The sequence below is a fragment of the Corythoichthys intestinalis genome, chromosome 16 (genome assembly GCF_030265065.1).
Source record: "Corythoichthys intestinalis isolate RoL2023-P3 chromosome 16, ASM3026506v1, whole genome shotgun sequence".
Lineage (NCBI taxonomy): Eukaryota > Metazoa > Chordata > Actinopteri > Syngnathiformes > Syngnathidae > Corythoichthys > Corythoichthys intestinalis.
The window spans coordinates 7,683,886-8,779,093 of record NC_080410.1 but is presented as its reverse complement, the minus strand read 5'-3'; the positions used below and the strand labels follow the sequence as shown (position 1 = coordinate 8,779,093).

Here is a 1,095,208-nt window from a genome sequence, read left to right as displayed (position 1 = left end):
TTGGGTAATCAAAGCCTTTACTGCAGCATTTAATTCATTTTAGAACTAGATATTTTAATGAAGGCCTACAGAGATCCAACCCATCTAAGGACACTCCCAGACACAAAAAGTAAAATTTTGTAAATTACAATTTTTGGCTACTCTACCCACCTCTGCTCGTGAAAACTCGCTCGCAAGGTGAGGTGCTCATATCATGAGGTTCCACCGTATATGGCGGAAAACACAGACAAGGCTGAATAAGCAGTTTCTCCTCTTGCACACCTTTAAAATAAACTGCTGTATTTTAAGCCAAAACAACTGTTGTGTTTGATAGAACAATATGTCTATATGCTGCCATAGCAGTTTCATGGCGCATTAAGCCCCAAAACTACGTTTGCCCAATATTAGGTAATGAAAACCATTAATGCTAGGGTTGTTCCGATCATGTTTTTTTGCTCCCGATCCGATCGTTTTAGTTTGAGTATCGGCCAATCCCAATATTTCCTGATCCGATTGCTTTTTTTTGCTCCCGATTCAATAACAATCATTCCCAATAATTTTTCCCGATCATATACATTTTGGCAATGCATTAAGAAAAATAAATAGATAAAACTCGGACGAATATATACATTCAGCATACAGTACATAAGTACTGTATTTGTTTAATATGACAATAAATCCTCAAGATGGCATTTACATTATTAACATTCTTTCTGTGAGAGGGATCCACGGATAGAAAGACTTGTGACTTTGTATATTGTGACTAAATATTGCCATCTGGTGTATTTGTTGAGCTTTCAGTAAATGATACTGTAGCCATACCCAAATGCATGATGGGAAGTGGAACCATGACTGTGCGTAGTGCTACCAATTGATATATCTTCTCTGCGTTGGGAAATAACATACGGTGTTAAGACAAAGATCAATCGTCACCTTGCTTCCCCACATTGCTTCCCATGATATTTCTAATAGTAGGGAGAGGGATTGTAAAGCTTTAGCCAATTAAAAAAAGGCTCCAAAGGCTGCCAAAATTCACTCTACTCATTTTACGCTGCCTTTTATCTCTCTATATAGGTAAAACGGCGCATTACAGATTGAGCGCGACAACGCGTGAGTGGGTGGGTCGTGCAGCGTATGCATTAATTGTGTTGAATATTTTAACGTGATACATTTTTAAAAAAAATTAATTACTGCCGTTATTGGGATAAATTTGATAACCCTACCTTGAGCCTAAACTAAAGACTCTGGAAGAGTGTAACATATTATGTCTGTAACGTTAAATACAATTAGAAAACGATTTAATTAAAAAAAAAAAAAAAAATTAAAAAAAGACATGGCCGATATTTTTTTGCCGATTCCGATACTTTGAAAATGACGTGATCGGACTCGATCGGGATAGAACTAGATATTTTAATCCTTTAAAGTCATTCATTTAATTTTCGATAGGATCATAGAAATCATAATATTCCAAGGTCTAGTTAAGTTTAGGACTACAAAAATATATAATTTTTTATTTATAAGGAAGATTAGTTAAGTTTCGAGTGAATCGTGGGTAATCAGGATTTTAATTAAAAGGTGTTACTCAACTCGAGTTCGGGTTTAGGGCGGGGTTTGGCAACCCGTGTTTTGAGAGCCGCATGCGGCTATTTAGTGCTGCCCTAGTGGCTCCCTGGAGCATTTTAAAAATGTTTGAAAATGGAAAAAGATGGGGAATGGAAATATATTTTTTGTTTGAACATGGTTTCTGTAAGAGGACAAACATGACACAAACAAAATGTTTTCCAATGATGTAAAAATATGTACAATAAATATTACATTTTAACATTTCTGTAAACGAAGATTTGCGTCTTAGCCTGCGACGCACATTTCTATCAGCAGGGCGGCTGTTGTAATCAAACCGGCGGCTATATAATGGGCCATGGAATGGATCCCAAAGGGGAAACAAAAAAAATACAAAAACTGAGAACAGTGGATTCAACGTTTCTTGGGCCGAATCAATTGCATGCCAATGCGGAAGGATTTTCTGAATGTTTGCTTTGTAGCGAGAAGTTGTCAAATCACAAAAAGAGTCATGTGGAAGACATCTCAAGGGAAGGCATACTATTTTTGCAGCCGAGTACCCAGTCAGTGCGATTGCATTACTTCTGGAGAAATTAGAGGAGTGCAAAAATAGATAGAAAAAGTGGATTGCATCTCCAAACTCCACTACTGCTACAAGTTTTGTTGCAACCCCGGACATAATAAAACGTGGAAAACCGTTCATAAATGATGGTTAGTTAAACCGTGGGGAGACCGATCTTTTGTGGTTGCTGCCCTCAGGTTGTGGAATACCCTTCCCCCTGGATCCGCACCATTACGAATCTACGCCTTTTTAAATCTCCGTTTAAGACACAATCTTTTAGATTAGCCTTTTCCCCAGACTAAGGTAGCCTTGTTTTATTTCTTCAGGTTTTTAATGTTTTTGGATTTTATCTGTTTTATTGTTATATTTGTTGTTTTGACTTTTATCGCGATGCACTCTTTTGTTTTTGTTTTTACCTAAAGTTTTTGTATAATACTTTACCCCCTTTTATTTATCATAAACCATGTTTGTCTTTGTTGTAAAGCACTTTGAGGACCTTTCGGGTTTTTGTAAAGGGCTGAAGAAATGGATTTGATTTGAAAAAAAGACTCGCTGGTTTTAACTGATCTGCGCATGCGTGCACAAGCGAACTGGTTTTGCCGTGTAAAAAAAAAAAATTGGCAGAAAACCGGGAAATGCAGAACTGGAAATAAAAGCACAAGCAGTTAACAAAATAAAAGTGCCATTCTAAATAGAAAGTAAATTAATTAAATGTCTAAACTATTAAACCACTTGAAGAATTCCAAACAGAGAGAATACATATACAGTGGGGCAAATAAGTCAGTGGGGCAAATAAGTATTTAGTCAACCACTAATTGTGCAAGTTCTCCCACTTGAAAATATTAGAGAGGCCTGTAATTGTCAACATGGGTAAACTTCAACCATGAGAGACAGAATGTGGGAAAAAAACCCAGAAAATCACATTGTTTGATTTTTAAAGAATTTATTTGCAAATCATGGTGGAAAATAAGTATTTGGACAATACCAAAAGTTCATCTCAATACTTTGTGTTGCACCCTTTGTTGGCAACAACGGAGGCCAAACGTTTTCTGTAACTCTTCCCAAGCTTTTCACACACTGTTGCTGGTATTTTGGCCCATTCTTCCATGCAGATCTCCTCTAGAGCAATGATGTTTTGGGGCTGTCGTTGGGCAACACGGACATTCAACTCCCTCCTCAGATTTTCTATGGGGTTGAGATCTGGAGACTGGCTATGCCACTCCAGGACCTTAAAATGCTTCTTACGAAGCCACTCTTTTGTTGCCCTGGCTGTGTGTTTGGGATCATTGTCATGCTGAAAGACCCAGCCACGTCTCATCTTCAATGCCCTTGCTGAGGGAAGGAGATTTTCACTCGAAATCTCTCGATACATGGCCCCATTCATTCTTTCCTTTGCACAGATCATTCGTCCTGGTCCCTTTGCAGAAAAACAGCCCCAAAGCATGATGTTTCCACCCCGATGCTTCACAGTGGGTATGGTGTTCTTCAGATGCAATTCAGTATTCTTTCTCCTCCAAACACGAGAACCTGTGTTTCAACCAAAAAGTTCTATTTTGGTTTCATCTGACCATAACACATTCTCCCAGTCCTCTTCTGGATCATCCAAATGCTCTCTAGCGAACCGCAGAGGGGCCTGGACGTGTACTTTCTTCAGCAGGGGACACATCTGGCAGTGCAGGATTTGAGTCCCTGGCGGCGCATTGTGTTACTGACAGTAGCCTTTGTTACTGTCGTCCCAGCTCTCGGTAGGTCATTCACTAGGTCCCCCCGTGTGGTTCTGGGATTTTTGCTCACTGTTCTTGTTATCATTTTGACGCCACGGGGTGAGATCTTGCATGGAGCCCCAGATCGAGGGGGATTATCAGTGGTCTTGTATGTCTTCCATTTTCTAATAATTGCTCCCCCAGTTGATTTCTTTACACCAAGTGTTTTACCTATTGCAGATTCAGTCTTCCCAGCCTGGTGCAGGTCTACAATTTTGTCTCTGGTGTCCTTCGACAGCTCTTTGGTCTTGGCCATAGTGGAGTTTGGAATGTGACTGACTGAGTTTGTGGACAGGTGTCTTTTATACCGATAATGAGTTTGAACAGGTGCCATTAATACAGGTAACGAGTGGAGCCTCGTTATACCTTGTTAGACCTCGTTAGAAGAGGTTAGACCTCTTTGACAGCCAGAAATCTTGCTGGTTTGTAGGTGACCAAATACTTATTTTCCACTCTAATTTGGAAATACATTCTTTAAAAATCGAACAATGTGATTTTCTGTTTTTTTTTTTTCCACATTCTGTCTCTCATGGTTGAGGTTTACCCATGTTGACAATTACAGGCCTCTCTAATCTTTTCAAGAAGGAGAACCTGCACAATTGGTGCATGACTAAATACTTATTTGCCCCAATGTATGTTATATAACTAGGTCAAAATTCATGGTAAAAATGTTATTTTGGTGTGATTTCTTTTAATGGTGCTGCTTTTATTTTGATAAAAACCATCATTTTTTATTGACACTTCAATGGGGAAGGCTTTGCAGTATTCATATTTTTTTTTACCTGTCCACTTTTTCAGAGCACCACGCCGCACACAAACTTTGACCAATTCTCACTGTGACAGTGACACAGACTCGATTTTACTCTTAACGTTTACACTTGTTGCAACCCCCCCCCCCCAAAAAAAAAAAAAAAACAGTTTTTTTTGTTAAACAAAATAAAGCCTCATTCACTTTCATGGGCAAAACCGTTTCAAATTTAAAAATGCATCTCGTCATACATTTTTTATCCAATTAAAATATTTACACATCAAAAAAATTCAGGGAATCAAGACGCCCAAAATTTGGAGGGAAATATTTACCTGATATAAACAGGAAGTTACCTTAAAAGACCCTAAATCTATAGAACGTGACCCAAAAATGCCTTAAATTCAAAGGGGAAACGATCCAAAATGTACATAAAGTGACTCTATATTGCCCAAAATGTGCAGGAAGTGACCTAATACAGACAGGAAATGACCTGTAAGCTCTCTAAAATGAACAAGGAAGTGACCCAAAATTAACTCATTGCCCACAACTGGCAGTGATAGAAATCCACTTCATTTTAACTGGCTTTACTGCAGTGAATGTTTATCTTTCAATTCAATTCAATTCAATTCAATTCAATTCAATTCAATTCAATTCAATTCAATTCAATTCAATTCAATTCAATTCAATTCAATTCAATTCAATTCAATTCAATTCAATTCAATTCAATTCAATTCAATTCAATTCAATTCAATTCAATTCAATTCAATTCAATTCAATTCAATTCAATTCAATTCAATTCAATTCAATTCAATTCAATTCAATTCAATTCAATTCAATTCAATTCAATTCAATTCAATTCAATTCAATTCAATTCAATTCAATTCAATTCAATTCAATTCAATTCAATTCAATTCAATTCAATTCAATTCAATTCAATTCAATTCAATTCAATTCAATTCAATTCAATTCAATTCAATTCAATTCAATTCAATTCAATTCAATTCAATTCAATTCAATTCAATTCAATTCAATTCAATTCAATTCAATTCAATTCAATTCAATTCAATTCAATTCAATTCAATTCAATTCAATTCAATTCAATTCAATTCAATTCAATTCAATTCAATTCAATTCAATTCAATTCAATTCAATTCAATTCAATTCAATTCAATTCAATTCAATTCGTATAGCCCTGTATCACAACAACGTTGTCTCAAAGGGCTTTGCAGAGGCAATATGATACACAATCAGAAACAGCAAATGAAGCAACAAAGATGAATAAATAAATTCAAGTCCTGGGTATCCCCCATCCTTAGACCCTCCATGTCGGCAAGGAAAAACTCCAAAAACTCCAGAGTCTTTGGGAGAAAATGAGAAACCTTGGGGAGTACCACAGTCAGGAGAGATCCACTCCCAGGACGGATAGACAGGAAGCCCCAGGACCGCTAATGGGAATTAGCAGGCGAAGTTACAGTCCGTAAAGATGCAGTGGAGTAAAGGAACAAGAAGAGGTCCATTTAGCCAGATGAGACGGGGGTAGCAACGAGGACGTCCATCCAGCCAGGGGTCCGGACAGTCAGGAGGCTGCAGCTGAAAAATAGCCCCTCCCCTCTGGGGAGGGGGGAAAGGGGACACCGGGTGACTAGTGATGAAGAGACTATACAACTAGATATTAACATTGGAAAATAGAAATAAAGTAAGATAAGTGGTAGGTAGAGTGAGAAAAAGGAGATAGAACTGGCTGTACTTCCCCCAGCTTTATAGCTTCTAGTGCAGCTTAGACTAAACTGAGTCTACTCCGACTTCAACTAGCCTGACCATAAGCTTTGTTGAATAGGAACGTTTTAAATCTAATCTTAAATGTGCAGACTGTCTCGGCTTTTTTAATATTAGCTGGAAGCTGATTCCATAAAACAGGGGCTTGATGGCTAAAGGCTCTAGCTCCAACAGTACTTTTAAAAACCCTGGGAACTACCAATAGACCTGCATTCTGAGAGCGGAGTGTTCTGCTAGGGCGGTATGGAACCAGAGCATCGGTGAGATAAGATGCCCCCAACCCATTAATGGTCTTAAATGTAAGAAGGAGGATTTTTAATTTAATTCTAAACTCGACTGGAAGCCAGTGAAAGGCCTGGAGCACAGGGGTGATGTGCTCTCTTCTATTCGTTCCTGTTAAAAGTCTTGCTGCTGCGTTTTGGACAAGCTGAAGACCTTTTAGAGAACTTTTAGGACAAGCTGCAAGTAGGGAGTTACAGTAATCCAATCTCAATGTAACGAACTCGTGAATTAATTAATCTGCATCGCTTTTAGATAAAATATTTCTAATTTTGGCTATGTTGCGCAGGTGAAAGAAGGCCGTTCTGCAGGTTTGTTTAATGTGAGCTTTAAACGATAAGTTAGGGTTGAATAAAACTCCTAGGTTTTTAACTGTGGTGCTGGAGGCTACACTTACATTGTCTCTCACACTTTTCGGGCCTATTATAAAGACCTCTGTCTTTTCAGGGTTAAGTAGAAGATAGTTAGTGCTCATCCAGGTATTTATATCTCGGACGCAGGTGCTTAGTTTGTCCACTTGCGTGATCTGCTCAGGTTTAATTGATAAATACAGTTGTGTGTCGTCCGTGTAACAATGAAAGTTAATGCTATGTTTTCTGATGATATTACCTAGAGGAAGCATATACAGCGTAAACAAGATGGGCCCGAGGACAGATCCTTGCGGCACACCATAACTAACTCTAGAGTACGGTGATGATTGTTGGTTTACATTGACAAACTGGTACCTATTAGATAAATATGATTTAAGCCAGCAGAGGGCTGCTCCTCTAATGCCTATGTCACATTCTAGTCTCTGCAATAAGATATTATGGTCGATTGTGTCAAAGGCTGCACTCAGGTCCAACAGAACCAGGATCGAGACTAGTCCAACGTCAGCGGCTAGTAACAAGTCATTAGTTACTTTGACTAATGCAGTTTCAGTGCTATGATGAGCTCGAAAGCCAGACTGGAAATGTTCAAATAAACTATTGTCCTGTAGGTGCTGACAGAGCTGTTTAATTACCACTCTTTCAAGGAATTTGGAGAGAAATGGTAAATTAGAGATGGGTCTATAATTGGCCAAAATATCAGGATCAAGAGTAGATTTTTTCAAAAGTGGTTTCATTTCAGTGCCATTGATGACGCTAGATGTCCAATCTATGACGGTGTGAACAAACTCCCTTCCCAGGCAAAATAGATTGGTCGTCCAGTGCCGTCATTGGCAGCCAATGAGTGAACAAGGAAGTGACCTGAAAATGTTCAAAATTTTTAGGATGTGCTCAGATGACCAATGGAAGAACAAAGCATCCCCACCCAAATTTCTTCCTTTTTAATGTACCATTGTGGTTGCAATTGTGTCTCACTACGTGACATAACACCGAGAGCTAACATTTTCACCCTTTTGTGAGCTAAACAGGGGAACTGCGCAAATGTTATCCTCTAAACCACTCTCAGACCCGAGGGGGGATAATTACTTTATATGTGGTGATTGTTGCGATATGTCCTATTATATTACAGAACATTTTTTTCACCTGAAATAATATACCAAATGCAATTTTCATCGGAGCTCAGCTTTCTCATATACTAGCTACTATTTCAGAGAAAATTTAAATGATCCCTTTAGTTTAATTTTCTGTTCATTAAAGCTAAAAAAAAAGACAAATTCTCTTTACTGATCTATTTACCGACCCACCCAGATCACCTTTGCTTCCTCTGCGCTCCTTCAGCCTGCAGTTATTCTTAGGTTGCTCCCCCTTCCCCATCCCTTGATGTCACATTGACCTATCATGTGTTTGTCATCCCTCATCTGCTTTCTCTTTCTCTACCTCTCAGCATTGTTCCCACCGCTTGCGCTCTCCTGCCTCACCCCCCTCTTGTCTCAACCTCTCATCTCTGTTGATCCTCCACCTTTTCCATTCCCCCATTTCCTATCTCCCCCTTGGCCAACTGCTGCTCAAACAAAGTTTCTCTAGAGAGTTGAAGAAGTGAGCAGCTTGGGCAGGCCTCATAGTAAAACTAGCTGCATGCACACATCAAGTATCCAGAGATACAAAAACCTCTCGTGTTTTGCTTCACTTCCCCCTGAAAAAACGTAATCGTAGCCAGGGGCCAGAAGATGTGTCCACTGTTATTACAAGACGATGGACGAAAAACATTTACAATTTTAAATTCGTCCCGAGCCTCTTCCACTGAGTGAACGCACATGTAATTAAAAAAAACAAAAAAAAACAAACTGGGCTTGTACGAAATGTGCCAGGAAGAAGTGCAACACATTAAACTTCTTTTCCTAGAGTGAGGAACACAAACAGGTTAGGATATACAGTGCTGGCCAAAAGTATTGGCACCCCTAAAATTCTGTCAGATAATGCTCAATTTCTCCCAGAAAATGATTGCAATTACAAATGCTTCGGTAGTAATATCTTCATTTATTTTGCTTGCAATGAAAAAATACAAAAGAGAATGGAAAAAAAAAAAAATATCATTTTACACAAAACTCCAAAAATGGGCCGGACAAAAGTATTGGCACCCTCAGCCGAATACTTGGTAACACAAGCTTTAGACAAAACAACTGCGAACAACTGCTTCCGGTATCCATCAATGAGTTTTTACAGTGCTCTGCTAAAATTTTAGACCATTCTTCTTTGGCCAACTGCTCTAGGTCTCTGAGATTTGAAGGGGGCCTTATCCAAACTGCCATTTTCAGATCTCTCCACAGGTGGTCTATGGGATTCATGTCTGGACTCATTGCGGGCCATTTTAGATGTCTCCAGTGCTTTCTCTCAAACCATTTTCTAGTGCTTTGTGAAGTGTATTTTGGGTCATTGTCCTGCTGGAAGGCCCATACCCTCTGTGGGAGACCCAGCTACCCCCTACATTATGCTGCAAAATTTGTTGGTAGTCTTCAGACTTCATAATGCCATGCACACGGTCAAGCAGTCCAGTGCCAGTGGCAGCAAAGCAACCCCAAAACATCAGGTAACCTTCGCCATGTTTGACTGTGGGGATCGTGTTCTTTTCTTGAAGGCCTCATTTTTTCCCCCTGTAAACTCTATGCTTTTTTTTTCCCAAAAAGCTCTACTTTTGTCTCATCTGACCAGAGAACATTCTTCAAAAGCGTTTCTGGCTTTCTCAGGTGTGTTTAGGCAAACTCCACCCTGGCTTTTTTGTGTCTCTGGGTCAGAAGTGGGGTCTTCCTGGGTATCCTATATTGGAGGCAGTCTTCAAGTCCTCCGCGTGTTCGTTTTCAATTCAATTGAGACAGCTAGACTGGATTGCAGAGTAAAAGACTGACTGGAGGCAAGAGATCATTACTGCGCAGTTTTAATTTCAGAAATTTCTGGGTGCATTCAATAACAGAACAAAGCTGTGTGGAAAAAATGAACGCCGAACAGAGAGCTGGACGTTGCTTATATACTGTACTTAAAAGAAGGTGTGTCTGTTTGGTGATTAATTGATCATGCAAAATAGGTCATGAGCCTTGGTGGTTGGCAGTTAAGTCCATGATAATTCTTGGCAGTTAAAGTCCATGATTATCTGAGGCAAAACTAACTATTAGCAGTTTCAGTGAAAAACAACTGTTCATGCTTGTACGCATATCAGAAGATTGCATTAGGCGAGATGTATACTGACTTCACCTACCATAGAGTCCCTTTTCATTCAGACGCCGATGGATAGTACGGGTTGACACTGTTGTACCCTCGGACTTCAGGACAGCTTGAACATGTTTGGATGTTAGTCGAGGTTCTTTATCCACCATCTGCACAATCTTTCATTGAAATCTCTCATCAATGTTTCTTTTCCGTCCACATCTAGGAAGGTTAGCCACAGTGCCATGGGCTTACACTTATTGATGACACTGCGCACAGGAACATTCTGGTCTCTGGAGATGGACTTGTAGCCTTGAGATTGTCCATGCTTCCTCACAATTTTGCTTCTCAAGTCCTCATACAGTTTGGTCTGGGTCAGAAGTGGGGTCTTCCTGGGTATCCTATATTGGAGGCAGTCTTCAAGTCCTCCGCGTGTTCGTTTTCAATTCAATTGAGACAGCTAGACTGGATTTTCTCCATGCTCAATGTGGTACACGCAAGGACACAGGACAGAGGTTTAGTCAACTTTAATCCATATCAACTGGCTGCAAGTGTGATTTAGTTATTGCCATCACCTGTTATGTGCCACAGGTGAGTAACAGTTGCTGTTAATTACACAAATTAGAGAAGCATCCCATGATTTTTCAAAGGGTGCCAATACTTTTGTCCGGCCCATTTTTGAGTTTTGTGTAAAATGATAATGATTTAATTTTTTTCCCTTCTGTTTTGTGTTTTTTCTTTGCAAGCATAATGAATGAAGATATTACTACCAATCATTTGTAATTGCAATCATTTTCTGGAAGAAATTGCACATTGTCTGACAGAATTACAGGGGTGCCGGTACTTTTGGCCAGCACTGTAGGGGTAGTTTTTTTTAATTGGGTTCCACGGTTAGAAATACTTTGGTTCTTAAAGACGGTTCTTAAAAGATAAACATTATTATTATTTGATATTAAAACACCTTTTGATGTTTTCGTTTTCATACAATTTGCAAATTAGTCTAACTACCAGGTCGCCATTGTTGCTGACGTTGGACATCACTGGGTTACGCTGTCGGGCTTCCGGAGTATGACACAAGCGATATAAACATGTCGTCTGTTCAGCCCTTTCAATTTGAACCCGAGAGGAACATTAATGAAAATGACAGCACTGTCGATATTTCACAAAGCGAGGCGCAAAAGCTAAACGAACAGGAAAGACGGGATGAGACGAGACAAGAGTAGTACAAAACCTGTGTTCCAGCAAAATCTACCACACCAGCGAAACATCTACAAGAGGCGAATTTGACACCCAAAGTACTAGCGTGCGCTTTCAGCTTGTTTTGCTCAGATGCATACAGACAGAACATACTAAAGACGCCTTAAGAAAATATTTCAATGTAGTAATATCAAATAAGGGTGATTTACATATACTACGTGACAAATGTGGTCAACAGATCAACAATCTATTTTAAAGCTAACACAAGAAAAAAAATGCTGAAAAGTATGAGAGGGAAACACATGCAAAAAATATTTTGAGGCAATGAAAAAGTAATAAAAGACAAATAGTAAGTACTCACCGCTTTTAACCGATGTGCACATGTGTTGGACGTCTCGCCGTGTAAGGAATTGCATAACACCGGTCGTGTTCGTCTAGTGACAGTGACAAACTACGTCATTACCCCGAGCGTGGATTGCGCGCATAAAACATGGCGCCCACCATAGGTCAAAACATGTACTAAATATTATAGATTTTTAAATCAATGGCAATATTTTATGTTTCTAATAACATATTTTAGTAAAAGAGAACAGTTGTGGCTTATTAGAGCTTACAAGTCTTTATGTCTTAGGTTCCCTTTAAAGTGTAACAAAAAGACAAGATGCAAATGTGTGAGACAAAATGGTGCCATGAAATCCAGCCTGAAACACCTCCTTCATCAGCCACTCTGTTTGCTCCTCTTCCATTCCTTCTCTTTTACCCCATTGCTGATGAGATCGTTTCTGACACTGCCACTGGCTGCTGGTTCCTCAAGCCATGTACAACACAAATACACACAAGTTCCACTCACACACATATACACCCCTGCACACAAATGCCTCTTAACAACACAAACTCCAACACATATCCCACATTAGTATGTGAAAACAAGACAGCAGCATCACTAAATCATTTTGCAATCACTAAGATTAGAGGTGAAGCACTTTTATATGGGCAGCAGTGGTAAACATATCTTGGTTACAAGTATCTATAGCAGTTTAAAAATATAAACATATGTATTTTTGACAATTTACAGCTTTAACCAGTGCAAGTGACTATTTATTGTCATAAAAAATAAAAATTAGCAGTTTTGTTTTATATGTATAAATTTAAAAATTGATACAATATTGATAAAAACTAAATTAATACAATTATAATTAATAAAAAAAAAAACAATATACTAATACACAATGGTTACGGCCCCAAGTAACACTCTGAAAAATTATTTGGTTCATAGTATACTACTCATTGCATGTCATGCTTGACGATAGACATCAAATTATTTTAAACTGGAAGACTAGCTGTAAATGCTCATGTTTCCGTGCCATTGACGGCACTAGATGTCCAATCCAGTTAAAATAGACGTCTAGTGCTGTCAATGGCAGCCAATAAGTAAAAAAACAAAAAACATAATTTGGGCATTAAAGGGTTATGTTAAAGTGTAGATATGTGCTTGACCTGTCCTGATTAGGCAGCTTGACATATTGCAAAAGCACTGTAAGGGGCAAAATACATGGGCGGCGTTGAGCGATTGCGAAATGCCAAAGTCATCGGCGTTGAATTGAAAGCCAAAACACGAGGAGCGATGCGACTGCAGCGGCAAGCGACAACAACGGCATCGCTCTCTGGAATTTGGCGAATCTTTTCTGAGCACCAATAATTTCCCATACTGTTGCTCTTTTATTTATGTCCTGGAAATCATGCCGTGAGGTATCATAAAGTATGTGCTGATCACACATACAATGCTAAAATGACACGCTCCCCCATGAAGAGAAGTTTTTTATTGTCTTTTTAATGACAAGCAATGTTATACAATCATTGAAACATGTAAAGAACAGCAAACGTACAAGAGTTACGACAGAAAAATTAAATATCCATGTCCCCCCCCCTCCCATGTGTTCAAAGTGCTGCATGTGGATGTCAATTTCCGGGTTGGCCAGTGTCCTCGCAGGTGATTTGTCTATCAATAAATCCGTTGCTGATTGGTTGTAGTGCTGGGCGACAACGACAAAATAGAACTAACGCCATTTTCTCAAGAGGGATGACGGGAAATGCAGATATGTACGTGACCGATTAAACAATGAATATAGACATTTTTTCTTTTTTTTTGGGTGATAATGGTCTCTGAGGGGGGACTTGGGATGAGGGGAGAGGAGGACTGTTTAAACTGCGCTGTTTAAATTCTTGAAAGACATTATGTATGGATCGTAAAGGGGAAGGCATTGGCGCTGCATATCCTTGTACACTAGATGGAAAGATGCGCGTGAAAGTTGTCTTAGATTCATTCATTCATTCATTTTCCATGCCGCAGACATAGAAAAACATTATTATTCAACACACTTGCCAGACCATTCGGACAATAATTTGGTCCAAATCTCTCACGTTTATAAGCATAAAGCTAAAGCGTAATAATGTTGACAGCCGGTCACAACTGGGTAGCTGTATGCGCGTTAAAATTTCTTCTCCTTGTAATCAATTTCCAGGTGCATACCGCCACGTAATGTACAAAATGTGCAGCACCCATCCCTCTACCCTTATGATCTTTACAACTTAATGTCTTTCAAGAATTTAAAAAGTGCTTTCCTTTCATACCTAACTGTCTTCTTCCAGCCTCACCCCAATTAAAGCAACACTATGTAACTTTTCCTTTTTAGTCAATTTTAGTGACACCGGTGGACAAAAGTGGTAGTATTTTGCCTTAAGGAAGACTGCGTTTCCCATGAGGACCGCCGTACACCCGCACAGTGTCGTAAAATCATCAATCAATACAAAATCAATCTCCTGGTCGCCTGCTGATGGATTGAAGGACATTTCTGTTTTATTTTCTTGTCTTTTAATTTAACACGTACATACTGTATCTGCCGTCATCACTCAAGAGAAAATGGCGTCATTTCACGCATGCGCGGCTGCAATCAGTCGCGATCCGTTAGCCTGTCACGACAACAAGAACCATTTCCTATTTTTTAATTATTTCTATTTTTTTTAACCTGTCCTTTTCAGCTATTTGACACGGAGAGCGTCCTATTGGTCTGAACAGTTTTAATGTATCAGATTGGAGTATTACATACTCCCATTGTGATTTTTCAATGTGTTTCGTTGATTGGAAGAAAGCAGTGAACAGGCAGGGGTTATGGGGTGAGAGAAACAAAAAAGAGAAGGAGAAAGAGACAGAAGAAGCACAAACAACGACAAGAAATACATTGAACGCCTCCACTAACTATGAATATGTCGGTGCAATCGTTAGCCAGTTGTATTTTCGGTTGACACCATGTGGGGGGGCTGATGACCAAGATGACCAAAACCATTTCCTATTTTCTTATTTTGCGTTGCGGGTCTGCATGTGCACGTGTACGTGTACGAGCGTGAAATTACAAGAGGATTGGCTATTTTTGCCCCGTCGCGCTCGTTCTCCAGAAAATGTATTAAACGCAAGCGAGGTCCCCTCCTGTGTGTTTTGCCCCTTCGACTTTTATGTATTTTGACACACTGACATAAACCAACTTTACTAGTATGTTATGGATGTGCAGGTACAAGAATTTAGCTCCAAACGCATGCATCACCATGGCAGATGGAAGTCTGCTCAAAACATCCTGTCAGCATCTGCTTGTGGGTAATTTAGTCATTTGTCTCAGCCGAAAGCAGATGTTTCATCTATCTGTGGCTTATAGTTGGTATTTAATAATATAGTAATTAGCATTTGTTTGTTTTCCTTTTATAGTATCTCCTATGAATTCCAAATATATATTGTACCTTGATGACCAGTCTTTCAAGCTGTTATCAACCTTTGGGAAAAAATCCTACAAAATTATAATGAAAAAATTCTGCGAAACATGGTTAGATCCCAGGAAAATTCTTCAATGTCCAAATAAATATGAAGCACTGCAGTGAGCCACACACACAAACACGTACGCACAAAACTGGATGTACCTGTCAAAAGATTTTGAGAATCTTGTATTCACTGACAGTATAATTATAAGGATTAATGTCCTCCTGTTTAATATCAAGGGAATCAACCCCATCCTGAAATTGTGCATGTTTGTGTGATACTACGCAAGAGAGTGTTGGCATGTGACTCACCCTTCTTGTATCCAGTGAGTGATTTAGCTGAGTCTAGTGTTATAGCTATAATCACTCTGTCTGTATGTGTGGCCGCATTCTTTCCAGCATTTAGTTCGTTTTTCTTCAACGCAAATTGACTGTTTGCATACAGTATGTGCATAATTTCTTCTTCTGGATGTAAAATATTTTTTTATCCTGACTAGCATTGACTGTTATTTACTGTTTTCCATTCACTTCACAGTGCATATAAACTCGAAAATAAAATATGATTTCATCATTAGTCTTGACCAGGGGTCGCGTTAACCGAATATTTTCCGTCGTTGACTGGTTTTTTAAAACGGTGACGGAAAAAACTGATGTCCATCCGTCATTTTGACAGGTTGCAATTCACACCCCAGACCACAGGGTGGCGAGTGAGCATATTAATTAGCTATTGTCTCTCTTGATGCATGACGTCGTTGGCCTTACTCGGAAAAATGTCAAGGCAACTGAGTGTTTGCCTGGCACGGCCAGACTGTTCTCCCTGTATTTTTCAAACACTGAGAGAAAAGTCTGGGACACAGCCTCTCGAGTAGATACAAAATCAATCGACAAATCAGATTTGTTTATTTGCGTGACGTGTTCTTCACGAGCAACGTCACTCTGGCGCGCGGAAAGTCGTCTCTACAACAACACGGATGGCGGGAGAGCCGAGAATATGTTCCAATCCGCGGTAAATTCAGTTTTAAATGAGCTAAAACACATCGACACGAGACATTGACAACAGTCTGTCTCGCGCTAGCAATGTTGAATAAACTCCGTTCTCCTTGTATGTTTACTTCCGCGCGCAAGTCCCTCGTCCTGCCCTCGTCGCTTTGCTAACGGCACGTCTGCCCGTCGCTGATTGGTGCACTCCGCTGTCTGTCTGCCTCTTGTTAAGCTTGTTCGGACAGAATATTAATTAAAAATGAATGAAAACTAAATACTATTGAATATGTCATTATTATCATTTTAAAAATGTAAGTGACGGGTAAAAATAGATGATGGTCCTCTGGTCTTGACCTAAGACAACACTAATGATAGCGAGATCAACGATCTTACAAAATTCGAAATTGCTATCATCTTGACAGTTGTGTCAGCTGTTGAGCCTCTGTTAATGGAAATTATTAAAAAAAAAAAAAAATCCAATCCATTGGTCTGTAAAAGCAAACAAACAAATAGAAGAACCTCAAAACAAAACTCTGTCATGTTCTTACTTGGTTTGGAGTTAATTCTATGCCCAGACCATAGATGACAGAAAGTACATGACTTAAGCAGACAGAACAATCAAAGTAACTTGGACACTCTTGAAAAAAAATTTCTGTATAGCTTCTAGTATTTTACCCACTAATAGCAAAGTAGCACACTAGCATTACTTTTGCATGGTATTTTTTAAATGTTCAATTTAATTGAAAATGGCTTTGGGATACAAACCTGTAAAACTATTACATTTGAAGGATTGGACCCCGAGGAAACTTTTTTCCAAAGGGATACAAACGAGCAGTGGAATCACTCTTTTAGAAAGAGATTTTCACATTGTTAATAAAATGTTTCATAAAAATGATATTAATCTAGACTAAAAAGATTCTCAAACCACACGGAATAATAGTACACTCACATGGGAGAACAACGTGCTCAATTGAATGAGGCTCAATGAAGCTTTCACTCGACTGGAGCCTTTTTTCTTCGATGAATTAAATGCCTTGGTCAAACCGAAGGGTGCTGATGTTCAAATCACCACTTATGTCTCGAGATGCAATGGGCCTTCTGGGAAGGTTTGGATATATGACACAGCTGACAGAGCCAGCATCAACACAGCTGCACAGTCACTGTATGTCTGTTATTTACAATCCCTCAGCCCTCTTTGTCTTTTTTTTCTTTGTCCTAATAGAAAAATAATATGTCTGGTTTATCTGTTAATGAACTTGTTATTGTGTCTAACAAAACCGATGGGTTCAATGTTCATTCATTACACGTATATTTAAATATACATACATACACACACACATACATATACAACCCCTAGCAAAAAGTATGGAATCACCAGTCTCGGACGAGCACTCACTCAGACATTTTATTTTGTAGAACAAAATCAGATAAAAAGCTTGAAAAAATAATGAATTATTTCAAAAGTGCAACTCTTTAGCATTCAGAAACACTAAAAGAAATGAATAAAAACATTGTGGCGGTCAGTAAATGTTACTTTTATAGATCAAGTGCAGGGAAATAAATATAGAATTATTCTGAGGAAAAATGTATTGAATCATAAGAAACAAACACAGAAATAACAATTAAAATACATCTCTTGTTTTTAGTTGCACCACCTCTGGCTTTTATGACAGCTTCCAGTCTCTGAGGCATGGACTTGATGAGTGACAAACAGTATTCTTCATCAATTTGGTGCCAACTCTCTTTGATTGCACTTGCCAGATCATCATTGCTGGTCAGAGCCTTGCTGTGGACCTTTTTTTTTTTTTTCAATTTCCGCCACAGGTTTTCAATAGGGTTGAGAGCTGGGCTCTTTGCAGGCCATTACATTGACTGGACGAGTCTTTTTCCAAGGAATGCTTTAACAGTTTTAGTTTTGTGGTATGATGCGTTGTCATCTTGGAAAATTATTTCATGATCCCCAAACATATTTTTAATTGAAGGAATAAGAAAGTTGTCTAAAATTTTCAATGTAAACTTTATTGAAGATTTAACCACAGCCATCTCCCAGTGCCTTTACCTGACATGCAGCCCCATATCATCAAGGGCTGAGGGAATTTTGATGTTTTCTTCAGGCAGTCATCTTTGTAAATCTCACTGGATTGGCACAAAACAAAAGTTCCAGCATCATCACCATGTCCAATGCAGATTATTGACTCATCACGGAAAATAACCTTCATCCAGTGATTCACAGTCCATGATTGCCTCTCCTTAGCCCATTGCAGTCATTTCGGGCGTGATTGGGAGGAACGGCCCCCCCGATCAGAACACGAGTGATTTTCTGTTATTGGACTTCTGTGCTCGTCATGGATTGTCCATAACAAACACCATGTTCAAACATAGGGGTGTCCATATGTGCCCTTGGCACCAGGACACCCTAGGCCGCAGTTCGATGATCGACTCTGTAGTCGTGTCATCGGACTTGCGGCCGCATGTTTTGGGCACTCGGGTGAAGAGAGGAGCAGAGCTGTCAACTTATCACCACCACAGAGACAACCCCAAAACATCAATAGACCTCCACCACATTTGACTATAGACACTTTATTCTTTTCTTTGTAGGCCTCATTCTTTTTCTGGCACTGGGTGCCTTTACAGTTTTCAAGGAGTCATGAAACATGGAGACTATCAAAATGTTTTGGGCCGGTCATGGGTGTTTGACCCAAAACATACCTCAAATAGCACCAAGAAATGGTTGGAGACCATTGCCCAGTGTCAGAAAAAAAAAATGAGGAAAATAATAAAGAGAATAAGAGTAAAAAGAATAAGCTCGGGTGGCTCACACTTTTGCTATGTTGTTGCTGTCCCTCATGGCAAGTGTTTGTATACTGGCCTCCCATCAGAAGCAAATATATATAAAAATATCGTCAATCCTTTGTGCTACGTTTGTGCTTCAAATAGTTTTGTTTGTACAGCTATCGTTTTTAAGATATTTACAATTCTCCTATAGGTCTATCTGAGGTCAATCAGTCCCCCATTTTGATTAAAAAATGGTGTTAATAATTTATGCTTCATTTGTGCTGTTTTGTGCTGTAAAAAGTTTCGTTTGTCTGCCATCCTTTTTGAAATACTGAGATATCAATTTCGAGTGATGACATCGCACAACCCCTCATTTATTGCAAAATGGACCCAAGATGGTGCCATTCATTTCGCTGCTCTGAAGTTAAACATTTTTTTTACTTGATCGTGATTGCATGGCGTTCCGTCCTAGCACCCTTGCAGTACAGGCACAATGAATGGGTTTGTGGACAATGTGCTGCGGGTTGCTTAGTGAAGTGTGAAAAGGCCTTTATTCCTCTAGGGTTTGAACTTAATGTGAACTTAAAACACTCTGATGACCTTTACTTAAGCAAAATTACAAACAGGTTTAAGGTGGGGGGCGGCTGGTGCAAGAGGCATGAAAACTAACATAGGGAACTATACAGTAAAGGAGCACTGCATTTTTCAGCCTGGCCCAGAAAGAATGCGTTTAACGAATGTTCATTGCCCTCTAACAGTGAAAATGGATTGGACATCTTGTACCTAGAATGGCATTAAAACTTGAGCCTTCACAGCCAGTCCTGCCACTTTAAATGCATTGGACGTCTATTGTTGTCAATGGCAGGCATACAATACAAATAGCCATGGAGTAGTGGCATTGTTTGATAGAATTTGGGAGGCTCCTCTTGTGATTTCTGTTGAAATGAAGAAATGCCAGTACAGCACTGACAGTTTACAACAACATAGTAAATACAGTATGCTAACCTTCCTATTTGAACTGGATTTATTAACTTAACCCTATAGTGGCCAGACATAGAAAAACATAAAAGAAAAAAAAACAGCCACTTATATGGTGTTGTAGGAGGCCTTTGAAGATGAAAATGAAGTGTTTGCAAAAATAAAATGTTTTTGTAAAGTTTTATGAGAATGTTGTATCTTACAACGCTGGCTAAATGGGGTAGCAGAATTTCCTGACTCTAACCCTAGTTGTACTCATTGTCAAATCAGAAAGGTACAAATGTTTATATCTCAGTAAAAAAAAATACACTGTGGGTTAATTTGCACTGGTTGACTGCTTGTTACATAGCCCCAGAACAGTACATAGTATGAGTAATAATTTCAACAGTTGTCATATTTTTACGAATAGCATATTTATTTAGAAACATGCCGTGTGTCTGTCTCCCTGTACATTCACACTCCAGCCATTTGTACCAGGCCCATCTTCAGATACATGCCCATCATTCGTTCTATTTCTTCTTTGTTGGTGTTTATGGATCTTCCATGTGTTTGAAGGCTATACTCATTTGTGTTTATTGTAAGTGACTCAATCATCTCTTCAGACACAAATTGTCGGAAGCATTCCAATGGTATGTGGAGGGAAAGAACATCGTTTGTGAGAGTTGGGCCAGAAATATCCAAATCAGGGCTGATGAAAACTTTTTTCTGCCAGCAATATCTGTCACGGGGCATGGCATGTTTGCCTGGCCGGGGCTCACTGTCCTCATGGGCTGGGCAGTCAGTGGGTGGATGGTTTTCTTTGTCCACTTCTTCATGGATTTCGTCATCTGACTCTTCATGAGTTTCATCATAGTTTATGTCCACATCACTCTCTTCATTTTGGACAGCATCGATGACCTCCTGCTCAGTGCAGAAGGTTTTTCTCCTTGCTGAAGACATTCTGAAATGACAAAAACTAAATGGAAATAACATTAGTACATCGGTGGGAGGTAAAGTAACCTATTACACATCTCACTAGTCAAACAATACTGTCTGGCCAACTTATTGTGCTCTGATTATCAGGTGAGAATGTTCATGAATGTGAAACATGATCATGTCTGCAATGGTAATGCATTTCCGAACGTTGTCACCTTTTCTGGAACAATGCAACAGACACCCTTCAGCATCCCCCCAGATCTAACTGCTTAGGCGATGAATTGAGCCAACATAATAGGCACATATATATAAACAGAATGAGAAACTGAACTATTGTAGGTGATTACGATTATAAGCAGTAGAAAGTGGTATGCTATTGCAATATGTTTCGGTAATACAGCTTCTTGTAAAGTCGGTTCCAAATAGCACTGGTTTGGAAATTAAAAATAAATATAAAGCCTATGTGTGTAATTTTAAAATATATTGTGAAAAATAGAAGGTCCCTGTCAAAATGTCTATTTAGGCTACACTTAGCCAGGTAACTTGTAAACCTACACCATAGTCATTTTGACCACCTAAGGGCCAGAGTTGTAGAATTACAACATATATACAAGAGGCTCTAATTTACATTTGATGAATGTATTTCACAATAATTGCATATGTCCATGGTCCATTATTAACAACACTGGTGTACGGCCATTAATAAAACAAAAGCAGGCTACAGTGATTTCCCTGGCATTAAACATATTGTCTGGAAATGTAATACTTCCTGCAATTTTCCATTAAATTGAAGATCTTGATTATCCGAATGTTAAATTGAAGACATTTTAAGGACCCAAGGATCCTTTTACATCATGTTGCACTTGTACTAACTGTCCCAATTTCAATTCTGGATTTGAACTCACACCATCATTATCTTGACAGTCAAACATGCTAACTACTGAGCCAATGCAGAACAGCTGTAGGATGAGCTGTGCCAGTAGAAGATTAGAAAAACATGACTCACTGAGAGCTTAGAAGAGTGTACTGGCGGCTGAAGCTATAGACTGTCCTGTTGGCTCAGTAGTGACCGCACCTGACTGCAGCGGTGAAAGAGTGGGTTCAAACCACAATAACAAAAGGGAGAAAACAAGAAAGGAAGCACCGTGATGTCACCACTATCATGCTTGTTACACATTTGTACTTTCTACAAGAAATATTTTGATGTAAAACAAGTTGTATAGTACGTACAGTATGTGGCGGAAAACACAGACAAGACTGAAAAAGCAGTTTCTGCTCTTGCACTCCTCTGTAAAGGAAACTGCTGTATTTTAAGCCAAAACAACTGTTGTGTTTGATAGAACAATATGTCTATATGCTGCCATTGCAGATTCATGGCGCATTAAGCCCCCGAACTATTTTTAATTTGTCCATTTTACCCTGGAAACCCCCGTTTACAGACGTCGCGCAACCGCTCTTGTTTCAACCCATAAAACGAAGGTAATTAATTATATTTACTATTCAAAATGTATGTCATTTTTAGTTTAGAATCATTAATTGATGTCTAAAAACGACTTTAAAAAATTATTCCCTCGCATATTTGAAACTTTTAAACAAATAACGTCACAATGAAAAAAACGGCCTCTGTAAAAAAGTCACGGATATATACCTCATAACTATCGCTTAATTGTATTTTTTTTTTTTTTTTTGTTACTGTCGCATTTTCCCCGTTATTTGAGATAATAATCGATCCAAACAAAGAAAAATTGGAAAAAAAAAAAATGTTTAAAAGGGCAAATATATGAAAAAGAACATCTCGACCACTCCTTAATGCCTGCGATTTCTGCATCGCAGCCCTTGTTATATTACCATGTTTCACACATAAAATCCCACAAAAATTTAGCTGTGGCCATTCACAGCTGTGGCGTGTCACTCAGTGATACATGCTACATGGAGATTTTGGATCGAAACAAGGTAAGTACCCTATAATATCTCGTTAAAGTCATGGCGTCTGTAATTCTGCTCTTGCGTGCTCTCACCTCCAGATAGGGTTTTGCTGTTTAATTTTTTTTTTTTTTTAAATGTCCTCCTGTTCAAATATTTTCCCCCAGAAAATTGAGATTTTAAGCTTTCCAATGATGTATCACATATGCATATCTGACAATTTTGAAAGTTCGCCAAATTGGGGGTCTCAGAGCGGAACTTCAAGTCACCCGAGTGTTTTCCGCCATATATAAAATATAGTTCTATTTACGGTAGTTTGTTGTTAATTTGATAATGCTTTACTGTTTCCATGTTTATTTATTTCATTTTATTTATTTTTAAATGGTATAATTCTGGCAACTGCAGCTGCCAGTATTTTACTTTAAATTAAACTTTTTTTCTTTTCTTTTTTGTTTTACAGTGCAAAGGCGGGAGAATGAGCAGAGAGGGCTGAAGGGTTGAAGGTAATTGTTGCTCCTAGATGGAAACAAAGAGATGACGAGTAAGAAGGAGGCAAGTAATACAGTAAAAGAGCAAATATGTGCCTGGGATGAGCTGAACAAAGCAGATAAAAGGTATAGAATAAATTAAGGCGAAGTAAAACAGAGCAATGTAAGTGTATACATAAGGACGCTTATGACAAAACACCTGCATACCTTTTTGTACCTTCTTGTGAGTCACTGTAAATCTCTTTATGCACACATACTTTTATGTGGGCATCATTAAATGCGTGCGGGCGTGTGTGTGATGGCCTAGAATAGTAATGTATGCCTTCCCCTCAGCTGGGTTGATCTCATTGTGTCAAACTCAGTGCTTTGACTAATCACTCTGAAACAAGAGGACTCAGCAAACAGACACGCACAGCCCTTCAATCGCGTATCTATCTTGGTATTTTCCCGACCAGTATTTTCTTTCTGTTTTGCTGTGTTTGTGCCACACTCGTGACAAATCTTTTTTTCTTGCCTGTGACTCAGCAAATGTTTGCAAGCAATCTTGCGTTGCAACAGTTTCTTTTGGCCTCAGCTGTTGCCTCTTTGCATTCTCGGTCGGTCTGTTTATTTTCTTTTATATTGTGGATGCAAGGCTAAAAGTTGGCATGTCTGTCTTACATTTTTCAGCTGCTAGGTTTGGTTTTTAAAAATTTGGCTAAAAATTATGCACAAATGATGACAGTTTTTACTACACTGTATTTCTTTGATTGACATTAAAGTCCCCCATCACGTTTTTTCCCCCACACTAATAAAATGATTGAAACTTGTCAAAGAGTATTAAGAAATCAATTATCAAGACTCGCACAGATCCATAACTATTGAAATTGTGTGATATTTCTTTTTTTAATAATGGTTTGCCTATTTTTTGACCTGTCTTGTTCAGCTGCTTAACACGGAGAATGGCAATGTGACTGTCCTATTGAACAGTTTTAATGTAGGTTAATGTAGGACATGGGAGTATGATATACTCCCATTGTAATTATTCATTGTGTATCGTTTATTAAGAAGAAAGCAGCGAGGAGGAACGGGTTTTGGGGGGACAGAAAGGAAAATGGAATAGGAGAGAGACACAGAAAAGAAGAACAAACAAAAACAAGGAATACATTAAACGCCAACACTAACTATGAATACAGTACTGCTATCGTTAGGTAATTGTATTTACGGTAGAACCATGTGGGGGGCCTGATGACCAAGGATTTTGACCATTTTTTCATCAATGAAAATGATGATGCTGTCAATGGCAAGGATTTCGGCATAAGGCATAGGTCTCAATGGAAATCAGCAGTCGAGACTCGTTGACTTTATCGTGAAATGGGTCAAATACGAAATTCAAAGTGGATCAGAGGAGGAAGTTCCGAAAAGCATGATTCCGAGGAAATTTTACCACAAAAGTTTAAACCGGAGGCACAAATTTGCCCTAAAACTGTGAGTGAGAGCGAGGGGCCCAGTTTTAAATGAGTGTTAAATATCTTAAATTTACGCTTCAAGACTACATACATTAGCATAGCACATTAGCTATACATTAGTATGGATAGCAATTAAAAAAACTAATAATCTAATCATTTGAAAATATTAAAAGTGTGGTTTTTTTACTGGTACCCTAGGAAGATGCCGAGGCCAACTTGTTGTATCGTTCCAATATCATTGTTAACAACTCTTCATTGGCAACATGTCATTTATCACTTGGTCGAAGCAGTTTTCAGTTTTACTTATCGGCTGGCCCAATCTATTTGCTCAATCCACTCAGCTCACTGTTTGGTCGGATGGAAAAAAATGGAGGCTTATATCGGCAGTGTTGGAGCAATTTCTTACACAACATGTATTAACCATTGTTACATACACAACACGTATTAACCATTTTAACAATCAAAAATGATTAAAATCAGAGGCGAATAGAGTAGGAAAAATTTACTCAAGTAAGAGTACTGTTACGTCTAAATAATATTACTCAAGTCAAAGTAAAAGTAGCCATCCAAAATTTTATTCAGGTACAAATGGTAAATGATGTTACACTTATATAGCGCTTTTCCACCTTTCAAGGCAGTTTACACTATCGCACCATTCACTTACTGGTGACGCAGCACCAGGAGCAACATGGGGTTCAGTATCTTGCTCAAGGATACTTAGGCGAGTTCATCAGGGCGAAGAATCGAACCCCCAACCCATAGGAAAAATTTACTCAAGTAAGAGTACTGTTACGTCTAAATAATATTACTCAAGTCAAAGTAAAAGTAGCCATTCAAAATTTTATTCAGGTACAAATGGTGTTACACTTATATAGCGCTTTTCCACCTTTCAAGGCGCTTTACACTATCGCACCATTCACCTACTGGTGACGCAGCACCAGGAGCAACATGGGGTTCAGTATCTTGCTCAAGGATACTTAGGCGAGTTCATCAGGGCGAAGAATCGAACCCACAACCTCTGGGTTGGGGGATGACTAATCTACCACTGAGCCACGCCACCCCAAGTAAAAAAATATTTGTCGAAAAGAATACTCAAGTAATGAGTAACATTGTAACTGATTAGAATGCTCAATTTTTTTTTTTTTTTTTTTTTTTATCAGCACGTAATCTAAACGAACTATTATTATTATTCAGTGATCCCTCGTTTTTCGGGGTTAAAGGGGACCAGAAACCACTTCGATAAGTGAAAAACAGATCTATCAGTGGATAGAGATACAGATAAGACGTTTTTTTTTTTTAACCTTTTTCCCCAAAGTATATATATATATATAGCGGAAAACACAGACAAGACTGAAAACAGTTCCTGCTCTTGCACCCCTCTTTAAAATAAACTGCTGTATTTTAAGCCAAAAGAACTGTTGTGTTTGATAGAACAACATGTCTATTTGCTGTCATAGCAGATTCATGGCGCATTGAGCCCCCGAACTGTTTTTAATTTGTAAGTTTTACCCTGGAAACCCCCGTTAACAGACGTCACGCAACAGCTTTTGTTTCAACTCAGCCATAAAAAGAATGTAAGCAATTATATTTATTATTCAAAATGTATATCATTTTTAACTTTGAAAAATTAATTGATGTCTAATATGTCATTAAAAAAAACACGACTTTAAAAAAATAATTCACTTGCATATTTTAAACTTTTTGAGATTTTAAGCTTTCCAATGATGTATCACACATGCATATAGGACTATTTTGAAATTTGGCCAAATTGGGGGTCTCAGAGCGGGACTTCAAGTCACCTGAGTGTTTTCCACCATATTTATATATATATATATATATATATATATGTATATATATATGTATATATATATATATATATATGTATATATATATATATATATATATATATATGTATATATATATATATATATATATATATGTATATATATATATATATATATATATATATGTGTATATATATATATATATATATATATATATAGAGAGAGAGAGAGAGAGAGAGAGAGAGGGTTTTAAGCACTTAAAAAAAAGTAAAAAAATAAAAAAATGCTTGTCTTTATTAAATGCTTCATTGAGTGCCCACTTAAATCCGCTCCAGCTGCTCACCTACACACAACGAGCTGCCACAGCAACTGTTTAACAAGTTAAACGATGGCAAGATCAAAGCTTAATCGTCTGTCAATCATCGTTTACTTTAATAAGCAACTCCAGTTCACTCTCTTACGAACAAAGAGCAGAGAGAAGGAGGGAGGTAGCGAGCGCGATCGGCTCGGAACAGCTCATCTGCATTTATTTATTTATTTATTTTTTAAATTAAAAAAATGCGATGGACTGAGGGTGCGAAGTTTGAAGTGCGAAGTAGCGAGGGATCACTGTACTTTACGATAACCTATGCCATGACCATATTAGGCCAAAAAGATTACACAAAAATAATCAAATTCAGACCAGAACAACACTTGAAACATCAAACGGCCGTGGCGCGTTTGGTAGCTGGAGTTGTCCTTGGACCGAAGGGTCAGTGGTTTGATTCCCGGCTATGAATGTGTGCGTAAACGGGTAAATGTGTGCAAACGTAAAGCGCTTTGGGCATGGTAGCCATGCAGATAAGTGCGCCAAATGTCCAACGCGCATGAGCCCACTCTAGTGGAGAAAAACATTGTTAACTCTAATTAGTGTAGTGGAGTCAAGTGGTTATTTTGGTGAAAGTGAGACAGCCACTGTCGGCATTTCTGGCAGAAATAAAGCCAATATGTTGAATAAAGATGACAAATGTAACAACTTTAATGTGGCCCAAAGTAGCGGAGTAAAAGTAGTGTTTCTCCTTCCCAAATCTACTCAAGTAAAAGTAAAAAGTATTGCGTGGTAAAACTAGTCCAACTCTAAAATACATTTTTCTCCAAACGTTACTCACATAAATGTAACATAAATGTAATATGTTACTACAAACCTCTGAGTAGCATACATATTTTTGCTCAAATGTAAGGATATGCAATTATCTACTTATGACTTGTGGTTTTGACTTTTAAGATTGCAGTACATTAAATTAGCATAATAACATGAGTAATAGATTAGTATAATTAGAAACGATTTGTGCTGTCTGTGGAATTTCATCAATGCAGCAAGCCAGCGCAAACTGGGTGCCATCTGCTGTCCAAAATGAGCAGAAACAGGTCTATTAATGGTGATAATGACGATAGGCATGTACTGTATAATTGTGGTGCAAATGTGAGATTATTTGGCGATGTATACATATTTCGTACAGAACTCGGCTCTTTATTGAAAATTATTTCCTCTCACTATGAATTTACATTTAAATGACTTTATCACTAGTAGAAGTCCAATCCATTTGAACTGGGAGGGTTGCAGCGGATGAACTAATCCCTCCCACTTCAAGTGGATTGGACGTCTATTATTGTCAATGGCGGCCAATGAATTAAATAAATCAATTACCTGGGATAGGCTTGCAATTATTTATCTGCACACAGGCAAAAGAAAAGGGATGGATGAAAAACACATTTTAATGAATCTAATTTTACCTCTCTCAATATGTCAGTATTCATGCAGAAGAACATTAGTGATGCCAGAGGTCACTGATGCTGAACCTGAGACAAGGCCTGATTCACAGTCTCTGTTCATCACAAAGATGTTTGATAGGTTTGAAGTCAAAGCTGTCAAGCACCTTTGTCTTTTTGTCCCCTGTTAGACTAGCGGAACAAATAAATAAACATGGTGCGGTCATCTCGGTCAAACTGTGTTATTGAAGTTTGCCGTTGATCACTGCTCTGCACCATTAAATCTTCATACTGATAACATCCCAAGTTTGAACTTCTTCATCTTACTTTAGGTTTGCTGACACTGGCCAGAAAGATGGCTATCATTTTCTTTCTACCCTTTAACTTGTTGTTCCAGCATTTTTATAAGACATATTAGTGGCTTTGGCTTTTCAAGTACATTATTTTTCAGACTATAAAATTAAACTAACAAAGAATGAGTTTGTTTTCATACTTAAAGGTGCACAGTTCATCGCTGTACTGCATTTGTTCAAAATTGTTTTATTCATTATTTTTTTTTATCATGTAGATTATTTATTTATCTCTTGATTTGATGAGTGTTAGGGCTCCTTGATTGCAGGCTGGAAACCAGACTGGGGGAACAACGACAGCTACGAGCCATCACAATCAGCCGCCTTCATAAGCCTGCTCGTCGTTGCCGCTCGTCGCCAGACCAACTCTTTTGGCATCAGTCACGTCCAGCATTCAGGTAGATCTTGTATTATATCACACCCAGCTAATTTGACTTCTTTTCCTTCCCAGGATTCTCCGTGCCTGATCCCTGAGCTGTACCATCACCCGATTGACTGTCTGTCAACTTTTGCCTGCTACGATCCAGCGTGCACGTGCGCTGCTGCGACCCTCGTGCACGCTCCTGTTAATAAATCTTGCAAATAATGACTGACATTCTCCCTTGTCTGCTTTGGGGTCCACTTCCCGGCGCACACTAACAATGAGTGATGCATGTGATTCTTCCACTTCCAGGGTATCAACAGGGTCTTAAAAAGTCTCAAAAAGTCTTAAATCCAATAATTTAAATTTAAGGCTTTAAAGTGAAAATGAAATAAAAATAAATCTCCTAGAATCTCATAAAAGGTCTCAAATACAATTTTGAAATTCAAAGGTCTTAAAAATCTATTGACGTTACTTTACAACTTCACTACTACTACTACTGCTAGTAGTACTTTGGGCTCATTTGTATCACAGTGTGACAGCTGCGAATAAATTCATATACTTTGCAAGTAATTCCGGGCCTCCAATTTTCCCTCAAATCTTGTACGTTTTTTGCAGATGTGAAATGGGTCATAATTTTTTTCATTATGGTCTTAAAAAAAGTCTTTGTCTTAAATTTGGCTTGTTTATTCCTGCAGAGACCCTGGCTTCACTAACACAGTATAATACAGTTATACTCCAAAAAATAGATTCGAGGTGATTAAGCACAACTAGATTTCATACAATTGCACGAATTCAATCATTCGTGGACTCAATTCTTGGAAAAAACATTTTTAACTCATTTGCTCCCCAAAACGTATGAATACGTTCTATTTTTAATTGTTTCAGTGTCCCAATTTTACATTTTTTTTTTCACATAAGACATCTCTGGGTTCTGATTCAACTTAGCTCCAAAGCATAATACTGAAAATCCATTTTAAAGCAATAAAACTGGCCACTGGAGGGCACTAGCACATTTGGTAAGACCCGCAACCCGACTCAACGGAACGAATGGCCTGGCCGCACGGCTGTGGCGCCGGCGGAAGACGAACGAACGGACGTCCAGGATGCCAGGCGCCAGACGACCGAGCAGAACAACCGGGAGGACGCCCTGGATGCCAGGCGCTGGCCAACTGAGCATAACGACCGGGACCACCAATGCAGCGGACGATGCCATTGAGTCCGTGCTGCTCACCAAGCAGAAACAGGTGGCGGGGAGGAAAAGTTTACCCCGGCTGTCGCTGCCACAAAAGCGTCATCTCTCAGTTAGTGATGTGTAAATAAATTGTTACTTTGCTATCAAAAGCTCTATTTGTCTTGTTGTTTGTTATTTTGTAAAAAGAAAACATTATTCAGATGTTCGGGATGTAACTAAAGCAAAAAATAGCTGTGTTAAAGTCAAAGTTTGAAATGTATGCCTTCACAAAAAGCTCAATTTCTCTGTTTTTTTCATCAGAAATTGGAAAATTGCTCAAACAAAGCTATTTTTCTAATGCTGATTTGTGAAGAATGGAAAAAATTATGAACTTTTTTCCTGCTGAAAGAAGAGAGTCCAGTCTTTCTTTTGGTGGGTTCCATGTTTATATAGCAATAGAACAGAATTTTCTGTGGGCCTTGCAATATCAGTCAAAATCCAGTAAAATGGCCGGGAGCGAAGGGGGTTGCACTGGTGAAAATGTCTGGGAGTGAATGAGTTAATGTGCCTTATACAGGTAGTCCCTGGGTTGCGACCTACCAGACTTACGTGATTTTGACTTTACGACTCCGGAGTCTCGTCTGCCGTTTTGTTTCCAGTGTTTTACTTTTGTGATGCATGCTTTTATTTTGGCGCAGGAGGCATAGACCAGGTAATACTTACAACCGTGAGTAAGAGCGCATGCACACACGAAGAAGAACGTATCTACACTCACAAAGGCGAGCGCACGCACACACATGAGGAAGAGCGCATTTCCTACAGCTACAGCTGCAAGCATGCGCGCACATTTGTTGCTTGTGAAGCATCAACAGAGGCAACACTTGCATACAACACCTTTTGTACTGTTTATTGTGTGTTAAGGTTGAGGTAATTGTGGTTAAATACTTGGTTAAATATGTGATTGTTTTTAATGATGTGTGGACGCTATCTGATAGATGCTAATCGTTTGTGTCGATTGTTATTGCCATATCAGCAGCTAGTTATAAACACAAGTTTGAGTTGCTCTTATTGATATTGTTATTGATTGTTATTGCTAAAATGAAACTGATTTAATTTTATTTTTATTTTAGTCTCATTCTGCAAGTGATGATGTCCTGAGCAGCTGAATAAAATCAGCAAACCACACGGATGTCTGACATCGTCATTTTAGAGCCTAGCTCGCTGTTTAGCTAGGACTTACCTCCAACGTCTTGGCAAGGACAGTAGAATGACGTATAATTCATGTTTTTGGATAGTTATTTTGAGATTTAGGGGGTAGTTATGGGTACTTAAAGGGTTAATTCCGACCTACACGTGAAGGAGATAGTACCTTTTCTCATAGGCACCGTCTAACTGTTTGCATTATTCTAACACACTAAATCTAATCAGAGAATAGTATTGTTTCTCGTATTTACTGCTTGACTGTTTGTATTACTCAAACACACCCAGTATAAAATATATAGCATTTATACCATAGTTTCAGGAAAACACGCCCCAAAACATTACTGCTCTAGACGAAATCTGCATGGAGGAATGGGCCAAAATACCAGCAACAGTGTGTAAAAAGTTTGTGAAGAGTTACAGAAAACGTTTGGGCTCCGCTATTGCCAACAAAGTTTACATAACAAAGTATTGAGATGAACTTTTGGTATTGAACAAATACTTATTTTCCACCATGATTTGCAAATAAATTCTTTAAAAATAAAACTGTGATTTTCTGTTTTTTTTTTTCTACATTCTGTCTCTCATGGTTGAGGTTTACCCATGTTGACAATTACAGGCCTCTATAATATTTTCAAGTGGGAGAACTTGCACAATTAGTAGTTGACTAAATACTTATTTACCCCACTGTACATGACGGCTTCATATCACGGAAGAGAGTCCAGAACAAATGGTGGGACGCCCTGCCCCAACACAAAGAACACCGGTAGCCCGATATCGAATGGATAACATGACTGATAAGTCCCTTTGACGCTAAGGCGACTAAATCCACAACCCTCGTTGCCCTGACAAGAGAAACTCCGGAATCCTCCTGTCTAATCCACAAACAGACAATATTCAGAAACACCCCCTTCTTCCTGCCCACGGCCCGCCCCACGAGAGCCTTCTTAAGACTGAATGTTTAACTAAGCGTTGTCATTTTTCTCTGGAACCTTTTGTTGACGTGTGATATGGTGACCTTGGAGTCTGTTTCGCCTTTCTGTTTGATTGCTGTCGTCCCGAATAAATTGTCAACTTGTTCTTGGTGAGCCTTCTTTAAACCTTTCAAAATGGAGTCAGTACAAATGGTTAAGACTAAGCTGAAATCAGGGAGTTTGGCCTTCTGGCTGGATTGGATCCCGCCGGCCTGGGTCATTGGAGCTGCGCCAACGGTTCGGCTGGCGCAATTCCGACAGTCTGGCTAAAAGGCCAGATTCCTTTACGTGGATATGTCGCCAGCGTAGGAACGGAACTTGTTAGTTATGCGGGGGACTACCTGATAGTCCGATTGTAAGATACATCTTAGGATGCACTGGGACACATCATCAGTGATTTTCCTGAGATCATTGGGGGTTTCGGGTCTTTCAACATCATACCCCTCCCTTAGGTGACCCAGCCAGGGTTGATCAGACCCCAGCTTGTGTCCCAGTAGCATTTGCCCACAGATCGCTCCTCCTCATCCAGAGTCATCTAGAGGCTCTCTCTGCTGCCTCCAATAGTGGTTTTGATCACCTTCCTTTTCTCAGCACCTGTGATTCCCAGAAGTGTGAGCACCTTGCATAGTGAGTGACCGGCAAACCCTCTACACCCCACCTCAATGGGCTCACAGCGTGCTCTCCAGCCTCCTCTCTGGCATTGCTCAACGAGCTCCTGGTACTTTGACAGCTTCCGCTCATTCGCCTCCTGTTAGGATTCGTGGGTTGGTGAGGATCCTTAAGCAAAAAACCGGCACGGTGTGGCAATGATTAAAAATGCTTTATTTGTGTCCAACACGAAAGCAGTGGAACTTCCTGATCGGGGTAGTCGAGTGGACGTGAGGCGATGAAGCTCGGGAAGGAGGCAGGCGTGAAATCCGACAAGGGGCGCGCAAAAAAACAGGACCTGGGACAAGAGCAAAAAATGTCGTGAGCCGGTGATCAGAGAAATAAATAAATAATGCGAGATACAACTGACTTAGCAAACAGACACATTGATCGGGCGACGAGGTGGCGGCGTCCACTGCTTTTAAAGAGGGCTGATTATCATCACCATCACCTGTGGCCGCTCACCCCGTCTCGTGCAATCTGTAATCAAAATAAAAACAGGCACACCTGCAGGAGGTGGGCCAGGGCTCAGGAGGGAGGAGCAGGAGCCCTAACACCTCCTCTATGCGGTCCTCCCAGGGAAATGTCAATTCTATCAGTAGCACCTGTCTTGCCAATGCTGACGTAAGCACAATGTCTGGTCTTAATGAAGTTGTTAAAATGTGTTCAGGAAGCTTGAGTTGCTTGTCTTCGTCCACTTGGAGAACCCAGTCCACTGCTGAGGTGAGGAGCCCAGCAGCTGGTTTGGGCTTTGACTGAAGCTGCTCTCCCACCCTGACAAAGGCGATCCTCCTCTTGTCAGGTTGTTGTTTGCTGCTGTTGTTTTTAGCCACGGCTTTAGCTATGGCTTCAGCGATGGTCTTCAGCACCTGGTCATGCCCCAGAGATGGAGATTGGCAGGGCTGGGTAGGACGTCATAAACAGCCTGGACCATGAACTTAATGCACTGGGGTTCTGCCTGCCTGATCTCAGACCAGGTCACCTTCCTCTCCAGGGTACCCTCCCACCTTGTCCATGCTCCCTGCTGCTGCATGCCCACCATCTTGCTGGTTCGTTCCTCCTCAACCTCTGCATGCACCTCCTTCAGGACTAGCGAGCGTTTGTCCTTAGCGCATGCCCTCTCATAGCGAGGTCGGGGAAGGGCTCCGAGCCTAGCACACCCGGTTGCCACTGCGCCTACCAGGGCCCGATGTCGCAAATGGGACTCTGCTACCTCAAGGCTTTCCTGAGCCCTCCACTTCCTTCCAGTTTGCACCACGATGCCTGCTGATGCCAATTTGGAGTCCTAGGAGTCGCGGTAGAGCAAAGCCTCTCTGGTACGACAGACCCTGAACTCCTCGTCCAGGCTGCTGAAAGGGAGCTGGAGCTTGCTGGTCTTCCCATATAGTGTCGCAGTGCAAAGGATGCGCGGAAAGCCCATCCATCGGCGGAGGTAGCTGCTAATCTTTCTCTCCAGAGTCTGCACTGTTGACAGAGGAACCTCATACACCAACAGGGGCCATAGTACTCGGGGTAAGACACCATGCTGGTAGATCCACGCCTTAAACCGTCCAGGTAGGCCAGACTTGTCTACAGCCGATAACCACGTCTCTAGCTCCTTGATGGTTATTTGGATAGCTGCAGTATCCCTGAGGCTACAGTCGAAGACCTTCCCCAGGCTCTTGACTGGTTTCTCGGTGATAAATAGAATTGCTGTGCCATCCATGAAGAAGCGAAACCTGTCTGTCAGTCTTCCTTTCTTCAGAACCATCGCCCTGGATTTAGTTGGTTTGAAGCTCATTCTTACCCAGGAGATGAGTCTTCCCATGCCCTGGAGTATCCATTTTGTGCCAGGCACTGATGTAGTTGTGACCGTGAGATCGTCCATAAAGGCTCTGATGGGGGGCTGACGGGTACCAGACTTACACAGAGGGCCTCTGCACTCAGTTTCGGCTGCCTTGACTACCATGTTCAGGGCTAAGGAAAAAAAGGCTAACTGAGATTGTGCACCCAGTTATAATGCCTTTTTCAAGCCTGTGCCAATCTGATGTTATGCTCCCAGAGGTGACCCTGAGCCTGAAGTTCCCGTAGTAATTCAGGATAAGGTCCTTGAACTTCTTGAGTACATGGTATCGGTCCAGAGTAGTCTCCACAAGCTTGTGGGGTATGGAGCCATAGGCATTGGCCAGGTCGAGCCAAAGCACCGCAAGGTCTCCCTTACCTTCCCGCGCCTTCCTGATTCACCGGGTAACTACTCTGGTATGTTCCAGGCATCCTGACACACCTGGAATTCCACCTTTCTGGACAGAGGTGTCGATGTAGGAATTCTTGAGGATCTGTCAATCTTCGAGAAAGGATGCTGAAGAAGATTTTCCCCTCAACGCTGAGCAGTGAGATGGTCCTAAACTGCTCTAGCTTGGTGGAATTTTCTTGTTTAGGAATCCAAACACCCTCAGCCTGCCTCCACTGGTCTGCAACAGTTCCTCTTTGCCAAATAATATAGAAAATAACATATTAAGCACAAAATTTCACTTTTAGGCCAAACAAATTTGTGTTGTAAAAGTTAAAATTTCACGCTTTCTCTTTTTTAACACAACAGGCTTCTAGTTATTTAGCCCTGCCCATCAAAAACTCAGATTATAACTCTAATTGATAATAACTCTTTTTCCACATGGTTTAACAACAGAATTGTTCAAAATGTCTTGGAAAACAAATAAGATGGAATAAAAGAAGCAACGCTAGATTCACGTTCCAATAAGTATTGCATATACAACAAATGGGAAACTAATAAATTTGACTACTTTAGTTTCAAAGATTTGCAGATACCTTTCAATAACATGTCGTGAAGGAGGTGCATAACAGTTGGTGGGTGTACACCAGTGCAAATATGTAATGGCGTGTGTGTGTGTGTGTGCCTAATTAGTGATTGCAGTTCGACCTTTGCTGCTGGCAGACTCTGCTGGATTGCATTCAGATAAAGATGGCAAATGTGTGTGTGCGCACGTGTGTGTGTTTTGATGGATCATGGCTGTTTGCTTTGTGGTAAGCCAGGCCAGCCAAGTCATATCACATTAACACGTCCATTCGCTCCCTTTCACTGTCTGTCTGCCTGCCTCTCTCTCTTTCATCTCTCCAATGGGTGAATGAATGAAAGCTATGATGATAAAGAATGATTGAAAAAAATTCTGGTGGGGGTAATTTCATTCCACAGTGCAAGTGTGCTCAGGATTTGACTGCAATGAAATGAGTAAATGACTGGATAAACTCTATGCTCATCTACAATATTGAATCATGTAAGTCTGAACAGTTTATCTGGTGTCTGTTTCTTAGAGGTGGCAAACATACTCATGCCATGTCTTAAAGGGGAAATGTGAACTAAGGTTGGCCAAACATGTTTTTGAATAATATCAATGTCTAAACAATTATAAGCATATTTTCATTATTTTTTTTAACGCAACCCTTCCAGATTCTTTGTTTAACCCATAGCAACACCCTTGACAACGAAAATGCTTTTCTTCGGCAATCTTCGGAAATTACGTCACACCGGGAAGTGCGAGGGAAGTCCGCCTTAGAACAGTATTGTTTGTTGCATTGCTTCTCGGTAAGATGCCACGGCGGTGTGTGGCAATGTTTTGTTCTCACTCAAACGAAAAGTTGTATGAGTGGCCAAAGGATAGCAGGGCACATAAATGGACATCTTTCGTTCACACGAAGCGAATGAATTTCATGCCATCATCGAGTAGTGTTCTCTGCTGCAAACACTTCGAAGATGCCTGCTTCCTTAATCAGTCTGCTTATGATCAAGGATTTGCCAAAAAGTGTGTGATTTTTGGATAACTGTTGTGGAATGAACAGTATAAGCTAGCGACGTTAGCCGAGGCTATCCCCGATCATTGTTGTTGTTGCGTTCGCTAGGTTAAGCGTGTTTAAATTGTGCGTCATCTACGATCTTGTCCGAAAGGGTTAATCCACTGTCAATCGGGAAAGGGTGTGGATGTGCACATAAGCGGGTCGGCGTCGTGGTAATTCACGGTCACGTTGCAGATAGCCTTCTAGTTTGTGTTTCGCCGCTTCGCGAGAGCCACTGACAGGTGACAACTGTTGCTTTTAATGTCTGGCAGCGAATCAGCGAGCACGCAGGCCACACAGTGAATCATGGGAAATGTAGTCTCGGGACAAAACTGAAGTGGTGCTTTGTAATCTGTTCGCTTGTGTGAAAAAACTACATTTCCTAACGCCATTCGACGCCACCTTGTTTTCTTATTGTTGCCACAATAAAGTGGAGAAAGCCATCGGCTACTGTGATATAGTGGATATTATTAAGTTGTAATACGGGAGTTCACCAGTAGAGTGTACGCATGTCATTTAGATGTGTTATTGTTTGTGCCTTACTCCTTCACTAAAAGAGAGAAACGTTGTTGTTCAGAGTCACTTGGCAAGACGTTGAGTAAAGTTGTAAAAGCCAATAATGGTGTCGTGTGGGTCACTCGGTCAAGATATAACAACGTCTCATCTCCTTCTTTCCCCCCAACGTTTTTATATTATTATTTCATATGCACGAGAGCTGCCGGATCTGCCAAAATGAACATGAAGTCTGATTATTATTTTTTTTAACAATGTCATAAGATAGACAAAAACATAAAATTATTTGCAAATGCCTGCATCTTCAAATCATGAAAATAATAACAGCCTATATCTTACCAGTGTTGTAATCTCGATGGGTCTTGTATCCATTCCATGTCAGGAAGTCTAGGCACAGTAGCCACGTTTACATGCTGACTTTTATTCATACCGATTCAAATCATTCCGAATGGAAATTTCAGATCAGCTGTTTACATGTCACTTCATCTATTCCGATCCAGCGTTTACATGTGACTGCCTTTATTCCGAAAGGACGTTTGACAACTGCCGTCTGACATGCGCAGATTAATCAAAACAAAGCGTCACGTTGCAAAACATGGAGATCAATCGTCGGAGTGCTGCTGTTTTAACTTTAACCCACTTGTTGTGTTTGTGGGGTCGTATCCGCTTCTGCTGTTTTGCTCTTTTGCCTTGTAGTAGCCGGTTTTCCACGGTTTCTAATCTGGTCAACGCTCCGGTCTATTCCGGCTTTGTGTAACCTCTCGTGAACTTTTTTAAATAGTTCACTGTTCCTCGTTTTACGCCCGTCTAAGCGAGCAATTATATTCAATTCTTTTAAAGTTTGAATTAAATACAATCTTTCCACCGGACTCCAATTAGATGCGCTGTGCTTGGAAGCCATGTTGCAAGTGACGTTACTTACGTCACAAAGTGACGTCACCACGTCAGTACGGAGCATGTGCAGAAAGAACGCAACCAGACACCATTCCGCTTCCCTGTTTACATGATATAATTTTACTTCTAATCGGTTTGGGAAAAGGAATATTCCAACCCCTGTGAATCGGAATGAAATTCCATTCGGTTTGGGCCTGTTCATTCCGTATGAGGTGTTTATATGGAACACATTTATTCGGTTTGAACAAATATTCCGATTGTAATTGGAATATTTGGCTCCATGTAAACGTGGCATGTGTTTGCATCCTGATTAGCGTCTGGCTAATAACATAAAATTCCAATCTCCTCTTCTTCCTCCAACTCTTCAAAAACTTGGATCTCCTCCCTTGCGCTTGATCTATCGCTTATATTGCTGTTTGAATCATTGTTTGAAGGGCTTTGTATGGCGGCCGTATGTATGGAGGTGCCATCGCGTTCCCGGTGTGACGTATCACTTCCGGGTTCGTCCCCTTTCAGGCTCGAACTTCGGAAACGCGATTATTTTGTCAAATATACAGCATATAAATTATTTTTTTCATGCTTTATTTGTTGGACAATGTTTAATTACTTTACATGTGACCCTATTTGGCATGTGAAGAAATTATATTACTGCTTTAAAGTAGAAGTGCCAATACTTATATACTGTATATAAAAAAAGTATGTCTATCTAACTATGATACTCAGAATAATATATAACATCGTCTTAAGAGAGGTCCCTCAAAAGCTTGATGAAAATTAAAATCATAATCAAACAGCATTGATTGTCATTAGATCTTAAACCATCACCGAACAACTACGGGGCCACATTTGGACCGAGTTCTGAGACGCATACCACCGCAATCATTAAAACATCAGATGATCTCTTAGAGGAATGCTGTTCAATCCCGCCACAAGAGCTTTGCGTCATCCCACATTGGGGAAATCACGAGTGTTGATGATGATGCTGCATTTGGCAGAGGCAGGTTGAGTTGCAATACATCCTAAACCCTATTAGGGGCAGTGTGAGCCATACATTAGTGCTGGCCAAGTGGAGCAATCAGCAGCTTTGGCAGCAGCAGTCCAAGATGTTTTTTTTCTTTCTTTCTTTCTTTCTTTCTTTCTTTCTTTCTTTCTTTCTTTCTTTCTTTCTTTCTTTCTTTCTTTCTTTCTTTCTTTCTTTCTTTCTTTCTTTCTTTCTTTCTTTCTTTCTTTCTTTCTTTCTTTCTTTCTTTCTTTTTTATTTTTTTGTAATTTCATTACTTTTTTTTTTTTGCTGTGCTCTGTCTGAGGCAGCACAAAACAACCAATAGTCTTTAAAATTTAAAAGTTTGTCAGCTACTTGTTTGTTCTGCATTTGGTAACAGTTTTCTCATTTAATTTGTATTTTGGTACTAAATTGCTTAAAAATGATACTTAACGTTTTCAGTGCGATAGACGTCCAATCATGTGGCATCCTTCATGTGAATTGAAAGGAGTTCATCACTAGTAGTTTGAATTGGGAGGGTGGCAGCATATGAACATTTGAGACCTTGGATTCAGCATCAAAAAACCATTTACAGTCAAGTGGCAGATACTTTAACTGTGATGCCATAAATAATTATTAGTCACCTAAAGTAGATGAAGTTGACCAGGAGCTCCTAGGGATAAACTAGGATTGGGATATGGACTTTTGATTAATTTTAACTAGGTTGCACCTACGCTGATACTACAACCCCGAGCAAAAAGTATGGAATCACCGGTCTCGGACGAGCACTTACTCAGACATTTTATTATGTAGAACAAACTCGGATAAAAAACAGAAAACAACAAGACTGTAATGGGCTAAAGCAGTACTTCTCAAATGGTGGGGCGCGCCCCCCCAGGGGGGCGCAGAGCGATGCCAGGGGGGGCGCGAGTGACCTCGGGGAACATGCTTTTTTTTTTTTTTTTTTGCCGTACTAGAATAAAGTGTACTTGCACATCCACTCCGTGGGTGGCAGTGGCGCTCTCATTTTCAAAGTGCGTGCAGTATTTTTGAAGTAAGCAAGAGCACACGGAAGAGACTCATGCAGAGCTGGACTCACGCAGCGACCCACTGTCTTTCTCACGTGTCCGGCCGAGAAGTGCCGTTTTCGGCTTGGGATCGTCACGACCACCGCCCTCACCTACGGTTCTCCCTCGGCCGCCGATAATGCGCTTTTTTCGGGCCGTTTGCCTTTGACTTTTAATATAGTGGGAAATGAGGAAAGACCACTGTTTACTGAGTCTAAAAATGATTATAGCGGAGAAGCCAAATCAGTTAAGACGCCACTTAAAGACATTAGACCTCAATCTCATTGACAAGCCGCTTGATTGTTTTTCAGCGAAAATGTGCCGAATATTGCCAATTGTCACAATCGTCCCGCTTTGTCAGTGTTATATCAGTAAACCAGTGAGCACTGTGGTGAATCAGCGAAAATAAAAACTTTCCTTCTGTCCAGAGACCTTTTTCCCCCCTTCTATTCAGTTTTGTTTTTTTTCGGTCAAATTTTTTGGCATGTTGTCCTGAAGAGTAAATGTTTCTAATCAATTTGAATTTGTTATTATTTACTGATTTTATTACATTTTATTTTTCAGTATCAAATGGTCAAAAATGTACCTTGAGTGTATTTTTACAGTTTGGATGTGACTTTTTTTTTTTTTTTTTTTTTTTTTTTTTTTTAACTTCAGGCAAATTGATGCGCATTAAGTCTTTTCTGTTACAAGCAACACAATGTTAAAAAAGTTATACTTTATTATAAGTTGATCTATGTTACTTTTTTTCTTTAATATAAAAAAAGGACACAATGTTAGGCTGAGGTGTACTTATAATAGTAATATAGACGAATGATACTATTTACAGTGGCGGCAGAGAGTTGGGGGGGGCGCGAAACATTTACGTCTTCCTTGGGGGGGCGTAACAGAAAATAATTGAGAAGCACTGGGCTAAAGAGAGGCAATCATGGACTGTGAATGAGTGAATGAAGGTTATTTTCAGTGATGAGTCAAGAATCTGCATTGGACAAGGTGATGATGCTGGAACTTTTGTTTGGTGCTGTTCCAGTGAGATTTAGAAAGATGACTGCCTGAAGAAAACATCAAAATTCCCTCAGTCCTTGATGATATGGGGCTGCATGTCAGGTTAAGGCAAAGGGAAGATGGCTGTGGTTAAATCTTCAATAAATGCGCAAGTTTACATTGAAATTTTAGACAGCTTTCTTATCCCTTCAATTGAAAATATGTTTGGGGATGATGAAATCATTTTCCAAGATGACAATGCATCATGCCACAGAGCTAAAACTGTTAAAGCATTCCTTGGAGAAAGACTCATCCAGTCAATTTCCTGGCCTGCAAATAGCCCAGATCTCAACCCTATTGAAAACCTGTGGTGGAAATTGAAAAAAACAAAAATGGTCCACAGCAAGGCTCCTACCTGCAAGGATGATCTGGCAACTGTAATCAAAGAGAGTTGCACCAAATTGATGAAGAATACTCATCAAGTCCATGCCTCAGAGACTGCAAGCTGTCATAAAAGCCAGAGGTGGTGCAACTAAATACTAGAGATGTGTTTTGATTGTTATTTCTTTGTTTGTTTCTCATGATTCCATATATTTTTTGCTCAGAATGGAGTGATTCTATATTTATTTCCCTGCACTTGCATTATAAAGGTAACATTTACTGACCACCACAATGTTTTTTATTCATTCTTTTTAGTGTTTCTGAATGCTAGAGTTGCACTTTTGAACTAATTCAGTATTTTTTCAAACTTTTTGATTCCATGCTTTTTGCTAGGGGTTGTAGTATCACTATCATCACTGACATTACATCAAAATGACTATGTCTATAGAGGAGTACTAAGAAATCATGTGCCGATACTGTGCAATATTGACTTCTCAAGCTCCAGTTTCCCACCGCTAGTCGCCCTTGATAGATTGACTTTGATAAATGTCAAAACTTGTGGTGCCCAAGCATTTAAATGAGTTTATCACTTGTATATGTCCAATCAATTTGAAGTGGGAGGGTGACAGCGAATGATCGTTTGTTTATTCTCTGCCACGCCTCCCACTTCAAATGGTTTGAATACTTAGTGATGTAAAAGGCAGCCAATGAGGAAATAGCAGATGTTTTGACATTGTTAAAATAATCTTTTCAAATTGGTAATATAAGCGAGATTACTTTTGATGTCAATGCACAGATTTTGATGCGAACATTGCCCCTATCAAAATGGCAGTCCATGAAAGGTCATTTCACTCTTCTTCCATGAATAGAAATGATTTTATCATTAGTAGACCTCAATCCATTTAAGTGGGAGAGTGGATGCAAATTAATGCACATTCCTTGCCACCCCTCCAACCTCAAATGGATTGGATGTCTAGCAGCCAATTGGTTAAGGAGAGTCTGTGTTTTTGGCAGCCCTTTTAATTTTTCTCTTAGTCTTTTGGATGTCAATACGTATTAGTCTTCATATTTTAGTCATTTCAAAATGTGTTATCTAGTTTTAGTTGACAATTACTCAAAAATGTTTTCATCTGTATACTTCAAAACCTTTAGTCCATGAATAAATAATTAAATAAAAGGTTTCCAACAGTATCGAATGAACGTTGACAGACGAGCACATGATTGTAGAGTCTACAAGGACATCACCATCTTCGTGATGATAATCCACACGCAGCAGGAAAATAGTACATAATTTTCAATTAATTAAACTCACCTGGACACCAGGAACTGTATGTAAAAAGTTTTCCAAGAGTTTAAGACGAAACTCAACACATTAAATGCTAATGCTAACGCAAATGCTATGCTAAAAGTTACATTTTGTGTGTGATGGGTTAGGGTTTAGGGTTAGCACAGACCTTTAAAGGCTAAAGCAACATGGCTTATCTAGCCAAGATAAGAAAACAAAACTTACCAAGCAGCACCTGACATTTGTTTCACAAAAGGCATGTTACATGAATGACACGACCAAAAACTGCTACTACACATATGATAAGAAAATGTCGACCTGTCAGACGAAAACGGGCTTTCGCCCCATTACGTTTACGATTTTAGCTCGTCATCGTCACGTTATCATCATGAAAAAAATTGTTCGTTGCAGAAATATTTTCGTAATGGTCATCGTTGACGAAAACAGCACTGGTCTGACCAAGCGATGAAATCAAATTACTTCACAATCAAAGATTATGTGTGAGTAGTTTAGTATATTAAAAAATATATATCTGTCAAAATGATCGCGTTAACGGGCGGTAATTAATTTTTTAAATTAATCACGTTAAAATATTTGACGCATATAACGCACATGCCCCGCACAAACAGATTAAAATGACAGCACAGTGTTATATCCACTTGTTACTTGTGTTTTTTGGTGTTTTGTCGCCCTCTGCTGGCGCTTGGGTGCGACTGATTTTATGGGTTTCAGCACCATGTGCATTGTGTAATTATTGACATCAACAATGGCGAGCTAGTAGTTTATTTTTTGTTTAAAAATTTTACAAATTTCATTAAAACGGAAACATTAAGAGGGGTTTTAATATAAAATTTCTATAACTTGTACTAACATTTATCTTTTAAGAACTACAAGTCTTTCTATCCATGGATCACTTTAACAGAATGTTAATAATGTTAATGCCATCTTGTGGATGTATTGTTATAATAAACAAATACAGTACTTATGTATAGTATGTTGAATGTATATATCCGTCTTGTGTCTTATCTTTCCATTCCAACAATAATTTACAGAAAAATATGGCATATTTTATAGATGGTTTGAATTGCAATTAATTAATTTTTAAGCTGTGATTAACTCGATTAAAATTTGTAATCGTTTGACAGCCCTAATATATATATATATATATATATATATATATATATATATATATATATATATATATATATATATATATATATATATATATACATATATATATATATATATATACACTCACCGGCCACTTTATTAGGTACACCATGCTAGTAACGGGTTGGACCCCCTTTTGCCTTCAGAACTGCCTAAATTCTTGGTGGCATAGATTCGACAAGGTGCTGGAAGCATTCCTCATAGAGTTGGTGCAGATTTGTCGGCTGCACATCCATGATGCGAATCTCCCGTGCCACCACATCCCAAAGATGCTCTATTGGATTGAGATCTGGTGACTGTGGAGGCCATTTGAGTACAGTGCTCATTGCCATGTTCAAAAAACCAGTCTGAGATGATTCCAGCTTTATGACATGCCGCATTATCCTGCTGAAAGTAGTCATCAGAAATTGGGTACATTGTGGTCATAAAGGGATGGACATGATCAGCAACAATACTCAGGTAGGCTGCGGCGTTCCAACGATGCTCAATTGGTACTAAGGGGCCCAAAGAGTGCCAAGAAAATATTCCCCACACCATTACACCACCACCACCAGCCTGAAGCGTTGATACAAGGCAGGATGGATCCATGCTTTCATGTTGTTGACGCCATATTCTGACCCTACCATCCGAATGTCGCAGCAGAAATCGAGACTCATCAGACCAGGCAACGTTTTTCCAATCTTCTATTGTCCAATTTCGATGAGCTTGTGCAAATTGTAGCCTCAGTTTCCTGTTCTTAGCTGAAAGGAATGGCACCCGGCGTGGTCTTCCGCTGCTGTAGCCCACCTGCCTCAAAGTTCGAGTACTGTGTGTTCAGAGATGCTCTTCTGCCTACCTTGGTTGTAACGGGTGGTTATTTGAGTCACTGTTGCCTTTCTATCAGCTCGAATCAGTCTGGCAATACTCCTCTGACCTGTGGCAACGACAAGGCATTTCTGCCCACAGAACTGCCGCTCACTGGATATTTTTTCTTTTTCGGACCATTCTCTGTAAACCCTAGAGATGTTTGTGCGTGAAAATCTCAGTAGATAAGCAGTTTCTGAAATACTCAGACCAGCCCTTCTGGCACCAACAACCATGCCACGCAAATGACCTTTCTTCCCTATACTGATGCTCGGTTTGAACTGTAGGAGATATTCTTAAACCATGTCTACATGCCTAAATGCACTGAGTTGCCGCCATGTGATTGGCTGATTAGAAATTAAGTGTTAATGAGCAGTTGGACAGGTGTACCTAATAAAGCGGCCAGTGAGAGTATATATATATATATATATATATATATATATATATATATATATATATATATATATATATATATATATATATATATATATATATATATATATATATATATATATATTGTATATACTGTATATGCTTTTTCAAAAAACATGCTATCGGTACAGTATCGGCATCGATTGATACCACACAGCCATGTATTGGAATCAGTATAGGGAGTCAAAAAATGGTATCAATGCATCACAAATTTGATTTGCATTTCTTTGAATGATCCACATAAGACGGGCAATCCATTAGAAATCCTTCTCACCAAGAAAGCCTAAAGGATATGAGTGGAAATTGTGTACAAGAACATAATTTGCATCTGACTTTGTGGAAAGGCAGCCAAAGGCTTTTATTCAATTCCAGGGGGAAATTAGGATTCACAAAGAAAGTGAAACAAAAACCTATTTGGAATGAATCCTTACGTAGAGACCGTGAATAAGAGGCTAATAAAAGAGAACACACAAACAGCAACACGCTCATTTGGGAGTTACAGCCTGGTCATCTCTTTCCAGGTCAATGTCTCTGCTAGCAATCACTGAAGGCCATCATCAGTGTGCATGTGCACTTGCATTCATGTTGGGCATTCTCAACGCACGGATGTGAGCAGAGAAGTATAAAGCTGTGATGGTTGGCGAAACGCTGCTCTTACTGCTCGTGTGTTTTTCTTATTGCCTTTGGTGCATATTCCCCCTCACCACTCCTCTCACACCCACACTCACACTAATACGTTCTACGTCATCAGGCATCAAGAGCAGTTTGTCACATTAGTTAGTTGCTCTGCTCTAAAGTAATAGAGAAAACAAGCAGTGACCTTGCTGAAGACTAAGCTTTCTGCATCTTAAAGAGCAAGGGTTCAGAGTAAGCCGGGCTTGCAGATGGTTGCGTTCTGCTTAGGCAGCAGGCAATTATCATGTTAGGAGCCCCTGTCACTGCGGTCACTGCTCATCTCACGCGTACGCACGTGCATACCTTCATTAATATTGAAATTTCCAAGGAGAAGAACATTTTCACACAAGCTTAATTTGCATACATAATTACAAAAGACAAGACGGGGAAAATGGAACAAGGAAAACGCAACTGTAGCACAATCAGTGCATGTTACCCTTTTCGGTCTTACCTTTTGTGTACAGTAGATTAAAGTTCGACTGATATAGAATTTTCAAATGCCGATGCCAATACTGATATCAAAAAATAATAATTTCAGCAAATTGCCGACATCAATAGCAGATTTTGTAAGCCGATATTTGAGGCCGATATACTTTTTTTAAAGCACGTACATTACGGAAGCCAATTTAAAAAAAAAAAATTCTTCAACAGCTTCAAATTTACAATGATGACCCGAGACTTAAAGGATTAATTTGGTCTAGTGCTACAAAATCCACAAACGCAGCACTTCTTTTTATGATTATACAGACTCAGCAAGAACAGTACAGTATTTTCAAATAGTTAAACCCACCATGATGTCACGACAAGATGTAAACAAGTGAGAGAGTTTAAGACGATGCTCGCCATGCTAAAGCTAATGCTAACGTGAATGCAACACTAATGCGACGAGTTACATTTAGATTGTAGTGGATCACTCAGCAAACACCTTAAAAGGTTAAAGCAGTGGTTCTTAACCTGGGTTCGATGAGTAAGTCTAAGGGGTTCGGCGAAGGTTAGGACACAAAGGGCCTAATTGTCATACACAGACCAAAGTCAAAGTGTCATTTTAGACTAGGTTTTGGACGGGTTTGCCTCCACTTCAGATGCTTGATTCCATTTCTTTTCAGCTGCTAGTCTTCTTATCTAATGGGTGGAGAAATTGGTTTGCTCAGTGAATGGTTCACTAGTACTTGGTATGTAGAGGTATAACAGACCTGCAGGGAGTATGGACTGTGCGGATAATGAAAAAACAAAAAACAACCTCACCAGGGAGGCGTCCAGGAGGCATCCTAATCAGATGCCCGAGCCACCTCATCCTCTCGATGCTGAGGAACAGCAGCTCTGCTCCGAGTTCCTCCCGGATGACCGAGCTTCTCACTTTATTTCTAAGGGCGAGCCCAGACACCATCCAGAGGAAACTCAGTTCGGCCGCTTATATTCGGGATCTTCTTTCGGTCACGACCCACAGCTCGTAGGTGAGGGTAGGATTGTAGATCGACCGGTAAATATTATGCCATGAAAATAGTATGTGATGCTAGGATGCAACAATAAAATGAGAATATACTGTATATGGCGGAAAACACATACAAGACTGGAAAAGCAGTTTCTGCTCTTGCACTCCTATTTAAAAGAAAATGCTGTATTTTAAGATAAAACAACTGTTGTGTTTGATAGAACAATATGTCTATATGCTGCCATAGCAGATTCATGGCGCATTAAGCCCCCGAAAAATGTTTAATATATATGTTTTACCCTGAAAACCCCCATTTACAGACGTCGCACAACCACTTTTGTTTCAACCTAGCCATAAAACGAAGGTTATTAATTATAATAATCATTCAAAATGTCTGTTGTGTATAGATTAGAATCATTAACTGATGTCTCATATTTCGTTTGAAAAAAAAAAAAACACTTTAAAAACTAATTCACTCGCATATTTTAAACTTTTAAACAAATTATGTGACAATAAAAAAGAGTCACGGATATATACCTCATATCTATCGCCTAATTGTATTTTTTATGTTGCTGTCGCATTTTCTCCATTATGTTATATGATAAATAATCGATCCAAACAAGGACAATTTGGAAAAAAAAAAAAAAAACATTTAAAAAGGTAAATATATGAAAAAGAAAATCACTCCTTGATGTCTGCGATTTCTGAATCGCGACCCTTGTTATATTACCATGTTTCACCAATAAAATCCCCCAAAAAATCCAGCTGTGGCCATTCACAGCTGTGTCTTGACACTCAGTGATACATGCTACATTGAGTTTTCGGATCGAAACAAGGTAAGTATACGATAATATCTTGTTAAAGTCGTGGCGTCTGTAATTCTGCTCACCTGTGCTCTCACCTCCAGATAGGGTTTTGCTGTTTAAAAAACTTTCTTTTTTTAAAAATGCCCTCCTGTTCAAAATTTTTCTTTCCCCAGAAAATTGAGATTTTAAGCTTTCCAATGATGTAACACACATGCATATAGGACAATTTTGAAATTTGGCCAAATTGGGGGTCTCAGAGTGGAACTTCAAGTCACCTGAGTGTTTTCTGCCATATACATAAAAACAAAAAACAGGAACGGTTTAAATGAGTTTCATTTCATTTTCCAACATGAAAATCAAACACCAAAGGCAAAATTATTTGAAATAAATTTGAAGGAATTTGAACAGGAATTTACTTAAATATTAGCTTGCTTGCTTGCTTAGTTATATTGTTTCGGTTCTTTCAAAGGGTTGGGTGAATGCACATGTGAAACTAGTGAGGTTTGGTGACTTTAGCAAGGTTGAGAACCACTGGGCTAAAGCAACATTGCATATTCTGTCATGAAAGATGTAAAGAATATTACAATATTTACAAAATAGGCAAGCCTGAAGTTTCCGGTAGCAGCCTGGCTGCAGGGTTCTTCCGGGGTCCTACCGTCAGTCAGTGGCGGCCACAGTTGCCCACACAGGTGTCTGATCAAAATCCTTTTTTATCGTCTTAATTGTTTTTGTTAATCGAGCGGTGGCCGACGTTGGAAAAAAGTCCATATATTGTCCCGATATATACTTCTAGTACAGATGCTGCTCTACCTAGGCTAGTTAGTGTTTTTAGTCACATCTTTGGTGGACGGTGTTATAATAATAATAAAAAAAATTTAATAGTGTACAAACTGAGTCACATGGTAAGCATTTATTTTTGTGTATGCCTACCAACAAATGAAATGTAACCTTCTCACCATAGCGAATTTACAGAAAGAAAACTATATCCATGTTTAAATACCTTGATTTCTCTCATGCCACAAATACTTTGTAGTCAGTAAATAATAACGTAAATCCAAAATGGATAGGATACAGAGTAAACATTTTCAACATTTCCAAACATTAACAAAATTGTTAACATTTTAATTACTGATAAGAGGAAAACATATTAAATAACATTTTTCAAACATGTCATAAAATGTGTCTAACTCACTGCTATGAGTCCAATGTATTGTGATAGTATACAGATGATCATTAGTAAAATATTACTTCATATTCATTTCCTCGTTTGTTTTTTGTGGCTTTTTGTGGCTGGCTCCACAGTTCACTATGTAGTCAGTTAATAATAACGTAAATCCAAAGTGGATAGGATACAGGGTAAACATTTTCAACATTTCCATACATTAACACATTTTTAAACATTTTAATTACTGACAAGAGGACAACATATTGAATAACATTTTTCAAACATGTCATAAAAATGCGTCTAACTCACTGCTATGAGTCCAATGTATTGTGATAGTATACAGATGATCATTAGTAAAATACTACTTCATATTCATTTTTTCGTTTGTTTTTTGTGGCTGGCTCCACAGTCCACAGTGGGACTGATAATACAAAGAGGAACACTAAAAGGAACAATTGCATTTTTCACAACAATCAGCCAGAGGAAAGTGTAGATGTGTTTCCTCTGGGTTATAGCCAAGTTTCCGAGGTACGTCCGCTTTACTTCCTTATGTCTGCCTACCACTTCCGTTTCCGCTTTTTTTCCCATCGACTTCAATGGCGCTGCAGTGGCATCACTCACTAAAAACCCTGAAAAACCACGATTTGGAAATACCGCATCCTTCTGCCATCTCGACATGGGCAGACAACATAAAGAAGTGGCCGAGGGTGACCACAAGTAAAACATTATCACATTTTATTGACTTTACGGCAGCCGATGGAAACGCCATCAGTAAGCTCCGAGGCATTCCAGTACCAGTTGCACACCCAAAAAGTTGGATATGTCCTCATTCACAAACACGGGAATTTTGTCTTCTTGAAGGCGGATGTAGTACCAAGCCAGTGCCTCAACGCTCCGTACCACAAACCATGGGTGCTCGTAATACCAAACTGCAGGCTGTCCAGCGGGTTACGCCGTTCGTGTCTGACGCTGTCATATGCAGTGTTGTTAATAACGGCGTTAGAATATAACGGCATTACTAACGGCGATATTTTCTTCAGTAGTGAGTAATCTAATTAATTACTTTGCTCATTTTGGCAACGCCGTTACCGTTACTAAGGCGGGAAAGGCGTGCGTTACTATGCGTTACGATGTTGGTTGACTGAAAAGTCTGAAAGAGACGGACTCATGGAGACGAGAGAGCAGAGCAGGAGTGGGGAGGAGGCAATTGAGTGTGACGCCGTTGCAAACGTGATGCTACTATGCTAGCTGGCTCCAATAATACCTGAATGTAGCCGATAGCCTACAAACTACGCCCACATGATGTTTCGGTAGATATCACATATATACAGAACTAGATGCAAATAACAGACACGGCAGCATTAGCAACATGTATAATAAAGAACTAGATGTGTTAGTAAACAGCCGCCATCTTAAAGCAGTAGACTTCTCAGGAAGGCTCTGTTGTAGAAAACCTGCCTAGCAAACCTAAGTAACTTTTTATCTAAAATACTCCTAAATCGGCAAAATCTTGCCTTGAATATATCTTTAAACAATGAAACAGTTTTAAAATATACACATGTCGAAAATAGACAGAAGGGAACTAATGCAATAACGGGAGCAATTTTAACAATTGTAACGGTGGATTCACAACATTAAATGACTTCCACACATAGCAAAGGTTACTATCTAGTTATCGCAATATCTACAATACCCCCTGTGTCTAGTTAAGTTTAGGGTAAAGAATTGGGATAGGGCCAATTCTCCCAAAAACCCTTTAAACTTCACATTGTGTGGCCTGTATTTTTTTTTTTTTTTTGAGAAAAAAAAGAAAAATTATCTCCAGTTACTTTGCCAAGTAACTAATTATTCTTACATTCAGGTAACTGAGTTATTAACACAATTACTTTTTGGGAGAAGTAATTTGTAACTGTAATTAATTACTTTTTTAAAGTAAGATTTACAACACTGGTCATATGGAAGGTAAGTGCTCCAAAAATACAAACAAAATGAAATCTGCCGCATGAAACGACTTGTTGCCTTTGCTATTGATATTACGATGATGATTGTAATTATGAAGTTTAGTTATTTTTACTACAACTACTGCTGCTGCTAGCATGTTGCTAATCAGTATGTGTTTGATGGCACTGCATAAATCCAAGTGTTACGTGTTGAAGTGTTAAGATTTTGTTCCTTTGTTTACAGCTGGAAAACGCTATTAGGCAAAGGAAGACAACTTGACATCCACGTTGATGGACATATATCAAAACTACAGTTGTGGTCAAAAGTTTACATACACTTGTGAAGAACATAATGTCATGGCTCTCTTGAGTTTCCAGTTATTGCTACAACTTTTCTCCGATAGAGTGATTGGAACAGATACTTCTTTGTCAAAAAAACATTAATGAAGTTTGGTTCTTTTATGACTTTATTATGGGTTAACAGAAAAAGTGATCAATTCTGCTGGGTCAAAAATATACATACATGGATCTGAAAAAGCGAATCATTGACTTGAACAAGTCAGGGAAGTCACTTGGAGCCATTTCAAAGCAGCTGCAGATCCCAAGAGCAACAGTGCAAACAATTGATTGTAAGTATAAAGTGCATGGCACTGTTTTGTCACTGCCACGATCAGGAAGAAAACGCAAGCTATCACCTGTTGCTGAGAGAAAATTGGTCAGAAAGGTGAAGATTCAACCGAGAATCACCAAAAAGCATATCTGCCAAGAATTATAAGCTGCTGGAACACAGGTGTCAGTGTCCACAGTCAAGCGTGTTTTGCATCTCCATGGACTGAGAGGCTGCCGTGCAAGAAGGAAGCCCTTGCTCCAAAAGTGGCACCTTAAGGCTCGACTGAAGTTTGCTGCTGATTATATGGACAAAGATAAGGCCATATAATGGCCTTAAAAGTTCTGTGGTCAGACGAAACAAAAATCGAGCTGTTTGGCCACAATGCCCAGCAATATGTTTGGAGGAGAAAAGGTGAGGCCTTTAACCCCAAGTACTCCATGCCTACCGTCAAGCACGGTGGTGGTAGTATTATGCTGTGGGGCTGTTTTGCTACCAATGGAACTGGTGCTTTACAGAGAGTAAATGGGATAATGAAGAAGGAGGATTACCTTCAAATTCTTCAAGATAACCTAACGTCATCAGCCCGAAGATTGGGTCTTGGGCGCAGTTGGGTATTCCAACAGGACAATGACCCCAAACACACATCAAAAGTGGTAATGGAATGGCTAAATCAGGCTAGAATTAAGGTTTTCGAATGGCCTTTCCAAAGTCCTGACTTAAACCCCATTGAGAACTTGTGGGCAATGCTGAAGAAACAAGTCCATGTCAGAAAGCCATCAAATTTAACTGAACTGCACCTATTCTGTCAAGCGGAGTGGTCAAAGATTCAACCAGAAGCTTGCCAGAAGCTTGTGGATGGCTACCAAAAGCGCCTAATTGAAGTGAAAATGGCCAAGAAACATGTTACCAAATATTAGCGCTGCTGTATGTATATTTTTGACCCAGCAGATTTGATCACTTTTTTCTGTTCACCCATAATAAAGTCATAAAAGAACCAAACTTCATGAATGTTTTTTGTGACAAAGAAGTATCTGTTCCAATCACTCTATCAGAGAAAAATCAGAGTTGTAGAAATAACTGGAAACTCAAGAGAGCTATGACATTATGTTCTTTACAAGTGTATGTAAACTTTTGACCACAACTGTACGTCCGTTTTACTTTGATGATAGACGGCTTGACTCCTGGGGTTGGCCGAGAGGCAGAGGCTGGGACAGACGGTGATTGTCCAAGCTGGCCTGGATCCAACTATGAATTTTTTAACTGCAGCATCTTTAAGATATGCTATTGGAGCTGGAATTATCGAGGACCTTGAGAGAGAAAGCCCGTCTGAATGTGTCTCATCATGTCGGGTGAAGGTTTGGCTCCCTTAAGCTCTGCTGTCTGATAACACATTCCTCGTATGCTTACCGTTCGTTAATATTTTTCTAATCATTTTATAAATTGTGATTTATTGACCTGTTTTGCACATGCACCAATTGTTTTGAATAAAACAAGAAATGGAATCGTGTTGTCCAAATGTTTTTTATTGCGATCATTATCTGCAATAAAAAAGAATGACATACTATTTTTTATTATATGTATGTAACCCAATGGATAATTGAGTAAATATTTTCAATTGAATAACTTGATGGAACTTAATATTTTAAATTTTATATTTGCATCTCAATTATTTTAGTTTAAAATTGACCTAATTCACAAAATGTGAATTATAGATTAAACGGGTCTCCACCCCTCTGCTGTAGCACAGGGCCAGTGGAAAATTACCAGCAACGCGATGAGACCAACCCTTTTTTTTTTCAATTGACCGCGTGTGAGCTGCTCCAGCAGAGGTGCTGCATAGGAGAGCCACTGAACGAATTTATTCGATATTTTATGGTTAAAATCCCTCCAAAAAGCGAGTTACCCTTTTGTAGCACTTCCTTATCAGCGTGGGCTGAGTTGGAGACGGTGTGCGTGAGGCAAAAGGGCAGTTTACTCGTCCTTGAGGAGGGAGTGGAACCGGAGTTCCTTGAGCCTGGAGTTTGTGGAGCTCTTTGAAAGCATCTTGGCTAGGTTTTTGAGGACCTTGAATTAAATTGGATTTGGATTCTGGATTCTCCCTGAAGAGGGGGATGGCGAGCTAACCCTTGATTGACGGACCTGGCTGCTTCCTTTTCCCAAGGAGCACAATCTTCACTTCCTACCTCTCCAGTGTGGTAGGATTGCGAACTGCTTCTGCAGTGGATAGGATAAAAAAACTGAACAGTGCACTTTTATTTTCATACAAATTGAGACACTCTTCACTTATTTTGAAGGGACACTTTAATTTATTATTTTTCTGGCACCAATCTGAACTGTTGTATATTAGAGAGCCGGCTCTAATAGGCAGTCATTGTGAATATATTGTAAATATTTGTACATAGTTTTCTCTTTTAATTATAATTTTGAATTTTAACCCTTTCGTGGCTCCAGTTATTTATTGTGTTCGAAATTCTTCTTGTTACACCAAAATTTTCCTTCAAGAGACGGACCTAAGCGCACGTGCCCAATTGGAAAAATTCCTGTAGACTCTACAGGGGTTACATGTACATAAATTGTAATATTTCCTTGTAACAACAAAATCTGTATCAGCCCTTCTGCATTTGGCAAATGTAATATAATGTGTAATTTCATCTCATATTGGTCACTCAAGTGGCGAGCGTCAGTCTATACCTCACGTCAACACAGGCTGACAAGTTGTTATAGTTTTGTCCACGAATGAATGAATTTTGCAGTTTTAACTTTGACACTGCTTACTTCAACCGTAATTCATATAGTTTTTTTCTGAACCAGAAGTTTGAGGCAGACATTGTCCAAGATAGCGCCACCCATTTTTCGCTCAAGAAACAATTAAGCCAGTTGTTCATGTCTAATAATGACAGGTATAGAAAAATTCCATGAATTACAAAAGCTAACATCTGCTGGAACCCTCAATCAAGGAACACAATTAACTGAAGCAACATGGTGCTGAGCATGTGATGTTTTGATGCTCGAATGCATGCATCCACACACACACTCACACACCCCATATACACCACACACACACACATGCTTGGCATTCTCATTTGGGAAGTGTCAGTTTGTGTGTACTTGCTTCTAGAGAGTGTATGACAATGCTGATTGAACCACAATCGGACAATGAATACCAATCTCTGCACTCCAAATTTGTTTCTCCTTTTTGCCCTTTAGTGATGAGACTTTTAGTAACAACACACCAACAGTCTCAGGATATGCTTTAGGTGTCCTTCAGGGGCATACAAAGCCTGCATTGAAAGTAACTTTTTTATATTATGCTCTGGGCCAATTATTTTTTTCATACTTACTAATTGCCTCATCATAACTGAATGCATACTTCACCCCACCCCAAATACCTACAAAAATGAAAGCTTTGGTTTTCTTCCTATATTCCAAAAACATGCATGGTAGGTGCCAGTCTTTCGTTTTCTTCAGACGACGTAGGTGTCAAAGTCAAGGCCCTGGGGCCAAACCTGTCCCACCACATTTTATATGAGGCCTGCAAAAGCAGGTCATGTGCATTGACTTCATCTTTCAAATTAAATCAAACTTTATAGTCACATTGCTGTACATACGAGTGTTGTACAGACAAGATTAAATTGCGTTTCTCCCGGCAACCCTATGAATAAAAAGCAGCATGATTAAGACACACTCACACATATCTTCAAATCCCCCCACCCCCCAAATCCACTTGCAAACCCCAGAGTCATACAAATTGCTTGCAAAAATAGCAAAATTGCAGTACAGGTAGTCCCTGACTTACGACATACCCGATTGACATTATTTCGAGTTTATGACACCGGAATCTCATCTGCTATTTTGTCCCCAGTCGTTTTTTTTTTTCATCCCATGGAGAGGTGTACCAGGAATTACTCGGGTTGGACACTTTCAGACTTGTCCTGTGTTGGCGACTCGGCGCTCTCTGTCCAGGGAGAGCAGGGGATGGGATTTTCTAACCTGAACATTACGTCATTTTTGGTCGGCATCGGCAACAAAATAAATCGAACATTTCCAAAGATGGGCGATGGAGTGTCTCTTCCTCGGCTCCAAGATCCAGTAGCAATTTAGTTTCGTTATATTTTCAGTTCAGTTTTTGCGTTCTTTCCAGCTTGTCGTGTTGGTAATTGCAATGTTTATTTACAGATTTTCGCTGGAGGAAAGAGAAAATTACGATCAGCCCACCATGATACTCACATCAGCTGGGAAATAACCAGCTGCTTGCATGCATGCTGCGTCTCAGTTAAATCCTGGACATTATACTAGGACGGCACCTGGTTAATGTCCATGTCATCTCAGTCGACCCGGGAAATTGTTTTCAGACATAAGGGCTACTCGTTTAAATCCGGGGACTTAACCGGAATTCAGCGTATGTCTGAAAGGGGCTTAACCGTAACAGTACACCTCACAGCATTGATGGTATGTACATTTTATTTTGTACTTAATTTTACTAATTAGTGCTGCCAAATTTATGGCGATTACGGGCGGTAATTATTTTTTTTAATTAATCACGTTAAAATATTTGACGCATTTAACGCATGCGCGGAATGACCTGCTCATGCATTGCCTCAAACAGATTACAATGATGCCGTTTTTTGCACATTGAGAGCTAAGAGGAAGAGAAAGGCAAGTGGACACAGGCGATCATTGGACCGCGCCGTTTATTGGCATAAGCTTCGGCAACTCCTTCACAACAAACATAAGTATTTTCTAGTGAAAGCTCAACAAAGATAATATTCATATCTCTCAAAACAAATAATGTTCACAAAAAGAAAAGCGCTCAATGCAAAGAGAACTGGCATTGCCTATCAAAATAGCAATGCAAAATACACATAAAACTTATTCAGACTTTGGTCAAACTTTATTCAAACATTTTGTTCAGCTCAACAAATACTCAAATGACCGTTGATTGACCAGTAAACAGGGAACTACGTTGTCAGTCAAGGGACAAAACACACTCATTGGCTTTATTTCTAAGTAATTTAAAACTCGCCATTGACACCATGTGGTGTATTTCAATCAATACCTTACGTAGTTAAAGACACTGTCGAAGAACCGCAGGGAGCCTATGTGACGTCACCGCTCGGCAATGTCAACAATGGCGAGCTACTAGTTTATTTTTCATTGAAAATTTTACAAATTTTAATGAAACGAAAACATTAAGAGGGGTTTTATTTAGTGCTGTCAAATGATTAAAACATTTTTATCTAGTTAATCATATGTCAACTATGTGATTAATCATGATTAATCACATTTCCCTTGGGATGAATAAAGTTGCTCTTCAGGAAAAAAAATCTAGGAAAATACTATAATTGACTTAAAATTTGTTTTCAGATTAAATGTATGATGTTTGAACGAATTAATACTTAACCAAATAGAGTTTTAAATTTTTATTTAACAACTCAGCTCGTATAAAATAAAATGTCAGTATTATACAGAAAAGAGCTTAACTGATTAAAGTGCCTCAGACTAACAATGTGGCTCAAGTACCATTTAGCATATTGCCCAAAATTAACTGCCAACTTAATGAGCAGACAAGCACAATACAGTAACAATAGCTAGTGTTTCAAAAAATGTGTAAACAACTTGTCTTTTAAATTAAACATTTCACACAAATAAATGCAGCATTTGCAGTTTTACACTAAATGGCCTGAAAGCTGTGTGAGATTAAAAAAAAAAAAAAAAAAATTGTCAATTTTCACACACTTAACTAAAAAACATTACACTAAAATATGTGTAAAGGTGTTTAGAAACACTGCTTAAGTTAGCCAGTCATACCTTTTTTTTTTTGTCCAGTGGTCTCCTGTCAGTGCAACAAACATAACTCTGGCTATTTGCTCCACCTTCGTTGCCTTTTCATTTTCAAAAAGTTCATGAATTTTTGTGGCAATAGTTGCCCGTGATGGTGCTCTGTATGTTGGGTGCCCGATGCTATCTGGATGAGATTTTCAAGGCCCTTGTCTTCGACTAAGTTAATGGGTCTACAGTCTCTGGCTACCCATCTAGCGATAGCAGTAGTCAACCTACTTGTTGTCCTTTTGTTGACAAGTCCGAGTCCGCACTCTGCCAGTGTAGCTTGATGACTGCGGCTTGTTTTTGCGGTGTTAGCGTCATTGCTAACATTGGCAAAGATATGCTTTGCCCGAAGGTGGTACTTTAGGCTGGTTGTGCTTCGATGTACAGTTCATCACAGCAGTATGTGCACACAACCTTTGTTGTATCCAGATTTCCATTAGGCAGCTTTTTAAAACGGAATTTGCCATGAACCAGTCCTGGGTCATCATCCTCACTCATCGTGGCTGGCTGCATTTTGTCCTGCATTGCCGTGCGGAGAATGTAAACATCACCGTGTGGGACTACGGGAGGCAGTTGTGGCCAAACTTAGTGTGAGCGGTAAATTGCGTTATTTTTTTTTTAATGCGTTAATTTCCAGATTAATCATGGACGTTAACGCGTTATTGTTGACAGGCCTAGTTTTAATATAAAATTACAATAACTTGTACTAACATTTATCTTTTAAGAACTACATGCTTTCCATCCGTGGATCCATTTAAAAGAAAGAATGTTAATAATGTTAATGCCATCTTGTGGATTTATTATTATAATAAACAAATACAGTACTTACGTACAGTATGTCAAAAGCCCGTCTTGTGGCTTATCTTTCCATTCCAACAATAATTTACAGAAAAATATGGCATATTTTAGAGATGGTTTGAATTGCAATTAATTACAATTAATTAATTTTTAAGCTGTGATTAACGATATTAAAAATTGTAATCATTTGACAGCCCTAATAGGGTCATTTGTTTTTAATCACGCTGTATTTTTATTGACCCATATTTTATCAAGGTATAATTTTTAGACAAAATGTTCAGTTTCTCTAGTTTACTAGCCATTAACTGAGCTAACATATGCATCAATTTAGTCAGTGTACCAAAGAAGCATCCGCTGACAAAGGTTGCATGCTTGGAATGTAACCTGCAATTCAAATACGTTAATTTTTTTCACTTTTGCAATTAATTAATTTTTAAGCTGTGGTTAACTCAATTAAAAATTTTAATCGTTTGACAGTCCTATTATCAATGCAATTTATAATACATGTTTTTGGATAGTTAATTTTAGGGTTATTTAGGCAAACTTAAAAGGTTAATTCCGATTCACGCGGAAGTTTGGGTTTTGTCGCCAGCGTAGGAACGGAACTCATTTGTATTTTGCAAATATTGCAGGCATTTATTCCCTACTCCTTAAAAATCATGTTCTTTTCTTTTTAACTGTCTTCTGGTTTGACAACCATTCAACTTGTGTGTATTTCATACATTTTCATAAGAGTCATGATGGTTCTCTGAGGGAAACCATAATGATGTGGCCCGCGACAAAAATGAGTTTGACACCCTTGTCATTTGACATTTATACGATATAATTTATAATGTCACAGCCTCGAGATAGATGCGTGTTAATTTTTCCTCATCACTGTACTTGTCTGAGGTACTGATGCACAATTTTACAAGAACATCATACGTACAGTAATCGTAAAATGTACTCATGGATTTCACTATTTATGGCTGTGTGTGTTTTGAATCATTCATAGGCTTCTTGTTCAATTGCTCTCTCGTACAGTCAGCTGTAGTCCCCCTCTTATACCTTTTAGCATGTCAGCCTTTATCTGAATGTACAGTATTTTTGGTCCCTTGACTGTCAGGGCCACGATGGACATAACGTGACGTACATAAATGCAAAGTGTAGAGGTAAAAATAGAGGAAAACTAGTTTTGGGTCAGGCTCATCCCTTCTTTCTTTCTCTCTTTCACTAAATGAAAGAGTACAAAGTACTTTCATGCAGTTTACTTCAGAAAGACAATAGCTCATCTTTCTGCCCTCTGGGGAGAGTTGCAGATGACAAGATGCTGCACTTCTCTTTCATCTTTCACTTGCCCATCCAGTGATCTTTCCACCCCTCCCTTACAAATTAATAATGGGAATTCATTACGAAAAAGATTAGGTTAGGTAATTGGAAAACGGAGGGAGGGGAAATGAACAAATGAAAGCAGTGTGCAAAGACTGATATATATATATTTTTTATTTCCAGAGGGTTGCATTTTGTTCATTTTTAAAAATGTGCCCAGCTGTGCATTTGCGTTTAAGTAGACAGATGTGGTTATATAAAAATTAGAGGATAGGGATGCTTCTGTATAAGATTAAAAAAATAAAAATAGTAATAATATTAAACTACCGAGGAACATTGGTAGTTTTTTTTATAATTATTTGTTCATTTAACATATTGTAATAAGGTTAGACAAACCCTTAATCTTTAATTTTCTCACCAATGCTCCCATTCAGTTGGTTAGTCATAATGGCTTTTTTGTTTAGGCCAAATAAATCAAGGACAGGCTTTGTATGCACCTTTTATATTATCATTATAGGTCTTATGGAAAAGAGAGGTAAAATTTTGACAATAAAGTTGCCTTCATTCAGATGATATTGGTATATATTTTAAATTTTAAATCACGTTTAATTTTGCTTCTGGTCAAATAATTACAAAAATGAAATCCTCATATTCAATGGTGGGTCATGCATTTGTTACCTGGACCTGGTGATTTACTCGACTAAATTAATTTTTTAATATTGCCCCCATCTTGTCAGAAACCATCCATCCTTTAGGAAAAACACAATAACTAGATAAAAAAACAAATGCCAAATCCATCTTCTGGAGCAATTCAAAATCAATATGAATCAAATAACACTCGGAAAAAAAAAATGTCATATTGATCAGATATACCGATTAATAAATGTACAGCATAACTGAGTGATGACTACACACGTTTTGCTACTTGAATTAGGCCTGGTCTGAGAAACCAATGCGAGGACAAAAACGCTAATGTTACTGTTGGCCATAGTGAGGCAAATATGGCCTTCAATAGCATAGAAATTCATAGCCTTTTGAGTGGAAAGAGTGAATCAAAAGATTTCTTGTGGCAGCGTTTTATCCTTTGTAAGGCAAATTAAATTCTTTGTAATTAAAAAAAAAAACAAAAAAAAACTGCAGGCCACAATATTAACATTTGGTATATTAGTGTTGCCGTTATAATCATGTAGGGGGAAAAAATGTCACTATGTACTAATACTATCTGAAGGTGGCCCTGAAGTGCAAAACACAATGGTAAATCAAAAAACACAATGCCAAATCATATAACAAAAAAAAAAAAAAATTCAAAAACAAAACGCCAAATAACATAACAAAAAAACACATTCAAAAACACAACGGCAAATCATATAACAAAAAAAACCCAACAAATTATAAAACAAAACTCCAAATCGTATAACAAAAAAAAAAAAAAAAATCAAAAACACAACAACAAATTCAAAAACACAACATCAAATCACATAGAAAAAAAAATAATAATAAAAATAAAAAAACACAACGGGATGAATAAATGAATTTAGCGCCATACATGGCACTGAAAGATGAGAATTCACAGCAATTTCTCTCGGACATTTTCCCCTTCCAGTCAAAATGAATTGGACGTCTCGAGCTGTCAGTGGTGGCCAATGAGTGCCCCCTAATGGGTTAACATTTTGTAGGAAAACACAAACAAAAAACTATTGAGCATTCAAATTTTCAGCACACAAATGTTCTTAAACTTTTAAATAAAAGTAGCACGTCTTCTGTCTCAAACCTTCACAAATGTATACATCTTTTGTTTTTTGATCCATTTCCTTTACTCTTATTTCAGTTCTCCCTCTTTCCTTCTTGCTCCATTTTTCGGTTGCTGTCAGTCTGCTGCTGTCTGTCGTGCTCCCGGAGGGGATACAGTACAAGTGTTTTTGATTTGGAGCCAGGGTAAAGATGCATCCGACAGCAGCCGCTGTGTGTCTGTCACTCTCTTTTTCCCCTTTCACACATGCACACACACACACGCACACAGGTGTCGTGGGGTGTTTTCTGCTTTTTCACAGTAGGTAAGAAGTCAAGTCTACTCCTACAATTTGAAAAGCAGTGACAGAACGGTTCCACTACTTAGGTTAAGTACATGTTTAGAGGTGGGCTTGACTAAAAAAATAAATCTAATTAATTTGATACTTTGTAATTAATTAATCTTGATTAATCATATTTTAGTATTATTTAGTATATTTAGACAGTATTTGTCCCAAAAAGTTTATTTATACATTGTACACGAATCCAATTATATATCCTAGAAAATTAATTGGTAATTAGTAATTGCATTTCCATTACTAAACAGTCGAAAACAATTACGTGGTTAAAAAAACGAAATAAAACAAAAGGATCTGTAGTTAAACTGCTATTTTAGGATTTCTTTGAACAGTCCAACATTTGAATGTGCATAAGAAATTAATATATATTAGTGTGCACATCTCAGAATAAATGGTTGAGAGGCCTGAAACAAGTAACCTTAACAAAAGTTATGTAGGTAAATTACATAAAGAGAAAAACAATATAAAGGGTGATTTAAAAAGAATGACCCTATTTCATGATCAAATATTTTGTAAGTAAAAGTATGAATCAGATTGAGGGAGTGGGTGTTTGAAAGATCAGATTTCCCCGTTTTCTATAATTGTCAAACGACGCTGCTGTAAGTTTTATTTTTTGCTATTTTTCCTTCATGAAATATTTATTCTAGTGCTGTTAAATCTATTGCGTTAACGGGCGGTAATTAATTTTTTAAATTAATCACCTTAAAATATTTGACGAATTTAACGCATGCGCGGAATGACGCGCTCATGCATTGCCTCAAACAGATTACAATGACGCCATTTTTTGCACTAGAGGCAGAGAAAGGCGAGTGGACACAGGCGTTCATTGGTCCGCACCATTTACTGAAAAGACAGAAAATTTTACAGAAAAAGATGTCATATTTTAGAGATGGTTCGAATTGCAATTAATTACGATTGATTAATTTTTAAGCTGTGATTAACTCAATTTAAAATTTCAATCATTTGATAGCCCTAATTTCATCATCAAATAGGGTCATTCGTTTTTAATCACCCTGTATATATTTGCATTGACCCATATTTTATCAAGGTATAATTTTTAGACAAAATGTTCTCATTCAATTCGGTTTCTCTAGTTTGGTAGGCGTTAACTGAGCTAACATGTGCATCAATTTAGTCAGTGGACCAAAAAGTATCCGCTGACAAAGGTTGCATGTTTGGTACGTAACCTGCAATTCAAATGCATTAATTTTATTCACTTGTTAAACCTTTTCTAAGTCACCATTATTTATCTGCTCCACCCCTAATTTATTTGTACAGTATTTTATTCTGTACATAGGTAATTCCGGGAAGACTGATAAGATTATTTCACTTCAACATCGCCTGGTTCATTCCATTGTGCTCACATTGAAAGAGGAGTTACTAGAGTGCACACAAAAGAAAAATCCCATGACTAATATGTTTTTTAAATGACCACGAGAATTGCACATTCAGTTCAACTCCGCTGTGAAAAGAAAATGGACATCAGAATGAGTCCTGACCTCCATGACTCATGAGCCATGAAAGCCATCTGTGACTGAGCCCACCTGATCCCCTGGTACTCTCAGTACCGTCCTTCCTCCTTCATAAGGGATGATGCCATGTGTTGATTAAGTAAAGCTGAAGAACAATGAATTGTAGGAACTAATACTTTATGTATTAATATTAAATAGAAAAGCAGTGTCAAACTCACCATTGTCACTGGTCATATGTTTGGTTTGGTGTAGTTTAAATTAGTGGGCTAATATACAGTGAAGAAAATAAGTATTTGAACACCCAGCTATTAAGTTCTCCCACTTAAAAATCGTGGAGGAGTCGTAAATTTTCATTGTAGGATATTTTTTAGTTATTTTCCAAAAATGTTATTGAAATGTTATTTTAGCCAAAAATATGTAGTCTATTTATTTTCGTGAGCCACACAAAATGATGTGGCCGGCGAGTGAGAAGTGACAGCAGTGCGCAAACGGCGGAAGAGTGGGCTGTGTGATGTAGTGTGTGACATAGCCTGTGTCCTGTATAAAGGGAAACTAAGTAGCATACCTGAAAAAATTCAACTGAACTAATTTATTGTTGTTATTTTTGAAGACTTTTTTTCAATGTTATATTTCAATTTCTTTCCACTATCAGTGTTTTCAATTTGTATATACTATAGATGTGTGTGTGTTCGAGAAGCATGATTGTATGCATATACTTTTGATAAGTTGATGGGAACAATACCTAAATAACAATACCTAAAGAGATGTCCTCCAAACCTTTTTTGTGATAGGTTATATACAGTATATATATATATATATATATATATATATATACAGTATATATATATATATATATATATATATATATATATATATATATATTATACACACTCACCGGCCACTTTATTAGGTACGCCATGCTAGTAATGGGTTGGACCCCCTTTTGCCTTCAGAACTGCCTCAATTCTTCGTGGCATAGATTCAACAAGGTGCTGGAAGCATTCCTTAATCTCCTGCAGTTCAAACCGAGCATCAGTATGGGGAAGAAAGGTGATTTGAGTGACTTTGAACGTGGCATGGTTGTTGGTGCCAGAAGGGCTGGTCTGAGTATTTCAGAAACTACTGATCTACTGGGATTTTCACGCACAACCATCTCAAGGGTTTACAGAGAATGGTCCGAAAAGGAAAAAATATCCAGTGAGCGGCAGTTCTGTGGGCGGAAATGCCTTGTTGATGCCAGAGGTCAGAGGAGAATGGCCAGACTGGTTCGAGCTGATCGAAAGGCAACAGTGACTCAAATAACCACCCGTTACAACCAAGGTAGGCAGAAGAGCATCTCTGAACGCACAGTACGTCGAACATTGAGACAGATGGGCTACAGCAGCAGAAGACCATGCCGGGTGCCACTCCTTTCAGCTAAGAACAGGAAACTGAGGCTACAATTTGCATAAGCTCATCGAAATTGGACAATAGAAGATTGGAAAAACGTTGCCTGGTCTGATGAGTCTCGAGTTCTGCTGCGACATTCGGATGGTAGGGTCAGAATTTGGCGTCAACAACATGAAAGCATGGATCTATCCTGCCTTGTATCAACGGTTCAGGCTGGTGGTGGTTGTGTAATGCTGTGGGGAATATTTTCTTGGCACTCTTTGGGCCCCATGGTACCAATTGAGCATCGTTGGAACGCCATAGCCTACCTGAGTATTGTTGCTGACCATGTCCATCCCTTTATGACCACAGTGTACCCAACTTCTGAAGGCTACTTTCAGCAGGATAATGCGCCATGTCATAAAGCTGGAATCATCTCAGACTGGTTTCTTGAACATGACAATGAGTTCACTGTGCTCAAATGGCCTCCACAGTCACCAGATCTCAATCCAATAGAGCATCTTTGGGATGTGGTGGAACGGGAGATTTGCATCATGGATGTGCAGCCGACAAATCTGCACCAACTTTGTGATGCCATCATGTCAATATGGACCAAACTCTCTGAGGAATGCTTCCAGCACCTTGTTGAATCTATGCCAGGAAGAATTGAGGCAGTTCTGAAGGCAAAAGGGGGTCCAACCCGCTACGAGCATGGCGTACCTATTAACGTGGCCGGTGAGTGTATATGTCCATTTTAGCATAGAATCATTGATATATTAGTTTAAAAAAAAAAATCATGAAATTATTTACTCACATATTTAAACTTTTAAACAAATGACATCACAATAAAAAAAAAATAGTGTCTGTAAATAGGTTTTCCCGATATTTTAGATGATAAATAATCGATCCAAACAGATAAAAAATTGACAAAACGTTTAAAAAAGTAAATATTTGATGTCTGCGATTTCTGCATTACAAGCCCTGTTATATTATCATGTTTCACCCATAAAATCCCCCAAAAGTCCGGCTGTGGCCATTCCTGTGTCGTGTCGGAGTTTTTGGGTCGAAACAAGATAAGTACGCGATAATATATCTTTAAAATCATGGTTTCTTTAATGGTGCTCTCTCATGCTCTCACCTCGAGTTAGGGTTTAAAGTTGTGCTAGTTGTTTATTACACACCTTTGTGCTTTCAACAATAGGAACATTAGCCTATACAAAGCTAGAATTCTTCTAAAAAAGTAGCGGGTATTTAAAGATAATCCAACAACAATTTGCCTTTCTTGGTCAGCTTTCTTTCTGAAAGAAAGACGAAAAAAGAAGTCCTGTGCTAAAGAGAAAAGCAATCCCAATGACAAAGATTTTAACATGTATTTTACAAATGAAATGCCTCAATGAATCATTTTTTTTCTTATGAACGGTTTTCAAAAGCTTTATTGGTGGATTTTCTCAAGTTAAAGCGCAACACAGAAATTAATAAATTTATTCGCGTAAGCAGGATCTGTGTATTATTCTTATTATTTAATTACAGTTGTTTTAGCTCATTTCAATTTATTTTATTTAAATGGGCTATTATCTATTTTATTATGTGTTTATGTTTTACGAATGTGATGTACTATTCATTTATATTGTATGTTTTATGTTGTATAACTTTAGTTCCTATGTGAATATTAGCTCCTATTTGTTTTGTTGTGGTAGGAGGGTTTTGTATTGAATACAGGGTCGTACTGGTTATTATTATAGCGGAGAAGACAGCAGTAAATCAACAAAAACAAGTCAACTGTGCCCCGATCTACCACTCAAGAGATGTGATGGACTCAAAAAGTAGATTACGATTGCATATTAGTTTGAAAATCGACCGGATCCACCGTATTTTTACATGAGTGACTTCAGGCCCGATCCTAGCTACCGGTAGTAGTATTGACGCAGGAGGGTCGCGTCTCGCGTCAATTAATAAACTCTGCCGTTCTCATCGCGTGTGTCATGTTGAGCCGCTTCTGGGACGCGTCTAACACGCGGCCGCACTGCGACTGGTGTGCATTGGCTGATTGACTTTAACGACCGCGTTTCACTGCGTTCTCGCGGTGGCCATGTTGTCGTGCCACTGACGTTTCTGGGTTATACTGTCCAACCGTGTTGGTCCTCATTATAGTAGAGAAGACAGAGTAAATATAATCTACACAAAGAAACTGTAACCCGATCGACTCACAGCCTCGAAAAGTAAGGGTTACATTACGTCAGAAACTCGTTCGGTACGCCTCCGTTCCGAACCAAGCACCACGTACTGAAACGGTTCAATACAAAAACATGTACCATTACACCCTTAATATATATATATATATGGGTGACTTGAAGATCCGCTCTGAGAACCCCGATTTAGCCAACTTTCAAAATTGTCCGATATGCATGTGTGATACATCATTGGAAAGCTTAAAATCTCAATTTTCTGGGGGGTGAAACATTTTGAACAGGAGGATATATATATATATATATATATATATATATATATATATATATATATATATATATATATATATATATATATATATTTAAATGTTTTTTAGACAGCAAAACACTATCTGGAGGTGAGAGCACGCGAGAGCAGAATAACAGACTCCATGACTTTAACGAGATATTATCGCGTACTTACCTTGTTTCGATTAAAAAAATCCATGTAGCATGTACCACTGAGTGTCAAGACACAACTGTGAATGGCCACAGCTGGATTTTTGGGGGATTTTATGTGTGAAACATGGTAATATAACAAGGGTCGCGATGCAGAAATCGCAGACATCAAGGAGTGGTCGAGATTTTCTTTTTCATATATTTACCCTTTTAAACGTTTTTTTTTCTTCAATTTTTCTTTGTTTGGATCGATTATTTATCATCTAACATATCGGAGAAAATGCAACGGTAGCAAAAAAAAAATACAATTAGGCGGTAGTTATGAGGTAGATAGATTTTTTTACAAATGCCATTTTTTTTGTTTAAAAGTTTAAAATTTGCAAGTGAATAATTTTTTAAAGTCGTTTGTTTTTTTTAAATGAAATATTAGACATCAATTAATGATTCTAAGCTAAAAACGACAGACATTTTGAATGATAAATATAATTAATTACCTTCGTTTTATGGCTGGGTTGAAACAAAAGCGTTTGCGTGAAGTCTGTAAACAAGGGTTTTCAGGGTAAAACGGACAAATTAAATATAGTTCGGGGGCTTAATATGCTATGAATCTGCGATGGCAGCATATAGACATATTGTTCTATCAAAAACAACAGTTGTTTTGCCTTAAAATATAGCAGTTTCTTTTAAAGAGGAGTGCAAGAGCAAAAACTGCTTTTTCAGTCTGGTCTGTGTTTTCCGCCATACATATAATAAAACCTGCTTTAACCAGAATACTTACCATACTTACTGTTTCTGTTGAATTATCAAATATAAAAATGTTCAGTCTCATCATTTTCTGTTGAATGTTTATCCTAACAAGTTGAAAAAATATTATCAATCTTAAAAATGTTTTGTTAAACATGATTGGTTGTCAGTGGGACATCAATATTACAAATTTTGACAGAAAAAGTCTTTTTCGGTCCAAAATGTTGATTATAATCGGTCATTGAAGAAAACAAGTTTGTACATGAAGGTTATGGTGTCCTGAAAAAAGGGACCCAACCAGGCCATTCTGAACATTTTTTTCTTTGAAATATAAAGGCAACATCAAAGGCATGCAAATTCGGACAAAAGAGGCCCAGGTGTTAAAGGGTTCATTTCGATTTGCGTGGAAATTCGGGTTACAACGCCAGCAGAGAAACCCGGGGACTACCTGTATTTTCAGCAACCACCACAGCTTGTTATGCCCATATGGAATGTTCTGCACATTCATAATTTTAGTTAGAAGGTGTGAATTTTGTTTTGTGCACTGGTTTATGAATGTATCATTCATACAGTCTGGAGCTTAGCGGCACTTTCTAACCATAATGAACGTGGGAAGTTATGATTTTGGTGGCCTCGTTAGAGTGAATAGCTCTACAATAGGATTGTTTAGTATTGAAAGATGAATAGAAAGACGATCTTATACTTCCTTGTAATTTTAGGGGACTCAAAGGTCACTTTCTGTTGATTTTGGGTCACATTCTGCACATTTTGGGGCATTCTCAGGTCACTTCCTGAAGATTTTGAAGATATTGGGTAATTCTTCTTCCATTGGAAATGAACTGTTCTGCACCTTGATTTCCTGAATTCTCTTGATGTGTAAATATGTAAATTAAAAAATGTAAATTGAGATCCAGAATATTTGGACATTTTAATTGTTTTTTACTATTAGAAATGAATGGATCTTTTATTTTTGTGGAAAAACCCACCTTTTTGCCAGAACCGTAATTGTCAGGGGACGAACTCAAGAGAGAACCAGCTTCTCTAAGTCAGAAATGGGAGAATCCGTCAAAGTGCGCATGCTGAAAGTGAACAGGAAAAAAACAATTCAAACACTCTACGTGGAGAGCTTTAACTTTTCAAAGCATCCACACAAATATGTAAACATACTCACATGTATCCATGTTTTCTAAGTAGGGATGGGAATCGAAATCCGATTCCAATTCCGAACAGGTTCCTAGTGTTTCGAGGCCTCGACATCACAATGAAAAAGCCTTAACGATCCCTTTAACAATTCCTAAAGACGCGTACTGCGTCATCACGTGACGTGATGCGTCTTGTTGTCCAGACGCATCCTGGACGCATCAAACTATCATGGCGCCAAGAACCACTCGCTCCAAAGTTTGGCTACACTTCACCATGAAAGAGGGTGAAAATGAAAGGTTACGATGGTTTAGCACGAGCAGTGCAGCCGTAAACATAATCATGACAACACGTAGCTTCAAACGCTCGTAAGTGTGTCTTCAATTCACGAGGAAAAATAACAACAAAGCAACTTGCAGTCATTCAGGCATGAAAATCACTCACCTTTCGGCTAAATACGCCATTTTGAAGTAAAAGAGGGTGACATTATGACATACTTGAATTGTGTAGATCCGAGGAGAACATTTTTACGAGGGGGGTCGTAATTCCATCTAACTAACAACATGTTTTATCAAAGTTGCTAAGCCTGTCGCGATATGAAATGAGTCAATTTGTCGCAAGATAAATAAAAACGAGGGCGATAATTTTCACGGCTGTGTTTTATCAACGCGTGCGTGCATGCATACATTTGTGTGTGCGTGTATGTGACTTTTAGACTAAGACACACGTGTATATTAAACACTGTAAGTGTTATCATTGCTACATTGAGACTAATGGGGAAAAAAAGACAACCTACTTTACCCTGCTATAAAACATTGGCAGTCCTTTCCAAAAGGCAAACTTGCGGTTAAAAGGTGACACTTCAAACATGAAAAATCGCTGGTTAACATAATTTGCAAACGAAAAAATTGAGGTAAAAAAAAAAACACAAAAAACTATGAGTGACAGTGACACGACAAGCAATGACAAAAAAGTGATTTTTTGCGGAGTGTGAAGCTGTTCGCGGTTTAGCGAACGTACTTCCGGTGTAAATTTCAAAATAAAAGCAGGCGACGTTCATATAAATAACGATTTCTGGAGTTAATCCCACATACTTCAGAATTAATACTATAATATGTAAATACTATAATACTACAGAATTCAGACTCTACGCTAAGAATAGCTTTAAAATGACACCATTTTTCAAAAATATGATTGGCAATGAATATTATAATTATTATAATACTATTATATATAGTAGTATACTATAATAATAATGCTAGATTTTCTTTAAGAATTGTTTTGAAAAATGTTGGAAAGGCTCAGTCAGTGTTCTGAATCTGTTTACATTCCATTCTATTGCACTAGTTAATGCTATGAGCATTTGACCTCATTGTTTATGTGTGATTAATTATGGTTATTTACATGTTTATTTGTACTTCAATAAAGAATTTAAGTGTACAAAATGTTTTTGTAAATCAATAAGCGTAAAAAAAAAAATGTCATTGCTAAATTAGAAACAAACAAACAAAAAAAAATTTATTAGTCGACTAAATGTAAAAATAGTCGGCTGACTAATCAGGAGATAATTAGTCGTTTGGGACAGCCCTACTGGAACATATTTCCTCCACACACTTGTCACCTTTTTAACCCCTGACCCATTTCCATGCCTGGGCATTGCGAGGTGGAGATAACTGCGTCGGGAGGAAATACGACCAATATGCCAATATATACCAATATTTTTTATTTCTATTAGAAAAATGTTTCAGTAAAATGTTACTCGTTGTGTATTTGCCACATATTGCCACAGTTAACATTTAGGCTTTAGGCCTTTTTTGACCTCGTTGTGAGTTTGTAAGGTTGTGACTTCTGATTAAACAAACTCGATGCCAATCAAAACGTTCGTTCTTCTTTTTCCCCAATTAGAATCGATAAGAGCAATATGGATAATGGAATTGAAATCGTAAAAATCCTATCAATTCCCATCCCTAAAACTAAGTGCTATTGTTAAGTGTGGTTCAACAAAATAACACCTCAAAACATCAGATTTTACATAACTGAACCCTCTGCGGGTTGGGTATGAAGAATAAAAGCTACTCAAGTTTGTAATTTACTAATTTGTAATACATTGGTGACCCTTGCTGTACCCAATCCATTTTACTGCACATACAGTAATGATCGACATGTTCAGCAGACCAGACGCTGATTTCTTTAACAGTGACTGCAAACGTAGCCTATTAAGGCAAAGTACAAACCGTGAGAGAAGACGGGAATTAAACATCAGTCTAAAAGTGCAAGTCACACAAGCTGCTTCTCATAAATTGGTACTGTCACTTTGATCACTGGCAGGACGTGCATTTGTTGTCTAGAACTTCAGTGGGGATTTATCTGATTTAATCCACCGTTCCTGCATCCTGCACCTCATTTCATTATGCCCTTTTAATTTTTTAATGACAGCGTAGCACCAATGTCACTTAAAACACAAAATATACTCCTTGGCTCACAGAAGAAACCCAAGCAATTAAATAGTTGTGTACCAAGCTTGATCACAAATGGCACACAACTCAATTTGATGTTTTCTGTTAGGCATGGAGCAATAACATGCGAACAAGCTTTTATTTCAGCTAAAATGAATTATTTTTCTTATTATTTATTTTAATAACAATAAATCAAAATTTGTATTTGATGCAATGGCAGTCTAGCAATGCTTTCTTCTTTAGGCAAAAAATATAACTCCTAAAGATGTGGATTAATGATACAAAACCCAAAAGCCAGTTTAAATTTTCTGTAATCGAGACTAATAAGAGCACTTATCGATACTATTTTGACTACCTTCTCTGGTTTTCTGGAAGTACTCCTCGAACCACTCACAAAGGTCATCAGTGGGGCTAATCAGACAACATGCTTACTTTACCCTCTTCCGGGGGAATATTACATAAGAGCTGTTTTTTATTTTAGGACCTCCCAATTTTTATATTTTACATTCATCGCCCTGCTCTGGTGGCACGGTTGCTGCGGACTAAAACAGCTGTTATTCGACCCTTACTCAAAAGACCTAACCTCCAGCAATGTTTGAACTTTGTCAGTCAGCGTTTAAGGCAGCCTTTACATAGTAATCAATTATTTTTCATTAGAACTAGAGTCTTGATACTTGAATAATGTTATTGATGCCTTTCACATCGTCAGTCACAACCTACTACTACCCCAATAGCAGGTGACTGTGCACCAGATTTTGGCGTCAGCTCGCCAGAACCGCATAGCAGTCACATAATGCATAGCATCACCCAGCTGAACGTCAGTGTGCCAGATGTGACAGGGATCATCAATCTGACAGTCCAAATGCTGGGTTACGCACTGGTTCGGGGCATACCGTGCCGAAAGGATGCGCTAAAAACCGTTCGGCATTTAAAGTTACAACAGCGCAGCCATCCGCTGCAACACGACCCAATCCTACATTGAGCATTCAAAGTTCTGCGTCAAGGGAATGCATTGCTCTGTAATTCACCACCATGCCACTAGAGGGGTGTGGCTTTTTCTTTGTATGATTTTGGGAGACTCTTGTCGAATTCCTTTAGTTTTCCTCCGGTCATTGACAGCAATGGCAACGAAGATGGAGAGTGTGTATTTGCGTCTGCAGCTAATCAACAATGAGCAAACAAATATTGTTACTACAAATGTTGGAGTGTAGGCGACACAGAAGACGTTTGCGAATGTTCAAAAACGGCGGTGTTGTTGTGCTGAACCGGAAACTTTCTGAGCGGACCAATCACACTCCGTCGATGTTCACATCACGCGCGTTGACGTGACGCGTAGTCAGGATTTTTTGGAGGTGCACGTCAAGCTACGATGTAGGGTCGTAATCTGGTCTTCGTTAACGGTGTACGTCCTCCATCACCACTTTGCAGCCTCAAATGAGAGAACACACAGGATTCAGGACATGTCATCTCGGCATCCAAAATTTTTTTATCATTACATTTACATTATTAAAAGTCATAATTGCGTTTTGAAGTCACTTCTAGACTGCTAGACAACTTTTTCAATTGAGCGTTAATAAAATGGCCAGCGTATTAAAGTGATCTGCTATGTCTGCTAGTTAAGTAATTCAAAATGTGTTGCAATAACAACATGTGGAGGGAGAAAGAATTCACTCTGTTTTGCTGTAAATGTTTTAATATTTGAATACTATTATTCAAACTGAGCCTCTCCTCCTTGTGTTTGTGTATTTGTGTCACTGCCTTGATTATGGACCCTACCCACGTGACGTCACAACTCCTTCCTCCTGACTGGTGCCGCCCAATTGTCCGTCAACACATCGTGTTTACCTGTTACGGCTACGTACATTCCTCCTATTTGCGACGTGTTTTTCTGCTCCTTAACATTAATAATCAAAATGGTGAAGGCGTGTGTGGCGGTCGGTTGCAATAACAGAGAAGATAGACGGAGAGACTTGAAGTTCTACCGGATTCCGAGAGACCCGGAGAGAAGAGAGCGAGATGGGCTGCTGCAATTCGACGAGAAAACTGGGCTCCAAACGATTACCACAGATTATGTAGTAGTCATTTTATATCTGGTAAGATGCATTTAATATATATTTAGAGGGTTTTCGGCTGACAACCACAATTAAGATCATTGCTAGGCTAATCGCCGACAACATACACGTATGTATGTAGTGAGAGTGCTATCACTAAACCATATAAACATTAAAAGCCCTAACTCCATTGACAAACGACATGAAATACATTAGACTTGACAGTGGATGTTAGCAATAACAAAAGATTTTGAATTGAAAATTTCGGAACTCACCTTTCCAACCACAAGATATTCCTGCCGAATTTTCGTGGACGAGGACCTGTTTCACCCAACCAGCAACGAAGTATTTATAAGCCTCCAAGCTCTTAAAGTTTTTCAAACTTTCGTGAGAATAGGCTGATTTTGTGTGGACAAGATAGTTGTACATATCAGGGTAGCTAGCAGATGTCAGGCAAATATGGCGGAGACAGCGGGTCGAAAAACACCGATTTAGGCATGAAATATGGATCTGGCGAATGGATAAACTGAAGCTTTTCCACATAACGCCTTTTATGCAACGCATCAAGTGAGTTTACGGCATCCGAAAGCACCGGGTCTTCCATGAAATGCATTATAAATTGCTCGATCAATTGAGACCATTGATAATACAGACACAAAATGACAGACAAGGGGGCGGAACCATACAGCAATCACGTGATTTTGTGACGTCGGTGGGTAGGGTCTATACAGATGGGTCAGCCTGGGACCAGGTGCCGCTGATCATCGTCAGCAGCTTACTTAAACCGGTCCTTGGCCTCACATCATTCAGCTAACAAAGAATCTTATAATCCTGATACTGAGCTCATTTTTTTCCTCCCCCTAGTTCCTGTACTGCTTGCCTGCCAGAACGCCTGCCTGCCTGCCTGCCTACCTGTTCATCTGTTCTAACACCAAACTGCCCACCAGATTTTTTGGACACAATCTCCCTCTCTCTCATCGTCAATGAACTCTTGTTACCAGCGCCACTTTGCCTCTGTCTCTGCGCTTACGTCCCCCGTTACCTAAGAACCTTAACAAATACAATGATTTTTACGGTCCAAAAATTGGTCATCTTTAATGTGGAGTTGCTTGTTCCACTTAAAATATTCTGTTACATACTGTAGAACATACAACAATATAACAATACAACATAATATATTTTAAAATATGTTGTACAGTTATATAGTTGTATGTTGCATTAATATGTTCAAATTAATAATGGCATGAAGAAGAATAGTTGTCATTATTGCTTTTAATAGACAAAATTAATTTGCAGTATAAAAACATTACTGTATGATACGTTGAACAAAATGGACCCGAAATGTAATACTGAAGACAGTTTTGATACAAATCTGGCCCAGATTGGGTAACATGTGTGCCATATCCGGGCCATACGTTAATGTAGTGTCTGCTATTTTGGACCAGTTCTGGCCCAAAATTAGTTGCTGATCTGGCAAGCGACTCCCAACTGCATTTGGGCCATTGTTCAAAAATACACTGGAGCGGATCCCTTTTACGAAGTTGGGCCGAAATTAGTAGTACATCTGGCCCATATCTGCTCTACTTATATTTTGCTATCTGGGTAGAAAATTCAAAACATATATTAGTACTGAATATAAGCCAATATTTCACCAATTTTTCCAGCTTCTAGTATGTCAACTTATCAGCACAATTGTAAATACTCAGAGGTGGATACATTTATGCCGTTAAATTTACCTGAGTAACTTTTTGAGAAAAATGTACTTCTAAGAGTAGTTTCATCACACCATACTTTTTAACAGTTACTTCAGTAGCTTTTTGAAGAAGAAGGGCTGCACTGGAGTCATTACATTTTTCCTCTTTATTCTACATACTATATTAGATTTGACTTTATTTTTGCCAGAGATGTCTATAATGGCTAAGCCAGTTTCATCAATGAGACGTCACAACACATCATGTTACAGAAAAAAGATAACATTTTGTTCCTGGCTTGTTTTCATTTTATTTGCATTGCTTGGGTCCAAGCTAATAGAAAAAGTGCCACTAAAAAAGGTAAAAAGGTTGGTTTTGCTAAAATTAGAGGCTATATACAAAACTTTTAATTTTACGTCCTTATGCAGAAAATATTTGTTAAATGTCATTTCTTTGTGTTTAAGGTCAAACTAAGTCTATAAAATGAGGAAAATGTACATATATGTGTGTGTAGTACAATAGTAAAGAAAAGTGGAAAATCTAATTTCAGGGTCCTGACCACAAACCCAAACATTTTAGGAAACAAAAGTGTTTATCTGTCAATGCGACGAAACACGCTATGAAATACCACTTAGAACCTAGGAACAAAAGATGTGTCCATTATACCAAGTAGACGTAACAATACATGACCTCATACAAGCTTGCAGTTGGATGGCCTACAACCTCTAGAAAAAAGTATGGCATCACCAGTCTTGGACGAGCGCTCACTCAGAGATTTTATTATGTAGAACAAACTCAGATAAAACAAATGAAAAATTAATGAAAGGTCAAAAGTGCAACTCCTTTGCATTCAGAAACACTAAAAGAAATGAATAAAAAACTTTGTGTTGGTCAGTAAATGTTACTTTTATAGAGTAAGGTCAGGGAAATTAATATAGAATCACTCCATTCTGAAGAAAAAAAATGGAATCACTTCATTTTGAGTAGAAAATACAGACACACCCAGTCAATTTCCTTACCTTAATTGGCCCCCTGCCTCAGATTAGATCTGCTTGTTAGTCAGCATTTAAAAACAGTGCAGATATCACACCTTGGAGGGCTGCTGGGCCAAGCGGATTCACAAGAATCATGGCTCCAACAAGAGAGATGTCTCTTGAGACCAAGGAGAGGATTATCAAACTTCTTGAAGAAGGTAACGCTACACGTATGGTTGCCAAAGATGTGGGCTGTTCACAGTCAGCTGTATCAAAAATCTGGACCAAGTACAAACAGCATGGCAAGGTTGTTAAAGTTAAGCGTACTGGTAGACTGAGGAAGACATCCAAGCGTTATGACAAACAACTAAAGGCCATATGTCTTGAAAACAGAAGATGTACAACAAGACAAATGAAGAAGAAATGGGAGGATGCTATAGTCAAGGTATGTGACAGAACTGTGCAAAATCGCCTAAAGGAAATGGGATTTTCATACAGGAAAGCCATAAGGAAACCATCATTGACACTTAAACAGAAAAGAACAAGACTGCAACGGGCTAAGGAGAGGCAATCATAGACTGTGAATGACTGGATGAAGGCTATTTTCGGTGATGAATCAAGAATCTGCTTTGGACAAGGTGATGATGCTGGAACTTTTATTTGGTGCCGTTCCGGTGAGATTTACAGAGATTTACAAAGTTTACATTGAAATTTTAGACAACTTTTTTATCCCTTCAATTGAAAATATGTTAGGGGGTAATAAAATCATTTTCCAAGATGACAATGCATCATGCCACAGAGCTAAAATTGTTGAAGCACTCCTTGGAGAAAGACTCATTCAGTCAATGTCATGGCCAGCAAATAGCCCAGATCTCAACCATATTGAAAACCTGTGGTGGAAATTGAAAAAAAACGGTCCACAGTAAGGCTCCGACCTGCAAGGATGATCTGGCAACTGCAATCAAAGAGAGTTGGCACCAAATTGATGAAGAATACTGTTTGACACTCATCAAGTCAATGCCTCAGAGACTGCAAGCTGTCATAAAAGCCAGAGGCGGTCCAACTAAATACTAGAGATGTGTTTTAATTGTTATTTCTTTGTTTGTTTCTCATGATTCCATATATTTTTCCTCAGAATAGAGTGATTCTATATTTCCCTACACTTGCTCTATAAAAGTAACATTTACTGACCACCACAATGTTTTTTATTCATTTCTTTTTGTGTTTCTGAATGTTAAAGAGTTGCACTTTTGAACTAATTCATTATGTTTTTCAAGCTTTTTATGTGAGTTTGTTCTACATAATAAAATGTCTGAGTGAGTGCTCGTCCGAGACTGATGATTCCACACTTTTTACTAGGGGTTGTATAATCATACTGGCCTATTTAATCACGTGGCTTCCTTAAAGCACCGTGAAAAATAAACAATTTCACATGGAGTGCTGCTCTCAACAGTACTCCAAAGCTTGGATTTCAACCTCTCTTTTTTAATTGGCACCAATAGACCATGGAAAACCAGAGAAATACTAGTTTTAATTTTATGGTAGGAAATATGTTTTTTTCAATTGAGGGTACTTGTGCTATTTGGACAGGTGACCTTTCGTTTCTGTAGATTTTTGTTGTCGGAATTCAATGATTTTTGTGTGGTTATATTTAGGCTTTATATGTATATAATATAATGTATATATGTAATATATGTATATAATAACAGTTCATATAAATGACATTGTGCTGTGAAAATCTTTTATAATTGTTAAAAAAAAAAAAAAAACAGACATTGAATGACTACCTCGAGTAACATTTTGAAGTAATGCTAATCTTATTAGCGTAAAATTTGTGAATATACCCACCTTTGTAAATAGTGGCAGTCATACGTGCATACTGTCCGTTAATCCGTTACCCATACTGCTTATACTCATGAGCATCACCGGGTTGCAGGACCCTCACTCAAGGATAATTAGAAGAGTTCAAACTACTTAGGATGTCAGAGGAAATCAGATTACCTGAAGGTAACCCACACAGGCACGGAGAGAATATGCTTCACACAAGAAGGCCGAAGACGAGAGGTGGGTAGTAACCCGTTACATTTACTTCGGTAACTTTTTGAGAAGAATATACCTCAAAGAGCAGTTTTACTAAGCCATACTTTTTACTTTTACTTGAGTAGATTTTTGAAAAAGAAACGCTATTCTTACTCCGCTACATTTGGCTACACTTGTCGTTACATTTTTCCTCTTTATTCTAAATATTAGAGTTTTATTTTTTTTTGCCAGAGATGCCACCAGTGGCTCTACCAGTTTCACCAATGAGACGTCACAACCATGTAGCGTCTTAAAAGCATCGTAAAACATGAAGTATTTGACAAAGAGCACTGCTGTCAACATAAATCAAAAGCACAGATTTTAACCTCTCTCCTCCCTTTTTGGGCACCGATTGACAAAGGAAAACTGGATATATGATCCTTTTAATTTCAGAATCATCATTATCATTCTATCCCATCATTTATTTGCTCACTCATAACTATTAAAAATCAACGATCTTGTCAACTATCATACAGCTATATTGTTATTTAAAGCATCTAATAAATTACTGCCATGTAATATACAAAACCTTTTTAAGGTTCGTGAGCGTATGTATAGTCTGCGAGGCTCTGGAGATTTTGTTACCCAGATTTCGAACTACTCGCAAACGTTTTTGTGTGTCTATATGTGGAGTAAAACTTTGGAACAATTTAGACAATCACTTCAAGCATTGTCAAAATATCCCCAAAATTTAAGTGTCGTATAAAAATATGGTCTGGTCACAGTATAATGACATTTGCTGAACTGTATTTCTGTTTCTTTGTGCATGCTCAAAATAAAAAAAGCTTCATCATCATCATCATAATAGGAATTATGTTTTCTCTACTGGAGGGCACTCTTACTCTTTGGACGATTGATGCTTAATTTCTGTAGATTCTGTAGATTTTTTTCCTCTCAACGGAATTCTAAGATTTTTATGTGTATTTCTTTGGCCTAACGTGGTCATGTAATAGGTTATATTGCAGTATAATAATAACAGTTCATAAAGATAATTTAATGAGAAAAAAAAATACCATTGTTTGAGAAAATATATCAAACATCCTAAGCAGTTACTCACAATGTTACTCATTACTTGAGTATTCTTTTGACCAAATACATTTTTAATTGGACTTGGGTACATGATTCAGGAGGTCTAGTGGACGACCAAAGAGGAGGTTTATGGATGTACTTAAAGAAAAAAAAAAAAACAAAAAAAAAAACTGCAGATCTCAAACAAAATAAAAAAAGAAGAATAACATTACATTACTGCTGACGAACAGACTGATTCCGAATTGAAGCGGGCTATTAGAATATAATTTCTCCAAACATGCATTTCAATTCTGCCAGAGGAGCAAAATTGATTAGACTTAATTAAATAAGCTAGTGAAAATAGGGAAGCAATTTGAGCAAATTAGTGGAAGATGGAACAGAAAAGAAAGTGCACAATAATGGGATAGTCAGAGAAATAAGATCCTGCTTTATAATGTTAGATTATGGAAATGCAAACAAACATTTGTGTGATTGGCAATTATATTATGAACCATAAAAGTCAGCATTGCAGGACTATGTAGTTTATAAGGTTAATGTGTTCAGAGAACATGAACCTATAATAAAAACAACATTTCTACAGATTAAACTTACTGTTTGGAATACGTATTAACCTGGCAACCATATGCATTACTTTCTCATTTTCCAATAAACTCATTATTTATTTTAGATCCAAACATTTTGTTGGAAAAATCGTAGATACATGCTTCAATAAATGGACATTTTTTGCATTATTGTGAGTTTCTCGATGCTTAAAGTGCCCCAAGCAGGGTAAGTTTGAAATGAGTGCAGTAAAATAAGCTATTTTCAATTTACACAGTGATGATATTTCCTGCCTGGTGCATCACCTTGGGCAGCTCTCTTTTTCATCCATATTCAAATACAAGACACATATTTGTTTGAGAAGCTTCAACACATATTTCACATTAGAAGCAAAGCTGGTATAAACTTGTTAAAAGTGACATTTGACTTTGCAAATGGCTCTCAGCATGACTGAAAGTTAAAAATGGTGTGGCATTGCATCCTTTAATGGTTTAACCCTTTCTGGGACAGCTATTCAAAAGTTGACACTTAAGAACTTTAACTCTTTATAGGGCAAGACACTATTTATGGTCATTCAAAAAAAGTTTCTAAGCTATATATGTATAACTAATAATTTTTGTATTGTAAATATATTCATAAATTAATACAATTTTATTAAAAGCAAAATTAATGGAATTATAACGAATAAAAGCATCGATCATGGCACCAAGAAAAACTTACGTTGTTGTTATTGTTTTTTCATAGCATTTAACTCATTGCAAGCCATTGATGGCAATAGATGTCTAGTTCATTTAAACCTGGCGGACTGGCTGTGAATGCTCATTTTTCTCTGCCATCAACAGCAGCCCTTCCCGCTCAAAATGGATTGGACATCAGCACCATCAGTGGCAGCCAATGAGTTGAATGAGTGCCCTATAACAGATAAAAAAAAAAAAAAAAAAAAAAAAAAAAAACATTGTTAAAGATTTATTCCAACAAAACAAGATGACACCTTTTCACCAATCAGGTGTCTTACAAGTGTAATCAGTTGATTGCAGTCAGGTGCTGCTGATTTCAGCAGAAACTTCATTGGTTAAACTGTAAGTGCTCGATTGGTAGGAACAAAAAACAGGACGCACAGCGACCTTGAGAACCGGTTTAGACACTCCTGCTCTATTGTCTCCATGTCAGGGACGCTCAAGTGTGAACTCCAAGACAAGTGTTACCTCGATAGCTCGATTAGAGAAATGAATACGACCCCAACCATGGATTGCTTTGCTTTAAAAGCTTTATGAACAAGAGCTCTCGGGAACAAAATGATGTGATTCAGCCAGGAGCTGTGATCACCCAGAAGTACAAAGAAGTACAATAGAGGCTGGACATTTATACTGTTGAAAGGGCGGTGCCGAAGCCCACCGTGAAACGAAACTTACTAAGAAACGAAACTCATCTCACAAACCTGGGTATTTTTCCATACAAAAACATCTTTGAGCTGAGACCTTGAACACCGGCTCTGGCTAGAAAGATGATGAGCTCAGCCTGCTGATAAGCCACAGTCCTCCTTTGTATTCATTCAGGGCATATTGGAAAACACAGGAGCATAACAGTCCATATTTGGGCATATTGTGATACAGTCTACATTAGTCAAGGGTATGGAAAGGCACACTCAAACAGATTAATATAACAATGATGCTCTATGCTACAATGTTCTCATGCAAGGATAACAAAAGCATACCAAATGTATAATGTGATGTATAATGGTTGTGTTTTAAGCATGATAAAATTCTCTCACACTCCATATACACAATTTGCACATGGCTCCTTAATATGGTAATTTATGCACATACCTTTGGCTGTGATAGGCATATGAGTTGAAACTTCCGCGAGATGTGCTGTGTTCATGTATGTCGGGAGATCTGAGTTGCCAAGTTTTCCAACTTGGCAATCGTTTTGATGTGTTGTAAAGTCGTAATGTGGGATGAAAACATGGTTGCTACAAAGGAGAGTAGCCTATTTTAATGCTCCAATGATACATCACAAGTTGAGTGACTGTTTGGCGCTTTTATAGACGCCATGAAATAGAGATTTTTTTTTTTTTTTTTTTTTTTTGATTACTCCAACAAAACGAGAATGCAGCATCAATATTACGGTGTGTTTGTCCATCATGTAGTCAGTGTTGCAAATTACATCTTCACACCTGCTTTACAGGTTAATGCCAGATAAACTTCACATCCTTTTTTTTTCATCTTTACCTTTGTGTTGATGGTTGTTTGGTCGCATATTCCCATGAATTTGGAATTTAAATTGTTCAACTTGTGTTGATGTTTGTTTGGTCGCGTAGTCCCATTAATTTTTAATTTAAATTGTTCAACTTTACTCTTTACATATCAGGCAGTTAACTGAGGTAAACTACGCTGGTTGCAAAATGAATGATCGTAAAAATTATATGTGGTATTTGAACTGTATCATTACTGATGCTACTTATTGCTATTTGTTTATATGACCAAAATGAATAGAATATCTGTATGAATGAATTGCCTGTCTTTGGGATATAACCTCTAACAATTTTTTATGTGTGGCATCCTAATTTCCAGTTGTTTTACAAGCATATTATTTGTTACTGCAGTCCTTATAATTTATAACAAGATGTATTATTATTTCTATTTCTATATGACCCAAACAGCATTAGTCTTGCAAATAGAACGTTATTTGCTCGTAGCAAGGCTAAATAGGCAAGGAGGAATGAGAGAGGTAAGCTAGGTAACCCACCAAAGCAACATAAACCACTTTTAGGTCAGAACCCACCAATTGAGAAACACTGATTAATTGCATGAAAAGTAATATATCCCCATTTCTGTCCAGAAAAATTAGAGCAACAGAGTGTGGGAAGAGGTGAAGAAGAGTTGGAAGTTGATGAGCATGAGCAGAGGTGAATAATGATCAACAAGAGATATCCCAATTTTGATCTTGAATACTTAAAACTGAAAAACAAAAAAGGTTGCTTTTTTACCAAAACTTGTATTTTGGTTTGCTTATACATAGTTCAAAGCCCTATTTCTGACTTTTTATTCTAGATAAGTGCTAAAAACTTTTTTTTTGCTCACGCAGCAAGTATTGTATTAGGTCTTATGACACCCCTGGTACATGTAGACAGAATGACAGAACGGTCGCACGGCAAATAAAGAATAGAGAGCCAATGGATAGTGTTCTATTAGACTGCAAAAATTCTGGGTGTGACATCTTCTGTTTGGAGATTTTTGGTGGGCGGGGCCAAGGCAGTTGAAAAAGAAAGACTTATTAGGATCTAATTTTATTATTACACTTTTTCTGTCACTTTATCAGATGGATTTGTCCAAAATACAGTTTGCCATCATTTTACAGTCACTTGCTGTAGTATTTCATAGCATCTTTAAGTTGATTATGTCCATCCTCGAAGACAGTCATCTAGGTTGGGATGTTTGCAGTGGATTGCATGTGTGCTGTAAATGTTCAAGCGCGTGGATGATTATGTTGTTTACATCGCATGGGTGTACAAAATGTGTGCAGCAGTATGTACTGTATGCCTTGAAATCTGTCACATCATCTCCTTACCATACTGTATAAGGTCACACATCACGACTCTGCCAGTTCCCCACAGCTTAATGTGTCGTCTGTAATTACATCACTCCAACACAGATACACAAAGAGACAACGGAACACACGCGCATACTGTACATATTCGCGCACATGCACACAAACAGACTAAACAATGTGTCATAATGTTATCATCATATCCTGCTTGAATGTGCAACTCATGCACTGTTGAATACAGCTCTATATTTAGATTGTGTTGATTCCTTTCCACAAACGCACTCTAGTTAGTGAACTTATAAGAAAAATCAAATTTGTAAAACAACAGGAAACAACATTATATTTCTAACACACTGTATCGTAACCATTTTTTCTCCAACTCTTGTAACCCTTCTCCCGTTAGTTGACAAGTTTCAGCTAAAAACTCCATGTGCTTTAATTCCAGGGATTTATCCAAATTGACGCTATGATTCAAAAGATACCATGAGTATAGAGCATCTTCTATCTGTGAACCATTAGTCAACTGAATATTGATGAAAGAAATTAAAGACCACTTTTGAACTCTTATTTATTTGTTGTATTTATATTTGTTCATAGTATTATTTCTACTACCGTATTTTTCGGACTATAAGTCGCACCAGAGTATAAGTCGCCAGCAGAGGGCGACAAAACACTGAAAAACACAAGAGGACATTACACTGTGCTGTCATTTTATTCTGTTTGAGCGGGGCATGTGCGTTGAATGCGTCAAATATTTTAATGTGATTAATTAAAAAAATGAATTACTGCCCTTTAACGTGATGATTTTGACAGCCCTAAAAACAAGGTTTGCAGAAAGACACTAATGCAACAGTCCATCCAATTGTAAGACAAGGCAAGGCAAATTCATTTGTATAGCACAATCAGGCACTAGGCAATTGAAAGTGCTTTACATCACACATAGACTTGATAATGGTATTGACAAGGTGCAGGGCCGATTAATAGGGGGCCTATATCAGTCAAAGCTGACCGAGTGAAAACACAGACAAAGAGCTTTTTTTTTATGTTGAAAATTCTTGAGAATAAATGCTTAAATTCCTGAATTCTTTATAGATATGGATGTAAAACAGTCTCGATTATAGGTTAAAAGCAAAAAAAAAAAAAAAAAAGTCACACTGTGGCGCCACCTTACCACAACAAAGAGCTTTTTACATTATATTTTTGTGAGTAAATGCTTAAATCTCTCAATTCTTTATCGATATGGAAGTAAAACAGTATAGATCATTGGTTCAAAGCAAAAAAAACGTGCAGGTAGAATTTATTTAATTTATTTTAAGTAAATGTCAAATGTGCTGATTGTCTTCAAGTCATACCACAACAAAGAGCTTTTTACGTTTAAATTTTTGTTTATAAATGTTAGGGCCTCTGCCACTCCCTCCTGAGACCTGGCCACCTCCGGCAGGTGTGCGTGTTTTTATTGATTGCAGGTTGGACGACAGACAGGTGGAGTGGCGGAGAGGGGCTAGCTATATAATAATTACCTTGAATCCTCGAACAAATCCCTCCTGAGACAATCCTTCCTGTTGGTATGCGGTACAGCTTTCTTACTTTTTCAACTAACTCCAGCGTTACATATGCTGCGTGCGTGTGTATGTGAATATCTTGATGTGGGCGGCCCCCTGCTTGAAGGGTTGGCGCAATATTTGCCCGATTTGACCTGTCAATACCATTATGAAGTCTATGCATCTCATCTAGATCCACGAGCAGAGATAAAATGATTTGTAAAAATTACATTAAATCAAAAGAAAGTTAAAACAATGACAATTGGAACAGGAAATAAAATTATGCATAAAAATCACATTTAATCATTAATATAATTAAAAATAAGAATAATTGAAATCAGAAATAGAAATAGAGCAGAAAATAAATAAAAATCTAATTGCTTGAAAATTGAAACATATAGACGGTTATGAATATGCTGTGGTAAACAAATGCGTTTTAGCCATGATTTAAAGGAGCTCACAGTTTGAGGACACTTCAGACTACATGTAAACCAGAGGTGAGGAGAATAGTAACTAAATGCTGTCGTGTCCTGCTTGGTTCTTGTTCTTGGAACATTTTGCAGACCAGTTCCAGAGGACCTTGGGGGTCCAGATGATTCATAGGGCTCAACAAATCAAGCATGTATTTTGGTCCAAGGCCATTAAGTGTTTTGTAGACGAGCAGTAGTATTTTATAGTCTATCCTCTGTCTTACCAAAAGCCAGTGTAACAATTTCATAACAGGTGTCTTATGGTACTGAGCGCTTGTCACCCTTATAAAGATGACGATAGACTTCCAGTTGTCAGTTGTGTGGTGTTCAATTATCCTTCCAATTTTGTTCATTCACAACTAGCCCTCCTGGCGGACAGTGAGTTAAGCAGTGCTAACCAAGCTGCTTAATATACGAGTATGCAGTCATTTTTTAAAAAGATTTTTCAATATACATACAGTATGTATATATTAAAAAAAAAAACATTGTACAGCATTGGTATGTGTCTGAATCATTTGCCACGTTTACATGGAGCCAAATATTCCAATTACAATCGGAATATTTGTTCAAACCGAATAAATGTGTTCCATATAAACACCTCATTCGGAATGAACAGGCCCAAACCAAATGGAATTTCATTCCGATTCACAGGGGTGGAATATTCCTTTTCCCAAACTGATTAGAAGTAAAATTATATCATGTAAACAGGGAAGCGGAATGGTGTCTGGTTGCGTTCTTTCTGCACATGCTCCGTACTGACATGGTGACGTCACTTTGTGACGTAAGTAACGTCACTTGCAACATGGCTTCCAAGCACAGCGCACCAAATTGGAGTCCGGCGGAAAGATTGTATTTAATTCAAACTTTAAAAGAATTGAATATAATTGCTCGCTTAGACGGGCGTAAAACGAGGAACATTGAACTATTTAAAAAAGTTCACGAGAGGTTACACGAAGCCGGAATAGACCGGAGCGTTGACCAGATTAGAAACCGGTGGAAAACCGGCTACTACAAGGCAAAAGAGCAAGACAGCAGAAGCGGATACGACCCCACAAACACAACAAGTGGGTTAAAGTTAAAACAGCAGCACTTCGACGATCGATCTCCATGTATTGCAACGTGACGCTTTGTTTTGATTAATCTGCGCATGTCAAACGGCAGTTGTCAAACGTCCTTTCGGAATAAAGATGGTCACATGTCAACGCTGGATCGGAATAGATGAAGTGACATGTAAACAGCTGATCTGAAATTTCCATTCGGAATGATTTGAATCGGTATGAATAAAAGTCAGCATGTAAACGTGGCTAGTGTCAGGGGGCAAAAAATGGTATCGATAAGAAACTGCGCCTTCACATGCCAACATTGTTGAAACCTTATGGCTGACTGGCACCACAAAAAGTGCTTAAGTTACACGAATCAGCGCAATGATGCACTTGACCATAGTCCAGCACTCTCCGTGATTTTTTTAAAAGCATGATTACAACTTGAACGATTGTGGTACTTAAAAATAATAAATAGATAAATACATAAATAAAATTCCCCCACACATTCCACCCTCCTCCCTACCCCTGCACAATTGTCATAAAGCAATTATGTTGCCATTCATCCAAAACCTATGGGGTGCTCGAACTTATTTACATTGCATTCAATGTACATTTTTTACCTTGAAGCTACCCTGACAGTAGGTGACAGTGCACCGGATCCAGCGTCAGCTCGCCAGATTCGCATGGGAATCACGCCCTGTGAACGTCACAATAGCGTGCACCCTAAAGGTGGGCATCCGCTGCGACACAGCGGAGTGACGGCGTATACCCCACACCATCATTTAGCATTCTAAGTTCTGCGTCAAGGGAACGCGTTGCTCTGTAATTCACTGCCACGCCACTAAAGGGGTGTAGCTTTGTACGATTTTGAGGGACATGTCGAATTCCTTTAGTTTTCCTCCGGTCATTGGTCAATGGCAACGAAGATGGTGTGTATTTGGAGCCGCAGCTAATCAATATTGAACATACAATGTTGTTACATGTTGTTAATACAAATGTTGAAGCATAGGCGACACAGACTACATTTGTGAATGTTTGAAATCAGTGGTCTTGTTGTGTTGAACGGAAACGTTCTGAGCAGACCAATCAGAGTCCTTCGACGTTCTCGTCACGCGCATTGATGTGAGGCATAGAGGTCTGAGTTAACGGTATAAGTCCGCTGTCACTGTTACGCAGAGGTATAAATCAGCCTTAACAGGAGAACACTCAGGATTTAGGACATGTCATTTCGGTGTACAGAAATTTTTATAGTAAGTGCTTTATTCAAAGTCATAATTGCGTTTTGAAGTCACTTCTTGACTGCTAAACAAGCTATTCAATCAAGCATTGATAAAATGGCCGGAATACTAAAGTGATCTGCCATGTCTGCAAGCTAGGCATTTAGTCTGTGTCGCTGTAAATGTTTCAATACTATTATTCAAACTGAGCCCCTCCTCATTGTGTTATTGTATTTGTGTCACTGGCTTGGTTGCACAGATGGGTGAGTCTGGGACCAGGTGCCGCTGATTATTGTCAGCAGCTTACTTAAACCTTTCCCTGGCCTCACATCACCACCAGATTAACAACTCACCGACGTGACTTTCAGCCAACAAAGAATCTTGTAATCCTGATAATGAGCTCATTTTTGTCCCCGCCCCCTTAGATGCTGTGCTGCTTGCCTGCCAGAACGTATCCCTGCCCGTTCACCTGTTCTATCACCAAACTGCCCACGGGATTCTCCGGACACTATCTGCCACTCTCTCTCATCGTCAATAAACTCTTGTTACCACTGCCAGTTTGCCTCTGTCTCTGCGCTTAGATCCCCCATTACCCCAGAACCTTAACAAATACGATATCTTGTTTACAGTCTAAAAATGTGTCATCTTTAATCTGTAGTTGCTTGTTCCAATTAAAATATTTTGTGAAAAAACAATATTGTATTGTTATATTTTATGTTGCATTGATACAGTATGTTCTCATTAATTAATAGCACGAAAAAGAAGTGTTGTCATTATTGCTTTTAACAGACAAATTTAATTTGCAATATGAACACATTACAGTATGCTACATTGAACAAAATGAACCCCAAATTTAATACTGGACACTGTTTTAATACAAATCTGGCCCAGGTTGGGTAACATGTGTGCCATATCCGGGCCATACATTAATGTAGTGTCTGCTACTTTGGACCAGATCTGGCCCAAAACCGGTTGCTGACTCCCTACTGAGTTTGGGCCATTGTTAAAAAAGACACTGGGATGAATCTGCTTTATGAAGTTGGGCCAAAATTTGCAGTACATCTGGCCCATGTCCACTCCAGTTATATTTTGCTATCTGGGCAGCTTCTAGTAGCTTTTTAGTGCCTATTTACCTTCACCGGAGGTTTCCCCTTGAGTAAGCCCCACCTAGTCCTTTAAATTCTGACTCGTGTAGCAAAGCGCATTAGTCAGCAGCAGACTAAAATGCTATGACATCCCGTGTGAGCAGCTTTGGTTAAAACATACTGTAAAGTGCACAGCTATTAAGGGAAATCACTCAAAATAAAATGAAACTGCGCATTTCTAACTCATTTCATTTGACTTGGCTTTGCCTCCTGGAATTGTGACCTCGACAAGCCCCCTTTCATAGCTCATGTAAAATAAAAGGAGGAAATGACATTTGGGTTTTTAATAGCATCATTATTGTTCGTCGCCTTGCTTTGCTCGTGGGGAAAAACTGATAAGCAGCTTTGTGTTTGTGTGGATACAGATGTGTGTGATATAGACCACTGGTGAAGCTCTATAGAAGCATGTGCATGCATCATAACGAGTGACATTGCTGTTTTGTCTCACAGTGATAAAAGCCACACTTCCCCATGCACCCGTATCTCCTAAAGGTATTCGCCTCAGTGCCTTTACTTTCTCTCCGATTGTTTCCAATTATCTCTCTTCTTGGCTCGCACACTTTACAGACTTTTAAAAGACAATAGCATACTGCAGACAGGCACGCTGCAGTGTTGAGAGGATGCAATACAGTGGTGAGAGAAAGTCCTGATGCAGCTTTGTAGCAGTTTCGATTGCAAGGTTAAACAAAAAGCAAAGCTGTTGAGACGCCATGTTTAAGTATGTCTTAAGAAAGGTAACAAACTTTCTATCCAACAATTTAATACTTCACCCCCCCCACACCCGCATTAAAAAACAAAAATGAACACAAATGTTTTATTCAGATTCAGAGATTTTAATTGTCATTGACACCAGCTCTCACAAGATGACAAAAGATGCAATAAAATTCCGTTCGATGAGTGAGCATCAGGCCGCTGCAGAATTTGTTCCGTGCCGCCACTTCTCTCTCTTCTTCAGAAATTACAGAGCAAGACATACATACTGTATAGCATACAACATAGCAGTGGTATGACACGACGCACACGATACGTGCAGATGTCTAAATTTATGTCTATTTATGTCTGTTTATTTATGTCTAAATTTTGAGGGGCTTGAAACAGATTAGGACATATACATGGAACGCACGTCTCTATTTACAGTTTTCAAATTACAAAACTAATCCAAATGCAATTAATCTCGTAAGTAGAGGTACAACTGTATATTAAATTTATACTCATTATATTATTTATCATTATAAATTAATGCAATATTAATTAAAAAAAAATAGAAATGAATGAAAACAGAAACAAACCAAGTAACACTCTAAAATGTTTTTTTGGGGGGGGCATGGTATTTAACTCATTGTACGCCATTGATGGCAAACGACATAATTCATATAAACTAGGACAGCCTCGTGTTTCAGTGCCACTAACGGGGCTGGACATGTATGCAATCCATTGTGACTGGGAGGAGCGTATAGGCAAAAATTCATTCACCTCTATCGCCGTCAACGGCAGCCAATTAATGCATGAAAGGGTTTATTGAAAAATAACAGACATTGCAATCACGGTGATGATAGCAGACATAAAGTATGGATTTTCAATTGATTACCAGTGTTCTCAAACTAAGCGCAGTCTAATTTTCAGTAGACCAAGCATTATGTTCTGAGGCAAGTTGTTTGACAATTTGAGTATTATAAATACTACTGCTCGTCTACAAAACACTTAATGGCCTTGGACCAAAATACATGCTTGACTTGTTAGATTCCTATGAGACATCTAGACCCCTAAGGTCGTCTGGAACGGGTCTTCTGCATATTCCAAGAACAAGAACCAAGCAGGGTGAGGCAGCATTTAGTTATTATGCTCCTCACCTCTGGAACAAGTTACCTGAACGTCTGAAGTATGCTCAAACTCTTAGCTCTTTTAAATCAGGGCTAAAAACGCTTTTGTTTAGCACTGCATATCCATAACTGGCTATATATTTCAATCTACCTGCTTTCTATTCCTCTTGTGCTTATCTCCATTGCTATTTTCAATTATTATTATTAGTAGTAGTTTTTGTTATATTTTTGTTTTATTTTTATTTATTTATTTTTATTCTAAATGCGATCTTTTGTCTTGGTTTTTACGTTGTATTGATTTAAATGTGATTTTTATGATCTTCATGTGATGTAAAGCACTTTGAATTGCCTTGTGTTGAATTGTGCTATATAAATACATTTGCCTTGTCTTGCCTTGCCTATTATTAATAGGTTTGCTCTTGAAAACGTTTCCAGCTTGATGAACAGATAGTGTGAGAAATGTGAAGAGCAAAATAAATAAAAATACATAAACTGGAAAGCTACGGTAATTTACTTGAATTTTAACTTTAATTTAATTAACTGTATTTTCCGCAGTATAAGGCACACCTTCAATAAATGGCCTATTTTGAAACTGTTTTCATATATAGGGTGCATCACTTTATAAGGTACAGTAGTAGTAGTTGTTGGGGTTGCATTATGCATCCACGAGATGAAGCTGTGCTAAAGGGAATGTCATGCCATGATTCACCAATATTGATCCATATATAAGGCGCATCGGATTATAAGGCGGACTATCGGGTTTTGAGAAAATTGAAGGCTTTTAGGTGTGCCCAAAAGTGCGGAAAATACGATACATACAATTTTCTGATTCAGGGCCATGTTGCTTGCAGTACAAAAAAAAAAGTTGATCTTGAACTCTGCTGGTCATTTACTATACATACAGTAATAAATGTGGAAAAAACAAAACAAAACAAAACAAAACAAAACAGAACTTCTCTATGAATTTGAAACGGAGCTGTGAAAAAGGCAACAGCAAATCTACAAAACCAGATTAAAAACTACTGAATAAACTCAACAGTCCCAGAAGCATTAACTTTGCTTTGTTGAGGAAATAAAGAGATAGATTGTAAAAGATGGAGAGGACGTGGAGAAATATCAATGGGGTGGGAGGGAGGAGAGTTTGTTTGTGCTAAAGAATGAGGGACAGTGTAATTAATCACAAATAAAGATTTAGTTATCTGCTCCCACTCAGGCATCGCACACACCGATGCACCCTTACTCTAGCAATCCCATAGAGAGTCATGATGTAGATGTGTGTATTGACTGCACACAGACAAAAGTGTGCTGATCAAGACATAATGAGAGACTATGTTAAAAGAAATGGCACCGAATAAAACAAACAAACAAACAAAAAAAACCCATTGATTTACAAGGACAGATTTGGTCATTTGTCCCCCGACATTCCCTCCAGCTTTGTCAGTATAAAGACTCAGGCTGGGGGAGTGTTCACTTGTTCCACAGGCAGACATAGCTAATTGAATCCAGAATCAAACCTTCTCTGCACTGCTTACATGCTGCACATGCTAAGTAGCTCCATTAAAGAGAAAGGCAGCAGTGAAGAAGTGGATGCAGCAAAATAAGAATAAAGAGATGTAGGATGTTTTCCATTATTTTCCACATTTATCATGCACATTTGTAATGCGAAGGAAACCACCAAAATTTGTTACGAGTTTTTAGACTCTTTTGAGACCTTATAAGTTAATTGTAAAATTTGGAAAAGGTGGGAGATATTGGAGGCAAAGGGTTAACTCTTTCATGCACGGATTATGACTTTTTTTTTTTTTTTACCCTTATAGGGCATTTATTTAACTAATTGGCTGCCATTGACTGCGCTAGATACCCAATTCAGTTTCACTGGGAGGGTCATTCACCTCTACCAGCGCCGGCAATGGCACTGAATGATAAACATTCACCTGCAGTCCTCCCAGTATAAATGAATTGGACATCTATCGCCGTCAATGGCATGCTACGAATTAAAAAGTGGAAGGGGGTGGGGGGTTGGGGTGTACTTTCAAATGTTACTTGAGGCCATAGCTTAAGTGCATTTGTATTTTTTATTCATTTTATTTTCATGCATTTAGCATTATATACCATATATTAAGGCTGCAACAACTAATCAAATAGATTAAAATCGATTACTGTAATTTTCGGACGATAAACCGCTACTTTTTTCTTTCATTTTGAGTCCTGCGGTTTATAGTCTGATGCAGTTTATTTGTAGATTTATTTGTGTTCATAGGTAACACATTTGACAGTGGCGTCACAAGACTTTCATTAGACCGCCGTAATTATTACATGACACTATCATGAGCATGTCATTAAATGTCATCCAGCAAATTATGTCACTAACTCCATTTAAGTCCAGCTTGGATCTTTTACATCCATTTAAAAGTGAGATAATTTGCTGGATTAAACTAAATGAGCACTCAAATACAGTGGGGCAAATAAGTATTTAGTCAACCACCAATTGTGCAAGTTTTCCCACTTGAAAATATTAGAGAGGCCTGTAATTGTCAGCATGGGTAAACCTCAACCATGAGAATGTGGGAAAAAAAAAAAAAAATCATATTTTTTGATTTTGAAAGAATTTATTTGCAAATCATGGTGGAAAATAAGTATTTGGTCAAAACCAAAAGTTCATCTCAATACTTTGTTATGTACCCTTTGTTGGCAATAACGGAGGCCAAATGTTTTCTGTAACTCTTCACAAGCTTTTCACATGCCGTTGCTGGTATTTTGGCCCATTCCTCCATGTAGATCTCCTCTAGAGGAGTGATATTTTGGGGCTGTCGTTGGGCAACATGGACTTTCAACTCCCTCCACAGATTTTTTATGGGGTTGAGATCTGGAGACTGGCTAGGCCACTCCAGGACCTTGAAATCCTTCTTATGAAGCCACTCCTTTGTTGCACTGGCGGTGTGTTTGGGATCATTGTCATGCTGAAAGACCCAGCAACGTCTCATCTTCAATGCCCTTGCTGATGGAAGGAAAATTTCACTCAAAATCTCTCGATACATGGCCCCATTCATTCTTTCCTTTACACAGATAAACAGCAGAAAAACAGCCCCAAAGCATGATCTTTCCACCCCCATGCTTTACAGTGGGTATCTCCTCCAAAAACGAGAACCTGTGTTTCTACCAAAAAGTTCTATATTGGTTTCATCTGACCATAACACATTCTCCCAGTCCTTTTCTGGATCATCCAAATGCTCTATAGCGAACCGCAGATGGGCCTGGACGTGTACTGGCTTCAGCAGGGGGACACGTCTGGCAGTGTAGGATTTGAGTCCCTGGCGGTGCATTGTGTTACTGATAGTAACCTTTGTTACTGTGGTCCCAGCTCTCTGTAGGTCATTCACTAGGTCCCCCTGTGTGGTTCTGGGATTTCTATTTACTGTTTTTGTTATCATTTTGACGTCACGGGGTGAGATCTTGCATGGAGCCCCAGCTCAAGGGAGAATATCAGTGGTCTTGTATGTCTTCCATTTTAGTAACAATTGCTCCCACAGTTGATTTCTTTACACCAAGCGTTTTACCTATTGCAGATTCAGTCTTCCCAGCCTGGTGCAGGTCTACAATTTTGTCTCTGATGTCCTTCGACAGCATTTTGGTCTTGGTCATAGTGGAGTTTGGAGTGTGACTGACTGAGCTTGTGGACAGGTGTCTTTTATACCGATTATGGGTTAAAACAGGTGCCATTAATACAGGTAATGAGTGGAGCCTCGTTAGACCTCGTTAGAAAAAGTTAGACCTCTTTGACAGCCAGAAACGTTGCTTGTTTGTAGGTGACCAAATACTTATTTTCCACTCTAATTTGGAAATAAATTCTTTAAAAATCAAACAAAGTGATTTTCTGTTTTTTTTTCACATTCTGTCTCTCATTGTTGAGGTTTACCCATGTTGACAATTACAGGCCTCTGTAATATTTTCACTTAGAAGAACTTGCACATCTGGTGGTTGACTAAATACTTATTTGCCCCACTGTAAGCATTCATTAATGCTCATGAAATCGTCATGTCATAATTATGATTGTCTTATGGCGCCACTGTAAAATAAAGTGTTACCAAATACCATAGGCGCAATGCATGCTAGGAGGAATGTTGGACAACAACAGTGTTGACAGCAGGTGGCAGCAAAGGTTGACTTTCTCCCCTAAGGGAGCAGTGATGGCCAAATGAAGCTTCTGGAAGCATGGTAGTTCATTTGATCTTAAGACAGTCGCATGATGCCACTGTCAAAGTGTTACCGGTTAATACATTTTGGTGTAAATATCCCATAATACAGTGAGGAAAGCTGTGGCTTACAGTCTGATGTGACTTATCTTCGAACAAATGTTGTTTTCGTGTCAAATTTGGTGGGTGGCAGCTTATAGACAGGTGCGCCTTATAAGACGAAAATTTCGGTAATAAATTAGTTGCCAACAAATTTCCACACACACTGGAAGGGACACATTCTGGACTTAATCTGCTGCTCAGGTGTCACCCCCTTGAACCTCACAGCCAGTCAATTCCCCATTACTGACCATTTTCTTATATCATTCACAGTCAGTCTCACCCTGTCCATCCCTAAAAAGTCACGCCTCATCACTTTCCGGAATTTGAACAATATCACTCCTGCTACTCTCATCTCCAGCATCCACTCCTCCTGTCTTCCCAACTTCCATAGCCAAAACCGAAGATCTGGCTTCCCACTACAATAAAGGACTTACCAACATTCTCAATACCCTCGCCTCATTGACAACCCCATCTGTCCGCTTCACTATCTCTGCTTCTTGGTTCACTCCCACTCTACGTACGTCTCATGAAAGCCAAGGGTCGTCGGCTGGAACGCCTCTCCTGGAAAACAGGTCTCACTAAGGCTTCAATTATCAAGACCAAAACTCTTCACTATTCCAGAATAATCACCACCAGTCAAGGTAACACCAAAACTCTCTTCTCACTCCTCAACAATATCACCCAACCCAAAGACTCCCTTCGTCCCTCACTGTTACAGTGCCTCCTTTTGCAGCTCTAGCATGATATTTTTCACCGAAAAAGTTTAGAACATCCATGGCGACTGAAAGAATTTGGCCTCCCGGCCAAGCCGAGGAAACAGCGACAGCCAAACCAAATGGGTGTTCTGCTGGCGTCGCTCCTGCAAGTCGGCCGGAAGGGACAAAACTTACTCCTGTGTTAACCCTTTGTACTGTCTCCATGTTCCAAAAGTTTGAAGAAGGCCTACCGAAAACAGGTTGACAATTTATTCGTCGACAATGGTAAAAAAAAACAAGGAAAAAACAGATGACGAAGAGACCCTGCTGGATCCAGGGTCGGCAAAACATGGCTACATAGAAATGTCCCCGAGCAGCAAACATGTTATCTAAATGTTCAGTTCTTTTTGAAAACTGCAGTGGAGTGGGACGGGCCGAAGGCGTGGCTGGGTATTGTCTTGAAATCATCCCTCTATGGCTGGTCAGGTTCGTGCGTCATCCTTCGTGGCTGGGACGTGGTTGCACAGCGACGACGCAGGTCTTGACGTCCAAGGCACCCGCGCTATCAACTTGTTATCCTGGTTGGGCGAGGGTGTTCTACGATATTACTTGTTTTAGGACAGAGCGCCCTGCTGTTTGTCCTGGAGTGCCCGGGAGAACTGATTGCAAGAGTTGGTGCCTCAATCTTGCGCATGACGCGTTAGGCTTCTCTGATAAGATGGCGTTGTGTATGTTTTATGCCCTCTATACTGCTTCTTTTCATTAAACTATGGTGTAAGTGCTATTTATTTTATATTAGGTGTGTTAAAGTAAAACAAACACTCCTACAGTAAATATGAGAAAGGATACTATTCCCTGATTGCTTATATAACGTGTGTTAGAGTAATACAAACAGTTATATGGTGTGTGCAAGAAAAGTAACTATTCCCTTCACGACCTTGCATCAAACCCCCATCCCAGCATATCATCCGAGTGGCACCCGTCCCTTCAACCCCCCCCCCCCCCCCCCACCCCACCCCTCCCTTTCGAGATTGCTGAACTCATCCGGAAATCCAGATCACCCACCTGCCATCTAGACCCCATGCCCACTCAACTAGTTAAACTCTGTTCCCCCTCCCTGGTCCCGCTTATCTCTGCTATCATCCATTCATCTCTCACCTCTGGAATTGTACCCACTTCTTTCAAAACTCCTGCTATCACTCCAATTCTTAAAAAAACTGGTGACGACTACTCCAACTTCAATAACTTCCGCCCCATATCCAACCTCCCTTTCATCTCCAAAATCCTCCTAAGAACAGTCGCTTCCCAACTCCACTCTCACCTATCCCAGAATAATCTTTATGAACAGTTCCAATCTGGTTTTCGCCCACTACACAGTACTGAAATAGCACTCATTAAGATAACCAACGGCCTCCTCATGGCAGCTGATTCTGAAATGCTCTCCAGCCTCATCCTCCTGGACCTATCTGCAGCCTTTGATACCATTAGTCACACCACACTCCTCCACCGGCTTTCCACTACTGGCATCACCCGCACCCCATTTAACTTGTTCTCATCCTACCTTTCTGAGCACACCCAATATATCCAACTCAAGTCATTCAACTCTACACCCTCCCCAGTTACCTCTGGTGTGCCTCAGGGTTCTGTCCTCAGGCCCCTGCTCTTCATCATATACCTAATTCCCCTCGGCAATATTTTTCGTAAATTCAACATCCACTTTCACTGCTATGCCGATGAAACCCATCTCTACCTCACTTCCAAACCCTCCTCCTCTCTCCTGCCCTCATCCCTGATTGTCTGTATCACAGAAATAAAAATCTGGTTTACCCACAATTTCCTGACACTCAACAGCAATAAAACAGGGTGCTCCTCTTTGGCTCCAAATTCACCATCTCAAAAAAACATAGCCTATCCCTTACCATTGACAACTGTTTCACACCCACCCCCCAAATCAAGAGCCGAGGTGTAATCCTGGACAATACCCTTTCATTTCAATCGCACATCATTAACATTACCCAGATTGCCCCCTTTTACCTATGCACCATTAATCGCCTCTGCCCTTCCCTCACCCCACATTCTGCTGCAATTTTGGTTCACAGCCTTGTCACTTCCCGCCTGGACTGCTGCAACTCTCTCCTCTTCGGCCTCCCTCAAAAAACTCTCCATAAACTCCAACTGGTCCAGAATTCAGCTTCCCGCATAATAACCCGTACCCCCTCCATCCACCACATCACTCCAGTCCTCCAACAGCTTCATTGGCTCCCGGTCCACTTTCGAATACGGTTCAAAGTTCTCCTCCTCACATTCAAGGCCACCTATAACCTCGTCTCTGCATACCTGTCCAACCTCATTCATGTTACAACTCCCTCCTATGCCCTTAGATCCTCCTCCTCCATACAACTGTCTGTCCCCCCCGCTCGCCTCAGCACCGAGCGGCTGAACGCTCGGCTCCCCATGGCTTTGGAATTCACTCCCACCCGACCTCAGGAACACAGATTCCCTTCCCCTTTTTCAATCCAAACTCAAAGCTCACCTGTTCAGACTTGGCTATCTATAATAACCACTAATTTCTGGTGTGTTTTTTTATTTTTTATTTTTTACTTATTACTGCCTAAATATTCTATACTTTAATTTTCTCTATTTTAATATGTTTAAATGGTTTAAATGATTGTACGGCGACCTTGAGTGCCAGAAAGGCACCTTCAAATAAAAAGTATTATTATAAATATTATTATCATTATTATTATTATAAATTCAATAAGCAGTTTGTGCCGACACTTATCAGCAGTCCCGTTTATGTCCCGCCAGTGATTAAAGCAAGTAAGCGATAGTTTACTGCTACACTCAGTTTGGGTTGCTGAATTAATATCAGACCCGTGCCGCCCATAAGGCGAGCTAGGCAAATGCCTAAGGGCGCAGCAGTGTCCAAAAGGGCGTCAAGAAAAATATTCAAATAATATTTGATGATAGCAGTATTAGAAAAAAATTATAGAAGACAATAAAACAAAAGAACAACAAAACTGTTCGTAATAAATCTTTAAACAATAATGAAATCATTTTTCTAGTGTTCCTTCTGCCCGTTTCACTCTTTCCTGTGATGTGAGCAGACAAGCGAGCTACCTGAAGGTGCTATTTTTAGCCTACGCAATTGAGCGACGTCACGGTGACAAGTCCACTTCATGAAATGACAAAAGCCCTCCGGGTCAGAAGAAAACGAAAGAAGAGAGCATAAACGTGAAGAAAAACAGAGGTTTGATGTGATGACTTATTTCAACAGCATAAGCACCTAGACTTAGCGCAAGCAACTGTAAGCCAGTGGTTATTTACAAAGAGTTTATATGACTTACTGCTAAAGCAAAAGTATACTGTATCATTGGCCAGGGTGTTGTTTTAGAAATATTTTCAGTATTCAGCCAGCGGTGGATTAGTTTCACTTAAATTTAGTCCCCGACCCATTTTAGAGAAATTTGGACAAAGTGTATGGGGGACTAAAATTATTTTGCTTATTTTTATGTGATGTGAACCACTTTTACCTTGTGTTAAATTGTGCTTTTCAAATCAATTTGCCTTGCCTAAAAGTGACAAGGTTATTTCAATAAATACACCATTAAATATGCAATTAATAATTTCAAAGTTCTGTGGTATGGGGGACTAAAAGTGCCACGGATTTAAATGCAAACATTTGTTATTAAATGTGTCTTCATTAAAATGGCGATCACGCTCATGTAAAAAAATATTCAATTTATTTATTCCTTGCTATCATATATTATTTATTTCATTATTATTGGATAGTCCTGTGTAGTTGCAGTGCTTTAAGAATTTATTTTCTTTTAACTACGCCTATCGAAGTTAGTGGCCAGATCCAATAGACAGGTACAGTAGGCCAGGGGTTCCCAACCTATTCCACTAAGGCACACTGTGGGTGCAGGATTTCATTCTTACCAAACAAGATGACAACACTTTTTCCCCAATCTGGTGTTTTACAAGTGCAATCAGTTGATTGCAGTCAGGTGTGGCTTGTTTTAGCAGAAGCCTCATTGGTTCAACTGTCTCTGCTGGATCGGCTGGAACAAAAACCAGGACCCACAGTGTGCCTTGAGGACTGGGTTGAAAACCCCTGCAGTAGGCTGCAAGAATTTAGGCGCTATTACGGTTATGTCATGCTGGTTTCACAATCAACAGCTATTTGACTAATATAATGTAGCATTCCACTTTCTTCTCTTTGTAGATGCTCTTCTGAAATATATCAAGTCCAGGAAAGAAGTGCACCTTCCAAAACAACTGTCATATGAAAGTGCAATAGATGCTTTTGCATCAGTGAAGACAAGGTGAGTAAGGTTATAGGATATAGGTCAAGGTGAGAAAAAAGTTGCATTTTAAAGTGGTCTGTGTGTCTTTATATAGGTTTGTGTGGGTAGGTGTTAATCATATTGTAATAACAATTGTAATTCATTTTATTCATTTATTTTTTAAATGTTTTATATTGGTGCTTTTGTATAGTTATTAGAGCATTTTGCTTTTAATTTCTGCACTTGGTCGTTTTTGTCTTTTTTCATATAATACATTACAAAGAGATAATGTGCTTTTCCAGTGTGAGTGTTTAAATATATGTGGTGAAAATAAGGGGGGGGGGGGGGGGGGGCAACAAATATGTTCCGTAGGGTATCAAATTGGTCAGGAACGGCCCTGATCAATATTATTACAAAGTGTCGAGAGTTAGATTGTCTTTTGTGTTGTTAGATCCAGTGTGCCTCCGCCAGAGGTGAGTGAATAAAGCAATTGTATTGCTTGTATTCTTTGTTGAGGAGACGTTACTACTTAGTAGAGAGCGCTACACTACTGTACTGTATATACACTCACCGGCCACTTTATTAGGTACACCTGTCCAACTGCTCGTTAACACTTAATTTCTAATCAGCCAACCACATGGCAGCAACTCAGTGCATTTAGGCATGTAGACATGGTTTAAGACAATCTCCTGCAGTTCAAACAGAGCATCAGTATGGGGAAAAAAGGTGATTTGAGTGACTTTGAACGTGGCATGTTTGTTGGTGCCAGAAGGGCTGGTCTGAGTATTTCAGATGTACTGGGATTTTCACGCACAACCATCTCTAGGGTTTACAGAGAATGGTCTGAAAAAGAAAAAATATCCAGTGAGCGGCAGTTCTGTGGGCAGAAATGCCTTGTCGTTGCCACAGGTCAGAGGAGAATGGCCAGACTGGTTCGAGCTGATAGAAAGGCAACAGTGACTCAAATAACCACCCGTTACAACCAAGGTAGGCAGAAGAGCATCTCTAAACGCACAGTACCTCAAACTTTGAGTCAGATGGGCTACAGTAGCAGGAGACCACGCCGGGTGCCACTCCTTTCAGCTAAGAACAGGAAACTGAGGCTACAATTTGCACAAGCTCATCGAAATTGGACAATAGAAGATTGGAAAAACGTTGCCTGGTTTGATGGGTCTCGATTTCTGCTGCGACATTCGGATGGTAGGGTCAGAATTTGGGGTCAACAACATGAAAGCATGGATCCATCCTGCCTTGTATCAACGGTTCCAGCTGGTGGTGGTGGTGTAATGGTGTGGGGAACATTTTCTTGGCACTCTTTGGGCCCCTTGGTACCAATTGAGCATCGTTGGAACGTCACAGCCTACCTGAGTATTGTTGCTGACCATGTCCATCCCTTCATGACCACAATGTACCCAACTTCTGATGGCTACTTTCAGCAGGATAATGCGCCATGTCATACAGCTGGAATCATCTCAGAATGGTTTCTTGAACATGACAATGAGTTCACTGTACTCAAATGGTCTCCAAAGTCACCAGATCTCAATCCAATAGAGCATCTTTGGGATGTGGTGGAACGGGAGATTCGCATCATGGATGTGCAGCCGACAAATCCGCACCAACTGTGTGATGTCAACATGTCAATATGGACTAAACTCTCTGAGGAATGCTGTCAGCACCTTGTTGAATCTATGCCACGGAGAATTGAGGCAGTTCTAAAGGCAAAAGGGGGTTCAACCCGTTACTAGCATGGTGTACCTAATAAAGTGGCCGGTTAGTGTATATGTCCTTTGATTCACATAAACATATATCTGTTCATTTCACATCGTCACACAATCATTTGTTGCACCATAGCAATGTGTTTTTTTTACTTTGTGGACAAGTACTGTTTTTCTTACAAAGAGTCTTCTTTTGTTCAAGGTTGTTGACAGATATGGGCAGTGAGCTTCTGTTCTCTGCCCCTTTCCTGATGCGTTCCTAGTGTTTTCCCACTGTTTTTATAACGACAAATCTACACTGTATAATCTCGAAGGTTGGGACAGATCTACTTGGGGGCACCTGTGTGGGGCTCCTGGGGACGTATGTCAAGGCCGGCCAGCTTTTAATTACTCTTTCTTTTATAAATGTATTTATCTCAGGTGATTATTACTTTCCTTTTTATCCTGAATTGTGTGTTGTCATTTCATGTTCGTTAGAGAATAAAATAATCTGTAAGAAGAGAAAATCTACTTTTTTTTTTCTTCTTCACTAGTTAGCGATTATGCTAATCAATGTCTCAAGCGTCCGTTTGTGTTGTGTTTTCAAAAAAAGGCATATTAGCACTTGAGTTATTGTTAGATAATAAAGTTGTCTATTTTCTTTTTATAAGGAAACCCATTCGCCCATCATTTCTAAGTGGTAGAACTTGCAAAATTGCATGGTGTTCAAATTTTTTTTTTTTACTCATTGTATTATAGGCTTTAAGCACACAAATATAAAAAAAAATGCAATCATGATTAATAATTACAATATAGTTTGATAATAATTAGTGATGTTTAAGTTTTTTATGACCAAAAATAGTAGCATGCCTATATTAAGGGTCTTACGTGTCAAGAGGAAAAAAAAAAGTTTTTAAATGACCAAAAATAGTCACTTGCCCTATAAAGTGTTAAAGGTCCTAAGTGTTAACTTGTGAATAGCAACTGTTCCTGAAGGGCTCCAATAAATGGTCAATGTGATTGCATTGAACACCCTAAATGCCCTGATTCTAATATCAAAACAATATGCTACAAGTATCTTCTTAAAATAATAACTATAAGTGAAAAATAATCAGCAGGAACTGATTGAACATTTGTTTTAATCATACATATTTCCAATACATTTATTAATACATATGTTGTAATAAAGTACTGTATATATTGTAAATCTGGCTACACAATTCACTCCTACTGTTCATGCAGACGTGATGCTGTAATTACAAAATGTCTGGCACACAACACATAGCACTTTGTTTTGGTTCTCAGACAAGGTTTGCATGCTAGATTGGGGGAAAAAAAAAGTAATCGTCATATTTTGACTACTTGATGTTAGTTTCGTGTTGAGGCAAGCCAGGCTAACATGGGCAGCATGTTAAAATTCGATCAGGTTAGATGTGAGTCCAACAATGCTCAGCCCTACTTTAGTCTGCCAAGTACTTAGAAAATATCTGGGTCAATTTAGCTGGCAAGCCGTCTGGCTTTCCTTCCTAGCCACTTGCTCACTTTGGATCCGTGTCTTGTTGCTGGCCAGGTAACGCACAAAAGACCTGATTGAGCGTGTGAGCTGTGATCTGCTGTCCAATAAGATGTGCTAGTATTTCCAAGTACAGTATGCTGTTGCTGCAGAAAAGAAAAGCTGGAAGTTACATTAAGCTATAAAGTTTGACATTAATTCTAATTGGCTTTTCGGTACTAGCAACTTTCACTTTGATGATACACATGATTACAGATTAAATTGCAGTTAACAAATTCTTTGTTCTGTATTTTGTCAATTTGGCATCATGAGACCTGATATTGCATTCATATGGTAATTGTAACATTGTAAGATAAGAATTGTATGAGGGTTTTTAATAGCATCTTGTATATAGCCCACATAGAGGAGCTAATGATGTGCACTGCAAATTTATAACATCTTAATCAGATTATTTTTTTCTTAAATCTAGTCAAATAATTTTCTCCAACTTGTTTTGAGTGTTAAAGACTAGTTAACAAATTAGGGCTGCAGCTATCGATTATTTTAGACGTCAATTAATCAATGAACTAGTTAGTTTGAATAATCGAGTAATCAGAAAAGGAACATGAACATTTAAAATACCTAAGATGAGCCTCAAACGGTATTAAAAATAAATAAATGAGGATCAATGTACAACAAAAGAACAATTGGCTAACTTACATTGCAAAAGTCCACTAGCTTAAATGCTATATCATTTTAACGTTTTTTTTCCGATGCTTTTAACAAATGGTTAAGACTCATATTTCCACAAAAAACCGGCTAAATATACATATAAACTAAATTACGAATGCATTAAAAAACATTAGCCCAAAGAAAAACTTAGCTTACGTTGGTCTTAACAGGGAGCAGTTGGATTCAGCAGTGTGAAATGAGACAGTCCAGAGGGCAATGTATCCACCCTAATCAATAACTAAATATGAGCACTTTCAAAACAAAACATTGCGAATGTAATAAATGATTACTCGAGGCAACAAAATTTAATTTGAATATTTTTTTCTAATTGAATCCTCGAGTTAATCGATTAATCGTTGCAACACTATAACAAATTATTTGCATCAGATTATTCCACTTTTAGTAAATATTAATATTTGTTCATACATCTAAAAGTTGGTCATTTTTCACCTAAATCAATAATAATTTGCTTTCAGACAATGTTTAGACCAGGGGTCGCGTTAACCGAATATTTTCCCTCTTTGACCGTTTTTTTAAAACGGTGACGGAAAAAACTGAAGTCCATCTGTCATTTTGACAGGTCGCAATTCACACCCCAGACCACGGGGTGGCGAGTGAGCATATTAATTAGCTATTTTATCTTGATGCATGACGTCGTTGGCCTTACTCGGAAAAATGTCAAGGCAAATGAGTGTCCGAAGTTTCTTCAAAAAGCCCCAATATGACGATGGTGTTGATAAAAAAGGTGAAAAAAGAGCGGGCACGCAATTCAAGTCCATGCACACCAGGAGGAAGGTGTGAGAGTGCGTTCAGGCCACAGCAGGTGAACTGTTAATTTCATTGTTCCATATGTAGCCTACCTACTGGGGCCACAGTCAGCTGTTTTTGTCGCTGCGGAGAAAAAGTTACATATTCATCTGCTTGGTGTGTGATGGCATGGTGTGGATTCTCTGTTAAGCTTGTTCGGACAGAATATTAATTAAAAATGAATGAAAACTAAATACTATTGAAAATGTCATTATTATCATTTTGAAAATTTAAGTGACGGGTAAAAATAGATTATGACCGGATTTTTATGACCCTGTCAGTCAAAATGACAGACAACGAAAAAATCTAGCGCAACCTCCGGTTTAGACCAATATATATTCCTGAATTATGAATATTTAACATTTCAAAGCTTATTTTTAAGATTAAATCTACTAATTAATTGCTTAAATTAAGTTTGAAGCTTATTTTCAGATACTGTTATTGTTATTTCAATAAATCTAAGTGGGTAGAATTATTTGAAGCACTAGTATCTAACTTCACTTTTTTCTAATAGATTTACACTGAAAACAAGGGGATTTAACGAGTTTCAAGGAGGTATTTTTTTGCAGTGTGGCTGAACAAGTGCATTTAGATCAAATCTTTTGATCAATCAACAACATGTGGAGTTAGATTTATTCCAAATGTTCCTGTTTTATTTAGTTTAGGAATGGAATTTGGAAAACTCTTTTTACTTGCTTCAGAGCCAATTGTGGCCATTCAAAAATCACCCAGTGTGGATGGGAAAAGAACAAAAAATTAGAAATCCCCTTTGTAGTTTTTAATTGTTTGCCCATTTACAAACAATAATTTGCATGCATGTACTTGAAACAAATCATCTCTAAATATTGATTTACGTTATCTAACTAATATTTGGAGCAACATTTACACAAGTGCCATGTACTCCAGTGTTTATGTTTGCAAATATTGTTGTCAGTGTTGTCACTTAATCTATGTGTCTCTGCTCCAAGAGGTCATATCCCAGACAATATTGATCACCTTTTGAGTAAATAACCATTAAACAGCACATTATTGATCTCACTCAGCTAACTGAAATACTGAATAACGAACACCCTTCCATTTCTCCCTTATTAACCTGTTTTTCCTTGTATATTCAGACACAATTCCCCAATCATGGGTCAGTAAAACTTATTTTCATGGAGAGTCACATCAGTATAACGGTTGCCCTTCAGGCGCAGAGGCAACTCCCCTGTATACAGTAAATTCAAAATAAATATACAACAACAATCCCATTCACTGCCATTGACAGCAAAATACATCAACTTCATTTTAATTTGGGCTGCTGGCATTGAATGATCATGTTTCAGTGCATTTGACGGCCATAGACGTCCACTCCATTTGTCGTCCACTTCCATACTGTCAGCGGCTGCCCACATAGCAAAATTTAACAGGAGCGGACATGGTCCACATGTGCTGCAAATTTCATCCCAATTTTGTAAAATGAATATGCCCCAGTATCTTTTTGAACAATGGGCCAAACTCAGTATGGCTTCACTTGCCAGATCAGCAAAAAGTTTTGGGCCAGAACTGGTCCAAAATAGCTGAAACCACGTTAATGTATGCCCCAGATATGTCCAGATTTGTATCGAAATTGTTTTCAGTCTTGGATTTGCGGTCTATTTTTGTTCAATATATCATAATTTAATATATTTATATTGCAAGGTGAATTTGTCTATTCAAAGCAATAATGACAACACTTTTTTCATGCCACTTATTAATGCTAACATAATACACCATAACATTCCAGCATTGTTTTTTCACAAAATATTGGAACAAGCAGCTCCAAGTGGAATAGTTTAACTCCACATTAAATATGACCAATTTTTAGACCATAAACAACATATTAAAGGTTCCGGGGTAACGGGGGACCCAGGCGAAAAGACGGGAAGGCAAGGCAAACTGGCAGTGGCAACAAGAGTTTATTGACAGTTAGAGAGAGTAGCAGATAGTGTCCAAAGAATCGTTTGGTGATAGAATATGTGAATTGGCAGGCAGGCATTCTGGCAGGCAAGCAGTGCAAGATCCAGTGAAAAAAAAAAAAAAAATTAGCTCAGTATCATGATTACAAGATCAAGTCAAAAACTTGTGTAGTCGAGTTGTTGATCTGGCATTGATGTGAGTCCAAGGACCGGTAAACTGCTGACGATGATCACCGGCACCTGGTCCCAGGCTCATCCATCCGTCCAATCCTTCAATCAAGGCAGTGACACACATACACAAACACAAGGAGAAGGAGTAAAGGCCCAAGTACACCGCATGCGTGATCGTTGCGTTTCCGGTCCGACTCCGGTAAAAAATAGCGCCGGAGCCAATCCGTTCCCATTATATCCTATTGTTCAACGTATACCGGCCGCGTCAGTGCTCTGGCTTGATTGCGAACCACCTCCGGCGTGCCGCATGCCCGCCGGATGGTATAGGCTATTTTCTATTTTTGCCGGACACGCATCCGGCAAAATGGGCGGAGCTGGGCCTGGACGTAACAACCCAAGTGCCTAATTACGGTTTAAACACGAGCGAAGATGGATGATGAGCGCTTCATCATGGAGGTGGAAACCCACAAAATCATTTATGATGCAGCAGATCCTTTCTATAAGGACAATATAAAAAAGGAAGCTGCAAGGTGTCCTATTATGTGTGTTTTTCTGTCCTGATCTCATCATGATGCAGTCATGTCTGTCTCTTAATTCCAGATTAACTAAAATATCAATATGCAAAGAAAATATGTGCTCTCTCTCTGCTTCTCTGATGAGTATAGACTCCGTGTGTTTTTCGTTGTTTTAAATGGCACATTATCGCGCGCGATCACGCGAGAGCTCACGGAGGGGACGAGGTTGGCGGACCCCAGCCGTGCAGCAGCCGGTATGATTTGCCTGTTTTTGACGGACTGCGTGGCACGCAGGCAACACTGAACCGGACCGGAACCGCAACGATCACGCATGCAGTGTACTTGGGCCTTAAGGCTCAGGTGGCACGGGCCCTAACAGTTTGCCAACATTGAACCATTTACAGCAATACGTAGTAATTGCTTTCTTACTCCTTATGTTGTTCTGCAACAACTTTTTAATTACTTAACGTGCAGACATGGCAGATCACTTGAATAAATCAGTTATTGTATTAACGCTCTACTGAATAACCATTATGACTTTGAATAAACCACTTACAAAAATTTGCCGTCTGCCGAGATGCTGTGTCCTGACTCCTGCATATTCGCCTGTTCAGTGTCGCAGCGCGAATGACCGCCTTCTGGGTGCGCACTGTTGTGATGTTTCACATCGACCAATAAATTTCATATTTAGAGCACGTCCGGTCTTCATAGTCCACCCCAGAATAGTGCATGACCTATCATTTGGACTGTCAGATTGATGATCCCGGTTGCATCTGGTGCACTGATGTTCAGCAGGCGTGATTGCCATGTGAATCTGGCAAGCTGACGCCAGATCCGGCGCACAGTCACCTTCAACCGGAGTGGCACTGATTGCAACCCTCCCAGTTCAAATGGACTGGCTCAGTGGCAACCAATAGTTATTTTATGAAAATATCAAAGCTGATCCAGAGGTAGGAAGGTTTTTGACGCGTTTCCCTAGTATGTAAGTAAGCAAGTATGCTGTGTGGTCAAGCAACATTAAACATTACCCCCTCCCCGCCAGATACACACACACCCTCACACACACACACACACACACAATTGGCTCACAACCAGTTTAGAGTGTACGCCACCATAGACAGCTGGGATGGACCCCCGTGGCCCACTCATGCATTTATTTTGTTAGGACTTGGTTTTCTGTTGTTGCTTCTTGCAAAGCAGTGAAAGCCAAGCAGCAGAACATTGTTGGATGAAATGAATGTAGGAGTGACAACAAACTGTGTTTTTCTGGCAATTATGCAGTTTGAAACTTGTGTTGCTTAATGGAATTACTTTAAAACAATTCTAATCGCTCACTCACACACATATGTGACCTTTAGTCATATTTGTGACTAGACTACGACATAGACCCATGCAGGTGACAATGACGACAGCTAGAGGACACAGATCAACACCAGCAGCTGAGCGACAGCGGCACAGTACAGGCGACACATCAACGCTGGCAAGGTGACTTTTTGTTGGGTTGTCTCTAGCACTTAACGACACTGTGTAAGCAGGAAAACTGCAGTGAAAAAGTGTTACCATCGTGAAAGAAATGAAAGCATGTGCAGTGTGACAAATACCTGAGAAAACACAAACTACGTTTGTGACACTCAGATGTATACTTGATTTTTCCCCCTAACTTGATCATGCCAGTTCTGCTCATTTGCACAACAGTTTCATTGATATAAGTGATTACAATCGAATTACAAACTTTATCCAGGTCACGCATTCATTTCGAGCTAATATGCATGAGTCATTTAAATACTCATGAGTGTTGTGTCCAAGAAGAACAAAAGTGTGTGTAAAACCAAACTCACTGAACAAGACTGCAATATTGGTTGGGTGCATCAAAATTGTGTGTAATGGTCTGAACATCTCTGTGCGTGTGTGTCTTTTCTTGTCTTGGTTTATCCAATCACTTGTCATCTTCTTTTTGTCAAACTGCCAAGAGAAGACCTCAGCAGGGACCATTGTCTCTATGACAGGAGCACACATGAAGGCAAACACGCACATGGAGCCACACACAAAGACACCTGTAACACTTGACTGAGCAGTGTGTTAAGAAAATTATCTCCATGTATAACCAATATATAGAGTACATCTCAATACAATGTTTTGCAACAATACATTTACATGTGTATGTTAGTAATAATGCAAAATTCCTGCATAAAAAAAACAACTAAACAACAACAATTTTCTTTCCTGGGCTCAAACCCATCTAAGATGATTTTACACAAAGTAAAAATGTGTGCAGTGGTCTGACAACTCCAGACTTCAAATTATTTTTGGAATTTACGGTCATCGCGTCCTCTGGGCAAAAGAAGAAAAGGACCATCTGAATTGTTATTAGCGTAAAGTTCAAAAGCTGGTATGGCTGTATGTTAGTGCCCATGGCATGTCTAACATACACAGAAGGCACCGTTAATGATGGAAGATACATCATTTTTGGGGGAACAGAATACACTCTCATACTAAGCATTTTTTTTTTTTTTTTTTTTTAAACCTGTCCTATTCAGCTGTTTGACACGGAGAATGGAAGTCTAAGTACCCGGATGGTTTGAACAGTTTTATAGTTTCACATTGAGTGTCTGACATACTCCCATTGTGATCATTCAACATACCTCGTTTATTATGACAAAGCAGCGAACAGGAAGGAGTTATGGGGTAATAGAAGAAAAACACAAAGAAAGAAAAGAAACACATACTACAACAAGAAATACATTGAACGTCTACACTGTTCTAATATACACTTTTTGGTGCAACTTAAGACACACCATCAGTGTTGGCACCTGGGTTCACTGGGTGTTTCGGGTCTCACAACATACACCCTCGCCCAGGGGACCCAGCCAGGGTTGATCAAGTCCCGGCTTGTGTCTTAAGAGCATGTGACCACGTGTCACCCCGCTTGATCCACAGCCATCTGGACACCTTCTCTGCTGTGTCACTGATATTCTTAATGGCTCACCTGTTGTGCAGTCCCTTCACTCCCAGCATCTTGAGTGCCCTGATGAGTGACTGACCGGTAAATCCTCTGCACCCGACTTCTATGGGATTGCACCGGGTCTTCCATCCCCTGCTTTGACATTCGCTTGCCAGTTCCTCATACTTGGCTCTCTTTCTCTCAAAAGCCTCCTCCATCCTGTCTTCCCAGGGAACAGTCAATTCCAGCAGGACCACTTGCCTTGTTGTTTCTGACACGAGGATGATGTCAGGCCTGAGAGTGGGCACCGCAATGTTCTCTGGGAACTTGAGCTGTTTCCCTAGGTCGACTTTCAACTGCCAGTCCTGGGCTGTTGCCCGGAGACCACCTGCTTCACCCTGGTGCTGCTGTTGTTTCTCCCCAGCTCTGACAAAGGCGATGGACTGTCTTACTGGCTGTTGGTGTTTGCTGGAGGAAATCCCTGTGTTGATGGCCTCAGCGATGACTCGCAGCATTTGGTCATGACGCCAGCGGTAATGTCCCTCTCCCAGTGCTCCCAGTGGGCAGCAACTCAGGATGTGCTCCAGCGATCTGTCCCTTTGACAGAGTGGGCACAGTGGGTTCTCAGCCAGGCCCCAGTGGTGGAGGTTGGATGGGCTTGATAGGACGTCGTAGACCGACTGGATGAGGAACTTGATCCGGTGTGGCTCAGATCGCCATAGCTCTGTCCACGAAATCTTCCGGCCAGCTATCTCTTCCCATCAGGTCCACGGCCCCTGCTGCCGCAGTCCTATTGTTATACTGCAGCACTCTTCCTCCACCCCTGCCCGAACCTCTTTCTGGATAAGCATACACCTTTCCTTCCCCTGTGCCTTGTTGTAGGAAGGTCTTTGGTTACTCCCAAGTCCGGCTCGTCCGCATGCCACTGTTCCCACCAGCTCACTGTGCCGCAGGCGGGACTCAGCCTGGTTGACTGCCTCTAGAGCGCACCACTTCCTGCCGGTCCTCACCTGTATGCCATCTGAGGAGACTCTGCTGTCACTTGAGCACAACTTGTTGTTTCTCCCGTACAGTGCGATTCTGCTGAGGCTTCGGGGAAGGCCCAGCCACTTCCTCAAGAAAGAGCTAACCTTCCTCTCAAGGCACTCGACGGTGGTCATTGGCACATCGTAGACCAGCAATGGCCAGAGGAGTCGAGGCAAGATCCCATCTTGGTAAACCCAGGCTTTAAACTTGCCTGGTAGCCTTGACTTATCCACCGCTATAAGCTCAGCTCCCAACTCCTCTGATGTTGCATGGAGTGCTGTGGTGTCCTTTAAGGTGCTGTCGAAGATCTTCCCCAGACTCTTGACTGTCCTCTCTCCCACTGACGGAATCTGGGTGTCTCCTATAGAGAAGTGGAACTTGTCTGAGACCTTCCCCTTCATCACCACCAGAGACCTGGACTTGGCTGGCTTGAAGTTCATCCTGGCCCAGCTGATGAGATGCTCAAGGCCTTGGAGGATCCATCTATAGCCCGGGACTGATGTTGTAGTTACAGTTAGGTCGTCTATGAAAGCTCTAATGGGTGGCTGTCGCATACCTGAGTTGGTTAGTGGTCCTCTACACTCCAGCTCTGCTGACTTCACCAGCATATTCATAGCCAAGGAAAACAACACCACGGAAATGGTACATCCTGTAATGATGCCCTTCTCAAGGCGATGAAATGCAGAGTCACAGCTCCAGATGTGAATCTCAAACTGAAGCAGCTGTAATAGTCCAGTATGAGGTCCTTGATCTTGTCTGGGACTTTGGTGTCGATCAAGCGAGGCTTCCACCAGCTTGTGTGGAAGAGACCCATAGGCGTTGGCGAGGTCAAGCCAAAGGACTGCCAGGTCTCCTTTGCCCTCCCGTGCCTCCCGGATCAGCTGGGTGACCACTCCTGTATGCTCAATGCATCCTGGGACGTTTGGAACTCCTCCCTTATGCACAGAAATGTCGATGTATGTATTCCTCAGGAGGAACTCAGTCATGCGCTAGGCAACAACGCTGAAAAATATCTTGCTCTCAACGCTGAGGAATGAGATGATTCTGAATTGCTCGATAGTTGTTGAGCTCTCCTCCTTTGGAATCCATACACCCTCTGTGTGTCTCCACTGCTGGGCAACCTTCCCCCGTCTCCAGATGACCCCGAGGATCCTCCATAACCTCTTTAAGAGTCTGGGGCACCTCTTTTAAACTACATATGTCATTCCGCTAGGGCCTGGTGTTGAATTGGATATGGCTGCCTTGACAACCTACCTCTTCAACTTCTTTCAGAGTTGGCTCTTTGGTGTTAAATGTCTCGATGGGTTCTGGTGGGGTTATCAAGGTTCTGCATGGCCCTAGATTTTCCTCTATTGCACTGTCACTGTAGGAGGCATTGAGGTAGTTGTTAAACTCGTTTTCGGTGCAGGAGAGATGGCCGCTTCTTTTCTGCTCGAGGATCTTCTTGGTTAAACCATAGGGATTTGAGATGAAGGCTGCCTGTCTCCTGGCTCTCTCCCTACCTCTCCTTCTATGGCACTCTGCTCGGCGGAGGGTGGTGAGTTTTTTCCTCACCATGCTACGGAGCTCTGCTAGCCCAGCCTTGTCCTCCTCCCTTGCCACCTTAAACTGCCGCCCAAGCAGTTTAAGCTACTGCCGCAGCTGGCTGATTTTCATCTCCCGTCGGTTTGGCTCTCCTGGACGTCTGGTTGACCGTTGTTCTTTGATGCCAAATCTTTCTGCACCTATGTTACACTAACTACTAATATGTTCGTGCTATCGTCAGCTAGATGTATTTCCGGTTGACACCATGTGGGGGGCCTGTTGACCAGGGAAAGAGGGGGATGGGGCTCGGAGAGTCTATAGGCTAAGTGATTGAAAGGGGTAGAGTGTAGCAAAAATAAAAGCAAAAGTAATTTAATTGATCATAAATTGTCACTATTTTCACATCTACAACCGTACACACCAGACAGAAATAAGACTAATAATAAAGTCGATCTTGGTCATTGTCAGTTTTTGCCTCAAATTCCATGCTAAAAGCTTTGATAAATAATCAATAATGAAGTGGGACATCATTAAAAAATGGTATTTTGATGAAACAACCAGAATGGTCACCTGTCAGTGTGGACTCAGCACCCTTTTAATGCCCAGGAGTTTCACTTAAATATAGTGAACAGTACAGGGTCTTACCCAAAGTTTGTACAGTACCGTATTTTTCGGACTATAAGTGGCAGGTTTTTTTTCATCGTTTGGCTGGGGGTGCGACTTATAATCAGGAACGACTTATGTGTGAAATTATTAACACATTATGATATCATTTCACATGTTATTTTGGTGTTTTGGAGTGACACTGATGGTTTGGTAAACTTGTTAGCATGTTCTTTATGCCATAGTTATCTGAATAACTCTTAATAGCTATGGCCATGTTTGCGTTCTGCCTTTTGCAATGTGTGTTCAATTGTATTATTGAGTTTTTTATATTGAAATCCATGCTTTTAGTGTATGACGCTTTCACGCCCACGTGGGGGCGCACTCGCACTTGTTTACGTGAAGAAGCGCCCTCACATGCCAGAAGAAGACTGACAGCTACGCAGCTCTGAGTGAGTGGGCGAGTTAGCGAGAGAGAAACGCAGCTGCGAACCTACGTTCATTGTTTATGCTCCTAAAATAGCTCTACAGCAGCAACGCCTGTGTGCATCATCTTTTCTGTTGTTGTTGTGTGTTTTCCACCCGCGATCGGACACTTAGAGCCAGTTGTGTGGTTGTTTGAACGATGTGCTAATGCTAGCGAACGCATGCTAACCATTTGTGTCATTGCTGTAATAGCACCTAATTATTTATTTACGTTGACGCGTACCTGTTTGGTATCGAGGACGAAATTGATTCAGCAAATTATACGGACGTCCAGCATCGTCATTTGGGACTTTAGCTTGCTGTATAGCCAGGACCAAGCCGTAGTGTCCTGGTGAGGACAGTATATTTGCATTTCTTTGTTCATGCACTGTACACTCTACACTTATTCAGCATGTTTTTCTCTATTGTATTTTTATATTAAATTGCCTTTCAAGATGACATATCTGTTCTATGTGTTGGATTTTATCAAGTAAATTTCCCCCAAAAATGCGACTTATACTCCAGTGCGACTTGTTTTTTTTCTCTTCGTTGGGCATTTTATGGCTTGTGCGACTTTTACTCAGGTGCGACTTGTAGTCCAAAAAATACGGTACATGGTTAAAAAAAAACACCTACTTCTTAAAACAAAACAATTTTATTCGATTGTAAAATCTTTAAACAATATTTTCAACATGATTCACCCTGTATATTGCATAGATAATGAGTCAACAAATTTTTGAGACATCTTGTGGAAAATACTTACACTTACAATGATTACAAGTTTTATGAGTTTTGCAAACAAGCTCTTAACTCAATTTATGTGTTTTTAAATTCACGAAACAATACACTGTTAAATTCGCCACTTTCAGATTGTAGGAACCTAAGTACATACAGTGGGGAGAACAAGTATTTGATACACTGCCAATGGGAAAACCCATTGGCAGTGTATCAAATACTTGTTTTCCCCACTGTACTTTCTAGAACAGACATGTCCAAAGTCCGGCCCGGGGGCCAAATGCGGCCCGTGGTCAGATTTCATCAGGCCCCCAGCCTCTGTCATATAATCAATAACGTCTGTCCCGCACACAGACTTAATAAATTGGTCAGCAGTACTGCTACGTGCATATGAAGTAGCTTACACACTAAATGCTGCTCCTTATTTACCCACTAGAAGGCAGCAGCACTCTAAGCAACATTACCCCATGTGACACTTTACTCCTAATTTTCTAAAATTAGGAGACAATTAACAAAAAAAAAGTTGACTGCGATGGCTGGCGCTTCAAAGATAGGTGGAAATTGGACTATTTCTTTACTAAAATACACAACAACTGTGTCTGCCTCATTTGCAAAGAGACAGTTGTTGTTTTTAAAGAGCTCAATGTGAGGCCATATTACCAAACAAGACACGCTGACATGTATGACAAGATTACCGGGAAGATATATATTGAGAAATTGATGCAACTTGAGGCTAGTTTAATTTCACAGCAGCAGTATTTCGCAAGAGTCGAAAGAGAACGCTACAAAGGCTAGTTGCGAGATTGTTGAAATTATTAATTAAAAAAAAAATTATAAAGCAAATGTGTCCCACAGAATGGCTTGCTAAAATTTGCTTAAATATATTGTTCTACGTAAGGGACATCAGCCAAGGTCGGCCCCCAACATTTTTCCCACACCAAATCTGGCCCCCTTTGCAAAAAGTTTGGACACCCCTGTTCTAGAACTATAAGCCTCGCCACTAGTTAAAGGAAATATCCTTCGTCAGGCAGTCTTGTTCGAACGTGGGTACTACGCCTGATACGAACCGTTGTGAAATTCTAGTCTGTGCCACTGACGCGTTATTTACTCGCCACGCCAACCTCTGACAAAATAAAACCACAAAAACTAATCAGAATGGAAAACAATGAAATGGAGACTCTTGAGGACACAGCTGCAATTCTTGCATGTTTGAAGGTAATAGTTTCCATTAGCAAGCAAATACGTCTAACGACGAGACTGGATTAACGGACAGATTTTAATGAATTATTAATTCATTCATTGTCTGAGTCGCTTATCCTCACGGGGGTCACGGGGGAGATGGAGCCAATCCCAGCTAACTATGGGGAGTAGGCGGGGTACACCCTGAATTGGTTGCCAGCCAACTGCAGGGCACAACGAGACGAACAACCATTCGTGCACACACTCATACTTACGGACAATTTAGAGTGTTCGATCAGACTACCACGCATGTTTTTGGGATGTGGGAGGAAACCGGAGTACCCAGATAAAACCCACGCAAGCACGGGGAGAACATGCAAAACTCATCACAGGAAGGCCGGAGCTCGGGATTGAACCCTTGATGTCAGAACTGTGAGGCGGACATGCTAACTACTCTGGCACCGTGTCACCAATTATTGTTGTTGAATTATAATACATTTATTAATATAATGTTAATAAAAGCTAAATAAAAGCATCGGAACATAAGGCGCACGTTCAATGAATGGATTATTTTAAAACTGTTTTGACATACAGTACAGAGCGCACTGCATTATAAGGCACAGTAGTAGTAGTTGTTGGGGTTGCATTAAGCATCCATTAGATTTAACTTCATGAAAGGGAATGTCATGCCGTGATTAACAAATATTGATTCATATATAAGGTGCATTGCATTATAAGGCGCACAATCGGCTTTTGAGAAAATTGAAGGCTGTTTGGTGCGCCTAATAGTGCAGAAAATACAGTATACTAAAATTAATAAAAACAGAAATGCATCCTTGTTTCGATCCCAGGTAACACTGTAGTTTTTTATTTTCACAGTGCCCATATTTTACTCATTGCGTGTCTTTGACGGCAACAGACGTCCATTTAATTTAAACTGGGAAGACTGGCCGGAAATGCCCCTCCCAATCAAAATGGATTGGATGTCTAGTGCCGTCAATGGCACCCATTGAGTGCCCTGTAAGGGTAAAAAAAAAATTTTTTTAAATACACCAACATAATTCGTGCATGAAATGGTTAAAGTATAAATTCAATCATCTCAAAAGCCAATTGAAATGGCGGCGAAGATGAAGTGTTTGGATGCTCACAGCTGCTCTGAATCAAGCCTGAGGGGACATTTAGACAGGCGCACTCCTGCAGTAATCCGTCAGCGGAATGGGATATTTGAAAATGTCTCATTCTGCGGGAGGCTTTGTCTTTTTTTTTTTTTTTTTTTTTTTATGTAAGAAATTGAATTTGTATATGTCGGCAGACAACAGTGACATTTTAATTTTACATGACATCGATGATGCGTCTTGTGTGACCTCCACAAATGACGCAGGAAGCTCCATCATGCGCTCCCCTCTGAAGGGTCCATTTAGGAAATAGAGACAATCTGATGATGAAGCAGCTATTCACAATTGTTTTTCTTCATACTGGCTGAGAATATTGTTGTATTTTTAATGGAGGATGATTATACATTACTGTATAATATGACATAAATATTTAAAGGATTTTAAAAAAGAAAGTTTACTCACACTGACAGCTACTTCCTTATCATTACCCTTCCGATTTTGCTTTTAAGTATATTTTCCTCCTAAATTTGAGTTTTATTGGGAACACTTCTATCTTAATTAATTCACTAGCCCAGGTTACTGAGTATGTGTTGTTGTAGTTAATAAAATAAGGAAAATAAAATCTAGGTAATTTTACTTATTTTTTCCAACAGTCGTTCTACCAGTTTCATCAATGAGATGTTGCAGTAATTATCACATGACTCCAGTAAACTAATCAGATGCAACAATACAGTCAAATTACTAAACACAAACTTGCAGTCTGTAGTCCTATGATTACACCGTCCTGTTCAATCACGATGTCCTTAAAGCGCCGTAAAAGTTAACACTACTTGAAGGAGATTATTTCAATCTCTCTATTGATTTGGCACTGGCAGACCAAGAAAACCTGAGATATCATTGTTTATTTCATGGTAGGAAATGTGTTTTCTCCACGAGAGAGCACTCATGCTCTATGGACGGGTAATGTTTCATTTCCCTAGATTTTTCGAAATTCGATTTTTGTGTATTTTTTTGGGGGTGGGGCGGGGGTTAAGATGGTCATGTAACAGGTTACAGTACACTATAATTATAACAGTTTATATGGATGAGAAGAAAAATGAGAAAAAAAAAAAAAAAATGTTTTTAAAAATCTGACATTGTCAGCAGTTACTTATGTTTACTTTTAACCAAACTTTTTTAGTCGTGCTTGAGTAAATTTCATGATTGACTACTTTTACTTGAGTAATATTATTTGAAGTAACGCGACTGTTACCTGAGTAAAATTTTTTTGGTTAATACCACCTCAACATTAGCAAGTTCCAGAGTACAGTGATCCCTCGTTTTTCGCAGTTGAGGTTGACCAGAACCCGCGATAAGTAAAAAAAGGCGAATTAGCACTCCCCCATGCCCCCATTTTTTTTGGTGTTTATATTTATTCAGATTTAGCATTGGAAAGTGATTTATATGATGTTTTATCATTTTTTTCCCCCAGGGCATAACTAATAAAAACCTTTTATATATACATAATATATATACATAATATATATATATGTATATATATATATATATATATATACATAATATATATACATAATATATATATATATATATATATATATATATATATATATATATATATATATATATATATATATATATATATATATACAGTGCCTTGCAAAAGTATTCGGCCCCCTTGAATCTTGCAACCTTTCGCCACATTTCAGGCTTCAAACATAAAGATATGAAATGTAATTTTTTTGTCAAGAATCAACAACAAGTGGGACACAATCGTGAAGTGGAACAACATTTATTGGATAATTTAAACTTTTTTAACAAATAAAAAACTGAAAAGTGGGGCGTGCAATATTATTCGGCCCCTTTACTTTCGGTGCAGCAAACTCACTCCAGAAGTTCAGTGAGGATCTCTGAATGATCCAATGTTGTCCTAAATGACCGATGATGATAAATAGAATCCACCTGTGTGTAATCAAGTCTCCGTATAAATGCACCTGCTCTGTGATAGTCTCAGGGTTCTGTTTAAAGTGCAGAGAGCATTATGAAAACCAAGGAACACACCAGGCAGGTCCGAGATACTGTTGTGGAGACGTTTAAAGCCGGATTTGGATACAAAAAGATTTCCCAAGCTTTAAACATCTCAAGGAGCACTGTGCAAGCCATCATATTGAAATGGAAGGAGCATCAGACCACTGCAAATCTACCAAGACCCGGCCGTCCTTCCAAACTTTCTTCTCAAACAAGGAGAAAACTGATCAGAGATGCAGCCAAGAGGCCCATGATCACTCTGGATGAACTGCAGAGATCTACAGCTGAGGTGGGAGAGTCTGACCATAGGACAACAATCAGTCATACACTGCACAAATCTGGCCTTTATGGAAGATTGGCAAGAAGAAAGCCATTTCTCAAAGATATCCATAAAAAGTCTCGTTTAAAGTTTGCCACAAGCCACCTGGGAGACACACCAAACATGTGGAAGAAGGTGCTCTGGTCAGATGAAACCAAAATGGAACTTTTTGGCCACAATGCAAAACGATATGTTTGGCGTAAAAGCAACACAGCTCATCACCCTGAACACACCATCCCCACTGTCAAACATGGTGGTGGCAGCATCATGGCTTGGGCCTGCTTTTCTTCAGCAGGGACAGGGAAGATGGTTAAAATTGACGGGAAGATGGATGCAGCCGAATACAGGAACATTCTGAAAGAAAACCTGTTGGTATCTGCACAAGACCTGAGACTGGGACGGAGATTTATCTTCCAACAGGACAATGATCCAAAACATAAAGCCAAATCTACAATGGAATGGTTCAAAAATAAACGTATCCAGGTGTTAGAATGGCCAAGTCAAAGTCCAGACCTGAATCCAATCGAGAATCTGTGGAAAGAGCTGAAGACTGCTGTTCACAAACACTCTCCATCCAACCACACTGAGCTCGAGCTGTTTTGCAAAGAAGAATGGGCAAGAATGTCAGTCTCTCGATGTGCAAAACTGATAGAAACATATCCCAAGCGACTTGCAGCTGTAATTGGAGCAAAAGGTGGCGCTACAAAGTATTAACGCAAGGGGGCCGAATAATATTGCACGCCCCACTTTTCAGTTTATTTGTTAAAAAAGTTTAAATTATCCAATAAATTTTGTTCCACTTCACGATTGTGTCCAACTTGTTGTTGATTCTTGACAAAAAATTTAAATTTTATATCTTTATGTTTGAAGCCTGAATGTGGCGAAAGGTTGCAAGGTTCAAGGGGGCCGAATACTTTTGCAAGGCGCTGTATATATATATATATATATACATATACATTAAAAAAAAAAAATATATATATATATATATATTTATATTAGGGCTGTCAAACGATTAAAAATTTTAATCGAGTTAATCACAGCTTAAAAATTAATCGTAATCAATCGCAATTCAAACAGTCTCTAAATTATCTCATATTTTTTTGCAAATTATTGTTGGAATGGAAAGTTAAGACACAAGACGGATTTATACATTCAACATACTGTACAAAAGTACTGTATTTGTTTATTAAAACAATAAATCCACAAGATGGCATTAACATTATTAAAATTCTTTCTGTTAAAGGGATCCACGGGTAGAAAAACTTTTCTTAAAAGATAAATGTGAGTACAAGTTATTGTAATTTTATATTAAAACCCCTCTTAATGCTGTCGTTTTAATGAAATTTGCAAAATTTTCAATCGAAAAATAAACTAATAGCTAGCCATTGTAGACGTCGCCGAGCGGGACATCACATGGGCTCCCTGCCGTTCTTCCACAGTGTCTTTAACTACGTAAGTAGTGATTGAAATACACCACAAGGTATCAATGGCCAGTTTTAACTTAATTAGAGATCTAGCCAACGAGTGCGTTTTGCCATTTGATTGACGCCGTAGTTAGTTCATTGTACCTTATGTTCATTTGAGTCTTAACTACCGAACGTACAAGACAGCTGATAGGTTGTATATTGTGACCAGGGGTCGCGTTAACCGAATATTTTCCGTCGTTGACCGATTTTTTAAAACGGTGACGGAAAAAACTGAAGTCCATCTGTCATTTTGACAGGTTGCAATTCACACCCCAGACCACAGGGTGGCGAGTGAGCATATTAATTAGCTATTGTCTCTCTTGATGCATGACGTCGTTGGCCTTACTCTGAAAAATGTCAAGGCAACTGAGTGTCCGAAGTTTCTTCAAAAAGCCCCAAAACAATGATGGTGTTGATAAAAGAGGTGAAAAAACGGGGACTGCACAAGCGGGCACGCAATTCAAGTCCATGCGCACCAGGAGGAAGGTGTAAGACTCCGTTCAGGCCACAGCAGGTGAACTGTGAACTGTTTTTGTCACTGCGGAGAAAAAGTTACAAATTCATCTGCTTGATGTGTGATGGCATGGTGTGGATTCTCTGTTAAGCTTGTTCGGACAGAATATTAATTTAAAATGAATGAGAACCAAATACTATTGAATATGTTGAAGCGGTATGCAATGTTAAGAGTCTTGTTAGCTCGAATTGCTGTGTCCAGCCGCTGTAGCTCTTCTGCTCTCTGTGAAGTCTCGATTCATATTCAAGCCGGAACGCGCGCGGCTCTGTGTCTCTGTCACGCAGTGTCGTAGCCGCTAACGCGCTCGGCCAAATGGACACACAAGTACGGAAGGTGAATTATGCCAAACAAAGGGTCACCACAATGTCATTATCATCATTTTAAAAAATTAAGTGACGGGTAAAAATAGATTATGACCAGATTTTTATGACCATCAGTCAAAATGACAGACAACGAAAAAGTCTAGCGCAACCTCTGATTGTGACTAAATATTGTCATCTGGTGTATTTGTTGAGCTAAAAGGAAATGCTTGAATAGAGTTCGACCAAAGTCTGAGTAAGTGTTATGTATATTTTGCATAGCTATTTTGATTGGGAATGCCAGTTCTCTTTGCACAGAGCGCTTTTCTTTTCGTGAACATTATTTTTTTGAAAGATAGGAATATTATTTTTGTTGTGCTTTCACTAAATGATACTGTAGTGACTTAACTGTTCCGGCCAAATGCATGATGGGAAGTTGGGCAACAATGACTGTCAGTGGTGGCTGCAAATGGTATACTGTATGTTCTGAATTGTGCTCAGTGAAGTCTGTTAAGAAAAAAAATCATCTCCTGTCATTCTTCCCCACGTCGCTCGCCACAATAGTTATGTTAGTTGTGAAAGATTTGCCGAAGCTAATGACAATAAATGACGCGGTCCAATGAACACCTGTGTCCACTCGCATTTCTCTGCCTCTTAGCTCTCAATGTGCAAAAAAACGGCGTCATTGTAATCTGTTTGAGGCAATGTCTGAGCGGGTTATTCCGCGCATGCATTAAATGCATCAAATATTTCAACGTGATTGATTTAAATTATTAATTACCGCCCGTTAATGCGATAAATTTGACAGCACTAATATGTATATATATATATATATATATATATATATATATAATATATATTAATAAATGATTTTTACACTTCAAATGTAATAATAATGTAAGTATACTTATATTAAGATTTAAACATGTTACTCTCCCACCGAATTATTTTTAAGCAAGAATAAAGCAAAAAAATGTTTGGCTTAATTAAATGCTTCATTGAGTGAGTCCTCTCAAATCCGCTCATGTAAGCGAGCAGCACTTACACACAATGAGTTGCCACGGCAACTGTTTAACAAGTTAAATGATGATGATGACACATGCGGCGCTTTGATCTTACCAGAGAAGTGAACTTTAAACATTAAACATCTGTCAATCCTTTTTTACCACAATCAGCAATTTCAGTGCATTCACTGCCTGACTAACAAAGAGCAGGGAGAGAGGGAGGGAGTTAGAGTGAGACTACGCGATTGGTTCGGGACGGCTCATCTGTATTATTATTATTATTATTATATTTTTTTAATTGAAAAAAAAAAATCCGTGATGGACTGAGGGCGCGAAGATGGAAGAGCAATATAGCGAGGGATCACTGTGTTGTCAATTTATCTATGGTTAGTTACATTTGCCTGGAGAGCACATTTGCTCATCAACTGAAGAGAACTTTGTTCTTTTCCCAGTCATCACTGGCCTCTGCATTGCTTTAATCTGTCTTTGTAGTCATCCACTCTCACCCTCTACTTTCCCTTTTAAATGTTTCTGTTCCCTTATCACGCTTTCTTATCTGATGTACTCATCTTTTCTTCAACCTTCTTCTACGTTATGCTTTTCAGGCCCACAATCCTTTTCATTTTATGTTTGCCTCTTGTCAAATCTTGTTTCGCTTCTGGTCTCTCCTGAAATGACCCACTTTCCGTCCAGAAGCAATGAACATACATTTCGCGTTTTCTCCGCATGTCCTACGCATGCCATGACACTCCTACGTGGTGGAATGCGGTGAGACATAAGAAGAGCTGCGGAAAAGGTGAATGAAAGGGTAACAGGCAAGGGAATGAGAAGGAGTTACAATGTTAAGTAGGACAGGGAGGCGTCCTAAATAAGAAAAAAAAGAAAAACCCCACAATTGTACCAATATGGCACTAAAATGACATCATTGGTATACTGGAGTACCAGGAATTAACTCCTTGTTGCTCAATATGTACCCTTTAAGATCTAGTTTCCAACCACCGGTCGCCCTACCAAAGATGTCCGCCAGCTACGCACGGTGCCATAAAAAAAGAGCACTTGGCACCCTTCACCACATGATGATAGATGTTCAATTGTTGACGATTAGACGTCAACAATGAAGTGGCAGCAATTGAACGATTGTCAATGGCAGCTACTGAGTAAATAGCAGAGGTTTTGACATTGATAAAATATATATATTTTTTTAATTCATTTGAGAAATAAGCTCGTTATGACTTAAATGTCAATGCATTGACTTTGATGGGACCCGTTGTCCCTACCAACATTGCTGCCCTGGGGCCATTTTGATAGGAGCCTTTTCATGCTTCTGCCGTGAATTGAAATGAGTTCATCATTAGTTAACCACCAATATAGGAGGGGTGGCAGCAAATGAAAGTCTGTTCATTCGCTGCCACCGCTCCCACTTCAAATGGATTGGAACTCTAGCGCCATCAATGGCAGCCAAATAATTAAGCAGTGACTGGCCAATCCATGATAACAATGACTACATTCAAGTGACAATGCAATAATTTAGTATTCAAGGGAAACAATATGTAAAGGTAAAGTGGTACCACTACTTATGAACGTCTCTATAATACAGAATTTTCAGGTTTCGACATGCCTCAATAGTAAAATATTGCCTTTTGTCACGAAAGAAATTTCAGGATACGAGACGCAAAAATGCAGTACAGTACCGTAAAAGATGTGTATGTACTTCTTGCTTACTGCTTTTAAATGTCACGACATAAAATCCTGCTGACCTACTGATCATAATCTTTCCCATTATGCCCTAGTAACGTGATTCTGCTCTCCAATAGACCCCAATCACGTGACGTCACAACTCCGCCCCCCTGACTGGTGCCGCCATATTGTCCGTCAGCTCATCGTGTTTACATATTACCGCTACGTACATTCCTCTTATTACTGCGTTTTTCTGCTTGTCTAAGGAATCACCGCCTAGTAAACGAACCCAAAAACCTTCCTGACAACCGTTAACATTGATTAATAAAAATGGTGAAGGCATGTGTGGCGATCGGTTGCAGTAACAGAGAAGATAAACAGTCATTTTAGTAGGTGCTATGTGCCCATTGTTAAAAGGGCAAATCTCGAAAGCAGCATGGTTTGTTTATCTCGGTCCATGATGCGTTTGTGTCGACAGCCGTTAGACAGCTGCGAAAACATCAATATGATGCCAACACGATCGCAGACATCATCAGACGGAGACTACGAAGCTCATCGCCACGGTTGCACAGCAGGAAGGTGAGCGCAACAACAGGTGTTGAGCCTAAAAATAGCCGCCCTGCGTGAAATGTCCCGCCTGACGGGAGCGCCCACATGGAAACGACTTTCTTGTACCGTGAATATGTATTATTTTACTCTGCTTGAACTAATAAATGTCATACCTGTGTGATTGGCATTGGGATATGGTCGTGAAAACCTGTGGGCTAATACATTTCTGTTCAAAGATGGTTATGTGGCCCAGTCCACGGTTTGTTACTAAAATACAGTACTAATATTTTGTGTAATGTAATTATTTAAAACTGATCTTCAGTCGTAAATCCATTTCTGTAATGCGTCCATGAAAACATTTGATGTTTTCACCTCAATAAAGCGTTATAAATAAGCGCTCCCGTCAGGAGGGACATTTCACGCGGGGCAGCTATTTTTCGGCACACACCGGCCTGTTGTCGATCAAGTTTCATTTTACAATCGTGACAACGGTGACGCTCAGCTGACCAAATGTCGGTTTATATTCGGGCCGGTGCCGATTTTGGGTACCCGACTCCTCATCGTGACATAAACTGGAGTATGATTGGAAATTTTGTGGTCTCAGGACGAGCTCTGACGCACGGGACGGGACCGGACAGGAGGAAACATCGATTTGGGCATCAAATATGGATCTGGCGACTGGATCGACTGAAGCTTTTCCAAATAACGGCTTTTATGCAACTCATCCAATGAGTTTACAGCGTCTGAAAGCACCATGGCTTCCATAATTTGCAAGTGAATCCACCTTTAGAAACTACGATCAATGACAATACGGACACACAATGACAGACAATATGGCGGCACAATACAGCGATCACGTGATTGTGTGACGTTGGTGATTGGGGTCTATTGGCCTATTGTTGATGATGTTTCAATTTGGGTGTCGCAGTATGATGCTGTGCAAAGGCAACGGTGTTTTTGTTGTTATAGTGGGCTCGATGTCTTCGCCAAAAGAGCATAAGTCTCCTTGCGTTTTTGTCTCACAGAGTTTCTTTAAGCCTGCACACGGTTCACTACATTAGTAGCAGATTAGAGCGCAGGTCTCCTCGCGTATTTGTGTCACGAAGATTGAGATCGCGGTTAGGCACCATTGATCTCATGAAAAAAGACATCGCCTCACTCAAAAGTTAAGATTTTTTTTATCTTTCTTCCTTTGCATTATGTTCTGTTTTCTACTTCATTACATGTATTAACGGTTTGGTTAGGTTTTGGTTGATTAAACAAATTTGTTTGGCTCTTTTTTTATTCCGGTTTATCCCGAATAGAAAATTTAAAGTGGCGTTTCAGTAGTGCTTGAAACGGATTAAGACATTTACATGGAAAACGTCTCTCTCTTTACTGAATTTTCAGGTTACGAGACTACTTTCAGAGCCAATTCATAAGTAGAGATACCACTATATATACAGTTGTGGTCAAAAGTTTACATACACTTGTAAAGAACATAACGTAATGGCCCTCTTGAGTTTCCAGTTATTTCTACAACACTGATTTTTCTCTGATTGTGTGATTGGAACAGATATTTTTCTTGTCACAATAAAATTTATGAAGTTTGGTTCTTTTATGACTTTTACACAAAAAGTGACTAAATCTGCTGGATCAATAATATACATACAGCAACACTAATATTTGGTTACATGTCCCTTGGCCATTTTCACTTAAATTAGGCGCTTTTGGTAGACATCTACAGTACAAGTTTTTGGTTGAATCTCTGACCACTCCTCTTGACATAATTGGTGGAGTTCAGTTAAATTTGATGGCTTTCTAAGATGGACTTGTTTCTTCAGCATTGTCCACATGTTCTCAATGGGGTTTAAGTCAGGCCATTCTAAAACCTTGATTCTAGCCTGATGTGTGTTTCAGCTCATTGAGGTAATTTGGGTCGTAACGTAGCCTGCGGTTTCGCTGTTGCTCTCATATTTCTGCAAAACGGCTGCTTTGACTCTCTCATAATTCATTGACACGTCAACATCAACATAAACAAAGGTGCTTCTGGCTTAGCCAGTTTGTGATGGTCTTAAATGGAAATGTTCAATATCATTTTCCTCACTCAGCTTCTGCAGTTTAGGCAACTGAGGCAAAGGTGAGGAAGCATGAGGGAAGTCATCAGATGGCCTCTGCACCAGTGTGGCCACCTCAGGCTCTGATGATGATGGCCGCTGCTTTCTGGGCGTGGCTTGAGTCGACTTCCATTTTGAGTAAAGTGAATTACTCTTCTAGTTCTCCAAAGTTACCTGCCTGTCCAACCGCCTCCTTGTCCCAATCGTCCTCTATGGCTTTCTGCTGGCTTATATAAGCTTTGAGAAGGTTAGTGAATTCAGTTAATGTTGGTTCACTTGCCTCCTTTTCCATAAGTCCCCCAACAGCCCCTTCCTCCTCATGGTCATTTCTCCCACTTCCAGATGAACTGGTTCTGGGCTGGTACGGTCATTGCGTCCTCTTCCCCTTCCAGGCATAGTTGAGGGTGAGTGATACAAAAATGAACAAAAAAGGGGAAAAGCAGAAAGGAAAAAAAAAACACCAATGTCCGACTAGAAAGACCCCACCATTGCCACCAAATGTAGTGGACCAAACATACACATAGACACAGATGTTTCAACGTAGGTGAAAATTCAATTTAATAAAGTCACAAAAGAAAAGCAATATAACAAAACATCTCTGGCCCAACATAAAAGAGGCCAACGTAACAAAAGGCTTCACCCAAACACATCTCTGTGGCCATTTAAATCAGGACGGACTCAACTAACGACCACCTGAGGGAGGTATGACAACAAATTAACCAAACATTTTCAACTTAAAACAACAGCTGATGGAAAAATTACATATATTAACTTCAAACAATAATCAAATAATGTGCATTTAAACAAACAGTGAAAACTTTACCCCAAACAGTCATAAATAAATCAAGAGAAATATCCCCCCTCCAGAATGGTAGGTGCCAGATCTTAAACAGCTGTGGTCGTTACCTCAAATTAGAAAATAAAATCCAGTAAACATTCAGACAAATATTAACTAAAGTATGCACCCATTAGAAAATACATGTCCCCAAAGATATCACATAAATAATTAACTAAATCTTGAAGCACTAAATTGTGGTGGTAGTGGTAGCCACCACATCCTATTAGAACACCCAATTGCACCCAAGACCCAACCTTCGAGCTGATGATTTTAGGTTATCTTGAAGAATTGGAAGGTAAACCTGCTTCTTCATTATCCCTTTTTTTATCTGTAAAGCACCAGCTCCACTGGCAGCAAAACAGCCCCAAAGCATGATACTACCACCAACATAGTTGATGTTAAAGGCTTCACCTTTTCTCCTCCAAATATATTGCTGGGCATTGTGGCCAAACAGCTCAATTTTTGTTTCGTCTGACCACAGAACTTTCCTACAGAAGGTCTTATTTTTGTCCATGTGATCAGCAGTAAACTTTATTCGAGCCTTAAGGTGCCGCTTTTGGAGAAAGGGCTTCCTTCTCGAACAGCAGCCCCTCAGACCATTGCGATGCAAAACATCCTTGACTGTGGACACTGACACATGTGTTGATTTGCTTTTTGGTGGTTCTCGGTTCACTCTTCACCCTTGGTTGACTCTTCACCCTCCTGAACAATTGTCTCTCAGTAGCAGGTGATAGCCTGCATCTTCTTCCTGATCGCGGCAGTGACAAGACAGTAGGAGTGGGAACCTCTTGGTACCTCACGATACGATACGATTTGCGATACAAAGCTCACAATAACGATGATCTGACGACATGGTGATACAACAATTATCGATACATTGGTCAGGAAATCATTCTAGGATTTCCTACAAACAACTAATAAACAGAATAATCAACAGAAAAACAAGCTTCTGCTGTGAATTGGAATGAGTTTATCACTAGTAGATGTCCAATCCATTTGAACTGGGAGGGATGGCAGCGAATGAACATTCATTCGCTCCATTGAACGTCTATGGCCGTCAGTGGCAGCCAATGCCAGGCAATGAGGTAATTTTGGCCATTTAAGGTCATTTACCTGTTGATTTTCAGTTACTTCCTGTTGATTTTGGGGCATTACAAAAATATACTGTATATATATTCTATATATACATATAAACCGATTTTTTTTTTTATTGACACGGCCACGTTGTGTTGAAGAAACGTAAGCGGCGATCCGTTGCCGACCATTACGGTACGTGACGTCACCATTTTGTTTTGGTAATACTTCACTCTGATCGGCCGAATGATTTCGTCTTTGTTAAATGCTGCTTTTTTCACTCTTCATAAAGCACAGAATTTAGTTTCTTGAACTCATTTGAGTCAACGTTTATTGCAGCTCCGTAACTCGGACTATAACAAACAACAAAGACTTCCTGTGTGTGTCCGTCAACTATATCTGTCCCTCGGGAAACTCAAACCCAAATAACAATAGTTCCTATGATTACTGTCGTGTCGACAGCGATGAGCTCTCTTTGATTTCCGACTTACGTTCTCACTTTCATTTTACCATATCAATCCATGGAAGAAACATTTATTCATCATGATGAAACGACCAAGTTATACAGCAGCCTTTAAAAGAAAAGTCACATCTGTTTTGTTTTCTCCTAGATTCTGGTACGATTGAGAAGTTGTCAAATCATATTATTACCGTAAACATTGTCTGTTAATGGTAATGTTTTGAACTACCAATATGCTATGCTTGTGCTGTGTTTCACCAGTCAGTAAAATGACATTTCTGTATCTGTACACGAGCTCTGTTTTCTTGTATTCTTCGATTTATTGGTGCTAAAATTAGGGTGCGCGTTATAAACGGGTACTATAATTTTCCCTTGATTTTACAAGTAAATTTGGGGTGCGCATTATACATGGGTGCGCCATATATTCGGGAAATTACGGTAGTTAAATATGCACATGTTAGGTTGGAACAGTACTTCTCAAATAGTGGGGCACGCCCCCCGGGGGGGGGAGGGCCTAGAGCGATGCCATGGGTGGCGCATGTGACCTCGGGAAACATGCTTTTTTTTTTTTTTTTTTTTTTGCCGTAGGAGAATAACGTGTACTTGCACATCCACTCAGTGGGTGGCAGTGGCGCTCTCATTTTCAGAGTGTGCGCAGTATTTTTGAACTAAACAAGAGCACACAGAAAACAGATATGAAGAGCTGTGCTCCGTTTTCGAAAGCCGTTTTCCGTCCGGACTCACGCAGAGACCCACTGTCTTCTCCGGTTCTCACTTGTTCGCTCGAGAAGTGCCATTTTTGGCTCGGGATCGTCACGACGACCGCCCTCACCACCGAGAATGCGCTTTTTTTCGGGCCGTTTGCCTTTTGGCTTTGACTTTTAATACAGTGGGAGATGAGGAAAGACCACTGTTTACTGTGTCTAAAAATGATTATAACGGATATCTGGTGTTCTGTCAAAATTTGCTCCCTTATAAAATTTTGCTCCCATAGCTTTTGTGGTGCTGAAAAAGCCGTCTTTTACATTCAGTTGGACTCTCAATGTTATCCAAAGGTGCTAACTAAACTAGATACATCATAGGCATACATGTGCAACACGAAAATGGCGTAAATTAATACTTAACGAAACAGCGAAGTCGTTAACGGTGAGCGCGCAGGGTGCAGTTGCTGTGTGCAGCTAACATGGTAGGATGTGTTTGAGAACTATTCTACATCTCTTTACATGGTCAAACTTAAGTAAATATTCCTTTCTTTAAAGAAAGTTTGTAGTGTTTACTTTGGAATTGCTGCATTTGCGGCCATTTTTAACATTCCGCGCATGCGCAAAACCGCAAGGTAGCAGTTTTTGAGGGGTTGGAAAATTTGTCAGAACACCGGAAGCCAAATCAATCAAGACGCCACTTAAAGACATTAGACCCCAATCTCATTGATAAGGCGCTTGATTGTTTTTCAGCGAAAACGTGCCGAATATTGCCAAAAATCGTCCCCCTTTGTCCGTGTTATATCAGCAAACCAGTGAGCACTGTTAGCATGCTCAGTGCGAAATAACCCCCCACCATTGCAAAGGAGGTGATACTGTGAGCAGCGAAAATAAAAACTGTCCTTCTGTCCAAAGACACTTTTTTCCCCCTTCTATTCAGTTTTGTTTTTTCGGTCAAATTTTTTGGCATATTGTCCTGATGAGTTAATGTTTCTAATCAATTTGAATTTGTTATTTACTGATTTTATTAGATTTTGTTTTTCAGTATAAAATGGTCAAAAATGTACCTTGAGTGTATTTTTACAGTTTGGATGTGACTTTTTTTTAAAATTCAGGCAAATTGATGCGCGTTAAGCATTTTCTGTTACTAACAAAACAATGTTGATAAAGTTATACTTTATTATAAATTGATATATGTTACTTTTTTTTTCTTTAATAGAAAAAAAAAGGACACAATGTTAGGCAGAGGCGTACTTATAGTAATTTTATAGACAAATGATACTATTTACAGTGGCGACACAGAGTTTGGGGGGGCACGAAACATTTACGTCTTCCTTGGGGGGGGCGTAACAGAAAATAATTAAGAAGCACTGAGTTAGAAGGATGCTGAAGGAGTTGTTGTGTAATCAAAGTACTGTATTATTAGATCCTGATATATTTCTTGAAAAAAAAAAGTCCTTTTTCTTTGCATCCAATTTATGTACTGTTTCTGTTTGTCTTCCCTAATGCACAAAGTTATGTACTATGAAATATTTAATTTTAGGAAGGTCTGTGACAGTGACGTGCGGTCAGGGGAGGCAGGTGAGGCAGAGCCTCACCTGCAATCATGACAAAAAAATAATTATAGCATCAAATTTATATTAATATTTGTCCATTGCTCTTTATGTATGACTCATTTCAAACATTTTTTATTGTCAAAATCGCTGAATTTGCCCATTTCCTGTTCAAATAACGAAATGAAACGAGAGGTGCGGCAGCAACGAGTAAAGCCTCACCTCTGATTGCGCAATCCATAACAAACTGGGTTGATACATGGAATTGGAGCGTGCTGGTTGCCGTACATCTGCATGTCGCCATTATAATGTTTCCAGATACGTTTATTTGACCTGATTTTCCACAGTCTGGCTAATGTCTTTAACCCTTAAAGTTTAATGTTTGTTAGCGACATATTTAGTTTTGCTGATGGGAAATAAAACCGCAATGAAAAGGCACAGGCTGCGGCAGATAGTACTCTGCCGCACTGAAAGGGGGCGTACGTGAAACTGGACTTTCCGTCAAAAGTGGACGCGATTAACAACACCGGAGCTAAAAGGTTTGCTTCAAACTACGGGACAGAAGATAACTCGCGCTTTTCAAACGGACTGGTACACCCGAAAAGACTGGCTATGTGGCTGTCCTTCGAAAAAATCGGCTTTGCTGCTTTCCCTGCCTTTTTTTCTCAACTTGTGCGAATGTCTGGACTAACACGAGATATTGTGACATTAAAAAACTACCACGAAGCCTCAGCAAACACGAGAGCTCGACCACTCACATTCAAAGCCTGATTGCTTTAAGAACTTTTGGAAGCTCAAGGATCGATTTGGCTTTGACGAACAGCGGAAGCTCAACGGTAGCATCGTGAACGCTAAGGTAAAGAGTTTGAAATACCTCATTAATGCAACCTGCATCCTAGCTAAACAGGAGTTAGCATTTCGTGGTAACGATGAGCGTGTAAGCTCTTCTAAACGTGGCATATATGTAGAACGATTACATGGTTTTGCTGAGAAAGATGAAAGGTTAGCTAGACATTTGGACACATCCACTATGTGTTCTGGCTTGTCAAATAGAACACAGCGATCTAATTGAAGCAAGCCTCTCCATTGAGGCGGAGAGATTTTTTTTTAAAGTAAAGGAAAATAAGGAGGACTTTTACAAAAAGGGCGTAGGTTTGCATAGGGACGGTAGGGACACAACACTACCAACTTTTCAGGATGCTAAAATTGTCCCCACCAACGTTTAAGCAACCTTACCTTTTTTGCATGATATAATGTTCAGTTATATAGAGAATTTAGATCTTTCAATAGTTCCATATGTTGTAAGGATAGAATTGACCCTACCATTATTAAGTGAATTTTTTTCATTATGTTTATGCTAATAAAAACCAGACATTTATTCAGGAAGTTTTCAAAATGTTTTAGTATTTTTTGAAAACAAAGGTTTGAATCGAACAGTGTATCATCTGAACCAATGCACATAAAAGTTATTATCAGTAGATAAGGATTTATTTTGCATTGATCATTTTGCCTATTAATTAACTAGGTTCGTATACATGAGAAATGTGGCTCTTTGCCCCCTTCATCCAATCTGTTTGGTCTTATTAATGTCCCGTCCCCAGCAAAAAGTGTACCTACATGCAGGTTATGCTGTTATATCATCCCTACGAATGTTGAGACCAAACCTATGCTCTTCCAAAGTAACGGCGTTTTTTGTGGTGAAGGACAGGCGCAAGACCACAAACAGTTTTCATTTCAATCTTATAAAAAAAAATTTAAAAAAGAGCTTAGACTAAGAAAAATACAATAGAATATTTAAAAAACTAAATTTTGGCCTTAAATAAAATATTCTTTGTTTTTCTTTTCACACTTTTTGTTTAGCAATCTGTAATAAATTGATTAAAGTATTAGAATTACAAGTTTGAAAAACTGAATATTTCACTAAAGGTCAGAATTCTGTGGTTTCGTACACAACTCTTTACCCTCATTTATGTTGCATGAATTATCGCAAATGCATGTTATTTTCTCACTTTTACATATTGATAATATGTACCGTGTGTGCGTGTTTTGTGAAGAATGCTGATGAGATATGAAATAACCAGTAGCCAATTGAATAAGCTACCCTTTTCGGTTTATATATTTGGAAATCTGACACTAAAGGAGTCAGTGCCTCACCAACCATGAACCTCACCGCACGTCACTGGTCTGTGAAATTATATTGAAACCACTATTTACTGTAGATAGAAGTAAAACAGAATCCCACAATTTTGTCTGAACCCAGATGGAATATCAGTGTCCTTACAAGAAAGAGATGGGATGTTTAACATTCAATTTTCCTTTCTCTTTTGTGTCTTTTCAAGCAGAGGCCTTTGTCATCTTGATATTTTTCATGCTTTTCAATTACTCCAGCACAATCTCCTGTTCTATTTTTTTTGTCTTTTTGTACTGTAGATCTTTGTCCTACCCCATTCACCTCTGCGGTCCCATTACACATTCCCTTTCTCATATTTCATGCTTTTATATTTTTGACACCCTTCAACCCTTTTTATTTCTGTTAATCACCTGTCACTTCTCTATCAAGTAGCCATTTCTCATGTTCCGTCCTTTCTTTGTCGTTTCAGTTCTCAAGATACCCGTCGTTGGACTGCAACAAATCCAAAGTCTTGTAATTTTTCTCCCTATATTGTACTCATTAATAATTTGTACAAAAATTCTAAAAGGTCAAATGATCCGAACTTTAGACATAAATGTGCTTCACACTGCCAGAAATCAGGGTCAAGTCGAGAGAGCTGTAAAGGTCACATTGTTGTGGTCTTTGTTGGCAACCTTGCTGTCTTAACAATCCCTGTCAGCGTGTCTGATTTTACGAAGGTCACTTGTCCACATTGAACAGAGGAACTGATAACGAGGATCCTTTGTAAATGTCCTCTAAACAATGTCACCTTTGCCATTAGGATGACATGCCTCACACGCGTTTAACACGTTGATATCACAAGTTTGGATTTATTTACTTTCTTCTTGCTGTGCTTGCTTCCTATTTCTTCACCCTTAATTTACCTGATGCAAATAAAAATATTTTGTTAGTGTAATTTTCATGTACTTTTCTGCTTGATTATTAATTTTTTTTTGTTTTTTTTTACTCAATAGATTACCTAATCTCTGGAGATTAGCCCAGTTTTCTGTACAAAGCTTTCACCAATGCCCACTTTCTTAAATAAATAAATAAATAAATAAATAAATAGTATTTTAGACTGCATGTTAGTGCTGTGCAATAAGGAAAATATCTCCTATCAGGATATGGATATTTAATATCACCATATCAATATGCCACGATCAAGGTAGGTTTGCATAGGAATAGTAGGGACATATCACTACCAATTTTTCAGGATGCTTAAATTGTCCCTACCAACTTTTAAGCAACCTTATATGCATTATATAATGACTTAAATTATAAAGGTCATTTAAATTGTCTTACCATATGTTGTAAGGATAGAATAGACCCTACCATTCTTAGGTGAATTATTTTCATTATGTTCAGACATACATTTATCCCTTTTCACTTGCTGAATGACCCATTCCATTTTTTTCTCCCTCATACGCGTGTTTGATTGGCTGATGACTTGACCCAATGCCACACAGACACACACACCCACCTATACAGCTTCGACAGATTCATGTCGACAACATATCGCCTCTTCCGCCCCCTTTGATGAGGAGGGATATTAGAAGGATTTTTTTAGCCAGCAGCAGCCACTGTAATGGGGGGTGCTGCGTGAAATCACTCGAAATTAATATCTCAAAACGATAGACGCACAAACGACAGTTTTCACAGCACAAAGGTACCATAAACAAATGACACCATTTTTAGCCATTGCCCTCAGATTGCCTATAAAATAATAAATTGTGAAAAAAAAATTTCCGCACAAATGAGCAAAAACCTAGTAAACGAACGACATAATTTTTCCATAACTTTGCTTCTGATCGGGGCCAACTTTGCGGAGGTGAAGGTCATTGCTGGTACTACTCTTGCAAATGGAATCCCAGCAATGTAGCAAGTCAGCGCAAATTGGGCGCCATGTACTGACCAAAATGTGCAAGGTAGGAACAGCTCTATGGCGATAATGACAATAGATCGAGGGCGCAGGTTTTCATAGGGACGGTAGGGACATACAGTGGGGCAAATAAGTATTTAGTCAACCACCAATTGTGCAAGTTCTCCTACTTGAAAAGATTAGAGAGGCCTGTAACTGTCAACATGGGCAAACATCAACCATAAGAGACAGAATGTGAAAAAAAAGAGAAAATCACATTGTTTGATTTTGAAGAATTTATTTCCAAATTAGAGTGTATTTAAGTATTTGGTCACCTACAAACGAGCAAGATTTCTGGCTGTCAAAGAGGTCCAACTTCTTCTAACGAGGCTCCACTCGTTACCTGTATTAATGGCACCTGTTTTAAGTCATTATCGGTATAAAAGACACCTGGCCACAACCTCAGTCAGTCATACTCCAAACTCCACTATAGCCAATACCAAAGAGCTGTCGAAGGACACCAGAGACAAAATTGTAGAGCTGCAGCACCAGGCTGGGAAGACTGAAATGAATCTGCAATAGGTAAAACGCTTGGTGTAAAGAAATAAACTGTGGGAGCAATTATTAGAGAGTGAAAGACATACAAGACCAATGATAATCTCCCTCGATTTGGGGCTCAATGCAAGATGTCATCCCGTGGCTTCAAAATGATAACAACAATGGTGAGCGAAAATCCCACAACCACACGGGGGGACCTAGTGAATGACCTACAGAGAGCTGGGACCACAGTAACAAAGGCTACTATCAGTAACACAATGCGCCGCCAGGGACTCAAATCCTACACTGCCAGACGTGTCCCCCTGTTGAAGGAAGTACTAGTCCAGGCCCGTCTGCGGTTCGCTAGAGGGCATTTGGATGATCAAGAATAGGACTGGGAGAATGTGTTATGGTCAGATGAAACCAAAATAGAACTTTTTGGTAGAAACACAGGTTCGCGTGTTTGGAGGAGAAAGAATACTCAATTGCATCCGAAGAACACATAACCGACTGTGAAGCATGGGGGTGGAAACATCATACTTTGGGGCCTTTTTTTCTGCAAAGGGACCGGGACGACTGATCTGTGTAGAGGAAAGAATGAATGGGGCCATGTATCGAGAGATTTTGAGTGAAAATCTCCTTCCATCAGCAAGGGCATTGAAGATGAGATGTGGCTGTGTCTTTCACCATGACAATGATCCCAAACACACAGCTAGGGCAACAAAGGAGTGGCTTTGTAAGAAGCATTTCAAGGTCCTGGAGTGGCCTAGCCCGTCTCCAGATCTCAACCCCATAGAAAATCTGTGGAGGGAGTTGAAAGTCCGTGTTGCCCAACAACAGCCCCAGCTCTAGAGGAGATATGCATGGAGGAATGGGTCAAAATGCCAGCAACAGTGTGTGAAAAGCTTGTAAAGCGATACAGAAAACGTTTGGCCTCCGTTATTGCTAACAAAGGGTACATAGCAAAGTATTGAGATCAACTTTTGGTATTGACCAAATACGTATTTTCCAACATGATTTGCAAATAAATTCTTTAAAAATCAAACAATGTGATTTTCTGGGTTTTTTTCCACATTCTGTCTCTCATGGTTCACGTTTACCCATGTTGACAATTACAGGCCTCTCTAATATTTTCAAGTGGGAGAACTTGCACAATTAGTGGTTGACTAAATACTTATTTGCCCCACTGTAAATATCTGCAGAAATGCGAGGGGTGTACTCACTTTTGTGATACACCGTATATTTTTTTATTTAGCTAGACAATGTTGAGTGGTCTTAAGACAAATGTTTATTTTTGCACTCCTTGATAGTTAAGAGGTTAATAACACGTTTGTATTTATTTACGTTTGTATGTGAATATAATTTATGTTCAAATATTGCGATTTAAATTTGCTAATAAAATCCAGACATTTATTTTGGAAGTTTTCAGAATGTTTCTTTTGTAGTTTTTGAAAACAAAGGCTTGAATCGAACGGTGAATCACCTGAACCAACACACCTGAAAGCATAAGTCACAACAGATTTATTTTGTATTGATCATTTAACGTATCAATAATTAGTTTTATACTCATGAGAAATGTAGCCCTGACCCCCGTTCACCCAATCTGTTTGTTATTAATGTCCTGTCCCTAGCAAATGTGCTTAAACATGTAGCTTAAGCTTTTGAATTGTCCTTACCAATGTTGAGACAAAACCTAGGCCCTTGCAATAGATGTGTAAAATTTTGATAGACAGTTTCATATTATTTTTTTTAATTTTTTTTTTTTTTTTTTAAACCTGTCCTGTTCAGCTGTTTCTGAACGGATTCTGAACAGTTTTAATGTTTCACATGGAGAGTCTGACATACTCCCATTGTGATCATTCAAAATACCTTTTTATTATGACAAAGCAGCGAACAGGAAGGGATTATGGGGGGACAGAAGAAAAGAAATACAAGAGAAGAAAGAAAAGAAACACAAACAACAACAAGAAATACATTGAACATCTAAACTAGTTACTAATATGCTGGTGCTATCGTCAGCGAGATGTATTTCCGGTTTACACCATGTGGGGGCCAATTTTCATATTGTTTTGATGTTTTATATTATCATATCGTACAACACTACTGCACATATAATTATAAATATGACAAAGTTGTACATTGTACGTTTGCGAATTACCAAAGAAAAATCCGATTGTTGGCATACTCTAATTCAAATTTAAAATGAAAATAGAGACCATTCTCATCCAACACAGTTCAACAACACAACAAAAGCATCTTGTAAAGGTCTATTAAAATCCATCCACACCTTCCTTTTCCTACCTGATTTTTAGGCTTACCTCCTCCTCTCCCTTTCAACTAACATCCTACCACCTCAATCCCCAACCGCACACGCGCACACATACACGCACTTTCTTTTCTGCTGAAAATTTATATTTGGTGCATTTAAAATATTCATGTCACAGTCATAGTGGTGGAACCATGAATCATACATCTGAAAAAAGACTGAGGGAACAAGAAAAGGGAAGAGGAGACTAGGGAAGGAATGAAATAAATGTGATTGTAACGATGGGAGGAACGCAGACGGGGGTGTTGAGGAGGGATTCGGGAGGGGGGCTGTCATATAGTGACAAGTGTGGAGGGCTGAAGTGCAGAAACTGCTGGATGGAATTGAAAATTACAAGAATGAGAGAAAGAGAAAAAGAAATAGAGGAATGAGGAGTCAAAAACAACAAATGTCCAAAGAGATGTAAGAAAAAAGGACAAGCCTGTCAAGTTAGGAAACAACAGATATAAATAGTGCATGAACCTGAATATGCACGGCGTGGTGAAGTGGAACGTGAAATCACACATTGAAGTTTAAAGCAGACCTACAATAAATTTCAAGTGTCCCCATGTTGCACTCTGCATTTTTGAAACTTGTGACACACAATAAGACAAACGCTTTGAAGGAAATAAACAGTACAGAGCAACAAATTAAACATGAAAGTAGATTGCTTAACAATGCATCTCACGCCTCCTGAAGTCAATGGCTACCATCGACGGTGCCAGACAGTTTTGCTTTTGACTGTTCGTTCACCTCTTTTTGGGAATGCAGAAATGTAGCATTAAAAGAATTAAATATATATTTTGCTTTATACAGTGGACCTTCAGGATATGAGCATCTCACCTTACGATACGAGCATTGTCACGAGCAGTGTTGTTAATTTTACTGAAAAAAAGTAATTAATTATAGTTACAAATTACTTCTCCCAAAAAGTAATTGCGTTAGTAACTCAATTACCTGAATGTAAGAGTAATTAGTTACTTGGCAAAGTAATTGGTGATAATTACTTTTTTTTTTCCTCAAAAAAAAAAAAAAAAAAAAAAAAAACATTGGCCACACCATGCGAAGTTTTTTGTGAAAGTTTTTGGTACAATTGACCCGAGCCCAATTCTTTACCCTAATTTACCCTTTACCCTGAATCAACTGTTAAAAGTTTTTAAAATTGCTCCCATTATTGCATTAGTTCCTTTCTCTCTACTTTCGACATATGAAAGTTTTAAAACTGTTTCATCATTTAAAGATAGATTCAAGTCAAGATTTTGCCGATTTAGAAGTATTTTAGATAAAAAGTTACTTAGGTTCGCTGGGAAGGTTCTCTACAACGGAGCCGTCCTAAAAAGTCTACTGCTTTAAGATGGCGGCTGTCTACTAACGCATTTAGTGCCATGTCTGTCATTTTGCATCTAGTTATATCTATATACAGTACATTTGATATCTACCATGTCTACCATATCTACCATAACATGCGGGCGTAGTTTGTAGGCTATCGGCTACAACATGTATTATTGGAGCTACCTAGCATCGCGTTTGCTCGGCGTCACAACTTTCTGGCCTCCTCCCTACTCCTGCTCTGCTCTGTCGTCTCGGTGAGTCCGTCTCCCTCAGACTTTTCGACCAATATAGTAATGCATAGTAACGCATGCCTTTCCGTCCTCAGTAACGGTAACGGCGTTGCCAAGATGAGAAAAGTAATTAATTAGATTACCCACTACTGAAAAAAAATAACGCCGTTATATTGTAACGCCGTTATTAACAACACTGGTCACGAGAGAAAACTCGTCTCATGATGCAAGCAACTCACGATATGAGTGACATCTCCAATATTCCAGTAAAGCCTCTTGCTTGACGTGTTTACTTACACCAGTGCTTCTCAATTATTTTCTGTTACGCCCCCCGAGAAAGAATGACATTTTTTGCCCGCCCCTTACTTTCTGCCGCCTCTGTAAATGGTATCATTTGCCTATAAAATTATTATAACCACACAACTGCTTAACATTCTTTCCTTGTTGACATTAAAGAAACATAGATCAACTTACAAAAAAGTATAACCTGATTAACATCATTTTTGCTTGTTACAGAAAATACTTAAAGTGCATTAATATTCCTGAATTTAAAAAAAAAAAACACTCAGGGCACAGTTTATGACTTTTTGATACTGAAAAATAAAATGCTAAATGATCATAAATTCAAATTGATGAGCAGCATTACCTCTGAGCACAATATGCCATACAAGAATTAATAAACAAAAACGAGTGTCATTGGACAGAGACACAGTTCTTATTTTTGCAGCAATGGTATCGTCTAGCATGACCCAGACCATGTCTCATGCTGCAGGAAGTATCAGCTCTTCTGCTATGCTATGTCTTTTTTTTTTTTTTTTTTTTTTTTGCACTGAACAACTTGATATGCTACTTTGTATGATGGTAACATTGCTCACTAGTTTACTAATGCGCCACTCACAAAGTGGGATGATTGTTGGCAATATTCGGTGCGTTTTTGCTGAAAAGTGGCTTATCAATGTGGTTGGGGTCTAATGTCTTTAATTCATGTCTTCATTGGTTTCATTTCACGCTGTACGGCCAATATTTTTGGATACAGTAAACATACCGGTCTTTCCTCATCTCCCACTGTATTAAAAATGAAGCCAAACCCTACGTACACTTTGTATTATTTCCTTGTCTTAGCTTTCGGGAATCTTCACATATCCTTCTTTGTTGCGTACTCGTTTAAAGCAAAAATACTGTGCACACTCTGAAAATTAGAGCGTCACTGCCACCCACTGAGTGCATGTGCAATTACACGTTATTCTAGTATGGCAAAAAAATACCTTCGTTTGGCAGCCTCTGTAAGTTAAATTGAAAAAAACGCTGATTAATCTCCAATTTACTATTATTATTATTAAGGAAGGCGCCAGCTTCGTCAGGTTTTTAATTATTTATTTCATAACTTGTGCAACACAACATGGCTACTATTCGCTGTAGTCGACCGCAACAGCAACAGAACATGACAAAAAGTTAAAGTTCATTCTCTTCAGCACATATCTCACCCTCTCGTCAGTTACACGGTGCATACAGAAACAACATGCAAAACACAACTGCCACATTAGAACCCGATTTGTTCCATCATTAAATTATTATTCCGATTTGTATTAATAATCTGTTTGTTTTGGTAAACGGTGTCATACTTGTATAGTGCCTTTTCACCTTTCAAGGCCCTTTGCGCTTTACACTACTTCGCCATCCACTGACTGGTGACGCAGCACCAGGAGCAATGTCTCTTGCTCATGGATATTGAAGGGCTAAGGCTGCTTATTTGCTGCTTTTGAATCAACTGACATTGCACCTTTGCTGCTTTTGAGTCAACTGACATTGCACCTGAGAGGAATGAAGGCCAATGCATGATTAAGGCGCGCCCTAGTTCGTATCACCTGGCCGCCACTGTGTTTGGGACATGTTGACGGGAAAATACCACGAGGCAGGCCTATGTCTAAGCACCAACGAAGGAATCATGGACATTACAGGACAGTGGACAAGACTGGTGACTCACGGCAAAAAATGCCGACAACATCTTAATCCTGCCTGTTTGGGAATGGGCCGGAAGCCGAGGATCCAGAAGAAAAGAAAGAGCGTATATTTTACTATGTGCTGCGTATACTTTACTAATGTGCTATGCTGTATTATCATATATCAATGAGTAATTGTCTGATTATTGTATGTACATTGTTTGGAGATGACCAGGCCAGGAGGCTATCGTTCCAAGCGGAAGGTAAGAGGGGAATTTTTTCCTGGCTTCGAAAACAGCAAATATATACTCCCAAATAATAATCAAAATGATATTGAAGTGCAGGTTTTCGCCCCCCTCTGGCATCTCACCCTTGGTAATTAGGCATTTTAATAAATGAATAAAAAATAAAGATTGAATAGAAGGCCAACACCAATCGACCTTGGTGATTAGGCATTTTGGTAATGATTAATAGGCCAATACCAAGGGGGTCTGTAGATAAGCTTAAGTTTCCATGTACGAAGCCATGAGTCAATAGCTTGCTTGCACGTACAGGCTGATATGAATTCTATATATGGGCATATTTATCAAAGATTCAGTTTGAAGGCTCAGTTTGACTAGTTGGAACCAGTTTGTTGCTTGTTTTAGGGAAGTGTTTTGAAGAAGTAAGCAAACAAAGTTACAAGGTGCTAGACCTATTACAAGAAACCATCTTGATAGAAGAAGAATTCCTGGAAGAACAAGAACCAACCAATGAGAGAAAGAAATGATCATGTATCCATGCATCGTCATCATTATGTCTATATAAACCATGTACTTGTCCTGGGTATTGTCTCTCAGCCGCAGTGTTCCTTTGCATTTGATCAGCTGAGAACCCAGACGTCTGTAATACTTTTACTTGGGAGATTAAATCTACCTCTGCTAATCTGGTCTGATTGATTCCTGGTCTCTTCTGCGACAGAACGAATGCGCAAAATTGTTAGGTGCGAGAAGGTAAAGGTATAGTATAACTAATTGGATTAATGTTAATTGGAGTCAGATAAGGTAAAACAATTGCTGAAAACTGGTATGTATATTCGTAACCTAACAATATTTAGACGACGACATTGCTATCTGTAATTGTACGAACAGTATTTATGAAGGATTTAGCGTAGGTTTTTAGGCTGTGGAACGGATCAATTGAATTATAATTAAGGCTGTCAAAATTATCGTGTTAACGGGCGGTAATTAATTTTTTAAATTAATCACGTTAAAATATTTGACGCAGTTGATGCACATGTCCCTCTCCAAAAGATTAAAATGACAGCACAGTGTCATGGCCCCTTGTGACTTGTGTTTTTTGTCTCCCTCTGCTGGCGCTTTGGTGCGACTGGTTTTTATAGGTTTAAGCACCTTGAGAATTGTGTAATTATTGACATCAATAATGGCGAGCTACTAGTTTATTTTTTGATTGAAAATTTTACAAATTTTATTAAAACGAAAACATTAAGAGGGGTTTTAATATAAAATTTCTATAACTTGTACTAACATGTATCTTTTAAGAACATAAAAGTCTTTCTATCCATGGATCGCTTTAACAGAATGTTAATGTTAATGCCATCTTGTTGATGATTTATTGTTATAATAAACAAACAACTTATGTACAGTATGTTGAATGTATATATCCCTTTTGTGTCTTATCTTTCCATTCCAACAATAATTTACAGAAAAATATGGCATATTTTATAGATGGTTTGAATTGCGATTAATTACGATTAATTAATTTTTAAGCTGTGATTAACTCGATTAAAAATTTTAATCGTTTGAAAGCCCTAATTATAATGTATTCTTATGGGAGAATCCCGCTCGACAGACAACCATTTCGACTGACAAACCAGGTCCTGGAACTGATTAAATTAGTATGTAGAGGTACCGCTGTATTGGAAATGTGATGAGTAAAAAGGACTGAAAATGTTTCCAAAAAAAAAAAAAAAGACCTAAATGATTTATAATTTCACAACTCACAGGGCATGTTGCCCTCCATTAGCAGAGTCGCTGAAAGAGTGTTAATGTGCGTTCTAAAGACTTGGCTACAATCGAGCAATCTACCTTAAGTTTGGATTTCTAATTCAAACTCATTCTGTGGCCATCCAAACAAAAATTTGCTCACTTGATCAGCCAGTGTTTTATGTTTGCAATGAGAATTTGCTACTGATCAAGTCTTCACGATGAGATAAACATCTCGACAAAGTGGCAGTAAAACAGAGTAAAAGCAAAGCATGAGCAGTGTTTCCCACCAATGAACAGCGGCCCGCCACAGTCTCGTTTGCCCCCCCCCCCCCCCCCCCCCGCCGAAAAAGGTTTCGGGAGGTTTTATTTAATTATTATTATTATTATTATCATCATGTGATTAACTTAGTACGTAAACTGAGCACTTAAGAAATCGATTCTTTAAAAAAGTGACACTTGGACAGTCAGCAAATCCTTCTAGATGCTTCGCTGACGAGAACCAATCATCGGCTCAAGCTGCGTTCCATTATTCCAAACGCTCGCACTCCTTATGTGTACATGAGAGTGCTCGGAGAGCCTTTGGTTGCATTGCAGAGCTGCGAAAACAAAAAGCAGGCCTTACCCACACCGGGGCAGACCAGAGCGCAGCATACACACTTCAGTGTTTCCCCTAGGATTTTTTGAAGCTGTGGTGGTGGGCTGCATCGGAGTCGGACAGCCTCACCATGTCGTGCCACAGCGAATTTTTTTTTCTTCATTTTTTCCCCCAAGAAGAACCATAACAAAGATATATTTGAAATATTTCATTAGCCAGGCTAATGTTGTACCTCTCAGCTACAGTACATGTATGTAAAATGCGTAGCTGATTACAGCTACGTTACCCGATGTACTAATGCGACTTTTTTTCTCGTGGCAATAGTACGACTTACATCTCGTAGTGACTCAGGGTTGGCAACCCAAACTGATGAAAGAGCCATATTTGACCCCAAAAAAAACAACAACAAAAAACTGATACAGTATGTCTGGAGCCACAAAAAATTAAAAGCCTTGTACAAGCCTTATAATTATCGATACTAGCCATATTAGCCTACTATAGAAATGACTAAGTTGGCTAGAAATACGTAATTAGCCTTCATGATTAAATGTTTATTTTCCCTGCAGTGGATCCTATAGAGAATGACGCACCACGTGACTACTCTGTTGTACTATGCCACCACAAGTTTAACTTCATTACAATATTAATGAATTGAAAGAATGTTTGTGTCATGTTTGTCCTCCTAGAAATCCTATTAAAACAAAAAAATATATTTCCCTCCCCCATCTTTTTCCATTTAAAAAAAAAAAAAAAAAAAAAAAAAAAAAAGCTCCGAAGCATCGCTAAAGAGCCGCATGCGGCCCGAGAGCCGCGGGTTGCAGACCACCGTCGTAGTCCTCCTTTTTCCTTTTATTTGACCCTCATAAGTACTACATTACCACAACAATAACAGTCCTTCTGTCAACTGACCCATTTAGAGCATTGGGGGAATTCTAATAGCCGTGTAAAGAGTTTTACTTGATTCGGTGAGAAGGTGAATAGTTTTTTCCCCGTTGTTCGTAAACTAAATTTCCACACAAAGGCACGTCGAGGTACCATTAACTTAGCAAGGAGAGGTATGAGAGTCATTTTTCGAGTGTCCCAGAGCTCGCGAAATTTGGGTGGGGGGGCGCATTTATCAAAGTTTCGTCAGCCGTAATTGTCTGAAGTTGGCGCGCCGGTGTTGTGCCGAAAAATAGCCACTCCACGTGAAATGTCCCCCCTGACGGGAGCGCCCACACGTCACTCGTACAAACAGCCTTTTCTTACCAATCGATGGAACCAGAAACGTTCTTGTACCGTGAATATGTATCATTTTACTCTGCTTGAACTGATAAATCGTTTACTGTGACCAACGCTTGAAAATAGAGCAAGGCTTTATTTTGGGCCCCGCCTCTCCGCAGTCTCTCAGCGCAAGTTAGTCAAAGTTTGCTTTCCGTCCAAGACGGCCGTCCACCGCTCACTTTCGCCGAAAAGTCCGATCCAAATTATTGTAATGCCCCGGATATGGGCAAGAAGGAGAGAAGTCTGTATTTGCTTACCCACTTTATTGTGGTAACAATAATAAAGAAAAACAATAACAAAATAACAGCGGGCTGCTACGACATGCGACCGCTATCTCTCGCTATCTCGCTCGTTCTCCCATTCTTCCTACTCGTTCCCCTTGCGTCTCTTAAGGGGGGGCCTGCATAGTTACGAACATTAGGCTACAATACACAATGAATAGGTGTCCGCTGAACTCCTCCCACTCGGCTGCCGCTAGTTTGAAGCGGCCTTAAAAAAAATTTTTTTATTTAAATAAATAAATAAATAAATAAATAAAATACATCTCATTTGCCAGGCGTGGCGGCTTTCATTTTAGTGTGGCGGTGCGCCACAATCTGTTGAATATAGGGGAATCCCTGCACTTGCCTGTATTTGCCAGCAGATTGAATTTGGTGAGTATTGGTTTCAATCGTTTCAAAGTGGTATAAAAAAGTTACTGCCATTCGTTGCAGCTTGCGTTGAACACTGCCAGAGCTAGCCAAATCTCCCATGAAAAAAAATAGCTCCCGTGAAATTGGCGTCAAGCTTGTGTATTTAGCAGTAGTATTAAAAGAAGAAACACACTGTTGAGTCAAATTAAGCGGCATGCTTAATTTGTAAGGCGCCTCGTATCGCTCCCGTCGTCCACCTGAGACGCGTTATTTTCGGCTGGGACTTGAGCTGACGGCCGGTGTCGGCACAACACCGGCCCGACGAGTGGTGGGAATGACTCTTGCTTCTTAAAGCTTTTCAGAAATACAGGGATCCCTCGTTTTTCGCGGTTAATGGGGACCAGAACTGGCCGCAATAAGTGAAAACCGGTCTCTGCACGGCCCTGCTGAAACACAGTGTGGGTTGACAGAGCTCAATATTTTGTTGGGGTGTACAGTGTACTGGAACATATTTCCTCCACACCTTTCTCACCTTTTTAACCCCTGACCCATTTTCATGCCTGGCTATGAGAGTATGAGTCTGGCTACCATTCAGCAGAAAAACATTTCCAGGGCGGAGCCAGCCACAGCAAATAGACAGCGGAACTGACCAATCAGCGACGGGCTGACGCGACGTCGGTAAAGCGACAAGAAACTAACGAGAGACATTTCAACATATTCAACATGGGTAGCGCGAGACAGACTGTTGGTTTTAGCGACTCGATGTGTTTTTGGTCATGTAAAACCGAATTTACCGTGGATTGGAACATATTGCCGCTGAGTCTGGTGTACCAGGCTACGGGACTACTGTCTGCTGCATTCTGCTGCATTTGGCGCGATCCGGCGACACCGCATACAGCAATTTATATTACATTCAGTGGTCTCAAAATGCCCTGAAGAGATACACCAGGCTTGAAAATGTACACACACACCCTACCCCGAGGGTCAGAGACCCTCCCACCACAGTCTCCTAAAATCCTGTGGGAAACACTGATGAGTCTGTCAAGTGAAAAAGAATCATCTGCGAATGTTCTTAGGCACAGTGAGCATGAAGAGCAAGAATCAGGGTCAGCACTCATCTTTTCCAAATTCTTACGGTGCTTGATTAGCTCCATGCCTAACGCACGCTACTCAGTGTGCATCTGAGTAACACATACTTATCGTATGTTGCCTCCTCTCTTCCATTGCGATCTGATTAATGCTGACATATTGTAGCTTGCGGCTATATGCTTACCCTGCACTCTTTCTAACTCCTGCGTTAAGGTAGATCACAGACAAGGCTGGAAAACACTCGCACGCAAAAACAACATAAACATATCTGTCCTATGAGCGTGGTTAAAGGCAAACATTGTCTGATAAGGGATTCTCACACAAACTGACAGTGTTTACTGTGTACATCCATGACAGAACATTTGCCTTATTCAAACCTTTTGCTGTGGGCTGTGTGCTTTGAGCATAGTTTCTATGGGATTGGCTCTTCTTTGCAATAAACACTTGGGGTGTGACAATAAATCGATATGGTGATATATTGTGATGGTTTGTACCCCAATAGGTTATTGATATGCACCCGCCCAGAACCAGTACAGATACTGTAGTTCCCGGGTTGCGATGTAGCCGACTTACGTGATTTCAACTTTACTCATACGCTATTTTGTCTCCAGTCGGTTTAAAAAAAAAATGATAATGTTGACTTTGTTTTGTGATGCATGCTTTTATTTTATGTAGCACTTCTGCATGTGAGTAAGAGCGCATGTACACACGAAGAAGAACACATGCCACACACGAGGAAGAGCGCATTTACGCCCACGAAGAAGTGGGTGAGAGACAGAGGGTTACAGCTGCAAGCCTGCGCGTGTATTCATTGCTTGTAAAGCATCTACAGAGGCAACCAAGGGCCTAGGTTTGTTTGCATAGGGACAGTAGGGCCATAACACTACCAACTTTTCAGGATGCTCAAATTGTCCCCACCAGCTTTTAAGCAACTTTATTTTCATATTATCATGGGGTCAGTTACTGTATGCACGTAATTTAGATTGTCTTCCCTTATATTCTTAGGATAGAATTGACCATACTATTATTAAGTGAATTATTTTCATGATGTTCAGACTTACATTTAACCCTTTTCAATGCGGAATGTGCCGGTCCATTTTTTCCACTCAAAGGTACGTTAGTTTTGCTGAAGACTTGACCCACCCCACAGACACGCACACTTAGACAGAAATACATGTCGACAACATGCCGCCTCCTACGCCCCCTTCCAAGAGGATGTACAGTATATTAGACGATTTTATACACTACACGATACACTAACGAACTAGGTGCCATGCGGCAAATTATGTCACTCACGACATTTATGTCCAGCTCGGTTCTTTTACATCCATTCAAAAGTGAGCAAATGTGCCTAATAACACTAAATAAATGCTGCAATGCATGCTAGGAGGCATGTTGGACAACAATGGTGTTGACTACAGGTGGCAGGAGAGGTTGATTGTCTCCGCCAAAGGAGCAGTGATGGCCAAATGAAACTTCTTGAAGCAATGAAGCTTTGTAGCCAATTGGTTCAAAGCTTAATGGTGGTTAATTTAGTCTTATGACAGTCGCATGATGCCGTGCTAACGGTTAATATCTTTTGGTGTAAATATCCCATAATACAGTGAGGACAGCTGCGGCTTATAGTCCAGTGCAGCTTATCTATGAACAAATCTGGTTTTCGTGTCAGATTTGGTGGGTGTCGGCTTATAGTCAGGTGTGCCTTATCGTGTGAAAAATTACGGTACTTTATTTGTTTACTGCTCGCTTGTTTGAACGCCAAAATCAGTGGTGTTACCAGGATGCCAGGTGTGGGCGGACATTAGTTTTACCTGGGGGGGGAGAGAAAGCTACAATGCTCAAGTAGGTCCAACGTAGGACTACCGCACCTTAAAACATGTTTTTTTTCCTTGAGATAACTGTTGTTGTGATTTGGTCTAAACAAAAGTTGATTTTATTTGACTTAGAACACATCCATAACTGTACAGTATGGACATGCAGGTGACAATGTTTTTTTTTAGGTAACCTATTGTTGTTCCTCGGTTTTATTATGATTATTATTCTTTGTTCCGCAGCTCCTTTGAGCTCAACTTGACCCCCTTAGAATGCTTAAAACTGCACCAAAATCGGGAGGCAGGTCAAGACAGGTGCAATCTTTGATACCGTGTCAAGACAAATTCCAAATACACTATGTAGCGCCAAGCGCCCCCTAGCAGTCATTTTGTCCCGCCGACGCATTGAGCCCTACTTTGACCCCTCCAGAATGCTTCAAAACTCACCAAACTCAACAGCCAGGTGAACACTGGTGAAAACTTTGATAAAATACAGTATACAAGAAAAGGGGAAAGAGGAGGTAACAATGCAAAGGTTAAAACTTTGAACACATCAGTACTATATGAATGGGATACCATACGCCAGGGGTGCCATAGTCCGGTCCTCAAGAGCCCCTATCCAGCTTGTTTTCCATGTCTCCCTCCTTGAACACACCTGAATCAAATGATCAGCTCATCAGCAACCTCTGCAGAAGCCTGATAATGATCATGATTATTTGAGTCAGGTGTATTGGAGGAGGGAGAAATAGAAAACAAGCTGGATAGGGGCTCTCGAGGACTGGACTTGAGCACCCCTGCCATACGCGGTGCCCAGACTGCCGTTAGTACGACATCCAGTTTTCTTTGGGTTGGCAGAGCGTGTCCGTGGGTGGGCATTTACTCATGTACATCAGTACATGAGATTTAAAATTGTGATATGTAATCTACCACTTTTTTTTTTTTTTTTTTAACCTTCCCTTGCAGATCGTAAAGTTAACAATATCATATATCTGTTTTCTGTTTTCTGTGTTTACTATCGAAAATTGCTAGTCAAATTCAGAATAGCAGCTTTCAGGGCCATTCAGGGGCATCACACTCTGAGTTTCCACACTAATACCAAATTACCATATTAATATAGGCTCTGGGCAACACTTGCATGACATCAGAGTAATCTGTGTTTTTGTAAGTGCTATGATCTTCATGCATATCATGATATAATTGCCATATCTTTGCTTTTCTGAATTTGATGATGTTTTAGGTCTCGTAAAAAAAAAATTAAAAAAAATCAATATGGAGGAAGTGTTAAGATAAAGGGATGAGAAAATAAATCACAACTGTAAAATTTGTTTGGTTTGTTCATATTTATAAAGCATTAAGAAGTGGCAAAGCTTTACTGCTATCTGCTGTAGGATCCTCATTATCCAGCACTTCTCTCTGTAGTAACATTATGTGAGTGTTAACGCCCGCGTGGCTCAGTCAGCATGCAGAAAAATGATATATGGTTTCTAGTCACGTCACACAGTTGGAATGCCTATTTTTCCTGCTGTCTATAAAAAATTGGCTGCAGAAAAAAATCAAACGGGAAAAGCCAATGTCAGGAACACACACAACTAGCCCACGATGCAATTTTGCATGTATATTTCATTCATTCATTTCGTTAACAGTGGTCAGTTAAATCATTGGCACTTTACAACATGAGCATTCACAGCCCATCTTCCAAGGTAAAGTGTATTGAACAACTATTGTTGTCAATGGCAGGAAATGAGTTAAGCTACATACAGGAAAATGGTAAGAGTGTATTTTGAAAATGCTAGGACTATGCACGGACTTTAAGCAGACAAAATTAGCAGTCGGCCCTACTGGCAGGACTGTCCCAGCTGAGAGAAGCAATTCACATCTAATTACTTTGCTCCTTCCACTGAACGAATTGCTCGCACCCAAAGGATCAGAGGGGCGTCCTCCCCTCAGAAAAGTCTTCACAGGAGAGCTCACTTATGTGAAGTGAGGAATGGAAGGAATGATGTGTTAAAATGGAACAGAGCCCAGCTGAGAGAGCCGGGGCTTCATGAAAGTTGTCCCATGTGGCTTAAACTTGTGCAGTCACTTGAACAATCTTCCAGCACGCTCTTGAAAATCACACTTTTTCTGACTAAAATGAAACACGCTGCACCAAACAGAGTCTGTCCACCCACCTTGGACTTTCCATTGGAATTCCTCTACCCCCATATGATCCATATTGCATGACGCAATCTAAAAGGCGCAAAAGAAACAACTTGAATGGAAACAAAAATGTAGATTAAATGTACTTCAGTTATAAAGTTAAGGTCATTCAACTAGTCACAGAAGAAGCAGCTTCGAGTTTAAAAAAGATGTTAGCCTTGGGTTTTGCTAATTAATGAGCAATGTGCTTGTTGGAGTAATGTCACAAGCAACCATGATGTATGAGTGAGTCGATCAATTTACATCACATTTGCAGGAATCAGAGAAGAGTGTACAATTCATATTATAGAAAGGATTTCAAAGAATCAGGTTAAAAAAAACCTTAGATTTTTTTGACGCTCATTGGTCACTTCTATATTTTAGGAAATGTTCGAGATTGAATGAGTGAATATCGTTGATACGGAAACAGTAGAGCATTGAATTAACTCAGATGTGAGCAAATATATATACTGTATATACATACATACATTACACACTGCACATGCAAAAAAGGAGGATAAAATTAGAGGTCTACCAATGTAGGGACTTTTTCCAACATCAGCCGATCAACAAAAAGAATAAGTTAATAAAAATGAATGTTGATCAGGCATCTGTTTGGGCAAATGTGGCAGCCGCTGACTGATGGTAGGACCCCGGAAGGACTCTGCAGTAGTGACGGGAAAAGTCGTTCACCTGAGGAAACGAATCAATTCCGGTTCGTTCAGTAAAAAGATTCGTTCAAACAAATCGTTCAACGAATCGTTTGCCCTCCTCATCCCCACCACCCACAACCGCCCAAATGAATCGTTCGGTCAGTGAACGGGAAGTGACGTTGCCAAACGAATCACCAAAAGACCGCTTAGCATATATAACTGAACAGGAAGGCTTGGTCCCTCCCCCTCTTGCACAGTACACAGGCTTTTCATTGGCCGCTCTCTTCGTAGATTCAGAAGTGAGTGACAGACTGTTTTTCTCTCTTTTTTTTGTTTCACTGCCTCGTCTCTGCAGCCCAGCTGCTGCAGCAATGAGAATTTCCGCGTCTATCATATTTCTATGGGATCAAAGCCATGGCTTATGCTTGCTTCACTTTAATATAGGAAACGGTTAAACATTTCCCCTTTTTTTAAGCACAAACTTTTTCCAATCACGCTAAATTACGTGTACGCTCCCTTCCGTATTCGTAGTTTAAATGCGTGTTTACGTGAGCTGGCTGCTCGTGAAAGCCATTTGATAAACCACCAAATCATTTCGGCTGAAGAACAAATAAATGTGGAATTTGAATAAACTGTCTTCGGCTATTTTTTCCGGTTGAGTGAGATTTATTGCACACAAGAAAATATAAAAAATATTAATAAATAATCAATTTATTATGTATATTAATAAATATTAAATCAGCGTTATAAATAAAATGTATTATTATTATTATTATTTGGCTTCTCTGACACGAAAATAAATGAATAAAACAACACTCAAAAAAAATATGACCTAAAAATCGTGTTGAAATGTCATTTTTGCACTGGTATTAACATATAAATAATCCCATCAACTCCACGCAGTCATCCCCTCCCGATCTCAGATCGCCAAATGCTGACGAAACGAGAATCGTTTGCTCTTTACAATGTAACCATTCCACTCTCATTGGTATGTTAAGAAAATGGAGACATACATGTATATATATATATATATATATATATATATATACATCCTACGTCCCCGCGTTTAATTTTTGGACGCTTTAGTCGCACAGGATGGACTGATGGACTCAACGTTAATTAATTTGCGCCCCAACCCGACAAGCTGTGACACGGAAAAAAAGAAAAAAAAAACTCGGAAAAATATGTCATGAAACTACCGTTTCATAGCAAATCAGTATTATGGTGATCATACTAAATAATCATTTTCCATGGGCACAGATTAGATAAATTTCGCTGCCATGAAGTCCACCTAGTCTCTTGACAGCTTTCTCGACCGCCCCCGCGACTTATCCATAGCTCAGCCTTATCGCCTTGTAGCTACTGGCGAAAGTTTTAACGTACTGTAAAGTGGATACAATGTCGTCATATGTAGTCTCGAGTCTGTTGATAAAAGCACAGTCAACTTTGCTCACTGTGTTTATGTGGTGATTTTTGTGCATTTGAGTAGCATATGATAGGCTCAACATGAAAGAATATGTGATAAAGCGCTGCTGCGTGACTGCCGGTGTAGGCGCACTATAAATTAGCGTAGCCGTCTAGCAGAACGAATCATCTAAGCATTCTCGGTAGGACGGAGAGTCAGTGAACGGGAAGTGACATAACTCAGTCTTGCCCCCTGCCTGCACGCTAGCTGCTTATTGGCCACACGTGGAAGTGAGTGACAGACGCCCTGATTCTGTTTCCGCTCCCTCCCCTGCCCGCGATGAAGCTGGCGTCTGATTGGTCGTGTGCTATGTCAGTAGACGCTGCCGCTTGCTCAACGGCCTCCCACGCAGATAACAAGGCAAGCCCAAACTTCATAGAACGAATCAGTGCAGAAGATTAGTTCGGTCTCGTTCACCCAAACAATTCGTTCAAAAAGAACGAATCGTTCACGACCGATACAACACTACTCTGCAGCACCTTGGCAGGCTGCTGCAGAAAGCTTCAGGCTTGCCCGTTTTGTAAATATTGTAAGATTTTTTTTTATCTTGCAAGAGAGAATATGCAATGTTGCTTTAGCCTTTTAAGGTGTTTACTGAGTGACCCTTACACTTTAAATGCAACTCGTAGCATTAATGTAGCATCGGCGTTAGCATTAGCTTTAGCATGGCAAGCATCCTCTTAAGCTCTCACTTGTTTACATCTTGTCGTGACATCCTGGTGGTTTTCATTATTTGAAAATAATGTACTGTTCTTTCTGAGTGTGTATAATCTTAACAAGAAATGCTACGTTTGTTAGTTTGATACCACTGGACCGAATTAATCCTTTAATTGTCAGGTCATCATTGTCAATTATGAAGCTGTTTAAGCATTTTTGTTTTCTTTTAAATTTCCTTTCATAAACTATGTGCTTAAAAAAAGTATATCAGCCTCAAATATCGGCTTACCAAATTGGTTTTGGAGATCAGCAATTGGCTGAAGATTTTTTTTTTAAAAATATATATCAGCCTCAGCATTTCAAAATCCCATATCGGTCGACCTCGGGTTAAAAGTGATTAATTATCACGTTTTTTTAGGGAACTGGTCAAACCATTTGCAAATTCCCTTTTTAACTTATTATTGTTGAAGTTGTTCTTGGTAAAACATGTGCCTTTTACTTTTTTTTTCTTCAGAAAAGAGATATAGAAAACAGAACGTTCATTATTCTTCACAAGAATGGTCGGAGGAGGTTTGACTTATTTATTGTTTTATTTTATTTATTGAGTATCATTACTATTATTTCTAACAACCATATCAACCAATTACACAATTTGAATGTTTACATCAACTGTCCTTGATAAGAAGTTAGCTAACTGGCATGGCTCAACAGTGAAAATGATTCATGCAGAACCACCACAAGCTCTGAAGGACCAAGTAGGATTTTTGATAAGTAAAATCTATTCTATTAAAGTTTTTTTTAATTTATTTTTTTGTCATGATATTAGATACATATTGACTGTGAACCGAAATAATTTTGCTTAGAATTTTCGAGTTGAATAGAAGTGAAACAGTGGAATATTGCAGCAAAAATTATCACTGGGGGTGGTAAACTCGTCTCATAGTTCTGAAATGATGTGATCTCAATTGAAGTTTGTATATCGCATGCTTTGTGAGTTTTTTCCGGGTACTCCAGTTTCCTTTCCATATACTGTATGCATGCTAGGCTAATTGGATGCTGAAAATTCTCCATAGGTACGATTGTGGAAGTGAAAGGTTGTCTATATATCTGTCAACCAATTTAGGGTGTACTTGCGCCTCCTGAACATAGCTGGGTTAGGCTTCAGCACTCCCGCGACCCTCGTTAAGCAGTGCAGACGATGAATACATGCTAGGTTTAATTGAACACAATGAATTGTCTGTACTAGTAGGTGATTGTGAGTATCCGAGGTTGTTTGTTTATTTGTGCCCTGTCACTGGCTGGCAATCGGTTCAGGTTGTGGGATATGCCCTATCAACCCTCGTGAGTATACAAAAACAAATAATGGATGGCATTGGAACATCAAGGCTAATTATTATAAAATTTTTCACATTTTAGTAATGCTGGTATTGTTCCTGAAATACTTAAAATGCCTCTTTCGCTCCGTCTCTGTGTGTAATAATACATATACAGGTAGTCCCTGGGTTGCCAATGAGTTCCGTTCTTATGCTGGCAACGTAACCCGAATTTCCGCATACATTTGAATTAACCCCTTAAGTACCCCTAAATACCTCCTAAATTTCAAAATAACTATCCAAAAATATGTTTTATCTGTCATTGCACTGTCATCGACACGACATTGGAACTGAAGCCTGAGTTATACTTCCGCGTCAGACCTACGCCGTCAAGGAAGAATCGAGTTACGACCCTACGCCGTAGCCTGACGCGCACCTCTCGATTTTTGTAACCTTCGCGTCGCGTAGACGCGTATGACGTAGCGAAAACGGACTGTGATTGGTCCGCTCAGACTGTTGTTTCCGGTTTACCACGAAAACACCGCCATTGTACAATAGAATCAAACATTGTTTTCTACACGCAAAAATGGACCAAGCCGACGGGAGTATCATCGAAGAGCAAGTCTCGTCAAGAAATTATTATTGTGATTGCCAAATGGCAAGGTCGGCGATCGAAAAAATAAATAAATGGAAGAACCACCGAGACGTGGGTGGTCGGAATCGAGTGGCCACATGAAGCGGTGACCCAGTCGGCCAGAAACTGCCAACTTTTTATCACTTTATGTCGTATTTTTGGTTGGTGCACTTCATCATTTACTGTGTACATATGTTTCAAGTATATGAAGAATAAAGCACAGATTTGGTGTCAAAAGAGTTGTTTTGATCTTTAATTTTCAATAACAGACAGTTCACACACACAATACATCATCACTGATTGAGAGTGCCTCGGTGCTTTTTATGATAACCTTAAAATCAAGCCTCCCAACGCAGTTTGGGAAGTTCCCTAGACGCCAGAAATCTGCTATGGCTTTCCACTGGCTGGTTGTAGGACACGGCAAACAAATCAGGCTGGAGGGCTTTGCAGACCTTGAACGCAGTGCTCGACGCCAGTTTGAAGCTAGCCGCCACAGCTAGCTCTATCCACCCGAGTCTAAAACTCTCTGTGCGGCATCAAAAGTCGGCCAGACCGCCTCGAAACCGTCTTCTGCGTCGCCTGCCCGTCAACATTTGTATGTTCCATATTTATTCAGTGTTGATGAGCAGAATATTTACTTTCAAGAGTTCCATCTTGCATTGTTTATTTTTTCTCCGACTAGCGGAAGTAAACAAGCATGCCCCAAAACCGTACAAACATAACGCCACATCCCTCTAGTGGCTTGGCAGTGAATTACAGAGCAACGCGTTTCCTCACCGCAGAACTATCGAATGTCGAATGACGCCGTAGTCGCTACGCCGTCACCGCAACGCGGGAGTATAACTCAGGCTTAAGTCCTAACTAGACGGCGAGCTAAACTGTAATCTTTCCCATCTCTCTCACTTGGCTGCGTGACTTCTTCATGAGAGGAAATCTGCTCTTCATTGTGTAAGCACGTGCGCTGTTAGTCACGTCCGAAAGTACTACCTGCTCTACGCTTTCTGTGCCAAAATAAAAAGCATGCATCACAAAACCAAAGTCAAAATAATACTCAAATAAACATATCACCGGGCAGAACAGTTGTATTAATAAAATAAGGTAAGAAATAAGATACTGTGAGGAACAATAAGGTACTGTTAAAGGGATCCTCTCTTTTTAAGACAAGTAATTCTTAAAAGATAAATGTTAATATGAGTTATAATAATTTGATATTAAAACCCCTCTTAATGTTTTTGTTTGAATAAAGTTTGTAAAATTATTTTAAGTGATAGGTCGCCATTCTTGTTACGTCGCAGTGCGTGACGTCACTGGTCCCGTTGCCGAAATTCCAGCGTGTCACTCGTTAGCTTTCCCAACATGTCGTCAGTTCTACCCTTCCTATTTGAACCAGATCTGAAAAGTGAAGAGCAGGACAGCACTGTCGGTCGTTCACAAGACGAGCTTCAGGGAAAAATGCGTGCAGCAAATACCTGATAAGACAAAAGTTGGGCATAACTGGTGATGCGAGAGAGTCCTGTTGGGAACTTCGGTTGGGAGCGAGAGTGTATGCTGTCCGGTTTTGTTAGCAGATATTCAAGGTAAGCATATTGCGTTTTCAAACTTATCCCAATATAATTATGTAGATTGTTAGCATCCAGAGCTGTCGTGTGCTTTACATACAGTACAGGCCAAAGAGCACACCTTGTGTAATCCATGTCTTGTACATTGTAACGCGTGGTAGCTAGAATACGTGTATAAAAGTACCAAAAAGGGGAGAAGCTACCACTATGCACATTTATTCACAAAAAATAATATTTCCACCCTGACCACTCTTCACTCGGGAGCTCAGCAGTAAGCAAACACGCGTTCCCTGACGAACTCCAACATTGTTGTGAGGTCCATGTCAGAGTCATTGTCGTCACTGTAGCGTGCCATAGTGCTTTACCGTATTTTTCGGACTATAAGTCGCGTTTTTTTTCATATTTTGGCTGGGGGTACGACTTATACTCAGGAGCGACTTATGTGTGGAATTATTAACACATTATGATATAATTTCACATGTTATTTTGGTGTTTTGCAGTGATACTGAGGGTTTTGTAAAGTTGTTAGCATGTTCTTATGCTATAGTTATCTGAATAACTCTTGAGTATGTTCAATTGTATTATTGACTTTTTTATCTTGAAATGGATGCATTTAGTTTGTGGCGCTTTCCCGCCCACGTGAGGGCGCACTCGCACTTGATTACGTGAAGAAGAGTGCTCACACGCCAGAAGAAGACGGACAGCTACGTAGCTCTAAGTGAGTGAGTGGGCGAGTTAGCGAGAGAGAATAGACGGCTGCGAACCTACTTTCATTGTTTATGCTTTTAAATCATCTCTACAGAGGCAACGCCTGCGTGTATCATCTTTTCTGTTGTTGTGTGTTTTCCACCTGCGATCGGACACTTAAAGCCAGTTGTGTGGTTGTTTGAACGATGTGCTAATGATAGCGAACGCATGCTAACCTGTTACTTATTACTAATAGTACCTAATTATCATTTATTTACGTTGATGCGAACCTGTTTTCTATCGAGTACCAAATTGATTCAGCAAATTATACGGACGTCCAGCATTGTCTTTTGGGAGTTCGCTGTATAGCCAGGACCGAGCCGTAGCATAGGACAGTATATTCACATTTTGTTGTTCATGCACTGTACACTGTACATTTATTTAGCATGTTGTTCTCTATTATATTTTTATATTAAATTGCCTTTCAAGATGACATGTCTGTATATGTGTTGGATTTTATCAAGTAAATTTCCCCCCAAAATTCGACTTATACTCCGGTGCGAATTGTATATGTTTTTTTTTCTCTTCGTTGGGCATTTTATGGCTGGATCGACTTATACTCAGGAGTGACTTGTAGTCCAAAAAATACGGTAATTATTTAGTATGATTTTGGGAAAACTCCCACGAAGACTAGTCAACATAAAAGATAGCAATAGTAATCCAAATCAGCGTTTTTTACCCACTCGAAGATCCAGGAATTAGACTGATCCCATGGCAATGTCGCGGCCGTTGATTCCACAAAATAGACTGATCCGAAAAGCCGCTGTGGGACTGACGAATCAAAAAAATGGACGGATCCGAAACCAATATTGCAGACGTGGTGGGACCGTCGGATCCAGAAAATAGACAGATCCCTTACATGACTGAGGATCCAGGAAAAAAGTTTGGGCGCTAGTTGTAACGTGTGGTCGGGGCGGACTGGGACTAAAAAGCAGCCCTGGACTTTGACTCAGCCCAGCCCACAAGAATCGCTTTACGAAGGGAAACAGACCCCCTAGGGGTGTCCGGACGCATACCGCCCAACCCCCCAACCCCAGGGAGAATTTTTTTTTTTTTTTTTACATTTTATTGTAAAATGCATCAATTTCTTGCACTTTAAGAGAAAATGAAGAAACAATGTCTAGACTGTCACTGTCTGACTTGCGGTCAAACAAAGTACTGCAAGGCTGAACTGGAGTTGGGTTTATTTTCTGTACTAGCTCTATGATAGACCTGAATAAACAAATGAAAGAATGTATTTTTCAAAGCAAGTTTTATGTATTCGGGCAAATTCCACATTCTGAAACCTTCAATGATTATGATGATGATGACAATAAATTCATTCATTCATGTATCCGATTAATTATTATATATATATCTCTGTCTATAAAACGATTTCATTGTTTATGCCATAATTCAGTGGTCTCCAAACTATTCCACATAGGGCCGCAGCGGGCACAGGATTTCATTCCAACAAAACAAGACAACACCTATGCACCAATCTGGTGTCTTACAAGTGTAAACAGTTGATTGCAGTCAGGTGCTGCTTGTTTTAGCAGAAACTTCATTGGTTAAACTGTCGGTACTCGATCGGTTGAAAGAAAAACCAGGCCCCACAGTGGCCCTTGAGGACCGGTTTGGAGACCCCTGCCATAATTAATCTTGCCATACAAATAATAAATTTCAATGAAAATACAATAAACATTTCAAGACAAATCCTGGATACATAACCTTCATTGGAAAGTATTAACCAGAAAACAAAACGATATATAAATGATTAAAAATATGTATCAATTTAAGTACCTAAACTTTAAAGTAAAACCATTCATTTTATTAATATTTTGTTATATTTCTTCTGAATTAATATTGCTGCTGCGTGTGCATACGTTGTCTTACAGCTAAAATATTTTTTCTTAGGAGAGTGATAGTAGGACTAGCATATTGTAACTTGACACGATTGCCAACGGGTACATCGACTAGCTGGCACTAACCCTTTAATTGTCATTTATTTAATTTAAAATGTACCTACCTGGTGGATAAAAATTGCCAGTATACCGAGCAAGTGACCCTCTTCATCCATTTTTACTTGCTCTGCGCTTGTCTGGGGAACTTCCCTCTCGAACTTCCACCAGCTTATCATTACCCCCTCCCTCTTTTTTTCTCTCTCCCTGTACCGGCTGCACGTCAGAGCGGCTGCCGCTCCCCCTCTCACGCCGGGGCTGGGCTGCTGTTACCCGACGTGGCCGTTGCAGCCAGACTACTTCTTGCGAAAATATTTGTCAACTTATGACATTTTGATGCTTCACTCTCCAGTTTCTTTAATTTTTTTCTTCCTAACCTTCTCCGCGCCACCCTTCTCTTTTCTTTTTTTGCCACCACCATCCATATTGTGCATTAACGCTCGTCACCATTTTGCTTCCACAAGGAACCAATGAAGGCAACTTTGTGCTTCTTTCGTTCTTCTATCAGACTGGCGATGAACAGCCAGGCGCATTGCTGCCACCTGTTGGATTGGATGCGAACTGTAGATAATCAGAGGCTAGGGGGGACAAAAACAGTGATGTATAATGAATGGCGGCCGCCGGCTGTCCAGGGCACCGGCCGTTCTGTGATCCTCCAGAACCCACAGATTACCAGTCCGCCCCTGCGTGTGGTGGGTAGGGTACGTGCATACAGGGACCAAAAAGGGGGAGAAGCTTCCACTTATGCACATTTATTCACTAAAAATCATAATTCCACCTTGACCACTTACTTCACTCCCCTTGTTTCCATTTGACTGGAAATTGCATCCAAAAGCAGCACATCGTGGCATTTTACTTCGCGAGTTTAGGCAGCAATAAGCAATTGTTTAACATGCTACACATTTGGAAAGATACCAATTACGTCATCACTGCGAGCCCGCAAACCATGGCGCCAACTAACGGTCAAAATATGGACTAAATATTATAAAATATTGTCATTGATTTAACATTTTATGTGTTTCTAACAACATATTTTAGTACAATAGAACCATTGTGGTTTATTAGAGCCTACATGTATTTCAGTTAGAGGATCACTTTAAAAAGATACTGTGAGGAAGAGTAAGGTACTGTCAACCAGTGTTGTTAATTATGGCGTTAGAGGATAACGGCGTTACTAACGACATTATTTTTGTCAGTGTTGCGTAATCTAAATATTTACTTTTCCCATCTTTGCAATGCCCTTATCGTTACTGAATATGTGAAGGCGTGCGTTACTACAATTTGGTTGAATGACGCGGGCGACACGGAGACAGCAGAGCGGGAGGAGGGACGCCATTGCAAACGCGATGCTAGGTACCTCGGCGTGTTAGCATAGCATTCGTGTTCTCACTAGCATTTTTTTTTTTTTTTTTTTTTACATACAGTGCATGGCGTTCAGGTGGGTACAATTAATTGAAAATAATGGACAGTTTACCTGTTGAGTATGCATTATCATCACCAAGTGGGCGGTTTCCTTGTCGATGCTACCAATTATAATATTCATTCATTCATTTTCCGAGCCGCTTACCCTCACAATGGTCACGGGGGTGCTGGAGCCAATCCAAGCCAACTATGGGCAGCAGGCAGGGTACACCCTCAATTGGTTGCCAGCCAGTCGTAGGGCACAAGGAGACAAACAACCATCCGTGCAAAAACTCATACCTATGGACAATTTAGAGCAGGGGTCCCCAACGACCGGGCCACGGACCGGTACTGGTCCGCATTTGGTACCGGGCCGCACAGAAATAATAAATAATTTATTAACAACTGCATTCTGGCCGATTGACTTTGGCCTGTGCTGCTTAACACACCAATATCCCTGTCTACTCTCGATATACAGCTACAGGATAGGAGGTCGTCATAGAAATGCATTGATTGGACTGTTGGCAGTACATCTTGTTTTGTATATCTATAAGCGCTTGGCCTCGATAATAACATATGACGTAGGTCCTCGCCCATCACATTTGTTCCCGGAAATAATTAGCCCCACACTAGAATGACTGTAAAACGGACACCTTTGGACAGATTGTTTTACTGGGAAAAGGGAACCTGACAAGCCAGAAGATGAGCCTACAACTTCGAAGAAAACAAAATCTATGCTACTTCCCAATCGCTAAAGACCCACAAACTGTGAAGGAGTGGAATCGTGACCTGTATGTGAATAAACCGAGTGATTTGAGCATGTCTGTGCAACAGGAATATCAGCTTGTAGAGATTGCAAATCACGGCGACCTTAGACGTACATTTGAGACAACAACTCTACCGAGGTTCTTGATTAAAGTCATTTCGGAATATCCTGACATTGCTAAGAGAACACTGAAAACTGTGCGACAATTTCCAACATCATATCTTTGTGAAGCAGTCTTCTCTCACTCTCCCATCTCGGGAGATTCGCCACTGATTCAGGGGGTGAATTGTATTTTCCATGCACTTAAAACGACGGGGCTAAAAACAAATGTTATTTTATATTTGCTGTATTTTTCTGCCACACATTGCCGGTGTTCTGACAAATTTGGCATGCGCGTAGTGTTAAAAATGACCGTGAATGCAGCAATTCCAAAGTACACACTACAAACTTTCTTTAAGTAAGGAATATTAATTTACGTTTGCCATGTCAGCTGCACACAACAACTGCACGCAACTCTCTCACTTAATGACTTTGCCGTGTCGTTAAGCATTAATTTACGCCATTTTCGTGTTGCACATGTATGTTTATGATGTAAATAGTTTTTTAGCGCCGTTGGATTACATTGAGAGTCCAACTGAATATAAAAGAGGGTTTTTTTCACCGCCACAAAAGCGTTGGGAGCAAAATTTTATAAGGGTGCAAAATTTGACAACACCGGTCCATGAAAAACCTAAATCACACCTGTCCGTGGTGCAAAAAAGGTTGGGGAACCCTGATTTAGAGTGTCCGATCAGCCTACCATGCATGCATGAAAACTCACGCAGGCATGGGGAGAACATGCAAAGTCCACACAGGACGCCTGAGCCGGGGATTGAACTCAGAAACATATTGAAACTATTGATTTAAGAACTGCGAGGCGGACGTGCTAACCACTCTGTCGCCTTTTTCCCTGGATCGAGCCGGCGGCTGGCTCTCAGGCGGGCCCCCTGGTACGCTGAATAGGCCGGTGGTACAATATAATAGTAATTTGTTTTTAATTACCAAAAATAGTCACTTGCCCTAAACTTTTCTTGAATGACGTATCTATAGACCTGGTGTGATTTTTTAAAAATTAAAACAACTAGAGCAAAGAGGTGTGGTGGTACACACAATTCACGGTTCAGTACGTACCTCAGTACGGGGGTCACGGTTCGGAACGGGTTCAGTACAACAGGAAAAACAAAAAGGCTTTTTTCTCACAGCTTTAGAAAGTTAGTTTGTATACCATTACACTCTTATACAGGTGAAATTTAACCCTTTATTGCCAAATGTATCACATTTGATACACCTAAAATGTCATGATTTTGAGAGTAATTCAGAATTTTGACATTTCTCTTTGAAAAAAAAATGATGGATGCAAGTCAACACATGCATCTGCAGGTTCCATGAGAAAAAAAAAAAAACAGGATTTAGCTCGGGTCATACATATTAGAGCGCTTATTGCACATATTCATTTTGACATTTCTTTTTATAAATTTGAAAAAAAGGTTTCAGTAGGACCTTATTTTTCAAATTTTGGGATTCTTTGATAGTTGCTTCATGTTGCAGGTCTTTAAGGGTTAAAAAAATGTAAAAAGTATGACCCATTTTTTTTTTTCTTTTAGGAATGAAAAAGGCAGTTCAATTCAATCAGTTAATATGAACATCTTTGATGTGAAATACATTATAGAATGGATCATGTAATAACGTCTAGAACATGAAAAGTAACATCAGTTACTTGTGGAATAAGTAATTACTCTTACATTCAGGTAACTGAGGTACTAACTCAATCACTTTTTGGGACAAGTAATTTGTAACTGTAACTAATTTTGCACATTTTTTGCACATTAGTAAAATCGCATTGTGACAATGCTAGTATCAATTAGGTTACTTATGTGCTCACTTGAAATACCAGATCCAAAATGCAACATCTGCCACGATATTTAATATTTTAAAACCTTATTGTACATCTCAGGGCATGACATAAATATAGGAGAGGGGATTTTGAAAAGTTTAAGCATGACCGCTGTGGAGAAGGTTGCTGCTCAAAGGGAATTCTAATGTGTGTGTGTGTGTGCGTTTATGTAATCTTTTCATCGTCTTAGCAAAAAAGGTCAGCGGCCCCTTGAGGTGATTCAATCTTTTTTAAGGACTTGTTCTAAGGGTGAGCTTTCTTTGACTTCTGCAATATTCGGTGAAAAAATGGTACCTATGATTTTTTCTGTCTTCTAACAAACAAGAATCTTAAGTGTTTTTCACACTTTCAACACCAAAACGTTTTCTGAAGATGCTAATTTTAGTTTTGGATATAGACGTGCTAGGATATGGCAAACTTTTAGCATTTCTACATTAGACAGCAAACTACATAGTTTTACTTATAAATTATGAATTTGTGAATGTATGACAATAACTGCATACCAATACCATTGCTATAAAGACAAGAAAGTAATGACTTTAATGAGTACTTTGGGCTATTTATGCACTGCATAGTTAAAAGGAAGTTAAAAGGTTTTGTAATTAATTTACTGTTGTTTTAACCATTTTGCAAAAATTGTTTTCACATGGGCAACCCTCATCTGTTGTATCAGTCAACAAATCTATTGATGAATTTACAGTGTATCACAAAAGTGAGTACACCCCTTGCATTTCTGCAGATATTTAAGTATATCTTTTTATGGGACAACACTGACAAAATGACACTTTGACACAATGAAATGTAGTCTGTGTGCAGCTTATATAATAGAGTTCATTTATTTTCCCCTCAAAATAGCTCAAAATATAGCCATTAACATCTGAACCCCTGGCAACAAGTGAGTACACCCCTTAGAAACTACGTACATCCCTAATGTCCAAATTGAGTACCGCTTGTCATTTTCGCTCCAAAATGTCAAGTGACTCGTTACAGGAGTGCTGTCAGCATTGCTGCAGAGATTGAAGAGGTGGGGGTCAGCCTGTTAGTGCTCAGACCATACGCCGCACTCTACATCAAATTGGTGTGCATGGCTGTCACCCCAGGAGGAAGCCTTTTCTGAAGATGGTACACAAGAAAGCAAACAGTTTGCTGAAGAAATGTCAACAAAGCACATCGATTACTGGAACCATGTCCTATGGTCTGATGAGATGAGTCACTTGACATTTTGGAGGGAAAATGTACTCAATTTGGACATATAGGTTTGTACGTAGTTTCTAAGGGATGTACTTACTTTTGTTGCCAGGGGTTTAGACGTTAATGGCTATATTTTGAGTTATTGCTAGGGGAAAATAAATGAACTCTATTATACAGTATAAGCTGCAAACAGGCTACTTTTCATTGTGTCAAAGTGTCATTTTGTCAGTGTTAGATATACTTAAATATCTGCAGAAATGCAAGGGGTGTACTCACTTTTGTGATACACTGTAAGTTGGGAGGAGAGGATAACTTTTATGAAAACATTTGTAGTTTGCATATAGGTAAATTACATATTTTGCCTTTTTTCCAAAATATAATGGAGATCAAAATCATTCCACCTTAGCAAAAGTGCGGCAATGTTAATGCTGAGAGGCTTTCGAGCTACTCATGAGAATAAATGAACCTATAGATACAGCACACAACAACTAGCTTAGGGACTAATACCATGATATATGGGGGCATCATGTAGTAGCTGTGGCCTGGAATCCAAAAAGGATAAACTGGAGTCAAATTTAGTTTCAGTGAACAAGACAGATGAGGTCAAAGAACGAATACCCCCGCCCCATCTAAAACTGAGCCCCATGAAAACAGCTGCAGTTTACTTCATTCAAATCTGCATTGACATTGTACACGCAGATGCTCAACTGCACTAGGCTTTTTTTTTTTGTTCTCTCGTGTTTTTGTTGCCTTGTGCCCATGGGCTTTTTTTGTCCGTCTGTTCTCTTCATTGCCAGTTGTGGTGGTGGGGTGTGGGGCTTTGTGTGTGTGTACATGTGAGGGAGGGGGCAGAGAGAGAGAGAGAGAGAGAGAGAGAGAGACGTAGAGAAAAAGAGGTTTCACAGATGAAAAGTACTTTTGGAAAAATACTTTTGTCATTCAAAAATGACCATAACTGTTACAAGTTTAGTCCCTTTCTCTTTGCCATCACCACACATGAATAAACTCACTTTGAAAATGGAGCAGGTACTGTTGTGATGCTGCTGCATGTTGCTCAAGGATGTGTTAAACAGGACACACGGCTGCAGGTGTGGGGAACAACGTCTATGTCCCCAGGCAACACCCTGCCGCTATTTATAGACTTTACGTGAGAAATAAGACCGCTCAGTCCATTGCCGGTAATATGTTATGCTCAGCAACTTTTTAAGACATCGCTTTGTTGAACAAACAATTAGAATCCTGGTTATGGGCTATCTATTCCGTAGCTTACGTAAGCAACTTATATAACCACAAAGTATTTAATTCAGTGGTTAGTAAAATTGAATTGTCTTTCATGTGAAATTGCATTTGAGTCTCCTAAAAATGTATATATATTTTATTTTATTTATTTATTTTGAGGGAGATTGTGCTACAATCCATGATTGAATAAATAAAAAAATTATTCATATTAGTTTAATAATAGCTGTGGACTACATTACTTTGACGTGTACAGCTATTGAAAAGTACATTTTGGTATTTAATAATTAACATTTATATACATATTATTTGACACTTTAGATCTTTAACCCTTTATAGTTCAAGTGATTATCTTCTGCCTTTTAAAACCAATAGTAACTATTAGTACAAATGCAGTATATCTACCGTACATGCAGTGGTACCTCAAGATACGAGATTTATTCATTCTAGAGACGGGGCCACGCCCGCGGGAGCCTGCCTCTTAACTCACGCACTTCTCACTTCGGCACTTTAAATATCTTTCACCCTGGCACTTACATACTAATTCATTTCATTGGAACGGGGTCATACAGTCCCGGCCTGGCTCCCCCCTGTTTTTAATGCATCACACACCAAGGTTGTGGGATGGTTGGGACCTGTTTGGGGGGGGCGGGGGGTCCCCCACGGTTGCTTCCTCACGGCAGGCCCCGCCATCCCTGCACCTTTTTTAACGCACCACACACATCATACTCCAAGGGAGAGCTCTGGCAAAGGGCAGTGGGACAGGCGGCTGGGTAGAAATTCCAGGCTGCGGTCCGACTGCCCCAAGCCAAGCTCTCCTATTTTAATGCATACATTGCACTACCCTCCCCTCACAATCCCATCATGGTGCTGGGTAATGGCTGCCAGTCGGGAACCTGACAGCCACAGTAATAGGTCGACAGGTGGGTCCCACACTTTTTTTCTATGATGTGGCTCCCGGGGCGTGGCCTCCCCTCTACCTGGGCTGCCGGCCACGGGAGTTGAGGAAGGTCGGGGCTCTGATCTCGCGTCACCCCGTGGCGGCTCCTTGGTGTCCCCCTGCCTCCGCTTTCCCCTCTCTTCTCTGACTGGGTATCAACCCTGTGCTCTGTCGTGGGTCGCTGGCTGGGCGCCGGTGTATCGGTTGGACGTTGCCTGCTCCGGTGGGGGACCCTGCCATGCCCTGGGCTTGGTGGGCCGTTGAAGGTCCCGTGGCGTGCCGTGCCGGTTGGGGGGCTGTGGCTCATGGGCCGGGTGGGCGTAACCGGCCGCGCACCCATTAACCGGAAGGTCATTTGATGGATGCGCGGGTGGCCCGGGGGACCACCCTGACCGCCCTCCCTCCCCGGGCTGGCTGGGTGGGGACCGTGGCCCTGGGTTGGCGCCCGCGTGGCGTCTCCGCTAGTCTGCGTGGCTGTTGCGCGCTTGATGAGGCTCGCGTGTGACTGGATGTGATAGGGCGCGCTCGGGTGTGGGGTCCCGGTGCCAGGATTGGCGATGGGGCAATGTAGGGTCGGTCGCCAACGGGCTTAGACCCACAACGGATTCACACGATTACTGGATTCTAGATCACAGAGCTGATTTGTGTACACTCTACCCCTTTCAGTCACTTAGCTTATAGACTCCCCCACCCCCGTCGCCCTCTTTCCCTGGTAAACAGGCCCCCCACATGGTGTCAACCGGAAATACATTTAGCTGGCGATAGCACCAACATATTAGTAGTTAGTATAGACGTTCAATATATTTCTTGTTGATGTTTGTGTTTATTTTCTTTCTTCTCTTGTGTTCCTTTTCTTCTGTTCCCCCAAAACCCCTTCCTGTTTGCTGCTTTATCATAATAAACGAGGTATGTTGAATGATCACAATGGGAGTATGTCATACTCTCAATGTGAAACATTAAAACTTTTCAGACCAACCGGGTACTTGCATTCTCCGTGTCAAACAGCTGAACGGGACAGGTTTAAAAAATAATAATAATAATAATTCGTCCCAGAGTGGCTTTCGTATCATTTTTTCGCATAATGAATTGCGTTTTACATGTAAAATGCCTAATTTGTTCAAAGCTCTACTAAAACATCACATTAAATTTCATAATAAGGGTAAAACCATATTGAAATAAGAGCCAAATACATTTGAATATTCAATATACCTAACCTAACTGTTAATATCTGTAATGAAGTACATAAGAGAACATAACGCAAAAAGAAAACATACAAAAATGTAGAACCCTACTTTTCGAGTTAGACAATATCCGAAAACGAAAGTAGGAGAGCAGAATTGTGGTACTGAGCATGACGGGAAAGTTCCTGACCAAAAGGTTAGCAGAATTATGGTACTGAGCATGATAGGGAAAATTCTGACCAATAGGGCAGTGGTAACTTGTGGCACGTTTATGGCGAGATGAACTATTATCTTTAATATACCGAATATTTTTTTGTAATATGAAGCAAAAAAATTTACACATATTAGTGTAAAATTGATTTTTCGTGTACTGAGGCTTACGTATTTCGAGGTACCACTGTATCCACTGGTTAAAATGAGATTTGACAGGTGGTGGAGCCCTAAAGTTCAGTGTCACAGCATAGTAGGAAAAATTACTTACATGTATTCTCAAAAGAGAAATATAGGCCGGATTAACAAGAAATCTAACCTGGCTAACTAACACTAAGAAACAGCAAACTAACAGCATAACAGAGTGACCTGGACAAAAAGACTAAGTGTAAACCAAATCTACATATACACAGGCGAGTGAAACAAGACTGTTTTTGCCCTCTGTTTTCTTCATGCTGCACCATCTTTAACAACGACATTATCAGATATTAACACTTAGATTGTTTTCGAGCAGTTCAAAAGGGTCTTAGTGGAAAGATGCCTGAGGAAGATAGGCAGAGTTTGACTTTTGGGGCAGCGGGACGGCACAACATGTTAATGACCCCGAAATGTAGTGTCAGCATTAAAATGAATTTACAAGAAAATCTATAATATTAAGTTCAAAATGAGCTTTTTATTTTGTTTCCCATCATTTTTAGGGGAATTTTAAATCGAGCTGCTTAGGACAACTGTAATTTTCGCTAAGATCGTCATCCATTGAATATGGTATGCCTGCCGGTGGTGACTCTGTTGTACAATTAGCGTCTTCAGTGGGGCAAATCTAAACTCCGCTCACCATTTTGGTGGTGCTCTCTGGCATTTCATGGTCCATATTTTCAATCCTTGGTTCTTGCTCAGTAGTTGTTGTCGCTTTTAAAAGCTTAGGTTTGAAAAAAGTAAGTACCAGTACAGTGCCCCCCATAATTATTGGCACCCCTGAAAAGTGGCAATCTTGGTCTCATCTGACCAAAGCACACAGTCCCAGTTGAAGCCTGGGACCGTGTGTATTTTTGTGTGAGACCAAGATTGAGCTTTTTGGCAACAAACACTCTAAGTGGGTCTGGCGTGCCACGAAAGATGCGCATGCTGAAAAGCACCTCATACCCACTGTGAAGTATGGGGGTGGGTCAGTGATGCTGTGGGGCTGTTTCACTTCCAAAGGCCCTGGGAACCTTGTTAGGGTGCATGGCATCATGAATGCTTTGAAATACCAAGACATTTTAAATCAAAAACTGTTGCCCTCTTCCTGAAACCTGAAGATGGGTCGTCACTGGGTCTTTCAGCAAGACAATGACCCTAAACATATGGCCAAATCTACACAGAGATGGTTCACCAGACACAAAATCAAGCTCCTCTCATGGCCATCTCAGTCCCCAGACCTTGTTTTGTTGGCAAAAGGGGGTTGTACAAAGTATTAACACCAGGGGAGCTAATAATTATGTCACACATTATTTGATGTCAAATATTTTTTTTTCTTTATGTGGGATTTTTTCCCCCACTGAATGAATGCACTTGTATTGAAGGTTGGATTTTTCTCTTTTTTTCCATTAAGGTCCCATATTATTTGAATAAAAAATATATTAGAAGCTAAAAAACACATCTTTTTCAGGGGTGCCAATAATTATGGAGGGCACTGTATATCCATCTTGCCTCTTCGGTCCTCTGGTGGTTTTGGCTAACCAAAGCAAATGACCGTCTAAGGTGCTAGTAACATGTTCTGTTCGAAAAATAATTTTGACCCAATATGAAAATATTTTTTTTGTTCATTTCATTCATTTTTGTTGTTTGCTTTACTGCTTTACAACTTATATAGACAATATTTTACCGGAAAACTCAAAAAAATCATACATAGGAAAGTCAATTACATGCAATGACACATTCCGGCCACCATGGGGGACACCCTTGGCCCCCCCTAAAACTCTGCGTATGCTGAGGAATGGATGAGAAGTGTGCCAGTGCAGAACAAGGGAAACGTGCAGAGTTGTGGCAACTACAGATGAATAAAGCTGATGAGCCATACAATGAAGTTATGGGAAAGAGTTGTTGAAGCTCGACTGAGGAAATAGGTGAAAATTGTGAGCAGCAGTATGGTTTCATGCCAAAAAAAAAAAATAGTACAACAGATGTTTGCTTTGAGGATGCTGATAGAGAAGTGCTGAGAAAGTCAGAAGGAGCTGCATTGTGTCTTTATAGATCTTGAGAAGGCTAACGACAGATTGCCCGGAGAGGAACTGTGGTTTTGTATAAGGAAGTTTGGAGGGGCAGAGAAGTATGTTCAAGTGGTGCAGGACATGTATGAGGACTGTGGTGAGGTGTGCTGTTGGTGTGACGGAGGACTTCAAAGTGGAGGTGGGACTACATCAGGGATCAGGTCTGATCCCCTTCTTGTTCGCCATGGTAATGGACAGGATGACAGACGAGGTTAGACAGGAATCTCCATGGACTATGATTTTTTCAGATGACATTGTGATCTGTAGAAAGAGCAGGGAAGAGGTGGAGGAGAAACTAGAGGTGCGAAGGTTTGCCCTGGAGAGGAGGGGAATGAAGGTTAGCCGTAGCAAAACGGGGTATTTGTATGTAAATGAGACGGACCCAAGTGGAAGAGTGAGGCTACAGGGAGAAGAGACCAAGAAGGTGGAGGAGTTTAAGTATTAAGGCTCTACAGTCCAGAGCAATGGAGAGAGTGGAAAAGAGTTGAAAAAGTGTGTGCAGGCAGGCTCTATTGGGTGGTGAAAACTGTCAGATGTGATGTGTGATAGAAGTGTTTCAGCTAAAATGAAAAGAAAGGTTTATAAAACTATGGTGAGACCAGTGATGTTGTATGGTCTGGAGATGGCACCAATAGGGAAAAGACAGGAGGCAGAGCTGGAGGTGGCAGAGATGAAGATGCTGAAGTTCTCTTTGGGTGTAATCAGGATGTATAGGATCAGGAATGAGCATATAAGGGGGACAGCGCATGTTAAAGAATTTTGGAGAGAAAGTCAGAGAGGCCAGACTGAGATGGTTTGGGCATGTCCAGAGGAGATCTAGTGAGTATATTGGCAAAAGGATGCTGAATTTCCATACCCTAGGCAGCAAGTCTACAGGACAACCAAAGATGAGGTTTATGGATGTAGTTAATGAGGACATGAAGGTAGTTTTTGTGAGAGCAGAGGATGCAGAGGACAGGTTTAGATGGAGACAACTGATTCGCTGTGGCAACCCCTGAGGGGAAAAGCTAAAAGGAAAAGAAAGAGACATATATAAATATTCATATCATTCATAACAATCCAGCTAGCCACATCCTCTACATTTAAGATGACTGAGATAACCATTAACATTTTGCCATTATAAAAGGCGTATAAACTAAAGTAGCTAGCCATTTTAAAAATGTAATTCTTTTTAGTGGCCTGATGAATTGAATATTACAGAACTTCTACATCTAAGTACATTTACCGTTATTCACTTCCTTTGGTTTAATGGCCGTTTTAGACTCCGACAAAAGTATTCAAACCATGGACTATTTAAACAGACACTGGTGGTTTGACTGACTCAGTAGATACTGCGTGTTAAAGAAGGCGGGGCCAGCAGGGGGTGAAGGCGGGGCCAGCAGGGTGTGATGGTGCGCTCTGATTTGTTCAGCATGTCAGCACTTACATATGAGTGAGCCATGGAGAGTGTGCATGTGAAAATGATATGCAGTCCGCGTCACTACCTTTATATAGGTGTGTAACGGTACACAAAAATCTCGGTTCGGTACGTACCTCGGTTTTGAGGTCACGGTTCGGTTCATTTTCGGTACAGTAATGCAACTGAACAAAATGCAAAATATAAATGTGCTAGTTGTTTATTACACACTTTTGTGCTTTCAACAATAGGAACAGTAGCATATACAAAGCTAGAATTCTGCTAAAAAAAGTAGTGGGTATTTAAAGATAATAATCCAACAACAATTTGCCTTTTAAACTTCGCGTATTAGTCAGCTTTCTTTCAGAAAGAAAGAAGAAAAAAGAAGTCCTGTGCTGACAAAGACTTTAACCTGTATTTTACAAATGAAATGCCTCAATGATTTTTTTTTTCTAATGAACGGTTTTCAAAAGCTTTATTTTTGGATTTTCTCAAGTTAAAGCGCCACACAGAAATTAATAAATTTAATTGTATAAGTAGGATCTGTCTCTTATTCTTATTATTTAATTACAGGTGTTTTAGCTCATTTCAATTTATTTTATTTAAATGGGCTATTATATATTTTATTATGTGTTTGTATTTTACAAATGTGATGTAGTATTCTTTTAAATATTATATATTTTATGTTGTATAACTTTAGTACCTATGTGAATATTAACTCCTACTTGTTTTGTTGTGGTAGGCGGGTTTTGTATTGAACACGGGGCCGTGTTGGTTATTATTATAGCAGAGAAGACAACTGTAAATCAACAAAGACAAGTCAACTGTGCCCCGATCTACCACTCAAGAGATCTGATGGACTCAAAAAGTAAGTTACGATTGCATATTAGTTTGAAAATCGACCGGATCCACCGTATTTTTACATGAGTGACTTCCGGTCTGCTAGCTAGTAGTATTGATGTAGGAGGGTTGCGTCTCGCGTCAAATAATAAACTCTGCCGTTCTTTTTGCATGCATCGCGTTGAGACGCTTCTGGGACGCGTCTAACACGCGGCCGCATTGCGACTAGTGTGCATTGGCTGATTGACTTTAACGGCCACGTTTCACTGCGTTCTCGCGGCGGCCACGTTGTCGCACTGTTGACATTTCTTACTGTCCTACCATGTTGGTCCTCATTATAGTAGAGAATACGGAGTAAATATAATCTACACAAAGAAACTGTAACCCGATCGACTCGCATCCTCGAAAAGTAAGGGTTATATTACGTCAGAAACTCGTTCGGTACGCCTCCGTTCCGAACCGACCACCAAGTACCGAAACAGTTCAATACGAATACATGTAACGTTACACCCTTACCTTTGTATGCAGTCTATGGGCGCTACTACCAGTTTGATTTGAATTATTTGTTTATCTGACTAAGGACGTGGGGCTTGGCACCGGGGACCTCGACTTTGGCCCCGTTTACGTCTGTCTGTCTGTCTGTCTGTCTGTCATCTTGCGATATATATTGCGATATTAAAACTAGAAGAATTTTCACTAGATGACTGGACTAGCTATGTTTGGGAAGACTTTGGTTGACTCACCATGACCACATATTAATACTGTTTAATCCAGGCTAAGGAAGTTCATCTGTCTCACGTCCTGCGATGGGAGTATTGCGCATGCGCAGATTGCGATAGCGATGTTCAAACGATACATTGTGCAGGCCTACAATCTAGCGCCATCAATAGCAGTCAATGAGTACCCTCTAAGGGTTAAAAAAAAAAATTATATAAACAAATCATAATATGTTCACGAAAGGAATAAATATAGATTGGTCAGAGGTTCTGCTCAGGGGGTTGAATTCAATCCCGTGCTGCTTGAACTTGCTAGAGGGTCACACACAGGCAAAGCAAATCAATACAGTCACATCACATTTATAAAACTGTATGCTCAGTGAAATCTGTGACAATACTGCCACAAATACACACGCAATCACTGAATGATTTTTAAAAGAAAATATTCACAAGGCTAAAAGGCTTTCATAATACAACTGCCTAAATTAATTATGTTTTGGTGTTTACAGTCATCCTTCACAACAGGCTGTGCAGCATGTTGCTCCCAGACACACCAATAAAGGAAAATACTATGTGTGCTTGTAACAAAAGAGAATGGTGAAAAGTAATGCTTAAAAGGGAAGTCGTTTTTTCTCTCTTGAACTGTAAAATGTTAAACCAGGAGAATTTTAATCCTGCAGCATCAATCTATACAATCTTTGAAATGTCGTTGCTCACTTTTTAAACACCATTAGGCGCAATGTAGAGTCACATTTATTTTAAAAAAAAAATGTCAAAAGGGATTGGACATCTAGTGCAGTCAATGGCAGCCAATGAGTTAATAAGAAACTAAACTGAAAATAAAGGAAGTAGGTTTGTATAGGGGCGCTAGCGACCTAACACTACCAACTTTTCAGGATGCTCAAATTGTCTCCACCAACTTTTAAGCAACCTTATATGGATTATATATTTAGTTCAGTTATATAGGTAATTTAGATTGTCCTTCTCATATGTTGTAGGGATAGAATTCACCCTACAATTATTAAAGCCCCTTTCACACACTCCAAAACACCGGGAATAACGCGGGATCTAACCGTGCAGCACTTGTATGTGAAAATAATTTCCCGGGTCGACTGACACGGAGATGACGTGGACATTTCACGGGTCGCGTCTTAGTATAATGTCCGGGACTTTCCCGGGAAGCTGTGTGCGTGAAAGCAGGCGTTAAATTCCCGGGTCACAGCACGATGGCTGATGACATAAATATCATGGCGGGCCCTTTGTCACTTCCTCTTTCTTCGCAGTAAAATGAAAAGCTGTAAACAAACATCGCAATTATCAACATAGCAAGCTGGAAATAGCTAAATCATAGACTTCATTAGCTACAGTATTGACATGACTCTTCGTCATTCTTTGCGTCACGCCTTATCAGAGGGGTCTGAGCTTCATTTAGTAAAGTCAGGCGAAGACGGCACACGCTCATGTCTAAACTGGATTCAAGCTTGTATTTTTGAAGAACTACGAAAGCTGTACCGCATACAAGCAGGAAGGATTGTCTCAGGAGTGATTTATTCGAGGATTCAAGGTAATTATTATATTTTTCGTACCATGCGTGCATTTTGAAACGTTGTGAAAAAAATCAACGGGAGAATGGGAACCGCTACGGCATTGCCGTCATTCTTCGACACATATATGTAAAATAGATACGTAACTGCCTATTTTTTTGCTCTTTTAACAAAGAATCGAGACAGTTTTACGACAATATCTACAAAGAATTCAGTGATTTAAGCATATATTTGCAGGAATTTTCGGTAACACTTTATAATAACTCTCCGTTTTACTAGTTAATAGATCATTAGTAAACTGTTGATAAATGATTTATTGTTGATTTGTGAAGTATTTGTTAACAGTTTGTTAAGCATTTACAGGGTGTTCCAATATGGTTGGCCCCATTCTAAATGCCCATGCTAGTTGATGGATCTTAATAAAACTATATACACTTTATGTTGAAGGTAACAAGTTTTATTGGTTAAATTTACAAAAAGTATAAATATTTGATGGTTCTATGGCAGATTTTCATAAATTTGCAACATGAGCGCTGCATGCAAAATGCCTTATCAAAATGCCTTTTCTTTTGAAGTGAACGACATATCTTAACCTGAAAAGATAGAAATGCCAAACGTTACACACAAAAACTTGAGACGTTTCTACACAAACTGTGTTTCAGGTTAAGAACACCCTGTAAATGCTTAACAAACTGTTAACAAATACTTTACAAATCAACAAAAAATCATTTATCAACAGTTTACTAATGATCTATTAACTAGTAAAATGGATAGTTATTATAAAGTGTTACCGAATTTTCTTCTGTGTTTACACATGAAGGTGGCTAATTTTTGTAACTGACTAGTCTTATAGTTGGCAATATTTACGCGAAATAAATGCTACTTGCACGTTTTTTTGCTTTTAACCAAGAATCGAGACTGTTTTACGTCCATATCTATAAAGAATTCAGGGATTTAAGCATTTATTCACAAGAATTTTCGCCAGAAAACCTCTGTTTATGTCAGGCGGCCACTAGCCTCATTCACCATCAGAGTTGCATTGTACTTCGACATACAGTATATACGTAAAATAATCGGTAACTGCACACTTTCTTTGCTTTTAACCAAGAATCGAGACTGTTTTATGTCTACATCTGTTTTAATCGGTTTTGTGTTGGTTACCTCCTAGTGTCCCTGTGATTGCCCATTGATTTCACCTGTTGTTCCTGCTCCTAGTGTATCCTCCAACCTGCATCCTCCCGTGTCGCTCACCTGTCCCTCGCTGTCTCGTTACCCCTTGTCTTTGTGTGTATATAAGCTCCCAGTTTCTTTTCACTCCTTGTTGTGTTGATGTCTATCCTAGTGTGCTCGATATCTACTTCTGAAGCCCTAGTGTTCCTGCATTCCCTGTTTGAGTAAGTTTTGATGCCTTTTATTTGATCCCCGGCTTTTTGTTGGTGCTTTGTGCTTTTGTCAATTATCATTAATCCAATTTTAAGTTCACTGCTACCTGGCCTTGCCTCCCTGCCTTCCCTTGGATTTGTTCACTGCTTTTTGGGTCCACACCACCTGCCCGTCCGCCTTCTGTGACAATGTCTATGAAGAATTCGGGGATTTAAGCATTTATTCACAATAATTTTCACCGGAAAAGCTCTGTTTATGTTGGGCGGCCGCTAGCCTCATTCCCTAACAGTATATAGTGTATAACGATAATAAAGGGCTGTTCTATTCTATAATAAGATGTGATTGTATATAGAATTTATTAATTATCTATTTACATATTATTTATAATTGATTCTGCATGTTTTCCTCAAGTATTAAGTTTCTGATGTTAAATTGAGTGATTTATTAGCTGTTGAAAACTTACAGTAAATAAATTTTAAAAAAGTTGCCAATTTGCTCAAAAACATATATGATATGTTAGAAATTGCTATTGATCCTGAAAATATAGGTGATTATTTCTGCATTTGGTGATTTTTGTGCATCTAGTGTAAAATCTGAGACTTTTATAGCCATTTTAAGTTGTGTTATAATTATATAAAAAATAATTCATCGGGATTTTATAAGGGAACAACTTTAAATTTTTTGATGCCGCTGCTCATGGAGACTCATATATGGCTAAGGTAAGTGCCTGTTTTGGTTTTAGGTCGGTAGCAGCTTTGGTTTTGAAGTTTTTGAAAATAGGCCCCCTACATATCCGCCCCGTGTCATCTCAATAGGTTATGAAATCTATGGGTAAATAAACTGAAAAAACACGAAATTAAATTGCTACGGGATCACAGAGCTGAGGAAGAGAGTCCATCGTCCATCTTTGGAAATGTTTTATTTTGTTGCCGATGTTAGGGTCCGCTACTGTGGAAACAAGGTTGTACTTCAAAGCAGAAAACAACGGAGGGAAGCGTTCAAGGGTTTATTAAATACAAACAAAAACACACTTGTTCGCGGAAAAGGGGGACTAACGCAATGGGTCCGTGACGGTAGGTCGACGGGGATCAATAATACTAACCTAAGTGGTAGGCAGAGAGCCGATAAGACAATAAAACAAATACACTCAAATACCAGCACAACGTAGGGGATTTCAAAACAAGGGCAGCAGAGGTGTCGAATGGCGCTTGGAAGTTAATACCTCGACACCCTTCTCTTGGATCGCCTTTGCTTAAATATATCTTGATGAGCTTGAATTGGCTGCAGTTACGACATCGGGAACGCACCCACAAACGGCTCTGTCAAAAAACACAATTTGACCAACATTGTGACAGCGGATGCCGACCAAAAATGACTGTCCTGGTTATAAAATCGCGCCAGCAGCCCTCACCGCACAGAGAGCGCCAGTGGGCCACACAAGACAAATTGTGTGAAATTGTCCTACCCGCGTCATTCTCGGGACATCTCTACATGCGTGAAAGCAATGACATGAGTAAATCCCGCGACACCTTAAATGAAAATTTCCCTGGATATGTGTGTGAACAGGGTTTCTGTGTATTATTTTTATCATGTTCAGACTTACATTTAACCATTTTTACTTGCTGAATGTGCCGGTCCATTTATTCCCCCATCAAACGCACGTTTGATTGACTGATGACTTGACCCACCCCCGACACACAAACGCACACTCAATCTCACACAGCCCCGCCAGAAATACATGTCGACAACATGCCGCCTCCTCCAACCCCTTCGGAGAGGAAGGATATTTGAGTTTTTTTTTTTCGATCAGCTGAAGCCACTGTAAGTAATTTAAAAATACGCCAATGTTACGGAGCTGGAAAACACACCGCTAACTTTGCTACTGAAAGTCCGACCTGCATCAGTATTAGCATAACATTAAACTGTGAACTTGCTAACCTGCAAAACTCAAGTAGGAAACTGCTTAGAAGTATCTTTCTGTTTGTTTTTTCAGCTGGTAATGTTAAATAAACTGTAAGAAATATAGTGAACTCTGTTGGAAAATATAGAACTAGAAAAATGTGAGAAAGAAGCTACTTAGAGAGAGAGGGGTGAAGAATAACCTCATATGTTGCTCACAAAACACAACATACACACAACATAATCCTAATTAACAGTGTACATTAAAAATATATATTTTTTTTTTGTGGGGGGGGGTGCCCACACTACCATAGCGATCGACTGGTCAATCGTGACAGACGTAATGAGCACCCTTTATTTAGCATATCAGTTAATAAGGTTCATATTCATGAGAAATGTACCCCTGACCCCCCCTCACCCAATCTTTTGTCTTATTAATATCCCATCCTGATCAAAAAGTGCATGCAGGTTATGCTCTTATATCGTCCCTACCAATGTTGAGACCAAACCTTTGCCCTTCAGTGTTTCCCACAGGATTTTAGGAAACTGTGGTGGGAGGGTCTCTGACCATAGGATTTTTTGAAACTGTGGTGGTGGGCTGCATCGGAGTCGGACAGCCACACCATGCCGTGCCACGGCGATTTTTTTTTTTTTTTTCATTATTTTTTTTCCCCAACAAGAACCATAACAAAGATATATTTGAAATATTTAATTAGCTAGGCTAATGTTATAGCTCTCAGCTACGGTACATGTATGTAAAATGCGTTGCTGATTACAGCTACGTTACCCTATGTAATAATGCGACTTTTTTTCTCGTAGCAATAGTACGACTTACATCTCGTAGTGACTCAGGGTTGGCAACCCAAACTGTTGAAAGCGCCATATTTGACCCCCCCCCCCCAAAAAAAACAAACTGATACAGTATGTCTGGAGCAGCAAAAAATTAAAAGCCTTGTACAAGCCTTATAATTATGAATACTAGCTATATTAGCCTACTATAAAAATGACTAAGTTGGCTAGCAATACATAATTAGCCTTCATGATTAAATGTTTATTTTCCCTGCAGTGGATCCTATAGCGCACCACGTGACTACTCTGTTGTACGATGACACCACAAGTTTAACTTCATTACAATATTAATGAATTGAAAGAATGTTTGTATCATGTTTGTCCTCCTAGAAATCCTATTAAAACAAAAAATATATTTCCCTCCCCCATCTTTTTCCATTAAAAAAAAAAAAAAAAAAGCTCCGAAGCAGCACTAAAGAGCCGCATGCGGCCCAAGAGCCGCGGGTTTCAGACCGCCGTCGTAGCCCTCCTTTTTCCTTTTTATTTGACCCTCATAAGTACTACATTACCACAACAATAACAGTCCTTCTGTCAACTGACCCATTTACAGGACTGGGGGAATTCTAATGGCCGTGTAAAGAGTTTTTCTTGATTCGGTGAGAAGGTGAATAGTTTTTTCCCCGTTGTTCGTGAACTAAATTTCCACACAAACGCACATCGAGGTACCATTAACTTAGCAAGGAGAGGTATGAGAGTCATTTTTCGAGTGTCCCAGAGCTCGCGAAATTGGGGGGTGGGGGGGCGCATTTATCCAACTCCTGTCTGAAGTTGGCGCGTCGGTGTTGTGCCGAAAAATAGCCACTCCACGCGAAATGTTCCCCCGACGGGAGCGCCCACACGTCACTCGTACAAACAGCCTTTTCTTACCAATCGATGGACACGGAAACGACGTTCTTGTACCGTGAATATGTATCATTTTACTCTGCTTGAACTAATAAATACTTTACTGTGACCAACACTCTGAAAATAGAGCAAGGCTTTATTTTGGGCCCCGCCTCTCCGCGCAAGTACAATCAAAGTTTGCTTTCTGTCCAAGACGGCCGTCCACCGCTCACTTTTGCCGAAAAGTCCGATCCAAACTATTGTAATGCCCCAGATATGGGGAAGAAGGTGAGAAGTCTGTATTTGCTTACCCACTTGATTGTGGTAACAATAATAAAGAAAAACAATAACAAAATAACAGCGGGCTGCTAAGACATGAAGACCGCTATCTCTCGCTATCTCGCTCGTTCTCCCATTCTTCCTACTCGTTCCCCTTGCGTCTCTTAAATAAATAAATAAATAAAATACTACTCTAAAATGCTGCTCTCGCTCGCGCGGGTAGTAGAGTGGAGTGGGCTACAGTAGTGACGAGATTTGTCGTTCACTTGAGTAAACGAATCCATTCCGGTTCGTTCAGTAAAAAGATTCGTTCAAACAAATCGTTCAACGAATCGTTCGCCCTCCTCATCTCCCCCCCCGCCCAAACGAATCGTTCGGTTACTGAACGGGAAGTGACGTTGCCGAACGAATCACCAAAGACCGCTTCGCAGTATAACTGAACGGGAAGTGACATTGCTTGGTCCCTCCCTCTCTTCCACATTGACCACTCGTCGTAGTTTCAGAAATGAGTGACAGGCGGTATCATTCTGCTTTCACAGACAGCCTCGTCTCCCTCCTGCTGCTGCAAAAGCGAGGGAGAACTTCTGCGTCGTCTGTCCTAGTTCTATGGGCTCAAAGTCATGGCTCGTGCTTGCATTTCGATTTAGGACACGGTTAAACATTTTCCTTTTGTGAGGGGAGTAGGGGGCGGGGGCGCACGGACTTTCTTTAGCAGGTTCTTGATCACACATACAATCACATATACAGCATGTTTGCTGTCACGAAAATAAAAATACATCGAAAGTTTAATTTCTGAATATGGAACGACCAACACATCATATTTACATCTCGCTCTGTTGTATTTTTGTTTTTTAGTATTAAGATGATCGTGTTGAATTTTTGCACTGGTATTAATAAAATAATCCGGTCAGCTCCCCTGTCGTCCCCGCATCTCAGATCATCAAATGCTGACGAGAAATAATTGTTTGCTCTTTATGATGTCGCCTTTCTACTCTCATTAGTCTGTTAAGAAAAATGTAGACATATTGCGACATCTCCCGTGTCCGCGTGCTTTGTTTTTGGGCGCTTGAGTAGCACATGATGGACGGATTGACATAATTTGTCAAACCAACCAACACCTGACACGAAAAAAAAAAAAAACACTCGGAAAAAAATTACATGTATATACAGTTTCATTGCAAATCAGTATTATGGTGATCATATTGTTTTTTTTGCACTGGTATTAATAAATAAAATAATCCGGTCAGCTCCCCTGTCGTCCCCGCATCTCAGATCGTCAAATGCTGACGAGAAATAATTGTTAGCTCTTTACGATGTCGCCTTTCTACTCTCATTAGTCTGTTAAGAAAAATGTAGACATATTGCGACATCTCCCGTGTCTGCGTGCGTTGTTTTGGGCGCTTGAGTAGCACATGATGGACGGATTGACATAAATTGTCAAACCAACCAACACCCGACACGCTGACACGAAAAAAAAAAATAAAACACTCGGGAAAAAATTGACATGTATATACAGTTTCATTGCAAATCAGTATCATGGTGATCATACTAAATATTTTTTTCTGTGCACATATGAGGTAAATATCGCTGCCATGAAGCCTCCATATAGTGACAGTTCTCTGCCCGCTTCACTGCCGTCACGCGACCGCAGCTCAGCTTTTGCTTGCCTCGTAGCTACCCGTGTTTTAAATTACTGTAAATTTGATAGTATGTCGTCATAGGCAGTCACGAGTTTGTTGAGAAAAGTACTACTCTAAACAATGCTCGCTAGATTTGTGTGGTGTTTTTGTCTGTTTGAGCAGCATTTGATAGGCTCCACGTTAACAAATATGTGACAAAGTCATTTCCTTTCATTTTGTGATTCGTTCACCGCATAGTCATTACTGGAAAATCAAGTTAGCAGCAAGCTAGGTCAGGAACCGGAGGACCGAGTCACTGAACGGGAAGTGACAAAACTCAGTCTTGCCCCCCTGCCTGCACGCTGGCTGCTTATTGGCCACACGTGGACGTGAGTGACAAACGCCCTGATTCTGTTTCCGCTCCCTCCCCTGCCCGCGATGAGGCTGGCGTCTGATTGGTCGTGTGCGATGTCAGAAGACGCTGCCGCTTGCTCAACGCCCTCCCACGCAGCGAACAAGCACCACCTTCATAGAACGAATCAGTGCAGATGATGATTAGTTCGGTCTCGTTCACCAAAACAATTCGTTCAAAAAGAACGAATCGTTCGCGACCGATACAACACTAGGCTACAGGTGTGTAATCGGCTCACTGACGCATCTGATTAGTTTTATTTTTTTCCCGGCCTTGGGGGCGGGGGGGAGGGGGGGGGGCAAACACTGGTGGGAAACACTGCCCTTGCTGAAAATGCCCCAAAATTAATATCAAGTTACCGAAAATCTACATTTCTCCAGAAATTACAGATTCTAGTGACATAATTTTACCCACAAAGAATTATTAAATTTATCTTATTTCTGTTGGAATGGATCAAGACTCTCCTGGGCCTAAAATAACTTTGCTCTTTGGCAGAGCTACCAAAATGAGTCATATAGCTAGCTAGTGCAGACATCCATAAACAAAGACTAAAATGGCGACTCCAACATAAAAAAAAATAAATTAAAAAAAAAATTGCTCTAAACATTTTTTTTCTTTATCCGTTCATTCATTTTCTGTACTTCTCATTGTCACTTTCGTCGGGCTGGTGCTGGAGCATATCCCAGCTGACCATGAGCAGGAATCTTGGTGGACAGGCCCTGTGCTTGACACCAACCAATTCGTTGGGTGAGTAGAAATCACTGATGTTTATTAATTTAGGAGAGAAGCAGTAAGGGTGAAGGTTGTAGAGGAGTAAGTCAGTCAATGGAAAGTCAATAGGGGGTATACAGATTATTAAAGAGGAACTGTGTTTGTTAAAGAGCAAAATGCTTCACAGAAGAAGGGGAACAGATGGATTTAACGGTTTATGGGGAGGAAGATAGACATCAAAGTCTTGTGGAAAGGAAGGAACAAATGAGACAGATGGTAAATGTAGCTTTACCCAAATGGCAACATGATGCTCAGTTAAACAGACACATTAAAAAAAGAACGTATAGAAATACACATACGTATGAACGTGAACAAAATGCTAATAGTTGGTCACAGCACTGGAGGACGACTTCCACCAATATCAATAACAATACAGGTAGTCCCCGGGCAGAGATGGGTAATAACGCGTTACATGTACTCTGTTACATTTACTTAAGTACTTGTAAGAGTAGTTTTTCTAAGCCGTACTTTTTACTTTTACTTGATTAGATTTGAGAAGAAAAAACGCGACTCTTACTCCATTACTTTGGGCTACAAAGGAGTCGTTACATTTACCTCTTTATTCTACATTTTATATTTCATTTTTTTCCAGCATTGCCAAGAGTAGCTCTACCAATTTCACCAATTAGACGTTGCAACAATAATCACATTCAAGGATTTTTTTAATTTTCTTTTTGTATTTCTTTGGTTTAATGTGGCCATGTAATGGATTACAGTACAGTACATTACCATTACATTTCATTACATTATGGATTACATTACAGTACAGTATCATTGTAACAACAGTTCATATGGATAACTTTATACCATTATACCTGACTATACATGATACCATTGTTAAAAAAAATAAATAAATAAATAAATAAATAAAAAATTAAGCAGTTACTCACAATGTTACTCCTTACTTGGGTATTCTTTTCACCAAATACTTTTTTTTTTTCTTGTACTTGAGTACATATTTCGGATGACTACTTTTACTCTTACTTGAGTAATATTATTTTGAAGTAATGCTACTCTTACTTGAGTACAATTTTGGGCTACTCTACCCATCTCTGTCCCCGGGTTACAAACGAGTTCCGTTCCTACGCTGGCGACGTTAACCTGAATTTCCGCGTAAGAAATAACCCTTTAAGTACCCCTAAACAACCCCTAAATCTAAAAAAAATCAATCCAAAAACATGTATTATCCCTCACTGTACCATCCTCACCAAGACATTGGAGCTAAGTCCTTGCCAAACAGCGAGCTAAGCTCCGAAATGACGATGTCAGACGTCCGTGTGGTTTCCTGACTTTATTCAGATGCTCAACACTTGCAGAATGAAAGTAAAAGAAAAGAAAAATAAATCAGTTTCATCTTCAATATCAGCAATTCAAATTTGTGTTTATAACTAGCTACTGATACAGAATAACAATCTGCATAGTGTCTGCACATCACCGAAAACAATCTCATAAACTTGCCCAAATATTTGACCATAACTGAAAACGCACAACAGTACAAAAGGTGTTATATGCAGGTGTTGCCTCTGTGGATGCTTCACAAACAACAAATGTGCGTGCAGGTTTGCAGCTTTAATCTTCCCCTCTCTCTCTCTCTGTCTCTCTCTGTCTCTCTCTCTCGCACTCAGCTGTGCAACTTCTTCATGGGAGCAAATGTGCTCTTCCTTGTGTGTGCACAAATACTCTCTTCTTCGTGTGTACATGCGCTCTTACTCGCATGTGGAAGTGCTACCTGCTCTATTCTTCCTGCGGAAAAATACAAACATGCATCACGAAACAAAAGTCAACATTATTAAAAGAAAAGAAAAAAAAATCATCTGGAGACAAAATGGCGGACGAGACTCCGGCGTCGTTAAGTCGAAATCACGTAAGTCATAACCTGGGGACTATCTACTGTATATAGCAATTTTGAGTTTTGCTTTTCACCCAACGGTAACAAAGAGATGACACAAGGGCACATCAGGTAAAGGTCTCCCCGAGCTAGCAGCCGTCCTTCTACTGAGTCCTAGTTGTGCCTCAAGTTCTCCTTGCTGGAGTGGAGGTAAAGCAAGTGGGTAAGTTGATCGTCAAGACACTTAAAGTGGTCACTCCTAACGCGGAAGAACACTGAACAAACCCTGAATCCCTTTTGGATGACTGAACTCATCCTTTTATCTGTAAGGGCAACCCCAGACACCCTGAAGAAAAGTACATTTCAGCATCAATGATCCGCGATCTTGTCCCTCCAGCTATTACCCAAAATTTGTGATGGTGGAAAAGTACTAAAACGACCAGTAAATTGAGAGCATTGCTTTCTGGCAAAGCTCGTTAGTCATTTATAGCAACTGCATGTGCCTGTCAATCCCACAGTCCATTCTTACACAAAAAGACCCAGCAGGGGTACTTGGCTGTGTAGTACATACACTCATAAGTGCATAGTTTACCTCGTAATCACAATAGCAATTTAGCTATCACAAAGAGTATGCAGCAAAAAACAAAACAAAAACAGTACTCATACATTGACTGTATAGCGTTCATGACATATTGTGAAACAAAATACTAGGGTTGTGAGATGTGGTAAATGACATCCTTTTTTTCATTTTATTTTGATCATTTAGGATGTCACACAAATCTTGATTTGTTTCTAAAAATTAATGTGTGTGCCCCTGTGTGTATTTACCACTCACCTACACACACAGACAAGCAAAACTGATGGAAAGACAGTGGTACATACTCATCATTACAGTCAGGTGTTTGGGAATTCTTCATTATTTTTTTTTGGAATTTTAATTACCAAATATCCACCATGTACAGGTTTTTCTTAAGCTTTTGTGCCAGTTGCACAGTGACCAAACAACATGTAGTTCACCTGTATTCCTAGAGAAATGCACCAAGACAATGAGGAAAAGGTGTGTGACACAATAGGCAGCTGATTGGTCGACACACAAGGAGAAAGCACTAACGGGTGAAATCAATGGGCGGTCACAAGGACAAGGCCCAATAATGGGCAGTTTACATGGTGACACTGCAACACCGAGACGCAACGATTGTGTTGCGGAATAGCCACGCCTTTACACGGTGACTTCGAAACCGGAAGGCAAAGACGCAAACTTTTGATTTCGGCCTCCAAAGCGGAGCAATTCGATTGCGGGGATTGCTCCACAACCAAATGAATGGAGCGCCCTCGCTCCGATGACGTCAGCACTCACACACATCAGTTTAGCAGTCGCTGCTGCTAAACATTCAAAACAGCAAACATGGTGGAATATCTGCTTTAATTGACTGTTTTCATAACACTGCTCAAAAAATAAAGGGAACACTAACATAACACATAGTAGATATAAGTGAATGAAATATTTTTATTAAAAAACTTTGTTCGTCCCATAGTTTAATTTGCTGACAACAAAATCACACAAAAACTATCAATGAAAATCACATGTATCAACCCATGGAGGTCTGGATTTGGAGTTATACTCAAAATTAAAGTGAAAAAACACATGACAGGGTGATTCAAGTATTTCATGTAAACAAGTCAAAATGAGGCACAGTAGTGTGTGTGGCATCCAAGTGCCTGGATGACCTTCCTACAATGCCTGGTCATGCTGCTAATGAGATGACAGAGGGTGTCCTGGGGAATCTCCTTCCAGATCTGGACCAGGGCATCACTGAGCTCCTGGAGAGTCTGAGGAGCAACCTGGCTCTGCCAGATGGACCTAAACACAATGGCCCAGAGGTGTTCTATTGGATTTTGGTCAGGCAAATGAGGGGGCCAGTCAATGTTATCAATTCCTTCTTCCTTTAGGAACTACAGCCACATGAAGTTGGGCATTGTCGTGGTTGTTGCTAGCAGTCCGCCATTAATCAAAAGATTTTTTTTTAGGAGCCGGATGTCCCCAAGGGTCGCAACTGGGTAGCCGTACTGTGCATGTGCATTCAAATTCTTCTTGCAATCAATTTTCAGATGCATACCACCACCTAATGTACAAAATGTTTAAAACGACAGCTGGGACTGGGGGGACAGTGGCAGGACGAGCGTGTCTGAACCCCCTCCCCCCGGTGCTCCCAAACGCCTTGGTTAGCACCTGGCTAGGTGGATTGGTGGAGAGGAACACTGAGCGGTCATAAATGCGGCATCGCAAGTGCACAGAGGGGGAACCGCCCCTAGGTTTTTCAGATATCTATAGACCCCAATCACGTGACGTCACAACTCCGCCCCCCTGACTGGTGCCGCCATATTGTCCGTCAACTCATCGTGTTTACGTATTACCGCTACGTACATTCCTCCTATTACTGCGTGTTTTTCTGCTTGTCTAAGGAAACACCGCCGAGTAAACGAACCCAGAAACCTTCCTGACAATCGTTAACGTTGATTAATCAAAATTGTGAAGGCATGTGTGGCGGTTGGTTGCAGTAACAGAGAAGATAAACGGTCATTTTAGTAGTTGCTGTGTGCCCATTGTTAAAAGGGCAAATCTCGAAAGCAGCACGGTTTGCTTTATCTCGGTCCGTGATGCGTTTGTGTCGACAGCCGTTAGACAACGGTGAAAACATCAATATGATGCCAACGCGATCGCAGACGTCATCAGACGGAGACTACGAAACTCGTCGCCACGGTCGCGCAGCAAGAAGGTAAGCGCAACAACAGGTGTTGTGCCGAAAGATAGCCGCTCTGCATGAAATGTCCCCCCTGACGGGAGCGCCCACACGAAAACGACTTTCTTTTACCGTAAATATGTATTTTTTTACTCTGCTTGAACTAATAAATGTCATACCTGCGTGATTGTCATTGGGATATGGTCGTGAAAACCTGTAGACTAATACATTTCTGTTGAAAGATTGTTATGTGGCCCAGTCCACGATTTGTTACTAAAATACAGTACTACTATTTTGTGTAAATTATTTAAAAGTGATCTTACCGTCGTAAATCCATTACTGTAATGTGTCCATGAAAACATTTGATGCTTTCACGTCAATAAAGCGTTATAAATAAGCGCTCCCGTCAGGGGGGACATTTCACGCGGGACAGCTATTTTTCAGCACACACCGGCCCGTTGTCGATAAGTTTCATTTTGCAATCATGACAACGGTGACGCTCAGCTGACCAAATGTCAATTTATATTCGATTCGAATCGATTGCCGATTTTGGGTACCCGACTCCTCATCGTGACATAAACTGGAGTATGATTGGAAATTTTGTGGTCTCAGGACGAGCTCTGACGCATGGGACCGGACCGGACGGGAGGAAACATCAGTTTGGGCATCAAATATGGATCTGGCGACTGGATCGACCGAAGCTTTTCCAAATAACGGCTTTTATGCAACTCATCCAATGAGTTTACAGCGTTTGAAAGCACTGGGGCTTCCATAATTTGCAAGTGAATCCACCTTTAGAAACTACGATCAATGACAATACGGACACACAATGACGGACAATATGGCGGCACAATCCAGCGATCACGTGATTGTGTGACGTCGGTGATTGGGGTCTATAGCTTAACTAGCCTTTTAGTCTTTATGTAAGAAAGTCTTATTGTAAAAATGTACGAAGGCCTCAGAGTCCTATATTTTAATATGTGAGTATAGTTCATGTTCAAAACATTAAAACTGTTTCAACATTTGAAGGCACTTTTTACTTCTATCTACAGCATAATCACTGGATGGTTTAAAAAAGAATATTCACCCCACACAAAAACATAGAAATAAAAATGTATTTTTCATTGTTTAATCTACCACGTACATATCTATTTCCGCCATCATCACTCGAGCGAAAATGGCGTTGGTTCTCACATGCAGTAGCAATCTGTCGCAATCTGGTAGGCTGACGAAGTTGTCAAGGAAGTGCATCATTGACTGTGCCTTGTAAAACTGCAGTGTCCCCTCGGGCCTGGCCATACTACATCGTTTTCACGCGGAATTGCAACATAGATTGAATGGAGACGGTACAAAGATGCCACCGTGCAAATGCAAACATGAAATGCATCTAATCTCGGAGTGTCACCATGTAAACGGCTCCAAAGACAGAAAAAACATGAACGGAACACCAAACAAACCCTAACAATTTACCTCATGACTACAGATTTCTGGGCTGTATTCGTTAAAGCAGGATCACCAAATCCCGGGGTTCATCTGTCAACCCTGACTTCATTTATGCCGAGATGGGAAACACTGGTTACCTGGTTCCAAAGTACAGTAGATCGTCTCTAGTTTAATCAACACTTAGTAGATTGGGTTAAAATGCCTATGACAGGATTAAAAAAAAGTTTTAATAGCATTATTATGTGAATTAGAATCATATTTTGAGATGATTCGACTATGTACAACAATTTGGCAAAGCGCAGATGACGAAAAATTAGCCTTTTAATCTGCCGTTTAGTACCTACCTGTCATTACATTAACGTTATAGCATCTCCAACAGGAGGATGACGGCCGGGTCATGGTTTCATCTGATTTAAAATTCAGCCCATTGAGGGGGAATTATTCAGAATGAGGAAAATGCAATGAGGAGACCCACAAAATGTCATTGCTTCAGTCTCTCCAATATTTTTACACGATATTCTTTTTATCGAAGTATTTTTCTCCAATTGCTAAATAAATGGTATGGTCATGACAAATAACAGTCTTGTGCTAAATGGAATATGAAATTTTACAAATGCATTTATTCAGTACGACATGGCAAAATTACTTCATATTGGTCAAAACTGTCAACTTTTTGAATGGTATTTTATGCCACCGGAGTTATTCTGGCTTATGTCATTTCCTTCCCCCGGCTTCGGAGAGCGTAAACACACCTGGAGGCGTGACAGCTAGCCAACATGCTAACCCAAACCGAGTCATGTTTCAAAGTCATGTTTCTCTCGCCTTTCGAAGCGAAAAATCACATAAAACTACCCTGGACCATTTCACATGGTGGGAGGGTTGTCAGTTGTCTTTGCCGATCGACAACCTGCCCAGCGGCGAGCAAGTTACAGCTCGTCGTTCCCCTGCTGCGGGCAGTAGAACTCGTTTGCCGGAGAAGCAGCTGGAGAATGACCGGCGGACAAACCATCCAACATTGGGGGTGCGCGTAGCTGCCACATGGTCAAACGAATATGGCGGAAATTAATGCTTAACTTCACGGCGAATACGTAAACAGTAAGAGAACGGTGTGCAGTTGTTGTGTAGCTAACATGGCAAGATGTGTCTGAGGAGAACTTTTTTACATGTCCGTCCATGGTCAAACATAAGTAAATAGTCCTTTATTTAAAGAAAGTTTGTAGTGTTTACTTTGTAATCCCTGTGTCCGCGGCCATTTTTAACACAGAGTTGCAATTCCTGATGTGGTGGAAAATTTGAAAGAACACTGGTCACACAAAGACGGGCAATAAGCCGAGTACAGTGCTCTCCCGGCAGGCACGCGAAGGACCGAGGAGGGTGTGCGACAAGCCGCTGGTCGTTGGCCGAGTGGCATCCTCGGTGGACAAGGAGCATTGTCAGCCACAATATACAAGCCACCTTCATATTAGAACGTGTGCCATGATCCCAGTATTTGGCATAATACAAAATACGATGTTTACTCACTTCCTCGTAAGTCCAATGGTCCCACAGTTGTCGGACTTGTTTTGGCCGTTCTCAGAGGGTGAACAGGAACTTTTTGAAACCCAAAAAGGCACACACGACTCTCCCTGGTGAAGCAACAAATCCCTGCAGCACATCTGGCTGGCATGATGCAAAAAATAAACCAATTAATCCGCAAAATCAGCTGAATCCGCAGTCCATCTGCATGCTATAAAAAAATGCTGTATTGTGAGATGCTGACCCAGGTGACGTCACATTCGCATTCTTCCCCAACCAGAGACTGGAGCCTGACCACTGACCTTTAATCCCATTGGGCCTAACAGGGCCTGATAATGACCCTTCACACCAATGAGTGAGTCGGAATACACCTCCTCTCCTCAGCAGCAGCAGGGTCTTCATTATGGTAAACGTAGATAATCCCCCCATCTCTCAGGCTCAAATATGTTTTTACTCACACCTCGTTGCAAAGCATTAGTGATCATAAAAATCATGACAAAATGAAACAAAACAAAAAATAAAACAATATTACATTTGTGGTTACATGCCATCTCTTCATTATTTATCATTACATGTATTTAAAAATACATTTTTTTGCCATTAAAAAGAGCAGGGTTGTCCTCACAAGGGTGCATGTGGGTGCTTGTGTGTTCCAACATAAAACAGCCACTCATTTTCATGGCGCGGGATTCAAAAATTGAATAAATAAAACGATCACTTCCACGCACATCCAAGTGATCCATTTCATTCAGGAGCATAAAATACCACACGAAATATGTAATAAAAATGGATTTTGGTGTCATTGGCACTTTAAAGGAATCATGACAACATTCATTTACATACACAAATTGAAAACTAAAAAAATGTCATCGCAAGTGCAAGGATCTCATAAGTTACTGTTAAAAATAAATAATGTCGAAGGTAGCAAACAGTGAAATAATTTGGAATTATGTCATTTGGACAGTCGAGGGCCTTTTCTGGTTCTTGATTGACATTCAATTACAAATGTGTATTTTCTTTATTTACATTTTAATACTCTGATGATACTAAACTGGCATGTTTCTATTTACTCTGTTGAAAATGATAAACATTTAACATTATGTGAAAGAAATGATGGTGCCAGTAATGATGGCTTTAACTAAATTGAATTATTACAGTAAGAGCCAAAGGTGGTTAGAGTTGGCTAAAGGTTTCTAAAGTAAGAGTAGCGTTACTTCAAAATAAAAATACTCAAGTAAAAGTAGTCATCCAAAAAATGTACTCAGGTACGAGTAAAAAAGTATTTGGTGAAAAGAATACTCAATTAATGAGTAACATTGTGAGTGACGACTTACCATGTTTGATTTTTTTTAAAAACTTTTTTTTCATACTAGTATATGAACTGTTATAATTACACTTTGAAGAAGAACACTACAACCTATTAAATATTCACAATTAGAAAGGAAATACAAAAAAAACATCATCGAAATCTGGTGAGAGAAAAAAAATACTGAAAAGAAGCATAATTCATTGAAAGAGCATGAGTGCCCTCTAGTGGAGAAAATGCATCTCCTATTATGAAACCAAAAGGATCATAGCTCTGGTTTTCTATGGTCAATCGGTGCCAAAAAAAAAAAAAAACTGGGAGAGAGGTCAAAATCCGCACTTTCGAGTCATGATCATCATGATCATGACAGAGTTTTATGTAAAATACTTTTTATTATTAGTATTTTTTTTACATTTCTTTGAGGATGCCACGTGATTGAACAGGCCAGCGTGATGATATAGCGGCAAGCTTGAGTGTGATTGGTATAATGAAGTCATGTCATTATTGTTGCGACGTCTAATTGGTGAAACTGGTAGCGCTACTGTTGGCGTCTGTCAAAACAAAAACAAAAAAACAAAGAAAACTAAAATCCAATATGTAGAATAAAAAGGAAAAATGTAACGACTCGTGTAGCCCAAAGTAGCGGAGTAAGAGTAGTGTTTCTTCTTCACAAATCTACTCAAGTAAAAATAAAATTTATGGCTTACTTTAGTAGAATTACTCTTAGAAGCAAGGGCGTAGGTTTGGTCTCAACGTTGGTAGGGACAATATAACAGCATAACCTACATGTCTACTTTTTGCTGGGGACGGGACATGATTAAGACCAAACAGATTGGGTGAACGGGGGTCAGGGCCACATTTCTCATGAATATGAACCTATTTAATTGATAGGCTAAATTATCAATGCAAAATAAATCTGTATTGACTTATACTTTGATGTGTATTGGTTCAGGTGATGAACAAAATAAATCTGTATTGACTTATACTTTAATGTGTAATGGTTCAGGTGATAAACAGTTCAATTCAGACCTTTGTTTTGAAAAACTACTAAAACATTTTGAAAACTTTTTATTTGCAAATTTAGATTGCAATATTTGAACATAAATTATATTAACATGGACGTATTAATCATCTCTTAACTATCCAGGAATGCAAAAAATAAACATTTGTCTTATGACCACTCAACATTGTGTGTCTAAATAAGAAATGAAATATAACTGAAAAAAAAATTCGTAGTCAGGGGTCAACAAAAAATTTTGTAAGTTTGATAAATGTTAACAGCTTCCTACTTGTATTTTGGAGGTTAGCAGATTCACACAGTTTAATGTTAAAGTTGTGGTCGGACTTTTAGCAGCAAAATTAGTAGTCTGTTCCCCACTTCCACAACATTGATTTCTTTTTACATTACTTACAGTGGCTGCTACTGCTAGTGGTCGAAAAAAAAATCGAAGGGGGCGGAGGAGGTGGTATGTTGTCGACATGTTGCAGTTTTGTGAGGGATGTGAGTGCATGTGTTGGGGGGTCAAATCATCAGCCAATCAAACGTGCGTTTGAGGGAAAAAAAATTGACTGGCACATTCAGCAAGTCAAAAGATTGAAATGTAAGTCTGAACATAATGCAAATCACTTAGTAATGTTAGGGTCAATTCTATCCTTACAACATTTGGGAAGACGTTCTAAATTACCTATATTAACTAAAGTCATTATATAATGCAAATAAGGTTGCTTAAATGTTGGTGGGGACAGTTTTAGCATCCTGAAATGTTGGTAGTGTTATGTCCCTACGGTCCCTATGCAAACCTACGCCCATACTTAGAAGTACATTTTCCTCAAAAAGTTACTGAAGTAAATGTAACAGAGTAAATGTAATGCAGTAACTGCATTATTAGTGACCCAAATAAAACACTTTAAACTAAAATAAACTTTTTTTCTAAGGTTTGTGTGTGAAAATTAGGGAAAATAAATCAGCTGTTGCTTGTTTTCGATCCTTGTTTCCCCTAAGATAATGAATCGGTACCAAGTGACAAAGACAGCTATTGTCCACTATTATTACTAGTGAAGTTGCAAGGTTAGCATGTGCATTTTGGAATTGTGACAGGACAGCAAATCTTGTGAATGGTGAAGTTTTATTCTAGTCGCTCTACATAAAGAGAGAGTTAGCAAGAGATAAAGAGAAAGAGATAAAGAGAGTGCACAGAAGAGCTTCTGTGAAATTCACACAAAAAATATTGTTTTTACTCTTTATCATTTATAATTCTCCATGATGATGTATTCCAGTATGAATTTACAAGTGATGTTTACAGGTGTCATTTTCTAAGTATATTCAAAATAGTTCCTTAAAAGTCTTTGAGGAAGTTGTAGTTTACCCAAATTAACAATAAAAAAAAAAGCTTTTCTTACAGCAAACCATAAAGAAAGAGGTCTCATTTCTTTGGAGGGAGAGTAGATTCAAAAGTCTAGGGTTGTTTTTCTTTTGTTTTTCTTCTTGACAGTTGAAGTCCTGCCTTTACTTGAAGGTGTGGGAGGAGAGAAGGAGAGCTGGTGATATATTTTCAAACTCTCACCTGCCATGGAGGAAGAGCATGGGTTTCCCACCCTACCAAACCAAGCCCTGACCACTGACCTGTAATCCCATTGGGCCTAACAGGGCCTGATAATGACCCTTCACACCAATGAGTGAGTCGGAATACACCTCCTCTCCCCAAAACAGCAGCAGGGTCTTCATTATGTTAAACGTAGATAATCCCCCATCTCTCTCACGCTCAAATATGTATTTACTCACACCTGGTTACAAAGCATTAGTGATCATAACAATCATGACAAAATGAAACAAAACAAACATAAAACATAGTTACATCTGGGTTGCATGCCATCACCTCATTATTTATCATTAAATGTAATTAAAAATACATTTTTTGCCATTAAAAAGAGCAGGGTTGTCATCACAAGGGTGCATGTGGGTGCTTGTGTGTTCCAACATAAAACAGCTTCAGTTTATATGACAGTTTTGCAAAAGTAGAAATAATCAAACAAATTGTCATGAGTCTATAATAAAATGCATGGGTGCTTTTTGATAATATATATATATATATATAATTTTTTTTTTACACGTGAACATTGTTCACTCATCAGCTCACACAAGCAGTGTGTGGAGATATATATATGTTAACAATAAATATGCAGATAAGATGCAAAAAAAATATTATGGACAACATATTGCTCATCAGTCAGTGGGTGAAGCTGAAGCAATGGTTATTCCAAGAGTAAGAAAGGGTGATATGATGTGGTTGTTGAGCTTCAACTGAAATGCAGTCAAATGTAGTCATTTAATTTAAAAAAAAAACAAAGAAACAGACATTTTCATAAAAATGGTGGCTCAATTTTGGGAACTCCAAGCAACATCCTTCATTCTATTATAGAGAACATTTTGGTCTGGTGTGAAACTGCACATGAGTCACACCCTTGTCCATGCGCACCCCAGCCCTTCACCTCAACTGGATGACCTTGACATGTCAAATGAAGAAAAGGTTTGGTTCTCTTTGCTACCGCTATGGATATATATATATATCTTTTTTTTTTTTTTTTTTCTTTTTAATTTTTAGCTTGCTTTCTAAAAAAAAAAGTGTGTTCTTGTGTTATTATGGTTGAATTTCCCTCAAAATGCACAGAATCATCATCCTGAGATATTTCATTTAATACAATTTATCTCTGTGATTTCAAATTAATGAGTCAGATGTCTTTTTTTCCCTATTTTACCTTTTGCAACTGTACCTTTAGCACAGTAAAAGTGCTACAAAAGTATTGTACACACTATTTCATTAACCTAACAGAACTGGGGAAAAGAAAACAGTGATTGTTTTTTCCTTCAAGCTTACCCAAGGACTGCCATGCACACACAATACTTACCATGCCATCTTACCTGGCTCACATCATTCAAACATCCAAACATATGAAGGTAAACAAAATCAGGAACCCTGCTTGTCTGTGGTTAAAAATATTACCAAGAAGAGGTAACTGTGGTACACTAAACTATCTAGTGACTAGTGTGTGTAAAAATGAAGCCACAAAATTAACGGAAACCCATTTTACACCCAAGTGATCAAACTAGAGGGAGAGGGAGGAGTCCTGTTTTTCAAATAATGACTAGTACCCTGTATGTCATCTGCATGGAGTTCACAGAACAATAAGACATCTGCACCCAGTCCCCAACCCGGATGCATTTGATTATTTTCTCTCTTGTTATCCACCTACAGTATTTGCTATGTTCTCATTCACCTTTCGTTCTCTATTGTAGCAGCAGCTTCTGAACAGGACACTGATTTACTAAGGTCAGAGTTTCGATTGTACAAATGTTCTAACCACTATACTTGGCAAGAAAGCACACCCTCCCTGTCTAACTTTTTTAAAGAAATATAAACAACAAAATACTTTGTCTACAATGAGGAAAAATTGTTCATGCAAAAAAAAATCGACTGCCTTTTTTTGTTTTTTAGAAAGCATTGCTTTTTAAAACTGATTATTAGAAAAAGGTTTCAAACTAATGGTTGCTGTGCTAACAATTAAGCAACCACTTGAAGCTTTCAGGCGGATAACCGTGTCAGTATCTCTCATAAATCTTAAAGCGGTGCTTTGCTTTAGTCTTTCCTGCTCGTCTACAGTGTTGTCAGTCAGTCTTTTTACATATATTCATCATTCGGTAAACATTTTTCATTTGTAGAGCTTGCACTTTCCCTGTTCCCAAACTTGGTGTGAGCAACTACTTGTAAATGTTAAAATTCTAATTGTTGTGCCATTAAGCCCATTCACATCCATTTCTCTTATTCTTATTGTAGTTTGCCAACTTTACGCTAGCCACATTTACCACTGGGCTTGCTCATTGTGACGTAAGCAAGTAGTAGAAATATAGATCAGGAGGATAGGTTCAAAGACAAATCCAAACCTGTGTTGACTCCTCTTCACAACATTACTGCCATCCTCTTTGAGGTTTCCCCAGTTGTTCAATCACAACAAATCATCCCTATACTCAAACTTGCAAGCCTTCTCTGGAACCATTCTTACCACCAACATTGATGGACACAATAATTAATCTTAGGTATGGCACAATACATAATGGCAAAGTACTTTCTGAAACTGTCAACTGATTAGTACATGGCAGAGAATGGAGAAAAATCATGATATCACCTGTAAAGACAGAAACTGTACAGTTGCACCCAAATGGGTAATGGTTCCATCAGAATGCAATGTCAAGGGAAGAAAAGTGTGGCTATGACATCCCTTAGTGGATGACAAATTATAATACAAACTCAGAGAGGAGAACATATTAATTTCTGACTAAACATCTGACTCCAGACTAGGGATTTTTTTATACACCCGTCTATTGCTGAATTGAGCTGAGTTAAGGACGCCACGTGAGGCTGGGTATGCACTAGTCTTATTGGCAGAGTAAGGCATTACATGCTCCTTATTGTACATGTCGTTAGCTATCCGCCCATCCCGTGAGCAGTATGAGGTGGTGGATTTAACGGAAGAGCGGAGATTGTTCGCATCGTTGCGCGTTTTGATGGGGGCTGCTCCAAGGATCGCTGCTGGCGAAGCCACTGCCAGCTGTTTGTAAATATCAGAGGAGCTACGCCCGTGGATCAGTCTGCTGCTGGTGTCGTCCCTCAGTGAGTGGCTGAGGAAAGGGTTTTCCGAGCCATGGGCCGGGTACAGGGACTTGCTCCTCTTGCTCTCCTCTAGGTTGTGATTAAACATCATCGATTTGGATCCGGTGCCAAAAAGTCTGCCGGAGTAGGGACGTATGTTGAAGAGGTTCGCATAGTGGGAGTCAGATGTGGAGTCCAGAAAGCGATCTTTCTCCTTGAGGCTGACACTGCGCGCCGGTCTGCCAAGGTCTGAATCCTTAGGTTTTTCTAGCAATATGTTGTCAAAGGAGTGCTGACGGTTAAGCCTCAAGCGGTTTCTCTTCTGGACATGTGGCCCATCTGTTTGCGGCCAAAACAAACCAAACATCTCATCAGGTTGCTGCTGCTGTTGGTGATGGACGGTGGGGCTGACCAAATTATCTGCAAGTAGCTGGTCCTCACTAATGTCATACAGGTTGGCTGTGTGGAGACATGCCTCACACCGGTTATACGGAGAGCGTGTAGAGGAAGCAGAGGCAGATCCTGTTGGGGTGTAGGTCCCTGCCGGTGGATAGCCAGCAGTAACCTTTGACAAACACGAACGGCAATGTGTCTGTTTGTAGCGATCAATTGATTCATGCGGGGAAAGGTTTTTCTCTTTCAAACTGTAGTGTTTGGAGTAAGTTGGGTCCGGCAGAAGATCTGAATCTGTGTGATGCAGCGGTGATGAGTTCAAATGGATGATGGGCTGATCACATTTTCGATAATTATCACTGTGGTCAGAGTAGATTTCAGGATATTCTAAATCATCCGTAGCGAGGCCACGACTCTCACGGTAGTGTATGGGGTCCGAGTGCAAGCTCATCTCCCGGTCAGAGTCAATCGTGTAGATCTTCTCGCCTCCAGCTCGCCCAAGTTGGTTGGTTCCACCGCTGACCTGCTTAGTTTTTAAGTAGGAAAGCTCCACCTCACTACAGTCTCTTGGATATTTGGAAGTCACGGGTCTTTTTTTTAAATTGTCCTTGGATTTCAGGTGCTTGTTGTTTTCTGGGTCCTTGTAGGAAGCTGCTCTGCTGGAACAGTCAGAGATATCAGAGTGAGCTGTATCCTCGGGGAGGTAGCGCTGCGTCTTCATTGACATTCGTGGGTCTGGCATTAGCATGTCAGGCATGGGCGAGGATCCGGGTGGCACAGAGCGGAGTGTGTCGACAGACTTCTTCCACAGGGTGCGAGGCGGTTTGGCATTGGTCTGGACCGTGTCAGCACTAACTGCTACCTCTACAGAGTTTGGATTGGCATCATTCAAGGTGAGAGGATGCTGGCCACCTTGGAAGATGTAATTGTTCAGGTGGTCCTTGTGGCGGGTAGCAAGATAAGACTGCAAGTCGCCTGTATCGCCATACATCATATCTTTGGGCGCATAGCTTCGGTTGTCAGCATAAATGAAGTTGCCTTTTTCTGCCATCATGTCCATTATCATGGGGCCGGCTGAGTGCATGAACTCACGTTTGGGTGAGTTCATGTGAGAGCCAGCCAGGTTAGACATGTTGGTCATGTGCTTGGCTGACTTAATGAGCTTGAGCATCTTGTCTTGCGGACTAAAGTCCAGATCTGTCTTTTTCTTCATGTCGATGTGAACTCCATGGATGCAACTCCAGATACCCTGCGTGGCAATGGATTGATGAATATATGGCATGGGTAAGGGATTAAATTATATATTATTTATTTTACAGTTTGTATATTATTGTTATATAGTGAATGAGTTAGTCATCAAAAAATGATTGCGGTTTTAACATTGCATCATTAACTCATTGACTGCCATTGACAACGATAGATGTCCAATTCATTTAAACTAGGAGGACTGGCTGTGAATGTTCACATTTTAGTGTCATTGACAGCCAATTCATTTTGTTTGGGAGAGGGCAAATGGCAGCCAATGAGTTAAATGTCAAAAGAATATACAGCCCCACTGCAAGCACAAAAATAATCCTCAATACTAAAAGCTAGCCAATATCTATTTTCTATTAAATATGCAAACACATTTTACACTGTACATTTACCAGCTCGATGGGTATTTAGTTGGGTCATAAAAATGACTTTTAGGATTCTCTTTGGCCCATATCAGTTTCGAAATAGTAGCAGACGTAGTTAGTAAAAATTTTAGAACTGTTCACACAATCAAATCAAGAGTCCAAACACAATTGAGTCAGAGAACTATAACTTATGCATATCATCATGTTCTTACCCTGCTAATGGTGAAGAGAAGACCAGGCCTGCCTGAGCAGACCCCAGTGAAGCAATATCTGAGCCTCCAGTAGAAGAGATGCTCAGAGACAAACGTGATGAGTGATAGTCCCATGGCAGTGGCTAGCATGTAGAACACCCCTGCCATGTTGTCCACATCCAACTGACTGGACATCACCTCATTCTTCTCATTGTGGCAAATGCCAGTCAACCACTGAGCTTCCAATTCCTCCATTTCACCTGAAAAGCAAAGACAGAGAACACAATTTAAAACATTCCTTGAAATGCTTTAGTGCTCTAAGTCAGGGGTCCTTGATGGTTTTGAATGAAATACTCAGTAAATACAATTGAGGAAAAGCTCGACAACAAAAAACTGACATACCTAAATATTTAACAGTATTTTAAAATTTGCGTGCTTGGCTGCTTGGTCATTCAGAACGGCGGTTCTGCATACCTTTTTATGCTAGAGCATTTTTTACCCTGCAACAGATGATTTTTATACACCACCTCTGTGGTTATTATGATGGATATTTATAGAAAATTGCAGTTGGACAGGACAAGGTTTGAGAGGTGTGAGATAGAGAGGACCGGGAGTATATTAGACCAGTAAACAGTCAGTCAAAGTGACTAGCTATAAGAGAGACAAAATAAAAAATGAACAAAACGTTATATGAATACCACAAAGATACACTGGATTGGAGCTTAACATGTACAATGGGAATAATAAGTATTGAATGCGTCAACTGCTTGCTCAATACAGTTATGTCCAAAGCTGCAATTAAAAATAACATTTCTACCAAACGCAGGTAATAACTCAAATTATTTTGGTCCATAAATAATGATCATATGGAATTTGGTGGAATAACACAGGAAAAAAAGTATTGACTATCCATCATGAGATGTTTTGTCTTGTTTGACCTCTTGAAGACAAAACGACTTGTTTATAGGACCATCAATTTGCTCTAACCCAGCTAATGTTGGTTTGCACTGATTGGATGTGCAAGTAACAATTACTGACTGATTTCAGGTGGTATGGTGCATTTCCTTCCCAAAGTATACAGTCTTTCCATCGTGTGTTAAATAGTTTTTCCTGTGTTATTGCACTTAATTCTATATAATAGGGATGTACCAGTCCAATCATGTGATCGGAAATCGGGCCGATCGCGCTATTTTTTAGAGGATCGGAATCAGGTACAAAGGATCGAGTTTTTAATTTAAGAAATTTATTGGCGTAATACAGTGCTTCTGAATTATTTTCTGTTACGCCCCCCCCAAGGAAGACGTAAATGTTTCGCGCCCCCCCAAACTCTGCCGCCATTGTAAATAGTATCATTTGTCTATTACTATTATAAGTACGCCTCTGCCTCACATTGTATCCTTTTCTATTAAATAACTGAGATCAACTTATAAAGTATAACTTTATTAACATTGTTTTGTTTGTAACAGAAAATGTTTAACACGCATCAATTTGCCTGAATTAAAAAAAAAAAAAATCACATCCAAACTAAAAATACACTCAAGGTACATTTTTGACCATTTGATACTGAAAAATAAAATCAGTAAATACTAACAAATTCAAATTGATTAGAAACATTAACTCATGAGGACAATATGCCCAAAAAATTAAATGAAAAAAACAAAACTGAATAGAAGAAGAAGGAAAAAAAAGTGTCTTTGGACAGAAGGACAGTTTTTATTTTCGCTGCTAGCTGCTCCCAGTATCACCTCCAGTTTGCAATGATTTGGGGTTATACTGCACTGAGCATGCTAACAGTGCTCACTGGTTTACTGATATATCACTGACAAAGCGGGACGATTGTTGGCAATATTCGGCACGTTTTCGCTGAAAAACAACCAAGCAGCTTATCAATGAGATTGGGGTCTAAAGTCTTTAAGTGGCGTCTTAATTGATTTGGCTTCCGGCTGTCCGCTATAATCATTTTTAGACACAGTAAACAGTGGTCTTTCCTCGTCTACCACTGTATTAAATGTCAAAGCCAAAAGGCAAACGGCCCGGAAAACGCGCATTCTCGGCGGCCGAGGGAGAACCGTAGGTGAGGGCGGTCGTCGTGACGATCCTAAGCTGACAATGGCACTTTTCGGGCGGACACGTGAGAACCGGGAAGACAGTGGGTCGCTGCGTGAGTCCGGCCGGAAAACGGCTTTCGAAAACGGCGCACAGCTCTCCAGCTCTTCATTCATGAGTCTCTTCTGTGTGCTCTTGCTTACTTCAAAAATACTGCGCGCACTTTGAAAATGAGAGCGCCACTGCCACCCACTGAGTGGATGTGCAAGTACACTTTATTGTAGTACGGCAAGAAAAAAAAAAAAAAAAAAAAAAAAGCATGTTCCCCGAGGTCACACGCTCCACCCCTGGCATCGCTCTGCGCCCCCCTGGGCGGGCGCGCCCCACTATTTGAGAAGTACTGGCGTAATAGTTGGGATTGGTGATGGGGCGGGGTAGGGTCGTTCGCCAACGGGCTTACACTCACAAAGGATTCACACGATTACTGGGTTCTAGATCACAGAGCTGATTTGTGTACACTCTACCCCTTTCAATCACTTAGCTTACAGAAACCCCCACCCCCATCCACCTCTTATTCACCTCGAGGAATCGTTTAATTTTGCCAGCTCTAAGCGTCACATTTTGCCTGGACGACTTTTTATGCGTGAAAACGCGCCAACGTCACATGCATACAGGAAGCAGACAGAGGCGGCGGACATATTTGATTTAATTATATATATAATAATTAATATTAATTTAATAATGTAGAGGTAACGACGAAGGAGCTGACGAAAGCTTAGAGAACGGCAAGAAGAAATAGCAGAAAATGTGAAAAGTGTGGGCGCATTTAGAGCTGGAGACCAAGGGGAACACTGTTTCATGTATTCACTGTAATACAGAGCTTGCATAACAATACCCGGCCCCGGCTACCCGCGGCCCCACCAACACTTCTCCACCGCCGGCTGGACCCCGCGACTGATGACCACCCCCGAAACCCGGATCGAGCGCCACCGCACAACCCGCCAGCCTATCCCCCGCTCCACCGAAGGCGGAGCGATACTCAGGACAAGATAAAATGAAGTTAACGTACCGCTATTAAATAAGATGTTACTGTTCCTTACTAACGGGCCGTTAGCCCTGCGGAGTGCTAGGTTTCTATTAATCATGACTACTAACGTTCCTTTCATACAGGCTTTCTATAATCTGTGAAAAAAAAACACAAAATGCGCAGGTATACAACAGGTATCATTACATTTTAAACACTGCAAAAAACTCAAAATCCTATCAGGACTTACAATTTTGACTTAACTACAACCGCTACAAAAAGTATGGAATCACCAGTCTCGGACGAGCAGTCACTCAGACATTTTATCATGTAGAACAAACTCAGATAAAAAGCTTGAAAAAATAATGAATTAGTTCAAAACTCTTTAGCATTCAGAAACACTAAAAGAAAGAAATAAAAATTGTCAAGACTTCAGAATCTGCATTGGACAAGGTGTCAAGAGTCAGGAATCTGCATTGGACAAGGTGATGATGCTGGAACTTTTGTCTGGTGCTGTTCCAGTGATATTTACAAAGATGACTGCCTGAAGAAGACATCAAAATTCCCTCAGTCCTTGATGATATGGGGCTGCATGTCAGGCAATGGCACTGGGGAGATGGCTGTGGTTAAATCCTCAATAAATGCACAAGTTTACAATGAAATTTTGGACAGCTTTCTTATCCCTTCAATTGAAAATATGTTTGTCATTTTCCAAGATGACAATGCATCATGCCACAGAGCTAAAACTGTTAAAGCATTCCTTGGAGAAATACTCATGCAGTCAATGTCATGGCCTGCTAATAGCCCAGATCTCAACCCCATTGATAACCTGTGGTGGAAATTGAAAAAAAAAAATGGTCCACAGCAAGGCTCGGACCTGCAAGGATGATCTGGCAACTGCAATCAAAGAGAGTTGGCACCAAATTGATAAAGAATACACATCAAGTCCATGCCTCAGAGACTGCAAGCTGTCATAAAAGCCAGAGGTGGTGCTACTAAATACTAGAGATATGTTATATTTCTTTGTTTCTCATGATTCCATATTTTTTTATTCAGAATGGACTGATTCCATATATATTTCCCTGCACTTGCTCTATAAAATTAACATTTACTGACCACCAAAATGTTTTTTATTCATTTCTTTTAGTGTTTCTGAACGCTAAAGAGTTTCACTTTTGTACTAATTCATTATTTTTTCAAGCTTTTTATCTGAGTTTGTTCTACATAATAAAATGTCTGAGTGAGTGAACTGGTGATTCCATATTTTTTGCTAGGGGTTGTAGAACTTAAAAATAGCTTGACACAAACGGAAATTCAATTGATATACGTGGGAAAAACCTTTATGTGATGTGTGTTATCAAGCATAATGAGGTAATGAAATGAGGTAAGAAATAAGATTGTTTTTAATAAGATCTAGAAGTTGTTGTTTTTTGACTGTCTGAAAATGGATCAATATTTGGTGAAATGTATTGTTTTCTCATGTATATTTATAATTGATCGTTACCTAAAAAAAAAAAAAAAAGTTTTATTCGATTACTCGATTAATCGATAGAATTTTCAGTCCAACACTAGATTACCAAAGTATTCGATAGCTGCAGCCCTAGTGGATTATTTAAGTTAATACCAACATTTGCTAGACATTTAATTTGAATTTCACCTTTGGAAATAATTGCAATGAAAAACCAAGTTGATGCATTCAGTACATATTTTCCCCATTTTATATGGGTCAGCAATACTGCACCCTCTGAAGGAGGGACATGGCATAGATTTAGGGCAGGGACATGACAGGATAAGATTGGGACAGGGGCAGACACTGCGAGTGAGAGGGTAGTCCAGGAAATTCACAGTCATTAGAGCAGTGTATAGCAATCAAGTAGTCGCCCCACAAAACAATTATGGAAGGTAACAATGCACTAGCATAAGCGAAATTAGGAATACCTGTCAAATTGTATCATTGTTTACCTATACCAAGGGCTTCTGAAAGAGGTCGATATGCTTGAGAAGCAGAGTCCAGTTGGGTTTGACCCAGCTTGCATCGACAAACACTCTCACCAGTTGACCATTGGCTGGAGCCAAACCCCACTGCCCATTGAGCCAGAAGACGAGCTGTCCAACGCTGCCAGGTAAAGGATGCTGGGTCAGAGGCAACTGACAGAGGGGCCGCAGAAAGCTGCAATAGCCCAGAGATGGACCCCAAACTCCCTACAGCCAGCCAGAAGAGGCCAGCCTGATTTGTGATGTGCTAGTGTTTACTTAATTTCCCTTTACTATTATCAGTGTTGGAAAAGTTAATTTCTACATGAAGTAGTTCAAATTGGAGGTCACAAATTTTAAAATGAACAGTTCATAGTCCCTAATTGAAAATTTTGAACTAAAGTTCATAGTTTAAAAAAAAAAAAAAAAAACTTTTGTAGTTCTGTTCTTTCTTCTCCCCAATAATTGCTGCAAGCAATTATTGACAGTTGATATGGAACTACAGACAGTGATTATTTTATCCACTTTAACACTGAAACTGGCTCAGATTTATCTTAATATTCAATTTCAAATCCACGTCGGCACTAGGCATGTGCCGATATAATATTCAGATTGCCAAAATATCATGAATTCCCGGTCACACGGTATTGCAATTAAAACCCTCAAATGTCTTACTTTGAGATATCTGTTTAAAAAAAAAATTCTTTGAACAGGATTTTTATTTTTCAAAACATATTAACAAATTGGAAAATAAGTATAACGTTAAGTTAAAATAAAAATAAATAAATAAATAAAAAATAAATAACTGAAATATTCCAAAGAAAATTAAAATAAATGCATCCTTTAGATGAGCCTAAACCCGTACCCACAGCTCGACATTATTAACATCAGAACAAAAATAATTGAATCATTTTCCACAAAAAGCACGTGTGTATGATTCGGATAATGTTTACATTATACACACACTCTCTTTCACAACACAAACAGTTGCCAGAGAGAAATAAAAAACACCACATGTTTTACCACCGCTAGACACATTAAACACTGGATTAAACTCTCGGAGCTGGTGGGAAACGTTCATGACAGTGTTTTCTGACCTTTAATTTTGTCTAAATGCGAAATCATATTGGCAGTATTGACTCCTCGGCAGCCACCCTCCGCAAACATGTTTAACATGTCGGTTTGCCCTCCTCCTCTCAGCTGCGGCCGTCTGTCACTTTTCTGTAGCCGACGTATTCCCATACAAGCGATTTTCTTTTCTTCGATGGGGGAAAAAGTTCAAGAGTTTCACCTCCTCCAGCCATCGTGTTCTGTCTCACTGAAACTGAGCAACAACCGGTGGGGGAGGATTGAGCCTTGCAGCCGCCAGCCTAGGGATTTCTCCCTGCATTTTTGGAACATAAAAAATAGCTAATACAGTAGTGACGGCATGACTGAAAATGTTGGCGGTTTTGAAACCGTGACGTTTTCATATCACGGTATACCTTGGAACCGGTAATCGGCACATGTCTAGTACTAACTTGTTCATAAAACTTGCTTAAATGTTGGTACTGGGCTGGTGTTCTGCCAGATTTTGCATTACATCAGAAATCGCAAATTTGCGGTTCTACGCATGCGCGTAAACATTTAAAATGGCCGTGAATGCAGCAATTCCAAAGTAAACACCATAAACTTCCTATAACTTATACACATCCTACCATGTGCCTGTGCTCAACACGACTGCACACCACTCTCTCACTGTTAAAAGACCAAATGTGAAGTAATTTCATAACATGCCAAATAGGGTCACAATTAAAGTAATTAAACATTGTCCAACAAATAAAGCATGAAAAAATAATTTATATGTTGTATATTTGACAAAATAATCGCGTTTCTGAAGTTCGAGTCTGAAAGGGGACGAACCCGGAAGTGATACGTCACACCGAGAACAGCGATGGCAGCGCTCCATACGGCCTCCATACAAAGCCCTTCAAACAATGATTCAAACAGCGATATAAGCGATGGATCGAGCGCAAGGGAGGAGATCCAAGTTTTTGAAGAGTTGGAGGAAGAAGAGGAGGTTGGAATTTTATGTTGGACCGTACATGTATAAGCCAGACGCTAATCAGGATGCAAACAATGTGCCTAGACTACTTTACATGGAATGGAGACAAGACCCATCGAGATTACAAGATTGGTAAAATACAGGGTGTTATTAATTTCATGATTTGAAGATGCAGGCATTTGCACATAATTTCATGTTTTTGTCTATCTGATGACATTGTTTAAAAAAAATTATAATCAAACTTCATGTTCATTTTGGCAGATCTGGCAGCTCTCGTGCATATAAAATAATAATATAAAAACCTTGGGGGGAAAGAAGGAGATGAGTCGTTGATGGCTTTCTCCACTTTATTGTAGCAACAATAAGAAAACAAAATAATAGCGGACTGCCGCCACATTCGACCGCAAAGTTTTGCTTCTTGCTCATCTCCCCCTCGCCTCCTACTACTCACAGCTCTCCAGTCTCAGCGTCTCTTAAACGAATCGTGCACAGTGTCTTGTTATGAGCTTTTTGTTGACAAAGGTATCGAACACACGTCATGCAGACAACTTCGTTTCTTTATTAACACATGGAGCTAACAGTACAAACACAGCTTGGGGCTCTCGGCAGGCTGTGCGGAGCAATAGATAGAGCCTGTGCTTCTCTACCACACTCCCGCGTCAGGTGACCAAAACAAGAGTAACGTTGCGTGCACTTCAGGGTGCCTGTTAAAACATTATATCAGAATATTACACGCAGTTAGGACATTACAGTATAAAAAAAATAATAATATGCATAAATTCATTTACACAACAAATCCCAAGAATTGCATGTAGTTCATGAAAATTAACATCATATGAAAGAGTCGGAGATTTGTTGGTGCACTGAGAAGCTGGACCAACAAATCACACTCCTGACATTAAAAAAAAAAAAAAAAAACTTGAAATTTGCGGCATCTTGGGAGCAAGCAGCCAGGATCAAACGGTATTTCAACATGCCAAAAAGACTCTTGCATTTACTGTCTTTTTTCAAAAAGAAGGAAGATGGTTCAAAACGAGTCAGAAAAGCGCATACAATTGTGGTCAAAAGTTTACATACACTTGTGAAGAACATAATGTCATGGCTCTCTTGAGTTTCCAGTTACTTCTACAACTCTGATTTTTCTCTGATAGAGTGATTGGAACAGATACTTCTTTGTCACAAAAAACATTCATGAAGTTTGTTTCTTTTATGACTTCATTATGGGTGAACAGAAAAAAGTGATCAAATCTGCTGTGTCAAAAATATACATACAGCAGCGCTTATATTTGGTAACATGTCCCTTGGCCATTTTCACTTCAATTAGGCGCTTTTGGTAGCCATCCACAAGCTTCTGGCAAGCTTCTGGTTGAATCTTTGACCACTCCTCTTGACAGAATTGGTGCATTTCAGTTAAATTGGATGGTTTTCTGACATGGACTTGTTTCTTCAGCATTGTCCACAAGTTCTCAATGCGGTTTAAGTCAGGACTTTGGGAAGGCCATTCGAAAACCTTAATTCTAGCCTTAATTATTAGCCATTCCATTACCACTTTTGATGTGTGTTTGGGGTCATTGTCCTGTTGGAACACCCAACTGCGCCCAAGACCCAATCTTCGGGCTGATGACGTTAGGTTATCTTGAAGAATTTGAAGGTAATCCTCCTTCTTCATTATCCCATTTACTCTCTGTAAAGCACCAGTTCCATTGGCAGCAAAACAGCCCCACAGCATAACACTACCACCACCGTGCTTGACGGTAGGCATGGTGTACTTGGGGTTAAAGGCCTCACCTTTTCTCCTCCAAACATATTGCTGGGCATTGTGGCCAAACAGCTCGATTTTTGTTTTGTCTGACCACAGAACTTTCCTCCAGAAGGTCTTATCTTTGTCCATGTGATCAGCAGCAAACTTCAGTCGAGCCTTAAGGTGCCGCTTTTGGAGCACGGCAGTCTCTCAGTCCATGGAGATGCAAAACACGCTTGACTGTGGACACTGACAGCTGTGTTCCAGCAGCTTCTAATTCTTGGCAGATCTGCTTTTTGGTGATTCTCGGTTGAATCTTCACCCTCCTGACCAATTTTCTCTCAGCAGCAGGTGATAGCTTGCGTTTTCTTCCTGATCGTGGCAGTGACAAAACAGTACCATGCACTTACTTACTTAAAAACAATTGTTTGCACTGTTGCTCTTGGGACCTGCAGCTGCTTTGAAATGGCTCCAAGTGACTTTCCTGACTTGTTCAAGTCAATGATTCGCTTTTTCAGATCCAAATATGTATATATTTGACGCAGCAGATTTGATCACTTTTTCTGTTAACCCATATTAAAGTCATAAAAGAACCAAACTTCATGAATGTTTTTTGTGACAAAGAAGTATCTGTTCCAATCACTCTATCGGAGAAAAATCATAGTTGTAGAAATAACTGGAAACTCAAGAGAGCCATGACATTATGTTCTTCACAAGTGTATGTAAACTTTTGACCACAACTGTAGAAAAGAAAGAAAAAAAGGAAAGTCCCACAGCATGGCAAGTGGGCATTTGCGTTTTGTTTTCAGCACCATTTTTTGCATAATATAATGCCCTTAACTGTGTGCGGGCCCGTGAAGGGGCCATCGGACAGCAGAGTGGTGACGTAGCGGGAAGTGAGGAGAAGAGTGTGGCGTGAGAGCGAAGGTGGCGGTCGCATGTTGCAGCAGTCCGCTGTTATTTTTGTTATTTGTTATCTAACTGTTGCCACAATAAAGTGAAGGAAGCCATCATTCACTGCTCTCCTATCTATTTCCCTATTCCGGCTATTACAATATGTTCCGGGACCTGTCCACGTGCTGTCATCCCTGCGCTGTCATATGTACTTTGCGTTCTGGCACCTTATGATTTACAAATTAAGCACTGTTCCACAACAGTTGGCAGCTCTGCTTTCACAAAGTCATCAGTCATCTATCCAAAAATCACACTTACTTTTTTGCAACTCCTTGATCATAAGCAGACCGGTTGAGGAAGCAGGCATCTTCGAAGTCTTTGTAGCAGAGAACACGACTCGATGATGGCGTGAAATTCATTCGCTTAGTGCGAACAAAAGATGTCCATTGGGCATGGCCCTGCTATCCTTCAGCCACTCATACAACTTTTCTTTAGATTGAGAACAATATATCGCCACACACCGCCGTGACATCTTACCGAGAAGCAATGCAACAATACTGTGTGTATGGCGGATTTCCCTCGCAGTTCTCAGTGTGACATAATTTCCGAAGATTTCCGAAGATTGTCGAAGAAAAGCATTTTCGTTGTCAAGGCCGTTGCTATGGGTTAAACAAAGAATCTGGAAGGGTTGCGTTAAAAAAAATAATGAAAATATGCTTATAATTGTTTAGCCATTGATATTATTAAAAAACATGGTTGGCCAACCTTGCTTCACATTTGTTCTTTAATGTCTTCCCTGTGCCGGTAAACATTTATTTACACCATATTCATATTGTAAATGTATGTTTATGATGTAACTTGTTTATTTAGCACCTTTGGATAATATTAAGAGTCCTACTGAATGTAAAAGAATGTTTATTCGCCACCTTTAAAGCTTCGTGAGCAAAATCTGTCAGAACACCGGGTTACAAGTGCCGTCGTCTCCTGTGTCCATGCTGCCGTATTGGCTAAAACAACACAGCTGTGACAGGCAGCTTTGGTTGCCAGGTTGGATAGTTTTCTGCCCTTAAGGTTTGTTTTTTTATAGTGTTTTTAGCCTTTGGCTTTAACTGCAGTGTTGTCTAAAAGGCTGTAATTCTAGACTCATGAACGAGGAATATGATGCGTTCATGCACGTTCAACACTGAATATTATGACTACCAGGTTCCCAACATAGGATGATAATCCCCACTCAATAAAAATGTGGATTAAGTGTGATGTCATGTATGCGTATCATTTCTCTCTGATTTACTCTACTGATGAAATTCATTGATGGTCTTGGTCAAAGGCAAAGGCTATACAAAAATGCAGTTCAGTTTATGTACACAAACATATACCTTTTATGACTGCAGGAAGGAATCTGTTAGAAACGTTACACACTTTGCTCTCTTTAAGGCAGCCTTTTGTGGTTAGAATAACATCAAAAGTCTATTTATAATTCACTGCTTCGCTTTTGTGTTGTCAGCAGACAAGGCTATAGATAAGTGTGTGGGTATGTGCGTGTATGCGTGCGTGTTCTTGTGTCAAAGGATTACAATGCTGGCAAGAAAAAGTGCAATCCGTTCCCTCAATACCATATTCGTTTCACGTGAGAATAGTGCTTTTGAATGTTTCTCACCATCTCCAATAATTGCCAGAATAGCCAGATCCACCTGTCGTTTCCAGTAGGAGCCTTTTTGGAGCGCAATGCCATATCCAGTGGTGGCAAAGATGTACCTGAATGTAACAAGGTCCAAACGTACGCACATGAACACAGACACAGTTTTTTAAGAGTCATCTTGGACTTTGTTTGTCCAAATTATGTCTATATTTATTGTATGTTTAACCAATGCAAGTGAATTATTGTTACATAAACATGCATTGGGAATTACATACTGTACTGTTTTGCTCCAGGGCTCCCTCTAGAGTCGTACAAATTAAGAACAGTAAATGCACAGTACGTTTGGGGGAGGGGGAGCAGGGTGAGACATATATGGACTAGCTAGTCCACCAGTGATATAGACCACCAATGTATGATTACTTGTCGTCATTGAAACCTCTAGAATAATCTTGAAAATATTATTTCACATTATTATTGTTGCTATTGAGACAGCATTTAACACACTGTGTATGTCATATCAGAGCCAGTGATGGCAATATGGACCCAACTCTACACAACTATCCAACACTATCTATTTATCTAGTGTATGGGTTTATCAGATAACAGATAAAAAATAGAAGTAAAGTAAAAGTTAAAATGCATTTTATTAGTCTTTAGCCTACTGACAATGCATTTAAAATGTGAATAAAGACCTATGCTATCTGAGCAAAAATGAATCTTTTTGTCAAAAGAGTTTGGCGAATTTGCATTCGGGTGCGTGTTAGTGATGCTTCACAGCCTTGATAATCAATCTCAAGAATGAAAATTGACTGCTCCAACAACAGCAACACAGACTAAATATTCAATGAATACCATCTCTGTGCTGCAGGTGATTGTTGTATATCCTTATAAGTGGCGATAATATCTTTATTAAGAAGGTAAAGATTTAATTAACGTGTGCAAAAATATAGTTTGACAAAAATAGAGTAAATTTTTACTACGTCACTGTATTTGAAATGGATCTCAAATGAAGTTTTAGCATCAGTATTGCCAGCCTTAGTTAAAACAAGCAGACAGAAAAACATATACTGTATATATAGACGCAGTTACCCGCTTCCAATGGTCACCAGCTTACATCCCTCATCTCTGCCTGCCATGTAGTTCAACACTGCGGCATCATAGATGAAGGCATCCAGTTTACTGCAAGGAAGGAGCATCAGACACAAGGGAGGGGATAAACACAACATATGTGGGGAATTAAATTGTTCTTGCTGACAAAAGAAACCCTGTCCAAGAATGTTCTCTTTGTAGAGACCAATTCAGTGCTAAATCATCCCCAAAAGGACTTCAATCCAAAGTGCTACCCAACTCATAGAGGACACAGAGAGGAGATGCTGCAGTTCAATGCGCACACTTCACTGATAATAGGGCCTTGGAGGCACCTGGACAAACAAATTTAGACAAACACAAACATTCACACCATCTTTTTCTCTGTCTCTGCCTTTGACCTCTCGCTTACACACACACATCCACGCAAAGCCTGGGCCCTGACATTTTCAGTGTAACTGATGCCATCACGAACACACATACGTACGCATCCACACGGAGCCCTGCTAATAGTGTAGTGACTGCCTGGCATTTACGGATTGTCAGATCAGGCCTTTAACAAAGGCTCACAGGCAATAGTTAAGCTTTGTAATTAGCTTAGGCCAGCAGCGGTTCCATCCTCATGGAGACAGTGAGTCTAACATGTGGGGGTCGGTATGTGACTGTTCGACTATCAACGTTTTAAACAAACGCAGGAATACAGAGTATTATTTTATGATTTCATGTATTTTAAGCATTGTGTTTTCTTGTGGTAGCGTTAGAGCAGATTGTTGATCTGTTGACCACATTAGTGACATAGCGTATTTAAACCACCCTTAATGTATATTACTACGTTTAAGTATTTTCTTAAGGCATTCGTAGTCTGTTCTGCACGGAAGTACTTTGGTTGTCAAATTTGCCTCTTATAGACATTTCGCTGGTGTAGCATTTTTTTGCCAGAACACCGGTTCTGACCTACTCTCGTCTCGTCTCATCCCGTCTTTCCTGTTTATTTCGCTTTTGCTGCTCGTGTTGTGAAATATCGACAATGCTATCATGCTCATTAATGTTTCTCTCATGATCAAATCGAAAGGGCTGAACAGATGACATATATATGTCCCTAGATTAATACTCTGGAAGCCCGGCAGCGTAACCCAGTGACGTCGCCGCCCTCCACCGTCAAAACAATCGTGACCTACGAGTTAAACTAATTTTACAAATTGTATTAAAACGAAAACATCAAGAGGGGTTTTAATATCAAATTATTTTAACTCATAATAACATTTATCTTTCAAGAACTACAAGTCTTTCTATTTGTTGTTCCCTTTAATGAATGATTATTACTAATAAATTTCAAGTAGACTTCTAGGACACCATACTGTGATCCCTCGCTATTCACGCTTCAAACTTCCTCGCGGGTTTTTTGTCAATTAAACAAATGAATAAATTAATAAAAATAGCATTTTATTTAAAAATGTTAAGATATATATGTATATATGTATACACACATGCATGTACAAATCATTTTCTTTTATATTTCTCATATATATTCCAATTATTATGTTTGCAGTGCTTAAACCATTTGTAAAAGTCTACATATACTTACATATAATGATTGTTTTTTGTTTTGATTTGTTTTGTTTTTAATTATACCTTGGAGAAAAAAAAGAAAAACATGTTGTCTTTTATATATCTCTTTCCAATGCTGTTAAATATAAATAAATACATTGTTCACAAAAAAAAAAAAAAAAAAAAGAAAAAAAAAAAGAAAACAAAGTACCGCCTGTACTTCGCGGATTATAGATTTTCGTGGGCGGGGGGTGGGGGGGGGGCAAAAAATGAGGAATCAATGTATATAAAACTAAAGAAGAATAACTATTTCAAATGTACATCTACAAATTACCACTTAACACTGGACCTGGATGACAGGACCAAGGTGATGTAGCTAAACACTAAGCCTTGCGGAATACCTGATTTGGTGGATAGAGTGACAATATTTTGAGTTGAAAGAAAAGAGTAAAGTAATTTAAGGTATGCAAAATCCATATGCCATAGGATCCGTAACTAGGTTAACTACATCCATGATAGCGTTGATCCACGGCCACAGAACATTCATTGACAGTGTAGCTGGACCAAACCTACAATTGAGGATTATTATAATAAGAGAAGCTTGATAAACATATTTGCTTAAAGATATTTAGTTTGAGGCTTTTCCCATTGTGTAATTGAGTCGAACCATAGCCAGATTCATAGCTTCTGGTCAAGAGCACGGATGAAAAAAAAAAGACCATCCAGACTAGTTCTATTTCATCCCTGCTAACCGCCAGAGGCGGTGCTGAAAGCACTGAATGATCCCTTCGCGCATGCGCAGTGCGAGTATTAATACCAAAAAAGTCACCTGTGACCCCAGGTTGACCTCCTGCCGGGGTATAAGTTCCGGCGTCAACCTCGTACCAGCCCCTTTTTTCTTCTCGCGTGGCAGTTGCTACTTGTGTCGCGTATAGCCTTGTTTGACTTTGAGTCGGAGCTGCGGGTTCGCCCTCCTAAGGCTGCGTCACTCTATTGGCAATCGGGAAGTCTTGGGCTTTTTTCTTGTTTCATTTTCCGGACTTGGGACTACTGCCGACCCGCGCCGGTGACGGCTTCGTGCGCGACCCCTCTCCCGGCCGGCGGCGTCTGTGTTGGGTGAGTGATCACGGCTGGCTCGCTGTTTGCGCGGCCGCCGGCTCCGTTCGCCCGTTTGATTGTCCCCGCCGGCGCGTTGCTCGACCGCCGCGTCGGCTTCCGTGCCGCCCTGTTTGGCGCGCGCGGGCATTCGCCGTGTGGCGTCGCTTTTCCGCCGCTTGTGGGCGATCGGTCGCTGGCCTACCTTTTTCGCTAGCTTACCTGTGGTTAGCCTTTTTTTGCTAGCTTACCCGTGGTTAGCCTTTTTCGCTAGCTTACCTGTGGTTAGCATCTTTGCTAGCTTGCCTGCGCTGGCCGTGTAGGTGCCGTTCGCGCCACCTTCCCTCGGCTCGCTGTTTTCACGGTCGCGTCGCGATGGAGGGCTCTCACTGCTGTGTGGCCTGCGGTTCCCTCCTTGGGCCGTCCGACACCCTGAACCGGTGTGCGGCTTGCCGTGGCCTACCTGACGACCCACGCGGGGGGTTTGCGGATGTTTGTTCGTCCCCCTCCCCCGTCGTGCTCGGGGGCCCGTCCGCATCTGAGACGCGGCCCCTTTCTGGGCTTAGGCGCTCGAAGCGTCGCGGTCCTTCGGCTCCTCCGTCCGGCCCCCGTCCGAAGAGATCGAAAGTTGACGAGCTGCTCGCCTCTGATGTCGAGCGGCTGCGCAGGGAGGTGGCTGAGTTGCGGTCTCTATTGGGTGACCGTCCCCCGGGTGACTCAGCGGCTGCTTTTGACCCGCGTTCGCCTGGCATGCCCGACCTTGACCTGGAGGCCGATGCCGTCTCGCTGGCGGCTTCGGCTTCCATGTTCCATGATGACGTGGGTGAGTCGGCGTTTGTGCCTTCGGAGCTCGGCTCCTCGTCCTCTGCGCTGGGCTCGTCAGCCGGCTCCCCTGACGCTTCCATACTGACGGTGCTGCGCGGCGCGTTGGCGCGTCTACAGCTGGACTTGCCTCAACGGCCCGCTTCGGCGCCGGCGAGCGCATTTTTTCGGCACCAGCGGTCCGCCCCGAATTTTGCGGTCCCTGCTTCGGCCGACTTTGTTAGGGAGCTCCATGCGGGCTGGAGGGATCCGGCGGCTCTCTCTCGTCTTTCGGCCGATGGTCGGGCTCTGGCGGCCATGCATGATCCGGCCGCTGTGGGCCTGGACCGCATGCCGGGTGTTGAGCCCACCATTGCATCCCTCATCGTGTCCCCTGAGGAGTCTCTCCGCCCGGTTGTGCGGTGCCCTCAGCCACAGGGTCGGCTGACGGATGAACTCATTCTCCGGGCCTATGGTGCCGGTGCGCGTGCTGGGCGCATCGGTAATTCCATGGCTCACCTCTTGTTGGCCCTCTCGGCGTCCTTGCCCGAGAGCGGTGCTGACACCTCTGCCGTGGGCTTCTGCGACGCGGCGTTGCACGCGTTCGCCCTGGTGACGCGGGAGCTCGGGCGGACGATGTCCTATCTTGTGCAGGCTCGTCGTCAGGTGTGGCTTGCTCAGTCCCCCCTGACTGAGCCTGCCCGGAGGATGCTCCGTGACGTTCCGGTTGAACCCGGCCATCTTTTTGGCTCGGCGGCGGTGTCTGCCTTGGAGAGGACTATTTCGGCCCGTGCGACCAGGCAACAGCTGTCGGGCCTGCGTCGGGGCTCCGCTCCTGCAGGTGGGCTGGGGGCTCCCTCTGCTGGTTTTCGTCCTCGCCGTACGGCGCACCTTTCCCCTGATGGGGACTATGGTGCCCAGCCAGCCTCCCGGCATTCAGCCGATTCCTTTCGTGACCCCGCCCGCTTGCCTCCACGTCGGGCGCAGGCGGGGCCTCCCGCCCGCCAGCCCCCCAGGGCCCGTCGGGGCCGGAGGGGCAGGGACTGAGGCCGTTGGGCCGGCCGTCGGATTTTTTTCCCACCAGCAGCTCAGGTACTGGGCTGCTCGAGTTTCGGACCCCTGGGTGATATCCACCTTGACCCATGGGTACGTGCTCCAGTTCCGACGCCGACCCCCGTGTCCCGCCGGGTCCGGGTGACTACTGTCTCGGACCCGGCGAGGGCTCTGGCTCTGAGCCGGGAGCTGTCTTCTCTCCTGGCCATGGGGGCCATCGAGCCTGTGGATCCCCGGGCTTGCCCCCGGGGTTTTTACTCAACTTATTTTCTGGTTCCGAAGAAGACCGGCGGTTTTCGGCCGGTTCTGGATTTGCGGGGCCTCAATCGGTACCTGAAGGTACTTCCGTTCCGCATGTTGACCGTCGCGGATGTATTGGGGGTGGTTGCCCGGGGGGAGTGGTTCACCTCCGTGGACCTGAAGGACGCCTACTTTCATGTGCCGGTCGCTCCTCGCCACAGGCGGTTTCTCCGTTTCGCCTACAGGGGTCGCCACTGGCAGTTCAGGGTGCTCCCCTTCGGGCTCTCCCTTTCCCCGAGGGTGTTCACCCGTGTTGTGCGGGCTGGTCTGGCTCCCCTCCAGTCGGTGGGCATGAAGATTCTGCCCTACCTCGACGACTGGCTGCTGTGTGCGCAGTCGCGCGCTCAGGCGTACGGCGATACGGCAGTCCTTCTTGCCCACGTGGATCGCTTGGGCATCAGGGTGAATTTGGGGAAGTCATGTCTGGTTCCTTCCCAGCAGGCGACCTTCCTCGGGGTGTCTCTGGACTCGGTGGCCATGTTGGCTTGACCGTCGTCCCGTCGGGTGGAGGCCGCTCTTCGCCTCCTCTCGCATTTTCCGGTGGGTCAGGTACGTCCGTATCTGACGTTTCTGCGTCTTTTGGGCGTGCTGACGTCCCTGACCGCGGTCGTGCCCCTTGGTCTTCTCTTCTTGCGCCCCCTGCAGCGGCGGCTGAAAGGCTTTCGCCTGGACGCCAGGCGGCACCGGCGACGGTTACTGAGAGTCTCCGGCCGGTGCGCGGTGGCCTTGGCGCCGTGGAGGAACGGGGCTTTCTTGTTGGAGGGCGTTCCATTGGGGGTTGCCCCAGTCCGTCGCGAGGTGGTCACTACGGACGCCAGTCGCTTGGGATGGGGTGCCGTCTGGCAGCGCAGGGCTGCTCGGGGCAGCTGGTCTCTGCGGGACCACGCTGTCCACATCAACGTCCTGGAGCTGCGTGCGGTTCACCTGGCTCTCCGGCACTTTTACCCTTTCCTACGGGGAAGGCACGTGCTGGTGCGTTCAGACAACGCTGCCGCCGTGTACCACATCAACCACCAGGGGGGCACGAGGTCCGCTCATCTCTTGGAGGCCTCCCGCCGTCTTCTTGTGTGGGCGGCCCCTCGTCTTGCGAGTCTGCGGGCCGCCTATCTTCCCGGCCAGTTGAACCGTCTGGCGGACTCCTTGTCCCGCCGTCGCCTCCCGCCGGGGGAGTGGCGCCTCCATCCCGAGGTGGTGCGCGCGATTTGGGGAGTTTTCGGCCAAGCCGAGGTGGACCTCTTCGCCTCCCGGGAGTCGGCCCATTGCCCTCTCTGGTTTTCCCTGGGGGAGCGCTCCAGCCCTCTCGGTCAGGACGCGCTGGCCCACCCCTGGCCGAGGGTCCTGCTCTACGCCTTCCCGCCGCTCCCTCTGATCTGGCTGACGCTTCGGAGGGTGTCTTTGGAGGGGCACTCATTGCTGCTGGTGGCCCCCTTCTGGCCGGCTCCCCTATGGTTTCCCCTGCTGCGCAGCCTGTGTGTCGGCGAGCCTTGGTTCCTCCCCGAGAGGCGGGATCTACTGTCCCAGTTGGGGGGCCAGTTATGGCATCCCGATCCTCGCCGTCTCCGCCTGCACGTCTGGCCGCTGAGGGGACCGACTCGCTGTTTGACGCCTGCTCGAGTTCAGTCAGGCGGACGCTTTTGAACGCCCGGGCGCCCTCCACCCCCGGCTGCAGTACGCTGGCCGGTGGAGGTTGTTCGTGAAGTGGTGCGGGGACCGTGGGGATGACCCGGTGAGTTGTTCTGTCCCCACTGTTCTGGACTTCCTACAGTCCCTCCTTGATATTGGTCGCTCTCCGTCCACCCTCAAGGTCTACGTCGCTGCCATCTCTGCTCATCACGCCAAGGTCTCTGGTGGATCTGTGGGGAACCACGGCCTGGTCGCTACATTCCTCAAGGGGGCTATGAGGCTCCACCCCCGCAGGTGTCCTCGCGCCCCGGTCTGGGATCTGCAGCTGGTGCTTGACAGCTTGTGCCGCCCCCCCTTCGAGCCTATGGATGCGGCCGGGCCTCAGTGGGTCGCCCGCAAGGCGGCGTTCCTGCTGGCCGTTGCCTCTGCTAAGCGGGTTGGCGAACTGCACGCACTCTCGGTTAGCCCGTCGTGCATGTTTTGGCACCCCGAGGGTTCAGGTGTCACACTGTGGCCTAACGTTGCGTTTATGCCCAAGGTGTTGGCTGGCTCCCGTTACAATCGTCCCTTACGCCTTGCTCGTTACCGCCCCCCGCCTGGGGAGGGTGGGAGCAGACCGGAGCTGTTGTGCCCGGTGAGGGCCCTGAGGCTTTATGTGGACTCCACGGCAAGTTTTCGTAGGTCGTCCCAACTTTTTGTCTGCTACGGGGCACGTGGTCGGGGCTCTGCCCTCTCCAAGCAGCGCCTCTCTCATTGGGTCGTTGATACTATTTCTTACTCCTATCAGATGGCTTGTCGCCCCCTGCCGTCGGGTGTGCGCTGTCACTCTACCAGGGGCGTGGCCACATCCTGGGCTGCCCTCAAAGGGGTGCCTCTGGAGGACATCTGTGCCGCCGCCTCATGGTCGGCGCCTGGCACCTTCTTCAGGTTCTACTGTTTGGACGTCACCTCTCCCCACCCGCTGGGTGCGGTCTTCGGATCGGAGGGGACTTCCCTGTGAGGTTTGTGTCTGTTTCTTCGTGACCCCGCTGGTATTGGTCATTCAGTGCTTTCAGCACCGCCTCTGGCGGTTAGCAGGGATGAAATAGAACGAAAGTTACGTATGTAACTACGGTTCTATGAATCCCGAATGACCGCCAGAGCGTTCCGTCACTCAGAATCCTCGTGCCACACGCGAGAAGGTTCTGTAGGGGCTGGTACGAGGTTGACGCCGGAACTTATACCCCGGCAGGAGGTCAACCTGGGGTCACAGGTGACTTTTTTGGTATTAATACTCGCACTGCGCATGCGCGAAGGGATCATTCAGTGCTTTCAGCACCGCCTCTGGCGGTCATTCGGGATTCATAGAACCGTAGTTACATACGTAACTTTCGTATTATGATGTCCAGGCATCAGGTTGTGTCTGCTTGGGAAAGGTAACTGCCACAGCAGTGATTTCACAATGAATTCAAAAAACGAGGACATTTTAGAATCGTATATGCTGCCATGCCATTGAGCTGATGTCTCAAGGACATACTGTACAAGCCTTAGATCAAAACACACATACATACTGTGTATATACACACTGGTTGCAGCTCTTTGAATGGTCTACCATTATTACAAGTAGTGTTGCACTGATACCGATACCTGCCTATGTTGTGTGTGTGACCGATGCTGGTACCATACAACTTAACCTATACACGGCGGAAAACACAGACAAGACGGAAAAAGCAGTTTCTGCTCTTGCACTCCTCTTTAAAAGAAACTGCTGTATTTTAAGCCAAAACAACTGTTGTGTTTGATAGAACAATATGTCTATATGCTGCAATAGCAGATTCATGGCACATTAAGCCCCCGAACTATTTTTATTTTGTCCGTTTTAGCCCGAAAACCCCCGTTTACAGATGTCGCGCAACCGCTTTTGTTTTAACCCAGCCATAAAACTAACTAACTAACTAACTAACTAACTAACTAACTAACTAACTAACTAACTAACTAACTAACTAACTAACTAACTAACTAACTAACTAATTGATGTCTAATATTTCGTTTAAAAAACAAAACAAAAACAAACACTTAAAAAAATTATTCACTCGCTTATTATAAACTTTTAAACAAATGCTGTCCCATCCACACACACAGACCAGCAAGTCCCAATGAAAAAATTGGCGTCTGTCAAAAAGACACGGATATCTACCTCATAACTATCGCTGATTTGTATTTTTTTTTTTTGTAACTGTTGCATTTTCCCTGTTATTTGAGATGATAAATAATTGATCCAAACAAACAATAATTGAAAGAAAAAAAAAAAACGTTTATAAGGGTAAATATATGAAAAAGATTTCTGCATCGCGACCCTTGTTATATTGCCATGTTTCACCCATAAAATCCCCCAAAAATCCAGCTGTGGGCATTCAGAACTTTCTCTTGACACTCAGTGATACATGCTACATGGAGTTTTTGGATCGAAACAAGGTAAGTACGTGATAATATCTCCTTAAAGTCATGGCGTCTGTAATTCTGCTCTCGCGTATTCTCGCCTCCAGAAAGGGTTTTGCTGTTTCTTCCCCCAGAAAATGGAGATTTTAAGATTTCCAACGATGTATCACACATGCATATAGGACAATTTTGAAATTTGGCCAAATTGGGGGTCACAGAGCGGAACTTCAAGTCACCTGAGTGTTTTCCACCATACATATATATATTCTTTTACTACTAATACTCACTTGAATATAAAGTTTTTTTGTCATGCCTAGGTAAGAGACTGCTCAACTCATTGGCTACCATTGGCATCGCTAGACGTCCAATCCATATAGGGTGAAAGGGATGTTGTGCTCTTCGATATATTGATCCTGGTTGCAGTACCATTGTTGGCCACCAATCTAACAAATGGCTCCTTCAAAACTCCCCTTGTGAATAGTTTGGTTCTCGCGGCTGTAGCAGATTGCGTGTGTAAAGCCTGTCAGCATTATGTGTGATCAGAGCTAATCCAGCCATCGAGCCTTAAACAGCTGAATGCCGCAGCATTGCTCATCTGCTAATGCCGCCAAATAGAATTATCAATGAGGGAATTACCGTGTACGCAGACCCGCCAGTTAGCTGTTCAAGTGCAGCTACACACGAGCATACGTGTTTACTTTGTCAAGGCTTTTGCTTGGAGCTTTGCCGGTGCATACTCACTGTATAAGCAATAAAATAAGATGCGTGTGACACCAGTATAGCAGTAGTTCATGTCTAGGAAGCTCATGTTTTACTTATGACTCATTAACAATAGAAAAAAAGAAAAAGTAATGAAACAGATTAGAGAAAATAACACTTTGGATTAATGTGATGTGTATTTACTTAACACTACTCATTTTTTAATTTTATTCTACGAGTATAATCTCCTTAATAATCTATCCACATCTTTAACTCAAGCCCTTTTCACACACATATCCAGGGAAATTCCCGTGTAATGTGACGCGGGATTTATTCGCGTCATTGCTTTCACGGATGTAGAGATGTCCCGAGAATGACGTTGGTTGGACACTTTCACACCCTTGTCCCGTGTTGCCCACTGGCGCTCTCTGTTAGGGGTGGGCTGCTGGCGCGGTTTAATAACCCAGACATTACGTCATTTTTCGTCTGCATCAGCTGTCACAATATTGGTCAAATCGTGTTTTGTTCCGGAGGGATGTCGTAACTGCAGCTAACTCCAGCTCATCAAGACTATATTTAAGCTAGAGGTAAGACCGGGCCTAAAAAATCTAGCCCGACCCGAACCAGGTCCGCGAGTATTAAAGCCCAAACTTGCCCGAGCCCGATCAATTAACTTGATTTGCAGGCCTGAGCCTGAAAACCCCACGAAATTTGATGTTTTATTTGTAGGCCCGATCCCGAAAAATAAACGACATTTTGTTTTATTTGTGAGGACTCAGGAGAAGGAGGAGAGGGAGGGTATACGGCAGTCAGACCTGGACAGAGCACTGCTTGCTGCTTGGAAAAACGGACTGGTTTGAGTTTTGTGTGATCACATTTGTGACGATGCCTGTGCATAATGATAACAATTTAAAGCCTGTCTTTTGTAACAAATTCTAAGTTGGCAGAAAAAAAAGTTTTCTTCATGTTTGAATCGTCTACATATTTTTATGATCATTATAAATGTATTTACACAATGAAATAACGCTAGAAAAGTTTGCTCAATATATTTCTCGTATGAGAGCAAAGCGCCACATACAATTTGAAGCCTTTCCACACCCCAATCTTACCGGTGCGTGTTTGTCTTTTCAACTCCCCCGTCTTTAGCTTGTTTTTAACTTTTTGCTGCTCCATATCGAAATACTAGGTCAAAAATATGTAATAGATACGGTTTTGCGGACTCGCAGAGGGGAAGATTAAAAAGACAGTGCATGGCACGGTCTGGCTCTGCAGCTCCTGTTTGCTATTGCCATACAGCGCCTTCTCTTTTTCCTATCCAAATTATTTCTTTTATAACAAGTATTCCTTAGTTTAACATCTATAAATTGTTTTAGTACACATATATATGTTTATTTTAAAAAGTGAGCGAGAGAGAGAACCTTGGCCCGACTTGACCATAATAACGATCATGTCGGGTTCGGGCTTAAGATCTTATTTCTAATTTAAACCCAGGCGATCCAAGAGAAGGGTGGAAGGAAGAATCCCGCTGGCTTGGGAAGAAAAAAATCCCGCTTTTTTTGTTGTCTTGTTAGTATTGTGTTTGATGTTTGTTTACCGCTTTTCGTCTTACTGTGAAGAGGTAGGAGGTGACGATCGACCCGCCATGATATTTACGTCATCAGCCATCGTGCTATGACCCGAGAATTTAACGCCTGCTTTTACGCACACCGCTTCCCGGGAAAGTCGCGGACATGATACATAGACCCATGAAATATCCGTGTCAGTCAACCCGGGAAATTGTTTTTACATAAAACTACTGGACGGTTAAATTTGTGTTTCAGAGTGTGTAAAAGGGACTTCATTCACTGAATGATCATGTTCATTGCAATTGATGGTGATAGGGATTGGGCATCTATAACCGTCAATGGGAACCAATGAGTTAATTGATTAAATGACATTGCAGGCGTTAGAAGAGTAGGAAGGTTGTTTATGTGTTTACTTAATTGCAGTGTTGTACAAGATAAAATGCTAAAGTTAATGTGTGGTCAATGTTAAAACAGCTCATTTTAATATAACTATTGTTTGTCTATCTCCGTCTAAGGCAGTCAATAAGTTAAAAATGACATCATTGTAATCAAAAATACAGTAGCTCAACAGCACCACAAAGTCAGTGTTTTAAAATGGGTTGATTTCCAGGTTGCTTTCTACTGTTGAACCCACAGCCCTCCTCAAATCCTTTATTTCCTCCAATCAGAGAAGTTACGCTTGACTTCTAGCCCTCAACCTTCAATAACCTCCTTCACCCCGTCTTCCTATTTCAAATGATGGTGGGACAAGTTCACCCCTCAATTTTTTTCTTTCTTTATACCCTCCCCATCTTTAACTCCAATCTTTTAGCCATTCGACCACTGCACTCTTCCAATATGTCCTTGGTTTGCTGTGTTATACCCCTTAACACCCCCCCACACACACACAAACACACACACAGACCAGCAAGTCCCATTATAGAGACCAGGCACTAAAAATAGATCCTGCTGTTCCCAGTGAGCAGTCTCATTCATCCCCAGTCTCACAGGAGCTGTCACGTAGCAAGCAAGCACAATCCCAGACATGTAATTACACACATACACATTGACAAACACCACACACACACACACCCTTTGTATTTGTGAGGGATTTGGGCATTTACACGAGTCTGGTCTACCTGATAATTTAAGATTTTTTTTTCTTGATAGAAAACCAAATAAAACCGTAATTTACGGACTATAGGCCCCACCATATTTATGAACTCTTGATAATGATAGATGTCCAATCATGTGATCCTAAAAACTAAAACTAATTTAAAGAGTTTTAATTATCACTAGTAGACGTCCAATCCAATTGAACTGGGAGTATGGCAGCGAAAAAATGTTTGTTCATTTACAACTAACCCCCCCCCCCCCTTCAAATGGATTGGCTGTCTGGCCAGAGGTGAAAGTGGGCCAGAACGGTCCGATACGCTGGAACAGTAAAAGATTCAGGGCTGGAACGGTCTGGCATGCTGGAACTGTAAAAGATTCAGGGCCGAAACAGGGCGGAACTGTGCTTTGATCACGAAAATATGACGGCAAACCCCATGTTAAAAACCTGCCAGGCAACCACACACGCATCTCCGAGAATAAAACAATCTACTAACATCAGATTTACATACACAAGTGATAACAACAGGCCTAATAAAGTGCTCGTGTAGCATATTCTGTTTCATAGACATTATCACTATTGATGTGTCACTTCGTAATTCTTTGCGCGACGCCTTATCAGAGGGGACCGAGCTTCATTTAGTAGCCAAAAAAGCTAAAAGCGGAAGATGGCACAAGCTCATTTCGGATTTAAGCATGGATAACTGAACAAATAACTGAGTACTGATACTTTTGAAATAGTTATCAAATACAACATAAAATTCAGCATTCCACATTTCAGTATTGATACTTCAATACTTTTACTTTTGAGTACCGTAGTATGTACTGTATGTATGTATGTATGTACTGTACGTACAGTACAGTACAGTATGTACGTATATGTACTGTATGTACAGTACATACAGTAATTTTCAGTAATAAGACTCACCAAACTATAAGGCACACCCAACAAATTTCACAGTACTTGTTCATAAATAAGCTGCACTGGACTATAAAACACACGGTTTTACATTGCATTATGGGATCTTTACACCAAAACATTAACCAGTAAAAATCACTCTTCAGTGTAAAAAGCAGAGGGGGGAAGTAGCGTCTTATCACTAGAAGTCCCAGAGAATTCTGGTACTCCTAATAGTCCCAAGCAATAGCCGATTGGGCATCTCCTCCGAAAAAACCCAGAGGTGGCCCAAATGACCCAAGTGCTTTTGAATTAGCAAGTCGTTGTCCGACAGACAACAGCCGTTCATCTGGAAATGCAACCACGAGACATACATTGTGTTTTTATGCGGCCCAAATGGAGGGGAACACACAACAGTAGTACTATTCATGTGATAGTTTGTGTCAGTTCAAGTCAAGCTACATTTCTGGGGTTTTGCACATTTCATTAAAGTGTGCTGTTTTACAATTTTACTGTCGGAAAAAATATTTCTGATAGTGTATTTGTGGGACCTTTATATGCTAGCAATATTTGTTATAACAGTATGTTTGTGATGCCTGCAGAAAATAGAACACTGAATCAGTATCAAATTTAAAACTGAAGTAAGATTCTGACAAAGTTTATGTTTGCCTTTTCTTCCTGATATTTATTCATGCACAGGATTCAAAAAAGAGTAATCCCAGCAAATCAAAACTATCAAGTCAAAACGATGAAATACTGTAGAAAAAGCAAAAAGTGTACAGTGAGGTAACTGAGTTACTTCTCCCAGAAAGTGATTTAGTTAGTAACTTGTAACTAATTACTTTTTGAAGTAAGATTAACAACACTGTGCAGGATATATCCCGTTTATAATAATTACGGCTATTAGGACATCTAGTCATCGTATCAGTGTGTTCAAATCAACTGTTCAGGGCCGCTCCCTTCTTCCCTCTCATGACACAAATTTTATCTGTTTCTGTTTTTCTCAAAGGTTTTAACACATTTTCTTGTACTAACTTCAGACAAAATGACCACAATTCATGCTCCATGCCCCTGATTCGGTAATTCTAAACTATAGACACAATCCTGCTTTAAACTCAAATTGCAGTTCTAAAACACATTTTTTGCAAAACAATGTACACATTTGGGCCATTTTTTTTTCCCCCCTTGGTTTTTCTGTGTGGAGTATAGGAGAAGTGAGTTAAAAATTTGTAAAAAGCGTAAAACTCAATAATTAAATGTAAATGAATAAATGTAGCTTGACTTGAACTGATACAAACTATCATAAGAATTGTGCAACCGTGGTGTGTTCCCCGCTGTTTGGGCCGACTCCTAACACAATTTATGTTTAGTTGTTGCATTTACATTGCCGGACAACGACTTGCTAATTCAAAAGCACTTGGGTCATTTGGGCCACTTCTGGGTTTTTTAGGAGGAGAGGCCATTGCTTGGGAATATTAGGAGTATTTGTCTTTGGGAGAGGCTGGGTCAGTCTCTGCTGGGTTTTCTAGTGTTATAGTCCCAAAATTAATATAGTTCTGATAATGAGTGTTTAGGGATTTATGTGTGTGTTTAATGACACTTGTGTTGCAGAAAAAAAAACATTTCCATTAGCATGATTTGAATTAGTTAGCATGACAACTCTTGCCTAAAACAAATCACGTGAGCTCACCTTGCAGTCACACAAACACTCACATACATTCTCGCCATACCCAGATTTTAGGCTGACAAGTGCATCCTGAACTCCTGTTTGGTGATACTTGACCATGTACTGGTGCATGGAAGGGTAGTTCTTTCTGATGTTCCTCTCAGTAGATCCGTTTGGAACCGTGCCAAAGCGGAATGGTGGTGAGTATGCATATGGGTTCTGAAACTGTAGAGAAAAACAAAATATGAAATATTTCAGATTGATTAATTTGGGCATGTTCTGAGTTGTAATTTGTTGCATTCATGCCTCCAATGATTAAATAAACAATCCTGAGACCGTGTCGTGAAAGACAGCACAGCTTTCTTGTCCTTGAGTGTACCACTTCTAATTAAAGTAGAGATTAAGTTTTATTAAATAATCTTTAATCGTATCAAACATTATTTAAGGCTTTTTAAACCCATACAGAGCACCTATTTAACTCATTGGCTGCCAGTGATGGCGCTAGACAACGTTTCCCAGTCAGTGGTACTGAAAGATGGATATTCATGGCCAGACTTTCCAGTTTGTAAATCAATTGAATGTCTATCGATGTCAATTGCATGCAATGAGTTAAATATTATGAAAAAAAAAAAAAAAAAACATCTACTTGTTTGTTTATTTTGGGCTGTAACCAGACCGTACTTCTAATTTTATTGATTTTAATTTCATTATTTAGCTTTGATAAACATTGTATTAATTCATGAATGTATTTATAATTCTATAAAAGTAATATGAAAAAAAAAATGCTTATTGTTGTTTATTTTGGGCTGTAACCAGAGTGTAGTTCTGGTTTTATTGATTTTAATTTCATTATTTAGCTTTTATAAACATTGTAATAATTCATGAATGTATTTACAATTCTATAAAAGTAATATAATTTTTAAAAATATCTGTGCTTTTAAAATGACCAAAAATAGTCACTTGCCCTATAAAGGGTTAGAGGTCTTAAGTGTCTACTTTTGAATAGCTGTCCACCGTAATGACCACTGTCCCTCAAAGGGTTAATGCCATTCTTATACTCCACAAACCTAAACTCGACCAAATATTTTTCTTTATTTGGGTGAATGGATGTTTAACATGACAAAGTTACCTTGAAATTGAAGTATAACTTGACTTCTAAAGTCACTAAATTTGGTTTTAGTTACATTCAGCACCACCCACCACCACCCAAACATAGTCATTAAGACACGTTTTGTAAATATTGTATTTGAAGTGCATTCTCAACATTAATGTATGAGAATATTTTTTTATGAAAAATAAAAGACTTGCAAATGTGTCTAATCTCATTCTGGTTGAGTGTACATAAGGTTGTGGCAAATAGGTTTAAAGAACTGTATAAACTGTAATCTACATGAGATATAGACACACTAATTACACACTTATTTACATGACAGGGATTTCTTTGTGTCAATCGGAAACCATTAGTCAGAACGAACCAAATTCACGCGTGGAGTCCCTCAAGGGTCCTTTGTTGGACCACTGTTATTTAACATCTATATGCTTCCCCTAGCTCAGATTATGGAACAGTATGACATCTCCTATCACACCTATGTAGATGACACACAACTCCACATTTCTGTGTCCCCACATGATTATAGTCCCTTAGTCTCCCTGAGTAAATGCATTCATCAAATTAATGAATGGATGTGCCAGAACTTTCTCCAGCTAAATGTGGAGAAGACAGAAGTGATCATTTTTGGGCCAAAAAAGGAAAGGTCAAAGATAAGCAGGCACCTTAGCTCAATGTCACTTACAGCTACAAATCAAGTCAGAAATATTGGCGTAATTATTGACTCAGACCTAAAATTTGACAGCCATCTAAAGTTCGTCACTAAATCTCCCATCACTAAATTGCCACCTAAAAAATATAGCCGGAATTAAGGGGCTTCTGACTCAACAAGACAAGGAAAAACTTATACATGCATTCATTTTTAGTAGATTGGACTATTGCAACAGTATATTTAAAGGTCTTTATAAAAAATCAGTCAGGAAGTTGCAGCTAGTACAGAATGTTGCAGCCAGAGTCCTCACAAATACAAGGAAACTGGACCACATTACACCAGTTTTGAAATCGTTATACTGGCTTCTATTGCAACGGTATATTTATAGGCAAGGGCGTAGTCTCAAAATTGGTAGGGACGCTATAACAGCATAACCTGCATGTACACTTTTTGCTGGGACGGGACATTAACCCTTGAGAGTCGAAGGAAGCGCCGGCGCGTCCTCAGCGCACGTCGTCTTTGAAGCGCCCTCACGTTTTAATTACGTCACCCACATGCCGTTGGTTGGTCTCGTTTTAAAGTGCGGAAGTTGCGGTTTACTCTCGTTATTATTTGAAGTCAATCGACCCACTAAAACGTGAGATATTGTCATTTAAGTTTTATAGTTTTATTGTCCTCTCAAAAAAACATTAAAACGCTGCATGGATCATTTGTTTATGTCTATATTTCCATCATTTCTTGTCCTTTTTCAAAACGGAAGCTCCATGAAAAAAACACAAATCAAACGAACCCTTTCGAATATACAGTGGAAGCACAAAATGTGTTTTTTTTATAAATATAACTGCCGTGCGAGGTTCCACCGAACGAGAGGGAGGAGTGTTCTGAAGCAGCGAGGTGGCGAGCGACGGCCATTTGGATCAAGCGAGCGACTTTGTGTGACTTTGAGAATGAACGGAAAACTAAATTTAGCGCAAGCAATTGTGCTTTTTGATCAACTTGAGGAAGAGGATGGTCCAAATTCGTCATCATCGTCTTCTTCGGAAGAGTCCTCGAGTGAAGATAGTGACGGATTTGAACACGTGGGTGACACCATCGACGAGCAGAGGTAAGCCAACTCACTTTTTTTTTTATGCTGAAAAAGTTTCTTTTGAAAGTTTCTTTTGATATTGCAAGACAAAGTTAATTTTGATGCAATATAAGTGTGTGTTTGTGTGTATAATAATAAAATGTGCATATCAGATCAAAGTCGTACGTGCACTGTGTGTATCCCAGGCAGGAATTTATAATTTGTGGTGTTCTTCTTTCTATATGAAGATTACGGATGTAGCACATATTCAGCTATGGTATTCTTTCTATTGTCATACATATAGATTTCCATTATTATTTATTGCTGTATATATTTTTATTTGATACTTTATTATTTTCATAAATACTGACTTTTTTTCATGTACATTTATAGTGACAATGAAAGTAAAGTGAAATGAAAATGGAAGGGTGGAAAGAGGACCGACACCCCATGGAAGTGTGGGCTGTGTGATGTAGCCTTGTGTCTAATTCCAGGACGAAACTGCTTTTTGGATTGGCATGCCTGAAAAAAAATGTAACTTGTTTATTGTAAATATTTTTGAAATTACTTTTTTTTCCAATGTTATATATATTTTTTTTCCTCACAATGTCTTCTCAATTTGTGTATATAAATGTGTGTTCAAGAAGCTTGATTGTGTGTACATAGTTTTCATCAGGTGATGGGCCGCAATACCTAAACTTATAAAGAGATGGCCTCTAAACACTTTTTGTGTTAGATGGTATATATTTTTTCACTGTTCTTCACTGTTTGGTCTGCTGTATATAACCTGTTTTGACTAGAGCATGTATAAAGGCAAAAAACGCCTATGGCTATATCTGTTGTTTATGTTGAATTGTCAAATATAAGACTATTTATTCAAATTTTTTTTGGTTGAATGTTCATCCTAACATGTTGAATTAATATTACATAGTTTCAAAACGGTTCGTTACGCATGTTTGGTTGTCAATTGGACATCAATATTAAACATTTTAACAAAACGATTTTGGAATTTTTGGTCTTTTTGGGCCCAAAGTGATGATTTATAATTGGTCAGTGAAGGAAACAACAGTTTGGACATGAAGTTCAAGGTGTCACAAAAAAGGGACCAAACCAGGCCATCGTAAACAATTCTTTCTTTGAAATACAAAGGCAACTTCAAACGCATGCAAAATCAGACAAAATAGGCCCAGACCTTAAAGGGTTAATAAGACCAAACAGATTGGGTACATTTCTCAAAAATGGCTGGTTCCTACATTAAAAAAAAGGTTAGTATTATTTTCAGAGGGAAAAAGTAATTTTTCAAAATGCCTGCTTCATATTAAGGAAATTTAGAGTGGTTGTGCTTTTGAAGTTTTTTTTTTTTTTTTTGGGGGGGGGGGGGGGTCGGTAATATGTGCTGCAAATAAAAACTTTTTTTTTTTTTTTAATGATGTAGAAAATACATTTTAATTGATGAATAAATGCACAAAATGCTAAGTTGAATTAACATTACCAGTAAAAAACATACAGGAGGACACCTCTCTAATCAGCTTCCTACTTGAGCTTTACAGGTTAGCAAGTTCACACAGTTTAATGTTATGCAAACTCTGATGCTGGTTGGACTTTTAGTAGCAAAATTATTAATGGTGTGCTCCCCACCTCCACAACATTGACATCTTTTTATATTACTTACAGTGGCTGCTGCTGGCCGGAAAAAAACTTCTAATATCCCTCCTCTTCAAAGGGGGCGGAAGAGGCTTCATATTGACATGCATTTCTGTCAGGATTGTGTGAATGTGGGGGTTTTAGTCATCAGCCAATCAAACATGCGTTTGAGGGAAAAAAATGATTTAATATTATTATAATGACTGAATATTGATTTCATGTGATTTTTATGATCTTCATGTGATGTAAAACACTTTGCATTGCCTTGTGTTGAATTGTGCTGTACTGTATAAATAAAATTGCCTTGCCTTGCCCAATTAAGTTATATCACCCCCAGCGTTGTTGATTACGGCTTTAGATTATAACAGCATGTCTAATGGCTTTATTTTTTTCAGTAGTAAGTAATCAAATTAATTACTTTTCACATCTTTGCAACACCATTACTGTTACTGTGGATGTGAAGGGGCGCGTTACTACAATTTGTTACTACAATTACTGCGTTACTACAATTTGGTCGAATGAAGCGTGGGTTGTCTGATTTTGTCAAAGAGTGGGAGGAGGGAAGGGGGTGGTGACACCGTTGCAAACGCGATGATGATTGGCTAGGTTGGAGCGTTAGTATGGCATTCCCTTTCTTGTTAGCATTAGCATTTAGCGTGGTGAGCGTCATCTTAAACTCTCGTGCAACTTTTTTTTTACATCCAGTTTGTGGTGTCCAGGTGGGTACAATTAATTGAAAATAATGTGCTGTTTTCCTGCTGAGTGTGCATTATCATCACCAAATTTGTGTTGCCCTTGTAGACACTACAATTTAATACAGTATATATATATATATATATATATATATATATATATATATATATATATATATATATATATATATATATATATATATGACTATCCATGAACCCTGTGTGATGTTTTTCACTTGCCCTAAACTTTTCTTGAATGACTATCCATGAAACCTGTGTGATTTTTTTTAATCAAAACAACAAGAGCAAAAACAGGAAAGGCAGGAGATTCAGCACCTCACCTACACATTGAAAACTAAATCTATATATATTAGGGGTGTGACGATACATACAAGTCACGATTCAGTACGTACCTCAGTATGGGGGTCACGGTACAACAGGAAAAACAAAAAAGCTTTTTTTCACAGCATTTGAAAGTTTGTATACCGTGACATTCTAATATATGTGAAATTTGAAAAAAAGTAAAAAGTGTGACCGATGTTTTTTTTTTAGAATGAAAAAATCTGTTTAATTTAATCAGTAAATATAAACATATTTGATGTATATTATAGAACAGTGGGTTCGATCGAACCCCAGGGGTTCGGTGAGTAAGCCTCAGGGGTTGAGTGAAGGTTAAGAAACGCAGAGGCCTATTTTGTACGCTGACAAATCTAGGCAAAGTGGCATTTTGGACCAGGTTTTGTACTGGTTTGGCCTCAATTTACAGGCTTTATTGCATTTCTTTCAACTGCTAGCCCTCTATCTAATCGGAGGAGATTGACTGGCACTTGGTATGAGGAAGTATAACAGACATGCAGACAACGTGAACTGCGTAGATAATTAAAAAAAATAAAAAAAAAGCTTCATTTTACGCCATGAAAATAGTATGTGATGCAAGGATGTGACAATAAAATGAGAATGTAGACATGAAAAATAGTGTGAAATGAAATTTTCAAGTTTCATTTACCAACTTGAAAATCAACAACAGCAAAAGGCAAAACTATTTGTGGTAAATTCGAAATCTGGTAGAAATTTGAACACGAATTCACTTAGATGTTAGCTTATTCGGTTTCGAATTCGTAAAATAATGGCTTTACTATGATATTCCGAGGGGTTCAGTGGATGCACCTGTGGAAACTCGTGGGGTTCAGTACCTTTTGCAAGGTTAAGAACATCTTTTATAGAATGTATAATTTAATCACGTGTACAACACGAAAAGTAATGTCAGTTACGTTGCTGTGTAACTAATTACTATTTCAATGTGGTAACAGTTCCTAGTTACTTTTTGCAACAAGTAATTTGTGACTGTAACAATTAGTTTTTTAAAGTAAGATTAAAAACACTTATCACTCCACTGTTGTTTCATAAGATTAACTTTAGACCAGCAAAAAACCTAAATTTTGGTTAAGATCAAGTGTAGTAAATCTGTACTGTTTACAGGAATCAGGATCCTCAAAGTGTGAAAAATCTACAATAACCAGAAGCAATGCAGTCTTCACGTTTTACAATCCCTGGGTGCAGACAACGTGGAGGGAAGTTAACAGCGCCAAGCTGGAGGGCATTCATAAGAAAGCCTGCAGAGGATACCAGCGGCCTAGTAAACATGAATTCTTTTCCCCCTATAAAATCTTACAGTCATTATTGACTCAACTGAATAAACAAATATCACCGGCTGCCTTTTTTACAAGGGAGAATAAAACAACTGTGGTTACTAAGAGTGTAACGGTTTTTGTATTCATCCTGTATCATCAAGGTTCGGTGCATGCAGTCAGGTGAATATGTTTGAACTAAATTTAAAAAAAAAAAAAAAAAAAAAAAAAAAACATGTTGGAAATGGTTCTCCTTCAATCCAGGGGGCAGTAGAGGTAATACCACCCATGAAGTTGCCACCCCCATCAGACGCAAATTCAAAGAAAAATTCTGCCATTTGTCTGTGCTAGGTTTGTGATCATTTGTGCTGATTTTTTTTTTTTTTTTGTGCTGCCATCATTTTTAAAATATTAGAATTGTTTTATAAGTTAATCTGAGGTCAACCAGCCCCCCAGTTTGATTAAAAATGGCTAAAAATTGTGTCAATTTTTATGCTATGTTTGTGCTAGCTTATGCTGTAAAAAGTTTCGTTTGTTCTGCTACTGTTTCTGAGATATTGAGAAATTAATTTCGAGTGATGACCCCACGCAGCCCCCTATTTATTCCAAAATTGACCCGAAATGGTGCCATTCGTTAATGCTACGTTTGTGCTGTAAAAATTTTCATTTGTGCTGCTATCGTTAATAGATATTGAGATATTTATTTTGAGTGATGACGTCAATCGCAGCACCTCCGTCGCTGCTGACGAAGCGTACCGAGTGTTTATTTTTGCACTATTTCAAGAGATGCGTTTCCATTTTTTATATCAGCCAATATACAGTGTATAATGTGAGTAAGAGAGTTCCAAAAAATCGATTATTAGATGCATCGTGATTCGACACGTGACGATACAATTACGATTCATAAAGGTTCAAAAATGATGATTTTCCCTCATAACTTTATGACAGCTGCTCGTAGCGGAACGAAATTCAAGACAAGTCTGCTGCCGGGACACCTTTAGCGGACGCACACACAACGTTATGATGGATGCTGCCGGTTACTGAGCGACAGATTTTTTCCTTTTCGAAAAAGACGGGAAAATAAATTTGTGTATGAGACAAGCAGGGAGCCGGCGGTCGCGCTTCTGTGCGCAAGTTATTTTTTAGACCGAGAGGGGAAGAGAGATAGTTAAATGCTCCTTGTTTTTCAGATGTCCAGCAGTAGTTTCAAGTCATGTCAATTCAAAAATGTCCTGAGTGTGCTGCTAAGAACCGTGTGCGTCTACAAGAGGTGAGTACAAGAACCCTCTTGTATTGTTTAGCCTTTCTTGTTGTTGTTTTTTAGATGTTAATAGGAGCACTAAGCTAATTAGCTAATTTGCTAACGTATATTTCATATGTAGAATGTGTAAAACCATGATTAAGTACAGCGATAGCATTACAAACATGTGAAATAGTACAGAAATCTGTGAAAACAAAATATATTGGATCAAAGAAGTCTTATTTCTAAAGACACTTTGTTTCCAGAAAATGTGGAATTCATTCCACCTGTGTAAATTTTATTGTATTGTTGAGAGAAATAAGTACTACCTTTAAAATTAATGTTTTTGCACTTTCTTGTACAAAAAAAAAAAAAAAAAAAAAAAAGCAGCTTAAGGGCAGCTTTTTGTTTTATGGGCATGTTTCCATCGTTCTAGTTGAATCATTAGGATATTTTAAATATATAATGGACATAAATTTGTTTGGCTACATTATTAATTAGGAATGTATGATGCATCGATAATCGTGATAATCGTGACCATCGTCAATACCGTGATCATCGTTCAATAATCGAGTCGTAGCACCCTGAATCGAATCGTGGGGTGCCTAAGATGGCACACCCCTAAATGTGATATATGTGTATCTTCACTGGTAATGGTTTACATGTGTGTAATCCAACACTGAATGTAGTAGTATCTTATTTTTATAATAATTTTACCAAGGTTGCCAGCTGGCGATGCTACTTGACTTTAACTGTTACCTCAGTCGATACCTACAAAAAAAAAGGATATAATGTTTAATTTTGCACATAAGATATTCATAGTTTATGTTTAAAGAATGTTAGAACAATAAAAGAGCTGCTTTCAAGTTTTAGTCAATAGAACAAAGAACAAAATATTCAATTGCTGTGATGAATTTTTTTTTTTTCCTGCGTACTTGACCTGAACTGAACCTAACCCCCGTACCGAGGTGTGTACTGAAACGTGACTTGCGTGTACCGTTACGCTAAAACAGTGCCATCGGTGTAACCTGCCAGTCATTCCTGAGGAACAGAACTGTAATTTTTTCAATTCACGTATGTTGTGGAAAAAAATAATACTTCTGTATTTTTCTTGTGTGTCAATATTTGACACAAACAAATGTTGCACAAGCCACACACTTACATTGTTTTGAAGAGACAATGAGTCCATTCTGCTGTAACCTTTGTAAGCCTTAAAAAACAGTATGATACTTATTTTCTGGTGAGTAGATGTGTGACCTTTTATCCCCAAGTGGTTCATACTAAGAGCATTTTTAAGGTGGGTGAGGGAAGCAATGACCAGCGGCTCAAAGGTGAATTTTGCTTGTCGTATTGCAGGTCAAACAGAGTTTGTTGTCCAGTCTTGCTCAGCAAATGCGTCTTAAGAGGCTTTAACCCTCTATTTTATTGCTTCTTTGGCTGACCCTCTCCTTCCTGTTTATAGGTTCTTTACTGTCACCCTCAATTTGCCTCTCCTTTCTCCTTACCTCAACCATCAAAACATGGCCCATATCTGTCTACCAGTCTGTCGTGTACCTTCTTGTGTCTGTTACACATTGAAAATTCATCAGATGCGCCCTGCAGGTTTGTGGTACCATATCCCTGCACGTCCTACTTGAGTTATGTCGTAAGCTTCATTGTCAGTTGACTGCACCAGTCTCTTCTAATTTTCAATTTGTTTTAGTTTCTGATTTGTTCTGTCTAAATCTCTATTTGAGTTGAGTTGCAATTTGAAGGTCGTGCTTCTAACTAAGGAATACAACAATAATTTAGCACTTTCCCACATTGTCAACTTAGTGACACCATATGTTCCTTCACAACATGGTTTGAGAACATTCTCTCATCAAGCTGTAGTACTCTGGAATCCTTTATCCTTGGAAATTATAGCTGCTACGGATGTACCTCAATGTCAATGTTTAGATCAGGGGTGCCCAAACCGGTCCTCAAGGGCCACTGTGGGTCCTGGTTTTTGTTCCTACCTATCGAGCACAGACTGTTTAACCCAGTGCTTCTCAATTATTTTTTGCTATGCCCCCTCTAGGAGGACGTAAATATTTTGCTCCCCCTTAACCCTCTGCCGCCACTGTAAATAATATCATTTGTCTATAAAATAAATATTATTATAAGTACACGTCTGCATAACATTGTGTCCTTTTTAATATTACAGAAAAAAGTAATATATTTCAACTTACAATAATATATACCTTATTTTAAGAATGTTTTGTTTGTAACAGAAAACACTAAAAGCACATCAATTTGCCTGAATTGAAAAAAAAAAGAAAATGTTTTTGACCATTTGATACTGACAAAAAAATAAAATTGATACATAATAATGAATTCAAATTGATTAGCAAAATTAACTCATGAGGACAATATGCCAAACAATTGCAACGAAAAAACAAAAATTAATAGAAAAACAATTTCAGCTCCTTTGCTATGGTGTGGGGTTATTTTGCTCTGAGCAACTTGGTATGCAACCTTATATGATGCTGACAGTGCTCGCTGATTTACTGACAAAGCGGGATGATTGTTGGCAATATTTGGCACGTTTTTGCTGAAAAAAAAATCAAGCGGCTTATCAATGTGATTGGGGGACAATGTCTTTAAGTGATGTTTTAATTGATTTTGCTTCCTGCTATCCGCCACAAACATTTTTAGACACAATAAACTGACTGGTCTTTCCTCATCTCCCACTGTATTAAAAGTCAAAGCCAAAAGCAAAATGCGACATATGCTTCGTCATATTTCCTTATCTTAGCTATTCATATCTCCGGTGATCTTTGCTGTGTGCTCTTGTTCGGTTAAAAAGCACTGCACACACTCAGATAATGAGAGCGCCAATGCCACCCACTGAATGGATGTGCAATTACATTTTATTCTGGTACGGCAAATATGTATGTTCCCCGAGGTCACATTCGCCACCCCTGGGGGGGCGCGCCCGACTATTTGAGAAGTACTGATGTAAATGTTTTCATCAGGGGTGTCCAAACCGGTCCTCAAGAGCCGCTGTGGGTCCTGGTTTTTGTTCCTACCGATCGAGCACAGACCATTTAACAAATGAGGTTTCTGCCAAAACAAGCAGCACCTGACGATAATCAACTGATTGGTGCAATGGTGTCGTGCTGTTTTGTTGGAATGAAATCCAGCACCCACGGTGGCCCGATGTGGAATAGGTTGGGGAGACCTCGTTTAGATCTTGTTTTAAGGTTAGTGTTGCACCGATACGACACTAAAAAGATGTCATCATTATCAAGGAGTACTGATAAATAATGTGCCGATGCTGTGCAATTTGTTTGAGCTCTACTTTCCCGACCCAAGATTGCTGCTAGCTATGCACACCGCCATAAAAAAGAGCACTTGTTGCCCTACCCCGGATAAGGATAGACATCCAATCGCGATTGGTTCAATGAGCCTTGGCTGCACTAGTAGATGTCCATTTAATTTGAATTGGGACGGTTGCAGCGAATGAACCTTTGTTCATTTGTAGCTAGCCCTCCCAATTCAAATGGATTCGACATCTAGTGCTGTCAATAACAGCCAATGAGGTCAAAAATAAAGCTTGTTCTCCCACTGGCCAAGATGAACCCTCCCACCAATTAGTTTATCACCAGTAGAAATCCAATCAATTTGAAGCAGGAGGGTGGCAGTGAATGAAGGTTTCATTCGCAACTACACCTCCCACTTCAGATGGCTTGGACGTCTAGTGCCAGCAATGGCAGACAATGAGTTGAGTGTCTGACCAAGCCAAGATAGCAATTACTTTGAAGTCAAGTGAGTTAAGAGTAATTTAGTATTATAAGTAAAAATATATACAGTGGTACTGTACCTCTAGTTACGAAATTAATTGGTTCTGGAAGTAGTTTCTTAAACTGAAAATTCCGTAAATAGAGATGAGTTTTCCATGTAAATGCCCTAATGCGTTCCAAGCCCCCCAAACTTCTGACATAAATCATTTTATAAAGCATAAAAATTCATCAAAACATGTAACAAATACATGTTACGATTAGATTATTGCGCAATAAAAATAAAATGAGAGTTGTCCATTACGTAAAACATACAGACTAGAGTATAGAATAAAAGTTAATACACCTACGTAAAGCTGTCGGAAAACCTCATGGCTAGAGGGGCGAAGAGGTTGCTTTGCATACACATACACATGCAGTAGAGACATCTTTTAGCCAATTGGATGCCAGGAAGATGATAGGCAATAGCCAATGGCAGAGCAGCTATAAGTATGTTACGTTCAGTAAACTCTGGGAGCTGTGATACCAGTCATATTCATACTGTATTTTTGGCTTTCGTATCCAGAAATTTCTTTCATAACAAGACGCAATATTTTCCCATTGAGGCATGTCTTAACCTGAAAATTCGGTATGTTGAGACGTTCGTAAGTAGAGTCACCACTGTATTTTAAAAAAACGTAAAATTACTGTATTAGCTTTAGCCGATATCACACGACGCATCACACACACGTCGGCGCAATACTACATAAAGATTTTTAGACGTAATTTAAAATACTTGTCTATTCCATGCATTTGCCACCAATGCCCTGATAACTACACAAAGCCCTGACACTTTTTAACTAATACTGCCCTGAGAAGATTTTTCTTCCCTTCAATTAGAGAGTGTTTCGGGTCGAACACCCTGGTCCAGGCAAAAATGCACCTGTGTACGTCCACGCGTGTCCCTGCGGCAGCAGCACTGTTTAACCGAGCCGAGTCTGCGCTTGACCAAAACACTAGCTACTAACAGAAAACAATCACATTTGATGTTTTTACATTTCTGGTGCCGATGTAATGGGCCAAACACTTATTGCTTTATGTTCATTCTCGTACAAGCATGCGTGCTGTGCAAAAGATTAACACAGGATGCAGTTACGCTTTAGGCTAGAGGTGGCAGTCATGAGTACAAAAGTGTGTAGTTCCTTTAAACCTTGCCTCTGCAAATGGTATATAGGCCATTAAAGTTGTTGTGATTAAGGGCTCTACAAATAAAACTGTGACTTGAATCGATGTTTCGTTTATGTCTGCATGGAAATTATAGGTTATGCCACTTTTTTTTTTTTTTTTTTTTCGCTTGATAACACAGCTCACTGTCTTTTACCTTGTTGTCAGACAGCCCAGTGACTTGATCGACAAACTCCTCCTGGATCATGAAAGCGGCCAAGTTAGCTGTGTAGGAAGCCAGGAAGATGACAGCGAAGAAGGCCCACACAGACACGATGAACTTGCTGGTGGTTCCCTTCGGATTTTGCACCGGGACAGAGTTGTTGAAGACAAGACCCCAGAGTAGCCACACAGCTTTCCCCATGGTGAAAGAGGGCCCATGGGGGTCTGATGGTGAACACAAAGGGTTGGTAAGAGTGACGGACGGATGCATCATTTTCGTACATGACAATAAGAGTCCAGGCATGATTAAAAAATGTACTGTATTCGTCATCGAGTATCAAAATATCAGTGTTTAATTGGATCAAAGTAACACCTATATCAAGGTTGTTAAGTGGCATAGCGCACCTCATCTTCAAGCAATGGAGACATAATTTAGGCAACATGATTTTACAACTTGGCAGTCTCTAGCAGCAGAACATTAATTTATAGACCTACAATAATTCCTGTGATCGTAACAACGTTGCTGTAAAAATGAAGCAGATGGAAAAAAAGAGTTTGGCGTCTGACTATATTACAATTATAACATTTGTAATCCATTAAAAAAAACATGCTGTACTTTCTCAAGTTTCTCTGAGTTTATTGTGTAATTATTTTTGCTGAATTTCTTGTAATGTAACTCGAAGATGTACGTAATTTTACATGTTACAGCGGGGCAAATAAGTATTTAGTCAACCACTAATTGTGCAAGTTCTCCCACTTGAAAATATTAGAGAGGCCTTTAATTGTCAACATGGGTAAACCTCAACCATGAGAGACAGAATCTGGAAAAAAACAGAAAATCACATTGTTTGATTTTTAAAGAATTTATTTGCAAATCATGGTGGAAAATCAGTATTTGGTCTATCCCAAAAGTTCATCTCAATACTTTGTTTTGTACCCTTTGTTGGCAATAACGGAGGCCAAACGTTTTCTGTAACTCTTCACAAGCTTTTCACACACTGTTGCTGGTATTTTGGCCAATTCCTTCATGCGGATCTACTCTAGAGCAGTGATGTTTTGGGGCTGTCATTGGGCAACACGGACTTTCAACTCCCTCCTCACCCCATGGCGTCAAAATGATAACAAGAACGGGGAGCAAAAATCCCAGAACCACACGGGGGGGGGGGGGGGGGGGGGGGGGCTAGTGAATGACCTACAGAGAGCTGGGACCACAGTAACAAATCAATCAATCAGTAACACAGTGCGCCGCCAGGGACTCAAATCCTGCAGTGCCAGACGTGTCCCCCTGCTGAAGAAAGTTCACGTCCATGCCCGTCTACGGTTCGCTAGAGAGCATTTGGATGATCCAGAAGAGGACTAGGAGAATGTGTTTTGGTCAGATGAAACCAAAATAGAACTTTTTGGTAGAAACACAGGTACTCTTGTTTGGAGGAAAAATAATACTGAATTGCACCATACCCACTGTGAAGCATGGGGGTGGAAACATCATGCTTTGGGGCTGTTTTTCTGCAAAGGGACCAGGGCAACTGATCTGTGTAAAGGAAAGAAAGAATGGGGCCATGTATCGAAAGATTTTGAGTGAAAATCTCCTTCCATCAGCAAGGGCATTGAAGATGAGACATTGCTGGGTCTTTCAGCATGACAATGATCCCAAACACACAGCCAGGGCAACAAAGGAGTGGCTTCGTAAGAAGCATTTCAAGGTCCTGGAGTGGCCTAGCCAGTCTCCAGTTCTCAACCCCATAGAAAATCTGTAGAGGGAGTTGAAAGTCCATGTTGCCCAACGACAGCCCTAAAACATCACTGCTCTAGAGGAGATCTGCATGGAGGAATGGGCCAAAATACCAGCAACAGTGTGTGAAAAACTTGTGAAGAGTTACAGAAAACGTTTGGCCTCTGTTATTGCAAACAAAGGGTACATAAAAAAGTATTGAGATGAACTTTTGGTATTGACCAAATACTTATTTTCCACCATGATTTGCAAATAAATTATTTAAAAATCAAACAATGTGATTTTCTGTTTTTTTTTTTTTTTTTCCACATTCTGTCTCTCATGGTTGAGGTTTAACCAAGTTGACAATTACAGGCCTCTCTAATATTTTCAAGAGGGAGAACTTGCACAATTAGTGGTTGACTAAATACTTTTTTGCCCCACTGTATAAGTTGAACGGTATATAAGTTTGCACGGCAACACAATTTTTGTTGAATTAGGTCTGACAGCTGTTTTAACTTATTTTTAGGTACAAAATCCAAAATTGTTTTCAGTGTTTCTGTATGACGTCATGTTTTCTTAAGAGATACAATGTAAAATGCAGGACTTCATATGAGTTTGTTTTATAAAAGTTTAAAATATCACCATCGAATAAAGTATGATAGAAACAGTCATGAATGCACTGTTACTAACACATTGCTCGTCTTTCAAGGGTCCATTCTCGGACCAATTTTATTTACAAATAAATGCTTCCTCTCGCTGAGCTCATGGAACAACAGTATGACATCTCCTATCACATCCATGCAGATGACACACAACTCTATATTTTAGTGTCCCCACATGATTACAGTCCCTTAGTCTTCCTGAGTAAATGTATTCATCAAATCAATGAATGGATGTGCCAAAATGTTCTCTAATAAAATGTGGGGAAGACAGAGGTGATCATTTTTGGGCCAAAAAAGAAAAGGTCAAGATCAGCACACACCTTGGCACAATGTCACTTAAAGGTACAAATCAAGACAGAAATATTGACGAAATTATTAACTCAGACCTAAAATATGACAGCCATCAAAAGTTCGTCACTAAATCTTCCAATTACCACCTAAAAACTACAGCCATAATTAAGGAGCTCTTGTCTAAATAAGACATGATAAAACTCCAGGCATTCATTTTTAGTAGATTGGACTTGATTGAAACAGTATGTTTACCAAAAAAAAAAAAAACTGTCAGGAAGCTGCAGCTAGCACAGAACGCTGCTGCCAGAGTCCTTACAAATACAGTGGTACCTCTACATACGAAGTTAATTCATTCCAGGACCTTGTTTGTAAGTCGAAATGTTCGTATGTAGAGCAGGATTTTCCCATAAGAATACATTAGAATTCCATTAATTCGTTCCACAGCCCGAAAACCTAGACTAAATCCTTAATAAACACTGCTGGTACGATTGCAAATGGCAATTACACAGAGCAAAACAAATAAAAAAAAATCTGAATAATATAATAATATTATTATTGTTAATAATATTACCGATAATAATGTAACGAATTGGGATCTAATGTGGCGGATGTGTTTTGCGAGGTGTACCTGAACGCACCGCGTGGCTGACGTGACAGAGTGAGAGAGGTCTTTTTACTTTCATTTTTCATGTTCAGCTGCAGCGGACAGTAGGCGTGTTGTGTTGCACAAGTTTTCAAAAAAAAAAAAAAAAAAAAAAAGATCGAAAACCTGACGAAGCTGGCGATTTTTTTTTTAGATGTTACAATAATAATATTTGTCTCCTTAACTTATAAAGACTGGCGAACGGAGGTTGGAGGAGGACCATGGAGATCATAGACATTCTACGGCCGTATCGTCGAGCCAGTATACGGACGCCCACCCCACGCTCATATTTTTCTGTCATTTCCATCTTCATATAGGGAAGAGCAAAGGGTTTAATTATAGGGGTTTTTTCACATATCTGTTATTGGCTAAGTCTCGTTTATTTTTGTTTATCTTGCATCTTATGTATATGGTTATTTAGTTTATTTCTTTGTTAATATGAGGACTAGTTACATAGGGTGGACAGATATAATTAAGGAATAGAAATGAGGGTAGGTTTTAATAAACAAATGCCTCATCCTACTCCTTTTGGACACAATGAATAAATTCTGATCTTGTTTATTATTATCATTATCATTATTGTCTTAACTAGGGTTGTTCCGATTATGTTTTTTTTGCTCCCGATCCGATCGTTTTAGTTTGAGTATCTGCTGATCCCGATATTTCCCGATCCGATTGCTTTTTTTTGCTCCCGATTCAATTCCAATCATTTCCGATAATTTTTCCCGATCATAGACATTTTGGCAATGCATTAAGAAAAAAATGAATAAAACTCGGACGAATATATACATTCAACATACAGTACATAAGTACTGTATTTGTTCATTATGACAATAAATCCTCAAGATGGCATTTACATTATTAACATTCTTTCTGTGAGAGGGAGCCACGGATAGAAAGACTTGTAATTCTTAAAGGACAGATGTGACTTTGTAAATTGTGACTAAATATTGCCATCTAGTGGATTTTTATGAGCGTTCAGTAAATGATAATTCAGGCATTTAACTTCTGCCCAAATGCATGATGGGAAGTGCACCCATGACTGTGTCTAGTGCTACCAATTTATATATCTTCTCTGCGTTAGGGATTAATTTAAGGTGTTAAGTCAAAGATCAATTGCAACCTTGCTTCCCCACATTGCTTCTCATGATAATTCTAATCGTAGGGAGAAGGATTATTTTGGCTTTAGCCAATTAAACAAAGGCTTCAAAGAGTGCCAAAATTCACCCTACTTGTCATATGCTGCCTTTTATCTCTCTATATGGGTATGACGACGCCATTACAAATTGAGCGCGACAATGCGAGAGAGGGTCGTGCACCGCATGCATTAATTGCATTAAATATATTAACGTGATACATTTAAAAAAAAAATTAATTACCGCCGCTATCGGAATACATTTGATAACCCTACCTTAAGCCTAAACTAAAGACTCTGGATGAGTGTAACATATTATGTTTGTAACGTTAAATACAATTAGAAAATTATTTAAATAAAAAAAATATATATATATATAACAAAAAAAAGGCATGTCCGATATTTTTTTGCTAATTCCAATACTTTGAAAATGACGTGATTGGACCTGATCGATCGGGACATCTCTAGTCTTAACTATTGTTGCTGCTATCTCTAGAATATCATTGGTTCTGTCTGATTTTTTTAATTTAGTTTTTCGTTTGTTTTGTTTGTCTATTATTTTTATTTTCTCATATCCAAATCTATTATTTAATTTTCTCATATCCAAATAAAGCATTCATTCATTCATCCATTTCAATGGTAAGCTTCACCTTTTCTCCTTTTTTTTCACCACCTGCACTAACATTGTTGGAACACATGTTGATTTCTCTCACAAGAAAATCCGCCGAGCATCGGCCTACGGGAAACCAAAAAAACTGTGGCGTTGCAATAAATCGTCGTATTTCGAGCATGTCGTCGGATGTAGAAACAGATGGCGAGTCAAATTTTATGTCGGATGTCGAAAAGATCGTGTGTCGAAGCGATCGTATGTCGAGGTTCCACTGTACAAGGAAACTGGACCATATTACACCAGTTACGAAACCGTTTCACTGCCAGTGAGTCAAAGGATAGACTACAATATACTACTGCTTGTCTACAAAACACTTAATGGCCTTGGACCAAAATACATGTTTTATTTGTTGGACCCCTATGCAGCATCTAGACCGCAAATGTCGTCTGGAACCAGTCTGCTGTATGTTCCAAGAACAAGGACCAAGCAGGGTGAGGGAGCATTTAGTTTCTATGCTCCTCACCTCTTGAACAAGTTACCTGAAAGTCCTTTAAATCAGGGCTATAAACACTATTGTTTACCACAGATTATTCATAACTCTTTTTATATTTCAAATTTCAAGTTATTTGCTTTTTATTAATTTTTTTAGGGTTTTATTTCCACTTAGGATTTAAATTATTATTTTTTTAATTCTCTTGATGATTTAATGTGATTTTTATGTATAATTTAGTTTCTTGTTTAAATTGTCTTTGCTTTTAACTTTTTTTTTGATTCAATGCAATTTCTACGAATCATTTTTGATCTGTTTGTGGATCTTAATGTGATGTAAAGCATTTTGAATTGCCTTGTTTTGAATTGTGCTGCACAAATAAATTTGGGCTGCCTTTCCTTGCCTTTCAGTGCCATTGAAGGCACTTGATGTCCAATCCATTTGGACATGGAGGGGTGAATGAACGACCGTCCCAGTCAAAATGGATTGGACGTCGAGCACTATCAATGACAGGCTATTAGTTAAACAATGTATGTATGTAATTAGATATGGTTACTGTAATTATGAATGTGTTTAAATTGCTATAAACTTTTTTTTTTGTTGTGCCCAATTCAGCAACATGATTTTTTGTTTGCTTGTTTGTTTACTTACCTTTTCCCTGTGCCAGGTTTCTGTTGAAGCCGAGAGGACTGATGTATTCAAACATGAAAACAGCCATTGCAGTCACCAGTAGGAGCATCACAAACATCATCACCCACACTGATGCACTGAATGGCTCTACAAGAGGGCAAGAGTGACATAAGATGACAGGGATTTAGTATTAATAAGACATGCTGAATCATAATTTCAAATACTACACATCACTTCTTGTGATTCATGCACTGTCTCATTCTGCCTTTCCATGATATGAATAAGGAAATCAATTACACACACGAGCTGCTGAGCAAAGTGCTGCAACGAACGAGTACGTTCGCAGGCACCCCTCTTAAACCCCCAAAGCCCCGCATGCGCGCGCATACACGCAGGCAGATTTCTTGTTTGACAGTGTGAGGAGGCGTCGGAAGCCCTGGTGTCAGCAGTTCTGTCGTCCCTCTGAGCCAACAACACCACTGCAGAGATTAAAGCAAGCCTATAACGTATGGCAGAGGGGCTGCGACGCTTGTGAGCAAAAACGCGTTGGCGTGCAGCCATCATGGGGTGTTCCAGCTAAGCCCTTCTAATTGCCACTTTCACGGCAGTGTGCTACATACAGTACATGTTAAAAGTGTGTGTGTGACTTCATGCTGGCATGAGTAGCCATAAGCCTGAGCCATGAGCTTTTGCTCTTCTGCGTACAACTATGGCATCAGCCGGAAGCTGTTTAAGATATTATAACTGTTTTATTCACAATGCAGTCTTGGTTCAAATATATATCAGTCAACTCAAGAGGTGGGAACCTCCTGATACAATATAATTTGCTATAGGAGGCTCACGATAATGATGCTCTCCAGAGGTGGGTACTAAAGCATTACATTTACTCCATGACATTTACTTGAGTAACTTTTGAGAATAATGTACTTATTAGAATAGTTTTACCAAACAATACTTTTTACTTTTACTTGAGTAGATTTGTGAAGAAGAAACACTACTTTTACTCAAGTACTTTGGGCTATATTAGTCATTACATTTTTCCTCTTTATTCTACATATTTACTTTATTTTTGCCAGAGATGCCAACAGTGGCCGTCTATTTTACCAATGAGACGTCTCAACAAAAACCACAATTATACAAATCAGAGGCAGAGGTGGGTAATAACGCATTACATGTACTCCGTTACATTTACTTGAGTAACTTTTTGAGAAAAATGTACTTCTAAAGGCCGAGTTATGCTTCCGCGTCAGACCTGCGCCGTCAAGGAAGACCCGATTTACGACCCTGCGCCATAGCCTGACGTGTGTCTATTGAATTTTCAAACCCTAGCGTCACGTCGACACATATGACGTGGCGGAAATGGACTGTGATTGGTCCGCTCAGGCTGTTGTTTCTGCGAAATCACTGCCATTGTAGAATAGAATCAATTTATCTTTATCAAAAGATTATTTTTCTACACGCAAAAATGGACCAAGACGACGGGAGTATCATCGAAGAGCAAGTCTCGTCAAGACATCATAAAGATTGCCAAATGGCAAGGTCAGCGATTGAATAAAAAAATGGAAGAAACACCGAGACGTGCGTATTCGGAATCGAGTGGCCACACGAAGCGGTGACCCAGTCGGCCAAAAACTGCCAGCTTTTTATCCCTTTATGTCGTATTTTTGGTTGATGCACTTCATTTATTGTGTACAAATGTTTGCCGTGAGTCTGTGACTTATTTACATGTTACACTTCAAGTATCTGAAGAATAAAGCACAGGTTTGGTGCCAAAAGAGTTTTTTTTATGTTTAATTTTCAACAACAGCCATTTAACACACGATACATCATCACTGATTGAGAGTGCCTCGGTGCTTTTATGATAGGGTGACCAAACGTCCTCTTTTGCCCGGACAAGTCCTACTTTCACGTAGTATCCTCGTCATCATTTATGTTTATAAATTCAAAAAAATGTCCGTTTTTTAATGATTTTTCACGGGACCAATTTGAAGAGAATCCCTCCGGCCGCTGGGTGGCAGCGCCTGCCTGCGATGACATGGCTCCTAGTAGAAGGGAGGGAAGAAGTCGTTCTTCTTGTTTTTGTTGGCAGTTTACCCCTATCATTAGGCATTACCGCCATCTACTGGGTTGACGATTTGGCCACAACTCCTGCCCAATTCTTAAGTTTTTTACGATAAATACGTATATAATGGCAACTGTTGACTTCTGTCGGAGCTGTGACTGTAAAATCCCGTTTGGTGTTGCATCGTTGCGCTGCCGATGATTGTAAACTTTTATAGCAAAGTTTGATTTTTGCCTCAGCTAGCTATCAGTAAGCTAAACCACGCTAGGCATTATGGGAAACGTAGTTTTGAACTGCTACGTTTGGAAACATGCTGGTTGAATAGTTTGTCAGTTTATTTCAGTTATTGTTTGTGTGCAATCTAGAACATTGAATGAGAATATCAATTGAATGGGAATAACAATTTGTCAAGGGCAATTGTCGTGATAGTAATTTATAAGCCTACTGTGTGTATGTGTATTGACTGGACTACATTTCCATGGGTCTGCATTATATATATATATATATATATATATATATATATATATATATATATATATATATATATATATATATATATATATATATATATATATATATATATATATATATATATATATATATTTCGCCACATTTCAGGCTTCAAACATAAAGATATAAAATTCTAATTTTTTGTCAAGAATTAACAACAAGTGGGACACAATTGTGAAGTGGAACAAAATTTATTGGATAATTTAAACTTTTTTAACAAATAAAAAACTGTACAGTGGGGCGTGCAATATTATTCGGCCCCCTTGCGTTAATACTTTGTACCGTCACCTTTTGCTCCAATTACAGCTGCAAGTCGCTTGGGGTATGTTTATATCAGTTTTGCACATCGAGAGACTGACATTCTTGCCCATTCTTCCTTGCAAAACAGCTCGAGCTCAGTGAGGTTGGATGGAGAGTGTTTGTGAACAGCAGTCTTCAGCTCTTTCCACAGATTCTCGATTGGATTCAGGTCTGGACTTTGACTTGGCCATTCTAACACCTGGATACGTTTATTTTTGAACCATTCCATTGTAGATTTGGCTTTATGTTTTGGATCATTGTCCTGTTGGACGATAAATCTCCGTCCCAGTCTCAGGTCTTGTGCAGATACCAACAGGTTTTCTTCCAGAATGTTCCTGTATTTGGCTGCATCCATCTTCCCGTCAATTTCAACTATCTTCCCTGTCCCTGCTGAAGAAAAGCAGGCCCAAACCATGATGTTGCCACCACCAAGTTTGACAGTGGGGATGGTGTGTTCAGGGTGATGAGCTGTGTTGCTTTTATGCCAAACATATCGTTTTGCATTGTGGCCAAAAAGTTCAATTTTGGTTTCATCTGACCAGAGCACCTTCTTCCACATGTTTGGTGTGTCTCCCAGGTGGCTTTTGGCAAACTTTAAACGAGACTTTTTATGGATATCTTTGAGAAATGGCTTTCTTCTTGCCACTCTTCCATAAAGGCCAGATTTGTGCAGTGTGCCACTGATTGTTGTCCTATGGACAGACTCTCCCACCTCAGCTGTAGATCTCTGCAGTTCATCCAGAGTGATCATGGGCCTCTTGGCTGCATCTCTGATCAGTTTTCTCCTTGTTTGAGAAGAAAGTTTGGAAGGACGGCCGGGTCTTGGTAGATTTGCAGTGGTCTGATGCTCCTTCCATTTCAATATGATGGCTTGCACAGTGCTCCTTGAGATGTTTAAAGCTTGGGAAATCTTTTTGTATCCAAATCCGGCTTTAAACTTCTCCACAACGGTATCTCGGACCTGCCTGGTGTGTTCCTTGGTTTTCATAATGCTCTCTGCACTTTAAACAGAACCCTGAGACTATCACAGAGCAGGTGCATTTATACGGAGACTTGATTACACACTGGTGGATTCTATTTATCATCATCGGTCATTTAGGACAACATTGGATCATTCAGAGATCCTCACTGAACCTCTGGAGTGAGTTTGCAGCACTGAAAGTAAAGGGGCTGAATAATATTGCACGCCCCACTTTTCAGTTTTTTATTTGTTAAAAAAGTTTAAATTATCCAATAAATGTTGTTCCACTTCACGATTGTGTCCCACTTGTTGATTCTTGACAAAAAAATTATATTTCATATCTTTATGTTTGAAGCCTGAAATGTGGCGAAAGGTTGCAAGATTCAAGGGGGCCGAATACTTTTGCAAGGCACTGTACATATACATATATATATATATATATATATATATATATATAGTCATTATTATTATTATTTTTTTTTCAAACTGCATTTTTCCATCCAGAGTGAGGGGGCACCTTTGAATGTATCAAAATGATATAGGCATCTTTGAGTGAACTTCGAGTAAAATTCAAGTATCTTGAGGCCTTCATGCTCTATGGATGAATAATGCTTCATTTCTGTCATTTTTTTCTTTCACAATTTTTTTTTATTTTTATATTTCTTTGGCTTAATGTGGTTATGTAATGGGTTTTTGTACAGTGTCATTATGACAACAGTCCATATAGATAACTTTGCACTCAGAGAAAAAAAATAACATTTTTTAAAATAAAATAAAAAAATCCAACAAAAATATAAGCAGTTACTCGCAATGTTACTCATTACTTTAGTATTCTTTTCACCAAATACTTTTTTACTTGTACTTGAGTACATTTTTGAAGACTACTTTTACTTTTACTTGAGTAATAGTATATTGTAGTAACACTACTCTGACTTCAGTAAAATGTTTTGCTACTCTTCTCACCTCTGATCAGATATAACAATGTTTTTCTCCACTCGAGGTCGCGCATGCAAGTGCTGTTCTGATCTAAATTCGATGATTTTTGTGTCATCTTTTTGGCCTAATATGGTCATGTAATAGGTTAAAGTACAGTATAATAATAACAGTTCATATAGATGATGTTGTGCTGGGAAAAAAAATTATACAATAAAAAAAAAAAGATATCATAAGCAGTTACTTAAAATGTTACTTTTAAACGAATACTTTTTTACTTGTGTTTGAGTAAATTTTTGGATGACTACTTTTACTTGAGTAATATTTAGAACTAATGCTACTCTTACTTGAGGGAAATTTTTGGCTCTACCCACCTCTGATGATCTCACAAAACACCAATTATCGATTGATGGATGAGGAAATCTATCAGTGCTGTTCTACATTTTAACAATAAAAAATTAAAGAGTAAAAAAAGTTATTTCTACATGAAAAATGAGGAATGTTTATATTTTGCAGTGTCGCGGACAATCCGTCATTAACTTTTGTCTTCCTCACAGATTATAAGAATATTTTAGTGCTGCATTTCTGTTTCTTTTTTGCAGCAAAATTATATTCATTTGTTGTCTTTCTTAACTCATTGCCTGCCATTGACAACGATCCAATCCAATTTTTAAAAACTGAGTCAACTGACAGTGAACGCTCATGTTTGAGCGCTTTTGATGACGTTAGACTTCAATTCATTTTGATTCCCATGTAAAGTGAATTAAATGCCTAGCGATGTCAATGGCAGCCAATAAGTTAATACAGACACTACTTTATTTTACGGCCGCACCCATCCCGGTTTGTGGCAATAAAGGGGGCCTGGACATGTGCCGTTTGGTGCACCAACGTAGCGATAATCCCAGTAATGGCAGCGGGCATTGATCTCTACACTAATGGTGCTTGAAACAAACAATAACCATCAAAATTAAAAAACACACAACTTGTCAGTTGTCTGCCAAAGGAGCAGGTGGAGCAAAACTCTCGGGGCATGTTAACTGATCAAAAATGGTTTCTCATCAAGGACGAATTTCAATAGAAAGTAAAAGTTGACAATACATTAAAAACCAATAACAAAGCAAAAATAGAAATGCTGACATCATACAGTGTATCACAAAAGTGAGTACACCCCTCGCATTTCTGCAAATATTTTAGTATATCATTTCATGGGACAACACTGACAAAATGACACTTTGACACAATGAAAAGTAGTCTGTGTTCAGCTTATAGAATAGTTAATTTATTTTCCCCTCAAAATAACTAAAAATGTAGCCATTAATATCTAAACCCCTGGCAACAAAAGTGAGTACACCCCTTAGAAATTACGTTAATCCCTAAATGTCTAAATTGAGTACTGCTTGTCATTTTCCCTCCAAAAGGTCATGTGTCTCGTTACAGGAGTGCTGTCAGCATTGCTGCAGAGATTGAAGAGGTGTGGAGTGAGCCTGTTAGTGCTCAGACCATACGCCGTACTCTACATCAAATTAATGTGCATGGCTGTCATCCCAAGAGGAAGCCTCTTCTAAAGACGGCACACAAGAAAGCACGCAAACAGTTTGCTGAAGACATGTCAACATGAGACGAAGATTTATTTGTTTGGTTCCAATGGTCTCAAGCATGTGTAGCAGCGACCAGGTGAGGAGTACAAAGATAAGTGTGTCATGCCTACAGTTAAGCATGGTGGTGGAAATGACCACCCCCCCCCACACACACACACCTCTTCAATCTCGGCAGCAATGCTGACAGCACTCATGTAACGAGTCACATGACATTTTGGAGGGAAAAAGACAAGCAGTACTCAATTTGGACATTTAGGGATGTACGTATTTTCAAAGGGGTGTACTCACTTTTGTTCCCAGGGCTTTAGATATTAATGGCTATGTTTTGAGTTATTTTGAGGGGAAAATAATTTAACTCTATTATATAAGATGCACACGGATTACTTTTCATTGTGTCAAAGTGTCATTTTGTCAGTGTTGTCCCATGAAAAGATATACTTAAATATCTGCAGAAATGCAAGGGGTGTACTCACTTTTGTGATACACTGTACAAAGAGTGAATGACAAAACCCAATTTTGAAAAATCTTCACCCTAGCTGTTTTAAACAACATCTATTTTTCTTTGCGTGAGGCTATAAAGCATTACAAAATGCTATTAAAACCCAGTGTAATCCCTCTCAGGAGGCACTTTGTACAAAAGTAGATGTTGAGCTCAATCCCGCAGACAGAGCAGCAAGTATCGACTGCTGAGTAACAGAACCAGGCTGCGTTGTCAGCTTTGTATGACAGGGAACACTCTCCCCCTAAATGATGACACTCCCACATTGACAAACCCAAACAAGACAACTCTTCTAAATCATTCCCAGTGGGATTAAAAAATGATCAAACCAATAAATGTTGCTCACCAAGAAAGGCTGAAGGGGACACGGTTCCATTACTACGGGACACCATGACGCTGATCCCAGTTTCCACGAACGGGACGGAGAAATCGATGACCTCAGAACGCTCCTCATTGATCGTCAGAGATCCGACGGCCATGACGGCTTTCTTATAGACCACCTTGGAGGTGGAGGGGAAGACGTGGTGGACAAATGATCAAGGGAGAGAGGCGTGCAAGGTTAAAGGGACGATGGAAAATAAAATATTTTACAAGTAAAGTGAAATGTTAAGCAAAGGAAAAGGATTATATGGATGAAAATGAAAAGGATTGGGTCGAGCACAGAAAAGAAGAGCATTGTTGCAGTTAAAATCCATCGCTGGAGCAACTTGTAAAAATGAGTCACTAAATTAGTTATTCTCAAATAGTGGGGCGCGCAGAGCGATGTTGGGGTTGCATGTGACCTCAGGGAACATACTTTTTATGCAGCGGCGCTCTCATTTTCAGACTGTCTGCAGTATTTTTGGACCAAACAAGAGCACACAGCAACGAGCACGGAGATATGAAGAGTTAAGACGAGGAAATATGACGTCGTGTATGTAGCGTCTGGCTTCACTTTTAATAGCGTGGGGACGAGGAAAGACCTATATGTTTACTGTGTCTAAAAATATTGGCAGTGGACAGCATGAAGCCAAATCAATTAAGACCTCACTGAAACACATTAGACACCAATCACATTGATAGGGCGCTTGATTTTTTTTTCCAGTGAAAACGTGCCAAATGTTGCCAACAATCGTCCCGCTTTGTGATTGTAACGTCAGTAAACCAGTGAGCACTGTTAGCAGGTGGAATACCAAGTTGCTCAATGCAAAATAATCCCACACCATCGCAAAGGAACTGTTACTGCCTGCAGCAAAAATAAAAATGTGCCCTCTGTCCAGTGACACCGTCATTTTTGTATTATTATTTTTATTTTTTTTTTTCCTTTTATGGGTCAAATTGTTTAGAATATTGTACTCTGAATTATTGTAGCCAATCAATTTGAATTTATTATTATTTCTTGATTTTTATAAAATTTTATTTTTCAGTATCAAATGGTCAAAAAATGAACCTGGAGTGTTTGTCTACAGTTTTGATGTGACTTTTTTCTTTTTTCCTCTTTTAATTCAGGCAAATTAATGCGCTTTGTTTTTTCTGTTAAAAAACAATGTTGATGAAGTTATACTTTATAGTAAGTTGACCCATATTTCTTTCTTTAATGTTAACAAGGACACAATGTTATGCAGAGGTACACTTATAATGATTTAGAAAGACAAATTATACTATTTACAGTGGCAGCAGAGTGTTGGAGGGCGTGAAACATGTACGTCGTCTTGAGGTTGGGTGTAATAGAAAATAATTGAGAAGAACTGCTCTAAATTCACGAACAATGTCTTGCGGTATTCACAATGTCTCCAATTCAATAATCTAACATAATTAGCTATCTTAAATTCACCTCTGGGACTTCACCTTTAGTCTAAAGCAATTATCTAAAGATAATTATACGGTAATAGCTATGATTTACAGTTAGCTTCCTCATCTTAAAACTAATTATCCATTCCTATTTGTTAAAGAAAAATAATATGGTTCTTACCTCTCCCACCATCCCATTCCAGACATTGTTAATCTTCTTTCCATGTTTGCCATTGGTTACTAGGTACAGGTCATAGGTGAACTTGACGTACTTGGCTATTTTCTTCAAAATGTCAATGCAGAAGCCTTTACAGCACTTCTTAATGTATGTCCCACCAGCCTCAGTTGTGTTGCTGCAAAAACAGAAAAAATATATTACTTTAATGTGAACATCTGCTATTTTTTTAAGAAAAATGGATGACTACAAAGCATCCATAAAACGACACATTCATTACCTGAGGAAAAGTCCAGTCACCTTATTTCATATGAATACCATCGACAAAACTGTATGAATTTTAGCAACATTAATTATATATATTCTGAGGGAAAATTCATATATTTAACACAATGAATTCTGACGTCCAGTATGAACTTGTTCAATCAAGAAATGAGGATTCATTCATCTCTCTCTTCCTAAATATGGACTTTATGAAGGCACTGTATTCTTAAACCTTGCACCATCTGTACATCAACTTTCTGCCATCTGGGACTCTCATTTAACTTTTAAATGTGTGCTAATTGTGGCAATGTAACCTTGTCATCAGGTTTTGTGACCTGAACAAAAAAACTTCAAAAAGGATGAGAGGGGGAAAAAGTCTTAGCGATTCAATCATGACTCTGCAGCTAACTTTGGGAAGGAGCGACTTCATATATGTTGTGTTTAAGAGAAATAGTTGTTAGGCTTGGGGTTGTGGAGGGGCATTAGCCAGCTCTTGCTTCCACTGTGATCTCGGTCGTTACAATCACTAGCTGTCAACGTGTCAAAAAAATCTCAACCAAAACGAGATTCGTGCCTGGTCTTGATTTCCCATGAAGCAATTGTTTAAAAAAGTGGTACGTGGAAGGACAATTTTAGACTGTTTCACCATTGGAATCTTTACACAATAAATATAGTGTCTTGGTATGTGAATCATAGGGATTGACTGGTTTTCAATGGCAATTGATATTTAAGATCGCAGGTTCAAATTATGATATATCAATTCAGATAAATTTGAATTGACACTAAGGGTTTTTTTTTTAATCGAGAAATTGTGTGGGCATAGGGGCTTGGTTAGAAGTTGCAGTTAAGTTGTGAAATCTGTGACTGAGCATTATATTTTCAATTAGTTTTCACCAAGGGCGGACTGGCATACCGGGAATTTCCCCGGTGGGTCGGTGCCAGGAGAAATACAGTAAACGGGGTCGTAAAACTGCGGTCAAACCAGCAGACGTTTGTGTTCCCTTGGTCAATTGAGCGGACCCTAAAATTAACGCACCCGTGTCATCCAAACATTACTGTAAATGCATTCCGACCGAGCGGCAAGTCAGTTGACTTCTGTGTGCTTGCGTTTTTGCCAACTCTTAAAAACACTCTCAACACTCTAAAATATATACCACCATTGATATCATTTAAAAATGAAATAAAGTCATCTGACCTTAAAAACGCTCCATCTACATGTGCGTTAAGTGCGCCGTCTCGTCAGTACAATCTTATGTGATTCCCCTGAGCAACGGGTTGTTTCAGTCGATGGTAGGTTTCAGTTCTCATTTTTGTGGTACTGTAAATCCGAAATTTTGAATAAATTGTGGCCAAGGTTGGTGAATATTATTAGCAGACCTCTCTGACTACTCCCATACTCAAAACTATGCATTTTAACTTTACCTAAATTTAAAGAAAATCTAAATTATAAGTCCCACATGCATACTTCGATCAGGTTACAGTTCTCATTTTTAGGGTACTGTAAATCCACAGTTCAGAATAGGTTCCGGCCAAGGTTGTTGAATATTAGTAGTGGACCTTTCTGACTACTGACACATTCAAAATTATGTATTTTTATTCTTTATTCTATCAGTATTCAGAAATTTTGAATTAAAAACGTCCTACGTGTGTACTTTGATCAGGTTGCAGTTCTCGAATTAATGGTTTACTCATGTTATACTGTAGCCTATTGTCAATGACCTGTTTGTATTAAAATCTGTACATGCTTTAACATCACTACACTATTGTAATTTTTTTACTCTAGGCTAATTACGGGCTTTGGTTTTTGTTTACTATATGATTATTGTCCAAAACAAATGCTGTTTTTTTCATCCAGGTACAAGTACACAGGGATGAAAGTGGGCCAGAACGGTCAGGGACGCAGTTCCGGTATAAGATTCATGGCCAGAATGCAGTTCCGGTATAAGATTTGGGCCGGAATGCTGTTCCGGTATAAGATTCAGGGCCAGAATGCTGTTCCGGTACACGGTGCTTTGATTCCGAAAATATGACGACAACTTTCAAAACACTATGTAAAAAAAAAAAAAAAAAAATGCTACGCTGCCACACATGCATTTCATCTCCAAGAAGTATCTACCAACATCAGAATTACATACACAAGCATTAACAACAAGCGTGATAAGGTGCTTAAGTAGCGTAATCTGTTTCCACCAATATTTATTATTTTATTTTATTTCATTTTATTTTCCACGGACGGCATGGAGGTTTCCCCAGCTGCTGCAGTTATCTGAGTCTGACGATGATGAGTCACGTCAATGTGCGAATGCATGCAGCAACGCAAAACGCCTGGACTCATTTATCCGTTCAATTGGCTGACATACTGACATGTGATCAGCAGAGATGCTCTGATTGGTTCAAATGTGCATGTTTTCTGGAACTGCAAAAAAAAAAGGTTGTTGAATTGATGCGACAAAAAAAGGGCAATGCAACAGAAAATGTATCAAATCTTTAAGAGCAACGAAAGAGTTGAGGAGGCTTATTTATCATATTTAGTTTTATTTGCTCTGATTGGGAGGTTCAAAACATCTTAGTTGTCAGTGTGCACTTTGGACTTATATTTGCTCATTTATGTTAGGCTACTTATTCATTTCCTTATGATTGAAAAAAAACTCAATGTTTGCGCGATCTTCAAAATATATTCCATTACACTCTGCATAATATAAGTCATTTGTAGTTATTTTTCTGAATGTATGTTACTTATATCTTTATTATTAAAAATAAAAAAAGTAAAGGTTTACATTAACTTCAATTTTAATATACATCCTATGTTCTTAAGTAGTTAAAATTGAGATTTGGCATTTAGTATTTGAGGAAATTAGGGAAAATAAAAATTAGGAGATGGAGGTTGGGGTTATTGCTGTTTTTGTTAACTTTTATTTTGCAAATCATTGAAAAAATGCAATTTTGAATGAAAATCGTTTTTTTATGTGTTATAGAAATAACTGTGCTAAAACAGTTTTTTTTGCATTTCAGTAGTTTGAGAGGTTTGTCACTGCCCCCCCCCCCCAAAAAAAAAAAAAAAAAAAAAAAGAAAGAAAAATAAATGAATAAATAAAATTTCTGGCTCCGTGGCGACCTTCACGTCAGGGAGTTCCGGCAAGAAAATCTAGCAACTTTCACCCCTGCAGGTACATGTGTTGCCAGCTGGATGGCTTCCATGAAGTGCTGGTCTTTCAATGACTCCTGGGGCAATCTCTCTCCCTAGTCCGCCCCTGGTTCTCATGCTTTATTTTTTTACTATCAATAATGACTTTAGATAGAAAGTTAGCGACAGAGGCACCAGGTCTGTGTGATGTAATGGAAATGAGCACAACAATGTTGGCAGGTGCAGGTATAGAGCTAATATATAGCCTACAACTGTGATAACTGCACTTATGATAAGAGTAGGCACATTTCGACAGCCGGTGCATGTGATGTTATGGAGGCTCTTTGTGAAGTTGCCAGACCAACTTGATAGAGAACCACTAAAGGCCTCAGGGGTCTCCAGGGAGGCCAGAGTAGTGTTGTGTATGTAGGTTGTTCTTAGGCCCAGCCTGGATGAGTGAATTTGTGATTAAGCATGCATGAATGGGCCTCTACCCCCCTGATCCCATCCCGACAACACCCCCTCTTACTGTGTACTTCCCTGCATCCATCCCCTCTTTCTCCAAATGGGCACTGCGGATGCCTCAGTGGGAATTGCGGTACGGGAGGCAGAAATCCACTGCGCTGTGCAAGTGGACATGTGGCAAAAGCGAGCGTATATCAGATTGACTGTGTGTCTGTTGCTCCTTGGAGATGCATTATCCTCCGCCCTACTTCACAGTGATTCTGGATGAAAATCTCTCATGGCCTCTTCCCTGGGACTCTATAACAACTTAATCAGCTACGTTTGTGTGCAAGTTTGCACATTCATGTACAGTACGTAGTTCTAATCACTTAAGTTGTGTACACATGGATAGGTTTTACCCTTTCACGCACAATTTAAAAAAAAGAAAAAAAAAACATTTTTTTAACCCGTACAGAGCGCTCATTTAACTCATTGATTGCTGATGACAGCACTAGATGTCCAGTCTATTTTGACTGGCGGGGCCAAATGAACGAATCCCATCGATATGGATTGCACTAAACCATGAACATTAACAGCCAGTCTTCCCAGTTGAAATAAACAAATGAACTGGACGTCTATCGGCCTCAATGCATGCAATAGGGCTGTTTGAGTAATCGATTATGAACCGGAACCAACTTTTCTAATTAAAGCGATATTAAAAACGTTCAAATCGGTACTTAAGGGGGCGGCTTGCCAGATTCAATATCATACAGATCCGTTGTTTGGCAGCATTTTGGGTGAGCTGATATGCTATCCCCACTCGTACATTTTAAATAATGACTATCTTTACGGATATGTACAACAATGTCCGCCAATATATTGATTTCGACTTAGCTGCTACGATTAACTTCACTTTGACAACAGACAGGTTTAGACCGTGGGTCACAGATGCCACGTTTACATGGAGCCAAATATTCCAATTACAATCGGAATATTTGTTCAAACTGAATAAATGCGTTTCATATAAACACCTCATTCAGAATGAACAGGCCCAAACGGAATGGAATTTCATTCCGATTCACAGGGGTGGAATATTCCTTTTCCCAAACCGATTAGAAGTAAAATTATATCATGTAAACAGGGAAGCGGAATGGTGTCTGGTTGCGTTCTTTCTGCGCATGCTCCGTACTGACGTGGTGACGTCACTTGGTGACGTAAGTAACGTCACTTGCAAAAAGGCTTCCAAGCACACGCACAGCGCACCCACACAGCTTTTTAAATGAACGGCGTATCATTCTGAAGTTTTGTTTCCACTCGAAAAGTTAAAACAGCAGCTGATCTGACGATCGATCTCCATGTTTTGCAACGTGACGCTTTGTTTTGATTAATCTGCGCATGTCAGACGGCAGTTGTCAAACGTCCTTTCGGAATAAAGGCAGTCACATGTAAACGCTGGATAGGAATAGATGAAGTGACATGTAAACAGCTGATGTGAAATTTCCATTCGGAATGATTTGAATCGGTATGAATAAAAGTCAGCATGTAAACGTGGCTAGAGAGCTAAGTCACGGTTACATGATGAACAATGAGTGGCAAATTAAGCGCGCTGTACTTCAAACTCGTCGTGTTTATCAAAGTCGATTGTCAAATGCTGGTGTTGTGCAGTAATGAGCAGACGTAACTTCTGTGGCGATCCCATCCCAGCTTTTTTTTAATGCCCGACAACACTCGCACGCACACACTAGATATAATCAAATAGCAACCTAGATGTGCTATGTTAGATCCCTCCAAGTACCATGCCATTGACTACAAGAGCCCAAATGTGATCATGGGAAGCGTAGTCCATACACTACATCGATGAATTAAAAACCGCCATGACTGAATGGACGTTAAGCAGGCCAAATCAATCCATACTAGTTGAATATTGTTAATTCAGGACGAAACACAGATGGACTTGGACTACAAATAGGATGTTTTTCTCATGTGGTAAACATAACTGCTAAGAGAGTAATAGCAATCAACAGTGTGCCCCGCCTCACTTTACAAAAAGTAAAGATTTTTTTTGGCACTTTTATACAAAATTTCTTCAGATCAGTAAGAAGTAAGAACATAAATAATTTGCACTATACTGCATGTTTATATGATTACATTGTTATTTTTGCTTGTTAGCAAAATAAAAAAATATTTTTTTTTGTTTCAGAGCATTAAATGTATTGAATCGCATCAAAAACTGTGCCCTTCGTATCAAAAATAATACCGAACCGTGACTTAACTGTATCATTGCATCCCTAATGGCTAGTGGTGATTCTACTACTTTTACCCAGCCAACTTTACACAAATTGAGTAAGTGAGTAAGTATGAGTAAGTGTATTGTCTAATGATGAACTTAAAGTATTGTTGTATACATACAAGGATTGCAGTGGATTGTCAAATAAACATGCAGCCTTGAAATATTTAATACTTCATTTACTTTGAACACTTTCATGTGCAACACAATGACATTTAGTGCCATGTCTGCCTCTTTTTACGAAAAACGTTTCAGGATACGAAAGGCAAAAATACAGTATGGCTGGTACTCGGAGCACCCAAAGTTTACTAAACGTAACATACTTATAGCTGCTCTGCCATTGGCTATTGGCTAGCATTCCTAGCATCCAATTGGCTCTACTGTATGTGCATGTGTGTATCCCAGCCTCCTTTTCATCCCACCCCCATGTTCCGACAGCTTTACATGAGTGTTTATTTACTCTATTCTTGATTTTTATTTTATTTTTTTATTTTATTTTTTTTTAATTATGCACAACTCTGATTTCATGATGATTGTGCAAAAATCTAACTGTAACATGTACTGTATTCGTTACATGTTTTGATGGATTTTTATGCATTATAAAAAATGTATGTCCGAATTTTTGGAACGGATTAGGGCATTTACATGGAAAACACGTCTCTACTTATAGAATTTTCAAGTTACGAAACTACATGCAGAGCCAATTTATTTCGTAAGTAGAGATATCCCTTATATGCGTGTGTGAGTGCGTTTGTGAATGTCTGTTTCACTGTGTGTGTGTGTGTGTGTGTGTGTCTGTCCTTCTGTCTCGTTTTCCTGTCAAGATTGCCTCTAATGGATTATTTGACAGCATGCCCTGTTGTTATTTTGTTTTAATACAATAACATATTTTGGCAAAATGCATAAGTCCACATTTTAAAATTGAAGCTATTTGTTCTTGTCATTGTTCTTTGGTCCATTAATGTGTTTGACCTGACAACTGTTGCAAAGATGAGGTGCTCATAAAACAGAGATCATTATGTTCGTTACCTTCGCTGGGGTGCATATTTGTGTTTGTTTAAATAAGGTGATTTCCACCTTGCATATTGTTATTATTGAGTGACAGTTTTGGCTAATCATTGATTTATGTAAGTAAGATCAGAGAGAAATGTGACAGCACATCACCTTGAGCGTGGCTGCCTACGTACTTCACCTGACTGACTTGATTGACTGGTTGGCTAGCTGGTTGGCAAACTGACTTGCTGACAGACTATTTGACTATCTTTTCCCATGTTTAATTTTATTTCAATTGATATATGCACTTTCTTCTTTCATTATTGCTTTAATTAAGAACAGAGCTGGAGTCTGTTGTATAAATAAAATGCTCTTAATTCCAAGGAATTGTTCTTTGTATATTAGCAAGTTAAATTCAGTAGCACTTTCCATTTTAATAAAGAAAAATGAACGTTTAAACAGAAGACATTCTGAATACTTTGTCATAATTTTTTATTTTGCCAAGAAATCGTAATTGATATCGAAAAATCGGGTTTGAGAAAAAAACAATCGGATTTTTATGTTAGGCAAAATGGAACACCCTAGCATGTAATGAGTTAAATACTCTGAGAGTAAAAAATCAAATTCAGAGTCCTGCTTGGGGCCAACACCATTCAGTTTGTATTAATTAATAATTACTTATGATTATTTATTCATTCATTTTTGAAAATCTAAAAAAGTACAATGATTAATAATTTTTAAATACATAATAGTTGCTAATATTTGAGTTTGCTTTTTTAATGACTTAAAAAAAAGGTCTTAAGTGTCAACTTTTCACTATTTGAATATAATTTTTATCCACTGTAGTGACCGCTGTCCCTAAAAGAGCCTAGCATTCACAGCAGTCATCAAAGAGCCTTCATATGTGTGTGCTCCATCAAATAAAAGTGTTGATTACCTATCACCCAAGCCACTGTGCTGCTCATTCTCATGGTCACACTCACATTGTGTAGCCTTAAGAATGGAGTGTAGCAGGACAAAGGCAATATATGAGTGGTATATCGAAAATGGGAAAAGAGGAAGTAAATTGCTGAGTTCAGCAGTAGGTTTTCTTTTTAGTGGTTGGAATGGGGGTTGCATTGGGTGAAAGTTTGGTGCATAGATCACTCTTTTCTCATCCCAGGTAAGGACCACAAGAGAGCATACAGACCCAAGATAATGGCAGTGCCAATGGCAAAATAGAATGGATGTATTTTTCTACATGCTGCTTATCACATAATTTATTGGCTGTGGCTATTAAACTGGGACAAGGACAAAGAATTGTAAAGAGCTGGGTAGAAAAAGTCACACATACTCTTTGATATGTTTCCTGCAGGGCACAGAGTTCCTCATGCAGGTACCAGTCAGTCTCTCGACATCTTCCACAATGACAAATGGCTTCTCTTCTAACGTGACGATGGACAAGTGGTTGTCGTCAAGCTCAGCATCACCAAAGGAGTTGAAGCGTGGCCAAACCGGATACTTCAGCGTCAAGCTGCCATTGTCCAGCTTCCCCATCTGCGGGGATGAAGGAGTGCAGGATACAAGCAGCATTACCAGTCGTGAATGATCTGAGCTGAAACATTTTGGAATTTGACGGATGATGCGATCCCGTCCCATTTAAATAACGTTACAAGTTTAGGTTAAAACTAAAGTAAGTCTGAGACATAGTTTTATCAATTAGGCATGTCTTGCAGTTCATCAGTGGTACCTTGAGTCAAATATATAAAGGAAAAAAATGCTAAAATGACACTTAATGGGGTGCTGACTACCCCCAGGAACCACAATCGTAAGATTCATGTATTACTGAAGACTTCGAAAAATGTCTACAAAAATTCTCACAATTGTCACTTTTGCCAATTCTTGGAACCTGTAATTTATGGGAGCTCTAACCAAAATATTTACAGATAAGGCTATATTGCAAGTTCATATATTGCAAGTTCATTTGTTTTCTGAGCAAAAGACATGTGTACCAACCATCACTGCTAACTCATTTGGCTACGTGTACAATATAAAGACCCTTTTCCTGTACTGTATAGACACTGATGTACAGTATAACACAGGTGTGACGTCACCATTTTACAGTATGTCAATAATTTAGCAAGTTTTCAAAGCTGCAATGTCATAGATTCCCTTATGGATGCTTTCTTCGCACCCACTCTCGTCCTTATGAGTAACGTGTATGCACATATGATGTTTGCTTATGTTTGTGTCAAGCAGGCGAGAAGAGAACTGACACGAGGCAAGAAAGACTGAATTTTTAATGCTACAGGAGACAGAAAAAGGCAAACCGCTTTCACTCACTCCCTCTATTCAAAACCTATTTCTTATACATGCTCTTTTTTTGAATGCAGTTGTAGTGAGTGGTGGCTGATTTGTCTTTTCATGTAAAGCCGGGGTCTCCAAAACTGTCCTCAAGGGCCGCTGTAGGTCCTGATTTTTTTTCATACTGATTGAGCACCAGAGTTGGGTAGTAATGCATTACATTTAGTCAGTTACATTTACTTGAGTAACCTTTTGAGAAAAATGTACTTCTCAGTTTTTGCCTCCTTCTTACATTTAAGACCATTAATGGGTTGGGGACATCTTATCTCACCGATGCTCTGGTTCCATACCGCCCCAACAGAACCCTCCGCTCTCAGAATGCAGGTCTACTGGTAGTTCCCAAGGTTTCTAAAAGTACTGTCGGAGCTACAGCCTTTAGCCACCAAGCCCCTGTTTTATGGAATCAGCTTCCAGCTAATATTAAAGAAGCCGAGACAGTCTGCACATTTAAGATTAGATTAAAAACGTTCCTATTCGACAAAGCTTATGGTCAGGCTAGTTGAAGTCGGAGTAGACTCACAGTTTAGTCTAAGCTGCACTAGAAGTTATAATGCTGGGGGAAGTACAGCCACTGAGTTCTATCTCCTTTTTCTCACTCTACCTACCACTTGTCTTACTTTATTTCTATTTTCCAATGTTAATATCTAGTTGTCTAGTCTCTTCATCACTAATCACCCGGTGTCCCCTTTCCCCCCTCCCCTCTGGGGTAGGGCTATTTGTCATCTGCAGCCTCCTGACTGTCCGGACCTCTGGCTGGATGGACGTCCTCATTGCTACCCCCGTCTCATCTGGCTAAATTGACCTCTTCTTGTTCCTTTACTCCACTGCATCTTTACGGACTGTAACTTTGCCTGCTAATTCCCATTAGCAGTCCTGGGGCTTCCTGTCTATCCGTCCTGGGAGTGGATCTCTCCTGACTGTGGTACTCACCAAGGTTTCTCATTTTCTCCCAAAGACTCTGGAGTTTTTGGAGTTTTTCCTTGCCGACATGGAGGGTCTAAGGATGGGGGATACCCAGAACTTGAACTTTATTCATTCATCTTTGTTGCTTCATTTGCTGTTTCTGATTGTATATCATATTGCCTCTGCAAAGCCCTTTGAGACAACATTGTTGTGATTCAGGGCTATACAAATAAAATTGAATTGAAATGAATTGAATTGAATTGAATTGAATTGAATTGAATTGAATTGAATTGAATTGCCAGAGATGTCAACAGTGGCTCTCAGTTTAACCAATGAGACATCGCAAAAATAACCACCGTTATCCCAATCAGAGGTAACAATTATTTTTCTCCACTAGAGGGCCCTCGTGCTCTTTGGACAGGTGATGTTTCAAATATTGTTCGTAGAAAATGTCTTTAAAAAAATCAGACATTGTAAGCAATTACTCAAAATTCTTATCAGCAAATACTTTTTTACCTGTACAGTGGTACCTTGACATACGATCTCTTCGACACATGGTCTTTTCAACATCCGACGTAAAATTTGTTTCTACATCTGACGATATGGTAGAAATACGACGATTTATGCCAGCGCCGCAGTTTCTTTGTTTTGCGGACGAAGTCGGACACACGGCGGATTTTCTTGTGAGAGAAATCAACATGGGGTCAAAAAGGTTAGTGCGGGTGGTGTAAAAAGGGAAAAGGTGACGCTTACCATTGAAATGAAGGTGAAAATAAGCTCGACAATTAGAAAAATATGAGCGCGGTGTGCGCATTCTTGAACTGGCTCGACAATTAGAAAAACTTGAGCGTGGTGTGCGCATTTGTGAACTGGCTTGACAATACTCCTCCTCCAACCTCCGTTCGCCAGTCTTTATAAGTTAAGGTGACAATTATTGTTATTGTAACATTGCCAAAGAGATGGCCAGAACATTTCAGCTGCACCTTTCTTAGTCTGCCACGTTCGCCACGCTATGCGTTCAGGTACAGCATGCAAAACACGTCCGCCACATTAGAACCCAATTCATGACATTATTGTAGAATTTATTATCATATTCTGATTTTTATTTATAATTGATTTATTTTGCCATTTGTAATTGTACCAGCAGTATTTATTAGGGATTTAGTGTAGGTTTTCGTTCGGTGGCCGAGAGGTGTCAGGCGAAATGCAAAGTCCAAACACTTCGCAAATAGAAAAAAGCACGGACCCCAAATGCAAATGCTTTGCAAAAGAAAAAAGCATGAATGCAAACTGCCACAAAACGATCCCCAATTCCTAAAGTGCGATTGTAAACTGGCGAAAGCACAAACCCCAATTGCCACAACACGACAGCAAATGGTTCGCAGCACGAATGCAAAAGGCTCGCAAGAAGATGACCCAGAAATAGAAAAAAAAAAAAAAAAACGACACTTTGTATATTACTATATGTGCTTTGTGACCATCTCTACGGACCTCCATAAAGTTGCCCCCCCCCACCCTATCAGACGGTTTTGTAGATATAGTATGATTTTATTGAGATATTAATTTCGAGCGGTGACGTCACTCGTAGCTTTTCCTTAGCTGAGCTCCCGCGGCTAATGGAGCGTACCAACTATCTCAACAAAAGGTTCTACTAATGCAAACAAATTCGGGTCCATTTTGCAGTAAATTGGGGGGCTTGACATATTAATTTCGAGTGATGACGTCCATCTAAGCCTCTCATTTACAGCAAAATGGTTCTGAAGTGTTGCCATTTGTTTGAGATGTTGCAAAATGGACCCGAATTTCTTTGCGCTACGTTCGTGCTAGATGTTAGGACACCCCTCTGTTGAGATAGTTGGTACGCTCCATTAGCCGCGGGAGCTAAGCTAAGGAAAAGCTATGAGTGACGTCACAGCTCGAAATTGATATCTCAATAAAAGCATAATACTGTTTCCACAAAACCGTTGCAGCACAAACGATTGACATCATTTTTATATACATTTGCATCTGATGGGGTGGGGGGCAACTTTACGGAGGTCCGTAGAGATGGTCACAAAGCACATATAGCAATATACCACGTGTTGTCTTTTTTTTTTTATTTATTTATTTATTTTTTTTTTTTACTTCCGGGTCATCGTCTTGCGAGCCTTTTACATTCGTGCTGCGAGCCATTTGCAGTCGTGTTGTGGAATTGTTTTTTGTGCTTTTGCCAATTTGCAATCGCGCTTTCGGAATTGGGGATCGTGTTGTGGCAGTTTGCATTCGTTCACCATTTGCTATCGTGTAGCAATTGGGGTTCGTGCTTTTGCAAAAATCTGCAATGGTGCATCAGGAATTGTGGATCGTGTTGTGGCAGTTTGCATTCATGCTTTTTCCTTTTGCAAAACGTTTGCAATTGGGGTTAGTGCTTTTTTCTATTTGCAAAGTGTTTGGACTTTGCATTTCGCCCGACACCTCTCGGCCACTGTATTTTCAGGCTGTGGAACGAATAAACGGAATTATGATGTATTCTTATAGGATAATTCTGCTCGACATATGACCATTTCGATTTACAAACAAGGTCCAGGAACGAATTAACTTCGTATGTTGAGGTACCACTGTACTTGAGTAAATGTTTGGATTACTAAATTTACTTGAATACTATTTAGAAGTAAGTACTCTTACTTTAGTATATATTTTGGCGACTATACCCACCTCTGTCGAGCACAGACAGATTAACCAATGAGGTTTCTGGTAAAACAAGCAGCACCTGGCTGCAATCAACTGATTACACTTGTAAAACACCAGATTAGTGAAAAGGTGTGGTCTTGTTTTGTTAGAGTGAAATCCAGTACCCACTGCAGCCCCATGTGGAATAGTTTGGAGACCACTGATGTAAAGGTTTACACTATGTACACAGTAGCCTAAACTTGATTATTGCGCAGCACCATTTTTCCCCCATGTGGCATAATGGAACAAAACAGACGAGAATACTTTTTTTAGGTGAGGAGGCTGACTCATGGAAAAAAAAAAAAGATTGTTCCCCTCTGAGTGTGCACTCATACAGTATATTGGAGATACGCAATAACAATGTTATTAAGCCCCCCTTTCAGGTCATGTGAAGGAAGTGAAATTAGCATTTTAATTGTTTTGCTTCAGTAGTTTACTATCATCTGACAGGGATTAGAGATGCCTCAGTCAGCTGCCATATTCACTGAGGTGATTCATTTTCTGTGTGTGTGGATGTGTGTCGGTTCCTTTTAGACAGTACTGTACACTGAGGTGTCATGTGTTCCATTCCATTCACGTCGCCTCTCACCAAAGAAGGTTGCAATTGTTTAAAAGTCTTTCCACAGCTCTTCTACATTTGACAAATTACAGCGCAGTTACATGTACACAGCCTTATAAATGTCTTTTTAAGAGAAACAGTAACTACAATGTAAATTAATGTGTGATGAATTAATGAATGAATACATGAACAATGGTATCGGACTTTTTTACAACAAAGATGAATGTTGGATCAACTTCACTTCAATAACAATACCAAAAACGTTTAAATTTCTCTCTAAGAACAAAGAAGTCACATGTGCCGGTTTTACACATTTATTATTATGGCTTTCATTAGTGTTGCACCGATACAGATAGAGATTAAAAATTAAATAATCGGCATTGGGGAGTCCCAATCTTCACTCTAATTTTTCATGTGTCTGAGCAGACACACAAGCTCCCTGAACACACTGAGTACCACTGTGAGCAACATCAGATGTGTATGCTGTGGCCACACACTGGGTCAGCATCTCACAGCACAGCTATTTCTTTATAGCATGCAGATGGACTGTGGATTCAGCTGATTTTGTGGATATATTTTATTTTTCGCATCACGCCAGCCCAATTTGTTGCCGGCAGGTTCACGTTCACCACGAGGGGGCAAAACAAGTCCCACAATCAAGAGACATTGAACGGATGACTAAGTGAGTCAGCTTCGTGTTTTATATTATAACACTAACCCTGTTATCAAATACTACAATCATGGTAAACGTGTAAAAAAGTCGGTGGCTTGCATTTTGTGGGTGATAATACTACTCCTGTTTTGTTTACATTTTCAGTGTTTCCCTCTTCTCTCCCTGGTGACGACCACTGCCTGCCCGCCACTGTGGGCTGGCCGATTGGTGGACACCACCCCGCCGCCATGTGTGACACGAATTGGGTATTTTTATGTGATTTGTCATTTTTGGCGTTTCCCCTTCTCTCCCTGGCGACGAGCACTGTATGCCTGCGCCATAGGCTACCCGATTGGTGGAGATAATCAGCCCGGCCACTGTGTGTGACATGAGTTGGGGTACTTTTGTTTGATTTGTCATTTTTGGCGTTTCCCCTTCTTTCCCCGGCGACGAGCACCGCCTGCCCGCCGCAGAAAAAAACTTGGAAACGCCGCTCGGTTCGGGTTAGCATGTCGGCTAGCTGTCATGCCTTCTGCTTTGTTTACGCTCTTTTCTCAGTCTCCGAAGCCGGGGCAGGGAAATGACAAAACCCTGACTAACTCCGGCGGCATAAAATACCTTCGAGAGTGGCAAAAAGTCGACAGTTTTGACCATTATGCCGTAATTTTGCTCTGTCATACTGAATAAATGAATTTTTAATATTTCATATTCCATTTAGCACAAGACATATTTGTCATGACGATACCATTTATTTAGTAATTAGGGAAAAATATTTAGATAAAAATAATATCCTGTAAAAATATGGGAGTAGAGATATTGAAACAATGACATTTTGCTGCTCTCCGTCGCAATTTTCCTCGTTCTGAATCGTCCCCCTCAATGGGCTGCATTCTAAATCAGCTGAAATCGTGACCCTGCCAATGTCACCCTCAACCTGGGGATGCTAGAGCTTGATATTAATTAATATTGTAGTGCTTCCAAAAATTTGCAGCAGAATGTACATGCATACATTTTCTCTCGCTTAGCAGCAGAATGTTGCTTCAGTAAAGCAGCAGAGGAGTCTAGCTCACTTTTCACTATTTTGCTCAGCACCCACCCAGGTCATGCACCTCACAACTATATACTATTGTGGCGTAGTAACCCACCAATGGGAGCGTCAAAAAAGTATCTAGTCAGCCACCAACTGTGCAAGGTCTCACACTTAAAAAGATCAGGGAGGCCTGTAATTTTCATCACAGGTATACCTCAACCATGATAGAGAGAATGGGGGAAAAAATCCAGAAAATCACTTTGTCGGATTTTTAAAGAATTTATTTGCAAATTATCGTGGAAAATAAGTATTTGGTCAAGAACAAAAGTTCATCTCAATACTTTGTTATATTCCTTTTGTGGCAATGACAGAGGTAAAAAAAAATTCTGTAAGTTTTCACACTCTGGTATTTTGACTCATTCCTTCTTGTAGATCTCCTCGAAAGCAATGATGTTTTCGGACTGTTGTTGGGCAACACAACCTTTCAACCCCCTCCAAAGATTTTCTATGGGGTTGAGATCTGGAGATTGGCTTGTCCACTCCAGGACCTTGAAATGCTTCTTACGTAGCCACTCCTTTGTTTCCCAGGAAGTGTGTTTGGGATCGTTGTCATGCTGAAAGACCCAGCCACGTTTCATCTTTAATGGCCTTACTGATGTGAGGTGGTTTTCACTCTAAATCTCGCGATACCTGGCCCCATTTATCCTTTTCTTTACACAGACCGGGTGTCCAGGTCCCTTTGCAGAAAAACAGCCGTAAAGCATGATGTTTCCATCCCTCTTGCTTCTCAATAGACATGGTGTTCTTTGGATGCAATTCTGCATTTTGTCCTCCAAGCACAAGACGTTGCGTTTCTACCAAAATTTTGATTTTTGGTTTCATCTGACCATATTACATTCTCCCAATCTTCGTCTGGATCATCCAAATCCTCTCTAGCAAACCAGATGGGCCTGGACGTATATTGACTTAAGCAGGGAGACACGTCTGGCACTGTAGGATTTCAGTCCTTGGTGGAGTAGTGTATTACTGATAGTAGCCTTTGTTACTTTGGTCCCAGCTCTCTGTAGGTCAGTCACGAGGTTGTCCCATGTTTTTTGGGAATTTTGCTCACTGTTCTTGTGATCATTTTGACCCCACAGGGTGAGATCTTGCATGGGGCCCCAGATCGAGGGAGATTATCAGTGGTCTTGTATATTTTTCATTTTCTAATAATTGCTCCCACAGTTGATTTCTTCACACCAAGCTGCTTACCTGTTGCAGATTCAGTTTTCCCAGCCAGGTGCAGGTCTACAATTTTGTTTCAAGTGTCCTTTGACAGCTGTTTGGTCTTGGCCATAGTGGAGTTTGGAGTTTGACTGTCCGAGGTTATAGGCAGGTGTCTTTTATACTGCGAATGAGTTCAAACGTGTGCCATTAATACAGGCAATGAGTAGAGAGCCTCTAAAAGTAGTTGCAGCTCTGTGAGAGCCAGAAATCTTGCTTGTTTGTTGGTGACCAAATACTTATTTTACATAGTTGAGGTATACCTACAGTATGAGGACAATTACAGGCCTCTCTCATCCTTTTGAGTGGGAGAACTTGCACAATTGGTGGCTGACTAAATACTTTTTTACCCCACTGCACAGTGGGGCAAATAAGTATTTAGTCAACCACTAATTGTGCAAGTAGGTCATTCACTAGGTTTCCCCGTGTGGTTCTGGGATTTTTGTTCACCGTTCTTGTTATCATTTTGACGCCACGGGGTGAGATCTTGCATGAAGCCCCAGATTGAGGCCTTGTATGTCTTCCATTTTCTAATAATTGCTCCCCCAGTTGATTTCTTTACACCAAGCGTTTCACCTATTGCAGATTCAGTCTTCCCAGCCTGGTGTAGGTCTACAATTTTGTCTCTGGTGTCCTTCTACAGCTCTTTGGTCTTGGCCATAATGGAGTTTGTAGTGTGACTGACTGACTGACATGTGGACAGGTGTCTTTTATACCGATAATGAGTTAAAACAGGTGCCATTAATACAGGTAACGAGTGAAGCCTCGTTAGACCTTGTAAGAAGAAGTTAGACCTCTTTGACAGCCAGAAATCTTGCTTGTTTTTAGGTGACCAAATATTTATTTTTCACTCTAATTTGGAAATAAATTCTTTAGAAATCAAACAATGTAATTTTCAGTTTTTTTTTCCACATTCTGTCTCTCATGGTTGAGGTTTACCCATGTTGACAATTACAGGCCTCTCTAATCTTTTCAAGTAGCACAATTGGTGGTTGACTAAATACTTTTTTACCCCACTGTTTATAAATATATTTTTAAATGTGGTATCGATACAGTACGCCAATACTACACAGCCGAGTGTTGTAATCGGTATAGGGAGCCAAAATACGGTATAGGTGCAACACTAGCCTTTATAGAATGTGAGGGAAAACAAAATATGGGAATTAAATGGGAATTTCTATCCCTCTGACACTGTTAACTCAACACCATGATTCTGATACAGCGCTTAATGTAAAAGTTGACCAAATGTTACGGTTGGTAAATGGACTCGTAGCTCAAACTTTTTTTATTAAGCCTAGTTGCCGTACTCTCAATCTTAAGTAAGTGGTTCACCTTAAAAAAATAACCAAATCTCACAATATTGAATAACTAAAATGTTAAAACCCAGCAGGGTTTATACTAAGAAAGGGAAATGGTTGAGTAGAGATGCTGTGAAGCAGCTGAATTAAGCAACTCATCTGTCCCCCTGCTCCCTCTTTTCCGCTACTTCTCTCTAATTAGAGAAAGAGGGGTTATAAATTAATACCCAGAGAGAAGTGGGGGAAAAAAAGATTCTCTCAATCGACTGTGCGCCCAGAATGCTGAATCTCCAGGCCCAATATTACGCACTCGTAGTGCTTGGAAAGCAGAACGGTGTGACACAGAGGTCAACAGAAGGTAATGATGACAGACCCGGTGGGTTCATGCATTATAACTTGGTGTATCATCACACCCACACAGATTCTCAAGACTGCAGTGACGTGTTAAAGATATGCCTCACAACAACTACCATTGATTCATTTAATCTCCTGCGCCAGCATTTGATGTTTTCCTTCCCTGTTGCCCTCCTCTTTTGCTCTTGTGCTTTGTTTGACCTTTACAAATGCATTCCCAATCAAACACATCCCTGCTGAACATGAGAGAAAGAACACTAGAGACAACAAGAGATCGGGGGCTTTTCATGGTGCGCCTTCTGTGCACTCGTCTCACTGGGAGAGTTATAGCTGTGGCAATTTGCATTATGGGAGAATGAGTCCCTAATAGCGTGGGGAAAGCATTCAGTCATAAAATAATATCTGTCACTTCTGTCAGACAAAATTATTTCGAAAAAAAGAGATTGCGCTTCCTTTCCTACACTTGCGCACTGTATGTGTGAATATGAGAGAGGGATAGAAAGCTGCATGGAGGAAGAACATGCGTGTCCGTGTGCAAACTAGTGCTGCACGATATGGATGGAAAAAAAAATCACAATATTTGGCAATTTCATATCACAATACCTCTATATTTTTAATCATTTGATGAAAAATTACATCTTTATTTTGGCAGCTTCCCTACCACCCACTAACTTTATTTTTGAGTTGGGTATTAAACTGACCTGCAGTAAATTTTAAATGTATCAAGTGGTGCTCCAAACTAAAACGGTCTGTTGTAAACAGAAGCAGCAAAGTAGCATACGTATTTTTGCTCAACTCATATCTAATTTAGGGCTGTCAAAATTATCGCGTTAACGGACGGTAATCAATTTTTAAAAATTAATCACGTTAAAATATTTGACGCAATTAATGCACATGCCCCGCTCAAACAGATTAAAATGACGGTACAGTGTAATCTCCACTTGTTACTTGTGTTTTTTGGAGTTTTGTCGCCCTCTGCTGGTGCTTGGGTGCGACCCATGAACATTGTGTAATTTTTGACAACAATGGCGGTCTACTAGTTTATTTTTTGATTGAAAGTTTTACAAATTTTATTAAAACGAATAGCCTACATTAAGAGGGGTTTTAATATAAAATTTCTATAACTTGTGCTAACATTTATCTTTTAAGAGCTACAAGTCTTTTTTATCCATGGATCGCTTAAAAAGGATGTTAATAATGTTAATGCCATCTTGTTGATTTATTGTTATAATAAGCAAATACAGTACTTATGGACCATATGTTGAATGTATATATCCGTCTTGTGTTTTATCTTTCCATTCCAACAATAATTTACAGAAAAATATGGCATATTTTATAGATGGTTTGAATTGCGATTAATTACGATTAATTATTTTTTAAGCTGTAATTAACTCGATTAAAATTTTAATCGTTTGACATCCCTAATCTAGTTATCTACTAAGACTTGCGATTGGTGGTTTTGACTTTTAAGACTGCTGTATAATAAGCAGTGTTAACGGTGTTAGAATATGACGGAGGGGCACGTTACTACAATTTAGTTGAATGAAGCGCAAGTTGTTGGCAGTTGATTTTGTCATACATTAGCTGCCTGGAGAGGGCAGAGCGGGGGAGGGGGGGTAGGTAAGGGGATGCTGATGCCGTTGCAAACGCGATGATGATTGGCTAGGTGGGCGGATGATTCCCTGCATGCTCTGGCAAACTCAACAAGACAGCAAAGGGCCAGGAAATGTCAAAGATAGCGTTTGTACTTTATAATTATTTTCAGTATTTCATATTGTTACTTCAAGGAACATTTAAGGATAGTGTTCTGCTCCTTGTGCAGTAGGCCTAAAGTGTAGTTTCAGAGATTTTCACTGGTTAATAGTCAGTTTACATTTGTGTTTTCTTAACAGACTAATATTGTTACCGTATGTTTCGCACCTGAGTAAAAGTTGCACCAGCCCAAAATGCGCAATGAAGAGGAAAAAAAAAAAAAAACATATAAATCGCACCAGAGTATAAGTCACATTTTTGGGGGGAATTTACTTGATAAAATCCAACACATAAAACAGATATGTCATCTTGAAAGACAATTTAAAATAAAAATACAATAGAGAACAACATGCTGAATAAGTGTACAGTATGATAATGTTACATGATGCATGAACAACGAAATGCGAACGTTGCCTGTATGTTAACGTAACATAGCTATAAGAGTTATTCAGATAACTATTGCATAAAGAACATGCTAACAAGTTTACCAAACCATCAGTGTCATTCCAAAAGATTAAAATAACATGTGAAATTATATAATAATGTGTTAAAAATGTCATACATAAGTCGCTCCAGAGTATAAGCCAGACCCCCAGCCAAACTATGAAAAAAAAACTGCGACCTATAGTCCGAAAAATATTGTAATCCAAATAAATACCAAATGTTCTAAAATACTGTATCTAGCGTTTTTATTTTTCAATCAATTAATATAAACATCTACGTGAAAGATGTTATACAATGCATCATGTCATATGTAGAACATGAAAAGTAACGTCAATGACTTTGCTAATTACTCTTACAATGAGGTAAATGGGTTACTATTGCGATTACTTTTGAGGGAAATAATTTGTAACTGTAACCAATTACTTTTATTTTTTTAAGTAAGATTAACAACACTTATAATAAGTTGGCATAATATCATTAATAATAAATCTATTAACATTGATATTGGATCGAATTGTTTTCACTGAGAATTCCTGGTGTTTCTATTTTCTATTGTCTTGCATGCATTCCTCACATACGCTTGACAGGAGGAGACAGTCGGTTAACCATTGAGTGGCGTTAGGGAAATCTTAAAAGTTGATCGGTGGTACAACTATGCAGTGTTGTTTTCATCAACAATGACGACAACGAAAATAATTCGTCAACGAACGCTTTCATGACGAGACGATGGCGAGCTAAAAATGCATTTTGGGAGACGAAAACATAAAGAAAAGAATGGCAGTTTTCATCTGACGATGAGGACGAGACGAAAATGTGTATCCTGTAGTTCCCGTCACATATTCACAATGTATGACATTTTATGTGTAGTTAGCATGCATAGTAGCAGTGTCTGATTGTGTCACACGTGAATTGCTGCATCCCCCCCCCCTCCTGACTCACCAGTGTGTCGTCTCCCGTCTCCATGCAGGCTACATACATGGTAAGATTTGTTTTCATTGCCAAAAAGTATATTTAATTTTGCTTTAACCTTTAAAGGTCTGTGCTGAGTGATCGTCACACACTAAATTTAACTCGTCGTGTTAGCATACCATTCACCTTAGCATTAGGCTAATGCTAATGGCAAGCATCCTATTAAACCCTCGGACAACTTTTTTTACTTACAGTTGCCTCGTGGCATTTAGGTGGGTATAATTAATTGAAAATAATATACTGTTTTCCTGCTGAGTGTGTATTATCATCAGGTTGGTGTTGTCCTTGTAGATAGACTCTACAATCTGTGCTAGTCTGTCAACTTTCATTCGAAATAATTGGAAACCTTTATGTTTTTTGAGTAAAATATTTTAATTTTATTGACGAAAACATTTTTAGTAAATGTCGACTTAACCTTGGCAAACACATTTTTAGATTACTAAAACATGACGGTGACTAATAAGTATTATCATACAAAAGAATAGGACGAAAATTAAAAAGACTGCCAAAAACAACACTACTACTATTGCATATGGAATCCCATCGGTAAAGCAAATCACTGCAAATTAGGCGCCATCTGCAGGCCACAGTGTGCATTCCTAGAACATGTCTATTTATGGTAATAATATTGCTAGTTTTTTTACGTTTTGGAGAAACATATCATTATATCGTACAGCACTAGTGAAAAAAAGTGTGGAAACGAGGGCAACAAGTAAGTCTATAACAAAGTGGAGCATAGAGAAATTTGAACCAATGAAGATATTTTTATTTTAAATTTAAAGCTTTCTTAATGCATAAACCCTTGATGTCTTCAGTGGCTCAGATATGTGTATCTGTGTGTTTTTGCATATGCACAGAGGCGTTGGTGCTTGCATCTCCACTGTGAGTTTACAAGCACAAATCCCATGCTGTCTGAAATAATTATTTTGCAAACTCGCTGTGCTGCAGCAACTCCTTAAGTAATTTACACAGTCCATCTACTCAGCAGGAACGAAACATTAGGTCCTGGTTTCAATCAGTAAATACACTTTAGTTAATTAAGTTATAATGATAATATAAGTTAGATACATGAAAAATCAAATATGTATTCTACTAATAAGAGCACGTTAACTCTTTCAGTGCCATTGACAATGACAGGCATCCAATTAACTGGCTCTTAAAAACTAAAAACTCCTTAAATTAGTTCATCAGTAGTAGACGTCCAATCCATTTGAACTGGAAGGGTGGCAGTGAAAGAAGCGTCAATGGCAGCCAATGAGTTAAAAAGCCATACTATTTGAAAATTTCATGAAAAGTCAGCATTTTGTAACCCCATTAGGTAATTAAGAACAATTACAATACTTTTTTTTAGTCATTAAAACAGAGAGAACAACTCATCTTTGTTTTTACTTACTTGTCACTTTTCTTTACATATTCACTATCCCTGCCAATCTTCCGCCATCACTCTCTGATCTTTTCTAAATTCCTCGACTGCCTATGCCTGCTCTTCCTGAGCCCCAAGGGTGGACTCATGCAATATTTTTTAGTGCATAACCATATTTTGTGCCCTTTCTGAATTTCAGTCTCTTGATCATCACATAAAATCATTTTTTTCACTGCGTGCCACTGAATCCTGGCGCATAGGGTAGAACGGCTGCACCAGGCAGAGAGCAAGAAAGAAAATGACATCAGCTTCCAATTATGTTTCCTCTTTGAGCCTCCTTGTTTCACTTGCCTCTTTTCTGCAACACAGTGGAATGGTGCTGATCAATTTCACAGGCCAGCAACACTGTATCTCCTCACAGACATGAACATAAAATCCTTAGTGTGAGTGTGCATGAGGCTAGAAGCACGTCAATATGAAATATGAAAATGCTCGTCACAAAAACAGTACCGAGACTTTACGGACTGCGGTAAACGAAAGTGAATACTGTAACACATGAAATACAGACATGATCTGATTAAAACACCCAATATGAAGTAGAGGTGAATGCGCACGCATTCGCAGTTGACTTTTGCAGACTCTATTAACTCATTGGCTGCCATTGACGACGCTGGATGCCCAATTCATTTTGACTGGGAGGGATGGATGGATGAATGAATGCACAGGTAGTGCCTCCAGTTTAAATGAATTGGATGTCTATCGTGGCCAATAGAAGGCAATGTGTTAAAGAGCACAACAACTACAAGCTGTTGCGGGGAAGAAAGAACAACATAAGTGAGGGATGGTGAGGAGTGATGAACTTTGTAGAAATGGAGAGAAGGAAAGAAAAGAATGATTAGCAAAGGTGAGTAAGGAAGGCAAGAAGAAATAAAGCTGAGCAGAATAAATACAGTGGTATGAAAAAGTATATCAACCTTTTGGAATTTGTCATATTTCTCCATAAAATGACCATCAAATGTGATCTGATCTTTGTCAAAATCACACAGATGTAAAACCTGTGTCTGCTTTAACTAAAACCACCCAAACATTTAAAAGTTTTCTTATTTTAACGAGGATAGCCTGCAAACAATGACAGAAGGGGGAAAAATAAGTAAGTGAACCCTCTGACTAAGGAGACTTAAAGAGAAATTGAAAAAAAAAAATACCAAACAATTTAAGTTAGGCCCAATCACTGATGAGTGGTTTAAAGCTGCCCTGCCAACTATAAAACACACACCCGGTAAGAATTATCTTGATGAGATGCATTGTCTGATGTGCATCATGGCTTGGTCAAAAGAGCTGTCCGAACACCTGCGATCAAGGACTGTTGATTTGTATAAAGCTGGGAAAGGATACAAAACCATCTCTAAAAGTCTGGATGTTCATCAGTCGACAGTCAGAGAAGTTGTCTATAAACGGAGAGAGTTTGGCACTGTTCCTTCTCTCCCAAGGAGTGGCCATGCACCCAAGATAATGCCAAGAGTTCAGTGCAGAATACTCAGAGAGGTAAAAAAGAACCCTAGAGTGTCTGCTAAAGACTTACAGAAATCACTGGCACAGTCCAATATCTCCGAGCACACATCAACTATATGTAAAACTATGGCCAAGAATGGTGTTCATTGGAGGACTCCATGGAGGAAGCAACTGCTGATTAAAAAAAACAGTGTTGCTCGTTTAATGTTCGCTAAAAGGCACCTGGACACTCCACAGAAGTTTTGGCAAAATATTTTGTTGACTGATGAAACCAAAGTTGAATTGTTTGGGAGTAATACACAACATCATGTGTGGAGAAAAAATTGGAACAACTTCCCCAACATCAACACCTCATCCCCACCGTGAAGCATGGTGGGGGGAGCATCATGATTTGGGGCTGTTTAACTGTCTCAGGGCCTGGACAACTTGCAATCATTAATGGCAGAATGAATTCAAAAGTTTATCACGATGTTTTGCAGGAAAACCTGAGGCCGTCTGTCAGACAGTTGAAGCTAAAAAGAGGATGGATGTTGCAACAAGATAATGATCCAAAACACAGAAATAAATCAACTTCAGAATGGTTTCGGAAGAACAAAATACATGTTCTGGAGTGGCCAAGTCAAAGTCCAGACTTGAAACCCATTGTATGCTGTGGCATGACCTAAAGACAGCAATTCATGCCAAACATCCCAGGAATCTGACTGAACTACAGCAACTTTGTAGAGAAGAATGGGCCACGATTAGTTCTGATCGCTGTGCCAGACTGATCTGCAGCTTCAGGAAGCGTAAATGTTTGGGTTGTTGTAGTTAAAGTGGATACTGTTGTTTTCATCTGTGTGATTTTGACAAAAATTAGATCATATTTGATGATGATTTTATGCAGAAATATGAGAAATTCCAAAAGGTTCAGATACTTTTTCATACCTCTGTAAAGGTAAGAATAAGGGAGTGACAATAGCCAGATACTGGGAATAAAATACATATGTACGCTTGAAAACTGTGAATAGAATACAGGAATATTTCACTTCTGGAAAACAAAATTGAATGAAAAACATCCGAGCAAAGGCTAGATTTACATTGCATGGTTCAAAAGACATTTTCCAATTTTTTGCCCTCAAACTGCACAATTCGGCTATTTTCATATTCGGGTTGTGAAAAGTATCAAATAGTGTCTATGCTAAAAGGTTTTATCCGAATACAATATTTGGTTGCTAAAGTATCAATACTCAGTTATTTATTTGTTTTCTCACAAAAAACAGGTCCAAGAAATTTGTTGTCATGGGGTAAATTTCATTTTACACTTCTCTCGATAGTAATTGAGGATATTTTTGCATTTTCCTTTCAAGCAGTGTTTAACAGAGCCATGATAGTAATAAATTTAAATTCAAATACGTATGCAGCAATTTAGGATTTGAAAAAAAAAGTAAATTGATTAAAAACTTGGTATCAGTGCAGTATTCGCATCGGCCAATGCCATATAGCCAGGTATCGGAAACCGTATTGGTATCAGTGAAACACTAGTAGTAATGCAATATTTGCTTACTTCAGTGCTTCTCAATTACTTTTTGATATCCCCCAAAGGAAGACTAAAAGTTTCGCATACCCCCAACTCCGTGCCGCCACTGTAAATAGTATCATTTGTATATAATATTATTATTATTATAAGTACACCTCTGCATAGCATTGTGTCATTTTTAATATTAAAAAAAAAAAAGTAATATAGATCAGCTTAAAGTAAAGTATAACTTTATTAACATTTTTTTGTAACAGAAAAGACTTAAAGCGCATCACTTACCTAAATTAAAAAAGATAAAAAAGTCACATCCAAACTGTAAAAATATACTCTAGGTACATTTTTACCATTTAATATGGAAAAATAAAATTGAATAAAATCAATAAATAATAATAAACTCAAATTGATTAGCAACATTAACTTATAGGAAAATTTGACCAAAAACAAAAATTAATAAAACAAAAACGACAGTGTTATTGGACGGTTTTACTTTTACAGCATTAATATCAGCTCCTTTGCTATGGTGTGGGTTTATTTTGCACTGAACAACTTGGTATGCCACCTTATATGATGCTAACAGTGCTCGCTGATTTACTGATGTAACACTGACAAAGCGGGACGATTGTTGGCAATATTCAGCATGTTTTTGCTGAAAAAAGAAAAAAAAAATCAAGCGGCTTATCAATGTAAGTGGGCTCTAATGTCTTTAGGTGACGTCTTAATTTATTTGGCTTCCTGCTGTCCACTGCAAACATTTTTAGACACAATAAACTGGTCTTTTCTCATCTCCCACTGCATTAAAAGTCAGAGCCAAAAGCAAAATGCTACATATGCTTCGTCATATTTCTGCGTCTTAGCTATTCATATCTCCAGTGCTCTTTGCCCTGTGCTCTTGCTCGGTTAAGAAATACTGCACGCACTCGGATAATGAGAGCGCCACTGCCACCCACTGAGTGGATGTGCAATAACACTTTATTCTAGTAGAGCAAAAAAAGTATGTCCCACGAGATCACAGGCGCCATCCAGCGCTCTGCGCCCCCCGTGGTGGCGCACCCCACTATTTGAGAAGTACTGGTTTACTTCCATGTCATTGCTAGCTGGTATTGAGGCATGTGTTGTTATGTACAGTGGGGCAAATAAGTATTTAGTCAACCACCAATTGTGCAAATTCTCCTACTTGAAAAGATTAGAGAGGCCTGTAATTGTCAACATGGGTAAACCTCAACCATGAGAGACAGAATGTGGAAACAAAAAACAGAAAATCACATTCTTTGATTTGTAAAGAATTTATTTCCAAATTAGAGTGAAAAATAAGTATTTGGTCACCTACAAACAAGCAAGATTTCTGGCTGTCAAAGAGGTCTAACTTCTTCTTACAAGGTCTAACGAGGCTTCACTCGTTACCTCTATCAATGGCAACTGTTTTAACTATTTATCGGTATAAAAGACACATGTCCACAAACTCAGTCAGTCACACTCCAAACTCCACTATGGCCAAGACCAAAGAGCTGTCTAAGGACAACAGAGACAAAATTGTAGACCTGTACCAGCCTGGGAAGACTGAATCTGCAATAGGTAAAACGCTTGGTGTAAAGAAATCAACTGTGAGAGCAATTATTAGAAAATGGAAGACAAACAAGACCACTGACAATCTCCCTCGATCTGGGGCTCCATGCAAGATCTCACCCCGTGGCGTCAAAATGATAACAAGAACCATGAGCAAAAATCCCAGAACCACACGGGGGGACCGAGTGAATGACCTACAGAGAGCTGGGACCACAGTAATAAAGGTTACTATCAGTAACACAATGCGCCACCAGGGTCTCAACTCCTGCACTGCCAGACGTGTCCCCCTGCTGAAAAAAGTACACATCCAGGCCCGTCTGCGATTCGCTAGAGAGCATTTAGATTATCCAGAAGAGGACTGGGAGAATGTGTTATGGTCAGATGAAACCAAAATAGAACTTTTTGGTAGAAACACAGATTCTCGTGTTTGGAGGAGAAAGAATACTCAATTGCATCAGAAGAACACCATACCCACTGTGAAGCAAGGGGTGGAAATATCATGCTTTGGGGCTGTTTTTCTGCAAAGGGACCAGTATGACTGATCTGTGTAAAGGAAAGAATGAATGGGGCCATGTATCGAGAGATTTTGAGTGAAAATCTCCTTGCATCAGCAGGAGCATTGAAGATGAGATGTGGCTGGGTCTTTCAGCCCAAACACGCAGCCAGGACAACAAAGGAGTGGCTTCGTGAGAAGCATTTCAAGGTCCTGGAGTGACCTAGCCAGTCTCCAGATCTCAACTCCATAGAAAATCTGTGGAGGGAGTTGAAAGTCCGTGTTGCCCAACGACAGCCCCAAAACATCACTGCTCTAGAGGAGATCTGCATGGAGGAATGGGCCAAAATACAAGCAACAGTGTGTGAAAAGCTTGTGAAGAGTTACAGAAAATGTTTGGCCTCCGTTATTGCCAACAAAGGGTATATAACAAAGTATTGAGATGAACTTTTGGTATTGACCAAATACTTATTTTCCACCATGAATTGTAAATAAATTCTTTAAAAATCAAACAATGTGATTTTCTGGGTTTTTCTTCCACATTCTGTCTCTCATGGTTGAGGTTTACCCATGTTGACAATTACAGGCCTCTCTAATATTTTCAAGTGGGAGAACTTGCACAATTAGTAGTTGACTAAATACTTATTTGCCCCACTGTATGTGCAGTTTGTGTGATATTAATTTGTTTTACTTAGTATCTATTATGCGATAAGTGAGAAATGTAAATATAATTAGAATAAAAAAATGGGATTGGACACTTAGACCTGCAATGTAAATTCAGCCAAAAAGGAGGAAGAATCTCAGTGATGGGTGACTATAGTGAAAGAAAAGAAGGAAAACACAGTTTGAAGAGTAGGCATGAGGCTTAGAAGGAAGAATAACAAAAAGGATGGGTGGAGTACAACTCGGTAAGAAGAAACAGAAGGCGGGAATGAAGAAGGGACACAGAAAGGAGGAGAAAAAATGTAGGTAAAAAATACAGAACATATAAATACTAAGGGCATGAAGCAAGGGAGTCAGGAAGAATTTATACTCGTTATATACATGGAGTACTGTAAAAGGAATAAAGGAGGAGGAGGCAATGAGTGGAAATAAGTGAATTATAGGGTTGAACCATATACACTGCTGGAAAAAAAGTATTGGCACCCCAGCAATTCTGTCAGATAATGTTCAATTTCTCCCACAAAATGATTGCAATTATAAATGCTCTGGTAGTAATATCTTCATTTATTTTGCTTGCAATGAAAAAACACAAAAGAGAATGACAAAAAAATTAAATCATTAACATTTTACACAAAACTCGAAAAATGAGCCGGACAAAAGTATTGGCACCCTCAGCTTCATACTTGAACTTTTGAACTTTGAACTTTTAGACCAAAAAACTGTGAAAAACCGCCTCCAGTATCCATCATTAAGTTTCTTACAATGCTCTGCTGGAAGTTTAGACAATTCTTCTTTGGCCAACTGCTCCAGGTCTCTGAGATTTGAAGACTTCAAACTGCCATTTTCAGATCTCTCCACAGGTGTTCTATGGGATTCAGCTCTGGACTCATTGCTGGCCACTTCAGAGGTCTCCAGTGCTTTCTCTCAAACCATTTTTTCGTGCTTTTTGAAGTATGTTTTGGGTCATTGTCCTGCTGGAAGACCCTTGACCTCTGAGGGAGACCCAGCTTTCTCACACTGGGCCCTACATTATGCTGCAAAAATTGTTGGTACTCTTCAGACTTCATCATGCAATACACAGAGTCAAGCAGTCCAGTGCCAGAGGCAGGAAAGAAGCCCCCAAACATCAGGGAACCTCCTCCATATTTGACTGTGGGGACCATGTTCTTTTCTTTGAAGACCTCACTTTTTTCCCTGTAAACTCTATGTTGATGCCTTTTCCCAAAAAGCTCTACTTTTGTCTCATCTGACCAGAGAACATTCTTCCAAAATGTTTTTGACTTTCTCAGGTAAGTTTTGGCTTTACCCTTATTGATGACACTGCGCACGGTAGACACAGGAGCATTCAGGTCTTTGGAGACAGACTTATAGCCTTGATATTGCCCATGCTTCCTCACAATATTGCTTCTCATGTTCTCAGACAGTTTTTTGGTCTTATTTCTTTTCTCCTTGCTCAATGTACACACAAGGACAAAGGACAGCGGTTGAGTCAACTTTAATCCATTTTAACTGGCTGCAAGTGTGATTTAGTTATTGCCACCACCTGATATGTGCCAGAGGTAAAGGTGCTGCTAATTAAACAAATTAGAGAAGCATCACATGATTTTTCAAAGGGTGCCAATACTTTTGTCTAGCCCATTTTTGGAGTTTTTTGTAAAATGACAATGATTTAATTTTTTTTCCTCCATTCTCTTTTGTGTTTTTTCAATGCAAGCAAAATAAATAAAGATATTATTACCAAAGTATTTGTAATTGCAATCATTTTCTGGGAGAAACTGAGCATTATCTGACATAGTTCCAGGGGTGCCAATACTTTTGGCCAGAAGTGTATGATTACTTTGGAGAAAAAAGTGGGATATTAGAAGCAATACAGTAATTTCAAAACCATTACACAATAATTTGTCCTCATCCAAATTCTCCCCGAGATCAGATGTGCTGTTTAGCTATACCACTCTCAAATGTATCCTTCCAGCCTCAGCAAGTATGACCAAGTGAGCTATTAAATATGAGGCATTTAATGCAGGCAACAAGGAGTCAGATGGAGGTATTAAGATGCATAGCGGCCATTTAAGCTCCATTACAATGGCGAGAATACTTAGTGATTTACAGTGGCCATTCATTAGGGAAGCTCACTCCCATTAACTAGTTAAGGAAATCCATGGGCTTGATGGCAAATGAGCTCATTGCTCAGCTAAGGGTCACTAAATAACACAGACGTAGCATTGCAATAGTGATGTTTGGCGTTTGTTACGTTTCTTTTCTCCTGCAAAGGGATTCTCTGAGATAACTTGTCAATCAAACAGGGATGCTGTGATGCCTTTTTCCTTGTAGTTTCTGAAGGTGGCGATAGTTGATGGTATCTGCTTATACAAGAAACAAACAGTAATGATGAAGAGTAACAATGAAAAGTGAAACATGACGCCCGACACATGCAGAGAACAAATAATTACTGGTGTGCAATGATTAAATATGGCTAAAATATCTTCTTTAGATACTTTTAAAATAACAATTACAGAACGGAAATATAAATTGTAAAACATCTTTATTTGAAGAATCACAAAAAATAACCCCCGAAAAAAATCAAATCATATAAAAGTGATTCATTTACAAACACTAGAACACAAATGTCATACCTTCTCCCACTCTCTTTCCTTGTTAAGAACAATGACCACCAGCTTTGGATGCTCTTGATATCCATCGTCTGTGAAAGACAAGTCTCTGCCTTCCCATGTCACATTCATCATGTACCTGAGACAAGAAAGTAACAAACATTATTATTTAAGCATCATAACGGTTCAACAGATCAATGATTATGACAGATTCTTAACATAAAAGCATACTGCAATTTCTCAACAAACAGAGTTTGCTGAGGAAAATATGCATTAATATGACTTCGCATGTTGGATTGGGTAATTATTATTATTTTGAATGGCTCATTGCTTCGACATTAAGAAACGCAAACGCCTTCTGCTGCCTACCAAAATTAACAGCGTATCGGCTTTGACATGATGTAAATGTCACAATGGCACATGTTGGGTTTATTGGCATTACAGTTTTACTCAAAACACATTAATATTGTTAAAATATTCATGTCGTCAACCTATTTTGGGTTCAAGCCAACATATTATAAGACAATAAAGTGTGTCTGCTCCATGGTGGGAATCAAGTGGTGAATCCGCCTATTTGACAAAACCACAGCTTGAGGAACTCGAACTCACTACTGTATCAATCGCATCAGGCTAGAATTGTTCCAATATGGATATTGCTTTTGTTTAGAAATGAATGATATTTTGATAACTATGACTAAATATACAGCAGTACTTTGACATACGACCCCATTGGCATAAGATCCTTTCGACACCTGACGTAAAATTTGACTTGTCATTTGTCTCAACATATGAGGATATGCTTGAAATACGATGGTTTACAACAGCGTCGCAATTTCATTGTTTTCCCGCAAGACGGCAGCCCGGTGGACTTTCTGGTGAGATAAATCATCATAGGTCCCAAGAAGGTTAGTGCAGGTGTAGAAAAAAAAAAGGTGACGCTTATCATTGAAATTAAGTTTGAAATGATAGAAAAATATGAGAGTCGTGTGCGCATCTGTGAAATGGCTCAACAATACGGCTGGAATATGTCAACGATCTCGATGATCCTTTATAAGTTAGGGTGACAATTATAGTTAATGTAACATCGGTAAGGAGCCAGCTCCATCAGGTTTTTAATCATTTATTTCAGAACTTCTGCAACATAACACAGCTACTAGTGGTGTGCCAAAAAATCGAGTATTAGATGCATCGAGATTCGACACGGGACGATTCGATTACGATTCATAAATATTCAAGAACGATGATTTTCCTTAATAACTTTTTGACAGCCGCTCGTAGTGGAATACAATTTAAGACATGTCTGCCGCCCAGACACCTTTAACGGACGCACGCACAACATTATGATGGATGCAGTTAAAGTTACTGAGCCAGAGATTTACTCCTGTTCAGAAGACTTGAAAATAAATTTGTGTATGAGACAGCCAGGGACCCAGCGGTTACGCTTTGGGTCCTCTTCTGTGCACAAGTTGTTTTTTAGAGCGAGAGGGGAAGTGAGATAGTTCGTTGATCCTTTTCTTTCAGTTGTCCAGCCGTAGTTTCAAGTCATGCCAATTGAAAAATGTCCTGAGTGTGTAGCCCCGTGTGCGTCTATAAGAAGTGAGTACACGAACCCTCTTGTACTGTTTAGCCTTTATTCTTGTTGTTTTTGAGATATTAACAGTTAGCACCGAGCACTAAGGTAATTTGCGAATTCGCTAACGTGTATTTCCATGTCCATTTGTGCGTTGTCTGTTGCTGTACAAAAATTACTCCATATGCAGAACGTGTAAAACCATGATTAAGTACAGCGGTAACACTACAAACATGCGAAATAGTACAGAAATCTGTGAAAACAACGTATATTGGTTAAAAGAAGTCTTATTTCTAAAGACACTTTGTTTGTTTCCAGAAAATTTGGAATTCATTCCACCTGTGTAAATTTTATTGTATTGTTAATAGAAATAAGTACTGCATTTGAAACAGCTAATGTTTTAGCACCTTATTGTGAAAAAAAGCATCTTAAGGTCAGCGGTGTGTTGTATAGGCATGTTGAGAAATAAGTCCTGCCTTAAAATGGTTAATGTTTTTGCACTTTCTTGTAAAAAAAAAATTAAAATAAAAAAATAAAAAATAATGAGAATTTTTAAAATAAATAATGGAAATAAATTTGTTTGGCTATTTTATTATTTAGTAATGTATGACGCATCGATAATCGTGATAATCGTGATCACTGTCAATACCGTGATCATCGTCCAATAATCAAATCGTAGCACCCTGAATGGTAATCGAACGAATCGCGGGTTGCCTAAGATGACACACCCCTAACAGCTACTGTCCGCCGTAGCCGACGCAAGCAGCAACAGAACATCAAATGAGAAAGTAAAAAACTCGTGTGCACCTCTCTCACCTTCTTATCAGTCACACGGTGAATTCAGAAACAACATGCAAAACACAGCCGCCACATTAGAACCCAATTCATAACATTATTATTATTATTTGTATTATTATTATTATTCCATTTTGCATTCATAATTTATTTGTTTTGCTATGTGCAATTGCTTGACATACTACCATTTGGACTTACAAACCAGGCCCTGGAACGAATGAAATTTGTATGTAGAGGTATCACTGTACCATCCAGTAGCCTAGTCAAAGCTGGTCTTCCATGTACAGCATAGCACTGTACATTTCTTCTATGGTGGGTGTAGCATAGGTCACATTTTAAGACTATCGACTATTTTTGACAGTGTTGTACAATTAAATTTAATATAACCAATAACCTATAACCAAACATCTGAAACAAGTATGGACTGTGTATGGAGGATTATAATGATAATAGAAATAATAATAATAACTTACATCCCTATTGTGTCTGTATTCTGAGGATTGTTTTGCATGCCAGGCAATTAACTCTTACAGGGACAATGGTCTCTACAGTGGATAGCTATTCAAAGGTTGAGACTAAAGACCTTTAACTAGGTGACAATTTTTGGTCACATTATTTTACTCATTGCAACACATTGATGTCAATAGACGTCCAATTCATTTAAACGGGAAATACTGGCTGTGAATTCTGATGTTTCAATACCCTGTATGGGTTAAAAAAAAAAAAAAATCATAATTCATGCATAAAAGGGATAATATTGTGGTGTGGCAATAGGTGTTGCTACAAAAAGACAATAATCTAAGTCAGAAGATCAGTTATTATTTCCTACAATGTGTTTTTGCGGGTAGTAAAATGCAGTATAAAGAATTGAACTTTCTACACAAAGGGGACTGTACCGGGAGTAATGGTCTGATACTACATCACACATTAAGGGAGGCTGTAATGAGTGACCCACATGGCAGGTTACATTAGCTAAGATGGAGGGCAATGGGAAGATATTCTTAGATGTACATAGCCTCCACATTAATCATGGCTGTCCTTCCTGACTCGAGCCCGCTTACTTTGTCTGTCAGTGCTCATGTACAATGGCAAAAAGAGACAGCTCCTCTACTACGCCCTCATGGTGCTGTTTAAGCACTGGCCACCAGCCTATTGAAACAGAACCTGCAACTTGATGTGAAAAGTCACAGAAGTGGCAGGTGCTTCATTTTGAGCAGGAAATGCATGTCATTGAACATCAACCACCTTACAGTTTGGTTAAATGCATTTTCTATCAATGATATATTTTTAAGTTAAATTTGTGGTGATTTATGGATTATGATTGTTACCGAAAATGATTTCACCACTAACAACTGGGGTGTTCCAACTAATGTCAACAACTAGATTTGGCATAAGGACATCTTGTATTTTAACCCATGGGCTGCTATTAACTTGAAGAGGGAGAGGGGCACTCCCACTTCAGATGGATTGGACATCTACTAGTAAAGATTCATTTAAAGAGTTTTAATTTAGTTTTTAAGAGCCACATAATTGGACACCATGCCAATGCCCACAAAGGCATACAAAACAAACTTTTAAATGGTTATTAGAAAAGGAGATTTGTGGGATAAGAAGGGAATTTGTGATCAAATTAAAACGATGAAACCAGGTGAGCATGATTAAGCTCTCTGATTTTACTCGGCTCCCATCGAATCACATTACTGTATGTGTGACAGCAACAGAAAGAGCGGTGCCAAAATCAATATCAACATGCAGGCCACTCTTTTAGAAGACAGCCTATTTTGCACGTATCAGCAGCGTTAGCATCAATCACATGTGCGCGTTTCTCCTCATTTTCCCATGTTTTGCACTTATTCACGTTTTACGTCATTCCTTCATTTTGACAATTGCAGGATCAATTTAACAGAATGGCCATACTTGTTCGTGTTCGTTCAATATAAATACATGAAAATATAATCCAGCTCTATCCTTTGAGTGTCATGATAGTGGAAGCATGTCTCCTGTACTTGTGTGGTCACTTTGTTGTGCACTCTGGTTTGCTGACACATGCTAGCCTGATTGGAGACTTTTTGCCAGTATGAGTGAATCTGAGTGAGGAAGATTTGTCAATTTGAACTGAGTGATTTGTTCAGAGAGTATCCTGCCTTGCCCAAAGTCACTACAATGTGAACAGGATGAACAGCAGGGTTGAAAGTGGGCCAGAACGGTCCGGTACGCCGTTCCGGTAAAAGATTCAGGTCAGAACGATACAGTACAATACAATACAGATCCCGAAAATAACTAGTAACTGTAAAAACCCATGTTAAATAAAAACTGCCAGACTGCTACACACTCATCTCCAAGATGAAAGCGATTTACTAAGTCAGCTATACATACAAACGTGTCAACAACTACAAGTACAGGTAGTCCCCAGGTTAGGAACGCGTTCCGTTCGTAACCTGGCGACGTAACCCAAATTTCCGGGTAAATCGAAATTAACCCTTTAATTACCCCATACATATCCGCCAAATCACAAAATAACTATCCAAAAACATGTATTATAACATAACATATAATAATAGAGAATGAACATAATAACATGTATGTATGTCATTCTAATGTCCTCGCCAAGATGTTGGAGCTAAGGCCTTGCTTTGAAATTCAAATTTGCATTTATAACTAGTTGCTGATACTGCAACAATAATCCACACAAACAATTAGCGTGTATCAGTTAGCGTCCGCATATCATACAGAACAATCACATTAACTCGCCCTAAGTGTTCGACCACAATTGAAAACGCACAATAAACATTACACAAGGTGTTCCTCTGTGGATTCTTCATAAGCAACAAATGTGCTTGCAGCTCTTTCCCCTCTCACACTCGGCTTCTTCATGGAAGCAAATGGCTCTTCATCGTGTGTGTGTGTGCTCTCCTTCGTGTGCGCAAATACTACCTGCTCTACACTTCCTGCACCAAAACAAAAGCATGCATCACTAAACAAAAGTCAACATTATTAAGAAATTAATAAATAAATGACTCCAGTTTTTGTAAAGTCGAAATCCCGTAAGTCGGGCACATAACAACCCAGGGACTACTTGTTCGTGTAACGTAATCAATTTCCACTGATATTTATTATCTTTTTGTTCCACAGAGTTCTGTCCAATGGCTCAGTCTCAGTTTATCTGACGGGCGAGATGCTTCAATGTGCACATGAGCGCAGTAAATCATCCTGGATGATAAGAAAATTATTAAATGGTTATTAAATATTTGCTTTTACCAATAAAGGCTCACAATAAAGTATTGATTGGTACAGTGGGGTAAATAAGTATTTAGTCAACCACTAATTGTGCAAGTTCTCCCACTTGAAAATATTAGAGAGGCCTGTAATTGTCAACATGGGTAAACCTCAACCATGAGAGACAGAATGTGGGGAAAAAAAAAACAGAAAATCACATTGTTTGATTTTTAAAGAATTTATTTGCAAATCATGGTGGAAAATAAGTATTTGGTTAATACCAAAAGTTCATCCAATACTTTGTTATGTACCTTTTGTTGGCAATAACGGAGGCCAAACGTTGTCTGTAACTCTTCGCAAGCTTTTCACACACTGTTGCTGGTATTTTGGCCCATTCCTCCATGCAGATCTCCTCTAAAGCAGTATGTTTTGGGGCTGTCAATGGGCAACACGGACTTTCAACTCCCTCCACAGATTTTCTATGGGGTTGAGATCTGGAGACTGGCTAGGCCACTCCAGGACCTTAAAATGCTTCTTACAAAGCCACTCCTTTGTTGCCCTGGCTGTGTGTTTGGGATCATTGTCATGCTGAAAGGCCCAGCCATATCTCATCTTCAATGCCCTTGCTGATGGAAGGATATTTTCACTCAAAATCTCTCGTTACATGGCCCCATTCATTCTTTCCTTTACACAGATCAGACGTCCTGGTCCCTTTGCAGAAAAACAGCCCCAAAGCACGATGTTTCCACCCCCATGCTTCACAGTGGGTATGGTGTTCTTCAGATGCAATTGAGTATTCTTTCTCCTCCAAACACGAGAACCTGTGTTTCTACCAAAAAGCTCTATTTTGGTTTCATCTGACCATAACACATTTTACCAGTCCTCTTCTGGATCATCCAAATGCTCCCTAGTGAACCGCAGACGGGCCTGGACGTGTACTTTCTTCAGCAGGGGGACATGTCTGGCAGTGCAGGATTTGATTCCCTGGCGTCGCATTGTGTTACTGATAGTAGTCTTTGTTACTGTGGTCCCAGATCTCTGTAGGTCATTCACTAGGTCCCCTTGTGTGGTTCTGGGATTTTTGCTCACCGTTCTTGTTATCATTTTGACACCATGGGGTGAGATCTTGCATGGAGCCCCAGATCGAGGGAGAATATCAGTGGTCTTGTATGTCTTCCATTTTGTAATAATTGCTCCCACAGTTGATTTCTTTACACCAAGCGTCTTACCTATTGCAGATTCAGTCTTCCCAGCCTGGTGCAGGTCTACAATTTTGTCTCTGGTGTCCTTCCAAGCTCTTTGGTCTTGGCCATAGTGGAGTTTGGAGTGTGACTGGCTGACTTTGTGGACAGGTGTATTTTATACCGATAATGAAGTTAAAACAAGTGCTATTAAAACAGGTAACGAGTGGAGCCTCGTTTGACCTCGTTAGAAGAAGTTAGACCTCTTTGACAGCCAGAAATCTTGCTTGTTTGTAGGTGACCAAATACTTCTTTTCCACTCTAATTTGGAAAAAAGTCTGTAAAAATCAAATAATGTGATTTTCAGTTTTTTTTTCACATTTTGTCTCTCATGGTTGAGGTTTACCCATGTTGACAATTACAGGCCTCTGTAATCTTTTCAAGTAGGAGAACTTGCACAATTGGTGGTTGACTAAATACTTAATTGCCCCACTGTATACTGTAATAGTATGTTCAATGATTGATTGCAGTAAACAGACATTTTAGTGATTGATAGCTATAGACATGTTTGAATCTGCCTTGTCATTTTAACCGGTTTCACCGTCAAGGACAAGCCACAGACATTGAGATCTAAACTGTCTTGGACATTTAAAAAATCATATTGTTGCAATTTATTACTTGCCAAATGCTATTGCTTCATGAAATGTATTCGATGTGATAGTTATTGAGATGTTTTTTATATAATTGCTGTAATCAGTAGCTGCTTGCAATGAAGAAATGCTTTGCTGGCTGCAATGAAGAAATGCTTTGCTTATAAGAGGGAATGTTTTTCTTGATGAAGCCTTGAAGACTCTTGCCTTCCCAAGGGCAAGGGGCAACAACAAGACAGTTTTTGCTTTGCTTAAATGGGCTGACACACATGTATTAATCCCACCTACATTCATACACATAGCCAACCAAATTCATAGAGGTGTCGCCCGCTTTGCTCCCCATCCCTTTAGGGTTGGCATCTCTCATATTACTAGGGCCGTCCTAAATTAAAATAAAGTGGAAGGAGGTGTTTTTTAGAACGATGGTTGAAGCTAATTAGCTTCCTCTTTCTCCTTGCAAGCTTTTCAACTAAATTGAGTGCCTTCTCTCCTTATTTTGGGTAATATTATAAATGTCTACCTAAGGAGTCGTATTTCAACTTGACACTGTACCCAATTGTCCAATTGACTGGACAGTGATGTGATCAACATGGAGAGTTAGCTCTGATAGGTTAAAATGCACATGTATTTTCGGGAACAACAAAAAAGGAAAAAGAACAAACCAGAGACATAACGAACAACTTGTTGAATTAATGCAATAAAAAAGAACAAAGCATAGGAAAATTGATCAGATCTTTAAGAGAAAAAAAAGTGTTGCAGAGGCTTATTTTATTTTATAAAATTAAATAGAGGTACATCTTTGCTCAAAGCAGTTTTATTTTCTTATTGATTGTTTTATGAAGTATGACCTCCTCCCCGCCCCTCAAAAAATAAATTATAAAATAATAATAAAATTTATCATTCTGACTCCGTGGTGATCTTTATATCAGGGAGTTCCGACAAGAAATTCTAGCCACTTTCATCCTTGATGAACAGTAAAACCTGGATAATGGCTCAATTTATCCATTACATTTAGTATTGCACCTGTACAACACGATAATGACATCATCTGTATCAGGGAGTACTCGGTAATAATGTACCGTTGCTGTGCATTATGTTTTTTTTTTTTTACGATTTCGTTTTTAACCGCTGGTCGCCCTACCCAAGATGGCCTCAAGCTACGCATATCCAAGCATGTGGCGTCCAATCATCCTTCTTCGGTGAATTGAAATGAGTTCACCACTAGTAAATGTTCAATGGGAGGCCTGTCAGGGAAAGAATAAAGCCTCCCACTTCAAATGGATTGGACTTCTATCACCGTCAATGGCCAACAGTTGAGTAAATAACAGTTACTTTGACATTGATCAAACAGTTTTATAAAAATGGTTGACAAATAAACTATGACTTTAACTTTATGTCAACGGATTACCTCTAATGGGAACGTCGCCTACCAAGATGGACACCCTGAGGCTATGTTAGGGCGATGTAGGGTCTTTTAATGCTTCTGCTTTTAATAGCATACTGCACGAAAGCTATTTATTCGTAACGCGGAAGTGGGACATTATAGACACGCCCTCGCATACATTTCATGTTGTTTCTGTTTGTTTTCTCTGGTAATCTTTCAAAAAAGAACATGCCTATCCAACACTGCTGCTATGGAACTTGTAGAAACGACTCTAGACATTACGACATATGAAGGATGGTTTCTTCATACGTTTTCCGAAACCAAAAACTCGAGAGGAAAAAATGTGAAGAATGGATCAACTTGCGCGAACGTACAAAAGACCAGTTTAACGCCATCAAGGTGAAGCCATTCACATTTCATATGCAGTAAACATTTTGTTGGGGGCCATGGTACTACAGAGGACGAAGAGGTAAGCCATTTTGATATTTTTACTCATTTTTTAGTGTGGTGTTTTTACACACATACAAATACATCAACATCTTTCCACGCATGCTCTCATCTGCTCATTGAGTGATTGTCATATCAAGTGCCATTGCCTGTATATAGTTGTGCCCGTTGCCAAGTCGGATTAAAAGCGCTAAAAAACAACTCCACTCGCCGCTCCTTGTGTTCTAACCGACACCCCGAGGCGAATGAACCATAAAACTTATTGAACCCAGAACCTCCTACAGTCCATTAGTCCAAATCAGAATCGATAAGGGAATTGATAAAGAATCGAATCATTAATATTGATAATGGAATCGGAATCTTAAAACTCTTATCAATTCCCATCCCTAGTAGTGACCATGATAGCAATAGCATCAAGTTTAAGGGAGTATTCAGTAATTTAGTATTAAAAGAAATAAAATGCATATACAGTATATATATTTTTTTTAATTGCAAAATGTGTTATTGGTATCGGCATTGGCCCAGTACCACACAGCCTTGTCTCGGACTCTAATTTTCTTTATCATCTATTTCCACTGGGTCAGTGTGGGTTGATTAAGGTTAAATGACAAGTCTCATGGGTGAATCATTACACTATGTTGCTTAGTCGTCGTATAATAGCCTGATTCTCGTGTAGTGCAAGTCTATATACTGCTATGTAAGGCTATGTTGTGTTTTGTATACGTTTGTTATTTGGTCTTGTCACCCAGGGCACCATGTAAATGGTAAATGGTGTTATACTTATATAGCGCTTTTCCACCTTTTAAGGGGCTTTGCACACCTGACTATACGTTTTTTTTTTCCCCACAAGAAAACGGCATTTGTTCATATATAAGCCGCACTGCACTAAAACTGCAGGTGTTCACACTGCATGAGAAAAGATTTGCAGCACTGTAAAAATGCATACATTAACCACGCTGGACTATAAACTGCAGGGTTCAAAGTGGAGGAAAAAGCCAAAAAATAACTCATCAATTAGAAATATTATCCTTGCCCTTTGTTGTTCATTTATCCCCACCATGATTCAGCATCCATCAGAACACTTAACCTCTGTGCTCATTACATGGAAACGGGGTTAGAGGTGAGCAAACAGTGAGAAAGGGGCATCCCCTAAATATTTTTATAGGGCAAATGGTGTGAGACAGACGCAAAGAGAAGAACGGAAACTATGATGAGAGGAGCCTCAACTGAGTTGGGATAAAAATATCCTCAGCGTTACAGTGTCCTCCTTTTCTGCACTTTTGGAGTAAAAGGGGTTGGGGATGGGAGTGCAGCACTGCGCCAGAGTTAACTGGCATTATGAGTGCACTGCAGCAGAAAGGAGTACATACATGTACTGCAAAAAAGGAGTAATTTATTTTGTTTTTTTCCTTATAACTACCCTATCTTTTGATAGAATAACACATATCATTGAATGTGTAAAATGATGACACTGACAAGCAACAATAAAGTGACACCTCCAATCAGCAAGAATTGCAAAGAGGAACCTGCTGAAGGAGAAGCATTTGACAAAAACGACCCCGCAGGTGGCGTGCGTTGAGTGTGACAGGAAGTGACTAAACAAGGTGAAAAGGAAGACAGGGTAGCAGGGTCTCACACCTCCTGCTGTCCGTGATGTTAATGTGTCATCACAGCTAAGATTCAGCGTCATTTGCAAATACCTAAATTATTTTAAGGACACCAGAGCACATTTCTGACATATTTCAGTTTTAATAGGGAGTAATTAAAAGTGCCATGTGTTGGGAATTGCATTCTAAAGTCTATAACAGTGTCAGATCTTATTTTACTTTGTCTTTGAGATTTTCAAACACACGTGCGTAACATGAGGGATCTTTTCTGTCAGAAGCTTTATAACTGTCAATCAAACACCATTACTTTTTCAGTCTCATTTACTTGAAATTCGCCAGTCAAGGTTTAGAAACCTGTTCTAATGTGATTTATATTCCTATAAATTTATGCTATGGACAGCGTGATAGTCATGAATATACTTTCGTTTTCCATAAATCAGCTACATCCTCCTGCTTAGCCCTTTGCCCTACTGGTGATCTGAGTGTTTTATGTGGGACACATCTTCTACACTATAATTCAAAAGAATCTGTCTGTGTGCATGTCTGTCTGGATTCAATGCCGTTAAAGGAATCAAAGACTATTTATTGTCACTGGACAGGGCACCATAATGTTTTTTTTATTTTGAAGTTGGCTCCCGCCCCGTCATCGTTGTTATGACCAGCTTGACGCATTCATGCTGGCAGCTAACCTTAAATAGTCATGATAAGCAAATGCGCTGTGACAAGTAAATTGTGGTCTACATTTAATGTTTTCAGTGTGCATGCGTACTTGCATACCATTCATTCTGTGTATTAGTTTTTATACCGATGAGTAATGAGTGCAATGTGTTTAATGCACAAATTCAGTTTTGTTTTGTTTTTTTTTAAGCCCCTAATCCCACTCATTTAAACTCATTGAATGCCATTGATGGAGCTAGAGGTCCAATCCATTTTGACTGGAAGGGAATCCTCCCAGTCAAAAGGGATCTGTGGGCAATAACGTCTGTTGTACTCGTCATAAAGACATAATTTTTGGGCAGTTTATAGACAAATAGTAGCTTACGTAGGGTGAGCAAACATCCTCTTTTGCCCCGACATGCCCACTTTTTACATCCTGTTCTGGGCGTCCGGCGGGGTTTTATAAATTCATGAAAATATCAGTTTTTTTGACTAACGATTTGCATAGAATACTACGGTACTGTCGAGTCTGTTACATGTTCCCAAAGAGCCTGCTCAGTTGTTAAGACTTGTGTTCACTACGTATATAATCAAATGCTCATGTACCTAAAAGTGTTATTATGTCAAATTACCTTTATTCTGCTTTGGATACAAATTTGCCCATGCGTGCACAGTCACAGACTGGCTTTATCATGGTGTCAACTGTCAATTCTCATTAACTCATTTGCTCCCAAAAACGTATAAATACGTTGTATTTTTCAGTGTCCCAAAATGTATTTATATGTCTTTTACGTTTTTTTTTGACAAGAGGCATCTCTAGGTTCTGTTGCACCTAAACTGCAATGCACAATGCTCAAAACTCATTTTAAAGCAATAAAACTGGCCACTGGAGGGCAGTAGCGCATTTTGTAAGAACTCATCTCGGGCCAAGAAAGGAAAAGAAGAAAAACAGTTGGGAAACGGAAGTTGGAGGGCTCTTGTAAAGAAGCGTGAGAAAAATGTGGCAAATGATCGAGAAAAAAAAGGCAAACGACACTGGAGGAGTGTTTTGAAAAGAAAAGCAAACCATCGTCAAAGAAGGATTAAAAAAAATCTATCTTGATGAGACAGACGGTGATGGCCACAACAGCGTCAGGTTCCACACGCGTTCCGCGGAGCTCACCTTGCATTACTCCTGAGCCGCAGATTGAAACCAACGATGACGATGATGGAAAAAGTGACATTTATTTATTTATTTATTTATTTATTTATTTATTTATTTATTTATTTATTTATTTATTTATTTAAATAAAACGGAATTTTTCTATCCAGACGGAGGAGGCACACTTTAAATATATTATAGTGATAAGGCATGTTTGAGTGAACCAAGTGTCCTTTTTTAGAAATCAAAATATGGTCACCCTATAGTAGCTCTTTAATTCAACACCAGATGGGCACCACTTTCGCATCGTACCTAAATGAGTTTTCCCGGGGCGACTGAAAAAATCAAGTCGAAGTTTGTGTCAGTGGCCGCCATCTTGCATCCACAAAGTTTTATATCCTCTCCGCTGGAATAATCCAATTTTGATCACAATTACATTGGAAATCTGGCATAACAATGACAAGGCAGGGGTAGAATAAGGTGTGGAAGACCAGGAAAAGACCAACCAGTTCTTAGGAGGCAAGTACAAGCAGTAAATTATGCCGAGTCTGATGAGGAGTCTCCAAAAAGAGGGGACATGGATTCGAAGAGGAAGGAAGAGGAGTTGATAAACAATGGCATTGATCTCTTCAAAGAAGGTAAAAAAATGAAAAAAATATAGCCGTTTATCATGAACATATCAAAGATCCAGTTAAAATGGATAAGATTTGAGACCTCCAGACCTGCCTTGAACAGAGTGACCCTCACTGCTGATTCAAAGAATTCTTGTAGTATTGCCCATGTAAACAGTGACAAAAATGTGTTTTTTCTTTTTGTGAGATGCTAAACTCCATTATTAAACTAACAATTCATTAATATATCATGAGATTATTATATTTTACATGATATAGTAATACAAATTTTGTATTTTACATGATACTCATGTGTGTTTTGTAAAATGCAGTGTGAAAATGGCTATTTGAAAACAATTGAACATATAATATACTTTCATTTCAGATTGACCCTCTGCCACAGCTCCAAGGGCTAAGAGGGTGACAGGTAGTTTAATTTTATTGAAATTAATAGAAAATGTTATTTTGACAATGACAATGACAATATTTTATTATTAAAAAGTTCTATTTTTGGAATGTACAGTAAATTACTCCGTGCTCATTTGCTCAACCTCAATGTGCAATAAGTCGAATTAAAGCTAACATGTTAAATTTTATGACAGCTGTCAAAACCTTACTGAGATTCATAGTTTACCAGTAGTCAAGCAATGAGTGCGATTTTTAATATTTGGCATTTGAAATTCTTCAACTTAAGCTGGTTACGACACTTTCAAAAATGTAAACATTTTGGAAAAAAGTTGTTGACAAAATCCTTCCATTATCGAGGAATAATGTGCAACAAGGCATGTTTGAACTGTGTTTTTAGTTTATACATACTCATAGAAAAATCAACCCCAAATTTCACAAAAAATGATCAGAGAGTAAAAGGGTTAATTAATTCAGTTTTTGTTAATATTAATATGATTTCTAATTAGAAATATACATATGTAAAACTACATTCATGATAAAAAATATTGTATTAGTAGTCACTAATATGCGGCTTGGTGGCACAGTGGTTGGTATGTCGACCTACCATTTCTGAGATCATTGGTCTTCCTGCATAGGTTTTCTCCTAGTACTCTGGTTTCCTCTCACGTCCCAAAAAACATGCATGGTAGGCTAACTGAACATTCCAAATTGTCCGAAGGGGAGTGTGTGTGTGAATTGTTGTTTGACTATGTGCCCTGCCTCCTGCCCGTTGTTAGCTAGGTTAAATTAAAGATGATTAAAGATTAATTGATTAAGATTGATTAAAGAATAATTGCCAATATTTAAGTCTTATATAATGACCAAAAATATTCATTTGTCCTAATATAAAGTGTTAAAGGTCTTAATTGTCAACTTTTGATTAGGTCTCTCCTGAAAGAGTTAATAAAATATGGTATTTTTTAGGGATGTACCAAAAGCAAAATTCTTGACCGAACCCGAAAACCTAATATTCGAGACATTCGACCGAAAAGCCGAAAAATACACATGTATATACTGTAATTATTGTTTCATTAATTAAAAAAAAAAAAAAGTCATCTTCTGATTAATCCCCGGAGGCTCAAGATATTTAGTTTGAAAGGTGCTGATTCTGAAAATGGGAGGGTGCGTTCTAGGTGTTCTGTCAGATTTTTCACCCCATCAGAAATTGCAACTCATGGCAAGTGGGTCTAACACCTCCAGTTGCTAAGCTAAATGAGATCCCGATACAGGCACAGGCGCATCTTGTACTTTTGTTTGGAACTGTAGTTCACAACAACAACAAAAAGCTATTCCGGATTCGCTCTTTACAAGGCTATTACAATCCCTCCTACTCCTAGGAATAAGACTCGGTGTTTTCTTGTACAACAAGTGGAATCGATCGAGAACCAGGCGAGCGGGCCAAGTTCTGGCCTGATGAAAAGGCGACTGGCAGAGAGGGGTGTGGAAGTCTCGGAAAAAAAGTGAAAAAAAGAGGAAGTGGTCGACATTTTGTACTAAACCACAGGAAAATCTCAATGTGATGCGGGACATTAATGGAAAGCAACTTCAGAATGAGCGTTAAGCAGCGATGAAGCGAGTTTAATTTATTTTCCTTCTTTTAATAAATGATATATTTCTTAGATACCTCAAAATACATCCAAACCATGGACATGTTAGCTGTGAGCCAGTAGTGTAAGCTCGCCATGTTTTGATAATGTCATCACAAGAGGACTGACGTTCTTCACACTTTTTGGTGGTAAACTTTCGGCTTTCTAACCAAAACTGCAGTTTTAGCTTTCGATGCCAAATTTTTGGGTATATCTCTGGTATTTTTTAAATTGTATTTCAAACAATGCTCAATGCAATCTCTTTGCAAAATTGAGCAACTGCATCCCCAAATGTAACTCTGATAGCATAAGTTATCCCAGTCACATTGAACAGTGTATAAGCCACAATAATGAACAGCGCAGCTTACTGTTCATCTGTGTGAGCGCATGAGAGTTTTGTGAGACTTGTCCATCATAGATCAGGTCGACAGACTGAAATTACCTGTCAGAACACACAACGACCAGCCCAGCCCACCCCTCTAACACACACACACTGACGAGAAAGTGTCAAAGTATTAGGAAGCACATTGTTCTCCACAGCAAGGTGAGCAGTCCACTGTAAATCTGTCATGACAACACATTCTCCTAGGGGGTTAGGGGATATTTCTCTTGCTTCTAATACAATGTGTACAAATGCGGACACACTACACAGAATACCATCTTAATTTTTAATTTAAGTCATTGTTTGCTATGGACGATGCTGGAGGTCCAATCCATTTGAAGTGGGAGTCCTGGCAGCCAGGGGTGCTGGAAGTCACTCACAGCAGGGGGTGCTGAGGATCTTTTTTTAGTGTTTACCATCCAAAAATAGCCGATTCAGTCCAAATTCATCATGTTCGCGCGTTTTTTCCACACAAGGCGTGCACAATGGCAGTACACACACATGCTGGATAGTTTTCATACTACTACTAGGCTACTACAAAGACAGTGTTCTATTTCCCTACAGTGTGTGTTGGGTGTTTTTGTATTGGGAATAAAAACGCCCGTGTATTATAACGCAAATAAGTGCAGCTAGATGGTGCAATTACACACTAACACATTTGTAAACTAAGAGGTCCAATAAGCCTGAGTTTAACACCCCCTTTTTACAACACAAAAAATAAATTGCACAACAGCAGGGCGTCAGCAAAACAGCAGAACAAACAATAATATGACTACAATGCAAGCTAATCTTACTTATTTGATGACACGAAATGTAAATAGAACTATCATCATAATTATCTTCATTTTAGACCTCGAATTGAATTTTAGAAAACTTTGCTGTTTTTGTCAAAAAAAAAAAAAAAAAAAATCGCTAATTCATTTTTGTGCCTAATTCAACGTGACCCAATAGCAAGCAAGGTGTCAGGTAGTGAACTTTTTATCTTATATATTTAATCCCCAAAGTTAAATAGTCTACTGTTTCATGTATGTATGTCAGACTCTCAATGTGAAACATTAAAACTGTTCAGAATCCGGGCACTTAGACTTCCATTCTCTGTGTCAAACAGCTGAACAGGACAGGTTTAAAAAAAAAAAAAAACTACTGTCTACTGTTTCAATATGTTTTATTTATTTATTTATTTATTTATTTATTTTAAGAAGCTACCCAAACACTTTTTTTATCCTCCACGCTAGGGAGTGCTGCAGCACCCTCAGCACCCCACTTCCCATGCCACTGCTGCCAGCAAATTTGCTGCCAACTCTTCCACTTTAAATGGATTAGACCACGGGTGCTCTGTCACATGCTCTGGTCATTGTTCTAATTACAGAGTGTGGGCGGTGTTCCCTAGAAGCAGGTGCATCCAATTTTCATCAGCAGCATATTTAAATGGAGGCAACTCAAGCAAGGGTTGCCGAGATATTGCCCTGCTAGTCCCCATCGGACGTTTTTGTACTCTCGACCTTGTTATTCGCATTTAGCCAGTTTCACCCCTGCCTTGGTTTGTCTGCAGCCCTCATCTTTTGCAGGTATTTGAGGGTCTACCCTTGGGTTAGTTCTAGAGATCTCCATCGACCTGTTGTCACGGACCCTTTAGGTTATCTCTTTTTCACGATCGCGTGTTTTGCTTGAATGCAACAAACCTTTTGAACGGCTCTATTGTTTTCTGTTTTGGGGTCCAACCTTATTTTCTGTATTCGCGGATAGTAACATGCTCATTGTTTTTTGCTACATGATCTACTTTTCAAGGAGACAACTTTACGCAATTTAGCTTAACAGCAGGGAGCATTTATTTTTTCTTTTCTTTCTTTTTTTTTTTTTTTTTAAATGCACAGTACATAGTTAATTATGTTGTGTGAGCAGCATATGAGGTTGTGCTGCCCACACAATATAATTAACTATGTGCATTAAAAAACATCTTTTTTGATGCGGCGAGCTACCCACACTAGTTGCGATTGACCTAATGGGCACCCCTCGATTAGATTATAGATGTTACTAGTGATAAACTAGTGATCAATATCATCGTCAGTGGCACAGAAAGAGTTAAAAAAAAAAAAAAAAATTACAATACAGTACAAAAAGTATATTTTCTTTAGTAAAGTATCCTACCACGCTTATAAAATAATATTACTGGAGCATTCTACAAATCCATTCTTACGCTTCTCTTGACGATGATGTCCCTTCCATAACACAGTAACTCAGTTTACACAGTCAGCTTGTCGGTAAAATTCATGATTTAAAAAAATACATAAATAAAAGGGGATGGGGGACTCAGAATGCATTAAAAATGAAGGGAATCATTGTTTAAGTATTTGCTGTTTACTATGCACACATTTTGAGGCTTACACAAACTCGACTTCCAACTAAAAAAATACAAATAAATACACAAATGAATAAACATTTCTAGACATTTTTTCATTTTTCTAAATGGCTGATGTTTTGTTAAATGAAAGGAACAAGAATTGTGCAACCAGTGCTTTGTTAGTTTATTAAAATATAAAATTAGATTCTTATATAGTAATATAAGAGAACATATTGTGGCTACTGTACTACGATTATCCAGCCTAGACCCTCTGGCACGCCGACCGCGTGTATAAGCAGACTAAAAGATTGTTGGTAGCGGGAATTACCGGAGAGTGGCATTTCTCTGGGTAAAATAAATACTTGGAGAAATACTTTTGGAAAATGTCACACTTGAATCTGAACTTCATTCATTCATAATCCCTTGATGTTTATTGTTATGAAATAGTCACATCCCAGATCAAGGCAGCCTTAATGCTATTTTTTTCTTTACCATGGATGCCTATTATCACTAATTTGCATCATGTATAAAATATAATGCAGTTTATTATTAGAATTAGTTTTTTATGTCTAAGTGTATTATTATTTACTTATTTTTTAAAGGTATGTATGTATGTATGTATGTATGTATGTATGTATTGTCATTAATTTCCTTAACATGATTTGGCATCTACTTGGAATCATTAACACAAGTACAGGATTTTTAAATCTTAATTCTTAAAATTTGGGCGTCAAGGGGTTTAATGACAAAACTGCCACAGTGACAGCATGCCCACACCAACACGAATTTAGAGAACATATGATTTTTATACGTTTTTTTTTTTTTTTTAACCTAATCCAAGTAATTTAATCATAATATTAGGTTAATGACTGAAAGTATGATGTCCATCAATTATAACTAAGCACTCAAGCAGTGGCCTGCAAATATATACATATTTAGATTACTTTTATTAATTTATTAACACTTTATTAATTATAATGAACGGCTGGTCAATACCAACAACCTTAAAGAGGTTAGGGATGAAGGTGAACTTGTTCATTCAACTCAAGAAAATCATGGATCTAAATTAAGGGTTCATAATTCTTATCTAATGCACACATGCAATAGATGTGTTATAGCATAACATTTCTAATTTATTTTGGTCTTTTACAGTATTGAGTGCATTTTTTTCTATTTCTATTTAAATACTATTCCAAGCAATGTGAGATGTATATTCAAATTGACTGTAAACTCGCAGAATTTGGTTGCACTGATATGACTCCGACTTTCCCTTCCCACCAGAGGCAGGCTCACAAGATTCCTATGGTTGCAGCCAAGAAACTAATATTATTAAATTGGAAGCCCTTGCAAGCCTTGTGCTTCAGGAGATGGCCCGCTTTTTCCGGGAGTATTGTAGAGTATAAATGTATACTGGTATATTATTGTATCTTTTGGCAATGCCATTGTATTTCTGGATTATTTGGTTACTTTTCAGCCCTTAAAAAGTAAAATAAATATAAAATAGACCTGAACGATATTGGAAAAAAACTATCATTGTGATTTTTGGTGGGTTTGCAATATATTGTTATATTATAACTAGAAGAATTTTCACCAGATAACTTGAATAGCTTTGTTTAGGATAAGCCTGAACGATATTGGAAAAAATTAACATTGGGATATACAGTTGTGGTCAAACGTTTACATACACTTGTGAAGAACATAATGTCATGGCTCTCTTGAGTTTCCAGTTATTTCAACACCTCTGATTTTTCTCTGATAGAGTGTGGTTCTCTTGAGTTTCCAGTTATTTCTACAACTCTGATTTTTCTCTGATAGAGTGATTGGAACAGATACTTCTTTGTCACAAAAAACATTCATGAAGTTTGGTTCTTTTATGGCTTTATTATGGGTTAACAGAAAAAGTGATCAAATCTGCTCGCTCAAAAATATACATACATGTATCTGCGAATCATTGACTCAAGTCAGGAAAGTCACTTGGAGATATTTCAAAGCAGCTGCAGGTCCCAAGAGCAACAGTGCAAACAATTGTTTGTAAGTATAAAGTGCATGGCACTGTTTTGTCACTGCCACGATCAGGAAGAAAACGCAAGCTATCACCTGCTGCTGAGAGAAAATTGGTCAGGAGGGTTAAGATTCAACCGAGAATCACCAAAAAGCAGATCTGCCAAGAATTAGAAGCTGCTAGAACACAGGTGTCAGTGTCCACACTCAAGCGTGTTTTGCATCTCCATGGACTAAGAGGCTGCCGTGCAAGAAGGAAGCCCTTGCTCCAAAAGCGGCACCTTAAGGCTCGACTGAAGTTTGCTGCTGATCACATGGACGAAGATAAGACCTTCTGGAGGAAAGTTCTGTGGTCAGACGAAACAAAAATCGAGCTGTTTGGCCACAATGCCCAGCAATATGTTTGGAGGAGAAAAGGTGAGGCCTTTAACCCCAAGTACACCATGCCTACCGTCAAGCACGGTGGTGGTAGTATTATGCTGTGGGGCTGTTTTGCTGCCAATGGAACTGGTGCTTTAAAGAGAGTCAATGGGATAATGAAGAAGGAGGATTATCTTCAAATTCTTCAAGATAACCTAACGTCATCAGCCCGAAGAGTGGGTCTTGGGCGCAGTTGGGTGTTCCAACAGGACAATGACCCCAAACACACATCAAAAGTGGTAATGGAATGGCTAAATTAGGCTAGAATTAAGGTTTTCGAATGGCCTTCCCAAAGTCCTGACTTAAACCCCATTGAGAACTTGTGGACAATGCTGAAGAAACAAGTCCATGTCAGAAAGCCATCAAATTTAACTGAACTGCACCAATTCTGTCAAGAGGAGTGGTCAAATATTCAACCAGAAGCTTGCCAGAAGCTTGTGGATGACTACCAAAAGCGCCTAATTGAAGTGAAAATGGCCAATGGACATGTTACCAAATATTAGCGCTGCTGTATGTATATTTTTGACCCAGCAGATGTGATCACTTTTTTCTGTTCACCCATAATAAAGTCATAAAAGAACCAAAATTCATGAATGTTTTTTGTGACAAAGAAGTATCTGTTCCAATCACTCTATCGGAGAAAAATCAGAGTTGTAGAAATAACTGGAAACTCAAGACAGCCATGACATTATGTTCTTCACAAGTGTATGTAAACTTTTGACCACAACTGTACATTGCCATGGTTCCACAGTTTTTATTTGCATTGGTTTGGCACTGGTGCACCTAACTATTCTTTTAAGGTGCGCCAGCACAAAATGTAGGTGCACCCACATTTTTTGTTGCATCACTTTAACACCATACTTTTAATCACCCTCCATAACTTCATATAATTCATTCATCTTCTTATGTATTCTATTCATCTTCTCATTCATCTCCGCTTATCCTTACAAGGGTCACAGGGGTGCTGGACACAACCATTCACGCACACCGTCACATTCAGCATACCATGGACCAGTGGTGTTACCAGGATGCAGGGGGGAGGGGGCAAAAAAAACCAAAAAAAAAAGCTACTTTGCTCAAGTAGGTGGAAATCCAGCGTAGGGCTACTTCACCTTAAAACATGTTTTGTTTTCTCCTTGAGATAACTGTTGTTGTGATTTGGTCTAAACAAATAAAAGTTGATTTATTTGACTTAGAACACAACCATAACTGAACAGTATGGACATGCAGGTGACTATGTTTTTTTTTTTTAGGTAATCTATTGTGGTTCCTCACTTTCATTATTATTATTATAGTTATTCTTTGTTCTGCAGCCCCTTTGAGCTCAATTTGACCACCTTAGAATGCTTCAAAATGCACCAAAATCGACAGGCAGGTCAAGATAGGTGCAATCTTTCATAACGTGTAAAGATAAATTCCAAATACACTATGTAGCGCCCCCTAGCAGTCATTCTTTGTCCCGCCGACGCTTTGAGCCCTACTTTGACCCCCTCAGAATGATTTAAAACTCACCAAACTCAACAGCCAGTTGAACACTGGTGAAAACCAGTGCAGTGAAACCACGACTTTAAGTAGTTTTATCTGTAAATAGGTGAGGTGTGTTCGGTTGAATAAATGGTGTATAAAAAGTAAAGATGCACAATAATATCTGTTACCAATAATTATCGGCCGATAATGGCAATTATGAAGTTACACAGATAATCCAGACTAAATTTTATTCAACCGGTAATGCAATCCGATAATTATATACTTGATTTAGCCTCCAAATGTGCGCGATTAAAGCAGTTTTATCCAGTTCTGCACCGCCGCCTCCTCAACCCCTCCTTCCTGTGAAGCCCCTGTCGCATGAGTGACGCGTTACCAATTCAGCAACTCCGCCTCAACCCCCTCCCCCCTCAGATGCCCCTGTCGCATGAGTGACGTGTTACACGACACGCTGGAGGCAGTTGGATATCATGGAGGCTCAGTCACCAGCGTGGGTTGATTTTTCTGTGTGTGAAACAAAAGACACTCTCAGCATCTGCAAAACATGCACTGCAGGAGTTCCACGAGGAGGAAAGAAACCGTTCTCATTCAACTTCACTAAACTGATCAGCATTTAAAGCTGCATCACAAAGATTTTTGGAAAGAATACGGGGCTGCTGTTAGTGCGTAGGCTGAAGCTAATGGAAACAAACATGAACTAAGCTAAGTTACGAGGCTTCTGACGATAGGAGACGCTTTTGACGACAGCGCCGCCGCCACTAATCTCCGATTCAACTCATTAAGCACCACGGCTAGACTGAGGCCTGGCGCGACTGCTCACTTTGTTGCCAGACGTACTGAAGAGCACAGGCGAGAGGAGATGCAAGGCTCAGTCGGACGTGAGACGTTTTTTACCGAAGTGACCGGAGAGCCAAAGCCCCGGATGAAAAAATAATGCAGTTTATACGACCACCATTCTTCGTGAACAACATGCCGATCACATCAGTTTCACCACGGGCATTTGGACAAGTGATGTCAAATGAGCTTGCTTACCATGACGGAACAGTGGCTAGATGATAACTTCAACATGTACCAAACCACACTCACAAGAAGTCAGTCATTCAGTCAGTAATGCATTCGGTCTGCTGCAAATTTATAACGTCTTAATCAGATCATTTTTCTTAAATCTAGTTGAATAATTTTCTCCATCTTGGTTTGAGTGTTAAAGAATAGTTAACAGATGAATGCGCCAGATTATTCCACTTACTTGAAGTAAATATTTCCATTTTTTCTTATTGAGTCCATACATCTAAAAAAAATCAGTCATTTTTCACCTAAATCAAAAAAAAAATGCTCACAATTAAGTTTTGAACCATACCTATTTTTGAATAATGAACATTTCTGACAAACAAGTTTTTTAGGATTAAATATGATAATTTATTACTTAAAATAAGGCTGTTTACCTTACTTTCAGCTAGCTATTTTTCTTATTTCAAGAAATCTAAGTGAGTGAAATATACTTGAAGCGCTGGCAGATAATTTCACTTATTTCCAATAGAATAGAATAGAATAGAATAGAATAGAATAGAATAGAATAGAATAGAATAGAATAGAATAGAGTTTTAAGGAGGTGTATTTTTGCAGCGCAGTAATGTTATATATGTTATGAATAGCTTACTTTTAAAGGCATTTTTTGTGCAACTTAGGTATTTACTCTGTAGTAATTGTTGCCAAACGTTTACCATTACACAATGTCAAGCAATCTGTCATTATTTAGATGTTGGAATAAACTACTTTTTTGATGTTGAAAAAAAGAGCAATAAATTCTATTTTTGCACAGTAATATTTGCTCTTGTGTATACTTTAAAATTTTACATATACACTACCGTTCAAAAGTTTTAGGTCTAAGCAACCCCAAACTTTTGAACCATAATGTATCATATGGGATTTTTCATTATGTGCAAACTTTTGAACTGTAATGTATATTTTATTAGAATTATCGGCTTGACATTATCTGTTATCGGCTGGAACGAGGAGGAAATCGGTATCGGTTGAAAAATGTATTATTGTGCATCACTAATAAAAAGTAAGCCTAACTTCTATGTTTTCTTTGGTGTTGCAAAGTCCCTCTGTTATCTCTCGCGAGCAACACAGCAGGGTACAATTACCAAATTGGCCCGCTTTCTGCGCTTGGGTCCCCCACTCATCCAGAATATTGACAACATCACAATGAATATTTAAAATTAACATTCCTGTTGTTAAAATGCACTTTATGTGTCATAAACAACACCATGAATGTAAAAAAAAAAAAAAAAAACTCAGAGTGAAAAGGACTATCACAGTTTAGTGTTAAAAGCAAACTTAATGTGTTATTAAGCAACACTGACAGTGTCAAATATTTAAGGCAACTAATGAGTTAAAATAATAACACTTTCCAAAGTGTAACATTACCTCAGGATCCATGATAGTTATCTATATAATCTCAGAAAAAGTGTTTTCTCTATTTGAGTGAAATTAGCACTCGTGATTTTGCTGTGCCCAAAACTGTCAATCATTGTTAACTTCAAGTACCAAACATCAGCTGCACTGGCCAGTTTGGTCACACTGCTTAGCAGGAGGGAGAGTGTGGCGCTGTACGAGCATGAATCAGAAAAACATAATACATATTTTTTGGTTAAAAACCCGATCCTTTTCACCCAATTCCAATCCTTTGAAAAATGGCGCGATCAGCCTGATTTCCGATCACTTGATTGGATCGGGACATCCATACATAGTATATGTTTCAGGTTCGCATTGACAAAAAGTAAAATTCAAGAGATTATTTCACAGAAATTTAGAAACCATTTTTAACACTGCTCAGGATAAAATTTAATAATTGAGCTCATCAATTTTGCTGCTGTCTTTACCTGTCATTTTTGTCTGAGAATAATGTACACAGCTTTGCTGTAAATATTCAATTACATATCCAGAGTTGTTTTTGTTTTTGTCATCCATATACAAAATACTTAAAAACGTTTTAATGCATTTTTTAAGTAACTGAGAGAAGTGATAGTAATCAGGGTGTTTATAATGTGCTCATGCACTGTATGATCTGATGCATTCAAGAGAAAATGTAGGTTTCATGCTGCAAGGCATTCATAGTGATTCTATTGTATTTTCTTTAGAGTTTACCACAACTCTCCATCCCATGTTTGCACACATTAGGTACAACAATTCAATGAACTTAAATGAGAAGTGTATTATTTCATTTACTGCCAAACATGTCACAAGACATCCCCATCTTTCAAGCGCCACAGAATATTGTGTTTTGTGGCTACATGAACACAGAACTCACAAAAAGAAAGATTATATTCCCATCATAAAAAAAGTTTCTCCTCTTTAGTTTTTTTAATTATAAGCATTTGAACATCATAAAAAACATTGTTTAGAGGTGTTTGGTAGTGATTGAGTTAACAGTCTTGCTTAACAGAGTTAATCTCACATTATCAATAAAGGAAGCCATTTCATTGGAGCTGTTGGATTATGCATGATGAAAAAAATGTTATTGCGGATGTACAGTGGTACCTCTACTTCTAAAAGTCTCTAGAAATGTTATTTTCAGGTTACGGCACATTGAAACGGGAAAGTATTGCTTCTTGTTAAGAAAAAAATTCAGGTTACAAGTGAAAAAAATACGATACAGTACTGTAAAAGATACATATGTATTTCCTGTTTTCTGCAGATTCTGCTGCCCCATTGGCCACAATATTCCCCATCATGCTTAGTAATAGAATTCCGGTCTTTTAATGGCCTATTATTGATGACATTTTAATTTGGGTGTCGCAGTATGATGACATGCACAGTCGCAATGTGGGGGTGACTGAGCCATACGTATGAGCACAAGGCTCGTCGTGTTTTCTTTAAAGGGTACCACGGATAGAAAGACATGTAGTCCTTAAAATATAAATGTTAGTACAAGTTATAATAATTTGATGTTAAAACACCTCTTAATATTTTCGTTTTGATTAATAAAATTTGTAAAATTTTATATAAAAAAAAAAACAAAAACTAATAGCTCGCCATTGTTGTTGACGTCGCAGAAAGTGACGTCACATGGGCTCCCTGCCGTACTTCCGCAGTGTCGCTCTAACTATCTAAGGTAGTGATTTAAATACACCACAAGGTGTCAATGGGGAGTTTTTCATTGTAGCCTGGAACTCCAGACTCACTGATGTTACAGCTATCAAATTCCCAGGGCAGAGCAATTCACAGCAAACACACAGCGGAGTGGACCAATCAGCAATGGGTGGATGTGACGTTGGTAAAGCGACAAACTCTAGCGCGAGGACGTAAACATATGAGGAGATCGGAGAAGTTTATTCAACATGGTTAGCGTGAGACAGACTGTTGGTTTTAGCCTCTTGTTGTTTTTGGTCATTTAAAACTGAATTTACCACGGATAGGAACATATTCTCGGCTCTCCCGCTCACCATCTGTGTTGTTGTGGAGACGACTTCCGACGCACAAGAGTGACGTTGCTCGTTAAGAGCACGTCACGCGCAAAATAAGGCGTCATTATAATTTGTTGGGCATTAATACATTTATTTGTTTTACCTGTTGCTTATTCACCGGGAAGCAACCGGCAGGATGATCAACAATCTGGACATCTGCTTTTACGTGATAAGAATAAGGTATGATGTCATTAGACACCATGAGACGTCTCGGTAGAGGCAAACGTTTTCGTGTGTTGTGATGCACGGCCCTGGGCTATTAGCAAAAATAATCAAAACTGCTGTGTTTCACTAATCATATGTAAAGCACACGGCAGCTCCGGATGCTAACTATCTCCATAATGATATTGGAATAAGTTGGATCACACAGTAGTTTACCGTGAAGATCTGCAAATGGTTTTTGACATCAAACTCTCTCCTGCTCTCGTCACTAGAGTAGGAAAGTGCTGTCACTAGTGAACTTGACACATAAACACTATTCAACTCCCTTTTGCTGTCCTTCACATTAATGTTCCACTCAGGTTCAAATTGGAAGGGCAGAAACAAGGACATGTTAATGTAGTTAAAGAGTGACACTGTGGAAGTCCGGCAGCGTGTCCATGTGACGTCACCACCCTGTGACATCAACAACAATGGAGACCTAAGAGTTAAAATAATTTTACAAATTTTATTAAAACGAAAACATTTAGAAAGGTTTTAATCTGAAATTATTATAACTATAACATATAATTATAACTACGTCTTTCTATCGATGGCACCCTTAAAGCCGACAGACGGTTCATTTTTACATCACATTACACTAGTAGCACATTAGAGCGTAGGTATCCTCGCGTTATGTGGCACGAAGAGTGAGATAGGCGATAGGCACCATCAATCTCGTGAAAGAGGACATTGCCTCACTCTAAACGAGGACTTTGCCTCAGTATAAACGTAAGATATATTTTTTTATTTGCATTTTGTTCTATCATCTACTACTTCATTACAGGTATTAATGGTCAGGTTAGGTTAGGTTAGGTTAGGTTAGGTTAGGTTAGGTTAGGTTAGGTTAGGTTAGGTTAGGTTAGGTTAGGTTAGGTTAGGTCAGGTCAGGTATATGGAATGTTTCAAGTGTGTTTGGCTTATGTTTTATTCCGGTTTTACCCCAATTATAAAATTTAATGTGCCGTGTCAGTAGTGCTTGGAAAATATTAGGGCATTTACATGTAAAACATATCTCTATTTATGAAATTTTCTGGTTACGAGACTACTTCCAGAACCGCAGAAGAACAGTAGTTTCTAGTTGTGTAGAACTGACCTACATGTGGCTTTTCGAAACTTGGATACAGGCACAGCAACAAAGAATATGAACAACTGCGAAATCTTAAAAAGATCGCTCCTACTACTTAAAAAAAAATACTTTTTTTTAGATACTTAAATCTTGATGTATTTGTTTGCATTACTTTTTCATTTTATGTGTGTTAACCTTATTCCCCTATATCTCCACTGGCCATTGACATACTAAATTTTTTTAATGGCCCACAGGGGTGACCTCGGCTTGACCAATTATGTTTCTCAAGTCCAGGCCATAGGGGCTCATTGGCTGAGTTCTCTCAACCAGACAGAGCCATCTGTGGCCCCTTATCACCTGGGAAACAACCTGAGGCAACTAAGCGTGAAAATAAAGTCAGCTGGCTCAGATTTACAATACTTTAATGTCCTGATTGAGAATTATGTGTTCTCATTTTCCTCTATAAACAAAGCTTATCTTCAAAATACTGTATAATATTGTGAGGTGGCTCCATGTGTGTCGAATGGGTACACGTGTGTCTTGTCGGTCATATCGCAAAACGGACCAAGCCGGAAAGACATACACCATTTCCCATTGCCTGCAATACAGCTCGAAAAGGTTCGAAGAATTGCAGACATTAGTGGATAAGGGGTAACAGAAGAGAGGAGGAACAGAAGGATTCATCAAGGGCCTCTTCAATTTTATAGCGCAACATCCCACCACTACCCTTGTATCCATTCCTCTGCTTCCCTCCCTGTCCTCAATGCCTAAAACACAAACTTCCTCCTCAACTCTCATTCACCTCCTTATCAGCCTCTTTTCTCTCTCTCACTCCCACTCTTCCTCCTTCCTTTAAGCTCTGGCGCTTTTTCTTGCGTCCTGTTATTGCATCTTGCTATGCTCTACTTAAACAGGGTAGAATGTTCTATCATTAACAGGGAGGACAACGGTGAAAATGACTGTTGTAGGAGTAACAGAGAAACAAAGAAATTCCCACATCCAACATTTCCAACAAGGTGTGTAATCAATTTGAGCTTTAAATAACCATGTGGCTGTCATTTCCACCATACCGTAAATACCCAAATATAACGCGCACCCGTGTATAACGCGCACCTGAAATGTACCTGTAAAATGTAGGGAAAAGTCTTGTACTCGTGTATAAAGTGCACCCTCGTCTCGTGCCTTGAACTTTTATACGTCTCTTACCAGTAATCGGACAGAGCAGTCACAGTACAAACGAAACAAACTCACGGAAATCATTCGACCAATCAGAGTGAAGTATTACCGAAACAAAATGGTGACGTCATATACCGTGATGGTAAAATCTGCATTTTTTATTTCTTTTGTCCAAGATTTAAAAAAAAAAAAAAATATATATATATATATATATATATATATATATATATATATATATATATATATATATATATATATATACGTATATTCATTTTCTGCGGTAAAATTGCTCACAGTATACGGTAATAATTTTTACAAAGTGAGCGGTTGTAACAAATTTTAACAGAATTCACCTGTGGAACTAATGTTGGCAAGTCGTGTAGTTCCCGGGGGGAAGAGTTTAATTAAGGGAACTGCCGGTGTTCTGTCAAAATTTTTTTCCCTTATAAAATTTTGCTCCCAAAGCTTTTGTAGTGGTCAAAAAGCCCTCTTTTACATTCAGTTGGACTCTCAATGTTATCCAAAGGTGCTAAATAAACTAGTTAGATCATAAACATACATGTGCAACACGAAAACGACGTAAATTAATGCTTAAAGACATGGCGAAGTCGTTAACAGTGAGAGAGCTTGGCGCAGTTGTTGTGTGCATCTAACATGGTAGGATGTGTCTGAGGAGAACTTTTCTAAATGTCTTTCCATGATCAAAATTCAGTAAATATTTCTTTCTTTTAAAAAAGTTTGTAGTGTTTACTTTGGAATCGCTGCATTCGTGGCCATTTTTAACATTACGTGTATGCGCAGAACCGCAAACAATTTTTGATAGGTTTCAAAATTTGTCAGAGCACCGGAAGTAAACAGACGTCTCCCACGAGTTGCATGCAAGATATATACGTTGTCTCTTTGTAAGTTTCAGTGTCAATAAAACAAGACGGCTTGGCTCCGTGGTTCGACACTGGTTCTCAGACTCTTGTCCTAGCTCGCCACACGGTCAACATTTATACGGAGCGTTTACCTTTCTCTCCAAGACAACATGGCCGTGTCAATAAGCCGGCATGTTGTGACAACAAGGTAAGAATAATGTACCAGTAAATAATAGACGAATAGTACAACAAAAGCATTTTAATTTTATTAGATTTGAAAAATATCATCATGAAAACAATTATTTACAACATGAAAGTTGATTATTATATCACGGTCGTTCGGATCAGATAATATTGTGCTGGTCCATGCTGACACTGGAACATGAATCATGGTGAATATTTCTGTCTCCATCCCTGTACCTGTGTATAATGCACACCCATGACTTTACAAGTGCATTTTTAGAGGAAAAGTGCGCGTTATATTTGGTTATTGACCGTATATTATGTTCACCCTACTGTCTACTGGTAGTTCCCAGGGTCTCTAAAAGTACAGTAAGCTCTAGAACCTTTAGCTACCAAGCTCCTGTCTTATGGAATCAGCTTCCAGCTAGTATTAAAGAAGCCGACACAGTCTGTACATTTAAGATTAGACTAAAAACATTCCTATTTGACAAAGCTTATGGTCAGGCTAGTTGAAATTGGACTAGACTCAAAGTTCAGTCTAAGCTGCACTAGAAGCTATAACGCTGGGGGAAGTTCAGCCACTGAGTCCTATCCCCTTTTCCTCACTCTACTTACCACTTGTCTTACTTTATTTCTCTTTTCTAATTCTAATATCTAGTTGACTAGTCTCTTCATCACTAGTCACCCGGTGTCCCCTTTCCCCTCTGGGGAGAGGCTATTTTTCAGCCGCAGCCTCCTGACTATCCTGACCCCTGGCTAGATGGACATCCTCACTGTCCCCCCCGGATCATCTGGGTAGATGAACCTCCTCTTCTTTCTTTATTCCATTGCATCTCTACAAATTGGACCTCCTGCTGCTAATAATCAGTCCTGGTGCATCTATAGCCTGTCCGTCCTGGGAGTGGATCTTTCCTGACTTTGGTTCTCCCCAATGTTTCAAATTTTTCCCGAAGGGTTTTGGGAGTTTTTCCTTGCCGACATGGAGGGTCTAAGGATGGGGAATGCTCAGGACTTGAACTTTATTAATTCATCTACTGTTTCTGACTGTGTATCATATTGCCTCTGCAAAGCCCTTTGAGACAACCTTGTTGTGATATAGGGCTGTACAAATAAAATTGAATTGAATTGAACCCTTTATAAACTATACAATTGTGGTTTTTAAAACAAATTGCGGGTGCTAGAAATTGAAACACGAAATAAATTGTAATATTCTTCACAATGGCAACAATGCGCATACTATTGCTCAATACCAAACTCTATGGCCTTGTGTAGAGAGGAGGTAGATATTTACTGTATGCTTTGCTTTTGAATACTGATACAGTGGTAATTTGACTCATTTGATGTACAAGTAAAATAAGTTACAAGCTTAGTCACGAAAAAAAAAGCCCTTAATTTATCACCGTATTCATCCATTCATTCATTCATTCTGCTGGGTCACAGGCGTGCTGGAGCCCACCCCAGCTGCCTAACTGCCTTAATTTATGGCCTATCACACTCAAATTCACACCTAGAGACTATTTATAATGTTCAGCCAAAAATGCAATTTTTTAGTTGTGTGGGTGTGTACTAGGGATGCAACGATACAGTTAAGTCACGGTTCGGTACAATTTTCGATACGAGGGACACGATTTTCGATTCAATACATTTAATGCCCTAAAACAAAAAATACAAGTGTTATTTATTTATTTATTTTTTTAATTTTGCTAATAAGCAAAAATAAAATTGCCATTATATAAACATGCATTTTAGTGCATAATATTTATGGCTCACTTACTGATCTGAAGAAATTTTGTATAAAAGTGCTGAGAACAATCTTTACTGTTTGTACTGTGAGGCAAAACATCCTATTTGTGGTCCGAGTCCAAATGTGTCACTTACTGAATTAACTAATTAATTTGCAGCACCATCTATAGTCACTGGCATGGATTGATTTGGCCAGCTTAACTTCCATTCAGTCATGGCAGATTTTAATTCAACTATGTAGTATATGGACTACGTGTCCCATGATCACTCTGGGCTCATGTAGCCACTGGCATGGGACTTGGAGGGATCTAACGTAGCACATCTAGTTTGCTATTTGACGATATCTAGTGTTGTCGGAGCATTAAAAAAGTTATCAAACGCCACAGAACTCATGTCTGCTCATTACTGCACAACAGCAGCATATGAAAATCGACTTTCATAAACGGGACGAATTTGAAGTACAAAGCTCGTAATTTGCCGTTCATTGTTTATCATGTAACCGTGAGGTAGCTCTCAGTGTCCAGCTGTCTGTTGTCAAAGCGAGGTTTTATGTAGCAGCCAAGTCGGTAACAATGTTTTGGTGGACTTCGTTGTAAACATCCGGGAAGACAGTCTTTGTGAAATATGTACGAGAGGGAATACCATATCAGCAAACCCAAAATGTCGCCATACAGCGGATCTGTACTACGCTGAAGCCGCCTCCTCAAACTTCTGTCTTTCCTTGCTAGCCATGATTGTCATGTCTGTTACCTCTGCCACAAACAAATGCAGCATGCTTCACTCCACCCTCCACGCAGTTTGGGGAAGAGAGGATGAGGGCTGCTCGCAGGGAGGAGCTGTCTCAAACCTTTTCAAGGCACAGCCCTCAGTTTTCGATGCACCCCGGGCATATTAGCGAGCGCACGAGAACAAAATCGGAAAATACATTTTGGGAGCTTTTCATTTGCATCAAATATTTTTGCGTATTGAATCGAAGATAACGTATCAAATGGTTCAATATAAAACCGAATATTGTTGCATCCTTAGTGTTAACCATATTGAACCATTTGATTACGTCCTCTTTGATTCAATACGCAAAAATATTGCTGCATTCTTAGTGTTAACTAAAGCACCCAGAGAAAACCCCTACAGGAAGAAGGGGAACATGCAAACTCGACAAAGAAAGACCAGTGCCAGGGATTGAACCCTTGACCTGAAAGCTGTGAGGCTGACATGCAACTCAGTGCTGCCTTGTCACGATACATTCATTTTAAATTGTTTTTGCACCCAGAGAAATACTTAAAAATTTAATAAAGAAATGATTGCTGTATCAACAAAATATCATTGCCATCCCTGGATACCATACCTCAAGGGAGAACTGTAAGACATGACATTAAAGCAATCAAATATACCTTGTGAGTACAATAACTTTGGAGCAATGTCAAGATCATTGCTGAATAAATTAATCTTCTGTCGGCAAGTCACTCGTCCTGAAAATTCAAACAATTTGACGATATAAAAATTTGAGCCATATGTCTATGTATACAAGTCTTACAATAGAAAGAGATGGAAAACAAACACCTTTTGTGTTTGTATGTTCACTGAAAATGAGCTGTATATGACAGATTACTAATGCAATATTAAATTATATTACAGTAATGTGACTAGTGTTGCACCAGTACCATTTTTTTGGCTCCCGATACCGATCCATGCGGCTGTGTGGTATGAGCGGATGCCGATACTGAACTGAATCCATGTTTATTATTATTATATTTTTTAATACAAATAAAGTGCACGCTTAGTCGTTTAATCGTTTAACCGTCTGCTCATTTATTGAAAGTTTCATATTGTACTTGTCGGTTTTCGCACCTCTGCCTCTTTGTAAACAGGCTGAGCTGCCAAGGAGAGAACCCCCCCCACACACACACACACACACACACACACAAAGCGTGGCAACTATTAATCGAGTAATTCGATTAGAAAAAAAAAATCTTCAAATCAAATTTTGCTTCTTTCAGGATTTGTTTAATTAGAGTGACGTTGTAATGGTTTGTTTTGAAAGTGTTGCATTTAGTTTTATTGATTTGGGTGGATACACTGCCCTCTAGTGACAAAAGTTAATATCCCATAACTTGTCCAACAAGGCTGAATCCAGCTGCTCTCTGTCAAGGACAAAATAAGGTGTGTTTTTGTTTGAGCGAATATGTTTGTTTATGCATTCGTTATTTAGTTTAGAACTATATTATATTATTTATCTTATCTTATTTAGCGGACTTTTGCTTTGCCAGCTAGCCAGTTGTTCTTTTATTGTACTTAGATCCTCATTTATTTTATTTTTTTTATATCGTTTGAGGCTAAGATCAGGTATTTTAATTCATTTTTAAATGCATTTATTGCTCTTGTGAAATGAATGTGCAATCCTGCATAGTTTGAACAAACACTCACTTTATTTTGTATTCACATTTAATGCTGTTTTGGAAAGTGTAATCTTAGCAAGCCAAAATAAATATTATTGCAAGTATAAATACTTGTTTATTTGCTTTACATGTTAAAATTTATTCTGCAACACATTAATCTATTACTTGGTTATTCAAACTAACTAATTGATATATTAATTGATTATCAAAGTTTGGGTAAATAAGTCAAATTTGAAGATGGTGTCGCTACCGTGCAAGAAAGTCAGCAGCGTTTGGCAGTATTAAATTGCGAGTTTTTTTGCTCATAGACCATCGCAAATAAAATCTGAGACAAGTCGGCAGGGAAATTAGTCAAAAATCTCATCCCTATAATATATATATATATATATATATATATATATATATTTACTAGATGACTGCATACTCACTTGAATTTAAAGTAATTGCTATTATGGCTTGAGCAGACACTGCTTTAACATATTGGCTGCCACTGACATTAATATGAGGACGTCAAATCCATTTGAAGTTGGAGGGTTAGTAGCCACCCTCTCATTTCAAATGGATTGGACGTCATCTCGTGATAAACTCATTTAAATTCACAGCAGAAGGATGATTGGATGCCACACGATTGGACGTCTATCATCATCTTGGGAAGAGTGACATGCATTTGCAAAGAGTGACATGAGTGAATGCTCCTTTTTTACGGCGGTATACGTAGCTGGCAGCATCTCGGGCAGGGAGACTGTTTACCGTTGGTAAATAGATTTCAAAAAGTAGCATCGGCATTTCTCAGTACTCCCGACATTGATGGCGTCATTTTAGTGAGATATCGGTGCAACACTAATTAAGACTTCACCTACTTGTGCAGTGCGCTAGGTGGCAGCTTGCTGGTTTTTTCCATCTGGCCGTAGCAAGACGTCCTCGCTTCGGGGATGTCACCGTACTCATCCAACATGGCAGCTGCTGCTGATGTTATGATCCCCAAACCATCACGCACACGTGCCTCAAGTGGATAATCCCAGTCATCATAAGAGACCGAAATCATTCCTGACGGGAACTCTTCTGGTGTTATCTCCGGGTTCCCAGTGGTCAGAGAAGGTACGATCCAGATGTAACCAAAACCTGTGAGGCCCAGAGAGCGAGCCTCCTCCAGGATGTAGACAGCCTCGTCCTTGGAGCAGTAAAGCACAACTACCGGTGACTGAACCTTCTTCAACATGATCTGAGACCGGCTGTCTTCCTCCACTGCATCCAGGGTGATGATATTCTGCAGGTCCCAGCCAACAAAACTGTAAAGGATAGCAGCATTGAGTTATCAATTTCATGATCACTCAATTCCAGCCAGCAAGGACAGTTAGAGATCCCCATTGTAATTATATCAAACATCACTTTAAAGCATTTTATCAATGCACATCGGTGTGCTTATGTGTTAAATTGATTTTGGGAAATAAAAAAAGGCTTTACTGAAGAACCAAGGTCAGCAGATTCAGACTGTATAAATGAGAGAAAATTTGTGCAAGTTGAAATACTGTATCCCACTTTCTGGTACACCTTTCGGCTGGTTAGAGTGAAATTACTCTACACTTCAAAAACATCTTGCTCAAAACAAAGACCATCATCAGTCTACATAGATCAGATAATATCTCTTTTATAATCCATCTCTCTAGAAAGTTATCTCAAGTGAAAGGTAACAAGTGTTCATTAGACATTCCACAAGATAAGCCCAAATAGATCACTTATCATCCTTATCTAAAGACTGATGAGAAAAAAAAAAAAAAAAGGAAAAACTGAAAAATAACCTAAAAATCAGACAGCATAATTAGAAACCAATGCACAACTACAGTATATGAACATTTGACACATATATTTATTCATCTTTACTATAAAAAGAATCTGTTATGTTAGTACAGGTAGTTCAATATTTTCAAATAATTTGCTGAAAGATTAATGTAATAAAGTAGATTCAAAAGTATTTGACATTAAAATTGGACGATTGAAACATAAACATAACAATGGCTATTACTATTTATGTCCCTTACAGCGACAGCGAAAAAAAAAAAACCCTAAAAAATGGACACCGATCACCAACATTGTGACGAGAACGTCTTTGACTTGCTCTTAACTTTTCATTACGACGATCATCATGACTGTAAATTCACATATGATGTATATTTAACAGTGTGATCGCTCGCCTGCATGTTTCAAAAATATCTAGGCTGCGTTTCATGTTGGCTCCTTAGAGTACCATAACATCTGCCTGAGCTGGCCTTGACTCACTGAGCTGACTGGCCTATTTTATTTTCACTTGAGATGATAGAGGTCCTTTGCTATTAAAGCTGTCTGCCCATGACCAAGCCCCAGTAAGCAGGTCGAATAGCGACACGTGAAATTGACGGTTAATTAAGGCTGCTCGTGCAAATTATTCCATCTTTAATTAATGATTTGTTATCATTCCAACATTAAGGTCAACCACCAGAGGGAATAAAATAGTTCCATTTCCAATGAATTTGTACTCTCAGCAGACTATAGTTACGAAATAACATTAAATAAACTGCAAAACATTTATGTCCCTCATACCAACCAATCAAATTTGCAAACGACAGGGATCAATATTGTTTACACCGACTGAAAATTGAACCTTAGGTATTGCGTCATAATTGCAGTGGTATGGCGTGTGCTGCACTGTAGTAAACATTTAATTATGTGTGACTGGCACAGCAAATTGACACATTGTCACATTGATGCATCGTTCAGAACTGAGATTTTGGCAACTTTCCAATAAATATGAACAATTTGCAACAGTATTTTGTCTCAGAGAAATTGGGATTTGAAGTTAGGTTTAATTATAGTTTTTCTTAATTGGTACGTTTCTCAGCTCTGAATTGAAATTCCCAAAACTACTTGTTCAATCTTCACATCGTATCACTAGTGCACATCAAAAAAGCAATTTCTCATTTCTTTGAGCAAGTTGCAAATGTCTTTGTGCATCCATGCAAATTATTTTGTACAATTCTCTGCTGTTTCCAACATTATCAGCTGCAGCTGTCATTATGGTCAAAATGGATGATCATGGGTCTCTATTGAATAGTATAACCACGCACAACATTTAGTCATTACTTTATTGCATAAGTCTTGACATGCAAAAAGGATGAACATGTTGTCAGAATATGTTAACATGTGTGTGCTTATTTCGAAGCGTATTTGTTACCTATTTTACGTGACTTATTTTAACCTGCCAAAATTTGTGATAGTTTAGAACACTGTGGGTTTCTACCACTCCAACATAATCAGGGAATGGTTTGCAACCCACAACAGAATGGCAATGGAGTTCCTACCACCACATTTGCCATTCCTCAATCCCATTGAAGTTTTGTCCACCTGGAGATGGCAAGTGTATGATCGCCAGCCTCACACTCAGATGACTCATCTGGATGCCATGAATGCAGCATGCAGTGACATCACAGCAGATGCCTGCAGAGGCTGAATAAGGCATTCGAGATTCTTTCTAGCCTGTATAGAAAGAGAGGACATCCATTGTGACGTGGATGAAAATTTGTGGGAGGGAGGAATGTCAAGATGTGTAGAAAGAATAGTGAAAAAATTCCAACATGTAGCACTCAAAATTTAGTTGTGTCGATTATCTAATGTTCAAATTTCTAATATTGCTTGTTTTTTTTTTTTCTTTGTGATACTCAGTGCTGTCGTTTGCTTTCTGTATCACAGTAACATTGTCTGTCAAGAAATTGTAAAAACAGCAAAATTGTCAATTGAATCTTGCCTAGTCTTTTGCAATCAATCTCCCACACACAGAGGTGTAATTTGCAATGTTCATCAAAACTTACAGTGTATCACAAAAGTGAGTACACCCCTCGCATATCTGCAGATATTTAAGTATATCACTTCATTAGACAACACTGACAAAATGACACTTTGACACAATAAAAAGTAGTCTGGTGCAGCTAATATAATAGAGTTAATTAATTTCCCCCCCAAAATAACTCAAAATATAGCCATTAATATCTAAGCCCCTGCCAAGTGAGTACAAACTGAGTGCACCCCATAGAAACTACGTACATCCCTAAATGTCAAAATTGAGTATTGCTTGCAAATTGCGTGTCATTTTCCCTCCAAAATGTCATGTGACTTGTTACAGGAGTGCTGTCAGCATTGCTGCAGAGATTGAAGAGGTGGGGGGTGGGCCTGTTTGCGCTTAAACCATATGCCACACTCTACATCAAATTGGTGTGCATGGCTGTCAACCCAAGAGGAAGCTTCTTCTGAAGACGGTACACAAGAAAGCCCGCCCATCTCATCAGACCATAGGACATGGGTCCAGTAATCCATGTGCTTTGCTGACATGTCGTCAGCAAACTGTTTGCAGGCTTTCTGTGTACCATCTTGAGAAAAGGCTTCCACCTGGGGTGACAGCCATGCACACCGATTTAAAGTAGAGTATGGCGTATGGTCTTAACACTAACAGGCTGACCCCCCACCTATTCAATCTCTGCAGCAATGCTGACAGCACTCCTGCAATGATTCACATGAAATATTGGAGGGAAAATGACAAGCAGTACTCAATTTGGACATTTAGGGATGTACGTAGTTTCCATGGGGTGTACTTACTTTTGTTGCCAGGGGTTTTGATATTAATGGCTATATTTTGAGTTATTTTGAGAGGAAAATAAATCAATTCTATTATGTAAGCTGCACACAGACTACTTTTCATTGTGTCAAAGTGTTATTTTGTCAGTGTTGTCCCATGAAAAGATATACTTAAATATCTGCAGAAATGCAAGGAGTGTACTCATTTTTGTGATACACTGTAAATACATCATCTTCAGCATCAGAGCCTTCCACCAGTGTAACTGTTCAATTGAGAGCATGCCTAAGAATTTTTACTGACTTGTTTGTACAAAATGAAACAAGGACTTGTCACTCTAACAGCACTGACATGTTCATTGTTGACAGAGAAATTTAAGTTTGAGCGATAGACTAAGTACTTTGCACAAAAATACTAGCTTTTGCAGGTCATCCATGTTGTTTTGCTACTTGTGCGACATGTTGTGAGGATTGAACATGTAGTTTTGAGAATTTCAATTCTGATCTGAAAAACGAACCAAGGCAATTGACAAAAACAGTTTTTCATTTCACGTTCAAAATAAATTCGGAAAATGTGTCAATGTACCTAATCAGCAACAAAACATTTTTATTTATTTATTATTTTTTTTTTTTTTATTGAACCACTATTGTAAATTTAATTGATTTGACTATTACCAGCATAATTTTGAAGTTCACCAGAGAAATTTTGTCACTCTGTAAATCCTTTCAATCGCTGCATTCATATACATTATCATTACTCAAGTATCTGCACAAAAGTTCAGTCAAACGCCATGCATTTGCCAAAATCGAATGTGTGTGGTTTCTGCTGCAAACAATCACCCGTTAGGGTTCATTACACTGTCATTGCACAGCTAATGCCACAACATTGTCACATGCATCTTATTAAGTAATATGTTCTGAGACATCTGTCTTAGTCTGGGTACATATGCAATATTAACACTGTTACATTATAGCGTTTTTGCACTGTGACATCAATATCTATGCACAACCTGTCATCAACCTGTGATATCAAGTCAGCCATCTGCCTCTCAGTCGGTGTATTGTACATTGTCATATACCCACTGTTACATTACTACTACTTAACCACTTGCTGCTAGTCACTTATTCACTTTATTCCCAATCTGTGTACCCTGTTTTTATTTTACCCTTACAGTACTTTTGTTTTATGTGGTGCACTTTATGGCAAAGCTGAAATAGACCAATTAGAGGCTGGTAAATTATGCCGTCGCCAAAAATACATTAATCAAAAGCCGGTGTGTTCAAATACTAGAAACGAGCTAGCTTATAATATTAGCTCATGACAAAGTAGAATTATTAAAGTAAGTGCGGAACTGGCGAACAGAAATCTTCATCTACATACAGGAACGTGTAAATTAGATATTCACGATAAGACCACTGCAACAATATTATTATCATCATTATTATCATTATACTAAAAAGGCCGCAAGTAACGCAAATCGGTAAAACAAACCACATAGTTTGGGTGAATGCAAATGTAGTAATTCACAGACTACCAACCCTCGTCTTAGAATAGCTGAACACTTTATTTGACTTCCAGCTAAATATTATGGGCTGCTGCGCTGTTAAGCATTTCACTACAGCATCAGTCAAAATGACCCAGAGGTGTGGAAGACAGCAAAGCTGCAGGAGTACTAAACCAAACTGTCATCCACATTAATTTGAAGAGTGCTGCTTAAATCCTTGTGGGCTGCAACGTTTGAAACCAATATGAAGAGAGAAGATGAAACATCCAAGGCCAAACACTGAGTGCAGTAAGTCGCCAAGACAGTAAACAACCCCATTCACCGCGGGGACATCTGCTGTGATGATGGATGAGATTACAAAAATGGAGAAACTATTCCAGATTTAAAAAGGTCTGAATATACCTGGCTGCTTTTTTAGAAGGTATTTTGTCTATTAGAGAGGCTACACCCATTCATGTGCGGTTTATTTATTTATTTATTTTTTGTTTAACAGCTGTTTAATTTATTTTTGAAAATGGTGTATCTTGCTGAATGAGAATGATTCACTGATTAAAACAGATGTCAATGCAGCGTTCTGACATTTTAATGTACATAAACTTTATTACGCTTTAGGCACAAAGCCAGCATCAAAGATGTGATGTCGCTCTCCTCTGGCAGTTGTCTAATTTGCTGAACCTCCATGCGTTTATTAGCTGGATTGCATATGCATTACGCAAATGCAATGCAGATGAAGCAACGTTTATGCTGATTAGATGAAACAGTTGAATTTTGGAATGAAATTGCATCTAGGGCACACTCTTGGTCCCGTATTTATAATAGTCAAGTGTATGTTTCCTATCGTTAAGTAGAGTAGTAAAGCATGCAAACGTTTTGTCACACTGGGTATGTCCAACCCTTTTCATGCAACTGCTTGTATTACAGTGCAATAATAATTAAAATAAATAAATCATTTACAGTACAATATAAACCTCATAGCTCTGTTGCTACAATAATGTAATGCCTCAGATGCTAACACAAGTACTAATACAGTTGCTTTTCCATTACGTCAGCCTTGTGACTTGCAGGCCAGGCATGACCATTGTAAGAGTTGGATTTAAATATTGGTTATGGATGGTTGGTTTATCATGCCTGGAGAGTACGGCGCAGTGAAGACCATCTATCTGAGGCGACTGTAAACTGGTCACTTGTAAACTGGGTTCAATAATGTGTGCACAAAGATATGAGTTCATTAGTTTTTATGTGACTAAAGATGCCCTACAATGGACATTACACTAAGATTGTATTGAAAAGTGAATTCGATGTAGGTCATTATAACTGTGGCAACGTTACTACTGTATTTTACGGACAGTAAATCACATTATTTTTTTTCATATTCTGACCAGGGGTGCGACTTATAGTCTGGAACGATTTATGTGTGAAATTATTAACACATTTTCACACTAGATCGCAAGCGGGCGCTCAAGGCCCGTGTTTCAACATTGGCGATAACGTATAATAACAAATGAAAAAACAACTGAGCTGCAAGTACTTGGTTACCTGGTTAACTTTGTTATGCATGTTTTTTGTGCTAAAGTTATTTATAACTCTTAAAAGCTATGTTACTATGGTACATTCTTAATGATCAATGCAAAAATAAATCTGTATTATTTTATGTGTATTGGTTCAGCCTACACCGTTCAATTCAAACCTTTGTTTTCAAAAATTAGTAAAAGAAACATTTTGAAAACTAGGCAAAATTTCTGGACTTTATGAGCAAAGTTAAATTGCATTATTTGAACATAAATTATCTTAACATACACAACACATTCAAGCTTGTTAATAATCTCTTAACTATCCAGGTATGCAAACAAATAAAACAGTCTTAAGACAACTCGACATTGTCTAAATAAAGAAATTCAAAATAACTGAAAAAACTTCTTTGTGAGGGAATAACAAAAAAATAAAAATAAAAAATGGAGCCGTCCTTCAGGTAAAAAAAGTACTGCTTTTGTCCACAAGCACAGCCAAACGCAACAAAAAAATGAATGCTCCAGTGGGCTGACCACAGAAATAAAATAAAAAGTAAAATGGGGGAGAAGGGGTAAAACTCGGTTCACTACAGTTCTTCCAGTTTAATTAACGTTAACAGTAGAAAACACATACAGGAGGACACTTCTCTCTAAGCAGCTTTTTTGCAGGTAGTTTTGCAGGTTAGAAAGTTCACACAGTTTAATGTTATGCTAACTCTGATGCAGGTTGGACTTTCAGTAGCAAAATTAGTGGTGTGTTCACCACTTCCACAAAATTGACATCTTTTTACATTTTTTACATTGGCTGCTGCTGGCTGCAAAAATAAAAAACATCTAATTTCCCATATATCTTATGTCTGTGAGTGGGTGTTTGTGTGTAAGGGGGGGGGGGGGGGGGTCAAGTCGTCAGCCAATCAAATGTACATTTAGGAGGAAAAAATGGACCGGCACATTTAGCAAGTGAAAAAAGGTACATTTAAGTCTGAACATAAAAATAATTCACCTAATGATAGTGGCGTCAATTACAACAACTAAAACATATGGAAAGACAATCTAATGACCTACAGTGGGGCAAATAAGTATTTAGTCAACCACTAATTGTGGCAGTTCTCCCACTTGAAAATATTAGAGAGGCCTGTAATTGCCAACATGGGTAAACCTCAACCATGAGAGACAGAATGTGGGGAGAAGAAAACAGAAAATCACATTGTTTGATTTTTAAAGAATTTACTGTATTTGCAAATCATGGTGGAAAATAAGTATTTGGTCAATACCAAAAGTTTATCTCAATACTTTGTTATGTACCCTTTATTGGCAATAACAGAGGCCAAACGTTTTCTGTAACTCTTCACAAGCCTTCACCATTGTTGCTGGTATTTTGGCCCAGTCCTCCATGCAGATCTCCTCTAGAGCAGTGCTGTTTTGGGGCTATCGTTGGGCAACATGGACTTTCAACTCCCTCCACCAATTTTCTATGGGGTTGAGATCTGGAGACTGGCTAGGTCACTCCAGGACCTTGAAATGCTTCTTACGAAGCCACTCCTTTGTTGCCCTGGCTGTGTGTTTGAGATCATTGTCATGCTGAAAGACCCAGCCACGTCTCATTTTCAATGCCCTTGCTGATGGAAGGAGATTTTCACTCAAAATCTCTCGATATATGGCCCCATTTATTCTTTCCTTTACACAGATCAGTCGTCCTGGTCCCTTTGCAGAAAAACAGCCCCGAAGCATGATGTTTCCACCCCCATGCTTCACAGTGGGTATGGTGTTCTTCGGATGCGATTCAGTATTCTTTCACCTCCAAACACCAGAACCTGTGTTTCTACCAAAAAGTTCTATTTTGGTTTCATCTGACCATAACACACTCTCCCAGTCCTCTTCTGGATCATCCAATTGCTCTCTAGCAAACCGCAGACGGGCCTGGACGTGTACTGGCTTCAGCAGGGGGACACGTCTGGCAGTGCAGGATTTGAGTCCCTGGCGGCGCATTGTGTTACTGATAGTAGCCTTTGTTACTGTGGACCCAGCTCTCTGTAGGTCATTCACTAGGTCCCCCCGTGTGGTTCTGGGATTTTTGCTCACCGTTCTTGTTATCATTTTGACGCCACGGGATGAGATCTTGCATGGAGCCCCAGATCGAGGGAGATTATCAGTGGTCTTGTATGTCTTCCATTTTCTAATAATTGCTCCCACAGTTGATTTCTTAACACCAAATGTTTTACTTATTGCAGATTCAGTCTTCCCAGCCTGATGCTGGTCTACAATTTTGCTCTGGTGTCCTTTGACAGCTCTTTGGTCCTGGCCATCGTGGAGTTTGGAATGTGACTGACTGAGTTTGTGGACAGGTGTCTTTTATACCGATAATGAGTTAAAACAGGTGCCATTACTACAGGTAACGAGTGGAGCCTCGTTAGACCTCGTGAGACCTCTTTGATAGACAGAAATATTGTTTGTTTGTATGTAACCAAATACTTATTTTCCACTCTAATTTGGAAATAAATTATTTGAAAATCAAACAATGTGATTTTCTGTTTTTTTTTTTTTTTTTCCACATTCTGTCTCTCATGGTTGAGGTTTACCCATGTTGACAATTACAGGCCTCTCCAATCTTTTCAAGTAGGAGAACTTGCACAATTGGTGGTTGACAAAATAATGATTTGCCCCTCTGTATATAACTGAAGTTATTATAAAACGCAAATAAAGTTGATTAAAAGTTGGTGGGGACAATTTGAGCATCCTGAAAAGTTGGTAGTGTTTCGTCCCTACCATCCCTCTGCAAACCTTCGCCCTTGGTTTTATAAACAGAGAAAAGATAGTACTGTGGTACCTGGACATACAAGTGCATCGACATACGATCCTTTCGACAGCCGACATAAAATTTGACTCGTCATTTGTCTCGACATAGGACTATATGCTCGAAATACGACGATTTATGACAGTGTCACAATTTCATTGTTTTCCCGCGAGGCAGACGCAAAGTGGATTTTCTTGTGAGAGAAATCAACATGAGTCCCGAGAAGGTTACGCTTAGAATTGAAATAAAGATGGAAATGATAGAAACATATGAGTGAACTGGCTCGACAATAAGGCCGCAATATGTCTACAATCGCGACGGTCCTCCTCCGACCTGCATTCTTTAGTCTTTCTAAGTTAAGGTGACAATTATTAGTATAGTAACATCGGCAAGGAAGTTGCCAGCTTAGTCAGGTTTTTAATTATTTATTTCAGAGCTTGAGCAATATATCATAGCTACTATCCGCTGCAGCCGAAGGATACAAAAACATGAAAAGACAAAGTAAAAACTCTTCCGCACCGCCTTTCACTGTCATCAGTCATAAGGTGCGTTAAGGAACAGCATGCAAAACAACCACCACATTAGAAACAGATTTTTAAAGTTATTATTGTTATCATTATTCAGATTTATATTTATAAATATTTGTTTTGCTATGTGTAATTGCTATTTATAACCGTACCACCAGTAGTTATTAAGGATTTAGCGTAGGTTTTCAGGCTGTGGAATGAATTAATCGAATTATATTGTATTCTTATGGAAAATTCTCACTTGACATACGACCAGTTTGACTAACAAACAAGGTCCTGGAACGAATTCAATTCATATGCCGCGGTACCACTGTATATGTATTCCTTCTGCATCTATCTATTACTGCTATACAAGTAGATGCTCATTGTACGTGAATGAGCTGTCCTATAAAATGAGGAAAAAATACATAAAATGTACCTGTTGTCTACAGTTGTTTTTAGAATGTTGATGAATTCCTGGTAGCCGGGGAACTTTGACGTAACAATGGAGAAGATGTGCCAGTCATACTCCTCCATGATGTTCAGCATCAGCAGAGCCTCCTGCTGGATGGAAGCACCAAACTGGAAGAATGTCGACTTCACATCCTGAAACAGGCAGGAAAGAAAGGAATGTAAGGAGTTTGAGCTCACATTCCGTTAACAGTATTTTGTATCATTCAGGGTAAAAAAAAAAAAATTCTCAAAACAGCTGAACCTGTACATGCACACATTCACACATATGCACACACGCTCACATAAAAGCGATTCAGAGTGTGCATGGAAACACACTATATGGCTGAGGGCTCTGAATAATTCAATTAAACCCAAATTGGATTGACGCAGTGCAGGCAGGCTCCAGAACTCTACCAGGCCGAGTTCATGGGGAAGGAAGGTTATGTTCATGCTGACTCGCTCAAACACACTCCATTAAACTGGACTCTGGATTGTTTCCCCATTGTAATTTATTCAAACCTTTGATTGGACAGCACTGACAAGCACTACTGCTTCTGATGAACAAATTAACTTTTTTCGTGTCAGCAGATTCACACCAAATGAATCATCTATTTAACATGAGGTCAAATGAGACAAAAAATAGAGACGAGCATGTGAGAGTGCACAGCATGTTACCTAGAGATGGTAACCTCTAATGCTAGGAATGTCCTGATTGCATAATTTTAGCATCTGAGTCCAAGTCACTTGATTTTGAGAATCTGTCAATACAGAGTCCCGATCTAATACCAATATTAAAAATAAATAAATAAAAAAGTTCTTTTTCTCAGATAGTCCGTTTCGTTTTGTAAATGTGAACATGCATCCGAACTCTAGTTCGGACCAAACAAACGAACTCTGGCCTGCTCAAAAATTGTCAGTCTCTCTACGCTTTATGCACACCCTACTTCGCTTGTGAATGCAACTGAAGCAGGGTGCGCTTTTGCTACTTTATGTATGGCTCGTGGCTGTCAAGTTACACGCAGGTCATCCTTGGAAGCGGAAGTACGGTGTGCACGCAATTCAAAATCAACAATGGCAAGATGAGAGACGATTAACCATGGCCAAATGTTGTTGTGCTGTGCTAAGCAGTTGCATTCGAGACACATAATCTGCTTCTAATGTTGCGGCTGTGTTTTGCATGCTGTTCTTGAACAGATCGTGTGAGAGTGGCAGTGGAGAAGACAAGTGGAGCGTCTCGAGGCAGCCGTTTCATGAGTCTTGCTCTCCTGGAAGTTGCGACAATTTGACAGTCCAAAAAGTCAAAAAAGTGAGAGTGATCGCACCTGTGGGACTTGGAGTTCCCTCTCGTGGTTTAATTTTCCCCTATGCATTTTTATTAGGGCTGTCAAAATTATCGCATTAACGGGCAGTAATTATTTTTTTTTAATTAATCACGTTAAAATATTTGACACATTTAACGCACATGCCCCGCTAAAACAGATTAAAATGACAGCACAGTGTCATGTCCACTTGTTACTTGTGTTTTTTGGTGTTTTCTCGCCCTCTGCTGGCGCTTGGGTGCTACTGGTTTTATGGGTTTCAGGCTTTCAGCACCTTGTGTAATTAATGTCTTCAACAATGGCGAGCTACTAGTTTATTTTTTGATTGAAAATTTTACAAATTTTTATGAAAACGAAAACATTAAGAGGGTTTTAATATAAAATTACTATAAGTAGTGCTAACATATATCTTTTAAGACTACACATCTTCCTATCCATGGATCCTTTTAACAGAAAGAATGTTAATGTTAATGCTATCTTGTTGATAGAGGTGTGCATCGACATCGCCCTCACAATTCGATTTGATTACGATTCGGAAGGCCACAATTCGATTCGATTCGAATCGATTCAGAGGGTCACGATTCGATTCGGTTCGATTAGGCAATGCATTGCGATGCATTAAAGCCTGGGATGCATTAAAATTCTAAAGCAAAGCATATTTTTTGTGAATCATGAGCCAACACAAGCGGACAGACATTAAACAACTTTTTATTGGCTCTTGTGTCACTCCTGGTCGAAGTCAAATGAAAATAGTATACTTTCATATATATCTTAAAAAAAAAAAAAAAAAAAATCAGATCACAGCATTTAATTAGTGCTTATAATGAGACCAGGGCTTTCTCTTTTTTTTTTTTTTTTTTTTTACACACAGTAGCAGCCTTTCACACAGTGCAACATCTGAACTCCTGTGCAAAATCAGTAATAACAGTCACTGTATTTTAGTCACAACGACCCATCAATAAAAATATTCAAGTAAATATTAAAGAAAACGACAAAGAAAATATTGTAGTGCAGCAGCATCTTTATCGCAATATCAATCCAGGGATCAGTTCAGTTGCAAACAAAACATCAACTAAATTGCAATGTAGATCAAAAGTAAAATGTAGGCCTAGCCAATCTTATATCTATAATATTTCTCGCTCCCTCTTTCTCCGTTTCAGCCATTGTTATGTTATGTCCTATCTCTCTGCTCTCTCGATTACAACTGCGCTTGTCTGTGACGTTACTCCGGTAAGGAAGCGGATTTGGGTTCCTCGTCCCCCCTGCGTAGAGGTTAGATCTTGTGCCCGAACCCGACCCGACCCGAAATGTTAGGCATTCACGTTTCGGTGGGTCGGGTCGGGCCGCCGCGCCGAACTAATAAAGTATTTAAATTTTTAAAAAAAATGTGCAGAGGGCTGTGGCGCAGCCCTCTTTTTCTTCTTCTTCTCCCGTTATTTCGTTGTGTGAATGCTTTTATAATTCTCATAAATATATGTAGACTATTTAAATATTGAGTAAACTTGCGTTTTTTTCCTGCCAACTGAGAATTCGTTACGAAAGACACTTTTATTTACGCACACAAAGGCAAATGTGATCCTTTTGAATCTTCTCCTCTGTGTGTCTGTAAAACCGTTTTTTTTTTTTTTTATCAAACTTTCCCAGCGCTATTTCGTTGTGTAAATGCTTCTATAAATTTCATAAAAATATGTAGACTATTTAAATATTGAGTAAATTTGCGTTTTTTTCCTGCCAACTGAGAATTTGTTACGAAAGACACTTTTATTTACGCACACAAAGGCAAATGTGATCCTTTTGAATCTTCTCCTCTGTGTGTCTGTAAAACCGTGTTTTTTTTTTTTTTTTTTTTAATCAAACTTTCCCAGCGTTATTTCGTTGTGTAAATGCTTCTATAAATTTCATAAAAAATATGTAGACTATTTAAATACTGAGTAAACTTGCGTTTTTTGTCTGCCAACTGAGAATTTGTTAGGAAAGACACTTTTATTTATGCACACAAAGGCAAATGTGATCATTTCGAATCTTCTCCTCTGTGTGTCTGCAAAACTGTGTTTTTTTTTTTTTTTATATTAAACTTTCCCAGCGTTATTTCGTTGTGTAAAGGCTTTTATAACTCTTATAAAAATATGTAGACTATTTAAACAGTAAGAAAACTTGAAGAAATGAAAATAAATTGCTGCTGCTGCTGCGTTTTTTTTTCCGCATCACTCGGCTCGGGCATGCAAATCTATAGTTAATTGATCTGGCCGGTCGGGCTTCAATACCAACGGGCCATGTGGGGTTGGGCTGGAATTTTTTAGGCCCGATCTAACCTCTACGGGCTTGCTTTGAATGTAAAGTAGCTCTCTCTACAGGTAAACATGAGAATAACAATACAAATGGGGAAACCAAATCCATTGCATCACCGGAATTGCGCAGGGAAGATTTTTGAATGTACTTATATATTTTAAAATGCGCTGAATCGATTCAGCGTGTTGCCCGCATCGAATCGAATCGTCCCTGCCCCGCATCGGGATGCATCGCCGCGTCGATTATTGTTGACACCCTTACTTGTTGATTTATTATACTTGTACTTATGTATAGTATGTTGAATGTATCCGTCTTGTATCTTATCTTTCCATTCCAACAATAATTTACAGAAAAAAATGGCATATCTTACAAATGGTTTGAATTGCGATTAATTACGATTAATTAATTTTTAAGCTGAGATTAACTCGATGAAAAATTTTAATCGTTTGACAGCCCTAATTTTTATATACTCCGATTAGCTCGGCATAGAGTTGGGAGGGAGCGATCCCGCTGCTGGCCTGGCCTTATGCTACATTATGTGCTCCTTGCCCTCACAGGAGGGAGGTATTTCCTCTTCTATTTGTCCAAACAATGAGTGCACCTTTCAACCACCTTGATGCTACTTGGAAAGTTCAGTTGGCGCAGCGTGGATGCTGAACCTTTTCAACAACTCATTTGCATGTGTTGCTGCAAGGTACCTCTCCAACTGGACCGTGGCTAATGTTAATGCAGCCTAAGAAGTCAGTCTGATATTCTGTGGTTTCAAAATTGATGGGCTAACAAGCAGAGACAGAATATGAAAGAACCAATCACAGAAGCACATAATAAACATGGACGTGACGTACTGTAAATGGAATGCGACTCATGCTGTCGGTTTTGTTCAATTTGTAGTTCTCAAACAATCATGGCAGGCAGTCATGATAACTGTCATTTTTGTGTTAAAAATCGAAGAGTACGTGTGGTATTGTGACTATTGTCTTGTGAACATTACTTGTTTTTGAAAAAAAAAACTGGAAACAAATGCTATTGTGTCACCTACGGCAGCATCTCCATCAGGAACAGGCCTACGGGAAAATGACGAGAACGCACAATGCCTTCCAAAACTCACAGAAGTCTAAAAAACATCTGTGGTCGCCACCTTCTTGACACATCACAAAGTCATGTGCTGGGATTCATCGGTTGATATTGGACCGAAGTGGAAATCCAATTCAAACCACAGGATAACAGACTGACTTGGCATGTGTCTTGTACATGGCCAAAGTCAGACTGGATTCCTAGGCTACTTGATAGTAATGGTATTGGAGGATATGTTTGCATGTTTGCCACACTACCAGTTTAAATGGATTGAATGTCTCCTAGTGTTAAATCCATTTAACGAGTTTTAAATTAAGTCTTTAAGAGCCACATGACAGGACGTCTAACATCATCAATGGGATTGAAAGCGTTAAAGTGCACTAATAAATTTGTTAAGCAGTCTAGATTATTCCCTTGATATACCATTGGCTTATCAAGTTCAGTCATATCCTATGAACTTTGTAGTACTTGTACTCTATGTTATCTATGTTAATGTTAACTGTTGATCCTTTTTTCATCCTATACTTAGTCTTGTGTTTTTCTCTGGTTTTAAAAAATCCTCTCTGGCACGTGTGTGTGTGCTTGTATGATTTAATGTCATAGAAACTCAAGTAATGCTGGAGCATGGTGGGATAGCAAGGAGGTCACGCTGTAAGATGTGTCACTTCTTGTCTTCATCACAGCGGTAGTCGACGCTCTCACACTTTGCGGCAATGTAGCGTTAACTGTGACAAGCAGGAATAACCATGGAATTATGTAATATTGACTGTTGCGCGTTTATACAGTGTGTATATCTATATACATATATACTGGACTGTCTCAGGAAATTAGAATATTGTGTATTCTAATTTTTTGAGACAGTCCTGTGTATATATACAGGACTGTCTCAGGAAATTAGAATACACAATATTCTAATTTCCTGAGACAGTCAGGAAATTAGAATATTGTGTATTCTAATTTCCTGAGACAGTCCTGTATATATACACAGGACTGTCTCAAAAAATTAGAATATTGTGTATTCTAATTTTCTGAGACAGTCCAGTATATGTAGATACTATACGTACATTTATGTGTGTGTATACACGAAACAGGAAAGGTAAATCATGATTTAGACACACCATACACAAGTATTGATTATAGTATTGTTACTTATTATACCACATTTTAAGGATTTGGGCACACACCCTGGGAAGGTAGGAGATATAAATAGTAGTTTTCAAATCATGTACTGCCGATAGCATTCAGCTTTGTCTGGTCTTTTGGCACATACACAAAACTTAGTGTTTGCGGGGCTGTAAACTCCCCACTCAGGTCGTATAAGACCAAGAACACCATCCATACTGTAGTAAAGGGATGTTTTATACTGTACAACTGCACTGGTGGCACAAACAATGTGTTACATGCTGAGCTCTAAAGCCCGGGAGGGTCCACTGGAGGAGAGACTCTGTGACGTGACAAAAAATCCTCTGTGGCACGTTGCTAAATATAACCAGACAAGGATGGAAATAGCTGCAGCAAAACAATAGAGGTGGAAATTTCTGAGAGGGGGCCAAGGGGAGCTAAAATGCCAAATGGACCAGAGTCACAACAGCTAAATAATCACAAAACAATATGAAGTTTAAATGATCATAATAAAACAAAAATCGATATTTCTAATACAAAATCATTTGGTTTTCAATGACCCCTTCAAACCGTGTTGTTAATTAAGCATTCACAAAATTCTACTTCAAGAATCAGAAAAACAGAAGTAGCCTCTCCTACATACAAAAAAAAAAATATATATATATATATATATATATATATATATATTTATTTATTTATTTATTTATTTATTTATAGGGGGAGGGGGGGCGTGGTTCAACACTCCGAATTTCCAATATTATTATTTAGCACAACAAATGAAATACCTCATTAAAATGGTTACATCCGAACATAGAACAACAATCATGCCTGGATTTTGAATAGATGAACTAGAACACTGTAAAACGGTCAACACTCCCATTTATCAGCTCTAATGTCAAGCAACACAGCTGTTTCAAAAATCACCTTTCAAGATTTGCGACGCAAGGCTCACAATAACGATTATCTGACTAAATAGCGATACAAAAATTATTGATACATGAGTCAGGAAATCAATCTACTTATGTTCCATGCTATAACTATTAAAGAGAAAAACAAACTATTTCTAAATGGAAAAATCAACAATGCAATTTTTGAAAATGTTGTGGAAAATCTGTCAAAAACCATTTGTCTTCCTCACAGACTAGGAGAATATTTCAGTGCAACATTTCTGTAAATAACGAAAATGGATAAATATAGCGAAACCGTTTGTTGCAATATTCTTGTAAATAAGTGCCTTAACTCATTGCCTGCTATTGACAACAACTAATTTTGACTGGGAAGGGTAAATGTTTATCAATTCCAGTCATTGAGTTAACATAGACACTATTGTAGTGAAAAATATTAGTCAACTGGAAGATTTTCGTCATAACCTGTGACAACAATGCCGATTATTGACTGCATATCGATAACCTATTGGGACACAAAGTATCACGATATATCTATCACCTTACAGATATATTATCACACCACGAAATAAATTATTTTAAGGATTTTTCCACATGCATGTGTTCCTGATTCTTTTTTGAAAATATATGCTCTTTGTGAATCCATCATACACTACTACTTCATCTTCCTGCTTCCCTACATTTGTATTTGCCTTTTGCCACTAGCACTGCAAATTCTGATTGTCTCCATCCATCCATCATTATCGACCCCTATATCCGTGGTCGGGTCACAAAGGCAGCACCTTTAGCAGGAAAGCCCAGACTTCCCTCTGCCCAGCCACTTCAACCAGCTCCTCTGGCGGGATCCCAAGGCGATCCCAGGCGAGCCGAGAGACAGTCTCTCCAGCGTGTTCTGGGACGTCCCGGGGACTCCTGCTGGTGGGACATGCCCGGAACACTTCTCCAGGGAGGTGCCTCAGACGCATCCGAAACAGATGCCCGAGCCACCTCAGCTGGCTCCTTTCAACACGGAGGAGTAGCGGCTCGACCCTGAGTCCCTCCCGAATGACCGAGCTTCTCACCCTATCTCTAAGGGAGAGCCCGGACACCCTGCGGAGGAAACTCATTTTGGCCGCTTGGATCTGGGATCTTGTTCTTTCGGTCACAACCCACAGCTCTTCGAGAGCATGGCCTTTTGATTCAGCTCCTGCTTCACCACTATGGACCGGTGCATCCATATCACTGCAGACACTGTACCAATGCGCCTGTCGATCTCCTACTCCCTCCTGGCATCGCTCGTGAACAAGACCCCAAAATACTTAAACTCCTCCACCTGGAGCAGTTTCTCATCCTCAAGCAGGAGAGGGCACGCCACACTTTTCTGACTGAGGACCATGGTCTTGGACATGGAGGTGCTGATCATCCTCCCAACTGCTTCACACTCAGCCACGAATCGCTCCAGTGAGAGTTGGAGATCACAGCTTGGTGAAGCCAACAGCACCACATCATCTGCAAAAAGCTGAGATGTAATGCTAAATCTGATTGCTTTATTGTTTGATACGGAAGCTTACAAAAAAATGTCTAAAACTGTTCACTTAAAACTTGACAACACTTAGTTGATACTATGGGAAGGTTCAGAAACATGCTTTTTGCTGCCGAGAACAAACAATCCAATGGCCTTAAATTCTTACACAACTACAAACACGCATATGTTAATACAACCCTACATGTGACGTCACAGTCAAGTATTTTTAGCAACAGATTTCCATAGCTAAGACACACTCGGAAACATAGAGTCTTAACTCATAGTGTCGAGCAAAGGGGCAGCATTGTTTATTAGTGTGAGTGTGTACATGCATGTGTGTTTGTGTGTTATTGCTGTGGTTCCTCTGTCAGGACTTTTTAACAAGCAGTCGAGACCCCCACGGGGAAACACTGACAAAATAACATCATCCCGCTCTCTCTCTTCCCGCCTCTATCTTTGTCTATGTGTTTGCCTTGCTCTCCCACTCTAATAAGTCCAATATCTTCCTCCTAGTCTCTTCTTTTAGTTTTTTTTTTTTTTTTTAAACTTACTATCCAGGAGATCTCTCCCCCCCCCCCCCTTCTCCTGAGCTACGCCGCACACTCCCACCCACTCTCAATCTATTCGATTAAGGCCAATACTTTGCTTCACTCCTCTGGGAAACACTCTTAAGTTTCCATCTTGAGTATTCAGAAGGGGGAATTTAAAGAGGCACTTTACTCAGTTTCCAATATTTTGAACGGTTTCATGCATAAGATAGGTCGAAATGGAAGTGTGCCCTTGGTTGAAGTGTGCTATCCAAGGTTGCTTTTTTTTTTAATTTGATTGCAATCACGCTTGGAAGTTAAACCCTCCTGCAGACACTAGGATTTGAAACTGTGTGAAATCCTACGTCGCACTTCAGACATTTATGCAAGTTCCCACCATTTATGTTCATCTTTCACACCACTATTATCAGGCGCGATGAGCACTGAGCTGTCTAGCCAAGAGCCACTTCCGCTGGCTTGTTCGCTACCAAAATTCGAATCCTTGTCTGATTGGTTTAACTCCACATATCTCCTGTGCGTGGTCTCCCGTCACTTGTCAGACGAGAATGAGTTCTACACACTGTGTGAGTGTATTGGCGTCAGTTGAATTTGTTTTATTTATTTAATTTGAATTAGGGGTTTTATAACCAGGAAGTCTTAGGAAAAGTTTGCCTCCAGACTCAAATACACACACCTCTCTGCACACAGAATGCCGTTGAACGCTGTTGGAGTGTAAAGTATGTTAACATTATATTTCTGTTTAAATGTGAAATAGCAAAGCTTGGTGTCATTTTCAAGAAGATTGAAATCACACACGCATTGCCCACGAGCTTCTGCTTTACAACACACCTCCTCCACTGAAGGCCAATCAGAGCAAAAAGTAAGCAGATTAGTTCCAGTCCACTGAATAATAATGAGAATCAAATTTTCAGAAGGGCTATGAAAATGACCAACTAAAATGGGTACTGGGCACTTTCGGTGGAAAATGCTGTGTCAACCTGGTAAAATGGCAACCAAGGTTATGAAAAATAAAGTAAAAAAATATATAATAATAAAGTCAAGTCCATTTCTAAAGTTCAGCAAAAGAGCCTATCACCAAAGACAAATCTTGTCCGAGTATAAAAAAATGGATCCATTGCCGCTGAAAATTGCTTAACGAAGCTGGACCAATAATATGGCTTCGCAAATATAGAAATGAAAACACAGATAATGGTGGAAGTAAAAGGAAAATCACGCATTTTTTTTTTTTTTGTTTCACAAAAGTTTTCAATCACTTCCTGTACATTAGTCACGTAACTTGTTCAGTGTCATTAACAGTGATGGACATCCAATCACGCGACTCTTTTCATCCTTCTGCTGTGAATTTAAATGAATTTGTCACTAACACCGAGTCAAATGTTTTGAGAAAAGTCTCAAAACTTATGACCACGGTTGTAGATGTCCGACATTCATTCATTCGCTGTCAGCCTCTGAGTTCAAATGGATTAGACGTCTAGAGCCATCAATGGCATTAACTGAATAATGTATTGACCATTGCTTTAGATTTGTGGCTATTCATCAAACAATTAAACATTTCCACCCATCTCACATTATGGGCCAAATTCTCCCATTCCTCTCATTTCTTTTCTTTATTATTTTTTTTATTTTTGGGGGACTTCAGCACCGTTCATAACCACCTATTCTCAAAACCAGAAGACTGGCACATCCAAGACACATGAACACGGAATCACAAAATCGGTGCGATTCACTTACAGCTAATGTTAGATCAACAACCAATAAGTGCTATTTTCCTGAAAATTAAATTTGTGATCCAGGATAAAGCACACATACAGATGTGCCAGTTTAGACATGCAAATCACATTAAGGATAGGGCTGTCAAACGATTAAAAATTTTAATCGAGTTAATCACAGCTTAAAAATGAATTAATTGTAATTAATTGCAATTCAAACCATCTCTAAAATATGCCATATTTTTCGTTAAATTATTGTTGGAATGGAAAGATAAGACACAAGATATATACATCCAACATACTGTACATAAGTACTGTATTTGTTTATTATAACAATAAATCCACAAGATCGCATTAACATTATAAACATTCTTTCTGTTAAAGGGATCCACGGATAGAAAGACTTGTAGTTCTTAAAAGATAAATGTTAGTACAAGTTATAGTCATTTTATATTAAAACCCCTCTTAATGTTTTTGTTTTAATAAAATTTGTAAAATTTTTAATAAAAAAAATACTCTAAACTAGTAGCTCACCGTTGTTGACGTCGCCGAGCGGTGACGTCACATGGGCTCCCTGCCGTTCTTCCACAGTGTCTTTAACTACGTAAGGTAGTGATTGAAATACACCACAAGGTGTCAATGGCGAGTTTTAAATTACTTAGAAATCAAGCCAATGAGTGTGTTTTGTCCCTCGACGGACGCCGTAGTTCCCTGTTTACTGGGTCTATCCATCGTATTTCACGGTCATTTGAGTGCTGGCTTCACAACGTACGAGACCTCTGATAGTTTGTATATTGTGACTAAATATTGCCATTCAGTGTATTTTTTCAGCTAAACGAAATGTTTGAATAGAGTTTGAGTTTCTGAGTAAGTTTTATGTGTATTTTGCATGCTATTTTTATTGGGAATTTCAGTTCTTTGCATTGTTGTTTAACTGCGTGAGAGTAGGGCCTCATTACTACAGATTGAAAAGTTTTTCTTTTTGTGAACATTATTTTTTTGTGAGATAGGAATATTATTTTTGTTGTGCTTTCACTAAATGATACTTATGTTTGTTGTGAAGGAGTTGCCGATGCTTATGCCAATAAACGGCATGGTCAAATGAACGCCTGTTTCCACTTACCTTTCACTGCCACGTAGCTCTCAATGTGCAAAAACGGCGTCATTGTAATCTGTTTGAGGCAATGCATGAGCGGGTCATTCCGCGCATGCGTTAAAAGCGTCAAATATTTTAACGTGATTGATTAAAAAATTAATTATCACCCGTTAACGCGATAAATTTGAAAGCACTAATTAAGGATCAAGTTTTTTTTTTTTTTAATTATAGTTTAAATAAAGCCAATAAATGTAAGATATAATGTTGTGTTGTGTTCGTTGGAATACATGTTTTCAGGTCCATCAATAAAAAAGCAAATATTCCAAAAGCGCTCAAGATCAGAGGACTCCAACTTATTTATGTGCCTCAGACCTTTTTTCAAGTAGACATTATTTGACAGACTCCTTATTAAGATGAGTTAAGTAGTTACAGTGGGACTCCTGCGTATGTTTCTCTTCAAAAAGTAAAAAAGTAAAACATTATTATTTTTTTGTATTTATTTATTTATTTTTTAAATCAAAAAACCTCCAAAGGCTTGTTTTCAACACCAGCTGGGAGCATGTTTGAAGCGGAATGACTCCTTGTAGTTGTAAGTGAGCATTGAAAACAAACTGCGAAAAACAAAGACCACTAGCACTGATATAATCCTTCAAATAAATATCACAGTTCAAACACCATGACTGCTGACTCAGATTGCCTCTTTGACGACTCAGTGAAATATGTCAGTTTCTTCTCTGTGCAACCATGCATAGTGGTTGGGGATCGTGCTGCACAGTAGAATATTGAGCTCCATTATCTTGTTAACTTGGCAGTAGGACGATAATAGTCATCCATTTATGTGGCTCTTAAAAACACAATTTAAACTGTCTAAATGAGTTTTTAACTAGTAGACGTCCAATCCATTTGAACTGGGAGTGTGGTAGCAAATGAAAAAAAAAAAAAAGTTCATACGCTGCCACCCACCCATTTAAAATGGATTGGATATCTATCGCTGTAAATGGCACCCAATGAGTTAATGTCAATAAGTGAAAAAAAAACAGCAATTTAACCACAGTCCAAAAAGGTAGCTGAAAATAAAAAAATATATATATATTTGATTGCTTTCTGGGCATCTATTTTGAGTGGTGTGTCTTCTAACTCCAGCCAAACTTCGAGTGCAATATGATGTTTAACTTCCCCAGGGTGTTTGACTTACTACAGCCTCTGACATGCTGGAGGAAAAGTGCTTAAATCTACCATGGATTGCGTGCAAGGACATATTACACTGTGCACCCATATTTTAGGGTTGCTCCACACAGAGTGTGTATCTGTCATGAAGGTGTGTAAATGACAGTTCACAGTTGAGAAAAAAGTCGGCGTATGTTCAATTTTATTTTTATGTGTGAACATGATTCTACTAAATACTCAAAGATAAATAAAATGTCCATTATATCACCCAACATTTTATGCTTTTGTGTTGCTGATACAGCACTGAAATGACATCATTGGTATCAGGGAGTGCTAAGAAATAACTAGCCGATGCTGCAAAATATGCACTTGTCAAGATCCAGTTTCCAACAAATCAACTGTGGGAGCAATTATTAGAAAATGGAAGACATACAAGACCACTGATAATCTACCTCGATCTGGGGCTCCATGCAAGATCTCACCCCGTGGCGTCAAAATGATGACAAGAACGGTGAGCAAAAATCCCAGAACCACACGGGGGGCGTAGTGAATGACCTACAGAGAGCTGGGACAAAGGCTACTATTAGTAACACAATGCGCCGCCAGGGACTCAAATCCTGCACTGCCAAACGTGTCCCCCTGCTGAAGCCAGTACACGTCCAGGCCCGTCTGCGGTTCGCTAGAGAGCATTTGGATGATCCAGAAGAGGACTGGGAGAATGTGTTATGGTTAGATGAAACCAAAAAAGAACTTTTTGGTAGAAACACAGGTTCTCGTGTTTGGAGGAAAAAGACTACTGAATTGCATCCAAAGAACACCATACCCACTGTGAAGCATGGGGGTGGAGACATCATGCTTTGGGGCTGTTTTGCTACAAAGGGACCAGGACAACTGATCTGTGTAAAGGAAAGATTTGAGATTTTGAGTGAAAATCTCCTTCTATTAGCAAGGGCATTGAAGATGAGACGTGGCTGGGTCTTTCAGCATGACAATGATCCCAAACACACAGCCATGGCAACAAAGGAGTGGCTTTGTAAGAAGCATTTCAAGGTCCTGGAGTGGCCTAGCCAATCTCTAGATCTCAACCCCATAGAAAATCTGTGGAGGGAGTTGAAAGTCCGTGTTGCCCAACGACACCCCCAAAACATCACTGCTCTAGAGGAGATCTGCATGGAGGAGTGGGCCAAAACACCCGCAACAGTGTGTGAAAAGCTTGTGAAGAGTTACAGAAAACGTTTGGCCTCCGTTATTGCCAACAAAGGGTACATAACAAAGTATTGAGATGAACTTTTGGTATTAAGTGACCAAATACTTATTTTCCACCATGATTTGCAAATAAATTATTTAAAAATCAAACAATGTGATTTTCAGTTTTTTTTTTTCACATTCTGTCTCTCATGGTTGAGGTTTACCCATGTTGACAATTACAGGGCTCTCTAATATTTTCAAGTGGGAGAACTTGCACAATGAGTGGTTGACCAATACTTATTTGCCCCACTGTATGTTCTTAAGTAGTTAAAGTTGAGATTTGGCATTTAGCATGTGAGGAAATGAAGGAAAATATAAATTAAGAGATGGAGGTTGGGGTTATAGCTGTTTTTGTTAACGTTTATTGAAATCAGTGAATAAATGCAATTTCGAATGAAAATCTGTTTTTGTTTGTGTTATAGAAATAACTGAATAACTAACCCAATAACCAAAACATTTTTCTTTGCATCTCAGTAGTTTTAAACCGCTCCCGCCCCCGAAAAATAAAATAAAAAAATAAAATGTATGGCTCCGTGGCGACCTTGACGTCAGGGAGTTCTAATAACTTTCACCCCTGGCTTTAATTAAAACCATCCAAACATTTATAGGTTTTCATATTTTAATGATGCAAGCAATGACAGAAGGGGGAAAAATAAGTAAGTGAACCATCACATTTAATATTTTGTGTGGGCAAGGCTGCTTTAAACCAATCATCATGGATTGGGCACACACCTGACTTAAATTGTTGTGTAAAAATTAGTTTTAATTGCTCTTTAAGTCTCCTTAAGCAGAGGGTTCATTTCCTTATTTTTCTCCCTTCTGTCATTGTTTGCATGCTATCCTCAATAAAATAAGAAAACCTATAGATTTTTGGGTGGTTTTAGTTAAAGCAGACACCGTTTTTACATCTGTGTGATTTTTACAAAAATCAGATTACATTTGAGTGTGATTTTATGAAGAAATGTGAGAAATTCCAAAATGTTCAGATACTTTTTCATACCACTGTATATGTGCATCAGTTTGAATAGAGGTGGGAGTAATGCTTTACTTTTACTTGAATAACTTTTTGAGAAATTGCCATACTTTTTACTTTTACTTGAGTTGATTTGTGAAAAAGAACCACTATTCCTACTCCGCTACATTGGGCTAAGTCAGACATTACATTTTTCCTCTTTATTCTACATCTTAGATTTTACTTAATTTTGGCCAGATGCTCCAGTAGCTCTACCAGTTTCCCCAATAATGCATCTAACAATAATCACGAGTCCATTATACCAATCAGACGTAGCAATTCAGTCACATGACCACACACAAGCTTGCCATCAGAAATCATATGATCATGCCAACCTGTTCAATGACTTGGTGTCTTTAAAGCACTAGAAAAAAATACATTATTTCACATAGAGGTCCGCTGTCAACAACATTTAAAAGTGCAGATTTCAACTTCTCCCCCAATTTTTATTTGGCACTGGTAGACCATAGAAAACTGGAGCTATGATGGGAAGAAATATTTCTTCTACACTAGTGGGCACTCATGATTTTAAGGATGAGTGATATTTCATTTCTGTAGATTTTTTGCTAGTTGTAATTCGATGATTTTTGTGTAATTTGTTTTTGCCTAATATGGTATTGTAATACGTTACAGTACATTGAGTATTCTTTTCACCAATACTTTTTTAATTGCACTCGAGTCAATTTTTTGGGAAGACTACTTTTACTTGAGTAATATTATTTTGAAGTAACACTTCTCTTTCCTGAGTAAATTTTTTGCTTACTGTACCAATCTCTGAGTATGAAAGTAACATTGGTCCTTCTTGTGTGGAATTGGCATGTCCTCTACATGCTCAAGTGTGCTGTCTCCCACATTCCAAAAAGTGGTTGTTTCGTTCAATGATTACATAGGTTTAAATGTGATTGTGGATAGTTAATTGTATATTTGTACCATGCTGTTTGCCTATTTCCCTTTCAGGGAGGACATTTTTCTTCTCTAACTGACCGACAAACCTAAGGTATCCAAATTGATGGATGACATGAAACCGCACAATAGTAGCTTTAAATGAGTTCCATGACATCTCAGAGTGTGAATGGTTGTCTTTGTGTCTTGTGATTAACTGCTGATGAGTCCAAAGGCTTTTCTGCCTCTTGTGCTAAGTCGTCGTCTGACATAAGATCTGGCTCATATGTGACCCTGAACAGGAAAAGCTGTAGAAAAAGGATGAATGAATGGATGGATGGATGGATGGATGGATGGATGGATGGATGGATGGATGGATGGATGGATGGATGGATGGATGGATGGATGGATGGATGGATGGATGGATGGATGGATGGATGGATGGATGGATGGATGGATGGATGGATGGATGGAAGGCTAGTTATAACCATTCCCTGGTCATCTTTATGAAAGTTGTCAAGTTGCCAGCAGCATCAGCAACAGCCGCAGCAGCAGCAACCATCATAATTATTCTCTTCATCTTAGCTGTTTTAGCGCTCTTGCTCTCCTAATCTCATCCTCCAGCATCGCCTTCTTTTGCCTGCTGCCTTTCTTCGCTGCCTGTTTTGAAGGTTTCTTGTCCTACTTTCCTTTCTGCTTTGTACCCAATTATCAATTCCTAGTTCCTGACTATCTTTCTCTGTGGATGTATGTCTCCTCCTTAATCCTCCAGTACACATTTAAAATAATACACGACTAAAATAAACTGTATCATCTAAATAAAATATCGAATATAGAACTGAATATGGTAAAAATTGAAGTTAACAGGGACCTGCTTCTAATTTTTGTTAACCCAATCTTATGTAGCATATATTTTAGTTGAACCTTTTATACCACAGGTCTGCAGCTATCGATTCTTTAAGTAATCATTCAATAAATCAATTAGTAAATTCGAATAATAATCGGATTAGGAAAATTTAATGTGTTGCAGAATAAATTTTAGGAGATGTAAAACAAAGGCTTGCTATAATTCCACTTTCAAAAGAGCAATAAATGTTCATGCAAAGTAAAATTCCTGAGCACTTTTTCAAACTGTACAATTGCACATTCATTTCGTAAGAGAAAAAAATGCATTTAAAAATAAATTTAAAATACCTGAGCTTAGCCTCAAACAGTATAAAAAAAAAATAATAATAATAAATGAGGATCTATCAGTAAGTACAACAAAACAACAATTGGCTAACTTGCATACCAAAAACCCGCTAGCTTAAATGCTTTAGTCATATTCACTGTTGCCACTCGAGAGCAGTGTATCCACCCAAATCAATTAAAACTAAATGCACACACTTACAAAACAAACCATTACAACACCACTCTAATTAAACAAATCCTGGAAGCAGCAAAATTTGATTAGAAAATTTACTAGACTTAATCAATTAATCGTTGTAGCACTAATTACAAAGCAGCTATAGCGGCAGCTATATACTGTACATATTGTTCATGTATCTTATGAAAGAATGAACTATTTCAATTTGAATGACGGTGAAATGTCAAGTACAGTGGGGCAAATAAGTATTTAGTCAACCACTAATTGTGCAAGTTCTCCCACTTCAAAATATTAGAGAGGCCTGTAATTGTCACATGGGTAAACCTCAACCATGAGAGACAGAATGTGGGAAAAAAAACAGAAAAATCACATTGTTTGATTTTTTAAGAATTTATTTGCAAATCATGGTGGAAAATAAGTAATTGGTCAATACCAAAAGTTCATCTCAATACTTCGTTATGTACCCTTTGTTAGCAATAACGGAGGCCAAACGTTTTCTGTAACTCTTCACAAGCTTTTCACACACTGTTGCTGGTATTTTGGCCCATTCCCCCATGCAGATCTCCTCTAGAGCACTGAGGTTTTGGGGCTGTCTTTGGGCAACATGGACTTTCAACTCCCTCCACAGATTTTCTATGGGGTTGAGATCAGGAGACTGGCTAGGCCACTCCAGGACCTTGAAATGCTTCTTACGAAGCCACTCCTTTGTTGCCATGGCTGTGTGTTTGGGATCACTGTCATGCTGAAAGACCCAGCCACGTCTCATCTTCAATGCCCTTGCTGAAGGAAGGAGATTTTCACTCAAAATCTCTCGATACGTGGCCCCATTCATTCTTTCCTTTACACAGATCAGTCGTCCTGGTCCCTTTGCAGAAAAACAGCCCCAAAGCATGATGTTTCCACCCCCATGCGTCACAGTGAGTATGGGATTCTACGGATGCAATTCAGTATTCTTTCTCCTCCAAACACGAGAACCTGTGTTTCTACCAAAAAGTTCTATTTTGGTTTCATCTGACCATAATACATTCTCCCAGTCCTGTTCTGGATCATCCAAATGCTCTCTAGCGAACTGCAGACAGGCCTGGACGTGTACTTTTTTCAGCAGGGGGACACGTCTGGCTTTGCAGGATTTGAGTCCCTGGCGGCGCATTATGTTACTGGTCATTCACTAGGTCCCCCCATGTGGTTCTGGGATTTTTGCTCACCGTTCCTGTTATTATTTTGACGCCACGGGGTGAGATCTTGCATGGAGCCCCAGATCGAGGGAGATTAACAGTGGTCTTGTATTTCTTCCATTTTCTAATAATTGCTCCCACAGTTGATTTCTATACACCAAGCGTTTTACCTATTGCAGATTCAGTCTTCCCAGCCTGGTGCACGTCTACAATTTTGTCTCTGGTGTCCCTCGACAGTTCTTTGGTCTTGGCCATAGTGGAGTTTGGAGTGTGACTGAGGACAGGTGTCTTTTATACCGATAATGAGTTAAAACAGGTGCCATTAAAACAGGTAACAAGTGGAGCCTCGGTAGAACTCGTTAGACCTCGTTGACAGCCAGAAATCCTGCTTGTTTGTAGTTGACCAAATACTTATTTGCCACTCTAATTTGGAAATAAATTCTTTAAAAATCAAACAATGTGATTCTCTGTTTTTTCCCCACATTCTGTCTCTCATGGTTGAGGTTTACCCATGTTGACAATTACAGGCCTCTCTAATCTTTTCAAGTAGGAGAACTTGCACAATTGTTGGTTGACTAAATACTTATTTGCCCCACTGTAGATGTGACATTAATAGTACATGTCCCCTTGTACGTATATGAAAAGACTTATCCATGATAAAGGACATACCACCACCAGTTTATGACACTGTTGCTTCCACTTTGACATACAACCATGTGGGGTTAAATCAATACCACATAATTTGCTGATAGCACAAATGCATCACTCAGCTGTTATGGCCATCACTAACTATGCTGACAGTATCAGTGATTCATCAGTGCAGCCACTGACAGACACACGCTGACGCGGAGAGACCTACTTTCAAGGGGATGCAAACATTGCTGGCTGGTGGTGTTGGGGGTGCGATTGGGATGGATGAAAGTGGCAGGGATATGGATGTGGAAAAAAGAAAAGAACAATTTCAGTGAGTGAGAGGATAGGAAACATCCAAGAGGGAAAGAATACCAGGGGGAGGCTTATTAGTTTTGTTACAGACTTCAGTAAAAGAATATTTATATAAGGTAGTTTTGCATGTTTAGTATTTTATTTTCACAGGTAAGATGAGATGATTGAAGTCATCTTCCACTTAATTTGGTAAATTTCCACAATGTTATAGTATTCACAGCTGTATTAAAAAGTTTTTTCAGTATTTTGGTAGTTTACATTATTACGTTAGTTAGCATGGTTTGTAATTATTGATTCTGGTATTGGTTCATGATTATGAATTAGTCTTTAGTGAATTGAGGCAACATACTACCTGCTTTAAAGGGTATTACAACACCTGGGGAAATGCTAATATTCCATCATTTATCCATAAACGCATGCCTTTTGAATTCATATCATGCCACTTCGTGTAATTACACACATCAAAACACCAAGAAAATGATAGAAATTTGGATCGATTGTCAAGCTAAACCGACCGGCGCCCGAGATCCCAGAAATCTAGCATATTGTGTGCGTGATGTCACAACAAGGAAACAACCGGCTCAGTGCTTAGTACTGAATGGCGGCAATGATGGCGGACAAATTTGTTTCTAGTTGCAGCGATGAATCCGACGTAACAAATGTTCTTCTAATGGTGACGAGGAGAGTTATGAACCTTTCTTTGGTGTTTTGGGTTATTAATTTTAAGCCCAAACGAAAGCCAATCCAGCAATCACACTGATTTGTCAGAACACCGGCAACAGATCATGTGGGAAACACCGAATGGTTTGTTTTGCATTTCTTTTTGTGAAGCTGATACACCGTGACCGCAAAATAAAGTAATGTATAGAATAATTATCATTTATTGTGCTATCATAGGTTTTCGCTCTGCCAACAGACACAAATATGAATGGGATTAGAGGATTTGTTCGATCTATTTTACGAGCAATAATTTATGCATGTGTCCAGTCCTGTACCCAATGCGTGATAAGTTTCTTATTATAAAAGAGTACTCACTCTGGCTATTTCGAGCTTGGCTGCTCTGCTCCTTTGGTTAGCCTGGGGTGGTCTCATCAACACCAGTCATCGTCCTCTTTCTTGGTATCTCGGGACATTTAGGTGGCTGCGCGTGTATGGTGGGCACCGCATCTGCTTTCAGCAGCAATTTCTTAGCAAAACCTAATTTCATTTGTCCATAGTTAGAATAGCTTTCAGGTGTAAAATACGCACCACACAAAACCGTGCCGGAGGCTGGGTCTGCAAAATTAGCCCTCTTAGCATGGATGAACTTCACTCATTGTCTGCATAGTCCAGCTCTTTTTCTCGCGTTCGGGAACTAATGGGTATTACATTGCGACAAATGGCTATTTGTACACCACATAGCATAACAGGTTTGAACCATTTTAGTGATTTTTTGATAAAACACGAACTCAGCTCTCTCGTCGATAAACAACGATGGCACCTGCCTCGACCTTATGTTTCCTTGTTGTGACGTCTCCGCACCATTCAGCTGTTTGCGAAATACTTTCGGAAATGTTCGTAATTTGCGATCTATTTTCGATAAACGCTCACGAATGTGATTTATTTATTTTTTGTTAACTTCATTAATATTTGTTATCTTGCCACATAACGGTTCTATTGATATCTCACAGCCCCTTAGTATTATAATACCCTTTAATAAGCAAGTTGTTTATTCAGCTTCCAATAGTTTGCTTTAGTCTATACTTTTTCTGACAGAGACCCCCCCGCCCCCGCCCCACACACTATAATATAAAAATATATAAATATAAATATTAGGGCTGTCAAAGTTAACGCGTTAACGGGCAGTAATTAATTTTTAGAATTAATCACGTTAAAATATTTAACGCAATTAACGCATGCGCGGAATGAACCACTCAAACATTGCCGCGAACAGACTACAATGGCACCGTTTGAAGTATATTGAGAGCTAAGCAAGTGGACTGGATGCAAGTGTTACCGGCACCCCCAAGGGGCCGCTGTTATTTTCAATGTGACCGGCATTGTCAGATTGAGCAGTGAGGAAGAAAGTGGTCGAGCGAGTCAGAGAGAGGGAGCGAGAGAGTAGACAGTAGAGATAGTGCGCAGTTAGCTCAGGCTTAAAATGCTGCGTCCCCCACATGCTTTTGTTTTGTTAATAACAGTACCCACAAAAAGCTGTTCAATGCCTTTCAGTACTTATATGCACGCCGCCGCCTTCCTAAGGAGGAAGTCGGACGAACCGAGCCAATCGACGATAAAGAGCCAACCTGGATCGCCGGTTTTCTCCTCACTACGGTGAAGAATTGAAAGCACCGCCAATTTCCAAAAGGGGCGAATAGGTAATACAGATATTCATTGGAGCCGCGCTACTTATTGATATAAGCTATAGCATGTCAATCACATCAATTTTAATTATTGTGGTGCGCGACATGGGGAAGAATGACTGGAGATGATCTTTATCTTAATCCCATGTATTGTACACAACGCAGAGAAGATATACCATTTGTAGCCACCATTGTGACTCATGGTTGCCCAAATTCCCATCATGCATTTGGGCAGTTAAGAACATTTAGGTCGCTACAGAATCATTTAGTGAAAGCACAACAAAAATAATATTCCTATCTCTCAAAAAAAAAATGTTCACAAAAAGAAAAAGCGCTCAATGCAAAGACAACTGGCATTGTACTCACATTTATCTTTTAATTACTATAACTTGTACTCACATTTATCTTTTGAGAATTACAAGTCTTTGTATCCGTGGATCCCTTTCACAGAAAGAATGTTAATGTTAATGCTGTCTTGTGGATTTATTATTATAATAAACAAATACAGTACTTATGTAAAGTATGTTGAATGTATATATCCATCTTGTCTTATCTTTCCATTCCAACAATAATTTACAGAAAAATAGGGCATATTTTAGAGATGGTTTGAATTGCGATTAATTGCCATTAAATACGATTAATTAATTTTTAAGCTGTAATTAACTCGATTAAAAATTTTAATCGTTTGACAGCCCTACTAAATATGTATAAGTTCTCTATGTCATTTGGACCAAGTTAAACCCATCAGCATGGAATGACATAGAAGCATGACAAAGCAAGAAGTACTGCATATTGATCAACTAAAATATTCCCCCGTGAATAAAGTGGAAAACTTGACAATTTCTGCCTATGGCAGTCCTACACACTGTGTTTTAAATCTCTATCCATCCAAACTAATGCATGTTCACCACTGATGCGGCAATGAGTAAGGGACCGAAAGATTGAAAGTGAGCTGTTTTTCCATCTAGATCTATGCAGTAATGCAAGCACACTGGTTTTCCTTTACATTGACAAAGTGCACTGTAAGGGCTCTTCCCTGAACCCCATCATCATCTCTAAACTTTCCCATTTCCCATTTGATTGGATGCCAACGGGGCCTGCAAAGTAATTGGCGGCTTTCATTGGACAAACAGAAGGACAGCACTCCTGGGAGGAGTCCATCAGGCCAGATCTGTTAACAAAGTGCACACTTTTACACACAAACAAACACTGGGCCAACAGGGTACATAAAAGTGTGATTCACATCAGCTCTTTTGGGGGAAATCAGTACTATATCAGTTAAACCGACGCTTCAGAAAATACAAAACGTATTATGACTGGGTTAATTATCCAAAACTTTTTTTTTATTTTTTTTTTTAACACATAACCATTTCCTAAATGTGATAAATGGTTTATATTCAACTTCTTCTCCACAATCTATGACATAACAGTTAGTTAAAAATAGTAGCATAACATAATTAGCATTTCTTTTAAATTAGACTTCTTTCACTTGCTTTCAGCTTGCTGTTAGGTGTATGGCTGTCCCTCTCTGGGTACACTGACAGGTTTTCTCGAGATCTACACAGACAATGGAGTGTCTTCTGTCCATCATCAACTCTCTCAAAGCAAATAATGTATCTGTTGTACTTTCCCTGTGCAAGAAACCATATAGTTGCTCACATATATTCACATTTTCTTAACTTCATTGTGTGACTCATCAACTTACTCCATGTTTCCCACAATACGTAATTAGTCACGAATAAAGGTTTAACAACAGATGTATTCTGAAAGGCTGGGAAGAAACTGCGAAAAGGCGAGTGTCAATTCGCTAATGTGTTGATTATTTATAGTCAAACAGGATGGATTACATTATCAGAGAAGCTATATACTGTATTAGCCTGAATATAAGACGGCCCTGATTATAAGACGACCCTATCTTTTTCAAGACTCAAGTTTTAAAAGACTTTTTGAACACCAAATTAATTTTTATACAGAAAATAATTACAGTACATCTGAAACAAATGATTGTAACAATATATTTGAGAGAAAAAGCATGTTATTTTGCCTCATTCAAATCTTAATATCTGAACATTTAAAAGATGTAAACTAAGGTGCAATCACATTCGTAAATGAATGGCTTCTGGTTTTTGAAATGTAAATAAACCAATCTATTGTGGTAAAACAACAAAATTGCAATAACTGCATTAACCATTAAAGTGAAGTGTAACTGTAACTGTAGTCTTGAAACAAATCTGAAAAAGGAAAAACATTGCAATAAAATAATGCAAACTGGTCAAACTTGAGAGAAGCTGAAATAACACCATCTGTCATGACAGAACATCGCTTCAATGATATCTGGCGCCATCTAGCGTCGTGAATGAGCATAACGCCTAGACCGCGAATATAAGACGACCCCCACTTTTTCAGTCTTATTTCAGTGCAAAAAACACCGTCTTATATTCGGGCCAATACTGTATTATCTGCATTGGTGGATGAAGTACTCACATTTATTACTTAAGTACAGATACAGGTTCAAAAAATAAGTAAAAGTACAAGTATCTAAGAAAAAAAATATTCGAGCAAAAGTACGTGTTTTGAAATTTACAAGTAATTTTTTTTTTTACATACTGCAGCGTAAACAGTAGCTAAACAAGCTGAAAAACTCATAAACATTAGTTTAATAGCAGATTGCAAGCAAGTATCAGGTGCATACCGCCACCTAGTGTATAACAGTGTGCAGCTCCTATCTGAAGGCACGCTGTTACACTGTTGGTTTTTATTGGTCAATATCTTGTTCACCTGCCTAAACTTGCTTCCACTCGCGTTGCTGCCTCTAGAGCTCAATTACAGTATAGTTGCTCAGGGCTTATCGATTGCGCCAGAGGCATGAAAACGAAACTGTCAATTCACAATGAAGTGATAAAGATAACAAAAAAATTAACGTGTCTAACGCAGATAACAATTTGAAAAGCAGTAGAGTAAAAAGTACAGATAAGTTCTGTAGAATATAAGGAAGTAAAAGTAAAAACTACAACCTCACATTTGTACTCAAGTAAAATACATAAAAATGTACAGTGGTAGCTCTACATACAAAGTTAATTCGCTCCAGGACCTTGTCTGTACGTACTGTAAGTCGAAATTGTTGTATGTCGAGCAGTATTTCGCATAAGAATACATTATATTAGCATTAGTTCATTCCACGGCCTGAAAACCTACACTAAATCCTTAATTAATCTTGCTTGTACTATTACAAATGGCAAATACACATAGCAAAACACACACATAGGTACCACTTTACTTAAGTACAGTTATGAAGTACTTTTACTTCAAAGTAACAAAGTACTTTTACTTCGTTACATTCCACCACTGATTATTTGACAAAATGCAAAGGAAATGTAGGCAGCTATGACAAACATCGGTCGTTAAAAAAGTACCGTATTCTCCCGAATATAAGAGGGCCCTGATTATAAGACGACCCCCTCTTTTTCAAGACTCAAGTTTGAAAAAAGACTTTTTGAACACCAAATTAATTTTTATACAGAAAATAATTACAGTACATCTGAAACAAATGATTATAACAATAAATTTGAGAGAAAAAACATGTTATTTTGCCTCATTCAAATCTTAAAGCTGAACATTTAAATATATTAAACTAAAGTGCAATCACATTCGTAAATTAATGGCTTCTGGTTTTTGAAATGTAAATAAACCAGTCTATTGTAATAAAACAACAAAATTGCAATAACTGCATTAACCATCAAAGTGAGGTCTAACTGTAACTGTAGTCTTGAAACAAATCTGAATAAGGAAAAACATTGCAATAAAATAATGCAAACTGGTTAAACTTGAGAGTAGCTGAGATCTGTCTTGACAGAACATTACTCCTCAAGTTCAGCATTCGCTTCAACGATAACTGGCACCATCTAGCGTCATGAATGGGTATAATGTCTAGACCCTGAGTATAAAACGACTCCCACTTTTCAGTCTTATTTCAATGCAAAAAACACCGTCTTATATTCGGGCCAATACAGTATATATTTGCTTAGTTATTAAAAAAAAAAAAAAATGGAACATCTCCAAACATTTTTCAGTTACGAGAGTCAATGTTCGAGAATGTACTGTATGTAAAAAAAATAAAGAAATAAAATGCAGACAGACTTCGGTGTTTATCACAAATTTACACACACGTCTATATTATTCTGCATTTATAAAATGGGATTTGTGTTCAGGTTACGTGTAGATGTAGATTGGCATATATTCTTCTAAGAGGTGATTTGTAGATTTTGCAGTTTGTTACCATAAGATATAAATACGTACATTTATACTAATTTTTGCATTGTAAAGGTGAAATGATTAGATTAGATGAATCTCTGATGGTGTAGTAATAGATTTGCTTGACTTTAGTCCAGCCAAAATTATGTGAGTGAGAATAATTGGCTTGTCGCTTTTTGTGCACTGCAACTGACATCAGTTCGCATCAGGTGGGTGTTTCATGCTTGCTTTTTATGTCGCAACGGAGCACAGCCATTCCGCCGCACAACGGAATCCCGGGGTTAGGAAATAAACTCAAAGAATGAAAGCAGCTACAAAAAGGACATACTTTATTTAATTATAAGGAACATAGTGAAAGTGCAAACGGTCACAGAGTCGACAAGCAACTGTGACGGAAAACAAAAATGAGTCAGCGATGACGCTGGTTGGAGGCAAACAAACATCTTGGAGTATTGGGGTCGTCCTCACGCAGCCTTGCTGTAGGACTGAGGACAGTAATATTATCTGACTTGAGTCGTGAGTGGACACAAGCATCTGTGGCTCTTTGCTATTTCAACAGAGAGAGAGAGCGACTCAACTGGGTCAAAAACACATTTGTAAAGCCAGGTTGATTAACACTGCGACTTTGGTAGACCACAGAGCATAATATTTGTGCAATGGAGCTGATAAACCAAAACAAGTCTCAATTTTTGTTATGACAGTGAATGAAAGCGTCAAACATATAGACTTGCAGGGATGTTCGCTGGCATGAAAGATGAATTTTGAAGGCATAGGAAGTCAATTTTCCACTTTGTAAGAAGTATAGGTAGTTGAATGACATTAGCGAGGTGAGGTTTGAGAAGTCTAGAGCTTCTGAGATCTGACAGGCCAGCCGTAGTTTTCCAGATTTAAAAGCCGTATTATATATACTCAGCTTTTTTTCATTAATTCATTCACTCCCAGCCATTTTCACCGCATCAAGGCCCATCGCTCCCGGTCGTTTTACTGGATTTTGACTGATTTTGCAAGGCCCACAGAAAATTCTGTTCTATTGCTATATAAACATGAAACCCACCAAACGAAAGGTTAGACTCTCTTCTTTCAGCAGAAAAAAAGTAAGTTCATATCTTTTTCCATCTCTTAGATATCAGCATTAGAAAATAGCTTAGATTGAGCAATTTTCCAATTTCTGATGAAAAAACGAAGAAACTGAGCTTTTTGTGAGAGCATACATTTCAAACATGACTTTGAATTATACACAGCTATTTTTTGCTTTAGTTACATCCCAAACATCTGAATAATGTTTTCCTTTTACAAAATAAGATAAACAACAAGACACATAGAGCTTTTGAAAGTAACAATTTATTCACACATAACTAACTGAAAGATGAAGCTGTTCTGGCCGCGACAGCCGGTTCCTTCATCGCCGTCTGTCTCATAAAGATGAATTTTTTTTTAGTCTCTGCGGGCTCTGCTCGTGAGCAGCACGGACTCAAAGGCTGCACTAGTGGTCCCAGTCGTTTTGCTCGGTCATCCAGCGCCTGGCATCGCGGGTGTCCTGCCAGTTGTTCTGCTCGGTCGTCCGTCGCCTGGCATCCATTTGGTCGTCTTCCGCCATGCTGCTTGGCCGTTTGTTACCATTGAATTGGGTTGCGGGTCTTACCAAATCCACTACTGCCCTCCAGTGGCCAGTTTATTGCTTTAAAATGGATTTTCAGCTTTTTGCTTTGGGAAAAAAAAACATAAAAGAAAAAAAACATAACAAACATAAAACATGTATAAATACGTCTTTGGGACACTGAAACAATTAAAAATAGAACGTATTTATATGTTTTTGGGAGCCAATGAGTTAAATAAAATTTGGCAGGTTTGTTAACAACACTCTTCTTTTGTGTGTCAAATTGTTTATTGATATAGATCTATTTTTTACAGAATCTTTCATTATTATCATCCACTTTTTCAAGGGGCTAAGATTAATTGGACTAACAAACATAAAACAACTCAAATTGTCAGTTTTGAATACTTATAGATATCCTTTGCAATCATTAACAAACTTAAGTCTTGAATCTACTGATATCAGACTCAAAAAAGCTTTGAGATATTTGGATTGTACTAACTTCAGTAAAACCTACAGTATGTGCAACTATACTCAAATTGATAAAAAAACAAAAGAATAAATAAATCAAAACTCGTTGCAAATAAAACTAACACCTGAGCTACAAGTAAAATACACTTAACATTTCTCCAGAAATGCTCTGACAAAATACTTGAATATTTCCTCCGTTCTACACGGCTTTATCAGCAAGGGAAGTAGAGCTGACCCACTTTAAAGCTCCTCTGTAGTTTAAACCATCTTTAAAGAGAAAGAAAGCTGTGACCGAGAATAAATCACACACAGCATAGGAAGGAAGAAACAATTTACACCACATAATGCTGACAGCATTGACCCTTCCTAACGTGCAAAAACACTTGCGGTCATGCTTGATAGTTTTTTTTTTTTTCTTCTTCTTTGTTTCATTAATTTGGTATAGTCTGTTCCTTCGAAACCCAAATCCTCACTCATATCTTTTTTCCATTGACTGAATCGTTCCTGATCCCCCCACCCCCCCCACCCCCCCATTTTTCTGCTGCTCTACTTTTCTTCATGTCTAACCCCTTCTCTCTTGGTGTCTCTCTGAGTCTTTGTTGATATGATCAGCACGATCGCCTGGGCCAGATACAAGATTCAAGTGACTTGTTTAGGAGCGTTCTGCTCGGACCCCTGTTGACTGCTAAAATATTAATGAATAGGCATACATATATATTACATTGCTGTATACTGTTGAAACGGGTGCCTTGGATCTAGAAAAACCAAAGGGGCTCGATATAGTGAAAGTGAGCAGAGATGTGAAAAAGCCTTAATTTGCAAATCAAAGACATTATGAGTCACATATTTATAGGCTCTGCAGCCAAGGGGAAATCTCTCACTCTCTACTCCACTTTTAATTTTTCTTCTTTTTTGTGTGTATGTGTGCATTATGTATCTTGTTCTGAAAACGGAATTATTGCCCTGCTTTTAGTGCACACAGTTTTAATTCCATCCCTGTTGAAAGACTCGATGGGGAACGTCTGAAAAGGTTCTGCAGACCCATAATTGAATTTATGAATTACGTAGCTGTATTGTTAGCAAGACACAGTATTTTTATAAGTCTTTTTATTGTTCATGAATACGAAACAACAAGGGAAATAACATAAATCAATCTTTAAAAAAAGAATACATTGCCATGCAAGGTGCCACTGAAGTCAGAAATTATAGGTTTTCTAGTATTAGTATTAAAAGTAGGGCTGTCAAATGATTAAAATGTTTAATCGAGTTAATCACAGCTTAAAAATTAATTAATCGTAATTAATCGCAATTCAAACCATCTCTAAAACTTGCCATATTATTCTGTAAATTATTGTTGGAATGAAGAGATAAGACACAAGACGGATATATACATTCAACATACTGTACAAAAATACTGTATTTGTTTATTATAATAATAAATCCACAAGATGGCATTAAAATTATTAACATTCTTTCTGTTAAAGGGATCCACGGATAGAAAGACTTGTAGTTCTTAGAATATAAATGTGAGTACCAGTTATAGAAATTTTATATTAAAACCCCTCTTAATGTTTTTGCTTCAATAAAATGCTTAAAATTTTCAATCAAAAACTAAACTAGTAGCTCACCATTGTTGACGTCACCGAGCGGGACGTCACATGGGCTCCCTGCCGTTCTTCCACAGTGTCTTTAACTACGTAAGGTAGTGATTGAAATACACCACAAGGTGTCAATGGCGAGTTTTAAATTAATTAGAGATCTAGCCAACGAGTGTGTTTTGCCCCTTGACTGACGCCTTAGTTTCCGGGTTAACTGTACCTTACATTCATTTGAGTGTTGACCTCACAACATACGAGACCTCTGATAGTTTGTATATTGTGACTAAATATTGCCATCTAGTGTATTTGTTGAGCTAAACGAAATGTTTGAATAGAGTTTGACCAAAGTCTGACTAAGTTTTATACGTATTTTGCATAGTTATTTTGATTGGGAATGCCAGTTGTCTTTGCATTGAGCGCTTTTCTTTTTGTGAACATTATTTATTTTGAGAGATAGGAATATTATTTTTGTTGTGCTTTCACTAAATTATACTGTAGCAACTTAACTGTTCCGCCCAAATGCATGATGGGAAGTTGGGCAAGCATGACTATCAGGGGTGGCTGCAAATGGTAAATGTTCTGCGTTATGTTTAATGAAGAGTGTTAAGAAAAGATCATCTCCTATCATTCTTCCCCACGTCGCTCGCCACAATAGTTATGTTTGTTGTGAAAGAGTTGCCACAGCTTATGCCAATAAACGGAGCGGTCCAATGAATGCCTGTGTCGCAGTCTCGCATTTCTCTGCCTCTTAGCTCTCTATGTGCAAAAAAACGGCGTCATTGTAATCTGTTTGAGGCAATGCGTGAGCGGGTCATTCCGCGCATGCGTTATATGCATCAAATATTTTAACATGATTAATTAAAAAAAAATAAAATAACGCTCGTTAACACGCTAAATTTGACAGAACTAATTAAAAGTGTTGCACCGATATAAGTTATTTTAGCCCCTGATACAGATTCCGATACCTGTGTGTAGTTTCAGTAGGCGTGTTGTGATAACAAATTTTAGTAGTAGATATATTGTCTCATAAGTTATTGCCGATATGCGATATTATTGTCAATTTCTTTTTAACCATTTCAACCATTAATGTAGTGACAATACATCCTAATAAATCACCCATTCAAATGCAATACATTTTTATTCTTAAAATGAACAAACAAAATAATAAAAATAAAAAAAATAAATAAAACACATTCAATGAATAACGAGTCATATGAAAGCTAGCTAAATTCAGAATATGAAATAGGTGATAAACCTAATGGCATTTTTGTTCTCTGTCAATTAGAGCCCATAAAAAGTGTTTATTTGATCCAAAATGACTGTCATCTTGTCCTGCAAAGTGCACATTTTAGCAAATTTGAATTTGAAGTCAGATTATTCATTGCCAATCAGAATTTTTATAATGGGTATAATGTTAAAGCTATTCTTCATGTAGAATCTGAAATGAATGAGTTTAACTGCAGAAATCTTAATTTACAGTACATGTAGAACATGTTTTTTTTTTTTGTTTTTTTTTAATCCTCACAGGAAGTACATTCCCTAAACTGCTAACAGTAAGCTTTACACTCTATCATGCATGTGGTGTCAGTATTAGATTTTTTTTTCTTTAGTTCAGCGACTTTTAATGTTTGAAGTGTTACGTTTCAATCGCAATTTTGCGTTTTGGAGAAAACTGCCAACATTTTAGACCAGACTAAAGTGGTTAGTACATTGCCTTTTTTCCCATTTTTTTCTCAATGTAGCAAAGTTAACGTTTTACAGTGTTCAATATAGATGTGTTTCCTTATTTTGTACGTCTGAACTTTAATTCTATGGAGCTTTGATGACCAATAAATATCTTTCAAAGGAACTGGAGTTTCATATGCAATCAACACGCACTTGTGCCGAATGCACGCAGAACACGCTAAGACAGGCACGCAAAAATGTATGCACGCACATGGCAATAAATCGCTGCCAGTAAAATGACCTCCCTCATTTTATTTACCGTGCCTACATGCATATCGCGACAGGCTTAAGTATCGGCCAATGCAGATACCAGGTTTTTTGAAAAAAGTATACAAAATGTTTTTCTCTTAATACTAAACTACTTCACACACTTGAATGCAAAGTAATTGCTATTATGGCTCGGTCAAACACTTCTTAACTCATTGTCTTTATTTCATGGCACCTCCAATTCATTTTGAAGTGGGAGGGATGGGGAACGTTCATTCGCTGTCACCTTCCCACTACTAGCGATAAAAAAATTAAATTCACAGCAGAAAAATGATTGGACGCCACACTATTGGATGTCAATCAGAGTCTTGGAGTGGGTGACAAGTGCTCTTTTTTTTTTTTTTTTTTTTTACAGGGGTATGAGCAGCTGGAGGCCGTCTTGTTTAGGGCAACCTACAGTTGGAAATTCGATCTTGTACATAATGTTCAGCATCGGTGCGTTATTTCCGATGGTTTAGTGACGTATTGACACAGATATTGGTGTAATACTACTAATTTCTAGCCAAAATTGCCTATGAACTTATTTTGCACTGGAATTACATGGACTGAAAAATGGAGGAGGAAAAATATACCGTTAAATGAGACATACTATAAAACCAAGATTAGTTATGTCTTTAGATAAAGTACTCTATATGTGAGTGAGGGTGTGTAGAGGTAAAACACAGGTAAAATGGAAGCAATGAAGAGCTTGCCACTCCTGTGGGTTATTTTGACTTTAGAATGAAACCAACTACACACGGACAAACACATTTAATAATCCACATTTTTGCAAATTATGAAATGCTTCCATTTTACCATTACAGCACATGGGCTCACAGAGTGCAGCATCCATTCTCCACCAATGTCCGCAGGCTTAAAACACCACACACGCAATCATATCTCAGCATGCAATGAGAAATGATTCTCACACGCTAGAAAGGAGCTGCCTAAAATAAAATATCATGCAGTTTTCACTCCATGAATTATGGTCAACAAATTATTCCCCAAATAAAATATAGCGTAAATGAAGGGCCAAAAAATAGATTTCCAAAAAATGTGAACAAAATCCATAACCAGAACCTCCCACTGAGTGCTTTGGGCCTTCAAATTTTGTTTTTGAATTCCTATTGGCCTTCAATGTTTATCTGGATAAGAAAAGACTGTCACCATTGTTTTAAAGTAGTCTTCACCTCTTTTGTATGAGATAACATTACAGTAACCTCAGTCACCTAATTTTTTGTACTGTATTAAGACTACGAGTGTGACAATATATTGATATGGTGGTATATCACTATAGTTTGTATCTCAATAGGTTATGGATACGCTCCCGCCAAGAATCGATACGTACTTAAAAAAAAATGTCACTGTTTATTAAAGGAACCAACAGGTTGCTACCAAAATCTTCCACGAGACCCAAATTTTTGATTAGAATACTGTCTGTGTTAACTTGCTGGGTTCCATTGTCGGCATTAGATGTCCAATTCATTATGACAAGGAATGTTCATTGGCTGTCAATGGCACTGAAACATGAGCTGTCAAAGCCTGTCTTCCCAGTTTAAATGAATTGGAGGACTGTCGTCATCAATGGAATGCAATGAGTTTAACCCTTTAACACCTAAGCCTATTTTGGCCGAATTTGCATGCCTTTGATGTTGCCTTTATATTTCAAAGAAAAAACTGTTCACAATGGCCAAATTGGGTCCCTTTTTTCAGGATACCTTGAACTTCATGTCCAAACTGTTGTTTTTTTCACTGACCAACTTTAATCCACATTTTGGACCCAAAAAGACAAAAAAATCCCAAAATCTTTTTTCAAAATTTGTAATGTTGAATTCCCACTGACAACCAAACATGCTCGACCAACCGTTTTGAAGCTTGATAATATTTATTTAACTTGCTAGGATAAACATTCATTTGAAAAAAATTAGATTGAATAGTTTTATGTTTGACAATTCAACACTAACAGCAGCTATGGTCAAAGGCGTTTTTGGCCTTCACACACACTATGGTCAAAACATGTTATATACAGTGCAAAATAGTGAGAATTTTTAAAAAATATATATATTATCCAACACAAAAAGGGTTTGGAGGATATCTCTTTGTGAAGTTAGGTATTGTACCCATCACCTTATCAAAGGTATATATGTACATGCAATCAAGCTTCTCGAACACACATCTATATAAAAATTGAAAAGATTCATTGTGAAGAAAAAATAACAAACATTGAAAAAAAAGTATTTTCAAAACTATTGACAAGTAGTTCAGTTCAATTCAAATTTTTTTAGGCATGCGACCCAAGGTTCTTTTTTTTTTTTTGCGCACTCAATAAAGTTTTGTTTTTGAAGATGTCACTAAGTTGCGTCACATACAATGTCACACAGCCTACTCATCCGCGGTTTGCGCGCTGTTGTCCCTTCTACTCGCCGAGACGCCGACTGATCCGAGGAAAACAATGACAAATACAGCTCATCCTATTCCTTTAGTTGATGAAATAATGCATTAGCTTGCGCTAAATTTAATTTTCGATTCATTCTGCACGTTTCAAAGTCGGTCGCTCAAACCAACCGGCCGTTGCTTGCGTCGCATGCCTCCCTTTCATTAGTTGGCGCCTCGTTCGGAAATTTATTAAAAATGATCACATTCGGTTCGTCCATCTTGACATCAGAACGGCTATTGGGATATGTAGTCTTTTGTGCTGCTTTCGGTTTTGAAAAAGGACACGAAATGATGGAAATATGGAGATAGATACATGGTCCATGCAGCGTTTTAATGCACATTTGTGAGTGCAGTAAAACTATAAAACTCAAATGACATTATCTCCCGTTTTTCTTGGTCGATTGACTTCAAATAAAAACTTGGTGTGGACATCAACTTCCGTACTTTCAAACGAGAGCAACCAGGGGCACGTGGGTGACGTAATTACAGCGTTACGAGGCTTCAAAGATGATATGAGTAAACGTGTCGCATCCGACACGTTCGGTGTTAAAGGGTTAATAATATGAAATAAAAAAACTTTAGTGTTACTTGGGGCCATTGTGTGCCAGTTTGTATTTCTGTTTTTATTCATTTAAATCTGATTACCGTATTTTCCGGACTATAAGTCGCAGTTTTTTTTTCATAGTTTGGCTGGGGGGGTGCGACTTATACTCAGGAACGACTTATGCGTGAAATTATTAACACATGATGATATCATTTCACATGTTATTTTGGTGTTTTGGAGTGACAATGATGGTTTGGCAAACTTGTTAGCATGCTCTTTATGCTATAGTTATCTGAATAACTCTTAATAGCTCTGGCCACGTTCGCATTCTGTCTTCGGCAATGTGTGTTCAATTGTATTATTGACTTTTTTTTATATTGAAATGTATGCTTTTAGTTTGTGGCGCTTTCACGCCCACATGGGGGCGCACTCACATTTGTTTACGCGAAGAAGAGCGCGCTCATACGCCAGAAGAAGACGGACAGCTACACAGCGTCTCTGAGCGAGTGGGCGAGAGACAGTGAGAGAGAGAGAGAGAGAGCGAGACACATGGCTGCGAACCTACGTTCATTGCTTATGCTTCTAAAATATCGCTACAGAGGCAACATCTGTGTGTATGATCTTTTCTGTTGTTGTTGTGTGTTTTCCACCCGCGACTGGACACTTAGAGCCAGTTGTGTGGTTGTTTGAACGATGTGCTAATGCTAGTGAACGCATGCTAACCGTTTGTGTAATTTCTGTAATAGCACCTAATTATCATTTATTTACGTTGATGCGAACTTGTTTGGTATCGAAATTGATTCAGCAAATTATACAGACGTCCAGCATTGTCATTTGGGAGTTTAGCTCGCTGTATAGCCAGGACCGAGCCGTAGTGTCCTGGTGAGGACAGTAGGCTTATATTGGCATTTTGTTGTTCATTCATCATCATACTATACACTTATTCAGCATGTTGTTCTCTAATCTATTTTTTATATTAAATTGCCTTTCAAGATGACATATCTGTTCTATGTGTTGGATTTTATCAAGTAAATTTCCCCCAGGAATGCGACTTATACTCCGGCGCGACATAAATATGTTTTTTTCCTCTTCGTTGGGCATTTTATGGCTGGTGCGACTTATACTCAGGTGCAACTTATAGTCCGAAAAATACAGTAATTTAGTTTCAGGTAACATTGTAGTAATTCATCAATTTATTTATAATGTTGAAAATATAAAAAAAATACAACACATCAAAACGACTATGTTTAATAACTGTTTATGGCCCCCAAACCTAAGAATTTAAAGCAACCTCTCAGTTGAAATTAATTGGACGTCAGTCGTTGTCAAAGGAAAGCAAATTGTTAAGAAGACAGTCATTTGTTTTGAAGAATGTTGCAAAAATATAGTGTTGCTGTATTTATGTAAAGAAATGTTGCACTGAAATCTGTGAAGAAGACAAACGTTTTTGACAGATTGTCTGCCATAGTGGAAAAAATAAACGTTGTTTATTTCTCCATTTAGAAATTGTTTTTCCTCTAAAATTCAACACAGTTAATAATAACCAGAAGAATTTAATTCAGAATCTGGTGATGTTTTTAAACTTGGTTTATGATACAGTATATGTTTTATTCTGTGTATTATGATACATAACAGATTTAACAGTGTCGGGATTGTTAGAGCAGCCTGCTAGGAAGAGCTCAATCTGCAGTAACTTTTTTATTAAGTAAAAGTCATCTTTTTCATTATTCAGCAAAGTTCAATCTATGAATTCAGCTTTAACGGGGCTTTTTACAGAAGGTCAGACACTTCATACGCCTCTCACGTTTTCCTTTGAAATAACACAAGGAGAACATATTTTGAAGTGTTTTAAAATTTACATGCCAGAGTTCTCCAAAACTCTTGAGCTTCATTAAAAATAATAATAATAATAATGATAATATACTATACACACTTCCGTTTAAAAGTTTGGGGTCCAAGCAACCCCAAACCTTTGAACCATAGTATCCCCAAACTTTTGCTACCAGAGGCCTGGGAGCTTGAGGGTTCTGCGCAGGATCTTAGCTGTCTCTAGGATTGCGCTCTTCTGAACGGAGACGTCGGACGTTGTTCCCGGTATCTGTTGGAGCCATGCACCCAGCTTGGGGGTTACTGCCCCTAGTGTCCCGATCACTACTGGCACCACTGTTGCCTTCACTCCCCACATTATCTCCAACTCTTCCTTCAAGTCTTGATTTTTCTCCAGCTTTTCGTGTTCTTTTTTCCTGATGTTGCTATCGCTCGGGATTGCGACATCTATCACTACTGCTGTGTTCTGATGTTTAGCCACCACCGCCGTGTCAGGCTGGTTGGCCATCACCAATTTGTCTGTCTGGATCTGGAAGTCCCACAGGATCTTGGCTTGGTTGTTCTTGACCACCTTTGGAGGTGTTATATATATACAGTGGGGAGAACAAGTATTTGATACACTGCCATTTCCCATTGGCAGTGTATCAAATACTTGATATATATATATATATATATATATATATATATATATATATATATATATATATATATATATATATATATATATATTAGTGCTCTAACGATTAATCGATTAACTCGAGTAATTTCGAAAAAAACTTCAAATCAAATTTTGCTGCTTCGAGGATGCGTTTAACTAGAGTGGGGTCGTAATGGTTTGTTTTTAAAGTGTTTCCGTTTAGTTTTATTGATTTGGATGCATACACTGCCCTCTAGTGGCAACATTGAATATGACAACTCGTCTAATGGCTGAATCCAACTCCTCCTCTGTTAAGGCCAACAAAAGCTATTTTTTTTGTTTGAGTTAACATGTTGGTTTATGCATTAGTTATTTAGTTTAGAAGTATATTTAGCAGTTTTTTGGGGGGGTGAGTGTGTGTTTGAACCATTTGTGAAGAGCTGTGTTAAAAATTGTTCGTATTTTATAGTATTCAAGCTAGCAGACTTTTGCTAGGCAAGTTAGCCAATTGCTCTTTTGTTGTTGTTAGATCCTCATTTATTTATTTGTTTTTATACCATTTGAGGCTAAGCTTAGGTATTCTAATTTTGTTTTAAATGCATTTATTTCTCTTTCTGAAATGAAAATGCAATCATGCATATTTTAAAGAAATACTCAAGAATTTTATTTTGCATTCACATTTAATGCTCTTTTGAAAGTGTAATCTTAGCAAGCCAAAATAAATATTATTGCAAGCATAAACACTTGTTTCTCTCGTTTACATCCCCTAGAATTTATTCTGCAAGGCATAAAATGTTTGTAGTCTGATTACTCGATTATTCGAACTAAGTAATAGGTTAATCGATTACTTAAATAATCGATAGCTGTAGCCCTAATATGTTATTACATTAAAAATGAAAATATGATGCTATTTTATTAAAAAGACATGTAATTAGTTCCTCTTTTGATTTTGTGTTTTATTTTGTGTAATAAATATATTCAATATTCAAAATATTTTTTATGACAATATGCAGTTTCGAAGCAAGTGGTCTAAGTCATTAACTAACAGCAGGTTAATGGTCGGATAATGTTGTGGTCAGTCAATGTACATTAAACACATGCATCTTTTGTGAGCGTTCTTTTTTTTTTTTTTTTCAGCACCTTATTAACCCGGATGGGCGGGGTCATATGACACAGCTGTGGTGCATTAGGAACGCTAAATATTTGAGGACGCCTGTCATCATCTGCAAGTGTCGGACTATTGTTTGCTTGCTTACCGCTGTGTGCGTCATCTCGAGATCTCTTGCCTACTTATGGTTGTATTCTTTTTTGTAACATTATTGTTGTCCTGGTACTTTTGTTGGATTTTGCTTTTGTTTGATTTGTTTTTGCTATTTTTGGCCATTGTTGCATTCCCCTTGGTTTTCACGCAGACTGGTTCATGCTGTTTTTGTTTGTATTTGTCTCGCGTGTTCTGGCGTGCTCCCTTAGTTCTCGTTTTTGTAATAATACATTCTACAAACTTCCACATCCGTATTTGGATCCATATTTAACAGCTCCTCATTTCATAACCCATCTCACTTATTAAGTGTTGTTTCACATTTTACATTTGGAACATCAATAACACTCTGTGGCCGAGGTATGCGATCTACCAGACTTCCTATCATAATTTTGCAGTGTGATCTTCTAAAGTGGTGATTTCTCAAAACTAACCAGCACTGCACTTTTTCAGTTAAAAAGAAAAACAAATACAATGGGAAGCTTGCAGCAGAATGTGGTGGAAAGCCAAACTGGCAAACCTGACATTAGTGATCAGTGAAGTGTAAAACACTGATTGTGCAGCCAAAATTGGTCATGTTCATGTGTGTCACCCTCAGTTTGTCCCGTTACTTGTTTTATTGCTTGTTCTTTTCCCCTATTGCTTCTTCCGCATTTGCCCCCTCCTCCAGTTCGCACGCTCCCACTGCAGTACAGTCTTTATCCTATTACAGCCTCCTTGCTTCTGTGGAGCACTTTCGCTTGTCGACACAATGAAAACTGGCAGGATACATTACTTGGCACACTCTTCTCTGGTTCTACCTCCCACCCTTCTTCCCCTCTCTCTTCACTCTTGAGTCTTTTTCCTTTTGCTTTCCTCAAGCATGCCCAACCATGGCAAGTTTGCTTCTACTTTCACAGTTGTTTTTTTCTCTGTTAAATGAATCAGTTTGTTACTCACTGATCCAACATCTGTTTGCCAAAACCACTTGTAAGAACCATCCTTTGCCAAGCTTCTGTTCCATGGCACCACGTAAGGGGCTTGAGACTGAAAAGCCTTCTCATGTCATCGCACAGAAACACCCTCAGGACAGATTAGCTACTCAAAACCCTTCAGCTAATTCTGAGTTCATCCCAGGGTATCTAACCGGTTGGTTACGTTAATTAATTTGAATGTATGAAGAAGACATCTCATCAGATGCACAAAGTCCCTCAAGTGACTCCCCTGATGAGCAATATCTTGATTTGAGCACTCTCTAGAGTGCTGACCTCCTTACCATTGGATCACACATAACATTTTATGGTTTTCATGTTTATAATCAATAAGTGAAGCAGGCTCAAAGCTTTTCAGTGAATCATTTTTCTAAGTGGGGAAGGTTAGTAATAGATGCAGATTAGGGTGCAACAGAATAAGAATGATGAACATACTCGACAAATCAGACCAGTATTTTACCAAAACGTACCAGGTTATTTAATTATTAATTTACTTAATTTATGTACAGTGTATCCCACAGCACACAGCAAGGTGGACTACGTTAACATATATTTAACACATTAAGGGACAGAGGTCACTATAATGGACAGCTATTCAACACCCTTAACCTTTTCCGGAGGAAGTGACTGTTTGGTCATTAAAAAATACATACAGTGGTACCTCGACATACGATCGTATGGACATATGATCCTTTCCAAATCCGACGTAAAATTTGACTCGTCATTTGTCTTCACATATGACAACATAATCGAAATACGACGATTTATGACAGCATCGCAATTTCATTGTTTTCCCGCAATATGGACGCACGGCGGATTTTATTGAGAGAGAAATCAACATGGGTCCCAAGAAGGTTAGTGCAGGTGGTGAAGAAAGGTTTCGCTTACATTTCGACAGACAAACCAGGTCCTGGAACAAATTAAATTCGTATGTAGAGGTACCAATATATTATAATAAAGAGTATATGTCTTAATCATTATTTAGTATTGTATTTTTTAATGTTTTTAGACAATTATAAATACATTCATGAATTCATACAATCTTAATAAAAAGCTAAATTAATGGAACTCAATAACAACTCCAATACAATCTGGTTACATAGATTTTATTTTCATAATATTTAACTTTTTGCATGTCATTGACGTCCAATTCATTTAAACTGGGAGGACTTGCCGTTCATGTTCATCTTTCAGTGCTATTGCCGGCGCTAGATGTCAAATCCATTTTGATTGGATTGCTGCGCCGCCAATGGCAGCCAATGAGTTCCATGAGGGTCTTGTAAGGGTAAAAAAGTCATAATTCTGACATGAAAGGGTTAAAAATCACTATCGGACACTTTTTTAATTAAAGGTTTATCTCATGGGAAAGAAGGACGTCTGATAACTCTGGAACAACGCTGATGGAATCATTGCTTTAGGCAACTACAGGCCAAAAATACCTGTGAAAGATGCTGTTGGAATCCACAGGCTCAATTCATGTTATAACAGTACAAAGCGATCAGATATACCAGTCTTCTATGTAGATTATTTTTATCTGCTAGTGATGAATTAGTTGTCAGTGGATCCCATTATATATTGCCAATACAGCCAAATGTATTCGAAGAGTTCTATCACCATGATTAATGTAGCAGTGAAGTCCTGTATTTGTCACAAAATTGACTGATGACAAAATAATTTAAAGGGTATTACAACTTATCATTAAAATGGCAAACCATGTAAAATGTATCTTTGGTTCCGAGTTACATTTGCTCTGTGCTTCTCCGGTTGCCTTGTGAGCTTGGCAAGGAATCAGAGAAGCCCCTGCTGATGGGAAGGGCTCTGAATAAAACAGGGGCTTTATTTGACGAGTCCTTCATAGGGACATGATGGCCTGTTGGAGTGTGCCCAGAAAGTGAGTTGATCTCTTTATCTGTCTGTTCTGTATCCTATTGGAGTATCACCTTCCATCACACGCACTATTCAAAGGTTTGGAACAGCTATAATGCCAAGTTCAGCTGCACATTCTCTATTGTTCTTTCTCTACCATGCCCTCTCTCTCCTCTTTTTATCCTCCTTCCCTCAACCTTCCCTTGTGCCGTGGATGCACTTATGTTTCTTGACAGGTTTCTTGTTTCAACTATATTGAATTATATTGTTTTCTTTTTGTTCAGTCTTTCACTATTTTCAGGGACAGTGGTCACTACTGTGGGCAGCTATTTGACCCTTAAAGATGCTAACAGTGTTGGCTAAACTACTCTTTTTTTTTTTTTTTTTTTTTTTTTTTTTAACTTAAGTAAAAATACAGACACTGGGGCAATAAATTCCTTACGTAAAAGTACAGAAGTACTTGTTTTAAAATTTACAAGTAAAAAGTAAAAGAATTTTCTCCAGATGCAAAAAAAAAAAAAATATATATATATATATATATATATATATATATATATATATATATATATATATATATATATATATATATATATATAAATATTTATATATATATATACAGTGCCTTGCAAAAGTACTCGGCCCCCTTGAATCTTGCAACCTTTAGCCACATTTCAGGCATCAAACATAAAGATATGAAATTAAATTTTTTTGTCAAGAATCAACAACAAGTGGGACACAATCGTGAAGTGGAACAACATTTATTGGATAATTCAAACGTTTTTAACAAATAAAAAACTGAAAAGTGGGGCGTGCAATATTATTCAGCCCCTTTACTTTCAGTGCAGCAAACTCACTCCAGAAGTTCAGTGAGGATCTCTGAATGATCCAATGTTGTCCTAAATGACCGATGATGATAAATAGAATCCACCTGTGTGTAATCAAGTCTCCGTATAAATGCACCTGCTCTGTGATAGTCTCAGGGTTCTGTTTAAAGTGCAGAGAGCATTATGAAAACCAAGGAACACACCAGGCAGGTCCGAGATACTGTTGTGGAGAAGTTTAAAGCCGGATTTGGATACAAAAAGATTTCCGAAGCTTTAAACATCTCAAGGAGCACTGTGCAAGCCATCATATTGAAATGGAAGGAGCATCAGACCACTGCAAATCTACCAAGACCCGGCCGTCCTTCCAAACTTTCTTCTCAAACAAGGAGAAAACTGATCAGAGATGCAGCCAAGAGGCCCATGATCACTCTGGATGAACTGCAGAGATCTACAGCTGAGGTGGGAGAGTCTGTCCATAGGACAACAATCAGTCGTACACTGCACAAATCTGGCCTTTATGGAAGAGTGGCAAGAAGAAAGTCATTTCTCAAAGATATCCATAAAAAGTCTCATTTAAAGTTTGCCACAAGCCACCTGGGAGACACAACAAACATGTGGAAGAAGGTGCTCTGGTCAGATGAAACCAAAATTGAACTTTTTGGCCACAATGCAAAACGATATGTTTGGCGTAAACGCAACACAGCTCATCACCCTGAACACACCATCCCCACTGTCAAACATGGTGGTGGCAGCATCATGGTTTGGGCCTGCTTTTCTTCAGCAGGGACAGGGAAGATGGTTAAAATTGACGGGAAGATGGATGCAGCCAAATACAGGAACATTCTGGAAGAAAACCTGTTGGTATCTGCACAAGACCTGAGACTGGGACGGAGATTTATCTTCCAACAGGACAATGATCCAAAACATAAAGCCAAATCTACAATGGAATGGTTCAAAAATAAACGTATCCAGGTGTTAGAATGGCCAAGTCAAAGTCCAGACCTGAATCCAATCGAGAATCTGTGGAAAGAGCTGAAGACTGCTGTTCACAAACACTCTCCATCCAACCTCACTGAGCTCGAGCTGTTTTGCAAGGAAGAATGGGCATGTCAGTCTCTCGATGTGCAAAACTGATAGAAACATACCCCAAGCGACTTGCAGCTGTAATTGGAGCAAAAGGTGGCGCTACAAAGTATTAACGCAAGGGGGCCGAATAATATTGCACGCCCCACTTTTCAGTTTTTTATTTGTTAAAAAAGTTTAAATTTTCCAATAAATTTTTTTCCACTTCACGATTGTGTCCCACTTGTTGTTGATTCTTGACAAAAAATTAAAATTTTATATCTTTGTGTTTGAAGCCTGAAATGTGGCGAAAGGTTGCAAGGTTCAAGGGGGCCGAATACTTTTGCAAGGCACTGTATATATATATATATACACATATATATATATATATATATATATATATATATATATACATATATATATATATATATATATATATATATATATATATATATATATATATATATATATATATATATATATATATTTTATATAAATATATTATGTAACCGTGCAGAATGGAAAAAAGTTTGGGGAAAAAAAAAAAAAAAACCTCCAAAACTTATCTTAATGGCAGATTGCAACCAACTATCAGGTGCATACCCCCACATACTATACAAGAGTGTGCAACACCCATTTGAAGGTGCTCTGCTCTCACTGTTGTTCTTTTGTTGGTCAAGATCTTGTTCACCTACTTAATCTTGCTTAATCTACTTAATCTACTTGTGTTGCTCCCTCTCGTGCTCAATATCATTATAATTGCACAGGGTTTATCGATTGGACCGGAGGCATGAACACGAAACTATCAATTCACAATGAGAGAAAAACAAACAAAAGTAACATTTAACACAGACAACAATTTAAAAAGTGGTGGAATAAATAGTACAGATACCTGCTGTAAAATGTAGTGAAGTAAAAGTAAAAAGTATCACTTCATATTTGTACTCAAGTAAAGTGCAGATATGCAAAAAAGTACTTAAGAACAGTAACAAAGTACTTTTACTTTGTTAAATTCCACCACTCGGTGCCAAGAAAAGGTGACCATGTCAAAAAATGACTAACGTAATTTTACATGGAGAAAATGAATTTAAGACTCAAATCGGGCTTTTTTTTTTTTTTTTTGCCATTGTATAGTCATTCCACCCAAAACAATACACCAGGGACCGCCCACTTTTTTCCCAACGACTGTGGTTGTGACATCACAACTGATTATTATTCATTATTGTGTGTGTATATATTTATATTTTTAAGAACTAATAAATATATTTAGAAATTAATTTTAAAAAATAGATTAATGGCACTAAAATGAATAAAAACAGAAATACACACTTTTTTTTTTTTTTTTCTACATAGATTGCCTGCCATTGATGGCGATTTACATCCAATTAATTTGAACCAGGAATACTGGCTGTGAATGCTCATGCTTCAGTGCCAGGAGGCGTGAATGAACGGTCAAAATGCATTGTATGTCTAGCACTGTCAATGGCAGCAAATGAGTGCCCTGTAAGGGTTAAAAAAGAACGTTAATAATCATAATTCATAAAAAGAGTTAAGAAGGAAGGCAGCATTTTATGACTAAACCTCTCTATGTCTGGAAAATGTGATAAGTCTAAATGAGGGTGGCTTTACACTATACGATAATCGGGCTATTTAATCACTTTACCAAGAAACTCCCGGTCTGTGCCATGTCTGGGGCAAAAGTCAGGCATGATTCTCTTTTGGTGTGACTCACTTTAAATTTTTTTTTTTTTTTAATTAAAAAAAAAAAAAAAGAGAAAAACGTTGATTCACCACCATAATACAAAGTTTCGCCTCGACCATTTGGAGTCAGTTGGCTGACATTTATCCTTGACTAGTGCTTTGCTTTTAAAATTGCTGTACTAGCTCTGAGTCTTAACTCAGACGGTACCATGTGCCAAACAAACATCAAATGCTTTACATGGGAATTGAAGAGTGTGAAAGAAGTAGTTGACGATACCTGCAATTGCAAGAAAATCAATGTGGTATTATACGATCACTTGAGAACAACCCCAGTGGCACAACCAGGTGCAAATGCATAAACAAAGCTGCTTATGCTTGATGCCTTTATTTTTGTCAATACAAAATCAAATGAGTGACCCAAGACATGCTCGTTGGCATTGAAGTCTTTCAAACATATTCAACTATGTAATCACCTCTTCAGCAAATTCTGTGTGTTTTCAACACAAGATGAGGGAGAGTGTGAAAGAGACAGCTGCATCTGAATCAGTGTTTGTGTTAGTGTGTGTGCATGTGCATGAAAGAGCCAGATTGACACCATTATGTCTTCTCTCCCACCCGCCTCTCCATAAGCCAATTCATCCTAATTACTCTGCTATTAAGCAGCTTTGGATCGGTACAGCTATGACTGTAATTGTGATGATGTGAGTGTTTGAGTGTGCAAAAGAGGGTGGATTGGTTGGGTTTCTAAGAAGTGGGAGGAAGGGAGGACAAAGGGGAGATTTTCATCATCTCTCACCCATACCACCACTGTTTCACCTTTGGCTGCTCCCATTCCACCCTATCTAGCCATATTTGCTCTTTGTCACAAGATATAATGGATGCAACCAGGCTTGAACTTTTAATAAAAGGAAAACAATTATTTTATTCTGTGCAATAGCGCAAAACGGTATTGTTGGCTCAATGTACTTATGATTTTGGTTTGAATCAAATTGTAAAAAAAAAAAAAAAAAAAAAGAAGGAAAAAGAAAATACAATAACTGTATGTTATTACAATCATGCCATTACTGGCCCTTTTAATCAATGTTATTAAATACAGTATATCTTTTAAAGGCTACAAAGTACACAGCACTTCAAAACATCAAAAAGACTAGACTAATGGTATTGTCCATCTAGAAAGTAAATTTGACTCTAAAATCTCAGTCTTTTACCACTTCCTAGTAATTCTATCCCCAAAAAGTTATCAGGGAAAGCCCACATTTTTCTTTCCGGCAATTCAACCACAACTGATGATCTAGTTAGCTTTCAAGTGCACTACAGTACAGTCCCTGACAAATGTCTTGTCACTTATCCATTGCGTAGAAACAATTGCTAATAACCTGACTTTTAATTATTCAATTGGTTTCAGAAATGGCTCATATGAAAGCTAAGACCCTCCCAAATGATGTTGAATGCACAAAAATGTGCTCCCATATTTCACGTATTGTATTGAAGTGTGGGGAAACAGTTATAAATCTACCATCAATTCATTAGTCATATTGCAGAAACGAGCGCTACGGGTTATACATAAAGTCAGATTTCTCGATCACACCCATCATTTATTTGCTCGCTCAAAACTGTTAAAAATCAAAGATCTTGTCAACTGTCACACAGCTATAATGTTATTTTAAGCATATAACAAATTACTGCCATATAATATACAAAACCTTTTTAAGGTTCGTGAGAGTATCCATAGTCTGCGAGGCTCTAAAGATTTCATGTTACCAAGATTTCGAACTACTTGCAAACGCTTTCGTGTGTCTGTATGTGGAGTGAAACTCTGGAACAATTTAAACAATCATTTCAAGCATTGTCAAAATATCAATTGTAATATAAATTGTTGCATAAAATATGGTCTGGTCACAGTATAATGACATTTGCTGACAATGTGTGTTTCTGTTCTTGTCAATTGGCGTATATATTGTAATTAATGTTAATGAGCCAACTTTACTTGGTTGTCTCTTGGTTTAGTTGGTTTTTGTTGTTGTTGTTTCTGTTTTTTTTTTTTTCTTCGCTTTCATTGTGTGGACAGGAGTATCCTACGAAGTAAGGATGCTGGACAATGAGATCTGGGGTGGGATAAAATACGTTTTTTCTTCTTCCCAATCCCTTTCGAATGCAATTATTTTTGTCGATTTTTACTGTTATTTTTTTGTGTGCATGAAGCTTCATCGTCATCATCATCATCATCATGTATTTGTTTAACTGAAAAAAGATTTAACATTTAATGAAGACATAAAGGTCAAATTCTGGCTGGACAAAAGTTTTGTCCCCTACAGAAAGTAGTGTGAAAATTGAACAAAAGAGGTACTTCAAATACAAAAATATGTTACATAACATAAGCGAATTAAGTAGTGGTGCTGTGAGATCCAAATTTAATATTTTGTATGACTTCCATGGGCTTCGGCAGGGATTCTTACAATTTATTGATGAAGTCATCAGGAACAGTCTTGCATGCCTCCCAGAGTTCATCAACATTCTTGGGTTTCGTCTTCCATGCTTCCTCTTCTATCCTACCCAGACATGCTCAATGATGTTAATGTCTGGTGACTGGGCTGACCAGTCCTGGAGGATCTTGATCTTCTTTGCCTTGAGGAACTTTGAGGTAGAGATTGAAGTATGTGATGAAGCACCATCCTGCTGCAGAATTTGTCCCTTTTTATGGTTAGGAATGTAAGAGGCGGCTAAGATTTGTTGATATTTCCTTCCACCCTGCAGATCTCTCGCACACCCCCATACTGGATGTAACCCCAGACTATGATTTTGCCACTACCAAACTTCACAGTTTTTTGAGTGAATCTCGGATCCATGCGGGCTCCAGTAGGTCTTCTGCAATATTTGCGGCGACTGTGGTGTAATTCAATGGAAGATTAATCTGAAAAATCCACCTTTTGCCACTTTTCCAGCGTCCATCCTTTTGACAGGCTGTGGGCCTTGTTTTTTTTATTGTCTGCACCATGAGAGAGGAATAGAATAGAATAGAATAGAATAGAATAGAATAGAATAGAATAGAATAGAATAGAATAGAATAGAATAGAATAGAATAGAATAGAAATAAAAACATCCACAAAGGGAGTATGTCAAACTGATATATTAAAACTGGTCAGACAATAAGGGCATTCAAATATATATGGGAACGCCCACTTTTTTCTGCGATTCAACCACAAATGACAACCATGACAAGCTTCCAAGTGCGCTACGTCATAGTTCGATAGTTCAATAAATGACAGGATGGTAACAGCAACAACAGAATAGAAAACCTATGCGTGGCATGCTCGCAGAATGCAAAAATCTGCAGCTCGTTCTGGTTATGACGCTAACTTATGTTTGGAGATTTTTATGCTCTACTTTCATTAATAAGCCCTTACTGTCACATTTTTTTAAATGGATTGGTGTCACACACAAAAAACACCACTCTTCTATCAGTGTATCAATTGTTTTAGAATCCAAAAACAGAAAATAACTTGTTATTTCATTTCTCATCTTCAAATCCGAAATCAAAAAATGGAAAACGGCTTATTTCATTTCTCGTTTTTAAATATAAAATATCAGTGTATCATTCGTTCATTAAATATCTGTTTTAATATCCAAAATTGAAAAACGGATAATGAGTTGTTATTTTGTTTCTCGTTTTAGAATCCAAAATCGGAAAAAACAATTACAGGCCTATTTTTTGCTGTTTTGATTTTGTTTTAAAATTAAAAATAGAATTCAGTGGTACTTAAACATATGATCCTTTCAACATCCGACATAAAATTTGACTCGACGGATGATGACATGCTTGAAATACGACGATTTACAGCACTGTCCCAATTTCATTGTTTTCCCACAAGACAGAAGCACTGCGGATTTTCTTGTGAAAGAAATCGGTATGGTTCCCAAGAAAGTTATTGCAGGTGTTGAAAAAAGGTGAAGCTTACCATTGAAATTAAAATGAAATTGATGGCATATGTCTACAATGTCGACTGTCCTTCTCCGACCTCCGTTCGCCATTCTTTATAAGTTGACAATTATTATTGTAACATCGGCAAGGAAGTCGCCAGCTTCGTCAGGTTTTTAATCATTCGTTTCAGAACTTGTGCAACACAACACGGCTACTGTCCGCCGTAGCTGACGCCAATAACAGAACATGAAAAGTAAAAGTAAAAACTCTAAAGCACCTCTTTTTACTGTCTCGTCAGTCTGTTCAAGAGCAGCATGCAAAATACAACCCCCACATTAGAACCTGATTCATTAGATTATCATTATTATTATTATAATATTATCATTATTATTCCGATTTGTATTTATAATGTATTTGTTTTGCTATGTGTAATTACTATTTGTAATTATATCTGCAGTATTTATGAAGGATTTAGTGCAGGTTTTCAGGCTGTGGAACGAATTAATCCAACTATAATGTATTCTTATGGGAAAATTCCGCTCGACATTTGACCATTTCAAACTACAGCCTAGGTCTTGGAACGAATTATATTTGTATGTAGAGGTACCACTGTATGGGAGAATGGAATTATCATGGTATTTTTCTTGTATTCGGTTTTGGTTTGTATCACTTTTGATGTGTTGTGACCCGGATGTTGACTTTTATTCTTTCTCAAGAAGGTCACTCAGTCTCTATCGGGTGATTGATTGGTGAATTGAGTGGCACGATGGCTAACGTTTTACAGTTATTATTACTTAACATTTTTGTCAAGGATGGCACGCTTGTAAGTGCTTTTTAAAGAGGGGAAAACGCCGTTTTCGAATGGCGAACCGTATCAGTGAATCAACGAATTCACAACGCATCGAAAACGTCAACAGATATGGAATGAAGATATGGAATTTTTTATTTGAAAACGAGAAATGAAACAACAAGTCCGTTTTACCGAATTTGTGTTCTAAAAGAGATATGGTATGAATGAATGCTACACTGATACTCTTCCATCATATAAAGTGTATATTGCATGGCTTGCATCGCACATTTGATATCATGTTTGTAATATTATGCTTTCATTGAGGCTTTTGGTGGAATGTCTCCTACAGTAATATAATTACAATTGATAAATAGATAAATAGCGCCCAGTAATTATAAAGCAATACAAGATGAATGGTTTATATAACAGCTCCAGTAGGTCAGCTAGATGCCACCAATAAAAATGGAACCATTTCTTCATCTCCCAAACTCCTCTTAGCCTGCATTCGTTTTGTTTAAATTTTCCTACATTGCCTTAAATGTCAACCAAAGAAACATATTTGTCCTTCTTTCTTAACAGTGTTCGGGTGTTCGTGTGTGGGCGCGCATGTGTGTGTGAATGATGGCCAGTTAGGCTCAGTGGCAATCAATAAGTATTTGGACAATGACTCAACATGATTATAGCAAATCACCCAGGCAGGATTCTGTGTGAGTGAGTGTATGTGCACGTACCGCTGAGGCCGCTAGTCAGTGGTCACTCTAGCCTTCCTTATATTACATTATACCAGGTGTCAAACTTGTCTTTGTCGTGTGCCACATTGTAGTTCTGTTTTCCTTTTGGTGGCCATTACACCAGCCAACTGAGGTAAATATTTTACTCATTGGCTGCCATTGACAGCCCTAGATGTCCAATCCATTTTGACTGGGAGAGGGAAAGGAACATGTCATCCATTATCAACAGTGGTGGAATGTAACAAAGTAAAAGTACTTTGATACTGTATTTAAGTACATTTTTGGGTATCTGTACTTTACTTGAATACCAATATGAAGTGGTATTTTTTACTTTTACTTCACTACATTTTACAGCAAGTACCTGTACTTTTTACTCCACTATTTTTCAAAGTGTTGCCTGCAATACACACGGCTCTTGCTGGTTTTCTTTTTTCTCATTGTGAATTGATAGTTTCATTTTCATGCCTCCGGCGCAATCGATAAGTCCTGTGCAACTATACCTTAACTAAGCACTAGCGGCAGCAACACGAGTACAAACAAGATTGGCAGGTGAAAAAAATATTAAAACAATAAAAACCAACACACTCTTGTGCAGTAGGTGGTGGTATGCACCTGATAGTAACTTACAATCTGCCATTAAACAAAGTTTTTGAGCTCATTCAGCTTCTGTTTTCAGTGCAGCCAATTTTATTGCTTGTTTTTTCCATTCATCCATTGGCTGGATGGCTGGACGGACGGACGGACGGACGGACGGACGGACGGATATATATCATATATGTATGTTGCATTGGGAGAAAATACTTTTACTTTTTCCTTGTGAAGCCAATTCTAAAGCAAGTACTTTGTACTTTTACTTGAGTATTTTTTTCTTAGATACTTGTACTTTTACTTAAGTAATTTTTTGCACCTGTATGTCTACTTAATAATTAAATTTTAAAAACAGTCATTCATCCACAATGGTTAGCAAATAAATCGACAACTATTTTGATAGTCCGTAATTTATTTAAAGACATTATTGACCTTAAAATAGTTCAAAATCCTCTTTTTTTGAGCCTCCTAATAGCACGTTTTAGTTATTTTTTCAAAGGGCGAATAACAGTAAATATTCTATTTCAAACTATTTATTTATTTATTGACTTTTCAAATGTATCTATTCTTGACAATCTTTATTTCTAAAAAGTGGGTGATGAGCATTCTTTTTATTTAACTTCGGGATTTTATGCCAACATTACACTGACAGCCTGGTAAACATGTTGGTGACTTACTCTTAAGTATGTGGCACAAAACACTCAAGCGACTTGAAATTCCGCTCTGAGACACCCAATTTGGTCAAATTTCAAAATTGTCTGATATGCATGTGTGATACATCATTGGAAAGCTTAAAATCTCAATTTTCTAGGGGAAGAAATTTTTGGGATAGGAAGACATTTAAAAAAAATAAAAAAAATGTTTTTTTAAACAGCAAAACCCTATCTGGAGGTTAGAGCAGGCGAGAGCAGAATTACAGACGCCATGACTTTACCGAGATATTATCGCGTACTTGCCATGTTTCGATCCAAAAACTCCATGTCGCATGTATCACTGAGTGTCAAGACACACACGTGAATGGCCACAGCTGAATTTTGGGGGGATTTTATGGGTGAAACATGGTAATATAACAAGGGTTGCGATCCAGAAATCGCAGACATCAAGGAATGGTTGAGATTTTCTTTTTCATATATTTAGCCTTTTAAAAGTTTTTTTTTTTTTTTTTTCAATCTTTCTTTGTGTGGATCGATTATTTATCATCAAACATATTGACAGTAACAAAAAAATACAATTTAGCGATAGTTATGAGGTAGATATCCGTGACTTATTTACAGACGCTATTTTTTTCATTGTAACGTAAATTGTTTAAAAGTTTAAAATATGCGAGTGAATAATTTTTTAAAGTTGTTTTTTTTAAACAAAATATTAGACATCAATTAATGATTCTTAGCTAAAATTAACAGACATTTCGAATAACAAATATAATTACTTACCTTGTTTTCATGGCTGGGTTGAAACAAAAACGGTTTCGCGACCTCTGTAAACGGGGGTTTCCAGGGTAAAACAGGCAAATTAAAAATAGTTTGGGGGCTTATTGAGCCATGAATCTGCTATGGCAGTATTTACACATATTGTTCTATCAAACACAACAGTTTTTTTGGCTTAAAATACAGCATTTTCTTTTAAAGAGGAGTGCAAGAGCAGTTTTTTCCGCCATGTGTTTTATATGATAAAGTATGTAGGCTTTACACATGTAAAATTGTTACATATTAAAGCAAGACTCTCTCGTGACTTAGGAAGCTCCACATATTTGTGAACACAAGAATATAATATAATTTGTGAAAATGGATTACACAGGGAAGAACAAAAAAAAAAAATCTTTTTACTCTCGCTTCACTCAAACCTCTTATCTCCCACGCTCTTATGTTGTCTTCCGTTAGCGATAGCACCTCGACCAATGAGATGAGTGGGATTTTGTATTGTTATTGTTCCGTCAGCTTATTGGTCAAAAAGCAGGATAAGCGGCGGAATGTGTTTCCCTTCATATTCTTGTAAAGCAACATACCAGTTTTCGTTCCTTCTACAAATTAGACCTTATTTTTGAGTTGGATAACAATGAGGGACGAAGCGCGTCGCTTGAAAGCTCAATAAGGGACATGTACTTTTATTTCTTAATACCGGGCAATTCCGTTTTTCAAGGGACAGTTGGTAACCCTATTTATAACAATGAGTGATAAACACAATGCAAATAGTAAGCATAATAAATTATACATTATGCCATATGTAAGAGAAATGAAAACTTTTCAATGTTATATTGATCTAAATTCTCAACGCTCTTTTCCAACATGCACAGATAGCTTTGTTGTTGTTTTTTTTTTTGTTTTGTTTTTTTTTTTGAGCTACTGTATTTAAAAACAACTCAGTGATCTGAGTTAATCATCAAAGTGTAAATTAGATCCCCAGAATGTCACAACATTGTAAGTCTGTGCATTCAGGAAAAAAAGGGGTTTGATTACATAGCTATTTGATAAACAAGGCCCTTAGGCTTAGCCTTACAATTCTATGACTGCTGTAAATCTCAAACAGTGCTCCTGATCATCTACACGCATTTCAGATAGAAAATATACACCACTTATCTAGCTTATGCCTGAAGGGTAAAGGAGCACAGAGCAAAACATTTGAATATAGCAGCATTTAATTAGCTTCACAGGTGAGCTTGAGAGAGATAGCACGTTATGGAACATAAATCACGCGTGATCCAACAGTTTACGAGTGTCTACAGCCTTGAGTCTCAGGAACGAGCAACCACTCGCGTGGCCATGTTAGACAAAAAGAGACACGATGATATGATTTTTTTCCTATTTGCCTCCATGTGTGTATATGGGGGGTTTTGGGTTGGGGGTGTGCATGATTGAGAAGGAGAGGGAGTAAGTACCAAATAAGTCTGAATGGAGCAGGCGGGAAACTGCGAAAATACTGTCGCTCTACTTTCAAAGCCTCATGGGACCACAATCAAAAGGCAGGGAGCCTTTGAGAAGCAGACTCACCGTTTCCTGTTTGTGTGTATACGTTTATGTGTTAGTGGAAAGATGTGGAACCTCCACTGCTTAAAGTTGTTTTAAAGTCTCTTTTAAAGCAAAATAAATTTTGTCTAATTGTGACATACCTTTGTCTAGCAATTTTCCTCCAACTACTAACTACAACCACTGATGCGAACGAAGGTTTTACGTCGTGGGGAGGGAGGACTCAAAACAGATGCTCAAGTGTGTACCTGGCCTAGTTTTAACGACGCCCTAAAAAAAGAAAAGAAATGTCCCTCTTTCCATCCATTTTTTATCATTCTATACAATTCAGTTCCGAGTAGTTCTCAGTCTTTTCATGTTTTCCACAATTATTGTCAAACGTGTATAATGTGCTATAAATGAACCCAGTTTACAGGGGAAGTTCAAAGTTTTTGACACTAAGCTTAATCTTCAAGTTAGCGGGTGTTTAACTAGTCAGTGGAGTTGATTTCAACAAATTCCGTGCAGTGTGTCAGTCATTTGTTAGTTTCAGGGCTCTGGAGTGGCTAAGCTAGCCATCGGAATCTTGGAATAGGAATCTTGACTGTCCTTATTGTCTAATCCGGTTTAAATGTAGGAGTTTGATATACTCCCATTGTTGTTGTTCATTAAGTTTTATTTATTAACTAGCTATTAACTCACCCATGCTACAAATGGACCTTACCCAGGCCAAAGCAGGACTCTTCCTACGGTTAAACCAGGACTCTCACAAATAAAATAATAAAGATCTCATGAACAATAAGATTTTTGTCTTTTGCATTTTAAGTGGGCCAAATCAATTATGTTAAAACCAAACAAATAAAAATTGCTGCTGTAATTTGATTCTTTTAATAAGCCATGTAACTTGCAATGATCCAAGGTTTTGAAAAGGCGTGATATTGGTGTGTGGCCACAATGGACACATCTGATGTTGCTCACAGTGGTCCTCAGTGTGCTCAGGGAGCTTTTGCGTCTTCTCAGACACATCAAAAATTAGAGGGAACATTGCACATGACATAACATTACTAAGTATCTAACATTATAGCTAGATAGATATGCAGCCTCTGGGTTTTCTCGTTTTTAAGTTGCTAGTGGTAGCACCCTTTCTGTCAGCTTCTGGGAGAAATGCATTTGAAAAAGCAAAACAAAAAACATTTCATCAAATTCAGAAAGTGGAACTGCCGCCATCATCCAGAAATCGTTTGTTCACTTAGTCACTGTCACTGAGAGAATTTGACAGAGCCTTGGTCGACCAAGTTTTACAAGGGGGCGGGGCTTTGTGATCTGTCCAATGATTAGAGAGGACCTTTTTGATTCATTTGGACAAAGGGGGGGGGGGGGGGGGGGGGAGACAATATTTAGAATAAAGGAAGTTTTAAACAAGTTAATACAAACATTTACTTTATTTTGATACACTGAAAACATCTTATCAGTAGCAGTGCAAATGCACATCACGTTCAACATCACTCATCCAGCTATTCAGGTTCTACTGCCTTTCATGTTTAAGAGATTTACAGCATATTAGGTGACGGCGCGCGAGAGGGATTAAACCCTCAACATATCACCAGGCAGTCACAACACATACATACAAACAAATAACAAATGAAATTGCTCAACAAAATACACTTTCCACGCACACAATATACAGTAGTACCGACTCATACTATGCAGTATTTGTGTGATTTAACCAAAATTAACTTATGGAAGATATTCATATCTCTGTTGAGGGAAGGTTTAAATACAGTTTAGATACATCTCCTCTTCAAAATCCCTCTATCATCATCTCTTCTTCTCTCACCCACCCCAAATCCAGTCTTATCACATCCTGTCCTTCCCCCCAGCTTCTTCCCATCATTCCACTTAAAGTCGTTCACTAATGAGATCCTCCTACGTGCTACTACTTCGCCTTCATCCTCCCTGCGCATGATGCCGTTTGTTTCAGTTCTGTCCTGTTCTGTGAAGGAAAGCTGAAACTCAGGGACATGGAAATAGGGGACACTGACTGCAGCAGACAAGGATTTGACTAATTATGGTGAAATGGTCGACATGTATTTTCATTTTTAGCGTTTGCAGTCTCATGACTGTTGGCGTTCTGCTGGAGGTCAGCAGTGGAGCAGAGAAACCTTGGGAAGAAAAAAAGCTAAATGAAGGCAGTATAAAAGATGTTTTGCGATGGTATTGAAGTTTACAGCTTAGATATGCGACTTTTTAAGTGAACTTTCAAGGTTTTTTTTTTTTTCTCTTCATTCTTTTCACTTGAGTCATACTGCATTTACAGTAACTTGTCTCTTATCTTCATTCATCACTTTTCCCCTGGCCTTAATCCAATGCCTTCTTTTACTGTGGCTTCTAAAATGTCACCTTATTTTAACCAACACACAAATTTCAATATTAAAGAGCACATGGTTTTTGTTTGTTTGCATTGCAAGAATCAGGTTTATTCAAAAGGTTTGAATAAACTGAAAAGAGTGCAACTTTATTAAAGGTTACATTGTGTTTTTCAGCTCTCAAATACATGAAGCAGAGAAGCAAACATTCACCCTTTCATGCACAAATTATGACTTTTTTTTACAAAACTCATTTGCTGCCATTGACAGTGCTAGATGTCCAATTCGTTTTGACTAGAAGGACGAATGAATGAACAGCAGCACTAAAAGATGAGCATTCACAGCTAGTCTTCAGTTTAAGTCATTTATCGCCGTCAATCTCATGAAATTCGCTACTGTAATTTTCGGACTGTCAGACGCACCTGACTATAAGCCTTCAACTACCAAATTTGACAGTGTCATCCCGCAAATTATCTCACTTTGGAATGGATGTAAAAGATCCGAGCTGGATATACATGGAGTTACTGACAAAATTTGCCGGATGACACTTGTGACATCTGTCATAAGCATTCATCAATGCCCTGTAACAGTGTCATGTCATAATTATAAGGGGTCAAATGACACTCTTATGACGCCGCTGTCAAATAAAGTGTTACCTATCAACCCACATAAATCACAGAATAAACTGCACTGGACTATAAACCGTAGGATTACTTAAAGTCTGAAAAATACAGTAGTTACAATGGGGGGGGGGGGGGGGGGTGATTACAGGTAGTCCCGTAGTTTTGAGTTCCGTTCCCAAATTGGCGACGTAACCTAAATTTCCTCGTAAGTCGGAATTAACCATTTAAGTAAAACCCTAAATACCCCCTGAATCTCAATATAACTATCCAAAAACATATTTTTATGTCATATTAACAAAATAAAGTAAAAAAATAAGACAGAGTGTATATATATATATATATATATATATATTTATATTTATATATACACTCACCGGCCACTTTATTAGGTACACCATGCTAGTAACGGGGGTTGGACCCCCTTTTGCCTTCAGAACTGCCTCAAGGTAGTTAATAATATTTATTATTCGAAATGTCTGTCATTTTTAGCTTAGAATAATTAATTAGTGTCTAATATTTAGTTTAAAAAATGACTTTAAAGAATTATTTACTCACATATTTTAAACTTTTAAACAAATGACGTCACAGTGAAAAAAATAGCGTCTGTAAAAAATCCATCCATCCATCCATTATCTTCCACTTGTTCCGGGGTCGGGTCGCGGGGGCAGCAGCTTTTACAGGGAAGCCCAGACTTCCCTCTCCCCAGCCACTTCAACCAGCTCCTCCGGCGGGATCCCAAGGCGTTCCCAGGCCAGCCGAGAGACACAGTCTCTCCAGCGTGTCCTGGGTCGTCCCCTGGGCCTCCCGCCGGTGGGACATGCCCGGAACACCTCTCCAGGGAGGCGTCCGGGAGGCATCCGAACCAGATGCCCGAGCCACCTCAGCTGGCTCCTCTCTACACGGAGGAGTAGCGGCTCGACGCCGAGTCCCTCCCGGATGACCGAGCTTCTCACCCTATCTAAGGGAGAGCCCGGACACCCTGCGGAGGTAACTCATTTCGGCCGCTTGTATCCGGGATCTTGTTCTTTCGGTCACGACCCAAAGCTCGTGACCATAGGTGAGGGTAGGAACGTAGATCGACTGGTAAATCGAGAGCTTTGCCTTTCGGCTCAGCTCCTTCTTCACCACTACGGACCGGTGCAGCGTCTGTAGTAATGCGGACTCTGCACCGGTCCGTAGTGGTTTCGCCTGTCGATCTCCCGCTCCCTCCTACCGTCACTCGTGAACAAGACCCCAAGATACTTGAACTCCTCCACTTGGGGCAGGATCTCATCCCCGACCCGTAGAGGGCACTCCACCCTTTTCCGACTGAGGACCACGGTCTCGGATTTGGAGGTGCTGATCTTCATCCCAACCGCTTCACACTCAGCTGCGAACCGCTCCAGTGAGAGTTGGAGGTCACGGCTTGATGAAGCCAACAGCACTAAATCATCTGCAAAAAGCAGAGATTCAATGCTGAGGTCACCAAACCGGACGCCCTCAACGCTTCGGCTGCGCCTAGAAATTCTTTCCATAAAAATTATGAACAAAATCGGTGACAAAGGGCAGCCTTGGCGGAGTCCAACCCTCACTGGGAACAAATTCGACTTACTGCCGGCAATGCGGACCAAACTCTGACACCGGTCGTACAGGGACCGAACAGCCCTTACCAAGGGGCTCGGTACCCCGTACTCCCGGAGCACCCCCCACAGGACTCCCCGAGGCACACCGTCGAACGCCTTCTCCAGATCCACAAAACACATGTATCTGTAAAAAAGTCACAGATATCTACCTCATAACTATCGCTTAATTGTATTTTTTTTTTGTTACTGTCACATTTTCTCTTAGATGATAAATAATCGATCCAAACAAAGAACAATTGAAAAAGGGTCAATATATGAAAAAGAAAATCTCGACCACTCCTTGATGTCTGTGATTTCTGCATCGCGACCCTTGTTATATTACCATGTTTCACCCATAAAATCCCCATAAAATCCAGCTGTGGCCAATCACTGCTGTGTCTTGACATTCAGTGATACATGCTACATGGAGTTTTTGGATCGAAACAAGGTAAATAAGCGATGATATCTCGTTAAAGTCATGGCCTCTGTAATTCTGCTCTCGCGTGCTCTCACCTCCAGATAGGGTTTTGCTGTTTAAAATACACTTTTTTTTTTTTTTAAATGCCCTCCTGTTCAAAATTTTTCTTTCCCCAGAAAATTTAGATTTTAGGCTTTCCAATGATGCATCACACATGTATATTGGACAATTTTGAAAGTTGGCCAAATTGGGGGTCTCAGAGTGGAACTTCAAGTCACCTGAATGTTTTCCGCCATACACCGTGGGGAGAACAAGTATTTGATACACTGCCAATGGGAAAACCCATCAAAGTATCAAATACTTGTTCTCCTCCCTGTATATATACATATATATATATATATACACTATATACACTATATATATATATATATATATATATATATATATACACTCACCGGCCACTTTATTAGGTACAGCATGCTAGTAACGGGTTGGACCCCCTTTTGCCTTCAGAACTGCCTCAAATCTTCGTGGCACAGATTCAACAAGGTGCTGGAAGCATTCCTCAGAGAGTTTGGTCCATATTGACATGATGGCATCACGCAGTTAGTGCAGATTTGTCGGCTGCACATCCATGATGCCATGGTGCCAGAAGGGCTGGTCTGAGTATTTCAGAAACTGCTGATTTACTGGGATTTGCACATACAACCATCTCTGGGGTTTACAGAGAATGGTCCTTCAATTTTCTCAAAAGTCGACAGTGTGCCTTATAATGCGATGCGCCTTATATATGGATCAATATTAGTTAATCATGGCATGACGTTCCCTTTAGCGTAGCTTCATCTAGTGGATGCACAACACAACCCCAACCACTAAAACTACTGTGCCTTACAATGTGATGTGCCTTATAGTGCGGAAAAAAAATATATATATAACAGTAATTGCGATTAATATTACCAAAAATAGTCATTTGCTCAATAAAATGTTCAAGGTCTTAAGTTTTTTTCTTGCATTCATATAGGAAAAAGCAACTTTTGAATAGCTGTCCACTGTAACCACTATCCCTGAAAGGGTTAACCCCTAAAAAAATGGATTTGGGTTGTTTTGGTGCATCCTCTACCTGTTTTTCAATATACATTCATACTCTTAACCACCTTGTTGATATAGATGGAGTACAATTTGATAAATATTGATCAACTCAATGCTTTTGTGATGGTTAGGTTATAGACACTTTCCCAGGGGAAAGAGTCTAGTCCATGCTCATCAAATGCACATTCCCACTCTTTCTTAGGGAAGCTGAAACCGGCTAATTGGGTAGGGTTGGGACAGGGCAGGAGGGGGATGGACGATGAGGAGGGATGGAGAATGAAAAGGCTGTCATTATGAACACAGTGGATAGATGAGAAAAAACGTTATCAAGACCTGGTGACCAGTCACGTCCTCCCCTGCCTGATGAAATAGGCAGAAATGGTACTGATACAGCGATCCATGGTGATGTGGCCAGTGGCGATACAGATAAAGGAAGGCGTTTGAGAGAGATGAAGTCAGACAATCTCTGCATATATGAGTCTGAGCGCACAATGTGGGTTAAATACATTTGTGTTGTCTATGGTATCTATAGGTCAAGTTGCCTGTGGGCAGCTCATCGCAGTTGACCCCACAGAAAATTCTCATGGTCCTCTCTTCCATTTTCCCATAGTATTTTCCAGGCACACATAGACGCGCCAAATGATGTGTAATGTGAACATTCCAGCGAAATCTCTCAATACATTTTCACTATGTAGAATTTGTTTATCATTGCAATTAACAGGACAACGTACAATGAGCGTAAGCAAGTAGGCGTGTGATTGTGACCTGCATTTTTACACAGGATATATCTTTTCAGAAATGGGGTTGGGGCATGTGGACTCTAAAACTAGACTGAACAATGACACTATCTCCATAGCAAGTTTAATTTATTAAAGAAATTTCAAAACAACCGCAACAACAACTGGAAGAAAACACAAGCTATAAACACACACATATTGTATAACCACACTATTTACAAAGTAAGTTTTTCTGGGATGCACTCCTAGCTCTAGCAACTTTGCAGTGAAGCTGTCATAAACCACAAAGTCCCACACCGTCCCATGCAGACGTTTGACAGTTCTATGCTCAGCCCTAAAATCAAGCAGCTGTCGGACTTCACTGTCTTTTCAGTTTGCAATCCTAATCCTTTCAATGTTCTTTAATCACCACTTGTCAAAGGTTGTTCCTCTTTTATAAGAAAAAGGGGCAAGACACACAATACAATACATTTTCCATGGCTCGAACGTGAAGAGGAGAACATCGCCAACCCTCTTGTGGGGAAGCGACGCCTGATGATCGTGCACGTGAAATTTTGCGCGGACCATCGACACGATTCAAGAAAATAGAAAATGGTTCTATTTCTGTTGCTGTTTCCTAGCACTGCAACCAATCACCAACGGATTTATTGATCGACAAATCACCTGCGAGGACAGTGGCAAACCTGAAGATTGACATCCATAGCCACACTTCATCAATATGTACTGTATATTTCATTTTTCTCTCGTATCTCTTGTACGCAAAAATTTGGCAAAATTATAAAAAAAGAAAAAAAAAAAAAAGAAAAAATGTCACTCCCAAACTGTAAAACTACACTGACTGACACACATTTTTGTACATTTTTGACAATTTGATACTGAGAAATGTAATGAAATAAATAAATAATAAATTCAAATTGATTTGCAACATTAACGCATGAGGACTACGGGGTGACCCAAAAAAAAAGTTTACACTCAGTTGACTGCTTGTTTAAAAGCCATTGAAACATATCTAAATAGGTTGTCATGCTTAAGTGATTCATTAAGGTCACTCAATGCAGCTGGTAATCTCTCGTCTCTACAATTCCTGTGCTTCTGCTGAAAATGAAGAAAACTTTAGCTGTACCTGAATTGCTGCGTGCCGGTCTGACACCTACTGAGATTGCAGCAAATCTGAGAATATCCAGATGTGCAGTCTACAAAGTTAAAAAGAAGCTGAAAGATACTGGAACAGCCTCACGAAAACCTGGGTCTGGAAGTGCCGATCTGTGCGGACCAAAAAGTTGATTGACAAGGTGATATGTGGCCACCCCAGAGTCCAGATCTCAATCCCCTGGATTATAGCATATGGGCAACTGTGGAGGACAGTGCCTGTAAGAAGCCACAAACTTCTGTGGCAGCCTTGGAGAGGTCCATTGTTAGATCTTGGGAAAAGATGACAGCATCCTACATAAAGAAGCGTTCCGCAGGCGCCTGGAGGCTGTTGTGACACTTAAGGGAGGACACATTGAAAAATAGAGTGTACTGTACATGTTCTTTACAATAATGTATAATTTGTGATTAAATTCTAATTCTAAGATGAATAAACATTACATTTAAGTTGTATTATGGCAGTGTAAACTTTTTTTTGGGTCACCCTGTATATGCCAAAAAAATTGGACCAGAAAAACAAAACTGGATAGAAGAAAAACGACAGTGTCATTGGACTCAGCGACAGTTTTTTTTTTTTGCTGCTCACAGTATCAGCTCCTTTGCAATGTTTGCAATGATGTGGGGTTATTTTGCACTGCTAACAGTGCTCACTGGTTTACTGATGCAACACTGACAAAGCAGGACGATTGTTGGCAATATTCGGGATGTTTTAGCTGAAAAACAATCAAGCGGCCTATCAGTGATCATCAATTGTGATCTAATATCTCAAACATTTTTAGACACAGTGAACAGAGTGTTCTTTCCTCGTCTCCCACTGTATTAAATGTCAAAGCCAAACAGCCCGAAAACAGCGCATTCCTGGCAGCAGGGGAAGAACCGCAGGTGAGGGCGGTCGTCATGACAATCCCAAGCCGAAAATGGCACTTCTCGGGTGGACACGTGTCAAGTGAGAACCGGAGAAGACAGTGAGTCGTCGCGTGAGCCAGGTGTTCAGCGGCCGGAAAATGGCGCACAGCTCTTCATACAGTTGTGGTCAAAAGTTTACATACACTTGTGAAGAACATAATGTCATGGCTCTCTTGAGTTTCCAGTTATTTCTACAACTCTGATTTTTCTCTGATAGAGTGATTGGAACAGATACTTCTTTGTCACAAAAAACATTCATGAAGTTTGGTTCTTTTATGACTTTATTATGGTTGAACAGAAAAAGTGATCAAATCTGCTGGGTCAAAATTATACATACAGTAGCGCTAATATTTGGTAACATGTCCCTTGGCCATTTTCACTTCAATTAGGCGCTTTTGGTAGCCATCCACAAGCTTCTGGCAAGCTTTTGTTTGAATCTTTGACCACTCCTCTTGACAGAATTTGTGCAGTTCAGTTAAATTTGATGGCTTTCTGACATGGACTTGTTTCTTCTGCATTGTCCACGGGTTTAAGTCAGGACTTTGGGAACACCATTCGAAAACCTTAATTCTAGCCTGATTTAGCCATTCCATTACCACTTTTGATGTGTGTTTGGGGTCATTGTCCTGTTGGAACACCCAACTGCGCCCAAGACCCAATCTTCGGGCTGATGACATTAGGTTATTTTGAAGAATTTGAAGGTAATCCTCCTTCTTCATTATCCCATTGACTCTCTGTAAAGCACCAGTTCCATTGGCAGCAAAACAGCCCCACAGCATAATACTACCACCACCGTGCTTGACGGTAGGCATGGTGTACTTGGGGTTAAAGGCCTCACCTTTTCTCCTCCAAACATATTGCTCGGCATTGTGGCCAAACAGCTCGATTTTTGTTTCGTCTGACCACAGAACTTTCCTCCAGAAGGTCTTATCTTTGTCCATGTGATCAGCAGCAAACTTCAGTCGAGCCTTAAGGTGCCGCTTTTGGAGCAAGGGCTTCCTTCTTGCACAGCAGCCTCTCAGCCCATGGAGATGCAAAACACGCTTGACTGTGGACACTGACACCTGTGTTCCAGCAGCTTCTAATTCTTGGCAGATCTGCTTTTTGGTGATTCTCGGTTGAATCTTCATCCTCCTGACCAATTTTCTCTCAGCAGCAGGTGATAGCTTGCGTTTTCTTATTGATCGTGGCAGTGAAAAAAAAAAAAAGTGCCATGCACTTTATACTTACAAACAATTGTTTGCACTGTTGCTCTTGGGACCTGCAGCTGCTTTGAAATGGCTCCAAGTGACTTTCCTGACTTGTTCAAGTCAATGATTCGCTTTTTCAGATCCATGTATGTATATTTTTGACCCAGCAGATTTTATCACTTTTTCTGTTAACCCATAATAAAGTCATAAAAGAACCAAACTTCATGAATGTTTTTTGTGACAAAGAAGTATCTATTCCAATCACTCTATTGGAGAAAAATCAGAGTTGTAGAAATAACTGGAAACTCAAGAGAGCCATGACATTATGTTCTTCACAAGTGTATGTAAACTTTTGACCACAACTGTAGCTCTTTGCTCTTGTTTGGTTCAAAAATACTGCGCACACTCTGAAAATATGAGCGCCACTGTCACCCACTGAGTGGATGTGCAAGTACGGCAAAAACAATGTTCCCTGAGGTCACATGCGCCACCCCCCGCATAACTCTGCGCCCCCCCCTGGGGGGGCACACCCCACCATTTGAGAAGTACTGCTTTGTGATGATAATTTCCGGGACATACATAAAAAAGCAGTGTTATGGGAAGTTATTAGATGATGATATTCTCCATTGACCACAGTTTTTAAGAGGAGATGGATCCAGGGCCGTATCTTTTTTTTTTCATAATGCATAATCCGTATCTCGTAATTCCAACAAAACCTTCTGCCTCCGCATGGTTGCAATCGGAAAAGACCAGAAATTTTAAAATTCCCTCCAAATTCATAGCCGATCAGAGAGGAGCAATGACGCACAGGCAGAGGGCGGTGCGTGTGTCTGTCGCTTGCCGCTGCAGTTGCGTCGCGCCTTGTGTGTTGGCTTTCAGCTCAACAGCGATGACTTTCGCATTTTGCCATTGTTTATCGCCTCCCATGTCTTGCCCCTGAGGAAATGATATCGATTACTCCGGCGTACGCTCTAGTTGTTTGATATCCACATAATCAACCTGTGTCTCTGAAGCATAACATTACCGATTGGATTCAGACTACAACGTCCACCCAAAATCATCTGGAAATTTGACTTCGTCGCTGGTCAGCAAAACTACAGTGTAATGTCGGAGTAAAAGGAACCAGCAACCTTTTTTCACATTAAAACGTGAACATTGGTGGTCCTTCATATGGGTAGTTTTAACTGTTCAATGCGAGCTAATGAAGGTGTAGCTCTAATCTACTACGTTTAATCTGTTGGTGCAATTCTTTCCTCATACCTGCTCACTTTCCCACCGCGCTCTATTTCTGCCTCATAAATACAAACCTATTTAAAATCGTTAGATTAATCTTTACTGTTTCTGAGATCCATTTACCTCCCCTCTCCTATCTACTAAAGGTCTTATTGTTACACTATCAGCCCCCATCATCTGTGTTTCATGCACCTCCATCAGCCAGAGGCATGGAAGAGAGACTGTGTTATCATGCAAATTCTCAGAGAGGTACTGGAGCAAAGGGTGGGAGGACTACGTATACGCTTCCTGCCATCTTGTGAGAAATCATTTTGTCTCTCTACTGTATAGTCTTGCAATTGCAACATTACTAACAGTGCATCTGCCTTTAGTAATAAATGTCAGAGTCAAGTTGAGCCATGATTTGAATTGTGATGTATTTGGACTTCAGTATGTTCAATCTTCATCTTCTACATCTTCAAAAGCTAATGCTCTTGCAGCTGTTGGTTAGATTTAAACCGGTCTAGGAATTTGTTTTATCTGGGTTGTAATCTTTTATTTTGTGGTAGTTATGGTGTGATAAAGGTAGAGTTGTGACTATTCATATACCGTATCTCCTCTTAGGTCATCACCCTCAATATCGTCTTGCTTTTGCCACCAGTAACAAAAAGAAGTATTGCATTTTATGTGAGTGGAATAAGCCTTTACTTTCAATTCAGGTATTTCCTACATTCACCCCAGGTAGAGTTGTGACTATTCATATAACGTATCTCCTCTTAGGTCATCCCCCTCAATATCGTCTTGCTTTTGCCACCAGTAACAAAAAGAAGTATTGCATTTTATGTGAGTGGAATAAGCCTTTACTTTCAATTCAGGTATTTCCTACATTCACCCCATGTTCCAAGTACAACAATAACGAGCGCCATGCAAGAATATGCTCATTCACCTACAAACAAACACACATCAACACACACACACCTCAGCACACCGGTATGTAAAATCTAAGCGTATCTAACATGCTTATCTTGAGCACCAAGATTCATAGTAATGCAGCCTGATGCTTCGATTCTTGATCAAATCCTATTGACTTACTTCTTGAAACAAAACTACCTATTTTGGTATGTTTCCGTAATTTAAAGATACCGACATCATCTTAAAATATGAAGGGCAAGATGACTGACAGAGTACTGCGATAACTTGACGTTTGACCTCAAATAATAAAATGGTAATGTGAACAATTATATTGAAATTTATCAATATATTTTTAGGACATTGGCAAAAGTGACTGCGAAATGGCTAAACTATGATGAATATATCATAAAAACCCCTATTCTAAATTGAAATGACTTAGAAAAGAAATGTATATATGTCTGAAGATGGTTTGGCAGCTGAGATCTGACTGCAGTCCTCAACCACTTTAGTGGCCTTAGACCAAAATGATTAAATTAGCAATTTCACGTATTCTGAGCATCTTACGGCCGATACGAAGCCATGACGGGGACTTTAAAAAAAAAACATCCCACAGCAGAACCGTAATGTAGTCACACCTGGATTTGGGGCATTACACGGTGTGTTGGTTACAGAATTTTGCACAACACAGATAAGCTTACTCCAGCAAGTAGAAGTAAAAAAAAATTAATATGTAAACCAAGCAAGTTGCTCGAAAATCATATTTCACTTTTTGCAGATACAGTGACAAACGGATGTTGACATGTTAGATTTTAGCTACTGATTACTTGGGGTGTGAACCTCTGGGTTCCTACCGATAAAACAGTGACATCTTTTTAAAATGATATATCTAAAGTATATTTTTATCTTGCTCATTCTCAGCAGGTTGTGCTGGACCATATCTGCTGAACTTTGGACAAGACACGGCAAACACCCTGACAGGTCGTCAGTCAATCACAGGCATGAATAGACAAGCAATATTCACTGCTATATTCAAACATACTGTATGAGCAATTTACTGTTGTTAATTAACTGTGCACATACTGGCCAGTGCATCATGCATTAACGAGTGTTAATCCAGGCAAGGGAGTAGGTTTGGTCTCAACATTGCTAGAGACGATATAACAGCATAACCTGAATGTACACTTTTTTTGCTGGGGACAGGACATTAACAAGAGCAAACAGATTGGTTGAACGGGGTTCAGGGCTACATTTCTCACAAATGTGAACCTAATAATTAATAGGCTAAATCATCAATGCAAAATAAATCTGTATTGACTTGTACCAGTACTTCTCAAATAGTGGGGCGCGCCCCCCTGGGGGGGCGCAGAGCGATGCCAGGGGGGGGGCGCATGTGTCCTCGGGGAACATGCTTTTTTCTTTTTTTTTTTTTGCCGGACTGGAATAAAGTGTACTTGCACATCCACTCAGTGGGTGGCAGTGGCGCTCTCATTTTCAGAGTGCGTGCAGTATTTTTGAACTATGGAAGAGCACTCAGTACACAGAAAACAGATATGAAGAGCAGTGCGCCGCCGCCGTTTTCGAAAGCCGTTTTCCGACCGGACTCACTCACGCAGCGACCCACTGTCTTGTCCGGTTCTCACTTCGCCGCCCGAGAAGTGCCATTTTCGGCTTGGGATCGTCACGACGACCGCCCTCACCTACGGTTCTACCTCGGCCGCTTTTTTCGTGCCGTTTGCCTTTTAGCTTTGACTTTTAATCAGTGTTGTTAATCTTACTGAAAACAAGTAATTAATTATAGTTACAAATTACTTCTCCCAAAAAGTAATTGCGTTAGTAACTCAATTACCTGAATGTAAGAGTAATTAGTTACTTGGCAAAGTAATTGGTGATAATTACTTTTTTTTTTTTTTTCCCTCAAAAAAAAAAAAAAAAAAAAAAAAAAAACGGGCACACAATGTGAAGTTTTTTGTGAAGGTTTTTGGCACAATTGGCCCGAGCCCAATTCTTTACCCTAATTTACTCTTTACCCTGAATCAACTGTTAAAAGTTGTTAAAATTGCTCCCATTATTGCATTAGTTCCCTTCTCTGTACTTTCGACATATGAAAGTTTTAAAACTGTTTCATCATTTAAAGATAGATTCAAGTCAAGATTTTGCCGATTTAGAAGTATTTTAGATAAAAAGTTACTTAGGTTCGCTAGGAAGGTTCTCTACAACAGAGCCGTCCTAAAAAGTCTACTGCTTTAAGATGGCGGCTGTCTACTAACGCTTTTAGTGCCATGTCTGTCATTTGCATCTAGTTATATCTATATACATGTGCTATCTACCATGTCTACCATATCTAACATAACATGTGGGCGTAGTTTGTAGGCTATCGGCTACAACATGTATTATTGGAGCTACCTAGCATCGCGTTTGCTCGGCGTCACAACTTTTTTGCTTCCTCCCCACTCCTGTTCTGCTCTGTCGTCTCGGTGAGTCCGTCTCCCTCAGACTTTTCGATCAATATAGTAACGCATAGTAACGTATGCCTTTCCGTCCTCAGTAACGGTAACGGCGTTGCCAAGATGAGAAAAGTAATTAATTAGATTATCCACTACTGGAAAAAATAACGCCGTTATATTGTAACGCCGTTATTAACAACACTGCTTTTAATACAGTGGGGTGATGAGGAAAGACTACTGTTTACTGTGTCTGAAAATAATTATAGCGGACTGCCAGAAGCCAAATCAATTAAGACGCCACTTAAAGACATTCGACCCCAATCTCATTGATAAGCCGCTTGATTGTTTTTCAGCGAAAACGTGCCGAATATTGCCAACAATAGTCCTGCTTTGTCAGTTTTATATCAGTAAACTAGTGAGCATTGTTAGCATGCTCATTGCAAAATGACTCCACACCATTGCAAAGGAGGTAATACTGAGTGTGAGCAGCAAAAATAAAAACTGTCCTTCTGTCCAAGGACACTCTTTTTTTCCTTTATTCATTTTTGTTTTTTCGGTCAAATTTTTTGGCATATTGTCCTCATGAGTAAATGTTTCTAATCAATTTGAATTTGTTATTATTTACGGATTTTATTACATTTTATTTTTCTGTATCAAATGGTCAAAAATACCTTGAGTGTATTTTTACAGTTTGAATGTGACTTTTTTTTTTTAAATTCAGGCAAATTGATGCACGTCAAGTCTTCTCTGTTACAAACAAAACAATGTTAATAAAGTTATACTTTATTATAAGTTGATCTGTTACTTTTTTTCTTTATTAGAAAAAAAGGACACAATGTTAGGCAGATGCGTATTTATAATAGTAATTTTATAGACGAATAATAAAAAAAAAATTTACAGTGGCGGCGGAGAGTTTGGGGGGGGCGCGAAACATTTACGTCTTGCTTGGGGGGGGCGTAACAGAAAATAATTGAGAAGCACTGACTTATACTAACATCAACCAACATATGTATTGGTTCAGGTGATACACTGTTCAATTCAAACCTTTGTTTACAAAAACTACGACAGAAACATTTTGTAAACTTCCAGAATAAATGTCTAGATTTTATTAGCAAATTTAAGTTGCAATGTTTTCACATAAATTATATTAACATACACAATAAATACAAACTTGTTAATAATCTCTTAACTATCCAGGAATGCAAAAAATTAACAAGACCACTCAACATTGAATGTCTAAATAAAGAAATTAAATATAACTGAAAACTTTTCAGTCAGGGAATAAGAAACGACTACAAATGGAGCCTTCCAGCCAAACTGAACAAAAAAATGAAAACTTATTTGAGCTGCTTTAAGACTTCATAAATTAAAAAAAAAAAGAAAATTGGGGAGAAGGGGGTAAACCGTGGTTCACTACATTTCTCACAGCTTAATTACATTAACAGTAGAAAACACATACAGGAGGACACACTCTAAGCAGCTTCCTACTTGAGTTTTGCAGGTTAGAAAATTCACACAGTTCAATATTATGCTAATTCTGATGAAGGTTGGAATTTCAGTAGCAAAATTAGTGATGTATTCCCCACGTCCACAACATTGACGTCTTTTTACATTACTCACCATGGCTGCTGTAAGTCTTCTCTTATCCCTCCTCTTCAGAGGGGGCCAAGGAGTCAGCCAATCAATTGTGCATATAGGAGGAAAAAAATGGACTGGCACATTCAGCAAGTGAAAAGGGGTAACTGTAATATAACATAATGAAAATAATTCACTTAATAATGGTATGGTCTAGAGGCGTGCGAAATTTCCGATTCTTAGATTATTTGCAATTCGGCCGTGGAAGATTCGAGAACGATTCACAAACATCCAAATTCCGATTATTGAATTATACCAAGTAAAACGGAAGTAAAACAGAGTCAGCGCGGTCTTTGGGACACAATGAGGAACGGACCAAGAGTAAATATCATGTTCAACTCATGCCGCTAGATAAAAAAAAACAATCATACCTGACTACGGCCGACAGCTGCTACAAACAACGCCCAGTTGCTAGTTGCTAAAAAACATACGGCTACAGTAGATATCATATATATGTAGAACTAGATGCAAAATGACAGACGATGGCGGTGTTAGAACATGTATTATTGAACAGAGATGCGAAATGACAGACTTTCCGGCGTTAGTAAACAGCCGCCATCTTAAAGCAGTACTAAAGCAGTGACTTCTCTATAAGGCTCTGTTGTAGCGAACCTAATTAACTTTTTATCTAAAATACTCCTAAATCAGCAGAATCTTGTCTTGAATCTATCTTTAAATGATGAAATAGTTTTAAAACTTTGACAAAAGTAGACAGTAGGGAAATTATGGAATAACGGGAGGAATTTTAACAACTAACAAAATAATAAAATAATAAAATAAAATAACAGTTTATTCACAACATTAAATTAATTGAATGTAGTTTAAAACTGCTGATACAGACTGGGGACTGGAGTATTTTATTTACTGTTATTTTTGTGTATTTGTTTACTGTTATATGCTAACTTGATACTAAAACAGTGGTTTGGTTTAGCCTGAGAGGATTTTTGAACAATTTTGGAACTAATGTACAAAACATTAAAAAAAAAAAAAAAAAGGAGGGAGGTGCATCAATAATCGTTTTATAATCAAATCGGAGCCTCTGAATCGTAATCGTAATCGAATAGTTAGGTGCCCAAAGATTCCCAGCTGTAGTATGGTCAATTCTATCCTCAAAACATATGGGAAGACAATCAAAATTACCTATGTAACTGAAATCATTATTTAATGCAAATGAGGTTGCTTGAAAGTTGGTGGGGACAATTTGAGCATCCTGAAAAGTTGGTAGTGTTATGTCCCTTCCACCCCTATGCAAACCTATGCCCTTGAATCCACTCACTGCAAAAACACACCTCCTTAAAACTAGTTAAATTCCCTTTTTTCCACTGTAAATCCACCTTAAATAAGTGAAATTTTTTGCCGGTACTTCAAGTAAATTTTACTCGCTTAGATTTCTTGAAATAAGCTTAATTCCAGCTAGCTGTTTTTCTTAAAAGATTCAAGTAATAAATTAGTATATTTAATTTTTGAAACACTTTGAAATGTCAAAATATTCTTAACTCAAGAGGAGATATTTTTCAAAACATTATTTTGAAAGCAAATTCTTCTTGATTTTGGTGAAAAATAACCAACAGATGTATGGGCTTAAAAAGAACAAATAGTAATATTATTTAAAGTAAGTGGACTAATCTGACACATTATTCTGTTAACTAGTCTTTAACACGCAAAACAAGATGGATAAAATTATTTGACTACATTTAAGAAAAATAATCTGATAACACGTTATAAATTTGCAGTGCATAAACTACTGTACATCGGCAGCATATTCCTCCCTGTATTCCGATGTAAAATGGTTCCTATGACATATTGAATTTATCCTGCATGGATTGGTATTCAACAATCTTACTTACAGTATTTCTTGTTAGATCTTTTTATATTCTAATTAGTCAAGCTGGCTCAGGAGATCACATACAATTTGCTCTGATAAGTATCTTTCTAACAAATTCATTAGAACAGCGCCGCGCTGTGTGACCACAGGCAGATGTTCACTGAAAATATCTCGCCACCAATCTGTTATTGTGGGGCAAATGCTCTATCAATGTGTTATTTTTTGGATTTACATCATGAGATACAGTGGTCAGATTGCATTATCCCGGACCTGCTTGTGCTCAGTGGAGGGACAGCTGCTGCCAACACAGAGACAGATTTGCAGTGCTAGCCTCCACTTTCTGGCATGGACATATGTGGGTTGCCGGGGGCTGCGGCTGTCACAGGCTGTAGCTCTTCACCGAGCTAGCTGATGCGAGCGGATGGGGTCAATGTGATTGGTTGATAAGAACACAGCGGTTTGGTGTGTTTGTGTGTGTGCGCGCACATGTGCCTGTATATCAGTCATCTGTCTTTCTGCCTGCTTTTCTGGTCTTGTTTGTCTGCTTGACTACCTTCCTGTATGTCCATCTGTCTGTATGCCTGTCTGCATGTGTGCAGGTCTGAGTAGAGGTTGTTTGCATGTCTACCTGCATGTTTATCTATGCTTCCCTTTTACCCATCTCTCTAAAGAGTCTTTCCATATGTCTGTAAGCCTACACGCCTGCCAGTCAATTGTTCCGTCTACAGAACATAAAAAGGGAAGATCTTACACTATGTCTGATTTGCTTTGTTGCTGATTTTGGTTAAAAAAATAAAAAATAAAAATAATAAGAAGAGCATACATGAATCTCCTTGATCAAATCATTTTATGGGAAATTGGGGCCGATCACGTTATTTCAAAGGGTCTGAATGGGGCGCAAAAGATCAGGATTTTAAAATGTAGTTATTTCTTTTTATTTGTAAGTAATAACTCTTTGGCTGCCATTGACAGCGACAGATGCCCAATTCAATTTGACTGGGAGCCATCACCGCCAATGGAAATGAAACATGATCAATCAATGCAAGCCTTGAAGTCAAATTAAGAGCATAATTTTACTTATGTAAAAAAATGACTTTAAAAAAGGATTTGTGACTTGTTTTTCCCTTTGCTGAAACCATTGCTGTAGTAAAACCCTTTTATATGGCTATAATGTTGGAATTGCTTTGTTGAAATTGGGGGAATATCGGCAGAACCTCATATTTAAATCTGATGATTTGGACTCACATGCAAAAATATAAATAAAATAGGACTGTCAAACGATTACAATGTTTAATTGAGTTAATCACAGCTTAAAAATTAATTAATCGTAATTAATCACAATTCAAACCATCTATAAAATATGCCATATTTTTCTGAAAATTATTGTTTGAATGGAAAGATAAGACACAAGATGGATATATACATTCAACATAATGTACATAAGTCCGGTATTTGTTTATTATAACAATAAATCAACAAGATGGCATTAATATTAACATTCTGTTACAGCGATCCATGGATAGAAAAACTTGTAGTTCTTAAATGATAAATGTTAATACAAGTTATAGAAATTTTATATTAAAACCCCTCTTAATGTTTTCGTTTTAATGAAATTTGTCAAATTTTCAGTCAAAAAAATAAACTAGTAGCTCGCCATTGTTGATGTTAATAATTACACAATGCTCATGGTGCTGAAACCCATAAAATCAGTAGCACCCAAGCGCCAGCAGAGGGCGACAAAACACCAAAAAACATAACAAGTGGACATAGCACTGTGCTTTCATTTTAATCTGTTTGAGCGGGGCATGTGCATTAAATGCGTCAAATATTTTAACGTGATTAATTTAAAAAAATTATTACCGACCGTGAATGCGATCATTTTGACAGCCGTATAAAATATATATGATTGGGACATTGCTAGAACAAAAAGTATTCATTTCTACAGTTTATCTTGCATGAATACACACACGGCATGAAAGCACTTTAACAGTAATATCAAATGAGTCCACGCCTGTTTGAAAATGAAAAAGAAGGATGGACACAGTACAAAAATACAGAACACATCAATGAGCTGCAGTATGGATGATGAATGAGGATTGAAGAGCAGATAAAAGATGAAAGGAAAAAAAGAAACGCAACGCAATACGAACCAGAGCGAGCACAAGCGAGAGAGGGAGGGAGAACGAGAGAGAGGTTAAGTGGAGCAGTGCTGCAGTGTGACACATCAGCATTCTGAGCACAACTGCAAAAAGCGGTGCAACAAATGCAACAACCGCAATCTCTCTCTTGTTCTCCCTCATTCAGACACCCGGTCACACAGCAGACACCCCCCCACACCTAGACACTCATGGCAACACACACATACACATGCACACAAATCTCTTTTAAGTGTCATATAAAGTCTAGCGTGCATTATCTGCACTCATGAAAACACAACAGGAGTGCCGCTTTAGCCTGCAAAGCTCTTCACCAGCATAACTTGCTGCTCAGGATTCATTACCTCGATGCCTGATTGATATTGATTGTCTGACTGATCGAACAAATGTTTGATTGACTAGGGTGAAAGCAGACAGGTGTATCTGTAGATCCAATAAGTCTAGAGATTCATGTTACAGACCATGGTTTGCAGAGCACATCATTTGTCTCCACTTGATATTAATCTGACTTTTAAGGGCAAATCACTGTTATAAGTGTTTGTCCTTACTGGTTTATAAAATGCTTATGTTACTCTTTCCAATTTGCAAACAGCACTATACGCTTTAAAATTAAGTCAAAACATGAAATTATCACACCTAGTGAGAATAATGGTGAATATATTCCCAAAGAACTGGCATTTATACATCTGCCAAGATGATCTTCTCTGCACTATCCAGTGGTGGATGAACTGAAGAAATGAAGAAAAATATAGATACAAGTGCAAAAAATTAAGTATCTAAAAAAAAAAAAAATACTCGGGTAAAAGTGCAAAAGTTCTTGCTTTAACATTTACTTTACAAATAAAAAGTAAAAGTATTTTCTCCCGATGCAAAAATGTAATATACGTATGTATATTTGTTTACAGGCAATTCACCGTAAACAGAAGTTTAACAAGCTCAAAAACTCTAAAACTTAGCTTAATGGCAGATTGCAGGCAATTATAAGGTTCATACCGCCACCTACTGTACAAGAGTGAAGGCACACTGCTAAACTGTTGGTTTTTATTGGTCATTATCTTGTTCACCCGCCTAATCTTCCTTGTACTCATGTTTCTGCCTCTAGTGCAGGGGTCCCCAACTTTTGTTGCACCACGGACCGGTGTGATTTGTCTTTTTTTCACTGACCGGTGTTCTGTCAAATTTTGCATCCTTCTAAAATTTTGCTCCTAAAGCTTTTGTGGCGGTGAAAAATCACTCTTTTATATTCAGTTGGGCTCTTTTCTACATGTCCGTACATGATCAAATACAAGTCAATATTCCTTTCTTTGAAGAAAGTGTGTAGTGTTTACTTTGGAATCACTGCATTCGTGGGCATTTTTAATATTACGCGCATGCAACATTTGTCAGAACACCAACAACGTGTGGTAAAAAAATACAGCGAATATAAAATAACATTTGTTTTTAGCCCCATCATGTTAAGTGCAGGGAAAATATAACTCACCCGCTGATTCAGTGGGAGGCCTGAGCTTCGTTGAGACGAGATGGTCCCATCTAGGTGTGATGGGAGAGTGAGAGAGGCCGTCTTCACAAATACACGATGTTGGAAATTGCAGCACAGTTTTCAATGCTCTCGTAGCGATGTCAGGATATTCCGGAATTACTTTAATCCAGAGCCTCAATAGAGTTGTTGTCTCAATTGTACAATACTTTTACGGTCGCCGTCATTTGCGATCTCTACAAGCTGATCCTCCTGTTGCACAGACATGCTCGAATCACTTGGTTTATTCACAAACAAATCCACTCCTTCGCAGTTCGCGGGTCTTTAGTGATTGCGAAATAATGCAGATTTTGTTTTCTTCGAGGTTGTAGGCTCATTTTCTGGCTCGTCAGGTGCCCCTTTCCCCGTAAAAAATCTTTCCAAGGATGCCTTTTTTTCAGTTATTCCAGTGTTGGGGCTTATTATTTCCGGGAACAAATGTGATGCGTCCGCCCAACGTCATGCGTCTTTATCGAGGATGAGCACACACAGATATACAAAACATCAATGGATTCCTATGACGACATTCTATCCTGTAGTATTATATCTAGAGTAGACAGGGATATTGGTGTGTAAATGGGCACAGGCCAAAGTTAATTCGGCCAGAATGCAGTCATTAATAAATTATTATTTCTGTGCGGCCCTGCTGCAAATGCGCGGTACAGGTCTGTGGCCCAGCGGTTGGGGAACCCTGCTCTAGTGCCCAATTACGGTTAAGTTTTCGATTGACCCAGAGGCATGAAAATGAAACTATCAATTCACATAGAGAAAAAAATAAAACAAAGTAATGTGTAACGCATGCGACAATTTGAGAGATAGTGGAGTAAAAAGTACAGATACATTCTGTAGAATGTAGAGAAGTAAAAGTAAAACTTCACGTTTTTACTCAAGTAAAGTACCGATACACAAAAATGTACTGACGTACAGTAACAAAGTAATTTTACTTCGTTACTTTCCACCACTGGCACGTTCACAGATGAATGCAAAAGTCAACCAGTTTATGTTTGGCTAAAATAAATTTCTCACTCTTATCTCTCTTTTCTTTTAAGTCCAAATGTTTCACACCAGGTTGAGTTCCACATGTTCACAGAAAACCACTGGCCAGCTACACTCCGTGTGTCCAGAGTGAGACAATGACAGATACCGACGTTCCCCACAGACATTCTCCCAATCACTCCATTCTGTCCAACTTGTAGCCTCTTCGGAACAAGGCTATTTTTCACAGTGATGGCCGTGCCACCCAAAGTAGGCTCTTGCAAAAACAATAATCTCTGAAGTGATGCAAGGGGGTTCAGTCTAGAAGGGGGCGGGGTGGGGGTGGTCTGCCTAAATGATCTAGTCAAACAAGTAAAACTTCAATTAAAGCAGGAGCATTGTGGGTGGGTGTTACTTTCCTAGAGCGAATGAAAACTAAATAGGTCAACATTTTCTTCAACAGGCTCTCTCACACACTGCCGCAATTGGGCATGTTTGATTAAATCACAATTAATATCAAATTTTGTATTTACTGTCATCAAACAAAGAATTTTATCAATACTACTGCTTGAAAGTGAACAAATGTCCTACTTCATGAGGACAAAAAAATGCATCGCGTTAGAATGTGCTTCCGTTCCCAGCGGGGAGCACATTTCTAGCATTTGTTATAAGGCGAGATGAGCATTTTCAAAATGACTTACGGTCCTATGTGCTCCTGCGATTGTATTGAGAATCTCATGAGTTATGTGTGCTGTACAGTCTTTTAAGAATGGATGTCGCTTAACTGAAGTGAATAGACTTTTTGGGTCTACCTGGAACTGAAATTTGCTGAAGCTTTAAGTCTCATTTTTTCAGGAAGTGCAGCTTAACAAAACGTCCCTTCTAAGGGAATCCGACCCTATTCTGTCAGACACTTGATACATTATTTTGGAGGGTTTATAAACATCAACAAAATGTGTGAATAACTGAATAGTGCTGCAAAGTAGTCTATTTTTGTGCAGCGTGGAGCACAATAAGAAACAAACCACTAACCATCAGCAAAAATTATTCTGGTTCACTCCCCTGACATGTTGTATGATGAGAGCATAATTAATGAGGACATATGCTGAGACCTACATTTTCTTCCATCCTTCCATCCATATCTACTGCTACAGCTCCATATTACTTCCTACCTGCCCCATCCCCCATCGCTATCTCCTGGCCCCAAGAGCGAGCGACAGATGGCGGGTCGGGTCCAGTAAGGTGAAAGCAAGAGAGTTAACGAATGGGGATAACCATAAAACAGGGTCACCAACGACTAGGGAGCGTGAGATGGCAAGCTGAACAAGGAGTAGAATTCGAGGGGGGTAATTACATGGAGGTAAGGCTGCAGCTATCGATTATTTAAGTAATCAATTGATCCATTGATTGATTAGTTGGATTGATTGGCACGTGGAAGGCATTTTCAAAAGAGCATTAAATGCGAATACAAAACAAAATACGTGAGTGTCTATAGAATTGCACTTTCATTTCACAAGAGCAATAAATGCCTTTTAAAAATGAAATAAAATGAACTCGCGCAAAAGGTAAGAGGGTATTTAAAAAAAAAAAAAAAAAAAAAAAAAGAAGGAAAGCTCCGGCAAAGATGTAACACAAAAGAAACACATTCCAACAATAAAACATTTAAAATAAAACATTTGGAGTTTAAATGTCTACTTAGTCGAATTGATATGTAAATTTAGGAGATCTAATTGACCTAACTTGCAGAGCAAAAGTCCGCTAGCTTAAATGCTATAAAATACTCACATTTTTTTTCTTCAGTTCTCTTAACAAATTGTTGAAAATATAAATATACCTCTAAACTAAATTACAAAAGCATAAACAAACATATTAGCTCAAACAAAAACTTACTTTAGCCTTATGTTGCCCTTAACAAGGAGCAGCTGCTCTTCAGTCAGACAAGAATAATGGCATATTCACAGTTGCCACTAGAAGGCAGTGTATCCTCCCAAATCAATAAAACTAAATAGTATACGCTTTCAAAACAATTGCAACGCCACTCCAATTAAATGAATCCTTGAAGCAGACAAAATTTGTTTTGAAGCTTTTTTTTTTTAAATCAAATTACTCGATTTAATCGATTAACCATTGCACCACTACATGAAGGTACTGTGTATATTTAAATAGGTGCAGTTTAAAGGTCTATTGCAATTATATGCATTATGCGCATTGTTTATGAAGACATCACTTCAGATAAGATTCTATATAGCACATATAGTGTACAATACGGATGGATACATCCTTGTTCTCTATTGAGCAATCTAAACATGGATGCAGACTGATGTTGACAGTGGTTCAACCTACTCATGCATGTGCACATGACTGTCAGCCTACAAAGACATTCATGGACCTGTGAACTTCATGCCTTCCCGTGCAAATGCTCAACCACAAGCCCAACCTTTAAATCACAGCAAATGATTGTCAAACAAGCCTTGGCAGGAGAATTGCATGAATTCATACTTTCACATTGTTGCCTCTATCTCTTGCCTTTATTTTTATGAAAAGGTGTTATATATGGTCATGATCTAAATGAGGCATCTTTGCACCTACAGTATGTGCATTTATGTGGCAGAGTTAACTTGGTGAGCTGAACTATGAAGGTCAAAAATGGTGGCGATCGGAACAAATTCAGACTTGAGCTTTCAGAGGGTACATAAATCACCTAATCCACCCCTTTGTTCATTCATTTTCCTTTCCGCTTTTCCTCACAAGGCTGCTGGAGCCCATCCCAGCTAACTCCAAGCAATAGGCCCAGTACACCCTGAATTGGTTGCCACCCAATTGCAGGGCGCAATCACACAATTTAGAGTGTTCAATCAGCCTACTATGCATGTTTTTGGGAGGAAACCGGAGTCCCTGGAGAGAATCCACGCAAGCACAGGTAGAATGTGGAAACTCCACACAGAAAGGCCGGAGCCCGTGATTGAACCCTTGATCTCAGAGCCAAAGGCGGACGTGCTAACCACTCAGCCACCGTGTCACAATTTTTTATCACATCTGATTTATGGAATAAAATATACAACCACAATCAAACAGCATTTCGGACGAATACCATTTTTCCTAAAGCAAGCACCATTGTAAATTGTTCATCATTCTCTGGAAAACAGTAAACCCTCTACCCTACAATAACATTTGTAGCAGTTCACAACAGTTTTGTTTTCATCAATGATGACGATAACGAAAATATTTAGTCGACGAAAAATTTTTACATGACGATTACGTGATAGCGACAGGCTTCAAATTTGTCTTGGGAGACTAAAACAATTGTAAAAATACCGGTTTTCAGCTGACGAAACAAGAACATGATGAAATTTCGCCACAGTTTCTGTCATAAGTTCACAATGTGTGATTTTTTTCATATCGTATGTATAGTTAGCATGCAACGTAGTGGTGTTTGTATGACTCATATGATGTGCTGCACCCACTTCGCCCCACTCACGCGCTTATTCACAGCGTCCTCACCAGGCTCCAGACTTGCCTTTTTTGAAACATATGCAAGGTGCCACTTGGTAAGTTTTGTTTGCAAATTTTGGCTAGATATGCCATGTTGCTTCAACCTTTAAATGTCTATGCAGCGTGATCATCACACACTAAATGTAATTTGTAGCATTAGCATAGGGTTAATGTTAGCACTAGCATTTAGCGTGGTGAGTGTCATCTTAAACTCTTGGAAAACTTTTTACATACATAGGGATTTCGGACCCATGGCAACCATCTTGAATTCTATTCTGGAGCTATGCAAAAACGGGCCAATATTCTTGCTTTCAAAGTAGCATCAAAACACATTTTAGTGCAAAATTATTTATATTAAAAAAACTTAAAAGATATCATTTGATCTATTCTAGCCATTTTAAGGAAATGCTGTCATCATTTTTGCCTAATATTTACTGATTGAAAAAGAGTGATGTCACGAACATTTCTGCTTGTCTGTGCGGTAACCCTATCGCAAAAACGTCAGTTCTCGCGATCCAACGTGATAGCGCAATGAATCATGTGTAAAACAGATGTTTTGCACGTTGGCCGACAGTTTCTGCAATGTATGGATGATTCTGTTAAAAAAAAAAAAAAAAAAGACACACCATTTTTCTTCCGTTTCTTTGATGTTTTTCCTTTCCAGATTTATTTTTACACTTCTACTAACGTTTATTTCTTTTTTAACCAATTAGAACTAACCATATACGATACCAAAATAAGTTAAATGATGAATTCCGGAACATTCACCAAACATCTAAATATCTAACATACAGTTCGTGGCGTCCAGTTGAGTTTAATTAATTGAAAATAATGTACTGTTTTCAAGCTGAGTGTGTATTATCATCACAAAGATGGTGATGTCCTTGTAAACTCGGCAATAATGTGCTCATCTGTCAATGTTCATTCTAAATTGTTGGAAACCTTTTATCGACTTATTTATTCATGCAGTAAAAGTTTTTAAGTTTACAGACGAAAACATTTTGAGTACCGTATTTTTCACACATCTAAAAGCCTTCAATTTTCTCAAAAGCAGACAGTGCGCCGTATTCCGATGCACCTTATACATGACTCAATATTGGTTCATCATGGCATGACATTCCCTTTAGCGCAGCACCATCTAGTGGATGTATAAAACAACCCCAACCACTACTACAACTACTGCGCCTTATGATGCGGTGCGCCCTACATATATATGAAAACACTTTTAAAGAGTATGAAAACACTCATGCTCATATTCCATCATTTATCCATAAATGCATGCCTTTTGGATTCATATCATACCACTTTGTGTAATTACACACATCGCAACACCAAGAAAATGATAGAAATTTGGATCGATTGTGAAGCTAAAATGACCGGCGCCCGAGATCCCGGAAATCTAGCATATTGTGTGTGTGACGTCACAACTAGGAAACACCTGGCTCAGTACTTAGTACTGAATGGCGGCGATGATGGCGGAAAATTTTGTTTCTAGTTGCAGCGACGAAGCCGACGTAACAAACGTTCTTCTAATTGTGACGAGGAGAGTTATTAATCTTTCTTTTGTGTTTTGGGTTATCAATTTGAGCCCAAACGAAAGCCAATGCAGCCTAATGAAAAGATCATTGAGGGGAGCAATCACACTGATGAAACACTGGCAACAGATCGTGTGGGAAACACCGAGTGGTTTGTTTTGCATTTCTTTTTGTGAAGCTGATACACCGTGACCACAAAATAAGGTTATGTATAGAATAATTATCATTTATTGTGCTATCATAGGTTTTCGCTCTGCCAACAGACACAAATATGAATGGGATTAGATGATTTGTTGTATATATTTTACGAGCGATAATTTAGACATGTGTCCAGTCCTATATCCAATGTGTGATGTTTTTTATTATAAAAGAGTACTCACTCTGGCCATTTCCAGCTTGGCTGCTCCCCTCCTTTGCTTAGCCTGGGGTAATGTGGTGGTCTCATCAGTGCCAGTCATCGTCCTCTTTCTTGATATCTCATGGCATTTAGGTGGCTGCGCGTGTATGGTGGGCACCGCATCTGCTTTAAGTAGCAATTTCTTAGCAAAACCTGATTTCATTTGTCCATAGTTCAAATAGCTTTCAGGTGTAAAATGCGCACCACACAAAACCGTGCCGGAGGCTGGGTCTGCAAAATTACTCTTTACTCATTGTCTGCGTAGTCCAGCTCTTTTTCTCGCGTTCGGGAACTCATGGGTACTACCGGTACATAGCGATAAATGGGTATTTGTACACCACATAGCACGACAGGTTTGAACCATTTTAGCGATTTTTTGATAAAACACGAACACAACTCTCTCGTCGATAAACACCGATGGCACCTGCCTCAACCTTTCGTTTCCTGGCTGTGACGTCAAAGCCCCATTCGGTTGTATCCGGAATACTTTTGGAAATGTTCGTAATTTTCGATCTATTTTCGATAATTGCTCATGAATTTGATTTATTTTTCTGTCAACTTTATTAATATTTGTTATCTTGCCACATAACGGTTCTATTGACATCTCACAGCCCCTTAGTATTATCATTCTCTTTAATATAGCCCATTTACTGAAGGTGCGCCTTATACTCCATTGCACCTTATAGTACGTCAAATAAGGTAATTGTTGACTGAAACTAGACGAAATATGAGTTTTAATTGACTAAAACTAGACAAAGATGAACACATTCTGAAATGACCAAAGTATGTCTAAGACTAAAAAGTATTTTCGTCTAAAAGACTAAGATGAAAGGGAATGCCAAAAACAACACTGGTTCACAATCAATACCTATGTGATGACATGTCTAAAAGTTCATGAATAAAATAACACGCGCCGTTCCCACAAAAAATGCAAATTCATTTGGTGATTTATATAATAAGCCCTCTCTTTTCTTTTCTCCGGCATGCAAGAGAGTCGCAGAGTTGCTGCTTTGAAAGTACGAAATAAAAATTCCAGCTAGCAATATTTTTTCTCCCAAAGTTTGCCTTGAAAATGAATTCTTAAACATGTCTGACATTTTTCTTCCTCAATAATGGTGTAAACATACCAAGCTGACGCTAGCTACCGACATCAATCTGAGGCAGCTCGCAGGGACCGTTTGATGAATCAGAAATGTAATTGGTAAAAACAAGTAAAAAGTATACTGTGAATGTCTTACAATCCAGTAAGTACAACATTTCAGGCCCAGGGATGTTAGTCCTTTTGCTAGCACAGCAGAGAAGAATCCGCCAGCAAGCTCCTAGTTAAAATATTATGATAACGTGCAGCACAACTGTAAACTGAACACTAAATAATAAGCATATTATTAACCATCTCTGACAATGTTAACGATTGCATTGGGTTGAAATGGTCAGCTGTGATCTGTTTGGCCTAGCTTGTTTGTCAATATATGAGCATGTATCGATTACACTACCATTGATTTCTACATCAGTGGGAGTGGTGCAAACAGGTGGCGAGGTGATGCACTTGACAACAACAACAACAACAAGAACTAGGGGTGGGAACCTCTGAGTGCCTCACGTTAAGATATGATTTTTGATACAATGTTCACGATAACGATTATCTCACGATATTGCGATACAACTATTATCGATACACGGTATTCTAAGATACAACTAATATACAGAAAAACAAACTGTTTCTGAATGTAAAAATGAATTTTTAGGGACTTTTGTGTGACAATCCAACACAAACATTCTTCCTTAAAGACCATGAGAATGATTCAGTGCAAGCAATATTTACGTAAATAAATAAAGTAACACTCTGCGTTTGCAATATTTTTGTAAACAGATGAGTCTTTCATTTGCCTGCCATTGAAAATGAAAGATATCCATTTCATTCAAACTGGGAAGGCAGGCTGTAAATTTTGTTCATTCGCCCCTCCTAGTCAAAATGGATTGGACATTTGGAGCCGTCAATGGCAGCTAATGAGTCGACAGACACTTTTGTAATCGATATTTTCAGGAGCAGCCTTTTGGTTCCTTTATGAAGCAGTGACACCTTTTTAAAACGATACATAGATTCTTGGCGGGAGCATATCAATAACCCATTGGGATACAAAGTATTGCAATGATCACCATATTGATTTATTGTCAAACCCTTAACAGAAAATGCACATCTACTAATCACTGACACATTTTCAAGCGCAACGGAAAATCATGCTACTTAAAATGAAAACTACTAAATACCAAAATCTGTCATTACACAGATATATCAACATGACAACATCTGTAATCCACTAAACTAACACTCTGATATTACAGCTCAGCTTTTCCAGAGGGAACTGTGTGTGCGTGTGTTAGGTGTTATCAACAGTGTTAATGTAAACTGTTTTCTATTTGATTGGCTAACTTAATACAGCATGAAATTAACAATTAAGACTTAAATACTAGCAATTTTTGTATATATACATATATTTAAATTACAGTGGTACCTCTACTTATGATATTAATTGGTTCTGGAAGCAATTTCCTAAACTGAAAATTCCATAAGTAGAGACAGACACCTTTTTCGTGTAAATGCCCTAATCCATTCCAAGCAAAGTTCCCTCTAATTTTTCATATGTCTGAGCAGACACACAAGCTCCCTAAGCACACTGCGGACCACTGTGAGCAACATCAGACGTGTACGCTGTGGCCACACACCAGTATTACACCTGTTCAAAACATTGGATCATAGCAAGTTACATGGCTTATTAAAAGAATGAAATTACAGCAGCAATTTTCATTAGTTTATTTTTAATATAATTGATTTGGCCAACTTAAAATGAAAAAGACAAACATCTTGTTCATGAGATGTCTATTATAATATAAGTGAGTCCTATTTTGGCCTAGGTAAGGTTCAGTTGTGGTGAGTTAATAAATAAAACATAATGGACAACCACAATGGGAGTATATCAAATTTCCACATTAAAACTGTTCAGACAATAATGACACTCGTCGATTCGTAGTCTTTCGTGTCTAAGCAGCTATATAGGAAAAAATAATGAAAAAAAAAAAAAAACAACAAAAAAAAACTTTTTCCATCGCTTGTTCTTCTATTTGCACATACTCCGACAGCCATTTCTTTTTTCCTTTGGCTTGATGAGTGCAGTATCGCTGCCCGCTCCTTTCGTCATGATAAGGGGTTCGAATTTGCGTATCTTAACTCCGCTGCACTGTTGTTAGCTAACTAACTAGCTAAATAGCTAATTGACAATACTGTCAATGCTAAGATTGGGTGTGTAGCGTGAGTGAATTGAACTGTATCGTTTTATTGGCTAGACCCCTGTTGCTCTTTGAGTTATGTTGCAAAATTATACAGAAAACAATTTTGGTGTTCTAATTAACTAGATTATATCGGCTCTCATGTCAGATATTAATACTGTAACGCTTGCAAAAATTGGCAGCGGAATGTTGCTTAAGTAAATCAACACAGGAGTGTAGCTGATTTTCACTCTTCATTTTCTCCGCATCCACCCAGGTCATGCACCTCAAAACTATATATCAACGTGGTGTAATAACCCACCAATGGGAGTGTTGCACGCCGTATCGAACGTACCAATAGGAGTGTCGCGCTGACACATCAATGCGGCGCTGAGAGTTATTATGAGAGTTATTTTGTTCGCTGTATACTGTAGATTTTCTTGTGCGCTAAGTATGTGCAAGCAGTGCGCGATTATGCACGTGCGCAGCTTAGAAGGAACATATTTTCCAAGGCCCCCAAAGTTCAGACATAAATATTTTATAAAGCATAAAAATGCATCAAAATATCATAACAAATACATATTACAATTATAATATTGCACAATATACTTAAAATGACAGCTGTGCATAATGTAAAAAAACAGTGAATAGAGTAAGTAAAGAATAAAAGTTAATACACCTACGTAAAGCTGTCGGAACACTTCACGGCCATAGGGGCGAATGAAGAGGATGCTTGGATACACATGCAGTAGAGGCCCTTCGTAGCCAATTGAATGCCAGGAAGATGCTAGGCAATAGACCCTACTCACATGACGTCACAACCACGCCTCCGCGCCATATTGTCCGTCTACTCGTCGTGTTGATGCATTACCGCTACGTAAATTCCTCCTATTATGGCATGTTTTTTAGCTCGTTAACATTAATAATCAAAATGGTGAAGGCATGTGTGGCGGTTGGTTGCAATAACAGAGAAGATAGACGGAGAGACTTGAAGTTCTACCGTATTCCGAGGAAAGCGAGATAGACTGCTGCAATTCGACGAGAAAACTGGGCTCCAAACGATTACCACGGACAGGGCCGGCCCAGCCTATACGCAGACTATGCAGCTGCTTAGGGCCCCTGACTACCAGGGGGGCCCCAATCTGGCAATTGTTTAATTTATATTCTATTTTGTTTACTACAGTTTGCTTTATTTGACTTTTGTGAGTTTTGATACTTGATTACAAGCTTTAAAAAAATAAAAGTTCTTCCCTAACTTCTTTCTTTCCTCTTTTAGAAAAAGGTTTGGCGCTCTCTACTGTAAGTACTGACAATCATTTGGGGTGACAAATTTGAAGTATGCAGTGCAACAAAATCTGATTAATATACAAAATATGGACTTATGGGTTGGATTGCATGTATGGGTTTCACAGTACACTGTGACGAAATGGTGGGCCAAAAATATGGGCCCCTTTGCATTATTTTGCTTAGGGCCCCCTGGGTCGGCCCTGACCACGGATTATGTAGTAGTCATTTTATATCTGGTAAGATGCATTTAATATATATTCAGAGGGTTTTGGGCTGACAACCACAATTAAGATCATTGCGAGGCTAATCGCCGACAACATACAGTTTCAAATTCAAGATGCTTATTTCTTCCACCATCATTACATTATGAATAATATTTAGCTGGTACAAAGTGAAAGAAGCTGGCCTCGTCTACGGATCATCAGTTAAACAGGTGTGTCCAAACCTTTTGCAAAGGGGGCCAGATTTGGTGTGGTAAAAATGCGGGGGGCTACCTTGGCTGATTTACATAGAACAATATATTTAAACAAATTTTAGCAAGCCCTTCTGTGTGTCACATTTGCTTTATTATTTTTTTTAATTCATAATTTCAACAGTCTCGTCTTTGTGGTTTTCTCTTTCGACACTCAGACTCTTGCGAAATACTGCTGCTGTGAAAAAATAAACTAGCTTCAAGTTGCTAAAATTTCTCGCTGCGTATCTTCCCTGTAATGTTGTCGTACATGTCAGCGTGTCTTGTTCGGTAATATCATTATCGCGTCACATTGAACTTTTTGAAAACAGAGACTGTCTCTTTGCAAATGAGGCAGACACAGTTGTTGCATGTTTTATTGAAGAAATAGTCCAATATCCACCTATCCTTGAAGCGTCGGCCATCGCAGTCAACTTTTTTTTTTTTTTTTTTTGATTGTTGCCATTTTAGAAATCACACAGGGTAATGTTGCTTAGAGTGCTGCTCTTAAAGTTTTTCAAACTTTCGTGAATAGGCTGATTTTGTGTGGACAAGATAGTTGTAGATATCAGGGTAGCAGATGTCAGGCAGAGAGGGCCAAGACAGCGGGTCAAAAAATATCGATTTAGGCATCAAATATGGATCTGGCGAATGGATAGACTGAAGCTTTTCCACATAACGCCTTTTATGCAACGCATCCAATGAGTTTACAGCGTCTGAAAGCACCGGGGCTCTATAAACTGAACGACTAATTGAAACCATTGATAATAGGGCTAAACAGAGACAGACAATATGGCGGCCGGATACAGCGACACGTCATTCTGTGACGTTGGTGAGTAGGGTCTATAGCCAATGGCAGAGCAGCTCTAATTATGTTATGATCAGTAAACTCTCGGAGCTGCGAATAGCAGTCCTTACTGTACTTTTGTCTTTCGTATCCTGAAATTTCTTTTGTAACAAGAGGCAATATTTTCACATTGATGCGTATTGTAACCTGAAAATTCTGTATGTAGAGACATTTATAAGCCGAGGGACCACTGCATCAGTGTTTTTTAACCACTTTCAGCTAATTGATATAACAAGAGGTAAGAGTGGCTTTGGGGCTAGCAGTAGCATCTTGCTAGCAGAACTATAACGGTGGCAGAGGAGGAAAAGTTTTTTTTTTTTTTTTTTTTTATGGAAAGATGCTAGCTCAGAACTGGACACCGGACAAAATTCATTGAATGGCAGTGAAAAGGAAGCAAAGACTGTTTCCTCTCCAAGAGTCTCTGGTGTGAGGCAATAAGCAAAAGCTATCTTTCATTGAGATTTACACTGGACTGTAAAGAAGAACTGAACATAGTGGGATTAACTCTCATGGGGATGCAGTGATGCATACTCCAATACAAAAAGCCCAAACATCACACAGTGAGTAAAAATTTAATTATAAAATGTGTTTTTCTTTGTGTTTGTTTGATTCCTATTTAATACACGACTTTATATTGTTAATATAGGCTACAAAAATGAGTTTTTACATATTTTCCTGGTGGTGTGACTTGGGATTTTTTCGATGAAAAAGGTGTGCAGTGGCTCAGAAAGGGTTGAAAAATATTGCACTGTATTAATCGTTATTGTATTTTTTAATATTTAATACATACTGGCAAAAGAAGTCCAATTCATTAAAATCGGTCAGACTGGCTGTGGATGCTCATGTATCACTGCTAATGACAGCACAATACGTCCAATCCATTTAGACTGGAAGGGGAATGCATGTACCACAATCAAGAAATGCTGTGGTACGCCAGGAGTTAAAAGCTCATTTGGTGAAGGAGACAAAAAGTCGACTGAGCCAACACTGGAATCGATGGGCTTAATGTGATTTAATAAGAAGCTCTCTTTACCTCAGCAATGCCTGTGAGCCTTGATAGATATTTTATGCGCCTGTTGTAGCAATTTCATTTGGAACGCATTCAGAGCCTTGCAGTGGCTTTAACAACAGTTATGGCATGTGGGAGATACAGAATGACAAAGAGGTAGCTGGAGAAGAGGAAGGTAAACTAGAAGGCAAAAAAAGTAAAAAAACGGAGATTTTGCAGTGTTGCGATTTCATTTAGGAAGAATTCCAACAAGCATGTAATCTTCAACTAAGAATTTAGTGTTTAAAGTGCTAAAGTAACCTTGTAAAGGCAGAGCACTTGCTGGCCAAGCCATTTCTACAGGCTTTTAGTAAAATTAATCAAAATTCTCAAATTAGAACTATTAAATGAAAATTGTTGGGGGGGGGGGGGGGGCAGGGGGGTTATTCGCCATTAGGACCATATGGGCCCCTGAAAGACCTTTACTTTATTTTACTTTACATTCACATATTTCTTTTTTTTATTTAAATCAGAGTCTGAATAAATATTATGTTCTACTCGATATATATTTAAAAACTTTAACATGTTAAATAGTTCAAATACATATATTTTTCCTTTTTTTGCATAACGCCCCCCGTCTTAGCTTAGCAGTGAATGGTTTGACCCAGCTCTAGCGCACTCAAATGCTATGCATTTTCTTGTGTTTGCCAAAGACTGTAGCTGGAGGAGAGCGAGCCTTCAGTAAAATTAAAATAATAAAAAAAAAACTACCTACGCTCCACCATATCAGAGGGCGAGCTTATCAACCTAGCCATTGTTACCAAACTGCACTTTATGGTTGCTCTCAACTCCGCATCGTAGTGTGGAGTGGACGGGTGGACTGCTCGTTTATCGTCAGCTAGTCCGGGTCTTCCTTCAGGAAGGTGGCGATGTGCATAAAAACGCAGACACGTCGGATGGCTTTTTGCTGGAACTTTTATTAACAATAGCAGGACTCACAGGCACTCAACTCAGCGCTACCGAGCAACAACTCTCAACAACTCCTATCTCATCTCCATACGCTCGCCCACCTCTTCGTCTGTGCCAAATTGATAAAGCCGGTCACATTGTATGGGACAGCGGCCTCTTGGGAATGCCGGTAACACCATGCTCTCCATTGAGCATGAGCTTGCTCAAAAACTGGATTTCACTGATGTTATAAATGACTTTGTTATAAATGATGTTATAAGTGACTAAACACAGGATGTTTAGTTATACTGTTTTGTTACATAGCAGGCAGGCATAGCACTCTCAGTTGTATTGTATTATAGCCTACATTGGACAATCAATGAAAGAATTGTTTGTTTATATAGTGTCACATTACGGTCTGTTAAATTTAACTGTCCATCTCAAATTAAATAATTTGAAAATTTACTCTGTTATTGCTTGCAAAGTGTTAAAGTACTGCGTATGTTGTCGTGACAAGTAGGTGGCAGGGGTGGGGGGCCCTATAATGTTCTCTTGTCCCCGGACCCCTGCAAGTCTGTTGACAGCCCTGCCACTGAATACAACTTCCTCTATAAGATAACGACATACAATGTTTTATATGTTTACATTGACTAATTATAAACAGACACATTCTTCAGGCTACATTGTTGCAGTAAAATACTTTTGAGAAAAGGAAAAAAAACTAAAAAGAACCTTACACTGGCATGATATACAGTTTAGAATTTAGAATAGTTACAGTCAGTGTTCTTTTCTTCAACAATGACGATAAAGATAATATTTAGCCAACGAACAATTTTTTTCATGACAATCATGTAACAATGACAAGCTAAAAGTGGGGCATGGGAGACTAAAACATAAAGAAGTTTTTGTCTGCCCAGACGACGAGATGAAAATGGGACATCATTTCTCTCATATGTTCATAATGTGTGACATTTTCGTATTGTATGTGGAGTACGTCGGCTTGTATCATAGCAGTGTTTGGGTCTCAAGAATCTCAAGTATGTGTCTATGTATCTCAAGATAGGCTGTGCTCCATCTTGATTGTTTGGAAACACTATAAGATTTGTTTTCTTATCTTGACAATAAAGAATATGTAATGTTGCTTTAGCCTCTAAAATTCTGTGCTGAGTGATCATCAGACGCTAGATGTTACTCCTAGCAGTAGCGTAGCATTCACGTTAGCATTAGCTCCAGAATGGGGAGTACCCTCTTAAAACACTGGCAAGTCTAAAGTAGAGCCACTTGGCTTTTCTTGTAAGTCTAGAGGATGTTAAACACTCGGACATTTTTGTTTTATATACAGTTTTCTAGGTAGGTTTAATTGAAAATGACATACTGCTTTTCCTGCTGAGTGTATTATCATCACAAAGTTGGCGTTGTCCTTGTAGATGCTACAACGTGCTCATTGGTTAGTGCTCATTTGAAATTGTTGGAAACCTTTATTTATTTTTAGGCTAAAACTTTTCAATTATACAGACCAAAACATTTTGAGTAATTGTCGACTGAAACTAGACGAAATTCTTACAATATTTTGTTTAGTATTTTCATTCAAATGATTAAGACAAAAATTAAAAGGGGTGCCAAAAACAACACTGGTAACAGTTCTACGTAATTTGGTTTTTAAAAGTTTCTGCAAATTTAAGACACATATTTTGCGCTTCCACCTGTATTCTTTGTCAATAGTGAAAGATTTTAAATGATTTTTTGTAGGTTTCGTATCTCAATAACGATTATCTCACAATACGGCGATACAATCTATTCAAAATGAATTAGAGGTCTAGCGCCGTTGGTAGTCTAATAGAAAATTTTGGTAGCCTTTACTTAACAGTGACATTTTTTATTGTCACACACTTAATATACTGTACCTTGAATGTGTTTACCTGGATTTTACAAGTATGATTCAAATCAATTTAATACGACAGTTCGGTTTTCTATAGTGCACGTAATCTTATTGACAGATACGAGCTGTGGATACAAGCAACTCCTTGGAAGTAATTAAATCACAGGAAAAATAAACGAGGGGGACATGGGGTAGCTGGGATGCAAGGATTGATGCACTGTGAGACAGTTAAACTGTCATGTGTTTCACACATGAGTCAGGAACACTCTCCATCGTTTCATTCCACAAAGGAAAATAGAAAACAATGTAATGTTATTTATGCGTGCATCTTTAAATATGTTAAAATGCGGGTTTGTTTGCGTGTGTTTGGCATGTGGTGCCAGTAAATGAGAGGAGCAGGTTCAGTTCATGGCAACCTGAGTGAATTATTCAACAGGAATGGGATTACAAAAAGATGCACCACCAGCATAAAAAGAATACATAAAGTGCAGATCATCATTTTTCAGGGCAGTGAATTGTGCCTTCAATTTTATGAGTGGAATGAGGGGGTTTGATTGTTCAGACCGATGACACAATGGAGGACATAATAGAGAATTGATGTCGTAAATGCATTAACATGACCTTTTTATAACATTTCAATGACCTTATTAATAATAAGATTTTTTTTTAAATGATAGATTTGAAAGGCAGGTTACCCAGGAACTATGATAAGGACATAAATCATGAAACTTTAAATAAGTTGGATTGTAAATTCTAACAAGCAAATAGATGTGTGTAGGTGCTCAAACTAGAGGGAGATCCCAATAATGGCAGAAACCAGGGGAGTTACGGGGGGGTAAAAAGCGTGTCCGTGGGTGGGCACTGGCCCACCCAAAGAAAACTGGATGTAGTACTAACGGCAGTCTGGGCACCGCGTATGGTATCCATTTCATATAGTACTAATGTGTTCTAAGTTTTAACCTTTGCGTTGTTACCTCCTTTTTCAAAAATTAAATGAAATGTTGGTTTTGTTCCTAGGGGCCGCTACACACATTTACGCATATTTTCATTTTTTTTTCTTTTTACATTTTATCAAAGTTTTCACCAGTGTTCACCTGGCTGCTGAGTTTGTGAGTTTTGAAGCATTCTGAGGGGATCAAAGTTGGGCTCAAAGCGTCTGCGGGATAAAGAATGACTGCTAGGGGGCGCTTGGCGCTACATAGAGTATTTGAAATTTGTCTTTACACGGTATCAAAGATTGCACCTGTCTTGACCTGCCTGCCGATTTTGGTGCATTTTGAAGCATTCTAAGGGGGTCAAATTGAGGTCAAAGGGGCTGCGGAACAAAGAATAACTATAATAATAATAATAAAACTGAGAAACCACAATAGGTTACCTAAAAAAAACATTGTCACCTGCATGTCCATACTGTTCAGTTATGGATGTTATGGATTCAAATAAATAAAATAAAATAAACTTTTATTTGTTTAGACTAAATCACAACAACAGTTATCTCTAGGAGAAAACAAAACATGTTTTAAGGTGCAGTAGCCCTACGCTGGATTTTGACCTACTTGAACATTGTAGCCTTAATTTGTGTTTTTGTCCCCTTCGGTAAGACTAATGCTCACTCACACCTGTCATTCTGGTAACACCACTGGCAGAAACAAAGATAAAATGAAATACATAATTATTTCCTGAAATGTTTTTACTCACATGATTGTCTCCCTATCTGCACAACATTGAGTCTTTTGAATTCGGACATGACTTCCTCATGCCTGCTTGCGACAGTCTTGTTGTGGTGGTGTGCAAAAGCCGAGAGAGGACCCAGTGGGATAAATTCCAGCCACTGGAGGGCTTTCAGTGGATATATTTCCACAGCTCAAACGTACACTTATACTGTACGTAGGCATAAAAAAACTGCTATTGCTTTTTCCAGAGGTGGATTGACAGTTGAGCTTGGTGTGGTATCACCTCATTAGGCAGACACAAACAATAGGAGAGGAGAAAATAATTTTAATGCCTTATTTTTCATATTGTTCTTGTACTATTTTTTTTTATAATTCAAATTTGGCAGGCTCATTAAAATTAATCTTCTCAGTAATTAGTAAGTAAGTAACAGTAAGACATATTTTCACTTTATACGGACATCCAAATGGTGTTATAAAACACGAAATGACGGAACATAAGTAAAAAAGAAGGTAAGCTCATAAAACAATATAAATTTACTGCAACCTTAAGGAAGGTTTGAATTTCTTGGACTATCTTAAAATCGCATGGTTGGTCATTTGCGACAAAATTAAGCAAACACATTTTATTTGCAGTGGCACAAAGAGTAACATAGCCCCACAGACATGCAGAGGTGTGTCTCCAGCTGTGGTTTTAATGAGTGTGTGAGTGCAGCAGATGGAGTCGTTAGTTTCCTGGGCCAATAGCCCAGTCTCTCACTCAACCATACATCACCAATGACGTACCCCCAAACTCACCACAGCATTACCTCTTCAATGACCTTGCCTCACATCAACTTCAACGCAACAGGACTGAGAGGTGTTGGACCAGATGTAAAAATATATTCCTTTGTCTATATAGTTTTTGATGCTATATCTCGGTTTTAATTTTGAAGTTTAAGTTAAGCAGATTTTTACTTATATCTGATGTTAAATGGGGCTCATTATATAGAACAATGACTATATCACCTTACCATGTATGTTCAATTTGTGAAATGTTATCTCATATTATTATATCAATTACTGAAACTTAAAAAAAAAACAAAAAAAAAGCCGCTAACAGTCTCTGGTCAGAGGACTAATTATTTCTTATAGTTTCTAAGGAGATCTGGTCAGAATTAGTATGCTTAACCCTTTCAGTGGTCTCTACGTTGGACAGCTATACAAAAGTTGACATTTTCCTATATGAATGCAAGAAAAACACTTAACACCTTTAACCCTTTATAGGAAACACTTGACACCTTTAACCCTCTATAGGAAAAGTGACTTTTAGCATTAGAATTTTAGCATTAGTATTGTATACTGCATATGGCGGAAAACACAAACAAGGCTGAAAAAGCAGTTTACTGCTGTATTTTAAGCGAAAAGAACTGTTGTGTTCGATAGAACAATATGTTTATATGCTGCCATAGCAGTTTAATGGTGCATTAAGCCCCCAAACTATTTTTGATTTGTCCGTTTTACCCTGGAGACCCCCGTTTACAGACACCGCGCAACCACTTTTGTTTCAACCCAGTCATAAAAAGAAGGTAAGTAATTATATTTATTATTCGAAATGTCTGACATTTTTGGCTTAGAATCATTAATTGATGTCTAATATTTAGCTTGAAAAAAAAATGACTTTAAAAAATTTATTCAATCACATACCTGTATTTTAAACTTTTAAACAAATTACATCACAATGAAAAAAAACAGTCTCTGTAAATAAGTCACGGATATCTACCTCATTACTATCGCTTAATTGTCCAAACAAAGAAAATTTGGGGGAAAAAAAAAAAAAACATTTAAAAGGTTAAAAAAAGAAGAAAAAAAAAGAAAATCTCGACCATTCGTTGATATCTGCAATTTCTGCATTGTGTCACCCATAGAAACCCCCAAAAATCCGGCTGTGGCCATTCACAACTGTTTCTTGACACTCAGTGATACAATCTACATGGAGTTTTTTGGATCAAAACAATGTAAGTACGCGATAATATCTCATTAAAATCATGGTGTCTTTAATTATGCTCTTTCATGCTCTCACCTCCTCTCATGCTCTTAGGGTTTCGCTGTTTAAAAAAAAAAAAAAAAAAAAAAAAAAAAGCCCTCCTGTTCAAAATGTTTCTTCCCCCAGAAAATACAGATTTTAAGCTTTCCAATGATGTATCACATATGCATACTGTACATATAGGACAATTTTGAAATCTGGCCAAATAGGGAGTCTCATAGCGAAACCTGAAGTCACCTAAGTGTTTTCCGCCATATACCAGTATATATATACCAGTATATATATACATATACATATACATATATATATATATTTATATTGATATTTATTATTGGATTTTTTTAATATTATTTTTTCTAGCATGAATAAATGATGAATAAATTCATTGCTAAATTATTATTATTATTATTATTATTATTTTTTTTTTTTTTTTTTAAACCTATCCTGTTCAGCTGTTTGACATGGAGAATGGAAGTCTAAGCGCCCGGGTAGTCTGAACAGTTTTAATGTTTCACATTGAGAGTCTGACATACTCCCTTATTGATCATTTAACATACCTCATTTATTATGACAAAACAGTGAACAGGAAGGGGTTATGGGGGAACAGAAGAAAAGAAACACAAGAGAAGAAAGAGAAGAAACACAAACAACAACAAGAAATACATTGAACGCCTAACTACAATAACTACTAATATGTTGGTGCTATTCATTGCTAAATTAATGAAATTAAAATAAAAAATAAAAAATAAAAACTGGTTACAGCCCCAAGAAACACTCTACAGTGGATTTTTTTTTTCATATTAAATAAAGCAACACCTAATAACTTTCAGTTTTTCGTGATTTTGATGACACCAGTGGTGAAAAGTGATAGTTTTTTGCCAGACGGCAGGCCACATTTCCCACAAGAACTTAATCTTCTGGTCGCCTGCAGTCAGACTGAACTACATTTGTGTTTCCACTTACCATAAAGCAGGCAGCACATATTTGTAGTTTATTTTATTTATTTATTTATTTATTGTAGTTGGGTTCCCACCATCCTACTCAAAGTTGTTCCGTGCCAGTAAAAGTGATACAGACCCCATAGGGCCGTGACAGAGGTTTCACTCGGTTACCACAAACCTTAACAATATGTTTAATGAAGTTTGAAAAGTTATTAAGGGTAACTTTAACTCATTGCATGCCATTGACACCAAAGAAGCATTCAAAGTCAGTCATACCAGTTTAAATGAATTGGACATCATTGTCAATGGCAAGAAATGAGTTAAGAAAGACTCATTTGTGTACTACAATGTTGCTACAATATAGTATTGATGTATTTATCTACAGAAATATACTGAAATCTCATAGTCAGTGAAGACAAATGTTTACTTTTCCATTTAGGAATAGCTTTGTGTTTTTTTCTTTATCAGTTGTATCATAGAATATTGTAGTTGGATCTCCTGACCCATGTATCGACAATTATTGTATCATCATACAGTTGGCCCTCATGATACACGCACAATTCATTCCACGAACAAGCTCGTAACGTGAATGTGCTCATATTGAGAACATATGTTTTCAATAAGAAATAATTTAAACTCAGTTAATGTGCGCAACACTTCACTTACGACCATTACAACCATTCATTTACGAATGTGATTGCACTTTAGTTTACATCTTTTAAATGTTCAGATATTAAGATTTGAATGAGGCAAAATAACATGCTTTTTCTCTTAAATATATTGTTATAATCATTTGTTTCAGATGTACTGTAATTATTTTCTGTAAATAAATTAATTTGGTGTTCAAAAAGTCTTTTTTAAAACTTGAGTCTTGAAAAAGAGGGGGTCGTCTTATAATCAGGGCCGTCTTATATTCGGGCCAATATGGTACATAGAATAAGAAAATATACATAGAATAGTACTGTATTAGGGAATGATCTCATCTTGAACGGGGGGTTTAATTTGGGCTTTTTTATATAGAACTGGCCGGCTTTTACAATCCGTTATCCTTTCATTGCTAAAAATAAACCGAAAAGGCAATGTAACATATTTCGAAAGAAAGTGACGGAGGTTATATTTCAAATACAAAACAAACAAAAAAAAACAGCAAGCATTGAGAGGAAAGTAAGACAGTAGGAGAGAAGAAACAAAAGAACAGAAAATGAAAGAAAAACAAAATGCCCATAAAACAGGAGATCAGGAACTAGCCAGACAGGTGAGTAACATTCCATTGTTTCTCTCAGGAAGCCATCAAGGAGGTATAGCATTTGGACAAAAACAGAGAAAGAGAGAGAGAGTTCCCTTTACACTGCACTGCACCATGCTCCTTTGCGCACACCCCCAACCTTTCACAAGCTTCTCCTCACATGCATAAACACACCCAGACGTTCGCACATGCTCAGTTTAGAGCAATCGAGATTGAGAACTCGCTAACTAGTTCTACAGTGGGATTGGCACAATCAATTATGGATACATTTCAAAAGGGAAGAGTGCGTATGTCTATGAATAATAGACTCAAAGCCGTACACTGCGCAAATCACGTCACAGCAGCGGAGCTAAGCACAACACATGTTGGGAAAAAGCCCTTTGTGGCAATAAACACAGCATGGATTCATTCCTGGGGAAAATTGTGACGGTAAAGTGATGGAACATGGATTTGACCCCATTTTCACCAGTCACACTTCCCCACATCAGTGCAGTATCTGCATGCTTAATGTAGCAAAAAAATGCAAGAGATGCGGCAAAAGCCATTCAACTGTGAGATATCATGTCACATGACTTTTGTGAGAGTTTTAATGTGTTTGTTGAAAGTGTGTGTGAGCTGTCATTGGTTAAGCCTTGGTGCAAAGGAGTTTGGGGGAAAAAAAAACAAGAACAGGAAAACTCATTGATAGACAAAATGGTTGCACTCAACTGTTAGAACTGGACACATTTTTTAAAATCTTGAAAAGAAGTTTCCAAGTGGCTATAGTTAACTCTATCAATGTCGCTGACAGTGATAGCGGTCCAATCATGTAGCTCTTTTCATCCATTTCCCGTGAATTCAAATTAGATTATCATTCGTAGACATCAATGGCGATCAATGAGTTAATTCTGCGCCGCTATTTCCCCTTCTGTTCCATGTCATGGATGTGCCGAAATGTTCTTCCCTGCTATAATTGACTCTGTGTAATGATCTTGGTCTATTATTGACTTGACTCCTGGAAGGCGTTAACCGCTATTAGGGAAACTACTTTCGGCCCCTTCACTGGAAAAATTGTATTGGAGCATTACCGCCACCTACTGTTCCGGAGTATGGGAGACAGCAGTAGAAAACGCCGCTTGTGGGGCTCCACCCCATCTGCCATAACTACTTGACACTATGATTGGACAGTGACATTTAATTACACTGCTGGCCAAAAGTATTGGCACCCCTGCAATTCTGTCAGATAATGCTGTTTCTCCCAGAAAACGAATGCAATTACAAATGCTTTGGTATAATATGTTCATTTATTTTTGAAAAAACACAAAAGATAATCATTATCATTTTAGGCAAGGCAAGGCAAATTTATTTATATAGCACAATTCAAATCAAGGCAATTCAAAGTGCTTTACATCACATGAAGATCATAAAAATCACATTAAAATCAATTGAACGTAAAATCAAAGACAATCGAAATAGGAAATAAATCTATACATAAAAATTGCACCTAATCACGAATAGAATAAAAAAATAAGAATAGAAAATAAAAATTTAAAAAATACTTGTTTGACTATTAATAACTGAAATCAGCAATGGAGATAAATCACAAGAGGAATAGAAAGCAAAAAGATTGAAACATATAGACAGTTATGGATATGCAGTGATAAACAAAAGCATTTTTAATCCTAATTTAAAGGAGCTAACAGTTTGAGCATACTTCAGACCTTCAGGTAACTTGTTCCAGAGGTGATGAGCATAATAACTAAATGCTGCCTCACCCCTCTTGGTTCTTGTTCTTGGAACATACAGGAGACCGGTTTAGATGACCTCAACGTCTAGATGTTTCATAGGAATCTAGCAAATGAAGCATGTATTTTGGTCCAAGGCCATTAAGTGATTTGTTTTTTTACACAAAACTCGAAAAATGGGCCGGTCAAAGTATTGGCACCCTTTGAAAAATCATGTGATGCTTCTCTAATTTGTGTAATTAAGAATACCTGTTACTTACCTATGGCACATAACAGGTGGTGGCAACAACTGAATCACACTTGCAGCCAGTTAGAATGGATTAAAGTTGACTAAACCTCTGTCCTGTGTCCATGTGTGAACCACATTGAGCACGGAGAAAAGAAGACCAAAGAACTGTCTGAGGACTTGAGAAGCAAAATTGTGAGGAAGCATGGGCAACTTCAAGGCTACAAGTCCATCTCCAAAGACCTAAATGTTCCTGTGTCTACCGTGCGCAGTGTCATCAATAAGTGTAAAGCCCATGGGACTGTGGCTAACCTCTCTAAATGTGAACGGAAAGGAAAAACTGACAAGAGATTTCAATCAAAGATTGTGCGGATGGTGGATAAAGAACCTCGACTAACATCCAAACAAGTTGAAGCTGCAGTCTGAGGGTACAACAATGTCAACCCGTACTATCCGTCTATGTCTGAATGAAAAGGGACTCTATGTTAGGATTCCCAGGAAGACCCCAGTTCTGACCCAGAGACATACAAAAGCCAGGTTGGAGTTTGCCAAAACTTACCTGAGAAAGCCAAAAACGTTTTCGAATGTTCTCTGGTCAGATGAGACAAAAGTCGAGCAATATTGTAAAAGGCATCAACATAGAGTTCACAGAGAAAAAAAACGAGGCCTTCAAAGAAAACAACACGGTCCCCGCAGTCAAACATGGCGGAGTTTCCCTGATGTTTTGGGGTTGCTTTGCTTTCTCTGGCACTGGACTGCTTGACCGTGTGCATGGCATTATGAAGTCTGAAGACTACCAACAAATTTTGCGGCATAATGTAGGGCCCTGTGTGAGAAAGCTGGGTCTCCCTCAGAGGTCATGGGGGTTCCAATGACCCAAAACACACTTCAAAAAGCACTAGGGTCTTCCAATGACCCAAAACACACTTCAAAAAGCACTAGAAAATGGTTTGAGAGAACGCACTGGAGACTTCTAAAGTGGCCAGATATGAGTCCAGACCTGAATCCCATAAAACACCTATGGAAAGATCTGAAAAAGCAGTCTGGAGAAGGCACCCTTCAAATCTCACAGACCTGAAGCAGTTGGCGAAAGAAGAATAGTCTAAAATTCCAGCAGAGCATTGTAAGAAACTAATTGATGGATACCGGGAGAAGTTGTTCACAGTTATTTTGTCTAAAGGTTGTGCTACCAAGTATTAGGCTGTGGGTGCCAATACTTTTGTCTGGCCCATTTTTGGAGTTTTGTGTAAAATGATAATGATTTAATTTTTTTTGTGTGTTCATTCTCTCTGTTTTTTCATTGCAAGCAAAATAAATGAACATATTACTACCAAAGCATTTGTAATTGTAAACATTTTCTGAGAAAAATTGAACACTATCTGACAGAATTACAAGGGTGCCAATAGTTTTGGCCAGCAGTGTATGTAATTCTAAGTGTGTAAATTATTTCAATTGACGTCATTTATTCAGACTGTTAAATGGTTTTCCATTAAAACGATTACCTATTGTCTGCCAACTTTATTTTTCTATTGATGTGGCCTTAATATGTTGTTTACTAATTCATTGTGCATTTATGTGTGTAAAAACACACATTTGCGGTGAGGTGGGGTCCCCAGAGATTTCTAGCTTGGAGCACAAAGACACACTAGCAACGTTACCCTCCAGAAGGAGTTTTAAGATTTTTACGGTTTTAGCCCACCAAAGCACCATCTCTGTAGAAACGATATGGACACCAAGTTTTTTGCGTTCCTCCCACGTTACCATTGTCGTGTAAACGCCTCCAACGTTGTGTCTTCTTTCTTCCTACCTACCACTGATATGAAAATTAAAAGTAAAAAGAGATGTCATTTTAATATTCCATTTGTGAACACAAATGTATTTCCTTATAATTTAGAGCCCACTTTCAGACTCTTTTCGTCGTGAAATTACATCTCTCTTTCACCCTTGGGTGCTCTTGAAGGTACAAAGGATGCCATTAAAGCAGTATGCACATTATTTGATCATTATTCTCAAACCTTCATCCCACTGGCACATTATCTCATTCTTCAGTCAGCTTCCAATAATCTTTCTGTCATCACTCTGCGTCGACGTCTTTTGAGCGTATCAAGCTGTGACTGTATATACACCTGTATCCATCATCCTGTCACAACCCAAACGTGTCCCTCTTCTAACTATGTTATGATATTTTACTTGGTTGCTTCTCAGCTAACAATTCATTATGTCTTTTGGCACGAGACTTTCTGCTGCTGTGCTTTTCAAACATTTTACTCTCTTCGTGGTATCACCATGTTTCCTTTGAAGATTGTTCAGGTGTATCTGTTTCACTCCTGCTGTTTGGAGTCGATGGAAGTGCTCACATTTTTATTCCCTGAACTCAGCCATGTTCACACATGCACGTACGTATTCACAGACACATCATTTGTCCTACCAGTGCTTTCACACCCCTGCTGACTTCATGGCCATCAGTGTTTCTTTCAGTGACGCCACAAGCACCACACAGCTACTTACATGCACAAACTTGCACAGTAAAAACAAGCACGACACCTGGACACAGACACAATCTAAATTGTGCCTTTTAACACCTGCCTGCAGCTACTGGTGACCTGGATATAACAAACGGACTGTAACATACTATACGCACTATGCTGTGTTTGCCATTTATATGCAAAAACTTTGAAATGACAAAAAATAAAAAATATATATATACATATATGTGTATATACGTATATACAGTGCCTTGCAAAAGTATTCGGCCCCCTTGAACCTTGCAACCTTTCGCCACATTTCAGGCTTCAAACATAAAGATATAAAATTTTAATTTTTTGTCAAGAATCAACAACAAGTGGGACACAATCATGAAGTGGAACAACATTTATTGGATAATTTAAACTTTTTTAACAAATAAAAAACTGAAAAGTGGGGCGTGCAATATTATTCGGCCCCCTTGCGTTAATACTTTGCAGCGCCACCTTTTGCTCCAATTACAGCTGCAAGTCGCTTGGGGTATGTTTCTATCAGTTTTGCACATCGAGAGACTGACATTCTTGCCCATTCTTCCTTGCAAAACAGCTCGAGCTCAGTGAGGTTGGATGGAGAGTGTTTGTGAACAGCAGTCTTCAGCTCTTTCCACAGATTCTCGATTGGATTCAGGTCTGGACTTTGACTTGGCCATTCTAACACCTGGATACGTTTATTTTTGAACCATTCCATTGTAGATTTGGCTTTATGTTTTGGATCATTGTCCTGTTGGAAGATAAATCTCCGTCCCAGTCTCAGGTCTTCTGCAGATACCAACAGGTTTTCTTCCAGAATGTTCCTGTATTTGGCTGCATCCATCTTCCCGTCAATTTTAACCACCTTCCCTGTCCCTGCTGAAGAAAAGCAGGCCCAAACCATGATGCTGCCACCACCATGTTTGACAGTGGGGATGGTGTGTTCAGGGTGATGAGCTGTGTTGCTTTTACGCCAAACATATCGTTTTGCATTGTGGCCAAAAAGTTCAATTTTGGTTTCATCTGACCAGAGCACCTTCTTCCACATGTTTGGTGTGTCTCCCAGGTGGCTTGTGGCAAACTTTAAACGAGACTTTTTATGGATATCTTTGAGAAATGGCTTTCTTCTTGCCACTCTTCCATAAAGGCCAGATTTGTCCAGTGTACGACTGATTGTTGTCCTATGGACAGACTCTCCCACCTCAGCTGTAGATCTCTGCAGTTCATCCAGAGTGATCATGGGCCTCTTGGCTGCATCTCTGATCAGTTTTCTCCTTGTTTGAGAAAAACGTTTGGAAGGACGGCCGGGTCTTGGTAGATTTGCAGTGGTCTGATGCTCCTTCCATTTCAATATGATGGCTTCCACAGTACTCCTTGAGATGTTTAAAGCTTGGGAGATCTTTTTGTATCCAAATCCGGCTTTAAACTTCTCCACAACAGTATCTCGGACCTACCTGGTGTGTTCCTTGGTTTTCATAATGCTCTCTGCACTTTAAACAGAACCCTGAGACTATCACAGAGCAGGTGCATTTATACGGAGACTTGATTACACACAGGTGGATTCTATTTATCATCATCGGTCATTTAGGACAACATTGGATCATTCAGAGATCCTCACTGAACTTCTGGAGTGAGTTTGCTGCACTGAAAGTAAAGGGGCCGAATAATATTGCACGCCCCACTTTTCAGTTTTTTATTTGTTAAAAAAGTTTAAATTATCCAATAAATGTTGTTCCACTTCACGATTGTGTCCCACTTGTTGTTGATTCTTGACAAAAAAATTTAATTTCATATATTTATGTTTGAAGCCTGAAATGTGGCGAAAGGTTGCAAGATTCAAAGGGGCCGAATACTTTTGCAAGGCACTGTAACTGGAGGCGAGAGCACGCGAGAGCAGAATTAAAGACGTCACGATTTTAACGAGATATTATCGCGTACCTACCTTGTTTCGATCCAAAAACTCCATGTAGCATGTATCACCGAGTGTCAAGACACAGCTGTGATTTTTTTTGTATTTTATGGGTGAAACATGGTGATATAACAAGGGTCGCGATGCAGATATCGCAGACAACAAGGAGTGGTTGAGATTTTCTTTTTCATATAGTTACCTTTTTAAACATTATTTTTCAACTTTTCTTTGTTTGGATTGATTATTTATGATCTAACATATTGGGGAAAATGTGACAGTAACAAAAAAAATACATTTAAGCGATAGTTATGAGGTGACTTTTTTACAGACGCCAAATTTTTCATTGTGACGTAATTTGTTAAAAAGTTTAAAATTTGCGAGTGAATAATTTTTTATTAATCATTTTCTTTTTTTGAACTAAATATTAGACATCAATTAATGATTCCAAGCTAAAAATGACAGATATTTTGGTTAATAAATATAATTACTTACCTTCTTTTTATGGCTAGGTTGAAATAAAAGCGGTTGCGCAACGTCTGTAAACAGGGGTTTCCAGGGTAAAACGGACACATTGAAAATAGTTCGGGGGCTTAATGCGCCACTAATCTGCTATGGCAGCATATAGACATATGGTTCTATCAAACACAACAGTTGTTTAGGCCTAAAATACTGCAGTTTCTTTTAAAGAGGAGTGCAAGAGCAGAAACTGCTCTTTCAGTCTTGTCTGTGTTTTCCGCCATATACATGTGATATCTATGAGATGCATCAGATGCTAAGACCGCAGCATCATGTGAGCGTGATTTGTAGGGGCGTGGTTTGTACGAGGCGTGGTTTGTAGCGGCTGTCCCTTTGCTTTGGGCTGCAGTCAGGTATTATTGCATTGGCTGCCATTGATGGTGCTAGACGTCAATGACACTGAAAAATGAGCATTCACAGCCAATCCTCCCAGTTTAAATGAATTGCATGTCGATCCTTGTCAAATGGCAAGTAATGAGTAAATTTTGGGTTGCTTCCTTGTGTATTTCAGGGTACTTTAATGTCACTTCCAGTTGATTTCAGGTCACTTCCTGTACATTTTGGAGTATTCCGGGTCACTTCCTGTACATTTTGGATCATTTCCTATTGATTCTAGGGCATCGCTGGGTCACTTCTGGTAGATTTGGGGGCTTTTTAGGCTAAACCCTAAAAATGTGGATGTGGATGTGTTTGTTAATCTGTATGTTTTCGGCAAAAAAAAAAAAGCAACATCAGTGCGCTTTTATTTCGTTTATTTATTTTTTTGGTATGTTTGAATTGTGTGAATCGCATAAAAATGTAGGATGAGATACGTTTTGAAACCTGAAATGTTTTTTTTTTTTTTTTTATGTTACTGGAAATTAATGTAGTTTTTTTGTTGGAAAATAAATTTGGTTGTTTCAAAGAGCTGTAAAATTGGTCTGAGTACATGGGCTTTGCGGCGGGCCAAAAAAATGTGTATTATATGTGGGCAGTTTTTCTTCGCAAAGCATCACCACAGTTAACATTGCTGAGTTGATTGCTGCATTTTTTATATGTGATTAAGCTGAGGTGCATGTTTCCAAAAATATACTGGACTGTCTCAGAAAATTAGAATACACAATATTCTAATTTTTTGAGACAGTCCTGAAATTAGAATATTGTGTATTCTAATTTCCTGAGACAGTCCAGTATATAACCATTTTCCTTATTTAAACAGTCAATTTAGTTCATGTTTCTTAGTCAAAAGTAGAAGATTTAATTGCCGGAGGAGATTCTGGGAGAGAGCTAAGTCGGGTCCCACGACAGTCTTTGGCCATCATTGTTTTATCCTGTGATGATTAGCCATTAGGCTCCTACACCATGACATGCCTCTGAGGCCTCACTTCCCCTGCTCTAATTTTTAAATGGGATGACAGTGAACAACGAAAGTGGGGGAAAAAAAGGTTAGTGAGAAGAAGTATTTACCCTTCCCAGAAATGTGCCTACTAACATTTGTCCAAAAAATAAAGAAAGTCATCCTCCCGCGAGCCCTTCCTTAATGTATCATACTTTCTCCGTACATCTCTTTCTTTCTTTTATTGTCTCTGTAGGGTCAAGGGACATAGCACGTCTAGTCTGATACTGAGAGCACCACATAAGCTACCCACTCATGAGGCTTTCTATACAAGTGCCTTCTTTTGGACATCTTTATGTCAAGCGTAAATGATTGTGTGTGTGTATGAGTGCGCCGGGCTTCTTTTTATGCCTGAATTTGCATATCAAAAATTCATAAACACGACGAAGGTTCCAAAACTCTTTTTAGTTGTGTGTATTGTGCATGGTCTCTGAGCACCTCCCAGTGTGATACAATTTGCGATACAAGGCTTACAACGATTTTCTCACAATATAATGCTACAAGAATTATCCATACATTGGTCAGGATATCAATCTACGATATTCTACAATACAAGTATGAAAAAGAAAAACACTCTCGTTCTAAATGGAAAAACAACCAATGTTTTTATTTTTTTTTTCTGTACTGTTGCAGACAATTTATCAAAAATGTATGTCTTCCTCAGACTATGGGAATATTTTAAATGCAACATTTCTGCAAATATATAGTGACACAAGACTATTACAACATTTGTGTAAAAAAAAAAAAAAAAAAAAGTGTCTTAACTCATTGCCTGCCATTAACAACGATTGACGTCCAATTCATTTAAACAGGAAGGACTGGGTTTGAATGCTCATGTTTGGCTGCCATTGACGGCGCTAGATGTCAAATTCAATTTGACTGGACATCTAGCGCCGTCAATGGCAGCCAATGAGAAAAACAGACACTATTTTTGAGGACAATGTTGGTTTAATGGAAAATGTTGGTAGCTTTATAAAACTGACTGAATCGTTTTCAAATTGTGTATTTGGGCAGTGGAGGAATTTAATGAAGTAAAAGTACTTCAAGTAATTTGTTACTGTACTTGACTACATTTTTGTGTATCTATACTTTATTTGAGTATAATTTTTTTTCTTTTACTTCCATACATTTTACAGCTCGTATCTGTACTTTTTACTCCACTACTTTTGAAATTGTCGCCTGCGTTAAACGTTACTTTTGTTTTTCTCTCATTGTGAACTGATAGTTTCGTTTTCATGCCTCCAGTACAATCAATAAGCCTCGTTCAACTATACCATTATTGAGCACTAGAGGGAGCAACACGAGTACAAGCAAGATTAGGCAAGTGAACAAGATATTGACCAATAAAGAGCAACAGTGTGAGCAGCGCGCCTTCAAATGGGTGCTGCACACTCTTTTACACTAGGTGGGGGTATGCACCTGATAGTTGCTTGCAGTCCGCCATTAAGTTTTGGAGTTTTTTTGAGCTTGTGAAGCTTCTGTTTACAGTGCATTCAATGTTTGTTTTACTTTTTTCATTCTGCACGGTTATATAATATATTCATTCATTTTTTGAGCCGCTTAGCCTCACGAGGGTCACGGGGGAGCTGTTTATATTTAAAATATAAAATATATATATTTTTTGTCCTGTATCTGTACTTTTACTTAAGTAAAAAAAAAAATGTGAGTACTTCATCCACCATTGTATGTGGGATACAAAGTTTTCCGATATATCACCATATCGATAAATTGTCACACGCCATTGTAGGCCTACATGTGTAAAACTTAATTTGCTCGAAAAGTGAGGACATTAATACAGCTGGTACAATAAATAAGACAATATAGCATGCGCTAACTGTGAGTTAAAACTCTGTTCAATCTTCTGCACACAAGGTTAACTGCCAACCAGATAACTGTTGATTTAGCATTATGTATATTAATGAGGATATCCAAGAGTGCTGACTCCCATATACTTTAAATCCACAAAATGCCAATAAATACAATGACACCCGGACCTCTTGTTGGACTGCACCAATGAATACATTAAGCTTCCCTCATCTCATTATTGATAAATTGTGTGCAGTGTTGCATGAGGACACTGCACGTTGGACATATTTGTATTGAGAAAATGTGTAAGAGTCGGCGAGTGGACCCTTTGCTCGGGACATGATTTCACCTATGTTTATCTGTTCATATGGACACGAGATGATCATTCACATACTGTATACTATTTACTTAATTTAGTATTATGTATCTGACATGATTTGTTATAAATAATAGTATTAATAATTTAACAAAATATTTACTAAAAAAAAAAACAGACAAAATAAGCCATATTCAGACAAGTGCCATATAATGTAAAAACCATTGAGTTGAGCTGACTTGGTATTTATAACATAATAATCAACACAATAGATTTTTTCACACGGAAGCTGCAATCTTTAAAGCCATGAACTCTGAACTAAAAGGGGAAAGCAGAGCTTTGGGAAGCAACACGTTTGTAAGTGTCATCCGTCACCTTGGATCCCTCCCACAGGGTTTGCTGACAGATTGGTTGTTTATTGGTCCCCAGACACAAGGGCCAAACCTACAAATGGGCAGCTCCTGTAACTGTGTCACATTTTGCCCAACAGAGATTTGAGATGTATAAATCCTCCTATTCAATGGGTTTAGCTCACTTTTCATCTCAGCACGATGAGCCTTTAGAAAAAAAAATCGGAAACTAAAAATAGAAACCACCTCTGAGATTCCAATGGAACTGTCTGAGTTTCATGTTCATTGTCTGTGTAAGAAGATATAGAAAAAGGGCACAGATTATTTCAAAATCAGCGAATGGCACAGATTGAATGGGGATCTGCAAATACGTCAAGAGGCAAAAAAAAGACCATGCCATTCTTTTAAATGTCGTTGTCAGACGTTTTTGTAGTTCTTTCTTTACCTTTCTCATATTCCTGAATGTCTCCAAATATTTTTTTCTCCCTCATCTGTGAAACTAGTTTCACTGCGGACTTAATCCTACTCCTACATGTCTGTTACACACAGCATGTAATCATCACATATAAAGCAGTGGTTTGGGGAACACAACTTCATGAAGGGACCACCACTGCTTAAGCACCTGTGAGCGTGTGTGTGCAGTTCTATATGTGCGCCTGCTGTGTCTGTGTGTTAGATAATAAAAACGATGTCATCTTCCATCTAAAAAGCCTCCGACACATCTCTACATATTACAACTCATTGCGGTGGTAGTGTGATGATGTAACGCAACCTACATTTGCATCCTTGCACTGTGTGTATTATATGATGTAGACTGATGCAGGTGACACAATGATGATTCAAATCGATGGAGTGTATGTTTTTTTCTCATTTTCTTTTAATAAAAATGTGAATAAAATATATGGTATGGTTTCACATCACCACACCTGTTTTTCTCATTTCTTATTCCAAAGTGTGTCCAGTTTGACTGTGGCATAGTAATATTGGAACCAGTAATATTCATGTATTTTTTTTCTTTGTGAAATATGTAAATAAATCTAATTTAATGTGTAAGTACTGCATTTTTCATGTTTTAATCAGGTCATCAAGTAACGCTGTGCAATAACATACGTCTTCAACCAAAGAGCTATTTACAACATCACAACTATATTTTAATCGGGTATAGTTTAGCCCAATATAAAAATGCATAGCCATATACATAATAACAGCAAATGTACTGTAGTTCTATGTTTGCACTCCAAATTATTTAATTGATAGTTTGCAGTCTAAGGCTACGTCTTCACTAGGACGGATAATGGCCTTAAACGTGTTATTAGTTGGACTATACAGCATGTCGGCTACGCTAGTATGCCTATCATCCAGATTAGTTGTTAGACGGATAATGGAGGCGGGTAATGTTACTGCTTACGCGCCGCCTAATATGGACTGTTGTCTCCGTACAATATTTGGATACTCAAGAAGGGACATCATGTCGTCGCTGTTTTTAGTGTGCCATGACAGCTTCGTAAACAATGGAGGCAGGTGATCAGGACGTAACATTCCTGCTCCTCTTTTCTTTTCCAAACATTTTTCTTGAACATTCAAACTACGTCTCAATAATATGCTTCAATTCAGTGCCCGTTTGGGTCCTCCCATCGCGGATGAGGTGGATATGAGCATTTTTTACACAGCTCGTCTCCCGAGTTGTCTCCGATCAGCCAGCTGCGGGGCTGGCCCCTCCCAACTCAATGCCGACCGAACATAAGTACTGTACATAAAAACGCGTAGAGGAAAATTAAACCCTGAAAAGTGACCTGCGTGGTACCCCCAGTCAAAGAGGCGCGAGATCAGTTTTTTTTTCCCAAGACATTTCTGCCTGTCAAAACTGTCGCCACTTACAGGATCGCCACTTTTATGCACAAGCAGTCCTGGTTGCGGCTTCCAGGAAATATACGCAGTGCCACACCAAATGCTTCTATTTGTTATTTTCCAAGTGGTGAGAGTGCAACTGAGCATCGATTGTAACATCCCAAGTACTGATGTCAGGCTTTCGTTGTTTTATAAATATTTATTTCAATCACTACTCAGTGCCTGCTCATAAAAGCCAAGCATGCTCTCCCTTCACTCTCGCTCCTGCGTGATGCGTTCACAAAAAAAAAAAAAAAAAAAAAAAAAACAGTGATCACAAAATAATGACAGTCTAGAAGGTGTAGTAATTACGAATTTGCCGCGGGCAAGTAATAAGTTTCCAGTTCAGAGGTAAACCGCGCGGGGTACAGTACAGGTATAAAAATAGTCGGCAAAATACCCTGGAGAAAATGATCTGTCCTAGTGTAGTAGCCTTAAAGAGCAAATGAAACCATTTTTTCCAGACAATTTCAGTCAGGTGTGTGCCCAATTACTGAGTGGTTTAAAGTTGCCCTGCCCACTAAAAACACACACCTGATAAGATTTGTCATGATAAGAAGCATTGTCTGATGTGCATCATGGCTCGGTCTAAAGAGCTGTCTGAAGACCTGCGATTAAGGACTGTTGCTTTGTATAAAGCTGGGAAAGGATACAAAACCATCTGTAAAAGTCTGGATGTTCATCAATCGACAGTCAGAGAAGTTGTCTACAAATTAAGAGAGTTCGGACTTTTGCTTCTCTCCCAAGGATTTGCCGTCCACCAAAGATGACGCCAAGAGTTCAGCGCAGAATACTAAGAGAGGTTAAAAAGAACCCTAGAGTGTCTGCTAAAGACTACAGAAATCACTGGCACAGTCCAATATCTCTGTGCACACATCAACTATATGTAGAATATGGCCAAGAATGATGTTCATGGGAGGACTTCAAGGAGGAAACTACATTTGTCTAAAAAAAAAAACAAAAAAACATTGTTTCTTGTTTAATGTTCGCAAAAAGGCACTTGGGCATTCGACAGAAATTAACTTGCGGACGGATGAAAACAAGTTGTTTTGGGAGTTACATACAAGGTCATGTGTCGAGGAAAAATGGAACAAATAGAGGGAGCATCATGATTTGTGGGCTGTTTTGCTACCTCAGGGCCTGGACAATTTGCAATTAATAATGGAAGAATGAATTCAAAGGTTTATCAGGATGTTATGCAGGAAAACCTGAGGCCATCTGTCAGACAGTTGAAGTTAAAAAGAGGAAGGATGCTGCAACAAGACAATGATCCAAAACACACAAGTAAATAAACTTCAGAATGTTTTCAGAGGAACATAAAACACATTTTGGAGTGGCCAAGTCAAAGTCCAGACTTGAACTCCATTGAGTTAATGTGGCATGACCGAAAGACAGCGATTCATGCCAGACATCCCAGGAATCTGACTGAATTACAGCAGTTTTGTTGAGAAGAATGGAACAAAATTAGTCCTGATCAATGTGCCAAACTGATCTGCAGCTCCAGGAAACATCTGGTTGAAGTTTTTACTGCCAAAGGGGGACGAAATATTAAATGTGATGGTTCACTTACTTATTTCCCCCCCCTTATGTTATTGTTTGCATACTATCCTCATTAATACGAAAACCTATAAATGTTTAAGTGGTTGTATTTAAAGCTCTGTTTTTTTCATCTGTGTGATTTTGACAGAGATCAGATCACATTTGATGTGGATTATATGCAGAAATGTGAGAAATTCCAAAAGGTTCAGATACTTTTTCATACCACTGTATATATTTATAATTTATATATACTGTCCATATATTACTTTCATTGACTAAAGCAATGCTCTCTATTCACACTTCCACTTGAAAGTTCATCCACTTATTAAAATATACTGTACAATTTACACTACAACTGTAGATCAACTATTTCTTTTAACATCAAACGATCAATTTTACTTCAATTATTTTGGAGAAAATTACCATACAGGTAGTCCTCGGGTTAAGAATGAGTTCCGTACACATGCTGGCGACACAACCTGAATTTTCACATTAGTCAGAATTAACCCTTTAAGTACTCCCAAATGCACCTTAAATCTCAAAATAACTATTCAAAAACATGTATTATACATCATTGTACTGTCCAAGCCAAGACGTTGACCTAAATCCTAGCTTGACAATGAGCTAAACTATAATTTTTCCCTCTCTCTCTCTGTCACTCGACATTGAGAGTTATAATACATAATATACATAATGACAGAACATTATTTCAGAACTTGTGCAACACAACACGGCTACTGTCCGCCGTAGCCAACACCAACAACAACATGGAATAAAGTAAAGTAAGTAAGTAAAAATTATTTACCTTTCATACACTGTCGTCAGTCACACAGTGCATTCAGGAACAGCATGCAAAACAATCACCCCATTAGAGCCTGACTCGTTACATAATTATCATTATTCCGATTTGTATTTATAATTTATTTGTTTTGCTATGTATAATTGCTATATGTAATTGTACAAGTAGTATTTATTAATTATATTATTAAGCATAGGTTTTTGTGCTTTGGAATGAATTAATCAAATTATAATGAATTCTAATGGGAAAATCACTCTCGACATTAAACCATTTCGACTTACAAACCAGGTCCAGGAACGAATTAAATTCGTATGCAGAGGTACCACTGTATTTGTTTTTGTGTTTTTTTTAAATAATCATCAGGTTCCCATTCTGTTGTTGATTGACAAAATGGGGCAAAGAACAACTGCAGGGAGTCGTAGTCTGAGAATGCAGAAAAAAATTAAACAATAATAAAATCCTCATGCAGCTACATAACCCCCCCAAGCACACACATATAGAAACAGTGGAAGGAAGTGGGAAAGATTAAGATGTATTCATAAGAAGTTTCATCAATTCAGACTGGCACAGACACAAAAACTCGCACTTTGAGCTCCTTTAAGTGAGCGTATTCACAATGTCGACTCAGCAGTATTGTCTAAGCTGGTATTTGAGGTTAGCAGGAACAGACACACAGTTGCACTACAACTTTCTCACATTCAACCACAAACTTAGTAACTGAGTAACTGACCGTGTGAGGTGTTTTTTTTGTCATACTTCCGTGTAAGAAAATTGTTTTATATCATAAGGCAGAGGTGGGTAGAGTAGCCAACATTTTACTCAATTAAGACTAGAATTACTTCAAAATAATGTTACAAAAGTAAAAGTAGTCGTAAAAAAATGAACTCAAGGTATAAGTAAAAAAGTATTCGGAAAAAAAGTATACTCAAGCAATGAGCAAATGATTACAATGTCTGATTTTTTTTTTCTCAATGCTATACAGTGGTACATCAACATACGATCGCTTCGACACACGATCTTTTCAACATCCGACGTAAAATTTGACTCGCCATTGTTTCTACATCCCATAACATGCTCGAAATACAACGACATGACAGCGCCGCAGACGGATGCGCGGCAGATTTTCTTGTGAGAGAAATCAACACAGGTTCCAAGAAGGTTAGTGTACTTGGTGAAACAAGGAAAATGTGACGCTTACCATTGAAATGAAGATGGAAATGATAGAAAAATATAAGTGTTAGGTACGCATCCGTGAACTGACTCAACAATACAACCGTAGAATGTTGACGATCTCCACGGTCCTCCTCCAACCTCCGTTCGCCAGTCTTAATAAGTTAAGGTGACAATTATTATGGTAACATCACCAAAGAAATCGCCAGCTACGTTAGGTTTCTAATCATTTATACCATCAACATGTGCAACACAACATGCCTACTGTCCGCTGCAGTTGACGCCAGCAACAAAACATTAAAAGAGAAAGTAAAATAGAACCGCACTCTCTATATCACCGTCACATCAGCCATGCGGTGCGTTCAGGTACAGCAAAAACGTCCGCCACATTACCCTATTCGTTACATTATTACAGGAATTATTATCATTTTATCCTTCCGGTTTTTATTAATATATATATTTTTTTTCTTTTGCTATGTCTAATTGCCATTTGTAATAGTAGCATCAGTATTCATTAACAATTTTGTTTAGGTTTTCGGTCTGTGGAATGAATTAATGGAATTATAATGTATTCTTATAGGAAAATCATGCACGACATACGGCCATTTCGACTTACAAACACGGTCCTGGAACGAATTTATTTCATAGGTAGAGATACCACTGTATATTTTTTGTCAGCAGATTGTCCTCTATATGAACTTAATAATATACAGTACTATATTAATATACTGTTCTGTAAGCTGTTGCATGACCATAGTAGGCCAAAAAAATACACAAAAACCTTGAATTTCTTAAGAAATTAAACGTCACCTATCCAAAGAGCATGAGTGCCCTTTAGTAGGGTGAAAACATATTTCCTTCAGTGAAATTAAAACAATCATATCTCTGGTTTTCCCTTGTCTATCGGAGTCCAATTAAAAACTGGGTTGGGTTGAAATCTGCAATTTTGAGTTATGTTGACGGTAGCGCTCTATGTGAAATAGTTGATTTTTGTGTGGTGCTTTGAAGACGAACATACAATAGATAGAACAGGCTGGCGTGATCATAGGACTTTCTGACTGCAAGCTTCTACAGGTATGTGGTAATATGACTGGATTGTTACGTCCAATTGGTACAATGGAGTCATGTGATTATTCCTGCGACGTCCTAGTGGTGAAACTGGTACAGCCTATGTGGGCATCTCTGGTAAAATTATAGTAAAATCTGATATGAAGAATAATTGTACTCTGTAAATGTATGGTGTAAAACCACTACATTTTTCTCAAAAAGTTAGTAAATGTAACGTGTTACTACCCACCTCTGCATGTAGAAGGAGCAAATTTTGACATTTTTGAGACTTAAAGGGCAAATTGGAACAGGTACATGATACGTTATTTTTCCTGCTTTTTGCAAGTCTCGCCATCTTTCTTGACATTTGGAAAAATTAGACATGCAGTTTTTTATGTTTAGTCATAGCCATCTTAAATGGAATTTGATGTATTTCTGCACAACATATGGCCTTGTAGGGAGATAAGGAAACAGAATCCCCTTACCGTTCAGGAAAATTGGTTTCGTTTGTGTTTAGAGGCGGGATTCTTGTTGCTGGGCAATGTTTGTGTTTGTTTCATCATGGGAGCACAATCTCTGTCTGCCAACAAGAAACGTGCAAAAAAACTAGGCCAAATCCAACAACAAAGAAAAGCTAACCATAACTTGGCAATAATCCTTTCTTTGATTTCTATTGCTGCTTTTTTTCCTTCTTTTTAAATACTTTATGCACTGTTGTAGGGTCAGGAAAGGGCTAGAATCAGTCCAGGCAGCCAAAAGGCAACGTGAAAGCAACATTAGATGCCAGGTATCTAGGTTTGTTAGTTTATAACTCAAGGATAGTAGGCAGGGAATCGTTGATTCACTGCGAACCCTTCTACTTAAAATGGGTAGGACGTCTATCGCTGTCAGTGGCAGCCAAGTGAACCACCACTTTCCCATTACTCCACAAGACAAGACACTGGCGTGACAATAAAATGTTTATTTTGTGGTTAATAAATTGTATTGTCATTTTAATAGAGCAGAAAATCAACCCTTTGTTGGTTGAAATTATTAACAACACATTATGTAGATTTGGCCTTAAATTTCAGTGACAACACTCAGTAAATAAAATCGACACCCATTCTAATAAAACATACTGTACAGTTATTTTGTTTTTATGTTCCATAACACTTTTTTTTTTTTTTTTTTTTTTAAAACCCTATTAGAGCAAGTGGCATCCAGGCAGTTAGAGGCCTAAACCGATTTCCATCAGAGGCAACAATAAGTCTCAGACCCATCTCTTTAAAATGGACTCAGAGTGTTGATTTATGAAGATAAATGCTCATCACAAATCAACACACGCACACACATACACATTGTGATTCCTCACTTGGAGTGAAGACTCAGGGAGGGAGATATAACGAGAAGGGGCTAAGAGGGTTAATGACTCCAATACAGAAGGAATGCTTGAGTTGGACTTGAGTGGCACACATGCACAGGCCAGTCTGATGCAAATGAGTATTATAAATTAATGAGGCTGCCGACACTTCACCTCTTTTAATCTTCTTCCATCTCATCATGTCATACAACTGCTCATTACTTGGTTCTTTAGGGCTGGAGTGTTTTGGGTAAAGAGGTAGTCGAGCTTCTCAGGTTGCCACAATGGCATTTCGATCTCTATACCTCCAGTGTTTATTGAGCTGGGAACCCTGACAGGTTTTGATGACTCAATGTTTGGATGCGTTTGTGTGTTTGAGTGCCACCAGTGACATAAGCACACTAATGTGTCTATACATACCATAGATTAACACAAATATGAACGCAGTGGTTGACGGCATCTGTAAACTGATACGCCAGATAATCTGTTTTACATAAGAGATTAACAGAGCCACACAGGAAAAAATAAATAAAACAAAAGCACCTTCCACAAAAGGTGGGAACTTCTGGGTCCCTCCCGATACAATACGGTTTGAGATACAAGGCTGAGAACAACGATGATATGGCAATGAAAGAAATATCAATACATGGGCCAGAAAATCAGTGTACGATACAACGAATAAAGAGAAAAACATGCTGCAAGACGGACGCACAGCGGATTTTCTTGTGTCAGAAATCAACATGGATCCTGAGAAGGTTAGTGTAGGTGGTGAAAAAAGGAAAAATGTGACACTTAGCATTGAAATGAAGAAGGAAATGATAAAAAAAAAAAAAAAAAAATGAACGTGGTGTGCGTGTGAGTGAACTGGCTAGACAAGGCACCCCGCCAACAACAGAACATGAAAAGCGAACGTAAAAACTTCCCATTCTTCCACACTTCCACACTTCTCACTCTCACGTCAGTCCCACGATGCATTCAGGAACAACATGCGAAACACAACTGCCACATTAGAATACAATTTGTTACATTTTTTATTATTATTGCCTGTATTATAATATCATTATTCTGATTTGTATTTGCAATTTATTTGTTTTCCTTTGTGAAAATGCTGTTACTAATTGTACCTGCAGTATTTAATAAGGATTTAGCGTAGGTTTTTGGGCTGTGGAACGATTAAATCGAATTATAATGCATTATGGGAAAATCCTGCTCGACATATGACCATTTTGACTTACAAACCAGGTCCTGGAATATATTAAGTTTGTATATAGACGTGCCGCTGTATTATCGTAACATTCGTTCAGTCGTCCCCTTCCCATTTAAAATGAATTGTTCGTCTAGCGCCCTCATTGGCAGCCAATGAGTTAACACTATTCTGGTAGAAAATCTTTTTTTTCTACTACTTGTAAGTTTTTTTCCAGCAGCCTGTTGTTTTGGCCAAACCAGTTTGGTTTGATGCTAATGTAAATTTAATTTTATCCATCTTACATTGTATGTGCTATATACTGTATATCTATATTCTATTTATATTTTTAGTATTACAAATGAAGATTATGTAAGAAAAAAAATAAGCAAGAAATTGAGATTCATTATTTGCTTTGACAAAGTATGTAAACTTTACCTTTTCAAGCAGTTGCCTATGCCTCCTTGAGCATTCAAGGCCATTTCAACACAAGCACAGAAAAGAGTATTTGCTGAAGGAGCACATTAAAACACCTCACCACGTCTGGGATACCTATCACTCACATGCGCCCATGTCATTCCAGTCTTCCTCATCATCCTCTTTCAAACCCACTAAAATAGAATAGACATAGACACATGTTGTCTTTCTCTGAAATGTTAGTTCCTCCCACAAACACACATAACGGCTCACTCTGCACCCCATCCTCTCTCCTTGCAGACCACCTTCTCTCGTCATTGCCTCTTCAGTTGTCCTTTACCTAATTTAAAGTGAAAGTGACCTTTTGTGAACATGCAACTGCAATCACGCATGCACAGCAATGACACCCTGTGTGTCCGCACGTGTATACGCGCGTGTGTGTTCACCACTACAAGACATGAAATGCAATTACACCTGTCCTTGAACATTTCAATCTGTCTTTGTTGCCTACAGGGAAATTACCTATCAGCACTATGACACATACTATATATAGATACACGTATGTATAAAATAATTTGTTCTTGAAGGGGAAGTTCAGAATTTTTGACATCAGGCTTAATCTTTGAGTTAGCCGGGGTTTAATTAGTCGGTGGAGTTGATTTCAACAAATTCCGTGCAGTTTGTTAGTTACTGTATTGGCCCGAATATAAGACGGTGTTTTTTGCATTGAAATAAGATTAAAAAGGAGGGGGTTGTCTTATATTCGCAGTCTAGACATTATACCCATTCACGACGCTAGATGACGCCAGATATCATTAAAGCAATGTTCTGTTGTGACCAGAAGTTGCGCTAGACTTTTTCGTTGTCTGTCATTTTGACTGACAGGGTCATAAAAATCCGGTCATAATCTATTTTTACCTGTCACTTAAATTTTTAAAATGATAATAATGACATACTCAATAATATTTAGTTTTCATTAATTTTTAATTAATATTCTGTCCGAACAAGCTTAACAGAGAATCAACACCGTGCCATCACACATCAAGCAGATGAATATGTAACTTTTTCTCCGCAGTGACAAAAACAGCTGACTGTGGCCCCAGTAGGTAGGCTACATATGGCCTGAACGCAGTCTCACACCTTCCTCCTGGTGTGCATGGACTTGAATTGCGTGCCCGCTTGTGCATAATCAAATGTCTCAAGAAGAAACTTTTTTGAAGAAACTTCGGAAACTCAGTTGCCTTGACATTTTTCCGAGTAAGGCCAACGGCGTCATGCATCAAGAGAGACAATAGCTAATTATTATGCCACCCTGTGGGCTGGGGTGTGAATTGCAGCCTGTCAAAATGACAGATGGACTTCAGTTTTTTTCCGTCACCGTTTTAAAAAACCGGTCAACGACGGAAAATATTCGGTTAACGCGACCCCTGGTTATGACAGATCTCAGCTACTCTCCCCATTCACGACGCTAGATGGCGCCAGATATCATTGAAGCGATGTTCTGTCATGACAGATCTCAGCTACTAGTTTAACCCGTTTGCATTATTTGATTGCAATGTTTTCCTTATTCAGATTTGTTTCAAGACTACAGTTAGAGTTAGACTTCACTTTAAAAGTTAATCCAATTTTGTTGTTTTATCACAATAGATTGGTTTGTTTACATTTCAAAAACCAGAAGCCATTCATTTACGAATGTGATTGCACTTTAGTTTACATATTTAAATGTTCAGATATTAAGATTTGAATGAGGCAAAATAACATGCTTTTTCTCTTAAATATATTGTTATAATCATTTGTTTCAGATCTACTGTAATTATTTTCTGTATAAAAATTAATTTGGTGTTCAAAAAGTCTTTTTTCAAACTTGAGTCTTGATAAAGAGGGGGTCGTCTTATAATCAGGGCTGTCTTATATTCAGGCCAATACGGTATTTGTTAGATTCAGGGCTCCGGAGTGGCTAAGCTAGCGCACAGTCAACGGCACAATCTTAGCATGCCAATAAAAAACAACATATGCACACATGATTAATCACAGATGACCCATGCAATAAATGGGATAAAGTTATTAAAACCTACCATTGCATGTCAATAATTGTAGTATGAACAGCAAGATTTGTAATCCAGCAGCTCTGCAGGAAGCAGGGTGGAGTGATATCACATTTTTTTCACAGCTGATTTTTTATGTCGTAGCCAGCAGCAAGCTACCACAGTTTATATTATTTCCCGTTCCTCACAGGGAATTTGTGAAAACTTTCCTTTGCCCATTTCGTTTGTCTGTTTCTACAGCCTCTATATGCACATTTCACTATGTTGCCGTCCTTTTGTCAACTCAGCAGACTGATGCTGCCTTCGAGGAAGGTGGGAAGTCGGAGTTTCCGACCTCCGACCTCGAAATATATCATTGGAACACCGCACCAACTGGGAGGTCCTAGTCGTGAAGTCAAGAAAAAAAGTACCCAGACATCACACATCATCAGAGTTGTTTCAATCTGACATCACTCAACAAAATGGCGCTGCCTGTCGAAAAGCAGACCATCAATAATAAAACTAAAGAAGGCAGTTTATAGTTTGTTCCACTTACCTCAGCAGTTGTTTTTCCAACACTATTTGAAAGCTTACGAGAAAGCAGGTTTACTGGAGGTCAAAATGTTTTTTGATGGCCAAAGTAAAAAACAACTTGTCGCGATCTGCCATCTTTGCTGTTTACATTCGCTTGGAACGCTAGAAGGTCGCAACTGGTACCATCCGAGCGGGATAAGTATGACTTCCCACCTTCCTCAAATGCAGAATGAGCACGCGTGGCCGAAGGAGTCCTCTTTATTGTGGTCGCATTATGCATTTAATAAAATAGTCCTGCTGAATGAAATGAATTACGGCAGTTTGGTGTGACAATATTTAGGCTGCACGGGTATTTCGAACAATGATCTGCATTTTGAATTTATTTGACTATCTTAGATCTTTTAATATTGTTTTATATTCGCATGCTAAGATTGTTACTGGTGTTTTTCTTTACTGTTATTTTGCACACATGGAGACGTGTGGACAACATCGCACTCCAACTGGCGGAACTGTCAAGACTGCTAGCGAATGTTGGGAGAGACTTGCGGGAATTGAGGTCTGCCTAAATGAGTGCAACTGACTGAGGACAACTGCATTTTTTTCCCGGACATACTAAATTCCGATTTGGCTTAATTTCAGCTTAAAATCTCCCTACTTGACCCCCTTTCCCCCCACCTCCTGTCCTTCCATCCTCGTGGGAGAGCCGCGCAGATGGTCCTTATCTGACGTCCTTGATCTCCCCTCCCAAAACCGGTCGCAGAGTTCTGTGATTTTTATTTTGTCTGCATTCACACACAAATACTGATATACATGCGCACAATAACGCACTCACACATTCCTATCTCCCTCCAATCCACTCCCGTCTTTTCAACCTATCACTGCCCCTCCCACCAGCCATGACTGGGTAGTTTTCCTTATTGTCGTGACCTGTGCGTCTTGTCATATACATGCTATGTTTTATGATATTTGTCTGGTCACTGTAACTTGCCTGCAACTGCTCTGTCATTTCTGAAGAAGAGAGAGAAAGTTGGCGGCGCGGGTTGAGCGTTCGTTGTCATGTCTGTGTGTCAATGACTATTACTATCTGTATTCCTGTGTTGAAAAAATACAATTTTGAATGAAAATCCGTTTCTCGTGTATGCCTTGTTACAGTAAGTGTAATGCAGTAGCCTAATGCATGTGTAAAACCCCTTGTGTTTCATAGGTATAACTGTGCCAAAAACAGTTTTCTTTGCTATTTGGTGGTTTTGGCACCTTACTTCAACAAGCAGGTTAAACATGATTCACTTGGGACCAAGCGATCCTGTATCCTCTATGTAGATTAAGCCTGAAGGGTATATCGTTTAAACATCGCCATCGCGATGTGCGCTGGAGCGATAGTGCCATCGCAAGGACGTGGGAAAGTTTTTTTTTTTTTTTTTTCCAATCAACAAACCTTTGTTCTGCGTCGTTCGCTCGCACAGCCTCCCTCACCCCCTCTTCCAGCTCTCTGTTACTGCGGCACTTGCTTATTAAACTTAACGATGTCTTTGATCTTGCCGAAGAAGTGGACTTCACTCGGACAGCAATGTGTCAATCATCGTTTAACTTGTTAAAGTTTCTGCAAGGAAGCGCGGGCTGGAATGAATGTGTAAGTGTGTGTGTGTGTGGGGGGGGGGGGGGGGGGGTGGAGTCGTTCCAGACATAAAATAAACGCCAGAAGTGATCATGAGGACTTTATAATTTCTACATGTCACTCCAAGAGTCACAGCCAAGTTAGGTAAACAGAAGGATTTAATAAAGCCAAGCATTTTTCTACTACAGTACTTTATTCTTGTTTAAAAATGATTCGGTGGGACAGTTATGTTTAAAACTGATTATAATTATTACATTTGAAGTGCTTAAAAAACATTAAAGTATAAACATTTTTTAAAATCATACTTTGGGGAAAAAAACATGTCTTATATGAATCTCTTTCCAATGCTAAATTTGAATAAATACATTGAGCGCAAACACACACACAAAAAAAATGGGGGGGCGGGGGGTATGCGCTACTTCATGGTTTTTCAATTATCGCGGCGGGTTCTGGTCCCTATTAACCGCGAAAAACGATGTAATACTGTACACTGTGCTCATGGTGAGTCATCCAAAGTCTATCCAAACAGCTATTCAAGTCATCTAGTAAAAAATTCTTTAAAAAAAAAAAATATATATATATATTTTTTTTTTTGATATCGCAATATTATATCGCAATTTATCGCAAACCCCCCAGAAATCGCAGCAAAAGGTTTTTCCGAATATCATTCAGGCCTAATGTAGATCTCCAGAATTTAGCCCTCTCCATGCAAATAAATGCCTTATTTTTATTGATCGTGTCCACATTGCATGACTGTGACCTTGCTTGATAACACTTGCCTTTAGATAGTGATCTTTTATTAAATCTGTGTGTGCACGACTGCTGATGAACGTGAGATGAGGTAACACTTGTACCATAGATAGACAATGCTCAGCTCCAAGGAATGCTTGCTGTCATACCTGGTTCTATGCTTTATTATTTCTTCAGATCTATTTTTTTAGTTAACCCATATAAAACTTTTTAAAAATCTGGCTCTGTGGTGACTTTTATGTCAGTGACAAGCCACTTTCACCCCTGAGTGACATACATTTTTTGGCTGGTCAACAGACAAGTAGCTTGGGGGGGTGGGGGGGGCACACCTGATCTATAGTGTCCACATGAGTTGGAAAGCCATAGAAGCAAATGGAGCAGAAAAACCAAGAGGTGGCTAGGGGAGAGTGAGAATGAGCAAGCAAGAGAAATTCTGTAAGGAGCTCTTACTGTCGCAAAACAAGCGAACATGAGTCACAAAGAGCAGTGACTACAATACTGTTTCCGCCATCCCTCAGCCCATCACTGCCTCTCAATTAAATTCTAATCAATGGAAAAGCCTCATTATCCTCTCTGCCTGCAATGCTGTGGAATTGATCTCTGTCCCGGTGGCACTGTTATACAATACAAAATTATAACCCAATGGTCGAGAGGGCCATTGTTGGTGCCGATAAGATATCTAGCCTAGAAAGATGAGATGCCAGTTTTCACATCCTTTGGAGAGAAAATGGAAGCAGAATTTTTTGTTGGACTTTTATTGGTGAAATTTTATCAGATAAATGAAATCAGATTTGAGAAAAACTACTATACTCCATCGACCCAAGGTGGAAAGAAGTATGTGTATGTAAATCCATGTGCGTGTGAAATTAGACAGAGTGCTGTCAACTGACTAAAAATTGGAATCTCGGTTAATCACATTTTTCCCATTTTTCCCACATTATCCCATTATTCATTCATTTTCCATGCCACTTATCCTCACAAGGGATAGAGGTGGCAACTTGAAGTAGAAACTAGAGGTGGTGGGCAGGGCCATAATTAATCGTGCGTTTAAAAAATTGACAGCGTCAAAGGGGGTTTGCGTCAACACCCTTATTAACGTGTTAACTGAAAGCACTAATATATATAGCAGGTGAGGTTTTTATTTTTATTTCTTTTTTTTAGGAGTGTTCTTTGATTCATAAGGCAAAAAGTATTTCCTTGTCCATTTGTGAACACTGGCCTAAATGTCCATGCTCCCTTGAGGCATGGCTACGTAACTGCACAGACCTGTTTGTCAATCCTGACTTTGAAACACTCCGTCTTTGCAGACACCTCCAAACATCCTCTTTGTCCGATTTTGCGTTGTCGTGTACTTTTGCTATTTTCAAATCTTTTCTAGGTGAATTACTATACCTCCCCTTCCTTCTCACCAAAAAAAAAAAGATAAAACACCATAAAAACACCAAAGACTGAACATTGCCGGAAGAAGAAGATAAAGGAGACAGGACAGAGGAGAGTGAGTTGGTGTGGAGGAACAGATAAACCAAGGTGATAATCAATTTTAGAGGCGCTCGAAGGAAAAAGGCGCCATATTAGGTTATCCTTACACTACCAAGGGTTTATTCAACTGCTTTATTAGGAAAATATTTGCAACACCTTAAATCAAAAAATTATGCACAACCATTCATGATAACTGTCGTTATACCAACAATTATGAAGTTTCCACCTTGTCGGCATTTCTATTACTGATGTTAAGAAAGACTTGAAGGGTTGTAGTGACACATACATAAATTTTGAAAATGGACAAACCATTTACTGACATGAAATTTCCCCTTTATTTATTCATAAAAATGCACTGGGATATATGCTCAGTTATTACAAATAGGGATGATATGGTGTTCCTGACCCTCAAAAAAAAAAAAGAAAACATCACATTGATAACCAATCCAGAAATGATCAGTCCTGAATTTATATTTCAGCAAAAACCTAAAGACTAACCCATTCCAAGAAAAGTCACTTTCTCTACAGCCCGACTGCAAGATTGACTCTGCCCTGAATGTGCCCTGTAATACTGACTTTGACAACCAAGGTTTTGTGAAGGCTCCTAAATAGTAGCAGTGTATTTCATATAGCGTCAAAGGCTAACCCCTACACTAATGCTTAGTGACCCAGACGTGACCCTAAACCTGGCATTATCATTATAATCCAACATTGGGTCCTTAATTTTACTCCAAACACAGTGGTGAAGCAATGCGAACTAGAATGGCTTATGTGTTATTGATCCATGAGTGTTTGCCCGGTCTAATCACACCACAACATGGACGCCTCTGTTCTTATGAGCTTGTTTTTATAAGCTGTGTGACAACAATTGTGTGCTCCAGGCAGCACTGTGCTCCAGTAATCCCACTTCTTGAGTGAAGGGTCGATGTAGCAGTTTTTAAGGAGAAATGATTTTCGTCTTCCAGAGATAATGTCAAAAACACCTTACCAACAATTCTTGGCATTTAACTTGTCTGGAACTGGTCAATATGTCTTGTTTTCTCTCATCCAAACTTACTTAGAACACCTCAATTTTAGTCACATCATCAACTTGAATTTAGAACTACCTTAAGATATTAAATAGTGTTGCACCGATACAATTTTTTGGTTCCCGATAAAGATTCCGAAACCCAGTTCATTGGTATGTGCTGATGCGGATACTGGACCAATACCATATGTTTCGAAAAAATGTGCATTTTTTAAAATAATATATTACTGCATATTCACTTGACTGTAAAGTATTTGAGATCATGGCTTGGTCAGACACTGCATAACTAATTGGCTCTCATTAATGGCACTAGATGTCTAGTCCATTTTAAGTGGGAGGGCCAGCCGCCCTCCCACTTCAAATTGGATTGGTCCATTAGTGATATACAGGTAGTCCCCGGGTTAAGAACAAGTTCCTACCCCGGCGACGTAACCCGAATTTCCGCACAAGTCGGAATTAACCTTTTAAATACCCCTAAATACCTCCTAATATGAAAATAACTATCCCAAAACACGTATTATACGTCATTGTACTGTCCTCGCCAGGACGATGGAGCTAAATGCTAGCTAGACCGCAAGCTAAACTGTCATCTTTCCCCTCTGTCTCTCACTCGGCTGTGCGACTTCTTCGTGGGTGCAAATGCGCTCTTCATCGTGTGTGCACGTGTGCCCTCCTCGCGTGCGCAAATATGTTCTTGTTCGTGTGTACATCTCCTCTGACTTGAATGCGGAAGAACTACCTGCTCTCGCTTCCTGCGCCAAAATAAAAGCATGCATCACAAAACAAAAGTCAACATGATAATCAAATACACATTTCGCCAAAGGGCAGAACTGTCATAGTTATAAAATAAAGTAAAAAAAAAAAAAAAAACATACTGTGAGGTACAATGAGGTACTGATTACTAGGGATGGGAATTGATACGATTTTTCCGATTCCGATTCCATTATCGATATTGCTTAACGATTCGATTCTTTATCGATTGTCTTATCGATTCTAATTTCGGGAAAAAGAAGAACAAACATTTTGATTGGCATCAAGTTTGTTTAATCAGAAGTCACAACCTTACAAACTCACAACGATGTCAAAAGAGGCCCAAAGCCTCAATGTTACCTGTGGCAATAAGTGGCAAATGCACAAGAATGTGTAACATTTTACTGAAACATTTTTCTAATAGAAATAAAAAAAATATTGGTATATTTTGGCATATAGGTCGTTGTTCTGCCTTTGGCAATGTCCCCAAACTTTTTCCTGTGAGGGCCAAATAACTTTTCCCTTCTCTGATGAGAGGCAGGGGTCAGTTTGTAACAGAAAAAGTGTGACGACTGCAGGAGTGCGAAATGTAAAAAAATTATTGTTTTTCAGAAAGCCACAATCAAATAACCCTCTGTGGATTCTTCACGGAACAAAAGTAAATAAAATAAAAATAATAATATAATAATAATAAATAATAATAGCACTATTAATTAAATAGATAATAACCAAATAACCCTCTCTGAGTTATTCACTGAAAAAGGCCAGGAAATAAATAACACTACTGAGGGAGAAAAAAACAAAAAAAATTCAAAATGCTCTCTGGCATTGTTCAGGGGGCCGGACCAAATATGGAGCCACGGGCTGTAGTTTGGGGACCCCTGTTTTTATTTACCAGTATATTGAAATGCATGCCTTTTAGTTTTTATGGCGCTTTCACGCTCAAGTGGTGGCGCCCTTGCGCTTCCTCACGCGAAGAAGAGCGCGAAGAAGAAGAAATGCCGCATCCAAGCCAGTGAGCGAGTTAGTGAGAAAGGGAAACACTGCCACGAGCCTGCGTTCTTTGTTAATGTTTGTAAAATATCCACAGAGCCAACGCCTGTATGTATCATCTTCTGTGTTGTTGTTGTGTGTTTCCACTCGCGATCGGACACTTAAATCCAGTTGTGTAGTGGTTTAAACGATGTGCTAATGCTAGTGAACGCATGCTAACTGTTTGTTATGACTGTGTTAGCAGCTAAGCATCACTGATTTACGTTGATGGTGTTAATGGTGTTAATGGTGTTATACTTGTATAGCGCTTTTCTACCTCTCAAGGTACTCAAATGCGAACCTGTTTGTTATTGGGGACGAAATTGATTTGTTTCATTTCTATTTTTAGTTTCAAGTGATGGTTGAATAAAGTCAGCAAATTATACCAACGTCTTCTGCATCGTCATTTGGGAGTTTAGCTAGCTGTATAGCCAGGACTGAGCCTTAGTGTCTCGGTGAGGACAGTGCAGCCTATTCCCTCCCGATGCAGTTATTTCCATCTCGCAATGACTGCAAGTCGCTTTGTTGTAATTTTTCCTCGTGAAGTGAAGACACACTTTCGAGCGTTCGAACCTACGTCATTGTTATGTTTACGGAGGCAACGCTCGTGCTAAACTATCGTAACCTTTCATTTTCACCCTTTTTCCTGGTGAAGTGTAGCCAAACTTTGGAGCGAGTGGTTCTTGGCGCCATGCTAGTTTGATGCGTCTGGACAACAAGACACGTCACGACGCAATATGCGTCTTTAGGGATCGTTAAAGGGATCGTTAAGGCTTTTTCATTGTGATGTCGAGGCCTCGAAACACTCGGAACCGGTTCTGAATTGGAATCGGATTTCGATTCCCATCCCTACTGATTACGCAGCTTAAAAGGATCCACAGACAGAAAGACCTGTAGTTCTTAAAAGATAAACATTATTATGAGTTAAAATAATTTAAACTTAAAACCTCTCTTGATTTTTTTCTTTTTATACAATTTGTAAAATTAACCTGCAGGACAGTGACGTCACTTGGTTACGCCGCCGGGCTTCCACAGTATGACTCTAGCGACATAAAAATGTCATCCATTCAACCCTTTGAATTTTAACCCAAAAGGACCATAAATGAACATGACAGCACTGTCGATATTTCACAAAACGAGCAGCAAAAGCAAAATGAACAGGAAAGAAGGGGTGAGATGAGACGAGAGTATGACAAAATCGGTGTCAAAATGTGCTACTCCGGCAAAACGTCTACAAGAAGAATTTGACACCCAAAGTACTACCGTGCACTCTCAGCTTGATTAGTTTAGATATATACTGACAGAACATACTAAAGATGCCTTATGAAAATACTTAAATGTAGTAATATCAAATAAGGGTGGTTTAAATACGCTGGGTGACTAATGTCGTCAACAGATCAACAATCTGCTTCAAAGCTACCGCAAGAAAACGAAATGCTTAAAAGTATGAGAGGGAAAAACATGCAAAAAGTATTTTAAGGAAAAGAAAAGGTTATAAAAGACTCAATATAAACACAAATAGTAAGTACTCACCGCTTTTAACAGATGTGCGCATGTGTTGGATGTCTCGACGCGTAGAAGGAATTGCAGAAGACCGGTAATGTTCGTCTAGTGAGTGACAAACTACGTCATCACCCCAAGCGTCCATTGCACGCATAAAACATGGCACCCTCCGTCGATCAAAACATGTACTAAATATTATAGATTTTTAAATCAATGGCAATATTTCATGTGTTTCTAATAACATATTTCAGTAAAAGAGAACAATTGTGGGTTATTAGAGCCTACAGGTCTTTAAGTCCGAGGTTCCCTTTAAGAAAAAAAAAAAAAAAAGACTGGAGACAAAATGGCGGACGAGACTCCAGCGTCGTAAAGTAGAAACCACGTATTTCGGGTACGTCGTAGCCTGGGGACTAACTGTACTTATTGGTGGGAGGATGCATCATAGACAGAGAAAGAACAAATGTTATTTAACTTTTAACAACATTTTCAAATTAGATCTCAAAAGTGCATAATGCACAACATCGGCTTGTTAATCAGTACTCCTAGATGACATCATCTTAGTGCCGTATCAGTATTGATAGCGATACTAGTATTGGTCAAGGACCAATATTAAACGTTTGTTACTGTGTTGGTTTTATAGTAATTATTGTATGCAGCAGTGGTGGTGGTGGGGGGGGGGGGGGGGGGGGGGGGAGGTTATGGACAACAATATAATTCCCTGTCAGTCTTATAAAAAGACTGTGTGCTGCTGCCAGAGGACTCACCCCCAACAATCTCATCCAATCTCTCTTTGTCTGAACAGTTATTTATTCAAGAGAAAGGTTTTTATTCAGTCACTTCATCAGTTATTGATACACAAAGTCACCTGAAATTCAAAACAGAACACAAGATGTGACACTTGATTGACCACATATTGATGAATGAAAGAACCAGATGAAAGAAGCATGAGTGCTAAGGCAAATTGACCTGATCACTAAAAATAGTTGCATTGGTAAAGTGGTTCTGGCAGGGTGTGCTCGGCCGGGAAGACAAGAGTGTAGTGATGCAATCCTAACTACCGAAACCCAAAGCATTAGTGAGTGCATCATAAACATGCCCCTGTCAGACAGAATATAGTGAGGTAGTTTGCAACACTGGCCATTGCTTTGTTGTACACTCAAAATGACGATGGAAAGCCATCAAACACACAAGCTTAAAAAGTAGTAGCAGGACTTTTCATATTTCTTCACTTTAAACTCAGGGAGATTTTAAGCACGTACAAAGTACATGGACATGCAAGTGTTTTTCTTCAGCCTGACAAGACCTCTTAAGTTGTCTTTCATGTTAATGGTGGTAGGGCAGCACCATTTTTTGTCAGCGGAGCCAAGTATGTTACTTGGGTGGAGGAAGAGAAGTAGATGGAGTGAAAAAACCATGTAGCCAATAAAACATGAATAATAACATTTTCTTGAGAGCCCCGCGTTCCAACCAGCCTGCGCTTACAGCTTGTTCAGAGATTGTCACAAGAGGACATTCTCACAAAGTATTTTCCTGTCCATCCCAGCCGGTCGAGCTCGCTTCTTCATGACAATTAAGACTTTACACACCACAGAACTTTCCATCACAACAGAGAGGCGAGTGAAACAAGGAAAAGGCTCATCTTAGCAATATTTAATTCATGTCACTCTCACTGCCTGAATCTCTCCATCCGCTGTCTTTTAGCACAGCTCACTGCCCTCATCCATGGGATGCTAGGCTATGCTAATGCTCTGCTAAAGATTGTGTTGCTGTACTAAAGGAACATTACAAATGAAACAAGCGAGGTAGCCCATTTTATCGCTCCAACTGTGCACACTCCATAGTAATTATGGAAATTGGGTTTTTCAATATAAGACACCAATTTGAGGACATAACACAAATATTGTACTTGCTCTAAATGTATGTAAAATAGAATTTTTTGCATGCATTTTCCTATTGTACATGTACCCTAGTTTTGGTGCCCTGCATCCATCCATGATCTATCGGATTCCTGATTAGGCTCATGAGTGAACTGGCCCTTATCCAAGCCTTACACAGGTCACCAGTCAAACACAGGGTAAATACAGACAACCACACAACCACTTTCTTTTTCTTTCTTTCATAACCTCTTTCATTGTCCACCCTTATCTTGCTCATCCTCAATTTCATTAACACCACTGAACTGAAATTGGCCAGTCACCACTCAACCCTGACTTCCAGCCCATTGCCAGTCTTCCATTACTGTTTAAAATACGGAAACATGCAGTCACAATTCAAAACCCATCTGTTTTCTCAACATTAACATCCTTCTCTTTTGAGATTTTAAAAATGTCTTTGATACCATAAACCACACAGTTCTTCCTGGTACGCTATAAAGCATCACTGATCATCAGTGGTACTACATACTTATCCAAAGGATAAGAATAAATGCATGTAAAACAATTGCAACTCATCTCCTTCTTCTCTTTTGCAGAAGTCTGAAATGTCTTGCGCCTACTTACATCATCACCCTCAGGAAAATGGTCCATTATCGTGGTCTCCGTTTCCCATACTATGCAGATGACACCCAGAGTTCTATTTGGATCAAATATATTACCTAGTCAGCTTACTCCACGGTAACAAATTGGCTCACTGATCAGATCATGAATGCATATAAACGTTCTTCAAAAAAACTGAATTAAAAAAATATCTAATACGTTAATTTTACCAATTATAATAATAATATAATAATATAATAATTTGATCTTTCACCAAATACACCAATAACTTCTGCTTCTACATCACTGCTTCTACCACTGTGTTTCCTTCCCCTCAAATCCATAATGTTGTGGTAATATTTGAACATAGACTTCACTATCAGTTGACGGGGCAAGGGGCTCGGGACCGTTCAAAAACTTAAAATTCAAATATTTTCAAAACCGAAGCAGCTAGCAACCTAAAACCAAAACAGGCACCTCCCTTAGGCATATATGAGTCTCCATGAGCACCGATATAAAAATAAAATCAGTCGTTCCCTCATAAAATGCCGATTATTTTTATACAGGTTGAATGAATAGTATGTTTTCTCGTACTTACTGTTTGACTGTTTGTATTACTCTAACGTACCTAATATGAAATAAATAGCATTTATATCATAGAAAACAAGCAGAATATATTTGACATAGGGCATAAGAGATACATGACGCCTTCTGACCACGGAAGCACCAACACGTGCGTCATGCAGCTAACTGTGCAAGTTTGACACTGACTACCAGGTGATAGGCAAGACATTTACAAGTCCACGTCTGCAACACCAAATCCCGCAATCAGCTTTTCAGGTCCCGGAGTCAGTCCAAGGGGTTAAGACAAAGGTGAACGCGCGGAGTTTGGCCTTTTGCCCAGGTTGTGAGAGTTTCGCCAGCCCGGGTCGTTGGAGCTGCACCAGCGCGGGTCCGGCGGCTCGGCTGGTGTGGTTCCGGCAATCTGGCTAAAAGGTCAGATTCCTTGAAAGTATAACAAAACTTTAAAATGGCTACAAAATTCTCAAATTTTATGCTGGATGCACAAAAAAATCATTAAATGCTGAGATAATCAGCTACAGTATACTTTCAGGAGCAATAGCAATATTTAACATATTATATATGTTTTTGCCCAAAATAGCAACTGTTTTTTTTTTGTTTTGTTTTGTTTTTTTTAATTTAGTGCAAGTTTTCAACAGCTAATAAATCACTAAATTTTCACATCAGAAACTTAATACCTGAAGAAAGCATGCAGAATCATCTTAATTTTACTCAGCAAAAGCAAAATTTGCATTTTGCTATACACAACTTATTTAGGTTGAATTCCGCTATTGATATAGAGATACAAAATCCAACATGGCAGCCTTCACAAAAGAGCTTTTTAGGTTTAAGAAAGTTTTAAGAAAATTCATGTAAATTCATCCTTAAATCACGTCATCTACATTCTTGGTTAAAAACAAAAAATGTGCAGTTATCATTCACTTTACATAAATATTTGAAGCAAAAGTTACAGTATTGTGTAATCCAACATGGGGGCCATCATGAAAAAAAATAGACATTTTCAACATTTTCATGTTGAAAATTCTTGTAAATAAATGCTTAAATTGCGCAGTTTCTATGCATATGAACGTAAAACAGTCTAGATTTTTGGTTAAAAGCGAAAAACAGGCAGTTATTGTTCATTTTACGTAAATATTTTAAACCAAAGTTACACTAATTTTATCCTTTTTTTTTCTTCTTCGCAACGCTTAAAAGTACATGCATGGTGCTATTTAATATAATAGTTACCTTGAACCCTCGACCAAATCACTCTTGAGACACTCCTGCCTGTTTGTATGTAGTAAAACCTTCGACCTATTTCCACCTAAATCTGGCGTTAGAACACAGCGTGTGTTTGAGTGTATCACAGTGAAAGCTAACTCAACGTTTTACCTGGATCAGCCCCCTACGGGAAGGCGTGGTGCAATGTCTGTGGGAGCTGTTTTGTCAACTGATGGTGGAGTCTGTGCTTTGAAATCAACCTCATCTTCCGAGAACAACTTTTTTCCCTGGTAAAATCTGATCTACGGTATGCTTTCATTTCATCCAGACGCGACTACCCTATATTCTTTGTGTCTAATCCACCAAGCTTCCGGCTGGCTCTCCCAGGTGAAGGTATCTGATGTAAGACCCGAAACATCCTATGAGCGCGGGAACATCACTGACCATGTGTCCAGGTTGACCACAGGGTTTATTCAGGTATCAAAAAAATATCTGGAACTCAGCTGCTCCTTTGTTCACACCTATACATTACAACTATTAGATCACGATAATCAATATTGATAGGCAGATGAAAGCGTGAGATGAGGTCTAAACAAAACATACTAACACAAGAGGGAGGGGTTTAGCTTGCACTTTATTAATGATGTATTTGACCAATTTGTCTCGTGTTTGTATTGCGCAGAGCTGTTGCGTTCCTGTTAATATCCCAAATGTCTCCATATCCTTTCATCAGATCGCCCTCCATCTTCATATACAGTCCAAGGGGCAGGAGGTCCATTTTCTTCTTTGCAGCTTGTCTAATTAGATCAAGCTCAAAGAAAGCGAGTGTTGCCTGACCTCTGAGCTCAGTGGATTTGTATTTAAATCCCAAAGCGGCTGAAAAGGAAGATGTTGCATCATTATAAAAGTAACTAACAAGCCTGGAGAATTTATTGCGTCGATAGTTGCAGGAGAAAGAATCTATAAACCTACCACGGAGGCAGAAAGACAGATGAAGTGGAAAGGAAATACTAACGAAAATGAGAAAATGAAACAACAAAAATGCCTGCCTCTGCACTTACAGAGTTCGAAAGTCATGGTTAAAAATATGTATTCAATATTATTATCAAGTATTGCTGATGTCAGCTTTGGTAATGAATGACTAAATAGACAATAAAGATATGTCTGCCTCCATAGAATTTTCTACAGTACAGCCGATTTCCATAATCCCTCCTCATTTTTAAATTGTATTGGTTGCATGCTCAAACTACCTGAGTACTTTAAGAATTTAAGCAGAAAATATTCTCTAATGTTGTCAATCTAATGAGAGTTATAAACTTTTGTAAATTTACTCACTGGCTGCCATGGAGAGTGTTTGTTCATTTACTGCCACCCCTCCCACTTTAAATGGACTGGATGTTTACTCATGACAAACTCATTTATATTCACAGCAGAAGGATGAAAAGAGCCACACAAGCCACATATATATATACAGTATATATATATATACAGTGTATATATATATATATATATATATATATATATACATACATACATACATACATACATACATACATACACATACATACATACATACATACATACATACATACATACATATATATATATATATATATATATATATATATATATATATATATATATATATATATACATATATATATATATATATATACATACATACATATATATATACACACAGTATATATATATATATATATATATATATATATATATATATATATTTTTTTTTTTTTTTTTTTTTTTTTTTTAATAAACTCATTGGCAGCCATTGAAGGCCATAGACGTCAAATGGATTGGACCTATATTCCTGACACATTTGACATTCACATTGAAGGTTTCTGAGGTGAGAGTATATTCATGGATACAAACATTCACACAGTTTGGCAATTGCTGTACCACCATAGCTACTGACTCATTTGCCTCAATAAATACAAAAATAGCCCATTGATGTTCCAAGCATATCTGTTTGGAAGGACAAACATTTTTTTTTTTTTTGGAAGGCAGCACTCTGGCACATCCTCTGCTGTAAATACAAAATATATACTGTATGGCGGAAAACACAGACAAGACTGAAAAAGCAGTTTCTGCTTTTGCGCTCCTCTTTGATAGAAACTGCTGTATTTTAAGCCAAAACAACTGTTGTTTTTGATAGAACAATATGTCTACATGCTGCCGTTGTTTTTGTTAGAACACTATGTCTATATGCTGCCATAGCAGATTTATGGCGTATTAAGCCCCCGAACTATTTTTAATTTGTCTGTTTTACCCTGAAAACCCCCGTTTACAGACGTCGTGCAACCGCTTTTGTTTCAACCCAGACATAAAACGAAGGTAATTAATTATATTCATTCATTTTCCATGCCGCTTTTCCTCACGAGGGTCGCGGAGGTGCTGGAGCCTATCCCAGCCAACTACGGGCAGTAGGCAGGGGACACCCTGAACTGGTTGCCAGCCAATCGCAGGGCACATGGAGACATACAACCATTCACGCACACACTCATACCTACGGACAATTTAGAGTGTTCAATCAGCCTACCATGCATGTTTTTGGGATGTGGGAGGAGTTCCCGGAGGAAACCCATGCAGGCACGGGGAGAACATGCAAACTCCACACAGGAAGGCCGAAGGCCGGGATTGAACCCTTGATCTCAGAACTGTGAGGCAGATGTGCTAACCACTAAGCCACCGTGCCGCTAATTATTTATATTAATTATTCAAAATTATTCACTCACATATTTTAAACTTTTAAACAAATTATGCCACAATGAAAATACTGATATCTGAAAAAAAGTCAAGGATATCTACCTCATAATTATTGCTTAATTGTATTTTTTTTTTGTTACTGTCGCATTTTCTCCGATATGTTAGATGATAAATAATCGATCCAAACAAGGAAAAATTGGAAAAAAAAAAAAAAGTTTAAAAGGGTAAATATATGAAAAAGATAATCTCGACCACGCCTTTATGTCTGCGATTTCTGCATCGCAACCCTTGTTATATTACCATGTTTCACCCATAAAATCCCAAAAAATCCAGCTATGGCCATTCACAGCTGTGTCTTGACACTCAGTGATACATGCTACATCGAGTTTTTGGATCGAAACAAGGTAAGTACGTGATAATATCTCATTAAAGTCATGGCGTCTGTAATTCTGCTCTCATGTGCTCTCACCTCCAGACAGGGTTTTGCAGTTTAAAAAATAATTAGTTTTTTAAAATTCTCTCATGTTCAAAATTTTTCTTCCCCCCAAAAATAGAGATTTTAAGCTTTCCAATCATGTACCACACATGCATATCGGACAATTATGAAATTTGGCTAATTTGGGGGTCTCAGAGCGGAACTTCAAGTCACCTGAGTGTTTTCCGCCATATACAGTATTCCATTTAGGGCTTTATTGTGCCCTATATAAATATATATAAAGTGCCTTGCAAAAGTATTCGGCCCCCTTGAACCTTGCAACCTTTCGCCACATTTCAGGCTTCAAACATAAAGATATAAAATTTTAATTTTTTGTCAAGAATCAACAAGTGGGACACAATCGTGAAGTGGAACAAAATTTATTGGATAATTTAAACTTTTTTAACAAATAAACTGAAAAGTGGGGCGTGCAATATTATTCGGCCCCCTTGCATTAATACTTTGTAGCGCCACCTTTTGCTCCAATTACAGCTGCAAGTCGCTTGGGGTATGTTTCTATCGGTTTTGCACATCGAGAGACTGACATTCTTGCCCATTCTTCCTTGCAAAACAGCTCGAGCTCAGTGAGGTTGGATGGAGAGTGTTTGTGAACAGCAGTCTTCAGCTCTTTCCACAGATTCTCGATTGGATTCAGGTCTGGACTTTGACTTGGCCATTCTAACACCTGGATACGTTTATTTTTTAACCATTCCATTGTAGATTTGGCTTTATGTTTTGGATCATTGTCCTGTTGGAAGATAAATCTCTGTCCCAGTCTCAGGTCTTGTGCAGATGCCAACAGGTTTTCTTCCAGAATGTTCCTGTATTTGGCTGCATCCATCTTCCCATCAATTTTAACCATCTTCCCTGTCCCTGCTGAAGAAAAGCAGGCCCAAACCATGATGCTGCCACCACCATGTTTGACAGTGGGGATGGTGTGTTCAGGGTGATGAGCTGTGTTGCTTTTACGCCAAACGTATCGTTTTGTATTGTGGCCAAAAAGTTCAATTTTGGTTTCATCTGACCAGAGCACCTTCTTCCACATGTTTGGTGTGTCTCCCAGGTGGCTTGTGGCAAACTTTAAACGAGACTTTTTATGGATATCTTTGAGAAATGGCTTTCTTCTTGCCACTCTTCCATAAAGGCCAGATTTGTGCAGTGTACGACTGAATGTTGTCCTATGGACAGACTCTCCCACCTCAGCTGTAGATCTCTGCAGTTCATCCAGAGTGATCATGGGCCTCTTGGCTGCATCTCTGATCAGTTTTCTCCTTGTTTGAGAAGAAAGTTTGGAAGGACGGCCAGGTCTTGGTAGATTTGCAGTGGTCTGATGCTCCTTCCATTTCAATATGATGGCTTGCACAGTGCTCCTTGAGATGTTTAAAGCTTGGGAAATCTTTTTGTATCCAAATCCGGCTTTAAACTTCTCCACAACAGTATCTCGGACCTGCCTGGTGTGTTCCTTGGTTTTCATAATGCTCTCTGCACTTTAAACAGAACCCTGAGACTATCACAGAGCAGGTGCATTTATACGGAGACTTGATTACACACAGGTGGATTCTATTTAGCATCATCGGTCATTTAGGACAACATTGGATCATTCAGAGATCCTCACTAAACTTCTGGAGTGAGTTTGCTACACTGAAAGTAAAGGGGCCGAATAATATTGCACGCCCCACTTTTCAGTTTTTTATTTGTTAAAAAAGTTTAAATTATCCAATAAATGTTGTTCCACTTCACGATTGTGTCCCACTTGATGTTGATTCTTGACAAAAAAATTACATTTCATATCTTTATGTTTGAAGCCTGAAATGTGGCGAAAGGTTGCAAGATTCAAGGGGGCCGAATACTTTTGCAAGGCACTGTATATATATATATATATATATATATATATATATATATATATATATATATATATATATATATATATATATATATATATATTAGGGCTGTCAAAATTATCGCGTTAATGGGCGGTAATTATTTTTTTAAAATTAATCACGTTAAAATATTTGACGCAATTAACGCACAAATGCCCCGCTCAAACAGATTAAAATGACAGCACAGTGAAATGTGTACTTGTTGTGTTTTTCGGAGTTTTGTCGACCTCTGCTGGTGCTTGGGTGCGACTGATTTTATAGGCTTCAGCACCCATGAGCATTGTGTAAGTAATTATTGACATCAACAATGGCGGGCTACTAGTTTATTTTTTGATTGAAAATTTTACAAATTTTAATAAAACGAAAACATTGAGAGGGGTTTTAATATGAAATTTCTATAACTTGTACTAACATTTATCTTTTAAGAACTACAAGTCTTTCTATCCATGGATCACTTTAGCAGAATGTGAATAATGGTAATGCCATCTTGTTGTGATTTATTGTTATAATCAGGGGTGCACATAAGTGGTCCGCATGCGCGCATGCGTACTGGACGTAGACAAATGCGCTGGCCCTCAACGGCTTCCATACGCTTTTGCATACCGATGGCTGACCACTGTATTTGCGGCGGACACGAGAAAATAACTTCTCAAAATTTTGAAGAGGCAGGCCACACTGGTTAGTGATGGGACGAAATGAGCCGAGGTTCCGAAGCTTGTGTCGAGTAATGGGAGGGGGGTTTCCACGAAGCTTGTAGCGAGGCGCGCTTCATTTCGGCAAAACCCGGAAATGATGACGTGGGAAGCCTCGCCGGCGGCCGCTGGCCGCTGGCCACCGGCCGGCAGCCGGCTGAATCTCGTGAGTGCTTCGGAAGTGATCCAACGTTTGGCGCACATTGCAAAAACAGGACAGACTACGGTATAAATTGGTTGCAAAATGCAATGGCGATCGCCTGTTATCTCACATTTTGTGGATTTCGGGCTCCTGTACTTGTTACATCTGTGCGCAACAGTGCAACCAGTGCAATCTTTTTTCGAGCCTTGTCCTTTGCTTGCGATGGAACCTGCGCGAAAAGAGCGATCCTCCCCTGTATGGGAACATTTTGATTTGATTGCTTTCAATAAGGTAAGGGAGAAAAACTACTTTAATATAAATGTGAGTGTGTGTGTGTACCTATTTGAACCAAACATCAACAGAATGAACAATCCATTAGTGTACTGGGAGGCACAAAAGAATACCTACCCAAATTTATATAAACTGGCACTCACATTTCTCTGCACCCCAGCTTCATCTGTGCCTTGTGAAAGAATATTTTCTAAAGCTGGTGAAATATTTTCCAAAAAAAAAGAAACCGTTTAAAGCCAGCCACTGTGGGAAAGCTATTATTTCTAAATAAAAATGAATAACAAATTACCCTTAGCACTTGTTGTATTTTGTTCACATACTAAATTACTAACACAAGCACATTCATATCTTTGTCTTAAGCAAATAGCCATTGAATTCTTAACAATGTTGACCTCTTGGGCTTCTAGACCACTTGATGGCGCCATAGGGTAAACGAAGCACCATGAAGCTTTGCTACATGTGCAAACCAATTGGCTGCAAAGCTTCACTGCTTCATGAGGCTTCATTGGCCATCACTAAATTACTTCCGTGTTCCCCCACCGCCGTCAAAAGCCAGACAGACGACAGAGACGTCACCGGAGCTACCGAAAAAAAGGACTTTTGCTGAAAAGTGGCTACAGGAGGTTCCATGGCTAGAAGCAAATGATGCTCGCACGGAAATGCCGTACAAAATGTGCCGTGAGAATCCCAATGTCGCCGATAAGAGCAGCGCATTTTATGTAGGGTCAAAGAATTTCAGCCATCCAAACTTTGAAAAGCACGAAAAAAACAGAGAGCGTGTGGCAATTAAGCAAACTATCGATGTCAAACAGGACCCCACTCGCCCTATGGACAAGTGGCGGAATAAAGGTAATGAACAGCGACATGCACTGACAAACGTGTTTTTGCTCGCATTTTACAAAGCTAAACATGCACGTTCAATGAGGTCTTATGAGGAGGATATCCCACTTTTAAAAAGGCTTGGAGTTAATGTGGGAGCCGCATAATGCCCTTTATTTTGAATTGGTGCTTCTTCTTTCTTTACATTTCACTTCAAAGTAATGGCAATTTTGTTGTGCCAGTTGATGTTAATCAAGCATTAATTGTTAATATAATTAATTAAAGTTAATTGGCTCTAAGTAAAGCTTGTCATAAATTTATCGCATCAGACGGGTCGGCTCTCAAGCTCAATGAGGACCAAGTCACATCTCCACGTCCTCCTCTGAGAACCTGGGCAAAAAAATTATGTGCACCCCTGTTTATAATAAACAAATACAGTACTTATGCACCGTATGTTGAATGTATACATCCATCTTGTGTCTTATATTTCCATTCCAACAATAATTTACAGAAAAATATGGCATACTTTATAGATGGTTTGAATTGCGATTAATTGCGATTAATTACGATTAATTAATTTTTAAGCTGTAATTAACTCGATAAAATTCTTTTAATCGTTTGACACCCCTAATATACTGTATATATAAGTATAAAGTATATACGTATGTATATAAGTATAAGTGGTCGAGTAGAATAGAATAGAATAAGAATAGAATAGAATAGAATAGAATAGAATAGAATAGAATAGAATAGAATAGAATAGAATAGAATAGAATATGTCTTTATTGTGAAGTGTGAGTGACAAAGGTAGACAGGTCATGTATTACACTGGGCACTCATTCACAATGACTGACAAGTCATGGCAAGGCAAAGCAAAATTATCTGTAAAGCATAATTCATTACAAGGTGATTCAAAGTGCTATACATAACATGAAAATTAACATGATACCATTTATGTTGTAAAGCAAATAATGAAACAAAATCACATTAAAATCATGCTAAAAGATACAAGGTGTTCATTAACTGATATTACTGATAAAGAAGCCATTTTTTGTTAGTGCAAGGATTAAGTCAAAGTATGCAGCTAAAGATCATATAATCTTCAAAGAAGAAAAAAAATCTTGACCGAAGAAAGCTTTGTAATTAATTCACAAATTGATGATTTTTTTTTTTTTTTCACTCCAAACTAGAAAAATAAAGAGACCTTTAACTGAGTGCAGCTGAGTGCATGTTATCAATATATTAACCAGGCTTAAACGGCGATGACAATTCTTTTTCAGAAATGCTCAGACATCCCCCTGGGTCTCTCTCAAGTCTCAGTGTGACTGAGCTCACTTTATATTTATTGGAAGCTTTGCGAACGACTGACAAGAGACCGGTCAAGCGGATCAGAAATTCAATTTACCACAGAGGAAAACTTGGGTTAATCAACAAGAACTGCATAAGAGATAGATAAACACACAAAGACACAACCATTTGTCAGACATTCACACATTCGACAAGTAGATCAGGATTAGTGTGATGTTTGCCAGTTTGTTTATTCTTGTTTTGCGTCAAAGCGGATAAACACATCACACACAGGCTAGGCAAACACCATGGAGGAATGTTAATGCTAAATTGTTTAAATGCAATGAAAGCTTGGCTCTGAAGCATCGTAGCAACTGTGGGGTTTCACATTTTACACCCACTATACTGGTTGATAGACTCATGTTTGAGCAAACCAAGTGAGCAAGCAATTATAATTTTCATTGGCTGCCATTGACGGTGCTATACATCCAGTCCATTTTAAGTAGGAGGGTTCCCAGTTCAAATGGATTGGACGTCTACTAGTGATAAACTCATTTAAATTCACAGAAATGCAACTTGTTCAATTAATTAATACTTACAGTGCCTTGCAAAAGTATTCGGCCCCCTTGAACCTTGCAACCTTTCGCCACATTTCAGGCTTCAAACATAAAGATATAAAATTTTAATTTTTTGTCAAGAATCAACAACAAGAGGGACACAATTGTGAAGTGGAACAAAATGTATTGGATAATTTAAACTTTTTTAACAAATAAAAAACTGAAAAGTGGGGCGTGCAATATTATTCGGCCCCCTTGCGTTAATACTTTGTAGCGCCACCTTTTGCTCCAATTACAGCTGCAAGTCGCTTGGGGTATGTTTCTATCAGTTTTGCACATCGAGAGACTGACATTCTTGCCCATTCTTCCTTGCAAAACAGCTCGTGCTCAGTGAGGTTGGATGGAGAGTGTTTGTGAACAGCAGTCTTCAGCTCTTTCCACAGATTCTCGATTGGATTCAGGTCTGAACTTTGACTTGGCCATTCTAACACCTGGATACGTTTATTTTTGAACAATTCCATTGTAGATTTGGCTTTAAGTTTTGGATCATTGTCCTGTTGGAAGATAAATCTCCGTCCCAGTCTCAGGTCTTCTGCAGATACCAACAGGTTTTCTTCCAGAATGTTCCTGTATTTGGCTGCATCCATCTTCCCGTCAATTTTAACCATCTTCCCTCTCCCTGCTGAAGAAAAGCAGGCCCAAACCATGATGCTGCCACCACCATGTTTGACAGTGGGGATGGTGTGTTCAGGGTGATGAGCTGTGTTGCTTTTACGCCAAACATATCGTTTTGCATTGTGGCCAAAAAGTTCAATTTTGGTTTCATCTGACCAAAGCACCTTCTTCCACATGTTTGGTGTGTCTCCCAGGTGGCTTGTGGCAAACTTTAAACGAGACTTTTTATGGATATCTTTGAGAAATGGCTTTCTTCTTGCCACTCTTCCATAAAGGCCAGATTTGTGCAGTGTACGACTGATTGTTGTCCTATGGACAGACTCTCCCACCTCAGCTGTAGATCTCTGCAGTTCATCCAGAGTGATCATGGGCCTCTTGGCTGCATCTCTGATCAGTTTTCTCCTTGTTTGAGAAGAAAGTTTGGAAGGACGGCCGGGTTGTGATAGATTTGCAGTGGTCTGATGCTCCTTCCATTTCAATATGATGGCTTGCACAGTGCTCCTTGAGATGTTTAAAGCTTGGGAAATCTTTTTGTATCCAAATCCGGCTTTAAACTTCTCCACAACAGTATCTCGGACCTGCCTGGTGTGTTCCTTGGTTTTCATAATGCTCTCTGCACTTTAAACAGAACCCTGAGACTATCACAGAACAGGTGCATTTATACGGGGACTTGATTACACACAGGTGGATTCTATTTATCATCATCGGTCATTTAGGACAACACTGGATCATTCAGAGATCCTTACTGAACTTCTGGAGTGAGTTTGCTGCACTGAAAGTAAAGGGGCCGAATAATATTGCACGCCCCACTTTTCAGTTTTTTATTTGTTAAAAAAGTTTAAATTATCCAATAAATGTTGTTCCACTTCACGATTGTGTCCCACTTGTTGTTGATTCTTGACAAAAAAATTAAATTTCATATCTTTATGTTTGAAGCCTGAAATGTGGCGAAAGGTTGCAAGATTCAAGGGGGCCGAATACTTTTGCAAGGCACTGTATGAAAGATAGGCAGGGGTGGACTGGCATATAAGGATACCGGGGATTTCCCGGTGGGTTGGTGGCCCATTGTCGAGAGAAATAAGTAAGGTCGTAAAACTGCAATAAAAATACAGCAGACGTTTATTTTCCCGTGGTCAAAAGGGTGGACCCTAAAATTACCGCACCATGTCATCCAAGCATTAAGGTAGATGCATTCCGACCGAGCGGCAAGGCAGTTGACTTCTGTGTGCTCGCGTTGTTCCAAACTCTTAAAAACACTCTAAACACTCGAAAATATATAACACCATCATTGTCATCATTTAAAAATTAAATTAAGTCGCCTGTACAATCTTATGTGATTTCCCTGAGCAATGAGTCGTTTTAGTAGATGGTAGGTTACATTTCTCATTTTGGTGGTACTGTAAATCCGTAATTCTAAAAAAGTTCTGGATAAGGATGGTAAATATTAGAAGTGGACATCTCCAATACTCAAAACTACTCATTTTTACTGTACCAAAATGTAGAAAATTTGAATTAAAAGTCCTACATGCATATTTTGATCAGTTTACAGTTCTCATTTTTGTGGTGCAGTAAATCCACAGTTCTAAATAAATTCTGGCCAAGGTTAGTGAATACTGGTAGTGGACCTCTCTGACTATTCACACATTCAAAACTATGCATTTCTACTGTACTAATATTTAGAAAATTAATCCCACATGTGTACTTAGATCGGCTTACAGATCTCTAAGTAATGGTTTACTCATGTCATAGTTCGTTATAGAGATTATGACCTGTTTGTATTAAAATCGCTACATGCTTTAAAATCACTCCACTATTGTTATTACAATACTGTAGGATAATTACGGGCTCAGGTTTTTGTTTACAATATGATTATTGCCCAAAACAAACACAATTTTTTGTTCCCATCAAGACAGGTATGTGTGTTGCCGGCTGGGTGGATTTCAAAAGATCCCGGGCCAGTCCGCCCCTGAGCAACGGTAATTATGAACAGAAAAAAAAGAAAAGAAAAGAAAAAAAAAACTCGGTTGCAAAAGAATGTTTCCTCAATGTTTCCTCAACTCAATAGTAATTCAAGCATTGCATTGAAATTTTATGGTGGTGTCAGCATTTATCTTTTGAAAAAGCTCATTTATCCAGCTGATTTTGACCTTGCTTGACTGTGCAAAGAACGCTTATCTTTGCTGTCAATCACTTGTTGCTGAAAACACTATGTACATTATTCAAGGTTCTTTACGATTGTATATTTAAAGCAAGTGATTAGTTCTTGTGTTGTGCGTGTTTTCTTTTTTAAACTTAAAACAAAATGAATGACAGACGACTCCAGTGTTCATGTCTGAATGACAGCTATATGATGTATTACATGACACTTTTAAAAAGAGTACAGGTAAACACTTACTTTAAAGAAGTCCAAATCCGTACAAAGTAGATAAATGAGGCAATGATGGGACTGTAATTTTATTTTAAATTTCACGAAAAGAACTGTGAAATAACACCAATTCTGTTGAAATGAAAATGGTGATTGACAGAACTAGAGCAGTGCGATATGGAAAAAATCTATCATGATATGACCCATTTTATATCACGATATCAATGTGCCATAATATAATTAATTTTTAATGACTTGGTGAACAATTATACAATAATTATACAATAATTATGACAGCTTCTCCCCCACTCACTATTTTTAAATTGATGTTAAACTGACCTGCCACAAATGTTTAAATGTTGCAGGTAGTGTTGCAACCTAAAACACTCCAATGTAAACAGCAGCAGCACAATAACTAGTGGCTTTTAAAACGGCTGTGTAGGAAGTTATCATATCATTAATAATAAATTAATATTTATATTACAAAAAATTCTGTTTTGTTTGGATTAATATATTGCTATTTGCAATTGTCTTGCACGAATTACTCTCGTACGGGTGGCAGGTTGAGCCAATTAGCTATGTATTGAATGGAGATAGGGACATCTTCAGGCCGATTGGTGGTACTACTATGGCATATGGAATCCCATCGATGCAGTAAATCAGTGCAAATTGAGCGCCATCTGCAGTCTCAAAATTAGCATTGCAGGAACAGGTCTAATTATGGCGATAGACATGTAAAATGTCGGACGTTTCACATCGTTTTAGCAATATATATTGTTATATCACACAGCACTAAACAACTATATAGCTGCATAAAAACTGCATGAAAACCAACATCCTAATCTTTCCTATTTAGACTAGCGCTGTTGGCGCTTCCATCTCAAGCCGTTGTCAATTATTACCAAACGCCTCTAGATAAGATAGATCTGATTAAAATGGGTCATAACTTTTAATTTTACCATGTCAGGTCAAGCCATTCAGTCGATTTCATTACGGAAGAGAGGGCTTTTATGGCTGCCGACACGACTGTGATACAGTTCAAATGCAGCAAAAGAGAGACGAAAAGGATAGTGCAACTGAGAAATGGCACACTCACCGAGATGTAAATGTGAACTATTGCTATGAGAGAGAAGTGTGTAGAAATACAAGTTGAGGGGGAATTGGGAAGGGCAACTGGGGGGAGAAGGATGGTAGGTGGGGTGTAAACATTGTCAGAGAAGCAGCTAAATGTATTAGCATTCCTTGAAAAGTCAGAGGCCATTTTTCATCTGAACAAAAGCCTCTTCTAGGCTAGCATTTGGAATACTGTACACATATTGCAACATAAAGAAGTTGCACACACGATATACACAACATAGAGGGCTGTAAAAGGCAGTTTAGAAACCACCCATGATGTCATTATTGCACACAGTAACATTTACGGCCAACTTTCGACTCTAAAATCTGTCAGGGCGAGTATTGATGAGTATGTCAACACCAGCATCGCACTCATACCCTTTGTTATCATCTGCCTAAGTATGCGTGAGGGAGCAACAGGAGCTCTGGTTTAGCACTGGAAAGGTGTTCAAGGAACAGTAGAATGGGAGTTGCACAAAATGAAAATAAACGTCCCCAAATCCGTAATTGGACATAAATCATGACGCACTCCGTTTCCCCTCAGTCTCATTCCTATTTATTTGACACACAACAAAACAGCCGAGCATCAGTGTGCATCTGTTTTTGTGTGCGTGTGTGTGTGTAATTACCGCCTGAGGGGGGACAGCAACAGAAATGGATAAATAATGTTCTTTGATCACAATACGAACACAAGCACACACGCACACACATTATTACATTTTCCATCAAAAGCTTCTCATTACTGTTTAAGCAAGGTACACACATGGACTGAGACTTAAAGGTCCTCAAATAAAATTTTATTTATTTTTTTTTTTCTAAATACAAGAAAATATTTGTGGTGCTGTAAACCTGTGCAAAGGCTGAGAACAATTTATTACTTAATTATAGCAATAAATTTAATTTTACCTCCTCTGGTGTTTTTTAATTTTAATTTTATTTTTATTATTATTTTATTTTATTTATTTATTTTTTTTTTAGGATTTTTGTAATAATGCACGACAGTGTAGGAGGAGAGAGAAGATGGATCACCACCGTGAATTCTTGGAGGCATCGTGCAGCAGCGGCCGAAAACTAGATGAACCAAGGTCAGCTGCTTTTCCGATGGCCCACTAAATTTTAACGCAGGCATCTTATGCCAGGTTCAGGTGAATTGTTCTGGCCGCCGAACAGTTGCGAAATATATTACAGGGCACATTTATCACTGCTCTACCTCTAGTGTATATCACACAATTAGCGAGCAAACTAAGTGCTAACGAGAGATGGGTAAAATGTTGCCGAGACAAATGGTTTCCCCCACGACCAAGTGTGCATTTACGGAGCTACACTGGCATTGAGTTGACATTCTAATGAACGTGGCTTAACCCTTTAAGCGCAAAATTAAGGAAAGAACGTTGCTTACTTTTAACAAACCAGAACCCTGACGTAGTTACCACTTTGTACCAAAAGATGGCAGATGTATGCCATACTTTGGTGTAAAGTCAGCAATGTTCGTGTCACAATTTTGAGATTTTGGTGCTTTAAAGGTTAACAAGTTTTTTTTTTTTTTTTTCGTTTTTTTTTTTTTTTTTTTTGTGTGTGTACCGTCTTCACAAGAGGCTTGCTCCTTGGGAGACAGCCACTTTTGTGATACATTGTATTACTGATTGATCTGTCAGGAAATTAAGAGAAATTAAAGTGAAAAACGAGCTATTTCTAAAAGAAAAAATAAATAAATAACAATATCAAAAAACTTCTTCACAGACTATTTCTGTGTAAATTATCTGTAAGTGCAGTGGTACCTATACTTACGAATTTAATTCATTCAAGGACCTGGTTTGTAAGTCAAATAGTCGTATGTCGAGCGTGATTTTCCCATAAGAATACATCATAATTCAATTCATTTGTTCCACAGCCCAAAAACCTGTGCCAATTTCTCAATAAATATTGCAGGTAAAATTACAAATAGCAATACACATAACAAAATAAATACAGGTAGGCCTCGGGTTATGAACTAGTTCCATTCCGAGGCTGGCTATGTAACCCGAATGTCCACGTAAGCCATAATTAACCCTTTAAGTACCCATAGATACCCCCAGAAGCTCCAAATAAAAATAACTGTACAAAAACATGCATATACGTCATATTAATAAGATAAGTAAAAAAATAAGGTGCGTTGTGTTAAATACTGTTATATTGAATGACTATTCGGGCTTTAATACATATATATTACACTGCTGGCCAAAAGTATTGGCACCCGTGCAATTTTGTCAGATAATGCTCAGATTTTCCCAGAAAATGACCGCAATTACAAATGCTTTGGTAATAATATCTTCATTGATTTTGCTTGCAATGAAAAAATGCAAAACAGAACGGGAAAAAAATTAAATCATTATCATTTTACAAAACTCCAAAAATGGGCCAGACAAAAATATTGGCACCATTTGAAAAATCATGTCATCCTTCTCTCAGCCCGTCGGTGTTATTTGTCCATTTTCTGGCTTTTTTTGTTTTGTTTGTTTTTTTCTGTGTTTCATCAAAGACAACGCATTGGAAAATTTACACTAGAGAGCTAATATTTTCCCCAGGATAGTAAAAAGCATGTAAACATCAAAATAGCACCATGCTGCAATTTCTAACTTATTGCAAACAGGTTGGGGAGATTCGCACTAAATTACTGTAATAATGCCATGTTCTGGCTCATTGACACCCATTATAAATCATAATTTTTGGTATGCTGTAAACCTGATGTGTTATAATGCATTGTCCGTGATTACTCATGCAATCGCTTCTTTGGCGAGTCAAAAACATGGAAATAGAGGAATTTGTGTGTTGAGAGGTTTAACACTCAAAAGCCACTAGGGGACGCCAAAGGCCAATACATGAATATGCTTGCAAAGAAAGCTTGTTGTTATGACCTATGGCCTCTAACTATGTCATATGAAATATTCAAATTAGACTTTTCATTCATTCATTCATTTTCCATGCCACATTTTTCCTCACTTTTATTTTATATATATTTATATACAGCATAGTTAGTTTTGCTATTAGAATAATACTGCTATTAATGTCCATAGGGGGCATTATAAAAAATAAATAAATAAATAAATAAATAAATAAATAAATAAATAAAAACTATATATGTGTAGATAGGTCTGATGCCAATGAACATTTTTGAGTGGTTGAAAGGGAAAAAATATTCATAAATGACTTAGCTATCACACTTCAAAGGAAAAGCCATACTTTGGACAAAATCACAAGAATTTAGTCAAAATAACGCCCACAGGTAATTTGTGTAATTAACAGCATCTGTTACTTACCTGTGGCACATGACAGGTGGTGGCAATAACTAAATCAAATTCACAGTAAGTTAAAATGGATTAAAGTTGACTCAACCTCTGTCCTGTGTCCTTGAGTGTACCACATTGAGAAATTTTACGTCGGGTGTCGAAAGGATTGTATCTCGATGCCATCATATGTTGAGGTACCACTGTACAGTTAACACAGCGACACCGTATTATTGCAAAATTCATGTAAACAAATGCCTCCAACTGCTTCTTATTACTCATTGCCTGCCATTGACAATGATAGACGATTGATTTAATTAATTCATTCCAAGGATTGGCTTTGAGTGAGCATGTTTGAGAGCCAGTGATGGTGCTAGACGTCCAATTCTTTTTGACTGAAAGAGGCGAATGAACAAATTCACCCCCCCAAGTCAAAATGAATAGGTTGTCTTGCGCCGTGCCATTGAGTAAACATATAAAGACACAATTCTATTAGAAAATGTTGGTCCAGTTGAATATTTTAGTAACAACCTGCTAGTTCCTTTAAAAACATTAACAACTTTTAAAACAATCTATCGATAATCTATTGGGATACAATGGATCGTTATATATATCATCATAATAATATATTGTCACACCCCAAATTCTAATATTGCATTTGTAACCAGAGGGAGAAGTAGAAGAGTAAGCAGATGCAAACAGATGACACATCCGACTTATATAACATGATGACACGGTACAACGTAGCTGGCAGGGAAATGTCTCACAACATCCTCTTTTGATGTTTTTGTTTCATTTTTTGTCTTACATGATGTATTGTAACCATTATTAAATATATGGGGTATCACCTCAAACTGGGAAAGAAAACAGCTGCAACAGCAAAAGTCAACAGACAAATGAGATAGGGCATGACAAATGTAGGTAGCGTATGAAGTCTACTAAAATGCAGAATGAAGAGTGTCCATGACTAACGTGATTTAGTCGGCGTTACTGGCTTCGGAGGGAGTCGATAACCATTTAGTGTGAGAATTGCAAGAGCCCAGGAACAATGTGGGGCTAGACATCCACCCACACAAGGAATGAAGGAATGAGGGCGTGCAAGAATTAAAGTGTTGATGCAAGAAAGCAAGAAAAGAATAAACAAGAATCCAGAGAGTAAAAATAAAGAGCATGAAAAATTTGAATCAATAATATAAAAGTGTTTTTTTTTTTTTTTTTTTTTTTTTTTTTGACTCAATCAAGCACAGTGATTTAAAAATCAAAGAAAGGCGAGACATCTCTCGCCTTGCCAGGTATTATTCAATATGTAAAAATAAGAAATAAGGTTGACAATGTTTTATAGAGACTAACATAAGAAGCTGAAAATGTCTTTTTGTTTTCTTTAGGGAAAGTGTTCTCCAATTGAATTCTTGAAAGTAGTCACCAGCATCAAGCGATTTAAGGCTCATCTCTTTTCTCTAAATTTCCATAATACTCACTCCTCGTTCATCGATATATCAAAAGCAACCCAGAAGTTATTGTCACAGCACCATACTAAGGACCGTCTCAAAAAAATGTTCAATGTGTTCAATGTATTTATCCAGATTTAACATTGGAAAGAGATACATATAAGACACGTTTTTTTCACTTTTTTTCCCGAAGTGTAATTTAAAAAAATATATATTAGAGATGCCGATCGATCGGGTCCGATCACGTCATTTTTAAAGTATCGGAATCGGCAAAAAAATATCGGACATGCCTTTTTTTAATATATATATATATTTTTTTTCAATTAAATCGTTTTCTAATTGTATTTAACGTTACAGATATAATGTGTTACACTCTTCCAGAGTCTTTAGTTTAAGCTTAAGGTGGGGTTATCAAATTTATCGCGTTAACGGCGAGAATTAATATTTTTTACATTTATTACGTTACAATATTTAACGCAATTAACGCATGCGCTGCACAACCCACTCACGCATTGTCGCATTCAATCGATAATGGCGCCGTTTTACCCATACAGTACATAGAGCTAAAAGGCAGCGTAAAATGAGTAGAGAGAATTTTGGCAGCCTTTGGAGCCTTTTTTTAAATGGCTAAAGCCTTACAATCCCTCTCCCAACGATTGGAATAATCGTGGGAAGCAATGTGGGGAAGAAAGGTAGTAGTTGATCTTTTTCTTAACACCCTATGTTATTTCCCAACGCAGAGAAGATATATCAATTGGTACCACGACGAACAGTCATGGTTGCACTTCCCATCATGCATTTGGGCAGAAGTTAAATGGCTACAGTATCATTTACTGAAAGGTCAACAAATACACTAGATGGCAATATTAAGTCACAATATACAAAGTCACATTTATCCTTTAAGAATTACAAGACTCTCTATCCGTGGATCCCTCTCACAGAAAGAATGTTAATAATGTAAATGCCATCTTGAGGATTTATTGTCATAATAAACAAATACAGTACTTATGTACTGTATGTTGAATGTATATATTCGTCCGAGTTTTATTCATTTTTTTCTTAATGCATTGCCAAAATGTATATGATCGGGAAAAATTATCGGGAATGATTGGAATTGAATCGGGAGCAAAAAAAAAAGGCAATCGGATCGGTCAATATCGGGATCGGCAGATACTCATACTAAAACATATACAGTGTATACATATTTACACACAATGGATACAGTGTATACATTGTAATATTTTAAAGTACTATAAATGTCGGGACCGTGACCCCAGTACCGAGGTATGTACTAAACCATGACTTGTGTGTATCATCACACCCCTAATATATATAGATATATTTTTCAACATAAAGGTGAGGCACCAAATCTCCTGTGTCTCCTGTCTTTCGTTCAAAAAAAGTTCAGGGCAAGTGACTTGGTAATACTAAAAGTACGTACTGTATATTGTAATGTCAACAAGGACAACGCCAACTTGGTGATGATAATGCACACTCAGCAGGAAAACAGTTCATTATTTTGAATTAATTAAACCGACCTGGATGCCACGAACTGTATGAAAAAAAAAACAGTTGACTGAGATTTGAAGATGACGATCGCTACGCTAAATGCGAATGCTAACGAGGACGTGTTTGCAACGGTGTCACCCACGCTCTGCTCTATCCCAGGGAGCATTGACAAAATCAGGGAACTTCAACCAAATTGTAGTAACGCGCCCCTTCACATCCTCAGTAAAGGCGTTGCAAAGATGGGAAAAGTAATTAATTAGATTACTCACTACTGAAAAAAATTAATCCGGCAGAAATATTAACAACACTAGTACTGATACTAGTACGTAATTTCTTTTTTTTTTTCAAATACCAATTTTTCTTTTATTACTACAGTATATTACTGCACATTCATATGACTTTAAAGTAATTGCTCTCATGGCTTGGTCAGACACTGCTTAACTCACTGTCTGCCATTGACAGCGCTAGACACCCAATCCACTTAAAGTGGGATGTGCTGCACATTCGCTGCCACTCACCTGCTTCAAATAGATTCGATGTCTAGATGTGAAAATTCACACCAGAAGGATGATTGGACGCCACATGACTGGAGCCATCATCTTGCGATCTATTCACGGTGGCGAGCGTAGCTGGCAGACATCTCGGGTAGAGCGACCAGCAGGTAAATCTATATCGTACGGCATTTCTTAGTACTCGCCGATACTTTAATTTTAGTTGTATCGGTGTCGGTGCAACACTAGTAATCAGTACGGGGGGGTGTTGGGTGGCGACCCGCTTAGACCACACTCATTCATAACTGTATCTGAGAATTCTTGAACAGTGTTTATGATATTAGACTTTAGCTTGCCACTTGAAACACAAAGCATCAAGTGCACATATTGAATTTCGAGATAGTAACAATTCAGCCACTGACTTGTGACAGCAACGACGTGACCGTAAAATAACATTGTAGAGGAACTATTATCTATTTTCTGCAAACATTTTACCCCCGCGACTCCTTGATGGGATCTTTTGTGTGAAGAGCTAACGTATAAACAGAGGCGTGAGGACTGAGGAAGTTGCAAATAGAGAAATAAGATGAGCACTCAGCCTGACGGGAAGAAGAAAACTCTCACACACATATGCATACATACAGTACAGCGATGCAAAGCCAATCAAGCATATTCGCAGGCAAATTTCACACACACAGCATGAAGGCATAATCACGAAGAGACAAACATACTGAGGGTCTTACAAGGAGTAATCATTGGAGGCGAGCGTCTCCTCATATTTCACATAAAGGATTAGAGGAAATCTGGATTGAACAAGGCGGGGATAGACTCCACTACTTATACTTTAAAGGAAAAATGCATAAAATAAGGATGGCACGACTGGTTAATGTTGAAGATAGTGTAGCATAAATTTCAACATACACGTTTCCTTAACATAGCAACAGCACTTGAACTACTAAATAATTCATATATAATTCTTCTGCTTTGAATTCATATGAGTTTACCACTTGAAGACGTCCAATCCATTTAAGGAGGAAGGACTGGACAGTCATTAATTCGTTACCATCCCTCTCACTTTAAATGAATTGGACGTCTATTGCTGTCAAAGACGGCCAATGAGTTTATCACTAATAGACATACAATCACTTTAAAGTGGAAGGGTGAAAACGAATGAACGTTCATTCATTTAATGCCAACCCTCACACTTTAAATGGATTGGACGTCAAGCACTGCCAGTGTTAGCCAATGAGTTAATATACTCATATATAGATTTGTAATTTCTAATTTATATTTATTAAGGCAAATGAGTCAACAACTATGGTAGTTATAGAGATACAGCGATTGGCAAAATGTATGAATAAATTCTCACTTCAGAAACTTTCACTGTGAATTGAGTTTATCAGGAGAGGTTCAATCTATTTGAAGCATGAGGATGGCATTTGTTCATTCGCTGCCAACCGTCTGTCAATGCCAGCCAATTCATTAATATACAAATGTTTATAACTGTCAGTAGATTAACATTATATAATGTTTTCTCCTTGAATTTATAACACACTGTGCATGCAGTAATGCAAACAATAAAATTTAATAATGAGAAATTAGCTGGACTGTAAGAAATTCGATGAAGGCAGACATTTTTTTTTTTTAAGGTACAGTGGTACCTCTACTAGCAAACGTCTCTACATATGGAATTTTCAGGTTAGGACACCTCATCTGGAATATATTGCCTCTTGTTACGAAAGAAATTTCAGGATACGAAAGGCAAAAATACAGTATGGCCGTTACTCGCAGCTCCCACGGTTTACTGAACGTAACATACTTATAGCTGCTCTGTCATTGGCTATTGCCTAGCATTCCTTGCATCAGTGTTGTTTTTGTCAACGATGACGATAACGAAAATATTTTGTCAACGAACAATTTTTTCATGATGATGACATCACGATGACGCGCTGAAAACGTGTCTTGGGAGACTAAAACAACGAGATGGATGCCAGTTGTCGTCTGACGACACAGGAACGTGATGAAAATTCGCCATAGTTTCCATCATAAATTCACAATATGTGATATGTTCTTATTGTATGTGTAGTTACAACGCATTTAGCAGTGTTTGGTCAGGTCAGTCATGTGATGTGCTGCGACATCGGTATCGTTTTTTTTTTCCTATATGCAAATGATCGTTAATAGTATTATAGAAACCTCCTGATAGGGCCTTGCTAACCCAGGCACAACTCACAGCGAAAGATGGCCAATGCTGGCTCAGTCAGTAGGTTTGACAGGTCAAATTTGGAAATTTGTCGCTTACTGTAAGTGACGACAGTCATTGTGACAAAGTGAAAGTGCTTCGCATAGCTATTGCAAAGAAGTGGAAGTTGCAATGATTTCGACTCTTAGTAGGTTACAGCCATGTCACTGAGACATCGAATTAGTCCCTGCGAAGTCTCTGTCTTGTTTGATTTTTTTTCTCTTTCTGAGACTATCAGGAGAGTTTAACATGACCGACCCGGCTGGTCTACCAAGAAACATTTTTGAAAAGGTCACCTGGCCAATACGAAAGACCCTAAAATATTAACATATAAAATGTAGGTTATATCAATAAAAGTCTCTGGAGTCATTTTTCCAAAACCAAGAAGCCATTATGAAACATTCCACAATGCCTTGTCTCAGGAGGGTCACTGAAAAGTTGACGTATCACATCTGATGATATCATCAGAAACACATATATGACTCACAGGGCTTTCACATGTCCATAGAGGGAGCATAAATAGAAGCTTAACCTGGAGGATGAGTCTGTGTTTGTGGGTCTTCGTGTGACACACTGGCCAAATGAAGGCGCCAGCATCATAATACATGTGGATTTGAACCTTATCAATGGGCAATGAGGGAGTGGAATGATGAGAGAAAATAAAAGCAAAGGTGTGGGTTGCGCACATGAAAGTATTATTCCTTCCCCGTCTGTATCTGTAGAGAAAACACCTCGTGTCAATGAGCTGAATCACTTCAGTCTTCATATGAGTCTTCATTGTGCTTATTACAATCTAAATCAGACTCAGAATGTGCATACTACTGAAATAGGCGTAGTATATGTTATGTGCCATTTAGAACCTTCTTGAATTCTCCTCTAATCAGCCTCACTATCGGTCTACAACATTATCATTTAGATATTCATTTCCTTGCATTATCGCTCCACCTCACCTGGTCCAAGTCACTCATCTTTGTCCATCACTGCATCCTACCCATCTTTAAAAGTTGGCATGTTAAACACTATAGGATCAATAAACCATTACTCCAGTAACTTTAAAACATTTGTATATTTACTGTAAACCGAGGAGATCATTGATCTGAGGTTCTAAAGTCCTGAGAGCCTCTTCATACTACTTGTTTTATTGTGGGTCACAGGGTCTGATTTTTGTGGAAAATCAGCTGAGGAGGTTGTGTGTGATCAGTGAGCCAGTGTTTTTTTTTTTTTTTTTTTCAGGCCTACACAATGACTATTTCCCTTATTCATACAAAATAATGTAAAATTACAAAATGGTACTTAATGGCTCCTATGAGGATATTACAGTATATACTGCAAGACATGATGGTAATACTCTTTGCATTTCTTTAAGGTTAATCTGTTAATGTGATGTGGGTCGGGCATACTTGGTTGATAGTTGCTATTGTCATTTTGAAGAGAGACTCATATTTGCCTTTGTGAATCTGGGGTACAATCCAATTTTTTTTTGCACTCAGCATTCATCGGTCATACTGACGTGTGATTTATTCATGAAAATAACCCTTTTACTTTGTTAACTCATTGACAGCCATTGGCGGTGATCAACGTATAATCCATTTTGACTGAGAGGGCTTGCAGCGATCGTTTTATTGACAATGGCAGTGAAATATGAAGAGTCAATACAATCCATCCAAGTGGGAATGGATTTGATGTCCATGATTGTCAGTGGCAGAGAAAGAGTTAAGGTGATCCTGCCAAATGAGCAGTGACTAGTAGAGATTTGTGGACGTCGCTCTCTACTGAAGGCCACCATTACCGGGGTGTTAACACACCTCAGTAGCAAACACCCCAGCGTCAGTCAATGTAAACAGTAACGTTAGCTGCTGCTAGGGTGGCCAACTCCCTGAAAATAAAAATAAGGGACACCTCATTGTTAGAGCCGGCCAACATGACACCGTCACATTTAGATTTTTTTTTTTTTTTTTTTGTATGTCAAAAGTTATTTTTTTATTCTTTTTATGAATTCAATAAGTGTAATATAATAATTTTACTGAAACCTGAATTAGATCCATATTTGAGTGATATAAGCACATCGAAAACTAATAATTAATGTCAATGTACGCATTGTTACAGTACGCATACATAAGCTGAGGTGCATTCAAAGTCCCCTCAGCAATAAGTTTAGCAAATGATCACGACAAATATATTGTGGAAATCCAAACAAAATTGACAGAACACAGAATAACAGAATTGACAGAATAAAGTACTGTATTTTCCGAACTATAAGGTGCACCCAAAAGCCTTGAATTTTCTCAAATGCGCCTTGTAAATGGATAAATATTAGTTAATCATGGCATGGCATTCCCTTTAGCGCAACTTCATCTAGTGGATGCATAATGCAACCCCAAGAACTACTACCACTGTGTCTTATAATGCAGTGTGCCCTATATATAAAAACAGTTTTAAAATAGGCCATTAATTAAAGGTGTGCCTTATTTTCCGGTGTGCCTTATAGTGAAGAAAATAGTGTACACAGAGAAGAACAAGAAAACAAATGATCATCATTTTGAACCTGCTTTTTACTCAAGCTTCACTCATACTTATCTCCCATACTCTATGTTGTCTTCCGGTATCATATTGACAACTCACAGTCTCTCGACCAAAAAGATGAGCGTGATTGTCATTTTTCTGTCAGCTCATTGGTCGGAAAACAGGAGAGGCAGAAGAATATGTTCCTTTACATATTCTTGAAAAGCACGATACCAGTATTCATTCTACAAATAAAACAATATTTTCGATTTTCATGACAATACAGGACACAGCGTGTACATTGTAAGCTTAATACCAGATGTGTACTTTTTTTTCTGAATAAGAGACCATGCCGTTTTTCAGTGGACGGTTGGCAACCCTAGTATCTGCTGGCTGTGTGTGCTGCGGGCAACACACCCCAGCAATGGCGGATGAGCTGCTTCCAGCCGTTTTGCTCGGATTTACTCCCACATGCTGTCCCCTCAGTAAGAGTAGATTGCAACACTTGTATTTAGGTAGCATATATATTTAACCCTTAGATGCACAAGTCACTGAACCCTACACTCTTCCATAAGTGGGTCAAAAATCACGCATATTAGTACCAATATGTTTTTATGCCATTTTGGTGAAGAAGTATATTGTTGTATATTAATTAGTATGATATTTAAGGCCACACAAGAATGATTTCATGCTTGAAATATCTTTATGATTCAATTAACATTTAGAAAAAAAAAAAAAAAAAGCAACAACAACACCTCATGAAGAGCTCCCATGCATCTTTTTGGTGAGACAGCGGTGCTAAGCCCTTGTGGAGGCACTGACCGATTTCTGAGGATATTGTGTCTCTGTTTTGCCGTGGGTGGGCGGTCATTCTCTCTAGTTAGAGCCCTACCAACTCATTCTGTTGGCCATGATTTGGACACTTTCTTCTTCAGAGGACACATAAGTGGAATCTTATGAGTCAGATTGATCCTGTTCAGGTGGATTTCCAGGTGGACAACTGCAACTGCCACCTGGACAATAGTCTGGGTCCTCATCATCAGAAATTTCGGACACTTGAGTCCAACCCCGTCACTGCCTCTCCGTCATCCTACATGTGTAGGACCATTTCAGCTGTAAATCTAGCACAAATCCGATTTTTTTTTCGTGTTTTTCCGACTCGACTGAACAGGAAAAGTCGCATAATAGTGGACCATTTTCAAATTCGATCCAGGTCACTTTTGTATGTAGTTGAAATCCCATCCGGGCCACATTTTTCCAGAATGTGGCTGCCGTCCGAACTGTCAAGTCCCCCAAATTGGAATTCATTCAGCAATTAATATCAGCAAAGAGCGAGAGTGACAGGGTGCTACGGTAGCGATGCAGCTGTGCATTAGCGTTAGCGCCTAGCTTGAACGCGGCTTTTGGGGAAGGAGCGGGCCTGACAACAGTCATAAAAAAATAAAATGGGTTGAGAATAAGCCTGACAAAGCTCGGTTTTCTCTCTGCTCCAATGCTCTTGCGCATGCAGGCCAGTTTGCTCAGCGCATTTCGGACTGTGAATTAGAGCGCATGTGTGATACTTGAACAGGCTCAATGGACAAAGGCAGTCTGAACGGGTCCGCCGAAAAAACAGACAGACAGGACCAGCGGTATGAACCTAGCCTTAGTTAGCTAGCTAGTTATGAAGTAGGTTAATTTGTTAATAAATAATAATAAGGAGTCATGAATGACACACACACAAAATACTATACGGACATAATACTTACAGTACACGTATCAGCTCTTGCTGTGTAAAATAATCTTCTTAAGGGATGTCACTTTTTATATACCTAGTCTGTGTAGTACAGGGTAAATTTATTCGTGACAGCCAAAGTTGATAAGAATGAAAGATTCCCATTGGATTCCATAGAAAATACATGTTGGTCATTTTTGAGACACTTGTGGAAGCTTAGGGTAGTAATAAAAAAATGACAATTTCTTCAAATGTATAAAAAGTAAGTGAAAAAGTGAATGGCATTATATCAAAAACATGTTTTTTGAGGAATATCTGGAATATGAATTGATAACAATTTTTCATTCCGAAGATATCTCAAGAAAACAACCTCACCGGGTCATTTTTGACCCACTTATGCATCTAAGGGTTAATGATTTTTTTTTTGGTCTGTTCTTCCTCTCTCTCTCTCTGTCTGAACAAACAACACAATATAAACAACCTCAATAGGAGTACACAAAACTCAAATGTGGCACAGTAAAACTGTTCAGCCTATAAGGATACTCAGATTCCCGTTCCTCTTGTGTGAGCAGTTGAAGAGGACAGGTAATCAAATATGTATATATTCATGGCGATAAAATAAATGATAAGTTTACTTATTCAGAGGTATGTGACAAGGTGTGTGAACTCAGCCCCAATGCATGATACATGACCATGGCTGATACTTTGGTGTGGGAATGGTCCAACAAGTAACTGAATTTGCAACAGCGGCAGGTGTTTGTGTATCCTTGCATAAAATTTTCACTGAGCTTCAACATTGTTTTTTCAACCTTTAACTACTACTTTTGAATTGCTGAATCTAGTCTAGACCCCTGTGTATTCAGTCAAATCACTTTAAAATAACATTTTAATGCCAGTTGAACCAGAAATTGTGTATGTGTGGCACACACTTTACAAAAACAATAGTTTTCTTTACTTACCTTTTCTGCGTCCCCTCTGTCCCATTATACATTCTGTGATTCACAGATGCAAGTTTCATTTGTGTTTTCAAGATGGGGGAGAAAATGCTTCCCCCAAGGAAACCACTTAGAAAATACACAGTGCACACCATCCCAATTCTGTCAGTAGTTCTAACATATATGTGTATCAATACTGAAAAAAATCTAATGGTGTAGTAAATTTGTATTTGGTATGGAAACAAAAACAGAACTTATTGAAATGTAAAGCTCACTCATAAACACTAAAAACTATATTAATTATTCTAACTAAAATCAATCTGATTTATCACTCACTCAAGACATTCACTCATTCAAAATTCAAACCATGACCACATTCATAAAAGTACAATGTATAAGAACTCAAGTCAACCCCTCTAAAATGAATTGCATACCAAGTTCTAGCATTCATCCGTACCTTATCGGCCATGATCATGGACGAGCCTCCATGAATGCCCAGGATGGGTATGAGTGTCTGGGAAGAAATAAAATCCAATATCTGGGCGATGGCCTCCTGGTCCGTGCCATCCCCGAACACCACGCCATGGATCTTTGTCCCGGACATCAGGTCGCACATGTGGGTAATGATGCTTTTTGGGTCGGTCTCATTCACAAGCAGACTGACCACATTGACATCGACAGGCTCCTCTTTGCTCCATAACGCTCGGATGTCTCGGTCAGAGATGTATCGTGTGCGACCGAGAATCACCGCAATATTTAGGACTGGCACTTTTTCAGAGGCACCTCCACTTCGCTGTTTTTGAGCCACCACGGGGTCGGTGATGTAGGTCACCACCACCAGTAGAGTTAAGGAAAGCAGCACAGCATGACTGCCACAGCCGCTGCTCCTTCTACTCCTCCTCTTGCTTCTGTTGCTGCTGAGGGACATAATTCCGAACCACTTCAGCCCCTGCATGAGAGAAAAGACCCTTCGTAAGATTACCCTTCTATTAATAATAGTGGGAGACACATGTGAGTGGGAAATGGCCTGGGTGTTGCAGGCAGTTGAACGACGTACAGGATGAGTAACAAGTAAATTTTCCAGTCACGACTACTCAGCTTCGATGAGTCAAACAGAGGCTGTTTGGGTATGCGCTAGACACAGTATATATCTTGAGGTTTCCATTTTACATTAGTCACGTGTAAGGATGGTAATTTTGTAAACAGGTTCTCAGCACATCAAGTTGTGGGAATCGTTTGTTTGCTTGGCTAACGGTCCTGTAGTCCTCCAACATGGCAAGTACTCTAAAAGGTTGGTGTGATGCAAAAAGGCGCAGCTATAAAATACATTTCATACAATTCAATAAAGGATAGGTTTTTTTTTTTAACATACAGCATAAGAAGAGCTTACTAAGAACTGTTACTAACCAATATGTTTACACGTTTCCCCCAAAATGTTATGCTTGTTTTCTACAATTTAAGCCTCTTTACCAATTAATTTCCCTTCAAATTCCCATTTAACGCTCAAAAAGGCCCCATCGTGTTCCTGGAGTGGTGCACATGGCTGTGTGTGGATGGGTTTGCCTGAGTCGTATGATAATGCGATGAGACGGTGCGTGAATCAGTGTGACGGAGCCAGGTAAGACATGTAAGGATGACATCAGCTACTCTGCACCAACCAGGGCAGAAAAGTACATCGACATCATCGTCTCGCATGCTGTACAATTTACACCCTCATCTCCCTCGAGAGACTCGCTGGACACCCACTGCTCAGAGAGCATGAATGATTGAGTCTGTATGTGTGCGTGTACGTGTGTGTGTGGGGGGGGAGGGGTACAGAGGGGATGTCAGAAGGACATGAAGCATATGGCTAGATGATGTGTTCTGCACTGCTGACAATTTATGGATGCAGTGACAGATGACAGGTCGTCATGTTTTGGTGTCATTTCAGAGCTAGCCTATGAAAATAGTCATCTTTTAATCACATCTTTTTTTTATTCTGTTTTGAATCTTAACCCTAACACTCTCAACTCTAAGCCTAACACCTAATATTCATGGAATAATACAAAAGCATCTCATTTTAGTGAAATACAAAAATAATAATCCCTCATTTGACTATTCAGAAAATATTGTTTACATCAAGATCTAAAAACGTAAGCTGTGCGATATTTTGATATACTGTATATATATATATATATATATATATATATATATATATCATCAAAATGATATAAAACTTTCTATCATCATTTAATGTCTCATCATTATCGCCATAAATAGAGCTGTTCCTGCAATGCACATTTGGCCAGCAGAGGGCGCCCAATTTGCTCTGACTTGCTACATTGATGGGACTCCATATTCCATAGCAGTACCAATCAACCTCAAGATGTCCCCATTTCCACTCAATAGTCATCCAATTTGCTCCCCTGCCAACCGTAAGTGAGCAATGCATTTAAGACGATTGAAAATAGCAAAACAATTAATCCACACAGAAAACAGACAACACAACTCAATCCAATGTCCTACATCAGTCTTAAAAGTCCAAACCACTATTTGAAAGTATTAGTAGATGATTAGATAGCTTTATATTTGAGCCAAAATCTGTATGGTACTGTGCTGCTTCCGTTTCAACTGGTTAGGTTTAGGCTACAGCACTATTTGATATATTTAACATTTTTGGCCGGTCATTTTCGTGGGTGAAACTTTTGTAACACTTGTATCATTATTTACTAAGTAATTAAAAATGTATTAAATCTAGGGCTGTCAAAATATCGCGTTAACGGGCGGTAATTTTTTAAAACTGATCACGTTAAAATATTTGACGTATTTAACGCACATGCCACGCTCAAACAGATTAAAATGACAGCACAGTGTAATGTCCACTTGTTACTTGTGTTTTTTTATTGTTTTGTCGCCCTCTGCTGGCGCTTGGGTGCGACTGATTTTATGGGTTTCAGCACCATGAGCGTTGTCTTATTATTGACATCAACAATGGCGAGCTACTAGGTCATTTTTTTTATTAAAAATTTTATTAAAACGAAAACATTAAGAGGGGTTTTAATATAAAATTTCTATAACTTGTACTAACATTTATCTTTTAAGAACGACTAGTCTTTCTATCCATGGATTGCTTTAACAGAATGTTAATAATGTTAATGCAATCTTGTGAATTGATTGTTATAATAAACAAATACAGTACTTATGTACAATATGTTGAATGTATATATCTGGAATATATCCGTCTTGTGTCTTATCTTTCCATTCCAACAATAATTTACAGAAAAATATGGCATATTTTATAGATGGTTTGAATTGCGATTAATTACAATTAATTTTTAAGCTGTAATTAACTCGATTGAAAATTTTAATCGTTTTACAGTCCTAATTAAATCTATTTCCTGTGCATCACATATTATAAGAGCTTATTGTTTTTTAGCAAAAGAGGGTCATACTGTACTTCTGATTTTGATGTTCTATTGTGAGCTGAATAACTCAAGTAGGGTTTCCATGTCTGTGTGTTTTGTAAAACAAGTAGAGGAACCTTTGTATTGCGGCCCTAGCTGTGCGTTAAAGTATTGGTTAGCATTGACAGCGATAGAAGTCTAATCCATTTTGACTGAGGGGTCCAGATGGCAGTCAATGGGTTATATACAGTTCAAGCAGACCTGAATCATTCAAATCCTGGTTCAGCTACAGGAGAGATAGTGCTGTATGGGTTTCCAACTTTGATCTACAATAGTTTTACTTGAAAGTTGTGAGGGCTGCCATGGTTTGCTCTCATCAATAAATCAGTTCGACCCCATGCGGAGAATAATTTTGTTTGCACAGTCTAGCTCTAATGATACTGTGATTATTTTCAAGACCACCATAAGCACATTGACAGGTAAATCAATCATTGACATAATGACTTTGCCCATGCAGTGAAGCAGTGGTGTTGGGAGGCGTTTACCCACAGTGAAAAAGGATTGGACGTCTTGCGCCGTCATTGGCAGTCAGAGTTTATTGCGCTGTCAATGGCAGCCAATGAATTCATTACTAGTAGACGTCCAATCAAGTAGGAGGGTTGGCAGTGAATGAACTGCCTACCCACTACTCCAAATAGATTGGATGTGTACTGCTGTCAATGGCAGCCAATGAGTTGAGAAACGTAAAAGATGTTGTCCTCGTCTGCATTTGCAAGCTGGAATGCTCCTTGGATTTGGAACAGTGGCGGATGCTGATCTTTCACTGAGGGCAAGCTCAAACTGTGGCCGCCTGTGAGTGCTTCGTGACAGTGGAGGGGCTCAGCGGCACCCACTGCTTGGTAGAGAAAGAAAGTGCAGAGCGATAAAAAAAAACAGTCCCTAAATACAAGCAGCTACAAAAAAGAAATAAAATGGGGAAAAAAAAAAAAAATAGAAGTGATTTTTCGCTAGTCGTTTATAACAAAGAAAGTGGTACTAGGATTATTAAGACAGTATCCAGTTTAACTCAGAACAACAGAATGAAGACTGAAAAAAAATACTACCAGGAACGTTTCCACCATTGTAGTGCTGATTCACTAATTTTGCTGGCAATCAAAAAGGGATTTAGCCTTAGTTAAATCATCCAATCATCATGCATAAGGTGTCCGAGTCCCACCCACTGCCCATAGACCCCCAGAGACGCTGAGCGTCCGATGGTCGGGATAAACCCAGCCTTTAGCCAATGACTCAGCTCGTTTCGCTGTAGTGGAACAATGACCTCTCAACTCACTCTTCACATGACTGTGAAGCTGCGCGAATGAATGAAAAGCAAGCCGTATCGTAACCAGTGATAAGAAGCTACTTCTGAACAAAAGTTGAACGTGTTGTAGTGCATATTTAGTCAATGACATGTACTATCGACACCACAGATTTGATCACTTTTTTTTTTACACTTTTAGTGAAGCTGAGCTTCCCTTGCAGTCTTAGAGCATTCCCCACTGATTTGGAACCAATAGGGATATTCCAGCACAGGAATGCTAGTTGCTGTTCGTACGACACAATTTAGCTAGCTGAAGAAGTGAGAAGGAAAGTACCGTATTGGCCCGAATATAAGACGGCCCTGATTATGTATAAGACGACCCCCTCTTTTTCAAGACTAAAGTTTGAAAAAAGACTTTTTGAACACCAAATTATTTTTTATACAGAAAATTATTACAGTACATCTGAAACAAATGATTATAGCAATATATTTAATAGAAAAAGCATGTTATTTTGCCTCATTCAAATCTTAATATCTGAACATTTAAATATGGAAACTAAAGTGCAATCACATTCATAAATGAATGGCTTCTGGTTTTTGAAATGTAAATAAACCAATCTATTGTGATAAAACAACAAAATTGCAATAACTGCATTAACGATCAAAGTGAAGTCTAACTGTAACTGCAGTCTTGAAACAAATCTGAATAAGGAAAAGCATTGCAATAAAATAATGCAAACTGGTTAAAGTAGTAGCTAAGATCTGTCATGACAGAACATCGCTTCAATGATATCTGGCGCCATCTAGCGTCGTGAATGGGGAGAGTAGCTGATATCTGTCATAACAGAACATTGCTTCAATGATATCTGGTGCCATCTAGCGTCGTGAATGGGTATATATGTCTAGACCGCGAATATAAGACGACCCCCTCTTTTTCACTCTTATTTCAATGCAAAAAACACTTATATTCGGGCCAATACGGTAATTTGCAATAAATGCCCAGTACTGAATACGCATTTAAAGAAAAATTAAAAAGGCCAAAATCATTTTCCCGAGGTTAAATCCACCCATCATTGTTCAATATAATCCACATACTATTTACTTTGTACATGACTATATGATTATGAACTTGGTTGATGAATTCGCCGTAGTTTGTGGTGCCTTGACAGAGTCGATATCACCGTAACACTTCATTTTCGTTGAGCAACACAGTAAATGTCAATAGTGCCTCGGTGGATTTAGCTTCCGACCATGTCTTAATCAGTTCTGAATTCTTAATTGAAAAACAAATTCTGTAAGCCCGGTTATAATCGAACTCAAATGCTGCACTCAGTGCAGGAGAACGATGCTGCTATGCCAGCATGCTGAGTTGGGAAAAGCCACTGTCCAATGAAATAATCCATTAAAGTATGTGTAGCTCAAGTTTCAATTCAGCATTTGGCTCAGGATAAGTCTGATGCATCGTATCAAAACTTCAGGATGGATAACCAGAGAGAGTGCAGCAAATGCACTTCATTTTTTTTTTTTTTAAAGTATCGTTCACATGCAAAGAGCAAGGAAGCAAGCCGTAGTGAGCATACAAGCAACATGAGCCAAATGGGATTGAAGCAGTATGGCGTCACACAAAGGCTACCCCTCTTTTGGCACCACAACAGTGAACAATGTTTGGCAGGCACAGCCGTAATCATGGATACCAGTCACGCAGACACAATAGACACACTTCCCTGCTACCAAAAAATAATACATAGTATGATCACTCTGCTTGTGTTTATATTGTACAGATTTTACAAAAAGTTAGACACTCCACGCTTACAGCCTGTCATTACCACAATACTGCTTTACCTCCGCAAAGCCTGTTTTCTGATTCACACATAAGCAGCTTTGATTTGCGTCAATAATTTAACATGCATTATCTTTACATGATGATTACTTTGACTTCATTTACCACTGCAGGCATGATAGTACTTTCCTGTATCTCCCTAACCGGCATTAAAATTAGATGAATGTACTCTATACATCGATGCTTATGATTTATTTACAGTCTGGGCCAGAAAGGTTTATACTGATTATGTTTATTGTGTATTTATTGTGATTTTTTTGGGTTGCAGAAGATTGCCTTTAATATATTTTTTTTTTTACTAATTTTGGAACAAATCCGTTTTATTCATTTACATCAGGCTTTTACATTACCTTGCGCTTTTCTTCTTAATTGCTTCCACCAAATAATTACATTACTATACAACTTCTGTTTTCTAATTGCATTGCTTTCTTATTTTCTTCACTGTTTATTAATTGCAAAACAACTATTAGACAAGAAAATATATCCTGTTGTTCCATCAATTATGCACCATTTATCCATACGAGGGTGAGACTCAATTGGCTCACAGGTCAGATCAGCTGCAATTTGTCCATCTTTCCCTGGGTCGGGGCCAGCTGGATGTGCTTGGAACACCTCCAACAAGAGGTGCCCGAGGTCTTCACCTGAATCAGATACCTCTATAACCTCAGATGACACCTTTTAGCATAACAGGGCAACATCCCACTGCAAGCAAGTCTGTAATAGGTTATTTTGAGAGTCTAGCTAGTGTATTTCAGTTTAACTTGTTTATATATGAAAATCTCGAAGAAGGGACGAAGCTGCTGACACCTCGAAGATTCATTCTGACTTCCTGAGACTTTTCCCAAGCTGCAATAAGATTCCACTGTAAGGTTGAAAATGTTATTATCCCATAGATGGAGCACATCATCTGGCCAGGTTAGGTGACCAGGTTGGTTTTGTTATCTAGATAGATTCCAAGACTAATAAGGCCAATTCACAAATCCAAGAAAGCCTTAGTTACAATATAATTGGGCAGAGAGCTTTCATTTGAATGAATCACGTCCCTTTACTGTATTTGGATCAGCTTTACTGCATTTGAAAAAAAAAAAAACATATTTAGCAGTGGTGGAATATACAAAGTAAAAATACTTAAGTACATTTTTGTGTATTTGTACTTTACTTGAGTACTATTATGAAGTGGTACTTTTTACTTTTATTTCACTACATTTTACAGTACGTATCACCTGTCACATTACTTTTGTTTGTTTGTTTGTTTGTTTGTTTTTTCTCATCGTGAAATGATAGTTTAGTTTTCATGCCACTGGCGCAATCGATAAGTATACCTGCACTAGAGGCAGCAACATGAGTACAAACAAGATTATAATCGATTATCGAGTAATCTGATTGGGAACCTTCAATGCGTTCAGAATCAATTTTAAGAGATGTAAAACAAAGGCTTGCTAAGATTGCACCTTCAAAAAAAGCATTCATGCAAATACAAAATAACATTCTGCACAACTGCCGATCAGATCATCTCACAAGAGCAACACTTAAATTTAAAAATTAATTAAAATACCTGAGCTTAGCCTCAGATGATCAGCAAAAGAAAAATTAGCTAACTTGCATAGCAAATGTCCGCTACCTTAAATGTTAAAAAAAAAAAAAATGTTTTTAAAGTGCTCTTAACAAATCGTATAAACACATTACCACAATACACCTGCTAAATATACTGATAAACTAAATTATGAATGCATTAAAATAAAATAAAAAACATTAGCCCAAACAAAAACTGAACCTTACAGTATGTTGGAGCTGGATTCAGTCATGTTAAATGAGTTATGTCATATTCACTTTTGCCAATAGAGGGCAGTTTAACCACCCAAATCAATAAAACTAAATGCAAACACTTTCAAAACAAACCATTACAACGTCACTCTAATTAAACAAATCCTTGAAGCAACAAAACTTGATTCGGAGCTTTTTTCTAATCGAATCACTCAAGTAAATCAATTAATCGTTGCAGCACTACATCCAATTCATTTAAGCTGGGAGGACTGGCTGTGAATGCTTATGTTTCAGTGCCATTGACGACTCTAGCGATGCCCGTCCAAATGTCACGTTATGAACGATGAACAATCATTCATTTGCTCCTCCCAGTCAAAATTCATTGGACGTCTAGCACCGTCAATGGTAGCCAACGAGTAAACATAGACACTTTTCTGATGGAAATTTTTGGTAGCGACCTGTTGGTTCCTTCATAAAACAGTGACATCTTTTAAAACGGTATATCAATTCTTGGTGGTAGCGTATCGATAATTGGACTACAGAGTATTGTGATATGTCAAATCCCTAATATTTTATCACTGTCCTATACAAAGTTAATTCAAAGAAGTGCATGTCATCGCTCATCTTCTCCATGTTTTTGTCCTCTCTTTCATCCTGCCTTAAACACACAACGCTTAACAAATTTATGTAACCACCTGCCAAGTTTTTTTCCATTTCCCTCAGAGATCATTCAGCATTCTTAAATTCTTTAGTGCAAAATCTTTTTTTCTTCTGGTGGGATGCCTGTGTATTACTATTTTGAACAGGAATGAGGAATATCAAACTGAAGCCATTAGTTTATAGCCAAACAAACAAATGAAAAGTGGAATTCAATTTTACATACCAAAATTTCAGCCAGCTGTTAGTTAGGCTAGTCAAATTTCTACCGTGTTTCTGTCCATAACGTAAATATTTGACATGTTAATAAAGATACAGTTAAAGGTCTTCAGTGTCAACTTTTGAATAACCGTCCACTGTAGGGACCCCTGTCTTTGAAAGGGTTCAATTTGATATCACAGGTAACAATCTTAATTCATAATGACCTGAACATGAATGTCCGGAGAAACATTTCATTTAAAAAAATATACAATAATATTTTGGGTGTTACCAAACTTTTTAGGCCAAATGTGGCACACACATTTCATTGGATGGTCCTCTAGTGATGTAAAAAGTACATCATATGGCTAAAAAGGTATGTGCAGTGGGTAGACATGAAACCTGAGCGGTAACAGACAATTACTTCCGCTGGGCTTCTCATGGGAGCAAATGCACATTTGCGCAGAGCAGATGGCAAAGAGAGTACAGGCGACAGAAGAAAGAAGTTAAATTACAGTACATTAAATACACACTTAGATGCTGGTGTTTGGGGTCAATAAAACGAACATCTTTCACACCATTAGATCATTTGTTTAATCTGAAATAAAATCTGAAAATGCTGTGTATATTGGACTGATAACTGCGTGTACGATGCTTTGATGGGAGGATCTGAAATAGAAGATTTTCAATTTAGGGAGGATTCCTTGAATAGGAAAGCCTGTTCTACCAATATACATAAGAGCCATTACACAGGTCTCGGGAAGAGACCTCAGTTTAATCCAACAGACTGCAATCAAATTCAAAATGGCTGCAAGAAAGCTAATTTTGTTACTTTTTTTTTTTAATGAGTTTTCAGTTATAACAAAGATTTTAAATGATGAATTAGACAGTAAAAGCAATTAGTCGACCACAGTTAACACAAACTTTGGACCTAACCCTAATGTATACAGTTTAGTGTTGCCACCCCTCAGTTCATAGTATCATTCTCAGTCAACGATATCATTCGGGCAGCAGTGCGTTAACTTCCATCCAATGGTGTAGGTTTGGTCTCAACATTGGTAGGAATGATATAACAGCGTAACCTGCATTACACTTTTTTCTGGGGATGGGACATTAATAAGACCAAACACATTATTGAATGGGGGTCGGTGCTACATTTCTCACAAGTATGAACTTTTTAATTGAATTAATTGATAGGCTATATGATCAATTCAAAATAAATATGTATTGACTTATACTGACTTTCATGTTTTTTTTAATTTTTTTTTTTTTTATAGCAAACTGGAAGGGGTTATGGGGAACAAAAGAAAAAAAGGAGAGAGATAGAAAAAGCACAAACAACAACAAGAACTACATTAAACGCCTACTGTAACTAACTTATGGTGATCCAATGTTCAATTCGAACGTTTGTTTTCAAAAATTACTAAAGAAACATTTATAGTGGAACTTCCTTTATTAAAAAACAGGAAGCTATCCAAGAATAGGTCGACTTCTGGGGGACACTGGAGCATCCCTAGACTCAAACTAAAACATTAAAATCTGAAATTGATTTGGGAAAAAAATAATGGAAAAAAATCTGAGATATCCAAGGACCGATCTACATCTGAGGTGTACTAAAATACCCCAAGACTCGAACCAAAGTACTCTCATGAAATTCTGGTGTGCGATTTCATTTCACAGATTTCTTTTTCATGTCAGTTCATGTTCATGCCAGTGTCCCCTGGAAGTGGACATATTCTTGGATAGCTCCCAGTTTTTTTTTGTTTTTTTTTTTTAATAAAGCAACTTGCTCTTTGGAGCCACCCTGTTGCATTACCTTTATGCATATAATGCAAAAAAAATGATCCAAATGAAGGATAGCTAGCTTGACTTTGTTGTACCTTGTGGAGGCTGGCCTGAATGCAGTAGTTTTGCAGGTAAGCAAGTTCACATAGTTTAATGTTATGCTAACGCTGATGCCGGTCAGACTTTTTGTGGCAAAATGAGTGGCATTCCCCCCACCTCCACAACATCCTTTTACATTACTTTCAGTGGCTGCTACTAGCCGAAAAAAAACATTTAATATCCCTCCTCTTCGAAGGTGCGGGGACGAGGTGGCATGTTGTCGACATGAATCTGTCGGGGCTGTGTGTCGGTGGTGGACCGGCACATTCAGCAAGTGAAAAGGGATACATGTAAGTCTTAACATAATGAAAATAATTCACTTCATAATGGGAGCATTCCAGTCTTTCCTTACAACATATGGGAAGACAACCTAAATTACCAATATAACTGAAGTAATTATATAATGCAAATGAGGTTACTTAAAAGTGGGTGGGGACAATTTGACCATCCTGAAAAGTTGGTAGTGATATGTCCCAACTGTCTCTATGCAAACCTGCGCCCTTGCTTCCATCAAAACCTTTTTTTACATTTAATGCTTATTCTTAGGGGTTGAACTGTTTTGAGTCACATTTTTTTTCCTGTTTTATCTAATAGATTTTTTTGCCAAATAAATTTGATTGATTGATTGATTGATATTCCTCTCTTTTGCAAAATGTACAATCATGTTGAGACCTTAATTTACTATACGTCACATTAAAATAAACTAGTTTTTATGGTCCTTTAGCAAAGCTTGATTGACTAAATGTTAAACACACTTGCGCAGACAAACAAATAGCATTGTTGCTATTAGAAATTTGAATGCACTACAGTAACGCCTTGTTTTTCACCGTTAATGGTTCCAAAGTTCCCAAACGGTTGTTGCCAGACATAAGAAAGATTTGATTATTTCACCAACAAACATTGAAACAATTTGTTGTTGACTACAAATCTTTTTTTCAGTTCATCGAAAGTACTTAAAGGTCTTGCTATCCCGCAACTCCAAGTTAACCTTGCACATGACCTTTTTGGAACTCTCCTTTTCGACATATCCATATGACCCGAGACTAATGGCTTCTGCCCATAACAAAACACGGTCAAATTGGAGCCTTGTTGAACAGCGGATACAACTCAGTCAATCACAGATGTGACGAGCGTAGCAATTCACACCGGAAGGCAACTAACAGAGCCTACAATTTCTATAACATATTGTCATGATTGTGGTCAGGTCAGTGGAAAGAGGAAGGACAACACACAAACATAGGGAAAACATGGACATTTCAACAATCCGGAAAAGTCCAAATTGGGTCAATTACACAACTTGAACAACAGTATAAAAAAAAAAAAAAAAAAATTCTTCTGTACATGCCTTCCCAGTGATACACCATGTCAAGGCACTCAACAATTCTAGCCATTATACGGTATTTCTTTCTGACGGTCAACTATTTGTGTCACTTGCATGGCAGATAAGTTAAGACACATTATCAGAAGTTTTAAAGATATGTATAATGCCGATATTGATGGCTAAGAAGTCAACAGTCATTTTTGCTTTTCTTCATGCTCAGCTGAACTCATTCCAGATAGAAGCTTTTATAATTAAGCTTTTAGCATTTAATTGACATAGGCAACATGTTTACAGACAGGTTATTTTTAATCTATATGCCTTGCTCAGTGGCCGAGGCCAATAAATGATGCCGCAGTGCTCCTTTGCCAAAAAGAAAAGCAATTGTTTCTTTCCAAAGGGGTTTCCGGGGGCTATGCTCTGAGGGTACGACACAATATATTCATCCATATACAGTACATGGAGCGAACTATACATTATTCCTTCTGTAGCGTAGAATTCACACCATGATTAATGGAATTAGTGGTCTTCATCGGATGCCCCTTCATATTAAAAATTATATATAAAATATATTGAAGTTCCATCACGTATAAGCCTCTCAAACTCACTTCCTTTTCGCAGGTAAGCAGCAAAACTAGAAGGCAAAGGGGCTTTGGTGTTGGCCTCAATCTACATGGGGATATGGGTTAATACTTTATTTCCTTTTTCTGTCAAAGAAATATGGATTGGCCCTCCATGGGCTGCAGCTGACGCCTTTACAGAGAGGGAGGAGGAGAGAACTGCGCTTCAACAACGTGACTAGAGCCCGAGAACAGGAGGGAGGTTCAATTCGGTTCAATGAAGACAACACAATACAAGAACGACCCTTACTGGTTGGTAGAGGAATTGCGTCTTGCGCCTGCGGCCAAGATTCCTCCGTGGACTTCAAATATATATTTTTTTAAGCCACAAACATACGATTACATTCAAAAGACAGACAAATATCAGAACTAAAACTGCATTTCTAAAATAAAAACTAAAAAAAATATGGCAAGAGTAATGATTTTTTGGATATGACGTACACAAATTAAAAGTTGTCAGAGAAAGGTGTAATCAACTCGTTTCGATGGAAACAGGAGAAACGCGTCATTCCCCAATTTTCCCTCTCTGGCACTTTTATAATTTCATTTATTAGGACATGTTTTAAGGAGTTGTGCGCATTACGTGTCATAGATTGAGAAGAACGAACTTGCACAACCATGCGTGGTCTCCCTGGTTTTGATTTCACATTTTAAGTCGAGTTAAAAGTAGCAATTATTTTAGGATACAATAGGTGTCCAGGTACAATAGGAGAGTTGTTACATTAATGCGCCTCAAAGGATGAGCCTGCGTTCTCCTCACTGCGCAACTGGATGAGATATGAGCTAATTAGAGCGTGTACGATGCAGAGATTTTTTTCTTCTTTCATTTGAAACATTGATTAGATTATTTGATTGTTTTCCAGTCGTTTTAAACCAATTCGACCATAAGTGGCGAAGTGTAGGTCCCGCACTTTGGCTCGGGGACGCCTGTGGGGAACCCGCAGAGCGCATCAGCAATGAGGAGGGGGAAGGTGTTGGAGCCCCCAACATGCAAGATCCGGAGAAAAATGACAACTACTTACAACATCTCCCTTCCACAGAGCTCCAAAATAGTAGCGTGAGATGCCATTGTAAGAGTCCCCCTTTTCCTTTGAGAAAGCGTGCAGCCTCGGATGGTGCTCACTCTCAAACACTGCTCAGCAGGCGGGGTGACAAACCACCCAATATCTGGAGAGCAATTATTTCCAGCGTGTCCCCCAAAATGAAAAGAACTGAGTGAAATTCCACGGTGTTCTGACTTTCTACGGTGCTGCTGCTGCTGCAAAGAACATCAATGTTGTAGTAATCCAACCTTCATTGTGCGTGCGCCTGCGGCTGATTCTCCACTGCAATCTCTGCTGGCCCCGCACATGGTGGGGGCTCCAGCAGCCTCAATGAGATCACAGCTCTCGGTATCCTGTCATTGCCGTCCCTGGGCTAAGGAGAAGGAAGAGGCTGGCTGGAAGCGCGCGCGTTTATGGACCAGCAGAGAGCTCCTGAAGCCTGCGCAGCGTTCATGCATGGGACCAGCTTCTTGCTATCTCGCGCTCTCGCTCCCCACCCTCCCTCTCTCACCAACTCGTCGTGCACGTTTGTGTTTATGTGATGTGTGCACTGAATGTGCTCTGGTGCGTGCGTCTATTCCTACACGCGCGCTCACTGCAGATACGAGGGCAGCTGGACTGATGGACAGACACTTGGTAGTTTTCTCCTCCCTTCTCCTAAAGCGCCTCCAGCAAGAGGAGTTGGGATAGACTGCTCAACGTGCGTCGTCTTTTCTCCACACAATCACGTTAAGCCTCCTTTATTTTTCGACGAAGAAAGAAGACGCTGTGTCTTTAGGGATTTTTGATAGAGTGAATTCAGCTGGAAAGTGGAGCACATGCAGTAGAGCTGATAAATGGTGCAAAGAAGCAATGGTGCATGTAAGGATCAATGCTGATGAAAGTCAACTACTCCATCTTGAGTCATGAGGACTGAGCTATATACATGACCACACTGTTTTATTGGGAACCACTGTGTATCTCCCAATACGATACAATTTACGATTCAAGGCCCTCGATAACAATTGTCTCACCATATAGTGATGCAAAAATTATCAATTCATGGGTCAGGATTATTACGAGAAAACCAAGTCATTTCTAAACCCAAAAATTTAACAATGTTAAGAACTTTTGTCTTCCTCACAAACTAAGAGTATTTTATTGCAACATTTCTGTAAAATACAGCGACACCATATTATTGCAACATTTTTGTCAACAAATTAGCGTCTATCTTAACTCTTTGCCTGCTATTCCAATTCATTTAAACTGGGAGGACTGGCTTTGAATGCTCGTGTTTGAGTGCCATGGCAGCTAATGAGTTAATATGGACACTATTCTATATCACTGTATGCCGATATTCAAATTAATTAAATATGGTAAGTGAACCAAACTAAATTTTTATTCAACCTGTTCTGAACACTATTTTTTATAAGCAAGTAGTAATTTGCGGCTAGAAAACATGCCTAACTTGATGTATCTCAGTTAAGTCAAATAAAAAAAAAAATAAAAAAAATTGTACCCAGTGTTCTTAGGGCGTTCTTTCAGACATGCGCAGTTCTGCCTCGTCTATTTCGTGCTTTTCTGCGTTAGTGACAGAGGAGGTGAGTGTTTGCTGTCAATAACTCATTTTTGTTTGCAGATCTTCACGGTAAACGATTGTGTGATAAAACTTTTTCCAATATCATTATGGAGAGTGTTAGCAACCAGAACTGGTGGTCAAAAGGATTGGCACCAATTCTGTGAGATAATGCTCAATTTCTCCCAGAAAATGATTGCAATCACAAATGCTTTGGTAGTAATTAGAGATGTCCCGATCGATCGGCATCCCGATTGATCCGGTCCGATCACGTCATTTTCAAAGTATCGGAATGGGCAAAAAAATATCGGCCATGCCTTTTTTTAATATATATATATATATACAGTATATATATACATATAATACAGTATATATATATATATATATATATATATATATATATATATATATATATATTTTTTTTTTTTTATCAAATCGTTTTCTAATTGTATTTAACATTACAGACATAATATGTTACACTCATCCAGAGTCTTTAGTTTAAGCTTAAGGTAGGGTTATCAAATTTATCCCGATAACGGTGGTAATTATTTTTTTTTTAAATGAAGCACGTTAAAATATTTAACACAATTAATGCATGCATTCCACGACCCACTGACACATTGTCGCGCTCAATCTGTAATGGCGCCGTTTTACCTATTTAGAGAGATAAAAGCCAGCGTAAAATGAGTATAGTGAATTTTGGCAGCCTTTGGAGCCTTTTTTCAATTGGCTAAAGCCTTACAATCCCTCTCCCTACGATTAGAAATATCATGGGAAGCAATGTGGGGAAGCAAGAGAAGATATATCAATTGGTAGCACTACGCACAGTCATGGTTCCACTTCCCATCATGCATTTGCGCATGGCTACAGTATCATTTACTGAAAGCTCAACAAATACACTAGATGGCAATATTTAGTCACAATATACAAAGTCACAAGTCTTTCTATCCGTGGATCCCTCTCACAGAAAGAATGTTAATAATGTAAATGCCATCTTGAGGATTTGTCATAATAAACAAATACAGTACTTATGTACTGTATGTTGAATGTATATATTCGTCCGAGTTTTATTCATATTTTTTTCATTTTTTTCTTAATGCATTGCCGAAATGTATATGATCGGGAAAAATTATCAGGAATGATTGGAATTGAATCGGGAGCAAAAAAAAGCAATCGGATCAGGAAATATCGGGATCGGCAAATACTCAAACTAAAACGATCGGATCGGATCGGAGCAAAAAAACCCGATCGGAACAACCCTAGTAGTAATGTCTTCATTTATTTTGCTTGCAATGAAAAAACAAAAGAGAATGTAGAACCAAATTAAATAATTATCATTTTGCAAAAAATTCAACAACAAAAAAATGGGCCAGACAAAAGTATTGGCACCCTCAGCCAAATACTTGGTAGCACAACCTTTAGACAAAATAACTGCGAACAACTATTTCCGGTATCCATCAATGAGTTTCTTACAATGCTCTGCTGGAATTTCAGACCATTCTTCTTTGGCCAACTGCTCCAAGTCTCTGAGATTTGAAGGGTGCCTTCTCCAAACTGCCATTTTCAGATCTCTCCACAGGTGTTCTATGGGATTCAGGTCTGGACTCATTGCTGGCCTCTTTAGGAGTCTCCAGTGTTTTCACTCAAACCATTTTATAGTGCTTTTTGAAGTGCGTTTTAGGTCATTGCCCTGCTGGAAGACCCATGACCTCTGAGGGGGACCGAGCTTTCTCAAACTGGGCCCTACATTATGCTCCAAAATTTGTTGGTCTTCAGACTTCATAATGCAATGCACACGGTCAAACAGTCCAGTGCCAGAGGCAGCAAAGCAACCCCAAAACATCTGGGAACCTCCAACATGTTTGACTGTGAGGACCGTGTTTATTATCTTTTGCCTGTAAACTCTATGTTGATGCCTTTTCCCAAAAAGCTCTACTTTTGTCTCATCTCACCAGAGAACATTCTTCCAAAACTTTTATGGCTTTCTCAGGTAAGTTTTGGCAAACTCCAGCCTGGCTTGTTATGTCTCTGGGTCAGAAGTGGGGTCTTCCTGGGTATCCTATAATAGAGTCCCTTTTCATTCAGACGCCGACGGATAGTACGGGTTGACACTGCCGTACTGTCAAACTGCAGGACAGCTTGAACTTGTTTGGATGGTAGTCGAGGTTCTTTATACACCAGCTGCACAATTTTTCGTTGAAATCTCTCCAATTTTTCTTTCCCGTCCACATTTAGGGAGGTTAGCCACAGTGCAATGGGCTTTACACTTTATGATGACACCGCGCACGGTAGACACAGGAACATTCAGGTCTTTGGAGATGGACTTGTAGCCTTGAGATTGCACAATGTTACTTCTCAAGTCCTCAGACAGTTCTTTGGTCTTCTTTCTTCTCTCCATGCTCAATGTGGTACACACAAGGACACAGGACGGAGGTTGAGTCAACATTAATCTATTTTAACTGGCTGCAAGTGTGATTTAGTTATTGCCACCACCTGTTATGTGGTGAATGTGGTGTGGTGTGGTTAGGTAAGTAACAGGTGCTGTTAATTACACAAATTAGAGAAGATCACGATTTTTCAAAGGGTGCCAATACTTTTTTCCGGCCCATTTTTGGAGTTTTGTGTAAATTTATAATAATTATTTTTTCCCCCGCACAATCTCTTCTGTGTTTTTTCATAGCAAGCAAAATCAATGAAGATGTTACTACCAAAGCATTTGTAATTGCAATCATTTTCTGGGAGAAATTGAGCATTATCTGACAGAATTGCAGGGGTGCAAATACTTTTGGCCAGCAGTGCATACAGTGGAACACAGCAGTTTATTTTTGCAGATAGCCAGTGCATCACAGCACATGAAAACTATGATGCAGTTTGCTTCAACCGAGCAGAGGTGAACATTTGTGAGGAGCAGTATAGTTTCATTCGAAAAAAGAAAGAAAACACAAAAAGAGGACAACAGAAGCAGTATTTGCTTTGAGAATGTTGATAAAGAAGTTCAGAGAAGGTCAGAAGCAGCTGCATTGTGTCCTTGTAGATCTGGAGAAGGGTTATGACAGGGTGCCCAGAGAGGAACTGTGGTTTTGTATGAGGAAGTCTGGAGTGACAGAGAAGTACATGTTCAAGTGGTGCAAGACATGTATGAGGACTGTAAGACAATGGTGAGGTGTGCTGATGGTGTTATGGAGGAGTTAAAGTAGAGGTGGAACTACATCAGGGATCAGTTCTGAGCCCCTTCTTGTTCGCTATGGTAATGGACAGGATGCCAGATGAGGTTAGACAGGAATTCCCATAGACCCTCATGTTTGCAGATGACATTGTGATCTGTAGTGGGAGCAGGGAACAGGTGGAGGAGAAACTAGAGGTGTGGAGGTTTGACCTGGAAAGGAGGGGAATGAAGGTTAGCCGTAGCAAGTCGGAAAAATACGGGGGAAAAAAAAAAAAAATCAGATTTTTGCATTAAGACCTGTGGTATGAACCAAGCCTAAATTAGTGCTCTTGGAGTCATGGGGAGAATGGTTACAAAACCATGAACGTGTGGCGTTTGACTACGAGGTCTCACGTCAACAAAAAAAAAACCTTTACGTTTTGACAATAGACATTTAAAATATAGGCTTTACCATTGATGTATTAGACGTATTTGCAAAAAAAAAAAAAAGAAAAAAAAAAACAATTTACTTTAATGTCCCTTGAAATATTAGGTCCATTTGATGACTAATTGAAGTACATGTCTTATATATGACTCATTTGAAGAAAAAAAAATGTGATGAGGTGAAAAGCAGTCGCAGTCTCCATTTCACAGTGCTTTGCCCAAAAAAAAAAAAAAAAAAATTCTTGTGAAGGGATATCTTTTCAGAGTTGTCCAAATTTTATTAAAGCTTGACATTCAACCAGGGGATGATACCTAAACAGGAATAAAAAGCCAACATTTAATGCTAAAGCAGTGTAGTGTAGAACACCACACACACACGCTTAGAAAAAAGGGTACAGAGCAAATATGTGATCAACTGTACCAATGTGAGATTAAAAAGGCCACATGGTTCAGAAAGATCACTGGGAGCTCATTACAGAGGTTTATAAGCCACATTATGGCATGTCACTGCAAAAATATTAAAGCTTCGCCACCCAAATATAGCTTCACAGTTGACAATCTATAAAGGTCATATAATCTTAATATAAGTGGCCCACCTCAGACAGTGAGATACAAATTGACTGTGTTAAATGCAGTCGGTGATTTGTCTTCTCAACACACCACATGCGCAAAGCCTCAGACTAATTCACAAGCATACATTTGTATAGTCATCATATGAGAAGATGGAAAATGCAATTTCCGGAGAAATTATGTGGGGATGCTTTGCTCTCTCATGGATCACTACTTCTTGTAGATTTTCAGTCTTCAGGCCCAAGTACACTGCATGCGTGATCGTTGCGGTTCCGGTCCGGTTCAGTGTTGCCTGCGTGCCACGCAGTCCGTCAAAAACAGGCAAATCATACCGGCTGCTGCACGGCTGCGGTCCGCCAACCTCGTCCCCCCGGTGAGCTCTCGCGTGATCGCGCGCGATAATGTGCCATTTAAAACAACGAAAAACACACGGAGTCTATACTCATCAGAGAAGCAGAGAGAGAGCACATATTTTCTTTGCATATTGATATTTTAGTTAATCTGGAATTAAGAGACAGACATGACTGCATCATGATGAGATCAGGACAGAAAAACACACATAATAGGACACCTTGCAGCTTCCTTTTTAAAATTGTCCTTATAGAAAGGATCTGCTGCATCATAAATGATTTTGTGGGTTTCCACCTCCATGATGAAGCGCTCATCATCCATCTTCGCTCGTGTTTAAACCGTGATTAGGCACCTGGGTTGTTACGTCCAGGCCCAGCTCCGCCCATTTTGCCGGATGCGTGTCCGGTAAAAATAGAAAATAGCCTATACCATCCGGCCGGCATGCGGCACGCCGGAGGTGGTTCGCAGTCAAGCCGGAGCACTGACGCGGCCGGTATACGTTGAACAATAGGATATAATGGGAACGGATTGGCTCCGGCGCTATTTTTTACCGGAGTCGGACCGGAAACGCAACGATCACGCATGCAGTGTACTTGGGCCTTTCTTCCTGTTACCTTTGAGAGATTTTCGGTTTACTTTCTTGTTAACTCATTGGCTGCAAAATGGATTGGATGTCTAACGCCACAACACAATTGGCACTGAAAGATGAGCATTAAGTCAGTTGTCCAAATTTAAATGAATTGAATGTCTATTGTTGTCAGTGGTGGGCAATGAGTTATTTTTGTCACTTCCTTGTTAATTTTAGGTTACTTACGGGCAGGGGTGAAAGTGGCTAAAATTTCTTGCTGGAACTCCTTGACATAAAGGGCGCCACGGAGTCGGAATTTTTTTTTTTTTTTTTTGTGTCAAACCTCTAAAACCACCGAAATGCAAAGAAACTGCTTTTGGCATAGTTATACAGATAACACACACTAAAAAAACTGGTTTTACACATGCATTAGGCAAGTGTTTTTCAACCTTTTATGAGTCACGGCACGTCTTTACATTGGATAAAATCTCGCGGCACACAACAAATAAAAAATGTTCAGAAATTACTTTCTGTACAGTATATTTAATGAAAAAATAATTTCTCAGTATTTATACTTACGTAGTGGGAAACTTGAGCCTGTTTAGATGAACACATAGCCAATATCCTGGCAGAAATCTTATTTTTTTATAGCAGTTAGGCTTGAAAAGCTCAGAATTATCAGACAGGGGGGACTTCAGCAATGTCTTTAACCGAATCAGGGCCGAGCACCTCGCTGACATTGGCTTTGCAGGCAGGAAGTATTAATTTCTCTGCCATTGTGTGGGACTTTTTAGATTTTGCAACAAGTTCAGCAACAAGGTAACTGGGTTTGCGGGCTTTTCTCATTTACCTTTGTAGTTTTTCTTCAAAAAACGTTTTCTGTTTCTCTGTTTTCACAAAGGCAAACAAAATAGTCCATCCATTTGTTTTGAAGCGATGTGTGTTTCGTTTGGATATGACATTTAAGCATGCTTGGCACCATGGCACTGTTGGAGAGCTGCTCGTGTCGCTTTCAAGAACTGCTCGGATTTCCACAATGTGTATAAATAAAACACGGGGAGGATTAACGGTCGTCACATACGGATAAAATAGAAAAGACACTTTCGTGTATATGCACACTTGACGGGTCTAATCAAATGATGTACAGTTGACATGCTGAGGTTCACATTGTCGCGGACAGCAAGGTGGCTAATGTTTAGAAATCCGAGCGGATCTTGAGCGTGACACGAGCAATACCTCGCTCATCTGCACACGACCGTGAACCTTCTACCTACTCCTTTCTTCCTACTGCAACTCCGCCTGACGACGGAGAAAAAAAAAAGAAAAAGAAAAAATGTGATATTGGATAATTTCTCACGGCACACCTGACAATCTCTCACGGCACACTAGTGTACCACGGAACACCGGTTGAAAAACATTGCATTAGGCTACTGCATTACACATCCAGTCACAAGGCATACATGAGAAACTGATTTTCATTCTTTTTTTTTTTTTTTTATTAAATGATTTGCAAAATAACAGTTAACAAAAACACCAGTTACGCCAACCTCCATCTCCTGATTTTTATTTTCCCTCATTTCCTCGCATCTAAATACAAAACCTCCTTTTTAACTACTTAAGGAACAACAAACGGCATACATTTTCTTTTTTTAATCCTTTCAACGACAGTGGTCACTACAGTGGACCTCTATTCCAAAGTTATTGTTCGCGTAACTCATTCACGACCAGTTAACAGAGTTAGTGTTGTTATAATTAGTAAAGGCAACTTTGATGATGAAAACACCTATTCATGGCAATCGAGGTCCAATATTTCAAGTAGGAGTTAAAATGTTTATTATTAGAAGGAATTTGATGTCTATTGCCATCAAGGGCAACCAAAGAGTTAAGCTGTGAGAGTTCACAAAAGAAACAAAACATAACATCCCCCAGAGCAAAATACACATGGGCGACACTTATTTGAATAGTTGTCTTTATTCTTCTTTCTCCCCCCCCCAATTTATTGCTATGTTTTAATTTATTTTTTTAAGTTTTATTTTTTTTTTTATTCTATTTTGTTTAGATATACCGTATGTTTTTATTACTCCCACCTTTTTTAATAAACATTTTATATATTTTTTTATATTATGTGATTTACACATCAACATAATTATTTTTTCCCCCGAAAAAATAGATCATTTGATTCAATTTAATTAAAATTATTTTTATTTCTTATTTTTGTTATTGGCTACTTTCAAATGCACGTAGGCCACCACCACACCACACCAATTCTACGACTGGATGTTAAATGGGAGCCACAGAATATTGTCCCGTTGGCCACAATTGGCCCCTTGACCGCAGGTCTGGAACACATCTTATACAAATGTAATATATTTTTTTTAATGTTGATACCTATGGTAGTACATGGAGAGCCGAATATTTTAGTTGGTGATTGGTTGAAAAAGTTCAAGAAACATTCATAGAGACTCCAGAAATAAACCCAAATTCCAAGAGAAAGCACAGTACATGGAAATATGACAGCACAGAGAGTAGTGTGCCCAAACAAATTTGAACCATTTAAAATTGAAATTGCCTCATCTACTGTATAAAATTAGGCTTCAAATTTGTGAAATATAGTCTTTTCTCTCTTTAACACTCAATGTGCCAAAACAATACCCGTTAAAACGGATAATTATTATAAAGTGTTACCCATTACTTGATGGCTATCAATCAAATTCCGGTACAACAACTTGGAAATGTATCCTTCTAAATTAAAGAAATTCATGAGAGGAAAAGATCTAAGTGGCTACATCATGCTGGTTCAGACCCTATAGGAATGTCCACTGCTGGACAACCAGTGTGCGGATGTATGTGACTGTGCAGGTATTAGTCAATGCTTGGGGCTGTCCATCGGTGATGTACACAAATGTGTGTGTGTGTGTGTGTGTGTGTGTGTGTGTGTGTGTGTGTGTGTGTGTGTGTGTGTGTGTGTGTGTGTGTGTGTGTGTGTGTGTGTGTATGCACGTGCCTGGATGTGCATACAGTTGTGGTCAAAAGTTTACATATACTTGTGAAGAACATAATGTCATGGCTCTCTTGAGTTTCCAGTTATTTCTACAACTCAGATTTTTCTCCGATAGAGTGATTGGAACAGATACTTCTTTGTCACAAAAAAACATTCATGAAGTTTGGTTCTTTTATGACTTTATAATGGGTTAACAGAAAAAGTGATCAAATCTGCTGGGTCAAAAATATACATACATGGATCTGAAAAAGCGAATCATTGACTTGAACAAGTCAGGAAAGTCACTTGGAGCCATTTCAAAGCAGCTGCAGGTCCCATGAGCAACAGTGCAAACAATTGTTTGTAAGTATAAAGTGCATGGCACTGTTTTGTCACTGCCACGATCAGGAAGAAAACGCAAGCTATCACCTGCTGCTGAGAGAAAATTGGTCCGGAGGGTGAAGATTCAACCGAGAATCACCAAAAAGCAAATCTGCCAAGAATTTGAAGCTGCTGGAACACAGGTGTCAGTGTCCACAGTCAAGCTTGTTTTGCATCTCCATGGACTGAGAGGCTGCCGTGCAAGAAGGAAGCCCTTGCTCCAAAAGCGGCACCTTAAGGCTCGACTGAAGTTTGCTGCTGATCACATGGACAAAGATAAGACCTTCTGGAGGAAAGTTCTGTGGTCAGACGAAACAAAAATCGAGCTGTTTGGCCACAATGCCCAGCAATATGGTTGGAGGAGAAAAGGTGAGGCCTTTAACCCCAAGTACACCATGCCTACCGTCAAGCACGGTGGTGGTAGTATTATGCTGTGGGGCTGTTTTGCTGCCAATGGAACTGGTGCTTTACAGAGAGTAAATGGGATAATGAAGAAGGAGGATTATCTTCAAATTCTTCAAGATAACCTAACGTCATCAGCCCGAAGATTGGGTCTTGGGCGCAGTTGGGTGTTCTAACAGGACAATGACCCCAAACACACATCAAAAGTGGTAATGGAATGGCTAAATCAGGCTAGAATTAAGGTTTTCGAATGGCCTTCCCAAAGTCCTGACCTAAACCCCATTGAGAACTTGTGGACAATGCTGAAGAAACAAGTCAATGTCAGAAAGCCATCAAATTTAACTGAACTGCACCAATTCTGTCAAGAGGAGTGGTCAAAGATTCAACCAGAAGCTTGCCAGAAGCTTGTGGATGGCTACCAAAAGTGCCTTGAAGTGAAAATGGCCAAGGGACATGTTACCAAATATTAGCGCTGCTGTATGTATTTTTTTACCCAGCAGTTTTGATCACTTTTTTCTGTTCACCCATAATAAAGTCATAAAAGAACCAAACTTCATGAATGTTTTTTGTGACAAAGAAGTATCTGTTCCAATCACTCTATCAGAGAAAAATCAGAGTTGTAGGAATAACTGGAAACTCAAGAGAGCCATGACATTATGTTCTTCACAAGTGTATGTAAACTTTTGACCACAACTGTAACATACGATGGCAGCGGGAGTGCAGGTGTTTCCCAGGTCACCAAACAGCTGTCTGGGAGACAGCATAGCTCCAAGTGCTTTGAAATGCGCACACAAACACATACATTCTCATCTAAAGTTTCTTGCACTTTTCCAATGGAACGTGATCAATCAATTACTGTAATATTTAAACACTCTCTCTCAGACACTAAGAATAATCAAATAAAGAGTAACCTTTTTAAATTTAAATTTAAATAATCAGCATCCAGCCGGAATTCACTTCTCTTTTCAAAAGAAACTTCAGGGAGTCTGATTTTCACAGAACCGGAATTTTAGGTTTTCTTTACCTTTAATTCATAAAGATCAATATTAAAAGAAAAAAAAACTTGAAATATTTCAATCTTTGTTTAATACAGGTAGTCCCTTGTTTACGAACGAGTTCCGTTCCTGTGCTGGCAACATAAGCCGAATTTCCACGTAAATTGGAATTAACCCTTTAAGTACCCTTAAATATCCTAAATCTAAAAATAACTTAGAAAAAGCATGTATTATACGTCATTCTGCTGCCCTCGCCAAAACGGAGGAGCTAAGTCCAAGCAAGATAGCGAGCTAAGCTGTAATCTTCCACACTCTCACTCGGTTGCACGACTTCTTCGTGGGGACAAATGCCCACGCGCTCTTCTTTGTGTGCGCATTTACGTTCTTCGTCGTGTGTACATGCGCTCTTATGGCGCTTTTACACTAGCACTGTTTGGTCTGTTTGAAACAGACCAGAATTATTTTTCGCAGATAGCCGGCTTTGTTTTGTAAATGTGAATGTAACGAACCCGGAAGTTTGTTTTCCCCTGAGACAGCAGCAAGGAGGAGGCTTGATGAGGCTTTCCAGTTCGCACCATTGAGTTTATTAAAAAAAAAAAAAAAAAAAAAACCAATAAAACAGGCTAAAAACAGGTTAGAAGAGGGTTGCATCGGTCCCAGCTTGGGCAGGGCGGTGTGGCGTTCGTATCCCCCTGGGCGGACGCCGCCGCTTCATTGCTCAGCACGGCAAATGAAAAAAAAAAAAAAAAAACGTTACCACAAACCACAAAATCACTCCACATGAGTAGGCCTCCAGGGGCTGAGCCTTTCAAATCCCTGCTGGGCCACCCCTCAAAGTATCTCTAAAAAAAGTTAAGAACAGTCATAAAAATTGATAAAAACAATAAAATTTGTCCACCCCTCCTTCTTTTTCTCCCTCCTTCAGTCCTTCTCCCTCGGTGCGGAGCCCGTCCGCAAAGGGGGACCTCCCCTTCTGTGCTCTCCCGATGCCACATTTATAGACGCTAAGTGTTCCTCTCCACCAATCCACCTAACCGGTGTTAATCAAGGCAATTGGGAGCACCTGGGGGGAAAAGTTCAGACACGCTTGTCCTGCCAAGCCCCCCTCAGTACGTTACATGAACGTGCCTCCGAACTCTAGTTCAGACCAAACAATTGAACGCTGGTCTGCTCAAAAATCATGGGTCTCGGTCCGCTTTAAGCGCACCCTGCTTCGCTTGTAATTGCAAGCGGTCCAGATTGCGCTTATGCTACATTATATGTAGCGTCACACAGTGATGGCAAACTGAAGCATCATGAAGCAATGAGGCTTTCCATCAAACTGGTTCGCTCCTGGGCCGAAGCATCATGAGGCTTCATTTGTTCTATTGCGCCATCATGTGGAAAATAAAGGTCATGACAGGCAGAGTGATTAAAATGATGCCATGGATTTGATGGGGTCAAAAGGGCAGGGAGTTGTGATGTGAATGAATGTGCGTGTGTTACTTGAAAGTAGAGCCTAGATCGGGCCTAAAAAATCCAGCCCGACCCGACCCGGCCCGCGTGTATTAAAGCCCGAGCAATTAACTTGCATGCCCGAGCCCGAAAAGAAGCCGAAATTTAATTTTTTTTTATTTATGAGGACCCAGAAGGAGGAAATGCGGGGATGCAATGCGTCAGTCAGACCTGGACAGAGCACTGCTTGGAAAATGGTTGTGTTTTGTGTGATCACATTTGTGACGACGCCTATGTGCATAAATGATAACAAATTCAAGCCTGTCACACCATTTACCATTTACCATTTTGTAACAAATTCTCCCAGTTAAACAAGACAGTAAAATGCATATTCAATAAGCATTTATATCTTTTATATTTGTGTGTCTGTTCTATCAGGTGGATAGTTCATGCTTCATTTCCTTGGCAAAATGCAGCAACAGACATTTATTTTAATTCCTTCGAGTTGGCAGAGAAAAACGCAATTTTTCATAATGTTTAAATAGTCTACATACTTTTATGATCATAATAAATGCATGTACACAACGAAATAATGCTGGATAGGTATGTTAAATATATTTCATATATTGTGCTCTCATGGACGCACCTCTCCGACAAGGAGAGGAACAGCAGCATTTACAAAAATAAACTAAAATACTTTCAAGTGACATTATTTTAATGATTCTGTTCAGAACACTGAAACAAAATAAGAACATTTTAAGGAACACCACAAACTTCACGATGTCCACCTTTGCACGAAGAGGTGCGGCCCTCGAAACAAATGATAATAAAGATGTTCGACTAATATCGTATCCATATCGAAATTCGAAAAGGAAAGGATGCAGAGTTGCAGACTCGCGGAGAGCCCCAGAGCGTTCATGTGCGCAAACAATGCACTTTCTCCGTTTTATACAGTTTATTTATTTTATAACAAGTATTCCTTAGTTTAAGATCCATATACAATAAATATACAGTAGCCTATATTTATTTTTAAAAAGTTAGCGAGAGAAGAAGTCCGGCCCGACCCGACCCGAACGTAAATGATTGACATTTTGGGCCCGACCCGAGCTCAAGATCTAGGCTCGACTTGAAAGAATGATTGCTTTATTTTAGACATTGACATACAGTATAAACAAGGAACAAGACACACCTTTCATTCATTTTCATTGAGGAAAACTAGCATTTCCAAAGTTTTTGGCTGTAAACGGTTTCGTTGTTTTAGATAGGATTTCTTTTGAAAATAGTCTTTCGCAAGGGATGGATGAGGCCGGCCAGGGTACAATGCCTCAACATAGATGAAGTGTTCTCTTGGTATACCAAAGTTCTTAAGAACAATGTTTACACTTCACCTTTTGAAAAATCAGCAAGTAGAAGAAAGACATTAAAACAAGGGATACACTGTGTTGTCCCAATAATTTACAATATATATTCACACTGGTTATTATTATTTGAACCTAGGAGAGAACTGCTCAAAATGATCCCAGACAGGGGATGTTCTCTTCTTTTTCGTTGTGGACGGTGCGTCCATTGCAAAATGAATCCGATTGAATTGAAGTTTAAAGATGTGAGTTGGGTGTGTCAGTGTCACCTGTCAGCTCTTTGTCGTCTCGGTGCGCCATTTTATTTCGAATCACCCGCGAAACCATGTGTTGGCGATGACGTAGGAAGCCCGTCTTGTGAGACTTCGGACGTAGCAACGTGCCTTCCGAGGCTTCGGGCGTGGCCACAAGCGTGATCAACACATGCCTCGATGCGCGCTTTGCAGATTTTTTTTCCGGTTTACTCTGCACACGCATTGGCGCCTCGGCACAGTCGGGCACATCACTAGCGTCACACCACGCTCCCTCCGCTCCGAGAGTGGTATTTCCTCTTCAAAATTTGTCCAATCATTGAGTGCGCCTTTCTTCCACGTGATGCTACTTGGAAAGTTTAGTGGGCGTAGTGAGAATACTGAACCTTTTCAACAGGTCATTTGCAAGTGTTGTTTGTTGCGAGGTAGCTCTCCAACGGGACCCTGGTCCTCTTGGTCTAATGCAGTGCTTCTCAATTTCTATAAAAAAATTTAAAATCAAGCAGTTTATCACTGTGATTGGGGTCTAATGTCTTGAAGTGGCGTCTTCATGGATTTGGATTCCTGTTGTCTGCTGCAAACATTTTCAGACAGTAAACGGATTGGCCTTTCCTCATTTCCTACTGTATTAAAAGTCAAAGCCAAACGCTACATGCACTTCATTATATTTCCTCGTCTTAGCTCATCATATCTCCAATGCTCTATGCTGTGTGCTCTTGTTCGGTTAAAAATACCGTGCACACTGAAAATAAGAGTGCCACTGCCACCCACTGAGTGGATGTGCAATTACACTTTATTCTAGCACGGTAAAAAAAGAATGTTCCCTGGGGTCACATGCGCAATGGCGTGCCCCACTATTTGAGAAGTACTGATCTAATGTGAATGTGCCCTTACTCGCGTGCAGAGGTACAACATGCGCTACGCTTCATGCGCAAAAAAAGCATGCATCACAAAACAAAAGTAAACATTATGATCAAATACACATTTTACCAAAGGTCAGCGCAGTCATATTAACTAACAACTGGAGACTAAATGGCGAACGAGACTCCCGTATCGTCAAGTCAAAATCAGGTAGGTCGGGTACGTCGTAACCTGGGGACTACCTGTATGTGCCATGGATGAGTTCCACTTTCCAGAATGACCGAAAATAAATGTTAGATTTTTTTCATGATATTCTAATTATATATGTGCTGTGCCCTTTTAGGAAGTGGCCAAATTACAGGGGTACCTCTACATTCGAATTTAATTCATTCCAGGACCTCGTTCGTAAGTCGAAATGGTCGAATATCGAGCAGCATTTTCACCACAAGAATACCCTCATAATACTTCAGGTACAATTACAAATAGCAATTACACATAGCAAAACAAATAAATTATAAATACAAATCGTAAAAATATAACAATGTAATGAATCGGGTTGTAATGGGGCGGTTGTGTTTTGCATGGTGTTCCTGAACGCTCCGTGTGACTGAGTAGAGGGTGAGAGGTGCGGTAGCATGGAGGTAATTTGTGTATTTTGTGTCTTTTAATTTGTGAAAGTATTCTGCGTTTAGGAGTGGGGCAAACCTTCACCCCAATGCCAAAGACTGGTAGACGTCTACAAAAAGCGTTTCACTGAAGTTATTTCAGCCAAAGGGGGTAACACTAGCTATCAGGTGGTAGGGTCTCCTAACTTTTTCCTCAGTTAGAATATGTTTTTTTGTTGATATATTTGGTTTAATGAGTAAAACAATGTTGTTTTTTGTTGTTTACCTGCAATTAAATCACTTTTTTTCAGCGATAAAGAAAAATAAGATCAAGACATTGACATGTTAGCATTTCTTAATAAAGAACTGAATATTTCACGGGGTGTCCTAATTTTTTTCACATGACTGTATTTTCAGTTTTAAAAAAGGTCACTTCGGTCAAAAAAAAATATGCACCAAAATAAATTTGAGACTCAAAACAAAGCACTTGAAAACTTTCTTTGAATTAATTCTTTTTTCTTGCTTTTTTTTTTTTTTTTAATGAAACAACTTTTTTAATTGATGTAATGTTTTGGGCCACATTTTGGAGAGGACATTTGTGTCTTTATAATTCAATTAAAAAAATAAGTCGGTTAAAAAAATAAAAATATTTTTCAAAAAAAAAAAAAAATCACTTCAAAAAACTTTTTCAATCATAGAAAAAGTTTAAAAAAATATGAGATTCAAAAATTTGCATTTGAACACTTAATTTTTAATAGAAAATGTTTCCTTTGATTGAAGTAATCCTTTTTGTGTTTGGGCCATATTATGGGTAGGACATTTGTGTTTAAATCATTCAATCCCTCCAAAAAAAGTTGCTTCAATCGAAAGAAAATATTTTCAAAGAAAAAAAAACCATATGCAAAAATAAAATGGCCCTTCCCTTGAATGAATATATATATATATATATATATATATATATATATATATATATATATATATATATATATGTATACAGTATTTTTTTTTTTTACCTGGCGGGTGGCTACCGGGGTCGCAGAAGCGACGGGGCTGGTACATTCCCACCCCTGTGCAGATTAAAAACCTGACGAAGCTGGCCACTTTCTTTGATGTTACAATAATTGTCACCTTAACTTATAAAAAAATAGCGAAAGGAGGTCGGAGATTGACTGTCTAGATCGTAGACACACTTCGTCCGGATTGTCGAGCTAGTTTACAGTCGTGGACACCACGCCCATATTTTTCTATCATTTACATCTTAATTATAATGGTAAGAGTCACCTTTTTTCCTTTTTTCACCACCTGCACAAACTTTCTTGGGACCCATGTTGATTTCTCTCAAGAAAATCCGCCATACTGCCATCTTGCGGGAAAACAATAACATTTTGACACTGTTGTTAATGGTCATATTTCTAGTATGTCGTTGTGTGTCGAGACAAATGACGAGTCAAATTTTACGGCGGTTGTCGAAAGGATCGTATGTTGATGCGATCGAATGTCGAGGTACCACTGTTTTAGAAATTAGGACAGAACTAGGAGATTTAACAAAACAAACTGAAATGACTAGAAAAAGGATATCAGGCTCAAATTAATACCATTCTGACATTCCAAATCAAAATTTCAATATTGCCGTCTATTGAACATATTGTAGGATGTTGATTGATTAATACTCACAGGTGATTTGTCCCACTATTGGTGTCACGGTGGCACTAACAGCTGGACTCAAATGCAAGAGACGACGGAATAGATGCAGGTTTCAATGATGGTTTTATTTCATTAGCATGTAACACAGGCCAGCTTCAAATCCCAAAAGAAAAGAAACCATAGTAACAACAAAATGTTTATTTGGAACAAAAAAACATGATAAGAACAAACTTAATTGAAGTTGGTCTTTTAGCTTCCTGCAACTTCTCTCACAAAAATGACGCACTAGCCACGTTTACATGGAGCCAAATATTCCAATTGCAATCGGTTTAGATGTTCAAACCGAATAAATGTGTTCCATATAGACACCTCATTCGGAATGAACAGGCCCAAACCGAATGGAATTTCATTCCGATTCACAGGGGTGGAATATTCCTTTTCCCAAACCAATTAGAAGTAAAATTATATCATGTAAACAGGGAAGCGGAACGGTGTCTGGTTGCGTTCTTTCTGCACATGCTCCGTACTGACGTGGTGACGTCACTTGGTGACGTAAGTAACGTCACTTGCAACATGGCTTCCAAGCACAGCGCACCTAATTGGAGTCCGGCGGAAAGTTTATATCCATGAATCCCTCCACCAGCCCACACAACTTTTTAAATGAACGGCGTGTCATTCTGAAGTTTTGTTTCCACTCGAAAAGTTAAAACAGCAGCTGATCTGACGATCGATCTCCATGTTTTGCAACGTGACGCTTTGTTTTGATTAATCTGCGCATGTCAGACGGCAGTTGTCAAACGTCCTTTCAAAATAAAGGCAGATACATGTAAACGCTGGATCGGAATTGATGAAGTGACATGTAAACAGCTGATATGAAATTTCCATTCGGAATGATTTGAATCGGTATGAATAAAAGTCAGCATGTAAACGTGGCTACTGACACAAGACAAGGAATAAGAGGAGAATATACGTAAGGACTAGGGCTAGCAATGTACAGGTGTAGGCACTCAAGGGCTAGCGATGTACAGGTGTGGGCACTCAGGTGATTAAAGGGAAGGCAAGACAAGGCTGAAAAGGTGAACACAGTAACAAAAAGAAGCCACCAAAATAAAACAGGATGTGGGCTAACATACACTGCTGGCCAACATTATTGGCACCCCTGCAATTCTGTCAGATAATGCTCAATTTCTCCTAGAAAATGATTGCATTTACAAACGCTTTGGTAGTGCTATATTCATTTATTTTGCTGGCAATGAAAAAACACAAAAGAGAATGGGGTATGAAAAAATGAAGTCATTATCATTTTACACAAACTCCAAAAATGGGCCGGACAAAAGTTTTGGCCCCCTCAGCCTGCGTGGTAGCACAACCTTTCGACAAAATAACTGCAAACAACCGCTTCTGGTATCCATCATTGAGTTTCTTACAATGCTCTGCTGGAATTTTAGACTACTCTTTGGCCAACTGCTCCAGGTCCCTGAGATTTGAAGGGTGCCTTCTTCAAATTGCCATTTTCAGATCTCTCCACAGGTGTTCTATGGGATTCAGGTCTGGACCCATTGCTGGCCACTTTAGAAATCTCCAGTGCTTCTCTCAAACTATTTTCTAGTGCTTTTTGAAGTGTGTTTTGTGTCATTGTCCTGCTGGAAAAGACCCATGACCTCTGAGGGAGACCCAGATTTCTCACTCTGGGCCCTATATTATGCTGCAAAATTTGTTGGTAGTCTTCAGACTTCATAATGCCATGCACACGGTCAAGCAGTCCAGTGCCAGAGGCAGCAAAGCAACCCCAAAACATCAGGGAACCTCTGCCATGTTTGACTGTGGGGACCGTGTTCTTTTCTTTAAAGGCCTCTTTTTTTCCCCCTGTAAACTCTATTACTTATGATGCCTTTTCCCAGAAAGCTCTACATTTGTCTCGTCTGACCAGAGAACATTCTTCCAAAACGTTTTTGGCTTTCTCAGGTAAGTTTTGGCAAACTTCAACCTGGCTTTTGTATGTCTCTGGGGCAGAAGTGGACTCCTCCTGGGTATCCTACCATAGAGTCCCTTTTCATTCAGATGCTGACGGATAGTACGGGTTGACACTGTTGTACTGTCGGGCTGCAGGACAGCTTGAACTTTTTTCGATGTTAGTCGAGAATCTTTATCCACCATCCGCACAATCTTTCGATGAAATCTCTCATCAATTTTTCTTTTCCGTCCACATCTAGGGAGGTTAGCCACAGTGCCATTGGCTTTACACCTATTGATGATACTGCGCACGGTAGACACAGGAACATTCAGGTATTTGGAGATGGACTTGTAGTCTTGAGATTGCCCATGCTTCCTCACAATTTTGCTTCTCAAGTCCTCAGACAGTTTTTTGGTCGTCTTTCTTTTCTCCATACTCAATGTGGTACATACAAGGACACAGGACGGAGGTTGAGTTAACTTTAATCCATTTTAACTGGCTGCAAGTGTGATTTAGTTATTGCCACCACCTGTTATGTGCCACAGGTAAGTAACAGGTGATGTTAATTACACAAATTGGAGAAGCATCACATGATTTTTCAAAGGGTGCTGTTATGTCCTCTGGTCTTATGTTGACTACTTTTTGGGTTTAATTTCTTTCTAAGATTGTACATTGTTCATCCGTCCACAGGATGTCGCTATTCTAACTCAGAATCTTAAGTTTTTCTTTGGTATTGCTGTTTGCGCTCGGCTTCCCCTAGTGGCGACTTGCTGTAAGCAGCAGGCAGAAAGAACTTTTTATTTCAGTTGGAAAAGAGGCCTTGAGGTGTTAAGACGTTACACACCTCCTCTGCACCATACATCGTTGGGAACCCTTGACAAAACAAAATCTGTAAGTTTGTACGTTTTAACAGTGGGTTAGATGTAATTTTGGTGTGTCTATTCTGTTATTTTGTTGTTATTTATGTGGCGCGAACCCACACGTTTTTGTGCTAAGCTAAAGTAGCCACTTCATTTCATTTGCTCATAATGGAGCCAGTTTTCTGTTATTTACATAAACATGTTATTGTATAGAACCTTTTATTTTGTGTATAACATTTGTGTTTTATGCATGTTTCAGTTTTACCACACACACGCGCACACGTTCACGCGAAGAAATAAATGAGAGGAAGGAGTTTGGGCCTCCATTTTTCTTTGTCGGTTTAGCTCGCTGCCAAAGTCGAGTAGCCATACGCTCGGCTGAGGGCAGAAGAGTAAAAAGATTTTCAACACATCAAGCACCCAAGATGTCTCAGCAAGAAGTTTCACCACCTATCAGCCAAGTGGTCACCAGGTCGGAGGCCAGTCATTCTCATTCTTCACGCCGGTCCAGAACGAGTCAAGCTGCTGCACAAGCACGAGCAGACGCCGAAGCTGCCTACGCCAGAGCACGGTACGCCAAACGCCAAATCGACATGGAGGTCGAGAAGGCACGCATCGAGGCAACACTACACGCTCTGAAGACGGAAGGTGAAGCAGAAGCAGCGCTTGCCGCAGCTAAAGTTTGGGAGGCGACTTTCGAAGAAGAGGAGCGCGCCAAAGTCGACCTCAGCGAGCAAGGGGTATTTTCCAAGACACCCCCCTCCATCAGGCGTGCACAAGAGTATGTGCATGCTCACTTTGACGACCAGCGTGTGCAAGCAGATGGCACACAAACGCCAAACACTGAGCACCTGGTTAGGCACAATGACTCTCAACAACCAGAAAATAGCCCAAAATCAGCTGGTGCTTTTCCACATGTGCGTCACATCGACATCGCTGACGAAGAGCATCTCCAATCTCATCGTGCGAGAACGGACATCTCACACCAGCCTACACCTTCAGCAACCCCACAAAGTGAACTGTCCAATTTAGCAGCCTATCTAGCACGGCGTGATCTGCTGACATCGGGGTTCAAGGTTTTCGACAACCGGCCAGAGTCCTACCTGTCCTGGAAGTCCATGTTCTGCAACGCGACGGAAGGCCTCAATCTCAAGCCCAGCGAAGAGCTCGACCTTCTCACCAAGTGGCTCGGCGGGGAGTCTCTTCAACACGCTCAGAGGATCAGGGCGGTCCACGTGAGTAATCCACAGGCAGGTCTCCAACGTCTGTGGCAGCGGCTAGACAAGACTTATGGCTCTCCAGAGGTAATTGAATCCTCACTCTTCCAACGGTTGCAGACTTTTCCAAGAATCTCCAACAAAGACACTCACTTACTGCAGGAGCTTGCTGATCTTCTGTTAGAGCTATCGTATGCCAAAAGTGAAAGTTATTTGCCGGGTCTTAGCTTTCTCGACACACCAAGGGGCATAAACCCGATAGTTGAAAAACTCCCATATGGACTCCAGGAGTCATGGGTTACACAAGGTACCAAATACAAAAGGGAAAACGGTGCAGTCTATCCACCTTTTTCGTATTTTGTGCGGTTCGTAAATGACTACGCTGAAATGAGAACAGACCCTAGCTTTATGTTACAGTGTTCAAACGTAATAAATCCAAGGGTTGATAAGACATCAGTAAGACGAGACAAATACAGAGTTCCATTGGCGGTGAATAAAATAGAGATCAGTCCGGCTAAATTGACAGCACCCGATCCAGACAAACAATGTCCTATCCACCAAAAACCACATTCACTCGTCAAATGCAGGGGGTTTAGAATGAAAACACTAGACGAAAGAAAGAACATTCTCAAAGAGCACGCCATTTGTTTTAAATGTTGTGCGTCCACAAATCACAGGGCTCGAGACTGTAAAGCTATTATCCAATGCTCAGAATGTGATAGCGATGCTCATGTGTCTGCCATGCATGTCGGTCCACCTCCATGGACACCTCAAGACTTTAATCCCCCAACCCAGAGTCACGGCGGGGAGTCTGAGGGCCCAAATCCTGTGAACACAGCCAGTTGCACAGAAGTATGTGGGCAAGGCGTAAAAGGAAAATCATGCTCAAAGATCTGTTTAGTTAATGTATATCGCCGAACTTCTCCAGAAAAGAAAAAGAGGGTATATGCCATGTTGGATGATCAGAGCAATTCATCCTTAGCCAGATCTGCGTTTTTTGACATGTTTAATGTGCAAGGTACCATATTCCCATACACCATGAGAACATGTGCAGGTTTATCAGAGACACAAGGTCGTAAAGCTGATGGCTTTGTTGTAGAAGATGTAGATGGTAAGGTCTCCATGATGCTGCCTACAATAACAGAATGTGATCAGATTCCAGATAATAGAGACGAAATTCCCAGCCCTGAGGTAGCAGCAGCTCACCCTCATTTGCGATCAATCGCTTCACAGATTCCTCCTCTCGACCCATCGGCAGACATTCTTCTGCTCCTGGGAAGGGACATCATTCAGGCTCATAAAGTTCGTGGTCAGGTAAATGGGCCAAACAATGCACCTCATGCCCAGCGTCTCGATTTAGGATGGGTTGTCATAGGTGATGTCTGTCTCTCTGGAGCTCATAAACCCACATTGAACTCATTTAAGACGAACGTTCTAAACAGTGGACGTCCCACGTTCCTCAGTCCTTGCGAAAACACAATCGTTATCAAAGAGAAATACACCAAAAACGATCCACTAAACACACAAGCGGAACTAGGACAACATATTTTCCAACAAACAACAAATGACGACAAAGTTGCACTTTCGGCAGAAGATGCGTTGTTCCTAGACATTATGCACAACAACTTTGCTAAAGATGAGGCGAATAACTGGGTAGCTCCACTTCCATTCCGCTCACCTAGGCGGCGCCTACCTGACAATCGGGAGCAGGCCTACAATCGTTTAATGTCGCTCCGCAAAACGCTGAGAAGAAAACCTGAAATGAGAGCGCATTACGCTGAGTTTATGGAGAAAATATTCAGCAAGGGCCATGCCGAACCAGCGCCCGCACTGGCGCCAGATCAAGAGTGCTGGTATCTCCCTAGTTTTGGCGTTTACCACCCGCAAAAGCCAGAAAAAATTAGGGTAGTCTTTGATTCGAGTGCTCAACTTGACAATGTTTCTCTCAATGACGTGCTCCTCAAGGGACCAGATCTTAACAACACTCTCGTAGGAGTTCTGATGCGGTTTAGGTCCGACCCATACGCCGTTATGGCAGATGTGGAGCATATGTTTCACAACTTTATAGTACGAGAAGACCACCGTAACTACCTTCGTTTCTTGTGGTTCCAAAATCATGACCTTGATGGAAAAGTGCAAGAATTTAGGATGACTGTCCATGTGTTTGGTAATTGTCCTTCCCCATCAGTCGCCATCTTTGGACTGAAAAGAACAGCCATAGAAGGAGAAATGGAATTTGGCAGTGACGCAAAAGAATTCATTGAACGGCACTTCTATGTAGATGATGGGCTAAAGTCATTCTCTTCCATAGAGCAGGCCATTGATGTTCTTAGTAGGGCACAGAAGATGCTGGCTCAGTGTAACATACGCCTGCACAAAATCTCATCCAATTGTCCTCTCATAACAGGAGCCTTTCCAACCGAAGATCGTGCTGTAGGCATGCAAGGTCTTGACATTGGGCAGACTACCCCACCAATGCAGCGCAGTTTGGGCTTAGGATGGGAGCTGTTGACTGACCAATTCAAGTTCCAAGTAAGAGTAAATGAAAGGCCGTTCACAAAAAGGGGAGTTCTGTCAGTTATCAACAGTGTGTTCGACCCACTTGGTTTTGCTATTCCAGTAATCGTAGGGGGTAGAACCATACTCAGAGACATTTCCACAAATGTTTCAGAGTGGGACACTGAACTGCCAAAAGACAAATTAGAACAGTGGCAAAAGTGGAAAAGTTCCCTCGGACACCTACAACATCTTGAAATTCCCAGAATGTACACTTCAATACCGCTGTCTGCAGCCCAAAGAATAGAGATTGACGTTTTTTGTGATGCTTCCACAAAAGCCGTAGGTGCGGTAGCATACCTCAAACTCACAAATGAGGACGGACACAGCGAAGTGGGATTCCTCCTCGGCAAAGCACGTTTAGCTCCTAAACCAGACATCACCATACCCCGACTTGAACTCTGTGCAGCAGTCCTGGCCGTGGAAGTAGCAGAGTTGGTTCTAGAGGAGCTGGATGTCACAGTCGATCAGGTGAATCTTTACACAGACTCAAAGGTAGTGCTTGGGTACATCTCAAACACCAAGAGACGCTTTCACGTTTATGTGCACAACAGAGTCGAACGCATCAGGCGCTTTGCACAAACTCACCAGTGGCATTACGTGCCCACACACTTAAATCCGGCAGACCATGCCACACGAGCGTTGCCCGCTGAGCAGCTCTCCAGCTCCACCTGGCTCAGAGGCCCAGCTTTCCTCTCCAGGTTGGACCAAAGTCAAGTTCGAAGTCAAACCTTCGATCTCATAGACCCAGAGACTGAGTGTGAGTTGCGTCCTGAGGTAACAACTTGCACTACCACCCTATCAAAAGGCCAGTTTAATAGTGCCAGATTTGAAAGGTTTTCAAGTTGGAAGGTGCTGCAAAAGGCTATTGCCAAACTCCAACATATAGCTCAATCATTCAAGAACAACTCTGAGGTTTCCTGTCGTGGCTGGCACAACTGCAACAAACATTTAACTGAAAAGTCACTGCAACTAGCCAAGACCACGATCATTCGCACCGTTCAAAGAGAGGTCTTCGCAGAAGATATTGGATGCATTGAAAAAGGCACAGCTTTAAAAAACTCAAGTCCACTCAGCAAACTGAATCCATTTGTTGACACGCAAGGGCTCCTTAAAGTTGGAGGCCGACTAAAGAAAGCACAGTTGTCTGCAGAAGAAACCAATCCCATACTAATCCCTGGAAAGCACCATCTTGCTCAGCTCATAATAAGACACTTTCACGAAAAATTATGTCACCAGGGAAGGCATTTCACGGAGGGAGCAGTCAGAGCAGGGGGCTTTTGGATTGTGGGAGGAAAAAGAGCAGTAAGCAGTGTGATTTTCAAGTGCATCACATGCCGCAAATTAAGGGGCAGGCAACCTGAACAGATCATGGCTGAGCTACCTGAAGACAGGCTGTCCACGGACCCTCCTTTCACAAATGTAGGCCTTGATGTGTTCGGTCCCTGGTCCGTTACAGTGAGAAAAACGCGTGGTGCTAATGCAGATGCTAAAAGATGGGCAGTCATATTCACCTGCATGAGTACACGTGCAATTCATATTGAAGTGATTGAGTCAATGGACACATCGTCATTCATTAATGCACTGCGTCGTTTCTTTGCCATCCGAGGTGGTGCCAAACTCTTGAGATCTGATTGTGGGACAAATTTTGTGAGTGCCTGCAAAGAGCTCCAAATAGACAAACTAGGCTGTCACAATGACAAAATAGGCACATTCTTGAAAGACAGTGCGTGCAAATGGCAGTTTAATCCTCCACATGCATCCCATATGGCTGGTTCCTGGGAACGCATGATCGGCGTCACCCGAAAAATCCTCAATGCAATGCTCCTTGAACATCCATATGGGAAGCTCACACATGAAGTACTCGTGACATTGTTAGCTGAAGTCACCGCAATTGTAAATGCACGCCCACTAACGGCTGTTTCTACAGATCCCGAAAACCCAGTCATTCTTACTCCTGCGATGCTACTCACGCAAAAGGTTGGCACACCACCGATTCCACCAGGGCAGTTTCAGTCCGGTGACCTATTCAAAGCCCAATGGAAGCGCGTGCAGTACTTAGCTAATGTTTTCTGGAGTCGTTGGCAGAAAGAATACATCGCAGGCCTGCAGGTTCGTCACAAGTGGAAAACAAAAAAGCCAAACCTTCAAATGGGCAACGTTGTTTTAATGAGGGAGTCTCTAGAACATAGGAATAATTGGCCACTCGGACTGATCACAAAATCTTTCCCAAGTGAGGACGGTAATGTCAGAAAAGTTGAGGTTAAGATTTGCCGAAACGGCGAGAATAGGTTTTACATTCGCCCAATTCGTGAAGTTGTGCTTTTGATGTCTAAGGATAGCATGTAAAACGAGTTGTTGTTTTGTATCGTTCATTAGTTAAGGGCTGACATCTTGCAGATGTCAGGCGGGGAGTGTTATGTCCTCTGGTCTTATGTTGACTACTTTTTGGGTTTAATTTCTTTCTAAGATTGTACATTGTTCATCCGTCCACAGGATGTCGCTATTCTAACTCAGAATCTTAAGTTTTTCTTTGGTATTGCTGTTTGCGCTCGGCTTCCCCTAGTGGCGACTTGCTGTAAGCAGCAGGCAGAAAGAACTTTTTATTTCAGTTGGAAAAGAGGCCTTGAGGTGTTAAGACGTTACACACCTCCTCTGCACCATACATCGTTGGGAACCCTTGACAAAACAAAATCTGTAAGTTTGTACGTTTTAACAGTGGGTTAGATGTAATTTTGGTGTGTCTATTCTGTTATTTTGTTGTTATTTATGTGGCGCGAACCCACACGTTTTTGTGCTAAGCTAAAGTAGCCACTTCATTTCATTTGCTCATAATGGAGCCAGTTTTCTGTTATTTACATAAACATGTTATTGTATAGAACCTTTTATTTTGTGTATAACATTTGTGTTTTATGCATGTTTCAGTTTTACCACACACACGCGCACACGTTCACGCGAAGAAATAAATGAGAGGAAGGAGTTTGGGCCTCCATTTTTCTTTGTCGGTTTAGCTCGCTGCCAAAGTCGAGTAGCCATACGCTCGGCTGAGGGCAGAAGAGGTGCCAATACTTTTGTCCGGCCCATTTTTGGAGTTTTGTGTAAAATGATATTGATTTACTTTTTTTCCCCATTCTCTTTTTTGTGTTTTTTCATTACAAGCAAAATCAATGAAGATATTACTAGCAAAGCTTTTGTAATTGCAATCATTTTCTGGGACAAATTGACCATTATCTGACAGAATTGCAGGGGTGCCAATACTTTTGGCCAGCAGTGTAAATCATTGCTGAGGGCGGCATGTAACAATTGGTTTCCTCGCTACACTATCACTAACATTGTTTGCATACTCACATAATACTTTTTATCTGTCCTATCTTCTCTATTGCCGTCTTTCGGTTACAAGGTATCCCCTCCTATGGAAATAAATCTGTGTCACCAGATTGGGTTTTTCCAGTTGTTCTGAAGTAAAGAAATTATTCACACTCAGTAGCCAACATAAATCATTTTATGATTGGCATAAACCCAAACAAACGTAGCAAAAATAACTGAGCGTTGCAGGCACTAAAAGTCTTGGAAAGGCAGAATTTATTATGATTAGGAAAATGCGTCATACGGATGGCTGAACTAAGTGGTGAAGTGCAGGCTGGACCTACCTGTAGGTGAAAGGCTTGTGTGAAGAAAAGATAAGCATGCAGAGCAGGCACGTACAATATGGAGATGGGTATGAGCCAATCTTTTAAAGTCACACTTCAAAGAAAGTTTAAGCCCGAAAGAGAGATTCTTCTACGGACACTGCTGATGTCAGCCTCATCAGTTTAGCTCTGACTAATGTCAGATAGGGTGGAGCAGAGCTGTATTTAAAAATCAGCATTCTTGCCTGTTTTTGACCCGTTGCTGTCCATCAAAGTTGCAAAACAGGTTGCCTTTACCGTTAACTCATTGGCTGCCATTGACGACAATAACAGGTAGGCCTCTAATTTTGTTGCTCTTAAAAACTAAATCAAAACTCTTTAAAGTGATCCTCTACCTTAAATACTTGTAGGCTCTAATAAACCACAATTGTTCTCTTGTACTAAAATATGTTGTTAGAAACACATAAAATGTTAAATCAATGGCAATATTTTATAATATTTACTACATATTTTGACCGTTAGTTGGCGTCATGGTTTGCGGGCTCGCAGTGATGACGACATTGGGATCTTTCCAAATGTGTAGCGTATTCAAAAATTGCTTATTGCTGCCTAAACTCACGAAGTAAAATGCCACGATGTGCTGCTTTTGGATGCAATTTCCAGTCAAATGGAAACAAGGGGAGTGAAGTGAGTGGTCAAGGTGGAATTATTATTTTTAGTGAATAAATGTGAATAAGTGGAAGCTTCTCCCCCTTTTTGGTCCCTGTATGCACGTATCCTACCCACCACGCGTTACCACTGGCGCCCGAACATTTTTCCTGGATCCTCAGTCAAGTAAGGGATTCGTCTATTTTCTGGATCCGACGGTCCCACCGCGTCTGCAATATTGGTTTCGGATCTGTCTATTTTTTTTATTCATCGGTCCTAGAATCGACGGCCTGATCGCGGCTGCAACATTGCCATGGGATCGGTCTAATTCCTAGATCTTCGAGTGAGTAAGAAACGCGGATTTGGATTACTATTGCTATCTTTTTTGTTGACTATTCTTCGTGGGAGTTTTCCCCAAATCATACCAAATAATCAAAGTACTATGGCACGCTACAGTGATGACAGTGACTCTGACATGGACCTTACAACAATGTTGGAGTTCGTCAGGGAACGCGTGTTTGCGTACTGCTGAGCTCCCGAGTGAAGAATGGTCAAGGTGGAAATATTATTTTTTGTGAATAAAATTTGCATAGGTGGAAGCTTCTCCCCTTTTTGGTACTTTTATACACGTATCCTACCTACCACGCGTTACAATGTACAAGACATGGATTACACAAGGTGTGCTCTTTGGCCTGTACTGTATGTAAAGCACACGACAGCTCTGGATGCTGACAATCTACATAATTATATTGGGATAAGCTTGAAAACACAATATGCTTACCTTGAATATCTGCTAATAAAACTGGAGTTCCCAACAGCATACACCTTCGCTCCCAACCGGAGTTCCCAACAGCATAGCTCTCTCGCTCTGTTGTCATTGAGACTTTTGCCCAACTTTTGTCTTATCAGGTATTTGCTGCACGCATTTTTCCCTGAAGCTCGTCTTGTGAACGAACGACAGTGCTGTCCTGCTCCTCACTTTTCAGATGTGGTTCAAATAGGAAGGGTAGAACCGACGACATGTTGGGAAAGCTAACGAGTGACACGCTGGAATTTCGGCAACGGGCCCGGTGACGTCACGCACTGCGACGTAACATGAATGGCGACCTATCACTTAAAATAAATGTACAAACTTTATTAAAACAAAAACATTAAGAGGGGTTTTAATATCAAATTATTATAACTCATACTAGCATTTATCTTTTAAGAATTACTTGTCTTAAAAATAGAGGATCCCTTTAAATAAGTTTATCACTATTAGACGTCCCATTGCAAACACAGTTGCAGAAACACATGCTCATGCATAAACATGTTTTATGCAATCTATGTTTAATTCATCAAAATCATATGTGGATTAATCACAGCCGCATAGGGCATTAGATTCTTGGCCTGCTATGCAAATAAAAAATAAATCCCCAAAAGGTAGGGTGCTTAAGTCTAAATGGCCCCATTTGGCCAATTGTTCACCACTACTTATTTAAAGGATAAAAACGTTACATGATTAAGTGCATATCGTGGTAGGATATAATGTCCAGAATGAGCTATGCTGTAGTTTATTGAAGGCCTTTTGCTCATCATTTGATTGTTAAATACTGCCATCTAGCGTTCAAAGCAAAGCATTGCTCTGCTGTGGGAGTCCTGTTGTGGAAATGACTAAATTCTACAACTACCATGACTCGGCACTTGGACAAAAAAATTTGAACTCATTTTTTTTCACAATTTTGCATTCTACAAGGCTCACAGAGGGTTATTGATGGCCCTTTTAATGTCATCCAACTCCAAATAGAACTTGAGAAAATGTGCAAGCTTATTTGGCCCACAGACAATGATAAAGCCCATTGATTTGTATGATCAATTGTTGTGAATCCTAAATGTTTTATACCACATCTCAGTTAATATTATTATCATTATTATTATTATTGTTTAATCAAAGATTCAATACACTGTCTTTATGACATGAACTTCATGTACTTGGCGTTTGACCTGACTATTTGACCTCTGACATAATTTAGACACCGTCCTTGTGTGGCAGTATATGGCAAGGTGTGGCATTATCACAGAAACTTCACATTTCACATACAAAAAAATATACGATGTAAACAATAACCTAACAGGTAAAAATCAAATCTACTCATTATATTTTATCATTCATTATCACTTTGAAAATTCCCCATTATTAAAATCATCAACAAGTAAACTAAAATAATACTAAACATGACTTTGAACTTAGCAGTGTTGGTTCTGCCATGTTTTCAGTTTCTTTCTGTGAGAATAGCTCCACAACATGTCACAAGAGGGCAAGCAGAGTTAATATCACAAAAAGATGGCATATCCGCAGCCGCAGGTGTGCAGCACAAAACGGCATTTTCGCCAGTGATTACCAGTACCTGCTACCTCTACTGTAAACAATTATAATAGTGACTGACTCATTTATTTTGATGTTTGCTTGTTTAAACCCTGACTCTTCCCAAAAAATTCAAATTATCAGGTGTCCTTCAGTGATGTCCTACTTAGTCCGCCTAGTATAGACCACCACAGCTGGAAAAATCGTACACAGAAACACACACCTTTGGTCAAAGGTTTTGAGACACTTTCTCATTCTTCTGAATTGTGAAGTGTCTTAAAATAATAGACCGCGGGGAGAGTAGCCAAAAACTTTACTCAAGTAAGATTAGTGTTACTTCAAAATAATATTACTCAAGTATAAGTAGTAATAGAAAAAATGGTGCACGTCTGCGCGCACATTTGTTGCTTGCAAAGCATTCACTGAGGCATCAACCGGTATATAACACCTTTTGTACTGTTTATTGTGCGCTTTTAATTGTGGTCAAATACTTGAGGCGAGTTTATGGTATTGTTTTTGATGATGTTCAAACGCTAACTAATACATGCTAATTGTTTGTGTGGATTGCTATTGCTGTATCAGCAGCTAGTTATTTGAATTGTTGTTACTGAAGATTAAACTGATTTAATTTTATTTTCATTTTAATTTCATTCCGCAAGAGTTGATGTCATTAGCAGCTGAATAATGTCAGCAAATCACACGGATGTCTGACATCGTCATTTTGGAGCTTAGGTTGCGATCTAGTTAGGATGTCCAACGTCTTGGCAAGGACAGCACAATAACATAATACATGTTTTTGGATAGTTATTTTGAGATTTAGGGGGTATTTAGGGATACTTAAAGGGTTACTTCCGGTTTAAGGGGAATTCGGGTTACGTCCCCAGCGTAGGAAGAGAATTTCTATGTAATCCTATGGAACTACCTGTATATTTGGAGTGATCGTTTGCAAAAATGTCATTAATGAGGGGACCTTGAACACACCTCTTTTGTGTCACGTTTCTCGTGCGGGCAGGTGGTGTGGTCACAAATGCAGGGAAAGCATGGAGGCGAGTAGTGATGGGTCCAGTGACACCAATGCGTCAAAAGGTAAGTCTTAGTTTATTAGTGTAACTGGTACACGCGGATCCGTCATTTGTGGTGCGTGGAAACCTCCCTTTTGATGCCTTCTAGAGGATGCTCTGGCATTTAAGCTGCTAGTTTAGTGGTCAGAGCACTTGCTTAGCATACTGGACGCGTTGTGCGTGTGGGTACGGGTCCTGACAATATTCACGTTATTTTTTTTTTTGGAGGTGAAATATCGCACTTGTACTTTCAACTTGTCACACACAAACAATTAAGTTTATGATAATCCCAGGATAAACACAGGTATTTTCCAACAGTAGCTTTGTTGGTAATTTATTATAAATGGGTAATTAAGCTATAATTTATTGTCATTGTCCACTTCAATTTTTTCTGATGGCCTATGGTCGCATTTAGATGACGAAGTGAGGATCCAAGGAGGTAATGCAACTGTAGATGAAATTGCAAAAGTGCAACGATACATTGCTGAGCCGAACATGGCACGCAATGCAGATTTTCTTTATTACTGGAGGAGCCAATGGACACTTTATCCAAACCTCTTTTAACTGGCTAATAAATTCTTGTGCATGCTGGCATCATTGGTTCCCTACGAGTGTGTGTCCACGGCAGGTGAAATTGGGAGTAAAAAAAAAAAAAAAAAAAAAAAAAGTACAAACAAATAACTGCAGAATTAAAAAAAACTCTAGGACAAACAAAATACTGGTATCAAACAACTTACTAAGGATCTCAAACATGGGAGGAGGAGGGCACAGGAACACAAGGGACTCAAATGCTGACATGGACAATGTCGCACCAAGGAATCAGCAAAAATAGGTAGCTTATATACACAGACAAGGGGTAATGTGTCAGGCCTAGTGCTGGGCAGGTGTGTGGCTGTGTTTGTCATCCAATTACAGGCCCAGCACCTGACGGGTGGAGCGACGGCAGCTGGCAGCAATCACCAGCCTACATAAGCCAGCCAGAGCTCCACCACGTCGCTGGATCGTCTCTCTCAGTACACTGATCTCGCCAGCGCCTCACGTCTCTTGTTACCTTCGCCCAGGCTCTCTACACCAACGAACTCCATCTTTGAATAAACTTTTTGACTTCCTAACCACGCCAACTCACGTGCCTGCTTTAGGGTTGTCTGCTCACGATCATAGCAGCACGATCCAGCCACAAAATGGACCCCGCAGGCACGGAACAGACCCCCCAGGACCAACCAACTCCACTCGTGGAACAGCACAACCAGGCTATCCATTACCTCCTCACTCAGGTATCAAATATCTCTCAAACGCTGCTTTCACTTCAAGCTCAGCTCACGCCCCTGCCATGCGCACACCAACCACCGTCACCTCAACGAGCACCTGCCCCGTTTGCAACACCGCCAACGCTGCCCCTGCGTGAACCCATGGTGCCGACGCCCGCTCCCTATGATGGCGATCTGGGTGCTTGCAAGGCATTCCTGGTCCAATGCGGCCTTGTGTTCGAGCAGCAAAGCCTCACTTATGCCAACGACCGAGCAAAGATTGCCTACCTCATTGGGTGTCTTCGCGGCAACGCTTTATCGTGGGCAAGCGCCGAATGGGAGAGGGGTTCGGCAGCATGTTCCTCCTATGCCAGCTTCACGGAGGAAATGCGGAAGGTATTTGACCACCCGGTGCGCGGTAGAGAGGCTGCTAAACGCTTAATGTCCCTTCGCCAAGGCGCTCGCAGTGTGGCGGAATACTCCGTGGAATTCCGTACCCTCGCCGCCGAAAGCGGGTTCAATGAAGAAGCCCTCCAAGAAGTGTTCGTAAGTGGCCTCAGGGAATCCTTGAAGGAGGAGCTGGCGTCCCGTGACGAACCCGCCTCTCTCGACGAGCTCATTAGCCTGGCAATCAGGATTGACTGTCGACTCCGGGAGCGTAGACGGCAGCAGCGTGACTTCCCACTTGCCGCCCCCACGCATGCATCAGAGAAGCCCGCCTCGGTGTCACCTCCTGCGGTGGTGGCCTCTCCCCCAGCGGAGGGCTCGGAGCCCATGCAACTGGGCCGTGCTAGGCTCTCGGCGGGGGAGCGCTCGCACCGACTCAGCTCGGGTTTATGTTTCTATTGTGGTGGTAATGATCATATACTGCGGGCCTGCCCAGTCCGCCCAGTAAAAGATCGGGCTCACCAATAGCAAGGGAGGCGTTGGTGAGCCATACAATGAACAATTTCTCCCGCCGTCTCCTGCTGCCGGCTTCCCTCACGTGGGAGGGTCGGAATTGTGAAATCTCTGCGTTGGTCGATTGCGGGGCGGACGAGAGCTTCATTGACCGCTCAATCGTGTCACAATTGGGCATCAAAACGCGCCAGCTGGACACTCCTTTGAAAACCACTGCACTCAACGGACAGCTGCTGTGCCGGGTGGAACACCAAACGGAGCCCATCAACCTCTGCCTCTCCGGGAATCATCGTGAGGTAACTGCTTTTTATGTTTTTGATTGCCCACGCACACCCTTAGTGCTGGGCCTTCCTTGGCTCAGAGTGCACAACCCCAGTATTGACTGGTCTCACCCAAAGCTGATAGCATGGAGTCCCACGTGTCACACAAGTTGTCTGCAGTCTGCTCTTACTCCCTCTAGACCGGCTCCAACGCCACCCACGCCTGACCTATCTGCCGTTCCTAACTGTTACCATGATCTCACGCACGTCTTCAGCAAGGACCACGCAGCAGCCCTTCCTCCTCCATTGAGCTCTTGCCGGGTGCCGCTCTGCCTACGGGACGCCTTTACAACATCTCGCAGCCCGAGCAGCAGGCCCTGGAGAATTACATCGCCGACTCATTGGCTGCAGGCATCATCCGCCCCTCCTCTTCCCAGTTGGTGCAGGCTTCTTTTTTACTGGGAAAAAGGATGGCACGCTACGACCCTGCATTGACTACCGTGGCCTGAACGCCATCACCATCAAGAACAGGTACCCTCTGCCGCTTATTGATTCTGCCTTCACGCCGCTCCATGGCGCCCGCATTTTCACCAAGCTGGATCTCCGCAATGCCTACCACCTGGTTCGCATCAGAGAGGGGGATGAATGGAAGACCGCCTTCAACACCCCACTGGGTCATTTCGAATATCTGGTGATGCCATTTGGCCTCTGCAACGCGCCCGCCGTATTCCAGGCCCTCGTCAACGACGTCCTTCGGGACATGCTGAACAGGTTCGTTTTTGTCTACCTGGACGACATACTTATCTACTCTCGTACCCCTGCAGAACATGAGCAGCATGTGCGGCAAGTGCTGCAACGGCTCCTGGAGAATCGCCTCTACGTGAAAGCAGAAAAGTGTGCCTTCCATGTACCTGAGACTTCCTTTCTCGGGTTCATCGTGGCCAACGGGGAACTCCGGATGGATCCCGCAAAGGTGACCGCTGTCTCCCAGTGGCCCAGGCTGGCCGATCGGAAACAGCTGCAGAGATTCCTGGGGTTTGCGAACTTTTATCGGCGATTCATACGCAGCTACAGCCAGATAGCGGCCCCTCTCACGGCCCTCACGTCCACCAACACTCCATTCCAGTGGTCGGAGGCCGCCGAAGCTGCCTTCTGCGACCTTAAAGCCCGCTTCACGTCGGCTCCTGTGCTCGCTCATCCGGACCCCGCACTGCAATACATCGTGGAGGTGGACGCTTCTGAGCAGGGGGTGGGTGCTGTCCTCTCACAGCGTAGGCTGGGGGATGGGAAAGTACACCCCTGTGCCTACTTCTCCCATAGGCTCACTCCCGCAGAACGCAACTACGCCATTGGGGATCGCGAGCTGCTGGCGGTAAAGTTAGCCCTGGAGGAATGGCGCCACCTGCTGGAGGGATCTCGTCATCCATTTGTGGTTTGGACAGACCACAAAAACCTGGAATATCTCAAGTCAGCCCGCAGGCTGAACCCCCGTCAAGCCAGGTGGGCCATGTTTTTTAGCAGATTCGATTTTACTTTGTCCTATGTCCCAGGCTCAAAGAATGGGAAGGCGGATGCCCTGTCCCGCCTATACCAACCCGTCGATTCCGAAGAGGAACCCGCACTTATCCTCCCACCATCCTGCGTGGTAGCTGCAGCAATGACTGACCTGGAGAATGGGGTTTTGGTGGCTCAGGGCCACTATCCGGACCCCCGACAGGGAACGCAGAGTGATCTGTTTGTCCCTGAATCACTCCGCCCCAAGGTGCTGGAATGGGCACACACCTCCCGCCTGACTTGCCACCCTGGCATCACCCGCACCTTGGCTGTTTTGCGCCAGCGTTTCTGGTGGCCAACCATGAGGGAGGATTGCCGGTCCTTTGTCTCTGCCTGCCACGTGTGTGCCCGTAGCAAGTCGTCCACCAAGCCTAGTTCAGGCCTGCTCCTCCCGTTGCCGATACCAAGCCGTCCTTGGTCTCACATTGCCATAGACTTTGTTACTGGACTTCCGCCATCTCGGGGTCATACTGTCATTTTAACCATTGTTGACCGTTTCTCCAAAGCTGCTCACTTTGTCGCCCTCAAGAAACTCTCCACAGCCAAAGAGACCGCAGACTTACTGGTCGAGCACGCGTTTCGCCTACATGGGATTCCAGCCGACATAGTCTCAGACCGCGGGCCTCAGTTTACCTCCCACGTCTGGTCAGCCTTCTGCTCCGGTCTCGGTATTACTTCAAGCCTCTCCTCTGGTTTTCACCCCCAGACCAATGGACAGTGTGAACGCGCGAACCAGCAGCTAGAGGCGGCGCTCCGTTGCACCACCCAGGCCCGTCCGACTACCTGGAGTGATCAGCTGCCCTGGGTTGAGTATGCACATAACTCGCTACCAAATGCATCTTCCAATCTGTCCCCCTTCCAGTGCTCGCTCGGCTACCAACCTCCTTTGTTCCCATCTAAGGAGGCTGAGATTGCCGTCCCTTCCGTACAAGCACACCTTGCCGAGTGTGCCAAGATCTGGGAGCAAGCCCGTGCTGCGCTCGGGCGGTCGTCTACGCGTACCCAGAAACAGGCCAACCGTCGCCGTGCCCCAGCGCCTGCCTACAAAGTTGGCCAAAAGGTCTGGCTGTCCTCCAGGGATCTGCCGCTCAAGACAGAGTCAAGAAAGTTGGCCCCTCGATTTGTCGGCCCTTACGAGATCGTCAAGGTGATCAACCCATGCGCCGTGCGCCTTAAGCTTCCAGCGGCACTTCGAGTCCATCCGACCTTTCACGTGTCCCAGGTGAAACCTGTCGGAGTGAGTCCCTTGTCCCCCCCTATTCCGCCCCCTCCGCCTCCTCTGTCGATCGACGGGCTTCCGGCCTTCAGGGTGGAGCGGCTCCTGGATGTCCGCCGCCGGGGCCGCGGCCTGCAGTATTTGGTGGATTGGGAGGGCTATGGCCCGGAGGAGCGTAGTTGGGTCCCGGCGCGCCAGGTCCTCTGTCGTTCCCTTATCCGGGATTTCCATCGGGCCCACCCGGATGCTTTGCGTCGTACGCCTGGAGGCGCACGTAGGGGGGGGGGGGGTACTGTCAGGCCTAGTGCTGGGCAGGTGTGTGACTGTGTTTGTCATCCAATTACAGGCCCAGCACCTGACGGGTGGAGCGACGGCAGCTGGCAGCAATCACCATCACCAGCCTACATAAGCCAGCCAGAGCTCCACCACGTCGCTGGATCGTCTCTCTCAGTACACTGATCTCGCCAGCGCCTCACGTCTCTTGTTACCTTCGCCCAGGCTCTCTACACCAACGAACTCCATCTTTGAATAAACTTTTTGACTTCCTAACCACGCCAACTCACGTGCCTGCTTTAGGGTTGTCTGCTCACGATCATAACATAACGGGACAATGAGGCACAGGTGGACGACACGAGAGGAAATAGATTGGTGAATACAGTACATTAGGAGCAGGTACAACGGGTGAAATACATGGGTAATTACTAGGACAAGCCACACTAGAAGGAAACAAACAAATCCTAACAAGTTGTAAAAAAAAGAAGAAAAAAATAATACCTCAGAGTTTGCACAAATGCATTAAAAAAAGAACAAAACAAAGCAAACAAACAAAAAAAAAAAGGCCAAAAACACATGCTTACAAAAAAAAAAAAAAAAGACTCAGGACATTAAGTATATAATAATTATTATAATAATTATTATTACTATTATTATATTATTTATAATTATTTTATTATTTTATTATAATATATTTTATTTATTATTTATAATAATAATAATAGTAATTAAATTATATTTTGTAAAATCAAGCAGGATAGTTGTTTATATTATTCTTTAGAGATGCCTGTAATTGTCAACATGGGTAAACCTCAACCATGAGAGACAGAATGTGGAAAAAAAACAGAAAATCACATTGTTTGATTTTTAAAGAATTTATTTGCAAATCATGGTGGAAAATAAGTACTTGGTAAATACCAAAAGTTCATCTCAATACTTTGTTATGTACCCTTTGTTGGCAATAACAAAGGCCTAACGTTTTCTGTAACTCTTCTCAAACTTTTCACACACTGTTGCTGGCATTTTGGCCCATTCTTCCATGCAGATCTCCTCTAGAGCAGTGATGTTTTGGGGCTGTCGTTGGGCAACACGGACTTTTAACTCCCTCCACAGATTTTCTCTGGGGTTGAGATCTGGAGACTGGCTAGGCCACTCAAGGACCTTAAAATACTTACGAAGCCACTCCTTTGTTGCCCTGGCTGTGTGTTTGGGATCATTGTCATGCTGAAAGACCCAGCAACGTCTCATCTTCAATGCCCTTGCTGATGGAAGGAGATTTTTACTCAAAATCTCTCGATATGTGGCCCCCTTCATTCTTTCCTTTATACAGATCAGTCGTCCTGGTCCTTTTGCAGAAAAACAGCCCCAAAGCATGATGTTTCCACCCCCATGCTTCACAGTGGATATGGTGCAATTCAGTATTTTTTTCCCTCCAACACGAGAACCTGTGTTTCTACCAAAAAGTTCTATTTTGGTTTCATCTGACCATAACACATCCTCCCAGTCCTCGTCTGGATCATCCAAATGCTCTCTAGCGAACCACAGACGGACCTGGACGTGTACTTTCTTCAGCAATGGGACACGTCTGGCAGTGCAGGATTTGAATCCCTGGCGGCGCATTGTGTTACTGATAGTTGCCTTTGTTACTGTGGTCCCAGCTCTCTGTAGGTCATTCTCTAGGTCCCCCCATGTGGTTTTGGGATTTCTGCTCCCCGTTCTTGTTATCATTTTGACGCCACGGGGTGAGGAGGGAGTTGAAAGTCCGTGTTGCCCAACGACAGCCCCAAAACATCATTGCTCTAGAGGAGATCTGCATGGAGGAATGGGCCAAAATACCAGCAACAGTGTGTGAAAAGCTTGTGAAGAGTTACAGAAAACGTTTGGCCTCCGTTATTGCCAACAAAGGGTACGTAACAAAGTATTGAGATAAACCATTGGTATTGACCAAATACTTATTTTCCACCATGATTTGCACATTCTACCATTACTGTTGATGTGTTGTGCATGTGCAAGTACTAAAATGAAAAATAAAACAGACAAACTGTTTCATCTAAATGAAAAAATCTTGTATTTTTTACTTTCTTAATTGACAGGGAAACATCCTCCAGGACAATGAGGCCATCACACAATAATGATCAAAGATACATCATGGAGATTGTCTCCCCTTTCCCTTCCTCGCTCTCTTTAAAGGAAGGAAATGACTTTATTGCAGACTTTCTTAAGACACCAACACCCCTCATTATAAGGCCCAAGGGTTCAAAAGGTGCCTAGGCCAAGCAAACGGAGAGGAGAGACAACAAGACTCCAGGTCAGTCAGATGAGCAGAGGTTCCGAGAGTCTAAAACATGGTTGTATTCAGGATCGTCAGCTTCACTTTTCAGTGTCAAGCCAGAATAATGTATTGTAACTTATCATTAGGCTTTTACAGAGCATAAGGGCTTAAGCTATTCCTACATCAAATATACTGTATGTTGTATCAAGAAAACTCTGCAAAGATCTAACATGTTGAGAGTATTAGGATGAAAAGCTAAAGTGAAAAAAAAGGTTCACCTTAACGATTAAAGAATGTTGATTCCGAACAAGAGAATCAACAGGTTTCCATGTCTCATTATAAAACTGTATAATGATGAGGAGACATCCTCATACAGTAAATACCCAACCGTATTGCATTAGACAATAAAGACGGGGATTTTTTTTTTTGTTTTAATTAGTATTATATCAGATACCAATTAATCAAAGCTCAGTGCTTAGGAAGTCAGTCTACAAATGGAAACATTTGAAAATGCAAATATTAAAACCTCTAAAACATCCAGGTAATTATTTCCCAAAAATTCTTATTTTTTTTCTAAATTAGAACATGCAGTAGTCCTAAACTGCTTCCTCAAAAACAGGAGATAAGTAATGAGATCCAAAGATCTGTAAGTTTAAAAAAAAAATGATGCAGTCAGTACACCAAACTAAAAAAAATTAAATGTAGATTAGACTGGACTGCAATAGGTCCGAAGAAAGAGATTCGGAATCTTTACTCAAAAGACTCAAAAACTCATGTGAACCAGAAACTGTGCAAGGAGACAAAAACACATTGAAAAAAAAACAAAATGATTGGCAGAAAGTGTTTGAGCACGAAAGTCAGACTTCATCATTCAGCAACAACATCATTTTCATATCATAATCCAATAACCTGCAAACAAGGGCGTAGGTATGGTCTCAACATTGGTAGGGACGATATAACAGCATAACCTGCACGTACACATTTTGCTTGGGACGGGACATTAAGAAGACCAAACAGATAGGGTGAATGGGGGTCAGGGCTACATTTCTCACGAATATGTATCTAATTCATTGATCGGCTAAATCAAGAGTGCTTATTAAGCTGATCACAATCGACCAGTCGAGTGCAACGCTAGTGTAGGTAGCTGCGCCCCCCCCCCCCCCCCCCCATTTTTTTTTTTTTTCTAAATGTACATAGTTAATTATAATTACTTTATGTGTATGTTGTATTGTTAGAGAAACTAGCCTTCTTTCCTTCCAAACCAGACCGTTTACAAGAAGAAAACAGCAGCATGTGTTTTTTTGACTGTCAACACTGTCCTGTGTAACACAGACTAGGATTTCTCTCTTCGGATGCTTTTACACTAGCACTGTTCTGTCCGTCTTAAACGGACCACAGTTTTCTCAGATAGTCCACTTCCTTTTGTAAATGTGAACGCACATCCGAACTCTGGTCCTCTGAAAATCGTGGGTTCCCGTCTGCTTGTGAATGCATCCGGAGCAGGGTGCTCTTTTGCTACTTTACGTGCAGCGTCACTGTGTGGAGCTGTGGTGCTCCAGGCTGTGACGCTACACGCAGTGCATCCATGGAAGCTGAAGTACAGCGCGCACGCTATTTAAAAGCAATAATGGCAAGAGGACAGACGATTAACCATGGTCAAATGTTGTTGTGCTGCGCTAAGCAGTTGCATTTGATACACAGAATCAGGTTCTAATGTGGCAGTTGTGTTTTGCATGCTGTTCCTGAACGCACCGTGTGAGAGCACGGAAGCGTGGGGCGGGATAATTTCACTTTCTATGTTCTGTTGTTGTTGACGTCGCCTACGGCGTACAGTAGCCGTGTTGTGTAGCATAAGTTCCAAAATAAAGGATTAAAAGCCTGACGATGCTGGTGACTTCCTTGTTGTTGTTACAGTATCAAGGAAACAAACGCCTGCACCAGAGGCTCCATTTACCGTTTTTTGTTGTTTTTTCCCCCTATTCCGGCAGGGGTGGGGGGGGGGGACAAATAATTCGGTTTGGTAGTGTGAATGCTGAACCTTTTCAACAAGTCATTTGCAAGTGTTATTGCGAGGTAGCTCTCCCATCGGACCCTGGTCCTCTTGGTCTAATGTCTAATTTAAGCAGCTTCTTGCTCACATTTTTCTGGGTCCAGCAGAGTTTACTACACTTCTCACAGTTTAATTAATGTTGACAGTAGAAAACGCAAACATAAGGGCACTTTTCTCGAATCAGTTTCCTACTGGTCTTTTGTAGGCTAGCAAGTTCACACAGTTTAATGCTATGCTAACTCTGATGCATGTCGGACTTTCAGTAGCACAATTAGTGGTGTGTTTCCTACCTACACAATACTGACGTCTTTTTACATTACTTTCAGTGGCTGCTGCTGGGTGAAAAAAACTTCTAATATCCCTCCTCTTGGAAAGGGGCGGAGGAGGTGGCATGTTGTCAACATGTATTTCTGTAGGGCATGTCTAAGTATGAGTGTCTGTGGGGTGGGTCAAGTCTTCAGCAAAACTAACGTGCCTTTGAATGGAAAAAAATGGACCGGCACATTTAGCAAGTGAAAAGGGTTAAATGTAAGTCTGAACATAATGAAAATATTTCACTTAATAATGGTAGGGTCAGTTCTATCCTTACAACATATGGGAAGACAATCTAAATTACCGATATAACTGAACCCATTATTTAATGCATATAAGATTGCTAAAAGTTGGGGGGACAATTTGAGCATCCTGAAATGTTCGTAGTGTTATGTCCCTACCGCGTCAATACAAATCTACGCCCTTGCCTATGAATCACTTGTTCCTTCTACATATACAAAAAATATTGGTTGATTACTCAAAGCACAACCAAGCCAAGGTCTCACACGGTTCCTTGACCTGCAAGAGTTACAAATATGACATTTTACTTCTTCTCCTTCTTGTTTGAAGCTATATAATCTTAAATTTACAACAAAACAGAATAACATCAGTTGAACAGTGGAAGATACATGAAAACTCAGCAATCAATCCCACTTCAAACTTTCTGAAAATTGAACCCTATTCAACTGAAAATTTGGAGGCATTATTTGAAATTGTTCTTGAATCGTTCACTGACATTGACAGTGATAGACATCGCATCCATTTCAACTGTGATGGCAGCCAGTGAGCCTGTTCATTCTTGTTTTCATACTTAATTTTTTGAGCATTATAAATACTTTTCTTGCTCATGTGACTACGGACAACGTGAAATATTGTACAGTATATACATGTTGTGCTTTGCCATATTTTGTATGCCTTTGGATTATATTTGTCATACTTTCTCATCCACACTTTTTGGCTGCAAAGTATAATTTGTGGGCGTTTCCTCCGATATGCGGGTGCAGTGTGTTCTTGCAAGAATTTTGGAGAACGGACAAAACGTTTTACTATGATTTGAGCATTTTGTGGCAACATAAGAATCATTGCGGCTGTGTGAGTCCTGCTTTAACAATCTACACAAACATGCTGCACTACTGGAAAGGTTGTATTTTACCTCAAAAGTGAACTATTTCAAAGCCATTTTGGGTTTTGTCCATAAATAAAGCATTTTCAAGTAAACAAACAATATGCACTTAAAACTAATAAAGAACTAAATTAATGTACTGTATAGTGTTGCACCGATACGTAACTAAAATGATGTCATCGGCGAGTAATAAGAAATAAAGGTCTGATGCTGTGAAATTTGTACCTTTCGAGAAATAGTCTCTGACCACTGGTTGCCCGACCAAGATGGCCGCTAGGTACGCACACCAATGTTTTAAAAAAAAAAAAAAAAAAAGGAGTGCTTGTCGCCTTTCTCATAATAATGATAGACATCCAGTCGTGTGGTGTCCAATCTTCTTTCTGCTCTGAATTTAAATGAGTCCAATAGGGGAGGCGTGAAAGAGAATGCAAGACCAAGCCAATGTAGCTTATACTTTACATTTATACAGTGTTGTTTTCGTCAACAATGACGATAACGAAAATATTTTGTCGACGAAAAATGTTTCATGACTGTGATGTGACGAGCTAAAACCGCGGCTTGGGAACCTAGGACATAACTAGACAAATGCCAGTTTTCGTCTGACGAGATGACAAGAAGACAAAAATGCGACATCGTTTCTGTCCTAAGTCCACAATGTGTGACATTTTCATATTGTATGTCAGCTTGCATCGTGTCAGTGTTTGGGTCGTGTCATTCACATGAGATGTGCCACGCCTGTCCCTCCTCACCGGAGTTTAGAATGTGTCTCAAGCTAGGCTGCGCTCCATCTTGCTTGTTTGGAAACAGTAAGATTTGTTTTCTTATCTCGGCACGAGAGAATATGCAATGTTGCTTTAGCCTTTAAAGGTCTGTGCTGAGTGGTCATCAGATGCTAAATGTAACTCCTAACGTTAGCATAGCATTCACATTCGCGTTAGCATTAGCTTCAAAATTGCGAGCATCCTCTTAAAACACTGACCAGTCTAAAGCAAAGCTGCTTGGCTTTTCTGGTCAGTAAGTCTGTAGGATGTTAAACAATAAAAACATGACTAAGACTAATAAGTATTTTCATCCAAAAGACTAAGACAAAAATTAAAAGGGCTGCCAAAAATAACACTGCATTCAAGCAAGTTTGCAGTAATTTTGTATTAAAGCAGCGCAAGCTAACTTTTCAGTTTTGGTTAATATTAGCGACGCAGGTGCACAAAAGCGGTAGTGTTTTGCCTTAAGGAAGACTGTGTTTCCCATGAGGACCAGTGCACAGTGTCGTAAAATCCTGATTTCCCGGTCACCTGCAGATGGATGTATTGACATTTCTGTTTCCAGCGGCTATGTGAAAGATGAATAGTAATGAGGTAATGAATCCAGTTGTGGCTAAACAATAGAATATGACGATGTTGACAATGACAAATGTTTGATTTTGTACCGTATTCCTCCACCCAAACGAACTCGCGTTGACGAAACCTGAGCCAATGTATATTCTTGAGTGTCTTTTTACCCTAGTAGCATTCCTTTTTTTAAAAATAATAATTTAACATATAAATATTTGTCTCTTTGTTGCTCTGCCTTCTTTGCAAAAGTCGCGCGAAAGTGTTCGCATTGCCTTCAGTCTGTATAACGAATGGTGAGAGGGGAAAGTTGCGTATGCCGCAAAGCAGTCAGAACATTTGTAGTTTTTTTATGTGGCAGGGTGCACATAACATACATAAAAAAAAAAAAAAAAGTGGTATCGGTAAAGTATCGGCATCGGCCGATACCACACAGCCAGGTATCGCAATTGATATCGGAGCCAAAAATGATATGTATCGGTGCAACACGACTGTATATTATCTGTTAATGATGTGTTACGCTGACGTGATGCCTTTATGAATACCAAACTGAAGTATTCATTTCTGTAACTTTCTCTGCTTACAATAAAACAATTAGTAGTTAAGCCTGAGCGTTCCGAGAAATATACAGTACATTTGGCTGCTGCCAGCCACTCTGCATGCAGGAGGCAAAAAGTATCAAAAACTGCCAATCCTTGTGTAAAAACTATTCTATATATACTTCTCATGGTAATTATGAAAGAAAATAAGTGTGGTTGATCAGTGTCGTTTGGATCACTATATTTTCTCTTGATATACAGTATAGTAATATTATTGCACTCTGGCTACACATATCTAATAAGTAAGCTAGTTTGGTTGTCTTCAAACAGAGAAACACTTCATGAGCTCACAGCTGATCCAGTAGTAAGGCTCAGTGATGTAATAGAGTAATTCATACTTGTAGGTTGTCGCTCACACCTAATTGGGACAGTAAAGGGCAAACTTTTATTTAACAAGATTATTATTAGTTTCTATGAATTTACAGCTCCACACAAGGAAAAAAAATCTGTACTTTGATGGGGCAAGGGTCTGTACCCCAAATAAAGCTCTTGACTGGTTCATTACTAGCTTTGATGATGGAAAAGAACCCCGGAAATACAAAAAGATTCGATTGTAACAAATCTTCCGAGGAAAATAATGTGTCAGGAGTGGGACCTCGTAAAATCTAGCAAGGTTATCTTAAATGACTAAATGCTCAATGAGCATAGAAATCATCAAGTTCACAATTGTTTTGGCTTTTTTCTTTGGTTTGTGTTTTGTTGGGGGGGCCATGTCACGCCACCGCATAAGTGTACTGTTGATGCTGACGACAGAACTGGAAATACAACGCATTTTACCATAGCAAACCAGTAAACGTTTCCATTGCATTTAGTTTGAACTTGTAAAGCGACAAGAGGTGGGTAGTCACGAGTTACATTTACTCCGTTTTGTTTACTTGAGTAACTTTTTGAAAAAAATTTACTTCTAATTGACCATGAAATACATTTTACTTTTACGTGAGCAGATTTTTGAAAAACAATTCTTACTATGCTACTTTGGGCTACACTAGAGTCGTTATATTTTCCTCTTTATTTTACATATTGATTATTGTTGCCAGAGATGCTGACAGTAGCACTACCATCATAGGCGTAGCAAGGGTCCCTGGGGGCCCCAGGCAACAAGCAACATGGGGCCCTTCTGAGTCACGTGACACACATACATACTTGCGCAGTATAATGAACACAAAGGTGGTGGTGGTGGTGGTGGGGGGGGGGGGTGCGCGCCGCGTGCACGTGCGGTCATCTTGGCCATAAAAGTGGCAAAAACCAAACACTTTACACTGACTCATATGGATGTACTTAAATTCGTTCCTGGACGCACACATTTTAACAGGTGGACGTCCTCTGCTCAAAATGCGCACCTTACGCCTATTCTCGCTCCCAGAAAACGCAGCGCTTGTGACGTTGGACAATAACAGGACTGGTTGCTATGGGAACCTACACATACCCAAGGAACCTTGCTAATTTTTCTTATATAGTATTCAACGAGGAATACGATAGACCCATTAATAGACTTTTTGGGAAAAAAATCACTGTTTCTTTAAGTAGTCACATGAATAATGAGGTGGCCTGTTAAAATCAACGTAAAACAACTCGGCAAGGACTTTCCAGAGAGTACTTGGTGGGTCACTCTTTAAACAATCATGTGGTTTTAATAGCTATTTGGACTTTCTTAAACATGTATAATCTACGTGACATGGTTAGTGCTGATTGGGATCGACAACAGAATCGTTAGATAATCTGCCAAATGATACCATGGTATTGAAACACTCCCTACACTTGTCACTGTGTTAGTGCAGTAAAGCTGCGTGCTCTAAATCTGTTGGCCCTCTAGGGGCCCCTGCTGGCTGGGGGCCCTAGGCAATTGCCTGGTTTGCCTAATGGGACGTGACGCCTCTGACTACCACCACCAATGAGATGTCGCAACAATAAACACATGACTCCATTATACCATTCAGGGGTAAAAATGTTTGTTTCCACTAGAGGGCACTCATGCTCTTTGGACAGGTAATGGGTCATAGTGTTCTGGTCTAAATTTGATGATTTTTGTGTCATCTTCTTGGCATAATATTATAGTCATGTAATAGCCTCAGTAACTCAACAGGCGCAAGGCGAAGCATATTGCTAAAGCCAAGTAACCTTTCACGATTGAAAAAGAACTCATTATGCCTCCGACCGAGGATCTTTGCCGTCAGATTTTACGAGAAGCCGCTGTTAAAAAAGGTTGATTCAGCATAAGGTGGGTTACATTTTCCCTGCATTTAATGTTCGTTTATAGCCCCGTCGTGTTTTTTTTATATTTGCTGTAGTTTTCTGGCACACATTGCCGGTCCGTAGAAAAAGGCCCATATCACACCGGTCCGTGATGCAAAAAAGGTTGGGGACCATCATATAGATGAAGTTATGCTGAGACAAAAATATAGCATTATTTCGAAAATAATTATAAGCAGTTAGTCACAATGTCACTCATCACTTAAGTAGTCTTTTGAACTAATACTTTCTTACTTATTTTTAATTTTTGGATGACAACTTTTATTTTTACTTGGGTAACATTATTTAGGAGTAACGCTACTCTTACTTGAGTAGAAATTTTGGCTACTCTACCCACCTCTGAAAGCAACATACAGAGCAGAAATGTGTGTCACACATAAATTAGAGCAGAAATGTGTGTCACACATAAATTGTTACCTCAAAATACCTTTAAAAGGAAGAGATTACTATCAGTAATTCCTTAATAATATATTCTAATTGTAAACAAATGTGAGCTCCGCCAGCATGCTGGAATTTATTATTTAGCCAAATCTATTTTTTTCCTAAAGTATTATTTAAAGTGATAAGAAAGGGAGTCCCCGACTTACGTGATTTTGACTTTACGACACCAGAGTCTCGTCGGCCATTTTGTCTCCAGTCCTTTTTTTTTTGTCGCGTAAACAGTACCTTATTGTATCTCACAGTATCTTCTCATTTTTTTTTTTTACTTTAGTTCATTAAAATGACCGTTCAACCCTTTGGCGAACTGTGTATTTGATTCTAATGTTGACTTTTGTTTTGTGATGCACGCTTTTATTTTGGCGCAGGAAGCATAAAGCAGGTATTATGCACTTGTGTAAGAGCGCATGTACACACGAAGAAGAACGAATTTACGCACACGAGGAGCGCACACATGAGCAAGAGCACATTTGCTCCCGCGAAGAAGTCGCGCAGCCAAGTGAGAGAGAGGGTAAAGATTATAGCGTAGCTCGCTGCCTAGCTAGGATTTAGCTCCAACGTCTTGGCGAGGACAGTACAATGACAATGTATAATACATATGTTGGATAGTTATTTTGAGATTTAGGGGGCATTTAGGGGAAATTTAAGTGTTAATTCCGATATATGCAGAAATATACGCAGAAATTCAGTCGTAACCCGGGGACTACCTGTAATTTCAAAATCTGCATGATGGAAGATTTTGAAATCAGTTTGACTTGCATCACTGAGCCAACTACCGAAGGCTGTAATCAAGACACCAAAATACATTATAGTTTGAGACAAAACTACAGAAACACGTCACACAAGTATGATTCTCTTATTCTTAAAAATAGAAAAATAAAAATCCAATCCTCTACGTCTTTCTGTTGAGGAGAATTTGTCTCCCTCATTCATCTCCCTTTCCGGGTTTTGAAAGGAAACATACATTCAAAAGAGGATAACTGAGGAAAAATAAGCAACTCCAACGTTAACTTTGTGTGCAAAAAACACTTTAGATCTCTATAAAAATATGTGCATATGGATAGAGCTATTTTTTATCTCACCAAATAAAGAATTTCCTTTATTTACACTGCACAAAACACAGATAAACATACACTACAGCTCTGTCCTGCTCCCCCTCTCTGTCAAGAAAAAAGTGTAAGAAAAACGTGGTGACACGACAACAACAGACGTAGGAAAACGTACAAACAATCATACGTGTAAACACACACACGTATACAAACAGGCCTGCTCGGATCAATGTGATCAAGGAGCAGAGGAGGGGCAAGCAGAACTTCTGTAGAAAACCTGAAGTTGCATATCCCACAAACCCCGCCCCACGCTTGCACTTCATAAACCACTTCCTGTAAAGGTCAGAGGTCATCAGCCAGACGCTGCTTCCTGAATGGCTAACGTGGGTGTAGACGGTAATATCAAAACCAAAAACAAAACAAAAAAACTTTGGCTACAGAGTTAGGTGGCTTTAGTCCTTAATTGTTAGGTGCTGCCGAAGTGGAGCTTTATAGATCCGTTTTCAATGATTCTGGGATGCGACGGCATCATTGTCTGTCTGTCTGGGGACAGCAATTTTCAATATTCTTGAAAATAAAATAGTCAGTCTCCCAGAAAACTCTTCTCAATACTCCTGAGGTCGGCATGTTCTCCAGCTTGGGAGATTTTGGACCAGTGATTTCACTTCCTCCTTCTGATGTTCATTGGGCGGTCCTCCGGTTATTTGCATTAAATCCTGCACCTGGTCCCAGTTTGGTGTCAAATGGGGAAGCGCAGGGTGCGGGATCTTCGTCTGACAGGTATCTGGACTGCGGTTGGTCGAAAGTGAATTGCGGTAAGGGGAGGCAATCCCTGGTGACAACGGCGTGCCTGGCGGCGGGTGAGATTGGGCGCGTCTGTGAGAAAGGCCTCGGGACGAGAGGTGCGTGAGGCTGGATGAAGATGTTCGGGCTTATTGGGACAGGCGGGTGAGTCGGGGTCAACGGGAGCGGTGGAGTGTACGCGTGTGCGGGCGTGGAGGTTGGTGAGGGGGTCAGCGAGTGTGTTTGTAGCGGTATGTGGACGGGTGTGAGCGCTCGGTGCATCGGCGAGTGCGCCTGCGAGTCCGCCAGGACGTCTTGTTTGTTTGTCTGCATGTGCGCGGTCAAGTCATAAGATGGCGTTCTCCGTCTCAGCATCATGCTGCAGTCTGCCAGTTTTGGGGGTGAAGGCGGGTGTTCTCTCTCTGACGGGGGGTGAATGGATATGCAAGGAGGGCTCGTCTTCTTTTTTCGGTGTCCGCCTCCTACTGATTGCACCCTCATGGGGAAATTGCTTTTTTCTTTTTGTAGCTCCGCCTTAAAGTGTCGGTCATCACCCCCGATTCCATCTTGCGGGAGACACACTTCAATGGAGTGGCGGCGATGGTCGTCGAGGAAAGCGGCAGATAATAATGACGGCTTGTGCTGGAACCCCTGGGTATCGACGCTGAAGCCCTTTCTAAAGTCCCTGTCCTTCAGTTCTGCCCCAAGCACGCTCCTGGAGGAAGGCCGCTGCAACGTAGAAGGGGGAGGCCAGGAGGTCGAGTCGGTGTACGGAGAGAGAGAGTGGCTTCGACCCTCTTTCGCTCTACCCTCCTGTCCTCTTCCCAGTTCGGTAATCTGCCTGTGGCGGGCCAAACTGGTGATGTGACACACCTCCTCATCAGCCGGGTCAAAGAGGGAGGCGGCGGAGGGCGGTCTCGGACGGTGGAGGCTCGCCGTGCGCAATGGGAAGCGTGGCGAACGAGGTGGGGGGAGGAGAAGTGATGGAGAGGACGGTAGAGGCGGGAGCGAGGCTGGGGAGGACAGCAAAGGAGGAAGAGCTGAAGGAGACAGGGAATGGAGTGAGTATGGGGAAGGAGAACAGGGTGGGAGGGAAAGAGCTGAGGGAGAAGAGGAACGGGGAGGAGGCAGAGGGGACGGGGAGAGACGAAGGGGGGAATGTGATGAAGGGGACGGAAGAGGTTGATGGACGGCGTTCGACCTCTCTTGTTGCTCACAATTTTGGACTTCCACAGAATCAACTTTAAGTGCCACCTGCAAAATCAAATTTGGATTTAGTTTCTTTAAAATTACTAAGGCAAACAGATAACAAATAGGATTTATTGGCAGTGATGAGGCTGACAACGAGTTCAGGTTGTACTCCAGCACCACCTCTTATGAGCATAAGCTGTACAGTTAATGACTGGATAAATAAATGATGCAGTGAAGGGAGCCAACAGATTTTATGTGATGGTGTTAGCACTTGTGTCTTGTGTGACATATACTAAGGTCATTCAATAAATAAGGTGAATTATTCGGTATAAGGACACCTAATACAGATAGAAGCCTACTCTTTTTTTTCCTGTTTTGCTTATTTTGACATGGATTTAATTTCTTCTGCAGATTAAAAAGAATCTTTGAGAGTTTTGAAAATGAACAAAGATGGCCAACCAGGAAGCATGCTCCAGGATTGAACAGTGGTCAGTTATCAAATCAGCAACTAATTATCAAATCTTTAGTTGCTGAAGTGTGCAAACCAGTTGAAATTCATAGGAGAATGTCAACTGTGTATGGTGCCCCATGCTCCAGCCAAAAAAAAAAGTTTGGAAAAAATAGCAAATACAGTGTATCACAAAAGTGAGTACACCCCTCGCATTTCTGCAGATATTTAAGTATATCTTTTCATGGGACAACACTGACAAAATGACACTTTGACACAATGAAAAGTAGTCTGTGTGCAGCTTATATGATAGAGTTAATTTATTTCCCCCTCAAAATAACTCAAAATATAGCCATTAATATCTAAACCCCTGGCAACAAAAGTGAGTACACCCCTTTGAAAAAACGTACATCCCTAAATGACCAAATTGAGTACTGCTTGTCATTTTCCCTCCAAAATGTCATGTGACTTGTTACAGCAGTACTGTCAGCATTGCTGCCGAGATTAAAGAGGTGGGGGTCAGCCTGTTAGTGCTCAGACCATATGCCGCAGACCATACGCCGCACTCTACATCAAATTGGTGTGCATGGCTGTCACCCCAGGAGGAAGCCTCTCTGAAGACGGTACACAGGAAACCCCGCAAACAGTTTGCTAAAGACATGTCAACAAAGCACATGTATTACTGGAACCATGTCCTATGGTCTGATGAGACGGGCGGGCTTTCTTGGGTACCGTCTTCAGAAGAGTCCCATGAAAAGGTATACTTAAATATCAGCAGAAATGCAAGGGGTGTACTCACTTTTGTGATACACTGTAGTTTGAAAGTGGCGATGAAGTCAAAAGTGTTGAGAGAATACAGAAGATTGTGTGCGAGGGGGGAAAGTGTGTGACTGTGCTGGGAGGCTACGTTAAAAAATAATCAATGGAAAAATAATAGTTTCCAGGCGATAAGCAGTGTTAACGATTGTCTCACCTGTCTGCGCAGGGCCCGTGGAGATGGGTGGGCCGTGGGTGGAGCAATGCGTGGTAGGTTGATGGAAGGAAGAGGTCGTAGGTGAACCGGAGAAACAGGAACCTGCAGCAGAGCCCGACTCTCACATGGCTGCGAGCGGACTGATGTCAGTGAGCCTGAAGGTGTGGATGAATCAGATTTGGAATGTACATTGAGTCTTCACCCTTTCATGCACAAATTATGATTTTTTTGTAACCCTTACAGGGCACTCATTTAACTCTGACTGCCATTGAAGGCAATAGATCCCCAAAAGGTCTAGCGCTGTCAATGGCACTGAAACATGAGCATTCACACTAGAGGTGCGAATCTTAGGGCACCTAACGGTTCGATTACGATTCTGAGGCTACGATTCAATTATAAATCAAACATTGAAGCCCCCGCTACTAGCAGCTTTTAATGTTTCGTACATTGTACAAAAATCCTCTCAGGCTTAAACAAACTACTATTTCAGTATCAAGTTAACAGTGTGCATTCTGTATCAACAGCTTTAAACTACATTCATTTAATTTAATGTTGGGAATCAACCGTTAAAGTTGTTAAAATTGCTCCCGTTATTCCATAATTTCCCTCTTAAAACTGTTTCTTTATTTCAAGATGGATTCAAGTCAAGATTTTGCCGATTTAGGAGTATTTTACATCAAAAGTTAATTAAGTTTGCTTGGAAGGTTCGCTACAACAGCCTTCCAGAGAAGTCTACAACTTTAAGATGGCGGCTGTTTACTAACGCCAGCGAGGCTGTCATTTCGCATTTAGTTCTCTATAAATGTGCTGCTAACGCCGCCGAGTCTGTCATTTCACATCTAGTTTTTTATACACATGATATCTACTGTTGCATTATGTGGGCGTAGTTTGTAGCGGCTGTCGGCCGCTGTCAGGTATTATTGTTTTTTTATCTAGCGGCATGAGTTGAGCCAGAGCTGTGAATTGAGCATGATGTTTATTCTCGGTCTGTTCCTCATTGCGTCCCGAGGACCGCGCTGACTGTGTTTTAGTTCCGCTTTACTTGGCATATTTCAATAACCGGAATTTGGATGTTTTGGAATCGTTCTCGAATATTCCATGGCCGAATCGCAAATAATCTAAGAATCGGAACTCTAAAAAAATTGATGGATGCAAGTCAACACATGCATCTGCGAGTTCAATGAGAAAAAAAAAAATCAGGATTTAGCAAGGGTTATAGATATTAAGCTAAGATTTTTTTTTTTTTTTTTTTTTTACAAATTTGAAAAAAAGGTTCCATTACGACCTTATTTTTCAAATTTTGGGATTCTCTGACAATTGCTTCATGTTGCAGGCCTTTAAGTGGTAAAATATTAAATCACGAATAATAATAATGAAAAATATAATAAATGCAAATATTATTTTTTAATGACCAAAAATAGTCACTTGCCCTATAAAGGTTTAACGGTCTTTATTGTAAAAAAAAAAAAAAAAAAAAAAAAAGGTTTGTAAATGACCAAAAATAGTCACTTGTTCTTTCAAGGATTAAATGGTAAATGGTGTTATACTTATATAGCGCTTTTCCACCTTTCAAGGCTCTCAAAGCGCTTTACACTATCTCGCCATCCACCTACTGGTGACGCAGCACCAGGAGCAACGTGGGGTTCAGTATCTTGCTCAAGGACACTTAGACGAGTTCATCAGGGTGGAGAATCAAACCCTCAACCTCTGGGTTGGGGGACAACTACTCTACCACTGAGCCACGCCACCTAAATTTCAGCTTTTGAACAGCTGTACACTGTTGTGACCACTATCTCTGAAAAGGTGAAAGAGGCCCTATCTATACATACGCACATTCCAAAAATATGTTTACATTTATTGTTTTGTAATAAACACATTTCACTACAACACTTAAGTGCAGGTATAGTTATGTGTTGGCCTGTGAGTGAATTTTGTATAATACTGATCATACTGGACAAAGTGCAGTAATTACAATATAGGAATTAGTAGTTAATGTTGAGTTTCTACTTTTTGTCCAAGATGTGGTGCCACTTGATTATTACTGCAATGTATTCACGCCTCACTGCTGATTATTTTTCTTGTTGACATTGAAGGGAATAGGTACCGTTCTCGCACACACCATATAATTGTTTGCATTAGTCCCATTCATCTAACTATACTTTAGGCAGACTTCACTCCATGCCCTTGAACACAGTAAAGTGAATCACCTTATCAGGGCTCATGAGGGGGAAATGGAAAAAATGGTACCATTTCTCATAGGCACCGTCTAACTGTTTGCATTATTCTAACACACGTAATACAATCAATCAGGGAATAGTATCATTTCTCATATTCACTGTAGGACTGAACTACTCTAAACACACCTAACAGAAAATAAGTAGCACACCATAGTTTAATGAAAAGAAGCAGAATAGATGTATGTATCTATGTAACCTTGTTTTGGATCCAGACTTGTTCCTCCGTCATCTGTTTTTTGCCTTGTTTTTGACCATTGTCGACGAATAAATTGTCAACCTTTTTTCGGTGAGCCTTCTTCAAACTTTTGGAACATGGAGTCAGTACAATGGGTTAAGACAAGAGGTGAACGCGCGGAATTTCCGCCTTCCTGGTTGGTGCGCGGAAGCGGTAAGCAGCGGAGCACCATTTCCGTTCGACTGTCGCCGTTTCCATTCGGCTTGGCCGGGGGGCGGATTCCAACAACATGTACCGTTTAGTAACTCTGCAGTTTGGCACAAGTCTAGTAATCAGCCATTCCACAGCTGAGCAGATGAACCTAAAATGGAGTGGCTCATCCGCTGCAGCAAGTACCATGGGAATGAGTTGGGCCTGCCCTCTGCCTGGCCACAACATGCCATTAGAGCCTGACTGCAGATAATTTCAGTACTCTTGAGTGTTAAAAACATTGGACTATGTGGTTTTTGTTGTAAGAATGAATAAAAATAATGTTAGTAAGACTCATTTTTATTATCTGAAGGAAGTGTACATGCTCGTTCATGTTGAACAATGTAATATTAGAGTACAAATAAAACAGGATGGTGATCAGAATTTTTCACATTCTTTCTTAAGGATTTACATTAGCGGTGACAGATGCTTCCCCAAACACTATATCAGAATAAAAGCCCTTTTTACTCCATTCCCTATCTAAAGACTATTCGACTATTTGTTTGATCCAATTGTATTCATTTATTCCTACCACCATTTATATTGGCTGCACTGATTCCAACACTGTAAGATATATGTCAGTTGTAACTTATTCAGGTCATTTTAATCCTCAAAGGTTGAATTGAGGCAACTGGACTCGTATTTGTTGCATTTGTTGTGTCTTTTATTTATTGATTTTTTTTCTTTGTTTTCTGAAAATGTCTAAAACTGACTAAGGCAAATGAGCTTTACGCCTGTCTCTGGTGAGGATTTGAATGTTTTATGTTTTTGTCATGTTATTAGAAAAATATCATTTCTGAAAGCTCTGTACTATGTACTGCACATGGCACAATTGCCTACAATTGTAGTGAGGGAAGGTGACTCACTCTCCACTGAAGGCCCAGATAGCAAAAATCACCACCCGCCACTTATTTTCTCATGTCATGGTCAGAACAAGCTTGTTACCTGAGTGTTGGTCCTGAGCACTGACATCCATCTCTTCCAAAGGGTAAGGAGCACTGGCAGGTTGCACAGGTCGGAACATGTAACTGTCGTTTGGCAGGGAGTGCATTCTGGATACTGACATCTTCTCAGATAACTGCTGTGCATCATCACCACACTGCACTTCTTCCTCCTTTAGAGGGAGACAGAGCTCTGTCATTAAAGCAACTACAGACCAGTTTAAACTCACGCAAAGTAGTAACAAGCAGTAACAGTAACATTCAGTACCAAGACAGTACTTCAAAAACAAATTAAAAATGATAATAGCAATTTTGAATAAAGATTGCATGAGTCTAAACGTTTTCTAGATTAAAAAAAAATAAAAAAAAGTTGTGGCAAAGGACAAGTTTAAATTATTTATTTTTAGTTATTTTTTATTTTGTGAACTGCTTAAAAATTCAAAAGCTTTTTGAATATTGTTATGGCACTGCAGTCTACCAAATACAGCCAGGACAGTTAATTTTATTTAAAATCTTATTTTTAATATTGCCAGCTGTTTGGATTTTGTAATAACCGTTTTCTGTGGAGCTAAGCCTTGACCATTTCAGGCCATTTGTTTACATTTCTTGTTCAAATATTAATAGCATTGAGGATTCAGGGTACCACTTTTTTGCTATTCAGCAAAATAAACATTTACATATTGTATATGTATTTGGATTGGTATCGTATTGGGATATACTAGTACATGTATTGCGACCTTTGTATCATGATATTGTTTGCAACGCCACTTCTTTTTCATGTCTCTTTTTGGTGTTATGTATTTGTTAGCAATGTGACCGAAAACTCGGCGTCGAAAACCTTTGGCCTAAACGGTGTTAAACGGTGTTACACTTATATAGCGCTTTTCCACCTTTCAAGGCGCTCAAAGCGCTGTACACTATCTCACCATCCACCTACTGGTGACGCAGCACCAGGAGCAACGTGGGTTCAGTATCTTGCTCAAGGACACTTAGACGAGTTCATCAGGGCGGAGAATCGAACCCACAACCTCTGGGTCGGGGGACAATTACTCTACCACTGAGCCACGCCACGCCTAAAATAGCAAAAAATTGCATTTTCGGTTTTCGGTTAAAAGACCGAAAGTTTACCACCGAAAAGTGTGAAGAACCCTAGTCCTCTTGTGATGACGTATTCAAAACATGGTGGGAAGCAACCACCGCCAGCATGTCTGCAGTATGGAAGTTTTTTGAGGTATCTAAGAAATAAATAATGATTAAATAAAGGAAAGTAAAATAATACATTGTCGACTATTTTATACATCTCACATTTAACACAATAAGTTCCAATTTACCTAAAGAAACCAAAAAATATATATACAAATTAGCTTTTATGTGTATGACAATTTAATCCATGAAACATCTGATTTTTCTAAATTAAGAAACCTTTTTTGACAAAATGGGATATGAAATTATAATCGTTTTGCATTTTGATCAAATTACATTCTATTGTGCTTAATGTGCGTATGACACCAAAAAGCATGTTTATTTCATGTTTCACGCGGTGTGTTGTGCTGTTGAATGAAATGGACCGCTCGATGCATGGAGAAATCCCTCGCATGCATTTGTAAGGCTCAACCCTCTCCCACCGGTTGTAGCTCAGTGTCAGGGAGTCAGCTGTGCTCCACGATACTTGGAGGAGGTCAAACTAATTAACTTTTTCCCCCATCGAAGAAAATGGTAACGCTGGTATGGGAATACTACGGCTACAGAAAAGTTACAGATGGCCGCGGCTTAGAGAAAGAGTGCCAACTGACATGTAAAACATGATTGCGGAGGGTAGCTGCCGAGGAGGTAACACCTCCAATATGATTTCCCATTTATACAAAATTAAAGGTTAGTAAACACTGACATGAACGTTTCCCACTAGGTACGAGAATTAATTCCAGCGGGTTTAGTGTGTCTAGCGGTGGTAAAACATGTGGTGATTTACCACCGGTGTTTTTTTCTCTCTGGCAGCTGTCTCTGTTTTGAAAGAGTGTGTGAAAATGTAAACATGATACGAGTCATACAAACGTGCTTTTTATGGAAAATAATTTAATTATTTTTGTTCTGATGGTATTAGGCTCTGGGTTTAGGCTCACCCAAAGGGTTGCATTTAATTTAATTTTACATTTTTGTTATTATTATTATTATTTTTTTTATTATTTTAACTTAACATTATACTTATGTTCCAATTTGCTAATGTTTTGAAAAATAAAAATCCTGTTCAATGGAAAAGTTTTTTGTTTTTTTTTTCAACCCAGATATCTCAAACTAACACATTTTAGAGCAGTAATGGCAATACCGTGATACCGTGAAACTGTGATATTTTGGTTTAAGGTTATCATACCGTCAGAATATCATCCGGCACATGCCTTGTCTCACTTCTCTTACCAGTCTTCTAAAATTCAAATAGGAACCTCACTCAGTATTGAACACCAATACAAAGTCAAGTGAAACTCAAGCACTTTCCGTGCACATTGCAAAGGTACAAGCAAACGGCTCTTAACCGAGCTGAGATGTTACAGGAAAAAAAATGCAATTTTGTTCCTAGCTTGCAATTGTTTTATTTGTGTTGCTTGGGTCCAAATTAAATGGAAAAAGTGCCACTAAAAAGGCGAAAGTTTGGTTTTGCTAAAATTAGAGGCTATATTCAAAATTTCCGATTTTACGTCCTAGTTATGCAGAGAATATTTATGTTAAATATCATTTCTTCATGTTTCAGGCCAAACTAAGTCTATAAAAGTGGAAAATAGAAATTCAAAGTTGTGACCACAAACCCAAACTTTTTGGGGAACGATTGTGGTTTTATATGTCAATTGAATGAAAGAAACTAGGAAATACCAAGTAGACCCTGAGAACAAATCATTCCATAATGAAAACTTGGTATTAGGTGAACTCATGCAATCTTTGCTTGGGTAGCAAAACAGACTAATTTAATTTAATGTCACAAAAAATATGTAAATAGAGTGGTATCTACCTGGCCAGGCGACTGTGGACATGGCCCAACAAAGGTCCCAGCCCCTGAACTGTTACTAGAGGTGGTACTGAATCTGCGTTGTTGTTCCATTGCCATTTCCATGGCAATTTCTGCATCCATTTCTGCGTCCTCTTTTGCCTCCTATAAACATAGGCACGCCTTGATAAGCTCAGACATTTTGGAAGTCTATTAAAAATAATGTAAGAACACTAAATATTGCCTGTCATAATGCAAGATGACTTGAATGGAGTGCTAGAAACTGTACCTTGTTGCTTTCCTCTAGATGCTTCATCAGCACAGCCACCACCACATTTACCAGCACAAATTGGGCCATGAGCACGAAGGTGACAAAGTAAATGGGAGAGACCCAGGGCAGGTAGGAGAGACAGTGGCGCTCCTCTGGATGACATTCTCGCAGTGTGTCCTGAGTTTATTATTCCAAAGGAAAATCAAGACAGGAAGGTATGGAAGTGGATTAGGGCCAGTAAAAAGAAAACATTAGGCAGGATTTTAAAACGTGAAATCTGACTATTCTCATAATTCTTACTTTAACCCTTTCATGCACGAATTACGATCAACTAAATCAGGATTCTTAGTTCTCTCTCTTTTTTTTTTTTAACTCTGTAGAAATGATCAGAAACAACAGAGCAGTCAACTGTAGTAACCACTGTCCCCGAAATGGTTTAATATCAGAATTCACATTTTAAAGTCAGAATTCTCACTTTAAAGTCAAAATTCTCACTTCACCTGATGTTAATGTCAGACTTATGCCCGACTCAGACTACACTTCATTCACTTCACACTACATTTCAAATTCTAGCGAATGCGTTGATCCAAGCAGAGCAGACGACCATCACTATATGATATTAAGTGCCTCTGTGGCCATTACTGATTGACAGCTGGTTGTCCCGCCTTCCGCCTACGTCAAATGTTGGATTGCGCTATTTGCGGCATTAGTGATGATACCCCATGCTCTGGTCTTGTAGCGTGACAACTCATCCGTTCCAAGACACACTGCATTATCATCATCATCATCGATGTTGTGTAATCTGACACTGCGATCGTCGGGCACGACCAAAAAAATCAAGTAGTTTGGGGAAGGCATTAGGGATGAAATTAGAATTTAAAACTGAAGTTAGAACTGTTTTTTTTTTTTTTTTCCTTCACTGGCCCTCATCCTTGTTTTGTATGAACTGGTGGTGGTATAAGAGGTGGATAAAGTCAGATAAATAGACATTGAAGGCCTGGGCCACAAATTATAGTACTGTGGTACATCTCCATACGAATTTCAAGACTTAGTTTGAAAGTCGAAATGGTCATATGTCGAGCTGGATTTTCCCATAAAAATGCATTATAATTTGATAAGTTTGTTCCACAGCCCAAAAACCTACGCTAAATCTTTAATAAATACTGCTGGAACTATTACAAATAGACACTACACACAGCAAAACAAATAAAATATAAATAAGAGTCAGAATAATATAATAACAACGATGTAACGAATCGGTTTTTAATGTGGCGGTTGTGTTTTGCATGCTGTTCCTGAGCGCACCATGTGACTGAGGAGAGGGTGACAGACGTGCAAAAGAGTGGGACGTTTTTACTTTCTGTTTTCATGTTCTGTTGTTGTTGCCATCGGCTATGGCGGACAGTAGCCGTGTTGTGTTGCACACGTTCTGAATTCATGTTTACTTAATAAAGACTGGCGAATGGACATGTTCCGGCCGTATTGTTGAGCCAGTACACTGACATGCACACCACACTCATATTTTTCTATCATTTCCACCTTAATTTCAATTGTAAGTGTCACCTTTTTTTCTTTTTTCACCACCTGCACTAACCTTCTTGGGCCCTATGTTGATTTATCTCACAAGAAAATTGTCCGTCTTGCGGGAAAACAATGAAATTTTGACGTGTCATAAATTGTCGTACTTTGAGAATGTCAAACTTTATGTCAGTTGTTGAAAGGACCGTAGTTCAATGCGATAGTATATCGAAGTACCACTGTACCGAGATTTACCACAGTCAAAAATACAGTAGATGCTCCTATCTCAAACCCTGTATTATAAACTAACACTTCTGAGCTACTTTAAGTATCATCTAACCTGACTTCAGTTTGAACAAAACTGCTTCTTCAGTTCCCCTTCCTAAATCTAGTGTTGCAAGGATTATAATATATTTGAACACAATCTTGAAGTCTCAGTCAGTTCACTAGATTGTCCTTGTCTATAATAACATTGTCTACCTAATATGATTCACTACTTCCCAGATAACATCATGAATTAATTTTTTTGGTGAAGTAAAAGTCAAGATGTGAATGTACTTAGACTGCTCAGTTCTTTATTACACCATAATTGGTTTTGGAGGTCATTTTTAATCATATGAGTGTGCAATTCTTGTGCAAAACTGTGGGTGCTCATACTTTCATAATGCCGTTCCAATTGTCTCCGGTGGACACTCGAAACAGTGTGAGGAAGGCCATCCCAAAATTTTCAAAGGTAGCATGACGACTCAGACCTTCACAGGGGTTGTTGTCATTACACTCTAAACACACAAGCATAGTTTCATTTATTAAGGGAGCACAAACATGGACAAAGGTAACAATATTGTAAGATTTAAGTAGACGTATTCAAGTCAACTCTTATCTCAGGTGTACTTATGAACCCATCACCTACTGGATTGTATTGTGAAAATGCCTCTTTTTATTTCGTGAATAAAACAGAAAATTTGCAAGCAATCACGCAACCAAATGTGTTTTTTGTTGAGAAAATATGTGTTTGGAGGAGATGGGCTATTGCTGAAGCAATTTGTAAATAAATGTCACCATGCAAATTAAATTTATTTTCCACCACAGAACAGCTCCCTAATATTATTGTGGCACAGAAGCAGATGGGAGTAGAGTGATGCGTTGTGACATACCGAGCTTGCCAAAGAGCTCCACTCCCAGGGCGGCATAGATGAAGAAAAGCAGCATGAAGAGGAGACCAAGATTTCCCACCTGGAGGTAAAATCGATGTTAGTTCCCTCTCCAACAGAGCAAATGTGCCAATGACAAACTAGAACTGACTTTTGTGGAGAATGTAAGATTTAAGTACCTTTTTTTCTCCCAACCAATGTATTTTCCATTCTTGCGCTTCAGGGTATGCTGCTATTTTGAAAATATTTATATCATGCCCAGTAAATGACTATTTTTGGATATTCCTCGGCTAACTCAAAATACCTCATAATACTAATACAGTATATTTCCAGCAAGATTTAAAAATGTTTCACTAGGTGAACATTTTCAATGTTGCCTCTTTAAAGGTAAAAAAAAAAAAAAAAAAACACACACCAAGACATCAGAAATCATCTCAAAAACAATTGCTCATTTTCTTATCACTTTCATAAATATCCACACAGGCAGGGGTGAAAGTGGCTAGAATTTCTTGCCGGAACTCCCAGACGTGAAGGTTCGCCACGGAGCCAGAAATTGTATTTATTTATTTATTTTTTTGTTTTTGGGCCAAACCTCTTAAAATACTGAAATGCAAAGAAAACTTTTAGCACAGTTATTTCTATAACACATACAAGACTGATTTTCATTCAAAATTGTATTTTCTTAATGATTTGCAAAATAAAAGTTAACAAAAAGAGCAATAACCCCAACCTCGATCTCCTAATTTTTGTTTTTCCTCATTTTCTCACATACTAAATGCCACATTTCAATTTTAACTACTTAAGAACATAGGATGTATGTTAAAATTGAAGTTAATGTAAACATTTACATTTTTTTTTAAATAATAAAGGTCTTGGTAACATACATTACGAAAAATAAGTACGATTGACTTATAGTATGCAGAGTGAAATGGAAGATATTTTGAAGATCGCGCAAACATTGACTTTTTTAAATAAGGGTTGACATTATCTCAATAAGGCACAAGATAAAAAAGTTACTTTGGTTTTAGGATTAAAGGTCGGGTGATGTTTCAAGTGTTGTTCTGTACAGAATTTGATTTTTGTTTCACTTTTTTGGCCTAATGTGTTCATGTAATAGTTTATAGTACAATATTCTAATAACAGTTCATATAGAGTACGTTGTGCTGAGAAAGAAATACCATTATTAAAGAAAAAAAAAAAAAAAAACTGACATTCTAAGCAGTTACTCAAAATGTTACTCATTACTTGAGTATGCTTTTCAAAAAATACTTTTTTACTTGTACTTGAGTAAGTTTTTGGATGTCTCCTTTTACTTGAGTAATATTATTTGGACGTAACGTTACTCTTACTTGAATAAAATAATTTGCTGCTCTACCCGCCTCTGATCTGGACATCCCTCAAGTAATCGTAGCTTAAACTCAACATTCCGCACTCTTTCTGAACAACATGCTTGCGTGTGTCCATAAAATGACCTAAAGCTTTTTTTAAACGTTGCTTCGCTTGACGCAGACTCTCGCTGTTCTGGCAAACAGGGCCCATGATAGTTTGTTTCATACATGTTAGTTTCTGCTGCAGCAAGTCAAGGGCAGTTCATTTCAATCAACATTGATAAATAAATAAATGGACAGTTCCTAGTTAGTATCATAACATGCCCGTGTCCTTCTACTTTTAGTTGTTTCAATGTTTGCCTTTTATTTTTTTTTTGGCACTCAGCAACCTAATCTGTGCATGACATTTAGAAAAGAGCTGAGCAATTTAGTCTGTAACCACATGTGCATCATACACTTTGAGCTGTTGCCTGGACCAGTCCTGAAATCCTCCTGGATGGTCATAAATAGAATAAAAAATAAATTGCCTACCTGTGGCAGTGCTTGCATGACAGTGTCCAACAGAGACCTCATGCCTGTGGCCATCTTCAGGAGTTTAAGTACTGCAGAGAAGACAGTAGAGAAACCTTGAACATTACAATTCACAAATAGAGGTCGCTGGTGTCTGGTGGCCATATTTGAACTTCTTGACTGTCAAACTGTGAGCTCTACATCACCCTCAAAAAAGCTATGTCCAATTTGTACTTTTCTCGTGAGGCCATTTATAATTGTTGTGAAAAATTGCTTCCATTAACTCATACATGAAAAAACACAATGGTATTATTATTATTATGAATATTAATGTAGGTTTTCCTAACCCTAATTGAGTCAAGGTACGTGTTTTTTTTCTACATTAAAAAAATAATGGCACACAACAAAATAAGTGATGTACAGTCTACACAAAAACTTTTTTCATCAACGATGACGATAACGAAAATACAGCATTTAATCAATGAACACTTTTTTCATGATGATGACAAGACAATAATGAGCTAAAAATGTTTCTTGGGAGACTAAAATATAACGAAACAAATGCCATTTTTTTCTGACGAGACAAAAATGAGACGCATATGCGTAATAGTTTCTGGCACATGTTAACAATGTGTGACCAGGGACAGACTGGTAATCTGTAGCTTCTGGAGGATCACAGAACGGCTGGTGCTCTGGACGGCCGGCGGCCGCCATACATGCATCACTGTTTTTATCCCCCTCTATGATTATCTACAATTCGCATCCAATCCGACAGGTGGCAGCAATGCGCCTGGCTGTTAACCGCCAATCTGATAGGAGAAGAATGAAGAAAGCACAGAGTAGCCTACTTTGGTAAAGCCTTACCCTTTGTGGAAGCAAAATAGCGACAAGCATGGATAAACAATACGGATGGTGGTGGCAAAAAAAGAAAAGAGAAGATTGGCGCGGAGAAGGTTAGAGAGAAAAAAACTGAAGAAACTCGAGAGCGAAGCATCGAAATGTCACAAGTTGACACACATGTACGCAAGCAGCAGTCTGGCTGCAACGGCCACGCCGGCTAGCAACAGTCCAGGCCCCGGCGTGAGAGTGGGAGCGCCAGCTGCTCTCACGTGCAGCCGGTGCAGGGAGAGACAACAGACGAGGGAGAGGGTAATGATGAGCTTGTGGAAGTTCCCCAGACAAGCGCAGGGCAAGTAAGTAGGGATGAAGAGAGTTACTTGCTAGGTATATTGGCAATTGTTATCCACCAGGTAGCTATATTTTAAATGAAATTAATGGCAATCAAAGGGTTAGTGCCAGCTAGTCCATGTCCCTGTTTGCAATCGTGTCAAGTCACAGTATGCTAGTCCTACTATCCCTCTCCTAAGAAAAAATGTTTTAGCTGTAAAACAACGTATGCACACGCAGCAGCATTATTAATTCAGAAGAAATATAGTCTCTTGCCTTTTTCTGGCTCTACATAGAGATACTGAGAGTGTTCTGTTCATTTCTCAGTGAGTATTCAAGTTAAAATGTACATTTACAGCCTCTTTTCATTGTAATTTATCATACATCATACAATGTTGTCTTTGTGCTTCAGGCAGTCTCCTGCCTTTTCTGGTTCTACATTGAGACCTGGACTGTGCTGTTAATTTCTCAGTGAGTATTCAAGTTAAAATGTATATTAATATAATGTGTAGTTCTTCGTAGCCGCTTCATTTTTCTCTCAAAGTGCACGAAATTGATGTATTTTACAATAAAATGTAAAAAAAAAAATTCTCCTGAGGGGGCATGCCCCCGGATCCCCCTAGAGGGTCTGTGTTTTCCTTTGTACAGCGATTTTTGTGGGCTGGAGTGAGTCAAAGTCCAGGGCTGCTTTTTAGTCCCAGTCTGCCCCTGTGTGCGACATTTTATGCGTCGTTAGCCTACATTGTAGCAGTGTCTGGTTGTATCAATCATGTGACGTGCTACGCCCCTCCACCCTCAACTCACCAGTGTCCTCTCCTCTCAAGGCTTGCACACACGGTAATATTTGTTTTCATATCTTGCTCAGAGAATATGCAATGTTGCTTTAGCCTTTAAAGGTCTGTGCTGAGTGATCATCACACACTAAATGTAACTCGTAAGGTAAGAATAGCATTCACATTCGTGTTAGCATTAGGCTAATACTGTTGTCCAAGAGTTTAAGAGGAGGCTTGTCGTTAGCATTAGGCTAATGCTAACGGCAAGCGTCCTCTTAAACTCTTGGACAACTTTTTTTACATACAGTTCGTGGCATCCAGGTGGGTTTAATTAATCGGTTTATCCAGTCATCTCCCGAAAGTGACAATAGCAACTAAATTCAGTGTATTTATTGGTTTAGAGACGCGAATGCGTCATGTCCTTCAGCGGCATGCTTACGTCTGAAGGGGTTAATTTTGGAGTAAAAATGTTGTAGACGAAAACATTTTTTTGTAAACGTCGACTAAAACTAGGCGAAATTAGTCTTGGGTTTTCGTGAACAAAAACTAGACGAAAAAAAACTCATTTTGAGATGACTAAAATGTGACTAAAACCAATAAGTATTACTGTCTAAAAGACTTAGACTAAGACAAATTTTAAAAGGGCTGCCAAAAACTACACTGCACAGAAAACTTTTTTTGTTTGTGTTTGTTTTAAACTTTCTTTTACCATTCTTTAACTACAACCATAAATAAGTGGATATACAGGTGAATGGTACCTTCTTCCATCTAATGAGAACACATTTAATCATTCTGACTGTCACTAAGTCAGTGACTACAATTGGTGAATTTATTTGTGTTAAATGATCATATTTCCTTGACCAATATAATAGAAATTGGATAAATATCCATTGGTTGGGACTCAACTAATATTCAGTATTGTATTGTCTGCAGCTACATACGTTTGAAAATGGTAAACAGGCTACCGTAAACGCTTGTGTGCATTTGTATCTACCTCGTGCTATCCGTAGCACTCTCATAATTCGGATGATGGTGGGATTTATTGGAAGAGCAGCACTCAGTTTCAGCTCCTCCAAGATGATGCCCATGATGGACAATGCCACAATTGCTATATCTAGCTGGTTCCACCTGAGCAAAAAAACAAACAAAAAAGACATCTGAAATTGAGCTTTTACAAAGGTCCTAACTTTATCGGAAATTTTAGCAGTGTTGAATGGCTGTGACATAGATCGACTAATTCAAATGTATTGCTAGGCGTTACCTGTCTTTGAAAAATCGTTGTATCCCAAAAGCCACAAGTTTAAGCAGGGCCTCGATGACAAAGATGAAGGTGAACACGTAGTTACAGTACTTCAAAACCTCCTCCAAATACTGGACACAAACAGGCAAACATTCATTGAAATTCAGTCTATGCCTGAATAGTTGCAACATGAATATCAATTCAAATGTTCACTTCTTAAGTCAATGGAACACAAAGCTATTATTTTAAATTGAACATTTCCCTATAATGTTTGAGTGCACACGTGAAGGGCTTACCTGTGGTTGATTGTAGTGCTCAATGCTCATGGTGAACACATTGATGCATATGATGAAGGTGATAAAGAGGTCCAGGTAATGACTGGTGCACAGTGTATGGATGGTCAAACGCGGGGTGGAGTAATCAGCATAGTAGGGCCTCTGTTTTGCCTCTGGATTAAAGATCAACACAACCACAAAGACACGTAAAGAATGAGAGAGAGAATTATCAAATCTGTCTCGATGGTTTAAATCATAAATATGAAAAGTCCAGCGCTGCGCACAGAGAGCTGTAAGGGAAAGGATCACAACCACTGAATTTTTGTGGTGCTACAGTTGTACTTTTCTGCAATACAGTTGAGGCCCACTAAAGTCCTTCAAGCTACAATAATTCTGTGACAAGCCATTATATAGTAAAGTACTTTTTTCCCTTCTGCATTTATTTTTTTTTTTTTCCTAAAACGTGAGCAAGTACATTTCTGTACATTTCTCCTGAACCCTAAAGCCTGTCTGTGCACACCACTGGTTCTGCAAAATGCCTAAGTAAAGTAAGACATGATGTGCAGTATGTCTGTAGGTTATTAATGCGATCATATTCATGAAGCACCTATATTAATCATTTAAATGCAACTACACTGTTAAAACATGGAAAAAAAGCTGTGGTTGCCGGGATTTTACAATTAAATATAGAGGGAAAACGTGACACGTTCATAGTCAAATTATCAACAACCTACAGTACAAATTTAAAGAAAAATACTTCTTTTATATCTTATTAAACTGTTGTTTTACCTCAAATTAGTGTAAAAAGAACATATCTTTAACCAGTCTAAATATAATGATGTCACAGTGCTCCCTGTCTGGTTCGCCAACTAGATTTTAAACCCCAGATGTCACTGTAGCAGTCAGGTGTGCTAACTACTAACAACTACTACTGTGCTAACTACTGAGCAAACAGCAGTCTAGTATCAGCTAGTACATTCTTTTAAGCTTTCAGGGAGTCATATTTTCATAATCTTCGATACACACAGCACTTCCACACACTGTTCCACTGACTTGAGCAGGGTGATGACAAGAAAAGAAGTGATTACTTTCTCACCATCAAGACTGGTTAATTGTCAGTTACAGTATAAAACAATGTCAAATTGATACTTTCATGATTTTCAGTAAAAAAAAAAAAAAAACAATACATATACAGTATATATATATATATATATATATATATATATATATATATATATATATATATATATATACACAGTGGTACCTCGACACACGATCGCATTGACATATGAGCCTTTCGACATCCGACGTCAAATTTGTCTCGAAATATGACATGTTCAAAATATGTCGATTTATGAAAGCATCACAATCTCATTGTTTTCCGACGGACGCAGGGCGTATTTTCTTGTGAGAGAAAGCAGCATGGGCCCCAAGAAGGTTATTGCAGGTGGTGAAAAAAAGGAAAAAGGTGACACTTAGCATTGAAATTAAGAAGGAAATGATCCAAAAATATGAGCGTGGTGTGCGTGTGGCTGAACTGGCTGGTCTCTATAGGTTAAGGTGACAATATAAGCGCTTTTTTTTTTTTATCTCTGATTTATAATTATTATTATTATAACATCGGCAAGGAAGTCGCCAGACTTCAAAACTTATGCAATGTAACACGGCTAATATTCGCCGTAGCCGACGCCGACGGCAACATGAAATGAAAAAGTAAAACCATTCTGCACCTCACTGTAGTCAGTCACACAGTGTGTTCAGGAACAGCATGCAAAACACAACCACTACATTAGAACCCAATTCGTTACATTATTTGTATTATTATTCCAATTTGTATTTATTATTTATTTGTTTTGCTATGTATAATTGTTATTTGTAATTGTACCAGCTGCATTTATTAAGGATTGAGCGTAGGTTATATGGCTATGGAAAATTAATTAAATTAATTAATTGAAACAAATCAATCGAATTATAATGTATTATAGGAAATTCCCACTCGCCATACCACCATTTCGACTTACAGACCAGGTCCTGGATCAAATTAAATTGGTATGTAGAGGGACCACTGTATACATACATACAGTATATACGTTTAATTATGCAAATCTAGAAAATTGACGGCTACCAAATCAGTTTTATTTATTTTACAAGTTTCCATTTAGCCATTTATTTTTTAACAATAACATTCTGGCAACCAGTACTGTAAATAAAATTGATTTTTTTTGTTTTTTTTGTTGTTGTTTTTTTTTTAATACGGTTTACTTTGAATAAAGTGGTGAAGTACATTTTGAGATTTTGTGAGAAATTCTCACTTAACAATTATTTATTACCTAATGAGATTCAACGTGTGTTGAGTTTAGATTGACGCAGAGCGATATCAATTTACAATATTATTCCCATTATAGTTGTGATTTACAGAGGGTTGAAGTCATCATAGCTAGGGCACTTTCATATGCAGTGGTATGAAAAAGTATGGGAACTTCTTGAATTTCTCACATTTCTGCATAAAATCACCATCAAATGTGATCTGATCTTTGTCATAATCACACAGATATAAAAACAATGTCTGCTTTAACTAAAAGCACTCAAACATTTATAGCATGCAAACAATCATAGGAGGGGGGAGAATAAGTAAGTGAACCCTCTGCCTAAGGAGACTTAAAGGGCAAATGAAACCCAATTTTTACCCAACAATTTGTCAGGTGTGTGCCCAATCACTGATGAGTGGTTTAAAGCAGCCCTGCCTACTATACGACACACACCTGGAAATAATTGTCTTGATGAGAAGCATTGCCTGATGTGCATCATGTCTCAGTCAAAACAGCTGTCTGAAGACCTGCGATCAAGGATTGTTGATTTGTATAAAGCTGGGAAAGGATACAAAACGATCTCTAAATGTCTGGATGTTCATCAATACACAGTCAGAGAAGTTGTCTATAAACGGAGAGAGTTTGACACTGTTGCTTCTCTCACAAGGAGTGGCCATCCACCAAAGATGACGCCAAGAGTTCAGCGCAGAATACTCAGAGAGGTAAAAAAGAACCCTACAGTGTCTGCTAAAGACTTACAGAAATCACTGGCACAGTCCAATATCTCTGTGCACACATCAACTGTATGTAAAACTATGGCCAAAAATGGTGTTAATCAGAGGACTCCACAGAGAAAGCCACTGCTGTCTAAAAAAAAAAAAATGTTGCTCGTTTAATGTTCGCAAAAAGGCACTTGGACACTCCACAGAAGTTTTGGCAAAATATTTTGTGGAATGATGAAATCAAAGTTGAATTGTTTGCGAGTAACACACAACGTCATGTGTGGGAAAAAAATGGAACAACTCACAAACATCAACACCTCACCCCCACTGTGAAGCATGGTGGAGGGAGCATCATGATTTGGGGCTGTTTTGCTTCCTCAGGGCCTGGACAACTTGCAATCATTAAAAAAAGAATGAATTCAAGAGTTTATCAGGATGTTTTGCAGGAAAACCTGAGGCCGCCAGTCAGACAGTTGATGCTGAAAAGAAGATGGGGACTGCAACAAGACAATGATCCAAAACACACAAGTAAATCAACTTCAGAATGGTTTCAGAAGAACAAAATACACGTTCTGGAGTGGCCAAGTCAAAGTCCAGACTTGAACCCCATTGAGATGCTCTGGCATGACCTAAAGACAGCGATTCCTGCTAGAATTCCCAGGAATCTGACTGAACTACAGCAGTTTTGTAGAGAAGAATGGGCCAAGATTAGTCCTGATCGATGTGCCAGACTGATTTGCAGCTAGAGGAAGTGTCTGGTTGAAGTTATTGCTGCCAAGTGGGTGGGGGGCACAAAACATTAAATGTGATGCTTCACTTACTTATTTTTTCCCCTTCTGTCATTGTTCACATCCGATCCTCATTAAAATGTGAAAACCTATTAATGTTTTGGTGGGTTTACTTAAAGCAGACACTGTTTTTTTTCATCTCTGATTTTGACAAAGATCAGATGAGATTTGATGGCGATTTTATGCAGAAATGTGATAAATTGCTAAAGGTTCAGATACTTTTTCATACCACTGTATGACTATTTCAAGTTACAAACCATGTCTTGGAACAAATTTAATTCGTATGGCGAGGTACCACTGTGTAAAGGTGTGTAATCATTCATATCTAGTCAATTGATGGCTACCAAATCAGTTTTATTTATTTTAAATGTTTTCCATTATTTATTTTTAAAAGGTATAGGTCTGGCAACCACTGCTGCCAGTACTGTAAATAAATTTAAAGATTTAAAAAAAAAAAGTACTTTGAATAAACTTGTGATGAATTAGTTTGCGATTTTGTGAGAAAGTCTCACTTTACAATTATTACCTAATGAGATTCAACCGTGTTGAGTTTAGATTGGCACAGAGCGATATGAATTTACCATATTATTCCCATTATAGTTGTGGTTTTCAGAGGGCTGAAGTGCATCATATTGAGAGCACTTTCAAATAGTTTGCTCGCCTCATGTTGCTAAATGAGGTACCAAAATAATAAACACATCCCTAAGCAAAACTCCAACCCCAAAATTAAAAATTTTAAATTAATAGCTATTGAGCAGAGCCGATTAAAACTTAGACTTGTCTTTTCGAAAGAAAAATTGTGATATACAACAACTCGTACTTGTATACTAACCCATTGACTGCCATTGATGGTGATGGATATCCAATCAATTTTGACAGGGGGCCATTTGCAGGGTGACGCTCAGAGAATACGACACATTTCATGTTTGCATTTACATGGTTTCGCCTTCATTCGAACGATATCACAATTCCGCGTGAAAACGATGTAGTATTCATGCTAGCTAGGCCATAGGGAGCAGTGCGACAGCCAATGATGCACTTCCTTGAAAACAACTTCCTCAGCCCAGAAGAAAACATACCCACCAACTCAAAGCAATGGCGTCCACGTTTTGCCTCAAAAGTCACAAAAACGCAAACATTATATGTATTTAAATTAAAAGTATTATAAAAAAAACAGTCAATTAAAGCCGACGTTCCACCATGTTTGCTGTTTTGAATGTTTAGTAGCAGCGACTGCAAATGCCCAAAGTGACCTGTGCAAGTGCTCACGTCATTGGAGCGAGAGCGCTCCATTCATATGGTTTCGGAGCAACCCCCGCATTCGAATTATTCCGCTTTGGAGACTGGACTCAAAAGTTTGCGTCATCGCCTTCCGTTTTTGCCATCGCTGTGTAAAGGCGACGTCATTTGCAACACAGTCGTTTGCATCTTGGTGTCGCAGCGTCACCATGTAAACGGCCCTTAAAAGAGCTGTAAGTGATTGATTCAATTGCTGTCAGTTCCCTAGTGAAAATTGCACTGGACGTATATCACGTCTTTGACAGTGAAACATGATCACTTATTGACAATCATTCCAGTTGCAAAGGATTTTATGTCTATCACTGTTAATAGCAGTGAATGAATTAAAAAATACGATTCACATCAGTTGTTTTGATTACAAACACATCACTAGTCTCTTTAAATAGCAGAATTCCATACAGTATAATACACCCTTGGTTCGAGACACTTTCTAGTCCGACTGAATGGTGAAGTGTCATATAACCTTTGACCACGTGTGTTTATCTGTTGTGTAATCAAAATAAGTAACATAGATTTCATTTCAATTGCACATTCAAATGTCCATGAATGATATGGGATGTGTGTATGAATGAGTGTGTCTTCAACGTGCTCACATGCCTTTTATGTTGCAAAAAAGATAGATTTGACTGTGAGGGCTCGTTTAGGTTTTGTTCAACAACACTTTCTTTCCAAAAAATAATTTATATCTATACGCCTATATTATTTTGTTTTTAAATTTTAGACTAAAATAACAAAAAAATAGAACTATGTCATGAGGAAATGTCATGAAATTTTGATTAGGACTGTGAAGTTGAACACCAAGCAGCCACAAGCTTTTGAAAATAACCGGAGTTGCTCAGTGAGAAAAACTAGATGAACTGATCACACCATATACTGCCTTATGTTTCATAATTGAAAGCATTTCATATTTGCTTAATGCAATAGTTGTATTTTAAATCTGCTATGCACAGTAGGTGGTGTGTTTCTGACGTTTCTGCCAGCAATTAAGATTTTCTTCAATAGCACATTTTCTCTTTAACTGAACATACAATGTAGCAGCAACAATATCTGCTATGTTTCTGAGTCTGCCAGTCAAAGCATGTTAACCAGGAAACTTCCTACCCTGATGACGACACGCCTCTTGCTTGCTCAAAGTAGGACAGGGGGACATTCACTTTTGACTAAATTTTTTTTTTTACTAAAACTTCTATTGAGCAAAATAGCCGCAAAATTGTTTGCACATGCAGGGGATGCCTGAAAGCTTTTTTTTTTTTTTTCTGTGTAATTTGTTTTGCATGAAAGAAAAAGCATTTTAGAATAGTATCATTAACCCTTTAAGTCGAGAAATTGCGACAAGCAACATTTCTGACTTTGACTTTGGCAGGCTAGAGCTTCATATATGGTGCCTCATGTAGTTGCTAATTTGCACCCAAATATGCAAGACAAAGTGGTGGCTACATAAGGCGCCATATTTGGGGCTCTGGCTTGTTGACGTCAGCAATGTTTTTGTTGCAGTTTTGCAATCTTGCGCTTAAAGGGATTTAAATGTAGTGTTGCACCGATAGTCATACTGGTATCGGTACCTATACGTCACTAAAATGACATTATAGGTATCGGGGAGTACTAAGAAAAAACGTGGCGATTTTGCGCAATATGTACTTTTGAGATCTAGTTTCCAACCGCTGGTCACCCTTCCCAAGATGATGTGCAGTGTATCATATAAGTGAGTACACCCCTAGCATTTCTGCAGATATTTAAGTATATCTTTTCATGGGACAACACTGACAAAATGACACTTTAACACAATGAAAAGTAGTCTGTGTGCAGCTTCTACAATAGAGTTAATTTATTTTGCCCTCAAAATAGCTCAAAATATAGCCATTAATATCCAAACCCCTGGCAACAAATGTAAGTACACCCCATAGAAACTACGTACATCCCTAAATGTCCAAATTGAGTACTGCTTGTCATTTTCCCTCCAAAATGTCATGTGACTCGTTACATGAGTGCTGTCAGCATTGCTGCAGAGATTGAAGAGGTGGGGGTGGGGGGGTCAGCCTGTTAGTGCTCAGACCATACGCCGCACTCTACATCAAATTGGTGTGCATGGCTGTCACCCCAGGAGGAAGCCTCTTCTCAAGACGGTACACAAGAAAGCCCGCCCGTCTCATCAGACCATAGGACTTGGTTCCAGTAATCCATGTGCTTTGTTGACATGTTTTCAGCAAATTGTTTGCAATTTTGTTTGTATATTTCAATTTGGACATTTAGGGATGTACGTTGTTTCTATGGGGTGTACTCACTTTTGTTGCCAGGGTTTTAGATATTAATGGCTATACTTTGAGTTATTTTGAGGGGAAAATAAATTAACTCTAATTAAGAGTGTAACGGTACATATATTTGTATTGAACCGTTTCGGTACGTGGTGCTCGGTTCGGAACGGAGGCGTACCGAACGAGTTTCTGACGTAATGTAACCCTTACTTTTTGAGGCTGTGAGTCGATCGGGTTACAGTTTCTTTGTGTAGATTATATTTACTCCGTCTTCTCTACTATAATGAGGACCAACACAGTAGGACAGTATAACCCAGAAATGTCAACAGCACGACAACGTGGCCGCCGCGAGAATGCAGTGAAACGCGGGCGTTAAAGTCAATCAGCCAATGCACACCAGTCGCAGTACGGCCACGTGTTAGACGCGTCCAAGAAGCGGCTCAACACAACGCACGTGAAAAGAACGGCAGAGTTTATTATTCGACACGAGACGTGACCCTCCTGCGTCAATACTACTACCAGTAGCTAGGATCGGGCAGACCGGAAGTCACTCGTGTAAAAATACGGTGGATCCGGTCGATTTTCAAACTAATATGCAATCGTAACCTACTTTTTGTGTCCATCAGATCTCTCGAGTGGTAGATCGGGGCACAGTTGACTTGTCTTTGTTGATTTACTGCTGTCTTCTCTGCTATAATAATAACTAACATGGCCCCGTGTTCAATACAAAACCCTCCTACCATGACAAAACAAGTAGGAACTAATATTCACATAGGAGCTAAAGTTATAAAACAAATATACATTATAAATGAATACTACATCACATTTGTAAAATATAAACACATAATAAAATAAATAATAGCCCATTTAAATAAAATAAATTGAAATGAGCTAAAACACCTGTAATTAAATAATAATAATACACAGATTCTGCTTACACAATTAAATGTATTAATTTCTGTGTGGCGCATTAACTTGAGAAAATCTACTAATAAAACTTTTGAAAACCGTTCATAAGAAAAAATGATTCATTGAGGCATTTCATTTGTAAAATACATGTTAAAATCTTTGTCATTGGGATTGCTTTTCTCTTTAGCACAGGACTTCTTTTTTCTTCTTTCTTTCAGAAAGAAAGCTGACCAATATGCAGGGCCTTAAAGGCAAATTGTTGTTGGATTATCTTTAAATACCCGCGACTTTTTTTTAGCAGAATTCGAGCTTTGTGAAGGCTAATGTTCCTATTGTTGAAAGGTGTGTAATAAACAAATAGCACATTTATATATATTTTGCATTTTGTTTTCTTACTGTACCGAAAACGAACCGAACCGTGACCTCAAAACCGAGGTACATACCGAACCGAGATTTTTGTATACCGTTACACCCCTAACTCTAATATATAAGCTGCACATAAACTACTTTTCATTGTGTCAAAGTGTCATTTTTTCAGTGTGGTCCCATGAAAAGATATCTGCAGAAATCCAAGAGGTGCACTCGCTTTTGGGATACACTGTAAGACGTACTTTCGTGTGGCAATGTTGCCACCAGAGGGTGGCCATGGGGGGGGGCCAAGGCCCCACCTATAAATTTGTTGGCCACCCCACTCGCCAGTATAATGTCAGATTGTAGTAGCTGTGGAACTGAAAATGTTGACTGGACTGTTATGGACTATAAATATTAAATTATTAGTAATTTGAAATACTACATATTAAAACCAAAGTATATCAGTAGGCGTGATTTTAAGGGGGGGCAGACCCCCCCGCCCCGGTGGCCCAAAAAGTGTCATTGCATGAAATTGACTTTCCTATATACTGTATATAAAAGTTGTAAAGCAATTAAACTGCAACAAAAATGAATGGAATGAACAAAAAAAATATTTTTATAATGGGTCAAAATTATTTTTCGAACAGATCATGTGACTAGCACCTTAGACGGTCATTTGCTTTGCATATAGTTTTCACAAAAAAAAAAAAAAAATAGCAGAGGGCAATTTTATTTTTCAAATGATTTTTTTCTTTGATTAAAAATATTTTTTTTGATTGAAGCAACATTTTTGGGGGGATTGAATGATTTAGAGACAAGGGTCCTACCCATAATATGGCCTGAACACAAAAAGGATTGCTTCAATCAAAGAAAAATGTTCAATGAAAAATGAAATGTTCAAATGCAAATTTTTCAATCTCAAATATATTTTCACATTCGAAAATGTCTTCTATGATTGATTTTTTTGTTTTTGTTTTTTGATTGAAGTGATATTTGTTTTTGAAAATATATATTTTAAGCAACTTATTTTTTGATTGAATAATAAAGACAAAAACATCCTAGCCAAAATGTGGACCAAACACAAATCAACATTACTTCAATCAAAAAAGTTGCTTCAATCAAAAAAAAAAAAAAAAAAAAAAAATTGACTCCAATAAAAAAATTCAATCAAAGAAAAATAGCTTTCACGTTCATTTTTTTTTCGTTCCAAATTTATTTTTGCATTCAAACACATTTTTTTTTTTTTTTTTTTTTTTTACAGAAAATATATATTTTGATTGAAGCAACTTTTTTTGACTGAATAATAAAGACACAAATCTACCTCCATATGGCTCCGCCGATGTGATACAATTTTTGACAGGGGTAACTACATTGGCACGACACCGGCGGACGTACCAAATTCAATGGATGATGATCTTGGTGAAAAGTATTGCCTTGGCAGCCTGATTTAGAATTCCCCTCAAGAATGATGGGAAACAAAAAAACGCTCATTGTCAACTTATTATAAATATTCTTGTCAGTTAATTTTATTGCTGACACAGCGTTTCGGGGTCATCAACATGTCAAAAGTCAAACTCCGCCTATGTCTGCACAGTTTTAAATAAAACAGCAGTCCATAAATTTTGTTTTTTTCTTTGAATATTGACTCAGATCTTTGTATGTATGTGTGTTTATATTACATATTTGCATTAGGAGAAAATACTTTTATTTTTTTACTTGTAAATTTTAAAGCAATTACTTTTGTGCTTTTACTTGAATCATTTTTTCTTTGATACTTGTACTTTTACTTTAAGTATTTTTTGCAGCTGTATTTGTACTTTTACTTAAGTAAAAAAAAAAAAGGGGAGTACTTCATCCACCACTGCTGTTCTTACATTCACTGTCAGCCCTCCAGCTTCAAATGGATTGGATGTCAAGTGCTGTAAATGGCAGCCAGTGAGGTAAAAAAAATTAAATGCTTTCTTCTTCTGGCCAAGATGCACCCTCCTACCAATGAGTTCATCACAAGTAGACATCCACTCCCTCTGAAGTGGGAGGGTGGGAGCGAATGAACATTCATTCATTCACTGCCAACCCACCCATTTGAAATAGATTAGACGGCAGACGGCCGTCAACGGCAGAAAATGAATCAGGCAGCGTCTGACCAAGCCATGATATGAATTACTTTACAGTAAAGTGAGTATTCAGTAATTCAGTAGTATAGTATAAAGATAAAAAATCTTTTCAAAAACCTGTTATCTGTACTGTATCGGCATCGGTCAATACCAAACAGCTAGATGGCTGAATTGGTATTGAGAGCCAAGGAAATGGTATCAGTGCAACACTAATTGAGAGTTTGTTTTGTAATGTTTGCAATATACAAGGCCTGCTGTTTTGTTTTGCTTAATAGGTTTAAAGAGGTTGAGCATGCGCATGTTATCATCATGAATGATTGGAATGCAAGATTAGATTTCTTGTGATTTTGCATGCCATGTTAAAGGAAGGTTGGACAGCAGTCATGCAATTACATGCAACAGAGTGGTGTAGCCCACGCCTTGTCAGTAATCACTGTTTGTGTGAGCTCGCCAGTCTGTAAAACTCTCCCTAGTTGAATCAATTGACGTCCCTTCATTTCTCTTTTTTCAGGCTCTGAAAGCAGGCAGTGCTCAGAAAAATAGACTACCGACCAGCCCCTCCATTCTCCTTACTCCTGCGCTTTTTTTCTATGATTTTGAGCCTTTTCTCCTCCCGTAAGCGGGCCTCCTCCTCTTCTTGGTCCTGCCGACACTTGTGGAAATTCTCCACCACAACGCCGACGAACATGTTGAGCACAAAAAAGCTGACGATGAGCAGAAAGGAGATGAAGTACAGCAGCATCCACGGGTTGTGGTTCCTCACAGGCTGAAAAGCAGAGAGAGAGAGAGAGAGAAAAGAGTGAGAGAGTTCTGTGTCATACACCAGCTTAAACATTGTAAGTGCACATTAAACGTACAATGCAATTATTTTATACGAAGCATCATCAAGTTTTTTTTTTTTTTTGTCATGAGGCGAAAAAAATGGAAATAATATTTTGGGACATTTTACAGAAGGTCCCCTTTTACATCCCGCCTACTTTTGTGTGTGCGTGTGTTTTTTTTTTTGTTTTTTTTTAATGAATTCTGAATTCATGATGTTTGTTCTAAGATTCTGTTAGCAAATTTCTAAGTAAATTGAGAAGAGAGAATCATTGATTTTATTCGTCTTTTTGTGCCATTAAAGCTGTTGATAAGATTATGCTGGACTCAATCTGACTTTATGCATGCAGCACCTTAAAAATCAACCATATCTGAAACAAATCTTACTTTAAAAAAGATAGCCTGGAATATTCATCAGTTATTATGTTTCATTCCAGGATGAGGACAACAATACCTGTTGGTCCACTCCCACCGCGTCCAGGCCGTCATACATAATATTGACCCAGCCGTCCTTACATGACAGCACAAACAAAGACATCAGAGCCTGGATAAGAAAAAGAGAAACGGAAGATCATTACACAGCAGCTTTGTTTGTCTTTCATATCTGCTTTAATATTTATTGGATAACACAGTTTGTCTTTCTGGAACCAATTACAGTGTTCTAAAGAGAAATGACAGGCCTTACATAATTACTTCTTAAAATCTCCATACCTGAATCAGATTGTCAAAGTTGTACTTCCTTCGTATCCAGCCATAGTTGGCTTGCAGACAGTCCGACTTGTTGGTAATGTTTTTGGTGTTAAGACCTTCACAGTGGTAGAATTTCCCTTTGAATAACTAAAGAGCAAGAAGAAACAAGACATACCATATTTTTTAATCATGAGCCATTTTACACCAGTTATTGATCCATTTGATAGTTAATTTAAACAAGTAAAATATGTTCCACTTTTTTACATAGATACAGTGGGGCAAATAAGTATTTAGTCAACCACTAATTGTGCAAGTTCTCCCACTTGAAAATATTAGAGAGGCCTGTAATTGTCAACATGGGTAAACCTCAACCATGAGAGACAGAATGCAGAGAAAAAAAAAAACAGAAAATCACATTGTTTGATTTTTAAAGAATTTATTTGCAAATCATGGTGGAAAATAAGTATTTGGTCAATACCAAAAGTTCATCTCAATTCTTTGTTATGTACCCTTTGTTGGCAATAACTGAGGCCAAACGTTTTCTGTAACTCTTCACAAGCTTTTCACACACTGTTGCTGGTATTCTGGCCCATTCCTTCATGCAGATCTCCTCCAGAGCAGTGATGTTTTGGGGCTGTCATTGGGCAACACGGACTTTCAACTTCCTCCACAGATTTTCTATGGGGTTGAGATCTGGAAACTGGCTAGGCTACTCCAGGACCTTGAAATGCTTCTTACGAAGCCAGTCCTTTGATGCCCTGGCTGTGTGTTTGGGATCATTGTCATGCTGAGAGACCCAGCCACGTTTCATCTTCAATGCCCTTGCTGATGGAAGGAGATTTTCACTCAAAATCTCTCGATACATGGCCCCATTCATTCTTTCCTTTACACAGATCAGTCGGTCTGGTCCCTTTGCAGAAAAAAACAGCCCCAAACCATGATGTTTCCACCCCCATGCTTCACAGTGGGTATGGTGTTCTTCGGATGCAATTCAATATTCTTTCTCCTCCAAACACGAGAACCTGTGTTTCTACCAAAAAGTTCTATTTTGGTTTCATCTGACCAGAACACATTCTCCCAGTCCTCTTCTGGATCATCCAAGTGCTCTTTAGCGAACCGCAGACGGGCCTGGACGTTTACTTTCTTCAGCAGGGGGACACGTCTGGCAGTGCAGGATTTGAGTCCCTGGCGGCGCATTGTGTTACTGATAGTAGCCTTTGTTACTGTGATCCCAGCTCTCTGTAGGTCATTCACTAGGTCCCCCCGTGTGGTTCTGGGATTTTTGCTCACCGTTCTCATCATTTTGACGCCACAGGATGAGATCTTGCATGGAGCCCCAGATCGAGGGAGATTATCAGTGGTCTTGTATGTCTTCCATTTTCTAATAATTGCTCCCACAGTTAATTTCTTTACACCAAGCGTTCTATTTCATCCCTGCTGAACGCCAGAGGCGGTGCTGAAAGCACTGAATGATCCCTTCGCGCATGCGCAGTGCGAGTATTAATACCAAAGAAGTCACCTGTGACCCCAGGTTGACCCCCTGCCAGGGTATAAATTCCGGCGTCAACCGAGTACCAGCCCCTACAGAACCTTCTCGCGTGTGACACGAGGGTTCTGAGTGACAGAATGCTCTGGCGGTCATTCGGGATTCATAGAACCGTAGTTACATACGTAACTTTCGTTTTACCTATTGCAGATTCAGTCTTCTCAGCCTGGTGCAGGTCTACAATTTTGTCTCTGGTGTCCTTCGACAGCTCTTTGGTCTTGGCCATAGTGGAGTTTGGAGTGTGACTGAATGAGGTTGTGGACAGGTGTCTTTTATACCGATAATGAGTTAAAACAGGTGCCATTAATACAGGTAACGAGTGGAGCCTTGTTAGACCTCGTTAGAAGAAGTTAGACCTCTTTGACAGCCAGAAATCTTGCTTGTTTGTAGGTGACCAAATACTCATTTTCCACTCTAATTTGGAAATAAATTCTTTAAAAATCAAACAATGGGATTTCTGTTTTTTTTTTTTTTTTTTTTTCCCCACATTCTGTCTCTCGTGGTTGAGGTTTACCCATGTTGACAATTACAGGCCTCTCTAATCTTTTCAAGTAGGAGAACTTGCACAATTGGTGGTTGACTAAATACTTATTTGCCCCACTGTACATGAACTGGTTCTTTTGCTGACCACATTAAAAGTGTGTACTACCTGTACTCCCAAGATGCCAAACACAATGAAGAAAGCACAGCAGATCAGTACAATGTTGCCAATGGGCCGAAGAGAAGTGATGAGCGTCTCCACAACTAATTTCAATCCTGGTGCTCGACTGATCACTCTGGAATAAACAAACATCAATGCTGGCAAGGAGTATGCAAGGAGTAGGCCGACCTTCACTGTACAATGCTTTGCTTAACAAGTAGAAACTGATTTTCACAAGACTTTTTTTGATAAAATTCATAAAAAAGAAAACCAAAAATGTTTTGGGGAAAAGAACACCATTAAGTGGCCTGCCTATACTTTTTGTACTTTCCTGATGTCAGTACATGTATAATCCCTTTGAGGGACGATGGTCACTACAGTGGACAGCTATTCAAAAGTTGACCCATAAAACCTTTTTGTAATAATTATAGTAGTAGTAGTATAATGGCAATACGTAGTATATTAAATGGCTATTGTAATTAAAAGAAAAAAAACTAATAGGAATTATTGTTATATACAGTATACAGTGGACCCTCATTATACAGGCACCTCACCTCACGAGTTTTTCATATTTGCATTTTTACTTATGAAAATGAATCATTATGTGAGTAAATTTTCACAATACGAGCAAAATCCAGAAAAGCCTCCCTCTCGCCTGTCTTGGCGTCTCACTTCTTATCAACAGAATCCCACATCTGCCCAGCTTGTTGTCTCCAGTAATAGACATTTGCACTGAAGTGCATCCGACTCATTTGTCCTTCCAAGTGATCATCAACCATGTCCCTCAGTGTACTTACACCAAATATTTTGATTCGTTATGCTATTGTTTCCTTTACTGTTACGGTGTATGAATGGCTGGTCGTTCTCTCTCTCTCCTCCTGGCCTTGCGCTTTAGTTACGTCGCTTTAAGACTTCAGCCCTCATGATAAGTACTTGCATACAAATGATATTGATGTTATATTTTTAAAGATGATTTAGTGGTAACATTCGGAATAATGGTAAGGGTTGCACGCATTAATTGGAATTAAATTATTTCTTATTTAGAAAATAGATTGATGATGAGCATATTCACGTTACAAGCTTGGTCGTGGAAAGGATTTTGCTCATATCATAAGGGTCAACTGTATTTCTTTAATTATTAATCGTAATTGTGTTATGTGTTATTTTTATGATTATTAATACATTTATTTTTAAGTTGATTTCTTTTTCATAGTGTTTAACTCACTACATTGATAGGCATTGATAGCAATAGACGTCCAATTCATTCATGCATGTATAAATGAATACAATGTTATTGAAAACTAAATTAATAAAATTAGAATTTATAAAAACAGAAATACACGCTAGTTTCAGCCTCAAGTAACACTCTAAAGTTTATTTCTTTTTCATAGTGTTTAACTAACTGCATAGCATTGATAGCAATAGACGTCCAATTCATTTGCACTAGAATTAGACTGGCTGTGAATACTCATGTTTCAGTGTCATTGGCAGCGCTAGACATCAAATCCATTGCAATCCATTTGATTAAATGGATTGGACGTCTGGCGCCGTTAATGGCAGCTATACGGGTTATAGAAAATTATTGTATTTTCAGCACTATAAGGCGCATCAGAGTATAAGGCACACCTTCAATGAATGGTCTATTTTAAAACTGTTTTCATATATAAGATGCACCACATTATAAGGCGCAGTTGTAGTTGTTGCATTATGCATCCACTAGGTTAAGGTGCCCTAAAGGGAATGTCATGCCATGATTGACCAATACGATTCATATATAAGGCACATCGGATTAGAGGGCGCACTATCGGCTTTTGAGAAAATTGAAGGCTTTTAGGTGTGCCTTATAATGCGGAAAATATGGTAAGATAATTTACGGGTGAAAGGAATTTACGGAAGAGAATTAAGGATTTTGTGTTCTATTTTTATGATAACAGTATGCTGGAGTTTCATTTAGAGACGTATTACAAATACACCAACTCACTATGTACCTGAGTGGGCGCAATGTACGTAGCAAGCGCAGAACTCTGAGGATGCCAAGGATCCGGTTGCCACCAGAATAAGCCAAAGAGACCAGAATGTCGACCAGAGACACAAATACCAACATACCATCCAGAACATTCCAACTGGACTGAAGGTAGCTCTGCTTCCCAAAGCAGAACCCGAGGGCTACCACCTGACACAGAAGCAAATAACACTGGCATCAATTTAACTATTAACTGAGACTAAAGACAAAAAGCGGTATTCACCTTTATTGTCATCTCTGCTAGGAAGATCACAGTGAATACATAGTTGGACACACCAAGAAATATTCGCTCCTAGAGGTGAAGAAAGTGATTAAGATGAGTAGGAATTCAGCATGTCGATTGTAAAAACTGTATAACAATGCATTGAACAATCAGAGATTTGAATAATTGTCCTTTTTTATTGGATAGCATTATAATGCATATTGAAGGAGGGGCAAAATATTTCCTGTATTAGATCAATGAGTCTTACCGTGCTGTGAGGCTGTATATTAGGTCTTTCCAGAGCGATAGTGATGCAGTTGAGGAAGATGAAAACCAGAACTATGTGGTCAAACATTTTGTGAGAACTCACACTTTGACACCACACGCGGAATCTAAACAGACGCACAAATAAAGTGATCAATGAACTTCATTTGGAACAAGTGAATAAGAGACAAAGCTCATAAGAAAGGAAACAACACTCACGGGTTTTCAGGTGCAAACAAATACAGCGTCCATTCTTCATGTTCTTTGCACCAGCGAGGTTTCATATTGCAGAGCTCTTTCTTGATCACGAAGCAAAGAGAACTCTGTATGAGGCAAATATCACACGGCAACATCAATTTACAATGAAAGTGTGTTGCACCATACTATTTTTTGGCCCCCGATTTCTGTGTGGTAATTGCCAACGCTGATATTGTACGAATATGATGCCGATATTGTATTTATTCATTCATTTATTCATCTTTTGAACCGCTTTTCCTCACGAGGGTCGCGGGGGTGCTGGACCCTATCCCACCGAACAACAGGCAGGAGCCAGGGTACACCCTGAGCTGGTTGCCAGCCAGTGACACGGCGCCGTGTGATAGACCATATTATATGAATACTAAATTACTGGATACAAGTAGTTGCCTCTGCAATAACATTTTTTGCAAACGATCACCCCAAATATACAGGTAGTCCTTTGGTTATGAACGAGTTCCGTTCTTACACTGGCAACCTAACCCGAATATAACCCGAAGTAAGTTGGAATTAATCCTTTGAGTACCCCCACAAAATAACTATCCAAAAAGTTCAAAAGCATTGTATTTTGTTTAATTATGGAGGATACACTGCCCTCTGGTAGAAGTGTTAGGTCTGACTGGACTTTCGCCTTATATGACTGAGAAGCAGACTCATACCTCTGACATGGATAAGGGATAGCTGTGCTGTGGTTTGGCCCACATAAGGCTGTAAGTTGTTTCAGCTAATATATGTTTCTGTACGCATTTGTAATTAAGGTTACAGCTACAATTTGTGGAGTTATGTGTGAGCGATTTGCTATGAGAATTGTAAATACGTTAGCATTCGTAGCATTTAAGCTTTCTGAATTTTGGGGCTAATTTAATCTACTAAATTTACATATTGATCAGACTAAATGGACATTTGAACACCAATTGTTTTGTGCCAAGTATTTTATTGTTAAAATGCATGTCGTTTTGAACATAAGTTTACATGTGTGTTGCAGCTTTACAAATTGTCAAAAGTGAAGGAAATAAAAAGCACAATTGCCTTTTTTGCAGTCTGCAAAGCTGAAAAACTTCACGGTTAGTGAGGACGGAACACGTGAATTAATAAAGTAAAGTAAAAAATAAGATACTGTGAGGTACAATAAGGTACTGTTAATGCGACAAAAAATAAATAAATAAATAAATAAATAAACGACTAGAGACAAAATGGCGGACGAGACTCAGGCTTCGTAAAGTTGGATTTGTATGTATGTTTGTAAGTCGAGTACTTCGTAACTCGGGGACTACCTGTACAAAATTGAATATACAGGGTTTATGCGGGTCATTAAAAAATCATTACAAGTTAATAAATGGACTTCATCAAAATTCAGGTCTTGAAAAGCTTTATTAAATGTTGGAGGCAATAATAATTATGTATTTGATTGTTAGAAAAATAAATAAATAAATATATATTTTTTTAACATTATTTATGAGAGTTGTCTGATATTATCGTGTTAGCCGGGATAAGAGTGTTACCCGATAATATCGACCGATAAACGCATTTTAAAATGATACTGGATAATATCGACATCAGTTTTTCATGATCCGTTTTGGGCCAATTTGCCTTCAAAGAGAAAGTTGTCCCTTTGTACAAGGGCTGGTCACAGCTTAGCACAGCAGTTATGCTTACTGACCATTAGTTGTCTCCAAATTAAGATGCTTGGGATTTTTTTTTTGTGAGCAGACTATTTGCATTCATGGTACAAAATTTAAATGAACTATAAATGATTGAAAAGTAATGAATGATCAACTCATTACGTATCTCATTCACTGAAATGTACATCATTCACTGTGTGCCTTTGTTTTTACTTTGAGCCATACTGTATGTGATATGGCAGTGCCTTATTGGCACTTTGCAGTTGCACTAAAAAACTGTTGTTTGCACTATTTTGATTTCAACACAAAAAATAGTGGTACAATATAGGCACATTTTCCCATATCTTCGCAGAAGTTGTTCTCTTTTCACAGAATGCTTATTGATAAACCTTAACGTTGTTACATTTATCATTACTAAAGTATGCAGTGGGGCACCACAATGCAATTACCGATAGCCACGACCGCATATATCGGTATCGGATTTTTGGAGTTAAACAATATCAGGACATCGGTGTAAAAGTAATTATCGGACAACTCACAATTTGTGTGTGTGAAACTATCGGCAGTTGGGCATGGGCATTGAATGAATGCTTTATTTGGACATGAGAAAAAAATAAAAATAATTGACAAAAAAAAAAAAAAAAAAAAAAAAAACGAAAAACTAATTTTTTTTTTTTTTTTTTAATCAGACAGAACCAATGATATTCTCGAGATAACAGAAACAATAGTTAAGACAATAATAATAATGATAATAATAAACAAGATCAGAATGTATTTATTGTGTCCAAAAAGGAGTAGGATGAAGCATTTGCTTGTTAAAACCTACCCCCCATTTCTATTCCTTAATTATATCTGTCCGCCCTATGTAACTAGTCCTCATAATAACAATGAAACAAACTAAATAACCATATACATAAGATGCAAGATAAACAAACATAAACAGGACTTAGCCAATAACAGATATGTGAATACCCCTATAATTTAACCCCTTCCTCTTCCCTATACCTAGTGAAAACCATGTGCTTGTACCACTTCCTAAAATGGGTCATGCTTGGACATTGCTTGAGCCCCTCATCTAGTTTATTCCACAGCTTCACTCCACAAACTGAAACACAAAAACTTTTTAGTGTAGTTCGTACCCTCTGATGCTGTAAGTGAAGCTCCCCCCTCAAACTGTATTGTCCTTCTCTGTTAAAAAATAATTTCTGTATATTGCCAGGAAGTGACCTGTGTGAAGCCTTATACATTAGCTGAGCTGTTTGAAAATGAACCAAGTCCATGAATTTTAATGTTCCGGAATTTAAAAATAATGTATTTGTATGATCCCTATAACCAGCGTTATTTACTATTCTTATGGCTCTTTTTTGTAAAATGGATAGTGAATTTATTGTACATTTATAAGTATTAAATTAGTTTAATGTCTAACGACTTGGTCACCATGCCGCCTAGCAACACTATTAGTAACATTTATACAGTTTAGTATATTAATTTATCTTGATTTGGTTTGCCATCAACATTTTCTAACGTAAATTATGTAGCTTGCTTCATCCACTAGTAGCATCGCGGATACAACAAGAACGTCTACATCCACACCAGCAAATTGTCATTTATGTGTGCCCCCAAATGAGCGAGCAAAAGAAACCTGCTGCTCACATAATCACAGAAACATTTAAGCTGGGACATTATATGCGCACTGATGCACACTGTTTCAAGTGCGCACTCACACACGCTCCTGGCTACATGCGCTCAGTGACAGAAGGGTCAGTATGCCCTGGAGGAGACCTAGGATTGGGCAGATTTTACAGCTAACTAAATTCAATTTGCAAGTAATAAGAGACAAAGGTCACCGAAATTCACAGTGAGGTGCATTCTTTTACAGAATAACTACATTATGCGAAAACATGGAAGCTTTGAATATACTTAATGAATGAGGAAAAAATTAAAAACTCTTCACTAGTAGACGTCTACTCTATTTAAAGCGGGAGGGATTCGCTGCCACCCACCCACTTCAAATGTAATGGACGTCGAGCGGCGTCAATGGCAGCTAATGAGTTAAGAAGGAAAACGCTAAAATAACTTCCATTATGATTAAGACTAGACCTAAATCAAATTAATTCCATTACAACAAATTTCTGGTGCAAAAAGAAATCAATGAGTATCGATACTTTTGCAATCAACAATCGTATCCGGATATTACTTTTTTTTTATCAATACGTTCATACTTCTCGATAATCTTGACATCCCTCGTATATACAGTATGTACATACGAATGTACGTACATACTGGGGGTGTGAAAATATATCGAAAAGATGATAAATCTCGATACTTCGATATCCTACCACCATGAATGCATATATCGTTTGTTACTGTTTAAAAAATAAAAAGGGTCCAACAGGTTGCTACCAAAATTTTCCATTAGAATAGTGTCTACATAAGCTCACTGCCTGCCTTTGATGGCGCTCGACGTCCAATCCATTTGATGGTATTTTAATATCAAAGTAACTTACTTACTTTAAAGTTATTTATCGGTTACTTTTTCTCCCTTTGCTACCTCAACGTAAGAATGACAACAGAAAAATGTCATCGTGTATAACTGAATTTCCGTTAATGGAATTTAAAAGGGAAGATCACAATTTTTCACATTCGGTTTAATCTTCAGGTTAGCAGCAGTTTAATTGGTTGATGGAGTTCATTTCAAACACCATTGACTCATGGTAACTTAGCCACTCTGGAGCCCCTGAAACTAACAAATAACTGACAAACTGCATGGGATTTGTTGAACTCAACTCCACTGACAAATTAACCCCTCCTAACTCGAACATTAAGCCTAATGTCAAAAATTTTGAATTTCGGTTAGGGTTTAGGGGTTAAGGTGAACAGTATATCAGGGCCAATATAAAACAATGCAAATTGACTGCACGATAATCAACAACACCCAAATGAATTGCACAGTGCAATAAACACAAAGGTCGAGGCGGGCGTGAATGCCACACAAAACCCGGAAGTATGCCGTACACACATGCGATCAATTTGGCCACAAAACGTTGCGGTAACTAAGCACTACACTAAATCAGACTTACAAGACATCGCAAAGATGCTAAACCAACACGTCACCTCACGGCATACATGTGCAACACGAATATGATATAAATAATGGTCGCCGACGTCGCGAGGACAAGCGGGAGAGACATCCACCTGCCGATGCAACGGCAAAGCTACGAAACGGCTGCGCATGTACCGGCTCCAACTTATTGCTGGAACCCTCCATAATAAAGGAAAAATACGTTCATTCATGGGTGCACACAGATCAAAATTCCCTCACACATTTCAACAGGTGGCTGCACTCGGCTAGAATTTGCCTCCGCTCTGGCACACGTCAGTCTCAAAACACTTTGCACGTGTGACTCGAGACCAAAACAGGAAGAATTACAAGCAGTCACCATGGAAACGAACACGTAGTGGGAACCGTTCTAATATTTTCTATTCAAAATGCTCTTTGTACATGACTACAATATTCTTCATTCTACATACAGTATATGGCAATAACAAAACAGCAACGCACAGACTCTAAGGAAACTAACTTTAATCAGATTACTGCTTTGTAAAAATGAACGCGTTAGATTACTTTCTTTAAATGACGTGTAATCAGATTACAGTAACGCGTTACTTAGTAACATGTTAGTGACAAGACTGATTGGGAGCTACACAGAGGTTCCCACCTCTAGTACATACAGTGATATCTTGTTCTCTGCCAAGAAACTGTGAATTCAGGGACTTTGTTTAGACACAAGTAATGCTTTGCCAGATTTACCATATTGTTTATAATGTTTATAGTATAATGTACAATGTACCGTACATATTTTAGCCATAGCAGTTATTTTAAACAGAGCAGTTTTGTTTGTGTAGTTGTTTTTATTTCAGCACTGCAGGTCTAAAAGGAATGCTATTTCAGTTATGTTGTATGTACAGTATGTGTGAAAATAAAGTTACTTGAACTTGAATTAACAACATCTTAGTAACAATAAAGCTAAACTAATTAACTCAAAAAAATTTGGAGGATTTCATTTAGAGAAATATGGTGCTTTGCATTATTAAGGCTCGGTCCCTCTGTACGAGTTCAGTCAGGAGTGTTTTGATCATTCTAAAACATCTGCCTACAGATTCTCCTAAAATTGAGGCTCATGGCAACTTACGTCATCATCAATGTCATCTTCAGGCAAGGAGTCATCTTTGGAGTCGGTGTTCACGTTGGAATTGTAAGTCATGCTACCCCCGTTACAGTCACCATACTGAGCCACAATGTCAGGGCAGAGAGTGGAGGCCTGCAGCAGCTCAAAAGGGTCCGGCTGGATTTTGTTGTCATACCCGCCAGCACCGGCATCACCATCCATATCATCTTCCTCCTCCCCTCTCTCTCCGGACAACAGACTCTCTCTTTCGCCACTAGTGTCTCGCCTTTTGAGGCTCGGTGCTCTACTCAGGCTATTCCAACTAGAGCGTCGACTTCCCCATGAGCTGGAGCCACGTGGAAGAAGCGGGGAACGCCTCACAGGACTTGAGTGGCTCTGCAGAAACAGAAATTGCATGAAGTCAGTGTTTGTTCATGTCTATTACAATGCCAAAACATTGATTTATCTAGTTTTTTGTTAGTTTTCTTTTTCTTTTTTGTTAACAGAGGAAACTTTACTTCGCAAGGTAAAAATAATAAATAAAATAGTCCGGCAAATGCAAAAACAAGTTCTATATTATGAATGTTTCCAAAGTAAATAAGTTATTTAACCCTGACTAATGAAATGTGCTGTAGCGAGTTTACAGAAGCAACATTTGAGATTTCGACATCCGTTGGAGTGACTGAGTGCAGCCATGCATAGTCTAGTGAATGAGTTAAGAGCCTAATAAATGTGTTTACTGTGTCTTTTAAGGACACTGTTGTCCGTGTTTACGAGTTAAAAAGTGATTCTTGACTTATGTAGGAAACATCTACTGTGAACATAATTAAGGCAACTGTCATGAAAGGTGGGGGATGTGTTTGTTTGCCTAGGTCTCGGGAGTACTGATATATTTAGGATTTACTGTGAGGCCTCTGCGTCAAAAGTTACAACTCTTCCTACTTGTGTTGATTTTGTTGCATGTACTGTAAACATCTACAGGATGTGAAGATACAGTGCTAAGGCTGCAAGAACTAATCAATTAAATTGATTAATAAATTCGTTGCCAATGAATTTGATAATCAATTTTTGCCAGCAGCTATTAGCAGTCCCGTTTGGGTCTGTGTGTAATGTGAGGCTGCATGCCCGCGACAGTAATTAGAGCTAGAGCTAAAGCAAGAGCGAGAGAGTTCACTGCTACACTCAGGTTGGGTTTCTGAATCAAAAATTTTACAGTCAGTCGACATATCATCACAAATGTTATGAAAATAATTTATAAAGGTTGAAAAGTTACCTACTGTTGCTTTAAGTGTCCATTCGTATAGTTTTTTTGCAGAAGCATTGAAGCACTTGCGTTATTGTTAGATAGTAAAGTTATCTCATTTCTTTTTATAAAGAAACCACATACATAAACCCATTCATATAACAGGTTAGATTCTCCTTTCGACACAAACTCCCATTCAAACTGTAAATTGTCCTTCAACAGAGTGTGCTATCAAATTTAATATGGATTGTATTTATGAACATCTGTTTGATAAAGAAAACTCATTCATTTTAGTCTGCCTCCTCCTTATTCGATTTTGTTGTATAATTTGTTTAAAGAAAATAAATGAGTCATTGACACAATTTACATCAGCACTTTGCCTACGAGAAATTATTTGAAGGAACAGGACTTTTGTCTGATTTGTGTACTGAGAAATTGTATTTGTTCTTTTACTCAGAATCTTTAATATAAACTTTAACAGGTTTTATGTACTTAAAACAGTACAGTTGTAGACAACAGTTAAGTCAGGAAGGTGTAAAAATATTTTTGAAGGAAATAGTCATCCATTATGTCTTCATTGATACTTCCAACATGCCTAAAACAACTTGAAGTTAAATTGTGAAGGTAATTGAAAAAAAAATGACATCTATCGGATTATTCGATTAATCGTTTAATCCAGAGCTGTCAAACGATTAAAATGTTTATTCGAGTTAATAAGAGCTTAAAAATTAATTAATCGTAATTAATCGCAATTCAAACCATCTCTAAAATATGCCATATTTTTCTGTAAATTATTGTTGGAATGGAAAGATAAGACACAAGACGGACATAAACATTCAACATACTGTACATAAAGTGGGGTAAATACGTATTTAGTCAACCACTAATTGTGCAAGTTCTCCCACTTGAAAATATTAGAGAGGCCTGTAATTATCAACATGGGTAGACCTCAATCATAAGAACCAGAATGTGGAAAAAATAAAAACAGAAAATCACATTGTTTGAATTTTGAAGAATTTATTTGCAAATCATGGTGGAAAATAAGTATTTGATCAATACCAAAAGTTCATCGGAGCCCAAACGTTTTCTGTAACTCTTCAAAAGCTTTTCACACACTGTTGCTGGTATTTTGGCCCATTCCTCCATGCAGATCTCCTCTAGAGCAGTGATGTTTTGGGGCTGTCGTTGGGCAACATGGACTTTCAACTCCCTCCTCACCCCGTGGCGTCAAAATGATAACAAGAACAGTGAGCAAAAATCCCAGAACCACACAGGGGGACCTAGTGAATGACTTACAGAGAGCTGGGACCACAGTAACAAAGGCTACTATCAGTAACACAATGCGCCGCCAGGGACTCAAATCCTGCACTGCCAGACGTGTCCCCCTGCTGAAGAAAGTACAAGTCCATGCCCATCTGCGGTTTGCTAGAGAGCATTTGGATGATCCAGAAGAGGACAGAGAGAATGTGTTATGGTCAGATGAAACCAAAAAGGAACTTTTTGGTAGAAACACAGGTTCTCGTGTTTGGAGGAAAATGAATACTGAATTGCACCATACCCACTGTGAAGCATTGGAGTGGAAACATCATGCTTTGGGGCTGTTTGTCTGCATAGGGACCAGGACAACTGATATGTGTAAAGGAAAGAATGAACGGGGCCATGTATCGAGAGATTTTGAGTGAAAATTTCCTTCCCTCAGCAAGGGCATTGAAGATGAGACGTGGCTGGGTCTTTCAGCATGACAACGATCCCAAACACACAGCCAGGGCAACAAAGGAGTGGCTTCGTAAGGAGCATTTCAAGGTCCTGGAGTGGCCTAGCCAGTCTCCAGATCTCAACTCCATAGAAAATCTGTGGAGGGAGTTGAAAGTCCGTGTTGCCCAACGCCAGCCCCAAAACATCACTGCTCTAGAGGAGATCTTAATGGAGGAATGGGTCAAAATACCAGCAACAAGATGGCATGATTATTAACATTCTTTCTGTTAAAGGGATCCACAGATAGAAAGACTTGTAGTTATTAAAAGATACATTTGAGTACAAGTTATAGTAATTTTATATAATTTAAAACCCCTCTTAATGTTTTCGTTTTAATAAAATTTGTAAAATTTTCAATCAAAAAATAAACTATTAGCTCGCCATTGTTGACGTCGCCAAGAGGTGACATCACATCGGGCACCCTGCCGTTCTTCCACAGTGTCTTTAACTACGTAAGGTAGTGTTTGAAATACACCACAAGGTGTCAATGGCGAGTTTTACCTTAATTAGAGATCCAGCCAAGGCAAAGTCTGAGTAAGTTTTATGTGTTTTGCATAGCTATTTTGATTGGGATTGCCAGTTCTCTTTGCATTGAGCGCTTTTCTTTTTGTGAACATTATTTTTTGAGAGATATGAATATTATTTTTGTTGTGCTTTCACTAAATGATACTGTAGCGACTTAACTGTTCCGCCTAAATGCATGATGGGAAGCTGGGCAACCATGACTGTCAGTGGTGTCTGCGAATGGTAACCATTATGTTCTGCGTTGTGTTCAATTAGGCGTGTAAAGTCAAAGATCGTCTCCTGCTCCGCCTAAATGCATGATGGAAAGTTGGGCAACCATGACTGTCTGTAGTGGCTGCAAATGGTATACCATATGCTCTGCGTTATGTTTATTCGCATTTATCTGCCTTTTCGCTCTCAATATGCTAAAACGGCATCATTGTAAACTGTTTGAGGCAATGCATGAACGAGTCATTCCCTGCATGCGTTAATTACGTCAAATATTTTGATATGATTAATTAAAAAAATTAATTACCGCCCATTAACGCAATAAATTTGACAGCCCTAGTTTAATCCAATCGTCTGATTAATTGATTATGAAAATAATCGTTAGTTGCAGCCCTATACAGTACACTAATTGTTTGCAGCCCTCTTCCTGATTGGAATGGAAAACTTGTCATGTAGATTTCTCTTAATTGTTTTATTTTGGATTGTAACCTCTACAAAAAGTGTGACACTTGAGGATCAACCAGATATCATTTGGAAGTAAGCTCACCAAAGATCTTTGATCACATGTTAAGGCATCCATTGAGGTGGAGCTTCCACGACGTGAGTCTTGGTGGACGGTCTCTGGATTGGGAGGTCCGACTTCTCCATATTGCAGAACACCCTCTCTTGCCATGACCTCCTCCTCCAGGTAGGATTCCGGGCCCAGAGAGCTTTTCGGAGTGGGCATGGGTGTTGCTGCCGTTCGCATGATTATGGGAGGAGCCATTGAACCACGCGGGTCAACATGGCCATTGGCTGTCATCATCAGAGTATACATCTTTAGCTCTGTAGAGGGTTTAGGTGACATTTTTTTTTTACAGATGCAATAGTGAGGCTAACTTGTCATAAGGCATCAGTGATCATGAACATGAATATATAAACCACCATTTCACTCACCAGTGTCTCTGAGCTGCTCTATTTTCTCATCCTCCTCAAAGTTGTCTGACTTTTTGTCATCATCTGACTCTGAGCGATTTGCATCACCCTAAAACATACACATTGTTTTTACTTCAAAACACAATTAAACTTTCACTAACGTATTTGATTGCATACATTGAATGCTTGTTAAAGACTAGTTTTCTGTGAACACAATTTTAGTTTAGGTTTTAACAAAACAGCAACGCAAACGAGGAATAAAATGTTTTATTTGTATTCTCTAAACCACCTAACTGCTGCTTAATGTCCAAAATATCTGTCAACATGGTGCAGCTAACAGATTAAAAAGATCTAAGGAGCAGGAAATAAATGACTGTAGCCGTTTCCGTGCCTGGAGGTACGCTGTGCTCCCTGGTTCGCACTACAAGCAGGTTGCAAGAGGATGGATTGATCATCAATTCGATTAGAGTTTGCAGTAGCGGTCGACAGTAATCTTCATCCTCTTGCACCCTTTTAAAAACAGTGATCCCTCACTTGATGTGGACATTTCTGTAATTGAGAGCCTGCACCTGTGGCCCCGGAATGGCTCAGTTGGGAGTTTATTAACAGCAAGACAAGGCCAGAACACTGCTGCTGTGATTCAACGCTGCTCAGAAGTAAACATAAATCTATCCTCTCATCTCCTGGCAATGCTATCACAATAAACCCACTTTGGCTAGGCAATTGTCTCTTCTGTCAGAAACAATGTTGTGCAATTCCAATAAAAAGCCTTTGATGAAACTAATTCAGGAAGACAAAATACCATAGGCACCTCTCACTGGGTACACTTACACGGGTAGTTTTCCTCAATCAAATTGGAATCAATCATAATAAGTGAATAGGGTTTGATCGGTATACATGAAGTTTAAGTAAAGAGATTCACGTTCAATCCGTGTTTGCATGGCCCCAGCTGAATCTGATTGGATTCTTCTTTTTGATATGCACATTACATTATTCTCTGCCACTACTTGTAATATGCAGAGAAAATTTTACTCAAGCAAGAATAGCGTTACTTCAAAATAATATTACTCAAATAAAGGTAAACGTAGTCATCCAAAAAATGTACGCAAGTATACTAAGTAAAACAGAATTTGGTGAAAAGAATACTCAAGCACAGACTTTATAATAGTATTGACGGGTCACATCCATCAGCCACTGCCTTACGCCTTCAAGCAGGGGGCTGTCCTACAGTCCGCTTCAGTTATTCGCAGTCGGTCGCAGTTAGTCAACACATGCAGGGATCCAATGCCGGATTTAGGTTGAAAAAGTACAAAAGCTTTACCGCATACAAACAGGATGGATTGTCTCAGGAGTGATTTGTTCAAGGATTCAAGATAATTATTATATGTTTCATACAATGCATGCATTTTAAAACGTTGTGAAAAAAATCAATGGGTGAAATTAGCCGCGAAAGCATTGGCATTAATACTTCGCAATATTTACGTAAAAAACTGCTAACTCTACGGTTTTTTGCTTTTAACCAAGAATCAAGACTGTTTTACGTCCATATCTATAAAGAATTGAGCATTTAAGCATTTATTCACAAGAATTTTCAACGGGAAAATCTCTTTGTTTACATACTACGGTGGCCGCTAATTTCCTGATTGACTAGACTCATAGTTCGCAATTTTTACGTTAAATTAATGCTACCAGCACCTTTTATTTTCTGCTTTTAACCAAGAATCGAAACTGTTTTACGTCATCCATCTATAAAGAATTTGGGGATTTAGCCTAAATTCACAAGAATTTTCCCCGGAAAAGCTCTGTTTACATATGGCGGCCACCACATTGACTGACAAACTAGCATTGTACTTCAACATATTTCATCTATAAAGAATTTGGGGATTTAGCCTAAATTCACAAGAATTTTCCCCGGAAAAGCTCTGTTTACATATGGCGGCCTCCACATTGACTGACAAACTAGCATTGTACTTCAACATATTTACGTAAAATAAATGCTAACTGCACGTTGTTTTTTTTTTGGCTTTTAACTAGGAATTGAGACTGTTTTACATCCATATCTGTAAAGAATTCAGGGATTTAAGCATTTATTCGCAATAATTTTCACCGGAAAAGCTCTGTTTACGTATGGCAGCTGCCAAAATGACTGAAAGACTAGCATCGCACTTCGACATATTTACGTAAAATAAATGCTAACTGCAGGTTTTTTGGGGTTGTTTTTTTTTTTGCTTTTAACCAAGAATCCCGACTGTTTTACATCCATATCTATATAGAATTCAGGGATTTAAGCATTTGTTCACAAGAATTTTCACCGGAAAAGCTTTGTTTACATATGGCGCCCGCCACATTGACTGACTGACTAGCATTGTACTTCGACGTATTTACGTAATATAAATGCTAACTGCACTTTTTTTATTTTCTTTTAACCAAGAACGGAGAGTGTTTTCAACCATATCTATAAAGAATTCAGGGATTTAAGCATTTATTCACAAGAATTTTCAATGAAAAAAGCTCGTCTGTGATTCTACTCGGTCAGCTTTGAGGGCAACGCCAACAATGCAGGCCCCCTATTAATCGGCCCTGCGCCCCGTCCATATCATTATGAAGTCTATGACTTAAGCAATGAGTAACATTGTGAGTAACTACTTAAGATGCTTTTTTTTTTTTTTTTTTTTTTTTTTTTTTTAAACAATGGTATTTTTTTTCTCAACACAAAGTTATCTATATGAACTGTTATTATTATACTGTACTCTGACATATCACATAACCACACGAACTCAAAGAAATACAACAGCAACAAAAACTTTCGGCGAGAGAAAAAAATTTACAAAAATGAAGCATGAAGCCCTCTAAAACATATTTCTTTTTATGAAACTAAAAGGTCCATATCTCCGTTTTCCCGTGGTCAATCAGAGCCAAATGAAAACTGGGAGAGTGATTAAAATCCGTGCTTTTGAGTCATGTTGACAGCAGCACTCTATGTCAAATGTTTAATTTTTTATGGTGCTTTAATTAAAGGGCGCTTTCACTCTAGCACTGTTTGGTCCGTTTTAAATGGATCAGAGTTCTTTTTCTTAGATAGTCCGCTTCATTTTGTAAAAGTGAACGCGCATCCCAACTCTAGTTCGAACCAAACAAACAAACAAACAAACTCTGGTCAGTTCAAAAATCGTGCAGAAGTTGTTCAAGTTCTAAAATAAAGGATACAACACCTGACGAAGCTGGCGACTTCTTTGCGGTTGTTACAGTATTAAGGAAACAAATGCCTGCACTAGAGGTTCCATTTTTCGGGTGTTTTACCCCTTTTTTCCAGCAGGAATTGGGGTGGAGGGGGTGAATGTTAAACCTTTTCAAAAAAGTCATTTGCAAGTCTTGTTGCGTGTAAGCTCTCCAACCGGACCCTGGTCCTCTTGGTCTAATGTGACAGCGCCCAAAGACGCCACGTGATTGAACAGGTTGGCGTGATCAAAGAACGGCAAGCTTGAGTCTGATTGGTATAATGGAGTCATGTGACTATTAATGCGGCATTTCTTTGGTGAAACTGGTTGAGCCACTGTTCAGTAAAATCTAATATGTAAAGAAGAAAAATATAACAAGTAGTATAACCCAAACTAGTCGGGTAAGAGTAGCATTTCTTCTTCACAAATCTACTCAAGTAATGGTAAAAAGTATGTCTTAGTAAAATTACTCTAAGAAGTACATTTTTCTTAAAAGGTTACTCAAGTTACTGTAACGGAGTAAATGTAACGCTTTACTACCCACCTCTTGCAATATGTAGTGGTGACTTCACATGCTCTGGTTTAGATGATCCTTACCACTTGCTAATTGGTAGTTACAAGTATGTCCTGTTCATGTGTTTTTCTTATCGTGGCAATAAAAAAAAAAAAACAGCAGACACAGATTTCATTTATGTTTCCTGAGTGGCCGAAATGGTTTTAGACCTCTGAATACATCAACCAGAACAAGAAGAGATTGCATCAAAATGCAAACGGTAAGCTCTTGTTTGTAACTGAATGTTTTAGCAACCACTTGGTTAAAAATAATAATAATAAGAGTCTGATAAATGTGTACACTTTATTTTGATGCTGGTGTGAAAAAAAAAGTGCAAATTGACGATAAATCGTCTTAAAAAACTTATGGTTTCTTTCCATTCATAACTTCTTGTTTGTGCTCCGCCATTTTGAAAAGTAAACGGAAACTTGGGTATCATGATAAAATCCCAGTTTTCCAGTACTTAATACGACTTGAGGGGGCGTTCACATGCAATTTTTCACGTGACAAGTGGTATTTGTCATTAAGTACAACATCACATGAAGGCAGCATAAGAGAAGAAGATGCGCACTTCCTCCTTCACCAGCGTCCTTTTAGGTAGCAGGAGCGATGCGCAAACCGAACAAGCCTCTCTATCAACCCAATCAGCTCCACTTATTATCAATCGGCATAGACTACCACTTACAATCCGATCCAAAATACAATAAGATCCGGGGGAATCCGATTGGCTAAGGTGTTTATATGAGACCTTTTTAATCGTACTGGGCTTTCAATCAATAATAAATAGGATTTTTGGACCCACGGTTAATTATTTATTTATTATTTTTGAAATCTTTAATTTTAAACATAAATGTAATGTATACCTCTGTGACATTCAAAAGTGAGTATCGATTTGATAATATATGTCATTCTTCTAAAACAGCCTCGGTATTTGTATCTCAGATGTTAAAATGATGCCATTTACCTCAGCCTGGAAGCCTTCTACCAATATGGCCACTAGCAGGTTGAAAAGCACGTAGTTTCCAAATGTCATTAGGGCAACAAAGTAGAGGGCCGCCCATGGGGAGGTGGAGGCCATACCGTTATACAGCACCACGTTCCAGTCCTCTTGGGTTAGAATCTGCACATTCAAAATACAAAAATTCAAAGCAATTTTGGCACACATACAGGAACTTGGGAAATAGTAGTGCTGCAATGATACCATTTTTTTGACTACCGATTCAAACACCCGTTGTTTGGTATTGGCCAATGCTGTTACTGCACCGATACCACATTTTTTGTATTAGTGATCCCTCATTTTTCATGGTTAATGAGGACCAGAACACGCAGCGATAAGTGAAAAAACGCAAAGTAGAGCGCAAAATTTTTATTTTATTTTTATTTTTTTTGTGAGTGTTTAATGTATTTATTCAGAAAAAAAAAGTATATATATTTTAAGAAATGATTTTTTAAAGCACTTCAAATGGTATAGTTATGATAAATTTATAACATGTTACTGTCCCACCAAATTATTTTCAAAAAGGAATAAAGTACAAGTAGAAAATGCTTGGCTTTATTAAATGCTTATCTGAGTGAGTCTACTCAAATCCGCTAGGAGCTGCTCACTTACACACAATGAGTTGCCACAGCAACTGTTTAATAAGTTAAACGATGACTGACGCATGCGGCGCTTCGGAAGTTCGGGAATCTGGCCAGATCAAACGCATTCATCTGTCAATCATCGTTGACTTCAACAAACAACTCCAGTGTACGTGCACTGTATGCATGACGAACAAAGAGCAGGGAGAGGGAGGGAAGGAGCGAGTGAGAAGCGACCAGCTCAGGATTTTTTTTTTTTTTAATCTGCAATGGACTGATGGCGCGAAGTTTGAAGGGATCCCTGCACTCCATTGTAACTTGACTGTTAATTACAGTGCTGGCCAAAAGTATTGGCACTACTGCAATTCTGTCAGATAATGCTTAATTTCTCCCAGAAAATGATTGCAATTACAAATGCTTTGGTAGTAATATCTTCATTTATTGTGCTTCCAGTCAAAAAACACAAAAGAGAATGAAAAAAACATTAAATCATTGTGATTTTACACAAAACTCCAAAAATGGGCCGGACAAAAGTATTGACACCATCAACCTAATACTAGCACAACCTTTAGACAAAATAACTGCGATCAGTCGCATCCGGTATCCATCAATGAGTTTCTTACAATGCTCTGCTGGAATTCTAGACCATTGTTCTTTGGCCAACTGCTCCAGGTCTGTGAGATTTGAAGGGTGCCTTCTCCAAACTGCCATCCTTAGATCTCTCCACAGGTGTTCTATGGGATTCAGGTCTGGACTCATTGCTTGCCACTTTAGAAGTCTCCAGTGCTTTCTCTCAAACCATTTTCTACTGCTTTTTGAAGTGTCTTTCCGTTCATTGTCCTGCTGGAAGACCCATGACCTCTGAGGGAGACCCAGCTTTCTCAAAATGGGCCCTACATTATGCTGCAAAATTTGTTGGCCGTCTTTAGACTTCATAATGCAATGCACACGGTCAAACAGTCCAGTGCCAGAGGCAGCAAAGCAAATCCAAAACATCAGGGAACCTCCGCCATGTTTGACCGTGGGGATCGTGTTCTTTTCTTTGAAGGCCTCATTTTTGTTCCTGTAAACTCTATGTTGATGCCTTTTCCTAAAAAGTTCTACTTTTGTCTCATCTGACCAGAGAACATTCTTCCAAAACGTATTTAACTTTCTCAAGTAAGCTTTGGCAAACTCCAGTATGGCATTTTTATGTCTCTGGGTCAGAAGTGGGGTCATCCTGGGTACCGTAGAGTCCCTTTTCAGACGCCGACGGATAGTATGGGTTGACACTGTTGTACCCTCGGACAGCAGGATAGCTTGAACTTGTCTGGATGTTAGTCGAGGTTCTTTATCCACCATCCACACAATCCTTCGTTGAAATCTCTCATCAATTTTTCTCTTCTGTCCACATCTAAGGAGGTTAGCCACAGGTCCATGGGCTTTACATTTATTGATGACACTGCGCATGGTAGACACCGGAACATTGGAGATGGACTTGTAGCCTTGAGCTTGAAGCATCCTCACAATTTTGCTTCTCAAGTCCTCAGACAGTTCTTTGTTGTTCCTTCTTTTCTCCATGTTCAATGTGGTACACACAAGGGCACAGGACAGAGGTTGAATCAAATTTAATACATTTTAACTAGCTGCAAGTGGGATTTAGTTATTGCCACCACCTGTTATGTGCCACAGGAAAGTAACAGGTGCTGTAATTACACATATTAGAGAAGCATCACATGATTTTTCAAAGGGTGCCAATACTTTTGTCCGTCCCATTTTTTGAGTTTTGTGTAACATTAATTTTTTTTTTTTTTTTTCGTTGTCTTTTGTGTTTTTTCATTGCAAGCAAAATAAATGAAGATATTACTACCAAAGCATTTGTAATAGCAATCATTTTCTGGGAGAAATTGAGCATTATCTGACAGAATTGCTGTGGTGCTAATACTTTTGGCCAGCACTGTAATTGCTATCGTGGCTTGGTCAGACACTGCTTAACTCATTGTTTACCATTGAAGGAGCGAGACCTCCAATCTATTTGAAGTGGGAGGGCTACTGCCACACTCCCGCTTCAAATGGATTGGACATCTCAGAGTGATAAAGTCATTGAAATTTACAGCAGAAGGATGGACGTCTATCATCTTCTAGGGAAGGGCGACAAGCGTTCCTTTTTTTACGGCGTGTGCGTAGCTAGCGGCCATCTTGGGTAGAATGACTAGCGGTTGGAATCTAGATTTTAAAGAGTACATATTGCACAGCATCAGTACGTCATTTCTTAGTACTCCCCGATACCTATGACATTATTTGAGTGCCTTATCAGTACTGTTACCAGCACAGTATTGATATCAGTGCAACACCAGCAAGAGCCAACTATGAGAGTCCGACCTGTGCATAGGTTTTGGGGGATTAAAAAATAAGTACAGTAAAAAATAAATAACTGGTAACATTTACACTTTTTCAGGACTTTTGGGTTTTACATGTTCAGAAGAGATACTTTTACTGCCATCATGCAGCAGTACTTCAACTTCTTCCACAAGGGATTACTGTAAGATGACAAGCAAGGTCTATGTGAGTGAGTGTGCAGTTTGTGTGTGTGTGTGTGTGTGTGTTTACGTGCAGTAGCTTTTAAACCAATGCCTGAGATGAAAGCATTTAAAAGTAGGACAGTGTTCATGATGCAGCATGAAAGCGTTCAACCCACTCAAACCCTGTGGCAGGGAGGTATTTCACTGTGCTGTGAGCTTGGCTGCATCCGTGTGCGTGCTGGTGTGTAACGTTGGGTGTTATTGTATCCTATTTGAGTGTATTGTCCACAAAACTACAGTAAGTGTACAGTACTTCTGCACATGACAGTCAACCAAGCATAAATGCTTTTTCAGCACCTCTCTCCTCCATGCAGCAAAGTGGGACACCAATGGTGTTCTACTGTTGACCGAGAGACTTAACAGTATCTCCTCAGAGGTTAGAAAATAGAATCAGAGTGGGCCAGAGAAGTGGTTACTGTGCATAAGAACAATTTACTTGACAGGCTTTGACTAATGAGCAGAGAACTTGCCAAGGAAGCTTGGCTCATGAGAATGGATCTTATATAGCAAGCACATAAACACGCTCAAGTTTCGCATTTTGACTTTGGATGGCAAAGTAGCACATGTTGACTTTATTGAGATTCAGAATGATTTATGTTATTTATTTTCGAAGTATGCTTTAAAACGTCGCACCTTAAAAGGTTTCAGAGATAGAACACGCAAGTAGAATGTTTGGATGTCGAGCCATTAAAATGCTGTATCTACACTCACCGTCTAAAAGAGTAGGTGCATTAAGTTCAAACTGATGGCTGGTATAAACAGGATAGAAACTCGGGCATGAAACATGTTAGTTTGTAGTGGTATAGCATAGAACAGAAACACTTTGGAATATGCTTATAATAGTGGATACCTTCAACTTAGTGAGAGGCAAAAATTTAACCAAAAAATTACATGATCAACATTGCAAAGGCAGAATGTTTTATACAATGTTGAGTGTTGATAGATGATGCAGTTGTCCCTAAAAGATTGTTGTTAGGGTATTGCACTGTAATTTGTATAAAAGTCAGAAAATACCACTTCTGCAACATTTATCTACTGTATGTATTTATACTTCCGTGCAATCAACTGACCTGAAATACGGTGACAATGGCCCACAGTAGAGTGTCAAAATTCTTTCGGTCAGGAATAGTGTCTCCATCATCAGTCTGAAGACTGAATTTGCAGCCAAACAGATGCATACCCAGTATGCTACACCGACAGAGGCACAAAACATTTACACGTTTATTACATCAGCATTGATATACCTGGAATATTTTAGTTATTTCCTTCATGAATACCCACCTAAAGGTAAAGATGAAGAGCATCAGAAGCATGCAGAAGGTAGCCACATTATCCATCGTCTTCATCAGGACGACAAGTTGTCTCCTCAGTGCAGGAAGGAAACGAACCAACTTCAGAACCCGAAGCAGACGGAACGTACGCAGGACCGACAACCCACCATCAGCTTGACCAATTATTTCCCACACACTGAAAAAGCAAGACAATACAATAACTAGGAGTGTGACAATATATCGACATGGTACTATATCGCAATCATTTGTGTCTCATTAGGTTATCGCTCTGCCCCAACCAGGAATCAAGTAATCTTTTTTAAAAAATATTTCATAGTTTAATAAAATAATCGACAGGTTGCTACCAAAATTTTCCAGCAGAATAACATCGATGTTATCTCCTTGGCTGCCATTTACGGCGCTAAATGCATCATTCATTTCAAGCGGGAGGGAGGGAATGAAAATTTTACATTTCTCCATTTAGAAATAGCTTGTTTTTCTTTTTAACAGTTGTCAGCGTTGTTAATAACCGCGTTAGACTATAACAACGTTTCTAATGTTGTTACTTTTTCATTAGGGAGTAATCTAAGTAATTGCTTTTCCCATCTTTGCAACGTAGTTACCGTAACTGAGGGTGTGAAGGGGTGTGTTACTACAATTTGGTTGAATGAAGCACGAGTTGTCTGATTATATCAGACATCAGCTGCCTGCCTGGAGAGAGCAGAGTGGGAGGCCAGGGAATTTCAATAGTTGCGTAATCAAACTTGAATCATTTTCAATATTTAATATTGTTACTTGACAAAATATTTAAGCATAGTGTTGTTGTGCTTATTGTGCAGTTGGCCTAACATACAGTTTAAGAGATTTGCACAGGTTAATAGTCACAAGTATAAATTTGTGTTTTCTTAATGGACTAATATATTTGATCCAAATAAATACCAAATGTTCTAAAATACTGTATGTAGTGTTTTTATTCTTCAATCAGTTAATATAAACATCTTTAATTTGCAAGATGTTATAGAGTGTATAATGTAATAACGTGTAGAACATGAAAAGTCCCGTCAGTTACTTTGCTGAGTAACTAATTACTTATACAATGAGGTAAACAAGTTACTAACTCAATTACTTTTTGAGAGAAGTAATTTGTAACTGTAACTAATTACTTTTTTAAAGTAAGATTAACAGCACTAATAGTTGTCACAGACAAAGGCGGACTGGCATATGAGGATACCAGGGATTTCCCTGGTGGGCCGATGGGACGGTGGCACGGTGGGCTCATGGTCAAATGAGCCGACCCTAAAAAAGCACACCTGCGTAATCCAAGAATTACGGTAAATGCATTCCAACTGAGCTGCAAGTCTGTCGACTTCCCTGTCCTTGCGCTGCTCATAAAAAAACTGTCTAACACCAGAGCTGTCATAATTTAAAAATGAAATAATCTGATCTTAAAACCTACATGTGCTTTATGTGCACTGTCACGTCAGTACAATATTATTCGCAGCAACGGGTCATTTTAGTTGACTGTAGGTTACAGTTCTCATTTTTGTGGCACTGTTAATCCACAAATCTTAATATGTACTGGCCAAGGTTGATGAATATTACTAGTGGACCTCTCTGACTACTCCCACACTCAAAACAATGGATTTTCACTTTACCATTATTCAGAAAAATGAATTAAAAGTCTTGCATGTGAACTTTATTTACGTTATGGTTCTCATATATATGATACTGTAAATTCTTAATTCTGAATTGGTTCCGGCCAAGGTTGGTGAATATTAATAGTACACCTCTCTGACTACTCCCATACTTAAAACTATGAATTTTTACTGTACCAAAATTTATAAAATTTGATTTAAAGTCCTACATGAATACGTTGATCAGGTTACAATTCTCATTTTTGTGGAACTGTAAATCAACATTTATGAATAGGTTCTGGCCAAGGTTAGTGAATATTAGTAGTAAACATCTGTGTTGCTGGCTGGATGACTTCTAACACCGTCCATGAAGTGGGCCGGTATTTCAATGACTCTTGGGCCACTCCACCCATCTCAATTCCACCCCTGATCATAGAATATATTGATTTCCCCACCCATGTATTGCTGTATTGCAAGATTATCGTGAACTTGTATCACAATGTGTATGTATTTGTATTGTATTGGGATGTACCCAGAGCTTCCCACCTCTAATAATAAAAATACACTATTGATAAATTTGCTTTAAAAATGTGGTCAATGATTTTAAGTTCAATAACTACTGTACATGAACAACAGTGTAATGGTTGGATATGATTATTTTGTCTGCCTGCCTGAGACCTTGATAGCACCACCAAACATTTTTGAATGAAAAATAAACTAATTGTGAAAATGTTTCTCGTTATGTCATAGAGAAATTATATAAATTATGTTGTGGAAAAGTAGGTGTATTGACCAGGTTTTTTGATTGCATTGTCCAAAATAGCGCATGTGACAGGTCACTAAACTCATTCAATTCCAGTAAGAAAGAAATTTGGCCATTAATTCGTCACTTTATAGAGAGTACATATCTTTAAGTGTTGATGTAACATGTTTTGTTGGTGTTATAATATTACATTGTTATCGTAGGTTAGTTTATGCTTCATGAAACCGTTCTGGACTGATTCATGAGTTCATTATGAGTCGGTCAGCACATTATAAAGACGGATAGAGCAACACCTCACAGCTAATGGCTGACAAGCTGGAGAAGCATTGCTTTCAGCAGTGGCCTACAGTGAAAAAATGTCAACTGTATGTACTTGATAAGAATATGAACCTGGCTGGTTACCTGATAATTACAATGATGCTGTCAAATATGTTGTATGGGTTTCTTATGTATCCAAATAAGCCAAAAGCAAGCAGCATGAAGCCCATCTCCAAAACAAACATGCTAGTGAAGACGATGTTGCTGATCTCGAGCACATCTGTCAACTCCTCCGGCTGCAGGAATAAGAAAACAAAAGTAGGTTAGGGATAGAGGAGGGAGGAGGAAAGGAGAAGTTAGTCAGTCTTTCCACTATATTACCCCAAAGCTGTAAAGTCCTTCGGAGTGTGTGCCCTAAATCAAGCTATTATCAATCAAGTTCCCGAGCGGCAGTCAGGCCCAATCCATCAAACGGAGAAGAAAAGCTCCAATCTATCTGCAATGATCTGTTCCACTTAACCCACCGTAGAGTCAATGATCCAGTAGATTCAAGTGAGGGACTCGAGTCAAGGAACAATAACTACCACTCGCTTCAATGCAGAAGCACTTTTTAGTTTGATAGCATAATTAGGAAAACCAATTTTGGAGGTTTAACAAACAAGAGTAAAGTTGCCTTAAAATACAGTTAGGGAAGTTATAAACTCATCCAATCATGGTTGTTTTGACCATGCAACATGTAACAAGCGTATTACTGTAAATCATGGTGCCTCTTACCTGCTCATGGTACTCTATCCCCATGCTGAGAGTGTTGACAAGAATGGCAGTCATGATCCCCCTGTTAAAGTATTTGCTCTCCACTATTCTCTTCAGTTTCTCCCTGAAATTTATCCATGCCCGGAGCGCTCCGTTTTTGTATTGCATCGCCCCGTTTCGTCTGCCCCGACTTCTCCCACTTCTCAGATCTCCTCCCTGAAAATGGACAATTTTACGCATAAGGACAAATTAAGTTGATCACCTGCATTTGCAATGTACAGTACAAATTAGGGATGTCCTAATTGCATATTTTTACACCCAAGTCCGAGTCAGAATCACTTAAATTTGAGAATCGGCCGATAACGAATCCCGATCCGACCGGAATTTTTTTAAATTATTTGAACAAAAGTTCCAAACATGTTACAGTCAAGGGTGTAGGTTTGCATAGGGACGGTAGGATAAAACACTACCAACTTTTCAGGATGCTCAAATTGTCCTCACCAACATTTAGGCAACCTTATTTGCATTATATATAACGTGTTTAGTTATATAGGTCATTTAGATTGTCTTCCTACATGTTGTAACGATAGAATTGACCCTACCATTATTAAGTGAATTAATTTCATTATTTTAAGACTTACATTTACCCCCTTATCACTTGCTGAATGAGCCAATCCATGTTTTTTTCCTCCTTGGCTGATGACTTGACCCCCTCCCACACACATGCACACTCTCGCAGTACAGAATTATGTTACATGTCCATATGCCGCCTCCTTCGCCAGCAGTCATTGTTGTGAAGTTGGGAAACGGTGGGCACCACTAATTCTGCTTCTGAAAGTCCGACATGCATCACTGTTTAGCATTACCATTACATTAAACAGTAAACTTGCTAACCTGGGTAACTGCTTCAGGAGAAGTGTCCTTCTCTATGTGTATTCTACTATGTCAATGTTAATTAAACTGAGAAATATAGTAAACTCGGCTCAGCTGTAAGAAATGTGGTGAACCAAGGTTTACCTCCTTCTCCCCAGTTTTCATTTTGCTTATGTAGTCTTAAAGTGTGGACAAAAGTAGTGTTTTTCCAGTAGGAAGGCTCCATTTTTTTTTATTTTGGAATTACCTAAGGCGTTTTTTTGTTGTTTTGTTTATTTATGCTGACAATTTATTTATTTATTTTTTTTTGCATTCCTGGATACTGGATGATTAACAAGTATGTATTTCATGTGTATGTTGATATAATTTTTGTTAAAATAATGCAATTTAAATTTGCTCATTAAATCCAGACATTTGTTCTGGTTTTTAAAATGTTTCTTCAGTAGTTTTTGAAAACAAAGGTTTGAATCATACGGTGTAACACCTTAACCAATGCATATGCACTGCAAAAACCCACCTCCTTAAAACTGACCCCCCCCCCCCCCCCCCAAAAAAAAAAAAACCTTCAATTCCTTTGTTTTCAATGTAAATCTACTAGAAATGAGTGAAATTATCTGCCAGTGCTTGAAATAAATTTTACTCAGATTTCTTGAAATAAGAAAAATACTTAGCTGAAAATATGACACCTATTTTTTAGCAAAAAACTTCTATATTTAATCTTAAAAAACTAGTTTGTCAGAAATGCTCTTAATTCAGGAATAGATATTGTTCAAAACATTATTTGAAAGCATTTTTTCTTGATTTGGTGAAAAATGGCCGATTTTTAGATTTTTGGCTTAATAAGAACAAATGGTAATATTTACTAAAAGTAATTAGAAGAATCTGACACATTAATCTGTGAACTAGCCTTTAAAACTTAAAACAAGATGAACATTATTCGACTGATTTAAGAAAAATGATCAGATTAAAACGTTATAATGTAAATTTGCAGAGCGAAAGCTAGTATAAATCAATACAGATTTATTTTGCATTAATCATTTAGCCTATCAATTAATTAGGTTCTTATTGGTGAGAAATGTAGCCCTGACCGCCGTTCACCCAGTCTGTTGGGTCTTACTAAGGTCCCATCCCCAGCAAAAAGTGTACATGCAGGTTGTGCTGTTATATCGTCCCTACCAATACTGAGACCAAACCTATGCCCTTGGTTACAGTACTGTACTTTTTACAGTACTTCCTCTTTCGCGCTTAACAGGAGTTTTGCTGAGTATAAGATGTATATATTTTTGTATCTTTTGGCAATGTTATTTTATTTCTGGATTTTTTTGTGTGACTTTTTAACACTTAAAGAGTAAAAAATATACATGTATAAAATAGGCTTGAAAGATATTGGAAAAAATTGACATTGTGATATACAGTATATTGCCAAGGCTCCATACTTCTTAAGGTGCACAAGCACAAAATATAGGTGCACCCACATTTTTCAATGTATCAACCTCAACGGCACACTTTTAATCACTCTCCGTAACATTCATCTTCTCAACTGCTTATCCTCACGAGGGTCGAGGGGGTGGTGGAGCCTATCCCAGCTAACTCCAGGCAGAAGGCGGGGTACACCTTTGCAGGCATGAAAATGGGTCAGGGGTTAAAAAGGTGAAAAGGGTGTGGAGGAAATATGTTCCGGTACACTGTACAACTAGGGCTGTCCCAAACGACTAATTTTCTCACGATTAGTCAGCCGACTATTTTTACGATTAGTCGACTAATGTAAAAATCTTTTTTTTTTTTTTTTTTTTTTTTTTTTTTATAATTTAGCAATTTAGCAAATTTTTGATGCCGCTTATTAATTCACAAAAACCTGCGATTTTTCATGTTGGAAATGTCACTTTTTAACTGCAAATTTGCGTTTTGGAGAAGACCGTCAATGTTTTATAGCAGGCTAAAGTAGTCTTTTTCCCCATTAGCCTCAATGTAGCAATGCTAACGTTTACAGTGTTTAATATAGATGTGTTTCTTTATTTTTTATGTCCGAACTTTAATGCTACGGCGTGTTGATGACCAACAAATATCTGTTAAAGGAACTGGAGTCTCATTAGCCATCAGCATGCACGCACAAATGTATGCACTTACGTGCTCGTGCGGTAATAAAACATAGCCATGAAAATTACTGCCCTCATTTTTATTTACAGTGCGATAAACGAACTCATTGCAACAGGCTTAGCAACTTCAATAAAACATGTCGTTAGTTAGTTAGTTAGTTAGTTAGTTAGTTAGTTAGTTAGTTAGTTAGTTAGTTAGTTAGTTAGTTAGTTAGTTAGTTAGTTAGTTAGTTAGTTAGTTAGTTAGTTAGTTAGTTAGTTAGTTAGTTAGTAATTGTAATTGTCTTGTCAGCTTGTAATTGTCTCCTGTCGTCTTCCAAAATTACAACTGGGTGACGGCGCTTTAGGTGTTCATTCACGGCCGACGTGCAGCCAAGCTTGGCATTGTTGAGTCAGGACACAACAGTGTACCCTCCTTTGTTTCGTTCAGTGTTTTGGCCACTCTGGTGCACTTTTTTGGCTTTTTCCCCGCTTGCCTACCAAGCGTCCGACATTAAAAAAAAAAATCTCACGATTCCCCCTTAAAAAATTTCTCCTCAGATCTACACAATTCACTTGGGTAACCCTTTTTGACTTCAAAACTGCGAATTTCGCCAAAAGGTGAGAGATTTTCATGCCTGAGTCCTTGAACAGGTTGCTAACCAGTTGCAGGGCACATATAGACACACAACCATTCACGCACACGTTCACACCTACGGACAATTTGGAGTGTTCAATCAGCATACCATGCATGTTTTTTTGGGATATGGCAGGAACCCAGAGAAAACCCACATAGGGATTGAACTCACAATCCAGAACTGTGATGATGCGTGAACTGTGGTAACCACTGTCTCGCCGTGCCCCCTTCATAATGTCAATTATTTTTAAACAAGAATGACGTAGAAAAATTCTTGTCTCTATTAAATGCGTGACTCAAATTCACTCACGCTTTGACGCTCAAGCTGTCTAGAACAGCCTCTCTACAACGAAGACTGACTGAACGATGATAAACAAATTTGTGCATTTGATCGTAGAGCTACCAAGCGTTCAATCGCCAGATCAAACCAACAAACCTGTTCATCATCATTCACTTTAAGTACCAAAAGCCAGCTGCACTGGTGATCAAAAAAAAAAAAAAAAAACAGCAGGAGGGAGGGTGAGAGGCTGTACGAGCATGAAGCAGAAAAACAACTATATTTTATTAGAATTAAAAATCCGATCCTTTCCACCTGATTCTGATCCTCTGAAAAATGACTCGATCGGCCCAATTTCTCTGATCACGGAATCCGATCGGGACATCCCTTGTAAGAATATGGTTTCTCATCATGTATGACCAATCATTCCTCACTACAATATTGATAATGTTAAGATCGATGCACTTTACTATTAACTCATGCACATTTTGATTGGAACGGACGACTGAACCAACTAGTGTTCACTTGCCCATTCCAGTCAAAATGGATTGGACATCTTTGCGCCATCGAAGGAACTGAAATATGAGCATTTAAGCCAATCCTATGAATTTAAATGAATTGGACATCTATCCTTGGCAATGGCACTCTGCTTATAAATCATTCGCTATATGGCGGAAAACACTTAGGTGACTTGAAGTTCCGCTCTGAGATTGGCAATTTGGCCAAATTTCAAAATTGTCCAATATGCATGTGTGATACATCATTGGAAAGCTTAAAATCTCAATTTTCTGGGGTAGGAAAAATTTTGAACAGGAGGGCATTTAAAAAAAAAAAAAAAAACCCTATCTGAAGGTGAGAGCACGCGAGAGCAGAATTACAGACGCCATGACTTTAACGAGATATTATCACGTACTTACCTTGTTTCAATCCAAAAACTCCATGTAGCATGTATCACTGAGTGTCAAGACACAGCTGGATTTTGGGGGGATTTTATGGGTGAAACACGATAATAAAACAAGGGTCGCGATGCAGAAATCACAGTCATCAAGGAGAGGTCAAGATTTTCTTTTTCATATATTTACCCTTTTAAACGTTTTTTTTTTTCTCAACTTTTCTTTGTTTGGATTGATTATTTATCATGTAACATATCGGAGAAAATGCGACAGTAACAAAAAAATACAATCAAGCGATAGTTATTAGGTAGATATTCGTGACTTTTTTAAAGACACCATTTTTTTCATAGTGATGTAATTTGTTTAAAAGTTTAAAATATGCGAGTGAATAACTTTTTAAAGTCGCTTTTTTTTTAAACCAAATATTAGACATCATTTAATGATTCTAAGACAAAGATGACAGACATTTTGAATAATAAATATAATTAATTACCTTCATTTTATGGCTGGGTTGAAACAAAAGCGGTTGTGCGACGTCTGTAAACGGTGTTTTTTAGGATAAAACGAACAAGTTGAAAATAGTTCGGGGGCTTAATGCACCACGAATCTGCTATGGCAGCATATAGACATACAGTTGTGGTCAAAATTTTACATACACTTGTGAAGAACATAATGTCATGGCTCTCTTGAGTTTCCAGTTATTTCTACAACTCAGATTTTTCCCCGATAGAGTGATTGGAACAGATACTTCTTTGTCACAAAAAACATTCATGAAGTTTGGTTCTTTTATGACTTTATTATGGGTTAACAGAAAAAGTGATCAAATCTGCTAGGTCAAAAATATACATACATGGATCTGAAAAAGCGAATCATTGACTTGAACAAGTCAGGAAAGTCACTTGGAGCCATTTCAAAGCAGCTGCAGGTCCCAAGAGCAACAGTGCAAACAATTGATTGTAAGTATAAAGTGCATGGCACTGTTTTGTCACGCCACGATCAGGAAGAAAACGCAAGCTATCAACTGCTGCTGAGAGAAAATTGGTCAGGAAGGTGAAGATTCAACCGAGAATCACCAAAAAGCAGATCTGCCAAGAATTAGAAGCTGCTGGAACACAGGTGTCAGTGTCCACAGTCAAGCGTGTTTTGCATCTCCATGGACTGAGAGGCTGCCGTGCAAGAAGGAAGCCCTTGCTCCAAAAGCGGCACCTTAAGGCTCGACTGAAGTTTGCTGCTGATTATATGGACAAAGATAAGGCCTTCTGGAGGAAAGTTCTGTGGTCAGACGAAACAAAAATCGAGCTGTTTGGCCACAATGCCCCGCAATATGTTTGGAGGAGAAAAGGTGAGGCCTTTAACCCCAAGTACACCATGCCTACCGTCAAGCACGGTGGTGGTAGTATTATGCTGTGGGGCTGTTTTGCTACCAATGGAACTGGTGCTTTACAGAGAGTAAATGGGATAATGAAGAAGGAGGATTACCTTCAAATTCTTCAAGATAACCTAATGTCATCAGCCCGAAGATTGGGTATTGGGGGCAGTTGGGTGTTCCAACAGGACAATGACCCCAAACACACATCAAAAGTGGTAATGGAATGGCTAAATCAGGCTAGAATTAAGGTTTTCGAATGGCCTTCCCAAAGTCCTGACTTAAACCCCATTGAGAACTTGTGGACAATGCTAAAGAAACAAGTCCATGTCAGAAAGCGATCAAATTTAACTGAACTGCACCCATTCTGTCAAGAGAAGTGGTCAAAGATTCAACCAGAAGCTTGCCAGAAGCTTGTGGATGGCTACCAAAAGCGCCTAATTGAAGTGAAAATGGCCAAGAGACATGTTACCAAATATTAGCGCTGCCGTATGTATATTTTTGACCCAGCAGATTTGATCACTTTTTTCTGTTCACCCATAATAAAGTCATAAAAGAACCAAACTTCATGAATGTTTTTTGTGACAAAGAAGTATCTGTTCCAATCACTCTATCGGAGAAAAATCTGAGTTGTAGAAATAACTGGAAACTCAAGAGAGCCATGACATTATGTTCTTTACAAGTGTATGTAAACTTCTGACCACAACTGTACTGTTCGATCAAACACAACAGTTGTTTTGGATTAAAATACAGCAGTTTCTTTTAAAGAGGAGTGCAAGAGAAACTGCTTTTTCAGTCTTGTCTGTGTTTTCCGCCATATCTAAGTCAAAATCGATTGGACATCAAGCGCAGTTTGGAACACTGAAACATGAGCATTCAAAGCCACTCCTCCAAGTTTAAATGAATTGGACATCTATCATTGGCATATTGCTATTAAGTCACTGGCTGCCATTGACAGCCTGAGACGTCCAATTCATTTCGTCCATATAACGAATTTTCATTCACACTCTCCCTTTTCGGAACACTTTCTTGTTAACTCATTGGCTGCCATTGACAGCGCTAGACGTCCGATACATTTTGACTGGGAGGGGCGACTGAACAAATGTTTATTCATTCGCCGCTTACAGTCCAAATTGGACATCTGGCACTGCTAATGGCACTAAAACATGAGCACTCTATCCTTCCAGTTTTAATTAATTTGACGTCTATCACTATTCATGGCAAGCAATGAGTTAAAGGCTACAAGTGTTTATCATCCAAAGTGACCTGAAGGTAGTCGTGCTGTCCATCAGCTTCTCCCCTGCAACCTTCGAAATCACCCAACTCCAGTTCAATGGTCTCCAAGCTGCGGGCACAGAGAGGGCAGCTCAGTAGCTCCAGGAGCAGTGGACTGGGTACCATCCCTGCCAGCTGGTACAACACACTCTGTTGACCTGCCAGGGGAATGATGGGAGAGGATCACACATTGCACGAGGGTCACTTCTATGTCGTAATGTGTAGTCAAGCCATCAGCTGGCACAGTTTAATTTTTTTCATGTTAGAAGAGTTCCATTGGATTTTTGCAAATTATATACACTTTCTTTGCTTGCTGACGTCTCTATACCAGGGATCCTCCAAGGACATGCCATTTCTATAAAATATGAGCAGCAGCCTAAAGTGTAAAGATTAAGGTGACGATGTGGGTATGAATAAATGCAATTTGAGTCACCCATGGATTCACAGCCGAAGCATGACAATGATCGCGCAACACCGTTGGAAAGGAAATTGCTGTCTGGAGCTGGGGACTACAGTGTCACGTTGGAAGCAGATAAGGATGCCATATTAGTTGTTTTACCGCAGTATGAATGTTTTTTTCATCAGCGAGTAATTGATTTGACGCTAAGGTGTTTGCACTTTGCACCTTCATTCTAAAATGCCAATTTAGAAATTGATTGTTGTCCAGCCCAGATCAAAGTTTTTAGACATTCAGGGTAGCTTTTTTTCTTGTTGTTTGTTTTTTTTGGAGGTAGTGTAGTCAAAGTTCGTTTTAGGAAGAGAAGGCAAATAGCAGCATCAGAGCATAACAGGAGGCCCTGCAATAAGCTGATTATGCTATTTAAAGAGATCACAGCAAAAGGCCACCACACAGCGAGTGACTAAACAACAATCGCCAACAAATTACAGTCAGCGACACCCCGTCACAAAGTGAGTGATGTGTTTTAACACACATTGCAAAACCTTATCCTTATATGAGGAAATTACGTTTTGAGGCTTGCAATGAGTTTCCTGACAAAGATTGCAGGGAAACAAAAATGTCTAAGTTTTAGAAGCACAAACATTGTATGAACAATGCAACATGAATATCTGCATTTAGGATGAATTGTGTTTTTCACCATTGGATATTCTACTTATACCGATGGATGTTTCTGTATATGAGTTTGAATCTCCTTACTGTGCTGTCCCACAAGCTGGTAGAGCTTGTTTATTTTTTCCGTGTGCTCAGATGTGGAATGGTTTGGCGGATGCTGATCTGGACTGTGACCACCTTGCTGGGAGTGAGGTGGCGGTGTCTTGCTGCTGTAACTGCACACAAATGATGGCAGAATAGTAGGGTAGTTCATCCCTCCATTTAGTCTCCTGAGCAAGGCCCCCATGCCTTGGGTGACAACTGATTGATTGCCGCCACTGCTATTTCCATTTGTAGTTCCTTTAGCAACAGGAAGTGACTTCATCTCCAGTTCCACTGCTCCTCCAACACCTCCTTCTGCAGCCAAGAGCTCAGCACTTGCAACGCTGCTCACGTGCTGCCCCCCATTTGGGAACCGACAGTGCTGGTGCTGATGGTGCTGCAACAAGTTGCGTATTGGCCTCAACCACAAAGCGCTACCTGGGCCAGAGCCCCTGCTAGAGCCATGGCCATGTCCATTACCTCCACTGTTACTTCCTCCACCACTGCCGTTAGGATTCACCTTTTTACGCCGTTTACTGTTACAAAAAAAAAAAAAAAAAAAATAGAATGAACATGGGTCCTACTCAAAATCATGAAGACATTACATCAAATTCTTTAATTGTTTTGGGAGAAATCTTCAAGGAATAAGATATGAATGTTGTGAAAACCAGACTAGACTAGTACGCAGAATAAGGGTGTGACAATATATTGATAATACATTGCGGGACTTCCCAATGGGTTATCAGATATGATCCAGCCAAGAATTGATATATCATTTTAAAATGATGTCACTACCGTATTTTTCAGACTATATGTCACATTTTTTCCTTATACTCAGGAGCGACTTATGTGTGAAATTATTAACACATTATGATATCATTTCACATGTTATTTTGGTGTTTTGTAGTGACACTGATGGTTTGGTAAACTTGTTAGCATGTTCTTTATGCTATAGTTATCTGAATAACTCTTAATAGCTATGTCCACGATCACGTTCTGCCTTTGGCAATTTGTGTTCAATTGTATTATTGACTTTTTTATATTGAAATGCATGCTTTTAGTCTGTGGCGCTTTCACGTCCACGTGGGGGCGCATTCGCACTTGTTTACGCGAAGAAGAGCGCTCACACGCCAGAAGAAGACGGACAGCTACGCAGCTTGAGTGAGTGGGCGAGTTAGCGAGAGAGAAACACGGCTGTGAACCGACGTTCATTGTTTATGCTTGTAAAATAGGCAACGCTTGTGTGTATCATCTTTTCGGTTGTTGTTGTGTGTTTTCCACCCACGATCGGACACTTAGAGCCAGTTGTGTGGTTGTTTGAACGATGTGCTAATGCTAGCGAACGAATGCTAATCATTTGTGTCATTGCTGTAACAGCACCTAATTATCATTTATTTACGTTGATGCAAACCTCTTTGGTATTGTGGACAATTTTTTTTTTTTTTTTCTCTTCGTTGGGCATTTTATGGCTGGTGCGACTTGTAGTCTGAAAAATACGGTATTTAATAAAGGAACCAAGAGGTTGCTACCAAAATTATTCCGCTGGAATTGTGTCTTTATTAACTCATTGACTACATTTGGTGGCGCTAGATGACGGCTTCATATTTAAGGAGCAAATGAAAACGTCAAATTGATTGGATATCTACTAGTGATAATCTAGTTCAAATTCACAGTAGAGGGATGAAAATAACTTATTTTTCTGTCATTGGTTGCATTGAAGAATATCATAATTTGATTTCCTGACCACTGTATTAATACAGGTTGTCCCCAGATTACGAACGAGTTCCGTTCCTATGCTGGTGACGTAACCCAAATTTCCGCATAAGTAGGAATTAACCCTATAAAAACCCCTAAATCTCAAAATAACTCTCCAAAAACATCTATTATACATCATTGTACTGTCCTCCTCAAAACACTGAAGCTAAGTCCTAGCCAAACAGCGAGCTAAGCTGTAATATTTCCCCTCTCTCCCTCACTCTGCGTGGGAGCAAATGCGCACTTCCTCGTGTGTGTGCGCGCTTCTTCATCCTCGCAAATACAGTGATACCTCGCTACTTCACGCTTCAAACTTCGCGGCCTCAGTCCATCGCAGATTTTTTTTCAATTACAAAAAAAAAAAAAACTAAATACAGATGAGCTGTCCCGGGCTGATCGTGTAGTCTAACTCTCGCTTGCTCGCTCCCTCCCTCTCTCTGCTCTTTGTTCGTCAGGCCATGCACTGGAGTTGCTTTTTAAAGTTAACGATGTTGACAGATGTTTGTGTCTATACTTGCTAGAGTCACAAACTACAAATGCGCCGCATGCGGCAATCATCGTTTAACTTGTTAAACACTTGCTGTGGCAACTCATTGTGTGTAACTGAGCAGTGAAGTGGAGTGAGTGGAGTCCCTCAATAAAACATTAAATAAAGCCAAGCATTTTCTCCTACAGTACTTTATTCTTGTTTAAAAATAATTTGCTGGGACAGTAACATGTTTCAAACTTATCATAATTATTACATTTGAAGTGCTTAAAAAACATTTTTTAAAATATACTTTTTTAAAAATTATTGTTTGGGGAAAAACGTGTTATATGTATCTCTTTCTAAAGCTAAATCTGAATAAATACATTGAACACATGGAAAAAAAAAAGTTTTTTTTACTTGTCGCGGCGGGTTCTGGTCCCCAATAACCACAAAAAAACGAGGGATCACTGTACGCTCTTCTTCGTGTGTACATGCGCTCTTACTCACGTGCGGAGTTCTACTTGCTCTACGCGTACTGCGCCAAAATAAAAGCATGCATCACAAAACAAAAGTCACTATTATAACACACATTTTGCCAAAGGGCAGAACAGTCATATTAATAAAATAAAGTAAAAAAATAAGATGTGAGGTAAAAAGGTACTGTTTACGTAAAAATAACAACTACAGGCAAAATGGCGGACGAGACTCGGCAGTCGTAAAATCGAAATCAAGTAAGTTCGGTACGCGATGACCTGTTGTTGCATCGTCATCTCGTAAGATAATCGTTATCGTGAGCTTTGTATTGTCAATTGTATCACGAGGTACCCAGAGGTTTCCACCCATAGTTATGATAACATACAGCAAACCTGAATTTAACACATTGTTTCAATTGTAATGTTACCTAAAATTTTGGGGCAAAATTGTCTTTTTGAGAACTTTCAAAAACTTCCAACCTCTGTGTTTCGCATAACACAAAGTCCATATCTGACCTGTGCCATCCAGAGTATATTCTTTGCACTCTGCGTGTCAACTTCCGGTAAAGATGACTTATATAACGAAGCATCTCCTCATAGCATGACCCCGGTTCACTGTAACTGGCAAGCGTGGAATCATTGGACATGTAGCGAGCACGCTGCTCCCTCATAAGCGCATTCTCCCGTTGCTTTGTCTCTGAGAACTGGGTGGCTATGACCACGAGGCACAAGTTGATCATGAAGAAAGATCCCACCTAGTTGGAGAAGTAAAGATAAGGCCGCACCTTAGCAATAAAATAGATAAAGACATCTGTGACTTCAAAATCACAATTTACTTATAATTATCCTTTTACTGGACAGAACTGTTAGTAGTTATGGCCTACATTTAATTAAGATTCAGAGTGTTTAGCTAGATAATTCATTCATTCATTTTCCATGCCGCTTATTCCTCACGAGGGTCGCGGAGGTGCTGGAGCCTATCCCAGCTAACTTCGGGCAGTAGGCAGGGGACACCCTGAATTGGTTGCCAGCCAATCGCAGGGCACAAGGAGACACACAACCATTCACGCACACACTCACACCTATGGACAATTTAGAGTGTTCAATCAGCCTACCATGCATGTTTTTGGGATGTGGGAGGAAACCGGAGTTCCCGGAGGAAACCCACGCAGGCACGGGGAGAACATGCAAACTCCACACAGGAAGGCCGAAGCCCGGGATTGAACCCTTGATCTCAGAACTGTGAGGCAGACGTGCTAACCACTCAGCCACCGTGCCGCCTTAGCTAGATAATGAATACCTTATTATTCAACCTTGATAAAGTCTCATAACACAATATGAAGATAAGACTTGAAGAGGAAGTAAGTCATCAATCAATATGCCTATTTAAGATGTCATGACTGTGTGTTAATTAACTAGGAGAACGATGTGATATGCATGCTCTGAGATCTAATTGTTTTTTTTCCCCTTGAATTTATCAAGCTTTTTTTTTGAGCAACCCAAAAACAGCCTATTTTCTTGGCCCCAATTCTCCCCGCTATTCTCCTAATGCATAATAAGCACTTTTACATCAAACGACATGAAGACGACAAGCTCGTAGAGCACTGAAAAATATCGCTTAAGCTTGGATCATTGAAAACCTACACACAAAAGCATGATAAGGGAAATTAAAATGGAAGAAAACATGCTGAAGCAGAAGGGAGCTGTGCTCACAGCAGAGCTTAGAAAGGTTATTCTGGGTTTCGGAAAGAAGAACTGAACTGCGAGTACACAAGCACGTCTTCCAGGAGCAACATGTTAAATATATGCAAATTGGCTGAGAATTCAAACCCCAGTAGTGCAGACTGTACAGAGCTGAGTGAAATGAATGGGATTAAAGAAATGCATGTGGACTTCTGCAAGTGCTGAGTTCAGTGTTGTGTCTATTTCATTGAAAGGCCATTATTGGTTTCATTTAGATTTCAAATTTTTCAATTTTTAAAAAGATGCTGCCTTGGTGTTGTTGTTTTTTTCCCCTGTGGGTTAATTGAACACAACAATAATTGGAATCTATTTAAGTATACAAGTAAAGAAAAAAATTGACTGGCGACCAGATCCCCACCAGACCCAATCGCGACCAGTTGGTATAGCCCATGGCGGTTCCTGGCACGATCGGGTTGGGTTAGGAGCGCATGCACGCAAGATGCACACGAGTAATTGTCTAGTGCAGTGGTTCTTAACCTGGGTTCGATCGAACCCAAGGGGTTCGGTGAGTAAGTCTCAGGGGTTCGGCCAAGGTTAAGACACACAGGGCCCTATTTTCATACATGATCTTTTGCTGTTGATTTTAACAAAGTGTCGTTTTAGACTAAGTTTTGTAATGGTTTGCCCCCAATTCACAGGTTTCATTCCATTTCTTTCAACTGTTAGCCCTCTATCTAATGGGAAGAGAAACAGGTTTGCTCAGTGGAAGGTTGACCCGCACTTGGCACAAGGAAGTGTAACGGGGGGAAAAAAAAGTGTCACATTTTACACTATGAATATAGTGTGTGTTGCAAGAATGCAACACTAAAATGAGAAGTTAAACATGAAAACAAAAAGTTCATTTCCCAATGTTAAAATCAACAGCAAAAGGAACAATTATTTGTAGTATATTTGAAATTTGGAGTAATTTGAATGGGAATTCACTTAGAATATAGTTTGCTCTAGCTTAGCTATATCAGTATTGAATTTGGGGAAAAAAATGCTTTATTATTTAATACCCAAGGGTTCAGTGAATGCACATGTGAAACTTGTGGGGTTCAGTACCCTTAGCAAGGTTAATAACCACTGGTCTAGTGATATAATTGGCACCCCTAGTGTTGCAATGACGCCCCCTGCAGACTGCAGTTACTGTCTGCATGCAACCCCAAAAGGAGAAGAAGGTGGAAGTCGGATTGTATCAGTTAACAATGTCACTCACCTACTTTGATTCTTAATGTGCAAAGAATCTTTTTTTTTAATTTTTTAATTTTGTTTAACCTGAAATTTTGACCTAGTTGTATAGTGTATATGTACTGTTTTCTTTCTGTTAAGAATTATTCAAGTTGTTTAATAGTTTAGTCGTTTAGTTAATTTACTTTCTATTTAGAGCAGGACTTTCATTTTGGAAACTGTTCGGGCTTTTATTTCCAGTTCTGCATTTCCCAGTTCATACGTCTGCTCCATCAATGATTATGTGAGTATGCCTTGTAAAGTGAATTAAAGTCGCTGCACACAGATTGTGAATATTCCTTACAATGCTAAGTGGAGGAATAGTTGTGTTGAATGTGTTTTTGTGTCAGTTTTATTTATTTATTTTTTTAATCGCTCACACACTTGTAATTTCATAGTTGTTAGCTTGTTTTGTATCGGCTACCACTTATCATCATATCAAAATAATTAATGTGAGCAGTGAATGTCGTGGTTTGAAGGGAGATAGAGTGCAAATGTTCACTACAGTTGGTTTATGGTTAAAATGATATGGTTAATGTTTAATAAGCTAAACAGGTTAAGAGATTTGTGGATGTTGACTATATGTTATTAAACAGATACTAAATAAGTGTACATGTATGCACACCTGCACATGACCCCAAATAGTTTTTCATTTCATCTCCTGTGCTCTCTACCTGGAGCCCCAGTAGTGGTCAACACATCTGAGCCAACTACTCATAAGTAGAATCTTCCAGTCTTTCTTTATTTTTACTACAATATTTTATCAATGTTTTTGATGTTTAGTTAATATTCTCTTGCACATATTTATTGTTGAAATCTTTCAACTGGGAAATCTAACATTCTGAGCAACCTGGAATTGAAGGTTGGTTTGCCTGCTACGACTAACTTATTCTAATCCCAAAGATTTGTCTATTGTGATTTCTAAGTGAAATGAACATCAGTTAAAACAAATTTAGGTGTATTTTTGTCCAAGCATTCATATGTTCTTGACAAAAAGAAAGTTGTTACTTACAATAATAAGCAGTATAAAATATATAAAATTGTAGAATGAATGAGCATCCATGACATAGTACATGATATCCACCCATCCTTCCAGTGTGATGACCTGTTTGAGACAGAGAATTTAGGGAGGAGTATACATTAGAATGAGTACACAAAAATGCACACTTAGTATAGCTTTCAGTCCGCGCACAGTGTTTTACTTTGGGCATTCGAGTATCTGCGTGTGCAAATGCATTAGAAGATTCACACAGCTTCTTGCTGGAGTCAGTGTTCTAATGAGTACTTGGGATGCTGACACCTGAAATCAGTGGCTGAGCTCAGCCATGCCGATAACACGCTCACACCTCGCTATTTACTACTCAGCTTGCTTCGCACATTACAGCCAAAACTACCCTGGCCGTGCAACAAAATCATGAGGAAAATAAAAATGCTGACTTATGCAAAAAAAAAAAAAAAAAAAAAACATAAAAGTTCAAAACAGATTCCACATTGTCTTAAACTGTAATTAAACTACTTATAGACCCTACCCACGTGACGTCACAACTCCTTCCTCCTGACTGGTGCCGCCCAATTGTCCGTCAACACATCTTGTTTCCCTGTTACGGCTACGTACATTCCTCCTATTTACGACGTGTTTTTCTGCTCGTTAACATTAATAATCAAAATGGTGAAGGCGTGTGTGGCGGTCGGTTGCAATAACAGAGAAGATAGACGGAGAAGACGGAGAGACTTGAAGTTCTACCGGATTCCGAGAGACCCGGAGGGAAGAGAGCGAGATGGCTGCTGCAATTCGACGAGAAAACTGGGCTCCAAACGATTACCACAGATTATGTAGTAGTCATTTTATATCTGGTAAGATGCATTTAATATATATTTAGAGGGTTTTGGGCTGACAACCACAATTAAGATCATTGCTAGGCTAATCGCCGACAACATACACGTATGTATGTAGTGAGAGTGCTATCGCTAAACCATATAAACATTAAAAGCCCTAACTCCATTGACAAACGACATGAAATACATTAGACTTGACAGTGGATGTTAGCAATAACAAAAGATTTTGAATTGAAAATTTCGTAACTCACCTTTCCAAGCGCAAGATAGATTCCTGCCGAATTGTCGTGGACGAGGACCTGTTTCACCCAACCAGCAACGAAGTATTTATAAGCCTCCAAGCTCTTAAAGTTTTTCAAACTTTCGTGAGAATAGGCTGATTTTGTGTGGACAAGATAGTTGTACAGTTCAGGGTAGCTAGCAGATGTCAGGCAAATACGGCGGAGACAGCGGGTCAAAAAACATCGATTTAGGCATCAAATATGGATCTGGCGAATGAATAAACTGAAGCTTTTCCACATAACACCTTTTATGCAACGCATCAAGTGAGTTTACGGCATCCAAAAGCACCGGGTCTTCCATGAAATGCATTATAAATTGCTCGATCAATTGAGACCATTGATAATACAGACACAAAATGACGGACAAGTGGGCGGAACCATACAGCGAGCACGTGATTTTGTGACGTCGGTGGGTAGGGTCTATTGATTGACTGTATATTATTATTGCATTCAATTTGTCCAATAGCTATAATAAATAAACATGGTTTTGAATGGGATACTACAGTGGAGACAGACATTAAATTCTGCTATGAAAAATGAGCAGTAAAAAAGAAAACAGAACAAAAAATCATTGGTTTGATGGATGATTTTGACTGAGTAAACAATTTCATAAAATAACTAACATCTCAATTAACAAGTAACCTACTGAGATCTCTTCTGTGTGTCAGTTTAACATCACAAACTACTTTTAAAAAAATCCTGTTCTATCATCTAAACATGAACTAATTCACTTTTATTCTGTCTTACCTGAAAAATAGCAATCCAAGCATAGCCGATGTTGTCAAAGTTGACAGCTCCCTTGTGCGGGTTGCGATCCCCAGGTTGGCACACATTGTAGTACTGGTTCCAATTAACACATCCATTTACACTGGCCCCTCCCACCGTAGGGGCTATTCCAATCAGATCTGAACTTTGGTGAGGTGCCGGTAATTGGCACTCAATCTTGGCCTCGGTGTAGGCTGGAACATCATTGCACCGAAGCATACCGTTCTCACGAGCTGCCGAGCAGATAAACGGGCTGTCTTCGCCTTCCTCTGACATGTAGTAGGGACTGATTGACAAGTTATATTTCCTAGACAGAAAGACAAATCAATAGATGTTGAAAAATGTTCATAACGTACCCATTCTTGTTGATGGCAATGCGCTAAAAATATGAACAACTGGATGAAGAACACTGTGACAAAGTATTGGTTATAAGATTGTATGATTTTGGGGTCCTCAAGAGCATTGCCAATACGGTACCATTAATTTAAGGAGATGATAAATTAATTTAGGCATTCTGAAAACTATTGTAATTTTCGGACTATTAAACACATAGTATTGTTCCTCCACTTTGAACCCTGTGGTTTATATGCTCAATGAAATTTTTGTAATGTAAAACGTGCGCATTCACCCAATAAAAGTTGGGAAACAAGTCACATTATTTGCAATTTTACAACATGGTGATTGAAGAAGAATAAAAGAGAGTAGGAATTAAAGCTAATAAGGACTTTATGATAATGTTAGTTGAACACCTAAAGTGCTTTGGCATTTTATGGCTCTATTCCTGAAGAACATTTTGTCTGTAATTGTGTACAGTGGTTCATAAATTACACTTTTTTTTCTCTCTCCAGAACAACAAACTAGCCTCGTACTAAAAATTCTCAAGGTCATCAGTGTAATTGTAAGATGTGCTTTAATGCTTTTGCACGCTAACAGTATTTACAATAATTAAACCAATTATGTGTGTTTAAAACTAGGTGTTATGATTATATTTTCTCATGTAACAGTCTATTTGCTTGTGCTTTAGTGCTTACACAATGAAAAGAGTACGGTTTCTTTTTTCAGTAAACATTACCATAATGTTTCATTCACCGTTTCTGTTCTAAGTAAACGTTACCATAACAGCTATTTCTCTGTAAACGAAATTTACGCATGTGCAATGAATGCTCTCCCACTTGTCAATATAAGGCGCAACCCCAGGGAGGGGGCTGAGAGAGGCTCACTGCGAGCGAGCGTACTGCGCTGTCGACCCTCTCCCTGGTGGCCGCCGGTGAAAACTTAACTCCGTCTCAAGTCTGATCCTTCCTCCGTCCTTCCTAGGTCTTTGTTGTTTTCTTAGTTCAAGTATTAAGTTTAGACCTAACAGTAATGTTACACCTATCCTCGAAGGAGCAATATTTTTCAATGTCATCACAAGACCAACTTACGTTCTGATATTCCCTCCCATGAAGCAGCGGTTTCGCAAAAGTCCCGCCCACAGCTGGACTCCAACAATCCCAAAGATGAAAAAGACAAAGAAGCACAGGAGGAGGACATTTCCCAACATAGGCAGGGTGTCCAACAGTAGTGTCACCAAGATTCTCATACCTAGATGATTGGAAACAAGATGTCAGTCCTATAATATAACGATCTTGTGCATTTAAACATGAGCGGACACAAGCAGTTGTGATTTATGCTATGTTGACTAGTTGTCAGCCTTATTGTAGCCAAGTGTACACCTTGACAGCAGTTACTGATCATGTGTTCCGAACTCAAATTCATCCCTTTGGCCAAAATAATGACAAACAATGACAACAGGGAATGTGACAGTTTGACATAATTCTGTCCTCGGGGATCTGAATTCACGTTCCCTCTGACTGGTATTACCTAAGCGCATGTGTCAAGCTTCCATCTCTACGTGTCACATGAGGTTATCATCATAGAATTAAAAAGACAGTGCTGACAGTACAATCAAAGCAACGCTTTTTTGTTGACAGTATTCTCATTCGATTTCTGAATAGCCTCTTATATAAATAATCATTTACACACTCACAATTTTGCTACAGGGACTTCTGTATTTGATTATTTTACAATTTTCAGAATTTAACTTGTTGAATGTAGTCTGATACTTGCATGCGTGTAAAGTATTAGGATTTTTGGGGTCAGTCAGGACTGATTAGATGACAAATGTAGACTCAGCGCATGGAATTGGACTTAACAATAAATTGTTCATCTTTTTAGGGATAGTGGTCACTAGTTGGAGATCTATTGAAAAGTTATTAGTTAAAAAGTTAAAATACGGTAATTCTATTTTATTTAGAATTATATCTATTATTACTCATGGCATTTTTAAACTAAAATTTAAAATGTCTGTTTCATTATTACTATATATTACATTGCTTACCGTATTTTTCGGACTATAAGTCGCAATTTTTTTCATAGTTTGGCTGGAGGTGCGACTTATACTCAAGAGCGACTTATGTGTGAAATTATTAACACATTATGATATCATTTCACATGTTATTTTGGTATTTTTGAGTGACACTGATGGTTTGGTAAACTTGTTAGCATGTTCTTTATGCTATAGTTATCTGAATAACTTAAAAGCTATGGCCACGTTCACATTCTGCCTTTGGCAATGTGTGTTCAATTGTATTATTGACTTTTTTATATTGAAATGCATGCTTTTAGTTTTTGGCGTTTTCACGCCCACGTGAAGGCACACTCACATTTGTTTACGTGAAAAAGACCGCTCACACGCCAGAAGAAGACAGACAGCTACGCAGCTTGAGTGAGTGGGCGAGTTAGCGAGAGATAAACACGGCTGCGAACCTACGTTCATTGTTTATGCTTTCAAAATAGGCAACACTTGTGTGTATCATCTTTTCGGTTGTTGTTGTGTGTTTTCCACCCACGATCGGACACTTAGAGCCAGTTGTGTGGTTGTTTGAACGATGTGCTAATGCTAGCGAACGCATGCTAACCGTTTGTGTCATTGCTGTAACAACACCTAATTATCATTTATTTACGCTGATGCGAACCTCTTTGGTATCGTGGACGAAATTAATTCCGCAAATTATACGGACGTCTAGAATCGTCATTTGGGAGTTTAGCTCGCTGTATAACCAGGACCGAGCCGTAGCATCCTGGTGAGGACAGTATTTTCGCATTTCGTTGTTCATGCACTGTACACTTATTCAGCATGTTGTTCTCTATTGTATTTTTATTTTAAAATTCCTTTCAAGATGACAGATCTGTTCTATGTGTTGGATTTTATCAAGTAAATGTCCCCCAAAATGCGACTTATACTCCGGTGCGACTTATATATGTTTTTTTTCTCTTGGTTGGGCATTTTATGGCTGGTGCGACTTATACTCAGGTGCGACTTGTAGTCCGAAAAATACGGTAATTGCATTTGGATTTATATGTATTTTTTCTTGCCCCGTCGCAAAATACGTTTAAGGAGCAAAACACAGGGGATGCCATGAGCAATGGCGAAATGCGAAAGTCATCGCCGTTGAGCTGAAAGCCAACACACTGGGTGCGATACGAGTGCAGCAGCACGTGACAGTGACACGCATCGCCCTCTGCCTGTGTGACTTCGCTCGTGTCTGATTGGCTATGATTTTGCAATGAATTTTAAAGCGTACAGCTTCCCATACTGCTGCTTTTTTATTTATGTCCCTGAAATCATGCCGAGATGCACACTGCTAAAATGATATGCTCCGACATATTGACAAAGTTTTTTTTTTTTTTTTTTCTCTACACACAAGAGGTAAAAACTCAGTCATGGATTTCACATTGTGAAAAAAACTGAAAATGTACAAAAATAATGCCATGCAAACAATAAGTGATGATATCAATGAGAACAAAAGTATCTTTAGGACTCATTTTCGCATTGTTTTTGGTCTTGTGCATATAAATATTCATCAGAATAGCTGTCATTGACCGCGCTGCCTGGATGGTAATTGGTGTTATACTTATATAGCGCTTTTCCACCTTTCAAGGCGCTCAAAGCGCTTTACACTATCTCGCCATCCACCTACTGGTGACGCAGCACCAGGAGCAACGCGGGGTTCAGTATCTTGCTCAAGGACACTTAGACGAGTTCATCAGGGCGGAGAATTGAACCCACAACCTCTGGGTTGGGGGACAACTACTCTACCACTGTGCCAAACCACCCCACATAGGATGGATAGGATGGATAGGATGTCCTTTGCCGTCAACGGGAGCCAGTGAGTCAAAAGCAGGATGCTGGTTATCTTCATTTTTTTTTTCTTCTCTGATGTGCAATGTTTGGTATGTTTATAGCCCCTGGCATATTTGTGTTTGTATTCTTTTGTTTTTTGATTTGTATTATTTATTATTTTCTGTCTATTTTTGTGTTTGTATTGTTGTTTATTCTGTCATGTTGTTGTTGTTGTTAATAAAAAAATAAAATAAATAAAAAGTATGCTGGTTATCTAAATCCTTATCATGGCAACCATCACTGTTGCTGAGCGTAAATAAAACCTGAAAAATTGTGGGGGTTGAAATAAAAAAATGACACCGAACATCTTGTATTCCATATAATGTAGAGAAAGTGTGGCGTGTGGATGTCAATTTTCGGTTTGCCCAATGTCCTTGCAGGTAATTGGTCGATCAATAAATTCGTTGCTGATTGGCTGTGGTGCCAGACGACAGCTTGTCTGGGATAAAAGACAAATTCGACTGATCTAGAAGTTTAGAAAAAATTAACTCATACAACTAGAAATAAACCCAGTTTCTATTTTCCTATATCGTGTCGCTGGTCCGCTTCTGCATATGTACGTACGTGCACGAACGTCACGTGTTGCTATGCTGCAAGAGGGTTGGCGATTTTCGCTTCGTCGTGCTCGTTCCATAGAAAATTTATTGATCATGAGCGGCTTCGCCTGGCGTGTGTTTACTACAATTAGGATGTCTATTGGGGATCGAAAAATATTGTCTCGTGAGCTGCAAGTTTGAGACTCCGGGCCTATATGAATGTAATGCAATTATTTCAGGAAAAAAATATTATAATTTGTGCATGAAACGGTTTATATTTTCTTTTTGCCATTCTTTGATTGTATCGATTTCAATTTGGCCAGTATTTAATACTAAAACACAGGCTTATTTTAAATCTGATTTCTGATAGGATCTTTGAAGGCGTAGCTAACATTTGAAGACAAGAGCGAAGATAGAGGATGAGGAGGGTACAAATAATGAAGTGAGATTTAACGAGAGAATCAGCAGAAGCTTTACAAACATGACAAACACAGCATGCACTGCTCACTGTAACTAAGCCGCAGAGGGAAAACACATTAACATCTGTTTAACAATGGCAAGTTCTCATCTCCTTAGGCAGAAAGGCAAACAGAACAGAAACAAAGTGGAAGCAAAATGGTTAGTGGCAAACAAAGACTCTAAGTGTGTGAGGGCAGCGGTGGCGTCAAAGGGCTGAAAATAATTGATCTCTTGATGACAATTGAAAGAGGAAAAAAATGAAAAATGGAACGGAATGTGAAACATAGGAAAAAGTAGGCTATACAGGCAGGTGGTGAACATCTGCAAGGTTTTTCTGGTTGTGTGTGCCTTTCAGGAAACAAGCATTTTGGTCCTCAGGGCAGGAGTGTGCCTGTCTGTGTCTGCCCTGACCTTGAATACGCTGCAGGCAAAGCATCAGCTTCCCTACATGTCACCTCTATTCGCTCCCTGGCCCAGAAACAACCCCCACTCCCTCCAGGGAACCACATTAACCAAGCTTTCACCACACAAATTTTGCTTCACATTGTCCATACCCACTATAAAGATTCTCTCTAAGGCAACTATTGGCTAAATGATACTCTTTCATGTAGAACATCCACTCCTCATGCATGAAAACCAAACACATACAGGTATGTGTTCATGTGAGTGAAACTGATTGATGCTACTGATAGCTGCAAGGAAACAGAAAATCAGCCATGCTTTTTAATGGGGTTTAGATTATCTGGAATTGCAAAATGCCCCCACACACACACATACACTATTTACATTGAATGCACTAGTAGACACAACATTTTCTGATATAAAGCGTATTATTATAGTTTTGATAAAAAATATTGTATATAATATACAGTATAAGATTATTTTAGAAAATTAGATTAAAAAATACTGCTAAAAATAAGAAAATTCTAAAGTAAAATTTGAACAAATACTAATCATGATAGAAAATTTAATAACATATCTTAATTCAAAAACATAATTAAAAAAGTTTTTTTGTGAAGTCTTGATTTTATTATTTTTCAGATTTAAATATACGTATTAGTGCTGTCAAATTTATCGCGTTCACAGCCGGTAATTAAATTTTTAAATTAATCACGTTAAAATATTTGACGCAATTAATGCATGCACGGAATGACCCGATCATGTGTTGCCTCAAAAAGTTTACAATGACGCCATTTTAGCACATTAGGAGTGAAATGGCAGAGAGATGCGAGTGGACACAGGCGTTCGTTGGACCGCGCCTTTTATTGGCTTAAGCTTTGGCAACTCTTCCACAACAATTATAAGTATAGTGGCGAACGATGTGGGGAAGAATGACAGCAGACGAACTTTTCCTTAACACACTAATTGAACACAACGCAGAACATACTGTATACCATTTGCAGCCACCACCGACAGTCATGGTTGCCTAACTTCCCATCATGCATTTTGGCGGAACAACTAAGTTGCTACAGTATCATTTAGTGAAAGCACAAAAAAATAATATTCCTATCTCTCACAGGAGACAATATTTTTCTTAACACGCTTAATAGAACACAACGCAGAACATGCTATATACCATTTGCAGCCACCACTGACAGTCATGGTTGCCCAACTTCCCATCATGCATTTGGGCGGAACAGTTAAGTCGCTACAGTATCATTTAGTGAAAGCACTACAAAAATAATATTCCTATCTCAAAAAAATAATGTTCACAAAAAGAAAAGCGCTCAATGCAAAGAGAACTGGCATTCCCAATCAAAATAGCTATGCAAAATACATATAAAACTTTGCCTTGGCTAGATCTCTAATTGATTTAAAACTCGCCATTGACACCTTGTGGTGTATTTCAGTCACTACCTTACATAGTTAATGACACTGTGGAAGAACGGCTGTGATGTCCCGTTCGGCGACGTCAACAATGGCGAGCTATTAGTTTAATTTTTTGATTGAAAATTTTACAAATTTTATTAAAATTTATTAAAATTACGAAAATGTTAAGACGGGTTTTAATGGTTTTAATATAAAATTACTATAACTTGTACTCAAATTTATCTTTTAAGAACTACAAGTCTTTCTATCGGTGGATCCCTTTAACAGAGAGAATATTAATAATGTTAATGCCATCCTGTGGATTTATTGTTATAATAAACAAATACAGTACTTATGTACAGTATGTTGAATGTTTATGTTCGTCTTGTGTCTTATCTTTCCATTCCAACAATAATTTACAGAAAAATATGGCATATTGTAGAGATGGTTTGAATTATGATTAATTACAATTAATTAATTTTTAAGCTGTGATTAACTTGATTAAAAATTTTAATCGTTTGACAGCCCTAAAACATATATGTATTTCCTTAATTACAGTGTCTTGCAAAAGTATTCGGCCCCCTTGAATCTTGCAACCTTTCGCCACATTTCAGGCTTCAAACATAAAAATATGAAATTTAATTTTTTTGTCAAGAATCAACAACAAGTGGGACACAATCGTGAAGTGGAACAACATTTATTGGATAATTTAAACTTTTTTAACAAATAAAAAACTGAAAAGTGGGGCGTGCAATATTATTCGGCCCCTTTACTTTCAGTGCAGCAAACTCACTCCAGAAGTTCAGTGAGGATCTCTGAATGATCCAATGTTGTCCTAAATGAGCGATGATGATAAATAGAATCACTTGTGTGTAATCAAGTCTCCGTATAAATGCACCTGCTCTGTGATAGTCTCAGGGTTCTGTTTAAAGTGCAGAGAGCATTATGAAAACCAAGGAACACACCAGGCAGGTCCGAGATACTGTTGTGGAGAAGTTTAAAGCCGGATTTGGATACAAAAAGATTTCCCAAGCTTTAAACATCTCAAGGAACACCGTGCAAGCCATCATATTGAAATGGAAGGAGCATCAGACCACTGCAAATCTACCAAGACCCGGCCGTCCTTCCAAACTTTCTTCTCAAACAAGGAGAAAACTGATCAGAGATGCAGCCAAGAGGCCCATGATCACTCTGGATGAACTGCAGAGATCTACAGCTGAGTTGGGAGAGTCTGTCCATAGGACAACAATCAGTCGTACACTGCACAAATCTGGCCTTTATGGAAGAGTGGCAAGGAGAAAGCCATTTCTCAAAGATATCCATAAAAAGTCTCGTTTAAAGTTTGCCACAAGCCACCTGGGAGACACACCAAACATGTGGAAGAAGGTGCTCTGGTCAGATGAAACCAAAATTGAACTTTTTGGCCACAACGCAAAACGATATGTTTCGCGTAAAAGCAACACAGCTCATCACCCTGAACACACCATCCCCACTGTCAAACATGGTGGTGGCAGCATCATGGTTTGGGCCTGCTTTTCTTCAGCAGGGACAGGGAAGATGGTTAAAATTGACGGGAAGATGGATGCAGCCAAATACAGGAACATTCTGGAAGAAAACCTGTTGGTATCTGCACAATACCTGAGACTGGGACGGAGATTTATCTTCCAACAGGACAATGATCCAAAACATAAAGCCAAATCTACAATGGAATGGTTCAAAAATAAACGTATCCAGGTGTTAGAATGGCCAAGTCAAAGTCAAGACCTGAATCCAATGGAGAATCTGTGGAAAGAGCTGAAGACTGCTGTTCACAAACACTCTCCATCCAACCTCACTGAGCTCGAGCTGTTTTGCAAGGAAGAATGGGCAAGAATGTCAGTCTCTCGATGTGCAAAACTGATAGAAACATACCCCAAGCGACTTGCAGCTGTAATTGGAGCAAAAGGTGGCGCTACAAAGTATTAACGCAAGGGGGCCGAATAATATTGCACGCCCCACTTTTCAGTTTTTTATTTGTTAAAAAAGTTTAAATTATCCAATAAATTTTGTTCCACTTCACGATTGTGTCCCACTTGTTGTTGATTCTTGACAAAAAAATAAAATTTTATATCTTTATGTTTGAAGCCTGAAATGTGGCGAAAGGTTGCAAGGTTCAAGGGGGCCGAATACTTTTGCAAGGCACTGTATTTTTTTAATTTGTATTTTTAATTAATGTTACCATCTTTTCTTTTTTTATGCCCCTTTATACAGTTCTTTATGTAGGATTCTCCAGTTTAAGGTCGTATTTTTCAAATTAACTTTTTTTTTTTTTTTTTTAATTACTGTTACAATTACTTTTATGTATTCTCCCTTTGTGTTTTGATGTATAATTGTTAATTCATTCACTGCCAATGAAGATGACAGACATTCAAACTAATTCAATCCCGGCCAAATTGGATTGGACATCTATCGCCGTTAATGGCAGTTTATGAATTAAATATAAATTTAGGCATCAAAGGGTTAAATATCACTGAGCTACTTCTGTACATTGCTGACAAAGGCTGCGCATCCAGTAACAGGTTTTGTGACCTGCTGGAGAAAATATTCTAACATGGACTTACTTGGTACTCTGTTGATGGCTCGTAGAGGCCTCAGGACACGTACAGTACGAATGGCTGAGAAACTGGCATTCTGTCCATCCAGAGAGTACTCCAACACACTAAGGAGTCAGACGCAAGAATCTTTTTCTGTTATGCACTTAGAATACAAAGCTGGCATTATTAAGACAATAACACTTCAATTTTTTTTAATATGAGCCTCAAGCATGCAGTATTTGTTCCTTAACGTCTGATCTAAAATGCAATCTCATTATCTCACTCAGTTTATTTACAGTGGTAGCTCGACATTGGATTGCATCGACATATGATCCTTTCGACATCCAACGTAAAATTTGACTCGTCATTTGTCTTGACATATGACCACAAGCTCAAATATGACGATTTATGACAGCATTGCAAGTTTATATTTTCCTGCAAGACAAATGCATGGAGGATTTTCTAGTGAGAGAAATCAACATTGGTTCCAGTAAGGTCAGTGCAGGTGGTTAAAAAAGGAAAAAGGTCACGCTTACGATTGAAATTAAGGAGGAAAGATATGAAATAGAAATAGATAAAATATGAGCACGGTTAGTGGTACGGGAAGAGGGGTGATGGATCACCCCCTGGTGTTGGAGAGAAAACAAAGTGTTTTGGTAGAATTTTTTTTTATTTGATTTTTGTTAAAAATAAATGAAAGAAAACATACTGAAACAATAGCGTATTTAACTTTTGGGATTAAATATATATATATATATATATATATATATATATATATATATATATATATATACAGTGTATCACAAAAGTGAGTAAACCCTTCGCTATTCTGCAGATATTTAAGTATATCTTTTCATGGGACGACACTGACAAAATGGCAATTTGACACAATGAAAAGTAGTCTGTGTGCAGCTTATATAATAGAGTTAATTTATTTTCCCCTCAAAATAACTCAAAATATAGCCATTAATATCCAAATCCCTGGTCCCAAAAGTGAGTACACCCCTTATAAATTACATACATCCCAAAATTTTCCCTCCAAAATGTCATGTCACTCGTTACAGGAGTGCTGTCAGCATTGCTGCAGAGATTGAAGCGGTGGAAGGTCAGCCTGTTAGTGCTCAGACCATACGACGTACTCTACATCAAATTGGTGTGCATGGCTGTCACCCCAGGAGGAAGCCTCTTCTGAAAACGTTACGCAAGAAAGCCCGCAAACAGTTTGCTGAAGACATACCAATAAAGCACATGGAATACTGGAACCATGTCCCATGGTCTGATGGGAAAGGTGACAATAAACCCCGCCTTTTTTTTTTTAATGAAAAATTTCCGATGTATTATCATTGTAACATCGGCAAGGAAGTTGCCAGCTTCGTCAAGTTTTTAATCATTTATTTGAGAACTCGTTCAACACAACATGGCTAATGTTCGCCATAGCCGACTCAAACAACAGCATTCAAAGAGAAAATTAAAGCTCTTACGCACCTCTCTTACTCTTTTGTCAGTCACACTGTTCAGGAACAGCATGCAAAACACAACATTAAAACTGGATTTGTTATATTATTATTATTATTATATTATAATTGTTCCGATTTGTATTCGTTTTGCTATGTGCAATTGCTATTTGTAATTGTACCTGCAGTATTTATTAAGGATTTAGTGTTGGTTTTTGTTCTGTGGAACGAATTAATCTAATTGTAATATATTGATATGGGAAAATCCCTCTCAACATACGACCATTTTGACTTACAAACCAGGTCCTGGAATGAATTAAATTCCTATATAGAGGTACCATTGTACTATGGTATACACCCGTTTTTTTTTTGGTTTTGTTTGTTTGTTTGTTTGTTTTTTTAATGGTAAATGCACCAGAGTCTAAGTGGCAACCCTATTTTTGTTAACGTCTTTATGACTTGCTCTAAGTTGTGCAAGGCGTGAGCTGGCTTTCGATTTATGAAGAGATTGTCCAACAGAATTTAGTGTCTATCAGTGTTGGTTGGATCATGTTGAGGCTCAGTGTTGCACCGCATAACTCTGAGGCATACAGACTTTTGTTGCTTATATAAAACCCCACAGAGCAGGATACGCCAGAGGGGTCAAACACGGTATGTAAGCATGTGTGATAACGTGACTCTTGTGTGGAAAAGCCAACACAACACAGAGACGCCCCACAGTTATCCAGTCATAGTTGGTTAGAGTTGGAATTTGCGGGGAAGAAAGAAAAAGCATTGTGGGACACCTACCCAGCCATGACGATGACAAAGTCCAGCTGGTTCCATTTGTCACCAAGGTAACAGTTGCTACCAAAAATCCCCAGGGCCACCATCTTGATGATCATTTCCACCGCAAAGAAAGCAAATATACAATCATCCAAAACCTGATGGGAAAACAAAACAGATGCAGGAACTTGTTTTACGTATAGACATTGATAAATAAAATAAACAAATATATGCACATAAATACAGAATGATTTAAAGGTAACTCCCTATTTCAAAATACTAATTTATTCAAATGTTCAAGTATTTTTCTCATTTCTTTGTTGTATGTTCCTTGATGTAATCGCAGTCAAATCTGTGTCCTCATTTTATTTTTAGATGTTAATTTGTTTTATTTAAAATTCAATATGGGCAGTAGCATTTACCACCAGCTTCTCAAGCCAACCATGAACCACATCAACTGATTTCACAAGAAAGGCTTGTGGGATGGAAGTCCTAACTTCACATATTTGCCCTTTACGTTCCTCCAAAGCTGCTGGTTTGGTGGAGTAGACTTGCTCTTTCAACCAACTCTGAAGAAAAAAGTCACAGTGTGTTCATGAATGGTTGAATGCCCACTTCCCTGGAAGATGGATGGGTTGCTGTGGTTTGCGTGAGTGACAAGCCAGAAGTCCTGACTTAACACCCAGCCACGTTTTTCTTTGGGGTTGGTCGAAAGCGCAAGCCTACTCTTATAAATCAATGACAACGGAGGAAATTTAATGGAGAATGATGAAACATGAGGTTATAAAGTCCATCCATCCCATAAGAGTTTCTTTTGAAATCTTGATGTGCTGATAAATGCTGGTGCCCATTTCGAATTTTAAATAAAACCCTAACAGATCTAGAAAGAAAATGAGAACGTAGATTTCATTGCCATACAACTAGGAACATACAGAAAAATAAAATGAGAAAATATTCGAATATTTGAATAAATTATAAGCATTTTAAAAAGGGGAGTTACTTTTCAATCAGCCTGTACATCATATATATACAGTATATTTGTGTGTACATGGGTACATACTGTATATAGTGATACCTTGACATACGATCTTTTCGACATCCGACGTAAAATTTGACTTGTCATTTGTCTCGACATATGCTCGAAATATGACAATTTACAAGAGTGTCATAATTTCATTGTTTTCCCCAAGACCACAGCACGGCAGATTTTCTTGTGAGGGAAATCAACATGGGTCCCAAGAGGGTTAGTGCAGTTGTTGGAAAAAGGAAAAGAAGGTAAGTAATTATATTTATTATTCTAAATGTATATCATTTTTAGCTTGGAATCATTGATTGATGTGTAAAATTTGTTTAAAAAATGACTTTATAAAATTATTCAATTGCATATTTTAAACTTTTAAAGTCACAATGAAAAAAATAGTGTCTTTAAATAGTTCACGGATATTTACCTCATAACTATCGCTTAATTGTATTTTTTTTTTCTGTCGCATTTTCTACGATATTTTAGATGATAAATAATAGATCCAAACAAAGAAAAATGAAAAAAAAATGTGTTAAAGGGTAGATATTTGAAAAAGAAAATCTCTGTTAAATTACCGTGTTTCACCCATAAAATCCTGGAAAAGTCCGGCTGTAGCCATTCAGAGCTGTCTTGACACTCGGTGAGACATGCTCCCTGGGGTTTTTGGATCGAAACAAGATAAGTACGCGATAATATCTCCTTAAAATCATGTTGTCTTTAATTATGCTCTCTCATGTTCTCACCTCGAGTTAGGTTTTAGGGGTTAATTTTTTTATTTTTTTTTTAAATGCCCTCCTGTTTAAAATTTTTCTTCCCCCAGAAAATTGAGATTTCAAGCTTTCCAATGATGTATCACACATGCCTATCAGACAATTTTGAAATTTGGCCAAATTGGGCGTCTCAGAGCGGAACTTCAAGTCACCTGAGTGTTTTCCGCCATATATATTACTGTATATATAAATATATATTAGGGATTTACCAAAAGAAAAATTCTTGGCCGAAACCGAAAACCAAATTTTGGAGATACTTGGCCGAAAACCGAAAGGCTGAAAAATACACGTGCATATAATTATTTTTTTGTTTGTTTGTTTCATTTTTTTCTTCTTTTTCTTTTTTAATATTTTATTTCATTATTTTCCGATTAATGCCCTTTGCTTTAGCATTGGTTCCATAACCGCAGTGGCTCGAGAAATTTAGTTTGAAAGGTGCCGATTCTGAATCCTCATGGGAGGGTGCGTTCCTGGGTGGCGTGAGCGCTGGCGTCGTCATAGTATTCATTTCGAAGGACGGTGACACACAAACGTCACGTCCTATGAAACCTTGATAAATGCGGTTTCTAGGAAGTGTGGCATACTCAAAAAATGAATCTCACATCTCCAATTACTAAGCTAAACGAGATCTCGATGTACGTTTGTGTGGAAGTTTAGTTCACAATAACAACAAAAAACTATTCCGTTCTCCCCAAATTAGTAAAGCTCTTTACAAGGCTATTACAATCTCCTACTCCTTTAAATAAAACTCAGTGTTTTCTTGTGCAGCAAGTAAAATCGATCGAGAGCTAGGCGAGCGGGCCAAGTTCTAGCGGCGACGAAGCCGAGGGAAGTCGCTCTGGGTTAAACGGCGACTGGCAAAAGGGGCATGGAAGTCACTGGAAAAAAATGAAGAGGTTGTGCCATAAACGGATTGTACTAAACCACAGCAAATGCACATGACTGCATTTAAATACTATTTGTATACTGTTTACTTGATTAAACTCCGGAGTACTCACTCTCAAGCTTAAATTCACTGTACTCGATGTGACGCGGGACATCAATTGAAAGCAACTTCAGAACGAGCGGGTATCAGAGATGAAGTGAGGTTGAATAATTTCTATATTTCTTTGATACCTCAAAATACTTCCAAACCGCAGACATGTTGGCAGTGAGCCTGTAGTAGTTGCGTGTTACTTCTCGCTGTGGTTTGATGAAATCATCACAAGAGGACTACGGTTCTTCACACTATACGGTGTGAAACTTTGGGTGTTTTAACCGAAAACGGAGAATTTTAGGTATTTTTCGGTTAGCTAGCTTTCGGCGCCAAATTTCCTGTCACATCTATATTCATACATAGTAAAGTATCAGTATTGACATCATATGCAGTATTATCAGCTTTTTGTATAACTAGTAAGCATATTAATCAAATGGTAGGGTGAAGAAGTGGGAAAGGATGGGTAGATGTTTTATTGCTATGAGGCAGATGTTAAATATACAGTGGGGCAAATAAGTATTTAGTCAACCACCAACTGCGCAAGTTCTCCTATTTGAAAAGATTAGAGAGGCCTGTAATTGTCAACATGGGTAAACCTCAACCATGAGAGACAGAATGTGAAAGAAAAAACTGAAAATCACATTGTTTGATTTTTAAAGAATTTATTTCCAAATTAGAGTGGAAAATAAGTATTTGGTCACCTACAAACAAGTAAGATTTCTGGCTGTCAAAGAGGTCTAACTTTTTCTAACGAGGTCTAACGAGGCTCCACTCGTTACCTGTATTAATGGCACCTGTTTTAACTCATTATCGGTATAACAGACACCTGTCTACACCCTCAGTCAGTCACACTCCAAACTCCAATATGGCCAAGACCAAAGAGCTGTAGAAGGACACCAGAGACTAAATTGTAGACCTGCACCAGGCTGGGAAGACTGAATCTGCAATAGGTAAAACATTTGGTGTAAAGAAATCAACTGTGGGAGCAATTATTAGAAAATGGAAGACATACAAGACCACTGATAATCTCCCTCAATCTGGGGCTCCATGCAAGATCTCATCCCGTGGCGTGATAACAAGAACGGTGAGCAAAAATCCCAGAACCACACGGGGGGACCTAGTGAATGACCTACAGAGAGCTGTGATCACAGTAACAAAGGCTACTATCAGTTACACGTATAACACCATTTACCATTTTACCAATGCGCCGCCAGGGACTCAAATTCTGCACTGCCAGACGTGTCCCCCTGCTGAAGAAAATAAACGTCCAGGCCCGTCTGCGGTTCGTCAGAGAGCATTTGGATGATCCAGAAGAGGACTGGGAGAATGTGTTATGGTCAGATGAAACCAAAATATAACTTTTTGGTAGAAACACAGGTTCTCGTGTTTGGAGGAGAAAGAATACTGAATTGCATCCGAAGAACACCATACCCACTGTCAAGCATGGGGGTGGAAACATCATGCTTTGGGGCTGTTTTTCTGCAAAGGACCCAGGCGACTGATCTGTGTAAAGGAAAGAATGAATGGGGCCATGTATCGAGAAATTTTGAGTGAAAATCTCCTTTTATCAGCAAGGGCATTGAAGATGAGAAGTGGCTGGGTCTTTCAGCATGACAATGATCCCAAACACACAGCCAGGGCAACAAAGGAGTGGCTTCGTAGGAAGCATTTCAAGGTCCTGGAGTGGCCTAGCCAGTCTCCAGATCTCAACCCCATAGAAAATCTGTGGAGGGAGTTGAAAGTCAGTGTTGCCCAACAACAGCCCGAAAACATCACTGCTCCAGAGGAGATCTGCATGGAGGAATGGGCCAAAAGACCAGCAACAGTGTGTGAAAAGCTTGTGAAGAGTCACAGAAAACATTTGGCCTCCGATATTGCCAACAAAGGGTACATAACAAAGTATTGAGATGAAATGTTGGTATTGACCAAATACTTATTTTCCACCATGATTTGCAAATAAATTCTTTAAAAATCAAACAATGTAATTTTCTGTTTTTTTTTTTTTTTCCACATTCTGTCTCTCATGGTTGAGGTTTACCGATGTTGACAATTAAAGGCCTCTCTAATATTTTCAAGTGGAGAAGAGAACTTGCACAATTAGTGGTTGACCTAATACTTATTTGCCCCACTGTATTATTATATTAGCATTATATTATATTTTTATTGCAGAATTTGAAAACAACATGTGACCAAAATGGAATATTACATACATACATACATTTACAATCACTTTTCCTGACAACTTGGCTCTAAATCATGTGCCTATCTGCTTTAAAATGATTTGCCAGTAAACTTAACCATATGGGGGGCAGTGTTATTGCAGTTATTCTTAATCAAGTCAATCTGTATCTTAATTTTTCATCGAACAATGACATTTTAAGTCACTTTTGCTTCCAGTTTCATGGGAATCGTTTTTGAATGGTAAATGGTGTTATACATAAGGAATTATGTTTGCCTCTGATGTTTTTCCATAGTATTAACTCATTGGGGGTCATTGACGGCGCTAGACGCTCAATCCATCTGAAATGTGAGGGTTGGCAGTGAATGAACCGTTAATTTACTGTCACCCTCCCACTTCAAATGGATTGGACGTCCACATGTGATAAACTACTGATCATATCATTTGAATTCACAGCAGAAGGATGAAAAGAGCCACATCATCAATATTTTACTAACCTGGAGTATGCGACACCACTCTGACAGACATGTGACATCCTCACAAGGCTGGAACATCCCCAGAGTGACGCAGTTGAGGAGGATCACCAACATGGATACATGTTCGAACCACGTACAGGAAAGAGTTAAGGTTGAAACATGAAATCTTGAACAATCCTAACCAATATAAAATGTGAGCCAACATGTAGATAAAATCTCAAATGCAGTTCAAAATACAAGTCCGCTGAAGCAAAACGAAGGTAAAGAAACCTGTACATCCAACAGCCATGAGGTCTTCCTACTTTTCTGTGGGTACATAGATTACGTTGGGTTAAACTTTTTTTTTTTTTTTTTTTCCCTATTTGTACAAGTAGTATACACAAACAACCTGCGTATTATAATTAGTGTTTCACCGATATGGCACTAAAAAGTCATCATCAGTATCGGAGAGTAAGAAATAACATGTCGATGCTGGACAGTATGTACTTTAGAGATCTAGTTTCCAACCGCGAGTCGCCCTACCCAGGATAGCCGACAACAACGCACACGTGTTTATCACTAGTAGACGTTTTACTGACATTCGTTCATTTACTGCCGCACCTCCTACTTCAAATGGATTGGACGTCTAGCGCTGTAAATAGCAGACAATTAGTTAATAAGCGTCTCACTAAGCTATAGCAATGACTTTACATTCACAAAAGTATGCAGTAATTACAGTGGTACCTCTACATACAAATTTAATTCATTCCAGGACCTGGTTTGTAAGTCAAAATGGTCAAATGTCGAGTGTGAATTTCCTATAAGAATACACTATAATTCGATTAATTTGTTCCACAGCCCAAAAATCTGCGCTAAATCCTGAATAAATACTCGAAAAACCTACGCTAAATCCTTAATAAATACTCGTGGGATGATTACAAATAGAATTTACACATAAGAAAACAAATTAATTCTAAATACAAATCGGAATAATATGATGAGTGTTGTACTACTGTAGTTGTTATGAATATAATAATCATAATAATGTCACGAATTGGGTTTTAATGTGGTGGTTGGGTTTTGCATGCTGTTCCTGAGCGCACCATGTGACTGACAAAAAGAGAGGTGCGGGAGAGTGGGAGGTTTTTACTTTTTTTGATGTTTTTGTTTGCATCAGCTACGGCGGACAGTAGCCATGTTGTGTTGCACAAGTTGTAATATAAATGATTAAAATCCTGACAAGCTGGCGACTTTCTTGTCGATGTTACAATAATAATACTAATAATAAATCGATCATTTAAAAAATATCTTTTTTATTGTCACCTTAACTGCCGAACGGAGGTTGAAGGAGACCGGCCATATTGTCGAGCCAGTTCACTCTCACGCTCATATTTTTCTATCATTTCCTACCTTTCTCCTCTCATCTGCACTAACCTTCTTGGGACTCATGTTGATTTCTCTCACAAGAAAATTGAAATTGAAATTGAAAGGCTGTGATAAATAGTCGTATTTTGAGCATAACGTCATATGTCGAAACAGTCAAATTTTACGTAGGATGTCGAAAGGATTGTACATCGATGCTTTCGTATGTTGAGGTACCACTGTATATTTGGTATAAGTAAGTATAGTTTTTCAAAAAGCATGGCATCGATACAGTATAGGTATCGAGAATGGAATCTGTATCGGGAGGCAAAAAAAATAATATCGGTGCAACACTAATAGGAATAAAAAGATTGTATTTTTTATTCCTTGAAATTTGATTTTAATTGTAAATGAAGTAATGAATGCTCAAAGTTTCATTCTGAATACTTTTGTGTTATTAGTTATTATTAGTCAACTGAAACCACTATGCTGTAAGCTGCTGCTGTACTTATTAAAGCATAAACGGAGGGGAAAATAGCATCATTAAATTAAATACAAATGTACAAAAACCAGTAATGTAAGTTCAACCACTTCTTTATAAATGAAAGCCTAAGCTAAATAAATATGAGAGATTTCTATGTTTGAGAATCTTAAGTCATTTGCTGCTCCTTGTGCTTGATTTCCTCTGATTCAGCTTAATATTTGCAGTCAACACCTCCTGAGTTCGCCATCATCAGTTTACTTACACGTAATACCTCCTGCAAGACACAAGATTATCTGACATGGAATGACGTGGAACGTTGAGGCCATTTTCTATGGTTTTGCTGTAACCCCAAAAAATATTGAACGACAGCAACACAGAGTGCAGAAAATAGATATTTTAGCATTTTCACAGGTATTTACATCCAGATCTGATACACAACTTACAAAATAGAATTGTTAACCATGAGCCCAGAGTAGAAGCTTGAAGAATGACTTTGCATGTAAAGGAAGTGATCCTTTTCTTGCTTGTTATGGTCGATTTATGTCTGTGAATCTGAACAAATTACTTCTGTGCCAAAGAGCATGGAATTGTTCAGCACTACGGTTTCTCATGTTGAGAGCAGGGATATATCTTACATACTCTATGATATTCAAAGATGTACAGGTATCCATTTCATATATTTAACTATTTGCTTATTCATTAAAAAAAAAAAAAATCTTAAACCAACCAGTCTGAAATTAGTCATGGCAACCACAACATTGTGGAAAATGCTAATGTAACGCTGCACGCATCAAGTCAAAAATACAGATATTAATCAAAAGCAAAAGTGTCTCAATTATCAGCCATGCATTTAACAACAGAAACGAAGGATGTGACAATATATCGATATACTGAAATATCGTGATACTTTGTATTCCGGCTCGGCTCGTCTGCGTTTTTTGGTGACGGCTGAAGATGAAATCCTTCGGACTCTGTACCGTGACAAAAGCGAAACGTAGACTTTGAGATCGACTCAAAGGCATAGCTTGACTTGACTTGTTATGAAGAAAAGCTGATCTGATCTGAGATACTAATAGGTTGCCACCAACATGTTAGATTGGACCCAGATTTTCCACTAAGTGCCTATGTTAACTTATTTTGATTAGGAAGGGTGAATGAAAGAATGCTTCAAGTCAAAATGAATTAAGATGTGTAGCACCGTCAATGGCACTCAAACATGAGCGCTTAAAGCCACTTCTCCCAGTTTAAATGAATTGGATGTCTATCGTTGTCAATGGCAGGCAAGGAGTTGTTTACTAGAATGTCGCTGTACAGTGAGCGCTTGTTTTTCACTGTTAATAGGGACCCCCGCCTGCAAAATAAAAAATCCGGTGTGTTCAATGTATTTTTTCAGATTTAACAGCACTGGAAGGAGATACGTACATATAAGACATGTTTTTCCTCTTTTGCCCCCAAAGAATAATAAAAATAAATAAATTTAAAAAAAAGAAGAAAAAAAAAGAAAAAACTTAAGTTTATGGCGGAAAACACAGACAAGACTGAAAAAGCAGTCTCTTCTCTTGCACTCCTCTTTAAAATAAACTGCTGTATTTTAAGCCAAAAGAACTGTCGTGTTTGATAAAACAATATGTCTATAATGCTGCCATAGCAGATTCATGGTGCAATAAGCCCCCGAACTATTTTTAATTTGTCCGTTTTACCCTGGAAAACCCCGTTTACAGACGTCGCGCAACTGCTTTGGTTTCAACCTAGCCATAAAAAGAACGTAATTAATCGTATTTATTATTTGAAATGTCTGTCATTTTTAGCTTAGAATCATTAATTGATGTCTAATATTTAGTTAAAAAAAAAAAAAAAAAAAAAGACTAAAAATTATTCACTCGCATATTTTAAACTTTTAAACAAATTACGTTACAATAAAAAAATTGGCGTCTGTAAAAAAATCATGGATATCTTCCTCATAAAAATCGCTTAACTGTATTTTTTGGTTACTGTCGCATTTCCCCCGATATTTTAGATGATAAATAATCGATCCAAACAAAGAAAAATTTAAAAATAACGTTTAAATGGGTAAATATATGAAAAAGAAGATCTCGACCACTCCTTTCTGCATCGCAACCCTTGTTTTATCACCATGTTTCACCCATAAAATAAAAAAAAAATCCAGCTGTGGCCATTCAAAGCTGTGTCTTGACACTCGGTGATACATGCTACATAGAGTTTTTGGATCGAGTTAAGTACATGATAATAGCTCGTTAAAATCGTGGCATCTTTAATTCTGCTCTCGCGTGCTCTCGCCTCCAGTTAGGGTTTTGCTATTTATTTATATATATATTTTTTTTAAATGCCCTCCTGTTCAAAATCTTTCCACAGCAAATTGAGATTTTATGCTTTCCAATGATGTAGGACAATTTTGAAATTTTGCCAAATTGGGGGTCTCAGAGCGGAACTTCAAGTCACCTGAGTGTTTTCCGCCATACGTATATTTTAATCAATGGTTTTTAAGCACTGCAAATGAAATAATTATGATATAAATGGAATATACATATAAAGTTAAATGATTTGTACAAGTATACAAGCAAATATCATACATTTTAAAATAAAACACTGTATTTTTTTTTAAATTGAAAAAAAATCTGCGATGGAAGCACGAAGTAGCGAGGGATCACTATATTTATTTACAGAGCGGTAGCTGCAGATATTCTCAAAGTCTGTGACGAAGACAAATGTTTATGACAGGTTGTCCACAACAGCAATGCAAAAATTAAACATTTTTCCATTTAGAATGGCTTGTTTTTCTCTCTAGTTGTAACGCAGAATATCGTTGATTTCCTGACCCGTCCATTAATAATTGTTGTATCACTATATTATGAGATGATCATTATCGTGAGCCTTTTATCACGAATCGTATCGTTTTGGGAGGTACCCAAAGGTTACCACTCTTAATAGAAACATAACTCAGCACGCCTGTTTGAACTGTACCACCCTCGAGCAGAGCAGCATCTCCCACCTTCAGCAACAGTTACTCTATGCACATTAGCTAAGTGTAAACATGCACACATCATCAATACAATACAATAAGTTTGTAGCATGCACTTGTGTAGAATCACATTAATTCAAGTTTTTCTAATATTTCTACACATTGTTTCACAAAGTACATCAACTTTTGTAAAAGACAAAATAGAATGCGCGTGTGTCTGAAATTTATAGCCATATTATTTGTTCATTTTGACCCAAACACCCTTATAATTGTATTCTCGGCCCATCCCCCCAAAATCAGTGACGCTATATTATTAGTATAGTTTATATTGTCAATAAAAACATTATTACTACAAAAGGCACACACAATAATTTGTTATAGTGGATCTTTAAAAAGACGATAGTAGCTAAAGTGCCCAAATAAAAGAAGAAATCCTACTTTACAACAAAAAAGGCAGGATGTCAAGGACTGTGCTAAACATACACACTTGCATGCAGACACAAGAATGAGTCTCAAACACACACCCTTAAGCATACATGGGTGCACAAAAACATGAAAACAACACTGGAAAGATCTGAACAAGTGCACGCACACATGCAGGAAAAAGCTAAACCCGCTCCAGCTGAGCTGTCAGGTCAGTGCTGGTGCACATAGGAGAGCCCAGAGTAGAGCAGAGTTTGTCATCAACAGTGAAGAGCAACTGGGAAACTACAACAAAGAACCGCTCTTGTTTGACATCTTGGTAATAATAGTAAAGCCACGTCCATGTTTGTAAGACCTACAATAATACATCACATAACGCCACAACAGAAGCACAAACAGAACAAAGTGCTTGTTTAGAGATGACAAAGTCAGCTGGTACATTTTATAGAGCTGTGTGTCTCCAGGCTTGGAGTTTGTAAGCTGGTAAAAATCAGCAAAACACATAGTCCGTATTCTATTCTAGCTGTGACAAAGTGCGAAAACAGTGAACACAATCACTCATGATATTTCAGTGATGCTTCATTCCAAATATCAAACTTGTCAATCTCGAATCCTAGTCCTCCTGCTCATTTTAATGTGTTTTACTGTGAAACCCCATTGTTCAACAACAATAACTCAAAAAAAAAAAAAAAAAAAAAAGAGAGCAATACAGTAAAACCTGGATGTTCCTGAGGCTGCATGCAATGTGTGGAAAGTTCATTTTCCATGTGAACTACTTCAAAGTTCAGTTCCCAAATTGTGAAATAAAACTAGGTTAGTTCATATATTTTTTTTCCCTCAAATGTGTTGCTGCGAGCAGTTATCCTCAAAATCCTAGCAATTGCCCATTGTTGCTACCCAATCAATCCATACTGTAGTCGAGGTGCATTTATCCACCTAAAGCTCATTTACATTGTTCAGCTAAGTAGCTGGAACTCCTAAATGACAAAAATGTTCACGAAACCAGTGCCGGACCTCAGCATATGCTAGCTAGGCGGTTGCCTAGGTCGTCATCAGGTGAAGAGGGCACCAAATTTCCTTTGGAGAAATAAAACTCTGAAAAAAAAATACTTATGCTCCGTTCCCTGCAAGCTTTCTGACATATCAAGTACAATTCAATTTTGCTACATATACAAAAATATAAATATATATAAAATATGCCACTCATGGCCAGTGGCCATGAGTCGCATATTTTGCCATTAAAGTAATGTTGCACCGATACCAATACCAGTTTAGGCGGGCTGGGGGCTGATACGGCACTAAAATGGTGGCATCAGTATTGGCGATTACCAACAAATAAGGCGCCAATACCATTTACTGGTATCACTTGAACGCAGCCTTCTTTCCCCTGAGACTCACTACACACTGTGCTGTGCGATGACACGTGATCGCTTTGCATGCCAAGCAGCTATCGCTATTGGCCTGATCCAGACCAATGAGAGAGAGCTCATAGGCACCCTTTACCAATGCCGGCCGGGCAGCTTTTTCAATATGGAGGAAAAGCAAACCAGGAGAAGGAATGTCGCTGGTCTGGAAATATTTCAGCATATAAACTCCCTTGAGTACAATGGCTGCATGCAAGATTTGCGGCCTGAAAATTTCGAGAGGTGGAGTTAAATTGGCCAGTTTCAATACCGCGAACCTGATAAAACATTTGAAGATGAAACGTGAACGAATACAAAGACTTTGAGGCTGCACCAGCAGGACTGCTATCTAGAGGAAGGGGGCTGGACCGGAGAATTAAATCCTGGTCAGTTCACTTCGTCTACTTTACTTTTATTGTCTTTTACTGAAAGAAATGCCGCAGTAATTTAAGACCAGTTTCAAAAGTAGGGTTGCCACCTTTCAGAAATAGAAATAAGGGGCGTCCCCCTTGCGCCCAAAGCTGTACATGTGACGAAAAAAAGGGACATTCCCAAAATTCCTAAAATGCATAGAAATCTGTCTCTCTCTCTCTCTCTCTCTATATATATATATATATATATATATATATATATATATATATATATATATTTATATATATATATATATATATATATATATATATATTTGGGCTGTCAAAATTATCACGCTAACGGGCGTTAATTTTTTTTTTTATTAATCACGTTAAAATATTTGACGCAATTAACACATGCACTAAATGACCCGCTCGCACATTGCCTCAAACAGATTACAATGAGGCCGTTTATGGACATTAAGAGTGAAGAGAATGCCACCGGCCGCTTGGGGGCAGCGCCTTTCCATACGGAGAATTAGTAGTTGTGAGACGTTTATGCTGTATTCACAATGCAATGCAAATTGCTATTTGTGCTCCACACATATTTCGGTAAGTTTTCTTTCTTTTAGTGGCAATTATGTGTCTCTTGTTGTATTTTGGGTAAGATATGTACAGATATATGTTATACAGTAAAGGCGAGTGGACACAGGCGTTCTTTGGACCGCGCCGTTTATTGGCATAAGCTTCTCCTTCACAACAAACATAAGTATCGTTTAGTGAAAGCACAACAAAAATAATATTCCTATCTCTCAAAAAAAAAATAATGTTCACAAAAAGAAAAGCACTTCAGTCTATAGTAATGAGGCCTATTCTGACACACAGTTAAACAACAATGCAAAATGAACTGGCATTCCATATCAAAATAGCTATGCAAAATACACGTAAAACTTAGACTTTGGTCACTCTATTTTTATTATTGTTATTTTTATTCTTATTATTATTATTATATTAACTCTACTTTTGATTGAACATTTTACAAATTTTATTATAAATGTATAGTAAATTTTAAATTTTATTTTAAACAAAAACATGAAGAGGGGTTTTAATATAAAATTACTATAACTTGTAACTATAACAATTATCTTTTAAGAACTACAAGTCTTTCTATCCGTGGATCACTTTGACAGAAAGAATGTTAATAATGGCATTTGTGGATTTATTGTTACAATAAACAAATACAGTACTTATGTACAGTATGTTGTATGTATATATCCGTCATTTGTCTTATCTTTCCATTTCAACAATAATTTAAAGAATAATATGGCATATTTTAGAGATGGTTTGAATTGCGATTAATTGCGATTAATTACGATTAATTAAATTTTAAGCTAATCGTTTGACAGCCATAATATATATATATATATATATATATATATATATATATATATATATATATATATATATATATATATATATATATATATATATTCTGTAATGATTCAATACAGAAAACAACTTTTAATTCCCAATTCGGAACGATTCCTTATTTCAAAGGACGGGTGGCAAGCGAATTCAAAATGTTCTGTAGAAGTAAGCAAAGTAAGCTAAGCTAAGTGGCTAATTTGTTTTTGTCGGAGAGAGAGACTCATTAGTGTGCTGCTTGCATTTGGGCGTAGCTATAAAGATGGAGTTATGTTGCTGCTGGTGCACAGGGAGGGATGCTGATACGAGACAGGATGCTGTGATCAATTATCATTAAATTATTATTATAATTTGTCACCCATACCAGGTATGCAATAAAAAGTTGGACTGGATTCACTTTGGATTAGTCTTTTTCCTGCTTCACAAAGGTAAGCAGCAGCCTGACAAAGCCATGATAGCAATGATTTCACATCCAAGTATGTAGCTCTTCATATAAACAGTATATATATGTGGCGGAAAACACTCAGGTGACTTGAAGTTCTGCTCTGAGACCCCCAATTTGGCCAAATTTCAAAATTGTCCTATATGCATGAGTGATACATCATTGGAAAGCCTAAAATCTGGGGGAAGAACAATTTTGAACAGGAGAGCATTTAAAAAAAAAAAAAAAAAAGTTTTTTAAACAGCAAAACCCTATCTGGAGGTGAGAGCACGCGAGAGCAGAATTACAGACGCCATGACTTTAACGAGATATTATTGCGTACTCGCCTTGTTTTGATTCAAAAACTCCATGTAGCATGTATCACTGAGTGTCAAGACACAGCTGTGAATGGCCACAGCTGGATTTTTGAAGATTTTATGGGGGAAACACTGTAACATAACAAGGGTCGCGATGCAGAAATCGCAGACATCAAGGAGTGGTCCAGATTTTAATTTTCATATATTTACCCTTCTCAAGGTTTTTTTTTTTTTTTTTCTTCAAATTTTCTTTGTTTGGATCAATTATTTATCATCTAAAATATCGGCAAAAATGAGACAGTAACAAAAAAAAAATTATTAAGCAATAGTTATGAGGTAGATATCCGTGACTTTTTTACAGACACCATTTTTTTCATTGTGACGTCATTTGTTTAAAAATTTAAAATATGCGAGTGAATAAGATTTTAAAGTCGGTTTTTTTTTTTTTTTTTTAAACAAAATATGAGACATCAGTTAATGATTCTAAGCTAAAAACGACAGACATTTTGAATAATAAATATAATTAATTAACTTTGTTTTATGGCTGGGTTGAAACAAAAGCGGTGTTGCGCGACGTCTGTAAACGGGGGTTTTCAGGGTAAAACGGACAAATTAAAAATAGTTCGGGGGCTTAATGCGCCATGAATCTGCTATGGCAGCATTTAGACATATTGTTCTATCAAACACAACAATTGTTTTGGCTTACAATACAGCATTTGCTTTTAAAGAGGAGTGCAAGAGCAGAAACTGCTTTTTCAGTCTTGTCTGTGTTTTTCGCCATATATATTTCAAACAGAGTGGTATCGGAATTGTATCGGCCAATACTGCACAGCCAGGTATTGCTATTTTGGCCAAAAAATGGTATCAGTGCAATACTACTTTAAAGTTGAACTAATGAGTCCAAACCACCATTACAGGTGATGATGAATTTCAAGACAGGACTTGAATAATAACTAGCTGCCATAGTCTCTCATCTTTGCTTGACTTTCACCTGCAGCCCTTCCTGTCTCACGCTCCGCTGTCACGTTTATGCTCCTCTCCCATATATCACTTCCAAATCTGATCCCCATCTTTTACCCCTCCCTCATTTTTGCTACTCGAACCTCCTCTGCAATCCATTTATCTGCCCCCTCCTTGTCTCATGTTTTTTTCATGATCCAGTCCATCCCCCTTTCATTAGAGAAGAGTAAACTCAATTCTATCAGATGTGATGACATAGTCACACTCGTTACTGAGGGTCAAGCGAAAGGGGCTGGGTGAGATTGTGTGTGTACATCTTTTGCACAAAATTGGACTGCATTAAACCGAAAAAAGCATTTGCCCTAAACACCCACATCAGAATGGCATAATATAATAGTCACCTTATATTTCTTTTTTTTGGTTCGACAACATAGTGGCCCCATGAGCCTAAAAGAATGTATCCTTGAACACAATTTCAACTATAAGATCATACATTGACTTATATTTTTCCTCTTTATTCAACATATTGACTTTGCCAGAGATGACGACAGAGGCGGTCTCATTTTCACCAATGAAATGTCGCAACAATAACCACAAGCTCCATTACACCGATCAAAGGTAACATTGTTTTTTGGCTTCATGCTCGCTCTTTTTTTTTTTTTTCTTTTCTCACAAGAAAATTATATTTAATTTCAATCAAGGGGGTAAAAAGGAATCAAAATAATTCCAAAGTGGTTTAAAATACTGTATCAGCATAGTAATGTGGTCCCAAAAAGTAATGGTTGACACTGTTATCTCAGTAAGCCACAAGATAAAACTGTTACTAATGTTTTAGGATGAAAGGACGGCTGATGTGTCAAGTGTTGTTCTGGTCTGATTTCAATGATTTTTGTGTCATCTTTTTGGCCTAATCTGATCATGTAATGGGTTATAGTACAGTATAATAATAACAGCTCATGTAGATGACGTGCTGAGAAAAAAAAATCAGACATTCTAGGCAGTTACTCACAATGTTACTCATTACTTAAGTATTCTTACAACGAATACTTTTTTACTTGTGCTTGAGTACATTTTTGGATGACTACTTTAACTTTTTATTGAGTAATATTATTTCAAAGTAATGTTACTCTTAATTGAGAAAATTTTGGCTTCTCTACCCGCCTCTGGTGGTGGCATATAAAACAGATTGTTGGGGAAAAAAAAAAAAAAAGTTGCCTGCCCTCCACTTTAAGGGTAATACAGTGGTACAACTTCGTATCATGATATTTTTATATCATGAATGGCATATTACAGTTGCCTAATTCATTCCAAACTCAACTAAAAGACCACATTAAATTTTACAATAAAGGGAAAACCAGAATGAAATAAAAGCCAAATAGATTTGAATAAATCTAATTCCTAAAATGAAGTACATAGTACATAAAAAAAGAAAAATAATACAAAAATCTGAAACCTGACCTTTTGAGTGAGGCTATGTCTGAATGTGAAAATGATAACAACAATAGGCCAATAGGAGAGTAGGATCATGGTAGTGTGCATGATGGGAAAGACGCTGACCAATAGGGCAGCAGGATCTTACAGCGCGTCACTTTAAATTTACAGTATGTATTATCTTTCCTTATGCTGAATATTTTTGGGGTAAATATGAAGCGAAAAATCACACCTTTTCGTAAAATGAATTTTTAATGTACTGGGGCTTTGGTATATCGAGGTGCCACTATAATTGGCAGACAAATAGTGATGTTTTTGATAGTTCATCATATTATCAGAGCAAGAACCCAAATGTCCCAAATCACTACTCGCTAATGAGGCACTTGTTTGAGCTGTCAACACATTTTTTTTAAGTTGGAGACAACGGTACAAAATGTGTTCTGCTATGGTCAGTTAAACACAACACTTGAGCAGCCAGTCACTAATTTGTTGATGAGATCAATCTCAGAGGAATACATCGGTGATTCAGCTGACAAGCAGCAGCTGGCATCGGACCATGAGAGCCTGCATGTCCTCCTTCTACCGCTAATGAGCTGTGTTCACTCTGTTGTCGTTACGTCCCTTCTACACGCTCCTACCCTGTATTGGGAATCATCTTTCTTCATCCTTCTTTGTTTCCTATCTTTTCTAACAGCCACAACAAGGTAGATCTGCTCAGCTTCCGGTCCAGACTCTGAGCTGTATGCAAGAGTGATGGGATTTTTGCTCATTTACATCAACCTTCTGCTATAGAGAAGACTTATCCCCGAAAACAGACAGACTTTTCCTGCTATGTTCCTTCTTTAAGGTTTGAGTAACTGTAATTCCAGGATGCAGCCCGAAAAGAGGCTTGCGTGTTGTGTTTAAGAATGTGTGCGTTCCATATCGGCTCATCTCAGAGCAGAAGTCCCCAAAGATGGCAAGAAACAGAACCTCATAAATCAGCCTGTCCCTGAACTCGCTCCCCTCTCCCTTGTCACCTCCCTCGCTCTTTTCATCTCTCTATCCCCACACCTCCCCGCCTCGCTTTCGACACCCAGGAGAGGAGGCCGTGGCAGGCATGACGCACTTACAGCAGGATTCCCTTTCATTCTCTTCTCGTTATTTCTCGTCTCGTTCTGCTGCGAGCTAGCTCCGCTCGTGCTTCCTTTCAATCTTTTCAACTAAATGACAGCTCATGGTGTACAGTAGTCAATGTTAATGTCAATGTTAATCCTAATTTGAAAACGTAATTAGTTACAGTTACAAAATCCCTCTCCCAAAAAGTAATTGAGTTTGTACCTCATTGTAAGAGTAATTAGTTAGTCAGCAAAGTAAGTGACGTTACTTTTCATGTTCAATACGTTCTTAAATGTTATATTCTATAACATCTGCCAAATCAACATTAGACAACATTTTTCACATCAAATATGTTTATATTAACTGACTGAATTGAAATGATTATTTCATTCCAAAAATAACTATATATTTTTTTAAATTTCATCTATTTATCTATTTTTTTTCCAATATGCAGGTGAAGCTCTGAATATCCTGCATCTCCTGTCTTTGCTCTAGTTGTTTTGATTAAATAACATCACACAAGGTTCATGGATACCTCATTAAAGAAAAGTTTAGGGCAAGTGACTATATTTGTTAATACTGTCATAATACTAATGTATATATACTGTATATATATTATTATCAGGGGTGCACATATTTTTTTTGCCCAGGTTCTCAGAGGAGGACCTGGAGATGTGACTTGGTCCTCATTGAACTTGAGAGCCGACTCGCCTGATGCGATAAAATTATGACAAGCTTTACTTAGAGCCAATTACCTTTAATTATTTTAACAATTAATGCTTGATTATCAACTGGCACAACAAAATTGCCATTACTTTGAAGTGAAATGTAAAGAATGTAAAGAAGGGCATTACGCGGCTCCCACATTAACTCCAAGCCTTTGTAAAAATGGGATGTCCTCCTCATAAGAGCTCATTGAACGTGCATGTTTAGCGCTTGTGAAATGCGAGCAAAAACACGTTTGTCAGTGCATGGCGCTGTTCTTCATGAACTTTATTCCGCCACTTGTCCATAGGGCGAGTGGGGTCCTGTCTGACATCGATAGTTTGCGTAATTGCCACATGCTGTCTGGTTTTTTTGTGCTTTTCAAAGTTTGCGTGGCTGAAATTCTTTGACCCTACATAAAATGCGCTGCTCTTATCATCGACATTGGGATTCTCATGGCAAATTTTGTACCACATTTCCGTGCGAGCACCATTTGCTTCTAGCCATGGTACCTCCTGCAGCCACTTTTCAGCAAAAGTCCTTTTTTTCGGTAGCTCCGGTGACGTCTCTGCCGTCTGTCTGTCTTTTGACGGGGGTGGGGGAACATAGAAATAATTACTCAGAGGGCCCTGCCTCTTTGACATTTTGAGAAGTGATTTTCTCGTGTCTGCCGCAAATACAGTGGTCAGCCATCGGTAGGCAAAAGTGAATGGAAGCCGTTGAGGGCCAGCGCGTTTGTCTACGTCCAGTGCGCATGCGCGCATGCGGACCACTTATGTGCACTCCGGATTATTATTTTGTAGCATCTACAAGATCAGCACCAACTGGGTGATGATAATGCATAATCAACAAGAAAACAGTACATTATTTTCAATTAATTGTACCCATCTGGACGTCACGAACTGTATGCAAAAAAAGAGTTGCCCGAGAGTTTAAGATGACGCTCGCCACACTAAATGCTAATGCTAACGGGAACGTGAATGCTATATTAACGCTCCGAGCCCTTGTCCTCCCTCTAGCTCTGCTACCTCCCTTGCAGCTGTGACAATCAGACAACAAGCGGTTCATTCAACCATATTGAATTAAAACCGCTAACGCGCCCCTTTATAGCATGAGTAACGGTAACGCCGATGCAAAGATGGGAAAAGTAATTAATTAGATTACTCACCACTGAAAAAAATAACACTGTTAGTAAAGGCATTATACTCTAACCCCGTTATTAACAATACTGACAGTAGTGTTGCACCGATACAGTTTTTTTTGGCTCCTGATCAATGTTCCTTCTTATTTTCATGTGTCTGAGCAGACACACAAGCTCCCTGAGCACACTGAGGACCACTGTGAGCAACATCAGATGTGTACGCTGTGGCCACATAACAGTATCATGCCTGTTCAAAACCTTGGATCATAGCAAGTTACATGGCTTATTAAAAGAATGAAATTACAGCAGCAATTTTCATGAGTTTACTTTTAATATACAGGTAATCCCCGGGTTATGACGTACCCGACTTACGTGATTTTGACTACGACTCCAGTCGTTTTTTTTTTTTTTTTTTTTCACGCAACAGTGTCTTGTCAGCCACCTCTCAGCATTGATGGTATGAACAGTACATTATGTGTCATTTAATTGTGTTATTAAATCTAAATGGTTGATCTTTAGTTGCTATACATACCTGTTTTTTCATAAAAATATTTTAATACTAAATTACTGCGTACTTACATGGATATAAAGTCATTGCTATTATGGCTAACGCATTGGCTGTAATTGACGGCAGTGTTACAGCACGAGAACTTCCAATTCACTTGAAGTGGGAGGATTGGCAGTGAATGAACGAACATTCGTTTGCCGCTACCCTCCCTCTTTTAATGGATTGGACGTTTAATAGTGATAAATTCATTTAAATTCACAGCTGAAAGATGATTGGACGCCGCACAAATTAGACGTCTATCATCACCTTGGGAAGGGCGACATATGGTCCTTGTTTTATGGCAGCACGCATGGCTGACGGCCATCTTGGGCAGAACACTAGTTGTTGGAAAGTACTGTAGATTTTGAAGAGCACATATTGCTTAGCATCGGCACATTAATTCTTAGTACTCCCTGATACTGATGACGTCATTTTAGTTTGGTATCGGTACCGCTACTAGTAATGGTATAACACTGGTGTAACATGGAAAAACTCAGATGATATGCATTTGGGGTATTTGCAGGTGTGGTTATGTGTAAGCTAGTGTGTGTCGCAGGTGTCAATGAGGATAAAAGGGAGGACAGAAAGAGTGAGAGAGATGCAGAAGCCCTAAATAGAGCAGTTGCATCTTGTGGGGCCTTGTACTATGTACACCAACACGCACCTGCACACGTGCACACGCTCACAGAACATATTTGAAATATGTGTTCAACATGACCTTAAGCTGGTGGGTTGACTGCATGTAGTACTAAAAGTTAGGGTGCACGTTAACGTTACATCTGTGTTTAAGATTCAAAGGTAAAATTAAAGCAACATTTGCAGTAAAAATATGCCTGTAAGTCGTGCATGATGAACTGCAAACTTATGGCCTTTGCAAACAACATCTGACGAGAATTCAACTCATATGAAAGTTTAAAAAGTGGGGTTTGTTCAGAAAAAAGGAAACTAATGTGATGAAATCTATAGAACAGTAATTGAAATTTCGAAAACTTGTATGCACATCTTTTTTATCCTGACCGCTTAACATAATTAAATTAAAAATAAAGGATGAACAGAATATACTGCAGAATCAGGCGGGTCAATTTAATTCAGTTAAAGTTAAAAAAAAAAATCATGTATGTCCATCATACTACCAGCCATACACCATTAAAGTGTGACATTATGTTTTTTTTAGATTAGAAGATGATACTTTTTCCCCTACTGCAGTTTATATAATAGTGGGGCTTATTTATGTACAAATATAGTTTTTGCTCTTAATATTTGGTGGGTGCGGCTTTTAGTCATGTGCAGTGTTAAAGTGTTAATAACGGTGTTAAGGCAAGGCAAGGCAAATTTATTTATATAGCACAATTCAACACAAGGCAACTCAAAGTGCTTTACATCACATGAAGATCATAAAAATCACATTAAAATCAATAGGGCGTAAAATCAAAGACAATTGAAATAGGAAATAAAATTATACATTAAAAATCACATTTAATCACGAATAGATTTGTTTTTTTTTAAATAAATAAATAAATAAAATAAAGTAAGTACGTAAGTAAGTATGTAAGTTAAAGTATAACGACATTTCTAACAGTATTATTTTTTTCAGTATTGAGTAATGTAATTAATTACGCTTCCCATCCTTGCAACGCTGTTACCATTACTGAGGATGTGAAGGGGCACGTTACTACAATTTGGTTGAATGAAGGGTGAGATGTCTGATTTTTCACACGTCAGCTGCCTGCCTGGAGAGAGCAGAGCAGGAGGGAGGTGGTGACGCTGTTGCAAACACGATGATGATTGGCTCGGTGGGCAGATCATGCCCTGCTCCACTGCACGCTCTAGCAAACACAACAAGACAGCAATAATGGCGGCGGGCCCGAGAATTTCAAAGGTAGCGTTCTCAAACTTGAATAGGGGCATCCCTGCTATCTATTTTTTTTTTTTTTTTTTTTTTTTAAGTAAGATTACCAACACTGGTCACGTGAGGCTTATTTTCCAATAATTACGAGTATTTACCTTGAATCCCTGTTCCATAGCTTCAGGGAGGCTATCGTCTGTAATTTGCTGAAAAACTCAATTTGCTATTTTGTGTTCAGCTTACTCTTATGTCTAACATGAAAATTTCTGTGGTTACCAACAATTTTGATGTGGGATGACAAGCATTTAGTTTGTCAAAAGCATTGTCCAGTAAGATGAAAATGTTTTGCCGTCATCTAGTCACATCCATTGGCAATTATAAACATTTTCGGGTAGCCATCACTTCATTTTTGCTATCCGTGGTATTCGTTCCTGCTTATCTTAGATTTATACTTCCATGACATTTATGTCTTGTTTTGCATAACATTTAACATGAAATAAAAGAGGTTAAATTCATCAGGCAGTATATTAAAATTGCTATTAATATTTTTCATTATGGCACTTAATTCTTTTGTTTGTGGTAGCGTTGCTGATGCACGCACCATACATACGAGCTTATGACAATATTTAAAACTGATACTGGAGGTGTTATAGCTCTATAATTAATGTGTGCACGTGCAGTGATTGTGTGGGTATGTGTGTAAACGATGTGATGCATTGTCATGCTGACAACATGACTACCAAAGGAGACTGTCAGACATAAACACGGTGACTGATTATAGCGATTAGGAGAGCCACTTTGATTGTGTTATGTTCTCTCTGCGTCTGACACAGTTTCGACGGGATTTTGGTTGCTAAGTAACCAACTGCAGTCCAAACTGTCCACACTAAGAGCGGGAGAAAGAGAGAGCGAGAGAGAGAGAGAGTTAAGGACAGACTTTTTTTTGTGGCTATGTTGAAAGGTTTTTGTGCTTGTGCTCTTGGCATTCGCATGTGCATTTGACAGAATTTTATCAATATTCCTAACTATTATTGTAATATTTTATGTGCTTTGAGAGTTGTTTGAGTCTAATTCTGAAAATGTGCTCCTGCTGTTTCACTGCAGTGAATTTCCATCGCTGTTCAAGAGCCACACTGCTCTCCAGGGGATTGTACAGTCTAGTGCTGACCACCAAGTATTGTTTTACCATTTAATGGGTTTCATATCTGTAAGATGCTGCTGGCTGCCTTATTGGCAATGAGGTTCCACTTGCAATTATTGCATGTGATTGGTAGGAGAGACAAAGACAAATGTAGAAAAGTATTGAGAATCATTAGTACTGCAGAGTAACTTTAGGTCTGCATGAAGAAAATCCATCTAGCCATCCATTCCTATCTTATAATGCAAATGTTGTTCAGTGTCATGGGGTGTAAGCGCACACTCCAGCTGACTTCACCAAAAACAGACTTCAGCCTAGACTGCAGTGTGCCAGTATGTTTGTACACGACAAAGACTTCCAATCATTCACATAGTGACTGAATCGAAGCAGAGTCTAGCTGTCCTCACCAAAGTCACAGGTGAATGAACCACTTCACGACTGTTTAGTCAGAGGGAAAACATATAACAAATTGTTAGATGAAATTTGTGCTAGAAATTCATTGAAGATTCAAAGCACATCAAAACACTTGAACGTGCCTGTACTGCATGTTCCAGAAAAATGAGCATCATGTCTCTGGTGCAGTGATACATTCTGAGAAAAAAAAAGAAAACACAAAACGGACACGAAATATGAAAACAGTACGCATTGTCCTGATGTTATTTTTAGATGTCCTTATCGCAATTTTTCACCCGAGTCTGAGTCACCTGATTTTGAGAATCTTCCGCATCCCGATTCAGTACCAAAAATAAGAATAAAAAATATATACTAGTACATGGCGGAAAACACAGACAAGGCTGAAAAAGCAGTTTCTGCACTTGCACCCCTCTTTAAAATAAACTGCTATATTTTAAGCCAAAAGAATAGCAGATTCATGGCGCATTAAGCCCCCAAACTATTTTTAATTTGTCCGTTTTACCCTGGAAACCCCCATTTACAGACGTCGCGCAACCGCTTTTGTTTCACTTTAGCCACAAAAAGAAGGTAAGTAATCATATTTATTATTTGAAATGTCTGTCATTTTTAGCTTAGAATCATTATGTCTAATATTTAGTTTAAAAAAAATGAATTTAATAAATTATTCACTTACATATTTTAAACTTTTAACCAAATTACTTCACAATGAAAAAATTTGCGTCTGTAAATAAGTCACGGATATCTACCTCATAACTATCGCTTAATTGAATTTTTTTCCTTAGTGTCGCATTTTCCCCAATATTTTAGCTGATAAATAATCAATCTAAACAAAGAAAAATTGAAAAAAAAAAAGTTTAAAAGGGTAAATATATGAAAATGAAAACCTCGACCACTTCTTGATGTCTGCGAGTTCTGCATTGCGACCCTTGTTATATTACCATGTTTCACCCATAAAATCCCCCAAAAATCCAGCTGTGGTCATTCTTAGCTGTGTCTTGACACTCGGTGATACATGCTCCATGGAGTTTTTGGATCGAAACAAGATAAGTACGCGATAACATCTCGTTAAAATCATGGCGTCTTTAATTATGCTCTCGCATGCTCTCACCTCCATTTAGGGTTTTGCTGTTTAATTTTTATTTAATTTTTTTTTAAATGCCCTCCTGTTCAAAAATGTTCTTCCCCCAGACATTTTAGCCTTTCCAATGATGTATCACACATGCGTATAGGACAATTTTGAAATTTGGCCATATTGGGGGTCTCGGAGCGGAACTTCAAGTCACCTGAGTGTTTTCCGACGCATATATATTTGAACAAAAGTTCCAAACATGATAAAAGACTGCACGGTTTTCATTACTTCCGCTTCCACTTTTTCCGGGAATCTTGCTGAGTACAAAACATTTATTTTTGTTTCTTTTGGCAATGTCATTGTATTACTGGAGTATTTCGTTACTTTTTTAGCCCTTAAAAATCTAAAAATAAATAAATAATTTAATTAAAAACCTGGTCCTTTTCACCCGATTCCGATCCTCTGAAAAATGGCCCGATTTCTGATCACGTGATCAGATCGGGGACACCCCTAGTTATTTTTAGTCTCGGCGTTAGGTTTAGAGCACACTATTTTCAAATGAATAATTCATAACATAGCAAACAAGATTGTTTTTAAGTAACCCTTGAATATATTTTCTAAACATACTAGTATATCACAGCTTTGAGCTGCTCTTTGTTTAACTTGAAAACAGGCTGAGTAATTGCTATGTAAAAATGTAAAGTATGCTTCACTAGGGATGGGAATCGAAATCCGATTCCAATTCACAACCGGTTCCAAGTGTTTCGAGGCCTCGACATCACAATGAAAAAGCCTTAACGATCCCTTTAACGATCCCTAAAGACGCATATTGCGTCGTGACATGTCTTGTTGTCCAGACGCATCAAACTAGTATGGCGCCAAGAACCACTCGCTTCAAAGTTTGGCTACACTTCACCAGGAAAAAGGGTGAAAATGAAAGGTTACGATAGTTTAGCACGAGCATTGCCGCCGTAAACATAACAATGACAGCACGTAGGTTCGAACGCTCGAAAGTGTGTCTTCACTTCGTGAGGAAAAATTACAACAAAGCGACTTGCAGTCATTGCGAGATGGAAATAACTGCATCGGGAGGGAATAAACTGCACTGTCCCTACCGAGACGCTAAGGCTCAGTCCTGGCTGTACAGCTAGCTAAACTCCCAAATGACGATGCAGAAGACGGTGGTATAATAATTTGCTGACTTTATTCAACCATCACTTGAAACTAAAAATAGAAACAAATCAATTTCGTCCCCAATAACAAACAGGTTTGCATCAACGTAAATCAGCGATGATTAGCTGCTAACACAGTAATAACAAACAGTTAGCATGCGTTCGCTAGCATTAGCACATCATTTAAACCACTACACAACTGGATTTAAGTGTCCGATCGCGAGTGGAAACACACAACAACAACACAGAAGATGAAACATACAGGCGTTGGCTCTGTAGATATTTTACAAACATTAACAAAGAACGTAGGCTCGTGGCAGTGTTTCCCTTTCTCACTAACTCGCTTGGATGCGGCATTTCTTCTTCTTCGCGTGAAAGCGCGCTCTTCTTCACGTGAGCGCGCTCTTCTTCGCCTGAGGAAGCGCAAGGGCGCCACCACTTGAGCGTGAAAGCGCCATAAAAACTAAAAGGCATGCATTTCAATATACTGGTAAATAAAAACAGGGGTCCCCAAACTACGGCCCGCGGCTCCATATTTGGTCCGGCCCCCTGAACAATTCCAGAGAGCATTTTGAATTTTTTTTTTTGTTTTTTTCTCCCTCAGTAGTGTTATTTATTTCCTGGCCTTTTTCAGTGAATAACTCAGAGAGGTTATTTGGTTATTATCTATTTAATTAATAGTGCTATTATTATTTATTATTATTATATTATATTATTATTTTTATTTTATTTAATTTTGTTCCATGAAGAATCCACAGAGGGTTATTTGATTGTGGCTTTCTGAAAAACAATAATTTTTTTACATTTACGCACTCCTGCAATCGTCACACTTTTTCTGTTACAAACTGACCCCTGCCTCTCATCAGAGAAGGGAAAAGTTATTTGGCCCTCACAGGAAAAAGTTTGGGGACATTGCCAAAGGCAGAACAACGACCTACAGTATATGCCAAAATATACCAATATTTTTTATTTCTATTAGAAAAATGTTTCAGTAAAATGTTACACATTCTTGTGCATTTGCCACTTATTGCCACAGTTAACATTGAGGCTTTGGGCCTCTTTTGACCTCGTTGTGAGTTTGTAAGGTTGTGACTTCTGATTAAACAAACTTGATGCCAATCAAAATGTTTGTTCTTCTTTTTCCCGAAATTAGAATCGATAAGAGTTCGATAAAGAATCGAATCGTTAAGCAATATCAATAATGGAATCGGAATCGTAAAAATCGTATCAATTCCCATCCCTATGCTTAACTGTAATACATGTGTGTCAAAGCAAGTAAGATAAATTCATACGTGACATAGAAAACATTAGTCATGATGTTTTTGGGAAAGGAAAGAAGACCGAAATCAAATGAATAAATGTTTACATTTACTTGTGCAGTTTTCCATGATAAACGTGTGTCCGTTCCTTTCCTAACCACCTGAAACTCAAAGAAAATATCAACACAGTCTCTCATACATAAACACAATGTAAAATGTGTTTTTCTAGATTAGGCAAGTACTAAGCAATCCAAATCGATTCAAGAATGACCACATAAGGCGCAGGAAAGCTTTTTAGCTTCGAGGATATTTCCTATTCAGTGAGCAGAAAAACTCATCATCATCTTTTAATCTGACATGTTTCCTGGCTTTTATTATATTTTCCGTCTAGACATTACACAATCATATATAATTCAATCACACGTCTCCAATCATACGTCAACCCTCATACAAAAGCTATTAACCACTTCTTTCCGGCCTGTTTGAATGCAGACCTTTGCATTGTACATGTAAAAAAGTGGTTAAAAATACAAATATGTTATTATATTCAGACCAAATGATGCAGAAATAATAAAACAAAGCCAGATGTTGACTTCAATCAACTCTTAAAAAGCAAGCCATGTACCACATGCTCCATTACAGGAACCACATCAGACAGTTCAAGCCTATCAGTTGTATTTCGGTCCCACCACTATTTGCTCATACTGTAAATTACGCTTGCCTGGCAACACAACGTTTGGATGTAGGTTTAAAGAAACCAACACACAGAACTTTACACTAGGTAGTGTCATATTCATTCATTTTTGAACCAGAATTTTGTGGTCATGGGGTATATTTAATTTTGCACTACACTTGATTGTCTTCATGGTGTTCACAAATGTTCATTCGCTGCCACTCATGTTTTATTGGATTGGTCTAATGTGATAACTCACTTAAAGAGTGTTTAGTGTTTAATACTGTTATGTTCTCACATTTATATGTTCACTTGTATGCATTTGACCAATGGCTGAAATAGTTGACGTAACGCCCACTGGATTGTAAAACATGATATACTAGTATATTGGAGTCCGATTCTGTGCCTCATTCATTAAAGCTTTTGCTGATTGTTTGACTCTACCCTGATACTCTCAGTTTTTGTGTGTCGACTTTGTTTTTTTTCAAAGCCTCCAGAAGAGAAAAAGGAACGTGTGGCGTTGTGGGTACGAGGTCAAAAGTCAATGCCAGCAAGACCCACATGATTGGATACCAATTATCGAACATATTATATCGATCATATACATTGTACACACTGTACAGGGTTAATGTTTTGTGTTCCTTACTTTCATGCATCCTAAACAGGATACTGAAGTGATTTTATGACCAGTGTAATATCGTCCAATTTCCTTTTATTTGTCAGGACTCTCTGGAATCAGCATTCTGAATTAACTACATCTTCCTGATTGATATTTTGTTAAGACCTGTAAATATGCCATCACAATAATCCAATGTACTAAAAATGAATGCATTAATGTAGATGGCATGACTTGCTCACTGTAAAAACTCATTCTTAGCAAGTATATTTGTCTAATTTCTAGTAAACATCTCATGATTCTTAAAATAATCCCTAAGTGAATCCCTTAACAAGTATAATTTGAGCAAGAATTAATGTCTTATTTTTAGATTATACATGTTAATTATATATATAGTACATTGTACTTGTACTGCAAGTACTTTGTATTTGTACTACATGTACATGTACTTGTAGTATTAAAAGTAGTATTAACAGCTTGTTATATGACTATTATGAATCTAATATTAGGTCTCCAAAACTAGAAAATATTACAGGGTGGGGCAGAGTAACTTGCTTATTTAAATTTGGCTTCCTGAAGCGATGGTTGCTGTATAGGAATGGACTTATTTGAGAGGGTGGGGCTTAATGTTTGGTTGTTAACGTGCATTTATTTTGTGTTTATTTTTCAGGAACCCCAGTGAGCATCATGGAGTGGACGAAGTTGAAACGCACTTTCACTGTTGCATTTTTTTTCAAACTGCCACTCAATCGTCGCAACGCAACGAAACGTGCATTCCATAGACATTCCAATATTGCCCCCCGTGGTCGCGTTCCTGGCCAGCAGTCGATTGTTTCATGGGTAAACAACTTCAGGGAAACGGGTGATGTAAAGAAGAAGAAATCTGCCTTCAAGTTAAATAAGCAAGTTGATCTGCCCCACCCTGTATTACAGGCTTGTTATGGGTCTCATAATAAGCTTGCAATGCTAATTTTATAGGACTTTATAGGACTTTATAATGTTATAGGCCTTTAAATGAGCAGATAATACTACTACTAAAACTTGTTGAATGTAAGTAGATTCAAGATCTCTTTCATCTTGAATGGATGTCTTATTTTAAGAAATCTTACCAAGAAAAAAAATACTTATTCCATTGTCAGACTTGTTTTTACTTGTTGTAAGCAAATCTTATTTTAAACATTTATTTGTTTTAAAAGTAGCATTTTTTCATGTGTGACTTCTTAACTCATCGGCTACCATTGGTCTGGCTAGACGTCCAATCCATTTGGAGTGGGAGGGTTAGCAGTGAATGAACAAAAATTCATTTGCTGCCATCCTCCCAGTTAAAATGTATTGGACGTCTACTAGTGATAAACTCATTTAAAGAGTTTTATTTAGTTTTTTGGACCCACATGATTTGACATCTATCAACGTAAATGCTCTGAAAGAGTTCATTTCTTAAAAGATATTTTAAAAAATTTATATTTGTTTGTCATGTAGTATCGAGAATGGAATCAAGCATTTTTTTTTCAATACTAATAGATAATTAATCATGAATCTAAAATAAATGAAATGTTACTTATACTAATACTTAGTATAAATTCCCAATGAGCCATTTATTACCTTCGGGGCATGCAAGTGTTCAGTTTTCAAGATGTATGATGATGTGAGGCTTTAAATTTTATCACAAGTATATTATTGAAACAAGAGTCTTCTCCCCCCAATGTCACAAATTTCCATATTATCAAGTGTGAGGCTGTAAAAATAACATGAGTTGTATGGACTTCTGAGTACAATAAAAACGACCACAAGTCATTTGCCGGTTCTGTTTTTTAAGTGTGCTCCCATTAAAGGTAATGTAACACTTTTCGCAACACACTGGTGTGTCAGATTATACCATAAAACAATATGCAAACACATTACAGTATGCGGGATGAAATTAGTACAGTTGCACACAGACATCTGCTTTTATATGAGTAACTCCTCAAGAGTACAGAGTTGATGGAGGGGAAGAAAATTTTAAAAAAGGGCTCAAATAAAAAAAATAACAAAAAAATATTACAGCCTGTTGTAATGCTACACAACATAATAACAAACACCTTTCTCTACAAATATATATTTTTTTGGTCCTTCAAACTGTAAAACACCTTTTTATCCGTAGACAGCCATGCCCAAACTTACACACAGACAGCAAAAATCTGACATTTGGTCCTAACACTTGCTCTCATTGAAAGCTTCAACGTGTGTTAAAAAGACACAATTTCCTTTTTCCAAATCACCTGTTGACCTTCAGATGGAAAACGTAAGGAAGAGCAGCAGACTGCCAAAAAAGGAACCATTTCAGGGGAGTAAAGTGCAAACATGGCATCCACAAAAGAGCATTGAATTTGTTCATATTTTCAGGTTGTGTTACCATAGAAACCACACAATTGCAGGTTTTTATTCTGCAAACAAACACGAGATTTTGCGATTTTATTTTATTTTCTTTAAAACTGCAGTCTTAGTTTCCTCCTCAAACCAGCAGGTGTTGATTACAATTTGCATCCCAAGAGAAAATTACAACTATGCTTGCAATTATTATTAATTACTGTGCATGGAATTATCGCAATAAAATAAACACTATTATAGCACCACCCAAGGTTTAACTGTCTGTTGAATTCGGCCAGACGGTACGATAGCAGTGCACTGATTATGAAATGACAAGAGCTGTTCTTCAACAGAATAATTAAACAATCTTCAGCCTTTTTGAATGATTTTAGATTTGTGTGTGTGTGCGTGTGCTTGTTTTGTCATCATATATTATCAATATAGCATCGGTAAAACAAAAAATCCAATGAACATAAAGACTTTCGCGCACCCGTGTGTTTATTTTAAAGATGAGATGTCTCAGTCAAACAAATCAGTATGCATATGGTTGGTTCACTTCCTGACTCTGCATTTGAAAGAGCGTTGAATTCTAATGATCTTTACTTCATTATTTCATATAATTAATATAAATTCCAATATTTTTAGAATTTCTTTTCAAAATACAGCATCAGATAAACATATATATATGTGTATATATGGCATAATTATGAGGTAAGGTATGAACAATGTTTGTGGTAGAAATGCACTATGACATACTGAGAGGTGCTCTTGTTTTGCTCTTCTAATGTTGTTTAACCCGTTGATGCCTGTATTCATATGAATAAATATCAGTTAGAAAAAGTACAACTTTTTGTGTGTGTAGTGAATTTAGTCATAAAAATCTGTTTATGAGCATTCTTAATGTATAATTTTCTCATTTTAGCTGTAAATCTTATAATTACCTTTTTTCCCCCAGATTATAAATCAGAGGGATTTGAGTTCTGTCAGGGGTGCAATTTATACTTGAGAGCAACTTATATGGGGAATTACTAAAGGGGCGATTCGACTAAAATGACATGTTAGTTTTTATGGTGGCGCTCATGAGACAGTGAATGACAATTTGCTATTCAACTCTATAAACTCTGAGCATTTTTTTGTGAAAGGTGTGTTTTCTTAGAGTATTTGTAAACTAAAAAAAAAAAAAAAAAAGTTAAATCATGCCTTGTTGCACATATTTTTATTCCTACATAATCAAAGGATTATACCATGAGTTTTTCCCAAATTGTTTGCATTTTAGAAAGTGTCATAACCAGTTAAAGTTTAAGAATTTCAAATGCCAAATATAAAAATCACACATATTGCTTGATTAATGATAAACTATACATCTCAGTAAGGTTATGACAACTGATAAGTAATTGATAAAAGGTTGAGAAAATGAGAACGGAGTAATTTACATTCCAAAAATGGCACTTTTTGACAACAGTTTGGAAAAAATAGACATTATTGTCATGATACTTGAAAAAGACCTTTTTCTATTCATTTCAATGAAAGGAACATTCATCTTCTACATCTGGGAGGGGTCTGTTCATGCCTCTGGCTCTACCTCTCACCCTGCCCCTGGCCCTGTGTGGATTTTTGGCCCTGGCAGAGTGTCGATCTGAAAAGTGAAAAACATATATATTCTATCGTTGACGAACAGCCATTGTCACATTGTATTTTCAAATTCACACATGAGAACCATATAAAAGTAAAATATAATGTAATCTCAATCTATAAATTCCTTTTTAGGTTTCTAATGGATTTTAGCAGCTTACAAATAGAACAAACACATTTTTTGTCATTGGGTTACATGGGCAATAATACAAGATATTATTGATTCAGCACTGAGGGCCACTCTGTTCAAAGTAGGTTTGGAGCAGAGGTCGGGCCTAAAAAATCCAGCCCGACCCGACCCGACCCAGCCCGCGGGTATTAAAACCCGACCCAGCCCGAGCCTGACCAATTAATTTGATTTGCCCGAAAAAACATGAAATTTTTTGTTTTATCTGTAGGCGCGAGCCCGAACACCCCCCCCCCCACACACACACACACACACACACACACAAACACCGAAGTTTAAAGAGGACTGAGGAGAAGACGGAAATGCGGGGATACGTTGTGTGGTTGCGTTTTTGTGATCACATCTGTGACGATGCCTGTGCATAATGATAACAAATTAAAGCCTGTCTTTTGTAACGAATTATCCCAGTTAAACAAGACTGTAAGATGGATATTCAATAAACGTTTATATCTTTATATTTGTGTGTCTGTTCTAACAGGTGGATAGTGGATTTGACATTCATTTCAATCTCTGAGTTGGCAGAAAAAAATGCAGGTTTTCTTAACGTTTAAATAAGCTACATATTTTTATGATAATTTTAAATGCATTTACACAATGAAATAACACTGGAAAAGTTTGTTAAATATATTTCTCGTATGATAGCAAAGCGCCACATTCGTTTACACTCAGTGAAGCCAACACAGGTGTCTGTATAGCATCTTGAACAATCAATTTGAAGCCTTTCCATACCGCACTCCTACCGCGGTGCATTTTTTTCTTTTCAATTCCCCCGTCTTTAGTTTGTTTTCCACTTCTTGCTGCTTCATATCGAAAAGGAAATACGAGGATGCGGATTCGCGGAGGGCGCCAGGGCACGAGGGGAAGATTAAAAAGAGGGCGGGGCCACGGCATTCACGTATGCAGGCATGCACAGCGCATTCTCTGTTTTAGCCAAATTATTTATTTTATAACAAGTACTCCTTAGTTTAACATCCATACATTGTTTTAGTATACACACATATATATATATATATATATATTTTTTTTTTTAAGTTATTGAGAGAGAAGTCCGGCCCGACCCGACCTGAAAGTAAATAATTGACATTTTGGGCCCGGCCCGGGTCGGGTTCGGGCTCAAGATCTAAGTTCTAGTCTGGAGGGCTCAAATCTTATCAAATTTAACTGGATCTTTGATATATTCATAAAAAAAATTGCAATTTTATTCCCGTCTTTGAAAGGATCAATGTCCGTTGTTTATCAACTCCTCTTCCTCCGAATCAATGTCCCCTCTTGAAGACTTCTCATCAGATTCGGCATAATTTACTGCTTGTCCTCGCCTCCTATTGAATGGATGGTTCACACCTTCTACCCCTGCCTTGTCGTTGTGATAACATATTGCAAGATGGCAGCCCCTGACTCAAACCTCGACTGGATTTTTTCAGTCACCTCAGGAAAAGTCATTTAGTTACGATGTGACAGTGGTGCCATCTGGTGTCGAATGAAAGATCTACTATTCGGTGATATACTGGCCAAAAATGACGTCTTTAAGATGAGTGCAACGGACGTTATGGCCCAGAGAAATCAAGGAAATGCCGGCGTCCCCGATTGTACAGCGCGGAGTGTCTAGGGTTAATATTGTAAGCAAAAGAATTAACAAACAATCACAAATATTAGCTGGTAATTAACTCAAATGTCAGGCAAAATCACGGTGTCATAACAAAGCCGAAATTAACAACAAACTAAATGACTACCAAGTCATGAAACAATTGGAACAGTAACTGAAGAAATAATTAGCACTGAACATGAACGAATGAACGAACGTTCATTCACTGCCACCCATCCACTTCAAATGGATTGGACATTTACTGATGACAAACTCCTTTGAATTCACCACAGAAGGATGATTGGATGCCACCAGATTGGACGTCTATTATCATCAATGACACTGAAAGAGTTTAATGGAAATTAAGGCATTAGCTGTTAAAAACATAATACCTGGGTGTTGAAAAACTACGGATATTTAGGAAATATAGAAATTGCGTCACAACATTTCTTGTTGTTCAGTAGTAATAGTGACCATAGTGGTCAATGACACAACCAGTACAGGAAGTGTAAAGGTCAGTGTTGTTAATAACGGCGTTAGAATATAACGGCGTTATTTTCTTCAATAGTGGGTAATCTAATTAATGACTTCTCTCATCTTGGCAACGGCGTTACTGTTACTGAGGCGGGAAAGGCCTGCGTTACTATGCGTTACGATGTTGGTTGACTGACGCGAGAAAAGTCTGAAAAAGACAGACTCACGGACATTAGAGAGCAGAGCAGGAGTGGGGACGAGGCAAGGGAGTGTGACGCCGTTGCAAACGTGATGCTACTATGCTAGGTGGCTCCAATCATACCTGACTGTAGCCGATAGCCTACAAACTATGCCCACATGATGCTTCGGAAGATATCACATATATACAGAACTAGATGCAAATGACAGACACGGCGGCATCAGCAACATGTAAAATAAAGAACTAGATTTGTTAGTAAACAGCCGCCATCTTAAAGCAGTAGGCTTCTCAGGAAGGCTCGGTTGTAGAGAACCTTTCTTGCGAACCTAAGTAACTTTTTATCTAAAATGCTTCTAAATCGGCAAAACTTAAATTTATCTTTAAATGATGAAAGTTCAAAAACGTACACATGTCGAAAATAGACAGAAGGGAACTAATGCAATAACGGGGGCAATTTTAACAACTTTAACGCATGATTTATAACATTAAATGATTTCCACACATAGCAAAGGTTACCAACTAGTTATCGCAATATCCGCAATACCCCTGTGTCTTGTTAAGTTTAGGGTAAAGAATTAGGCTAGGGCCAATTGTCCCAAAAACCCTTTAAATTTCACATTGTGTGACCTGTTGTTGTTTTTTTTTGAAAATTATCACCAGTTACTTTGCCAAGTAACTAATTACTCTTATATTTAGGTAACTGAGTTACAAACGCAATTACTTTTTGGGTGAAGTAATATGTAACTGTAATTAATTACTTTTTCAAAGTTAGATTAACAACACTGGTAAAAGTTAGGATTCAACTAGATAAACATGGTACTCTGATTCTATCAGTGTCTTGGCTACTTGAACATACACAGAACCAGAAGAAGCAGTTCATACGTATCCTCTCTTGAGTATTTTTCTTTCTTTGACACTTCAGCATAGTTTTTCGAGGCCTCACTCTCCGCTGCCTTTCACCATTAGAGCGAAACAAGGTAGCTTGGGTTTCTTCCCAGGAGCGCTGTGGAGCTTTTAACGACGGCAAATCAGAAGTGACAATACAGTCATTACTTATGGCTCCGCTCTTATTTGTTCCAGCTTGTCATCGGTGCACATTTTCCATTTCTCAACCCATGCTAGTTCAATAAACGTGTCGTGTAAAAGCGGATTCAACAGTGAAATTCAATCATGTAAAAAGTAGCAATGCAAATAAGATTACTCTCTTATGCACACACACCCACACACGCATTCAGGTAAATAACTCCCTTCAAACAAACACTGCAGCTGTTGTCACTGCATGGGCCTTGTTGAAATGTATGAATTAGTTTTGGAATTTATTGGTATAGTGTAATTAGACCATGTTCCTCCTCACATTTGCAGCTTTCAGATTTAACCGTTCTCAAATTTGTTTGTTAACTACTGTCAACTATTCACTGAAGAAAAAAAAAATCTCTAATGTGTTTGTTCTCATTGATCATGTAAGCTCACCTTAGTGAACTCACTGCTGCACCAAGTGTCATGTCTTTCTCGAAGAAGGTTGAACACAACCGTCAAAAACAAAATTCTAAAAGCCAAGCAATTTACAAGGCATCAAGCATCAAATACATCTTTTACATTCTGAAAACAATGGAATGAATAATAGCTAAAAATGTGTGCTGATGAAAAATTCATAAAACAAATGATAATGTCGCAGTCCTGACTGCATGCTCCACACAATCTGTCTATATTTTTCATACATGTGTCATTTATTTACTTACAAGTGCATATAAAGCCTGAGAGTCACATGCTTTTAAACACAAGCCTATCTGAAAACAAGTTTCCATAGAAACAGAAACAGTCATCACTCTCTGTTGCTGTTAGTACCAGACAGCCTCAGATCCAGTTCTACATGCTGCAAGCTGACGCACCAAGCTGGCAGTCAGATAGTCATCTGTAGTGACACCATGTCATCACAGAAGCACGGGAGAATGCGAGCATCCTGCTCACAGTATCTTAGATTTCTATGCAAATCTCCAACTTCACAGGACCATAGAAGCTTACTTTTCAAAGGAATTATTACAAGATACAAGATAGATATCTCGCCTTCTTCAATATCACATCTGGGTATAACTTACTTACAGTTCAAAACCAGTACAAACAGAATCATCAAACAAGCAGGAAAAATCACCGGCAGCGCTCAAACTCCTCTCCCTGACCTGTATCCGCTCAGTACAAAGGAAAACGGTCTGCATCACTGAGTGCTTGTCACACCTGCTTCAACACTCTTTTGAGTTATTCTCCCCAGGCAACTGTTTGGCTAGCATGTACCCTTGGCCAAAAAGAAAACCTAAAGGGAAAATTTCACAGCAAAATTACCGTAACAAACAGATATTAAAAATATACAATGAAATCTTCAACAATCCAAACCTGTTTTGAAATAACACAGTGGCATAGTGTTTTTATAGGCATTTATTTATCAGTATCACGGGTCAGTCACAAATGAAAATTCGAATGTCACGATTGGGTATTCTCGGCAATTTTGGGAGATTACGTCATGAGCGGGAGCCGGATGAAGAAAGTTTGTCGACTTGTTTATGCGTCGCTGGTTGAGTTTTCCGCCACAAAGTGCCAAACTACAAAGTATTTCGTTGTTAAGATTTAGCGATCTCCACATACAAATTTCCAAAAGAGGATGCACTTCCATGAGTCTGGGTGAGATTTGTGCAGCAAACCCAGAGCGATTTTCGAGAACCTGGACCAGGGGCTGTCGTGTGTTCGTGACATTTGAGGAGTACATAGAAAAGTACAATGTGCTTCAAAATCCCTTGCGGTGACATCCAAGAAAATAGACAGGAATCAGGACTCTGGAATGGGTTCGTTGGATTCTCGTCTTCCAATGTTGAAGAGCAGGCCTAGTCCGACCCCAGATGGGCTGTCTTGCCACTAGGCTAGGAGGCAGGTACGGTATCCCCATTCAAATGAGTGTTCCAAATAAAGTAAGATTTTCTTATTAGTAATCCATGTCAAATGTGGCACATTTGAGACACTTCCATGTTTAAAGATTCTTTCTAAAACTTGCATCAGCCATGAAAGTTGGTTGTTCTCATGTACCAATGTAAATGTTGCTTTATATTTTGTCAATATCAATGTTTCTGCTTTGTAAATATTGTGCATGTTTCTGTATGTTTTGCAAATATTAATGTATGCTTTGTAAAAAAATCAATGTATATTGTGAATGTTTTGTTTCTGTATATTTTGTAAACATATATTTCTTTCATCTTAGACTATATATAAAATAATATACTATCTATAAAATAAAAATAAATAAAATATATGAATTTTGGAATGCGACATATTTCCTCCTTAATATAACTTCCACAGCAGTATGTGTCTTTTAATAACCATGGAGTGACGTCATTACGATTGTGTTGAACAGTTTCAATTCACATGGTTTAATGTGTTTTGGATTGCCTTTTTAGAGTCTTAGAATATACAGTGCTGGCAAAATATATTGGCACCCCTGCAATTCTGTCAGATAATGGCCAATTTCTCCCAGAAAATGATTGCAATTACAAATGTTTTGGTAGTAATATCTTCATTTATTTTGCTTGCAATGAAAAAACACAAAAGAAAATAGGGGGAAAAAATTAAATCATTATCATTTTACACAAAACTCCAAAAATGTGCCGAACTAAAGTATTGTCACCCTTTGAAAATTAATGTAATTCTTCTCTAATTTGTGTAATTAAAAGCACCTGTTACTTACCTGTGGCACATAACAGGTGGTGGCAATTACTAAATCACACTTGCAGCCAGTAGAAATAGATTAAAGTTAACTCAACCTCTGTCCTGTGTCCTTGTGTGTACCACATTGAGCATGGAGAAAAGAAAGAAGACCAAAGAACTGTCTGAGAACTTGAGAAGCAACATTGTGAGGAAGCATGGGCAATCTCAAGGCTACAAGTCCATCTACAAAGACCTGAATGTTCCTGTGTCTACCGTGCGCAGTGTCATCAATAAGTGTAAAGCTTTTGGCACTGTGGCTAACCTCCCTAGATATGGACGGAAAAGAAAAATTGACGATAGATTTCAACGAAAGATTGTGCGGATAGTGGATAAAGATTCTCGAGTAACATCGAAAGAAGTTCAAGCCGTCCTGCAGTCCGATGGTACAACAGTGTCAACCCGTACTATCCATTGACGTCTGAATGAAAAGGGGCTCTATGGTAGCATGCCCAGGAAGACTTCACTTCTGACCCATAGACACACAAAAGCCAGAATGCAGTTTGCCAAAACTTATCTCTGGTCAGATGAGACAAAACTAGAGCTTTTTGGGAAAAGGCATCAACATAGAGTTTACAGGGGGAAAAAAAAGAGGCCTTCAATGAAAAGAACACAGTCCCCACAGTCAAACATGGCGGAGGTTCCCTGATGTTTTGTGGTTTGCTATGCTTCCCCTGGCACTGGATTGCTTGACGGTGTGCATGGCATTATGAAGTCTGAAGACGACCAACAAATTTTGCAGCATAATGTACGGCCCAGTGTGTGAAAGCTGGGTCTCCCTCAGAGGTCATGGGTTTTCCAGCAGGACAATGACACAAAACACACTTCAAAAGGCACTAAAAATGGTTTGAGAGAAAGCACTGGAGACTTCTAAAGTGGCCAGCAATGAGTACAGACCTGAAACCCATAGAACACCAGTGAAGAGATCAGAAAATGGCAGTTTGGAGAAGGCACTCTTCAAATCTCGGAGACCTGAAGCAGTTGGCCAATGAAAAATGGTCTAAAGTTCCAGCAGAGCATTGTAAGAAACTCATTGATGGATACCGGAAGTGTTTGTTCGCTGTTGTTTTGTTGGTTGTGCTACCAAGTAATAGGGTGAGGGTGCCAATAGTTTTGTTTGGCCCATTTTTGGAGTTTTGTGTAAAATGATAATGATTGTTTTTTTCATTCTCTTTTGGGTTTTTTCATTGCCAGCAAAATAAATGAAGACATATTACTACCAAAGCATTTGTAATTGCAGTCATTTTCTGGGAGAAATTGAGCATTATCTGACAGAACTGCAGGGGTGCCAATACTTTTGGCCAGCACTGTAGAACATTAAAGCTGAAGAGTGCAAACTTGTAAATTGCATTCAAGGTGGTAAACTTTTTCAGCCACATGCAAATTGAATGCAACTTGAATGCGTACACAGTACATAAAGGTTTCATACAGTTGTGTTCAAAATTATTCAACCCCCACAGTATATAAGTGTTTTTGCAAGTTTGCAAGTAATCACAGAAAGGCCATTAATTGGAATACTCCCAAAAATATTTTTGTTATTTCAGTTGTATCTGTCTATTTGACATGTCATTATTTGATGTGATTATAAACAAAATGAAAAATGAATGTCAAACTTGCAAAAACACTTTATCCACTGTGGGGGTTGAATAATTTTGAACACAACTGTAGGTAGTGACAGTTTGGTCCTAATAGGGCTCACGATTATTATTTTTTTAATCAAGAAAATCTGTGTTAAATCAAACAAATCAGAAGTAACTAGTATGAGTGACCTCAGTCTGAGGATTGCTCTTCTAACTGCGTTCAACAAAAGTTCAGAGTGAGTTTTTCAGCAGTATAACAGATGAAAAAAAAAACATTTATCTCTCTTTGTTGGCTGAAGACGACACCATAAAAACTTCCTTTTAGACTGGCGTCACCGTTGAGATTTATGCAGACCAAGATACAGTCCGGCCCTCTGGGAAGCTAATTGACCATAAAAGCTCTCCTTGACTGAGGCTGTTATGACCGCACTTCTTCAACAATTATGACATCACCAGAAGATTTTAGTCATTATTTATGTTAATAGTATATGAATCACATTAACATTTCAGGTGCAGTGGTCACTACAGTGGACAGCTATTCAAAAGTTGAAATACACACTAGTGAAGGCCTTAAGTAACACTATTTTATTTTATTTTTTTCATTGCAGAATGCTGCTGCCAGAGTCCTTGTAAATACATTGGTACTTCTACTTACTTAATTAAATGGTTCTGAAATTAGTTTCATTAACTGAAAATTCCATAAGTAGAGACGCGTTTTCTATGTAAATTCCATGATCCGCTCCAAGCCCCCCCAAAATTCAGACATAAATCTTTTATAAAGCTTAAAAAATGCATTAAAACGTACACGTATTGATGCATTTTTATGCTTTATAAAAGATGAAAGATGAGAGTTGTGCATAAAGTAAAATACAAACAATAAAGTAAACAATAAAAGTTAATACACTCATGTAAAGCATGTGTATATGGTTACTTTATTTCTTTGTTTATACGAGGACTAGTTAAATATGGCGGACTGATATATTTGAGGAATAGAAGAGGGCAGTAGGTTTTAATAAGCAAATGCTTCCTCCTACTCCTTTTTGGAAACAATAATAAATAAATAAATAGATAAACAGATATTATCATTATTATTATTATATTGCCTTAAATATTGTTGCTGTCATCTCAAGTATTATAATTGGTTTGGTCTGATTTTTTTTTTTCTCATGTCCAAAATAAAGCATTCATTCATTCATTTCCTTCAAAGCCCGAGGAGAGAATGAAGAGGACGCTGGGATACACATACAGTGGGCAAATAAGTAATTAGTCAACCACTAATTGTGCAAGTTCTCCCACTTGAAAATATTACAGCGGTCTGTAATTGTCAACATGGTTAAACCTCAACCATGAGAGACAGAATGTGAAAAAAAAACAGAAAATCACATTGTTTGATTTTTTAAAAAATTATTTGCAAATCATGGTGAAAAATAAATATTTGGTCAAAACCAAAAGTTCATCTCAATACTTTGTTATGTACCCTTTGTTGGCTATAACGGAGGCCAAACATTTTCTGTAACTCTTCACAAGTTTTTCACACACTGTTGTTGGTATTTTGCCCCATTCCTTAATGCAGATCTCCTCTAGAGCAGTGATGTTTTGGGGCTGTTGGTGGGCAACACCGACATTCAACTCCCCCCGCAGATTTTCTATGGGGTTGAGACCTGGAGACTGGCTAGGCCACTCCAGGACCTTGAAATGCTTCCTACGAAGCCACTCCTTTGTTGCCCTGGCCGTGTGTTTGGGATCATTATCATGCTGAAAGACCCAGCCACATCTCATCTTCAATGCCCTTGCTGGTGGAAGGAGATTTTCACTCAAAATCTCTCGATACATGGCCCCATTCATTCTTTCCTTTACACAGATCAGTTGTCCTGGTCCCTTTGCAGAAAAACAGTCCCAAAGCATGATGTTTCCACCCCATGCTTCACAGTGGGTAGGGTGCAATTCAGTATTATTTTTCCTCCAAACAAGAGAACCTGTGTTTCTACCAAAAAGTTCTATTTTGGTTTGATTTGACCATGACACATTCTCCCAGTCCTCTTCTGGATCATCCAAATGCTCTCTAGCGAACCACAGACGGGCCTGGACTTGTACTTTCTTCAGCAGGGGGACACGTCTGGCAGTGCAGGATTTGAGTCCCTGGCGGCGCATTGTGTTACTGATAGTAGCCTTTGTTACCGTGGTCCCAGCTCTCTGTAGGTCATTCACTAGGTCCCCCGTGTGGTTCTGGGATTTTTTGCTCCCCGTTCTTGATATCATTTTGACGCCACGGGGTGAGGAGGGAGTTGAAAGTCCGTGTTGCCCAACGAAAGCCCCAAAACATCACTGCTCTAGAGGAGATCTGCATGGAGGAATGGGCCAAAATACCAGCAACAGTGTGTGAAAAGCTTGTGAAGAGTTACAGAATACTGTACTTATTTTCCACCATGATTTGCAAATAAATTCTTTAAAAATCAAACAATGTGACTTTCAGTTTTTTTTTCCCCCACATTCTGACTCTCATGGTTGAGGTTTACCCAAGTTGACAATTACAGGCCTCTCTAATATTTTCAAGTGGGAGAACTTGCACAATTAGTGGTTGACTAAATACTTATTTGCCCCACTGTACATTAGAGGTCCCTCTTAGCTAATTGGAAGCCAGGAAGATGCTCGGCAGTGTTGTGCATGAATGTGTTCAATAAACTATCATTCACGAACACGTTCATACTGTATTTTGGGCAAACGTGAACTGAACACATCATATTTTTATCTCATGAATGTGACTGTGAACGCGCTCATTGTAGCGGTTGTGAGTGGCGTACCTAACTTGGTTCATTGTCAAGTACTGGTGTTGTGCAGCAACGAACAGATGCGACTACGGCAGTAAATGTCAACTTTTTTTTTTTTCCGCGCACATCTCACTAGCTATCATATAACAGAAAAGTGATTTCCCCAATCTCCCCAAGTCTCATCCCATTGGCTGTGTGAACCCAGGGTGATCATGGGACACGTATTCCGTATACCACATTCACGAGTTCAGAATTAGAGCATTTTTGACAAACCATAGGCTAAAAACACTATAAAAAAAAAAACAAAAACAAAAAAACCTTAATTGTGGAAAACTATCCAACCTGGCAATTTAAGCTGCCTGAGGCTGTCACGGCTATGTTGATTTGGCAAATATGGCAGCTTTTGCTCCTTTTTTTTTTTTTTTTTTTTTTTTTTTTTATGTTGGCGAATAACCATTCTTTGACTTTCAATTGGACTTTATTTAGTATCTTTGGATAATAGTGAAAGTAGTTGTATTATAAACATACTTCTGCAAAATGAATATGATGTCAATAAATGCTTAACAGCACCGGGAAGACGCGGTGAGAGCTTTCCTTTGTGTGTGTCCATGAACAAACATAAGTACACAATTCCGTTATTTATAGAAAGTTTTTGGTGTATAGTTTGGAATCGCTGCATTCGCGGGCGTTTGTAACGTTTGTAACGTTTGTAACAGCGATTGTGTCTTTGCAAATGAGGTAGACACAGTTGTTGCGTATTTTAGTGAAGAAATAGCCCAATTTACACCTATCCCTGAAGCGTAGCGTATCGCAGTCAACTTTGTTTTTCTTGTTGATTGTCACAATTTTAGAAAATTGGGGATAATGTTGCTTATAGTGCTGCTGCCTTTTAGTGGTAAACGAGGAGCAGCATTTAGTGTGTAAGCTACAACATATGCTGGTGGCAGTACTGCTGACCAATTTATTAAGTCGGGCAAGATGTTAATGATTTTATGACAGAGGCTGGGGGCCGGATGAAATTTGACCACGGGCCGCATTTTGCCCTCAAGCCGGACTTTGGACATGTCTGCTGTAATGTATTCAAACTAATTACTGTCTCTTGAAGTGAAAAGGCTAGTAACACATTACACATTAACGCAGTAAAGCAATGACCGCTTAAAACTTCAAATGACAATGTTCTAGCAAAATTAAAAATGTGTGCATTTTATTTATTAAAGAAAATCCATTTTCATTTGCCATGCGACACACAAAAATGACAGCAATGACTATTGTTGGATTGAATGCGAAGGAACTTCCACCATTTTCTTCATCTCTCTGAGTCATTCTAATAGATTCAGAAAGCAAAACATCTCTGCACTGTTGCCTTGTTAAAACTTGCATTCTGCTCATCTCCAGAATCTTTTCAACTATTTTTCCAGGCTCTCATCGCTTTCATTTTGCTCTACGGCAACCTCTCTCGCCTCCTGTCCCCCCCGCTTGTCTCCGTTCCTATCGCCTTGCTCTTGGCATTCCTTTCGCCTCTTCATCCTTATCGCTCTCCTCTTGTCTAGGGGCTGTCACATGCTTGAGGAAACCTACAACCAAACTTGACAGCCCCCTGCTGCATGTGCACTTATGTCCCAAAGTGTAACAAAATAGAGATGATCTGTGTTTTGTCAAGGAAATATTGGTAAAAAACATGTCATTAGAGGTGTAAGCAGAAGTTAACACGAGGGATGGGTTGCTCATTAGAATGATGCATAGCAGGTTTGCATAGGGACGGTAGGGACATAACACTACCAACTTTTCAGGATGCTTAAATTGTCCCCACCAACTTTTAAGCAACCTTATTTGCATTACAGTATATCATGAGCTCAGTTATATTGGTCATTTAGTTTGTCTTCCCATATGTTGTAAGAATAGAATTGACCCTATCATTATTAAGTGAATTATTTTCATTATGTTCAGACTTACATTTACCCCTTCTCACTTGCTGAATGTGCCTGTAATTATTTCCCCGTAAAAGCCCGGTTAAATGGCTAATGACTTGACCCCACCCCCAACATACACACACACACATTAGATATTAGAAATATTAGGGATGTTAGTTTTTTTCGGACAACAGCAGCCACTATAAGAAGTCACTGTAAGTAATGTAAAAATACTTCAATATTGTGGAGGTGGGGAACACACCACTAATTTTGCTACTGAAAGTGTGACCTGCATCAGAGTTAGCATAACATTGAACAGTGTGAACTTGCTAACTTGCTAAACTCAAGTAGGAAAGTGGCTTAGAGACAAATGTCCTCCTGTATGTGTTTTCTTCTGTTGACATTAACTGTAAGAAAGTAGTGAATCGAGGTTTACCCCCTTCTTCTCAGTTTTCATTTTTATTCTATTTATGTGGTCTTAAAGGAGCCCAAAGGAGTTTTCATTTTTTGTTCACTTTGGCTGCGCTTGTAGACAAAGCAGTGGTCTTTTACCTGAGGGACAGCTCCATTTTTATTTTTGCTAGGCTTTTTTTCAGTTATATTTAATTAATTTATTTAGACAGACAATGTTGAGTGGTCTCAAGACAAATGTTTATTTTTTTGCATGCCTGGACAGTTAAAAGATTATTAAATTAAATTAAAGTTTGTGTTTATTGTGCATGTTCGTGTAATTTATGTTCAAATGTTGCAATTTAAATTTGCTAATTAAATCCAGAAAATGTATTCTGGATGTTTTCAAAATGTTTCTTTAGTGTTTTTCGAAAACAACGGTTTGAATCGAACAGTGTATCACCTGAAGCAATACATTTGAATGTTGAGTAAAAGTCAATACTGATTTATTTTGCATTTATCATTTAATTAGGTTCATATTCGTGAGAAATGTAGCCCTGGCCCCTGTTCACCCAAGCTGTTTGGTCTTATTAATGTCTCGTCCCCAGCAAAAAGTGTATATGCAGGTTATGCTGTTATATCATCGCTACTATTGTTGAGACCGAACCTACGCCCTTGTTGCATAGTGGACATAGGAACATACGGTAACTTGTCATCAGTGTTGTCAAGGATTACTTAAAAAAGTAATTTAATTACTGATTACACCTCAAAAAAGTAATCTAGTTACTTTACTGATTACTTTATTATCAAACTAAGTTACTTTTTACCAATTTATCTCCTTTTGCTGCCTCAACATAAAAATAACAAAATGACGTGATCGCGTGTAATTGAGTTTTTCACATAAGGGTTAATCTTTGAGTTAGCGGGGGTTTAATTAGTCGATGGATTGATTTCAACCACAATTGACTCGCCCTAGCTTAGCCATTCCGGAGCCCTAAAACTAACAAATAACTGACAAACTGCACGAAATTTGTTTAAATAAACTCCAACGACTAATTAAACCCCCGCTAACTCCAAGATTAAGCCTAATGTAAAAAATTCTGAACTTCCACTTTGAAATAAATACCAAGCCGTTAAAATGTTGTCTATAAAAGATGTAAAGCAATAAAACAAACAACAAAAATTAATTCAATGAACAAAAATCCTACAACATAAAGTTTTCATAATGGGTCAAAATCATTTGCCCTGATGAACTTGCCTAAGTATCCTTGAGCAAGATACTGAACCCCATGTTGCTCCTGGTGCTGCGTCACCAGTAGATGAATAGTGAGATAGTGTAAAGCGCTTTGAGCGCCTTGAAAGGTGGAAAAGCGCTATATAAGTATAACACCATTTACCATTTACCATATATACAGTACTGGCCAAAGGTTTGGACACACCTCAAAGGTGGATACTTTGAAGAATGTAGAATACAAAACCTGTTTTCAGTTATTTCACTTTTTTGCCAATCCACATGTTCGTTCATAGTTTTTATGTCTTCAGTGAGAATTTACAATAGTAGTGAAAATATATAAAACGCAAAAATGATTAGGTGTGTCCAAACTTTTGACTTTTGTTTCAGAGTCTTCAACATGCTTTTCCCCCGGTCCCACAAATGTAAAACTCCGCTTATGATTACATATTATAAAGGCTGGTTACAAACTGTAGATGTGCTGGCTGCCTCGTTACCTGTCGGCTTTGTTTCGAGTTTTTTCGCATTGTGCTGTAATTCCAAGTGCTTCCTTGTTGAATTGGATGTCGAGTTTTTAGCGATCTTTCTGAGCTAGTGCAGAGTTTGCAACGCACGGAGATATTTTTGTCATCTTTACTGGACGTATATGTGAAGTAATGTCTGTATCTCCAGTGAGCAAATGCAGCCGTTTGTTGTATCTCTCCAGCTCCTTTACTGTTAGCATCCTGATAGATAGCCAGGCTATGTTGTTGACCGCCGTGGCGGGCGGCGCGCACACAGCATGGTAATACACGTGACCCGTTTTTTTCCGATGAGAAAACGTGAGATGTGATGTCATCCCCGAACTCAAGAGCAGTATTTTCTATTCAAATGCTCTTCGTACATGACTACAGTATTCTTCATTCTACATACAATATGAGGCATCAACAAAATAGTAACGCACAGGCACTGAGGAAACCAACTTTAATCAGATTACTGACTTGGAAAAATGAACGCGTTAGATTGCTCGTTACTGCAAGAAAGTAATCAGATGACAACACTGCTTGTCATTCAAGTACCTGTTCACGTCATGGTTGATGGCCACATACTTAAAAGTCTGTAGAGGCGATACAGTTTAAAATTTCAACCACAGAAGAGTTGAGAGATGGATTCAATTCATTTTGGAATCAGAATTTTGCTTTATTCAGGTTCATTCCATGGAGGATGACTTTTAAGCTTCACAGTCAGGGATCTTGCACCCTTTTAAAAATCAAATTAAATGCTTTTTAAGAACTCAAAAATATAATTTAAAACCAAAAATGTGGCAACAATTTTCCAAGCAGAAAAAATACTAATAAATTATATTATTAATATTATAGTATATATATATATATATTAGTGCTGTCAAACAATTAAAAAATTATCTAGTTAATCATATGTCAATTGTGTGATTAATCAAGATTAATCACATTTCCCTCGGGATGAATAAAGATGCTCTTCAGGAAAAAAAAATCTAGGAAAATACTATAATTGACTTAAAATTTGTTTTAAAATGAAATGTATGATGTGTGAATGAATTCATAATTAACCAAATAGTTTAAAAATTTTATTAAACAACTCAGCTCGTACAAAATAAAAAATAAAATAAATTGTCTGTATTATACAGCAAAGAGTTAACAGATTAAAGTGCCTCAGACTAACAATGTGGCTCAAGTACCGTTTGGCATGTTACTCAAAATTAACTGCCAATTTAAAGAGCAGACAAGCACAATACAGTAACAATAGCTAGTGTTTGAAAAAATGTGTAAACAACTTGTCTGTTAAATTGAACATTTCACACAAATAAATGCAGCATTTGCAGTTCCCGCAGTGTTACCATCATTGCTAACACTAGCGAAGATATGCTTTGCCCGATTTAGGCTCGTTGAGCTTTGATCGAAGGACGGTTCATCACAGCAGTATGTGCACACAACTTTGGTTTTATCCAGGTTTCCATTAGGCAGCTTTTTAAAACGGAATTTGGTCATCATCCTCACTCATCGTGGCTGGCATTTTGTCCTGCATTGCCACGTGGAGAATGTAAACATCAGCGTGTGGGACTACGGGAGGCAGTTGTGGCCAAACTTAGTGCAAGCGGTAAATTGTAAGTAATTCAATGGCCTCTCAAAACCGCCATCTTTCTGTTGCTTCATTATGCTAATATTACTATGGTTACATTTACAATCCTAAAAATCCCAGTAAAAAATGGTTACCAGCAAAGGTAGGTGGTAGCGCTCTACTTACGTGAATGTAACGGAGTGCATGTATGTAACTTTTTGTGAAAAACATACAAGAGTAGTTTTACCATGCTATACTGTATACTTATACTGTACCTTTATGTGCGAAGAATAAGCACAACTCTGACTCAACTACTTTAGGCTACCCTAGAGTTATAAAATTTTTCCTCTCTATTCTAAATATTAAATTTGACTTTATTTTGTGACTCTACCAGTTACCCAATGAGATGTAGCAACAATAATCACACGACTCCATTATACCAGTCAGACGTAACAATAGTCACACAGCCACGCACAAGCTTGCCGTTGCAAGTCACAATACTGTATATCAAAAGAATTTCAAGAAAGTGCAGTTTTTATTTGGCACTGATATATACATGCACACACATACACACACACACATACATAAATATATATATATATATATATATATATATATATATATATATTTTTTTTTTTTTTTTTTTTTTTTCACCAGATGACAGGAATAGCTCTGTTTGGGAAGGCTTTGATTGAATCGTCATGTTTTTGTATTAGTATATTGCATTCGATATTTTATTAGATTGTTTTTCCATTTCTTTATTTTATATTCTTTGTACAATTTATCATATTCTTCATTATAAAAATGTTATGTTAGTTTCTGTAATTTTTTGTTGTTGTATTACAGATTTATGGTGCTTCAATTTAAATTCATTATATTTTTTTATTTTTCATTTATTTAAGAACTGAAAGTGCGAAAAATTGCAAAATCACGATATATGATTGTATTCATATAATACAGTTTAATTCAGGCTAAGGGGGTTTATCTGTGAATGATTGCTGTATATAACAGGAATACAGGAATCCATGTCTCGGCACACTTGCTGCTTTTATGAAGCAAACCAAAAGTTTACGTATTCAAAAAAAATAATAATAATAATCGCACATGTTGCGACTATTGGGCATGCGCACATCGCGATGGCGATGTTCAAACGATATACTATATTGTACAGGCCTAGTACCAAGCAAGATTCTAAGTGCATGATAAACATTTTACATGATACATAGAGACAAAATAAATATCTTAAATAAAATTAAATTAAGTTAAAAAAGCAGCCACTGACCAGCTAAAACAGTCTCAAAACCTTACGAGTTTGAAATCATTTTGAGATTGGTAGCAACCGTCTCTAATAGGGATGGGAATTGATAGGATTTTTACGATTCTGATTCCATTATCGATATTGCTTAACGATTCGATTCTTTATCGATTCTCTTATCGATTCTAATTTGGGGAAAAAGAAGAACAAACGTTTTGATTGGCATCGAGTTTGTTTAATCAGAAGTCACAACCTTACAAACTCACAACGAGATCAAAAGAGGCCTAAAGCCTCAATGTTAAGTGTGGCAATAAGTGGCAAATACACAAGAATGTGTAACATTTTACTGAAACATTTATCTAATAGAAATAAAAAATATTGGTATATATTGCCAGATAGGTTTTTGTTCTGCCTTTGGCAATATGTGTTGAAGCAGGGGTCCCCAAACTTTTTCCTGTGAGGGCCACATAACTTTTCCCTTCTCTGATGAGGGGCCGGGGTCAGTTTGTAACAGAAAAAGTGTGACGATTGCAGAAGTGCATAAATGTAAAAAAATATTGTTTTTCAGAAAGCCACAATCAAATAACCCTTTCTGGATTCTTTATAATAATAATAATTAATAATAACAACACTATTAATTAAATAGATAATAACCAAATAACCCTCTCTGAATTCTTCAAGGAAAAGGCCAGAAAATAACACGATTGAGAAAAAAAAATATTTCAAAATGGCCGGACCAAATGTGGAGGCGGGCCGTATTTGGGCCGCGGGCCGCAGTTTGGGGACTGCTGGGTTAACGTGTATTATTTCACCATTACATTGAATTGCATGCCTTTTAGTTTTTGTGGCGCTTACACGCTCAAGTGGGGGCGCCCTTGCGCTTCCTCACTTGAAGAAGAATGCGCTCACGTGAAGAAAAGCGCGCTTACACCCAAAGAAGAAATGCCGCATCCAAGTGAGTGGGCGAGTTAGTGAGAGAGGGAAACACTTCTATGAGCCAACGTTCTTTGTTAATGTTAATATCTACAGAGGCAACGCCTGTATGTATCATCTTTTGTGTTGCTGTTGTTGTGTTTCCACTCGCAATCGGACACTTAAATCCAGTTGTGTAGTGGTTTGAACGATGTGCTAATGCTAGCGAACGAATGCTAACCCTACAGTTATTAGCAGCTCATCATCGCTGATTTACGTTGATGCAAACTTGTTTGTTATTGGGGACGAAATTGATTTGTTTCATTTCTATTCTTAGTTTCACTCTTCAAGTGATGGTTGAATAAAGTCAGCAAATCTCCGCCTTGCAATGACTGCAAGTCGCTTTGTTGTAATTTTTCCTCGTGAAGTGAAGACACACTTTCGAGCGTTTGAACCTACGTGCTGTCATTGTTATGTTTATGGCTGCAATGCTCGCGCTTACCCGTCGTAACCTTTCATTTTCACACTCTTTCCTGGTGAAGTGTAGTCAAACTTTGGAGCGAGTGGTTCTTGGCGCCATGCTAGTTTGATGCGTCTGGACAACAAGACACGTCACGACGCAATACGCGTCTTTAGGATTCGTTAAAGGGATCGTTAAGGCTTTTTCATTGTGATGTCGAGGCCTCGAAACACTCGGAACCGGTTCCAAATTGGAATCGGATTTCGATTCCCATCCCTAGTCTCTAATGTTGAAGGTGAAAGTTATAAACACCCAAGGCCTAATAAACAAAGCGTGTGGAGCTTACACTATGTAAAACTGCTACTACATTACACACTGTCTTCTTTATGCCAAAACAAGCCAACGTTTCAACAAACTTGAATTTGTTTCATGACTGAATATATTTTTTTATTTGTACTTAAGTATTTTTTTTTTTTGGGATGACTACTTTTACTTGTATTTCAGTAATATTAGTATCTAAGTGACAAGTACAATTACAAGTACAATATTTGGCTACTCTATCCATTTATGGTGAGGAAAAGTCTCGCAAGCAAACAGGGCAACTTACGAATATATAGCTAAGTACTGTACAGCACAGCTCTTTCCTCTGGATCGGTTCCAAAATTATTCCCCTGAACCTATTTGGTAGTGATATATATCAAGTTATTATTTAATCTCAATAATTTATGCATCCAACTGTAAATAAAGAGGAAAATGGCAGTGATTAAAAGAACTGCTGAAGTCATTTGCAAAGGCACTTTGTCAATATGTGGGGTGCATATTGAGTGGTGCTTATTGCTATATCACGTTTGCCACAAGCACTGAGCTTATCTGTCTAAAAACCGACCAGCTGTTGCATAGTGTACACACTTTTAACCCTTTCATGCATGATACGATACGATACACTCATTGGATGCCATTGACAAACATTTATTCATTTGCCCTTCCCAGTCCAAATGAATGGGACATCTGCCACTGTCAATAGCATGTAATGAGTTAAATGTTGGGGGGTGGGTGGCGGAGCAACTTTACAGTGCAACTTGGGGCTGGAACCAGAGTGTATTTTAGTTTTTATTCATTTTAAGTGCATTGATTTTTTTTTTTTCCAATCAAAATTGTATTACTTTATATACATGATAATCATGTTAAAAATACTGTACAATCATGATTCATTATTTTTATTACTTTCAGATCTCTCCACAGGTGTTCGATGGGATTCAGGTCTGGACTCATTGCTGGCCAATTTTTAAGTACAGCCGCTGAGTTCTATCTCCTTTTCTTACTCTACCTACCACTTGTCTTACTTTATTTCTATTTTCCAATGTTAATATCTAGTTGTCTAGTCTCTTCATCACTAGTCACCCGGGGGAGGGGCTATTTTTCAGCTGCAGCCTCCTGACTGTCCAGACCCCTGGCTGGATAGACGTCCTCGCTGCTACCCCCGTCTCATCTGACTAGAGGGACTTCTTCTTGCTCCTTTACTCCACTGTATTTTTACGGACTATAATTTCGCTTGCTAATTCCCATTAGCCGTTCTGGGGTTCCTGTCTATCCGTCCTGGGAGTGGATCTCTCCTGACTGTGGTACTCCCCAAGGTTTCTCATTTTTCTCCCAATTGACTCTGGAGTTTTTGGAGTTTTTCCTTGCCGGCATGGAGGGTCTTAAGGATAGAGGATACCCAGGACTTGAACTGCATCTATTCATCTTTGTTGCTTCATTTCTAATTGTGTATCATATTGCCTCTGTAAAGCCCTTTGAGACTTCTGTTGTGATTGAGGGCAATGTTCCCTCTAAGCTGCGCGCGTGCGCAATCGCGCACTGCTGGCACCTACTCTGCGCACAAGAAATTCAATGCTGCGCACACAAAAAAAAAAAATCAACAGAAACGTATGTTGTAACTCGGTGAGTGACACGTGTCCAGCAAATGATACGATAAGGTTCACTTCCGCTACGCAGCCAATCATAGCATTGACATTGCTTGTGTATTGCCCAGCCTAGAGCCTACACGCGCGGTGTAGGTTAGCAAGCTGACAACAGTGCGTGAGTGAGGCGGAGCTGAGAGACGTAAAGGCCAACCCCTTATCATGGCGAAACGAACGGGCAGCGACACATCCACTCACCAAGCCAAAGTAAAAATGAAATGCGGTCCATATAAGAAGGAGTGGCTGTCGGAGCATGTGCAAATAGACGAACAAGCGGTGAAACTGAAGCCAAAGTACCAAGTGAGTTTTCAGAGGGAAAAATGTGGACTGAATGGAAGTTGGACTACCTCAAGCGTCATATTAAGCAGAAAAGTCATTTGAAAGCTGTTGAAAATTACAAAGACTCAGGATGCGATAGGGGATTGGTACATTATTGCCGGAGAAAGCATAAGACCGACAGAAGAGAAACGAGCTGTCCCACAAAACAAAATCTGACCCAGAGCAAGTTGAAGTTCTCATTGACAATATTTTACTCACCATCGAAATGAATGCGTCAATGGTGTCAGTTCAACAAAACCACAATCACAATGCAAAGTATGTGAGTATACCAGAAAGCTGGCGAAGTAAAAACTATGCCTTTGAATTTGTAAACTCAATCAATGATATAGTGGAGAACGAGACTATGTGCAGTGTTAAAAATGCACCCTGGCATACACTGATAGTAGATGAGAGCACTGACATATCAGTACACCAAATGCAAGTCCTATATATTAGGACGTGAAAAATAAGGTACAATTTAAGTCAGATTGGTGTGTATTCCAGTGACATTTATTAAGATATTTTAATCATGGATATTAATCATTAAATGCTCTTATTACTGGATAATTTACGGGCAGTAGAAATGCTAATAGGCGTGAAAAGGCATGATACTGGTGTGTGGCCGCTATGTACCGTATTTTTCGGACTATAAATCGCAGTTTTTTTCTTAGTTTGGCAGAGGGTGCGTCTTATTTTCCGGAGCGACTTATATGTGAACTTATTTACACATTATTATATCATTGTTGCTAGTTAGCATGTTCTTTATGCTATAGTTATCTGAATAACTCTAAATAGCTATGTTACATTGACATACCAGGCATGTTCTCAGTTCGTTGTTTATGAGTCATGTAATGTTATCATACCGTACACTTATTCAGCCTGTTGCTCTCTATTGTATTTTTATTCTAAATTTGCCTTTCAAAATGACATGTCTGTTTTTGGTGGTGGGTTATACCAAATAAATTCCCCCCCAAAATGCAACTTATACACCGGTGCGACATATATGTTTTTAACTTTTCATTGCGCATTTTTTGGCTAGTGCGACTTATAGTCCAAAAAATACGGTACACATCTGATGTTGCTCACCGTGGGCCGCAGTGTGCTCAGGGAGATTGTGTGTTTGCTCAGACACATGAAAAATTAGAGGGAACATTGATTGAGGGCTATACAAATAAAATTGAATTGAATTGAATTGAATTGAATTGAATTAAGTCTCCAGTGCTTTCTCTCAAACCAATTTTTTAGTGCTTTTTGAAGTGTGTCTTGGGTTATTGTTCTGCTGGAAGACCCATGACCTCTGAGGGACACCCCACTTTCTCACACTGGGCCCTACCTTATGCTGCAAAATTTGTTGGCAGTCTTAAGACTTCATAATGCCCATGCACATGGTCAAGCAGTCCAGTGCCAGAGGCAGCTAAGCAACCCCAAAAAATCAGGGAATCTCTTCCATGTTTGACTGTGTGGACCGTGTTCTTTTCTTTGAAGGCCTCGTTTTTATTTTCCTGTAAAGTCTATGTTGATGCCTTTTCCCAAAAAGCTCTACTTTTGTTTCATCTGACCAGAGAACATTCTTCCAAAACGTTTATGGCTTTCTCAGGTAGGTTTTGGCAATTTCAGCCTGGCTTTTTTTATGTCTCTGTGTCAGAAGTGGGGTCTTCCTGGATATCCTACCATAGAGTCCCTTTTCATTCAGATGCCGATGGATAGTATGGGTTGACACTGTTGTACCCTGCAGGACAGCTTGAACTTGTTTGGTTTTTAGTCGAGGTTCTTTATCCACCATCCGCACAATCATTTGTTGAAATCTTTTGTCAATTTTTCTTTTCTGTCCACATCTAGGGAGGTTAGCCACAGTGGCATGTGCTTTACACTTATTGATGACACTGTGCACGCTGGACAAAGGAACATTCAGGTCTATGGAGATGGACTTGTAACCTTGAGATTGTCCATGCTTCCTCACAATTTTGCGTTGCAAGTCCTTAGAGAGTTCTTTGGTCTTCTTTGTTTTCTCCATACTCAATGTGGTACAAAAAAAGGACACAGCGCGGAGGTTGAGTCAACTTTAATCCATTTTAACTGGCTGCAAGTGTGATTTAGTTATTGCCACCACCTGTTATGTGCCACAGGTAAATAACAGGTGATGTTAATTACACAAATTAGAGAAGCATCACTTGATTTTTAAAAGTGTGCCAATACTTTTGTCTGGCCCATTTTTGGAGTTTTGTGTAAAATGATAATGATTTTTTTTTTTTTTTTTTTTCCTCTTTTGTGTTGTTTCATTGCAAGCAAAATGAATGATGATATTACCACCAAAGCATTTATAATTGCAATCATTTTCTGGAAGAAACTGAGCATTATCTGACAGAATTGCAGGGGTGCCAATACTTTTGGCCAGCACTGTATTAGAGGTTAGATTAAAAAATTCGGCTCTGAAAACTTTCGGCCGAAAATAGCAAAAATTTAATTTCCGGTTTTCAGTTAAAAGGCTGAAAGTTTACCACCGAATTGTGTGAAGAGCCGTAGTTCTCTTAAATTACATCATCAAAACACGATGAGCTAACACTACTGGCTCACAGCCAATACTGTATGTCCACGGTTTGGAAATATTTTGAGTTATCAAATAAATTACTAAATGAAGGAAAATAAAATAAATTTGCTTCATCGCTGCTGCAAGCGCGTTCTGAAGTTGCTTTCCATTAATGTCTCATCATATCGAGTACAGCTCAAGCTCGTGCTGGAGTAGTTTGGAGTTTAATCAAGCAAACAATATACAAATAAAGGAGTTTTTAAATACATCCATATGCATTTGCTGTAGTTGAGTTCAATATGTTTATAGCACGACCACTTCCTCTTTTTGTCACATCTCTTTCCCGCGACTTCTACACCACATCTGCCAGTTGCCGTTTAATCTGGCTGGGAGCGATTTCACTCAGCTTCGTCACTGCTAGAATTCAGCCCACTCGCCTGGCTCTTGATCGATTTCACTTGTTGCACAAGAAAACAGCTAATCTTATTTTAAGGAGTAGGGGAGATTATAATAGCCTTGTAAAGAGCTTTACCAGTAAATAATGAAATAATATATATATTTTTTTTTAATTAAATGAAAAAATTAAATATATGCATGTGTATTTTTCGGCCTTTTGGTTTCGGGTTTTCCAATGTTCGTTTTTCGGTTTAGCCAGGAAATTTGCTTTCGGTACATTTCTAATACAGTTTATATGTTTTCTATATCATATAATATATCATATAATAATGGTTAAGACTTGAGGTTTTTTTTTTTTTTTTTAAAGGACCAAAAATAGTCACTTGCCATATGAAGGGTTAAGGGTCTTACGTTAAACATATATATATATATATATATACACAGTATATATGTAAATTATCCTAATAGTAATGTGCTTTATGAAGGTTTAAAGGTCTTGAGTGATAACTTTTGAATAGCTGTCAACTGTAGTGGCCATTGTCCCTGGAAGGGTTAAGTACATTTCGGCCATGTCCACACGTAGCAGGGTATCTCACAAAAATAACTTTTTCTACGGGCGACACCTTTGCGCACAAACTGGTGTCTTACAAGTGTAATCATTATTGATTGCAGTCCATACATGGAGTTGGAGGGGCGGCAGGCGGGGAGGTGCCTGCCCTGGTGGTCGAAATATGTCATTGCATGTATTTGACTTACCTATATATTAATTTATAAAAATAGTCAAAAAAAGTTTTAAAGGAAGAGAACAAACAACAAAAATAAATTAAATGAACAAGAATCCTACAAAATATTTCATAATGGGTCAAAATGATTTTTCAAACAGATCACATGACTAGCACCTTATAGACGGTCCTTTGCTTTGCCCAGCCAAAACTACACCTGGGGAGGCAAGATAGCTATTCGGAATTTCTTGAAACCTACACGTTCAAAAGCTTCAACAACTGAGCTTGAACCGAGGATTGAACACAAACCGTGTCAAGATGTATATACATATGTTGCAAGGTAATTTTATTGCTAACACTTTGTTTCGAGGTAAATAAACATGTCGGTAGGAACAAAAACCAGGACCCAAAGGTTTGGACACCCCTGCCTTAGTTTGTACCGTTCTTTCTACAGATGTTTTTTTTTTATACATATTTCTATTTGTACACTTGCTTGTACACTACCAGTAAAATTGGCATTGGGAGTTCCCCGAACAGAAATATTTTTATTTTATTCTTCCCACAACCCCTATCCCCAACCTTGACTGCCTTTTCCCCTGGAGTGAGCCCACCAGTGAAACTAAAGGTCAAATCCTTCTCGACCTTGGAGATGAATCAGCTCCCATTAGATCACTGAGTGTACAGTACATTGTGATGCAAACCACTCAATGCACAATGCTATGTGACACCCTTTGCTGGCTGTGGCACAACAATATTCAGTTCATCCCCCAAAAAGGCTATATACACATCAAGAAGGTCAGCAAAAATGCAGAAAGCTTGTGTGGGATAGTCTGTCTGTTCTCTTTTGGTATTTTAATATGAGTTCCTACAAAATGTAAATCACAAATTAGTAGACTGCTATATACAAAGCTTGACATATTTATTAGGTCATCTGTCGTGAAAAAGAGAAAAGAAACTAAGGATGTCCAATCACAAGTTTTTGCATGGGAGTCCAAATACGAGTCACGTGATTTTGAGTCCAAATCCAATACCTAGGAGATGTATTAGGGAGGGGGAAAAAAATCATCCAAATTTATTTATACCACTTTCAACAAAGCTATCCTATCGTTATAGTCATGTAAAAGGGTTATTAATACAGTAGTGGTTTAAAAAAAAAAAAAAAAAAAAAAAAACTTTGTGGATCACTTGTGCAGCACAAAATAAGGTTTCAAACAAATTATGTTGACTTTAATTTACATAGATACTTATATGAAAAATAATGTTTGTTATCCATGTGATAAAGTGAGTTATTTTGAATGTGACTTTCTTGACTTTCTTTTTTGCTGTCGCTAGGCATTTTCACTTTCTTCTGCAAAGTAGTCGTGTAAATATAAATGTGTGTGTGCGTGTGTATGTATATATATATATATATATATATATATATATATATATATATATATATATATATATATATATATATATATATATATATATATATATATATATATATATATGTACTGTATTTTTTCTTCTTTGCAACATCCTTATACCTCTGGATTATTTTGTTACTTGAAGCCCTTAACTTATTCACTGCCACTGACGGTTATAGACGTCAAATCCATTTCAACTGGGAAGGTTGGCATTGAGTGATTTACCCTCCCAATTAAAATGGATTGGACATGTATCGTCGTCAATAGCATCCAATGAGTAAAACACTTAAAAATACTTTTTAAAACCCCAATTTTTCCAATCATCTGAAAATGATGTGCCTGATGTCCAATCTGAGACATCCCTAGAACTAAGCAGGTTCATGACATGCATTAATGTATAATGACAATAAAGGGCTATTCTATTCTATTGTAATGCAAACTTTTTTTTTCTATTTGAGCTAGTGGATGACATTGTGCTATTTTAAACAAGAATAAGAAATTTCACATTTGAAATCCTTGATTTGTCTCAGAATGAGGCATCTATAATTACTGTCGTTTAAAATGTACAGTATACCTTAGAAAAGATAATGTGCTTTTTTCTCTTGATATTAGGACAGATTATATATAAAAAGGACTACTAATCAATGTTCCCTCTAAGCTGCGCGCGTGCGCAATCGCGCACTGCTGGCACCTACTCTGCGCACAAGAAATTCAATGCTGCGCACACAAAAAAAAAAAATCAACAGAAACGTATGTTGTAACTCGGTGAGTGACACGTGTCCAGCAAATGATACGATAAGGTTCACTTCCGCTACGCAGCCAATCATAGCATTGACATTGCTTGTGTATTGCCCAGCCTAGAGCCTACACGCGCGGTGTAGGTTAGCAAGCTGACAACAGTGCGTGAGTGAGGCGGAGCTGAGAGACGTAAAGGCCAACCCCTTATCATGGCGAAACGAACGGGCAGCGACACATCCACTCACCAAGCCAAAGTAAAAATGAAATGCGGTCCATATAAGAAGGAGTGGCTGTCGGAGCATGTGCAAATAGACGAACAAGCGGTGAAACTGAAGCCAAAGTACCAAGTGAGTTTTCAGAGGGAAAAATGTGGACTGAATGGAAGTTGGACTACCTCAAGCGTCATATTAAGCAGAAAAGTCATTTGAAAGCTGTTGAAAATTACAAAGACTCAGGATGCGATAGGGGATTGGTACATTATTGCCGGAGAAAGCATAAGACCGACAGAAGAGAAACGAGCTGTCCCACAAAACAAAATCTGACCCAGAGCAAGTTGAAGTTCTCATTGACAATATTTTACTCACCATCGAAATGAATGCGTCAATGGTGTCAGTTCAACAAAACCACAATCACAATGCAAAGTATGTGAGTATACCAGAAAGCTGGCGAAGTAAAAACTATGCCTTTGAATTTGTAAACTCAATCAATGATATAGTGGAGAACGAGACTATGTGCAGTGTTAAAAATGCACCCTGGCATACACTGATAGTAGATGAGAGCACTGACATATCAGTACACCAAATGCAAGTCCTATATATTAGGACGTGAAAAATAAGGTACAATTTAAGTCAGATTGGTGTGTATTCCAGTGACATTTATTAAGATATTTTAATCATGGATATTAATCATTAAATGCTCTTATTACTGGATAATTTACGGGCAGTAGAAATGCTAATAGGCGTGAAAAGGCATGATACTGGTGTGTGGCCGCTATGTACCGTATTTTTCGGACTATAAATCGCAGTTTTTTTCTTAGTTTGGCAGAGGGTGCGTCTTATTTTCCGGAGCGACTTATATGTGAACTTATTTACACATTATTATATCATTGTTGCTAGTTAGCATGTTCTTTATGCTATAGTTATCTGAATAACTCTAAATAGCTATGTTACATTGACATACCAGGCATGTTCTCAGTTCGTTGTTTATGAGTCATGTAATGTTATCATACCGTACACTTATTCAGCCTGTTGCTCTCTATTGTATTTTTATTCTAAATTTGCCTTTCAAAATGACATGTCTGTTTTTGGTGGTGGGTTATACCAAATAAATTCCCCCCCAAAATGCAACTTATACACCGGTGCGACATATATGTTTTTAACTTTTCATTGCGCATTTTTTGGCTAGTGCGACTTATAGTCCAAAAAATACGGTACACATCTGATGTTGCTCACCGTGGGCCGCAGTGTGCTCAGGGAGATTGTGTGTTTGCTCAGACACATGAAAAATTAGAGGGAACATTGCTACTAATGTGTTTAAACTGAATAATGTTCTCATCGTTACAACAGGATAATGCCTTGAGCTCATCTGCTTTGTTTCCTGCCAAGAGTCGATCTGTACACGTGTAAGCTCAGCATGTATTTTATGCTTTGAAAAGGATAAGACACAGATTAATGTTGATGGTCATTCAACCTTGCACACCCATTACTCTGCTCTCTGCACTCTCTGGCTTGCCCTTATCACTCCTAATGTAATTAACCTGACTTTAGTCCCATCACGCTGTGGTAGAGCTTTTTACTTTTTATTGTTTCTTTGTCCGTTCTGATGTTACAACCCTTCTGAAGAAAAAAAAAATGCATAATCTCAAAAGATCTCAAAAGCTCACGACAATCAACTGCCCTTTTTTTTTATACTGTTGCACTCATTATGCTGTTGTCATGGCACAGCATTTCCTCTGAAGCGATGGCAACAATTAGCATCAGTCAAAAAATTGATTGCATTGGGCTTTTTGAATACAGTGATCCCTCAGTTTTTTGCGGTTAATGGGGGACCCCTTCAGCAAAAATGCAAGGAGTAGAGGCGGGGTTTATTTACAGAAAAATGTTTTTTTTCTTTTTTGGTGTTTTCAATGTATTTATTCAGATTTAACATCATAGGAAAGATAAATACAGTATATGACGTTTTATCTTTTTTCCCCAAACTATAATTAATATACTGTATAAGTATATATATATATATATATACATATACTGTATATGAATACAGTATGTATATATTTTAATAAATAGTTTTTAGGCACTGCAATTGAAATAAATGTGATGTACAGGTAGTCATCGAGTTACGAACGAGTTCCGTTCCTACGTTGGCGATGTAACCTGAATTTCCGCGTATGTCGAAATTAACCTTTTAAATACGGCTAAATCTCAAAATAACTATCAAAAAAGTCCAAATGTATTGTATTTTGTTTAATGATGGAGGATACACTGCACTCTGGTGGCAGCGTTGGGTGTAGCTGGACTGTCTCCTTGTAAGACTGAGGAGCAGACTCTCGTCTGACATGGCTAAAGGACAGCTGCGCTCTGGTGTGGCCCACATAAGGCTGTAAGTTGTTTCAGCTAACATATGTTTGTGTGTGTATTTGTAATTAAGTTTTGAGCTTCAGTTTTTGGAGTTGTGTGTGAGCGATTTGCTATGGGTATTGTAAATACGTTAGCTATCATAGCATTTTAGCATTTTGAACATAAGTGTATACATGTGTGTTACAGTTTTACAAACTGTCAAGTCAAAAGTGAAGGAAATCCTTCAGAAACCACAATTGCCTTATTTGTTGTGTCAGGCTGGACAACTTCACGTTTAGTGAGGACAGAACGCATCATATTAATGAAGTAAAAAAAAATAAAAATAAAAATAGGCCTGCAAGCAGGACTGAACGGGCCCTCGCAGTTTGGCGCAACTTGGACACCATGCAAACTCGGACGGCATGCAGGTCGAGATGGTGGCAGACAGCCCCCCTCTACATCTCCCAAGTTATGACTGTTCAAAATATGTGGAGAGAGAAAATGATGACAGTCATAATCACTTTCCTTTTGGACCTTTCTGCTTTACCCAAACCTCAATAATTTTCATCAGCCATCTCAACACGTCTTAAGGCTTCCCTTATGCAGGTTTGAGGTTGATTGATTTTTTTTTTCCCTTAGAGGAGGAGTGTGTCCCGTAAAAAAGTGCATTTCCTGCTCCCACTAAGAGGCGCCAGACACAATTGGTAATATTTCAATCCAGTCCTGTTCAGGCTGGGATACCTCACACACATGCCAGATTTAAAAGAGATTGAACGTTGTATGAGGGAGTTATCAGTCACTATCCGAATTTGGCGTTTAGCCGAAAAAATGGACGACTTTGGCACCTCCCCTAGGTCAGGCCCGTGAATGAAAACACACCATTTTGATAAATTAAGATTCCATATGTCTCATGAACAGTCTCGCCAATTTTGAGGATGATCAAACTAATTCCCTCCGTGCCAAGGTCTCAAATGTGCACACTGAAAATCGCTAAAAATTTCGAATTCAATCCAAAATACCCGATTTCCTGTAGGATTTGGAATGTGTGTGCAAGAGACTTTTTGGAGCAGTTTTGCACAAGGTATCGACTCCCCAAATTTCATCACTCTATGTTAAAAAAACCTAATAGGAAATGCCTTTTTGAAAAATTCAAGGGGGCGCCACTGAGGCATTTTGTTACATTTTTTCGTAACATTGCAAGATTATCGAACGTTATCCAAAGCCGCATGTATGTGCAAATTGTTACGAGTTTTTGTGCATATTCAAGCCTCCAAATGTAAACTCCTACTGTGAACCGATAAAAATTTCACATTCGATCCAAAATACCCGATTTCCTGTTGGATTTGGAATACGGGTGCAAGAGACTTTTTGGAGCTGTTTTGCCTAAGGTATCTACTCCCCAAATTTCCTCGCTCTATGTTGAAAAAACCCAATAGGAAAGGCCTTTTTTAAAACTTCTTTCTCTCGCCACTAGTTGGCACTGTAGAGTTGATGCAAATGACCCCTACAAGAACCTTCAGCGTATGACTCTCAACAAACATGGGAAGTTTGGCGCAGATATGTTGTATATCTGCCGAGTTATGACTGTTCAAAGTTTTTTGCGTGACAAATTGTTGACGTTCATTTTCACTTTCCTGTTTGGACCCCTCCGCCTCAACGAAACCTCAATATTTTTCATCAGGCACCTGAACACAGGTCTTAAGGCTCCCCTGATGCAGGTTTGAGGTCAACAGATTTTTTTCCCTTGGAGGAGGAACCTGTCTCGTAAAAAAAGGCATTTCCTGTTCTCACTAGGGGGCGCTAGACCTAATGGGTAATATTTCAATGCACTCGTGTTAAGGGTGGGATACCACACATACATGCCAAATATGAAAAAGATTGAACGTTGTGTCAAGGAACTATTAGTCATTTACTGAATTTGTCATTTTGCCGAAAAAATGGCCGACTTTGGCACCACGCCCAGGTCAGACCCGTGAATGAAAACGCACCATTTTCAAAACTTAAGATTTCATATGTCTCCTGAACAGTCTCACCAATTTTGAAGATGATCCAACTAACTCCCTCGGCGAAAAGGTCTCAAATGTGCACCCTGTAAATCGATAAAAATGTCATATTTGATCCAAAATAACCGATTTCCTGTTGGGTTTGGAATATGGGTGCCAATGCTTTTTTGGAGCGGTTTTGGACAAGGTATAGACCCCCCAAATTTCATTGCTCTACGCTGACAGACCCTAATGTTATAGGCCAATTTTAAAATTTCAAGGGGGCGCCACTGAGCCATTTTGTTATATTTTTTTGCAACGTTGCAAAATTATCGAAATTTACAATTTTCCGGACGTATGTGCAAATTTTGGTGACTTTTCGTGCATGTTCAGGCCTCCAAATTGGCCGTTTTCATTTGCCCTGAAAAAAAAATAAAATAAAATAATAATAACTAGGCCTGCAAGCAGGACTGAACGGGCCCTCGCAATCTAGCGCAACTCGGACGTCACGCAACTCGGACTGTGTGCAGGTCAGGGTGGTGGCAGATCCTCCTCTCTAATCATCTCATTAGAACCTAACATGCTCGAATGTCGCCTATTTACATTCCCACACCCAAGAGATAAAAACCCCTATTGGAGAGAGTACTACAAAAAAGGAGCCACTACTGAGCTGTGCAGCCAAGCCCTTATTCAAAACCAAAATTAATCTTCTAACTGGGCCAATTCGACCAAGTGTGCCAACTATTGTGGCTCTATAAGCTCCCTGAGTCTCTGAAAAAAAATATTTCCTTTAAATGGCGAACAAAGGGTCGTCACGGCAACAGACAGAGACACGTGGACATGGGCCGTAAAAAAGTATTTTAATAGGTCTTGAAACTACAATGACCAACATGAAAAGAACTGGACATGTTTTGGAAAAACGAGTGACTTTCTATCGCCACTAGTTGGCGCTGTAGGGTTGATGCAAATGACCCCTACAAGGCCCTTCAGGGTATGACTCTCAACAAGCACGGGAAGTTTGGCGCAGATATCTTGTATATCTGCCGAGTTATGACTGTTCAAAGTTTTTGGAGAGAAAAATTGTTGACAGTCATTTTCACTTTCCTGTTTGGACCCCTCCGCTTCAACGAAACTTCAATATTTTTCATCAGGCACCTGAAGACAGGTCTTAAGGTTTCCCTTATGCAGGTTTGAGGTAGATTGATTTTTTCCCTTTAGAGGAGGAGTGTGTCCCGTAAAAAAGGGCATTTCCTGTTCCCACTAGGAGGCGCCAGGCACAAATGGTAAATTTTCAATCCAGTCCTGCTCAGGCTGGTATACCTCACACACATGGCAGATTTAAAATAGATTGAAGGTTGTATGAGGGAGTTATCAGTCATTTTCCGAATTCGGTGTTTTGGCGAAAAAATGGCCGACTTTGGCCGCCCGCCCAGGTCAGGCCCGTGAATGAAAACACACCATTTTTATAACTTAAGATTTCATATGCCTCATGAACAGTCTCACCAATTTTGAGAATGATCAAACTAATTCCCTAGGTGCCAAGGTGTAAAATGTGCACACTGTAAATCGATAAAAAGTTCACATTCAATCCAAAATACCCGATTTCCTGTAGGATTTGGAATGTGTGTGCAAGAGACTTTTTGGAGCAGTTTTGCACAAAGTTTTGACTCTCCAAATTTCATCACTCTATGTTAGAAAAACCTAAATGGAGAGGCCTTTTTGAAAATTTCAAGGGGGCGCCAGTGAGCCATTTTGTTACATGTTTTCGTAACGTTGCAAGATTATTGAACGTTATGCAAAGCCGCATGTATGTCGAAATTTTTGTGAGTTTTCGTGCATGTTCAAGCCTCCAAATGTAAACTCCTACTGTGAACCGATAAAAATTTCACATTTGATCCAAAATACCCGATTTCTTGTTGGATTTGGAATACGGGTGCAAGAGACTTTTTGGAGCAGTTTTGCATAAGGTATCTACTCCCCAAATTTCCTTGCTCTATGTTGAAAAAACCCAATAGGAAAGGCCTTTTTTAAAACTTCTTTCTGTCGCCACTAGTTGGCACTGTAGAGTTGATGCAAATGACCCCTACAAGAACCTTCAGGGTATGACTCTCAACAAACACGGAAAGTTTGGCGCAGATATGTTGCATATCTGCCGAGTTATGACAGTTCAAAATTTTTGGCGAGACAAATTGTTGACGGTCATTTTCACTTCCAGTTTGGACCTCTCCGCTTCAACGAAACCTCAATATTTTTCATCAGGGACCTGAACACATGTCTTGAGGCTCCCCTGAAACAGGTTTGAGGTCAATAGATTTTTTTCCCTTGGAGGAGGAGCCTGTCTCGTAAAGAAGGCCATTTCCTGTTCCCACTAGGGGGCGCCAGGCCTAATGGGTAATATTTCAATGCAGTCGTGTTCAGGCTGGGATATCTCATATACATGCTAGAAATGAAAAAGATTGAACGTTGTATCACGGAGTTTTTAATCATTTTCTGAATTTGGTATTTTGCCCAAAAATGGCCGACTTTGGGACCACGCCCAGGTCAGACCCTTGAGTGAAAACTCACCATTTTCAAAACTTAAGATCTCATATGTCTCCTGAATAGTCTGACCAATTTTGAAGACGATCCAACTATTTTCTTCAGCGACAAGGTCTCAAATGTAAATCGATAAAATTTCACATTTGATCCAAAATTTCCGGCTTCCTGTTGGGTTTGGAATATGGGTGCAAGAGACTTTTTGGAGCAGTTTTGCACAATGTATCGACTCGCCAAATTTCATCATTCTACGTTGAAAAAACCTAATAGGAAAGGCCTTTTTGAAAATTTCAAGGGGGCGCCACTGAGCCATTTTGTTAAATTTTTTTGTAGATTATCAAAATTTACGCAAAGTTGCATGTATGTGCAAATTTTGGTGAGTTTTCGTGCATGTTCAGGCCTCCAAATGTAAACTCCAACTGTGAACCGATAAAAATTTCACATTTGATCCAAAATATCCGATTTCCTGTTGGATTTGGAATATGGGTGCAAGAGGCTTTTTTGAACAGTTAGGCATAAGGTATCTACTCCCCAAATTTCATTGCTCTACGTTGAAAACCTGAGAGGAGAGGCCTTTTTGAAAATTTTAAGGGTAAAGGGGGCGCCACTGAGCCATTTTTTGACATTTTTTCAAAACGACACAAGATTATCGAAATTTACGCAAAGCCGCACGTATGTGCAAATTTTGGTGACTTTTCGTGCATGTTCAGGCCTCCAAATTGGCCATTTTCATTTGCCCTGAAAAAAGAATAATAATAATAATAATAATAATAATAATAATCCTTTGCAAAACAATAGGGCCTTCGCACGTCTAGTGCTCGGGCCCTAACTAGGCCTGCAAGCAGGACTGAACGGGCCCTCGCAATCTAGCGCAACTCGGACGTCATGCAACTCGGACAGTGTGCAGGTCAGGGTGGTGGCAGATCGTCCTCTCTAATCATCTCATTAGAACCTAACATGCGCAAAAGTTGCCTCTTTACATTCACACACCTAAGAGATAAAAACTATTGGACAGAGGACTACAAAAAAGGAGCGAATAAAGGGTCATCACAGCAACAGACAGAGACATGTGGACATGGGCCGTAAAATAAGTATTTTAAAAGGTCTTGAAACTACAATGACCAACCTGAAAAGAACTGGACATATATTTTAAAAAAATGAGTGACTTTCTATTGCCACTAGTTGGCGCTGTAGGGTTGATGCAAATGACCCCTACAGGACCCTTCAGACTATGACTCAACAAGCACGATATGTTTGGCGCAGATATGTTGTAGAAGTTATGACTGTTCAAAACTTGTGGTGAGACGAAATGGCTTCAGTCATTTTTACTTCTCCTGTTGGACCCTTCTGCTTCAACCAAACCTCAGTATTTTTCATCAGGCACCTGAACACATGTCTTAAGGCTCCCCTGATGCAGGTTTGAGGTGAATAGATTTTTTTTCCTTGGAGGAGGAGCCTGTTTCGTAAAAAAGGCATTTCCTGTTCCCACTAGGGGGCGCTAGGCCTAATGAGTAATATTTCAATGCACTCGTGTTAAGGGTGGGATGCCGCACATACATGCCAGATATGAAAAAGATTGAACGTTGTTCCAAGGAGCTATTAGTCCTTTACTGAATTTGTCATTTTGCCGAAAAAATGGCCGACTTTGGCACCACGCCCAGGTCAGACCCATGAATGAAAACGCACCATTTTGAAAAGTTTAGATTTCATATGTCTCCTGAATTGTCTAACCAATTTTGAAGATGATCCAACTGATTCCCTCTGTGACAAGGTCTCAAATATGCACCCTGTTAATTGATAAAAATTTCACATTCGATCCAAAATACCCGATTTCCTGTTGGGTTTGGAATATGGGTGCAAGAGACTTTTTGGAGCAGTTTTGCACAAGGTATCGACTCCCCAAATTTCATTGCTCTACGTTAAAAAACCCTAATTAGAAACGCCTTTTTGAAAAATTCAAGGGGGCGCCACTGAGCCATTTTGTTACATTTTTTTGTAACGTTGCAAGATTATCGAAATCCACACAAAGCCGCATGTATGTGCAAAATTTGGTGAGTTTTCGTGCATGTCCAGGCCTCCAAATGTAAACTGTACTAGAAATGGACAGAAATTTCACATTCGATCCAAAATACCCGATTTTCTGTTGGATTTGGAATATGGGTGCAAGAGGCTTTTTTGAGCAGTTAGGCATAAGGTATCTACTCCCCAAATTTCATTGCTCTACGTTGAAAAAACCCAATAGGAAAGGCCTTTTTTAAAACTCCTTTCTGTCGCCACTAGTTGGCACTGTAGAGTTGATGCAAATGACCCCTACAGGACCCTTCAGGGTATGACTCTCAACAAGCATGGGAAGTTTGGCGCAGATATGTTGTATATCTGCTGAGTTATGACTGTTCAAAGTATTTTGCAAGACAAATTGTTGACGATCATTTTCACTTTCATGTTTGGACCCCTCCGCTTCAACGAAACCTCAATATTTTTCATCAGGCACCTGAACACAGGTCTTAAGGCTCCCCTGATGCAGATTTGAGGTCAACAGATTTTTTTCCCTTGGAGGAGGAACCTGTCTCGTAAAAAAAGGCATTTCCTGTTCTCACTAGGGGGCGCTAGGCCTAATGGGTAATATTTCAATGCACTCGTGTTCAGGCTGGGATACCGCATATACATGGCAGATATGAAAAAGATTGAAAGTTGTGTCAAGGAATTATTAGCCATTTACTGAATTCGGTGTTTTGCCGAAAAAATGGCCGACTTTGGCACCACGCCCAGGTCAGACCCGTGAATGAAAACACACCATTTTAGAAACTTAAGATCTCATATGTCTCCTGAACAGTCTCACCAATTTTGAAGATGATCCAACTAACTCCCTCGGCGAAAAGGTCTCAAATGTGCACCCTGTAAATCGATAAAAATTTCATATTCGATCCAAAATAACCAATTTCCTGTTGGGTTTGGAATATGGGTGCCAATGCTTTTTTGAAGCGGTTTTAGACAAGGTATAGACTCCCCAAATTTCATTGCTCTCCGCTGACAAACCCTAATGTTATAGGCCAATTTTAAAATTTCAAGGGGGCGCCACTGAGCCATTTTGTTACATTTTTTTGCAACGTTGTTAAATTATCGAAATTTACAATTTTACGCACGTATGTGCAAATTTTGGTGACTTTTCGCGCATGTTCAGGCCTCTACATTGGCCGTTTTCATTTGCCCTGAAAAAAAATAAAAATAAAAAAAATAATAATAACTAGGCCTGCAAGCAGGACTGAACGGGCCCTCGCAATCTAGCGCAACTCGGACGTCACGCAACTCGGACTGTGTGCAGGTCAGGGTGGTGGCAGATCCTCCTCTCTAATCATCTCATTAGAACCTAACATGCTCGAATGTCGCCTATTTACATTCCCACACCCAAGAGATAAAAACCCCTATTGGAGAGAGTACTACAAAAAAGGAGCCACTACTGAGCTGTGCAGCCAAGCCCTTATTCAAAACCAAAATTAATCTTCTAACTTGGCCAATTCGACAAAGTGTGCCAAATATTGTGGCTCTATAAGCTGCCTGAGTCTCTGAAAAAAAATATTTCCTTTAAATGGCGAACAAAGGGTCGTCACGGCAACAGACAGAGACACGTGGACATGGGCCGTAAAAAAGTATTTTAATAGGTCTTGAAACTACAATGACCAACATGAAAAGAACTGGACATGTTTTGGAAAAACGAGTGACTTTCTATCGCCACTAGTTGGCGCTGTAGGGTTGATGCAAATGACCCCTACAAGTTCCTTCAGGGTATGACTCTCAACAAGCACGGGAAGTTTGGCGCAGATATGTTCTATATCTGCCGAGTTATGATTGTTCAAAGTTTTTGGAGAGAAAAATTGTTGACAGTCATTTTCACTTTCCTGTTTGGACCCCTCCGCTTCAACGAAACTTCAATATTTTTCATCAGACACCTGAAGACAGGTCTTAAGGCTTCCCTTATGCAGGTTTGAGGTAGATTGGTTTTTTCCCTTTAGAGGAGGAGTGTGTCCCGTAAAAAAGGGCATTTCCTGTTTCCACTAGGAGGCGCCAGGCACAAATGGTAAATTTTCAATCCAGTCCTGCTCAGGCTGGTATACCTCACACACATGCCAGATTTAAAATAGATTTAACATTGTATGAGGGTGTTATCAGTCATTTTCCGAATTCGGTGTTTTGGCGAAAAAATGGAAGAATTTGGCGCCCCGCCCAGGTCAGGCCCGTGAATGTAAACACACCATTTTTATAACTTAAGATTTCATATGCCTCATGAACAGTCTCGCCAATTTTGAGAATGATCAAACTAATTCCCTAGGTGCCAAGGTGTAAAATGTGCACACTGTAAATCGATAAAAAGTTCACATTCAATCCAAGATACCCGATTTCCTGTAGGATTTGGAATGTGTGTGCAAGAGACTTTTTGGAGCAGTTTTGCACAAAGTTTTGACTCTCCAAATTTCATCACTCTATGTTGGAAAAACCTAAATGGAGAGGCCTTTTTGAAAATTTCAAGGGGGCGCCACTGAGCCATTTTGTTAAAATTTTTCGTAACGTTGCAAGATTATCGAACGTTATCCAAAGCCGCATGTATGTGCAAATTTTGGTGAGTTTTTATGCATATTCAAGCCTCCAAATGTAAACTCTTACTGTGAACCCATGAAAATTTCACATTCGACCCAAAATACCCGATTTCCTGTTGGATTTGGAATATGGGTGCAAGAGACTTTTTGGAGCAGTTTTGCATAAGGTATGTACTCCCCAAATTTCCTTGCTCTATGTTGAAAAAACCCAATAGGAAAGGCCTTTTTTAAAACTTCTTTCTGTCGCCACTAGTTGGCACTGTAGAGTTGATGCAAATGACCCCTACAAGAACCTTCAGGGTATGACTCTCAACAAACACGGGAAGTTTGGCGCAGATATGTTGTATATCTGCCGAGTTATGACTGTTCAAAGTTTTTTGCGTGACAAATTGTTGACGTTCATTTTCACTTTCCTGTTTGGACCCCTCCGCCTCAACGAAACCTCAATATTTTTCATCAGGCACCTGAACACAGGTCTTAAGGCTCCCCTGATGCAGGTTTGAGGTCAACAGATTTTTTTCCCTTGGAGGAGGAACCTGTCTCGTAAAAAAAGGCATTTCCTGTTCTCACTAGGGGGCGCTAGACCTAATGGGTAATATTTCAATGCACTCGTGTTAAGGGTGGGATACCACACATACATGCCAAATATGAAAAAGATTGAACGTTGTGTCAAGGAACTATAAGTCATTTACTGAATTTGTCATTTTGCCGAAAAAATGGTCGACTTTGGCACCACGCCCAGGTCAGACCCGTGAATGAAAACGCACCATTTTCAAAACTTAAGATTTCATATGTCTCCTGAACAGTCTCACCAATTTTGAAGATGATCCAACTAACTCCCTCGGCGAAAAGGTCTCAAATGTGCACCCTGTAAATCGATAAAAATTTCATATTTGATCCAAAATAACCGATTTCCTGTTGGGTTTGGAATATGCATGTAAATGCTTTTTTGGAGCGGTTTTGGACAAGGTATAGACCCCCCAAATTTCATTGCTCTACGCTGACAGACCCTAATGTTATAGGCCAATTTTAAAATTTCAAGGGGGCGCCACTGAGCCATTTTGTTATATTTTTTTGCAACGTTGCAAAATTATCGAAATTTACAATTTTCCGGACGTATGTGCAAATTTTGGTGACTTTTCGTGCATGTTCAGGCCTCCAAATTGGCCGTTTTCATTTGCCCTGAAAAAAAAAAATAATAATAATAATTTAAAAAAAAATAATCCTTTGCAAAACAATAGGGCCTTCGCACGCTTAGTGCTCGGGCCCTAATAATCCTTTGCAAAACAATAGGGCCTTCGCACGCCTAGTGCTCGGGCCCTAATAATCCTTTGCAAAACAATAGGACCTTCGCACGCTTAGTGCTCGGGCCCTAACTATACTGTGAGGTACAATAAGGTGCTGTTTACCCGAATAAAAATAAATAAATAAATAAATAAACGACTGGAAACAAAAAATAAATACATGAATAAATAAACGACTGGAAACAAAATGGCGGACGAGACTCCACCGTCGTAAAGTCGAAATCATGTAAGTATATAGAGTATGTGCATATATCTTAATATTTTTAAATAAAATACTGATTGTCTGTACAGTCCACCCAGTTTAAGTGAATTGGATGTCGATCACTGTCGAATCGTAGGCAATGAGTTAAGAAAGACACTCATTGGTTTACAAGTAGTGCCGCTTATTTACAGAAATGCTGCAATGTGAGGAAGCCAAATGTTTTTGACAGATTGCCCGCAACATTGCAAAAAATATAATACGAGCATCTAACCTTGCGGGTTTTTCATGATACGAGCATCGTCACGGGAGAAAATGAGTCACATTATGCAAGCAATTTTTCACAATACCAGCAAAATCCAGAAAAGCCTCTCTCTCGCTTGACATGTGAGTGCCTCGGCATCCCTCTCTTTCACTTTAACTCCCTAAATGTCTCGGCATCTGTTGGAGCCAAAAATATTGTTGTTGTAAAATGATGAAATAATGAAGAATGAATAAGAGGTTCGACTGAGTTTTGGTTAGTTCTGAGAGAAAACTTTTATTTTAAAATCGAAGGTGCAGTTCCTGGACGAAAATGATAACAGGAAAAGATTGTTGTGGGAGAGGGCCTCAGTGAGTTGGTAGAAAAGAGGAAGACAATATGGATTTTTAACTACACGCACACATCGACACGCACACACATGCACAAGCCAACGGGACTCTCGACATAACTTTAATATTCGAAAATATCGTTGCGCTTTGTTTTTCTTTTGAATATACACATACATACACAACCACTAACTGATAACAACGTGACTGAGCCAAAGTACGACACTAATGAGAGCACCTGTGTACCGCTAGCAAGACTTCAAGTAAGGTACGCTGGACCAACTCTTTCTACACACTTGCTGTGCTGATGGTTAATTTGTTTGATTGATCACCATCACAGCATCCTATTAGGAGGCATACGAGCATCTCACATCAACAGAATCACCATCTGCTCACCAGCTTTTCATCCCTGCTTCCAATGACAGAATTTTGTATTGAAGTGCGTTTGATTCATTTGTGCTTACAAGTGAATATTAACCATGTACCCCAGTTGACTTACACCCACAATTTTGATTTCTTCATGTTACTATTGTTTCTTTAAATGTTACGGTATATGTATGGCTGCCTGTTCTTTCTCCTTGCCTGCTTGGCTAGCTCGCACTTTCATTCCATCACTAGACTTCAGCTATCATGGTAAGTGCTTATATATAAATAACATTGTTTCTAGATCACGATGCTTCTTTTTCAAATTATTTAGCTTTGATAATGATGGGGCCGTTTACAAATTTCACGTGTGCATTTATATGGGTCCATCTCCATTCAAATGATGTCGCAATTCCGTGTGAAAACGATGTAGTATTCATGCCAGGCCCTAGGGGGCATGCAGATTTACAAGACCATGTATGAGGGATCATGGAAGTTGTTGCACGCATTAACTGGAATAGCGTACCACACGAATGCTATTTTTAGACCGTGACGTCGCCATCGTAACGTGGAAGTAGGACATTATGGACACACCCTCGCATACAATCAATGTTATTTCTGCTATTTTTCTCCGGTAATCTTTCAAAAAGGAACATGCCAATAAAACACTGCTGCTATGGAACTTGTAGAAACGACTTTAGACATTACGACATATAAAGGATCTTTTTTTCATACGTTTCCCGAAACCAAAATCTCAGAGGATAAAAAATCTAAAGAATTAATCAACTTGCACCGACGTCCAAAAGACCAGTTTAATGCCAGCAAGGTGAAGCCATTCACATTTCATATGCAGTAAACATTTTGTTTGGGGCCACAGTCCTGCAGAGAATGAAGAGGTAAGCCATTTTGATATTTTTACTTATTTTTTAGTGTGGCGTTTTGCTGTGCTGCTTCTGTCTGTCAATGAATAACCTGTAAAAAATTAAATTGGTATCTGACTGCTACTGTTACCTTTTCTGTTGTAAAACAACAACTTTAGTAAGGGGGAAGTGTAAATAGATTTAAGAATTAGAATTAAGATTTGTTATTATTTGAAAAAATTAAAAGTGTTCGTTGGCTGTCACTGCGTAGCATTTGTGATCGATACACAAAAATAGCAATGTAAATTGCCCCAAAAAATGGTCAGAGACGTAAGACAAACAGAAGATATTATATATAAGAAAGACAGAGCATATGGCGGTACAGGATAGATTGGTGAAACATGAGAATGTCATTTTCAGTGGCGTAAGGCAATGCACACAAGAAAAAGGTGTCGATAAAAAAGCTACCTCTGGATCAGGTCGGCTCTTTTCCCCGTCTTTTTCAGCCCTCGCAACACTCAAGCCATCTATTTAACTGAACATTTGTATGTTCTTCCACCTCTTTACCAGTGAATTTGGCACCAGGGACATCATTTTAGGACAAAATTGATAGGTTTAGCTCAGTAAAAATTTCGTTTGTACACTATTTCCACGCATTTACTATTAGGGACAAACGGGAGGTTGACCCGTCTAGCCACAATTGCTAACCTCATGAATATTAATGAGTAAAAGTGACGTGTTGCTTGTGGTACGCCATTCAGTTATTCTTTTATCGAGAAAATCCCTTCATGATACGAGCACATTAACCCTACGAGCTTGGTCTAGAAATGTATTGTGCTTGTATCGTGAGGTTCCACTGTAGCTTGTAAATATCTTTAATAACTGTATTGTAGAATATCGTAGATTGATTTCCTGACCCAGTATCAATAATTCTTGCATCGCCATATTATGAGATAATTTTAACTAAGAGTGTGACAATATCTCGATACAGCGATATATCGTGATATTTTGCAACCCGATGGGTTATCGATATGCTCCCGCCAAGTATCGATACTTTTATTTAACATATTGGCCATACAATGGAGTATGGATGCTGTAAACTGCTCAATGTTTGTTGAGCAATTCCTTGGCGGTCCACTAGGGGCGCTCAGAAGTGGCGGTGAGGGTAAAGTGCTAGAGAAGAAGAGGTAGCTCCAAGTGGGTTGAAAAAATAGAAAAGCTCCGTGAGAACGGTGGAGGAAAAAATGAGAAAAATATTGCTACAAATCACACATGGGGACACATTTTAGATTTTACACCAACAAGAAAGGAAGTAAGGTGAACAAGGACTTTGCTGTATGCAAGAATTGTCTAAGAAAAATGAGTTTCACTGGGAGCTGGTGACGTAGTGGACACCGGAGTTTGTGAGCTTCGCTTTCATCACTTGAGGTAAAGTTTTGCAATATAATTGACTTTTTAATTTACATGTATTATTTTGATGACATTTGATGTTGAATGATATAAAATAAACCAGGACCCTAAACTGGATGAAAATGAATATCGAACAAGCCCACATGAATTTACCGATTTATTTGATATTATTTCAGAACCACTTTCCATCTAGTTTACTACACAAACTGTTATTACTGTCATTTTGATACAATAAGCTATAAAAATGGTTTGAATAGGTTCCAAGATATATAAAGTGATGTGCATGATAATTAATGTAGCCTACATATTAAAAATAGGTATTTATTGAATTTTTAATTTCTATACATTCAATTCATATATTTTTTAAATTCAATACTTCCAACACAAAAAAATCAGGATTTCAACTCAAACACTATGAAGTAGCTAATATTTTTTATTTTATTTTGTTGTTTTTAAGGTGAGGAAGACTGTGACTGAGCAAGTCTGACATCTTAAATGCTGAAGCAGATGGCGGAAGTGCTCAAACCAAGCAACAAAGGTCATATACAAAGAAAAGACCCACCAATTTTATCATTGCCCCACTCCAAGCTCAACTGCTGACACCTACGGCACTTTTTATTTATTTATTTATTTTTTAAAAGATTTAAAACTTTAAAGAAATTAAGGGTGCCCTTCATCATGATCTCTCAAAGTGATATCAGTGGTCGTGGTTTGTTTCCTCTATATGTGCAGGGGCACAATTTGCAGTAGATTTATATTTTACAGCAATGTTGCACAGAAAAGGTGTCACTGTTTAATAAATGACTTAAACAGTATTTTTTCTATTTTATTTTTTTTTTAATCGTTTCAACAGTTGTATCGTAGAATGTCATGTATCCAATTTCTGACCAATATATCGATAATCGCTGTATCGTGATATAATCGTTATCGTGAGCCTTGTATCGCGAATCGTATCGTATCGTGAGGTCCCCTGAGGTTCCCACTCCTAATTTTAACCATGTGTCTCGTACTGCAAATTGTATCGTAACGGGAGATACCCAGAGATTCCCACACCTACTTTGCATACAATGTCCCACATTTTGGAAGACGGTTATTCCAAATTCTCCGTTTACAGAGTTTGCCTAAAGTAACCATCACAGACAAACATTGTCTTTGTAAAATCTCCTCCAGGGCAGCAATTTAGAGCAAGGTATTTTAAAGCATGTGTCCTCCTACAAACTCTTAAATTATGGTAACACGAAATATACGTTTGCAGTATGCCAAACAATACGGGGGGTGAAAAAGTATCGGTCTTCAATGTAACTGTACAGTGTATCCCTATATTGCTTAATCGAAGAGAATGTTTTATTGTTATTTTTGTTGCTTTTGCAATGAAAAATCCAATTTATAAATAGTTCACACTCAGCTAGTAACGGCTGTCTGAGTTTGCATAACTGGAAAAGGGTTTTTGTCTCTGATGAATGTCTTGTCATGGCTCAATGTGCAGAGCCCATTCTAATGTTGTTACAAGTGGGATATTTATCTCCTAAAAATTGTTTAAGAATATCAACCCAACCCATCATAAGTGTGACACAAGTGTGTCAACATTGTTGGACATATTTTCACTCCTACCTTTTGCAACGTTTAGAAATGTCAAACTTGCTAAGATTCATCAACAAAACCTGTTTCCAGGGTTTATCTTCAAAAATTGTTCAACCTCTACCAACATAAAACAACCTCAATCCACTCATTTTGTATTTGGATTATCTTCACACAAGGGTGGACACACTGTATGCACATTTACCATTTACGTTAAATCGGCCCATATTGAATCCTTCTTTGTTGATTCCTGCAATGCGATTTGAGTGCCTCCCAAAACTGATGTATTTTTGGCTTGACAAATAACTTTTTTTCTACATACCTCCTTTTCTCAACCACGAAAAAAGGACCACTGCATCCAAATTAATATATTTTTCAAATAAATGACCCCACACATGCACACGCAGCACAGACATTCATTTAACTTAATATGAATCATTCAGAAAAATAAATGATACTGTAAAGCATGCAGTCACATTCTTTTTCACCCACAAGTAGGGATACACACACACATACACACCCCGCATGGCCCAGCCATGTCAGTTACCAAATTAGGAAATAAAATGCAAGGTCTCCCAAACATCAAGATGTGCTCAGTTAGGAAAACCTCATACACAATTTGACACAAATCCAAGCGGTTATAGCTTCCAGGACAAGTTAGAAAGGGGCTGTGTGATGCATTACTGCAATTGTTGAAAAAAAGAGAACTGTGTGCTCCACAGGAAAGTTAGCAAGAATAAAAATGTTGTGTAACTGGTCTGCTGCCCTGCTCAAACGTAAATACATCTAGTGAAGGACCAGGCATCTGTAAAATTACAAGCACAGTAAAAACCTAATGTTATTGACCTGGAAATAACTGATTTAGAATTTAACAGACAGGATGTCCAACTTGACACAAGAACTCACATGCTTGGCACGCAAAGTCTATTCATTTCAGAAATGGCCACTATTGTTTGAGCCTCTCCAAAAATGAACAAGAAATAACAAAAATAATAACCCGTACAATACCACAACAACTGTTTGGAAAACTAGCTCAGCCATTGACAGTTATTAATGTCAAGACCACCACAATAGTTAATATTTGCCAAGCCCTTCACTTTGGCAGAGGTGAGAAAAGGAAGTGTGTGAACTAGGACTGAAGCTATCGATTATTTTAGTAGTCGATTAATCGATGAACTAGTAAGTTCGAATGATCGAGTAATCGGATAAGGAACATAAAAAATTAAAATACCTGAGCTGAGCCTTAAACGGTATACCATATTTTTCGGACTACAAGTCGCACCTGAGTATAAGTCGCACTAGCCATTAAATGCCCAACAAAGAGAAAAAAAAACATATATAAGTCACACTGAAGTATAAGTCGCATTTTTGGGGGATAAAATCCAACACATAGAACAGATATGTCATCTTGAAAGGCAATTTAATATAAAAATACAGAACAACATGTAAATGTACGGTGTACAGTGCATGAACAACGAAATGTGAATATACTGTCCTCACCAGGACGCTACGGCTCGGTCCTGGCTATACAGCGAACTCCCAAATGATGATGCTGGACGTCCGTATAATTTGCTGAATCAATTTGGTCCTCGATACCAAACAGGTTCGCATCAACGTAAATAAATGATAATTAGGTTGTTTTACAGCAATGACATAAACGCTTAGCATGCATTCGCTAGCATTAGCACATCATTCAAACACCCACACAGCTGGTTCTAAATGTCCGTGTGGAAAACACACAACAACAACAGAAAAGATGATACACACAGGCGTTGCCTCTGTAGATATATTTTAAAAGCATAAACAATGAACGTAGGTTCACAGCCGTGTTTCTCTCTCGCTAACTCACCCACTAACTCAGAGCTACGTAGCTGTCCGTCTTCTTCTGGCGTGTGAACGCTCTTCACGTAAACAAGTGTGAGTGCGCCCCCACGTGGGCGTGAAAGCGCCACAAACTAAAACCATACATTTCAATATAAAAAAGTAAATAATACAATTGAACACACATTGCCAAAGGCAGAACGCGAAAGTGGCCATACCTATTAAGAGTTATTCAGATAACTTTAGCATAAAGAACATGCTAACATGTTTACCAGACCATCAGTGTCACTCCAAAACACCAAAATAACATGTGAAATGATATCATAATGTGTTAATAATTTCACACATAAGTCGCTCCTGAGTAAAAGTTGCACCCCCAGCCAAAATATGAAAAAAAACGTGACTTACAGTCCGAAAAATACAGTATTTTTTTTTTTTTTAAATGAGGATCTAAGTACGACAAAAGAACAATTGGCTAACTTAAATAGCAAAAGTCCATGAGCTTAAACGCTATAAAATGCAAACTTTTTTTTTTTTTTTAACAATAGTCTTAACAAACACATATTCCCACAAAAAATGGCTAAATATACCTATAAACTAAATAATGCATGCATTAAAAAATACAAGCTCAAAAAAAAAACAAAACAAAAAAAAAAAAAAAACAGCTTATGTTGGTCTTAACAGGGAGCAGCTGGATTCAGCCATGTGAAATGAGTTATATCATATTCACTGTTGCCACTGTAGGGCAGTGTATCCATCGAAATCAATAAAACCAAATGCAAACACTTCAAAAACAAACCACTACAACGCCTTTTTAATTAAACGAATACTCGAACCAGCAAAATTTAATTCAGATCTTTTTTTCTAATCGAATTATTCGAGTTAATCGATTAATCATTGCAGCACAAGTGTGAACCAATTTCCTCACAAGTTGGAGTTTTCCATGTGCTTGAACAAAGGGTTCTGATCTGTATCTAGACAAGTGTTCTGTTATTATGAATCTGGCAAGGAAGGCCTGTCTAATCACTCTTGCTAGTGCTCCCGGCTTGCAGAGAAGCTATGTCACACACACAGGCACACATAGCGGAAGGTACTCAGAAGTCTAAGATGATGAAATTGTGACCAAAATGTATTTAATGCAATTCTTAACCTGGGTTGCATTGAACCCCAGGCGTTTGGTGAGTAAGACCCCTACGTTTTATTTTGCAGTTTTATTCTGTTTTCCCCTGTATATTTAATTCCCCCCTCGTATTTCTTGTATGTTTGCTGTTCTTTATAAGTCTAAATGATCGAATGACATTCCGTAAAAAGAAAAAAAAAAAAAATCGAAGTAATAGCGTCCATGCATTTTTTGTTTTGCTTCAAAAGGCACAAAACGCAAAAATAAAATATATTTTAATTAAAAGTATTACACAAACAGTCAACTAAAGCTTCCTACCCTTCATGTTTGCTGTTTTGAATGTTTACTAGCAGCGAATGCGCACGCCCAAATTGACGTGTGTGTGCGCTGATGCCATCGGAGCGAGAGTGTTCCATGCCTAAACCCGCAATTGAATTGTTCCGCTTTGGAGGCCGGAATCAAAAGTTTGCGTCTTCGTCTTCCGTTTTTGCTGTCACCATGTAAAGGTGAGGCCATTCCGCAACACAATTGTTGCGTCTTGGTGTCACGGCGTCACCATGTAAACGGCCCACTAATCTAGGGAAAGTGGAGTTTTAGACCAGGCTTTGAACTAATTTGCCACCAATTTATTCCATTTCTGTCACCTGCTAGTCCTCTATTAGATGGGAAAAGAAACTGGTTTGCTTAGTGGAAGGTTGACTCTTATTTAATATGAGGAAATACAACATGACCTAGCGTGGACTACACTGGCATAAAAAAATATTGCCAAGGAAATAATCATCCGCCAATTGGAAATAGTTCTATTGAACATGTAAATGAGAACGTAGGTAATAGGAGTCGACCAAAAATGGCCGTCATGTTTTACACCATGACAACAATATGTGCTGCAAGGATGTGAGAATAGAATGAAGTGATGAAAACAAAAAAAGGAGCAGTATGAAATGAAATGAGCTTCAATTCATTTTCTAATGTAATTGTAGCAGCAAAAGCCAAAATTATTTGTAAAATTCTTTTGTTTTACATTGTTGTATTGTTTTCGTATTAAGATACATTTTTATTTTTCTCTTTGAACTGTTTTTGTTTACAAATTTTGGCAATTATTTTGTACACTAATGGGTGTTTCATTAATTTTTATATCTTTAAGATTTGAACGTGACTAACTACAAGGTCATGTTAACACAACAAAACAGGCTTAATGTTGAACAATATGATATTGAATTAGGGCTGCAACTATCGATTATTTAAGTAATCGATTAATCTATGGATTAGATAGTTCGAATAATCAAGTAATCGGATTACCAGTACTTGATGAGCTGCAGAATAAATTTTAGGATATGTTAAAGAAACAAGTGTTTATGCCTGCAATAACATATTTTGGCTTGCGAAGTTAAATGCGAATACAAAATCAAATTCCTGAGTGTTTTTTTCAAACTATGCATAATTGCACTTTCATTTGCAATAAATGTATTTAAAACTCAATTAAAATACCTGAGCTTGGCTCAAACGGTCCATAAAAATAAATTAGAATCTACAGTGCCTTGCAAAAGTATTCGGCCCCCTTGAATCTTGCAACCTTTCGCCACATTTCAGGCTTCAAACATAAAAATATGAAATTTAATTTTTTTTGTCAAGAATCAACAACAAGTGGGACACAATCGTGAAGTGGAACAACATTTATTGGATAATTTAAACTTTTTTAAAAAATAAAAAACTGAAAAGTGGGGCGTGCAATATTATTCGGCCCCTTTACTTTCAGTGCAGCAAACTCACTCCAGAAGTTCAGTGAGGATCTCTGAATGATCCAATGTTGTCCTAAATGAGCGATGATGATAAATAGAATCACTTGTGTGTAATCAAGTCTCCGTGTAAATGCACCTGCTCTGTGATAGTCTCAGGGTTCTGTTTAAAGTGCAGAGAGCATTATGAAAACCAAGGAACACACCAGGCAGGTCCGAGATACTGTTGTGGAGAAGTTTAAAGCCGGATTTGGATACAAAAAGATTTCCCAAGCTTTAAACATCTCAAGGAGCACCGTGCAAGCCATCATATTGAAATGGAAGGAGCATCAGACCACTGCAAATCTACCAAGACCCGGCCGTCCTTCCAAACTTTCTTCTCAAACAAGGAGAAAACTGATCAGAGATGCAGCCAAGAGGCCCATGATCACTCTGGATGAACTGCAGAGATCTACAGCTGAGTTGGGAGAGTCTGTCCATAGGACAACAATCAGTCGTACACTGCACAAATCTGGCCTTTATGGAAGAGTGGCAAGAAGAAAGCCATTTCTCAAAGATATCCATAAAAAGTCTTCTTTAAAGTTTGCCACAAGCCACCTGGGAGACACACCAAACATGTGGAAGAAGGTGCTCTGGTCAGATGAAACCAAAATTGAACTTTTTGGCCACAATGCAAAACGATATGTTTGGCGTAAAAGCAACACAGCTCATCACCCTGAACACACCATCCCCACTGTCAAACATGGTGGTGGCAGCATCATGGTTTGGGCCTGCGTTTCTTCAGCAGGGACAGGGAAGATGGTTAAAATTGACGGGAAGATGGATGCAGCCAAATACAGGAACATTCTGGAAGAAAACCTGTTGGTATCTGCAGAAGACCTGAGACTGGGACGGAGATTTATCTTCCAACAGGACAATGATCCAAAACATAAAGCCAAATCTACAATGGAATGGTTCAAAAATAAACGTATCCAGGTGTTAGAATGGCCAAGTCAAAGTCCAGACCTGAATCCAATGGAGAATCTGTGGAAAGAGCTGAAGACTGCTGTTCACAAACACTCTCCATCCAACCTCACTGAGCTCGAGCTGTTTTGCAAGGAAGAATGGGCAAGAATGTCAGTCTCTCGATGTGCAAAACTGATAGAAACATACCCCAAGCGACTTGCAGCTGTAATTGGAGCAAAAGGTGGCGCTACAAAGTATTAACGCAAGGGGGCCAAATAATATTGCACGCCCCACTTTTCAGTTTTTTTATTTGTTAAAAAAGTTTAAATTATCCAATAAATTTTGTTCCACTTCACGATTGTGTCCCACTTGTTGTTGATTCTTGACAAAAAAATAAAATTTTATATCTTTATGTTTGAAGCCTGAAATGTGGCGAAAGGTTGCAAGGTTCAAGGGGGCCGAATACTTTTGCAAGGCACTGTATGTACAAAAAAATACAACTGGCTAACTTTCATAGCAAAAGTTATGCTATGAAAAGCTATGAAATGCTAACTTTTTTCTTTTTTTTTAATAAAGCTCTTAACAAACCGTTCAAACACATATTCCCACAAAAAAACTGCAAAATATACTTCTAAACTTAATAATGAATGTATAAACAAACATAGTAGCTCAAACAAAAACATACCGTATGTTGGTCTTAGCAGGGAGCAGCTGAATTCAACCATGTTACATGTGTTATGGGACATTCATTGTTGACGCTAGAGGGTAGTGTATCCATCCAAATCAATAGTACTAAATGCAACGCTTTCAACAACAACAAAACAAAATCATTAAAACGACACTAATTAAACGAATTCTCGAAGCAGCAAAATTTGATTCGGAGATTGTTTTTTCTTATCAAATTGCTCGAGTTAATTGATTTATCGTTCCAGCACTACATGTATTCCTCCAAATTTGAATGAAAAAAATTCAAACAAATGCACATTAGGCCCGTTTTGATCACGTGTGATGATGAAAGGACTGTAGGCCAACCATGTGCCAAATACATTCTTCAGCTGTCTCAATAGCTGTAAAGATAAAAACATTGAACATCAAAATTTGAACCGTTTAAAAGCATGCTGTCAAAAAGAAATTTGAACAGGAATTTGCTTAGATATTAGCTTGCCTTAACGATATTAGTTTTGAATTTGGAAAAAAATGCTTCATTATCTAATTCCGAAGGGCTCGGTGAATGCACATGTGAAATTCGTGGGTTTCGGTGCCTTTAGCAAGGTTAGGAACCACTGATTTAATGTCTAACTGGAGCACTGTCCAGTCTAGAGAAACTATCATGGGTAAATCAGGCACCCATAGACAAAAACAGAAAAATTATTACTTCTACCACAAAGCACAGCAAAACATCACATATGTGCACTAACTTCAACTGTTGAATTTGTTAGATTTTCCGATTACCTCAACATATAATATTCATTGATTCAATTCTGACACTTCTATTCACGACAATAGCTATAAAGCAGCATGAACATTCACGAACACAGTGTGATCCTAGTAATATTCACACCCACGTATACACTGTGGTGTAACCTAGACAGAAGTTCACTGTTATGGAAGAATGGCTGCTGCAATGAATCCCATTGGATAATCAAAGGTTAAACCAAGTTAAAAGTACTATTGACATGTACTTGTCTGTGAATTGTATCACTGAAATAGAGCCCTACGTTCTGCATCACAGCTATCAGTCTTAAATGTATGTTCGGCACTATTACCAAAGGAATAATTAGTTTCCAAAGAAACATTACAATACTAAAAAGTCAGAATGAATCCTATCATGCTGGAATTCCTGTTACTTTCTGATGCGTGGAATAAAAATCCATTTATTGATATTTAACATACATGAAAATTCCTTGACTTTTATAACAAATATTGTGACAATAGAAACGCGCCCAGATGTGTAGAATGTTGTGCCTAATTTAAAACAGTGGCCAACATGCTGTTCTGCTGGATTTTGACAACTTAATTTCCCGTAGGCTTCCAGCAGTGGTTTATTGTTGATGCCTTTGCACATTTTCATGCCACTTTTGACCATGCTCATTTATCACAAAACAGTGTATAAAAAAGTGATTACACTGCTATTGTTATTATGGCGCCATAATCTTTACATAAACTGTCCAAACTGGCAATAAATCCATGTAATGTGAGCACTATGGTTAAGTGCTGACAATAATCAAGCACTATGGTTAAGTGCTGACAATAATCAAGACCTTATTCAACTCAGCTTTTGATCATGATCCTATAATATTGCAGTAATACAATGGGACTCGCTGAAGCACAAAGATCACAAGGCTCAATATTCCTAAATTGGATTGACTCCATACCCCTCCCACTTACTCCACAGCTTAATTCATCATACAGTCGCTGGGTGAAGGATTTATCGATACAACAGAAGAGGGAAACTGTGTTTTTTTTTTTTTTTAAACGGGTAATGGGTTTGTTAGTAGTTGCATACAGCAATCATATCATTCAGATATGTATTTATATTACTCGATAGGGATTTCACAATCACATTTTTTTGCATGTGAGTAAGAGTCATCCGATTTATTTTATTAATTGATTATTTATCAATTTACGTGCACTGTAGTTATACCTTTGGATTATTTTGTTCCTTTTACCCCTTAACTCTCTTGTTTGCACACCCCCCTCTATACTCTGCTTATTGTTCTCTTCGTGTGCCCGGTGTTCTGTCAAATTTTCAACCCCATCAGAAATTGCAACTTTGTGTTAAAAATGGCCGCGATTACATAGTAAACAGTACAAAGTCTCTTTAAATAAAGGACTATTTACTTATGTTTGAACATGGACAGACATGTAGAAAAGCTCTCCTCAGACACACCCTGCCATGTTAGCTGCACAACAACTGCATGCCGCTCTCTGTTTATGTCGTCGCCGTGTAGTAAAGCTTTATTTTTCATTATATTCGTGTTGACCATGTGGCAGCTACACGTTCCTCCGACGTCGGCCGGTTTGTCCGGCGGTACTCTCCAGTTGCTTCCCCGCCGAGCTCTCCTGTCCGTAGTAGCAGGGGAACGACCTGTAACTTGCTCTCTGCCGGGTGGGTTTCTGATCGGCGAAGACAATCAACAACTCCGCCTCCGTGTGACATGATCCAAGCTAGTTTTGTGTGATTTTTCGCCTCAAAAAGCGAAAATAAGACTTTGAGACGTCACTCTGTTCGGGTTAGCATGTCGGCTAGCTGTCATGCCTCTGGGTTTGTTTACAGTCTCCGAAGCTGGGGGGCAGGAAGATGACAAAAGCCTGACTAACTACAGTGGCATAAAATATCGTTTGGGAGGTGCGATAGTAAAGGTGAAGTTGACAGTTTTGACCATTATGGAATAATTTTGCCATGTCATACTGAATAAATGCATTTTCATATTCTATTTAGCACAAGACTTATTTGTCATGACTATACCATTTATTTAGCAATTGGGAAAAATACTTCGATAAAAAGAATATCCTGTAAAAATATTGAAGTAGAGAGACGGAAACAATTACATTTTGCGGCTCTCTCATCGCATTTTCTTTGTTCTGAAAAATTCCCCCTCAATAGGCTGAATTGCAAATCAGATGAAACCACGACCCTGCTAACGTCATCCTCCTGTTGGGGACGCAAGAGCCCTATAATGGTAGGCGTGGCTAGACGGCGGATTAAAAGACTAATTTCCTGTCATCTGCGCTTTGCCAAATTGTTGTATGTAGTCTAGTATGTATGTGTCTCAACATATGATTCTAATTCACATAATAACGCAATTTAAGACTTTTTTTTTTATCCTGTCGTACGCACTTTAAAGGCATGCTAAATGACACTGACTTCCCACTTTTACAGCAACAGCGTGAAAACATCACTGCAAAACTAGTGCAACTTTCAGCAGTTTACTGCTGGATCTATCTTTGCCTAAACACCATTTTGTTATGCAATTCAACCCCTGAATATAAACAAATTACAAATGGCAATACACAGCCACTTCAGTTAAAGTCAGGCTTTTTAAACACACCCTGCACCCCACACACTCCAGCTGGGTCAGCTGCTTCGTGACACTCTTTAATCTTGCTCTAGTGCCTATGCATGCACGTGTGCGCGTGTTGGTGTGTGTGTCTGTGTGTTTGAACTGTGATAATAGAGGTCCATTAGAAAACAGACAGGGGGCCACCAAGAGCAGCATTTCTTCATTAAAGCCTAATTGACATTTAACAGGAGTTGAATACAAGCACATAACGGAGAAAACGAGAAATGATTGTCACGGCCAAAACTAAATTCATGTCTTGTGTAGAAGTAGAATCTATCCACACTGTCTCACTTGTCTATGTGCGTGATTGCATTGACAAAATTTCTTTCATCAGAATTCAGATTAAAATCATGATCAGATGCTGTTTTATTGGACACTTGATTCGATTATTGTACAGTGGTGCCTCGACATACGAATGCATCGATATACGATCCTTCCGATATCCAACGTAAAATGTTGACTCGTCATTTGTCTCGACATGTGGCCACATGCTTGAAATATGATGATTTACGATAGTGTCGCAATTTCAGTGTTTTCCCACAGGACGGCAGCACAGTGGATTTTCTTGTGTGAGAAATCAACATGGGTCCGAAGAAGGTTAGTGCAGGTGGTGAAAAAAGGAAAATGTTTACCATTGAAATCAAGAAGGAAAGGATACAAAAATATGAGCGTGGTATGCGCATCAGTGAAGTATCTTGAAAATACGGCCGGAATATTTCTATAATTTCGATGGTTGTCAAGCAGATGTATCCTCCTCTTCTTTACCCAAGGTCTCCTGTAACCTCAGTTTGCCATTCTCTGAGTTTAGGTGACAGTAAAAACCCTTTTTAATCGTAGGTTTTTGGGCCATGGAACAAATTAATCTAATTATATTGCATTCTTATGGGAAAATCCCTCTCAACATACGACCATTTACAAACCAGGTCCTGGAACGAATTCGTATGTAAAGGTGCCACTGTATAGTATTAATATTAGTGTAGTATTGGTGTAGTTTTAGTATTAGTGCAGTGCAGTTTGATGCAGTGCAGTGCAGTGGCAGTGCCGCAGCAATGCAGTGGCAGTGCTAGCGCCGTGTTAGTGCCAGTGCCGCGGCAATGCAGTGTCAGTGCAGCGCCTGTGCAGTGCCAATGAAGTGGAAATGCAGTGCCAGTGAAGGGGCAATGCAGTGTCGGTGCCAGTGTCAGTGCATTGCCGGTGCCATGGCACTGCCATGCAGTGCTGGTGCCAGTGCCGCAGCAATGCCGTGACAATGCAGTGCCATGGAAGTGCCATGGAAGTGCTAGTGTCAGTGCCGCAGCATTCCAGTGTCAAGTGTCAGTGCAATGCAGTGTAAATGCAGTGCCAGTGCAGCAGCAGTGCAGTGTCAGTATTGCACTCCACTGACACTGCACCCCACTGTCAGTACTACACCCCACTGACACTGCACTGACACTGACACTTGATACTGCATTGCCGTTGCACTGCAATGCAGTGTCAGTGCAGTGGAAGTACTGCACTCCACTGGCACTGCACAGGCACAGGTACTGACACTGCATTGTCACTGCATAACACTGGCACTACCACGGCACTGGCCCAACACTGGCACTGCAGTGGAAGTTCAGTGCATTTTTTTTTCGTCTGCTTTAACCCTACATCTAATAGTACAGTGTGTCGCATGACCATAGGTCACCAGAAATTTGTCATGGGGTTAACTTGATTTTTTTACTACTTTATATCGTAATGAAGGATATTTCTTTTCAATTTTGCTTGTTAACGTTTAATATGCTTGTTAATTGGCTGCGATTGACAGTGGTAGACATCCAATAAATCTACGTGTGATAAACTCATTTAAAGAGTTTTAGTTTCTCAGAGCCACGTGGTGGAACTGAAATTCATTAAAAATAATTGAATTTTATTTTATTTTTTTAATTTATTTTTTTATATGTAGTATCAAAAATGGTATCGAGTTGAAAATGTTTGTATCGTGACAAGAATAGCCCTGAATATGTGAATATCCCTGCGGCTCATAGTCCAGTGCAGCTATATATGAATGAATGCAGTTTTCTTGTCAAATGTGATGGGTGTGGCTATGATTGAGGCACACCTTGTAGACCAAAAATTACAGTACTTTCACTCAATGTTGCATGGTCAAACACATCTGAGAGAGGTGTCCACCACCCCTTTGTAACAATGTGCAGCAGTCCAATTCTGTTGCCTAGTAAACCAGGTAGAGTTTCTAGTTGAGCCTCATGGCCAAGATGAACCAACTGTCCTAGACTTCTTCCTACTACCTCTCTCGCCCACACTTCTTCTCACATTTCTCTTTCTTCCTCTCTCTCTCTCACACACACACAAACGCCGTTTGAAGTTGTTTCAATGAATGGGCTTTAAAATTCACCTGACGATGCTTCTCCATCAATAGCAACTCTGCCATCATACGAGGTTGCTTTAAGTCATATTTCCTGGCTTCATTTTGCACAAGACCACAAAACAGAATGTGAATTTCACACTGCACATGCGTATTCCCGCTGAGTTCAGCCTATTTTGTAGACAAAGCACAGACTCATGCAGTAAGGAGTAAGCGAAGCGGAGAAGCTATGTTTTTAGGAACTCGCAGGAGACAGAGTTAATTATTCAGCTTTATGCATTAGTGGTGAAGAGAAAAAGCCTTAACTCATTCGCTGCCATTGGCAGTTATAGACATCAAATCCATTTCATGTCATAGTTTGAGTTAGGTTCTGTCAAGTTGTGTTTGTCCCTGTGATGGCCAATTGTTTTCACCTGTTGTTGGCCGCCCCTTGTGTATCCCACCAATCTGGTTCCTCTCTTGTCACTCCCCTGTGCCTCATTTTCTCGTTACCTCTTGTCTGTGTATTTAAGCTCCCAGTTTTGGTTCAGTCCTTGTTGCGACATTGTCTTTCTCAGCGTCAAAGTTACCAGTGTTCCTGACTCCGTTTCCGTTGTGGTGGTGAGATGAAGCCTCATGAGGCATTGCAGCACTTTAGCCAATTGGTTCGAGAAATGAACCTTTTCTCGGAGCTTTATGTGTGCATGGTACCACCGACTGGTTAAGTGTACAACCCCTGGCAAAAAGTATGGATTAACCAGTCTTGGACGACCACTCACTCAGACATTTTATCATGAAGAACAAACTCAGATAAAATGCTTGAAAAAATAATGAATTACTTCAAAAGTGCAACTCTTTAGCATTCAGAAACACTAAAATAAATGAATAAAAAACATTGTGGTGGTCAGTAAATTTTAATTTTATGCAGCAAGTGCAGAGAAATATAAGTATATGGAATCACTCCATTCTGAGGGAAAAAATATGGAATCATGAGAAACAAAGAAATAACAATCAAAACACATCTCTAGTATTTAGTAGCACTACCTCTGGCTTTTATGACAGCTTGCAGTCTCTGGGGCATGGACTTGATGAATATTCTTCATCAATTTGTTGCCTACTCTCTTTGATTGGAGTTGCCAGATCATCCTTGCAGGTCGGAGCATTTCTGTGGACCATTTTTTCCCCATTTCCACCACAGGTTATCAATAAGGTTGAGATCTGGGCTATTTGCAGGCCATGACATTGACTGGATGAGTCTTTCTCCAAGGAATGCTTCAAAAGTTTTAGCTCTGAGGCATGACGCATTGTCATCTTGGAAAATGACATATTTTCAAATGAAGGGATAAGAAAGCAGTCTAAAATTTCAATGTAAACTTGTGCATTTATTAAAGATTTAACCACAGCCATCTCCCCAGTGCATTTGCCTGACATGCAGCCCCATATTATCAAGGACTGAGGGAATTTTGATTTCTTCTCCAGGCAGTCATCTTTGTAAATCTGACTGGAACAGCACCAAACAAAACTTCCAGCATCATCACCTTGTCATGAGTCAAGAATCTGCATTGGACAAGGTGTCAAGAGTCAAGAATCTGCATTGGTGTTTCTGAATGCTAAGGAGTTGCACTTTTGAACTAATTCATTATTTTTTTTCAAGCTTTTTATCTGAGTTTGTTTTACATAATAAAATATCTGAGTGAGTGCTCGTCCAAGACTGGTGATTCCATACTTTTTGCTAGGGGTTGTAAAATCACAGTTAGTTGTCTCCCAACCTCATGCTCGATTCGTTGATTTTTATGTGTGTGTCTGAGGGGAAGGAATCATTTTGGAAGATATTGTCTGAACAAATACTCTATGTACATAGATAATCACATAGGTATCTTATTTTTTTCTTCAACATTTTTGGTATTTTTTTCCAGTCACAGAAGTAAAATTTGGCTTACATCTTCAGCAATGGGATCAAATTCATAACATGTGTGACCATAATGTATAAGGGTTCTGTAGCCCCTGAAACAAAAATAAGAAAACAAAAACGACCTATACATACAAAACAAAAACCACACACATACACATAAACAGTACCTCAAAAGTCATAAAAAAATATATATATAATATGGTGATGTCTCCTGTAAGTCAGCAGTGCCAAGTAGTTCACCTAATATCAATGTACAGCAAATTATACATATAAACTTACGAACTTTTGGGTCCAGAAGCAGGTGCGGCCACATACAGTCTGTCACTCATGAAGTAAAACCGACAATATATATTTTTGTTAATGTCGTGTGTGTATGTGTGAAAATTATTCCATAAATGGTATAATCAGAACATGACAGGTTGTGCAATGTTTTTTTTTTTTCTGAAAATGGCATCAGCGTAATCAGGGAGAGGACAGTAAACGTGTTTGTCTGACTTAAAAAAGGGCACAGATTATGATTGTGTAATTTGGACATTGATGTAGCAAAAAGAAGGTGGGGATTTTGATTCAGTTTGATTAAAAAACACGTTTTTCCACACAGAGGATGGCCTCTTTGTTGCTGGCTCCATCCTATCAACTACTGTACTACTACTCCTCTCCTCACTCCTAAACCGTTCACTCTCCAAACCACCTTCAAACTATGCAAACTCTCACCTGATCGCAACCCTTCGGACGTCATTGTTTTCGGAACCCCCCCAAAACTAAACGAGCCTCGGTATACACACGCAACACACTTTAAATGGCTCGGCGCACCTCGTTGTGTCACTATAGTTTTGCATAGTGCTGTATGTGTGTCTTTTGGTTGATATCCTGAGTTCTTGTTTGTACTTAGTTTTCAGACAATTTGCTATTAAAGCATTTTTGAGTCACCTCCTCTCTGCCTTGCGTCAGTTTCCCTGCATTTGGGTCCACCTTGCCGCCGACCCATTGACATTTCAATTGCAAAGGCTGGCATTTGAGTGATGTTTCACTGCCACTGCTGCCGATAGACATCGAATCCAATTTGACAGTCAAAATGAATCGGGTGTCTGTCGCTGTCAATGGTAGCCCTTGACTTAATAATTAAAAATAAATGAATACATTTAAAATACATGTTAAAAATCTGCTTTTTTTTGTTTTTTTTTTTTACCTGATTTCAATCGGATCCAAGGATTTGCTAAAAAATTACTCAATGTTTTAGCAAATGACTGCAAAATTTAAAAAAAGCATAAAAAATTTAAGGGCGTCTGAATACTTTCCATACCCTCTGTACATAAGCTTAGTGTAGGGCAGAGTGAAGATACTCATGTATGTTATACAGTGGTACCTCTACATATGAAGTTAATTCATTCCGGGACCTTGTTTGTAAGTCGAAATGGTCGTATGGCGAGCAAGATTTTCCCAAAAGAATACATTATAATTCCATTAATTCGTTCCACAGCCCAAAAACCAACACTAAATCCTTGATAAATACTTCTGGTAACATTACAAATGGCAATTACACATAGCAAAACAAATAAATTATACAAATCGTAATAATAATAAAATAATAATTCCTGTAATAATGTAACGAATCGGGTTCTAATGTGGCGGACGTGTTTTGCATGCTGTATCTGAATGCACCGAATGGCTGACGTGACAGAGTAAGAAAGGTGCGGCAGAGATTTTACTTTCTCTTTTAATGTTTTGTTGTTGGCGTCAACTGCGGCAGACAGTAGGCGTGTTGTGTTGCACAAGTTCTGAAATAAATGATTAAAAATCTGACGAAGTTGACGATTTCTTTAGCGATGTTACCACAATATTAATTCTCACCTTGACTTATAAAGACTAGCAAACGGTGGGTGGAGGAGGACCGTCGAGATCGTGGACATTCTACGGCCGAATTGCCGAGCCAGTTCACCGATGCGTGCACCACGCTCATATTATTCTATCATTCCCATCTTCATTTCAGTGGTAATGGTTTTCCTTTTTACACCACCTGCAATAAAGTACTTGGAACCGGTGTTGATTTCTCTCGCAAGAAAATCTGCCGTGTGTCCGTCTTGTGGCAAAACAAAGAAACTGCGACGCTGTCATAAACAGTCGTATTTCGAGCATGTCGTCGAATATGAAAAAACAAATGGCGATTAAAATTGCACGTCGGATGTTGAAAAGATTGTGTTTCGAAGCGATCGTATGTCAAGGTACCACTGTGTATTGTAAATAAACACATTCAAGAAGAGTTTAGAAGGGATGAAATAAACCTACAGTATTTTTTTATTTGATGAATTGTATGTTAAAATCTTCTGTTATGCAGTAGAAGGAAAATGTATACTTTTAGTGAACAATTAAAGGGCTGCTGTATTGATTAAGGGAGATGACACAAGATGAAACATTGCAGAGATATGCTCTCAAGCTCCTTCGCTTCTCATACACACACGCACACTCTGCTGCGCTGTCGGCATTGCCATGACAACATAGTGCTGGATGCTGATGGGTTTCCCAGATCTTTTATTTATTCATCCATCGCTGCATTACTTACTTTCAACCCGACAAACACACTAGCACACACACACACCCACACGTGAGGATCCTCACACACGTGTTCATCTTTGCATCAACTCCAACACATGCCTCCGTTTAAATGCTGAACATCAGAGCTGACTCCACAGAAGAAATCTGCAAATCTGCAGGGGAGAGTGTGCGTTGAGGCACGTGAATGAGGTTTTTCTGACATCCTGCTTCCCAAACATTGTTATGCAAAATAAAAAAGCTGTCCTCGCAAAAATGGGCCATAACAAACAGAATGCCTCACTTTCTACGCATTTCCATCATTACAAGCATCTTTCAGACATCTATGTGATCAGCAAAAAGGCTAGGGTTGCTTTGTTATTCAGGGTTGTGGGGAAACAACTCAAATCATCAAGAAAACATGCACACTTGCAAGAAATACACACAATTTGCAAAAAAAAAAAAAAAAACACATTAAGAATGGTGGTTCAGCCATTTAATAGCAAAAACAACAAGTAAATGTGACCTAAAAACATATGTAATTGACTATCTAAAACTTTCTGACCGTGTCAGGGTCCCTGCTGCCAGTTTCTCTTCAAAACTTTATCTTTCTTTTGGGGTAATATGTGCTATTCAAAGATCCTACTCGGTGGGTATGAATGTAAAAAGTTTTCCTGAGACGCACTTCATCCAGTTATATTTGTTCACTTTCTGTCCTTTAGTGGACTTCATCCAACCATTTCATTTCATCTGCCAATTGACCCATATCTCAATAGATGCCCAGTTCAACCATCTGGCAGTGAATGATGACGTTTCACAGCTATTGAACTTAGTTTCCTAGCATGTTTTCATTTGGTTACCTGAAATTGTACACTGCAAATTTATACGGTTAGTCCCCAGTTCACGACATACCCGACCTACATGAGTTCGACTTTACGACGCCGGAGTCTCATCTGCTGTATTTTTTTGTCCTTTTTTTTGTTTGTTTGTTTTGGTCACGTAACAGTGTCTCATCCCCCATCTCTCAGCACTGATTGTTAGTATAGTATATTATTTGTCATTTAAAGTGCATACGACAGGATAAAAAAAAGTCTTAAATAGCATTATTATGTGAATTAGAATCATATTTTGAGACGATTTGACTATATACAACAATTTGGCAAAGCACAGATGACGAGAAATTAGTGTTTTAATCCGCCGTCTACCCACACCAACCATTATAGTGCTCTAGCGTCCCCAACAGGTGGATGACGTCAGCTGGAGAATGGTTTCATCTGATTTAGTATGCAGCCCATTGAGGGGGAAATATTCATAACGAGGAAAATGCGACAAAGGGAGCTGCAATATGTCATTGTTTCAGTCTCTCCAATATTTTTAAAGGATATTGTTTTTATCAAAGTATTTTCCCAATTGCTAAATAAATTGTATGGTCATGACAAATAACAATATTTTGCTAAATGGAATATGATATAATAAAAATGCATTTATTCAGTACGACATGGCAAAATTACTCCATAATTGTCAAAAGTATCGACTTCACCTTTACTGTTGCACCTCCCGAACGCTATATTATGCCGCCGTAGTTAGTCAGGCTTTTGACATTTCCCTGCCCCCCCGCGAATGTAAACAAACCAAGAGGCGTGACAGCTAGCCGACATTCTAACCCAAATTGAGTGACGTCTCAAAATGTTATTTTCGCTTTCGAAGAGAAAAATCACACAAAACTAGCCCGGGTCATGTTACACTGTCGCGGGGTTGTCGATTGTCTTCGCCGATCGGCAACCCGCCCGGCGGAGAGCAAGTTACAGCTCGTTCCCCTGCTACTACAGACAGGAGAGCTCACCGGGGAAGCAGCTGGAGAGTGCTGCCGGACAAACCGGCCGACGTCGGAGGAATGCGTTGCTGCCACATGGTCAACACGAATATAATGAAAAAGCTTTACTACATGGCGACGACATAAACAAAGAGCGGCGTGCAGTTGTTGTGCAGCCAACATGATAGACAGAAAGTGTCTTAGGAGATATTTTCTACATGCCCATCCATGATGAAACGTAAGTAAATAGTCCTTTATTTGAAGAAAGTTTGTTGTGTTTACTTTGCAATCGCTGTATTCACGGGCATTTTTAACACAAAGTCGCAATTTCTGATGGGGTTGAAAAACTGACAGAACACCGGTAACATCGGCAGTCGCCGGTGTCGTCGGCCGAGTCGACAAGGAGCATGTCAGCCACAAAATGCAAGCCACCGAAATATAAAATGATCCCAGTATTTGACATAATACAAAACACGATGTTTATTCACTTCCTCGTAAGTCCCATGGTCACACAGTAGTATGGCTTATATTTTCCTCTGTATTATTATGCAGGCATTGAAGTATGTTTTTGTAAGCAAATATTTCTAATGATTTACTTTATGGCATTATTGTACGCTCCGTCTCATTATTGTATTTTTATTGTCTAACTGTGTGTTTGCAGTTTGACGGTGAGAAGTTAATAAATGTCAGTTCAAAGAATAACCCTGGTGTGATCGATGTTACCGGAGGGAAGTATTATCTGTCTTATTTTTTACTCATTTTAATATGACGTATAAAACATGTTTTTGGATAGTTTTTTGAGATTTACAGGGTATTTAAGGGTATTTAAAGGGTTAATTCAACTTGCGCGAAAGTCGGGTAACATCGCTAGCACAGGAACGGAACTCGTTCGTATTCCAGAGACTACCTGTAATGTCTAAATCATTATTTTCCTTAGATCTAGTCAATTAATTTTCTCCATCGTTTTTGAGAGTTAAAGACTTTAACATTTATTTAAAGTAAATATTACTATTTGTTCTTATTAAGTCAAAAGATTAATGCATCAGATTATTCCACTTATTTAAAGTAAATATTACTATTTGTTCTTATTAAGTCCATACATCTAAAAGTTGGACATTTTTTACCTAAATCAAAAATTTGCTTTCAAATAATGTTTTAAACAATATTTATTCTTGAAATATGAACATTTCTGACAAATTAGCTTTTTTTAAGATTAAATATGGTAATCTATAGCTTAGAATAAGTCTGTTAAGCTTATTTTCACCTAGGTATTTTTGTCATTTCAAGAAATGAGTAAAGTTTACCTGAAACACTAGCAGATAATTTCACTTATTTCTAGTAGATTTACACTGAAAACAAGGGAAACTAACTAGTTTTAAGGAGGTGTGTTTTTGCAGTGTAGTCCTGAACGAGAAAGGAATTATGCTTGGTTCGGCAAACATGCAACTGTGTGCAGGACGTAATATTGCGTGAATGGGTAAGGATCTTGGGTAGGGATAAGACAATATGGAAGTGGCCATTGCTCTATGACTGCAAGGGAAGCTCAGCTTTCCCAAAAAAAATGACTGATCAAATGTATACATGTCATTGACTGAATATGCATGACAACACACTCAACTTTTGTTCAGAACTGGCTTCTTATCACTGGTTACGATGCGGCTTGCTAGTCATTCATTCGTACAGCTTCATAGTCCTTTAAAACAGTCCGGACGTTGGTGGATCTCCAGAGTTGAAAGTGCACTGTTCTACTACAGCGCTAAAGGCTGGGTTTATCCCGCCCATCAGACGCTGAGCGTCTCTCGGGGAGTGGGCAGGATTCTGCTGTGCTGGACACTGGCTTCTCTGCATGATGATTGGGTGATCTGTTTACGGCTGAAACCCTTTTTGATTGACAGCAAAATGAGCGAATCAGTAATCCTGTCGTATTAACATCCACGGGCGGTATTTTTAGATTTTCATTCCATTGTTCTGAGTTGGACCAGAGACTTTTATAATCATTCCAGTGCTTCATAATCTCATTGTTAAAAACGACTACCAAAAAATTCCTCCAAACGTCTATTTCTGTATAGCTGCTTGTGTTTGGAGACTTGACTTCTGGCACTCTAGTTTCTCTCCTACCGAGCAGCAGGCGCTGCATAGCCCCTCCGTTATCACAAAGCGCTCACAGGCGGTCACACAATGAGCTTCCCCTCATTAAAAGACCAGCATCCGCCACTGCAATATGGTGACATCTCACGCGACTCTGTATCCCAATAAGTTTTCAACATTCACCATCGCAATGATTCGATATATTATTTTAGAAAGATGTCACTGATTAATAAAGGATCCAAGAGGTTACTACCAAAATTTTCCAACAGAGGCAGGCAATGAGTGAATGAAAAAACTCATGTGAGTACAATGCTGTTGCAATTATATAGTTTTGGTGTTTTTATTTACAGAACTGTTGCACTGAAATATTCACATAGTCTGTGAGGGAGCCAAAGGTTTTTGACAGATTGTACCCGATATTGCAAAAAAAAAAAAAAACATTGTTTATTTATGCATTTAGGAATACAGTGGTACCTCTACATACGATCGCTTCGACACACGAACTTTTCGACATCCGACGTAAAATTTGACTCGCCATTTGTTTCTACATCCGACGACATGCTCGAAATACGACGACAATGGCAGCACCGCAGACGAATGCACGGCGGATTTTCTTGTGTGACAAATGAACACACGTTTCAGAAAAGGTTGGTACAGGTGGTGAAACAAGGAAAAAGTTGACGCTTACCTTCTAAATGAAGATGCAAATGACAGAAAAATATGAGCGTGGGGTGAAATGGCTCAACAATACATCTCCACGGTCCTCCTCCGACCATCGTTCGCCAGTCTTTATAAGTTAAGCTGACAATTCTTATTGTGGTAACATCTCCAGAGAAATCGCCAGCTTTGCCACGTTTTCATCATTTCTTTCACAACTTATTCAACACAAAACGCCTGCTGTCTGCCGCAATTGACGATGTTCTCAAGAAAGCATTGAAAGCGAAAGTAAATTCTCACCCGCTCCCCTCCCTCTTTGTCACGTCAGCGCCGCGGTGCCTTCAGGTACAGAAAAAAACATCCGCCTTATTAGAACCCGTTTCGTTACACTATTACAGGAATTATTATTATATTATTAATCCGATTTGTATTTATTATTTATTTGTTTTGCTATATGTAATTGCCATTTGTAATAGTACCAGCAGTATTTTTTAAGGATTTAGTGCAGGTTTTTGGGCTGTGGAACGAATTAATGGAATTATAATGTATTCCTATGGGAAAATCCTGCTCGACATACGACCATTTCGACTTACAAACAAGGTCCTGGAACGGATTAACTTCGTATGTAGAGGTACCACTGTATCTTGTTTTTCTCTTTAATAGTTGTATCGTAGATTGATTTCCTGACCCATGTATCGCTATAGTGCGAGATGATGGTTATCGTGACACTTGTATCGCATATTGTATTGTGTTGGGAGGTACCCAGATGTTCCCAACCCTAAACTTCTGTGGGGTGGCAGGTGAACAGGAAAAATTGATCCACTCCCTTATGAGCAACCACGAAAATAGATAAGAGGAGCCAGAAGTAATTTGATGTAACTCCCATAACAGCAAAGAACAAAAATATGATAAGAGAAAAAAAAGAAACAAATTGAGCGCACAGTATTCTGCGGCAGCTGTTAGGAGGGAAAATATTGGTAGAGGAGTTGGGGAGGGTGCGGGGTAGGTTAAGGAAGAGGAATTGTTGTGTCTTGTTGAAGCAGGTACTACAAATTATAGCGGAAAAGACAGAAACACCATCATCACTTGTGCCTGTGATTTGTTGGTAGTATTCACTCATTGCCCATACCAATGGGGTAATCAAAATTACTCTCAGTATGATGCAGAGTAGTCAAACACAAGAGCAAACTACAACCCCAATAACATCCATTTCAATGTGCTGTAAGAACTCAAGAATATTTTAAGTTAGGGTAAGGATTATCTACGGTAAGTAGCTTTTTGCAGGGTGGAGCAATCCATACACCATAAGTATGAACCTCTCAATCAGTGTTGTTTTCGTCAACAATGACGAAAATGAAAATATTTCGTCAACGAACACTTTTTTCGTGACGATGACGAGCTAAAAGCGTGACTCGGGAGACTAGAACAAAAAAGAATCGAATGCGAGTTTATATCTGACAAGACGACAGCAAGTCGAAAATGCGACATCGTTTCTATCTTCACAATACAACACTGTTGCCACGAGAGTTAATCGATTAATCATTGCAGCACTATAGACCCCATTCATCTATGTCACACAATAACGTGATCGCGTTATTGTGCCGCCATATTGTCCGTCATTGTGTCCGTATTGTCAATGATCATAGTTTCTAAAGGTGGATTCACTTGCGAATGGCGTACCGCACGCATGCTATTTTTAGACCGTGACGTCGTATCATAAAGCGGAAGTAAAGCCGAATGGTAAAACATGTTGAAACAGGAGAATGTCATTGTCAGTCGCGTCGATAAAAAAGCTAAGGCTATGCTTAGGTCGGCTCGTTTTTTTTTTTTTTTTTGTCTTTTTCAGTCTTCGACACTCAAGCCATCTCTTTAACTGAACATTTTTATGTTCTTCCACATCTTTGCCAGTGAATTTGGCACCAGGGACATCATTTTCGGAGAGAATTGAAAGGTTTTTCTCTGTAAACATCTCCTTCGTACACGATTTCCATTCATTTCCTATTAGGGACAAACGGTGGCTTGTCCCTCCTTAGCAACAGTAGCTAATGTCATGAATATTAATGATTGGAAGTGACGTGTTGCTTGCGGTATGCCATTATGGAAGCCCCGGTGCTTTCAGACACTGTAAATTCATTTGATGAGTTGCATAAAAGCTGTTATTTGGAAACGCTTCAGTCGATCCAGTCGCCAGATCCATATTTGATGCCCAAATTGATGTTTTTCGACCCGCTGTCTTCGCCGTCTCTGCCTGACATCTCCTACCCGGATATCTACAACTATCTTGTCCATACGAAGTCAGCCTATTTATTTTCCTTGTTACTGTAACCAACTGCCACACATGCCTTCACCACTTTGATTAAACAATGTTAAAGATTTCTAAATAAGCAGAAGACATTTGAAGCGATTCTTAAACTCAACCGGACCTTTTCGTCGGAAAACGTTCTGTGATTTGGCGATCCTTTTTGACTTCATTAGCAACCAGTTGCTATACTCCGGACAGCTTCGATGTTAACTTTTTTCGATGTAAAAAAAATTGCCTCAATGTGATTTTTTTTTTTTTTTACTTCGTTTCAAAACACTCTTTTGCTTCGACCTCGATTTTTTTTTTTTTTACTTCCGTGTTTTTTTTTTTTTTTTTTTTTTTGCTTTGACAGAAAAGAAATCTACCGTGTCCGTTTAGGGGCACAGTTTTTTTTTTTTTTTTTTTTTTTTTTTTTTTAAACGTCAACTTTTTTTTTCCCTCTTTGTCTTTTTTATTTCTTCCATGTCACCTTAGGGGCTCCGTAAAATTCAAATGTGTCAACTATTGTCAGGTTTTTGGGTTCGTTTACTAGGCGGTGATTTCTTAGACAAGCAGAAAAACACGCAGTAATAGGAGGAATGTACGTATTGGTAACATGTAAACACGATCAGATGACGGACAATATGGTGGCACAAGTCAGGGTGCAATGTTGTGACGTCACGTGAATGAGGTCTATATGTAAGTATTTTTTCTTAGACTACTTTTATTCATGTAAAATTATTTTAAAGTAATGCTACTCATACCCGAGTACATTTTTGGCTGCTCTACCCACCTCTGATTAAGAAGGACTATTAAAAGAATTAACAGGCAGACATTGGAGGGAAATGCCTGTGAAATAAATTATGCATTAAATTAGTCCCTCTCGGAGCCTGTTACTTTATCAGTATTATTGGCTATGTTTGTATTTTCTTTTTTGGGTTGGGTAAATCCACCGCCAAACATGGCCAACCTGGCTTGTCTGATAATATCAGGTTGAAGGACTGTTCAGCTGCTGACAAGCGGTGCATTTCTCACAGGTGGCAGGTGTCTGTCTACAGCTGTTCTCACAGCAGCCATGCATTTTATCAGTGACAAGCACACTGGTGGTAGACCAAAAAAAGGATGGGCAAAGGAAATCAAGTAAGTGATGCACTACACCAATCACTGACCCGTCCTGAGGGTGAACTACGGTATAGTTTAAATTAGGAAAGCATTTGAGCCATTGAGGGCATATCCGGGAAACTCAATACTGGACTCTGTCGGATTAACCCTTTGACCCTGAACAGTACCTCCTCCCATGTAAACCTTTCACCTCGGATACTACAGAGTCATCGATCCTCTGATGAACTACAACTGCTGACAGTATGCTTTGCTCAGCATCCAGATGATGGCAGATAAGTCTCCAATCCGTCCCTTCGATTGGTGTGTCAAACCAATTTTTGTCACGGGCCACAGATGGCCAGCAATATTAGTTTTGTTCAAATCTTATTTTCCCAAAAAAAGGGTTGCTTTCCCAAAAATTTGCTTGTAATATAATCTGGCCAAGATTTTAGCCGGATGGAGACACACATGATTACCTTTAGCGGGCAACATTTACAGTAATGATGTGTTGGGCTGGATCTGGCATACTAAGAAACGTGACATGACTTCACATGACGGGAGACCATTTTCAGCCTCATTTCATAAGCCATCATTTAAAAAGAAGACTATCAATTTGAATACTAACAAATTTTCACTCTCACAAGCACACATCCTGTAGAGGTGAGTCAGAGCTTCCTTTAGTTCCAGGTTGTTTCTTGAAGCAGTGAGTAAACAGTGAGCCTGGGATAAATAAAAAGCCCCTGAACTGAGAGTAATACCACAACTTTTTATCAAACACATACACAAGCCTTAATACCCTTTTCAACCGTGGACACACAGTTGTCTATCCCTATTATACTCAAGCTTGTATACGCAGACAGCAACACACATAGGCACATACACAGCTTTAAACATTTAAGGGCTTATAATGGATTGCTTGCCATGATGTATTTGCAAACAATGATTATTCACATGACTGACTTTTTTCAATTTAACTGGATTGTTATGTTCAGTTGGACCTCAAAAGTCAAATGCAGTTAAATTTATTACTGCTTTTCTTTTTAAAGTGTTTGCAGTCAAAACAAACATGTTGCAAAGATTAATAGTGATATAGCAAAGAGGAAAGGTGTTTACATGATTGGGAAGCATTACAAACACGATTATTCTACAGTCGTTATCTTGACACATGATGTAATTAATTCCACAGTTGGTAACACTTAGAAAAATGACAGAATTAAAAAAAAAAAAAAGCATTGAGAAAGACTCAACAAAAACAACGAGTGTTTTTGTTGATATTCAGCATTTGTGTTCAACTAGGATTTTCTGTATTTGAGAAAATCATCACCATACTTGGGCTGGAACTAGGGATGTCCCGATCAGATCATGTGACTAAGAATCGGGCCGATCGCGCCATTTTTTAGAGGATCGGAATCGGGTGAAAAGGATCGGGTTTTTTTATTTCTAAAAATATGTTTTTCTTCTTCATGCTTGTGCAGCCTCTCACTCTTCCTCTAAGTTTGAGAACGATAAACCGATACGACCGGATATCCGGTTTTACAGGTGGGAGATACAGCTGTATCGATAGTAAGTTACCATTCGACAGTAATTAGCCATTAAATATTCAATGAACATATAGTAGAGATAGAATTCAGCTATCGCGAGCACAAGAATCGGCTTCTAATGTCTAGTTAAATGCATTGCTTAATATGATAATAATTTAGCTTTTACTTCACATGCTGCGCTTGTGTCATTCACCACACAGCGCACTTAGATTGTGACAGCACACATGATATAATATGGACAAGCACCACTCACAGTCGTGGTTGCCTCAACTTCCCATGCATTTCGGCAGAACCACTCGTAGTCGCCGTCATTACCCGATCGTCACATAACAACGCGAAAGCTAACAAAACCACTGGAACACACGCTCCTTAGCGTTTTCTTCACAGCCCAAAACCAAACTAGTAGTGGCAACGAAGCAACATGCTAAAACAATGGACAGTTTGAGCACCACGCCAGCGCCGTGCAGAGATTGATTTTCAACACACCCAGGAAAACAAAAGTCGGACTTTGAAGTGATGAAGGCAGCCAGATCTGTTCGCATGGGACAGAGCTAGTGTGAAGTGTAAAGCGGTACAGAGATTGTGAGTTTTTAACCCTGAAAAATAACCCACTACAATGGTGGAAAGGGCGGCATATTGTTTCCACGAAACGCAGTCTACTTAAACAATGAAACTGTGGATCAGTTGATCTTCTTCAAGAAAAATCTGCACTTCAAAAAAGATATGGACAGTGATGAGGAATAAAAAATGTGGAAGCACAGGCATAAGTGAATGACTTTGCTATGTATAAGGTTAAAGTAATGATTACTGACCTGTCTGTCTAAAACACCATGTTTTTATTCCCCCAATTATACCAGTGGTAAAGCATAATTTATTATTTATTTATGATAACACTAGCAGGTTTAATTTTTTTTTCTAGAGCTGCTGCATATAATTAATATGTTTTTGTTTGTAAGATGTTTACGTTGAAAGTTTGTGCTTAAATTACTTAACTCTTGTGTTCAAAACACCAGGAAATACAGTAATTGAATTACTGCACTTTATTGTTGTCTGTCACTGGAGTTTTATTTTAGTATCAATCCCATCCAACAAAATGAAAGTCATATAATAAGCCTTATTTTTTTTCATAAAAAAATAAAATCATTGGTATGAAATTTTGTTGTTTGATTTTGCTATTAGAAATGTGGTCTTTTTCATATGTTTAAAATAGTGTACGAACACACACAACAAATGTTTTCTATCGTATCGTTTCCACTCTGTATCGAACCGTATCGTTCTTAAACTGTATCGAATAGTATCTAATCGCTCGGCCTTAAAACTATCGTTTTTTTTAATCGAATCGTAACCTGTGTATCTAGATACATATCGAATCGGCTTAATACCAGAGATTCCCAACCCTATCTTCCTCCTGCTGCTGCTGCTTTTCTTGGTCAGCAGTGCAGCTGAGGTTTGCTTCTTAAAGTTAACGATGATTGAAAGGTTTGTAGCTTTGATATGGTGAGTGAACCCTCTGTAGCTCTATGATCAAAGGCACAAATGATTTAATCATCGTTTAGTCAATTTTCGTTGCCTAGAAGCTGTTCTCGGCAGCGCGAGAGTCAAAGCGTGAGTGATTTTGAGTGGACTCACTCATATGAATGTTATGGAGAGTGATTAAATGTATGCCGTTAAAGGGGATGCAATGAAAAATTGGGGTGCGCATACATTTTGTGCTGGTCCACCTGAGGAAAAAAGTTAAGGGCACCAGTGCAAACAATGCAAAAAAGTAAGTGTGGAGCCTAGGCAACATATATCTCAATGTTTTTTTTTTCTAATATCATTCAGGCCTAATTAATATATGGCGGAAAACACAGACAAGCCTGAAAAAGCAGTTTCTGCTCTTGCACTCCTCTTTAAAATAAACTGCTGTATTTTAAGCCAAAATAACTGTTGAATTTGAGATTCATTGCGCATATAGCCCCCGAACTATTTTTAATATGTCCGTTTTACCCTGGAAACCCCAGTTTACAGACGTCGCGCAACCGCTATTGTTTCAACCCAGCCATAAATCGAAGGTAATTAAATATATTTATTATTCAAAATGTCTGTCATTTTTAGCTTAGTATCATTAATTGATGGCTAATATTTCGTTTAAAAAAAAAAAAAAAAAAATGACTTTAAAAAATTATTCACTCGCATATTCTAAACTTTTAAACAAATTAAGTCACAATGAAAAAAATGGAGTCTGCAAAAAAGTCACGGATATCTACCTCATAACAATCACTTAATTTTTTTTTTGTTTGTTTGTTTGTTACTGTCGCATTTTCTCCGATATGTTAGCTGATAAATAATCGATCCAAACAAAGAAAAATTGAAAAACAAACAAAATTTTTCTGCCCCCAGAAAACTGAGATTTAAGCTTTCCAATGATGTATCACACATGCATATCAGACAATTTTGAAAGTTGGCCAAATTGGGGGTCTCAGAGCGGAACTTCAAGTTACCTGAGTGTTTTCCGCCATGTATATATATATATATATATATATATATACATATATATATATATATATATTTTTTTTTTAAACTTTTTAATGCCTAAAAAGTAACAAATTTATCAAGAAATACAATGACACTGCCAAAAGATGAAAAAATATATGTTTTATACTTCGCAAGACTCCCGGAAAAAAGCAAAAGAGGACGTACCGTAAAAAGTACAATACTGTAACATGTTTGGAACTTTTGTTCAAATAAATACACAAAAAAATTAACCTTTTTTTCGGTATCGGATCGGGACTGGCACATTCTCAAAATCAAGTGACTCAAGTGCACAAATATGCGATCAAGACATCCCTAGCAGGAACAGTTGAAAATTTTTATTGTTTTTTTTTTTTTTTTTTGTGATTGTATTTGTACAGAACTGACATGATGTTGTACTTGACACAACATTGGGTAACTGACCTATCCCTCATAGACTGAAACGACCCATCCTTTATATGCACTAATCACACAATGTCCTCATTTTTAAAGCTTTTCCATGAAATGTATTACTCATTAAGAACATGACAAGACTCAATAAAAGATGGCAAGATAACAAAGCATCTAATCAGCTTCTGAACAGAAAGTGAAGGAGATCAAACCTCCTTTCAGAGAGAGCCTAGAAAAATACATACACACACACATTATGAGAGGTGTGGAGTGTGCCAGCACTTAATACGTCAGTGAGGCAGCATCATTTCGTCTCCACAGCGATGCACACCTCATGACCTCCAATCTGCTGTTAGCACAAGTACTAGCCAAATATAATGAGTCATCAAATACAAACACAGACCAATATGCAATGATAAATACACATAAAATACACAGACACTATCAATGATGCACAGAACTGTGCAAACACAACCCCAAATATATTTGTCCAATGGCAGGAAATGAAGCTCAACCTGGTGACTTCAAGGTCAATGCACTTTATCCTACACACAAAAATAGTTGCAATTGTATCCCCATCCAATGAACAGAAGTGATAGAGAGGTAAAATAGTGAAAAATTTGAAACACTTTGATTTATATGAAAATTTCCCGACGTCAAATGATGATGATATCTTTTAAATCATTGGCTACCATAAACACTGATAGACATCCTTGGATAGGACATCTACTAGTGACAAACTCATTTAAATTCACAGCAAAAGGATGATTACATGCCACATGATTTGACGTCTACAGTTAACTATTCCTTTCTGTTCTTATAAATGATTCAGCACAATAGCCAGATTATTTACGAGTGTGCCTGGCACAGCTTTCACTTGTACTCATTTATGGGGGAAACATGAGGCCTTCTCAGCATCCTTAGCGACTATATAAGGTGACAAATAGAGGTATGAAAACAGAATGACTCCACTCATCAAGATCGATCAGCCATGTCTGCCCCCTAGAACCTGATCTAATCACGTCGAATCATCCGTCTTTCTTTACCCAGGTTTTTTTTTTTTTTTTTGCTTGTAAAAGATTTTTTTTTAACCTTTAAACAACGTATGACATCACAAGACATGAATTAACATGTAGTTCCTTCCGATAGCAGGGTTAATTTTGTCATATAATATGTGTGACTATCTAGCCAACTACTTTTGTCTCAAATGTCATTTTTTTTTTTTAAATTTGAGGCCAATCATTTTTAGCTTGCCTCACTCACTCACTCATCACTTAGCACTGTAAATACTTTTCACTTTGTGCACCTATACACTCATTTAGGTTTTCAAGGAGAGTCGGAAGGGGGTCGTCCAGTCCCGGGCCGGCTCCCCTTTGATTTTAATGCATCATACACCAAGGATGTGGGATGGCTGGGTGGGAGGTGACGTGACAATTGCCTCCCCGCTGCCAGCCCCGCCATTTCCCGCACCTCTTATAAAGCACCACATACATTATACTCCACGGGGAGCTACAAAGAGAGGCGGTGGGATGTGCGAAGGAAGGAAGTAGTTCCACGCGGCGGTCCCACTGCCCTCTCAGCCGGGCTCTCCTATTTCAATGCATACACACTGCACACGACCCTCCCCACACAATCCCATCAAAACTCTCAATTTGCTGGGTATTGGCTACCAGTCGGGCCAGGCTCTTCATCTGGGCTTTCGATTGCGGGGGTGAGGGAGGGTACTCTGATCCCGCGCCACCAGACGGCGGCCTCTTGGCGCTCGCCTGTTTCCGCCTGCCTCTCTCTTTACAACCCAGACTTCCTCCTTGGGCCTCGGCACGGATCGCCAGCTGGGTTCCGGCAGGTTGCGGGATGGCGCCCCTTCTGGGTGGGATCGTTGGCAGTGGCAAGTCCCCTCAACCCTTCCCCATGGGTTGGTCAATAGGGACGTAGCGCCCTGGGTCCTGGAGGGGTAGCGCTGGCCCCTTTGCCGGAGCTGCGGAGGAGGGGTGGCCCCTGCCCCCCCCCGGTTGGCTGGGACGATGCCAGGGTCCTCAAGCAGCCACCACTTTTCTGCAGCGCTATCACACATCCTAGTACAGTGGTTCTTAACCTGGGTTCGATCGAACCCTAGAGGTTCAGTGAGTCGGGGTCGGGGGTTCGATGGAGCCTCTGCCACTGAGGTCACAACACACAGACTCATCATGTCAATACGCGATGGCATGCCCCGCTTGGCCATCACTGGCTGGAGATGATCACGTGACATTGCTTGGCCAATCAGTGCTGTGAGGAATTTAGTGCACTCAGGAGTGATCAAAGGTGTGAATGTCATCCTAGTAGGTTGTGTAATTACTTTCTTCATATTTTGATCCAGACTATGTTGAGCTAAAAACGAAGGTGGTCGGACAAATATGTACAATATGGATTCTCATGTATCATGAAACGGGATGGGAGTCAGCGTTCTATCTGCGTGATTTGCAATGCCATGTTGAGCAACTCTTACCTCGCAAAACTAAATGAATACTACAAGAAGTTGCACGGAGATGGGGAATATAAGAACACAATGCTTGCTGAATTCAAAGTGAAGAGACCCAGATTTGATTATAAGGCCACTCTGCCTGCTCTGGGATTTGTACCCATTAGCAAACCAATCCTCACAGCATCATATGAAGTTGCGTACCTAATCGTATAGCAGGGCAAGCGAAACACCATTAGGGAAACACTTGTAAAACCAGCTGCGTTAAAGATGGTGAATCTGATACTGAATTTGGAAAGAAAAAAAAACATTTTTCTATATACACTAAAGTAGCGGTTGGTGAATAAAACTGGTGGGGTTCTGTAGCTCCAACAAGGTTAACAACCACTGTCCTAGTGGGTTCACACATAACTGGGTACAATTACACTCATTCAGGTAGAGAGACTGCCGGTGCCAGGATTAGCGATCAGGTAGCATAGAAAAGGATGTCAATATATCCACATTTACATGTAATCAATATAATACTGGATTCCACACCTCAACTGTTGATTTGTGTACGCTCCACCCTGCCTAATCACGTCCCATTTGACTTGCCTCTCCTCCTTTCTCCTCAGTTATCAGGCCCCCTACACATTGTGCACTGGTAAATATAAATAGCTAACGATAGCACCACTATATTTATAGATAGCATAGGCGTGTAAAAATGTATTTCTTGTTGTTGTTTGTTCTTCCCCTCTTCTGTCTGCTTCCTTCCTTTCTGTCCCCCCATAGCCCCCTCCAATTCACTGTGTTTCCCTAATGAATAAAACAATGAACAACCACGATGGAAGCATTTCAAATGTCCATGTGATACATTTAAACTGTTCAGACCATAAGTACATTCAGATACCTATTTTCAGTGCCTTAGCAGCTGAACAGGACAGGTAAAATTATAAATATAATAAGAAAATAATCATTTTGAGGCATACATCTCCCCCCATAACCAGTAAGGCGACTAAACAGGTAAGAGACCATCCCCATGACTCAAGAACTTAAACCTTACAATGTGTCACCAGTGACATTTTTTTTTTTTTACGTTAAACTTTTGCAATACATATAAATAGCAAAATGCATCAAGCTAGATGCACTGGTTTTTAGTATTTTGCAAAGAAAACAGCAAGTAAAGTCACGTCTCAGAGAAGTGCATCACAACAGTATGGTGGACTCTAAAGTGGCATCTCAATTTGATGGTGAATCAGTGGCTATTTCTTGCGATACATCAGACTTTTTGGAATAAATTTGCTCGAGGGACGATGAAAGACACATCGAGGGTGCTATACAGTGAAAGGATCTCGTGGAAATACCCAATCAGTATGAAAGGCAACATGACAATCAAGATGGATGAAGATGAGTCGCTTGCCGCCTACATGATTTGGTCTATCGGTAGATGAAAACATATCACGTGTTGATTGAAGGCAGGGCAAGGTAAATGTATTTGTAGTTCAATTTAACATAATAGCCACAAGACAGAAACAAAAATAATAGAAGAAGGAAGTAAAGACGCAAATAAATGGATAACAACGCGAGTCATTAATTACATATTTGTATAGTTAGGGCAGTTAGGAATACGCTGAAATAAACAATAGCGTTTTTAGCCCTGATTTAAAGATCAAATTGCATTTTTGACAATCAGTGAAGGCCTGTCAAAGGACATGATCGCAGTGAGACATGAACGGCTGCTGCCGAGTACGGAGACAGCTGTCACACCGTACACACCTCAACAGAACTAGCATATACAGTATGTTTATCCTTGCACAGCAGGGAGCATTTCTAGGGGAGCAGTAGTGGATGCTGGTCTTTCAATGAGGGGGAGCTGTGAGTGCTTTGTGATGGTGGAGGGACTCAGCAGCACCCGCTGCTCAGTAGGGAAAGAAACTAGAGTGCCAGAAGTCTCCAATCGCAAATAGCTACAGTTAAAAAAAAAAAAAAACAACAACAACAGAAATAAGCTCGATTTTTCACTAGTCGTTTTAGTTTTAACAAAGCAAGTGTTGCTTCATCCTCTTGTTCAACTAAGAACAGCGGAATGAAAATTTAAAAATGCCTGCCGCGGATGTTAATAAGACAAGATCACTAATCTGCTCATTTCCCTGTCAGTAAAACAAACAGATCATTCAACCATCATGCAGAGAACCAGAGCGTCCACACCAGCCAAGTCCCGCCCATTGCCCATAGACCTGCTGAGCGTCCGTTGGGTGGGATAAACCCAAACTTTAGTTGTTATAGCAGGCTCGACATCTTCGCCAAAAGAGCATAAGTCTCCTCGCGTTAATTAATTTTAATCCCACACATACAGTAGTAGCAGCAGCACATTAGAGCACAGGTCTCCTCGCGTTTTTCTCTCACAAAGCATAAGAATATGTTGGAATATATTAAAGAATTATTTGTTTTTTCTATTTTCCTTTGCATTAAGTTCTATCGTCTACTTCATTACATGTATTAACGGTTAGGTTAGGTACATGGAATGATTCAAATGTACAGTATTTGGCTGGGCTTTTATTTCGTTTTTTTCTCTGATTACACAATTTAATGTGGCATTTCAGTAGTACTTACAACGGATTAGTGCGTTTACATGGAAAACGCATCTCTACTTACGGAATTTTCTGGTTACGAGACTACTTCCAGAACCAAGTAATTTCATCAGCAGAGGTACTAGTATATCTGGTTTTTAATAGCTGGTGTGCCAGTTAATAGGGGTATGACGTTGGCGAGCTAATAGCTTCAACTCCAATGAACTCAACACACAACCCCTCTGCCACGATAGCCAATGTTTGTAGCTGTCTAGGGTGAAATGTTCACTGCAGAAATGAATCCATTTCAATGTCCTTTCCATTGAGCTCACATCCTCTTGACAAAATGCTTCCAAGCAATCTATTGTATCCTTTGGAAATTTGTGCAGTGTTCGAACTCTAGGCTCTGACGACTTGTTGACGACGGATGTAAAATGCACGTGTACATGCCATTACTGTACCCCAATCACTCGTGACTCGTGAATGTAATAATACGGAAGTAAGGCTTTTGCAACAGTCTGATCCGGAGGTGTTTTACAGTGAGGCAAGCTCACTTCAGATGTCAAATTGTGTCAGAAGTACTTGACAGATTGTGACTACTGCTTGCTAGTATGTTTCAGGTCATTACAGGGACAAAGGTTGGCCTTGGAAAAGGGAAAGGACAATTTTCACTAGAGGCGCCCTTGAAAATAAGGTTTGAAAACAGAGAGAAAATATGCAAATATGTCTCATTATAAATGCAACACCGGCCTCAGTACAGACAAACTTGAAATAAACAACATCCCTCAACTTGCACTCTGTGTAAAACTTCCGTCCACATTAGCTTGAAGGTATTTTAAGTTGACTGTTGGCCTCATTTATTTTATTAAGTGTGAAAGAATCAAAATGAACATGATCAAAGTTGCATCTCCCGCTTCTTTGTACATACACACAAGAGTCAAGGGTCCATTACATGAATAACTTCAATTGCTCATCGATGTGATTGCAGCTTGAACTAAGACTGCATTACCTCACATGTTGTGTCGAAGAGCAAAACACTCAATCACTGATGCTGAGCATCATAAACATGATGAATGAGGGATGCTGAGTGGCCCTAATGTCATTCTGTTAATTGTGTACCCAACAATTAAACGGTTTTTACTGTCGCACAAGATCAATGAGTTTCTAATACAAAATCAATCACTTGCAACAGTTGTGTGTAATCTGGATTTAAAGTTGCTTGAGTCTGGTTGAAACCTTTATGTACTACGCTTAACAATATGCAATGATACTGTTGTGAAAAAAATATTCAATAATCTCTGCAAAAACATCGTCTACGACGAAGACAAAATGCTGATGTCTGGTAAGTTCGACTATGTGAAACACAAATGTATAACCTTTCAGTTTTAAAGTAAATATATATCATGCAAAGTCAAGTGTATGGCAGCATATCTAAGTATTTAGCCACTTCACGTCACTGAACAGTATCCATTCTGCTTCTGAACAAAAACATATCACCTGAAAGTCTAACATGTGTTATGGTTTAGGTGTATGACAATATACAGTATGTATAAATGTATGCATACAGTATATAGCGATACACTGTATCCCAATAGGTTATCGATGTACCGTAATTTTCCGAATATAACGTACACTTTTTTCCCCAAAAATCAACTTGTAAAATCATGGTGCGCATTATAAACGTGTACATGGATGGAGACAATTAAATATATATATATATATATATACATATATATATATATATATATATATATATATGAAGACCGATTTTTTTTTTTTATTGACGCGGCCATGTTGTGTTGAAGAAATGTATGCGGCGATCCGTTGCCGACCATTACGGTAAGTGACGTCACCATTTTGTTTCGGTCGTGGCGAGCTAGGGAAGGAGGCGGAGTATCAAACAGCGGAGCTAATCCGCGTTGCTTTATTGACATTTAGGCTGCAACAAAATACGGTAGCAATGTCTGTCTCACATGCAACCCCCGGAATATAACTATCTTTCCGGCTGTTCCCTCAATAAAATACCTCCCCCCGGGAACTATACAACGTGCAAACATAAGTTCCGCCGGTGAATTCTGTTATAACTCTCTACACGGTAATACTTCACTCTGATTGGTCGAATGATTTCGTCTGCGGGAAATTCTGCTTTTTTTCACTCTTCATAAAGCACAGAATGTAGTTTCTTGAACTTATTTGAGTCAATGTTTATTGCAGCTCCGCAACTCGGACCGTAACAAACGTAACACAACACAGACTTTCTGTGTCCGTCAACTATATCTTTCCCTTGGAAAACTCAAATCCAAATAACAATAGTTCCTGTTGTTACAATCTAGTCAACAGCGATGCACTCTTCTGATTTCCGACCTAAGTCACCACTTTTATTTTACCGTATCAATCCATGGAAGAAACATTTATTCATAATGATGAAACGAGTTATACAGCAGCCTTTAAAAGAAAAGTCACATCTGTTTTGTTTTCTCCTGGATTATGGTAAGTTGAAGAAGTTGTTAAATCATATTATTACCATACATATTGTCAGTTCACGGTAATTTTTTAAACTACCAATGTGCTATGCTTGTGCTGTGTTTCACCAGTCAGTAAAATGACATTGCTGTATCTGTACACAAGCTCTGTTTTCTTGTATTCTTCTATTTATTGGTGCTAAAATTAGTGTGCGCGTTATACACGGGTACAATAATTTTCCCTAGATTTTACAAGTAAATTTGGGGTGCGCGTTATACACGGGTGCGCCTTATATTCGGGAAATTACGGTATTTCCGCCAAGGACTGATGTACCGCAATTTTCAAATGATAAGCCACACCGGACAATAAGCCTCACTGTAGTATGGGATCTTTACACCAAAACATATTAACTAGTAACACTTTATTTGACACACTGTCATGAGCATTCAATAATGTTCATGACAGATGTCATTTAGGCTGGGTTCAGACCCCAGGTCTTGATGCACAATTCCCATTTTCCTTCCTATCAGTTTTTTTTTTTTATGGCGTACCCGTTCAGATTACCTTTTTGCATTGAGTATTACGCATGCGCACGAACTCGCAGTCAGGCACGCGCTGGGAAAACTGACCCACATGTGCAGAAACATCAAAACAAACTAGAAACTGCAATTTCGGGAGAAATTACACCTGGTCTTTCCTGTGTGGCTATACAGATCTTAGCCCCACCCACGGCTATCACTAGAATGGACAAACATGCCTATCAAGGGCATTAAACTAATTAAATGCCATTAGAAATGAATGGGAAATTTGGACATCCATGGCCGTCAATGGCAGCACCCTCCATAAGCGTCAATGCAATCGGGGACATTTGGGGTACACGTCCTATTGATATCTGGTCATTTTCTGTTGATTTGGGGAAAAAAAAAAATTCCCATTGAAAATGAATGGCAAAAATTTTGGACGTCCATGGACGTCAATGGTATCAACTTACATAAGCGTCAATGGAATCCAAGTACATTGGCATCAATAGAATGAACAATCATGAAGAAATGCCATTGGAAATGAATGGGAAGTTTGGACGTCCATGGACGACAATCGCATCACCCTCCTTAAGCGGCAATGCAATCGGGGACATTTGGGAGACACATCCTATTGATATCTAGTCATTTTCTGTTGATTTGGGGAAAAAAAAAAATTCCCATTGAAAATGAATGGGAAAAATTTTCGACGTCCATGGACGTCAATGGTATCAATTTACATAAGCATTGATGGAATCCAAGTACATTGGCATCAATAGAATGAACAAACATGAAGAAATGCCATTGGAAATGAATGGGAAGTTTGGACGTCAATGAACATCAATGGCGGCACCCTTCATAAGCGTCAATGGAATTGGGGAAGTTTGGGGGACGCGTCCTATTGATATCTATTCATTTTCTGTTGATTTGGGGGAAAAAAAAAAAATTCCCATTGAAAATGACTGGGAAAAATTTTGTACGTCCATGGACGTCAATGGTATCAACTTACATAGGCGTCAATGGAATCCAAGTACATTGGCATCAATAGAATGAACAAACATGAAGAAATGCCATTGGAAATTAATGGGAAGTTTGGACGTCCATGGCCGTCAATGGCATCACCCTCCATAAGCAGCAATGCAATTGGGGACATTTGGGGGACACGTCCTATTGATATCTAGTCATGTTCTGTTGATTTGGGGAAAAAAAAAAATTCCCATTGAAAATGAATGGGAAAAATTTTGGACGTCCATGGACGTCAATGGTATCAACTTACATAAGCGTCAATGGAATCCAAGTACATTGGCATCAATAGAATGAACAAACATGAAGAAATTCCATTGGAAATGAATGGGAAGTTTGGACATCCATGGACGACAATGGCATCACCCTCCATAAGCGGCAATGCAATCGGGGACATTTGGGGGACACGTCCTAATGATATCTAGTCATTTTCTGTTGATTTGGGGGGGAAAAAAAATTCCCATTGAAAATGAATGGAAAAAATTTTGGACGTCCATGGACGTCAATGGTATCAACTTACATAAGCGTCAATGGAATCCAAGTACATTGACATCAATAAAATATAAAAACATGCTGAAATGCCATTAGAAAATGAATGGGAAATTTGGACGTCCATGGCCGTCAATGGCGGCACCCTTCATAAGCGTCAATGAAATTGGAGAAGTTTGGGGGACACGTCCTATTGATATTTGGTCATTTTCTGTTGATTGTGGGAAAAAAAACATTTCCCATTGAAAATGAATGGGAAAAAATTTGGACGTCCATGGACGTCAATGGCAGCACCCTCTATAAGCGTCAATGGAGTCAGGGATGTTTGGGGGACAGGTCCTATTGATATCTGGTCAGTATCTGTTGATTTGGGGAAATTTAGTTTTTTCCCCATTGAAAATGAATGGGAAACATTTTGGACGTCCATGGCCCTCAATGGCATCGACATCCATAAAGTCAATTGAGTCCAAGTACATTGGCATCAATAGATTCGACATGCATGGCCGTCAATGGCATCAATGCAATGTAAAAAAAAAAAAAATCAATTGGAAATCCCATTGGAAGTGAATGGGAAATGTTCTCATTAGAAATGAATGGGAAAGTTTTTGGCAAGTTTCTGGGAAACCGTAAATTTTCTACAAATGCTGTATACAACTTTTATGCCCCTCACCGTCACTGAATTTTTGATGCCCAAATTGTGTGATTTGGTCAAAAATTGAAGGACTAGACACATTTTGAAACTTTTCTTTGTTTCCCATTAAAAATGAATGGGCCACTTTTTGGCAATTTGCCGGGAAACCGTACATTTTATCAAAAAATTTACCGCTGTCATTTTTATGCCCCTCGCCATCCCGGAATTTTTGACGCCCATCTTGTGTGTTTTCGTCAAAAATTGACGGACTAGTAACAGTTTGAAAGTTGTCTTTTTTTCCCATTAAAAATGAATGGGCAGGTTTTTGGCAAATTTCCGGGGAACCGTATATTTTTTCCAAATTGTGTTAATAACCTTTATTCCCCTCCCCGTCCTGGATTTTTTGATGCCCAAATTGTGTGATTTGGTGAAAAATTGTAGGACTAGATACATTTTGAATTTTTTTTTTCTCATTAAAAATGAATGGGCAAGTTTTTGTCAAATTTCTGGGGAACCGTAAATTTTTTCCAAATTCTGTATACAACTTTTATGCCCCTCACCGTCCCGGAATTTTTGATACCTAAATTATGTAATTTGGTAAAAAATTGTAGGACTAGATACATTTTGAAAATTGCTTTTTTTTTTTCGGAAAATTGCCGTTTACGAGCAAACGGAAAATTTTTCGGGGACTTTTGAAAAAGTCCCTGCATCGCGCAAAAATTCCGGACGTGTCGGTACTTGAATGGTGCCGATCGGCGCAGCGCGCCGAAGGATTCCCATTCAAAAAAAAAAACACAATAACATATAGGTGGGAGGCCGTAGAATCTCACTTCCTGATCTTTCCAAAGGAAAGACCAGGTAATGACTACACATGCTGGCTCTGCTTCATTCTACGGTTTTCCAAAAAGAGGACACAAATAACAGACATACAGTAAATAATCCTGGTTTAGTCTTATATTCAAAGTTTATATGGATTGATAAAACGCATGAACGCACTGTGCGCACACACGTGGTCAGTTTGCCCCGACTATTGACCATGTAAGCAATATTGAAATATTGCTCGTTTTGCACACAGAAAGAAAACCGAGTATTCTCAGGATTATCCTTATTTTCCCCCATTTTATTTTTTATGACTCTTATCAAGAATGCCTCTTCCCTAAAACATGAATTCCAGCTAGGCGCTAATACACAGCTCCATCGCTGCCGTCCTCCGTGCCTCTCTTGCACTTTGCTGATATAATTGCTGCATGAATTCCGATATGGGATACTTGACAGTTCAGACCGCAGCCACATTCTAGAAAAATGTGGCCAAGATCGGATTTTAACCATATACAAAAGCGATCTAGATTGGATTTATAATGGTCAACTTATATGCGACCTGTCATGTTCAGACCAAGTTAATGCCTCATTCGATTCGGAAAAACACGAAAAAATCAGATTTGTGAATTAAGAAATGCAATATGAACCTAGCCTTAGTGTCATTTGGAAAATGATCTCACTTTTGAATGGATGTAAAAGATCCGAGCTGTACATAAATGGAGTTTATGACAAAACGGCAGGATTCAAAATGAGGCTTATAGTCCGAAAATTACAGTATTGTTTTTAAAAGATGTCACTTTTTTATAAAGGAACCAGCTGGTTGTTCCTAAAATTTCTAGTACACTTTATACTCGCCTTTTCTCCAGACTAGGGTAGCCTGGTTTTATTTCTGAAGGATTTTATTGTATTCTGATTTTTTCTGTGTTATTTATTTGCAGTTTTGACTTCTATCGCGATGCGTTGTTTTGTTCTTAATGTCATTGGATAATACTTTCCTGCCTTTTATTTATCTTGAACTATATTTATCGTTGTTGTAAAGCACTTTGAGGACCTTTCGTGGTTTTTAAAGGGCAATAGAAATAAATTTGATTTGATTTTGATTTGAACAAAATTTGTTTCTGTAATTTCAGGAAATTAGAATATTGTGTATTCTAATTTCCTGAGACAGTCCTGTATATATACACAGGACTGTCTCAAAAAATTAGAATATTGTGTATTCTAATTTCCTGAGACAGTCCAGTATATATTTTTTTCCCACATCAATCTTCTCAATTTGTGTATATAAATGTGTGTTCAAGAAGCTTGATTGTGTGTACATAGTTTTCATCAGGCGATTGGCCGCAATACCTAAACTCATAAAGAGATGGCCTCTAAACACTTTTTGTGTTAGATGGTATATATTTTTTCACTGTTCTTCACTGTTAGGTCTGCTGTATATAACCTGTTTTGACTGGAGCATGTATAAAGGCAAAAAACGCCTATGGCTATACCTGTTGTTTATGTTGAATTGTCAAATATAAGACTATTTATTCTAAATTTTTTTGGTTGAATGTTCATCCTAACATGTTGAATAAATATTACAAAGTTTCAAAACGGTTCGTTACGCATGTTTGGTTGTCAATTGGACATCAATATTAAAAATTTTGACAAAACGATTTTGGAATTTTTGGTCTTTTTGGGCCCAAAATGATGATTTATAATTGATCAGTGAAGGAAACAACAATTTGGACATGAAGTTCAAGGTGTCACAAAAAAAGGGACCAAACCAGGCCATCGTAAACAATTCTTTCTTTGAAATATAAAGGCAACTTCAAAGGCATGCAAAATCAGACAAAATAGGCCCAGACCTTAAAGGGTTAACCTAGTCCACGTGAAATACAAACGTTTTTGAAAGATTATCTGTAACAGTGCAAAAAAAAAAGATGTGAGATAATCGCTGTCGTGTGTCCCAAATCATATCGTATCGGGAGGAATTGTCATACCCAAGTAAGGATGAACTGTATTATTTGCCTGGCTGTGACACAGATCCCGATAAATTAGTTCACAAAAATATCATAGCATTGGGTTTATAAGCCAACCTAGGTGTGCGAACTGCGAATGTCTGCTAGGGTGTGCCAAATTTACCAATTTAATTTTCAATTACACTCCTGATGATGTATCAATTTCACCCTGAACAGCTATTCCATGAGTCAGCCTGACGTGTCTTTCATTTTAATGGATAGGTCATTTGGCACCGAACAGCCATATGAAACTATAATATTAATCTTAAGAGGGGATTCCCTGCTGGCAATTCCCCAGCTAATGATTGCCAACCTGATTATTCAGATATATTAAACTAATGTGTTTCGAAATGACTCAAAGGTGAATGAGGGGAATCAGAATGTCAAGTCATTAACCTTTTTCTTTTTAATCGCTTCATTGTTATGCGAATACAGTCATCATGTGGTTTATGAAGACGGTTATGTTACAAACGGATTCACCATCATTTTTACGTCCTTTAGTTGTGTAAATGCAACACTACATCTGTTCCTGCAGTTGAAAAGCCTATTTTTGCCTGAATGCCACACTTTGAATCAACCACTGTCTAAGCATTGTCAACCATCTGATGTGAAATGAAAAACATAGCACATTTTTGATCTAACTTTGTAAAACACATATTTCACTAATGAGCCATTTAGACGCTTTAGGGGCAAGTTAGGTTTTCAACAAAAAAGATGATTTAGCCATTAAATCATTTTGAAAAAAATGGTCATTCATTTGGTAGATACTTCACATTTAAGCTGTTATGTGTTTTATCTGTGTTTAAGTTGTTGTCATATTGCGTTACTAAGTATTGACGGAGGTAAAATTCAACTGCGCCTCATCGTTGGCAGCGTATGGAACAGTGGGATTTCAATCGCGGTACAGTGGCAATGTTGAAAGTTAAGTGCTGTTTTCCAAAGATTTTAACCATGATTGGCAAGACAAATGCGTCAGTAGATGCTTTCTGGGTTTGACAATGTTCAGTCCGCACATAGTGTTAGCAGTAACTCTGCAAGGAAGATTTACACATTCAGATCAGACTGAGTGAAACGCTTCCCTTGGCTTACGCTAGAAGACAATCTTATGTTCTGTAAATATTGCGAAGGGCAGAAGAAAACTACGGTCAAGCCAGCGGATGTTTGTGTTCCCGTGGTCAAATGAGCGCACCCTAAAATTAGCACACCCACATAATACAAGCATTACGGTAAACGCATTGTGACCAGGCAGCAAGGCAGTTGACCTCTGTGTGCTCGTGTTGTCCCCAACTATCAAAACTCGAATTAATAAAAAGACATCATTTAAAAATGAAATAAAGTCACTTGATCTTAAAATCACTTCATCTACTAGTACATGTGCATCACAAGTGCTGTCACATCAATACAATATTACGTGACTCCTCTGAGCAACGTGTCGTTTTAGTAGATGGTAGGTTACAGTTTTCATTTTTAGGGTACTTTAAATCCACAAATCTGCATAAGTTCTAGCCAAGGTTGGTGAATCTTAGTAGTGGACCTCTCTGACGTCTGCTATACTCAAAACCATGAATTTTTACTATACCAATATTTGGCAAAATAGATTAAAAGTCCTGCATGTGAACCTTAATCAGGTCACAGTTCTGATTTTTGTGGTAATGTAAATCAGCAATTTTGAATATATTCTAGCCAAGGTTATTGAATATTAGTCGTGGACCTTTCTCATAACCTTGAAATTTTACTGTACCAGTATTTTTTCTGTTTGCACTACACTAACACACTTAATATAATCAATCAGGGAAAAGTATTTTTTCTCCTATTTACTGTTTGACTGTTTGTATTACTCTTGCACACCAATATAAAATAAATAGCACTTATACCATAGTTTAAGGAAAACAAGCAGAATATAGGGCATAAGAGAGGGCATAAGAGCCTTCTTATCACAGAAGCCCAGCATGTGCGTCTTGCAACTGACGCACTAACTATCGCAATCAGTTTCTCCCGGTCAGTCCAGAACAAATGGCAGGACGCTCTATCCCAATCCACAAACAGACAATAATCCAAAACACACCCTTCTTCCTGCCCACCATCTGGAGGGCCGAAGTCTAGAGGCGTTTGACCCAACTCCTGCCGTGGATCGCTGGATGAATTTAGCCAAGCATGCTCGGCAACTTAACTATAAGAAAAGGGACAACAATGTTTTTTGTCTTCAGATACCAATATAGTGCGTGTATGTGTACATTAGTTGATGTTTATAATAAAAGTGCACTATGAGCTATTAAAAAAAAATGTGCTCCTAAGTTTTTGATTTGCAAGCACCTATGTTCCTGATATTTTTTTATTTTTTTTTTTTTTAAAGCTTAGCATACAGGCCTGAAATAATAATCATAATTAATGTAGGTTGTTTTGGAGAAGAGTATTAAAAAAAAAAACATTAGCAATAGCACTGAACACAACTGTAAAGACTCAAGGAATCTGAGCTGGCCCAATAATATTACAATCGACCACTAAAACTGGGTTGCCATGGCAGTGAGCTAGATGTTATCCTCATGACTCCGAAGATGTGATTTTAATATAAATGCAATATAATCTGTTATGAAATATGTAGTTTCTTTTATTCGCTCTGTCGACTCATTAGATATGTTTCTGAGCTTATTCAGTGAAGGACACACGTAAAATACATAAACAACATTTATCATTATGGCCAAAGTGCAACCTTTCTTTTCACAAAAAAACTGCCCTGCACACAAAAAAACAATTATGATTCTGTTCCTTCTCTTTATGTCAGAATAAATCATGTTTAATTGTGTTTGGATTGTGTTGTTTAAATGTCATTTAAATGTTAAGGTAGTTTCACATCCCATAGAAGGCCAGGCAGTCTCTAATCGCTAGCTAAGCCCGGTCGAACACAGGTCGTAAAGGAACTGTCACAGAGAGACTAAAACAATTACACAATACAGGAGACCATCATGACGTGTTTTTAAGGGGGGAATGAGGGGGATCAGCACACCCAATCACCAAGCATTACTGCTGTAAAATCCTTCCAACAACATTACCAAGTCATGGGGGAATAGTGAAAATGTCTGTCACATCAGAACTTGTTATATGAGATTCCAGGTACACAGAAATACTGTAGATACAATCAAATCTCAATTTTGTTATTACACCACCCACTGAACAATATCACCAATAGATACTCATGGGAGGGAACCTCTTTGCCTCACAGACTAGGAGAATATTTCAGTGCAACATCTGTATTTCAGTATATACATTCTTGTCTCATGTTTACTTTATGCTGTTTTGTGTGACAAAAACTATCTTCCTCAATGACTATGAAAATATTTAAGTGCAACATTTCTGGAAATAAATGCAGCAACACCATAATATTGTTGCATTCATGTTGATTTTCAGTCACTTCCTGTTGATTTTGGGGCATTTCTGGGTCACTTCTTGCTCTGTAACCCAAACTCAACTGGAAGTGACCTGGAAATGCCCTGGAAATGAACAGAAGGCGACCTGTAAATGCCCCGAAAATTGGAAAGTCTGGCTGTGAATGCTCCCTCCTCAATACGGATTAGGCGTCGAGCAGTGGCGCGGGAAGTGGGTTGCTGAGGGTGCTGTAATACCCCCTGGTGTTGGGGAGGTTGGTTTTGGTGGATTTTTTATTTGGGGGGGGGGGGGGGGGTAAAATGAATGAATAAATAAAACATTGAAACAGTAGCACGTTTAACTTTGGGAATTAAAAATATAAATGTTGAAAATGTTTTTTTTTTTTTTTTTTTTTAAATAACATGGTCACCGCATGACACCTTGCATGCGACTCACCTAGGCGGTATTTGTGAAAAGTGGGCATTAAACCGAGGCATATTTGGACCTAGTTTTCAAATGTGTTTGTGTGTCATTCTGTCGTCTAGCTGCGGGGAATTGCATTATAATACACGAGCGCTTTTATTTCAATTACAAAATCATGAACACACACTGTAGGTGAACATTAACCCTGTTTTTGTAGTAGCCTAGCAGTAGTACGTATACTATCCTGCGTGCGTGTGTACTGCCCAGTGTTGTTAATCTTACTGAAAAAAAGTAATTAATTATAGTTACAAATTACTTCTCCCAAAAAGTAATTGCGTTAGTAACTCAATTACCTGAATGTAAGAGTAATTAGTTACTTGGCAAAGTAATTGGTGATAATTACTTTTTTTTTTTCTAAAAAAAAAAAAAAAAAAAAAAAAAAAAAAACATTGGCCACACTATGTGAAGTTTTTTGTGAAGGTTTTTGGTACAATTGGCCCGAGCCCAATTCTTTACCCTAATTTACCCTTTACCCTGAATCAACTGTTGAAAGTTGTTAAAATTGCTCCCATTATTGCATTTGTTCCCTTCTCTCTACTTTCGACATATGAAAGTTTTAAAACTGTTTCATCATTTAAAGATAGATTCAAGTCAAGATTTTGCCGATTTAGAAGTATTTTAGATAAAAAGTTACTTAGGTTCGCTAGGAAGGTTCTCTACAACAGAGCCGTCCTAAAAAGTCTACTGCTTTAAGATGGCGGCTGTCTACTAACGCATTTAGTGCCATGCAGTGTTGTTAATTTTACTTTAAAAAAGTAATTAATTACAGTTACAAATTACTTCTCCAAAAAAGTAATTGCGTTAGTAACTCAGTTACCTGAATGTAAGAGTAATTAGTTACTTGGCAAAGTAACTAGTGATATTTTTTTTTTCTCAAAAAAAAAAAAAAAAAAAAAACAGGTCACACAATGTGAAGCTTAAAGGGTTTGGGGGACAATTGGCCCAAGCCCAATTCTTTACCCTCCACTTAACTAGACACAAGGGTATTGCGATAACTAGCTAGTAACCTTTGCTATGTGTGGAAGTCATTTAAAGTTGTGAATCAATCGTTAAAGTTGTTAAAATTTCTCCCGTTATTGCATTAGTTCCCTTCTGTCTACTTTAAACATGTGTAAGTTTTAAAACTGTTTCATCATTTAAAGATAGATTTAAGTTAAGATTTTGCCGATTTAGGAGCATTTTAGATTTAAAAAATTTACTTAGGTTCGCTAGGAAGGATCTCTACATCAGGGCCTTCCTGAGAGGTCTACTGCTTTAAGATGGCGGCTGTTTACAAACGCATGTAGTCCTTAAAACATGTTGGCAATGCAGCAGTGTCTGTCATCTGCATCTAGTTCTATAATATGATATCTACCGTGTCATGTGGGCGTAGTTTGTCGGCTATGGCTGCAGTCAGGTATTTTTGGAGCCATCTAGCATCGCGGTTGCAACGGCGCCGTCTTCCCCACTCCTGCTCTGCTCTCGTCCCCGTGAGTCCGTTTCTCTCAGACTTTTTTTTATTTAACCAACTTAGTAACGCATAGTAACACACGCCTTTCCCGCCTCAGTAACGGTAACGGCGTTGCCAAGATGAGAAAAGTAATTAATTAGATTACTCATTACTGAAAAAAATAACGCAGTTAGTAACGCCGTTATATTGTAACGCCGTTATTAACAACACTGGTACTGCCATTATGCACACCTTGTATGGTGAAAATGTGCAAACATAACAAATTCGAACCGAAACGGCTGGCTTTGGATGGAAAACACTAAAAAAGATCCTAAGAACTCCCTGCAATGAATGACTTCCAGCACCTTTGGCGTCGAGCACTGTCAATGGCAGCCATTGGATTAACAGAGACAATATTCTTGTAGAAGATTTTGGTTGCAAGTTGTTGGTTCCTTTTTTTTTTTTTTTTAACTGACACCTTTTTAAATCAGTTCTTGACAGGAGCATATTGATGTCCTTTTACGAAACAAAGTATAATGATATATCACCATTTCAATATTTTGCCACACCGGTAATTGCCAGCCATTGACTACGATAGACGTCCAATTCATTTAAACTGGAAGGACTAGCTTTGAAAGCTCATGCTCATTCATTCATCCCCTAGTCAAAATGAATTGGACATCTAGTGCCGTCAATGGCAGCCTGAAGGAGCTTTTCTAGCTGTTTGCATTACTCTAACTCACTTAATATAATCTATCAGATAATAGTATTGTTTCTTGTATTTATTGTTTGACTGTTTGTATTACTCTAATACACCCAATATAAATAAATAGCACTTATACCATAGTTTAAGGGACACAAGCAGAATATAAGGCATAAGAGATAAACAACGCCTTCTTATCACGGAAGCCCAGCGCGTGCCTCTTACAACTGACTGAGCAAGATTGACGCACCAACTCTCGCAATCAGTTCTCGCAGACAGTCCAGAACAAATGGTGGGACGCTCTGTCCCAACACAAGGAACACCGGAAAATGCCCGATATCCAACTGATAACACGACTGACAAGACTCCAAGAACCCCTTTAACGCTGAAGTGGCAAAATCCACAACTCTCATTGCCCAGACAACAGTAACTCCCAAATCCTCCTGTCCAATCCACAAACAGACATACACCCAAAACACACCCTTCTTCTTGCCCACAGCCCGCCCCGCGAGAGCCTTCAAAAGACTGAATGTTTAACTAATCATGGTCATATTTTCTCGGTAACCTTTTGTTAACTTCTGATATGGTGACCTTGGACGGGTTTGTCTCCTCGCCTGAGTCTGTGTCTGTTTCGCCTTTCTGTTTGATTGCTGTTGACCTTAATAAATTGCCAACTTTTTTTCAATGAGCCTTCTTTAAACCTTTCAAAATGGAGCCAGTACAAAGGGTTTGGACTAAGGTAAACACGCAAAGTTTGGCCTTCTGGCCGAATTGTCGGTCTCTCGGCGGCCCAGGTCGTTGGAGCTGTGCCAGCGCATGTCCTGCAGTTTGGCTTGCGTGGTTCCGGCAGTCTGGCTAGAAGGTCAGATTCCTTCACAGCCAATGAGTTAACATAAACACAATTATAGTGGAAAATGTTGGTCTATTGGAAAAAGTTGGTAGTAAACTGTTGGTTCCTTCATAAAATATATTTTTTAAGATGATATATTAATTTTTTGCTGAAGCATATTTATAAAGTGTCGCAATATATTGTCACACCCCTACTCTATATGGTGCCATGGTTTGTCGTCAGGTTATTTTCCTGATGTTTGGATTGGGATGCACAACATGGGTGGTAAACATCCCGCCGATGCAAATTATGCAGGTTACTTACTTGAAGGCTGATGAATGACACCCAATGCGACATGAACAGAACTGTAGCTAAAAATTGATTTTTCGTTGCATCATAATATAAAAATGAATGATGTGATTCTTAAGCACAAAATGGCTGCCTGACAGAGATGTGCACTGGGGCATCATGAAACAAATATGAGGAATGAGTGCATTTTGCCTGCAGATAAAACAGATTCATGCTGGGAAATCTGTACCATCAACCTGCTTTTGACTTAACACGGGGGGAGCATGTAACCAAAATTAATTTAGTTACAGAGCAGCAATACGAAATACAAGAAACAAATTTTTTGCTGCAAAACAATACATGTGTGACAAGTAAAACACACAAAGGGATGTTTCCCCTGACTAGTCCATGATGCAATAATGCGAAAGCTTGGCAGTGTTTGAGTTCCCTAGTGACTAAAGTCTCTAACTTTAGCTTTTGCTTGCATTTTTTACTTTACCCAGTCTGTTCTCATGTGAATTTCACAGGATTTTGTATTAAAATAATACACTTAATTCGTGGATTACATATTTTCAGTGTCGACTTGCTTAAAAGTAATAGTTTAAAAAAGAAAGCCACATGTTTATCAAAAAATATTGTGACCTAACCATGGGCAAAAAAACAGTACTACGCACAGCCTGCAGTGGAGTGTGTTGCATAATACGGTGTCTTTGTTTTTCTTCTTGTTAAATGTTTTATACTGTTGTTGGAAGATGTGCACAAACAAGACATAGCAGCCAAATGCAAAGGATCGACATATTTGTTAGAAAGGACACTCGCTTCCCTCCTGTCCCAAAATGTGATCACTCTTTCTCATCATATCACCTACCCTGCAAATTTGAGTTAAATAGGCTAATCCTGGAAAGAAGGATGAGGACTCTCATGCAAGGCATCCTGAACAACACCGGGCACCCGCTCTGCTGTAATCTGTCTGCTCAGAGGAGTAATAGCAGTAACAGATTCCTCTCTCTGCGGTTCAGAGCGAAACATTTCTTGAAATAGTTTTTTCCAGCTGCTATAAGACTAAAATAACAGCTCAATCTAAATATGTGTATTTCTTTATTGATTTATTATCTTTTATTATTACTATTATTAACTTTTTCTTAACCTGACCTGAATGTATCTGTCTGATTGTATGGCTAACGGATAATGGAATTTATTCTATAGAGGATTAATAAAGTATTTTATTACCTTTTATACAATTTCAAATTATTGACCCCTGTGACCTTTGGTTTTTGTCTTTAACGCAAACAGACATACGGTGGTATGAAAAAGTATCCAAACCTTTTGGAATTTCTCACATTTCTGCATAAAATCACCATCAAATTGATCTGATCTTTGTCAAAATCACACAGATGAAAAAACTGTCTGCTCTAACTAAAACCACCCAAACAGTTATAGGTTTTCATATTTTAATGAGAATAGTTTGCAAACAATGACAGAAGGGGGAAAATAAGTAAGTGAACAATCACATTTAATATTTTGTGCCCCCCCCCCCCTTTTTTTTTTTTTTTTTGACAGCAATAACTTCAACCAGAACCTTGATGTAGCTCAAAATCAGTCTGGCACATCGATCAGGACTAATCTTGGCCCATTCACAAAACTGCTGTAGTTCAGTCCGATTCCTGGGATGTCTTGGCATGAATCGCTGTCTTTAGGTCATGCCACAGCATCTCAATGGGGTTCAAGTCTGGACTTTGACTTGGCCACTCCAGAACTTGTATTTTTTCCTTCTGAACTTGATTTAATCTGTTCTTTGGATTATTGTCTTGTTACAGCATCCATCCTCTTTTTAGCTTCAACTTTCTGACAGAAACCCTCAGGTTTTCCTGCAAAACATCCTGATAAACATTTGAATTCATTCTTCCATTAATGATTGCAAGTTGTCCAGGCCCTGAAGCAGAAAACAGCCTCAAATCATGATGCTCCCTCCACCATGCTTCACGGTGGGTATGAGGTGTTAATGTTGGTGAACTGTTCCATTTTTCCTCCACACGTGATGTTCTGTGTTACTCCCAAACAATTCAACTTTGGTTTCATTAGTTCACAAAATATTTAGCCAAAACCGCTGTGGAGTGTCCAAGTGCCTTTTTGCGAACATTAAACGAGCAACAATATATTTTTTTAGACAGCAGTGGCTTTCTTCAGAGGAGTCCTTCCATGATTACCATTCTCTTCCATAGTTTTACATACAGTTGATGTGGGCAAAGAGATATTGGATTGCACCAGTGATTTCTGTAAGTCTTTAGCAGACACTCGAGCGTTTGTTTTTTACCTCTCTGAGTAGTCTGTGCTGAACTCTTCATGCCATCTATGGTGGACGGCCATTCCTTGGGAGAGAAGCAACAGTGCCAAACTCTCTCCATTTGTAGACAACTTCTATGACTGTCGGTTGATGAACATCCAGACATTTAGAGATGGTTTTGTATCCTTTCCCAGCTTTATACAAATCAACAATCCTTGATCACAGGTCTTCAGACAGCTCTTTTGACCGAGCCATGATGCACATCAGACGATGCTTCTCATCAAGACAATTTTTACCAGTTGTGTGTTTTATAGTGGACAGGGCAGCTTTAAAGCACTCATCAATGATTGGGCACACACCTGACTTAAATTGTTTGGTAAAAATTGGTTTCACTTGATTTTTAAGTCTCCTTAAGCAGAGGGTTCACTTATTTTTTTTTCTCCTTCTGTCATTGTTTGCATGCTATTCTGATTAAAATATGAAAACCTATAAATGTTTGGGTTGTTTTAGTTAAAGCAGACACTGTTTTTACATCAGTGTGATTTTGACAAAGTTCAGATCACATTTGAAGGGGATTTACTTTTTCATACCACTGTAAGCAACCTGTGCTTTCAAGAGCTTTCAATCTACTGGCAGAGGTAATGAACATTTAACTCATTTACTCTTAAAGACATCTAAACAATGTTGTTTATGATGCTCAACTGTGCATAACTAAAGAATGAAAAAGAGTAGAAACAAAGATTTTTTTTTTTTTTTTTTATGATAAAAGATTGGAATCTAATCTTTCTTGTAAATTCTGTTTTCATGTAGCCGTAGCAGGACTCCGGACTAAAATTAGAGCCAGTGCAAGTATTTTTTTCATCTACTTGCACATGACAGCACTTGCGAATAATGACGAAAAGGACATTACGTGATTACTTTTTTTCCAACACACCCGCCAGTGTAGGTACACAATCTGCTCGGGTTGCCGACTCATTTGATTTATGGTTGCCCCACTAGTGCTAAATTTTGGACTGAACTTAAAAAATGTATTATGTGTAAAACCAAAAAAAAAAATTGTATGTAATGGGTATACAATTATTACTGTATTTGAATCCAAAGAAAGCAATATTTGCATTCTTGAATCTTCAGATATTGTTGGGAAAATTTCATATCCACAAATCTAAATTTCAAATTGCAAATCCAAACTTGATTAAAGTGAATTTATATTTCACATCACCTAATATGAGAACACAAAATGCAAGTCTACTATTGAAATATTTAACAAATAACATATATATATATATATATATATATATATATATATATATATATATTTTTTTTTTTTTTTAATCCGTCTTAATATGAACAGGTAAAAATTGTAAATGATTTACATACATATTACAGTACATGAACTGGTTGTTTTGTATTATTGTTATTTTGTATTTTGTACAAAAAATGTTTTTTATAAGAATTCATTAAAAACTGTTCAGGTTGGGGACATCACAACAACGCTCGGGTTGCACGAACTGTTCGGGTCGGTTTTTCTACTGTGTGAATAATGGATGATTTATATGAAAAAAGAACAAAAGCAAGCAAGCAAAAAAAAAAAAATTACAAATAAAATAAAAGGTTTGAGTCTGACGCAGGGTTAAAAGAATAAAACAGATTTTTTTTTAAAACTAGTTTTAGAGATGGACAGTAATGGGCCCTGATATTCAATGTCTTGTAACATGAGAGAGACATGTGTATGCAGACGTTTGCACTTTTATTTAACTTTCACATTCAATTATTAATAATCATCTCAGAGTGTAATATTATCAATCGCTTTACATACGCATTTTTAAATGGGCCCTTTTTTTTTACTACGACTCTCAAGAACCACTAGCACACTTATAAACAGGTATTTTATAGGAGAGCACGGCTCTGGGTGTGCATTTTGAGTTTTCGGCCAGTCATATAGCAAGAATGACAGAATGTCACTGTCAAGCGCAGGTTCCTGAGCAGATTGTGCAACCTGAGCGGATAGTGTACCTACACTGGCATTGTTTCAAAGGAGGCCGACAAGGTGAACAAGTCCAACTCTGGGCCTCAACACATGGGATGAGCAATTGCGAAATGTGAAAGTCATTGTTGTTGAGCTGAAAGCCAATACATGGGGCGTGACACGACTGCAGATGCAACACGCACCGCCCTCTGCATGTGTGTCATCGTTCGTCTCTGATTAACTACAAGTTTCGAAGGCATTTTTTTACTTTTATTTATGTCACGAAATCATGCTTAGAGGTATCATAAAGTATGTGCTGGTTGCACACTGCTAAAATGATACGCTCATCTATGTTGACAAAGTGTGGCGTGTGGATGTCAGTTACCAGGTTGGCCATTGTCCTTGCAGGTGATTTGTCGCTCAATAAATCTGTTGCTGATTGGTTGTAGTGACAGCGACAGAAATAGAACAAAATTCCCATATTAACCTAATTTCTAAGAAGCATAATAATTGATGTCTTAACTGATACAGATTAAAATATGGATTCATAAATTTGTAATTATATGCATTTATCATGAAAGTATCAGTTAAACAGTGAAAATTAGAGGAAATCTTTGCAGACCAATTTACAGTGTGCGCCCCTAAATCTTTTGCTTGTGCCCCTAAAATTTTAAGTTGGAGGCCCGAACACAATATTTTGTGGCGCTTGAAAAAAGAGGTCTTGTGAAAAATGGCTGGGAGTAAATGAGTTTATAGCAAAACAAAACAATAACTAAATCTAAGTTGGATCATTTTGGGGAAGAGGTGGACTTCACCCTGGAGCAATCACATGGCACACAGATCAATGCAACATTCACATCCCTGGACAATTAAAGCTTTCAATTAACCTAGTCTGCATATCTTGAAAAAGTAACTGGAAAAAAAAACAAGTAAGTACCCAACTACATAATTTCGGACTACAAGTCGCACCTGAGTATAAGTTGCACCAGCCCAAAAATGCGCAATGAAGAGGAAAAAAAAACATAAGTCACACCGGAGTATAATACGCATTTTTGGAGGAAATTTACTTTATAAAATCCAACACATAGAACAGATATGTCATCTTGAAAGGCAATTTAAAATAAAAATACAATAGAGAACAACATGCTGAATAAGTATAAATATTGATAATGTTACATGATGCATGAACAACGAAATGCGAACGTGGCCGGCATGTTAACGTAACATAGCTATTAAGAGTTATTCAGATAACTATAACATAAAGAACATACTAACAAGTTTACCAAACCATCAGTGTCACTCCAAAACACCAATTTTTACATGTGAAATGATATAATAATGTGTTAATAATTTCACATGTAAGTCGCTCCAGAGTATATGTCGCACCCCCAGCCAAACTATGAAAAAAACTGACTTATAGTCCGAAAAATACTGTAAGTAGAGAAAGGCTTAAGTCAAATCAATAAAATCAACTTCAATGAAATCAACTGAATTCAAAAAGACACCACGCATAGGAGCAGTAGAATCCTCACAAAGACACTCAGTACTTTTGGTTCATGCAATCTAAACATGATAATGATGCTACAGTGAATGTGTTAATGTACGCTGATCAATTTCCGATTGCTTCATATCGTAAAACCACAGAAAATAATGGGATAGGAGCTGTGACAACTGAACCACAGGCAATTTTAAGGCCAATATGCATTTTAAATTATTGCCATAGTACTGGAATAATGTTCATCAACGTTAATACACAGGTAAAAAAAAAAAAAAAAAAAAAGATCCATAGCATTAATAAGAACGTTACGCATTGCTGTTTAGATGAGAGGTTGTTGTGAAAGAAAAATGAGACCAAGACACACTGGAATGTGACCTCTAACCTCTACAACAAAATTGTGGAAAAAAATAAACATGGAACATAAACATAAGTTTGAATGTGATTGATTGATTTTGAAAACAAGCACTCGCATCCCGTGTTAAAAAGGTGCATACACTTTATCAGATGTCTATTTTTTTTTTGTTTTTTTTTGACTCATGTTGTACAGGTTAAATGTTGCATTTAATGGTGGAAAAAGTATGGACATTATTTATCCTGGTCTTAAAAACAAGATTTGAGAAGAGGTATGCAGACTTAATATCTGCTATAATCACAACCTTGTAACGCAGAGGTGAGCCTCAGATCTCACTCGTATGTTTTCGAGCACAATTCTAATTGTAACAAAAGGTTTAAAAAAAATAAAGTCAAATCAACAGATGCTGTGAAATATTCTTATGACGTTTTATTTTAGGCCCCCAAAAATCCAGAGAAAAATCAAACCAGACAATTGATCATTTGATCAATGTTGAACTGTGTATTTGTGAAGTAAAGATGTTTAACATGGCATCCAGTGTAGTTTGATAACGAAAATATTCCGTCGATGAACAATTTTGCATGACGACGTGATGATGACAAGCTAAAAACGTGGCTTGGGAGACTATAACAGAACGAGACGAATGCCAGTTTTCGTCTGACGACACAAAAATGTGACATCGCTATTGTTATATGTTCACAATGCATGACATTTTCATATTTTAGGTGGAGTACATCAGCTTGTATCGTGGCAGTGTTTGGGTCATGTCCCTCATGTGAGATGAGTCTTAATCTAGGCTGCGTTCCTCCATCTTGCTCGTTTGGAAACACGGTCAGATTTGTTTTCTTATCTTGGCAAGAGAGAATATGCAATGTTGCTTTAACCTTTAAAGGTTAAATTTCCACCTAGCATTAGCATAGCATTCGCGTTAGCATTAGCATTAATTTCAGCATGGCGAACGTCTTCTTAAAACACTGGCCAGTCTAAGCAGAGCCACTGGACATTTGTGGTCAGTAAGTCTAGGATGTTAAACAATCAGACTTTATTTTAACATACAGTTTATGGCTTCTAGGTAGGTTTAAATGAAAATAATGTACTGCTTTTCCTGCTGACTGTGTACTATCATCACAAAGTTGGCGTTGCCCTTGTAGACACTACAATATGTGCACATCTGCCTATGTTCATTTGAAATTGTTGGAACCTGGAAACCTTTGTTTTTGGACTAAAACGCTGAATTTGAATTTTACAGACGAAAATACACTATTTTGAGTAACTGTCGACTAAAACTAGACAAATACGAGATTTCGTCGACAAAAGCTAGAGGAAGATGAAAATATTTTGAAATGACTAAACTATAATTAAGGCTAAAAAGTATTTTCATCCAAAAGACTAAGACAAAAATTAAAAGGGTTGCCAAAAACAACACTGATTGCATTTTCCCCCCAAATATGGATCTCTTACTCATGATTCATGACTGCCATTGACAGCGCTACACGTCCTATCCATTTGAAGTGGGAGTGAAGTGTTAATTTGCTACTGTCCTCCAATTTCAAATGGAATGGATGTCTACTAGTGATGAACTCATTTCATAAGTTTTCATTTCATTTTTAAGAGCCATATGGTTGGATGTCGATCATCGTCAATGGCACTGAAGGAATGTTCATTCGCTGCCACCTTCCAGGTTCAAAGAGATCGGATGTCTACTAATGATAAACTAGTGATCAACTAATTTCAATTCAGGATGGCACTGAAAGTGTTAATGATATGATCTCAATAAATAAATTAAAAAAAAAAAAAAAAGATTTGGCAAATAAGCTCCAGAGAACAAGAGTTGCTACATTACTATACAAACACTTGGAATTCATGACTCACAAACGCGGAAATGAGGACAAAGTTGGTCTTACCAGCTGGTAGTCAGGCTTACGTTTCCATGTCATGAAAGGATATGGATTACACACAACACGAAGACACCAGTTGCGGGGCCGTGTGGTTTGCTTCAAGCAGAAGAAGGCCATGGGAGCCAGGGCTGGATACGGCTGCTGCTCCTCCTCCTCAGAGACGCAGTCCGGATCCCGTATGGGAGCTACGATTCGAACTTCCAGTGTTGGTCCAACATCCACTTCCAGCTCTGCTTCCTCCACTTCCTCCTCCTGCTGCTGAATTTCAGCTTCTCCTTGTCCATCATTCCTCTTCCTTCCACTACTACAGCTACCTGTGTGCTCCATGTACTCCTCATCACAGAGGCCCCCAGGTTCTACATCACTCTGGTAGGATTTCAGTATTGCGAGCCTCACCTCCTCCAAAACCTCCTCCTGCTCCTGTCCCTCTTGGCTATCTGCATACTGAAAGTGCACTCTCCCGTCGCCATCAGTCATGATAGAGCATCAGGCCGAGCCACTCTGAGGGGAGGTCAGAAGAGAGAGAGGTTAGCGAGAGGTGGAAAGTGGGAGGGGTCCCAGTGATGGGAGAGACTGCAAAGATGAAGAAACATGAAAACCACTCCAAAAAGCCAGCTGAAAAAAAGATTTTTGCTTTCTTTGAACCTTAAATCACGAAATTCTACTTGCTAGAGCTTCCTTCCCTGAGGGAAAATATTGAAATATATGTAGAAAAGAGGCATTTACAATCAACCACAATTGAGCGGCTTCGTTTAGGATCTGCTGTAAGTGAAGGTAACTGGAGTTACAGAATGCCAGTGTGGCACCATGGGACTAGTGTGATTTCTCTCTCTCCCTTCCTGTTGCTATGTGATGAACAGATGGACTGCTCTGTCTCTGTTCTACTAGAGCTTTTTGAGCGCACTCCACGCAGTGGTGGCCAAGAAATGCGCAAAAAAGGGGAGAGAGAGCGAGAGAGCAAGAGCGAGAGAGAGAATAAACGTGACTGCAATCTTAATTTCTGTTTAATAAATTACAAATTTAAATGAATGAAAAACGTCGGGGTTCATCATTTTTAGTATGTTACATTTCAATATTTAGCTTTTTCAGTGGCCTTTGTTCCCACTCACTTGAAAGGCAAGCGCATCTGAGAAGTCATTAGCGATCCAGATAAACACGGGATGAAAAATATGCATATTTATCCACAAATACACTCTGTTTGCTGTTTAAAAGTCATAAAATATCAATATCGGTATCAAATAGCATGTGAGGCATATAGAAAGGAGGGTGCGTCCATCATCGTTTGCGACTAAAAGTGCGCGCGCTGGCTCAAGAACGTATAAAACCATTTTTGGATTTTGAATAAAAATAAATTAAAATTGTATTTGAAAACTATACCTTAAGGAGATGGAAGAGGAAGTTCCCATAAGCATGATCCGCGACTTTGCTTGTTTCCAGCGCGCCCAACCTTCCCCCCAGCAACCCGGAGCTTTGGTTTTGCTCCACTAAAACCGTAGTTCTGGATCTGCACGGAGATGGAAGCTCATTCCACAGTGGTAAAAATACAAATCACGACTATTTCTTGCAATGCTCTTCAATGGAAACATCTATGCGCGCATCCCTCCATTCGCGCGTCCATCCTCTCGGGTCGGGTGTGTTGGCGCAGCGTGGAGCGGAGACGCACGCAGACTGCGTGGGCTGTTCGGCTTTCAGGTTTCTGGAGGATCTGAGAAGGGAGGGGGGAAAACCTTGCCTGACTCGGGAACCCTAACATGTGACGTGATGTCCGGCTTTGGAAATGTAGTGTAGAGTAATAAGAGACACACACGCATGCACAATCGGAAAAAAAGAAAAGGGAGAAGAAAAAAAACACACGGAGGAGCAGCGTAGGCGCGCATGCCACGCGGGGTTTCGTGCATCACTACAGAGTCGGAAGATAATTGTAGTGGAATCAAAAATATTTTAGGCTGAAGCTTACTGCAGACAAAGAAATTGTACAGGGTCTCCCAAACTAAAACTAGTTTGTGCCTTATACTTCTGACCAAATGTGAAGTTTTTTGACATTGATAAAGAGTGTTAATTAGTGTTGTTAATCTTTTAAAAAGTAATTCATTACAGTTACAAATTATTTCTCCCAAAAAGTAATTCCGTTAGTAACTCTGTTACCTGAATGTAAGAGTAATTAGTTACTTGGCAAAGTAAATGGTGATCATTTTCATGTTTTTTTTTCTCAAAAAAAATAAAATAAAAAACAGGTCACACAATGTGAAGTTTAAAGGGTGTTTGGAACAATTGGCCCTATAGCTCAATTCTTTACCCTAAACTTGACTAGACACAGGGGTATTGCGGATATTGCGATAATTAGATCGTAACCTTTGCTATGTGTGGAAGTCATTTAGTGTTGTGAATCAACCGCTAAAGTTGTTAAAATTGCTCCCATTATTGCATTAGCTCCCTTCTGTCTACTTTCGATATGTGTAAGTTTTAAAACTAATTCATCATTTAAAGATAGATTTAAGTCAAGTTTTGCCCATTTAGGAGCATTTTAGAAAGTTACTTAGGTTCGCTAGGAAGGTTCTCTACAACACAGCCTTCCTGAGAAGTCTACTGCTTTAAAATGGCGGCTGTTTACTATCCGCATCTAGTTCTTTATACATGTTGCTAATGCCGCCGTGTCTGTCATTTGCATCGAGTTCTATATATATGTGATATCTACCGTAGCACCATGTGGGCGTAGTTTGTAGGCTATTGGCTACAGTCATGTATTATTGGAGCCACCTGGCATCGCGTTTTTAACGGCGTCATAACTACCTTGCCTCCTCCCCACTCTTGCTCTGCTCTCTCGTCTCCGTGAGTCCATCTTTCTCAGACTTTTCTCACATCATTCAACCAACATAGTAACACATAGTAACGCACGCCTTCCCCGCCTCAGTAACGGTAACGGCGTTGCCAATATGAGAAAAGCAATTAATTAGATTTCTCACTAGTGAAAAAATAACACCATTAGTAACACTATTATATTCTAACTTGAGTAGCTCTGTTTGGGGAGACTTTGGTTGACCCACTATGACCACATTGTACTCATTAGAGATGTACCGATCCGATCATGTGATCGGAAATTAGGCTGATAGCCCCAGTTTTTTCACAGGTTCAGAATTTGGTGAAAAGGATCAGGTTTTATGTTTTTCTGCTTCATGATCGTACACCCTCTCACCATCCCTCCTCCTAAGCAGTGCAACCAAACTGCTTTTCTTGGTCACCAATGCGGCTGGCGTTTGGTACTTAAAGTTAACGATGATTGACAGGTTTGTAGCTTTGATCTGGCCAGAGTAGCTTGGTAGCGCTACGATCAAAGGCACAAATGTGTTAATCATCTTTAAGCTTGGTACATAGTTTGAGGTGTGCTGTGGTAACTCATTGTGTGAGAGGCTGTTCTCGGCAGTGTGAGCATCAAAGCAGAAATTTGAAAAAAAAAAAAAAATTCTGTATCGGATCGGGACTTTGTATTGACAGATTCTCAAAGTCAGGTGACCCGGATTTGGGTGCAAAAATAGGCGATCGGGACATGCCTATTATTTAACAACAAAAAAAACACGTCACACGTCCTGCGATGGCGATGTTCAGACGACGTACTGTGCAGGCCTAGTCTTAATTTTTTTTTTGCCCGTTTATTAACTCATTAGCTGTTAATACGGTGTTAGACGTATAATCCATTTGAAGTGGGAGGGCTAACAGTAAAAGAAGGAATGTTCATTCGCGCCACTCTCCTCGAAAAGATTTGACCTCTAATAGTAAAAAACTAGTGATTGATTCTTGAGATGTGACCGAAAATTCAGCTCCAAAAACTTTCGGCCCAAAAAAGATAAAATTGCATTTTCAGTTTTCGGTTAAAAGGCCAGAACTTTACCGTCGAATACAGGTAGTCCCCAGGTTACAACATACAGTGGTACCTCTACATACGAAGTTAATTCATTCCAAGTCCTTGTTTGTAAGTCGAAATGGTCGCATGTCGAGTAGGATTTTCCCATAAAAATACATTATAATTCCATTAATTTGTTTCACAGCCCGAAAACCTAAATCATTAATAAATACTGCTAGTACTATTACAAATGGCAATTACACATAGCAAAATAAATAAATTGTGAATTATAAATAAAAATCAGAACAACATAATAATAATTTCTGTAATAATGGAACGCATCGGGTTCTAATATTGCGAACATTTTTTGCTGTACCTGAACGCACCGCTTAGCTGACGTGACGGTGAGATAGAGAGCGGTTCTATTTTACTTTCTCTTTTCATGTTTTGTGGCTGGCGTCAACTTCAGCGGACAATAGGCATGTTGTGTTCCACATGTTGATGGACTAAATGATTAGAAATTTGACATAGCTGGCGATTTCTCTGGCGATGTAACCACAATAATAATTGTCACCTTAACTTATACAGACTGGCAAATAGAGGTCAGAGGAGGACCGTCGAGATCGACATTCCATTTCATTTCATTTTGATGGTAAGCGTCACCTTTTCCTTTTTTCGCCACGAGCACTAACCCTCTTGGAACCAGTGTTGATTTCTCTCCCAAGAAAATCCGCCGTGCGTCCGTCTTCCGGCAAAACAAAGAAATTGCAGCGCTGTCATAAATCGTCGTATTTTGTGCATGTCGTCGGATGTAGAAACAAATGGCGAGTCAAATCTTACTTGTCAAAAAGATCGTATGTCGAGGTACCACTGTACTCGACTTACGTAATTTCACTTTTACGACGCTGGAGTCCCGGCCAGCATTTTGTCTCCAGTCTTTTTTTTTTTTTTTCTTTGTCGCGTAACTGTGTCGAGTGTATGTTGGAGCTCCGCATTTTCCTCAGGGTAACAGCTGTCAAGTTTCCCTGCAAATACTCTAAGATTGATTGAAAATTTACATGCTGCGCAACTTTTTTTTTTTTGCGTGCATTGTTTTTGTTTTCCTGTTATCATTGTACAATTCTTGGGACTATATTATTACTAATAAGTTGTGTAAGGAATTGGGGTTCGGTGACAAATTTGCCAGCTGTATATAATTGACCTAATCCTCCGGTAAGAGAAGATGCAGCAATTTCTATTGGTTTGATGAACTTTATTTACAGTTGTTTACATCCGTTGCGCCTTTGATTGCATTTGGACATTAATGTGAGTGTGTGTTTATCACCGACGCACACGGTTATTTATGCGAATGCAGGCACATTAATACTCGGCCGAGGACGAACTTTCTTCCCTCAACCACGGTCTTTTTAAGAATACTCTGCGCATGCGCAGCAACACAGTTGTCCCAAAGCGAGGCAGCTCGCTGTCCAGCCCTCACAGCAGGGAATTCACAACAAGTTGCTTAAGTTAGATTAAAATGGTGACATGACGCTTTTCGTTTTCTACTAAGGAAGTACAGTCCGATGCAGCTATAAATGGTGAAGTAAAAGAAGCTCAATCTCATCTAAATTGCTGAAATCAAGCTTGAAATAAGCTTCATAAGTCACATCCACTTACCGGTACTTTTTTCATTAGCAGGCAAAAGTGTTCTACAGTCTATCACAAAAGTGAGTACACTCCTCACATTTCTGCAGATATTTGAGTAGTAATAGTCTAGTGTGAAGTAGTAGTAGTAGTAGTAGTAGTAGAGTGAAGTAGTCTTTTCATAGGACAAGACTGACAAAATGACACTTTGACACAATGAAAAGAAGTCCGTGTGCAGCTTATATCATAGAGTTCATTTATTTTCCCCTCAAAATAACTCAAAATATAGCCATTATTATCTAAACCCCTGGCAACAAAAGTGAGTACACCTCTTTCAAAAAACGTCCATACCTAAATGTCCACAGTAAGTACTGGTTGTCATTTTTCCTCCAAAATGTCATGTGACTCGTTACAGGAGTGCTGTCAGCATTGCTGCAGAGATTGAAGAGGTGGGGGGTCAGCCTGTTAGTGCTCAGACCATACGCCGCACTCTACATCAAATTGGTGTGCATGGCTGTCACCCCAGGAGGAAGCCTCTTCTGAAGACGGTACAGAAGAAAGCCCGCCCGTCTCTTCAGACCATAGGACATGGTTCCAGTTATCCATGTGCTATGTTGACATGTCTTCAGCAAACTGTTTGCGGGCTTTCTTGTGTACCATCTTCAGAAGAGCCTTCCTCCTGGGGTGACAGCCATGCACACCATTTTGATGTAGCACTAACAGGCTGACCTGTTAGTGACTAACAGGATCTGTGTATCATTCTTATTATTTAATTACAGGTGTTTTAGCTCATTTCAATTTATTTTATTTAAATGGGCTATTATTTATTATGTGTTTATATTTTACAAATGTGATGTAGTATTCATTTATATTGTATATTTTATGTTGCATAACTTTAGTTCCTATGTGAATATTAGTTCCTACTTGTTTTGTTGTGGTAGGAGGGTTTTATATTGAACACGGGGCCGTGTTGGTTATTATTATAGCAGAGAAGACAGCAGTAAATCAACAAAGACAAGTCAACTTTTCCCCGATCTATCACTCAAGAGATCTGGTGGACTCAAAAAGTGGGTTACGATTGCATATTAGTTTGAAAATCGACCAGATCCACCATATTTTTACACGAGTGACTTCCGGTCTGCCTGATCCTAGCTACCGGTAGTAGTATTGACGCAGGAGGGTCGCGTCTCGCGTCAAATAATAAACTCTGCCGTTCTTTTCGCGTGCGTCGTGTTGAGCCGCTTCTGGGACGCGTCCGCACTGCGACTGGTGTGCATTGGCTGATTGACTTTAACGCCTGTGTTTCACGGCAGCCACGTTGTCGCGCCGTTGACATTTCTGGGTTATACTGTCCTACCGTGTTGGTCCTCATTATAGTAGTGAAGACTGAGTAAATATAATCTACACAAAGAAACTGTCACCCGATCGACTCACAGCCTCGAAAAGTAAGGGTTAAATTACGTCAGAAAGTCGTTCGGTACACCTCCGTTCCAAACCGAGCACCACGTACCGAAATGGTTCGATACAAATACATGTACCGTTACACCCTTAGCCACGGTGATGGCGAAAACAGAAGGCCAAGACACAAAATTTTGAATCCGGCCTCCAAAGCGGAACAATTCGATTGCGAGGATTGTTCCGCAACCGTATGAATCGAACGCTCTCGCTCCGATGACATCAGCACTCACACATGTCACTTTGGGCTGCTACTAAACATTCAAAAAAGCAAACATGATGAAATGTCGGCTTTAATTTACTGTATTTATAATAATTTTCATTTAAATATAATTTATGTTTGTTTTTTGTTCCTTTTGGAGCAAAAGAAAAAACGTGTGCCTTCCGGGCTAAGGAGGTCGTTGTCAAGAAAGTGCATCATTGGCTGTCACCTTAAAAACTGCATTGCCCCCTTGGGCCTGACATGAATACTACATCAGTTTCACGTTGAATTGACACATTGTTCAAATGTAGACGGAACCATGTCAATGCAAACATCAAATGCTTCTTATTCTCAGAGCATCACAATGTAAACAGCCCCCTTGAATTTCTCAAGCCTCCTGGATTGTAAAACCAATGCCAAGGCAAAGGGCATTCATTGGAAAATAATTAAAATATTTTAAAGAAATAAACGAATAAGAAATGAATTATATGCATGTGTATTTTTCGGTTTTTCGGCCAAGTGTTTCCAATATTTGGTTTCGGCCAAGAATTTTGCTTTCGGTATATCCCAAATAAATTTGTTTAAATTCCCAGCAGAATGATGAAAAGAGCCACATATTTGGATGTCTACCATGGTCAATGGCACTTAGTTCCTGCTAATGCCCTGATGAAATCCATCCATTTATTTGAGCTGAGCACCTAGAGCTGCTGCTGAGCACTGGCTAGAGGCAACTGCGCTCAGACTGCAATGGAAGCTAAGCTTCCCCAGCTTGTCCAAAAATAAGTGATTAAACGTACTGGACTGTCTCAGGAAATTAGAATACACAATATTCTTAATTTTTTGAGATAGTCCTGTGTATATATACAGGACTGTCTCAGGAAATTAGAATACACAATATTCTAATTTCCTGAGACAGTCAATATTCTAATTTCCTGAGACAGTCAGGAAATTAGAATATTGTGTATTCTAATTTCCTGAGACAGTCCTGTATATATACACAGGACTGTCTCAAAAAATTAGAATATTGTGTATTCTAATTTTCTGAGACAGTCCAGTATACTGTTGTGTGTCCATGTCATTGACTAAATATGCATCACAACGCGCTCAACGTTTGTTCAGAATTAGCTTCTTATCACTGTTTACGATGCGGCTTGCTTTTCATTCATTCACGCAGCTTCACAGTCCTTTAAACAGTGTGGAAGCTGTGAGTCTACTGAGTTGAGTGTTCATTGTTCCATTGGCTAAAGATTGGGGTTTTTTTTCCCCCACCCATCGGACACTGTGAGTCTCTAGGGGTCTATGATCAGTGAGCAGGGCTCGGCTGGCCCAGACGCTCTGGTTCTGTGCATGATGATTAGAAGCCTGAATCTTTTTTTGATTGGCAGCGAAATGAACGAATTTTGGATTTTTTCGTATTAACAATCGCCGGAGGCATTTTTTAAATTTTCATTCCGTTGTTCTGAGTTGAACTGGAAACTTTTATAATCCTCTTAGCAACACTTGCTTTGTTGAAAACGGCTTGCGAAAAATCAAACTTTTTTCTGGTGGGTTTTTTTCTATTGTATTTGCTTTTGTTTGAAGACTTGACTTCTGGCACTCTGGTTTCTTTTCCGACTGAGCATCGGGTACCGCTGAGCCGCTCCACTATCAAAAAGCACTCGCAGGCAGACACACTTTGAGTTTCCCCTTATTAAAAGACCAGCATCCACCACTGGCACTGACTGAATCAGACCACACTACTAATGCTTGATATAACTTTGGCTCAACTCTTGGCTATTAAATCACTCTAAGTTGATGTTGTCTAAGTTGAGATCTACTGTATGTCTAAGATATGTATATATTGTACGTATATTATATAAAGTATATACTGTATTTATACAATGTGTGTGAAACTAATAAAGGAAATGGGCTAAGGATACTTAACGTTTATCGCAACAATTAGGGTTTCCTGACGTTCATCATTTGCGCCATTAACAGCCCTGCCGTCAGACACTAGAATCAACACTATATAAAGAAGCTGCCAGAAACCACACAGTCAGAACTACAGCTGCTCACTACATTAAAATCTGAACAGTGATCAGATATCAGAAGAAAATGGAGAGAGTTGGAGTAGCAACTTGACAATTTGCCAAAATGCAGTGCAATGCAACATATAGAAAAAAAAACGTTCAATTTTACTGTATAATGATTCTTGTGAGATGGAAAATAATACGACACAAAGAAATGCGTGCTTTGGGAAAATAGTTCAAACGACTACTAACAACAGGTCAAATTCAGACTAGACGGGAACATGCAGATACCGAAAACTGCATTTTAATGCCATATCAAGATGCTTTCCAAAACAAGTATTGGTGCAACACTATCAAAATTGGAAAAACTCAATACTCCTTATGACATCCTGTAGGCGTAAGTGACAGGTGTCCAAACACTTATGGCAGACAGGCTTTGGGTGACTTTGCCCTTTACCTGCACCTCACTTGTGGGTTTCTATTTGTGATCACCATGATGAGAGCAAACAATGTAAATCAGCTGTGAAGAACAGATAAGAATAGCTAATATTCACAACTAGTGTGTGTGGGGGGGGGGGGGGGGGGTGCGTGTGTGTGCATGTGTTGCCAGCACTAATTTGTAAAATTGAAGATTACAAGAAAACACGACCTCATCATTGAACATGTCTAACTTGGAGACTATGAGATTCTGGAACATACAGTACGTTATATATCGTTATATATAACGAATCTTATATCATATAAAATGAACTAATTGAACTCAAAACTACCATAATTTTCATACTATAATGTGCACTGGACTACAAGGCACCACCCACCAAATTTGACACGAAAACAGCCTTTGTTCATAGATAAGCCACACCAGACGATAAGCCGCAGCTGTCCTCACTTTATTATGGGATATTTACAGCAAAATATATTAACCAGTAACATTTATTTAACAGCGGCTTCATAAGACTGTCGTAAGACCCTCATAATTATGGTATGACACTGTCATGAGCAATAAAGTGCCTATAACACCAAAAAGCATGTTTTTTTTCATATTTCACACTGTTTTATGCTCCTGAAATGGAATGAAATGGACCGCTTGGATGTGTGTGGAAGCGATCGTTTTATTTCTTCAATATTTTATTAATCCCGCGCCATGAAAATGAATAACTTCCTGTTTTGAGGAGGCATGCGAATGTGATGTCAATCAATCAATCAATCAATCAACTTTATTTGTATAGCACATTTAAAAATCCGCCAAGGAGACCAAAGTGCTTTACATAGCAAAACACAGCAAAATAAGTCAACTTTGAAAGATAAAACAAACACATAAAATAAAATAAATAAAAGACGAGGTCATAAACTGTCATTGCACATTAAAAGCTGAAGAAAAATAAAATGTTTTAAGACGTGATTTAAAATCCGTAAGTGAGGGGGCCTGTCTAATAGTAAGTGGTAATTGGTTCCACAGCCTGGGCGCCATCACCGCAAATGCACGGTCACCCCTAAGCTTCAGCCTTGATCTTGGGACTACTAGAAGCAGGTGGTCAGCTGATCTGAGGGTTCTGGTTGGACTGTAAGGCTGAAGCAGTTCTGACAAATATGGCGGCGCAAGATCATTCAAACATTTAAAAACAAATAACAATATCTTAAAATGTATTGTATGTATTGTATTGATGTCATCCGGGTCAGCATCTCATAATACAGCATTGCTTTCTAGCATGCCGATGGACTGCAGATTCATCTGATTTTGCGGATTAATTCGTTTATTTTTCGCACCACGCCAGCCAAGCCTTTTGGGTTTCAAAAGGTTCCCATTCACCACGAATATTGGCCAAAACAAGTCCTACTACTGTGGGACCGTTGGACTTAATATGGGGGTGGCTTGCATTTTGTGGCTGATTGTCCACCAAGAATGCCACTCGGCTGATGACCGGCAGCTTATCACACACACCCCTCTATACTCGGCTTTTTGCCCTCGTCGTGTGCCCGGTGTTTTGTCAAATTTTCAACATCATGAGAAATTGAACTTGAACACTGCGAATACAGTGATTACAAAGTAAACACTACAAACTTTCCTTAAATAGAGGACTATTACGTTTAATTGTGGATGGACATGTAGAAAAGTTCTCTTAAGACACATCCTACCATGTTAGCTGCACAACAACTGCACACCACTCTCTCACTGTTTACATCTTTGCCATGTAGTAAAGCATTATTTTACGCCATATTCATGTTGACCATTTGGCAGCTACGCGCTCCTCCGACGTCGGCCGGTTTGTCCGGCGGCACTCTCCAGCTGCTTCCCCGGCAAACAAGCTCTCCTGCCCGCAGCAAGAGAACGAGCCCGACGAGCTTTAACTTGCTCGCCGCCGGGCCGGTTGCCGATCGGCAAAGACAATCGACATGATGTGAAAAGATCCTGGGTAGTTTTGTGTGATTTTACGCTTCAAAAGCCGAGAATAAGGCTTTGAAACATCACTCGGTTCAGGTTAGCATGTCGGCTACCTGTCACGCCTCCTGGTTTGTTTATGCTCTCCGAAGCCGGGGCAGGTAAATGACAAAAGCCGGACTATCTCCGGTGGAATAAAATATAGTTTGGGAGGTGCAGGAAGTGGACAGTTTTGACCATTATGGAGTAATTTTGCCATGTCGTACTGAATAACTGCATTACTAATATTTCATATTCCATTTAGCACAAGATTGTTATTAGTCATGACGATACCATTTATTTAGCAATTGGGGAAAAATACTTTGATAAAAAGAATATCCTGTAAAAATATTGGTGTAGAAAGACTGAAACAATGACATTTTGCGGGTCTCTTTATCGCATTTTCCTCATTCTGAATAATTCCTGCTCAATGGGCTGAATTCTAAATCAGATAAAACCATGACCCTGCCGACGTCATCCTCCTGTTGGGGATGCTGAGCCCTATAATGGTAGGCGTGGCTAAATGGCAGATTAAAAGACCAATTTCTTGTCATCTGCGTTTTGCAAAATTGTTGTATATAGTCGAATCGTCCTAATAATGCTATTTAAGACTTTTTTTATCCTGTCGTAGGCACTTTAATGAACGCTTATGACAGATGGCATTATTTGTCATCCGGCAGACTTTGTCACTCACTCCATTTATGTCCGGCTCAGATCTTTTGCATTCATTCAAAAGTGAGATAATTTGCTGGATGACACTTAATGACATTTGTCATTAGCATTCATTAATCCCATGACAGTGTCATGTCATAATTATGACGGTCTTATGGTGGTCTTATGATGCCGCTCTTAAATAAAGTGTTACCTATTGACCCAAATAAATCAACAAATAAGACACACTGGACTATAAGCCGCAGGCTTCAAAATGAGTTGAAAAAAGTAGCGGTTTATTGTCCGAAAACTACGGTAATTATTTGCAGTTGTGTAAAAATTCCACCGAGGAAATTCAATGACCTACCACTTATTCTGGGTTTGCTTTTATTATTAGTTAGCCCATGCGTCACTCGGTGGTTAAAATATATTTCAGGGAAGCTTTGGCCCCTGTGAGTCATCCTCTGTTGAAGTGGATGTTATGTGTTGCAGAGGAATTGCAATCAAAAACAGTTTATGGAGGGAAATGCTCTGTGTGGGGGCGCAAGTTCGCATTCTCAGCTGTGTGCATGCAAGCAGGGCATTGACAGATGAAACCTCTTCATGCACACGCCCGCCTCACACCTGTCTAACTCCCCCACCTGTCGGCCTCCCATCTCCCAGGATCGAATGCATGGTACAGCCAATTGTATGGTTGTTCATCAACCATTACCAATATGCAATCTTGTTTTAAGCATCTACAGTACAATATAAGGAAGGCTGGAAGACTTCTTACACGGAATCTAACAAGGTACATCATGCATGGCTTCATTGTACCTCACAAGGATTTAACTCAGCATGATCCATGGCTTAAGAACCTCACAAAGTTACTGTAAGTAGGAAAAGGGCATAAGCAGTAAGACTCCAGGATAACCATACACTGTCACATTTTGAAATTTTAAGACACAATATCATTTTTTGTTTTATATTTTGCAGTCATTAACTTTTTAAATAATGAACAAATCTGTGAGGTGATCTTTAACATTTAAAAGTTATTTCTATGAACTCGTTTCAACATTAAGAAAGCTTCCAACGTGATAAAAAAAAAAATAGCTTCACCTAGGGAAACAAACATTGTATTTCGAGATTCAGTGTTTAAGGGAAGTAGTTCAAAATCAACGCTAAGTTGACATAGCAGGTAAGGCTGCAATAACTAATTGGTTACAATCAATTATTAAATTATTTGCCAACTAATCTGATAATCGATTTTCGCTGGCAGCTAATAGTACAGTCTTGGTTCTTGTTTGTATGTAATGTGAAGATGCGCGCACGCGCCAGTTATTACAGCAAGAGAGTTCACTGCTGCAATTGTTGCTGCTGTTGTTGGGTTGTTGAATCAATAACATTACCAAGTGTCTAGAGTTAAATTGACTTTTGTGCTGTTAGATCCAGTGTGCATCTGTCAGAGATGAGTACCGTATTTTTCGGACTATAAGTCGCACCGGAGTATAAGTCGCATTTTTTGGGGAAATTTACTTGATAAAATCCAACACATAGAACAGATATGTCATCTTGAAAGGCAATTTAAAATAAAAATACAATAGAGAACAACACACTGAATAAGTGTACAGTATGATAATGTTACATGATGCATGAACAACGAAATGCAAATGTGGCTGGTATGTTAACGTAACATACCTATTAAGAGTTATTCAGATAACTATAGCAGAAATAACATGTTAACAAGCTTACCAAACCATCAGTGTCACTCCAAAACACCAAAAAACATGTGAAATGATATAATAATGTGTTAATAATTTCACACATAAGTCGCTCCAGAGTATAAGTCGCACCCCCAGGCAAATTATGAAAAAAACTGCGACTTATAGTCCAAAAAATACAGTATATGAAGCTAATCGTACTGTTTGTATTCTTTGCCAATGAGACTTCTTATCACGGAGAGCTAAGCTAGTTAGTGGTGATGCTAATTAGTGTCTTCAGTGTCCGTTTGCATTGTGTTCTGGAGAATCATATTAGCACTTGAGTTATTGTTCGATAGTAAAGTTGTCTCATTTCTTTTTATAAATAAACCATTCACATAAACCCATTCATATAACAGCTTAGATTCTCCTTTCAACACAAACTCAAACTGTAAATAATCATACAAGAGCGTGCTTTAAAATTGAATTATATTCATGAATAACTGTTTGATGCAGAAAACTGATTAATTACAGTCTGCTTCCTCCTTTTTCGATTTTGTTGAGACAATTTATATAAGTGCTCTGCCAACAAGAAAATGTATTCGAATGAACAGGACTTTTGTCTGATTTGTGTACTGTGGAACCTTTGTTTTATACTAAAAATCTTAATTAAAAACTTAAAAGTTTCTATGATGACATAATCATAATATAATAATACTTAAATAAGTTTTTATGTACTGAAAACAGCACAGTTGTAGACTACAGTTTAGTCATAAAGCTGTAATAAAATATTTTTGAAGGAAATATAGTAATCTATTTTGTCTTCATTGTTACTTATAACATGCCTAAAACAACTTAAAGTTAAATTGTGAAGGTAATTGAAAAAAGTGACATTTATCAGATTAATCGTTTGATTAATCCATTATAAAAATAATCGTTTGGTTGCAGCCCTAATAGCAGAGCTTGATGACCAATTCTGGTCAATTCCATCTTTTTATTAGTGTTGCACCAATAACATTTTTTTGGGTTCCTAATACCGATTCCTTCAACCAGATGTGTGGTATCTGCTAATGCTAATACCACGTTTTTTTTTTTTTTTTCTTTTAAAACTAAATTACTGCAGACTCACTTTGCTGTAAAATAATTTCTATCACGGCTTGTTCATACTGTTTAACTCATCATCTGCCATTGACAGCGCACTGATTCGCTGCCAACCCTCCCACTTCAAATGGATTGGTCGTCTACTAGTGATAAATTAATTGGTGGGTTGGTGCAACTTACCCCAAATTCACACCGCCTGCAGTTGCGACATGAATGCGGGACGACTATGAAAACTTAGGTCAATTTCTACCGGTTGTGTTTGCGCTACGAATGTCTGCGGCAATCAGACAGAGAAAATCATGACGGCTCTCACATAGACATCATAAGTATTGATGGTACAATACTTTTCCTATGTCTTTTTATTGCTCTTTGAATGACGTAAAAATCAGAGCAATGGCAATTTCTATACCGCACTGGGTTCAGATGCATAACAGATTCACATTGACATATGAATCGACCAGCAATTTTTATTTGGCATTCTTCCAGTATATTTCCTTTTGGTGCAATTATATTGTATCATGATTTAAGATCCAGTGAAAAAAAAAAAAAAAAAAAGTATGTATTATTATTAATATTAAAATAGAAAAAGAAAATGAATAACTCAAAATACAAAGAGAGACAAAGAGAAACAGTTGTCCATTAAAACAATCCAAATCCAAATTTAAAGCACATTCTCGTGTATGACAATTAACAGTTTGAGTTTATGTTGAAAGGAGACTAAGCTGTTATATAGAATGGGTTTGTGTTTGTGGTTTCTTTATAAAAAGAAGTGAGGTAACTTTACTATCTAACAATAACTCAAGTGCTCATATGCTTCTCCAAAGCACAATACAAATGAACACTTAAGACACTAACATCATCACCAACTAGCTTAGCACTCCATGCTTAGCAGTAATGTCTCATCAACAAAGAATAAAAACAATACAACTGGCTTTTTTTACTCACCTCTGATGGAGGTGCACTGGATCTAACACAGAAGACAATCTAACTCCGAAACTTCGTAAAGTTCTTGATTCAGCAACCCAACCTGAGTGTAGCAGACTAGCAGTGAACTCTCTCTCTCTCTGGCTCTAATCACTGGCACGCAGACTAGCATTATATATAAAGACCCAAACAGGACTGCTCATAGCTGCCGGCAAAAATGGATTATCAAATTCCGTGGCAACTGATTTATTAATCGATTTATTCGGTTAGTTGTTGCAGCCTTAAGTACTTAATTTTTGTTTACAGTGCATTAATATTTGTACATGTTATTAGTGTGTCACACTCCAAATAGTGCAGTCAGACATTCCACAAGGGGGTAAATAGTCACCTTTATAAGAAAATCTCTCTATATACACAGCATTCAATTTCAACTACATATTGCCACCCATCTAAATCAACTGAAATTGGCCTGCGCATCTCACAGATAATCAATACTTCTCTGTCAGCCTTCTTTCTTGCTCCGTCCCGACCAATTCCCCATCCCCCTAACATCCCATCATCCAGTATCCTCCCTTCCACTTTTGACTCCCACGCTTTCATCATCAAGCCTTGCTTCCTGCTTTTCTCATCTCTGTGTCTCATCTGTGACCATCACGGGAGCCTACTAAGTGGGATGACTGAGGGCATTGGAGAAAGAAGAAGCCATGTGAAAAGGTTCACAGTTCAAAGCATGAAAAGTAGAAAGAAGACACACCAAGCCAAGAAAACATCAAATTTTAAAGGCACTGCATTGCAAAATTGGGCCATAATGTAGTGCACAATGTCATTTGTCACTTACATTTTAATGATGTCTGGCTGCAGCACCATCCAATCAAGTGATGAATGATGTATAATAGCGGAATGGACTGTGCAGACAAAACAGGACCTGAACACAGAAAAAAAAAAAAAGATGGCAGAAAAATCATAACAAGCTTTCTTTGTGATCGCTGCATTTGTCAAAGATGGTGACGACAAAGCACAGACCTCTGAAGTAAAAGCGCTTAAGCATCATTATCCATCTATTAAACACCTTCAGCTCTGATGCATCTAATTTTGATGGATATCTATACTTTACACACTATTCCCTCCCACCAACCTACACTCCTTTTCTCTAGGGATCTGAGATTTCCCATTAGGCCTTCTGACGTATTTGAGGAGGTGGAGACTCACCATGCATTAATTCGGAGGGCTTCCCTCTAACAGAAGCACAGGCATTTGCAGTATATTCCGTACACGTGAAATATGCGTGTATGAAAGTGACGTCTGTATGCACCAAGCCACTAAAATATGCATTTCATGAATGCATTATTGAGAACTAAGAAAAGTACACTGAGAAACAGCGCAAAAAAAAAAAAAAAAAAACACAGCAGAGCTCTTTAAATCTGTATTTTCCGCTCCTCTTTCTTGCAACATAGCAATGTAATCATTTTAATTAGGGAGAGGGGGGAATATCTTTGGAATCATAAATACAACAGGAACTGAGGAAGCAGTTACATAATCTCACACACTTGCACACAGTATGGAACCACATCATGCAGTTTTTGAAGGCAATCTGTCATCCCGTAGAGGGGCCCAACCTAAAAAGGAGCTTTAGTATACATATGGGCATGTACAATACACCTGAGTGTACAACTGTAAAACACTCCTGTACAAAAACAAGTTGTACCAAGATGAATAACATGTTTCACGATAAATCTAGTCAACAAGCAGTAAAGCTTAGTTGAAGAGAAAATCATCAGAGAGGGAATAAAAATAAACAACAAAGAGATTATATTTGCAAGTGTGCAAACATTCATAACTGGGATTTTGTTTTATTTTGAATTAATGTATAGCATTTAAATGGAGGTCAGCACACACATCTAAAAAATAAATAAATAAAATAAAAGAAGTCCTAAAAAGTTCAGATGGAAAGGTGGGAATGTTCTTTTCTTGACTCTTCCTTTCAAGCAGAAGCCAAATATTTTTACGCTAACAATGACTGCTATTGCTAAACGGTTCATTCAGCCCTCAGTCTTGTTAAAGACCACAGCACAGTGCTGACACTGCCATGCTCCACTGTAGATATGTTGTTCTTTTACAGTGATGAGCAATGTTATATAGTTTTTGCGACAAACACACCTTCCTTTAAGAATTATTCAAAACTTCATTAAGTGTCAGCCACCAAATTTTGTCACTAACTCCACTTATGTCCAGCTCGGATCTTTTACATCCATTCAAAAGTGTTGGAACGCAAAGTACATATCACAGCGCAGGGATGAGGAGACGGGCACAGGTCCCGGAACATATGCAGAAAATGGTGCTGAAAACAACACGAAAATCCCCACTTGCAGTGTTGTGGGACTTACAAGCCTCAATTTCAGATAATATTCATGGTATAAATGTTATGACAACAATTTATAATTATTTAGGCTATACTCTGCACAGCACGGGCAATTGCCCACATAACCACAGGTGGGACTTACACTACACAGTCAGCAATTAGTTTCTCAACAGGTCGAACTTGTAAAACATTAAAAAAAATCTACAATAAAGAACACAAATCTCCATTATTATTTATTACAATAATGGGTGGGTTTGAGGAAGCTCTCTGATTGGTCAGTTGCCATGTATTAATCATGATATAACATTGCTAGATGATTAATACATGGCTAGGTCCTCATCACCAAATGTACTGTATCACTACGCCGTTATGTTCATGCCTTGAGTCGTTTGTTTACAAGCATATTTATCCGTTAATTCATTATACTTCCATAATAATTTGTTCCAATAACACAGTTGTAATTATTGTTTAGGCCCATGTTGGCAAATAAATTCAAAATAATTCAAAACTGTCGCCTACTTTATTGCATCAACGTAACATTCAACAGCACATTAGTTCATATTATGAACACATTTTATGCTGATTTTAACGTTGTGGTCCGTTATATAATCACAACGGCACACTTGATGCTGTTGTTTAACGTCATTGGTGGTACTCGAGTACAGCATACGCAGCACTCTCGTACCACTAATGACGTTGAACAACAGCATTTCGTGTACTATTACTTAAAAGCTTGCCATGGCGGCCTATAAGTATGCATACCATATTTAGTAGTCCAAAACATTCCACACCGGGAGCATGTCCGGATTCTCCTCCCCCTCTCTGTTTCGGGTTTTACTGCGTGTGTCAGTGCCAGTTCTGTGTCCTTTGGCCACCCATGACCTCACGTACGGCACTGGATTGAATTTAGCCAGTGGAGGTAAAACAACATTTAGGAAGAGTAAAGATGATATGGTGGATGTGAGCAGAGACGCACAGTTGGGAGTGCAAATCAAGTTCATTTGAGAAAATGTGACCAGCTGCTGCCACGGTAGCAGCCTCCTACCCCGGCTTGGCTGGCTGTCCGTGAACCTGGCTAGTTGCTGCGGCGCTAGCCTCTTGCTGCACCCGTTACTGCCCGTTAGCATGATCGCTGCAGCTGCTTTCATTGCCAATTGTTGCTTTCCTCACTCGTTTTGAACCATCTTCCTTCTTTTTGAAAAAAGACAGTAAATGCAACTGTCGTTTTGGCATGTTGAAATACCGTTGGATCCCGGCTGGTTTTTATATTGTTATTTTCTTCTATACACCAGAGGTGCCGGATCTTCCCAAATAAGTCCCGGAACACAGGGAGGCCAAAATCAAGAGGTGCCGGATCCTGTTCCAGCAGGATCCTGCACAAATTAACGCCTGGAGGACGTTAAATGACATCCGCTATAAGCATTCATTAATGCGCATGACAGTGCCATGTCATAATTAGTCTTACGACGCCGCTGTCAAATAAAGTTATCGGTTAATATATTTTGGTGTAAATATCCCATGACATGGTGAGGACAGCTGCGGCTTATAGTCCGGTGCGGTTTATTATGACTAAATCCTGTTTCTGTGTGAAATTTGGTGAGTGGCGGCTTATAGTCAGGTGCACCTTACAGTCTGAAAATTAATGTTAATTAAAATTAATTATATTTAATTAGCCTATGTTTTTTGTTTTAAAACAGGAAGTCACTTTATAAAGACTTTTTAAGTAAAATAACATTGACATTTATTCTATCTGCTAACCGACCATGTCACCTAATGTCCAAATAGCGACCATTGCAGCTATGTCTGATTTTGATTCAGCTGTGGCTTTGCATTGTGTCTGTACCCTGTCTGCTTTCATGTGCAGAAAATAAAAAGCCTTAGGTACAAAGTAGAGGGCAGACTGCTGGCCCCTTTGTGGAAAACAAAAATAATTTTCAATACAAAGACCTGCGAGATGCAGGGCACGCTCTCACATGATACCACTCCCCCCAATACAACCAGCACCGACACCGGCAGACTTTACGCCAGCTCATAGTGATACGAGCAGACTGAGAACAGAAAAGGGAGATGTTGACAAGTTAATGGAAAAAGATGAAAATGGATGGGCAGATGAAACGGGAGACCTGTCTCAATACTGAGAACAAAAATGATATGCAACACACTGCATTAATTATGAATCTGGACTATAAAATCCCCCAGTGTCAATCAAAGTTGACTTTTATATTTCTAAAGGCAGAATGTTTGATACAGTTCTTATATACATCTCATGTAATTTAGACAATCTCGGTTTGCATTTGTAATGACAGTGATAATAGTAAGATACATATACAGTGCCTTGCAAAAGTATTCGGCCCCCTTGAACCTTGCAACCTTTCGCCACATTTCAGGCTTCAAACATAAAGATATAAAATTTTAATTTTTTGTCAAGAATCAACAACAAGTGGGACACAATCGTGAAGTGGAACAAAATTTATTGGATAATTTAAACTTTTTTAACAAATAAAAAACTGAAAAGTGGGGCGTGCAATATTATTCGGCCCCCTTGCGTTAATACTTTGTAGCGCCACCTTTTGCTCCAATTACAGCTGCAAGTTGCTTGGGGTATGTTTCTATCAGTTTTGCACATCGAGAGACTGACATTCTTGCCCATTCTTCCTTGCAAAACAGCTCGAGCTCAGTGAGGTTGGATGGAGAGTGTTTGTGAACAGCAGTCTTCAGCTCTTTCCACAGATTCTCCATTGGATTCAGGTCTGGACTTTGACTTGGCCATTCTAACACCTGGATACGTTTATTTTTGAACCATTCCATTGTAGAATTGGCTTTATGTTTTGGATCATTGTCCTGTTGGAAGATAAATCTCCGTCCCAGTCTCAGGTCTTGTGCAGATACCAACAGGTTTTCTTCCAGAATGTTCCTGTACTTGGCTGCATCCATCTTCCCGTCAATTTTAACCATCTTCCCTGTCCCTGCTGAAGAAAAGCAGGCCCAAACCATGATGCTGCCACCACCATGTTTGACAGTGGGGATGGTGTGTTCAGGGTGATGAGCTGTGTTGCTTTTACGCCAAACATATCGTTTTGCATTGTGGCCAAAATGTTCAATTTTGGTTTCATCTGACCAGAGCACCTTCTTCCACATGTTTGGTGTGTCTCCCAGGTGGCTTGTGGCAAACTTTAAACGAGACTTTTTATGGATATCTTTGAGAAATGGCTTTCTTCTTGCCACTCTTCCATAAAGGCCAGATTTGTACAGTGTATGACTGATTGTTGTCCTATGGACAGACTCTCCCACCTCAGCTGTAGAGCTCTGCAGTTCATCCAGAGTGATCATGGGCCTCTTGGCTGCATCTCTGATCAGTTTTCTCCTTGTTTGAGAAGAAAGTTTGGAAGGACGGCCGGGTCTTGGTAGATTTGCAGTGGTCTGATGCTCCTTCCATTTCAATATGATGGCTTGCACAGTGCTCCTTGAGATGTTTAAAGCTTGGGAAATCTTTTTGTATTCAAATCCGGCTTTAAACTTCTCCACAACAGTATCTCGGACCTGCCTGGTGTGTTCCTTGGTTTTCATAATGCTCTCTGCACTTTAAACAGAACCCTGAGACTATCACAGAGCAGGTGCATTTATACGGAGACTTGATTACACACAGGCGGATTCTATTTATCATCATCGCTCATTTAGGACAACATTGGATCATTCAGAGATCCTCACTGAACTTCTGGAGTGAGTTTGCTGCACTGAAAGTAAAGGGGCCGAATAATATTGCACGCCCCACTTTTCAGTTTTTTATTTGTTAAAAAAGTTTAAATTATCCAACAAATGTTGTTCCACTTCACGATTGTGTCCCACTTGTTGTTGATTCTTGACAAAAAAATTAAATTTCATATCTATATGTTTGAAGCCTGAAATGTGGCAAAAGTTTGCAAGATTCAAGGGGGCCGAATACTTTTGCAAGGCACTGTAGATCTTGTCCATAATAATCTGAAGCAAATTCCTATTCAGAGCGAAACATTTGTTATGACTAAAAAGTGATAACAAATGGTGTAAGCTCTAATAGTCAATCCAACTGCCTCCACCACAGTTGCTTAATAGAAGCAGCATACAACCCAATTATCACCATGCAAGTAATGTTTAACTGTAGCTATCAGGCTATATGCCTTTGAGGTTCTGAAGGGAGAGAGGCCTTGAGCTCATCCACACCAGGCTAAGAAGTGGGAGGAATCTGCTTCACATTAGAGGCACCTGAGTTCACATGACTGCACTGCAAGGCGATCAAACACTGCCGGTGTCTGAGCACCAAAGTCTGATCCTCCTGCTTACATTAAAAAATTAATTACACTTTCAAAAAAGTCTCATCGGGTTGAGCCGAGTTTAGGTAGGTTTCAGCACATTCAAATTCCAAGTCCAAGCACTAAAAAGGCTGATACTGTTGCTTATATTAAAATAATAATTACACTTTTAAATCGGTCTTTCAAAGTTGATTTTATTTAACTGTAGATGGGTGTCTGCACATTTAAACATGATGACCCATATTTTAACCCTTTCTGGGACAATGGTCACTACAGCAGAGAGCTATTCCAAAAAGTTGACATGCATGACATTAAACCCTTTATAGGGCAAGTGACTATTTTTGGCCATTTTTTACAATATTATAAATAAATGTACAAAAGATAAAATGTTAATAAAAATGAAATTAATAAAAATTAATGACTTGGTGATTATATGCACTGAGCTGAATAACAGTACATTATTTTCAATTAATTATACCAACCTGGATACCATGAACTGTGTGTAAAAAAAAAAACGTCCAAGAGTTTAAGACGATGCTTGCCATTAGCATTAGCCAAATGCTAACGCGAATGCTATGCTAATGGTACGATTTACATTTAGTGTGAGATGATCACTCAACAGGGACCTTTAAAGGCGAAAGCAAAATTGCATTTTCTTTCTGGCCATGAAAACAAATCTTACCGTGTGTGCAAGCCTGCATGGAGACTTGAGACAACACACTGGTGAATCGGGAAGGGGGGTGGGCGCAGCACATCACGAGTGACACAAACAGACACTGCTATGATGGTAGCAGGCTAACTACACATATGATGTCACACATTGTGAACATGTGAGGGAAACTATCGCGCTTTTTCGTCTCGTTTTCATCCTATCAGACGAAAACTGGCATTCCTCTAATTATGTTTTAGTCTCCCGAAGCGCCTTTTTAGATCGTCATCAAAATGAAACAGTCTTCATTGACAAAATATTTTCGTTGTTGTCATTGATGACGGCTAGTGGCAACATCCCCAAGTAACACTCTGAGGTTGATTTTTTTTTTTCATAATACGATTGATTTAAATCAGTTTTAGGAAAACTACCTATGTAAACGTACTCATTAGAACATTTTGTCAGCAGAAGGTAATGTTTCCATAGTAAATCCGCGTTGTTAGAAAAGCCCAGAACATGGAGTTTTTAGATGGTGACAGTCAGTAGCCACGTTTATATGCTGACTTTTATTCATACCGATTCAAATCATTCCGAATGGAAATTTCACATCAGCTGTTTGCACGTCACTTCATCTATTCCGATCCAGCGTTTACATGTGTCTGCCTTTATTCCGAAAGGACGTTTGACAACTGCCGTCTGACATGCGCAGATTAATCAAAACAAAGCGTCACGTTGCAAAACATGGAGATCGATCGTCAGATCAGCTGCTGTTTTAACTTTTCGAGTGGAAACAAAACTTCAGAACGACACGCCGTTCATTTAAAAAGTTGTGTGGGTGCGCTGTGCGTGTGCTTGGAAGCCATGTTGCAAGTGACGTTACTTACGTCACCAAGTGACGTCACCACGTCAGTACGGAGCATGTGCAGAAAGAACGCAACCAGACACCATTCCGCTTCCCTGTTTACATGATATAGTTTTACTTCTAATCGGTTTGGGAAAAGGAATATTCCACCCCTGTGAATCGGAATGAAATTCCATTCGGTTTGGGTCTGTTCATTCCGAATGAGGTGTTTATATGGAACACATTTATTCGGTTTGAACAAATATTCCGATTGTAATTGGAATATTTGGCTCCATGTAAACGTGGCAACTGTTTTCGTCAAGAATGAAGATAACGAAAATATATCATGGACTATTTTTTCATGACGATGACGTGACGATGAGGAGCTAAAGACATGGCTTGGAAGACTAGAACATAACGAGACGAATGCCAGTTTTCGTCAGACGACACAACAATGAGAAGAAAATACGACATCGTTTCTGTCATATATTCACAATGTGTTACATTTTCACATTGTTCAAGGAGTACGTCAGCTTGTATAATGGCAGTGTTTGGGTCGTGTCACTCATGTAAGATGTGCTGCGCCTCTCCCTCCTCACCGGAGTTTAGGACGTGTCTCAAGCTAGGTTGCACTCCATCTTACTTTTTGGGAAACACGGTGAGATTTGTTTTCTTATCTTGGCAAGAGAGAATATGCAATGTTGCTTTAGTCTTTAAAAGTTCTGCGCAAAGTGATCCTCGGACACTTAATGTAACTCGTCGCATTAGCATAGCATTCGCGTTAGCATTAGCTTCAGAATGGCAAGCATCCTCTTAAAACACTAGCCAGTCTAAAGCAGAGCCACTTGGCTTTTCTGGTCAGTACAAGTCTAGAGGAGAGCCAGTTGATAAAATGGCATTTATTAGACGTTTTTCATAGTCGCATTGCTCTACCTAAACTCGAAGCATAGCAAAAAAACAACACCAGACTTTCCAGGGTTAAACACTCGGACAACATTTATTTATTTTTACATACAGTTCGTGGCTTCTAGTTGGTTTTAATTGAATATAATGTACTGCTTTTCCAGCAGAGCGTGTAACTTTATAATTTACAAACGAAAACATTTTTGAGTTACTGTCAACTAAAACTAGATGAAATTTGTATAAGAATTCGTCAAAAAAACTAGGTGAAGACGAATACATTTTGAAATGACTAAATTATGACTAAGACTAATAAGTATTTTTGTCCAAAACACTAAGGGCTGAATTATGCTTCTGCATTGCAATGACAGCGGAGCGAAAGCGCAGATCTTTGTCCAAAGTCCGGGGGCCAAATGCGGCCATGGTCAAATTTCATCCGGCCCTCAGCCTCTGTCATAAAATCAATAACGTCTGGCCCGCACACAGACTTAATAAATTGGTAAGCAGTACTGCTTACTCACTAAATGCTGTTCCTCATTTACCCACTAAAAGGCAGCAGCACTCTAAGCAACATTACCCCGTGTGACCTTTTACTTCCAATTTTCTAAAATAGCGACAATCAACAAAAAAAGGAAAGCACAACAAAAAAAGGAAAGTTGACTGCGACGGCCGACGCTTCAAAGATTAGTGGAAATTGTACTATTTCTTCCCTAAAATACGCAACAACTGTATCTGCCTCATTTGCAGAGACAGTCGCTGTTTTTAAAGATTTCAATGTGAGGCGATATTGTCAAACAAGACACGCTGACATGTACGACAAGATTACAGGGAAGATACGAAGCGAGAAATTGAAGCAACTTGAAGCTAGTTTAATTTCACAGTAGCAGTATTTCACAAGAGCCCGAGAGTCGAAGAGAACGCCACCAATGCTAGTTGCCCGATTGTTGAAATGATTAATTAAAAAAATAATAAAGCAAATGTGACACAGAATATCTTGCTAAAATGTGCTTAAATATATTGTTCTACGTAAAGGACGTCAGCCAAGGTCGGCCCCCCACATTTTTACCACACCAAATCTGGCCCCCTTTGCAAAATGTTTGGACACCCCTGGAGTAGGTCCGACGTTGTCACTGAGCATTCAAATTTCTGCGTCAAGGGAACGCGTTGCTCTGTAATTAACCGCCAAGCCACTAGAGGGGTGTTGCTTTGTCTTTGTACTATTTTGGGGGACTCTTGTTCAATTCCTTTAGTTTTCCTCCGGCCATAGTCAGCAATGGCAACGGAGATGGAACGTATGTATTTGTAGCAGCATCTAATCAATATTGAACAACAAATGTTGTCAAAACAAATGTTGAAGCGTAGGCGACACAGAAGACGTTTGCAAATGTCTGAAATCGGCAGTGTTGTTTTGCTGAACCGGAAACAACATTCTGAGTGGACCACGTCCACGTCATGACACGTTGACGTGACGCATAGTCAGGATTGTTTTGAGGCGCACATCCGGCTATGGCGTAGGGTCGTCAATTGGGTCTGTGTCAATGGTATAAGTCCGCCATCACCGCAACGCAGAAGCATAAATCAGCCTTAAGACGTAGACAAAAATTAAAAAGGCTGCCAAAAACAACACTGGTGGCAGTCAATACAGTATATCAGGGGAGCCCCAGTCCGGTCCTCGAGAGACCCATCCAGCTTCTTTTTCATGTCTCACTTCTCCAACAAACCCAAATCAAGTGATCAGGATCATTATCAGGCTTCTGCAGAGCTTGCTGATGAGCTGATCATTTGATTCAGGTGTGTTGAAGGAAGGAGACATTGAAAACAAGCTGGATAGGGGCTCTACAGGACCAGACTTGGGCACCCCGTCAGTTTAAGGACAAAAGTATTGGAGAATGTTGATTATTAAATGAGTCATGGAATATGTTGGGCTCGAGAAGCCTGGCTCACAATATCTGCTGTAGCTTATCTAAAAAGTGCTTGAAGGGCTTGAGGTCACGAATCAGACATTCCATGACAAACTCCAGTCATGATGGAAGCAAAAAAAGCTTCCCCAATTATTCCCAAAATGTGGGAAGCAAATTAACAATTTTACAAAATTTCAGAATGAAAACTATTACGAGGCTAAAACTGAAGTTTTCACCAGTTCAACAGACTAATTTAATAAATACCAGGGCCTCCCCTATTTGAGGGTGAGCACAACAAAATTATGCTACATAAGGTCGTGAAAAGAACCCGAGGAGTAAAGCGGACCCTGGATACACTCTGTAATACAGTAATAAATAAAAACAATCAGGAGATATGACAAACCCCCAATGCATTGCTGAGTCACGCAGCCCTTTGAAGCTTCTCCGAGCTTCCTGAAAATGTCTGTGCAGTCTTCACATACTCAGCTGTGTGACAACATGTGGAGTTGTGTGTGTGCCGGGGCATCTGTGCATTCCAATCAAAGAGCATTAACCCTATCGCCCCTACATGCGCCACCGAGCCCCACCCGCTACCATCTCCGTCATATACTAATACCCGCTTACTTTCCCACCATCTGGAGCAGTCACCGTTACCGGTCAGCACATGTGTTTGCAGGTCTAGCTGTCTGCTCCAGGGTTAATAGATGAATTAGCTAGTTAGTATTAATTCTCATCATATTTGGAAAATAAATTCATTATAATGTGGCTCATAGACAAATCTGGTGCCAAAAACTGCCTTTGTCGTGAAACCATAAATACAGTATATCAATTCATGTATTCTTGCCTTCATTACATGTACACACTACCAGTCATCAGATACCCTGGTGGAATCAAAAACTGGCAGAAACCATAGGAGACGGAAGAGGACAAGAAGGGACAAGCCCCTAAACTGCGTGTGTCAAAATTTAAAACGTGGCTGATATCGAGAGGACCTACCAATGGCTGGAAAGGGCTAGCTGTACAGACACCATAGAAGCACTAAGCATGGCAGCTAAGGAAAAGGCCCTGGGTAACCTCTGTGAGATTGGCCCCCCATCAGACACATATTTATATAAAATTGATGTCAATTGTTTGTACTGTAAAAAGTTTTGTTTGCGCGGCTATTGTTTTTAAGATATTTACAATTCTTTTATAGGTCAATCTGAGGTCAACCAGCCCAACATTTGGATTAAAATGGCTAAAAAGCATGTCAATGCTTTGTTTGTGCCAATGCTTTATCTGTACTGTAAAAGTTTTGTTTGTGCTGCTAACATTTTATAGATATTGAGATATTAACTTCGAGTGATGACATCACTCGCAGGTTATCCCTATGGTTATCCCTATCCAACTCCCGCTGCTGACGGGGCATTCCAACTCTCTCCAAAAAAAAGGGGTGTTCCAAGAACAAGCACGAACTTAGCACAGACAATTGACACCCCTTCGGATCCATTTTGGAGTAAACAGGAAAAACATTTTACAGCACAAACGAGCACAAACGTAGCATAAATAAATGCCATCATTTTGGGTCCATTTTGCAATAAATGGGGGGGCTGCGTGACGTCTTCACTCAAAATTAATATATCAATTTTTCAAAAGCAATTGAAGCAAAAACTAAACTTTCTACAGCACAAACCAACATAAATGAAGCATAAACGATTGACACTATTTTTAGCCATTTTAATCAAAACGTCGGGGCTGGTTGACCTCTAAAGGAATTGTAAACATCTTAAAATCGATAGCAAGCACAAACAAAACTTTTAGTACAAACAAGCACAAACGTAACACAAATGATTGACATCATTTTAATTTGCCTCTGATGGGGGCCAACTTCACGGAGGTCCCTGGGTACAAGAGCGACAGACGTCAGGATATACTGTAGCCTCAAGGTGCAGACTCAGCAAAGATACCTGGACACAGTCCAACTCATAGTGGCAGGGTCTACGATACTAGCTGGGTCAGAGTACAGTGGTACCTAGCATACAAAGTAATTCGTTCCAGGACCTTGTTTGTAAGTCGAAATGGTCTTATGTCAAGCAGCATTTTCCCATAAGAATACCTTATAATCCAATTAATTCATTCCACAGCCTGAAAATCTACACTAAATCCTTAATAAATGCTGCTGGTACTATTGCAAATAGCAATTGCACAGAGCAAAACAAATAAATTATGAATAAAAATCAAAGAATAATAAAATAATAATAGTAATAATAATAATAATACCTGTAATAATGTAAAGAATGGGGTTCTAATGTGGCGAATGTGTTTTGCGTGGTGTACCCGAAGTCATCGCATGGCTGACTTGACAGAGTGAGGGAGGACTTTTTACTTTCACTTTGTTCAGCTGGGGCGGGCAGTCGGCATGTTGTGTTGCACAAGTTTTGAAATAAATGATTAAACACCTGACAAAGCTGGCGATATTACCACAATAATATTTGTCACCTTAACTTATAAAGACTAGCGAATGGAGGTCGGAGGAGGACCGTCGAAATTCTAGACATTCTACAGCCGTATTGTCAAGTCAGTTCATGGACGTGCCCACCATGCACATATCTTTGTATCATTTGTATGTTGGTAAGCATCATCTTTTTTCTTTTTTCGCCACTTGCACTCACATTCAGGAAACCTAAGAAAACCCGATGTGCGGGAAAACAAAGTAACTGCGGCGCTGTCATGAATCGTCGTATTTCGAGCATGTCGTCGGATGTAGAAACAAATGGCGAGTCAAATTTTACTTTGGATGTCGAAAAGATAGTGTGTTGAAGCGATCATATCTAGATGTACCAATGTATAAAGAGAGGAACATCCAAGTGACATCCGTGACTGATATAGGTTAATGGACAAATACTGTACATACAGTGGGGCAAATAAGTATTTAGTCAACCACAAATTGTGCAAGTTCTCACACTTGAAAATAATAGAGAGGCATGTAACTGTCAACATGGGTAAACCTCAACCATGAGAGACAGAATGTGGAAAAAAAGAAAGAAAATCACAGTGTTTGATTTTTAAAGAATTTATTTGCAAATCATGGTGGAAAATAGGTATTTGGTCAATACCAAAAGTTCATCTCAATACTTTGTTATGTACCCTTTGTTGGCAATAACGGAGGCCAAACGTTTTCTGTAACTCTTCACAAGCTTTTCACACACTGTTGCTGGTATTTTGGCCCATTCCTCCATGCAGATCTCCTCTAGAGCAGTGATGTTTTGGGGCTGTCGTTGGGCAACACGGACTTTCAACTGCCTCCACAGATTTTCTATGGGGTTGAGATCTGGCTAGGCCACTCCAGAACCTTGAAATGCTTCTTACGAAGCCACTCCTTCGTTGCCCTGGCTGTGTGTTTGGGATCATTGTCATGCTGAAAGACCCAGCCACGTCTCATCTCCAATGCCCTTGCTGATGGAAGGATATTTTCACTCAAAATCTCTCAATACATGGCCCCATTCATTCTTTCGTTTACACAGATCAGTCGTCCTGGTCCCTTTGCAGAAAAACAGCCCCAAAGCATGATGTTTCCACCCCCATGCTTCACAGTGGCTCTGGCATCTTCGGATGCAATTCAGTATTCTTTCTCCTCCAAACACGAGAACCTGTGTTTCTACCAAAAAGTTCTATTTTGGTTTCATCTGACCATAACACATTCTCCTAGTCCTCTTCTGGATCATCCAAATGCTCTCTGGACTTGTACTTTCTTCAGCAGGGGGACACGTCTGGTAGTGCAGGATTTGAGTCCTTGGCGGCGCATTGTGTCACTGATAGTAGCCTTTGTTACTGTGGTCCCAGCTCTCTGTAGGTCATTCACTAGGTCCCCCGTGTGGTTCTCGGATTTTTGCTCACCGTTCTTGTTATCATTTTGATGCCACGGGGTGAGATCTTGAATGGAGCCCCAGATCGAGGGAGATTATCAGTGGTCTTGTATGTCTTCCATTTTCTAATAATTGCTCCCACAGTTGATTTCTTTACACCAAGCGTTTTACCTATTGCAGATTCAGTCTTCCCAACCTAGTGCAGGTCTACAGTTTTGTATCTGGCGTCCTTCGACAGCTCTTTGGTCTTGGCCATAGTGGAGTTCGGAGTCTGACTGACTGAGCTTGTGGACAGGTGTCTTTTAAACCGATAATGACTGAAAACAGGTGCCATTAATACAGGTAACAAGTGGAATCTTGTTAGACCTCGTTAGAAGAAGTTAGACCTCTTTGACAGCCAGAAATCTTGCTTGTTTGTAGGTGACCAAATACTTAATTTCCAGTCTAATTTGGAAATAAATTCTTTAAAAATCAAACAATGTGATTTTCTGTTTTTTTCTTCCACATTCTGTCTCTCTTGGTTGAGGTTAACCCATGTTGACAATTACAGGCCTCTCTAATCTTTTCAAGTAGGAGAACTTGCACAATTGGTGGTTGACTAAATGCTTATTTGCCCCACTGTACATATGTGCCCAGTATCTAACATACAGTGAGTACACAAATCCCAATGGGCGATATCGCAGAAAGTAACTTTCAAGGCCAAGATTCTGTGAGACGAGATAGTATTTAGAAAGATGAAACATTTTTGTAAATAAATACATACAGTGCCTTGCAAAAGTACTCGGCCCCCTTGAACCTTGCAACCTTTCGCCACATTTCAGGCTTCAAACATAAAGATATAAAATTTTAATTTTTTGTCAAGAATCAACAACAAGTGGGACACAATCGTGAAGTGGAACAAAATTTATTGGATAATTTAAACTTTTTTAACAAATAAAAAACTAAAAAGTGGGGCGTGCAATATTATTCGGCCCCCTTGCGTTAATACTTTGTAGCGCCACCTTTTGCTCCAATTACAGCTGCAAGTCGCTTGGGGTATGTTTCTATCAGTTTTGCACATCGAGAGACTGACATTCTTGACCATTCTTCCTTGCAAAACAGCTCGAGCTCAGTGAGGTTGGATGGAGAGCGTTTGTGAACAGCAGTCTTCAGCTCTTTCCACAGATTCTCGATTGGATTCAGGTCTGGACTTTGACTTGGCCATTCTAACACCTGGATACGTTTATTTTTGAACCATTCCATTGTAGATTTGGCTTTATGTTTTGGATCATTGTCCTGCTGGAAGATAAATCTCCGTCCCAGTCTCAGGTCTTGTGCAGATACCAACATGTTTTCTTCCAGAATGTTCCTGTTTTTGGCTGCATCCATCTTCCCGTCAATTTTAACCATCTTCCCTGTCCCTGCTGAAGAAAAGCAGGCCCAAACCATGATTCTGCCACAACCATGTTTGACAGTGGGGATGGTGTGTTCAGGGTGATGAGCTGTGTTGCTTTTACGCCAAACATATCGTTTTGCATTGTGGCCAAAAAGTTCAATTTTGGTTTCATCTGACCAGAGCACCTTCTTCCACATGTTTGGTGTGTCTCCCAGGTGGCTTGTGGCAAACTTTAAACGAGACTTTTTATGGATATCTTTGAGAAATGGCTTTCTTCTTGCCACTCTTCCATAAAGGCCAGATTTGTGCAGTGTACGACTGATTGTTGTCCTATGGACAGACTCTCCCACCTCAGCTGTAGATCTCTGCAGTTCATCCAGAGTGATCATGGGCCTCTTGGCTGCATCTCTGATCAGTTTTCTCCTTGTTTGAGAAGAAAGTTTGGAAGGACGGCCGGGTCTTGGTAGATTTGCAGTGGTGTGATGCTCCTTCCATTTCAATATGATGGCTTGCACAGTGCTCCTTGAGATGTTTAAAGCTTGGGAAATCTTTTTGTATCCAAATCCGGCTTTAAACTTCTCCACAACAGTATCTCGGACCTGCCTGGTGTGTTCCTTGGTTTTCATAATGCTCTCTGCACTTTAAACAGAACCCTGAGACTATCACAGAGCAGGTGCATTTATACGGAGACTTGATTACACACAGGTGGATTCTATTTATCATCATCAGTCATTTAGGACAACATTGGATCATTCAGAGATCCTCACTGAACTTCTGGAGTGAGTTTGCTGCACTGAAAGTAAAGGGGCCGAATAATATTGCACGCCCCTCTTTTCAGTTTTTTGTTTGTTAAAAAAGTTTAAATTATCCAATAAATGTTGTTCCACTTCACGATTGTGTCCCACTTGTTGTTGATTATTGACAAAAAAATTAAATTTCATATCTTTATGTTTGAAGCCTGAAATGTGGCGAAAGGTTGCAAGATTCAAGGGGGCCGAATACTTTTGCAAGGCACTGTATATGACATACACGTTTTGGGTTGTGAAGATATACAGTCTAAATAGAATACAGCATCTTCTTGTTTTAATCGTTTTTGTTTTTAACTGTCTGAATTTGATTCATGTCTCATTTTATTTGTGTTTCTGTTTTTCAATTCTGTTTTGCTGATTTTTATGTGATGTAAAACACTTTGAATTGCCTTGTTTTAAATTGTGCGATACAAATATATTTGCCTTGCATTTTGGCTCGTCAGTAGGGGTGAAGGTTGCTACAGAACACAGTATGCTCGACCAATAACGTACAATATGGACTAAAATATTTTAGCTCTGAATGTGCACGAACGGACAAGTGTGACAGAGCTGGATGTGATTGTGCACGGTTGGGTGGGAGATCCTGGTGCCGGGATTGGCGATGGGATGGCGTAGGGCAGCCAACTGGCTTACACTCACAAGGGATTCACACGATTATTGGTTTCTAGATCACAGAGCTGATTTGTGTACACTCCACCCCTCTCAATCACTTAGTTTATAGACTCCCCCATCCCTTCCCTTTCTTTCCCTGGTCAACAGGCCACCCACATGGTGTCAACCAAAAATACATCGAGCTGACAATGGCACCAACATATTCATAGTTAGCGTAGGCGTTCAATGTATTTCTTGTTATTGTTTGTGTTTCTTTTCTTTCTTTTCTTCTGTTCCCCCATAATCCCTTCATGTTCGCTGCTTTGTCATACTAAACGAGGTATGTTGAATGATCACAATGGGAGTATGTCATACTCTCAATGTGAAATATTAAAACTGTTCAGACCATCCAGACACTGAGACTTCCATTATCTGTGTCAAACAGCTGAACAGGACAGGTTTAAAAAATATATATATATATATATTTTTTTTTTTTTTTAATTTTAAAAAGACAAATGTGACAGAGAACAAACACACAAAATGCATACAGTATCTGATTGCCTAAGAGTGTGTATGGGTAGGATGCATCTGTGAGTATGTTCTGCATTGACACGATTACTAAAGAGTTCTGTGGTGGCTCACTTGACAGCTTCTCACTGATGAGACAATGACAAGCACCAACCCGAGCTGTGGTTTGAAAAGTCTCAGGATGGACACATAGCAAATTATTATTTCATCTGATGTGCTTTCACACAAGCCCGCTGACTAATACAACATTCGCTGACCTCTGAGTGTTTACGCACATAAGGCCAGAAGGGGTTCATGTACTGTTACTGTTTCAACGTTAATCTTCCCATCTAATATATCCTTCTTTGTGGCACCTGAAAGTCCTAATCCCACTCAGTCTTATTTTATTAATGTTCTATGAAAAATAAACTGATGTATTTGTTTTGACACGTGTCGTATTCAGCATGTTTGTAGGATTAAAACATATGTTCATCAAGTAGGGATTACTGTCTGGTGTTGTCCTCTAATCTAAATACAGCCTCGACAGAATAACAACATACTCATACTTTACTAGACTCACATGCAGTGGTTTATGCACACATACTCAATCCCACGCAGTCTTGACCTACAGAGGTTGGTAGAGCTGGGTCACTCGACCTACACAACATCCAATGATCAGTATCCATCACCATCCATCCAATCAGAGAGCTGCATCTAGGAACAGATGGAATCCACCCTCTTATCTTGGTGTATGACTATGTTTTGAGCTTAGATTCATAGCATATCTAATTTTAGTTAAAAAAAAAATCCCATGTGTACATGGCGATGTCAAATACTGCACTGTCCCTGCAGACAGTTGGCTGGGTTACAAATTCATTCATCCAATAGAATGCAAAAGTAGTATGCCGAAGGAAGCGTATCCACTGTGTAACGTGCCATTTCTGGTGAAACCCAAGGCTCAGTCGTTGTTCCAATTTTATTTAGATTTCTTGTACGTACACTACGCATAAATGTGCCTGTACCTTTAAAATTTAGAAATCAATGGTTATCGTCATTATATTTTGAAAATCACCCGTGGGGGGCAGGGGGTGGGTGTAGATCAGGTTGAAGCCAGTCTCCTCATGCACGTTTCACTGTGCAGACCTTCCTGGCTGCGTCCTCTCATCCCCTGCTCTGAAGATCGGTTAATGGCGTTGCCCATGGTCCGAGGGACCGGCCTGTGTCCTGGGGGATAGCGGTGGTCCCTTTACCGGAGCTGTGGGAGGAGGGATGGGCTGCACTGGCTCACCCCTGATTGGCTAGGGAGGTGACGCTGCTTTCTTCTAATAAATAATACAATGAATAACCACTGAAGCTTCCTACTGGGGTGACAGCCATGTACACCAATTTGATGTAGAGTGTGGCGTACGGTCTGAGCACTAACAGGCTGACCCCCCACCTCTCCAATCTCTGCAGCAATGCTGACAGCACTCCTGTAACGAGTCACATGACATTTTGGAGTGAAAATGACAAGCAGTACTGAATTTGGACATTTAAGGATGAACGTAGTTTCTATGGGGTTTACTCACTTTTGTTGCCAGGGGTTTGGATATTAATGGCTATATTTTGTGTTATTTTGAGGGGAAAAGAAATTAACTATTATATAAGCTGCACACAGACTACTTTTAATTGTGTCAAAGTGTCATTTTGTCAGTGTTGTCCCATGAAAAGATATACTTAAATATCTGCAGAAATGTGAAGGGTGTACTTACTTTTGTAATACACTCTAAGTAGGAACCGATCCCACTAGACTTCATGCAAAATGTGGGTTACACATAGGTTACACGTAGGGCGGCGTGGCGCAGTTGGTAGCTGGAGTTGTCCTTGGACCGAAAGGTCAGTGGTTTGATTCCCGGCTACGACTGCCTACTGTCGAAGTGCCCTTGGGCAAGGCACTGAACCCTGATTTGCCTCCAATGGGTTGACAGCACCTTGCATGGCAGCAGCCCCATTGGTGTGTGTGAATGTGTGCGTGACTGGGTAAATATGTACTAATGTAAAGCGCTTTGGGCATGGTAACCACGCAGATAAATGCGCTATATAAGTACTGTCCATTTACCATTTACATGCTGGACTAGTTGCCAGCTAAATGAAGGGCACATACTAAAAAAAAAAAATTTTCATTCAAGTCTTCGGACAATTTCGAGTCTTCAATTAACCCACTGTTCATGTTTTTGAATTTGAGGAGGCACAAATACCTACAGAAAATCTAGGAAGCACAGTACACCATACACAAATATGACCCGAGCCCAGATTTGAAACCCCCAACCTCAAAGACTTATCCACCAGGCTGCCACTACTCTACTTGCACCACAAAAATATATCTTTAAAACAGAACCTAACTGATAATGTTGATAAAATTCAGATTTATTATTTTTGTGAATGCATAATTTAGATAAAGCTCCCGGTATTGTATCTCATTATTAGAATAACAGTGTGATGGAAAGCTGTACCCCAAGTTTCCCGCTATTCATTTTTAATAGCTATGGAACAATAAAACTTGAAAATGATAAAGCTAAACCGGAAGGCATGCAAGCTCATCAGCATTCCACAATCTCAGCATCTCGCCCAAGGACACTTTGATGATGGAGTCACATCACGACCACCTGGGTCACACTGGTAGACTGTGGGGAACATTAGAGGGCATGGGTAAAATAATCCTAGTAACAAATCTCACAGACAACAGTGTTTTTTTTAAAGTGGTGCCAGCCTTCGTCTAAAAATTGTCCTTGACTTTGCTTGCACTTAAAGGGTTATTTATACTATCTTCACTTACTCAACTGGCAAACGGGCCATCTGACAACTTGGTGCATTCTTCAGCGCTCTTTAACCTAATGTTTGCATGTGTGTGTGTGTCGAGGCAACTAGCGCTTGTCAGTCAATTTATGAGCTTGTGTGGAGCAACACAGTGCAGCTGTTGTGATATTATAGATCAAACAGGATCCCCAGACATTAGGAAAAAAGGGATGTAGGAGGAAGGTAGGAGGTTGGGAGCACAACAAAGGTTGGTGGTGCACTTAGGAGCACTTAATAAAAATGCTTCACCAATTGTCAGCTGCTTTGAATCATTGAACTTTGGAGGATGTTTCAGCCCCATTAGACGACAATGAGATAAGATCTTATAGTCCATGGTAGATCAGTTTGCAACCACAACACAATGTCAGAAGCCACAAGTCAGAAGACGTTTGCGCAGCTAAGAGAGAACAAAGGAATGATGCGGAGCTTTTAGATGAAGACGACTCATGCAATCAATGATCAAAACATTAAGGCGTGAATATAAACTGCTCAAAAAAATAAACTGAACACTAACGGAACACATTGTAGATATAAATGAATGAAATATTTTTATTAAATACTTTGTTCGTTCCGTAGTTGAATGTGTTCACAACAAAAACACACAAAAATTATCAATGAAAATCAAATGCATCAGCCTATGGAAGTCTGGATTTGGAGTTATACTGAAAATGAAAGTGGAAAAACACACGACAGGGTGATTCAAGTATTTCATGTAAACAAGTCAAAATGAGTCACAGTAGTGTGTGTGGCCTCCAAGTGCCTGGATGACCTCCCTACAATGCCTGGGCATGCTGCTAATGAGACGACGGAGGGTGCCCTAGGGAATCTCCTCCCAGATCTGGACCAGGGCATCACTGAGCTCCTGGATAATCTGAGGAGCAACCTGGCTCTGCCAGATGGACCTGAAAACAATGTCCCAGAGGTGTTCTATTGGATTTAGGTCAGGCAAACGTGGGGGCCAGTCAATGTTATCAATTCCTTCAGGAACTGTTGCATACTACAGCCACATGAAGGTGGGCATTGTCGTGGACCAGGAGGAACCCAGGTCCCACTGCACAAGCGTAGCTTATGACAACGAGTCCAAGGATTTCATCCCAATACCTAATAGCAGTCAGGGTGCCATCATCTAAGCTGTAGAGGTCTGTGTATCCATCCAGGGATATGCCTCCCCTGACCATCAATGACCCACCACCTGCTGCCATGTTAAATTATGTTGCAGGCAGCATAACGTTCTCCATGGGATCTCCGGACCTTTTCAAGTGTCGCATGTGCTCAGGTTGAACCTGCTTTCATCGGTGAAGAATACAGAGCCAGTGGCATAGTTTCAAATTCTAAGCTTTATGGTGATTGGCAGTGAGCACAGGGCTCTCTACAGGATGTCAGGCTCTCAGACCATCCTCATGGAGCCCATTTCTGATTGGTGGTCAGAAACATTCACACCAGTGGCCTGCTGGAGGTCATTTTGTAGTGCTCTGGCAGTGTTCATCCTATTCCTCCTTGAACAAAGGAGTGGATACCGATCCTGCTGAGAGTTTAAGGCTCTTCTACGGCCCTGTCCAGCTCTCCTGGAGTAACTACCTGTCTCCTGGAATCTTCTAAAGGATGACAGGTTGGTCCTCAGACTGTCCATGAACTCAGTGATGTGCTTGTCCTAATCTGGGTGGAAATTCCTCAGGAGAATATCCGCCACCTCATCAGGAGCATGCCCAGGAGTTGCAGGGACATCATACAAGCATGCAGAAGCCAAACACACTATTAAGCTTCATTTTGACTTATTTAAAGGCCATTACATCAAAGTTGGATCAGCCGGAAGTGTGTTTTTCCAATTTCATTTTGAGTATAAATCCAAATCCGGACCTCCATGAGTTGATACATTTCATTTTCATGGATAATTTTTGTCCGACTTTGTTGTCAGCACGTTCAACTATGGAAAGAACAAAGAATTTAATAAAAACATTTCATTCATTCAGATCTACAACATGTTATGTTAGTGTTCTTTATTTTTTTTTAGCTGTACATGTGTGAATGGCTGTCAGTTTCTGAGTGCGCCCTGCGATTGACTGGCAATTTAGGGTGGAGTTCACCTTCCTCCCAAAGACACCTGGGATATCTTCCAGCAGCCCTCGACCCTGACCTGGATAAGCAGTGTTGAAAATGGATGGATGGTATAGATGACAGACATTGGTGCTGTTGTCTAGCAGGATATTTGTATTGTGGAATGTTCAGGGTGCATTGCAATATACATTAACCCTTGGGCGTTATTTTATCTTGACTAAATTCTTGTGATTTTGTCCAAAAAATGGCTTTTCCTTTGAAGTGTGATAACTAAGTCATTTCTGAATATTTTTTCACTTTCAGCCACTCAAAATGTTCAGTGGCGTCAGACCTATCTACACATATAAAGTTTTTTATTTTTTTTAATTTTTCAATGCCCCCTATGGACAATAATAGCAGCATTATCCGAATAGCAAAACTAACTATGCTGTATATATATAAAAAACAAAAGTCTAATTTGAATATTCCATATCACATAGTTAGAGGCTTGAATAAGTCGTTAAGTCATAACAACCGATTTTTTTATGCATGCCCAGTTTTTACACATTTGCAGTTTTGTCATTTACACTAAACTCTTGTGATTTTGTCCAAAAAATGGCTTTTCCTTTGAAGTGTGATAACTAAGTCATTTCTGAATATTTTTTCACTTTCAACCACTCAAAATCTTCAGTGGCATCAGACCTATCTACAAATATATAGTTTTTTATTTTTTTTATTTTTCAATGCCCCCTATGGACAATAATAGCAGCATTATCCGAATAGCTAAACTAACTATGCTGTATATATATAAAAAACAAAAGTCTAATTTGAATATTCCATATCACATAGTTAGAGGCTTGAATAAGTCGTTAAGTCATAACAACCGATTTTTTTATGCATGCCCAGTTTTTACACATTTGCAGTTTTCTCATTTACACTAAACTCTTGTGATTTTGTCCAAAAAATGGCTTTTCCTTTGAAATGTGATAACTAAGTCATTTCTGAATATTTTTTCACTTTCAGCCACTCAAAATGTTCAGTGGCGTCAGACCTTTTTACACATATAAAGTTTTTTATTTTTTTTTATTTTTCAATGCCCCCTATGGACAATAATAGCAGCATTATCCGAATAGCAAAACTAACTATGCTGTATATATATAAAAAACAAAAGTCTAATTTGAATATTCCATATCACATAGTTAGAGGCTTGAATAAGTCCACAAGTCGTAACAACCAATTTTTTTATGCACACCCACTTTTTACACAATTGCAGTTTTCTCATTTACATTCAACTCTTGTGATTTTGTCCAAAAAATGGCTTTTCCTTTGAAGTGTGATAACTAAGTTATTTCTGAATATGTTTTCATTTTCAACCACTCACAATGTTCAGTGGCATCAGACCTATCTAAACATATAGTTTTTTTGTTTTGGCCCCCTATGGACAATAATAGCAGCATTATCCTAATAGTAAAACTATGCTATATAGGCTATATATAAATCAAACTAAAATATTTTATATTACATAATTACATCATTGGATAAGTAAAAGTCGTAACAATAGATTTTTTGTTTTAGAACAAGACTGTGACAACGTGACAATAACTGATTTGATGATAGAATTTATGTTAACAATTTTACAAAACATACATACAATATAACAGTTAACATAATAACAACATACACAATTCATGATGTGCACTTTGAGATTTGTTGTTCAAATGTAAAGTGCGTTATAAATAAAATGTATTATTATTTATTATTATGTTCGAAGCCCGAAGTGGCTTTGTGCAAAGGCCACATTGTTTGCGCTTGGACGGGGGTCCAGCTCGCTGCTCAACCAAGCCTTCGGCAGAAGGCGGTGGTTCCCGTTTTAGAACTTCTGGCCGAATTAGAGCCTTGCCAAGTTCCTCAAGAAATAGTCGGCGCTTGTAGCTTTTCTTCACGTTCCACTCAGGGTAGATCTCCGTGAACAGCACAAACGAGGGTAGATCTCCGTGAACAGCACAAACGCGCTGCATGACGAAATGTCCGGCATGTGAAAAAACACACATTGGCCACCTGAGTGCGCGCCGGCGGCAGGAGTATGTGCCTCAGGCCTGCAAAGCACAAGCGCACGCAACAATAACAGCTTTGATCTTTGATCAGCTTTTACAAGACAAACCTTGATATGCAAAACATTTGCTTACTCACTCTCGTCATTACCTCGATCGCCGTCATTTTCGTCATGCGCCTCAACGTGGTCATGTCCGTGCCCCCGCCTTCTGCTCCCCGCTTTCATCTCGTTATGTTGTCAACTATTTCCTAATCCTCGTCATCAAAGCCGTCCTCCTCCGGCATCGAAAGTCCGGAAGAATTTGTTCAATGTCTTCTGGGCTCTCCAAAGAAGCGTCCGAACAAAGGTCGTCGTCGTCGGAATCAGGATTTTCTAACACCATTCGAATTGTGTCCTGCGGTGAAATACTTCTCACCGCCATCGATCATAAGTTGTGTTGGAAGAAATGCAAAATGGTGATCCTCGCGAGAACAGAGACTCCCAAAATGCCCAGAACCAATGAGAGTAAAGAAATTCAAACACCCAACCAATAAAAGTTGAAATTCAAACGACAACAATAAACACGTGGTTTTTTGTTTTGGTTTTTTTGCATTTCCGGGAAGTACCTTTTTATTGTCTTGTGCAAACGTGCAAAATTGCAAATACGCATGCCCAAATAGACTGAAAGTGAGCTCAGACAACATTGACACCATTTTTTTTGTAAAGCCAACCGTCTTTATTGCATTAATTTTTGACCGATCTGAAGCTAGCTTCGCAAGAAAATTCATGTATTGGCCTATGGCTCCATCTAGTGACTTCTGGGTGTCAACACAAAAAAATTTTTATCTGCATGTTTTTGACTCGCCAAAGAAGCGATTGCATCAATAATCACGGAAAATGCATGATAAAACATCAGGTTTACAGCATATTAAAAATCATGATTTATAATGGGAGTCAATGAGCCAAAAAATGGCAAAATAACAAGAGTTTAGTGCAAATCTTCCCAGCCTGTTTGCAATAAGTTAGAAATTGCCGGATGGTGCCATTTCGAACTTCTACATGATTTAGTATCCTGCAGGAAATATCAGCTCCCTAGTGTATTTTTTCATATGCTTTTTTTCCTTTTAAACACAGAAAAAAACGAAAAAAGCCAAAAAATGGACAAATAACACCCAGGGGTTAAAGTAAAAATAAAACAAAAACAAACAAAGTGAATCCTTTAGAAATACTTAGAATGAGGCTAGCTAGCATGGTGCAAAATCTCCCAAACAAGCCATTAAGAGGAAAATTCTTTTGTACACCTTAAATTATAGAACTATCTTGTCTTGTCTTGTCTTGAATTTCATTTTACAGTGGTACCTCAACTTACGTATTTAATTCGCTCCAGGATCTGGTTTGTAAGTTTTCTCATAAGAATATATTACAATTTGATCAATTTCTTCCACAGAAACTTACACTAAACCTACTGAAACCTAATCCTTAATACTGCTGGTACAATTAAAAATAGCAATTGCATATAGCAAAACAAATAAATTGTAAATACAAGTCAGAAAAATTAGAATATAGTAACGAATTGGGTTCTAATTTGCCAGTTGTGTTATGCATAAAGTTCCTGAACACACCTTGTGATTGACGAAAGCGAGAAGTGTGTTAGAGTGGGAAATTTTAACTTTTTTTGTTGCTGTTGTTATCTTCTGCTATGTCGGACAGTAGCCGTGTTGTGTTGTACAAGTTCTAAAATTATTAAAAACCGGACGAATCTGGCAACTTCTTTGCCGATGTTACAATAATAATAATATTTTGGAAATAAAGCGCTTTTATTGTCACCTTTTTTTCGTTCATAATTTCAATGGTAACAGTCACTCCCTTCCTTTTTTTAACCCCTGCAGTAACCTTCTTGGGACCCATGTAGATTTCCATCACAAGAAAATCCGCCGTGCGTCCGTCTTGGGGGAAAACAATGACACTGTCATAAATTGTCGTCTTTAGAGCATGTGGTCATATGTCGAGACAAATGACAAGTAAAATTTTACGTCGGTTGTCGAAAGAAACGTATGTCGATGCAATCGTATGTCAAGGTACCACTGTATTCCGTTATTTTAGACTGACTACTCTCGTTTCAGATAAAGTTTTTGCAAGATTTGTAAAGCTAATTGAAAGACCTCTGCAAAGCTTCCATTCCCTAGGTACCAGATCAATATTCCCCTGTGCCACACTGCAGACTGAGAACTCTCAGGAAAGAAAAAAAAAAACAGTGTGAATATCATAAATTGGTATTAGCACATGCAATAAGTATTCACAGCCATCACCGACTTTTTACTGAATTTCTTTCATGACTAGTCAAGAACTGGATTTACGGCTTAAAAATTGTGTATTGTGATTTGGGATTTGTGGGATTAAAAGAGTGGTGGTGAAGTAATTATTGTTGGACTTTGGGTTATTCATAGTAGAGGCTGCTCTCTTTCTGCTATTGGCAGACTTCCTAGAATCTCTTACTTATGAAGTGTCAAAATCTGTCATTTTCTTTGCGCTGGATTGCGCTCCATTACGCATACAAGTGAATCCAAACCCTTTCCACACATAAATCACAATGCGAAGTAGATTTGTGACAATATATCGATGTGTTGATATATTGATATATCTCAATACTTTGTATCGCAATAGGTTATAGATATTTTCTAACCAAGTATCAATATATTATTTTAAAAAGATGTGACTGTTTTATAAAGGAATCCACAGGTTGCTGCCAAAATGTTCCTCTAGAACAGTGGTTCTTAACCTTGTTAAAGGTACAGAACCCCACTAGTTTCACATGTGGATTCACCGAACCCTTCGGAATTATACAGGGTCATTCAAAAAGAATGTGCCAAAACCATTGTGATATATTTAAAAACAACAACAACAACAAAAATCAATAATAACAAGCTGGATACAAGTATTGTACATAACTTCAAGTTATGATTTCATGCTATACAAGTGCTCAATGTGACCACCACCAGCGGCACGGACAACATCAAGCCGATATGAAAAACAACCCAAACTAACTAACAAAACGCCTTCGGCTGAGGAATCGCCAATTTGAGCGTAAATAAGCGAGTGATTTTCCCATAAAGACAAATTGAAATGACACCAAGCTAAACAAGGATTAATTCCTGTATCAAATGACCGCTAATTCAGTCTATTTCAATAATTTCAAAATGAATAAATGCGTGATGATTTTGGCATATTCTTTTTGCTGTATGATAAAGCAATTGTTTTCAAATTCAAAACCGATATATCTAAGCTAGCAAGCTAATAATTTAACAAGTTCCTGTTCAAAATTCTTCTCATTTTGACAGCATGTTTTATAAACAGATCAAAATTTGAGACCACGCTGCCCATTGGTCTGTTGTATTCCCTCATACCAGGTGCGAGTCAACCTTCCACTGAGCAAACCAGTTCCTCCTCCCGTCAGATCGAGGACTAGCAGTTAAAAGAAAAAGATTAAGCCTGCAACCCTTGTCTTGTGTTTGAAATCAGCCCATATTTTTTGGTTGTCAATTAAATTTGATCTGTAAATTAACTTGGCCTGAAAATACTCAACATTTTTAGTAGTGGTGTCAACAATAATCGATGCAGCGATGCATCCCGATGCGAGGCATGGACGATTCGATTCGATGCGGGCAACAAGCCGAATCGATTCAGCGCATTTTAAAATATATAAGTACGTTCAAAAATCTTCCCTGCGCAATTCCGGTGATGCAACGGATTTGGTTTCCCCATTTGTATTATTATTCTCAAGTTTCATTTTTTACACACTGAATAACTCGGGTCAAGTTTCCCACCAACCTCTTAGAAGCCAAAATGTCTCCAGATGTCTGCTTTCAATGTCTTAGGTGCATCAATAATCTTTCTGGCTCCCTCTTTCTCTGCTTCAGCCATTTATGTTATGTCCTATCTCTTAGAGCTTAGATTTTGTGCCCGAACCCGAACGGGTCGGGCCCAAAATGTTAAGCATTCACAATTGGGTCGGGTCGGGCCGCTGCGCCGGACTAATAAATTATATTTTAAAAAATGGGATAAGACCGAGAGCAGGCTCTCTGTATTGTGCATTTGCACATGAACACAGTGGCGCCGCCCGCTTTTTCTTCTTATCCTCCGCTGTGGCGCTTGCAAATTCGTTACGAAAGACACTTTTATTTATGCACACAAAGGCAACACAAATGTGATCCTTTTGAATCTTCTCCTCTGTGTGTCTGCAAAATTGCATGTTTTTTTAATATTAAACTTTCCCAGCGTTATTTTGTTGTGTAAATGCTTTTATAATGATAATAAAAATATGTAGACTATTTAAACATTAAGAAAACTTGCGTTTCTTTCTGCCAACTCGAAGAAATGAAAATAAATTGCTTTTTTTTTTTTTTTTGCGTCACTCCAAGCCAGGTCGGGCTTCAATACCAGCGGGCCGTGTCGGGTCGGGCTGGATTTTTTTAGGCCCGATCTAACCTCTACTATCTCTCTGCTCTCTCGATTGCAAAAAACTGATATTTCCTCATGTTGAAACAGATTGTTATGGCTGCTAAAATGCTGCTGCACTTCATTTTAATTCATTATTTTTTTATTGTTATGTGGTAGTTACTGATTGCATTTCTAAGCTGATTGCACATATATAGTGGGCTAGGCCTACATTTTACTTTTGTTCTACATTGCAATTTAGTTGATGTTTTGTTTGCCACTGAACTGATCCCTGGATTGATATTGCAATAAAGATGCTGCACTGCAATATTTTCTTTGTCGTTTTCTTTAATATTTACTTGAGTATTTTTATTGATGGGTCGTTGTGACTAAAATACAGTGACTGTTATTACTGATTTTGCACAGTAGTTCAGATGCTGCACTGTGTGAAAGGCTGCTACTAAACAAACAAAAAGAGAAAGCCCTGGTCTCATTCAAAGCACCAATTAAATGCTGTGATCTGTTTTTTTTTTTTTTTTTTTTTTTAATATATACATATGAAAGTATTTTCATTTGACTTCAACCAGGAGTGACACAAGAGCCAAAAAAAGTTGTTTAATATCTGACCATTTGTGTTGCCTCATGATTCACGAAAAATATGCGTTGCTTTAGAATTTTAATGCATCCCAGGCTTTAAGGCATCGCGATGCATTGCCAAATCGAACCGAATCGAATCGTGACCCTCTGAATCGAATTGAATTGAATCGTGAGGGCAGTGCCGATGCACACCTCTAATTTTTAGTATATTGTTTTCAGGTCAAGATTGATCTGTTTTCAAGTTTTAGTAGGTCAAAAGTACCCATGATTTTTGTATACAAATATTTGAAAACGGGTGAATTCTGACCCAAACACAAAATGAGGGGTAAATTGGGAGCAAACCAGTCCAAAACCTGGTCTAAAAAGCCACTTTGCCTAGATTTAATCCGTGTACAAAAATTGGGCTCGGCTTTCTTTACCTTCGCCGAACCCCTTAAACTTTCTCACCGAACCCTTGGGGTTCGATCGAACCCAGGTTAATAACCACTGCTCTAGAACGAACGCGTCCACCTGAATAATGTCTATGTTACTTCATTGGTTGCCATTGATGGCGCTATACTGTACGTCCAATTCATTTTGATTGTTCATTCGCACAAACGGAAAGTATGGGGCTAACTAGTGACCGATGCATTGCGAGAACAGAATAAACACTAAGCATGAACTGATACAACAGGAATTCAAGAGTGTTGTCAAAATCAAATACTCGCCCTTGTGGTCAAAATATTTGAACACATTATAAGTAGCAACGTCTTGCCTGGTATACCAGACTCACCGCTGTTCCAGCGATTGAGTCTGGCGACCGTCCGGCGGATCAAATTCCGAGGACTGAGCAAGCCACAGCAAACAGAGAGCGGACTGGACCAATCAGCGACGGGCAGACATGGCGTTGTTAAAGCGACAAGTAATTAGCGTGAGCGGAGAATGGAGAAGTTTATTCAACATGGCTAGCGCGAGCCATGTTGACTGTTGTCAATGACTTTTTTCAATGTGTTTTTGGTCATTTAAAACTGGTTTTACTGCGGATTGGAACATATTCTCGGCTCTCCCGTTCGCCATCTGTGTTGTTGTAGAGACGACTTTCGGCGCGCAAGAGTGACGTTACTCGTTAAGAACACATCACGCAAATAAGCGAATCTGATTGGACGATTGATTTTGTACCTTGCTCGAGAGGCCGTTAATGGGCTGGGTCCCAGATTATTTCTCACAGTGTTTGAAAAATACAGGGAGAATGGTCTGGCTGTGCCAGGCAAAGCAACCTCATCATGATGCGCTGGGCTGCAAAGGAAAATAAAATGAAAACATTTTTTTTTTTTTTAATTTTTAAAAATATGTTTTAATGAGAAATTGAAAGTGTTTGTCAAAAATAGTATAAATAAGCTGCTTCGTCATAAAAGCCACAGGGTACACATGGAGAGAAAAAGCAGCTTATAGACAAGTTTCCGAGGTACTTTCGCTTTACTTCCTCATTTCTGCTCGCGACTGCTAGAGTGGCATCACTAATCAAAATCCCTCAAAAAAGACTATTTGGAAATAACACATCCATCTGCCATCATCACGACATGGGACGACAACATGTTCATGAAGGCAGATGTGGAACCAAGCCAGTGCCACTACAAAGACCGGATGTTTATGTGGCCATGTTGCCGCTGCGTTATTGAAGGTATGTTTTTCCTATCCCTGCATTTTCATGTGTCCGGTGCTTATAAAAAGAGTAAAGCTAAAATCTTGTGCATGAAACGACTTGTTGTTTTTGATGTAGTTGTTATGATGATTTTAATAATGATGATGTTTAATATTATTTAATACAACTTCTATACTGCTGTGGCTGCATCACATGCTATCTGCTGCTAGCCTGTTGCTAATCGGTACAAGTAGGATGGCACATTTATGTTCAATTTGACTACAACTCTGTTTTGCGCCACAACTGAGACATCATTACCTTTGCTAAATCAAGTTACACAACGATAAAGAAGTTGAAAACAAACACTAATCTTCTACAAGTCATACATGGGTTTCTTCCCCTAAACGCATAAATGCAAATGTAACAAGTTGTTGTTCGTTTGTTTACATGTGGAAAACGCTGTTAAGCAAGGGAAGACAACTTGATGTGCCTCACAACACTTACTGTACGTTGACATAAATCGAGACTATGTGCATTCTACTTTGATGATGGAAGGCTCAAATTTAATTATACATTTGTTAATAATTTTCTATTAATTTTATAAGCTGTGATTTACTGACCTGTTTTGTGGAATGGAATCAAGTTGTTCAAAAGTTTTATTGCGATTAATATCTGCAAAAAAAAAAAAAAAAAGGAAAGACATACTATTTGTGTTTATACGTACATGTGTGATGAGCTCATAATACCAAAACTATAACCAGATGAAAAAATAACTTGTAGTATATCCTTGTAACAACAAAATCTGTGTCAGCCATTCTGCATTCGGCAACTGTAATATTGTTAACTTTGCCTCATTTTGGTCACTCAAGTGGTCAGTGGCAGTCTACACCTCATGTTAACATAGGCTGCACAGACTGTTGGAATTTTGTCCATGAACGATCAAAGAAGTGATAAGAACAAACGCACAACACAGAAAGTCCTTGAGCTTCATCTACATCGTGCTGAATCAATTTTTGGGAGATTCCATGGGTTCCTCTGGTTTGATTTTGCAGTTGTCTATAGTCCGAAAAATGCGGTAGCTAGTTGTACTCTTTAATAGTTGTATCGTAGATCAGTTCCCTGACACGTGTATGGGTAACTGTTGTATCGCAATATTGTGAGATAATCGTTATTGTGAGCCATGTATCGCAAACCCTATCGTTTCAGGAGGTACCAAGAGAAACCCACACCTAATGCAAAGCCTTCACTCAAAAGTTATGGATAGATGATGTTATCAGGTTTCAAGGCGATCTGTCATTGAACCCTCTGGCCTCTGGTTCCAGTATAACCCAGTTAAGAGTGCCGTCAATCAGCTGTCAATAATAAATGAGCTGTAAGTAATGGTCTGCGTTGGTGTGTTTGTGCTTTACAGGATACGTAATTAAATGAAAGCTTTACTGTATGTGTAAAAATTGCACTCGGCACAATAAAAATTTCCCTGGACGCATTTGCCTTAGCTTGAGATGTCACTACCTTAGATTACCTAAATCTCATTAATTTAAATTGTGCCCCAGTGTCTGTGTGTGCAAAATACAGTATATTCAAAGATGAAGAAAACATCTGAAAATCAGATGCACACATGGATGCATAAGATTCATTTTAAATCAGTTTATCACTAGTAGACGTCTAATCCATTTGAGCTGGAAGGGTTGACAGTCAATGAATGAATGTCTATTGCTGTCAATGGCAGCTCATTTATGAAAATTCATATTTTAGTCATGTAATATATAATCGTGCTGCAAAAAAAAATCTTTAACATGGTTCATATATTTTGAAAATGTTTAAGTTTTACAATTTGTAAAATAAAAATTTACCTGTAAAATACATTGTTTAACTTGTAAGACAAAAAAAAAAAAAAAAAAAAAAAAAATGCAATCCAAATTTTATGTTGTGAAATAAACATGAAAAAACACACAATGTAACTAGAAACTGCAATTTCTGGAGAAATTACGATGGGGCTTTGCTGTGGTAGATACAGATCTAGCAGGTCACTTTCTGTTGATTTGGGGACATTTTGGGGACGTGTCCTGTTGATATCAGGTCAATTCCTCTTTATTTGGGGACATTTCGGGGACACGTCTTGATATAAGGCCACTTACTGTTAGTCTGGGAGCATTTCGGTACCAAGTCCTGTTGATATTAGGTCGGTTCCTGTTAATTTGAGGACATTTCGGGGTGACTTCCTGTTTATAACAGGTGACTTACTGTTGATTTGTGGACATTTTGAGGAAACGTCCTGTTGATATCAGGTCACAAATTGTCAATGGGCTGTAATGGTAAATGTTCAAAAATCACGACGTACATGGCTGTCAACGGCATCCGATTAGAAATGAATTGGTCAGTTTGGGGCGAATTTTGGGGGAAGCGTATACTTTTGCCAAATTCTGTATACAACTTTTATGCAAAAGTAAAAAATTGTAGGAGAAGTAGCTTTTTGAAAAATCGCCCCCCCCCCCCCCCCGCCCCCCCATTTAAAAAAAAAAAAAATGTTTATGGCCAACAAAAATTTATTTGAGGTTGTACGAAAATTTCCCTGTGTTGCTCGAAAATTCCAGGCATTTTGACATTAGAACACTGACAGTCGGTCAAACAGTTTGGGCTGTGCGGAGCACCAAAGATAAGCCATTCAAAAAAAGAAAAAAATTGTTACTATATGGGGCTTTGCAAGGCAAAGGCCCATCTAATAAATTGTTCTACAAGTTATTTTATTTGTGATTTTTTTTTTTTCTTTTTTTTTTTTTTTGTTCTATGGACGTTTTTCTTTTTTACGAGTTAAAAATTACTCATTACAAGTGCACAGGTTTTGGCACATCCTTGTGTTTTTGGAGACAAAAAGTCACTTGTAACCAAATATTTAAAAAAATAGAAAAATAACCAATTGCACATCCAAAATCAAAAACATTTCTCGGAGTTGTGGTTAAACACTTAGATTAACAGTGTAGTAATTTGTTCTACAAATGATTTTTTTTTCCCCCCTGCGGGTTAAAAATTTCCCAAGTTGCAAGTGCACGAGTTTTGTCTCCCCCTTGTCGTGTTTTTAGATGCAAAAGTCACTAGTGACCATTAATAAATTATCATATTAATATACATGATTTTTCATTATCATAATAATTATTAATAATTATGTTGTGTAAGCAACATAACATCATATGCTGCTCACACAACATAATTAGCTATGTACATTTAAAAAATATATATACCGTACTTTGCGCATGAAAAGGCGCACCTGACTATAGGCCACCACCACCAAATTTGACACGAAAACGGCATTTGTTCATAGATAAGCCGCACTGGACTATAAGCCGCAGATGTTCACTGTATTATGGGATATTTACACCAAAAGATAATAACCAGTACCAATCTATTTGACAGAGGCATCATAAGACTGTCATAAGACCAAATAAACCACCGTGAGACTTTGAACCAATTGGCTGCAAAGCTTCATTGCTTCAAGAAGCTTCATTTGGCCATCAACGTTTTCTTGGGGGAGACAGTCAACCTCTGCTGCCACCTGCTATCATCGCTGTTCTCATCCAACATGCCTCCTAGCATGCATTGCATGGCTACAGATGTAAATAACAATCAAAATTCATGTCCTGTGCTAATTATTTCTTCATTTACTGTTCTAGTCCTTTCATTAATTGCTAGTTATGGAACTTGGTAACACTTTAACAGTGGCGCCATAAGAGTGTCATAAGACCATCGTAATTATGACATGACACTGCCATGAGCATGAATGAATGAATTTCCATCTACCTTTTGATTGGATTTAAAAGATTCGAGCTGGACATAAATGGGGTTAGTGACATAATTTGCCGGATGACACTTAATGGCATCTGGCAAAAGCATTCATTAATCCTATTAACCCTAATAAATCAACAAATAAGCCGCACTGGACTTTTAGCCGCAGGATTTAAAATGAGGGAGAAAAGTAGCGGCTTATAGTCCAAAAATTACGGTAGTACCCCCTCCAAGCCCCCCACCCACCCCTCTTAAGGTAGATCGCAGCAGGTTGTCTCCTTGAAAAGTAGCTATTGGAGCAAAAAAGCATGAGCATCCCTGTAGTATAGTAGTACCCCTGCCAAACCTCTAAAGACCTGAATCTTCCTGTGTCGACCGCGCGCAGTGTCATCAATAAGTGTAAAGCCCATGGCACTGTGGCCAACCTCCCTAGATGTGGATGGAAAAGAAAAATTGATGAGAGATTTCAATGAAAGATTGTGCGGATAGTGGAAAAAGAACCCCCACTAATATCCAAAAAAGTTCAAGCTGTCCTGCAGTCCGAGGTTACAACAATGTCAACCCGTACTATCCGCCGGCGTCTGAATGAACAGGGACTCTATGGTAAGATACCCAAGAAGACCCCGCTTCTGACTCAGAGACATACAAAAGCCAGGTTGGAGTTTTGCCAAAACTTACCTGAGAAAGCCAAAAACGTTTTGGAAGAATGTTCTCTGGTCAGATGAGACAAAAGTAAAGCTTTTTGAGTTTACAGGGAAAAAAAACGAGGCCTTCAAAGAAAAGAACACGGTCCCCACAGTCAAACATGGCGGAGGTTCCCTGATGTTTTGGGGTTTCTTTGCTACTTCTAGCACTCGACTGCTTGACCGTGTGCATGGCATTATGAAGTCTGATGACGACCAACAAATTTTGCAGCATAAGGTAGGGCCCGGTGTGAGAAAGCTGCGTCACCCTCAAAAGGTCATGGGTCTTCCAGCAGGACAATAACCCAAAAGACACTTCAAAAAGCTCTAGAAAATGGTTTGCAAGAAAGCACTGGAGACTTCTAAAGTGGCCAGCAATGAGTCTAGACCTAAATCTCATAGAACACCGGTGGCGAGATCTGAAAATGGCAATTTGGAGAAGGCACCCTTCAAATCTCAGAGACCTGTAGCAGTTGGCCAAAGAACAATGGTCCAAAATTCCAGCTGAGCATTGTAAGAAACTCATTGATGGATACCGGAAGCGGTTGTTCACAGTTATTTTGTCCAAAGGTTGTGCTACCAAGAATTTGGCTGAGGGTGCCAATGCTTTTGTCTGGCCCATTTTTGGAGTTTTGTGTAAAATGATAATGATTTAACTTTTTTTGAACCCCCATTCTCTTTTGTGTTTTTTCATTGCAAGCAAAATAAATGAAGATATTACTACCAAGGCATTTCCTGGGAGAAATTGAGCATTATATGACTGAATTGCAGGGCTGCCAATACTTTTGGCCAGCAGTACAAATACTGTATACAAACACACACATACCATACATAATGCTTTTACATTATTGAAAAGCAAACATCTGATTTTTTTAAAACTAAGTACTTACGCTAATGTTAAAATCTGATGGAAATATTTTGCCACAAAACACTACAACATCCCATAATTTGAGGTAATATTGTAAAGTTTTGCCTTATGTTTTCTCCCCCATAATAGGTTTTCGGTCGAAATGATTATGAGACTAGCCATTAGTAATGTTTTATACTGTATATTCTTTTTATCACTATTTTCATGTGTACTTGTGTGCAGACTTGGGTCAATGGATGAGGTCAGGTCTGTGCCAAAGCGATCAGTCTCCAGCTTGGGGAGGGTTCCTTTATGTTCAGCCCAGAGAAAGACATTTTTGAAAAAAGGACCGTTTTTATACTTCAGAAATGGATTGCTAAATATTTTTTTATCATATTACATAGGATTCAAATCAAATCATATTCTAATTTTTTTTTTTAATCATGTTTATATGTACCAAACTGTTCATAGAATTATGCACCACAAAAAGATTCTGATTGATTTGAGTTATCACTTGTAGACCTGAAATCCCTTCGAACTGGGAGGGTGGAGGTGAATGAACGAATGTGCCATCCTCCTCCTAGTTAAAATGGATTGGGTGTCTATGGAAGCCAGTGAATTATAGAATAGGTAAAGTTTAAGTATGTGCTATAAAAATTGTTGCTGTCTGATGAAAACTATACACTTCATTTGTTTTTTAAAATATAACGGCCACTTAAAGCATAGTACAAACGACAGCTCTCTATAACGACTATTTCCTAATTTTTTGTTGCTTCTAAACAATGTGTAGAAAAAACATTTGTACAAAACATGGGTCATAATATATTTACATCGAATATTTGAGTCAGTATATTGAACATATGTATCTGACAGTATGGAATAGAAAAACAAAATAATCATAATTATCCAAGAATAATTGTCTATTGATTGTGTTTATATGGGTTTTAGTAACACATTTCCAAATATACTCGCTAAAGCCACAAGTCATTGATTTGTCATCAGGCCGATATCGGGTCCGTTTTATGACAATACTGCTTTATATTTCACCGTCATGAGACCAGGAAATCTGTTCTTTGTTCTTCCTGCCGTCTGTGACGTGTTATGTAACCTGGCCTTTCCTTACATAAGTGTCATTAGTCAGCTGCAAAACTCAAACAGTTCAATGCATCAGATTTGATGTTGCTCAAGCCTCTGAGAAGTCACTTTAAGTTATATTTCAATTAAAAAAAATAAATAAATAAATTTTAAAAAAAAAAATTTAAATGCCTGTGTCAAGAGAGTGTCAAGGAATTCATCCTGTCACACTGCAGGATAAATTCTTCTACTGCTTCACTTTACTTTCATAAATGTGCTTTTTTTATTTTCTTTCCGGCCCAAATAATTTGAAGCTCTTAAGCTTTACTGTAATCCTTAAAAATCTAGAGTACTGTTTGACGGAAATCCAAGTTTAATGTGGATATAGGCAACAATTGACCACACGTGCTTATAATTTTTTTTCTCTGCGATTGACACACACACACACTTTTAATTGCAGGAGACAGACAAAACTAATGTTCGATTAAAATATAAAGATTTCATTGCTAATCATTTTACTATGACTGGAGACAAGATTGCTTGTGATACTTCCCTCCATTTATTTAAGTAATTAGCTTACTGACAGGGTGGTGTATCGGCAATGGAATGGCTCTGTGAAGAGATCAAATAATGCAGCTCTGCTATTGTGTCTATTTTTTTTCTCAGGTCTTCCCCTCAATCAGTGTCATATGTATTATTTAAATGATAATCAGTGTTGGGCACGTTACTTGAAAAAAGTAATTAGTTATAGTTACTCACTACTTCTTCCAAAAAGTAACTGAGTTAGTAAGTGAATTACTCTATAGTAAAAGTAACTAGTTACCAGGGAAAGTAACTATTTCCATTACTTTAAAAAGAAGTTGTTGTATGTCAAAGAATTTGAAATTTTCTGAGTAATATTCGAGTCAGTTGAATAGAGAAGAGACAAGTAGTTGTGTTATAGAACCTTGTAATATTTATTGCACCTCACCAGCAACAGATTTATCCTACACTTGAAGTGCAACAAAAATAAACAGATTTAAATTGCTTACCACAGATGTCGACAAAAGCTTTGGCCCGGGACATAAATGACACTTTACATGAACGTTCTTTCCTTTAATTTCGATCAACTTGAAATAGTGTTTATATCTCCACCTCGTAAAGGACAAATTTTCCTCTGAATGCTCTGCCATCATATCCCTCTGCATCTGTTTTGCGTGTGTGTGTTTGCCGCACACGCTGTTCCGGTTTGTGTGTGAAAACACCAGCTCTGAAGTATGTGCGATATTAGGCTCGAGCGTTTACGTCGCAGAATGGGGGATCACGTGAGATTTGACAATAACGCAGCCATATTGGAAGCAGGTCTGGCTCGCGGGACATTAAACTTTAACTTGCCAGTTCGATAAAGGGAAACTCGTTACTAAGGCGAAGAACAGATATGTGATCAAACTTAAGGATGTGAACAATGTTGACCCATACGAGCAAGCCAAAGACAAATGGAGTAAAGATGTTGACGGGCTTCCACAATTACGTGAAATGAACATTCTGCTGTATTTATTGTTTGGTGTATGTTACTTAACTCATCAACGATTCCGAAATTACAAATCGCTACAAAGCTACGAACAGTTTTGCTGCGGATGGGTGCAGGACCCGCACATTATGACCGTACCAAACGGCAACTCCATCGTTCTTGCAAAGGTAGGCTATGTGTGTCTACTGTTTTCATTAACATGAACCTGAACGCACCCAAAGTCTTGGATGACAAATAAACAGTGCAGAGTAGACTCGCTACGGCTGGTAGTTTCTTCAATTTATTCAAAGTAACGCACCGCTTTTGACCGTCAGTAATGGTAACGGCGTTGTAACGGCGGAAAAAATGATTAGTTAGATTACCCCGTTACTGAAAAAAAATAACGCCGTTATTCCCAACACTGATGACAGTACATATCTTTACTTAATGAACTACTACTTAGAATCGAAAACTCTGTGAAAAAAAGTTTTGTTTGTGCTGCTATCATTTTAAAGATATTCACAATTCTTTTATAGGTCAAAGTGAGGTCAAACAGCCCCCGATTTGACTGAAAATGGCTAAAAAGTTGTTTATGCTTCGTTTGTGCTGTAAAAAGTTTCATTTGTGCTGCCATCGTTTTTGAGATACAGTATTAATTTCGAGTGACGACGTCACGCAGCCCCCCATTCATTGCAAAATGGACCAGAAATTGTGCCGTTTGAGTATGCTCGGTTGCGCTTTAAAAATGCTAATTTGTGCTGCTATCGTTTTATAGACATTCATTCATTCATTCATTTTCCATGCCGCTTTTCCTCACGAGAGTGAGATATTAATTTCGAGTGATGACATCAATCGCAGCCCGTCGTCACGGCTGACGGAGCATACTCACTCTCTCAATAGAGCCTACCCACGTACCACGTGCTCGCTGTATGGTTCCGCCCAATTGTCCGTCAAAACATAGTGTTAACCTGTTACGGCTACGTACATTTCTCCTATTTACGGCGTGTTTTTCTGCTCCTTAACATTAATAATCAAAATGGTAAAGGCGTGTGTGGCTGTTGGTTGCACTAACAGAGAAGATGGAAGGAGAGACTTGAAGTTTTACCGTATTCCGAGGGATCCAAAGAGGAGAGCGAAATGGACGGCTGCAATTCGACGTGAAAACTGGACACCAAAAAATCACCACAGACTATGTAGTAGTCATTTTATATCCGGTAAGATGCATTTAATATATATTTAGAGGCTTTTGGCCTGACAACCACAATTAAGATCATTGCTAGGCTAATCGCCGACAACATACGACGTAGTACGACATAGTTTCAAATTCAAGATGTTTGTGACTTCCCTTTCTTCCACCATCGTTATTTTTTGAATAATATTTAGCTGGTACCAAGTGAAAGAAACTGGCCTCGTCTACGGGGCTGACAAATAACCACAATTAAGATCATTGCGAGGCTAATCGCCGACAACATACGACGTAGTACGACATAGTTTCAAATTCAAGATGTTTGTGACTTCCCTTTCTTCCACCATCGTTATTTTTTGAATAATATTTAGCTGGTACCAAGGGCTGACAAATAACCACAATTAAGATCATTGCTAGGCTAATCGCCGACAACATACACGTATGTATGTTGTGAGAGTGCTATCGCTAAACCATATAAACATTAAAAGCCTTAACTCCATTGACAAACGACATGAAATACATTAGACTTGACAGTGGATGTTAGCAATAACAAAAGATTTTGAATTGAAAATTTCGTAACTCACCTTTCCAAGCACAAGATAGATTCCTGCCGAACGAGGACCTGTTTCACCCAACCAGCAACGAAGTATTATAAGCCTCCAAGCTCTTGACGTTTTCGTGGGAATAGGCTGATTTTGTGTGGACAAGATAATTGTAAATATCAGCGTAGCAGATGTCAGGCAGACAGGGCGAAGACAGTGGGTCGAAAAACATCGATTTGGGCATCAAATATGGATCTGGCGACTGTATAGAACGAAGCTTTTCCTCATAACGCCTTTTATGCAACAGATCCAGTGAGTTTGCGGCATCAGAAAGCACCGGGTCTTTCATGAAATGCATTTTAAATTCCGCCATCAATTGAAAACAATGCTAATACAGAGTCAAAATGACGGACAAGTGGGCGGAACCATACAGCGAGCACGTGGTACGTGGGTAGGCTCTATAGCAGAGGGGTGCCCCAACAACTAGCGCAAACGTAGCACAAACGAATGGCACCCCTTCGGGTCCATTTAGCAGTAAATGGTGGGGGGGGCTGTGAGTTACTTGTTATTGAGAGAGTTGGCATGCTCTGTCGGCCGCGGGAGTTGGATATAGAATAGCTGCAAGTGACTTCATCACTCGAAATTAATATACCATACCATGCCATCATCTTCCACTTGCTCCGAGTTCGGGTCGCTGGGGCAGCAGCTTTAGCAGGGAAGCCCAGACTTCCCTCACCCCAGCCACTTCAACCAGCTCCTCCGGCGCAATCCTAAGACGTTCCTAGGCCAGCCGTGAGACAGTCTCTCCAGCGTGAGCGTGCCCTGGGTCGTCCCCGGGGCCACCCGCCGGTGGGACATGCCCAGAACACCTCACCGGGGAGGCGTTCAGGAGGCATCCGAACCAGATGCCCGAGCCACCTCAGCTGGCGCATCTCAACGCGGAGGACTAGCAGCTTGACGCAGAGTCCCTCCCGGATGACCGAGCTTCTCACCTTATCTCTAATGGAGAGCCTGGACACCCTGCGGAGAAAACTCATTTCGGCCGCTTGTATCCAGGTTCTCGTTCTTCTGGTCACGACCCACAACTCGTGACCATAGGTGAGGGTAGGAACGTAGATCGACTGGTAAATCGAGAGCTTGGCCTTTCGGCTCAGCTCCTTCACCACTACGGACCGGTGCAGAGTCCGCATTACTGCAGACGCTACACCAATCCGCCTGTCAATCTCCCGCTCCCTCCTACCCTCTCTCGTGAACAAGACCCCAAGATACTTGAACTCCTTCACTTGGGGCAGCATCTCATCCCCGACCCGGCAATGGCACTCCACCCCTTTCCGACTAAGGACCATGGTTTCGGAATTGGAGGTGCTGATCTTCATCCAAACCGCTTCACACTCGGCTGCAAACTGCTCCAGTGAGAGTTGGATGTCATGGCCTGATGAAGCCAACAGCATCACATCATCGCAAAAAGTAGAGATGATATGCTGAGGTCACCAAACCGGACCTTCAGCTGCGCCTAGAAATTCTTTCCATAAAAATTATGAACAGAATCGGTGACAAAGGGCAGCCTTGGCAGAGTCCAACCCTCACTGGGAATGAATTCGATTTACTGCCGACAATGCAGACCTCTGACACCGGTCGTACAGGGACCGAACAGCCCTGATCACTTGAAATTAATATCTCAATATCTATAAAACGATAGCAGCACAAATGGATTTTTTTCACAGCACAAAAAAGCACAAACACATTATAAACGAATGGCATCATTTCGGGTCCATTTTGGACGGTAGACAAGAAAGCCCACCCGTCTCATCAGACCATAGGACATAGTTCCAGTAATCCATGTGCTTTGTTGACATGTTGTTCAGCAAACTGTTTGCAGGCTTTCTTGTGTACAGTCTTCAGAAGAGGCTTCCTCCTGGGGTGACAGCTATGCACACCAATTTGATGTAGTGTGCGGTGTATGGTCCGAGCACTAATAGGCTGACCCCCCCCACCTCTTCCATCTCTGCAGTAATGCTGACAGAACTCCTGTAATAAGTAACATGACATTTTGGAGGGAAAATGACAAGCAGTACTCAATTTGGACATTTAGGGATGTACATATTTACTAACGTATGTACTCACTTCTGTTTCCAGGGGTTTAGATATTTATGGATATATTTTGAGTTATTTTGAGGGGAAAATAAATTAACTCTATAATATAAGCTGCACACAGACTAGTTTTCATTGTGTCAAAGTGTCATTTTGTCAGTGTTGTCCCATGAAAAGATATACTTAAATATCTGCAGAAATGCGAGGGGTGTACTCACTTTTGTGATTCACAGTATAGGTGAAAGGTGAAAAAAATAGTCCCTTGGGCTCCTTGTCAACAGGTAAATTGATAAGGAAAATTATTTGGCAAATGAGAATCAAAATTTTATGTTTATAATTCACATTAGCTGGACAAAAATTCCTACCAACGCCACCCATTTTTAGTGAGCTACACAGTGGTTGTATGTTTTATTCATGAAGTTTCATTACAGTGTCTGGATTAAGCAACTAATGAATATGGATCAAGGCACACATGCATGTACACGCACATGATCAGTCTCATTGTTTTTCTCCTGTTATTTCGCTCTCTCATAGACACATAGATAAGGTACAATACATAAGGTACAGTATTAGGAATCCAACTGATTTCAAGTGCACCACATGGAGCTCTTTTTTGGGTCTGGTTGGTGTTTCTGTTAAATCTTGTCATCACAGTTTACATTTCTGGCTGCTTCAGCAGGATATTTCTGCCTTTTTGGTGTAATGGGCTAAGGCCTTACAGGCAACAGCGGTGGAGAAAGTACTCACTTGTCTTAAGTAAAAGTACAGACACGGGTGCAAAAAATTACTTAAGTACAACTAGGAAAAAAATACTCAAGTACAAAAAGGACTTTCTTTAAAATTTACAAGTAAAAACACAAAGTTTATTTCCCATTGCAAAAATGTAATATATATATACACACACACAGGCAAAAGTCAAAGAAAGAACCAGAGAAAATTGACTGCTCAGTTTTTTTTTTAAAAACTGTGCAGAATGGGGAAAAAAGCAGGTGCATACCGCCACCAACTGTACAAGAGTGTGGTGGTTTTTATTCGTCAATACGTTGTTCAACTGCCTAATATTGTTTGTACTCGTATTGCTGCCCCTAGTGCTCAGTTACGGTATACTGTACACACTGGCACAGGGCTTATCGATTCAGTAATTCAGTAATTCCAGCTCCAATAGCGTATCTTACATTTGCTGCAGTTAAAAAGTTCATAGTTGGCTCTACACACAACTGCACATCAACTTATCTTCCCTTGCCTAACAGCGTTTTCCACCTGTAAACAAACGAACAAAAAACTTGCAACACTTGAGTTTATGCGTTGACATAATTGTGCCGTCTACACGTACTGATTAGCAACAGGCTAGCAGCCACAGCGGTACAGTAGTTGTAGTAAATAATATTAAAGATCATCAAAATTACAATCATCATTGTAATAACAATATCAAAGGCAACAAGTTGTTTGATGCGCAAGATTTTAGCTGTAGTGTTTTTTGAGCACCGGACACGTGAAAATGCAGGGATCGGAAGAACATCCCTTCCATAACACAGCGGCAACATGCCTACAAAAACAGCCGGTCTTTGTGGTGGCACAAGCTTGGTTCCATATCTGCCTTCATGAACATGTTGCCCTCCCTTCTTGTCAGGATGGCAGATAGATGCGGAATTTCCGAATTGTCTTTTTCAAGGGATTTTGTTGAGTAAAATTACTCCAGCTCCGCTGTAGTTTTGGATGGAGAAATTCCAAAACAGAAGTTGCTTGCAGACATAAGGAAGTAAAGCAGAAGTACCTCTGAAACTTGTCTATAAATAAAAAATAACGTGTAACGCAGGCAACAATTTGAAAAGTAGTGGAGTAAAAAGTACAGATACCGTATTTTTCGGACTATAAGTTGCAGTTTGTTTGTTTTTTTTGACTTATATGTGATTATTTACGGTCAGGTCAGGCCGACTTCTCTCTTGCCAACTTTTTTAAATTAATACATATTCCTATATTTATACTAAAAAGATGTATGGCTGTTAAATAAAATAAATAATTTGGATAAAACAGAAGGCGCTGTGCATGCCTGCGCACGTGAACGCAGTGGCCCTACTCTCTTTTCAATCTTCCCCTTCGCGAGCATCCTGGTATTTCCTTTTCGATATGGGGCAGCTATAGGAGTGAAAAACAAACTAAAGACAGGAGAATTGAAAAGCAAACAACTGCGGTAGGAGTGGGATATTGAAAGGATTCAAATTGATTGTTGAAAATGCTATACGGAAACCTGTGTCAGCTTTGCTGAATGTGAGCGAATGTGGCACTTTGGTGTCATACGAGAAATATATTTAACAAACTTTTCCAGCGTTATTTAAAATATGAATATGATAATAATAATACTGTATTGGCCCGAATATAGAACGGCCCTGATTATAAGACGACCCCCTCTTTTTCAAAACTCGAGTTTGAAAAAAGACTTTTTGAACACCAATTTTTATACAGAAAATAATTACAGTACATCTGAAACAAATGATTATAACAATATATTTGAGAGAAAAAGCATGTTATTTTGCCTCATTCAAATCTTACTATCTGAACATTTAAATATGTAAACTAAAGTGCAATCACATTCGTAAATGAATGGCTTAGGGTTTCTGAAATGTAAATAAACCAATCTATTATTATAAAACAACAAAATTGCAATAACTGCATTAACCATCAAAGTGAGGTCTAATTAAGTGTAGCCTTGAAACAAATCTGAATAAGGAAAAACATTGCAATAAAATAATGCAAACTGGTTAAACGTGAGAATAGCTGAGATTTGTCATGACAGAACATTACTCCTCAAGTTCAGCATTCGCTTCAATGATATCTGGCGCCATCTAGCTTCGTGAATGGGTATAATGTCTAGACCCCGAATATAAGACGACTCCCACTTTTTCAGTCTTATTTCAATGCAAAAAACACTGTCTTATATTTGAGCCAATACGGTAATAATATAAAATATGTATACTATTTAAACATTGAGAAAACTTTTCTGCCAACTCGAGGACTTTAAAATAAATGTCAAATCCACTATCTGCCTGTTAGAACAGACACGCAAATATAAAAGATATAAATGTTTATTGAATATCCATCTTACAGTCTTGTTTAACTGGGAGAATTCGTAACAAAAGACAGGCATTAATTTGTTATCATTATGAAAATATGCACCGGCATCGTCACAAACGAGATCACACAAAACGCAACCACGCATCGCATCCCCGCATTTCCTCCCTCTCCTAAGTCGTCACATATAAAACATAAAATTTCGTTTTTTTTGTGTGTGTGTTTTTTGGGGGGAGGCTCTTGGCAACAAATAAAACATAAAATTTCGGTGGGGGTTGGGCTCGGGCAAGCAAATCAAGTTAATTGATAGGGCTCGGGCTGCGTCGCTTTTAATACCCGCGGGCCGGTCAGGTCGGGCTGGATTTTTTAGGCCTGATCTAACTTCTAGCGTCATGTAATGTTAGCATACTGTACACCTATTCAGCCTGTTGTTCTCTATTGTATTTTAAATTGCCTTTCAAGATGACATGTCTGTTTTTGGTGCTGGATTCTATCAAATAAATTTCCCCCCAAAAATGCGACTTATACTCCGGTGCGACTTATATATGTTTTTTTCCTTTTCATTGCGCATTTTTTGGCAGGTGCGACTTATACTCAGGTGCAACGTATAGTCCGAAAAATACGGTACGTGCTTTAGAATGTAGTGGAGTACCGGTTAAAAGCATCACTTTATATTTGTACACAAGTAAAGTACAGATACACAAAAATGTACTTAGGCACAATATAAAAGTATTTTTACTGCGTTACATTCCACCACTGACAGGCAAATCAGTCCTCCATTGCAGAGATTTTTTTCACAACCAATATCTCAGTCTATTTCAAATTGAATTTGGTAGAGAAGGGTTTTGAAGAAAGGCAGTTTATCATGCAGCAATTTAGTGGCAAATCATGCTAAAGTTGGACTACAATTGAAACAATTCCTTTCTTATAACCAGGAAACATTTTTGAAATAGATGCCTTTGTTAAAAGGATGATCTAAGAATAAAGGTTTCGAAAGTTTAAAATGCGTTACTTCCCATCCTAAATCATTTTACGCTAGCATTTTTTTAACCATCAACACAACATGGAGGAATAATTTTCTCACATTCAAATTTATGCTCCAACTAAGGGAACTTCAAGGGTGCACGTGCCACTCTTACACACCCGTAGGAAAGCATACGCTTATCACGTCAACAGGGAAACATGACAGGAGGATGTCATATCACATCACATACCGTAGACGTAAAGGGAGTTCTGCATCTGTTTGTATTGTTTATTTACCACAGAACAACTGTCGCTGCAGGGGTGAATAGAGGAGTTCTGCACATTTCTTTAACTAGGCCACAGGGGAAACCAAACACATTGGTTTTTTATTGTAAAGACATTCAAACTTGTTTGGGGCAAAGGAAATAAGACAAAAAGAAGGAAAATGCAAATGTGTAAGGGTGGAGTTGAAAGCTATCACTGATGCTTGAAGAGAAGAAAAATCAATGTTCTCTCAACAGAATGAAGCTGATTTGCCGTCTTATTTTATTCCCCATATAAAGGAGAACAATTACCTCCCTCTATTTTGTGTCTACCTCATAGGAATCCATAGATAAAGGACATAATAGCTGCATAGACACACAAACACACGCACACACTCAACTACAGACATTGATCCACGAAAACGCACAACAGATGCAAGTTGCAATGTCATTCAAGCAAGGCAGAGCACTCGGTGAGCATGTGAAAGTGTTAAGGTGGTTTGCAAGCAGCACCGTGTTTCAAATGGCCACATGGACGAGAAGAAGTCAAGGGGACGGAAGGGAGGAAGGGGTGACTTTGTTGCTATGCAACCAGACTGTGCTGTTTGCCAGCATAACCACGCACTTTGCTAGGAGTGGATGGTTATATTTCTATCCACAGAACCAAGACAGACAGTCCCTGCTAGAACAGACAAAGATGAATAGACGGAACAATGGAGAAAATCTTCTTATCAGGAAGGTGACTCACTCATGTGACAGACTAGGACAAAAGCTAAAAAACGCTTTGTTCTTATGGTAAAAATCCCAATCAACTATAGGTAGTCCCAGATTTACGAACGAGTTACGTTCCTGCTGGCGATGTAACCTGGATTTCCGCATAAATCGGAATTAAGTCTTTAAAAACCTCGAAATTTAAAAAATTTAAAAATCCAAAAACATGTATTATACATCATGTTACTGTCCTCGCCAAGATGTGAGAGCTAGACCTAGCTCGACAGTGAGCTAAGCTCCGAAATGACTATGTCAGACGTCCCTGTGGTTTGCTGACATTATTCAGCTGCTCATGACATCAACACTTGCAGAATGAAACTAAAATTAAATTAAATCAGTCTCATCTTCAATAACAGTAATTCAAATTTGCATTTACAAGTACCTGCTGATGCAACAATAACAAACAGTTAGCATGTACCAGTTAGCATCTGCACATCATCAAAAACAATCACATGAACTCGCCCCAAGTATTCAACCACATTTGAAAACTCACAATAAATACAGAGCCGTTGCCGCTGAATGCTTCACAAGCAACAAATGTGCGTGCAGGCTGTCACCTATGTTGCTCGGCGTGTGTGGGGAGTGGGGGCGATGTACATGCGCTCGCATGCAGAAGTACTACTTCCTCTACGCTTCCTGCGCCACATAAAAGCATGCATCACGAAACAAAAGTCAACATTTACAAAAAAAAAAAAAAAAAAAAAAACGATAGGACTCAGGCGACGTAAAGTCAAAATCGTGTAAGGCGGGTCCATCGTAACCCGGGGACTACCTGTATATCAACGATATGGTTTACTGATAGTTCCCAGGGTCTCTAAAAGTACAGTAGGAGCTAGAGCCTTTAACTACCAAGCTACTGTCTTCTGGAATCAGATTCCAGCTAGTATTAAAGAAGCCAACACAGTCTGTACATTTAAGATTAGACTAAAAACGTTCCTATTTGACAAAGCTTATGGTCAGGCTAGTTGAAATCGGTCTAGACACACAGTTCAGTCTAAGCTGCATTAGAAGCTATAATGCTGGGGGAAGTACAGCCACTGAGTCCTATCCCCTGTTTCTCACTCTACCCACCACTTGTCTTTACTTTCTCTTTTCTAATTCTAACATCTAGTTGACTAGTCTCTTCATCACTAGTAACCCAGTGTCCCCTTTCCCCCCTACCCTCTGGGGGAAGGGCTATTTTTCAGTCGCAGCCTCCTGACTATCCTGACCCCTGGCTGGATGGACATCCTCAACCCCCCCACCGTCTCATCTGGCTAGATCTTGTTTCTTCACTCCATTGAAACTGGACCTCCTGCTGCTAATACCAAACATCAGTCCTGGTGCATCTATAGCCTGTCCGTCCTGGGAGTGGATCTCTCCTGACTGTGGTTCTCCCCAAGGTTTCTCATTTTTCCCAAAGGGTTTTTGGAGTTTTTCTTTGCCAACATGGAGGGTCTAAGGATGGGGGATGCCCAGGACATGAACTTCATCTAATTCACCTACTGTTTCTGACTGTATCATTGTTTCTGACTGTATCATATTGACTCTGCAAAGTCCTCTGAGACAACCTTGTTGTGATATAGGGCTATGCAAATAAAATTGAATTGAATCAACTATTTACCTGCATCTTTTTAGATCCTCTCGTCAGTAAGGGGAGCATCTAAACATCCTTTATGTAATAAATTCACACTAGTCATCCGTGTGTTGCAGTGTTGTTTTCGTCAACCATGACAACGACAAAAATATTTCGTCAACGAACACTTCATCATCACATGTTCACAATGTGTGGCATCTTATGTGTAGTTAGCCTGCATTGTAGCAGTGTCTGGTTGTGTCACTCGTGATGTGCTGCCCCCGCCCCTTCCTGACTCACCAATGTGTCATCTCCAGGCTCCATGCAGGCTTGCACACACGGTAAGATTTTTATTGTTGTTGAGCTTTCTCGGGATTTTATAACAGACATGTTAGACTTAGCAGAACATGTTGACTTAGGAAATTCAGACCCTGAGCACGTGGCTTACAAAACAGCGGTTTATCGCGAGAGAGAGCTCATGCAGAACCTCAACAAACGCTGCCATGCTGGGAAAGAAGGCACACTAGCTTGACTCCAGAGCTATGTACTTTGACTCACTCAACTCAAACCCATTCACGCCCGCTTGCCCATCGAGTTTGATGAGCCAATGACGGATAAAATTATTTCATGCGGTCCAAAGGGAACAAGAGTGCAAGAAGGAAATAGTGAAATAAATTTATATTTGAATAAATAAATGTTGAAATAAATAAAAATGGGAATAAATGATGAAATAATTATAAATTTAAATAAATAAAACGTGAAATATATAAAAATTTAAATATAAACTAAAATATATAAAAACAAATAAAATTAAGTTTGAAATAAACATAAACTGAAATATTGAAATGGAAGCATTTTAATGACACATTTAATCATTTATTTAATTGTGTATTTGTTTATTTAATTTTTGCACTCCTGTGTGTAATAATAATAATTAATATGGGGTTTGTTAATTATGAGTTATCGAAAATGGTATTGAGTACCAAGTATTTTTTGGGGAGTGATGTTGAAAATTTTGGTCACGTGGCATGAGCACTATTTATCATTGCTACATAATTTACTGATAGTGCAGTTTCATCCATAGATTATAATTCATGCCATTATTTGATAATGACTGAAAATGAATACAACCAGGGGCAGACTGGTCATTAGCAGCACTGGGTGTTTTGTCTCCTGGAAATAAACATTCATCAGTTTTTCTAAAGGGCTTTTTCTCATTAGTGTCGTGGATGTGCTGAAGCCAACCCAAGTGACAGAGAAGTGAGGTATGCCGTGCACTGTTTACAAGACAACAAAGGGCAACAAAAACAATCAAAAATATTCTTCATTGTCTAGTGCAGGGGTGTCAAACTTAAACTCTGTTTGTCGTGGGACTCATTATAGTTACAGGTACCTTCAGGGGGAGGGTCATTATGTTATGTTATGTCGTTCTTTCGCCCCTCCCAGTCAAAATGGATCAGATGTCTAGTGCCGTAAGCAGACCCGTGCCGCCCATAAGGCAATTTAAGCAACCGCCTAAAGGCGTCAAGAAAAAATATTCAAATATTATTTGATGAAAGCAGTATTCCAAAAATTATACAAAACAATAAAACAAAAGAACAACAAAACCGTTCATAATAAGTCTTTAAATAATAATGAAATCATTTTTCTAGTGTGCCTTCTGCCCGTTTCACTTTTTCCTGTGATGCGATAATTTCACCACGGACCCTAGTCTCACCACCCAGCAGACCAGCGAGCTACCTGAAGGTGCTATTTTTAGCCTCCGCAATTGAGCAACGTTACGGTGACGAGTCAACTTCATGAAAATACAAAAGCCCTTCGGGTCAGAAGAAAGACGACAGCAAAAACGAAGAAAAACAGAGGTTTGTTGCGATGATTTTTTTCAACAGCATAAGCACGTACACTTAGTGCAAATGCAAGCTAGCGGTTATTTACATAGAGCTTATATGACAGTGCTAAAGCAAAATGATGCTGTATCATTAGTAAGGCTGTTGTTTTAGAAATATTTTTAGTATTCAGCCAGCTGTGGATTAGTTTCAGTTAAATTTACTCCCCCCTCCAATTTTAGAGAAATTTGGACAAAGGGTATGGGAGACTAAAATAGTCTTGCTTATTTTCATGTGATGTGAACTACTTTACCTTGTGTTAAATTGTGCTTTTCAAATAAATTTGCCATGCCTAAAAGTGCCAAGGTTAATTAAATAAATACACCATTAAATATGGAATTAATAATTTCGAAATTCTGTGGTATTGGGGAGTAAACGTGCCACAGATTTAAATGCAAACATTTGTTATTACATGTGTCATTAATTCATTAAAATGGCGATCACATTCATGTAAAAACATTCAATTTTTTTTTTTTGCTATCATATATTATTTAATATATTATTATTGGATAGTCCTGTGTAGTTGCCGTGCTTCAAGAATTTATTTTCTTTTAACTACGCCCATCAAAGATGGTGGCCTGATCCAATAGACAGGTACAGTAGGCTGCAAGAATTTAGGCGGTATTATGGTTATGTCATGCTGTTTTCACAATCAACAGCTATTTGACAAATATAATGTAACATTCCTCTTTCTTCTCTTTGTAGATGCTCTTCTGAAATATTTTCTTTCTACCTCTGTACATCCTGGGCCATCTTTTACAGCAAAGTTATTCACATCAGCACCAAGTCCAAGCCCACCAAGTCCAGGAAAGATGTGCACCTTCCAAAACAACTGTCATATGAAAGTGCAATAGATGCTTTTGGATCAGTGAAGACACGGTGAGTAAGGTTATAAATCAAGGTGGGAAAAAAAGTTGCATTTTAAAGTGTTCTTTGTGTCTTTATATAGGTTTGTGTGGGTGGGTGTTAATCATATTGTAATAACAATTGTAATTTATTTAATGCATTTGTTGTTGAAGTGTTTTCATTGGTGCTTTTGAATAGTTATTACAGCATTTTTCTTTTAATTTCTGCACCTGTTCGTTGTGTTTTTTTATATATAATAAATTACAAAGAGATACTGTATGTGGTAAAAATAGGGGGGCTGGGGTGATTAATATGTTGCCTAGGGCACCAAATTGGTCAGGAACGGCCCTGGCCGTAAGTGGCAGGTAACCATGATTGACTAATTGATTAGAAAATGAATCGTCATCTATTTTGATCATCAGTTGACATTTTAGAGAAATTGTTGATTTTAAAATTGTCCAAATCCTTTTTTTGAATGTTATCCTCCCATTTCCTTTTCTTTAAAAAGTAAAAATGGGTGGGAAACCGTAAATAAAAAATTTAAAATTTTCAAAAAACCTAATTTGATTCATTTTTCTTTTATTTATGAGAAAATGGGGTAAACAGTAAATTATTTTATTTTAAAACTTTAAATTTATTTTATTAGTAATTAAAAAAAAGTGGGGGTGGGACGTTGTAATTTCTGGACGGCCGAAATTTTACATACATTTTATTTTAGCGAAAAACATTGATGCACGTGATTGTACAAATGATGTTACGAGCCGGATCATCTTGACACCCCTGGTCTCGTGAGATCATGGAAATGGACTTTACTGGGTTATAAGAGTAACCAGTAGAAAAGTTTAAAAACATAACAGTTTTGGTTGTATTTTTGCACTCAAGCACTTCAAAGCATTCTCCCTTCCATTATTGAAGGGGAGTGTCCTAAAGCAAGCAAGGCTGCCTCCTCTGTAATTTTTTGGTTTGTGTTATTGTGAAGAAAGGAAGGCAAAAAAACATTTGCAATGTACCAAACAACCATGACATGGAAACAGGTGCCCATTATTTGAAAGAGTCCACTTTAAAATGTTTTAGGTAATCGATTATTCTATCAATTAGTTTGAATAATCAGATTGCGAACATTTTATGCATTGCAGAATACATTTTAGGATATCTAAAAAACACAAGTGTATGCTTACAACAACTTTTATTTTGGCTTGCTAAGATTACACTTTTAAAAGAGCATTAAATGCGAGAAGAAGAAAAAAAGCATATTCATGAGTGTTTCTTTAAATTATGCAGAATTTCACTTTAATTTCACAAGAGTAATAAATGCATTTTCAAATTTGCCTGAGCTAAGCATCAAATCATATAAAATAAACAGGATCTAAATAAAACAAAACAACAATTGCGTAGCAAAAGTCTGCTGGCTTAAAAAAAAAACATTTTATAGCATTTTTGTTTTTTTTTTTACAAGTCTTAGCAAATCGTTCAAACATATATTCCCACAAAAACTGCTAAAAAATACATCTAAAGTAGATGAATGAATAAACAATTATATTAGCTCATACCTGTCAAGTTTGCCAAAAGTGCTACATACAATTATAACAAGTCACTGTTAAGTTTTAGTAATCATGATGCTGATGAAGATATTGTTTGTTCTTTGACTGCACCCAGTTACAGTGGGGCAAATAAGTATTAAGTCAACCACTAATTGTGCAAGTTCTCCTACTTGAAATATTAGAGGCCTGTAATTGTCAACATGGGTAAACCTCAACCATGAGAGACAGAATTTGGAAAAAAAAAAAAAAAATCACATTGTTTGATTTTTAAAGAATTTATTTGCAAATCATGGTGGAAAAAAGTTCATCTCAGTACTTTGTTATGTACCCTTTGTTTGCAATAACGGAGGCCAAACGTTTTCTGTAACTGTTCACATGCTTTTCACACACTGTTGCTGGTATTTTGGCCCATTCCTCCATGCAGATCTCCTCTAAAGCAGTGATGTTTTGGGGCTGTCGGTGGGCAACACGGACTTTCAACTCCCTCCACAGATTTTCTATGGGGTTGAGATCTGGACACTGGCTAGGACACTCCAGGACCTTGAAATGCTTCTTACGAAGCCACTCCTTTGTTGCCCTGGCTGTGTGTTTGGGATCATTGTCATGCTTAAAGACCAAGCCACGTCTCATCTTCAATGTCCTTGCTGATGGAAGGAGATTTTCACTCAAAATCTCTCGATACATGGCCCCATTCAGTCTTTCCTTTACACAGATCAGTCGTCTTGCTCCCTTTGCTGAAAAACAGCCCCAAAGCATGAGATTTCTACCCCCATGCTTCACAATGGGTATGGTGTTCTTCGGATGCAGTTGAGTATTCTTTCTCCTCCAAACACGAGAGCCTGTGTTTCTACCAAAAAGTTCTATTTTGGTTTCATCTGACCATAACACATTCTACCAGTCCCCTTCTGGATCATCCAAATGCTCTCTAACGAACCACAGACAGGCCTGGACGTGTACTGGCTTTAGCAGGGGGACACATCTGGCAGTGCAGGATTTGAGTCCCTGGCGGCGCATTGTGTTACTGCTAGTAGCCTTTGTTACTGTGGTCCCTGCTCTCTGTACGTCATTCACTAGGTCTCTCTGTGTGGTTCTGGGATTTTTGCTCACCGATCTTATCATTTTGACACCACGGGGTGAGATCTTGCATGGAGCCCCAGATCGAGGGAGATTATCAGTGGTTTTGTATGTCTTCCATTTTCTAATAATTGCTCCCACAGTTGATTTCTTTACACCAAGCGTTTTACCTATTGCAGATTCAGTCTTCCCAGCCTGGTGCAGGTCTACAATTTTGTCTCTGGTGTCCTTCGACAGCTCTTTGGTCTTGGCCATAGTGGAGTTTGGAGTGTGACTGACTGAGTCGTGGACAGGTGTCTTTTATACCGATGATGAGTTAAAACAGGTGCCATTTATACAGGTCACGAGTGGAGCCTCATTAGACCTCGTTAGAAGAAGTTAGACCTCTTTGACAGCCAGAAATCTTGCTTGTTTGTAGGTGACCAAATACTTAATTTCCAGTCTAATTTGGAAATAAATTCTTTAAAAATCAAACAATGTGATTTTCTGTTTTTTTCTTCCACATTCTGTCTCTCTTGGTTGAGGTTAACTCATGTTGACAATTACATGCCTATTATTTTCAAGTGGGAGAACTTGCACAATTGGTGGTTGACTTAATGCTTTTTTGTCCTACTGTATATGTGACAATATTACCAATAAATTCATATTTTTAAATTTGAGTTTTATTTTTGTTTCATACTGCACGCTAAAACGTAAGATTAGTCCCCATTTTGTAAGGGCATACGTCATTAATTTGTAAGATTGCCAACGGCCTCGGGTTGACAGGTATGTTAGCTCAAACAAAAACATACCTTACATTGGTGTTAACAGGGAGCAGCTGGATTCAGCCATGTAAGATGAGTTATGGCATATTCACTGTTGCCATGAGAGGGTAGTGTATCCACTCAAATCACTAAAACTAAATGTATCACTTTCAGAGCAACCCATTACAACAGGGGTCCCCAAACTTCTTCCTGTGAAGGCCACATAACTTTTCCCTTCTCTGATGAGGGGCCGGGTCAGTTTGTAACAGGAAAAAGTGTGACGATTGCAAGAGTGCCTATTTAGCGGACCAACATAAACATGGACACTGGCGTTTCAACTTCGGTGAAAATTCAATTTAATAAAAGTCACAAAAGAAACAGTTTAACAATATCTTGGGCAAAACATAAAGAGGCCAACATAACAAAGGGCTTCAACCAAACTGACCTGACCTCTAGACACGTCTCTGTGGCCGTTTAAATCAGGGCGGACTCTACTAATGACCACCTAAAAACAACAATAGATTGAAAATACACATATATTCAAACAATAATTAAGTAATGTGCATTTAAACAGTGAAAACTTTATTCCATACATAATTAAATCAACTTAAATATCCCCCCCTTCAGAATGGTAGGTACCAGATCTTACAAAGCTGTGGTCGTTACCTCAAATTGGCAAATGAAATGCAGTAAGTATTCAGACAAATTTTAACTACAGTGTGCACACATTAGCAAATACATGTCCAAAAAAATATCACATAAATAATTAACTAAATCTTGTAACACTAAATTGTGGTGGAAGTGGTAGCCACCACAGCCTAAATATAAAAAATGTATTGTTTTTCAGAAAGCCACAATCAAATAACCCTTTCTGGATTCTTCACGGAACAAAAGTAAATAAAATAAAAATAATAATATAATAATTAATGATAATACTATTAATTAAATAGATAATAACCAAATAACCTTCTCTGGGTTCTTCACAGAAAAAAGCCAGGAAACAAATAACACTATTGGAAAAAAACAAAAAATTATTCAGGGGGCCGGACCAAATGTGGAGGTGGGCTGTATCCGGCCCACGGTCCGTAGTTTGGGGACCCCTGCATTACAACATCACTCTTAATAAACAAATCCTCGAAGCAACAAAATTTATTCGAAGCTTATTTCTACTCGAATTACTCGAGTTAATGAAGTGTTGCAGCACTAGTATAAGCTTTGGTGGCTATCGCTTTTGTTACGTCGTGAGAAGACTCCAGCCTTAATTTTTAAGTGCATATACTGTATATAAATAACATTGTTTTTTTCACTGTTCTTATTCAGATTATTTAGCCTTAAAATGATGCCTACAATTATTATTTAGGGGTAGCATTAGGTGGGCCACAGGAAGTCTCACACGCATTAACTGGGATTCAGTTATTTTTTAATGGGGAAAATACATTCATGATACAAGCACATTCACATTACGAGCTGGTTGTGGAACGGCTTGTGTTCATGTCATTAGGGTCCACTGTACATTTAAACATGTAGATTAAATGACTGTTTCCAAAAATTGTAAACATAAAAAGGAAGATTTGCATACTGTAAATAGATACTTTTCCATCTCTTACAGAACTGCATGCATCACAGATTCATGATATATAATCTTTCCTAATTGCTGCCTCTTATATTTTCCCTAACACGCCAAAAGAGGGCCGAGGGAATATTTGCAGACAATGGAACGATGTCAATGAAGGAAACTGCAGATAAGGGAATCACTAATTTCCGCTCAATCTCTTCTCTATTTTTCAAAGTGCTCAGTGCTAAATTCCCATGGAGTCTTAATTCCAACAATCCTGTGTCGCTTCCCTGCCTATAAAGTGTATGTGTGCCGACTATTATTCCGATGAGTATTATCATCGCTGCCCACCCCACTACCTATTTTTTTTTTTTTTTAATTTTGTAAATGTATTAGTTAGCTTGGCCTCATTACCTAGTTCAACTTTTTATTCATTTTAGGTCAACCTTGAAGCCTTCGGGAAAAAAACACCTTCTTTGAACCTTGGTAAAAAAAAAACATCCACAAGCGTCTCTAGCACATGCACTCACGCACAAACCTCACCTCCGGCGTTGGTCTTCAAAAGCAGCAAGCTTAAATCTACTGCTGCTCCTACTTCTTGAAATATAGACTTTATTGCATCTCAGACACCCCCTGTTGCTTTCGAACACAAACATATAGGATGAGCTATGCATTACTTTTTTTTAACACCTACAATGGTGAGCATTTATATAGACACATATTTTTAATTGGACTACAAAAAAAAAAAAATACATGCCTCATTATTGTCATCATTATGTATGGTTCAGTGACAAGGGTAAAAAGTAATATATGCCAAAATAAATACAAACAAATGCAGCCTTTACAATCAACAACAACAACAAAAACTGACTAGGGCTGCAATTAACGATAATTATTATAATTGATTAATCGGACGATTAAATAATTGCTTAATCAGATACAGCGAGGAAAATAAGTATTTGAACACCCAGTAATATTGCAAGTCCTCCCACTTAGAAATGATGGGCGGGTTTGAAATTTTCATGGTAGGTGCTCGTCTAATGTGATGAGACGATCCAAAGACCAAAAAAATCCAGAAATCAATGTGTATGATTTTTTAAATAATTTGTATTATACTGCTGCAAATATATATATTTGAACACCTGTCTATTAGCTAGAATTGTGAGGCTCAAAGATCTGTTAGTCCCCTTTAAAAAGTCCACGAATAAGTGGAGTTGAGGAAGACTTTTTGAGTCTGACTTACCTGTTTTAGGTGGTTAGCTGTATATAAACACCTGTCCACCCCATACAATCAGGGAGACTCCAATTACTACCATGGTCAAGACCAAACAGCTGTCCAAGGACACCAGAGAAAGAAACCGGAGGGGCAACTGCCAAGCTGCTTGGTGATATAAGATCCGCCATTGGAGCAATTATTAGAAAATGAAAGAAGGAAACCCATGACTGTCAATCTCCCTCGGACTGGGGCTCCATGCAAGAACTACCTCGTAGGGTCTCACAGAACTACACAGGAGGAGCAAGTCAATGACCTGAAAGGACATTTCCAAGGTTACTGTTGGAAATACACTAAAACGTCGTGGTTTAAAATCATTCATGGCACGGAAAGCTCCCCTGCTTAAACCAGCACATGTCCAGGCCTGTTCCAAGTTTGCCAATGACCATTTGGATGATCCATAGGAGTCAAGGGAGAAAGTCATGTGGTCATATGAGATCAAAATGGAACTTTTTGGTCCTAATTCCACTCATAGTGTTTGGAGGAGGAAGAATGATGAGTACCATCCTAAGAACACCATCCCTACTGTGAATCATGGGGTAGCATCATGCTTTGAGGGTGTTTTTCTGCAGATGGGACTGGACGACGGCATTGTATTAAGGAGGGGATGACCAGGACAATGAAATGTGGGATTTAGGTGAATAACCTCCTTCCCTCAGTTTGAGCATTGAAAATGGGTTATGACTGGGTATTCCAACATGACAACTGCCTGAAGCAGACAGCCAGAATTATCAAGGAGTGGCTTCATAAAAAGCATATTCTGGAGGAGCCTAGCCAGTCTCCAGCCCCAAACCCATTAGAAAATCTCTCGAGGAAGCTCAAACTCCATGTTTCTCAGTGACAGCCCTAGAGAAGCTCTAGAGAAGATCTGTGTGGAGCAGTGGTGCAAAATCCCTGCTGCAGTCTGCGGAAACCTGGTGAAAAGTTGCAGAAAATGTTTGAACTCTGCAATTATAATTAAAGGCTACTGTACGAAACATTAACATTGATTTTCTCAGGTGTTCAAATACTTATTTGGAGCAATAGAAATTGTTAAAAAATCATACGCTGTGATTTCGGGATTTTTTTTTTTTTTTTGTCCGCTCACAGTGGACAAGCACCTACCATAAAAATTTCAAACCCGGAAAATCATTTCTAAGTGGGAGAACTTCAAAATCGTTGGGTGTTTAAATACTTATTTTCCTCACTGTAAATGTCACATTTTTCAATTACCTTCACAATTTAACTTGTTTTTGGCATTTTGTAAGTAAGAATGAACACAAAATGGATGACTTACCTTAAAAAATATTTTTCCTCCATCCTTCTGACTTAACTGTAGCATACAACTGTACTGTTTTCAGTACATAAAACTTGTTTACGTTTTTAATAAAAGGTTCTGAGTATAAAACAATTTCTCAGTACACAAATCAGACAAAAGTCCCGTTCATTCAAATTTTTAAAAAAGTGCTGCTGACTGACATGTTTTTTTTCTGTTGTAGGTGAAGCCCCGATATAAATTGTGTCAATGACTCATTTATTTTCTTTAAAGAAACTAAACAACAAAATGGAATAAGGGGGAGACCGACTTTAATGAATCAGTTTTCTCTATCAAACAGTTGTTCATTAATACAATCCAAATCCAATTTTAAAGCACACTTTCATGTATGTCAGTTTTCAGTTTGACATTGTGTCTAAAGGAGACTAAGGTGTTATATGAACGTGTTTATGTTTGTGGTTTCTATATAAAAAGAAATGAGACAACTTTACTATCTAACAATAAATCAGGTGCTAATATGCTTCTCCAAAACAATACAAACGGACACTTAAGACACTGATTGGCATAATCGCTAACTAGCTTAGTGCTTTAATAACATCTCATTAACAAAAAATGCAAACAATACAAATTGCTTCATTTACTCACCTCTGACGAAGGCACACTGGATCTAACAAAACAAAAGACAATCTAAGGGGCCGTTTACATTGTGATTCTCCAAGAATACGAAAAATTTCAAATTTGTACTTATATGGTTCCATCTCCTTGCCTGGTACACCAGACTCACCGCTGTTCCAGCTATTGAGTCTGGCCACTATTCAGCGGATACAATTTCCAGGGCGGAGCAAGCCACAGCAAACAGACAGCGGAGTGGACCAATCAGCGACGGGCAGACGTGACGTTAGTAAAACGACGAGGGCAGGACGAGGGACTTGCGCGCGGAAGTAAACATACGAGGAGAGCGGAGTTTATTCAACATGGCTAGCGTGAGACAGACTGTTGTCAATGACACGTGTCGATGTGTTTTTGGTCATTTAAAACTGATTTTACCGTGGATTGGAACATATTCTTGGCTCTCCTGTTCACCATCTGTGTTGTTGTGGAGACGACTTTCGACGCGCAAGAGTGACGTTGCTCGTTAAGAACACGTCACGCAAATAAAGAATCTGATTTGTCGATTGATTTTGTACCTGCTCGAGAGGCCGTTAATGGGCTGGTTTCCAGAATTTTCTCTCAGTGTTTGAAAAATACAGGGAGAACAGTCTGGCCGTGCCAGGCAATCCATCTCCATTCGAACAATGTCGCAATTCCGCATGAAAACGATGTAGTATTCATGCCAGGCCCTAGGGGGCAGTGCAGATTTACAAGGCGACAGCAAATGATGCACTTTGACCCCACCAAGCTCCTCAGCCCGGAAAAAAACATGCCCGCCCACTCCAAGCAATGGCATTTTTCTTTTGCTCCAAAAAGCACAAAAAATTGGAAACATTCAACATATTTAAATTTTAAAATATTATTAAAACAGTACATTAAAGACGACGTTTCGCCATTTGCTGTTTTTAATGTGTAAGAGCACTGCTGCGCACGCCCATGTGATATGTGCGAGTGCTTACGTCAATGAAGCGAAGGCGGTTTCCATTCATATGAATACGCTGCGACCCCCATAGTCGAGTTCTTCCACTTTGGAGGCAGAATTCAGAATTTTTCGTCTTCGCCTTCTGTCTTCGCTGACACCATATGCACGCAAGGCCATTCCGCTACTCAGTCATTGCGTCTTCGTGTCGCAGAGTCGCCATGTAAACTGCCCCTAACTCTAGACCAGACATGTTCAAAGTCCGGCCCAGGGGCCAAATGCGGCCCTTGGTCAAATTTCATCTGGCCCCCAGCCTCTGTCATAAAATCAATAACATCTGGCCCGCACATACACTTAATAAATTGGTCAACAGTACTGCTACCAGCAAATGAAGTGGCTTACACACTAAATGCTGCTCCTCATTTACCCACTAAAAGGCAGCAGCACGCAAATCAACAAAAACAAAGTTGACTGCCGACGATTCAAAGAATGGTGGAAATTCCACTATTTCTTTACTAAAATACGCAACAACAGTGTCTGCCTCATTTGCAAAGAGACGGTCGCTGTTTTTAAAGAGTTCAATGTGAGGCGATATTACCAAACAAGACACGCTGACATGTACGACAAGATTACAGGGAAGATATGTAGTGAGAAATTAAAGCAACTTGAAGCTAGTTTAATTTTACAGCAGCAGTATTTTGCAAGAGCCCGACAGTCGAAAGAGAACAACACAAAGGCTAGTTGCGAGATTGTTGAAATTATTAATTAAAAAAATAATAATAAAGCAAATGTGACACACTGAATGGCTTGCTAAAATTTGCTTCAATATATTGTTCTATGTAAACCACGTCAGCCAAGGTTGGCCCCCCACATTTTTACCACACCAAATCTGGCCCCCTTTGCAAAAAGTTTGGACACCCCTGCTCTAGATACTTCGCAATATTATTGTACTTATTCAGCAACCCAACTTGAGTGTAGCAGGGAACTCTCGCTCTAACCACTGGCACACGGCCTCACGTTGCACACTAACAAGGCAGCAGGACTGCTCATAGCTGCCGGCAAAAATCAATTATCAAATTAGTTGGCAACTTATTCATTAATTTAATCAATTAGTTGTTGCACCCTTATTGGTGCCGCATGAATCAGCACAGCAGTAAAGTTTGCTTTGCACATTTCAAATGTATGTATTTAAAAAGTGAAGGAAGGGAAACTTGATACATGAAGATGCTAATTGCCATTTTCCCCCCCCATCTGTATTAATCAATCAGATTGCCCACTTGAAGGCGGGAAGGGCAACTTTAATGTTCTCCACCCATTTCGATAAAACAACATTTGATAATGCATCCATCACTTTTCCACTTTGCATTACTCCACAAGCCATTTGAGTCAAGTTACAGTAAAGGCAAACTTGATCTGAAAAATATGCCGGGCACTTCTCAGTCAGTAGTGTTCTAATGGAACAGTTAATAACATCAAGGAGATGAAAATCAGCCAAATAACTCCATTGTAACAGGAAAGAACTCCGCACAAGGGAGGACTCTCTGTCTCGCTTTTCTTCTCTTTCATTTTCAGACACTTGCTTGCTCACTCACCCCCTCGTTTTTTTTCATCATTCTTTCTTTCATTATTGATTGGTGGTTCAGAAAACCGCTCAGATCCCCAAGAGTTGCCCAACCCAAGCTGAGTGTCTGCATTTGTGGAAGAGCCTCTGCTTTAGCCAAGTGGGACTTCGGGACCTACTTTACTACATTGACATCAGTAGTTGCCATGTTCATAAACGGTGACCCTGTTGTCTGGGCAACAGCCATTATATTGTCACGAAAGCACTCAGGCTAATGGCAGTGGAGCCATATTAATGATAATGCTCCGTTCCCAACCCCTGTTTTTTTTTTTGTACCGCTTTTCTAAGACATACACAATGATATGCATACTGCATTACAAATGACCCTCCATAACAAATTGCATCTTCCTTGCTTCAACGCTGGTTGTAGATCAATGGCATTTTACCTGGCCTGCTTTGTTATGCTGTTTGCAGCCACAATTAGACACTTATGCAGAATCGCTGTGGTTGTGTTTACCCGAGTCATTTAATCTGTTAATTAAAGTTTTATTGAGGACATTTATTGTAGTTTAGTTCGTGTTTTACTGGGCATGCGCTATAGAATCAGACAGAAGCAAACAAACACTCATACACACATACAGAAAATTGAAATCATCATGACTCGTAACATGTTTCCTCTCAGCGGCTTGAGAACAAGGACTAAGACTTCTTAAAAGCTTACCGCAGAAAATAAAGAGCTATTGTGGTATCTAATTGTAGCATTATTTCTGTACATGTACATTTGTGGTGTTCCAGTAGCCTAATGGATAAGACATCTGCCTCTAGATCTGGGAAGTGTGAGTTAGAGGACAATGTTCAGAAAGAACGCTCTAAAAAGTTATGAGAGCTGCTTGGGAAGATGAATGATTACAGAACTGTCTGGATAATTGTCTACGGGGATAGACATCTTAGGTAAAAAATGATTGTTGTATAAACGAGATGCCAAAACACTCAGTAATGTTAACTGTAATTTTTTGTTTTTTTTTTAACAATAGGGGTGTTGTTGTCGGTGCACATGCAAATTTCCGTGTTTCCAGCTAATGAGAGGTTGAAGATTTTGATTTGATATTGTGATCACAACCAGTCGATAATATTCGTCGATAAGGGCAAATGTTTTTGAGGAAAATGTTATGATAATCTGGATCAAGGGCGGACTGGCATACGGGGAGATACTGGGAATTTCCCCGGTGGGCCAATTGGTCCGTGGTCAAATAAGCGAACCCTAAAATGTGTGTACCGTAATCCAAGCATTACAGTTCCGACTGAGTGGCAAAGCAGTTAATTTCCGTGTGCTCTCATTGTTCCCAACTCTTAAAGCACTCTCAGCACTCTTAAAATATATACAGGGTGACCCAAAAAAAAGTTTACACTCAGTTGACTGCTTTTTTATAGGCCATTGAAACATATCTAAATAGGTTGTCATGCTTAAGTGATTCATTAAGGTCACTCAATGCAGCTGGTAATCTCTCGTCTCTACAATTCCTGTGCTTCTGCTGAAAATGAAGAAAACTTTAGCTGTACCTGAATTGCTCTGTGCCGGTCTGACACCTACTGAGATTGCAGCAAATCTGAGAATATCCAGGTGTGCAGTCTACAAAGTTAAAAAGAAGCTGAAAGATACTGGAACAGCCTCACGAAAACCTGGGTCTGGAAGTGCCGATCTGTGCGGACCAAAAAGTTGATTGACAAGTTGATATGTGGCCACCCCAGAGTCCAGATCTCAATCCCCTGGATTATAGCATACGGGCAACTGTGGAGGACAGTGCCTATAAGAAGCCACAAACTTCTGTGGCAGCCTTGGAGAGGTCCATTGTTAGATCTTGGGAAAAGATGACAGCATTCTACATAAAGAAGACCTGTCAAGCGTCCGCAGGCGCCTGGAGGCTGTTGTGACACTTAAGGGAGGACACATTGAAAAATAGAGTGTACTGTACATGTTCTTTACAATAATGTATAATTTGTGATTAAATTCTAATTCTAAGATGAATAAACATGGCATTTAAGTTGTATTATGGCAGTGTAAACTTTTTTTGGGGTCACCCTGTATAACACCACAATTGTCATTATTTAAAAATGAAATAAAGTTGCCTGATCTTAAAACAGCTCCATCTACATGTGTGGTACGTGTGCTGTCACGTCAGTACAATATTATTACCCTCAGCAACGGGTCGTTTTAATAAATGGTTACAGTTCTCATTTTTGTGGTACTGTAAATCCACAATTCTGAATAGGTTCTGGACAAGGATGGGAAATATTAGATGTGGACCTCTCCCAGACTCAAAACGATACATTTATACTGTACCAATATTTAGAAAATTAGAATTAAAAGTCCTACAAGCATACTTTGTTTAGGTTACAGTTTTCATTTTTGTGGAACTGTAAATCAACACTTCTGAATAAGTTCTGGCCAAGGTTAGTGAATATTAGTGGTGCAGCTCTCTATGTTGTTGGCCGAACGGCTTCCAACACCATCCATGTAGGCCGGTCTTTCAATGACTCCCGGGCCAGATTATGGATACACTGAGCCCTGTACCCTGTTGCTGTGCTCATATTATTTTGCACTGACAACATTTTTGATGTTTTATTTTCCTTTTTTCCTTTGTCTTTTTATGTAGTGTATTTTTTGGTGGTGTGTGTGCTATGGACCCCTGTGCGATTCCTGAATAAAGATAATAATATATTTTCTCTTCATTGCTCTGTATGGCTGTGGAGTAGGCCTTTTAGAATTGCTCAGACCAGTCGCAATACAGTCCACAAAAACATAAGAGTTGGGAACCCACAGTTAACAGAGTGGGGCACAACAATTGAAAATAACTAAACCAATGTTCTCCCCTAAGCCCTTATTGGGTCGCATGTCTGTTGAACATTGCAGGAGTAACAACAAGACAGTGTTTAGAAAAAATACTGTACATATATATACACTGTAGTAAGATAAGACACTGAACCATGGTAAACATACTATACATAGACTTAAAAAAATAGGTGGTCTTTGTATGCATTTAAAACTGATTTGGAAATCTGGTAAATCATGAAAAGACATGACTACTTGACTCCATATCTGCAAGGCAAAGCAAGAATGATGCGAATGTTACCCACAAATCAAAGTTTTTCACAAACCGTAGGGTGGCATTTGTCATGTCAAATATGACACAGAGGTGTTGGATTATACATACAGTCTATTGGAGTTAATTTTTACATGTGTCACACTCCACCATGACAATCATCCCTAGTCTATCAATTTGCCAAGATGAGTCTGCCAGCCACAGTCAGTTGTGCCTCCTATTTAGGCCCTATTTAAGAAATGAATGAATTCCAACTGTTCCATTAGTTCGGTGTGTTGGATTTGGATCCAACAACACCTGTGCATCACTCATCATGGGAGTTAAGATTCTATGGGAGTTTTATAACCTGAAATGAATGATATCCGAGTGATCTTGCAAGGTTTTTTGCTCACTAATAAAATTAATAGAGATAACTTGTTCGAATGAATAGATGGAGCTGGCAGGGTTATACATTTTGAAGAAAGAAATTGTCATAGGTCTTTTATTCAATACATTTTTTATTTTATTTATTTATTTATTTATTTATTTTTTTAATGCTATTAATGACAAAACAACATCAAAGGTGCAGCCATTACCAGAGACATCAGTACTCCACATTATATGTGATGACTATCAGAGGTGGGTAGTAACCATTGTTCCCTCTAATTTTTCATGTGTCTGAGCCTACACACAAGCTCCCTGAGCACACCGAGGACCACTGTGAGCAACATCAGATGTGTACCCTGTGGTCACACACCAGTAACACGACTGTTCAAAACTTTGGATAATAGCAAGTTACATGGTTTATTAAAGGAATCAAATTAAAGCAACGATTTTCATTAGTCTACTTTCAATATAATTGATTGTGTCTCTTAACTCCACTGCACTGTTGTTAGCTAGCTAACCTGAACGGCGCGTATGGGCAGGGCGCATATGCCAGTACTGTCAATCCTATGATTGGCTGATTGACGTAAGTGAACTGTATCATATTTTTGGCTAGACTGCTGTTGCTCATTGAGTTACGTGCCAAAATGGTACAGAAAACAATATAATTGGTCAATTGAACTAGATTACATCACTTCTAAAATTTGATATTAATTAATATTATAGCGCTTGGCAAGCACCGCTTGCACAAATTGGCAGCAGAATGTGGCTTCAGCAAATAAGCACAGGAGTCTTGCTAATTTTTCACTGTTTATTTATCCCCGCACTCCTAAGGCACCGCATGCTCCACACAACTATATACAATCGATGTTAGTAACTCACCGAAGGAAGTGCCGCGTTGCTGTATCGAACACACGAATAGGAGAGTTGACACATCACTGCGTCGCCAACAATACGTTTGTTGAATTTTATTTTGTGCGCTGCATAGATTTTCTTGTGCACCCGGTCTGTGCAAGCAATGCGTGATTTCTAATGCGCATATCTTAGTGGGAACATTGGTAGTAACGTTTTGAGAAAAATGTACTTCTAAGAGTAGTTTCCCTAAGCCATATTTTTTTATTTTACTTGAGGAGATTTGTGAAGAAACGCTACTATTACTCCGCTACACTAGTAGTTAAATTTTTCCTCTTTATTTTACATATTAAATCTCCCTTTTTTTTGCCAGCAATGCCAACAGTAGTTCTGCCCGTTTCACCAATGAGACGTCACAATAATAATCACATGACTACATTATACCAACCAGACTCAAGCTTGCCATTCTATGATCACGCCGGCCTGTTCAATCACTGTACATGGCGTCTTTAAAGCACAGTAAAAAAAAATGTATTTCACATTGAGCGCTCAGCATGACTCGAAAGGGCAGATTTTAACCTCTCCCAGTTTTTATTTGACACAAACTGACCACGGAAAACCGGAGATTTGATCCTTTTAATTTCACAATGGGAACTATTCACTATTCAACTATTCAAACTCGGAAATATTTTCTCCTCTAGAGGGCACTCATGCTCTTTGGGTGAATAATGATTCAATTTTTTTTAAAAATTTCTTTGACTTAATGTGGTTATGTAATGTGTCATTGTACAGTATAATAATAACAGTTAATATGGATAACTGTGCTGAGGGAAAAAACACCATTAAAAAAAAAAAAAAAAATCAAACATCATAAGCAGTTACTCACAATGCTACTCATTATGTATTCTTTTCACCAAATACTTTTTTTACTTGTACTTGACTACATTTTTTGGATGACTACTTTTACTTGAGTAATATTTTCAAGTAAAATTTTTGGCTATTCTACCTACCTCTTATGACTATAGAAATAAGCTCCCCTCCAAGCACCTCTGATCCATCTCTTGTCTCTATCCCTTCTCTATTGCATTTACATCAGATGGTGTTTTCAGGGAATGGCTTCCTTATTTTTTTGCCCCTACAACATTCACCTTCTCCAAATTATCCTCCCTCGGCTGAAGGACGACTGAGGTTAAAAAGATATGAACTGACCAGTTCGAAGAAACAGCTTTTTGACAAAGGTGTGTCATATTATCTCAACATATTGGCTGCCATTGACAGTCCAATCCATTTGAAGTAAGAGTTACTGTAGAATGGAATGGACGTCTACTAGTAATTAAATACCTTTTAGTTTTTAAGAGTACGTCCATCATTGTCAATGGCACTGAATGCGTTCAATAAAGGCTTAATTTGATCAAGTGACTACAATAATTCACATGAGAAAACAGAGATCAGCAAACTCTGTGGGCCTGCCATATACTAATAATGGTAATGGTGTAATATCATTAAACTTTCGAATAGATAACAAAACACACTGAGCAAAAGAGAAAGTCAGTACATGTAGTTCTTTCTGAGAATTACAAACAATATACTGTATGTGTCCCGGCTTTCGATCACCAGGTAGCCGGGCGTATCTGGGGATAAAATTTCAGACGCACCTTCTGATGATGATCCAGTTGTTGTTTATTGTGATCCAGGCGTTTCCAAGCTTGTTCACAATCCAAATAATGGCGAGGGATTTCTTATTGCAAGCGACTTGAGTTTTGTAAATGGTCAGTGGGCGTGAGTCGTGGTCGTATGTCTTGTAAATGTATTAAAAATGTTCAGATGGTTTAGGTCACAGGTGTCAAACCAATTCCAGAAAGGGCCAAGTGGGTGCTGGATTTTCTTCCAACCGATACCGTGCAGAGAGTTTAACCACTGAACTTCCTACTGAAACAAGCAGCACCTGACAAAGTTTAACTGATTACACATGTAAAAGATCTGATTGGTGAAAAGGTGTCCTCTTCATTGGTTGGAACGCAAACCTGCACCCACTTGGCCCTTTCTGGAATCGGTTTGACACCTGTGGTTTACTTGGTCATAAACTGTGTGGCTACCCCGTCTGTGTCCAAAAGAAAACTGGCTTCTCACTTCCATTTAAACACACCTAATAGGTGTCAGTTGATTAGTGCACCATTTGCAGCTAAAAAAAGGGGGCACTATCTTTCTAAAATATAACAAACCAATACAATTAGCGACCAATACTGAAATATGAACACAACTTTGCTAATGACTAATATGGCTCCAACAGTATGCACATATTGTAAACTGAAAATACAGTGGTATGAAAAAGTATCTGAACCTTTTGGAATTTCTCAAATTTCTGTATAAAATCACAATCAAATGTGATCTAATCTTTGTCAAAATCAGACAGATGTAAAAAATGTGTCTGCTTTAACTAAAACCACCCAAACATTTATAGGTTTTCATATTTCAATGAGGATAGCATGCAAACAATGCCAGAAGGGAGAAAAACAAGTAAGTGAAACCTCTGACTAAACAATTTAAGTCAGGTGTGTGCCCAATCACTGATGAGTGGTTTAAAGCTGCCCTGCCCACTATAAAACACACACCTGGTAAGAACTGTCTTGATGAGAAGCATTGTTTGATATGCATCATGGCTTGGTCAAAAGAGCTGTTTGAAGACCTGCGATCAAGGATTGTTGATTTGTATAAAGCTGGGAAAGAATACAAAACCATCTCTAAAAGTCTGGATGTTCATCAATCCACAGTCAGAGAAGTTTACTACAAATGGAAAGAGTTTGGCACTGTTGCTTCTCTCCCAAGGAGTGGCCGTCCACCAAAGATGACGCCAAGAGTTCAGTGCATAATATTCAGAGAGGTAAAAAAAGAATCATAGAGTGTCTGCTAAAGATTTGTCAAAGTTGAATTGCTTGGAAGTAACACACAACGTCATGTGTGGAGGGAAAAATGGAACAGTTCACCAACATCAACACCTCATCCACCGTGAAGCATGGTGGAGGGAGCAGCATCATTTGGGGCTGTTTTGCTAATTCAGAGCCTGGACTTACAATCATTAATGGAATAATAAATTCAAAAGTTTATCAGGATGTTTTGCAGGAAATCCTAAGGCCGTCTGTCAGACAGTTGAAGCTAAAAAGAGGATGGATGCTGCAACATGAAAATGATCCAAAATACAGAAGTGAATCAACTTTAGAAGGGTTTCAGAAGAACAAAAGACACGTTCTGGAGTGGCCCAGTCAAAGTCCAGACCTGACCCCCATTGGGATGTTGTGGCATGACCTAAAGACGGCGATTCATGCCAGACATCCCAGGAATCTGACTGAACTACAGCAGTTTTGTAGAGACGAATGAGCCAAGATTAGTCCTGATCGATGTGCCAGCTGATCTGCAGCTACAGGACAGCGAACTGTGACAACATTATGCTATTGTTTGCCATCATGTAAAATATTGTTTGTTGTATGTGTTAATTGTGTTGTTGCTCGTATTGTTGCAGTGCCCTGAAAAACTAGGGTAATAAAAATCTCTTCTTACAGTATGAAGGGAATCGGGAATATTTACTGACCGACTGTTTGTATTACTCTAACACACTTAATATAATCAATCAGGGAATAGTATATTTTCTTGTATTTGCTGTTTGACTGTTTGTATTACTCTAACACGACCAATATAAAATAAATAGCACTTATACCATAGTTTAAGGAAAACAAGTAGAATATATTTGCCATAGGGCATAAGAGATACATGACGCCTTCTTACCACAGAAGCCCAACATGTGCGTCATGCAATTGACTGAGCAAGATTGACGCTGACGAGGCAATACATCTACAAGCCCACTGTCAAGGATGCACTAAAGGACCCAAATGCTCGATAGTTCAATCCAAACAAAGATTTATTTTCCAGTTCATAAAGTTCGAAAAGGGAAGATAACAAAAATTCACAGCAACGGCTGGACATTAATCAACAAAAATTCACAGCAACGGCTGGATATTAATCAACAAAAATTCACAGCAACAGCTGGACCTCAATCAACTGAGTATAGTTCACTAGAAACAAAAAAAGGCATTGGTACAAAAACATGAATCGTTCTCAAAAAAGGGGCTTACACAAGGACGTGGCGTAGGACGTGGCAGGATAGCAGACAAACCAACACTGGGCATGGTTAGAAGCAGGCTATTTATACAGAGGGTCACAGGTGGACGCAATCCGCCTGATTGGCAAGGGCAGGAAGTAAAGTTAACTGTAGGAGGCACGCCACTACCAAAATAAAAGAAACTGACATGAATCAACACTAAACATTAACAAGACTTCCGAGACGTGACAGTACCCCCCCTCCTAGGGGCGGCTCCAGACGACCCACGAGACCGCTGTGCCTCAAAGTCCTTGATGAGGTCCTTGTCCTCAATGAAACTTGCAGGAATCCAAGACCTCTCCTCCGGGCCATACCCCTCCCAGTCCACCAGATACTGTCGACCACGCCCACGTTTCCTCACATCCAGAAGCCGCCGGACCGTATAGACAAGACCCCCGTCCAGCATGCGAGGAGGAGGCGGCGGCTTGACAGGTGGGACGAGGGAGCTCTCCTGAACTGGCTTAATCCTGGAAACGTGGAAGGTGGGGTGAACCCGGAGGGACCTGGGAAGACGGAGGCGCACAGAGACAGGGTTAATTACTTTGGCAATGGGGTAAGGGCCCACGAATCGAAGTGCCAACTTCCTGGAAGCCACCCGAAGGGGCAGGTCCTTGGCACACAACCAGACTCTCTGCCCCGCCTTGTAGTCTGGAGCCTGACAACGACGACGATAAGCTACCCTCTTCATTCGCGCGGCGCTGCGGATGAGGACCTTCCGTGTCGCAGCCCACACCCGATGGCAGCGTTGAACGAGGGCATGAGCAGATGGAACCACCACTGCCCTTTCCCCCTCAGGAAACAGAGGAGGCTGGTAGCCGTAAGCACCCTGGAAAGGAGACAGTCCCGTTGCTGCGGTAGGAAGGGTGTTGTGGGCGAACTCCACCCAGGTAAGGTGAGTGCTCCACGAGGCAGGGTTCTGAGTTACGAGACACCGCAGGCTTGTCTCCAACTCTTGGTTGAGCCGTTCCGTTTGGCCATTGGACTGTGGGTGATATCCTGAAGAAAGGCTCGCAGAGGCACCAATGAGGGAGCAGAATTCATTCCAGAAACGTGATATGAATTGCGGACCACGGTCTGAGACAATGTCCTTTGGGAACCCATGGATACGGAATACGTGATTCATCATGATCTCAGCTGTCTGTTTGGCTGAAGGTAACTTAGGCAATGCAATGAAATGTACCATTTTGGAAAAACGATCCACCACTGTCAGGACGGTAGTGTTACCTTGCGAAGGTGGAAGTCCTGTTACGAAGTCCAAGGAGATGTCTGACCAGGGTCTCATGGGAATGGGGAGCGGATGCAGGAGTCCCCTGGGTGCTCTGGAGGAAGACTTGTTTCTGCAACAAACAGTGCAGGCTGCCACATATTCCCCCACCTCTTTTTCCATGGATGGCCACCAGAATCTCTGTTTGATGACGAACATGGTGCGCTTTACCCCTGGATGACAGGTAAGTAGAGATGTGTGAGCCCAATGAATAACTTGGGACCTCACACTCTCTGGCACAAACAGACGATCCGAAGGGCAGCCACTAGGTGGAGGACATCCGCTGTTGGCCTGTTTGACAACAGACTCAATCTGCCAGGTGACAGCCCCAACCACACGATCCAACGGCAGGATGTGCTCGGGCTCTTTGGGATTGTCTGTTAGCGGAAAAAGTCTAGACAATGCATCAGGTTTACCATTTTTGGAACCGGGTCGATAAGACAGTATAAAGTTGAATCGGTTGAAAAACAATGTCCACCTGGCCTGACGTGCACTTAGTCTCTTAGCTTTTCTAATATACTCTAAGTTTTTGTGGTCCGTCCAAACAATAAACGGGTGTTTAGCCCCCTCTAACCAGTGCCTCCACTCTTCTAGAGCAGCTTTAACAGCAAGGAGCTCACGGTCACCGACGTCGTAGTTGCGCTCAGCAGACGAGAATTTGCGTGATAAAAAGGCGCATGGATGAAGCCGGTCTGTGCCGCCTGAACGCTGAGACAAGACAGCTCCTAAGCCCTCGTTGGATGCATCTACTTCCACAACGAATTGGCGCTGTGGGTCAGGAACCGTGAGGATAGGGGCGGACGTGAACAGGCCTTTAAGCCGTTGGAACGCGGTATCTGCTTTTGGATTCCACTCAAAGCGAACTTTAGCTGAGGTCAGGGCATGGAGCGGTGCGGCCACAGAGCTGAAATTCCTGATGAAACGCCTGTAGAAATTTGCGAAGCCCAGGAATTGTTGGACCTGCTTTCTGCTTGTGGGTGTTGGCCAATTAAGCACTGCACTGATCTTAGCGGGGTCCATTTTTGTCTGATCTGGTTCGATGATAAAACCAAGGAAGGAGATGGTTGTGACATGGAAATCGCACTTCTCTGCCTTAACAAATAGTTTATTTTTTAACAGTCTCTGCAGTACTGATCTAACGTGTTGAATGTGTGTCTTCTCGTCTGGGGAAAATATGAGTATATCATCCAGATACACAAAGACAAAAATGTTCAGGAAGTCTCTCAAGACGTCATTGACTAATCCCTGAAACACTGCTGGAGCATTTGTCAGCCCAAAAGGCATAACGAGGTACTCATAGTGTCCTGTAGGTGTGTTGAACCCAGTTTTCCATTCATCCCCTTCACGTATTCTTACCAGGTGGTAGGCATTGCGCAAGTCTAACTTTGTGAAAATCTTGGCCCCCTGTAACAGATCAAAAGCCTCATTCATGAGCGGAAGGGGATACCGGTTTTTTATTGTAATGTTGTTCAGGTGACTGTAGTCAATGCATGGACGTAATGTTCCATCTTTCTTCTGCACAAAGAAGAAACCTGCCCCTGCTGGTGAAGAAGAGGGCCTGATGAGTCCTGCCTTTAGAGATGCCATGATGTACCCGTTCATGGCCTCCCTCTCCAGTCCGGAGATGGAGTAGATGCGCCCTTTTGGGATGACCGCCCCTGGCTGGGGTTCGATAGCGCAGTCACTGGGTCTGTGGGGAGGAAGAGAAGTGGCCTTGGCCTTGTTAAACACTTCCTTCAAATCAAGGTAGCATTCAGGTACTTTGGATAGATCTGGATAGAGTTCATGACTTTTGGTATCAGTTGGCTCATCATCATTCTTGAAACAGTTTTTCCTGCACTGTTCCCCCCACTGCAATACCGTTCCCAGTCTCCAGTCAATGTGAGGGCTATGTTTGACCAGCCAGGGAAAACCCAGGATGAGGGGGTATTGAGCAGATTGGAAAAGATGGAACCGGATTTCTTCAGAATGTCCCTCTGCCATTGTCAAGACTACGGGTTCAGACACATGCGTCACACTAAACAAGTGCTTGCCATCAAGCGCTCTCGCGTTTAGGGGTTGATCTAAGGCCTCACTTCGTAGGCCCCATTTTTTAGCTAAAGTCCAATCCATTAGGCTTTCATCAGCCCCTGAATCAATCATTACGCCAACAGATTTGTTACGCCCCTGGAATTGTAACTTAGCTTGAGTCAAGGTGCGTGAAGGGACGACAGTAACCCGTAAAGGACTCACCGGTGCCTTCCTCCTGCTTGACCGATCTGCTTTTGCCGAGCAGGATGCCAGGACATGTCCCAGTTCACCGCAGTAAAAACAGCGTCTCTCCATGAAGCGGCGATGGCGTTCCTCTGGAGTCAGCTTTGTCCCCCCCAGTTGCATCGGTTCACCTGGATCGCTCGAGGGTGCTGCTCTTGCAGGAGGGAGAGCTGAAGCAGGTGGAACTCTTGTCAGCTGAACGTGGGAGTGCCCCCATGGAGGAATCGGCAACTGTGCGGTCTGTTTTTTCTCTCTGATTCTGTCACGTATTCTGCTGTCAACCCGGGAGGCCATGGCGATGACGGAGTCCAGGTTTGAGGGAAGGTCCAGAGGAGCAAGCTGGTCTTTGATGGAATCTGAAAGACCATGCAGAAAGGCATCTAGGAGGGCCATATCGTTCCAACCGCTATCAGCTGCTAGCGTCCGGAACTCAACAGCATAGTCAGAAACTCTGCGATGGCCTTGCTTCAGTCCAACTAATTCCCGGGCCGCCTCCCTCCCTGGGGTGGTATGGTCAAAATTTTTCTTCAGTGTCTGACTGAAGAGCAGAGACGAGTTGCAAATCTCTGATTTACGTGCCCACTCGGCAGTGGCCCAGGCTGCTGCTCTGCCAGTCATATGGGAAATCATGAATGCCACTTTGGATTGTTCAGTCTGGTACATGACAGGTTGGTGACTAAAATGCAGTTCACATTGTACCAAAAAAGGCCTGCAGTCACCAGAAACCCCGGAGAATTTTTCAGGAGCAGCCAGACGGATTGACACTGGATTTTCAGGTACACCTGGTGACGAACGGGTGGCAGCAGTGGTGAATGACCCGGGAGGTGGGCCACTCCCGGGGGTCAAAAGCTGTTGGAGTCTGTCAGAGAAAAGCTGTAGTTGCTGGGTGATCGATGTCTGGAATTCGCTTTGTTGGCTGTGAAGCTCCCTGATTCCTTGGTTAACAACACACAGCTGTTCCTCGTGTTGCTTCAAACGACCACCTTGATGCCGCAATGCGGCCTGGAGCTGCTCAGAATCGGCTGGGTCCATACCGGTCGGTTTGTACTGACAAGGATGCACTAAAGGACCCAAATGCTCGATAGTTCAATCCAAACAAAGATTTATTTTCCAGTTCATAAAGTTCGAAAAGGGAAGATAACAAAAATTCACAGCAACGGCTGGACATTAATCAACAAAAATTCACAGCAACGGCTGGATATTAATCAACAAAAATTCACAGCAACAGCTGGACCTCAATCAACTGAGTATAGTTCACTAGAAACAAAAAAAGGCATTGGTACAAAAACATGAATCGTTCTCAAAAAAGGGGCTTACACAAGGACGTGGCGTAGGACGTGGCAGGATAGCAGACAAACCGACACTGGGCATGGTTAGAAGCAGGCTATTTATACAGAGGGTCACAGGTGGAGCCAATCCACCTGATTGGCAAGGGCAGGAAGTAAAGTTAACTGTAGGAGGCACGCCACTACCAAAATAAAAGAAACTGACATGAATCAACACTAAACATTAACAAGACTTCCGAGACGTGACACCCACGTTTGCACCGCCAACTCCAGCAATTAGTTCTCCCTGACAGTCCAGAACAAATGGCGGGACGTCCTGTCCCAACACAAGGAACACCGGAGAATGCCCGATATCCAACTGATAACACAACTGATAAGACTCCAAGAGCCCCTTTGACGCTGAGGTGGCAAAATCCACTACCCTCGTTGCCCTGACAACAGTAACTCCCGAATCCTCCTGTCCAATCCACAAACAGACAATAATCTTAAACAAAGCTCAAGCACACCCTTCTGCCCACAGCCCACACTGCGAGAGCCTTCAAAAAGACAATATTTAGCTAATCGTTGCTATTTTTCTTGGGAACCGTTTTGTTGACTTGTGATATGGTGACCTTAGAACGAGTCTTGCTCCTCGCCTGAGTGGTTCTGTTTCGCCTTGCCGTTTGATTGCTGTTGACCTGAATAAATTGTCAACTTGTGCTTCAAAGCCTTTTTCAGCTTTCAAAATGGAGTCAGTACAAGGGGTTAAGACTAAGATGAACGTGAGGAGTGCGGCCTTTTGGCCGGGTTGTCTGTGTCTCACCGGCTTGGGTCGTTGGATCTGCGCCAGCGCGGGTTCGGCTGGCGTGATTTTCAATCTGGCTAAAAGGTCACATTCCTTCAAGTATAATACAGTGATGCCTCTACTTCCGAAATTATTTGGCTTTGAAAGTAGTTTTGTAACCTGAAAGTTCCGTAAATAAGGGCACGTTTTCCATGTAAATGCCCTAATCCGTTCCAAGCCCCCCAAAATACAGACATAAATCTTTTATAAAGCATGAAAAATGTATCAACACATGTAACAAGTACATGTGACAATTAGATTATTGCACAAAAAACATAAAATGAGAGTTGTGCATAATGTAAAAAACAAAAAATAAAACTTTAATACATTCATGTAAAGCTTTTGGAACACCTCATGGCCAGAGGGGCGAATGAAAACGCTGGGATTCACACGTACACATACAGCAGAGGTCCCCTTGAGCCAATTGGATGCCAGGAAGATGCTAGGCCATAGCCAATGGCAGAGCAGCATAAGTATGTTACATTCAATCATTTCTGGGTGCTGCGAGTAGCAGCCCGTACTGTATTTTTGCCTTTCGTATCCTGATTTGTTTTTATATATATAACAAGAGGCAACATTTTCCCGTTGAGGCGTGTTGTTCTGAAAATTCCTCTTGTAGAGACGTTTGTAAATAGAGGTAGCACCGTATAGATCTTACGGCTTATTATTTGTGTCAAACTGTAGAGTCAAGTATCATTTAAACAATTTGGTGGACTTGAGTGTCAATTAGGTTCTCTGAAAATGTAAAAGACATCCAAAGCAGTAGAAGAGTGCTTCAGCCTAAACCGATACATTATGTTCTGGACAGATGGGCTCCTGGGAGCCAAGAGTACTGTGAGTCTGAGGCAGAGAGGGGCACAACGTGTGGGAACAGAGAAGGGGATTTGATGAAAAAATATGATGTGCGATCTGGCGCTACTCCCAAAGGACATATTGTAACTTTTTCTTTTTTTTAACTGGGCCAAAGGATGGACCACATACACTAACCCACTGCATCAAAGGCGCCACACAAACACATACAGCAAGCAGCTATAGAATTGTGTTTGAAACCACTTTGATTACAACAGTGTACATTTAGTTACTATAAACTTACATATTTCGGACTATGAAATGCAAAATCAGTGAATAAAGGCACACCTGATTATAAGTCACATTAGTTCATCAATGCAATGCATTTGTCACTGATTCTTTATCTTTCAACTATGTTCTTTTATTTCTTGATTTCACTCATTTTCATTTGTTTATTTGTTGGTTTTATTACTGACGAATGCGTGTCTTCAGCACTTTACTGAACCAGTATATTACAATTATGCTCCAACAAAATAGGTTCCAGGTCATTAAGCACAATCAGAATTCATACATAGGGCAGACCATAACATTTTGCTAGAGGCTGAAGGCCTTTCAAGTCGCAACAACTCAGGTAGTTGTAGTTGTGGACATTATATTTGGAGTCCCACTCCTCAGTAATTCATGAACTGATTGTCTTGAAACTTTGTAGTTGCGTAGCATGGGCTGGTATTTATCCATCCTCAGAGCCCTTTTTTGTATTGGGGCTGATTAACAAACTACTCACTTATTGGTGCCTTTGTTGCCTATAGGTTACAAGTTAGCCAGTAGAAGGCATGCGCACACAACGTTCAGCCTGTAGTGTACTGGGGCACACTCGTGCTTGTCGCGGAAAATAAAGGAATTTAAGTATACCTTATAGTCCGAAAAATACTATGTTGGCCACCATACTTAGTGATGTTAGACACAGCATAGGCTACTGTATTAGAAACACCTCACAGCATGGTAGTTTTCAGATTGACCACTAACCAACAACCGCAATACATTCAACAGAAATGCACTACTACTACACTACTGCACAACTATAAATAATTAAGTCCTTGAATTGTCTAGACTACAAAAACAGTTGTATTATTTTCATTTGTACAGCATTGTGTCTTTCATATACTGTATGATACAACTTATTCATATTTAATGAAGATGATCCAAAGAATACAGACCTTCATTCCTGTGACGGGAGACAATACCTTTCGTTCAGTCATGAGTGTGTGCATGTCTAGAAGTAACGATGCTTTCCCGCTTTCTTTACCGGTCATAAAGTTTGATGGAAAATCAGCGGTGCAGTCAACAGGCATATTTTAAATAGCTTGCGCCTTACATATTGCTTTTTGCACCTGATCTTCCTCTTGGGTTCACCAGGCTTAACAAACGTGTCAAGCCAGGAGAACGTCTGCGAAATAGCAAGATTTCACACTGAGGTTTCCAAATGGTCCCTGGTGTTTTACTCATTGCCTCTTCACTGCAAGTGTGTACTGCAGAGTCACAGCAATCTCATATGATTTGTTAGTTTTCTGGATATATTTCTTGTATGAAATGCAATTTTCCCCTCACTTAATGTTCTAATAGTAGGACATACTGTAAGCACTGGGTACACATTTTTCTTCTGCATGTGGAGCAACTTGCTAAAATAAAATAGTATGACTCATTGCCCTGCATGTGTCATGCTACTTTTATTATGATTGTTCAGGTGTACTGGCAGTTCTTTATGAGTGTGTGTGGTTTAAATTGCAAACCTTCCTCTGTTTTAATTTTATCCCAGTCCACTCTCCCACTCACCTAGTGCATATCTGTGGAGAGCACTCAAGCGTGATCATTTCTCCAAGCAGATTCAAGTGACCTCCAGGCATGAAATCAATTCTCTGTGACATAAAAAAAATTACCATGAGGAATACATGAGGAACATGTAGAGTCACTTTCATTCTAGATCGGACTTCTGAAGGTCACAGATAGGGATTTACTGAACATCCTCTATAATGAGTTTTCATCCGCTTCGTTTTGTAAATGTGATTGCACATCCGAACTCTACTTCAGACCAAACAAATGAACTCTGTTCCACTCAAAAATCGTGGGTCTCAGTCCGCTTTAAGTGCACCTTGCTTCGCTCATGAATGCAACTGGAGCAGGGTGCGCTTTTGCTAGTTTACGTGCAGCGTTACAGCCTGGAGCTGTTATGCTCCAATCTGTGATGCTAAACGCAGTGCATCCTTGGAAGTGGAAGTACAGCGCGCACGCGATTCAAAATCATCTTCGGCAAGAGGACAGACAATTAATCATGGCCAAATGTTGTTGTGCTGCGCTAAGCAGTTGCATTTGATACACATAATCGGGTTCTAATGTGGCAGTTGTAGTTTGCATGCTGTTCCTGAACGCACCGTGTGAGATTTGAGAGCAGTGCGGGATACTTTCACTTTCTATGTTCTGCTGTTGTTGGTTTCGCCGATTGTGAACAGTAGCCGTGTTGTGTTGCACAAGTTCTAAAAAAAAAGGATTAAAAACCTGACAAAACTAGCCACTTCCCTGTCATTGTTACAGTATTGGAAACAAATGCATCCTCCAGAGGTCCCTCCCCCCCTTGTTTCCAGAGGGATGAGGTGGGGGGTTAGTTCGGTTGGCGCAGTGTGAATGCTGAACCTTTTCAACAAGTCATTTGCAAGTGTTGTTGCGAGGTAGCACTTCAACCAGATGTCCTCTTGGTCTAATGTGAAAGTGCCCTTCGAGTCACCTAACTGAGGATCTTCTGATACCGAGTAACGATCAGATACCTCGGAACAGTAATGGGGGTGGGGGATGTCACACAAATGTCTATTTTTTCCCAATGTTGAAGAAAGGAATCCAACATGAAAGCCATATAAAAGGTTATGTACTGTAGTGGTTTCAACGAAGCGCGGGGGGAAAAAATTGTGATAAATTGTTGCTGTAAATCTTCAATCGTCAATAGCAGCCAATGAGTAGATACTTGGAAATAAATAAATAGGTTTTAAAAACCCGATCTTTTACTCCTGATTCAAATCCTTCCACGTGATTGGATGTAGGACATTCCTAATTAAAACCGCCAAGACAAACAAAAAATAAATGTCGACAGATTGAGCAGGAATTGTGAGTATTGAAAATACAACAGTACTCAAATGTTGCGTTTCGGATACAAAATCTTGATTTGTAGCAACCATTTGACCTCTTTGACCGGTCTGCAAATCAGCAAAACACTTGCCTCTCAAGCAGGCATTTGACAGGAAGAAAAATGGAGCAGGAACAAGAGGAGGTGAAGAAGGTAGGGATTAGACTGTATACAGGCCTGTGGCAGGTGAATATGAATAAGGTGAAGGATTATGACATGAGAGATGAGAAAGAGGTGAAAAGGACCGACTTGTCAGGAAGAAGAGTATAAGACATCTCATGAGGGAATGTGGGGTAGGAATGTTTGCAAGACAGGTTACAGGGGTGGGAGGAAAGAAAATGACACACATTTGGCAGGCAAAGAAAGTGGTGGTGGAGGAGGAGGAGGACATGGTGGAATGAAAAGGGATAGGGACACACAGGAAAGGGGATGAGTAGCAATATCTCATCGGTGTGTATGTGCGTGTGTGTTGTGGTGACAGGAATGTAACCAAAAAAGGTACAGATACATGGGAGGCAGGGAGAGATTTGCTGGAAGGTGATGGACAAGAGGTGGTGGGGAATAAGAGAGGTCGAAAGATGGGTGGGACGAACAAGCCAGCTGATCAGTCCATGATAGAAGAAAAAAGCCAGTATGACTAAAAAAAAATAATAATAATATGGCTGGACAATTCATTAAATTGCATTGTGATTTGGGCTGCCGATGCTCCTGATTGTTGAGATCCTTACACTGAAAATGTGGGCTCTACAGCACATTTAATCAAGCACCTTCTTCATCACCAGTTGTTGGCCAACAACTGGGGGGTATAATGGTCAGGGTTTCATTCATTTGCCTTAAACAAATGCTTCCTGTTGAGTACTGGTAGGGGTTCCGATCTAAAATTATAGATAAAACCTTCCAAGTTTCAATCAAAATCTAAAGGACAAAGAGTAATAGAAAGATTAAAAGAAAGTACATCAAAAATTTGATACGAGAAGCATCATATGAGTGCATCGAAAGTAGAAGCGAGAATCTTAAGGCAACTTCCGGTATGATACGATTTGCCATACAAGCCTCACGATATTCTGACAATATAGCGATATAACAATTAGCAATAGATATGCTAGGAAATCAATCTCCAATAATCTATGGTACAACCACAAAACAGGAACTATAAGCTATGTCTAAATGGAAAAATAATATTTTTTTGCACTATCTGTCAAGAATGTGTCTTCTACACAGACTGAGAATATTTCAGTGCAACATATCTAATAAATACAGGCACATTATGTTACTGCAACATTCTTGTAAACAAATTAGTGTCTTTCTTAACTATTGCAATTGACAACGATAGATGTACAATTCATTTAAACTGGGAAGACTGGCTTTGAATTTGAGGTAGACCGATATGGGATTTTCAAATGCAAATGCCAATACCAATATCTAAAAATTTACCGATTTACTTCTTTTTAAGCACGTAGATTATGAAAAGGCTTTTTTTTTAATTGCTTCAACAGCTTCAAATTGACAATGATGACCTGAGACTTAAAGCATTAATTTGGTCTAGTGTCTACCAAACCAACAAACACAGCACTTCATTTTATGATTATACACATTCATCAAGTACATTATTTTCAAATAATCAAACCCACCAGGACGTCACGACAAGATCTAAACAAGTGAGAGTTCAAGAGGATGTTCACCATGCTAAAGACAATAGAAAGGTGAATGCTATGCTAATTGGACAAGTTACATTTACAATGTAAGGATTACTCAGTAAACACCTTTAAAGGCTAAAGCAACATGGCATTTTCTCTCATGCAAGATTAAAAAAAATCTTACAATATTTACAAAACAGGCAAGCCTGAAGCTTCCAATAGCAGCATGCCTTCATGCTGCTGAGGGTCCTTCCGGGGTCTTACTGTCAGTCAGAGGCGGCCACAGTTGCCCACACAGATGCCAGATCAAAATCATTTTTATCGGCTTATTTTCTTTGTTAATCGGCCATTGGCTAATGTTGGAAAACAGTCCATATATTGGCCGGCCAATATATGGGTCGACCTCTAGTTTGAATGCTCATGTTTGAGTGCCATTGCAGCCACATGACACCCAGCTCATTTTGATGGGAGCGGGCGAATGAATGGAATTGGATTTTAACATGGACACTACTTTAGGGAAAAAATTTGGTAGTGGGAGCTTATCGATAGCCAATTGGGATACAAAGTATCCAGATATATCACCAATAGTGCTGCAATGATTAATTGATTAACTCCAGTAATTTGATTAGAAAGAAGCTTCGAATCATATTTTGCCACTTTGTGGATTCGTTTAATTAGAGTTATGTTGTAAAAGTTTGCTTTGGAAGCATTTAGTTTTATTCATTTAGGTGGATACACTGCCTTCTAGTGGCAGTGAATATGATGTAACTTGTCTAATATGGCTGAATCCAGCTGTTCCCTGTTAACACAAACATGTTATTTTTTGTTTGAGGTAATTTTTGTTTATGCATTTGTTGTTTAGTTTAGAAGTATATTTAGCAGATTTTTGTGGGAACATGCATTTGAACGATTTGTTAAGAGCATTGCAGAACAATGTTAGCATTTTGTACCAATTAAGCTAGCGGACTTTTGCTAATTGTTCTTTTGTTGGATTTGGATCCAATTATTTATTTATTTATTTATTTATTTATTTATTTATTTATTTTTACATCGTTTAGAGCTAGAGTATTTTTAATTTAAACTTAAATTTATTTCTCTATGCAATTCTGAATAGTTTGAAGAAAAACGCCAGAATTTTATTTTGTATTTGCATAATTGCTCTTTAGAAAGTCTAATCTAAGCAAGTCAAAAATAAATATTATTGCAAGCATTAATACATGAAATTTTAGTATTTGTTTTATATATCTTAAAATTCTGCAACCCATCAAATGTTTAAATCAAATTATTTGAACTAATTGATAGATTAATCATCCATCCATCCATCCATCCATCATCTTCTGCTTGCTCCGGGGTCGGGTCGCGGGGGCAGCAGCTTTAACAGGGAAGCCCAGACTTCCCTCTCCCCAGCCACTTCAACCAGCTCCTCCGGCGGGATCCCAAGGCGTTCCCAGTCCAGCCGAGAGACATAGTCTCTCCAGCGTGTCCTGGGTCATCCCCGGGGCCTTCCACCGGTGGGACATGCCCGGAACACCTCTCCGGGGAGGCGTCCAGGAGGCATCCGAACCAGATGCCCGAGCCACCTCAGCTGGCTCCTCTCGACGCAGAGGGGTAGCGGCTCAACGCTGAGTCCCTCCCGGATGACCGAGCTTCTCACCCTGTCTCTAAGCGGAGAGCCCGCACCTGTGAAGGAAACTCATCTCGGCCGCTTGTATCCGGGATCTTGTTCTATTGGTCACGACCCACAGCTCGTGACCATAGGTGAGAGTAGGAACGTAGATTGACTGGTAAATCGAGACCGGACCGGTGCAGCGTCTGCATTAATGCGGACGCTGCACCGATCCGCCTGTCGACCTCTCACTCCCTCCTACCCTCACTCGTGAACAAGACCCCAAGATACTTGAACTCCTCGACTTGGGGCAGGATCTCATCCCCGACCCGGATAGGGCACTCCACCCTTTTCCGACTGAGGATTTGGAGGTGCTGATCTTCATCCCAACCACTTCACATTTGGCCGCGAACCGTTCCAGTGAGAGTTGGAGGTCACAGCTTGATGAAGCCAACAGCACCACATCATCTGCAAAAACCTGCCACCGAGGAGCTTTCCAACCACCTCAGTGACTTCCACCCCAGAAATCGGAGAGCCAACCTCGGAGTCCCCAGACTCTGCTTCCTCAAAGGAAGGCGTGTCGGTGGAATTGAGGAGGGCTTCGAAGTATTCTCCCCACCGACTCACGACGTCCCGAGTCGAGGTCAGCAGTATCCCATCTTCACTATACACAGTGTTAATGGTGCACTACTTTCCTCTCATCAGACGCCAGATGGTGGACCAGAATTTCCACGCAGCCGTCCGGAAGTCGTTTTCCATGGCCTCACCGAACTCCTCCCATGTCCGAGTTTTTGCCTTGGCGACCACCATAGCTGCAGTCCGCTTGGCCAGCCGGTACCTGTCAGCTGCCTCCGGAGTCCCACAGGCAAAAAAGGCCCGCTAGGCCTCCTTCTTCAGCTTGACGGCATCCCTTCGGTTCGGGGATTGCCGCCATGACAGGCACCAACCACCTTACGGCAACAGCTCCGATCGGCCGCCTCAACAATGGAGGAGCGGAACATGGCCCACTCCGACTCAATGTCCCCCACCTGCCCCGGGACAAGGGAGATGTTTTGCCGGAGGTGGGTGTTGAAACTCTTTCTGACAGGGGATTCTGCCAGACGTTCCCAGCAGACCCTCACAAAACGTTTGGGCCTGCCAGGTCTGGCCAGCATCTTCCCCCGCCATCGGAGCCAACACACCACCAGGTGGTGATCAGTTGACAGCTCCACCCCTCTCTTCACCCAAGTGTCCAAAACATGCGGCTGCAAGTCCGATGACACGAGTACAAAATCGATCATCGAACTAGATAGATTAATCAATTACCTAAATAATCAATAGCTGCAGCCATAATCACCATATTGTTATATTGCGGTTAAAGTGATCAACATTCATTGTTTGTTGAACCCTTGTTTTAGGTTCATGGCAAGTGAGGTCAAATAAGGACATTGCGTATTCATTCAATTAGGTCAGTTTTAAATTACTATTAATTGCCATAATCCTTATGTATTCCAAAATAATACATTTTAATTTAAACTGAAAATATTTTTAATATTGTTTGTGTAAAGCACTGCAGTAAAACTGGATGTTTTACAAAACATGATAAATAACAATGATATAATAATGATCAAAATTTCCAGTCAGTATAATTTGGTCCATAATCCTAATTATCCAATGAGACATGAACATCAGTTGAAAACATTTTCAACGCAGCACTCCTTTAACTTTTAGCAAATTTCTCTACAAAAACACGATAAGTGAATGAAAAAGTTGCAGTAACACGACACTTCAATTCGGGGATATATGGCCGTCAGCTGACTATGTGTTTACCCATGCCAAGTTATGTCTAGGGGCTATTCAGTAGAGATAACAGGAGCCATTAGGATCAGACCACTAGGGACCGCATTCTTTTGGCAGTGCTAACACAGATGAGTCCTGGTCAAGCTGAAGGATCTAATCAGCTGCTGCTCTCTTTGTCGGCAAGTTTGTGTTAAAAGTGGGCAGTATTCAAAATGTATATTGCATCTGAAAAGGATCTGAGTGAAAATTAATAAACTAATGGAAATGTATAGATACTTTTAATATTTTTTTGTATTTATTGGCAGTTACCACTGTATTCCCTCATACGTCTAGGGATGTCCCCGATCCGATCGCTTAATCAGCACAATAACATTTTCAGAAAATCGAATTCTGGTAAAAAAAAAAAAAAGATCAGGTTTTTAAAATCAGTCTTAAAAAACAAAACAAAACAAAACAAAAAAATATATATATATATATATATACGTAGTATTATTGTTAAGTATCAACTCATTGCCCGCTATTGACAGTGATAGAGGTCCAATCCATTTTGACTGGGAGGCCCTGCAGATATCGAATGATTGCAGCCAGCCCTCAAATCAAATTGGATGTCTATCGCCATCATTGGCAGTGAAACGTGATCACTCAATGCCAACCTTCCCACTTTAAATGAATTTATATTAACACAAAATCAGGCAACTCAGACTCGCGCAAAAATATACGATCGGGAGTGATTTTCTTCCATTGGTCCTACTGTCCCCCTCAATATTATCCATTAACATCTGTGTGCGTGTGGACCCGTCTATTTCCTTTAAAGCACCTATGGTAAGATGTTTGGGCAGCAGTAAAAGGTCAGCGAATCACACAGCGAGGGGAGTGCACAGTGCTGTGTGCCAGCAAGACATTGTGACATGTCTGACACACAGAGAGAAAAACATGTGAAACATGGGTTGGGCAGACAGACAGGGAAAATTATAGCCTTTGTGAACACTTGATTTTCAGCTATGAAAATCAGATAATGCAAACAAACTGCCGTAGTAATTTCTTATAACGGAATAAATATAATACAAAATGAAGTAACATTACATCGCATAGGTATTATGTGGCCCAAGACAAAAAAATGAGTGATACCTCTGTATAAAAAAGTGAGAGTGGGAACCATTGGGTACACACAATACAAGACGATTTTTGATACAATGGTCACGACGTCTCACAATATAGCAAAACAACAATTATCGATACATGGATCAAGAAAACAATTTAAAATATAGGAGTGAAAAATACCCAATTTCTAAATGGAAAAATAGATAATGTTAATATTTTTGCACTGCACTGATGCAGACAATCTCAAAAATTTCCTCCTTCATCCTTACAGACTGGCAGAATATTTCAATGTTTCTGTAAATGAAAACAACAACACTATATTAGTGCAGTGTTCTTTTGAATTAATTAGTCTTAATTCAGTGCCTGCAATAGACAATAGATGTCCAATTAATTTTTGCTTGGAGGGGGCGAATGAATTATTTCATTCACCCCCCTCCCAGTCAAAATGAATTGGACCTCCAGCACTGTCAATGGTAGCTTTAACATGGACACTACTCCAGTAGAAAATTTCGGGCGAGTAAAAAAAGGCTAAATACAATTACAAAACGAAATGATAGAACAATTTGAGAGTGGTGTGTGTGAGTGATCTGGCTCGACAATATTGCTGGGATATGTCTACGACCGCAACGGTCCTCAAGCAGATGTATCCTCCTGTACTCCACCCCCGTCTCCTCAGACCTCCGTTCAATAGTCATTATAAGTTAAGGTGACAATAAAAATGTTTTATTTCCGATTTATTATTTTTATTGTAACATAGGAAGGATTTTTCCAGCTTCGTCAAGTTTTTAATCATTTATTTCAGAACTTGTGCAACACAACACGTCTACTGTCCGCCGTAGCCAAAGCAAACAATAACATGAAAAGAGAAAGTAAAAACTCCACACTCTTCCACACCTCTCTCGTCCGTAACACAGTGTGTTCAGGAACAGCATGCAAAACACAATTGTCACATTAGAACCCAATTTGTTACATTTTTATTGTGATTTGTATTTATAATTAATTTGTTTTGCTATGTGTAATTGTTAGTGATGTAATGAAGCATCTGTTGAGTACTGAAGGGACGTTTCCGCAAAGTGTGTGCTGAGACTCACTTCATTTAGGGGAGGTTCCGAAAACGATGACGTCTGAAGCCTCGCTGCCTATCTGTACCATGGGTGCTTCAGGGAGTGCTTCAGATTTTGCTGTGCGGTTTGACAGCTCGCTACACCTCTGGCTACATTCAAAATGTGGGTGTTTGAAGGAGAGTTGTGATCAGGTGAGAGTGGATAGTTTGGAGGAGTTTCGAGAGTGAAAGGTTTAGGAGTGAGGAGAGAAGGGTTAGTACAGTTGTTGGTCGATAGGATCGAGCCAGCAAGAAAAAGGACTTCTCCTGTGTGGAAAAACTTTTATTTTTGAATGAAAATGGATGAACTCCCACCCCCACCCCAATTCTGCACTTTAATGTTTAGGTTACACTGTTACAGTCCTCTGCCTGATTATATTCATGCCAATTTCAGAAAAAAATATTGCACAACCTGCCATATAATGATAATACCATTTTGGGAATCATTGTGACACGGACATAGTATTACATTAATCCCTCACTACTTCGCGGATCAACTTTCGCACAGTCAGTAAATCGCAGATTTTTTAATCTTGTTATAAGTATCTTGTTATTGGAGGCGTGTGAAATTCCCAATTCTTAGATTATTCACATTCACAAACATCCAAATTCCAATTATTGAATTATACCAGGTAAAGCGGAAATAAAACACAGTCAGCGCGGTCTTCGGGACGCAATTAGGAATGGACCGAGGGTAAATATCATGTTCGATTCATGACGCTAGATTAAAAAAATAAAATAAAAATACCACCTTACTGCGGCAGACAGCCGCTACAAACAGCGCCTAGTTGCTAGTTGCTACAAATATACGGCAACATACGGCTATGGTAGATATCACATATATGTAGAACTAGATGTGAAATGACAGACGATGGCGTTAGAACATGTACAAAGAACTAGATGCGACATGACAGACTTGCCGGCGCTACTAAACAGATGCCATCTTAAAGCAGTAGACTTCTCTCGAAGGCTCTGTTGTAGCGAACCTAATTACTTTTTATCTAAAATACCCCTAAATCAGCAAAATCTTGACTTGAATCTATCTTTAACTGATGAAACAGTTTTAAAATGTTGACATGTCGAAAGTAGACCGAAGGGAAATTATGGAATAACGGGAGCAATTTTAACAACTTTAACGTTTGATTCACAACATTAAATTAATTGAATGTAGTTTAAAGCTGCTGATACAGCATGGGGACTTGAGACTTTTATTTACAGTTTTTAACTGTTAACTTGATACTAAAATAGTAGTTTGGTTCAGCCTGAGAGGATTTTTGAACAATTTTGGAACTAATGTACAAAACATTACAAGCGAGGGGGTGCATCAATAATCGATTTATAATTGAATCGGTGCCTCTTAATTGTAATAAAATCATTAGGTGCCCAAAGATTCCCACCTCTACTTGTCAAAGTAAGAAAAGTTCTAAAAATATATTTATGTACACTTGATTTTCATCTACGTATTTATGTACACTTACACACACCGCCACACACGTATCATGAGAGAATGAATATACAGTATGTATTAGTTATACATTATTTCATATATGTTATTTATATTAATTTCTTGTTTATTTTTCAAACTATTCTTTAATGTTCTAATGATAACATATGTTTTATAGGATTTTATATACACTTATTGATATTATAGATACACCAAACATAATTATGTTAAAAACGGAAGGGGGTGGGTGACCCTATTTTGCAGTTTTTCACTTTATGTGGTCGGTTCCGGTCCCCATTAATAGCGATAAGTGAGGGATTACTGTATACAGATACAGTAAGTGATAATCTATGTACATAGAGGATTTGCTCAAACAATATTTTGTAAATGAATTCCTCAGAGACACACACGCATACACAAAATCAATGAATCACTCATGTCGTTGAAAGACAACTGACTGTGATCATACACTTACCAGTAGGGGGTACCGTGCTCACATGAAGCTTCGAGAAATTAACCCTTTCTGAACGAATTGGCTCAAGTGGTTCGGTGCCTCACAAAGCTTCATCTCACCATCACTAGTGACTATACACTTAGCCAGTAGATGGTTCTGTGGACACATGAAGCTCCGAGAAATCAACCCTTTCTCGAACCAATTTGCTCATGTGGTGCAATGCCTCATGAGGCTTCACATTATCAAGGTCTGGGAAGGCAAGATGACAGGTAATGCTCATAAATTTCTTTAAGGACTAAAAAACTGGCACTGAGGCAGAGGGCTGAGAGTGTATAAGTTAGGGTGACCAAATGTTCTCTTTTGCCCGGACATGTCCTACTTTCACGTCGTGTCCTCGTAATCCGGTCGGGTTTTATAAATTCATGAAAATGTCCGGTTTTTATGATTTTTCACAGGATCAATTTGAAGAGAATCCCTCCGGCCGCTGGGGGGCAGCGCTTGCCTGCGTTGTCGTGGCTCCTACTAGTAAGGCCGGGAGAACGAGTACAGTTTACCCCTTGTACTATGGGGCATTACCGCCATCTACTGGGTTGACGGTTTGGCAAGAAAACAGGCAGTTACAGACTACAATAAGGAGTAGTTTTAAGAGACGTTTATAGTGCAACGTACACCTTTCTGTAAGTTTATCTTCTGTTAATGTCGCTCATGTGTCTTCTGTTATATACTATACAATATATGGGTACAAAGAAATGCAGTATGTTGTATTAGTCTTGTATTAATTGTTCTGCATTCATGTATTTGATTGAATGTTAGTATTATATTCTAAGTGGGAGCGCCTGCACAGTTGTTAAGTGTTTTACTATAAATACGTATATAATGGCAACTGTTGACTTCTGTCGGAGGTTTGTACTGGCGTGATCTGTAAAATCCCGTTTGGTGTTGCATCGTTGTGCTACAGATGATTTTAAATTTATATAGCAAAGTTTGATTTTGCCTCGTCTCCCGGTACTCGCTAATAGGGTAGCAATCAGTGAGCTAACGAAGCCGCGCTACGCATTATGGGAAACGTAGTTTTGAACTGCTGCGTTTGGAAACATGCCGGTTGAATAGTTTGTCAGTTTATTTTAGTTATTGTTCGCGTGCAATCTAGAACATTGAATGAGAATAAAAATTACAATTTCTCAACGACAATTGTCGTGATAATAATTTATAAAAATGTTTATGTGCCACACGCCTACTGTGTGTCTATACTATAATATCTGTACTATATTTCCATGGGTCTGCATGATCTATATTTGTTTTCATTATTTAAAGTGCTTTTTTTTTTTTTTGGATTATTTTTTAGTAAAAATAAAGCCTGTTGAGCAAAAAACTTATTTCCATATAGTATATAATATATACTATTTGGCTTTTTTTTTTTTTTTTTTTTTTTTAAATAAAACTGATTTTTTCTGTCCAGATGGAGGAGGCACACTTTAAATATATTAAAGTGATATAGGCATCTTTGAGTGAACTTCGAGTAAAATTCAAGTATCTCGAGGCCGGGCAAAATGTCCTCTTTTTTGGAACTCAAAATATGGTCACCCTAGTATAAGTACTAGGGAGGCTGTGATGAAGATCAGGTGTGCAGAACAGGTGGGTGCTCATGACAATGTGGGAGAAAAAGAAAAACACACAGGCCTCATGCTGCGGTGTAACACATACTACCATTTCGACTAACAAACCAGATCCTGGAACGAATTAAATTCATATGTAGAGGTACCAATATATTGTCACACCCCTTAAAGTGAATGGGATTTGAAAATATCATAATTTTTTTTTTTTCCTTTAGTGTCCCCTCAACTATTCTACACTGTGCATAAGCCAAACAGGGTCTTGGTAATAATTAGCCTACTTGTTTTTGGTTTGTTTCCCTGCACTTTCCCCCTGATTTTTTAAAGCTTCCGGTATGCCCGGTTTATAGTATTTGCTACACTGCTGCTACCTTGTGGGCATCAAGTGACATAGCTCTTTCTTTTGTGTTTCCCCTTAGTTTGTCCCTCATGTAGTACCATAGGGTGGAGCACGCGTCGCCTTAGCAACTGAGAGGCTTTGGATACCAAGACAAGCATGCTAAATGTAGCTTTTCAAACTATAGTATTCTCAAAACGAAATTAGATTTACCGATTCGAACCGGAATGGCTACAAGCAATCCATCTGTGTTCCTTCTCTCGGTGAACGGACAGATCGAGGGAGCGAATGTGAGTTTTGCCTCGCGATTAGCCTGATGCCAAACACTAGCAGTTAGCATCAACGATTCATGTCAAGCGTAAACCATGCCTGTGACACTGGGGCGTAAATAACTTCAGTTCATTTAATGAGAACGACGTGTTTTTCTTTCAGTTTCCTTGTTATGACGACTTGTACTGCAAATACTGCTTCGTTTACGGCCAAGACTGGATGCCCACTACCGTGAGTACCCGTCATCTCGAAATATGTTCACTCTTCTATAGAAAATAATTTTGACCCTTTCAGGGACAGTAAACAGCTATTCAAAAGTTGACACTAAACACCTTTAACCCTTTAACTTTTTGGTCATTTAGAAAAAATTATAAAAATTAAATATTAGCTTTTGTTATTAAACATTATTGTATGTATATATATATATATATATATATTTTTTTTTTTTTTAAATCAAATACGTTAAATCAAACAAAATGAATGAAATGTAAATTAATAAAAACGGAAGTACACACTGATTACAGCCCCAATTAACATGAATGTTGATTCATTATTATTTTCCTTCCATAGTATTTAACTCGATAGCCGTCCAATTCATTTAAACCAGGAAGACTGGCTGTGAAGGTCATCTTCCGCCTTCAATGGCAGCCAATGATTTAAATGAGTAGCAATTAAACCAGGGTTTGAAAAAAAAAACAAAAAAAAAAACAATTTGTGCACAAAAGGGTTTAAGTGTGACAAAACACTGTACAATCTAGAACAGGGGTGGCCAACCCTGGTCCTCGAGAGCCACAATCCGGCTTGTTTTCCATGTCTCCCTCCTTTAACACACCTGAATCAAATTATTAGCTCATCAGCAAGCTCTGCAGTTGCCTGATAACAATCCTGATAATTTGATTCAGGTGTGTTAAAGGGGGGAGACATGGAAAACAAGCTGGATTGCGGCTCTCGAGGACCAGGGTTGGCCACCCCTGATCTAGAAAATACGAGGGGTATTCAAAAAGTAAAGCACCCAGCATGTATTATACATCAAAAGAAAGGTACAAGTGTCAGAATTACATTTTTGCTTCTCCACATAGTCTCCACCTCGCTCAAGAGCTACAGTCCACCTATGAACGAGGGCATGTATACCAGTGTTGTAGAACTCAGCCGGTTGATCTCTAAGCCAATTCTTTACAGCAGTTTTCACTTCATCGTCATTGCCATATTGGTTGCCCTGGAGTCCTTCTTTCATTGGACCAAAGAGGTGGTAGTCTGACGGTGCCAAATCAGGAGAATATGGCGGATGTTGTATCACAGTCCATCCAAATGAAGTGATGACCTCCATGGTCCTGATGCTTGTGTGAGGACGTGCATTGTCATGCTGGAGGAGCACATTTGCCATGCCCAGGTTGAGCCGAACACGTCGAATTCTTGCTTTGAGCTTCCTAAGAGTCTCAATGTATACCTCAGAGTTATCTAATGGTTTACCCCTTTGGCAAGAATCCACAAGGATTACACCTTGAGAACCCCAAAAAACGGTGGCCATAATTTTGCCAGCTGACTTTTGGGCCTTGAACTTTTTGGTCCTTGGTGAATTCGGGTGATGCCATTCCATTGATTTCCTTCATGGTCTTCAGTACTGTTTTTAAATCACTGTACCCATCTTCTGACAGTACTATAGTCTATGGTATCATCCTTGTAGACATTTTTAGCCCATTGTGAATCCTCAGAGGGGTTTCTCCCCCTGCAACAAGGAATTCAATTACAGCTCTTTGTTTCTGACGAGCTTCAAGAGGGGCAGCCATTTTGGAAGCTAGTTTAAGCTTTAATAATCTGAAAATAAGAAAAAAAAAAACATATAACAATCGCAAAAAGGTGTGTCCTATCATGTTTTTGCCAAATATAAACAAGATTGGTAAAATTCTGTACGAGCAATGCACTTCAGTGCATTACTTTTTGAATGCCCCTTGTATGACGGAAAACACTCAGGTGACTTGAAGTTCCGCTCTGAGACCCCCAATTTGGCCAAATTTCAAAATTGTCCTATATGCATGTTTGATACATCAATGGAAAGCTTAAATTCTCAATTTTCTGAGGGAAGAGATTTTTTGAACAAGAGGGCATTAAAAAAAAAAAAAATTAAACAGCAAAACCCTAACTGAAGGTGAGAGCATGAGAGAGCATAATTAAAGACTCCATGATTTTAACCAGTGTTCTTTGTGGCAGCCTTTTTAATTTTCGTCTTTGTCTTAGTCTTTTGGACGATAATACTCATTAGTCTTAGTCATATTTCAGTCATTCCAAAATGGATTTGTCTTAGTCTTGTGTTTTCGTCAACAAAAACTAGACTAATTTCATCTATTTTTAATCGACGTTTACTCAAAATGTTTTCGTCTGTAAAATTCAAGTTTTATTCCAAAAAAAAAAAACTAAATAAATAAATAAAGGTTTCCAACTATTTTGAATGAACATTGACAGAAGAGCAAATATTGCAGCACCGACAAGGACAACGCCAACTTGGTGATAATACACACTCAGCAGGAAAACAATAGATTATTTTCAATTAATTATAAACACCTGGACGTAACAGACTTTATGTATTAAAAAAAAAAAAAAAAAAAGTCTTTAAGAGGACGCTCAACGTTAGCATTTTCCTAATGCTAACGCAAATGTGAATGCTGTGCTAACACCATGAATGCGTGATGATTCCCCAGCACAGACCTTTAAAGGCTAAACCAACATTGCATATCCTCTCTTGCCAAGATAAGAAAATAAATCTTATCGTGTGTGTTTCAAAACAAGCAAAAATGGAGAGGACACTGGTGAGTTGGGGGGGGGGGGGACACAGCAAGTCACATGAGTGACACAACCAGACAATGCAAGCTAACTACACATAAAAATGTCATACATTGTGAACATGTGACGGAAACTGGTGCATTCTCGGCTCGTTTTAGTCTCATCAGACGAAAACTGGCATTTGTCTCGTTATGTTTTTTGTCTCCCAAACACGTTTTTAGCTTGTTATCTTCTCGTCGTTAACATGAAAAAAATTGTTCATCGATTAAATATTTTTGTTACAGTCATCGTTGACGAAAACAACACTGATTTTAATGAGAGATTATCGTGTACTTGCCTCTATTTGATCCAAAAACTCCATGTAGCATGTATCACCGAGTGTCAAGACACAGCTGTGAATGGCCACAGCTGAATTTTTTAGGGACTTTATGGGTGAAACATGGTAATATAACAACGGTTGCGATGCAGAAATCAGACATCAAGGAGTGGTCGAGATTTTCTTTTTCATATATTTACCCTATTAAATTTCTTTTCTTTTTTTTTTGTCATTGTTTGGATCATTTATTTATCATCTGAAATATTGGGGAAAATGTGACAGTAACAAAACAAACAAAAAAAATACAATTAAGCGATACGTATGAGGACTTACGTGACTTATTATTATTTTTTTTTTAACTAAATATTAGACATCAATTAATCATTCTAAGCTAAAATTGACTGACATTTCGAATAACAAGTATAATTACTTACCTTCTTATGGCTGGGTTGAAACAAAATCGGTTGCGTGACATCTGTAAACAGGGGTTTCCAGGTTAAAACGGACTAATTTAAAATAGTCCGGGGGGTTATTTCTTCATGAATCTGCTATGGCAGCATATAGACATATTGTTCTATCAAACACAACAGTTCCTTTGGCTTAAACTAAAGAAGTTTATTTTAAAGAAGGGTGCAAGAGCAGAAACTGCTTTTTCAGCCTTGTCTGTTTTCCGCCATATACATGAGTAATTTTAACATTAGACTATTTGTGAATATTTAAAGTTTTTTGTTTGTTTGTCATAACCAGAGTTGCAGCTTTTTTTTTTTTTTTTAGACCGTGGTTCTTCTAATTTTTGCACAAATTCCAGTCACAACTTTATGGTCAGGTGAACAATTTAACAAGAGCCAGTGCGACAGCTAATCATTCCCAAAAATACACATGCTCATTTTTGTTTGGCACCATCAGATGGCTTTTATTTACTTTGGTAACGAATATCCTGTATTGGGCTACATCATATTGAGAACTATTTCTACTATTTTGACTGTTAAGATTATCAGTTGTGATGTGGAATGTTGCAATACTTTGCAGGTCTGTCTTACTGTTCCGAATTTGCATCTTCTACTTGCATCCAAAGAATATGTTGAAAATTCAAATAGGAATATTCATATGTTTGCCTCTCTGTAGGGTTTGGAGGAAGGCATCACTCAAATAACATGTAAAGGCAGACAGTCACAAAAACTGATATGGAACTTCCCACTGGATATAACTTTTAAGAGTACAAACCCCTCAGGATGTGAGTATCTCTCTTACACATAAAGACAGAATGATATCATTTCACTCAATATGATAAAATATAAATGTTTTAATATGTGTTGTTTTAACTTAGGGCCTCAACTTGTGTTGAGTGTGTATGGACCAGACGTATTTGGCAATGATGTGGTCAGAGGTTATGGAGCAATACACATCCCTTTAACACCTGGAAAGTCAGTGCTTCCCTTATCAACTCTACATCTTATATGATTATCACATTCAGAAAACGCCTGTTTTTTTTCTTGAATGTTCTTGTATTGCTATTAGACACAAACACACACCTGCCGCAACACTATAAACAAAAGCTGTATCAAAATATGTATCAAAACAGTTCTTCTCAGTTCTAAGGTATCTAGCAAGTGGTTATTGTATGCCATTTTAAATGTGTCAAACATATTCACTCTTTGTTGACCCTCAGACATAAAAGGACCCTTCCCATGTTTGTTCCTGAACCCACATGGAGACTTCAAAAGTTCACAAGGTTGGTTGACAGGTCAATATTGAACATGTGAGTTATACAGTGCCTTGCAAAAGTATTCGGCCCCCTTGAATCTTGCAACCTTTCGCCACATTTCAGGCTTCAAACATAAAGATATGAAATTTAATTTTTTTGTCAAGAATCAACAAGTGGGACACAATCGTGAAGTGGAACAACATTTATTGGATAATTTAAACTTTTTTAACAAATAAACTGAAAAGTGGGGCGTGCAATATTATTTGGCCCCTTTACTTTCAGTGCAGCAAACTCACTCCAGAAGTTCAGTGAGGATCTCTGAATGATCCAATGTTGTCCTAAATGACCGATGATGATAAATAGAATCCACCTGTGTGTAATCAAGTCTCTGTATAAATGCACCTGCTCTGTGATAGTCTCAGGGTTCTGTTTAAAGTGCAGAGAGCATTATGAAAACCAAGGAACACACCAGGCAGGTCCGAGATACTGTTGTGGAGAAGTTTAAAGCCGGATTTGGATACAAAAAGATTTCCCAAGCTTTAAACATCTCAAGGAGCACTGTGCAAGCCATCATATTGAAATGGAAGGAGCATCAGACCACTGCAAATCTACCAAGACCCGGCCGTCCTTCCAAACTTTCTTCTCAAACAAGGAGAAAACTGATCAGAGATGCAGCCAAGAGGCCCATGATCACTCTGGATGAACTGCAGAGATCTACAGCTGAGGTGGGAGAGTCTGTCCATAGGACAACAATCAGTCGTACACTGCACAAATCTGGCCTTTATGGAAGAGTGGCAAGAAGAAAGCCAATCCTCAAAGATATCCATAAAAAGTCTGGTTTAAAGTTTGCCACAAGCCACCTGGGAGACACACCAAACATGTGGAAGAAGGCGCTCTGGTCAGATGAAACCAAAATTGAACTTTTTTGCCACATTGCAAAACGATATGTTTGGCGTAAAAGCAACACAGCTCATCACCCTGAACACACCATCCCCACTGTCAAACATGGTGGTGGCAGCATCATGGTTTGGGCCTGCTTTTCTTCAGCAGGGACAGGGAAGATGGTTAAAATTGACTGGAAGATGGATGCAGCCAAATACAGGAACATTCTGGAAGAAAACCTGTTGGTATCTGCACAAGACCTGAGACTGGGACGGAGATTTATCTTCCAACAGGACAATGATCCAAAACATAAAGCCAAATCTACAATGGAATGGTTAAAAAATAAACGTATCCAGGTGTTAGAATGGCCAAGTCAAAGTCCAGACCTGAATCCAATCGAGAATCTGTGGAAAGAGCTGAAGACTGCTGTTCACAAACACTCTCCATCCAACCTCACTGAGCTCGAGCTGTTTTGCAAGGAAGAATGGGCAAGAATGTCAGTCTCTCGATGTGCAAAACTGATAGAAACATACCCCAAGCGACTTGCAGCTGTAATTGGAGCAAAAGGTGGCGCTACAAAGTATTAACGCAAGGGGGCCGAATGATATTGCACGCCCCACTTTTCAGTTTTTTATTTGTTAAAAAAGTTTAAATTATCCAATAAATTTTGTTCCACTTCACGATTGTGTCCCACTTGTTGTTGATTCTTGACAAAAAATCAAAATTTTATATCTTTATGTTTGAAGCCTGAAATGTGGCAAAAGGTTGCAAGGTTCAAGGGGGTCGAATACTTTTGCAAGGCACTGTATATAAGTTTGCCTTTTTGCACCACCACAATGGGTTTTAACTAAAGAAACCTATCCCAGCCAACTATGAGCATGAAGCGGGGCACACCCTGAACTGATTGCCAGCCAATTGCAGGGCACCAGTTAGAAGTCTATACATATCCAAATACAGCACCATTAAAATCCTGAAAAGTGAGAAGAGGGAGAGAAGTGGCTACTATTCCAACATAGGAAATTACATTATTTATTTGAATTTATTAAGCTTATTCTACACCTTGAATCAAATATTGATTTCCTCCTCATCATCATCATGATTGTGTCCATTATAAAACCTGGCATCTGACTTCTGGACCTAATTGTACATTAGTGCCACGTTCAAAAGTGGGGGTGGGGGACACAATATGCGATAAAAGGCTCACAATAACTATAATCTTGCAATATGGGAACACAACATACTGGACTGTCTCAGGAAATTAGAATACACAATATTCTAATTTTTTGAGACAGTCCTGTGTATATATATTATTATTATATTATATAATATACAATATTCTAATTTCCTGACTGTCTCAGGAAATTAGAATATTGTGTATTCTAATTTCCTGAGACAGTCCTGTATATATACACAGGACTGTCTCAAAAAATTAGAATATTGTGTATTCTAATTTCCTGACTGTCTCAGGAAATTAGAATATTGTGTATTCTAATTTCCTGAGACCGTCCTGTATATATACACAGGACTGTCTCAAAAAATTAGAATATTGTGTATTCTAATTTCCTGAGACAGTCCTGTATATATACACAGGACTGTCTCAAAAAATTAGAATATTGTGTATTCTAATTTCCTGAGACAGTCCAGTATATTGATACATGGGCCAGGAAATTGGTCTAACATATTGCTATTGAGGAGAAAACCAAAATATTTTTAAATGGAAAATAAAGTGGTTATTTTCTTGCACTGTTGCGGACAATCGGTCCAAAACTTTTGACAACCTCACAGACTATCAGAATATTTCAGGGCAACATATCTGTATATACAGCGGCACCATATACAGTGGGGAGAACAAGTATTTGATACACAGTCAATGGGAAAACCCATTGGCAGTGTATCAAATACTTGTTCTCCCCACTGTATTAGTGCAACATTCTTGTAAACAAATGAGTCTTTCGTAACTCATTGCCTGCCATTGACAACAACAGATATTTAATTCATTTAAACTGGGAGGACTTTATGCATTCACCCCTCCTAGACAAAATGAATTGGATTTCTAGCACAGTCAATGGCAGCCAATGAGGTAACAGACACTATTAATGACATCTTTTTAAAACGATAAATTGATTCCTGATGTATCGCATATATTTTCATATCTCTCATCAAAACCCATACATTTTCAATTTAAAAAAATAATAATAATAATTGTATTGACTCCATCTAAGATTTTCTTTTCTTTAGTTGGCTCTGGGGACGTCGACCAGAATACACTGACCCAAAAGTGGTAGCCCAGGGTGAAGGGCGAGAAGGTATGTGTTGCGGGATGGACTTTTTTTTTTTTTTTTTCCCCCAGCATCAATATTCAGAAATTTGACATTTGTTTGAAATTCAAACAAAGACTAATATTTCAGTTAGGTGTTCCAGAAAACTGAATAACCCCCACATTTCAGCAGATATTTAATTAATCTTTTCACTGGACAATATTGAAGAACTGACACTTTGACACAATGAAAAGTATTCTGTGTAAATCTTTTACAACAGTGTGAACTTATTGTTCCCTAAAAAATACAGCTATTAATGTCTAAACCACTGGCAACAAAAGTGAATACACACTTGAGTGAAAATACCCAAGGTGCAATATTACTTCACTCTCCTGGACATGCAGTTCACCACAGCTTCACAGGTTGCAACTGGAGTCCTCTTTCACTCCTCCATGATGATATCACGGAGCTGGCAGATACTGGAAACCTTATGCTCCTCTACGTTCCATTTGAGGATGCCCCAGAGGTGTTCAATAGATTTAAGGTCGGGAGACATGCTTGGCCAGTCCATAACCTTTACCCTCAGGCCCTTTAGCAAGGCAGTGTTCATCTTAGAGGTGTGTTTATAAAGTGTGAATACTATGCAGCAACATTTCCGGAGGGAGGGGATCATGCTCTGCTTCATTATGTCACACTACATGTTGGCCTTCATCTTGCCCTCAATGAACTGTAGCTCCGCAATGCTAGCAGCAATCTTGCAGCCCCAGACCATAACTCCCCCATCACCATGCTTGATTTGTAGATACTTGTCTTAGTAACCCTCAATTGGTTTCCGCAGTTTCTGGTCAATTTTATCTTGGTCTCATCAGACCACAAGACATTGTTCCAGTAATCCATGTCCTTAGTCTGCTTGTCTTCAGCAAACTGTTTGTGGGCTTCCTTGTGCATTTTCTTTAGAAGAGGCATTCTTCCGGGGCGATAGGCATGCAGACCAATTTTATGCGTATGGTCTGAGCACCAGGGGGCTAACCCCCAATACCTTCAACCTTTTGAGCAATGCTGAAAGCACTCTTGGTTCAGTGTCCATGGACAACCTCTGGACCTGACGCTCGTGAACCCATCTTCTTTGGCTTACCACGGAGAGGCGTCCGGTAGTCCGGTTAAATCGCTGGATGGTTTTGGCCACTGTGCTGCAGCTCAGTTTTAGGTTGTTTGAAATCTTATAATCTAGGCCATCTGTTTGGTGGGCAACAATTTAGATTTTCAGATCTTCAGAGTTTGAGACGAGTTCAACATGCCATGTTGAACTTTCAGTGACCAGTATGAGTGTGTAAGCCAGGGGTCTCCAAACTATTCCACATATGACTGCAGTGGGTGAAGGATTTTATTCCAACTAACCAAGACGACAACTTTTCAACAATCTGATGTCTTAAAAGTATATAATCAGTTAACTGCAATCGTTTGTTTTAACAGAAACCTCATTGGTTAAAGTCTCTGCTCGATCGGTAGGAAGAAAAACCAGGACACATAGTGGCCCTTGAGGACGGATTTGGAGACCCCTGGTGAAAGCTCTAATACCAAACTTAACACACCTGCCACCTATTCACGCAAGATCTTGTAACACTTATGTGTCACATGACACTGGAGAGGCAAGATCCCTGGGCTTAATTTCAGCATTTTAGTTTTGGGGTTTACTCACTTTGGTTGTCAGTGGTTTAGAAATTAATGGCTGTATTTTGAAGAAACAAATTCACACTGTTATATAGGCAGTACACTGACTACTTTTCATTATGTCAATGAGTCCTTTTTTTATTGTTGTCCCATGAAAAGATATAGCTGCAAAAATATGAGGGGTCTGCTCACTTTTGTGAGATACTGTATATTGAAATTTTCGAAAATTAGTCATGTAGCTTCACATCCTGCTGGGTCTGGGAGACTTGCCCCCCCCTTTTTTTTTTAAATACTGTATTTACATTCTGTATGCTACAAGTGAAGAATAAGAGCAAAAAGAATGAATTTGTGTCTCAGCATTAATTACCCGTTTTTTTGTTGTTTGTTACAGTGACAAGGGTTTGCTCCCAAGGATTTGTTACAGTCATCTTCAACATCATAATGAAGGACATGAAAAAACTGGGCTATGATTCTGGGCCATCCACTTCCTCAAACGCACAACCATGTGGCACCGCCTCTGGCTGGTCAACAGAGGAACAGACCAATTTGTGATCACATAGGGCAGGGTGTTCAGACTTTTTTTTTTCCTCAAAGGCGACCTTTCAGAGGAATCCAAAGATGCAAAGCCAGCTTGAAGTCCTTCCACTTTCATTTCTTAAATAGAGGACTGGAATGGGGTTAAAAAAAAAAAAAATCAGGTTTTTAAAATGTATTTTAAGTGTTAACTCATTGGATGCCATTGACGAGAACCCCCACCCCCACCCATCTGTCATCTGTGGCCGTCAATGGTGCTGAAACATTCAATACCAGCCTTCCCAGTAAAATGGATTTGATGTCAATCACTGGCAATGAATGAGTTAAAAGCAACAAGATTATCCAGAGGGTTAAGGATCCCATTGGTTTTTTATGTATGTAAAACAAAATACCAACATTCTAGTTTATTATATTGAGTTCAACATGTCAGGTTTTGAGCTAACGAAGAGGTGCTGTTTACCTAGCTCTATCTAGTGTTAAAGCTGAGAACTGCAACAATGTAGGCTGAATTGAAGTTTCTCCTGCAGGCCATATTCAATGCTATTTTCATAATTTGCTGCGGACCGTAGTTTGGACACCCCAACTTTGTCAATTTCTCTTGACCAGCCTTACATTGTTTACTAACACAGACGTCAAACTGATCGTGACTGCTTGTTTTTGCTAAAACTGTAAATACTTTTGTAAAAATGTGTCAGTTATTTCTCATCTTTTATATTTGTAAATAAAAGTTTTGATTTTATAAGAATTATGGTTGATCAAAACGCTACAAGACATACTGTGACAAGGATTACTGAGCTGAAGTGATATACATTTTATTTTGAACCAATGCAGCTAAGCTCGTTCTCATTCAACGGTGCGTCCTGCTGCGCTCTTTTGTTTAGATGCCGTTAAGATTCCACGGTGACGTTTCCTACAAAAACCCATTACACAGAATAATAAAGGTCAACAAAAGAACGGTATGTTACAATAGTACAAATGATAAATTATATTATACAGTTATAATGCCGACAGATTGAGCACATATCGAATAAAAAGCAGCCTGCTCCCAGTACTATAAGAGTAACTAGACAAATGTGGAAGAAAAAAAAGTGGCTATTATTAATGCATATAAAGAGTCTGTAAGGTCAGTTATTCCTCTCAATAAAAGCATAGTGAATACAGAGCGATGCATCATGAGCTTGCCCCATATAACTACACCACTACTGAACAGTCAGAAAAAGTGGTCATTATAAGCGTTGTCCAACAGTTCCATTTTTTTCCTCTTAATGCAGCCATCACTTTTTCCCATCATCGCTTGAATGTTAGTCAAATCAGAGAGAACACAGCATATCTTAGTTGCACTACATTAGGCGCAGTTCAATAAACGATTAGCAAAGCTTTGCAAAACATATGCCATTCTTTTTTTTTTTTTTTTTAAATCATCTTAATGTTTGCATATTTTTGTTTGTGTTTCAAAAGGTTCGCTGGGTTGTATGCATTCCATCCATCCATACATTCATCAGCCAAGAAAGAAAAAAAATATATCACCAACTTCTCTGCTTTGTCCAACTAATGCAGAGTCAAAGCTGGACCTCCTTTTGCCTGAGATAAATGTCTGCATTTAGAGCATAAATGAAGGGTCCTGTTTAGCTAGCATAGCTAAGGGGTCGGCTGCACACCAAAAGAAGACATAAAACAATAAGTAAAAATATTGGCAGTGATAGACAATTGAAGAGATGGTTGTCTCCATCTCTTGTTAAACACGCTCAGTTTACCTCCAATATAGAAACACTTAGCACAAACTTAAAATTAGCTCTAAACAACATAGAAGAAACGAACAATGGAGTGTGCATCCAGTAACAGAAATTTACAGTTGAGTGAGACCCTGATGCTGGGTCTATCCTAGGGTAAAAACATGGCGTCGGGTGGGGGACATCCTTGTAAATCCGTCGCTATGACTTAGGTAACAGTTGTGCTTCTAAGAAAAGAGAATGGCTGACCCACAGGGTGAAACAAGAAAGACCTTATGAAGACTAAAGAATTTGCAACTAGTAGACACCTCAACGAAAAAAAGAAAAAAGATTTGCTAAAGATTAACATAAGTACGGTAAATGGGAAAAAGTTGTGTTGCACCGATACTACAATCAGTACCGATACGGCATGAAAATAACATCATCGGTATCGTGGATGACTAAGATAACGCGTACGAGCAGTATGTACTTTTAGAGATTATTTTCCAACTGCTGGTCGCCCTAACCAAGATGGCCTTCAGCTACGCACACAGTCTTACAAACTGAAGCACTCCTTCCCAAGATAAGACGTCCAATCATCCTTCTGCTGTGAATTGAAATGAGCTCATCACTAGAAAACGTCCAATCAATTTGCAGTGGGACCTTCCCACTGCGAATGAGTGAGTTGGACGTCTAGCGCCATCAATAGCAGAAAAAATTATTATTTTTTTTAATTGTAATGTGGTACCGGTACACTATCTGCCGATACCACACAGAAGCGCGAATCGTTATCGGGAGCCGAAAAATGGTATCGGTGCAACACTAAAAAATAACCACAAGAAATGACCTACTGCTTCCTCCCTGGAACAGTTTATCATTCCCTTTCAGGATTCCCCTGCGCTTATCGAAGGACCAGCACAGCACGCATGTGTGTTTATCAGATAAAATCATTGCAGATGGTCACAGTAAATTCCCTCTCCATGTTGCCGAAACGCTTACAGCGGAGTGTGTCAACAAGATGCAGCAGACGTCACTACCACAGGAGGGAGAACTCAACTTATAAAATTTAAATGTAAAGCCAACATTGCTCATTCAAGTACTCATGGAAGCTGATATCACTCAAACTGCACACACTCTTCCCTTTGAACCTGGTACAAACGAGCAAAATTCCCAAAATGCCTCCCCATGTTTCAATACTAATGCTATCACAGTTCATACATTTGTCTAACGCACGTTTGGCCTTAACGTAAAAAATCTACATGATTTTGTACTGGCTGGGGATTCCACTGGTTATCTGCGAGCACTTCACATAATCAGAGACAGGGAGTTTATCTTCTTTGATGAGCATTCACAAAGATAATACCGCGACCCAAGGCGGTCAGTTTCTTTTTTGTGGTGTGTTAGGAAGCGCTCAAATTGAATGCCCAGATGAGGACTGCCAGGAAGTAGTAAAGAAAAAAGTAAAAAGCCCTCTCATTCTGTTTTGCAGTTAGCCATTTTGTCCATGCTAAGGTTTGTAATGGTGAGCCCAACAGTCGCTGAAATAATTTGTTTTTTTTGTTTTTAAAAAAAAAAAAAAGCTAACACAATGTGCAAAATCCCTGCTTCGGAACACACGCGGACAGTATAAACATATTTGATGGTCTCTATCATTCTAAATCCAGTAAGTAAAGGAAAAGCTTACTGGAAAATACACAGTGTAATAACACTAATATGTGCAACCTCTCTCTCAAACACGCACACACTTCAGCTGACAGGGCTTATAAAAGATTAGCTCTAGTGACGAGATAGGATCCTGGCGTTAGTAGTCAGGCTTCTGTCACTGCACAGAAGGAGCAATCCTAAAGAAAGGAGTGCAGGTGAGAGACAAGTAGAACGTCCTGACCTGCCTCTTGGGAAATGAAAAAAAAAAACCTGTAAACACCCTTGCTACTCTGTAACTGACGCCAAATGGACAGTGATGTACATCAGTGTCGGATCAAAATGGAACACATATTGTAGGACTAGGCTGTTCATAGCATTGAGAGAGGAAAGAGAAGAAAAGTGTGGTAATGTTAAAAGGAAGCCACGTTATCTACGACCTTGCTGGAGGTTGGTTAGAAAAGGGATACATGGGATAAGCAGACTTCTTGATGAAGCCTCAAAGAGTTTGGGAGGGGGGGTAAGAAGTGGGCGCAAGTTGTCCCGCAGTCAGCCTTTCACAAAAGGAATGGGTTGGTGGCCCCAGCAGGCGGCCCCCCAGCCTGAGGGGGCATGCTGATCAGCGGCTGGGGCATAGCACTGACCCCCATTGCAGGCATCGGGCGTCCTGCAGGGGCCATGCCTGCCAAAGGGACCATTGTGATAGGTTGGGTGGGCAAAGAGGACATGGCCATGGTATCACTCATGCCACCAGCGAACCCCGAAGGCATGGGGCTGACTCGCATCTGGTTGAGGGTTGGTGGAGCAGGCTGGACCACTTGAAAGGGATTGGCGTGGGCGGTGGATGCTGAGGCAGTGCCACCTAAATAAACAGATCATAAAACAAAAGTCAGGACTACAGAAAGACAATCTATGTTATGTAATTCCAAGTTACTCCACCTCTTGTGATATTGCTTAAATATATTAATAGGACAGTTTCATGACGTGAGCGCAAACATTTTGTCTCACAGACCATAGTAAAATAAGTACCATAATTTTCGGACTATACGTCGCAGCCCCCCCCCCCCCCCCCCCCCCCCATAGTTTGGCTGTGAGGGAGTTCCAAAAAAAAAAACGATTATTAGATGCATCGCGATTCGACACGTGACAATTTGATTACAATTCATAAAGGTTCAAAATTGATGATTTTCCCTAATAACTTTATGACAGCCACTCGTAGGTTCAAAATTGATGATTTTCCCTAATAACTTTATGACAGCCACTCGTAGCGGAACGAAATTCAAGACACGTCTTCCGATCGGACGCACGCACAACGTTATGGTGGATGCTGCCGGTTACTGAGCGAGAAATTTACTCTTATTCAAAAGACTGGAAAATGAATTTGTGTATGAGACAGTAACGGTCGCGCTTCTGTGCGCAAGTTATTTTTTAGAGCGAAAGTGGAAGGGATAGTTCGTTGCTCCTTGTCTTTCAGATGTCCAGCAGTAGTTTAAAGTCATGTCAATGGCGTACCGCACGCAGGCTATTTTTAGACCATGACGTCGCATTGTAAAGCGGAAGTAAAGCCGAAGTGGGACATTATAGACCCGCCCTCGCATAGACCCAACGTAAAAAGTGCTACTTTTTTCCGGTAATCTTTCAAAAACGAACATGCCGATCACTAGAGCTGGGAATCTTTGGGCACCTAACGATTCGATTACGATTACGATTCAGAGGCTCCGATTCGATTATAAAACGATTATTGATGCACCCCCCTCCTTTTTTTTTTTTTTTTTTTTTTTTTAATAAAATAAAGTTTTGTACATTAGTTCCAAAATTGTTCAAAAATACTCTCAGGCTAAACCAAACTACTATTTCAGTATCAAGTAAACATATAGCAGTAAACAAATATACAAAAATAACATTAAATAAAAAAACTCCAGTCCCCATTCTGTATCAGCAGCTTTAAACTACATTCAATTAATTTAATGTTGTGAATCAACCGTTAAAGTTGTTAAAATTGCTCCCGTTATTCCATAATTTCCCTTTTGTCTACTTTTGACATGTGAAAGTTTTAAAACTATTTTAAAGATAGATTCAAGTCAATATTTTACCGATTTAGGAGTATTTTAGATAAAAAGTTAATTAGGTCTGCTTGGAAGGTTCGCTACAACAGCATTGCAGGGAAGTTTACTGCTTTAAGATGGCGGCCGTTTACTAACACCCGCATCTAGCTTTTTGCAGATGTGCTGCTACGCTACCGAGTCTATAATCCATCTAGTCCTATATAAATGATATCTACCGTAACATTATGTAGCTTAGCTGTACTTGTAGCAGCTTTACGGCAGCAGTCAGGTATGTTGTTGTGTTTTTTTATCTCGTGGCATGAGTTGAGCTAGAGCCGTGAGTTGAGCGTTGGCATTACCCGAGGGGCCGGTTAATGAGAAGCATAATGTTTAGCTACTCCCGCTCCGTTCCGTCCCGAAGTCCGCGCGGCGCGCTGAGTGTGTCGTACTTCCGCTTTACTTGGCATATTTCAATAATCGGAATTTGGATGTTTGTGAATCGTTCTCGAATCTTCCACGGCCGAATCGCGAATAATCTAAGAATCGGAAATTTTGCACACCTCTACCGATCACGCATTGCTTTTTTGGAACTTGTAGAAACTACTCTAGACATTACGACACATGAAAGATGTTTTCTTCATACGTTTCCGGAAACCAAAAACTCGGAAGGAAAAAATGTGAAGACCGAATCAACTTGCGCGGACTTTAACACCAGCTCGGCGAATCCATTCACGTTTCATATGCAGTAAACATTAAGTTGGGTTGGCATGGTCTTTCAGAGGACAAAGAGGTAAGCCATTTTTATATTTTTAACTTATTTTTTTTAGCGTAACGTTGTGCCGTACTTCTTCTGTCTGACAATGAATGACCTGAAAAGAATTACAATGGTATCTGACTGCCACTGTTACAGTTTCTGTTCTATATATTAAAAAAAAAAAACTTTAGTAAGGGGGAAGTGTAAATAAATTATAGGATTAAGATGTGTTATCAATAAAAAAATTAAAAGTGTTCGTTGGCTGTCACTGAGTAGCATTTGCGATCGCTACACAAAGCTAACTAAATTACCCCTAAGAACGGTAAGAGACATAGGACAACCAGAGGATATATAAGAAAGACAGGGCTGATGGTAAAGAATAGCTTGTTGAAACAGAAGAATGTCATTGTCAGTCGCGTCGATAAAAAAGCTAAAGCTATGCCTAGGCCGGCTTGTTTTTTTCGTCTTTTTCAGCCTTCAACACTAAAGCCATCTCTTTAACTGAACATTTTTATGTTCTTCCACATCTTTGCCAGTCAATTTGGCACCAGGCACATCATTTTCGAAGAGAACTGGTAGGTTTAGCTCTGTAAACATCTTCTTCGTACACGATTTCCATTCATTTCCTATTAGGGACAAACGGTGGCTTGTCCCTACTTAGCAACAGTAGCTAATGTCATGAATATTAATGAGCGGAAATGACGTGTTGCTTGCGGTACGCCATTGAAAAATATCCTGAGTGTGTTGCTAGGACCCATGTACGTCTATAAGAGGTGAGTACACGAACCCTCTTGTATTTTTTAGCCATCATTAGGAAATGTTAAATAAATAATGGACATAAATTTGTTTGGCTACTTTATTATTAGTAATGTACGATGCATCGATAATCATGATAACCGTGATCATCGTCAATACCGTGATCATCGTTCAATAATCAAATCATAGCACCCTGAATCGTAATCGAATCCAATCATGGGGTGCCTAAGATGGCACACCCCTATTTGGCCGGGGGTGCAACTTATACTCTGGAGCGACTTGTGTGTGTGAAATGATTAACACATTATTATATCATTTCACATGTTATTTTTTATTTAGGTGTTTTGGAGTGACACTGATGGTTTGGTAAACTTGTTAGCATGTTCTTTATGCTGTTATCTGAAGCTTAATAGCTCTATTACGTTAACATACTGGCCACGTTTGCATTTTGTTGTTCATGCATCACGCAACATTATCATACTGTACACTCATTCAGCATGTTTTTTACGATTGTATTTTTATTTTAAATTGCCTCTCATGACATTTCTGTTTCCCCCAAAAATGAGACTTATACGTTTTTTTTTCCCCTCTTCATTGCGCATTTTTGGGCTGGTGTGATTTATAGTCCGCAAAAATACGGTAGTAACTTCTAGGTTTAAGTGGAGTGCTGCGAGACCCGTCATAAGGGTAAGCCTGTCGCAATATGCAATAATTCCATTTATTGCACGATAAATAAAAATGAAGGCGGTCATTTTTCCGCTGCGATTTATCGCCTCGTGTGCACGTGCGTGCGCGGCAGACGTGCTGTTAAAAGTTCGGATTCCTCATTACCAACTGCGCAAAATGCATCTTCGTTCCAGGTCCGGCAAAAACTAGCGCCGGAGCCAATCGTTCCCATTATATCCTATTGTTCAACGTATACGGGCTCCGGAGTGACTGTGGACCATCTACGGCGCGCCGGTGTTGTTGATGTGTAGGCGCCCCGTCAGGAGTGACATTTCACGTGGGGCGGCTATTTTTCTGCACAACGCCGGATATTTACAACGAAGTCCGCCAAAACAGTGTTAAAGACTTGGCTGCTACGAACAACCTCGCTTTGACAACGAACCGCTGAATGAAATTAAGAGCGCTGTGCTTCAAACTCGTCTTGTTTACGAAAGTTGATTGTCATATGCTGGTGTTGTGTTGTAATGAGCAGACGTGACTTCAGCGGCGCTTGCTAACTTGTTTAATGCGCCCACACACTAGATATCATGAAATGGCAAACTAGATGAGCTACGCCCCATGCTATTGGCTACGTGAGCCCAGAGTTATTTTGGGACACGTAGTCCATGTACTAGATCGATGAATTCTAAACTGTCATGACTGAATGGAAGTTAAGAAGGCCAAATCAATCCATACCAGTGACTATAGATAATGTTGCAAATATTGTTAATTCAGTATGTTACACAGATGGATTCGGACCACAAATAGGATGTCTTGCTCATGTAGTAAACCTAGCTGCTAAGAGAGCTGTAGCAGTCAACAGTGTGCCATGCCTCACTTTACAAACAGTAAAGATTGTTCTCAGCACTTTTATACAAATTTTTTTCAGATCAGTAAGAAGTAAGCACATAAATATTATGCACTAAAATGCATGTTTATATGATGGCAATTTAATTTTTGCTCGTTAGCAAAAAAACAAAAACGAAACAAAAAATTGTTATTTTTTTTACAGAGCATCAAATGTATTCTGTGTAATGTATTTATTCTGTGTTTCTGTGTGTATCAATATAATAATATTGATACCGATATAATATATAATATTGTTGTTTTTTACTTAAGAGGCATGGTCAATTGTTTTTAGTTGTGATTTCTTAAAAAGTATTTTTGAATTTAAGAGTAAATATTTATTGCGTTTAAATGGGTGTACTTGATCTATTAATATATACTGTATTCTTACTGTGTTATTGTAAATTTGTTTAAAAAAATTTGGGGGGGGCGCAATAATATCGCATATCGCAATAATTTATGAGAATAATTATCGCACACTAAAATTTGTTATCGCGACAGGCCTACATAAGGGCTTTTCAAGCACACACGTGACAGAATTAGAATTTCTCCAATTGGCTTGTAAATATACAGTGGTACCTCGACATACGATCGCTTTGACACACAATCTTTTCAACATCCAACGTAAAGTTTGTCTCGCCATTTGTTTTGACATACCACGACATGACAGCACCGCAGACGAACGCGCGGCAGATTTTCTTGTGAGAGAAATCAACACAGGTTTCAAAAAGGTTGGTACAGGTGGTGAAACAAGGGAAAAGGTGATGCTTACCATTGAAATGATAATGCAAATTATAGAAAATTATGAGCGTGGGGTGGGCATCAGTAAACTCCATCCATCCATCCATTATCTTCCGCTTAGTCCGGGGTCGGGTCGCGGGGGCAGCAGCTTTAGCAGGGAAGCCAAGACTTCCCTCTCCCCAGCCACTTCAGCCAGCTCCTCCGGCGGGATTCCAAGGCGTTCCCAGGCCAGCCGAGCGACATAGTCTCTCCAGCGTGTCCTGGGTCGACCCCGGGGCCTTCCGCCGGTGGGACATGCCCGGAACACCTCTCCAGGGAGGCGTCCAGGAGGCATTCTGGCTCCTCTCAACGCGGAGGAGTAGCGGCTCGACACCAAGCCCCTCCCGGATGACCGAGCTTCTCACCCTATCTCTAAGGGAGAGCCCGGACACCCTGCGGAGGAAACTCACTTCGTCCGCTTGTATCCGGGATCTTGTTCTTTCGGTCACGACCCACAGCTCGTGACCATAGGTGAGGGTAGGAACGTAGATCGACCGGTAAATCGAGAGCTTCACCTTTTGGCTCAGCTCCTTCTTCACCACAACGGACCGGTGCAGAGTCCGCATCACTACAGACGCTGCACCGATCCGTTTGTCAATCTCCTGCTCCCTCCAACCCTCACTCGTGAACAAGACCCCAAGATACTTGAACTCCTCCACTTGGGGCAGGATCTCCTCCCCGACCCGGAGAGGGCATGCCACCCTTTTCCGGCTGAGGACCATGGTCTCGGATTTGGAGGTGCTGATCTTCATCCAAACCGCTTCACACTCGGCTGCGAACCGCCCCAATGAGAGTTGGAGGTCACGGCTTGATGAAGCCAACAGCACCACATCATCTGCAAAAAGCAGAGATGAAATGCTGAGGCCACCAAACCGGACACCCTCAACGCTTCGGCTGCGCCTAGAAATTCTGTCCATAAAAATTATGAACAGAATCGGTGATAAAGGGCAGCCTTGGCGGAGTCCAATCCTCACTGGGAACGAATTCGACTTACTGCCGGCAATGCGGACCAGACTCTGACACCGGTCGTACAGCGACCGAACAGCCCTTACCAAGGGGCTCGGTACCCCGTACTCCCGGAGCACCCTCCACAGGACTCCCCTAGGCACACGGTCGAACGCCTTCTCCAAATCCACAAAACACATGTAGACTGGTTGGGCGAACTCCCATGCACCCTCAAGGACCCTGCCGAGGGTGTAGAGCTGGTCCACTGTTCCACGGCCGGGACGAAAACCACACTGCTCCTCCTGAATCCGAGATTCGACTTCCCGATGGACCCTCCTCTCCAGCACCCCTGAGTAGACTTTACCGGGGAGGCTGAGGAGTGTGATCCCTCAGCCTCCATCAGTAAACTGGCTCAACAATATATCTCCACGGTCCTCCTCCGACCACCATTTGCCAGTCTTTATAAGTTAGAGTGACATTTATTATTGTGGTAACATTGCCAAAGAAATCGCCTCCTTCGTGAGGTTTTTATTATTGATTTCAGAACTTATCCAACACATAACGCCTGTCGAAATAACGACTGTCCGCCGCAGTTGACTGTGTTCTCAAGACAACATTGAAAGTGAGAGTAAACTCCCAACCTCACCGCTCCCTCTCTCTAACGTCAGCCGTGTGTTGCGTTCAGGTACAGCAAAGGACGTCCGCCACATTAGAATTCGTTACATTATCACAAGAATTATTATTATTATATTATTATTCCGATTTTTATTTATGATTGCATTAGTCAGGCATGAAAATGGGTCAGGGGTTAAAAAGGTGACAAGGGGTTGGAGGAAATATGTTCCGGTACACTGTAAAACTAGGGCTGTCCCAAATGACTAATTTTCTCCCGATTAGTCAGCCGACAATTTTTACGATCAGTCAATTAATCTAATAATCCCTCATTTTGTATGTCAACTTTAATTCTACGGCGTGTTTATGACCAATAAACATCTGTGAAAGGAATTTGAGTCTCATATGCCATCAACACGCACGTTTACACACGCACAAATGTATGCACGCACGCGACGATAAAACGCAGCTTGTAACTGTCTCCTGTCGTCTTCCAAAATTACAACTGGGTGACGCCGCTTTAGGTGTTCATTCACGGCCGACGTGCAGCCAAGCTTGGCATTAAAGAGACGGGACTCAACAGTGTACCCTTCCTTTGTTTCGTTGAAATAAGCCAATGTTTTGGCCACTCTGGTGCGCTTTTTTGGCTTTGTGCTGCGTTCCCCGCTTGCATACCAAGCGTCCGACATTTAAACACCCCCCAAACATTTTCTATTTGGATCTACACAATTCACATAGGTCACCCTTTTTGACTTCAAATCGGCGAATTTTGTCAAAAGGTGAGATTTTCATGCCTGAATAGTACTAGCAGTATTTAATAAGGATTTAATGTAGGTTTTTGGGCTGTGGAGCGAATTAATGGAATTATAATGTATTCCGATGGGAAAATTCTGCTCAACATATTTTGACTTACAAACAAGGTCCTGGAACGAATTAACTTCGTATGTAGAGGTACCACTGTACTCAGCTGGCTTTTTTTCTGCTTCCTTCTTGTTAATAGTGTGTTTTTTTTTTTTTTTTTTTTTTTTGCAGAAAATCATCTTACTTACCCGTTGAAGCCAAGAATGGGTTGAATGCTGGTGCAGGTTGAGCAGGTTTGGTCACTAAAGAATCCAGGTTGACCAAAGCAGCATTGGGGCCAAGGAAAGACTCTGGTGTCTTTCTGGTTGGATTTGAAGAAGCAGAAGTGGATGTGGGAAGGGGGTCAAAGAGGTCCAAGCTGCTGCTGCTTGCAAGACTGGTTTGGGAGGGAATAGAGGATGGTATACCAGCATCACCTAAAAGACAGATGTTGCAATTTTACAGTAATTTATTGTGCAAGTAGAAACCCCACTTACAATTGATAGAATGTTATGAGTGCACTGTAAATAAATACAATGCAGTATGGTAGTGCACTGTAAATAAATACAATGCAGTATGGTAATAATATTTAGCATATATAGTTTAGTGTATTGTATGTACTGTACGAACTAATTAACTTTACGAGCAGGGCTCAACTAACTTGGTATGCCAAAAAGGTCGCTCTAAAAATATTAGTGCTGCAATGGTAACATTTTTGGGCTCCCAGTAGAGCATGAACTATTTCGGGACATCCCACGGGTCATGGGATTCCCGTGGGAATCAAAATTTTATTAATCCTGTGATTGGGACTGGACGGGAGTAATTATCAACGGGAGCTGGCGAGAACACATAAACATGATGATGATTTTCACTTGTGCTAAAACACCTAGAGGACCGAAGCATCCATTTTTGTAGTGTTATTTTTCGTGGGCCAACACTATCTCAACTTGCGTTGGCACGTCAAAAGAACTACTCATTCCAATATTCCATGTTTCCAACGCTTCGACTCCCGGCTGCTATTTTTGCGCGGACTAAACATGGCGAACGATAGAAGTTAAAACCCGAAGAGAGAACTACACATGAAACTCAAAAATAATGACCCATCGGTTAAACTGGAGGAGCTTGTAGGAGTAAGGTCCAAGTTGTTAGAAAACATTTTAAGAACGGAATGTGACGGTGACACTTCAAAATATGTGGCGTGTGAAAAATGCGCGGGACTAGTAAAGTACTGTAGTAACTTGGGGAAGAGTGGTCTCAATTTGATTTTGAACTGCATTAAACACAGTAATGTTAAAAAGAGCAGATTCCAACACCTGGCCGTGTGGTTTCGGCCATTGCCTATACTTTTTGTTTTTTGTTTTTTCCCCGTACTAACTGCATACTAATACATACTACTAGGCATGTGCCGGTATGAGATTTTGATGGTATGATAACAGTGAGCAAAAATACCGCGGTTTCACGATATCACGGTATTGCAATTATAGCTCCCAAAAATTTTGAGATGTATGGGTTAAAAAAAAAAAAAAAAAAAAAACTTTTTTCCATTGAACAGGATTTTTTTTAGACCATACTTGCAAATTGGAACACGAATATATTGTTAAAATAAATAAATTATCAATAAAAAAATATTTGAAATAAAATTAAATATAACTTATAGACTATACTCACAGCCACAGCTCAAGTTGCACAAGATTACAGCAAGAACAAAATAATTTCTATAAAGTAAAAACACTTCTGAATAAAATTTTTAAAAATTTATACTGCATGACTTTTTTTTGAGGGTGGAAAAGCTTAAGTGAAGTTTTGCCATTTTCAGCCACTGTGTCAACTCTAGTCTACATGATGTCATGCCTTTGTGTTAAAAAGAACATAAGGAATTCATAAGTTAGGTAAAAATGTTTAAGTTAGTTAAAATGTCAATATTGTTGTGGAAAGGTTTCATCTACAAAAACACATTGGGAGTGAGACCTCACCTTGATCCAGCGAACGTGGATTTGTGCTTAGGGCAGTGCTTCTCAATTATTTTCTGTTACGCCCCCCCAAGGAAGACGTAAATGTTTCGCGCCCCCCCAAACTCTGTAAATAGTATCATTTGTCTATAGTATTACTATTAAAATACGCCTCTGCCTCACATTGTATCCTTTTTTTCTATTAGAGAAAATAACAGATCAACTTATAAAGTATAACTTTATTAACATTGTTTTGTTTGTAACAGAAAAGACAACGCGCATCAATTTGCCTGGATAAAAAAAAAAAAAAAAAAAAAAAAAAAAAAAAGTCACATCCAAACTGTAAAAATACACTCAAGGTACATTTTTGACCATTTGATACTGAAAAATAAAATCAGTAAATAATAACAAATTCAAATTGATTAGAAACATTAACTCGTGAGGAGAATATGCCAAAAAATTTGATTGAAAAAAAAAAAAAACTGAATAGAAGAAGAAGAAAAAACTGTCCTTCTGTCCAAAGACAATGTTATTTTCGCTGCTCTCAGTATCACCTCCAGTTTTCAGTATCACCTCCAGTTTGCAATGATGTAGCGTTATTTTGCACTGAGCATGCAAACAGTGCTCACTGGTTTACTGATATAACACTGACAAAGCGGGACGATTGTTGGCAATATTCGGCACATTTTAGCTGAAAAAACAACCAAGCGGCTTATCAATGAGATTGGGGTCTAATGTCTTTAAGTGGCGTCTTAATTGATTTGGCTTCCGGCTGTCCGCTATAATCATTTTTAGACACGGTAAACAGTGGTCTTTCCTCGTCTACCACTGTATTAAATGTCAAAGCCACATGCAAACCGCCCGAAAAAATCACATTCTCGACGGCCGAGGGAGAACCGTAGGTGAGGGCGGTTGTCGTGACGATCCCAAGCCGAAAATGGCACTTCTCGGGCGGACACGTGAGAACCGGAGAAGACAGCGGTCGCTGCGTGAGTCCAGCCGGAAAACGGCTTTCGAAAACGGCGCACAGATCTTCATATCTCTCTTCTGTGTGCTCTTGCTTACTTCAAAAATACTGCGCGCACTTTGAAAATGAGAGCGCCACTGCCACCCACTGAGTGGATGTGCAAGTAGACTCTTTATTCTAGTACGGCAAAAAAAAAAAAGCATGTTCCCCGAGGTCACACGCGCCACCCTTGGCATCGCTCTGCGCCCCCCTGGGGGGGCGCGCCCCACTATTTGAGAAGTACTGGCTTAGGGCAAGATCATTGTTCGCAATTAGCGATCTTTGATGGTATCACTTTTTCTCCTTCATTCAAGCGAATCAAGCTTGTTTTTTTCACTCTGCGGCTGTAACACTCAACGAAGTTGCTCTCCCAGCTGAGCCTAGGCTAACATTAATCTTTGTAAGCTTTTACTTAGTTTATATATTGGATTTGAAAGGAAAATGTGTGTTTTGTTTTTGGCAAACTTTTTCCATGGTGCTAATTTGTGGAAGCTACTCACATGGAAAAATCTAATTGTACAACATTTGAAATGTATTCATTTTGTATATTAAACTTACCACGATTTGAGAGCTCAATAAATTGAAGAACAGTACGCCTTATGTTTGGAGTAATTGTTTTTGGGTTAGCTGGCTGTGTAGCCGATAGCGTCACTCTCACACACAGCAACAAACGGGAGGGGGTGAGCGCTGCTGCGCCAAGCCGCTTCTGGCTGCATTTTTGACACAAGAAAAATAGCGAATACCGTCCTACGGTCTGACGGAAAATTTTAGTGGTTTTGAAACCGCGACGTTTTCACACCACGGTAAACCGTGAAACCGGGAACCGGCACATGCCAACATACTACTTACTTTATACTCACTTAACTGTAATTTAATTACCAATGTGGCTTGGTCAGGCACAGCTTAACTCATTGCCTGCCATTGAGGGCCAATCCATTTGAAGTTGGAACACTGACAGCAAATGAAAGAAATTGTTTACTTCATAGCCTGCTATTGGCCATTTATAAGTGGAAAGGCTGGCCATCCTCCCACATTGACAGCAGAAGGATGATTGGATGCCACACAATTGGACGTGTATTATCATTTTGGGTTGGGCGATAAGTGCCCCTTTTTTACGGCAGTGTTGGGAGCTACCAGCCATCTTGATTAGACTAACCAGCAGAGGTGGGTCGTAATGCAATCCATTTACTCAGTTACATTTACTTGAGTAACGTTTTGAGAAAAATGTACGTAGAGTAGTTTTACCGCACAATACTTTTACTTGAATAGATTTGGAAAGAAACACTTCTCTTACTCCGCTACACTAGAGTTGTTACATTTTTCCTCTTTAGTCTATATATTGACTTTGTTTTTGCCAGAAATGCCGACAGTGGCTGTCTTAGTTTCACCAATGAGATGTACAATAACCACATGACTCCATTATACAAATCAGAGGTAACAATGATTTTTCTCCACTAGAGGGCACTCATGCTCTCTGGACGGGTGATTTTTTTTTTTTTTTTTTTTTGATAGTGTTATTCTGGTCAGAATTTGATGATTTTTGTGTCATCCTTTTGGGCTAATATGGTCATGTGATATGTTATAGTACAGTGTAATAATAACAGTTCATATAGATTAAGTTGTGCTGAGAAAGTTTTTTTGTTTTTTTTTAATCTGAAATTTAAGCAGTTACTCACAACGGTACTCATTACTGGAGTATTCTATTTAACGAATACTTTTTTACTTGTACATGAGAAACCTTTTGGATGACTACTTTAATTTGAGTAATATTATTTAGGAATAATGCGACTCTTGAGTAAAATTTTTGGGCTATTCTACTCACTTCTGGTAACCAGTGGCTGGAAACAAGAACTCGAAAAGTATATATAGCGCAGCATTGGCAATTTGACACGTTATTTCTTAGTACTACCCTATACCGATGATGTCATTTTAGTGCGGTATTGCTACCGATGCGGATACTAGTATCAGTGCAACACTGAAAAAAATGATGGAACAATGGTATTTCCTAGGAATTTTCTATCAGGGATTAAATGCAAAAACTTACAAAGATGTGTAGCATGTTATGTTTTCTACCTTGCTAAATCATTCATTCTTTCATCTGAACCGCTTATCCTCATGAGGGTGAGTACTTAACATGACATGACATTAACAGATAACATAATTAAAGGCAATTTAAATACATTGACTCGAGAAGTATCAATTTTAAAAAGGTTGGCAACACCTGCTGTACGTGATACAATACTAGGGCTGCAGCTATCGATTATTTTAGTAGTCTATTAATCGATGAACTAGTTAGTTCCAATAATCGAGTAAGCGGATAAGGAACATGAAATATTACAAAACCTGGGATAAGCCTAAAACGGTATAAAAAATAAATAAATGAGGATCTACGTGCAACAAAAGAACAATTGGCTAACTTACATAGCAAAAGTCCGCTATCTTAAATGCTATAAAATACTAACGTTTTTTATCAATGCTCCTAACAAATGTTTCAGACTCATATTCCCACAAAAAAGCGACTTAATATACCTATAAACTAAATTACGAATGCATTTAAAAACATTAGGCCAAACAAAAACTTGGCTTACGTTGGTCTTAAAGGAGAGCAGTTGGATTCAGCCATGTAAAATGAGGCAGACCAGAGGGCAGTGTTCCCACCCTAATCTATAAAACTAAATGCAAACACTTTCAAAATAAACCATTACAATGCCACTTTAACTAAACGAATACTCAAAGCAACAAAATTTAAATTTGAATTTTGTTTCTTATCGAATACTCGAGTTAATCGCTTAATCATTGCAGCACTATACAATACTGAAATGTATTTTGCTGAAAACAACATTTCAATATTGAAAGTTGAATCCAAAAATATACCCTGCATCCAGGTCTCTGTACGTTTCAACAAGCCAAATTTAAGACCCCTTTCACATCAATACTGAAAAAAAGTACAAAAGACTTGAAGGAGGCCCAAGATTACTTGCAAAGTATATGAATGCATGTCTCTATTTCTCTAACTCTGTAGTGAATCAAGACTTCCAAAACTCTATAGCCAAAGGCCATTGGCCACTTACCCATGGATGCATGTATTGTAATTCGGTTCTGCTTAAAGACCCCAAAAATCTTAGCATTTAAAAGCGAGTCTGAAGTTTATGCATGTTCTAAATAAAAGTCAATAGATTTGTAAGACCTATCACGGTCGCATTTAAGACCTTTTACGAGATTTTAGGAGAATTTGAGACGTTTTAAGGCCATAAATTCAAATTATTGGATTTAAGACTTTTTCAGACCCCACGGATGTCGAGACTTCCATTCCCAAGGGAAATATTGAATGAAATCACAAGAAGAGTTAAACTGCTTTTGGTAACAATAAAAGAAATAAAAAAAGAATAAACACGCATTAAACAAAGCAGGCCATTTGCTACACGTGTCGTTGGGATTAACTAATCTCAGAATACCAATTCAAAAGTGATAATGACAAAAGAATGCGCTGCCTGCCTGGAATCCTTCAAATTTTAGTGTTCATATAAGGAAGCCTGCTGCATTTATCAGCCTCTTAACACATTCCATAGAGGCTTTTCTTTTTCTGAAATCTATCTAAACTAAAAGCCTCCCCCAATCCCCTTTATGGTGAAAGATATGTTTGCCTTCAAGTGAAGCACAAATCTGCATAAAGTGCCACTCTTGCCACAGAATGCAACCACAAGAGGGGAAACCACCAGGACCTGGGTGAAGCCGAGTTTTAGAAACCCTTGATTTCGGAATTGAGTTCTTGGTTACATTTGAGATTAAAAACATCTAAAATGGTCTCACAAAACCAAAGCTCAGGTCTATGATTTGTGACACCTTTCCCACCGAAGTGAAAAAAATACCAGACCAAAGCAAATGCCGTACGTTTTAAAATCACATCGTTATGGCAGCCTTTCTTTATTTTTGTCATAGAAGAGAATCTTGACTGCCGTGGTTTATTGCTTCAGTCTGGTAGTATAGACATACACAGACAGGACATGTCTGTGCCCTACAGAAATATTGGAAATCTGAGAGCACAGAGGAGGAAAGAACACAAGACTGTGTCAATAGGGAGAGACAAGGACAGGATGAGTACCAGCAGCGACAGAGGAGGAGGTGCGCAGGCTGTCAAACGCTGAGAAGTCCTCTTTGGACGTACCATTGGATTCACTGAACAGGTCAAAGCTACCTGGATGGGGACAACATTTACATATAATATAAAGCAAACACGAAGACATGGACAGACGATAACAGATGAAATGAATGTGTACATTAAAAACAACACTTGGACAAACAAAAATGCCAATGTCACAACCAAACAGCATTCAAGTCTCCAAGATATTGTAGCATTATTTGTACGAAGGATGTCCCTATCCAATCACGTGACCGGAAATCGGGCCCGATCACATCGTTTTTAGTAGATCGGAATAGGGTGAAAAAGATTGGGTTTTAAAAATAAAAATAAAAATAAATAAAGAACAATTGGCTAACTTACATAGCCATAGCAAGTCCGCTATCTTAAATGCTAACCTTTTTTTTTTTTTTTTTTTTACAATGCTCTTAACAAATGGTTCACGTATTCCCTACTAAATTATGAATGCATTAAAAAAACAGTGCAAACAAAAACTTAGCTTATGTTGGTCTTAGCAGGGAGCAGCTGGATTCAACCATGTGAAATGAGTTGTCATATTCACTGTTGCCACAAGAGGGCAGCGTATCGACTCAGATCAATAAAACTAAATGCAAATACTTTCAAAACAAACCATTAAAACGCCACTTTAATTAAAAAAATACTCAAAGCGGAAAAATTTAATTTGAATTTTTTTTTTCTAACTGAATTACTCGAGTTAATCACTTATCACTGCAATCACTGCACTAGTATTAACTCATTGGCTGCCAGTGACTACGATAGATGTCCAATCCAAACAGATCATTCAATCGCTGCCAGCCCCCCAGCCAAATAGGATTGGATGACAATCGCTCGACGGCTGATAAACATGATGAATCAATGCCAGCCTTTACAGATCAAATAAAATTAACATCTATCGCTGTCAATGACAGAGAATGAGTTTAGAGCTACAAGCAATAAAATATTCCAGAGGTATACCGATAAGGGATGCCCTCGATCTGATCACGTGAACAGAAATCGGGCACGAGCACGTAATTTTTGGAGGACTCGGCAGAAAAACATTGTTTTTTTTGTTTGTTTTTTTAGATTTTTGTTATATAAGGGATAAATAGCAACAAAATAAGACTTCTAAGGATGTCATCATAAACAAAAAACAATTTTTGTACAACGCAACATTTTTAGAAGATGAGAATCGTGAGGAAAAAGATAGTGTTTTTAAGATTTTTTTAATAGCTACAAAGCCACAAAATAATCAAATTGGACAAGAATATTGGCAAAAGAAAATATACTGTACATATATATGTATTGTAATAAATTACTAAATAAATTAATAAATTGCCAAGTTTTTTGGAGCAGTATTCAGTACCAGCAGATGCTCAAAATCAGGTGACTCAAACTTGGGTGTATCAATATGTGATCAGGTGCAACAATATGTGATTGGGAAAACTCCAATTCATACAATATAATTAATTGATCATTAACAACTTCACAATCAATATTGTCTTTTCTCTATGGGTTACCTGTATGAGCAGCTTTAGGACGAGTAGCTGCTGACCCCCAGGGATCAGATGCGGGAGTTGAGTTTGATGCCCAGGGATCACTACTCTTCATGGGTGGAACAGAAGATGGAGCCCCCCAGGGGTCTGCCGAGGCTGCTGACTTAGGGGCAGAACCTTGGGAGGGGGAAATAGTGTTACTGTGTAGTCAAGTAGAGAGTTGGGTAATCTTAGAGGCTTACAGGGAAATGAAGTCAAAAAATATTATGTAATGAAGGAAATGCACAGTAATGCAGGAAGTTTCAAATGAGGTGTTCATGCAGGTTATGATGGCATGTATCCCATGACTAGGGCTGCAACTAACGATTATTTTTTTATAATCAATTAATCGGACGATTCATTAAATGATTACTTGGATAAATGTCACTTTTTAAAATTACCTTCACAATTTAACTTCAAGTTGTTTTAGGCATGTTGCAAGTAACAATAAAAACAAAATCGATGACTATTTTCTGAAAAAAAAATATTTTATTACAGCTTCCTGACTTAAATGTATTTTACAAATGTAATATATTAAGTATATACATAAAACTTGTCTTTAATCAAGGTTCTGAATATAAAACATAAAAAGGATTTCTTCTCTGTACACAAATCAGACTAAAGGGTTAGGGTTAGTTCATTCAAATGTTCATTCAAATTTTAATAAGTGCTGCTGTTTGACATGTTTTTTATTGTGGGCAAAGCGCCGATATAAATTGTGTCAAGACTCATTTATTTTCTTTTAACATACCAAACAAAAAAATCAAATGTGGAGGAGGCAGACTGTAATGAATCAGTTTTCTTTATCAAACACATATAACTACAATCCAAATCCAATTTCAAAGCACAATCTCTTGTATGATAATTTACAGTTTGAACATGAGTTTGCATTGAAAGGAGATCATGTTGTTATATGATGGGTTTTATGTGTGTGGTTTCTTTAGAAAAATTTAGGAGAAAACTTTACGATCTAAAAACTCAAGTGCTAATATGCTTCTCCAAAACACAACACAAATAGACACTTAAGACGCTGATTAGTAGAGCTGGAAATCTTTGGGCACCTAACGATTCGATTACGATTACGATTCAGAGGCTCCGATTCGATTATAAAACGATTATTGATGCACCCCCCTCCTTTTTTTTTTTTTTTTTTTTTATATATATAAATGTTTTGTGCATTAGTTCCAAAATTGTTCAAAAATACTATTTCAGTATGAAGTTAACATATAGCAGTAAATAAAATGTACAAAAATAACAGTAAATAAAAAACTCCGGTCCCCATTCTGTATCAGCAGCTTTAAACTACATTCAATTAATTTAATGTTGTGAATCAACCGTTAAAGTTGTTAAAATTGTTCCCGTTATTCCATAATTTCCCTTTTGTCTACTTTCGACATGTGAAAGTTTTAAAACTATTTTAAAGATAGATTCAAGTCAATATTTTACCGATTTAGGAGTATTTTAGATAAAAAGTTAATTAGGTTTGCTTGGAAGGTTCGCTACAATAGCCTTGCAGGGAAGTGTACTGCTTTAAGATGGCGGCCGTTTACTAACGCCCGCATCTAGCTTTTTGTAGGTGTGCTGCTAACGCTACCAAATCTATATTGCATCTAGTCCTATATAAATGATATCTACCATAACATTATGTGGATGTACTTTGTAGCAGCTTTTTGGCAGCAGTCAGGTATGTTGTTGTTTTTTTTTTTTATCTCGTGGCATGAGTTGAGCTAGAGCCATGAGTTGAGCAGTGGCATTACCCGAGGGGCCGGGTAATGAGAAGCATGACGTTTAGCTACTCTCGCTTCGTTCCTCATTGACCGCGCGGCGCGCTGAGTGTTGTACTTCCGCTTTACTTGGCATATTTCAATAATCGGAATTTGGATGTTTGTGAATCGTTCTCGAATCTTTCACGGCTGAATCGCGAATAATCTAAGAATCGGAAATTTTACACACCTCTACTGATTAGCATAATCGCTAACCATCTTAGCGCTTTGTGCTAAATAGTAACGTCTTATCAACAAAGAATGCAAGCAATACAATTGACTTCATTTACTCACCTCTGACGGAGGCACACTGAATAAATACAAAACAATCATAATGCATCTAACTCTCGATACTTCGTAATATTATTGATTCAGCAACCGAACCTGAGTGAAGCAGTGAACTCTCACTTGCTCTTATCACTGGCACACGCGCAGCCTCACATTACACCATAACAAGGACCCAAACAGGACTGCTCAAGCTGCCGGAAAAATTTGTTGGCAACTAATTTATTCATCAATTTTAATCAATTAGTTGTTGCAAAATTACAATGCCTCAACATATTTTTACAATGCCTGAACATATTTTTACATTCATTACAGTGTGGGCTCACACATTTGTGAAAGACGTTTGCACCTGCCTCATTTTTAACGTGTATGGGATAAGTGAACAAACAGCAAGCTTTGGTTGTTGATGTCATCTGTGTGTGAGGTGCTGGGTAAGGGTTTCAGCGCAGAGGTTGCCATCCAATCGTTCTTGGGGATTTTCACAGCCCGTTGGCCACAAACATAGGCCTTAATGAATTGTGTCGGGGTGAACTCGTGCAGTGTAAACTCTTTGTGGAACTTTGCTATATTGTCACTGGGCCTGCAAAGCAGCATTCCAAGCTGACAAAGACTCAACTAACAGTATTTAGAGTTACACGTACGGGTGAGGCCCAGCCATAATGTCACACTCAGAATGCTGTAACTCATACACCTCCGAGGTCAAGGATTGTCAAACACCATTTCTATTAGGGGATCTTACTTTTGTTTCATCAGATTACTTTGAGAATCATATATACTTATAGTATGGATATACAATTGGTATTTGGCATTTCGATAATCTATTGGTTATTAAATATCGCGATATATTACAATGTATTGCCACAGCCCTAATATCCAGTATGTCATGATATGAAAATGCATATGTACCATAAGATTTCCAGGGGTCCCCTTTCGACAGACCGGCTGCACCCCAGGGGTCAGCGGTTGCACCTGGTTCTGGGGTGTCCATCAAATCCATCAGAGATGACTGCGGCTAAAAATAAAAAAAATTGAAAAAAAAATAAGGATTGTTAATTTGAAAATAGTTACAAGGGAAAAAAAAATACAAAGGGAGTCCACTAACAGAATAATTTGGAAAATTTTTCTCTACTGCATTTTTCATAAAACCTGTAAGACATTTTTGGTGCAATCATCTCTTATTAATACAATGAACAGTCAGTCATCTACTGAAGCGCAAAACTGGTGGGCTAACTAGGCCGTCTTCTGCTAGATTCATTATTGCTTCGGGGGGAGGAGGAGATCAGGTCAGGAAAAATAAGCGTGAGGAGACTAAATTAGGATAATGCTGATGAGTCACTTAATGTCCATGCTTTGATGGCAACTTACCTCTTTTTTCTTGCGTGCCAGTTTGCCAGAGTCAGAACCTCCTTTCTTACTCTCCTCCAAGGCCATCTGTAGTCTCAAATCATCCCCTCTGCGTATGCGCTCCTCCTGTATATGGGCACTAGTGAGGACAAACTGCACCCAGGGAATTTACATTTAATATCACCTGTCCTGTCACTTTAACATGAATCAAAATGGATCAAACACTCACACATTTTTATCTAATCTGAAAACTAGACAGCCAAATCAAAGCCATCAATGTGAGTCTGTTTTGATACTATGAAGTAACTGCCCAGATGTGTGCTCATGTTGATTCATGATCTGCCACGTAGCTCACATGTTTAGTACCTGCTCTGCTGCCTCTCTGCTCATGGCCAGAGCCAGTTGCAACTGTAGCTCCTCCTCACCACTTGTCTGAGGTCTGGCTTGCTCCAATTCTGATCCAGCATTGGGAGACGTAGCTGATGGATAAAATTGGACACAAAATCACACTTGAGCACTACAGAAAATACTACGCAAGTATAGTTGTCATCAAAACTTTTGGGAGCCATTTTTATGATATTGGATTTGGGTTTGTACCTGTACCTAGAGTACTTTATATTTTACGCAGAAGCGCAACACGGCGGCAAGCACGAAAGCCACGACCTTTATAATTTTAACCAGGAGATCGAGATTTAAATGAAGTTTCGGCAACGAACATGGTTAGGACTAGAGATAGACAGATTATCGGCGCCAATATTTGGAAATTTGACATACAGTGGGGCAAATAAGTTTTTAGTCAACCACTAATTGTGCAATTGTCCCACTTGAAAATATTAGAGAGGCCTGTAATTGTCAACATGGGTAAACCTCAACCATGAGAGAGAGAATGTGGAAAAAAAACGGAAAATCACATTGTTTGATTTTTAAGAATTTATTTGCAAATCATGGTGGAAAAGAAGTATTTGGTCAATACCAAAAGTTCATCTCAATACTTTGTTATGTACCCTTTGTTGGCAATAACGGAGGCCAAACGTTTTCTGTAACTCTTCACAAGCTTTTCACACACTGTTGCTGGTATTTTGGCCCATTCCTCCATGCAGATCTCCTCTAGAGCAGTGATGTTTTGGGGCTGTCGTTGCGCAACACGGACTTTCAACTCCCTGCACATTTTCTATGGGGTTGAGATCTGGAGACTGGCGAGGCCAATCCAGGACCTTGAAATGCTTCTTACGAAGCCACTCCTTTGATGCCCTGGCTGTGTGTTTGGGATCATTGTCATGCTGAAAGACCCAGCCATGTTTCATCTTCAATGCCCTTGCTGATGGAAGGACATTTTCACTCAAAATCTTTCGAAATTAACGCGTTCGTTACATCGAGATTGGATTACTGTAACTCCCTACTTGCAGCTTGTCCTAAAAGTTCTCTAAAAGGTAAAAGGCTTGTCCAAAACGCAGCAGCAAGACTTTTAACAGGAACCAATAGAAGAGAGCACATCACCCCTGTGCTCCAGGCCCTTCATTGGCTTTCAGTCGAGTTTAGAATTAAATTTAAAATCCTCCTTCTTACATTTAAGACCATTAATGGGTTGGGGCCATCTTATCTCACCGATGCTCTGGTTCCATACCGCCCTAATAGAACACTCCGCTCTCAGAATGCAGGTCTACTGGTAGTTCCCAGAGTTTCTAAAAGTACCGTCGGAGCTAGAGCCTTTAGCCACCAAGCCCGTTTTATGGAATCAGCTTCCAGCTAATACTAAAGAAGCTGAGACAGTCTGCACATTTAAGATGAAATTAAAAACGTTCTTATTCAACAAAGCTTATGGTCAGGCTAGTTGAAGTCGGAGTAGACTCAAAGTTTAGTCTAAGCTGCACTAGAAGCTATAAAGCTGGGGGAAGTACAGCCACTGAGCTCTATCTCCTTTTTCTCACTCTACCTACCACTTATCTTACTTTATTTCTATTTTCCAATGTTAATATCTAGTTGTCTAGTCTCTTCATCATTAGTCACCCGGTGTCCCCTTTCCCCCCTCCCCTCTGGGGAGGAGCTATTTTTCAGCTGCAGCCTCCTGACTGTCCGGACCCCTGGCTGGATGGACGTGCTCATTGCTACCCCCGTCTCATCTGGCTAGATGGACCTCTTCTTGTTCCTTTACTCCACTATATCTTTACGGACTGTAACTTCGCCTGCTAATTCCCATTAGCAGTCCTGGGGCTTCCTGTCTATCCGTCCTGGGAGTGGATCTCTCCTGACTGTGGTACTCCCCAAGGTTTCTCATTTTCTTCCAAAGACTCTGGAGTTTTTGGAGTTTTTCCTTGCCGACATGGAGGGTCTAAGGATGGTGGATACCCAGGACTTGAATTTATTTATTCATCTTTGTTGCTTCATTTGCTGTTTCTGATTGTGTATCATATCGCCTCTGCAAAGCCCTTTGAGACAACGTTGTTGGGATCCAGGGCTATACAAACAAAATTGAATTGAATTGATACATAGCCCCAATCATTCTTTCCTTTACACAGATCAGTCGGTGTGGTCCCTTTGCAGAAAAAAACAGCCCCAAGCCATGATGTTTCCACCCCCATGCTTCACAGTGGGTATAGACCCTACCCATCGACGTCACAAAACCACGTGCTCGCTGTATGGTTCCGCCCACTTGTCCGTCATTTTGTCTCTGTATTAGCATTGGTTTCAATTGATCGAGGAATTTAAAATGCATTTCATGGAAGACCCGGTGCTTTCTGATGCCGTAAACTCACTGGATGTGTTGCATAAAAGGCGTTATGTGGAAAAGCTTCATTCTATACAGTCGCCAGATCCATATTTGATGCCCAAATCGATTTTTTTCGACCCACTATCTTCGCCCTGTCTGCCTGACATCTGCTACGCTGAAATTTTACAATTATCTTGTCCACACAAAATCAGCCTATTCTCACGAAAATTTGAAAAACTTCAAGAGCTTGGAGGCTTATAAATACTTTGTTGCTGGTTGGGTGAAACAGGTCCTCGTCCACGAAAATTCGGCAGGAATCTATCTTGTGCTTGGAAAGGTGAGTTACGAAATTTTCAATTCAAAATCTTTTGTTATTGCTAACATCCACTGTCAAGTCTAATGTATTTCATGTCGTTTGTCAATGGAGTTAAGGCTTTTAATGTTTATATGGTTTAGCGATAGCACTCTCACTACATACATACGTGTATGTTGTCGGCGATTAGCCTAGCAATGATCTTAATTGTGGTTATTTGTCAGCCCAAAACCCTCTAAGTATATCTTAAATGCATCTTACCGGATATAAAATGACTACTACATAGTCTGTGGTGATTTTTTGGTGCCCAGTTTTCACGTCGAATTGCAACCGTCCATTTCGCTCTCCTCTTTGGATCCCTCGGAATACGGTAAAACTTCAAGTCTCTCCTTCCATCTTCTCTGTTAGTGCAACCAACAGCCACACACGCCTTCACCATTTTGATTATTAATGTTAAGGAGCAGAAAAACACGCCGTAAATAGGAGGAATGTACGTAGCCGTAACAGGTTAACACTATGTTTTGATGGACAATTGGGCGGTACCATTCAGGAGAGTGGAGTTGTGACGTCACGTGGGTAGGGTCTATAGTGTTCTTCGGATGCAATTCAGTATTCTTTCTCCTCCAAACACGAGAAACTGTGTTTCGACCAAAAAGTTCTATTTTGGTTTCATCCGACCATAACACATTCTCCCAGTCCTCTTCTGGATCATCCAAATGCTCTCTAGCGAACCGCAGACGGGCCTGGACATGTACTTTTTCAGCAGGGGGACACGTCTGGCAGTGCTGGATTTGAGTCCCTGGCGGCGCATTGTGTTACCGATAGTAGCTTTTGTTACTGTGGTCCCAGCTCTCTATAGGTCATTCACTAGGTCCCCCAGTGTGGTTCTGGGATTTTTGCTCACCGTTCTTGTTATCATTTTGACGCCACGGAGTGAGATCTTGCATGGAGCCCCAGATCTTCTGCTCATCTGATAATGATCTGATAATGTTTCTTGTGATTGTCTTAATGTATGCAGGCTCCTGACTATAAGCTTTTAGTAGCTTCTTAAGGAGACCTGGCTCACACATAATCTTGGCTCAGCACTCAGATATGATGTACACTTTGTAAATATGAATGTGTGTGTGAATAAATTGAAATTGAAAATTGAAATTATCAGTGGTCTTGTATGTCTTCCATTTTCTAATAATTGCTCCCACAGTTGATTTCTTTACACCAAGTGTTTTACCTATTGCAGATCCAGTCTTCCCAGCCTGGTGCAGGTCTACAATTTTGTCTCTGGTGTCCTTCGACAGCTCTTTGGTCTTGGCCATAGTGGAGTTTGGAATGTGACTGACTGAAGTTGTGGACAAGTGTCTTTTTTACCGATATTAAGTTAAAACAGGTGCAATTAATACAGGTAACGAGTGGAGCTTCGTCAGACCTTGTTAGAAGACGTTAGACCTCTTTGACAGCCAGAAATCTTGCTTGTTTGTAGGTGACCAAATACTTATTTTCCACTCTAATTTGGAAATAAATTCTTCAAAAATCAAACAATGTGATTTTCTGTTGTTTTTTTTTTTTCCCCATTCTGTCTCTCATGGTTGAGGTTTACCCATGTTGACAATTACAGGCCTCCCTAATCTTTTCCAGTAGGAGAACTTGCACAATTGGTGGTTGACTAAATACTTATTTGCCCCACTGTACATCGGTATCTGTCTTATTTTTAATTCGACCAGCCGATATGGAAAAAAAAAATTCCATTCAAAAAGGGGTTATTTCGGCTCATATGCTGCAACGCTTCTCTCTCCTGCACTATTACTCACCCCATCCTCTTATGGTTAAATGGTGATGGTAAATGAAGTTATACTTGTATTGGGCCTTTCTACCTTTTTAAGGCTCTCAAGCACTACACACTATATCCTCATTTATCTACTGGTGATGCAGCGCCAGGAGCAGCCTGGGGTTTAGTATCTTGCTCACGGATACTTATATGAGGTCATCAGGGCGGAGAATCAAACCCACAACCTCTAGATTGGGGAACGACTATCACTGGACCACGTCACCCCTTACTATTAGCTACGGTATTATTTTCTATTTCTGGGATTCAATAAATGTGCTCTAGGAATTTCAATTAAGTTCAGTGTTTGCATGATTCAATTTTTTTTACGACAATTTTACATTTTTACTGCAAATTAATATCGGCTCCATAAATCGAATATCGGCCCGTCAAACTACTAATAATCGGTATCGGTCTTGAAAAACCCATATCGGTCCATCTCTAGTTGAGAGCCATTTTTCAAGCGTTCCAACGCTCTTGAAACCTCAAAAAAAGTGCATTTATAGAACCTGCCAGTTCAAGCGGCACACTGCTATTGCTCGTCTGAAAAAGCCTTTATGCCCAGCATACGCGAAGCACTACAGCCGTTCCCGAGACTCGATGGCGCTGTTCCTCATACACCAAGCGTCGTTGGCACTGCTATGAAAAGAGTGTCTGAAACGCACTCAGAGTGTGTCACCATATTTGTTGTATGAAGAGCGCATGCGCAGTGAGTGCATAAGTGTATTAGTGTTGACAGATTGCGCAGGTTCCATCTACGGTGTGATTGGGCTGGAGACAGTCCTTCTTATCTGGCTACCCTGAGGTGCAGCGCGTCCTTGCCTCGTGACCTCCACACTCATGTGTGAGGGATTAAAAACGGAAATATGCATTTATTTCACTTGTCGACCAGTACCAAGTGGCGCGCAGACTGGCGAACCACTGGTGTAACCCATATCATCCGTGTAAGCTTAAGCCACATGCAGGAGCAGTGCTGTTGTGGAAAAGTGTACACACTGCTGCGTTGTCTAAAACTGGAATGTAAAGACATAAACAACTGGGGCATTCTCTTTTGGTAAACGTGTATATGTATAGGTATGAAAAAGTATCTGAACCTTTTGGAATTTATCACCTTTCTGCATAAAATCAACATGAAATGCGAGCTGATCTTTAGCAAATTCACACAGAAGTAAAAACTGTGTCTGCTTTAACTAAAACCACCTAAACATTTATGTTTTCATATTTCAATAAGGATAGCATGCAAACAATGACAGAAGGGGGGAAAATAAGTAAGTGAACCCTCTGCCTAAGGAGACATAAAGAGCAATTGAAACCAATTTTTACCAAACAATTTAAGTCAGGTGTGGGCCCAATCCCTGATGAGTGGTTTAAAGCTGCCCTGCCCACTATAAAACACACACGTGGTAAGAATTGTCTTGATGAGAAGCATTGTCTGATGTGCATCATGACTCGGTCAAAAGAGCTGTCTGAAGACCTGCGATCAAGGATTGTTGATTTGTATAAAGCTGGGAAAAGATACAAAGCCATCTCTAGAAGTCTGGATGTTCATCAATCGACAGCCAGAGACGTTGTCAACAAATGGAGAGTTTGGCACTGTTGCTTGTCTCCCAAGGAGTGGCCGTCCACCAAAGATGATGCCAAGAGTTCAGTGCAGAATACTCAGAGGTAAAAAAAAGAACCCTAGAGTGTCTGCTAAAGACTTACAGCAATCACTGGCACAGTTCAATATCTCTGTGCACACATCAACTATATGTAAAACTATGGCCAAGAATGGTGTCCATGGGAGGACTCCACGGAGGAAGCCACTGCCTTCTAAAAAAAACATTAGTGCTCGTTTAATGTTCGCAAAAAGGCACTTGGACAATCCACAGAAGTTTTGGCTAAATATTTTGTGGATTGATGAAACCAAAGTTGAATTGTGGGGGGTCACAAAATATTAAATGTGATGCTTCACTTATTTTTCCCCCTTCTGTCATTGTTTGCATGCAATCCCCATTAAAATATGAAAACCTATAAATATTTTTTTGTGGTTTTAGTTAAAGCCGATCATGTTTTTTCATCTGTGTGCTTTTGACAAAGATCAGATCACATTTGATGGGGATTTTATGCAGAAATGTGAGAAATTCCAAAAGGTTCAGATACTTTTTCATTCCACTGTGTGTGTATACATATTATATATATATATATATATATATATATATACACACACACACACACACGTATCTCATACCGGTCAACCCGAGGCCACTGGCAATCTTACAAATAGTGGCGTATAGCCTTACAAATTGGTGACTAATTTTACGTTTTATATAGCGTGCAATATGAAACAAAAATAGAACTCAATTTTTAAAATAATATGAATTTATTGGTAATATTGTCACATTTAACCTGATGCCATCAAAGAACAATCAATATCTTCAGCTACATCATGATTTCTCAAATTTAACAGTGACTTTTGTTATAAATGTATGTAGCACTTTTGGCAATTTCTGTCATGTCTTTTGATGGCTGCACTTCATGCCATGGCACTTCAGCTCGCAATTCACTTGAAGGTAGTTTGTTAGTGTGTCCAATTATAAATTAAAAAGGTCAATTGACAAAATTAACTAAGTTAAGTTTGAGTCAGGGAACATTTATTTTGCTAATTCTGAGAAGTGATCAGCAATAGTTGCAGGCAAATTGTGTTCGGCAACAAATTGGCAGAATAAAATCTCCGCTTGCGTCACTTTTCGTTCTGCAGACTGCATCTTTATGACCAGGGTTGTTAATCTTACTTTTAAAAAAAAAGTAATTAATTACAGTTACAAATTACTTCTCCCAAAAAGTAATTGAGTTAGTAACTCAGATACCTGAATGTAAGAGTAATTAGTTACTTGGCAAAGTAACTGGTGTTATCTTTCATGCTTCATGTCAAAAAAAAAAAAAAAACCCCATAGTAACCTTTGCTATGTCTGGAAGTCATTTAAATGTTGTGAATAAACCGTTAAAGTTGTTAAAATTGCTCCCATTTTTTTTCATTAGATCCCTTCTGTCTACTTTCGAAATGTGAAAGTTTTAAAACTGTTCCATCAAGATAGATTTAAGTCAAGTTTTCCGATTTACGAGTATTTTAGATAAAAGGTTACCGTAATTTCCCGAATATAAGGCGCACCCGTGTATAACGCGCACCCCAAATTTACTTGTAAAATCTAGGGAAAATTACTGTACCGTTTATAACGCGTACCCTAATTTTAGAAGAAAACAGAGCTTGTGTACAGATACAGAGATGTCATTTTACTGACTGGTGAAACACAGCACAAGCATAGCACATTGGTAGTTCAAAACATTACCGTAAACTGACAATATTTACGGTAATAATATGATTTGACAACTTCTCCAACTTACCAGAATCTAGGAGAAAACAAAACAGATGTGACTTTTCTTTTAAAGGCTGCTGTATAACTTGCTCGTTTCCTCATGATGAATAAATGTTTCTTCCATGGATTGATACGGTAAAATGAAAGTGAGAACGTAAGTCGGAAATCCGTGAGAGCTCATAGCTGTCAACTCGACAGTAACAAAAGGAACTATTGTTATTTGGGTTTGAGTTTCCCGAGGGACCGATATAGTTGACGGACACAGGAAGTGTGTGTCCTTACATTTGTTATGGTCCGAATTGCGGAGCTGCAATAAACGTCGACTCAAATGAGTTCAAGAAACTAAATTCTGTGCTTTATGAAGAGTGAAAAAGGCAGAATTTAACACAGACGAAATCATTCGGCCGATTAGAGTGAAGTATTACCGAAACAAAACGGTGACGTCACGTACCGTAATGGTCGGCAACGGGTCGCCGCATACGTTTCTTCAACACAACGTGGCCGTGTCAATGAAAAAAAATTGGTTTATATATATATGTAATACATATATATTTCTGTCTCCATCCATGTACCCGTTTATAATGCGCACCATGAGTTTACAAGTTGATTTTGGGGGAAAAAAGTGCGCGTTATATTCGGGAAATTACGGTACTTAGGTCTGCTAGGAAGGTTCACTACAACAGAGCCTTTCTGAGAAGTCTACTGCTTTAAGATGGCGGCTGTTTACCAACACCAGCAAGTGTATCATTTCGCATCTAATTCATATACATGTGATATCTAGAGTAGCATCATGTGGGCGTAGTTTGTAGGCTGTCGGCTACAGTCAGGTATTATTGGAGCCACCTAGTCTGGCATCGCGTTTGCAACGGCGTCACAATTCCCCCTTTTCCACTCCCGCTCTTCTTTCTCCGTGTCTCTTACTTTTCCCGCGTCATTCAAACAATGTAGTAACACATAGTAACACACAATGTCTCGTTGCCGAAACGGTGACAAAATCTGAACGGAGAAAAAAAAACGTAATGCACGAAAAACGTACAGATTTTGAACGTACGGTGTACACATTTAAAAATCAGTGCTAACTTGTACAAATTACGCCGAAACCGTACAATTTGACAGGTGGGGAGGGTATCTATATCTGGTATTCCCCTACATTCAACAGATTGTGATGCACCGCCGCACCAAAATATAAGCCGCCACGCCTTGCAAATGAGATGCATTTTATTTATTTTTCTTTTAAAAAAAATTTTAAGGCCGTTTCAAACTAGCGGCAGCCGAGTGTGAAGAGAAGAGTTCAGCGGAAACCTATTCATTGTGCATTGTAATGTTCATAACTTTGCGGGCCCCCTTAAAAGACGTCGGACTGGGGAGCTGTGACGCAAGGGGAACGAATAGGAAGAATGAAAGGAGCGAGATAGTGAGAGATAGTGGTCGCATGTCGTGGCAGCCCACTGTTATTTTGTTATAGTTTTTCTTTATTATTGTTACCACAATAAAGTGGATAAGCCAATACAGACTTCTCTCCTTCTTCCCCATATCCGGGGCATTACAATAGTTGGGATGGGAGTTTTCGGCGAAAGTGAGCGATGGACGGCCGTCTTGGACGGCAAGCAAAGTTTGACTGAATTTGCACAGAGAGGCGCGGCCCAAAATAAAGCCTTGCTCTATTTTCAGAGCGCTGGTGTTCTGCGCTAACTTCGACAACGAGGGGCAGGTGTACTTTATCTGCGCTATCAGACTGTTTCGGCTGACGGATACACGCAATTACGGCTGACGAAACTTTGATAAATGCGCTTTTTAAGTTTCGTGAGCTCTGGGACACTCGAAAAATGACTCTCATACCTCTCCTTGCTAAGTTAATGGTACCTCGATGTGCGTTTGTGTGGAAATTTAGTTCACGAACAATGAAAAAAAACTATTCACCTTCTTACCGAATCTAGTAAAACTCTCAAAACACGGCTATTAGAATCCACCCCCCCACTCCTTGAAATGGGTCGGTTGACAGAAGGACTGTTATTGTTGTGGTAATGTAGTACTTATAAGGGCCAAATAAAAGGAAAAAGAAGGACTACGACAGTGGTCTGCAACCCACGGCTCTAAGGCCGCGTGCGGCTCTTTAGCGCTGCTCCGGAGCTTTTTTTTTTTTTTTTTTTTTTTTTTTTTGAAAATGGAAAAAGATGGGAGAGGGAAATATTATATTAATATATTTTTTGTTTTTTTGTTTTAATATGATTTCTAGGAGGACAAACATGACACAAACATTCTTTCAATTCATTAATATTAACAGAGTAGTCACGTGGTGCGTCATTCTCTATAGGATCCACTTCAAGGAAAATAAACATTTAATCATGAAGGCTAATTATGTATTTCTAGCCAACTTAGTCATTTCGATAGTAGGCTAATATAGCTAGTATCGCTACATACAGCCAGTGTTGCTATCATTATAAGGCTTATACAAGGCTTTTAATTTTTTGCGGCTCCAGACACACTGTATCAGTTTTTTTTTTGTCAAATATGGCTCTTTCAACATTTTGTGTTGGCGACCCGAGTCACTAGGAGATGTAAGTCGTACAATTGCTACTAGAAAAAAAGTCCTATTATTACGTAGAGTAACGTAGCTTTGATCAGCTACGCATTTTACATACATGTACCGTAGCTGAGAGCTACGACATTAGCCTAGTTAATGAAATATTTCAAATATATCTTTGTTATTGTTCTTATTGGGGAAAAAATAATGAAAAAAAAAATTGCCGTGGCACGACATGGTGAGGCTGCTGACTCCTATGCAGCCCACCACCACAGCTTCAAAAAATTCTAGGGGAAACACTGTAATATATACACACAAACAACACAAACACACGTACACACACGAGTTGAGAACATTGCTGTGCGCATGTGCTTAAAAAGTACTCACAGCCATGGTAGGAGGCAGGGGAGCCCTCTGACCTGCCGTACTCTTCGCTGTAGGAAGTGGAGAGGTTGGGCTGGGATGAACCTCTACCAAAGCCCATCTGACTGCTCCCTGTGGACACCTGGGCCATACGCTCTTTGGTCTTCAAAGCCTGAGACCTTACAGGACAAAACAGCACAGCAGTCTTCTTAAAAAAGGTCACTTCTCATCTTTACATAAAACGTGTTATGAAAGTGTACAAAGCCTTTAATAATAAACATGCACCTATGCAAAGATTCATTCAACTAGCCCTATGTCATTAGTGACTGGAAATTTGCATATTTTTTCAGGCAGTCGTCTCCATAGATTTCAAAAGAAGGGCACCAAATGAATCTTTTTTTTTTTCAAGGTGTTGATGGTGGCTGTTTGGCTTTTTTTCTGTGTGAATCCAATCCAAAAAACAATTTCAATTAAAACTCCAGTTAGGAAGTATATTCAAACAATTCAATATTCTTTGAAATTCTTAATGGAGAAATTGTATTGATATGATTGTATACATTTTTAGTTGCAAGTTGCAACACTACACGTGTAGAGTCTGTGAGGAGAAATTTATAGCACAAAAAGGGGCAGCATCCCTAAGTTGAGTCTGGTGTGAGTTCTGTGAGGGCATTTCCCCAACAACTAGCTGGAATTTCTTTTGTCCCTAGCGGTACTCAAACCATTATCCTCAAGTTGCAAAGAGCAAGTCCTGGTAGATGAGTTACTACATGCCCAAAACACATAGCAAAATACACTAATGTGGCATGAGTACACCTCTTTATTCAAGGGTACACAACTGGAAACAATTAATAATAAAATAAATGAATGAATGTGTAATCCAACATTTGCTGTTCGCTGTGACAGGAGCATGATAAAAATGTTTTAAGGCAGATGCATTCACATATCTTCCGAGTCAGTAAATGTCCATCTGCCAAAACACCCCACACACAATGATGTATTTCACTCATGTAAACACAGCTGGGGGAACTTACAGTAACTACATTAGTTTTAATTTTTTGTTCAAAGAATTACTCTCTATGATTTCTATGGCAACCGTTCAGGCAGTGCTATAAAGTGAGAGGGCCTTATTGTCTTTGCCACATAATCAAATGTTCTGATTGCTACAAAGCGGAATTTCTTTCACCAAGATGTACGCTAGTATGAAATAAAAGTTAATGTGAAAATACAATTCTTTTTTTTTTATGACCAGCAGTGCTGTTTTCATCAACAATGACGATAATGCAAATATTTCATTGACGAACAATTTTTCATGGCTATAACGTGACAGTGACGAGCTAAAAACAAGCCTTGGAAGACTAGAACATTACGAGACGAATGCCAATTTTCATCGGCGAGACGACAATGAGACGAAAATGTGAAATCGTTCCTGTCATATGTTCACAATGCGTGACATTTTCATATTGTAGGTGGAGTACGTCAGCTTGCATCATAGCATTGTTTGGGTCGTGTCACTTATATGAGATGTGCTGTGCCGCCCACACTCTCCTCACCGGAGTTTATGATATGTCTCAAGCTAGGCTGCACTCAATCTTGCTCGTTTGGAAACACGGTAAGATTTGTTTTCTTATCTTGGCAGGAGAGAATATGCATTGCTGCTTTAGCCTTTAAAGGTCTTTGCTGATTGATCATCAGATACTAAATGTAACTCGTAGTGTTAGTGTAATTTTGTCTAGTTTTAGTCGACGTTTACCAAAATGTTTTCGTCTGTATATTTTTTTAAGATTACTCCAAAAATAAATCAATAATAAAGGTTTCCAACTATTTCGAAGGAATATTGACAGACGATCACATATTGTAGCATCTACAAGGACAACGCCAACTTGGTGATAATACACACTGAGCAGAAAAACGGTACATTACTTTCAATGAAATATACCCACCTGGACGCCACAAACTGTATTTAAAAAATACTGTCCAAGTGATTAAGAGGACGCTCGCTGTTAGCATTAGCCTAATGCTAACGCTATGCTAACGCTATGAGTTACATTTAGTGTGTGATGATCACTCAGGACCGTTACGAGTGACACAACCAGACACTGCTACGATACAGGCTAACTATACATAAAATGTCACACATTCTGAACATGATGCAAACTCCTGAACATTTTCGTCTCATTCTCGTCAGGCGAAAACCGGCATCCGTCTCGTTCCATTTTAGTCTCCCAAAACATGTTTTTAGCTAGTTATCGTCCTGTCATCGTCATGAAAAAAAGTTTGTTGACGAAATATTTTCAGGATCGTTATTGTTGACGAAAATAACAGTTTCTGACGCATTAATACCCATCTTTCATTAATGTCCCTGATAAATTTGATTCTTGATGGACATGCACAACTTGAAAATCATGCTTCTCTACTTGTGTTTTACCTTGTTCAATAATAACTTACCGCTCTCCTTTGAGACGATCTTCATCTTTAAGAAGGACCACAAGCTGCTTACTCTTCTCCCTTACATTGATGCCCTGGTCTTTACCATCTCTGTCAATGTACTGGAAGTCTTTCAGAGTCTGGATGGCAAAGATGTTCTCCTTGCATTGCAAAGCCACTCGCTCGGAGCCGGTCTTGATCAGGTAGTCAAGCAGGGTGAGAGCTTTGTAGACATGACGCCAGTTCTTTCCGTGGTCATTGAGCCGTCTCCAAATCATACTCATGATCTCACTAAAGGCCACCACATTGTAAGTTAAGTCGGCAATTTCAGACATGAGTGAAGACGAAGGCCCCCAAGGGTCATTGGAGGTAGCCTCTCTGACTTTTTTTTCTGCATCAGAGTAGTTGTTCACCATGTTCTTCATTTGGCGACGAATGGTTGAGCTTGGCATTGTGGCGGGCAAGATGGGACACAGAGTTTGTACAACTTAACTTTAAAAAAGGCAAGTGGGTTTCACACCAGATGTTTTGCGTCTATAAGCAACAGGGGATTGTCCTTTCACAGAAAGTAGGAGTCTCCTTGTCCGAAAAGGTTTGTGCTGGATATGAGTTTATGAGGCTTCTTCAGGCCAGGGCAGAGCTCCTGAGTCCTCCAGAACAATGTTTGTTAAAACCATCTCCACACACAAAGTGCTTGTATTTGCGACCATGCCATTACCTAGGATGTGCAAAATGTAAATTAGTTAAAACAAGTGACAAATGGTATATTACAATGAAATATCTAGACAACATTACCATCATCATTCTTTTGGCCTAACTCAAAGCATGTTTACAAATAATTATAGAACATTTGAAGACAAATCCTGGTTGAATCATTTGAGTTCACATTCTGTTGACTGTAATGTTTGTTATATTTGATGAGGTGCGTAATGCCATGGCAATCAATGACTTTTGGGAAGATATACGAGTAAAAAAATGGACTATGCAACACTAACATGCTAGACTGTGCGTCCCGGGCTGCTGGGGGACGGGTATTGATAAGCATATGCTTTTTCCCGTCTTCCTTTGTCATAGTCTTTTCAGGCAAATTATTCCATATTCTGTGACTGTCAATGATTCTCTTTCTTGGCCAAACTATCCCACATTCTGTAACTGTTAATGATACAATGACAATAAATTTCAAATTTCATTCATATTTGATGAGGTGGTGGTTATAAAATATGACCAAAGTAAAATATATATATTACCGTATGCAACCCCCAACCCATATTAAACTGCCCCTCAAATTCCAGAAATTACAGTATATTCAGCAATGGCTTACAGTATCACTTAACAGTAGTAAAACAAATATTAAATCATTGATAAACAATAGTATGCAAATGTATCACTTCCTAAACTGTTGCTCACAATAATAAAGAAAATAGTAGGTGTTCTGGATAGACACCATTACTACGTAACTTCCGAGAGGCGCCTGTGGACATGCCCTATTCAGTAATATGATTAGTGTGTTCAGCATGTATCAGCATGCCCAACCACCAGGTGATGGTGAAATCAGTGCAGTCAGAAAGAGTACAGAGATGTAGATTTTTAGGAATACATCGCTTAAATGTTTCGTTGCTAGGGTAGCTTCCGGCCTAGCCATGCCGTGGAGGGACAGCTGGAGAGGAAACGAGAATGACTGCGTGTGCTGAGGGAATAAGAAAACAACTTGGCACATCCCAGAAATTCACTTAATGCCAGTGAAATGTGATCCCTGTGGAGCATGCCCCCTGCCATTCCACAAACTTTCCCTCATCACTCTGCATCCCCATGAATACGAGTAAGGCCTAATTACACATCTGCTACAATAATCACCTATTCACTCACTGCAGACAGGAGGAAGAGAAGAGGGTCTGTCTTGTCCATCGCAACCCCCCAGTCCTACCCTCACCCCATATAAACACATGCACAAGAGCACACACACCGGAACATCCTCCAACACAGAACACAGCCAGGACCCCTTTCTTTAAGTGTTTCTTTTGCAGAGCTTACTTGGGTCAGAAGCCATCCAAGAGAGACGTGTAAATGCCTCAATAGAGGTTTGTCAAAATAAACCGATAAAAGACTCAGTCAGTAGTAGGGGTTGGGAACCTCTGGTTACCTCCCGATACAAGACTCACGATAACACTTATCTTACAATACAACAATTATGAATATAGGTGACAGGAAAACCATTCCAGGGTTTCCCGTACATATTAAATATTGTGGCGCACCGCTACACCAAAACAAAACCCGCCACGCCGTAGAAAAGAGTTTTTTTTTAAGGCCGTTTCAAACTAGAGGCAGCCTAGTGTGAAGCGTTCAGCGGCAACCTATTCATTGTGTATTGTAATGTCCATAACTATGTGTGGCCCCCTTAAGAGACGATTGGACGGGGAGCTGTGACGTAGAGGGAAGCGAGAAGGAGAATGGGCGAGATAGTGGTCGCATGTCGCGGAAGCCCGCTGTTAATTTGTTATTGTTGCCACAATAAAGTGGGTAACCAATACAGACTCCTCTCCTTTTTCCCCCCATCCGGGGCATTACAGTGTTTTGGATCGGACTTTTCGGCAAAAGTGAGCGGTGGACGGTCGTCTTGGACAGAACAGCAAGTTTAGATGAAATTGCGCAGAGAAGCGGGCAGCGCGCCCACCGCGCTAATGTCAACAATGCATTCAATAGCAGAGGGGCAGGCGTACTTATATCTGTGCTATCAGGCTGTTTCGGAGGACGGCTATACGCAATCACGGTTGAGGAAACCTTGATAAATGCGCTTTTTTTATCCAACTTTCGCGAGCTCTGGGATACTCGAAAAATTACTCCCATACTTCTCCTTGCTGAGCTATTTGGTACCTCGATGTGCGTTTGTGTGGAAATGTAGTCCACGTACAACAACAACAACAAAAACTATTCACCTTCTCACCGAAACTAGTAAAATTCTTTACACGGCAATTAGAATTTCCCACTGCTCCTTAAAATGGGTCCATTACAAGGGCGTAGGTTTGGTCTCAATATTGGTAGGGACGATACAACAGCATAACCTGCGTGTACATTTTTAGCTGGGGAAAGGACATTAATAAAACCAAACAGATTAGGTGAACGGGGGTCAGGGCTACATTTCTCACCAATATGAACCTAATTAATTGATAGGATAAATGATCAATGCAAAAATAAATCTGTATTGACTTGTGCTAACTTTCACACTACAAATTTATAACGTTTTAATCTGATGATTTTTCTTAAATCTATTCGAATAATTTTCTCCATCTTGTTTTGAGTGTTAAAGACTAGTTAACAGATTAATGGGTCAAATTATTCAATTTTCTTTAGGTAAATATTACCATTTGTTCTTATTAGCCCATACATCTGAAGGTTGGTCATTTTTCACCAAAATCAAGTGGAAAAATGCTTTGAAATTGTACAATATCACTTCTTGAATTAAGAACATTTCTGACAAAAAAAAGCTTTTTTAAAGATTAAATACACTCAATTTTTTGCTTAAAATAAGTGTTAAGATTATTTTCAGATAGCTATTTTTCTTATTTCAAGAAATCTGAGTAAAATTTACTTGAACCACTGGCAGATAATTTCACTTATTTTTAGTAGATTTACACTGAAATCAAGGGAATTTACCTAGTCATCAGCCAAATGTGCATTTGAGGGGAAAAAATGGTGTCAGTGTAAGTCTGAACATAATGAAAGTAATTCACTTAATAATGGTAGGGTCAATTCTGTTCTTACAAATTTTGTGAAGACAATCTAAATTACCTCTATAACTGAACTCATTATATAATGCAGATAAGGTTCCTTAAAAGTTGGTGGGGACAATTTGAGATTTAAGTCGTACTATTGCTACGAGAAAAAAAAATTGTATTATTACATAGGGTAATGTAGCTATAATCAGCTACGCATTTTACGTACACGTACCGTAGTTGAGAGCTACGACATTAGCCTGGCTAATGAAATATTTCAAAAAGATCTTTGCTATGGTTCTCCTTGGGAAAGAAAATGTGAACCAAAAAAATAATTTGTCATGATATGACGCAATTTGGCCGTGGCACGACATGGTGAGACGGTCCCACTCCAATGCAGCCCACCACCGCAGATTCAAAAATTCCTAGGGGAAACTCTGCATTCTACAATAGCCTAGGATACCAGGGCTCTAGACTAACATTTTTGACTAGGAGCACAGTGGCCCCTTACTTAGAATTTAGGGACACAAGCAGAAGATTCAAGGGTGCACACTGCAAATCGACAAGCAAAGTTTTCTTCTAATTTTCACTGTTTAACCGATAAATACTTTCATAATAAATGCATAAAACTACAAACCTATGAATCTATATTTTATCCTCTATCAGTTTTGACATCGACCACTATACTGCTTAGAAATTAGGTTAACATGGAAATTTTGTTTTACTTCTATCGTTGTCACTACAACCAATCGGCAACCGATTTATTGATCGACAAATCACTAGCGAACACACTGGCCAATCTGGAAATTGACATCCACAAGCCACACTTTGTCAACATGGAGGAGCGATCATTTTAGAAGTGTGCGACCAGCAGCACATAATATATGATACCGCTCAGCATGATTTTCGGTACATAAATAAAAAAACAGCATTATGGGAAGTTGTTGGCGCTCAGAAAAGACCGCAAAGTTTAAAATGCCCTCCAAATTCATAGAGAATCAGAGACTTGCGATGACACACGGGCAGAAGGCAGTGCGTGTCGCTTGTTACTGCGGTCGAATCATGCCCAATGTGTTGGCTTTCCGCTCAGCGGTGAACACTTTCGCATTTCTCCAACGCTTATCACCTCCAATGTGTCGAGCCCCTGAGTCTGACTTATTCCCCCCCATCGGCCTCCTTTGAAACAGTGCCAGCAGGTTTGTTGGAAAGAAAGTAGCCACTTATTGTCCTTTTCGCTATTGTTCGCAAGTGCTGTCAAGTTTTCCAGTTTATCCCAATTATAATCCGCCCCACATATCGCTCACCTACCCAGCTCAATACATTATTGCCAACTAGTGGATTTAACCGAGAAAGAGTTTGTCAGCAAAATAAATTGAAAGAATTTTTTTTTTTTTAAATAAACGGAATGTTGCTGGTTGCACATGTGCAAGAAGATGAAAAAATCTCACACTGGTTCTAATTTTAGTTGCAAAATGCAACCATTTGGTTGCAGTCTGGAGCCCTGGAATATAACTGTTAAAAGAGAAAATCAAGCTACTTCCAAAGGGAAAAAATAAACAATGCTTACAATGCTTGCTTTTTGTACTGCCATGGAAAATCTATCAAAAACGTTTGTATTCCTCCCATTCTAATGTTACAGTGCAACATAGAAAGCTCAGCAGGAATGTATGTTCCGAGTAGGCATGTGCTGGTATGACATTCTGACGGTATGATAATCTTAAGGCAAAATACCATGGTTTTACGGTATTACGGTATTGCAATTACAGCTCTGAAATGCGTTGAGACATCTGGGTTAAAAAACAAACAAACAAAGAAAAAACATTAGCAAATTGGAACATAAGTATAATGCAAAATTATTATTATTATTTTTTTAATTACAAAATATTTTTAATTACAATAAACACAGTCCTTTAGGTGAGCCTAAACCCACAGCCCAACATTTTTACCATCAGAACAAAATTAATTGAATTATTTTCCATAAAAAGCACATGTGTATGTCTCGTATCATGTTTATATTATATACACACACTCTCTCAACACAGACAGTTGCCAGAGAGAAAAAAAAACACGTTTTACCACCGCTAGACACAGTAAACACGCTGGAGATTTCAACATAAATCTGAAGTTGGATCGCTGCATGTGTCGCTGCGACTGACTGCGAATAACTGAAATGGATTGTGGGATCGTCCCCTACTTAAAGGCATGGCGCACTGAAGGTCGAATCTGGCCCGTCAATATCATTATGAGGTCTATGGCCCATGTAAGGATGATTGTTGTTTGCACATTGTGAGCTAATAATCATGATTGTAAGCCTTGTATCGCATTCGTATCGGGAGGTACCCAGAGGTTCCCACCTATAACAGAATGCTAAAAAACTTAGTTTCGATTTCCCATGATGAATCACTGAACAATTCAACCACAATCAGGATACAGGACACACATTGTTCAGAAACAAACAAAAAAAATCATTGAATTTCATTCAAAAACATTCAGTTTTAGAGGTTGACAAAATACACAGTACAGTTCCTTGGTTTTATGCTCACTGTTTTTGTACGCATTGGACTCTTAGGGAAAAAAAAAAAATGTTTTGTATCATTGAGTTTAAGGAAAATTCGAACAAACCTTTTTGGAATCATTATCCTACCAATTATTACCACTTTGAATCCGGGATTTCAGTTGCTGACAACTGCAAGCGGGTGAGCATGCGTGCATACATTTCACGAAATTATAGTTGTTAACACAAGGCATATTAATAGTCAAATAACCCTGCCACCTGAAAATGGGCAAAAATATTTTTGGGCGAGCCAGAATCGTTTTCGGGCCCACAAATTCCCACATAGTGGCTCTGCTAATCAGGAGGAATCTAGCACAATTGACCTTTTGTAAACTCCACCTCCAAACTAGAGTCCAAACTCTCATATGCCCCATTGCCTAATTGATCGATTTGGTGGGTTTCAGAATGCCAAATGCCATGAAACTAGATGGAAGACGACAAAAAGACTCAACAAGCTGTACAGTATATACTCGAGTATAGGTCGACATTTTTGCCCAAAAATGCGATTGTGGTGTAGACGCCCGATATACTCTCCTCGCACTGACCATTGCCCGACTGGGACCATCGTAAAACTGAAAAAACATACAACTTAGCATTAGCTATATACGCTAAATATACAGACAATATATGTTCAAAATAATCTATAAATGTCTAATATAAAAAATACACAACATATCGTAAGACAACAAAAATCTGCCCTGCACTTGAGACAAACCGTACTTATGAAAAAAACCTGCCCAACAAGGAAATAAAGACCAACATCACGGCCAAAGCTGCAACTGTGTACATTGTGAAGCCATCTTGGCTTTCACAAAAAAACAATTTCGCCTAGCCACCGCGAGAGGGAGCTATACGAGCACACAAAAAGGAAATGAGAAAAATGTTCGAAAGTGATAGTGATTGTGTCAGCCATACTCCTGATTTGTGTTGTTATTTGTGATTTTACTCCTTACCACTTGGGGCTGTAAACCGCGTCTGACCTGAAATCAGCCCTAGCACGCTTAAAATGGCTAATCATGTCACAGATGTTGGTAATTAGGAGGGCAAAACAGTTTTTGAATGTGGCTTAGTGCATTGTGCTGGAATGGATTGGACTCATTTTGTTTGTTCCGTTGTAAAAACGTTTTTGAGTCTTTTGGTGTGTTACTTTAATTTGCATAAAGTGCATTTGACTTAAGTTAAAATACACCACCTGAAATAAACTACTGGAACTGAGAAATGGACTCGCTGTGTTTGCTTCGCTTCTTCAACTGCACTTGGGGCACGTCATAACAAACTCCTACCCATCATCCAGTCATCCAGTACTTGACTAGGTGCAGGGCTTAATCAGTACAGTGATGATGAGGAAATTAAGGGCTTCCATACAGTATGATGAGGAAGAGTTACCGTAACAGTTAACTCATTTGCTCCCAAAAACGTATAAATACATTCTATTTTTAATTGTTTCAGTGTCCCAAAGGCGTATTTATACGTCTTTTACATTTTGTTTTGTTTTGTTTTTTCAAAAAAGACATCTCTCAGTCATGATTCAATTTAGCTCCAAAGCACAAAGCTGAAAATCCATTTTAAAGCAATATAGCGCATTTGGTAAGACCCACAACCCTATTCAACGGTAACGAACGGCCAAGCCGCAAAGCCAGGGCGCCGGCGGAAGACGACCGAATGGATGCCAGGCGGCGGACAACCGAGCAGAACAACCGATAGGATGCCCGGGATGCCAGGCCCTGGACAACCGAGCAGAACGACCGGAACCACTAGATGCCGTTGAGTCCGTGCGGCTCGCGAGCAGAGCCGGCAGAGACTCAAAATAATTCATCTTTTTGAGACAGGCAACGATGAGGGAAAAGTTTAACCGGCTGTCACGGCCACAATAGCGTCATCTTTCAGTTAGTTATGAGTAAATAAATTGTTACTTTGTTCTCAAAAGCTCTATTTGTCTTGTCGTTTCTGTTATTTTGTAAAAGGAAAACCTTATTCAGATGTTTGGGATGTAACTAAAGCAAAAAATTGCTGTGTTAAAGTCAAAGTTATGTTTGAAATGTATGCTTTCACAAAAAGCTCAATTTCTCTGTTTTTACATCAGAAATTGGAAAATTGCTCAAACTAAGCTATTTTCTAGTGCTGATTTCTAAAGAATGGAAAAAGATATGAACTTACTTTTTTCTGCTGAAAGAAGAGAGTCTAATCTTTCTTTTGGTGGGTTCCATGTTTATATAGCAATAGAACAGAATTTTCTGTGGCCCTTGCAAAATCTGTAAAAATCCAGTAAAACGGCCGGGAGCGAAGTGCCTTGCTCTGGTGAAAATGGCTGGGAGTGAATGAGTTAAGAAACAAAAACTAGAAACTTAACATATTTACCACATTGGCATTGTTTGTCATGGGATCTAAGCTGATACTATGTATCCAAGCTGTTGCTGACTAAAGATACAGACCATAAACAATAAAATGTACTCAGTTTTGTTGCAGTCAAATTGGTCACGAAAATTTTCCAAATATTTGTGGAAAAATCTCCCATATTATGGAGCAACCAATATGAGGGTCAACCTAAAATACCTAACAGTTAATTTTTTTATCCACAAAGTAGAGGTGCGACCTATCTGCCAAAGCGACCTATAGGTGAGTATTCATGGTAAATCAGACACGAGGTATCCCAGGAGTATACCAGTATGAATGTGGTTCTTTCCCTTCCCAAAGCCAGAAAAAAAGCAGGATTCTAAGGGATTAAATAACACATTGTCACTCCCATTTTAATGTCCCCAAAATAAACAAGTACATTATATCTAAAAGATCAAGCTAACATCAGAAGCTAACTAGTAAGCTATCTTGCCTAAAATGCTGAGGCAAAAACATTCATTAAACTGGATATCAAAGCTGTAGTTCCTGATATCGATTATTATATCTTACTAGGATGCCATCGCTAAAACGTCTACAGCACGAGAAACATAGCTGGTTCCTTAGCTAATGTTAGTTAACTCCATGTCTTCATTCGCAGTCCGTTCTATAAGTGCACCAACATTAATGTGATGTTTCCTCTTTTTATGTAAACATAGCGTCCGTATAATGTGCCTTGAACTTATTTTTCATGTAACATTTTGTGAATGGACTTGTTAGTATCCAAACCATTTGCTTGCAGTCAGTGTTGAACCAGTATGATTTTTCCTCGATAGCTTGCTACAATATTTTACATTTTCAATAAAACCCTCCGCTGCATATTTTAAACCATTTTGCCTCGATCTGGAGAATGTTGCACTCGTATTGCTCCAAAATAAATCACTCAAATATTTGACGGCCTGCAATGGCTTGTGCCGTTGGAGTGACGAAGCTTGTCGGCTTAGCAACTAACTAAGGGGGGGGTGAAAGGTCACATATCTAATGAAGTAGTTATTACCTCACACGGGGCCTTGTAAATTTACTTTATTTCCCCCACAAAAAGAAACACATACACAAAGTCAATAACTCAACTCAACAGATTTTGAATACCTTTGCCAAATTTAACATCTTTGTTTAAGCTTTTTTTTTTAATGGCTTTCTAAAATAAATTTGATAAACCAACAGGAATGTGCAAAAAAATGTCATAACTAATCCTAATACTTCAAAGGCAATGTAATATTCCATAACAGTATTATCTCGTGAACTGTCTTATTAAAAAACACTTATGTTCATCACAAATTAGGTTGCGAAGTACAACTTTTCAGAAATAACGCTTTTCTGACAGGAATAAAAGTTGATCAATGTAATCAGAAATTATGCTGAAATAAATAAAAAAAGGGAGGTGTAAAAATATCAGTTTCTGTTGAAGATATTTCAAATTTCCAAGAGTTAAAACAATGATTCTTCATTAAATCGATTTAAACCGCACATTGACATTTTTTTATTGAATGACCAATACCATAATCAATCCCCCAAAAATAACAGTGACAGCTCTACTCTCTTCAGCTTGGAGGTTGAAGCGTTTTGGTGGGACGTGATGAATGATAATTCAAGGCAGTAAAATCATTAAGGAAGTGATGTAAGGTTGACTTCAAAGACAACGGCAATAATAAATAAAGACGTGTGTGCAATCTTCCAATTTTTGTTAGAAACGAAGCCAGCACTGTAGAGACAGCGCCCTGGCAGCGTAATGCTGAATGACGCAAAACCGCAACAAAAGGCTAGAGGGCAAAATGTGGGATCGATCATTATTGGAAACAGTATGCATCAATAGGAAAATATGAACATCCGTGAAACTGAAAAATAAACAGAACAAAATCACAGTTATTGCTTGAACTGACGTGATTGCTCCCTCACTAGCCACTGACGTAGCGTTAGTTACTCTTAAACACACAATCTGGCTCACTCAAACACGAAATGTATTCCGATAGTGACTTTAACATGAAAAAACACGTTTAGAAAATCTTGAGCGTTCGCAATCTTAATCTAAAAGGCTTAGGTGCCATCTGATGGTTAGCGCTAATGTTAGCGAGAAAACTTGTGAGTAAACTTGCTTGAGTTAACTTTATTAGCAATAAATCCTTATGGAAACTCAGTTCGCAGTTACTGTTCATTTTCTCACGTCTGTGGATAAGACGTTTGAGTCAAAATTTACTTTATTCACGCCGAGTGTTATAACACTTCGACGGGGGAAAAAGTTGGAAGCAAAGCTAGCCGCCCGCAGAGCTTGTATCTCTTCTTTTGATCGATTTAACAGTGTCAAATGTAGCCAGTTTAGGACCGAATCGTACCATTTGCTTTGTCTTTACTGGAATTATATCCGACTCTGCGTCTACACATTCTATTTGACCCATATATACTTAATCGGTTGACGACCATGCTAAGCTATGTGGCCAATTCACTACTAGCCGAGACGGGTACTCGTTGGAGACATCACCACTAAAAACTGGATTAAGGGACTCAGGAAAACATCAAAAATAATTCCTCTACGTATTATAAATAGGCAGCATCTTACCGTATGGGTCGAAATTGGTCAGACTTGAATTGGGGTCAAGGGCTCTAAAACCTAAACGTGTTCCCCTATTCCAGAGGTTTAAAAAAAAAAATCAGGATAGTGTACTTACTGCGGCGTTCAAAAGCTTGTTGCGCCTCCGCCTAGCTAAAGTGTTGCTAATGCTAACGCCAAGCTAAAGGTTTCCCCTCCTCCAGAACATGGCGGGCGCTGTGGGAGGGGGAGAGCCAGAGATGGGTGTGACCGACGCGGCCTACTCACACACAAAAGACCTTCCTTCCCTCCAAGCCATGTCACCCAGGAAAGCCGTCAATGAAACACTACGTAAACAGGCCCATTTTCTGTATGGAAGACAAACAATCACTTCTTCAGAGTCCAGCCTCTCCATTGCGAAACAATGACTTGTTAACTGTAGCAAAGTACAAATACTTAATAACTCAACCTGTCCAGATTTTTCTGGTATCCTAACTAGGGGTGGGAACCTCAAGGTACCTTTGTTTATTATAACAATAAATCAACAAGATGGCATTAACATTATTAACATTCTCTTAAAGCGATCCATGGATAGAAAGACTTGTAGTTCTTAAAAGATAAATGTTAGTACAAGTTATAGAAATTTTATATTAAAACCCCTCGTAATGTTTTCGTTTTAATAAAGTTTGTAAAATTTTCAATCAAAAACTCGTAGCTCGCCATTGTTGATGTCAATGATAATTATGGTGCTGAAGTCTGAAACCCATAAAATCAGTCGCACCCATGCGCCAGCAGAGGGCGAAAAAACACCAAAAAACACAAGTAACAAGTGGAAATGACACTTTGCTGTCATTCTAATCTGTTTGAGCAGGGCATGTGCGTTAAATGCGTCAAATATTTTAACGTGATTAATTAGAAAAAATTCATTAACGCCCGTTAACGCAATAATTTGAACAGCCCTAATTGTTCTATGTTAAAAACGTCAGCCAAGGTCGGCCCCCCACATTTTTACGACACCAAATCTGGCCCCCTTTGCAAAAAGTTTGGACGCCCCTGACTTAAAGCAATAGTTTTTTCAAGCTAGCGATTTTCAAGGAGTCTTCTGCGGCCGCGTGGTTCGCATGCACGGTGGCGCAGTTCGTCCTCCATGGTATTTCAGATGATACCATGCGCTTCTACCACGTGGTGGCCGCGCTCGGGTACTCGACGCTGGGCAAAGCTCAGCGCTTCGTTGCTTTTCCACCAAAGGAGCACAAGTATGAGGCGCATAAGGCGGACCGTCTCATGTATTTTGAAACATTGTATGTTTTATCGAATTCAAAGACGCCCGCGGTACCCGCCACGAGAGCCCTACTGCTCGAGGTTCTCGCTGACGATGGCGGTGCTTCCGCCCCAGTTCCTCGCAGTCATACTTCCGTTCCAGTGCCCACGCCACCACAGCTCGCTCCTGCTCTGGTGCTTGCCGACGCCAACGCTGCCGTCTCGCCTCCAGCGACACTCTCGCTTGCCTCAGCTTCGACGGTGCTCGACGCTGCCACGCCAGTCTCAGGCCTTCTCGGCACCGCCGCGCCCGCATATGGCCTCCTCGACGACGCCATGTCTGTACCTCACCTTCTCCGGCGTCCCGTCCGGCCATGGTTTTCTTGTCGACGCAGCATCTGCTCTTGGTCTTCCTGACGACATCAATTCTGTGCCCGTGTCTCTGGCCACTGCTGATGTCACTCCAGCTCCAGCGCCTCCAAAAGTCTCCGAGGTCGCTCCTCTGCCAGCACCGCTGGCCGCCGCCGCTAACCTCGCTGCTGTGCCAGCGCCTCTGGAAGTCTCCAAGGTTGCTCCTCTGCCAGCGACTGCGAACGCCGCCGCCGCCGACTCTACTTGTTCACCGCTTCAACACCGATTTCGGCGTGTCCATCGCTCCTGCAACAACCTTGGTTCGTTTCCCCCAGTCGTTCCCGGCCACGACCGGACTACTCCAACCACCGCGCATGTGTCCCTCGTCTCCAGCCTCTACTGGGTGCCTCTGCACGTCCCACATCTCGACCTCATCATCAGCCACGGCTGAGCAACGTATGCTGCCTCTCTGGACGCCCGCTTCTTCGTCCACGCCTGGATGGTGCTGCACGACGCACTCCTCGTTCTGACCTGATCGTCCTGCTCGATCGTCCAATGCCTGGCATCCCGGACGCCCTCCCGATCGTCTTGCTTGGTCGTCTAACACCTGGCATCCCGGACATCCTCCCGATCGTCCTGCTCAGACGTCCCACACTTGGCATCCTGGATGTCCTGATCGTCCATTCGGTTATCTACCACCGACGCCACAGGCGTCCAACCCGTTCATTCCGTTAAGTCGGGTTACGCCTGGCGTCCTTTGTGGTTCAATTCTTGTGGGGAACTGTGTAGTGACCACTACCTCATAACAGAATTCACCTATGGAAGGTATGTGGGGCATGTTGTGTTCCGGGGGGGAACTCCCGGCAGAGACTAGAGAGTTACAAGAGACACGAGTGGCCGAACATGTCAATGCAAACTCAAATCACGAGCTACGAGACTCACCAACATCATCTTCTACCTTTTTTCTACAATATAACTACCGGTATTATAGATCCGCGGACATAAAGACTTGTAGTTCTTAACGATAAATTTTAGTATGAGTTATAATAATTTGATATTAAACCCTTCTTGATGTTTTCATTTTTATCAAATTTGTAAAATTAGTTTTAGGTCTATTATATTTTAGATCTAACTATTAGGTCGCCATTGTTGTTAATGTCGCAATGCACTGTGGGCAGTACGTCAACATGTTGTGCTGCCGGGCTTTCAGAGTATGACTCTAGTGACATAAACGTCTCATCTTTTCTGCCCTTTCAGTTTGAACCCGAGAGGAACTTAATGAGCAGGATAGCACTGTCGATAGTTCACAAAACGAGCAGCAAAAGCAAAATGAGCAGGAAAGACAGGATGAGACAGGAGTAGGACAAAACCAGTAGTGTTCATGTGGTAAGTTCTTCTAGTGACAGTGACAGCAAACACTCTTATACTCTCGTGACGTAGCAGCAGAGTGTTTGCTGTCAAGAACTCTAGTTTTTGTTTGCACATCTTCACGGTAAACTTGTGTGATCAAACGTATTCTAATATAATTATCGAGATTGTTGGCATCCAGAGCTGTAGTGTGCTTTACATATGATTAGGATTTACAGCGAAACAGCAGTTTTATTATTTTTGCAGATAGCCGGTGCATCACAGCACACAAAAACTTTGATGCAGTTTGCCTCAACCAAGACGTCTAATGGGCTCCGCCTCCGTGACGACAGTGCTGCCTTACCCAATCGGAACCGGGTCACCAACCATCATATTTTTTTCACGTAAAAAGCGCTGTTCAGATTGATGATCATCCTGCTGGTGTTCTCGGATTTTCCACCCTTATCTGATGATGCTCCCGAAGCTTTATAGTGGCCGTGAATAAGCACTCTTTTACATTCAGTTGGAGTCTCATGATCCAAAATTTGCTAAATAAACAAATTACATACTAAGCATACAGTGAGGAAAATACAGTAAGTATTTGACCACTCTGCGAAAGTTCTCCTACTACGAAATGATGGGCGGATTTGAAATTTTAATGGTAGGTGCTTGTTCACTGTGAGAGACAATCTAAAGAAAAAATATATAATTACAGAAATCGCAGTGTATAATTGTTTAACAATGTATTTGTATTATACTGTAGTAAATAAGTATTTGAACACCTGAGAAAATCAATTTCAATATTTGGTACAGTAGCATTTGTTTACAATTACAGAGGTTAAACATTTTCAGTAACTTGTCACCAGGTTTGCACAGACCGCAGCAGGGATTTTGCACCAGTGCTCCACACAGATCTTCTATAGATCAATCAGGTTCCTGGACTGTCACAGTGAAACACGAAGTTTGAGCTTCCTCCAAAGATTTTCTATTAGCTTTAGGTCGGAAGACTGGCTAGGCCCCACCAGAACTTTGATATGCTTTTTACGAAGCCACTCCTTGGTTATTCTGGCTGTCTGCTTTGGGCCATTGTCATGTTGTTTTAAATAAATCACAATATATAATGTGTTTCTAATAAAATATTGTAGTAAAACAGAACAATTGTGGCTTATTAGAGCCGAGGGGAGAATGAACAGTTGTCCATTTGCCCCCTCCCAGTCAAAATGAATTGGACATCTGCCACCGTCAATGGCACCGTCACAGCCAATTAGTTAACATACTCTATTTTAGTGGAGAATTCACCCTCTCCCGGGTTGTTGTTTTTTTTTTTTTTTGAGGGGGAATGGAGTGCTGTCAGTGTAATGTAACGTAATGTACTCTGTAATGTTCTGTACAGCCAGTGAAGATGAATTTCCCTAATGGGAACTAAATGTAAATGAATTGGTTGTCTAGCATTGTCAATGGCAGTATCGTAATACAGGTATATCATGATATATAGTGGTATCTCGACATACGATCATTTCGACATCCAACGTAAAATTTCACCCGTCGTTTGGCTCAACATATGAAGACATGCTCGAAATGCGACGATTTATAACAGTGTCTCAATTTGATTGTTTTCCCACAATACAGGTGCATGGCGGATTTTCTTGTTATATACATAGCAGAAAAAGGTAACTAAAAATATGTATAATATTTTAGTATCTTTAAAGTAGCCATCTTTTGCTCTGATTACGTTTTTGCAAACTCTTGCCATTCTCTTGATAAGGTTCAAGAGGGAGTCACCTAAAATGGTTTTTTACTTTAAAAGTATGCATTTTCAGGGTTGATTACAGGACGTGATTGCTTTATCAGTGGGGTTGGGACCTTTATTTGTGTTGCATTGAATGAGGTATGTCCAGACTTCTGGCCTGTACTGTGTATTTTTTATATTTTATGTGTAAATATATTCTGTAACCGTGCAGAATGGGAAAAATAAGTCATAAAATTGACTGCATTGTAAACAGAAGCTTAACAAGCTAAAAAAAAAAAATCCAAAATTAATTTTAATGGTGGATTGCAAGCAACTATCAGTTACCTACTTTGCGAGAGTGTGCAGCACCCATTTGAAGCCGCGCTGCTCTCATTGTTGATTTTTTAAATTGGTCAATATCTTGTTCACCTGCCTAATCTTGCCTATACTCCATTTGCTCCCTCTAGTGCTCAGTAACGGTATAGTTGTACAGGGCTTATTGATTGCGCCGGAGGCATGAAAACAAAACTATCAATTCACAATGACACAAAAAAAAGGAAAAGGAAAAAAGTAACGTTTAACGCAGGTGACAATTTCAAAAGTAGTAGAGTATTGTACAGATACATGCAGTAAAATGTATTGAAGTAAAAGGCATAAGTACCACTTCATATTTGTACTCAAGTTCAGATACACAAAAATGTGTAGAAGTATAGTAACAAAGTACTTTTACTTCGTTACATTCCACCACTGCCTGAATTTCCAAACTGGAGTGTAGCAGAACACACGTTTCTTAGCACTTTTTTTTGACTTGACTTAGTTACATCAGACAAAGGATCTTTGGTTCCATCTTTTAGGGGCAACTACTTATTCACAGATCACTTCAAAATACAGTAAATATCATACAGTGGCATGAAAAAGTATCAGAACCTTTTGGAATTTCTCACATTTCTGCATAAAATCACCATAAAATGTGATCCGATCTTTATCAAAACCACACAGATGAAAAAAACAGCGCCTACTTCAACTAAAACCACCCAAACATTTATAGGTTTTCATATTTTAATGAGGATAACATGCAAACAATGACAGAAAGGGGGGGGGGACCCTCTGCCTAAGGAGACTTAAAGAGCAATTGAAACCAATTTTTACCTAACAATTTGAGTCAGGTGTGTGTGCCCAATCACTGATGAGTGGTTTAAAGCTGCCCTGCCCACTATAAAACACACACTTGGTAAGAATTGTCTTCATGAGAAGCATTGTCTGATGTGCATCATGGCTCGGTCAAAAGAGCTGTCTGAAGACCTGCAATAAAGGATTGTTGATTTGTATAAAGCTGGGAAAGGATGCAAAACCATCTCTAAAAGTCTGGCTGTTCATCAATCGACAGTCAGAGAAGTTGTCGACAAATGAAGAGAGTTTAGTACTGTTGCTTCTCTCCCAAGGAAAGACCGTCCACCAAAAATGACGCCAAGAGTTCAACGCAGAATACTCAGAGAGTTAAAAAAAGAGCCCAAGAAAGTCTGCTAAAGACTTTCAGAAGACTTACAGAAATCACTGGCACAGTCCAGTGTTGCTCGTTTAATGTTGGCAAAAAGGCACTTGGACACTCCACAGAAGTTTTGGTAAAATATTTTGTGGACTGATGAAACCAAAGGTGAATTGTTTGGGAGTAACACACCTCGTCATGCGTGGAGGAAAAATGGAACAGCTCACTGGTTTTCTGCCTCAGGGTGTGGACACCTTGCAAAGAATGAATTCAAAAGTTTATCAGGATGTTTTGTAGGAAAACCTGAGGCCGTCTGTCAGAAAGTAGAAGCGAAAAAGAGGATAGATGCTGCAACAAGACTGATCCAAAACACATAAGTAAATCAACTTCAGAATCGTTTTAGAACAGCAAAATACACGTTCTGGAGTGGCCAAGTCAAAGTCCAGACTTGAACACTGTTGAGATGATGTGGCATGACCTAAAGACAGCGATTCATGCCTGACGTCCCAGGAATCTGACTGAACTAGAGCAGTTTTGTGGAGAAGAATGGGCCAAGATTACTCCTGATCGATGTGCCAGACTGATCTGCAACTACATGAAGCATCTGGTTGAAGTTATTGGTCCCAAAGGTGGGGGCACAACATATTAAATGTGATGGTTCACTTACTTATCCCCCCCCCCCCCCCCCGTCATTGTTAGAGATACTATCCTCATTAAAATATGAAAAGCTATAAATGTTTGGGTGGTTTTAGTTAAAGCAGACACTTTTTTCATCTGTGTGATTTTGACAAAGATCACATTTGATGGGGATTTTATGCAGTAATGTGAGAAATTCAAAAAGGCTCAGATACCTTTTCATACCACTGTATATATTATTATTATTCCTATTGATATTGATTTATTTCCCTACTGAAAAAGGCCTGTAGGTGGCTAATTGGTTGGGGGGGGGGGGCATCTTGCATTAGGTCTAAGCCTTTCCTTTTCTATGTTTCCCGCCAGCCAAAAGCTCCCAACTTCTAGCATTAAAAAAAAAAAAAAGACAAAAAATATCGAAACACATATAAGGTTTTAACATAATTTACAATTTTGAGTGAGTCACATTTTTGGATAGCCTAAAAGCATGCCATGAAACAACAAATTCTTCTCAGCAAAAGCCAATGGCAGGTTATTAAAAGTCCGAAGTTATTCATATGCAGAGATTCCCCCCTGGTGTACACAAATACACACACTAGGCCAAATTATTAAAACATATTATATAGACCCTACTCACATGACGTCACAGCCACGCCTCCGTGCCATCTTGTCCGTCTACTCGTCGTTTTGACGCATTACCGCTACGTAAATTCCTCATATTATGGCGTGTTTTTCTGCTCGTTAACATTAATACTCAAAATGGTGAAAGCGTGTGTGGCGGTTGGTTGCAATAACAGAGAAGATAGACGGAGAGACTTGAAGTTCTACCATATAGAGACCCGGAGAGGAGAGCGAGATGGACTGCTGCAATTCGACGAGAAAACTGGGCTCCAAACGATTACCACGGATTATGTAGTAGTCATTTTATATCTGGTAAGAAGCATTTAATAAATATTTAGAGGGTTTTGGGCTGACAACCACAATTAAGATCATTGCGAGGCTAATCGCCGACAGCATACAGTTTCAAATTCAAGATGCTTATTTCTTCCACCATCATTACATTTAGAATAATATTTAGCTGGTACCAAGTGAAAGAAGCTGGCCTCGTCTACGGATCATCAGTTAAACAGGTGTGTCAAAACCTTTTGCAAAGGGGGCCAGATTTGGTGTGGTAAAAATGCGGGGGGCTACCTTGGCTGATTTACATAGAACAATATATTTAAACAAATGTAAGCAAGCCCCTCTGTGTGTCACATTTGCTGTCGCCATTTTAGAAATCACACAGGGTAATGTTGCTTGGAGTGCTGCTCTTAATGTTTTTCAAAGTGTCGTGGGAATAGGCCGAGTTTCTGTGGAAAAGATAGTTGTAGATATCAGGGTAGCAGATGTCAGGCAGAGAGGGCGACGACAGCAGGTCAAAAAATATCGATTTAGGCATCAAATATGGATCTGGCGAATGGATAGACTGAAGCTTTTCCACATAACGCCTTTTATGCAACGCATCCAATGAGTTTACAGCGTCTGAAAGCACTGGGGCTTCCATGAATTGCTCTATAAACTGAACAACTAATTGAAACCATTGAGAATAGGGCTAAACAGAGACGGACAATATGGCGGCCGGATACAGCGACACGTCATTCTGTGACGTCGGTGAGTAGGGTCTATATGCATGTACATTTGACAGTGAATATCCATTTCTTCTTTTGTACTTACAGTGTATCACAAAAGTTAGTACACCTGTCGCATTTCTACAGATATTTAAGTATACTAGTATCTCTTCATGGGACAACACTGACAAAATGGCACTTTGAAACAATGAAAAGTAGTCTGTGTGCATCTTATATGATAGAGCTAATTTATTTCCCCCTCAAATTAACTAAAAATGTAGCTATTAATATCTAAGAAAGCTCTAGAAAGCCCACAAACAGTTTGCTGAAGACATGTCAACAAAGCACATGGATTACTGGAACCATGTCCTATGGTCTGATGAGACGGACGGGCTTTTTGTGTATCGTCTTCAGAAGAGGCTTCCTCCTGGGGTGACAGCCGTGCACACCAATTTGATGTAGAGTGTGTCGTATGGTCTAAGCACTAACTGCCTGACTCCCACCTTTTCAATCTCTGCAGCAATGCTGACAGCACTCCTGTAACGAGTCACATGACATTATGGAGGGAAAATGACAAGCAGTACTCAATTTGGACATTTAGGGATGTACGTAGTTTCTAAGGGGTGTACTCGCTTTTGTTGCCTGGGGTTTAGATATTTATGGCTATTTTTTTAGTTAATTTTTTAGGTGAAAATAAATTAACTCTATTATATAAGCTGCACACAGACTACTTTTCATTGTGTTAAAGTGTCATTTTGTCAGTGTTGTCCCATGAAAAGATATACTTAAATATCTGCAGAAATGCGAGGGGTGTACTCACTTTTGTGATACACTGTAAAAGCTTAGAGTCTGTATTCTCCCTTTAGCTGTGTTTTATTTTATTTTTGTAAAAAAGTTATCTGAACTTTTACTGATGTACAGACTATACTTTTAACACCTAAGATTGTTGAGCTATTATTAGCAAATGGCAAACTGTAGTTCCTGGTCTGCTTTGTTTAACCTGTATAGTGGCTACGGTTGGGAAAACACACGTGCACAACTTCTTTCTCTTGTCATTTCGGAAACAAATAGCAGCACAGCAACAATGAAGTAAAAGAAAATGTAAGGAATTTTCAAGGCGGTCAAGTTTGGGTTACAGTTGTCACAGAGTGAGTCTGGAAAACATTGCAGGGCAGCATTCCATCATCAGTTTTATTCTACAAGCTGCCTGTCTGCTGTCTGAGGACGTCTCAGCATCAAACAATCAATCCCTTGCACCATGTTATTATAACCCAGGTAAGACTATAAATGTATAGTTCAAAGCCGCATTCGATTTTTGAGTTGAATCGAAATGGGCAGATAAACTCACATGACCCCTATGCATACACCAACATACACCAGTAGGCGGTGCTCTTGTCCAAGGACTTCGATGGGGGTGCAGCGACTTCTGACTTCTGAGGTCTTCACTTCTCTGTAGCTTCAATAATCACACACCTCCACTTTTAACCAATAGAGGTCAGGCATATTCTACTTTTAATTGTGATGTGAAAAACTAAAACATTTCCTCATTCAGAGGGAAGTACTGTGACACAACGGACAAAGATAATTGAAATGATCGTTTAAGCAAGCCTTTCTGCTGTTTAAATTCACACTTAAGTTAAATAAGAGAAGAAACAACACTCAGAACAACAAGAAGGTTTAACATGATGCAAATCACAACACTCAATCTTCAAAATTAAAGTGATTTGTCAGTTTTCACATTTGGGTAGCGGATAATTGAAATGTTTGGTTTTTAGACCTTGAAAACGTTTTCTTTACTCTTTGAGCACTCTGTAAAGGCATTGTTAGAGTTTCCTGGACACATTCTCCCTTTTCTCTATTGTTCTACAGCTCTCCCTAAAGCCACCAACATGAAATACATAAACCCGCATTGGGGTGATCAACAACTTGGTGAATTTTAACCCCCCAAAAGAAAAGTCTGAATCTCCTTGGAAAACCTGTACAGAATGAACATTTAGAAGGATTTTTTTTTCTCACACAAATAGTAAATGACCCCACATTAATAGAAAATGATTCTACAAATAATTGTCGATCTAATTAAAACACATAAACCCGCATTTGGTTTGATTTCGTACTAATTTTTTTCTCGTTCATCTCATTAAATCAAATCAAATGTAGCTTACTTACACTATCTGTATATGTAAACTTGATGCTCTGAACTGCTCTATCACTACCATCTACAATGTTAAACCCACATCTCAGTCATGATTGAATATAGTATTGCATTTTGTCACAATAAGTGCTTTCAAGAAAAATGTCTTCTCTATTTTATGCTATTTTATGACCATGTTTAATTAAAAAACTACAAAAAGTGTCATTACAGTCGAAAGGTCCAAATATTATAGACAAATTAGAAGATACAATTTCTTTTTCCGATATGAATTTAAAGGGGAAGTTCATAATTTTTGACATAAGGCTTAATCTTAGTTAGCAGGGGTTTGACTACCGTATTTTTTGGACTATAAATCACATTTTTTTTCATAGTTTGATAGAGGGTGCATCTTATACTCTGGAGCGACATATATGTGAAATTATTAACACGTTATTATATCATTGTTGCTTGTTAGCATGTTCTGTATACTAGAGTTATCTCAATAACTCTGTTACATTAACATACCAGGAAGGTTCTCAGTTCGTTGTTTATGCATAATGTAATGTTAGCATACAGTACACTTATTCAGCCTGTTGTTCTCTATTGTATTTTTATTTGAAATTTCCTTTCAAGATGACATGTCTGTTCTTGGTGTTGGATTCTATCAAATGAATTTCCCCCCAAAATGCGACTTATACTCCGGTGCGAATTATATGTTTTTTTTTTTTTCATTGCGCATTTTTTGGCAGGTGCGACTTATACTCCGGTGCGACTTATAGTCCAATAATACGGTAGTCGGTGGAGTTGACTTCAACAGATTCAGTGCAGCTTGTTAGTTATTTGTTAGTTTCAGGGCTCCAGAGTTGCTAAACTAAGCTAGCGCGACTCAATGGTGCCTGCATAGCATACCAATAAAAAACAACATATGCAAGCATGAGAGTCATAGATGACTCATACAATCAATAGTGTTGGCTATGTTTTCAGGATAAAGTTATTAAAACTTTATCGTTGTATGTCAATAATTGTAGTAGGAACAGCAACATTTGTAATCCAGCAGCTCTGCAGGGGACATGCTGTCTAGGCAAGCTGGGCAACGTGATATCGTTTATTTCACCATTGATTTTTTAATTTTTTTGCGGGAACAAGAGGAACTCCCCAGCAGACTGAGCACGAGTGGCCGAAGTATTCCTTTCTATTGTGGTCGCATTATGCATCTTTAAAAAAGTCCAGCAGGATGAAATGAATTACGGCAGTTTTGGTATGACATTGTTTTGGCCGGGTGGGTATTTTGAACAATGACCTGCATTTTGAATTTATTTGACTATGTTAGATCCGTTAATATCGATTTTTTTTATTATTGGCATGCCATTGACTATGTAATGTACAACTGAATGTACAATTGAATTGAATTGAAGTCTTTTTGGCATGTTAAGCAGGCACCACTCTGGAGCCCTAAAACGAACCAATAACTGACAAACTGAATACAATTTGTTGAAATCAACTCCACCCACTAATTAAACTCCTCACTAACTCGAAGCAAGCCTAATGTCAAAAACTCTGAACCTCCTCTTCCTGACAAAGTTAATAAATTTTGGGTCAAAATTATGTTTCGAACAGATCATGTGACTTGCACCTTGGAAACGGTCCTTTGCTTTGCTTAGCCAAAACTACAGAATTTCTTTAAACCTGAGCTGTCAAACGCTTCAACAACAACTGCGCTTGAACCGAGGATTGAACACGAACAGTGTCAAGATGTACAGTATGTATGTACAGTGATCCCTCGTTTTTAACGGTTAATGGGGAGAAGAACCTGCTGCGATAAGTGATACACCACGAAGTAGCGACACCCCCACAATTTTTTTTCACTTTTTTCACTTTTTTCCCAAAGTATAATTTTTTTTTATGTACAAGTATATATATATTTTTTAATAAATTGTTCTTAAGCACTTCAAATGTAATAATTATGATAAATTTTAAACATGTCACTGTCCCACCGAACTATTTTTAAATAAGAAATAAAATAGATGCCCAATCCATTTTTGAAAAAGTAAAAAAAATGCTTATGTCTTAAATGCTTCTTTGAGTGAGTCCACTCAAATCCACTCAAGCTGCTGACTTGACACAATGAGTTGCCACAACAACTGTTCAGCAAGTTAAAAAATGTTAACGCATGCGGCGCTTTGAAATTTCGACTTACAAGTGTCTCTGGCAAGATCAAACCTTAACTGTCTGTCAATCATCGTTAACTTCAGTCAGCAACTCCAGAGCACTGCCTCACCAAGAAAAACGTTAAGAGCAAGAGTGAGAGTGTATGTGATCGGATTGGGACAGCTCGATAAAATACTGCATCTATTTATTTATTTTTTAATTGGAAAAAACATCCGCGATGGACTGAGGGCACAAAATTTGAAGCGCGAAGTAGGGAGGGATCGCTGTATGTATACACATATACAGTATATACTGTATATATACTAGTATATATTGTAAATTAATTCGGTGTCATCAACATGTTTTGGCCCCCCACAAAAGTCAAAATCCGCTTTTCGGGTCACTTTTTTGTTAACTCATTGGCTGGCATTGATGGCATTAGACACCCAATTCATTTTGAATGTCAAAATGAACTGGACGTTTAGCACAATGGCACTGAATATGAGCAATCAAAGTCCTCCAGATTAAATGAATTTAATGTCTACTGTTGTCAATGGTAGTTAATCTTGGGTCACTTTCTTGATAATTTCAGAGTACTTAGGGGTCACTTTCTGTTTATTTTGGCTCACTTTCGGTACATTTTGGAACATTTACACAAATCACACAGAAGTCCTGCTCATTCATTCAGTCATTCATTCATTTTCCATGCTGCTTATCCTCACGAGGGTCGAGGAGGTGCTGGAGCCTATCCTAGCTAACTACGGGCAGTAGGCAGGGTAACCCTGAATTGGTTGCCAGCCAGACGCAGGGCAGACTGCAATTAATCACTTTTCTATATAGAACAGTTGTTCATAAATACAATCCATATCCAATTTCAAAGCACACTCTCTTGTACGACAATTTATAGTTTGAATGTTCTGTTGAAAGCTGTTATATGAATGGTATTGTGTGTGTGGTTTCTCATAAAAAGAAATGAAACAACTTTACTGTCTCGCAATAACTCAAGTGCTAATATGCTTCTCCAAAACACAATACAAATGGACACTTTAGACTCTGATTAGCATAATCGCTAAATGGTTTAGCGCTCCGTGCTAAACAGTAATGTCTCACAGCAAAGAATACAAACAATACAATTGGCTTCATTTACTCACCTCTGACAGAGGCACACTGGATCTAACAACACAAAAGACAATCTAACTCTCGAAACCTCGTAAAGTTATTGATTCAGCAAAGCAACCTGAGTGTAGCAGACTAGCAGTGAACTCTCTCTTTCTTGCTTTAATCACTGGCGCATGCGCGGAGCCTCACATTACACACAAAGACCCAAATGGGATTGCTCATAGCTGCCGGCAAAAACTGATTGTCAAATTCGATAGCGACAATTTTTTAAATCGATTTAATCAATTAGTTGTTGCAGCATTAGTTTCAAAGCTGGAATATGTGAGGTGCACCCAAAATTGAACTTAAAAAAAATACTAATATTATATGACAACTAGGATGTAGAGTATTTCAGCGTTCAAATGATGCATATTATAGCATGTTCCAATGAGTATTTAATGTGAAACCCTGTAGTACTAACACACTACAATAGCCTACATTGTCCAACAGCATGTGTTACTGTTGAAACATTACAGTGCATATTAGAGCTGCAACAACAAATTGATAAACTTGATAATTAAAAGTGTTGGCAACAAATGTAAGTATTGATTTACTGTGTTGCACAACTATTATATCACTCACCCCGTGCTGTCTCTTCTATGTGCCTTCAGTGTTGTTCCGTTTCCACGAACCTTGGTCTTTTCGGGGCAGTGTGGTACACTAAATTAGAGTAGAAGTGGAGATTTGCACTTAATTGTCATTATAAAAAATAATTGAGTAAGACGACAATATGCCGATTGACTGTTGACTATTTTTATATTATCAGTCTGTATGTGTTCCTACTTCATTTGTGTGTCAATACTTGTGACTGCTGAGATTTTTATGTTATGTTTTAGGCCATCGATGGCATTTCAAGTTATTAAAATGTGTTGTATTTATATATGTGTGTGTGTGTAATTGTTTTTGTTGCATTCTTAGTTTTTCAGTGAAGGAAAAAATTCGAGGCAAAGATACCCGGAGTCGACTTTCTCTTTCTACGGATTTTTTAATTTTCTTAAATGAACAGGAGATGACCATACACAATTCATAATATATTAAAATAAGAATTATCAACAAAACATTGAATAAAGTATCAAATGAGGACAAAAAGACAGGAAATAATCATTTTAGAAAGTCCAATTGTCATTGTCGCCCCACATCATTGATGGAATAACAGAAAAAGGCTCTCGGGGGGGGGCCACCCCAAGTCGGCAGCGTTTATATTGTTCCGAAGCAAATGAGCAAATTCATCCCAGCCTCCGAGCCAGAAATCATACACATTGTAAAAATACAAAGTGTAAACAATAGATTCCATTGTCCTCCTTATCATATCTTTGAGGAGGACAGTTCAAATATTTACAGAAAGGGGTACAGGCACTTTGTGAACAAGCTTGAAGACAGTAACAGAACAGGAATGAATGAATATGTACAATATACTTATACATGATTATATAACAATATATTCCACTTCCAATAGTCAACCTAAACTGGAAAGTCAATAAAGAGATGCAAGGGCCTGTTGTGTCCACTTTTCTCTAACCTGCTAACGTTATGCATTTTTTGTGCTTGAAAATGAAACTTGCATTCATTTTAAAGAATATCAGTTGGTTTTGGTGCCATCTAAAACTAATAATTTGCCTCTAAAACAGCCCTTCCAATTCAACAAAATTAACATGCTCCTTGTATGATGTGACTGATGGCCTCCACACTAGTTCATAAAAAAGGAGCTGTCCCGATCAGTCAACGTAGTCTACGTCATCGATGACGTAAATGCGTCGACGAGCACAACATCCCGTCGACGGTTAATGAAGTGTTAAAAAAATATATGCGTGAAAAGTTGAGAATGGCAGATGCTCTGTATGTAAGCAGAGAAAGCAGCACAAAGCCCCAAAAAGAACACCAAAGTAGACAAATTGTTGACTTATTTCAACGAAACAAATGAGGGTACACTGTTGTGTGCGGTCTCTTCAATGCAATGCACGTCAGCCGTGAATGAACACCTGAAGCGCCATCACCCAGTTGTAATTTTGGAAGACGACAGGAGACAATAAGCTGGCAGATCGTAAGTCCATCTAACTAACTAATGAAATTTTTTAACTGAAGTCGCTAAGCCTGTCGCAATATGCAATAAGTCCATTTATCGCACGGTAAATAAAAATAAGGGTGATAATTTTCACGGCTGCGTTTTATTGCCCCGTGCATGCATACATTTGTGCGTGCATGTACACATGCGTGTCGATGGCATTTGAGACTCCAGTTCCTTTCACAGGTGTTTATTGGTCATCAACACACCGTAGAATTAAAGTTCAGACATACAAAATAAGGAAACACATCTATATTAAACACTGTAAACGTTAGCATTGCTACATTGAGGATAATGGGGAAAAAAGACAACCCACAAACCACTTTAGCTTTGGCAGTCTTCTCCAAAACGAAAACTTGCGGTTAATAGGTGAAACTTCAAACATGAAAAATCACTGGTTAACAGCATTTGCAAACGAAAAAATGAATAAAATCTATTACTGACACCACATGCAATGACGAAAAGTGCACTTTTTTGCGGGGTTTAAAGCTTATGGTTAGCGGTTTAGCGAACGTACTTCCAGTGAGCATTTAAAAAATAAAAGCACGTCATGTTCAACATATAAATAACGATTTCTGGAGTTAATCCCACATACTTCAGAATTCAGATTCTACACGAATAAGAATAGCTTTAAAATGACACCCTTTATGAAAAATCTGATTGGCAATGAATAAATATTATAATAATATTATATATAGTAGTATACTATAATATCAATGCTAGGTATTTTTTTAAGAATTGTTTTGAATCTTGTATGAAAGGCGAAGTCGAGTGTTCTGAATCTGATTACATTTCATTCTTTTGCGCTAGTTAATGTTATCAGCATTCAACCTCATTGTTTATTTGTGATTTATTATTGTTATTTACGTAATTATTTGTACTTTAATAAAGAATTTAAGTGTTCCAAAATGTTTTTGTCAATTAATAAGTGTCGACAAAAACGGAATTGCTAGATTAGTTTAAAAATAAATAAATAAATACATAAATAAATAAAAATTATTAGATGAGTCGACTAATCATTAAAAAAAAGTCTGCTGACTAATCAGGAGAAAAATTGTCGTTTGGGACAGGCCTAAACAGGACGGTTGTTGAAATGTCAAATTTGTCATATTGTTTAAAGTGATACATGGGTTATGTCCACCTTGTAAGTCAATTGTGTTGCTACAGGAATCAGCATGGTTTTTGGATGTGTTGTCTGAAGCTGGACGAACGACAATTTATTATCTGGCGCAAATGCTCGTGAGAATTTGTTGCATTGCCTTCTGATCTTGAGAATGTCCCTTCAAATATTTAAAGAGCACTTTCTCAACAACTCCAGGGGTCTTCATGCAAGAGTGAATTTGGCTTTGAAAATGACGCAAGCTGAGATCAACCATTAGTCCACTCAACCTGTGCCTGCTGCTGGATTCACACATGCATACAAACGTTACATCTCACTCACTGACAGTGTAGCAGACACATTGCTGGCTCTCTGCCATTATAAAATATTCAGCACAATTCATTCTATTTTACGTAGCATATACTGTATCACATTTAAAGATGCCCTATGTACTTTTCTTATGGCTTTAAGAGGGCCCAGCATGAGCAATTGCATTGGGAAAGGAGAGCATAAACAGTACCTCAGTGTATGGAGGACATTTGCCTCAACCAGTTAGACTAAACGAGTAACGGTGCCATTTTAACCCTTTCGAGCACAAATTACGATTTTGTAAAACCCTCATTAGACACTCATTGAACTCATTGGCTGACATTGAAGTAAAATCCATTTTAACTGGCAGGGTTGAATGAACAAACACCGTAAAAATGGATGGCACTGACACATGAGCAATGACAGCCTGCCTTCCCACTTTAAATGAATTGGACGTCTACTGCCATCAATGGCATGCAATGACCTAAACACCATACTTTTCAGACCACAGTGTATGGCGCACATCACTATTACTTTTCCTATCTTTGCAACAGCGTTACCGTTACCGAGGATGTGAGGGGGGCATGTTAGTGCGCTACTACAATTCGGTTGAATGAAGTGCAAGTTGTCTGATTTTGTCACACATATGCCTGCCTGCCTGCTTGCCTGCCCTATTTTAAAGAGGGGTGCAAGAGCAGAATCTGCTTTTTCAGCCTTGTCTGTGTTTTTCACCATGTATATATACTATATGTATTAAGGATTCATGAGCTGTGAGTCGCGACCGAAAGATGAAAATCTTCCGCAGGGTGTCTTGGCTCTCCCTTAGCGATAGGGTGAGAAGCTCGGTCATCTGGGAGGGACTCAGGGTCGAGTCACTACTCCTCCGCGTTGAAAGAAACCAGCTGAGGTGGCTCGGGCATCTGGTTTGGATGCTTCCTGGATGCCTCCCTGTAGAGGTGTTACGGGCATGTTCCTCTGACGTGAGGCCCCAGGGACAACCCAGGACATGCTGGAGAGATTATGTCTCTCAGCTGGCTAAGGAACGCCTTGGGATCCTGCTAGAGGAGCTGGTTGAAGTGGGTGGGCAGAGGGAAATTTGGGCTTCCCTGCTAAAGCTGCTGCCCCCGCGACCCGACCCCCAATTAGGTGATAGATAATGGATGGATGTACAGTGGGGAGAACAAGTATTTGATACACTGCCGATTTTGCTGGTTTTCCCACTTGCAAGCCATGTAATTTGTATCATAAGTTCTCTTCAACTGTGAGGGACGGAATCTAATACAAAAATCCAGAAAATCAAATTGTATAATTTGTAAAAAATAAATTTGTATTTAACTGCATGAAATAAGTATTTGATACATTACCAACTAGTAAATATTTTGGCTCTAGTTCTTTTTTAAGAACCCCTCCTGTTCTCCACTCATTACCGGAAGTAACTGCACCTGTTTGAACTTGTTACCTGTATAAAAGACACCTGTTCACATGCTCAAACAAACAAACTCCCACGTCTCCACAATGGCCAAGACCAAGGAGCTGTGTAAGGACAACAGGGATAAAATAATAGACCTGCACAAGGCTGGGATGGGCTACAGGAAAATAAGCAAGCATCTTGGTGAGAAGGTAACAACTGCTGGAGCGTTTATTAAAAAAAATGGAAGAAGTTCAAGTTGACGGTCAATCTGCCTCATTCTGGGGCTCCATGCAAGATCTCACCTCGTGGGGCATCACTGATCATGAGGAAGGTGAGGGATCAGCCTAGAACTACACAGCAGGATCTGGTCAATGACCTGAAGAGAGCTGGAACCACAGTCTCGAAGAAAACCATCGGAAACACATTACACTGTCATGGATTAAAATCCTACAGCGCACGCAAGGTCCCGCTGCTGAAGCCAGTGCATGTCCAGACATGTCTGAAGTTTGCCACTGACCATCTGGATGATCCAGAGGAGCAATGGGAGAAGTTCATGTGGTCGGATGAGACCAAAATGGAACTTTTTGGTCTAAACTCGGCTCGTCGTGTTTGGAGGAAAAAGAAGGATGAGTACAAACCCAAGAACACCATCCCAACCGTGAAACATGGAGGAGGAAACATCATTTTTTGGGACTGCTTCTCTGCCAAGGGTACAGGACGACTGCACCGTATTGAGGGGAGGATGGATGGGGCTATGTATCGCCAGACCTTGGCTGACAACCTCCTTCCTTCAGTGAGAGCCCTGAAGATGGGTCGTGGCTGGGTCTTCCAGCATGACAACGACCCAAAGCACACAGCCAAGGCAACTAAAGAGTGGCTCCGTAAGAAGCATCTTAAGGTCCTGGAGTGGCCTAGCCAGTCACCAGATCTGAACCCGATAGAAAATCTATGGAGAGAGCTGAAAGTCCGTGTTGCCTGGCAGCAGCCCCGAAACCTGAAGGCTCTGGAAAAGATCTGCATGGAGGAGTGGGCCAAAATCCCTGCTGCAATGTGTGCAAACCTTGTCAAGGACTAAAGGAAACGTTTGGTATCTGTAATAGCAAACAAAGGTTTCTGTACCAAATATTAAGTTCGATTTTTGTGTTGTGTTAAATACTTATTTCATGCAGTTAAATGCAAATTTATTATTTAAAAATCATACAGTGTGATTTTCTGTTTTTTTGTATTAGATTCCGTCCTTCACAGTTGAAGAGAACTTATGATACAAATTACAGACCTCTACATGCTTTGCAAGTGGGAAAACCAGCAAAATCGGCAGTGTATCAAATACTTGTTCTCCCCACTGTATTAAGGATTTATAATATTACTTACCCCATAAAGAGACAAAGGTCTAAAGTGTCAACTTTTGAGCTGTCCATTGTGGTGACCACTGTCCCTCAAGAAAAAAAAAAATTCAAAATGTTGGCGCAACAGCTTCTTAGGCAGTGTTGTTCTATATATACTAGTATACTATTTTTAAAGGCTGTGATCATTCAACGTACCTCATTTACTATGACAGAGCAGCAAACAGGAACGGGTTATGGGGGAACAGAAGAAAAGAAAAGAAACACAAGAAAAGAAAGAAAACAAACACAAACAACAACAAGAAATACATTGAACTCCTACACTAACTATTAATATGTTGGTGCTATCGTCAGCTAGATGTATTTCCGGTTGACACCATGTGGGGGGGCCGTTTGACCAGGGAAAGAATGGGGAGGGGTCTATATGATAAGTGATTGGGGGGGGGGGAGTGTACACAAATCAGCTCTGTGATCTAGAAACCAGTAATCGTGTGAATCTCTTGTGAGTGTAAGCCCGTTGGCAACCGACCCTACACTGCCGCAACGCCAATCTCGGTACCAGGGCCCCCCACCCGAGCGCGCCCAATCACATCCAGCCGCGCGCGAGCCCCACCAAACCCGCGACAGCCACGCAGAGGAACGGAGACACCCCTGTGCCACGGCCCTACCCAGCCAGCCCTTGGAGCGAGGGTGGGCAGGCGGTTGGGGGGAGCCAGCGCAGACAGTCCCTCCTCCCGCAACCCAGCAAAGGGGCCATCGTCACCCCCCGGGATCCAGGGTGGTTCCCCCGGGACACCCGCGCCTCCATCAACTGGCCTTCAGGGACGGGAAGAGGGGACGCACCACCAACCCCAAGGCTGTTTCAAACTAGTGGTAGCCTTGTGTGAAGGGTTCAGCGGCAACCCATCCATTGTGTATGCGGGAGGGGACTTCGATTTGGGAGGAATGGCAAGTTTGACTGAATTTGCGCCTTGATAAAACGCGTTTCTCGTGCGCTGGGACACTCGAAAAATGAGTCTCATACCTCTTCTTGTTAAGCTCAATGGTACCACGATTTGTGTGGAAATGTATTTCACAAACAACAACAAAACTACTTACCTTCTTAACGAAACTAATAAAACTTTTTACATGGATATCATAAAGCCCCTTACTTCTTGAAATAGGAAAACTCGCTTTTTTCTTATGAAAAAAATAATGCAATAATGAAAAATAAACGTATTGGTGCTTGGGACAATAGTAAATATGCTTGTTCCTTTTGACTTCCTGACAGCGTCTACGTCAGGCTACTTGGCTCCTCCCGTTTTGCGCTTGCCGTGGACCGCCCTTCACACTGGGCTGTCGCTAGTGTGAAAAGGCCTTCAACAAAAGTTAATAAAGTAGTTCACATTTTGTCTGACGTGCACTGAATGTACTGTATTTTGGCTTTGGGAACATTTTCAAGAACGATGTTAAGTCTGGTGCCAAAGAGCAGATTATGGGTGGCAGTTTATTTTCATTTAAGAGTGCCAGGTTTCTTCTGGCTACAAGGAGAGGGAGCACTAAAGCACGAAATGAGCCTTATTAGTGTTATTCATACATTTTTAGGGTACACGCCAGTATGTGGTAACTGCTTTCACTAAACAAATGCGATGTGTCTTTAGAGTGGTGCCACGAGAAAATCATAGCCATTATGCACTTCCGAGCAGTATTATGAGTCGCAGCTGATGGCTGAATTGAATTTCTTTTTTAATGAAGAGAACAGTAATGTGATCAATTTATTATTTTTGATAAATTGAACTCTGGAGTAGCTTACAAAAGAAGTAGTAAACAAAACATAGTATTTCTGCTTTAGCTCAACGATTAAAGCACTTAACTCGAAGTCTCAACACTTTTCAGATTAAAGATCAGCGTGGCACTATGAGTACTATTACTGCAGTTCTTATAGTGTATGTTATATAACAATATTACAACTAAATATTGCAGAAAAAAAAAAAACGTTTTTCACAGATCAGTTAATACCTAAAAGATGAAAAGGTCATAAATGTGTAATAAGGTACAAAAGCTGCATGTCTGGAAAAAATATAAAGCATCAGAGAGAGCGAACCTATGGACTCCATCTTATCAATACAGTACAAAGTACTGTATTTGTATTTGCTGAGACATTATAATATTATGACGTAAGGGAGTGTTTTTGTACATCACTTACTTATATGGAGTGCTTTTCAGTACAAATAACTGACATAAAATATTTATAGGTACAAACCCGAACTTTGTGCAAACTCACAAATGACAAATGTCTGCAAGTAATAAAACCTTATGACTGATCATTTTATTTGTGGTAAACTACATCAAATATCATAAGTGCAGGTTTTTTTTTTTTTTTTTTTTTTTTTTTTTTAACCAAGTTCAAAGATTACAAACACAAAAAATGGCACAGTCATGATATTTTAGATTGTGTACTGCACAACGAAGACTTGCTTTTGTATTGTCTTGTTGTTGTAATCACCAGATTTAATCTTTTACCAAGAGTTTATTGGCTGTTTTCAAATAAGGAAGCTCTGCATTTTGCATTCGTGTGTGGCTTCAAAATAATTACCATCTACTTCCTTTTTCACGTTTAGCACGGATTGGTGATTTCAAAAACAAACCACAATGTTGTCAGACAAACACAAATAACAACAATTGGTTGACTGTACTGTATGTGAAAACATCTTAAAACTTTTAACCTTTTCATGCAGGAATTATGTATTTAAAATTTTTAAAAAAGAGCCATTACAGGGCACTTATTTACCTCATTGGCTGTCATTGACGGCACTTTGTCCAATCCATTTTAAATGGCAGGGGCAAATGAATGTCTTATTCGCCGTCTATCAGTGCAATAGTCCAACAGTTAACTCTTTCAGAGACATGACAGATGTCGCAATGCTCAATAATTTCTTTTTTCTGGTTTATTAATTTATTTTGGTATACTGCAACAAATATGAAGATTAAACCTTTCATGCATAAATGGTAACTTTTTTATAATATTTTTATTTTTTGACCTGTCCTGTTCAGCTGTTTGACACGGAGAATGGAAGTCTAAGTGTCTGGTTGGTCTGAACAGTTTTAATGTTTCACATTGAGATTATGACATACTCCCATTGTGATCATTCAACATACCTTGTTTATTATGACAAAGCAGCGAACCGGAAGGGGGTATGGGGGAACAGAAGAAAGGAAAAGAAACACAAGAAAAGAAAGAAAAACACAAACAACAACAAGAAATATATTGAACACCTACACTAACTATGAATATGTTGGTACTATTGTCAGCTTGATGTATTTCCGCTTGACACCATGAGGGGGGCCCCCATCAACCGGCCTTCAGGGCTGGGAAGAGGGGACGCACCACCAACCCCACCCCCACCCACGTCAGCCCACTCGCCCTACGGGCCACAGCCCCCCAACCGGCACAGCACGCCACGGGACCCCCAATGGCCCACCAAGCCCAGGGCAGGGCAGGGTCCCCCGCCGGAGTAGGCGACACCCAGCCGATAAACCGGTGTCCAGCCAGTGATCCGCGACAGAGCGCAGGGCGGATATTTAGTCAGAGAAGAGAGGGGAAGGCGGAAGCAGTAGAATGCCAAGGAGCTGCCGTGGGGCGATGTGAGATCGGCGCCCCGATCTCCCCCTACTCCCGCGGCCGGCAGCCCAGGCAGAGGGGAGGCCACGCCCCGGGAGCCACGCCATAGAGAAAAAGTGTGGAACCCTCCTACCTCCCTATTACTGTGGCTGCCAGGTCGCTGACTGGCAGCCATTACCCAGCACCGTGATGGGATTGTGTGGGGAGGGTAATGCAATGTATGTATTAAAAGAGGAGAGCTTGGCTTGGGGCAGTGGGACTGCTGCATGGAATTTCTACCCAGCCGCCCGTCCCACTGCCCTTTGCTGGAGCTTCCCCTTGAAGTATAATGTGTGTGGTGCGTTGAAAAAGGTGCAGGAATGGCTGGGCCTGCCATGAGGAGGTAACCGTGAGCGCCCCCCCCCCCCAACAGGTCCCCTTCATCCTACAACCTTGGTGTGTGTGTTCTTTTTTTAACCTTTGAAGGGCAGTTGTTTAACTCATTGGCTGCCATTGACGGGTGCTGTCAACGGAACCGAAACATAAGCATTCACAGTCCTTCCTGTGTAAATGAATTGGACGTCTACCCAGGAGTGAAAGTGGCTAGAATGTCTTGCAGGAACTCTCTGACATAAAGGTCGCCCCGGAGCCCATTTTTTAAAAAATCTATATATTTATTTTTTTGGAGTGGGGGGTGAGTATTAAACCTCCTAAAACTACAGAAATGCAAAGAAAACTGCTTTTGGCTGTTTTACCTATAATTCAAAATAAAACACAACAGGTTTTACACATGCATTACATTTAAAAGTGGAAGTTCTGAATTTTTTACATACTGTTTGACATTCTTCAAGTTGGCGGGGGTTGAATTACTTGGTGGAATTGATTTCAACAAATTCCGTGCAGGTTGTTTGTTATTTACAGAGATGGGTAGAGTAGCCCAAAATTTTTGTCAAGTAAGAGTAGCGTTACTTCAAAATAATATTACTCAAGTAATAGCAAAAATGGTTATCCAAAACATGTACTCAAGTACAAGTAAAAAAGTATCCAGTGAAAAGAATACTTAAGTAATGAGTAACATTGTGAGTAACTGCTTATTTTTGTTTGATTTTTTGTTTTTCAACAATGTTTTTTTTCTCTTAGCACAAACTAATCTACTCTACACGAACTGCTGTTATAATGACACTGTACAATAACCCATTACATAACCACATTAAGCCAAAGAAATACCCAAAAAAATCATTGAATTTTGGTGAAAGAGAAACAGACAGAAATTAAGCATTATTCGTCCAAAGGGCACGCGTGCTCTATAGTGGAGAAAATAGTTGAATGGATAAGAAAGCTGTCTAAAATTTCAATGTAAATTTGTGTATTTATTGAAGATTTAAACACAGCCATCTCCCCAGTGCCTTTGCCTGACATGCAGCCCCATAACATCAAGGCCTGAGGGAATTTTAATGTCTTCTTCAGGCTTTGTAAATCTCACTGGCACAGCACCAAACAAAAGTTCCAGCATCATCACCTTGTCCAATGCAGATTCTTGACTCTTGTTTTTTATTCATTTCTCTTAGTGTTTCTGAGTGCTAAAGAGTTCCACTTTTGAACTAATTCATTATTTTTTCACGCTTTTTATCCGAGTTTGTTCTACATGATAAAATGTCTAAGTGAGTGCTCGTCCGAGACTGGTGATTCCATACTTTTTGCTAGGAGTTATAGAGCAAAGACAGGGCAAGGCACAAAGATTCAGAGCCACACCTGCATGTTGAAAAATATATCTCTATATATTAACGGTGTGACGATACACACAAGTCACGGTTCAGTACGTACCTCTGTACAGAGGTCACGGTTCGGTGCAGCTTCAGTAGAACAGGAAAAACAAAAAAACTTTTTTCTCACAGCATTTGAAAGTTTCAGTTTGCATACCGTTAAACTTATAAAGATTACAATTTTTTTTTTTAATGTAAAAAGTGTGACCTACGTTTTTTGGAATTACAAAATCCGTTCAATTCTATCAGTTAATAAAAATATCTTTGATGGGAAAGATATGTATGAATGTATAATGTAATAACGTGTAGAACATAAATAGTAACGTCAGTAACTAATTACTCTTACAATGAGGTAACTGAGTTATTAACGCGATTATTTTTTTAGGTGAAGTAATTTGTAACTGTAACTAATTACTTTTTTTAAAGTAAGATTAAAAACACTGATTACTAGTACTCTACTCTGTCAGGCCATCTCTGGCTTACCCGCACATCTTGCCCTGTGTTGGTCAAACAATAACCACCTCTTGGACGTGCTGTGTTCAAGTTAGTGTGAGAAGAGCAGAGGTGGGTCGAGTAGCCAAAACCTTTACTCAAGTAAAAGTAGCATTACTTCAAAATAATATTACTCAAGTAAAAGTAAAAGTAGTCGTCCAAAAAATGTACTCAAGTACAAGTAAAGAGGTATCCAGTGAAAAGAATACTTGGTAATGACTTACATTGTGAGTAACTGCTTATTTTTGTTTGAGTTTTGGTTTTAAACAATGTTTTTTTTCTCTCAGCACAAAATTATTTACTCTAAATGAACCTCTGTTATAATGATACTGTACAATAACCCATTACATAACCACATTAAGCCAAAGAAATACCCCCCCAAAAAATCATTGAATTTCGGCAAAGGAGAAACAGAGACAGAAATTAAGCATTATTCATCCAAAGGGCACGCATACCCTCTAGCGGAGAAAATAGTTCCTAGTTAGAATGGTGAATGGATCATATCTCCGGTTTTCCTTGGTCAATCGGTGCCACATAAAAACTGGGAGAGAGGTTTAAATGTGTGCTTTCTAGTGATGTTGAGGGCAGCGCTCTATGTTAAATAATTCATTTTTTACGGCGCTTTAAAGATGCCACGTGACGTCAGGCTGGCGTGATCATAGAATGGCAATCTTGCGTCTGATTGGTGTAATGAAGTCATATGATTGTTGTTGCGACGTCTCATTGGTGAAATTGGTAGCGCTACTCTTGGCATCGCGAGCAACAACAACAACAAAAAAAGTAGAATAAAGAGGGAAACTAACAACTCAGAGTAGCATTTTGTCTTCACAAATCTACTCAAGCAAAAGTAAAAAATATGGCTTAGTAAAACTACTCTTAGAAGTACATTTTTACTCAAGTAAATGTAACGGAGTACATGTAATGTGTTCCTACCAACCTCTGGTTATTCATTAATTTCAGGGCTCCGGAGTGGCTAAGTTAGCGCTACTCAATGGTCCCATCCTAGCATGCCAATTAAAACCGATATTAACAGATCCAACATAGTCAAATAAATTCAAAATGCAGATCGCTGTTCAAAATGCCCATCTGGCGAAAACAATGTCACACCACACTGCCCGAATTCTTTTATTTCCGCCGGACTATTTTTTGGGATGCTTAATGCAACCACAATAGAGAGGAGTGCTTCGGCCACTCGTGCTCATGCTGCATTCGAGGAAGGTAGGAAGTTGGACTTATCCCCCTCGGATGGTACCAGTTGCGACCTCAAAGATTTTTATTATTTATTTATTTTTATTTCAGAAAGTTTTTTATTTTGGCCATCAAAAGACACGTTGACCGACAGCAAACCTGCCTTCTCGTAAGCGATCAAATGGCGGAGGAAAAACGACGGCTATGGTAAATAGACCATAGTGTAAACTGCCTTCTTTAGTTTTACTATTGACGGTCTGCTTTTCAACGGGCAGCACATTTTGTTGAGTGACGTCTGATTGAAGCAACACGTGAAGCCGGGGTACTTTCTTTTCTGACTTAGCGACTACGGCCCCCCAGTTCGAGTGGCATTCGGTCGGAGGTTGGAAAACTCCTCCTCCTACTCCACCTTCCTTGAATGCAACATCAATCTACGGAGTCTTGACTGAAGAACGGCAAGATAATGAAACGTGCATTTAGAGGCTGTGGAAACAGACAGAAAAAAAGGCAAATGAGAGTTTCCACAAATTCCATAAGAACATGGAACAATACAAACTGTGGATACTTACTTCTGGCTATAACATAAACACACCATTGGAAAAATATCACTCCGCTCTGCAGCCTGTTACCTACAGAGCTGCTGGATTACAAATGTTGCTGTTCATACTACAGATATTGACATGCGATGGAAGTTTTAATAACTTCATCCTGAAAACATAGCCAACACTATTGATTGCATAGGTCATCTGTGATCTTCATGCGTGCATATGTTGTTTTTCATTGGCAAACTAGGACGGGCACATTGATTTGCACTAGCTTAGTAACCTAGCCACTCCGGAGCCCTGAAACTAATAACTAACTAACTAACTGCACGGATCATCTATGATACAAATTAGAGAAAATGTATATCCAAATTGATTTAAAAAAAAAAAATGTTGAATTTTTTAAAATTATGTTTAAGGACCACATAAAGCTTTCAAATTTTAAAATTCAGAATTTTCCGTTCATTATCTCTGGACTCAGACATATAGGGTTAACATGGAAGATGTTCTGAACCTCCCCGTGAGAGAAGATAAAATAAAACAAAATAACTTTCCTGTCCCTTGAAGATATGATAAATTTTCTATAGCATTGCCCTTTTTGAACGCATTAATTCAATGAGCTTGTTCTTTTTTGTTGTCCCAGAAAACCAATTGAGGTTTTGAACTAATTTGAACCAACCAGAGCTAATTATCCATGCTGATCTCATGTCAGTATGTCAGCCAATTGAATGGACAACTGGATTCCAGGCCAGGGAGGGAGGTTAGCTACATCTACGCGTCAGACAAATGCTGGGTGAACTCAGTGGAATAAATAAATAATAAATATTGGTGGAAACGGAGGACGCTACACAAAAACTTTGTTGTTAACACTTGTGTATGTATATCTGAACTTAGTAGTTTATTTTCTTTTTGGAGATGCGTGTTTTGTGCAGCCTGTCAGTTTTTTTTTTAAACACGGAGGTTTGACAGTTGCCGTCATATTTTCAGGATCAAAGCACCGTTGTGCCCCGTTCAACGCCCGAGTTTTATATCCAAACGGTGTTCCGGGCTGTATGGGCCCACTTTCACCCCTGCATCATCGACTTCACTATCAGTTGACGGGACATGGGGCATATCTGTAGGGGGCCTATTTTCAAAAACGTTAAATTCTAATATTTTCAAAATCAAAGCCGCGAGCGACCCAAAACCAAAACAGACACCTCCCTTAAGCATATATGAGTAGCGATTAAAGGTGTGCATCGACAACGCCCTCACGATTCGATTCGATTCGATTCGATTCAGAGGGTCACGATTCGATTCAGTTCGATTCGGCAATGCATTGCGATGCATTAAAGCCTGGGATGCATTAAAATTCTAAAGCAAAGCATATTTTTCATGAATCATGAGCCAACACAAGCGGACAGACATTAAACAACTTTTTATTGGCTCTTGTGTCACTCCTGGTTGAAGTCAAATGAAAATAGTATACTTTCATGCATATCTTTAAAAAAAAATCAGATCACAGCATTTAATTAGTGCTTTGAATGAGACCAGGGCTTTCTCTTTTTTTTTTTTTTTTTTTTTTTACACACAGTAGCAGCCTTTCACACAGTGCGACATCTGAACTCCTGTGCAAAATCAGTAATAACAGTAACTGTATTTTAGTCACAACGACCCATCAATAAAAATATTCAAGTAAATATTAAAGAAAACGACAAAGAAAATATTGTAGTGCAACAACATTTTTATCGCAATATCAATCCAGGGATCAGTTCAGTTGCAAACAAAACATCAACTAAATTGCAATGTAGAACAAAAGTAAAATGTAGGCCTAGCCTATCTTATATCTATAATATTTCTCGCTCCCTCTTTCTCCGTTTCAGCCATTGTTATGTTATGTCCTATCTCTCTGCTCTCTCGATTACAACTGCGCTTGTCTGTGACGTTACTCCGGTAAGGAAGCGGATTTGGGTTCCTCGTCCCCCCTGCATAGAGGTTAGATCTTGTGCCCGAACCCGACCCGACCCGACCCGAAATGTTAAGCATTCACGTTTCGGTGGGTCGTGTCGGGCCGCCATGCCGGACTAATAAATTATTTAAATTAAAAAAAAAAAAAAAATGCGCAGAGGGCTGTGGCGCAGCCCTCTTTTTCTTCTTCTCCTCCCGTTATTTCATTGTATGAATGCTTTTATAATTCTCATAAAAATATGTAGACTATTTAAATATTGAGTAAACTTTTTTAAACGTTTTTTTCCTGCCAACTGAGAATTCGTTACGAAAGACACTTTTATTTATGCACACAAAGGCAAATGTGATCCTTTTGAATCTTCTCTGTGTGTCTGTAAAACCGTGTTTTTTTTTTTTTTTTAAATGAAACTTTCCCAGCGTTATTTCGTTGTGTAAATGCTTCTATAAATCTCATAAAAATATGTAGACTATTTAAATATTGAGTAAACTTGCGTTTTTTTTTCTGCCAACTGAGAATTCGTTATGAAAGACACTTTTATCTATGCACACAAAGGCAAATGTGATCCATTCGAATCTTCTCCTCTGTGTGTCTGTAAAACCATGTTTTTAAAAAAATATTAAACTTTCCCAGCGTTATTTTGTTGAGTAAATGCTTTTATAAATCTCTTAAAAATATGTAGACTATTTAAATATTGAGTAAACTTGCGTTTTTTTGTCTGCCAACTGAGAATTTGTTAGGAAAGACACTTTTATTTATGCACACAAAGGCAAATGTGATCCTTTTGAATCTTCTCTGTGTGTCTGCAAAACTGTGTTTTTTTTTATTTTAAACTTTCCCAGCGTTATTTCGTTGTGTAAAGGCTTTTATAACTCTTATAAAAATATGTAGACTATTTAAACAGTAAGAAAACTTGAAGAAATGAAAATAAATTGCTGCTGCTGCTGCGTTTTTTTTTTTCTCCACATCACTCGGCTTAGGCATGCAAATCTATAGTTAATTGATCTGGCCGGTCGGGCTTCAATACCAGTGGGTCGTGTCGGGTTGGGCTGGAATTTTTTAGGCCCGATCTAACCTCTACAGGCTTGCTTTGAATGTAAAGTAGCTCTCTCTACAGGTAAACATGAGAATAACAATACAAATGGGGAAACCAAATCCATTGCATCACCGGAATTGCGCAGGGAAGATTTTTGAACGTACTTATATATTTTAAAATGCGCTGAATCGATTCAGCGTGTTGCCCGCATCGAATCGAATCGTCACTGCCCCGCATCGGGATGCATCGCCGCATCGATTATTGTTGACACCCTTAGTAGCGATATAAAAAAAAGTCGTTCCCAAATAAAATCCCGATTAATTATTTTTTTATACAAGTATAACAAAATGTAAATTAGCTATAAAATTTTCAAATTTTACGCTAGATGCACAAAAATCACCAAACACAGAGATAGCTATATTTTCAGGATCAATAGTAGTATTTAACATATAAGTTTTGCTCAAAATGGCAACTTAATCCAGTCATTCATTCATTCATTCATTTTCCATGCCGCTTCTCCTCACGAGGGTCGCGGAGGCGCTGGAGCCCATCCCAGCCAACTACGGGCAGTAGGCAGGGGACACCCTGAACTGGTTGCCAGCCAATCGCAGGGCACAAGAAGACATACAACCATTCACGCACACACTCATACCTACGGACAATTTAGAGTGGGCAACTTAATCATTTTTTTAATTCAGTGCAAGCTTTCAACAGCTAGTATCTCACTCAATTTTCACATCAGAAACTTAATACTTGAGGAAAGTATGCACAGTCATCTTAATTTTACTCAACAAAAGCAAAATTTGCCATTTTTCTAAATACAATCACAACTTAGTTAGGTTGAACTCCGCTATTGTGTAGAGATACACAATCCAACATGGCGGCTGTCACAAAATAAAGAGCTTTTGAAGTTGAAAATTCTTATAAACAAATGCTTAAATCGCAATTTCTAAAGATATGAACGTAAAACAGTCTAGATTCTTGGTTAAAAGCAAAAAATTAGCAGTTATCGTTCATTTTACGTGAATATTTCAAGCACAAGTATTGTGTAATCCAACATGGCGGCAGTCACGAAACAAAGAGCTTTTCATGTTGAAAATTCTTGTAAATAAATGCTTAAATCGCAGAATTTCTAAAGATATGAAGTAAAACACTCTAGATTCTTGGTTAAAAGCAAAAAACAGTTATCGTTATCAGTTATCGTAACGGTTATCGGGCAGTTATCGTTAATTTTACGTAAATATTTCAGACAAAAGTTACGGTATTGTGTAATCCAACATGGTGGCCGACGCGAAACAAAGAGCTGTTAAAATTGAAATTTCTTGTAAATGCTTAAATCGCGAAAATTTTATAGAAATTAGCGTAAAACAGTCTACAATCTTGGTTAAAAGCAAAAAACAGGCAGTTATGATTCATTTTACGTAAATACATTTCAAGCCAAAGTTACACAAAATTTTATACTAGGGCTGTCAAACGATTAAAATTTTTAATCGAGTTAATTACAGCTTAAAAATTTATTGTAATTAATCGCAATTGATCGCAATTCAAACCATCTATAAAATATGCGATATTTTTCAGTAAATTATTGTAGGAATGGAAAGATAAGACACAAGATGGATATATACATTCAAAATACGGTACATAAGGACTGTAATTGTTTATTATAACAATAAATCAACAAGATGGCATTAACATTATTAACATTCTGTTAAAGCGATCCATGGATAGAAAGACTTGTAGTACTTAAAAGAAAAATGTTAGTACAAGTTATAGAAACTTTATATTAAAACCCCTCTTAATGTTTTCCTTTTAATAAAATTTGTAAAATTTTCAATCAAAAAATAAACTAGTAGCCCGCCATTGTTGATGTCAATAATTACTTACACAATGCTCATGGGTGCTGAAGCCTATAAAATCAGTCGCACCCAAGCGCCAGCAGAGGGCGGCAAACTCCATAAACACAATTAACAAGCATTTCACTGTACTGTCATTTAAAGCTGTCTGAGCGGGGCATTTGTGCGTTAATTGCGTCAAATATTTTAACGTGATTAATTAAAAAAAATAATTACCGCCCGTTAACGTGATAATTTTGACAGCCCTATTTTATACATTGATTTTTTTTTTTTTTTTTTTTTTAACAACGTTTCAAAGTGCATGCATGGTGCTATTAGATCTAATAATTACCTTGAATCCTCGACATAATCACTCTTGAGATACTCCTGCCTGCTTGTATGCAGTAAAACCTTCGTCCTATTTCCACCTAAATCAGGCGTAAGAACGCAGCGTGTGTTTGAGTTAATCACAGTGAAAGCCAACTCAATGTTCTGCCTGGGTCAGCCCCCTACAGGAATGTGTGATGCAATGTCTGTGGGAGCTGGCTTGTCAGCTGAGTGTGAAGTCTATGCCTACATCTTCCATCATCAATGGCTTGCAATGAGTGAAATCCTATGAAAAAAAATTACTTCAGAGTTACTTGAAGCTGTAACCAGTGTTTATTTCTGTTGTTGTTTATTATAATTTTATTACTTTTTGTATTAACATTGTATTAATTTATAAATGTAATATAATTATGTATGCATAAAAAACAGGTTGATACTTAAGTTTGTGTAAGTGACAAAAAATTGTCACTTGCCCTGTTAATAATTAAAGGTCTTAAATGTCAACATTTGAGTAGCTGTCCACTGTAGTGACCACTGTCCCTGAAATGATTAAGTATTGCTTTGGACCAAGAGATTCAAATGCTTAGAGATCAACATACGATTTAAAGTAGACACAAACCACAAACCTGATGAGACAAATGTTCATACACAGGAAGTGCCTCCCACTCTCTTATCCTGTGTGCGGTCTCTCTTTTTCTCACTCGCTCTCTCTCACTGAATGTTACTCATGGCAGTGTGTTGCTGAGCAGCAGCCAGTTGTGTTTTTCCTCTCTCTGAGCCTCCCACTATCGCTCATCCACTGCTCTGCAGACATACCAGAATCCATCACCTCATCTTTAGATTGTTGTTTTTGTTCTGTTGAAGTTTCATTTTTTTCAATTTTGAATCCCGCATCATTTTTGGAACATTAGTGGAAGTATTTGACTGTGTGGTTTTGGTGTGTGGGGTTGTGTGTGTGTGCGTGCGCTGGAGGTTTTCAGCATGGAAGCAGTGGCACTTTATACGTTTCGTGCCACCGAGGGTGATGAACTGAGTTTCAACAAAGGAGAGTTGTTAAAGGTAAGGCAAAAAGAGAATGAGTTCACTGCTTTTTTTCGAACTGTGCGGGAAGAAGTTAATAAATCCATAACCCTATGAGATTGTTCATCAGCGAAAAAATACAAAAAAAATGTATACATTTTTTTTTTCTTGGCATTAACATTTTTTTAAGAGGAGCTGTTAGTGCTAGTGTTGCACCAGTACCGGTAACGGTACGACACAAAAATGATGGTATTGTGGAGTGCAAAGAAATAACGAAATTGTGTGTAATATGTACTTTTCGCGGTTTTGTTTCCAACCGCTGGTCGCCCTACCAAAGATGGCCACCAGTTACTGACACCACCGTAAAAATATGAACATACTATTACTATTAGACTATTAATCAAGGGCGTTACCGGGGGAGGAGGGGCAGGAGTGGACAATGCCCACCCACGGACACGCTCTGCCCACACAAAGAAAACTGGATGTAGTACAAACGGCAATCTGGGCACCGCGTATGGTATCCCATTCATATTAGGCCTGAACGATATTGGAAAAAACTATTGTTGCGATTTTTGGGGGGTTTGCGATATATTGCGATATTATTATTATTTTTTTTTTCACTAGATGACTTGAATAGCTGTTTGGAAAGACTTTGGATGACTCACCATCACCACAGTGTACAGTGATCCATTGATTTTTGTGGTTAATGCGGACCAGAACCCGCCCGATAAGTGAAAAACCGCAAAATGGGTCCCCCCATCAATTTTTTATTTTTTTTTTTTGTATGTGTTTTTCGTGCTCAATGTATTTATTCAGATTTAGCATTGGAAAGAGATACATATAAGACATGTTTTTTTCTCACTTTTTCCCCCAAAGTGATTTAAAAAATGTATACAAATAAATGGTTTTTAAACACTTCAAAAGTCATAATTATGATCAGTTTTAAACATAACTGTCCAACCAAATCATTTTTGAACAAGAATAAAGTACTGTAGTAGATAAATGCTTGGCTTTATTAAATGCTTCTGTTTATCTCCCTTAGCTGTGAGCGTTGGAGTGAAATGTAGAAATTTCAAACTCCTCATGATCACTTCTGGCATTTATATGTCTCCAACGTCTCTACACGCACACACATGCATTCCAGCGCGGCTCCCTTGCAGAAACTGTTTAACAAGTTAAACGATGATTGACAGATGCCCGTGTGAAGTCTTTGTCCAGATCAAAGCCATCGTTAACTTTAATAAGCAAGTGCCAGCAGTGACTGAGAGGAACAAAGGGCTGGGAGAGGGAGTGTGTGAGGCTGTGCAGAGCAGAAAGCAAGGCGTATGTGGATTAAAAAAAATAAAAACTATCGCACGTGCTTGCGATGGGACTATCGCGCACCCGGACAACGCGATGGCGATGTTTAAACGATATATCGTTCAGGCTTAATTCATATAGTACTGATGTGTTCTAAGTTTTAACCTTTGCGTTGTTACCTCCTCTTTCACCTTAAAAAAAATGAAATGAAATGTTGGTTTTGTTCCTTGCGGGCGCTATTCACAATTACGCATATTTAGATTTTTTTTTTTTTTTTTTTTTTTACATTTTATCAAAGTTTTTACCAGTGTTCACCTGGCTGTTGAGTTTGGTGAATTTTGAAGCATTTTGAGGGGGTCAAAGTAGGGCTCAAAGCGTTGGCGGGACAAAGAATGACTGCTAGGGGGCACTACAAAGTGTATTTGGAATTTGTCTTTACATGGTATCATAGATTGCACCTTATCTTGACCTGCCTGCCGATTTTGGTGCATTTTGAATTATTCTAGTGGGTTAAATTGAGCTCAAAGGGGCTGCGGAAAAAAAGAATAACTATAATAATAATAATAATAAAACCGAGGAACCACAATAGGTTACCTAAAAAAAACATTGTCACCTGCATGTCCATACTGTTCAGTTATGGATGAGTTCTAAGTCAAATAAAATCAAATCAACTTTTATTTGTTTAGACCAAATCACAACAAAAGTTATCTCAGGGAGAAAACAAAACATGTTTTAAGGTGCAGTAGCCCTATACTGGATTTTGACCTACTTGAGCATTGTAGCTTTTTTTTTTTTTTTTTTTTTTGCCCCCCAGGTAAGACTAATGCCCACCCACACCTGGCATGCTGGTAACACCACTGCATCAAATCCATTTCAATTGGGCGGCAGCGAATGAACGTTTGATTATTCGCTGTCAGCCCATCCACTTCAAAATGATTGGATGTCTAGCACCATCAATGGCAGGCAATGAGTTAAGCATTGTCTGACCAAGCCTTGACAACAATTACTCTTACAGTCATGTGAGTGTGCAGTAATTTAGTATCAAAAAAATTATATATATTTTTTTCTTTTCAAAAAATGTATTCGTACAATGTCGGAATCGGGATCAGGAACCAAAAAATAGTATCAGTGCAACACTAGTTAGTACATTTCTTGCACAGCTGTGACGCTACTTTCTAGATTTGTAGCATGCCAGCTGTTCAGGGCTCATGCAATTGTAAAGGACAAGAAGAGATCAAGCCACTGGATTTAAAAGCCTCATAAAAGTGGAATTAAAATAAGGCATTATATTTAATTTGACTTATGCTAGATGAACTACTGTGCAAATTTAGGCTAGTATTTGCCACTTTCTTAGCTAGTACTGCACTATTGAAATAAAGTCAATACGTGATGAGAATGAAAAAGTGGATAAACATTGTTGTCATAGTTTGTAGGGCGGCTACTGTTCAGTAGAGGGCACAAAGGGTGCAACCGACCAAAAATAGAGAATAAATTAAAAAAAAAAAAAAAAAAAAAGAATCTGGAGCATATATGCATACTGTGATTGGCTGGCACAACTAATACCCCACCTCTCATCCACAGTCAGCTGTGTGATAGGCTTCAGCACCCTCAGGACCTTTGTGGGGCTCAGCAATATACAGTGAATAACAGTGTTGGAACTAACGCCCTTACAACAGTTACATAACAAAACTAGTTTTTGCTGTAACTTCTTGCATAATGTGTTACATTTTCTCATTCCATAACAGCCAAATGTATTGTGCGAGCGTTACCCAAGTTATTTGTGTTACGTGATCCATGTAAAAAGTCTCCCCCTGCAGCGCCGTGGCACATGAGTCTGTCATTTTACAGATGTCTCTGCTGCTCTCTGTAGTGTTCTCTGTTAACAAATTTATATTCTCGTACTAGCCTTAGAGTCCATATGGCACTTCCCCACAGGTTGGTAGTATCGCATTACATGTACTCTGTTTCCCATTACATTTACTTGAGTAACTTTTTTTTTTTTTTTAAATGTACTTCTAAGAGTAGTTTTACTAAACCATACTTTTACATTTAGTTGAGTAGATTTGTGAAGAAAAATGGTACTCTGAGTATTTACATTTTCCCTCGTTATTCTACATTTTTTTTAATGCTAGCGATGCCAAGAGTAGCGCTTCCAATTTCACCAATGAGGCGTCGCAACAACAATCACATGACTTCATTACACCAATCAGACGCAAGCTTGCCGTTCTATGATCACGCCAGCCTGATCAGTCACGTGGCGTCTTTAAAGCGCCGTAAACTATGAAGTATTTGACATTGAGTGCTGCCCTTAACATGACTCGAAAGCGCGTATTTAAACCTCTCTTCCAGTTTTTAATTGGCACCGATTGACCACGGAAAACCGGAGATATGATCCATTCACTATTCTAACTAGGAACTATTTTCTCCACTAGAGGGCACGCGTGCCCTTTGGCTGAATAATGCTTAATTTCAGTGTCTGTTTCTCTTGCTGAAATTCAATGATTTTTTGGGGGTATTTCTTTGGCTTAATGTGGTTATGTAATGGGTTATTGTACAGTATCATTATAACAGCAGTTCATATAGAGTAAATATGTTTGTGCTGAGAGAAAAAAAAACCCATTGTTTAAAAACAAAAATCAAACAAAAATAAGCAGTTACTCACAATGTAAGTCATTACTTTAGTATTCTTTTCACTGGATACTTTTTTATTTGTACTTCAGCACATTTTTTGGACGACTACTTTTACTTGACTAATATTATTTTGAAGTAATGCTACTCTTACTTGAGTAAAGGTTTGGGCTACTCTACCCACCTCTGCTCTTCTCACACTACCTTGAACACAGCACGTCCAAGAGGTGGTTATTGTTTGACCAACATAGGGCAAGATGTGCGGGTAAGCCAGAGATGGCCTGACAGAGTAGAGTAATAGTAATCAGTGTTTTTAATTTTACTTTAAAAAAGTAATTAGTTACAGTTACAAATTACTTCACCCAAACAGTAATTGAGTAAGTAACTCAGTTACCTCGTTGTAATTAGTAATTAGTTACTGACGTTACTATTTATGTTCTACACGTTATCACATTATACATTCATACATATCTTTCACATTAAAGATATGTATATTAACTGATAGAATTGAACGGATTTTTTAATTCCAAAAAAGTAGGTCACACTTTTTACATTTTTTTTTTTACAAATTTAATCTATATAAATTTAACGGTAGGCAAACTTTAACTTTCAAATGCTTTGAGAAAAAAGCTCTTTTGTTTTTCCTGTTGAACTGAACCCGCACCAAAACGTGACCTCTGTACAGAGGTACGTACTGAATCGTGACTTGAGTGTATCGTCACACCCTTAATATATAGAGATATATTTTTCAACATGCAGGTGTGGCTCTGAATCTCTGTGCCCTGCCCTGTCTTTGCTCTATAACCCCTAGCAAAAGTATGGAATCACCAGTCTCGGACGAGCACTCACTTGGACTTTTTATCATGGAGAAAAAACTCAGATAAAAAGCTTGAAAAAAATAATGAATTAGTTCAAAAGTACAACTCTTTGGCATTCAGAAACACTAAAAGAAATGAATAAAAAACAAGAGTCAAGAATCTGCATTGGACAAGGTGATGATGCTGGAACTTTTGTTTGGTGCTGTTCTAGTGAGATTTACAAAGATGACTGCCTGAAGAAGACATCAAAATTCCCTCGGGCCTTGATGTTATGGGGCTGCATGTCAGGCAAAGGCACTGGGGAGATGGCTGTGGTTAAATCTTCAATAAATGCACAAGTTTACATTGAAATTTTAGACAGCTTTCTTATCCATTCAATTGAAAATATGTTTGGGGATAATGAAATCATTTTCCGGGATTGACAATGCATCATGCCACAGAGCTAAAACTGTTAAAACATTCCTTGGAGAAGACTCATCCAGTCGATGTCATGGCCTGCAAATAGCCTAGATCTCAACCCTATTGATAACCTGTGGTGGAAATTAAAAAAAAATAATAATAAAATAAAAATTAAAAAAAAAAAGGTCCATAGCAAGGTTCCAACCTGCAAGAATGATCTGGCAACTGCAATCAAAGAGAGTTGGCACCAAGTTGATGAAGAATACTCATCAAGTCCATACCTCGGAGACTGCAAGCTGTCATAAAAGCCAGATGTAGTGCTACTAAATACTAGAGATGTGTTTTGATTGTTATTTCTTTGTTTGTTTCACATGATTCCATTTTTTTCCTCAGAATGGCGTGATTCCATATATACAGTTATTTCCTGGCACTTGCTCTATAAGATTAACATTTATTGACCACCACAATGTTTTTTATTCATTTCTTTTAGTGTTTCTGAATGCTAAAGAGTTGCACTTTTGAACTAATTCATTATTTTTTCAAGCGTTTTATCAGAGTTTGTTCTACATGATAAAATGTCTGAGTGAGTGCTCGTCCGAGACAGGTGATTCCATACTTTTCGCTAGAGATTGTAGTTGATTTGATCAAAAAACATCACACAAGGTTCATGGATACAACACTCAAGAAAAGTTCAGAGCAAGTGACTATTTTTGGTGATAAAAAAAATAAATAAAAACTTGATTCCATAAAGGCCGCAATATTAACTCTTTCTGTGCCATTGACTACAGTATAATAGATGTCAAATTATGTGGCTGTTTTCATTGTTCTGCTATGAATTTAGTTTGTCACGAGTAGACGTCCAATCCATTTGAGGTTTCGCGGCCGACCTTCCACCATCAAATAGATTGGATGTCTATGGCCATCAGTGTTGCCTTAGTCTTTGGTATGCAAATACTTATCAGTCATATTTTAGTCATATCAAAATGTGTTCGTCCAACTTTAATTGAGAGCATATTCAAAATGTTTTCATCTGAAAAATTAATAAGTTTTAGTCAATTAATAAATAAATAAGGTTTCCAAAAATTTAGAAAGAACATTTACAGGTGAGCACATATTGTAGCATCTACAAGGACAATGCAAACTTGGTGATGATAATTTAAACTCAGCAGGAAAACAGTACATTATTTTCAATTAATTATACCCACCTGAATGCCATTAACTCTATGGAAAAAAACAAAAATAAATAAATAAATAAAAAAACACACACACTCGCCACACTAAATGCTAACGAGAATGTGAATGCTATGCTAACGCTCTGAGCCACTTAGCCAATTCTCATCACATTTGCAAAGGCATCAGCGCCTTCTACCCTCCTTCCCCCTTCCGCTCTGCTCTCTCCCAGGCAGCTGTAGCAAAATCAGACAACTCAAGCTTCGTTCAACAAAATTGTAGTAACATGCCCCTCACATCCTCAGTAACAGTAACGGCGTTGCAAAAATGGAAACAACTATTAATTAGATGACTCACTACTGAAAGAAATAACACTGTTAGAAATGCTGTTATTAACAATGATGCTAGTAATTAGTTACTTTGCCAGAGAAGTGACTATATAACTTTTTACTTTTCAAAAGTATCTTGAACAACACTGATAATGAATGCATGTAGTATCTGTATGTATAAATTCTGAGAACTGCAGGATAAATAATGCACTTAATGAGATATAAACTTGTTTATTTAATCTTTGTTGTGTAAACTCTTTAGCGTTTCTATGAGTGATACTTTCGGAATTTTGTTGTACTGTGCCGTAATTTGTCAACCCATGACTCAGCAGCTAGGGTCGGCAAAGTTAATTTTGCATGGATATAACATGATCACACCAAAGGCAAAACATACTTGATTTCTTGATTTAGGAGGTATTGCCATTAAAATATGTACTACAGTATATCAAACGCACTTTAGTTACACACCAGGGAACTTGAGGGAACCGTCTTAAATGATGGGTGGAAAAATGCATAATACATCTCCATTAAGTTGACTGTTTGTTGTTGACTCATGTTTTTAAGGGAATGAGGGCACAGTTAACTTTCGCAGTACTGTTTGGCCTACATGAGCTAACAGCTGTACGGTTCAGATTTTGCTCAAATGCAACTGAATGAATACTGAGTACAGTCATTTAGAGGTGGGAACCGCTGCAGACCTCACGATACGATACGATTTGCAATACGAGGTTCATGATAACAAATTATTTCATTGTATGGCAATCAGTGTTGTTAATCTTACTTCAAAAAAGTGATTGGTTACAGTTACAAATTACTTCTCACAAAAAGTAATTAAGTTAGGAACTCAGTTACCTTATTGTAAGAGTAATTAGTTACTCAGCAAAGAAAAACAGGAAAAGTAACATTACTTTTCATGTTCTACACATTATTATATGATCCATTCTATAACATCTTTCACATCAAATGTTTATATTAACTGTGTGAATTGAACTGATTTTTTCATTTTAAAAAAATGTAGGTCACACTTTTTACATTTTTTTTCCTTTTAAATTCACCTATATAAAAGTTTAACAGTACGCAATCTTCAACTTTCAAATGCTGTGAGAAAAAGCCTTTTTGTTTTTCCTGTTGTACTGAACCCGTTCCGAGCCATGACCTCCTTAAACCGTGACTTGTGTGTATCGTCACACCCCTAATATATATATATACACCATACTTTTCAGACTATACGTCGCACCTGAGTATAAGTCGCACCAGCCAAAAAATGCGCAATGAAAAGGAAAAAAAACATATAAGTTGCACCAGAGTATAAGTCGCACTTTTGGGGGAAATTTACTTGATAAAATCCAACACATAAAACTGATATGTCATCTTGAAAGGCAATTTAAAATAAAAATACAACAGAGAACAACATGCTGAATAAGAGTACAGTATGATGCACGAACAACGAAATGCAAACGTGGCCGGTATGTTAACGTAATATACAGTAGCTATTAAGAGTTATTCATATAACTAGCATAAATAACATGCTTACAAACCAAACCATCAGTGTCACTCCAAACCACCAAAATAAATTGTAAAATGATATAATTATTTGTTAATAATTTCACACAAGTCGCTCCAGAGTATAAGTCGCACTCCCAGCCAAACTATGAAAAAAACGGACTTAACCCTTTAAGGTCTGGGCCTATTTTGTCTGATTTTGCATGCCTTTGAAGTTGCCTTTATATTTCAAAGAAAGAATTGTTTACGATGGCCTGGTTTGGTCCCTTTTTTTGTGACACCTTGAACTTCATGTCCAAACTGTTGTTTCCTTCACTGACCAATTATAAATCATCATTTTGGGCCCAAAAAGACCAAAAATTCCAAAATCGTTTTGTCAAAATTTTTAATATTGATGTCCAATTGACAACCAAACATGCGTAACGAACCGTTTTGAAACTTTGTAATATTTATTCAACATGTTAGGATGAACATTCAACCAAAAAAATTTAGAATAAATAGTCTTATATTTGACAATTCAACATAAACAACAGGTATAGCCATAGGCGTTTTTTGCCTTTATACATGCTCTAGTCAAAACAGGTTATATACAGCAGACCAAACAGTGAAGAACAGTGAAAAAATATATACCATCTAACACAAAAAGTGTTTAGAGGCCATCTCTTTATGAGTTTAGGTATTGCGGCCCATCACCTGATGAAAACTATGTACACACAATCAAGCTTCTTGAACACACATTTATATACACAAATTGAGAAGACTGATTGTGGGGAAAAAAAAAAATATATATATATATATATATATATATATATATATATATATATATATATATATATATAACATTGGAGGAAAAAAAGCATTTTCAAAAATATTTACAATAAACAAGTTACATTTTTTTCAGGCATGCCACTCCGAAAAGCAGTTTCGTCCTGGAATTAGACACAGGGCTACATCACACAGCTCACACTTCCATGGGGTGTCGGTCCTCTTTCTACCCTTCCATTTTCATTTCACTTTACTTTCATTGTCACTATAAATGTACCTGAAAAAAAGTCAGTATTTATGAAAATAATAAAGTATAAAATAAAAATATATACAGCAATAAATAATAATGGAAATCTATATGTATGAAAATAGAAAGAATACCATAGCTGAATATGTGCTACATCCCTAATCTTCATATAGAAAGAGGAACACCACAAATTATAAATTCCTGCCTGGGATACCCACAGTGCACGTACGACTTTGATCTGATATGCACATTTTATTATTATATACACAAACACTTATATTGCATCAAAATTAACTTTGTCTTGCAATATCAAAAGAAACTTTCAAAAGAAACGTTTTCAGCATTAAAAAAAAAAGTGAGTTGGCTTACCTCTGCTCGTCGATGGCGTCACCCACGTGTTCAAATCCGTCACTATCTTCACTCGAGGACTCTTCCGAAGAAGACGATGATGACGAATTTGGACCATCCTCTTCCTCAAGTTGATCAAAAAGCACAATTGCTTGCGCTAAATTTAGTTTTCCGTTCATTGTCAAAGTCACACAAAGTCGCTGCTCGATCCAAACGGCCGTCGCTCGCCACCTCGCTGCTTCAGAACACTCCTCCCTCTCGTTCAGTAGAACCTCGCACGGCAGTTATATTTATAAAAAAAAAAAAAAAAACGCATTTTGTGCTTCCACTGTGACTTCGAAAGGGTTCGTTTGATTTGTGTTTTTTTTCATGGAGCTTCCGTTTTGAAAAAGGACAAGAAATGATGGAAATATAGACATAAACAAATGATCCATGCAGCGTTTTAATGTTTTTTTGAGAGGACAATAAAACTATAAAACTTAAATGACAATATCTCACGTTCTAGTTGGTCGATTGACTTCAAATAATAACGAGAGTAAACCGCAACTTCCGCACTTTAAAACGAGACCAACCAACGGCTTGTGGGTGACGTAATTAAAACGTGAGGGCGCTTCAAAGACGACGTGCGCTGAGGACGCGCCGGCGCGTCCTTCGACTCTCAAGGGTCAAAACGGACTTATAGTCTGAAAAATACAGTTGATATATTTTCAATGTGCAGGAATCTGCCTCTCCCGTCTTTGCTCTAGTTACATCACACAAGGTTCTTGGATAGGTCATTCAAGAAAAGTTTACGGCAAGTGACTATTTTTGGTAATTAAAAAAAAAAAGTCAATATATTGTAGCGTCTGCAAGGACAATGTCAACTTGGTGATGATAATACACACTCAGCAGGGAAACTACATTATTTTCAGTGACTTGTAAAAAAAAAAAAAAAAAAAAAAAAAAAATTGCCCGGGAGTGTAAGAAGACACTCGCCACACTAAATGCTAATGCTAACGAGAACGCAAATGCTATGCTAACGCTCTGAGCCACCTAGCCAAACATCATCGCGTTTGCAACGGTGTCCCCACCCCCTTCCCTCCTGCCCCCTCCTGCTCTGCGCTCTCCAGAGCAGGCAGGCGGATGTGTGACAAATCAGACAACTTGTGCTTCATTCAACCAACTTGTTGTAACACGCCCCTTCACCTCCTCCGTAACGGTATTGGTGTTGCAAAGATGGGAAAAGTAATTAATTACATTATTCACTACTGAAAAAAATAACGCAGTTATACTCGAACGCCGTTATTAACAACACTAATGGCAATACAACAATCATCAATATATGGTTCAGGAAATCAAGTTACGTTATTCAATGATACAATTATTAACTCGTTGAATGCCATTGAAACTAATAGATATAAAAACATTTAAATAGTTAAAGAGAAAAACGAGCTATTTCTAAAGTGGACAATAAACAATGATTTTTCTTTAAAACTTTCTCAGACAATCTGTCAAAGTTGTCTTCAACAGAGACTATGTGGAGACAACATATTTCAGTATTATGACAACATTTTTGTAAACAAATGAGTCTTTCTTAACATAGACACTTTTGTAAGTAACATCTACAGTAGTTGCTTCTTTTGTCAAACAATGTCACCTTTTAAAAACGATATATTGATTCTTTAACAGGAGCATATTGATAAGTATTGCGATATATCACCGTATCAAAATATTGTCACACTCCTACTCATTGACGGTTTCACCTTGCTATGAATGGTTTACTGTTTGGTCCCTCTGCCTTCTCCTGGAGTTAAAGAGGGGAAAAAAACGTTTTGTTTTTGTGTTGGAGATTGGCCACGTCCCGGTGTGTAGTTTGGCAACACATTAGTCATTTAGGATGGAGAGTCGATTCACAATATTAAAAATAGTCTTGTTAAGGGGGAAAGTTGTGTCTCTATGGCCAAGACTGAGGCGAAGCACCAGCATAAAAAAATCAATTCTTCTTCAAGTTGTAAAACACAAAAGGGAAAATTGGCATTGCAAACTCTCCCGAAGTGTTTTTTTTTTTTTTTTTTTTTTTCTAATGAATTGCAACAATACCTCAGATAATAGAGTAAATACAGTAAATCCTGCTCCTATTATTAGCTAACTTGTTTTGCTGCCAACTGAAATAATTTCCCCTTTAACTAATGAATGATCTGTGTATAATCTCCTTGTGTTTTATCTGCGCATTTAGAAAACACCAGACTCATCATTACAACATTAACTAAAATGAGCATATTTTTCATCCATGGAAATGTGTCAGAAATTTTGCGGCAGGAATATTTCCTGATTCAATTCTCCCCAATTTCACCCTTAATTCTTTCCGTGCCATTGACGATCAGTGGCAGTTTCAGGGGTGGGGCCACAGGGGCACTGGCCCCACCTCTAATTTGAATGGCCCCTGAAATGCCCCTGTTCCTACTTTAGCACAAAGTAGGGCAATCGGCAAATCGTTCTTTTCTGAAGTGAGAAAGAATTACGGGCTGCTTACATGGTGACTCTCCAAGAAGACGAAAAATTTCATGTTTGGATTTATACAGTATGGTTCCATCTCCATTCAAACAATGTCGCAATTCCGCATGAAAACGATGTAGTATTCATGCCAGGCCTTAAGGGCCAGTGCAGATTTACAAGGCAACAGCAAATGATGCACTCTGACCTCCTCAGCCCGGAAGACAATATGCCTGCCCACTCCAAACAATGGCATTTTCTTTTGTTCAAAAAGGCGCAAAAATGGAGACATTCAACCTATTAAAAAAACAAAAAAATTTTTAAACGGTAAATTAAAGCCGACGTTCCGCCATATTTGTTGTTTTTAATGTTTAGTAGCACCGCTGCGCACGCCCAATGTGACGTGTACGAGTGCTGACGTTATCGGCGTGGCGCCGCGGGAGCTTTTGATATGCATGCGGAGTAAGCCCCCCTCAAGTCCCGGCAATCGAATTCTTCCACTATGGAGGCAGGATTCCAAGGTTTGTGTCTTCGCCTTCCATCTTTGCCGACACCATACGAACGCGAGGCCACTCCGCAACACAGTCATTGCGTCTTCATGTCGCAGTCGCCATGTAAACTGCCCCTTAGATTATGTTGTTTGTAGAGCAGTGGTTCTAGGGGTTCAGTGTGTAAGCCTCAGGGGTTCGGTGAAGGTTAAGAAACACCAGGCATGAAAATCTCTCACCTTTTGGCGAAATTTGCTGTTTTGAAGTCAGAAAGGCTGAACTACGTAAATTGTGTATATCCGAGGAGAAATTTTTTAAGGGGAAGGGGGGGTTGGTCATGAGATTTTTTTTTGTGTCGGACGCTTGGTATATGCAAGCGGACAAAGCGGCGCAAAGCCAAAAACGCGCACCAGAGTGGCCAAAACATTTACCGGTACTTATTTCAACGAAACAAAGGAGGGTACACTGTTGTGTCTTGCCTCTTCAATGCCATGCTTGGCTGCACGTCGGCCGTAAATGAACACCTAAAGCACCGTCACCAAGTTGTGTTTTATTGAAGTTGCTAAGCCTGTCGCGATTTGCAATGAGTCCATTTATCTCACGGTAAATAAAAATGAGTGTGGTAATTTTACGGCTGCGTTTTATTGCCACGCTGATGGCATATGAGACTCCACTGCCTTTCACAGATGTTTATTGGTCATCAGCACGCCATAGAATTAAAGTTCAGACATACAAAATAAGGAAACACATCTATATTAACTCATTCACTCCCAACCATTTTCACCGGTGCAACCCCCTTCGCTCCCGGCCGTTTTACTGGATTTTGACGTTTCATGACGTTTTTTTTTATTTTGCTTGAGTGGTAGACATAATTCAGACTGCTTGTCAAAGTTGGCGGAGCCTTAGTTTACGGGGAGTACAGAGCTGTGGCAAGCCGGACGAAGACTGGAAACTGGTCTCGTAATTGGCTGATCATGAACACGGACGCAAAACAGGAACAAATATGCAAAAATTGTCTATTAAAATGGGGAAATTCACCATTGAGATCTGTTTTGGAAGTATTTCTAAAAAGCTTTTTTTTAATGTCATTGTGCACCTTTAAATATTATTACTGCTTTGTGTTTAAGATGGCTTTTCGAAAAGTGATTAACATTATTGTTCCATGTATTGTATCCTTACTTGCTCATAGTATGATTAAATACGAATTGCAAAGTTTCCTGGTTCATTTTTGCCTGACAGTGTCAGCAAAGTCGTTTTTACCGCCAGATGCAGGATAATCTGTGTATTGCCTTGTTGACCAAAACAAACACTGAACATAATGGCCTGTTCTTGGCCCGTTTCAGAAAAATCCTAGAACTGCCACTGTTGACAATGATAGGTGTCCAATCATGTGGTATCCAAACATCCTTCTGCTGTAAATTTGAATAAGTTTCTCAGTAGTAGACATCAATGATCGCCAATTTAACACAATTAGTTTATCAGGGTTCCACTTCAAATGAATCTGACATCTATCGCTGTCACTGGCAGCCACTGAGTTAAATTGGAGGAAGAAGAGTTATGAATACCATTAGAAAACCTCCACTAAGGTTTAAAAGAGTGTGGTGTACGTATAAAATATGTTGCAAATATTGAAACAATTCTTTTAGACACATGGCCACATTCTATAAAAGCGGATTCATTAACAAAAATGCTGATGAGGTGACCTGCCATGTTCCAAACGGTGGTTAGTTCTATTTCCTGCAGTCGATCAATAAATCCACATACTGTCTCCCTCTACGTGTCTATACATGCAGTATCTTTATTTACATATTAGCAATCTCGCTATCATTCTATCTTTTTAGAAACCAGTGACGTAATTTTGTGTGGGATAATTCTCATTTAAAACCAACCGAGGCTAAAAGCCACACTTGTTTTCCCAAGGCAGTTGAAAACGATATATTTCCTCTAATATACGTACTGTATAGTCATCACCATTGTCAGCAATCAGGGTAAAATACTTTTTAATTGAGATTTACGGTAAACCTCTATTATCATAAAAGTGTTCAACTCATCAACTCTGTAACATTCTGCTGCTTAGAAACTAACTGCAAAGCCATAAAGTATGCAGAGTGGGCGGTTGTATGAGGTGTGAAAATGAGCGAAGGAGACGTTATTTTTCCACTTTCGTTTTTTGTCTTTTTTCTTTTAAAGCTTAACATGTCAGCCGCAATCAAATGTTAAAACTTGATTGAATGGCAGTGCATGCTAGGGGCAGTGCGCCAATTTGGAATATAACAACAGCAAATGCAGACTTAGTTTTCATTGAAATTGCATGTGCTTGAAATGTGCTTTTCTAAGCAAGAGGGAACTGGCTGTTTGATGGACTTTTCTGACATTTTCACTTTGGGAGTTTCCCCATTGGAGCACAATTTTGATGTTTGATTGAGAAACCATTTTGACGTTTATAGACTAATCATGATGGATGCTTGAGACATAAAGCAAAAGAAAAAAGTAGCAAAGCTCTTCTGTACCCCCCACCCCCTAATAAAAGAGCCTTTTAGCATAATAATAATTCATATTATTTTTATATATTTAAATCATTATTTTTCCTTTTTTTGTTTTTTTAAAAATTGTTTTATATTTAAATCATCAATTTAAATACATTATTTGTACTTGTTTTCATCATTTAAAAAAAAAAAAAAAAAACCAGGTATTACATTGTTGGAAATTGACTGTGATCCCTCGTTTTTCGCTGTAAATGGGGAACGCCCCTCCCCATCCCCGCGAAAATCAAAAATCTGCAAAGTAGAGGCAGAGCTTATTTACATCATAATAATAAGAATAATTTTATTCATTTATTTTTTTGTAGTGTTCAATGTATTCATTCAGATTCAACAGCAGTGGAAAGAGATAAATATATGATATGCCCCCCCACCTCCACCCCCGATATATACATGGATATATCGAACATTATTAAAAATTAAAAAATTAAAAAAAACAAACACTGTATTTATTGTTATTATTATTATTATCATTATTTTAAGAGTTCACGATGGACTGAGGGTGCCTAGATTGAAGCACAACATAATGAGGGATATCTGTATTATTATTATTATTATTATTAATAATAATAATAAATTTGCAGAATATGCAGTACATATACAGTACAAAAAAAGCATTATACAGGTAGTCCCCAGGTTACTAACGATTTCCATTCCTACGCTGGCAACGAAACCCGAATTTTCGCGAAAATCGGAATTAACCCTTTAGGTATCCCCAAAATCTCAAAATAACCAACTAAAAAACATGTATTATACGTCATTGTACTATCCTCGTCAAGATGTTGGAGCTAAGTCCTAGCTGGACAGCGAGCTAAACTGTCATCTTTCCCCTCTCTCTCTATCACTCGGCTGCGCGACTTCTTCGTGGGAGCAAATGCGCTCTTCCTCGTGATTGCTTGCGCATTCGTCTTCGTGTGAACAAATACGTTCTTTGTGTGCACATTCGCGTGCAGAAGTACTATGTGGTCTATGCTTCCTGTGCCAAAACAAAAGTATGCATCACAAAACAAAAGTCAACATTAGAATCAAAAATACATTTCACCAAAGGGCAGAACCCTCATTTTAATAAAATAAAGTTAAAAAAAAAAAAAGCTACTATGAGGTACAACTAGGTACTGTTTTGCAACAACAACAACAACAACAAAAAAATTAAATAACGACTAGAGACAAAATGGTGGATGAGGCGGATGTTGTAAAGTCGAAATCACATAAGTCGGGTACATCGTAACCCGGGGACTAAACAGGTTACAACCAGAAGAACGTGATATACGCGTAAACATATTTAACCCTTTCAGGGACAGCGGTCACTTCAGTGGACATCTATTCATGAGTTATCACGAACTTATCTCATTCACTGCCAGCCCAGGTCACAGATAATGAGTTGTGGTCGTTGGTAAAAGAGTGAAATTGATATTGAAAACACCTATTGACGGCAATAGCAATTGACTTGGGAGCAGTTGGAATTGATACAAAAAAAAAAAAAAAAAAAACAACAACAACAACTACAGTCTTGCTCATAGAATATTAATTTACAACTAACGACAGCGACTGTCTCATTATCGTTATCATGCGTTATCAGACGTTATCAGGCAGCGCATGCTGCTTTCATAATTTTGATATAGATATAATCCGTGTCATTAAAAATGATGGTCTAGCATGAAGACCATATTAAAATAAAAATAGAATAATTTAGATTAGAATATTGCTAATGGGCGGCGATCAGTCCAGCGTGTACATTGCATAGGCTCCAGCTCACTATAGTGAGTTTAATGAGGCCTTATGGAAAATGGATGAAATGTCTAATTTTATGTGGGATTTTGCTACCTTCGAAAGAACTGTTGACAGTTACCTATGTGATTGGACACCACAATGGGCAAATACTTGACCTCTTTATGTGACATGTCTCTAGATCACCAACATGGAGGATGACCCCAACTGGTACACAGCTGAGCTCCACAACAGAAAAGGCTTTGTGCCCAAAAACTACATCAACCTGCGGCCACATGCGTGAGTACATGCAGCACATATACACAAATGTAAACACACACGCGTCAAAGAGTCGCATCCGGAATCGGGCTAGCTTCGCATTTTATGAGGGCGCGTGTGTACGTGCACGCATGTGTGCCGCAGCTCCAGGCATCTTCTGCTCTGGTTTGGACATCTGCATCGCAGAATAAGACGAGCTCGTCCTACTCATACACTCACTTACATAATCTCAGTTTGCAGTTGTGTGTGCGCGTGCGTGTGTGCTTGTAGTTGGTGGTATACACTACATTTCCATCACTTTGTCTCACACCAGATGGGCTCCCAAGTTTTTCGACGACAGATGCTAAAGTGACAACATTACGGCAGGCTCTGTCTTGTTAGATGTATGCTATAGAAGAAAGCGTGTCCATTGTTTTGCTTCATCAGATAATTACAGAGGATATGTTTCGTTATTTGAAATAGTAATTAACTCTTTCACTGCCATTGACAGTGAATTCAATCGTGTGGCAGACAATCATCCATTTATTGTGAATTTAAATGATTTTATCACTAGTAGACGTCCAATTCATTTGAAGTGGGAGGGTGGCAAAGAATGTGTTCATTCACTGTTGCCCTCCCATTTCAAATGAATTGGACGTCTGTCACTGTAAACTGACCTACTACAAATGTTAAGTGTATCAGTGTCTAATTACCTACTTATACTTGTGACTAGTAGCTTTGACTTTTAAGCAGTGTTGTTAATAGCGGCGTTAGAATACAGTATAACAGCGTTATTATCGGCGTTTTCTTCAGTAGTGAGTAATCAAATTAATTACTTTTCTTATCTTGGCAACGCCGTTACCGTTACTGAGGCGGGAAAGGCGTGCGTTACTATGTTGACTGACGCGAGAAAAGTCTGAGAAAGATGGACACGCGGAGTCGAGACAGCAGAGCAGGAGTGGGGAGGCAAGGGAGAGTGACGCCATTGCAAACGCGATGCTACTATGCTAGGTGGCTCCAATAATACCTGACTGTAGCCGATCGCCAACAAACTACGCCCACATGATGCTTCGGTAGATATCACATATATACATACCTAGATCCAAATGACAGACACGGCAACATTAGCAACATGTATAACAAAGAACTAGATGCGTTAGTAAACAGCCACCATCTAAAAGCAGTAGACTTCTCAGGAAGGCTCTGTTGTAGAGAATCTTCCTAGCGAACCTAAGTCACTTTTTATCTAAAATGCTCCTAAATCGGCAAAATCTTGACTTAAATCTATCTTTAAATGATGAAATAGTTTTGAAACTTACACATGTCAAAAGTGGACAGAAGAGAACTAATGCAATAACGGGAGCAATTTTAGCAACATTAACGGTTGATTCACAATATTGAATGAATTCCACAAATAGCAAAGGTTACTATCTAGTTGTCGCAATATCCACAATACCCCTGTGTCTAGTTATGTTTAGGGTAAAAAAATGGGCTTGGGCCAATTGTCCCCCCAAAAAAACCTTTAAACTTCACATTGTGTGACCTGATTTGTAGTTGTTGTTTTTTTTGGGGTTTTTTTTTTTTTTTTTGAGGGAAAAAAAAAAAAAAAAAAAAAAGAAAATTATCAGCAGTTACTTTGCCAAGTAACTAATTACTCTTACATTCAGGTAACTGAGTTACTAACGCAATTACTTTTTGGGAAAAGTAATTTGTAACTGTAATTAATTACTTTTTTAAAGTAAGATTAACAACACTGCTTTTAAGTACTGTATTTTTCGGACTATAAGCCGCAGTTTTTTCCATAGTTTGGCTGGGGGTGCGACTTATCCTCTAGAGCGACTTATATGTGAAATTATTAAAACATTATTATATTATTTCCCATTTTATTTTGGTGTTGAGTGACACTGATGGTTTGGTAAACTTGTTAGCATGTTATTTATGCTATAGTTATCTGAATAACTCTTAATAGCTATGTTACGTTAACATACCAGCCATGTTCGCATCTTGTTGTCCATGCATCATGTAACATTATCATACTGTACTCTTATTGAGCAAGTTGTTCTCTATTGTATTTTTATTTTAAATTGCCTTTCAAGATGACATATCTGGTCTATGTGTTGGATTTTATCGCTTATAGCATAAAGCTATAGTTATCTGAATAACTCTTAATAAATATGTTATGTTAACATACCGGCCACGTTCGCATTTCGTTCTTCATGAATCATGTAACATTATCATACTGTACACTTATTCACCATGTTGTTCTCTTTCAAATTTCTTTTTATTGGTTTTGCAAAAACACAGAACAACTCCCTCCTCAAACTGAAAAAAAAAAAAAAATCACTCTAAATTTTACTCCAAGTTATCCAACACAACCAACCATAAAGTCTAAGTCTAATCGCAAAAGTCCAGAGAGCCATAGAAAGTTCTTCCGTGCCATCACTCCCAGTACATAATGGTTACAGAATCAAACTACAATACAATACATTCAAATGTCCCACCAAATAGGAGCAGCATGGAAAGCGACCGTACTGTTGCCCATCCCCCATAGCTAAATTAGCAATATAACAGTGCATATAGCATTCCTGCACTTGTGTAGCGGTGTTGTCAAAGAATGAAAGAAAAGGTCCCCATGTACTATAAAATTTATTTTCAGAACCGCGAAGAATGTATCTGATTTTCTCGAGCCTAATGTTCATCAGCACATCCCTTATCCAATGCAACGTTGTGGGTGGGGCAGCCTCCTTCCTCCTCAGAAGAACCAAACGTTGCGCCAAAAGGGTGGTGAGAGCAATAACCCTACACCCCCAAGTAGGCAGCCACAGACTCTCCGGTAAAACTCCAAATATTGATATTAAAGGATCAGGAGTGATTCCGACCCCTAACACTAGGGAGAGGGCTTCAAAAATACCCTTCCAAAATATTTCTAAGCTCAGACATAACCAAAACATATGGATCAGTGTTGCATACTCCAGCTTACACCTATTACACAAAGGGCTGATTTCTGGAAAGATTCTGGACGATCTTATCTTAGAGTAGTGTACCCGATGTACTACTTTAAATTGAATCAAAGCAAGACGAGCGCACATAGATGAATTATGTACCCTGCCCAAAACCTTAGACCACACTCCCTCTCCGATTGGTGTTTGAAGATCCCGTGCCCACAGGTCTTTGATTCTGGATAAAGACGGAGCTACCATACGAGAAATTAGATTAAAAATACGCTTGATTCCCCCTTTCTCTGTCTGATCTAAAGACATAACATCATCTAAAACTGTTGTAGGTTTATTTGGGGAAAGCGGTATGATACTCTTAACAAAGCTTCTAAGTTGCAGATATCTAAAATGATGTGAGTTAGGAATATTAAATCTTTGGACTAGCTGTGCGAAAGAGGCAAAAATATCATTCACAAAAGGTCATTTAGACGTGTAAGACCCAGGATGGACCACAAATGAAAGGCTTTATCGACTGTTGAGGGTACAAAAAAATGATTCGACGCCACTGGGCTAAAAAGGCAAGTACCAACTACACCATTTTTTTTCCTACATTGAGATAGTATCCGAAGAGAGTGAGATAATACTGGGTTATTTCCCGATACCCCAACTGTCAAAGGCAGTGGCGTACCACACAGGGCGGCTAATGAATTTGAGAGACATGCACATGCTTCCATCTGCACCCAAGTGGGACCATTCTCCTTAAGATGGCAATATAACCAATATGCCTTACAATTTAGATTTGCGGCCCAGTAATACAACTGAAAATTAGGAAGAGCCAAACCGCCCTCGCTTTTACCCCCTTGCAGGAATTCTTTACGTAAACGTGGCTGTTTATTATTCCATATATAAGAAGAAATAATTGAATCCAATTTTTTAAAATATGAAGCGGGAATGAAAATAGGCAAACATTGAAATAGGTATAAATATCTGGGCAATACCGTCATCTTGACAGCATTAACGCGTGCTGCTAGTGAGGTAGGCAGTAGTAACCAATTAACCAGGTCAGTCTTAGTCCTAACCAAAAGCCTGTTAAAATTATGCTCACGGAGCCCCTTATATTGCTTGGTTACCGATATTCCCAAGTAATTACAGCCACTACTATTCGCTTTAAAAGACAAGCTGACATCACCAATTTCAAATTTGTCAACATCTAAAGGCATCAATTCACTCTTATGGAGATTGAGCTTGTAAAATGAGAATCTGTCAAATCGTTGTAGCAGGTCAAGAGCAGGTGGGATCGAAGTTTGAACCATGTTGTTTTCTATTGTATTTTTATTTTAAATTGCCTTTCAAGATGACATATCTGTTCTATCTGTTGGATTTTATCAAGTAAATTTCCCCCAAAAATGTGACTACTCAGGTGCGACTTATAGTCCGAAAAATACTGTTTATTAAGGTAGCATGATGTAATTAATAGAAAAAAATCATTAATATTTATACTGGAATACAGTACCTCTGCTTTACAACTAACAACTAAATACAGCTTCCACAGAGTTGATGTGTGCATATTTAGCAACAGTCTTTTAAAATATCTTCAAAATGATCGCATTTTTTCTTCAGCTTGAACCTTTTTATGTCTCTGACAGTAGTGATGTGTGCTATTGTGAGAATTCTTTTATCACAACAAAAGCATCATAGAACTATTCATTTTTCGAGTTCATTGCATGCAAATATTCAGTATGAAAAATGCAATACAAGGCAATAGACTGTGTGTGATCTACATTCATTTTATTCCCCAAATCTTTAGGTGGTTTGCAGGTCGTATATCTCGTGGTGTGGCAGAAAGTCGACTGAGACACAGGGAATGTGGAGCATTTTTGGTCCGGGAGAGTGAAAGTGCTCCTGGAGAGTTTTCCATGTCGGTCAGGTAATGATTTTTCATTAAACACCTCCTACATTGATGCATATAATATGCAATTTGATCGTTCGTAATGTCACAGACTCTAAGCTATTTGGTCTGCAGCAACGGTAGTGGGGAATTTAATGTAGGTATTTAGTAGCCTTCTTCAGGGTCATTGGTGATATTAGGTAAAATGAATGGTCATAGGGCACATACTGTAAAGATAAACAGTCATTGTCATTGACAATGAAATGTGTTTATGAGCAAGCAGTAGATAATTTCCAGATAACCAAACACAAATAACATTCCAACAACATAACATAAATATTTTCTAATTTATGTGAGGAAGCTGGAGTAACTGGAGAAAATATCACAGATAAGATCCAAACCCAGAACATTTAACAGTGCTGGCCCATCAATTTTCTAAAGAGCTTGTTCTCAATTGGGTAGCAGGTGGGGTATACCCAAGACTGGTTGCCAGCCAATTTCAGAGCAAGACTCTCATTCACTCTCACATGGGCAATTCAGTATCTGAATCAAACCAACAGATATTCAAACTACGATCGCCTGATTATATGACAGAAAAAATAACTGCACCAATTGAACTACTATACAATAAATTGCTGTCACCTCAAATTTGACAGTTACCTCTAATTAACTATGTTTCGGTTCAAATGTTGAATAGAAACAATACGTTATTTGGTCGAAAGGTAACACAGAGCTCCAGGGGGATTTAAGGTGAGTTTTTGATCATAATTTAATCAATTTACTGTGTGCAATTATCATTGTGTTTAGTTAAATACGACAATAGATATTGACCCGATCACGTCATTTGAAAAAAAAAAAAAAAGGTCTGATTTTCAAATCATATTTATTTTTAAGTATTAACTTATTGTCTGCCATTGAAACCGAGAGATGTCCAATCCATTTTGGCTGGTAGAGTGCAAATGAACACTTGTTCATTGATCCCTCCTATTCAAAATGAATTAAATTGGACTAAATGAATTGGATTGTCGTCAATGGCAGTGAAAAATGATCACTCAATGCCAGCCTTCCAAGTTGAAACAGATTTGATGTTTATAGCTGTCAATGACAGTGAATGAGTTCAGGGCTAAAAACAATAAAACAATAAATGGGTGAACGGACGGACGGACGGACGGATGGATGGAGTAGGAGATAGTACCTTTTCTCGTAGTCTAACTGTTTGCATTACTCTAACACACTTAATATAATCAATCAGGGAATAGTAGTGTTTCTCATATTTACTGTTTGAATTACTCTAACACCCAATATAAAACGAATATCACTTATATTATAGTTTGAGGAAAACAAGCAGAATATAGGGCATAAGAGATAAACAACGCCTTCTTATTCTTCACGGAAGCTCAGCGCGTACGTCATACAACTAACTGAGCAAGATGGACGCTGACAAGCCCATGTCTGCACCACCAAGTCTCGCAACTCCCGAATCCTCCTGTCCAATCCACGTACAGACAATAATCCAAAAGACACCCTTCTTCCTGCCCGCGGCCCGCCCCGCGAGAGACTTCAAGAGACAGAATTTTTAACTAAAGATTGCCATTTTTTCTCGGGAACCTTTTGTGTACTTCTGATATGGTGACCTTGGACCGAGTTTGCCTCCTCGCCTGAGTCTGTGCCTGTTTCGCCTTTCTGTTTGATCACTGTCAATCCGACTGAATTGTCAACTTGTTCTCGGTGAGCCTTATTTAAACCAGTAAAAATGGAGTCAGTACAAACGGTTAACACTAAAGTAAACGCGCAGAGTTTGGCCTTCTGGCCGAATTTCCAGGTTCCCGCTGGCCCGGTCCTTTGCAGCTGCGCCAGCGTGGGTCCGGCGGTTCGGCTGGCGTGATTCCGGCGGTCTGGCTGGAAGGGCAGATTCCTTCAATGGATAGATGGATGGATGGATAGATTATCCATATCTCTCCTATCTATCTACAGGTATCGATAAAGGAGAGTTTGTCTGTGTGGCTGTGTCCATCCAACCATCCCATCCATCTTCAACCGCTTATTCGTAGTCTGCTCGCTGGGGCAGCAGTTTCAGCAGGGAACCCCAAACTTTCCTTTCATTGGCCACATTAACAACCTCTGACTGGGGGATCCCGAGGTGCTTTCAAGCCAGTGTTGGGATATAATCCTTCCACCTGGTCCTAAAATTAATAGAAGTTGTAAACTAATTGTGATAATAGATATGGCATACATATTAATATATATATATATATACAGTGGGGAGAACAAGTGGTTGATACACTGCCGATTTTGCTGGTTTCCCCACTTGCAAAGCATGTAGAGGTCTGTAATTTGTATCATAAGTTCTCTTCCACTGTGAGGGACAGAATCTAATACAAAAAAACAGAAAATCACGTTGTGTGATTTTTAAATAATAAATTTGCATTTAATTGCATGAAATAAGTATTCGGTACATCACAAAAATCGAACTTAATATTTGGTACAGAAAGCTTTGTTTGCTATTACAGATACCAAACGTTTCCTGTGGTCCTTGACAAGGTTTGCACACACCGCAGCAGGGATTTTGGCCCACTCCTCCATGCAGATCTTCTCCAGAGCCTTCAGGTTTCGGGGCTGCTGCCGGGCAACACGGACTTTCAGCTCCCTCCATAGATTTTCTATCGGGTTCAGATCTAGTGACTGGCTAGGCCACTCCAGGACCTTAAGATGCTTCTTACGGAGCCACTCTTTAGTTGCCTCAGCTGTGTGCTTCGGGTCGTTGTCATGCTGGAAGACCCAGCCACGACCCATCTTCAGGGCTCTCACTGAAGGAAGGAGGTTGTCAGCCAAGATCTGGCGATACATAGCCCCACCCATCCTCCCCTCAATACGGTGCAGTCATCCTGTACCCTTGGCAGAGAAGCAGCCCCAAAAAAATGATGTTTCCTCCTCCATGTTTCACGGTTGGGATGATGTTCTTGGGGTTGTAGTCATCCTTCTTTTTCCTCCAAACACGACAAGCCGAGTTTAGTCCAAAAAGTTCAATTTTGGTCTCATCCGACCACATGACCTTCTCCCATTGCTCCTCTGGATCATCGAGATGGTCAGTGGCAAACTTCATACGTGTCCTGGACATGCACTGGCTTCAGCAGCGGGACCTTGCGTGCGCTGTAGGATTTTAATCCATGACGGCGTAATGTGTTTCCGATGGTTTTATTCGAGACTGTGGTTCTAGCTCTCTTCAGGTCATTGACCAGGTCCTGCCGTGTAGTTCCGGACTGATCCCTCACCTTCCTCATGATCAATGATGCCCCACGAGGTGAGATCTTGCATGGAGCCCCACAACGAGGCAGATTGACCGTCAATTTGAACTTCTTCCATTTTCTAATAATCGCTCCAGCCGTTGTTACCTTCTCACCAAGCTGCTTGCTTATTTTCCTGTAGCCCATCTCAGCCTTGTGCAGGTCTATTATTTTATCCCTGATGTCCTTACACAGCTCTTTGGTCTTGGCCATTGTGGAGAGGTTGGAGTTTGTTTGTTTGAGCATGTGAACAGGTGTCTTTTATACAGGTAACAAGTTCAAACAGGTGCAGTTACTTCCGGTAATGAGTGGAGAACAGGAGGGGTTCTTAAAAAAGAACTAAGAGCCGAAATATTTACTAGTTGGTAATGTATCAAATACTTATTTCATGCAGTTAAATACAAATTTATTATTTAAAAATTATACAATGTGATTTTCTGGATTTTTGTATTAGATTCCGTCCCTCACAGTTGAAGAGAACTTCTGATACAAATTACAGACCTCTACATGGCTTGCAAGTGGGAAAACCAGCAAAATCGGCAGTGTATCAAATACTTGTTCTCCCCACTGTGTATATATGTATATATATATATATATATATATATATATATATATATATATATATATATATATATATATATATATATATATATATATATATATATATATGTATATATATATATATATACAGTGGTACCTCTACATACGAATTTAATTCGTTCCAGGACCTTGTTTGTAAGTCGAAATGGTCGTATGTCGAGCAGGATTTTCCCATAGGAATACATTATAATTCCATTAATTCGTTCCAAAGCCTAAAAACATACACTAAATTCTTAATAAATACTGCTGGCACTGTTACAAATGGCAATTAAACATAGAAAAACAAATAAGTTATAAATAAATAAGTCAGAATAATATAATAAGAAGAAGAATAATTAATAATTATTCCTGTAAATAATGTAACGAATTGGATTCTAATATGGCGGACACTTTTTACTGTCCCTGAACGCACCGCGAAGCTGACGTCACGGTGAGATAGGTCGGTGCGGTAGAGATAATACAGTGGTACCTCTACATACGAATTTAATTCGTTCCAGGACCTTGTTTGTAAGTCGAAATGGTCGTATGTCGAGCAGGATTTTCCCATAGGAATACATTATAATTCCATTAATTCGTTCCAAAGCCTAAAAACATACACTAAATTCTTAATAAATACTGCTGGCACTGTTACAAATGGCAATTAAACATAGAAAAACAAATAAGTTATAAATAAATAAGTCAGAATAATATAATAATAAGAAGAATAATTAATAATTATTCCTGTAAATAATGTAACGAATTGGATTCTAATATGGCGGACACTTTTTACTGTCCCTGAACGCACCGCGAAGCTGACGTCACGGTGAGATAGGTCGGTGCGGTAGAGATAATACTTTCGTTTTCTTGAGAGCAGTCAACTGCTTAAGACAATGGGCGTTTTGTGTTGGATAAGTTCTTAAATAAATGATAAAAACGTGACGAAGCTGGCGATTTCCTTGGCAATGTTACCACAATAATAATTGGCACCTTAACTTATAAATAGTGGCGAACGGTGGTCGGAAGAGGACCATGGAGCTGTATTGTTGAGCCAGTTCAGGGACGCGCACACCAAGCTCATATTTTTCTATAACTTGCATCTTCATTTCAAAGGTAAGCATCACTTTTTTCCTTGTTTCTCCAACTGTATCAACTTTTTTTGAAAACTGTGTTGATTTCTCACACAAGAAAATCCACCGTGCGTTCGTTTGCAGTGCTGTCATGTCGTCGTATTTCGAGCAACTCGTCGGATGTAGAAACAAATGGCGGCTCAAATTTTACGTCGGATGTCGAAAAGATCGTGTGTCGAAGTGATCGTATGTAGAGGTACCACTGTATACATATATATATATATACATATATATATATATATATATATATATATATATAAAAACAAGTTGCCCAAGACTTTAAATGACGCTTGCCAAGCTAAATGCTAATGCTATGCTAACGCTCTGAGTCACCTAGCCACTTATCATCGCATTTGCAACGGTGTCACATCCTTCGGTGTCACATCCTTCTTTCCTTCTCCCGCTCTGAGCTGTCCCGGGCAGTTGTGATTAAATCAGACAGCTGGCGCGTCATTCAACGAAATTGTAGTAACGCGCCCCTTCACATCCTTTGTAATGGTAACTGTATTGCAAAGATAGGAAAAGTAATTAATTAGATTACACACTACTGAAAAAAAATAACGCCGTTAGAAACGGTGTCATACTCTAACGGTCGTTATTAACAACACTGATTATGCATGATGGCAAACTTTAGCCATTATTATAACAATGATTAGTAAGGGCAGAATACAGCATTCGTAAGGATCTGATTAGATTATTGCGCCTGTTACCAACAAGTACACAACATTTCTCTGAGTTGATTAAACTTCGACCTATTTCAACAACATGTGCACATCATACATCAGCCATTTCCTTGCCATGTTTGGGGATGTTCAATTGCAAAGCAGGCATAGAAAAAGAGTGTGATGATAGACGGGGTGTTAGGTGGAGGGTAAAAAGCAGGAAGCCTCTGGCCCGATGTGAGCTAATCTCGTCTGGCACACGAGAGCATCTTGAGCTGCTGATGGCCCCGATTGTTAGGCTAGTCAGGCAGTGACAGTCATGGATGCTTGTGATCTTGGCCCTGGGCTTTAAGGAGGTGCTAAAGTGTGGAGCCTTGGGAAGTAGCTGGTTTTCTACTGGCCTGAATAGAATTGAAAATTAAAGTTGGATGATAAAAAAATGGTTCTTTTGGTGTGTATTCAGGCAAAGAGAGACATTTTTGGCAGTTCATAGCCATCTGCATGAATGTCATTCATTCGGTGCACTAGGCCCAGAAATTGGGTCAGTCGTGTGCGCGCTGTCAGGGTAAACGTTCTTGGTGACAGTAACTGCGAACGCTTCACTCTGAACTCAGCTCATTCTCGATTTAACATCTGTTAAAAAGGAGATTTATTTCCTCATGAGAAGTCAGTCAGATTGACATTTTCGTCCTTTAAAGCATTTTAGAACCAAAAAATGTCCAGGTTAAAAGTACAATCATTTTACTTCACTTGGTTATAAATCATCATGTTGATTCGTTATTAGTTTGCAGTATACAGTATTTATGCAATGAACCCCTACAAATGTGTAGTTTGGCATTCACAAATTCATCTTATTGTGGACTTGTTGGAAACTATACGCTTTTTTCACAAAATTGAAAAAAAAAAGAAAGTGTATTTGCGCCACCATCTTGGTTGCTGAACAACTGTTGAAGTTCGTTGAGGAGCTTCATTTAAGTTTAAGTTTTTTTCCATCTGTTTGGCAGCTCAGTGGCCAAATGGTTAGCAAATCCGTCTGACAGTTCTGAGGTTGTGGGTTAAACTCTGGGCTGTCACTTTTCTGTGTGGATTTCGGATGTCTCACTGTGTCTGCTTGAGTTCTCATCATGCACAGTATTCATTTTCCCTCCCACATTCCAAGAACATGCACGCTTTGTTCATTGAAGACCAATTTTTTCATAGTTGTGCATGTTTGTGTGTTTGTGACCTGCGATTGGCTAGCGACCAATCGGTTGTCCCACCATCAGACGCAAATTTATATAAAAATGATGTCAATCGATTGTGCTACATTTGTGCTTGTTTGTGCTGTAAAAAGTTTAGTTTGTGCTGCTATCGTTTTTGAGATATATATAATATAGAGTGATGACGTAACGCAGCCCCCCATTTATTTCAAAATGGACCCCAATTGGTGCCATTCGTTTATGCTCGTTCGTGCTGTAAAAATTTTCGTTTGTGCTGTTTGTGGGTGTTTTATAGATATTGAGATATTAATTTCGAGTGATGACGTCAATCGCAGCCGCCCGTCGTGGCTGATGGAGCGTACCAAATCTCTCAATGACAAAAGAATGGCACCCCTTTGGATACATTATGAAGTACAGTATATGGGGGGTTGCGAGTCATGTCATCAGACGAAATTAAAATCTCAAGCAATATCTATCAAAATATATTACATATACCGTAATTTACACAGTATAAGGCGCACCTGACTATAAGACGCCACTCACCGAATTTGACATGAAAACAGTGTTGTCAGTAACGTGTTACGCGTTACTGTAATCGGATTACTTTCTTTCAGTAACGAGCAATCTAACGCTTTCATTCTTCCAAGCCAGTAATCTGATTAAAGTTAGTTTCCTCAGTGCCTGTGCGTTACTATTTTGTTATTGCCTCATACTGTATGTAGAATGAAGAATACTGTAGTCACGTACGAAGAGCATTTGAATAGAAAATACTGCTCGAGTTTGGGAGTGACATCACAACGGGTCACGTGTATTAACATGCTGTGTATATATATATATATATGAGGGGCCGTACAAGACATTTTTCACTCTGGCCCTCTCACACACATACATTCTCCTTTCACATACATATATATTCACTCTCACACACATACATTCTCCTCTCACATCCATACATTCTCCTTTCACATCCATACATTTTTACTTTCACATTCATACATTTTCACTCTCACAGCCATACATTTTTACTTTCACATTCATACATTTTTACTTTCACATTCATACATTTTCACTCTCACATTCATACATTTTTACTTTCACATTTATACATTTTCACTCTCACATTCATACATTTTTACTTTTACATTTATACATTTTCACTCTCACATTCATACATTTTTACTTTCACATTTATACATTTTTACTTTAACGTTTATTTTTCAAAGTACTTTATTTTGAAATAATACATCAGAATTTTATCAGAGTATTTTAGTTCAATACTTGGGGTAGTCTAGTATACCCCAGAAGTGGAACCGTCCCGGGATATCAGCCAGATTTTTTTAATCAATTTTTGAAATCAGGCGAAATGACAGCTAAAATAGGCAATTTTCAAAGTACTTTTATTTTGAAATAATGCATCAGAATTTTATCAGAGTACTTTAATTCAATACTTGGGGTAGTCTAGTATACCCCAGAAGTGGAACCGTCCCGGGATATCAGCCAGATTTTTTTTAATCAATTTTTGAAATCAGGCGAAATGACAGCTAAAATCGGCAATTTTCAAAGTACTTTTATTTTGAAATGATACATCAGAATTTTATCAGAGTACTTTAGTTCGAGTCTTGAGGTCGTCTAGTATACCTCAGAAGTGGAACCGTCCCAGGATATCAACCACATTTTTTTAAAATCAGTTTTTGAAATCGGGCGAAATGACAGCAAAAATGGGCAATTTTCAAAGTACTTTTATTTTGAAATGATACATCCGAATTTTATCAGAGTACTTTAGTTCGAGTCTTAGGGTCGTCTAGTATACCTCAGAAGTGGACCCGTCCCGGGATATCAGCCAGATATTTTTAAATTAAAATTTGAAATAAGGGTAAATGACAGAAATAACTAGCAATTTTCTAAGTAGTATTACTCGGAATTCCTAAATTATTTTTTATATCATAATACTTTAGTTTGGGTCTCGGGGTGCTCGAGTGCCTCTCTCAAGTGGACCCGTTCTTGGATGGCTTCCCGTTTTTTATTTATTCATATTTATTTTTTTCAATAAAGGGACTAGCGCTGTGAAGCCACCGCGTTCCATTATGAAGCCAGCGCGTTGCAGTACCATAATGCACACAATGCAAACAATGATCCAAATGAGGGGTGGCTAGCTTGACTTCGTTTTTACGAGTGGAGGGTGGCTTGACCGCAGTAGTCTGGGAGCGGGTCATATTAGCTCCCGCTTGGACAGATGAAGAGGTTCGAGAGTTGCTCGGTCTAAAAATGTCTCTCATTTCACTTTTAACTGCGTCATAATTAGCACTGTTGGGTGCAGTTGATTGTGTCCTTTGCCGCCGCTCGAGACAGGAAGCCAAAGAAGTTAGTTTCTGGGGTCGACAAAATGTTTTGCAAAAGTCCAACTGCTTGCCGAAGTGATTGTGCGTCCTCTTCCTTGTTATTTTATGAACAGTAACCCGCGTCAGGTTCTCAGCCAATCAGAGCTTACCAGTCAGAGCTAGCCAATCAGAGCTGGCTTCCGTTTCAACTAGACTCCTTCCGTTTTCACTATACTTTCACTCATACATACATACATTCTCCTCTCACGTTCATACATACTTTCCTCACATACATATATATTCACTCTTATACACATATATTTTATTTATACAAACATACATTTCATAGACTAAAAATGTGTGAATGTGAGAGTAAACATGTATGAATATAAGAGTGAAAATGTATAAACGTGAGAGAGAAAATGTATAAATGTGAAAGTAAAAATGTATAAATGTGAAAGTAAAAATGTATGAATGTAAGAGTGAAAATGTATAAATGTAAAAGTAAAAATGTATGAATGTGAGAGTGAAAATGTATAAATGTGAAAGTAAAAATGTATGAATGTGAGAGTGAAAATGTATAAATGTAAAAGTAAAAATGTATGAATGTGAGAGTGAAAATATATAAATGTGAAAGTAAAAATGTGTAAATGTGAAAGTAAAAATGTATGAATATGAGAGTGAAAATGTATGCATGTGAGAGTGAAAATGTATGAATGTGAGAGTGAAAATGTATAAATGTGAAAGTAAAAATGTATGAATGTGAGAGTGAAAATTTATGAATGTGAGAGTGAAAATGTATGGATGTGAAAGGAGAATGTATGCATGTGAGAGGAGAATGTATGTGTGTGAGAGTGAATATATATGTAGGTGAAAGGAGAATGTATGTGTGTGAGAGGGCCAGAATGAAAAATGTCTTGTACGGCCCCTCATATATATATATATACATATATATATATATACACACACACACACACATATATATATACTAAAGATACACGATAATATCGGTGGCCGATAATTATCGGCCGATAATGGCAATTATGACGTTACACAGATAATCCAGATAATAAAAAATTCAACCGATAATGCAATCCGATTATTATATACTTGATTTAGCCTCCAAATGTGCACAACCGAAGAATTCAGCACGCCGCCTCCTCAACCCCTCCCCTCTCTGAAGCCCCTGAGGGAGGAGGGGTTGAGGAGGCGGAGTTACACGACAAGAAATAGTTGATTATGGTGGCTGTTACTAAAAAAACGACGCTCTCGCCATTTGCGAAACATGTACCGCAGAAGTTCCATGAGGCCGAAAGAAAGCGTCCTCATTCAAAACCATTAACCCAGCATCCATTTAAAACTGCATCACAAAGATTTTTGGAACGAATACCAGGCTGCTGCTGCTAGCGGGAATGCTAAAGCTATTGTAAACACTAAGTTAAACTAGGGGCTTGTGATGATACAGAGTCGGGTTGTTTGGGAAAGCAGCCCAAGGCGGGTGGTAAACTCGCATCTAAGGCTAAACACCGGCACAACTGGAGACCGATAGTCGGCAAGTAGCCGTCTTCCGACGGAGCCCGCCGCTCTGGCCGGTCCGGCAGGCCGCCGCCGCCTCGCCGTTGGCAACAAAGCATATAACATTAGCAATCACTTTTCAAATTAATTTATTTGTCTGCTCAATTACTGTCACAGTAGATAATCTAAACTTATTGGCACTTATTAACACTTATTAATTTAAATATGCACATTCCTGTTGTAATGAAATAACAATAATATTCTGTAGCCACAAATACAGTATTCAAAATCTTTTCTTCTTCCAAGTTTTTTTTAGGATTAAGTATAAAAATGTATTGCTTAAAATAAGGCTGTTAAGAATATTTTCAGCTAGCTATTTTTCTTCCAAGAAATCTGAGAGAAATACACCTGAAGCGCTGGCAGATAATTTCACTTATTTCCAATAGATTTACACTTAAAACTGACTAGTTTTAAGGAAGTGTGTTTTGCAGTGTATTAATGTTATGTTAGGAATGGCTTACTTTTAAAGGCATTTTTGTGCAACTTAGGTATTTACTCTGAAAGTAATTGTTGCCAGAAGTTTACCATTACACAATGTCAGACAATGTCATTATTTAGATGTTGGAATTGACGACTTGTTCATATTCTATGTTGAAAAACAAAAGAGCAATAAATTATATTTTTGCACAGTAATATTTTCTTTTGTTTAAAATTGTACATAAATCTAAAAAATAGAATTATCGGCTTGACATTATCGGTTATCGGTAGGAATGAGGAGGAAATGATTGGTTATCGGTATCGGTTGAAAAATGTATTATCGTGCATCACTAATATATACAATATACACACACACACACACACACACACATATATATATATATATATATATATATATATATATATATATATATATATATATATATATATATATATATATATATATACTGCTCGAGTTCAATCAACTGTTCAAATTGTTGTTGGTAGCGTTTGAAAGCTTAGGTTTAAAGAAATTCTAAATATCCATCTTGCCTCCTCTGGTATAGTTTTGGCTAAGCAAAGCAAAGTCTCCAAGGTGCTAGTCAAATGATCTGTTCGAAAAATGATTTTGACCCATTATGAAAACTGTACGTTGTAGGATTTTTGTTAATTTCATTAATTTTTTTTGTTTTATTACTTTACAACTTTTATAGACAACATTTTAATGGCTAGGTCTTTATTTGAAAGGGGAATTTTTTACATTAGGCTTAATCTTGGAGTTAGCGGGGATTTAATTAGTCATTGGACTTTATTTAAACAAATTTCATGCAGTTTGTCAGTTATTTGTTAGTTTTAGGGCTCCTGAATGGCTAAGCTAGGGCGAGTCAATGGTGGTTGAAATCAACTCCATCGACTAATTAAACCCCCGCTAACTCAAAGATTAAGCCTTATGTTGAAAAACTCAATTACACGCGATGACATTTTTCTGTTATTTTTATGTTGAGGCACCAAAAGGAGAAAATTTGGTAAAAAGTCATTGATAAGTTACTTTTAAAATAACTTAGTTACCTTGATAATAAAGTAATCAGTAAAGTAACTAGATTACTTTTTTGAGGTGTAATCAGTAATCAGTAATTAAATTACTTTTTTAAGTAATCCATGGCAACACTGCATGAAAACGACATTTCTTCATAGATAAGCCGCACTGGACTATAAACCGCAGCTGTCCTCACTGTATTATGGGATATTTACACCAAAGATATTAACCGGTAATACTTTATCAGCGGCATCATACAACTGCCATAAGACCAAATGAACCACCATGAACCTTTGAACCAATTGGCTTCAAAGCTTCATTGCTTCAAGAAGCTTCATTTGGTCATCACTCCTCCCTTGGGGGAGATAGTCAATCTCTGCTGCAACCTGCTGTCAACACTGTTGTTGTCCAACATGCCTCCTAGCATGTATTGCAGCGCTACAGATTTAAATAACAATCAAATGTGTTATTATTATGTAATCGTTATGTTCTGGGCTAATTTTTTCTTCAGTTACTGTTCCAGCTGCTGTCAAATAAAGTGTTACCTACGAACCCAAATAAATCAACAAATAAGCTGCATTGGACTATAAGCCACAGGATTCAAACTTTAGGAAAAAAAGTAGCGGCTCATACTCCGCAAATTATGGTAAATATATACAGTGGGGCAAATAAGTATTTAGTCAACCACTAATTGTGCAAGTTCTCCCACTTGAAAATATTAGAGAGGCCTGTAATAGTCAACATGGGTAAACCTCAACCATGAGAGACAGAATGTGAAAAAAAAAAAAAAAACAGAAAATCACGTTTGATTTTTAAAAAAAAAAAAAATTTGCAAATCATGGTGGAAAATTAGTATTTGGTCAATACCAAAAGTTCATCTCAATACTTTGTTATGTACCCTTTGTTGGCAATAACGGAGGCCAAACGTTTTCTGTAACTCTTCACAAGCTTTTCACACACTGTTGCTGATATTTTGGCCCATTCCTCCATGCAGATCTCCTCTAGAGCAGTGATGTTTTGGGCTGTTGTTGGGCAACACGGACTTTCAACTCCCTCCACAGATTTTCTATGGGGTTGAGATCTGGAGACTGGCTAAGCCACTTCTGGACCTTGAAATGCTTCTTACGAAGCCAATCCTTTGTTGCCCTGGCTGTGTGTTTGGGATCATTGTTATGCCGAAAGACCCAGCCACGTCTCATCTTAATGCCCTTGTTGATGGAAGGAGATTTTCATTCAAAATCTCTCGATACATGGCCCCATTCATTCTTTCCTTTACACAGATCAGTCGCCCTGGTCCCTTTGCAGAGAAACAGACCCAAAGCATGATGTTTCCACCCCCATGCTTCACAGAGGATATGGTGTTCTTTGGATGCAATTCACTATTCTTTCTCCTCCAAACACGAGAACCTGTGTTTCTACCAAAAAGTTCTATTTTGGTTTCATCTGACCATAACACATTCTCCCAGTCCTCTTGTGGATCATCCAAATGCTCTCTAGCGAACCGCAGACGGGCCTGGACGTGTACTGGCTTCAGCAGAGGGACACGTCTGGCAGTGCAGGATTTGACTCCCTGGCAGCGCATTGTGTTAATGATAGTAGCCTTTGTTACTGTGGTCCCAGCTCTCTGTAGGTCATTCACTAGGTCCTCCTGTGTGGTTCTGGGATTTTTGCTCACCGTTCTTGTTATCATTTTGACACCACGGGGTGAGATCTTGCATGGAGCCCCAGATCGAGGGAGATTATTAGTGGTCTTGTATGTCCTCCATTTTCTAATAATTGCTCCCACAGTTGATTTCTTTACACCAAGCATTTTACCTATTGCAGATTCAGTCTTCCCAGCCTGGTGTAGGTCTACAATTTTGTCTCTGGTGTCCTTCGATAGCTCTTTGGTCTTGGCCATAGTGGAGTTTGGAGTGTGACTGACCGAGTTTGTGGACAGGTGTCTTTTATACCGATAATGTGTTAAAGCAGGTGCCAGTAATACAGGTAACGAGTGGAGCCTCGTTAGACCTCGTTAGAAGAACTTAGACCTCTTTGAAAGCCAGAAATCTCGCTTGTTTGTAGGTGACCAAATACTTATTTTCCACTCTAATTTGGAAAAAAAAAATTCTTTAAAAATCAAACAATTTGATTTTCTGTTTTTTTTATTTTTTTTCTCATATTCTGTCTCTCATGGTTGAGGTTTACCCATGTTTACAATTACAGGCCTCTCTAATCTTTTCAAGTAGGAGAACTGGTCACACTTTATAATAACTATCCGTTTTAATAGTTAATAGATCATTAGTAAACTGTTGGTAAATGATTTGTTGTTGATTTGTGAAGTATTTGTTAACATTTTGATAAGAATTTACAGGGTGTTCCAAAATGGTTGACCCCATTCTAAATGCCCATGCTAGTTGATGGATCTTAATAAAACTATATACACTTTCTGTTGAAGGTAATAAGTTTTATTTGTTAAATATACAAAGAAAAGTACAAATATTTGTTGGTTCTGTGGCAGATTTTCATAAATGTGCAACATGAGCGCTGCCTGCAAAATGCCTTATCAAAATGCCTTTTCTTTTTAAGTGAACGGCATTTCTTAACCTGAAAAGATAGAAATGCCAAACGTTACACATAAAAACTTGAAACGTTTCTACACAAACTGTTTCAGGTTAAGAACACCCTGTAAATGCTTAACAAACTGTTAACAAATACTTCACAAATCAACAATAAATCATTTATTAACAGTTTACTAATGATCTATTAACTAGGAAACGGATAGTTATTATAAAGTGTTACCGGAGAACTTGCACAATTGGTGGTTGTCTAAATACTTATTTGCCCCACTGTACATATATATATAGTGTATAAATATTGCCCAACGACAGCCCCAAAACATCACTGCTCTAGAGGAGATCTACATGGAGGAATGGGCCAAAATACCAGCAACAGTGTGTGAAAAAGCTTATGAAGAGTAACAGAAAACGTTTGGCCTCCGTTATTGCCAGCAAAGGGTACATAACAAAGTATTGAGATGAACTTTTCCACCATGATTTGAAAATAAATTCTTTAAAAATCAAACAATGTGATTTTCTGATTTTTTTTTTTTTTTTTTTTTCCCACATTCTGTCTCTCATGGTTGAGGTATAGCCATGTTGGCAATTATAGGCCTCTCTAATATTTTCAAGTGGGAGAACTTGCACAATTAGTGGTTGACTAAATACTTATTTGCCCCACTATATATATGTATATGTATATGTATATATATATATATATATATACACATATATATATATATATATATATATATGTATATGTATATATATATATATATATATATATATATATATATATATATATATATATATATATATATATATATATATATATATACATACATACAGTGGGGAGAACAAGTATTTGATACACTGCTGATTATATATATATACAGTGGTACCTCTACATACGAAGTTAATCCGTTCCAGGACCTTGTTTGTAAGTCGAAATGGTCGTATGTCGAGCAGGATTTTCCCATAGGAATACATTATAATTCCATTAATTCGTTCCACAGCCCAAAAACCTGCACTAAATCCTTAAAAAATACTGCTGGTGCTATTACAAATGGCAATTACACGTAGCAAAACAAATAAATTATAAATCAAAATTGGAATAATGTAATAAAAAGAATAATAATAAGTCCTGTAATAGTGTAACGAATCGGGTTCTAATAAGGCGGACGTTTTTTTGTGTACCTGAACGCACCGCGGGGCTCACGTGCCAGAGACGGACCGGTGAGCTTGAGTTTCACTTTCACTTTGAATGTTCTCTTGAGAACACCATCAATTGCGGCAGACAGCAGGCGTTTTGTGTTGAATAAGTTGTGAAAGAAATGATGAAAACGTGGCGAAGCTGGCGATTTCTTTGGAGACAATAAGAATTGTCAGCTTAATTTATAAAGACTGGCGAACGATGGTCGTCGGAGGACCGTGGAGATGTATTGTTGAGCCATTTCACGGATGCCCACCCCACGCTCATATTTTTCTGTCATTTGCATCTTCATTTCGAAGTAAGCATCAACTTTTTCCTTGTTTCACCACCTGTACCAACCTTTTCTGAAACCTGTGTTGATTTGTCACACAAGAAAATCCTCAGTGCATTCGTCTGCGGTGCTGCCATTGTCGTCGTATTTCGAGCATGTCGTCGGATGTAGAAACAAATGGCGAGTCAAATTTTACGTCGGATGTCGAAAAGTTCGTGTGTCGAAGCGATCGTATGTAGAGGTACCACTGTGTATATATATATATATATATATATATATATATATATATATATATATATAAATTAAAGATACACGATAATATCGGTCGCCGATAATTATCGGCCGATAATGGCAATTATGACGTCACACAGATAATCCAGATAATAAAAAAATTCAACCGATAATGCAATCCGATAATTATATACTTGATTTAGCCTCCAAATGTGCGCAACCGAAGAATTCAGCATGCTGCCTCCTCAACCCCTCCCCTCTCTGAAGCCCCTGAGGGAGGAGGGGTTGAGGAGGCGGAGTTACACGACAAGAAATAGTTGAATATTATGGCGGCTGTTACTAAAAAAACGACGCTCTCGCCATCTTCAAAACATGTACCGCAGAAGTTCCACAAGACCGAAAGAAAGCGTCCTCATTCAAAACCACTAACCCAGCATCCATTTAAAACTGCATCACAAAGATTTTTGGAACGAATATGAGCCTGCTGCTGCTAGCGGGAATGCTAAAGCTATTGTAAACACTAAGTTAAACTACGGGGCTTGTGACGATACAGAGTCGGGTTGTTTGGGAAAGCAGCCCAAGGCGGGTGGTAAACTCGCATCTAAGGCTAAACACCGGCACGACTGGAGACCGATAGTCGGCAAGTAGCTATCCTCCGACGGGGTCCGCCGCTCTGGCTGGTCCGGCAGGCCGCCGCGGCGGGCAGAGCCCGGTTCCACGGCTTCAGGACCTCCGGCCAACACCGCGGTTTCTCGAGCGTTCCCTCACGGCGTGCGAGCAGAGCCAGCCCCCGAATACGCCGCGGCGAACCGGCCGGTGCGGGCGGATTATCTGGTAGGAACGTAGCCGCCGCCGAGACGAGATACGATTTTTTTTTTACCTAAATGACCCGAGAGCCAAAGCCCTGGATAAAAAAATAATGCAGTTTATACGACCACCATTCTTCATGAAAAACATGCCAATCACATTTTCACCGTGTACATTTGGAGAAGTGATGTCCAGTAAGCAAGCTTATCATGACGGCACAGTGGTTAGATGATAATTTAAACATGGAGAAAATGAAGTCAGGCAGCCAATAATGCATTCAGTATGTAAAATGACGAGCGGTCAGATGACTTTGTAACGCTGCCTTTATTTTCGGCTTAACAAAACTCAGGCACAAAACAACACGCACGGAGATGCGAGCTCCAACTCCATCCAAATAGTACTGCCGTGTATCAGTTTAGCTGCTGTAAAGCGCATGTCGTTAGTGCCGCAAATGTAAACAAAGCGCTGCAGAATGGGTACATGACATCTCGCTCTTTTGAGTTAATCATTTTCACAGTGTGCAACAAAGCATATAACATTAGTAATCACTTTTCAAATTAATCTAATTTATTTGTCTGCTCAATTGCAGTCACAGTAGATAATCAAAACTTATTGGCACTTATTAACACGTATCAATTTAAATATGCACATTCCTGTTGTAATGAAATAACAATAATATTCTGTAGCCACAAATATTATTCAAAATCTTTTCTTCTTCCAAGTTTTTTTTTTTTTTTAGGATTAAGTATAATAATGTATTGCTTAAAATAAGGCTGTTAAGATTATTTTCAGCTAGCTATTTTTCTTCCAAGAAAGCTGAGAGAAATACACTTGAAGCGCTGGCAGATAATTTTACTTATTTCCAAAAGATTTACACTTAAAACTGAATAGTTTTAAGGAGGTGTGTTTTGCAGTGTATTAATGTTATATATGTTAAGAATGGCTTACTTTTAAAGGCATTTTTGTGCAACTTGGGTATTTACTCTGTAAGTAATTGTTGCCAAAAGTTTACCATTACACAATGTCAGACAATCTGTCATTATTTAGATGTTGGAATTGACGACATGTTCATATTTTATGTTGAAAAAAAGAGCAATAAATTATATTTTTGCACAGTAATATTTTTTTGTGTGTATACTTTTAAATTTTACATAAATCTTTAAATAGAATTATCGGCTTGACATTATCGGTTATCGGTTGGAATGAGGAGGAAATTATCGGTTATCGGTATCGGTTGAAAAATGTATTATCGTGCATCACTAACATAAATACTGTATATACACGTATATATAATATCAATATCGAAAAAACGATTGCCGAACAAACGAAAATGTTTACAGCACAAAAGACCACAAATGTAGCACAAACAAATGGCACAATTTTGGATCGGTGCCGCGGCATGGCCTGGCGTCGTCACATTTGAAATTAACATCTCAATATCTCAAAAATGATCGCAGCACAAATGAAACTTTTTACAGCACAAACGAAGCATAAATGATTGACACAAATTTTTAGCCATTTCTAATCAAAACAGGGACTGGTTGACCTCAGATTGAAGAATTGTACATATCTTAAAAATGATAGCAGCCTAAACCAATTTTTTTTCCCAGCACAAATGATTGATTCTTATATAAATTTGCATTTGATGGGGGCCAATTTCACTGATGGTGTACCCTGCCTCTCTCCCAGAGTGAGCTGGGATAAGCTCCAGTACACCTCCGAGTCTCTGACCCTAGTGGGGATTTGCAGTTGGATGAATGACTTTCAACTATTCTCTGCAGGGCTTGGTTCTTATCTACTACGGATGTAGCAGAACACTGTGGGCTTTATTTTTCATGTCCAGCGCAGATCTCGACTTTTCTTGAATCCAGGCAAGGAAGTGTTTTATTCTATGTGTTGTTCTTGTGGACACAGGTACTGTATATTTGAAAGAGGACATTTTTGCGCTGCTTTGGGCATAATCATTCTCCCAATCCAATCATAGCTAATGAGGGGTCACCTTTTCATTCCCTTCAAATGTGGTGCACCGATAGTCCTTCACATGAGAGAAGAAAGTTGATTTGCCAGCTCTCCAGATGTTGAAACGCACAAAGTATGAAAAACTACAGGTAGACCTCGTAGGCAGGTGAGATCCTTAGGGTGTATGACATATGAAGTGGATGAAGTGGAAAAAAACATCTCAAAATACTATACATAGAGCGGATGACACAGATAATAACCATTAAACAATATGGATCATATTGAATACAATACTTTGATGAAATGGAATATATTGCTTTAAGTCTTTTGAAATTAAATAAAAATTTAAAAGTGATAAATTGTTCTTTACAATGGGATTAGATTAAATATCCATGAATTCTTAATATCAGGGACAGTTGGCAAAAATTATTTTTTCTCCTATCTGGGAGGTGATTATGGAAAAAATGTGTCTAGGGACTGTCTTCAGACCATGACAGAAAAACTGTCCCATTCGGTTATTTATTAGTTTATTTTTGGAAAGTGGGGCAGCGTAGTGATGACACCCTACACTCATATGAAGAGAAATGAATAATCCATTTTGCATATCCAAGCTATTTTGGACCAGTGTTGATCAATGTTCAAAGGCTCCCGAAAGCCTTTTCTCTTTTTTTGTACTTGATGGGAACAATTTGCAGTATGGCAAAATAAATCCATGCGGGTTTCCTGATGTTGTTTGTATTTAAAATCTATTGTATTAGTGGAAAAGTTTTCTTTATTTTTTTTCCCTCATCAACCAGTCTTTGAGTCCTTTAAACTATTTTCAGGCCAACTGTATAGTGAGAAATTCTTTTTCATCCAGGAGCCACTTGATTTATTCATACCAATACAGTATGGATAAAGAAACTCGCTTAATGATACCTAGGCAACATTTATTTTACCCGAAATGTTCAATGCTCATTGTTCATTTACAGTGGGGAGAACAAGTATTTGATACACTGCCGATTTTGCTGGTTTCCCCACTTGCAAAGCATGTAGAGGTCTGTAATTTGTATCATAAGTTCTCTTCCACTGTGAGGGATGGAATCTAATACAAAAAAACAGAAAATCACGTATGATTTTTAAATAATAAATTTGCATTTAATTGCATGAAATAAGTATTTGATACATCACAAAAATCGAACTTAATATTTGGTACAGAAAGCTTTGTTTGCTATTACAGATAACAAACGTTTCCTGTGGTCCTTGACAAGGTTTGCACACACTGCAGCAGGGATTTTGGCCCACTCCTCCATGCAGATCTTCTCCAGAGCCTTCAGGTTTCGAGGCTGCTGCCAGGCAACACGGACTTTCAGCTCCATCCATAGATTTTCTATCGTGTTCAGATCTGGTGACTGGCTAGGCCACTCCAGGACCTTAAGATGCTTCTTACGGAGCCACTCTTTAGTTGCCTCTGCTGTGTGCTTTGGGTCGTTGTCATGCTGGAAGACCCAGCCACGACCCATCTTCAGGGCTCTCACTGAAGGAAGGAGGTTGTCAGCCAAGATCTGGCGATACATAGCCCCATCCATCCTCCCCTCAATACGGTGCAGTCGTCCTGTACCCTTGGCAGAGAAGCAGCCCCAAAAAAATGATGTTTCCTCCTCCATGTTTCACGGTTGGGATGATGTTCTTGGGGTTGTACTCATCCTTCTTTTTCCTCCAAACACGACGAGCCGAGTTTAGTCCAAAAAGTTCAATTTTGGTCTCATCCGACCACATGACCTTCTCCCATTGCTCCTCTGGATCATCCAGATGGTCAGTGGCAAACTTCAGACGTGTCTGGACATGCACTGGCTTCAGCAGCGGGACCTTGCGTGCGCTGTAGGATTTTAATCCATAACGGCGTAATGGGTTTCCGATGGTTTTATTCGAGACTGTGGTTCTAGCTCTCTTCAGGTCATTGACCAGGTCCTGACGTGTAGTTCTGGACTGATCCCTCACCTTCCTCATGATCAACGATGCCCCACGAGGTGAGATCTTGCATGGAGCCCCACAACGAGGCAGATTGACCGTCAACTTGAATTTCTTCCATTTTTTAATAATTGCTCCAACCGTTGTCACCAAGCTGCTTGGTTATTTTCCTGTAGCCCATCCCAGCCTTGTGCAGGTCTATTATTTTATCCCTGATGTCCTTACACAGCTCTTTGGTCTTGGCCATTGTGGAGAGGTTGGAGTATGTTTGTTTGAGCATTTGAACAGGTGTCTTTTATACAGGTAACAAGTTCAAACAGGTGCAGTTACTTCCAGTAATGAGTGGCGAACAAGAGGGGTTCTTAAAAAAGAACTAAGAGCCGAAATATTTACTAGTTGGTAATGTATCAAATACTTATTTCATGCAGTTAAATACAAATTTATTATTTAAAAATTATACAATGTGATTTTCTGGATTTTTGTATTAGATTCCGTCCCTCACAGTTGAAGAGAACTTATGATACAAATTACAGACCTTTACATGGCTTGCAAGTGGGAAAACCAGCAAAATCGGCAGTGTATCAAATACTTGTTCTCCCCACTGTATATATTACTGTAACATATCCAAAAAATCTGGTACCCAGTGTTGTCATGGATTACTTAAAAAAATAATTTAATTACTGATTACACCTCCTTTACTGATTAATTCATTATCAAAGTAACTGATCAGTTACTTTTTAAAGTAACTGATCAGTTACTTTTTACCATTTTTTCTCCTTTTGCTGCCTCAACATAAAAATGTCATCGCATGTAATTTAATTTTTCACATAAGGCTTAATGTTTGAGTTAGTGGGGGTTCAATTAGTCGATGGAGGGGATTTCAACCACCATTGACTCACACTAGCTTAGCCACTCCAGAGCCCTGAAACTAACAAATAACTGACAAACTGCACAGAATTTGTTCAAATCAACTCCAACGACTAATTAAACCCCCGCTAACTCCAAGATTAAGCCTAATGTAAAAAATTCTGAAGTTGCCCTTTAAAATAAAGACCTACCCGCTAAAATGTTGTTTATAAAAGTTGTAAAGCAATAAAACAAACAACAAAAATTAATGAAATGAATAGAGGCGTGCCAAATTTCCGATTCTTAGATTGTTCGCATTTCGGCCGTGGAAGATTCAAGAACGATTCACAAACATCCAAATTCCGACAGCCGCTACAAACAGCGCCCAGTTGCTAGTTGCTACAAACATACGGCAACATACGGCAACAACATTGGAAAAATGAACGCATTAGATTGCTCGTTACTGAAAGAAAGTAATCAGATTACAGTAATGCGTTAGTTACTTCGTAACACATTACTGACAACGCTGTTGGTACCGTATACTTTTCGCTATTACTTTGGAATAGCTTCCCAATGTATTGACCAGAGGTGTGTAGAGCAGTCAACTATACTGCTGACAAAAATTTTACTCAAGTAAAAGTAGTGTTACTTTTAGGTGCAGCCGAGGCATTGAGGGGGTCCGGTTTGTTGGCCCCAGTATTGCATCTCTGCTTTTTGCCGATGATGTAGTGTTGTTGGCTTCATAAAGACGTGACTTTCAACTCTCACTGGAAAGGTTCGCAGCCGAATGTGAAGCGGTTTGGATGAGAATCAGCACCTCCAAATCAAAGACCATGGTCCTCAGTCGGTATGAGGTGGAATGCCCACTCCAGGTCAGGGATGATGTCCTTCCCCAAGTGAAGGAGTTCAAGTATCTCGGGGTCTTGTTCACGAGTGACGGAAAAATGGAAACGGAGATTGACAGGCGGATCGGTGCCGCGTCTGCCGTGATTCAGACTCTGCATCGGTCCATCGTGGTGAGGGACGTTCCTACCCTCACCTATGGTCACGGGCTCTCCCTTAAAGGGAAGGTGAGAAGCTCGGTCATCTGAAAGCAGCTCGGCGTCGAGCCACTGCTCCTCCACATCGAGAGGAGCCAGATGAGGTGGTTTGGGCATCTGATCAGGATGCCTCCGGAGCACCTCCCTGGTGAGGTGTTCCGGGCACGTCCCACTGGGAGGAGGCCGCAGGGCAGCCAAAGGACACGCTGCCGAGACGATGCCTCCTGGCTGGCCTGGGAATACCTTGGGATCCCCAGAGAAGAGCTGGATGAAGTGGCTGGGGATAAGGAAGTCTGGGCTTCCCTGCTGAAGTTGTTGCCTCCGCGACCCAATCTCGGATAAACGGGACAAAATGTATGTGTTTAAGTCTGCCTACATACCCCTAGATCTCAAAATAACTATCCAAAAACATTGATCATACATCACTGTACTATCCTCGCCAAAACGTTGGCGCTAAATCCTAGCTAGGCGTCGAGCTAAACTGTAATCTTTGCCCTCTCGCTCTCACTCAGCTGCGCAGCTTCTTCGTGAGAGCACATGCGCTCTTCCTCGTGTTTGCACGTGCACTCTTCTTCATGTGTACATGCGTTCTTACTTGCTTGTGGAAATAATACACGCTCTACGCTTCCCGCGCAAATATTAAAAGTATGCATCACAAAACAAAAGTCAACATTATAACCATTTACATTTCACCAAAGAGCAGAACAGCCTTATTAATTAAATATTGTGAGGTACAATAAGGTACTGTGTATGCAATGCATATAAAAAAATAAAAAATAAATTTTAGATATTGAAGACAAAACGCCTGACGAGACTCCGGCATCGTAAAGTCGAAATCACGTAAGTCGAGTACGTCTTCACCCAGGAGCCTACGTGTACTGTACTATAACATATTTCATGACCATATTAGGGCAAAGAAGTACACAAAAATAATGAAATTCTAACTAAAAAAATCTACAGAAATGAAACGTCACCTGTCCAAAGAGCATGAGTGCCTTCTAGTGGAAAAAACATACTACCATGGAATTAAAACGATCATATCTCCGGTTTTCCTTGGTCAATTGTTGCCAAATTAAAAAGAGAGGTTGAACTCCAAAATTTCCAGTAATGTTTACAGTAGTACAGACAATACTTTATTTTTTGCTTTTTCTTTCTTAACAGTGCTTTAAAGATGCCAAGTGATTGAACAGGCCGACGTGATCATAGGACTTTCGACTGTCATGTGACTGTATTGTTACCTCTAAGTGGTTTAAATGAAACGTGATTATTGTTGCGATGTTTTATTGGTGAAACCACTTTGGGCATCGCTGGCAAAAATAAAGTAAAATCTAACATGTAGGATAACAAGGAAAATTATATACGGCAAATTCATAACATCTTCATCAGATTTTTTTTTCTTAATTCAAGTCAAACTTTTTCCTCCATTTTCTTTTGAATGTTAAAGACTAATCAACAGATTAATATGTCAGATTATTCCATTTATGTGAAGTAAATTAATTTGTTCTTATCAAGCCCCTACATCTAAAGGCTGGTAATTTTTCACCTAAATCAAGAAAAAAATGCTTTCAAATAATGTTTGGAACAATATCCATTCTTGAATTAAGAATATTTCGAACAGACAAGCTTTTTTTACGATTAAATATACAGTACTAATTTATTCCTTGAAATTAATCTTAAATTTATTTTAAGATAAATTTCTTGAAACAAGAAAAACACCTAAGTGAGTAAAATTTACTTTAAGCACTAGCACATAATTTCACTTATTTATAATACATTTACATTGAAAACCAGGTGATTTAAGTAGTTTTAGGGAAGTGGGTTTTTGCAGTGTAACAACTCTAGTGTAGCCCAAAGTAGCAGGGTAAGAATAGCGTTTTTTTTTTTTTTCTTCACAAATCTACTCAAGTAAGAGTAAAGAGTATGGCATGGTAAAGCTACTCCTAGAAGTACATTTTTCTTTTTTTTTTTTCTACTCAATTTTACTCAAGTAAATGTAACGGAGTAAATGTAACACATTACTACCCATCTCTGCCAATGTACCAGACAAAGCTAAAATTATTCATGATTATAATATGTATGTTAGGTATGTTACTATGCCATTATGTTTTTAGAATAGAATAGAATAGAATAGAATAGAATAGAATAGAATAGAATAGAATAGAATAGAATAGAATAGAATAGAATAGAATAGAATAGTGTTAGGTTTTGTGTTTGGTTTCTCCTTGTGTGACTTGTCCCTGTGATTACCCATTGCTCTCACCTGTTTGTGTTTTCCCAGTGTATCCTGCAATCTGCATCCACCTGTGTTACCCAGCTGTTCCTCGTCTCGTTACCCCTTGTCTGCGTATATAATGACCCAGTTTCTTGTCACTCCTTGTTGCGTCATTGTCTATGTCAATGTCCGTGTCTACATCAACGTCAAGTCAAGCCCCGTCCAAGTCCTCGTGTACCCGTCCCTTCGCTTAAGTAAGTTTTGTTTGAACATTGCCTTTTGAGCCCTAGCCCTTTTTTTTGTACTTTGTGATTTTGTTAGTTATCATTAAAAGGTTTTTTTTGAGTTCACTGCCACCTGCCTCGCTGCATTTTTTGTTTTCCCTGCAATTGGGTCCACACCACCTGCCTGCCCGCTCATTCCTGATAGAATAGAATAGAATAGAATAGCCATTTATTGTCAATGTATAGTCAGTAAGTATAAAATCTAAATAAATATAAATATATGAAATGTGTATGAGATAGTCCTATGTTCAAGCAGTGCAAATAATTGATTGATTGATTGATTGATTGATTGATTGATTGATTGATTGATTGATTGATTGATTGATTGATTGATTGATTGATTGATTGATTGATTGATTGATTGATTGATTTCAGGTGTTAAAACAAAATAATCCACACAAAAATTATTAATTGAAATAACAAAACCATCTGAAAAGGAGTGAGAAGAAGCATAGCTTACTAATCGATTGAAGTAGCAGCAGTTTGAAAGTGACGGCATTAAATATTGCACGTTAATACAGCACGTAAGTAAGTATTGCAGATAGAATATGTGTGAATAGAAGTGAAGTAGCAGCAGTTTATATTGCACGTTAATATTGCACATAGAATATTGCATGTAAATGAATATTTGACATTGGGTGATGTGGTGGTACATTTGGCAGTTCAGGGTAGAGATGGCGGTACCAAAGAAAGTGTTCCTCAGTCTGTTTGTTCTTGCTTTTAAACTCCTATAGCGTCTCCCAGAGGGGAGCAGTTCAAACAGCTGGAAACCCAGGTGTGAGCTGTCCTTGAGGATGTTTAGAACTATTTTTGCTTTAAAAAAAAAAATCAATAATTTTTTTAAAAATTATATATATATATATATATATATATACAGTGGGGCAAATAAGTATTTAGTCAATCACTAATCGTGCAAATTCTCCCACTTGAAAATATTAGAGAGGCCTGTAATTGTCAACATGGGTAAACCTCAACCATGAGAGACAGAATGTGGGGAAAAAAACAGAAAATCACATTGTTTGATTTGTTGTTGCCCAACGACAGCTCCAAAACATCACTGCTCTAGAGGAGATCTGCATGGAGGAATGGGTCAAAATACAAGCAATAGTGTGTGAAAAGCTTGTGAAGAGTTACAGAAAACGTCTGTCTCTCATGGTTGGGGTTTACCCATGTTGACAATTAATTACAGGCCTCTTTAATATTTTCAAGTGGGAGAACTCACACAATTAGTGGTTGACTAAATACTTATTTGCCCCACTGTGTATATATATATACATATATATATATATATATATATATATATATATATATATATATATACATATATATATATATATATATATATACACTGTATATCTTCACTGACTAAAATTGAGCACAGGCAAGTCAAAATTTTCAGGCCCTTGTCCAAGCATCGGACTCTGGTTTGTCTATTGAGGGGCTATTAACATGAGTAGAGATGGGCACCATTTTACTATGAATGGTGCTTCATTAACATGACCTCTTGTATTGGTGACTCATTCTCCTGCAGGCTGTTTGGTTTTAAGAATCCTTGTCATCAGTCATCATTAATGTCTTATTGGAGTTGTTAAGGGAATGGGCACTTAGGGCAATTCTTATGTTATGGCTACATAATCTTGGCTGAGCTTCAAGTACGACACGAGGAAATTAGTGTCCCATGAATGTCAATTGCTAGGGGCAATTTCCCCATAATTGATCCATCCATCCAACCATTTTCTGTAGTGCTTATTATAAACAGGGTCAAGGGGATTTGTAGCCTATCACAACAAGTGTTGTTAATAACGGCGTTAGAGTATAATGGAGTTACTAACGTTGTTATTTTTTTCTGTCATGAGTAAGGTAATTAATTACTTTTCCCATATTTGCAACGCCGTTACCGTTGCTGAGGATGTGAAGGGGCGCGTCAGCGGCGTTACTACAATTTGGTTGAACGAACCGCTTGTTGTCTGATTTTGTCACAGCTGCCTGGGAGGTAGCAGAGCGGGAGGGAGAAGGACGGAAATGGGTGGTGATACCGTTGCAAACGCAATGGTAGGTGGCTCGGAGCGTTAGCATAGCATTCCCGTTAGCATTAGCATTTAGCGTGGCTAGCGTCATCTTAAACTCTCGGGCAACTATTTTTTGCATACAGTTCGTGGCGTCCAGGTCGGTACAATGATTTGAAAATAATGTACTGCTTTCCTGTTGACTATGCTCTATGCAAGTTGGCGTTGTCTTTGTAGATGCGACAATCTAATAATATACAGTGAGGAGCAAAAGTATTCGCACCCTTTGTGATTTTCTAAATAGGTAGAGGTCTGAAATTTCAATCATAGATGCATTTCCACTCATACAGAAAAAATCCAGAAATCACATTGTATAATTCATTATTTAAATAATTTATGTGTAATTTACTGGGGTTCATAAGAATCAGCAATAATTATGACGCTTAAAGAGTTGTTAGTCAACCTTTAAAAAAGTCCACCTTTACCCCATGAGTAACCACCCACACACCATCCGTTTGAGCTCATTATTGCCACCCGTGCACCCCACAATCAGTCATAATCCAACTGTTACCACTGGCAAGACCAAAGAACTATCCAAAGACACGAGACAGAATTGTAGACCTCTACAAGGCTGGACAGGGTTACGGAGCAACTCCCAAGCAGCTTGGTGATAAACAGTAAGATCCACTTATTGGATCAATTATTAGAAAATGAAAGAAGCTAAACATGACTGTCAATTTCTCTGAGACTGGGGCTCCATGCAAGATCTACCTCGTAGGGTCTCAATGACTCTAAGAATGGTGAAGAATCAGCCAAGAACTACACAGGTGGAGCTGGTCAATGAAATGAAAGAAGCTGGGACCACCATTTCCAAGGTTACTGTTGGTAATACACTAAGACGTCATGGTTTAAAATCATACATCACACGGAAGGTTCCCTTGCTTAAACCAGCACATGTCCAGGCCTGTTTTAAGTTTGCCAACGACTATCCAGAGGCGTCATGGGAGAAAGTCATTTGTTATATGAGATCAAAATGGAACTTTTTGGTCCTAAATCCACTCATAGTGTTTGGTGGAAGAAGAATGATGAGTACCATCTTAACCATGTATTGTGATATTTTTGGGAATAACCTCATTCCCTCAGTTAGAGTATTGAAGATGGGTCGTGACCAGTGTTGCTAATTTTACTTTTAAAAAGTAATTAATTACAGTTACAAATTACTTCTCCCAAAAAGTAATTGCGTTAGTAACTCAGTTACCTGAATTTAAGAGTAATTAGTTACTTGGCAAAGTAACTAGTGATAATTTTCATGTTTTATTTTTTTTTCTCAAAAAAAAAAAAAAAAAAAAAGGTCACACAATGTGAAGTTTAAAGGGTTTTTGGGACAATTGGCCCTAGCCCAATTCTTTACCCTCCACTTAACTAGACACAAGGGTATTGCGATAACTAGATAGTAACCTTTGCTATGTGTGGAAGTCGTTTAAAGTTGTGAATCAACCGTTAAAGTTGTTAAAATTGCTCCCGCTATTGCATTAGTTCCCTTCTGTCTACTTTCAACATGTGTAAGTTTTAAAACTGTTTCATAATTTAAAGATAGATTTAAGTCAATATTTTGCCGATTTAGGACCATTTTAGATTAAAAAAATACAATTAAAATAAAAAAGTAGGTTCGCTAGGAAGGATCTCTACAACAGAGCCTTCCTGAGAGGTCTACTGCTTTAAGATGGCCTCTGTTTACTAACGCATGTAGTCCTTAAAACATGTTGCCAATGCAGCCGTGTCTATCATTTGCATCTAGTTCTATAATATGTGATATCTACCATATCATGTGGGCGTAGTTTGTAGGCTACAGTCAGGTATTATTGGAGCCACCTAGCATCGCGTTTGCAACGGCATCTTCCCCAGTCCTGCTGTGCTCTCTCGTCTCTGTGAGTCCGTCTCTCTGACTTTTTTTATTCAACCAACTTAGTAACGCATAGTAACGCACGCCTTTCCCGCCTCAGTAACGGTAACGGTGTTGGCAAGATTAGAAAAGTAATTAATTAGATTACTCACTACTGAAAAAAATAACGCCGTTAGTAATGCCGTTATATTGTAACGCCGTTATTAACAACACTGGTCGTGACTGGGTCTTCCAAAATGACAATGACCAAAATCAGACAGCCAGAATAACCGAGGATTGGCTTCGTAAAAAAATATATCAAGGTTCTGGAGTGGCAGAGCCAGTCTCCAGACCTCAATCCAATAGAAAATCTTTGGATGGAGCTGAAACTGTTCCTCAATGACAGCCCCCAAACCTGACAGATCTAGAGAAAATTTGTGTGGAGGAATGGGCCAAAATCCCTATTTCCATACGTAAAAACCTGGTGAAAAACTACAGAAAGCCTCTGACCTCTGTAATTGCAAACAAAGGCTAAATGTGAGCACGGATTTTCTCGCGGGTAGAAATACTTATGAACCCCAGTAAATTACAAATTAATTATTGAAAAATCATACAAACTGAGTTCCAGATTTCTTTTTTAGGTTATGTCTCTATCAGAGGAAATTCATTTATAATTGAAATTTCAGACCTCTACCCATTTTCTAAGTCGGTGAACTTGCGAAAACACATAGGGTGCAAATACTTCTGCTCCTCACTGAATATATTATATTATTTTTATTATTATTATTATCATTATTATTATTATTACAGTATTACCTAATATAATCACTTGCCCTAAACTTGTCTTGAATGACATATCCATGAATCTTGTGTAATGCTTTTTAATCAAAACAACTCGAGCAAAGACAGGATATGCAGGATACTCAGAGCCTCACCTGCATATTGTATCTATATATAGTAGGGGTGTGACAGTACACACAAGTGCAGGATCAGTCCAACCAACAGGAAAAACAAAAAGGCTTTTTTTCTCAGAGCATTTTAATGTTAAAGTACCATTACACTCTTACATAGGGTAAATTAAAAAAAAAATGTAATAAGAATGACTAACTGTATGTTTTTGTTTTGTTTTTAAATGAAAAAAAATCAGTTCAATTCAATCAGTTGATATAAACATATTTGATGTGGAAAATGTTACAGAATGTTGATGTGAATGATGTTATAGAATGTAACATGTAATAACGTATAGAACATGAAAAGTAAAGTTTTGCTGAGTAACTAATTAGTCTTACAATGAGGTAAGTGAGTTACTAACTCAGTTTTTGGGAGGAGTAATTTGTAACTGTAACTAATTGCTTTTTTTTAAAAGTAATATTAACAACACTGATCACAAATAAATTTGGGTGAAAGGGGGAGTAAACACTCAGGACTGGTCACTGGTCGGCAGTGTTGTCAGTAACGATGTTAAGCCTGAGTTATGCTTCTGCGTTGCGGTGACAGCGTAGTGACGATGTAGAACCCACGGCGTCAATGAGCATCCGATAGTTCCTCTGTAATTCACTGCCAAGCCACTAGAGGGGTGTGGCGTTGTGTGTGGGCACGGTTTTGGGGACTCTTTTAGTTTTCTTCCGGTTACACAACAATGCCAACGGAGATGGAACGGTTGAATGTGGATCTTCAGCTTATAAACATTGCACTGTAAAAAATTGCTGTAAATTTACGGCCAATTTTGAACACTAAAATACCGTTTTCATGTTAAACAGTTTATTACTGTAGTTAGCAATGCATTGTGGGTAGTTAGCAATGCATTGTGAGTTACCAACATTAAAGCAACAAGACAAATGCTGTAAACGGTATGTTAATGTTTCAATTACATGACACTACCGTATTTTTTGGAAACTGAGTTTTGACTGGAAATTTGGAGCATTGTGGCAATATAGACTATGTTTTTTGCCAATTTAAATTAAAATAACTAGACACCGCAAATAATTTGCCATCAAATCCTGGAGGACCTAATTACCCATAATCTGGATGTTGGAGACTCTTCAGAGGATGACTTTAGATAACATTTGCTGCTCTTCATTGCTTGTTGTTCAACTTATATTGGGATTTATGTATACCAATTTATAAACAGTAAGTTAATTAAGTCTTACTCATATTACCTAAAATGTTTTATATTAAACTAAAGTTCTGAGGATGCTGGATAGCGATATATAATATTGATGTTAATTCCTCTGGAGTCCCAGTAGAGGGCAGTTTTCTATTGTTTTGCAAAAGATGCAACTGAGAGAATTTTTTGGGGGGAAATAAATAAAAGTGTCTCATATGTATCCAACAGTGGAGTTACAATATGATAACATTTATTTCAATTAGTTCTCTATTTATATTTATATTTATTTAATACAGTTATTATGTTTACGTTTTGATTGTTAGTAGTTTTAAATGTTGATGTTGCAAATGTTAGCTAAATGCATTAGCGTTAGCTGTACCGGATGATGTATGGGTGTTGAGCCTCAGACTACAGCACAATCACATCGACGCAAACACCAGACTGGATGTTTGGGTGGCCTATACGCTATATTATTATATTATTTGACGTCGCCTCCATTCTATTCTACTCATATGTTATGTTTCTTGTTGTATCCCCACTCTGATCTAAACTGGCCCTTCTCCAAAAATTGTAGCATTCCACCACCCTGAAGGCTGATTTATGCTTCTACGTAGCGGTGACGGCAGACCTCAGCCATTAATGCAGACCCGATTACGACCCTACGCCATAGCCTGATGTGCACCTCTAAAAAGTCCTGACTAAAAATCACATCAACGCGCGTGACGTGAACGTCGAAGGACTGTGTTTGGTCCGCTCAGAACATTGTTTCCGGTTCAGCACAACAACAACACCATTTTCAAACATTCGCAAACGACTTCTGTGTCGCCTACGCTTCAACATTTATATTGACATTTGTTGTTTAATATTAATTAGCTGCAGCTGCAAATGCACACGTTCCATCTCCATTGCCATTGCTGTCAATGACCAGTGGAAAATTAAAGGAATTCAACAAGAGTCCCCCAAAACCATACAAAGACAAAGCCACTCCAATCTAGTGGTATGGCGGTGAATTACTGTGGAAACGTCATTGGCTGCGACAAACTTTGTCCCCACATCACACATGTGACCAATGTTTACATTTGGAGTAAATTAGACAGGTGCTTTTTTGCTTCATTTTTTTTTTTTTTTTTAACAAACTCTTACTTCTTCATATTGAAGAGCAACATGGACAATTATTTTTCAACCATTGTAAAGTCAAACCCTGACAAACAACAAAAAAGCATTGAGCAGACAACCAGGGCGTGAACTGGAAAATCAACAGCATGCAAGCACTATGGAAACGATGCACAGCTGGAAGAGATTGGCCAATCAACCCATGAGCAACCCAGAGCTATAAAAGCATGAAAGGAAGATGGCACCCTGGTTTGGCTATTGAAACTTGCAGTCCTGTGCAGCTGGAGACGTTGGGAAAAGATAACCAGAGAGGCAGCCGGTAAGCAGCAGAATTAAAAGATGAAATGTGCCAGTAGCGGCCATTAGCACATGGCTTGACTCACCGGTGGAAATGTTTGGACAATTGTAGTATATTGTTTAGGGGTAATTTGGGATTTGTCCTTGACCGATCACCACTTCTGACCCAGCCTGCCTGCCTGACCCGACTACGCCAGAGTTCCAGCCCAATCAACTTGCTCAGCCTGTCCTGCTTGACCAGACTATGCCAGCACTCCACTGAGCTCAACCTGTCCTGCTTGACCCGATTACGGCAGATCTCCAGCCTGCTCAGCCTGACCTACACGACCCGACTGCACCATCTCTCTAGTTCCAGTCCGTTTTCACTGCCTGCCAACACGATGCAATAAAACCTGTTATGTTTCGTACCTGATATCAGCATTTTTTTCTGTACTAGACGGAAATATATGCATTCGTAGACTGCAAAGTCATTTTTCCAAATACCGTTAAAACACAGTATATCGTTAAAAACGCAGCGCACTGGAGCTCCTCAGTTGCCTGCTCTTTACTGTGAATTCTGGTAATACAGGAATATACAGTTTTCCTGGATTAGACTACTACTGTTAAATATTTTTACATTACCAAGACTGTAAAATAAATCTGGTGATGGCAATCCTGCTGACTGACATTTACTGTATTTTCTATAAATACAGGAATCAACCGTTTTTCTGGATTACGGACTATTACTGTGAAACATTTTTACATTACCAAGACTGTAAAATAACAGTCCCGTAATGGCAATCCTGCTGACAGACTTGTACTGTATTTTCTATAAGTACAGCAATCAACAGTTTTTCTGGATAACGAACTATTACTGTGAAACATTTTTACACTACCAAGACTGTAAAATAACAGTATATAAATGGCAACCCAGCTGTCAGCTCTTTACCGTTATTTTACACTGAAATTTTTTACAGTGTACTAACTACGGTGGCAAAAAAATTTCGTTCGGGAGGTGCAACAGTAAAGGTGAATTCGACAGTTTTGACCATTATGAAGTAATTTTGCCATGCCGTGCTGAATAAATGCATTTCTATTATTTCATATTCCATTCGTCACAAGACTGTTATTTGTCATGACCGTACCATTTATTTGGCAATTGGGGAAAAATACTTGGATAAAAAGAATATTCTGTAAAAATATTAGAGTAGAGCAATACTTCTCAAATAGTGGGGCGCGCCCCCCCCATGGGGGCGCAGAGCGATGCCAGGGGTGCCGCATGTGACCTCGGGGAACATGCTTTTTTTTCTTCTTTTTTTGCCATACTAGAATAAAGTGTACTTGCGCATCCACTCAGTGGGTGGCAGTGGCGCTCTCATTTTCAAAGTGCGCGCAGTATTTTTGAAGTAAGCAAGAGCAAACAGACGAGAGATAAGAAGAGCTGTGCGCTGTTTTCGAAAGCCGTTTTCCGGCCGGACTCACGCAGCGACCCACTGTCCTCTCCGGTTCTCACGTGTCCGCCCGAGACGTGCCATTTTCGGCTTGGGATCATCACGACGACCGCCGTCACCTACGGTTCTCCGTCGGCCGCCGAGAATGCGCTTTTTTTTTGGGCCGTTTGCCTTTTGGCTTTGACATTTAATACAGTGGTAGGTGAGGAAAGACCACTGTTTACTGTGTCTAAAAATGGTTATAGCGGACAGCCGGAAGCCAAATCAATTAAGACGCCACTTAAAGACATTAGACCCCAATCTCATTGATAAGCCGCTTGGTTGTTTTTCAGCGAAAACGTGCCGAATATTGCCAGTAATCATCCCGCTTTGTCAGTGTTATATAAGTAAACCAGTGAGCACTGTTAGCATGCTCAGTGGAAAATAACCCCACATTATTGCAAACTGGAGGTGATACTGTGAGCAGCGAGCAGCGAAAATAAAAACTGTCCTTTTGTCCAAGGACACTCTTTTTTTTATTTTTTTCCCTTCTATTCAGTTTTGTTTTTTTCGGTCAAATTTTTTGGCATATTGTCCTCATGAGTTAATGTTTCTAATGAATTTGAATTTGTTATTATTTACTGATTTTATTTTTCAGTATCAAATGTTAAAAATGTACCTTGAGTGTATTTTTACAGTTTGGATGTGACTTTTTTTTTTTTTTAATTCAGGCAAATTGATGCGCGTTAAGTCTTTTCTGTTACAAACAAAACAATGTTGATAAAGTTATACTTTATAAGTTGATCTGTTATTTTCTGTAATAGAAAGAAATGACAATGTGAGGCAGAGGAGTACTTATAATAGTAATATTATAGACAAAAGATACTATTTACAGTGGCGGCAGAGTTTGGGGGGGCGCGAAACATTTACGTCTTCCTTGGGGGGGGCGTAACAGAAAATAATTGAGAAGCACTGCTTTAAACTCTCGGGCAACGTTTTTTTTGCATACAAAATAATGTTTTTTTCAGTTCATTTCAATCAGTTAATATACTATAAATACATTTTGATGAGAAAGATGTTATAGAATCTATAATGTAATAACATGTAGAACATGAAAAGTAACATCAGTTACTTTGCTGAGTAACTAATTACTCTTAAAATGAGGTAACTGAGTTACTAACTCAATTACCTTTTGGGAGAATTTGTAACTGTAACTAATCAATTTAAACTAAGATTAACAACACTGCTGGTCGGTCACAGGGATTATACTGCATAGAGACAGACAACCATTCACACTCGCATTCACCCCAAATGGGAACTGAGCCCACGCTGCCCAAGTCTTATTAACTGTCTATCGGTTTAATAGTCCCACGGTTAACTCTTTTGGTGCCACTGACGTTGATAGACATGGCAATGCTCAATAATTACAACATAGTTTTTGTTTATTAATTCATTTTATTTATTTCCTCACAAGGCAAGTCCAGCTAACTATGGGCAGTAGGCGGGGTAGACCCTGAATCAGATGCAAGCCTATCGCAGGGCACAAGGAAACGAACAACCATTTATGCACACATTCATACCATACTCATATTTTGGTATCATAGAAATATAAATGTTGACCTGTTCATGCTGTTTTTTTAACCTTGAAGGGCCCTCATTTAACTCACTGGTTGCCATTGATGGTGCTAGACGTCCAATCCATTTTGACAGCCAATAAGTATTGATTCAACTCCTGTATTTAACTCATTGGCTGCCATTGGTAATGGCACAAAACATCTGCCACCATCCCACTTCAAATGGAGTGACATCTACTAATGATGAAATCATTTTAACTCAGAGTAGAGGATGAATGAACGCTACATGATTGGATATCTATCGTCATCTGGGTAAAGGCAACACATGCTTCTTTTTTTTCTTTCTAAAGTGTGTAAATGGTGGCCATCTTGGCTAGGGAGTCCATTTGCCCTTCCCAGTCACAATGGATTTGACGTCAAGCCCCGTAAATGGCACTGAAAGATGAGTGTTCATGGCTGGTCCCCCCAGTCTAAATTCAGTGGACGTATAACACCGTCAATGGCATGTAATAAGTTAAATACTATAAAAAAAAAAAAAAAGGGGGGGGGGGGGTCAACTTTAGAGTGTAAGTTAAGGGCCGTAACCAGAGTGTATTTCTGTTTTCATTCACTTTAATTTCATTAATTTAGCTTTTAAAATTGCAATGATTCATAGATTTATAATTATATAAAAATAGTATTTAAAAAAACAGCAATGATCAATAATCAAAATAATAATAGATAATATTTAAGTTTTTTTTTTTCCACGAACAAATACAGTCACTTGCACCATAAATGGTTTCAGGTCTTCAGTGTGAACCTTTGAATAGCTGTCTACTCTAATGACCACTGTCCCAAAAATGATAATACTCGTGCAACATACACCTCAGGCCTCGGAGCACCTTTGTTTTCTCCCTTATTTTCATATACTGTATCTATGCCAGCGATTTATTGAGTAGTGACAAATTAATAGCTTTGTGTGTCATGAAACAGATTGACCAAGTACTATCATAGTAATATATGTGACATTTGCCAAATGTGACAGTAAATTCAGAAAAGATCATCATTATTTCAGTGTGTATACTAGTACATTTGCAGATATTTTTAAGAGTTACAAATCCCAACGACAGTCATTCCACTCACACGAAAACAAGCCACACTCACCCACAGCTAACCTGCTACGAAACCACCAATTTCAAATGAACATAGACGAGCACATATTGTAGTGTGTAAAAGGACAACGCAAACTTGGTAATGATAATCCACAGCAAGAAAAGCAGTATATCATTTTCAATCAAACCCACCTGGAAGCCACAAAGTATGTAAAAAATGTTCAAGCTTTAAATACTGGGAAGTCTAGGATTTTATTTTTTGCTCTTCTTAAGCCTGACTTATACTCCTGCGATTCGGTGACGGCAAAGTGATTACGGCGTCAATGAGCATTCGATAGTTCTGCGGTGAGAACACGTTGCTCTGTAATTCGCCGCCAAGCCACCAGAGGGGTGTGGCGTTATGTTTGTACGGTTTTGGGGCATGCTTGTTGACTTCCGCTAGTCTAGTTTAACGGAGAAAAAAATAAACATTGCAAGATGGAACGCTAGAATGTAAATCTTCTGCTCATCAACAGTGAATAAATGTTGATAATACAAATGTTGAGGGGCAGGCGACGCAGAAGACGGTTTCGAGGCAGTCTGGCCAACTTTTGATGCCGCACAGAGAGTTCTAGACTCGGGTGGAGACAGCTAGCTTCAAACTGGCGTCGAACACTGTGTCCAAGGTCTGCAAAGCCCTCCAACCCTGATTTGTTTGCCGTGTCCTACAACCAGCCATAGCAGATTTCTGGCGTCTATGGAACTTCCAAACTGCGTTGGGAGCCTTGATTTTAACGTTATCATAAAAAGAACCGAGGCACTCTCAATCGGTGATGATGTATCGTGTGTGAACTTTCCGTTATTGAAAATTAAAGATCCAAACAACTCCTTTGACACCAAACCTGTGCTTTATTCTTCATATACTTGAAGTGTGACATGTAAATAAGTCACAGACTCACAGCAAACATATGTACACAATAAATGATAAAGTGCATCAACCAAAAATACGACATAAAGTGATAAAAAGTTGGCAGTTTTTGGCCGACTGGGTCACCGCTTCGTGTGGCCACTCGATTCCGAACACACACGTCTCGATGGTTCTTCCATTCTTTTTCAATCGCCGACCTTGCCGTTTAGCAATCATAATAATGTCTTGACGAGACTTGCTCTTCGATCATACTCCCGTTTGCGTGTAGAAAAATAATGTTTTACAATCGCGGTGATTTCCCGTTGAACCGGAAACAACAGTCTGAGCGAACCAATCACAGTCCATTTCCGCGACGTCATATGCGTTGACGTGACGCTAGGCTGACGCTAGGGTTTTAAAAATCAATAGGAGCGCGTCAGGCTACGGCGCAGGGTCGTAAATCGGGTCTTCCTTGACGGCGCAGGTAGAAGTATAACTAGGCCTTTAGACTCTAAGCAGAAATTGCAAGCAATAAGTATTCCCCAGTAACTGCTCATTTACCAAACAAAAAAGGCTTAAGTGGGCTAATAGCTACATGCCATTTCACCAACTGGCTCTTCTCTTGACTTACTGACCATAAAAGTCAAGTATCTTTGCTTTAGACTGGACAGTGTTTTAAGAGGACGTTCGCCATTCTGAAGCTAATGCTGATGAGAATGGTATGCTAACACTAGGAGTTACATTAAGCATCGGATGATCACTCAGCATGATCTCTCTTGCCAAGAAAAGAAAACATATTTTCCAATGTTTCCAAACTACCGACCCAAAAACTGCTACGATGCAAGCTGACGTACACAACGTACAGTATGAAAATGTCACGAATTGTGAACATATGACTGAAACTAAGTCGCATTTTCGTCTCGTTGTGGTCTCGTCAGACCAAAACTGACATTTGTCCGGTTATGGTCTAGTCTCCCACCACACGTTTTTAGCTAGTCATATTATTTCTGTAGTAACCGGTAATTCACCTCCAAGCGTTATTTAGCCGTAAACACGTTACAGCAAAATAACCAATTCCCACCAGGCCAATAATATACCGATTGACCGATCAGAGCAGTTCACGGCAAAAGAAAAATAACGCTCTGCGAGTTGTCGGTTACGGTAATAATAACCACTGCCTAGTCTATTGAATCCTAGCAGCTAATTGGGGCAAAAAAAATCGATTAAAGTTTACTCACCAGTAATAAAATGTCGGCTGCAAACGTAAATGTGCCTGAATTTAGGTTCCCACTGGCGAGAATGGTCCACGGAACCGTCTTCTTTTACTGTTCCTCGATTGATTGCTTTCAGCCATTTACTTGTCCGTTTCTTCTAACGAGGAAGAATGAAGAACTTCAAATGCGGCTCCGAACTCTTCCTTGTGTGACAACCCGCAACACAGCAACTTTTAGTCATTCCGACGGAAAAAAAGACCGCAAGTAAGACAAAAGTTCAACGCGTTTGTACTACAATGCACGACAGAGCAACTGCTTGTGACTCGTGTTTTGCCCCCATTTCAATATGGCGACGCTTTGTTGTGGCTGGTGACGTCATTAATACAAGGATGTCCGACTGCGAGAATGGGTCTGGAGGAGAGAGAGGAAGCGCACGGATAACAAATGAGGTTGGAAAAACAGCTTGTTTTGGTGATTGCTTGTTGATTGCTTGTTCGGCATGGTTGCGGCCAACAGTAAGCGTTAATCCTGCAATAAAAAAGAAGGCGAGACCAACTCTCCGTGCGTTCTCTACTGTATATCCAGTGCTACGCTACAATAGATATTCCCGACTGTGCCGTCACGATAGTCGTGGCTATGAACACCTTTCTCGTATCAACGACTCTGCAGACGTGGCTTTGTCTAATCAGGTTTATTAACACTCAAAAGGGTGAAACTAAAGAAAACACACAAAACAACACAATCAATATATGCACAATATATGAATTCGCATATGTACTGCCCTATCTGTAGCAAACTGCATATGAAAATATGAATAAACGATTAGCAAAGCGCCCGAGACGCCATTTTGCCGACCCTCGAATTCGTGGGTAATTAGCATATCACAAGTTTCATGCTAAGTGTATCTGTCTCATTTTTTTGCACTGAAGTACACACAGTTCACATATTTACGGTTTTAAACACATTTAAACAATACATACCGGCGATGCAACCTCAAATTTAAGGCAAAGTGGTCACAGAGACGGCGCGAACTGACTGCGGCCGTCGTCGTGGGATTCTCAACTGAACAACGTCACGTCTGTGTTGCAGTTTCTTTCAAATAAAGTGTGCATGAAATGCAGTAAATTAAGGCGTCCACTAGATGATGCTAATAAAACGTAAAAGCAATAAAACTCAGGTATTCAATCACAAAACCCATCAATCTATTTTATGCATAACAGAACACCGACATTTTGATTGGGTGGGCACGACTCACGTCTGGGTGGGCCATGGCCACCCCGGCCCCCCCATACATCCGGCCCCGGCAATTCCTTTGGATCGTTTATCCAGCTATCAGCTGCGACTTTGTATGGGCAGATTTGCAGGCCAATACACGCTAATTTTAAGTCGTATCGCCTCCTCGCATCTGTCGGCAGTGACTCGTGGTAATAATAAGTCATGTTTAAGACTTTTTTATGAAAAAAAGACGCAAAACACAGCTGAAATATATGAATTTCAGACACCGTTTGTCTACGGAAGTTTACCTGTGTGTGCCCCCATCTCAAAATGGCGACAGGTTTCTATGCGAGATTACGTCATCGTGACATCACACCGACTGCGAGAATAAGTAGATAGATGAATGAAAAAAAACAAAAAACAAACCCCCAAAAAATTAATGCAGCCTCAACGCGACACAAACCAGTGTCCTACTTGCGCCGGTCTCAAGCCCGAAGAGGTTAAAAAAAAAGCCTGCATTGGGGTGTCCCCTCAAGTTTTCTTGGTGCCCACTCTGGTGGGTAAACCTAGATCTGGGCGTGATTATTATTATTATTCCGGTTTGTATTCATAATTTATTTGTTATGCTATGTGTAACGGAAATAATTCATCGAATTATAATGTATTCTTGTGGAAAAATCCCGCTCGAGATACGACCATTTAGATTTACAAACCGGTTCCTGGAAAAAATTAAATTCATGTAGCGGTACCACTCTATTTTTAATAGTTAAAGAGCCATGAGTTAAAATTACAACCCCAACGACAGTCATTCCACACAGACGAATACAACCCACACACACCCACAGCCAACCTGCTACGAAACCACAAGCTTGCCCCCCCCCGCCACACACGCCCACGACCCCTATAACCGCAATCAGGCACACATCCCCTAATGTAATTTTCAACAACATCTGGATTAAGTCCTCACAACAATTATTCTTTCCCTGCAAGACTGCTACAAAAATGAACACTCGATGGGTGTGACATTCTTATTTGTGGTTGCGACAGTTTAGCACAAAGTCATGAACATACACTACATGCACCGTTGCACATTGACAACGATTAGGAAACAGAAGGTGAGATTAGAGAACAGGGGTTGACAGCACCAGAGAGGAAGTGAGAGCAGATTGAGGGAGGAAGTCGAGGGAAAGACGAGCAGGGCGACCTTCATGCATCTTCAATTGTGCTTGCGTAGGGTAAAAGTTGTAAAAATAACTTGGCTGTCAGTATGTCTCACCGCTTTCTATCTCCGCACCTACAGTAGCTATTGCCAGTCTGCATCTCACCCGCACTCTGTCTCAATCCCTCCTCCTGTTTTCTTTGTACGGTGAAATGGAACATAATCTCTCAATCGCTGTGGGCCTTAATTATACTGGATAAAGAACACAAATGAGGGAGAGACAGACAGAGAAAGGAGAACGATTGTGTGTGTGTGTGCAGGAGGGTGGTGCATATGTGTTCATCACGTCATAATCCTGAGAGTTTATCAACCAGAGTGTGTTGCTTGACCTCTGGGCTGATTGTAATGCTGACTGATGCGTAATGATTTAGAGGCCGTACTTTGAGTGAAAGTAATGCACAGTGTATTGCTGTATGTAACATTTGACATAATTACTCATGTATTTTAATTAATTTACTAAACATAAAATTGCTATATAGTTTGTTATGCCACGTTCCATTTCTAATGTTTTGGCCCACACATGTAGACAAAAAATCACGATCACAATCGTTTCCTTTAGTTTATATCAGTGTTGTTTTTGTCGATGGTGACGATAACGAAAATATTTCGTCAACGAACACTTTTGTCATGACGATGACGAGATGATAATGAGCTAAAAACGCATGCCAGTTTTCGTTTGAAGAGAAGAGAACAAGACAAAAATGTGCAATAGTTTCCGTCACATGTTCATAATGTGTGACATTTTATGTGTAGTTAGCCTGCATCGTACCGGAGTCTGGTTGTGTCACTCGTGACGTGCTGCCCCCCCCCCTTCCCGGCTCACCAGTGTGTAGTCTCCAGTCTACATGAAGGCTTGCACACAAGCAGGGCTGTCAACAGACTTGCAGGGGCCCGGGACAAGAGACCATTAAAGGGCCCCCCGAGCCCACCCCTGCCACCTGCTTGTTACGACAACATACGCAGTATTTTTAATGCTTTGCAAGCAATGACAGTGTAAATGTTCAAATTATTTAATTTGAGATGGACAGTTAAATTTAACAGACCGTAATGTGATGTGACACAATATAACTAAACGATTTCCATCTATTGTCCCATGTAGGCTACAATACAATACACCTGAGAGTGCTATGCCTGCCTGCCAAGCAGTAAAACAGTATAGCTAAACATCCTGTGCCTGCCCCCTCCACAACCCTGGGGTTATCAAGCCCTCAAACAGTGATACGTCTAGATTTTTTTACAAAGTCATTCATAACATCAATGAAATCCAGTTTTTGAGCAAGCTCACGCTCAATGGAGATCATGGCTAGGTTTTTAAGCCTGCCCTGTGATATGGTGGAGCGTAGGTAGTTTTTTATTATTTTCATTTTACTGAAGGCTCACTCTCCTACAGCTACAGTCACTGACAAAGACAAGAAAATGCGTAGCTGCTGCTCGTTTGTGCTGTTTCGGTGATGGATTCGTATTAGTGTTTGCTGTAATACACAGTGGGTTGTAAACCCAAGATAAATCCAGCTGCCGGACCGGAGTCTGTTCAGCCTCGCACAGAATTATACCACAACATATAGCTATCCCTGATCTCCCATCACCTTCTCTCTCCTCGGCTCAATGTGAGCAGCATGACTTGTCATACCGAAGCTAAATAAGCCACAAGCGGCCGGTGACAAACTCAAATCGGGCTTTGGTCACGGTGATCGCGAATCTAAACGTTCAGTGTTAGCTACTGTTGTTTACTTACCGACATCACTGTCCACAGCCAACTCTAGCCCTAATTTTCTGGCTTCTTGTCCCCCTTTTAAAAACTTCATAATTTTTTCTCGTTCACTTCTACGATCTTCATCTCTTTATTCTTTTCTTTTCTGCACACCTGATTTATGACGACTCGCCAGGTTTAGAGTTTATAACAATGACAGATTTTAATTTCCCACTTCAGGGCACCTATGTAGTTTAGCCTTGAGTGCGCCACAGAGGGGTCAAACCATTCTCTGCAAAGACAGAGGGGGTGTGTGGGGAGGGGCGTTGTGCAAAAAAAGGAAAAGAAATATATTTGAAATATTTAATATGTTAAAGTTTTTAAGTATATATCGAGTACAAAATAATATTTAATCAGACGATGATTTAAATAAAAAAATAAAATGTGAATGTAAAGTAAAATAAATTAAGGGGCATTAAGGGGCCCCTATGGTCCTGAGGCCCGGGACAATATACCCGGTTGCCTCCCCCCTGTGGATGGACTTGCACACAAGTTAAGATTTGTTCTCTTTGGCGAGAGAGATTATGGAATGTTGCTTTAGCCTTGAAAGGTCTGTGCTGAGTAATCATCACACACATTTTGAGATGACTAAAATACGACTAAGACTAATAAGTATTATCGTCCAAACGTCCAAAAGAATAAGGTTAAGATTAAAATGGCTGCCAAAAACAACACTGTTGCGAGATCACCGATTGTTTTTTCTTTTTTTTCTTTTAATTAAGGTACTCATCAACGTGGATCCCCAGGAATTTTGTTGAGCAGACTCTTGCAATTATTTCTATATTTATTTTTGGGCAGATTTGTTAAATGTGTTTTTTTATGGGAGCAGAACAAAATGTAGTTTCTTTCACTCACTATTTATGATTTGCTCATGTGGATCTGAATTATTCTGAAGAAAAAAAAAAAAGTTTGTATCATCAGTTAATAATACTTTCTGTAATTTGAGGAATTAACAAAGTCATTGATGTAAAAGTTGAAGAGGAGTGGCCCTAAGATGGAACCCTGAGGGATTCAATGGTTGATGGGTATACCACAATTAATTGTATTATTACTGTAATTTACTTTTTTTTTTTTAATCCTTGCATGTGTGTTGTTTTTTAATTGCAATTTCACTTCTTTTATGTACGTTGACCAAATCCAAAATACATAAAACACTTAAACTTCTGACATCCTAAATTAGAAACTCTCAAAAATTAAGCAAGTTCCGTACCACTGCAAACTACAAGCATGAAAAATACGTTTATAAACTTATAGTTAAATTGATCCATCCAGGACAGTATCTCTCAAAATGGACCATAACTAACTCTGTAAAAGCAGCTTGTTATATTATGCAATTGTACTTGGGAGTGGGGGCAATGTCAATTTACCCCTTCTCCCATTTTCATTTTTTTTTTCACTAAAAAAAAAAAAAAAAAATCAGTAAAGTAGGTTAATCAGAACTCTTTTTATTCTTTACACAAGTATTATTCTCATTTTATACAAAACGTGAGAAACATTCAAATCTTTGCCCTTTTTTGCCGTTGCGTGTCTACTCTGAAGGGGGGTGAGGGAGTGTGTTTTACCCAAATTGACCAGGAGGGTGCAGCAAATGGCATAAGACGTCATAATGGGCTGATGACGTTAAATTGCATACCTGGAGTATGCTGGTTAACCCTATGGAGTCGAAAAGGGCTAGAGGAGACACGGTGGGCCTGGGACTCATAACGTGACAAATCTGATAAACGGTCAGCATCTTAAAAAAAAGTCAGATGTGAGAAAACTTGTGAAATTGTTCAGGTATCCAGTTAATGTTATACCAAAAAATATGACACTAGAAATTGAAATATTGAAATATGTTGTCCCGGGCCTGAGGACCATAGGATCCCCTGAATTACCCTTAATTCATTTCATATTACATTCACATATTTCTTTTTTATTTAAATCATTGTCTGATTAAATATTATGTTTTACTCGATATATACTTAAAAACTAACATATTAAATATTTCAAATATATTTTGTCATTTTTTTGCATAACGCTCCAACCCCGTCTTAGCAGAGAATGGTTTGACCCCGCTCTGGCGCACTAAAGTGCTACGTATTTTCTTGTCTTTGCTAGTGACTGTAGCTGGAGGAGAGCGAGCCTTTACTAAAATGAAAATAATAAAAAAAAAAAAAAACTACCCACGCTCCACCATATCACAGGGCAGACTTAACAACCTAGCCATTGTTCCCAAACTGCAAGCTCAATCATGGTCTCATCTGACCAAAGCACACGGTCCCAGTTGAAGCCTGGGACCGTGTGTATTTTTGTGTGAGACAAAGATTGAGCTTTTTGGCAACAAACACTCTAAGTGGGACTGGCGTGCCACGAAAAATGCGCATGCTGAAAAGCACCTCATACCCACTGTGAAATATGGGGGTGGGTCAGTGATGCTGTGGGGCTGTTTCGCTTCCAAAGGCCCTGGGAACCTTGTTGGGGTGCATGGCATCATGAATGCTTTGAAATACCAGGACATTTTAAATCAAAATCTGTTGCACTCTGCCCGAAAGCTGATGATGGGTCGTCACTGAGTCTTTCAGCAAGACAATGACCCTAAACATATGGCCAAATCTACACGGAAATGGTTCACTAGACACAAAATCAAGCTCCTCCCGTGGTCATCTCAGTCCCCAGACCTTGTTTTGTTGGCAAAAGGGGGTTGTACAAAGTATTAAAACCAGGGGTGCTAATAATTGTGACACACATTATTTGATGTCAAATAATTTTTTTCTTTATGTGGGATTTTTTTCCCCACTGAATGAATGCACTTGTATTGAAGGTCGGATTTTTCTCTTTTTTTCCAATAAGGTCCCATATTATTTGAATAAAAAAATATATTAGAAGCTAAAAAAACACATCTTTTTCAGGGGTGCCAATAATTATGGAGGACACTGCTGTATACAGTAGTTGCACGGGGCTTTCTAATGCACTGGAAGCATGAAAACGAAACTATCAATTCAGAATGAGAAAAAAGAAAACAAATAATGTGTAACGCAGGCGACAATTTGAAAAGTAGTAGAGTAAAATGTACAAATACCTGCTGTAAAATGTAGTGAAGTAAAATTAAAAAGTACCACTTCATATTTGTACTCAAGTAAAGTGCAGATACACAAAAATGTACTTGTATAAGTACATTAACAAAGTGGTTATACTTCGTTACATTCCACCACTGGCTGCAACTGGCTGGCAACCAGTTCAGTGTGCACAGTGCCTCCTGCCCATTGTTAGCTGGGATAGGCTCCAGCAACCTCATGAGGATAAGCGGTTCAGAAGATGAATGAATGAATGAATCAAGTAAAAGTAAAAAGTACCACTTCATATTTGTACTCAAGTAAAGTACAGATACAAATGTACTTAAAGGGGAAGTTCAGATTTTTTTTTTACATTAGGCTAAATCTTCGAGTTAACGGGGGTTTAATTAGTCTGAGTTGATTTCAACAAATTCTGTGCAGTTTGTCCGTTATTTTTTAGTTTCAGAGTGGCTAAGCTAATGCGAGTCCATTGTACCTGCCTAGCATACCAATAAAAAAAGACGATAGTACCAGATCTAACACAGTCAAATTAATTCAAAATGCAGATCATTGTTCGAAATACACATGCGGCCAAAACAATGTCCACCAAACTGCCGTAATTCATTTCATTCTAATTTTTTTAGATGCATAATGCGACCACCATAGAGAGGAGTGCTTTAGCCACTAGTGCTCAGTCTGCTAGGGAGTTCCTTTTGTTGTCGTCGTCAGCGGTGAAAAACCGATGTGATATCACTCCGCCCTGCTTGCCTAGACAGCCTGTTCCCTGCAGAGCTGCTGGATTACAAACGTTGCTGTTCATACCACAATTATTGACAGGCAATAGTAGGTTTTAATGGCTTTATCCTGAAAGCATAGCCAACACCACCGACTAATTAATCCCCAGCTAACTCGAAGATTTAGCCTTATGTCAAAAATTCTGACCTTCCCCTTTAAGTACAATAATGAAGTACTTTTACTTTCATTCCACCACTGCCTTCCATCCACTTTTTGTAAACTTAACCTGTTCTTTACAGTATACACATTCTTGCAAATGACCATGCTTTTGGACTAAATAATGCAAATAACCTTAAGAACCTGGCCCACAACAGTACAAGACTGAACATAAGACAACCAGCATTTAGTAAACCATGAAAGTTTAGACTCAGAAAGTACCAAAATTTGACGGTATTTCCATGACCTTTGGAGTGAAATGGAGATGGAAAGAAGGGGGTGCTTTATTAAATTGTGTTATATAGGGTAACTGAGTCAAATGCCATCCAGCCACCAAGGAGCTAGTGCCTTGTGCCGGTGTATGAAGTTCAATATCTGAGTAGAGAAGGAATTTAGTTTGAGACAAACATAGACCAGTGACCATTCGGTGAGATCCAACCTCACACTAGAATGTAAGCTCACACTTGATTTGTGAAGCTAAAAGTTTTCTCTCTCTCTCTCTTAGCAAATATTATCAATTAGGAAGTAGTATTTATTTTTCCGTAATATGTTCAAACAGAATTTAGCCAGCATTAAATCGAAAACAACCCTACTCTGCGATGGTTTGAAAAATAAGGGGGTGTTTAGTTGACTTCCATTCTATGTTACAGGAGGTTATATAACAGTAATGATCATGGTGTGATGTTCCGATTTCTAAAGATAAACCGCTAAGTTACTTAGCAACTGTCACAGGGAGCATGCAGGTAGGAAGCATCGGAAACGGGGGGAAAATGGTTGTTTCATTGCTGCATATATTGGTATACTCTAAAAATATATACATAAGTGAATATACTGTACATGGGGGTATCGGGGAAAAAAAGTACCCCAATAATGCACTTCAAATGATTACAAAGTTGGCCCCTATCAGACGAAAAGATGTATAAAAATGATGTCAATTGTTTGTGCTACGTTTGTGGTTGTTTGTGCTATAAAATGTTTCGTTCCTTTTCTATCGTTTTTGAGATATTCATTTCAAGTGAGTACATTACGGAGCCCCGCAATATTGCAAAATGGACCCGAAATAGTGTCATTCGTTTATTTTACGTTTGAGCTGCAAAAAATTTCATTTGCGCAGCTATCGTTTTATAGATATGGAGATATTAATTTCAATTGATGACGTCACTCGCAGCTTTTCCGTATCCAATTTTCGCGGCTGACGGCGAGTACCAACTCTCTTAATAACAGAGAGGTGTCCCAACAGCTAGTGGAAACAAAGCATAAAAAGAAGGCACCCCTTCGTGTTCATTTTGCAGTAAATAGGTGGCTTGAGATACTGGTAGTACCTTGGTTACAACGTATTCGACTTCCGCAATTTTGACTTCATGACGCCAGAGTCTCGTCCGCCATTTTGCCTCCAGTCGTTTTTTTTTGTCACATAAACAGCACCTTATTGTTCCTCACAGAATCTTATTTTTTACTTAAACTTCTAAACATAAAGTAGTTCAGCTTTACAGACATCAAACAAGGCAACTGTGCTTTTTAAAGCTTTTTACTTCCTTCACTTTTGACAATTTGTAAAGCTGTAACACACATATGTACACACATTTTAATGATAAAACTCTTGACACAAAACAATTGGTGTTCAAACAACCACCTAGTCTGATCAATATGTAAATTTAGATCACATTAGCTTAATTTGGTTAACAAAAGTCTGCCTGCTTAAATGCTACGAATGCTAACGTATTTACAATTCTCATAGTAAATCGCTCACACGTCACTCCACAAACTGTAGCTGTAAACTGAATCACAAATGCAAACACAAACATATATTAGAAACAACTTACAGCCTAATGTGGTTCAAACCAGAGTGCAGATGTCCCTTATCCATGAGTCTTAGCCAGACCCAACGGCAATGCTTTTGGACTTTTTTGATAGTTATTTTGGTGTACTTTAAGAGTTAATTCCAATTTACGCGGAAAATTTGGTTTACGTCGCCACTGTATATTGCAGCCCCTCATTTACTGCAAAATGGACTTGAAAGGGTTCGATTGTGCTAGTTGTTGGGACACCCCTCTGTTATTGAGAGGATTGGAACGCTCCGTCAGCCGCGATGGAGGGGCTTTGATTGACAACATCACTCGAAATTAATATCTCAATACCTCAAAAACGATAGCAGCACAAACAATTAAAATTTAAGCATAAACAATTAACACCATTTTAGTCATTTTTAATAAAAGGGGGGGCTGGTTGACCTCATATTGACCTATAAAAGAATTGTAAATATTTTTAAAATGATAGCAGAACAAACAAAACTTTTACAGCACAAGCACAAACGTAGCACAAACCATTGACATATTTTTTATATAATTTTGGGTCAGATGGGGGGCCAACTTCACGGAGGTCAATAATGCTGGATTTTAGTCCACAAAAGTGTTAATTTTCACTTTACGTTCATTTGTAAATACAACAAAATAAAGCACAAACACTAAAAAAATTAAGCGACTCTTGTGAGGATATCTGGTACAGAAGAGGAACATATGAATGAATGAATGTTTGATAAAAATTTTCTGTTCACGTAAATGAACAGTCTATAATGACTCATTGACATAAAAAGGGTGGCTGACATGTTGGGTATGTTTATTTAATTGTTTGTTTCCAGACAGAATGAGAATGAGTCGTTTTGTAAACCAGTTAGACATTGATTGGCAGTCAACAAATCTTCTATAAATCCTTAATTAATTGAATAATGAGGAAAATAGATTGAATAAGAATATGTTGCCTATATAGCAATGGGACAAAAACATGAGTTGGTTTGAAATGACAAGGAAAAACGAGACAAGTCATATTTTATTTCTTTTTTTTAAACTGCTTAATTGACTATTATTTATTTTGTGTGTGTTTGAAAGTTATGGAGACCACGTACAACACTTCAAGGTGCTGCAGGATCGTTGCAGTCAGTACTACGTGTGGGATGAGCTCTTCTCCTCACTGAACGAACTTGTGGAGTTCTACCATAGCAACAGCATCGCAAAGGAGAGGACTGTTGTTCTGCGAGACCCCGAACACTTTGCAAGAGTGAGCACGTAACCGCTTCTTTTAACATTTTTTCTTGTATTGTTTTTATACCCATAAACAATGTCCTGTTTAAACTTGGGATAAGCCTTATACAGTCATCATCATTACAGTTTCATCATCATTATTATTTTCATTGTCCGACATATACTAACATACCGTGGAAAATGCACTCACTGCTGGCCACAACAGTAAATATACAAAGATTACAATGGTTGCTTTGACTGACAATGTCAATATGTCTGTTACTGTTGCATACAAATGCACTTGACCATAGTGAAAAGCTGTTTCTAATATCTGGATTAACATATTTTTTGGACTATAAATCGCACCTGAGAATAAATTGCACCAGCCAAAGAATGCAAAATGGAGTGGAAGAAAACATAATATAAATCTTCCTGGAGCATAAATCGAACGACTACAAATTACTTTATTACTTTTACTTTTTTATTTATTTACTTTTAACAGGCATTTGCTAAGGCAGGGGTCGGGAACATTTTTGACCGAGAGAGCCAAAACACCCAACATATTTTAAAATGTGATTCCATGAGAGACATACAGTGTGTGTGTGTGTGTGTTTTTTTCATGACCGATTTGCACACATCACACCGGAGCGAAATTTCGTCTTTTAAGAGCATTCACAGAGTTTTGATTCAAATAAACTTTTAGAAAACAACAACGAAAGCCTAACATCATTACTTAGGATGTTACAATTGTTGCTCAGTTGTGCACTCACCATTTAGAAAATAAGAAATAGAAACACGGTGGAGCGTTGCGTTTATTTCCTGGAAGTGGAAACCACAACCAGGGGAACATGTGCATATCAGTGGCTGAGACAGGTGAAGCCTTTCAGTGCCAACGTTTCATGAGTCTCACTTTTCTGGAAGTGGCAACAATATGACAGGAGAAAAAGTCATGAAAGTGAAACCAATTTGACACCTGCGTGAATTGGGGTGCCACGCAGTTCACTTTCGTGGTTTAATTTTCTTCTACGCATTTTATTTACTCCGGCATCGGGTTGTGAGGGGCCATCCCCACTGCTAGCTGTGCGGAGACTTGACGCACGAGGCGAGCTCTGTCATCTTCGTGCAATCCGCGATGGGAGGACCACCAATGGGCACCGAATTGAAGCATATTATTGCGGCACCGTTTGAAGTGTCCAAGATCAAAGTGTTAATTCACCATCAGCTCATCACAGCTCGTTCATGTCAAACGAGCCGGCCGGTCCTACATTTAAGATTACAAGTTGGTGGAGATCCAGATGCACACATCAAAAGAGCCAGATATGACTAGTGACACATAGGCTCCCGACCCTGTGCTAAGGTAAGAACGATTACTCAGATAACTATACCCAAAACAAGTTTACCAAACTCGCGATCTCACTCCAACTCACTGTAAAATCCAATAAAGCAGTGATCCCCAACCACCAAGCCGAGGACCGATACTGGTCTGTGCCGTGTTTGCTACAGGGCCGCAGAGAAATAATAAATAATTTGTTAACAACCGCAATCTGGTCGGTGCCTCTTGACACATCAATATGCCTGTCTATTCTACTGACTAATCTGAGTAGAGATTTATGTACGTCGCGCTCTAGTGATAGCCCGCCATTACTGGGGTGTTTGCACACCCAGCGTCAGTCAATATAAACAGTAAGGTTAGCTGTTGTTGACTGTGTTTTGCGAGCAGCACACCACAGCAATGGCGGACGGGCAACTTCCGGTCATTTTGCTCGGATTAGTCAATAGATATAATAACAAAACTGGATTGGAAGTCATTATTAAAATCTATTGGCGCTAGCATCTAGCATCTATTTTTGATATCTATGTGCGATTGTCCTCGATAATGACGTAAGCGCATCAGATTTGTTCCCGGAAATAATAAGCCCAGGCGCTAGCGAAGATGACTAAAACCAGACATCATAAATAATACAGTATGTGGGTAGAAGTTAGCAAACAAGGGGACCACTGCACTCTTCAAGTCTTCAGTATCACAACAAATCCACCAACTAACCGTATATGAGTTTAGGTCACACAGCTGGCCTAAACAATATATATATGGCGGAAAACACAGACAAGGTTCCAAAAGCAGCATGGCGCATTAAGCCCCCGAACTATTTTTAATTTGTCCGTTTTACCCTGGAGACCCCGCGTTTACAGACGTCGCGCAACCTCCCCAGCCATAAAAAGGTCATTAATTATATTTATTATTTAAAATGTCTGTCATTTTTAGTTTACAATCATTATTGATGTCTAATATTTCGTTTAAAAAAAAAACGACTTAAAAAAATTATTCACTCGGATATTTTAAACTTTTAAATTACGTCACAATGAAAAAAATGGGTGTCTGTAAATAAGTCACATGCATCTACCTCATAACTATAGCTAATTGTTTTTTTTGTTTTTTTCGCATTTTCCCCGATATGTTAGATGATAAATAATTGATCCAAACATAAATAACGTAAATATATCAAAAAGAATATCTCGACCACTCCTTGATGTCTGCGATTTCTGCATCGCGACCCTTGTTATATTACCGTGTTTCACACATAAAATCCCCCAAAAATCCGGCTGTGGCCATTCACATCTGTGTCTTGACACTCAGTGATACATGCTACATAGAATTTTTGGATTGAAACAAGGTAAGTACGCGATAATATCTCGTTAAAGTCCTGGCGTCTTTAATTATGCTCTCTGATGCTCTCACCTCCAGTGTGTGTTTTGCTGTTTGAAAAAAAATTTTTTAAATGCCCTCCAGTTTAAAAATTTTCTTCCCCGAGAAAATTCAGATATAAGCTTTCAAATGATGTATCACACATGCATATTGAACAATTTTGAAATTTTGCCAAATTGGGGCTCTCAGAACGGAACTTCAAGTCACCTGAGTATTTTCCGCCACATATAAAGTGCAACTTATAGTCCAGAAAATACGGGACCTTACTTAGCTTCGTAGAGGTGTGTAGGTAGAACATGTACATTAAAATAAACCCCCTCTGTCCTTCATCTGTGTGTCTGAATTTATTCTCCAATGTCACATGAAACGCGTGAACTACATATTTAACTCACTGGCTGCCACTGACGACGCTAGATGTCCAATCCATTTGAAGTGGGAGGGATAGCAGTTCTCTCACATTTAAAATGGATTGGACATCTACTAGTGATGAATTCATTTTTTTCCACTTTTTCTTTTTTTAAATGTCATATTAAAGAGCCACATGACTGCACGTCTTTCATCGTCACTATGTGATTCCTCTACAGGTAGTCCCCGGGTTACGATGTACCCGACTTACGCCATTTTGTCTCCAGTCATTTTTTTGTTGTTGTTGATTTTTTTAGTCACCTAAACAGTACCTTACTGTACCTCACTGTATCTTATTTTTTACTTCACCTTATTAATTTGACTGTTGTGCCCTTTGGCGAAATGTGTACAGTGGTACCTCTATTTACGAACATCTGTACATACAGAATTTTCAGGTTAAGACACGCCTCAACGGGAAAATGCTGAGCCTTGTTATGAAAGAAATTTCAGGATACGGAAGGCAAATATACAGAATGGGCTGCTACTCCCGGCTCCCAGAGTTTACAGAACGTAATATACTGTACTTACAGCTGCTCTGCCATTGGGTATAGCTTAGCATTCCTGGCATCAAATTGGCTAAGAGGGACCTCTATTGTACGTGTATGTGTGTATCCCAGCGTCCTCTTCATTTGCCCCTCATGTTCCGACACCTTTACATGAGTGTATAAACTTTAATTCTTTACTCTATTCTTGGTTTTTTACATTATGCACATCTCAGATTTTATGTTTATTGTGCAATAATGTAATTGTAGCATGTATTTGTTACATGTTTTCATGCATTTTTATGCAGTATAAAAGATGTATGTCTGAATTTTGGGGGGCTTGGAATGGATTAGGGCATTTACATGGAAAACTCGTCTCTACTTACAGATTTTAAGTTACGAAACTATTTCTAATGAATTTCATAAGTAGAGGTACCCCTGTATTTGATTACAATGTTGACTTTAGTTTTATGACGCATGCTTTTATTTTGGCACAGGAAGCGTAGAGACGGTAGTACTTCTGCACGGTAATAAGAGCGCATGTACACACGAAGAAGAACGTAATTGCGCACACTAAGAAGAGCTCATGTGCACACATGAGGAAGAGCGTATTTGCTCACATTAAGAAGTCGAGCAGCTGAGTGAGAGAGAGGGAAAGATTTACAGTGTATCACAAAAGTGAGTACACCCCTCGCATTTCTATATTTAAGTATATCTTTTCATGGGACAACAATGATAAAATGACACTTTGACACAATGAAAAGTAGTCTGTGTGCAGCTTTTATAATAGAGTTCATTTCTTTTCTCCTCAAAATAACTCAAAATACAGCCATTAATATCTAAACCCCTGGCAACAAAAGCAAGTACACCCCTTAGTAAATACGTACATCCCTAAATGTCCAAATTGAGTACTGCTTGTCATTTTCCCTTCAAAATGTCATGGGACTTGTTACAGGAGTGCTGTCAGCATTACTACAGAGATTGAAGAGGTGTGGGGTAAGCCTATAGACCCTACCCACCGACGTCACAAAATCACGTGATCGCTGAATTGTTCCGCCCCCTTGTCCGTCATTTTTTTGTGTCTGTATTATCAATGGTCTCAATTGATCGAGCAACTTATAATGCATTTCATGGAAGACCCGGTGCTTTCGGATGCCGTAAACTCACTTGATGCGTTGCATAAAAGGCGTTATGTGGAAAAGCTTCAGTTTATCCATTCGCCAGATCCATATTTGATGCCTAAATCGATGTTTTTCGACCCGCTGTCTCCGCCGTATTTGCCTGACATCTGCTAGCTACGCTGATATGTACAACTATCTTGTCCACACAAAATCAGCCTACTCTCACGAAAGTTTGAAAAACTTTAAGAGCTTGGAGGCTTATAAATACTTCGTTGCTGGTTGGGTGAAACAGGTCCTCGTCCACGAAAATTCGGCAGGAATCTATCTTGTGCTTGGAAAGGTGAGTTACGAAATTTTCAATTCAAAATCTTTTGTTCTTGCTAACATCCACTGTCAAGTCTAATGTATTTCATGTCATTTGTCAATGGAGCTAGGGCTTTTAATGTTTATATGGTTTAGCGATAGCACTCTCACTACATACATACGTGTATGTTGTCGGCGATTAGCCTAGCAATGATCTTAATTGTGGTTGTCAGCCCAAAACCCTCTAAATATATATTAAATGCATCTTACCAGATATAAAATGACTACTACATAATCTGTGGTAATCGTTTGGAGCCCAGTTTTCTCGTCGAATTGCAGCAGCACATCTCGCTCTCTCCTCTCCGGGTCTCTCGGAATCCGGTAGAACTTCAAGTCTCTCCGTCTATCTTCTCTGTTATTGCAACCGACCGCCACACACGCCTTCACCATTTTGATTATTAATGTTAACGAGCAGAAAAACACGCCGTAAATAGGAGGAATGTACGTAGCCGTAAACACGTAAACACGATGTGTTGACGGACAATTGGGCGGTACCAGTCAGGAGGACGGAGTTGTGACGTCACGTGGGTAGGGTCTATTAGTGCTCAGAACATACGCCACACTCTACATCAAATTGGTGTGCATGGCTGTCACCCCAGGAGGAAGCCTCTTCTGAAGACGGTACACAAGAAAGCCCGCAAACAGTTGGCTGAAGACATGTCAACAAAGTACATGGATTACCGGAATCCTGTCCTATGGTCTGATGAGACGGGCGGGCTTTCTTGTGCACCGTCGTCGGAAGAGTCTTCCTTCTGGGGTGACAGCCATGCACACCAATTTGATGTAGAGTGCGGCGGATGGTCTGAGCACAAACAAGGGTGACCCCCCCACCTCTTCAATCTCTGCAGCAATACTGACATCACTCCTGTAATGAGTCACATGACATTTTGGAGGGAAAATGAGAAGCAGTACTCAATTTGGACATTTAGGGATGTACGTTTTTTCATAGGGGTGTACTCACTTTTGTTGCCAGGGGCTTGGATATTAATGGCTAAATTTTGAGTTATTTTGAGGGGAAAATAAATTGGCTCTATTATATAAGCTGCACACAGACTATTTTTCATTGTGTCAAAGTGTCATTTTGTCAGTGTTGTCCCATGAAAAGATATTACCGTATTTTTCGGACTATAAGTCGCAGTTTTTTTCATAGTTTGGCTGGGGGTGCGACTTATACTATGGAGTGACGTATGTGTGAAAATGTCATTTCACATGTTATTTTGGTGTTTTGGAGTGACACTGATGGTTTGGTAAACTTGTTAGCATGTTCTTTATGCTATAGTTATCCGAATAACTCTTAATAGCTATGTTACCTTAACACACCAGCCACGTTCGCATTTTGTTGTTCATGCATCATTTAACATTATCGTACTGTACACTTATTCAGCATGTTGTTCTCTATTGTAAGTTTATTAGGGCTGTCAAACGATTAAAATTTTTAATCGAGTTAATTACAACGTAAAAATTAATCGTGATTAATCGCAATTCAAACCATCTATAAAATATGCCATATTTTTCTGTAAATTATTGTTGGAACGAAAAGATAAGACTCAAGACGGATATATACATTCAACATACGGTACATACTGTAAGTATTGTATTTGTTTATTATAACAATAAATCAACAAGATGGCATCAACATTATTAACATTCTCTTAAAGCGATCCATGGATAGAAAAACTTGTAGTTCTTAAAAGATAAATGTTAGTACAAGTTATAGAAATTTTATATTAAAACCCCTCTTAATGTTGTCGTTTTATTAAAATTTGTAAAATTTTCAATCAAAAAAATAAACTAGTAGCTTGCCATTGTTGATGTCATTACACCATGCTCACTCCCCAAACCCATAAAATCATTTGGACCCAAGCGCCAGTAGAGGGCGCCAAACAACAAAAAATAAGTAACAAGTAAAAGCGGACATTACACTGCTGTCATTTTAATCTGAGCGGAGCATGTGCGTTAATTGCGTCAAATATTTTAATGTGATTAATTAAAAAATTAATTACCGCCCATTACTGCGATAAATGTGACAGCCCTAATTTTTATTTTAAATTGCCTTTCAAGATGACATATCTGTTCTATGTGTTGGGTTTTTTCAAGTAAATTTCACCCTAAAATGCTACTTACACTCTGGTGTCACTTATATATGTTTTTTTCCTCTTCATTGGGAATTTTATGGCTGGTGCGACTTATAGTCCGAAAAATACGGTACTTAAATATCTGCAGAAATGCAAGGGGTGTACTCACTTTTGTGATACACTGTAGATGCATGCTTTTATTTTGGCGCAGGAAGCGTAAAGCAAGGTAGTACTTCTGCATGCTAATAAGATGCATGTACACATGAAGAACGTATTTGCGCACACGAAGAAAAGCGAATGTGCACACACGAGGAAGAGCACATTTGTTCACATGAAGTCGAGCAGCTGAGTGAAAGAAAGGGAAAGATTATAGTTTAGCTTGCCTTCTAACGAGGATTTAGCTCCAAGGTCTTGGCGAGGACAGTGCAATGACGTATAATACATGTTTTTGTCCAGTTATTTGGAGTTTAAGGGGGTATTTAAGGGTACTTGGAATGCTAATTCTGATTTATGCGGACATTCGGATTACGTCAACATTGTAGGAACTGAACTCGTTCACAACCCGGGGACTATCTATGCTTGTCTTCTGTCTGCCATCCGAGCAAATCTGTGTTCACGTTCCTGAAATGATTCTAAGACTCGTTTGACTAGTTTTCATTAGTAACTCTATGTCAAAATACAAGTTGATCAAAGTGGCATAGAAGTAACTAAATGTATCTCATAAAACAAATCAAACATGAAAGTTATGTTCTCATGGCCATGAGTCCTTGTGATGTGATTGTAACGTCATTATTTAGTCATGTTACATGTTTTGTGTTCTTGGGTGTGGCAGCACAATACAAGGGAAGGCATTTGATCCAAGTTAATAGGGTGCTAATGGTTTGCCATCATTTAAACAGGAGCAAACTAACATATATCCAAAGCTGTTTTGTCAGAGAGCACACGAGGGGATTAATAATGATGCACCCACGGGACAATAGAAACATGTCGGACTTTTCAAATGAAAAATATATAGCTAAATGTAACAGATTTAAATAATTAGTATCCCTGTGACGTGTTCTGATAGCGTAATGGTAAAAATAAAAAAAAGATCAGATGACGTCCATCAATAACACCTTCAATTGATAGTCAGTGGGGAGGAGTTTGTACGCAATTTACACTCGCATAACCATCTGGATTGACAGGTTACAAAGTTTCAATCATGTGTCATCATCCAAATAAGGTAGTCGCATGCAACATACAGTATACGCTTCAGACCTGGAAGCACCCTTTCTTATGCCTTTCAAGTAAACTTAAATGGTAAATCTAACATATAAAATCAATACTCTGTGAAGACACAGACAAGCAGCATTGTATACAGGACTCAAAGTGAGAATAAACTGCTTCGAGTGCTATAATCCCTCATGCGTAAGTGTGTACGTCATTCCAGTAACTTAATCTTTGTTTTCGTTTCCACTCTCATGTTCATAGCTAAATAAAAGGATACATTTCATACTATATACTGTAATTCTCATACACAATGACCAAAATGGAAGCATGCATTACTGCAGTATTTAAAGACAAAAAAAAATGGAATGACCATAATAGCATAATTACCATCATTTATACCAGGGGTGGGCAAACTATTCCACAAAGGGCCGCAGTGGGTGCGGGTTTTGGTTGCAACCCATTAAGAGGACACCTTTTCACCAATCTGCTGTTTTACAAGTGCAATCAGTCGATTGCAGTCAGGTGCTTCGCATTTCTGCTGAAACCGCATTGGTTAAACTATCTGTGCTGGGTCAGTTGGAACAAAGACCAGGACCCACTGCGGCCCTCGAGGACCGGTTTGCCCACCTCTGATTTATACAGTACAACAACCAGTGGTGGGCTGTGCATTTGACACCTGGGCCATCAATGAGATATACAGCGGTATGAAAAAGTATCAGAACTTTTTTGAATTTCTTACATTTCTACATAAAATCACCTTCAAATGTGATCTGATCTTGGTCAAAATCACACAGATGAAAAAAACAGTGTCTGCTTTAACGAAAACTACCCAAACATTTATAGATTTTCATATTTTAATGGGGACAGTATGCAAACAATGACAGAAGGCGGAAAAATAAGTAAGTGAACCATCACATTTAATATTTTGTGGCCCCTCCTTTGGCAGCAATAACTTCAAGTAGACACTTCCTGTAGCTGCAGATCAGTCTGGCATATCAATCAGGACTAATCTTGGCCCATTCTTCTCTATAAAACTGCTCTAGTTCAGTCAGATTCCTGGGATGTCTGGCATTAATTGCTGTCTTTAGGCCATGCCATAGCATTTCAATCTGGACTTTGACTTGGCAACTCCAGAACATGTATTTTGTTCTTATGAAACCATTCTGAAGTTGATTTACTTCTGTGTTTTGGATCATTGCTTGTTGCAGAATCCATCCTCTTTTTACATTCAGTTGTCTGACTGACAGCCTCAGGTTTTCCTTCAAAACATCCTAACTTTTGAATTGATTCTTCCATGAATGATTGTAAGTTGTCCAGGCTCTGAGGTAGCAAAACAGCCCAAAATCATGATGCTCCCTTCACCATGCTTCACGGTTGGGATGAGGTGTTGATGTTGGTCCATTTTTCCTCCACATATGATGTTGTGTGTTACTCCCAAACAATTCAACTTTGGTTTCATCAGACCACAAAATATTTTGCCAAAACCTCTGTGGAGTGTCCAAACATTAAACGAGCAACAATGTTTTTTTTTTTTTTTAGACAGCAGTGGCTTCCTCCATGGAGAAACACCATTCACGTCCATAGTTTTAAATATAGATGATGTGTGCACAGAGATATTGGACTGTGCCAGTGATTTCTGCAAGTCTTTTGCAGACACTCTAGGATTTTTTTTTACCTCTCTGAGTATTCTGCACTGAACTCTTGGCGTCATCTTTGGTGGACGGCCTCTCCTTGGGAGAGAAACAACAGTGCCAAACTGTCTCCATTTGTAGACAACTTCTCTGACTTACGATTAATGAACAGCCAGACTTTTAGAGATGGTTTTTTATCCTTTCCCAACTTTATACAAATCAACAATCCTTGATCGCAGGTCTACAGAAAGCTCTTTTGACCGAGCCATGATGCACATCAGACAATGCTTCACATGCAGACAATTCTTACCAGATGTGTGTTTTATAGTGGGCAGGGCAGCTTTAAACCAATCATCAGTGATTGGGCACACACCCGACATAAAATGTTTGATAAAAATTGGTTTCAGTTGCTTTTTAAGATATGAAATCCTATAAATATTTGGGTGGCTTTAGTTAGCGCAGACACTGTATTTTCATACGTGTGATTTTGACAAAAAATAGATCACATTTGATGGTGATTTTATGCAGAAATGTGAGAAAATCCAAAAGGTTCAGATACTTTGTAATACCACTGTAATTCCACCTCATAATACCATCACTATGCACTGCAGTAACAGACACAATCAATACTATACAAAACACATCATATCTGGAGAAGAACAGCATTCTATGCTTATCGACTAACATGACAGTAGTTTCGGTATTTAAAAGTTTTAAATATCCACACATCAAAAGCTTGTGCCCTAGGTATTTCCACTTGACATGCCTCTTTTTCTTGGTAAACAGACAGATTAACAAGTAGCAACTTTCGGAGGGAATAACCAAGCAGCATTCATGACATGCTTGGCACGCAGATCTTTCCACATAGTCACACGTCAGTATCGAATCTGAGCTGCGCTAAACTCCAAAGACTTCATTTATCAAAGCTCAACATATAGGCCATTTATCAATGAGCTGTTGTTAAAAGTCACAATCGTGGTTATAGAGAATCACAATATATCATAGACACCTGTCACCTACGATGTCCTAATGCAAACATTGTATAATTTCTGAAGATTATATAGCTACAGTATACTATATATTGAACAAGTTCCACTTTAAGTTTTTCCATCCTTATGTTGTTCTACACGTCTCTTCGTTTTTAAGCTACCCATATAGCTAGTGACTAAGCCCTCCTCTCGAATTGCGTGGCAGGGATTCATGTGAAGGAGGCTGGTTTTACGTGTACAAATTCTTGTGCAAGGGCGCACCTGCTTGAACAATGTACAAAACCACAGAAGGAAACCACCAAAAAAAAAAAAAAAAAACTTTCCAACAAAGTAAGAAATCTACAAGGTTAGGGCTGGAACTAATGACTATTTTTTTTGGTTTTAATAATTAATTAAACAATTAGTCGATTCATTAGATAAATGTCACCTTTTTCAATTACCTTCATAATTTAACTTGAAGTTGTTTTAGGCATTTTGCAAGTAACAATAAAGACAAAATGGATGACTATTTCCTTCAAAAATAATATTTTATTAAAGCTTGCTAACTTAACTGTAGTCTACAACTGTACTGTTTTAAGTACATAAAACTTGTTCAAGTTTTAAAAAAGGTTTCTGAGTATAAAAATATAGAAATAATATCTTAGTACACAAATCAGACACAAGTCCTGTTCAAATTTAATAAAAAAAAAAAAAAATGGCTGCTCATTGACATTATTTTCTTGTGGGCCAAGCGCTGATTTAAACTGTGTTAATGACGAATTTATTTTTTTAAACAACAAAATAAAATAAGGAGGAGGCAGACTAAAGAATAAAGGTGTGTGAAATTTCCAATTCTTAGATTATTCTCGATTCGGCTGTGGACGATTCGAGAACCATTTACAAACATTCATACTCCGATTATTTAAATATGCCAAGTAAAGCGGAACTAGAACATAGTCAGCGCGGTCTTCGGGACACAATGAGGAACGGACTGAGAGTTCACACCCACAACTAATGCCGCTAGATACAAAACAGAAAAAGAAGAAGAAAAAAAAGATACAACAACAAGCAAATTAGACGTGCTCCCATAAATTTAAAAGCAGACGTGTGGAATTTTTTAGGATTCTACAAGAAAATTTTCTTCAAGAAAATATAAGAATATTGAAAGCAAGCCGAGGTACGTTATCCCATCCCGATGCCGTTTCACTGACAGGGCAGTCCCGTATGGCGTTATATTCCTAAGCAGACAAAATAGAAATCATGTCATCGCTGTCGAATGTAGACAGAGTCGCCATTACGTGTGATGTTTCGACAGAGGCGTAGCAAGGGTCCCCGAGGTCCCCAGGCAACAAGCAACATGGTGCCCTTCGAGCGTGTGCAAGTAAGGGGGACAGTTGGACTTGGAGCAATAGCATATTTAATAAAAGTGTGATAACGCCGCGCTTTTTAGGACACTCAAAGTGCCCCCCCCCCCCAATTGCCGCCCACTGTCACTCTGAGTCACGTGACACACATACATACTCGTGCAGTATAATGAACACAAAGGTGTGGGGGGGTTGCGAATGCGCCCTGCTTGCGGCCATCTTGGCCATAAAAGTGGCGAAAACTAAGCACTTTACACTGACTCATATGGATGTACTTACATTCGTTCATGGACGCACACATTTTAAGAGGTGGCCGTCCTCTGCTCGAAATGCACACTTTACGCCAGGGGTGTCCAAACTTTTTGCAAAGGGGGCCAGATTTGGTGTGGGAAAAATGTTGGAGGCCGACCTTGGCTGATGTCCTTTACGTAGAACAATATATTTAAGCAAATTTTAGCAAGCCATTCTGTGGGACACATTTGCTTTATTTTTTTTTTTTAATTAATAATTTCAACAATCTCGCAACTAGCCTTTGTAGCGTTCTCTTTCGACTCTTGCGAAATACTGCTGCTGTGAAATTAAACTAGCCTCAAGTTGCATCAATTTCTCAATATGTATCTTCCCGGTAATCTTGTCATACATGTCAGCGTGTCTTGTTTGGTAATATCGCCTCACATTGAGCTCTTTAAAAACAACAACTGTCTCTTTGCAAATGAGGCAGACACAGTTGTTGCGTATTTTAGTAAAGAAATAGTCCAATTTCCACCTATCTTTGAAGCGCCAGCCATCGCAGTCAACTTTTTTTTTGTTAATTGTCTCCTAATTTTAGAAAATTAGGAGTAAAGTGTCACATGGGGTAATGTTGCTTAGAGAGCTGCTGCCTTTTAGTGAGTAAATAAGGAGCAGCATTTAGTGTGTAAGCTACTTCATATGCACGTAGCAGTACTGCTGACCAATTTATTAAGTCTGTGTGCGGGCCAGACGTTATTGATTATATGACAGAGGCTGGGGGCCTGATGAAATCTGACCACGGGCCGCATTTGGCCCCCGAGCCGGACTTTGGACTTTGGTCTGCTTTACGTCTATTCTCGCTCCCAGAATATGCAGCGCTTGTGATGTAGGACAATAACAGGACTGGTTGCTATGGGAACATACACGTACCCAAGGAACCTTGCTAAAAGGAGTATTAAAATTGCAAATAAAATCATTTAAGATTAGGCATATATGTTATATTTTTCTTATAGAGTATTCGACGAGGAAGAAGAGAGACCCATTAATAGACTTTTTTGGAAAAAAATCACCATTTCTTTAAGTAGTCATATGAACAATGAGGTGGCCTGTGAAAATCACCGTAAAACAACTCGGCATGGACTTTCCAGAGAGTACTTGGTGGGTCACTCTTTAAACAATCATTTGGTATATGGTATATTTGGTATAAACATGTATAATCTACGAGACATGGTTAGTGCTGATTGGGATCGACAACAGAATCGTTAGATAATCTGCCAAATGATTCCATGGTATTGAAACACCCCCTACACTTGTCGCTGCGACAGTGCAGTAAAGCTGCGTGTGCTAAATCTGTTGGCCCTCTAGGGGCCCCTGCTGGCTTGGGGGCCTTAGGCAATTGCCTGGTTTGCCTAATGGGACGTGACGCCTCTGTGTGTGGATATTTGTAGCCTCCAAATTGTTTGTCACAGTACCAGTGTTGTTAATAACGGTTTTAGAGTATAACGGCATTACTAACGGCGTTATTTTTTCAGTAGTGAGATATCTAATTAATTACTTTTGTCATCTTTGCAACGTCGTTACTGTTACTGAGGATGTAAAAGGCATGCGTTACTACGTTGGTTGAATGATGCGAGAAAAGTCTGAGAGACACGGAGAGAGAAGAGCGGGAGTGGGAAGGAGGGAAGGGAGTTGTGACACCATTGCAAACGTGATGCTAGGCTAGGTGTCTCCAGTAATACCTGACTGTAATCGACAGCCTACAGTCTACGCCCGCATGATGCTACGCTAGATATCACATGCATATAGAACTAAATGCGAAATGACAGACTCGGCGGCGTTAGCAAATGTATAGAGAAGTAGATGCGAAATGACACTCGCCGGCGTTATTAAATAGCCGCCATCTTAAAGCAGTATACTTCTCAGGAAGCCTCTGTTGTAGAGAACCTTCCTCATGAACCTAAGTAACTTTTTGTCTAAAATACTCCTAAATTGGCACAATCTTGACTTGAATCTGTCATTAAATGATTAAACGGTTTTAAAACTTTCACATGTAGAAAGTAGACTGAAGGTAACTAATGCAATAACGGGAGCAATTTTAACAACTTTAACAGTGTATTCACAACATTAAATGACTTCCAAAAATATCAAATGTTGCTATCTAGTTATCGCAATATCCACAATTTCCCTGTGTCTAGTAAAGTTTAGGGTAAAGAATTGGGCTAGGGTGAATTGTCCCAAAAAAACCTTTGAACTTCACACAGTGTGACCTATGTTTATTTCTGTTGTTGTTTTTTGTTTTTGTTTTTTAATGGAAAAACACCAGTTACTTTGCCAACTAATTACTCTTACATTGGGGTAACTGAGTTACTAAATTACTTTTTGGGAGAAGTAATTTGTAACTGTAATTAATTACTTTTTTAAAGTGAGATTAACAACACTGGTAACTGCCCATTTCATAACCGATGAGTGGGAGCTGAAAGCACACGAGCTTCAAAAAAGAGCAATGAACAAGGTTGCTAATATGGTTGAGTTTCTAAGCGGTGCTGTAAATGAATGTAACATCGCAAAAAAAAGACGTTTCTGTTGTTACTGACAACGCTGCTATTATGGTTGTCGCTGCACAGCTGGGTAACTTTAGCCATCTGACATGTTACGCCCACATGCTGAACTGTGTTTTTTCATCTCAGAAGCTAAACACACTTGACCTGTCCTGCATATTGTTGAGGTTTGGATGCAAAAGGACTTGAAAAGAACTTTTTTTGAACCATTTGTATTGAAGTACTAGTACACATTGTCTTTCATTTATACCCGAGTTGAAAAATATATTTCTACAAAATGTTACAATTTATTCTGTTGAAGAGAGAATGTAGTTTAAAGCTGCTGATACAGAATGTGGATTTATTTTATTTACTGTTTTGAACCGATAACTTGATACTGAAATAGTAGTTTATTTAAGCCTAGAGGATTTTTGTACTATTTTTGTAACTAATGTACGAAACATTGAAAGCAGCTAATAACTTGGGGGGGTTGTGGGTGTCATCAATAATCGATTTGTAATTTAATCGTTGCCTCTGAATCGTAATCGTAATCGAATCATTAGGTGCCCAAAGATACCCACCTCTAGTTAAAAGCAAAAAAAAATGGCAGTTATCACTCATTTTACGTAAATATTTCAAGCTAAAGTCAGGCTACTTTTTTCCATTCATTTCATTGTACTCACAGCGTTTCAAAGTGCACGCATGGTGCGAAAATTACAAAAAATACCTTGAATCCTCGACCAAATCACTCTTGAGACACTCTTGCCTGCTTGTATGCAGTAAAACCTTCGTCCTATTTCCACCTAAATCTGGCGTTAGAACGCAGCGTGTGTTTGAGTTTATCACAGTGAATTATGAAAGCCACCTCAACGCTCTATGGGTTGGCCTCCTACGGGAAGGCGTGGCGCAAAGTCTGCGGGAGTTTTCTTGTCAACTGATGGTGGAGTCTATGAACCCGGATTTCCGCACAAGTCGGAATTAAGCCTTTAAGTACCCCAAGATGTATTAACATCATATTAATAAGCTAAAGTTAAAAATAAGATATTGTGAGGTACGTTCTGTTAAATGCCGCTATATTACAAATGTACTCGCGAGTGAGTTGCCTTGCTGAGAGAAAAGGGCGCTGAGGAAAGAGTAGGGAGATGAGAGGATGGGGGTACCATGGCTGCTCAGGTCAGCAGCATCCCCTCTTTTAAAGCGAGCACGCCGTCCGAACTACAAGAAAAATAGATCGGGACTCGCAAGAGGAGTCCACGCTGGGGTAAAGCAGCAGCAGCATGAGAACAAGGGTGACAACTCGGGTGCAAAAAAAAAAATGCGGGAGATCCCTCATTCCTCATTCGTGGCCACACGTTCCACTTCAAATGGATTGGATGACTAGCGCCGTCAATAGCACCCAATGAGTTAACAGGGAAAAATCTAAAAAATGTCCCCCATTACGATTACTATCAAGACTAGTGCAGAAACAAGTTTTCCCCATGACAACAAATTTCTGGTGGCCTGCGGTCGTGCACATACAAATGAATAATGGACTATCAATACGTTTGCAATCGAATATGACCGCTTACACTCATTATATGCTACAACTAATAGCCGTGAGGGGGTTCTGCATCAATAATCGATTTATAATCGAATTGTAGCCTCTGAATCATAATCGAATCGTGACGTGAGGTGCCTCAAGATTCCCACCTGTAGTGATGAATCAGTTTTCTTTATCAAACAGTTGTTCATAAATACAATCCAAATCCAATTTCAAAGCATATGCTCTTGTGTGACAATTTACAGTTTGAATGGGAGTTTGTGTTGAAAGGAGACTGATATATGAACGGGTTTATGTGTGTGGTTTCTTTATGAAAAAAAATGAGACAGCTTTACTATCTAACAATCTAATAAGTGCTAATATGCTTCTCCAAAACATTATACAAACGGACACTTAAGACACTGATTAGCATTATCGCTACCTAGCTTAACGCTCCGTGATAAGTAATAACGTCTCATCAACTAAGAATACAACAACACAAAACAATACAAACAGCATCATTTACTTACCACTGACGGAGGCACACTGGGTCTAACAACACGAAAGACAATGTAACTTTCGACACTTTGTGATATTATTGATTCAGCAACCCAACCTGAGTGGAGCAGTGAACTCTCCCTCTCTTGCTCTAATCACTGGCACGCCCGGAGCCTCATATTACACACAAACAAGAACCCAAATGGTACTGCTCATAGCTGCCGGCAAAAATCAGTTTTCAAATTAGTTGGTAACTAATTTATTAATCCATTTTAATTGATTAGTTGTTGCAGCCTTACACAAGGTATTTTATAGGGCCTTTTGTAACAGTATTAACACTGACATTTGATACGTACAGGGATAAATGATACGGACATTATGACATTATGATTGTTTTATTTATTAAAAAACATAAATAATGTCATCGGTGTTTTATGGTGTTTAATTCAGGGATCTTTACAAAGGTCTGAGAATAAAAAAGGGGTCTTGGTTAAACCAATACAGTTGTATGAAAAAGTATCAACCTTTTGCAGTTTCTCACATTTCTGCATAAAATTACCATCAAATGTGATCTGACCTTTGTCAGAATCACACAGATGAAAAAACTGTGTTTTAACTAAAACCCCTCAAACATTTACAGGTTTTCATATTTTAATGAGGATAGTATGCAAACAATGACAGAAGAGGGAAAATTAAGTAAGTGAACCATCACATTTCACATTTTTGTGCCCCCCCGCCCCCCCAGCAGTAATAACTTCAACCAAACACTTACTGTAGCTGTAAATCAGTCGGGCACACGATCAGGACTAATCTTGGCCCATTCTTCTCTACGAAACTGCTGTAGTTCAGTCAAATTCCTGGGATGTTTGGCATGAATCGCTGTCTTGAGGTCATGCCACAGCATCTCAATGGGGTTTAAGTCTGGATTATAACTCCACTGCCACTCCAGAAGTGTATTTACTTCTGTGGTTTGGATCATTGTCTTGTTGCAGCAACCATCCTCTTTTTAGCTTCAACTGTCTGACAGACGGCCTGTTGTTTTCCTCCCAAACATCCTGATCAACTTTTGAATTCATTCTTCCATTACTGATTACAAGTTTCCCAGGCCCTGAGGCAGCAAAACAGCCCCAGATCATGATGCTCCCTACGCATGCTCCACGGTGGGTATGAGGTGTTGATGTTGGTGAGCCATTCTATTTTGCCTCCACTCATGAGGTTGTGTGTTACTCCCAAACAATTCAACTTTGGTTTCATCCGTCCACAAAATATTTTGCCAAAACTTCTGTGGAGCGTCCAAGTGCCTTTTTGCGAACATTAAACGAGCAACAATGTTCTTTAGAAAGCAGTGGCTTCCTCCGTGGAGTCCTCCCATGAACACCATTCTTGGCCATAGTTTTACATTTAGTTGATGTGTGCACAGAGATATTGGACTGTGCCAGAGATTTCTGTAAGTCTTTAGCAGACTCTCTAGGGTTCTTTTTTACCTCTATGAGTATTCTGCGCTGAACTCTTGGCGTCATCTTTGGTGGACGGCCACTCCTTGGGAGAGAAGCAACAGCGCCAAACTCTCTCCATTTGTAGACAACTTCTCTGACTGTCGATTCATTAACATCCACACTTTTAGAGAAGGTTTTGTATCTTTTCCCCGCTTTATACAAATCAACAATCCTTGATCGCAGGTATTCAGACAGCTCTTTTGATCGAGCCATGATGGACATCAGGCAATGCTTCTCAACAAGACAATTCTGACCAGGTGTGTGTTTTATAGTGGGCAGGGCAGCCTTAAACTCATCACTCATGCCCATTACTCATCAGTGATTGGGCTCACACATGACTTAAATTGTTCGGCAAAAATTGGTTTAATTGCTCTTTAAGTCTCCTTGGCCAGAAGGTTCACTTACTTATTTCCCCCCCTTCTGTCATTGTTTGCATTCTATCCTCATTAAAATGTGAAAACCTATAAATGTTTGGGTGGTTTTAGTTAAAGCAGACACTGTTTTTACATCCGTGTGATTTTGACAAAGATCCATTCACATGTGATGGAGATTTTATGCAGAAATGTGAGAAATTCCAAAAGGTTCAGATACTTTTTCATACCACTGTATATAGATTTCCAATCCAGTTTTTACGGAAGTGGATTAGGACCAGCGAAGAAAAAAAAATATCTCACTTTTAAGGAGAATTATTGACTTCATTCTCAGAATTCTGACTATTCTCACTCGAAAGTCAGAATTTTCATTTGTCAGACTTCTCACTTCTGATTATATTCACAGAATTCTGACTTTAAATAGGGAATTTTGAGTTTATGCTCATAATTCTCATTTATGAGAGTAAATCCAGGATTCTCATTTCAAAAGTGACAATCCTGCCAACCTTTTTTTTTTAATTCTTCACTGGCCCTAATCAGTCTCTGTAAAGTTTTGATCATTTAGTGAATTTATTTATTCATTTATCTTATTAGTTTTTTTTTTCATCTTAATTCAGAAATCCATCTTTTTGTCCGGAGACGCTATAGAAAAGTATGAAAGGAAAATTGCACTTGAAAAACAACTGAGTCATGAGAGATTCTTTCTTGTTTGTTTCTTTGCTGAAATGACTGATGAGTGGTGATGACTGATGACTGTCCTTTTGTTATCATGTCACACGATGTAGCTTGTGCCACGAGCTGCTGATCTGCGTCAGCTTACCAAATCAGGGTGGAATCATGTCATCAAAGCATGAAAGCAAAATCTATACGCTCCCTTTTGCATTTCAAGCACCCACCGATAAGATAAGTAAGTAGCAATCAAATGTGCTATATTTTCGAGATAGTAACAAAAAGAATGTGCCTTTTCCTCTTAACAGATATTTGCAGTTTATTAACATTTATTGGTATATTGCTCAATTCTACATGTTTTGGCGAATTCACTGATCATTGATGGTTGTAGATGTCCATTCCATTTTGATTTAGTTAGGGTTAGGATATTTTCAAAAGAAAAAAATGTACTGTAAAACATTGCAACCCACGAAAACGGAGGAAGCACTGCCAATAAGGTGTTACACTAGCTGTCATGAAAAGCTAACATTAACATAGCATCATGCAAGAAGTGATAGTATCCAAAGCAGGGGCGGGTTGGGCAGGGTGGGGTAATGGGGCGGAGTGGCCCGGGAGTCATTGAAAGATCGGCCCACTTCATGGATGGTTTTGGAAGCCATCCAGCTAGCAACACAGAGAGGTCCACGACTAATATTCACTAACCTTATTCAGAAGTTATTCAGAACTGTGGATTTACAGTACCACAAAAAAGGAACTAACCTGATCAAAGTATGCATGTATGACTTTTAATTACAAATTTCTACATTTTGGTACAGTAAAAATGCAGTTTTGAGCTTGGGAGTAGTCAGAGAGGTCTACTAAAAGATCTATTCACCAACCTTGGCGAGAATATAATCATAATTGTGGATTTAAAGTACCACAAAAATGAGAACTGTAACCCAACATCTTCTAAAACGACCCGTTGATTTGACCAGGGAATCGCATAATATTGTACTGACATGACAGCACACCTAACGCACATGTAGATGGAGCGGTTTAAAGATAAGGTAAGTCAGGGTTTTTAAATGATGACAATGGAGACGTTATGCATTATAGAGGGTTAAAGTGCGTAGGACACCAAAAAGCATGTTTATTTCATATTTCACGCGGTGTTTTATGCTTCTGAATGAAATGGACCGCTTGGATGTGTGTGGAAGCATTCCATTTTATATATTCAATTTTTGAATCCCGCGCCATGAAAATTAGTGACTTCCGGCTTCAGTCTCAGGTTTAGGGAAAATGCGAATGTGACGTCACCCGGGTCAGCATCTCACAATACAGCATTGCTTTATAGTATGCAGATGGACTGCGGATTCAGCTGATTTTGCGGATTAATTAATTTATTTTTCGCATCACGCCAGCCAAACGGCTGCAGAAAATTGTTGCTGCACGAGGGAGAGACGTGTGAGCTTTTTTAGGTTTCAAAAGGTTCCCGTTCACCATGGATATTGGCCAAAACAAGCCCTACTACTGTGGGACCATTGGACTTACGAGGAAGTGAGTAAACATCGTATTTTGTATAATGGCAAATACTGGGATCATGGCACACGTTTTAATACGGAGGTGGATTGCATTTTGTGGCTGATCGTCCACCAGCCAGTGACTGGTGGCTTGTCGCGCACCCCCCCGCCGGGAGAGCACTATACTCGGCTTATTGTCCTCTTCGTGTGCCCGGTGTTCTGTCAAATTTTAACCCCATCGGAAATTGCAACATTGTGTTAAAAATGGCCGCGAACGCAGCGATTCCAAAGTAAATACTACAAACTTTTGTTAAAAGAAAGGACTATTTACTTACGTTTGATCATGGACTGACATGTAGAGAAGTTCTTCTCAGACATATCCTGCCATGTTAGCTGCAAAAGCAACTGCAAGCCGCTCTCTGTTTATGTCTTCGCCGTGTAGTAAAGCATTATTTTACACCATATTCGTGTTGACCATGTGGCAGCTACGTGCTCTTCCGACGTCGGCTGGTTTGTCCGGCAGTACTCTCCAGCTGCTTCCCCAGCGAGCTCTCCTGTCCGCAACTTGCTCGCTGCCGTGTGACATGATCCAAGCTAGTTTTGTGTGATTTTTCACTTCGAAAAGCGAAAATATGACTTTGAGACGCCACTTGGTTCGGATTGGCATGTCGGTTAGCAGTCACGCCTCTTGGTTTGTTTACATTCTCCGAAGCTGGGACAGGGAAATGACAAAAGCCTGACTAACTACGGTGGCATAAAATATCGTTCGGAAGGTGCAACAGTAAAGGTGAAGTCGACAGTTTTGACCTGTATGGAGTAATTTTGCCATGTCGCACTGAATAAATGCATTTTTATTATTTTATATTCCATTTAGCACAAGACTGTTATTTGTCATGACTGTACAATTTATTTAGCAATTGGGGAAAATACTTTGATAAAAAGAATATCCTGTAAATATATTGGGGTAGAGAGACTGAAACAATGACATTTTGCGTCTCTTGTCGTCGCATTTTTCCCGTTCTGAATAATTGCCCCTCAATGGGCTGAATTGTAAATCGGATGAAACCGTTACCCTGCCGACATCATCCACCTGTTGGGGATGATAGAGCCCTATAATGGTAGGCGTGGCCAAACGGCAGATTAAAAGACTAATTTCTCGTCATCTGTGCTTTGCCAGATTGTTGTATATAGTCAAATTGTCTCAAAATATGATTCTAATTCACATAATAATGTCATTCAAGACTTTTTTTTTTATCCTGTCGCACGCACTTTAAGAGTGTTTAAGAGTTGGGAACAACGCGAGCCCACAGACGTCAACTGCCTTGCCGTTCGCTGCATTTACCGTAATGCTTGGATTACGCGGGTGTGCTAATTTGACCACAGGCCCACCGGCGAAATCCCATATCACGGTATGCAGGTCCGCCCTTGATCCAAAGTATAGAAATATTTTACATTTGAAGCTTATTTTCCTCTCCTTAATACATTTCCAAGGTATCGAGATCCGTACGCGGTATCGACAGATCCTCAAAATCAGGTGGCTCAGACTCGAACTCTGGTGCAAAATATAGACACGTTTCCGAGGTACTTCCGCTTTAAAGCGCTTTGAGCGCCTTGAAAGGTGGAAAAGCGCTATATAAGTATAACACCATTTACCATTTACTTCCTTTTGTCTGCTTACAACTTCCGTTTTTAATTTTTTTTCCATTGGCTTCAATGGTGCTGGAGTGGCATCACTCACTAAAAACCCTGAAAAACCACGTTTTGGAAATACCGCATACTTGCATACATACATACATACTTGCTTACATACATACTACCATCTCGACATGGGAAGACAACATAAAGAAGCGGATGAGGGTGACCACAAGTAAAATATTATCATATTTTATTAACTCTATGGCAGTGGATAGAAACGCCATCAGGGAGCTCCGAGGCATTCCAGTACCTGCACAGCCACAAAGTTGGATGTGTGTACGAAATACGGGAATTTTGTCTTCATGAAGGCAGATGTAGAATCAAGCTAGTCCCCAGTGCTCCGTACCACAAACCCTGGGTGCTGGTAACACCAGACGGAGACGTTGAAACTGCATGCTGTACATGTATCGCTGGTGCCGGGTGTTTATGGAGTCATGCTGCTGCTGTGTTATGGTTGGTATGTTCTCCAAAAATACCGAAAAACGAAACCTAAAATCTGGCGCATGAAACGACTTGTTGCCTTTGCTATTGATAGTACGACGATGATTGTTATTATGAAGTTTAATAATGTTTACTGCAACTACTGCTGCTGCTGCTATCCTGTTGCTAATCCGTATGTATTGGATGGCACTGCATAAATCCAAGTTTTTGTCCGTTTGTTTACAGCTGGAAAACGCTGTTAGGCAAGGGAAGACAACTTCACTTGTACATTGATGGACATATATAATGAGACTACGTGCGTTCTACTTTGATAATGGACTGCTCTGCTGTGTAATTTCATCTTATTGTGATCACTCAAGTGGCCGGCATATCAATCTATACCTAACGTCAACACAGGCTGACAGGTTTTTATAATTTTGTCCACGAATAATCATCGAAGTGATAAGAACAATCATTCAATCCCATCTACGTCTCATCTACATCGTGCTGAATCCATTTATGGAGATTCCGTGAGTTCCTCTGCATGTTATTTAGCAGTTTTAACTTTGTCAAAACACTGCTTACTTCAACCGTAATTCATATTGTTCTTTTCTTAACCGTAAGTTCGAGGCAGTCATTGCCCAAGATGGCGCCGCCCATATTTCGCTAAGGAAACTTGTCTATATGATCGGGACAACCCTAGTCAGTTTCAGACATGCAAGGAGAGTGTAGCGTGACTGTCTTGAAAGTCATTCTCGATCAGTCACAATGGTTTTTGTGTCAGCCTCTTCCCAAACTAATTCCACATCAGCTCATTACACGGCACAAGATCACTTCTTATCTCATCATGGCAGGATGGGAAATGTTTTTTGTTTGTTTTTTTTACTTCTCACTCCTCTCTCACCCACTCTGACACTGCTACCCTTTCAACTCTACATTGCTAATATCCTCAAGCTTCTGAGGGAGTACACCTCTTCTAACAGCCTGTTCATGCATGTTCAAGTTTCTTTAATAGCTGTATCTAATATTGTCGAGTTGTTTCCTGAGCCATGTACAGTGGGGCAAATAAGTATTTAGTCAACCACTAATTGTGCAAGTTCTCCCACTTGAAAATATTAGAGAGGCCTGTAATTGTCAACATGGGTAAACCTCAACCATGAGAGACAGAATGTGGGGGGGAAAAAACAGAAAATCACATTGTTTGATTTTTAAAGAATTTATTTGCAAATCATGGTGGAAAATAAGTATTTGGTCAATACCAGAAGTTTATCTCAATACTTTGTTATGTACCCTTTGTTGGCAATAACGGAGGCCAAACGTTTTCTGAAACTCTTCACAAGCTTTTCACACACTGTTGCTGGTATTTTGGCCCATTCCTCCATGCAGATCTCCTCTAGAGCAGTGATGTTTTGGGGCTGTTGTTGGGCAACACCGACTTTCAATTCCCTCCACAGATTTTCTATGGTGTTGAGATCTGGAGACTGGCTAGGCCACTCCAGGACCTTGAAATGCTTCTTACAAAGCCACCCCTTTGTTGCCCTGGCTGTGTGTTTGGGATCATTAGCCACGTTTACATGCTGACTTTTATTCATACCTGTTAGGTTTTGTGTTTGTTTTCTCCTAGTGTGACTTGTCCCTGTGATTGCCCATTGATTTCACCTGATGTGCCTTCTCCTAGACTATCCTCCTGTGCTCACCTGTTCCTTGTTGTCTCGTTACCCCTTGTCTGCTTGTGTGTACTGTATATAAGCTCCCATTTTCTGTTCACTCCTTGTTGCGTCATTGTCTATGTCAATGTCAGTGTCTGCGTCCAAGTTGAAGTCCTTTCCAAGCCCTCGTGTATTAGTCCCTCCGGTAAAGTAAGTTTTGTTTGAACCTTGCCTTTTTGATCCACAGTCCTTTTGTTTGTACTTTGTGCCTTTGGTTTGTTATAATTAAAACGTTTTTTGAGTTCACCTGCCTTGCCGCTTTTGTTTCCCTGCAATTGGGTCCACACAACCTGCCTGCCTGCCCGCACTCCTGACAGAATGACACAACCACTAGTGGACCCAGCGGGAAAGATTCATTTTCGGCCGGCACGTCGACACCCTCAACCCACCCACAGACCACAACACATTTTTTTGGACTCTGATTTTTCAGATTTTGAGGAGGATCACAATTTATATGACCTCCTCTATTCTGACTCTGACTCCGACCCAGATTTTTTTCCCATGCCCTTTTCTTCACCCTCTCGGTTTTTTTCAGGCCTCCCTCAATCCATACCACCCAGTCTGTCAATGAACCCTGTCCAAAAGCCTCAGCGATCTCGTCCACGCCGACGTCGTGGGCACGTCTTGACGGCTCGGCTTCCCGAGGCTCCACGCAGTCAAGTTCCTCCCGCGCCGGCTCCACGCAGTCAAGTTCCTCCCGCGCCGGCTCCCCGCAGTCAAGTGCCTCCCGCGCCGGCTCCCCGCAGTCAAGTGCCTCCCGCGCCGGCTCCCCGCAGTCAAGTGCCTCCCGCGCCGGCTCCCCGCAGTCAAGTGCCTCCCGCGCCGGCTCCCCGCAGTCAAGTGCCCGCGCCGACTCCCCGCAGTCAAGTGCCCGCGCCGACTCCCCGCAGTCAAGTGCCCGGGCCGACTGCACCAGCAGACTCCTGCGACCCCGCTGCTGTCCCGCCAGCAGACGACCAAGCTGCTGTCCCGCCAGCAGACGACCAAGCTGCTGTCCCGCCAGCAGACGACTCCGCTGCTGTCCCGCCAGCAGACGACTCCGCTGCTGTTCCGCCAGCAGTCTCCTGCGACTCCGCTGCTGTTCCGCCAGCAGTCTCCTGCGACTCCGCTGCTGTTCCGCCAGCAGTCTCCTGCGACTCCGCTGCTGTTCCGCCAGCAGTCTCCTGCGACTCCGCTGCTGTTCCGCCAGCAGTCTCCTGCGACTCCGCTGCTGTCCCGCCAGCAGACTCCTGCGACTCCGCTGCTGTCCCGCCAGCAGACGACGACGACTCCGCTGCTGTCACGCCAGCAGACGACGACGACTCCGCTGCTGTCCCGCCAGCAGACGACGACGACTCCGCTGCTGTCCCGCCAGCAGACGATGACAACGACTCCGCTGCTGTCACGCCAGCAGACGACGACGACGACTCCGCTGCTGTCACGCCAGCAGACTACTCCGACTCCACTGCTGTCACGCCAGCAGACTACTCCGACTCTGTTCCTGGTCCGCACGACGACTCCGACTCTGTTCCTGGTCCGCACGACGACTCCGACTCTGTTCCTGGTCCGCACGACGACTCCGACTCCGTTCCTGGTCCGCACGACGACTCCGACTCCGTTCCTGGTCCGCACGACGACTCCGACTCTGTTCCTGACCCTCGCCCCGATGATGCTGCTCCCCGTTTCCTGCCACAACGTGGCGGTATGGACGACCGAGCACTACCTCGTCTGGGACGCCCGCCTGATCTGCCCGTGCGGTCACCCAATGTCTGGCGCCCTGGGCGCCCTCCCGATCGACCCGTGCGATCGGCCCACGTCTGGCGTCCTGGACGCCCGCCTGACTAGCCCTGACGGGCTAATGTTGCTCCCTCCTTCTTCTTACCGTGTTTGGGACTTTGTTTTCATCGGCACGTCTGGGATCCGTCCCTTGAGGGGGGGGTACTGTTAGGTTTTGTGTTTGTTTTCTCCTAGTGTGACTTGTCCCTGTGATTGCCCATTGATTTCACCTGATGTGCCTTCTCCTAGACTATCCTCCTGTGCTCACCTGTTCCTTGTTGTCTCGTTACCCCTTGTCTGCTTGTGTGTATATAAGCTCCCATTTTCTGTTCACTCCTTGTTGCGTCATTGTCTATGTCAATGTCAGTGTCTGCGTCCAAGTTGAAGTCCTTTCCAAGCCCTCGTGTATTAGTCCCTCCGGTAAAGTAAGTTTTGTTTGAACCTTGCCTTTTTGATCCACAGTCCTTTTGTTTGTACTTTGTGCCTTTGGTTAGTTATAATTAAAACGTTTTTTGAGTTCACCTGCCTTGCCGCTTTTGTTTCCCTGCAATTGGGTCCACACAACCTGCCTGCCTGCCCGCACCCCTGACAATACCGATTCAAATCATTCCGAATGGAAATTTCACATCAGCTGTTTACATGTCACTTCATCTATTCCGATCTAGCGTTTACATGTGACTGCCTTTATTCCGAAAGGACGTTTGACAACTGCCGTCTGACATGCGCAGATTATTCAAAACAAAGCGTCACGTTGCAAAACATGGAGATCGATCGTCAGATCAGCTGCTGTTTTAACTTTTCGAGTGGAAACAAAACTTCAGAATGATACGCCGTTCATTTAAAAAGTTGTGTGGGTGCGCTGTGCGTGTGCTTGGAAGCCATGTTGCAAGTGACGTTACTTACGTCACCAAGTGACGTCACCACGTCAGTACGGAGCATGCGCAGAAAGAACGCAACCAGACACCATTCCGCTTCCCTGTTTACATGATATAATTTTACTTCTAATCGGTTTGGGAAAAGGAATATTCCACCCCTGTGAATCGGAATGAAATTCCATTCGGTTTGGGCCTGTTCATTCCGAATGAGGTGTTTATATGGAACACATTTATTCGGTTTGAACAAATATTCCGATTGTAATTGGAATATTTGGCTCCATGTAAACGTGGCAATTGTCATGCTGAAAGACCCAGCCATGTCTCATCTTCAATGTCCTTGCTGTTGGAAGGAGATGTTCACTCAAAATCTCTCGATACATGGCCCCATTCATTCTTTCCTTTACACAGATCAGTCGTCCTGGTCCCTTTGCAGAAAAACAGCCCCAAAGCAAGTTTCCACCCCCGTGCTTCACAGTGGGTATGGTGTTCTTCGGATGCAATTCAGTATTCTTTCTCCTCCAAACACGAGAATCTGTATTTCTACCAAAAAGTTCTATTTTGGTTTCATCTGACCATAACACATTCTCCCAGTCCTCTTCTGGATCATCCAAATGCTCTCTAGCGAACCGTAGATGGGCCTGGAAGTGTACTGGCTTCAGCAGAGGGACACGTCTGGCAGTGCAGGATTTGAGTCCCTGGAGGCGCATTGTGTTACTGATAGTAGCCTTTGTTACTGTGGTCCCAGCTCTCTGAAGGTCATTCACTAGGTCCCTCCGTGTGGTTCTGGGATTTTTGCTCACCATTCTTATTATCATTTTGACGCCACGGGGTGAGATCTTTCATGGAGACCCAGATCGAGGGAGATTATCAGTGGTCTTGTATGTCTTCCATTTTCTAATAATTGCTCCCACAGTTGATTTCTTTACACCAAGCGTTTTACCTATTGCAGATTCAGTCTTCCTAGCCTGGTGCAGGTCTACAATTTTGTCTCTGGTGTCCTTCGACAGCTCTTTGGTCTTAGCCATAGTGAAGTTTGGAGTGTGACTGAGTGAGATTGTGGACAGGTGTCCTTTATACCGATAATGAGTTAAAACAGGTGCCATTAATACAGGTAACGAGTGAAGCCTCTTTAGACCTCGTTACAAGAAGTTAGACCTCTTTGACAGCCCGAAATCTTGTTTGTTTGTAGGTGACCAAACACTTATTTTCCACCCTATTGTGGAAATAAATTCTTTAAAAATCAAACAATGTGATTTTCTGTTTATTTTTCCCACATCCTGTCTCTCATGGTTGAGGTTTACCCATGTTGACAATTACAGGCCTCTCTAATCGTTTCAAGTAGGAGAATTTGCACAAATGGTGGTTGACTAAATACTTACTTGCCCCACTGTATCAATAAGTGCTGTATCGCTATATAGTGAGACAATCATTATCGTGAGCAAGGGCATAGGTTTGCATAGGGATGGCAGGAACATAACACAACTTTTCAGGATGCCCAAATTGTCCCCACCAACCTATATGAAACCTTATTTGCATTATATAATGAGTTCAGTTATATAGGTAATTTAGATTGTCTTCCCATATGTTGTAAGGATAGAATTGACCCTATCATTATTAAGTGAATTATTTTCTTTATGTTTGGACTTACATTTACTCCTTTTCACATGCTGAATGTGCCGGTCCATTTTTCTCCCCTCTCAAACACACGTTTAAATGGCTGATGACTGAAGACTGAAATTTGAAAACGAGGCAAATAATGGAGAGTTCCCCTTTGTCTTTGAGGACAATTAATCACTTCCAGGTTTGATCATGCCAGTGCATGGCAATATACAGGTATATTGCTGGCCAAAAGTATTGGCACCCCTGCATTTCTGTCAGATAATGTTCAATTTCTCCCAGAAAATGATTACAATTGAAAATGCTTTGGTCGTAATATATTTGTTTATTTTGCTTGCAATGAAAAAACACAAAAGAGAATGAAAACAAATTAAATCATTAGCATTTTACACAAAACTCCAAAATGGGGCGTACAAAAGTGTTGACACCCTCAGCCTAATATTTGGTAGTACAAACTTTAGACAAAATTGCCGTGAACAACCGCTTCCAGTATCCATCAATGAGTTTCTTACGATGCTCTGCTGGAGTTTTAGATTTTTGGAGCCAACTGCTCCAAGACTCTGAGATTTGAAGGGTGCCTTCTCCAAACTGCCATTTTCAGAACTGTCCACAGATGTTCTATGGGATTCAGGTCTGGACTCATTGCTGGCCACTTTAGAAGTCTCCAGTGCTTTCTCTCAAACAATTTTCGAGTGCTTTTTAAAGTGTGTTTTGGGTCATTGTCCTGCTGGAACACCCATGACCTCTGAGGGAGACCCAGCTTTCTCACCCTGGGCCCTACATTATACTTCAAAATTTGTTGGTATTCTTCAGACTTCATAATGCCATGCACACGGTCAAGTAGTCCAGTGTTAGAGGCAGCAAAACAACCCCAAAACATCAGGGAACCTCAGCCATGTTTGACTATGGAGACCGTGTTCTTTTCTTTGAAAGCCTCTTTTTTTCCTGTAAACTTTATGTTGATGCCTTTTCCCAAAAAGCCCTACTTTTCATCCATCCATCCATCCATCCATCCATGGATGACCAGAGAACATTCTTCCAAAAGGTTTTTGGCTTTCTCAGGTATGTTTTGGCAAATTCTAGCCAGGCTATTATATGTCTATGGATCAGAAGTGGGGTCTTCCTGGATATCCTACCATAGAGTCCATTTTCATTCAGACGCCGACGAATACTACGAGTTGACACTGTTGTACCCTCGGACTGCAGGACAGCTTGAACTTGGTTGGATGTTAGTCGGTGGTCTTTACCGACCACCCGCCCAATCTTCGTTGAAATCTCTCGTCAATTTTTCTTTTCCGTCCACATCTAGGGAGGTTAGCCACAGTGCCATGGGCTTTACACTTATTGATGACACTGCGCACAGTCGACATAAGAAAGTTCAGGACTTTGGAGATGGACTTGTAGCCTTGAGATTGCCCATGCTTCCACACAATATTGCTTCTCAAGTTCTCAGACAGTTCTTTGGTCTTCTTTCTTTTCTCCATGCTCAATGTGGTACACACATGGACACGAGGCAGAGGTTGAGTCAATTTTAATACATTTTAACTGGCTGCAAGTTTAATCCACCTGTTATGTGTCACAGGTAAGTAACAGGTGCTGTTAATTATACACAAATTAGTGAAGCATCACATAATTTTTCAAAGGGTGCCAATACTTTTGTCTGGCCCATTTTTCGAGTTTTGTGTAAAATTTTAATTATTTCTTTTTTTTTTTTTTTTTTTTTTTTTTTTCATTGCAAGCAAAATAAAAAATTAAGACATTACTACCAAAGCATTTGTAATTGCAATCATTTTCTGGGAGAATTTGAGCATTATCTGACAGAATTGCAGGGGTGCCAATACTTTTGGCCAGCACTGTACCTACAATATACACAGTTAGTTGGATAGGCTGATACAAAATGTTATTTTTCCTTCATTAGTTCTCACTGGCTTGCACTAGCAAATGAAAATCACTGTTGCCCACACATTGCATCTAGATATGAGGTGCAAACCTTCACAGAAGCAGTGGTAAGTGGTTGTACATGATTTCTGAAACACTCTGTGAGTCACAGAGACAAACAAGAAATTGAAAAACAATTCAAACATGGACAAGAAGCATTTCAAAACATGCATTTCACCATTTTTACTTGCTCTGTACCCAGTACTCCCAAAGAACCCCACCCCCACAGGACTGCCCGGGGGACACAGTCGAACGCCTTCTCCATATCCACAAAAAAACATGTAGACTAGTTGGGCAAACTCCCATGTACCCTCAAGAACCCTACCAAGGGTGTCGAGCTCTACTGCTTGAATTGAACCCTATAAGCATACTGCCAAAATGGTTTGAAATGGCTTGAGGAAAACAAAGTCAATGCCTTGGAGTGGCCATCACAAAGCCTTGATCTGAATCCTATCAAACATTGTGGGCAGATCTGAAAAGGCTCAGAGAAACAGCGAGAACCAAAAATGGTATTTGCCATGTGGCAAAATGGATTTTGCCATGTGGCATTGTTTTTGCCACGTGGCAAAATGGATTTTGCCATGTGGCAAAATGGATTTTGCCATGTGGCATTTTTTTTTGCCATATGGCAAAATGGATTTGGATTTTGGAAAATTTCGACGTGCATAGCCGTCAATGGCATAGCCTGACTTGGGTGTCAGCTGAATGTCAATGTGCTCTAATGTAAAGTGTATGGTCAAAAAATCACAGCCACACGTTTTTCTGCTATTTAAAATGAATGGAAAATTTGGACGTGCATAGTCGTCAAAAGCATGGACGTGCATGGCCTTCAAAACTGCCATTCACCCCCAAAAAATGCAACATACCCCCCCCCCCCCCCCAAAAAAAAATGCGACAAACCAAAATCCATTTTGCCACATACCAAAAAAAAAAAAAAATGTCACATGTCAAAATCCATTGTGCCACATGGCAAAATCCATTTAGCCACTTGGCAAAAAAATAATGCCACATGGCAAAATCCATTTTGCCACATGGCAAAAAAAATGCCACATGGCAAAATCCATTTTGCCACATGGCAAAAAAATGCCACATGGCAAATACCACTTTTGGTTCTCGGCCCTGCTGAAGGCGTATGCCAGCGAGGCGACCAACAAATCAGGACTGAGTTCTGTCAGGAGTAATGGGTCAGGATTCTAGCAGATTCCTGTCAGAATCTTGTGGAAGTTAACTCAAAACATTTGACCCAAACAGTTTGACCCAATACAGTACAGGCGGGGCACTGGCGAGCAGGCAATTTTTTTTTTTTTTATTCCCCAAAAAGTCAGAAATAGCGCTTTATATGTAATTTTATTCTCTTCATTCCTTTTGAGCAAAGTCACTTGGCCAAAATACAAGGTTTTTTGTTTTTCACCCATCACTATTCAAAATCAAAATTGGGACATCCTTCATTGATAGTCAATTCACCTCTGCTCATGCTTATCAACTTTCATCTCTCTTTCACCTCTTCCTGTACTCTGCTGCTCTACTTTGCACAGAAATGGGATCAAATTTGATGTAGAGTGTGGCGTATGGTCTAAGCACTAATAGGTTGACCCCCCCCCCACCCACCCCACCACCACCTCTTCAATCTCAGCAGCAATACTGACGGCACTCCTTTAACGAGTCACATGACATTTTGGAGGGAAAATGACAAGCAGTACTCAATTTGGACATTTAGGGATGTATGTATTTACTAAGGGGTGTACTCGATTTTGTTGCCAGGGGTTTGGATATTAATGGCTGTATTTTGAGTTATTTTGAGGGGAAAATAAATTAACTCTATTATATAAGCTGCACACAGACTAATGAAAAGTAGTCAGTAGACTACTTTTCATTGTGTCAAAGTGTCATTTTGTCAGTGTTGTCCCATGAAAAGATATACTTAAATAATTGCAGAAATGCGAGGAGTGTACTCACTTTGTGATACACTGTACAGTATATCACTGTAACTGTTATGCAATAAGTTGTGATCTAAAAGTGGTTAATGTTGCATAGGTGGGTTACCTAGCTTACCTTTCTCATACCTCCTTGCTTATCTATCCTTGCTGCGAGCAAATAACTTTCTAATATCCGTTTTTAAAGAGTAATGCTGTTTGAGTCAAATAGAAATAAAAAATAACACATCTTGTTACAGATTACAGAGATACAGTAACAAATAAAATGCTTGTAAAACAGCTGGAAATTGAAACCTTTCAATCAAATTGCACTTTATTGTCATAGTATTCATAGCCAGTATGCTAAAATACGGCAGCTAATCTACTACAGTATTTCAATTTGCAAACAAAGTAGTTTATCGCGGTTAACAGCCTGATACGTAAAGAGTAAAGTTGAAACATTTAAATTCACTATTCATGGAAATAGGCGATCAAACAAACATCATCACAGAGGTAAAAACGAACAAAAAGGATGAACAGTTTATCTGGCACCAACCTGAAAAGCAGGTGGGACGCACACGCAACGTAAAATTAATGGTGCATTCACGTGTTGTTGGAGTAATCGAAAAAAAAGATTCTCTATTACATGGTGTCTACAAAAAGCGCCAAAAACTCACTCAACTTGTGATTTACCGTTGGAGCATTAAAAAAGACCACTCCTCTTTGTCTTGCATTATGACTTTATAACACATCAGAACAATTTTTCAACTCACACTTAGATTTCCAGACATGTGTGAACACATTTATCAGGGGTCGGGAACCTATGGCTCGCGAGCCAGATCTGGTTCTTTTGACAGCTACATCAGGCTCGCAGAAAAATCTTTATTGAAAAAAAAAAAAAAAAAAAGGCTCGTTATACTCCTTTGCGCATTGCGCGAAAAGGTGACAGTCACCGGTCATATGCTAGTGTTTTGCAGTAATGAGCAGACAGGACTTTGACGACGTATGTTAACTTTTTTAATACTCCGACAACACATGCGCAATTCGCACTATATATCATCAAATAGCAACCTAGATGTGCCGCGTTAGATCCTCCCACGTCCCATGCCATTGGCTGCGTGAGCCCAGGGTGATCATGCGATACATAGTCCGTATACTACAACCGGCGACTAGAAAGCCGGTTTGCAGTAATTTTATTAGGAAAGTGGCAAACATACATGTTGTTTTGTCTGTCTATATTTTTATTTATCAATCGAGCACCAGTCACATTAATGGTAAGAAATACTCATCATTGATTAGCAAAAGCATAACAATGTTAGGTAAAATAATTCAGAAATTAACCCAAACCCTTGTACTTTAAAAGTTTTGAAGTTACATAAAATGCACAAATTACTTGTAATTTTAGTTCTAAACATATTGTATGGCTCTCACCGAATTACATTCTTTAAAAAATGTGGTGTTCATGGCTCTGTCAGCCAAAAAGGTTCCCGACCCCTGGTCTATATGGAGTGAATAGAATAAAATGACCATATTAAATACCGTAATTTCCCGAATATAAGGCTGACCCGTGTATAACGCGCACCCCAAATTTACTTGTAAAATCTAGGGGAAATTATTGTACCCGTGTATAACGCGCATCCTAATTTTAGCACCACTAAATAGAAGAATACAAGAAAACAGAGCTTGTGTACTGATACAGAAATGTAATTTTACTGACTGGTGAAACACAGCACAAGCATAGCACATTGGTTGTTCAAAACATTACCGTAAACTGACCATATGTACGGTAATAATATGATCAGATAACTTCTTGAACTTACCAGAATCCAGGAGAAAACAAAACAGATGGGACTTTTTTTTTAAAGGCTGCTGTATAACTTGCTCGTTTCATCGTGATGAATAAATGTTTCCTCCATGGATTGATACGGTAAAATGAAAGTGAGAACATAAGTCGGAAATCCAAGAGAGCTCATCGTTGTCGACACGACAGTAACAATAGGAACTATTGTTATTTGGGTTTAACTTTGAGTTTCCCGAGGGACAGATATAGTTGACAGACACAGGAAGTCTGTGTTGTTACGTTTGTTATGGTCCGAGTTGCAGAGCTGCAATAAACGTTGACTCAAATGAGTTCAAGAAACAAAATTCTGTGCTTTATGAATAGTGAAAAAAGCTGAATTTAACACGGACGAAATCATTTGGCCGATCAGAGTGAAGTATTACTGAAACAAAATGTTGACATCACGTACCGTAATGGTCAGCAACGGTTCGCCGCATACATTTCTTCAACACAACATGGCCGTGTCGGTAAAAAAAAAAATTATACGTAGTATTTCTGTTTCCATCCATATACCCGTTTATAATGCACACCATGATTTTACAAGTTAATTTTGGGGGAAAAAAGTGCGCGTTATATTCGGCAAATTACAGTAGGCGCATTCTGCAGATTATGCTATGTAGACTTGAACTCCAATGTTTGTTTGGTTTTTTTTCTCCTGGTAAAATGTATTCTGGGGCACTGCAGATCAGTACTGGGGCACGTGCCCCAGTGAAATATGTCCGGTGAAGCCCATAGACCCAAGTCATCCAGTTCAAAGAGATCCTACTCGATGCGAAGGAAATGTATGTAAAAATGTGACCTTATTAAAATATAAAATCCTCTTTAAAAATTCTGTCATTATTAAAGCATTTAACAAAACGAAATAATTCTGGTGATCCTGACTGACCTTAACAGGGGTGTTACCGGGGAGGGGGGGGGGGGCAGTGCCCACCCCCGGACACGCTCTGCCCACTCAAAGAAAACTGAATGTAGTACTAATAGCAGTCTAGTCACCGCGTATGGTATCCCATTCACATAGTACTGATGTGCTCTAAGTTTTAACCTTTGCGTCGTTACCTCCTCTTTCACCTTAAAACAAAATGAAATGAAATGTTGGTTTTGTTCTTAGGGGGCGCTACACACATTTACGCAAATTTTGATTTTTTTTTTTTTTTTTTTTTTTTTACATTTTATCAAAGTTTTCACCTGGCTGTTGAGTTTGGTGAGTTTTGAAGCATTCTGAGGGGGTCAAAATAGGGCTCAACAATGACAAAGAATGACTGCGAGGGGGCGCTACATAGTGTATTTGGAATTTGTCTTTACACGGTATCAAAGATTGCACCTGTCTTGACCTGCCTGCCAATGATGCATTTGGAAGCATTCTAAGGGGGTCAAATTGAGCTCAAAGGGCTGCGGAACAAAGAATAACTATAATAATAATAATAATAAAACCGAGAAACCACAATAGGTTACCTAAAAAAAACATTGTGACCTGCATGTCCATACTGTTCAGTTAGGGATGTGTTCTAAGTCAAATCAAATCAAATCAACTTTTATTTGTTTATACCAAATCACAACAACAGTTATTTCAAGGAGAAAACAAAATATGTTTTAAGGTGCAGTAGCCCTTCGCTGGATTTCGACCTACTTGAGCATTGTAGCTTTTTTTTTTTTTTTTTTTTTTTTTTGGCTGGGTCTTTCAGCATGACAATGATCCCAAACACACAGCCACGGCAACAAAGGAGTGGCTTCATAAGAAGCATTTCAAGGTCCTAGAGTGGCCTAGCCAGTCTCCAGATCTCAACCCCATAGAAAATCTGTGGAGGGAGTTGAAAGTCCGTGTTGCCCAACGACAGCTCCAAAACATCACTGCTCTTGAGGAGATCTGCATGGAGGAATGGGCCAAAATACCAGCAACAGTGTGTGAAAAGCTTGTGAAGAGTTACAGAAAACGTTTGGCCTCCGTTATTGCCAACAAAGGGTACATAACAAAGTATTGAGATAAACTTCTGGTATTGACCAAATACTTATTTTCCACCATGATTTGCAAATAAATTCTTTAAAAATCAAACAATGTGATTTTCTGGTTTTTTCCACATTCCGTCTCTCATGGTTAAGGTTTACCCATGTTGAAAATTACAGGCCTGTCTAATATTTTCAAGTGGGAGAACTCGCACAACTAGTGGTTGACTAAATACTTATTTGCACCACTGTATCACTGCATCGGCCAGAAAGCATCTGTATTCTATCCGAGCTCAAAGCTGCCTCCTAGTTCAAATCTACGTTCCTCAGTTGGAGTGCAACTGACAGCAAAGAGGTCATTGAGGTTCACAATGCGCTACTTAAAATAGTCGCTTTTCTTCAGCTAACCGGTTTTACTTTTCAGAGCTGCAGAGATCAGAGGACGCTGATGACCAGGAGAGATGCAAACTCAGCCTGTATTTGCACAATCAAAAAAGCACAGTAGGACACAAAGTGATGAGACAAATTTTATTGAAGGCAGCCTTATTTTTAGCGTATAGTTACAGGATCTAATCTCAGCTTTGCACACATTATTCTCTAAACAGTATTTGGCTAGCTGTGCCTTCTAGTATTTCATTCATTCTGTGCAGGTGGTTCTTCACAGATAAGGTGCATGTGCTGTGTCACATGAAGAACAAAGCATATGCATGGTTTTTTTTTTGTTTAGTTTTTTACCCATCAGCTGCAAACAGTGGTGGATGAAGTACTCACTTTTTTTACTTGAGTAAAAGTACAGATACAAGAGAAAAAAATACTTGAGTAAAAGTATCTAAGAAAAAAATGTACTCAAGTACAACAGTACTTGCTTTAAAGTTTACTTTGCAAGTAGAAAGAAAAAGTATTTCCTCCCGATGCAAAAATGTGATACATATACAGTGCCTTGCAAAAGTATTCGGCCCCCTTGAACCTTGCAACCTTTCGCCACATTTCAGGCTTCAAACATAAAGATATAAAATTTTAATTTTTTGTCAAGAATCAACAACAAGTGGGACACAATCGTGAAGTGGAACAAAATTTATTGGATAATTTAAACTTTTTTAACAAATAAAAAACTGAAAAGTGGGGCGTGCAATATTATTCGGCCCCCTTGCGTTAATACTTTGTAGCGCCACCTTTTGCTCCAATTACAGCTGCAAGTCGCTTGGGGTATGTTTCTATCAGTTTTGCACATCGAGAGACTGACATTCTTGCCCATTCTTCCTTGCAAAACAGCTCGAGCTCAGTGAGGTTGGATGGAGAGTGTTTGTGAACAGCAGTCTTCAGCTCTTTCCACAGATTCTCCATTGGATTCAGGTCTGGACTTTGACTTGGCCATTCTAACACCTGGATACGTTTATTTTTGAACCATTCCATTGTAGATTTGGCTTTATGTTTTGGATCATTGTCCTGTTGGAAGATAAATCTCCGTCCCAGTCTCAGGTCTTGTGCAGATACCAACAGGTTTTCTTCCAGAATGTTCCTGTATTTGGCTGCATCCATCTTCCCGTCAATTTTAACCATCTTTCCTGTCCCTGCTGAAGAAAAGCAGGCCCAAACCATGATGCTGCCCCCACCATATTTGACAGTGGGGATGGTGTGTTCAGGGTGATGAGCTGTGTTGCTTTTACGCCAAACATATCGTTTTGCATTGTGGCCAAAAAGTTCAATTTTGGTTTCATCTGACCAGAACACCTTCTTCCACATGTTTGGTGTGTCTCCCAGGTGGCTTGTGGCAAACTTTAAATGAGACTTTTTATGGATATCTTTGAGAAATGGCTTTCTTCTTGCCACTCTTCCATAAAGGGCAAATTTGTGCAGTGTACGACTGATTGTTGTCCTATGGACAGACTCTCCCACCTCAGCTGTAGATCTCTGCAGTTCATCCAGAGTGATCATGGGCCTCTTGGCTGCATCTCTGATCAGTTTTCTCCTTGTTTGAGAAGAAAGTTTGGAAGGAGGGCCGGGTCTTGGTAGATTTGCAGTGGTCTGATGCTCCTTCCATTTCAATATGATGGCTTGCACAGTGATCCTTGAGATGTTTAAAGCTTGGGAAATCTTTTTGTATCCAAATCCAGCTTTAAACTTCTCCACAACAGTATCTCGGACCTGCCTGGTGTGTTCCTTGGTTTTCATAATGCTCTCTGCACTTTAAACAGAACCCTGAGACTATCACAGAGCAGGTGCATTTATACGGAGACTTGATTAAACACACGTGGAGTCTATTTATCATCATCGGTCATTTAGGACAACATTGGATCATTCAGAGATCCTCACTGAACTTCTGGAGTGAGTTTGCTGCACTGAAAGTAAAGGGGCCGAATAATATTGCACGCCACACTTTTCAGTTTTTTATTTGTTAAAACAGTTTAAATTATCCAATAAATGTTGTTCCACTTCACGATTGTGTCCCACTTGTTGTTGATTCTTGACAAAAAAATTAAATTTCATATCTTTATGTTTGAAGCCTGAAATGTGGCGAAAGGTTGCAAGAATCAAGGGGGCCGAATACTTTTGCAAGGCACTGTATATATAAGACACACACCAATATTCAAAGAACCAGAAATTTCATTGTCTGCCCAATTTTATCAAACACTGCACAGAATGGAAAAAGCAACAGAATTGATTGCACTTTAAACAGAAAACTCCAAAATTAGCTCAATGGCGGATTGCGAGCAACGATGAGGTTGATGAGGATAAGACTGTACAAGAGTGTGCAGCACCCATCTGAAGGCGCGCTCCTCTCACAGTTTTTTTTTTTGTGGTCAATATCTTGTTCACCAGCCTAGTCTTTTTGTACTTATGTTACTGCCTCCAGTGCTCAATTACGGTATAGTTGCACGGGGCTTATCGATTGCGCCGGAGGCATGAAAACAAAAATCTCAATTCACAATAAGAAGGTAAAAAAAACAAAAGTAACGTTTAACGAAAGTGCATTAATGAGGTACTTTTACTTCATTACATTCCACCAATGACTGCAACTGGCTTGCAACCAGTTCACTGTGTACAGTGCCTCCTGCGTGTTGTTAGCTGGGATAGGCTCCAAAACCCCCGTGACCTTTGTGAGGATAAGCAGTTCAGAAGATGAATGAATGAATGAATGAATGAATGAATGAATGAATGAATGAATGAATGAATGAATGAATGAATGAATGAATGTATCACATATCAGCAACTTTTGGCTCTCCACCAAAAATGTTATTTTAAACAATGTATCTATGAACTACAGTATACTGTACATCTTAAACCCTTGAGGTAAAGTCCATTTTTAAATATAAAGCATCGTCACTCTCAGCAATTATGACCCCGTTCTGACCTCATAGGTCCTCTTTATATATTTACAAATAAAGAAAACATCTCCAAATGTCCCAGGGAATAAAAAAATCCCTCAGTCTCTGTTAAAAGTACTTTATCAGGAAATTCTTTGGGTGAAATATATGAATTTTTTTAGTTTGATTTGGTTTCATTCTTGTTTGTGAGATATCAATATGCTTCCGCCAAGAATCAATATACAGTGGTACCTCTGATTACGAAATGAATTGGTTCTGGAAGTAGTTTCTTAAACTGAAAAATCCGTAAGTAGAGACACGTTTTCCATGTACTGTAATTTTCAGACTGTAAGCCGCCACCGACCAAATTTGACATGAAAACAGCATTTGTTCACAGATAAGCCGCACCGAACTATAAATATAAACCGCAGCTGTCCTCACTGTATTATGGGATATTTACATCAAAAGATATTAACCGGTAACGCTTTTTTTGACAGCAGCGTCATAACACTGTCATAAAACTGTAATAATTATGACATGACACTAAGTATGAATGAATGCTTATGAAAGATGTCATTTAGTGTCATTCAGCAAATCATCTCATTTTTGAATGAATGTAAAAGATCGGAGCTGAACATAAATGGAGTTGGTGACAAAATTTGCCTGAATCTAAATTACCGATATAACTGAAGTCATTTTGTCATGTAAATAAGGTTGCTTAAAAGTTGGTGGGGACAATTTGAGCACCCTGAAAAGTTGGTAATGTTATGTCCCTACAGTCCCTATGCAAATGTACGCCCTTCGTTCATGGTGAGTGGTTTGTCTAAACACATTATAGCTCCCACACAGAGTGATGCTCAACTGGACTACATCAGTCAGTCTACCGAGTTATGAGTCAGCACACTGAATATTTGCTTGAATGTGTCACCCAGGTTCTGTGTTACTGTCTTTTGTTGTTTTTGACTTACTTGATCTGATGTGCATCACCTGGTTCACATTTCTGAGGTTCGGGGTTGGAATCCAGTCTCTGACAATCCTGTGTGGAGATACTGTACATAATTATCAACGATCAGATGAAAGTCAATAGGACAACTTGTCGTCTTTGAGAACAATGCATTATTCCACTGTAGTTGAATCCTTATGATTTGCACAAAACATGTAGTTACAGTAAGTGTAACTAATATGTCTGAAAATATGCAGATTTATTGAGTTTAATACTGCTCTTTCCTTCTTTCTCCATCCGCTTGTGACTTCCTGCTCCATCCTTCTCATGCTCTTTGGCAGCGTCCTCACCACGCCCACGCTCTCTTCGACTTCAACCCTCACCACCCCTCACAGCTACGTTTCCTGCGGGGTGACGTCATCGAGCTCATTGACTGCTCCGACTCAGTGCGCTGGAGGGGCCGTTGCCATGGACACGTGGGCTACTTTCCCCCGGAGTATGTCCAACCTGTTTACCACTGTCAGTGAGCCCACACACATAAGTGGGCCTCCTCGACCACGTCACTTCCCCACTGCCCGTGGCTACCAGTCATCTTTGAAGCAGATGGCATGGCGATTGATGAGTGATGCAAATCTCCTGTTTACCACTTCCTGACCAAAACCTCTGCCCAGTCAGCTGTGACAGCCAAAACATGGACTCCAGCCCAAATTCTGACATTAAGAAACATTACATCCTTGGCACTACACTCAGTGGAAAATTCATCGTCAAATACTTGCAGGCCGATTAATAATCAGGATTGGTAGAGAATAAACAAATGATAGTACAGCATAATAATAGTGGAACCTGCAGATAAATCAGTCTGCCCACTCATCAATTTACTGTCAAGTTGATAGATGCAAGTGTCATTGTGTTTTGAATAATTGAACCAAGAGTGGGTTCAACATCCAGGTCCATGTGGGTGTCTGCTAGTGTTGCACCAATATGGGACTAAAACAATGTCAAAATCGCCAGCTACGCACACAACCGTGAAAAGGAGCACTTGTCACCCTTTCTAAAACGATGATAGACGTTCAATCGTGTGCCGTCCAATTATCCTTCTGCTGTGAATTTCAATATGTCGATGAGTAGTAGACATCCAATCCATTCTGTTTTTTCATCCGCCGCTAGCCCTCCTACTTCAAATTGATTGGACATCTAGCGTTGTCAATGGCAGCCAATGATGTATAAAAAAAAGAAGTTTGTTCTTCCTCTGGCCAAAATGCACCCTCCCACCAACTATTTGATCACTAGTAGACATCTAATCCATTTTAAGTGGGAGGGCTGATAGGGAATTCGTTCATTCACTGCTAGCCTTCCAACTTATAATAAATAGAATTTCTAGCGCCATCAATGGCAGAACAATGAGTTAAGCAGTGTCTGACCAAGCAATGAAACAACCCCTAGCAAAAAGTATGGAATCATCAGTCTCGGACGAGCACTCACTCAGACATTTTATCATATAGAACAAACTCAGATAAAAAGCTTGAAGAAATAATGAATTATTTCAAAAGTGCAACTCTTTAGCATTCAGAAACACTAAAAAAAATTAGGGTTGTTCCGATCATGTTGTTTTGCTCCCGATCCGATCCCGATCGTTTTAGTTTGAGTATCTGCCGATCCCGATATTTCCCGATCCGATTGCTTTTTTTTTTTTGCTCCCGATTCAATTCCAATCATTCATTCATTCATTCATTTTCCATGCCGCTTATTCCTCACGAGGGTCGCGGAGGTGCTGGAGCCTATCCCAGCTAACTTCGGGCAGTAGGCAGGGGACACCCTGAATTGGTTGCCAGCCAATCGCAGAGCACAAGGAGACACACAACCATTCACGCACACACCCACACCTATGGACAATTTAGAGTGTTCAATCAGCCTACCATGCATGTTTTTGGGATGTGGGAGGAAACCGGAGTTCCCGGAGGAAACCCACGCAGGCACGGGGAGAACATGCAAACTCCACACAGGAAGGCTGAAGCCCGGGATTGAACCCTTGATCTCAGAACTGTGAGGCAGACGTGCTAACCACTCAGCCACCGTGCCGCCTTCAATTCCAATCATTCCCGATAATTTTTCCCGATCATTTACATTTTGGCAATGCATTAAGAAAAAAATGAATAAAACTCGGACGAATATATACATTCAACATACAGTACATAAGTACTGTATTTGTTTAATATGACAATAAATCCTCAAGATGGCATTTACATTATTAACATTCTTTCTGTGAGAGGGATCCACGGATAGAAAGACTTGTAATTCTTAAAGGATAAATGTGACTTTGTATATTGTGACTAAATATTGCCATCTAGTGTATTTGTTGAGCTTTCAGTAAATGATACTGTAGCCATTTAACTTCTGCCCAAATGCATGATGGGAAGTGCAACCATGACTGTGCGTCGTGGTACCAATTGATATTTCTTCTCTGCGTTGGGAAATAACATAGGGTGTTAGGGAAAAAATCATACCTTTCTTCCCCACATTGCTTCCCACGATTATTCTAATCGTTGGGAGAAGACTAGTAAGGCTTTAGCCATTTAAAAAAAGGCTCCAAAGGCTGCCAAAATTCACTCTACTCATTTTAGGCTACCTTTTATCTCTATAAACTGTATGGGTAAAACGACGCCATTATAAATTGAACGCGGCAATGCGTGAATGGGTCGTGCAGCGCATGTGTTAATTGCTTTAAATATTGTAAGGTGATAAATGTAAAAAATATAAATTCTCGCCATTAACGCGATAAATTTGATAACCCTACCTTAAGCTTAAAGTAAAGACTCTGGAAGAGTGTAACACATTATGTCTGGAATGTTAAATACAATTAGAAAACGATTTGATATAAAAATATTTAATATATATTAATATATTTATATTTAATATATATTTAATATAAAAAAATATATATATATATTTTAAAAAAAGGCATGTCCGATATTTTTTTGCCGATTCCGATACTTTGAAAATGACGTGATCGGACCCTTTTATAGAGCAAGTGCAGGGAAATATATATGGAATCACTCCATTCTGAAGAAAAAAATACGGAATCAAAGATCCAACATCATCACCTTGTCAAGAGTCAAAAATCTGCATTGGATAAGCTGTCAAGAGTCAAGAATCTGCATTGGACAAGGTGATGACGCTGGAACGTTTGTTTGGTGCTGTTCCAGTGAGATTTACAAAGATGACTGCCTGAAGAAAACATCAAAATTCCCTCAGTCCTTGATGATATGGGGCTGCATGTCAGGCAAAGGCACTGGGGAGATGGCTGTGGTTAAATCTTCAATAAATGAAAATAATTTACCCTCTCACTTTTCAAATCCAGACTCAAAACACACGTTTACTCTTTCTTACCCACATGATTCCTATCTCGGTTTTATCTTGACCCCTTAAATTTTTATTTACTTTTATCCTGCTTTTAATCTGATTTTATGATTGTTTTGTTAATGAGCTATTATGTTCCCATATTTCTTGTGAAGCGTCTTTGCGTGTCTTGAAAAGCACTCTAGAAATAAATATTATCATTATTGTAACATCGACTTTACAACTTTACAACTTTATTGTATAAAGCGCACCCTAATTTTAGCACCAATAAATATGAGTCTCGTGTCTTTTATAAAGTACGCGGTTGCAGCATTTTTAATCCTTTGGTCAATTTTTTTATTTTTTTTTTTAAACAGAATATTAATTTTCTGTGGTAAAATTGCTCACAGTATACGATAATAATTTTCACAAAGTAAGGAGCAAGTTGTGTAGTTCCCGGGGGAAGAGTTTAGTTAAGGGAACAGCCGGAAATAAACAAATGTCCCGCGATTTGCGTGTGAGACGTACGTTGTTACTTTGTCAGTTTCAATGTAAATAAAACAACGCGGCTTGGCTCAGTGGTTCGACACGCTTCCTCAGACTCCTGTCCTGGCTCGCCACACGGTCAACATTTATACGAAACGGATCGCCGTATACGTTCTCTTCAAGACAACATCGCAGTGTGCCGGCATGTTGCAACGCAAAGGTTAGAAAAATGTACCGGTAAATAATAAACGAATAATACAAAAAAACATTTTAATTTTATTAGATGTGAAAAATATCATGAAAACAATTATTTACCACATGAAACTTGATTATTATATCACTGTCGTTCGGATTAGGTAATATTGTGCTGGTCCATGCTTACAATGGAACATGAATCATGATAAATTTTTTCTGTCTCCGTTCCTGTAACCGTGAATAATGCGCACCCATGATTTTACGAGTAAATTTGGGGGGGGGGGGGGGGGGTGCGTTATGGAAATTACGGTATTTGGGCCCTCAGAGTCAGACTCTCTCTCTTTCTCGTCAGTCACACGGTACATTCAGAAACAGCATACAAAACACAACCACCAAGTTAGAACCCGATTCGTTACATTATTATTACGATTTGTTTTTTTAATTTATTTGTTTTGCTATGTGTAATTGCTATTTGTAACCAGCAGTATTTATTAAGGAT

The 1,095,208-nt window shown here is 39.2% G+C and overlaps 6 protein-coding genes, 2 long non-coding RNA genes and 3 pseudogenes across 19 annotated transcripts; 5 read left to right on the top strand and 6 right to left on the bottom strand.

The window, feature by feature from the left end:
• Positions 1-32,618: 32,618 nt before the first annotated feature.
• LOC130904376 (uncharacterized) lies at positions 32,619-35,454 on the bottom strand (annotated as a pseudogene).
• Positions 35,455-110,465: 75,011 nt separating this feature from the next.
• LOC130904375 (uncharacterized) lies at positions 110,466-127,417 on the bottom strand (annotated as a pseudogene).
• Positions 127,418-142,332: 14,915 nt separating this feature from the next.
• On the top strand, positions 142,333-172,181 carry LOC130904373 (uncharacterized; annotated as a pseudogene).
• A 23,027-nt stretch (positions 172,182-195,208) lies between these two features.
• On the bottom strand, positions 195,209-506,986 carry grin2aa (glutamate receptor, ionotropic, N-methyl D-aspartate 2A, a). Of its 2 annotated transcripts, XM_057861597.1 has the most exons (15): positions 506,367-506,986; positions 492,838-493,329; positions 332,766-332,932; positions 322,275-322,703; positions 287,424-287,538; positions 264,738-264,940; positions 256,299-256,470; positions 254,694-254,847; positions 247,506-247,631; positions 241,305-241,534; positions 228,218-228,378; positions 213,399-213,488; positions 212,328-212,425; positions 200,969-201,207; positions 195,209-200,386 (listed from the first exon to the last, which is right to left on the bottom strand). In XM_057861597.1, exons 2-15 carry the CDS (start codon positions 493,306-493,308, stop codon positions 198,431-198,433), a joined length of 4,611 nt encoding a protein of 1,536 aa, XP_057717580.1. In that variant the 5' UTR covers positions 493,309-493,329; positions 506,367-506,986; the 3' UTR covers positions 195,209-198,430. The 2 variants fall into 2 exon arrangements, with proteins under 2 accessions (XP_057717580.1, XP_057717579.1); XM_057861596.1 differs by lacking the exon at positions 506,367-506,986 and having other exon boundaries at positions 492,838-493,335.
• Positions 506,987-510,921: 3,935 nt separating this feature from the next.
• On the top strand, positions 510,922-545,978 carry LOC130904372 (uncharacterized). Its single transcript, XM_057817093.1, has 6 exons — positions 510,922-511,078; positions 511,251-511,339; positions 518,704-518,887; positions 530,799-533,215; positions 538,152-538,225; positions 545,744-545,978. The coding sequence occupies exons 1-4, from the start codon at positions 510,922-510,924 to the stop codon at positions 532,865-532,867; spliced, it is 2,499 nt and encodes an 832-aa protein (XP_057673076.1). The 3' UTR covers positions 532,868-533,215; positions 538,152-538,225; positions 545,744-545,978.
• Positions 545,979-547,069: 1,091 nt separating this feature from the next.
• On the bottom strand, positions 547,070-778,482 carry cacna1ha (calcium channel, voltage-dependent, T type, alpha 1H subunit a). Of its 3 annotated transcripts, none has more exons than XM_057861425.1 (38): positions 778,061-778,482; positions 776,734-777,184; positions 647,828-647,940; positions 642,409-642,542; positions 640,193-640,290; positions 631,988-632,147; positions 630,546-630,870; positions 628,694-628,786; positions 625,246-625,484; positions 622,036-622,568; positions 620,871-621,037; positions 613,505-613,699; positions 612,875-613,026; positions 610,086-610,271; positions 609,875-609,992; positions 605,630-605,785; positions 600,916-601,003; positions 600,527-600,804; positions 596,274-596,645; positions 590,423-590,526; positions 590,208-590,331; positions 589,961-590,029; positions 589,703-589,887; positions 587,724-587,850; positions 585,550-585,675; positions 585,293-585,382; positions 584,572-584,785; positions 573,297-573,448; positions 573,022-573,131; positions 572,755-572,888; positions 569,842-569,912; positions 567,986-568,064; positions 567,489-567,610; positions 565,332-565,490; positions 565,067-565,207; positions 562,073-562,241; positions 558,467-558,621; positions 547,070-557,108 (listed from the first exon to the last, which is right to left on the bottom strand). In XM_057861425.1, the coding sequence occupies exons 2-38, from the start codon at positions 777,158-777,160 to the stop codon at positions 555,753-555,755; spliced, it is 7,521 nt and encodes a 2,506-aa protein (XP_057717408.1). In that variant the 5' UTR covers positions 777,161-777,184; positions 778,061-778,482; the 3' UTR covers positions 547,070-555,752. The 3 variants fall into 3 exon arrangements, with proteins under 3 accessions (XP_057717408.1, XP_057717410.1, XP_057717409.1); XM_057861427.1 differs by having other exon boundaries at positions 600,527-600,774; XM_057861426.1 differs by having other exon boundaries at positions 584,593-584,785; positions 778,061-778,481.
• Positions 571,405-585,792, top strand: LOC130932056 (uncharacterized). Its single transcript, XR_009067347.1, has 3 exons — positions 571,405-571,458; positions 584,531-584,855; positions 585,276-585,792. It is a non-coding gene; the product is annotated as an uncharacterized LOC130932056 (long non-coding RNA).
• Positions 778,483-817,119: 38,637 nt separating the features above from the next.
• On the bottom strand, positions 817,120-817,989 carry LOC130904502 (uncharacterized). The gene is made up of 2 exons (XR_009060858.1): positions 817,719-817,989; positions 817,120-817,612 (listed from the first exon to the last, which is right to left on the bottom strand). It is a non-coding gene; the product is annotated as an uncharacterized LOC130904502 (long non-coding RNA).
• Positions 817,990-885,026: 67,037 nt separating this feature from the next.
• On the top strand, positions 885,027-896,002 carry b9d1 (B9 protein domain 1). Of its 3 annotated transcripts, none has more exons than XM_057817413.1 (7): positions 885,027-885,236; positions 885,379-885,447; positions 889,436-889,544; positions 889,638-889,734; positions 889,980-890,054; positions 893,136-893,203; positions 895,218-896,002. In XM_057817413.1, exons 1-7 carry the CDS (start codon positions 885,174-885,176, stop codon positions 895,376-895,378), a joined length of 642 nt encoding a protein of 213 aa, XP_057673396.1. In that variant the 5' UTR covers positions 885,027-885,173; the 3' UTR covers positions 895,379-896,002. The 3 variants fall into 3 exon arrangements, with proteins under 3 accessions (XP_057673396.1, XP_057673398.1, XP_057673397.1); XM_057817414.1 differs by having other exon boundaries at positions 885,033-885,236; positions 889,980-890,042; XM_057817415.1 differs by lacking the exon at positions 889,980-890,054 and having other exon boundaries at positions 885,029-885,236.
• A 154-nt stretch (positions 896,003-896,156) lies between these two features.
• Positions 896,157-958,146, bottom strand: epn2 (epsin 2). 7 transcript variants are annotated; one of them, XM_057817408.1, is made up of 10 exons: positions 958,128-958,146; positions 932,538-933,234; positions 930,117-930,271; positions 919,377-919,489; positions 919,032-919,163; positions 918,573-918,678; positions 915,604-915,756; positions 914,051-914,143; positions 907,203-907,430; positions 896,157-899,572 (listed from the first exon to the last, which is right to left on the bottom strand). In XM_057817408.1, the coding sequence occupies exons 2-10, from the start codon at positions 932,966-932,968 to the stop codon at positions 899,268-899,270; spliced, it is 1,716 nt and encodes a 571-aa protein (XP_057673391.1). In that variant the 5' UTR covers positions 932,969-933,234; positions 958,128-958,146; the 3' UTR covers positions 896,157-899,267. The 7 variants fall into 7 exon arrangements, with proteins under 7 accessions (XP_057673391.1, XP_057673393.1, XP_057673388.1 ...); XM_057817410.1 differs by lacking the exon at positions 958,128-958,146 and adding an exon at positions 943,726-944,025 and having other exon boundaries at positions 914,114-914,143; XM_057817405.1 differs by lacking the exon at positions 958,128-958,146 and adding an exon at positions 943,726-944,023.
• Positions 958,147-977,206: 19,060 nt separating this feature from the next.
• On the top strand, positions 977,207-1,094,985 carry grapa (GRB2 related adaptor protein a). The gene is made up of 5 exons (XM_057817412.1): positions 977,207-977,533; positions 994,410-994,507; positions 999,209-999,328; positions 1,049,468-1,049,636; positions 1,091,034-1,094,985. Exons 1-5 carry the CDS (start codon positions 977,456-977,458, stop codon positions 1,091,217-1,091,219), a joined length of 651 nt encoding a protein of 216 aa, XP_057673395.1. The 5' UTR covers positions 977,207-977,455; the 3' UTR covers positions 1,091,220-1,094,985.
• The last annotated feature ends 223 nt before the right edge of the window (positions 1,094,986-1,095,208 follow it).

Excerpts from the sequence above, each read along its gene's own strand:
- grin2aa (XM_057861596.1), bottom strand. The coding sequence starts at position 493,335 with ATGCAGGGGCTGAAGTGGTTCGGAATTATGTCCCTCAGCAGCAACAGA. Across the intron at positions 322,704-332,765 it reads AAAACAACTGTAGACAACAG|TTTTGTTGGCTGGGACCTGC; the intron begins GTACATTTTATG and ends TATCCTTTACAG. Across the intron at positions 200,387-200,968 it reads TTCTCTTCACCATTAGCAGG|GGTATCTGGAGTTGCATCCA; the intron begins GTAAGAACATGA and ends ATTGCCACGCAG.
- LOC130904372 (XM_057817093.1), top strand. The coding sequence starts at position 510,922 with ATGTTGATAAAGAAGTTCAGAGAAGGTCAGAAGCAGCTGCATTGTGTC. Across the intron at positions 511,340-518,703 it reads TGGAAAGGAGGGGAATGAAG|TCCTTCTCCCTCGGTGCGGA; the intron begins GTTAGCCGTAGC and ends TCCCTCCTTCAG. Across the intron at positions 518,888-530,798 it reads GTCCTGCCAAGCCCCCCTCA|CCGTAGGTGCGGTAGCATAC; the intron begins GTACGTTACATG and ends CTTCCACAAAAG.
- cacna1ha (XM_057861425.1), bottom strand. The coding sequence starts at position 777,160 with ATGACTGATGGCGACGGGAGAGTGCACTTTCAGTATGCAGATAGCCAA. Across the intron at positions 625,485-628,693 it reads ATTTTATACTGCTTATTATT|GTGGGATCTTTCTTCATGAT; the intron begins GTAAGTAACAAC and ends TTCTCCAACTAG. Across the intron at positions 596,646-600,526 it reads CATGTGATCAAAGATCTTTG|AGCCACTCAAGTCCTGTGAG; the intron begins GTGAGCTTACTT and ends CTGTTTCTGCAG.
- b9d1 (XM_057817413.1), top strand. The coding sequence starts at position 885,174 with ATGGCTACAAGCAATCCATCTGTGTTCCTTCTCTCGGTGAACGGACAG. Across the intron at positions 889,735-889,979 it reads ATCCCTTTAACACCTGGAAA|ACATAAAAGGACCCTTCCCA; the intron begins GTCAGTGCTTCC and ends GTTGACCCTCAG. Across the intron at positions 890,055-893,135 it reads TTCACAAGGTTGGTTGACAG|TTGGCTCTGGGGACGTCGAC; the intron begins GTCAATATTGAA and ends TCTTTTCTTTAG.
- epn2 (XM_057817408.1), bottom strand. The coding sequence starts at position 932,968 with ATGCCAAGCTCAACCATTCGTCGCCAAATGAAGAACATGGTGAACAAC. Across the intron at positions 919,490-930,116 it reads CCCTGCCTCCTACCATGGCT|CTACGTCTCCCAATGCTGGA; the intron begins GTGAGTACTTTT and ends TTTATCCATCAG. Across the intron at positions 918,679-919,031 it reads TGGCACGCAAGAAAAAAGAG|CCGCAGTCATCTCTGATGGA; the intron begins GTAAGTTGCCAT and ends TTTTATTTTTAG.
- grapa (XM_057817412.1), top strand. The coding sequence starts at position 977,456 with ATGGAAGCAGTGGCACTTTATACGTTTCGTGCCACCGAGGGTGATGAA. Across the intron at positions 999,329-1,049,467 it reads GAGTTTTCCATGTCGGTCAG|TTATGGAGACCACGTACAAC; the intron begins GTAATGATTTTT and ends TGTGTTTGAAAG. Across the intron at positions 1,049,637-1,091,033 it reads ACCCCGAACACTTTGCAAGA|CGTCCTCACCACGCCCACGC; the intron begins GTGAGCACGTAA and ends GCTCTTTGGCAG.